The sequence below is a fragment of the Patagioenas fasciata genome, chromosome 18 (genome assembly GCF_037038585.1).
Source record: "Patagioenas fasciata isolate bPatFas1 chromosome 18, bPatFas1.hap1, whole genome shotgun sequence".
Lineage (NCBI taxonomy): Eukaryota > Metazoa > Chordata > Aves > Columbiformes > Columbidae > Patagioenas > Patagioenas fasciata.
Window position 1 is genome coordinate 7,501 of NC_092537.1, and position 1,074,613 is coordinate 1,082,113.

General features: G+C 58.9%; 67 protein-coding genes and 6 long non-coding RNA genes across 207 annotated transcripts in view; 37 read left to right on the forward strand and 36 right to left on the reverse strand.

Moving 5' to 3' along the window:
* Positions 1-15,662: 15,662 nt before the first annotated feature.
* Positions 15,663-15,995, reverse strand: LOC139829352 (uncharacterized). Its single transcript, XR_011741795.1, has 3 exons — positions 15,937-15,995; positions 15,823-15,861; positions 15,663-15,738 (listed from the first exon to the last, which is right to left on the reverse strand). It is a non-coding gene; the product is annotated as an uncharacterized lncRNA (long non-coding RNA).
* A 39,746-nt stretch (positions 15,996-55,741) lies between these two features.
* LOC139829369 (uncharacterized) lies at positions 55,742-57,182 on the reverse strand. Of its 2 annotated transcripts, XR_011741828.1 has the most exons (5): positions 56,883-57,182; positions 56,534-56,608; positions 56,395-56,452; positions 56,119-56,196; positions 55,742-56,029 (listed from the first exon to the last, which is right to left on the reverse strand). It is a non-coding gene; the product is annotated as an uncharacterized lncRNA (long non-coding RNA). The 2 variants fall into 2 exon arrangements; XR_011741827.1 differs by having other exon boundaries at positions 55,742-56,196.
* Positions 57,183-58,179: 997 nt separating this feature from the next.
* On the forward strand, positions 58,180-82,152 carry CSNK1D (casein kinase 1 delta). 5 transcript variants are annotated; one of them, XR_011741783.1, is made up of 11 exons: positions 58,180-58,515; positions 63,359-63,469; positions 65,082-65,230; positions 65,714-65,942; positions 66,376-66,546; positions 68,121-68,269; positions 68,771-68,942; positions 69,305-69,444; positions 76,318-76,672; positions 78,256-78,322; positions 80,065-82,152. XR_011741783.1 is itself a non-coding variant. In XM_065852572.2 (10 exons), exons 1-9 carry the CDS (start codon positions 58,440-58,442, stop codon positions 78,286-78,288), a joined length of 1,230 nt encoding a protein of 409 aa, XP_065708644.1. In that variant the 5' UTR covers positions 58,182-58,439; the 3' UTR covers positions 78,289-78,322; positions 80,065-82,152. The 5 variants fall into 5 exon arrangements, 3 of the variants coding, with proteins under 3 accessions (XP_071672443.1, XP_065708644.1, XP_065708643.1); XR_011741784.1 differs by lacking the exon at positions 78,256-78,322; XM_065852572.2 differs by lacking the exon at positions 76,318-76,672 and having other exon boundaries at positions 58,182-58,515.
* A 7,611-nt stretch (positions 82,153-89,763) lies between these two features.
* SLC16A3 (solute carrier family 16 member 3) lies at positions 89,764-100,077 on the reverse strand. 2 transcript variants are annotated; one of them, XM_065852137.2, is made up of 5 exons: positions 99,933-100,077; positions 94,022-94,272; positions 93,394-93,537; positions 92,253-93,020; positions 89,764-91,023 (listed from the first exon to the last, which is right to left on the reverse strand). In XM_065852137.2, the coding sequence occupies exons 2-5, from the start codon at positions 94,242-94,244 to the stop codon at positions 90,737-90,739; spliced, it is 1,422 nt and encodes a 473-aa protein (XP_065708209.1). In that variant the 5' UTR covers positions 94,245-94,272; positions 99,933-100,077; the 3' UTR covers positions 89,764-90,736. The 2 variants fall into 2 exon arrangements, with proteins under 2 accessions (XP_065708209.1, XP_071672442.1); XM_071816341.1 differs by lacking the exon at positions 99,933-100,077 and adding an exon at positions 99,260-99,597.
* CCDC57 (coiled-coil domain containing 57) lies at positions 99,079-127,920 on the forward strand. 10 transcript variants are annotated; one of them, XM_071816336.1, is made up of 12 exons: positions 103,354-103,429; positions 105,282-105,388; positions 108,468-108,668; positions 108,819-108,984; positions 109,869-110,003; positions 112,317-112,491; positions 112,924-113,015; positions 113,265-113,493; positions 114,062-114,198; positions 117,783-117,905; positions 118,271-118,493; positions 125,442-127,920. In XM_071816336.1, exons 2-12 carry the CDS (start codon positions 105,378-105,380, stop codon positions 125,663-125,665), a joined length of 1,716 nt encoding a protein of 571 aa, XP_071672437.1. In that variant the 5' UTR covers positions 103,354-103,429; positions 105,282-105,377; the 3' UTR covers positions 125,666-127,920. The 10 variants fall into 10 exon arrangements, with proteins under 10 accessions (XP_071672440.1, XP_071672441.1, XP_071672439.1 ...); XM_071816334.1 differs by lacking the exon at positions 103,354-103,429 and adding an exon at positions 103,691-103,999; XM_071816335.1 differs by lacking the exon at positions 103,354-103,429 and adding an exon at positions 104,027-104,183.
* A 1,026-nt stretch (positions 127,921-128,946) lies between these two features.
* Positions 128,947-166,672, forward strand: FASN (fatty acid synthase). Its single transcript, XM_065852750.2, has 43 exons — positions 128,947-129,478; positions 135,242-135,388; positions 136,230-136,382; positions 137,674-137,847; positions 138,687-138,887; positions 139,333-139,455; positions 140,141-140,256; positions 140,480-140,614; positions 142,165-142,624; positions 142,978-143,165; positions 143,906-144,095; positions 144,481-144,575; positions 144,988-145,122; positions 145,417-145,620; positions 146,257-146,372; positions 146,842-147,017; positions 147,406-147,597; positions 147,874-147,954; positions 148,046-148,231; positions 148,534-148,713; positions 148,961-149,164; positions 149,892-150,202; positions 150,353-150,742; positions 151,420-151,584; positions 151,785-151,903; positions 152,005-152,159; positions 152,504-152,707; positions 153,028-153,178; positions 153,686-153,864; positions 154,416-154,535; positions 154,686-154,808; positions 156,138-156,361; positions 156,648-156,846; positions 157,909-158,060; positions 158,548-158,639; positions 158,790-158,941; positions 159,211-159,453; positions 160,897-161,085; positions 161,601-161,828; positions 162,289-162,509; positions 163,088-163,186; positions 163,298-163,549; positions 164,608-166,672. The coding sequence occupies exons 2-43, from the start codon at positions 135,262-135,264 to the stop codon at positions 164,743-164,745; spliced, it is 7,542 nt and encodes a 2,513-aa protein (XP_065708822.1). The 5' UTR covers positions 128,947-129,478; positions 135,242-135,261; the 3' UTR covers positions 164,746-166,672.
* Positions 166,673-168,184: 1,512 nt separating this feature from the next.
* On the forward strand, positions 168,185-177,865 carry DUS1L (dihydrouridine synthase 1 like). Of its 4 annotated transcripts, none has more exons than XM_065852321.2 (13): positions 168,185-168,564; positions 169,559-169,667; positions 169,747-169,797; positions 171,413-171,525; positions 172,261-172,343; positions 172,515-172,618; positions 173,575-173,719; positions 174,357-174,453; positions 174,769-174,857; positions 175,633-175,799; positions 176,375-176,412; positions 176,967-177,089; positions 177,351-177,865. In XM_065852321.2, the coding sequence occupies exons 1-13, from the start codon at positions 168,328-168,330 to the stop codon at positions 177,807-177,809; spliced, it is 1,815 nt and encodes a 604-aa protein (XP_065708393.2). In that variant the 5' UTR covers positions 168,185-168,327; the 3' UTR covers positions 177,810-177,865. The 4 variants fall into 4 exon arrangements, with proteins under 4 accessions (XP_065708393.2, XP_071672430.1, XP_071672431.1 ...); XM_071816330.1 differs by having other exon boundaries at positions 168,187-168,564; positions 176,967-177,042; XM_071816331.1 differs by lacking the exon at positions 168,185-168,564 and adding an exon at positions 168,609-169,208.
* A 5,640-nt stretch (positions 177,866-183,505) lies between these two features.
* Positions 183,506-193,109, reverse strand: GPS1 (G protein pathway suppressor 1). 2 transcript variants are annotated; one of them, XM_065852088.2, is made up of 14 exons: positions 193,005-193,109; positions 191,955-192,047; positions 190,854-191,035; positions 189,725-189,889; positions 189,420-189,555; positions 189,180-189,257; positions 188,713-188,773; positions 188,252-188,337; positions 187,673-187,767; positions 186,488-186,593; positions 186,055-186,135; positions 185,805-185,942; positions 185,480-185,614; positions 183,506-184,730 (listed from the first exon to the last, which is right to left on the reverse strand). In XM_065852088.2, exons 1-14 carry the CDS (start codon positions 193,035-193,037, stop codon positions 184,656-184,658), a joined length of 1,464 nt encoding a protein of 487 aa, XP_065708160.1. In that variant the 5' UTR covers positions 193,038-193,109; the 3' UTR covers positions 183,506-184,655. The 2 variants fall into 2 exon arrangements, with proteins under 2 accessions (XP_065708160.1, XP_065708161.1); XM_065852089.2 differs by lacking the exon at positions 193,005-193,109 and adding an exon at positions 192,669-192,809.
* A 35-nt stretch (positions 193,110-193,144) lies between these two features.
* On the forward strand, positions 193,145-200,417 carry RFNG (RFNG O-fucosylpeptide 3-beta-N-acetylglucosaminyltransferase). The gene is made up of 8 exons (XM_065852090.2): positions 193,145-193,685; positions 194,524-194,572; positions 195,063-195,165; positions 195,550-195,703; positions 196,690-196,778; positions 196,869-197,034; positions 198,381-198,466; positions 198,715-200,417. Exons 1-8 carry the CDS (start codon positions 193,320-193,322, stop codon positions 198,779-198,781), a joined length of 1,080 nt encoding a protein of 359 aa, XP_065708162.1. The 5' UTR covers positions 193,145-193,319; the 3' UTR covers positions 198,782-200,417.
* A 170-nt stretch (positions 200,418-200,587) lies between these two features.
* DCXR (dicarbonyl and L-xylulose reductase) lies at positions 200,588-204,456 on the forward strand. The gene is made up of 8 exons (XM_065852070.2): positions 200,588-200,707; positions 200,771-200,868; positions 200,940-201,094; positions 202,412-202,454; positions 202,759-202,858; positions 203,018-203,082; positions 203,175-203,292; positions 203,752-204,456. Exons 1-8 carry the CDS (start codon positions 200,647-200,649, stop codon positions 203,853-203,855), a joined length of 744 nt encoding a protein of 247 aa, XP_065708142.1. The 5' UTR covers positions 200,588-200,646; the 3' UTR covers positions 203,856-204,456.
* Positions 204,025-209,116, reverse strand: RAC3 (Rac family small GTPase 3). 2 transcript variants are annotated; one of them, XM_065852071.2, is made up of 6 exons: positions 208,972-209,116; positions 206,953-207,024; positions 206,570-206,687; positions 205,881-205,943; positions 205,241-205,400; positions 204,025-205,123 (listed from the first exon to the last, which is right to left on the reverse strand). In XM_065852071.2, exons 1-6 carry the CDS (start codon positions 209,004-209,006, stop codon positions 204,993-204,995), a joined length of 579 nt encoding a protein of 192 aa, XP_065708143.1. In that variant the 5' UTR covers positions 209,007-209,116; the 3' UTR covers positions 204,025-204,992. The 2 variants fall into 2 exon arrangements, with proteins under 2 accessions (XP_065708143.1, XP_065708145.1); XM_065852073.2 differs by lacking the exon at positions 208,972-209,116 and adding an exon at positions 208,511-208,533.
* Positions 209,117-210,067: 951 nt separating this feature from the next.
* LRRC45 (leucine rich repeat containing 45) lies at positions 210,068-220,563 on the reverse strand. Of its 6 annotated transcripts, XR_010652494.2 has the most exons (18): positions 220,336-220,563; positions 219,731-219,792; positions 219,431-219,501; positions 218,939-219,117; positions 218,076-218,204; positions 217,396-217,508; positions 216,783-216,841; positions 216,563-216,673; positions 215,520-215,655; positions 215,148-215,225; positions 214,871-214,982; positions 214,650-214,720; positions 213,703-213,795; positions 213,027-213,119; positions 211,952-212,125; positions 211,710-211,857; positions 211,055-211,307; positions 210,068-210,968 (listed from the first exon to the last, which is right to left on the reverse strand). XR_010652494.2 is itself a non-coding variant. In XM_065852067.2 (17 exons), the coding sequence occupies exons 1-17, from the start codon at positions 220,547-220,549 to the stop codon at positions 211,111-211,113; spliced, it is 2,007 nt and encodes a 668-aa protein (XP_065708139.1). In that variant the 5' UTR covers positions 220,550-220,563; the 3' UTR covers positions 210,068-211,110. The 6 variants fall into 6 exon arrangements, 5 of the variants coding, with proteins under 5 accessions (XP_065708139.1, XP_065708137.1, XP_065708136.1 ...); XM_065852067.2 differs by having other exon boundaries at positions 210,068-211,307; positions 216,596-216,673; XM_065852065.2 differs by having other exon boundaries at positions 210,068-211,307; positions 211,952-212,122.
* Positions 220,560-222,144, forward strand: CENPX (centromere protein X). Of its 2 annotated transcripts, none has more exons than XM_065852075.2 (5): positions 220,560-220,663; positions 220,741-220,792; positions 220,866-220,919; positions 221,027-221,100; positions 221,452-222,144. In XM_065852075.2, the coding sequence occupies exons 1-5, from the start codon at positions 220,628-220,630 to the stop codon at positions 221,464-221,466; spliced, it is 231 nt and encodes a 76-aa protein (XP_065708147.1). In that variant the 5' UTR covers positions 220,560-220,627; the 3' UTR covers positions 221,467-222,144. The 2 variants fall into 2 exon arrangements, with proteins under 2 accessions (XP_065708147.1, XP_065708146.1); XM_065852074.2 differs by having other exon boundaries at positions 220,561-220,663; positions 221,027-221,115.
* A 2,215-nt stretch (positions 222,145-224,359) lies between these two features.
* ASPSCR1 (ASPSCR1 tether for SLC2A4, UBX domain containing) lies at positions 224,360-261,171 on the reverse strand. 8 transcript variants are annotated; one of them, XM_071816667.1, is made up of 16 exons: positions 260,633-261,137; positions 259,758-259,813; positions 258,702-258,813; positions 254,414-254,514; positions 248,863-248,920; positions 247,991-248,064; positions 246,712-247,141; positions 242,881-243,020; positions 240,397-240,478; positions 239,466-239,532; positions 238,539-238,601; positions 238,181-238,233; positions 227,670-227,721; positions 226,904-226,973; positions 226,420-226,607; positions 224,360-225,448 (listed from the first exon to the last, which is right to left on the reverse strand). In XM_071816667.1, the coding sequence occupies exons 1-16, from the start codon at positions 260,798-260,800 to the stop codon at positions 225,435-225,437; spliced, it is 1,728 nt and encodes a 575-aa protein (XP_071672768.1). In that variant the 5' UTR covers positions 260,801-261,137; the 3' UTR covers positions 224,360-225,434. The 8 variants fall into 8 exon arrangements, 7 of the variants coding, with proteins under 7 accessions (XP_071672768.1, XP_065708140.1, XP_065708141.1 ...); XM_065852068.2 differs by lacking the exon at positions 260,633-261,137 and adding an exon at positions 259,883-260,016; XM_065852069.2 differs by lacking the exon at positions 260,633-261,137 and adding an exon at positions 259,916-259,987.
* A 4,752-nt stretch (positions 261,172-265,923) lies between these two features.
* On the forward strand, positions 265,924-273,842 carry NOTUM (notum, palmitoleoyl-protein carboxylesterase). 2 transcript variants are annotated; one of them, XM_065852515.2, is made up of 12 exons: positions 265,924-266,243; positions 266,557-266,609; positions 266,769-266,864; positions 268,071-268,131; positions 268,958-269,016; positions 270,362-270,464; positions 271,149-271,340; positions 271,685-271,785; positions 271,885-272,032; positions 272,613-272,660; positions 272,760-273,058; positions 273,357-273,842. In XM_065852515.2, the coding sequence occupies exons 1-12, from the start codon at positions 265,939-265,941 to the stop codon at positions 273,380-273,382; spliced, it is 1,491 nt and encodes a 496-aa protein (XP_065708587.1). In that variant the 5' UTR covers positions 265,924-265,938; the 3' UTR covers positions 273,383-273,842. The 2 variants fall into 2 exon arrangements, with proteins under 2 accessions (XP_065708587.1, XP_065708586.2); XM_065852514.2 differs by having other exon boundaries at positions 272,760-273,842.
* Positions 273,843-274,978: 1,136 nt separating this feature from the next.
* Positions 274,979-276,137, forward strand: LOC139829300 (uncharacterized). The gene is made up of 3 exons (XR_011741750.1): positions 274,979-275,449; positions 275,558-275,638; positions 275,822-276,137. It is a non-coding gene; the product is annotated as an uncharacterized lncRNA (long non-coding RNA).
* A 521-nt stretch (positions 276,138-276,658) lies between these two features.
* MYADML2 (myeloid associated differentiation marker like 2) lies at positions 276,659-279,601 on the forward strand. The gene has a single exon (XM_065852671.2). It carries the CDS (start codon positions 277,513-277,515, stop codon positions 278,419-278,421), a length of 909 nt encoding a protein of 302 aa, XP_065708743.1. The 5' UTR covers positions 276,659-277,512; the 3' UTR covers positions 278,422-279,601.
* Positions 279,602-281,762: 2,161 nt separating this feature from the next.
* PYCR1 (pyrroline-5-carboxylate reductase 1) lies at positions 281,763-285,415 on the forward strand. Its single transcript, XM_065852626.2, has 7 exons — positions 281,763-281,988; positions 282,056-282,126; positions 282,208-282,387; positions 282,964-283,185; positions 283,752-283,844; positions 284,222-284,385; positions 284,485-285,415. The coding sequence occupies exons 1-7, from the start codon at positions 281,922-281,924 to the stop codon at positions 284,642-284,644; spliced, it is 957 nt and encodes a 318-aa protein (XP_065708698.1). The 5' UTR covers positions 281,763-281,921; the 3' UTR covers positions 284,645-285,415.
* An 821-nt stretch (positions 285,416-286,236) lies between these two features.
* On the forward strand, positions 286,237-293,672 carry MAFG (MAF bZIP transcription factor G). Of its 4 annotated transcripts, none has more exons than XM_065852052.2 (3): positions 286,237-286,344; positions 290,033-290,094; positions 290,182-293,672. In XM_065852052.2, the coding sequence occupies exons 2-3, from the start codon at positions 290,059-290,061 to the stop codon at positions 290,632-290,634; spliced, it is 489 nt and encodes a 162-aa protein (XP_065708124.1). In that variant the 5' UTR covers positions 286,237-286,344; positions 290,033-290,058; the 3' UTR covers positions 290,635-293,672. The 4 variants fall into 4 exon arrangements, with proteins under 4 accessions (XP_065708124.1, XP_071672824.1, XP_071672825.1 ...); XM_071816725.1 differs by lacking the exon at positions 286,237-286,344 and adding an exon at positions 286,897-289,909; XM_071816723.1 differs by having other exon boundaries at positions 290,033-293,672.
* Positions 293,622-297,901, forward strand: SIRT7 (sirtuin 7). Of its 2 annotated transcripts, XM_065852047.2 has the most exons (10): positions 293,766-293,913; positions 293,989-294,126; positions 294,626-294,730; positions 295,662-295,732; positions 295,826-295,898; positions 296,271-296,369; positions 296,847-297,083; positions 297,324-297,404; positions 297,473-297,579; positions 297,682-297,901. In XM_065852047.2, exons 1-10 carry the CDS (start codon positions 293,818-293,820, stop codon positions 297,878-297,880), a joined length of 1,206 nt encoding a protein of 401 aa, XP_065708119.2. In that variant the 5' UTR covers positions 293,766-293,817; the 3' UTR covers positions 297,881-297,901. The 2 variants fall into 2 exon arrangements, with proteins under 2 accessions (XP_071672823.1, XP_065708119.2); XM_071816722.1 differs by lacking the exon at positions 296,271-296,369 and having other exon boundaries at positions 293,622-293,913; positions 297,682-297,880.
* Positions 297,894-307,881, forward strand: PCYT2 (phosphate cytidylyltransferase 2, ethanolamine). Of its 3 annotated transcripts, XM_065852049.2 has the most exons (13): positions 297,894-298,046; positions 298,756-298,844; positions 299,618-299,779; positions 301,296-301,362; positions 301,786-301,870; positions 302,850-302,894; positions 303,952-304,090; positions 304,676-304,758; positions 304,917-304,994; positions 305,432-305,497; positions 305,694-305,759; positions 306,179-306,267; positions 306,863-307,881. In XM_065852049.2, the coding sequence occupies exons 1-13, from the start codon at positions 297,901-297,903 to the stop codon at positions 306,948-306,950; spliced, it is 1,203 nt and encodes a 400-aa protein (XP_065708121.1). In that variant the 5' UTR covers positions 297,894-297,900; the 3' UTR covers positions 306,951-307,881. The 3 variants fall into 3 exon arrangements, with proteins under 3 accessions (XP_065708121.1, XP_065708122.1, XP_065708123.1); XM_065852050.2 differs by lacking the exon at positions 302,850-302,894; XM_065852051.2 differs by lacking the exon at positions 297,894-298,046 and having other exon boundaries at positions 299,659-299,779.
* A 2,593-nt stretch (positions 307,882-310,474) lies between these two features.
* Positions 310,475-311,502, reverse strand: ANAPC11 (anaphase promoting complex subunit 11). The gene is made up of 2 exons (XM_065852425.1): positions 311,344-311,502; positions 310,475-310,764 (listed from the first exon to the last, which is right to left on the reverse strand). Exons 1-2 carry the CDS (start codon positions 311,450-311,452, stop codon positions 310,619-310,621), a joined length of 255 nt encoding a protein of 84 aa, XP_065708497.1. The 5' UTR covers positions 311,453-311,502; the 3' UTR covers positions 310,475-310,618.
* Positions 311,503-311,578: 76 nt separating this feature from the next.
* Positions 311,579-315,576, forward strand: ALYREF (Aly/REF export factor). 2 transcript variants are annotated; one of them, XM_065852756.2, is made up of 6 exons: positions 311,579-311,858; positions 311,945-312,076; positions 314,155-314,302; positions 314,385-314,448; positions 314,561-314,747; positions 315,316-315,576. In XM_065852756.2, the coding sequence occupies exons 1-6, from the start codon at positions 311,631-311,633 to the stop codon at positions 315,328-315,330; spliced, it is 774 nt and encodes a 257-aa protein (XP_065708828.1). In that variant the 5' UTR covers positions 311,579-311,630; the 3' UTR covers positions 315,331-315,576. The 2 variants fall into 2 exon arrangements, with proteins under 2 accessions (XP_065708828.1, XP_065708829.1); XM_065852757.2 differs by having other exon boundaries at positions 311,581-311,858; positions 314,567-314,747.
* On the forward strand, positions 311,748-321,472 carry ARHGDIA (Rho GDP dissociation inhibitor alpha). Of its 3 annotated transcripts, none has more exons than XM_071816303.1 (6): positions 311,748-311,757; positions 318,413-318,622; positions 318,978-319,061; positions 319,507-319,583; positions 319,696-319,759; positions 320,117-321,472. In XM_071816303.1, the coding sequence occupies exons 2-6, from the start codon at positions 318,433-318,435 to the stop codon at positions 320,314-320,316; spliced, it is 615 nt and encodes a 204-aa protein (XP_071672404.1). In that variant the 5' UTR covers positions 311,748-311,757; positions 318,413-318,432; the 3' UTR covers positions 320,317-321,472. The 3 variants fall into 3 exon arrangements, with proteins under 3 accessions (XP_071672404.1, XP_065708479.1, XP_065708481.1); XM_065852407.2 differs by lacking the exon at positions 311,748-311,757 and adding an exon at positions 315,789-315,918; XM_065852409.2 differs by lacking the exon at positions 311,748-311,757 and adding an exon at positions 316,815-316,939.
* Positions 321,473-323,057: 1,585 nt separating this feature from the next.
* P4HB (prolyl 4-hydroxylase subunit beta) lies at positions 323,058-331,205 on the forward strand. The gene is made up of 11 exons (XM_065852029.2): positions 323,058-323,236; positions 323,346-323,552; positions 324,132-324,265; positions 324,457-324,594; positions 326,987-327,091; positions 327,356-327,481; positions 327,815-328,015; positions 328,574-328,694; positions 329,128-329,309; positions 329,681-329,767; positions 330,287-331,205. Exons 1-11 carry the CDS (start codon positions 323,083-323,085, stop codon positions 330,374-330,376), a joined length of 1,545 nt encoding a protein of 514 aa, XP_065708101.1. The 5' UTR covers positions 323,058-323,082; the 3' UTR covers positions 330,377-331,205.
* A 2,058-nt stretch (positions 331,206-333,263) lies between these two features.
* PPP1R27 (protein phosphatase 1 regulatory subunit 27) lies at positions 333,264-335,174 on the forward strand. The gene is made up of 3 exons (XM_065852030.2): positions 333,264-333,703; positions 334,605-334,755; positions 334,933-335,174. Exons 1-3 carry the CDS (start codon positions 333,517-333,519, stop codon positions 335,054-335,056), a joined length of 462 nt encoding a protein of 153 aa, XP_065708102.1. The 5' UTR covers positions 333,264-333,516; the 3' UTR covers positions 335,057-335,174.
* Positions 335,175-335,304: 130 nt separating this feature from the next.
* MCRIP1 (MAPK regulated corepressor interacting protein 1) lies at positions 335,305-337,302 on the forward strand. Of its 2 annotated transcripts, XM_065852032.2 has the most exons (6): positions 335,305-335,410; positions 335,496-335,542; positions 335,612-335,730; positions 335,804-335,902; positions 336,018-336,083; positions 336,183-337,302. In XM_065852032.2, the coding sequence occupies exons 2-5, from the start codon at positions 335,535-335,537 to the stop codon at positions 336,080-336,082; spliced, it is 291 nt and encodes a 96-aa protein (XP_065708104.1). In that variant the 5' UTR covers positions 335,305-335,410; positions 335,496-335,534; the 3' UTR covers position 336,083; positions 336,183-337,302. The 2 variants fall into 2 exon arrangements, with proteins under 2 accessions (XP_065708104.1, XP_065708103.1); XM_065852031.2 differs by having other exon boundaries at positions 336,018-337,302.
* Positions 337,303-341,387: 4,085 nt separating this feature from the next.
* GCGR (glucagon receptor) lies at positions 341,388-350,706 on the reverse strand. The gene is made up of 14 exons (XM_065852405.2): positions 350,548-350,706; positions 344,589-344,748; positions 344,309-344,405; positions 344,086-344,193; positions 343,813-343,934; positions 343,566-343,672; positions 343,322-343,475; positions 343,057-343,216; positions 342,916-342,976; positions 342,607-342,676; positions 342,385-342,473; positions 342,176-342,314; positions 342,049-342,090; positions 341,388-341,970 (listed from the first exon to the last, which is right to left on the reverse strand). Exons 2-14 carry the CDS (start codon positions 344,637-344,639, stop codon positions 341,695-341,697), a joined length of 1,476 nt encoding a protein of 491 aa, XP_065708477.1. The 5' UTR covers positions 344,640-344,748; positions 350,548-350,706; the 3' UTR covers positions 341,388-341,694.
* A 1,856-nt stretch (positions 350,707-352,562) lies between these two features.
* Positions 352,563-359,034, reverse strand: SLC25A10 (solute carrier family 25 member 10). 2 transcript variants are annotated; one of them, XM_065852686.2, is made up of 11 exons: positions 358,897-359,034; positions 356,480-356,599; positions 356,197-356,311; positions 356,073-356,121; positions 355,580-355,621; positions 355,322-355,365; positions 354,873-354,943; positions 354,696-354,788; positions 354,439-354,516; positions 354,296-354,352; positions 352,563-353,541 (listed from the first exon to the last, which is right to left on the reverse strand). In XM_065852686.2, exons 1-11 carry the CDS (start codon positions 358,984-358,986, stop codon positions 353,440-353,442), a joined length of 861 nt encoding a protein of 286 aa, XP_065708758.1. In that variant the 5' UTR covers positions 358,987-359,034; the 3' UTR covers positions 352,563-353,439. The 2 variants fall into 2 exon arrangements, with proteins under 2 accessions (XP_065708758.1, XP_071672668.1); XM_071816567.1 differs by lacking the exon at positions 358,897-359,034 and adding an exon at positions 356,752-356,834.
* A 249-nt stretch (positions 359,035-359,283) lies between these two features.
* On the reverse strand, positions 359,284-362,220 carry MRPL12 (mitochondrial ribosomal protein L12). Its single transcript, XM_065852292.2, has 4 exons — positions 361,975-362,220; positions 361,711-361,785; positions 361,503-361,634; positions 359,284-359,641 (listed from the first exon to the last, which is right to left on the reverse strand). Exons 1-4 carry the CDS (start codon positions 362,203-362,205, stop codon positions 359,525-359,527), a joined length of 555 nt encoding a protein of 184 aa, XP_065708364.1. The 5' UTR covers positions 362,206-362,220; the 3' UTR covers positions 359,284-359,524.
* A 361-nt stretch (positions 362,221-362,581) lies between these two features.
* On the reverse strand, positions 362,582-370,899 carry HGS (hepatocyte growth factor-regulated tyrosine kinase substrate). 4 transcript variants are annotated; one of them, XM_065852281.2, is made up of 21 exons: positions 370,762-370,899; positions 370,429-370,513; positions 370,126-370,201; positions 369,613-369,705; positions 367,712-367,835; positions 367,384-367,436; positions 366,818-366,886; positions 366,520-366,644; positions 366,215-366,293; positions 366,031-366,129; positions 365,560-365,655; positions 365,180-365,218; positions 364,949-365,092; positions 364,591-364,801; positions 364,253-364,425; positions 364,003-364,143; positions 363,750-363,927; positions 363,543-363,676; positions 363,125-363,241; positions 362,882-362,974; positions 362,582-362,804 (listed from the first exon to the last, which is right to left on the reverse strand). In XM_065852281.2, the coding sequence occupies exons 1-21, from the start codon at positions 370,796-370,798 to the stop codon at positions 362,703-362,705; spliced, it is 2,268 nt and encodes a 755-aa protein (XP_065708353.1). In that variant the 5' UTR covers positions 370,799-370,899; the 3' UTR covers positions 362,582-362,702. The 4 variants fall into 4 exon arrangements, with proteins under 4 accessions (XP_065708353.1, XP_065708352.1, XP_065708351.1 ...); XM_065852280.2 differs by having other exon boundaries at positions 364,591-364,804; XM_065852279.2 differs by having other exon boundaries at positions 363,750-363,930; positions 364,591-364,804.
* Positions 370,880-372,363, forward strand: ARL16 (ARF like GTPase 16). 4 transcript variants are annotated; one of them, XM_065852285.2, is made up of 5 exons: positions 370,893-370,993; positions 371,242-371,301; positions 371,393-371,506; positions 371,728-371,843; positions 372,005-372,363. In XM_065852285.2, the coding sequence occupies exons 1-5, from the start codon at positions 370,907-370,909 to the stop codon at positions 372,213-372,215; spliced, it is 588 nt and encodes a 195-aa protein (XP_065708357.1). In that variant the 5' UTR covers positions 370,893-370,906; the 3' UTR covers positions 372,216-372,363. The 4 variants fall into 4 exon arrangements, with proteins under 4 accessions (XP_065708362.1, XP_065708357.1, XP_065708360.1 ...); XM_065852288.2 differs by having other exon boundaries at positions 372,044-372,363; XM_071816568.1 differs by having other exon boundaries at positions 372,099-372,363.
* A 772-nt stretch (positions 372,364-373,135) lies between these two features.
* Positions 373,136-380,735, reverse strand: TMC6 (transmembrane channel like 6). 2 transcript variants are annotated; one of them, XM_065852392.2, is made up of 21 exons: positions 380,245-380,321; positions 379,980-380,089; positions 379,663-379,781; positions 379,230-379,352; positions 378,964-379,122; positions 378,755-378,860; positions 378,560-378,656; positions 378,214-378,468; positions 377,377-377,567; positions 377,161-377,305; positions 376,735-376,890; positions 376,351-376,526; positions 376,136-376,217; positions 375,655-375,752; positions 375,415-375,510; positions 375,030-375,105; positions 374,688-374,821; positions 374,302-374,478; positions 374,071-374,149; positions 373,878-373,956; positions 373,136-373,488 (listed from the first exon to the last, which is right to left on the reverse strand). In XM_065852392.2, the coding sequence occupies exons 2-20, from the start codon at positions 380,033-380,035 to the stop codon at positions 373,885-373,887; spliced, it is 2,397 nt and encodes a 798-aa protein (XP_065708464.1). In that variant the 5' UTR covers positions 380,036-380,089; positions 380,245-380,321; the 3' UTR covers positions 373,136-373,488; positions 373,878-373,884. The 2 variants fall into 2 exon arrangements, with proteins under 2 accessions (XP_065708464.1, XP_071672666.1); XM_071816565.1 differs by lacking the exon at positions 379,663-379,781 and having other exon boundaries at positions 380,245-380,735.
* Positions 380,736-380,933: 198 nt separating this feature from the next.
* SYNGR2 (synaptogyrin 2) lies at positions 380,934-383,300 on the forward strand. Its single transcript, XM_065852393.2, has 4 exons — positions 380,934-381,292; positions 381,577-381,814; positions 382,079-382,218; positions 382,318-383,300. Exons 1-4 carry the CDS (start codon positions 381,167-381,169, stop codon positions 382,513-382,515), a joined length of 702 nt encoding a protein of 233 aa, XP_065708465.1. The 5' UTR covers positions 380,934-381,166; the 3' UTR covers positions 382,516-383,300.
* A 285-nt stretch (positions 383,301-383,585) lies between these two features.
* Positions 383,586-386,009, reverse strand: TK1 (thymidine kinase 1). The gene is made up of 7 exons (XM_065852388.2): positions 385,876-386,009; positions 385,672-385,703; positions 385,417-385,530; positions 385,243-385,336; positions 384,855-384,944; positions 384,658-384,777; positions 383,586-384,547 (listed from the first exon to the last, which is right to left on the reverse strand). Exons 1-7 carry the CDS (start codon positions 385,939-385,941, stop codon positions 384,389-384,391), a joined length of 675 nt encoding a protein of 224 aa, XP_065708460.1. The 5' UTR covers positions 385,942-386,009; the 3' UTR covers positions 383,586-384,388.
* A 270-nt stretch (positions 386,010-386,279) lies between these two features.
* On the forward strand, positions 386,280-389,289 carry AFMID (arylformamidase). 3 transcript variants are annotated; one of them, XM_065852485.2, is made up of 11 exons: positions 386,280-386,436; positions 386,503-386,593; positions 386,671-386,775; positions 386,844-386,892; positions 387,083-387,168; positions 387,242-387,314; positions 387,675-387,772; positions 387,943-388,021; positions 388,235-388,364; positions 388,516-388,620; positions 388,764-389,289. In XM_065852485.2, exons 1-11 carry the CDS (start codon positions 386,407-386,409, stop codon positions 388,812-388,814), a joined length of 897 nt encoding a protein of 298 aa, XP_065708557.1. In that variant the 5' UTR covers positions 386,280-386,406; the 3' UTR covers positions 388,815-389,289. The 3 variants fall into 3 exon arrangements, with proteins under 3 accessions (XP_065708557.1, XP_065708556.1, XP_065708558.1); XM_065852486.2 differs by having other exon boundaries at positions 386,299-386,436; positions 388,741-389,289; XM_065852484.2 differs by having other exon boundaries at positions 386,298-386,593; positions 388,741-389,289.
* A 408-nt stretch (positions 389,290-389,697) lies between these two features.
* Positions 389,698-392,935, reverse strand: LOC136109795 (uncharacterized). 2 transcript variants are annotated; one of them, XM_065852714.2, is made up of 7 exons: positions 392,718-392,935; positions 392,420-392,503; positions 391,831-391,919; positions 391,350-391,514; positions 391,063-391,200; positions 390,699-390,891; positions 389,698-390,289 (listed from the first exon to the last, which is right to left on the reverse strand). In XM_065852714.2, exons 1-7 carry the CDS (start codon positions 392,908-392,910, stop codon positions 389,952-389,954), a joined length of 1,200 nt encoding a protein of 399 aa, XP_065708786.1. In that variant the 5' UTR covers positions 392,911-392,935; the 3' UTR covers positions 389,698-389,951. The 2 variants fall into 2 exon arrangements, with proteins under 2 accessions (XP_065708786.1, XP_065708785.1); XM_065852713.2 differs by having other exon boundaries at positions 391,350-391,535.
* A 13,732-nt stretch (positions 392,936-406,667) lies between these two features.
* Positions 406,668-408,946, reverse strand: SOCS3 (suppressor of cytokine signaling 3). Its single transcript, XM_065852493.2, has 2 exons — positions 408,838-408,946; positions 406,668-408,470 (listed from the first exon to the last, which is right to left on the reverse strand). The coding sequence occupies exon 2, from the start codon at positions 408,401-408,403 to the stop codon at positions 407,774-407,776; it is 630 nt and encodes a 209-aa protein (XP_065708565.1). The 5' UTR covers positions 408,404-408,470; positions 408,838-408,946; the 3' UTR covers positions 406,668-407,773.
* A 1,820-nt stretch (positions 408,947-410,766) lies between these two features.
* PGS1 (phosphatidylglycerophosphate synthase 1) lies at positions 410,767-429,601 on the forward strand. 3 transcript variants are annotated; one of them, XM_065852694.2, is made up of 10 exons: positions 410,767-411,028; positions 414,920-415,109; positions 415,772-415,849; positions 416,903-417,002; positions 417,700-417,889; positions 418,234-418,412; positions 419,265-419,789; positions 423,478-423,626; positions 425,791-425,933; positions 428,264-429,601. In XM_065852694.2, exons 1-9 carry the CDS (start codon positions 410,898-410,900, stop codon positions 425,908-425,910), a joined length of 1,662 nt encoding a protein of 553 aa, XP_065708766.1. In that variant the 5' UTR covers positions 410,767-410,897; the 3' UTR covers positions 425,911-425,933; positions 428,264-429,601. The 3 variants fall into 3 exon arrangements, with proteins under 3 accessions (XP_065708766.1, XP_065708765.1, XP_065708767.1); XM_065852695.2 differs by lacking the exon at positions 410,767-411,028 and adding an exon at positions 411,074-414,237; XM_065852693.2 differs by lacking the exon at positions 410,767-411,028 and having other exon boundaries at positions 411,068-415,109.
* On the reverse strand, positions 428,089-458,878 carry DNAH17 (dynein axonemal heavy chain 17). Of its 6 annotated transcripts, XM_065852692.2 has the most exons (80): positions 458,533-458,878; positions 457,948-458,141; positions 457,622-457,814; positions 457,426-457,525; positions 457,255-457,340; positions 456,985-457,110; positions 456,568-456,723; positions 456,407-456,490; positions 455,926-456,093; positions 455,571-455,687; positions 455,158-455,417; positions 454,881-455,076; positions 454,601-454,747; positions 454,041-454,149; positions 453,792-453,895; positions 453,560-453,700; positions 453,104-453,247; positions 452,796-452,978; positions 452,463-452,711; positions 452,215-452,384; positions 451,718-451,940; positions 451,528-451,644; positions 451,320-451,406; positions 450,906-451,058; positions 450,175-450,423; positions 449,858-449,980; positions 449,376-449,723; positions 449,207-449,298; positions 448,919-449,045; positions 448,041-448,193; positions 447,566-447,691; positions 447,356-447,463; positions 447,115-447,246; positions 446,569-446,729; positions 446,328-446,484; positions 445,828-445,932; positions 445,211-445,368; positions 444,959-445,097; positions 444,160-444,387; positions 443,903-444,040; positions 443,648-443,780; positions 443,251-443,378; positions 442,990-443,138; positions 442,591-442,873; positions 442,299-442,472; positions 441,390-441,597; positions 441,144-441,309; positions 440,600-440,702; positions 440,246-440,393; positions 440,004-440,095; positions 439,663-439,824; positions 439,414-439,578; positions 439,107-439,298; positions 438,673-438,939; positions 438,391-438,552; positions 437,669-437,902; positions 437,328-437,492; positions 437,136-437,231; positions 436,842-437,059; positions 436,456-436,663; positions 436,022-436,137; positions 435,747-435,939; positions 435,412-435,647; positions 435,121-435,243; positions 434,768-434,972; positions 434,205-434,369; positions 433,963-434,103; positions 433,658-433,828; positions 433,389-433,511; positions 433,074-433,267; positions 432,843-432,991; positions 432,623-432,750; positions 432,083-432,310; positions 431,422-431,613; positions 430,944-431,123; positions 430,479-430,661; positions 429,870-430,052; positions 429,603-429,746; positions 428,942-429,167; positions 428,089-428,445 (listed from the first exon to the last, which is right to left on the reverse strand). In XM_065852692.2, exons 1-80 carry the CDS (start codon positions 458,875-458,877, stop codon positions 428,198-428,200), a joined length of 13,377 nt encoding a protein of 4,458 aa, XP_065708764.1. In that variant the 5' UTR covers position 458,878; the 3' UTR covers positions 428,089-428,197. The 6 variants fall into 6 exon arrangements, with proteins under 6 accessions (XP_065708764.1, XP_071672372.1, XP_071672370.1 ...); XM_071816271.1 differs by lacking the exon at positions 458,533-458,878 and having other exon boundaries at positions 457,948-458,068; XM_071816269.1 differs by lacking the exon at positions 458,533-458,878 and having other exon boundaries at positions 430,479-431,123; positions 436,022-436,663; positions 457,948-458,068.
* A 914-nt stretch (positions 458,879-459,792) lies between these two features.
* Positions 459,793-474,298, reverse strand: CYTH1 (cytohesin 1). Of its 4 annotated transcripts, none has more exons than XM_065852427.2 (13): positions 474,206-474,298; positions 466,953-467,035; positions 466,113-466,177; positions 465,414-465,480; positions 465,194-465,312; positions 464,783-464,863; positions 464,539-464,651; positions 464,326-464,474; positions 464,130-464,242; positions 461,733-461,811; positions 461,483-461,554; positions 461,062-461,216; positions 459,793-460,908 (listed from the first exon to the last, which is right to left on the reverse strand). In XM_065852427.2, exons 1-13 carry the CDS (start codon positions 474,228-474,230, stop codon positions 460,830-460,832), a joined length of 1,200 nt encoding a protein of 399 aa, XP_065708499.1. In that variant the 5' UTR covers positions 474,231-474,298; the 3' UTR covers positions 459,793-460,829. The 4 variants fall into 4 exon arrangements, with proteins under 4 accessions (XP_065708499.1, XP_065708498.1, XP_065708500.1 ...); XM_065852426.2 differs by lacking the exon at positions 474,206-474,298 and adding an exon at positions 470,446-470,584 and having other exon boundaries at positions 461,733-461,809; positions 464,131-464,242; XM_065852428.2 differs by lacking the exon at positions 474,206-474,298 and adding an exon at positions 469,018-470,392.
* Positions 474,299-474,417: 119 nt separating this feature from the next.
* On the reverse strand, positions 474,418-484,045 carry USP36 (ubiquitin specific peptidase 36). 3 transcript variants are annotated; one of them, XM_065852512.2, is made up of 20 exons: positions 483,761-483,844; positions 483,182-483,446; positions 482,889-483,110; positions 482,016-482,126; positions 481,628-481,730; positions 481,239-481,306; positions 480,917-480,987; positions 480,454-480,536; positions 480,009-480,120; positions 479,588-479,728; positions 479,198-479,298; positions 478,767-478,896; positions 477,866-478,534; positions 477,208-477,332; positions 476,168-476,689; positions 475,847-475,998; positions 475,330-475,476; positions 475,119-475,234; positions 474,927-475,038; positions 474,418-474,856 (listed from the first exon to the last, which is right to left on the reverse strand). In XM_065852512.2, the coding sequence occupies exons 1-19, from the start codon at positions 483,803-483,805 to the stop codon at positions 474,928-474,930; spliced, it is 3,294 nt and encodes a 1,097-aa protein (XP_065708584.1). In that variant the 5' UTR covers positions 483,806-483,844; the 3' UTR covers positions 474,418-474,856; position 474,927. The 3 variants fall into 3 exon arrangements, with proteins under 3 accessions (XP_065708584.1, XP_065708583.1, XP_065708585.1); XM_065852511.2 differs by having other exon boundaries at positions 475,330-475,479; XM_065852513.2 differs by having other exon boundaries at positions 474,419-474,856; positions 475,330-475,479; positions 483,831-484,045.
* Positions 484,046-484,512: 467 nt separating this feature from the next.
* TIMP2 (TIMP metallopeptidase inhibitor 2) lies at positions 484,513-492,789 on the reverse strand. Its single transcript, XM_065852536.2, has 5 exons — positions 492,471-492,789; positions 487,078-487,178; positions 486,887-486,995; positions 486,435-486,559; positions 484,513-486,057 (listed from the first exon to the last, which is right to left on the reverse strand). Exons 1-5 carry the CDS (start codon positions 492,595-492,597, stop codon positions 485,857-485,859), a joined length of 663 nt encoding a protein of 220 aa, XP_065708608.1. The 5' UTR covers positions 492,598-492,789; the 3' UTR covers positions 484,513-485,856.
* Positions 492,790-495,679: 2,890 nt separating this feature from the next.
* Positions 495,680-498,622, reverse strand: CANT1 (calcium activated nucleotidase 1). Its single transcript, XM_071816585.1, has 4 exons — positions 498,381-498,622; positions 497,084-497,722; positions 496,624-496,827; positions 495,680-496,171 (listed from the first exon to the last, which is right to left on the reverse strand). Exons 2-4 carry the CDS (start codon positions 497,700-497,702, stop codon positions 495,801-495,803), a joined length of 1,194 nt encoding a protein of 397 aa, XP_071672686.1. The 5' UTR covers positions 497,703-497,722; positions 498,381-498,622; the 3' UTR covers positions 495,680-495,800.
* A 1,337-nt stretch (positions 498,623-499,959) lies between these two features.
* On the forward strand, positions 499,960-504,971 carry C1QTNF1 (C1q and TNF related 1). Its single transcript, XM_065852679.2, has 4 exons — positions 499,960-500,249; positions 502,815-502,965; positions 503,084-503,226; positions 503,570-504,971. Exons 1-4 carry the CDS (start codon positions 500,006-500,008, stop codon positions 504,118-504,120), a joined length of 1,089 nt encoding a protein of 362 aa, XP_065708751.2. The 5' UTR covers positions 499,960-500,005; the 3' UTR covers positions 504,121-504,971.
* Positions 504,972-505,729: 758 nt separating this feature from the next.
* On the forward strand, positions 505,730-511,110 carry ENGASE (endo-beta-N-acetylglucosaminidase). Its single transcript, XM_065852678.2, has 14 exons — positions 505,730-505,871; positions 506,312-506,388; positions 506,516-506,717; positions 507,003-507,151; positions 507,250-507,407; positions 507,503-507,651; positions 507,828-507,993; positions 508,314-508,417; positions 508,604-508,712; positions 508,799-508,971; positions 509,199-509,353; positions 509,454-509,556; positions 509,639-509,753; positions 509,845-511,110. Exons 1-14 carry the CDS (start codon positions 505,771-505,773, stop codon positions 510,232-510,234), a joined length of 2,151 nt encoding a protein of 716 aa, XP_065708750.1. The 5' UTR covers positions 505,730-505,770; the 3' UTR covers positions 510,235-511,110.
* On the reverse strand, positions 511,052-646,088 carry RBFOX3 (RNA binding fox-1 homolog 3). Of its 22 annotated transcripts, none has more exons than XM_065852112.2 (16): positions 645,854-646,069; positions 644,625-644,819; positions 582,400-582,516; positions 540,912-540,956; positions 531,283-531,615; positions 519,215-519,460; positions 518,429-518,566; positions 517,908-517,961; positions 517,291-517,383; positions 516,268-516,328; positions 515,922-515,975; positions 515,563-515,695; positions 514,991-515,030; positions 514,352-514,413; positions 514,023-514,101; positions 511,052-512,367 (listed from the first exon to the last, which is right to left on the reverse strand). In XM_065852112.2, exons 5-16 carry the CDS (start codon positions 531,382-531,384, stop codon positions 512,365-512,367), a joined length of 1,065 nt encoding a protein of 354 aa, XP_065708184.1. In that variant the 5' UTR covers positions 531,385-531,615; positions 540,912-540,956; positions 582,400-582,516; positions 644,625-644,819; positions 645,854-646,069; the 3' UTR covers positions 511,052-512,364. The 22 variants fall into 22 exon arrangements, with proteins under 22 accessions (XP_065708184.1, XP_071672697.1, XP_071672695.1 ...); XM_065852111.2 differs by lacking the exon at positions 511,052-512,367 and adding an exon at positions 512,506-513,076 and having other exon boundaries at positions 518,429-518,563; positions 645,854-646,077; XM_071816587.1 differs by lacking the exons at positions 511,052-512,367; positions 514,991-515,030 and adding exons at positions 512,509-513,076; positions 584,655-584,747 and having other exon boundaries at positions 645,854-646,075.
* On the forward strand, positions 634,177-638,524 carry ENPP7 (ectonucleotide pyrophosphatase/phosphodiesterase 7). Its single transcript, XM_065852688.1, has 5 exons — positions 634,177-634,417; positions 635,449-635,594; positions 636,544-637,164; positions 637,756-637,969; positions 638,436-638,524. The coding sequence occupies exons 1-5, from the start codon at positions 634,177-634,179 to the stop codon at positions 638,522-638,524; spliced, it is 1,311 nt and encodes a 436-aa protein (XP_065708760.1).
* CBX2 (chromobox 2) lies at positions 645,085-653,233 on the forward strand. The gene is given in 8 exon segments (XM_065852104.2): positions 645,085-645,372; positions 645,374-645,449; positions 645,452-645,543; positions 645,545-645,760; positions 645,839-645,882; positions 646,375-646,440; positions 647,635-647,704; positions 648,074-653,233. Coding segments are annotated over 8 exon segments (2,202 nt in total). The 3' UTR covers positions 649,424-653,233.
* Positions 652,689-653,548, reverse strand: LOC139829364 (uncharacterized). Its single transcript, XR_011741820.1, has 2 exons — positions 653,455-653,548; positions 652,689-652,765 (listed from the first exon to the last, which is right to left on the reverse strand). It is a non-coding gene; the product is annotated as an uncharacterized lncRNA (long non-coding RNA).
* An 886-nt stretch (positions 653,549-654,434) lies between these two features.
* Positions 654,435-658,741, reverse strand: CBX8 (chromobox 8). 2 transcript variants are annotated; one of them, XM_065852521.2, is made up of 5 exons: positions 658,607-658,741; positions 658,125-658,168; positions 657,877-657,942; positions 657,712-657,778; positions 654,435-657,538 (listed from the first exon to the last, which is right to left on the reverse strand). In XM_065852521.2, the coding sequence occupies exons 1-5, from the start codon at positions 658,673-658,675 to the stop codon at positions 656,699-656,701; spliced, it is 1,086 nt and encodes a 361-aa protein (XP_065708593.1). In that variant the 5' UTR covers positions 658,676-658,741; the 3' UTR covers positions 654,435-656,698. The 2 variants fall into 2 exon arrangements, with proteins under 2 accessions (XP_065708593.1, XP_065708592.1); XM_065852520.2 differs by having other exon boundaries at positions 657,712-657,802.
* An 11,551-nt stretch (positions 658,742-670,292) lies between these two features.
* Positions 670,293-673,088, reverse strand: LOC139829311 (uncharacterized). Its single transcript, XR_011741782.1, has 2 exons — positions 671,734-673,088; positions 670,293-671,353 (listed from the first exon to the last, which is right to left on the reverse strand). It is a non-coding gene; the product is annotated as an uncharacterized lncRNA (long non-coding RNA).
* A 2,215-nt stretch (positions 673,089-675,303) lies between these two features.
* CBX4 (chromobox 4) lies at positions 675,304-680,900 on the reverse strand. 4 transcript variants are annotated; one of them, XM_065852519.2, is made up of 5 exons: positions 680,648-680,897; positions 680,524-680,567; positions 679,705-679,770; positions 678,996-679,062; positions 675,304-678,479 (listed from the first exon to the last, which is right to left on the reverse strand). In XM_065852519.2, the coding sequence occupies exons 1-5, from the start codon at positions 680,714-680,716 to the stop codon at positions 677,145-677,147; spliced, it is 1,581 nt and encodes a 526-aa protein (XP_065708591.1). In that variant the 5' UTR covers positions 680,717-680,897; the 3' UTR covers positions 675,304-677,144. The 4 variants fall into 4 exon arrangements, with proteins under 4 accessions (XP_065708591.1, XP_071672426.1, XP_071672424.1 ...); XM_071816325.1 differs by lacking the exon at positions 678,996-679,062 and having other exon boundaries at positions 680,648-680,899; XM_071816323.1 differs by lacking the exon at positions 680,524-680,567 and having other exon boundaries at positions 680,648-680,898.
* A 15,852-nt stretch (positions 680,901-696,752) lies between these two features.
* On the reverse strand, positions 696,753-697,953 carry LOC139829383 (uncharacterized). The gene is made up of 3 exons (XM_071816695.1): positions 697,930-697,953; positions 697,369-697,556; positions 696,753-697,221 (listed from the first exon to the last, which is right to left on the reverse strand). Exons 1-3 carry the CDS (start codon positions 697,951-697,953, stop codon positions 696,771-696,773), a joined length of 663 nt encoding a protein of 220 aa, XP_071672796.1. The 3' UTR covers positions 696,753-696,770.
* On the reverse strand, positions 696,753-725,025 carry TBC1D16 (TBC1 domain family member 16). Of its 6 annotated transcripts, none has more exons than XM_071816310.1 (12): positions 724,949-725,025; positions 718,677-718,906; positions 717,087-717,699; positions 704,941-705,138; positions 704,483-704,630; positions 703,285-703,452; positions 702,497-702,645; positions 701,517-701,651; positions 701,150-701,336; positions 699,917-700,096; positions 699,261-699,407; positions 696,753-698,856 (listed from the first exon to the last, which is right to left on the reverse strand). In XM_071816310.1, the coding sequence occupies exons 2-12, from the start codon at positions 718,846-718,848 to the stop codon at positions 698,611-698,613; spliced, it is 2,343 nt and encodes a 780-aa protein (XP_071672411.1). In that variant the 5' UTR covers positions 718,849-718,906; positions 724,949-725,025; the 3' UTR covers positions 696,753-698,610. The 6 variants fall into 6 exon arrangements, with proteins under 6 accessions (XP_071672411.1, XP_065708695.1, XP_065708692.1 ...); XM_065852623.2 differs by lacking the exon at positions 724,949-725,025 and adding an exon at positions 724,653-724,798 and having other exon boundaries at positions 703,285-703,449; XM_065852620.2 differs by lacking the exon at positions 724,949-725,025 and adding an exon at positions 724,653-724,798.
* Positions 725,026-725,048: 23 nt separating this feature from the next.
* Positions 725,049-735,845, forward strand: CCDC40 (coiled-coil domain 40 molecular ruler complex subunit). Of its 3 annotated transcripts, XM_065852751.2 has the most exons (19): positions 725,049-725,174; positions 725,343-725,468; positions 726,139-726,264; positions 726,644-726,829; positions 727,342-727,425; positions 727,506-727,725; positions 727,948-728,105; positions 728,878-729,000; positions 729,357-729,478; positions 730,195-730,438; positions 730,547-730,729; positions 731,633-731,878; positions 732,629-732,842; positions 733,345-733,514; positions 733,638-733,729; positions 733,856-733,976; positions 734,633-734,821; positions 735,039-735,197; positions 735,464-735,845. In XM_065852751.2, the coding sequence occupies exons 2-19, from the start codon at positions 725,370-725,372 to the stop codon at positions 735,707-735,709; spliced, it is 2,982 nt and encodes a 993-aa protein (XP_065708823.1). In that variant the 5' UTR covers positions 725,049-725,174; positions 725,343-725,369; the 3' UTR covers positions 735,710-735,845. The 3 variants fall into 3 exon arrangements, with proteins under 3 accessions (XP_065708823.1, XP_071672409.1, XP_065708824.1); XM_071816308.1 differs by lacking the exon at positions 726,139-726,264; XM_065852752.2 differs by lacking the exons at positions 735,039-735,197; positions 735,464-735,845 and having other exon boundaries at positions 734,704-734,818.
* A 239-nt stretch (positions 735,846-736,084) lies between these two features.
* GAA (alpha glucosidase) lies at positions 736,085-742,554 on the forward strand. 2 transcript variants are annotated; one of them, XM_065852293.2, is made up of 19 exons: positions 736,085-736,510; positions 736,584-736,729; positions 737,081-737,246; positions 737,644-737,740; positions 737,824-737,943; positions 738,105-738,223; positions 738,353-738,484; positions 738,600-738,710; positions 738,900-739,013; positions 739,130-739,214; positions 739,334-739,451; positions 739,804-739,937; positions 740,047-740,198; positions 740,400-740,548; positions 740,640-740,781; positions 741,005-741,103; positions 741,258-741,422; positions 741,875-742,027; positions 742,115-742,554. In XM_065852293.2, the coding sequence occupies exons 1-19, from the start codon at positions 736,100-736,102 to the stop codon at positions 742,172-742,174; spliced, it is 2,673 nt and encodes an 890-aa protein (XP_065708365.1). In that variant the 5' UTR covers positions 736,085-736,099; the 3' UTR covers positions 742,175-742,554. The 2 variants fall into 2 exon arrangements, with proteins under 2 accessions (XP_065708365.1, XP_071672410.1); XM_071816309.1 differs by lacking the exons at positions 741,875-742,027; positions 742,115-742,554 and having other exon boundaries at positions 740,342-740,548; positions 741,258-741,394.
* A 155-nt stretch (positions 742,555-742,709) lies between these two features.
* On the reverse strand, positions 742,710-746,550 carry SGSH (N-sulfoglucosamine sulfohydrolase). The gene is made up of 8 exons (XM_065852296.2): positions 746,327-746,550; positions 745,832-745,992; positions 745,516-745,621; positions 744,862-745,012; positions 744,403-744,559; positions 743,999-744,080; positions 743,715-743,918; positions 742,710-743,457 (listed from the first exon to the last, which is right to left on the reverse strand). Exons 1-8 carry the CDS (start codon positions 746,412-746,414, stop codon positions 742,898-742,900), a joined length of 1,509 nt encoding a protein of 502 aa, XP_065708368.1. The 5' UTR covers positions 746,415-746,550; the 3' UTR covers positions 742,710-742,897.
* A 5-nt stretch (positions 746,551-746,555) lies between these two features.
* SLC26A11 (solute carrier family 26 member 11) lies at positions 746,556-754,189 on the forward strand. Of its 3 annotated transcripts, none has more exons than XM_071816315.1 (16): positions 746,556-747,002; positions 747,313-747,505; positions 747,700-747,785; positions 748,470-748,549; positions 748,930-749,072; positions 749,352-749,527; positions 749,682-749,754; positions 750,192-750,242; positions 750,559-750,619; positions 751,209-751,264; positions 751,358-751,498; positions 751,626-751,753; positions 752,121-752,220; positions 752,550-752,686; positions 752,974-753,046; positions 753,420-754,189. In XM_071816315.1, the coding sequence occupies exons 1-16, from the start codon at positions 746,571-746,573 to the stop codon at positions 753,569-753,571; spliced, it is 2,082 nt and encodes a 693-aa protein (XP_071672416.1). In that variant the 5' UTR covers positions 746,556-746,570; the 3' UTR covers positions 753,572-754,189. The 3 variants fall into 3 exon arrangements, with proteins under 3 accessions (XP_071672416.1, XP_071672417.1, XP_065708366.1); XM_071816316.1 differs by having other exon boundaries at positions 752,553-752,686; XM_065852294.2 differs by having other exon boundaries at positions 753,273-753,550.
* A 52-nt stretch (positions 754,190-754,241) lies between these two features.
* On the forward strand, positions 754,242-801,871 carry RNF213 (ring finger protein 213). 5 transcript variants are annotated; one of them, XM_071816305.1, is made up of 67 exons: positions 754,242-754,656; positions 756,351-756,487; positions 757,051-757,346; positions 758,470-759,132; positions 759,696-759,874; positions 760,191-760,349; positions 760,599-760,792; positions 760,966-761,252; positions 762,364-762,632; positions 763,594-763,782; positions 764,341-764,539; positions 765,094-765,149; positions 765,408-765,561; positions 766,653-766,808; positions 767,391-767,489; positions 768,165-768,287; positions 768,645-768,825; positions 769,412-769,585; positions 769,858-770,016; positions 770,299-770,891; positions 771,158-771,323; positions 771,875-772,092; positions 772,628-772,768; positions 772,967-773,128; positions 773,546-774,686; positions 775,733-775,926; positions 776,299-776,451; positions 777,095-780,688; positions 781,532-781,668; positions 781,896-781,991; positions 782,136-782,254; positions 783,396-783,518; positions 783,829-783,911; positions 784,576-784,723; positions 785,089-785,224; positions 785,627-785,815; positions 786,242-786,381; positions 786,814-786,968; positions 787,303-787,515; positions 787,875-788,056; positions 788,816-788,936; positions 789,047-789,147; positions 789,410-789,589; positions 790,108-790,271; positions 790,361-790,463; positions 790,851-790,965; positions 791,398-791,608; positions 792,282-792,472; positions 792,730-792,858; positions 793,688-793,798; positions 794,030-794,272; positions 794,897-794,978; positions 795,269-795,303; positions 795,627-795,721; positions 795,821-795,980; positions 796,249-796,429; positions 797,208-797,302; positions 797,848-798,099; positions 798,373-798,505; positions 799,187-799,270; positions 799,595-799,775; positions 799,898-800,099; positions 800,196-800,273; positions 800,579-800,776; positions 801,022-801,111; positions 801,217-801,395; positions 801,690-801,871. In XM_071816305.1, exons 2-67 carry the CDS (start codon positions 756,379-756,381, stop codon positions 801,841-801,843), a joined length of 15,597 nt encoding a protein of 5,198 aa, XP_071672406.1. In that variant the 5' UTR covers positions 754,242-754,656; positions 756,351-756,378; the 3' UTR covers positions 801,844-801,871. The 5 variants fall into 5 exon arrangements, with proteins under 5 accessions (XP_071672406.1, XP_065708410.1, XP_065708411.1 ...); XM_065852338.2 differs by lacking the exon at positions 754,242-754,656 and adding an exon at positions 755,219-755,320; XM_065852339.2 differs by lacking the exon at positions 754,242-754,656 and adding an exon at positions 755,219-755,320 and having other exon boundaries at positions 766,656-766,808.
* A 538-nt stretch (positions 801,872-802,409) lies between these two features.
* ENDOV (endonuclease V) lies at positions 802,410-810,484 on the forward strand. 2 transcript variants are annotated; one of them, XM_065852437.2, is made up of 9 exons: positions 802,410-802,466; positions 802,782-802,953; positions 803,834-803,968; positions 804,355-804,394; positions 804,497-804,609; positions 804,719-804,787; positions 805,035-805,163; positions 809,495-809,571; positions 810,240-810,484. In XM_065852437.2, the coding sequence occupies exons 1-9, from the start codon at positions 802,423-802,425 to the stop codon at positions 810,268-810,270; spliced, it is 810 nt and encodes a 269-aa protein (XP_065708509.1). In that variant the 5' UTR covers positions 802,410-802,422; the 3' UTR covers positions 810,271-810,484. The 2 variants fall into 2 exon arrangements, with proteins under 2 accessions (XP_065708509.1, XP_065708510.1); XM_065852438.2 differs by having other exon boundaries at positions 810,243-810,484.
* A 10,971-nt stretch (positions 810,485-821,455) lies between these two features.
* On the reverse strand, positions 821,456-825,179 carry NPTX1 (neuronal pentraxin 1). Its single transcript, XM_065852742.2, has 5 exons — positions 824,666-825,179; positions 824,332-824,539; positions 823,689-823,933; positions 823,419-823,598; positions 821,456-823,282 (listed from the first exon to the last, which is right to left on the reverse strand). Exons 1-5 carry the CDS (start codon positions 825,113-825,115, stop codon positions 823,061-823,063), a joined length of 1,305 nt encoding a protein of 434 aa, XP_065708814.1. The 5' UTR covers positions 825,116-825,179; the 3' UTR covers positions 821,456-823,060.
* Positions 825,180-836,949: 11,770 nt separating this feature from the next.
* On the forward strand, positions 836,950-929,709 carry RPTOR (regulatory associated protein of MTOR complex 1). Of its 6 annotated transcripts, XM_065852099.2 has the most exons (36): positions 836,950-837,624; positions 844,147-844,249; positions 846,532-846,614; positions 854,129-854,287; positions 857,605-857,751; positions 858,810-858,985; positions 863,650-863,709; positions 867,073-867,173; positions 868,020-868,164; positions 874,645-874,720; positions 874,816-874,917; positions 878,499-878,582; positions 879,870-879,980; positions 883,895-883,969; positions 884,497-884,562; positions 885,133-885,324; positions 886,102-886,242; positions 888,061-888,178; positions 889,409-889,549; positions 889,981-890,139; positions 895,604-895,722; positions 896,054-896,122; positions 899,166-899,269; positions 900,233-900,416; positions 901,752-901,862; positions 908,897-909,002; positions 909,077-909,191; positions 909,658-909,782; positions 910,947-911,051; positions 914,760-914,807; positions 921,169-921,275; positions 922,614-922,741; positions 922,879-922,965; positions 925,330-925,446; positions 925,950-926,079; positions 927,389-929,709. In XM_065852099.2, exons 1-36 carry the CDS (start codon positions 837,463-837,465, stop codon positions 927,455-927,457), a joined length of 4,125 nt encoding a protein of 1,374 aa, XP_065708171.1. In that variant the 5' UTR covers positions 836,950-837,462; the 3' UTR covers positions 927,458-929,709. The 6 variants fall into 6 exon arrangements, 5 of the variants coding, with proteins under 5 accessions (XP_065708171.1, XP_065708172.1, XP_065708173.1 ...); XM_065852100.2 differs by lacking the exon at positions 914,760-914,807; XM_065852101.2 differs by lacking the exon at positions 896,054-896,122.
* A 460-nt stretch (positions 929,710-930,169) lies between these two features.
* Positions 930,170-935,243, forward strand: CHMP6 (charged multivesicular body protein 6). The gene is made up of 8 exons (XM_065852518.2): positions 930,170-930,289; positions 930,597-930,706; positions 931,208-931,295; positions 931,472-931,558; positions 931,668-931,733; positions 931,991-932,071; positions 932,730-932,784; positions 934,925-935,243. Exons 1-8 carry the CDS (start codon positions 930,227-930,229, stop codon positions 934,975-934,977), a joined length of 603 nt encoding a protein of 200 aa, XP_065708590.1. The 5' UTR covers positions 930,170-930,226; the 3' UTR covers positions 934,978-935,243.
* Positions 935,244-945,764: 10,521 nt separating this feature from the next.
* Positions 945,765-985,962, forward strand: BAIAP2 (BAR/IMD domain containing adaptor protein 2). Of its 9 annotated transcripts, XM_065852740.2 has the most exons (16): positions 945,765-945,889; positions 953,894-953,969; positions 955,885-955,971; positions 963,557-963,618; positions 963,898-963,969; positions 964,278-964,415; positions 974,643-974,795; positions 976,100-976,327; positions 977,007-977,208; positions 977,640-977,841; positions 977,918-977,986; positions 978,104-978,266; positions 978,549-978,647; positions 979,997-980,031; positions 982,366-982,463; positions 984,239-985,962. In XM_065852740.2, exons 1-16 carry the CDS (start codon positions 945,818-945,820, stop codon positions 984,262-984,264), a joined length of 1,782 nt encoding a protein of 593 aa, XP_065708812.1. In that variant the 5' UTR covers positions 945,765-945,817; the 3' UTR covers positions 984,265-985,962. The 9 variants fall into 9 exon arrangements, with proteins under 9 accessions (XP_065708812.1, XP_065708811.1, XP_071672795.1 ...); XM_065852739.2 differs by lacking the exon at positions 982,366-982,463; XM_071816694.1 differs by lacking the exon at positions 978,549-978,647.
* On the reverse strand, positions 985,840-1,007,400 carry AATK (apoptosis associated tyrosine kinase). Of its 6 annotated transcripts, XR_011741841.1 has the most exons (15): positions 998,516-998,982; positions 997,153-997,286; positions 996,046-996,187; positions 995,170-995,249; positions 994,844-994,962; positions 994,268-994,355; positions 993,972-994,105; positions 993,216-993,300; positions 992,415-992,536; positions 992,106-992,255; positions 988,862-992,003; positions 988,591-988,726; positions 988,273-988,509; positions 987,893-988,098; positions 985,840-987,079 (listed from the first exon to the last, which is right to left on the reverse strand). XR_011741841.1 is itself a non-coding variant. In XM_065852731.2 (14 exons), exons 1-14 carry the CDS (start codon positions 1,007,325-1,007,327, stop codon positions 988,070-988,072), a joined length of 4,680 nt encoding a protein of 1,559 aa, XP_065708803.1. In that variant the 5' UTR covers positions 1,007,328-1,007,400; the 3' UTR covers positions 985,840-988,069. The 6 variants fall into 6 exon arrangements, 5 of the variants coding, with proteins under 5 accessions (XP_065708803.1, XP_065708804.1, XP_071672791.1 ...); XM_065852731.2 differs by lacking the exon at positions 998,516-998,982 and adding an exon at positions 1,007,246-1,007,400 and having other exon boundaries at positions 985,840-988,098; XM_065852732.2 differs by lacking the exon at positions 998,516-998,982 and adding an exon at positions 1,006,850-1,007,064 and having other exon boundaries at positions 985,840-988,098.
* Positions 1,007,401-1,010,790: 3,390 nt separating this feature from the next.
* CEP131 (centrosomal protein 131) lies at positions 1,010,791-1,026,118 on the reverse strand. Of its 9 annotated transcripts, none has more exons than XM_065852575.2 (26): positions 1,026,095-1,026,118; positions 1,024,910-1,025,167; positions 1,024,055-1,024,140; positions 1,023,253-1,023,367; positions 1,022,989-1,023,107; positions 1,022,110-1,022,223; positions 1,021,841-1,022,002; positions 1,021,260-1,021,377; positions 1,020,470-1,020,586; positions 1,019,137-1,019,302; positions 1,018,928-1,019,028; positions 1,018,615-1,018,797; positions 1,018,068-1,018,262; positions 1,017,837-1,017,974; positions 1,016,971-1,017,312; positions 1,015,194-1,015,223; positions 1,014,092-1,014,194; positions 1,013,730-1,013,931; positions 1,013,484-1,013,591; positions 1,013,224-1,013,341; positions 1,012,963-1,013,037; positions 1,012,742-1,012,884; positions 1,012,291-1,012,468; positions 1,012,006-1,012,202; positions 1,011,121-1,011,181; positions 1,010,791-1,011,035 (listed from the first exon to the last, which is right to left on the reverse strand). In XM_065852575.2, exons 2-26 carry the CDS (start codon positions 1,025,084-1,025,086, stop codon positions 1,010,961-1,010,963), a joined length of 3,423 nt encoding a protein of 1,140 aa, XP_065708647.1. In that variant the 5' UTR covers positions 1,025,087-1,025,167; positions 1,026,095-1,026,118; the 3' UTR covers positions 1,010,791-1,010,960. The 9 variants fall into 9 exon arrangements, with proteins under 9 accessions (XP_065708647.1, XP_071672561.1, XP_071672562.1 ...); XM_071816460.1 differs by lacking the exon at positions 1,026,095-1,026,118 and adding an exon at positions 1,026,003-1,026,054; XM_071816461.1 differs by lacking the exon at positions 1,026,095-1,026,118 and adding an exon at positions 1,025,936-1,025,952.
* A 562-nt stretch (positions 1,026,119-1,026,680) lies between these two features.
* TEPSIN (TEPSIN adaptor related protein complex 4 accessory protein) lies at positions 1,026,681-1,031,387 on the reverse strand. Its single transcript, XM_065852458.2, has 13 exons — positions 1,030,827-1,031,387; positions 1,030,660-1,030,732; positions 1,030,482-1,030,573; positions 1,030,309-1,030,402; positions 1,030,093-1,030,160; positions 1,029,863-1,029,941; positions 1,029,556-1,029,627; positions 1,028,952-1,029,158; positions 1,028,679-1,028,853; positions 1,028,304-1,028,417; positions 1,028,080-1,028,158; positions 1,027,823-1,027,957; positions 1,026,681-1,027,541 (listed from the first exon to the last, which is right to left on the reverse strand). Exons 1-13 carry the CDS (start codon positions 1,031,202-1,031,204, stop codon positions 1,027,050-1,027,052), a joined length of 2,058 nt encoding a protein of 685 aa, XP_065708530.2. The 5' UTR covers positions 1,031,205-1,031,387; the 3' UTR covers positions 1,026,681-1,027,049.
* NDUFAF8 (NADH:ubiquinone oxidoreductase complex assembly factor 8) lies at positions 1,031,294-1,032,234 on the forward strand. The gene is made up of 3 exons (XM_065852616.2): positions 1,031,294-1,031,470; positions 1,031,540-1,031,650; positions 1,032,164-1,032,234. The coding sequence occupies exons 1-3, from the start codon at positions 1,031,390-1,031,392 to the stop codon at positions 1,032,182-1,032,184; spliced, it is 213 nt and encodes a 70-aa protein (XP_065708688.1). The 5' UTR covers positions 1,031,294-1,031,389; the 3' UTR covers positions 1,032,185-1,032,234.
* A 303-nt stretch (positions 1,032,235-1,032,537) lies between these two features.
* Positions 1,032,538-1,065,840, reverse strand: SLC38A10 (solute carrier family 38 member 10). 2 transcript variants are annotated; one of them, XM_065852308.2, is made up of 16 exons: positions 1,065,598-1,065,840; positions 1,064,419-1,064,536; positions 1,061,101-1,061,146; positions 1,059,355-1,059,448; positions 1,058,058-1,058,201; positions 1,056,319-1,056,443; positions 1,053,172-1,053,274; positions 1,052,249-1,052,431; positions 1,050,414-1,050,525; positions 1,050,149-1,050,255; positions 1,044,643-1,044,796; positions 1,039,100-1,039,270; positions 1,038,369-1,038,842; positions 1,037,737-1,037,832; positions 1,035,611-1,035,790; positions 1,032,538-1,035,304 (listed from the first exon to the last, which is right to left on the reverse strand). In XM_065852308.2, the coding sequence occupies exons 1-16, from the start codon at positions 1,065,700-1,065,702 to the stop codon at positions 1,034,178-1,034,180; spliced, it is 3,339 nt and encodes a 1,112-aa protein (XP_065708380.1). In that variant the 5' UTR covers positions 1,065,703-1,065,840; the 3' UTR covers positions 1,032,538-1,034,177. The 2 variants fall into 2 exon arrangements, with proteins under 2 accessions (XP_065708380.1, XP_071672741.1); XM_071816640.1 differs by lacking the exons at positions 1,064,419-1,064,536; positions 1,065,598-1,065,840 and adding an exon at positions 1,062,417-1,062,573.
* A 2,706-nt stretch (positions 1,065,841-1,068,546) lies between these two features.
* LOC139829361 (uncharacterized) lies at positions 1,068,547-1,069,445 on the reverse strand. The gene is made up of 2 exons (XR_011741815.1): positions 1,069,156-1,069,445; positions 1,068,547-1,068,682 (listed from the first exon to the last, which is right to left on the reverse strand). It is a non-coding gene; the product is annotated as an uncharacterized lncRNA (long non-coding RNA).
* A 1,730-nt stretch (positions 1,069,446-1,071,175) lies between these two features.
* LOC136109774 (uncharacterized) lies at positions 1,071,176-1,074,010 on the reverse strand. Its single transcript, XM_065852681.2, has 2 exons — positions 1,073,776-1,074,010; positions 1,071,176-1,073,167 (listed from the first exon to the last, which is right to left on the reverse strand). The coding sequence occupies exons 1-2, from the start codon at positions 1,073,993-1,073,995 to the stop codon at positions 1,072,371-1,072,373; spliced, it is 1,017 nt and encodes a 338-aa protein (XP_065708753.1). The 5' UTR covers positions 1,073,996-1,074,010; the 3' UTR covers positions 1,071,176-1,072,370.
* A 528-nt stretch (positions 1,074,011-1,074,538) lies between these two features.
* Positions 1,074,539-1,074,613, forward strand: part of BAHCC1 (BAH domain and coiled-coil containing 1) — a 24,975-nt gene continuing 24,900 nt past the window's right edge. Inside the window, exon 1 of the mRNA XM_065852168.2 lies at positions 1,074,539-1,074,613. This exon is cut by the window's right edge and continues 80 nt beyond it. The gene's annotated coding sequence lies outside the window, so the exon portion shown is untranslated.

Sequence of the window (1,074,613 nt, forward strand, 5' to 3'; positions counted from 1 at the left end):
CCTAACCCTAACCCTAACCCTAACCCTAACCCTAACCCTAACCCTAACCCTAACCCTAACCCTAACCCTAACCCTAACCCTAACCCTAACCCTAACCCTAACCCTAACCCTAACCCTAACCCTAACCCTAACCCTAACCCTAACCCTAACCCTAACCCTAACCCTAACCCTAACCCTAACCCTAACCCTAACCCTAACCCTAACCCTAACCCTAACCCTAACCCTAACCCTAACCCTAACCCTAACCCTAACCCTAACCCTAACCCTAACCCTAACCCTAACCCTAACCCTAACCCTAACCCTAACCCTAACCCTAACCCTAACCCTAACCCTAACCCTAACCCTAACCCTAACCCTAACCCTAACCCTAACCCTAACCCTAACCCTAACCCTAACCCTAACCCTAACCCTAACCCTAACCCTAACCCTAACCCTAACCCTAACCCTAACCCTAACCCTAACCCTAACCCTAACCCTAACCCTAACCCTAACCCTAACCCTAACCCTAACCCTAACCCTAACCCTAACCCTAACCCTAACCCTAACCCTAACCCTAACCCTAACCCTAACCCTAACCCTAACCCTAACCCTAACCCTAACCCTAACCCTAACCCTAACCCTAACCCTAACCCTAACCCTAACCCTAACCCTAACCCTAACCCTAACCCTAACCCTAACCCTAACCCTAACCCTAACCCTAACCCTAACCCTAACCCTAACCCTAACCCTAACCCTAACCCTAACCCTAACCCTAACCCTAACCCTAACCCTAACCCTAACCCTAACCCTAACCCTAACCCTAACCCTAACCCTAACCCTAACCCTAACCCTAACCCTAACCCTAACCCTAACCCTAACCCTAACCCTAACCCTAACCCTAACCCTAACCCTAACCCTAACCCTAACCCTAACCCTAACCCTAACCCTAACCCTAACCCTAACCCTAACCCTAACCCTAACCCTAACCCTAACCCTAACCCTAACCCTAACCCTAACCCTAACCCTAACCCTAACCCTAACCCTAACCCTAACCCTAACCCTAACCCTAACCCTAACCCTAACCCTAACCCTAACCCTAACCCTAACCCTAACCCTAACCCTAACCCTAACCCTAACCCTAACCCTAACCCTAACCCTAACCCTAACCCTAACCCTAACCCTAACCCTAACCCTAACCCTAACCCTAACCCTAACCCTAACCCTAACCCTAACCCTAACCCTAACCCTAACCCTAACCCTAACCCTAACCCTAACCCTAACCCTAACCCTAACCCTAACCCTAACCCTAACCCTAACCCTAACCCTAACCCTAACCCTAACCCTAACCCTAACCCTAACCCTAACCCTAACCCTAACCCTAACCCTAACCCTAACCCTAACCCTAACCCTAACCCTAACCCTAACCCTAACCCTAACCCTAACCCTAACCCTAACCCTAACCCTAACCCTAACCCTAACCCTAACCCTAACCCTAACCCTAACCCTAACCCTAACCCTAACCCTAACCCTAACCCTAACCCTAACCCTAACCCTAACCCTAACCCTAACCCTAACCCTAACCCTAACCCTAACCCTAACCCTAACCCTAACCCTAACCCTAACCCTAACCCTAACCCTAACCCTAACCCTAACCCTAACCCTAACCCTAACCCTAACCCTAACCCTAACCCTAACCCTAACCCTAACCCTAACCCTAACCCTAACCCTAACCCTAACCCTAACCCTAACCCTAACCCTAACCCTAACCCTAACCCTAACCCTAACCCTAACCCTAACCCTAACCCTAACCCTAACCCTAACCCTAACCCTAACCCTAACCCTAACCCTAACCCTAACCCTAACCCTAACCCTAACCCTAACCCTAACCCTAACCCTAACCCTAACCCTAACCCTAACCCTAACCCTAACCCTAACCCTAACCCTAACCCTAACCCTAACCCTAACCCTAACCCTAACCCTAACCCTAACCCTAACCCTAACCCTAACCCTAACCCTAACCCTAACCCTAACCCTAACCCTAACCCTAACCCTAACCCTAACCCTAACCCTAACCCTAACCCTAACCCTAACCCTAACCCTAACCCTAACCCTAACCCTAACCCTAACCCTAACCCTAACCCTAACCCTAACCCTAACCCTAACCCTAACCCTAACCCTAACCCTAACCCTAACCCTAACCCTAACCCTAACCCTAACCCTAACCCTAACCCTAACCCTAACCCTAACCCTAACCCTAACCCTAACCCTAACCCTAACCCTAACCCTAACCCTAACCCTAACCCTAACCCTAACCCTAACCCTAACCCTAACCCTAACCCTAACCCTAACCCTAACCCTAACCCTAACCCTAACCCTAACCCTAACCCTAACCCTAACCCTAACCCTAACCCTAACCCTAACCCTAACCCTAACCCTAACCCTAACCCTAACCCTAACCCTAACCCTAACCCTAACCCTAACCCTAACCCTAACCCTAACCCTAACCCTAACCCTAACCCTAACCCTAACCCTAACCCTAACCCTAACCCTAACCCTAACCCTAACCCTAACCCTAACCCTAACCCTAACCCTAACCCTAACCCTAACCCTAACCCTAACCCTAACCCTAACCCTAACCCTAACCCTAACCCTAACCCTAACCCTAACCCTAACCCTAACCCTAACCCTAACCCTAACCCTAACCCTAACCCTAACCCTAACCCTAACCCTAACCCTAACCCTAACCCTAACCCTAACCCTAACCCTAACCCTAACCCTAACCCTAACCCTAACCCTAACCCTAACCCTAACCCTAACCCTAACCCTAACCCTAACCCTAACCCTAACCCTAACCCTAACCCTAACCCTAACCCTAACCCTAACCCTAACCCTAACCCTAACCCTAACCCTAACCCTAACCCTAACCCTAACCCTAACCCTAACCCTAACCCTAACCCTAACCCTAACCCTAACCCTAACCCTAACCCTAACCCTAACCCTAACCCTAACCCTAACCCTAACCCTAACCCTAACCCTAACCCTAACCCTAACCCTAACCCTAACCCTAACCCTAACCCTAACCCTAACCCTAACCCTAACCCTAACCCTAACCCTAACCCTAACCCTAACCCTAACCCTAACCCTAACCCTAACCCTAACCCTAACCCTAACCCTAACCCTAACCCTAACCCTAACCCTAACCCTAACCCTAACCCTAACCCTAACCCTAACCCTAACCCTAACCCTAACCCTAACCCTAACCCTAACCCTAACCCTAACCCTAACCCTAACCCTAACCCTAACCCTAACCCTAACCCTAACCCTAACCCTAACCCTAACCCTAACCCTAACCCTAACCCTAACCCTAACCCTAACCCTAACCCTAACCCTAACCCTAACCCTAACCCTAACCCTAACCCTAACCCTAACCCTAACCCTAACCCTAACCCTAACCCTAACCCTAACCCTAACCCTAACCCTAACCCTAACCCTAACCCTAACCCTAACCCTAACCCTAACCCTAACCCTAACCCTAACCCTAACCCTAACCCTAACCCTAACCCTAACCCTAACCCTAACCGACAGGAATCACGTGGCAGGGATCACGTGGCAGGGATCACGTGGCAGGGATCACGTGGCAGGGATCACGTGGCAGGAATCACGTGGCAGGGATCACGTGGCAGGGATCACGTGGCAGGGATCACGTGGCAGGGATCACGTGGCAGGGATCACGTGGCAGGAATCACGTGGCAGGGATCACGTGGCAGGGATCACGTGGCAGGGATCACGTGGCAGGAATCACGTGGCAGGAAATATATTTTTTTTTTTTCATTTTTGTGGGACGACTTGTGAAGGCGTTGGATGAGCTGTTAAGGGGGTGTGGTAGAGGTGTGGAAGAGGTTTGAATGGGTTGTGATTGGGGTCTGTAATGGGTGTGTGGAGTTGTCTGGGGTATGGGTGTAAGTGTGTAGGGTGGTATTTATGTTTATCTGTTGTTTTGTTGTTTCATGGTTTTAGTTCAGGTGGTGGTGAAAAAAAAAATTTTTGCCTAATTTGCATAATTAATTAGGTAATTTGCATAATTAATTGATAAATGAGCCTAATTAGTGTTTGATTATTAGTGTGGTATGTTACTGATTAGGGTTGATGTCAGGTGTGGTTGGGTTTAGGTGGTTGTTGGGGTTGTGTATTGAATGTGTGTTTATTTTTGATGTTCATTTGTGTATAGAAAAAGAAGAAAAACTAAAAGTCCGGTGCAGCAGTAGGAGTTTGGGTGCTCTAGGGGAGTACTGGAATTTATTTTTAATTTTTTTTTTTTTCAAAATCCCCTAGAGCACCCAAAGCCCTACTGCTGCACCTGAAAAAAATAGAGGAAGAAGCAATCCTTAGTTTATTTCTGAATTAAGACTGCATTTTATTTTATTTTTCTTTAGTTTATTGAAAATGACAAACTCATCTGATGTGACAGCCAAAAGAAACCCTTCTGGAACTTGGCACTCGCTGCTGTTCAACCTCTCCGACCGGTCCACTCGCTCGAAGTCCGTCGAACTGACGCTCCAACACGGACAGACTCAGATGTGCGTACCAATGAAGTCCGACACCAAGGCATACAAAGTCCGGCACGGAAGGTTGACGCCGACTCCGGCGTGCCTGTAGATGGGGACCGAGTCCGACGTGCGTAGTGGCGAACTCCGATCCGACCGTGGATGCGAACAGACCGAGTCTGACCCCCGCGCCGCTCGGGACAGATCGCCGCGTCGACGCGCTCTCGAAGCCTCTCGCGCCGGTGAAATTTCTCCGACTGAAAATGATGCCGCACGACGACGAGGTACGGCTGCTTTACTGCCTGTGTGAAGGAGCTGACTCTGGTAGAGCTAGGTCCCTCAAACTCAATATTACCCAAGAAATTACAGAGAGTCGTAATAAATAGTAACATCACATACAAACAGCTTGTTATATCGTCATTCCCTTATCACTATGACCGTAACACGGAAAACTCCCCCACGTTACTGCATTTTGTCGTAACCTGTCGCGGCACCGAGGCTACGGGAAATATCGTGGCCTTCGTACAGAGCCGTCGCGAAGGTTCGTTCCCGACCGCGGCGATTTACGGACTCTTCGCGACCCCGTCCCTTTGACCGCGCCGCCGAAGGGACTCCTCCCTGCTCTGACTCTTTAACCGAGTATCCTCTGGACGGGTAACTGAAACTGCTAACACACGACTTGATAACATATTTTACCTATTTCCTTTATCACACTAAGCAGAGAAGCCGACTCCTCTATCTCACGGCATCCCTGACATGGCGTTACGGAGGACGACGCGCTCCCGTCGCGACCCTGACCGACTCGTGGGCCATTTCGTTCGACCGCTGCCGGGGCGATCGCGACCGGCTTTCCGGGACCATTCCCTAAACGAACCTCCCGGCCGCTACCGACCGAGACCGCGATCCGGAATGACCATCACCTGAAAAGCTGCTCCCGGAGCCCGGACGATCCCCCCGCCTCCGAAACCGCCGTCCCGGTCGGACCCGAAACGAAACGCTGACCGTGAACTTCGCCTGGCGGCCGGGACCTGGGAAAAAACACCCTCCTGGGAGGGCGGAGCATGGGAATCCCCTGGCAGTGGCTTCTTTTTCTATTTCAACTTTTTTCTCCTTTTCAGGTAAATTTCAAAATAAACCTGCCAAGAAAACAACTACCCCAAACCACAATCCTACCAGACGTCACAGCTAAACGGCACCGCTCACTCCGATACCGAACCCGCCGCCCTCTCGCACGGCAGCCGTTCTCCCGGCTCGAACCGTGGCCCCGTGCCCGTGTCGCCCCTCGGGAACGTCGTTCCCAAGAGCCTGGAAAATGGCCCTGCCTGCCAAAACCCCAGTCCTACGGCCAACCCTGTGCAAACCTTGGTGACGAATGTCACCTCACAGAGTGGCCGGGACCGGGGAAAAAAAAACCCAGCCGGGGGAAAAAAAAAAATCCCCCGGCTGGGGTTTTTTTATTCTATTTTAAAATTGAAATGTACCTGAAAAGGAAAAACCATTACACTGCAAGGACAAAACCCCACAACCCAGAAACACAAACACACCAAATCTCACAGCTCACCACACCGCTCATTCACCCAACAAAGCCACCTCACACATCACATCCATTGTCCCCTCTGCGCCATTGCCCCTCAGGAACGTTGTTCCCGGGAGCCTCGCATGGCCCTGCCTGCCAAAACCCCGGTCCTACGGCCTCCCGCCTCCGAACCTTGGCGACGAACGTCGCCTCGCAGAGCGGCCGGGACCGGGGAAAAAAAAACCCAGCCGGGGGAAAAAAAAAAAAATCCCCCGGCTGGGGTTTTTTTATTCTTTTTTAAAATTGAAATGTACCTGAAAAGGAAAAACCATTAAACTGCAAGGACAAAAACCCAGAACCCCAACTATACAAATGCACCACAATCACACGGCTGACCGCACCGCTCATTCACCTAGCAAACCCACCCCACCCTCACACGACACCCATCGTCCCCTCTGTGCCGTCGCTCCTCGGGAACGTCGTTCCCGAGAGCCTCGAATGGCCCTGCCTGCCAAAACCCCGGTCCTACGGCCTCCCGCCTCCGAACCTTGGCGACGAACGTCGCCTCGCGGAGCGGCCGGGACCGGGGAAAAAAAAACCCAGCCGGGGGAAAAAAAAAAAAATCCCCCGGCTGGGGTTTTTTTATTCTATTTTAAAATTGAGATGTACCTGAAAAGGAAAAACCATTACACTGCAAGGACAAAAGCCCACAACCCAGAAACACAAACACACCGAATCTCACAGCTCACCACACCGCTCATTCACCCAACAAAGCCACCTCCCGCATCACAGCCACTCTCCCCTATGCACCATTGCCCCTCGGGAACGTTGTTCCCGGGAGCCTCAAATGGCCCTGCCTGCCAAAACCCCGGTCCTACGGCCGACCCCGTGCGAACCTTGGCGACGAACGTCGCCTCACGGAGCGGCCGGGACCGGGGAAAAAAAAACCCAGCCGGGGGAAAAAAAAAAAAAATCCCCCGGCTGGGGTTTTTTTATTCTATTTTAAAATTGAAATGTACCTGAAAAGGAAAAACCATTAAACTGCAAGGACAAAAAACCCACAACCCCAACTATACAAATGCATCACAATCACACGGCTGACCGCACCGCTCATTCACCTACCAAACCCACCCCGCGCCGCACCCATCGTCGCCTCTGTGCCGTCACCCCTCGGGAACGTTGTTCCCGAGAGCCTCGAATGGCCCTGCCTGCCAAAACCCCGGTCCTACGGCCTCCCGCCTCCGAACCTTGGCGACGAACGTCGCCTCGCGGAGCGGCCGGGACCAGGGAAAAAAAAACCCAGCCGGGGGAAAAAAAAAAAATCCCCCGGCTGGGGTTTTTTTATTCTATTTTAAAATTGAAATGTACCTGAAAAGGAAAAACCATTAAACTGCAAGGACAAAAACCCACAACCCCAACTATACAAATGCATCACAATCACACGGCTGACCGCACCGCTCATTCACCTACCAAACCCACCCCACGCCGCACCCATCGTCACCTCTGTGCCGTCGCCCCTCGGGAACGTTGTTCCCGGGAGCCTCGAATGGCCCTGCCTGCCAAAACCCCGGTCCTACGGCCTCCCGCCTCCGAACCTTGGCGACGAACGTCGCCTCGCGGAGCGGCCGGGACCGGGGAAAAAAAAACCCAGCCGGGGGAAAAAAAAAAAATCCCCCGGCTGGGGTTTTTTTATTCTATTTTAAAATCTAAAAGAACCTGAAAAGGAAAAACCATTAACCTGCAAGGACAACAACCCACAACCCAGAAACACAAACGCACCAGATCACACAGCTCAGCACACCGCTCATTCACCCGACAAAGCCACCCCACGCATCACAGCCATCGTCCCCTCTACGCCGTCGCCCCTCGGGAACGTCGTTCCCGGGAGCCTCGAATGGCCCTGCCTGCCAAAACCCCGGTCCTACGGCCGTCCCCGTCCGAACGTTGGCGACGAACGTCGCCTCGCAGAGCGGCCGGGACCGGGGAAAAAAAAACCCAGCCGGGGGAAAAAAAAAAAATCCCCCGGCTGGGGTTTTTTTATTCTATTTTAAAATTGAAATGTACCTGAAAAGGAAAAAACATTAACCTGCAAGGACAAAAACCCACAACCCCAACTATACAAATGCGCCACAAACACACGGCTCACCGCACCGCTCATTCACCTACCAAACCCACCCCACCCTCACACGGCACCCGTCGTCCCCTCTGTGCCGTCGCTCCTCGGGAACGTCGTTCCCGAGAGCCTCGGATGGCCCTGCCTGCCGAAACCCCGGTCCTACGGCCTCCCGCCTCTGAACCTTGGCGACGAACGTCGCCTCGCGGAGCGGCCGGGACCGGGGAAAAAAAAACCCAGCCGGGGGAAAAAAAAAAAAATCCCCCGGCTGGGGTTTTTTTATTCTATTTTAAAATTGAAATGTACCTGAAAAGGAAAAACCGTTAACCTGCAAGGACAAAAACCCACAACCCCAAAATACAAACGCACCAGATCACACAGCTCAGCACAACTCTCATTCACCTACCAAACCCACACTCACACTGCAGCCCTTGTCCCCTCTGTGCCATCGCCTCTCGGGAACCCGTCTCCCGGGAGCCTCCGAAATGGCCCTGCCTGCCGAAACCCGGCCCGAGGGCCTCCCGCCTCCAAACCTCGGCGACGAACGTCGCCTCGCGGAGCGGCCGGGACCGGGGGAAAAACCCGGTCGGGGGGGATGGATCCCCCGGCTGGAGTTTTTTATTCTTTAACTTTGGAATTTACCTGAAAAGGAAAAAAAATTGAACCTCCAAGGACAAATAACTACAGCCCCGAGCCGCATTCGCTCGAGGTTTCGCGCTATCCGAACACTCTGCGCGTCGTCTACCCCGTCGACCGCTTGTTCCTCTCCCGAAGATTGGCTTGACACGGGGATTTCACGCTTGGCACTTATTTCCCTTTCCATCCTTCATATAGTTCTTGACCGCGGTGACCTATTCTCGCTCGGCTTCCCGATCCCGTCGATTACCGTGACCTCCTTCCTCTGAGATGCCGGGACTCAAACTCGCCCCGCGTCTCCGTCGCCGAACGCCGACGTTGCCCGCGATCCCCCCGACGTCGCTCGGTCTCGCCGGACGGCTTGGGCTGAGGCGGAATGTAATGGCGAGGGACGCTAATGCTGACTAGGAGGACAGAACATGCTAAGCGAATTCGGCTGAAACTTGATGCGGAGCGATTTCGACGTGGACGGGAGATGCCGAAGGCTACGGGGAGGCCTTTCCATCGAGGCGTGAGGTTGGGATCGGACCCCCTCGCTTTCTAAACTCCTCTGCGGACGGGAGCCCGGGTGCGGCCGGATCCGAACTCGGCCCCACGCTGGATCTACGGTCGGCCTCCCGGCCGTGCGGGGGACAGAGAAAACACCTAAGATATTATATTGACATATGGCTAAAGGACTGGATGTGCACACCTGACTCCTTATACCGCTCAGCCTGAACTTCAGAATGGCATCGCTCTACGCCTCGGCATCCATACCACCCTTCCAGAGGCACGGGGACGGTTGATCGTGGTCTAAGTCCTCGGTCTATCGGGGCGACCTCTCGGGCAAAATCCATGTAAATAACCGACCGAACGGAGCGGTACTGCGGGAAGGCTGACCGGAGCTGCCGCTTCTGCTGAGGTCCCGGCCGAGCGTGGAAATCCCTGGGTATTTATACCCTTACAAACTATTCACCCGCCCCTCTACGCTGCGATTCGGTCCGATAGCGATAGCCGACTCTCCGGTCTTCTCGCTTCTGGGCGGATCCTTTGCGCCGACCTCGCGCCGGACTCGGCTCTGCGCGGCCGTAGATTCGGTTTACGGTCCGTGGGAGCGTCCCGACGGCCTCGAACGTGGCGTTTTCGGCGACGGAAGCCTATTCCTGCGGTAACGTGTAAAGCGCGCCTTACGGGATGGGTGACGATCGGAGTCTGTAGCTGCTTTTGTTACCGTCGAGTAAAGGCTATAATTATGAGTGCTACATAGCCTAATAAAACGCCTTGTTATAAGTGAGTCGTGTTCACAATGTAGTCCCCTGCAAAAAAAAAAATACAAAAAGATTTCATTAAAACAGGCTTTGTCTATGAAATAACAGCACACCACAGAAAACACTAGTCAACAATGGTCTCTGTAACAACTGCAAAACACCACTAAAAGGACTTACCACTCCCCTGCCCCCAGCTACTGCGTCCCAGATGACTACTGGCTACACATTTTAACACGTCAACAGATTAACCGTGGACTCCTAGAGCTCACTCCACCCGCCCCTGACTTCACACCGCCGGGCAGAGCAGCTCCGAGCCGAATGCGCACGTGCGCAGACCAACGCGCCACAGAACGTTACAGACGACATCATGTCAACAACACCCAACGATGGCAACAACTCCCAAGCACAGAGGCATTGATCAAAAGAACCTGCAGGGGGGTAGTGGTGTGGCGAGGAGCCTCCACTGCAACCCCAGAAAACAAAGGAGCCGAACGTCACAGCCCCTTATGAGACGGCGGCACTGGAGCACACACACGCAGAGACGGCGGCACTGGCGCACACACACGCAGAGGATATGGCGGCACTGGCGCAGACACACGCAGAGGAGACGGCGGCGCTACTTAAAAACTTCAAGATGCTGGGAAGAAGTGCCAGTCCCTTAGACTGGAGTGGTACAGAGCAGAGCTGCTGATGCAGCCCAGAACTACACCATAAAACACAACTGAGCAGAAACATCCAAAATGCAAAAACCATTCACACTTTCAGCTACTGATACAATAAAACTGGGACCCGATTGGCGCTACGCCAATTGGCTCTGGCATTCAAAATCCCAGGATGGCGCCTGGGATCCCTGTCGGGTCCCTCAAACGCGATGAGACCCCGGGATCGTCTGACGGGCACGATGCAAGCCTCCCGACCTGCAATACAACACTGACACTGCTTAAAAACTTCAAGATGCTGGGAAGAAGTGCCAGTCCCTTAGACTGTAGGGGTACAGAGCAGAGCTGCTGATGCAGCCCAGAACTACACCATAAAACGCAACTGAGCAGAAACATCCAAAATGCAAAAACCATTCACACTTTCAGCTACTGATACAATAAAACCGGGACCCAATTGGCGCTACGCCAATTGGCTCTGGCGTTCAAAATCCCGGGATGGCGCCCGGGATCCCTGTCGGGTCCCTCAAACGCGATGAGACCCCGGGATCATCTGACAGGCACAACGCAAGCCTCCCGACCTACAACACAACACTGACACTACTTAAAAACTTCAAGATGCTGGGAAGAAGTGCCAGTCCCTTAGACTGGAGGGGTACAGAGCAGAGCTGCTGATGCAGCCCAGAACTACACCATAAAACGCAACTGAGCAGAAACATCCAAAATGCAAAAACCATTCACACTTTCAACTACTGATACAAGAAAACCGGGACCCGATTGGCACTATGCCAACTGGCACCGTTGTTCCGGATCCCGGGATGGCGCCCGGGATCCCTGTCGGGTCCATCAAGCGCAACGAGACCCCGGGACCGTCTGACGGGCACGATGCAAGCCTCCCGACCTGCAATACAACACTGACACGAGGCTGGAGCTGCCCTGCCCGGGACACGGTGGCATCACACTGTGAAGTTCCCTGGACCCTTCACCTGCCCAAAAGGGACTGTTCCTGGAGCACCCTTGCCCCAAAGAGAACTTTACCCCCCTCTCTGCAGTTCCCAACCCCTTCCCAGCCCCCCAGCCTCCACTTATCTTTCAGAGGGCCAAGAGACTGAATCCATCTTCAACAGAGGAAAACACCACATGTGCTGATGGAGATCTTCCTGCATCGCCGGGTTCCTCCTCGACATCTGCAATAACACAAGAAAACACACGCTCACTAAGCAGAGCGAGCACACAATATAAAGGCACAAGGCACATCTTCGCTCTGACACCACGCACCCACCCACCTGCTTACGGCACTCTGCTCGGCTCTTCTGTCGCTCTTTCGTGCCAGGTTGTCCCTCTGCATCTGAAATCAAGGTATTCAACAAGTCACCCAAATGCTCATCAACAGCTTGACCATTCCACAGGTCTGCTTTCTATTCAGGAATCCCACCCGACACACTAATTGAGTCCCTAAAACACTGGGGAAGGGACTGCCAGCTCCCCTGCCCACAGCTACTGCATCCCAGATGACCGCACAACCTTTGCCTACACAATTGAATCTGTCAACAGATTAACCCTGGACTCCTAGAGCTCACTCCACCCGCCCCTGACTCCACACCGCCGGGCAGAGCACCTCCGAGCCGAACGTGCACGTGCGCAGACAAACGCGCCACAGAACGCTATGGACGACACGACCGCAACGGCACCGAAAACGCTCTGCAACGACAGCGACGCCAAAACCAGAGACGGCATCGATCCAAATGCCCTGCAGGGAGGCAGTGATGAGGCAAGGAGCCTCTTCTGCAACCCCAGGAAAAAAGAGCTGAACATCACGGCCCCTTATGAGACGGCGGCTCTGGCGCGCACGCACGCACGCAGAGACGGCGGCTCTGGCGCGCACGCACGCACGCAGAGACGGCGGCTCTGGCGCGCACGCACGCACGCAGAGACGGCGGCTCTGGCGCGCACGCACGCACGCAGAGACGGCGGCTCTGGCGCGCACGCACGCACGCAGAGACGGCGGCTCTGGCGCGCACGCACGCACGCAGAGACGGCGGCTCTGGCGCGCACGCACGCACGCAGAGACGGCGGCTCTGGCGCGCACGCACGCACGCAGAGACGGCGGCTCTGGCGCGCACGCACGCACGCAGAGACGGCGGCTCTGGCGCGCACGCACGCACGCAGAGACGGCGGCTCTGGCGCGCACGCACGCACGCAGAGACGGCGGCTCTGGCGCGCACGCACGCACGCAGAGACGGCGGCTCTGGCGCGCACGCACGCACGCAGAGACGGCGGCTCTGGCGCGCACGCACGCACGCAGAGACGGCGGCTCTGGCGCGCACGCACGCACGCAGAGACGGCGGCTCTGGCGCGCACGCACGCACGCAGAGACGGCGGCTCTGGCGCGCACGCACGCACGCAGAGACGGCGGCTCTGGCGCGCACGCACGCACGCAGAGACGGCGGCTCTGGCGCGCACGCACGCACGCAGAGACGGCGGCTCTGGCGCGCACGCACGCACGCAGAGACGGCGGCTCTGGCGCGCACGCACGCACGCAGAGACGGCGGCTCTGGCGCGCACGCACGCACGCAGAGACGGCGGCTCTGGCGCGCACGCACGCACGCAGAGACGGCGGCTCTGGCGCGCACGCACGCACGCAGAGACGGCGGCTCTGGCGCGCACGCACGCACGCAGAGACGGCGGCTCTGGCGCGCACGCACGCACGCAGAGACGGCGGCGCTACTTAAAAACTTCAAGATGCTGGGAAGAAGTGCCAGTCCCTTAGACTGGAGGGGTACAGAGCAGAGCTGCCGATGCAGTCCAGAATGACACCATAAAACACAACTGAGCAGAAACATCCAAAACGCAAAAACCATCCACGCTTTCAGCTGCTGATACAAGAAAACCGGGACCCGATTGGTGCTACGCCAACTGGCACCGGCGTTCCGGATCCCGGGATGGCGCCCGGGATCCCTGTCGGGTCCCTCAAGCGCGACGAGACCCCGGGATCCTCTGACGGGCACGATGCAAGCCTCCCGACCTGCAACACAACACTGACACGAGGCTGGAGCTGCCCTGCCCGGGACACGCTGGCATCGCACTGTGAAGTTCCCTGGACCCTTCACCTGCCCAAAAGGGACTGTTCCTGGAGCACCCTTGCCCCAAAGAGAACTTTACCCCCCTCTCTGCAGTTCCCAACCCCTTCCCAGCCCCCCAGCCTCCACTTATCTTTCAGAGGGCCAAGAGACTGAATCCATCTTCAACAGAGGAAAACACCACATGTGCTGATGGAGATCTTCCTGCATCACCGGGTTCCTCCTCGACATCTGCAATAACACAAGAAAACACACGCTCACTAAGCAGAGCGAGCACACAATATAAAGGCACAAGGCACATCTTCGCTCTGACACCACGCACCCACCCACCTGCTTACGGCACTCTGCTCGGCTCTTCCGTCGCTCTTTCGTGCCAGGTTGTCCCTCTGCATCTGAAATCAAGGTATTCAACAAGTCACCCAAATGCTCATCAACAGCTTGACCATTCCACAGGTCTGCTTTCTATTCAGGAATCCCACCTGACACACTGAGTCCCTAAAACACTGGGGAAGGGACTGCCAGCTCCCCTGCCCACAGCTACTGCATCCCAGATGACCGCACAACCTTTGCCTACACAATTGAATCTGTCAACAGATTAACCCTGGACTCCTAGAGTTCTCTCCACCCGCCCCTGACTCCACACCGCCGGGCAGAGCAGCTCCGAGCCGAACGTGCGCGTGCGCAGACAAACGCGCCACAGAACGCTATGGACGACACGACCGCAACGGCACCGAAAACGCTCCGCAACAACAGCGACGCCAAAACCAGAGACGGCATCAATCAAAACGCCCTGCAGGGAGGCAGTGATGAGGCAAGGAGCCTCTTCTGCAGCCCCACGAAAAAGGAGCCCAACGTCACGGTCCCTTATGAGACGGCGGCTCTGGCGCACACACACAGAGGAGACGGCGGCACCGGCGCACACACACAGAGGAGACGGCGGCACCGGCGCACACACACAGAGGAGACGGCGGCACCGGCGCACACACACAGAGGAGACGGCGGCACCGGCGCACACACACAGAGGAGACGGCGGCACCGGCGCACACACACAGAGGAGACGGCGGCACCGGCGCACACACACAGAGGAGACGGCGGCACCGGCGCACACACACAGAGGAGACGGCGGCACCGGCGCACACACACAGAGGAGACGGCGGCACCGGCGCACACACACAGAGGAGACGGCGGCACCGGCGCACACACACAGAGGAGACGGCGGCACGACCTAAGAACTTCTTCCCAGCATCTTGAAGTGCCAGTCCCTGGGACTGGAGGGTAGAGAGCTGAGCTGCTGAAGCAGCCCAGAATGACACCATAAATCACAACTGACCAAAAACACCCCAAATGCAAGCACCGTCCACGCTGTTGGCTGATGATAAAATAATCCAGCACCCGATTGGCACTACGCCAATTAACACCAGCATTCCGGATCCCGGGATGGCACCTGAGAGGCCCGTTGGGCCGCCGGAGCGCAGCGAGACCCCGGGATCGTCTGACAGACACGAGGCGGGCTTCCCGAGCTACACGACAACGCAGACGCAGGCTGGAGCTGCCCTGCCCGGCACGTGCTGGCGTCGCGCTGTAAAGTTCCCTGGGCCCTTTACCCACCCAAAGGGGACTTTTCCTGGACAGCCCTTTCCCTTATCGGAATTTTACCCCCAGCCTGCGATTCCCGGCCCCTTCCCGGCCCCCATGCCTCCACTTATCTTTCAGAGGGCTGAGGGATCGAATCCACCTTCGACAGAGAAAACGCCACGTGTGCTAACGGAGATGTTCCTGCATTGCCGGGGTCCTCTTCAACATCTACAGTAACACAGGAAAACGCACGCTCACTAAGCCGTGCCAGCATACCGTATTGCGGGGTAAACGCCGACTCCTCCCGCGACACCCACCTCCTAAGTTCCTCGGCGTTCCGTTCGGCGCGTCGTGTCACGGGTGCGGTCACAAACCCTCATCGCTCGTAACGCCTAAGACAGCGAGAAACGAAAGAACTGTAGGGCTTGGAGCGAGTCGCCAGCCCCACGCTCCTCCTCGCCCATACCCCGGCTCACCAGAAACGTTCCTCCGAGTCCAAAGGGCCCAAAAGGAGCCTGCAAAACAAGAAGGAAACGCTGAACCGAGTCACCGGGCGACACCGGGCTCCTCGACACCCGCCGCCGCCTCACCTTCTCGGCTGCTGGCCGGCGTGCGGCCTCGCCCCTCCGAGCCGGTCCGCGGCACCTGCGAAAACAAAGGCACCCGCTCGGACGCTGCTCAAAAACAGCCCGCCCGTAGACGGGCCTGTCTCCCGCTCCTTTACCTTGGCCACTCGCCCACCTGCCTGCCCACCCTTGCTTTTGACTGCAATGCTGTTGACCACAGAGGTTCAGCTGCCGCCTGTAAAACACAACCCAATGACGCTCACACCTGCACCGGCAACACGGGACCTGAAACGAGCTGCTGCTTCGGCCCGCCGCTCATTGTTCGCCTTGCCCGAGGAGCTGCGGTGCTGATACCCAGGTTTCCTCTTCGCTTCTATGAAAGAGACAAATGACCAAACTTACATAGAGCCACACGGCACATCTTCCCGCTGGCATCGCGCACCGACCCACCTGCTTATGGCGCGCTGCTCGCCTCTTCTGTTGCTCTTTTGTACCAAGTCATCCCTCTACCTCTGAAAACAAGGTATTCAACAAGTCACCCAGACGCTCATCAACCGCTTGACCATTCCACAGGTTTGCTTTCTAATCAGGAATCCCACCCGACACTCTAATTGAGTCCCTAAAACACTGGGGAAGGGACTGCCAGCTCCCCCGCCCACAGCTACTGCATCCCAGATGACCGCACAACCTTTGCCTACACAATTGAATCTGTCAACAGATTAACCCTGGACTCCTAGAGTTCTCTCCACCCGCCCCAGACTCCACACCGCCGGACAGAGCAGCTCCGAGCCGAACGTGCACGTGCGCAGACAAACGCGCCATGGAACGCTATGGACGACACGACCGCAACGGCACCGAAAACGCTCTGCAACGACAGTGACCCGAAACCAGAGACAGCATCAATCCAAATGCCCTGCAGGGAGGCAGTGATGAGGCAAGGAGCCTCTTCTGCAGCCCCACGAAAAAGAAAAGGGAGCCGAACGTCACAGCCCCTTACGAGACGGCGGCACTGGCGCACACACACGCAGAGGAGACGGCGGCACTGGCGCACACACACACAGAGGAGACGGCGGCACTGGCGCACACACACACAGAGGAGACGGCGGCACGACCTAAGAACTTCTTCCCAGCATCTTGAAGTGCCAGTCCCTGGGACTGGAGGGGTAGAGAGCAGAGCTGCTGATGCAGCCCAGATTGACACCATAAATCACAACTGACCAGAAACGTCCAAAATGCAAGCACCGTCCACGCTTTTGGCTGATGATACAAGAATCCAGCACCCGATTGGCACTACGCCAATTAACACCGGCATTCCGGATCCCGGGATGGCACCTGAGAGGCCCGTTGGGCCCCCGGAGCGCAGCGAGACCCCGGGATCGTCTCACAGGCGCGAGGCAGGCTTCCCGAGCTACACGACAACGCAGACGCAGGCTGGAGCTGCCCTGCCCGGCACGTGCTGGCGTCGCGCTGTAAAGTTCCCTGGGCCCTTTACCCACCCAAAGGGGACTTTTCCTGGACAGCCCTTTCCCTTATCGGAACTTTACCCCCATCCCTGCGATTCCCGGCCCCTTCCCGGCCCCCGTGCCTCCACTTATCTTTCAGAGGGCCGAGGGACCGAATCCACCTTCCACAGAGGAAAACGCCACGTGCGCTAACGGAGATCTTCTCGCAGTTGTCGCTTTCTCCATCGTCGCCTACGGTAAGGAAAGCGAGGACACGCACGCTATCGAGCGGCCAAATAATATTTATCCGTAGTAGCCTACGGTTCGTTGCTCACCTTGGCTGAGTTCTGGGAGGTACATTTGAATGATCCACTGGGGCTCACCGCACGCTGCAAAGGTTCTGGAGACGAGATGCTTCTCCAGGAGAAGAGATTATATTAACAACTATTAATACAGCAATACAAACCAAAAAACAACACTCCATCTCCATTGTGGTCAGGAGTTTCGGGAAAATGCAAAGCACCTGGAAATGAATCAACAAATGAAACATAATGAGAAACAACTCTTCTACTACAGCTATTGTTAAACCTTCACTGTCCCTGAAGCTCTTACATCAAACAGGCACCTCTGCTTGTCCAAAGACATCTGCCCACTTAGATTAAACATCTCAAAAGCTGCCGGCTGCTGAAGGAGCAGCAGAAAACCACCACCGAAGAGGCTCTGGAGCAGAATGAACTCCCTGCCCGGGGACCGGGGCTCAAATACCCAGGGCTCCGCCCACCCCTTCCCACAAACCCCTGGGAAAGGGGCGGGGTCATTCACCCCAGACCCCCTCACCACCCTTACCAAATTACCTGGAATCTCCCTGAAAAATGACAGCACCTGCACTTTTTTGCTGCTATTGCAGCTACAATGAGATTGACAATGGATTTCAACTTAGTTTTTCTAGGGAGCAAATAGAAAGTGAAATACAACCACCAGCACTCCAGCATCTTCATTGTAGTCAGGAATTTCAGGAAAATGCAAAGGACCTGGAATTGAATCAACAAATGAAAAATAATGACAACCAACCTTTCTACTACAACTGCTACTGAACCTTTGCTGCTCCTGAAGCTCTTACGTCAAACAGACACCTCTGCTTGTCCAAAGACATCTGCCCATTTGGATCAAACATCTCAAAAGCTGCTGGCTGCTGAAGGAGCAGCAGAGAACCACCACCCAAGAGGCTCTGCAGCAGAATGAGCTCCCTGCCCGGGGACCGGGGCTCAAATACCCAGGGCTCCGCCCACCCCTTCCCACAAACCCCTGGGAAAGGGGCGGGGTCATTCACCCCAGACCCCCTCACCACCCTTACCAAATTACCTGGAATCTCCCTGAAAATGACAGCACCTGCACTTTATTGCTGCTATTGCAGCTACAATGAGACCGAGTATGGATCTCAACTTAGTTTTTCTAGGGAGCAAATAGAAAGTGAAATACCACCACCAGCACTCCAGCATCTTCATTGTAGTCAGGAATTTCAGGAAAATGCAAAGGACCTGGAATTGAATCAACAAATGAAAAATAATGACAACCAACCTTTCTACTACAACTGCTACTGAACCTTTGCTGCTCCTGAAGCTCTTACGTCAAACAGACACCTCCGCTTGTCCAAAGACGTCTGCCCGCTTGGATTAAACAGCTCAAAAGCTGCTGAAGGAGCAGCAGAGAACCACCACCGAAGAGGCTCTGGAGCAGAATGAGCTCCCTGCCCGGGGACCAGGGCTCAAATACCCAGGGCTCCGCCCACCCCTTCCCACAAATCCCTGGGAAAGGGGCGGGGTCATTCACCCCAGACCCCCTCACCACCCTTACCAAATTACCTGGAATCTCCCTGAAAATGACAGCACCTGCACTTTATTGCTGCTATTGCAGCTACAATGAGACCGAGTATGGATCTCAACTTAGTTTTTCTAGGGAGCAGATAGAAAGTGAAATACGACTGCCAGCACTCCAGCATCTTCATTGTAGTCAGGAATTTCGGGAAAATGCAAAGCAGCTGGAACCAAATCAATGAATGAAACATAATGACAAACAACCTTTCTACTACAGCTGCTACTGAACCTTTGCTGCTCCTGAAGCTCGTACCTCGAACAGACACCTCCGCTTCTCCAAAGACGTCTGCCCACGTAGATTAAACGGCTCAAAAGCTGCCGAGGGGAGGGGTCGATCGTCCCAGGCCCCGCCCACCACCCTTATAAAATCACCTGGACCCTAACTATAAATGACAGCACCTGTGGGAGATTTAAGGGATGTTCTTAAGGTTGTTGTGCGGATGGGTTTCTGTTAGGTTGAGATTTATTTCTGACCTAGACAAAGTGACTCCGAGGCCGGCGTGAAGGCTGAAAAACACCACCTGTTATGAGAGTGAGGTAATTCTATAATAACGAGACCCGAACGTGGACGATATCCGATCAGCCGACGCGTGTTTGGAATGTGGACGCTTATCGGGAAATAACTGCGTATATAAGGAGGCTTGTCTCTGCAATAAATGGCTTCGCTTGAATTCGTATGGAATTGCGTGGAGTCCGTGAGTTTGCGCCCTCGCGAGCGGTGACCCCGACGTGATCCCTAAGGAGAATTTACGGAAGGCGCGCGACCGCTGTGGGGAGCGAGCCCCAGCTGGAACGGCTCGGCTGGACCGGGACCGGGACGCGGGCTGCGGGCTGCGTGACTCCCGATTGATGGCTACGGAGCGACAGACGAGGGATAAAGGATCCGATATCGTCGCAACGGACGCCCAAAGAGGTGAGCGGCTGGGGGCGAGAGGAGATGGGGCAGAATATTTTTAAAGAAGAAGAAGAAGAAATACTGGGGGGGTTCTCCCGCATATTCTCTCTAAGAGAGGGGTGAAGTATGAGGAGAGTAACCTCAAAAGACTGTTAATTTGGTGCAGAGGCAGTGGGTTTCCTGCTGAACTGTTAGGAGTTTTTCAAATAGAGACCTGGGAAAAAGTGGGAACTGTGTTGTGGAAGGCGATTAGTCGCAGTGAAAAATATATTCTCGGCCTTGTAACACCTGTAAACTGGTAATTACTACGGTGAAGCAATTAAAACCTGAAAAGACTGTTATGAGCATTAGTGACTCAAAACTTTAACTTGAACTTTGGGATGATATCTAAAAACCTAACCCTAAACCCTAACCCGGTGTGAAGTGGGGGGAGGGGGTGTGAAGTGGCGGGGGAGGGGGTGTGAAGTGGCCGGGAGGGGGTGTGAAGTGGCCGGGAGGGGGTGTGAAGTGGCCGGGGAGGGGGTGTGAAGTGGCCGGGGAGGGGGTGTGAAGTGGCCGGGGAGGGGGTGTGAAGTGGCCGGGGAGGGGGTGTGAAGTGGCCGGGGCAGGGGTGTGAAGTGGCCGGGTAGGAGGTGTGAAGTGGCCGGGGAGGGGGTGTGAAGTGGCCGGGGCGGGGGTGTGAAGTGGCCGGGGAGGAGGTGTGTTTACCTCATTTGCATATTTAATTAGGTAGTTTTCATAATCGGGGTTTAATTTGCATAATCAGGGTCTCATTTGTTTCATGTGTGTTTGGCTGTTTATTGTTTGAGTATTTCCTAGGGGTACGGTAATGTCATGTAATGGATCGGAATGTATAATTTAGTTTTATCTTCTTTTTCCACACAAAATACCTACAAGTCTGGTGCAGCAGTAGGGCTGTGGATGCTCTAGGGGAGGACTGGAATTATTTATTTAATATATATTTTTTTTAATCCCCTAGAGCATCCACAGCCCTACTGCTGCACCTGAAAAAAACAAGACAGTTTAGTTTGCATTTTATTTTCAGTTTGGCAATTTAAGTAAACTGACATGCTGTCCGATAGAAACCCTGCCAGAACTGCACACGCGATCCCATTCAACCTCACCAATCGGTCCGCTCGAACTCCATCAAACGCACGCTCGGACAGAGTCCGACACTCGCAGAAAAAAAGACCGGCACGCACAGACAGACAAAGTCCGACACTCGCACGCAACAGCGATAGACACCGAGTCTAACGCGCCCACACGGATGCCGAGTCCGGCACGCGGACGGTGACGCTGAGTCCTACGCGCACGCATAGACGCAGACAAAGTCCAACGCTCGCACGGCACGGAGTCCCACACGCTCACAGACAGAGACAGAGTCCAGCACGCAGACAGAGAAAAGGACAAAGTCTAACACACGCCGCACGGTGACAAATTCCCGCACGGACACCAGCGCTCCAGCCCTCCCGCGCCCTCTGATTGGCCCGCTCCGTACCCTCGCTCGCCTTCTCGCCGGGACCCCCGCGCCCTTTGCCCGCGCGGCTTCCGGCAGCCGCGTTTGGAAGGAAACGACAAACCACGCTCCTTTGCTTTACGGGGACAAGGGGGGCGGGTGGTCACCCCCGGCAGAACAAACCCTTCTATCTTGCGTGGCCCTTCGCCATCACAATCGCACAGGAGTGAACTCGTAAGAGCAAAGCAGCCGTCTGACAGACGCGCTCAGAACCGGACGAGGCTAGGGTTACACGAACGGAGTCGCGTTGTGGTAACATCGCTTTATTTATTGCCCCCCCCCCCCCCCGTGCTTTAAGGTGGGTTGTGCGGGACTGGGCGGAGTCTTCAGAGGCACCGACGAATCAGGTGAGAGCGATGGTCACCTGCGAGAGGAGCTCGGCCAGGCGGGCGGAGCGATTGGGGGCGGCGGCCGAGGGCGTGTCGGCCGATCGGATGCGGCGCGGCTGGGGGCAGGTGGCCGATGGGGTGAGGGCGGAGGCGTCGTGAATCGCTGGGGTGAGAGTCAAAGGGAGGAACCAAGCAGAGCCTGACCCCAGCGCCCCCAGTTCACCACAGTTCACCCCAGTTCCCTTTGATCTTGTCGCACTGCTCCCCATTGACCCCCACTGACCCCTCAGTGTCTGAACTCCTGGGTTCCTCCTGAAGTCTGGATCCTTTGGGGCACTCCTAGGTCCCCCCTGAACTCCTGGGTGGGTCCCGCCCTGAACTCCTGGGTCCTTTGGGTAACTCCTGGGTCCTTTGGGCAACTCCTGGGTCCCCCCCTATACTCTTAGTTCAATCCTGAACTCCTCGGTCCCCTCCTGAACTCCTGGGTCCCTCCTGAACTCTGCATCCTTTGGGGCACTCCTAGGTCCCCCCCCTGAACTCCTGGGTGGGTCCTCTTCTGAACTCCTGGGTGGGTCCCTCCTGAACTCCTGGTCCCCCTCCTAAACTCTTTGGTTCCCCCCTGAGCTCTTGGGGGCCCCCCTGAACTCTTGGGTTCCCCCCTGAACTCCTGGGTCATTTGGGGCACTCCTGGGTCCCCTCCTGAACTCCTGGTTCCTTTGGGGAACTCCTGGTTCCTTTGGGGCACTCCTAGGTCCCTCCTGAACTCCTGGGTCCCCTCCTGAACTCTTGGGTCCCTCCTGAACTCCTGGGTCCCCCCCTGAATTCTTGGGTCCTTTGAGGAACTCCTGGCTCCCGGCCGAACTCTTGGGTCCTTTGGGGCACTCCTGGGGCCCTCCTGAACTCTTGGGTCCCCCCCTGAACTCCTGGATCCTTTGGGACACTCTTGGGTCCCTCCCGAACTCTTGGGTCCGTTGGGGCCCTCCTGGGTCCCCTCCTGAACTCCTGGGTGGGTCGCCCCCTGTACTCTTAGTTCAATCCTGAACTCCTGGGTCCCTCCTGAGCTCTGGATCCTTTGGGGCACTCCTAGGTCCCCCCCCCTGAACTCCTGGGTGGGTCCCGCCCTGAACTCCTGGGTCCCCCCCTGTACTCTTAGTTCAATCCTGAACTCCTGGGTCCCTCCTGAACTCTGCATCCTTTGGGGCACTCCTGGGTCCCCCCCCGAACGCCTGGGTGGGTCCCCCCCTGAACTCTTTGGTCCCCCCCTGAACTCTTGGGTTACCCCCTGAACTCTTGGGTCCCCTTCTGAATTCTTCGGTCCACCCCTGAACTCCTGGGTCCCCCCCTGAACTCCTGGGTGTGTCCCCTCCTGAACTCCTGGGTCCTTTGGGCAACTCCTAGGTCCCCCCCCTGAACTCCTGGGTGGGTCCTCTTCTGAACTCCTGGTCCCCCTCCTGAACTCTTTGGTCCCCCCCTGAGGTCTTGGGGGCCCCCCTGAACTCCTGGGTCATTTGGGGCACTCCTGGGTCCCCTCCTGAACTCCTGGTTCCTTTGGGGCACTCCTGGGGCCCGCCCTGAACTCTTGGGTCCCTCCTGAATTCTTGGGTCCTTTGGGGAACTCCTGGCTCCCGCCCGAACTCTTGGGTCCTTTGGGGAACTCCTGGCTCCCGCCCGAATTTTTGGGTCCTTTGGGGCACTCCTGGGTCCCTCCTGGACTCTTGGGTCCCTCCCGAACTCTTGGGTCCTTTGGGGCCCTCCTGGGTCCCCTCCTGAGGTCCTGGGTGGGTCCCTCCTGTACTCTTAGTTCAATCCTGAACTCCTGGGTCCCTCCTGAACTCTGCATCCTTTGGGGCACTCCTAGGTCCCCCCCCTGAACTCCTGGGTGGGTCCTCTTCTGAACTCCTGGGTAGGTCCCTCCTGAACTCCTGGTCCCCCTCCTGAACTCTTTGGTCCCCCCCTGAACTCCTGTGTCCCCTCTTGAACTCTTGGGTTACCCCCTGAACTTGGGTCCCCTTCTGAATTCTTCGGTCCCCTCCTGAACACCTGGGTCCCACCCTGAACTGCTGGGTGGGTCCCCTCCTGAACTCCTGGGTCCTTTGGGCAACTCCTGGGTTCCCTCCTGTACTCTTAGTTCAATCCTGAACTCCTGGGTCCCTCCTGAACTCTGGATCCTTTGGGGCACTCCTGGATCCCCCGCTGAACTCCTGGTCCCCCTCCTGAACTCTTTGGTCCCCCCCTGAGCTCTTGGGTTCTCCCCTGAACTCCTGGGTCATTTGGGGCACTCCTGGGTCCCCTCCTGAACTCCTGGTTCCTTTGGGGATCTCCTGGTTCCTTTGGGGCACTCCTGGGTCCCCTTCTAAGCCCTCGGTCCCCTCCTGAACTCTTAGGTCCCCTTCTAAGCTCTCGGGTCCCCTCCTGAAATCCTGGGTCCCCCCTGAATTCTTGGGTCCTTTGGGGAACTCCTGGCTCCCGCCCAAACTCTTGGGTCCTTTAGGGCACTCTTGGGTCCCCCCCTGAACTCCTGGATCTTTTAGGGCACTCTTGGGTCCCTCCCGAACTCTTGGGTGCCTTGGGGCCCTCCTGGGTCCCCTCCTGAGCTCCTGGGTCATTTGGGGCACTCTTAGGTCCCCCCCCTGAACTCCTGGGTAGGTCCCTTCTGAACTCCTGGGTAGGTCCCTCCTGAACTCCTGGTCCCCCTCCTGAACTCTTTGGTCCCCCCCTGAGCTCCTGTGTCCCCTCTTGAACTCTTGGGTTACCCCCTGAACTTGGGTCCCCTTCTGAATTATTCGGTCCCCTCCTGAACACCTGGGTCCTGCCATGAACTCTTGAGTGGGTCCCCTCCTGAACTCCTGGGCAGGTCCTACACTGAACTTCTGGGTCCCCCCTGAACTCCTGGTTCCTTTGGGGCACTCCTGGGTCCCCCCCTGTACTCTTAGTTCAATCCTGAACTCCTGGGTCCCTCCTGAGCTCTGGATCCTTTGGGGCACTCCTAGGTCCCCCTCCTGACCTCCTGGGTGGGTCCCCTCCTGAACTCTTAGTTCAACCCTGAACTCCTGGGTCCCTCCTGAACTCTGCATCCTTTAGGGCACTCCTGGGTCCCCCGCTGAACTCCTAGGTCCCCCCCCTGAACTCCTGGGTGGGTCCTCTTCTGAACTCCTGGGTGGGTCCCTCCTGAACTCCTGGTCCCCCTCCTGAACTCTTTGGTCCCCCCCTGAACTCCTGTGTCCCCTCTCGAACTCTTGGGTTACCCCCTGAACTTGGGTCCCCTTCTGAATTCTTCGGTCCCCTTCTGAACACCTGGGTCCCACCCTGAACTGCTGGGTGGGTCCCCTCCTGAACTCCTAGGTCCTTTGGGCAACTCCTGGGTTCCCCCCTGTACTCTTAGTTCAATCCTGAACTCCTGGGTCCCCTCCTGAACTTTTGGGTCCCCTTCTAAGCTCTTGGGTCCCCTCCTGAACTCTGTGTCCTTTGGGGCACTCCTGGTTCCCCTCCTGAACTCTTGGGTCCTTTGGGGCACTCTTGGGTCCCCTCCTGAACTCTTGGGTTCTTTGGGGTACTCCTGGGTCCCCTCAGAAGTCCTGGGTTCCCCCCTGAACTCCTGGGTCCTTTGGGGCACTCCTGGGTCCCCCCCTGAACTCTTGGGTCCTTTGGGGAACTCTTGCATCCCCCCCCGAACTCTTGGATCCCCCCGGAACTCTTGGGTGCCTCCCAAACTCTTGGGTCCTTTGGGGCACTCTTGGGTCCCTCCCGAACGCTTGGGTCCCCTCCTGAACTCTTGGGTCCCTTGGGGCACTCCTGGGTCCCCTCAGAACTCTTGGGTCCCTTGGGGCACTCCTGGGTCCCCCCCTGAACTCTTGAGTCCTTTGGGGCACTCCTGGGTCCCCTCCTGAACTCTTGGGTCCCCTTCAAAGCTATCGGGTCCTGCCCTGAACTCCCAGGTGGGTCCGCTCCTTAACTCCTGGGTCCTTTGGGGCACTCTTAGGTCCCTCCCGAACTCTTGGGTCCTTGGGGCACTCCTGGGTCCCTCCTGAACTCTGAATCCTTTGGGGCACTCCTGGGTCCCCTCCTGAACTCTTGGGTCCCTTGGGGCACTCCTGGGTCCCCTCAGAACTCTTGGGTCCCGCCCTGAACTCTTGGGTCCTTTGGGGCACTCCTGAGTCCCCTCTGAACTCCTGGGTCCCCCCCTCAACTCTTGAGTCCTTGGGGGCACTCCTGCCTCCCCTCCTGACCTCTTGGGTCCCCTTCAAAGCTCTCGGGTCCTGCCCTGAACTCCTGGGTCCTTTGGGGCACTCTTAGGTCCCTCCCAAACTCTTGGGTCCTTTGGGGCACTCCTGGGTCCCCTCAGAACTCTTGGGTCCCTTGGGGCACTCCTGGGTCCCCTCAGAACTCTTGGGTCCCCTTCAAAGCTCTCGGGTCCTGCCCTGAACTCCTGGGTGGGTCCGCTCCTGAACTCCTGGGTCCTTTGGGGCACTCTTAGGTCCCTCCCAAACTCTTGGGTCCCTTGGGGCACTCCTGGGTCCCCTCAAAACTCTTGGGTCCTTTGGGGCACTCTTGGGTCCCCCCCTCAACTCTTGAGTCTTTTGGGGCACTCCTGGCTCCCCTCCTGAACTCTTGGGTCCCCTTCAAAGCTCGCAGGTTCCCTCCTACACTCCTGGTCCCTGCAAAACCCCGGCCAGAGGGCCGCCCGCGTCCGAACCTTGGTGATGAACGTCGCCTCGCGGAGCGGCCGGGACTGGGGGAAAAAAAAACCCGGTCGGGGGTAATGGATCCCCCGGCTGGAGTTTTTTATTCTTTAACTTTGGAATTTACCTGAAAAGGAAAAAAAATTTGAACCTCCAAGGACAAATAACTACAGTTTCACGCTATCCAAACGCTCTGCACGTCGTCTACCCCGCCGACCGCTTCTTCCTCTGCTGACGATTGGCTTGAGACGGGTACTTCACGCTTTGCACTTATTTCCTTTGTCATCCTTCATACAGTTCTTGACCACGGTGACCTATTCTCGCTCGGCTTCCCGAGCGTGGCAGTTACCGCGAGCTCGTTCCTCTGAGATTCCAGAACTCAAACTCGCCCCGCGTCTCCATCGCCAAATGCCGACGACACCCGCGATCCCGCCGACGTCGCTCGGTTTCGGGTGATCGACCGGGGCGCAGCTGACCGAGAGCGGCGCTAGGTGGCTTGCGCTGCGGCGGAATGTAATGGCGAGGGACGGTATTGCTTACTAAATGGACAGAATAAGCCAAGCAAATTCAGTTGAAACTTAATTCGGAGCGATTTCTACGTGGACAGGAGACGCCAAAGGCTACAGGGAAGTCTTTCCGTCGAGTCGTGAGGTTCGGTTCAGACTGGACCCCCTCGCTTTGTAAACTCCTCTGTGGACGGGAGCCCGGGTGTGGCTGGATCCGAACTTAGCCCCGCGCTGGATCTACGGTTGGTTTCCCGGACGCACAGGGGATAGGCGAAACGCCTAAGATACAGTCCTTTGACCATATATAAATATAGTATGTGCACACCTGATTACTTATATCGCTCAGCCTGAATTTCTGAATTGCATCGCTCTATACCTCAACATCTCTACCTCCCTTCCAGAGGCATGAGGATGCTTGGGTCGTGGTCTAGGTCCTCGGTCTATTGGGGCAAACTCCCAGGCAAAATCCATGTAAATAACTAACCGAATACAGCGGTACTGCGGGAAGGCTGACCGGAGCTGCCGCTTCTGCTGAGGTCCCAGCCGAGCGTAGAAATCCCTGGGTATTTATACCCTTACAAACTATTCACCCACCCCTCTACGCTGTGATTCGGTCCGATAGCGATAGCCGAGTCTCCGGTCTTCTCGCTTCTCGGCGGATCCTTTGCGCCGACCTCGCGCCGGACTCGGCTCTGCGCGGCCGTAGATTCGGTTTACGGTCCGTGGGAGCGTCCCGACGGCCTCGAACGTGGCGTTTTCGGCGACGGAATCCTATTTCTGCGTGAACGTGTAAAGCGCGCCTTACGGGATGGGTGCGGATCGAAGTCTGTAGCTGCTTTTGTTACCGTCGAGTAAAGGCTATAATTATGAGTGCTACATAGCCTAACAGAACGTCTTTTTATAAGTGAGTCGTACTGACAATGTGGTCACCTGCAAAGAAAAAAAACAAAGATTTCATTAAAACATGCTTTGTCTATGAAATAACAGCACACCACAGAAAACACTAGTCAACAATGGTCTCTGTAGCAACTGCAAAACACCACTAAAAGGACTTGCAACTCCCCTGCCCAAGGCTACTGCATCCCAGATGACTTTTGGCTACACATTTTAACACATCAACAGATTAACCGTGGACTCCTAGAGCTCAGTCCACCCGCCCCGACTCCACACCGCCGGGCAGACCAGCTCCGAGCCGAATGTGCACCTGCGCAGACACGCGCCACAGAACGTGACAGACAACATCATGTCAACAACACCAACAACACCCAACGATGGGAACAACTCCCAATCAGAGAGGCATCTATCCAAAGAACCTGCAGGGAGGCAGTGGTGTGGCGAGGAGCCTCCACTGCAACCCCAGAAAACAAAGGACTCGAACGTCACGGCCCCTTATGAGACAGCGGCACTGGCGCGCACACACGCGCAGAGGAGACGGCGGCACTGGCGCGCGCACACGCGCAGAGGAGACGGCGGCACTGGCGCGCGCACACGCGCAGAGGAGACGGCGGCACTGGCGCGCGCACACGCGCAGAGGAGACGGCGGCACTGGCGCGCGCACACGCGCAGAGGAGACGGCGGCACTGGCGCGCGCACACGCGCAGAGGAGATGGCGGCACTGGCGCGCGCACACGCGCAGAGAAGACGGCGGCACTGGCGCGCGCACACACGCACGCAGAGACGGCGGCTCTGGCGCGCACACACGCACGCAGAGACGGCGGCTCTGGCGCGCACACACGCACGCAGAGACGGCGGCTCTGGCGCGCACACACGCATGCAGAGACGGCGGCGCTACTTAAAAACTTCAAGATGCTGGGAAGAAGTGCCAGTCCATTAGACTGGAGGCGTAGACAGCAGAGCTGCCGATGCAGCCCAGAACTACACCATAAAACACAACTGAGCAGAAACATCCAAAATGCAAAAACCATTCACACTTTCAGCTGCCGATACAATAAAACCGGGACCCGATTGGCGCTACGCCAATTGGCACCGGCGTTCCGAATCCCGGGATGGCACCTGGGATCCCTGTCGGGTCCCTCAAACGCGATGAGACCCCGGGATCGTCTGACAGGCACAACGCAAGCCTCCCGACCTACAACACAACACTGACACTGCTTAAAAACTTCAAGATGCTGGGAAGAAGTGCCAGTCCCTTAGACTGGAGGGGTACAGAGCAGAGCTGCCGATGCAGTCCAGAATGACACCATAAAACACAACTGAGCAGAAACATCCAAAACGCAAAAACCATCCACGCTTTCAGCTGCTGATACAAGAAAACCGGGACCCGATTGGCGCTACGCCAACTGGCACCGGCGTTCCGGATCCCGGGATGGCGCCCGGGATCCCTGTCGGGTCCCTCAAGCGCGACGAGACCCCGGGATCCTCTGACAGGCACAATGCAAGCCTCCCGACCTGCAATACAACACTGACACGAGGCTGGAGCTGCCCTGCCCGGGACACGCTGGCATCGCGCTGAAGCTCCCTGAACCCTTCGCCTACCCAAAAGGGACTGTTCCTGGATCACCCTTGCCCCAAAGAGAACTTTACCCCCCTCCCTGCAGTTCCCAACCCCTTCCCAGCCCCCCAGCCTCCACTTATCTTTCAGAGGGCCAAGAGACTGAATCCATCTTCAACAGAGGAAAACACCACATGTGCTGATGGAGATCTTCCTGCATCGCTGGGTTCCTCCTCGACATCTGCAATAACACAAGAAAACACGCGCTCACTAAGCAGAGCCAGCACACAATATAAAGGCACAAAGCACATCTTTGCTCTGACACCACGCACCGACCCACCTGCTTACGGGGCTCTGCTTGGCTCTTCCCTCGCTCTTTCGTGCCATGTTGTGCCTCTACATCTGAAATCAAGGTATTCAACAAGTCACCCAGACGCTCATCAACAGCTTGACCATTCCAGAGGTCTGCTTTCTATTCAGGAATCCCACCCGACACTCTAATTGAGTCCCTAAAACACTGGGGAATGGATTGCCAGCTCCCCGGCCCACAGCTACTGCATCCCAGATGACCGCGCAACCTTTGCCCTGCCCGGCACGAGCTGGCATCGCTCTGTAAAGTTCCCTGAGCCCTTTACCCACCCAAAGGGGACTTTTCCTGGACAGCCCTTTCCCCTATCAGAACTTTACCTGCCTCCCTGCGATTCCCGGCCCCTTCCCGGCCCCCGTGCCTCCACTTATCTTTCAGAGGGCCGAGGGACCGAATCCACCTTCGACAGAGAAAACGCCACGTGCGCTAACGGAGATGTTCCTGCATTGCGGGGTTCCTCTTCAACATCTACAGTAACACGAGAAAACGCACGCTCACTAAGCCGTGCCAGCACACGGTATCGCGGGGTAAACGCCGACCCCTTCCGCAACACCCACCTCCTAAGTTCCTCATCGTTCCGTTCGGCGCGTCGTGTCATGGGTGCGGTCACAAACCCTCATCGCTCGTAGCACCTAAGACAGTGGGAAGCAAAAGAACTGTAGGGCTTGGAGCGAGTCCCCAGCCCCACGCTCCTCCTCGCCCCTACCCCGGCTCACCAGAAACGCTCCTCCGAGTCCAAAGGGCCCAAAAGGAGCCTGCAAAACAAGAAGGAAACGCTGAACCGAGTCACCGGCCAACACCGGGCTCCTCGACACCCGCCGCCGCCTCACCTTCTCGGCTGTTGTCCGGCGTGCGGCTTCGCCCCTCCGAGCCGATCCGCGGTACCTGCGAAAACAAAGGCACCTGCTCAGACGCTGCCCGAAAACAGCCTGCCCGCAGACAATTCCATCTCCCGCTCCTTTACCTTGGCCGCTCGCCCACCTGGCCGCCCTTGCTTTTGACTGCAACGCTGTTGACCACAGAGGTTCAGCGACCGCCTGTAAAACACAACCAAAGGACGCTCACACCTGCACCGGCAACACGGGACCTGAAACGAGCTGCTGCTCTGGCCAAACACTCGTTCCTCACCTTGCCCGAGGAGCTGCGGTGCCGATACCCAGCTTTCCTCTTCGCTTCGCACCTGTAAAACAGACAAACAACCAAACTTAGATAGAGGCAGAGGGCATATCTTCCCTCTGACACCACGCAGCGACCCACCTGCTTACGGCGCTCTGCTCGGCTCTTCCCTCGCTCTTTCGTGCCATGTTGTCCCTCAGCATCTGAAATCAAGATATTGAACAAGTCACCCAGATGCTCATCAATAGCTTGACCATTGCACAGGTCTGCTTTCTATTCAGGAATCCCACCTGACACTCTAATTGAGTCCCTAAAACACTGGGGAACGGACTGTCAGCTCCCCCGCCCACAGCTACTGCATCCCAGACGACCGCACAACCTTTGCCTACACAATTTAACACGTCAACAGATTAACCCTGGACTCCTAGAGCTCACTCCACCCGCCCCTGACTCCACACCGCCGGGCAGAGCAGCTCCGACCCGAATGCGCACGTGCGCAGACAAACGCGCCACGGAACGCTATGGACGACACGACCGCAACGGCACCGAAAACGCTCTGCAACGACAGCGACGCCAAAACCAGAGACGGCATCAATCCAAATGCCCTGCAGGGAGGCAGTGATGAGGCAAGGAGCCTCTTCTGCAACCCCAGGAAAAAGGAGCTGAACATCACGGCCCCTTATGAGACGGCGGCTCTGGCGCGCGCGCACGCACGCACGCAGAGACGGCGGCTCTGGCGCGCGCGCACGCACGCAGAGACGGCGGCTCTGGCGCGCGCGCACGCACGCAGAGACGGCGGCTCTGGCGCGCGCGCACGCACGCAGAGACGGCGGCTCTGGCGCGCGCGCACGCACGCAGAGACGGCGGCTCTGGCGCGCGCGCACGCACGCAGAGACGGCGGCTCTGGCGCGCGCGCACGCACGCAGAGACGGCGGCTCTGGCGCGCACGCAGAGACGGCGGCTCTGGCGCGCACGCACGCACGCAGAGACGGCGGCTCTGGCGCGCACGCAGAGACGGCGGCTCTGGCGCGCACGCAGAGACGGCGGCTCTGGCGCGCACGCAGAGACGGCGGCTCTGGCGCGCACGCACGCAGAGACGGCGGCTCTGGCGCGCACGCACGCACGCAGAGACGGCGGCTCTGGCGCGCACGCACGCACGCAGAGACGGCGGCTCTGGCGCGCACGCACGCACGCAGAGACGGCGGCTCTGGCGCGCACGCACGCACGCAGAGACGGCGGCTCTGGCGCGCACGCACGCACGCAGAGACGGCGGCTCTGGCGCGCACGCACGCACGCAGAGACGGCGGCTCTGGCGCGCACGCACGCACGCAGAGACGGCGGCTCTGGCGCGCACGCACGCACGCAGAGACGGCGGCTCTGGCGCGCACGCACGCACGCAGAGACGGCGGCTCTGGCGCGCACGCACGCACGCAGAGACGGCGGCTCTGGCGCGCACGCACGCACGCAGAGACGGCGGCGCTACTTAAAAACTTCAAGATGCTGGGAAGAAGTGCCAGTCCATTAGACTGGAGGGGTAGAGAGCAGAGCTGCCGATGCAGCCCAGAACTACACCATAAAACACAACTGAGCAGAAACATCCAAAATGCAAAAACCATTCACACTTTCAGCTGCCGATACAATAAAACCGGGACCCGATTGGCGCTACGCCAATTGGCACCGGCGTTCCGAATCCCGGGATGGCACCTGGGATCCCTGTCGGGTCCCTCAAACGCGATGAGACCCCGGGATCGTCTGACAGGCACAACGCAAGCCTCCCGACCTACAACACAACACTGACACTGCTTAGAAACTTCAAGATGCTGGGAAGAAGTGCCAGTCCCTTAGACTGGAGGGGTACAGAGCAGAGCTGCCGATGCAGTCCAGAATGACACCATAAAACACAACTGAGCAGAAACATCCAAAACGCAAAAACCATCCACGCTTTCAGCTGCTGATACAAGAAAACCGGGACCCGATTGGCGCTACGCCAACTGGCACCGGCGTTCCGGATCCCGGGATGGCGCCCGGGATCCCTGTCGGGTCCCTCAAGCGCGACGAGACCCCGGGATCCTCTGACAGGCACAATGCAAGCCTCCCGACCTGCAATACAACACTGACACGAGGCTGGAGCTGCCCTGCCCGGGACACGCTGGCATCGCGCTGAAGCTCCCTGAACCCTTCGCCTACCCAAAAGGGACTGTTCCTGGATCACCCTTGCCCCAAAGAGAACTTTACCCCCCTCCCTGCAGTTCCCAACCCCTTCCCAGCCCCCCAGCCTCCACTTATCTTTCAGAGGGCCAAGAGACTGAATCCATCTTCAACAGAGGAAAACACCACATGTGCTGATGGAGATCTTCCTGCATCGCCGGGTTCCTCCTCGACATCTGCAATAACACAAGAAAACACGCGCTCACTAAGCAGAGCCAGCACACAATATAAAGGCACAAAGCACATCTTTGCTCTGACACCACGCACCGACCCACCTGCTTATAGGGCTCTGCTTGGCTCTTCCCTCGCTCTTTCGTGCCATGTTGTGCCTCTACATCTGAAATCAAGGTATTCAACAAGTCACCCAGACGCTCATCAACAGCTTGACCATTCCAGAGGTCTGCTTTCTATTCAGGAATCCCACCCGACACTCTAATTGAGTCCCTAAAACACTGGGGAATGGATTGCCAGCTCCCCGGCCCACAGCTACTGCATCCCAGATGACCGCGCAACCTTTGCCCTGCCCGGCACGAGCTGGCATCGCTCTGTAAAGTTCCCTGAGCCCTTTACCCACCCAAAGGGGACTTTTCCTGGACAGCCCTTTCCCTTATCAGAACTTTACCTGCCTCCCTGCGATTCCCGGCCCCTTCCCGGCCCCCGTGCCTCCACTTATCTTTCAGAGGGCCGAGGGACCGAATCCACCTTCGACAGAGAAAACGCCACGTGCGCTAACGGAGATGTTCCTGCATTGCGGGGTTCCTCTTCAACATCTACAGTAACACGAGAAAACGCACGCTCACTAAGCCGTGCCAGCACACGGTATCGCGGGGTAAACGCCGACCCCTTCCGCAACACCCACCTCCTAAGTTCCTCATCGTTCCGTTCGGCGCGTCGTGTCATGGGTGCGGTCACAAACCCTCATCGCTCGTGGCACCTAAGACAGTGGGAAGCAAAAGAACTGTAGGGCTTGGAGCGAGTCCCCAGCCCCACGCTCCTCCTCGCCCCTACCCCGGCTCACCAGAAACGCTCCTCCGAGTCCAAAGGGCCCAAAAGGAGCCTGCAAAACAAGAAGGAAACGCTGAACCGAGTCACCGGCCGACACCGGGCTCCTCGACACCCGCCGCCGCCTCACCTTCTCGGCTGTTGTCCGGCGTGCGGCTTCGCCCCTCCGAGCCGATCCGCGGTACCTGCGAAAACAAAGGCACCTGCTCAGACGCTGCCCGAAAACAGCCTGCCCGCAGACAATTCCATCTCCCGCTCCTTTACCTTGGCCGCTCGCCCACCTGGCCGCCCTTGCTTTTGACTGCAACGCTGTTGACCACAGAGGTTCAGCGACCGCCTGTAAAACACAACCAAAGGACGCTCACACCTGCACCGGCAACACGGGACCTGAAACGAGCTGCTGCTCTGGCCAAACACTCGTTCCTCACCTTGCCCGAGGAGCTGCGGTGCCGATACCCAGCTTTCCTCTTCGCTTCGCACCTGTAAAACAGACAAACAACCAAACTTAGATAGAGGCAGAGGGCATATCTTCCCTCTGACACCACGCAGCGACCCACCTGCTTACGGCGCTCTGCTCGGCTCTTCCCTCGCTCTTTCGTGCCATGTTGTCCCTCTGCATCTGAAATCAAGATATTGAACAAGTCACCCAGATGCTCATCAATAGCTTGACCATTGCACAGGTCTGCTTTCTATTCAGGAATCCCACCCGACACACTAATTGAGTCCCTAAAACACTGGGGAAGGGACTGCCAGCTCCCCTGCCCACAGCTACTGCATCCCAGATGACCGCACAACCTTTGCCTACACAATTGAATCTGTCAACAGATTAACCCTGGACTCCTAGAGTTCTCTCCACCCGCCCCTGACTCCACACCGCCGGGCAGAGCAGCTCCGAGCCGAACGTGCGCGTGCGCAGACAAATGGGCCACAGAACGCTATGGACGACACGACCGCAACGGCACCGAAAACGCTCCGCAACGACAGCGACGCCAAAACCAGAGACGGCATCAATCCAAATGCCCTGCAGGGAGGCAGTGATGAGGCAAGGAGCCTCTTCTGCAACCCCAGGAAAAAGGAGCCGAACATCATGGCCCCTTATGAGACGGCGGCTCTGGCGCGCACGCACGCACGCAGAGACGGCGGCTCTGGCGCGCACGCACCCACGCAGAGACGGCGGCTCTGGCGCGCACGCACCCACGCAGAGACGGCGGCTCTGGCGCGCACGCACCCACGCAGAGACGGCGGCTCTGGCGCGCACGCACCCACGCAGAGACGGCGGCTCTGGCGCGCACGCACCCACGCAGAGACGGCGGCTCTGGCGCGCACGCACCCACGCAGAGACGGCGGCTCTGGCGCGCACGCACCCACGCAGAGACGGCGGCTCTGGCGCGCACGCACCCACGCAGAGACGGCGGCTCTGGCGCGCACGCACCCACGCAGAGACGGCGGCTCTGGCGCGCACGCACCCACGCAGAGACGGCGGCTCTGGCGCGCACGCACCCACGCAGAGACGGCGGCTCTGGCGCGCACGCACGCACGCAGAGACGGCGGCTCTGGCGCGCACGCACGCAGAGACGGCGGCTCTGGCGCGCACGCACGCACGCAGAGACGGCGGCTCTGGCGCGCACGCACGCACGCAGAGACGGCGGCTCTGGCGCGCACGCACGCACGCAGAGACGGCGGCGCTACTTAAAAACTTCAAGATGCTGTGAAGAAGTGCCAGTCCATTAGACTGGAGGGGTAGAGAGCAGAGCTGCCGATGCAGCCCAGAACTACACCATAAAACACAACTGAGCAGAAACATCCAAAATGCAAAAACCATTCACACTTTCAGCTGCCGATACAATAAAACCGGGACCCGATTGGCGCTACGCCAATTGGCACCGGCGTTCCGAATCCCGGGATGGCACCTGGGATCCCTGTCGGGTCCCTCAAACGCGATGAGACCCCGGGATCGTCTGACAGGCACAACGCAAGCCTCCCGACCTACAACACAACACTGACACTGCTTAGAAACTTCAAGATGCTGGGAAGAAGTGCCAGTCCCTTAGACTGGAGGGGTACAGAGCAGAGCTGCCGATGCAGTCCAGAATGACACCATAAAACACAACTGAGCAGAAACATCCAAAACGCAAAAACCATCCACGCTTTCAGCTGCTGATACAAGAAAACCGGGACCCGATTGGCGCTACGCCAACTGGCACCGGCGTTCCGGATCCCGGGATGGCGCCCGGGATCCCTGTCGGGTCCCTCAAGCGCGACGAGACCCCGGGATCCTCTGACAGGCACGATGCGAGCCTCCCGACCTGCAATACAACACTGACACGAGGCTGGAGCTGCCCTGCCCGGGACACGCTGGCATCGCACTGTGAAGTTCCCTGGACCCTTCACCTGCCCAAAAGGGACTGTTCCTGGAGCACCCTTGCCCCAAAGAGAACTTTACCCCGCTCCCTGCAGTTCCCAACCCCTTCCCAGCCCCCCAGCCTCCACTTCTCTTTCAGAGGGCCAAGAGACTGAATCCATCTTCAACAGAGGAAAACACCACATGTGCTGATGGAGATCTTCCTGCATCGCCGGGTTCCTCCTCGACATCTGCAATAACACAAGAAAACACACACTCACTAAGCAGAGCGAGCACACAATATAAAGGCACAAGGCACATCTTCGCTCTGACACCACGCACCCACCCACCTGCTTACGGCGCTCTGCTCGGCTCTTCCGTCGCTCTTTCGTGCCAGGTTGTCCCTCTGCATCTGAAATCAAGGTATTCAACAAGTCACCCAAATGCTCATCAACAGCTTGACCATTCCACAGGTCTGCTTTCTATTCAGGAATCCCACCCGACACACTAATTGAGTCCCTAAAACACTGGGGAAGGGACTGCCAGCTCCCCTGCCCACAGCTACTGCATCCCAGGTGACCGCACAACCTTTGCCTACACAATTGAATCTGTCAACAGATTAACCCTGGACTCCTAGAGTTCTCTCCACCCGCCCCTGACTCCACACCGCCGGGCAGAGCAGCTCCGAGCCGAACGTGCACGTGCGCAGACAAACGGGCCACAGAACGCTATGGACGACACGACCGCAACGGCACCGAAAACGCTCCGCAACGACAGCGACGCCAAAACCAGAGACGGCATCAATCCAAATGCCCTGCAGGGAGGCAGTGATGAGGCAAGGAGCCTCTTCTGCAGCCCCACGAAAAAGGAGCCCAACGTCACGGTCCCTTATGAGACGGCGGCACCGGCGTACACACACACGCAGAGACGGCGGCACCGGCGTACACACACACGCAGAGACGGCGGCACCGGCGCACACACACAGAGGAGACGGCGGCACCGGCGCACACACACACAGAGGAGACGGCGGCACCGGCGCACACACACACAGAGGAGACGGCGGCACCGGCGCACACACACACAGAGGAGACGGCGGCACCGGCGCACACACACACAGAGGAGACGGCGGCACCGGCGCACACACACAGAGGAGACGGCGGCACGACCTAAGAACTTCTTCCCAGCATCTTGAAGTGCCAGTCCCTAGGACTGGAGGGTAGAGAGCAGAGCTGCTGAAGCAGCCCAGAATGACACCATAAATCACAACTGACCACAAACATCCAAAACGCAAGAACCACCCACGCTTTTGGCTGATGATACAATAATCCAGCACCCGATTGGCACTACGCCAATTAACACCGGCATTCCGGATCCCGGGATGGCACCTGAGAGGCCCGTTGGGCCCCCGGAGCGCAGCGAGACCCCGGGATCGTCTGACAGGCGCGAGGCAGGCTTCCCGAGCTACACGACAACACAGACGCAGGCTGGAGCTGCCCTGCCCGGCACGTGCTGGCGTCGCGCTGTAAAGTTCCCTGGGCCCTTTACCCACCCAAAGGGGACTTTTCCTGGACGGCCCTTTCCCTTATCGGAACTTTACCCCCAGCCCTGCGATTCCCGGCCCCTTCCCGGCCCCCGTGCCTCCACTTATCTTTCAGAGGGCTGAGGGATCGAATCCACCTTCGACAGAGCAAACGCCACGTGCACTAACGGAGATGTTCCTGCATTGCCGGGGTCCGCTTCAACATCTACAGTAACACAGGAAAACGCACGCTCACTAAGCCGTGCCAGCATACCGTATTGCGGGGTAAACGCCGACTCCTCCCGCGACACCCACCTCCTAAGTTCCTCGGCGTTCCGTTCGGCGCGTCGTGTCACGGGTGAGGTCACAAACCCTCGTCGCTCGTAACGCCTAAGACAGCGAGAAACAAAAGAACTGTAGGGCTTGGAGCGAGTCCCCAGCCCCACGCTCCTCCTCGCCCCTACCCCGGCTCACCAGAAACGCTCCTCCGAGTCCAAAGGGCCCAAAAGGAGCCTGCAAAACAAGAAGGAAACGCTGAACCGAGTCACCGGGCGACACCGGGCTCCTCGACACCCGCCGCCGCCTCACCTTCTCGGCAGCTGGCCGGCGTGCGGCTTCGCCCCTCCGAGCCGGTCCGCGGCACCTGCGAAAACAAAGGCACCTGCTCAGACACTACCTGAAAACACCCTGCCCACAGACAATTCCATCTCCCGCTCCTTTACCTTGGCCGCTCGCCCGCCTGGCTGCCCTTGCTTTTGACTGCAACGCTGTTGACCACAGAGGTTCAGCTGCCGCCTGTAAAACACAACCAAAGGACGCTCACACCTGCACTGGCAACACGGGACCTGAAACGAGCTGCTGCTCTGGCCAAACACTCGTTCCTCACCTTGCCCGAGGAGCTGCGGTGCCGATACCCAGCTTTCCTCTTCGCTTCGCACCTGTAAAACAGACAAACAACCAAACTTAGATAAAGACAGAGGGCACATCTTCCCTCTGACACCACGCACCGACCCACCTGCTTACGGCGCTCTGCTCGGCTCTTCCGTCGCTCTTTCGTGCCAGGTTGTGCCTCTGCATCTGAAATCAAGGTATTCAACAAGTCACCCAGATGCTCATCAACACCTTGACCATTGCACAGGTCTGCTTTCTATTCAGGAATCCCACCCGACACTCTAATTGAGTCCCTAAAACACTGGGGAACAGACTGCCAGCTCCCCTGCCCACAGCTACTGCATCCCAGGTGACCGCACAACCTTTGCCTACACAATTGAATCTGTCAACAGATTAACCCTGGACTCCTAGAGTTCTCTCCACCCGCCCCTGACTCCACACCGCCGGGCAGAACAGCTCCGAGCCGAACGTGCACGTGCGCAGACAAACGGGCCACAGAACGCTATGGACGACACGACCGCAACGGCACCGAAAACGCTCTGCAACGACAGTGACCCGAAACCAGAGACGGCACCAATCAAAACGCCCTGCAGGGAGGCAGTGATGAGGCAAGGAGCCTCTTCCACAGCCCCACGAACAAGGAGCCCAACGTCACGGCCCCTTACGAGACGGCGGCACTGGCGCACACACACACGCAGAGACGGCGGCACTGGCACACACACGCACGCAGAGGAGACGGCGGCACTGGCGCACACACACGCAGAGGAGACGGCGGCACGACCTAAAAACTTCTTCCCAGCATCTTGAAGTGCCAGTCCCTGGGACTGGAGGGGTAGAGAGCAGAGCTGCTGATGCAGCCCAGATTGACACCATAAATCACAACTGACCACAAACATCCAAAACGCAAGAACCACCCACGCTTTTGGCTGATGATACAATAATCCAGCACCCGATTGGCTCTACGCCAATTAACACCGGCATTCCGGATCCCGGGATGGCACCTGAGAGGCCCGTTGGGCCCCCGGAGCGCAGCGAGACCCCGGGATCATCTGACAGGCGCTAGGCAGGCTTCCCGAGCTACACGACAACGCAGACGCAGGCTGGAGCTGCCCTGCCCGGCACGTGCTGGCGTCGCGCTGTAAAGTTCCCTGGGCCCTTTACCCACCCAAAGGGGACTTTTCCTGGACGGCCCTTTCCCTCATCAGAACTTTACCCCCATCCCTGCGATTCCCGGCCCCTTCCCGGCCCCCGTGCCTCCACTTATCTTTCAGAGGGTTGTGGGACCAAATCCACCTTCGACAGAGAAAACGCCACGTGCGCTAACGGAGACGTTCCTGCATTGCCGGGGTCCTCTTCAACATCTACGGTAACACGAGAAAACACACGCTCACCAAGCCGTGCCAGCACACGGTATCGCGGGGTAAACGCCGACTCCTCCCGCAACACCCACCTCCTCCTAAGATCCTCGGCGTTCCGTTCGGCGCGTCGTGTCACGGGTGCAGTCACAAACCCTCATCGCTCGTTACGCCTAAGACAGCGAGAAACAAAAGAACTGTAGGGCTTGGAGCGAGTCCCCAGCCCCACGCTCCTCCTCGCCCATACCCCGGCTCACCAGAAACGCTCCTCCGAGTCCAAAGGGCCCAAAAGGAGCCTGCAAAACAAGAAGGAAACGCTGAACCGAGTCACCACGCGACACCGGGCTCCTCGACACCCGCCGCCGCCTCACCTTCTCGGCTGCTGACCGGCGTGCGGCTTCGCCCCTCCGAGCCGGTCCGCGGCACCTGCGAAAACAAAGGCACCCGCTCGGACGCTGCTCAAAAACAGCCCGCCCGTAGACGGGCCCGTCTCCCGCTCCTTTACCTTGGCCGCTCGCCCACCTGCCTGCCCACCCTTGCTTTTGACTGTAACGCTGTTGACCACAGAGGTTCAGCTGCCGCCTGTAAAACACAACCCAATGACGCTCACACCTGCACTGGCAACACGGGACCTGAAATGAGCTGCTGCTTCGGCCCGACGCTCATTGTTTGCCTTGCCCGAGGACCTGCGGTGCTAATACCCAGGTTTCCTCTTCGCTTCTATGAAAGAGACAAATGACCAAACTTACATAGAGCCACACGGCACATCTTCCCGCTGGCATCGCACACCGACCCACCTGCTTATGGCGCGCTGCTCGCCTCTTCTGTTGCTCTTTCGTACCAAGTCATCCCTCTACCTCTGAAAACAAGGTATTCAACAAGTCACCGGGACGCTCATCAAGCGCTTGACCATTCCACAGGTTTGCTTTCTATTCAGGAATCCCACCCGACACTCTAATTGAGTCCCTAAAACACTGGGGAACGGACTGCCAGCTCCCCTGCCCACAGCTACTGCATCCCAGATGACCGCACAACCTTTGCCTACACAATTGGATCTGTCAACAGATTAACCGTGGACTCCTAGAGTTCGCTCCACCCGCCCCTGACTCCACACCGCCGGGCAGAGCAGCTCCGAGCCGAACGTGCACGTGCGCAGACAAACGCGCCACAGAACGCTATGGACGACACGACCGCAACGGCACCGAAAACGCTCTGCAACGACAGTGACCCGAAACCAGAGACGGCATCAATCCAAATGCCCTGCAGGGAGGCAGTGATGAGGCATTGAGCCTCTTCTGCAGCCCCACGAAAAAGAAAAGGGAGCCGAACGTCACGGCCCCTTACGAGACGGCGGCGCTGGTGCACACACACGCAGAGGAGACGGCGGCGCTGGCGCACACACACGCAGAGGAGACGGCGGCGCTGGCGCACACACACGCAGAGGAGACGGCGGCGCTGGCGCACACACACGCAGAGGAGACGGCGGCGCTGGCGCACACACACGCAGAGGAGACGGCGGCGCTGGCGCACACACACGCAGAGGAGACGGCGGCGCTGGCGCACACACACGCAGAGGAGACGGCGGCGCTGGCGCACACACACGCAGAGGAGACGGCGGCACGACCTAAGAACTTCTTCCCAGCATCTTGAAGTGCCAGTCCCTGGGACTGGAGGGGTAGAGAGCAGAGCTGCTGATGCAGCCCAGATTGACACCATAAATCACAACTGACCAGAAACGTCCAAAATGCAAGCACCGTCCACGCTTTTGGCTGATGATACAAGAATCCAGCACCTGACTGGCACTACGCCAATTAACACCGGCATTCCGGATCCCGGGATGGCACCTGAGAGGCCCGTTGGGCCCCCGGAGCGCAGCGAGACCCCGGGATCGTCTGGCAGACGCAGGCTGGAGCTGCCCTGCCCGGCACGTGCTGGCGTCGCGCTGTAAAGTTCCCTGGCCCCTTTACCCACCCAAAGGGGACTTTTCCTGGACAGCCCTTTCCCTCATCAGAACTTTACCCGCCTCCCTGCGATTCCCGGCCCCCGTGCCTCCACTTATCTTTCAGACGGCCGAGGGACGGAATCCACCTTCCACAGAGGAAAACGCCACGTGCGCTAACAGGGATCTTCTCGCAGTTGTCGCTTTCTCCATCGTCGCCTACAGTAAGGAAAGCGAGGACACGCACGCTATAGAGCGCCCAAATAATATTTATCCGTAGTAGCCTACGGTTCGTTGCTCACCTTGGCTGAGTTCTGGGAGGTACATTTGAATGATACACCGGGGATCGCTGCACGCTGCAAAGGTTCTGGAGACGAGATGCTTCTCCAGGAGAAGAGATTATATTAACAACTATTAATACAGCAATACAAACCGAAAAACAACACTCCATCTCCATCGTGGTCAGGAGTTTTGGGAAAATGCAAAGCACCTGGAAATGAATCAACAAATGAAACATAATGAGAAACAACTCTTCTACTACAGCTATTGTTAAACCTTCACTGTCCCTGAAGCTCTTACGTCAAACAGGCACCTCTGCTTGTCCAAAGACATCTGCCCACTTAGATTAAACATCTCAAAAGCTGCTGGCTGCTGAAGGAGCAGCAGAGAACCACCACCGAAGAGGCTCTGGAGCAGAATGAGCTCCCTGCCCGGGGACCGGGGCTCAAATACCCAGGGCTCCGCCCACCCCTTCCCACAAACCCCTGGGAAAGGGGCGGGGTCATTCACCCCAGACCCCCTCACCACCCTTACCAAATTACCTGGAATCTCCCTGAAAATGACAGCGCCTGCACTTTATTGCTGCTATTGCAGCTACAATGAGATTGAGTATGGATTTCAACTTAGTTTTTCTAGGGAGCAAATAGAAAGTGAAATACCACCACCAGCACTCCAGCATCTTCATTGTAGTCAGGAATTTCAGGAAAATGCAAAGGACCTGGAATTGAATCAACAAATGAAAATTAATGACAAACAACCTTTCTACTACAACTGCTACTGAACCTTTGCTGCTCCTGAAGCTCTTACATCAAACAGACACCTCCGCTTGTCCAAAGACACCTACCCACTTAGATTAAACATCTCAAAAGCTGCTGAAGGAGCAGCAGAGAACCACCACTAAAGAGGCTCTGGAGCAGAATGAGCTCCCTGCCTGGGGACCGGGGCTCAAATACCCAGGGCTCCGCCCACCCCTTCCCACAAACCCCTGGGAAAGGGGTGGGGTCATTCACCCCAGACCCCCTCACCACCCTTACCAAATTACCTGGAATCTCCCTGAAAATGACAGCGCCTGCACTTTATTGCTGCTATTGCAGCTACAATGAGATTGAGTATGGATTTCAACTTAGTTTTTCTAGGGAGCAAATAGAAAGTGAAATACCACCACCAGCACTCCAGCATCTTCATTGTAGTCAGGAATTTCAGGAAAATGCAAAGGACCTGGAATTGAATCAACAAATGAAAATTAATGACAAACAACCTTTCTACTACAACTGCTACTGAACCTTTGCTGCTCCTGAAGCTCTTACATCAAACAGACACCTCCGCTTGTCCAAAGACATCTACCCACTTAGATTAAACATCTCAAAAGCTGCTGAAGGAGCAGCAGAGAACCACCACTAAAGAGGCTCTGGAGCAGAACGAGCTCCCTGCCCGGGGACCGGGGCTCAAATACCCAGGGCTCCGCCCACCCCTTCCCACAAACCCCTGGGAAAGGGGCGGGGTCATTCACCCCAGACCCCCTCACCACCCTTACCAAATTACCTGGAATCTCCCTGAAAATGACAGCACCTGCACTTTATTGCTGCTATTGCAGCTACAATGAGACCGAGTATGGATCTCAACTTAGTTTTTCTAGGGAGCAGATAGAAAGTGAAATACAACTGCCAGCACTCCATCTCCATTGTAGTCAGGAATTTTCGGAAAATGCAAAGCAGCTGGAACCGAATCAATGAATGAAACATAATGACAAACAACCTTTCTACTACAGCTGCTACTGAACCTTTGCTGCTCCTGAAGCTCGTACCTCGAACAGACACCTCCGCTTCTCCAAAGACGTCTGCCCACGTAGATTAAACGGCTCAAAAGCTGCCGAGGGGAGGGGTCGATCGTCCCAGGCCCCGCCCACCACCCTTATAAAATCACCTGGACCCTAACTAGAAATGACAGCACCTGTGGGAGATTTAAGGGATGTTCTTAAGGTTGTTGTGCGGATGGGTTTCTGTTAGGTAGAGATTTATTTCTGACCTAGACAAAGCGACTCCAAGACTGGCGCGAAGGCTGAAAAACACCACCTGTTATGAGGGTGAGGTAATTCTATAATAACAAGACCCGAACGTGGACGATATCCGATCAGCCGACGCGTGTTTGGAACGTGGACGCTTATCGGGAAATAACTGCGTGTATAAGGAGGCTTGTCTCTGCAATAAATGGCTTCGCTTGAACTCGTGTTGAGTTGCGTGGAGTCCGTGAGTTTTCGCCCTCGCGAGCGGTGACCCCGACGTGATCCCTAAGGAGAATTTACGGAAGGCGCGCGACTGCTGCGGGGAGCGAGCCCCAGCTGGAACGGCTCGGCTGGACCGGGACCGGGACGCGGGCTGCGGGCTGCGTGACTCCCGATTGACGGCTACGGAGCGACAGAGGAGGGATAAAGGATCCGATATCGTCGCAACGGACGCCCAAAGAGGTGAGCGGCTGGGGGCGAGAGGAGGTGGGGCAGAATATTTTTAAAGAAGAAGAAGAAGAAATACTGGGGGGTTCTCCCGCATATTCTCTCTAAGAGAGGGGTGAAGTATGAGGAGAGTAACCTCAAAAGACTGTTAATTTGGTGCAGAGGCAGTGGGTTTCCTGCTGAACTGTTAGGAGTTTTTCAAATAGAGACCTGGGAAAAAGTGGGAACTGTGTTGTGGAAGGCGATTAGTCGCAGTGAAAAATACATTCTCAGCCTTGTAACCACCTGTAAACTGGTAATTACTACGGTGAAGCAATTAAAACCTGAAAAGACTGTTATGAGCATTAGTGACTCAAAACTTTAACTTGAACTTTGGGATGATATCTAAAAACCTAACCCTAAACCCTAACCCGGTGTGAAGTGGGGGGAGGGGGTGTGAAGTGGCGGGGGAGGGGGTGTGAAGTGGCCGGGAGGGGGTGTGAAGTGGTGGGGAGGGGGTGTGAAGTGGTGGGGAGGGGGTGTGAAGTGGCCGGGGCAGGGGTGTGAAGTGGCCGGGTAGGAGGTGTGAAGTGGCCAGGGAGGAGGTGTGAAGTGGCGGGGCGGGGGTGTGAAGTGGCCGGGGAGGAGGTGTGTTTACCTCATTTGCATATTTAATTAGGTAGTTTTCATAATCGGGGTTTAATTTGCATAATCAGGGTCTCATTTGTTTCATGTGTGTTTGGCTGTTTATTGTTTGAGTATTTCCTAGGGGTACGGTAATGTCATGTAATGGATCGGAACGTATAATTTAGTTTTTTCTTCTTTTTCCACACAAAATACCTACAAGTCTGGTGCAGCAGTAGGGCTGTGGATGCTCTAGGGGAGGACTGGAATTATTTATTTAATATATATTTTTTTTAATCCCCTAGAGCATCCACAGCCCTACTGCTGCACCTGAAAAAAACAAGACAGTTTAGTTTGCATTTTATTTTCAGTTTGGCAATTTAGGTAAACTGACATGCTGTCCAATAGAAACCCTGCCAGAACTGCACACGCGATCCCATTCAACCTCACCAATCGGTCCGCTCAAACTCCATCAAACACACGCTCGGACAGAGTCCGACACTCACAGAAAAAAAGACCGGCACGCACAGACAGACAAAGTCCGACACTCGCACACAACAGCGATAGACACCGAGTATAACGCGCCCACACGGATGCCAAGTCCGGCACACGGACGGTGACACTGAGTCCTACGCGCACGCATAGACACAGACAAAGTCCAACACTCGCACGGCACGGAGTCCCACACGCTCACAGACAGAGACAGAGTCCAGCACGCAGACAGAGAAAAGGACAAAGTCTAACACACGCCGCACGGTGACAAATTCCCGCACGGACACCAGCGCTCCAGCCCTCCCGCGCCCTCTGATTGGCCCGCTCTGCACCCTCGCTCGCCTTCTCGCCGGGACCCCCGCGCCCTTTGCCCGCGCGGCTTCCGGCAGCCGCGTTTGGAAGGAAACAACAAACCACGCTCCTTTGCTTTACGGGGACAAGGGGGGCGGGTGGTCACCCCCGGCAGAACAAACCCTTCTATCTTGCATGGCCCTTCGCCATCACAATCGCACAGGAGTGAACTCGTAAGAGCAAAGCAGCCGTCTGACAGACGCGCTCAGAACCAGACGAGGCTGGGGTTACACAAACGGACTCGCATTGTGGTAACATCGCTTTATTTATTGCCCCCCCCCCGTGCTTTAAGGTGGGTTGTGCGGGACTGGGCGGAGTCTTCAGAGGCACCGACGAATCAGGTGAGAGCGATGGTCACCTGCGAGAGGAGCTCGGCCAGGCAGGCGGAGCGATTGGGGGCGGCGGCCGAGGGCGTGTCGGCCAATCGGATGCGGCGCGGCTGGGGGCAGGTGGCCAATGGGGTGAGGGCGGAGGCGTCGTGAATCGCTGGGGTGAGAGTCAAAGGGAGGAACCAAGCAGAGCCTGACCCCAGCGCCCCCAGTTCACCACAGTTCACCCCAGTTCCCTTTGATCTTGTCGCACTGCTCCCCATTGACCCCCACTGACCCCTCAGTGTCTCCCAGTGCCCCCTTGGTTCTCACGGTTTCCATGGAGATCCAGCTCCTCCAGGTGGGGGAGGGGTGGGAAACCCTGCAGAGTTGTGACCTCATTGAGTGACAAGTCCAGAACCTACGGAGGATGGGCAGCCGGATGCCTGGGTCCCTCCCGAACTCCTAGGTCCCCCCCCTGAACTCTTCGCTCCCCCCTGAACTCCTGGGTCCCCTCCTGAACTCTTGGGTCCTGCCATGAACTCTTGGGTGGGTCCCCTCCAGAACTCTTGGGTCCCCCCCTGAACTACTGGGTCCTTTGGGGCACTCTTGGGTCCCCCCCTGAACTACTGGGTCCTTTGGGGCACTCTTGGGTCCCCCCCTGAACTACTGGGTCCTTTGGGGCACTCTTGGGTCCCCCCCTGAACTACTGGGTCCTTTGGGGCACTCCTGGGTCCCCCCCTTAACTCCTGGGTCCCCTCCTGAACTCTTGGGTCCTTTGGGACACTCCTGGGTCCCCTCAGAACTCCTGGGTTCCCCCCTGAACTCCTGGGTCCTTTGGGGCACTCCTGGGTCCCCACCTGAACTCTTGGGTCCCTCCTGACCTCTAAATCCTTTGGGGCACTCCTGGGTCCCCTCCTGAACTCCTGGGTCCCTCCTGAACTCTGGATCCTTTGGGGCACTCCTAGGTCCCCCCCCTGAACTCCTGGGTGGGTCCCGCCCTGAACTCCTGGGTCCTTTGGGCAACTCCTGGGTCCTTTGGGCAACTCCTGGGTCCCCCCCTATACTCTTAGTTCAATCCTGAACTCCTGGGTCCCCTCCTATACTCTTAGTTCAATCCTGAACTCCTGGGTCCCCTCCTGAACTCCTGGGTCCCTCCTGAACTCTGGATCCTTTGGGGCACTCCTAGGTCCCCCCCCTGAACTCCTGGGTGGGTCCCTCCTGAACTCCTGGTCCCCCTCCTAAACTCTTTGGTCCCCCCCTGAGCTCTTGGGGGCCCCCCTGAGCTCTTGGGGGCCCCCCTGAACTCCTGGGTCATTTGGGGCACTCCTGGGTCCCCTCCTGAACTCCTGGTTCCTTTGGGGAACTCCTGGTTCCTTTGGGGCACTCCTAGGTCCCTCCTGAACTCTTGGGTCCCTCCTGAACTCCTGGGTGGGTCCCCTCCTGAGCTCCTGGGTGGGTCCCCTCCTGAGCTCCTGGGTCCTTTGGGCAACTCCTGGGTCCCCCCCTGAACTCTTGGGTCCCTCCTGAATTCTTGGGTCCTTTGAGGAACTCCTGGCTCCCGCCCGAACTCTTGGGTCCTTTGGGGCACTCCTGGGGCCCTCCTGAACTCTTGGGTCCCCCCCTGAACTCCTGGATCCTTTGGGGCACTCTTGGGTCCCTCCCGAACTCTTGGGTCCTTTGGGGCACTCCTGGGTCCCCTCCTGAACTCCTGGGTGGGTCGCCCCCTGTACTCTTAGTTCAATCCTGAACTCCTGGGTCCCTCCTGAGCTCTGGATCCTTTGGGGCACTCCTAGGTCCCCCCCCTGAACTCCTGGGTGGGTCCCGCCCTGAACTCCTGGGTCCCCCCCTGTACTCTTAGTTCAATCCTGAACTCCTGGGTCCCTCCTGAACTCTGCATCCTTTGGGGCACTCCTGGGTGGGTCCCCCCCCGAACTCCTGGGTGGGTCCCCCCCCGAACTCCTGGGTGGGTCCCCCCTGAACTCTTTGGTCCCCCCCTGAACTCTTGGGTCCCCTTCTGAATTCTTCGGTCCACCCCTGAACTCCTGGGTCCTTTGGGCAACTCCTAGGTCCCCCCCCGAACTCCTGGGTGGGTCCTCTTCTGAACTCCTGGGTGGGTCCTCTTCTGAACTCCTGATCCCCCTCCTGAACTCTTTGGTCCCCCCCTGAGGTCTTGGGGGCCCCCCTGAACTCCTGGGTCATTTGGGGCACTCTTGAGTCCCGCCCTGAACTCTTGGGTCCCTCCTGAATTCTTGGGTCCTTTGGGGAACTCCTGGCTCCCGCCCGAACTCTTGGGTCCCTCCCGAACTCTTGGGTCCTTTGGGGAACTCCTGGCTCCCGCCCGAACTCTTGGGTCCTTTGGGGCACTCCTGGGGCCCTCCTGAACTCTTGGGTCCCCCCCCTGAACTCCTGGATCCTTTGGGGCACTCTTGGGTCCCTCCTGAACTCCTGGGTGGGTCCCCTCCTGAACTCCTGGGTCCGTTGGGCAACTCCTGGGTCCCCCCCTGAACTCTTGGGTCCCTCCTGAATTCTTGGGCTCTTTGGGGAACTCCTGGCTCCTGCCCGAACTCTTGGGTCCTTTGGGGCACTCCTGGGTCCCTCCTGGACTCTTGGGTCCCTCCCGAACTCTTGGGTCCTTTGGGGCCCTCCTGGGTCACCTCCTGAGGTCCTGGGTGGGTCCCTCCTGTACTCTTAGTTCAATCCTGAACTCCTGGGTCCCTCCTGAGCTCTGGATCCTTTGGGGCACTCCTAGGTCCCCCCCCTGAACTCCTGGGTGGGTCCCACCCTGAACTCTCAGTTCAATCCTGAACTCCTGGGTCCCTCCTGAACTCTGCATCCTTTGGGGCACTCCTAGGTCCCCCCCCTGAACTCCTGGGTGGGTCCTCTTCTGAACTCCTGGGTAGGTCCCTCCTGAACTCCTGGTCCCCCTCCTGAACTCTTTGGTCCCCCCCTGAACTCCTGTGTCCCCTCTTGAACTCTTGGGTTACCCCCTGAACTTGGGTCCCCTTCTGAATTCTTCGGTCCCCTCCTGAACACCTGGGTCCCACCCTGAACTCCTGGGTCCTTTGGGCAACTCCTGGGTTCCCTCCTGTACTCTTAGTTCAATCCTGAACTCCTGGGTCCCTCCTGAACTCTGGATCCTTTGGGGCACTCCTAGGTCCCCCTCCTGAACTCCTGGTCCCCCTCCTGAACTCTTTGGTCCCCCCCTGAACTCCTGTGTCCCCTCTTGAACTCTTGGGTTACCCCCTGAACTTGGGTCCCCTTCTGAATTCTTCGGTCCCCTCCTGAACACCTGGGTCCCACCCTGAACTCCTGGGTCCTTTGGGCAACTCCTGGGTTCCCTCCTGTACTCTTAGTTCAATCCTGAACTCCTGGGTCCCTCCTGAACTCTGGATCCTTTGGGGCACTCCTAGGTCCCCCTCCTGAACTCCTGGTCCCCCTCCTGAACTCTTTGGTCCCCCCCTGAGCTCTTGGGTTCCCCCCTGAGCTCCTGGGTCATTTGGGGCACTCCTGGGTCCCCTCCTGAACTCCTGGTTCCTTTGGGGATCTCCTGGTTCCTTTGGGGCACTCCTGGGTCCCCTCCTGAACTCTTGGGTCCCCTTCTAAGCCCTCGGTCCCCTCCTGAACTCTTAGGTCCCCTTCTAAGCTCTCGGGTCCCCTCCTGAACTCTTGGGTCCCCCCCTGAACTCTTGGGTCCCTCCTGAATTCTTGGGTCCTTTGGGGAACTCCTGGCTCCCGCCCGAACTCCTGGATCCTTTAGGGCACTCTTGGGTCCCTTGGGGCCCTCCTGGGTCCCCTCCTGAGCTCCTGGGTCATTTGGGGCACTCCTAGGTCCCCCCCCTGAACTCCTGGGTAGGTCCCTCCTGAACTCCTGGTCCCCCTCCTGAACTCTTTGGTCCCCCCCTGAGCTCCTGTGTCCCCTCTTGAACTCTTGGGTTACCCCCTGAACTTGGGTCCCCTTCTGAATTCTTCGGTCTCTTCCTGAACACCTGGGTCGCGCCATGAACTCTTGGGTGGGTTCCCTCCTGAACTCCTGGGTGGGTCCCACCCTGAACTCCTGGGCAGGTCCTACACTGAACTTCTGGGTCCCCCCCTAAACTCTTGGGTCCTTTGGGGCACTCCTGGGTTCCCCCCCTGAACTCCTGGGTCATTTGGGGCACTCCTAGGTCCCCCCCTGAACTCCTGGTTCCTTTGGGGAACTCCTGGGTCCCCTCCTGAACTTTTGGGTGGGTCCCCCCCTGTACTCTTAGTTCAATCCTGAACTCCTGGGTCCCTCCTGAGCTCTGGATCCTTTGGGGCACTCCTAGGTCCCCCTCCTGACCTCCTGGGTGGGTCCCACCCTGAACTCTTAGTTCAATCCTGAACTCCTGGGTCCCTCCTGAACTCTGCATCCTTTAGGGCACTCCTGGGTCCCCCGCTGAACTCCTAGGTCCCCCCCCCTGAACTCCTGGGTGGGTCCTCTTCTGAACTCCTGGGTGGGTCCCTCCTGAACTCCTGGTCCCCCTCCTGAACTCTTTGGTCCCCCCCTGAACTCCTGTGTCCCCTCTTGAACTCTTGGGTTACCCCCTGAACTTGGGTCCCCTTCTGAATTCTTCGGTCCCCTCCTGAACTCCTGGGTATCACCCTGAACTGCTGGGTGGGTCCCCTCCTGAACTCCTAGGTCCTTTGGGCAACTCCTGGGTTCCCCCCTGTACTCTTAGTTCAATCCTGAACTCCTGGGTCCCCTCCTGAACTTTTGGGTCCGCTTCTAAGCTCTTGGGTCCCCTCCTGAACTCCTGGGTCCCTCCTGAACTCTGGGTCCTTTGGGGCACTCCTGGGTCCCCTCCTGAACTCTTGGGTCCTTTGGGGCACTCCTGGGTCCCCTCCTGAACTCTTGGGTCCTTTGGGGCACTCCGGGGTCCCCTCAGAAGTCCTGGGTTCCCCCCTGAACTCCTGGGTCCTTTGGGGCACTCCTGCGTCCCCCCCGAACTCTTGGGTCCTTTGGGGAACTCTTGCGTCCCCCCCCGAACTCTTGGATCCCCCTGGAACTCTTGGGTGCCTCCCAAACTCTTGGGTCCTTTGGGGCACTCTTGGGTCCCTCCCGAACGCTTGGGTCCCCTCCTGAACTCTTGGGTCCCTTGGGGCACTCCTGGGTCCCCTCAGAACTCTTGGGTCCCTTGGGGCACTCCTGGGTCCCCTCAGAACTCTTGGGTCCTTTGGGGCACTCCTGGGTCCCCTCCTGAACTCTTGGGTCCCCTTCAAAGCTATCGGGTCCTGCCCTGAACTCCCGGGTGGGTCCGCTCCTGAACTCCTGGGTCCTTTGGGGCACTCTTAGGTCCCTCCCAAACTCTTGGGTCCTTTGGGGCACTCCTGGGTCCCTCCTGAACTCTGAATCCTTTGGGGCACTCCTGGGTCCCCTCAGAACTCCTGGGTCCCCTCCTGAACTCTTGGGTCCCTTGGGGCACTCCTGGGTCCCCTCAGAACTCTTGGGTCCTTTGGGGCACTCCTGGCTCCCCTCCTGACCTCTTGGGTCCCCTTCAAAGCTCTCGGGTCCTGCCCTGAACTCCTGGGTCCTTTGGGGCACTCTTAGGTCCCTCCCAAACTCTTGGGTCCTTTGGGGCACTCCTGGGTCCCCCCTGAACTCTGGATCCTTTGGGGCACTCCTGGGTCCCCTCAGAACTCTTGGGTCCCTTGGGGCACTCCTGGGTCCCCTCTGAACTCTTGAGTCCTTTGGGGCACTCTTGGCTCCCCTCCTGAACTCTTGGGTCCCCTTCCAAGCTCTCGGTTCCTGCCCTGAACTCCTGGGTGGGTCCGCTCCTGAACTCCTGGGTCCTTTGGGGCACTCTTAGGTCCCTCCCAAACTCTTGGGTCATTTGGGGCACTCCTGGGTCCCTCCTGAACTCCTAGGTCCCCCCCTGAACTCCTGGTTCCTTTGGGGCACTCCTGGGTCCCCTCCTGAACTTTTGGGTCCCCTTCAAAGCTCTCGGATCCTGCCCTGAACTCCTGGGTCCTTTGGGGCACTCTTAGGTCCCTCCCAAACTCTTGGGTCCTTTGGGACACTCCTGGGTCCCTCCTGAACTCTTGGGTCCTTTGGGGCACTCCGGGGTCCCCTCAGAAGTCCTGGGTTCCCCCCTGAACTCCTGGGTCCTTTGGGGCACTCCTGCGTCCCCCCCTGAACTCTTGGGTCCTTTGGGGAACTCTTGCGTCCCCCCCCGAACTCTTGGATCCCCCTGGAACTCTTGGGTGCCTCCCAAACTCTTGGGTCCTTTGGGGCACTCTTGGGTCCCTCCCGAACGCTTGGGTCCCCTCCTGAACTCTTGGGTCCCTTGGGGCACTCCTGGGTCCCCTCAGAACTCTTGGGTCCCTTGGGGCACTCCTGGGTCCCCTCAGAACTCTTGGGTCCTTTGGGGCACTCCTGGGTCCCCTCCTGAACTCTTGGGTCCCCTTCAAAGCTATCGGGTCCTGCCCTGAACTCCCGGGTGGGTCCGCTCCTGAACTCCTGGGTCCTTTGGGGCACTCTTAGGTCCCTCCCAAACTCTTGGGTCCTTTGGGGCACTCCTGGGTCCCTCCTGAACTCTGAATCCTTTGGGGCACTCCTGGGTCCCCTCAGAACTCCTGGGTCCCCTCCTGAACTCTTGGGTCCCTTGGGGCACTCCTGGGTCCCCTCAGAACTCTTGGGTCCTTTGGGGCACTCCTGGCTCCCCTCCTGACCTCTTGGGTCCCCTTCAAAGCTCTCGGGTCCTGCCCTGAACTCCTGGGTCCTTTGGGGCACTCTTAGGTCCCTCCCAAACTCTTGGGTCCTTTGGGGCACTCCTGGGTCCCCCCTGAACTCTGGATCCTTTGGGGCACTCCTGGGTCCCCTCAGAACTCTTGGGTCCCTTGGGGCACTCCTGGGTCCCCTCTGAACTCTGGATCCTTTGGGGCACTCCTGGGTCCCCTCCTGATCTCTTGGGTCCCCTTCCAAGCTCTCGTGTCCTGCCCTGAACTCCTGGGTGGGTCCGCTCCTGAACTCCTGGGTCCTTTGGGGCACTCTTAGGTCCCTCCCAAACTCTTGGGTCATTTGGGGCCCTCCTGAGTCCCCTCCTGAACTCCTGGGTCCTTTGGGGCTCTCCTGGGTCCCCTCCTGAACTCTTGGGTGCCCTTCTAAGCTCTTGGGTCCCACCCTGAACTCCTGGGTCCTTTGGGGCACTCCTGGGTCCCCCCTGAACTCTGGATCCTTTGGGGCACTCCTGGGTCCCCTCAGAACTCTTGGGTCCCTTGGGGCACTCCTGGGTCCCCTCTGAACTCTTGAGTCCTTTGGGGCACTCTTGGCTCCCCTCCTGAACTCTTGGGTCCCCTTCCAAGCTCTCGGTTCCTGCCCTGAACTCCTGGGTGGGTCCGCTCCTGAACTCCTGGGTCCTTTGGGGCACTCTTAGGTCCCTCCCAAACTCTTGGGTCATTTGGGGCACTCCTGGGTCCCTCCTGAACTCCTAGGTCCCCCCCTGAACTCCTGGTTCCTTTGGGGCACTCCTGGGTCCCCTCCTGAACTTTTGGGTCCCCTTCAAAGCTCTCGGATCCTGCCCTGAACTCCTGGGTCCTTTGGGGCACTCTTAGGTCCCTCCCAAACTCTTGGGTCCTTTGGGACACTCCTGGGTCCCTCCTGAACTCTGGATCCTTTGGGGCACTCCTGGGTCCCCTCCTGAACTCTTGGGTCCCCTTCCAAGCTCTCGTGTCCTGCCCTGAACTCCTGGGTGGGTCCGCTCCTGAACTCCTGGGTCCTTTGGGGCACTCTTAGGTCCCTCCCAAACTCTTGGGTCATTTGGGGCCCTCCTGAGTCCCCTCCTGAACTCCTGGGTCCTTTGGGGCTCTCCTGGGTCCCCTCCTGAACTCTTGGGTGCCCTTCTAAGCTCTTGGGTCCCACCCTGAACTCCTGGGTCCTTTGGGGCACTCCTGGTCCCCCTCCTGAACTCTTCGGTCCCCCTCGAACTCCTGGGTGGGTCACCTCCTGAACTCTTGGGTCCCCTCCTGAACTCTGGATCCTTTGGGGCATTCCTGGGTCCCTCCCGGAACTCTTGGGTACCCTCCTGAACTCCTGGGTCCTTTGGGGCACTCCTGGGTCCTTTGGGGCACTCCTGGGTGGGTCCCCTCCTGAACTCCTGGGTGGGTCCCCTCCTGAACTCCTGGGTGGGTCCCCTCCTGAACTCCTGGGTGGGTCCCCTCCTGAACTCCTGGGTGGGTCCCCTCCTGAACTCTTGGGTCCTTTGGGGAACTCTTGGGTCCCCTCAGAACTCCTGGGTCCCGCCCTGAACTCTTGGGTCCTTTGGGGCACTCCTGGGTCCCGCCCTGAAGTCCTGGGTCCCGCCCTGAAGTCCTGGGTCCTTTGGGGCACTCCTGGGTTCCCCCCTGAATTCCTGTATGCCGCCCTGAACTCTTGGGTCCTTTGGGGCACTCCTGGGTTCCCCCCTGAATTCCTGTATGCCGCCCTGAACTCTTGGGTCCCCTCCTGAACTCTGGATTCTCTGGGGCACTCCGGGTCCCCTCCTGAGCTCGTGGGTCCTTAGGGGCACTCCTGGGTCCCCTCAGAACTTTTGGGTTCCCCCCGAACTCGTGGGTGGGTCCCTCGTGAACTCGTGGGTGGGTCCCTCCTGATCTCTTGGGTGCCCTCCTGAACTCTTGGGTCCTTTGGGGCACTCTTGGGTCCCCTCAGAACTCCTGGGTTCCCCACTGAACTCCTGGGTCCTTTGGGGCACTCCTGGGTGGGTCCCCCCTGAACTCCTGGGTGGGTCCCCTCCCAAACTCCTGGGTGGGTCCCTCCTGAACTCCTGGGTTCCCCCCTGAACTCCTGGGTCCTTTGGGGCACTCCTGGGTCCCCTCCCCGGGATGGCACCTGAGATGCCTGTCGTGCCCCTCGAGCGCAACGAGACCCCAGGATCGTCTGACAGGCGCAAGGCAGGCTTCCCAAGCTACACGACAACAGGCACAGGCTGGAGCTGCCCTGCCCGGCACACGCTGGCATCGCTCTGTAAAGTCCCCAGGGTCTTTTAACCGCCCAAAGGGCACTGTTCCTGGATGGCTCTTGCCCCTATGAGAACTTCCAGCCCCTCCCTGCAATTCCCGGCCCCTTCCCAGCCCTCGTGCCTCCACTTAGCTCTAAGATGGCCCAGGGACTGAATCCACCTTCAACAGAGGATAACACCACGTGCGCTAACGGGGATCTGTCTGCATCGCCGGGTTCCTCTTCAACATCTACAGTAACACGAGAAAACGCACGCTCACTAAGCCGTGCCAGCACACGGTATCACGGGGTAAACACCGACTCCTTCCGCAACATCCACCTGCCGCTAAGATCCACGGTGTTCTGCTCGGCGGGTCGTGCCATGGGCGTAGTCAGAAACCCGCATCGCTTGTGACGCCTAAGACAGCGAGAAACAGAAGAACTGCAGCGCTTGGAACGAGTCCCCAGCCCCACGCTCCTCCTCGCCCCTACCCCGGCTCACCGCAAGCGCTCCTCCAAGCCCAAAGGGCCCAAAAGGAGCCTGCAAAACAACAAGGAAACGCTGAACCGAGTCACCACGCAACACTGGGCTCCCCAGCTCCCATCGCCGCCTCACCTTCTCGGCTGCTGCTGGTTGGCGTGCGGCTTCGCCCCTCCGAGCTCATCTGTGGCACCTGCAAAAACAAAGGCACCGGCTCGGACGCTGCCTGGAAGCACAGCCCGCCCACAGACGGGCCCGCCTCCCCCTCCCTTACCTGGGCCGCTCGCCCGCCTGGCCGCCCTTGCTTTTGACTGCCACGCTGTTGACCACAAAGAGGTTCAGCTACCACCTGTAAAACACAACCTGACTAGGCTGGGGTTATACAGATGGACTTGCGCTTCTTTGAGGAAAGAAATTCATCCTCAAGCGTAGCCTCTCCTCGGGGAAAAAAAATGCCCACTCCGAGCTCCCAAATACTAGGGAGCCGCGGGGAAACCAGTGAAAGCCAAGACCGACAGCAGCAACGTCAAGTGGAATTTGGCTTAAATTCTGATCATGCACTTAAAAGCCTCCCTCAGTCCTACCAATGGCTGGTCCTTTTTTGGAAGGCCAAACTTCCTTACCTGAGCATCCTAAATTGAAGACTCCACGGAACAGAACGTGGATTGAGCCACAGGACAACGTGCCATCGATTTACACGAATGGGGGAAAAAAAACCTAGAAGTCAACCCCAAATTTAAAATTGCACGTGTCTTTTCCAAGCAGAATGAGCCTGCGATTCCACAAACAAGGAGGGCAAAGAGCAGTTCAGCTGGTCAGGGAAAGACAGGGACAGGGAGCAAGACGAGGCGACACAGAGAGAGGGAGAGAGAGGCAAAAGGGAAAGAGAGGCAGGGCTAGAGGAAGGAGAGGCCAAAATGAGCGCTCCACCGCCTCCCCTCCCTCGCCCCGACCCCCGTTTCCCCGTTAACTCCCGGTGCCCGCCCCGAGACACCACGGACGCGCTTGCCAGGGAGGCAGCTGTTCAAACGGGATTGAGTCGGCGCGCTCTGATTGGCTGCTTTCCACCCCGGCGCACCGTCCTCCTATTGGATGCTCCTTCCTGCGCTCCGCGCCCAGGTGCCCTCAGTCAGCGTCGGACCTGACTGAGGACTGCGCAATTCGGGCATGCGCCGTGCGGAGCCCTCGACGCCCGCCCCTCCGGCAACCTGATTGGCTGCCTACGCACATCAATTGCCGTTCTCTCCGTCTATCAGCCCTCCGCCCCTCCAGCCCTCTCGAGCGATCCGATTGGCCCGCTCTGCATCCTCGCTCGCCTTCTCGCCGCCCTGCCGGGACACCTCTAACCGTAACCCTGATCGTAACCTAAACCTAACCCTAACTGTAACCTAAACCTAACCCTAATACTGACCCTTACCCTAGCCCTAAGCTTAATCCTAACCCAAACCCTGACCCTAATCCTGACTCTGACCGTGACCCTACCGCTAACCTAGGCCTAGGCCTACGCCTAACCCTAACCGTAACCCTGACCGTAACCTACGCCTAACCCTGACCGTAACCTAAGCCTAACCGTAACTGTAACCTAACCCTAAGCCTAACCCTAACCTTAACCCTAACCCTAACTCTGACCTAACCCTGACTCTGATCGTGACCCTAACCCAGACTTTGTCCCTGGCGCCCCACAGTTAAAAGAGCCCTCCTCGGAGCCCAGCGCAGCCGGAGCAGCTCTGCGGGTGGAGTGACCGGGACACGCGCAGCCAGAAGGCTGCGGGCTGCAGTGCCCGCCCGGCAGACCCCTCACGGCGCGGCGCAGGTAGCTGGGACGGCCCGGGCGGGCCCGCTCTGAGGGCCCCGTGAGGCGGCGTGGTGGGAGGGGCCGCGGCCTCTGGTTCCGCCTGAACACGGCCCGGGGGGACACGCAGCGAGGCCCCGCCCCCGTTGCCAGGGAAGTGAGGTCAGGCAGCATGGCGGCTCGAGGCCGGAGCGGCTGAGGGGCCGGGCTTGCGGGGAATCCGCGTCCATCCTCCCTGGGAGCTGCGGCGGCGGCACTGCCAGTCCCACTGTTATCGAACGGCAGGGGCGAAGCCGCGATGGCATCGGGACCCGCGGGGCTGTGAGGCAGCAGAGCGCGGGGCGGGCGGAGCAACAGAACCGGGCCGCGGACGAACCGAGCTGCCGCCATGGAGCTGCGGGTTGGGAACCGGTACCGTCTGGGCCGGAAGATCGGGAGCGGCTCCTTCGGAGACATCTACCTGGGTAAGGGGGGTGACTCGCTGGGGACGCACCTAGCGGGTCTGTGGAGAACGCCGGGAGCCGGGGCCCGGGGGTCGCTGCGCGCTGCCGAGCCCGCTCCCCGCGCTGCTGGGCCGGGGCAGCCCACGGGGCCTCGCGTCACCCCGGCTGGAGCTCAGGGTGCACTGCTGCCCACGAAGTGCCCTTTGATATCGAGTACCTTGCCAGAGGCACAGCAGTAGCAATTTAATATTTAGTTGATGTCATGTCTTAATTTGGACTGTGGGGAAATCGGGAACTCTGGCTTATTGAGCTGCCTCTTGCCATTGTTGTCTTGTGACCTTGGGCGGCGTTTATCTTCTCATCTGTAAAATGGGGATAAGGGTATAAATCCCCTCGTGCATCAGGGTTAAGTATCACTGCAGTGGACTAGGAAAAACTGCTGTCAGAGGAATGTTTGTTTCTCCTGTGAGGCCTAAAAAATACTAAGCAGCTATGGATGACTAGGTTGCAGCTACAAAACCCCTCAAATCCTTCAAAAATCGTCAATAGTTTAGCTACCCTCTTGCTGGAGTGTTACCTTAGTGCCTTATTGCATGTATCTTATTCTGTTACTGTGATTTCTATGTAGCTGTAAAATTTGCAGGATTGGCATTGTCATTGCCTGTCCATTTATGTAGCTCTTTATCATTCTGCCTTGTTGCTTTTGATTAGGACAAGCAGTGGCAGTTACAAGTTTTGAAATCAAGTATTTTTGAAATAACATATTCTGCAAACTCTCAATGCATAAGAAGTGGGTTAAATCCAGATAAACATAAATTTTATATCCTGCCACATAGAATCAAGTGCTCTGCATTTGGAAATTGTGGTAACTTAGAAAAGCAGGTCAAAAAGGTGAAACTTGCCAGTGCTAAGGTACATTAACTGTGTACGTCTGGAAGGTAAAAACGGCATCACTAGCTAACGTGTGGTGTGTTTGGTAATGTATGCAGTATGAGAGGTGTTTTTTCTTCCTAGACAGCAGTGTTTCACATTGCAGTACACAGCTGGCATTCCAAAATAATGTTACCTAAAGCTACTTGTTTACAGATAATGAAATACCAGTTATCTGTAATACAGATCGTATGCCTGATGAAAAATCCATGTTTCTAGTTGAAGGCATGTGATTGTCTAGAGGCAGAGAACATGATTCTCTCTCTCTGCAATGCTTGCATAAAAGATGGAAGACTATTGTGAGAAGATTGGTGAGAATGCTTATGCAGAAATCCTCATTAGCTACCATTGGGATTCTGGGTAGAGATTAAGACAGCAGTTTAAATCTGAGAAATCTTAGATGATTTGAGAAGCTCCTAGTTTAGCATTTGACTACTGCTCGGGTAAATCAGTTTATATTATGGTATAAATTTAAAGTGCAAGTCAAATAAACTTTTTTTTATTTGCCACTTTTCTTTTGATGCATACAGCCCACAACAGTTAAGTTGCACAGGAAATAATAGTTCCCTGTATGTTAGCGCTACTGTTGTGCTGCACTTTGCACAGGAATTCCTCATCCTTAGTTTTTGACATCTTCTTTTTGTCTCGAAGTAGCCAGTGTGGATTTACTTTTAGGGCTTGCTTATTCCTAAGCCAGTAACTAGCAGAGAATTATATGCATGGAAGATCCAGCTGATGACCTAGGTTTCTTTCTCTGGAGAAAATTACAGTCTCTCAAGAGCTGAAGCCTTTGGTAGAGGCCAGTTTGGTTTGCCTACCATTATCTGATAAAACAGAGTTGTTAGAAATCTGTGCTTTTTGTGATAATGAAATTTGCGGTTTCAAAAAAAAAAAAAAGTTTCTACGTGTTTATTGAGACTGTACAGTAGGATATAGGTGCCTTAAAAGAACTTTTACAATTCTTTCAGAAGTCATGAACTTTTTTAAGTACACATGCCTTCTGAGAGCTCTTAGTGAATTTGTACATTACGTCAGCGTAGATTTCCAGCTCAGTTTTAGGCTTTGAAAAGGAAGATTTGATTATTTTTGCCTATTTCCAGTCCCCCTGTATTTTTTTATTAATTCAGCTACGAGGGTGTTGAAGACTTTCCAGAGTGGAGGGGAGAGACTTTTCTCTCTTTCTCTCGTTCTCTCTCTTTCTTTTATCGTTTCTTTGGAATATGGAGCCAACGACTCTGCTGTTATTATCAGAGTTCTTTCATAGTCTTTCCTGTTCTCCCTCATACCTCAGAATATGTCTTCTGGAATTTGCAGTGGCCCCAGCTTTGCTTACTTAGAGTGGCAAGGTCTGTGGGACAGGATTTTGAAATGTAAGGCACTATTGTAAATGAATGAGTGTGGATGACTTAAGGAAAATAAATTTTAGGAAATTAGTGTACCTACATTTTCTGAAGTTACCCTCCAGAGGAAGGTAGGCAAGAAATGGATTCACAGATATTCTGAATAGTATAAAAGATGGACAAGGGGCATGGGGAGATCAGAATAGGCATTTGTTTCATTGGACAGTCCATGAGGTCAAGTAGATACAAGTATGAAGGCATTGTAGTCACTGTGTTTTCATGATTTTTTCATTATATATATATTTTTCTTAAGAATACATTTTGGGTTGTAAACTAATTAAAATAATTTCTAAGGCTTTTCTTATGGTAGATGATTTTGCAATTCCAAGAGCAACTAGCCTACGAAATTACCTGCTAGATCAAGGCTGTGGTCTGTCAAGTTTAACACTGGTTTGGGCAGAACTCCATACCGATATTATGGTCTTACAGTTTTTGCCCTAATTAAACACAGGAGTCTGCAGCTGTGTGTAAGGAATGTGTCTTTCGGTATACTTGGACAACAATTTGTGTCGTGGGTTGGAAAAGTTTCATTTAAAAACAAAAACAAACAAGTGTCTGTTCCTGGTCACCCATCAGATAATATTGTCCACCTTTTGCCTGATCTTGTCTACTGTTGTGCTGGGGAGAAATGTAGTGAATGTAGGGATAAGCAATAAAGGTCCGGATTTCTGTGGGTCAGAATCAAGATTTTTATTTGTTTGGGGTGGGGAAGTCAGTATTAGGTTAAAAAATGAGGCTCTCCTCCGTGATCTGTCCTGTCACATTTCTGGATTGGTGTGCACCATAACTCATTTAAAGTCTACCAGAATAATACATTCATAAAATGTGAAAACCTTAGATTACAGATGGAAAAGCTTCCAGTTGCTGCTGCTGTACTGTGACCAAAGTAGCAATTGGGGATCTGGCCATCTCTTATGCCAGTTACAGAGGAGTCAGATGAGACAGGTAGACATAAAGCCAGCCTTATTTTTCTTTGTCTCTTCCAGTTGTTCGCCTTGAGTTGTGCTTATTGTACCTACAGTGAGCTTCAGATGGTTTATTTGCCTAAGGTGCATTGTAAAATCCCTAAAAAATATAGACCCTGGTGTTCACTCAGAAAAATTCGCTGTACCAGTGACACCACTGTAATACCCATGTGTGTGTGCACACAAAAAGACATTTTATTACCCTAAAAAAAAGAAAAAGGCACATTGTCTTACGTGAACTCATAAATAATTCTGTACACCATCAGAGTCGTGCCCATTTTGAGGTGTGGAGTGTTAGGCTGTCTTTGCTAGCCTGGATCAGCCTCGCTTTATAGACACAGACTATGAAAGCACTGAAGCAGCTACTTAATCTCAGGAGAAAGATTTTGCAGTTATAGTAGTTAGGTGTATATATTTGCTCAGTACTCCGTAATGGTCAAAGAAAAGTGTATGGAAAAAATAGGTTAGCAGAAAAAAGCTATAGTTGTGCGTCTCTGTCTTAATTGCTATTTGTGACTCTCAAAAAGAGCATTATGGAACTGGAAAAGGTACAAATACGTGAAATGGGGAATATTTAGGGATAGTTAAAAATTACTTGTATACAAATAATGACGAGAGTTTTTGAACTCTGAAAAGAGTTCTGAACATCTTGGAGAAAGCAAGTACAAAATTATTGTTTACTGTTTCTTTCCAAACAAAAGCCAGCGGACCTCAAGTTAAGCTTTTAAAAGTGGGGATCAGAACAAAAGCGGGTGATACACTTCACATGATCCTCAATCTGTCTCTCAAAAGAGACAAATTCTGAAAGTAGAGAGACTCAGTGATATGGCTAAAAAGTGTCACACATCTCCTTTCGCCAGTTCCTGTTTCCCTGTACTTCCAAAGCTGCTTGGCTGTGAGAGTATACATGTTATGGACTTGGTGTTTCTTTTTAAGAATGTCAGTTTTTCCCTAGGTACATTAAAACTTTGAAATTGAACAGGTAAGCCAATTTTTCAGTCACTTGATTCCTGCAACAAAAATTTAATGAGATTTTAAACATTTTTTGAGAGAGCAGATTCTTGGTTCTGAACATATACCTGGCAACCAGATAAAATCGTAAGGTGTCAGAATAAATCTAGAGTATGTTGACATTTAGAGAAGTTGTATTCTCTGTTTCCAAGGCATAAGAGGAGGTGATCTGAATTCCTGGCATTCCTTAGGTTGGCCAGGATGCGTGCCACACCTGTAAACCTGCATTTTGAGCACTTCTACCACAAACTGGAAATGGAAGGACACCCCTCAGAAGACTGACTGTATTTTATTTTTGTTTTCTTTAATGGAAGAGCAACAGTTTCAGCTTCCTGTGTTACAGTGTCTAGTAGTTGTAACTTAAAATGCTAGCCTGTTGGAGAGAGTCTTTAAGAACTCAGAACAATTTGTAGATAATCATGGCTGAAGGTACTTAATAATCTCTCAGTGTTTGTCATTGAGAAGTAATTTGTCAATATTTGCTTTGTTTCAGTCTTGACAAATGAAATACATCTTTAAAAGTATTTTGACTAATGTTTTAAATTCTTCTGGTTTTAGGAACTGATATTGCTGCCGGAGAGGAGGTTGCAATTAAGCTGGAATGTGTGAAAACCAAACATCCTCAACTTCACATAGAGAGTAAAATCTACAAAATGATGCAGGGTGGAGGCAAGCAAATTATTTTCGTTCTTCAGAGATTTAACTGGTTTTATGTCTTTGATCTGTCTGCCACCTGGAAGTATTTAATTGTTAAGGTCTCTTTTGACATATAAGGAGAAGGTGGGAAAGGTGGCAGGATAGGTGAAGAGCGATGTGGAGTGTCAGTTCCAAATCCATGGCTACCCAACCTCATGATAACCGCTAAGATGCTCCAATGTTGCCCATGGTCCCAGATTATTAAAATTTGAAAACCTCAAGAAATGTGGAACAAAGTTTGATCCCGTCTGTCAGTATACTGATTGACTTTTGTTTCTCGTGGGTCAGTGAAAGATGGTAACAATTGTTCTGGAACATTTAACCTGACTTGCTTATTATAGCAGCACAATTCTCAACTTAGTAAATTCAGGTTAGTTTTTGTTATATATGTTAGTATTCTTAAAAATATTTCCTTGCAGTGGGAATTGCAAGACAAAATGGCAGTAGTAACAGAGAACGGGAGTGAAGCAACTTAATAGCTACTGTGTGATACTCTGCTAAGATAACTCATACATACTCTTACATCTAGAAATGGATGGTAATGTGTGTTTGTATTTAGTTACTTTTTAATTCCTGCCTCATTCAGTTGCCACCTGTATGTAACCTGAATAGCCTTCACAGAGTAGAATGCTTCTTAAGGCTGTGACTGATGGTGGGTTCTTTCTGGGGATGGATGCTGTGGACGTAGGAGGCAGAAGGTTAAGTTTCTGTGCAAATAAGGGTTTCTCTATGAAGGAAATTCAGGAAAAAATCATGCATATCAAGTAAAGGTAAGAGTTAAATTGGGTGATTTATACCATTTCACTTCCAAAATGCATAAAATTAACTCAAAGGCATTTGAAGTTCTGAGTGAGGCTACCTGTATACAGGTTTAATTAAAAATATGCAAGCAATTCTATCTACCATTTGGTGTGAAACAACCTTCCTGAGTTTCTCCATAAAGCAGGGCTAATTTTAGCTCTCTCAAGCTGAGTGTATAATGGCTCTCATAAACAATGCTACTTTCTTTGAGATTCACTAACCAGCAAATACAGTGGAACTGGAGGAAATCCAAGAGCGTGAAGCAAGGGTGAAAATTAATTACAAATTGAAATGGAAGAGAGGTGTTTTACAGTGATCTTATAGGCTTTGAAACTAAGCAGCTAATTTCTAAGGCCTTCTTCAGTAATAAGATTTAGTGGTTTGTCAGTGTCTTCATTTTCAGACTTCCAATTTGCTCCTTATTGCCATCTTGGAGATTATATGAGTATTAATACCTGTAAAATGCTTGAGGTTCAAATCCAGAAAAAACACTATAAATACTTTCAAGTTATAAGCTAAGCACAAAGGCTGTGAGATTTCTGGGCAAGAGGAAAATGGCTAATTTTAGGCCTCTGTTGCTATAATTTTATATTGGTTGTGCTGTGAAATTATCAAACTTTACATTTCAGAATGCCTGAGGGTAGAATAAAATATTAAGCTTTATTGTAAATACAAATATTCACAGTAATGACCTTTAAATTCATCTTAAGAGCCTCGAAGATTTTTGTGTATTAACTGAATAAGTCAAATTGTTATACTGAATAAACTCTTTCCCTCTTTATAGTGGGTATTCCCACAATTAAGTGGTGTGGAGCTGAAGGGGACTACAATGTAATGGTGATGGAGCTGTTGGGACCGAGTCTTGAAGATCTCTTCAACTTTTGTTCACGGAAATTCAGCCTCAAGACAGTGCTGTTGCTCGCTGACCAAATGGTAGGAGCCTGCTTTGTCGATCTTGAGAGGGCGGAATGATGGGATATTAAAATGTATTGAGAGATCATAACAACTGCATTTTATTTCTGTAATATAGAGGTGAATAGGCTGTATCATTAGGTAAAAGACTCAAAATTAGTTTTCCTTCTGTAAATATAAAGTGTCCCATCAAAAGTGTTTAGAAGGTCTTACTTTGGTTTTCAAAAGCTGGACCTGCTATGTTTGCAGACCACCTGTTACACTGCTCAAAGACAAGTAAATCCTCCCAAGGAAGTTTTTGGAAACAAATTTAAAACAGGTCCAAGAAAAGAGCTGGAGAGAAGGTTTATCTGTTGTCTTTTAAATTATGTTCTCTGATGCCCTTACATTTTACAATAAAAAGCTTATTTACTTCTTTTAGCATTAAGACAGTGTTGCCAGTGTTTTGTAAGAAGGAAGGTGAATGTCCAGTTTCTCAATGATTTTTTTTTTCTTTGTATTTAGATTAGTCGTATTGAATATATTCACTCTAAAAACTTCATCCACCGAGACGTGAAGCCAGATAACTTCTTAATGGGCCTGGGCAAGAAAGGCAATCTTGTCTACATAATAGACTTTGGATTAGCAAAGAAGTATCGAGATGCTCGAACTCACCAACATATTCCATATCGTGAAAATAAAAACTTAACAGGAACTGCCCGTTATGCATCCATTAACACTCATCTTGGAATTGGTGAGCTGGGGAAAGCAATAAATAGAAACTGTAAAAGCATTGATGCACATAATTCTAATACAAGTAGATCGTAGAATCACAGAACGTCCTGAGTTTGAAGGGACCCGCGAGGAGCACATCCAACTCAGTGTTGCTTTATGGAGGCGTAGAAGACAGTCCCTATTTCTGGCACTAACAGTGCAGCATGCTTGGTCTCGGATCTCTCGGTTGGGTGGGATTTGGCCAGTTTGTAATTCTCAGGAGTTAGCACATTTTTAATAACTGCAAGGGTAATAGGTTTTTTCTCGTATTAGATGAGTTTATCGTGGGCATAGTAACTCTCAGATATCTCCTGTGTTTCTAGGGGTTTTTATGACAGTCTTGTTGCACAGTCTTTTGGTTTTTTCCAGTAGAAAATGAAACCTAATGAGTGCACTTTTTTATGCTGTTGTAGAGCAATCTCGCAGAGATGACTTGGAGTCCTTGGGCTATGTACTGATGTATTTTAACCTGGGCTCCCTCCCCTGGCAGGGACTGAAAGCAGCAACAAAGCGGCAGAAATACGAACGTATCAGTGAAAAGAAAATGTCTACACCCATTGAGGTTTTGTGTAAAGGATACCCTTGTAAGTTACTCTCTTGTGGCGCTAGGCCTACACGTTCATATTTTAGTGGTATTTCTTTTTTTCTTTACACTGAATTCTACCAGGCTTTTTTTACTGCTCTCTCTCTGTTTTCTTTCCTCCCTCCCTCCTTCCCTCCCTTGTTCCCTTCCATGATTGGGCATGTCCATGATAAAGACACTGTGCTTTCAAGAGTGGGATCTTTGTGTTCATAGACTGTTTCTAATTATCCCTTGTCTTAACTATTAGTAAACAATAATCGCAGGGCCCTTGAGTTGAAGGGTAGTTTGGTGCATCTGATTTGCGGTTTATTGTGTGTGCATGCATCTGTGCTGGATGTATAACTGAAACAGTCAGTTTTTGAGAAACTACCCATTTCTTCATATGTGTGGGTGCTGTTTCCTGGATGAATTGGACTGTATAATCAGAGGCGCCTCTTGAAGTTGTTTCAATTGAGAATCGTCATTCCGGGTCCGTCCAGTTTGGCCTGTTGATGGTCAGCATCTTTGAGAGGCATAAGAATTCCTCCTATATCCTAGCATTATACCTCAAAGCTCTTCTGTTTCTCAGTTTGGTATTTACACCACAGTAATAACTAGGCATTTTTGAGCCCTGCAAAAAGATACTTAAATCTGTTTTATAACTCATTAACATTAGCTGTTATGAGAGAACACTCTTGGTATTTCACTAAGAGTTCTGTCTTTATTCTTTCCACGTTTTTGGGTTTGGCAGCTAGGTACAATAACGAGAAGATACTTTTTGTTAGGGTCATATGTAAACTTATTGTCTTCAATGTGTTTCAAATGTCATTTCATAGATGTTCCTTTACATTCATGAACTATGTTTTTTCTCTGGCGTTAACAGGAGGGAAGACTAATCAACTTTTCTTGTGCTGTTTGTTAGAATTTCTTTTTTAATATTAATATATTATTTCAGCCAGAGGGGCCTGAACTCAAAAACTGTTATTTTGATACTACAGTTACTTCTGGCGCATTGAATTCACAACAATATCAAGTTTTTTGCTGTGTAACTAGTATTTTGCATCCCATATGAAAACAGGCGTTCAGACAATTGCAAATCTAAAATGGTAGCGTGACTTACATGGGAAATTTATATGGGTCGCCTAGCTTCTGTGTGTCTTGAGGTAGCAGGCATAAGTCTTTATGTGACTTAACAACAAAGAGATGCTATTCCATGTCCTGCAAGAAATTGCATTTAAATATATTCAAAGCAAAGAAAGGCAAAAAACCCAGTCCTTCCTTTGCTCAACTGTAGTTTGAAACCTGTCCTCCCCACCCCCAGCTGTTCATTAAAGAACTCTAATATTGGGTCCTCTCTGCTGTTGACAAATGAGATCTGTGCCCATTGCGTGATAGACAAATAATTTACTTTTCAGGGTTGACTTGATAGATGGGCTATATTGTTGCCTTCAGTATTAGGTCATTATTTTTTTCTTATGTTTAGGAGATTCCCTATTTGTTGGATTTGTGGCAGTTGTTTGGTTTTTTTTCGTGATTCAGAATTATGAAAAGCAAATGTGAAGCCGAAGGAAAAAAAAAGGCTTTCTTGTATTACAGCCGAATTTGCTACATACTTGAATTTCTGCCGTTCTCTACGTTTTGATGACAAACCGGACTATTCCTATCTAAGGCAATTGTTCAGAAACCTCTTCCACCGACAAGGGTTCTCCTATGACTATGTGTTTGACTGGAATATGCTGAAATTTGTGAGTAACTTCCTAAAACGATTTGGGTTTGGTTTTTGTTTTTTTTCTGGTGGTTGTTGTTTTGGGTTTTTTTTTTTACTATATCATCAGTTTTGAGTACCTTAACCGATACTGTAAGATGTGGTGGGGGTTGCACGACAACTTAGTTGGAGTTACAGGTTTTTAAGTGTGTGAGGCTTCTGACATCCTTCAGGGCAGTCACCGGGCTAGGCTGCAGAATTGTTGTCTCCCACCTTGTTCGTCAGCACAGGTCATTTGCAACTGGTGAGGAGGTGTCCAGCTGCCATAACAGTATGTGTGTACATTAGCATTTTGAAGACTATCCCAGCAGTTGTGTGAACAAAATTTACGGCAGTTCTCAAGAAAGTTTACCAAAATAATAAATGCCCTAGCTAATTTCATTTCGTGGGTTATCCAGTTCTTTATTTTCAGTATTTTTATTGGCATATTTAGTTGTAAACTCGATAATCCCCCAAGTTGTTCACTAGTCTTGACCTGCAGGGTGCAAGCAGAGCGGCTGAAGATGCTGAACGTGAAAGGCGAGAACGAGAGGAAAGATTGAGGCATACACGAAATCCAGCTGTGCGTGGATTACCCTCCACTGCTTCTGGTAGGCTGAGAGGAACACAAGACACAGCTCCTCCTACTCCTCTTACCCCAACTTCACATGCTGGTGAGTAAGCAAATACCTGGATAGGTGCACCTTGTAGACTACTATAATTTGCAGTTTCTTCCTGGTCGTTGGTAATTTGAAATTAGAATTAGGGTACTTGAGTGGTGTTTGTCTCTGGTCAGGGTTGGGGGTTTTTGTTTGGTTTTTATCCCCCTTGCTCCTCAGCAGATTGAAGCTAATTGCATATGCTCATTACCTGCCAATTGCTACTTAGATTTCTGTGAATGTAAAACGAAGGCCTTGATTTCTCTTGTTTGACTGTGTGGAAGTTTTATATGCAAACAACAAGAGTGTAATTTTTCCAGTGACCATGTTATAATCCCATTTCTCATTATGAGAATCTAATGTGTTTTCTCTCACAGCCAACACCTCTCCTCGGCCAGTGTCTGGTATGGAACGAGAAAGGAAAGTGAGTATGAGATTGCATCGTGGTGCCCCAGTCAATATCTCATCATCTGACTTAACAGGCCGACAAGATACCTCTCGCATGTCAACTTCGCAGGTAAAAAATATTTCTGTGTAATGGAAAAAAGAGGGTGATTTGATTAAGTCAATTTGCCAAAAGAACGTACCAGCTAATTGATGTGATTTTATACTGATTTTGCAGATGATGTTGACTCGTATGAATACTTGACGTTTTCACTGAACATTTGTGATGTGACTGTAGACTACTGTGAAGAAAAATAATATTTATTTTTTTTACCTCAGCAACAATAAGCACAGAATACACTCAAAGTAATACAGTCATTGATGTATGAGATGACGCAGAATCCTAGAGACAGAGCCTTTTTACCTGTAATTATGGTGTTGAGATCCTCTACTCGTTACATTTCTTGTATCTATTATCAATGAGGAAGCAGACTATGTTAGAAGCAGTTTTGAGTCGTGTTTCCAGATCAACAGAGCAGAGAATATTGGTGCAGAATGGACAAGAAATAGTTGGTGAAGAACAGAAAGTGCAAAAGGTGCAAAGGTGAATAAAGGTGCAAAAGTGGAGAAAAGTTGCAGTTCAGTGCTGTAATTCAGAGCAGATGAGAAGCCACATATGTGAACGGTGGTGAGGTCGCAGAAGGCTCATTTGAGGAGGGTGACAGGAGGATGAACGATAATGATTCACAGCCGTAGTTGGCACTGAAATCATCCTCATTGGTCACGGTGACTTAGCAAAGAGATTTTAGTCATGCTTCTATTTAAGACTGGCAAACAATGTTTAAATATGTTTTTAACTCTTTATGCTATAGCTGAAACATTCCTTTTTCAAGGTATTCGTAGAATTGTCATAAGTAGTGTGTGGCCTGGCTTTGTACAGCCGCTCTTCAGTCACCTGCAGAATGGGGTGTCACCTGTACTGTCGGCACGCTGCGGCGTTTCTGGGACAGCAGTCTGTCAGAGCACTGCTGCAGCCACCTGTGGGTTTTCCCATCACGCCTCAACGCTGTGCTGGACTTCTAACTGCATAATTTTTGCCGTGGACCCCTGTTATTCCCCATTGATGGAGCATGTTGACAAAAATTAGCGCAATTCCTTTTGGCTTCATCATTTAGTTGGCAGAATTAATTATTTCAGGTAGTATGTGTTCTTATGTATAAAATCTTGCAACTAGAGGGAATTCTCTTTTAGATGGAGGCCAGGTTGGTATCTCTAATGAAGACTGGGGGTGAACTGGATTGGAGAAACAATTCTACCATAACAAAAGTGAAGTAGGATTTTTTGGATTGGATTTCAGCTGAGTGAATTATTTCACTGTATAGAATCACAGAATCGACTGGGTTGGAAAAGACCTCGGAGCTCATCCAGTCCAACCCTTGGTCCAACTCCAGTCCATTACTAGATCATGGCACTAAGTGCCATGTCCAATCTCAGTGTAAAAACCTCCAGGGCCGGTGAGTCCAGCACCTCCCTGGGCAGCCATTCCAATGCCTGACCACTCTCTCTGCAAAGAATTGCTTTCTAATATCCAGCCTAAATTTCCCCTGGCAGAGTTGAAGCCCATGCTCCCTTGTCCTATTGCTGACTGCCTGGGAGAAGAGACCAATCCCCACCTGGCTGTAACTTCTCTTCAGGTCATTCTAGAGAGTGATGAGCTCACCTCTAAGCTTCCTCTTTTCCAGTCTATCCAGATCCCTCTGCAGAGCCCTCCTGCCTTTCAGCAGGTCGACACTCCTTCCCAACTTGATGTCATCAGCAAATTTGCTGATGATGGTCTCAATCCCCTCATCTAAATCATCAATCAAGATGTTAAACATGACTGGACCCAAGACTGACCCCTGGGGACACCACTGGTGACTGGCCGCCAGCTGGATGCGGCCCCATTCACCAGCACTCTCTGGGCCCGGCCCTCCTGCCAGTTCTTAACCCAGCAGAGAGTACACTTGTCCAAGCCACGGGCTACCAGCTTTTGCAGGAGTATATTATGGGAGACAGTGTCAAAGGCTTTGCTGAAGTCTAGATAGACCACATCTACAGCTTTCCCCTCATCCACCAGGTGGGTCACCTGATCATAAAAGGAGATCAGGTTGATCAGACAGGACCTGCCCCTCCTAAACCCGTGCTGGCTGGGTCTGATCCCTTGTCCATCCTGAAGGTGCTGTGTGGTTGCATTCAGGATGATCTGCTCCATAACCCTGCCAGGCACCGAGGTCAGGCTGACAGACCTGGAGTTGCCAGGGTCAGCTTTGCAGCCCTTTTTGTGGATTGGGGTAACATTTGCCAATTTCCAATCGTATGGGACCTCCTCAGTGAGCCAGGACTGTTAGAAGATGATGGGAAGCAGCTTGGCGAGCTCTTCTGCTAGCTCCCTCATCACCCTAGGATGGATCCCGTCTGGTCCCAATGACTTGCGAGGATCCAGGTTGCTCAGTAAGTCACCAGCTATTTCCTCCTGGAATACAAGGGGGCTGTTTGGCTTCCTGTCTCTGTCAACCACCTCCAGAGGCCAGCTGTGCTGAGGGCCACCTGTCTTACTGGTAAAAACTGAGGCAAAGTAGGTATTAAGTACCTCAGCTTTCTCCTCATCTTTGTTAACTGTATTTCCCTCAAAGTCCAACAGAGAATGGAGGTTTTCCTTGCCCCTCCTTTTGTTATTAACGTATTTAAAGGACTTTTTATTATCCCTAACAGAATTGGCCAAATTAACTTCAAATTGCACTTTTGTTTCCCTGATTTTTTTTCTGCATGATCTAGATGTTTTCATGAATTCTTCGTAAGTAGCCAGCCCTTTTTTCCACAGTTGATAAACGCTCTTTTTATTTCTGCTTTCCTTCAGAATCTCCCTGTTTAGCCAAGCCGGTTGGCTTCCCCGCCAGCCGGCCTTTCGACACACCGGTACAGCCTGTTCCTGTGCACTCAGACCTCCTGCTTGAAGCGTGTCCAACCCTCCTGGGCCCCCTTGTTTTTAAGCATTGTTTTCCAGGGTATGCTCTGAACTAGACTTCTGAATAGGCAAAAATCTGCCCTCCGAAAGTCCAGTGTAGAGGTTTTACTGATGGCTCTCCTTGCATCTCTGAGTATTGAAAATTGTATTATTTCATGGTCGCTATGCCCCAGGTGGCCTCCAACCACTGCATCTCCCACCAGCCCTTCTCTGTTTGTGAACAGTAGGTCTAGCGGGGCCTTACCCCTGGTAGGCTCATTTACCAGCTGATGAAGGAAATTGTCCTCTGTACACTCTAGGAAATTCCTAGGCTGCCTCTTCTGTGCGGTATTGAGCTCCCAGCAGATATCCGGCAGGTTAAAGTCACCCACAAGAACAAGGGCTGTCGATTTTGAGACATCTGCCAGCTGCTTGTAGAATAATTCATCTCCTTCATCATCCTGGTTGGGCGGTCTATAGCAGACACCCACGGGGATGTCGGCCTTGTTGGACTTCCCCGATTCTGGTCCACAGACACTCAACCTTGTCACTGCTGACCTCAAGTTTAACAGAGTCAAGGGACTCTCTAACATATAAAGCCACCCCTCCACCTCTCCTACCCTGCCTGTCTTCTGAAGAGCTTGTGGCCACACATAGCAGCCCTCCAGTCATATGAGTCATCCCACCATGTTTCTGTGATGGCAACTATATCATAATTTTCCTGCTGCATGATGGCTTCCAGCTCCTCTTGTTTGTTGCCCATACTGCGTGCATTAGTGTACATGCACTTCAAGTGGGCTGCTGATTTCACTCTTAATTCAGGCTTTCCATCCTTAGGCTGATCTTTGGAGAGCCCAGTTTCAATCCCTTCCCCCTTCAAACCTCGTTTAAAGCCCTCCTGATCAGCCCCGCCAGCTTATGGGCTATAGTCCTCTTGCTCTTCCTAGAAGGATGAAGCCCATCTGATTTGAGGAGACCGGGTACCATGGAGTTTGCCCGATGGTCAAAAAAACCAAAATTTTGATGGTGACACCAATCCTTTGGCCACCTGTTAATGAAATGGGCTTTTCTACTCCTCTCTTTGTTTAGCTCCTCATCCATCCCAGATAGCACAGGAACTGAGGCAAATATCACCTGTGCTCCTGTCCCCTGAACTGACCGACCTAGCGCTTTAAAGTCTTTTTTAATTATCTTGGCACTTCTTCTATTAATGTCCTCGCTGCCAGCTTGGACTACTGACAGGGGATAATAGTCTGAGGGCAGCTGCACAAATATATGTGCTTGCAGAGGGGATGAACAGTTCAGGAGCAGAAGTGACTGGACGAGAATAGGAGACAGGTGAGGTCTTTTGTGTTGGCTTTGTGGCAGTTTTTGACAGCTTAAATCTTTCACTGAACTACAATTTTTGCCACCAGAAATTCTCATGTTAAAATCTTGTATGGCTGCAGTTTGTTAACAGTATGAAAACAGTGAGGGTAGAACTGTGCAGAGTTATGGATCTTGTAAATATGAATAAATACCTGATAGAAGGATGTAAAGAAGGTGCAGCCAGACTCTTCTCAGTGATATCCAGTGAATAGACAACAGACAGTGGGCACAAACTGAAATGTAAGAAATTCCATTTAGACACAAGAAAAAGCTTATTTACTGTGAAGGTGGGCAAGGACTGGAATAGGTTGCACTAAGAGACTGTGGAATCTCCCTCTTCCAAGTCACTGAGAACCCAACTGGATGTTGTGCCGAGTGGCTCGCTCCAGCTGGCTGCGCTGTGCGTGGTGCTATTGGACTGGATGATCTCCAGGTGTCCCTGTGACGGTCGTGATGCCAAGTTCCCCCTAAATGTTTACTCAAATGTAAAGATGGTTTCCTGGGTTTGTCTCCGATGTTGTGAGCAAATCGCAGATGCTTTGTCTGTTACCAGCCAGAGAAATAATTAATGGGAGTAACAGAAATAAGTACAGTGATGATAGTTGATTATGTTGGGAGAGAGTATATATTTCATTTTTTTGCTGTGTTACTGATAAGTAGCTCAGTGTGCACATGGCGCTTTTCTAAACATAGTAAGGTACATGTAATCCATGTGGGTTTGCAGGTACATTTTTGTTCTGCCAAACTTGTAAAATGGGAATACTCTGAGACTGTGTAGGACTGTGGCTTTTTTGGAGTAGTCTTTGAATATCCAGATCTATAATTTGTGGTGTGGGCCAATAGTAAAGGCACATTTCCATACCTGCCTTTTTTAACACTCTGCTCTATGTATGGGATCACTCGGTTGATCTCTTCACAGTCCCAGCAGCGGCCTAGTCAGGATCTTCTCTGAGTTTGTTAGAATTAATAATTCATCGTCTGTTGTCTGTGTTTAGTTCTTCCCAAGGCAGTGAACCACTTAGTGATGACTGAATAATAGTGTGCAACTGTAGTGTAATTTAAGCAGCTTCCCGTGGACCTCTCGGATTTGAAAGGACACCTTACAACACTTCCCCTTGAGCTCATTAGAGAAAATTTCTCTTTTCATTTTCCCAGTTCTCACTCCATAGCAGGCAGTCAGGCTCAAGTTGCAAATTTTCATAGCTTGTATTCTTACTATCTTCATAACATTAAGGTAGTTCTTCCATAATAAAAATTTATCCTCAGATGTTAATCAGGTTACCAGTTAAAGCCATGGGTTTCCCATTATCTTTATACCTTGTTCTTAGTCGGGAAAACCTGAAGTATTGAACTCACATGACAGGGTCATTAAGGAGAATTTTGACTGGCTAAGTGTAAAGAATATAGAAAATCATCCATACCACTTCTTATCTGGAGAAAGTAAAGAACAGCAACTGTTTGTCCACACCCATTCCAAATGCGTTAGTTTCCTTTGTCAGTCTTAAGTAAATATACTACCACTGTTCTTTTTTTCTGGGGCTGTTTAGACTATACTCCTGGTAGAAAGCAGCTTTTAAAGTTTGCTATACAGATCTACTGATATCTTACATTAAGAACCGCATTTGTTAGAGTTATTTATAACTCAATAATTTAATTTTGTTATTTTATTTGGGTGCCTTGGTTTGGCAAGGCAATGCTGCATCTGTAATCTCCACCTCTAATCATCTAGAGGAAGGGCTACTGCTTGTTAAACTCTGGGCAATGGAAATGCACAAAGGTTACTCAAAGAAATAATGAAAGCTACTTACCTCTAAGTAGAGTTCTTAAAGGTCACTCCACATTTTATCTTTCTTTTTTCCCAAATGAGTTCTGATCAGACCAAAACCGAAAACTAAGGCTGAGAATGTAGATAATGTGAGCCAAAATTCTCTTATGGAAAATAGGTCTTCTCAGAGAAATTTAACACTTCTAGAAAAATGGTGATCGGTAAGGATTGCGAAATAGGTGTCATGTATCTTCCCTACCTCCAGGGTATTGGCCACATAGTACCTAAGTCATTCTCCTTAGGAAGACTAGCACTCTGTAACACTGAGTAAGTTGGAGTAACAACTAACATGTCTACAAAAGGATTCATGAAGCTTAGGTGTTTCTAATGAAATTAAATATTAAATAACAAATATGAGTAATTATAATTATTATTACAATAAATTCTATGGCATGCGTTATTCAGTACTTTTCTCGACTATATGGAAGTGAATGCAACCACTAAAAACCTGCAGGTTGTGAGATGTTTGACAGCGATAAACATTAGTGAGAGTTGAACAGTCAGGTAAAGCCTATTAAAATAAAATATTTTGTACTGCAGTACTCCGAAATTTGATTAGGATGAAGGAGTGGGCCCCATTGTCTTTGTCGTGGGTTAACCCTGGCTAGCAATCAAAACCACAATAGCCACTTGCCCACTCCCCACCCCCAATAGGGGAGAGAATCAAAAGGGAAGGTAGAAACTTGTGAATTGAGATAAACACAGTTTAATAAAATAACAAAATAGTACTAATATACCACTACTGCTACTAATATACATTAAATGGAAATATAATATAAAATAAAAGATACTCAATGCAATTCCTCACGAACTCCGTCCCTACCAAGCAGCCGGTCCCAGGAAGCAGCACCTGGTCCCAACAGGCGATCCCGGGGAGGAAGAGACAAAGGCAGAGAGGCCCAAAGGCCTCTGCAAAACAGCAGAATGGCAAAAGGCCGAACTAAAGGAAGTCTGAAACAGAACTCGACCGCAGCGGAGCAAAGCCCGAACAGGTCTCCCTAGCCGGAAAACCCCACTCTAGTTAAATACGAAGCACAACGCTAGTGGCGTGGAATACTCTCATTGATCAGTCTGGATGTTAGTCAAGGTCTGTCCTGTCCATGCTCCCCTTCGTAGCTCCCTCCTCACACATGCAGACCGAGAGCCCAGAAAAACCTTGACTCCCAGACAACGACTAAGATAACAGTAAGTTCTTACATTCTCTTTGTTCCAGCTGAAAACCACTAAAAAGTTAAGTGGAGAAACACGTTAATTCTCTCCTGGGATATTAATCTTCCTGTCTCAAACTAAATCCAAACAATGACCATGCTAGCTACAAAAAACCAAAAGTTTCTAGCTGCATTAAGAAAATTAACTCGCTTTCAGTCTAACCAGCACAGTCTTATCTGTGGTAAGTGATGACTGAGGAGGCTTTAGGTGTAATGTTGGAGAAGTTCGTGTGATGTCATAATGAAAGGGCGTAATTTCATCCTTTCTACAGTTATGAACAGAAATTGAGAGATTATTTCATGTCATTATTAAGGCAGATGTTCGAATATTGTGCTCAGTTCAGTTCTCAATATCTTAAATTGTTGAAAAACTGTAAGTAATGCAGAGAAGAGAGATAAAAATTAAGCTTGGGAAAACAGATTGTACAATGCAAGAGTTTCAAATCAATGTCTTTCAGTTTGTCTGAAAAGTAAGAGGTCGCCTTGGGTTAGTTGGTATAGTATTTTAGATTATAACATGAGCTGACATTTATGCAGAAAACGTGTGAAGAACCTATTTCTTAAAACTATAACCACTCACATTTAAATAAAAGCAAAACAAAGGTCTAAGTGAAGGCAGTTAGCCACTGAAACAACTTCTAAAAGAAGCAGATCATCTGTCCGCTTTACATCAAAACTGGATTCATTTCTAAGTAATGTATTCGGGTGTATGACAGATCTCTGTGCAATCAGGAGTTGTGATCTGTGCTGGACAGAAAATCATACAAGCTGTTAAAAGATCCTTCTGCTCTATGAGTGAACGGTTCACTAAGTCTCCTTTATGTGGTCAGTTTTTAAACGTTAAGAGGCATAGTGAGGGTGGTCAAGAGTATTACAGTAAACACGACTTTGAAATCAGTTCTGTTGTTCCACATTGCACAAACTGCATCCTGAAAGCAGCGACCATCTCAGGGTTTTAGTTATGGGTGAGTAGCCTTGATTTCCTCTCACAGAAGGTTTGATCTGACTGCTTGTGGTATACAGTAAGTTGTTTAATTTTTGTTCCTGAATGTAGCATGTTCAGCACCCAAAGTCAAAGCTGTGCGTAATTCCTGCCGGTTATAGAGATATTCTCTCCATAGTTGGAAGAAAAGACTAGAATGCTGCACAAATAAATATGTTATTAAGTCTCTTTGACAGGGGAAGCTTTTAGAAGACTGTAGCCAGTATTGGCATTGAACGATTTAAGTGTTGTGCCACGTCCCTGGGGAAAAAAGCAACATACTTCACATGCCTCTGCATTTTCCATCTCCTCATGAGCGAATCTTCCTCCATATATCCATCTTAATAGGCATCATACTCTACATTGTTCTTCTGACCCGATCAGCTTTCTTTCAGGAATAATGATTTGTTCCTTCTATGTATCTCTTAATATGATAGAAATGTCTTACAGAATTTGGAAATTGGAGCTCCTCAAAAGATACGTTTGCTGCTGCAAGTCTAGGTTCAATATTTGTTAGACATCTTTATATATTGGGGCAGTGGAACTGTTACAAACTGCTGTCTTTTCCCCTACCCCAGAATAGCATTCCTTTCGAACACCATGGCAAGTAGCTGCTCGTCTCCTTTCGTTGGAAGGCAGCACTGGGTGAGTGCTTCTCGTTAGACACTGAAACTTTGGATGGGGTGGGAAAAAAAATCTTTGGAAACATCCAACTTTGCTTCTTCTCCTCATGTTTATCTCATAGTGGTACCTGTGCCCTCTGCTCAGGCGCTTGATGGAGCATTGTTTTTTCTCTAACTTAAAAGTAAATGTCCTTCCAAAAGTTGAATTATTGCTGCTGTTCCACTTGAACTCTTAGGCAGAATTGACAAAAAATAGTGACTTGAAAAGTCCTTAAAATTGTTTAAGCGTCAACAATAAAATAAAATAACCAAGTCTAAATTTTAGCTGTTTAAAAATTACCTGTCTTTCCAGGGATGTTCATGCAGCAGTGTGTCACCCATTCAAAAACAGCAAAATACTTGGATGAAGACTCAATTAACTATATTACTCAAATGAGGCTGTGTCTTGTAGTGAATGGAATGTTCCACTACAGCCATATCCATTTTTCACTGGCTTATATTCTTCTCAATTCCTTACAAGCTGTCACTTCAAAAATACTCTGAACTATTCAGATCTATGTTTTTTAAATGTTCACATACTAATGAGAATAGTTTGAACATGAGCATCTTGGAGGTAGATGGACTCGGATGTGGGTGTTCAGAACTCATTTCCACTGTTCAGTGCAGTAGAAGTTTCTCCCGTTCTGTCCGCAGCTTTTGGCTTTTTAGTCTGTTCTGCTTTTGGCAATAACAGGTGTAATCAGGGAAATAACAAGTTTCAGTTGGAATCTGAACCTCGATGGATGCTTTCTTAAGTATTTCAGGAGCTTCTTTGCTTCTTATTAAAAAAAGCTGTGAGAATTTTCTGTTCCTTAATGAATTCTGTTGTATAACTCCATCTGCTGCCTCACTTTCTCTATGAAGCCTAAGCTTGCACTAATCCTGCCTCTCGTTGGTGAAGAATCCTGCTTTTCATCTTCCGTTTATCTCCTCCTGCTTGGTGTGCTTGGCTGACTGTGCACAAGCTGCTTTGGCAAACAGTTTGTAATGTTAAAAAGCTCCAACTGTAAATGGCAGCTTAACATTTTAATCAAACTGTAGTCAAAAAAAGAAACCTAAAGCTTTGCATTGGAGAGCTTGTGTGCGGGAGACGTGCATATTCGGGTCTGCTCAGGGTTGTGTCTGCACCGATTGACCTTTATTGTATGCCTTACTATTTGTAGCTGCTTACATCTGAAATTAATACTGTATTCTGATTCAGCTGCTTAGACATTTCTCGCTTCTTAAATTGCAGTGCTGTGTGGTTTTCACTTTCACAGTGAAAGTATTGAAATAACGTTACACTTACCAAAATAGGTCCATCTGTGGAAATTAGTGATGTCTCTTTTTATACAGTGTCCCATGAAAATGAAAAGCTATTGATTTCTGCCCCCCGCCCTGACCCTTGTTATGATTTTTTTTCCTCAAAAACTCACTCATTGAGTCTATTTCTACACATTACTGGTGTTTCTATCTGGTTTGTTCTGTGCATGTTTATGCTCTGTTCCCTTGTCTTCAAAACATCCCCTCTGGCTGGAAAGGTGAATTTTCCATGTTAACTACTAATAAAGGAAGAAATACAGGGAACTTCTTGTAGCTACAGGTGGGTGCAAAACTTTGTGTAGCTCATCGGATTTTAAATTCACACACTTTTGGCAACAAATTATATGCAAGTATATTGAGGGCCGCTTGTATGTTAACTGAAAGGATATGTGCTGATGTTGTCTTGTTTTTTGGCTTTGGTAGATTCCTGCTCGGGTAACTACCAGTGTTCTCCAGTCTGCTGTGCACCGATGAAAATTGTTTTGCCATGAAGGGCAGATAATGCATGGCTGATCTCCTACGTTACCAATGGCTTTACTAGCAAAAATACCCTAAACTAGAGCGGAACCATTACAAATGGAGTTCTCCATGTGACTTAAAAAGCACTTGGAGGAACATGGACAGACTCCAGCAGCTGCCATTGCAGGACGCTTTTGCAAGAAACCCAATGACCTTAAGAGAACCCTGTGGTACCAGGGCTGGAAAAGAAAGATGGTTTACAGAGCTGACCGCCTGTTATCGGATGGCCATTTCAGTTTTCCCCCATGGGCGGCCGACTGTACCCCTTTTTATTATTCTACTGTAACTATAAATCTTTTACTTGGTTTAAGAAAGTTTTTTGTATCATTTTGCTAAGATTATTGGCTTAATTCTCTGTAAAGAACTCTTGCTTTTGTCTGATTTAAAAATATAGACTATAAACAAACCTAAACTAAAGACAATTACTTGAAATTTATTGTTTAAAAAAATTGTCTGGCAGGGAACATGTAAATGAATCAAAAACATCTGACTTTATTTAAACTGTTGACTTATTTGTATAGTCCCATTCTGACTGAGACAGTTTTCTTAAAACTGTTAAAATTTTACTTCGCTGTTTGCTGTGTTCACTCACACCTAACAGTTAACTTTCTGTGTAACACAAAGGAATTTTTAATACTCGTTCTTTGTCATAAAAGAGAATAATACCCTGCAGGAGAGTGCAGGCATAGTAGAGATTGTGATAATGGATTTCAGTTTTGTTGTGAAGAATATGAAAGACGCTGGTGTTTGAGGGGTGTAGAATTTGAAAGCTTGTCCTATCTCTCTGCTTCATTTGGGTAAATGGATGGTTTCAAACATTGTTTTTATCGATAAAAATGTTGTTTCCTGCAGTTTGAGGCTGGTTAGATTGGAGGGTATTGCAGGTGGGAAATACACGCCACCGAGTCGGCAGTGAATTTGCACATTTCCTTCAGTAGCTACATATTTAAAGGAAAAAAAAAATCAGGCCTTCTGTTTCACGCCAGGTCTCAAAAATTGAATTCTTAAAAAGAAAAAAAAAAAATCTTGCTGTGAAATTTGAAAATTTTTTTTCCAATTCAGGTCATACCATATTTAATTCTTAACTGTATTCAACCTGAGTATGCCCAAGATCATTAGCTAGGAATGAACGACTCAGCATGCTTGGGTTGTCCAAGGTGCAGGTGTTGTTAGCACCTGTTGCTTACGGAATACAGAGATTCTTTGTAACGTTTGTTGCTGTGAACAGTCTCATAAAATAGATATTCTGTCTTCACAGTACTTGGAACAGTATCAGAAGTACTGCTCATACTACTATGACTAAAGTAGTGGGAAGTTTCACGTTGGAAATGAACGTATAATCAGAGATTTTGTTTGAACAGGGATTATGAGAAATTCTTCCCTGCTTGGGGAAAAAAAAAATATTAAAGGCTTATTGGTCTTCAAAGTTTTATGAAGAGTATTTTTTATTGTTTCAATGGTTACATATTCTTTTTTGCCCCTCTCAAAAGTCCACGTATTAAGTATTTCACTCTTGCTCCAGGTCTGACTGGGGAAACCTGTGTTAGCAGAGAATGTAGTGTAAAAGCCTAAGAGTTTGATCCATGGATAGGTTTGCATAAGAGAATTATTTCCTCAGTTACTATAAACTTCAGTATTTTAAGGCATGTGCACTACCATTTGAACACTTTTACACTTCACTGTGCTTTCCTTGTAAATATCTGTGGTTAATAATGTGCTGTTAGAGGGAAGTACAAAGGCAGCCTCTTTATTCTCTCTGTATCTGGAACATTAGATTGCTGTACTATACTTAAAAGTTGACTGCAGACTTCTAGAATTGTACTCACTTGTGGGCAATTTTTGTCCTTCATAATAGTTAAATTCCATCATACAGAAATAGTTAGACTGTCTATATAAACCTGTGTATTGGAAACCAGTCAGAGCACTTCATTTGTACTACCACTGTATTTGTGTACTTTAAGAATTGTGTAAATACATTCATAATAACTTCTATTCTTCTTTGGTGTAACTTACAATGAATCCTTACGTGGTGTAACTTGTTTTTTTCTTTAAGGAGTTTCTGTACCTACAAAGCATTGTCACTTGCAAACAGCTGAAGTCATTGTTGTGGTAGTAAAATTTTCACGGGAAGATTTTGGTATCGTGGTCAGAATGCAGCAGGTAGGGTATACAGGAAGAAAGAGAAGGCATTTGTTACTTTGCTCACAGAAAGCACGTCTTTCGTCTCTTTAAAGGTAAATGTTTTCATTTGGATATCGCTGGTTTTCCACAAGTCTTTTTTACACACACTTTCTCTTATTAAGTAATACATTGTGTTGATAAGAAGTATGGGAAGAGAATTGCTACCGTGATTTGGTCTGTTATGAGAACGAGGATAAAAGCAAGAAAAACACTGAGCTCTACCCACAATGCCCTGTATCATAAAAGTTCTGGCTTTTGCTATGTAATTCTCCAAAGTGTCTTCATAATCTGAGGGCAGATGCACCTGCAAGAATCCTCTGTGTTTCTGATTAGCAGGCCTTTAAAAGTTGGAAGGATATTTATCCTCACAGTTTTCATTTAGAAGTGGCTATATACTTTCATGTGGAAAATACCAGTGTGGCTGTTCTACACAATCTTGATGGTTACAGAGAGTTCTTTGTGGTACAAATACTTCAAAAACTATTGAAAATAAATCCTACACTTTATACTAAGTAAAAGCATTTAAGGAGTCCATATATTCTGTTTAAACTTCATGGAAGTACTCCAAATCTCCCTTGGAAGAAGGCACGTGGAACTCTGAGGTATCTCATCCTTCACTCTCCAGTGGAGAAATCTAGAAGCACAACTGGTTGGTGTCCTCATTTCCCCACATTCCAGAGCTCTGAGTGACAGCTCCTCCATAAAATCTGTTAAAGGCAACACTTCAGAAGTGGATTTTCTAGACAAGAACCTTTACAGTGAATATACAGATTTGTAAGTAGATCATTGGCTATAGGGTACATGTTCATTTCAAGAATGTTTATTTTCTCTTTGTAAACGAGTGAAGTTTATTTGGTCCTTCAACATTTGATTTACAAAAGCAGCAATTCATGTGTAGAAAATACTAAGTGAAAACAAAGCTGCTGTTTTTTTAATAGTGCTGAACCATCTGGTCAAAAATCTAGATTTAATCCAGTTGTGAGGAAGCGTAATCCACCATGAACTTAATCCTTCAGCAAAGTAGTTTCTAAAATGCACTGGATGAGAGAGGTTAATTCTAAAAGGGTTTTGCTGTTAAAGAATGCAGTACTTCGCTATTAAAACCAGCACACTTCACTCTGGCTCATTCAGGTGACAATTAACAGCACTGCATTTTTATGTTTAGAATCGAGTGATTGTATGAACCTGAATTGTATGGACTACTTGCATCATTCAGTAGTTTCGTACCAGGAGTGCTCAGAGGCCTCATCTTCAGCAAGGGTCTGTTTTGCAGCAAAATCCTACTAACCTGATCAGCAAATGTTTGCACAGGAATAACACTTGATGACTTTTTCTCAGACATTGGTATTTTTTCCTGCTTAATCTTAGTAAGATTAATATGCTTTGGTTCTTTTGATGAAACCGCTGCCTGCTGCTGGCAGAGGGACAGCAGAAAGATGACGTCTGTATGTACACGATCTATAGAAATATGGAGTCTCCAAAAAAATCTTTAAATTGTTGACTCAAAATGCATGGATAAGATCTGAGAAATATAAGCATAATTAACAAATAGGCATGTGGAGAAAGGGGAAATTGTGTGTCATCCTGAAGTATTAAGCCCTAGTCTACTGTGTCTTTGCTGTGACCAATCCAGGATACTTGGGGTGGGATATGGAACAAAACAGGAATTCATTTGGTATGTTATGCACTAGGAAGAAAATGTCTGGTCCTGATCTCACAGCCAGACAAACATTTAGTTTATTTGCAGTCCTCAGCTTGGTTCAGAGCTGCAAGCTTTACAGGCACAAAGGCAATGCAGAGCTTCTGGTATTTCCCATAGTCTGCAAGGAAAAGATAAACTGGTGATTCAGTGTTTTGAGGTCATATACAGATTGTTTCCTTAAAAGACCCTGAACATCAAATGTTTCTCTGTTCTTGCTGATAAGAAATTGTATTTTAGGTTTGTCTGACATTGTTAACCACTGGGTCTTACGCCACATTTTTCAGCATGACTGGAAAGAGTTTTGCTATTTAAGAATTTTAAATACTAAAATCTGGATGCACTTCTTCATTGGATTCAGAGTTTTCCAGTGAAAGGCTTTAAACCGCTGAAACAGCAGTAGCTGGAGAATCAGTGCTTATGGCTCTGAAGCATTCCTCTAGGGACAGCAAGGACAGTTGCCAGGTGAAATGTTGTGGAGATGATGAAGCAGCTACTGAGATCAGTCGAGAAGCAAACAGTGTACAACTAGAGGTAAGTAGCTTTTTACTCTGCATGCCCCTGACTTTCCCCACTTCCTTAGACAAATGCAGGACCGTTTATCTCACAGACTGTCCGTCTAGCAAGAGACTTTTAAGAGCCCCAGCTTTTGCAGTAGATCCACAGTGTTGAGAAAGCTGCTAAAATAATGTACTCAAAAGCTGCTGCTTCTCAAATGCAGGGTGTCTACTGTTGTCAGAGTTCTCCACTCTTCAGATACAGGGGGTCACCTTCCTTCGACAGGTCAAGCAGCGGGAACAGCAGCTGTGCGACTCGGGCCGTGCCCGTTCTCCTCCTCAGCGAAAGGTCTGGGAGAGTACCAGAGGCAAAGAGAAACTCAGGTTTGCTGTCACAAGGATGCCCTGACTGCACGCTAATGAATTCTGTCCTTTCAGTCCACCTGGTAACACTCATTCCTGTACCAGGGTACGGCTTGATCTGGCCAGCGGGGTAGCAGAGCATTTGATTACACATCAGGTCTTACCAATTTAACTGAACTAGCATAAAAAAGGTAATCATATGTTTATTAAAACATGGGGGTTTATGTAAACTAGACCTACTATCTTTTCAGTGTAAATATACAGAGAAACTTTTGAAGCTGAGCTTAGAGAGGTTTCTCCAAAATTTCTCAGAAGAGATACTTGGAATTAGGCACAAATAGGTATGAGCCTTCTAGATAGCAAAATGTCACGTTGTTCCATTGAAGAGACTAATTTTGATTCACTTGGGTGTAGCCTTGATATTATACCTTAAGGATCCAGTCTTAGCTGGGGTACCATAGGATTTAAAAAAAAAAAAAAAAAACCACCATAAATGCATTCTTAAACTGTTTTCTTAGGAGCTTTTAAGTTCTAAAGAGCATCACTTGACAATAAAGACAGCTTGCTGGCAGGCAGATCGGTACTCAAAATATTTAGGGCTTTTTAAGTCATAGCAGTTGATAATACTTTACTTGCAAACAAAACCTGAAGCCCTGTTCAGAGGACAAGAACAATAATTACTACTTGGAGCACCACAAAATTAATAGCTATTATTTTAAATCAGTTGATGCTTTTAAATAGTCTCCAGGATCACTTACGGCAGGAGCCCATTTCCATTTTGGATTTGGCCAAACTATGAGTCGTGGCCAAAGCTGTCCCCTTGTCCACATCAAATTCTGTCTGCCTGTCAGCTGGTGGTCACTTATTTTCTCTCCTGTAAGCATTCTGCTTCTGTATAGCTATTTCAGCACGTGCAAATGAAGCCAAATATCTAAATCTGGGTGTTGAAGTTACATTTTCTAAGCTTATTTTCTCACACCCACAGTTTTTGACAACCAAATGAAGATTTATTCACTACATTTGCAACAGTTTACTAGAGACGCATAAAAAACTCTAAATATAAATGTACATATTACATTAAAGTGCATTAACAACAAACAAAAAGTAATTTGCACAAACCTGGTGTACTCCCATAATCCTGAAGACAAGCGCGGCAGACAGACAGGCACACGTGCCCAGGCCAGCACTTACGCTGTGACAGGCGAGTCTGCGTCCTCCCAAAGCCCTGCTTACGATTGGCTGCTGATGCTTGGCTTTGGGGCAGAATGCAGGTGCATGTGAGTGTATTTTGGATTTTCAGTTTGAAGTCTGATTTCTTGGTTAGGGCAATGTTTTAATTTCTTTTTAGAGAATCATTTTACATTGTCTAACACACATTTGTTTGGTTGGGTTTTAATATCACAAGCATGAGCTCTGTCCAGTCCTTCCTATCATACCTTCATACCATCCCAACTCTCAGCTTTAGGGAGTTGCTGGTTTAGCAGCAGGCACTGCTGGAGACTTGCTGTAACATATTTAAAATCTATAGAGATTGTCATTTTCAACAGAAAGCTGCATCACTTTAAGATTTTTTTTGTTCTGCTGAGACCTTCTAGGATCCAAATAATTACAAGGTATTTTATTCAGAATTTTTTTTAAAAGCAAATTTATCTTTGTAAAGGAGGAAGAAGAAGAAAATAGTTTTAACTCTGCATTGCTCATTGTCTAGGTAACAGGCAAATTGTCTCTACTGGGTATTTTGCATGTTTGATATACAGAGACTGATACGTGCATATATATGTGCACACGCATACACATCTTTATATATTCTCTGTGTGTTACAGGCATTTATACACATACCCTCTCGTTGCATTGGGAAATTAAGGGCCTAAGATATATTACATGATCAAACATACAATATTTGAACCATAAATCCTATAGTACACAATTTATAGAATGTACAAAGATCTAAAAAGCTTTAAAAATTATGCTAGTCTGGACACTAAAAGACCATTCGTTAGTTTCAGAGAAACAATCTGCAAAAACTATCTTTCCACTGTTTTATAGTATTAGACTTGGATTTTTTGCACTTGTGTTTCTCAATTGTTTCCCTTACAGACATCTTAAATAGATTTCTGAACTATGTGGCTAAAGAAGTTACATTTGCTCCAAGAGTGTATGATGCAAAAGCAAATTATAATGTTGTCTTTGGGATACTTGCCCAATTGTTGTAGAACTACCTGCCTTCCCCTTTTCTTCCCTTTTCTTTTTTCGAAGTACGAAATTGTAACCAGGTGAAGGTTGAATGAAGGTTCATCCAGGTAGATGTTGCGTGGAACTGTTCTGCTGGTGTGTCTTTAGTGATGCTTCATGACTCTGACCATGCACATCCTCAGCGTTTATGAAAGAGCACATCTCACAAAGTGCCCATCTCAGTGGCGTTGAGAATAAAGAAATACTGTGCCAAAATACCTGGAGGGTTTTTAAAGTAATTCCTTTTAAATTTACAATAAGCAGAGTTAAATTAGTGAGAAGCCAGGCTGGTCTTGCTGAGAGAAGGAGCCTCACTACAATCCTCTGCTTCTATTTGAGAGTTACCAACCAACGTTCTGAGACAGTGCTGGGAACCCAAGGATTCACCGTGGTTTTGTTTGTACATCTTGGGATAGGAAGGAGGGTCAAGACTTTTGTGGCCATGTCCATAGGAACAGTTGGGCCCATGGCTCAGCACAGCCTGGTGTACTGGCCCGCGGTTACCCAGGCCGAGGATCAGGCATGCGCAGAGGTTTCCTTCCCATCACTATCATCAACCTCTTCCCAAGGAAGCAAAGGCAGCTGGACAGGATGAGGACCGGAGGGCTGGCACACGCCTGGATGTCACCCCTGAATGGAACAGAATGGAAGCAGGGACCTTAACTGGCTTCAGAACTCCAAGTATTCTCAGGCTTGACAGTTTTGATGTCGCTAAAAGATTTGCATTAGGAGTTTCTCATCTCTGCGTTGGTTCGTGTTGTAAATAATGAAAATGGTAGAAGATTTTATAGCCTGCGTGAATCTGCTTAGCAGAGTAAGTTCTAACTTTTCTTTCTCAGTCAGTAAGTGTCCCGTGGTTTTACCTCTCATGCAGAAAGCATCTGCTCTCATGAGTACTGCAATCCATCGGTAGGTCTGTGCTGAAAATAGCACAAGAGCACTGCCAGCCCTGCACAGAGTACTTCATCTTTGAGCTGAGGAAAAGAACCTTGTATAGGCCAATGAGGCACTCTTTTGAACACTACATTTACTTCAGAAATTAGTCATGGTGTCTTGTTGAAATGTGTTTCCCTTGCCTTAAGAACTTCCGCTTCTGCCCCAGTCACATAAAATCTGTCACACTTCATGTTTCCAGCTTAACTATGAAGGTATTATGTGTGGAAAATAAAACATAGTCTGGAAATCTGGAAAGTCGGTACAATAAGGCCAAATTGTCAAGATGTTAAGAGTCTAGACAATTCGCAGAGCGTGCAGAAACTTAAAATTCTGCCAAAACCTGAGGTCAAAGGAATAACCATTTACTTTGATAAAAGTATTGCATTGTCTGACAAAGAAATCTAGCAATCAAAACCCACAGTAAGGCAAAAATGGCTATTTGAGAATCTGAATTCTCCTCTGAGAAGGTTTCTAGTTTTTGCTTTTGAAATAGAACAGGGAACTGTAATCTGAAAGTTGTATCAGGCCTTCGTGTATCACCTGAAGCAGTCTCCAGGGATATCACAAACTGATCCGTGGATTCCAGTTCCCTCTTGCCCTTTCGTACATGGCCTTCTGGAACCAGCGGTGGTGCGTTCCAAGAACTGATTTAGTCTTTAGCAAACTGGAGCTAAGTTCAGTAACTGAAGTTCTTATAACTAGGACATGCCGGTGCAATTCCTGCGACAAAATTAATAAAAGGTTTTAAAGTAACACACTATATGCAATATAAAAATAAACAGTTTATTCAGTGCAGAATCTATTTTTTTTTAAATTACTCAAAAAAAAGTCACAATCCTAACTTTTCCAGTTTGTGCAAGGTCATCCTAACAATGCAAACCCGTTTTGAAGAAAGGACCAGAACGGAAGCTGGTATCTGAGAAACTTCCACTAGGGAACGGCTCATGGTTGTAGCACTGTGTTGGATTTACTGTATGTTAAAATGCTCGAGTATGAAACAACTCGTGATGTTATTTTTAGCAGGGATACAGGGTTTTAAGGGATTGCAGTCTTTTAGTTTTCAGTTATTAAACAGAACAATTTTGGCACCTGAAAGCCAATATTCCTTTGCTACCAACAAGAAGACTGAATCTGGTATAATTAGCCTGCTTTGAAGACTTTTACTGAAGTGACAAAACCTGGAAAGCTTTTTATATACATATCTGAAAGGTGGGTTGCAGGAACATGATTTTTTATAAAAGATTACATTTCTTGAATGTTTTTGGGTGAAAAAAAAAATATATATATATATATAATGTCTCCTTTTCTATTCAGTGTCCTCACAATGACTCTTTTTCCCTTTCTATGCTGCTTCAAATGTGCTGTCATTGCCTCACCTCATCTGCTGCATCTCACCTTCGCCCGTACCCATGTCAGAGAAGATGAAAGAGCAGCCAGAGACTCCCTGTTGTGTTTGTGCAAGGATTAGCAGAGCCGACCCCGTTCTTGATTGGTCCTCATGCATTGCTGCCAGAAACATGGCGAACAATTCCCTCATGTTTCCTCAGCAAGCAAGAATGGCACCTTGAACTTCCACGGATTAAGCAAAAGGGCAGGGAAGTGTGGAAAATGGGGAAAGAAAAGAATAAAAATAATCATGTTCAAAATAAACAAGGCATGCACACAAAAAGGAAAAAAAACCAACACACAACCAAAGATGTTAAGACCTTCCTATATTGCTAACATTGCATTTTAAAGATGGCTAGCATGTTTCAAAATAGTCCAGTCCCTTCCCTAAGTCTACACTTACGGATCCCACACTGATCCATTCTCTGGCAACTTATACTGTTTCTTTTATATACAAAATGGGTGCTCAGAAAACTCTACTAAAGCGAATATCTCTCTTCTCCATGTTACAATAGTTTTCAGTGCTGCAGGGAAATGGTGCTGAAAACCACACCTGTAAACGCAGGCTAACTTTGCTCCGTTCGTCAGGATCGATTCTGCTAGTTCTCTTTCAGTAATCCCCCAGCCCACCACGCGTGCGATGCGCTGAGGACAGCACCTGTCGTGTGCCTTTCCGCGTGCAGTATGTCCAGATGATAATTACAGAGATGACATGTTTAGACCAAACTCAGAAATACATTTACACGAATTGAAGTAACAGATATTATCGAAATTAAATTAGGGCTGAGCCAATTAATCTAAAAAAGTAAGAAATTAAAAAAACTAATGGAGACCTTGAAGTTCCTGAGATTTTTCTCCATCTCAAACTCCCTCCCTTTCACAGAGAACAGAGAAAGGGAAATTACGTTTAGCCACACGATACAGCGATTTCACTAATATTGTCTGAAAACATACACACAATTCCACTTTTCTTAAAATATACTCTTCCTAGATCTCTTCCAGGTGAGCAGTTTCTGGTGATGCACAGCAAGACTCTGGTTTGTGTTCAGAAAAGCTTTTTTGTTTACATAAAAAGTGTAACCACAATGCTCAACCTTTTACTGATAAAGCTAATTTTCCGATAAAAGGTTGTCTAGCTAATCAGCTTCCAGAGAGACCTGGTGAGCTGACTGGCCTCCGTTTAATAAAGCAGATAGCCCAGCCCTAAACTAGTTCTATTTCTAAAATAAATAGTGTTGAAAAAGCTTTCTTTTCTAAATGCTTTGTTGGTCTCCCGTCCTGCTCACACACATGTTTCTGGGTTGGTTACAACTTCGCCGTTTTTTTCAGGCTCATCTTTCAGAAACTGCTCCACTTCAATAGAGTCCACCTTAGCATCTTCAGGAGTTTTGTCTTCAGATTTGTTTAATTCCTCTCTTTCTGCTGCTGCTTCTTTAGTCTGTGGTTCGTCTGATTTTTTCTTGATGCAGAAGAAATTTCCCAAAGCCAATACAAGTGCCGAGGTGGTGACTTCAATTCCAGCAATAATAAAAACAAACATGTACCTCCCTGTTGCATCCAAGAGTTTTCCTGGAAAAGACAACATTCCAGGTAATTAACAAAAGTGATTATCTTGCAATGAATTTTTCCTGCTTTTTTTAAACGTTTAAATTACTCCTGTCTAGAAGTACCATGACTATCTCAGCAAGTTTTTTCTAATCAGCTTTTTAACAAGTTTATAAGAAAATATTTCTCAATTATTTCATTTCAGTTTCACATTCCCCGACATTACATCGCATCCTGAAACACATACTCCTGTGCACACACATTCAAGCAATTCAACTGGAAGAAAACCAGTCCAGCCTTCATATGCAAGAGGTGAGACAAATGCCAAGCACTTCGGATCAGTGTGCACCCACGGCTGGGACTGGAACCATCAGCTTCCTCTGCCTCCCAGACGCATTTCCTGTCTCATGCTTTAGTCAAGTTAACTGTCCACAGGACTTGGTGGAGGTGAAGGAACAGGAGGGAGAATGTGAAGGAAGTGGTGCAGAGCACTTTTTCCATTTTGGGTTCGGTCATAATTAGGGTACTTCATGCTTTTCAGTGTCTGGTATAAACAGTGAACACTTTAGGGCAGTTAACTGCCGGGATTTGGATGTTTCTTTGTTTTCAGTTCAGAGCCTGTAAAATTTCTATTCTTTGAGTAGTAACTTATTTGCAATTCTGAATTCAAATTAATGAATTTGAATATTTTTAATGTCCCCTTATCTCGGGGTTGTGAGATGTGCAATAGAAGCAGTCTACCCTCCTCAAAACAGTCCAGTTTTATAGTCCTCCTTCTAAGATTTGTTTTTCCCACTTCTGACGTTCCCTTTACTCCTCCAAATCTACCATGGGTATAGAGAATCTATCCTAGTATTTTCCGAAGAAAATTGACAGGTTTCATATTCTGAATCCCAACTCCAAAGAGTTCTGAACTTTATTGAAGTTATTCACTCTGTGTGTAAAACTCATCTCATACAATATCAGCCATCTACTAATAACAGGTCTGGTGTAGGTTTTCAGTGGAGAAGGAGCAGCATCTCCAGATGGCAATTCAACCAATCCTGAAATATTTCCAAGAGGGAAAAGATTCATCCCCCCCTGTCTTGGACTACTTCAGATTGTAACTGCAGAAAGTCATTGAAGCATGTGCGACACAAGCCCAATGTGCACTTCTTGAGTGTTGTCTTTTTTCTCTGATCTCTTATCATATAATTTGTGTAAATGGATGCGATGCAAATGATTCTGAATTCTGAAATGAATGGTATACTTACCTGCCGATGGTGGACCAATTAGAACAGCCATAGCTTCGGCCAGGAGCACTAAACCGATGGCACTGGAAAACTTCTGAGTACCAACAATAGCCATGAGAACTTCAAACTGAAGAGCACCTACCATTCCATAAGAAATGCCAAAGAAAATGCAAAAGACCACCAGGCCACTGTAGTCAACAGACATGGAACCCATGAGATCCGTAAAGCCATTGAAAATCATAGCAAAACTGAAGAGGTAGACACAGCGTGGTCTAACCCACTTCAGACCAGCTACCATTCCACAAACGGGCCGAGCAAAGATATCAATGAATCCCAGAATAGTCAGAAGAAAAGCTGCTTTGGTGTCTTGATACCCTAAATCCTTGGCATAACTCACAACGAAAACTGGGGGAACGAAGAGGCCAAGCACCATTATAGATGCTGCTAGTGTGTAGATTATAAAACCACCATCTTTAAACACGCTGAAATCCAGAAGTTTTTTCTTCACTTTCTTCTCAGCTGGTTCTTTTGTAACTTCTGACTTTTTGGGTGACTCCAGCGGTCTCATTAATGCTCCACACACACAGCAGTTGAGCAGCATCCCCCCTAGAATAAGGAATCCTCCTCTCCAGCCATACTCGTGCTGCAGGATCTGCCCCAGCGGCGAGAGCGCGCACAGGAACACGGGGCTGCCCGCGGCAGACAGCCCGTTGGCCAAGGGCCGGCGTTTGTCAAAGTAGCGGTTTAACATGATGAGTGAAGGCTGAAAGTTCAGTGCCAGACCCAAACCTGTAGGAGAGGGTGTGTAAAAATCAATACTGGCCTACAATATCTCTATTAAAAAAATTCTAATTGACAGTTTTTCTGATTCAAGATGGTTTTGTTTTAAATGGGCAAAAGAATTCTAAGATAACATTTCAAAAAGCAGTCCACTTCCATGATATTCTTGTACACCATGGTTACACTTCACCGATTACAGCAGTAGCTATGAAACATACCAGAAAAATTAATATTCATAAAAAATAAATGAGAGTTTAATTCCACATTTATCTGCCATTTTTATAAAAGCCCATCTGGATGATCCTGATGAATATCTGTCACTTACACAAAACGTAAAGCCAAGACTTTAGCAAGCTCATTTGCAACCATGCACGCTGCTTACCAGTGATGACACCTGCGGTGAGATAGATCTGCACGATGCTCGTGCAGAAGGAGGCAATCACCATCCCCATGGAGGCAAACAGGCCGCCCACCAGCATGACAGGGCGACAGCCAAAGCGGTTGACACACACACTACAGAGCGGACCTGCACGAGAAGAGTCAGTTACAATTGCTAAGATCAAACAATTGGCAATTTATTTTATGTCAGTTTGCATTTCTTCTTTGGCAGTGTTAGGTTTACAGTTGGAGTCAATGATCTTAAAGCTCTTTTCCAACCTAAATGATTCTATGGTTCTTTCCATACTTATTCCATACTGTCAGGCCAATCCAGAAGAATGTTCTTTCCTCTGCAGTCAAATACTTGGTCTGTTTTGTCTTCACAGTACCACACAATTTTTCTTTGTCATCATCTTCAGTAGCTACTGAGTTACAGAAATTTAATTTTGTCTGCAAGCTGGATGTGCTTAAATAACTTTTGGATTTATGTGATAAATAGTAATTCTTGTTTGGAATGCCTTACTTGCGCACAAGTAATGATATGCAATCATGATTCATGCTGTAAATGGCTGTACGATCTACAAACATCATTGTATGATGCAATGCTGTTTCAAAAACAGAGAACTACCTACCTGTTCCATAAAGCATGGCCAACAGAATGGAAGAAATCCATGCAGTGTCACTATATCCAATGCCAAATTCCCGGATAAGTTCTTTAAAGAAGACGCTAACAGCTTTCGGAAAGGCGTAGGAAAATCCCGTGATGATGAAACAGCCAAAAAGGACAGCCCAGCCCCAGCCTCCGTCAGGGGCTTTAACGCCAGATGGACCATCATCAGCTACCACAGCTCCCATGACGAAGCTCAAGCTACAAGAGTGTTCCCTAAGAAACAAAAAGCAATTACAGTGTATAGACATTGGGACAAATACCTCACCAACGTTATCTAACCAAAATAGGCAGAAATTGCACCGCAGTTAAAGTTACAAATAAGATCTGGAACTATTTTAAATACAAATCTCATGCAGTGCTATTTTAACTCTTCCTTGTTTGGGTTTTGTCCTTAAAAAACTTGCAAAACAGACATGAACATGAGATGCAGACAGTCGGTTTGAAATGAGCGTGCCCTCTCCGCTCTCCCAACATCAAAACTGGATTGCAGCCAAATCACTGTTCCATAGAAAAACTGAATCCATTGCAGCAGTTATGGGGTGTATTTGACTTTCACAAATATGTAATAACTACTGCATTAAAGTCTGCAGGATTTTTGTTACAAGACCTTGTTATACGAAGCTCCTGGATTATTCACTCAGGAGACCTGGATGCAAAATCCTGGTGCATCACAAGTATTCTGTGCAACTGTGGACAAATCACGCAGGCCTTTTGTTCCCTACGGAGGACAGCAGGTCAGCCCTGACGCCCCAATACCTTGACGAGACACACAGATCTCCCGGAGCTTCTGACGAGCTATCGGTTTTCATGCACTGAGTAAGGACCTAAGCTAAACTGCAACGGAAATGTATACGTGCAGTTATTGTGGATGATGTTAGTAACTGCAGCGACGCTCGGTGTCACTGCCTGCCTGAAGCAATACTTTCCATTGTTTTTATTACATTATCAGTAAAATTGTTAAATATTTGATAAATCATCTTTCACATCTTCCATATGCAGCCACAAGTGCCTCTGCATCTAAAAAATAAAATATTTTATTGTGAGAATGTTCTGTACTAGACAGTAATGCTGTGAAGTTTTAGAGAGATACTGGGGTAAAAAACAAAGTGTCCCTGTATGTGAAAAGTGCAGGGAAGTACTGTATGACAGCAGTGACGTTTTTGTAGGGTCACTTTGGGGCACTAAATTAGAGCCCAGAGAGGAGTGTCTGCCAACCCACCCGTCATTGGTTTCTGTCCACCCTTCAGAACTGTTTTTCCCAGTAACTTCTGTATGATAAAAGGTATAAAGCATTTTTCAAAAAAGGATTAATTTTAAAGCAATAGCCAGATAGCACAGGGTAGGTACACAAAGTGTAATCCCTCGTGATATGGGCAGCGCTGTAACATTAATGGTAACAGGGAAAATGCTGATTCAAGAATCTCAGCTCAAGTGTGTGAAGAACAGAAGATGTAGAACTGAGGGAGTCAAGGGGCAGCAGGAATTCTCACTCCCACTGCTTACAGATTGTCAGAACATTTCATTTGGAGCGAATGTTTAAAATGTTGGGGGAAAGGTTGTGTAATTTTTATTCCTTTTTATTAACCATCTCTAGTTGCAACACAAGGTGGGTAGTACTAGCTGGCACGTTTTGCTGAAAAACACCAATCGGCAGCGTATCCAGAACACTCAGCAGCGCCGGACAGGAACGCTCGGCCCTAGGAGCGATGGCTCGTGCGGCGCGCCGGCAGCGGGGACCGTCCGCTCCGAGCCCAGGGGCAAGCTCTGCAGACCGGCGGTGCCGGGCCCGGACAAGGGACCCGCACCCAGGCCATCTCCGGCGGCTCTTCTGACGAAGCGCCGTTAAAGCTCCGCGGCGGCCCGGGGTTCCTCCGGGACAGAGCCGCTCGGGCTCCGCCGGCTCCTGCAGGGGCCGGAAGCCGACTCGGCCGCCGGGCAGGCTGCGCTCGAGCCGCGCGCGGGGCCGCTCCGCCGCACGCGCCAGCACCGGAGCCGCGGGCGGCGGCCTCGCGTGACCCCGCCGCTGTGACGCGGCCGCGCCGACCAAACCAGCAGGGTGCGCGCGCCGGCGGCCGCCGCACTGAGACGTGCGGGACGTGACTGGGCGGATGGGCGGGGCGCCTCCCGTAATTGCGGCAGGGGCAGCGCACGCACTTCCCGCAAGCCGCGCGCACGCACTTCCCGCAAGCCGCGCGCCCGTCCCGCGCAGCTGCCGCATCCGCGGTGAGCGGCCAGAACACGTGGAAACGCCCTCGTCCTGGCCCGGCCGAGCACGCCAGCCTCTCGGAGATGTGCTTGGTTCCACCGGGCCTCCAAGACTCACCAGCTCTGCACACCCTGAGAGGAGCGGTCTCTGAAATGGTTTTGTGTTCTGCTGTGATGAAAGAGCTGGACTGGCGGAAGTGGGGGAATCTGGCCTTTATGTCACCTCTGTGAGCACATTTGGCTAAAAAAACACCATAAACCAACATACTAGGCCTTCAACACCATCCTTTTTAACACCAGTCTACATATGCACACATCCATATCAATCTTGTTCATCCAGTTTAATCCATCACTAGTTCACATTAACACATCAAAATTAAAAGACCATTAACCAGAACTAAATGAACCTTGTATCTGCAGAAGCTGCACCTCATTCCGGTCCCCCCGTGCCGTTGCAGCGTGCCTTACTAGGCTGGGCTGCATTCACCTCCTTAATAATCAAGAAGTAGTAAGGAGGTTCCTGTGTGGAACGTGCAAACCAGAGTTACCGTTAGGAGTGGGCTCATGGTTGATTTGCACAGGCAAAATTTTTACTTATAATTGACTTATAAATCGACTGGTATACTGCCAAAGCCTGTGAAGACGGGGCTACCGGTGCAACAGCTTGCTTTGCTTTCTGCTTTTACCAGCTCAGCCCTGTTTAGAGGCAAAAGATTACATTTAACTGGCTGCAGCTCAGTTTTGGTATCACCATAACAGACATGATAGTATTGTCACTATTTATTCCAGATTCCTCCTATGATAAATGGGTTCTTGCTTTGGCAATGTGTAAAGCAAAGGGAGCAAATGTAGTTAAATGTGTGGCGCACCATGTTTCTGAGATTATCCTCTTATTGCCATGGAAACTAATGCAGGCTCAGTTAGGAGGAATCATTAGGTGGCTGTAGGTAGCACTGTGGGTGGTGTGTTTGGTGCGATGGTGCAGTGTATATAAAAAGAGAGCATTTGTATTATAAAAAGGCGCAGCTAGAAATGGCAATAATCTAATATCAGTGTTTAGCCAGTATCCTTATAGGCCATATAGCCATACTTTATGATCAGCAGTATGGGCAGGAAGAACATTTGTGAGTTTGTAAGCTGGCCTATATAGCTTGAGAACTTCCTCTGAATTAATTTATTTTAACTATGGCAGAAACCTTGAATAAACTTCCACGCAGGGAACCCAGTTCAGACTGGAATTCAGTCCGGAAGTCTACAAGGCTAAGAACTGTACAATCACAAAATAAGGAAGATGGTCTAAGATGAGCAACGCAGAGATCACCCTTCAGTTTCTTATCTGTGGAACAAAAAGAATAATGATTCTCTCTTCATAAGGTGTTGGGAGTATGGATACACTGAAAAGCACAGACTTCTCACTACTGTGTTAATAGGAGTCATAAACCATAAGTCATATTTGCCCAAGGGTATTAAAATCTAGGCAGACTAAATAAAAGATGACTGGCAGCACTCTTTTAATGTTGAAATGCATACTTGCATAAATATTTTCTTTAATTACAGATCAACAGTAACTAACAGTTCGATCTTCTCAGGTACCACCTTTGAAACAAATGCATTAGTTCTCTCACAATAGCATTATCAGCCTCCCTAGTTATTGTCTCTACATCAAATACCCTGTTTCTGGAAAAGTGCACTTTTCTTCCTAAAGCCTATGGGGTTTTTTACACCACATCCATCAACCTAAATGCATTAACATCAGCCTCACAGTGGCACCTTGACCGGACAGCATATGCCCTTTTGTCTGCACAGGAAAAGTGACAAACATGCACTTGAATTATTTGGCTGCTTTCTGTATGTCTTCAAAAACAGAAGTTGCAGAATCTGACCTTCAGCTGAATACTTATAAATCATTCTTCATGCCTCACGAAAATTAATTTCAGCCCTGCAGCTATGGTGGCTTTGCCATGTGTCAGCGCTTAAAAAACCCACCAAATTATTGCCAACTGTTCATAGTAGTGTCCTTATTTAGTCCAGGATAAACCCAAGAGGTGGCAGAGCTAGATAAATACTAACTAAGGGTTCGGTCCCATCACCACCTGGACATTCATGCTTATTATTGCGGACCACCATGGAACTACCCTGACACACAAAGTGCTTACGTGTATGTGCACTGCAGCTCAAGCTAGTTTAGCACATGCAGCTGAATATAGTGGGAAAAGATCATCTGGCTAAGAGGTGTCATTTTACAAAATCACTGTGGACAGTGCTGCGGCATAACATGGTGTCATGCGTTGAGATATATGAAACCTCACTTCTGTCACCTTCAAAATATCACCTTAATATTTTTTATAATTTACCTTGAGTTATAATTCCACTGAAGCACAACAGGTGTACTGTACTAATAGATTGTTTTACATTTTTAAACTGCCGATTGCCACCCCTTAACAAACTACCGCTCCCTCTGAAATAAGCATTGCAAAACCACACAAGGCTTCACTGTGACATCCTAAATTAAACCGCTTTTCAACTCATTTACCCAAAAAAGCGCGCAAACCTGCTGATCAAGAGTGCCTTTCCACTAACGGCTGCTAACTATGTGCTAACGGTTTGCGCCAGTGAGGAAGTTGTACTGCCCTCACTTTTGGGCGCTCTTTCCTGCACAGAAATCAGGCAGGCGAAGGAAGAGATCTTTCCATGGGGATTACGAGCAGCAGCACAAAAGGCTCTTTCCCAACAGAGTCGGAGGGGCTGCGGGGGGAGCGGGTGGGAGAACAATGGTGGCGATCGCGGCCACGGCGCCCGCGTCGCCGCCGCAGATGCTCACGCAGCCTAAAGAGGCGATTCCGCGCCCGAGCGCCCCACGGAGCAACGGAGCCACGGAGCAACGGAGCCACGGGCGGGGCTGCGCCCATGACGGGACGGTCCCTCAGACCGCGTGTCGCTCGCTTTGGCGAATCTAAGCCGCCGCCGCTGTGACAAAGGGAACTCCGGAATTTACCTCCCGGGACTCCACTGAAATGAAAGGTGAGCAGCAGCGAAGGGATCGCGGAGGCGGGGCTGGACGCAGAGACCCTCGTCGCCCGGTACCGGTCTGAAGCCAGCGATGGCAGGCACTGTACGTGCGCTGGGGCCGGCGGCACCGCCCGCCCAGGCGTGACCCGGTCGCCAAAGGGAGAAGCCGGGGGCAGCGTTCTCTTGCAGCAGCCCAAGCGCGGCTCGGTCGCAGGAACGCTCCCCGCCTGGACTGCGCTGTCAGGCCGGCGGCGGCGGGAACGCTGGGCGACCCGCACCGCAGCGCCGGTTTCCCGAGGAAGACACGCGCCTGCCTGGCCCCACGCGCGGGAGAAACGGAACGGGCGGGGGCTGCTCCGCCGCCCCACGTGAGGTGGAGCCCGGGGGGAAGGACGGTCCGCGTCGTGCCCCCCACCCCACCAGCAGTCTCTGAGCGAGGGATGAAGCCGCGATGCCCCCGCCGCGCTCGCCCAAAGCTTCGGCCGCGCTAGAGCGCGTCCGCCGACCCGGGCAGCTCCACGCAGAGATGCGCTCTCGGACTCCCCGGCGTTCCGGGGCCGGATCACCCGGCTCCAGACCACCCCGCGCTCCCCACGGCGTTCGCCCCGTGCGCAAGGCAAGCATCCCCAGCATCACGCACGACGGCCCCGCCTCAGTACCTGAGTCACGTCCCGCGCCCCAGTGTGCGGGTGCCGGTGCTCGCGCCGGACCTGCCCGGTTCCCCGTGCGCCCGGACAGACGTGCGCCCGGACAGACCCGCCCAGCGCGCTCCGCCCCGCCCCGCCCGCTCCACAGCGGGGCGCTCGGGTTCTGTCGCTGTCACGTGACTCCTTCCCGCCGCTACAGGTCCGCCCGCGCAGGGGCGCGCCGCCGCGTGCGGTCCCGCGCGAAGCGGCGTCCGCGGGGCCACGCGCGAGGTGCCAACACGAGCTTTCCGCCCCTCGCGGACCGGACCGGACCGGACCGGACCGGACAGGACCCGACCCGACCCTGCCCTGCTCGTGGGGAATGGTGCCCGGCTGCCGAAAGTGCAGGACCCGAGCAAGAGACGGGCATGTACAAACTGGCTTCTGTAGTTGAGGTTTGTTCTGTGCTGCTGTTCCTGTTTTCCAGGGAATGATCACAGTTTCTTCATTGTCTTCTCACGTAAGAAAAGCTCTAGATTAATAGGATCGAGAAATTGTGTTCTTCTCTACCAATCTATTTGTTCCACTGCTTAGACAAATCATGGCATACATCATTAAATAACTTCTACTAAAAAAGGTAGTATTTTGATAACAGTATGAAAAAAAACGAATCATGATCTGAAAAGTGAACAGTACATCTTGCAGGCAGACAGACAAAAGCATTCAATAAAACCCGCAATTTACAGTGATAAAGCAAGAGTGAAATGTTCCAGATTTGGAGAGACCTGTCAGCAGGAGTCAGCCGGCGGGCTGTAGTGTAGCACAGAGCAGGACAGCCCTGGAGATCTGTTTGTGCAGGCTGCAGAGAAGGTGGGGAGAGAAGGAAACAGGAAATAAAATTGCTACCTTCAGCTTCCTGGACTACCACTGCTATAGCAGACCTGCAGTTCAATGTATTAAAAGCCATTTTTTTCTACTAACAACTTGAAGCAAAAACACTTCAAGAACTTGATTCTTCTTCTCATGTTGCAATTTGAAGCAACTGAAAGACAAAACAAACAAGAGACTTCTATCCCAGCAGAATCAGAAGATGACTCAAAAAGACCCCTTGCATCCTATTCAGTCTGTCCATTTGCCCTGACTTAGGGTTGTTGTACAAGGCAGCGCAGGCTCAGCTCTGCTGTGTGTGCCCACCCATAAGCTTCTCTTGCTATCGCCAGTTACCATGTTTGTGCTATAAACAGGGACTATTTAGGACCAAAAAACTCTGCGGTGTATGAAGTGACTTAAAAAAAAAAAAAAAGAAAACCTTCCCTGCCCCATCTTGCCTTTCACACAAACACATACATTTGCTTTATTTGTGTTTTTTTCAAACCTGACTATGCCTGAAATGATTTTTCAGAATACAAATCCAAAACTTTCATCCAAAGCACATCATGAAGTCCAGTTTTATGGAGTCGAGATGTAAAGAAACAGACATTCACTACATTAATCACTTACAAGTCAGTTCTGGAAGCCTAAACTTTCAAATTTCTTAAAAGAAGTCTTCCCCAAAAGGAAGTAATTTCATTCCAAATCTTTCTGAACTACCTCCTTATTTTGGAGGGAGAAAGGTGGAAAATCAGCCTGCAGAAAGTTTTGGAGCAAGGGAGAAGGAAGGGAGAAGCTCAGGAGGATGCTCCAACACGGGAGGTGGCAGGAGCCCGTGTGCATGGGCGGTCTCGCCTTCACCACCCGCATACCTGGAGGGGTTCAGGAGTGGGACGGGGCTCGGCACAACTCAGCATGGCTCAGCAAGACTCGGCTCGGGAAGGCTTGACTCTGCAGGGCTTGGCAAGACTGGGATCAGCAAGGCTTGGCACGGCTCGGCAAGGCTTGAATCAGCACGACTCACAGAGATAGGATGAGAAGAAGCCTCAAGTTGCACTACGGGAGGTTTATTTTGGATATTAGGAAAAACTTCCTGGAAAGGGCTGTGGGGCTTTGGAACAGGCTGCCCAGGGCAGTGGTGGTGTCACCATCCCTGGAGGGGTTTGGAAGATGTGGGGATGTGGTGCTAGTGGACATGGTTTAGTGGTGAACTTGGCAGTGTTGAGTTAACAGTTGGACTCGATGATCTCAAAGGTCTTTTCCAACCTAAATGGTTATATGATTCCTGCTACCTGTGTGGAGATACCCAGGGGCAGGGCTGCAACTAGAAGAGGATAGGTAGGATACAGTATTGTCTTGTGAAAGCTATGGTGTTGCACAGATTAGTAGCTTCCAATGTTTTAGAAGTTACTTGCTGAAATCAGGTAATACAGAGGGAGAATCTGAAACTCTTTTCATGCCATAAAAGTTTGTTTCCTTTCCCTGCACATTGTGCTTGCTTTGGCTTTTTAATCAGTTTTGCTGAAGTACCCATTTGTACCTGCTTAGGGATTCATTGCAGTAATGTGCAAAGATAAGCAAGGCTGGGTGATCTGTTTCAGATGCTCAGATTTCAAAAGTCATTTGAGGCCAGATTTCACTCTTATATTTTAAACCAGAGATGATTCATATAAACAAATGAACTAAATCCCTTTAGTAATTGTAGTATTCTGCAATTATATGTAGATACACTTCATGTAGCTAAATGAAACTTGATTTATTTCAGAAGTCAAGTTATTAGTTCTGATTCTAATTTTCAGTAGTAGTTACTGATGGAAATAAACCTCTCCTTTTTCTAAATGGCGTGGGGTTAGGAAATACAGGTCTCTTCTGATGACCTAAGGAATGATAAATAAAAACTGTTGATTGTATTGTCTTTAGATTAATGTACTTGAGATATAATTCATGCAATAGTCAGGTTTCTGAAAGGTCTCTCATCTGACAAAGCTGTTCCCATAATCCAGAAACAAGAAAAAAAAAGGGCATTGCAGGAAGCTTGCCTCTTGACTTCCAGGCAAGTGAATCATCTGAGTGACTAAGGGAAAATTGAGCTTTACGTCCAGTTCACGTGTTACATCATCCTCAGTCGCATGTAGACAGCTCAGTCTGGTTTAGCTGATAGATACCTTTTTTAAATAATTAAATGCCTTGGTAGGAGAACCTATGTATCTGTGCTGCGTGACTGCGTGTTTCAGTTGGCCTGCGCTTGTTCTACAAGCTTTTAAAAGTTTTCACACAATGCAGTGTGAGTTAGGAGAGAATGGGAAGTTTGTTCCATTTGCTCCCGATCCCAAGAGCTGCACTTGAAATGAGCCAAGACTCTCCGTCCTGACCTGCTCTAGGAAGAAATTGTTTTATACTAAACAATCTGATAAACAGAATGTATAGGAAGACAAGTAAACAAGAAAATGAGATTTGAGAGTATTAAACCAGTGTTAGCTGTGTTCTGGGAGCAGAGAGTGTTATTAGAAGAGGCCAGGGCTATGAAGGAGTGTGCACATGCTCGCACGACGTGGAGGAGGGGGTGCGCTGGGTCAGTACAGAGGGTGGAATGGGAAAAATACGAGAACATGACAGCCGGTGCATAGAAGTGAACGCAGCGAGGGGAATCGAGAAGCGCGGTTCGTTGAGCAAGGGAGGCGGTGATGGGAACCGGCAATCCCCGGCAGCGCTGGGGCTGCGGCCGGAGGCGGCTCGGAACCCGGAGGCGGCTCGGAACCCGGAGCCGCGGGGCCGGGGCCGGGGCCGCGGGGACTGACCGGGCGCTCGCCGCGGGGCCCGCCTGGCGCTGTGGGCGGGCCGGGCCGCGGTTGCCACGGAGACGGGGCCGCCTCGGCCCGCGGGGCGCGGCCCGGAGCGGAAGGACGCGCAGGTTGGTGCCGCGGGAGCAGGGCCGCTCCGCGGCCGCCATCGTGCCGCGGCTCGGCCTTCAGAGCTTCCGACGCGGCACCCGTGCGCCTTGTGCCCTTTCCTCTCTCTGCGGACCCGCTGTCTTTCTGCGCCCTTCTGCTCCCAAGCGCTCTGTGCGCTGCCCCCGAGACCTAAGCCTTGCTTTGTGCTACCCTTTCCTGCCTCTCTCCGAGGGACCCGAACCTCGCCGGCCTGCATGCCACCCGCTCTTCTGCCTCTGGGCCCTCCCCGGGCCTTCGCCTCCTCCTGGAACCCGCCTCTCCCTGCAGTCTGTTCCCCAGGTGCTGTTTTCTTTTGCCCCCGCTCAATTGTGTCTTTCTCTCCCTCTCCCTACTCAAAGTGTACAAACCGCTAGTTCTGTGGAGGACATGGTCCCTGGCTTGCCAGCGCCATTGCCCTCCTCCATCCATATGGCGTGTCCCTTCCTGTATTTGCTCGAGGGATGCAGTGTCAGCGCTCCTCATGGTGCGTTGCCCTGTTTACGTTCCTGGTCACGCTAGAATATGTACTCATTCCACGGTCCCTGGGGCAACTGTTTCCGCCCACCATACCTTGTCTTTGACTTATGCAGTCCCTTCTGCCTGCTGCTTGTCTGTCTGTCCTGCAGTGTGGCAGAGCCAGACATCCAGCTGCCCTGTGCCCCCAGCACAGCCCACCCTGGACGTTGGTAGAAATGTGTTCCTGTCCCTGATGTCCCAGGTTTTTCTTGTATGGTATTAGACCTTAGCCTGTTGCTCAGTTTCTGTTATATTTTATCTATTCTGAGAGGATTATATGAAATACAAGGTATATTTGCTGGTTTATGTGTCTAACCTTACTTCTAAGGTAAATAGCAAACCAGCTACTGGCAGTAAAGAAGGAGAGAGTGCGTAAGTGATGCGAACTTGTATCACCAATTGTCATAACTTTTTCTTGGAACTGTGTTGACATTATTTCATTTTTTTTTTTAAATTTTTGGTGTTTGATTGGGGTTTTTTGCAACAATGCTACAGCACAACTACTTAACAATGTAGCTGTGCCTTATGCCGATTGTTTGTCTCATCAGGACTTGCAGCATACAGTGAAACTGCTGTGCTAATACCCAGGTGGTCTCAGTTCTGCCCATTACTGCTTCATAAAGGAAAACAGTTGTGGCTAGAGATATTTAACTAATACTGGTGGTGTGGCATTTTCTTTCTCGTTCTCTTTTCTGTAGTTTAAAGGAAGAGGGGCAATCCCGGTTTATTAGCTCTGCTGGTGTGTTATGCACATCTTATTCTTGGTACAATAAGGATATGTTTTAAGGATGATAAGGAAGGGAGAAGCAAGTAGAGCTTCTTTATAATTCGAACAAATTTTTAAAGCTTTATACTTCTTTGACGAATAGGGGCTGTGTGGAAGTCTAAAGGTTCTCAAGTATTACTCTGAAACGTTCTTCGGCATCAAGTTGTTCTTATTTGGTTGAAGTGTGTAGGTTGAACCTGGCATCCAGCCTCTTGTTGAAGTAGCATTTGAATAGTAACAGTTGCAAAATCTCCATTGCATCCAATATGCCAAACACATTCAACTGTGTGTGACTTACAGCAAAGCCATCATTTTCCTTTTGCAAAGAGGTTGATATGAGTCCCATTAGGCCCGTATGTGGGGAAACAGGAGCACCGATCCGTCGCCTCTTTCTGTATGTGCCTGAGGTAAGTGGTTGGATTATAACAGGTATCTTTGCTTTTTAGGTTGTACGGGTGAGCTGTGCTTGTTGTAAGATGTCTCTTATATATATGCTGTTTCCTAAGTCACCTTTTACTGTCATCATATATAGGTTTGTTATTCTTTTGACTATAAGACATCCAGGTGGTTGGTGCAATTTATGTTTAAAATTACAGTGTTTTTTCCATCATAGTCCTTACTGAAACTCACTCGCAATTATAAATACTGCTGCTATCAAAGGCAAAGTGCTCCCTTCTCCCCTGTTAAATTGCGCTTCTAAGAAATGCAGCTCTCTGTGATGGAAAGCAATATTTTAAAATTACATAAGGGATTATTCATTCGTATTTTTATATGAAATGGATGATTCTTATGTTACGTGTAACCCAAACTCACCTCAGGATACCGCTTCCAATTTACCAGTGCCATTAATTTGAGTGAGATATACGGAGATAGGGAAGAAAGTTATTTTTCTAGGAAACTGTGAGGTGTATTTTAAGATAAATATAGAGAGAGATTGTAAAGGAAGTATCATTTTTCTTAACCACCTCTTTCCAAGAAAAATTCTGACATCAGTTTGATGGTTTCAAGGAAGTAATAGGCTTGTTTTGGATTCCTTACACAAAGATCTTGTCTAATATTGTATTGCTAATTTGAGCTAATGAGGCATACATCAAGTTTTTAAAAGACATTTACAAAAATATTATGACACCTTATTGGGCACAGACTGGGCATAGTTTCTTTCAGTGCCTTGAGTGCACAAACGTCTCATAGGCATTTTTTGTCTTGAATATATTTGTGATTGGGGTGTGGGGTAAGGAAGTCGGGTTCAGCTGATATTTGTAGCTGTGGTAGCCCTCGGATGTGTTTGGAGCAATAGGAGCTGAAGGAAAGGTGTCGAAAGAACAATCGTTCTTAGCGTTGCGTGTTCCCGGCAGGGAGCGGTGCTGTTGATGAATATCCACAACAGTGAGTTTTACCTACATTTACCTAAATTAATAAGATTCTACGTGGCGGCACGATTTGAACATTGCCAACAAGAAGTGGAATATGAAGAGGAAACATAAACTTATTTTAACTGCCTTGGGGATAAATTTGAAACTGGAATGCAAACAGCAGAATCACTGCGAACAGCAGAAATTTTTTATTTGAGACTGGAGAAAGAAAACCAGATCAATGATTTTGTTGCTGTGAAAGATGCTTGGTATTGTAAAATTCTGATTATGATTGAAATAACCTGCTTTTCACAGGCTCCGCAACTCTACAACACTTTCAACTTACTCTTCTTCACATCCTCTTATTTTAGCAGCAGCTTGGGGTGGTGTAAGTGAATGGATTGATCTGGTAATATATATTGTTACAACAGAAAGAGGTAACCCTTTGTATGAAATATTTGCTAAGTCGCATGGATTCAGGTTAATTCTGCTACATTTTTTTTTTCTGGATGTAACCTGTCTCACTTTAAAAATAAAATTTTATCTTAGAGTCTTAATGGTTCAATGGCACCGTCTGCCTTCACTGCACAAAGGGGTACCTCTTCCGAGTGGAAAATAGAACGGAAACCTTCAGTTCATCCCCCTTCTAGAGAGTGTAGCTGGTTTTGATGTCTTGTATTTCACACTCCTGGTTTGAATCCAGTAAGTCCAGTTGTGTTCGGTCACTTTACACTTTCCCAAGCAGGTACAGAGGAATTGTGACTATAGTGACAGAAAATAACTCATTTGGACCAGAGTATTATTGGGGTTTTTATCTTTCATGTTTTACTCATCTCTGGTTGAAACTTAAGACTTACTCATAGTTCAATTTCTGTTCCTTCTGTTTTGCTTTTATCTTTATATCCAAAATTTTGGATATATTTTGAAAATTTATATGCAAGTCAATTTCCGAGGCTAAAGACACTATACAACTATTACTTGCATATCTCCTTTATATTTACTGCCAGATGTAAGTTTTCTGTAGGCACTATTCAGCGGTCTTTTATTCTAACGGTTCACTTCTGTCTTATTTTAAACCTGTTTTCATTTTTGTGTGAGTGCCTGCTCAGGAAATGAATCTGTGAATGAAAACTGAATATTAAAGGCAGCATTTTCACTCCATGGATTCCTTCAGCCCCTTATCTGGGCCACCTGGCCATAGATGTCTTTCAGTTGTTCAGTTACTGAAGAATATTTGCAGTATGGCAGAGGAGTGTGTTGGGTGGAGTAGCTCACCTGTTCAAATAGTTTCTCTGAGTCATCTTTAGATAAACAAACAAACAAAACAACAACAACAACAAAACAAAAACAACAACCCACCCTATGGGAACAGCAGTTCCAGCGAAAGGGCCTTGGACAGATTATACACAAGTATGGTTTTTATGAGTATAAGAAGTGATAGCATAGGCCAGTGAGAATGAAAACTGCCCTCATATGTGTGATGTGTGAATGTCCTTGGGCCTGGTCTGTGAACGAGTGGGAACGTAACTGAAACAAAGATAACATCAGTGTGGTGTGTTTTCAATAACAATTAGTGTAAAAGCATCTTATGTAACATCTTAGTCCAGGCCTGTGTCTGTAAATCCTATAAATTGTCACTGACTATCAGAGAAGGCCTCAGCCTGGCCCAGCTCTGCGCTCCTTCCTGGACGAGATCTCCGTCTGTCTGTGCGTCTGTGCGTCGTTTCTGATCGCTGCACCAGCCCCCCAAGAAACAAAAAACCAAGAAAACACATCGCTTTAATCTGTAGGATCACCTCGATCCCATAGTTACGTGAAATACTGTTCTTTGTGGTAATCATGAACTTAAAGTTCTGTGATAAACTGAGGTGAAACTCACTGCAGTGGTATAAGGATTCTGGTCCTGAATCCAACTGTAAACAGTGGCATTCTTAGTTTGAGAAAACAACTGCAAAAAAGATCTCACTGCAACCTGTTTCACTGACAAGCAGATAATGATTTCTGTTTCCACTGATCTGACAATGATTCTTTGAATTTGCTCAAACCAAATTGATAATAAAAGTACTAAATCAAAGGTACTAAAAAATAATGTGCTTCTCTTCTTCAAAACCTCACTTTATTGCCTCTCTTCCAGGCATGAAGAACTCGCTCGTGCTGTCAAGGAAGAGGATGCAATGCCCGCTTCAGCAAAAGAAGCCCGAGTCAAACAGTTTAGAAAGTTGAAGCAGCAGATTAGAGAACTGCAGATGAGACACAGAAGTCTGGAGATTGAGCTGTACAGAAGAGAATGGAGTCACAGGGCTTGTTTAAGAGAGAAAGATGCTCTTATTAGAAAGTGAGTGGCTTGATTAACCTTGTTTTGTAAACTGTGATGAGAGAAATTTCGAACATTCAAGATGAGGACAGCAAGCAAGGCTGAGGTTAAAATAAAAAATCCTCAGTATTTATCCTGGTGAAATCAACAGCTTTGCTCTATGTATCATAGGTATAAACAACAACTGTTTCTGGCAGCTGAGCGAGAATGGATTCTGGAAGAGAGGAATAAAATGCAAGCAGAACGGGACTGGCAGCAGCTCTGTGAGAATGCTGAGAGTGATTGGTATCAGAAATCAGAGAATATGACACGAAGCCCATCTTCAGCAAGAGAGCAGGTGAGAATTTCAAATGAGCCCTGTTTAGGAACCGTCTGTTGCACAGAGAGCTATGGGGTTTTTCCATCGTTACGTTTCCCAGGGGAGGTGTGACTTCCGTCTTCTTTCGGACGTCTATAAAATGGTAATTCTGTATTGTGCACAGCAGTTCGTCAAATATACTTGATCAAAGACCGGATAAATTTTCATGGACAATCTCTAACAGTGGCCTTTTCTTCCTCGTAATGAAATCAAGTCAGCTTGAGAGATGCCACTGCTTTTTTCTTGCCGTTCAACCGAAGAAGAAAGGATCCCTCTTAGAGCAGCCCCAGGCCAAGAAGAGTTTCAGATCACAGGATTGCTTGAGTTCTACCAGGGGAACAATATTGGTTCTGGAAAACTCATAGTGTTTTTGTATGGGGGAAAAAAAAAAATCCCGTTTCTGTGAATTGTACAAGCTTCTGTTTCTGAAAAATGATTGTTTATTGTTTAGAGACTATTACACAATGGGCTAACAATACTGCTCAATGACCAGTTGTTTAGTAAGCTCGTGGGTACAGAGGAGACACTTGTTTATGAAGTTTAGGGTGCAGGCATTTACTCTGGTGTTTTATTTTACCACTGTCTTCCCAAAATGGTTCATAGGCATCAATAGGTGTAGCATAGGAACACACCTGAGAGGTGATTCGACGTTGTCCATTTCACATAGAGAAGATGAGACAATGAATCCAAATTATTTTTGTGTAAAGGCAAGGTTTGACAGAGCCAGAAGGGCTGTGCGTTCAGCCCCTGTTCTGGGATTTAAGATCTCTTTTTCTTTTATTTCCTTTTTTCTTTTTTGTAATCTCTCCACCCTTTGACCTTGAGATCCTGATGTGCTCTGCTTTCCTTCCCCTCCCTCACAGGTTGGAGCTGATCGACAGAAAACAGACCACAGGCTGCATGAAGTGAAGACTCTGCGTTCTGCTTTGCCTGTTGAGAGAGAACAGACAACCCAGGCATCGTTTAATCGCTGTATTTTACCTGAAGGGGACAAACAGGTTAGGCGGTACTTAATATCTCAACTTGGATGGATTCATTCAGAGATGACAACTTTATGGGATTTGTTTCCGCTTGACTTGTTTTAAGCGGCTCGCTTCTTTCATATGTTTATTTAATTCAATATATAAACATATTTAGCCTGGAATACACATAGATCAGGTGTCACAGGCTGCATTATGGTTTGGATCCATTACTCGCTGGCAAAAGGAGCGAGCTGGGTGCAGATGGTTGCTCCCAAACAGGACAATGTATGGTACCATCACGGCACGCCAGAATGGGAGTGAATCATTTCTGGAATGTTCCTGAGCCTCTGTGTTAGTTGCAATTCAGGATAGATTTTAAAGTTAAAATTTTAAGGCAATGCTTCAAAATACTAATTTTCCAGCTGCTTAAAATAATGTCTTTTCTTTTAGTATCGCAAACTGGTTTTTCTTTCATTGGTACTTATTAAAATACATATATTTTTTAAAAAGCCATTCAACATTTCAAACGTAATGCTGGTTCGAAGCCACGTTGAAGGATAACGCGCTATGATTAGAAAACAGCCGTTTGCACGAGAATGGAAGCACAGAGCGTGCTGCAGTGCGCCCTGCTGGGCAGCTGCGGGTGGGAAATCAGTGCTGAGCAATCCTGGTGGTTTTCTGAATGCAGAAGTTGTATTCGGAAGGATACTTCTTGAAAACAATTTTTGCAATAAATTAGATGGAAGTAGGCTGCTGACAATTTCCAATTTCGTTTCAAACTGGACTGATTTGCAGATTGGTCATTCAAATACTGAGAGCATCAGGCTTGTGGAGGGGTTCTTATACTGTTCACATGCACTGTCTTCTGCTGTAACTGAATATTACTGTTGTTGGCAAGACTTTGTTTTCACTGTCACGCTTTTATTTCTGTTGTTACTATACTCTGTCTCTGGTTTGCACTTCTGGCTTGTAGGGTAAGCAGTGCCCATCCCAGAAAACAACATTTTTGCCTCTGATTTATGTGAAGGGGCGTTGTTTAAAAACAAAGAAACAACAACAGAAAAACCGTGTTATTCAGAACTAGAACTTTTAATTTTTCTGTACACAATGAATGGTAAATGGGGAAAGTGACTGAAAATTTAAACTTGATACCATTTTTTTAAATTAGTCTTCTTAAAGCAGCAATGGTATGTTGGTTGGCCTCTGGCTCCAACGACTGGGGCAAGAAAGATCAAGGTTTAGATACACCCTGGCAGAGTATCTTCAGCACACGGGTCCTTGCTTCAGATTGCTCTGAGACCCAATGAGGATGCTAGAAATATTGCAGTAGTCATTCTTGGCTTTTAATTAAGCAGCAGAGACATGAAACACACTAGCCTGGAAAATCTTGGTTGTGACTGGTTTGGAATAAGACTCGGGTCGTGTCTGCCTAGCTGCTAATAATACGAGTGCGCAGATAGGAAGAGGTGGCTTGCAGTAATTCTGGATTATTATACGGTCTTCCGTCTTTTCCACTAGCAAAAATCTGGAACAGTTGTGCTTCTGGTTCAGACTGTGATGGTCCGTGTGTGTGTTGCAGGTTGAGATGAAGCTCTGGGCCCCAAAAGTCAGAACACACCTGGATGATGTATTGGCGCCTACTGGTGCCTTTCCCTACGTGCCTTTCCAATCTCCTTTTCCCTGTCCTCACCTTAACGTCCTTAGAGAGACTGTAAAAGCAGAATAGAGATTGTCCTCATCTTCTGCACACCCTATACTGTTAGGGAAGAAGGAGCCACGGGAGAAAGAGGCCGTAGAGCAGCTCTTGTCTTTACAACAGGTAAATGTGAATTGAAGGCCATTAGTGTTCCAGGTCACATTCACAGAACAGACTCATGACTGGGGAAACATGGGGGCTGCAGGAAGTGGGCAATGATGGAAAAGACAGAGAAGAAGTTGTGTTTGAGGCTGTGCAAGGCATAAATGTCGATACTGGAGTATTTTGCTGACACATGTCCCGTGTGCAGGGCCTCATGAATTGCCTTCTCAAGAGGCAGAACTGCTGCTTTGGAACAATTTAAGGTTAGGGTTGAATACAAAGAAACCTTTTTTCGAGCTCAGAAACAAATTAGCAGCCTTTGATACAAATATTCCAAACAGCTTAGTTGGTCATTTCCTTTTCAAAAATGTCTGGTCTGGACAGTCTGCAAATTAGGATTCATGTGGTGACTGTGAAAGTGTATATTCCACAATTGTGGGAATTTTTAATACTTGAAAGTATTAGGATCTGTGCGTGTAGTGTTGTGGAGAAGAATATGTGTTGGTCATTAATGAGGGGTTGTTGTTGTGCTGTACTTTTGTTTGTTTCAGTGCGATTATAAAAGTTTTCTGAACAAAGACATCCCTGCCTTGGAAATCAGAAAGCTGCGGGAGCAGAATGCCAACCTTCGGGCTGCTGTCGCGCAGATGAGGAAAGAGATGGAGAGTCTGGATGAGCAGACGTCCTCTGTTCCTCCGGCGGCAACCGGAGAGCGCGCAGAGCGAGGTGACGGCTCCCGGCACGCAGCGCTGCGTTCAGCCGGGGCAGCGCAGCGGTCACGGCCCTGACCCGCGAGGTCTGTCCGGCCCACGGGTGTTTAAACATCGTGACTGTGGGCTTCTCAGGATTCCACAGTACACAAACACATATAAGTCTGAGATTCTGATAATGTCTGTATTACAAATGACTTTAATTTTGCAAGGAGACTGGATCTGTGTGTTACCAGTTTGCAGAATTAGTTTTAAACTGTCAGTTTGTACAGTAGCTTGAAATCATGAGCCAAGTAAGTGTGCGGGCATTTTTAATATAAGCATATTCTAACTTTGTTAATAATGAGACATGAATAACCAATTAAAGCAAAGCCCTTGTTAACTTTAAATAAGTAAAGATAAAATAAATTAAAAATAACTGCACATTCATATTATACTCCTCTTTTAGGTTCATTGTGCACAAATGACATTTCAGCTGGAGCCAGTATCAAAGTCAGCTCAACTAACTTGGATTGTATAGTAAGTCCAGACACAGAAAAGGTAGGAAGAGGTTTAAACTACCCGAAGTGTCTGTATGCATGTGTGTAGTTAAACACATAGCATATTATTTTTTGTCTGAATAAACGTTAAAAAATGAAGCAGTATACTCCTTATGTGGGCTGTAGACTTGACTTTACACTTTTTCTTCAACTGGGTTCTAATGTGTGTTTGTGCAAATCTCTAAACCCACATAGAGTGTTTTCAAAAAACTAATTATAAGCACTATCTGTTGTTGTTGTTTTTTTTCAGGGGCCAAACCCCAAAGTTCTTGGAGAAAATGTGGCAAAGCTTAACCAACAATCACCTGATGCAGATCCTGGTGTTGGTCCTCAGTATGGTGTCAGCTGTACTCTACGAGGAATGCACAATACACTGAAGGAAGCAGCAAGAAAAATCTCAATTCTGAGCCAAGAGAAGCAGCAACTGATTGAAATGGGAAACAGACTCAGGGCAGAACTTGGAATGTTATTAAAGGAAGGTAAACTTTTTCTACAGAAGAGTGTAAGTTTACATATTCCAAATAAAATCTGGGAGAGAGACTGCAGTAGTAATTGTTGCAAGATTATCCTGTGATAGGAGGTGCTAACATAGAACAGTGAGAAACTGTAGGCAGTAGATTTTGTTGATGAATATCTTAGATGAAGGGCTCCCTGGTGCTTAGATGTCAGTGTGAGAACTGGAATTTGAACTAAGACCTCTTTTAAGTGCAGAAGAAGAGGAGGTTTGTCTCTTGGAATAAAAACTAACGATTTATGAAAGTGGAAGAGAAAGCAGAATAAGCTTACTATAGACCAAACTTGAATTGAGAGTATATATAATGTAAGAAGATTTCACTGTGGACATTTAAGTTCCATGCAACAGTTGCTCTGGCAGTGAGGCAAAGGAAAGAACACAAGGCCTGTTTCTGCATAGCATGGAATCCATCTGCAACGAGAAGGCCTGTGTTCTGTAGTCAGTTTATATCTACTATGAACACTGGCTGGAAATGTATTGATGACAAAATAACAGCAGAGAATACCTTCCTCAATATTTTCCCTCCTTTATAGGACTTTGGCATCCTGTTAGCTCTGAGCACTGTGCCATTTGTACTGCCTCTGGCAGCCTTTTTCCAAGAGAGCTTGTCAAAAGAACACAGTGTCAGCTGTCAGCTTTAAAGCATCTACAGCACAGGCTTACAACACAGGTAATATAATGATATGCTGTCTGAAATCTCGTGATAATGAGCACGTAAGCCAGTTCTAATTCCATTAATGTAACTTTCCTTAAAATTCTGCATTTAAATGTATTTTACTGATGTTAGCTCAAATCCTTCTTTGGTATCTTGGAAGATTTAACAGAAAAATGGAATATCCTGAGCTGGAAGGGACTCGTGAGGATCTTTGAGTCCTGATTCCAACTAGGGCAACCTAGAAACTAAACCGTGTATCTAAGAGCGTTGTCCAAATGCTTCTTGAACACTGACAGGCTTGAGGCCATGACCACTCCCTGGGGAGCTTATTTCAGGGCTTGACCACCATCTCAGGGGGGAACTGCTTCCCACTATCCAGTCCGAATTTCCCCTGATGCAGCTTTAAGCCATTGCCTCACATCCTGTCACTGGACACCAGAAAGAAGGGACTGGGACCTCCACCTCTGCTCCGCTCTGGAGGAAGCTGTAGGCAGCAACGAGGTCATTCCTCAGTCTCCTCTTTTCTGGGCTGAACAAGCCAAGTGTCCTCAGCTGCTCCTCGTATGTCTCGCCCTCTAGTCCTTTTGCCGTCTTCGTTGCCCTCCTTTGAATACATTCGAATATTTCTATATCCTTATATTGTGGAGCCCAAAACTGCACACGGCATTCGAGGTGGGGCCACACCAATGCTGAGTACAGTGGGACAGTCACTGCTTTTGACTGGTTAGCTGCCCTGTGCCTCATGCATGCCAGGGTATGATTGGCCCTTTTGGCAGCCAGGGCACGTTGTTGCCTCACCCTGAGCTCACTTTGAGCCAGAACCCCCGGATCCCTTTCTGCAGGGCTGCACTCCAGCCTCTGGGCCCCCAGTCTGTACGGACAACCAGGATTGCACTGTCCCAAGTGCAGAATCCAGCATCTGCTCTTGTGAAATTGCACACAGTTGGTGATTGCCAAGTGCTCCAGTCTATTGAGATCTCTCTACAAGGTCTGCCTACCCTCCAGGGAATCAGCAAGTCCTCCTAATCTGGTATCACTGGCAGACTTACTTAGTGTGCCCTCAACTCCTGTGTCCAGGTCATTGATAAAAACAGTGAAAAGAACAAACCCTAATGTTAAACCCTGGGGAGCACCACTGGTGACTGCCTGCTAGCTGGACATTACCCCGTTTACTTAAAATTTCAGATTTGGGACTTCAGAATTAACTTTTTTAGACAGGATTTTAATCCAAAAAAATTCAGAAACAATTGTGTTAGTACAGCATAGATGCAATCCTGAATTGTAAGCATGAGTTTAATCAAGCTTAGTTTTGAAAAAGATAGACCATTTGAAGGATATGCTGTGTGTTCTAAGATAAACTTGAAAATGATTAATCAGTGAGCATATTTCCAAATATCCACAGTGGTGGAATTTTAAAGCACCCTTGTCCAAATTATTGTAATAGCACGTTTTCTGTATATGAAAGCAGGATATACAATTAACCTGTCTCTTGCCTTTTGTAATTGAGACACAGCTTTTGATAGTGAAATTGCAGCTTTCACCAGAGAGACAAATGGATAAATCCTGGCTCCCCTGGTAGTCAGTGGCAGACCTCCCAGGGACTTCAGTAGTCAGGACTTCACTATGGACTTTACTTAACTGATCAGCAGATCCGTTCCTGTGAGGATTGAGTCAGAGCAGCTGATTGTCATTGTAGTTTTGAGGGCAGTGAACAATGTTCTTTCAGAAAAGGTGAGGTTGTTGCTCCGAGGTATGAAATTCCAGTAGAATTATTAACCAGTTTCGTTTGGGGAAATACTTCCTTGGAGAACCTTTCTGGGTAACTTGTTCCAGTGTTTGATCACTCTGCCAGTGAAGAAGTTTGGGGTTTGGGCTTTCTTTTCCCCCCTTATACTGAAGTGGAGTGTCCTGTACATCACTTGCTGCCCACTGCTGCTTGTTCCTCCCCGTGAGGTGGAGGCAGCCATTGAAGTCTTCGGGAGGCCTGGAAAGTGCTCTGCCAACAGGTGACTTACTGTGAATGCCTCAGTGTGTTTGTGGATATATCATCTGTTCAGGATGCTTGTGAGCATCTTATTAACTTAAAGTCACAAGCTTGGCATCCTTTGTTCACTTGAACTTCCAGTTCAATGAGCTGTTTCTTGAGCTCTTTAACACCAGGAATGATTTTTACAAAGAAGATTGGGGACCAGCAGAGCGACTGAGGAGACCTTTCATAGCCTGCTTATTTCATCTGTGCGCTGCTTGGATCAATTTCTGAGAAGGATTAGCTAAATGCTTATGCTAAATGTATGTAGAAACGATTTCCAGGTCTGGGCAAAATTGCCAGAATTCAAAAGCGCGTTTCTTACTTTTTTTTTTTCCTCCACCTCTTTACTTTTTATTTCTTTCACAACTCATCTTAGAACTGAGCTAACTCTTAAACTGAGACCGATAAATATTCATTTGCCATCCATCCCAGTCTTCCCTTGCACGATTTTTAATGAGCTAGGTACTGTGTTTTCTATTTTTCTGACAGGTTGTGTCCCCTGTGTTCTTTTTAAAATCATTAAAGATTGTTCTTGCTTTTGTAAGAATAAACAGATTTTTAAATGGCTCTTGGAGAGGTAGCGTTTGACTGTGTTTTTCCAGGTGATGTGCTGAGCTCCAGTAGTCCAGCCTCTTCAGCTCATGGTTTGCTGGGGGTCGTGGTCGAAATGGCTGTCACGGTGGGTCCTTGTGGCTCTGCGACCTTTGGGATCGTCCCCATCGCTGCTGGAGCGGGTTCACGCTGGACAGACGGGCGGCCATTCCGAGGTCCCGGCTGTTCGTTCTCGGTTGTGTCCGCCCCGGCTGCTCTTTCCCGAGAACACCCCTGCTGAGGCCGCGGCTGCAGCTCTGGAGCCGAGTGAGCGCCAGGTGGAGCTCCCGGCGCTGCTGCTCTGGCTCGGGGGCTTTTCCTCTGGGAAATCACCCTTGCCAGCCAGGCTATGTTTCCTCCTGTGTTCAAGATCATCATTCTTACCGAAAATGCAGAGAATTTATCGCTGTCATACCTACAGGAGTATCAGTGTCAGTTACTTTATATGACTGCCTCATGTTTTGTTTCTTTAGTCTTAAATATATAGCAAAATACTTCGGTGTTTATTTTCATCTCCTTTGACAAGTCTGAAGTCGTTTGCTTTTCATCAAATCTCACTTTAATTGCTGCATGTTTAAAGCTGGTGGAAGTTTGTGGGGTAATTTGGTTTTTCAAGTTGCTGACTAATTTCTTTTCCACAGCTGCTTTATTTTATTTGTTTTTTAGGACTTCTCTGGGAGTTTTTCATCTGTAATTTAATCCTGGGAAAAGACAAAAGTTAAGAATGACCCTGACAACATAAACTTGAGTAGCAAGTAGGGTGATAGTAACAGCAAGAAATGCAGATTTTGAACAGAATTCTTAAGAGGTTTGTTAGGAGGGTGCTTCGGCCCTGTTGATCTGAAGGGAACGTAATTTTGTTTAATATTATTTATAACTGATTATTTAAAATCTGGCAGTGTAACAGCAGACTGAGCTATAAATGTATTCTTTCTTAGAGGCCATTAGTTATTTGTGTTAATGTCATATTTCATATTAGGAGCTTCAGTATGCAAAGCGACTTTGTCCCTTGAGGATCCCTTCTCTGATTGCCCGTACTGGCTTAAAGGGAGAACCAGCTCCCAGCAGCCGTGGCAGAGAGGCAGCGTCACCGTCCGCTGAGGTGCAGTGCAGTTTTATCAGCCATGTGCTTTGCTTTCAGTTGGATTTGTCAATTGCAGTTGCTCAACAGTCATCTCCTGAAAAACCTAAAAAAATATGTATTTTTTAAGTTATGCATTATTCTTGTACAATATAGTATTTGTTAACACTTAATACTAGGGTTTCACGATCGCTTTAATGATGTTATAATTAAAATTCTTCTATAACCGTTCAAAATTAAAAATAATCATTTTCTTTTGTCTTGCGTCCTGCTGAAACCTTCTGGCTTTCCAAGACCAAGACGCCGCTATGGGATTTAACCCATTTTCAGTTGTCTTTTATGAGAAAAGCACATACCTATGTAAGATTGTGTTTGAATTTGAACAGGTTCAGCTAGATTTCTCTATTGAAAATCACTGGCCAGAGCAACAAAAGGCAGATACATCCTCAACGATCATTCCAAGTCAACCACTCAGGCCAAGTCCTCGTCCAGCCCAGCAGGTCCAGCTTTCTTCACCTAGAGCACATAATTTCTGCCAAGGTATTTGGCAAACTTTAGAAACGGGATCAAGCCTTCCTGCTTTCAGTCCTCAGAAGAACACTGCCCAGGGTAAGCATTCTCTGTAAAGCACTCAGGGTATTTGACTCTTCTAGAAAGACAGAAATACAGCAGTGGCTTCTGTGCCCTTCCGCTCCGCTCTTTACGACGGCGACTGTTGTTACAGTCCTGTAAGCAGAATCTGAAGGTCGAGCGAGTTCTTTGGAGGGAATTTTACTGTTGCCGAGCAGAAGTAAGAATTAAGAGAAATGCCTTTATAGCTCCCTGTTTTTAATATTGTGGTTGCAAATACTTCTCTCCTTTTATTAAATACTCCTGGAAAATGCAAATACCTTTCTGTTTTGATGTAGTCTAAATCTTATCTTGGGCAGATATTACCGTGTCTGTCTGAGCATTGCACACTCGGTGCTGCCAATTGGCTGTTAGATCAAATGGTAATTTGGCAAATCCTTGCTTAATCATTATTTTTGTGGCAGTTTAATAGCTACAATACTGTTTAGTGTGCTAAGACCTAAAGGCCAAAAGTGAGATCATGGGCATAAAGTGGTATATGCTGCGGTCACACAGTGAGCTAGGTATGGTTATTCACTATAATTTTATAGTCCAGTACAACGAGTCAGAACATAAAAAAATAGAAGCAGATACAAATTCTGCTCTGAAAGAGACAGCATCCTGACCTCACATATCAGACAGTATCAGGTTTAGGATGAAAGGACAAGATAAAACCTGGGTCATAGATTGAACATTAATCAATCTCATACTTGTACAAAAAGCACCACGTTATTGGAAACTGTAACAGGAGCGCAGTGAAGTGCCGCCTGTTCATGGGCACGTTGTAAAGGAACTTTCTGGTGGTAGCCATTATGTTGAACAGTGTATTGCAGTGTGTTATTCTGTCTCCCAAACTGCTGGCCTGTTCATGAAGTAATTCTTCTTTGTCAGAACTTTGGAAAACTGTTCTAGCACCTGCTGCAGATGGGACAAGAAGTAATGGCCTTAAATTAGAATACTGGAAAAATGTTAAGGGTGGCTAATAGTGGAGTGTATTCCCCAGAAGGATTGTAGGTTCTTCTTTATTAAAGGTCTTTATAAATAGACAGACAAACATTTCTCTGGAATGTTCCAAGTAAAGGTGATTTTTATTTTTTTAATAATAGGTGTAGCATTCAGTAAATTATTTCTTACAATGCTGTGGGGCTTGTGTAGGTTGTTTGAGTTTTTTTAGTTTTGATATTATTATTTTTATCATCATCATCATTATTCCTGGGATCTGATGTCAGCTATGGTGTAATATGGCAGCCGTTTAGCCTTTTCAAATTAACTTTATATTAATAGTGACCTGTACCAATTACATAGGTAATGTAATGTTAGCCACATACAATGCTGCAGGAGCAGGAATGCAACCAGTGGGTTAATGGAAGTTATTTGTTCCCCTCTGTTTGGTACCTGTGGGGCCACACCTGGAGCGCTGTGTCCGGTTTTGGACCCTCTGGTATGAGGGAGCGGGGAGCTGGAGAAGCCCCTGGGACGGCCAGGGTGCCGCAGCGCTGTGGTGTGAGAAGAGGTTTAGAGAGCCGGGCGGTTCAGTGTGGAACATAAAGAGTCAGTGGGTGGTTTGATCGCTGCTTTTTGACTACCCAGTGAGGAGTTTTGGAGGAGACACAGACAGACCCCTTGAGATGCACAGTGAAAAGAGGCAGCGGACACAAGGTCTCTCAAGACGCATTCTGATTCTGAGCAGGGAATGACAAGCACTGTGATATTTCACCCAGACAGCCTTTCCAACCTGCATTACATCTGTTTTTAAACCAGTGTATAGATGCAATGAACCACCAGCAGCAGCACACAGGAGAAAAAAATAGATTTAAGAGACTTTCAAAATGCAGAATGGATTGCGTGTTTGTTCCCAACAGCAGTACGCTACAGGGGCGAAGCAATGCGCGTGGACGGAGGGCTGACATTCCCGATCCATGTGCTTTTGCTGTGGGCCTGGGACTGAAATAGGAAGAGCATTTCAGGTCAGGCCTGTATTGACAGGATAAGCAAAAGGATGCATTTGAAACGTTGCTGATAGTGCCATGCGGTTTCATGCTGCTGTGTACATGATGCAACACCACTGGCAGCCTCACAAGGACAGCAGTTTCTTAATGGCTAGAAATTTCCAGCCACCGTTGCAAAACTTTCTGTATTTTTGGGGTGCATCTAGAGAATAGCGGAAGGGAACTATGATACTGCTGACATGAAACAAATGAAACATCAATACGGGGTGATATTTTCTTGAGAACAACCTTAATTTAATCTCTGCGTCCAGATTTACCCTAAGAACACTTGAGCGGAGGAACTTCTTACCCAAACACACAGGCCCTGAAGTGTTGCGATGCAAGAGCAGGGTTTTTAAACACTCTGCTGTGTTGCCTGGCTTTCTCCTCCAGGAAACCATCCAGATGGTCTCCTTAATTCTGACAGGCTGAATCCTGCGTTTCAGAAAACAGGACTCTGAAAGCAAGATGTTTCAGTTTTGGAAGAACGTCACCTCAGAGCAGAATGTACAAAATTTTCAAGGAATTCTGCTCCCGATTTTTAGCAGAGGCTTGCATTATTTTTCATGCCTGAGCTATGGAAAATTAGTTCAACCTTTCCAGTTTAAAACCACTTGCTTGAATGTAATACACTCATCAAACACATGGTTACAGGGGGTAGAATGGTCATTAAGATGGAGTGACTTGGTACTGAGCTTTCAGATACAAGTGATGTACAAATGGACTTGAAAACCCAGTAACAAAAAAGACTTGCGACAAAGCAAGCAAGTTAATTTGCTTATTCAAACATTTCTTCGAAAAGTTCGGCTCTGTATGAATCTGTCACACCAGTAGCTGTGTTTTATGGGCATTTCTGGTGAAACAGAAACAATTGCGGAGTGAGAAGGACTTTTCTGAACAACTGTTGAACAACTGCATTTTTTTTTTTCATGTACAAAATACCCTATTGGGACCTTCAATGCCTGGCATGTCAAGTAAGCCCTGCGGTTTGCTGTATTCCCAGCGTATGGCACAATTCAATGTATTTTAGTCTTTATGACTACACGTTAACACTGAATTACTGAAGTGGGCTGTTAAATACTTAATTAATTCCACAGTCGAATTCAGAACACGTGAAAGCTTCCGAGAAAATCAGAAGGCTACAAGATATTTTAATTTTCCTTCTCCTTACCCTGCCTGCTGATTTTTAGTTTGTGCTGTAGGAATGAGATGGATTTAATAATTCGTATGTTGATTTTACAGGTGAGTAGAAAGAAAGGGTTTAGAAGGAACACAGGTTCCTTGTTCAGGTGCTTTTGTTGGTCTGCATTGTTGAACAAAACAGATGTACTGCAGAGGCAAACTTGTACAAGCCACGGTGATATTAAAAGCATTGATGCTGCATACATGAACTGTTCTAGTCAGAAATACGCTTCTGTGTTTATTTTTTTATATGCCCTATCCCAGTGGCTGAGAGCAGGTGGGAGACTCTTGTTTGTGATCCGTATTAAATGCATCTTGTCTTGGAGACGCTTGCTAGTCCTTCTGGAAGGAAAGGCGAATGTCACCTGTTTGAGCGTGAGGCCGCGTTTTGCGCAAGGCCAAGGCCGCGAAGGGGCCTCTGTGCCCCCATGTGGAAGGCTCCTGGTCAGCGGTGCCTCCTCGGGCCGGCGCGGGGGGCGCGGGGGCGCCGGGCGGCCGCTGTCTGCGCGGAGCGGCCCGACCAGGGTTGTACACCTGGGAGCAGGTGAAACTTGGCATTCTCCGTGCCGGGAGGGCTCCAGCCGTGCTGGGGGGTCCCGCTGCTCTCAGAACTGTCCCCTGCGTGTAGTAATTTGAGTTTACATTGTAGCCTAAAGAAGAGTGAGATTGAGCTGCTTTGAAGCAAAGTAACTTTTCTGGTGTACTACTTGGTCTTAGGGGAGTCTCTTTTACTATGATTCTCATTGTTACTGTTACTTGCAAAGCCCTGTGGTCTGAAATTCTACACTTTATGGATCAAAAGTTACCTTAAGTGTTTCCACACTAAACAGAATTTCGATAGCGCTGACATCACTGAGGGCTCTCAGAGCAATCCGTGTGGGTGAAAAGCTGGCCGGAGGAGGAATCCGGTAGAACATTAACACACAGAGGGAGTGCTCTGGCTTCCTTCTGGCTCCAATCAGAGAAAGGCTCATGATTTCTTTTCTGTGTTACATAAAACTTCGTCTTTGAAGTGTTTCACAAATATTAACTAATCCTGTAGTTACTTTTTCTTCACTTAAATGTTCTTCTCTTGAATAAGTCCTTCGGGCTGCTGTTCCTTCAGAAACTCTGTTAGCCATAAGCAAATAACTAGTGACCAGTTCCTTAAATGAAATTTTCCATCTGAGGAAATTTCAGTTTACTGATACAACGTGTCTACTTGTGTCTCTTTAGTTCTGAAAAAACAATCTGTTAATACTGATTTCCGACTGTAGTTAACACACATCAAGTGGAAGATGTTAAGCATTTCAATACACTAAGTATTTACACCGATTTTCAGAAGCAGTTTAGGATCTTAACTGTGAACTCACTAGCTCTAATTGCCAAGGTCACTGCTGAAAGTAAGTTGCAGGCTTCTAACGTAGGTGTGCTTTTTCATTGTGAAAACCAAGCCACTGCATTTAAATTATACTGCTCGGTGCACTTTCATGCTGGTTTTCTTCAAGGTCCTTCAGACACCTTAACAGTCCCAAGCAGAACGAGTAACATATGAAGGTCCTTATTCAGCGTTCTTTTAGGATATTTCACTTTAGATAGCATTTCTAATTCTGGGCTATTGGTTCTTTGTCCTTTTCAATGTTGTAGAACTAATCTTACAGGTTTGCAGTTTCACAGTTTAAAATTTTTGTGTGAACGCAGATTTTTGACAGCCCAAAATGTACTATAGCCACATTTTATGTCGTCGTTCCAGACACCTAACTGAGACACCTTTACTGGTTAGCGTGTGTACCAATGTCAAGAGACAAGAAGTCTGCAGAGGAAGGGGTGCATGTGATGCGTTGGTGCTTGGTCCCTTTGCCTTTGGATCTGCAAGATTAGGGCCTCCGATGTCATTTCTGAAAGACATCCCCTTGGTTGAATGCAAAAGATGCTTCAAAACTGAGGGAGTGTTTAAAAAATCAGACTGTCTGTGGGCAGTGTTGACTGTGTGCTGTTTAAGGATCTGCTCATTGCTGTCATTGAGACCACAAATGAGAGGTGGTCTCATTCTGCTGCACCTCCTGTTCAGGCAAGATTATCTTTGAAGCTGTATCCAGGACCCTTCAGACACTGCTGCCTGCACTGTTCTAAACTGTTGATGTCATGAAATTCTGCTTTATTATTTGCCAGGTGTGGTCAAGGTCTAGAGTAATGCACTATAATGATTAAAGTCTTTTTCCAGGCAGGAAAATACATTCAAAGGTCTTCCACAGGCCCAAGCATCCTTTGTCCTGTCATCTGCGCTGTCGGTAACCACCAGGTGGCAAGCTGGATGCCATGCTTTTCCGTCAGTGGCACCAGTCCGCTGAGCTCGTGCCACCCGTAGTCACGAATTCCCCGAGCTGACTCAGTGCAGGCACCGTGCGCGCGAGGGAACAGCTGCTTCAAGCTAAGCCTGAGCATTAAAATTATTTGGAAAGTGTCATGTTTTGACAGCAGCCACAGTGTCATGCTTTGCATAGAGCTATAAACCCTCAATAGATTACTTAATTCCATAATTATATAGTATTTTTTATTTACTTCCATGAATTTTGTTTGGACTTTCTACCATGTTTTGCTGACTATGAAAATTCACTTTATCCTGCTAAATTATCTTTGTCAGTTTGTGCACCTCTCTTTCTGTGTGATTCAATAGTAGCTGGGGCTGAAGCCTGTCGCGCTAGAACGCTGTAGTGTGTGTTATTGCAGATGTATTAGGATGACTTCTGCTGTCTGCTTGGGATCTCCATAGAAAATCTATAGATAAAATCTCAGAGGTGCCTTGAAAAATAAGGATTAAGAGTCTGGAGCCAAGCACTTGTAAATATTACCTGTAGCTTATAATGAATACTGTGATTGACTAGTTTCACCTATCTCACCTAATTAAACCTGTGATAAGACTGAAGTTCCGTTAGATGAAGATAGTGATTTTCAGATAATTATCCAAGAGGCTACAGAATGGACTCCAATTAGTATTAAGACCAATCTCCCTACTTCCCAGCCAAAGATGTTACTTTTTGAATTAGTCCTCTCTAGTACACACAGGTATTTTAGACAACAGAAGTTAAGATTTGCATAGTAAATGCCTTCCTCTGCGAGAGAAGATTTAATAATAATAATAATAATAATAATAATGATAACGATAATGGTAGCAGTGCAGCTTTGTCAAGCACACGGACTTGTCTTTGAGCCCTTTGGATCACGCATGTCCAAACATGTTTTGCTACAGCTTTTATGGCTGCTGGTGGTTTCCTGAAACAGATCAAGCTATTGCAACCAGGTACTTATCAGTGTTTCACAATGCGGGAGCAGGTAGGTCTAACTTTGTGTCATGTTGGCCAGTGTGCTGGAATTGCCTTGGTTGACATGGATGTTCTCTCACAATGGAGAGAAGGGTAAACTAGTAAAATGTGATGTTTAAAAAAAGTTGAACAAGTAGGTAGTGCTTGACTTGGGACAGCTGCTCTGACCATCCAGCTGTCCGCCTCTCCCCTTTCTTAAGCAGTCTGATGCTAATGGAGAAGGAACAGCTACAGAAGAAGTGAGGATGGAGGAGGAGATGCCAGTGTGTTGTACTGCCAGCATAGAAAGCCTTCATGGATGGTTTCATGCCTCCTATGTGCAGCAATTGTTCTGTTGCTCAAAGTAAGACTTGGACAATGTGCCACTGTGGCAGCAATATAGAGAAAAAAAGGAAACCAGTTGTCTTCAGCTATCGAGTCTCATAATTAAATACAAACATAACAACAAAGTATTTTTCTTTCTTTCTCTTGACCAGTGGAGTGTGAAGTTCTATGTTCAACTGAGCAATCTGAAGAATCCCAGCAAAATATCAAAGCCAAGGATGAACTTGAAGTACCAGGTTCAGATTTGGCAGTCAGAGGAACCAGGCTGGAAGTTCAGCAGAAGTTAAAATCCAGGAATTCATCTTGTCCTCATCCCATAAAACCAAAAATCCCTTCTAACATCACAAAAATCCGCAACTACAATATTAAAGACTGATTTCTTTGTTGGCAGCAAGTTCCAGGTCCACACTTGCTATTAACTTTGAAATCTATAAATCAGATCTAAATATCAGCTTGATTTTTGTATGTCGAGTTGGGATGGTTGCAGCCAGAAAAGATAAAAAATACCCTGTTTCATACTGTGAACCCTAAAATAAAGGGTTAATCTATGTACATTATGAGATTACAGTCTCCACTGTTAATACTTATTTTAATTATATACGTTTCTTATTGCTTGCATTGTGGATTTAGAAATGCCCAGTCAATACGTATGTAAAGCCTCGTGCCTTTCAGGCAGCATTTGCAGGTCTTTAGCAAACATTTTGTTGAGAAACTTTAGATGTGATTTAAGCTTATAAGAGGGATGCTTCAGCCTACTTGCTTTCTTATATTTAATAATGCAACTGTTAATCCTGTGCAGTTATTTTTCTACTTGAAAGGCCTTTGGAAAGGCTACACCTGAATCTGTATTTTTTCTCATCTTCTGTAGCTCTTTCTGCTTATTTAGACAGCATGGAATAGTATATTAATATACTATATATTAATATATTAATAGTATATTAAACTTCTGTTGCCACACCAGTAATTAGATTTTTCTTTAGCAAGAGATTGCATAGAGTTCGAAGCAGTGAAAAGCACATTCATTAGCAACACTTAAAACCATACAGAAGCGTTGTAAGAAATAAGTCTTACAACAGATGAAACTAAAAGAAAACTTGAATGAATTGTGATGTAATGAGGGATATCTATATAGTTATGAACACACCAAGACATTGAAACAAGTAATCAGTGTCTTTTTGTAACATTTCCAGTAATGCTGAACTGTCTTGGGATACTAGAGTGATGAACTTTACTATAAGTAAAGGAAATGCACATAAAAAACGCAAGAAAAACCTTTTCTACTGTGGGGAGGGTCAAACGCTGGAACAGGTTGCCCAGAGAGGTTCTGGAGTCCCCATCTGTGGAAATATCAACCCCCCACTGGACATGGGGCTGGGCGCCCTGCTCCAGCTGCCCCTCCTCGAGTGGAGGGGCTGGACAAGGGAGACCTCACGAGGTCCCTTCCCACCCGAGTGGTTCTGTGAGTGGGATCACCCAAGTGACTCATATTTCTCAGTTGCTGCTAAAAACATGAAATCTAAACAGGATTAATGAGGGAAGAGAGCTACTTACCCATGAGCGCTTTTCTTTTTAGAAACGCTTTCCTGGTGCTCTTTGCAAGCAGCTGCTCTTTGGCATCTGACAACGTGCTAGTAATGATTTTGAAGATTTGAATAATTATCTTTCTACTTCCTGATGAAAATGTTTTGCTTTAATGCAAAGGTGCTATGGTGCTAAATCTGGAATAAATTTCATTGACATGTTATCAAATCAATATGAGTCCTGAGAGACCTTGTGAGCTTCTCTTTAAATCTATTAATTACTTGAAAATCCTGTCATTGGATTCAACATGTAACACTGTTCATGAGCTGAAACAACATGGTGCCTTCCCTTGAACCAGGCCCTGAATGAGCTCTTTCTGTAGCTCAAAGCATAGCGGTTTCTAACAAATACAGGAATCTTGGCCCAGATCGCGCCAGCTACAGCTCTCACTGGTTGTTTCTAGAAAACAGTGTGTAAATTCCAAAGTTATTAATAGTTGTAGATTATGGCGAAAAAATATTTTCTAAATTTGCAATTTCATGTTTAATATTGAACGTGGAGATACACAGTGTTTCAGTGCTAGGAGACTGTGCTTTTACAGGTGTTAAACAGAGCGTGCCCTTAGAAAAAGAGCAGTTTTTTTCCCACAATCTAAATAACACTACATCTGAGCCTGGAAAACATTGCTCTTCCTTCTGTATATCGTGGATATTAGCTCATGGGCTGCAGACTTCAGAAATGCCTTTGTGTAGGTTTCTTTGCAGGTTTTTTAGGCTTTTTTTGTTTGCTTGATTGAGGGGGTTTTGGGTTTTTTGTGGTTGTTTGGTTCCACCCTCACCCCCACTATGTGACCTGGCGTGCCTGGTCATGCAGACCTCTCTTCCCAGAAACGCAGTTTCCCTGAGAAACAGGTTTCCTTAAGGCAGTTGTAGGTAAGGGGCGATGACAGCTCTTGGGTGTTCAATTTGATTTAGTTGTAACAGGGAAAAAAAAAAAAAAATGTAGTTCAATCATAGTACATTTGTTTCAGTGTAATTGTAAGAAGGTAGCATAAGTATGCTGATAATTGAGGAACTATGCATAATAACATTAAAGAACATATTGCTTGGATTCTGTGTGGGTATGTTGTGCTGTGTACTAAATGCAGGGGGGAAATTCTCATGTATTTCTCTTGTGACCAAAATATTTTAAAAAGTGGGCATTGATTCTTAAAAAAGAGATGAGAAAGAGTGGTGACAAGGTAGAACTGTGGATGGTGTTGAATTGTACAAAGAAAGGGGAGACCATAAAAAAGAGAATTCCAGCCAGTCACTGAGTACTGAAAAGGTGGAACAGAGTAAGTTGCTGATTGTTGCCCTTATCAAAAGGCTAAAAAGCTACTCCAGTATTGAGGAATACGTGGATAAAGGCAGGAGTTCTACCAGAGGCAGCAGGGGAAGGCGGGGGTGGGAACGGGACCCGCAGGCGGGGACAGCTGCGGGTTCTTCACATCTTGGGCCCACGCTCTGCCGACCGACAGGCGGGATGGGTTTTTTGGTATTGAAATAGCAGTCATAGGAAACAGAGACCAAAAATCAACTCTGTTTACTGTTTGGCTTTAATTTAAGGAGTATAAGTTATCGAGAAAGTGGATAAAAAGTGTCTGCAAGCAGAGTGATCTTCCACTTTTCCGCCCTTTGGAAGGGCGGGCGTACCCGGCCGCGCCGAGGAGCGAGTCTCTGGTCCCCGCCTCCGAACCGTCTGCTGCTGCCGGTCCCGGCGGCGCGACAGGCCCGAGCACGGGGCAGCGCATCCCTGTCCGGCGTGCCCGCTGCCCTGTGGTAACCCCGGGACCGCGCTCCGCCGGGGTGAACGACCGGAGAGCGCCGGGTGCTGCTCGCTCCTCCGGCGGCCCCGCCGTCCCCTCAGCCGTCACCACATCGCCCTATCGCCTAGCAACACCCACGGAGCCCGCGATTGGCAGAGCCGCGCCCCCGCCCACACGCTCCCGCCTCCGGATTGGCTGCCGGCACGGGATTGCGCGTCCAGCCCGGCGTCCCTTTGTGCGCCGCGGGCGCGCGCGGGCGCTCCGCAACCCGCTCCCGGCTGGCCCGGCGCCCGCGCGCCCCGCTGGGCCGTGGTGCCGGCGCGGCAGCGGTTCCCCAGTGAAGCGAGCACACCCGCGGGGCGGTGGGGGGGACACGAACCGGCCCTCGCCCGCAGTGGGTCGGCGCTGCCTCACCCGCGGCCAGGCCGGCCCGAAGCCACACGCCCCCCGCAGCGCCCGGCCTGCAGTACGGGGCGGGGAGCGAGAGCTTGGCCCGGTGCCGCGGGCACGAGGGCACGCCTGGGTCCTCCCCGGCCTGGCCAAGGCCCCCTCCTCCCCTGGAGCGGCTCCGGCGGGCAGGGGTTGGCATCACCCCGGGGCCGGCTCGGGGCGGTCCTGCCCCGGCTCTCATTGGACTGCGACGAGGAGTAAACTGTCAGCCCATGTGGCGTGGCCGCCGGAGGTGGTGGCTGCTTAAATAGCGGTGGGAGCTAGAGGGAGACAGTGAGGAGAGCGCGGAGCATCGGCCGTGCGCAGCCCGGCCTCCGCAGCAGCGCCCGAGTCCATCCGCAGAGCCCACCCCGCAGCAGCCCGGTCCGGCGCTAGAGACTTCGCGGCACGAAGCCTTCCGCCCCTGTGCAGGTACCGGCACGGCAGCGGATGCGGCGCGGCGGGGGGAGCAGCAGCCTCCGCTCCCGCCTCCGTGGGCCGCTGCGCCCGGCGGGCGCGCCGAGGAGGCTCCATCTTGCCCTCTGCAGCGCACGCGTTGCGCCCGCGCCTCGCTGGGCGGGTGGCGGGGGCCCCGCGGGCTTGGCCGGGGTCCTGGGACCGGCTGGGACGCCGAGGTTCCGCGGCCCGGTGCCGCGGTCGCCGCGCCCTGTTGTCGTGGGTCGCTGTCCCGTGGCCCAGCGCGGCCGTGCCGAGGAGAACCCCCGGCAGCTCGGTGCCTGGTTACCGAGCCGCAGCCTCCCGCTCTGCCCGCCCGGCGAGGCGGCGCGGTGGGAGGCTGAGCGGCTGCATTGTGGAGCTGGCGCTCGGCCATCTTGGCAGCGGGCGGGGACCATGCCGCCGCGACCCCTCGCCGCCGGGCCGGGCGCGCCCGGGGACGCGGCCAGGGGCACCGCAGCCTCGGCGCCGGCGGCGGGAGCCCTCCTGCCGTTCGCCGGCCCCAGCAGCGGCTCCGCGGGTAGCGAGGGGCCGCGCCCGCCGCGGGGTGGGCGGCCTCGGCGGCCCCGCGCTGCCGCAGCCCGCGGTGCCGGGCGGTCCCCGGGGTTCGCAGGCTGCTCGGGGCGGGCGGCGGGGCCGGGGCAGCGTCCCGGCACTAGCGTGGCAGGCGGAGGGAGCGCGTAGGGAGGGGATTCAGCGCTGACTATTGCGAAAGGTGACTTGTCAGGTAAGAGGAAACCACCTCAAAAAAGGTGCCGCATATGCTGCAAAACATCTTTTTTTTTTTTTTTTTTTCGCTTCGGTATAAACCGACAGCCCACATGAAATAGCCCATTGATCATACACAAGTCTGGATTTGATGACGTGATTCTGTCAGGAATGTGATTATCATCTTCTCTCCTCTGCTGTTTTTTCATCTATTTGGTTTTTATTCCACATTCCTTCCCTGGCATAGGGCCTTTTGAGATAATGAATGCATATTTTCCTAGCTAAAAGCTTTATTTGAGTGCTTAAATTGAAACGGGCGGTATGAAAGCTGGGTATGTTAACTTGCATACCCCTTCAGAGGGCAGTGTTGGGGGCTTTGGAGCGCGTCTTGCATTAAAAAAAATGAAGAGGAAAGCCTGAAACCACACACAAAAAAGGGTTCGCCTTCTCCTGCAGCCTCTGTTCTTCTTGGAACAAACTGAAAATAATAATACATTATGAAAAGCTGTGTTTAGTGCATGAGTTCAGAGGATGAGGGCCACACGTGGAGGGCAGTTGTGAACAGATATTTTATAAACGTGATATAATGATACTGGGGACTTAAATACTTGTACAAATCAATTCTGACCATTTGGGAATCAACAGAGCTGTGTTAATACCATAAGCAAAATCTAACCTGCTTCCCTCAAATAACAACTCTGAACCAGATTATGTTTCCTGCTAAGTAGTGCATTTTAAATATGAAAACACGACCATTTTTCATTTGTCTTGTGGTCAATGGGACAAATCCAGCCTTGAAACAGAAACAGTTAAAGGTCTTTGTTAAATCAAAGCTATTGAACACAAATTGATGGTATCCAAATGCTTTCAAAAAACGAAAAGCAGCCTGTGTCTGTCTCTATTTCTGTAGAGGTTTCTTTGGTGGCAGACTTTATGGCTCTTTGCAAGTGAAGTTCCTACGTAATGACAGTTTTAATTACAAATTTTAGAAGTGATAATCAGAGATTAGGAAACCTGGATTACGATGTAGTCATACTGAAAAACTATAAAGCAATCCTTTTGTCACTATCTGTGCTGAAGGAAGCTATGAATTTATGGATGTTTCATTTTACAGTAATGGGAGCACCACAAAAAAAAAAATCAAGATTTGGACTGCCTGGAGACAATAGCAGAGTTGGATTTGAGCGGTCTGCCCCACCATGATGGCGGCTGTCAAAATAACAGTGAAACGAACATAAGCAATGTGCTCCTGTCTAGAGGAGAGAACTGTGCATCGGGCAAAAATGGGGTTTGAGTGTTATCTGTTGTTCTTTGCAAACAGAACAGGAAAAGTATTCTCCGCAGTTGGCAAGTCGGGTATGAGGGGGGAAAAGAAATCAAATTTTACCTTCGCTTTGTAATTTTTCTTGTCTTTGTCTTTCCCCTCTAAGAGCTTACAAGATTAATGGGCACAGAGATATTTTTGTAGGGAAGCAGTAGATAAAGTGATATTTAAAAAAAGGTTGAACAGCTGCCAAGGATGTTGGAAAATGGTGATTAATACTTTTCTTCTTGATTTGTTATTGGTGCTGTATTAGTGAGGTACTGAAAAGCAAGTGTTTTAAATGCAGTGGAGAACAGTATTTCAGCTTAAGAGTAAGTTTGATAATAGGGTTAAGCTAATGTGACACCAATAGGTATCCAATGCATAGAGAACAGGGTTAAGAAGCTGTGACACAGAGAAAGGAACTGGCATCAGTAAACAAACCAACCTTGTCAAGTGGCTCCTGTGGGAGGAAGATAAGCAGAGCATGGTATAAAGTGATGAAAGTTGTTACTAGTCAATAATAGCAGAGGGATTGTTAGTTATTACCAGTCACAGACTGAATGAGTCAGCAACATAATATCGTTGCCAAAAAATATTGTGTAAATCCAGAGAGGTGGTAGTTGATGCGGAACTGAGGTGTCTGTCAGACAGACATGTTGGGGATGGCGGTGTTCGCTGACCCCCTTTCCCCTCAGATAAAAATGCAAACTGTCTGGGAAGAATTCACCGAATTTCATTCAGGCAAAACCGCGAGGTAAACTCAGGAACCCAGATGTGAAATACCTGGTTAGATCTGTTGCTGTTTTGACCTGTTGCTTTTGTTCATCTTGCTCATCAAGTGTGGTAGGAACAATCTCTTCTGTATATTTGCTGTAGTCCGATCTCTTTTAAAACAGCTGTAGAAATAATTTGCTTTCTTGAACTGTGCTGCATCCTATAGTTCAAGAACTGACAATGTACTGTGTGTAGTCTAAGAAAGATCTACAGAAAAAAAAGTCTCTAATATAGCAAAAATATTACAGTATACCATTTGGGAGTAAAGCCAAACTCTAAAATAATCTGCTTGCTTATTATCTGTCAAGGAAGACCAAAGATGCTGGTAGCCGAAACATCTGCTTTAATCACTGCCTAATCAGGCATGGCTTAATATTGATGATTTTTTTTCTCTTCCCACTCTTGTTTTCCACAGCAAGTCATCTCCACTGCCTGCTGCTAAATCCATAATCCATATGTTAGATGTAGGTATTTGGTGCCCTTTGTGTTGAGTCTAAATATTTCCAGTTCTTAGTGTATAAAATTCCTTATGTTGTGGCTCTTGCTACCCATTCACCCAGCTAAAATTAACTTTTTGGCTCTTGTTCTTCTGCATTTTGATTACTGCAGCGTCTTTTTCTCTGCCTTTGACACAATCTTGCTCAACTACATTCACAACATGTTGGCGAAATTTGCTTTGTCAATAAATTCTGTTACTTCACTGTCTTGGAATAATGTTTTGTGAAGATTGGCCATACCTGGATGGAGTTTTTCTTGTACTCCAGGGAAAGAGAAGTGGAATGGGAAGGATCAATCCCAGAAGTGACATTTCGGCCCCCCTGAAATACAAGCTATACTTCTCTCCTTAGAGATCATCACCCAAAGAGCTGAGACATAAAACTGAATCGTAATCATATTGCCACCTTGTACATCTAATCTTATGCTTAGGTTGTGAGCTTCAGGCCTGAGATCTGTTCTTCTCTGCCCCAGAACAGAACTGCTGCAGGTACAGTGGGGTTGTGGCCCTTGGCTGCGTTTCCAGGTGCGGTACTGATGACAATAATACAGCTGACTTAGGGGACTCGTGAGTGGAAGCACGGACAGGCTTCTCTGCAGAGCAAGGTGAACGGGGCCTGTTTCTACCAACTTCAGTTTTGGGAATAGTTTCTCAGTCAGGGCCTTGCACATTTGGCCCTTAGTGTTTCCCTTTTTAAATCACCAACCAGAACTTCTGTTGTCAGGGTGTTTAGCGTAAGACTGAGAAACCTAAGGTGTCCTTTTGGGAGCACTTCTGTTTCTGCTCCCAGGAGGGATGGACTGGGGGAGGTAATGGTCGGCTCTTCTGCTTCAGTGCTGCTTGTTGCATCACTCCAGAGTTACTGCTCAGAGCTGAACCCAGGTAACCGCTGGAGGGAAGACAAAGGCTGGAGGGAAGGGGCAGCCCCTGTGGCGAGGCGTTCTGGCTGGGCGGCCTCAGCGCGCCCCCGTGCGCGCCCCGCTCTGCTCTGGCGGCAGGAGGCCGGTGCCTTCAGTGCGGTGGAGCGGGCCGGGCTCTGCTCGGGAGCATCACAAACAGAGAGGCTGTAAAACCGCAAAAACAATGACATGTCCTGTGCTGGGAAAATAGCTCTGAGGTGCTTACCTCGGAGTACCCATTAGGGGCACTGTGGAGAATAGTCTATGATGGAAATAAAATGTTAGGTCTTTCTTTGAAAGTTATTCAGGCAGACTTTTAGCTATTTGAATACCCCATTTTCTTTGTGATTTTTTTTTGTTTGTTTCTTAAAAATCTCACACATTAACGCTAAAGGATATTTTGCCTTTACCAGAAATATTAAAGATGTGCTGTGAATGCATACTACCTCTTGTTCATGCAACCACATTTTTGTTAATATATATGTATGTTAAAAATTACATGTATATATATAATATATATATATACACATATATATATATATGGTTCCCCCCCTTCCTTTGACTTGCCTACTTAGGATCTATGAATTACAATTTGAACTTAACTGAAATATCAGGTTAACTTGCCTTCTCTCTGCTTTGTTGTTAATATATTTTCAGTGTAATAGAAAATAAATGACTGTAGTCTGTGAGATATCATTTGGTGGTGTGATCTATACAGGTGGCCTGCCATGTTGTGTTATGCAGTGTGATGCTTTCTTGTGGTGTTTGAGATTGGGGCTTAGAATGCACATTCCTTGAACAGCAAAACTTTTCATCCCATTTGGAATCCAGATCTGTTCTGCCAACTCTTATTTTAAAGCACCCCTCTCTATCACATGTGCTCAGTTGCCCATTCCCGGTCCTCTAAACATGTGGCAGTGGAGGGTCCACTTGGGAAACACTTTATATGTAAAACTTGCTTCTTGGTTTGGGTATTTAAAATGATGCTAAGTTGTAGGGTAATCTTTGTGCTTTTTTGTGGGTTTTCTCCTCTGTATATGGTGGGGGTTTTTTTGTTTGGGGTTTTTTTAATCTCCAACCAACTCTCTGATTATTGATTCCTAAGTTAGCATTTAACTTTGGAATCATCGTAGAACTTGTTTTGCTACCTGTAGGTTTGCCTTGTAATTATGTATTTTACTATATGTATTTCATAATTTCTCCACCCACCTCTGCTCCAGCGTGTTAATCTTAGTTCTCTGCTCCCTTCCCAGGGGCTCTGCATTTGGTACAGCTGGACCTGTTAATTTTCTAGTTGTCATGTAGAAACTGGTGGTTCTTGGAGCCCGACACTCCTTCAGGATGAGTTTTCTCGTCTTCATTGTCCCCATGCGTCTTATGGACCATTGATTATTTGGGAGGGTTTTTTTTAAGTGGAGACTCCATGGGCTGTTCCTGCGTGGGTGTTTCTCCTGCAAATATGCTTGTTTGTCACAACCTGTCAGGAGGACAAGAGACACATAGACTCTCCTTCTGTGTGTGAAATCTTACTAGTCTTGCTCCTTTATGGGTCTCAGCAACAGGGAGAAGTTAAGAGATGGAGGACGTGGTGATTGCAGGCATAGCGGGAAAGCTGCCAGAATCAGAGAACTTGCAAGAGTTCTGGGAAAACCTGCTTAATGGAGTTGATATGGTCACAGAGGATGATCGGAGGTGGAAACCAGGTGAGTGCTTGTGGTCTTTCCTTTTGGAGCCCAAAGTTTGGAGCATTTTGGAGGGATTATCTTATGAAAGGAAAGATTTTATCCCATGCAAAACCCTATGAGAGCTTCTGAATTGTCTTCTGATATATCATCTGGAAATTCAGGAACATAACACTTCTATGAAGGTTTCATGCAATCTACTTTATAATGTCATGTCCCATGCAGTAGTAACTTATAAATAACATATAGCTTACTTCAAATAAAAGAACACACTGACAGGGCAGCTAGGCAACGTAAATGCTGTGCTTGCTGTTGATAGCTGTGGCAGTAAGACAGCTCTGTAATTTTCCTGGGTTCAGAAGTAGCACAGGGACTCCATTCTTTTGATTTATGGGTTGTGGGGTTTGTTTGTTTGTTTTTTTACGATGTCCTTTTCTGCCTGATTGTCCTTCTGAGTTGTTTGGCACATGTCTATCCAGTTCGAGCTCGTGATTTGCAGAAGTGAAAACTAGCTTTTGGTTTTTGTTAACTGGTGACTGGCTGGAACTACTGATTTGAACTCTGCTTATGTGCTTGATAAAACTTGCCAAAGCAAAAATGCTTAAACTAGGTAGATGTCTTTTGTTGCTGTATCTGGGAGAGTCTTGAAAATGACACTTGTTTTTGTTACTGCAGTATTCTCAAATAAGATTCGGAGAGATGGGTAGGTAGGTATTCATGCAGCACTCCGGGTGCTGCATCAGGGAAGTGAGGTTTCATGTGTAATCAGGAGTCAGCTGTGGTCATTCTACACTTTATCTCAGCTGGTAGCTGCTTCAAAACTGATGTATTCTGTGATTCAGTGTTGATTTTTTCTTCTCAGGAATTTATGGACTGCCCAAGAGAAATGGAAAGCTCAAGGACATAAGCAAGTTTGATGCATCCTTTTTTGGTGTTCACCCCAAACAAGCGCATACAATGGATCCTCAAATTCGCTTGCTATTGGAAGTTTCTTATGAAGCTATTTTGGACGGAGGTAAGCACCTGAATGACTGAAGAGAGAGAATTGTGCTGTACTGTCTGTGTGCAGCAGGTGCAAACATGCACCTGTGTGACGAGATATCCAAGGAGAGAAAGACTTACATTAGAGAGGAGACCAAAGAACAGGTACAGGGGTTAGAACAAAGCTGTTTTCTCTGGAACTCAGGTCAGGAAGTCTCCACTGATAGCTAGCAAATCTCTACCTGCATCCTATGGTACAACCAATACAACAGAAACTGCCAGCAGTTCTAGAGCCTGTGTGTTGTGGTCTACCCTAATATTTCATAATAGATCCCTTTGTTAAATGTGTATTCTTAGTGCAAAAGGATGCATAGGATAACTTGGCTATAGTTCTCATCCATGGTCTAAAGAATGGCAGATAGCCTGGTATTTCCCAGGTTCCTGGAATACTTGTGGTATTTGATCTGCTTCTATATAAAGTTTGCCCAGGAATTGTGCTTTCAGGAATGGGAGACTCTTTCCTCCATCGCTGCCAGTGTCTTGAGCTTTTGAGTTACTTACCCACAGAGCTAAGAAGTCTAGTCTTCATGTTATCCGGTTTCATGTCTGAACATAAGGAGCACATGGGGAAATAGTTGGAACCACCTCACTACTACTGACTTATTAAAATTAGCACGTGCTCCTCTGCTACTGAGGCTCAGCCAGGAGGCTTGAATATTCTGCTTGTCTCCTGGACTCCTGAAGCACAAAGAAGAGACAGCAGAGATTGCTACAAGTTTAACTTGCTCTGAGGTTTTTTTAGGGTAGAATTTTTTCTTGTTCTGATTGTTGACTTTTGTGCTTAAGAATTGCCCTTTCTGTCCTGTACTCCAGGTCTGGGCTTTGTGTGTGGCTAGAGACAGATGTTCACATGCGCACGTGACATTCCAAGTGCTGTGATTTTTCTCCCTTTCAGTCTGCTCCTTTTCTCTGCACCAGAAGTCAGCTGTTAGCTTATCTGATCAGAGTTTGTGTCTTTCATAGTCTGTACACTTTTCTTACACAAGACTCTAGCAATGCCTGGATAAGCTGAAGAGCAGTCTTTGGGCACAGTATGTTCTGGCCAAAAGCCACTGCCGCAGTTCTGGTGGACTCTGCAGGCAGACTTGTAAGGTCTGAAACTGAGACAGATAAAAGGTGACTATGGGTAAGGGGGCAATGCTGCAGGCCTGCCAGAAAGGGACAGTAAGTAGTAGTTCGTGAACTGCTGTTAGCATACCCAATATCTCCCCAGTTCGCCCCTCATAAGTTTGTCTGCTGTAATCTGCCTTCCAATATCCCCACAGGTATCAATCCGGCCACTCTCCGCGGCACAGACACAGGTGTGTGGGTTGGTGCCAGTGCATCAGAAGCTGGTGAAGCCCTTAGCCAAGATCCAGAAGAGCTTCTGGGATACAGTATGACTGGCTGCCAGCGTTCTATGTTTGCCAACAGGATTTCCTACTTTTATGACTTCACAGGTAAGCGTCTCCAAACTTGTTGATGCTGATCAGCAGTTGCTATTTGAGCAGAATTGTACCACAGCTTCTGTAGAGGAATGGGATGGATATGATGACGTAGACCCCTTTTTGGATGAGAAAGCAGTGTGCAACTATTGTAAGGGGGCAATATGAGAAGCAGAAAATTTAGATGTGTAATAAGACTAATTGTAAGGCTTTGTAACTCAGTTGCTGCTAATGGACATAGCTGGTATTCACCTGAAGGATTATGATGATGTCAGTTTCTTTCTGGCCTTTAGGCTGTTTGCTATCAAGCTGTGTAGAGGTCAGCTAGCTCAGAGACAAACTGACTGGAACAATTAGCTCTTTTTGAGTAAAGTGAAAGAAGTGGGAGAGCCACCAAAATGAAGTGTTTGAAGACATAGACACAACTTGAACCGAGCGTAGCATTGAAGAGGGTGGCAGGATGAGAATTGCTCTGAAGAGCAGCAGGGTACAGAGATAGTGAGTAGCACCAGGAAGGGGAAGGGATTTTTATTGATGAAAATGGGGAAACAGATGAGACCTGCCTGTAAAGCTACAGTATCTCTTTTTGATGGAGACAGAGATGGGGAAAACAAATCCAAACCCTTTGCAATTTTTTCCACCTTTTTAATCCCTTGTCACCCAGTGAGCAGGCAGAGATGGTGGTTCTGGTCTCCCATTGTATCAGGATTACTTGCTGTCTTCTGAGTCAACTCATGTTTAACTGTTTTTTCAATACCTTTCTCTTGTGATCCCATTCTGTAGTCTTTGGATAGCAACTGTAGGAAATAAACAGTAAAAACCAGCTTTTTTGTTTTCCCTTTCTGTTCCTTAAGGACCAAGCATAACTATTGATACGGCCTGCTCCTCTAGTCTTGTTGCTATGGAAAACGCTTATAAGGCAATTCGTCATGGACGGTGCAGTGCAGCCCTGGTAGGAGGGGTCAGCGTTTTGCTTAAACCAAACACTTCTGTGCAGTTCATGAAACTGGGTATGCTTAGTCCCGATGGTGCCTGCAAGGCTTTTGATGCTTCAGGTAAGGCATTTAGTACAAAAGGTCATCATGTTGTATGCAAGGAACTTACTGTGGAGTCTGTGACCGCATACTCTTCTATTACAGCAAAGAGCTCGCCTCATCGTTGTTTGTAGTTGCGCTGTTTGGGACATACCCTGGATCTAATCTGTGTTGTATGTTCCATTGAACCTGGAAAACTAAATGCAGGGAAGAAACGCTATGGTTTTTTCCTCAGACACTGAGGACAGGGAAATAGCTGTCTCTTGATGGAAGCTTTATATCGTCATTTGTGATAAGCATTGAGCCTTTCTAGGACATTTTTTCTCTTTTAAAAAATGGATGTCATACTGTAAGTGATCTATCGTGAGTGGTAGCTCAGGAGTGAGGTGGTCTTACTGCATGGTATTTTGCAACTTTTTTCAAACCAGAGCAGAATTAGTGACTCTTTCTTCTCTCTCTGTCTCAGGAAACGGATATTGTCGCTCTGAAGCTGTTGTTGTCATTCTTTTGACCAAGAGATCTATGGCTAAGCGGATCTATGCCACAATAGTCAATGCTGGAAGTAACACTGATGGCTTTAAGGAGCAAGGTAGGCCTTCAGCCTCTGAAAAGTGAGATACCTACAGAACTGTTCAGTCTGGAGTCTTTGTCATCAAAACCAGGCTGCTGGGAGATTCTTCTTTTGATGTGTGAAGGCTTTTTATTGTTGTTTTGGTTTGAATTTTTTTCTTTTTCTGTGTTGGTAATACAAAATTCAGGACCCTATCTTGTAAAGAAGTTGAAGGAGATAAGTGGTGGTTTCTACTCTCCAGATAACAGGAATAACCTGTTGCTAGTTTAGCCTTCCTCAGGACATCTCTGCAGTAACTTCTGCACTGATGGTAGAAATGTAGGTGGTGATATGACTGTAAAGCTCTTTCCCTACTGCTGTCCCATTTCTTCCACTCTGCAGTTATGGAGACACCAAGTTTCACATGTTCTGCTTGATCTAGACACCTCCTGCTATTCCGTTAAGCAGTATCTTTCCATGCTAATCTACCTCATTGGTTTATGTCCATTTCTGGTTCCTCTGCCCTTCTTCAAAAGAGCTTGAAGGGCTTGTTGTGTTTGGTGCTAAGGACACTGGTGTAAATCCTGAAAAAGTCACACTCTGGTTTTGGGGTGGGGTTTGTTTTGTTTGTTTGACCTGGTGACCCCAAGCAGTTGAAAGGGTAGTAAAGTCAGACAGGAAGCTTCTGATAAGAGAGAGGAATTGACAACAATTTTGGTCCTAGGTGTGACATTCCCATCTGGAGAGATGCAGCAGCAGTTGGTCAGCTCTTTGTACAGAGAAAGCGGTATCAATCCTGGAGAAGTAGAGTATGTTGAAGCTCATGGGACAGGCACCAAGGTCAGCATGGCCCCTTTGGGTTTGTATTTTCTTCCCTTGCATCACTTGCCAGATTTATTTTTTTTTCCCCAAATGAAATACATCTCTACCTTCTGCTGGTTATAGACCATGCACTGCTTCACCACTTTTAGATTTTCCCATACACCTTAATCTTTCAGATTTCTCTTTTGTGGTGGGTTTTGGAAATGCTAGCTAATAACCATTCTGATTCTCTTTCCACTAGGTTGGAGATCCACAGGAAGTAAATGGCATTGTAAATGTCTTCTGTCAGTGTGAGAGAGAGCCACTGTTGATTGGATCAACCAAGTCAAACATGGGACATCCAGAGCCTGCTTCTGGGCTTGCGGCGTTAGCCAAGGTAACAGATGGCTTGAGAAGGAAAACCGGGTGAGGGAGGGGAACACAACAGTGAGCGTGTGGTGCGGTGGCGTTTTGTTGTTGAGTTGCTGTTTTTTTTTTTTTTGTGTGTGTGTGTGGTTTCTGTTTTTTTTTGTTTGTTTTAATATTTGTTTGTTTTAAGGAAAATTTGCACTGATCCAGGATAAGATGTTCACTGGTAATGAGAACAACTCAGGTGATTCTCATTAATTATCCACTTCTTGCTTCACCTGCAAACACTTTTGAAAGCTCAGGCTGCTATTCTGCAAGCTGGACACAAATGCCCAGGTGGTCCTTCACTGTGTGCACACACAAGTGCATGCATGCACACACACCTTAGTTTCCCTTCCCTACTGAATTCTACAGGAGCATGACCCTGTTCAGAATAAAGGCTTTGGGATGGCTTTGTTGATTATACTTACACTGGACCTTCCAACAGAACCCTACTGTAAGTCATTTGAGTTTGAGGGGCATCCAAGTAGAGGGATTTAAATGTTTGAAATAGTTGGCAATGGCCAAAGGGAAGAGGCAGTGTGGGCTTTCAGTGCCAAAAGAGTAGCTGATCCTTCTGGCTGTTTGTCAGGGATGTATCATCTCTTGTATCATCTCTTCCTCTTTTGTGTTGGCAAGAAGCCAGGTGAGCTCTTTGGAATGAGGCTAGTGTGCAGTATTGTAGGTGTAGGACAGCGCGCATGAAAATACTTGAATCACCACAACTTTAAACATGCTGACTGGAGTTGAAACCACGCGCTTATGCTGGCGGGTTTCTCAGGTGGGCTGCCGTGTCTGACGGTCAACCTGGAAGAACAGTTGCCAAGCCAGTATCTGTTCATCTGGGGGGATGAAGGAACATACGGAGCACCGAGTGTTTGCAACTGATCTTGTAGTCTGTGGTTTGCTGGACTTGTGCCACAGAGGAGCATGGGCTCAGTGTCATGGGCTGTAGAGATGCTGCTGAGAGAAGAGAGCCCTTGTTTTTTTGGCACAGCTGTTCTAACTCTCATGCCATTTCTGTACTTCCCTTTGGCTCTGCTGGTTCTGACCAGTCTGCTCTTCCTTCTCTTTGGATCAAGAAACCAATAAATGGGTGCAAAGCAAGAAGCAGTCTCTTTTACCACTGCTTCAGTTTGGCTGAAGCATTCATTGTGATACGAAGAGCCTTGTGTTGGCTGCGTGTGACTGAGGAGAGATGAAGGGACAGGATCTGAAAGCAGGGAAAGACGCGATATTCTTAGTAGAGACGCTGGGTTTCCAGCAAGACTGTGTGGCTTTCCAGTTAGAAAGGGTCTGGAAGCTAAACTTAAAACTACCACCCTCAGCTTCACTGCTGACTTCCTGCATGGAGCTGAAATTCACTTAGGTGAAGTAGGTACTACCTCAGTAACATCAATAATGTTATTTTCCGAATTGCCCCTTTACCCAAACATAGAGAGCTGCTTTAGTGTGTGCTACGTGGTCATTTACAGTAAAACAATGACAAGAAAATAATGTTTGTTACAAGAACACTTTTTTTTTTTTCTTCTAATTCAGGTCATTCTGTCGCTGGAGCATGGGCTGTGGGCCCCAAATCTTCATTTCAATACTCCAAATCCAGATATTCCTGCCTTACAAGATGGCTCTTTGGAGGTCATTTGTAAACCAACGCCAGTGAAAGGTGGCCTTGTCAGTATCAACTCTTTTGGCTTTGGAGGTGCTAATGCTCACGTCATTCTGAGGCCAAATGGGAACAAATGCCAGCCTCTGGAGACATGCAAGATACCAAGACTGGTTCAAATTTGTGGCAGAACCCAGGAAGCTGTGGAAATACTAATTCAAGAGGGTAGAAAACATGGAGGCTGCAGTCCATTTGTAAGCCTGCTCAATGATATCTCCACAGTTCCTGTATCCTCCATGCCCTACAGGGGCTACACACTAGTTGGCACTGAGAGTGACATAAAAGAGGTTCAGCAAGTTCAAGCATCTGGTCGTCCACTCTGGTACATCTGCTCAGGTAAGTATGCAGCAGTGGGTCCAGACCTCTGCATTCCTGTATAGATCTGGGGCTTGAGCAGTTGGATTCTGTGCTCTAATATTGTTTTCCACTCTAGCATGAAGAAATATCTTGCAGCCTTGTGATATGTCTAGGAGACTTGTGTTTCCTGTGTTCTATCTAATTCTCCAACTTTGCTGTCTTCTGACGATAGCAAAGTCCAGGAAAATAGAAAGCGGTGCCTAATTTAGAGGATGTTAGAAATGCATGTTTTGCTCTTACATGAAATTCTTTCACTGCCAGAGCAAGTGTGTGACGCCTGTTCCTTCTATGGAGCGTTCCTAAAGGTCGCGTTCTCCTTGTCTGTCCTGCAGGCATGGGGACACAGTGGAAAGGTATGGGCCTGAGCCTCATGAAGTTGGATTTGTTTCGCCAGTCTATATTGCGCTCGGATGAGGCTTTGAAGACCACAGGCCTAAAGGTCTCAGATCTTCTTCTGCAAGCAGATGAGAACACTTTTGATGACACTGTCCACGCATTTGTTGGACTAGCTGCTATTCAGGTAAGACCCAAATGACCGGTGGAGGAATTTGTGGACTCAGTCCCCATAAGTGTGGTCTGCTAGTGTGTCAGGCTGGTAACACTGTATACCAATTAATGGAAGCTTGTTTTGTTTAATCAGCAAATGACAGCTGTTAGAAACATCCCTCTGATAGGACAGAGTGTGTTCTACCCTTGACAGTTTTGGGCTCTGCTGCTTGCAAGATGCTTGCACAAGTACTGATCTAAACTGATTTGCGTGTATATTTGTGTGTGTATGTGGGGCAGTTTGTCCTTTTAAGAGACTAAGGAGTATCTTAAGTTTTATGTAAACGCTTGTGCCAAGGAATAAGGTTCCAGGGAATGACATCTAAAATTTGTTCTGGAAACCAACTAAACGATGCTAAATGAAGTCTTTTTGAATTCTGAGTGTCAATGTGGGATTCCTTGTTCCTTAAACTGGAGGTGGAGCTTTTAAAGTGATCTGGAAAGCTGATCTTGCATATAACTTTGTACAGACATGCTTTTGGCAAACTCCCGTTGTCGAAAATGGCTTCTTAGTGGAACGCTACCTAGTGGTGAAGCCCAAACAATACTGGAGTCAAATAACAATTCTTGGGACTGTTTTGAAATGAGGCTGGAGCTACACTTGGGAGGCGGGAAAAGGCGTTTTTGTAAGGTGCTCGGTTACTGCTGTGTGCCTCTGGGGCCTGCCGCCTGCTTACTCTGGCATGGAATCACGGATCCTGCTTTTCCTTCCAGATTGCCCAGATTGATATGCTGAAGGCTGCAGGTCTGCAACCTGATGGGATTTTGGGCCACTCAGTGGGAGAACTAGCTTGTGGCTATGCAGATAACTCCTTAAGTCATGAAGAAGCCATTCTTGCCGCTTATTGGCGGGGACGATGCGTTAAAGAGGCCAAATTGCCCCCAGGAGGAATGGCTGCTGTTGGTAGGTATACTCTTACCAAAAGAGTGGTACAAGTACGCCTGATCTCTGCTCTGTGGCATTGTGATGAAATTGGGCTCTGAAGTGTGTTGGAGGAGACAATCATGTCTAGAATTCTGGCTACTGTTGCCTCTTCTTTTTCTTCTGACGTGGAACAGATTGTTAAATATCGAAGTTGTTATAATGACAGTAAGCCCTGAGATAAATATCCTTAGTTTTTGCAGAATCACTTCTGGGGAAAGGGAGGATGTCCATCTTTCTTTTAGGAATCCTTCCCGGTTTTGCAAAATGACGAATTAAGTGCAGCGATTGCGTAGTTAAGATTGCCTCCTCTTATGACGCTCAGTGCTAGAAGCACTTGTGTTCTCCTGAGGTCTTCCTTCTGCAGGTCTGACGTGGGAAGAGTGTAAGCAACGCTGTCCTCCAAGTGTGGTACCAGCCTGTCACAACTCTGAAGATACTGTCACTGTTTCGGGGCCTCTGGTGAGCAAGGAACTGATGTGGTGCATCCCAGTCTGGTGATTGGGACCCGTGAAGTTCTGGTTTGAAGAAAGCATGAAGCTGAGTTAAAGCTCAGCTGCTTGCAAAGGGGGAGCTGGATTCAAGTGGTGGGAGAGAACATGGTGCTTTGTATAAATGTAAATGTTCTGTGAGAGGAAGTGATATTAGTGCCTCAGTAAGCTAGTAGTAAAAGATCTCTTATGCTGAATATTCTTATAGCCGTGGGCATAATGAGTGACAAATTACAAGACTGAGAAGGGCAATAACCTCATTCCAGATATGGCTCTTCTTAAGTGGGAAGTGATGAAGAGCATGGGGGAGGTACAGTGACTCCTACAGATTGCAAATACATTGTGAGCTGTTCTTTTTAGTTCACTTATATTCTTATTCTTAGGACTCGGTGAATGAGTTTGTAGCCAAACTGAAAGAGGATGGTGTATTTGCAAAGGAGGTGCGCAGTGCTGGAGTTGCATTTCATTCCTACTACATGGCATCTATTGCACCAGCGCTGCTCAGTGCCCTGAAAAAGGTAACGTTGGCAAAGTATGACTCGCGTGGCTTGCGCTTGGACACCTGGATTTGGGTATGGGTGATGCTGAACTTAAGGGGGTTCCTTTCTTTAGGAGGAGAAGGAAGTCTCTTGAAGAGCATGTAGGCTTCTGTGAGACCTAAGTTTTGAAGTTCTGTGGTCTCAATCAGAAGGATGTTCTGAGCAACTGAGCTGAGAAAAATGGCCTGCAAAAAGGAGGCACTGTTTGCTTTTGCCTGTCTTACAGGTTATCTGTGGCATGTAACTCTTCCTTCTGTCCTTTCTTGTCTGTAGGTCATTCCACACCCTAAACCTCGTTCAGCACGATGGATCAGCACATCTATCCCTGAGTCTCAGTGGCAGAGTGATCTGGCTAGGAATTCCTCTGCAGAGTACCATGTGAACAACCTAGTGAATCCTGTGCTGTTCCACGAAGGTCTGAAGCATATTCCGGAGAATGCTGTTGTAGTAGAAATTGCTCCGCATGCTCTTTTACAGGTACTGTGTTTGATTGTGTCAGTATGGTACTATATTGATACGCTGCTGCAGGAGGGGATGGAGGGTCTGCGGACTAGGGGAGTGCTGCTTCGCCCTTCGGCTCTGAGAACCCTCCAGTGCTTTTGAGTCTCTCCCAGTCTTAACATTTTCTTGATTTTTTTTTTTTTTTTTTTTTGTGTGTGTGTGATGATTTTTCTTTTGCTTGGTTTGGACTTTTTGGGGGGCACTGTGGGCGTGTATGTTAATATATATTAAAAAAAAATCCTAACACTCTTGCACTTCCCATGCAGACATTCACATTGTTGTAGCTGGGGGAGTTGGTGTGTGTGCATGAGAGCTTGATTTTGCAGTTTTGAAGTGCAGCTTTTGATTTGACTTGACAATCTGCTTGGGAAAGGGAGATTTGTGTTTTGGCAGAATTTCATGAATATAATGTAGGTTCTCCTTTCCTGGATGTGCAACGTCTTGGGCTACTGTGGAAGGGTATTGTGCTGCTCTTCCTCTTATCTGTTAAAATGGTATACATTCTAGTACCTACCACAGAAACAGAAGTGATTGAGATCTATAGAGAAAAATTTGGAGACAAAGTAGTAAGCAGTATCTTCCACCAGTAATTTATGGACTCTACTTGACCAGGCTATCTTGAGGAGAACTTTGAAACCAACTTGCACCATTCTACCTTTGATGAAGAAAGAGCATAAAAATAATTTGGAATTCTACCTAACACAGATTGGAAAGATTCATTTAACTGGGTAAGGAAACTAAGGGAGGATGGTGAGTGGGGTATCAGTTGGGAGAGCATTAGTCTCTTCTGTAGCATGCATATCTTCACAAGCATTGAAATAGTCCTTCAACAAACCGAAAAAAAAAAAAAGATAGGAGTCACATCTGTGCTTTCTGTATTTAATCTGCTCACTTATAGCATGTTGCCGTGCGTTAGGGACTGCTTGGGCTGGGAAGGTGCCTTTTAAAGAGGAGAAGTCCCATTCTAGAGGTTTAGGAGCCTGGAACTAGCTATTGGAAATTAACTGTACATCTTGTAGAATGTTAGAATTACAAATCTGACTGCAGTAAGTGTTCATGGTACTCCTGAAGAAATATTAGATATGGAGCTCAAGACCAGTTACTGTCTGACCTCTAAGTATTATGGTAAACTTTTTCCTGTTTTTTTTCCTCCCACTTTCTCCCCATGCATTGTTTTGATTCTTTTTATCTTCCTAGGATAAACGTTCTTGCAAATAACTTGTTCCCTCTTGTGGAATACCCTGTCCCAGTGGGAACACCCCTTATTTCTCCATACATCAAATGGGACCACAGCCAGGACTGGGATGTTCCAAAAGCTGAAGACTTTCCATCAGGTTCCAAAGGCTCTGCATCTGCTTCAGTCTACAATATTGGTGTGTTTGCACATTGGAGTTTTCTGTTTGTTTGTCTCTTTCCTGCTTTGCCTCTGCATTTCTTTTGTAAAACCAGGTACAAGGATGCTCAAAGCATCATCCTTCATGTTATCTTCTGAAGCTCAGTGTTTGGTTTGGATTGGAAAAGACTGGATGAAAAATACAAACAGAGCAGGAAACTGTCCTGGTTCAGACTCATGGTAGTTTTAAGAGCTGTGTGTATGCAAGAGCAGGATAGTCAGGGAAACCATTAGAACCTCTTTCAGACATCGAGGGGAAGAGACCTCTTTACTAGGCTGCTTGTGATGTGTTTTTTTGTGCTGGTGGTTGTTTGTGTTTTATGGTTTTTTATTTTTTTTGTTTTATTCTGTTCTTTATTCTTTGACAGATGTGAGTCCTGACTCTCCTGACCACTACTTGGTTGGTCACTGCATTGATGGCAGAGTCCTGTACCCAGCAACTGGGTACCTAGTACTGGCGTGGCGAACACTGGCACGGTCTCTTGGCATGGCTATGGAGCAAATGGCTGTTATGTTTGAAGAAGTCACAATTCATCAAGCAACTATCCTTCCCAAAAAGGGTGAGTGGGGACTGCGGGTACAACTGCAAACCTGTGAAATGAAGATGAAGGGAGTGGGAGGAAAGAAATGCAAGGGGAAAGTGAGAAAGAATATAAAGAAAAGTGCAACATGACTGAACAAAGAAGTGAATTCATACAATCAAGTAGCACGTGTTATGGTCATCTTTACTCCATGTTGTGTGCAGTGAGTCTGGAGACGGTGAAAGAGAAAGATCTGCTCGAGCATGGTAGCGATGAATGACCTCACAGTCCTGTCTTCCTCAATGTTTCTTACAGGATCAGTACAGCTGGAAGTAAGACTCATGCCTGCTTCCCACTGCTTTGAGGTGTCGGGGAATGGGAATCTGGCTGTGAGTGGTAAGTGAAGGAAGTGTAAGTGTATGCACCGTCCTACTAAAATCCACTGTTTATGGACACTGATTCTTATTCTTGCTATTGTGCCCATCAGGGAAGATCTCTCTCCTAGAAAACACTGCTCTAAAGAACTTCCATAACCAGCCAGTTGACTTTCAGACTCAGATAGACATGAACTCTAAGTCCAGCCTCTTGAAAGAAGACATTTACCAAGAGCTGCATCTGCGTGGATATAATTATGGACCAACTTTCCAGGGCGTTCTAGAATGCAACAGTGAAGGTAAACTTGCTTTCTATAGAAGAATGATGAGCATGGTTATTGTAATGATGGATATTTGATCTTTTAATTCCATTTATATTGATGGTCCGTGTCGCTATGTTTTTTTGTGGTAATAAATAAATTTGTGTGATAATGGAGAACAACCAAGTGTTCTGACAGCTTTGGGAAAGCCGTTATCTCAGTGGAGATCTGACTGTTGGAGTTTACAGGGGAAGTTAGGTTCATACAGCATTTGCATTGGATAAGCAGTGACTTCTGTTATCTGCTGGATGACAAATCACAGTGGTCTTCCTCTTCTGCAGCAAGCACAGGAAAGGTCCTGTGGAATGGGAACTGGGTGACCTTCCTTGACACCCTGCTGCACGTGATAATCTTGGCAGAGACTGGGCGCAGTCTGCGCTTACCCACCAGGATTCGCTCAGTGTGTATTGACCCAGTGCTGCATAAAGAGCAGGTGTGCCAATACCAGGACAATGTAGAAGGTAATGTGTCTCATGCTTGAGCTTTTGCTAGTTGCTTTTGCTGCTCTGTGGGTGAATGTATGACTTGCTAAGAAGAAGGATGGATTTGGGGGGCCCTCTTAGCCTCCAAACTATTCTGCAGCCTTATAACAGAAGCTGCTATTCTGCAGCTTTGGTAACAGTCTGACATAGCACCATTCATATGATCACCTTGAATAAAATACTTGTAGTATTTGATGCAAGCTTACGTCACTTCCCTGTCTTTCAGCTTTTGATGTTGTTGTGGACCGCTGTCTTGATAGCCTTAGAGCAGGAGGTGTTCACATCAATGGTCTTCATGCTTCTGTGGCACCACGACGACAACAGGAACGGATCCCTCCCACCCTGGAAAGATTCTGCTTTGTGCCCTATACTGAGAGTAACTGTTTGTCTTCCAGTGCCCATCTTCATGCCTATCTGGAGCATTGCAAAGGTAGAGTGGGATTGGTTTTGTCACTCTAGGGGAATCTTCCAACCTGGCAAAAATGTCCGAGAGAAGCCATTCATACTGCTTCAGAACATCCAAGAAATAGTGTTGGTCTTTGCAGGAAGCTTCAGCTCGTTCCTTGATTTGGTGTTTGCTTTGTTTTGTTGGGGTTTTTTGTTTGGTTTTGGTTTTGTTGTTTTTGTTCTTGTTTTGGTTGGTTTGGTTTGTGTTTGGTTTTATTGTTTGTTTTTGTTGTGTTTTTTTTTTTTTTCCAGCGTGCAAACACTGTCCCCAAGGTTTTTTACGTATGCTGTAGTGGGACTTCATTTTCTTGTAATGTTGTTTCTGATCTTGGCGATGATAAGCTATTTTCCATCTGGTTATAAAGCAAAAAGTCTTTCAGTATCTGCAGAAATTTACGATTTCTCTCCACAACTCCCTAAATGACTCAGATGTTTTCTGTTAGTTGCTTCTTTCAGTCAGTCTTGCCACAGGTAATTTTGGTGGTTTAGACTGTTTTACCACAAAACCTACTTGTTTGAGGGCTGCAACTACTGCACAATGCACAGTCACGTGGGAGTACGGGAGCACACACTGTATCTGTGTGGCTGGGCTAATGGTACTGGATGCTGTAATTTGTGGTGCCCATCAGCTGGTATAGCAAATGGGGGCAAAGAAGAAAAATCTTTGGAAGAATCTAACTCTTTGTTTCATTTCCCCTTCTGTTCTGTAGGCCTGATCCAGAATTTACAGGCTAAGGTGGCAGTGCATGGGGTCAAATTAATCATCCCTGGACTAGAAACTGCAGTGGCTGCTGCAGCGTCCTCGCCCGTCCAGAAGGGCCTTCAGCATATCCTTGCTGAAATCTGCCGTCTGGAACTGAACGGAAACCTTCATTCGGAGCTGGAACAGATAGTGACTCAAGAGAAGAGGCACCTCCAGGATGACCCTCTTCTCAATGGATTACTAGATTCTTCGGAGTTGAAGACTTGCCTGGATGTGGCATTGGAGAATGTGACCAGTCACAGGATGAAGATAGTAGAGGTTAGTTGGAAGCCCAGGATGGGACCGTAGCTGGTGCTACCAGGCCTTCCAGTAACCTGATCTCATATTTCTATTGTTCCAGTTATAATTCTGGATATCATTCATGTTTCAGCCTTGTTTCCCCTTTTCCTTCCCCTTCTTTTCTCACAGGCTCTGGCAGGAAGTGGACATCTGTTCTCTCGTGTCAAAAGTATTCTGAACACTCAGCCCCTGTTGCAGGTAGACTACATTGCCACTGACCGCACCCTGGATGCTCTTTCAGCTAATGAAACAAAGCTACAAGATGCTGGAGTTGTTGCTAGCCAGTGGGACCCATCTAGCCTTCCCTCTGGAGATCTGACTAATGCTGACCTGGTGGTATACAACTGCTCAACAAGTGTTCTAGGAAACACCACTGAAATTCTCTCTAATTTGGCAGCTGCAGCAAAAGAAGGAGGCTTTGTTTTGCTACACACCCTTCTCCAAGGGGAAACTCTTGGAGAAACTGTCGGTTTCCTTACAAGTCCAGATCTACAGCAGAAGCACGGCTTCCTGAGTGAGGTAAGCCTGGAAGGACAGATACGTTCTCAGTGGATAGCCTGGAGTCTGCTGCCTGCAGATGCTCTTGTGATGAATGTTGAGTAGGCATCACTTACGTGGTTCTGAGGGCCTCTGCAGGAACATGCAATAAACACTTCCTCAGAAGAGTTGTGAATTTCCACATTTTAGGTTGGGAGAGTAAACTGCGAGTTGAGTCAGGGAAGCCTTAATGCATTGAAAATTATTTATTGTCATTTGTGTATCTATATAATCTGTATGAAAACACTGGCCAGGACAATTAGTTATTCTGGAGGTGTGCCTTACTGCTGGAATTAAGTTCCCTGTGGAATTTGAAAGCATGATCACCCCTGTGTTTTTTGCACACGTGGTAGTGTGGTAAGTCTAGTTCAGTAGTGAGGGCTTCAAGATCTCGTGCTACTGCTAAGGATGTTTTAGGGAGGGAGGAATGGTCCAGACATACATAAAAAATACTTTTATGTTAATCAAATCTGTATTAGTACTGAGACAATACAGAATAGATGCCAAGATTTCTAGCAAAAGCAGGCAAGAGGTGAACAGTGCCTGTTGTTCCTAATAAAGCTGTCTTTGAGGAGACTCACCGTGAAGTATAGATGTGATGTGTGTTTTTAATTGACTTCTGACTTTCCCATTAACTGTTGTTTTAACTGATTTGACAGGCACAGTGGGAGGGCTTATTCAGCAAAGCCTCACTGAATCTCGTTGCCATGAAGAAATCATTCTTTGGCTCTGTTATTTTCCTGTGTCGCCGGCAAGCCCCTGCCAAAACACCGGTTTTTCTGCCAATAGATGAGACCCATTTTAAGTGGGTTGAATCTTTAAAGGTGAGAATTGCCGTGTCCTAGATACCTGAATTTCCAAGTAGCTACACTTTCAAAATGAGATATTTAGCCGTGTTAAAAGCGTGTGTGTGTGTGTTCAGTTACTTTTCTTAAAATAGAAGCAATTAATCTCTGCCTTAAGGATACGAGGGCCGTTTCCTTTCTGTGGTTCCTAGTAAAACACTTTGGGGTTTGTCCTACAGGAGATCTTGGCTGACCCATCAGAGCAGCCTGTGTGGTTGACTGCTACCAGCTGCGGGAACTCGGGAATCGTGGGAATGGTGAACTGCCTCCGCCTTGAAGCAGAAGGCCACAGAATCAGGTACATAAGCATGCCCTCGAGTCACGGTGGGAGATGGTTTTGTGTTAGCTTCTTCTCAGGCTTATAGCAAAACAAACAAAATGACAACTCTTGGCTTCTAGGTGTGTGTTCATTTCCAACTTGAACCCTTCATCAGATGTCTCATCCATGAATCCTTCTTCCCTGGAAATGCAGAAGATTGTTCAGAAGGACCTGGTGATGAATGTGTATCGCGATGGAAAGTGGGGGTCCTTCAGGCATCTCCCGTTGCAGCAAGGTAACTCCTTTGAGGTCTGAGGATCACTTGCAAGGCCTCGAGTCTGAATGGACATTGCAGAGAAAATGGGGAGCTATTGTTCCTAGAATGATTTATTATTTCTGTTGTTGTTTTTAATGGATCACTTGGAATTCTTCTGCTCAGCTCAGAGTAAACAGTAGCACGCTCTGGTGCCAGGAAGGGGCATGAGCTATTTTGGGAATGGGTAGAATTGCAGAGTGAAAAAGGGCTTTCTGGAGAGCAAATAGAGGAGGAGGTAGCAATTACACAAGGAATTTACTCACTCTGGGAAGTGTGTGCCTGTGTTAGTGTGTGTGAAGTTCTTATTGTTCCTCCTTCTGCAGTACAACCCCAGGAGTTGACAGAACATGCCTATGTAAATGTGTTGACTCGTGGAGACCTCTCGTCTCTTCACTGGATTGTCTCCCCGCTTCGACACTTCCATGCAACTAATCCCAATGTTCAACTCTGCAAAGTCTATTATGCATCACTCAACTTCCGGGACATTATGCTGGCCACAGGAAAGCTTTCTCCAGATGCTATCCCTGGTGAGTTAGAATTGCAGTAGAAGAAAATGTAGTTATGTGTTACTGTTCTAGAATTTATTTGCATAATCTCTTGAATATTAGTTATGCGGTACTTAAAGTGTATATCAGTTTTTATTTAGCAAGAAAACCTACTTTTGAAAAGACTTCTTAAGAGCAAGAAATTAACTATGGTGACTTATGATCTGTGTACATAGCAGACACATGACAGCACTTTCTGTCTCTGGGATTTCAGCTTTCAGGGACTACTGCTGTAGTAAATTCTTGACCAAGGGATTTCAGAAAAGAAACTCCCTTTGTAAAAGGTGTTTGCGTTCCTCCAGGTAACTGGGCTTTGCAGCAGTGCATGCTGGGCATGGAGTTCTCGGGCCGGGACCTGGCTGGACGGAGGGTGATGGGGCTGCTGCCGGCGAAGGGGTTGGCCACCGTGGTAGACTGTGACAAGAGGTTTCTGTGGGAGGTGCCTAAAGACTGGTAGGTCAGCTTCTGTTTTCAGATTGAGTGTGGTTCTTTGCCTTCCTGCCTGCAGCTGATGACAGCCTGGTTCAGACCAGAGGACAACAGATAGATTCCCTTGTGGGAAATTATAGCAGAGCTATAGTCTCCTGAGCAGCTGTAGGGTTTGACTCAGTGCTCAGCTCCTGCACTGAATGTGGTGTTGTGTTGCGTTGTTTTTTGTTTTGGTTTGGTTGTTTTTGTACAGTGGCTTCAGAAGGTTCTTGCCTCTCTTGGCCTCTCTTGGCCCTGTGTGTCAGTATACACTGGTTATGTTACTAGTTAGTAGCTCAAATGTTTTTTCTAGAAGGATGAAATACTGGACCGTGCTTGGCAGCTGTGCTAGCCTGCTGTATGACTGAGAACCATTTATACTTTCTGGCCTATCTTGGCAGTTTAACCATTCCATTGAGGAAAAGCCGATTTCATTGGAAGAATCTAGTAATCTCTTCCAAGGCTAAGGATCTCTTTCACTTTGCTTCATAGGACTCTGGAAGAAGCAGCTTCAGTACCTGTGGTTTATGCCACTGCTTACTATGCTTTAGTGGTTCGAGGTGGTATGAAGAAGGGTGAGAGTATCCTTATTCACTCTGGCTCGGGAGGTGTGGGCCAAGCAGCCATTGCCATTGCCCTGAGCATGGGCTGCCATGTCTTTGCTACTGTAGGTGAGTACTGAGGGTCCAATGTTATATGGAGAAAAAAAGAAACATGTAAAACAAATAGAGAGGAAATTGTGTATGCATGTGTTACATATAAAAATACATATGTGTCTTCCCCCCCGATACGATCCCCTGTGACACTGATCTAGTTTCTAGACTGAGAACAGGATACATGGGAAATACAGATGCTGTATATGTGCTTGAAACTTGCACAGCACAGATGAATTTATCTACCTCTGTACGCTATATAATCAAAAATAGAGAAGATGATCAAAGCTTCTTCACTTTAAATTCAGAAATGTGATCAAAGAATATCTATCCATTGTAAGGCTTGGTCTGTTTCTGGTCCTTGGTCTGTGTCATAAATGAGCAGTAACAATTAGGCAGCCTCCTGAAGTCTGACACCTGGAGAGCCCGAGAGCTTTGAACCAAGTGCTTGATAGCTGCTCACACTTACAGTCCTTGGGAAAAGATGCGCGGATGACAACAGGCTGTTTCATTAAAAAGAAGAATTAACGTAAGATTACTGGCATCATTCAACTTGTCTTCTACTTCAGGCTCGGCTGAGAAGCGCGAGTATCTCCAAGCAAGGTTCCCGCAGCTGGATGCCAATAGCTTTGCCAGCTCTCGGAACACTACCTTTGAACAACACGTACTGCGAGTTACCGGGGGAAAAGGTAAGCTCAATGAATTTTTTTTTGTTTCTTTTTCAGCAATGCCACATGATGCAGTTGCACTTTCTAAAGGCGAAATGAGTCACTAGAAAACAGGGTTGGGATCTCAGCAGAGTTGAGTTTGTTAAACAGTTGCTTCTCCTTTCATTGCAGGTGTCAACCTTGTGTTAAATTCCTTGGCAGAAGAGAAGCTCCAAGCCAGTTTGCGTTGTCTTGCTCGACACGGGCGCTTTTTGGAAATAGGCAAATTTGATCTGTCTAACAACAGTCAGCTTGGTAAGAAGGGGCCTTGGGAAATCCATCTCATTAGATTTAAGCAAACATGATAGTACAACCTATATACTATCTTAACACGGACTTCAAATTTAGAAAAGCTCGTAGCTGGAATACTTGTTTTGCTTCTATCACTAACAATTTATATGATCTCTTCAACAAATACCTTCTTGGAGAAGCATGGCACTCAGCATTTTTCTGGAAACCTGCATAATACAGGCAAATTAATTAAAATATCTTCCTCAAAATCTTTCTTTAAAATCAGCATAGGGCCTGTTGCCCAGAAAGTGATTGGATAGGAAGGTAGTAAGAAACACCATTTATTTCACATTGCACTGTTTACCACTCTGCCTGTAGATTTAAGATCTGTTGGACTTGACTTGCAAACTTTTGAGGGTGTAACACATCCATTTGTAATAGATGAGTGCACTATGAAACTTAGCAAATGAAGTTCAAGCTGCAGTTTTGCCCTCTGTTCTGGGTAAACTTGATCATTTGTAGAGTGAAAGTGATGAGAATCTTTCAGATAACTACAGAAAATGTGATCTTGAAAGAACTTTAATTTGTTGTTTCACTAAATATCTGCACCATTTTGGATAGAATATGATAGTTCCAGTTGGCAGGGACCTGCAATGATCACCTCGTCCAACTGCCTGACCACTTCAGGGCTGACCAAAAATTAAGGCATATTATTTAAGGGCACTTTCCAAATGCCTCAGACTCTGACAGGCATTGAGCATCAACCACCTTTCCAGGAAGTCCGTTCCAGTGTTGACCACCCGTCCAATAAAGAAATGTTTCTCAATCTCTAGTCTGAACCTCCCCTGATGCAGGTTTGAGTCATTTCCACATGTCCTGTCACTGGATACGAGGGAGAAGAGCTCAGCACCTCCTTCTCCACATTCGCTCTTCACAAAACCTGCAGAGAGCATAGCATGATGGAAAACTTTGAAAGAGAATTTCCTGCGGAGATGGACAGGTTTTACCTGGGATTTTGACCTCCCTTGTGGCTCTAGCTCAGCTGTCACTAGACACAAAATGTCCTTTTTAATACGGAACTGTCCATGTTATCACTTGTCCTCTTGACACACAGTTTTTCTGAGTGGACTTTCTGTTAAATTGGTCTGCTTGTAAGAGAACAAGCTAATTAATATAGCACTTAGAGAGTATATGCAAGAATTACTTTGAAAAATGTAGAGTTCTAGCAAGTAATGACTGCTTTACTCCTCAGTCTTACACTACTGACCTACACAGAAATGTTTCTGGAGCAGATGATAGGCTCTGTTTTGAAAAATCAGCAGCATTGGGTGATAACCAAGTTCATTTTTCTAGGAATGGCTCTCTTCCTCAAGAATGTGGCATTTCATGGAATCCTACTAGATGCAATCTTTGAGGAGGGAAACCAAGAGTGGGAAGTAGTCTCAGAGCTGTTGAAGAAAGGCATAAAAGATGGTGTGGTAAAGCCTCTGAGAAGTACAGTCTTCAGCAAAGAAGAGGTAGAAGCTGCTTTCAGGTTCATGGCACAAGGAAAACATATTGGCAAAGTTATGATCAAGGTAATGAGATAACGGCTTCGATTATCTGATGCATCTGTCATCCTCTGTAGGTGACTTTATTGGATATATTAATCCAGTTCTAGTTGAAGTTTTACAACTAGGACAGTGTGGGGTTATTGTTTTTGCTGCTGACGTTGTAATGTGTGTAACTTTCAAGCTTGTAACTCTGATTCTACAAGGTTAATTCCCGTCAACTGGAGGAGCGTATCATGGAAAGATTAAAAAACGCGCTGTGTATCTGATCCTAACTGCTCTTTTTTTTTTCCTTCTTTTTTCCTGGGGAAAGGTCCAAGAAGAGGAAAAGGAATATCCCGTGGGGTCTGAGGCGGTTAAAATCTCTGCTATCTCTCGAACCTCCTGTCCACCTACCAAGTCTTACATCATCACAGGAGGCCTGGGAGGATTTGGGCTTGAGTTGGCACAGTGGCTCGTTGAGAGAGGAGCACAGAAGCTTATACTGACATCTCGTTCTGGCATACGAACGGGTAAGTAAAACCCAAAAAGGAACATGGAGTGTGGCTGCCTTTCAACATACCTCAGTTTGTAGTTTCTCTCTATTTTTAAGTGTCATATCAGCAAATAATAATGTCTTAATCTATTTTCTTCCCTCTCATGTATATATTCTCTCACTTCAAATAGCTGATGTCCCCTTTATTCTAAAGGAGGAAGTATCTTTGAACTTGACCTCTTTTCCAACTATTTCTTTCTTTATTTTTTTTTTTAATGCTTCCTGATTCTGTCACCCCGTTTTCTGCCTTACCCAGGGTTTTTTCTGCAGCCTCGCTTTTACCTTGATCCCCTCTACAAAGTCTGTGTCCAGCTGCCTCACCGACTTGTCCAGTGGCTGTAATATGGTGGCTCACATGCCACAAGGAGAGGCCTGTAAACTCCTTGCTAAAGAGACTGTTTCTGTCACTGGAGTTATGTGTGGAGCTCCTTCAGATAGCTCGTCTGTAAAGATGTACCCTACTATCTGATGATATCAGTGAGCATTTTTACTCAGTTTTAAGCCATTAGTTCAATCACAATTGTGGCATTGAGATGCGATTTCTTATCAGCGGTAGTCTTCAGTGTTTCCTCATACAAATTCAGTCATAACAAAACTACTGTCTCTACAGATTTCTTCTTTCTATTGGCAAGTTCATAATTGCACCAGTTGTGCAAACACATAGATCTAATACTTCTACTTCTCAAGTTCTGGCTGTGCTACTGTAATCTGTTGGCTTGCTCTAATTTAGTCGTTCTTTTCTGTCTCTATCCAAATTTGTCTTAATTTCCCTTCACTGTTGTACTTTTTCTTCCTTTCCTGGCCCCTTTGCATTCTCCTGGCTCTTTTCTCCTCTTTCATCTATTTTGAATATTTCTGAAACTCAGATGATTTGTATCTACTTTTCAAGTTTTGTCCGCTCCAGCTCTTTCAGCTGAATCGGGAATCGATTAGCTGTTCAGTCCCTAGCTGGTCAGAAAAGCATAAGAAGCAGGTTAACCAGAGCCTTATAGTTTGAACGCTTCATTCCAGGCACTGTTCACCTTTACTTTTTTTGTAGGCTACCAGGCTAAACGTGTTAGAGAGTGGAAGGCGCTGGGAATCCAAGTGTTGGTATCTACCAGTGATATTGGAACACTAGAAGGAACACAGCTATTGATAGAAGAAGCTTTGCAGCTGGGCCCAATTGGAGGCATCTTTAATTTGGCTGTGGTAAGTGACAAAAATGCTTAGGACTTGTAAGAGGCAGCAGCCATTCAGGTGGCTTTTTTTACAGAGGGCGATCAGGCTTCATACAGTTTTAGGTTGTCTGTGCTTCAACGGACACTTTGCTTTGGGTTTAGCTGGTGACTAAAGGCTTGTGGATCTGACTCCTTGACCTGGAAAGCGAGTTTAGTTGTGGGATAAGACAAATGTTGCCCAAGACCCCCAGAGACAAGGAAAATCCTATTCAGAACTTGCCAGTTGAAGGCTGCAGTGGCAGTACTGAAAAAAGCAGATGTACTAAAAACCGTGTTGGCCTTGTCATATTTCAGGGCATTGAGGATATGTCTGTACTGTAAAGTTAAAAAATACATTGTGTAGTAATATCCTCTCATATCTCAAACCATGTGGCAAATGTAAATGGAGAAACTGAAGATACTGAAACTGCACCTTTTTTGTTTCCTCTCCTCTCTCTCTTCTCCCGCACGCCCCAAAGGTCCTTAGAGATGGCATGATTGAAAATCAGACCCCGGAATTTTTCTGGGAGGTCAACAAGCCCAAGTATTCAGGCACCCTTCATTTGGATCGGTAAGTGTCTGCAGAAGGGGCAAATATTAACTGCTTTTATGGTCAGAGAGCTGATTAAACTTATTGTGCTAGTCTTGAACTCGCCTTCCATGGTAACACATAATTAGCAGGTTTTTCTGATGGGATTTCTCTCCCCTGCTCTGCTCCAAGGGTGACTCGTCAGAAGTGTCCAGACCTGGACTATTTTGTTGTGTTCTCCTCTGTAAGCTGTGGAAGAGGAAATGCTGGGCAAAGTAATTACGGCTTTGCCAATTCTACCATGGAGCGTATCTGTGAGCAGCGACATCACGATGGACTGCCAGGTAAGACGGCTTTACTCATTGCACAGAATAGTCTATCTCGCCAAACATCCGGAGGGGAACCAGCTCACCAGAAACTTGTGCATTTGTCTGGAACGATAATGAATGTTGAAGATTGGTTCCTCTTCTGTTACTCTGAGTCATCCATGTGTGAATGAACGCTGACCATTTAACAGTGCAAAGGAAATGCACTGTTTTTTAACTCCCTTTTGTTGCTACCGTGTGCCTTAAGTAGTTGCCTAGTGTGTTTGTTCTTCTGATCTCTCCTCCAGGGCTGGCAATCCAATGGGGAGCCATTGGTGACGTGGGTATCCTTCTGAAGACAATGGGAAACAGAGAGGTTGTGGTTGGGGGAACTGTTCCCCAGCAAATCAGCTCATGCCTGGAAGTGCTTGACATCTTCCTGAATCAACCTCATCCTGTCATGTCCAGCTTTGTCCTAGCAGAAAAGGTCTCTGTGAAAAATGAAGGAGGCAGTCAACCAGATCTTGTGGAAGCTGTTGCTCACATCCTGGGTAAGTGCTCTCAGACAAGCATTGCTGGGCAGTGTCTACCATCTCAGGGCTTTTGAAAAGCAGTGGTGCTGCTGTAGGTGCTCTCTTCAGCATCTCCTCCTGATCTCCTTTGTGGTGTGGGTGTGTTGTTGTGGGGATTGTATCTTTTTTTCCTTTACACTGTTCCTTCTCTCTAATAATTTGCTTCTTCAGTGTAGGCTTTCCTTCCTTAGTGTGTTTACATACATGCACATGCATACTTCAGTGTCTTGGGTTTTGTTTAGAGTGGACTGGTGCCTTTTCTCCAAATAGACAATCAACAGAAACAGCCTCCAAGACCAGAATTCTGGGACAGCATAAAATAGAGCAAATATGACTTTGAGTACTATTCCAGCTTCCAAATGTTCACTTCAGGATGTCCCTGTGCCACAAAGAGTAACTTTAATGTACTTAGTGACTAGCTGGTCATGTATTCTCTTACCAGCACTGTCTGTCGTGAATGTCTAGTAACTGTAGCTTAGCTGTGCATTACAAGAAGCGCCATGTCCTCCTGTCTGTTTTGAACCTGCTTCGTTTTACCATTGTGCCCCTGTTCTTGTGTTGAAAGTGAATTATCTGTGCTAACTCTATGTCCCATGTCAGCTGTCTCTCTTGCAGACAGAAGTGTGTACTGATCCTTTGTTTTCTACCAAAAGAAGTACTGATAAATTAAAGACAGTTTCCTGAGTATTACTTAAGGAGTTATGTGCAGTAACTGATAGCAAATATGACCTCCAAGAACAAACGTGGCTTTTGCTAGTCTGAGGAAGGTGTCTGGGAAATTGCACCAGCTGTAGGGTTAGGAGAGAGTGTGTGAAGACACCAAGGGAGAAGCTGGTCAGAAGCCTAATAGTGGGAAGGGGGGTAACATGGGGCAGCACAAAATGGAAGAGGGGAGGAAGAGCTGTAGATGCAAGATGAGATGTCTTTTATGGGTAAGGAAAGGGTGAGACACTTGAACAGTGTGAAAATTGAAGGGGAAGGGGGAATGAAGACAAGAAGAATCACCTCCTTCAATGTGACGGATGTCAAGTGTTGCAATCAACTGTCATTGACACTAAATCTTCCATCTCATTCTCATATTGTAGCTGAGGCTTCATGTGTTAGGTCTAGGACTGCAGTTTCAGTTAGAGCCTCAAGAATGTGAAATTCCCCTAGCTGACTGTTCAGAACGTCATCTAGAGCTGAAGTGACACTGTTCATAAAGCCATGCACGCTCAATGTCTGCTCTAAAGACTAGATCCCATGTGACCAGATGTGGCTTGTAGAGGAGGTGGCTTCTGAAAGCATTAGATGATCCTGAAAGGTGAGTCTCTAGCTGTAGTTTATTCAGGTTTTAGAAAAAAGGAAGCTGAGAAGACTGCTAGAGAGACCTAGTGCCGAAAGGAAAGTGGCCTTTATTCAGTGTGCTGGTTGTTTTCTCAGGTGTCCGCGACGTGAGTAGTCTGAATGCTGAGAGCTCCTTGGCCGACTTGGGCTTGGATTCCTTGATGGGCGTGGAGGTGCGCCAGACCCTGGAAAGAGACTATGACATCGTTATGACCATGAGAGAAATTCGCCTCCTTACAATCAACAAACTGCGTGAACTTTCTTCCACAGCCGGGACAGCAGAGGGTATAGTGTTTGGATCAGGGTTGAGTCCAAACCATTAAGCTCCCAATCTGTTGCTTTCATCTGTAGTGACATAAACCTCTTAACAAATCATGAAATAAGGTTATAGCTGAAAGGCTTTCGAATGACAGACATGCCACTGAAGTGCATGGTCCATTGGGTCAGGCCCATCAGTTCTGGGGACATGGTGTAAGGATGAGCATGAAAGCCGCTTTCTTGCCTGGCTGGTATCTGCCTGCATGAGCGCTGTTATGCAGCTGTAGGCAAGATATGATTTGAGACCTTTTACCTGTCTGAGGAATAAACAACCTAATGTCATGCTTACTGTAAACTAGCAGCATATGTGGTTGCTGCAGAGCAACTGGCAACAGGAAGATCCCTGTGTCTGTGCTGTGATGATTTAGTGAGCCAGTGGGCTAATCCAGAGCTGCCTTGAGACTGTCCCTTAGGACTATAGCCATGTGACCAGGACTGATCCTGAATTTAATTGTGTTTGTCTGGTGTGCTTCCCTTCAAAGAGCTGAAACCATCCCAACTGATGAAGACAGGCCCAGGTGAACCTCCAAAACTAGATTTGAGCAACTTGTTGGTGAACCCAGAAGGGCCAACAATCACCCGGCTCAATGATGTTAAGAGCACAGAGCGCCCTCTTTTCCTTGTTCACCCCATTGAAGGATCCATTGCGGTTTTCTACACTCTTGCCTCCAAACTGCATATGCCCTGCTATGGGCTACAGTGCACAAAAGGTATTATCTCAGTTCTTCAGCATCTTCAATTTGTAGATGTAACTTTCTGAATTTTGGTTGCCTTATAGAGAGAACTTTGTTTCTAGGCTCCTAAACTCGGAGGATCAAGCATCAGTACCTATAATCTGCATAGGGTCATGTCAAACATCCCCAGATAACAAGAGAAGTACGAGGTTAGGCTGAAGAGCTTATGTATGGGGAAATGAAACAATTGCGGGTGTTGAATTCAGTCCCTGCCAGCAAATAAGCATGCAGGAGAAAAACAAGGAATGCTGTCCTGCCTGTCTTTGGAAAGCAGGAACATTACTATTCCTTGTCCAAATTGGAAGTTGCTAACCATAATTTAGAAACTTCAGAATAACATAGATGTTTCCAACAGGGTTTCTGAGCTCCTGAAAATGTAATTGTCTGCCAGTGTGTTTTCCCCGGAGTCTGGTTCTAACTTGCTTCTGTGTTCTAGCCGCTCCCTTGGACAGCATACAGAGCCTGGCCGCCTACTACATCAACTGTATGAAGCAGATACAGCCTGAAGGACCTTACTGCATTGCTGGATATTCTTTCGGTGCCTGTGTAGCCTTTGAAATGTGCTCTCAACTGCAAGCGCAACAAAATGCTTCCCAGGCACTCAACAGTCTCTTCCTCTTTGATGGGTCTCATTCCTTTGTAGCAGCATACACTCAGGTAAGAGATACAGAGAAAATCTTCTGTCTGGGGCCCATGCTGTGTCATCAGGCTCATGTTCTTGGAGCTTGCTGTTTGAGATCTGAGCCATCTGAAAAGCTGACAGACTTTCTCTGACAGAGGAGTTGGGGGGCAGCTGTAGATAGTGGATGCTTAAGGGTGGCTGAGGGTGGAACCATAGGGGCAGTGGTCTTCATTAGCTGCTGAGACCTGGGACACAAACGTTGCACTTGCTGTGGTAAACCATAGTGTTAGTATGCCTTCTGGAAGATCCTGGAGCCTGGAAGACAAGAGCTTCATACAGGGGTGCTAGGAAACCTTGCTTAAGCTTTCCTTTCCGTTTTCATTGTACTTTCTAGAGGATACTAAGCTCTCAGCAGTTGCCATCTGTGGATTTACTTTCTCATCTGTCTTCAAGGGATCTGCCCCCCCCACCCCAAGCTTCAGTCCGTGTTTTTTCTTTCTTCCTCCCCTCTTCCTTTTTGCCAGTTCAAAGCCCTTTGTTCTGTAATTGTTTTTATCTAACATTCAAGATCAGGCAAATCCCTCTCCTGTTTGCATTTTATTCTTTTTTCCAGAGCTACAGAGCCAAGCTGGCCCAAGGAAATGAGGCTGCATTGGAGACCGAAGCATTGTGTGCCTTTGTTCAGCAATTTACAGGCATTGAATACAATAAGGTAATGTTTCTTTTATATTTTAATCTCTTTATGTTGCATGCAAGGGGTGTGGTGGTGGTTTTTTCCAACAGATATTGAGACTAATGGGGAAAACAATGTTAATATTTCCAGCTGCTGGAGGTTCTTCTGCCCCTCAAAGATCTGGAGGCTCGTGTGAATGCTGCTGCAGACCTGATAACTCAGGTTCATACAAACATCAATCGTGAAGCACTCAGCTTTGCCGCTGCTTCCTTTTACCATAAACTGAAGGCTGCTGATAAGTATATACCGGAGTCCAAGTATCATGGGAATGTGACGCTGATGCGGGCAAAGTCTCACAATGAGTATGAAGAAGGTCTGGGTGGAGACTACAGACTCTCGGAGGTCAGTCTGCGGCCCACTGGTGACTGTTGAGGTTCTCTTCATATTTGGGGAAGCAAAAGAAAAGCATAGAAAATCATCCTTACTAAGGGAGAATGGATTAAAACCAGCCTGAAAGAAATGATAATATTGTGGTCTAGCAAGATTTAAAAGTCTTCAAAAACAAATGGGTTGATGGGTTCTGGGCGTTTTCTCAGGGTAGTGAGAGCCGCAAGGTCTAGCCTCTGTGTTAGGTTCGTATAGCTAATTCTTGCAGCTCTCCAGATAGACTCTAGATAATAAAGATGCTAAAAGAGAGTAACTTGACAGAAGTAACTTTCAGTCTCCTTCTTTCACTGTGGACTCCTAAAGTTTGTCTACTGCATTAGAGCAGTCTTTTGAAGAGCAAATGTCAGCTTTCGGACAGTAAAGGTGGCTTTTTCTTAGTTATCTTTTGTGGACCACTCAGTAGTATGTAGGCCTAAAAAACTTAGGGTTTTGGCCTGTGGTCTAGATAAGGTCAGTTCTTTAGCCCTTGTTCATGTAAAAGGATTAAGTGTCTTACATTATGGTACAGATACCAGAGGAAAATAAGTGATTTTCAGAATTAGTGTCCTGCTTCTTGCATCTCCTATCCCTTCAGACTTCTAATTTACATTCATTGTCGATTCCAAGCTAACGTGTTTATTATGGAAGGAAGATTTGTGATGGTGGGAGAAATATTCGGTGGAGGGGTTTTCTTAAGGGTGTAGACGTAGCCACTTTATCTTTCATTCTTTGATGTTGTAGGTAAATTACTCTACTAGTGTGAGGTTGGTTGGCCTCCTGCCTGGCTTTTGTTAGAGTGAATCACCTGCCAGGCTGTCAGACTATCATGCTTTAAAACATTGGTTCTAAACAATGCCTTGCAGTTGAGCGATGAAAATGTGTCAGAGTAAAACTGGTGCTGTTTTCAACTGAGTTTGGTAGAGACAGTGGTATAAACTATGAGTGACTTAGAAGACTGGCAAACCCCAAACAGCTGAGTCACCAGCTGGTTGTAAACTGTGAATGTAAACGTTTTCTTTCTCGTATCTGTGCAGGTATGCGACGGGAAGGTATCTGTCCATATTATTGAAGGGGATCACCGCACCTTATTGGAGGGAGATGGCGTCGAATCAATTATCGGGATCATCCACAGCTCGCTGGCAGAGCCTCGTGTCAGTGTTAGAGAGGGTTAACTTCTGCTTGCTTACTGTGAACGGTGAAGAAAATGCCAACAACATTCCTTGTTACGGCAGACCCAAAGGAACTTTTCCTGTTGTTTGACATCTCATCTGCTCTGCTGCCGGAACTGAGAAGTCCAGCTGAACTTGATTGGTCTTTTTCTCTCTCTTTCTTGCTCATCTTTTCCTTTTCCAACTTTTATGGGTTCTCTCTCCTTCCCTTCCTGTGCTTTGTTTTCCCCTAGTATCCCTGTCCGCGTTACTCTAGTGCTGTGACTCTGTCACTGCGCGCTGCTGGGAGGGTTCCCCACTGGTGGTCGCTTCCTACACCCTTGGCAGTATGGAAAACAAAATTAGAAGTAGGTTTCTTGTGCTCTATATTATTTTGTCTTAACAGTATTCCAAAGGATATGTGATAGCACTTGTTCACCAAGCCCAGTGAGCAGGGAGGGGAGCTGCAGCTGATTTCGGAGATACCTTTTGTCTGTGAAGAATCTGTCTGTAGTTAGATCAGAAAGAGAATTCCATTGAGGCTTTTGTAACTATATTTTTTTAATTTGATATATTCTACGTATTTATTATGTCAAACCAGAGACTTCTTACTTGGTTTTAATTTATCGTGGGTTATAGGAGAAAAGAAACATTCCTTTTTTGGATGGGAAAGTTTATTCTACAAGAGGAAGTTGCCTATTTGTTAAACCAAAGTGCATCCTTGGTACAGTCTGGTTTATTTGGGGGGTTTGTTTTTTTCTTCCACTGTCCAGCACTGGTCAGAAAGGAAAGGGCAGAAGGGAGGGTTCTTGCCATCATCCGCTCTTTTGAGGAGCGATCGTGGCAGGATGGATGGTTTGGCAGCTGGCACTGTGTACTGAACAGCCTTAACTTGGGTGTGATGAAAGCAGTCAAAGGTGTCCCTGGGCAGGTACTTTGGTTACATTTGTGCAAGGTTCTGTGCTCTACTATATCAGAACCTTAGCAAAGTATTAAGGCTATTGCTTTACCTTATTCCCTCCCACCTATAGTCTCAACACCCAGCCAGACATTTGGAATTGGGGGAAACAGAATTCTTCAACAATAGCTGATCAAATCCTCTTGCCCCTGCTCTCCCATAACCAAATCTCAGGCAAACATACAAGCATCTACCCAAAGCCCTTGTATATTTTCTTCAGTGCGAGGCTTGTGTATTCATTTTCCTCTCAGTAATGAGACCGGAGATCCCACATAAGTTAGCTAAGTAATCAGTTTGATGGTATGGTTTTCAGATATAGTACCTTTTTAAAGGAAATTTGCATAAAATCCAGTTTAAACATTTCTTGCATTTGCTATGCTTGATCTGTCCTTTCTGAAATCAGTAAATCCTTGCTACACTTATGATACAGAGGAGACCGGGGTAGCAGCAAAGCACCAACTAGGAGGAGCAATCGTGCCTCTTGAACTGCTGTAAAGCCTCAGTTCTCTCCCTCCTCGTCCCCAGTGCAGGACCTGCGTGAAGCACCTGTCAGAACAGGAGTGCTCAGTGACCCGAGCGGGTGGCTCTTCAGTGTGGGTTCTGACCTAGTGTCTTTTGCTTATACCACCCTCTGTTGATAGTGGCTGGGTTAACTGGTTTTAGTTTTATAACTTATTTCTTTTGTGAAATCTGAAATAAAACCAACATAATGATATGTCATCTTAAAACATTTCCAAAATAAGTCTTGTTATTTTTCTTTTTTTTTTTTTAATACTTTTTGGTCTGAAGAGTGTCTTTCTCTTTGACTTTCCTAGTATTAAACAGAATTGATCACTGGTTGGCTTTTTGTCTTATTCTCTACCACCATTTCTTAATTCTGTGTTTCATCTGGAATATCTCATTTCTTGGTATAAAGCAAAAACTGCTGCTAGCATATCTGATTTGGAGTCTGTAGAAATAATAACAATAATAAAGAAGACTTATTATTCTGGAGCATGGCTTCTTGTTGCCATGATTTTGATACCTCGGATACAACCGAACCACACACCTATAAGATTGGAAGAGAAACTCTCAGATTCTAATTCTGGCACCATTGCTGTAGTTTTAGACGAGCCATTAATGCTACTGCCTCAGTTTCCCCAGCTATAAAATGGGACTAATAGCATCTACCTCGAGGCGGTTGGAGTGCTGGATAGGCAGTGGGTGTGCAGGCTGCTGAGCTGTTAGGTGTGATGACGGGATGTTCGTGATGTGTGAGGGTCAGGTGCCTTACAGCTGCAAAGAGTCTGAACCTGCTCTGTGGCCATGTGAACTGGGCATATGTGCGTACTACGGGGCTTCATTTATCTGCTGCATACTGTCTATGCACATCCTGGAATGAGATACTACATCAAAATGTGGACAGGTGGGTTTGTTTCTTTTGAATTTAACTACTGGCAGTTGTAGCAAGCTTGAAAAAAAGAAAAAAAAGAACTGAAAAAATCCTATGTACTTGCCTTGTTTGTATTGAAAACCTAGGAGGAAAAACAAAGTGATTTAAACTTTTAAGGAAATGGGTACAATAGTTTTGTGATAAAGTGCTTAACAAATCTGAATGTGTGAAGGGAGCAAGGACTAATGCTGTTCCAGCTGTCCAAGCAGGAGTTGGACCAGTTTGCTGTATAAAAGTGCATGGTCCCATCTAAGCAAAGCTTGAGGACACTGGTTTAGTAACAGAAGTTCCTCAAGAATTACTTATAGCCTATATGCTCTCAGTCTTCTTGTGGTTGTTATTTGAAAAGCAGAAGGTGGTTTTGTTTTTGTGGGCTTTTGGGGTTTTCCTGCCCCGTAGCCCCTTGTGCAGCTAGCTCTGAATGCAGCGTGCCAGAAATTAAACCTTACTGGTGCTGCTACGACTTATTTCGCAGCAGCCTCTCAGATGGACAGAGGTAGAATAACAGCGTCACAGTGCAAAATCAAATCCTGCAGTTCCTTGTTCTGAGAAGACAAGGACGGGGTGAAATCCTTCACCTCTACCCTCCTGAGTGAAATTAAGGCGCGGGCTCTCGTGTTAACTGATGCTCGTGTTTCATCCACCTTTTCACAACTTCCGTCCAGCTTCTCCCAGGCCTCTCTCCACCATGCTGGTGTTAATCTCGAGGCTGAAAAGCAGAGTCCTTTGTTGGCCCTATAAAGTTATTTAAGCTCACAAATTTACATTATACCTTAAATCTGCACTATAGCCTTAATAGTGAGAAGAAGAATGTATGGCACGTAGCCCATGTAGCATCAAAGCGATTATTTTCCTCTTCTGTTCTACCACCTTCCTGAGGTGCAAGAAACACGTCCCTCCTGCCACAGTCCAAAGCCGCAGGAGCGCAGGAGCGGCGCCTGCAAGGAGCGCTACCGGGCAGCGGCGCCGCCCCGCCCGGGAGGCCGCGGAGCGCGGCTGCCTGGACTCTTCCGCGCGCGGGCCCTGCTGGCGGCGCCGCGGTTTCCGGAGGGGGCGGCGCGCAGCTGCACGGCGGGGTCGGCCGGAGGGAGATGGCGGTGGCACCGTCCGGCCGCCCTGCCTCGCGATCCGCCCGCCTCCGGGCCTCAGGCGGCGGCTGCGAGCCCGGGAGCGGCGGCGCGGGGCGGCGGCTGCCGCAGCGCTGCCCGGGCGGGCGATGCCGAAGCTGCGCGGAGAGGCCTTCTGGAGGGAGACGCTGCGGAGCGCCCACTACGTGGTGGCGCCCATGGTGGACCAGAGCGAGCTGGCCTGGAGGCTGCTGAGCCGCCGCCACGGCGCCCAGCTCTGCTACACGCCCATGCTGCACGCCCAGGTCTTCCTCAGGGACGCCAACTACCGCCGCGAGAACCTGTACGGCGAGGCCTGTCCCGAGGACCGCCCGCTCATCGTGCAGGTGAGCGCCGGGAAGCGCCCCCGGCCCGGCCCGCGCTCCCGCTCCGCCCGGCGGCGGGAGGAGCGGCCCGGGTCCGCCGGGCCCGGGGCTCCCGAAGCAAGACAGCGGGGCCTGGTGCGCCCTGGTCACGCACCCTGTGTGTGCTGGCAAATCCACGTGAGCTCAAGACAGTCTCACGCGGGTTTGCTGTGGGGTGACAACAGCTCATTTTTTTCACCTGAATACCACCAGCACCACTTGGCTCACGAGGATGCGTGTCCTTTTCTGTTTGCGCCCCATCTAGCAAAGAGGACTTGGTGCCTTAGCCGTGGGGGCCTGGAGCACTGGACTTCCCCCAGGGTTTCAGCCCTCTGCACCTCACAGACGGCGGCTGCTCCCCTAGGGTTGAGGATTGTGCCAGGTCTGACACCACTCGGGGAGTGTCGTGGGTTTTTGAGTGGTTCTGTGAAACCGTGAGCTCGTGCTTAGCTATAGAGAAAGGATGCGAGGAAGACAGAACACACTTCCATATTTAAGACTGACGATTTGACCAACAGTCCGATGTGTCTCTTTCACACTGCGCCAATGTGAATTCATTTTAGAGGCAGTGGTGCTTATTGATATCTACAAAATTTGAGTTGTCTCAAGACCCAGAGGCACCACAGGTAACTTTTCTTCTGCACCATCTTTATGTATTAAAATGCTACAGCTGTTTGTTCTATGGGGGATTTTAAGACTTGTTCCCTCTTATTCTTGAGTGCTACATATAAAATATTCTACAAATATTTCATTGTCTCTTGATTGTTCATCTTTCCGGTTTTGTCGTTTGAAGGCTAGGGACCTTTAGCTGGTGTTTGTTGGGTTATTTTTGAGAAACGGTGTTTGCTGTTATTAACTGTGCATATTATGCCTGTTTTCTGTAGCAAGCAGTTGCTTCATAACTACGTCGTAACATGTTGTCAGTGCTTGAAGAGAACTATTGCCTGATTATTCCACTTTTCTTTGACTTTCTCAGTTCTGTGCCAATGACCCTGAAGTGTTTGTCCAGGCAGCGCTGTTGGCTCAGGATTATTGTGATGCCATAGACCTAAATTTGGGTTGCCCCCAGATGATTGCAAAGAGAGGTACGTGCCAGTCTGAACCCGGGATAAGCGGAGAAGTGGAATCTTACTCTTGTGTCTGTCATATAATATTTTATTATAGGTCACTATGGAGCATTTCTGCAGGAGGAGTGGGATCTTCTTCAGAGAATGAGTAAGTCTTTAGAGAGGCTTCCCTTTGAGAGGGAATGGGATGAACTCATTATTGAGCTGGGGTTTAGGGATTTTGGGGACAGAGGTGCAGCGTGTTTATTTGGAGAGGGTTGTGTTGGGGGTGTTGCTGTTGGTTTTTATTTTTACTGTATTCCAGTGGCACCCTCAGGATACTTGGTGCTGTCACACTACACACTCGTACTCGATCTGCTAAAAGACTTCAGTACCTGAAACAAATTTTAGGTGAAAGTGAATCAGTCAGGTCCCAATCTAATGATGGCTTAGTGGTTCTCCAGCTCTGGAGGGAGCAGAACTTCCAGCGCCTTAGTTTTTCACTCTGAGGTTCTCAGGTGACAGGAGTTTCTGCCTGAAGCCACAGTGGTCATGTTCTGCTCAGCTCAGCGTAGTCTTTCTGTCCACACCACAGCAGTTGGTGCCTCTTTTCTCCAAATTTGTGTAGGGTGTTTGCAGACTATCGGTAGCATTTCTGAACAGTGTCATACTTTTTTAAGAAATACCTTCTGAACTGCTGTAAAAAGCTAGATTTTGGTCATTATGTAGCACTGAGAATGTGCCCTCACCCCATTTCTACTTAAATGCCTGAACCGTGAAGTTAGAGAATGTTACTTCTGTTTGCATTCCCTGTGGTCCAGAGAGTCTTGGATGGCGCTCGGCACAAAGACGCTGCTGAGAACCTGGGAACACAGACAGTGCTTCCCTGCCCAGCGTGTAATGTGGCAGCTGGGGCACTTTTCTGGGGAATGAAAGGTGCGAATCAGAACAGCCGCCAGGTGAGAAGAGAGCCCAGGTCATCTAGTTGGACAAGAACCTGGGCTGATAAGAGAATTGTCTTATTAGGCTACTGTATGAAAGTGAGCAAAGCTTCTGTTTCCTCCTTCTCCTGCTTTTCCCAGCCTTCTTTAAAATGATTGAGTACTATTTTCTGCTTGCACCTGTATATACCTTGAGTGCTTCTGTGAAAGGATGATAGGAAGTACCTAACATTAGAGCTTCTAGGATTTGGATTAGAAGAAAAAAAGGTGACTTCCTATGTTATACATCCAAGCTCTGGAAGAGAATTTCATATGTGCCATTGCTCAGTGTTTTCCTGTTGACCGTCTCCATTAGCTCTCTTGTTAGTAGTTTTCCAATTCCATGCACTGTGTAAAGACCACGGGAGTTGAACATGGTGTTCTAGATTTCGTCCTGACTCTGTAACCTACATTTACTACTTTATTTGGTCTACAGCTCACCTCTGTTGGTAAGCCTCTGCTTATCAGAGTACAAGAGCCTGTGGTGGTAGTAAACCTGTATCGATGAGGGTGGTCCTTAAAAGTGAAGGTTTGATGCAGTGGACATGTTAGGGCTATTAAATGCTGACTATTTTATGCTGCCTTGTTAGAATGCAGATTTTGTGCTTCATGTTTTACTATTACTTGATTAGCCTGTGCAACAAGGACTGCAGAGGACATTGCTGATTGTTTAAGCTGTGAGAGCTGCATAGCGTTAACTTTTCAGGCTTTTTCCGTACCACACTCAGTATCAGATCTTGAGGGGAGTAGGCACTTTTCATAGCATTGTGCGGCCCACTTACCTGTCTTTTCAATCTTTCCCAGTTTTACTGGCTAACGAGAAGCTCTCTGTTCCCATCACATGCAAAATCCGCGTTTTCCCAGAAATTGACAGGACAGTGAAGTATGCACAGATGCTGGAGAAAGCTGGCTGCCAGGTAAGGAGGCAGCTGCTCCCTGTGCCGCTGCGCTGGACGCATGACTCTATGTAAAGCATCTGATGACCAGATTTTGGTGTACTGTGGAGATAAATAGGCTACATTGTTTTACAGACAGAGAAAACGGGATGCAGAGTGTATATATTTGCAGTCATAGGCTGCAGGTCAGTAGTATGGAAGTAGTTCTGGAAGACATCATGACTTCAGTCTCTCTTGTAATCACAGCATGGCATCCTTCACTGTGGCTGAGCGTCTCAATCCAACCATGCTGCAGGAGGCCGTGCGAACGCATGGGGTCACGGGGCTGTAGAAAAAAACGGTATCAAAGAAATAGGCAGCCTTCTAGGATTTAACCCGTTAAATTGGAAGAGACGGTCTGTAGTTACAGCCAGTACTGACAGTATCCAGACCTCCTGCTGAGGATCAAGCCACATCAGTGTATCACAAATGCCAAAGTGAATCGCAAATCGGAGCCAATGCAATAGGAAATCTCTAGGTCCTCCCAAGATACAATCTTGTCATGCTGTGGAATAGCAAACTGAAAGATGCTCAAGAACTTGCCACGGTAGGTGAGATGCTGATATCTTTCTGTGATACCCAAGTCCCTGCACTGTTGAAATAGCAGTAGGAATTCACTGGCATCTGTGAAGTTTATGAGGTGAAAGGAAATTTTTGTCAGCGGCTTTGTTCCGGTGGTTCCTATACGTGAAAGGTAAACGTAACTTTGTGTTCTAGCTGCTGACTGTGCATGGCCGCACTAAAGAACAGAAGGGGCCGCTCGCTGGCGTGGCGTCTTGGGAGCACATTCAAGCTGTCAGGTCAGTAAGCAGTACCAGGGTTAGCGGATTTCGGCTAATATGCTCTGAAGATAGATTTTAAGTGGAGTGTGCAGTGGCATTGAAGAGCAAACAAATTTGTGTGATGGGAGAAGAATTTCTGGGTTGACTCTAATTCTCAGTTTTATGCATCTATTTTATCCACTGGTGTAGAAAAGCTGTAAGCATTCCTGTATTTGCAAATGGAAACATCCAGTGTCTCAGTGATGTGGAAGAATGTATCCGTAAGACAGGAGTGCATGGTGTCATGAGCGCAGGTAAAGAAAACGAATTTTTACTCACAATAGATGAGAATACGAGCTGTTTCTTATTCTCTTAGCAGCCCCGTGTACATTTATTAAAAGCTGATGTGAGCCTGAGTTGGTGAGCAGCTTTGACTGAAAACTCAGTGGTTGTGCTTGCTCCCTTTATACTGGCCATCTCTTACGAGGAGCAGGAATCACTTACCATTTGTAAGAATTGTAGTACCATCAAGTGGTAATCAGGTGTAATTGCTTGACAAAGGCATACGGGACTCCTGTTGTCCTTGAATATTTTCGTGGCAGCCGCTCGTCAATGGAACGGTTTTTGAATGGATCTTGACGCAGCAAGTGCACCTGCTGATTAATGTTCCAGCAGGTGGCTCGTGTTGGGTTGGGACAAGAAAGAACTGGCATAACTTCCTACAGGAAGAGCAAGGATGGACATCAAAAAAGCTTCCAATCGTTCACACAGTTAAAGCAATGAAATAATACATTTTCTGAGAGGGTGTAGAATCTTGTTTTTAGAAAATACTGTTCAACAAAAGGCTTGTGAAGCCAATAGAGGAAGGTATAGTGAGAAGCAGTATCTGTGAACTTAGGCCAGACAAATGTGAACACTGACAGTGGAATACACACATTATCTAAGTGTTTAACCACTGGACAACAACAGCAGTGATTTCTCTATTTTTTACTTTTCTGTCTTTTTGTCAAGATTGGATACCTTTTGCAAGAATGTGCTTCAATTAGGTATGAGCTACTTGGCTTAATTAAGAATTGCACAGTGAAATTTAGTATCCTGAGGTCAGGGTAGAGTTTTATGGACCCCGTTATTCCTCTTCATGCGTACATGGCTGATGTGTCAGTGACTGGCGGGTAGAACCACAGCAGAGCTGATCAAACTCCAGAGCCTGGATTTTGTTTTCTGTTTCAATCCTGAAATGAAAACTTGAATATTTCTTTTAATTCCCTAGAAGGTAATCTTCATAACCCGGCTTTGTTTGAGGGCCGAAACCCATTGGTGTGGGAGATGGCTGAGGAGTATCTGGAGATAGTGCAGAAGCACCCTTGTCCCCTGTCCTATGTTAGGGCTCATCTCTTCAAGCTCTGGCATCACACGTGAGTACCTCCACAGAACTCTCAATGTTTTCAGGGCTCATCCTGCTTAGCAAGTGCCTGGCTTTTCTGAACAAGGCTTTTTTCACCAGAATTAGTCTGCTGCAAGGTTTTCTTTCCTGGACTTGGCTGTAGAGAATGTGGGCTGAGGCCTTTAGCCCTCACTGCATATCTGGGAAACAGGGCACGGGGGTGGGGGGGGGGGGGTGAAGTTGTTACAGGATAGATAGGCCAGGGCGTGAGCTCACAGCTTGTCAGCTGCCGTGTGCTAATTGCCCATATGCACACTCGCTTCATGGCAACCATGAGTTAACTAACTCCTTGTTTGTTGTGAGCCAGACTGTCTTGCATTTATTGTGGAGTAAGAGCACAGCCACAGCAGTTACTGAGGAGCAGCTGATGCCCTGTATGTTCCTGTTAGCTTATCCCGAAGAACCCTGGTTGTGTGCTAAGTATTTATTTGTAAAAGAGAAGCAGGTATGTGTGCTTTTCTCTGGATTACAAGAAAGAAGATAAGCTTCTACCAAAGCACGTGCAGCAAGAAAAATCTATAAAAACCTTTTTCTAAAGACATTTAAATTGATCTCCTCAGTCTAGCAATAATGCGTAAATGTGACTTGGTGTTTGGGATTTCCCTCAGGCTTCAAGTTTACCAGCAACTGCGTGAAGAATTAGCAAAAGTGAAGACTCTAGAGGGCATTGTAGATGTCAACAGGGAGCTGAAGCTGCGCTGCCAGGTACCCAGATGGGAACTTACCGTGTATGTCATGGAGCTGATGGCTGTTGTCACTTCACTGAACTTGGTGGCTCACCAACCTTGATATTGGTATTTTACTACAATAGCAGCCCCTTAAACCTGAACAACTATTACATGGGGTAAAGTTGATTTAGGAGTTACAAATCTGCTTCAGTTCATCTTAGTAGTTGTTCTTTGCCTATATTTAACTGTCAGTAACTATTAGTTTGAATTCCAGTTTGTGGTTTCATGGGGTTTCAAGTATTATTTATTTAATGAGATCTCCAGGAAAACTGACTGTAAGTCTGTGCTGCAGGAAGAAATAGCTAATCAGAAAGAAGGAGAAAAGCCAAAAGAAGGGTTGCCTTTTTTCCACTGGATCTGCCAGCCATACATCAGGCCAGGGTGAGTTACCCGTTCCAGCCCGGAGAGGAACCCACAGGCCTTTCCTGCCCCCGCTGTCAGTGCAGAGCCCTCCACTTCTGCTCTAGGAGCTTGCATTCATTTGAAAATATGTGAAGACTTTGGATTATTATTATTATGGTTTGTTTTTCTCCAGGTTATTGCTTTGTTCAAGGGGATGTTGCTCATTGTGTGCATCCTCTCCTTTAGATCATTCTCAGATTTCTCTCTGGGAAGTAAAAACCAAGAATTCCACTGCAGTTCAGAAAGAGAAACTTAATGTGCAGCAGATGTGCAACCTGACAGCACCTTATTATTACATGTAACAAGTGTTGCTGGTAACCGCCACAGTAGCAAAGATGGGAATTAATTGTATTCTAGAAAGGATGTTTGTGTTGTGTGGAGAAGCTTTTCAGTGCCATTCCCCTTCTGTTGTGAAAACTGGGCAGAAGAAGAGACCGAGCATGTCAGGATTAATATTTAATACTTAAATAAAACCTGAGAATAACAGATTGAGAGGTGCCTAACTCATTTAATTTGCCAACTTTCATCGACTTCCCAACCGATGTATGTGACAGTGTGTCTGTTATTAACAGCCAACGTTACAAAAAACAAAGCAGGTTTTTCTGTTCCATTTCTAAGGGCAATGAAGCTTCCTTGTAATTTAGCCATGACAGAAAGGTTTGGCGTTTACTCAGATTTCTGTGAAGCAGAACAGCGGGCAGGGACCACCTCCTTCTTCCCTTCAGCCCACTTATGGTGCTATTCACTGTTTCAGGCCGAAGGAGAGATGCAGGAAGAACGGAGCCAGTGGGACTGAGAAAGGTGTGCGAGGGAAACGCGCCCTGGAAGAGGAGGAAGATGGAAATTCTGAACTTCTGTCAAAGAATAAGCAAAAAAAGAAGTTAAGAAATCCAAATAAAAGCTTTGATCCATCTTTAAAACGTGAGTTCTATTTAGTGACATAAATGCTCAGAAAGTTGATGATAACACATTTGATCTAAATGGCGACTATTTATTTTTCTTGCTTATGTAGTTGTAGAAACCTCTTTAAAAAGAAGGGGGGGTTGTTTGGAAATTTCAGTAATAGGCAATGTGATTCAAATTATGTTCATTCGTAAACAAGGATCAAAGAAGTAGGTCACTGAGCCACTATGAGCATCTTTTTATGCTCAAAGTGCTTTACAAGCTAAATTGGAGCCATCACTAGTGTTTGAAATTAGAATTTCATGTGCATTTCAGGCAGATGGGCTCCTCTTTACACTTGAGGAACATCTTTCTGTTTGTTTGTTTGCTTGTTTTTTCCTTAGAGGCACTTAAAAAGTCAAGGTATATTGACCTTTGCACTGTTCTTTGAGGTGCTGTATTTCTCGTTCAAAAGGAGTCTCTCTCTCCCTCCCTCTCTCGGGGTGGAAAAAGCACCGAGCTTGCTCTGATCCTGGGTGTATTTTTTTTTCATTTGCTTCTTCTACATAAAAATCCCATTGCTGAAATCGAGTCTCTTCCTCCCTCTTTTCCAGCCAAATATGCAAAATGTGATCAGTGTGGAAACCCCAAGGTAAGTAAGTCAGCGCCAGTGTCCGCTGCCTGGAGATGGCGCAGGGGTGGGCAGCAGCTCCGTGTGCGGATGGGGAGCAATGACAGGGCTGTGGGACCGGGGCCAGTGCTGTTCAATATTTCCATCGATGACAGGGACTGGGCTCGAGTGCGCCCCAGGCACTGTGTTTCACGTGATGCTTTTGCAGAGAACTATAGAAAGCTCACCCGCAACACGTGTCGTAACGCTTTTTCCAAGGAGCTTATGGCGGTTGCCTGCCCGTGTTGTATAACTCGGGCTGCCCAGCAGATACGGATGGTGCAGAAATTGAATGCAGAATTATTTTGGTATTTGTTCTCTCTGTACAAACAGTTGCTTGCTGGGGCTCCACCCCTCCCACAAACATCAGCTCTGTCATCTTCATTACAACCGAGCTCTGATTGCCCAATAGAGCATGCAGGGTTTTTTTTCCAAAGGTCAGAATGTGCAGAGCTGTATTTTTGTTGCTTATTATAACAAGCAATAATCATTTTATTTTCACTGATACAAGCTTCTTTACACCCCTCCCAACCCAGGGCAATAAATGTGTGTTTAACATGTGCCGAGGATGCTGTAAGAAACGAGCGTTCAAAGAGACAGCAGACTGTCCAGGTCAGTGCTGTCCTTGCAAGTCACCGAGCAAACGTCTCATTTGCCGTGTATGTTCATAACTTTACCCTTTGCTTTATGCAGTGTGGGGGGATGTGTGTCCAAGTCTACGTACATAGCTATCTGAAGTTCTACAGTACAATTTTAAAAGCCTGCTCTACCTTCTATGTATGGTATTTCTTCCAAAGCCTTGGGATGCCTCATTTCTACGTTATGAGAACCCATTCTTTGTAAGGAAGGAGCTGTTTTGTTTATCATCTCATTGTGTGGTTTTTTTGGTTGTTCTCCCCGCCCCGTTCTTGCTTCTTCAGGTCACGGATTACTTTTTAAGACCAAATATGAAAAATCCCTTTCATGGCAAAACAGTCAAAGAACAACGGAAAGCGCAGTGCTTGGCAGGAGGGGAGAGGCCGGGGGGGCCGTGGCCGCACAGGAGCCTGCGGGTGCCGCACAGGAGCCCATGGGGGCCGCGCAGGAGCCCATGGGGGCCGCGCAGGAGCCCGCGGGTGCCACACAGGAGCGCGCTGGTGCTGCGCAGGAGCCCGCGGGTGCCACACAGGAGCCCGCGGGTGCCACACAGGAGCCCATGGGTGCCACACAGGAGGGCGCTGGTGCCGCTCAGGAGCCCACGGGTGCCGCGCTGTGACGCTGCGGGAATGAACCTCACAGAGCTCGGCCCGGCCGCCACTTCCCTGGGCCAAAGAATCAGCGTCAGCTGTGTCAACTTGTTCCACAGGTTTATTTTTTCTGAAAGAGTTTTATTTAAGTAAAAAGCTGCTTACTCAGGGAATTATCCTGCATTTGAAATAAAAAGGATGCAATTATATTTCTTGTGTTCTGTTTTAAAGACTGAAAATGCTGCAATTTTTTGTGGGAGGCAACCTGTAGAAGCTGCCATCACATTCTGCCTCTTGTGTGTTCATTAACCCATCATGTCTTGTTTTTAATATGGGGGAATAAATTTCTTGTATTAGATCAGCCTCCTGGCATGCTAAAAATAGCAATGTCAGTGACCTTCACCAATAGAAAACGTGTCACATGTGTCTGAGTTCCAGCAGCCCATGTTTTCAATGCTAAAAGGAATCTAGCACTACCTTACACACATTTAAAATAAAACAGGTCATTCAGCCTCTGTGCGGGACGCGGGAAGGACCGGAGCCAGCAGACAGACTGGTGCTGTTTCCGTGCTGCTGCATCCGGCTGACAGTCCCGTCTCTAGAGTCACAGCACCAGGGGGTCTTCCTCTGCCCGGCGGATTCCATCCGCTCCGCTCCGCTCCAATCCACTCCACTTCACTCCGGTTTTGCTGGGTCTGGATGGAAATGACCGGGAAACACAGCACCCAAAACACCAGATCTGCACAAAGCGCTGGCAAAGTGTCTTCAAATATTACTGAAGAGTAATAAACCAAAGGGCAGAAAACAAATGCAGCACCATGCACTTCAGAAAACAGGGAAGACCCTTCCCTGCCTCACCCTCAGCCAAAAGAGGGGCTCCAGACCCTTTTGTTTGTGATGACAGAGCACAGCCCTGGCAGGAGCGTGCGGCCACCGCACGGCCAATTGCTACAGAAGCCATTTTTAACTTCATTTCTTTTTTTTTATTTATTTTTTTTTTTTATTTAGTTTTTCAACAACTAAGTCCTGCTTGTGTGCGTGTTCATGCATGCATATATTTTATATATATATATAGAGAGAGATATAGATATATAGATATAGATATAGATATAGATATAGATATAGATATAGATATAGATATAGATATAGATATAGATATAGATATAGATATAGATAGATATAGATACACACATACACACACATACACATACATACATATATATATATATATATATATATATATATATATATATATATATACACACACACCCCCCCATACATACACACACATATACACCACCTCAAGCCCTGGCAAGATCAGTTTGTATTTCCTAATCTGCCTTACAACTTACGTTGTATTTTACAGTCATGAGTTCATACACGGACTGGAACACTATGCAGAAAAATACACTCAACTTCTAGTACCTGTTGGCTTAAGCCATGGAGAAACATTCTCAATCTGAGCACTTAATGAGAGCCCCCGGGCAAGGTGATCGCTCAGGAGAGCACCACACGTGAAGCACAGGCCTTGCTTGCCCTTCAGGCACCTTTGTGCTCCATTTTGTCTGTGTTCGCATTTCCCAAGCTGTTTCTTCAGGCACCTTCCCCATCACACAACCACGTGCATCTTAATCTCTCCAGCCGTTGGTCTGCATCTCGGCCACACCAAGGCCTCCGCAGGCACCACGAGAGGTAAGAACCTCCTGTCCGTTTGGCGGCTGACAGTAAACGCTGCCTGACATTTCCTTGTGGCTTTCTGCAGATGATGACAACAGATGTAGTTCAAACCCTCCTAATGAGTCTTCCCATTTCATTTACTTGTTACTTGAATAAAATATTTTCCATTGTATTCTGGGAATAGCATCTTCCCAGCTTGGCCTGTCGACCAAGACTCTCAGCAGCTTTCATAATTTCTGGCTAACTTTCTGTTCAGATCACACTGACACTAAGCTGGGCAGGTGTTATTCCAGCTTGCCTCATAAATTGGGACTAGCACAGAAACTGAGGGGGAGGGAAAGGGTGCGGCCTTTCCCGAATAGTCCAGTGATTACTGTGGGAGAACCAAAGTTAAAGCTTCTCTGCCTTCGTTAAAGACAGGAACTTGAAATTACATGTGCCACCTCCTGCGGAAATGGTCCGCGTCTTCCCTCGCTGGCACACACTTTGAAGCTGGCAAGTATTCTGAGTTCCTGGTCTGTTGGAAAAACGCCCCCCTTCTCATAAAAAGCTAAATGTTAATTATCATGGGGGGTTGTGTGAGTGACCGGGGCTGTGTGAGTGACTGGGATTGTGTGAGTGACCCGGGCTGTGTGAGTAACCGGGGCTGTGTGAGTGACCCGGGCTGTGTGAGTGACTGGGGTTGTGTGAGCGACCCGGGCTGTGTGAGTGACCGGGGCTGTGTGAGTGACTGGGGCTGTGTGAGTGACTGGGGTTGTGTGAGCGACCCGGGCTGTGTGAGTGACTGGGGTTGTGTGAGTGACCCGGGCTGTGTGAGTGAGCCGGGCTGTGTGAGTGACCGGGGCTGTGTGAGTGACTTGGGGCTGTGTGAGTGACCGGGGTTGTGTGAGTGACTGGGGTTGTGTGAGTGACTGGGGTTGTGTGAGTGACTGGGGCTGTGTGAGTGACCGGGGCTGTGTGAGTGACTGGGGCTGTGTGAGTGACCCGGGCTGAGTGACCCGGGCTGTGTGAGTGACCGGGGCTGTGTGAGTGACCGGGGTTGTGTGAGTGACCCAGGCTGTGTGAGTGACCCGGGCTGTGTGAGTGACCGGGGCTGTGTGAGTGACCGGGGCTGTGTGAGTGACTGGGGCTGTGTGAGTGACCCGGGCTGTCTGAGTGACTGGGGCTGTGTGAGTGACTGGGGTTGTGTGAGTGACCCCGGCTGAGTGACCCGGGCTGTGTGAGTGACCCGGGCTGTCTGAGTGACTGGGGCTGTGTGAGTGACCCGGGCTGTGTGAGTGACCCGGGCTGTGTGAGTGACTGGGGTTGTGTGAGTGACCCGGGCTGTGTGAGTGACCGGGGCTGTGTGAGTGACCGGGGCTGTGTGAGTGACCCGGGCTGTGTGAGTGACCCGGGCTGAGTGACCTGGGCTGTGTGAGCGACCCGGGCTGTCTGAGTGACTGGGGTTGTGTGAGTGACCCGGGCTGAGTGACCCGGGCTGTCTGAGTGACCCGGGGTTGTGTGAGTGACCCGGGCTGAGTGACCCGGGCTGTCTGAGTGACCCGGGGTTGTGTGAGTGACCCGGGCTGTGTGAGTGACTGGGGTTGTGTGAGTGACTGGGGTTGTGTGAGTGACCCCGGCTGAGTGACCCGGGCTGTCTGAGTGACCTGGGCTGTCCCCCAGCAGCGCAGCGGGGTTTTGGAACACATCTCACAGGTGCAGTCTCACCACAGAATCCCCAGGGTGAAGAAAGGATCAAGCCGGCTTTAGGGAAGGGCCTAATACCCGAAAATCCCAAATGGACGCATTTCTACACAGAACTGGGATTCAAGGCACGTTCATCCCCACGCCCAAGGCAGCTCTCAACAGGCAGTGCAGGCAGACGGACGCGTGTCCTGCTGGCTCTGTCCCAACGCGCGGCCGCAAGGCTGTTTGGTTCGGCACCTTGTGCATCTGACCACACATCACCACACTAATGGAAAAACGAAGCTGCAACCTGAACTTGGAACAGACGTTCTAGAAGATTATAACCTTGGAGTTAATAAGGTGAACATGACCTGTGTATCAACATCATCATAAGCAATGCTTGTGAATGAGGAGGCACTATTACAACATGAGTAAAGCTGAGCCATTTACCGCTCCTGCTGAGCACACCTGCACCTACACGCTAACTGGGGATTGCTTTCAGGCTAGGCAACATACTCATTATCCTTTTTATCTCTAATCAAATAATTGCAGCCTGCCAGCTCAGCAAGGTAATGTCCTGTTTTCTGTTTCACAGGCCCTCAAGATGACACACACTATTCACTTTTGATGGGAGTTGAAGGAGAAAAAGGCAGTGCCCTGCATGTAGAATGGTGATAAAAATGATCCTCAGCCTCAAGGGCTGCAGATTGGATTCTTGTACCTGAATCCATTTTCAGAGGCACACAAGAGAAAGTGGTAGCAGTTCACCTGACCAAAAGAAAGCGATCTGCCTTTATTTGGCAAACAGTTATGAGATATCAGAGAATTTAAAAGAAAAACAGGACAAAAAGTAGTACCTCAAAACAAAGATTGAAAAGCCTGGATCTCGGCATGTATTTACAGGGTACAAACTTTATGTACACATAGAATTCACAGTTACATAAGCTACAGCCACACGGATTGTAATAGTCAAAGCTATAGCTGCAGAGCATTAGAGAACTGAACAGCGATACCTGTGGGACCAAGGACAACGGGATTACCTCGCCTGATCTACCATGCAAGACAGATTTCCAGCTCTTGCCACTTGAATTCTTGTTTGAATTAGACCATCTGCAGCTACCCTTCAGTCGGTACCTTGTAGTAAGCCCATTGAAGCATAAGCTTGAATTATTTATTTGCTGTCAAGAAACTGTCTTACTTGCATTACGAATTTACCCAACTTCTAGCTACTGAATCTCACACATTTCTCTTAGAGGCTGACGTACCCTATTAACCAGTTTTCTGTTCCCTGTCTAACTAATTCAGCCTGACCAGGCTATCCTGGGAGATAACGCGAAGCTGTGTTGCCCTGTCAGACCGTATGAAACATTGAATGGAATTCACAGATCTGCAGGAACGCAGAAGGCAAAATAAAGTCAGCTGAAGTACACGGCTCATTTGCAAAGCAGAGGGTAACTGACCCTGCTCCCTGACAGCATCGGATATGCGCCAGAGTCAGCTCCCTGCCGGTCTGGTGTTTCTCAGCCTGCTGCACATTCACAGTTGATGCTCACTTGTATGAGTCACAAGGGGGTGGCCCGAGAGCGCTGTCCCGTGGAGCACGCTGCTCCTCCGCTGTCATCTGCTGCTTAGAAGAAGTAAGGACGATGACGGCGTAAGAACCTCAAACAGCCAAATTAAGCTGGCTTAGAATTTACTCTTTAAAAAAAAAGTAAATAAATAAATAGTCAGTGCTTGACCAGCACTTTCTACCTATGCATGATGGGTCTTTATCAGAAGCATGGTTGCTATTATTAACGTTTACTCATTTGTTTTTCTGAAAGTTGATATTAAAATGCACATATCAGGAATGATACATCATTCAGCGGCAGTTTTGGGGAGGACAGACCAATGCTGAAATTCCAGCTGAGTCACTTCGCACTGGCACCCTCAGGACAGAGCCCCAGAAACACGTGCAATGGGCCGGGACACGATGGGACAGGATGCGATGGGACGGGACGCGATGGGCTGGGACGCGATGGGCTGGGACGCCATCGGCCGGGACGCAGGGCGCACGAGCCGCCACTCCCATGTGCAGCAGCCCCTCAGCTGCCACCGCACCGGCCACCGCGCCAGGGGGACAGCCCTTCCTCAACCAAGTGCTGCGACACAGATCGCCACTCTAGACAAGTCAGTTACCAATCGCCCCCATCACTCCAACACAAATCTCGTAACAGGAGTTTTGACATTACCACTAAAATTAGTTGTGCTAATTAAAACTGCCTTCACCAAGAGAACCGGGCTGTTTCGCACTGCCGTTCCTTTATCCCTAGCTATACCTGCGCAAATGCAGGTCAGAAATTTTGCTGTTACGTTCCTTCAAACTGCACTTTCTTCAGAGTCCATCCAAGCTACACCTCCAACCAGATCAGAAAGCAAAATAAAACATCAAGCCTGGCAAAAAAATCAATGGCTTAATATCAAAATACCTAAAATCCAACTTTAACACAAACCACCAAATACTCAGCAACTTTTTAATCCTGCTGTTTAATGCACTAGATATAACAATTTATTTATTTAAAAAAAAGCATCAACACATTAACAGTAACATCTGTACTCAGTTGCCAGACCTGTCAGGGCTGGATCAAAATTCGTAGCTTGCCTTATGGAGCAGATGAACGCAAGGCTGCAGTGCCTCCAGAAAACTCAGTGCAGATCATCTCTGATTACCAGAGTACACGCACACACGTAGGCTGCCTCCTTTAATCCCTTTATAAAAGGAAAAGCAGAATAAATGCACCTGGAGAGTGGGCACCTAGACTGGCTGCTTTCGGCTCCTCCGCAGGACTCGGGTGGTATTTCATGGCATTTATCCACGCTACCAGAGGCAACTGTTGCGCTTGTTGGGAAACCATCACACTGGACAAGCAGCAATATTTGCATGAAATAGAGATTTACTGCTATGATAACACTGGACCCCAAAGCCAGGTCATGCACAAGTGTGAAACACATCAGGAAACAAGTCTTTGAAAACAGAGATCAGACAGAAAAAACCTGGATCCAGGCAGACATAACACCCTAAAAGAAAGGCCTGTGACTGAATGCATGGAAGTGGTGCCATGTTTTCTGGCGTAGGCGAAAAATCATTAAGAGTTTCTCGATACAAACCGCCTCTCCCATCACAACTCTAGCTCCATAACCGAGAGCAATGCACCTCTATGCTTATCTGGGAAAAAACAAAGTTCAGCATTGCTCAGAATCAAGGCAATACTTTCAGGCCAGTGAAATCCATCTTAGATCACGCCTGTCCATTCAACTTAACACTAATTTTGCGGCTTTGAAACAAGAAAACTAATAGCAGCTGGAAAACTCACAATTCAGCATCTGTATGAATAACTGGACAACTCTTTATGGAGTGGAGAAAGAAGGAGAATGGAGGAAGATGTTCTACCAAAACTGAAATGATGCCCATTGCAGGGATGCTGTTTTTAGAAAGAATTTCTTTTCAAGCAGTATTGAAGTTATTTGAATATTCATATTATCCACCATCAGCCCTGACCCTCTAAATCTGAGCAAGAAGTGAGGGAGACAGGGACAGTTCGCGGAGCTCAGCAGTTAGTGGGTGAGACACGGCACAGTCCTGGAGGGACCGTTTCTTTTGGTACTGTGTGAAGCTTTTCACATGTTGGTGCTCATCCTGGACTGGCTGTTAGCTGGAGTGAGCTCCCCTTGGCTACCTTCTCTCGGAGGAGACTGCAACGAGACCAAAACACATCCCAGTTAGTGATGTGCAAACGTTCTGCAGAGTGCCTCTTGAGAGACCGAACGAAGCACAGGCGAAGCGCAGCAGGATCGCAGCGGTGGGGAGAGCACGCCCCCAACTCATAAATAACGATGGCTTTGCAAAAGCTTTGTGTTCGCAACTTCTATCATCGCAGTTCACAAGAACTGTTCCTGAAAAAGTCAAACCAGAACTTTTAAGCCACTTTACTACGTACAAGGTACTGCTGGCCCCGGAAGTTTAATCTGGTCTGGTACGTAGTTATCACAGAGATTAGCATACTATAGAATTCAACGTGTTCCGTGGCAGATGGCCTGTCCTCCCTAAGAGCATTATTGTGTCCTGGAAGGAATACTACGAGCAATTCCTGCATTTTTTTACTTCCTCTACTAAAAAAATTACCTCAAACAATCTTTCTTCTGTGAAGATGAAAGATACGTGGATCAAGAACCAGTCAAACGACTTAGTTAGAATTAACGCAAGCATATAAACTTCAAAAGACATTCTGCATTGTACAAACAGGTCAACATATTTGCTAGAAATGCTTGTTCCTTATATATTCGGTGTTAACTATTGTAAGAATTTGTCCAACAATAAGCACAACAAATCCATTTCCCTCCAGAATTCTCAATTCACCAACTTGTATAGCTTCAGTTAAAAAAAAAACAACTAACCAATAATCTTAACACCGTATGAAAGTCCCCGGTTACCACGTCCATACCTTGACGTGTATCTGGTTGCGCAGCACTGCAGCTCGCAGGATCATAGCTTTGGCACGTCGCTGAAACTCTTTGCCCATTAGTAAAGACTTCTCAAAAGTTGTGCTGCGCTGATCTACATCTCGAGCATAAAGAATCTGTAACCAATACAGAGAACTGTACAAAGGCGCTGCGACAGGGCTCCACAGCAGAGCAAAGCTAAGGTATCATGGAGCGCTGGGTGATCAGCCCTGCTGAAAACACCAGTCAGAACAGATGAATGCAACTTCCAAGTGTCCCAGGAATGGAGAATTTCTAACCTTGCTACGGTGGCTCAGGCGCACTCACCTTACTGTGCGAATCTATTCTGGCATTGATCAGTCCCTCCAGGATCAGCTGAGTAAGCTCATCTTCCAGAGCAGCCACTGTGGTATTAAAAGCAGTAGCCATCTTGCGCATATCTGCCGATACATAGGGGCTGAAGTACTGGGAAGAATAAAATATTCAGTTGCCAAATGAAAACACGTGGGAAAAGCAATCACAAAGAGATGGCCTATCTCGCTGCTCATCCACCTCTCAGGATTACAGGAACAATTACCTGGATAAGGGCTCGATTTCGAATCTGGGTATAAAGTGTCCTGACATGAGGTGCGAGGTACATATCCAGCAGCAGGTTGTCCTGTGCGAAAAAAGCCACATCAGAAACTGAGAAGCAGCCTGGAAAAATATACTATTCCTATGTTCTGAAACGTATCTGTATATATACTTAAACTTTAAGGATATTACGCTACAGCAAGACAATACCGTAAAAAAAGAATGAATAAAAGAACTAGCAATAAATCTTAAAAAAATATCATTTCTCCTCATCCTCTACAGCTAAACTACTCCCAATTTCCATTCACATCAAGAGACAGAAACCACAGAAAAGCTGAACACTCTTAGTAGCTACTTTTAACAGTCACCACTTCTCACAAAAGGCTGGGCAAAGGGAACTTTTAAGGTCCATTCTGCACTGCTCCCCTGCAACTCACCTTCATCTCATCCAGCATTTTCAGGCATGAGGCATATTTAGATTCATAAAACTTGAAGATGATGTCACGAACCTGTGGCTCCAGCTCCAAAAACAATTTGAAGGAGCTACAGATAAAGATGGCAGTGATCAGACATTGGAACGTACCACTAAATACCCCACAACCCCATCACTCCAAGTCGCAAGGTCACAAACTGCCACTGTCATTCAAAGATTCCAAGAATTTACTCTCTAACAGACCAAAGGGCCCATTTTCAGCAGGGCTGGGAGCCTGGAACACTGCGAGATGCAGCACAGCATCAGAGCTATGGTGGAGGAAGCCAAGAGACGTCTGACAAACCAAGCAGCAGAAGTGTTTGTCCACACAAAACAAAAAAGAAGAGGGGCAATAGGTCAAAATCAGGATACACCACCAGAAAACACAGGCCGTAGTGCTGTGCTTGCCAGATGTGTGTTCCATTTCGAAGCGCAGCCTTCACCAGGCAGAGCACACCTCAGGAAAATAACCTGAGTGTGGGAGATCTTTGTGATGTGCGCTCTTTCTCAGCACTCCCCCAATTCTCCATCACAGATTTCCCAATCTTGGGATCTCACCCTATGAATGAGCCAATTAAAGTCAGAGTAACAACCCTTTTTCCACATCAGTTTAAAACTAGTGCTTCCATACACTTAGCTGACAGAAATTCACTATCATTGTAATTCAACCTATGACACACAAATATCAATTTTCTTCTAAAGACGGTAATTCACTTAACCTTGTAAATGTCATAGTTAGATCACACTGCAAGTTCCGTTAACAATTATTAAATTGTATTAATATGATTAAAATACACCAGAACAAGCAGCAAGATGAAGGCAAATTATCTCACAGCTGCCTTCTGTGGGCCTCTATCCCTCTGATTTAATGTCTGATACAGACCACTGATGGAGACAGAAAATTGGGCTAAGTAGATGTTGGATTTGACCTGGGTTGGAAACTTCCATCACACCATGAAAATTTCAGCTGTGATTAACCACTGTGTTCTAGACAGTGAAACGTCACTTAATACTAAAGCCAAACTAAGGTTCAGTGATTCCTTCTCTCCTGTAAGAGGAAGCTATTACTCCAGCCAGAATCCACTCTCAGACGAAGTCCCATGTCCCAAGAGATGTCCGGTATACAAACTGCTCTCGAGGCATCGCTTACCTGCTGGAGATAACATTTCGTTGCAGTTCTTGGCGGTCAAAGGTAGCAAGGGCACAGAGACCACCGTACACAGCCACATTGCTAGGAGATAACAGCTGGAGAGAGAGAGGGAGTTGTCACTGGCTACTGCAACGGCACAAAGGCGGAATTCAGTAATCTGCCCCAGGTCCTCACAGTGACAAGATCAGTCCTTGTCAGACGCAGCGGAACCACTGAGTGTGCTCCCAGGAATCCACCCAGAGCCTGAGGAGCCACTGCCCACTGCTAAAAGAGCAGAGACCCATTCCAACAACCAGGCTTTCGACTGAGCTACACAGATACACCAGTCTCACAGGAACTGCTGTTTGGTATAGAGTAGGTCATGTAGAGAAACCAAGAACCGAGATTTAAACCAACAAAAACAACAAACAAAAAAACCCAAACCAAATCCAAAAAAAAACCCCACCACATGGTTCACAGCACCACCAAACTACACAGGAGTGCTGTGGGAATAACTGTAATATCTGAATTTTAAAACCTAATATTTAGAAGAATTGCATCCCCTCCAAGACCTGCACACAGCTCCCTCTTGGTCCTCACCTCGGGGAAATCACAGTGATCAAATGATGCCAACAAGAAACACTTTGCTGCCTGTTTGTACTTCCGAGCAGCTAGTTCAGCCAAGCCTAGGAACCAGAAAAAGTTAGTGCTTTGTTTATGATAGCATACAAATGAGGAGAAACTGCATAACCTGAGGAGGAGGACAGGCCATCACATGGTTGCTAGTGCCCTCACTACTGAAGTGAAACAAGACTCTCAGTCTCTAGCATCCCTTGCACTACGTTGACTCACACTGGCATCCCCTCTGAAGAAATTCAGGGAGAAGAAAGAAATAGCAAAAACAAGTCAGACGTTTCATTAAAATTTGTGTTTCTGGTGAGATAATACAAAGTCTGTCAAATCTTCGAGAAAACATAAACCAGGCACACACTGTTGTCAAAAAGCCCTGCGGACAGCTAACAGACATGCAGACAATACAGGAAGCTGAAGGATTTGCTCACCTGCTGCACATTTCAGTTTGGTGAGAATTGCTTGTGTCTGGCTGTCCCTTTCTCCTCTTTGCTGAAGGACAAGAAAAAGCAGTAGTGAGCAAACACCATGAAAATAATTTTGATTACAACTGTCTTTGGCATATGTCATCCTAACAACTAACTTGCAAATCTCAATAGCAAGATAACTTCATCTTATTTGTCTTGGGAAATATGGCAAGAACTCAGAATGGGAAGTCTCTCTGTTTTTACCATGAGACAGATTTCCTACACACATATCATGGGAGAAAAGCAAAAGTGAATCTCAAAATAAAGAGTACAGCAGCCAAGGAGGCTGGATTAGAGGAAGAACAGATTGTAATATGAAGGGAGTCTTACAGGGAGCAAGTCGTAAAGGGCGAAAGGAAGGGATCACTTTACAAATTGTGGAGACAGCAAACAAAAGGAAAACTCATGCAAGTTAAAAAGCAGGACCTTACTTCTGCAATTTCTGGTGTAGACTCGGCCTTGCTTACATAGCTCAGAACATGAGACCAATTCTGGAGGTAGACACTGACCTGCGGAGAGACAGAAATGGTGTAGAACAGGTACAGGTAAATGGTGTTGCCCAGATAAGCAGTATCACTGCATACACGAGAGGTAACCAGAGTAAAGTACAGGTGGACTTCACAGTAAACATCAGAGGGACACCAGGCACCGTTTCCTACAAACCTTCCTACCTTGATGACATTGAGACACATGTTGATAACATGTTTAGCACTGGTGCAGTAATCACGGGCTCGTGAGTAACACTTGAGAGCGTTGCTGAGGTCCCCACAGTCAAGGTAATGATCACCTAAGTCATCATGGCCTCTCCTGAAGCACAGGAATTAAAACAGCAATGAACTGTGTGCTGAGAAAGGGACACAGTCAGCTTGTTCTCAACATGCTGACCTAAGGCACCGAATGCAGGTGACATCCTGTGTTAGGAGCCTGGAGGAGCAAAATGCCCTTCCCTGCTCCAGCAGAGCCTTCTGCATCTCACCTGATACTCTCCTTAATGGAGTTCCCTTTGTAATTCTTCAGATCTGTGTCGAGTTTCTCCAGTTTAAGAAGAGCTTTTTTGCGTGTAGCTTCAACCCAAGCTGTGTCAAGAGGAGGGGGCTCAATTCCACTGTCAGGGACAGCATCAGGTGTATTCTGCAGTTCTCTGAAAGAGATTGAATGGGGCTGTTATGCTGCAAACTTTTCAAAACAGAGAGGTCTGCTATGTATCTGCCACTGTCACCCTAAGGAACATTACTGCACACACAAAACAGACCGACGAGAAAATGAGGACGGAAAAGAAAAAGAGAGCTAAGATTTCCAGTGAAAACAGTAACGTAAACATCACAGATGTTTACAAATTCTTCTCAAAATTATCCCAGTGATCTTCTGCAGGTATTTTATTAACAAGCAAGACATTACTAATTTTAAAGAAACAACCTGTTCCGTAAATCAATTGAAAGCAAGTTTGTAACAGTGCTGCAATAAATTATTACATTCAATGAAGGTATTTAATGGGTTTTGGTTTTGTTTTTTTACCAATGGTCCTTTTTAAACACAAGAAAGCAATGAATACACTGTCACACATACATGGTAAAGACTCCCAGGGCAAAAGACAAGAAAGCAACAAATATGCACAGCAACAAAAATAATGCAAAGACAGGAAGTGTGGATGGATAAGAGAATTACCAAAGGCAACCCTTAACAGCAAACCTGACGTTAGGAAAACACAAACACACCAACCCCCAAATCAAGGCAAACAGATAAGCTTTTAATTTATGAACACAAGAGCATCTAGAAGAGGCTTCATCTTCACAATCTGCCTAAGAAAAGACAAGTGTGTTCACTGATATTTGAAGCAGTCACAAGGACTGAACTCTCCTCAATACCTACCTATAGCCTTTCAAAGCATTAAGACTTCAAAATGAGATAATGTCTTCTGTGTTTAATCTTGTAAAAAAGCCTGAGACCTTAGGCCTGAACATGTACTTTTCGCTGCTGTCACATTCCACAGGCAAAGACACGTTGCACAAGGAACACGCTGGTATTGCGTGCAAAGTGCCCCGCTGTGGCACATCAGTCTTAACTCGGTCAAAAAAGCTCCTTGTGCCCCCATGACCTCTCAGTACCTGGTGGCCTCAGACAACTTTCTGTGGATTTCTTCATACACGTCAACATTGAAAGTTCTCTGGACAAACGACAGTGCCATCTTGAGAGCTTCCACGCGCAGCTGTGGACAGTGATCTGCAATAAACTGCAGCCGCTCAATTCGCATCAGACCGCTGTAGCTGGATGCATACTGCTCCAAATCCTGCCAACAAAACAGAGAATTATGGTCCTTCACATCAGCTACGGTGAAAAGAAAATGAATCATTTTCGTTGAACGCTTAGATACTGTAGTAATAACAAAGACATAAAGGTCACAACATAACTGCTTCACCACTCTAGCTTTGAAACAGAATTGAAATGCAATGAAATCAAACAAGGTATCAGGTCATAAGCTGAAAACAAAACCAAAACAAAATAGATGGCTGTGCAGTAAACAGTGAATAACCATGTGACAACAGTTATAAGGCACAGGGATGAGAGAAGCAAATTAAAGTTTCAGAGGCTATGCAAGATACAAAGCTTCCTAACTGTATGATTTATTTTGCAGTATTAATGTTGCTTTAACTTTTTCCAATTAACATTTTTGTTCTCTTCTGCAACACCTATCTCTCACTGTTACAGAGCTGATATATAAAAACTGGCTAAAATCTAAAACCATTAACTAAAAATTGAAGAAACTGATATAAGCAAATAAAGCCCTTTATAACTCTGCAGCTCTGTCGTTTTAGCCAGTCTCCAGATGATCAAACAACGAAATAATTCTATCCTAATTATATACTTAAAGCACCTGAGCCTTGCTCCTCAAAGAACAAGACTCAAAATGAAAGACTGATGTCTCTGCAAGAAATCAGAGAGGTACTAATGTATTTCAGAACGGAAAAGTGTCAAGCAGGCAGTGAGTCACAAACCAGCAATTCCTCCTCCATCCCGGAAGGTGCAGCAGGTCAGCGTGTGACAAGGAGCTACACAAGAGGTCACCGCTGTTCTTACCCCACCTTGCCTTGAAGAGAATCTATTAATCTCTAAATAACAATTTGACAGGGAGTAAAATGAGGGAGTTTTCTTAAAAACCTTAAAGAGCAAGGCCACACCCAAGAAACGTCGACTCAACCAGCACATACCAGAGTGGGGTTCTCCACCACATAGTTGATATCAGGTGCATTTTGCTGATCTTCTTGTGGATCTACGTCAATCTGCATGGGCTCTACTGCACCCTAGAATAGCAAAATGAGGTCAAAAGTAACTTGTTACATTTAAGCAGGAAACAACCATGTGATTCTATCTGTTAAGAACCTGCTTAAATACATACTAAATTTTTAAAATTAAAAAACACCCCTTGGTCTTCAGACACATGTAAGATTTTTCTCTAACAACACCATTACTCAGCACGATGCTTTAGCTAAAGTGAGCGGCACTAAGGCTCAACACTTGCACAGAGTTCTTTATTTTGTTCGGTAGATTACCAAGAAAGAAAGCGAAGGGGTCAATAAATCCGATCCTCCAAAGCACCCCAGGTACGCACGCTAAATTCCAAATGACATTCCATTAATCTTCCCGGAGCGAGAGCAGGCACTTAACACTCAGCTCAAGAGGCTCCAAAAGTTAAGAAGTATCCATAAAGCTCAGCAGAACCTTTCAAGGCTGCTTTAGCGAAGGATGAGGTGCGGCGGGCGGGGGTGCGGGGCAGACCCGCCACTGCTGAGCTCCCCCCACCCCGCCCTGGCCTCCCAACCCCGCCGCGACACCGCGCTGGCTGCCGCTGGCGGGCACAGGGACCGGCCGGCGCGACCGAGGCCCAGCCCCGCGCCGCCCCCCGCGCTGCGGCCGCTCCTCACCCGTCCCCGCTGCCCGGGCCCCGACAACAGCGCGACAGCCCCGCGAGGGGCCGGGGGGCGCTGGGCTGGGCTGTGACAGCTCCCTGCGACACGGCCAGAGCCGGCGGGGGACGAGCGGGCCCGGCCCGTTCGAGAGCGGCTCCTCCTCCCGCCGGGCGGCGGCGGGCGCGCAGCCCATGGGAAGGCCACGCCGCGCCGCGCCGCCCGGCGGCCGCGGCAGGGCCGGGCCTGGCCCCGGCAGTTCCGAGCCGCGGGCCAGACACCGCGCAGGAGGCCGCCGAGCGCGGCGGGGCGGCCCCGGCAGGACGGGGCGGCGGGAGCGCAGCTGCCCCGTACCTGCAGGTTGAAGACCTGGACGGGCAGCGGCATCTTCCCCTGGCGGCGCCACTTCCGGCTGACCCCCCGCCTCTCCCTCCGGCTCGGGTGCCACTTCCGGGTCGCGCGGCGCCGCCAGACCGCATCCGACAGGTGAAGAGCTTAAAGGGGCCGCGGCCGCTCTCGCCTCTCGCGGCGGCGCCGGGCGCCCATCGCCCGCGGGTCCCGGGGCCGCTACCGCGGGGGTGCGGCCGCTGCCGGGCTCCCGGAGCCGCCGCCCGCCCGCGGGGCCATGAGGCGGCCGCGCAGCGCGGCGGGTGCCCGCGGGGCTGCAGCATGAGCGGCGCCTGCCTGGGGCTGCGCAGGGGCTGCGTCCTGCTGTCCGTCGGCGCCGCTGCGCTGCTGCTGCTGCTGCTGCCGCGGGGGCAGCCGCCCGCCGCGCCCCGCCGCCCGCCCGCCGCGCCCAGCGCCGCCCCGCCGCAGCGAGCGGGCCCCGGGACGCGGGCGGGCGGGCGCGGGGGAGCCGGGGCGGGCGGGGGCCCGGGCGGCAGCGCGCAGCCCGCGCGGAGGGGCCGGCCCGGGGCGGGCAGGGACAGCCTGGCGCTGGAGGACATCTTCATCGCCGTCAAGACCACGCGGAAGTACCACCGGAGCCGGCTGGACCTGCTGCTCCAGACCTGGATCTCCCGGGCCCGGGGGCAGGTGAGGCCGGGACGGGCGGCGGGAGCCTCGTCCCCCGTGTCGCGGGAGCGGCTGCGCCTTCTCGCCCGGTTTTTCCTTGCACGTGTTAAAAACACCTTTCCCTGTCACGCTGAGGGAGGTTGTCTCGTCTAAACAGTTTCTCTGAACCGACCTCCAAGAGTTTGTCGCTGATTAAGGTCGTTACTTGCAGTCTGGGATCAGTGGTCCAGGCACAAACGGTTCGCTGATTTTTGCCTGACCCTGGAAAATGCCACAATGGGAATGATTCCTAGTGCTGATGCGTGTAAGCCAGTATTTTGGACTAAGTAGTTCAGCAACCTAGGTTTTTCGGTAGACCAATGTAGTATTTGTTCCCTTGTTTGAGAATTTTTGTACATCTAAGCATATTAACACACTTTTGTCCAGCAGTTGGGACAAGACAGTGTTACCACCTGGCAATTTCCACCCTGACTTTCATTCTTCCCATTTAGCTTTCTTAATAGCCATGGATGACTCCTAGCCAGAGAGAGGAAGTGAACTTGCAGAGGGAGGTACTACCAAAAAAGACAGTCATTCCTATCTGGAAATTGGTTGTCTGTACCCTGAGATGAGGAGAGTAAAATCTCGGGTGCTTTACTGAAATTAGACTGTTTTGGTGTGCAATGCAAAAACTTATCAAATAGGGCAAGGGCTGAAGTTGCTGGGGTTTTCTGCACCACCACTTCCCACCCCGCTCCCAATGGCTACTGTGAAATAAACAAACCAGACAAAACTTTCGACCTTCTGACTGCACCTGAGCAAAGCTGAAATTAGTTCCTGACAGTCTCAAATGGGGACACACCGTTTTTGTCTCCCACAGACGTTTATATTCACGGACTGGGAGGATCGGGAGCTACGCCTGAAGGCAGGTAAGCTGTGCAGCGCAGGTATGCACTGTCTGTCATACCCGAGTTTTGTTTCTTGCTGTACAAGCACTTAGGAAAGTTAAGATGGAGCGAGTGGAGAAAACTACTCCTTTCACAGGAGAATAAGCTGTTCCTACTTACCACCTGGACAAGATGCCTGGAACTTCCTGAGTACTGGGTTCACCTTTGCACCCGCTTCCTTCCTGTTAGTAAACTTAAGTCTGTCTGGTCCAAAGTCACATTAGGTATTTCTTTCGTATGCAGGCGTATGGCGCTGTGTATATACTCTGCACTCACACGTTTTTATGTACTCCACAGCTCGCATGCTGTACGCATCACCCATGAGCCCTGCCTGCCCTGCAGTTTACTCTCTGTGTGTGCACCATACGCACTTCAGATGCAGAGCATTAGTGCCAAATGTGCTCTTCTTTTGTAGTCTTTTTGGACTACACATGATTCTCAAACCTGAAAGGGCTGATCTTTGTTTTTCTAGGGGATCATATGATCAACACCAACTGTTCTGCTGTCCATACCCGGCAAGCTCTCTGCTGCAAGATGTCTGTGGAATATGATAAATTCCTGGAATCTGGGCAAAAGTAGGTGAAACATGTTGTTCTGATTGACTTTGTTTCTTCAGTTCTGCATTCACAGGAAACTTGAGTAACCTCTTCTGCTCCCGTGAGGAACACAGCATTAGCTAAAACGTGGTGATGAGCACAGGGAAGGGAGCACAGCATGAAGCGGTGTTTATAAACAAGCATCCTCTGAAAGATGGGAAGGTTGATAAATCTAAAGGGGGGTTTTAATTTCAGCCTCTTTCTGGAATTAGGATCTGTGGGTGCTTTCAGCTTCCAAGTCGTGTGGTTCAGAACAATGGGAAGCGTGTTCTACTCCAAGCCTCAAAGTCTAAGACTCAGCTCTAAACCTGTAACTCACTTCTTTGTCACTGATCTGCAGTAACTTTCTTATTTTGTTTTAAGATGGTTTTGCCATGTGGACGATGACAACTATGTGAACCCCCGGACGCTCCTGCGTCTCTTGTCTGCCTTCTCACACAGCCAGGATGTCTATGTGGGGAGACCGAGTCTGGACCATCCCATTGAGGCAGCTGACCACGTCCAAAGTGATGGATCAGTAAGCAAGCTTTGCCGTTAGTCCGAGGGTCATCCTGACCTGACCTAAGCTTTTAAAACTTCCAGAGTTCATGGGGTTTCTCCGTAAAAAGAAGTGACTTAATCTGCAAGCAGTGAGCCTGGCACTGGTCATTTCCAGAGCCAGGGTGCTGGTTTAAATTAACCTTTGATCTGGCCCCATGTGCATGTGTACAGTAGAGTTTATCTCCTGGCCAGGTGTCTGTTTCTCTTCCTTTGCTCATGTATGTTGGTGATCTCCCTCACACTGAGGTCAGTATGGCCTCCCCACCTTGACTCTTCCTTTAGTGGTTTTAGGGGCAGTGTTCCGTGTTTTGGGGTTTGGTTTTGTTTGCTTTGAGAGCAGTTACCACATTGTCATCATCTTTAACCAATCTCAGATGGGTGACAAAGGCTCTGTGGGTATATAAGGCATTTTCAGTACTGAGTAGTTACTAGGAAGTGGAAGTAAACATATCTCAGTCAGAAGATACAAGTGCTAAAGGACAAGTCCTCACCAGGTCACCTATACTGACAGGCTTAGAGAGAAATCAATCCACTGGCCAGGAAGTCTGTTACAAAAAAACTTGTTAGGGAAGACTGCACAACAAAATAGTCCCCTTGGATGTGGAGCCAGGTGACTAAGGGACCACTTTGACCTCAGGAATACTGAGCTGGCTGTGGCCATCAGCTAGAATGACCAGGGGACCAATGGAACTGGGTAGGAGTGGGACTGTAGTTTCCTATTTCATGTGTGCTTGCTGCAGTTGTGCTAACTGTACTGTCAGTTCCAGGGTAAGTGCTTCCCTTGAGAGAACAGCTGGCTGTGCTTTCAGCAGCCTTAAAGAAATAGGAATTAATCTGTAGTCTTGTTCTGACTCAAGTGCACTGTGTGATATCCAAAAGAACCTCAGGTTCCCTTCCCTGCCCAGCCAAATGGCAAAAGCTGATTATCAGTAACCACTCTGTGTTTCTCTTGTTGCTTCTCAGAAGACAACCATGAAATTCTGGTTTGCCACAGGTGGAGCAGGGTTCTGTATTAGCAGAGGTCTTGCCCTGAAGATGAGTCCCTGGGCCAGGTAAACACTGCTGCTAGCTGAGCCCCATCACTCTGTGTTCAGCCAGCTTTAAAGCATGTTCCATCTTGTCTTCCACGCTTTGTCTCGCAGCCTGGGTAATTTCATCAGTACTGCAGAAAGAGTGCGTCTTCCTGACGACTGCACTATCGGCTACATCATTGAAGGGCTGCTGGAGGTGAAGCTGCTCCACAGCCCCTTATTCCATTCCCATCTGGAAAATCTGCAGAGGCTACAAGGCGAGTCTGTGCTGCAGCAGGTAGGGCTGAGCCTCATGTCCTGTGCTTGTAATTACACCTCAATAGGATCAGAAAGTCTCCGTACTCTTAGCACTCGCTCTTTGGCAAAGAAGGATGTCTGCAGGCTCGCTCAGAGCTGTGTCCTGTCCAGTTCCTTCACTTGGGTAAAAAGCATACTTTCACCTAGCCAGTGGGGTCACACAGTTGTCCCCTCCTTTGGGGACACCTTCTGCTACATTAAGCCTACCTATGGTGTTCCACTCACTCTAAACTCTGACTTTTCATGAGTCACAGAAGCAGCAAGTGTAGAAGGAGGCAGTATTTAGTTTGCTGTGTAAGAAAGTATTTCTGTCTTTGCCTAGCAAAGTCTTAAGAATTAATTCTTGCTGTTCAAAAAGACAAGTGTAGCAGCTATAGCAAGTACCTCTTCAATAAGGAAGACATAGCTAACTATTTCATCATTTTTAGGAATAACTTGTCTGAATTTCAAGAAGCTTAATGTTTCTTAGGAAAAATCTGGTATTTTTTTAATTGCTGGGATACCTTTCTACTCGTGGGCAGTAGATGGAGCTACAAGGCTTTCCAGAAGCTTTGCCTCGCTGTTGAGCACCATGAAAAAATGCAAGTGTGGTTTTGCCCCTGCAAACTACTTGGTTATATTTTCCTGGCAATTGTATTAGGCAGCAGAAATGCGCACTTGGGGCTGAATTCCAGCATGATGTAATCTCCTTCACGTTGGTGAAATTAATGGTAGGCTGAATACAGCCTTTCGTTGGGGATCGCTGTTTCCCTGAGTCAGTAACAGCTAACCCAAAATCCAGGAAATCCACAACTAGAAAGAAAATGTAAGTCTTGTACCTGGCACCTGAAAATTTCTTCATACAGTGCTTGTGTGGAATAATAGCACTGAATTTGAATTCCAGCGATAGGTTTTGTTGCCAGGTTTGTCACACGGCAGTTCTCTTCATGCCATTTAACATCCAAATGTTTCTATTTCCCTCTGTGCTAAGACACTTCAGGCAGTGTCTGGTGAGGATGAACATATTTAGTGAAGTAAGACATTAGCAGGATTAATGCCCTTGCAAAGCTCACAGTTGAAACTCATCTTGTCCTTCATGGCAATGTAGCTTTCAGCTCCTTTGCTTATGCTCCCACATTGCCTCAAGATGAGCAGCGGTTCCTTTGAGAGCTACCATTCAGTCCCAATATTGCTCATGTCAAAGCCAACCACCCTTCTTCAAATGTAATCTGCTGTTCAGACAGGATCCTTGCAGTCTTTCTTCATACCTCACTAATAATCCTGCTATCCCCACTCTGTTTTTCTGCGTTAGTGGTACAACTTCTGAATATTTATTTGCTTTTACAGGTAACCTTAAGTTATGGGGACCCTGAGAACAAACACAATGTTGTGAGTGTGGGAGGAGTGTTTGGCCTTCAGCAAGATCCAACCCGGTGAGTGTCCGCTTCCAAAACAAGATCTCCCTGCCTTGTTCATGTTTATTGACTGTAAGATGATCAAACCCACTAATGGGATTATTTTCTCATGTCTGCTCTTGTTGCTGTGCCCAAGGCAGGTAGGGTAGACCCACCCTCCCTGCTCTATTGGACTGCTGCACATTCAATGCTAGTATGTTCCTTGGATGGAAAATTCCAAGATTCCAATCTAATATTTCCTTTTTTCTTTTTTTTTTTCTCTGTAGATTTAAATCTGTCCATTGTCTGCTCTATCCTGACACTATGTGGTGCCCTGCGAAGAAGTCGTCATAATTCTTTACGAGTCACTGACACCTGTGTCCTGCCCCGTTTGTGTTAGACAGGAGTTTTGGTGAACTCTTTTTTTCTTTTTTTCTTTGTTTTGTTCTTCTGGGAGACATCCAGTGGTGTTTACAGAGGAGGTGGATAGACTCTCTTTACAGAAGCAAGAAGGTGTGGTTTGTTCTGCTGCAGCCTGGGTCATTCCAAGAAGAATCCTTGTTCTTTTGTCCAGTGGCTCTTTGTATAATGACTACAGTCATGGGTGTGAGAGTTCACTTTCCACTTTTGTCTGATGTCCTGTGAGTCCACGCTTGGACACATCCTGGGCAAACGCAGTATGGGAACAACAGCATTCTTACTGCTGTTTGGGGCTTTAGAGGCCATTGTCTTGAAGCTGGAGTGCTGTAGCAGACTGTAGTCCCCATGGTGACAAGAGAGGGGAAGTTTTCACTCGTCTTTCTTGGGAACAGGATGATTTAAGAGCTTCTGTGGCCTGCCATATTAAAACTCCACCTGTGGGCTGGAACAGGGTCTGTTCACAAATACCAGAAAGCCTGGAATCACCAGGGTAAACAAGGCTGAAAGCCTTTGTCAGGGAACCCCCCCCGTGCAAGGGGTAAGCTCCCTCAGGACGGGATCAGAGTTGCCTACAGTGCGTGTTCTCCCCTGTAGTCCGTGTGTACCTCCCATGGAGGTGATTGTCAGACTTGGCTCTCACCAGCTGAACTGCAGTGAGTTTTGGTTATGATGGTGGTCTGCTAGGTCCAAGGCTATTCCCTTGATATCTGATACTGAAGAAACACTTGCCAGACTCGGTGATCATTCCCGGCTTTGCCCAGAGCAGGCTGTGTGAGCCAGAGCATCCTTGCCGGCTGATGGAATGCCCTGTTCCTGAAGCGGTGGGTGCGGGAGGAGGAATGCCTCCTGGCGGTGATGCCCTGAGGAAGTTTTTGATGGTATCATTTGAAGACCTTTAATTACATGACTGTGGTTACTCCAGCTTCTTCAGATGATCTTTTGATTGCCTTGAGGTCTAGATCAATGTTTATTTTTACTCTGCTTCTTAATGTTTCAATAACTAGTTCATGCAGTCACTAAAAGGAGACTGCACACTTGTAGCAGTATCACCTGCTGCTGCTTTTTAAATAAAGTAAGCTTCTCCTGTAGCAGAAACTATAGCTGTGAAACTTCATGCGTTCTTGATGAGATTTTTGTCTTCAAACATGGATTCTGAAGTCTTCTGTTGAAGCTTTTCTTCCACTGGTAGTAGCCTCTTGCAAGATATCACACACAGCGTGGACTGGGTAGTGATTAAGTAGCGAACTGCAGTTGAAAAATTACAACAGTTGCTATGGATGGCAGCAGAACTGAGCAGTGTAGGTTTTGCGCTGTAGTCACTGGTCACCTGCCCTGGGTGTGCTAAGGAGGTGCTGTACTCTAAGCTGGTGGGGTGTTTATTAAACTGAAAAAGGACCACGTTCTCCTGCATGGCAGTACAGAACCTTTTAAATGCATTCAAGCTTCTTTTAAGGTTTCCTGAGTTGACAATACAGTAGGCTGTGTGGATATATCAGGATGTAGCTTTTTAAGCAAACTACTGTCTCGTACATAAAGTGATTCTACAAAATAAATATTTAAATATGTCAAAGGCTGTGTTTTGTCGTGTTGTGTGGCACGGGGCCCGCGTTCTTTACGTTAAAAATGGCCCATAAACGCTGTAATGCTGTCGGGCTGTGGTGATGCCAGAGGCCAAAAAGCAGCCGCGTGTGCTGACCCGCCCCGGCCCCTCGGGCCGCCCCCCTGCGGGCCCCGCCCGGCTCGGCCCCGGCCCCGGCCCCGGGCCGCCGCGCCCGCCCCGTCCGCAGAGCGCCCGCAGCATGGAGCCGCAGCCCAGCAGCTTCCGCGGCCGGCGGGCCCTGGTGACCGGTGCCGGCAAAGGTGGGCGGGCGGCGCGGGGGGCGGGCGGCGGGGGGAGCCGGGGCTGACGCCGTGTCCCCGCAGGGATCGGGCGCGCCGTGGCCGTGGCGCTGAGCCGGGCCGGGGCCCGCGTCACCGCGCTGAGCCGCACCGCGGAGGACCTGGAGAGCCTGGCGAGAGAGGTACCGGGATCCCCGGCCCCCCCTCCCCTCCCTCGGGCCAGCCCCCGGTAACCCCGCCGTGCCCCCCGCAGTGCCCCGGCATCGAGACCCTGTGCCTGGACCTGGCCGACTGGGAGGCCACGGAGGCGGCACTGAGCACGGTGGGGCCGTTCGAGCTGCTGGTGAACAACGCGGCCGTGGCGCTGCTGCAGCCCTTCCTGGAGGTGACACGGGCGGCCCTGCAGCGGTGAGTGCCCGCGGCGCTGAGTGCCCGGCAGCATTGGGTGCCCGGCAGCGCTGGGTGCCCGGCGGCATTGGGCGCCCGGCAGCGCTGGGTGCCCGGCGGCATTGGGCGCCCGGCAGCGCTGGGTGCCCGGCAGCAGTGAGTGCCTGGCAGCCCGGGCCCCACTCCCCGCCCGCGGGCTGAGCCTCAGAACATGAACGGCTGCAGCTGTGGCCGAGCTTTACAGACAGCGGTGTCTCTCAGGAAAAGCAGCGGCTGGTGCACAGCCCCACACAGCCGACATGCTGTTAGAAATGCCTCCATGGTTTTTTGGTTGTTACTGCTCATGTCTGCTCTCTTTTTTGCCTGCCTTTTCATACTTCAGATAATCACCTTTCACCCTGTAACCATCAAAAGGAAACCAAGTGAAACAGTGACGCTATTGCACACAGTTAATGAGTAGCCAGAACCTGCAGTTTTGTGTCTGAGATGGTGGCGTGCACACACCATCCAGCCCACGCAGCACAGAGAGCCTCTTGCTGTTAACCAAGCTCAGAGCTCCCAGCCTAGCGCCAGCTCAGGGCTCTGCTAAACTGAAAGGCAGGTGTCTAAGACAATTCAGATGATAAAACCAGGTAAGGGAGCATAAAACTGTCACACCAGAAAATTAAACTTGCTTACTGCGATAACATGACATCTTTTTCTCTCAAAAGATCTGTAGTTCCAGGTGGGCGTAAGCTTTAGGATACAGCTTATGGTGTTTCCCTCTGAGAAGATGGGTCATGCTTTGTTCCAACATTAAAAAGGGCTACTGTGAGCCTGTAATAAAGGATTAACTTGTGACTAGAATATAAAAGGTATGGAGTCTACTAAGACCATTCTGCAAAACTAGTAGGTTAAAAAAAAAAAACCTCAGCAAGGAAGGACTTTGTGGCAAATAGGGAAAAAAAAAAACCACCACAAACTTGCTTCTATCTGTTTTATAGCAGATTTGCTATTTTAAAGCCCTGTGGAGGGTTTGAGTGACCTAAGTGTTGTCACTGGCTGAGGCCCGGGGCTGTTTAACCTTTAACAGAGGAACAACGTGAGTCTGCTAAAGAACAGAGTCCTGCTGGAGCCCGGACGGTGCACGAGGCACCACCAGGCACCAGGCTGACTGCCCGACCCCCCGCCCTTCGCTGACAGCGGGATGACGCTCCCGCTGGCCCGCCTGGCCTTCCTGGGTTTAGAGGACCACCAGCACTCCTGAGATACCAGCAGCACGTCCTCTGCTGCCTCCCGAAACAAATCCTCCCTGGCCTGGGCTGCAACCACTGTAACGTAAATGTTGTTTATTTGTAGGTCTCTGGATGTGAACTTTGGGGCTGTGCTTCATGTTTCCCAGGTGAGGAAGAACTGTCACTGCAGTTGTCTCCAAGAACATTGGTGACTAAGTTGTTCTGCACAGCGGAGATAAGTGCGCCCTGTGGGGCTGAAGGGACTGAAGCCCACGTCAACCTTGCGTGTGCAGCCCCTCCACTCTTGCTTTGATTCTCTTGTAAGCGGGAGGCAGCGAGGATTTACTTCCTCTGGATGTTTTTACTCTTTTGGCCACCACAGTAGCCCAGCAAGATTCCTGCTGAATGAAACAATGATTTCTCCTGTTACAATTGTGGCATCCCTTTTTCTTTTTTCCTTCCCTCCCCCAGATTGTTGCTCGGCAGATGATTGCCCAGGGGGTGCCGGGTGCTATTGTGAATGTCTCTAGCCAGGCCTCTCAGCGTGCTGTGCGGGACCATGCTGTTTACTGTAAGTATGTCTAGCTGCAGCAGTGCCCCTCTCCTTTTGGATGAGCTGGAGACACAGCCACCAAGCTGCTGGCTGTGGGTTCTGGGCACTGAAATCCTTGCGTGTGTTCCAGATCAGTGCTAAGCACTTAAATGCCTCTGTTCTTCCCTTGTCTTGAAGGTTCCACAAAAAGTGCTTTGGATATGCTGAGCAAGGTAATGGCACTGGAACTGGGACCCCACAAGGTAGGACTCCTTTTGAGATAAAGTGTGAAAGCTGAACCTGAGCCTTTCCTCTCAGAGCAGCCTGGTTAGATCGTTTGTTGCTTTTGCCCCAGATTAGGGTGAACACTGTGAACCCCACGGTGGTTATGACTGACATGGGAAGAACTAACTGGAGTGACCCTCAGAAATCTGCTGCCATGATTAATCGGATTCCTCTGGGAAAGTTTGCAGGTCAGTGGTGTAGCTTTGTTGCCAGGCTGGGCTCTTTTGTTCCCTCTAATTAACATCACAGCGATAGGGACCTTGCTGCTTTTGTGGGCAAGGTCATAACTCTGCTGAATGGCTGTGGTTGAATTCCTGATCCTTTCATGAGGACAGGGTGAGAATCAACCTTATCTCTCCCACAGCCTTCTAAGGACAAGTGACATGCACTTGGTTTACTGTTCATAAATACGACTGGGAGGGGAGCGTAGGAGCTTGCTGTGAACTAAATATCGTTTGATCACAACAAGGACTTTTTGATGTTCAGCTCTCAGCCACACTGTCCTGTACACTGCATCAAGCACAGTCTGGGGGCAGAAGTATTTCCCTGCTCCAATGACATGTAGAGGTCAAAGACATACCTTTTGGGATGCTTGCTTTTCTAGCACAATTTGAGGGGGGCATCGGATGTTCTCTGTTTGATTCCAGAGGTGGATGATGTGGTGAACAGCATACTCTTCCTGCTGAGTGACAAGAGTGCTATGACAACGGGCAGCTCACTGATGGTTGATGGGGGATTTCTTGTCTCCTAAGATGACACCCGCATTTCACACCTGGCCTGCATTCTCATACTAGTACTGCATAGATGTAAACTGGATAGAAAACAATGACACAGACCCAGTCTTGCTGGAGAAGAGGAACCTGTATGAGAAGTGAGGCAGAAAATTACCTTTAGAAGGCTGCTATATAGTAAAGCTCACATACGCTGTCATGAAGAATGTTTATTGCACCAAATAAGGTTTTATCTTGTCACTCTACATGATGATTAGAAATCGGACCTGTCTTTCTTCCAACCCTATTCCCCCCACAACCCTTCAGAAGCTCTCCCTGTTCTGTCCGAATCCATAGAGCCCACCTGCACTTCCAATGGGAAGGGAAAGAAGTTAGCAGACTCCTCATTGCTTCCTTTGCTGTTTTTAGTAAAAAACAAAACAAAACAAAACAGGGGCAACAACCACAGTCCTGCTCTGCAGAGACTGGATTTGGGGGGGAGGCCCTGCTAAAGACTGATGGGGGGAGCAGCACCATGGTGTCCTAGGGTGTGCACACCCAGAGGCAAATACATCAACTGCACAGAGCTGTTTCGCTGAGTTTGGCTAGTATCCAATAAAGCACCTAATGATTAGTTCTTCAGCTCGTATCTCATTTACTTCGACCCCTTCCAGGCTGGTTATGATTTAACAGTCTCAGGCACGTATCTGCTAGAGCACCAGTTTGTTAACCATTAGCCGCAGCAGGCGAGGCAAGGAGACCCTACTGCTTTCCCAGCTGTTCTTGTCTTTCGGCACCGTTCCTGTCCTCCCCGCTCCCACAAGGATCTTCAGCACCTGTTTCACCTGCAAGTTGAAACCAGGTGTTTCCGGGACAGGATGGATGTCTCAGCCCTGCCATCGTGGAGTTCAGGAGAGCCAAAACAGCCTGTTGCCCCAAGGAGCTACCTTGCCTTCCCCATTGTACCTCCCCGGGGACTGTACAGCCCCCAGCTAGTCTCCTGCCCCCACTGCCCCTTCACATCAACACTGACGTTAAATCAAAGAGACATTTAAAAAACACTGACTTCGTACATGATGAAGGGCCCTACACATCCCAGCCCCCTCCAGAAACACCCAGCTAATATGCAATCTGTCAGAGGACGACAACATGCTGAGCCAGCGCCTAGGCCACAGCCCTCAAAACATGGTACACTTTTTGCCGGGCTTCTTCACGGGCGGTGGGCAGAGCACAGCCCGGATGGCTTCATCAAACACCGTCTTCAAGCCCCGCTGCGTCAGGGCAGAGCATTCGAGGTACTTTACCGACCCTAAGGGAAAGAGAGCTCCAGCTCAACCACTCCAGTCCTAGCAGGACGTACTGTCCCTCACCCACTCCAAACCAAAAAGCTCAATGCCATGGAGATCTGCCAGCACACAAGACTCACCGATCTCCCGAGCCATGGCCAGACCTTGGGGGTAGGTGATGGGGGCCAGTTTCTTATCACGTAACCTTTCAATGGTGTCCTTATCATCCCTCAAGTCCAGCTTGGTGCCCACCAGGATGATGGGTGTATTTGGGCAATGGTGTCGGACCTCAGGGTACCACTGAAAAGGAGAGGCATGATAAGAACAGTAGCTATAGCAGTAGATGCAACCGTAAGGATGCATTTACTGTTAGGAACAAGGTTTTTACTACTGTCTGATATAGTGGCAACACCTGAACAGGATACTTCTGCCTACAGTTCTGAGAATGCTCTGCAGAAAGAGATTGGTGCAGATGTAGTAACGAAGGCACTGAGACACGGAATCATGACAGACAGCGCCAGCGAACTCTGCGCACGGTACTTCCCTTAGCTGCATTTTAGCTTCTAAGACATCCTTTCTTTAAGATGCAGATTTGAAAAGGCAAAAACTTAGCCAAAGAAGTAATGAATAAAATGTAAGCCCCTCTTCATCAAATCTGCAGACTGTGACCTTCTCTTATCGAAATGTGACTGCTAGAAATGTTGGGCTTGTAGGTGTTGCTGGGCAGGGCAGGGGACTTCACTGGTTCCTCCCACTGTTTCACCCAGGAGAATACTTTACCTTAGCTCTGACATTCTCAAAGGAGGCCGGACTCACAAGGGAGAAGCAGATCAAGAAAACATCCTGTGTGGAAACAAGAGGGTCAGCTGTGTAGAAAGAAACAGGTAGAGATAATGCAGGGAGGGTGGAGAGGGAGCCTTACAGAGACCAACCTCCTCCCACAATCAAGGACTGTGTCTCTAAGAAGTCCTTCCCCACTAAGGCTGCTAAATTCGGAGAGGGAAGGAATGGACTTGATTGTATGACTTCGTCGTCTTGTGTAACACTGGGCCCTGCAAGTTAAGAGCTGTGGCCACAAATACCTTAACAGCGCTGAGCGTGTCACCCCATGTACGGGCCCCTGGGAACTGCTGCAGCCAGGGAAACGCTCCTCGTGCAGCCCGACGCTGAGCTGTGCCACCGAGAGGGAACGGCAACGGAACGTGGCTCGGCACAGCGGGCCCACGCCACCCCTTTCACCTGAGCCTCCCTGTGGCACACAGAACTGTTCAAACACCATTAAGAAGTAGCGATGACAACAGGACAATCTTTTAGGAGAAATTCAGCTGTGATACTTCTTAAACAATTAGAATTATAGTTACAGCTGCAGGAACCTAGATTTTCCTCAAAGGAAAGAAGTCTGCTGTCCTTGGGAGCCTCCCTATCCCCAAAAGGGAGCAGTTACAAGCCCCTCCAAGCTCAGCACTCACCGTCTGTGGATAGGAAAGAGGCCGCAGTCGGTCATAATCCTCCTGCCCTGCTGTGTCCCAGAGGCCTAGGTTCACTGGCTTTCCATCTACCATGACATTGGCAGAATAGTTATCAAACCTGCCAAGGAAGAGTCCCCATCAGTGACAATCTTGTTGTGACCCACACACCTCTTCACATGGAATCCAAGGCAGTGAATCAGGAGAGGACACTGCAACACGGTTCCAGAGGGGACAGTCTGCCCTCCCCACATCCCACTGGCACTGTCCTCCCAGGCGAAGTTCATAGGCTGATGTGGAACAGCCTCTCCTCACCTACAGAACCAGCTTGTACAGACATGTGCATACAGAGCAAAAAGCAACTGAAACCCAAAGCCATTACTCACACGGTGGGGATGTATTCTCCAGGAAAGGCATTCGTGGTGTAACTGATCAGCAAGCAGGTCTTCCCCACAGCTCTGCAGAGGATCAGAGAGACAAGCATAAGGAAAGGTACGGCAGAAAACATTGTAAACTCACCCTTTCCCCACCCAAAAAATAAGTTAGGTAAAAAGTTACTGCATGAAAAAACCAACCTGTAGAAGGCTGGAACGCCCTAGGTGTCAGGGACCAGGCCTGAGCTCACAAGGTGCACCCTGCCTGGGCACTCACCTGGCCCTGCTCTCTCCCACTCGTTTCCCCAGCCATTCAGCCTCAGCGAACAACCAGGTAAAAACACATTTGTTCCCGGAACCAAAAGAGAAGAAATAAGTTAGGGTTCTGTGCTAGGCTCAACACATCCATAATTATCTAGCAAAATAGGTGAACAGCGAGTGCAACAACGCAGAATTATTCAAGCTCCTGAGATACAGGAGTTCATTGTCAGTAAACTTAGGAGTCCCAGAAGCGTAAACGACCCGTGAAAGTTGTGAAGTGCAAAGAACCTTCCAGAGAAACGGACTGTGAGTGCCAGGGAAAGCTGTCTGCTAGGAGCCTGAGGGAGGCCGAACAGCCAGCAGCGATGGGAATCCTCTACCCAGCTCTGTAACTGAAGCAGCACAAGGGAAGGCTTCAGGAATAAGCAAGAGACCCCAAAGGACCCTGCGGTCCCTCATCCGGACGAGCCAAAGCACAGTGAGGACCACGGCGGTGACCCACCCAGCTCTTCCCACAGACCAGGTCCCCTCTCGGAGAACAGGGAATTGTGTAAGGAACCGAACGCTGATCAGCGCAGCCTTCCTCCCGAGCCGCGACCTCCCTACCAAACCAGGAAGTCACATAATTCACAAAAAGCACACATATCTACGATCGAAGTGTTTTGGTATCCAAGTTCACTTAGTCCCTGCACTGCCAATTTGGTCTTAAAGCACAAGACTGGCCTGAAAACCTTCAGCTGAAGTCTTTTTCCAACAGGCCAAGCTCCCTTGCTGCTCTCCCCACCATGACAAGGCTGTGCTGTATTGGGGGGAGCATCCTTCTCCTGCACCCCTCCTTAGACTCCACGGGCTACAGCCTGCAAGGGTGTGAGGGGTGGCACGCATGGGGGAGCGGACAGACCGGTCCCTGCCTAAGGCCAGTTCACATTTAGCTCTCCGTATCTCAGCTCTGTGTTTGCTGTGGTATTCAGAAAAACAAATAGGAAGTATGAGGAAAAATATGCAAGACAAGCTAGGAAAAGTTAAGCAGCACCATAAATCTACTGCATGCCTGCATCTTGCATACAGATGTGCTCTCAGAAAAAAAGACACGTAGGAAAAGCCTAAAGAGCAAGAATGATGACGAGAGGCACATGGTAAAATCAGGAACAGCAACGTGTTTCACCTTGGAACACAAACAACAAAAGGAGATATGAGAGAAACCTGCAAACCTCAAGATTTTTAGTGAGGACTTTGTGATGAATCACGCTTTTATATCAAAAACCAGCAAAATACAGGCGCCTAACACAATAACGAGGAGAAGGCTTACGGCCCCGGAAAAGCAGGTGTTTGTTTCCCGGGCAGCGCAGCCCCAGATGTGGAACTGCTGAGAGGCGCACACCCAAGTTTCCGAGCTGCGGAGGGTGCGGGAGGCGCCGGGCGGGGCCGCGGCCGCACCAGGCCCGACCTGCGCCGGCGGAGCCGCCCGGCCCGACCGAGCCGCCGCCCCCGCGGCCCCGAGCCGCCGCCTGGCGCGTCCCTCCGCGGCCGGGACACCGCGGCACGGCGGGGCGGCCTCGCCGCGCTCCCGCCCGCCCCGCCCGGGCCCCGCGGCGCTCCAGGCCGGGCCGGGCCCCAGCGCCGCGCCTCCCGCTGGCGGAGCCGGCTCCCCGGGCCGCGGGGCGGGGCCGCGCCGGGCCCTCCCTCCCGTCCCTCGGCGGCGCGGGGCCGGGCCCGCTTTGTGCGGCGCCGCGGAGGGCCGAGGCGGCCCCGCGGCCGCCGCGCACTCACCCGTCGCCCACCACCACACACTTGATCGCCTGCATCTGCCCGCGATGGCGGCGCCGCGCTCCGCCGCAGTGACAGCCCGCGCGGGCGGGGCCGAGCCGAGCCGAGCCCAGCCGAGCGCGGCCGAGCCCTGCGGCGGGGGCGGGGCCAGGCCCGCGCCGGCCCCGCCCCAGCCCCGCCCCGCGCGCCGGTAGCGCCGCGTCCCGGGGCCCGGCCGGAGCGCTCGGCGGCGGCGGCGGGAGGAGAAAGAAAGGCACGGGCGGCGGGAGGAGAAAGAAAGGCACGGGCGGCGGGAGGAGAAAGAAAGGCACGGGCGGCGGGAGGAGAAAGAAAGGCACGGGCGGCGGGAGGAGAAAGAAAGGCACGGGCGGCGGGAGGAGAAAGAAAGGCACGGGTGGCGGGAGGAGAAAGGCACGGGCGGCGGGAGGAGAAAGGCACGGGCGGCGGGAGGAGAAAGGCACGGGCGGCGGGAGGAGAAAGGCACGGGCGGCGCTCTTCTCCCGCCGCTCTTCTCCCGCCGCTCTTCTCCCGCCGCCCTTGGCTGCTGCCGGTACCGTCCGGAAGGGCAAGCGGTTTGCGCGCTGCTCAGAACCCTGCACAGGACCGCTTCCACACCGCACGGCCACCCGCTGAAGGATGAAGCTTTAAAATCTGGTTGCGCTGTAGCTGCAGATTTCACAGTCACCTGCGGAGAGCTGCTGAGGAACAAAGGTGCAGCAGCAATGCTGCACGACCACTGCCGGATCCCTCCACCTCTCCATGAGCTCTGCCAGCCCCAGAGATAAAACAGCAGGCTTCACTTTCCCCTCTCCTGCTGCTCTACAGAGTGGCCCAGCACCCACCAGCACTGGCCCTTCTCCTCTCCTTGTGCCTTTGCTTTTACTTTAGTTCAGAACCATCATCTGTAGACATACTCGGCTTACCCACCTTTAACAGCCTTTTAGCTCCAGGACAGGGTGGCAGGACCTACACAGCAGTAACGCAGCAGTGGGCCCCTCCCATCCAGCTCGGCATGGTCCAGTGTCACAGCAAAATACAAAAGCTTTTTATTAAAAAAGCAGAGCAAAACCCAATATGAAAAATCACAAACACAAACAAACCAGTCTGCACAGAAAGTTTCATTTTCCAGTTGCCTCTCAAAACATGCACCACAAGTTCATTTCTCCCAGCACAGACTCCTGGAGAAACTCAGCTCTCCCCGACTCAGACCCCCACATCCATTCCCTTTCTGCACGCCACACAGCGACGTGTGCTGCCAGGAAAAGCAAGCACCTTCTGCCCTTTGTGCTCTCTCCCCAGCAGCACCGCTGCTCTCCCGGCCACAGAAACCGGCACTGGGCTCCCGACAAACCAGCAGGACACTTGCCATTTGTCACAGCAGAATGAAACCCTGCTGCATTCTGGCCACAAGACCTCGAGCCAGGGGCCGCAGTCCACAGCGAGGAAGCACAGACGCTGATCCCCGATCGCCACCCGCTCTGCACCAGTCAGTGCTGCGGGGGCTCAAACCGCAGCCAAGGCCCAGCTGTCCAGCCAGGGCACAGCAGCCACTGCACAGCTGATTCTACAGATAACCAACGTTTATCTCCTGCCCCTCGCCACAGCCAACAGCGCGGAGGGCAGGCTGAGGAGCCCACGTGAGCCCGTCAGGCTCTGCTGCCGTCTGCGAGGACCGGCGGGTAAGATCTGGTGTTTCCAGCAGCTCTGGTTTCCCATGAGCAAAGTGAATGTCTCCCACCTACAGGGACCTGCAAACACTGCTGCCCATCGTTTATCAGGTTTCACTGTGAAGATCCAAACAAATACTGCAGAATGACCACAGTTCAGGGAACGTACAGCTCCCTGGTAACAACTGGTGCTGTACAAAAGGACACAAACACTTCACGTGCTGTAGCAGTGCAGGGCAAGGGCTCCACATCATGAACTCAGACCCACGAGCCTCTATCCCAGCCCTGGATGGTTGTTTCCTCCTCTCCATTATGTGGTCAGGAGTAAGATTTCTGAAGAGCAAGAGCAATTCTTTTTGCAAGCCTCTGTGTCACCCCACTATGACAACACTATCCCGCTCGGAAAGATGGGGCTGTACCTGAGTTGCTCACCCTCTTCCTGACAGCAGGCATCTGGGTTCTTTAAGCCAAGCTCTCATCTCCTGGAGCTGTGGGTTCCTAAGGGGGAGCCCTGCACATATGCCATGATGGCATCCTGCAAGAACCTTGCTCGCTGGGCCTCTTCTTCCCTCATCCTGGAGATGTCAGCCTCTTTCGTTCTCAGCTTCTCCAGCAGCACAGAGATTTCACCTTCCTTGTCCAGCAGTGCCTCACGGTGATTACTTGATTGGGCTGTGAAAGAGCAGCAGTAAAGAAAATTAGGGTGCCCCTAGAATAAACAGGAACATGCTATAGGCACAGCCAAAGACGACGGAAGCAGGACAGCCAACAGGCACTCATGAAAAGCTGCATGAGAAAACGTGAGAGGTTTTGCACAGACAAGATGTTCCACTTCACTGTGCAGGAAATCCCAACATTTTGCTTGCTGTGCAACTTTGAGAAGTTATCGAAGCCTTGGTTTCTACAAAACGAGGACAAGAATCCCTGCAAACGCACCGGGACGGAGGGTGCAGTTCACAGCTGCAGGCACGGGCAGGAAGCTCCGCGGTCGCTGCCTGTAAGCACAGCCCAGCTCCAGGCCCGCTGCAGGGTACCGCAGCATTGCCATCCGAGAAGCACAAAAGGATCCATCACCTTTCAGCTGTCTCTCCAGGGCTGCAATCTTCTCTCTCAGCCCCTGCTGTGCTGTGCGTTCAGCCTGCAGGTGCCCGATCTGCTCCTGTAATTCCGCTTTCACTCTGTTCACCTCTGTCACTTTCTCCTCTTCTTTACTGTTCAGGTCCTGACACACAAAGACAAATCCATGAATAACCAAACAACTTCAGCAACGTGTTCCGCCCCTGTGGTGACCACATCTCTACTCCAGTCCAAATTACCTGCTGAAGTTCCTCAAGCCGCCTTCTGAGTCCGTCAGCATGCAGGCTCAACTGACTGGCTTTGGCTTGGGCCTCAGCAACCATCTGTTTCTGCTTAAGGCAGCAGTGCTGAGCTTCATCCCGTGACTCAGTCATCAGCCGCAGCCTCTCTTCCAGGTGTTCTAGTCGTTGCTGCTGTAAGACACAAAGGAAAGTGAAAATACATCAGTCCCATTCCATTCCTGCAGAGGGATTCTCCCCTTTTTGTTCCCAACACAGTGATGAACCCTTGGTTGAGTCCACTGGCACTGAAGAACAAGCACAGGACTGAGCCGTGACAGACACATCACCTCCCCCGTGCATTCAGAAGTGAATCTGAGCTGCTTTCTGCTGCCAGGGATCACATTCTGACGGAGACACTGCAAAGCACCACTCGAGTGCTGAGGAACAGAGGCATATCGCTGGTAGAAGCACCAACGCCACCACCAGCGCTGACAACCGCTGCTGCGCTCCCTTCCCGCGCGCCCCACGGCTCCGACACCGCCGCACGCACCCACGCGACTGCCGTGTCCCACACAGACACACGCGCAGCTTTCAATGTTTGTAACTCAGCAAAGTATCTCCTTTTGTGATGTTACATATAAGTAAACATTCTAATAATTGTTCTCTTTCACAGGCTGTTGACTTCATTACCATTTTCACAAAGTTCAGTTCTAAAGTGACTTTTTTATCCAGCAGCAGTAGCCACCTGCAGAAATTCCCGAGCCCAGAGAAGCAGGAGCAGCCCATGAAAGCTCCTGTCGAACGGCAGGACTGACATCCGCTGGTAGCTTCACAAGCTGCAACTGAAACGAAATCTGCTACGACAATATCTGTATCAATTCTGTTACTGCTGGAAAGTACAGAGCAAGCGGGGATAGCCGGTCACATTTTGGAGACAATTCAAAGCAGACTTTTCAGGACTCCTTCCATAGAAATCACATTATTTGCAGGGCAGTGAAACCCCGAGCGGGGAGTTACTCATCAGTTCCCCAAGACAAAAACACAGGCCGGGCGGCCGTTCCCACTGCTTCCCACAGACAGCTCTGGTCTTTACCTCCTCCATCCGTGCCTGATTCCGGGCTTTCACCAACTCCTCCTCGGCCTGGCCGCGCTCTGTGAGCGCAGCTGCTCTGACCCGGCTCAGCTCCTGTCGCAGAAACACGAACGATCACCCCAGAGAAGCTGCACCACTGACCAGAAAACACGAGCAGCTTCCAATCGCAGGCTACGAGTGATGCAGCTGCATCCCTCGGGGGCAGGAAAACAAACCCCGACCAAGCACTGTCTCACCCTGAGACTGCCGTCTAAATTCAATGACAATGCCAGTTACATGAGTGCGAGCAAGGGGTGAAGTTTTCCAAAGACAGGGGAATAGGAGAGGGCAGCACTGGATCCAGCTGGGGGAACAGATGTGGAGAAATATGCTACACTAGTTGGGACCACATGGAAAACCGGTGAAGTCAAATACTGGTGAGAATCTAACCGTGATCAACGGCAACTTGATTTTTGTTCAAGCAGAACCCACAAGTTTTGCTGTGGAACCTTCTTCTTTCTTAGTCCAAAACAGTAAAAATGATTTCAGCTGGCAAACTGCTGTTTTCTGTTCCTCCCCACAGCACACGACAATCTTTACGCAGGTAAGCAATGAAGACTCCACAAAGCTCTCCTGGCAGCTTTCTCCTGCCACCACTACCCAAGCATCCCAACGCGAGCGGAGCGCCTGTTCTCACCTCCTCCAGAGCTATCCTGATGGCCTCCAGCCTCTGGATCCTGTCCTGCATGGCGCGCTCGCTCGTCTCCATGTGCTGCGCCGCGTGATCCACCTGCAAAGCGGCAGAAACCACTTCAGCACGTGCCAGAAAAGCGCTCGGGTCTGCGGGCACCGCGGCACGGCCACGCGGCACAGAGAGAGCGTCCTCGGCTCCACCGAAGAACAGCTCCTGCCTCCCGCAGAGCTCCACGGGGACACTGTCACGCAGAATCTGCCCTCTAGAAAGCGGGAACTTCAGACAGAGATCCCTTGCAGGCCAAGATGAGAGATACAGAGCCCCAGCTCTCATCTTCAAGTGGTACGGAACACCAGGAATTCATTTTCTAGTTGTAATGTTGCTGAAATCTTGCTGGCCTACATCTTTGCTAACCAGTTTTCAAAACCTTCAGAGAAATCTATTGGTATAGTTTTATTTTTGAGAGATTTCACACCTCAACAAACACTCCAAAGAGAGCTGGTCACAGCCTCTTGTCCTGTCCACACTCAGAAAAATTCCCCTAAAACAGAACAGAGAAGGAACTAGCAAGCTGAGCCCTGCTGAAGGACTGGTTGTATAGAGTATGTACGTCTCACTAACGCACCTTTATTTCAGCAAGCATGCCAAGACTGTGTATTCACAATGACCCCTCTGCATGGTATGGCTGGCACAGGCGCCAGACTGCGAGCCCCTTCGGCAGAACCGCACTCCGCTGCGGCCCGTGGTCCGGCAAGCTGCCAAATCCTAGCGGCAGAACGCCTGTGACCCTCCAGCTCGCAGGAACGCCCTGCTCCTCCCACAGCAAGGCCGAGTCCACTGAGGTCTAAACTCGTTTAAAGCACCTGACAGCCAACAATGGCTTCCAGTGCCGCCTGTATGTCAGGACCAAAGAGACTAACATCAGGATGCTGCAGAAACTCCCTTCTTACCTCTTTTAGCCGAAGGGACTCCATGTCTTCAAGGCTTTGTTTAAATCTTCTCCTCTCTGCTTCCAGGCGTTCTGCAGGTTAAAAGCAGGCGTATCGCAACAATGACATCCCTGCTATGTGGGCTGTATTTTATACTACATCACAAACAATTCCACCCCCCTTGTCTCCCCTGCAACACCAGCCCACGGGTGCCCCCGAGCCGCGTCTGCCCCTCCGCTCACCCTCAGCCTGCGCGGCCCGCAGCTTCAGCTCTGCTGTTGTGTTGGTCAAGTCTTGTTTTACCTGGAACAGCTGATGCTGCTGGACTTTGCACTTCTTCTCCAACTCATCTACCTACAAGGAAATTATCACAAAGGATTTTCTTTTCCTGTTAGCAGAGAAAATTTGCTGTACAGAACAATCAGCAGAAACAGGAAGATCAAAGTAGAGAACACAGATACAGATCAGACATGAACGACGTCCAGGTCCCGCTCCTCAGCCTTGGACTTGCTTTCCTACCTGGTTTCTTAGGAGCACGTTTTTCTCACTGGCAGCAGACAAGTCACGCAGAAGCTTGTTTTCCCGATCAACGCCCTCCTGCAAACGGAATCGAAATTAAGAACCTGTACTCAACTTCGTTCCCGCACTGCCAACCTACTCCAACTAACACTACACCCAGCTAAGTCCAGCCTACCCCATAAACGCCACTGCTCCTCTCCACATGTGGCACTCACCTAATTTACACAACAATTTTTGTCGTGGCAGATGTCGTTAACCCACTAGTGGTAAAAAATCACGCTTGCCTATCCCACCCAGCATCCCCCAATCTACTCAAAGCAGGTGTTGCCTGGAACCTTGCTCTCACACCTCACTGGGACTTCTCCAGCTCACCTGCTGCTGCTGCTGCAGCTCCATGACGTGGCGCTCGGCCGCGCTGCCGCGCTCCTGCTGCGCAGCACTCAGCAGCTCTCCCAGGCTGTGCACCTTCTGCTCAGACAGCGCCAGGGCAGCTTCGGTCATCTGCAGCCTGTACACAGAGATGCCCTCCAGAGGCCCTTCCAGGGGAGGTGCTCCGGGGAGCTCCGCGCACCCCGCAGTGCAGATGTCACCACTCGCGGGGCAGTGAGTGAAATCACGCTAGCGACACAAGGCATTTTTGCCCCTGGGAAAAGGAGATCCCTGTTCTCCGGCCCCCACACCGAGAGCCCTGGGACTGCTCAGCGCCGCTGCCCTGCTCCCCAGTGCGCTCTCCCTCTGCTGTCTCCCGCGAGCTGCCTTCTCTGCCCGGACCCCTCCGGGATTTGCCCGCTCTCACAGGAGAACAAAGCTGGATATTTTGTAATATACCACTGCTAGGTCGTTTAAAATTAGGTACGGAATTTTAAACGTGGGTAGCAGAAGTGATTTGCTTGCACTGTACACAGGGACACGTCCACAGTGGGGCTGGGCATAAGGAAACTGCCGTCACCTGACAGAACCGAACAGCCTAGGCTCAGCGTTCCAATTCTAACCACTGTGATGTGCGTATGGCTCTGCACAATCTGACACAGGTTTTGGGCAGCTTCACCTCACTGTTCCCAAGCACAGAATCTTGCTGGTTGGGTTCCTCCATATCTGCAACAGTTCTCAAAAGACACTTCAGCCGCAGGGGAGCAGGCACAGAGTCCTGCAGGCTGTACCTGCGCCAGGAGCATGCCCATCCCTGCCATGTCTGCTTTTTCTTTTCATCCCCTGTAATTCATTTGCTCTTACACCAATGCACTGTAATTGTACTTAAAAACAGGCTACACATCTAGCATGGCAAACCCAAAGGCCTGATCTGACCGTAACTTCTGGATATTACTGCAGAACTAAGTAAAATAGTAAGGGAGCTGCTCCACAGGATTATCCCTGTTCTTAACAGCTCTGCTCAGCACTGCCTGTACAGCATGGACCAGCGACAGGGACAGGGTTTTTCTCCACCGTACTTGGCTTTCAGTGAATTCATAATAGAGTGCTGCTCGTCCAATGCTTCTTGCAGCTGGCTGACTTGTGCTGCAGACATCCTGCATTTGGGGGAAAAAGACAAAAAAAGGGTCAGTAATTTCCACCAGGAAACGGAGAGGGCTCAGTTCTGCTATCAAAGAACAGAAAGCACTCAGAGATTCAGCTCACCTGCCACTCCTGGCTATTTCTTCTCTCTGCTTGTCTATAGTGTCCATCAAATCCAAAAACTGTGAACAAGGCAAACACCAGTGAGAAAATCAACTGCCTCAGCTCAAAGCATTTACATTTCTCATCTTTCTCTTCCTAGTGACAGCTGAACACAGGCCGAGCCGCTCTGCGGAAAGCAGCAAACAGGAGGTTCAACGGGTTCACCAGCACATCTGACCGACACCCTCAGCTACAGGGACTCTGCACCATTAGGTGTCAGACGGAAAATAAACTCTCGTTTCTTGGTTTTCACCACTTGGAAAATACCAAACCAGTTGCAAAAGAACAACCAAAAGCACAAATATGGGTGAAAAATCACTAAAACTACCCCAGAATCCCAAGCAAACACGTTCAGCAGGGCATGTGCCCATACCTGTACTGTCATGGATTTGATTCCGGGGCAACCTATCTCAGAGGAAGGACCCGGTTTACTCAGCCACGTGCCCACCCATAAAGATAGACATGCAGCTCCAGGTGCACAATAACCCTGTCACCGCGTGTTTCATGGGGACATCACGGGAACGCACAGGATTCCAGCTGACCCATTTGAACTGCCAACATGTGGATTGCTGACCTGCCTGGTCTTCTCATCCTTCAGACTCAAAACCTCCTTGCTGAGCATGTACGTTCGGTTCTGGGTCTCACTCAGGAGAGTCTGGCGTTCTTGGTTGTGATCCATGGCTTGTTCTGATGCAGAAAGAGCAGAAGAACATGGACACGTTTTGAAAGCAACAGAACAGCAGGCGCTGCTGGAAGAGGCAGCACTGGGGCGGACCCCCGGCTGTCAGAAGCACCAGGACAGGGCCCCTTCCCAGGCCAGCCCGTGCAGAGACCTCACACCTCAGACACGAGGCGGGAGGAATCGAAAAGAGCAGCGTGTGCGGGGTGGTCAGCACCCGCCACAGGAGAGCACTCAGCTCTGCTGCGCCTGGGACAAAGGACACGCCGCATCAGCCTCGTCCAAACTTGGCTGCTCAGAGGCAAACCAGAACCCCAAGCTCTCTCACACTAATGTGGCACAGTCATCTCCAACTCAATCCCAATTATTTTTCTCCTCTCACTGCTAGAAGCGATGCCTCCAATCTGATCAGCCCTCATTCAGAGACGAGAGAAGGCAACGCAGGGCACTGTGTAAATGCCGCTGAGGGGGCAGAAGGGACAGCTCTCCTCTGGAGCAGCGAGTGCCCTGCACCTTGAAGCGCTGAAACGGGGAGGGAGCTGCTAACTCTTACCCGTGCAACAAGTAATACTCACCCACTGCTTTCAGGATGTCACTAGGAACGTTGTTCCCAGCCAGCTCCAGCCTCTTCAGGGTCTTGTTGCTGTGCAGGCAGTTCAGCAAAGCTCGGCCACCCAGAAGCCCAATATTATTCCAACGCAAATCTATACAGAAAGCAAACCTTCACCCAGCAGTCACACACCTGCTGGAGAACACGGCTCAGGAGGAACTATGCTCCCTATCCACCTACAAGCACGGCTGACTAATCCTCGCTGGCCTCAGCACAAGCACAGGTGGGCACTGCCTCCCTTTTCAAGATGAATAAGAGGGAGGGAAAACAACAGACACAGCAGGAAGGACAAAGATGAATTTTAAGGGCAGTAAAGCACAGGAAGCCACTACAGTTCAAAAGGTACACAAGTCTGCCCCTCACAATTTCATCTCGTGAGCCTTCCTTCCTCAACTATGATCTGTGGACAAGAACGAACTGGCAGCAAGAGCCACATTGTCCTGAAGGAAATTCTGGCAAAACTCCCTCCTAAGGAAAAGCCAGGGTGAAGTGAGGCTCCAAGCCCGCCAAGAGCCATGCAACAGCATCCACAAAGGGGAATTAAGCCACTCCCTCCTCCACTAAGGGCTGTTCTGCTCCGAGCACAATCTTCATCTGCAGGTTTGGTTCCAGAGATTGCAGTTACAGTTCCCACTCTCCAAAGGCCACGGGACTGTCACCTCTGCTCCCTGCACAAAGCCTGCAAAGTGCTCCAGGCTGACAGGAACCGGCAATGAGCGGGACAACAGGGACCAGCTGGCAGGGATCGCGGCAGGCTGCAATGAGCCTGACGATGCACACGTGTGTGCACGCAGATGTAGAGGCGGGCAATGAACCAGTCGCTCTTACCCAGCTCCTGAAGGCTGGAGTTGTGTTTCAGTGCCATGGCCAGCTCTCCGGCCCCTTGATGGTTGATCTGGTTATTGCGCAGATCGAGCCGCTGCAGAGAGTTGTTTGCTCCCAGGCCTTGGCAGAAAAAGGAGAAGCCCTCCTCCCACACACCAAGGCTGTTCCATTCCAAGATCAGGCTGGGGAAAATCAGACAGAATTGGAGCTCATGGAGTAAACGGACAGTTGCGAGAGCTCGAATGATACCTGGACCACAGGACCCACTTGAATACCCCTGACAGAGATGCAGTTTCAGAGAGCAGGGTGCTGCAAGGGCCCTGCATCCTCCGGAGGGCACCTCTGGTCCCCACTCCTTCGCTTGCCCTGTTCCTCATAAGAAACTGCGCCACTTGACATTCCTCCTACCCCCACAGGAAACACCCTCAACCCTTTTCTAATGTTGTGCTCCATCTGGCAGGAATAGCAGAAAGAGAGACAGATGCAATTTTTTACCTCCTGATGGATTTGTTCTGCCTAAGAAGTTTTCCCAAAGCCTCAGCTCCCACGGTTCGCAAGTTATTTCCCTGAAACAGAAGTCCCAGGTGATCAGCAGGGAACAGCCCCAGTGCAGCCAGCCCACCAAACACCGCCAGCCGCACCCCAAGGGGCAGCCAAGCACTGAGAACGAGAACTCCACAGAAGCACACGTCTTGTAGAACAATCCTGCACCAGGACTGTCTGTTTCTAACTCTGATTAAGCTTGGGTTCCTATTTCCTTCCCCATCTATGTTAATTTTGTTTGAACAGACCCACCTTCAAATCCAAAGATTTGACCGTGGTGTTGGAGCAAAGACCATGCAGCAGAAGTTTTGCACCTGAGCAGACAAAACAAAGGACAGCGGTTGATGTTGCAGGTGTAACCCTGCCCGTGCATCCTTTCCAACAGCCAGCCCAGGACACAGGGCTGTGACCAAACCCACGGCTGGTAAGCAGCCGCTGCTGCTGGAAAGCAGGAGCCTGAACCTCTACAGCAGGACGCTGTTTTCTGTGTTCGCAGAGGAAGAAGCGCCTGGGCAGAGAACCACACGGACCTCCCGCTGGCAGCGGGGCCGCTCTGCGCCCTAGAGAACGCCCATCGACCGCCGGCTGGATGCGACGACCGAGCGACCGGATCCGCAGGTCACCTCTGGATCCTCTCGCACCAGCAGCCGCCAGGCTCGTCCGCTTCGGGCCAGCAGCGGCCGCCGGACGCAGAGGAGCGGGAGCTCACCCGCCCGAACCGCGAACGCAGCTTCTCCAGCCGCCAGCCGCCGGGCCCAGCCCCGCCGGGCCCAGCCCCGCCGGACACCGCCGCCGGGCCCCGCTCCGCCGGCCCAGCCCGTTCTGCCCGCCCGCAGCCGCTGCCCGGGCCGGCTCACCCTCCTCGCTCAGGCCGCAGTCGCCCAGCGCCAGCTCGGTGACGGGCGCGGCGCCGGGCAGCAGCCGGGCCAGCGCCCCGCACGTCTCCAGCGACAGGCCCTGCGCCGCCAGGTCCAGGCGGCCCCGCGCCCCGCCGAGCTCCCGCAGCCGCCGCAGCACCGGCTCCTGCGGCGCCGCGCAGAGCCGCGCGTAGCCCCGCCGGAACTCCTCCATGGCCGCCACCGGAACGGCCGGGCCGCCCCGCCCCGCCCCTGCGCGCGCTTCCGGGAGGCGGCGCCGGCCGCGCGCGCCATGGAGGAGCGGGGGCCCCGCGGCGGCTTCGGGAAGGTGCGGCGGGGCCGGGGGGGCAGCGGGGGCAAACCGGCGGGCAGACCGCCGCTCACCCGCTCTTCTTCCCCGCGCAGGACACGGTGGACCGGCTGCTCCGCCGGCACTTCCGCGACCGGAGGACGCGAGGTACCGGGGCGGCGGGCGGGCCCGGGCGGGGCGGGCCGGGCCCCCTCCCGCCCTGAGCGTTTCGCCGTTGCAGTGCACGGGGACGCGCTGCTGCTGATGGCGGAGATGCTGAAGGTCTTTGTCCGAGGTGAGCACGGAGCACCCGGGCCCCCCCCCGAGCGCCCCGCCGGGTCCCGGCCCCTCCCGCCGCAGCCGTGACCGCGCTCCCGGCCCCTCCTCACGGTTGTCCCGCAGAGGCGGCGGCGCGGGCGGCTCGGCAGGCGCAGGCGGAGGAGCTGCGGACCGTGGACATGGAGCACGTGGAGAAGGTGCTGCCGCAGCTGGTGCGTCCGGGGCCCGCGGGGCGGGTGCGGGGCTGGCGCTCCCCGAACGGGCCTGGGCACACGGGTGCGGGGCTGGCGCTCCCCGAACGGGCCTGGGCACACGGGTGCGGGGCTGGCGCTCCCCGAACGGGCCTGGGCACACGGGTGCGGGGCTGGCGCTCCCCGGGACGGGCCTGGGCACACGGGTGCGGGGCTGGCGCTCGCCGGGACGGGCCTGGGCACACGGGTGCGGGGCTGGCGCTCGCCGGGACGGGCCTGGGCACACGGGTGCGGGGCTGGCGCTCTGCGGAGCTCCCAGCACACGGGTGCTCAGGGGCTGCTGCTCTCTCCTCCCAGCTGCTGGATTTCTAGAGGGCTGATGAAGCAGAAGATCCCAGCCCGACTGTGAGCGCCTGGCTCATGCCCAGAGCCCAGCTCCAGGAAGAACAGTCTCAGCTTTCTCTTTCTCTGCCATTTTGCTCCTGTTTCCTCCCTCCTTCACCAGGACGACAAAGCCCTAGGCAACTGTGCTCTCAGATGCTATTTTTGACAAGCGGCTGGCACATGCTTTGTTTTGGTCGGCCAAGTGTGTAACTGGTTTCCATCTTGCTCTTTAATTCCTTTACCAGTAGCGCATACTTCACAGCACGGGGAGACGCTGTTGGTTCCTCAGCTAATGTGAGAAACAGGTACTGCTGCTGCTTCACAGAGGTGCATGGAAAGATTAATGGCTGGAAATGTCGTCCAAACGTCGGGCGCTCATCACCTCAGCAGGCAGCTGCAGCAGGGACTTTAGGTCCAGCTCCAAGCCTGCCTAATGAATAGGTTGTTAACAAGAGTTCAGTCACAGGCTCCTGCCAAAAGCAGGTAACTGATCTTTATTTTATAAATAAACAGCGTCTGTCCCTCACTACCTTCCAGTATTTCTCCAGGGCTGTGACATCAAAGAATGCTTGAAAGCTTTTAACCATTTGATATTCTCCTCAGAAGCTGCTTCCCCTCTGCTATAAATTTGTTCTCACAAACATCAATAAATTAAAACCGAGTCTCCCTCCCTTGTGTAGGCTCTTTGCTGCAATTAATCATCGAAAGTCAAGTTGCTTCAAAGACTTGCAACATTTCCCCCTTACCCACCCTCTTCTCTAAATCTTTGTAGGCCGAAAGGAAAAAGGACAGAATAACAAACAGCATGTGTGAGAATCCCACATCACGGGACAGCCTGGCCCCGCAGCCAGCGGGGAGGCCGGGGGGCAGCTGTGAAATCAGAAACCTTACACATGCAGGCAGGACCCACACCACTGAGCGGCTTTGTTGGGAAATCCGTGGCGCGGCACACGCAGCAGCTGGCAGCGGCGTCGGAGGAGCGCGCGCTCTGCTGCGGGCGGGCTGCGGTCTCTCTGATCAGCCGCTGCGGCTCTTCCCCCGCGCAGAGGCGAAGGCTCCGTAGGTCGCTGTGCTCCTTCAGCCCAGAGCTATCGGGGGCGTCACGTGGAAACTTCCACTAAACCCGCTATTCGATACACATCCTTCCTGATGACAGTACCAGCCTAAGGAGCGCACCGTCCCCTGCACTGCAGCCTCTGCCAAGACAGCTGTTTGTGCAGCTGTACAATGAAACCCGTCATGGAACTGACCTAGTTCAGCCTCCAGCCCCACAACCATATGGTAAAAAAGACAACAGCAAAAAAATGCAAGTAATGCTACCTTTGAATGGCCAAACCCCCAGCCAGTACCACACAAGTGATACAGAAACAAATCCCGCTCAGCAGGTATCTGCACATATTGTTCTGTGGCAGGTTAGGAATCCTTGTAGGAGCTACCTCAGTGACGAGCCTGCAGTTCTCAGTGACGGGACACCCTGCCCCTCCTACAGAATTCACTCCCTTCTTGCCTTCTCCAGGTTTCAAATCCTCATCTCCCCCCATCCCAACTCCTACTGACACATCTCTCAAAGCTGCTGCCCTAAAAAGGCTCGAGTTCCCTGACATACCGGGTCCACACACAAGCGTTCTTGACTGAGGAGGATGCTGATGTGGATGTGTCTAGTAAAGCAGTACTTTTAACAGCAACAGCAGTTCAAACTGTTCTTTGCATTGGCAAAGGAGAATAAGACCTCTGGTCTAGCTGTTGAAAGTGCCAATTTTTCATCCTGAAAGAGAAGTAGATTAAATTGGGTTTGATGTGTGGCCGAGTTACACAAGGGACAAGCACGGGCAGAACTGACAGGAACTGCACACAGCAATTTGAAGCCTCCCAGTCCTCACCCCTCCACTTAACCCGTAAAACGGCCGCAGTAATAACGATACTGCGGCTTGTGTCCCTAAACTCTTCCTTCTGTTTTCCCGGATCAGGTACTTGCAGGGGATAGTTATGGTGCCCACCAAATCAGTAACATTTGATGTTGCCTGTGCTCTTCAAAAAGTAAGACCAGTGCATCTGAAAGCAGAGCCCAGCGCCCTCCCAAGCAGACTGCTTCTGTTCACCGTAACCCTGTGAGCCAAAGCGGCAGCACCAGCACCTCACCACCCCTCACGAGCTGCGTCCGTCCTGCGTAAACTCAGCAGAGCAGCTCTGGCTACCGTCCACCTCTGACTTGTGGGGACAGAACAAGCCCGACAGCACCTGAACCAAGACAGACAGCCCTACGGAGCGCAGGCTCAGCCCACGCTCCAGCCACTAGAGTAATAAACTTTAAACATTGTCTTGGTGTTTTTTGTGTCACTGTAGTGGGTCTCTAAGCCCGGCAGTGCCAGAAGGGCTCGCTCTCCACAGCTGTTCGCAGTGCTGCTGCGTTCCCCAGTGGCCACACACATTCCCTGTTTATGTTTGGGCATTCTATAAGAAATCAATCAACATTTTTGCTAAAGCATTTTGCTCCCTCCACTTTGAGTCTCCTTTTTCCTCTTCCACCTTTCTTTCATGCCTCCCCCTCCCTCTGAGTTTCTTCAAAGCATCTGGGAGCATTTGGAAGTAATTAGACCTGAAGGGAAATGTTGGCCAGGCTGGAAGACAATGACAAGTGCCAGGAACCCCGGGTGCCCTTTCTGGCCACTTTGAAGTTCATTCAGATGGTACAAAGCTCCGTTTTGCTCTATTGAGAAAAAAAAAGAAGGGAGGAAGGGAATGAGGCGTGAGAGTGCGACGGAGTGCGACGGAGTGTGACAGTGTGACAGAGCCACTGAAAGGGAGCAGGTCCCTGCGAACGGACAGGGAAACCGGGCGCTGGGGGAAGAACCACGTTATCAAAGAGACCGACAAAAAGGCCTCCTATGGCCACTCCGCTTTATTACATCTACAAATTGAGCGGATGCACACGTAGTTCAGGGAACAATTGTCCATACAGGGAAAACGGAAACCATGTTTTTACCGTAGCGTGGAACCCCAGCTGTCCAATAGGAATCACTGACCGCGGAGAAGACTTCAGATACAATACAGTACCATGGCTACTGTGGCACTAGAGAGTTCGTCTCCAGTGTAAGTGCAATTGTCACCAACAATATTCACCCCACACATCTGCAGGAGGCCAAGACCGGGCCTGCGCTCCCTCCTGCACAGAACAGCGACTGGGCTGCAGGAGCCCCCGGACCATGGAAGTCCCTGTGAAGAAACGCGCTCACTGCATGTCTCTTCCTCACTGCAACTACTGATGTTAATTATATGTAGTGAAATTAAAACACAGAGCTTGGGGCAGAAACAAACTCCATATGCATCCATTAACAGATAACCATGTTCTTTGTTAAGAAGATTCCAGCAACTGAAAACAATACAAGTGCAGCAAACCAAAAGGTTCACAGGAAAAGCCTATTTGAACTGTTTAAGTGACCTTAGGAGTTCTTCTTCGCTTACTTTCCAGCCACCTATGCCCAGAATTACCCACAGCGCTAACCCCGTCAGCAAAAAGCAGAGAGAAGTCTTGTTCTATGCAGCACTGAACTACTGGTAAAACTGAACTGGATTGTATCTTGCTGCGAGAATTCAGGCAGCCAGACTCAAGTTATTTCTGAAGGGAAGAACTGAATTGAAAAATAGGTATAGAAACAAAAGTCCTTCACAGAAAGCACATATGAATTATTTTCCCCTTAATTCTCTATTCATTATTTCCATGCAAGAAACCCTGAATTTTACCTCTGACCTTGCTTCTGTAGTCATGAAGACCACACAGGCCTTACACTCCTCCAAAAGGTGAAACTGGCGTGTGAAATAGCAATCTTCTATTTATACCTAACGTTCCTACAGATAAGATCTCTCCAGGGCCACCAACACTTTCTTACACGTTCTGCATAAGCTCATCAGGGAAGCGGCGCAGCTGACTGCTCACTGACCCAGCGGCCCAGAACAGTTCATCTCTTCCCACCTGGAAAACAAACACAAGAGGATTAAAACACTTAACCTTCCACGTTGCAGGGCACCGTTTCTCGTCCGCAGGTCTGGCTGCAGAGGGATCTTCACGCTGCTGTGCTCAGCTGCATACGGGGGAGAGGAACGGTGAAAAGACCCCAACTTCTGGAGCGGGAACTTCATCCTACACGTTATTATAACAACGCGCACGTTAGGGCATGTTCTTAAGCCTTCATACCGGCTGTTGGTGGGTAACCTGCACGGTTAGGCAAGATATTATTTCCTACTTTATCCAGATCATCTTTACTTAGGAAGGAAAGTCCCATACTTAAGTGGAACGCTTCCAGCACACTGGAAATGAACTGCATCGGTATCCCAGGAGCAGCCCGAACCAGAGGAGAGAATGCACCGGCCGCTGCTCCCGGCCTCGCAGCCATCAGCTCCCGCCTCGCTGCGCTGGAGCCGACAGCCCACAGCATCCTCCAGAACCAAACAGTCAGATCAGCATGCGGGAAGTTAACATTTGGCATTACTAGCCTGGGAATTCCATATCATTCTTCCTGGTTTTATGGTTGTTAAGGGGGTTGATTGAACTTTTTTTCTCCCCTCCCCTCCTGTTTTCTTTGCCACTGCATCAAAAAGTGAACATTGTCAATTGTTTAATTCAAGAACCATTCTTCTAGTTACTTATTTTGTATAAATTCTCATACCAAAGTACACATGAACTATTGGTTCGGAGACTAAAAACAAGGTTGCAGTTTTCCGATCAGGATAAACCAAGAAAAAAATTAATAATGGAAACTTGGTTGCAATCTTAACCATGGAAAACCACTCCTGTTTCACAGTGAAGATTAGAAACAGAAAGACCCGCTCAAAAAAAATCAAGAGAAAGGGAAGTACTACGAGAGGCTACACCAGCAAAGGAAGAACAATGACAACGCTTAACAGACCACCGGGCACCCCCTCCTCCCTCCTCCCCCTCCTCACCCGGCAGCTTCAGCCACTTGGGCACCTTCCCCAGGACCCTTCTCGGCACCCGGGGAGCTCCGCACGCGCCTGCTGGCTCTGCCTCCCCGTCTGCCTCCCCGTCACTTCCCGGTGCTGGTCCGGACAGGGACGGAAGCGTTGATTCTGAAGACGGCGAGGCAGAAGGAACTAACGATTTGGACAAACATCTGAGGAAGAAAATAAGCAGGTAGAATTAAGTTTCACTTTTGCATAACAGCCCCTTGTACCACCACCATCTTTAAACTTTTTGAGTCAGATTGCAAAGGCTCTTCTTTTTATGATAAAAGCTCTAGGATTTATTTGATTAGTCACTACTCGCAAAGCTGCGAAGCCAAGTATGACTGTTTTGGCAGCAAATGAAGTCTAGTATCTTCACAACACATTTCTTTGTATTAAGACTGGCTCATTTCGTGCTGCCCGTCTCTGAAATACCCATTTGCAACTCTATTCAGTCCCAACATACCTGGCTGCTAATAAATCAGCCGCAGAAGGGGAAACTGCAGAGCTCAGCAGGTCCGATTTCAGGTAACAATCTGTTCAAAAACGAAAGCCAACACTGGTCTGGTAACACAGACATGGGCACCGCAGAACCGCCCGGCGCTGGGCTCGGCAAGCGCCCTCTGCGCACCGCAGGGAACCTCACCCCCCGACAACGGACACTTCAGACTCGCACTGTTTCTTTCACAACTCAAGGGGCTCTATTTCAGCATTCAGACCTCAAGATTTTGACATTATCTCTCAGTCCTCACCGCATCTCAGAAACCTTTCTGGGAAGCCAGAGCATGCTTTAATCTTTGGGAGAAAGAGAGACTCTAAGCACAAACTGGAGGTGTTGGAGAATCAAAGACTGAGATCTGTTCTCCCATCTCCAGCCAGTCCACTACAACAGGTCTGTAAAAGTGTTTCATAGCAATTTGTCCAGTTAATGTTTTGAACAATCAAGTTTACTTCTACAGAGCCATTTTTCTATCATTCTTGCCCCCACAGTACACAACAGCTACTCCAGAGCCAAAGAGGTGTGCCAAGAAAGGCGCCACCTCCACCTGTGCCCAGGCATCTGACCAAGCTGCCTCTCAAGAGCTCCGGCCACTCAGGAGGTGAACATTCACCAGCTTTCTCAAGGACGGCTTATCCTCCGTCAGAAGAACTCCGAACAAAAGGATGCAATTCTTCTGGGTCTGCTATGGGGGCTACACAGTCTGCTGAAGAAGAGAGGAAACTCCACTCACCCCTGCACTGCTCAGACCCGAAATGAACGACAGCAGTCGGAAAGAGTTCAGCCTGCGGCAAAAGGGAAAAGAAGAGATCACTGGTTGTATTATCGATGCTTTCACAGTTCACCGTGAACATTGGAGACAGGTTAGACAGCTACAGATAAACTCACGGAGTCGGAGCTGAGGTCACTGAACCGTCCGTAATTCAGAAAAGGCCCCATTTGTGCAGAGCACAGAGACACGCAGTGAAATCCTAAAATCTGTTCTGCTCCAGAGGGATGACAAGTGCTGGTAACCTGCCATTTGTGTTCCTCTGTCCCCGGAGCTCGGGCAATTCTACTTCCCTCACATTCCTGCTGAAGGAACAGTGCAAGTGCCCACATCCTGGCCAGCAGGCCTGGTTCCTAATTTAGCCTGTTAGCAGATGTATCACACTGCTTTACGCCTCGGGCTCCTGATTGTGAGCTGCGTGCCCCATCACGCAGGAGGAGCGAGGCAGCAGCCGCAGCTCTGCGGCCACCCCCGTGTGACGGACCCGAGAGCACCTGCGTTGGCACAGCTCACCCGTTCTTCAGTGCTAAACAGCAATCAATCAAAACGCTGAAGCCTCTGACAGCTTATGTCGACAACAGCCATTCTCACCATCTTCTCCTTTCACTGCTTTACACTCAGTTTCTTATGTCATGGCCAAATAGCTTTATTAATCTACCTCTGCATAAATAAATACTCAGTAAAATTCAATACTAACTATGCTCAACATACTAACACATTAAATCATGTGATACTGTTGAGAAGTAATTTGCCAGTAGCTCAAATGGTTACCTGAATGAACTGAAAACATAAAAGGAAAGAAATTATTTTCAACTAGCCCTAAGTAACACGTAGAATCAGATTCAAGCCAGTAAAAAACAGTGGTTACAATGTAAAGGAATTCAACACCGTAAGAAATGAAAACATATGAACAATTAGCACAAATGCTATATTTTAGAAAGACAGTTAACAAAATTAAGCATGCTTATTAGATACATCAAAGTCAGAGGAAATGGAAGTAATATCCTCAGCTACTGACTAAACATACTTGGAAAAAACGCATCTTAGAAATGCTGCGCAGCCCTAACCAAGAGGAGCAAGCAGGGAAGCCAGCGTCAGAGCGACCCAGCAGACGTCACCTACCCGCACCAGAAACCGGCAGAGACCCTTCAGCCCCACCTGCTCCGCCTCGGCAGGCGCGGGAGGCGCTGCCCCCTCAGCCCCCTCCGGGCCCCGCTCCGGGCACCAGCGCCGCCTCCCCGGACGGGCCGAGCGGTGCGGGCACGAGGAGCCGGCCCGGCCGCGGCGCGGCACCGACACCGCAGCCCGAGAAACGGAGCAGCACTAAAAACGGCACCGGAAACAAGCGGGAGGTTAAAGCCTCCACATCACCGTGTCCAGATGGCGCGTCCGAGTGTGCTCAAGGGACTGCAGAGGCAGAGACTGAGAACCGAGCTTTGTGCCAAGAACAGACCCCGCTGCAAGCACAGGTTTGCCTCTTTAAAAGGGTTTGAAGGTGATATGCAGAAGATTAATACAACAGGGTGTAACCAGCTGTACCAGTAAGGATGCTGAAAGAAAAATATCATACTTATTACTGGAATTAACATGCCAGTATAATACTACATAAAGAAAAACTAGCTGAAACAATCAGTTTAAGCTAAGAGACAGGTAAAGAAACCAAATCACCATAGCGTAAAAGAGGTTAAGTGCAGAAACTGTACGGAAAACGTTGATTAATGGTTCACATTTACCCTGGCAAAACAGCAGCACTAAATCCCACACCTCGACGCAGTAAACACACAGACAACAGCAGGCGCGTCTCTGCACTGCGAAGGCGCAGCACGGGCCCCCGCGGGCCGGCGCCTGCCCAGCCCTGCCCGGCTCAGCACCGCGCTCAGCACCGCGCTCAGCACCGCGGGGCCGCCGGGCGACGTCCCGGTCTGACGCAGCGCGGCAGCCACAGACCCCGCGGCAGCCCCGCACTGCACCGAGCACTCTGTGGATTGCTGCCTCATACAGAGACTGATAAAACCAAACAGCTTCACCTGTCCTTCTGACCACAGACTCCAAATTAGTATGTGGTATCACAAATTCTTTGACATTAATCCAAAGGCTGTAGGAAACCATCACGTCAGACCGAAGCGGGACACATTAATCAATGTGCTCCAAGTCTCATCTCCTGCTCAAGTGGTCCTTGAACTGACATTTTAGCAGAATTCATTATTTATTATGTCTTTTAACATTTCATTCCTCAATCAAGAGGGCCTAAGGTTGCCTGCTCCAGTCACAAAGACGGCTCTCCATAAACTTTTTCAATTAAAAAGTACCAGACACGGTTTAGAAACCCCAGAGAAAACTCTCGCAGGAGCTTTGATGTTCCCGCTGCATTCGTCTGAAGGGATTCCTCTATTTACGAAATGGGTGCCTTAAAAAGCCACCCCCCCAACACACATACACTCGAGCCCTTTTACACACAACATCCTTTTCATGCCAGCTGCAAGTTGGAAAATGAGGTTTTTGTAGTGTGTTAGTGTTGGAATTTTTTAATAACCTCCCCTCTCTTTTTTTCCTCTCCCGACCAATTATCTTGGTAAATAATTAACATTCTGCAGGAGATAAGTAAGCACAGCATCTCGAGCTCAAAGCCCTTTAGTTCAAAGCCCTGCCCTTTTCGTTTCCCTGCTGCCGCCACCAAAACTTCCTTGTCAATCAGGCTCTGGGCACACACATCAAAGCCTGGGGTGGGAATGGCCCCAAGGGGTCACAGAGAATTCATGGCAGGGCCTGGTGAGGCACAAAGGGAAAAGAGAGCGAGAGACACAGACCGAGCGCCAGACAGACACACAGACCGTCCCCAGCACGAACCTCTACCCACGGGCTCAGAGGCACACAAATAACCCCAGTTCTGAGCTTCGGGATCAGCCTCCACAACCACCTCCCACTGCTGGCAAAACATCAGTCCGAGTGTTTCAGTTCCAAATCTTTTAACTGAAAGAAACTTGCAGGAACCAGACAGCAGCTCACCGGACACAGGACGCACCCCTCCTCATGCCCCGCCGGCCCGCGGGTCAGCCAGCACAGCCCCCTCCAGCCAAAGGCACCCAGCGAGCCCTGCCTCCTCCGCCCAGACACACTGCGGGGCACCCGCGCTGCCTCTGCCCGGCCCTGGTGCGGGGCCGGGGCACCCGCTGAGCGCCGCGCGCGGGAGGCAGCGCCGCGGCCGCCGGGCTCTCCCCAGCCACTGGCAGCACGTCAGCCGTCTGAGAGTTCCTGTAACACAAAGTATTTAAATCGGCACCAATGTCACATGAAAAAAGAGCCAGCGGAATGATCCCACTGGCCAAGGAATGTCTTGGCATAAAGATGAGAAGGCTTTAATAGCTGCAGTCCAGGAAAACACACAAACCCAGAGCCGGAGCCTTTATTATTGTCTATCACTGCTAAGAATGCAAGGATCCAACACTGGGCAGACCATCACCTGAAACCCACATTCTCAAGTCAGCTGGTATTTCCTCATTTGCAGTTTTCTAATGCACGTATCGTTCTCTCTGAAAGAACAACTCTGCAGTTCTTAACCTCACGGCGTAGAATTCTTATAAGAATATCCTGTGAATTAAAACAGACTTAGAAACCTCTCAGGGTCACACTGAGCCTGTCAGATCGACCAGGAGGATCACAGGCTGTTTGAAACAAATATTCAAAAACTCCATTCAGCTTTATGCAAAGAATTACTACAACATGAATGAGTCAACAGTGAGCTGCTATACTCAAAAATCCAGCATTTATCTTCCTTGCTGCCTGGACTTCCAGCCAAAGATACAAACGCCATTCTGACTGGGAAAATAGAGGCCATTAATCTGTCAAATTACAACGTTAAAGTCACACTGTGCAAGGCATATTTACAAGACACAGTTAGATTGTGTTTATTGCAACAGCACCTAGGAATCCCACTGAAAATGCTGTTCCATTGTGCAATTTCATATATGTGTATATATATAATGAGCAGCAACATGCAATATAAACGAAAATGTAAGAAAGTTTGACACTTGGGCGGTTTTGTGTGTGGTTGGTTGGCTGTTTTTTGCACAGGTGAAACACAGAGACGTAAAGCGATTAAGTAACTTACTGCAGGTCCCAGAGGCGGCCAGCAGCAGCAGCGAGAACTGCGTACGTAAGGCTTCCCCGCGAGTCCAGCTGTGACACACGAGAGAACGTACACTTCTGCCTCGTCTTACTGCACGTTTTAGTAACGTGTTCTCTGCAGCACAGAAAATATTTCAGGCAGAACTCTCCCCAAATAACATCCCGATACTTCCTTCGTCACTGGGTATCTCCAGACATACACTTTCAAAAAATCCTAGAGCAGAGTACTGCAAAATCCATACATTACTGGCACGGCCGCTCTGCTCCCTGCCAGGGCGGCGCTTCCCGAGCAGGCAGACGCTGCCGTCTAAGGGGAACTTGCAGCTGCCAGAACCAGAAGCATTCTTTCCGTTACATGATCTGAAAAGATCAGAGTGCCACAGGTCTGCTGCTAGTTTGATGCTAAAAGACGAATAAGAAAAAAAGCACTTCAAAGGAACACGAGTGTGGAAGGAGAAACCCAAGCCACCAATATGAAATCCTGCACAGTACACACACCCCAAACATATAAACTAGCTCTTGGAAAATTCAACCGGAAAGCCACTGGATCAAAAGCTTCCCCAGCAAGGCTGCAAAGCATCGCTGAAACAGAAATAAACACTACGGTCACGGAGAAAGGGGCAAATCGACTAAGCGGCTCATGCTTATAACCTGAGAACAAAGCGGCTCAATGTGGACGGCAACCGCCCCAGCAGACGGACACCCCGCGGCCCGCAGGCCTGGTCCCGCCGGAGCATAAGGCAAAGACAAGATGTGAAAGCACCGTTCCGAGAAGGAAGCCAGGTATGAAGAGCATTCACTGAGCCCCTGGGCTGAGATCAGAAGGATCCAGCCTCTGAAGCTGACCGCAGAAGAGGGCACGTTTTCGGCAGGATTTCCCCCCAGCTCAGCCACACAGGCCGGTCCCACCGGGCCCACCTCACCCACCACGGGCACTGAGTGCGGGCACCGACCATGGGCGGCCTGTGTGGGCACCGAGCGCGGGCACCGAGTGCTGGCACCGAGCGTGGGTGGCCTGTGTGGGCACCGAGCACGGGCACCGAGCGTGGGCACCGAGCGTGGGTGGCCTGTGTGGGCACCGAGCACGGGCACCGAGCGTGGGCACCGAGCGTGGGTGGCCTGTGTGGGCACCGAGCACGGGCACCGAGCGTGGGCACCGAGCGTGGGCACCGAGCGTGGGCGGCCTGTGTGGGCACCGAGCGTGGGCGGCCTGTGTGGGCACCGAGCACGGGCACCGTCAACAAGAAACGGGAGCGAGAACGCTACCAGCTCCAGCCAGACGAGAGAATCCTGAACGGGTACGTAAAGGGCTAAGGCTTCATACAGAGCAGGGAGTGCCATCCTCTGGGCTGGACGATTTTCACTGTTAATTGCAATTTTCTTTGCTAGTGAGTGGAATAACCGCAAGGCCTGCCACTGGAAAGACCTCCGACAGACTGACTCTGATGAAGTAATTTTTTCTGAAATGGCACTAATTCTATTGCCAGAAGCAGAGAACGCTTCACGCTGCTCAATTCGTAGTCGGCCTCACTGAACAAGTGTGCCAGAGGTACGGCCCAAACCGCCAGTAACAGGCTGGACACGGAAACAGAACCAAAGGCAAAGGAGGAATAAACAGCTCCTCTGGACTCCTGCCCCACGGTTCGGGCCAGAGGAAACACGGGTGCACCCTAGGACCCGATCAGAAGATACAAATATTTATGTGGAAGCCTGCGTACCCCTTTAGCTCCTCTGCAGACAGATGAGGGCTGCCCGGACTTTTCCAGCGTCTGGAACTCCCACCTGCTGCTAACTCTTTCCTAGTTTTAACTCAGCAATCAATGATTTTTTCCACTACCACAGCCCAGATACGCACAACACCGGTGCCTGTTTCGGGAAGGAGAAATAAGCTGAGGAGCAACTTTGGCAAGCTCAGCTAGCCTGGAAAAACACGACAAGTGACCAGAGCTATAAGGGATCCAAAGCCAAGTCCTACAACAGGGAACTCTGCAGCTGATCAGCTCTGGAGAGCAGAACATTATAAAACACTTCAAGGGACACGAGGACAAGGCAGCCAGCAAAAACAGCAGTAACAAAAAAAACCAAAGCGATGCCTTGAAGTCTTTATGGGTTCCAAAAACTCCACGGTGCTGCCAGTCTGTGTGCTCACTTTACTGTAAATACACACATATTGGGGGAGAATTCACTTCAGACAGTTCTCTCAGCCCAGGTACCTTGGCAAACAAGTTGACAATGTTAGTCTTTTTTTTTCCCCCCGTTTTGCTTGCAGCATAAAGGTTCTCCCTTCATTGTGAGCCATCGGATTTAATGAACGTGGTTCCAATCTTATCAGCTTGAATGGGTGAGAGGGGGAGAAGAAGGGTCAGTAAGACCGTGCTCCGCCACCTGCAGTGACCCCTGTTCCTGGCTTCAGCGCAGATTTCAGTCGCTGATGAACATTTCTATGCTCAGATGCGCTCGTGTTACTGGCTCAGACCCCGCACTTCCCCTAGGCCGGCAGGGCCGCGGGCGGAGCGGAGCGCCCGCTGCTCGCCCCAGCGCCCCCGCGGCTCCGGGACCGCGTCTGGCCGTGGCCAGCGACCCCAGACCGCCGGCTCCCAGTTGCGCCGCAGAGGCAGCGGCTCCACCACCCACCCTCGCAGAGGGCTGTGGTGCCACGAGGAATCACGGAGCGAGTCCCGAAAGAGCCGGGCTGGCAGTGGTCAGCGTCCAGAATGCTCCGTGCTGGGGCTCTGCCTCTGGCCGTCTCAGCAGAGACCACACGTTTCCAAAAAATCCTTTTGCAGTTCATCACGAGAATGCCCATGTTCTTGGAGGATGCTGCTACAATTCCCTGTGTACCAAGGCACTTCTCAAAAGAGAAAACAGAAAGCAATTAAGTAGTCTATGACCAAACCGAAGGGAATAAATAATTGGATGCTTCTCTGCCACAGTCCTGTTTAAAAGCAGCAGCAGTCTGCTCCGTTTAGATGTGAGAGTGTCATTCACGTACCTTGAGAGGACACGAGGCACCCTAGAAAACCAAGAATGCACTGTGCAGAAGCCAACCCTCTACTCCTTTAGTCTCTGGTTTTCTTAGCTCTCATTTTCTGTTTCTCAGGAGTTTAAGCACAGCGTTTGGGGAACAAGAATCTAAGAAGTCCTTGAGAGCAAAAAGAGAACAAACTACTTTAAAAAAAATTGAAAAGCACTTACAGAACAAGGTAATTCACAAAATCTCATGTTCAAAAGGTAGAAATCTAAGACTCACAGAATTTCAATTATAGCTCACAGTTATCACTGAGATAATTCGATTTCAGTGCAATCTTCCTTGTGATTGCCTTCGCTTCCTCTGAGAGTCACTTTATTCCCGAATAATGAACGCTCCAGAGGTGTGTGGAGCACCTGCAGCTTACCTAGATTTTTTGTACGTTATCCCCTGCTCGGATGTGTATGGGAGAGCGAACAGACGGATAACGAGAAGAACCCAGCAGGGCTGACATGCTGTGGCAGCTCCTGCTCCGAGCAGCCAGAGCAGCTCCCGCACCCGGCCCTTCCAGAGAAAAACGCCCCTTCGGCCCCGCCGAGCACTCGGACCCGAGCACGGGAACGCCCGCCGAGCAGAGGATCCGACAGCACGGGAACGCCCGCAGAGCAGAGGATCCGACAGCACGGGACGCCCGCCGAGCAGAGGATCCGACAGCACGGGACGCCCGCCGAGCAGAGGATCCGACAGCACGGGAACGCCCGCCGAGCAGAGGATCCGACAGCACGGGACGCCCGCCGAGCAGAGGATCCGACAGCACGGGAACGCCCGCCGAGCAGAGGATCCGACAGCACGGGACGCCCGCCGAGCAGAGGATCCGACAGCACGGGAACGCCCGCCGAGCAGAGGATCCGACAGCACGGGACGCCCGCCGAGCAGAGGATCCGACAGCACGGGAACGCCCGCCGAGCAGAGGATCCGACAGCACGGGAACGCCCGCCGAGCAGAGGATCCGACAGCACGGGACGCCCGCCGAGCAGAGGATCCGACAGCACGGGAACGCCCGCCGAGCAGAGGATCCGACAGCACGGGACGCCCGGCTCCCGGCACAGGTGAAGGAGGAAAGGGGACTCGCCCCAGTCACGGGGAACAAAGCTTCACCCAAACCACCGCCCCGGCCAGGGATCGGCACCAGCCCAGCGAGGAAGAGCACGGGTAACCAGAACGGCACCGGGAGCTCTCAGCAGGAGTTGTTTTCTTCCTGTTTGATGCTTTATCCAAATAAAACATTTATAAACACACAGAATCATTCCTGCCATAACAGCCCATCTTAAACAGAAAATAAACAGTGCCAAAACCCGGAGCCCATGAGATTCTAGAGGAAAATGAGGCATACGGCATGGGGAAGAACATCACTTCCTACAGAGACACTGAAAAGAAAGCAGCACATTTTGTAGGGACACAAAGGCTGAGACAGGAAATCCGGGAACACATCCCAGCCAAATCTCAGAGAAAGACAGAAAACCACCCGCTTTCTGCAGATCTCTGCTGCTGAGAGCTGCAGAGACCACGCTTCGGAGCGATGAAAACAGCTTTCCAAAAAGCACGTCAGACAACGTGTGTGAAGGAGCTCCAGGTGAGCGATGTGCTCAGACCTGGTAGCTTTGCACCGAAGAACACTAAGAGACAGACAGAGGCCAAGAGGAGCACGCGTGCCACGGCAGACCAGCCCGCGCCGGTCGCAGCTCTGTGGTTGCTTCCCTCGCCTCACAAATGCTAACAAGTGCAGAACATTTTTTATTATCTGCTGTTCCTCTGAATGTTTTCCAAATACATCATTACCAACGCAACTATAGCCAGCTTCCCCTCTGCGGGATTTCTCAGAAACCTGAAGACAAGATTTGTCCTTTGCGTTTCCCACCATGATCACCACGTGTGCCTCGAGACAGTGCTTTGGGTGGCAGATGTGGGCGACATGGACAAGTCGCAGGAAGCTGGGAGAACTGCGCTCATGTCCGGATGGCAAAAGCTCCTGGCACAAAGACACAAAGCGCTTTCCGCCGGTATTTTCATTATTAATTAAAATACACAAAACGGCTCTGGGAGGAGAGGTCGCTGCTGCCCAGCTCGGGATGACGCGGTGCCTCGGCCGGGCAGAAACGGAGCACGGCAATTCCTGAACCGCAGCAAACAGGGCTGCGACCCCGAGGGCTCCAGGACTCCTGAGGAAGCGAAACCTGTCACACACACGGTGACAACACGAGGAACTCCAGCACCAACAAAACCACCCCGGAAACTTCAAATTTCAGCAAACAATTCCTAACGGGGTATCAGGGAGGGGAGAGACTTCCCACTGTGAGCACGGAGACCCACACTTTGCTTCCCTGAACAGTTTAAAAGCAGCTGCACATTATCTCTTCCACATGGTCGGGTCAGGAAGTTGTGTAATTTGGAAAGCTCCATTACAAACACCTTCAGAGAGGTGCTAATCCCCACCTAACTCACCTGAAGTTCCCTTCCTCCACCCCTCTCGCTGTCCCAGCCCTCTATTCCCCCAGGGGCAGGGAAGGAAAGCCCTCACCACGGTCTGCTCAGCCCTCCACCCCGCCAGTCACCTTGAGCGCATCGCGAGTCACCTTGAGCGCATCGCGAGTCACCTTGAGCGCATCGCTCTGCCAACGCCCGCCGGGCCCCGAGGGACCGCGCGCGCCCAACACGGCCAGCGCGGGGCAGCCTCACGGGCGAAATCGCTTGGTCCGTCTCTTAACACGCGTGCGGTTTACACAGCCAAGAGTCTCTGGCCAGAGACTTCAAGACCACTCTGACATTTGCAAAACACCTCCAGGAATCTGGATTTGAAAAACTAAATTTCAGCCTCTGAGAAAAGTTACACAGAGCCCATATTCCCCGATGTACAAGCTGGCTTAAAGTGGATTCTCACGCAGTGACTGCCAAAGAAGTCAGATCTTTGTCTCACACGGCCTCCAGCTCCTGCTGCAGAAATGGGGAACAGCTACCTGCCCGAATCCAGCGTCACACCTCCTGCTGTACTCGCCCACCACAGAGACAGCAAACTCACGCCAGCTCAGCTCTTGTAATCACGTTTTAAGGTTAAATACAGCTCAGAGTCTGTAAAGCACTGAGTGTAGGTATGAAACAACGCGAACCCCCCAGCCCTGCCACAACGTGCCAGCGCGTATTGCTGCACAAGGTGGACCTCTTCTGGTGAAGAGCTTGTGCTCCAAAGCACCTGGGTCCTTGAGTGCTGGCTAAGAGGCAGCCGACCGGGATCACAACACCATGCAGTTTATTTTAAAAGCAGCTAAAGCGTATGGCAGGTGAAGGGGCAGCGAGGCACAGAACCACAGGGTACACAAGTCCTTACCTCAAAGAGTGTCAAACTTTCGTTGTTCAGGATGACTCTGGGAGGTGCAATAACTGAAGTTAAAAAACAAGTTACAAAACAGGACCACCCAGCAACAAAAACAACAAGTACAGCAGGTATGGGAGGGATCAGCGCTCTCTGAAGAGCGAGACGCTCGCCCTGCCCACACGGGCTTCTGATGAGGCAGAAGCACAATGCGGGTAAGTGAGCAGCTTACACCCCCGTGCACTCCGGAGCCGTATTTAGGGAACGAATTCCTCCCCAGGTCATCCCTCGTGGCACCACAAGATCCCATATGCACCACAGTTGGGAACAGACTGTGTAAAATAAGGTCAAATATTACCAACAGCACACTCACACAAGTAAAACGGCAAGTCGGCGTCTGCAAGGTGGGCTCTCACAAAGTCTCTCAACATGCCAACTGTGAAAAAAGGAGAGAAAGGTTTGCTGAATTACCTTTGTTTATTCAAATGCTGGGCAAAAAAAGCTAACCTGTAATAGCAGGACTGCCCTATACAACGTCTGCAGATTGCCCTTTCCTCAAAGAACACTTCCTATCACAAATCTCCTGGAGGAAAAAAAGCCACAACCAGCAACACTCGGACATGCTGGTCCCTCAGCAAGATCTAAGGGTGCCAGTGAAGTTCTCTCTAGGAAATCCAACAGCAGCTGCAAGACTTGCAGAGAGCAGCCAGGTGAGGCTTTGGTAGCCAGTTATTAGCTCTTGCTCCATACAGAAGCACCAAAAAACAAAAGTGTGGGTAACCAGCACTGCCAGTGGAGAGTAAGAGGATCTCCATTAAGAGCCACCTGGTGCACGGTCCGACCGCCGTTTGTGAACCGACGGAGGCGGAAAGGTTCGTTCCATTGTTCTTATTATAGTAAGTAAAGCTTCTTTTTCTTCTTCCTGTGTTTCTGGCTTGTTTTGGATGCGGGCAAGTGGTGGTGGTGGTTCCTTCTGAAAACCTTCTAATCTCTAACACAGAGAAGTGTCCAAACTCCTCTCAGTAACACACCATTTGGACACTCCTGAGCAGAGTATTTTGACATCAAGTAGTGTGAGTGTCTCCACCAAGTAGTGCTGGAAATAAACTCCCCTTACCCAAGTGAATTACCCCAGACTGTTCTCATCCAGCCCAGGGGCCCTACGAGGACGGTGTAACCCGCTCCTGCTGCTTTTTCCGAGCAGCATCACTTCGCTGGACAGCAGGATGTGTCGGCACGCACCCCGCCAATGGTGAGCGGCAGCCGCAGCTGCACAGACCAACGCGGAAATCACTCTTACCAGTCTCACTAGGGCGGAAGAACCCCTGTAGAACATGACGGTCTGGAAAATGGACTCTCAACACCACCTACAGCAGAGGCAAAACACATCAGGTCAGTCGGTTTTGGCTGTTCTGTAACATCAGTCCTTGGCTTAGAATTTGTGAGCAAGTGGGTTTTTCAAATGGGAAGATCTGAGATATGCACTCTACAGGGGCAGAAGGGCACACTGGCTGACGACTCCTGGCAGCTCCTCAGAGAGCACGGGCTGCCGGGCGTCCCGAGGCTGTCGGGGCTGACCTGCAGGGCTCTGGCCCGGCAGCGCTTCCCCGGACAGCGGAAGCTCCGGGCGCCAAGTGACGCGCTAGAGACGCGAAAAGCCACGCACAGACAAGTACAGACAGGGTATGAGTATCCTGAAGTGACCACGGCAACGGGAATCCTCCTGCCACACGTCTGAACTAACTCATACCGCTCTATTGCAGCATGACTCAGAAAGCACTTCACTTGGGAACTTAATATCTTTTTTTTTCCCAATAAATCACCTAAGACAAAAACTGAATTCGGATTGTATTTACAGAGTAAGATATCTCCAATCTGTGACATCTTATCACGTAACCTGTAACGCGATACTATCAAAATGTAAGAGTCTGCAGAGGAGAGGCAGACAGGAAAGCTCAGTCATACGAACTGCTATGTGCACACCATCAGGGTTTTGAGACACCTGGGACAAAATAAAAGCAGCTGCATCGCCGGTCGCTAAGCCGCATCATCACAGGACAGCAGGTTTTACACGGCACAACCGTCACGCTATTTCCACAAGTTAACAGGGAGAAGAATTTGAAACATCTTCCTGAAAGGAGCTCGAGATCCTGTTGATCACAACTGGTTCCCAAAGCTACCCAGCCCCCGAGGCTGGACCGGAAGCGGGACCGGGAAGGAACAAGGGCTACCTTTGGGTAACGCTCCAGCTTCTCCTTCAGCTGAGCCTCCCTCCAAGACTTTGTCACCAGTGGAGCTTCTTCCAGGCGCTTCCTAGATACCCGGGAAAAAGAGAAGCTGTCACTTTGCAATTTTAAGACGTATTTTTATTTTATTTAGAAAGTGAAAGGCCCAAACAGGACTGATGAGAACTGCTCAGCTCCTCCACGTGTCCCTCACAGCATTCTCCCCACCTCCTGGGGTTCCATCCCAAAGTCTCATACATGGAGCTACTGAGCATCAGCAACAATACTGTATAAAATTACTTCTCTTGTACAAGTTTAAAACCAAGTTCACTACAGCAGATGCCAGAAAATATACGAAGAAGAGCGGGGGAATGTTCGCTTAAACTACTCAAGAAAAGATGGACTTATTAATCTGATAAAACAGGGAGTAAAGTTGGATGCAATTACTCCAGGGAGGGAGAAGAGCTACTGAAGCTGAAAAACACGGGCACAATAAATTACTGGGTATTAATTAGCAACAAGGAAGGAAAACGAAAACGAGAGGTTTCAGATCATCCAAGAGCTGGCTCTGTAGACTGGTGTTTTAGGAGGAGCAGCGGGTGCAGAAAAACCAACCTGTATTTGAGATGAAACAAACTCAAGAAAACAATTACATATTTTCCAGTAAGTAAATAAATAAGCTTAGATCCAACAGTTCAGCTTTAGCCCTTTTTCCTTGGTTGCACTTCATTCTGAATAACCCACTTACTAGGCTAGATTTGGTGAAGCCCATACAGCTCTCGGGGCGTCCTTCTAAGAACCAGCAAGGCGTCCCAGGCCAGCGGCCGGAGGAAACGAGAGCCCGCGCGCCACGTTCCGAGGCGCTCCGAGGCGCTCCGCAAGCGCCGCCTCGCAGTCTGAGGAGCAAACACCAAACCAACCCGCTCCGTTCCTCCTTTTGTACCAACGCTCAGCTCTTCACGGAGCTGGAACTGAATTCTAATTGCATTTAAAGTATCGCATTGCATGCAGCTACCTTCTGTTACGATTCACCAGCTGAGATCAGAAGCCAACTGGTACCACTTCCATGTGTAACATGCCTTTATTTTTATCCCTGGCTGTGAGGGCACAAGGGATTACAAGCATCAGCAAATTTGGATATTAGGTCTTTTTCTGAGGGGGTCGTATTCCAGTAACCCCCAACCGAATGATCCTGCATCTGTACCACTAAATACTCCAGAGCCACAAGCAGCAGAGTAATTTTCAGGCCAATCTGTACTCATGTGGATTTCAGTGGCCTGTGGGCAAAAAAAATATCAGTTCTAAGTAAAAAGTTCAGCTGAGACTTGGTTAGTGTAAAGTAGGCTGTCCCCAGTCTTGGAGAACGCTTGTAACGCTTAAAGGCATGCTGTGATCCACTTGAAACTAAATACAGTCATGGAATTATTTTATTTAAGGAACATAGAGACAGCAAAACGCTGTTGTAATAGGGGGGCTAGGAGGACAGTAAAATCATGACTATTTGACAGCAAGCTACTTGAACAGCCAGATGCACAGTTGGTCCAGTTTCCTACGCTTCTTCACACTCTCTGTGTGTTCCAAACATCATCATGTCTTGCTTTCCAGCTAAGTTCGATTTTGCTTTATTTCTCTTTCAGTAATGTCCCAGAGTTTGTCTTTTCTGATGAGGTCTAATAAGAGGTTCATTCTGTCGCTTAAAATACATGGTGTTTCTTACTGGCTGAAACCGGCACTAGCTCGCGCTGGCGGGAGCTCCCGGTGCGAGGCTGGACCATCGCGGCCGTGTGCGCCGCGTGTGCCGCGTCCTCCCGTGCCGGCGGCGCGGCCCCGGCTGCCCCGGCAGCTGCGGGGGGCCCAGGGTCGGGCTGGAAGGGCCTGGAGCGACCCGGGCTTGGGGGACCTGTCCCTGCCCACGGCAGGGGGTGAAACTACACGATCTTTAAGGTCCCTTCCAACCCAAACCACTCTATGATTCTATTCATTTGTCCATCACAAGTTTCAAACTCCATCCACTTAATTCCTAATAGCCAATGTGAAGTCAGATAGCGGGAGGGAGGAAGGGAGATGGGGTGTTAAGTGGCTTCAAATATCTCCTTGAAATGCAAATCACTGGAAGAAATCTTTCCCTGAATCCTTTCTCAGTGAGGGCCCATCCCTGATTAGCTTGCGGTTCTCAGTAAACTCAGCACCACGCAGGCACTGCAGACGCTTCATGACAAAATTTTCAACATCCACATGAAACAGTTATCCATGCACAAACGCTCAACCGGTTCACACAAAAACACAGGTTCTGTCACAGAAACAGGACATCGCCCTTGAACTCCAATGGCATAAAGGGCAGAGATTTCTAGTGGTGATCGTTAATTTATTAATTGCACACCCAGTAACTTATGCACAACCCTTCACCCAGAGATCACAGCCAGCTCTGGGTGCGCAGCCACTCTGCTCAACAAAAGAGACGCAGCAGCCTCCATCACCAGCAGAACTTGCCTCTCGCTCTGCAGCTGCGCCAAACGCTTCCGTACGTCGTCCACCGTGACTTCAAAGAACTCGTCAGGAAGCTCTTCTGGGCCAGCAGGAAGCGGCTCCAGCAGATCAGGGTGACACACCAGCGCCTCTCGTTCTACCAGCTGCAGAACAAAAAGAGCTTCCATAAGCCTTAAACGCATTGCCTTGCTACGACGCTCCTGAAAAAGTACAAGCACAGTATTTGCAAACTCATTGACTGGAGTGACTCAAGTACACAAGAGGAAGTTACACCTATTGGCTCTTGAGCAATTCAAACTTATTAAATCAGAGAAATGTTTCAATGCACAAAGCCTGAAAACAAACACAATAGTGTACTGCAGGCTACAGCCAGCCGCCAGCCCAACCGGGCTCTGTGAGCAAACCCGATGCCCACTTCTCCTCCCCTTATTCCCCCATATATTCTTCCAACCCTAATTAATGCCCCAATGTTCTCCATCCATTCTACTGCTCATCAGGCACGTGCCCCTTGGGAACAAGAGTCTCCCTCAATTGTCAACAACGACAACACAAATTACAAGGCAACGTTCACTCTGCTTGTGGGCACTAAAGGGTAATTTAAGAAATTAAAAGAGCGAGGTTGTGTGGGTGGGACCCTTGGCTACTTTTAGAAAGTTGAGCGGGGTCAGCTCTAACTAGCGGGTGAAGGAGCCTGATTGCAGCTTTCGTGGGGCTCAGAATGCCCAGTGCTGCAGGAGCCATCCCGGGAAAGGGGCCACTGCACGGCAGCCCTGACCCCCCCACTGCACGGCAGCCCTGACCCCCCCACTGCACGGCAGCCCTGACCCCCCCACTGCACGGCAGCCCTGACCCCCCCTGCACTGTGAAGGGTGCCAGGATCCGATGGAGAGAATCCCACTGTCTGCATTAGCAAACCCTACAGTCACCATTTAGCATCGGTTCTAACAGCACTTTAGCACTGGTCCCCACCCCAGCCTGAGGCAGGCAGGTGAGCTGAGGAGAACTTGTCTCATTTTAGGTGAAGCAGTGGCTGTTGTGCCTTCCACAGGAGCAAACTCTCCCTGCAGACCCAGCTCCTCCCCAGCACCTCAGGGACCCCTAATCCCCCGGGGAATCTGGTGTAACGTTACCTTCTAATAATTAATGTTCTGACATCAAAGTCAGCATGCAGCTGTCTGTAAACCATCTTTAGCCCAAGAAAGGAAGGGACGCCGGCACAGATTTTATCCAGCCTCTCTTCAGCTTCAAAAACCACACACAGGCAAAGCATTAATGGGAAGATTCTTTTACAAAAATGGACCTTTGATGTTTAAAAATAATTTGTTTTGTTTTGGGGTTTTTTTTCCTTGGTTCTGAAAAGGGACAAAAAGCAGATGCCATGTGGCTGCTCTGCTGTTGCTGCTGGGAGCTCGGAGAGCGGAGGATGGCAGGAATGGAGGAGGGAACAAAATGTAATCAATCAGCAGCAAAAGCAGCAGAGATCAAAGGGCTCGAAAGCAGCAGTCAGAATCACATGCTGTTTAACACAAGGGCAGAACCCCCCCGACAGAATCTGCAGCTGCTCCCAGAGCTGAGCGCTGGCTCCAGAAGTGCCGCCGCGCGGTTTGAGCTGGACCGCGGCTCTGAGGACAACGCAGCCACCAGTCCCTGGGCACCGCTCCCCAGCCGGTCCAGCAGCACGGCCCCAGCTGAGCCCAGCAGCACGGCCCCGGCCGAGCCCAGCAGCACGGCCCCTTGCTGAGCCCAGCAGCACGGCCCCGGCCGAGCCCAGCAGCACGGCCCCGGCCGAGCCCAGCAGCACGGCCCCTTGCTGAGCCCAGCAGCACGGCCCCAGCTGAGCCCAGCAGCACGGCCCCTTGCTGAGCCCAGCAGCACGGCCCCGGCCGAGCCCAGCAGCACGGCCCCTTGCTGAGCCCAGCAGCACGGCCCCTTGCTGAGCCCAGCAGCACGGCCCCGGCCGAGCCCAGCAGCACGGCCCCTTGCTCAGCCCAGCAGCACGGCCCCTTGCTGAGCCCAGCAGCACGGCCCCGGCCGAGCCCAGCAGCACGGCCCCTTGCTGAGCCCAGCAGCACGGCCCCAGCCGAGCTCAGCAGCACGGCCCCAGCCGAGCCCAGCAGCACGGCTCCACGCCGGGCCCCAGCCGAGCTCAGCAGCACGGCTCCACGCCGGGCCCCAGCCGAGCTCAGCAGCACGGCTCCAGCCGAGCCCAGCAGCACGGCTCCACGCCGGGCCCCGGCCGAGCTCAGCAGCACAGCTCCACGCTGAGCTGTAGCCCGTGAAGTGATAAAATGAGTTCTGTCTCCTCAGCTAGCACACAGAGAAGTGGTGAAGAAAACCACTGCAAACCTCGCGCTTCTTCGTTCCCTTTTCAGACACAACTGAAACTCCTTTCCGAATTCCTCATAGGTGAGAGCGCAATTGAAATAACACATTGGACTGCACAGATCACCTGGCCTGCTCTCCAGTTCTCCACGCGCAGGGTCTGTTCCAAAAGGTTAAATAACAATGATTAGATGGACCCAAATGTGTTTCTAATATACTAAAACATTCACCACTGGGTTGGCAAGGCCTCTTTCTGCTGCATTTGTAACTGCTCCAGAGCGCTTCCAGGTCTGGATTCTCCTCCTACACAACTCAGAAACTCATCAAGAATGAACTGCAACCACAGAGAAGTCAACCAAGGTAGAACCTCTGCATCAACGTGAGAGCATACACACAGTCCTGCTGAATTCCTTCTGGACCCAGCTCCTGCTGAACCTCTCCAGGCACCCGTCGCCACCCCGGCTCCCGCTGCTCAGGGCGCGGCTGGGGCCGCGGTCACACACGGTGCAGCCACAGGACGGCGGGGAACGACCGAGGGAGCTCCGCACGCCAACCCAGCCCGAGCGACAGCGTGAGCGCGGAAGGGCAAGGCAAGAGAGCCCCAGATGTGAAACTCCCAATGCACAATAATATGGAGTAAGTTACGAATGTAATGCCCCCGTACTTCATTTTACGCGGCTTGCCAGCCGTACAAGCCTTGCTGAAGGTGTTCGATCCGTGCAGCTACCCTACGGAACGTGCTGGCGTTCAAAGGCTGGCCTGGCACGGCACCGTGGCACTCCGGCTCTGTAAGGCACTTTTCATTTTGACCAATACAGTTTTACTTCAGAGGCACCAACAATGAAGACAGATGTGCAATTTGTCTTTCTGGGAAAAGGGTCTGAGAGACGCAGGCTTCATTTTAAAAGCAGGATATTTTAGACTAAGACAGAAACCACTTTTTTTTATGCAAGCAGAAATAAAGAAGGAAAAGGACAGGTTTCTGCTTCACCTGCAACACTACGAAGATTAAGACTCCCAGGTCCAGACCACTTTTTTTGTTGTTTTTGGTTGGTTTTTTTTCAAATATTAAACCAATCTCCACTCATCTTTAGCAAAACTACCGAGCAGACAGCAATATTTAGGAGACAGATAAGCACCCAGGGCTGAGGTGACAAAGTGGGCACTTGTTCAACACATCTGCATGGAGTTTGAGGTGCTCCTGGACTGCGGTTTTAGCGCAGCTGTGTTGCCTCCATGGGAACCCCAACAAGGACACCCCAGGCTTCAAAGCTTTGCTTGCCGCTGGACAGCAAATTCTTCACCTCCCATCCTTCATATTTCCCGCAGTAAACTGTCCAAAATGCAGTACTTCCCCACGAACTCTGGGCAGAGCTGCGGGTCACTAAGGCACCTGGCCCTACATTATGGGGGAAAAGTCTTCAACATGGAAACATCTTTTTCCTCGTAGGAACTCAGCCTCAGGCGAGGCAGGATAAAAAAAGCCCTCATTGCAAACTGAATTTCCCTTACCTGTTCTTGCTCCTTTTGCAGTTCTTGGCTGTTCTTAGACTTCTTTGGCTTAGAAGGGCCTCCAGGGCTGGAAAAAGTTGTTGGCAGCTTTGAAGATGGCGAATCTAACCCATCGGCTACAGCAGAGTTGCCCAGACGCTGCCCATCTCCAGAGAAGGGGATGAACGGGGCAGCCTCCGGCTGTGAGGAAGGCCACAGTTCCTCCAAGCTGCCATGGGATTTTTTAGCCACGTCTCGCGTGTCTGTGCGGCTGCTCAAGGACACGGCCACATCCCCACGCCCCGAGTCCTGCGGGAACGCGTTTGCTGGAGGCACAGGCACATCCGCGGCTCCTCCGGAGGGGCCCGGCCCCGCCGCCGGCTCCTCACGCTGCTCCGCGGCACCCGCGGCCTCCTCCCCGCCGGGAGAGCGGCATTTCTTCATGACGACTCTTGGTGAAGACAACAGAAGAGACAAAACCAAAATTAGTTACCCTAACAGCACCGTCCTCCCCATTTTCAACATGACCATGACACAAAGAAGACAGCGACACTCAAATATACCCCTAATTTGATTATTTGCTTCTTCCAGACACTCCAGTTGCTCTGAAGTTAAGGGTGGGGGTCGGGTGTCTGTGCAAAAACACAGAACAGGAACTACCTGCCTCCTACGAAGAAAACTGCCGTCCAGCAGGAACCAGCAGGCAGCTGCAGAGCACAGCTCCGAGTCCCCCGCGCACCCTGCGCTGAGCCAGCTGCGGTCACGGAGCCGGCCGCGGGTCACGGAGGCGGTCTCGGAGCCGGCCTGCATGGAGCTGGCCGCGGGTCACAGCGCCGGCCTGCACGGAGCCGGCCGCGGGTCACAGCGCCGGCCTGCATGGAGCTGGCCGCGGGTCACAGAGTGGGCGCCACCGTCCCCACCTCGCCCTGCGAGCAGGCAGCAGGTGTTTAATGCCCGAAATGCAAAGCAGGGAAGAACAAAGCGGGAGGTGATTGTCCAAACGGACTCTTAATTTTGAATTGTCTGCTTCACTCACGGGAGAATTAAAAAAAAAAAGAAAATAAAAAGACGCAAACAAGCCCCTTTAATCTGCACGAGTGGCCAGTGCCAGCAGCTGCAGCTGTGGGAAGCACATCTGGGCAGCAGTTTCAGATAAACAGGCAAATGCAATAATTACTGTGTGCTGCAATGTTTGCCTTTTTGAACTTTTTCGTGCCTTATTTTTTGGTATTTGAAACAAAACAAATTCACTACCGGAGTGGAAAGGAAAAACAAGAGGCCCAAGTTTGCTGCTCCCAACCTGATGATGGCACTGCCGCCGGTCAGGCCGAGCGACCTCAGCGTTGTCTTCTCCAGGGCAGCTTTTCCCGATATCTGCAACAAAAACAGAGCAAAGCAATTATGGCAACTGCCTCCTGCAGAGCATTTGAAGTGCTCTTTCTGCAAAGAAGCCTGTATCAAAACAAACACCACGCAGCACCAGACACAGCTCAAAACACAAGCTCTCTGCAGTTGGAAATGAGACCTGGACCCATCTCTATTCACCTGTACTGCTTTACAAATTAACTTATTAAATGATCTCAAGGGAGGATGACCTACAGATATTGCCCCCAGGTCGGATTTAACCTCAGCAAAGCATTATTTTTGTGTCAGAAGCGAAACCACAGGCAACACCTCGGAGCCGAAAGCCAGTCCCCCTCATTACGCACACCTCCCATCTGCTCCTAGTGACCCTGCCGAATAAAGATCGTCTGTCCACAGAGGTCAGTGGGAAAAGAAGGGACAGCCCGGGAGAGCAGATCCCATAATACGCACATACAAAATATCAAACAAAACATTAATAGCAAAAGATCAAAACACAGAGAAAAGCAAATATTTATTAAAATGAAACCACTGTTTTGACTCTGGCTTTAAAAGAAGTTGGAAAGAAAAACACAAACAGATCATTGAGCTCATTTTATGGACTTGGAGGCCTAACCGGCCCAGGGTTACGTTCCAAAAGAGCTTTTTTCCATGCGGACACGTCATGCTTTGAAAAGACCAACATTCTTCTACTTCCCCTCTCAAGAAAGTTCAAAAGTAACACTTTCCAGGTTGGAAAACAGAGCTGAGTTTTTCTTATTTTTTCGGGACAGAAGGAAAAAAGACAGTTAAGAGGACTTGCTGACTTACCTCATCTCGCATGTAAACACAGACCGGAGAGAATTCGCCGTGCTGTTCCATAAACTGCCTGCAATAAAGAGCAAAACACTGCAGCATCTGTACAACAGCCCGCCCTCCAAAACCAACGCCGAGCAACAGCAAGGAGCGCAGTTACCCCGCAGATCGCCCTGCACCTTCCTCCAGCAGCAGCCATTGCACCTACGGAATCAGCACCAGACACCAGGCACAGAACCCGCTGCAACGCGTTCACTGCTCCTTGAACACGGCCCCCAAAGTTCAAAAACAGAGGAGAATTCATTAAAGTTACTTCTGAAGTGAGTTGAGCTTACTCGATACATTTGAGTACATCACCCTCCACGTGCTCAGCACCCGACCTGGAACGTGACTTAATGATACTCGCTCCTTTCAATCCCTTATCTAAATTCAATAGTTTATTACAGTTTGGACTGTACTTCCCTTGGGGACAGGTCAGTTTCTTTCCATGTATGCATAGCAACAAACAGAATTAAATACTGCTCTAAAGCAAATAATCTGAGGACAAAGAATTCGCCTGTCTTAGTGTCAGACAAATTAAAAAAAGGAAAGGAAGAAACAGAAGAAACTTTCAGATTCTGGAGACCAGGGCCAAAACGAAGCCAAATGTAGCAGGGGAAACTCCAAAACAAAAGGTGAGAGAGTTGAACCAAGATATTCCCATGAACACAATGAAAGCTGATGGGATTCACCCTTCTCCGGAGTGCTCCGGTAGCTCTCGTTAGCACGTTCTGCCCTGAGCTTGTTGTCGCTGCACCGGGACACCCCACAGTAACAAGCTGTACGAACCATCTGCACGGCAACAGCTGTTCTGTCGCCAAAAGCAAAGCAGCTGAAGTTCTTCCCCATGGGAAACTCCCTTGGTCCGAGTGCTCTCTGCAGCCCAGGCTCGGGGAAACGGCTTCTCCCTGCCTCACCCCACCAGCAACAACCGCCCGTCACCTTGGGTGACTTGACGAGAAACCACCTCTGCAAACCAGCCCATGAACACCCCTGACAGCACCGGTGGGCGACACGTCCCGTCCCGAGGCCTCCGGCGAGGGGCCGAGGCCGGGCCCTGCAGCCACGCTGCCCTTCCCCCCCGGCACACCCGCGTTTGCCGCTGAGCTCACGGGAGCTCTGCAAACGGCTCCTGGGTCCTGCGAACGGCTCCCGGGTCCTGCGAACGCTCGTGGCCTCTGCAGTGAACCTCGCAGGATAAACAAACCTGCGGGACCCTGGCAGCCTGGAAAAAAGTCCAGTATTTTTTGCTGGAAATTAGAAGTTTCAGGAAGATATTTCTACGTCAGTCATTTCTCTGCATTGTCTGAAGTTCTGCAGTGGCAGTCACAGCCACACATTCTCCTAAATAAATTGACAAAACATTCAACTTGCTGTCCAAGTGTCACAAAACTTAAGCAGGAACTCAGAGTACAAAATGAAAGGAAATAGTCTTAAAGTTCCCGGAAAATTCATCAAGGACATGTACATTTAGGCTCAAAACTCAGCTTCGATGAAACAGCTGTAACCAGAAGTCACTCAGGATTGAGAGAGCCACCTGGAAAATCAAGATCCTCCCTCCCCGAGTCATCCTCAAGAGCGAGAGCACATCAAAGAGCTCCAGGATGTGGGGGAGCAAACCCTTCAAGCACAGACCAGAACCGAGACTGCCGAGTGGTTTAACTGTAGCAGTCTATCTCCCATCTTGATACCAAGGTTGAAACTAAAGCCTTTTTAAATAAAGCTGGCAACAGCATGGCGGTATGGGACGAGGTGAGTCACAACGGAACTGGGAAGCTCCACGGGAGTCAGCAAATCCAGAGTAGCCTGTCAAACCAGTCCTGAGGGCCAGGTCTGCTGTGGGGAAGGCAGGGGCTCAGACCCACTTCCAGACCAGCTGCACCAGCTCACCGGGGCTGGCAGTCCTGAGACGCCGCTCCTTCAGGACACTTGTGCCAGACGCTCGCTAAATCCTGTTCTGCGGAAAGCAACAGACACCCCCCGAGCATCCAAACTATTACATTCAAGTTGAGATTATAAAACAGTTAACTTCCATACTCAAGATGAACAACCAAAACAACACTAGAACAGGTCTGTCATCATTTGCAGTTCTGTAATCAGTCGTCCCCTGTCAAGCACGGAAAGTCGCACACAATGCTCTGCAGGAACAGAGAGGTAAAGTCTGTAACACAGAATGAGCATAACCTTGTGATTCCAGACCCAGGCTCCAACGTCCCTCACTCCTTTCCCAGCAATAACCCAGCTGAGTTCCTAAGGCCAACACTTGACGCTGAACGGCGGAACAAAACCTTGTCCCTTGATGGAAGCCTGGAACGAAGCAGACACTGCCAGCCCACCAGGGCAGGCTGCGTGCGCCAGGCAGCCCGGGACGGCGGGACATCCCTGCCTCGTTCACACAAAACATGAGGCACTGCTAAACACGGAGGAGACAGCACGGAATCACAGAAAAGACAGACAGAACAGCCCAGAGGAACAACAGCTTGAACCTGAAGTTGTCTGCCAGGAAAGGCGGATAATCACCACTCAGGAGAAGCCAAGGCACAACGTAACACACAGACCCACGGGAGAGGAAACCAGTCTAACCTGGTTTCATTCATCTTTACAAAACTGCTTTGTCAATTCAAGCAACTCTCCGGATTGAAGAACCTTCTAAAACGTATGGAAAATATCTGAACTTAATGAATGATGTCACAAAGGTAGTAAGGAGTCACAGTCATTGTCAAAACTGCCTTCACGTGTCCAGACTGCAACCCCTCCTGCGTAGAACGGCCCGCAGCGCGGCGGCACGGAGGAGCAGCAGCGGCCCCAGGCCTGGCGCTGGCCGTGCCTGTGCCCCGACAGCCCCGCAGAACGGGCTCCGGGCACAGATCGCCCACAGACTTATTTTTGCCTGACTCCTGAAAGCCGGCACGCTCCTCCTCCAGCTGTTAATCCATGACATGCATTCACTGCGGCAAGCACACACATCAAACACACTGTCATTTCTTTGATGTGCTGTTCCTCAGAAGGGGAACGGCAAGCAGACTAGATTCCTTCGTGTAGTGATCTGACAGGGCCTGTAAACATCTTGTGCAAGGGCTGCCGCACGCTGAGAGGAGGAGCAGCCTTACAATAGCTTCCAGACCTTCTTCAGACCCAATGAGCCAAGATGGATGCTGGAAACCCAGGGGAAATTCCAGTGGATTTAGAATACTTCCCCTCACGCACTCAGGGCAGCTGAGCATTCCAGGAAACCGTCTCCCATTGGAAAGTCAAAGGCAGGATTCAGCAACGCCAACAGCTACCTGACTAGCTGGTCAACTGAGCCAACACACGCCGAAAAGCGGCACAGCCCATGAGGTCTATATGGACGGCTATAGATCCAGCTTCTTCTGTCATGAAGTCACACACTGCGTGTTTGCTGCTTGTTGAACTCAACCAGAGATTTGCAAAAGTCTATCCAAACGTTTGAGTTCAGCTTCCAGAGGGCAGAAGAGAACAGCTGTGTCTTATGAACTGACATAATAATGCTTAGCACACTGTAGCAGTTAGGATATTAAAAAGAGCAGCATGGACACTATTAGTATTACAATAACCTGTAACAAGTAAAACCACTCCAAAGGAGCAAAATTATATAAAAAGCTAAAAATTTAAACCAAAGAAATAACTATCCAATGTGCAAGAAAGCCACATAAAGGCTATTTGTCACTGTCCATAATCACCACTCCCACCAGTCCAGCAGTTCCCAGACTGCAACGGGCGCTCTTCTCCTCCCAGAGGGACCCAGGACACAGTGAGGTACCATGTACGGCTTGATGATCCAAAACACCGAGTGGAAAAACTGACTTACACCCTTCCTACCCACCTGCTGCTTCCTCCTTTCGGATCCTTGTTTCCAGGCACACTACACTTCCGCTCATGACTGCTCGTGAAAGGCAACCCTTCACCGCATTAGGAAACTTCCCTACCTGTAAGGTATTGTTGGCAAAATAGTATTTCTAAGCTGAATCGGCTACATAAGCCAAGTCCTCACAGAGCTGCACAAGCAACATGAGGGGAGCTGGACACGAGGGCACTGACGGTCCAGTCCCTGCTGCTGCACAGAAGATGCCTCCAAGCCAGACTCCCTCCCTTGGGCCAGCACCAGTCACCGCTCTGGTTCGCCACGGGCCAGCCAGGGAGCGGAGCGGAGCTGGCAGGAAGCTAACAGCACAGCACCGGGAGGCTGGAAGAATCAGCTCCTTCACCCTGGAAACAGCTCCGGAGCAGTTCCAGACACAGCTCACCGCGCAGCCTCAACCAGGTAAGGCCAGGCCAGGACACCACTCCAGCCACGGTGGAGAACAAGCAGCTTTGAACTTCAGTTGCAGTAATTTACGCTAGCACATGTCAGTCTAGTACTAGCACTTACCTGCAACCAGCCACTACAGCTCAGCTAACAGGTGACAATCCATCATTTTGTATCCTGTGACTGTAGCCTAAAAGGCTGAGCTTACCTGATGCTACTGCAGCACCGGCCCTGCTGCTGACCACTCATTTCCAGCACCAGAGACTTGGAGACTTCACAAGCTTTGACACAGAGAGCCAATGTCCCTTTAGACCACTGCTTAACTAGTTGAGAAATTAACAAAAAGTGGTTCCAATTTGCACAATACTATAGCACAGCACCTGTACAGATGAGCAGGAGATTAAAACGCAACAGTGCAACTAGCAGAAGGTGAGTAATGTAAGAGAAAGAACAAGCTAGAAACACAGGACCTGAATAAAGGCATTTTAGCAAGAGAAAAGTAAAGCCAACTACAACAGAAAAAACAGAAACCTGAACATCCTGCTCGGAATAGAACGGCTGTCACAGCTTCACGGCTTCCAAGCCGTGGCACAAATAAAGGAACTGTCCTTGAAGAAAAGTTTATCAGCTTGACGTTTCAAAACAATATGGTATTTTTAAGTCAAAACGAAAGACAAAAGAAAGCACTGAACGTAGACCGGACTGTAATAAGATTTCTGGCCCATGCATATATTCAGTAAAGGTAAGACCATAAATTCTGACATTTAAACAGGATCTAATCGGCCTTTTAAAGATTCCACATTGACCTGCTGAGAGCTCCGGTCCTCCCTGAAGAACCTGCACACCCACAAGCCTCAAAAGCAACAGCAACTCGCTTAAGAACCCGCTCAACCACGTGGAGCCGGAGCACAGAAACACTGTGATGGAGGCAACCCGGCCGTGACCTGGCTTCAAACACGCCCGTGTAAGACAGGTGTGGGGACACATCTGTTACAGCTTCTTCCCAGCCTTAGCGGGTCGTCACCAGCTTACGCCCTGAACCAGGAGCGCTACTCCAGGACTAAAAAATAATAAGACGATTATGGAGCAGCAAATCTGAAAAAGCAAGGAAAGGCAAACGTCTGTGTTGTAAAGGAAAAACCAACATCAAATAAACGCAGATGCCACAAATCTGCAGGATCTAGCTGGATCACTGCTAACAACGAATTTCTGGCATGCAGAGATCCATCCAAACAAGCTCTTCCCCACTGCATTGCTCACCTGATCTCTGCAAAATGGCTGAGAAGTTCCCACAAAGTCTGCTGGCAGAAAAAGGTGTCGTGTAAACGGGAGCCATCGTCTAATTGCAATGCGATCCGAACCTACAGGGAAAACACAATTAATATTTTTCTTTTTTTTTTTTTTTATCTTTTTTCTCCGCAATTACTTTTTCCAATGCTTCAATGATCTCTCTACCCAAAAAAACATAACTTCCTTCTAAACACTTGCTGCAAGGGATTACATTAGCTAAAAATGCAGAGTATCCAAATTATTATTTTAGAAGTTAATATTTAGAATAGTTCTATTCTGCTATGCATACAAGTATTATATATTAAAATCTTACAAGTGACAGTGTCAAAACCCTACTGAAGTCGTGGTAGACAATGCCCACTGCTCTCCCCTCACCCACCAGGCCTGTCACTTTGTCACAGAAGCTTATCAAGCACAACAGCCCCTTGTTGAATCCATGCTGGCTACTCCTGATGCCCTTCTTGCCATTCCTGTGCCTGGAAATGGTTTCCAGGATGAGCTGCTCCATCAGCTTCCCAGGGATGAAGGCGAGACTGATCCACCTGTAGTTCCCTGCATCCTCCTGGCCCTTCCTGAAGACGGGGTGACATCTGCTTTCCTCCAGTACTCAGGTACTTCTCCCAGTCACCACGATCGATCAAAGACCATCAGAGCAGGTCTGACAGCTCCCTTGTGTCTCCCCCCAGGGCCCGGGGACTTGCAGATGCTCAGTCTTCTCAAGAGTTCCCAACCTGCTCACCTCGCACCAAGGGTACGTGGTCCTTGCTCCAGACTCTCCCGCTGCCCTCTGGGCCCTGCGATTCCCAAAGGCTGATTTTGCTACTAAAGACCAAGACCCTCCTGTCCCCGCCCACCACGCAGCCGCCCCGGCGCGCCCGCCTGGCTCCCCGTGCGCCGGAAGGGACGGCTCCCGAGCGCGGAGGAGCGATCCTCGAGCACCGACCTGCTCTCCTGGGCTCCTCTTCCCTGCCGCTTCCTGAACTGAAGCGTATTCAGATAAAGGCCCATGCAAGCATCCCAAGTAACGTGTCACCACGAGCAATTGAGATGTTCTGTCTTACACTAGCTGAAACTTTACAGCAAGGGTCTTCACAGCTATATAAAATGAATTCCAATAACCCAGACAGGATTGATGCAGCTGCATAAACTGTAACCCAGAGCTCTGTTGACTTATGTATTGATTTACGGAACAACTTCTCTCAGGCAGAACAAACAGTATGTTTGCACATCCACACCGAGAAACAACAAACACCGTGCAAACCTATCGGTGAGTTATTGAAGACCTAACCAACTACTGTCAGTCCAAAGAGATCACATGTGTGACTTGCAACTCACTAACGCTTCCTAACCACAAAACTCTGACATACAATTTCAGAGCAAATTAATCAAAAATCTCAAAAGGAATTCTGGACATTAAGTTACCAAGTTACCAAACACCTGCAGGAAAAGGCACAGGACAGCTAGCTGCCTGTTCTGGCAGACCTTTCCCAACATGGAACGTGGACTTACGTTCATCAACAGGCACTCATGCAGATCCTACATATTCTTCAGAGATTGCTACAAAAATAACAACAACAAAAAATCCAAGGCATTTCTAAAATGGACACACTGAGGACAGCCCTGGAGAACTTCAAACTCCTTATGGTTCCAAGGGAAAGATCCAGCAGCTGACCAAGAGATGAAGAACAGCAGAGCACTCCAGGTGCTATCTGCACCTTTCAGAGACTATTCACCTTGCTTTCTCAAAACGCTCTGTGAGAGTGTGTGAGAGAGAGGTGGGAAGAACCAGACACCACGACTTTGGCAATCGACCGTGATCTCCTGGGGATTATTTGTCATCCGCCTCGGCTGCCGCCAGGCCCCGCAGGGCTGCACACGCTGGTCTGCTGGAGACGGGAATTCTTCTACACAGAGGAAACAGTGGCATCGTCAAGAACCAGCCAACGGAATGGAGCCACTTCATCCCACCACGAACACAACCTCCCGGTTTCTCTGGTGCTGGAGACAAGGCTCAGACAACTCCCAGCTACAGCAGGGTGATGACAGCTGACATCACCATTCTATACGAATCCAGCTCAGAAATCCAAACTACCAGTTGCATCAGTTTTTGGGTAACAGTTCAAAGCTGAGCGTGTCACGAAAGTCCTCTTCAGTCAATTAGAAAAGCCTTTTTAAAACTCCCAGGCTCTACAAGAAATAACAGACCAGCGCCAACTGTCTTCTAAGTTTACAAACATACAAACAAAAGGCTAACAACACTGACACCAGAACTGTGCTGCTGGTACCCCTAGATCACCTGCCACCACAAGGGGAATTTGTTCCATTTTTCACTAAAGAACTGACTGACAGCAATCAATGATTCCTACATGTGAAATATTCTATTTTAAAAACATCAGACTTGCTGAACAAACTCATGACTTATCAAACCCCGCGTTCCGTTCCGCGGTAACCGCAGCACAGGAAGCACGCCTGCGCGTCACCGCGCCGACGGGACGGACAGGCCCGCAGCCCCCGCGCGCTGCTTGGCCCGCGCTGGCAGCAACGCCAGCGCCAGGGCAGCAACGCCAGCGCCAGGGCAGCAACGCCAGCGCCAGCCCGCACACGGAGTCACCCGGCTGTACCAAACTCCCGCAACACAACGCGAACTCCCTGCGGCAGGGAATTATTTTGGTCAATTGTATTTTGTACAAAGTATTTTCTTATACTGTCTGTAAAATTCTTCCAAGTGAGATCTCTGTTTCTCGTGACGGAACAGCAATTCTATTCAGACCGCACCCTTCACAAGCGTATTTGCTGCATCTTCTCAGCTCCATAAAATAGCAACAAGCAAGGGAAGGTTCACTTCTGTAGGTTCTTCTGTTGAAACACAACTGAACAGGAACAACATAAACTTCCATCAGCTCTTCTCTTTTGTGATCTAACGTAGTGATTCCACGTTACAGCCCCTCTCCGACGGTCCATCTCACCCTTTCTGATATGCTGCAAATATCTTCGTGGGGAAAAAAAAAAATACATAAAATCCCTGTTTACCTTCAGTACAATACCTCCCAAACGGGATGCAAACGTCAGATAAAGTCAGCACTTTACCGTTTTAATAGAAACATCTTCCTCCGTAAGACAAACTCCACACCATCACAACCTTTTTAACTGAAAATGTTAAGCAGATGCTACCCGTTTGCGGTATTTTTTTAACTAAACACGTCATTTCGAGCACAAACTTCTTTCTACCGCAAAGTCAGGAAGAAAACATTAGCGCCAAAACAAAGCACATGGAGGTTTTACAGAAAAAAACCATGGACACCAGTGACCCCCATAACCGGGCTGCACACCCACAGTGAGCTACAGCAGAGACCCCGAAACCTCCCCACACTACAAAGTCCACTTTTCAATGCACGTGTCAGGGTATGTTTGTGACAGCCCAGGCAACTGTCCACAACAACACACCATTAACACAACGTGGCTGCCAGAGAGCAAGAGATTAGCACTAACAGACCCAAAACTTCCACGAGAATTGAGAACGTGCATGTGGGGAAGCCAGTGAGAAGAGAGATGACTGTCACTGATATACAAATTTTCATTTCCAGGCTACCTAAATAAAATTATACGTCATTTTTGCCACATAAAATGTATATGCTCATTAACACCTATGCATTGTTTCTAAAACTATGCCTCCAGCTGTTACAACATGTATAAAAGATTTTTAAATCTCCTAAACGTGACAATAATTCCTCCGGAACAGGGCATCTGCAAGCCCGGTGCAAAGCATACTACACAGGGGTGCTCAGGAACTGCTAACGCAGCACACGTGACAAAAACTCTAAAGCTGTGTAACAAAGCGTGAACAGCAATGCTGGGAAAGAAGAGAATCCTGTAAGAACTGGAAATTATAGTCAAAATCCATAGGCAGACAACAGCAACTGAAACAGAAATCAGGAAAGGGAACCAAGTCGGTAGCTCAACTGCTGATCAAAGTCATCAGCGATGTTTACCGTCTTCCACACCCATGACTACCAGCCTTCCAGCTCCCCAGAGGCTCCGCCTGTCCCCCCGCACGCAGCTCCAACCACAGCACCACGCAACGGCAAGGACTTCAGGCTACTACACGAGCACCTTGCGCCACACCTGAGCCAGTCTGTGGGTGGTCTTCCACTCCGGCGTGGGCCATGCCTGACCCACTCCAGCTCCTGCGACCCAACCAGATCATACCCAGCAAGGCTGAGAACGGAACGAATCGGGTCACGCTGTGCAACGAACGTACCGTGCTGCCGGTGCCCGCTCTCCCGGAGACTGGCACCATCTCCAGCTTGGCATTGTTGGGCAGTCTGGCAAACCTCCACTGCAACGAGAGATCCAGCACGCTCCTCTGGAACCTGAGGAAGAACACAGCCCATGGGGACACCGGGAACCACCCCGTGCACCTGCAGATCGCCTCAGAGACCGGCAACAGCGCAAAGTCCAGGCACTGAGCAAGAGAAGGCCGACCAGAAGCCATGGAGCATGATTCAATAATGCACAACTGGTAACTCAGAAAAGAATCATTAAAAAGAAATCATTCTGCATACCAAAAAAGCTGCAGTCTGTAGAGGTCACAGAAAAAAAAATTCTCAAATATATGTTCCTTCTCAGGCTTCAAGAGATAAACAGCAGCTGAGCACATATACAGCTCTGGTGTTCACTTTTACATAAAAACGTACTTTTTCTTTCTTTCCTTTTGTTTTAATTGCCACTCTGACAAATAACCTCTTGGTTGTGTTACTGTGAAGCAGGGGAGAGCCCTGCCTGTCTGAGCTGGCGGAGGCACGCGTGGGGAGGGAAACTTCGCGGAAGTTACACAGAAACTCAGTGTGGCCCCCAAAGGCGAAGGGAACTCGGCACAGAGAAACGAGGAGATCGTGGAACAACACGACCCCCGCGGGCCCCTCTGCCCGGGGTGACCACGGGTCAGCTTCTCGTGTGCTACCAGGCGAGGCCCAGGTCGCTGTGACACGGGCTGGAGAAACGACCGACCCGGGCGGGCAGCTGCGGAGCCGGGCCCCTCCGGACACCCACCCGCCACACCCGCGCTGACCGTGCCCCGGCCCGGCCGCGCTCGCTGCCGGACGGGCCGCGGGGCCCACGGGCGGGCAGCGCCACGGCCCCCGCCGCGCCCGGGCCTCGGGGCGGCCCTGGGGCCGCGGGCACCGGCAGCGCCGGGCCCCGCCCGGCCGGGAGCAGCCGCGGGCGGGCCAGGCGGGGCCTCTCCCGGCGCCGCGGCGCGGTCTCCGGCTGGGCGCACACACGGGCCCAGGCCGGGCCGTCCGGCGGTGAGACTCACTTGAGGCCGTACTCGCCGGGGCTGCCGCCCTGCTTCCTGCAGACCTCCTCGAGGATCTGCGGAGAGAACACAGGCGTTAGGGCCGGCCCCGCCGCGCCCCCGTGCCGCCGCCGCCCCGGACCCACCTGCAGCAGCACCGTGCCGGGCCCCACCCGCACCGTGACCCGCCGCCCGCTGGGGGCCAGCACCGACACGGCGGCGCCCCCCCCACCCGCCGCCGCCATCTTCCCTCCCGCGCGGCCGGGGCGGAGCTGGGCCCGGGGCCGGCCCTGGTGCAGCCCGCGCCCCGCCCCGCCGCGCAGGGGCCCGGGGCCCAGGCCGCGCTTGCCTGGCCCGGGTGTGCGGGGCGCTCGCGGCGGCGCCGGGGCGAGGTCGGGAGCCGCGGGACGGGAGCGGCCGCGGCAGCGGGGACGCCCCGGCCCGCCCGGGGACGCGCCCGAGGCGGCTGCGGGACCGGCCCCCGTGGAACAGCCGCCGGCTCTTCCGTTGGGCTCCGTGTGTGATGCTCGGCCACCTGACTCGCGGGGAAGTACCCGGGCTGACTCGCTGTACCCGCGCGGTGGCTCCGCAGCTCCCCGCGGAGCACGGGCCCCGGCCGGGGCTGCGGCCGCGGCCAGAAATCGCCCCTCCGCTGGGAGCTTTGGCAGCGCACCGAGCCGCGACGGCAGCGGGAGCTCGGAACGCTCCCGCGGGTGCGGGACAGGGGCTCCCGGGAGGAGAGTAAAAGCGGTTGCGGCACCCGCGCTCCGGAGCGGGCAGCTCGGCGCGCCCCGCCCGGTCCAGGCCGCGCGCAACCGGGACAGCGGCGGCAATCCCGCTGCTCCGAAGGACGTTTCTTCCCGCCACAGCAGAGAAACGCGCGCTGGGCACCTCACCATGAGCGTCGCAGGCTCAGCCGGGACGAACGTTGAGCTGCGCTTCACGACAGCGTTTCTCAGGGATTTTATTTCATCTGTGAGCTTCCTCTTCGGCCCCAGCACCGCTTTTTCAGTGACAAAGGCATTCTCAGAGATTCGACTACAGTCTGTTTTGTTTGCTATCATAAGAAAACTTTTACTTTGGGTAACCACTGGAATTTATTTAGCCTAAGTTGTTACCACATGCCAAATATTTTCTCTACTTCTTCTATATTTATCATATATGTTAAGCTTAAGTCCCCACCACCACCCCCAGTGCCCACAAAAATGTCTGCTTTGCTTGGCTTACGAAGGAGAAAGATCCTTTTAAGGAAAGACACTTTGTAAAGATAACACGTGCTCGTTTTTTACCATATCAGCGTGTGCGAGAAGGGAGAAAAAGAAGAGGGTGGGAATTTTAATGATGGAGAGACATCCCCTCGCTTACGCGTGTGGATTCCTGAACCCACACAACCGCACAGCTGCTCAATAAGGTGTAGCTATACTAATAAAGGATTTCCTGGTGTATACTGCATTGTTTAAAAATAACACTTAGAATGTCTTTACGTTTGTTCGTTCAATTGGGAAGTATTGTCACATCACTCATACGGCTGCAGTGCTCAGGACACTGGCGTCCCAGTCCACGTCTGTAATTCCTAAACACATCTAAATGGTTCCAGTCGGTGGCCGTTACTTTCAGAGCTGGGACGGACAAGGGATGTGTATGTACAGCCAACTGTATGTACAACCACAGAAAGGCTGATGAGCAACTTCTGTCCGTATCAGCTGAATGACTTCCAGTCGTATGTCAATACCCTGTAAGTTGTCTGTGTGCAGTTTTTTTCTTGCTACTTTAGCTAAGCAGCTACAGAACTTTGTGAATATAATAATGAGAGCTCTGTATGGAGGTGTTATCACCTTCCTCCTTCTACTTGTCAGTTCTCGGCTTAGGTAGCAAAGAACCCTGTTCATACTCTGAAATCCAGCATCGCAGAGGAGGTCGTGGATTCCCATCCTCCCGAGGACGCTCTTTTCGAGCATCGCAACCAGAACGGCGACACCGGCTCCCGCACGGCGATCGGAACACGACCTCTGATGGCAACGGGAACAGCAGCAGAGCAGGGTGCTCTGCGATTTTACTTTCCCCAGTATCAGCTGCCAGTTTTCACCAATCTGCATCTTCTAGACTTCCTGAGTCAGAGGTTGTGTCTTCACGTCTGATCTTATCTGATGCATTTTTCTTGCATCAACTTGCCCAGCCGTGTTTTGACCCCATCTAAGCTTTTGGCATCCACGCGATCCTGGGGAAATGGATGCCGCAGTTAGGTTGTGCTGTATGACACAAGTACTTAATGTTGTTTGGTTTAGAGCTTCTTCCTTGGTGTTCCCAGGTCTTATTAAGAAACAATCATTAATCATTCTCTGTTACCATCTCTGTAACATTCACAAGTCTAGAGACATATTTCTTATAATTCCCTACCTTTCAAATTGCCTTTTGCTGTAAAACATGTCAAGAGGCATGAGGACTCAAGGGCAAGATTGTTCTGAAAGTTTTCACACTTCTGCCTACAAAGGGTGCAACAAATATCCACGGTCTGCAGGTCATTCTTGGTGTTCGAAACAGGGTAGAGATCCAAAACTCTGCGAGTATCTGACACAGAGTTAAGGTAACCTGTCCTTCCACTAATTAATACCTTCACAGAAAGCATGAAGAAACAATCAAAATGGTTATGTTAACTGCAGTGATCGTTCAGCTACTGAGGTGGAGCAGCCATTCAGTTTTAAAAGATACATGTTGGGTTCGTGGAGCCCCAAAACTGGTCTTGTTTCTGGATGGGGGTAGCTCCTGTTTGATGTCTGAAGCAAGCAGCTGTTTCCTATTTTGCATTTGAAAGTGACACATCCCGTAAAGAAATGTTGCTCCTGTTAAAAAGACACCGATGTAATTTGAGCTGAATATTTCCAAGTTGTGGGATTAGAGAGATGAATCTAGTTTTTAATGGCATGTCATAATCAGAACGTTGCATGGGGGTTAAGGGTCACATTTCATACCCAGAGCCACTTCTCATCTCAAATATTTATCTGAAATTAGAAGCATCAGGAGAGAAAGAAGGGGGAGGTTACCACAACCTGGAGTTCATTACAGTGCTACAAAGAAAGAGGAGCTCATTAGGGAACAGCTGAAAATACCTTCAACAATTGGGATTTCTGCCACTGTCAGGATCAAGAGGACGCCTGAAAACCTGCCAGGTGAGCCTCAGCACAACAACGTCCACCGTGCCGAAAGCTCCTCAGAAATTGCATTTCATTAGTGGTTACAGGGAACGAACTGCAGAACGACCCTTCTCTGAAAGCACCTTTTGGGCAGCTAGCACTTTGCACTGGGTACATATCCCTGGCGTTAGGCACTTCTGCATTCTGCCACAAGCCAGCACAGAGAATAATGCTAATTTGCCTATTGATAAAGCATGGAAACCCACCTTCCTTTTTTTTCCTTTCAAATGGATAGAAGATTAACTGTGAACACCCAAAATATGATAAAGAACCACAGTTACTTATCACAGTAACCATGATTCTGAAAAGTGGTTCCCCTGTCTGCACTGGCAGTACCTGGTACTGACCCTGGGGACGCTGGAGGGGGCGCTTCCCCCCGGCCACGAAGGTGCAGCAGGGTGAACAGGAGCCCGGGTGCCCTGCCAGCTCCTCTGACCCCACTGCTGATGCCAGGAAAGACAGCGCTGGCACCACTGTGCCCAAGCAGCGTCTGTCCCATGGCGAGGGCTCTTCTGTGGGGCAACTTACACCACAAACACACTTTGGATCGACCCAAGAAACAAGCCAGGGAAGTGCAGCGGAGCCAGGGCTGCAGAGCTGGCACTGAGGGGACCTCCCTGGGGCACCAGTGCTGGCACCGAGGGGACCCCGCCAGGGCACCAGTGCTGGCACTGAGGGGACCTCCCTGGGGCACCAGTGCTGGCACAGCGCTCCGGGGGATCCTCTCATTTCCAACAGGGTAACATCAAGGGGGCAAGTCCTGGAGCTGCCCTGGTCCTGGTGGAGCACGAGGGAAGTTCAAACTGTCTTATTTGCTATTGGATAGCACAGTCCAACATGCTTCAAGATACAGAACTGAAGTACATTGGGACATACTGGAACATATTATGCAGGATATTTCATTTTGAAAAGCATTACATGAAACCAGCATCTCCCTTAACATAATTCCTAGTCATTCAAAATTTCTCACTGGCCTCCTACGTGTCGTACTCCCAGCAATAAAAACGCCGAATCCTCAGTGCCTGGAGCAGGAGTTCGAGTCTCACAGCTTTCCCTGAGCTTCCCTGCACAGTGAGCCCAACCGCCCCAACGAGCCCAACCCCTCCAGCGAAGGGTGGCTCTTACCAAGAGATTAAAGCTTAGCGAACCTCTCGTGATGAATGACAGCATTATAAAATCATCTAAACTCTGTGTGCACTTTGATGTTCTCTGAAGTTCAATACGTCAAAGAGTTAAGCTCTACCAAATTTAGATGTCTACAAGTAAGAAAGCTTACTATTTTAAGATTATTCTATTTTCACCTTTTCTCATCCCAGATAGATTACATTTCCTGGCAAAGACAGACTGTTCCCCTGCTCCTCTGTGGAGGGCCATTGAGGGGCATGAACTTACCGTTCTGGTGTCTAAACAAAGATGACGGTATTCAAAGCATAGCATTTTCTCTGTTTTTCCTGTTTCTCTGTTTCTAATACCAAGGTCTGCAATAAGGACAGAGCTTCTGTGACATTCCTCGCTCTCACAGATGCCAAGCACTGTGGTAACATGGCTTTTTCTCCAGGATTCTTTTTGCAATCACTGGAAATGTCCAAACACCTGGGAATAACCAGGTAGAGCTCCTGGGGGGGAGGGAACCTCATGAGCTGCCAAGAGCACCAAGGCAAAGACCCCCGCGGCGCGAAGGCTGCGGCCGGCCCACCGCGCAGGGCCGTGCAGAGCCGGGCAGAGCCACGCAGAGCCGGGCAGAGCCGCGCAGAGCCGGGCAGAGCCGGGCAGAGCCGGGCAGAGCCGCGCAGGGCCGGGCAGAGCCGCGCAGGGCCGGGCAGAGCCGCGCAGGGCCGGGCAGAGCCGGGCACAGCCGCGCACAGCCGGGCACAGCCGCGCACAGCCGGGCACAGCCGCGCACAGCCGGGCACAGCCGCGCACGGGGGCTGCGGGCGGGGCGAGGGGCCGCCTTGCCCGTCTGTGACCGAGCGGGGGCGGCGCGGTCCCCCCCCGGCTTTCCCCGCTGCCGGAGGACCCCGCGCAGCGTCCCTGAGCGCAGCCGGGGCCACCGCGGCCCCTCGTTTCACAGCGCCAGCATCCCCATCCCGGGGACATCCCGCTGCTCGCCCCGGTCGCCCGCGAGCGCCTACGGGAACCGGACGCCGCTGCCTTGGGCCAAACGACCGCCTCCCGGTTTTCGGCTACCCCTTGCGGGCCGGGGCGAGGCTGGAGCCTGGCACCGCCGGGCAGCCCCCACCAGCCCCGCCGTGAAGGCTCCGCAGCCCCTCTCGGGGCGGGTCTCCGCGCCGACGGCAGCCGGGGGGCGCGGGGGCGGCGCGTCCCGCGGGGTGGGGCGGGCGGCACCGCCCACGTGGAGCTTGGAAGGAGCCGCCGTCGGGGCCGCGGGATGGGGGGGGGGGAGGGGAGGGGAGGGGAGCGGGGGGGACGCGGGCCGGGGGCGCCGCCGCGGGGGCCGCCACGTGCGGGTCCCCGCTCGGCCCGACCCCCGCAGCCGGTCCCGGCCAGAGGACGCTCCGTGCCCCCGCCGCTCCGCGGGCGGGGCTGGCGGGCGCCACGGGCCGCGGCCCCGGCGCCGGCAGGGGCGGCGATGGCGGCGCCGGCGGCGGCGAGCGCGGGGCGCGCCTCGACGGAGCGGCCCGCCGTGCCGGTGCGGCGCAGCGCGGCGCAGACCCCCCGCTCCCTCCGCCTCGCTCCGAGGGGGCGGAGGGCAGGGCAGGGCGGGGGCTGGCCGGCTGCTGCCCCACGCGGCGCCCGGGCTGGCGGCGCCCCCGGCGCGCTCCCCGCGCACTCCGTACCCCTCTGTCATGCTCGCCGCCTGGGAGCGGGCGGCGGGCTCCTGCGCCGGCAGCCGCGCCGCCGAGCCCTCGTCGTCGGCGCTGTCCTCGCCGCCCGCCGCCGACCCCCATCCCCGCGGGCGGCGCGGCGGGGCGCGGCGGAGCGCGGGCGGCGCTGCCCGCCGCCGGGGGCTGGCTGCCGCCGCGGCGAGCGGCGGGTGGCGGCGGGCGGCGATGGGCACGGCGGCCGTGCACCTCCTGCTGCTGCTGGGGCTGCTGCACGCCGGGCCCGGCGGCGAGGGCAGGAAGGGCTGGCGGCGGCGGGGCCCGGCAGCCCGCGAGCGCGGCGAGGCGGCGGCGGCCGAGAGCTTCCCGCTGGACTTCACGGCCGTGGAGGGCAACATGGACAGCTTCATGGCGCAGGTCAAGAGCCTGGCGCAGTCGCTGTACCCCTGCTCGGCCCAGGCGCTGCCGCACGACCTGCGCCTGCACCTCCTGCACAACGCCTCGGTCACCTGCAACGACGGCAGCCCGGCCGGGTGAGTCCCCGCTCCGCGCGGCCCCGGCGGCCCCGCGCCCCGCCGCGCGCGTCCCCCGCGCCCCGGCCCCGAGGGCGGTGGCGCCACCGCGCGGCGGCGCGCGGCGCGGCGGTGACAGGTGCAGCGGGCGGCTCGCGGGCGGCGACCCCGGCCCCGGTGCTGCGCCCGGCCCGGCCGGTCCCGGCCCGGCCCGCCGCCCCCGCTCCGCGCCAGCACCCGCGCGGCCCCGGCGCCGCAGCCCGGCGGGCAGCAAAGCGCTGCGCTCGGGTCCGGCTCCCGCCAACGCCGCCGCCTGCTGGTTGTTTGTCCCCAGGTACTACCTCAAGGAGTCCAAGGGCAGCCGGCGGTGGCTGCTGTTCCTGGAAGGTGAGCGCCGGCGCCTCGGTCCCCCCGCGCCGGGCCGGGCGCGGGCAGGCGGCCCGCGGCTGCTGTCGGTGCCCCGACCCCGCGGAGCGGCTGCCCCGGCCCCGGCTCCGCTCCGGGCCCCGCTGCCGGGCGGGCGGCTGAGCCTTCTCTCCCTCACAGGAGGCTGGTACTGCTTCAACAGGGAGAACTGCGACAGCCGCTACGAGACCATGCGAAGGCTCATGAGCTCCAGGGAGTGGCCTGCGACCCGCGTGGGTGAGTTGTCCCTGCGCGCTCGGTCCCGCGGCTCGGGGTCCACCGGGTGCCGTGCAGCCCGACGGGCACAGACGGGCTCTCGCTCCTGCATGAGGCACCCGGGCGAGCTGCTTCTGTCCTCTCTGAGACGGTTACAGCAGCGGGAGTGCACGCGTGTTGGGATGGGTGCTTTGCAGCGGCAGACACTGCTGGCTTCTCGACTCTGGCCAAAGTGCTGTCTTTATTTTAAATGCATGCACGTGCTCAAAAACCTGCTGGGATCTTCAGAGTTGTGGGTTTGGGTTTTGTTTTTTTAAAGAGACTTTGTGTTTCTCTTAATCATAGAATCATAAAATGGTTTACGTTGGAAAAGACCTCAAGGCTCACCTAGTCCGACCCCCTGCCGTGGCAGGGACACATCCCACTAAACCAGGTCGCTCCAAGCCCCGTCCAGCCCAGCCTTGAACAATTCCCGCGATGGGGCATCCACAGCTCCTCCGGGCAGCCTGTGCCAGGGCTCACCGCCCTCACGGGGAAGAAATCCTGTCAGAAAAACTGTTCTGGGGCCTCTTAACGTGTTTGTCAAGACAGGTGCCCTTTCTCGCGCGCTGCTCTGCGCGTGTTTGCCTGCGGCAGGGCTGGCCCTGTGTGCACGGAGAGAAATCAGCTTCGCTGTCGGGGTTTGTACCCGCAGCCACAGCCGCGTGGTTCCACCTTTTCGCCATTTGCAATTGCACAACTTCCCTTAACTGGTGGTGGTGGTGCTCGGTGTACATTTGGTGCACACCTAGAGCATATGTGGCATTTTTGGTGGAGTTAGCACCCCGGACACCCGCGCTCTGGACAGCCAGGCTCCTGGTCACCACGGGAATGCTGAGTTTCTCCCTTTCTGCTCTCTGCTTCTGCTCTGGCTTTCTGAACACCCACACCTCTGTTCTGCACAGATGCTATACTTGCATATTTTGGAACTCACCTGCCAGGATCTGGTTTCTGGGGAAGCGCTTGGTTTTAAGTATGTGTCACAGGTTCTTTTCTGTACTGCAAGAGGCTTCTAGACAGTCTGAGTCTCCAGCACAAATCCGATCCTGAAAAATGTTCCTTACCAGTATTTTCACCGTGGATGTTTGCTTTCTGCATGGTCAGGGACCCCAGCCGAGGCTTGTGCCATTTCCCCGGAGTCACAGACTGTCACCTGTGCATTTCTTGTTTCTTTGTGCCCATCTGCAGGAACTGGGATCCTGTCGTCACAACCAGAAGAAAATCCCCACTGGTGGAACGCAAACATGGTGTAAGGAGGGACGATGATGGGAAATATGTCTCTACTCGAAGAGCAACTCCTGCCTTTTAGGCTAGCAAGAATGCTACAAAACCAGATCGTAACACTTGTGAAAGGAAATGGGATGTTTCCTCATTCATTCTGTTTAATCTTTCTTAACAAGTAGTGCTGGCAAGGGCTGGGAAAACGTTAGTCCGGTCTCCTTGGAGTTGTGGGGTGGCCTAAGGAAGAGAAACTGGGGACAGCTTAGGCAGCCTCTGGGCGACTGGCGTGAGTGCTGGGCTGGTGGTGCGTTACACATTTGCCAGTTTGAGAGGGATGTGGAGCAGCTCTTCCAGTTCAAAGAAGAGAAATGAGTTTATATATGCATCTATATGTGTGGGAAAAGCAGAAGAGAAGAGAGGGATGTTAATTTTCATTCTGCAAGCTGGAGACAAAATGGGAAGAGAACTTCATTCTTGCAAAAAGCTCCAGTGGTCGCAGTCCGCGTTTCCGCTGCGTGGACGGGGGAAGAGCTGAGGCGCAGTTCACGCACCCGTGGGACAGCCGGGCGCAGACCCGGGCCCGCGGTTCTGTGCGCTGCGCCCAGCGCTTCAGCCGGGCTGACGTGAGGAGGTTACGTGTTGAGTTAAGTCAGTAACCAACTACCAGCGTTCAGGAGAAAACCGAAGACAGTTGTGACTGTGGCGTGGCGTGCAGGAGGGCGCGTTGTCTAACTGGACAAGAAACTCTTCCCTTTTCCCGTCCCCGGTGTTTATTTTCCTCCGTTCACTTGGCCGTCCCCGCACCCCTCCTGCGTGTGGAAGGGCGGCAGTGCTCACACAGCTCTCTTTTACAGATTCATCCCGTATTGCTCAAGCGATGTTTGGAGTGGTGCCTCCTCCAAGTCTGAGAAAAGTGAGTGTTGCTGATGGGCCGTTGCTGTCCCAGACATCGCACGTTAGGGAAATGGCCCGACTTCTGTGAAATTGCGTGAATGAAGAACAGGCTTTTTCTTGCTGAAGGGCAGGAAAGAATATCAAGCCACTTCCAGATAAAACATCCTGATCTCTTTAGCTGGGGCTGTTTTGACATGGTTCAGAGCCGCTGCCTGCAGTGTTACACTGATGCAGTGTGCGAGGATCAGAGGAACGAAATTCCTTTCAGATGAATCTCCAGGTTCCAGCACACAGCAGATCCAGTGGTGTAGCTGAGGAACCACGGGTTGTGTCATGCAACTTTGGCTTTGGTGGTCCGAGAGGCAAGTGCAGGGAGCTGAGTTTCAGACCTCTCAGGAGATTTGGCCTCTGAAAGGACCTGTCGTCAGCCAAAAGTGCCTTGCAGGTTTCTTTGGGAAACAAACAGTAGTTCGCCAGCTCTTGTTTTGGTGATGATGGAGCTCTTGGAGTGCCTAAAGGAGTCCTCCTCAGGTTAAGCTGCATTCCATGCAGATGAATTGTTCTGCTCAAGTACTTCTCCGGGTTTCCCAGCTTCGGTGGGATGGGTGTTTGGGAGCAGTCACATTAACAGAAGCACCGGGGCCCAGTTCTCTTGATTGTTCATAGCGAGTTTTCTTTGACTAGAGTGGAATTACCATTGATATACGCTGCTGTGAGCAAAAGAGTTGGACCTGAGGTGCCCTGTGATGCGGCACTGGACAGGCAGACGTGCAGCGCTTTTCTTTGGGTGGTTCTCCGAGCTCTGCCCTTGAGCCAGCCGTGGCATCCCCCAGCGTGGCTCTTCGCTCGCTCCTGCGCGGAGGAGCCAGCCTCTTGCGGATGAGGCAAATGCACGTTTTGCCGCAGTGAGGGAGCTTTTCACTGCACCACAACGCGTGCCGGCTCCTGCGAGGCGGTTACGCTGCAGCAGCGCGGCAGGCAGCGGTTTCTGTGGGTGTTACGTTCAGACAGCGCTGTGTGTCTGATCGGGGGACAGTGGGACGCAGTGGGCTGGCACTGGGACTCCAGGGGCGGGAAGGCGTGCGTGTTCCCGGCGCCCGCTGCCTCGTTCTCCGAGCTTCGCGGTTCTCAGCGCTGCTGTAGGACGGTGCGTGTTCTGGTCACCCCATGCGCTTGCTTTCACGGAAGGCTGTTTTGTACAGGGGGGAGTGTCCCTTGTTAGATGTGCTTGATACTGGTGGAGAAAACGGGCCTGGTTTCAGGTCCGTAATCCCTTCATAAGTTCTTAAACGTTTGTGGAAGGGAAGCAAAAGTCTTAGCCTGGGCAGGAAACAGTTTTGTTGACACTGAGCTATCTCTTCCAGACGAATACGCCTTCATGGGAGCGCTGATCATTCAGGAGGTTATAAAGGAGCTGGTGGGAAGAGGCCTGAGCACGGCGAAGGTGCTGCTGCTGGCGGGGAGCAGGTACGAGCGCAGCCCGGCCGCGGGCAGCGGCGCCAGCCTTGGCGCGGGGGCCCCGCAGTAACCCCGGCACGGCAACCCTGCACCTCTCGCGCTTTTCTCCTTGGAGCGGTACAACGGGGCATGATATAATATTATTTCCTCGGAGAAAATGAATAAAAAACCAACAAGGTGGAAAGCTTTGCCAGAGGGAGGGAATGTGCTCATCCTCCCCTGCATCGAGAAGGCTGGCTCCTGTTGGCCAACGCCAGGAGACGCACGTGTCCTGTGAATAGATTTGGGGCGCCTGAATTCAAAGGTCAGGCTTGCGTGGCGCGGGTGCTGTGTTCACGCCGTGTCGCAGGAGGCTGCGCTGCACTCAGCGCGCGTTGCACGGGGCTGTGATACAGCAGCTGTGAGGGGGGAGTTTGTCTCACTTCAGAGTCTTCCATTGTTTGAGCAGCCAAACCCCGTGCCGATGCTGGTATGCACGTGTATGTCCCCCGGAAGAGAGAACAAGAGCAGGGTTTGATTCCTGAGGTGTCAGGTTGTTACTCAGCACTGGCGTTATTTGAGCGCCTTGCCGAGTAAGGCAGTGCCTGGGTGACCCCCGCGCGGTGCTGCGGCGGGTGGGGGTGGGGCTGGCGCGGTGCGGCTGCCGGGGACGCGTCCCAGCCGCTCACCGGCCGTCCCGCCGTGCCGCCGCAGCGCCGGGGGCACTGGGGTGCTCCTGAACGTGGATCGCGTGGCCGCGCAGCTGGAGGAGATGGGCCATCACGGCATCCAGGTGCGGGGCCTGGCAGACTCCGGGTGGTTCCTGGACAACAAGCAGTACCGCAGGACCGACTGCATCGATACCATAACGTGCGCGCCAACGGAAGCCATCAGGAGAGGAATAAGGTAGACTCATGCTCTGAAGTACACTTTTGTAAGGGGTTAGAGTGTGGAGATGATGTCCGCCTTCTCTGTCTCGCTTCATTTTGATCCTTAAAGGGTATTTATCACCTACATCAGTGGGTTTTCAATTATTTTATTCGAAAAGGCAGTAATTTAAAATCTAGATGTGCAAAAGAATGCATGAAATTGTAGAAGCTGTAAAATGTGTTTATGGGACAACGTAGCCGAGGGAGAGCTCTGCTGTCGGTAAGCTCAGCTCTAACCAGAGCAGGAGCCGACCGGGGTACGGAAAGGCCGTCGTTACGATCATGCTGTGGCTTCCCTTCTGTTATTGCTTTGTCTTGCAGATACTGGAATGGTATTGTTCCTGAACGCTGTAAGCTGCAGTTTAAAGAGGGAGAGGAATGGAACTGCTTTTTTGGATACAAGATTTACCCCACGCTTCGATGTAAGTATCGGAGGAGAGAGGTCAAACGTATTCTAGGGCTTCCTCCGTATCCAGAGCTAACTCGGAGCGATTCCCTTCCCGTTTCCGTTGTGTCCCCAGGCCCGGTCTTCGTTGTGCAGTGGCTGTTTGACGAGGCCCAGCTGACGGTGGACAACGTTCACCTCACCGGGCAGCCTGTGCAGGAGGGGCAGTGGCTGTACATCCAGAACCTGGGCAGGGAGCTGAGGAACACCCTGAAGGACGTGACGTAAGCGCTTTAGTGAGGAAGATCTGGCACCCTGATTTCTAGGAGACGTCCTTAGCCAGTATCCTAGCAGCATTTCTCAGATCCCTGCAGAAATCGATGCTGTAAATTTGGTAACTGTTAGTACACGTCATTAATCTTGTCTTTTTCATGTCTGGATAAGCGGAAAGTAATTTCCAGCTTCACAGTTACCAGCTACCCGTTGTTACCGAGGGGGACACGTTTCTGCTCTCCTGCCCCCGAGGTGGTCTGGGCTCCGTGCCGCTGCGCAGCCGTCAGCCTCGCAGGGACGGGTTGGGAGGTGCTGATCATCGAACACGCAGAGCTGAGGCGGCGGAGGAGGAGCCGCTCCCGCGCCCCTCGCTCCGCGCCAGGGCAGGTGCTCGGGAGCCTGCTGCTGCGGCGGTGCGTCGTCAGGCAGGATGGAGCCCCTTTGCTTCTGGATACTGGCCAGTCCAGCCGCGTTTTATGTCATGACAGTCAGGGCAGCAAAAATTGCACCGTGTGCCTAGTGTGGCAGGTGCTATTTAGCAGCAGTTACTTTGTCCTTCCGAGACCTAATCCGTGTTTCTTTTTTCCTTAGCGCCAGCTTTGCCCCTGCCTGTTTGTCTCATGAGATCATCACACGCAAGTGAGTGTTTTTGCAAACTCTGTGAAAGGTCAGCGGGGAGGTGGTGCGGGAGGTGACGGGTCCGGCAGCCCAGCGCCATCGGTGCGTTTGTCTTTTCAGTCACTGGACGGACATCCAGGTGAAGGGGACGTCCCTGCCCCGCGCCCTGCACTGCTGGGACCGCAGCCTGCACGAGAGCAACAGGAACGGGAAGGTGGCCCTGAAGGGCTGCCCCATCCAGCTGATCGACAGCTGTCCCTGGCCGCACTGCAACCCCTCGTGCCCCACCATCCGGGACCAGTTCACGGGGCAGGAGATGAACGTGATCCAGTTCCTCATGCACATGGGCTTCGATGTGCAGAAGATGGCGCAGCAGCAGGGCCTGGAGCCCAGCAAGCTCCTGGGGATGCTCAGCAGCGGTAACTAGGATGGGGCAGAGGGTGAGATCGGGAGGAGACTCCAGGCCCTTTCTTCCCACGCTCACGCAGGCAGACGCACGCTCACGCCCGCACACTCGAGCTCACACACGCCCACGTGCTCACACACCCTTGCACACTTAGGATGTGTCAAGGAAAAAAAAGGCAGTTTCTTGCTTACACTATTTGACCGGAACGCGTTACCGCCAAACGCCATTCACGCGCTCTCCTGCGCGCCACAGGGCAACCCGGCCCGGGGAGCCGCAAAGCCATGAGCAGCAGCAGCGATAACCTTCCCCAGGTCTAGGACTTCTTCCCTTGCCGTGATTTTGCATCGTAGACCGGACACAAGCGGTGAAAAAGCAAGCACTGGATTTCCTTTGTCCGACCAGAAGTGAAGGAATGGTCTCACGGGTCGTGGCGCGCAAACGCAGGACACGTGCTAGGGATGGACGCTCTTGTACTCAATTTACTTCCGTATTATTTTATAAAATGACTTTTTTGTTACTTTTTTAAACTAAGCAAGAAATATAAATGATATTGTTTTGTAACATATTTTTTTTTAAATAACGAAGAAACTTCTTGCTACTTGGGCAATGTGGACATATTTATTTTAATATGTAAAACGCTATTTATAAGGGCTCACCAGAGAACCATACGTATGCCTTTGTAAAGCTGTATATGCTGCTCATTTGGATGGATTATCCTTATGATCACCTTGTGCCTGGGAGAGGACTGCGGGTGGTATTGACATTTTGTAATAATTAGACTTCAGTGTTCCCCTTGCTGTTCGCTTTGTCGTTGTTTCTCTGACGAAGGGGTTGTAGTGGGAGGTGTGAGCGCAGAGACTTTCGCTCGGCAGCTGGCGTTTGCACAGTTGCGCAGCATTGCCAACCCGCCGGGCGTTCAGAACGATGTGCGGCAAGAGACCCGGTTTTGCAGCAACGGCCTCTCTTTTGTAGTGAGAGAAACACTTGATCAGGCCTTAGAACGGGGAAATCTGGAACACAAAAGGCAGAGAACACAAGACAAGCGCCAACATATTTCTGTTCTTCTAGTGATTCGTGAACACCCCCACCCCAGAACACAGAGCATCCCCTTTGGTGGCGATGGGAGGAGAGCAGGGAGGGCCGGGGTGTGGCGGGGGAGCCAGCGGCCGTTCCTTCTGTTCCTTCCGTTCCTTCCGTTCGTTCCACCACTCGTTCCTTCGGGGCAGCGCAGGCAGCTGCAGGGAGGCTTCACCGGCGGCCGGTGCACACAAACCTGCACAGGGCTGGATTTACATCCATTCTGTGCGGCTGCTGCACACAAACCTGCACAGGGCTGGATTTACATCCATTCTGTGCGGCTGCTGCACACAAACCTGCACGGGGCTGGATTTACATCCATTCTGTGCGGCTGCTGCACACAAACCTGCACGGGGCTGGATTTACATCCATTCTGTGCGGCTGCTGCACACAAACCTGCACGGGGCTGGATTTACATCCATTCTGTGCGGCTGCTGCACACAAACCTGCACGGGGCTGGATTTACATCCATTCTGTGCGGCTGCTGCACACAAACCTGCACGGGGCTGGATTTACATCCATTCTGTGCGGCTGCTGCACACAAACCTGCACGGGGCTGGATTTACATCCATTCTGCGCCAGTTCTTGGTACCGACTTCACATTTGCTTGTGCTTGTGTGGTTGCACAATGCGTAGGCCACAGAAAATTAGGGCCTGATTCTAGAAAAATTCCATGCGCTTTCAAAATAGGGCAAGGCTGGAAAACACAGTTCCATGTGTTTGTACTCTCAGACCTTGCGGCTGGGGGAGACGCTTCCTCTCTGAGAGGGACACATTGTCTCCAAAAGCATCACATGATTGAACGGAATTCAAATGCAACCAAGAAGTCAAAAGCCGAGAGCAGAATGTATGGATTTGTATGCGAGCAGGTCCAGACCTGGGCACGGGGCTCGTCAGCAGCTGCAGTCGCGAGCGGGAGCGCAGAGCCGGTGCCTCCGTCCGCTGCTCCAGAAGAAACGCGACGCCTGCGATCTCAGCTGGTTTGGGTGCCACAGAGCACGGCCGAGACCGCACGGGGACAGCAGCGTCCTCAGATGGGGCGGTGGGAGCCCGGCAGCCACACTCATCCTGCTCTGCCGGCCATGCTGCGGGACTGAGCGGCACCGACCGTGCGGTGGGAGCCCGGCAGCCACACTCATCCTGCTCTGCCGGCCGTGCTGCGGGACTGAGCGGCACCGACCGTGCGGTGGGAGCCCGGCAGCCACACTCATCCCGCTCTGCCGGCCGTGCTGTGGCACCGACACCGACAGCGGCACCTGGCCGGGCAGCCTGGGGGGTTCTGCTGGAGGTGAGGGATTCACACCGAGTCAGGAAGGGCAAGACCCTGGTGAGAGCGCTTTACCTGCAGCTCCTTGGCTCTGGCTGCATTTCCTGGTTGTTGTGATGTTAATTGTTCAACTTCCACCCCAAATGAATGCATGTTTTGTTCATTCAGCACCAGAGGCCTTGTTAAGGAAAGTGTGAGGGATTCTTGAGAAAGAGACAGTGAGGTTACGAGATGGTGACAAAGCTGAAGGTAGGTGTAATTTTGCTGTAACATCCACAAAATTTGTACTGTTGTCATGTGAACAATCCCATAAAGTTATCCCTGGATTCCCAGCTGCTGACCGTGAGCTGCTGGAGTGCTGTAGCCTTTGGTTTTTCCCGTCAGCAGCCCTGCTGTAACGCGCCTGTGTCTCCGTTTGTCTCTCATCTTAAGCCACAGCTGCATCCCAAGTGACTTCCAGCAGCAGCACTGGTTTGAACGATCCCGCCCGGTCCCCCGGCCCTGCTCTGCCTGTCGGTGCCGCTGCTGTGTGGGTCACACCGGTGGTGACTCCAGGTCGGAAACAATCCCCGCCAGGTGCAAGTTTTCTGCTGTTTCTTTTAGAATCTGAGGTTAGTATCGTGATCCAGCTGGCAGAGCAGTTGTGCAGGATAAGGCACTCTTGTCAGCTCTTCCTTATAGTACCTGGTGTCTCGTGGCAATTCATTGGTGGGTGTCACATAATTACATTGATATAGGAATAAGAAATAATGATATTAAGCAATTACTGTTGTTACCAAGCATGAGGTTGATGCAGCTCCCAGTTAGGAAGTCACAGACCCTGACAGCACAGCTGATGATGATCTTGAACCATTTGAAGGGTTTTAAGGCTCTGGGCTGGCCCTGGTCAGGCTGGGTCCCTGCAGTGGTGCTGAGCTCCAGGACAGCCCCGTCTCCACACTGGGGCGGCCCCGCATCCGTGCCGGGAGCAGCGTGGGGTGCTGGCCGGTGGGTGAGGAGTCAGCAGTGCTGAGCTGAGCAAGGAACTTTTCTACTGTGTTGTGTTTTTTCTTTTTCCCATTCTGAAGCTACATCAGAATTCTTTTCAGGGGCTTTTAGAATTAGAATGAAGAGACTTTTGGGTTGAGGCCAAGTCTGGGAAATGTGTGCCAGAAATGGCTCCTGCGGCAAGCCTTGATGGGGCAGGAGGAGGGTTCAACACTGTGGAGTGAAATCTCTGTTCCGAAACAGAGCTAAGAATATCAAAGCAGGCTTTTTGTTTGGTTGTTGTTTTTTTATTTTGTTCTGTTTTTCACAATTTTATTTGGTTTCGGCACTCAGAGATACAAGAATAACTGGTTCCCGTAAAACAGAGATGGGAAGCGTTCATAGGGCAGTGAGGTCCAGTGCTCGGAGTCTCACAGCCTCGTGCTCTGGCTGATGCCCAGAGCCCACAGGTAAATGCATCACCGCTCCGGACCACGCGCAGCAGTGACTCAGCTGCTACCGCAGCCCCTGGCCCGAGTCCCCCACCGGGCTCGTGTCCCCGCACAGGGGCTGGGGCGCCGGGGCGCAGCTCCTGTCACAGCCCAGGGTCCGTGGGGCAGCGGCAGGTTTGGTGACCCGAACGCGTCGGGGGAGCGGCAGGATGATAATCGGGAGCCTCTGATGGAGCTCACGGTTTCAGTGTTAAATAACAGCAGCTCATGGCAGTTGAGGGGGGGCAGGACTCATTCCAGAACTATTAATATAGCCCCTATTTATACACCGAGGTGCCTGCAAACGGCGCAGCAGAGAGCCACAGCTGCAGAGCTAAAATGGAATAAATGTCACCCTCCGGGGAGAAAGTGATCCCGCCGGCCACCGTGGGGGAGCGGCGACGGCGCAGGGAGCAGGCGCGGGGCAGCGCTGAGCCCGCGGCAGCGGGGCCGATCGTGGCAGAGCAGCCGTCCCTCCCTGCCGCAGCCGGGGCCGCCAGGACGCGCACTCAGCGTCTTGCACAGCGGCTCCCGGCACCGGCAGAGAGCGGCGGGGACGCGGCTGCTGCTCCGCCAGGCCGGTACCGGCAGTGACTCGGACAAAGGAGCAGAACCTGAAAGGGCGTCTGGGGGGTCCTGACGGGCATTGTCTGCGGGACTGGGAGGATGATGGAGAGCACGGGAGGGCCGTATCTGAACACGGCTGCTGTGACGTCCCCTGTGGGAATTGCTCGTTTGCTGCAGATGACGTTTGGATGCACCACGTTCAGCCTGGTTGCTCACCAGGGGGGATTCAGCGCGGCGTACGGCACTTTCTGCATGTTCGTCTGGACCTTCTGCTTCGCCATCACTGTCTTCATCATCACCTGCGAATTCACGCACCTGCACAGCTGCCTGAGCATTTCCTGGGGAAACTTCACGGCCGCTTTTGCCATGCTCGCCACGCTCATGTCCGTCACGGCCGCGGTGATCTACCCGCTCTACTTCGTCCAGCTGGGCTGTTACCCCATCGGCTGCGAGGTGAGAGACTTCCGCATCGCAGCCAGCGTCTTCGCGGGGCTCCTGTTCGTCGCGTACGCCGCCGAGGTGTTCCTCACCAGGGCGAAACCGGGACAGGTCACCAGCTACATGGCCACCGTCTCCGGGCTCCTGAAAATCGTGCAGGCGTTCGTGGCCTGCATCATCTTCGGGGCGCTGGTAAACGACAGCCAGTACAGCAAGCACGTGGCGACGCAGTGGTGCGTGGCCGTCTACAGCTTCTGCTTCGTGGTGACGGTGGTGGTGGTGGCCTTCAGCGTCACAGGCAAGACGGCCTTGCCGTGGTTCCCCTTCGAGCGCTCGGTGGTGGTCTACACCCTCGGGGCCGTGCTGCTGTACGTCAGCGCCGCCGTCATCTGGCCTGTCTTCTGCTTCGACAGCAAGTACGGCTCCCCGCGGCGCCCCGGCGCCTGCGCCAAGGGCAAGTGCCCCTGGGACAGCCAGCTGGTGGTCGCCATCTTCACCTACGTCAACCTGCTGCTCTACGTGGTGGACCTGGCATACTCCCAGCGCATCCGCTTCGTCTCACACCTCTGAGACGGCTCTGCCGCCGCGGAGCCGCAGCAGCCGCGGGGACGAGGCGGGAAGGCGGCGCTGATCGGGACGAGCATGAGAAGCATCAACCAAGGCCAAGCCTGACCAGGGCAGCAGACGAAGGACCTGCAGCGGGTGGGCCGCCCCCGCCCCGCACCGGCCGCTGGGAGCCCGGGCGCGGCAGCACAGCCCGCGGGACGGCTCCTCCCCGGCGGCCGCCTCCTGCCACAGCGGCCCAGCATGAGCAGACACCGGGATCCTGGAACTGCTACCAACGCTGAACTGTAACCAAGTGACTGCCCAGGAAGTGGGAAAGTCAAATGCAGCAGGGAACAGCAGCTCTGGAGCTGGAAAACAGCCGGGGCTGGTCTGGGCCGTGTGGTCAGACACGAAATGCTTGCAAGTGCGGGAAATGCCAGCCAGGACGTTTCTGAGAACATCGTAGTTGCAATAGTATTTTGAAGATTACCAGTCCTTTTCCCTCCTCTCCTTTGCAGTTTGCCACACACAGATAACATCCTCAAGCATGCACCCTGGGGAGAAGCATGGGATATTCCGATTTATCCAACACCGAGTCACCGCAGAAATGAACATTTGCGGAATTTGGGCTGCACCGCCGTAAAACGGCGCAGAAGAGCCGACCCGCGACGGCGGAGCTTGGCGTCCGCGCACCAGCAGGACCAGAAGGGACCTTGGCAGGTGCTTTGTCTCTGTTCATAGGCCACGGTTTCTTTGTGCTGATGTCAATAACATTTTTCCGAAAGCGTAAAGATAAATCTGCAGGGTGGGAATGGAGAAAGGAAGGTGGAGTAGAATTGTTCTCACAGTGCTGGATAAAAGACCAAACTGGGGGGACGCGGATGGGATGGGACGTGACAAAACTCGTGTCCGATGGCACCAAATGGGGAGCGCAGGCTCGACCGGGCGCTGGGGCTCCCGGCTCTCAGCACCGAGCTGCACGGCCCCGGCCCAGCCCGCAAACGCCGGCTCTGAAGCCCCGCGGTGCACTGCTCAGGTTTCAGGCTGAAATGCGAACTTCTGATCCAGGGAGAAAGCAAAGCAGTGAGTACTCGTGCAGAAGGTGAGCAGACGAGATCGGTTTGATTAATATCTGAAGTAGGTGACTGTCAGAAGCAAGATTTATTTTTTAACCAAATTAAAGCTGAAAGGCAGACTCACTACATCTCCAGGTATTGGTGTTCTTTCATCTTGCTTTCCACACAGCTTTTATTTCCCCAGACACCGCCCTTCTGCTTTCTGTTGGAAAGCACAGCTCAATTTATTGTGATGTTTAGAGCCTGAGCATAGCCCCAAAAAAGCACATAGACAAGACAGCAAGACCTCAGGCTGACATTCCTTGTAGCAGAGTCACTCAGGAAAAAGGAAGGAAATCCACTTTTCATCAGTGCTTTGTACGGGGTTTGGAAAGCAAAGGAAAAGGTCGTTGGGACAGGTTGTGTTGGCTGATTCTGCTTGCAGGTAAGAAGCGGCTTTCAGCAGCTGAATGAGAGCCCAGGGAACAGGTCAAGGACGGCACGGGGTGCGCTGAGCAGCCCGCCGAGCGGTTTTCTCCCTGCGAGTCCCCGCTCGGGGCAGAAGGAGTCGGGCGCAGGGCTCGGCTCTGCCTGCTGCCGACGTAAAACGCGACGGGAGCCACCCAAACAAGTGAAGGGGTTGTACAAATGAGAAACGCTAGCGTGGGAAAAGAAATGCATTTGTGCTGGAGAGGGTGGCGCACGGAGGGCGGCTGCCACAGAGGGAGCCCGGAGCACTCCCGATTCATTCCTCTAAACGCGCCAGCCTGCTCAGACGAAGCCGTGTCACACACAGCAGGCGACCGTGACCCACCATGGCTTCTGCTGTAAAATTAAACCTGCAAACCCAGGAATGTTTCCTACCGAAAGCATCTGCGGTGGCCTGGGGAGGGCGGGGGGAACAGCAGGTGCTCGGGCAGGGGCCGCTGGTCCCCGGGGGCGGCACCGCGAGTCTCTCGGGTGCTGAGCGCGGTCGCCAAGGTCCTCAGACGGCTCACGCTTTCTTCAGCTACGCGACTTATCCAGTGCCAGCGACATGCTGAAGGGCCCAAGAGAAACAGGTAACTGGGAGACAACGGGGGTGACATTTAGTGTCTTCACAATAAGAAGGAAACAGGATTTAACACGGAAATCATCGTATCACTGACGGAGGAGTGAGAAGACAAGTCAGTGCCAAGAACAGCGTGTTCAGATTCAGCTTCCTTATCTGCCAGCCAAAGACTGAGCAAAAAATGTTAGCATGGTCAAAATGGCAAAAAAATATTGTGTGGACAACAATCCATTCTTTTAGGAGGAAAAAAACAACCCCAAACCTCATGCTTCAGTGGTTAAAACACTAACCATTGGAAACTATGAGATTACCCAATCGAGGGCAGAGAACATCCCGTATCTGCTCACTGTGAGCTTACCAGCCAGCCCCGTCATGATTCACTTAATTAAAACCTCCTCCATTTCCAGAGCTCATCTTTCCCCTTAATTAATAAATCGTGATCAAGTAACTTGCCATAAAACGGGCTTCCTGAGACCCCCACTCTTCTGGCGAACTCGCGTGGGGTCTGCGCGCTCGCTCAGCACCGCGGGCCGACCCAGCCTGAGCTGTGCCTACAGGCATCGGAACCTCCGGTGGGCTGGGGCTGGGTGGGTGCTGCAGACCGGGCTCGGTGTCCCCGCAACGTCCGCCCCGGCGCACTCCGAGGTTCCCTTGTCAATGGAACAGGGAGAAACACGGCAAAGAGGGGAAAAAGCCCCGGCCCGCGCGGCAGGTGACAGTTCTGCAGGGGCCGGGGTCCCGCCGCGACATCACCTGCCCGGCCACCGGGCCACAACACCCCGGTTCGATCGCGGGAAAATCCCTTTATGCAGCAAATCTAGCGGCAGCGCCGGGCACACGGGGCTGCGCGACCCCGGGTCCCGGCGGCACAACCCGGCCCCGCGGCGGGCGAGCCCCGGGGGGACGCCGGGCGGCGCGGACTGAGCCCCCCGGCCGGGCCGCTCGGGGCCGCTAACGGGATGAACCGGGGGCCCGGGAGGCGCCGCCCGAAGCTTCCAGAAGGGCGCGCGCTGCCACCCGTGGCTGCGGCGGGGCGCTAGCGCCGCCTGGCGGCGCGGCGTGGCACACGGCGCCCGTAGGCGATGAATGATGCAACACCCGACGCCGGTTGCGCCAATAGCTGCCGAGCGCCGCGCCGCTGGCCACGCCCCTCGGCCCTGATTGGAGAGAGACAGCCGAGGCCCCGCCCCGTCGCCCGCCGATTTGCTGCACGCCGGCGCCCCGCCCCGCTGCCACGCGGCACCGCCTCTCTGTGCGGCGCGCGGCCACGTGGAGGCGGCGGCGGGGGCGGCGGGAACGGGAACGGGAACGGGACCCGGACTGCGGGTCCTGCTGCTGCTGTTGCTGCTGCTGCTGCTGCTGCTGCTGCTGCTGCTGCTGCTGCTGCTGCTGCGCCCGCGCCTGCTGCTGCGCCCGCCATGAGCGTGGGGTTCATCGGCGCCGGGCAGCTCGCCCTCGCCCTGGCCAGGGGCTTCACGGCGGCAGGTGGGCTCGGGGACGGGCGGCGCCGAGCCGCCGAGCCGCCGGCGCTGACACGCGGTGCCGTTCGCAGGGATCCTGGCCGCGCACAAGATCACGGCGAGCTCCCCGGACACCGACCTGCCCACCGTGAGCGGGCTGCGGGTGAGTGCGGGCGGGCGGCGGCGCTCCCCCCGGCGGGCCGCCCCGGGTGACAGCGGTCCCGTTTGTCCCCAACCCATGCAGAAAATGGGCGTGAACTTCACGGTGAGCAACAAGGACACGGTGAAGAGCAGCGACGTCCTGTTCCTGGCCGTGAAGCCGCCCATCATCCCCTTCATCCTGGAGGAAGTGGGCCCCGACATCGAGCCCCGCCACATCGTGGTCTCCTGCGCGGCCGGTGTCACCATTAGCTCCATCGAGAAGGTGAGGGGTGTCGGGGCTGGGGACCGTGAGACCGGCCTGGGCCGGTCCTGCAGCTGCGGCCCCGCAGGAGCTGCTCCGGGGGACACACGTCACTTGTGCTTCCTAGGATCAAACTCGGGCTGCAGCCAGCTGGTTGCTTGGATCACCTTTGCCTGTGATCAGGGAAAGTCTTTGTGCCAGGTCTTTTGTTACATGAGGTGCTGTCAGATCTCCTTTCTCTCAGCAGAGGTGGGTCCTCTCCCAAGTTTCTGCAGACTTGGTGCTCAGTGTCTACAGGAGCTGCTTTTGGGACTTGTGAGTTGAGGTGGGAACGAGGCGTTCGGGGTGTTGTTCCCAGTAGCAGCTCTGCCCAGGTTCCTATTTGCTGGTACTGCAGAAGACTTCACGCTTGAGATTGTGCTGCTTTGGCTCAAAGCAGGGAGTTTGCAATGCAGGAGTCCCTTCCCTCAGCTTGTGTTGTCCTTGCCCCTGGGGAGTCCCTTCCTAGACAGCCTGCCTGGTACGCCAAACATGCATTAAAGCTCATTTTTCTCCTTCCTTTCTTTGTCTCTTTCTCGAATAATTTTCTGCCCTAAGAAACTCTCTGCCTTCTGCCCCACACCAAAAGTGATCAGGTGTATGACCAACACCCCTGTGATTGTCCGGGAAGGTGCTACAGTCTATTCCACTGGGACTCATGCGGATGTGGAGGACGGGAAGCTCTTGGAGCAACTGATGGCCAGTGTCGGCTTCTGCACCGAGGTGGAGGAGGACCTGATAGACGCCGTAACAGGGCTCAGTGGCAGTGGCCCAGCGTATGTATGTGCTGCTTCCTCAACTTGTGGCACTCCTGGGGAGAGCAGTAGGCTCTGCATGCGGTGAAAGCCTGTGCAACTTCAGTTTGTCATTTCCTGGTTTTCTTGTCACATTTGTGATGGGATGTGGAATACAGGTGTCCAGTTTATAACCAGCTTATAGCCAGTCTGGGTCAACAACAAAAGTGTGTTATCAATGAGATGAGTCTGGAGTCCACAGCTGGTGTGCAGTGTCCATGTGTCACAGACTCACAGCAGCACACAATGGTTGGAGTTGGAAGGGGCCTCTGGAGACCATCCGGTCCAGCCCACCCGTGTCCATGCTGCAAAGAGTGGGCCTGTAGTCAGTGTGACACAGAAGCTGAATTTCTCCCAGCCCCGCACTCCTGAGCTGGAACCAGCGGGCGGGAAGCCTGGCACGGCCCCTGTGCAGTACCGAGGCGGCTTTTGTCAAGTCTGTAAGCGACAGGAGACGTGGTGTGATCCTGGCGCTCTGGATTCTCTCCTCCCTGAGAATATCAGTCTTGGAGTAGAGACACCGAGTCACGTTTTTCCTCTGTCCGGTCTCAGGCGTTCACTGCCCTGGATGCTCTGGCGGATGGGGGAGTGAAGATGGGGCTTCCTCGCAGGCTGGCGGTGCGGCTTGGAGCACAGGCTTTGCTGGTCAGTATTTCCACCTCCAGGACACATCTGGGTCTGTGCCTGCTCTGCACGGTGTATTCTGCACAGCATGGTTCAAAATGATCTCAGTTCTCTCCCTGAATCTGCTTAACGAACCGTGTTGGGTTTGGCCGCCGGCAGTTTGGGGTGAGGGGATGCAGGAGATGTCTGCGGGTGGTGCGGCAGCTGGGCCTGGGCAGCCGTCACCCCTCTGCAGGCTTCTTCAGCTCTGGAAAGCGTTCTGGCAGCCTGCTGGTGGCTGTCGGGCAGGAGCCCAGTTTTGCACGCTGTGTTCGGTGCTGCTCTGGGTGCTGGAGAACAGGAGTATTTGACAGTCGGTTCCTCAGCCAGAGCACTGGCGGCTGTTTTCCTCGCTACAGGGTGCTGCCAAAATGCTGCTGGAATCTGAGCAGCATCCTGGTCAGCTGAAGGACAACGTCTGCTCGCCCGGGGGAGCCACCATCCATGCCCTGCACTTCCTGGAGAGCGGTGGCTTTCGCTCGCTCCTGATCAACGCTGTTGAGGCTTCGTGCATCCGGACAAGGTGGGCAGCCGGGAGGTGCTGAAGCGCCTGCAGAACCTGCCCCCACACTCCCCGTCTTCTCCTCTGGCTATGTCTTTCTCTCCTACCGCCTCATTGCAGGGAGCTGCAGCAGGTGGCAGACCAGGAGACGATCTCCCCAGCAGCCATAAAGAAGACTTTGCTGGATAAGGTGAAACTGGAATCTCCTTCGCTGTCCATGGCATCTGCCAGCAAAGTCAGCCTGTTCACCAATAAGAGCCCCGGCAGCAAGAAGAACTGACCAGGCTGCGTAGTCTGGCTGTGCTGGCCATCAGGCTCCTCCGTGCCCTTTATTTTTTGTAGAAGGAAAAGTGCTCGCTCTGAACACTCGTGTCCCCATCCCTGGCTCTGGGCTCGTGGCGGCTGTGGGGCAGCGCAACGCTGTAGGAGAGGCTCTTACCCTGTAGTGGGGCTGGTGCACACTGCCCCGGCTTTGCTGTTCCCTGTTGGGCAGGGGTGATACCAGCATCTGAGCTTCATCAGGGGCATCGTTTGTCCAGAAGCCTTTGATACTTGTAGGACAGGCAGGGTTTGTGGTGTCCCATGCAAAAATGGTTTCTAATAGGGATTTTTAAGACCTTTCAGAATGCCTCTTTGTCTCAAAAGCTTTGAACTAGGCCTGGATCGCCCTTGCCCCATGCTGTGTGTGCTGTAGGAGCTTGTGTCTTGCTTTAGCTAGGGCAGATGCTGCAGAGATGGCGCGCGCCCCGTTAGAGGCTGGGCCCTAAAGCACCTCCCAGAAGGGACCAAAGTGCCTCTGTCCCGTGCCCTGTCTGCCTTGTCTTTGGGAGGCAGACAGTGTGAATGCCTGGACCACAGTTTCACTCTTTTCTGGCCAGCCCTTCTCCCTGCTCCCTCTGGTTTGGGGAACCGTGAGCTGCTCTCCCTGTCCCTCCTTCGCTGTTCGCCAGGCTTGTCTGCTTGGGCAGGTGGAGTAGTGGGTGCTCCCCTTTCCATGTCTATAGGCACGATTCCTCTTCCTCTTTAAATAATAAACTGCTTCTCTGACAGAGACCTGCAGCTGCTCCAGCTGTTTGGAGTGGGTCTGTCTCTTGCCCCCCGCAGCAGCCGTGGGTCCATGTGCCGCCACAGCCAGCGCGCTCGGGGCGTGCAGAAAACGTGGCTCTGAGGCCGGTTTGTCTGGCGTGGGACCGGGAACCTATCAGCCTGGTTTCCTTGTCACCCGTAGTTCCCGAGCAACACCACCAAAGTTATTCTGGGGTTCTGTGCTACCAAAGCCCGAGTGTCCCCACCCTTGAAGCTTTCCAGTGTTTCTGCCACTGGCGATGAGATTAACAGCGCAGGAGCCGGGCCTGGTGCTGACGGCTTTCAGCGGGGCTCGTGTCGGCCCCGGCCCCCGCGCCCGGGAGGCCGCTCCGCAGCCCTGCTCCAAGCGGCGTTTCCGGAGGAGACCTCGGTGCCCCCCGCGCAGTTCAGCGGCTCTGAGAAACGGGCGCGGCACAGGGCTGAGGGGAGCGCGGGGCGGCCGCGCTCCAGTGACCCGGCACCGGCCGCGCTCCCCCGGCACCGGAGCGAAGACGCAGAGAGCGAACCGGGGAGAAGGCCCTGGGGAGCAGCACCCCCTGCCGCGGCCGCTCCTCGCCGTGCACCGCTGACACGCGTGGCAGCCCGAGGGAGGCGGCCACCCCCCACTGCCCCGGCGGCCGCGGGGCCGCCTGGCAGCGCACCGGGGCCGGAGGCGGCCGCGGGTGCCGGCAGAAGCCCGGAGCCCCCGCTCCAGCCCCGCCGGGCCCGCAGGCGCCGCCCCCCGCGCGTTCCCCTGCGGGCCGGGGCGGTTGCGCCGGGCGCTTCATGAATGGAGCCACGTGACCCAAACATCACGTGACGCGTCCGTGAGCGGCGGCGGCGGCGGCTCGCGGCGGCCCGGTCCCTCCCAGCGCGGCCTCCCCGCCCGGCCCGGCCCGGCGGCCCCGTGAGGAGGTGAGCGCCACCGGCCCGGGCTGCGGCGGCGGGCGCGGCCCTGGCACCGGGCGGGGCGGGGCGGCGGGCCGGTCCCCGGGGGCGGGCCGGGGCGGGGCGGGCGCGGCGGGCCCGGGATGGCGGCCGGGGCCGCCGCGGCGGGGCGGCGGGCGCCGCGCGGGGCTGCTGCCGCTGACTCACGGCGGGGATCCGGGGCCGCGGCCGCCTCGGCGCCGCCCGCCGCGCCGCCCGCCCCTGTCCCCCGCCCCGCGGCCGAGCAACAGGTGCGCGGGGCCGCCGGTCTGGGCCCTGTCCCCGCCCGCCGCCTCTCGGGGCTGCCGGCGGGCGCCCGGGCGCGTCCCGCCCCCCCACCCGCGGCTGCCCCCGGCCGCGCCGCCCCGCGGCCCCGCTGCCCCGTCCCGCGACTCCGTGCCCCGGAGCTCGGCGCGGCCGCGGCCTGGCCCGCAGCGGGTCCTGCGGGGGCGGAGGCGCTGTCACGGGCGGGTGCGAGACCCCGGGGGCTCCTCAGCGACCGGTGTCTTCCCCCGCGCCCTTCGCGCCGGGCGGTCTCCTCCCGCGGGAGCAGGCGAAGGTCCGGGCAGGGCGATGAGCCCCGGGCTGTCCGGGTTCCCCGGGCAGAGACTCGGCGCGGTGGGACAGCCCCGCATCCCCGCTGGCCTCGCCACCGTCATCCCGCCGTTCAGCGCGGCCGCTGCCAGCCGGGAACGAGCTGTCGGCCGCGGGGACCGGCTGCGCGGTTCTGGCTGCTGTGCGGAGGGGTCCGGCGGACTCTCCGCCCCGCCGAGCCCCCGGTGCCCGTGGGTGTGAGGAGCCGGTGGGGCTGCCCGGTGCTGCGGCAGCTCCGGACCTGGGGCAGCTCCCCGCGGACGGGCAGCCGGGCTCTGCGGTGGGGCTGCCAGCTGGCACGGCACCTTCCTTGAGGGAACGATCGCCGTGAAAGTGCCCTGGGCTGGGCGTGAGCTCAGCCGGCGCTCCCGAGGGGCGGGGGCACGGCAGACGCACCCTCCTGCCTCACTTGTAACCGGGGGAGTCGGCTGATTTGTTTGGGTTCCTGGGAGGGTTGTGTGAACTAATTCACAAGAAAGCAAACTGAGTACAAAACCCACACGGAGAGTGTTCTCGAGCGGCGTGCGCGATGCTGCCAGCGAACCGCGCTCCTCTGCCCGCCGGGCCCGTTGTGGAGCGCAGCCCCTTCCCCTGCCTCCCTGCCCCGCAGGACGCTGTCCCCCTGCCCCCGGTCCCTCTCTCCCCGTCTCCGGGCCAGCCTGCGCCGGAATGGGTGACGTCACTGTGTTTACACGGGGCTCGTGGCACGGTTCTACGATCAGGAATGTGGAGAATGGGGCCTGCGTTGAATCACGCGTGGTGCTGTCAGCTCCCTTGTGCTGCCTGTGAGCTGAGCGGAGAATTGGCTGTGCTTGTGCTGAGTTCAGGCCTTTTGAGCTCCGGGGAAATGTGTTGAGGCTGCATTTTCTTCATTGCAGTCATCGCGTTTGGCACTTCTCAGTGTGATCTTTCTTCAGGAAGCTATCAAAAGCTGAGCAATCAGCAGTCTGGAGAGTTAGGCCAAGTTTGGTCGCTGTCTTAGTGCCAGTTCTTTGGGTGTCCTCTCTGAGAGCTGTCTCTGATCCTTCAAATGGGACTCAAAAAGTAGTCGACGACTTGTCCCCAGGTTGTTTCTCCCGTTCTGCTGACCGACGTGTGCGTTGCTGCGTCTCACCGTGGTCCCCTTGGGAAGGCGGCAAGGAGAGGAGGGATCCCCAGGTGCTTTTGGGCACGGTCCTGCTGCAGCTCTGGCTGTTGTGGGAGGCGTCTGCCTGACGAGGTTGGGCTCCTCTGGGTAAAGGTGCCGTGACTCTGAAGAGTTCAAGCAGAGTTAAACTGGTGTTGCCAGGGGCCGGGACCAGCCCTTCTGCCTGCTGACGGCTCCTTGCCCCATGGCAGCGCTGCCCGGAGTCACAGCCGCTGCCTTGGCAGAGCCAGACCCGCCGATTCCCCGCGCTGCCCGAGGAGCTCTCTGCCCAGTACCTTGCCTGATGCAGCACGTTTGTTGCCCCTTTGGTTTGTTTCAGCTCTGATGTAATGAAGCAAGCTTGAGTGCTTGCCAGGCAGCTGGAAATTCTTTAGAGCCACAAGGCAAACACATTTCTGTGGTCCGGCTGGCCGTACCTGCCTTTGGCTCCTTAGCTCACCAGAGGACGGTGCAGAGAGGTGCTGCAAGGGAGACATTTCCGATCTCCCCCGTTATTCCTCCCTTGTCGCCTCTTCCCAGAAGCCGTGTCGTTTGCCAAGTAGGAGCAGAGGAAGAAAACACAGCAGTGTGGGAATGAGTGAAGAATTGATTTTATGAAGCAGTTGCTTGTGTGCTCTCTGTTGTGCGACAGCCTGCTTCTCTGCAGCTGCCGTCCTCGGATGGCAAAGTGACTGCACCAGCTCAGCCGGGCTGCAGCGCACATCTCACCGGAGGAGCATTGTCCTCTGGGTATAAACAGCTTCCTCCTGGCAGGCTGGAGCCTGGGAGCATCTCTGCCGGTGTCCTGGGGAGCGCCGGGCCGTCCACCTCTGGGAGGCGGCAGATGCATTGCGGGCAGCCTGCGCCACAGCCGCTCGAAGCGCGTAAATTCGTATTTGCTGACTTGTGGATCTGGTTCTTGGCTACAACTGCACATCAGTGCTGCTTACATTTAGCAAAGCACTCGGAACAAGAACCTGAGGATGGGAGGTTTGTAGGGACAGAAACAGGAGCTTGGGTGTGAGTCGCTGTGGAAACAAGCTGGGAATTGCTCTTAGCAGTTCCCAAGTCGTGTCCCCTGTGGCAGTGGAGTCTGCTCTCTGGTTCTGCCCACCCTCAGTCCTTGTTTTCTGATGAGCACACCTTGGCTCTGAAGACAGGGGGGGAGAAGGTGGTTCTGGGCCCTGGCATTGCCCGGGACCAACAGGGACCTTGTGACCTGCAGGCGGGGTCAGCTTTGCGTGGGGGGAGAGGCGAAGGCACGGGCCAGCACAGCACCAGGTTGTCCTTCCGTTCCTTGGGCTGAACGGAACTTCCACGTAGAGCTGTAGGTGCTGGCTGTGCTGGGAGCAGACAAGGTCCGCAGCGGCGCCGTTCTCCCGTCGGCGGGATGCCCAGCCAGGCGCTGCGCAGCGAAGGCTTCCCCGCGGTCCTGCCCCGCGCTTCTGCCCCGCGTTCCCAACCGTGCTGGTTGTGTCCTTGGGCCACCTTAGGGTCTGGTGGGCCTCTTCTCCTGGGTGGTTTCTGAGCTGGGCACCTGTTGGAGCGAGCGGCTGCTGTGCTGTGCTCGGAGTGACAAGGATGAGGAGCGGGAGACGCTGAGTGCCAGCGTGCTGAGTCAGCATGACTGGGCCGGAGCAGCAGTGCTCTGGACCCAGCCTGCTGTCTGCCAGGCTATTTTTAAAAGCATGGCTTCCGTGTGTTCTGACTCCTCCTAGCTTTTTAATTTCCCCCACGCCAAGCAGAAAAAGCCCCAGCATTGCCATGAAGGCTCCGTGGGAGTAGGGGTGTGGAAGGGCAGCGGTTTCTGCTCAGGGACAGGATCTGCCGCTCGTGAGTCCAGCTCGGCCGGGTGCTTGTCGAGTGTTGCCTGGGGAGGGCAGCGGGATGTGCAGCACGGCGCTGGACCCTGCCCCGGGGTCCTGGGGGGCTAACCTGACCTTCCTTCCCTTCCAGAAGCTGCGTGACAAGGCTGTCGTGTTATGACGACCCCCAACAAAGGAAACAAGGCCTTGAAGGTAAAGTGGCAGGCGAAGGGAAGGGTGGCGGGTGGCGGGTGCAGGCGCTCGCTCGATTTCACCAGCGTGTGCCGCCTTCTCTGCCAGGTGAAGCGGGAGCCAGGCGAGAATGGGACCAGCTTGACAGACGAGGAGCTGGTGACCATGTCGGTGCGGGAGCTGAACCAGCATCTGCGGGGCCTGTCGAAGGAGGAGATCATCCAGCTGAAGCAGCGCCGGCGCACGCTCAAGAACCGCGGCTACGCGGCCAGCTGCAGAGTCAAGCGCGTCACCCAGAAGGAGGAACTGGAGAAGCAGAAGGCAGAGCTGCAGCAAGAAGTGGAGAAGCTGGCCTCCGAGAACGCCAGCATGAAAATGGAACTCGATGCTCTCCGCTCCAAATACGAGGCTCTCCAGAACTTCGCCAGAACCGTGGCCCGGAGCCCTGTGACCCCTGTGCGGGGGCCTCTCTCCTCCAGCATGGGCCCCCTCGTCCCTGGCAAGGTTGCGACTACTAGTGTCATCACAATAGTGAAATCCAAAACGGACGCCCGGTCTTAGTGAAGCGAGTGTTGCCTGAGCTTGTCTGTGCAGGGCAATTAGGCACAAAACCAGCCTGGAATCCCCAAAGCACAAACCCTCCCCAGAAGGGTCCGGGTTCCTTCTCCTTGGCCCAGGACTGGCCTGCTGATCACTCCGGTTTGTTTTGTCGTGTGCAGATTGGTATGAGCAGTGGTGACGCGTCCCTCGTGCTGTGCAGAGCCTCCTGCCCGGCGCTCTGCGGCCCTCGGGACGGGCTGCCGGATCCCGCTTTTCCAGCCAGAGTCTGCGGCGGGGGCGACGGTGGCGCGGGGAAGGTCCGGAGGGCTTTCGTCCCGGGGGCCGGGACCCCTCGTGTTCGGTCATTTCCAAAGGCTTTATCTCCTGACTCTTCCAGGCGGTGCCTCTCGGTGCCCGACTGCTGCCCCTGGAGCTGCTGCTCTTGTCTCCTTCGGTGCCCGTACTTGCAGGTGGGGTGTTCTGTGTCGTGGGTTTTCGTTCCTTTCTAGGTGTGCCTGTGCCCCACAGGGGTTCCCCAGACGTGTCGCGTTAGCCGTGTAGAGTAGCCGTGCGGGAGGGGAGATGCTGTCGTGGCCCAGCGAGGGGGCCAGGAGGGAGGGAAGGAACCGTGTTGGCTGCAGGCCGGTTTTGTGCCTAATGTGTTGCACTGAACAAGACCAAAATCACTAGTTGTTCCCGTGTTTTGAGGGTATCCAGTGTCTCTAGTGTGATGGTTTACACAACCAGTTTATGTGGTTAAATAGCCCTTTATTTAAAGAGAGAAACATCATTTTAAGAGTTATTAAATTATCTAAGTTTAAAATTAAAATCGGACAGAAGAGAGAGCGTATTTATAGTCAGCTTTTTTATCTGAGAGGGCGAGAATATTTGACCATATAAATGGGGAAGTATTCTCGGAGTCTTTGGTAGTTAAAAGTTAATAAATAAATAATTTTAAAATTTCTCATGAACCTTCTGCAAACTGTTTGTGGCTCTGAGGTTAGTTTTTATAAAGAGTTATCAGACTTTATTTATAAAACTTGGAAAAAAGACAAAAAAAGAGGCAAGTCTTGTTTGATATCTTTTTGCAATTGTACCAAAAGTGACTTATTCTTGACCGTGCTGGCTTCCGTTGTGTCCCCTCGTGTTACGCTCTCCGGGCTCGCATGCGGTGCCGCTGCCAGCGGCTGCCTCTGCGCCAGCGGCTGTTTGTGCTGGCGGCACGGGCCCCGAGCTCGGCCGGGAGATTGGCTTGGAACCTCTCGGAAGTCTGCAGAAGGATTCTGGCACGCAGGCAGAGCTGCTGCTGTTCTTGAAGGCAAAACTGAGTGGCTGTTGCAGGGGAGCGGCGACGCCCGCCTGGGAGAGGCTGCTCGGGGCAGGGGCACAGGCAGCTCGTGCGGAGCGGCCGCCACCGCAAGCTGTTACCTGAGCGGGGAAACGCTGTGCTGGTGGAGCCGTGACACGAGGGAGCACTGCCCAAGGTTAGGGGAGACCGATTAACTCTGGAATTGGATCCTGCGGGCAGCACTTGTGTTGCTTTTGCGGCTCGTCTAGCGAGGGGCAGCGCGGGACCAGCGCCCGCCCTGAGCTGCGGCCCCTTGTGCCGAGTGTCCACGTGCTGCCGAAGTGACGCCGCGGCACAGCCGCTGCCGTGCCCGCTCCAGCTCTGCCTGCGGGTGCTGGGGGTGCTCAGATGTGCAACTCAGAAGCTCTTTGTGGCCAGGCTCTATTTCCACAAACACTTTGACGTCCCTCTCCCCTATCCAAAGATTAAGGCTGATTACTGAGTTGTTTTGGAGACGCAGGATATGGGAGTGAGGTCCGCATGGTTTCCTGGCTGCTGGAGGTCTGAGCAGAGGGGCCGACCAGGATGGCACAAGTGCAGCCGCAGTCTTGCGGGGAGGCGCAGTTCTCTGCGCTGGGTGGTTTTCGGTGTCGTTTCTCCGGTAGCTGAGCTGGTACCGCTGCCCTCTGTGGTGAGGGGCAGGTGACCCTGATGGACGCTGTGCTGTGGCAGGAGAGGAGCAGAGAGCTGGTGGGGATTTCCCGCTGGGGGGAGCTTGGCTTTGTGCTGGTTGATGGGGAGTTTAGGGAGGAGTTGTTTGGGATGCTTAACCCAGTGAACTTCCCAAACGGGGAGCGGGTCAGAACGTCCCCCAGGTTTCCGCGTCCCAGCCCTGGCCTTTCTCTGAGCTGGGGTGTCTGATGTGCCGCTTCCCAGCTGTTCACTGCGCGGGCCGAGCACCGGGCAGCGCTTGGCACGGAGCTCTGGCTCTAACCTGGGTCTTCCGTCTGGTGATGTGACGCCCGGAGAGGTGAGGTGTTCCAAACTGAGACCTGCAGTTGGCCTGGGGTGTCAGCCCCAGCCCTGCCCCTGCGCTGGAACCTGGCTGGGGGCGAGGCGGGGTTTGTGCGGAAGGGGCGCGGGGGCCGCCGGCTGCGCCGTGAGCGGCCCGTGCGCGGCAGGCGGTGCTCGCTGTCCTGCGGCCGCTGTCCTGCGGCCGCGGGGCCGCGCTGCCCGGGGGGACCCGGCTGGGCGCAGAGCGGGCGGCAGCGCCGGCTCCACCACGTCCGCGCTCTGGTTCCTCCCCGTGCTGTGCTCGTGGCCCGGCCGAGGCGCCGTGCGGGGCTGGAGGTGCCTGCGGGGAACCCGCTCAGCGGGGCTGGCCGGGTGTCCCAGGAGCCGTCCTGCGCTGGGGCTGGGCCTGGGCCTGGGCCTGGGCTCCGTCCCGCGGCCCCTCCTGTGTGTTCGCGGTACTCGTCCGTGCGGCCCCGTGCCGGGTGTTTGTCCCTCTCTCCTGTGCTGGTGCCGTGACCGCGGTGGGCGCCCCTCCCCGCGGTGTCCCCGCGGTGTCCCCCGCTCGGCCCTTGTGTGTCGTGTGGTGAATCGTGTGAAGTCGCGCCGCTCTCCGGGGGGGGCCAGGCCTGCCCCTGTCCCGGCGGGGCGGCCCCGCTGCCGGGCGGTGTTTATTGCTAAGTGGCGCGGGCGGTATTTATTGTGTACATAGTGTCCGCGCGCCGCGCGTGTTCGTGACAATAAAGCGCTTTCAAACAGCCGCCTGGCGCTTCCTTGGGCCGCGGGGGGGCGCTGCTGCACGCGGGGCGGTGGCGCCGGAAATGGCGCTGGGCCGCTCTCGCCGGCCGGCGGAAGCGGCGCCGCCGCGCGGCTCCCGGCAGCGGAAGCGCGGCGCTTCCGGGGCGATGGCGGCGGGCGGCAGCCTGAGCCGCTCGGAGCGGAAGGCGGCGGCGCGCGCCGAGATCCTGCAGCAGGAGGAGCAGCGGGACCGGCGGAGACAGGTACGGCCCGGCCCGCCCGGCACGGCCCGGCCCGCCCGCCGCCGCGGGCCGCCGTGACCCCCCTGTGCCGGGCAGGTGTCCCGCATCTGGAGGAAGCCGCCGGCGGAGCGGAGCCCCGAGGAGTGCCAGGTGCTGGGCGAGAGCGACGACATCGTGCGGGAGCTGGAGCGGCGCCGCCACCGGCGGGAGCGGCTGCGCCGGCGGCAGGAGGAGGTGGGCGGCGGGGCCGGGCGGGGCTGCGGGCGGAGGCGCCTCCGGGAGGAACCGGCCCGCGCTCCGGGCCGGCGGCTGCGGGGGCGAGAACCTGCGGGCCGGGAGCGGCGCAGCCCGGGGCTGGGCTCCCGCCGTCGGTCTCTGCTCCGGCGCAGCCCGTGCTGGGGATCCCGTTCGGCGGGGCCGGGATGGGCGATCTCCAGAGGCCCCGCCAGCCCGGCCACTCCGCAGTTCTGTGTTTCCCAAACGCACCCGTTGTCCTGCGGGTGTGCGGAGCAGGCACGGCTCGGGTGGGCCCGCGTGTGCTGCCCTCCCGGGGGCTTTTCCCCTGAGCTTCCAACACCCACGTTATTCTATTGAGGAACCACTCCTGATAATACTTGTGTCACTTTTTCTGTTTAGGCCCATGTTAAACCTTCCAGGGAGCTCCCTGTTCCTGCTGACTCGGTGACGTGCTGTGTGTCAGAAACACCCGAACGTGCTCCGTTGTACTTTGCAGGTGTGTGACGAGCCAGAGGAGTTACAGAGAAAGGTGTCCGAGCTGGCTGCTGCCGTGCGGAACGCCAGGCACCTCGTCATCTACACGGGCGCCGGGATCAGCACGGTAGGGCTGTCCGGGGTGGGCGGCTGTGGCCTTGGGGGCGTCCTCAGGAGCGTGCGGGGCTGTCTGGACGCGTTTTGTCGTTTCCAAACGATCGCGCGAGGTGCGTTAGGGGTCTGGGATGCTGCGCTAACGCGACTGCACTGCGCACCCCGACTGAGACGTGCTGGTTTTGTCTGGGGGTTGTTCTGGGGCTGCATCACCTCCGTGAGGGTGTGAAGAATGTGCTGTTTAAATGAGAAGATCACTGATCTTACTTCATTCAGGTCTCTTCCATTACTTTTGGTGTAAAACCTAAAAACGAGTTTGCCAGTTAATGTTGTCTGTGTTAATGGACAGGTAGAAATCGCTGGTGCTTATTAAACATATGACAGTTTAAGAAATGGATGGTTTCAGTGGTCTCTGAGAAAGTGAAAATCTAGTTCTGCTTCGAATGTGATGTTTGTCACCTTTGGCTGAACTCCGAGATGGGAACCGTGTTTATCTTTTCTGCAGTCTCCAGTGACACAGAGCGTGAGCCTGGGCAGCGCGTAGCGGTGCTAATGGCATAAGTATTTTTGCTAAAGAATGCCAAGTGCAGGGTACCAGAAATCAGAGTCTAGTGGAAGTAAGGAAACGTTAAAGAATCGAGTTTCCTGTAGGGAAATGGGAAGTACCAAGGGTCGAAAAGATTCTATAATGGTAACACTGGAGAAAATAAATAGTGGAAGTGAAAATGAGAGCTGTAAGGTGGGGCAGAGACACCAGAGAGGGAAGACATACGAAAAGGAGGTTTTCCTGTGATTAGGAACCACTATGCTAGAGAACCTGGCACGAAGGGAAAAGCGCCCATGAATGAGTGTCCGGCTGGCCCGGGTGAGAGTGGGTCAATGTGTTTGTAGACAAGAGGTACAAACCTGCCCGTCAGGCCTCGTTTTCTCTCCTGATAACACAGGCAGCTTCGATCCCAGACTACAGAGGTCCTAATGGCATCTGGACCTTGCTGCAGAAGGGCAGGAGCGTCAGGTGAGGAGCAATTCTGAGCTGCACAGCAGAAAGCTGATACCGAGAGGGACGTTAACGGCAATGCCATTTTTTCATTTTCTTGCTTCTTGTCAGGGCTACAGACCTGAGTGAGGCGGAGCCCACGCTCACCCACATGAGCATCGCCTGCCTGCACAAGCACAACCTGGTAAGGAGTTTTTCACACCTCACTTGTGCTCCTCTGTTAAGTATGGTAAATAAAACCCAGCAGAGGGTTAAATGCGGTAGCCAAACTACTGTTCACACCCATGTAGGGAACAGCTGAGCCTTCCCCAGGCAGCTCTGGCAGCTTCTCCCCGGTGCCTTTTGGTTGGTCCCTTGTACTTGCCCCGGCAGCCTGGTCTGAGCCCTGGCCACAGGGTCAGCCCGGCCCAGCTCTTAGAAACGAGGAGTTTTCATTTAGCTTTTGTAAAGGGCTGTTCTGCTCTCACGTACAGGCTGAGACATGGGGCTCACCCGCATTTTGATACTACTTGGAGTCTCCTGCATGTGTGTTAGGTCAGTGTTTATTCTCTCCAAGGTGCAGCACGTGGTGTCTCAAAACTGTGATGGGCTGCACCTGCGGAGCGGGTTACCCCGAGCAGCAATATCTGAGCTCCACGGGAACATGTACATAGAGGTGAGCGGCCAGAACAGGAGAGCGTGACTCTGCAGGGGCCTCACAAGAAGACAATGGAAACCATTTACCTCTCACTGGCTCAAGAACGCTTAGTGCCAGGGCTGGCCTCTGCTTAGCGCAGATCTTCGGGCTGTGGGGTTTGGGGTGAACTGGGTAGCAAGCACCAAACCAAAGTGTTCTGTGCAACTTTTAGCTTTTTCTCTGTACCTGCCAGAGCCTTCTGCTTCTCACAACTCTTCTCAGACCACCTCTGCAGTCATTCCTGTTGCACAGCCAACAGGCTCCCTCTAACTCCACTTGCTAGTTGAGGTTTTCCAAACTTTTCAAGTTAGCGTCTGATCCCTGGTGCTCTCTTCTACTGCTTCCAGTGTGTTGTCCCCAAAAAGTGCTTTTCTTCTGGGAGAAGTGGCTGGCTCCTGGCCATCCACGGGCGACGTGCTCGCGCTGTAACTGCTTTTTGCCTTTGCCCTGCCCCAGGTCTGCACTTCGTGTACACCCAACAGAGAGTATGTGCGAGTGTTTGACGTGACGGAGCGCACGGCCCTGCACAGGCATCACACGGGCAGGATGTGCCACAAGTGCGGGGCACAGTTGAGAGACACAATCGTCCACTTTGGGGAGAAGGGGACGTTGAGGCAGCCCCTGAACTGGGAAGCAGCAACAGAAGCTGCGAGCAAAGCAGATGTGATTCTTTGTCTGGGTTCCAGCTTAAAGGTAACTTTAGAGACTCGGTGAAGATTGTTAGCAGCGTTCCCTCTGGGTGATACACCTTGGTGCTGAGCAGTCTCCTCCCAAACAGACAACTGTAAACTCTGGTGTCGGGATTCGCCCACCATCTGTGATAGTCTCTCTTCCTCCCTCTTTCCCCTCCTGGTAATACATTCCTCTTCCTCTCGCCGATACGGTTCGCAGCGGCACGTGCCTTTGGCTGTACTGATACCCGTTTTGTGGCAGGTGCTGAAAAAGTACCCGCGTCTGTGGTGCATGAGCAAGCCGCCCCCGCGCCGGCCCAGGCTCTACATCGTGAACCTGCAGGTGAGAGCGGGGCGCGGGGCGGGGGCCGGGCTCTGGCGGGAGGTGACCCGGCTGCGCTGTCCCCGCAGTGGACGCCCAAGGACGACCTGGCCGCGCTGAAGCTGCACGGCCGCTGCGACGACGTGATGCGGCTGCTGATGGCGGAGCTGGGGCTGGAGATCCCGCGCTACGACCGGTGAGCGGCTGCCGCGGGGCCGTGCCGGTGCCCGGGGCCGTGCCGGTGCCCGGGGCCGTGCCGGTGCCCGGGGCCGCCGTCCCACGCTCCCTCTCCCCGCAGGGCGCGGGACCCCATCTTCGCGCTGGCCGAGCCGCTGCGGCCCGGGGAGGAGGACACGCACTCGCGGAAGCCGGTGGCGCCGCCGCCGGGCGCGGAGCCGCCGCGGGAGGAGCCGCCGGAGCAGCCGCCGCCCGCCCAGCCCGGCGGGTGGTTGGGCCGCGGCTGCGCCAAGGGCGCCCGGCGGCGGAAGAGCCACTGAGCGGGCGGGGCCGGCGCAAGATGGCGGCGGGGGCGGGCGGGGCGGCGGGGGCGGGCGGCGCCGCCGGTGACAGCGCGGCCATGCTGCGCAACGGGGCGGCGGGCGGCGGCCCCGCGGCGGGCGGCGCGGCGGCGCAGCGGCCCGTGCGCGTCTGGTGCGACGGATGGTGAGTGGGGCGGGCGGCGGGGCCGGGCGGGCGGGCGCGCTGTCGCGTCGCCGGAGCAATAAACCGAGTTGGCTGCGCTGGTGCCTCCGGCTCCTCTGTGACCGCGGCGCCGGGCCGGGCCGGGCCGGGCGCGTCCCCGCGGAGCTGCCGCGCAGCCCCGGTGCCTGCGGCAGCCGGACGTGACCTCGCGGGGCCGGGAGCGCCCTCGGGCCGCGCCGGTGCACGGGCCCTGGCGGAGCCGCCGGGCCGGGCCCCCGTGTCTCGGTGCCCCCGGGGCTGGGACGGCGCTGCCGCCCGTGTCTAAGTGCCCCCGGGGCTGGGACGGCGCTGCCGCCCGTGTCTCGGTGCGCCCGGGGCTGGGACGGCGCTGCCGCCCGTGTCTCGGTGCGCCCGGGGCTGGGACGGCGCTGCCGCCCGTGTCTCGGTGCGCCCGGGGCTGGGACGGCGCTGCCGCCCGTGTCTCGGTGCCCCCGGGGCTGGGACGGCGCTGCCGCCCGTGTCTCGGTGCCCCCGGGGCTGGGACGGCGCTGCCGCCCGTGTCTCGGTGGCCCCGGGGCAGGCTGACTTCGGGGGCGCGTCCCGGAGCGGCTGCGGGGCGGCTGTCCCGCACGGAGCAGCCCGTGACCCCGCAGCCCCGGGAAGGTCACCCCTGGCTCCCACAAAGTGCCGCCCGTGTCCCCAGACTGAAGCGGGGCCGTTGTCTTTCTAGCTATGACATGGTGCACTATGGCCACTCCAACCAGCTTCGCCAGGCTCGGGCCATGGGAGATTATCTAATTGTTGGAGTCCACACCGATGGTAAGAGATTTTCTCAGCTTTTCACCTCGTGCGGGCTCTAGAACTGCCCGGCAGCGTTAGCCCCGAGAGAACGGAGGTGTTTTGATACGAAGCAGGCTGCCTCCTGCATCCCAAGGAGCAACAGATTCCAAAGAAACGTATCTTCCTGGGTAAGGGAGGGGAGTTTCCCTTGGTGGAGCAGGGTTGGGCAGCTCGGAGCTCGCAGGCTTTGTTTGAGGTGTGGGCTGTACTCTGTGCTGTAGGAACAGGGGAACCCGTTGAAAGCCAGTCTGGTTTTGCTGGCGCAAACAGCAGAACTGATAGTCCAAAACAAAGTGCTGTGTGGAGAAAACTCGTTCCAAGCCTACCTGACAGTTAAGTGCTAAGAACTAGTTCTTGTGCATGAACAAGGATTTTAAATTGCTTTACGGATGCATATTTTCTAGCGTGAACCGAGCACAGCGTGAAGCTGTTCCTGAGAAGGGGGATTTCCCAGTGGGGGCTGCCGAGGCCCAGGCGGTGTCCCCACCGGGGAGCACCCGGGTGCAGAGAGGCACTGGGGCCTTTTGCCATCCCAGTGAATCCCAGGGCCCTGGTTTTGCACTTCAGAAATGCAGCTGAATTAAAACCTTCTGACCTAGCTGGGGCTTCCTTCTCTACCACAAACCCATTCCAGGCTGAGTTCAGGCCCCCGGTGAAGTTCACGTGCCCGTGGAATGAGTGTGGCTCCTGTAGCTGAGTGTCTTCGTCACCGCGTTCGTGCTTTTAACCGGGTTTTTCTGTTTCTTGCCCAGAGGAGATTGCCAAGCACAAGGGCCCCCCTGTCTTTACACAGGAGGAGAGGTACAAAATGGTGCAAGCCATCAAGTGGGTGGATGAGATTGCTCCAGGAGCTCCCTATGTCACCACACTGGAAACCCTGGACAAATATGACTGTGACTTCTGTGTGCACGGGGGTGAGTGGCGCTGGGGCGAGAGCTGCGTTGCAGGGGCTCCCTGGGGCTCGCGTGCCCTTGGCTTCCCTGCTGCAGACCGGGGCGCGCTGGGTGCCTGGTGCGCGGGCCGTGCGCCGGTGCCCACGCGGGCCGGGGCAGCTGCTGTGTGCGTGCTCAGCACCTGGGGGCGGCCACATCCCTTGGGTTTGAGCGTTTCTTCCACTTACAAAGGTGAAACGCATTATCTGTCAATGATCCTGAGGTTGCTGTAAGCACAAGCAGAAATCTGCGCACAGGAGAAAGTAATTTACAAAACTTAAACATGAAAAATGCTGTTAAAAAAGTAAGTGCGCAAAAATGCAGTCGTGTTTATGCCTACTTATCCTGGGATGAGATCAGGTCTGGCCGAGCTCCCCTCTTTATCTAGCTGATAAGCTGTTCAAGGGCTTAGCTGCCCGTGCGGTCAGAGACGCAGCTCTTGCTGTGGGCACTTTTCAGCTCACAGTCCCTGAAGAGAACCAGCGTTCTGGGGAAGCACTCCTGGTCTGTACTCTGTCCCCTGCTGGGACTGCGTGGAGTGTTTGCTCAGCCTTGGCCCCCTCCCTGCCCCTCCTAGGGCATTTTGTTCGTTTAATCAGGAGTAGTCTTTGCACCCAGTTCACGTGTCCTCCCTCACCTGATCCACCTGCTGTCGGTGAGCCCAGCGTTCCATTAAATGTAAATAAATTATTAATCCTCTATAAGATAGGAACGCCTTTCCACGTGGACAAAGTGATTATCGAATACCTCGTTAACTTAATTCCTTGCCCTGAACTTGTGTTCGGGTACGCGACCCCTTGCTCGGCTCAGTGGGGGATTATGGTGGCAGAGGAGCAGTCACGGCCTTTGCTCCGGTTTCCCCGCACCACGTTGTTCGGTGCTCCTGCGCGAACGGCGCTGCCAGCGCGCGTGCAGAGGTTTGGAGCAGCCGGGGCGGGGACGGCGCCGGGCGGCAGACCCCGTCGCGCCTCCGATCTCCCACCCAGCGTGGGCTGAGCCGTGGCGCTGAGCGCAGCGAGGTGACCGCGCTGGAGCGGCCACTTCCCCAAACGAAGGCAGCTCAGCTGTCGCGTGTGACGGTGTCGTGCTGTCACTGGCAGCCGGTCAGAGGTGTTGCTGTAGTCGGGAACCACCCAAAGGTGAACCGGGGCTAACTCGGAGAAGGGCAGCTCCGTGTCGCTGTGGAGGCGCCATCCCCGAGGGGGAGAAATGGCTGTTGGAAAGCTAATTGACTGAAAAAGCTGAAATGTGAATCAACAGCTAAAACCAGTCCTAGAGAATTTAAGCTTAAGCTGCTTTTTAATACTGAATCTGGTGGGAGCTGGTTATTGTCAATCAGACCGTAATTCAGCCGCGCCTGCCGGTGGATTCACCGCGAGTGCGCCCGGCTCGGGTCTTCTGGACGGCCCGAGGAGCCGTGGGCCAGGGGGCCGGTGGTACCGCAGCTTTTGTGCGGGAGGGCTGGGGCTGCAGCTCTGAGGCTTTTCTCTCTCTGCAGACGACATCACCTTAACGGTAGATGGTAAGGACACCTACGAAGAGGTGAAGACAGCGGGGCGATACAGGTAACCCGTTGCTGCTTACCTTCTCAGCCTGTTTTGGGCAGAGTTTCTGGGAGTTTGTGCCCAAAAGGATGAAGTCAGATGAAACAGCCGTCTTTAGGTCACACTTTAGTTTTGGTGCAGTGTCGGAGATTCAGTTGCTGCCACTGCTCTGTGTCCTGGGGAGCGTGCAGGCCGGCCCCTGGCTGGACTGGGCTGTGCTGGGAAGCCCGGGCAGGGTACGCGTGAGCGGCTGCTGTGGCCTGAAGAACCAGAGCTCAGCACACACACGCTAAACTTCACACCCAGAGCAGGCAGGAAGGCTTTCCCAGGACAGCCCCGGGTCTGGATTTGTCAGGTGTCACAGCTGTTCCCGTGGTCGTGGTGGGAAGAGAGAGGTGTGTGCTCCCGTGGCTTCTGCTTTACCCTTTGCCTGTCTCCCCGCAGGGAATGCAAACGCACCCAAGGTGTGTCCACTACTGACCTGGTTGGCCGCATGCTGCTCATGACTAAGGCTCACCACAGCAACATAGTGAGTCACAGGGCTCTGGGTGGGAGTTGGGAGTCCAGGCCCACGCCAGCTCCTGCCTTTTGCTGTGCCCCGTGGCAGTGGAGCTCCTGGTGCCTGCAGAACCGGCGAGCTGATCACGGCCAGCGCAGCAAAGCGCTCTGCTTACGTTTGCTTGAGCCGAGACCGCAGCGCGATCTCAGCCTGTGCTGCTTTGGAAAGGCCCAGGGGGATAAAAGCTTTGGTTTCTCGTGTTTGGTGTGGGCGCCAGGGACGTTATGGGACCGCAGGCTGCGGCTTCTCCGGGGGAATGCACATGGTGCAGCCGCGTTGATCCGTCAGCCCCGCGCTGCCAGGGCCGGAACGCCTCCTGCTCCCGCCGAGCCGCTCGCTTCTGCCTTCTGCTGTCTCTGGCCTTGTCAGACCTGTCCTGAGTCTCCTCAGCTCGCTGCCTGGTAGATGGCTAACCTAACCGAAGGAAAATACAGGAGGTGGTTTTACATTGGCTAACGAGTTGAATTGACTTGGTAAACAAGCAGTGCAGTGAATGGAGTCACCTGGACAACCACAGGGAGGAGACCAGGGGCACAGCAGAACTCGGGGTGGAGGGGGCTCTTTCAGTGCGCCGAAGCCGTAGCGTGCGAGTCCGCGGCAAGACGTGGCGCAGTCTGCAGACCTGAGCCCGTCTGCCACGGAGCGCCTGGGGACGGACGCTGTCCCGCGAGCGAGGACGCAGGTTGTGCCGTGCCGTCCGGTCTGCAGGTTGGGCAGGAGCCGCCGTCACTGTGGTGCCAGGCCGCGGTCGGACAGGGACACGTGTCCGGTGACTCACGCTGGGGCACGGCCCTGGCTCAGGCATTGACTGGTTTGTCAGCATGTGGTGCCAGGGATCGACGGCATGCGGCCTGCCCCACGCCTCGCAGCACTTGAGCCGCGCGAGCGTGTTCGTGCCTGGATGAGCTGTGTGAGTGCTTAAACGTTTTGACTCTTTATCTCCCTTCAGGATGAGGACCTAGACTATCGGAAGCACACTGACAACTTTGGGAAGGTAATGTGAGCTCTGGTCACGGATGTCTGGTCGTTGTCCTGTCTGAGAAGGATTCCAAACGTGCTTTCTGGCCTGTGCTGTGGGCTTGTTTTGCCCACGTGTAGCAGTAACCTCAGTCGGTGCCTGCAGCCCCGCAAAGCAGCTGCCGTGGTCAGTGGCACAGGCAGGCGTGGCCGCACAGGGCGGGCGCGCGAGCTGAGCTCCAGCGGCGCCCTGGAGCTGCTGCGCCTATGAGCCTTCGCTCTTTTTCTGGCTTGCTTCTAGATCCGTTATTGCCGCTTCCTTCGGGACCCGAGTGCCCGCAGTTCCAGCCTAGGGCCGGCGCCGGTGGGCGCCCTTTCTGGTGCTCACCCTTCTGAAGGTGTTGCGTTAGGTCTGCAAAGTGTTTCTGTGTCAGGCACGTGGCTGCGCCGCAGAACCCGCGCGCCTGGTTGTGGGCGCAGAGCAGGGCTGGGGTTCTCTGCTGCCCCCTTTGTTTTCGGGGTGTTGGGTTGTCCCCGGTTAACGGGCACCTGGACCTACAGCTTGAGCAAGTTGTCTTTTACTCACGGGGTTTGCTGGCCAGGCCGACCCGTCCTCTCTGCTCTCCGCTGCGCTGGGATCTCGGGCAGGCCCTGTGGGGCCGGTTGCTCCAGCGCGGCTGTCTCCTGGTGCTGGGTCTGTGGGGAGCACCTGGGCCCCAGGGGCCTGCGCCAGCTCGTCCTGGTTCCGCGGAGCCGCCCGGGTCGCTCGGCCGGTGTTCCCGGAGCTGCCGCGCGGCGGGGACAAAGCTCCGTGCGCGGTTGCCGGCCCTCGGGCGCCCCCTGCTGCTGGCGGCTCCATCGCTGCCCCGCGGCTGGGCAGGCGCTCCCAGGCTGGGGGTGCGGCCGCGCCTCGCCTCCTGCAAAACGAGATCGCCTCTTGCCTTCCTCCTCCCTGAGCTTTCTTCTCGGCGCCTCGGCGGCTGTGGAGGGGACGGTTTGCGTGGCCCTTGGGTGCCAGGAGCGGGGAAGGCGCAGGCGGCTGGAGGCCGTGCCGGTGCGCTGCAGGGAGGAACGGCCGGTGTGTGTTTTCCCAGGGGCCGAAGGGTCGCAGTCCCTGGACCGGTGTCTCGCAGTTCCTGCAGACATCTCAGAAGATCATCCAGTTTGCGTCGGGGAAGGAGCCGCAGCCAGGAGACACCATCATCTATGTGGCTGGAGCCTTTGACCTGTTCCGTATCCTTGACTCCGTGCCGTCAAGACAGTAGCGTTGGTCTTTCCGTTCCTGGCTCTCATGTTTTGCAGCACCGGATCAGGATATTTGCCTTTTCCCCACAGGCGCGGGGAGGGGCGGGAGCTCTCACCGGGGCGTCTCGGTCCCCGAACACGGAGAAAGGAGCTGCAGCTCCTCTCTGGAGAGACGCGCGGCTGCTGGAGGGGTCAGGAGGACGCCGGCTGCTCTCCACGCTCCGGTGGTCGCGCTCTGTCCCTCGTGAACAGCGGCTGTCACAGACTGAGTGTCTGCACAGGCCCCTGGAGCAGCCGCTCCGGCCCTGCGCCAGCCCTGGAGCCTTGTGCCACAGCACCAGGAGTTCTGGTCAGAGGCAGCGCTGATCCGCGTATGGCGGAGCTGAATGTCTGGCTCCTGCCCAGGGCCCGCGGAGCCTGAGGGTGAAGGAGGCAACTGTTCCAAGCACATGGGCAGCCAGTAATGCAGAACTAAACCCCTTGTATTCCTGTCTCCCACTGTAGTTCTTCAGTGCATCTGCCTGCCTTTCCCTGTTTTCCATGTTAGCTTAGATTCCTTAAACAGGGGAACAGATATTGGGCACGTGGATTTCCTGGAGAAGGTTCACCGGCTGGCAGAGAAGCCGTACATCATCGCCGGGCTGCACTTCGACCAGGTCCGTGTGCAGCGCTGTCCGAAGCTGGAGCAGCTCAGGGGCGCCAGCTCCTGCGGCGCACACCGGTGGTGCTGGCCGGGGCAGGGTTGGCCTGGTGGGGAAGGTGAGGGGGAGGGGGTGGTTTGTCGCTGCTAACGGTGCCTGGTGCTTCGCTTTAGGAAGTGAATCGCTACAAAGGGAAGAACTATCCCATCATGAACATCCACGAGCGGACGCTCAGTGTCCTGGCCTGCCGGGTGAGCGCTGCGGGGCCGCCGGGCTGTCAGCCGCACGAGCCCCGTGCGCGGGGACGCGGCACCGGCGCGGTGGCTTCGGCGCGGCCGCGCCAGGGGAGGGATTGCCAGGCCCTGCTGGCGACCCGGGCGCTGAACGCCTCCAGGGGTCCGTGCCGAGCGCCGCTGTGCTGACAGCTCTGTTCCTGGAGAGCGCTCCCTGCAGCTGGGGGGAACTCGGGCAAAGAGAGGCCCAGACTGTGCGCCCTCGGCAAGGAGCTCAGGATTTGCTATGTACACGCTACCAGAAAGTGTATTCTTCAGTGAAACAGACTGGGTGTGACAAGCAGTGGCCGCCAGAGCCCTTTTCCTGTTTGTCTGTGTCCTGGCTCTGTTTGGGCGGCAGGCTGACCTCCCTGTTGTTTTTCTCTCACATCTGGGCTCTACCGGTTTGTTCTCAGTACGTCTCGGAAGTGGTGATTGGAGCCCCCTACGCTGTCACCGCTGACCTGCTGGACCACTTCAGGGTGGGTGTGCGTGACGTGACGGGTGTGCTGCGCTGGGAGCGGGCACGGTGCGGGACGCGGTGCGGGAGCGAGATGGCGCCGCCCGGCGGGCGGGGGGACCCGCAGGGGCGCTGCTGGTCCCCGGGCTGTGCTGCCGCGAGGGCAGGGACAGCGAGAGTCCTTTGGATCTTGCCAGCGACCGAGCGCCCTTTTGCAGGTGACACTGGTGTGTCACGGGATGACCGAGGTGGTGCCGGACAAGGATGGCTCTGATCCGTACGAGGTGAGTTGCCGGCTGCTGCTGTCGCTGTTCGTAGATGCGCACGGCTTCATTGTGATCCTGAGCGGGGAGCTGTGCCGCAGGGGACGCTGCCCAAGCAGCTCCTTGGCAGGTGATGCTGTTCCTCATCCACCCCTGCGCCAGCAGAGCCTGCAAATCCTCCCCAACGGCTCCGTTCATGTAGTCACTGCTTTGGTTTGGCTGTTTGTGGTGCCTTCACGGCAGAATGAGGAATCCTGTCATCTCTGAGCAGCCGTGCTCAGCTCCCGCGTGTGATCATTTGTCAGCCGTTGTTTACTCTGCGCTGTGTCGTGCCTGCCGGGCGCCCGCAGGACCTGCCGCCACTTCCCGGCTTCCAGCGCCGGGCTGAAATCCCGAGGTCCCGCGTGTTTTCCACGGCTGAGTCTGCTGTGTGTCCACAGGAGCCGAAGAGACGCGGCATTTTCCAGCTGGTGGACAGCGGCAGCAATCTCACCACAGATTTAATTGTACAAAGGATCATCAAGAACAGGTTGGTTTTCTTCATCTCCCAGTTCTGTCACGTGCTGTTCCATCCAGCTTGTTTGAGGACTGACGGGACCGAACAGCAGGAGCAGGGGCTGTGTGAAGGACAGGATCAGCGAGCTGCTCGAGCTGGTCACTGAGCAGGGGGAGGAACCGCCAGGCTCCGCTGTGTCAGAATGTGCTTCTCAGCGTGTTTTGTCCTTTCCTCCTCTATTGATAACATTTCCCTGCTGAATTCTTGGGGATTTAGCGTGCTGCTTCTTGCAGATTATGCTTTTTTAGGCCTTTACCTTCAGTGACCTCGGCTCAGGCCAGTGGTGGATTTGGTTTCAGTGTTACAGCACTAGGCATGGAATGGCAGCATCTTCTGGAAGGGAGAAAGAGAGAGTGTTTGGCCTGTGTGGGGGCCTGGGGCTCGGCGGTGGCGGCGGTGGCGGCGGCGGCGGTGGCGGTGGTGGCAGTGGCGGCGGCAGCGGGCACCGGGGTTGCTGGGGACGGCCTCGGGGCTGCAGCAGCGCAGGCGGCCGCGCTCCCTGCGCCTGGCGGTCTCAGCCCGTGGGGCGCGAGCGGAGGGGAACCCGTGGCGTTCTGTGTTGCCGCAGGCTGGAGTTCGAAGCCAGGAACCAGAAGAAGGAGGCCAAGGAGCTGGCGGTGCTGGAGGCCATGCGGAGGCTGGACGAGAAGCGCTAGGCCAGGCTGCGCTGTCACGGGGCCGCGGCCTCGCCCTCCCGGGGCAGGAGGCTCTTCTGGAGGGACCCTGGACGGGGACACCGGGGCCGGCACCCCCTTCCGTCCAGCTCCTCCCGCACTAATTATGCAGAAATAACGAGTCGGGATCCTGCCGCCTAGCTGTTCCTCTGTTAATCAGCCCCCATCCCCTTTCCCAGGAGGAGACTCATCAAGAGAAGAAAACATGTTTTAATTATAACTAATGTTTTAACACGTTGATGTGCTTTTACCTCCTGCCATTTCTGGCTTTCAGCAGGAGGGAAATGGAGCGGCCACCCAGGCCCCCCTGCCCCCCGGTCCAGCTGCCCTGATCAGCGTCTGGGGCCCAGCGTCCTGCGGGTGGTGGCAGCTGGGCAGACCGACGGGAACGGCCTCCCCGGGAGGGACGCGGCCCCGCAGTGCCCCCCGCCGCCCCGCACCCGCGGTTCAGCCGCCTGCCTCCCCCTGGCTGCTGCCGCTGCGCAGACACGGGACCCAAAGCGCGCCAGGTTTAGCGGGCGAAGCCTCCGCGGCAGCCGCGGGTGGGGCCATTGGCTGCCTGGTGGTGGCAGGGGCGGGTGGCACAGGGACCCCGGGCTGCGCAGGAGCCCTGGGGGCTTTTGCCGGGCCGTTTTGCTCGAGGCAGCGGGACGCGGCGCTGGCGCAGGCCGTGCTCCGACCCCGGTGCTGCCGGCGTCCTGTGCCCGACGCTGGCTGCACTGTCCCGGCTGTTCTGGAGGGTGACGCCCAGCACCCGTGTCCTGTGGCGGAGCCTGGGGGCAGCGCTGGGCTGAGCCCCCTCTGCCCCAGCACCCCTGGGTGTCCTGGGCCACCGCGCGGGACCGTCCTTCCGCTCCCCTTGTCCTCTGTTGTGAACTTCTGCTGCTGATCATTAATAAAACGCTGAAGAATCGGTGTTGGTGTCTTTGGGGCCTGGCAGCACACGGGGCAGGGAGACTCTTCCAGGGGCTTTTCCCAGCGCTCTGGGGCTGGCAGAAGCCGCCGCGGCTGCAGAACCGTCCCGCGGCCCCGGGCAGCGCGGCCCCAGCTCCGGCCCGACGGTTTGCTCTGGCGTGGGCTGGGGTCGGTGTGCCTGGAAGCTGCTCGTGCCGTGGGAGGATGTTCTTGCTGAGTTCACTAGAAAACCGAAGTGGACCGTGTGAGGGGGGTTTTGCTGTGTTCTGGACTTTAATGCTTTTTGGACTCAGTGATTGCAGTGGAATTTGTGCTGGAAAGGTGAGTGTGTTGGGCAGGCACGTAACCGATGGGTACGGAGAGAGGAGGTGACGTGAGTTACTCTGCTGATCATTTTGTGCGTTGCGGTGCCAAAGCAGCAGCTGTGGGCGGCTGCCATCCGTCTGTCCTGCCTGGAGGGGCTGCACCGGGGACGGATCAGCAGTGGAGCTCCAAGTCTTGTGGCCGCACAGGTGCTGATGCCAGAGTCCATGTGCACGTTAGCATTTCCGTAACGAACAGGGTATTCATAGAATGTATCAGTGCCATTCGTGACAAGAGCCAAGATGCCCACCTGCGCGGGAGCGCCCCCGGCTCAGCGGGCTGGGGAACAGGGCACCGGAGCCTCCTGTCCCGTCCCCGAGCCGCGGTGACGCTGCCGGAGCAGCCGCGTCTGCAGCGCGCAGCCCCCTCCGCGGGGACCACGGGAGCGTTCGTCATTAGAAACAAACAGCTCAGCTGCGGTGACACAGTTGCCCTGGGCTGAGCGCTGCATGCGGATGAGCTGCCTCAGGAGCCCAACGGGTGCCGTTGTTATTAAAAACTGACAGAAGGGGTTTATTTTGCTCTCGCCAAGCTCGGCTGCCTGCTGCTGCTGGAACTTCAGTGCCTGGGAGCTGCTGCTCCTCGGGGCCTCCGGAGCAGCTTCCGAGCTTACTCTGAAAACTGCGTCTGACGTTCCTTTTGCAGGCGCCTCTGGACACTCTGAGCTTCTGTTTACTGGCAGCCCAAGAGTCCCGGGGGCACAAACGGGCACGGAGGTAAAACGGGGGGGGAATGTATGAATTTTAAGTTTGTGACTTTGTTTTCTGTGGGTTTTTTGTTGTCTTTTATTTTTCTCCAGTGAGTGCAGAAGATGCAGATGCTGGGTCCTGCAGCCCCCAGTTATTGCCCCCGTGATGCCAACAGCAGCGTGTCCCACGTCTCTATTAGAACTAATTCACTGGACAGCTGTAGCAGGCGCCTGAAATCCTGCCCGAGCAGCCCCAGCCCCTGCCGGACCCCGTGTGGGACGGGGCTGGTCCCCCAGCCCTGCGCAGGGGAATGGGCTGCGCAGACCCCATGCCCAGCAAGCCCCTGTTGGCCAGTGGAGCCCGGACCTGCTCCCGGCTGCTGCTCCCCTGCGGAGGGTGAGTTGGAGCAGGAGGTGGGTGCTCAGTTCACCAAGGCTCCACTGTGATGCTCAGGGGGAACGGGGGCTCGGGCTGCACCCTCCGCTCAGACCACGCTCAGCTCCAGCCCCTGCAGCCCGGCTCTCAGCACCCTCCTGTCGCCAGAGCCTCAAGCACGTTGTCCGTCCCACAACACAGCCCATCCCTGGCTCCGCTCGGCCCAGCCCGGGGCAGCCACGGGTTCAGCAGCCTCAGACTGAACTGCTCCCCAGAGCCAGGGACTCCCGTCCCCAGCACCTCCCGTCCCCAGCACCTCCCTCTCCCGCAAGGACAGACATGATCGAGCAGCCGAAGCATTTTTATTGTCACCGCGGAGCCACCAGTGCCGGCTCAGCCAGCTGCGCATTCCCCGGGGTCCAAGGACACTGTCACATCCGCCCTGCACCGGAGAGCGCCAGGGGCTCCGGGCAGCAGCCGGCAGCTCTGCAGCTCGGGGGCCACATCCGTCACACAGGACGCCTGCGGAGAGACCGTCAGTGGGGACTGGGGAGCGGGGTCTGGGGCGCTGCATGTGCCCGGCGGGCAGAGCACCCGACCCTGCTGCCCCGGTACTCACCGCGGCGGGGAGCAGCGCCCCGGGGCCGCGCTCGGCGGGTCCGTCCGTGTGGGAGCGGCGGGCGTGCGGGGCGCGGCGGAACCCGGAGAGCAGCCCCGCGGCTCTGCCCACCGAGTAGAGGCGCGGCCCGCCCGGCGGCCGGTACCAGGGCTCAGCGGGGCACAGGAGCCAGAGGCACAGCAGCCCCAGCCCCAGCACCGCCCGCATGGCGCCGGGACAGCGGGACGGGGCCGCCACCGCCACCTTTATAGCCGTGCGGGGGAGCCGCCCCGCAGCCGCCCCCGTTACCGAGCGGCCCTGCCCGCCGGGGCGGGTCCCGGCGCCGCCGCTCCCGCCCCCGAGCGCCGATCCCGGCAAGACAGCGCGCGCGGGCGGGGCGAGCGGCGGCCGCACGGTGACCGAGGGCGGAGCGGCGGCCGCACGGTGACCGAGGGCGGAGCGGCGGCCGCACGGTGACCGAGGGCGGAGCGGCGGCCGCACGGTGACCGAGGGCGGAGCGGCGGCCGCACGGTGACCGAGGGCGCAGCGGCGGCCGCACGGTGACCGAGGGCGCAGCGGCGGCCGCACGGTGACCGAGGGCGGAGCGGCGGCCGCACGGTGACCGAGGGCGCAGCGGCGGCCGCACGGTGACCGAGGGCGCAGCGGCGGCCGCACGGTGACCGAGGGCGCAGCGGCGGGGGCGGCGCCCGTCACTCCTTGAACTTCCACTCCTGGCGGCACATGGGGCAGTGCTGCTGCACCGGCTGCGAGTTGAGCCACTTGAGGATGCAGTGCATGTGGAAGCAGTGCGAGCACTGCCCCCACACCAGCGGGCAGTCGTCCCCGGGCACCTTGCCTGCGGGACGGGCCGAGCGTCAGCGCGAACGCGGGCCCGGCCCCGCGCTCACAGCCGGGGCAGCACCCGCTGAAGCCCCGCACCCCGGTGGCCCCCGGGCACTCACAGGCGGGGCAGCACCCCCGGTCACCCCCGGGGACCCACAAGCGGGGCAGCACCCGGTGAGCCCCGGTGACCCACAAGCGGGGCAGCACCCGTTGAAGCCCCGGTGATCCCCGGTCACTCAGAGTCGGGGCAGCACCCCCGGTGACCCACAGGCGGGCAAGCACCCGGTGACCCCCGGTGACCCCCGGTGACCCGGTCACTCACAGTCGGGGCAGCACCCGTTGACCCCCCGTGACCCCCGGTGACCCGGTCACTCACAGTCGGGGCAGCACCCGTTGACCCCCGGTGAGCCCCGGTGACCCGGTCACTCACAGTCGGGGCAGCACCCGTTGACCCCCGGTGAGCCCCGGTGACCCGGTCACTCACAGTCGGGGCAGCACCCGTTGACCCCCGGTGAGCCCCGGTGACCCGGTCACTCACAGTCGGGGCAGCACCCGTTGACCCCCGGTGAGCCCCGGTGACCCGGTCACTCACAGTCGGGGCAGCACCCGTTGAACGCCATCCGGCAGATCCCGCAGTTCTCGTCGTTCGCCACCCACAGCCACGCGGCCACCGCGTGCCAGCTCCGCACGCGCACCCGCATGGCCCCGCCCTGCCCGCCGCCGCCGCCGCCGCCGCCGCCCCGCCGGAAGTCCCGCCCCGCCGCCCCACAAGGCCCCGCGCGCCAGCGCGCCTTCCCCGCCTGGCCCCGCCTCTTCCGCTTCCGGCGGCGGCGGCGGCAGCGCGGCCGGAAGTGCAGGCCCCGGAGCGGAGCCGCCATCATGGCCGACAAGATGGACATGTCTCTGGACGACATCATCAAGCTCAACCGGAGCCAGCGCGGGGCCGGCCGGGGCGGCGGCCGGGGCGGCCGGGGCCGGGGCGGCGTCACCCGCGGGGGCGGGCCCGGCCGGGGCGGCGTGGGAGCCGGGCGAGCGGGCGGCGGCCCCGTGCGGAACCGGGCGGCGCTGGCCCGGGGCGGCAGGAACCGGCCCGCGCCCTACAGCCGGGTACGGGCGGGGGGGGCGGGGCGGCGCGGCCCGGGGTCGCCTGGGGTCGCCCGGCGCCGCTGAGCCGGGCGCCGCTGTCGTTGCAGCCGAAGCAGCTCCCCGAGAAGTGGCAGCACGACCTGTTCGACAGCGGCTTCGGCGCGGGCGCGGGCGTGGAGACCGGCGGGAAGCTGCTCGTGTCCAACCTGGACTTCGGCGTGTCGGACGCGGACATCCAGGTGCGGGGCGCTGGCAGCGGGGTCGGGCGGGCCCGCTCCCTCCCGCGCGTGAGCGACCGCGCGCCGCGCCGCCCTGCCCTGGGTCCCCCCCCCCCGCCGCGGGAACGGAGCGGGGGCGACCGGGGCTCTGAGCGCGGGGAGGGGCGGCTGCTCCCGGGCTGCTCCTGGGTGCTCCCGGGCTGCTCCTGGGTGCTCCCGGGCTGCTCCTGGGTGCTCCCGGGCTGCTCCTGGGTGCTCCCGGCCGGCTCCTGGGTGCTCCCGGCGGCTCCTGGGTGCTCCCGGCCGGCCCTGGGTGCTCCGGGCTGGCCCCGGCTGCTCTGGGCTGGCCCTGGGTGCTCCCGGGCTGGACCCGGCTGGTCCAGTTGCTCCCGGCCGGCCCTGGCTGCTCTGGGCTGGCCCTGGGTGCTCCTGGCTGGGCCCAGGGTGATCCCAGCTGGCCCGGCTGCTCCCGGCTGCGGCCGGAGCGTTCGTTGCGACCCCCGTCCGCTGGGCCGCGGGAGCTCCGTGGCTGCCCCGCGCGTGCGCCTGCGCCTGCGCAGCCGGTGGCTGCAGGAGCTGCCCCAGTCCGTTCTGTGAGCGCTGAGCGGCTCCCGCGAGCGTGTCCGCTGTGCGGCTGCGGGGAGGTGTTTGTGAGCGAGGACGCGCTCCCCGCCGCAGCCCCCGTGCTCCCTGCCGTCTCGCACCCTCCTGCCGAGCTCCCCGTGGGGGCCACGTCTCTTGTTCCAGCCGCACTTTGGTAAGAACCCGTGGGTCTGTCGTCCAGGCTGCGGTCGGACCGTGGCTCCCACGGGGCCGCGCACACAAGCGGGCGGTGAGTTGGTCAGAACTGAACAGGCCCAGGTACCAGGTGGGTCCCTGCCGGGGCTCTGCCGGCTCCATCGCGCCACAAATTCCCTTTCAATTGGCGTCTGGTCCTTGCCAGGAACGAGCAAACAGCTCCTTGTGCGCTGTCTTTGTTGGTGCATTCACTCCAGTCACTCTTGGCCAGTCTGGCTCTGCCAGGGAATTGGACCTGAGCGTTTTCGGCTCACGTAGTTGCACCCCAAACCACCTCTGCTTGTGGGAGCACAGGTTTGGTTTACACACGGTTCTTAGCGAAAACCTGTCTGATGGGGCTGAGCTGCGGCTGAGCTTCCAGCCGTGGGTTGGTTAGCGGCAGAGCTGACCGCGTGGCCTTGCGCCTGTTTGTCACTGCCCATCCCACAACGTAGCGCTGCCTCAGATGTGGTGATGGCGTCGCGGTTTCTGTGCTAATGGCGCTGTTAACGAGGCGCCTCCCCGGGTAGCCCTTGGAGCCGCACTCTCTGCAGCACCGAGCGCCGTCCCGGCTGCGCCCGCCCAGCGCCGTGTCAGCCCCGCGGGGAAGGGGTGCAGGGGCAGCAGCCGTAGTCCTGCCCGAGGTGCCGCTTGCGCCGGGAGCAGCAGAACGTGCGTGCAGCCCGTTAGGGCCGGGCGGCCCCTGCGGGGCAGCTGCTGGCCAGGCGCTGCGGGACGGGGCCGTCCCCTGGGGCAGACGTGGAGCTCTGGAGGCGCCGCAGGAGCGGTGAAGCTGAGGTGTCCGTGTTGGCTTCCTAAAGGTAACGCCTGTGGAACAAAAGTGGTGGTTCCTTTGCTGCCGCTTTGTTTCCGTCCTTTGTGGCGGGAGGTTACGTACTTCATCGGGGATGTTCTTGATCTCAGGTTCTGGGGTATAAACCTAATGGGCTGTCTTTGAATCGCACCTGGTCTAGGAAAGATTTAAGGAAAATAAAGAGTCCAGCACAATGGAACTGCGATCATTTCATTCATTCGTTGTTCCTCTGTGGAATGGATCAGGTCTGGGTTGTTTTAAATACTCTCCCCATGGACTCACCCTCAGCAAACACAGCAGCAGTTTCCTTGGAGCCCAGCGCGCTGGTTGTGACCGCGTGCCCTGCGAGCGGGGACGCTGAGCTCCTGCCGGTTCTGCCGCGGGCGGTGCTGCCTCCGAGTTACCAGCACGGTTTCAAAAGGCTCCGGCGGCTGCCGAGGGCGGTTGTGTCTGGGAGCTGCCGCGCGTCAGCAGCTCTGAAGGGCGCGTGTGCTCTTCTTGTTCTCAGGAGCTCTTTGCAGAGTTTGGGACCTTGAAGAAGGCGGCCGTGCACTACGACAGGTCTGGCCGCAGCCTGGGCACGGCAGACGTGCACTTCGAAAGGAAGGCGGACGCACTGAAGGCGATGAAGCAGTACAACGGGGTCCCCTTGGATGGTGAGTCTGCAGGGCAGCTCCGTCGCGTGTCCCTGGCTGGAGCAGCCCGCGTCCCCCCCGGCTGACGGGCTGCTCCCCCCAGGGCGCCCCATGAACATCCAGCTGGTCACATCACAGATCGACACACAGAGGAGACCGGCACAGAGGTGAGAGCAGCGTGGGCGCTGTCTGCATGGAGTGTGGGTCTGTCTGCTGTGGGGCGGGCTTCGCGTGCGTTGGGGTTAACCGAAATGCCCTAAAACGGTCGCTTTTTGAAAGTAACAGTGTAAACAGAGGTGGCATGACCAGAAACCGCGGTGGTTCGGGAGGATTTGGTGGTGGAGGCGGCAACAGGCGAGGGACTCGTGGCGGGACCAGGGGGAGAGGCAGAGGAGCTGGAAGGACCTCCAAACAGCAGCTCTCCGCAGAGGAACTAGACGCACAGCTGGATGCTTACAATGCCAGGGTGAGCGTGAGCGCCGGGGCGGCGTGGGCCGCAGGACGGGGAGAGCGTTTCTGGGTGATGGGGCTGAAGCCGTCGTCTCCCCGCGGAGCCGGGCGGCGCCTCGCTCCGGCAGCCGGCTCTGCCCCCAGAACTCGCTGTCAGCTGCCGTTACTGGGCCGGCGCAGGGTGGGCTCCTCACAGCCGGAGCAGCTGGGGGAAGAGCAGCTGCACAGCGAGACCCGCAGAGAGCAGGGGCTGCGGAAAAGGGACAGGAGTCAGTTCTTTGGGGGGGACAAAACGAGGTGAGGGCGTGAGGAAGCGGGATGAGCAGAATTCCAGAAAAACGTGGCCTGGGAGTGTCTGGTGGGTTAGAGCAGCTTTTCAGCGCAGGGACGTGTCCAGAGGGGTGCTCAGCACCAGGCGTGCTGGGGGCAGCGCAGCCGCATGCCCCGGGCTGGCACCCGAATGGTGGGGCTGGAGTCCCTGCGTGCCCCGGCAGCCCCGGGACTTGTGCTGGTTCACGGGGGCAGTGTGGGGGGCGGTGGCGCCGGTGCGCGCGGTGACAGCTGCTCTGTCTCCTCTCTTGCAGATGGACACCAGCTAAAGCGGCGGAGAGGGCGCAGGACGGACTCGGCTCTGCCCCCGCTCCCCGGGCCGCGCGGGCGGCTCGCGCCGACGGGATTTGTTTTATTTTTGTTCCGGGATAGGTTTTAACTCCTGTAAAGGTTTTTTTTAATTCCAAACAGACCTGTTTTGTACCGAGTTATTTTTGGGATAAATTTTACTGGTTGCCTGTTGGGCCGAGGTGGCTTTTTCACCTTCGCCGTAATAAAATAGAACCGTGTCTAGAGCTGTGCTCGCCCGCGCGCGCCTTCCCGCGCCCCGCCCCGCCCAGCGCGCGCCTTCCCGCGCCCCGCCCCGCCCCGCCCAGCGCGCGCCTTCCCGCGCCCCGCCCCGCCCGCGCGCGCCTTCCCGCGCCGCGCCCCGCCCCGCCCAGCGCGCGCGCTCTGCCCTGACGATCGGCCCTCCCGCCAGCGCGCGCGTGTCCCCGGGCCAATCAGCGTGCCGGGCCGCGCCCGGAAGTGGGGCGCGGACTCAGCCCCTACCGGGAAGTGACGGGCGTGTCCCGGAAGTGCGGGGGCGCGCGGCGGCTGGGCGGATCCCGCGTTGTCCCGGCGGAGCAGCGGGCCCGGTAGGGCGGGGCGGCCCGGGGGGCTCGGGGCGCGGGGCCGGGCCGGCCGCACCGCCCCCGCTGGCGCGGGGCCCGCTCGGGAGCGGAGCTCTCGCGGCACGAGGCCCCGGTCGGGGCGGGCGCGGCAGGTTCGGGGCGGCTCGTGTCGCCCGCGGGGTCCCGGCGCGGCGGGAGGGGCCGGGGCGCGACCGCTCCCGCTGTCGGGAACGGGGTTTTGCAGAGAACGATTTCGGTTACAGACCGAGGAGCGCGGCTCCCCGGGGCCGGTGGCTCGAGCGGCGCCGCGGGCGGGTCGGTCCCGGCTCCCCCGGCCGCCGGGGCTCAGGGCAGCGAGCCCGAACGTCGCGACTTCCTTCCCCGAGGACGGGAAGTCCCGGCCGCCCCGAGCGGCTGCTCTGCGCCCCGGGATTCCGGGTCCGGTCCCGCGCGCCCGTCGCTCGGGGTTTCCCGGTGCCCCTGTCCCGCAGCCGCTGGGCGCGGGCGCTGCCGGGTCCCGGAGCGGGGGCGGGCGGAAGGGTCACGCTCCGGGTGCGGCTGCAGCCCGTTTGCCCACGTAGCCGGTTCCCGTCCCGGGATGGACCGGGGAGCTGGATCCGCCTGCTGCTGCCCCGGGCCCCGCTCCTGACAGCGGACGCCCTGAGGTGCCCTGCGCCCGGGCCGAACCCCGGCAGTACCGTTACCCTGCGAGGGCCGGGCCCTGGGGCCAGCTGAGCCCGCCCGGAGCCCGGCACCCCTGGCTGAGAGCGGCGAGCTGACCGGGGCTCTCCGGGGTGCAGCGGCGTAACCCGGACACCCCAAGCCGTGTCCCAGGGCCGTGTCTGCGTCACCGGGTCCCTTTGCTGCCCCCGGGCACCGCCTGAGCCCACCCGGTTCCTGATCTGCCCTCCGAGCGGCCGTGGCGCGTGTGGAGCAGCTCAGCCCGAGCTGGTGTGGGTTGGTGCTCCCTGTCCCGGCGCGAGCTGCCCCGCTGCGGAGCACCGGCAGGAAGGAGCGGCGGCGGGAGGGGCTCCTGCGGAGCGGGGTGAGTTCCTGCAGAAGGAGGCCCGACGGGATGGAGCCCCACGGGCTGTACGTGGCCGCGGGGTCCTTCCCGTGCACTGGGGAGGCAGGAAGGGTGGGGACGGCTGAACTGGCGCTGCTGGTGTCCTGGCTGCGCCGCGGCCCAGCGGGCAACAGCGCTAATCAGCTCCTCCGAGGAGACTCTGACTGACTCTGCTTCACTGGCGCCCTGGGCGCTGCTGTCACCACCGTCTGCCCAAAAACAGGCGGGGAGACGTTCCCGGCCGTGTGTCCGTCTGGCGGAAGGTGGGGCTCTTGCTCTCTGTGCTGGTGGCGCCCAAGCAGCACCGAGAGGCTCCGGAGAAGGCGCTGAGCGGGGCAGCTGAGCGCAGTGCGTGGGCGGGAGGTGGCGTGGGGCTCCGTGTGTCGCGGGGCTCCGTGTGTCGCGGGGCTGCGTCTGTGTGTCGCGTCCGCGCCGGGGCGTCCGTCCCGCCTGGGAGAAAGGGCAGGACCGACCTGTCTGTGGGACGTCAGCGCCCAGGCCGGAGCGGGTGGCGGTCGCTCGTTCAGACCAACCTGGGGAGAAGCGTCGGCTGCGCACGGGTCAGAATTGAGCCGTATTTGAGTACTTTGCCTGTGTTGCTGTATTTGTAGCAAAGGTTGTAGCTCTCAATGTGTTTGGAAACCAGGCGCCAGAGCAACGATCGCGGCTCCACCTGGGCCTGCGCTCGCGCGGGAGCCGCAGATAACGGCAGAAACACCTGGATGCGGCAGCAGAGCATTTGTGAAGATTTTCCTTGTACAAAAAGTGGTTCAAAAGCTGCCACTGATGGTTTTTTGGGTCTGCGGAGGGTCCAAGTTGGTATTTGCCGTGGGGTGATCCTGGGGCACATCAGCAACGGCTGAGGATGTCGGTGGCTGTTACCGAGGTTTGAACGGGTGTTGGTGTCACCATTCACCAACCCTCGGTGTTGGAGTCTTGGGCACCGAGCCAGATCTGCACGTTTCCAGCCCGTTACGTGTGTCCCCGTCTGCGTGTGACACAGATCTTTGTGAAGGGCCGATCAGCGAGCCGGGTCCTGTTCCCGGGAGCTGGCGCGGAGCAGAGACCGACTGAGCCGATGGGGCCGCGGCTGGGAGCTCCGGCTGCCGCGGGGGCCCTGCTGCCGGGGCTGGGCTGGGTGTGCTGCGGGAGCCGAGCTGAGCGGGGCTCGCTTGGGCTCGGGTTTGTTCTGAGCGAAGGCTTCACCAGCTGGTGTGGGGAGGGGAGCGCTGGCTTCCTCTGCGCCCGGGCGCTGCCCCGCTGGGCTCCAGCAGAGCGCCCGGCCGGGACTTCCCTCCTCTTGCTGGAGACTCCATGGGCCGAACCTGGACCTGGGCTGTGGCGCTGGGGACGGCGCTGGGGACAGCCAGGCAGGGCCGGCGCTGGGGACGGCCGGGCAGGGCCCGTGCCGGCGCGAGGGTCGGTGCAGCATTGTTCTCCTCCCCGCTCCAGTGTGAGTCGTACGTGCGAGGATGGCGGAGCAGGAGCCGACGGCGGAGCAGCTGGCCCAGATCGCAGCTGAGAACGAGGAGGACGAACACTCCGTCAACTACAAGCCGCCGGCCCAGAAGAGCATCCAGGAGATCCAGGAGCTGGACAAGGACGACGAGAGCCTGCGCAAGTACAAGGAGGCGCTGCTCGGCGCCGTCACCGTGACTGCAGGTGAGCTGGGACGGCGACGCCTCCTTGAGCAGAGCTCTGGCCTCATCCCTGCTCCTGCCCGGAGCTGTTCTCCTCCTCCTCCCCCTCCTCCTCTTCCTCTTCCTCCCAGCTCTTTGCCTTGGGCAGAGTACAAAGGTGAAGGTTCGTCTCTGTCTCCCCCTGTGCCCGTCCCTGCCCAGCAGTGAGGCCCAGGGCCCAGGGCCGGCTCTTTGTGCCTTCGGGGGTGCTTTGGGGGGAGTGCAGGGGGATGTTCTCGCAGGTCTTCTTGCTCTTTCAGGAAGTGCCCTGGAAGGACAAGGAGCTGTGTTGGCTGGTGTCAGGGTGGGTGTTTAACAGCCTCTCCCTTCTCTTCTAGATCCCAACGCCCCAAATGTGGTGGTGACCAAACTGACGCTGGTCTGTGCTACGGCGCCCGGCCCGCTGGAGCTGGACCTGACAGGTGAGCACGGTGGATCCCCGTGCTTCTCCGGAGCCCCCGCTGGCAGCAGAGCCGCCGTGCCAAGTGCCGGAGCCTCCACGGGGTTCTGCACCGGAGCCCACGGCCGTGTCCCCCAGGAGCTTCCGTTCCCTCGTTCCCTGGCTGTGCAGGGGCCTGAGCTGCTGCTGGGGCAGCTGCAGCAGCGGTGGCTTCGAGATGGTGATGGCCCCAGAGCGAACGTCTGCAAAGGGCCGTTCTGGCATTAAGTGCTGCAGAATCCTTGCCCGGGGCGTCGTGTGCCCGCGTGGTGCAGCAAGGAGGGTCCTGTCACCCATGAACGGACGAGCCGTGTGCTGCCCAGGGTCAGCCCGCTGTGGCACAGACTGTCCCACCCCCTCCTGTCGCTTGAGTTCACCCCGGTGCACGACGCGAAGGGACCCTGAGCCGCCCTCTCCCTTCTGTGCAGGTGATCTGGAGAGCTACAAGAAGCAGGCGTTCGTGCTGAAGGAGGGCGTGGAATACCGGATAAAAATCTCCTTTAGGGTAAGAGTTCCAATGTGGGAGCTGAAGAGCGGGGGGAGCGCTGCAGGTGGGACGTTGCGGGTGGGTGGGCAGCGCCCCGGGATGCGTCTGCAGCCCTCGCTCGTCTCCGCAGGTCAACAGGGAGATCGTGTCGGGGCTGAAGTACATTCAGCACACGTTCCGGAAAGGCGTGAAAAGTAAGTGCTGCTCTGTGCAGGGGGGGCTGCCCGCGGTGCCCCCAGCCCGGCGCGGGAGGGATGTTCGGCTGCGCCTCCGTGCGCGTGGTGGCTGGTGGCCCTGGCTGTGCCTGCAGCTCCGGGCTCCGTGCGCGATCGCGGCCGGGGCGGCAGCGAACGTGTCACTGCAGCCGGGGGCCGGTCCCTGCGGGGGAGCCACCCTGGAGTGAACGGGGCTGTCAACCGGCGACAGTCGTGTTGTCACAGCTGCTCTGTGGGCGGCTGTAGCAGCGATGGAGCTGTCATGGGGCTTTAGCCTTGTCCCAAATGCCAGGGAGGCTCCTGAACAGCCCCGCGTGCCTCTGTTCCTGCCCCTAGTTGACAAGACCGAGTACATGGTTGGGAGCTACGGCCCCCGCGCAGAGGAATACGAGTTCCTGACCCCCATGGAAGAGGCCCCAAAGGGGATGCTGGCCCGGGGCAGCTACAACGTCAAATCCAAGTTCACAGACGACGATAAGACTGACCACCTGTCCTGGGAGTGGAACCTGACCATCAAGAAGGAGTGGAAGGACTAACCCTTCCCCGGCCAAACCGAGAGCATGAATCAGACAGTGGCTCCCGTAGAAACCCCCCATACCAAAGTGCTGACGTTGGAACCCTCTTCCCCTTCACGCCCCGATACGTTTGACCAGAGCTCGGTTTGTAACGTGCCCCCTCCCCAGAGAACCGCTGAGCGCACAGAGCAGCCCGCGCCGCCCGTGTCCGGCCCCCGCGCGTCCCGTCCCAGCGCGGGCGCCAGGTCCGCTCCCCGGCGCAGCCCCGTGTCCTGCACGGTTCCGCGCGGCTGCTGCCCGCGGGGAGCTGAGGAACTGACGCAGGCGGCTTTTGAATCCGTTTATCGGCTAAAACCATGTCCGGCCCCTCCCCGGCCTGCCCTGGGCACGCTGGCGGCTCCGTTTGTGGCTGCTCCCCGTAACCACGATGCCTTAACGTGTACACGGATCCTCTCGGGAGGGGGCCCTGCCCTTGTTAACACTTTTTGAATGCCACCCACCCGCCGTTCCCCGGCACGGATGGCGCTCACCGGTCACACCCCGCACGGGTTATGAGATTCACCATTTCCCGCTTTGCTGCTGCTCTGTCCTTCACCTGGGATGGGACATCTCCAGGGGGCGTGTGACACCAGGTGACAGGCGCCCAGAGCCGCCCGCGGGACGCCGGCCCCACCCCGGTGAGCTCCGGCGGCCTCAGCGGCACCGGGGGCAGCCAGGCCGGTGGGTGCGCGGGTCACCGGTGCCACCGCCTCCTCACGGTTCTCATTGCAGCCGTGGCCGCTGCAAAGCACTGAAATCCCAGCCGGCCCCGGCCCCCGGCTGCTGCGGCTGCTCCCGGCGCCGCGACACGGAGCTGGCGAGGGCCGGGCGGTCCCGGCGGGCGATGCCTTATTGCCTGTGCTGCCTTCACAGCCTGTGCCTGCCCGAGAGCCTGCTGCCCTCACAGCGGCCCCGTCCGATCCCACCGCGCTGAGGTTGAATTAGAACCGGGACCAAGTATCTGCGGCTTCCTCGTAGCGACGTCTTTGCCTCTAACTCGCCCTGCCCTGCCCCTAGAGAGAGTTTTGTTCATTTGATTTGGTGCATATTGTCTGTGAATCCTCGACATGGGATAACAGGTTTGGAATCATCGTCTGCTTCTCCTTTTATGACAGTTAAATAAAATCTTTGAACTGACCATCTGCTCTGCGTCCTGGGTCTGTTCTGGGACTCCTGGGTCTGTTCTGGGACTCCTGGGTCTGTTCTGGGGCTCCCGGGTCTGTTCTGGGGCTCCCGGGTCTGTTCTGGGGCTCCCGGGTCCGTGGCGGGGAGCAGAACTCGGCTCCGCAGGGTTTCTGCAGGCGGGCGGGAGCGGCCCCGTGGGCTGCGCCGGGGCGGTGGGACCGTCCCGCTGGAGCTCCCGGCCCCGGCCGCTCGTGGCTCTGCCCCGGGGCCGGGCAGGCGGCACCTCCGGGGCAGCAGGCTCGGGGTCCCGTGAGGCGCAGGGGCTGTCGGGGCCGCCTGCGTCCCGCCCGCCGCAGCCAGGAGCCAAACTCAGTGAGAGGAAGGAGAAGGGGCCGGGGCGCGCCGGTGCGCGGTCGGAGCCTGCGGGTGCCCGCGGGGCGCGTGGTGCGTTGGGCTCGGATGAGGGCGGCGTGGCCGGGAGAGCTCACGGAGCCCCCGGCACTCGAGCGGCTGCCGAGCCGCTGGGCCCAGTCCCGGCTGCGCCTCTCGTGACGGGACCCGGGCGCCGGGGACCCGTGGGGCAGCGCAGCCCCGGGGCCACCGCGCGGCCGCCCCGGGAACCACCAGCGCCGGGCAGCGGCGGGGCCGCCTGAGCCCGCGGTGCCTGCGCTGCCCCCGCGCGGGCCGGGACAGAGCGGGAGCGGCGGGGCCGCCCGGAGCCCCCGGCAGCGCGGACGTGGCGGTGCCGCGCGCTCCGCGCCGCTCGCTGCCGCTGGTGGGGGGAGGGGCGGTCTGGCGCAGCCGCGCGTGTGGCAACCCCGCCGCAGCCCGACGGCGGGTGCGCGGCCGTTGGCGCGGAGGCTGCAGCGCCGGGCCCCGTGCGCCCCGGGCACAGCGAGACCGGCCCGGGCGGGACAGCGGCCGCTGTGAGCGCGCGGGGCCGGTGCTGGGCGCACGGGGCTGGTTCTGAGCGCACGGGGCCGGTTCTGGGCGCACGGGGCCGGTTCCGAGCGCACGGGGCCGGTTCCGGGCGCACGGGGCCGGTTCCGAGCGCACGGGGCCGGTTCCGGGCACACGGGGCTGGTTCCGGGCCGCTCGCGGTGTCCGCGGGTTCCGGTACCGGGCACGCGCGGGGCCTCGCGCCACCGTGACATGTCCCCAGCGTCACGTGCCCCGAGCACGTTCCCCGCCGCCGGAAGAGCCTCTTTCCCTTCCGGCCGGGTCAAAGGGCGCCCGACGCGGCCCAGTCAGAAACCACCACGCGCGCCTGGCCGCGCGCACGCGCGGTGCCCGCGCGCCGGGGCCGCCCGAGTGCCACGTTCGAGGGCCGCGGCCGCGCGAGGAGGCGGCGCCGACCAATCGCGAGCCGCGCAGCGGGGAAAGCGCCCAATGGCGGCGCGCGGGCGGGGAGCGGCGCCGGCGGCCAATCCGCGGCGGCGGGTGGGGCCGAGCGCGGCGCGCCGGCGAATAGGAGCCGCGCGTCGGACCGGGCGGCGAGTCCAGCCAATGGCGGGCGGCGGCGGCGCAGCCAATGGGGCGCGGCGGCGGCCGGGGGAGGCGGGTTTATAAGCGGGGGCGGCGCCGCGGCCGCCCGGCCCGTCCCGAGTCGCCGCCATCAGCGCCATGGCCGGGCTGCGCGCGCTGCTGCCGCTGCTGTGCCTCGCGCTGCCCGCGCGCCCCGCCGCGCCCGAGGAGGACGGGGACGGGGTCCTGGTGCTGCGCGCCGCCTCCTTCGAGCAGGCGCTGGCGGCGCACCCGTTCCTGCTCGTCGAGTTCTGTGAGCGCCGGGGCCCGCGCGGGCAGGGGGGAGCGGGGGGGGCGCGGCCGGGGCCGGGGGCGGCGGGGGGCCCGGCGGGCTGTGCCGGCGCTGACCGCCCGTCCCGCAGACGCCCCGTGGTGCGGGCACTGCAAGGCGCTGGCGCCCGAGTACGCGAAGGCGGCGGCGAAGCTGCGCGCGGAGGGCTCGGAGATCCGGCTGGCCAAGGTGGACGCCACGGAGGAGGCGGAGCTGGCGCAGCGCTTCGGCGTGCGGGGCTACCCCACCATCAAGTTCTTCCGCAACGGCGACCAGGCGGCGCCCAAGGAGTACACGGGTGAGCGGGCGGGTCCGCGGGGCGGCGGCGCGGGGCTGCGGAACCAGCCTGCCCGGCACGGGCGGCCTCCCCGGGGCCGGCCCCGCGGAGCGGGTGGGACCGCGTTGGTGCGGGGAGCAGGGCCAGCAGGGTTCGCTCGGCGTGGCTTTGTTCGCGCACCAAGCCGAAAAACCGCTTGGGTGGTTGGGTGAAGGGCGAACGTGGGGTGGGAGACGGGGCCGCAAGTGAGGGCAAGATCGGCGGGTGCAGCCCGGCCCGCCCTGTGCCGGCGCAGAGCGCAGCGCCGCGCTCGAGAGCAGAAGGTGAGAGTTGGCATGGAAAACGTCAGCGTCTCGGAGAAGCACCGCGTTGCTGGTCAAAGTTTAGGAACGTGCTTAGGCCAGAAGTAATAGAGCCCCTTGTACCTTGACTTAACAATTAGAGATTAGCTTAATTACACCAGGAGTGAAAGGAAGAGTTGCGTAAACGATATCTCGCTTTTTCCTGACCCGGCCGCCTGCTGAACAACCTCAAAGCTTAGGGGTTTGTGTTCTTAAACATTATGGGGGGGAAAAGTGACTGAGTGTTATCTCTGTGTAGCCGGCCGGGAAGCAGACGACATCGTCAGCTGGCTGAAGAAACGCACCGGCCCGGCCGCGACCACCCTGGCAGACGCTGCTGCCGCGGAGACGCTGGTGGAGTCCGGTGACGTGGTGGTGATCGGCTTCTTCAAGGTAGGGCTCGTGCTGCCGCTTGGGAAGCTCCAGTGTGCCCAGGGCTCCCCTGCGTTCTGCCCCGTGGGGCCCTGGCAGCCAGGAAGGCTTCTTGTAGTTGTGAAACTACGTCCTGCCCTACTCGATCTGCCGGTTCTCTGGGGCGTTTGTGCTACGCTGTGTCCCAGGTGACACCTTCCCTTCTTCCCCAGGACTCCACGTCGGAGGCTGCGAAGGAGTTCCTGTCGGCAGCAGAGGCCGTGGACGACATTCCCTTTGGGATTTCCTCCAGCGCCGATGTCTTCACCAAGTACCAGCTGAGCGGGGATGGCGTAGTACTCTTCAAGAAGGTACGGGCGCTGGGTTGAGGCCTCTGCCTCTCCTTGTCTCTAGTTCGGGACAGCGCTGGATGGGGCCGGGCAGCCCCTGTGGAGCCGGGCAGCCTGGGGCCCGCTCAGCGGCAGCGGGGGCCCATGCTTGGCCGCCTCCTCTGTCCCCGCCCTGGCGCTCACTGCTGGGCGCTGGGTCCAGGCTGCTGCCTCACTCTTCTCCCTGTTCCTCGGTGCCCGGCAGCTGCGCAGTAAGGACCAGCGCACTCTGTAACGCGCTCCTGGCTGTGGCTGGTGAGGCCTCCTGTGCCTCTCCCCAAGCTCTAAAGGCCCTAAAGGGAACAGTAGCCAAGTTCCAAGGGCTTGCTGTGCTGTTCTGTGCTTGCCTGGCTCAGCAGAGCAGCTCTGAGCATCCTGACCGGCCGTGTCCGGAGCGGCTCCATCTCTTGCTGCCGTGGGTTCCGCGGCACAGAGACCCCAGGGAGGTTCCCAGGTAAACTGCGGTTCAGCTGCCGGGGCTGGGGCAGCTGGGTTACGTGCAGAGGGACACTGGCCACCTGCAGGATCAGAAATAAACTTGCTGATACCTCTCACCGTTAAAATCCCGGTCCCTGGGATGAAATTCTCAGTTTGAGAAAACGAGTTGAGTTCCTTAGACTTGGTGGTGGTGCACATGGGGCTGCTTTGGGTTCGAACTGATTAAATCTGTGCCTAATGATAGTCCTCAGTCTGACCAACTTGAGACAGGCTGAAGAGTTGAATTAATTCTCATTTCAGCCTTTGTTCAGCTAAAACAGTGTATTTCACTCTAATACCTCTGAAATTGTAATTCAGCTACTTGTGTGGCGTTAGGAGCTTGTAGGCTTGAATTCTCAGTCCGAGGCCCCTCAGGTCAGTGTGGCTGAGGGTGCCAGTAACTTATCTGGCTAATGAGCTGGAAATGCTGGGGTTTGCAACTAGAAACTTGGGATGTTCAAGGAGAGGACCGCCTGTGTCCTGCCCTTCTCACCTGCGTCGCTGTCTGTAGGTGACCTGCGTGCTCTGGTGGCGGTTAACGACGGGCTAAAATAGCTGTTTGTGGGGATTTTGTCTGCTCGTGTTTGCACACTGAAGCCCAAACAGATGCTGCTCTGGAGCCGACTGCAGCGGCGCTGCAGCTAGGGTTCTGGGGCTTTATTTAGCTGCATGTAAGTTTTCTCACGTTTAGCTCTGTAGAATGGACTCGTTGATTAGATCTGATGCCTTATCCTCTACCCCCGACATCCTCGGGGCTCTGTCACATTTTCCTCCGCTTCTGAAGCGCCGTGGCGATGGCAGGACCAGTCTTTAGCGGTAAAGCCACATAAGCAGAGTCAACTTGGGTACGTCTGGAACTAAAAGCAGTTCTGTTCCCGGAGCTGCTTTGTGGGGACAGGAGCACCGGTCTGCGCCGGGCGCTGCCGACGGGCTCCGCTCCGCGGGAAGGACGTGAGGTGGTGCCCGCTGGCCTGTGGCCGCCTCCCCCGCTCCCCTTCTGGTGTCGCGGTAGCGCCGTCAGAGCTCTCAAACACGTTCACCACAAACTGGGGGAAAATGAGCACAGCGGCAGCCAAATGCCAGGGCATGGCAAGCAGATGGTTTGTCTCACCAAAAATTGTGGGTTTGGGCTCTGGCTCTGCTGCCTGTGGTCACCTGGGTCCGAACTCAGAGGGTTTGGCTGGTCGTTCTCATTCCTTGTGTGTTGTCCAGCCTCACAGAGACCTTGAACAACCATTGTGAAGGCGCTAAGGTGATGCTCAGTGCTCTTTAAAGCATTTGCGAGGTTAATTTCCAGTGTTAGGTGCTTTGCTCAGGCTTTGTGCTGGTCCTGAGCTCTGCAGCAGCAGGTTCCCCGTCCAGCACCGGGAGCGTGCGGTGCCGAGGGGCTGCCGTCCCGCGCCCCGCGGTGCTCCAGGCCCGGCCTGGGGGCGGGCGGTGTCCCGGATAAAAAGGCTCCGGCACCTGTGGCGCAACGTGTGTGTCAGCCTCGCGCTGCTGCCGCTGACAGAGACTGAAACGGCCCCAGAGCCGGGCGAGCGGCGCTTTCCCCCAGCACACGGTGCCCTTTGCTGTTGGCAGCGCTGTGGTTACGGCGCGGCTGCTCCGGTGTTGCCAGCTCCTGCGGCATGTCCCGCTGCTCTGTCCCACGCCGGCCGCGGTCCTCGCTGACCGGCTCCGCTCATCGTTGGTGGCGGCAGAATGGTGCTGAGGGCTGAGCTGTCTGGTTGCCGCTGGGGGGGTTTGCAAACACCTCGGGCCAGGTTTGACATGAACGTGCGGTGACCTGGTTGGGAGGTGGAACTCTGCGGCAGGAACCACGGGATGTGTCTGAGCTATGGGCGGAGGGGGAAGGGGACAGGGAAGTGCTCTAATGCAATAATGCCTGGTTTTGCAGTTTGATGAAGGCCGTAACAACTTTGAAGGGGACATCACAAAAGATAATTTACTGAACTTCATCAAGTCCAATGCGTTGCCTCTGGTCATAGAGTTCACTGAACAGGTAGGTCTGGTACTTGGTACGGCTTCTTTCTGTAGCTGCTGTGAGTATAACAGAGCTGGACGGTGAGCATTGTGCTCTGGTTCTGTCTTGGAGCTGCCTCAGGTCGGGTTCTGGAGAAGTGGGGAGAATAAGGGAGGGGAGGCAGCAGCTCGCTGTTCAGAGCGGGCCTGTGGGCTCCTCCGCTCTTCAGGATAGCGGAGCCAGGCTGGCCTTGACACCGATTTATCGCTCTTCCAAAAATTAACTTTATTTGCTACTCCTCAGACTGCTCCTAAAATCTTCGGAGGAGAGATCAAGACTCACATTCTGCTGTTCCTACCGAAAAGTGTGTCTGACTATCAGGGGAAACTGGACAACTTCAAGACTGCAGCAGGGAACTTCAAAGGGAAGGTGAGATGGGTTTGTTGGGTGGTTAATGAAGTGACCCCTCCTGCAGAGACACGCAGCGCTGTCCGCGTCCCCCGGCGGTGGGGGAGGCTGTGACGCGGTGCTCTGTGTATCATGGGAGCCGGTGACCGAGCACTTCCTGGCTTGCACAACCGTGGCAGCAGCAGCAGTTAATTCCTGACGTTCCCTGTGGGTGTGAATCTGACTGGGCCGTAACCAACAGCAGCCCCGGGCGCGGGACAAGGGGCCGGTTCGGCTCCTGCCCGTGGGTGTGAAGTGTTGGCAGGCGCCAGGTGCTCGTCCTCACCACGCTGCCTTTGGCTTTTTCCTCCAAAGATCCTGTTCATCTTCATCGACAGTGACCACAGCGACAACCAGAGGATTCTGGAGTTCTTTGGCCTAAAGAAGGAAGAATGTCCAGCTGTGCGTCTGATCACGCTGGAGGAAGAAATGACCAAATACAAACCTGAGTCAGCGGAGCTCACGGCAGACAAGATCACGGAGTTCTGCAACAAGTTCCTGGAGGGCAAGATCAAGGTAAACAGTAAATGGTGTGGTGGTAAACCTGGCGAAGCGAGCAAAACAGAATGGTCCTTGTGAGGCATCTGGCGAAAATCCTTCCATTAATGCACAGAATATCTGGTGGCCTTTGTGCTGAGAAACAAAAGGCAAAGCTGCTGGGGCACGGAGGCTGCAGGCAGGTGAGCTGTGCTGGCTCCGCGCAGCCGCTCTCGGCTCCTCCTGGTAACGACTGTTGATCCGGTTTCTGTTTCTGGCAACGGTCTGTGGAAGGTGTGAGCGTGCGCGACTCAGCCCCGAGATCGTCCTGCTCTGGTCTGGAGGCAGCGGCCATTCGGCCGTGCAGCTCGGCCCCGTGGGGTGACGCGGTCACAGCGCCGCAGCTCTGCGCGGGCTCCTGCAGCTCCTGCTGGGGCGGGAAGGGCCGCTCTGCGCGGAGGAGGAAGCAGCTGACTCGTCGCAGCCCGCGCCTCGGGCACCGGGGGTCAGCCTGGCTCCTCCAGGAGGTGCGATGGCCTGGGCATTCCCAACAGCTGTGTCGCAAAACATGTTTATGAATTTCGCTTCTTATTCCAGCCCCACCTGATGAGTCAAGACCTTCCCGAAGACTGGGACAAGCTGCCTGTCAAAGTCCTGGTTGGGAAGAACTTTGAAGAAGTTGCTTTTGATGAGAACAAGAATGTCTTTGTGGAGTTCTGTAAGTGTCTTTCAAGAGCTGGTTCCCAGTAGTGGGCAGGAAATCAGTGCCAGAAGCTGCATAGCCAGGGCCGGGCAGAAAGTGCCTGGCAGGGCTGCAGCTGCACGGGGACCCTGGCTGGACAGACGTGTGACCCGCCTGGCGGGGCCGGGGGTGACGCGGGTTGTCGGTGTGAACGGGGGCTGGTGTGGGGTTGTCGGTGTGAACGGGGCTGGTGTGGGGTTGTCGGTGTGAACGGGGCTGGTGTGGGGTTGTCGGTGTGAACGGGGGCTGGTGTGGGGTTGTCGGTGTGAACGGGGGCTGGTGTGGGGTTGTCGGTGTGAACGGGGGCTGGTGTGGGGTTGTCGGTGTGAACGGGGGCTGGTGTGGGGTTGTCGGTGTGAACGGGGGCTGGTGTGGGGTTGTCGGTGCCAGCTGTGTCTGTTGTCACCAGATGCCCCCTGGTGTGGTCACTGCAAGCAGCTGGCTCCGATCTGGGACAAGCTGGGAGAGACCTACAGGGACCACGAGAACATTGTCATTGCCAAGATGGATTCGACAGCCAACGAGGTCGAGGCAGTGAAGATCCACAGCTTCCCCACGCTCAAGTTCTTCCCGGCCGGCTCTGGCAGAAATGTAAGCAGCAGATCCTGTGCCGAGGAGCTCTGGACGAGGCCTTGGGAGGGCGCTCGTTCTGTGGGGATGGAACACGTCACATCTGCAGGACACCCGAGAGCGCTGGGCTGGGCTGTAGGGAAGTCTGGGGTGGGAGAGGGATGAGGGAGCGCAGCAGAGGCCGGTGTGCTCATCCACAGGCTGTTCTTTCCTCGCAGTGATCTCTGAAGTCTAGTGGCTGAGCTGTTTTCCTTCGTCTCATATGGGTGAAGGTGAATTTTTAAATTCCCTTTTGCTTGGCATGTTAACTCTTGCTCAGAAAGAGAATTCTCCTCTCCAGGGTGGTGGTTCTGTAGGTGCCCATAACCATTATCTGTTTCTTTCCTGTGCAGGTGATTGACTACAATGGGGAGAGGACGCTGGAAGGCTTCAAAAAGTTCCTGGAGAGTGGAGGTCAGGACGGGGCGGCCGCTGATGACGTGAGTGCCATCGGAACAGCGTCTGGGCCTTGGGATGCGGGGCGTGGGTTGGGTCAGGTGCTGTGCTTGAGTCCTCATCCTAAACGAGCTCCGGGGTTATGTGGCAGGATATCGTTGCTGGACAAAGCTGCCTTTGCCATAGAACGCGAGCTTAAACACAAATGCGTGCAGACTGTTGGTGTTACAACCTCCAGATTTGCACAAGCCGTGTCTGGGGGTTGTGCAAACTGCTGGAGCGCTTGGAGGGCCGTTCTTTGTCTGGGCTTTGTTCTTCACCGAGCGCTCCCGCTCGGCACCGGGAGCTGGGCGAGCGAGGAGCGCGACGCGTGTGCGGAGCGGGGCAGCTCTTACGGTGCAGGTTCCGCTCCCGGGGGTTCCTGATCCCAGTGTCCCAAACTCGGAGCTCCTGGCAGAGTTCTGCAGGCGCTTTGTCACCTGGCAGCAGGGGCGGGTGGGAGAAGCCGCTCTGTGCTTGGGTCTGATGTGCCAGAAACCAGCAGCTGTGTCCTACCTGTGCAGGATCTGGAGGACCTGGAGACGGATGAAGAAACGGACCTTGAGGAAGGTGACGAGGAAGATGAGCAGAAAATCCAGAAGGATGAATTGTAAAATGAAGACTGATCTACATCGCCCAAAAAATCAGACACTAAATTGGTGGCTGTTTTGCAGCCCAGTGAGTCAGAAACCCATTAAGATTTAAAGCAGAAGGTGAATGACTGGAAATCCAGGGATTGGCTTTTAGAATAACACTTGCCCTCACTTGTCTGTACTCTTGGCTTCCTTTCTTCCTCCCCGCTCTCCAAGGCTCTGTCTCTGGGTGGCCAGCGCAGCCCGCTGGGCCCGTTTTATTTTGTGTTGTCCCTTTTTGTACACGGCTGTTTGTTTCCCGCTCTGGGCGGAGCGGGGTGTGGAGCGGCAGCTGAGTTCCGCACCCGGCGTTCGGAGCCTCGCCACTAACATCTTCCCGGAAAGCGGTTTTCCTTCTTCCTTTCCCAACTAAACCTGTAGTTGATTTCTGCACCCGGCGGGTCCTCAGTGCTCCCCGCTCCCTCCCTTCAATCAGCCTGCAGCGGGGGGCCTGGAGGCAGCGGGGGTGTGCGGGCGCTTCTCTGGGCGCTGGGCGGGTGGTTCCCTGCGTTAGGGCTCGGGAGGTGACGGGAGCACCGGGGGACCCTGCGTGGGCTGCGGCTGCTCCCCAGATCAGCTGAGACCCGGCTGTCACCATCCTTTCGATCAAATGCAATTGCTTTCCAAACGTCTGGCCAGGCAGGTGGGGGTGCGGGAGGGCCCGACGGAACAGATCAGCCGGGGGGCGCGGCGGCCGGGTTGTGGGGAGGACCCTGGACATGGGGGCGCCACAGGGCCTGAGCTGCGTCAGGCTGGACAATAACATTGGAATTGAATTTGTTGGCCAAATAAAGTTGAGATTTTAATACTATTATGTCTCTCTATCAGAAATAGACTTGGTATGTTTGACCCTGACAGGATCGGGGCTCTGGGGTGATTCTCAGGGGCCTCTGCCAAAACGGTGTTTGTCAGCTTCCCCAGACTCACTAAATACCACGAGAGAGAAACCTCGGTGAACGCCTCGGGGCCTGCCAGTGGCCCCTGGTACCTGGGGCTGGACAAACAGGTGTTGTGTAATTGGTAAAGGGAAAAATGCCAGCGTGCCTGTGGTGGGTCTGGATCGGATCGGCTCGCGCAGGCAGGGCCCCCCCAGCGCTCAGTGCGGCGAGGGACGGGGCTCCCGTGCAGCGGGCGGGCGGGGGCACCTCTGCACCCCAGGAATTCACCTGCAGGGAGCCCGGGGCTGCCCGGAGCTCTGCTCACGAGGTCTGAGCTGTGCTGCTATTTCCAAACCAGGCACCTACTGCTGGAAATATTTGTGTAAGGAAACATGCTGTAAATGTCACAGGGGAGGGCGCGGTGGAGCCGAGGGCAGCTCGGCCCTGGCACCGGGGCAGGACGGGGGTGTCGTGCAGCACTGGGCTGCGCTGTGAGCCATGGCGTGAGCTGCAGCGTGTGAGCCGTGTTGTGCAAGGGGCTGGGGCCGGACAGGCCATTGCTGACCGTGGGGTCAGAAAGGGCACTCGCTGCTGCCCGCTGTTTGTCACCTGCGGTTACGGGGAGATGGGTCTCTGAAGTCACCTCCCTGCAGGGCCGTGACCTGCGTGTTGGGCAGGGGCCTGTCCCGGGGCTGCTGTCCCCGTCCCCAGCAGCCGCTGTCAGGGCTGCCCTGCGTTTCGGGGTGGGCAGCAGGGGTGCTGGGGAAGGAGATCCGCGGGAAGCGGCTGGCCGGGACAGCTCGGAAAGGCCCGTTTTGCGGAGCCAGTCGCTGCGTAAACAGCTCTGCAGTGGTTCTCTCTTCGGCTCAGGCGGGCTCTGCTCGGGCGCTGCGGCTCCTCCCGGCAGAGCGGGACTCCGCCAGCTGTCCTGCGCGCACAGATCATCGCCGTTCAAGAAAGCGGCTAAAATAGCCCTGTCGGCACCGCTCGGCCTCCTGCCGCCCCGCGCCGTGTCTGACGCGACCCGAGCGGAGGGGCTCACGGAAGGATCGGTGCATTCACCAGCAGACAAACAGGCGCAGGCGGCGCTCGGTGCGCGGCTGAGCTGCCGGCCCCGCGGGCAGGGGCTCCGGACGAGGGGCTGAGGCAGCACCAAACCTCCGAGCCTCCTAGTGTGGGACGGGGACGTTTCCTGATGTGCCTGCACAGTCCCCATCAGTGTGTAACGCAGCACAGCCTGCTCGTGTGGCTGAAGGGACCAAACTTGGTCGGGAAAAGCGTGGAGGAGCAGTTGTTGCCTGAGCCTTGGGCAGATCTGAGAGGTGGTCGGTTCCGGGCCGTCGGCAGCCGCGGGTGGCGGGGCAGGAGCCGTCTGGAGGGGGCGCTGTTCCCCAGCGGCTCCGCAGGAACCGTCCCGCTCAGCAGCTGGTTGGGGGCGGCACACGAACGCCCCGCACCGGTGCTGCAGCCGCCCCGTTCTGCACCAGCAGGGGCGCGGTGGTTCTCACGGTGCTGGTGGTGCTGCCGCGCTGAGCTCCGTGCTCTGCAGCACCGCTCGCTCTGCTCCCGAGTCTGATGCAACTGCCGGCAGTGACCGAGCTCTGAACGTGTTTGGCACGGCAGCTGTGACACGTCTGCGCTGGCTGCTCCGTGCATGACCAGGTTCCCTCGCTTGGTCAGTGTCTTTGCGTCTTTTCCTGGCACACGTGGTGTGCGAGGCCTCGCTGCTCCGAGTTCTGTCCTCAGCCCCTCGGGCTCCTCCGAAGGGCTCCATGCGAAAGCAACAGTAGATGTGACCCCTGGATGGGCACATCAACAGGTGGGTGGTAAGATGAGACACCAAGTTCTGCCCGAAAGCGGGAGGCTGCGGGCCCAGGTGGCTCGATTACCAAGTGTCATGGGAAACAGCATGAGCCACATGTCCCCAAAATAGCCCATGCGAGCCTATAAAACACGACGCCCCCGGAGAACCGCCAGTCCCGGGCCGGGGCCTCGGGTGAGCTGGTGTCCCCGCGGCAGCTCCCGCGCGGCATGGGGCTGTAGGGACAGCGCGGCCGCCCCGCACGACCGGCACACGGACACCGCGGCTGCACCGCGGCTGCACCGCAGCGAGGAGGCCCCGGCGGGCAGAGGAGGGAGCAGCGCCGCGGGGCAGCGAGCGGCAGGGCCGAGCACTGAGCGGCGCCGGCGGCTCCTGCAGCGCCGTGTCCGCGCTCCTCTGCCGGAGCTGCGGGCTGCGTCAGCATGAGGGACCATTACCCGGTGTCGCGGCACCGGTGCAGCCGCTACGCGCAGAGACTGAGAGCCGCGCGCACCGTGCGCTTCCCCAACGACGTCGTCTTTCAGGACCACATCAGGCAGGGGGACCTGGAGCAGGTGGGCAGGTTCATCCGCGCCAGGAAGGTGACACTGGACACCATCTACCCCTCCGGTGAGTGTGCGGGGCGGCTGAGCCGGCTCAGCGGGGCTGCCGGGGACACCATGGCCGCCTCCGGCAGGGTGACAGCCTGGAATCCAGCGTTTTTCTCCCCGGTGGGGTGCAGGTGCCCCCAAATCACCCAGTGGGGCCCGAGAGCCCCGACACAGCGCCCCAACATCCCCGCTCATCGGCCCGGCCAGCGTGCGCTGCGGGAAAGGGGAGGCTGGTCCCTGGGTCCCTTCACGGCGCCACCACGTCCTGCAGCGCGGTGGGACCCAGACACGGGGCCGCGGGTACGGGCCGGGCTGTGGAGCCCCGAGGGTCAGCGGGCTCCTGCCTCCCACCCGCTCTCTCCCGCACGGGTGGCTCCGGGCACTTGTGGCATCCATGTTTGTGGGAGGCACTGGGTTGTGTTTGCACCCAACCTCACACCAGCTGCTTGTGGAATGCCCTGATCCTGATCCCCACTGGCTGGTGCAGAGCCCAGATTTGTCCCTTTTTGTGCTTGGCTTCAGCTTCTGCTGTCACATGGCTGCAAAGACAGCGTCTCAAATGACCCCGGGGCTCCCTCCTGCTCTCACCGCTTGTTTCATCCCTTGCTCTGTAAGGAGCTTCTGGAACTCGGACAGAGCAGGACCCTGGAGACGCTCGCGTGCCCGGCCGAGTGCTGCCGGGGCAGCCAACCCCAGCCTGGCCGAGGGGCCGTGGGTGCTGGGCTGGGGGTGTTCGTGCTGCAGGGGGGAACGGACACCCGCAGCAGCTCCTCGCGGCTCCTCAGTCTTTGTTCCCCATCATCTCCCCGATAACGAGAGTTTGCCGGCGCCCTCTTTCCCGGGCTGTGGACGACTCGCGCTTGTAGCTCAGTGTTCAGCAGCTCCTCACGCAGCCCGGGCTCACGAACCCTCCCGCCCAGGCATGGCAGCCCTGCACGAAGCTGTGCTCACTGGAAACCTGGCCTGCGTGCAGCTCCTGGTTAAATACGGCGCCGACATCCACCAGAAGGACGAGGACGGGTGGACGCCCCTGCACATGGCCTGCAGCGACGGCCACGCCGACATCGCCAGGTGAGGCTGCGCCGGGGACCCCGCGCCGCGCGGCCCCGGGAACCGGAGCCCACAGCGAGGGGCCGCTCCGGGGAGGGCGCCGGGCCCCGCGGGCTCGGGACTGCCCGGGCCCCGGCAGCGGAGCTGGGGGAGCCCCGGGGGAGCGCCGCCGGCTCAGCCCCCGCCGGTGTCCCGCAGGTACCTCATCTCCCTCGGGGCCAGCCTGGAGGCCACCACGGACGCCGGGGACAAGCCGTCGGACCTCATCGACCCCGAGTACAAGGACCTCCTGGAGCTCTTCCAGGCCGCCACCGTGGGCTGAGCGGGCCTCGTGGCCGGGGCGGCGGCGGGGCCGGGCCCGGGCTGGCCTGGGCGGGCGGCCGGGCGGGTGTCGCTCGGCACCGCGTCTCGGGAGCCACTTTGCACTTTTCCAATAAAGCGTCTCGGACACGGCGCCGCCTCCGCCGCTCCGCGCGCGCGGGGACGGGGTGGGCGGGGCCGCGGGGACGTCTGGGCGGGGCCGGCGGTGGGCGGGGCCCGCGATGGGCGGAGCCGGCGGTAGGCGGAGCCGGCTGTGGGCGGGCCCATCCGGGCTGCGCGGGGGCGGGGCCGCGCCTGCGCGCTGCGGCGCTTCCGTAGCGGCCCGAGGGCGAGCGGAGGCGGGAGCCAGGCCCAGGTGAGGGGCGCGCGTTGCCATGGCGACGGGCGGGGGGCGGCCCGCGGCCTAGCCCGGCCTGGCCGCCCTCTCCTTTCTCCCGCAGCCGCGCCGAGCCCCGCCGAGCTCCGCCGCGCCGACAGCCATGGCCAGGTGAGCCCCGCCCGGCCCCGGGCCCAGCCGCGGCCCCGGGCCCGGCTCAGCCCCGCGCTCCGCTTTCAGCTCCCCGGTGTCCCGCGTGGTGTACAACGGCAAGCGGAGCGGCGGCCCGCGCTCCCCCGGCGCCGGCAGCGAGATCTTCACGCCGGCCCACGAGGAGAACGTGCGCTTCATCTACGAGGGTGAGCGGGGCGGGGGGCGGGCGCGGCCGGGCCGCGCCGCGGTGCTGAGCGAGCGGCCGCTCCGTGTCCCCAGCCTGGCAGTGCGTGGAGCGGGACCTGCGCAGCCAGATGGGATCCGAGCGCGGCCTGGTCGAGGAGTACGTGGAGAAGATGCCGAACCCCAGCCTCAAAGGTGAGGGCGGGGGCACCTGCCGCGGCTCGGCGGGGCACGGCCGGCCCGGGAGCCGCGGGGCCGGGGCGCCGCAGCGCGGCCTCTGCTGCCACAGCCTCTCCTGCCTTCTCTGCAGCGTTCAAACCCGTGGACCTGGGTGATCTGAAGAGGAGGAACACACAGGATGCCAAGAAGTCCTAAGGCGAGTCCTCCAGTGGATCGGCTGGTCTCCTAAGGTCCTCACGCAGATTTAATTTGAGATTTTGTGTTGATTTCCTCCTCTGGTCTGTACTCCCAAAAGCCCGCAGGAGAGCCAGTCAGCTCTGGGGCTGGTTCTGAAGCTGCGCGAAAGCAGAGCTGCTCAGGGGCTCACCGAGGATGCCCAGAGCCTCTCGCAAAGGATCCCAGCCCCCCCGTCCTGGCTTTCTCTGTCCTTCCACACTTCACACTGGGCTCACAGATCTCCTGCTCGCCTTCCATCCCTGCCCCGCTGCGCTGGGCTCCCCGGGCGCTGGTGTACGCAGGGCAGAGCGCAGCATCGGTGTCGGTGGAGGCAGCTCCAGTTCTCTGCTCCCTCCTGTGCGCCGAGGAGCCGCAGCTGCTGGGGTGGGCCAGGGGAGGAGGAGGGAGAGCTGGTTCTGCCCTGGTGCCTCGGGACAGACCGGCAGCCCCAGTTCAACACCCTTCATGCTGGGCAGGTCCCACCGGCTGTGCTGGCTCCCTGGCCGGGGTGGCTGCAGGGACCTGGGGCTCGTCGGTGCTGCTGGAGCTTGCGGGTCCGTGACCGAGGCCAGGTTTCCTTGTGCTTAGGCTGGACCGGGCCCCTGCAGTGCTGGGGATGGGGCTGCTCTGCTCTCCCTGTGTAGAGGGATGGGGCATCAGCGCTGGCCCCAGCCCCATGTGCCGTGTTCAGCCCGCCCGGCCTCCGTGCTCTGGCAGCTCCGGGGCAGCTGGTGCTGACTGTGCGGAAAGCGGCTCATTGGCACCCGGACTGCACCGTGCTGTTCCGTTCTGACACCATTTTCCAGCCGCGCACCTTGGCAGAGATCTGGCCCTGCAGCTGGCAGAGCTGTCGCTGCATGGGGGCTGCTGTGGCCGCTGTGACCCACCTGGGGGCTTTTTGGGACCCCCACCCCTGGCAAGGCTCAGGGGATTTCTGCATCACCTGAGCCCGGGAGAGCGACGGTGCCGTTGTGGGCTGAGTGGAGCAGCCGTGGCCCCCCTCTGTGCCCCCAAACAGCGGCGAGGGTGGGAGCAGCCCCCTGCCCGCCATGCCCAGAGCCGGCGGGGAGGGGGCTGCGGGAGGGGCGCAGGGGCTGGGGCTGCCGTTGCCTTTCCTTTGAGTCCTTCAGCTGTACTGTTCCTTTTTTCTGTTGTCTGTTACCTGAGGAGCGTTGTAAATAAAAGCTGGTGTCCTTTTGGCTCTGTCTCTGCGTGACACTGCCCGGCCGTGCCCCGTGGTGCCGCGGAGCCGTGCTCGGTGCGCCATGCCCGCTGTGCGGTGCCGCTGGGCCATGCCCGCTGTGCCGTGCCTGCTGTGCCATGGGCGGTGCGCCATGCCCGCTGTGCGGTGCCGCTGGGCCGTGCCTGGTGCACCATGTGCGGTGTGCGGTGCCACTGGGCCATGCCTGGTGCACCGTGCCCGCTGTGCTGTGCCCGCTGTGCGATGCCGCTGGGCCCTGCCCACTGTGCTGTGCCCGGTGTGCCGTGCCCAGTGTGCTGTGCTGCTGTGCCCTGCCCGGTGTGCTGTGCCCGGTGTGCGGTGCCGCTGGGCGGTGCCCGGTGCGCTGTGCCCGGTGTGCGGTGCCGCTGGGCGGTGCCCGGTGCGGTGCCGCAGGGGCCCAGGGAGGGCTGTCTCCCCGATGTCCCGGCAGGCTGTTCCCTGCCCTATCCCCCCTCGTTCCCTTGACTGCCGGTGCCCACTGTTCTGTTGTGTTCTTCCTCTTTTCAGACTTGCAAATCATTGCAGCTTTGTGGCTGCAGCCCGTGTTCTCCACACTGCAGCGTTGGGAGCCATGGCCGGGACCCTCTGTGCCGTTCCAGTCCTGACCGAGTCCCAAGGAGCAGCAGCACAGAGCAGAAGCTGCCTCTTGTTTCTGTTTGTTCTTTTCCAAGGGATCTTGCCCGTGGTGTCTCCGCGGTGCCGCCGGTGAGCACAGTGCCCTTGGGCCTGGGGCCTCCAGCATCCCGGGAGCTGGACCGGAGATCTAAATGTTGACACTATTAATACACTCGTATCCTCTTCCCTGCCCTGGTTAGTGGCATTTGAACTATACCGAGCATTGCTAGAACGTCTCCTCAAGTGCCCCTCGTCACACTTGGCCATGACCATGTTTACCTCCCGTCACCAAAACATTCCTGGGGCAGGCGAGTGCCGGGACGTGCTGCCCAGCTCGGCACAGCCGGGCGCCGCCTCGGCCCCTCGTGGTGCCACCGCCGCTGGAGCTGCCGCGGGGCCGGTCCCTCACCGCGGCACTGCCGGGCCCCTGCCCCTCCACCGCGCGGGGAGCGGGCGGGAGGTGACGGTCACCGCTGTCACGGCCCCTGCTGCGCTTGTCCTGCGGAGCCCTGAGCAGGACTGGAGCCGTCTGTCTGTCCAGTCCCGTCTGTCTGCCTGTCCAGTCCCGTCTGTCTGTGTGTCCAGTCCCGTCTGTCCGTCTGTCCGGTCCCGTCTGTCCCGGGCCGTGTGTCCCGGGGTGCAGGAGCGGCTGCAGGGTGTCCTGAGCCCCCGGGGTGCGCAGGGTCCTGCCGCCCGACCCCAGCAGCCTCCGCCTCGTTTGTCTTTCGGTTCAGGTGCCGGGAAGCCGGAGGCGAGGCAGCCGCTCTAATGAAATGGCGAGCAAAAATCATTCTATAAACAGGCGGTTTTTAGAAAGACAAATAACAATCCCCGGGGTGAGGCGGCGCGGGAGCAGGGGGGAGGCGGGGGGGGAATGTCCCTGCGAGGAGCTGGGGCCACAGGCGAGAGAAATCGGGCTGTTTACCTATAAAAATCGAAGTCAGCAGGGGTTTATTTTCGCTGTGCCTCCAGTGTGGTGTTGATCATTAGATTAAACGGTGAGAGGACGAGAGGTGTGTGTTGGCTCATTGAATTAGGCGGTGGGAAGAGGGCCGGCAGCGGGCACAGGCTACTTAGAAGACCAATTTGTGGTGCTCCATTTCCTTGATAAAGTGGGAGTTCTGCGAGGCGCCGGGGCCAGCTGCACGGGGCGGCCAGTGGCCGCTGCGCTCCAACCTCCCTCCCTCCGGCCTCTGCCACCGGGCACCGCCGCAGGAGGAACGGCTCACGGGGAGGGCGCTGAGAGCCTGGGCAGGTACCCAGAGAGGAGGTGGATGAACCGTCCCTGAGACTCCCCAGGCCACGCTGGACGGGCTCTGAGCACCCTGAGCTGGTGGAGATGTCCCTGTCATGGCAGGGGGGACTGGGGAGCTGGGAACGTCCTGCAACCCAAACCGTCTGTGGTTCTGTGCCTGGGATGTGTGGGCTGGCAGCAGTGCCAAGGAGTGTGCGTGTGTGTGCGTGTGTGTGTGTGTGCGTGCGTGTGTGTGTCTGTGTGTCTTTGTGTCTGTGTGTGTCTGTGTGTGTCTGTGTGTCTGTGTCTGTGTGTGTGCGCGCGTGTGTGTGTGTCTGTGTGTGTGTGTGCGTGTGTGTGTCTCTGTGTGTGTCTGTGTGTCTGTGTGTGTGTGTGTGCGCGCGTGCGTGTGTGTGTGTCTGTGTGTGTGTGCGTGTGTGTGTCTCTGTGTGTGTCTGTGTGTGTGTGTGCGTGTGTGTGTCTCTGTGTGTGTCTGTGTGTGTGTGTGCGTGTGTGTGTCTCTGTGTGTGTCTGTGTGTGTGTGTCTGTGTGTGTGTGTGTGCGTGTGTGTGTCTCTGTGTGTGTCTGTGTGTGTGTGTCTGTGTGTGTGTGCGCGTGTGCATGTGAGTGTCTGTGTGTGCGTGTGCGCGCGCGCGTGTGCGTGCGTGTGTGTGTGCGCGTGTGCGTGTCTGTGTGTGTGCGTGTGTCTGTGTGTCTGTGTCTGTGTGTCTCTGTGTCTGTGAACGTGTTTGTGAGTCCGAGTGTGTGCGCAGCCAGCTCTGGGGTGTCACGGTGCCACGGGGACAGCAGTGGGGTGTTGCTGTGGCAACGCCGGAGCAACAGGCGCAGGGCTGGACCCCGCGTGATGGCCATATTTACCTTCCCAGAAACTGCTTCGTGCTCCAACAATTTGCCTCAATTAGGCTCGTTACCGCGTCAGGAGGCCACAGTGACGGCAGCGGCCATGGGGGCCAGCGGCTCCGCAGGGGCTGCGCTGGATCCGGCACCGCGGCTCTGGGCTGACCCTCGCCTGCTCAGCCCCACAGCTCTGCTGCCCCACAGGTAACGTGTCCCACGCCCCCGGGCCCCGCAGCCCCACGGCACCGCGACCAGACCCTCTGCCCCACGTCTGCCCGCACGGCTCCAGCCCCTGCACGGGTGCTGCTTGGGCCGGCAGCAAATTCTCGAGTAAACAGAGGAAAATTACTGCTGGCGCAGCACGGTGCCGGGAGCCAAGCACGGTGCAGCCAGGGCCGGCGCTGCGGACGTGGCCTCTCCGCGCCATGCACCCGCGCCCTTGTCCTGGCAGCGGTCTGGGCCGCGTGGCTCCCCCATCACCTGTGCTGGCCGCACTGGGAGGGTGGGTTTGGCGGGGGTGACCGCCTGCCCGGCGCTGCTGTGGGCTGTGTGGGGCTGCAAGTGGCTGCGGGCGGCCCAAGCGCTCGCCCCGTCATCACCCCCCTGTGCCAGGACAGCCAGGACAGCCGGGACCCGTCACCTGTGCGGGGCCAGGCAGGGTGGCGGGCAGTGCCCTGTGCCGGGGTCACGGCAGGGCTGTCTGTCTGTCCTGCCGCCAGCCGTCGCGCAGGGTGCTCCAGCGGAAAGGTGGACCCGGCTAATCCCAGCACACCAGGCGATTGTGGTGCCCAAAGCCGCGGCATCCGGGCTTAGCGCTCATGTGCGCGGCCCAAGCCTCTTACAGTGCCGGCCCCCGCGCTCCCCGCGCCGCGGCCAGCCCAGCCCAGCGTGGGGTGACCGGCCGCCCCGCGCCCCACGCTCTGCGCACCGTGTTTGGTGCTGCCGGCGGCTGCTGCCCGGCCACGGCCTGCGCCGGCTCCCGGGGGAGCGGGGGTGCCGCCGGGCAGAGCCAAATGATTTAATTAAAGGCTCCTGGCAGTGAGAGGACAGAGCCGATTAGCAGCCAGGGGAAAGCGCTGGCGGGAGCTGCAGCCCCGGCCGCGGCGCTGCTACCACGTCTGCTCACGTGTGCGGGGCCGTGGGCTGTGGGGCAGGCTGTGGGGCAGGCCGTGGGGCTGTGGGGCAGGTTGTGAGGCTGTGGGTGAGGCCGTGGGGCGGGATTCTGGTGCCGCCCGTCTGTGCTGCGTGGCCCAGCTCGCCATCCGTGGCTGCCGCCATCACCAGGGGTGCTTGGGCACGGTCTGGGCAGCCGGGTCCCAGAGCCGGACCCCGTTCAGACAGAGCACACGCGGCACTGGCCCTGCAGCCCGGCCCGGGCTCACACCTATTTACAGTTACACATAAGTTACAGCACTGCACAAAGGGTCCCGAAGGTGCACGAGGGCAGCACCACAGCACGACCCCCCCCCACCCCACACAGATCCCTCCCCACAGAGGTCCAGGTCCTGCTCGCCGTGCCCCCCGGCAGCTGGCCCAGCCGCGGCCGTGGTCCGGCACAGGGCAGCGTCCGCCAGCAGCGCCCGGAGGAGGACGGAGCTGGGGCCGGCGCGGTTTCCCTGCCGGCTCAGCCTGCGGCGGCGGGGCCGGCGCAGCCCACGTGGCTCACAAGTGGCTCTCGGCCGTGGTCTCAGGGAACTCGTAGCAGTGGTGCCGCTCGCCCAGGGCCAGGTGCTCGGCGGGGCCGCGACCGCTCCACTCGGGGTGGCGAGTGCCGCGGCCCAGCCCGTTGGTGCAGCTGCTCACCAGCTGGTGCTTCTCGCAGGTGGCAGCGGCGCCGTTGCGGGCGCTGGGCGCGTGGCTGTACGTGTGTCTGTACTCCTCCGCCAGGTCCTTCCCCAGCTTCCAGCGCTGCCAGCGCTTCAGCAGCTCCGCCTGCACCTGCGGCAGCGGCTCTCAGCGCGGAACAGCCCTGCGGCCCCGCAGCCCGGCCGCCCCCTCCCACGCCGGCCCGCTCACCTCCTTGTTGACGAAGCAGTAGAGAATGGCCACCAGCATCCCCTGCGCAGAGGGAGCAGAGGTGTGAGGGGCCCGGGCCGGAGCTCTGGGCCCCGCGGGAGGCGGCGCCGCACCAGGCTGGGCTCACCTGGAACGAGCTCAGGAAGAGGTCGAAGAAGAGCTTGACGTAGCGCAGGGTGCCCTGAGCGTGCTCGTCTGTGATGAAGGCGAAGACCACCTCGTGGATGCCCAGCAGCGGGATCAGCGTCAGCGTGGACTTGGCCAGCCTGGCGGAGAGGGGCCCGTCACGCGGGTCCTGGGCGTGGGTGCACCCCCCGCCTCCGCACCCGCACCCACCGGAACTTGTAGTCGGTGTAACGCATCTGGTGCGCACGGAGCTTGGAGACGAGGATCTGGATGATGCGGATGAAGATGAAGAAGTTGATCTACAACGGAGGAGTGAGCCCTGAGGAGCAGGGCAGGGCAGCTCTGTCCCCTGCCCAGGGCAGCCCCTTCGCCACAGTGTCAGAGGCCTCCGAGGCAGGGCTGCGCTGGGCAGATCTGCAGCCCCGGGCTCACCAGGATGGCCAGGAACACGGGGAAGCGAAGGATCCACCAGAAGCCCATGTTGTTGTTGGTGGACCAGCACCTGTGGGGCGGCAGGACAGAGACTGCTGGGCAGTCCCTCGACCGGGCGGTGCTGCAGCCAGCACGGTGCTGGCAGCCCCAGCCGGGCAAGCGCCGTGCCCTGGCACCCTGCGCCTTGCACGGGCGATGGCGTGGAGCCTCCCGGGGCCACCACACAGTGCCCCCACCCCTCAGTGTGTCCCACGTGCACCGCCCATGCCCTGGGCACCTGCAGGTGCTGCTGCAGGACCTGGTACTCACTGGATGTTTTCATAGAGGAACTTCACGACGACCCAGGGAATGAGGAACAGCATGGGCGCCCCTGCAGGGAGCGTGCAGGGACAGGTGAGGCACGGAGGGGGACAGGGGACAGGGACGGGGAGCCAGCCCCGCTGCGCTCACCCCAGCCAATGCACAGGTAGAGGGTGAAGTAGCTCCTCTCGGAGAAGACGGCCACCACCAGCAGGTTGTGCAGGTAGATCCCCTCCACCAGCAGCCAGCAGTAGTTGGCCACGATGCCGTACTGCATGAAGACTGTAGCCGCCCGGCAGCCCGCGGCCGCCTGCAGGCAGGGTCAGGGTCAGGGTCAGGGTCAGGGTCAGGGTCAGGGTCAGGGTCAGGGTCAGGGTCAGGGTCAGGGCTGCCCGTGCCCGTGCCCCGCGCTCACCTCATCGCTCAGCCAGATGTGCACGTTGTAGCCGTCGATTTTGTCACTGTAGTGAGTCTTGAGCAGAGCGTCAATGACCAGCACGGAGACGCCCTTCAGGATGAAGGAGGCGAAGAGGTTCATGTGGATGTAGTTCCTCATGCAGTGCAGCTTGCTGTGAGCAGAGCCGCGTCAGCGCCCGGCCCGGCACGGCTCCGCCGGCCCCATCTCCTGCCCCCACCGGGCGCCGTGCCCCCAGCCCCACCTGAAACCCAGCAGCAGGGCCAGGGCGAGGATCAGCGCGCACAGGGACACGGAGTAGCCCACGGTGTACATCACCTTGAAGCTGCCATAGGTCTTGGCAAATTTCTCCTGGAGAAGGGGGGAGCAAGTGAAGGCAGGGGCAGGGAGAGGAGCAGGCAGGGCAGGCAGGGCAGGCAGGGAGAGGGGCAGGCAGGGCAGGCAGGGAGAGGGGCAGGCAGCCCTGCACCAGCCGCCCCAGCTCTGCCCACCTGTGCCTCCAGATCCTCGGCGTCGAGCTTGCACTGCGTAGCGTCGCGCAGGGACTGTCCCCGGGGGCCCGTCACCCACTGCCCGTCTGGCCCGCAGGTCTTGAAGACGTGTCTGTGCTTCACTGCGAGGGGAGGGGGCGATGGGGGAGCTGGGACCTGGAGCCAGCGCAGGCACCGGCTCAGGAGTGAGTGCACAGAGCAGCACTCGCACACACGTGTGCACACACAGCACACGAATGTGCACGCGCACACGCAGCCCCCGCTGGCCGTTACCTTTCTGGTACCAGGGCAGGAACCAGGGGCAGGGGACACTGGCCGTGCTGTTGGGCGCTGTGTCGGGCCAGCACGAGAACTTGTCGAAGGTGCGGTTACAGACCAGCTCTGCAGAGGGACAGCACGTGGCAGCGCCCGCGGCCTCGCCAGTGCCGGCGGCCAGCACCAGCCCTCCACCGGCCCCTTTCCCCGCAGCCCCGTCCCGCGGGACCCCGGCGCTCACCGGTGGGCGCGGGCAGGCGGCTCATGTTGCGGTGGCACTCCTCGCTGTACGCCTTCCAGCTCTCGAAGAGGAAATCCGTGATCTGTGCGGAGGGGCCCTGGGAGAACCCGGAGTGTCACCGCGCCCTGTCCGCGGAGCTGCCATGCCAGGCAGGGCAATGGCCCTGGCTCGGGAACGGCCGTGGGCAAGCGGAGGCTGATGTGCCACGCAGTGCTGCGCCATGGCCGGGGATGGCCATGGGTGTGGGTGCGGAGCAGAGCCCCATCCTGCCCGTCCTTACCTGGCAGCAAAGCAGCAGCAGCAGGAGGCTGAGGAGGCGCGGCCGGGCCATCCCTCTGCTGTACCACGGGCCGCATGGGGAGCAGCGCGGCGTCGGGCTTCCTACTGCCCCTCGGCAGCTCCTCTGCCCTGACAGCGAAGGTCCTGGCACACAGGTGACTCTGTAGGAGGTGGCAGGTGACAGGGATGCAGGCGGTGGGACCCATCCCAGGGCAGAGCCGGGGCGGGCGGGCAGGGCAGGGATCCCCCGGTGCAGAACCAGCCGGGTCACAGTGCTGCGCTGCTGTCCCCATCCTCGCCTGCCTCCAGCATCCCCCCGGCTGCTGGTGCATCTTCCCACCAGGCTGGGTACCCGCAGTTTCCACCCCAGGACAGCACCAGAACCACAGCCACACCGCCCCTGCCCCAGAGCCAGAACCAGACCCCCCCATCCTGGCTCCCGCGGCTCCCCCAGCCCCGGTGGCTGGAGCGCAGCCGCGTGCGAGACGTTCCCCCTGCACAGTGCGGACCCTCGTGCTGCGATGCTGCCCCTGGCTCCCCCAGACCTGAGGGCAGCACCTGGGACCCCTCCCCATGCTGGAGCATCTTCCTGGCTCAGGAGCTGCCACCCGGGCTGCCTCCCCTCCCCAGCGCCCCGCTGCTCGTGGTGGAGCCGCATCCAGCAGTGGGGGAGGCCAGGCCTGGGACGGCCCTGCAGGGTGGCCTTGGGGTGCCCTGTCCCCGTTGCTGTCCCTACAGGTGTCCCCAGCCATGGCACCCACCCAGGATGGCTGCCAGCCCCAGGGTGGTTAACTATTAACCTGCAGGGATCCCCGGCTCACGGGGCTGCCATCGCCCTGGGACCGGCTCAGCCAGGCCACGCTGCCGTGGCTCCATCGTCCCAGCCCCGGGACCCACACAGCGCCGGGATCTCCCAGGCAAAGCCCAGCTCACGAGGCTCCGTAATTCCCTCCATCCCCCTAAGCCGGTTACGGAGCTCCTGAGTGGGATTTTGGCTCTGCCGACAAGGGCCCATTCGGCCGGCAGCCCCACGGCACAGCATGGCTGTGTGGGGCAAGAGCGGCCGAGCGGGGCAGGGTATGGGAACAGGACAGGCAGCAGTGGCAGTGCCACGGCAGACACTGCGGCATCGCCCCCCATGTCCCCGGGCACCGCCGGAGCGCCGCGCTCCCCACCAGCCGCGGCTCCCAGGGCTCGCCGCGCTGCCCACGCCTATTTTTATCCCTGGGAAAGTCGTGTTTCCTCCATGCAGACCCACTCGCCATGTGCAGACAGCTGCCCGAGCAGCTCATTAATCAGCGCGTGCGGCTCCAGATGCGGCTCAAGGAGCTGGATCTGCCATCATGCCTTATTTAGACCGTCCCAGGACAGAGGGAACTGTTTCCTGGGACAGACAGCGCTGGGTGGGCTCTGGGAATGGGGACCTTTGGTGGCACCCACCAGCCACCTGCCAACACCAGCATGCCTGTTCTCATCTCCCACCAGCCCCACGCCAGTGTCCCTGTCCCACCGCCAGCCCCACGTCAGTGTCCCTGTCCCGCCGCCAGCCCCACGCCAGCATCCCCATCTCACCGCCAGCCCCACGCCAGCATCCCTGTCCCACCGCCAGCCCCACGCCAGTGTCCCCAGCTGCCCCGTCCTGCTGCTGGCGCTGGCCCGGCCCCGTGGGAACCTCCTGGTGCCCGGAGCATCCCCGTCCCGGGAGGAACCGCTCCCTGAGCACCGCGAGCTGGCCGCCCGCCCCACTGTGCGGCAGGAGGCAGCTGTGGGGCAGAGGTGTCTCTATTTTTGGCTGCCTGTGATGGGATTTAGCAGCGGGGAGGCCTCTGCCCCAGACTCCCCCCGGGCTGGCAGCCGCCCCTGGCCCCAGGGCCCGGCCGTGGCCAAGCTGGGCAGACTGCACTGGGTGAGGGGTCCTGGCCGCGGGGCCGGTCACGCTCCCCGCCTCGGCACGGGGCTCCCCGCCCTGCCAGGCCCTTTGTCCCAGCTGCCCGTGGTGCCGTGTGGCTGCGGCGCTGGGCCGGCCCCGGCTCCTGCGGTACCAGAGACCCCAGGCAGCTCGGCCACCCCACCGTGCGCCCTGGAGACCCGGGCTGGTGCCAGCAGACACGGGCACACGGGAGCAGCCGCGGAGCAGCTGTCCATGGGGCGGCACAGACGGGCAGCGGCGGGGAAGGAGCAGCAGCCCCGTGTGGCCGGGACAGCGGGTCTGGGCGGCTCAGACCACCAGTGGCACTGAGCAGCTCCCCAGAGCTGGCACCACCCGGCACCGGTGCCCGCAGAGCTCGGAGGAGCGGATGCTGCTGGCTGGATGTGCCACGGCCGTGGGTGCCAGGAGCCCCTCTGCCATGATCACCACCGGGTCTACCGGGGCCGGGCTCTGCATCACCACGTCCCTTCACCCTGTCATGCCTGACTGGCTCAGGTGCCACATCCCCCTGCCCTGGGGCCAGGCTCTGGGGGACCCTCTGCTGCACCAAGCCATGGGCACCGCGTTGGGGGTGCCTGGTGTGTGAGCGGGTGCGTCTGCCGGGGCCGTGGCGTGCCGCAGTGGGCACACAGGGGACTTCTGCCCTGTGCTGGCATTGGGCAATGTGGCATGTCCCTGTGTCACGGCTCTGCGGCTCCTGACCCCTGCGGAGGCCGGGCTGCAAACACCCTCGCTGCTCTGCTGGTGGGGAACCCCCTGCTCCCGCGAGGGCACAGGAGGGAGGAGGAACCAGCCCCGGGGCCGCTGTGCCACGCGGGGATGGGTCACCGCTGGCAGCCCCGGTGCCGGAGGACGGGGATGTCAGACCCAGGTACCAACATCTGCCCTCGGGGGGGAGCGGGGCGGCACGGATGCCGTGCTGGCTGAACCAGCAGGTCAGCCCCCATGGGGGACCAGGGGGGATCTGCCCCCACCGCGGGTGTGCAGACCCTGGCCCCACAGTCGCTCAGAGCCCCTCAGTCGGCAACCGCCCGGGGCAGAGGCGCTTCCCTGGGGACCGTGCGGCCCCGCCGGCACCCGGCTCTGGCTGCCGTCACACGTGTGAGGGAACAAACTCCACATCTGGGATCGCTGGAGCCGATTGCTACATGGATCAGCAGTTCGGTGAAGCCTCCACAGGGACACTCATGGGCATCTGCAACGTGACCCAGGAGCACCCGGCACACCCACAGCCCCGAACAAGCGCCGACAGGCTGGTGCAGCCCACGGCAGCCCCGCCAGCGCAGCCCCGTGCCCAGCACAGCACCCCTTGCCCGGGAGGTGGCGATGGGGGCTGCGTCCCCTCCAGACACAGGGATTAGCCCCCCGTGCGCTAATGCGGTGCTTTCCACGGCTGGCTTGGCTTTCAGCGCTGCACTACAAGCCAGCACGGCAGGGGCTTCAGCACTTGGCAAGGGAGGGGACGGTGCAGGGCCAGAGCTGATGCAATGCCAGCGCGAGCCTGGCCCCGCGGATCCTGCTCCACTTTCCACCCAAGGACCACGGTAAGCAGGACAAGCTGGGGGGGACGGGCACGGTGGGGAGTTCTGCCCCACACCCTTCGCTGTCCCCGCCTGTGTCCCTGTCCAGAGCCTGGGGGCACCTCCGGCTCCCCATCTGTGACCCACAGCGGCTCCAGTCCTCTCCTGTGAAGCAAGTACCAGGAATCTGGGCAGCGAAGGAGCAGCCGAACTGCCTGGAGCAGCTCATTTGCACAGAGATACATGGCTGTGGAAACACTGAGCAGCGGCGCACGGAAAGAGCCAACGTCACCAGGCACCCATGGTGTCGGATTCTGTGTCACTTTGGACCAACAAAACCTAAAGCAACCCTGACAATGTTTTCGTCAACAGGAACACAGGACACAAACAAACGGCAATCGCCCCTGTGCTGCCAGGACGAACACTCCGCGTCACCCCACGGCTGCCCCGCCACCGAAGGGACCGTCAGGACCATCTCACACAGCTGCCCAGTGCCACAGAGGGACGGGGCCTCGAGCGCTGGGCAGCCAGGTGGTGCTCGAATCGCCGCGTGAGGGGATGCTGAGCCACGCAGCACCGCGGTCCTGGCCCGGGGAAACAGGTTTTCCTCGTTCATCACATTGCATGGAAACCCATAAAACAGAGGATGACACGAGAGACACAGCGGGACACGTGTGGTCAGCGTGTCACAGGGGAGGCACAGACTGGGAAAAGGTCAGTGCAGCCAGGACTGCGCTCACACCTGCACCAGGAGCTCAGCACCCGCCTGCACTGGGAGCTCAGCACCCACCTGCACTGGGAGCTCAGCACCCGCCTGCCCAGAGCAGCTCCTGTCACGAACAAACGCTGCGGCCATTGCGGCACTGGGAACACCGTCCCAGCACCTCACCAAGGAGTGAGCTCAGCCCCTGCTCTGCCGAGGGGCAGATGTGCAGGTGCCATCGCACACAGCAGCCTGTCCTGGCAGGGTCCCTCACTGTCCCAGGCACCTGCAGCCCGTGGGCACACGTCACCAGCTGCAGCAGGCAGGCGGTGCTGCGGGGCTGCACCCATGTCCAGCGGCCGCTGGCGCCCACTGCTCGCAGCCAGGTTCCCCAGAGCCCCTGGGCTGGGGCAGGCGGAGGACAGAGGCTCTGGTCATGGAGGACACTGGGCAGGGTGCAACGGAGGGGCAGAAGGGGACAGAGCAGAGCGGCCGCCCCATCTCCCCTGCATCCCGCTTGCCCAGCCCCTGCCTCTGCCCGGCGCGAGGCGGCACGGCGCAGCGCTGCGCTCAGCAGCTGGGCTCAGCCCTGCGCTGCCCATCAGGGCTTGCGGTCACATTTTTTCATTAACTATTTTTAATCCACATTTTGCCTCTTCTCCATTCAGCCTTTTCTCTGTTCCCCTCTCCAGGCAACAACAACACATAATCTGCACCGCAGCGTGCAGAAAGGCGCAGGGATTGGTGGGAAGGGCAGGAGCTGGCAGCTGGGGCAGCACTAACACGCTGAGGAGGGGTCCTGCGGGCCCCAAATTATCCTGCTGATGCACAGATAAAGCCAAGGAAATCACAGGGGCAACCACTGACTTTGGTGTGGGTCAGGACACCCACAGCACACACTGCCAAGCACTGCGTGGGGCAAGGAGGCTGCGTTTCGGGTTGCACAGTGGGGCATGGGCAGACCAATGCTCAGAAGTGCCGGGCGGGCAGCAGCAGATGCCCCCTTGTCTGCCCATCCGGCCGCCGCGGCCCGAGGGGAGCTGGACTGATTCCTCTCCCTGGTCAGCCCCACAGAGCTGCCAGGTCGGGAAGCGCAGTGCCAGGCAGAGGGGGGCTCGGCCGCTGCTTTGGAGATGCGCTTACAGCCACAAGGACGGCAAGGTCACATACCCAACATGTCCTGGTTAAACAAAGCCATTTACCAACACCGTGTTGACACAGCAGAGCTTGGGACAGAGTCACAAAGGGCACTTGCAATGGGCCCCTGCAACACCCAGGGAGCTTGGGGAGCACTGGGAAGGGTGGAAAAGCGTCCCCCTGCTTCTGCCCCTCGGCAAGAAAGCCACAGGCACCGCTGCGCCCACAGCCGGGAGACCCGGCGGGCACCACCCCGGCGAGGGCTTGGTCGGGGAGATGCTCCCAGCGCCTCAGCGCCCGGCTGGTGTTGCTCACCGGGGCTCCCGGCAGCCAGGGCAGCACCCAGAGGTGCCGAGATGCCCAAAGGGCTGAGCCCCTTCCCAGGAACGGCGGAGGCAGCGGCTCAGGCAGTGGCGGGCACAGCCCAGCTGAGCTCTCCCCAGCCCAGGACACCCCTGGCAGGGGAGATCAGCCGCGCCGGGGCCGGTGCCCAGCACCGGGACGACTCCGGGAGCTGCTGCTCCGGCCCCCGGGGCTCCAGCCGCGGCCCCGGGGATGCGCCGCCGGACCCGAGTCCCCATCCAGGCGCTGGGCGCGCGGCATCGCGCCGGGGGGAGCCCCGAGCCCGCGGGGATGGCCGCTCCGCTCCCTCCTCCCTCCCTCTCCGTACCTGTCGGCTCTGGGCTCGCGCCGGCTCCCGGGCGCATCTCGGTGTTGGCGGGACCGGCACCGGCACCGCCGCGTTCGGCCGCTCCGGCGAAAACTTTTGCCGGAGCTGCGGCGGCGGCGGCTGTGGTGGCTCGGGGGGAGGGACCGGGACAGGGGGAGGGACCGCGGGCGAGGAGCCGCATCCCGCCGCCCCGCTCCTCCCGCCGGCACGGGGGGACGCAGCCCGGTGTCCCCGCCCCGCCCCGCCGGCCCCGGGCGCTCGGCGTTGTGCGCGGCGCGGACCGAGCGGCCCCGCTTCGACCCGGGAGCTGCGGGGGCGCGGGCGCTTGTCCCCGCCGCCGGCTCCTCCGCTCCCGGCACCGGCTCGGCTCCCCGGCGGGGACGGGGCGGGCGGAGCGGCGGGGACAGCTGGACCGCACCGGCCCCGAGGCAGAGGGACCGGTACCGGCGGCTGCGGGGGGTCCCCGGGGCTGCTCGCCCGGCCCCAGCGAGGCGGCAGAATCCCGCGGGTCTCCTGCGGCCCCGGGACTTTCCCAACACTCCCGTCCCCCCGAGGCCCAGGACAAACCTTGGCCGAGCAGCTGGGAGTTGCCTCGACCCCCGCGTTCCGGCCACGGCCGGCGGCGACGGGTCCGTGTTTGCGGCGCTGCCCCGCTGCGGCACCGGGTAAACACATCCCGGCCCCGAGCCCCCGAGCCCGGAGCTGCAGCGTGGCCCGGGCAGGGCCACCGGGAGCTGCGCTGCCCCGGCCCTTGGGCTCCAACAGATTTACCTCGGGCCGACAGCCGTGGCGGCCATGGAGGCTGCGACAGCTCGGGGACACCGAGCGCCCTCCCGCCTGGCACCCGGCCAGCCCTGCCCCCGGAGCTGGCTGCAGCACGGGGCTCCGGGAGCCCCCGGCCGGGGTCCCGCTCACTCGGAGCCCCTGCGGGTGTGGAGAGAGCAGCCCAGACGCCTGGGCACACGCTGGGGCTTGCAGGTGCCTCTGAAGCATTGGGGAGGTTCAGACTCACAGCTGCACCCCCTGGACACAGCCCCTGCCCCCCCCAGTCGGGGCTGTGGAGGGGGCACCAGCAACCCCAGCCCTGCCCAGGCTGTGGGGTGACTGCTGGGGCGGCAGAGGCCTGGGCAGGGCGAGACCCACGGGGTGAGCGCATACGCGGCTGGCTGTGCGCCGCTGACAGGGCCGAGGCACCTGGGTCCGCGATGCTCAGAGATAACAGGTGCTCCCGCACCGCGGAGCCGCTGGCGCGCAGTGCTCCAGGCTGCGTCTGGCACACGCTGTCCTGCCGGGGCGGCCGCGGCACCGCTCAGCTGCCGTGAGGGGGGTGGGAAGAGGGTGTGCGAGCGGTGGGAGTGCGGGGCTGGGACAGCCAGCAGGACCATGGCTGGGCTGGAATGGCTCTGCCGCTGGCCAGGACAGGGTCCTGCGGCTCTGCACTAGCCTTTGGTGTGGGCACCGAGCAGCACCCGTCACGCTGGAAGTGGTGCTGTGGCAACCGGGGCCACAAGGCACCACAGCCCGGGCAGCCCCCAACCCCTCACGAGGAAAGAGGGCTCAGCTCGCCTCATGCTCACCTGCCCACAGCTCTCACACAGATCCAGGCACAGGAACAAAGCAGCAGTGCCAGCCAGCATCATTAGGCTTCGTTAAGGTGACGAGCTTTCACTTCTCTGCTCTTCCAGGCTGGCTCCGTTCCGCCCGCTGGAGCCCAATTAGCGTCACATCCAGCAGGCAGCTCCCGCGCCGCGGCAGAGCCAGCAGGCGCCCGGCACAGCCCGGCCCGCTCCGCTGAGCCCGGGCACAGCTCAGCGCAGGGCTGGTCCGGGGGAGACGGGCAACCCAGGCACACGCAGCCCCCGGGCCGGCTGGGGGCACCGAAAGGCGTGCAGGCCCCCTGCTTGGGGCAATGCCGAGGGGCACGAGCCTTGTTCTCCTGGGGAGCTCAGCTCCAAGCCTGAGCCCCCAGTGGGAGGGGCACAGCATCCCCCACACGAGCAGGACACCAGGCCCTGTGCTTGTTCCACTGTTTATTGTATATTAAGGTCACAGATATTCCAGTTCTTTGATCCCTCGGGGCCGCCACACGCAGGGGTGCACATGGAGAGGGGCTGGTGCCCGCAGCCCCTAGGGGCAGGGCGAGGGGGCTGGGGGGCAGATGGGGCTGGGGGGGCCCAGGGCAGTGCTGGACGGATGCTCCCCCGGGGCTGGGGAGGGCAGCGCCCTGCAGGTGAGGGAGCAGGGCTGGGGGGCTGGTGGGGGCCCTGCCTGGCTGCTGCCATCACCCCCGGGGGTCCCTGCTCTGTCATTGGTATGAGGCAGAATCCCTGAAGAGCCCAGCAGCCAGCGGGCATGGGGGAGGTTTGGCAAGTGGAAGCAGGGGGTGTCTGGGGGGCCGGGAAGCAGAGCAGGGACCCAGCGCAGGAGCGTGGGGCCAGGGGCACTAAGGGCTCCAGGGCTGAGCCGGCGTCTCCCCTGCGGCCCCGGCACAGCCCCCGGCACAGCATGGACGTCACCCCCGGTCCTGCGGGGCCAGATGGGTCCCCCTGCCCCGGGACAGGGCAGTCCTGCTCCCGGCGGCCCACACGGGGCAGGGCAGGACTTGTGGCCAGAAGGGCAGTGGAAAACAGCAGAAAAACCCCAAACGAACAGTGCAGGGGGAACAAGAGGTCCAAGAATATCCCAGACCAGAGGTCACAGAGATGCTGAGAACGGGGGTGAGAGAGGAAAGGAGAGTCTGGGACTGGTTGGTCACAGGCACTGGCAAGGCACAGGAGTGGGGACAAGGGGAATGGTGCTGGCCCCAGACAGCAGAGGGGTTCTGGGGCCTCAGCAGTGACCCGCACGCTCACCCCCCTGGGGCAAGGTGGGGTGGGGTACCGTCCCTCCTACTCAGGTGACCACTTTCATCCCAAAATGTTTGCGCAGCTGTTCCAGGAAGATAAAGGTGAGGACAGTGTGAGGAACGAGCCGGATGGCAGCAGGAACGAAGCCCTGGAAGAGGCAGCGAGAAAAGGGAGTCAGTGTGTGCCTGGTCCTGGGCTTCCCCGCCAGGGCCCAGGGTGCCGGGAGCCCAACCCCCGGGGGCTGGCAAGCGCGGGGGCTCCGGCGGGGCATGCAGCACGAGCTGCGGGAGCCGGGGCCTCGGTGCAGGCAGAGGCTGCGGAGCGGTGCAGGAGGCACCGCAGCCAGCGCAGCGCACACAGATCTCGGCATCATGCATCAACCCCTCTGCCCGCAAACACAGCAGCGCTGCCGTCACCACCACGTAGGCAGAATCTCCAGAGAAGCCCGGGTCAGATCCCGCAGCCCCTGGCTCGGAAGGGGGCTGGGCTGCCTGGAGAGGACGAGCGGACAGGCTGTAACAGGGAAAGTGCCTGACGGGCAGAATCTGGAAGAGACCTCAGGTGTGAAACCTCTTTTCCGGGCCATCCCGGGAGTGAGACTGAGCGCGGGGCGGTTGCACCAAGCCTGGGCACGTAGGGCCCCAGAGCTGACAGGTGCCTGCGCCCCAGCAGCTCCGACCGAGTGCCGGGGCCGCGCCGCCCAGGCCCGCGCCCCACGTGGGAGCCCGGCCGGCAGCACCGCGGGGACGGGCAGACCGAGGACTGGGGTGGCAGCAGCTGCACCACAGGCAGCGCAGCCCAGGGGCCTCCTGCCTGGGACCGTCCTGGACATCAACTCTGCTCCCAGCCCAGGTCCCCCCGCTTCCCCCACCAGCCCATCCCAGATGTCCCCAGCTGGGTACCTTGTAGAAGGCGAGGGGCCCGAGCTTGGCAGTCTCCATGGCACAGTGGGTGACACCCTAGAGCGACAGGGAGAGGTGAGGAGGCCCGGGAGGCAGGGGTCGATGCGCAGAGGGGCGGGAGGCGGGCAGGAGGGACCGCTCACTTGGTACTCGCCCTGGGAGTTCATGAGCCGCGTCTTGAGCACGTCCAGGGGCTGGCACAGGAATGTGGCGCATCCGCCCTGGGGAGAGGCAGCGGGGTCAGCGGCGGCGGCTGGAGGAGCCCTGGGCGCCGGGACTGCCGTGGTCGCCAGAGGGACCCAGAGCCCCGCAGCAGCCTGTGTGCCCGCCCTGCTTCATCCCAGGCCTGAGAAGCAGCTGTGGCAGCCCGGCCCTGCCTCCCGCACCCAGCCCGGCTCACAGCGATGACGCTGGCCAGGAAGTGAGTGAGGATGTTGTCTGACAGGATCCCAGTCGCCAGAACCAGCTGCTTGGTCTGGTCATAACAGGAGACCTGTGGACACACGGCATATTAGTGACACGTCCTCTCCTCGCCGGGGACTGCCCCGTCACCTGCTGCCCTGCACCATTGTCCTACCTGCCCTATGGTGACGAGGGCCCCTCGGCTGGATGCCATCGTGGCTCCTGAGAAGAGTTTCTTCAGGCCCTCTGTGGACAGACAGATTGGGACCTGCACAGTGCTGGACACCACTCACCCTCCTGTGGCCCACGAGCCTCCGCTCAGTGTCCCAGCCCCTCACACAACAGCGCTTGAGACGCAACAGCAAGCGGGCTGCGGCAAAGGGGAATCCTGGAGAACAGCACCACGTCCTCCCCGCTGCTCGTCCCTTCCCACCTGCTCCACCCTCTCGGGCAGGTCTCCCTTTCCCCGGACGCCAGGCAGGCTGCCGGCGCCGCCAGAGGGTTCAGAGGCGCCGGGCGCTGCCCGACCCGCGGCTCCGCGGCCCACGGCCGCCCGGTGTCTGCTCCCGGTGCCAGCGAGGACAGCCCAGGCGCGCTCGCCCTGCCCGGCTGGCACGGCCTCACCTTCCCGGAGGACGCGGTACATGCCGTCCAGGGCGTGGGAATAGCTGCAAGGAGCGAGAGGGGGCGGCGTCAGGGCCGGAGCTCCCCCAGCGCCCCCGCCGCCCCCCCGGGCAGCCGCAGCTCCCGGGGCCGCAGCCCCGGCCCCGGTGCTCCCGGTACGGCCCCGGTGCGGCCCCGCTGCCGGTGCAGTGCTGCCCCCCCGCGGCCACACGGACCCCGCGCGTCCCGACCCCTCCTCTCTGCCCCGCCCGCACTCACTTGCGCCGCTGGGCCGGCGGCTGCTTCACGTCGTTCTGCATCCTACAAGGCAGAGAGCGGGGTGAGCGGGGCGAGCGGGGCGAGCGGGGGAGCGGGGGGAGCGGGGGGAGCGGGGGGAGCGGGGCGAGCGGGGCGAGCGGGGCGAGGGGGCCGCTGTCCCCGGCGCCGGGGGCCCGGGCCGAGCCCGGCCCTGCTCAGGGCGGCAGGCAGGGTCCCAGCAAACGGGTCACGACGTCTGTTCGCAAAGGGACAAGAAAGCTGCCTCCAGCCACACAGCTCCTGGGGGCACGAGAGGGGATGGGGCTGCGGCTGCCACTGAGGGGCAGAACAACCCTGGTCCCTCGGGGTACAGAGCTCCGCGGACGGCGCTGCTACCCACGGGCAGCCCGGTCAGGAGCGGTCAAGACACGGGGACCATCCCACCGCCCCAGCTGCTGCCGCGTGCCAGCCACCAGCCCCCCAGCAGCAGCACCAGGACACAAGCAGGACTGACCTGACGTTCACCATGTCAGCCGGGGTCCCCACCAACCCACCGGTGAAACCTGTGGCCAAAGAAGAGCCGGGGTCAGGGACTCCTGCAGTCTGCGGGAGCCCGGGGCTGTGGGACCCTCACTCACCTCCCACTGCCCCCAGCAGCACTTTCTGGTAGAAGGGGGGAGGCCCCTTGCTGCCCTGGTCCAAGTGGTTCTTTGCGGTCTCGTAGATGCCAAAGCGAGTCAAGGAATACGTCATCTGCAGGAGAGGGACAATGAGCCGCTGCGTCCCGCTGGGTGCTGCCGCCCCGGCCCTGCGGCTCGGGCAGCTTGTCAGCTCCAGCCCAGCTGCACAACGGGGGCCCCGCTGCAGGAGCCCCGTGCTGCCCTCGGGGAGCAGGGGCCGGCAGAGCACGGCAGCACTCACCTGCCGGCACAGCGAGGCGCTGAGCCCGTTGTAGAGAGCCAGGAAGCCATCGGTGCGGATCACATGCATCGCCATCCCCATCATCCGCATCTTCGCCTCCTGCTGCGTCTGCAGGTGGACCTGGGGCAGAGTCCGGCAGCGTCAGCGCACCCGCTCAGCACCGGGCAGCAGCGGGAGAGCGCCGGGCAGCGCTGGCCGTGCCGGGTGCCTGTCGGGTGCCCAGCCAGCACTCACGCAGGAGGTTTCCTGCGATAGCTCCAGGCTCCGCTCACCTCAGCGGCACTGTGAAACCGGCCCAGCCCAGCACAGCGGAGGCTGCGGGAGCAGGATGAGTGCTGAGGCGCCTGCCCGGCCCAGGGGCCTCACAGCGCGCCCCAAGGTGAAGCGGTGGTGCTTGCCCCTCCGAGAAACACTGAGAGGATCTGGCAGCACCGGAGTGAGCGAGCACCAGTGCGGGTTTGCTCAGAGGGGCCGTGACGAGGCTGGTGAATTCGTGACCTCCCGCTGCCCGGTGCCCTTGCTGCGCGAGGCCTCCAGAGTAACTTCCCCTCCTCCCCCGCGGCAGGAACCGCAGCAGCGGGACAGCCCTGCAGCCCCGCTCACCCGCTTGGAACAGCTCCGGGCACACCGGGCGCTGCCCTCCCTGCCCAGCACCTCCCACCATCGCCGGGGGAAGCGGCCGCGGGACCGCGGGCTGGCTGGGACGGAGCAGCCGTGCCGGTCGGTGTCGGAGCGCGTTCGGGGTGCGCCCGCCCGGCCCCATTCTGTGCAAATCACGTGTCAGTCAAAGGCCCCAGCAGATCAAATTAAAGAGAGCAAAGGGCCGCTGGCGGGCGGCCAGGCCCGGCTCCCATTACAGAAGCCCCAGCGCGGCCGGAGCGTGGGACACGCTGCAGGACGCCGGGAGCAGCCTCCGTGTCCCGCACCGGGCAGCTGCAGGGAAGGGAACCTGCGTTTGACCCCGGCAGGCACATTTTGGGGAACCAGAGCTTGTGGCGTGCTGGGCAGCTGAGCAAGCGGCTGCTGGACAGCCTGGCGCAGGCAGGAACACCGGAGCCACGCCTGGCGCCTCTGCTGCCTGTCGGCCCCGCGGAAGCGCAGGCGGGAGGGCAGGGGACAGCCCGGCCAGCGCTGTGGTCACCGCCGCAGGGCAGGCAGCCCGTGGGCGGCCAGCGGCTGCACTGTGCCAGCCCAGGCGTCCCGGCCGCACTGCAAGCCACCTCTGGCCGAGTGGGGCCTCTCGCCGGGGCCAAGGTCCAGAGGTGCTGTGAGGTGCCCTTGGACCCCTGTCCTGCCAGGCCCTGACGCCCCTCGTGCTCCCCCGCACCTGGCACCAGCCCCACTGCGGTCAAAGGTAGCTCCGTGTTCAGGGGTCAAGCACGAGCCCTGGCTGTTCGCGGCTGCAGGGCACACGGGGCTGCGCATCCGTGGGTCACAGCCCAAAAGTCACACCCGCCACGCTGGCTCAGGGACAGAGACAGACCCAGAGACGTGTGCCAGACTAATTCCCCTGCTTAGCGTCTTGCCAGGGCATCCCACACGAGCTCCCACGGGCTGCCAGCCGGGCACGGCAACGGGCCGAGCACCGGGGAGCCGGCACCCCCTGCCAGGGCCAGCTTCTCCCCTGGGCCCGCGCCCGGCACATGGCCCCCTCGCTCCACGCGAGGGGGTGGGAAGGGGCTGCCTGTCCCCAGCCTTGCCCACCGGCCCAGCAGACCCCGGGCTGGCGCTCCCGCTCCCCCCGCCGCCTGCCCGCGGCTTGGCCGGCACACGGGGCTCCGGGCAGCGCTGGCACTCGCCCCGTCCGTGGGCGCTGGCAGCGCCGGGCTGCGCGCGGCGCTCTTTGTGCGGGAGCGGGGATGCCAGGCTGGCCGCGGAGCCTCGGTGACATCTTGGCCCGAGGACACGGAGCCCAGTGGGCCGCTGTCCAAGGCCGCGGCCCCGGAGCCACCGCCGGGCCGTGCACAGGCACTCGGGCAGGGCTGCCCGGGGTGTCCTCCATGACCCCCGCACCCCGCAGCTCCCGGGCCGGCACCCCGCGCTCCCCCCGCCCGTCCCCGGCTCCTCCCCGAGCCCAGGGCCGCATCCCCGCGCTCCCGGTCCTCTCAGCCGCAGCCCGGCCGCTCAGAACCGGCTCCCCGGTCCTCTCCGGCCGTTCCCCGGCACCCGCTGCCGCCTTTCGCAGCCGTTCCCCCGCCCCGCACGGCCGTTACCGGCTGCCCCAGAGCCGTTGGCCGGTCAATCAGAGCCGGCCCCGCAACCGGTCCCCGATCTCTCACGGCTGCCGCACAGGGTCTGCCGGTCCCCGTCACCCAGACCCGGTCCCACAGCCGTCCTCCCAGTCGCTTCCCGGTCCCGGCCGCCGTTCCCCCAGGCGATGCCCGCTCCCCCGCCGGTGCCCGCTCCCCCGGCCTCACCTTCAGCAGGTCCAGCGGGTGGGTGCAGCAGGCGGCGCCGCACGACGCGAGGCCGCCGAAGTACCAGCGCGACACGCGCCGCTCCGCCATGGGCGCCGCTCTGCGCCGGCCACGCCCCGGCCCGGCCACGCCCCCTGCAGGCCCCGCCCCCGCCGGTACCGCGCTGCCCGTCGCCGGCCCGGGGCCGCGGGGGCCGCTCCGCACACCGAGCGACGCGCCTCTCCCGCTAACGGCGAACCGCTAACGGCGGCCAGGCCGGCCCGTGCAGCGGCACGCACGGGCAGCGTGGGCGCTGCGTGGTGCGGCGGGTGCAGGCAGCACAGGCACTGGGGTGCACGTGTGGAGCCCACAGGACGAGCGTGGGGGCTGATTTTGAGACATTAACCATTTTGCAGTTATTTTTTGACATTTATGAAGAGTCCATTGTGATGCCAGAACTAGACAGCAGCCCTGTCAAACCGTACAGCATTCCTGCACCGCATCGCTCCCGGAGAGCATTCCCACCACAAGACGAGGGGACGTCTCGCGCTCGGACGCGTCTGGACCCGGCTCGGCAGCGGCCGGCGCCCGGGCGGGCAGCAGCGGCGACGGCTGCGTCGCGCCAGTCCCTCCCGCTGAGCCGGAGCCGCTACTCCAGAACCACAGTCCCTCCCGCCGCCTCCAGCGCCGCTTTGATCTTCTCTGCCTCCTCCTTGGAGGCGTTCGCCTTGATCTCCTGCGGAAGGGACTCCACCAGCTTCTTGGCCTGCGGGGGGGACAAATGCCAAGACTCGTGAAGCGGCTGGGGTGCCCGGGCTGGCAGATTTGGCAGAGCCTGACCTCTGCACAGCTGACCGGGGAAACTCACGGACTGGCCCAAAACCCAGGACTTTCACTTGAACAACAGCACGTGTTGCTGGAAGACACTCGAGCCTGACTGCAAGTGACGGCACATCCAGGGCAGCCCGGGGAGACCCTTTTCAGTGAGCAATTGTAAGTTCCTCCCATCACACGCTGTGCAGCCTTGGTCCAAGGCGCTGGGGACGTGCTCGGAGCCGCCTCGCGGTGACGTGCTCCGGCGCCGCTGGCCCCGCGGGGCTGACGTTCCTCAGACCGTGGCTCGCTGGCGCTGAACTCCCGCTCCAGAGCGGCCCGGTGCGCGGGAACGGCCGCCCGGCCCTCGCGGCAGGACGGGGAGCAGGGCCCGCGCGGCAGCCGTGGGGCACAGCCGCGTTTCCAGCCCTGAACACACTCCGGCGGTGACAACGGCCTCAAGCCCGGCTCGCGCTGACGCCGTGCCGGTCCCAGCAAGGCCGGACCTGTGGTGCTGTCCTGCTCCTGTCGCACCAGCGCCCAACGACCAAAGGCTTTTCTACAACTGCTTTTCCAAACAATTCACAGCCTTACAGGCCAAGAACATATTCCCTGCAAATCTTACGAAAACCCCTTAACTGGATGGCAAATTTACAATAAGAACCTATCAGCTAAACGACCTCCGGTAGAGGTTGGTTTTGTGTGAGTGTATTTTAACCAAAACGTCAGGTAAGTCACACTCGACCAAGTTTACCGGCAATAACCTGCACCCGCCAACCTGTAACCGCATTGGAACTGTGACCAGCGCGCCTGGCGGGTTCCGCGTGCTGAGCCAAACTGACTGAGCTTTACTTCTCCAGACAGATTTTAATTATTCGCTGATCAGTGCGTTATAGGCTGTGGTATTTCAATGTTTGCTTGGGACTGATAACGGACAAACTGCCAGAGTACCCAGCTCATCGTCCCAGTGGCCAAGGAGACTCACATCTCTACCACCGGAGTTCCTCTGTTATCAAACTGTTCGCTTTGCAACATTGCAATATGAATGGGTCAGAAGATTTCCTGCAAATCATCCTGATATCCCAGGCTACAAATGAGAGCAGATTCTACAATGCTTAACGTTTCTTCCTTGCAATAGGATAAATAGAAAGCGCTTCTATAATCACCAATACATGAAAGCATCATCCAGCGGAGAACTGAAGCACGTTAAATGCTTCTGTAGCAGGAGCTGTAGCGCTGTATCACCCACTCTTTGTCGTGAGCCTACAGCATTGCTCAAGGGCACGAGCTCAGACACTGCATGGGACTGTGAAAGGCCCAAAGGAAAAAGCATCACCTACAAAAAGAGGAGCTCTGGAAAGCACTGGAAGCACGGACTGAAAGACATGTAGAGAAACCTCACATAGAAACTCATCTAAGGTCCATATACCTTGAAAAAGCAAAAAAACTTTAGGGGAAGGCAAGCCAAATGCAGCTGTAACGAGGAGTCCTGGCTGCTGCCCAGTTCTCCAGGACAGCTCACAGCAGCTCTTAGACCTAGAGACAGTGAGACTGGCACAGAGGACCCTCAGGTCTTTGTTCTGAGCCTCCTCCTTCATCCCATCACCTCTGCCAGGGCTCAGGTGCTTGCCGCAGCAGAGCGGGAAGGGAACGACCCCCTCTAAAAAACACCAAATAGACACAGGCGACTCCTGCTCTGCGCCCTGGCCACGCTTTGCGCACGGCGGAGTGCTGGTCTGAGCACAGGGATCCCGGCTCCCTCTGAACCGCTGGCACCGTTCCGCAGCCCCCGCCGGGGCCGCAGCCCCGCTCACCTGCACCAGGTTCACTCCCGGTACGAAGTTCTTCACCTCCTTGATCAGCTTCACCTTGTCCGCGGGCTTCAGCTCCGTCAGCCGGACGGTGAAGTGCGTTTTCTCCTTCTTGAGCGGGAGCTCCTCCTCCTCCTGCAAGCAGCCAGAGCTCGGTGAAGCCCCCAGGGCCCCGGCCCCGCTCCCGACCCCCGCCCGCAGCTCCCGGTACCTGCGGAGCCGCCGGGGAGGGCTGCACGGAGGCGGCCGCCGGCATCACCGCCACGTCCGGGATCTTCAGCGTCTCCTGCGGGAAGAGCAGCGGCCGCGGCGGCCGGTGAGGCGGCGCACGCGGGCCGGGCCGCCCCCGGGGAGCCGGGCCGATCACGGGCAGCCGGGCCGACCCCGGGCAGCCGGGCCGCCCCCGGGGAGCCGGGCCGACCCCGGGGAGCCGGGCCGACCACGGGCAGCCGGGCCGGGCCGCCCCGCCACCCACCTTGAGCAGCGCGTTGAGGTCGGCCACCTCCAGCAGCGTCAGCCCCGCGATGTCCCGCACCAGCTGCCGCACCTTGGGCGAGTACTCCTTGGCGGCCGTGTCCAGCGGCGCCCCGGCCAGCGCCTCGGAGCGCCGCTCCCGGGCCGTGCCGAGCGGCCGGGCGGGCCCGCAGCGCCAGGCGGGCGGCGGGCGGCGGGGCAGGCGCGGCAGCGCGCGGGCGGCGGGCAGCATGGCGGCCGCAGAGGACACGGCGGCGCTCTGCCCCGCGCTCGATGGTTCCGGCGTCCCCCGCGCCGCGCCGGCCGCTCTAGGCCCGGCGCCTCGCCTCGATGGTGGGGCGGGGAGGAGGTGGCGCTCTAGCCGCTGGGTCTGCCGGGACTCGCTGGCCCCGGTACACGGCGCGCCCCGAGCGCTCCCGTTCCGCACAGCGGCCACGGCCCGCTCGCTGCTCACACACCGGCTGCTCGTTCAGAACATTTTATTGTCACCGATCGCACTCGGTGTCCCCCGCAGGGGGCGGGCAGGGAGCGGCGGGGCCGGGGCGAGGAGCAGCTGGGACCGGGGCGGGACGGGGCGAACCGGGCGGGTCCTGCCCGGGCCGGGGGGCCTGGGGAAGCGGCCCGGGGTGCAGGGCCGCCCCCCGGCCGGACGCTTGGTCCCACGCCCCCGGGCAGGGACGGGGGCGGCGGGGCGGGGCGGTGCAGTTGGTGCTAACGGGACCCGGGCGGTCAGTCGAAGGAGATGAGCTGCGCCTCCCCGCTGCCCTGCGGGGGCTGCGCGGGCGCCGGCTGCGGTTGCGGCTGCGGGGGGGCCCCTCCCGCGGGGGCCACCTGCAAGGGAGGAGGCGGGTCCGTCAGCGAGCGCACCCCAGGGCCCCGATCCCGGGACCCCGGCCCCCAGCACTCACCTGCTGGTAGAGCGGCTGCTGCCCGGGCAGGTAGGGCTGCGCGGGGAGGCTGCTCAGCGCCGCGTCCTGCCCCGGCAGCGCGGACAGGAGGCCCTGCGGAGGGGCGGGTCAGGCGCTGGGGGCGGCAGCGCCCAGGGCAGGGGAACCCACAGCCTCCCCCGCCTCTCCCTTCCCACCACCGGCACCGCAGGCCCGAGGGGCTCCACGGGCACATGTCCTGCAGCTTGTCCCCGGTGCCCTCACCTGCATGCCGTAGGGCTGATAGCCCATGGAGACTGACTGGCTGCCCATGTAGCCCATGGTGCCCGCCTGGGGGGCCTGCGAGATGGCCGGGATGCTCTGCGACTGTGAGGCCGCGCTCTGCAGAGGAGAGGCTGGTGAGACGGCAAGGGCAGCGCCCCAGGACCACCACTGCCCTCCCTACTTCCCTGGAACCAGGAGTCCTCCCTCCGCACCCCTGGGAAGCCCAAACCCGGCTCTGGCCCCAGCGCGCTCCCAGCGACAGCAGCGGCAGACCCAGAGATCTGGGGCCAACCAGCCCTCGCTCCCACCCAGGGGTCCCATCCCTGAGCCAAGGCAAGTTGCACCAGCCCCACAGAACGTCCTGGCCCTGCAGAATGCCACGAGCCACTGTGACAGTGTGGCAGGCCACCGCACTTGCCTGGTAGCCCTGCGTTGCCGTGGGCTGGTAGGAGGAGTAGGCGGGGGTGGTGGTGGGCACCGCCGCCCCCTGCGGAGCCGCCTGCCCGCTGCCCGTGCCCGGCTGGTACATGTAGGCGTTCACCATGCTGGGATCTGGGGGAGGCAGAGATTGAAGCACCTGCCGTACGCTCAGCCCCCACCACACAGGACCAGCTGCCCGCCACACCTGTCCCTGCAACGGGCATCGCGCTGTACGGCCCCGAGCCCCCCTGCGCCGCCTGGTTCATGTACACGCCGTGCATGGGAGAGCCCTCGACTGAGCCGGCCGGGCTGAAGGTGCTGGGGAAGCTGGTGGGCCCAGAGGGCTGGTAGATCACCCCGCTGGTTGCGGGCATGGCCTGGAGCTGCTGGGGAACGAAGCGAAGCTTTAGGCCACATCCCCTGGGCCGGGCCCGAGGGGCTCTGGCCAACAGCCGTACCTGCGCATAGGGCAGGGAGAAGGCCGGCATCTGGGCTCTCATCTGGATGGTTTGCTTCTGCTGCTCCAGGCGCAGCTGCCGCTCCTTCTCCTGCTCCTGCAGCCGCTGGATGGCCAACTGCCGCTGCATCTCCAGATACTCCTGCGGGAACACGGCCGTGACGGGCAGAGCCAGGGCCCCGCAGCGTCCCCTCCCGCCGTGGGCTGGCTGACGCAGCCCTGGGGACCCTCGCAGTGCTTCCCTGCCTCACCTGCTTCTTCTGCCTCATGATCTCCAGCTTCTGGGCCAGCTGGATCTGGCGCTGGCGCTCTGCCTCCTCTGCCGCGCGGCGCAGCTTCTCCCGGTGCTCCTCCCGCAGCGCATTCAGAGCCCCACGCGCATCCCGGATCTGGGCCAGTTTGTCCTGCAGACCCTCGTAGTACACTGGGGAGGGGAGAGACGGCGTCAGGGACCCCTCAGGGCAGAGCCCTCGGACCAGCCCTGAGCACCGCCCGCCCCTTCATGCCGCGTTGGCTGTGCCAGGGAATGCCAAACCCCAGGACTTGGGGCAGCCCCCGGGACACAGCCCCGCCAGGCAGCTCCACGTACGCCTGCGCTCATCCAGCTGGTTGAGCAGCTCCAGCAGCTGCGGGTGCATGTTGTTGATGGACTGGAAGAGGGACAACACGGCCGAGTCGTTGGTGATGCTGCGGCCCCGCATGTGGTTGCTCTTCATGCGGTTGACGAAGGTGGTGACCGCGTTCTGCAGCGCCTTCAGGAACTGCTCATGGTTCTCCTCGGACTCGCCGTTCTGGTACTGCTGCTGAGGGACGGGCAGCCGCTCAGCCCCAGCCCTCCCTGCCGAGCCAGCAGCAAACCCACGGTGCTGCGCGGTGGGCTGAGGGAAGCAGTCGGGTGCTCCTCACCCCCCAGAAGCTGCCAGAGATGGGTCCAGGCCCCCCCTTACCTCAACAACCCCCAGTGGGGGGTGGTGGGCTTCCCCCGGCTGCGCAGCGGGCTCGGTGAGGGACAGGGGTGCTGACGGCGTGGGGCTCTTGCGAACCTCCTCTTGTTTCTTCTCCCAGTAGTTGCGGTTCAGGTACCGAGCCAGCTGCAAGAGAAGGCAGATGAGCACCACAGCCCCGCTGGAGTGAGCCTGCGCCTGGGACTAGCAAGGTCTGGATCCCTGAGTCCTCACCTCCGGGTCAATGTCCTCAGCCAAGGGAGCAGAGGAGTTCTGGAACAAGACAGAGAGAGAGATCCAGTTCAGAGAAACCAGAGACCCGCAGCTCCCACACCCGTGTCCTGCTCAGCTGTGGCCACGCGCAACCCCCAGTGCTGCACACCAGGAGACCGACCGGTGACAGCCGGTGCGTTCGGCAGAGCCGTGGCAGCTGCCGCGAGCAGCAGAGGCACCTGACTGCCGGCTGCAAACACAGCGGTGCTGTGGGAGAGCAAGGGCCTGAACGGGGCAAATCTCTTCTCTCAGAACACGGATTCGATCCCACTCGGCCCAGGAAGGCTGCACAGGGCAGCCCGAGCCCCTCACTCCACCATCAGGGGCCCCCAGGGACCTACCACGGGCGGGGAGTAGAGCGTGCTGACCGGGGGTGCTGACGAGGTGACGGGTGTGGGCTCGGCCTTCGGGTACATGGAGTAGGTGGTTTTCTGCCTCTGCGAATGAGAAAAACCAGTCAACTCAGGGACAGTTCTAGACGGCTCAGGTCACCCAGTCAGCACCAGACAGGGCACACTGAGTGGGCGAGTTCCTGGTGACAGCAGGCACAGTTGGCAGAGCCGGCCCACACCTGGTACCGCTGCTGCAGGCCGGCGTGCCCAGGGCTGCCCATGCGGGCACAGCCTGTGGCCGTGACCCGGCGCTGCAGCACAGCTCCTGCCTGGCTCCACGTCCACCCCCTCATCCTGCGGGCCCCCAACTCGCTCACACCAGGACACGCCTGGGGATCTGTCACCACGCAGCCAGGAGGGGCCCAGCACATCTGGGCTGTATGGCAACAACCGCTCCCCGACGCCAAGCAGGGCACGAACCATTCTCTCCTTCTCCTCAGCCTCGGACTGAGACAAGGCGATCGCCAGCTGCAGCTCCTCCTCCTCCTGCAGAGCCGTCTCGTCACGCTTGGGGGGCAGCTGCAAGCAGCGGGTGAGAGAAGCTCAGTGAAGGGACCGAGGTGCAGGGCAGGGTCACTCGCTGAGCAACGGGGCCGGCGCTCACCTGGGACTGCTGCGAGAGGGGGCTGGTCAGGTACTCGGGGGGCAGCTCGGAGGCGGCGGCAGATTTACCCTCAGCTTTCCTGCAGTCAGAAAGAGGCAACAGAGCAGAGTTAACGTTCCTTCCTCTGCGCTGGGGCCCCAGCTCTGCACAACACTACAGCCATAACTGCTCTCAGGAGAGGAGCCCAGCCCGGCCCACGCAGCTGGGGAACCCTGGCTCTGCCCTGCAGGAAGGTGGCTCCACACCAAGTGTCCCCTCTCTGTTCTAGCTGTCACAAGCAAAGAAACACCACAAAGGGCACTGACTTGTTGAGATGTTCGTAACAGGGCTCGCAGACTCGCACTTCCTTCTCAATCCCGAACTTGGGGATGGTGGAATACTTGGAGGAGCATTTGCCACAGAAGATCTGCCCGCAGGCCCTGCAGTGATGCTGCAAAGGATGGAGACATCAGCACATCAGATGCTGCTTCACCACTGGAAACATCACTCAGACGCTCCTGGCCTGCGGCCCAGCCCTGACACGCTCGCACGTGGGGGCAGGGAACCCCACGAGCCCTGGGGCTGCGCGGGACGGGGAACTCGAGGGGCAGGAGCAGCACCCACCTTCCGCGTCACGACACCAAACTGCACCCGGCACCTGTGACACTCCTCAGCGTCCACCCAGTCGGGAGCCTGTTGGGATAAGGAAAGTTGTGTGAGGAGGGGAAGGCGGCCCCGGGGAGGACAACTCAGGGAGCCTTCCGGAGCTGCCGGGCTGACCAACGCGCGCTTCTGAGTGGGGGGACTGAAGTGTTTGCAGCTCAACAGGAAATATCAACCCCTGCACACGACCTCCTCTCATGTCACCAGAGACTGACGCTTTCCCAGTCAGCAAGAGGTGTTCTAGGAACATGTGTGCACAGCAATGGCTTCAGCAGTGCCCTGTGGCCCTGTGCAGACTGCCGTGCGGCTGGAAGGCCACCCAGTCGGGGACAAGACTAACTCCCTGTCCTGGTCACATCTCCCCTCCCTCTGGCAGTTTTGGGGTGAACGGCTGTACACGACCCCAGCAACTGCCCGTGTGACAGCTGGAGCATCACGCACCCAGCGAGGCCTCTGATCTGCACGGAGTGGAGGATGTTAGCAGGGACGGGACAGGAGAGTGAGGTGGGTCCCGCAGCAGAGCTCACCCTTTCTGCAGCGAACATGGCATCGCTCTCCTTGAACTCCGGGAACACGTGCCCTGCGGGAGAAGCGAGAGTCCCGTGGGAAGGGGCTCCTGTGTGCGGGGAGGCCATGGTGCCAACACCCTTGTGCCGTGGGTCCCGGCCACGCGACAGGCCCAGCTCAGCTCGGCCCTGCCCGTGATGTGTCACAACTAACGCCAAGGAAAAGCTCAGTATTGCATGTTTAGATTTGGCTAACACCAGGCAGGACCTGACAGCCGCTCCTCCTCCTGTGCGGCTCCTCCAGAGCTGCTTGGCCACTTGTCCGCCCCCCTCTGCCCACGGTCCTCACCTTCGACCTTCATTATCTGGTAGGTGTCCTGCACCACCTTGTACTTGGGCTCGTTGCGGAAGGCGTGAGCCCAGGCCTGGATGAGGTACAGGATCTTGCTGCGCACACTCGTCTCCACTTGCCGCTGCGCAGAAAAGGAGGAGAAAAAAAATCTGAAAAAAAGACCCTGGAGCCCAAAGGCTGGTGTGGATCCCCCAGGAGACAGCCGGAAACACCGTCCACAGAAAGAGACTTCAGAGCAGTTGCACGAGGTAAGAGCTGCAACAGGGTAGTTCAGAGCAAGGACCACGTGCTCCTTCGGCCTCCCCGCTCCACCCACAGCACGAGCAAGGAAACGTCCTCCAGAGAGCGGGGATTGACCTGGGAACGCTGCGGTTACGCTGCTTTGGGAAACTTCCCACAGAGCCTGGCGCAGGCACGAGCACGGGCTGCTCGACACCTCACACGAGCACCCCGTCCTGCACCTGGAAAACTGCAGGACCCACGGTGACGCAGCCCCGTCCGCCTCGCCCGGGTGACAGGCAGCGCAGCTCGCGGCAGAGGGCCTGGTGGGGCTGGTGCCGGCTGTCAGCACCCCCAGCCCCAGACTCCTGCCCAGGAGCAGCCAAAGCCACCGCAGGATGCGGCACGGTGAGGACAGCGGGGCTGGCTGCCCTCTGGAGGCCGGGATGCCCGTACCACAGGTTGAGGAGCTGGAGGGAACCTGGCCAGGCTGCTCCTGTCCCAGGCAGCCCCCGAGCGGCTCTGTCACCAGCTCACCGCGCACTCACATGACCGGCTGCTGCAGAAATTGCCCAGACGCGCAGCAGCGTCACCAAGCTCCTGTTTCAGAGAGCTCAGCCCACAGCGTGACTCCCTGACAATTCCTGCAGCTCCAAACTTCTACAAGACTTGGCAAAATCCTGTATTCCACAAATGTCACAGCCCGGAGCCTCCTCAGAACTACGGCCCTTTCACCAGCCCTGGGCACTCACAAGCAGCAAAGTTTCAAGCGTAGGACAGCGGGTCTGCAGCAGTTGTGGAACTGGACTGGACAGAACCACAAAATGTCCTGATCTGTTCTCATCTGATCTCCTCAGTGCTGGAGGGACCGGGCTGTGACGCCCGCTCACCCGCGGCCGTGTGTCAGCAGATCCCACACGGAGGCTGAGTCAGCCCTGGCAGGAGGTGACAGCAGAGCCGCCCTGCAATGGTGCGCGGGGCCACGGGACTCGTACAGCTCAGTCACCAAATATCTGGGTCATCTGGGCACCTGCTGCCTGGGCGTTGCCGTTCTGGGGCCGAGAGCTGGAGAGACGAGTTCTCATTTTCACTTCACTTGTGGAAGTCTCCAGCCGGAGAACACACGGAGCTCACGAGACAACACGTTATATCAAACTGGCAAGTGACAGAGCTTGTGACAATGGCCTGGCACTGAACATGGCCAGGTCCAGGTCCTGCAAAGCTCCTCAAACAGTTCCACAGGCCAGTGAAATGGCCAAAATAAAGAGGAAGCTTCTGCTCGTTTTGGCCTCCCCGTGTGCCTCACGCGGTACCACAGGCAGGACTCACCTCACCGCTGCCCAGCGCTGGACCGTCACCTGTTCTCCTTTGCCGGCTCCAGCCAAGCAAAGCGTTGCACACAGGAAACCGTCTGGGCCTTTGCAGCGTGCCCCTCCCCAGTTCAGAGCACGGGCAAACGTCACCTCGCTGTCACAACACTCCTCCCCCCAGCGGGCACTCCCGAGTTCCCTGCGCTCACCCTCACACCACACAACACAATTTGTTCTTTTCTGAAACACATTTCCTGTATCCCTTCTGCTCCGTATACAAATGGAATGAAAGAGAGAACATGCACGTTTGCTGCTGCGGCTTCTGCTATGCGCCCAGTCAAAAACAACAATAAAATCAGAGATATTTACCTTGAGTATTTCCTTCAGTTCCTCCATAGTCTGTTTATTGGCCACCTCGTCATGGACTGTTTGGCCACAGTTTTTAACCACTGACTCCATAACCTGCAAGGGCAAAGGACAATATCAGCCCATGGCTTTTGTCCTCTGTGGCTCACGACGGGTCCCAGCACACGTCACAGGTCCCTGCGGCAGCACAGCGAGATGGGGACACCAACCACGAGTCCTGCTAGGGCAGCGCCAGTGAAGCCTGAGAAGTGGACACTGCCAGGCTAAGGGCAAGTGACACAGCGATGGCTTGGTGGCCTTTGTACCTCCGCTGTGCAGGGACAGTGTGTTCCAGCTGTGTCTGTTCCTAACGCTGAGGTGGAATTCAAGAACAAAAACTGCGGCCTGTGGACTGGTCACAAAACTCCCAGCCCATCGGGCAAACCCTCGGCGCGGCACAGCTGGCACAGCTGGGAAAGGACCGGCAGTTCCCGGCCTGGGACCCAGCCCGGCAGCGCTCGCGGTTTGGGCCGTTACCTCCAGTGCGTAGAGAGCCACGTGGGGATTCTTGTCGTTGACTTTCTTCTTGATAGCATTGACAGCGTATTTTGCTCTGGGTGAGGAAGGAGAGTAAGCTGAGGTAACCAAGGATGCAAGGGGAGGTTCCACCCGCTGCTGGGACCCTGCTCGCCCCCACCCTGACAGCGGGGCGCAGCTTGCCCGCGGTCCCCATCGCTCCCCGGAGGCACAAACACCCCGCAGCTCGCGCATCGCCGGGGATGTCGTGCCAGCCGTGCCCCAGCAGCCCGGGCCGCCCCGCGCGTCCCGCCCGGCGCTCACTGCGTGTCTCCCTGGCGGATCATGTCGCAGATCTGCAGGATGGACTCCCAGTCGGTCTCCAGCAGCAGCTGGCTCGTGGCTTTGTCTGCAAGGAACGGACCGTGAGGCCGCTGGACGCGGTCCTGCCCGTCCCGCCGCTGCGTTCGCTCTTCCCCGCCAGCCGCCCCGGGCCGCTCGGTACCCCCGGACCCGCTGCACCGGCTCCCGCGGGCCCGGGCCCGGCACCACCCGCCCAGGCGGCCCCGAGACCCGGCCGCGCTGCGCCCGGCAGCCGCCCGGCCCCGCCCCGCCCGCCGCGCCGAGGGGAGGGGAGGAGGAGGCCGCGGCCGGTACCGAGGAGCCGCTCGAAGGTGCCGCCGCCGCGCCCCATGGCTGCCCCGCGGACCGGCTGCCCCACCGACCCTCCGCGGCCGCTTCCGCTTCCGGCAGGGGTGTGCCTCCTTCCGGCAGGGGCGTGGCCGCTTCCGGCAGGGGCGGGATGGCGGCGGCGCGGCGGCCGGTGCCCACGTGCCTGCTGCTGGGGGCGGCGGGCGGCGGGAAGAGCCTCGTGGCGCGGCGGCTGCGTCATATCCGCGGGACGGGACGGGACGGGACGGGACCGGGGGAGGGGGCGGGGCGGGACGGGACGGGACCGGGACCGGGACCGGGGGAGGGGGCGGGGCGGGGCGGGGCGGGACGGGACGGGACGGGACGGGACCGGGACCGGGGGAGGGGGCGGGGCGGGACCGGGCGGGCGGGCAAGCAAGCAAGCAAGCAAGGAGGGGCGTGTCCCAGTCCCCTTCCCAGGCGCCGTCGTGTCCTTAACCCGCTGCACAGCTGAGCACCGAGGACGGGAACACGGAGCTGGGCGCGCCCCCGGCCACGCTGCCCACGGTAGGCAGGGCCGGGCGGGGCCGTGAGCCGCCCGGCAGCTCCGGTGCGGCCGGGGCCCCGTGCGCAGCCGCCGAGCCGCCTGTCCCGGCAGGTGGGCACCAACCTGAGCGACCTGCGGCTGCCGCGGCGGGCGAGGCTGCGGGAGCTGGGCGGCTGCATGGGCCCCATCTGGCCCAGCTACTACGGCGAGTGCAGCGCTGTCCTGGTGAGCGGCGGCACCGGGACCCGTCACCAACGGACCCGGCCCCAGGGATGGACCCGGCCCCAGGGACGGACCCGGCCCGGGGGAGGCGGGGGGACGCCCATGGCCGGGGGTCGGCCCCCGCTCCTGCTCTACTGCGGGGAGTCGGCTCCCGGTTTCAGCCCCGGTTGCCTGATTGCCCTCCCCGGGCTCTCCCACCGCCGCTCTCCCCTCTGTCCCCACAGTTTGTGGTCGACGCTGCCAACCCCACGCAGGTGTCCTCGTCCTGCGTGCAGCTGCTGTCCGTGCTCTCTGCAGCGCCGCTGGCCGCCGTGCCCGTCCTCGTCCTCTTCAACAAGATGTGAGGAGGGGGCTCGCCGCGGGTGGGGTGTGTGGGGACAGCCCCAGGGTTTGCGCTAGTCCCCTCCATCAGTGACACCGAGGAAGCCCAATGTGTCCCGGGGCAGCAGCTGCGCTTTGCCACACTAACCGGGCCCACACGGACCAGGGCTGTGCCGGCAGGAGCTGCCCTGGCGGGCTAACACAGACCCCCCGCTGCAGTGACCTGCCCTGCTACATGTCGCTGGCGGAGATGAAGTCGCTGTTTCGCATGCAGGACATCGTCTCCTGCGCCACGCAGTCCATCACGATGCTGGAGACCAGCGCCCGTGACGGCACCGGCCTGGCCGATGTCCTGCAGTGGCTCCGGGCCACGCTCGGGGACGCCCGCTGACCCCAGCCCTGTGGCGGCGCCGGCGGCTCCTGGCACCCAAGGTGGCTGTTGAGCAGCTGCTGTGCGCGGGGCTGGGAATGGGACAGGGTCGCAGGCTGGCGCTGGCCCTGACCCCACGGGACTTCACAGTAAAACATCCACCACGCTCCAGGCTGGCGTCTCCCCTGTGCTCGGGTGGAAACGCTGGTGTTCTGGGGGAGGGATGAGCCCGAGCCCCAGAGGCCAGAACAGGCTGGTGCGGGGCCGTGCTGGTGACTTGGGCAGGAGCGGGGGTTGCAGGCAGCAGCATGGGGGCAGGGGCTGGGAACGGCTTCAGGGTGGAGGCCAAGTGTGCAGGGGCTCCTACCTGTGGCTTTGGCCCTGCAGGGCTCATGCAGCCACAGCACGGGTGACCAGGGACATGAGTGGGTGGCAGGGGCCAGCGCAGGCTGAGCCACAGGGCTGCCCCGCTCGGGGGGTCTCACGAGCTGCAGCATCGGCCCACGGCTGCTCCCCAGCACTCGCCTGGGCTCAGGGAACAGCTGGGTCTGCGCAGGGAACCCGGCCCACGGCTGCACCGATAAACTGTGTCTGTGTCCGCACCGATAACCGGCCCTGCTGGCCTCACCCCGCGGTGCAAGAGCCAAGTCACGCGGTATTGTGGCTGCCCGGGCCCGGCGCGCACCGCGGCACAACCTCCCTGGGTGCCAGGGCCGTGCTGCGGGCACAACCAGCGTCCCCGGGGCAGGGGCTGCTGCGGCGGGATGGGGGAAGCGGCTCTGGGGCTGGGGCTGCGCTCTCTTGCCGGGGCAGCCAGCGGGTGGGCGGTGGTGCTGAGCACACGCGGCCCCGGCCGCCGTCCCCTCCCCTAACGAATGCTGGTGCTACCGCACCAAACCCGCTCACCCGCTTCCAGCGCAACAGGTCAGACACAGGCTGGGTGCTCCCGCAGCTGAGCTTTAATGATCCGGGTCAGCCTGCGGCTGGGGATCCAGCACCCTCGGGTTGCTCTGCCCGGCGCCTGGCACCACCGTGGCTCTGCGGAGCCCATCCTGCTGCGGGGCTGTGCCCTGGGCTGTCCTGGTCCTGCTGCGCCTGCTGTGTCCCCAGCAGCTCTTGGCAGTGGGAGCATCCCTGTCCCTGTGCTGCAACGTCCCCGTGGAGCTGCTGCTGCCATGTCCTAATATGTCCCTGGCTGCAGCAGAGGATCTCCCCAGCACCCCACGGTCCCGCTGCTCCCCACGCTGCGATGGGTGCGATGGGTCGGGCCCCTTCCTGCCCGAGGCGTGTGACACTGAGGGGACAGCAGAGATCAGCATCTCTAAATGTCCCCATCCTCCTGCTCCCTGTCCCAGGTCTGTCCCCATCCCCATCCCCTGTGCTGGCTCTGCCGGCAGCTGGTGCCATCCCCGGCAGCACAAGGGACCCAGTGCCCCCAGCACCGGGGCAGCCCCAACCTGCACCCCCAGCTGCCAGCAGAGCGAGGGGTGACAGCTCTGGCTGCCCTGTCACCTCCTGCACCTTCCCGCTCCCGGCACGCAGCGCTTGGCCACGGCCAGGCTGGCCCTGGCAGTGCCGTGTCACCATGGACCACACCGGCACGGGGCAGGGATGCATCCCCGACCCTGCGCCCACCCGAGCTCCCGGCACCCAGCGGCCCCTCTCCCTTGGCGCCAGCCTCACCTGGGACTCAGGCGCATCTCTCTCTCCGCTCGTAAACCGAGTGAAGCTTCTGAATGAGAAATATTTTATCTTCCCCCTCCTGCAACAGCACAGAGCGCGGTGAGCACCGGCAGAGGCGGCGGCGCAGCCAGGACCAGAGCCCGAGGCCGGCAGCGCCGGGCCAGGGCCGGACCGGGGCGCGGGGCTCACGCACGTTGGCGATCTGCTCCTCCAGCAGGCGGATGATCCGGCGCTGGCCTCTCACCACCTGGACGTTGAAGTAGATCACGGCTCTGCAACGACACGCAGGACGGGGTGGAAGCCGGGGATGTGGCGCTCCGGGCACAGGGCTCTGGAGCGACACCCCGGCTCCCAGCCCCCGCTCCGGGCTGTGCCCGGGATCCCCAAAGCACGGCCCGGGGTTCCGGCTCAGGGCTGGACTCACAGCAGGACCCCGGACATGAAGAACAGGAGGAAGCTGTTCTCCACCAGGTGCTGCTGGACCCAGGTGAGCCAGGTGATGTTGGGGTTGGACTTCTCCAGCACTTGCACCCAGGTCTGCCCTGACTTGTAGATGGTTTCCAGCCCCCGGAAGGGACCACAGGTTTCAGACGGCTGCACCCTGGGCAGACAGAGCGAGGCGTGGGTCAGAGCGACGGGCAGCCCGGCCATCCCCAGGGCTGGACAAGGGGCCCTCCCCCTGCGTCAGGAACATCTGGCAACAGCTGCTGTTGCACAGCCCTGCGCTGGAAACAATGGCTCCATGTGCCATCAGTGTGGGAGGCACCGACCCCCAGCCCCTGCCCCGCGCCCGGGCCGGCGGGTACTCACGCCCAGATGGTGTAGGAGAGGAACACGGCTGCGCCCAGGAAGGACGGGAAGCACAGCAGGGTGATGAAGATGGTGCTCATGCGAGACGCCTGCCAGGGCGTGCTGGGCGCCCGGCAGTTCCGCATCAGGCTGCTCTGTGGGCAGGAGCCGTGTCCCCGTGCTGCGCCCCGGGCCCCGGCCCGACCTCCCGCCCAGCGGAGCCCAGGGACACCCGGTCCCCCACGCCCCCTCCCTCCCGCAAGGCCGCTTGTCGTGCCGCACCGGGCGGCCCCTCTGCCGCAGCAGGACGCGAGGTGCCCATTGCGGGGATGCACGGGGGGCGCAGGGGGGAGCAGCTCACACCTTTTTGATATAGAACAGCAGCAGCAGCTTCAGCGTCTGCACGGCCGGCAGGAGCGGGGCGAAGAGAGCACCCAGCCTGGGGGGGTGGGCAAGAGGAGCTGAGCTCTGGAGCGGCCAGCGGGGGATGCTGGGCCGGCACTGGGACTCTGCTGCCGGTGCCCCGTGGTTCTCAGCCCCCACCACGCAGGGAGCGCGGGGGCTGCAGCTGCATGGTGCTGGCACCAGGATGCCTGTTTCCCCCGTGTGGGGCTGTGGGGTCTCCCTGACCCAGCTCAGTGGAACGTGCAGCTCCCCGTGCCTGGTCCCTGCCCACCACGGGGCTCCCAGGGACCACGAGGCATTTGGCAGCAGAGGAAGAAGCCGCGCCAGGCGGGAGCCGTCTCACCAGGTCAGGGTCTGCCCGTAGATCAGCTCCAGCACGTTTTGAGCAATGTCAAACTCGGGCTTCTGCTTCCTCTTCAGCCTCTTCTCCAGGATCAGCCTGGGAAGGAGCAGAGCTGGACTCCCACGCCGCTGCTGGGAGGGTGCTCGGTGCTCCCTCCTCCCCTGACCGCGGCAGAGCCGGGTGCGCCGGGGCCGTGCCGGGGGTGCCGCGCTGCGGGGGGACCCTCCCGGGGCACATTACCTCCAGAGCAGCTCCCTGAAGAGCGTGTCCAGCAGCGTGAACGTGAAGTCCATCACCATGAAGCGATACAGGTCCTGCCCCACACACGTCTCCCAGCACTGGGGGGAAGCAAAGGTGGCACTGAGTGTGGAGCGAGGCCTCTCCTGCCCCTTGACTCTCTCGTGGCCCCCACGGGGTGTGAGGGGCCGTGGCGGTTTTCCCTCCCCACGCCCTTTCCCAGCCCCCCAGCCCGAGTGGCCGTGTCTGGCTGTTGCGCTCCCTCCCCAGCACAGGAGCGGACGGTGCCTGCGGCGCTGCCCGGCAGATCCCCGGCTGCCAGACCCTGCCCGTGCTGCTGCCGGGGCCAGGATGGCAGCCTCGGCGCCGCTCCGCGCTCCCGGGCAAAGGGCGGTCTGGACGGCGTGTCCCAGACAGCTCGCACGGGCACCGTCTGCCCCTGGCGCCGACCCGGCGGAGCCCGGCCCCGCGCGGCAGTGCTGACCTCCTCCGTGGAGCAGACGACCCTCCGGCTGAGCCACTGGTAGCACAGCAGGCCAAGGACCACCATCTTCAGAATGAGGTTCCTGGGAGCAGGAGCAGGGCAGAACCCCTGAGTGCTGGGGATGGAGGGGCCGAGCCCCACCTGTGGGGTGCCCGGCCCCAAAGCCTCCCCCGGGACCACGGGGCTGCAGGATGCTCCCTCCCCGGGCAGCCCACCTGCAGATCGCCACGTAGACCCGCGCGGCGGGGGAGTCCTGGCGCTCCCACCGCGCCAGCAGCGTGTACAGGTGCGGCAGCAGCGTGTTGAGCAGGGACACGGCGAGGGGCAGGACCAGCAGGACGGCTTCCCGCGGCTGCCGGCCGCTGTCCCGCGCACGGAGCTCCTGCTGCACCTGGGCAGCGGGTACCGGGCTGAGCGCGTGGCTGCCGGCAGCCCGGCGCCCGCGGGAGGGCAGCAAACGCCGGCACCGGGAGGGGGCTGCGGCCGGGGGTACAGGGGCTGCCCCCGCTTCCCGGGGCTGCCCTAGCCACCCTCCCCAGCGCCCTGCCCCGGACCCCCAACAGCGGGGCAGGAGCCCCCTGGCGCACGGCAGCACTCACCGTGTGCATGTGCTGCGAGACGCGGTGCACGGCCAGCACGCCGCCCAGCACCGTGCCCAGCGAGAGGGCCCAGGCCAGCAGCAGCACGGCGCAGTGCCCCAGGCGCTGGCAGAGGCTGCGGGTGCGTGAGCGGGAGCGCTGCTCCGCCAGCAGCTCCTGCAAGAGAGCGGTGCCCGCGCTGCCCAACGTGCTCCAGGTCCGGACCTGGGGCCAGGGTTTGTCCTGCAGCACCCAGCAGGACCCAGGCGGCCAAAGGGCAAAGTGCTGGTGCGGGGTTGGAGTCGGGGGCATTTGCAGCTGCAGAGCCCCCTGTGCAGGGGAACAGGGGTGCTGAGCCCTGGGGTCTGGGCTGGCTCTTGCAAACGCCTTCACGCGCCCGCTGCAGGGCTCAGGGCGTGCGCAGGCAGCTCCAGCCCAGCTGCTCACCTTCAGCTGGGTGCAGATGTTCTCGCACTGCAGCTTCACCGAGCGCCTCTGGATCACCTTGAAGTCCCAGGCACAGAAGACTTTGATCGCCAGGTCCCCCGCGGAGCTGCCCACGCGATAGCTCTCCCCAAAGGAGCGGGACATGCTGCAGCGAGGGGGGGGCATCAGGGCATCGGGCAGGGGAGGCTGGCAGTGCCGGAGGCGATGCCCACCCACCTGTACACCAGCAGGACGCAGGTGACGAGGAAGGAGCCCCCGACGCTGAAGACGTAGGCCAGCGGCATGTTGTATGGCAGCGGGGGGGCTGCAAGGGGACACGTGCTGCTGTTGGGGCCGGAGGCACAGGGGTCGTTGAGGGTGGTGTTGCTGTAGTAGCCGTAGTACAGCAGCGAGTGAGTGAAGGAGCCCTGTGGGGAAGCGCACGAGGATCATGGTGATGGCAGCGGTGCCTGCGGCTCCCTGCCCAGCTCGGCACAGCCCATGGGGACACAGCCCTGGGCTGGACCGGCACCAAGCGCCCACTTCTGCATTCACAGCACTGCGGATCCAGGGCCCCAGCTATGTGAGGGCAAGGATGGGGACATCACCGTGGCAGGGATGCAGGGCAGGGATGGGGACATCACCGCAGCAGGGATGCAGGGCAGGGATGGGGACATCACCGCGGCAGGGATGCAGGGCAGGGATGGGGACATCACCACAGCAGGGATGTAGGGCAGGGATGGGGACATCACCGCAGCAGGGATGCAGGGCAAGGATGGGGACATCACTGCGGCAGGGATGCAGGGCAGGGATGGGGACATCACCGTGGCAGGGATGTAGGGCAGGGATGGGGACATCACCGCGGTGGGGATGGGGACATCACCGCGGCAGGGATGCAGGGCAGGGATGGGGACATCACCGCGGTGGGGATGGGGACATCACCGTGGCAGGGATGTAGGGCAGGGATGGGGACATCACCGCGGTGGGGATGGGGACATCACCGCGGCAGGGATGCAGGGCAGGGATGCAGGGACGGAGCAGCCCCCGGCCTGGGGGTGCGCTGGCGGTGCTCACCACTCCCGTGAGGAGCTCGAGGCCAGTGAAGGGTGGGGGGCTGGGTGAGGCAGGGGGATACGCAGCCTGCAGGGCCACCACGAAGACCAGGAGGATGAGGAATGAGATGATGTTGAACATAAGGAGTGTCTTGAGGAAGAGGAAGTAGGAGAGGACACTGGAGCCGAAGCGGCCCCCGATCTGCTTCAGGGAGTAGTGCCAGAGCTCCGCGGCGGGGAGCAGGGAGAGGAGCCTGTACCAGAGGCCCCGGCAGCCCTGGGGAGAGGGAGCACAGGGGGAGCACCGGGGCCGCAGCCTGTGCCGGAGCCCCCAACAGCTGCTGCGCAGCCCTGTATCCCAGCCTTACGAGGATGACGCAGCCCCTGGACCATCCACAGGGAGAGGAGGGGGCCCGGTGCTGCGTGTGCTGCCTCGGGGGGCTCGTCTGCCCGCTCAGCTCCCGCCTGCCCAGCAGAGAGGGGGGTCAGGGGGTGACAAGGGCCCTGGGATGGCCCTGGCCCTGGAAGCCCTGCCTGGCCAGGGCTGGCAGGACAAGACCTACCGGAGGGTGCGTTTCTCCGCCAGGCTGAGGGGCACGGTGAGCAGCATGTGGCTGCGCTGGCTGGGCGAGAGGCTCAGCAGCTCCTTCACCAGCAGGTTCCGCTTCTCTGGGGGCGCAAGGGGCTCAGGACATGGACATGGCATGCCCATCCTGAACCCGGAGCGAGGACAGCGCCAGCACCGCCTGCCCCACTCCCGACGGAGCCTCACCTTCCAGCGTGGCTCTGGCGGGGTCGGTCTCCAGGTCGTACTGCCGCAAACTGGGCCGTGCGGCGCGGCAGAGCTGCTGCAGGGGTGGGCGGCTGCTCTGGCGCCGCAGCCGGGCGGTGCGGTTGTAGTACTGGGAGATGATCGCCCCACGGCTGCGCCCTGCAGGCGGGAGCAGGGCAGGAGGGTGGGCGCCACGGCAGAGCAAGGCAGACGGGAGAGCTCTGCCGGGGGGCTCCTGGGCCTGGGGAAGTATGGGTGGTACCCACCGATGGTGCGGCTGGGCATGCTGGCGAGGATCCGCAGGGTGGTGGAGTAGCCAGGGTGCTGTTCGCCCTGCCCAGGCTCCTGCCAGGCTGCGGCACCTGGGGGGGCCAGGTGTGCTGGGTGCTCTGGGAGAGCAAGCACAGGGTGCAGTGTGGTGAGAGCCAGAGCACCCACAGCTCGTGTCCTCACAGCCCCGCTGCCCTGGTGTGTGCTCTCCCAGGGGCATCCCCCTCTCCAGGAACACCCTCTGCGTCCCCAGGGGCAGGTCTGCCCTGCTGCCTGCACTGGCAAAGGTGTCAGCAGCTCCTACAAGAGCTTTGGCTGCAGCCTTGGCACGGGCGCTGCTGGCCCAGGCAGGGTCTGGGACAGTGGATGGTTCGGGCCACACACACTGTCCCCATCCCACCGCCCTGGCAGCGGCCACAGCACTTTTACCTCTGCCCCTCGCCTGCATCTCCAGCTCCACACCCGCCTCTACCAAGCTGCTCTGCTCCTGGATGAGCTGGTGGAAGGAGGTGTGCAGGGCTCCTTCGTTATCCGGGCTTGGCTCCTGGCTGCAGGGACACAGACCCGCTCACCGGGGCTGGGCTGGGCCCCGGGGCAGGGGATGGAGCCCTGGAAAAGCCCGAGCGCCAGCCCCGAGCCCGCCGTGCTGCCCGGTGCCCGCTGCAGGCGCTGCCGTGTCCCGCAGGATCCCGTGGCCGAACGTGCGGGGCCCGGGCTGGGGAAGGCGCGGGCAGGGCCACACTCACCCATCGCCATCGGTGTCCGCCGGGACGCGCAGGGTGAAGGAGGGCGGCCGGGACATCCCGCTGCGGCCGAGCCGGTCCCGGCGGCGCCGCGCTCCCTCCGACGCGCCGTCCTGAGCGGCGAGCGACGGGCGTCAGCAGCTCCGCGCCCCGGCACCCGAACCCGCTCCTGGGACGGGGACAGAACCGGGGCCGCTGCGTGCGGGACCCTGGGGAGCGGGTCTGGCGTGATCGCGGGGCTAAACCCGGGTCTAATCCCAGGACTAACCCCGGGGCAAACCCGGCTCGGCGGCGGAGCAGGAAGGAAGGGGCGGGCGAGCGGATGGGGGAGGCGGCACAGCCACTCCTGCCCGCGCCGGGGGTTCGCACCGCCCCCGGCCCGGGGCTGCGCCGGAGGAGCCCGCCCGCCCTTCCGGGGCCGGGCCGGAGCCAGCGCGCACCGCGGGAGGGCCCGAGCGGCCCCCGCGCTCCGCTCGGGAAGGGCATGGCGGGACCCGCAGCCCCGGGGCGGCGAAGGCGCCCCTTCCCCTCCCCCGCGGCAGCCCCGACCCCCGGGGCTCAAACCACACCCGGGGAGTGACACTGGGGCAGAGACCTCTGTGTCCCCGCCAGCGCCGCCCCGCGGCGAGACCGCTGTCCCGGTACCAGCACCGGACGCAGGCGCGCCCCAGGGCTCATCGACTCCGCCCGCACCGGGCAGACGCCGCGGCTCTGTGTTGGGTGCGAAGCCGGTACCGTCCACCGGCGGGGAGGGCGAGGGAGCGCGGAGCCCCAACACAGCCCAGCGCGCCCTCCTGCCACCGCCGGGTACCCCCGCGGAGCCCCCCGTTCAGCTCCGGCCGGGGCTCCGCCGTCCACGGCGCCGCCCGTGGTCGCGGTTGCTGCACTGGGGCCACGCGACCGCGGCACCGGGAGGGCGGGAGGCATCGGGAGCAGCGCCGGGCGGGCGCGGTACGGTCCGCAGGGGCGGCGGCTGCCGGTCTCCCCGCTCTGCGGGGCCGGGCGGCTGCGGGGCGCGGGGGCACCGGCGGGAAGCTGACGTTGCGCTCGGCGGCCGGGCGGGGGAGAGCCGGTCCCGCCGGCCCGAGCACAGCCCGCTCCGCCCCGGCCCGCCCCGCTCCGCTCCGGCCCGGCCCTCCCCGGGGCGGTGCCGCGCAGGAGCGGCGGGGAGCAGCGGCGGCTCCGGCGCGATGGAGGGTGGTGGTGGTGGTGGTGGCGGCGGCGGCGGCGCGTACGGGGCGGCCAAGGCCGGCGGCGCCTTCGACCTGCGCCGCTTCGTGCAACAGCCGCAGGTCCTGGCGCGCATCGCCAGTGCTGTGAGTCGGGGCGGGACGGGACGGGACGGGACGGGAGAGCCTTGCACGGCCTGGCCTTCCCCTTCCTCCTCCTCCTCTCCGCCCCTGGCCCCGGACCTCGCGGCCCGGTCCCGTTCTTCCGCCGCTCCGGGAGCCGCACTGCCCGGCCCGGCCTCCTCTCCCGGCCCCCCCGTCCTGCTCCGCCGGAGCCCTGCCCAGGCCGGTGCCCCCAGCCCTGCCGGGCACGGGCAGCCCTGGACGCGGCTCCGGTGCCGCCCACCGGACACTTGCTCCCGCCTCTGCAGGTCTTTGCCCTGATCGTCTTCTCCTGCCTGGTCGGGGAGGGCTACACCAACTTGCCCAGCTCCTCCGAGCTCTTCTGTGTCTTCAACCACAACGAAGATGCCTGCCGCTACGGCATCGGTATTGGTGTCCTCGCCTTCCTCGCATGCATCTTCTTCTTCATGGTGGACATCTACTTCCCCCAGATCAGCAACACCACCGACCGCAAGTACCTGGTCCTGGCAGACCTCTGCTTCTCAGGTACCGGCAGCCCCGGGCAGGGCTGCGCCTTCTGCGGCTGCTACAATGGCCGCCCTTGTCCCGTGACGTGGCTGCCGGTGCCTGGCGAAGGGAGTCGCTCCCGCCTGGCGCGCTGCCCACGGGCCACGCGCTGCCTGCTGAGAGCCCCGAGGAGCCGCGGGCAGCAGCACGGGATGGCTGCGCCGCCGGGCTCCCGCACCGGCCACTGCAGGGACCGCCCTGGGGACCCGCCCGGGAGCCCCTCACGCCACCTTCCTCCCATAGGTCTCTGGACGTTCCTGTGGTTCGTTGGCTTTTGTTTCTTGACCAACCAGTGGTCCTGGACGCAGGCCAGGGACGTGCAGATCGGGGCTGACTCGGCCCGTGCCGCCATCACCTTCAGCTTCTTTTCCATCTTCTCCTGGGTGAGTGAGGCCGTGGTGGAGCCCGGTCCTGCTCCGCTGGGGAGGGAGCGCTGGGGGTCCCGGGGCAGCCCTGACGCCACCGGCCCCTCCTCTCCCCAGGGCCTCCTGATCGCCTTCGCTTACAAGAGGTACAAGATGGGCGTGGAGGACTTCGCTCGCAGCTACATCGACCCCAGCGCGGAGGTTCCGACTCCGTACTCCAGCTACCCCAACATCAGCCATGACAGCTACCAGCAGCCGCCCTTCACCCACACGGCAGAAACCCCGGAGGGTTACCAGCCCCCTCCGGTGTACTGAGCCCCTGCCCGCGGCCCGGCAGGGACAGCTGTTCCAGTGCAATTCTCTGCGGGTGGGGTGGGAGGGACTTGAGACTTGACGGGGAAAGGTGTGCAGGGTGGCGGCTGCTGCGTGTGAAAGCCGCCAGGCTTTGGTGTTGGGGCACAGGGTGGGCCTGGTCCTGCCGCTGGATCCGCAGCCGGGTGCGTGGTGGGTGACGTGACTGCTGAGCGCGGCTCCGGGGAGGGTGGGAGATGGGGCTGGGCTCCTGCCCCTGGGGAAGCAGCGCGGTGGGTGTTTGCACCCTTGGCTCTGGCCTGGCTGTGGCCGCTGCCCTGGCCGTTCCTGGTGCCGGTGCCTTTCCAGCCCAGCTGAACCTCCCAAGCACCAGGCGGTCCCGCTCCTGCCTGTGCTGCTTCCTGTGCCTTCCCCGGCTGCTGCCGTGTGAGCTTGATGCCAAAGCCCTGTCCTGACCGTGACCTCCGTGCTGTGCCTTCCCGCAGCCTGCGCTAGAGCTGCTGGTGCTCGGATGAGGGTTGGGGTCTGCGGGAGCAGCGAGCGCTGGGGTCTCAGCATGGCTGGGGCTGCTCCTGGGGTCCCTGCACCCCGCGCTGTCCCCGCGGAAGCGTCGCCACTGTCCTGTGTCCCGCGGGGGCTGTGCCGCTGGCTCAGGGGGTGTTTGCTGCTGCTGCACCTGCTGTGAAGCCGCTCCCAGCAGCAGCATGCGGTGTGTGAGCTCTCGCTGCTGGGGCTGCCCTCGAGGTGTTTGTCACTGTAGAGATGGAATAAAGTTTTTCACCTGGCCAGCACCTGCCTCTTCTCCCGGGAAGCCAACGGGGCTGCTCCTCTCCCCGAGGGCCGGGGGGCCCAGGGGGGAAGCAGCAGGGCCGCCCCAGCCCTCTGCTGTGCTGCAAACAGCACACTCATGCTCCGTCTATTTTTAGCGAGTCCTCCTGCTCCTCGCAGTTGGGTTTGAGCAGAGCTCCAAGCCCAGCCCAGACTGCTGTTTGTGATCAGCCTGTGCCGTTTGCACACGCTTAACTGCAGGGAAGCCTCTTCAGAGCAGTCTGGTATAAACCACACACAGGCAATTTCATTAAGTTATTTATTAACCTAAACCAGCGACAGTGCTGCCTTCCCTGTCCCTAAGGGAGGGCCCAGGCCTGGCACTGAAGTGCTGTGAGCACCACAACTGTCATCACTTCAAGGACACAGCGGGAGCAGGGGGCTCAGGCAGCCGTCATCCCCCAGGTGCTGCCTCCTCCCAGCTGGGGTGCAGGCAGAACTGCAAGTTCCAGCAAGCGTAACAGCACCGGACAGGCTGTGCGCAGGCGTCCTGAAGGGCGGCTGAGGGCCCGGCTGCTGCTACGCGTGTCAGTTGAGAAGTTGTGCCACAGCTCTATGACAAGGATCAGGTTATCTCCCCAGACTGCGTTGAAAAAGGAAGTGGCTTTAAAATACTAAGTTACTGTACATTGTCTTGAGAAATCTGGAATTTAGCAACAGTGCACAAGAGATAAAGGAACAGTTGCGTTCATGGGCAAGTGAACCAGCCACCAGAGCCAGGCTGGACACGGCAGGCGAGCAGCCAGGTGGGCGATGGAAGCCTTGCAACCTGGCTCGCTCTCACAGTTTTCCGGGATGTGTCAGTGTGGCAGCTTCTCCGTGTCCCGTGCAAAAACTGACTTTTTGTCAGGCTCCCGCTACCCCTGGCAGCGGGTCCAGTTGGTCCCAGTCTATTCCAGCACTCAGTGCAGAGGGACAGCTTGGGCTGGCAGGCAGAGCTCAGACAGTTAACAGTTTTGCTAAAAGCAGGGGAAGCCACATCTGGTGCCAGGGAGCTGCAGCATTCAGCTTCCTTGCTCTTGCTTCTCCCCGTGCGGGAGCCCAGCAGTCAAGAAGCAAAGACCTTCCGGGAGGCAGCCACATCCACCTGCTTCACCCCCACGGGCACGTTCTCCTTGTTTTCCGACCCTGGCTGCTGAGGCCGCTTGCGGAAGTAGCAGGCTCGGCACACAGAGTGGTACTTGTCCGCTCCTCCAATCACTTCAACCTGGCAAGAAAACCAGGAGTGACTGCAGAGCCCAGGCCCCTCGTGGATCTGGACCGGCAGGACTGGCGAGATGAAGCGGCTGAAGCGCTTTGTGTTCCAAGGGAACTCACCTCCCTCTCTGCTCCAAGCCGCTTGGTGTAGGAGGCTTCTCGGTAGCACTCCATGCAGACGGCGTTCAGCTTCACCACGCTCTCTGCCAGCGGCACCAGGTTCAGGATGCTCCCAAAAGCCTGTGCCAGGACAGCAGGGGATGCTCTAGGTTCCCTGAGTGTCCCAAAGTAGCTACTGTATTGAAAAAGTGTTTTACCTTTCTCTGGAAAGTCCCATCAAGAGCAGCAACAATGACGGTTTTCCCAGCGTTGGCCATCGTCTCACAGAACTCCACGATGTCTGGGAACTACAGGGGGCCCAGAAACAGCGTCAGGGGGAGGAAGGGGCAGCATTTCACTCGGGACCCAGCAGCACAGGGCACTGGGTAAGTCAGATCTCCCGTGAAAGACTCCAGTCCCACGATCCCCAGCCTGCGGGGACCAGGGGAAGGGCTTGACTACACTGGCATGATCCAGCAGCAAACTGCCCCAGGGTATTTCTTCCCACCCCCGCCCGCAGAGAACTCAGCCCTCCTCCTCACAGGGTGCTCCAGAGGGGCTGTGCCCCGCAGAGCTCCCCAGGGTCTGCCCTGGCCGCGCACTTACGAACTGTCCCTCGTCAATGCCGATGACCGCGGAGCCCAGTGCCTGCTGGTACACGTCCCTGAGGAGACAGGCTGGCAGGGCCTCCATGGTGCTCCTGCAGAAGGGCGAGACGGTGAGACCTGCGAGCCAGGCAGCATGGCTGGGCCGCAGGGAGGGTCCTGCCCGGGGACTCACTTGTCGTGCGTGGAGACGCCGGCGGAGCCGTAGCGCGTGTCCTTGGCATACTTCACCAGCAGGCACCGGTACTGGGCGAGCTGGAACCGCCGCACCCGCCGCATCAGCTCCGTGCTGCAACAGACGGGTGTGAGCGGCCCCGGGTGCGGCCCAACCCCCGGCCCGGTCCGGCCCGGCCTGCCCCGGCCCGGCCCGCGCTCCGTCCCCACTCCGTCCCCGGCCCGGCCCGCGCTCCGTCCCCCGGCCCGGGCCTACCTCTTCCCAGAGAACATGGGCCCGAAGATCACCTGGGGATAGAACCACGGGGGTCAGCGGGCTAGAGCGCGGCTGGGCGGGAGCACCACGCGGGCAGCCGGCAGCCCCCGGTCCCCGTCCCGCGCAGCCCGGACACCCCCGGTATCGGCCCCGGCGCGGCCCCAGGGGCTCTGAGCGCCGCCCACCGCCGGAGCCGGCCCGTACCTGGATCTGGCCGCGCGGGCGGCTGGGCGAGCCGGGGTGCACGCCGGGCACCGTCAGGCAGTTCATGGCTGCACCGGCGGACTGGCTGCCCGCGCGCGCGCGCCTCTGCACCTCGGCGCCGCGCCAGCCAATCCGCAGAGGCCTCACGCCCACGCGCCGCCGTGCCAGCCAATCGGAGGAGGGTTCGAGCCATCTCGCCGCCAATGGGCACACAGGCGCTAAAATTCTTATTTCTTTTGGCGCGCGTGCGCCCCGGCCCGCGCCGCCTTCCCGGCGTGCACCGCGCTCCCGCCCGGCGTTGCCAACCTGGCCCCGCCCCCCCGGGGCGGCCAAGGGGAGCGGGGCGGCCCCGCCCAGTGCCCCACCCCCATCCCGTGACCAGGCCCCACCCTCTGGGTGGCCAATGGGAGCGGGCGGGCCCCGCCCCCGGGCGGGCAGAGGGCGCGGGACAGGGATCGGGATCGGGATCGGGATCGGGATCGGGATCGGGACCGGCACCGGCACCGGCACCGGCACCGGCCCGACCGCAGCATGGGCGGCTGGCGGGACATGCCCGCGGAGGTAGGGCCCGGGGCGGGCGGGTGCGCTTCTCCCGCCGCCGCCCGCCGCAGCCGCTGCCGCCCGCAGGCGCTGGAGGAGCAGTACTCGCCCAGCCGCTGGTCCCCCCGCCTGGGCAGCGACGCCGTCATCCAGGCGCACATGGCGGCCACGGCGGCAGGTGAGCGGGCGGGGCCGGGGCCGCTCGGTGTCCCTGTCCCAGCCCCGGCCCCGCGGGACGCGTCCCTCCCGCCGCAGGAACCCGGCGCGCCCGGGCCGGCACCCAGACCGCGCTGCACGTCCCCTACGGCGACGGGGCCGGGGAGAAGCTGGACATGTACCTGCCGCCGGACCCCGCGGGCGGTAGGTGCTGGGCGGGCGGGGGGCGGGCAGGGCCGTGTTCCCCCGCTCACCCCGGGCTGTGGTCGCAGCCTTCCCGGTCCTGCTCTACATCCACGGCGGATACTGGCAGTGCCTGAGGTGAGCGGCGCTGCCGGTGCGGGGATCCCTGGGGAAGGGACCCCCCGGCCCGCTCTTCCCACGCCCCTTCTCACGACCCCCGGCCCTGCTTGGGGTGCTCGGGCTGCTCCCGGGCTGTGCCGGCAGAGCCCAGCCCGCAGAGCCCAGCCCGCAGAGCCCAGCCCGCAGCCCGCCCGCTTCTGTCTCACAGCAAAGAGGAGTCGGGATTCGCAGCCCCCCCGCTGGTGTCGCGGGGCGTGGCGCTGGTGGCCGTGGGGTACGACACGGCCCCCCGAGGTAGGTGCTGCCCAGCGGGGGCTGCGGCCACCCGCGCTGGCCCGGTGCCCGCCCGACTCTGCCCTCTGCGCAGGCCACATGGACGCCATGGTGCTGCAGGTGCGGCGCAGCGTCGTCTTCCTGGTGAAGCGCTTCCCCGCGACCAGGTGGGCACCACACAGCTCCCGGGGTCCCCTCTGCCCCCGCGACAGCCGCTCTGAGGCCTCCAGGGCAAACTGTGCCCGTGTGGTTCCCGGGTGGTTTGGTGCACGGAGGTGGCTGCGGCAGCAACAGGAGGGGGCAAGCGAGCCCTGTGCTGTGACACTGTGACACAGGCTTGGTGTCCTCGGTCCGTTTGGCCTTGGCCGCGTTGCCTTGTCACTGCACCACGTGTCAGTCAGGCAGGCTGGGAAACGTTTGAGCTGCTGCACGTGGGCTGCGGCGCTTACGGCTGCACGCAGAGCGGGGTGTCCCGAGGCAGCAGCCACCGCCACTGCCCGCACTGGCTCACGGCTCCTTCTCTCCAGAGGCATTTACCTGTGTGGACACTCGGCAGGGGCCCACCTGGCAGCCATGGTGTTGTCCACAGACTGGACGGGATACGGAGTGGTGCCGGATATCAAAGGTAGCGCCGCCGTGTCCGGGCGCGGGAGCTGAAGGGGAGCTGGCGATGAGTCTCTGCTACTGTGGGGCTGTGCGGCTCAGAGCCGAGGGGCAGGCACAGGAGCTCCTGGGTGCAGCGCTGCACAGGGGGGGAGCCGCAGGGCCCCTCAGCGCCGGCACTTGTGCCCCCAGGAGCTGTGCTGGTGAGCGGCGTGTACGACTTGGAGCCCATCCTGCACACCTACGTGAACGACGCGCTGAACATGAGCCAGTGAGCGTCACCCTGTGGGGACAGCAGCTGCAGAGGGACAGCCAGGCTGCGGGCAGCACCAGCGCCTCTGCCCCTGCCTGCATCCCCTGCCTGCACCCCTGCCCGTGCTGCTGGCACCACCTGCCCCAACCCGGAGCACGGCCGAGGACACGGGTGCTCGACAGGCAAAGCCGTAACAAGGGTCCGAGTCAGCTGCCACCGTGATGTCCCCAGGGAGGTCGCCCGCAGGAACAGCCCCCTGCTCTGCGTGCCCCCGGCAGCGCCCGCAGCCTGTGAGGTGCTGGTGGCCGTGGCCCAGCACGACTCCCCGGAGTTCCGCCGGCAGTCGCAGGAGTACGGGCAGGTGAGGCCCCGGCACCGCTCCGGCCTGCTGAGCTGGGATGGGGAGCTCGTGTGCTGTACCTACCATTCCACGGTCAGAGCAGCGTTGCTGCTGCTGTGGGGACAGCACATGGGGGTCGGGGTCCCTCCCGCCAGCGCCGCTCTCCCCACAGGCCCTGCGCGCAGCCGGCTGGTCCGTCTCCATGCTGGACCTCGCCGGCGTGGATCACTTCGACATCGTTGAGAAGCTGTCGGAGGACAGCTATGTCCTCACGCAGGTAGGGGAGCAGCTCCCGTCCTCGCTTTGCTCTGAGCGCAGCCCGGACCAGCGCAGGACGCTGTGCCGAGGCGGCTGCGGGGCTGGCGGGCGCCTCACAGGGCTCAGTTCCTCATCCCAGGTGATTCTGAACTTGATTTCAAGAGCTTGATGGCATGTTGGGAGCAAACCAAGCTGGGAAACAGGCCGGCATGACAACGGCCGGCAGCCTGCCTGCGCCCTGCCTGCGCCCTGCCTGCGCCCTGCCTGTGCCCTCCCTGTGCCCTGCCTGCGCCCTGCCTGCGCCCTCCCTGCGCCCTGCTGGCACCCTGCCTGCATCCTGCCCGCACCCTGCTGGCACCCTGCCTGTGCCCTGCTGGCGCCCTGCCTGCACCCTGCCTGTGCCCTGCTGGCACCCTGCCTGCACCCTGCCCGTGCTGCTGCTCTCGCTCCAGCGGCTGTTGCCTCCAGACACCCCGTGCCCTTGTGCCCCATCCTGCCTGCAGGCAGGTGGGGGCAGCACCCGTTGTCACCGGTTCTGGTGGGGCTGTTGTTCCTCTGCCGGGTGTTCCTGCCTGTCTGGAGCGCGGGGCTGCCGGGTCTGTGGGGCTCTGGACACCCAGGCAATGACGTTTGTTCCCTTGGTTTCCTTTACACCGGTTATTGCCAATACAGAATCAAACAGGAACAACGGCTGCTGGTGTAACTGCGCACCAGGCGTGGCCGCTGCAGGTTGTCCTTCCCCGCGCGGAGCTCCCACCCGAGCCCGGCGCAGCTCTTCCCACGGCACAGCTGGGGCCCTGCCAGTGCAGAACGTGGCGGGCTGGGCAGAGAGGAGGCCCAGAGCCTGCGGCTGCGGGGAGGCTGTGGGACGGGGTACACAGCCCGCTGCGGGTGGCGCAGGAGCACCCCGGGGCGCTGCTGGGGCCAGGCTGGGCTTCTGCCCTTGGGCCAGTCCTGGCCAGATCCAAACTTCGGCCCTGGTCCTGTGGCTGAAGACGCTTCACGTCCTCAGAACTTGTCCCTCAGAGGGGACCTGGGGATGACGTCCCTGCTGCAGTCAGGAGGGCGCTTGGAGAAAACGCCCTGCACGGGCACAGCACTGCCAGCACACCTTTATTCAGTGCCCTGACCAGCTCTTGGGATCTGTGTCCCCAGCAGCACCGCTGCACACGAAGCTCCTGCACAGGACTAGAGGGTGCTCGGCGGTTTGCCGGGTGACGCTGCCACCGAGGGCCTGGGCGGCGGTGTGAGACGTGGGGTCCCCTGTCCCTGCCGGGAAGTGTGGGGCTGTCGCTGGGGGCTGGGCTGGGACACCCCCGGGCTCCCAGCGGTTGCCTGGGCTGGGGGGGCTCAGGCTCCCCCTGCGCCTGGAGGAGTCGGGCGCAGTCCCAGGTCCAGCTTCTCCTGCCACTTCCTGACCACAAACTCCAGCTTGTTCTTCGCGAGCTCGGTGTCACGGGCCGAGATGTCGCGGTGCCACGTGGCACGCACGGTGTGCGCGGACCAGGGGAACACGAGCACACTGACAGCCCAGCCGGTCTCAGCCACCTCCTCCTCGCTCACGGCCCGCAGGTGCTCGCAGAGCTCGGGGGGCGACAGCCAGCCCCCCCCGACGTTCATCATCACGATGTTGGTCTCCACCGCCGCAAGGCTGATGGAGCAGAGGGGCGAGTTCAGCTCCTGGATGCCTGGGGGGGGCAGGGGCGATCGGCCGCCAGCACCGAGGAGGCTGCGGCGCTGCCCAAACCCTGCCCCGTGTCCTGGCTGGGGGGAGCCCTTTGCCCTCCGCCCATGCAGCAGCAGGGGCACCGCAGGGACAGGCGCGGCCCCCCCACGGCACTGCACTCAAACAGAGCCCAGCGGCAGCCTGGCCGGCTGGAGATCACGGCTGCCGGGGAAGGTGCCTGCGCTGCTGTTCCCAGCAGGGCCGGCTGGTGCGGGCTGTGGGGGGATAAGGCCAGGCCCACCCCGAGCTGCGGCGCAGGATGGGACCCAGCCGTGCAGTAGCCTGTGGAAGCTGCACAGGCGGGCAGACGGCATCAGGCTGCGGGTGCCTGTACCTCGCGTACCCCCCAGCGTGCCAAGGGCCCCAGGTACCTTCAGCGAAGCGCCGGGCGTTGTCGTGGTCTCTGCGCAGCGTCTCCTCCGCCTGCTCCAGCCCGACGCGGGCAGCGGCCGCCAGCACGCCCGCCTGCCGCAGCCCCCCGCCCAGCAGCTTCCGCACGCGCCAGGCCTCGGCGACAAACCTGCGGCGCCCAGCCAGCACCGCACCCGCCGGGGCGCCCAGGCCCTGCGCAGCCCCCGGAGCAGTGACCCCAGCTGCCCCCGCCCCCCCGGGGACGTGCCCAGGGATGGCCCAGCCCGCAACGTGGGCGCTTGGTGCGATGCCCCTGAGCAAGGGCAAGGCCCCAGCTTGTCCGGTCCCACCTGACCCTGGGGACCCCTCCCCATATGAGCACACCTTGGAGAAGCACAGGGATACGGAGTCACAGAACTGGGTGATCTGAGCCGGCTTCACACCCTGGGCCACCGCCGCGTTCATCAGCCGTGCCCCGTCCATGTGCACCCGCAGCCCGTAGCGGTCAGCGAGCCCGCGGACCTGGGGGAGGCAGAGGGGCAGCTGGGCTGGGAGGGACCCCCGGCGCGGCTGGTGCCAACGTGGGCTCCACTCCGAGCAAAAAGAGCCTCCTCCATCCCCAGGCCTGGGGGTCCCTGCAGGTCCTGCCAGCTGCTGGCTGCAGGTCCCACCTGCTGCAGGTAGGGTAGAGGCAGCACCCGGCCCCCCGCCGTGCTGTGCGTGTTCTCCAGGCAGATGAGCTCGGGGCGCGGGTGGTACCGGCTGCTGTGCGCCTCGCGGACGAGCAGCTCCAGCTGCTCCAGGTCGAAGGTGCCATCCGGCAGGTCCGGCAGCACCTGGGAGTGGACACCAGCGACCTGTGCGCAGGGCAGAGAGCAGGGCTGACGGGCACAGCGTGCGGGGGCCCCGGCGCTCTGCCCCTCCACCCGCTCCGGTGCGCTGGGCCCCGCTCTGCCCCGCGGCCGGGCCGATGCGCGGATGCAGCTGCAGCCCGGCCGGCGGCCACCGGGGGGCAGCACCGAGCCGCCGGGGGGCAGCACCGAGCCGCCGGGGGGCAGCACCGAGCAGCCGCCGGGGGGCAGCACCGAGCAGCCGGGGGGCAGCACCGAGCAGCCGGGGGGCAGCACCCAGCCGCCGGGGGGCAGCACCCACCTGCGCGGCCCCGCCGTGCTCGTAGACGTGCAGGTGCGCGGCCCGGCCCAGGAACAGCTGCCCCCCCCTGCGCCGGCAGTGGCACATCACTGCGAGGAGAGGGGCTGTGAGGGGGGCACGGGCAGCGGGTGCTCTGCGGGGCTCCGGGGGTGCTGGGGCTGTGGGACGGGGGCCGCCTGCAGCGGCTGGAGGTGGGGGAGCGGCTGGGGGGCGCGGCCTCCCCTCCCTGGTGCACACGCCCGGCTGGGCTGGAGCGCGTCCCCGCTTGTGCGAGGGCAGGAATGTGAACTGGGTAAAGGTTAACGGAGCAGAGCGGGGGGCGAGGGAGGCTGGGTCAGCTCCAGGGGCTGAGGGGCGTCGTGCTGCTCCAGATTTGAGGTGGAGGGGGCCAAGGAGATGCACCAGTGTCAGACGGGACCTGCTGCCAGCAGCTCTCCCCTGCGGCTGCCCGGGCAGCCCCCTGAGCGCAAGTGGGTTTCTCCTCGGGACAGTGGGGGGCAGCGGGGCTGGCCTCGCCCTCTGCACCCTCCGTGGGATGGGGACAGAAAGCTGTCCCTCGGTTTGTGACCTGCCCCCCTGGGGCACTCACCGGCGATGAGGTTCGCCATCGTGGCCGTGGGCACAAAAAGAGCCTCCTCCATCCCCAGGATCCCTGCGGCCAGGCGCTGCAGCTCTGCAGGGAAAAGAAGGGGGGTTAGGGGAGCGTCTGTGGGTCCTGGGTGAGTGTGGGGGACATGCAGGAGCCCCCCGGGTCCGGGCTGCCACCCCCAGGCCCTCCCAGCCCCCTAAGCCTCGCTCTGGGCTGGGGGGCTGCAGGCAGGGACCCCACCGGGGGGCGTCGGTCCCTCATCCCTGCCGGGTCCGGGGGGCCCGTCCCCGCCGCGCACCATTGACCGTTGGGTCCTCCCCGTAGTCGTCGTCGCCCACGGCGGCGCGGGCCATGGCGCGGCGCATCCCCGCGCAGGGCCGGGTCACCGTGTCGCTCCGCAGGTCCACGGTGCGCGGGGCACCCCGCGGCCGCACCGGCCCGGCCCCCGCGGGCAGGCGACCCCGCCGCACCGCGCCCCGCGCCGCCAGCATGGCCGCGACCGCCCCGCCGCAAGGGCTCCCGGGCGGGGGCGGGATCGCCGCGGCGGGCGGGGCTGGGACCGGGACCCGCGGCCGTGGGCTGCGCGGCCGGGGGAGCAGCGGGACACGGGGCATCGGCTCCTGCGTGGGCACAGAGGGCGCCCCGGGCTGCCCCGCAGCGCGGCCCCCGCAGACCCTCCCCACCCTCCGTCCGTCACCGCTGCCCGGCCCTGCGCCCGCTCAGCCCCCGAGCCACGGTGCACGGACACGTGGAGGAGCCAGGGGACACGAGTGGGTGCAGCCGCAGCCCCCCCCGGCTCTCCCACAGCCCCTCGCTTTGCCGGGAGCGCCGGTCCCTGCCGTCCTGCTGGCGATCGCCATTCAGCACGAGGCCGCCCGCGCCCCTCAGCCGTGGCGCCATGAGGATCCACGAGTCTTTCCACGGGCCCGTGGTGTCCTGTGCTGAGTGGCGATTGCTCCCGCTGCTGCTCCGGCTGCTGCTGTGGATGGCGCAGGGTGACCTTGCTGCTGGGAACTGACTCCGGCTCCTGGCTGCGCCTGCCCTGGAAACAGCTGACGCGCCGCGGCGCAGGCATGTCCTGCGGCAGGGCCGGCGCTGGCCGCGGCTTTCTGCGCGCTCCTCACCAGGGAGGGGGCTCGGTGGCGTCTGGCTCCAGGCAGAAACCCCCAGGGCCGCAGAGCAGGGGCTGTGCCCAGCAGAGCAGCGAGACCCCCGCCTTCCCCCATCGGGCTGGTCCAGCCAGAGGCTGGAGATGCGCTGCGGGGCAGGTCTGGCCCGTGGCCACAGAGCTCTGCGGGGAGAGTCTGGGCTGTGCCCCGCACTGCTGAAGGTGGGGAGGGGGGCACAGCTCTGCAGCACTCAGCACCTCTCCTGGCACTCGCAGGGGGAGCAGCAGGACAGGTGCCCCCTTCCCTTCTTAGGCCACGTGCTGCCTGGCCCCTGCTCACCTGTCAGCGTGCCACATCGCAGCCTCCTCGTGCACGCAGCCTCCTCGTGCACGCAGCCTCCTCGTGCACGCTGCCTCCTCGTGCACGCAGCCTCCTCGTGCACGCTGCCTCCTCGTGCACGCAGCCTCCTCGTGCACGCTGCCTCCTCGTGCACGCAGCCTCCTCGTGCACGCTGCCTCCTCGTGCACGCAGCCTCCTCGTGCACGCTGCCTCCTCGTGCACGCAGCCTCCTCGTGCACGCAGCCTCCTCGTGCACGCTGCCTCCTCGTGCACGCTGCCTCCTCGTGCACGCAGCCTCCTCGTGCACGCTGCCTCCTCGTGCACGCAGCCTCCTCGTGCACGCAGCCTCCTCGTGCACGCTGCCTCCTCGTGCACGCAGCCTCCTCGTGCACGCTGCCTCCTCGTGCACGCAGCCTCCTCGTGCACGCAGCCTCCTCGTGCACGCAGCCTCCTCGTGCACGCAGCCTCCTCGACAGCCCCTGCCCAGCCACCTCCACCACAGCTCCCGCTACACTGCTGCCTTCCTCCCGCCACCACGCGCCACCGCGCACCCCCAGCCCCCCAGCCCCCCAGCCACCCGCGAGCCCCCGCGCCCGCCCCGCCTGGCTGCCCGCGCGCCCGCCGTGCTGCCTGCAGCCCTGCATGGGGTCCCAGCGCCACCGCCCACCGCAGCCGCGCCGTCAGCCCCGCAGATGAGGGAGCCATAAACAGTTCTTCATGGAGACGTTTTTCACACGCAGGGCCACATGTTAACAGTTTTTCTTTATTTACTGCCTCCATTTCCTCTTTGTTCCAGGAACTTGTCCTCCAACTTCAAGCTGCTCATGATTAGGCAAAAAGGCCTCTAATCTCCCCGATCTGATTTACCGTCACTGAGAGCAGACGCTTCCCGTTACTGGCCCTGGACCTGGGAGCATGGACAGCCGAGCCGTGCGAGCCTCTCCTCCCCAAAGCTGCCCCGCTGCACGCGCTGCCTTCCCAGCAGCTTCCTCTTCCAGTAAGCGCTGGGCAGCGCGGCCACGCCGCAGGTGGAGGGCTGGGGGACGTGCGGCTGCAGGGCCCTCGCCCAGGGACCCCACCGTGCCGGGGCAGCTGCCCGGGATAGGGCAGGGTCTGGAGCCACTTCCTCCGCTCCCTCAGGGAGGGCCAGTTGGCTGGAGCACCCTCAGCCACAGCCTCGGCAGTCGCCCCCCATGCAGTCCCGCTGCTCCTGGCTGCAGAGCTGTGCCCGCTGTGGGGAAGGCACCCGGCCCAGCCGTGCCCCTCATTTCAGCCCCTGCCAGCACTGGTCTCAGAGACCTGAGCGGTGGCTGGGGGCGCGGTGCTGCGCAGCCCCCCTGCAGCTGGGGCAGCGCAGGGGCTGTGGCTGTGCAGGGTGCTCCTTTGCTGGGAGGCGGCCGCATGCTCCGCAGGACCTCGCAGCGCGGCAGAGCCTCCTCCACGGAGCCCCACGTCCTGCAGCCCTGGCACCTGCCCCAGGGGTCCCCCCAGCCGCTCACACCCAGCGAGCCCCCAGCTGCACGGGGCCCCCGAGGGCTGTGGTGGGGGCTCGGGGGCCAGCACTGGGGCCCATGGCAGGAGGCCACGTGCGGGGCTGGCCGAGCTGAGGCAGCAGGCGTGTGGGCAGCGGGCGGGCAGTGCTGGTGCCCGGCCAGCGGCTCGGCGGTGGGCTCAGCCAGCGGCTAGGGGGGCTCACCTGGGGGCTGCGTCACGGATCCTTCAGCTGCCACCGGCCAGCGCTGGCCAGCAGCTCCCGGCCCCACCGAACGTGCAGCTGTGGTGAGCTGAGCTCATGCTCCAGCAGTGCCTCCCCAGGGCTAAAATTAGCAGCCTGGCCGGGGATCGGAGCCCAGGTCCTGCCGCGGAAGATCGGGTTTCCCCCCACCCTGCCTGCCACAGGCCTGGCAGCTGCCGGGGCGATTCCCGGAGCCGGCCGGGCTCCCCCTGCCCTGGCCCCACAGGCAGCCCCACGAGCGGCCGCTGCCAGGCCCTGCCCGCTCGCCTGGCTGCACATCCTGCCCCCGGCCCTGGGGCTGAGCCCCGACACACGTCCCCTCTGCAGGTGCCTGCGGAGGGGCTGTGGGAGGCACGGTGACCCGTGCCTGTGTGGCTGCGCCTCCTCGGTCATCGCCAGGCAGAAGCCAACCCATCGCCCCTGGCACTCACGGCTGCCATGGGGACAGCGGTGTGGGCTGCAGGCTGCAGGCGCAGGAGCGCTGGTGCAGGAGGTGCTCTGAGTGTCTTGTGCTGGGTGCCTGGGGCTGGCAGCCGCCCCCAGTGCTCGCTATGAGCTCGGGGGTGTTTTCCTCCTGGGCTGCCTTGGCCCTGCAGCTGCTCTGCGCGTGCTGCCCGTGCTGCGACCACCACAGCTCGTCCTTGTGGGCCGGGGCTGGCGGAACTGGAGGGCCCCGCTTCCACCCGGGCAGGGGGGAGCCACCATCAATTACCCCTGGAGGGACAGGAGCCGCAGAGCCAAGTGATTTCCTACTGTCGGGAACCATGGAGCAATGCCTGGAAGTGCTGGGACGTGCTGGGCTCCTGGCTCAGCCTGCCAGGGCACAGCCAGACCTCCAGTGTGCTGTGCCGTGCTGTGCCGCGCTGTGCCATGCCATGCCGTGCTGTGCCGCGCTGTGCCACGCTGTGCCATGCCGTGCTGTGCCATGGCCAGTGCCAGGCCGTGCTGAGGGTGCAGGCAGCACCACGGGACGGGTGCTGCCCTCTCTGCCAGCCCCAGCCCATCGCCACCCGGTGTAACGGCAGCGCTGACGCTGGGCCTGGGCTCCTTGGTGCATGCTCACACACGTGGTTCCTAACCGAGCCCGAGCCCAGAGCAAGGCGCCGATGGCCCCGTTGTGGAGCAGCCGCGGGCAGCTGCCCCGAGCCAGTGCGGGGGCTCTGCCTGGACGGGGCCGGCGGCGCGGCCAGCGCGGAGCGAGGCTCAGCCGTGACCGTGGCTGCGCAGCGGGGCTGCCGCTCCCGCGGGACACCCGCACGGGACGCGCTGGCTGAGCCCCTCGGCAGGCGGCAGCTGCCGCCCCGGTCCCCCGGGTGCCCGCGCCCAGGTGGCGGGAGCCGGGGCTGCTCCGGGGTGCTGGGGCCGCCTCCGGCCGCCGTGCGCAGCGTCCCGGCCGTGCCGGCAGCCGAGCCGGAGCCGGAGCCGGAGCCGGAGCCGGCCCGGGAGCCCGGTGCTGCTGCTGCTCCCGGGCTGCGGCCCGCGGGAGCGCGGCGCAGCTGCTGCGGGGCGGCCGGTCCCCCCCAGTCCCCAACCTGCCGGGGCTGCTCGGGTGACCCCTCCCTCCGCCGGCAACAACTTTTCCAGTAAAACCACCGCAGAAATCCCGGCTTCCCGACAGGCCCGCCCCTCGGCCGCCGGGGGGGCGCGGGCCGCCCTTAACCCTTCCCGGCCCGGCCCCGCGGTCGCCCGGGCACCCAGCGCTGCCCGGCCCGGCGGCTCCGGGCCCGGCGCCCCGCGGAGCTGCGCAGGGGCTCTGCCCGCCCGCCCCGGGCCGCCCCGCTCCCCGCGGGTGCGGGATGGAGCAGCCTGACCTGCCGGGCGTGGGCACGCGTGGGAGAGAGCGACACAGACCCCGGGCCGGTGGCCTTTGCACCCGTGTCCTGCCCAGCGGGGTGGACCCCAAGCTCTCGGTGCCCGCAGCGCTGTGGGAAGGGACCCTGAGCTCTCGGTGCCAGCGGGTACCACGGGTTTCCCTTCGCAAGGTGCAGCTGACACGGGGGGAGCAGGGACTGAACACCATGGGGCAGGAGGAGCATCCCAAGGGTCACAGAGCTGGAGAATCATCTGGGAAAAAAGCCCCTCTCAAGGGGACCCCCAGCACAGCCTGGGCTCTGGGGCCGCGGGGCAGAGGGGCAGCCGGGGGTTGGGTTGGGTCCCCAGGCTGGTCCTGGTGGGTGGGCAGAGCTGTGCCCGCTGTCCCGCCGTGCCTGCCTGTCGCCAGCCCTGGGCTGCGCTGGCTGCTGCCCTGGCCGAGCCAGGGCTGAGGTAAGTGCTGTAATTGTTTTCTCTGTGGCCCGAGATGAATAATTGAGAGGTCTTTGAGGAGAATTAATTAGCCCGTTTATTGGCAGTAAATGCTTTTCTCCAGATGATGAAATAGATCCCGAGCCACACATGGGATGCAGGTTGCTGAGGCTGCCCCAGAGCTCAGTGGTGCCAGGTCCGCAGGCCACCCGTGCCGATGCCCCGTGCCCGCCGCGGGCAGCGTGCCGGCGCTGGCTGCGCGGCCTCCCCTTGGCTGCCCGTGCCTGGAGCTCCCTGCACCCGCGGCCAGAGCTCTGTGCGGGGAACCTGGCGTGCGTGGGAGCAGGGACACCGCGGGTGGTCGGGATCCTGCCCCAGCCCCACGCAGCAGCTCCTTCCAGGCTGTTCTGCACAGGGTGGGCTGGTGAATCCCGCTGGGCCAGCCCCAGCCAGCGCTGGCAGAGCTCTGCCCCACGGTGGGTCATGGCACAGCACAGGGGGGCGCTCGGTGGCCCCAGGCAGAGCCTGGCGCTGTCAGCTGGGCCGCGCTGCCTCCTGAGCCAGCCCTTGGTCACTCATGGCTGGCACGCCGGTGTCCCCGTGTTCCCGTCAATACTGCTGCCGCTGCGGTGGTGCAAGGAGGGCAGAGCTGGTGCTGCGGCATGGGACCCCTCTGTTCCCCACCGTGTCCCTGTGGGTTCCCGCTCCCTCCCGGCTCACAGCCCATCCTTGGGGTCCCTCCTTGTCCCCTGTGTCCCCTTGTGTCTCCTAGGCTGCCAATGTGGTGCCAGCTTGGGGCTTGTGGCCGGCTCCACCTCCTCCTCCTTCACCTCCTCCTCCTCCTCCTTCTCCCCCGGGTGTGAGGGGAAGGGCCCTGTATGGCCAGAAACGCTTAAACAAGGATTTCCTTGTTGCTGCGTGAGCTGAGCTGTTTGCCTTGCTCCCAGGCCAGCCATTAATGATGTTTGGCGGGAGGCACCAGCAGCCCCAGCCATTGGATTTCTATAAATCAACCTGGTGCTAATGCGTGGAGCTCGGGATGGAGCTGCTCAGCCTCCACGCGTGGGCCCGCCGCCCCCGGGCTCGCCAGGGGCAACTGCAGCCACCCCCGGGCTCGCCAGCGCTGTGCACAGGGGCAACTGCAGCCGCCCCCGGGCTCGCCAGCGCTGTGCACAGGGGCAACTGCAGCCGCCCCCGGGCTCGCCAGCGCTGTGCACAGGGGCAACTGCAGCCGCCCCCGGGCTCGCCAGCGCTGTGCACAGGGGCAACTGCAGCCGCCCCCGGGCTCACCAGCGCCATGCACAGGGGCAATTGCAGCCACCCCTGGGCTTGCCAGCGCACTGTGTTGAGGCAACTGCAGCCACCCCGCCGGTGGGGCCGGGGCTGCTCCGTGACCCTGCGGCATGAGCGTCTCTCCTGGTTTCGGGGCGGTCGGATGAGCCGCTCCTGGGTTCAGGGCCAGGCAACTGTGGGGCCGTGGGGCCCCGTGGGCGAGGAGCGACCCGCAGGGCGGGGGGGGAGCTGCTTCCCAGCAGGCAGGTCCGAGCGGCCCCTCCAGCTGTTTGTTTCCAGGAATGGCAGAAAGAGTAAAGCAAAATAAAGCAACTTCCCACAGCCAAGGTCCTGCCGTGTCCTGCTCAGGCTCCATGCCCCCAGACCCGGAGAGGCCACTGGGTGCTCAGTGTGCTGAGGCAGGGGCAGCTTTGCCCCCTGCCTGCCCTGCGCTGGGGTGGGCCCCCAGCTGTGCCCCCCGCAGCAGGCTCGCTGTGCACCCTGCATGCACTGCCCTGGGGTGCCTCCGGCATGCAAAGCACAACAGGCAAATCACCCTGTGCTCCGGGAAGCATCGCTGCAGCTGTGGCTGGTGGCTACTGCAGGGTGGCTGGTGGCTACCAGAGGGCGGCTGGTGGCTACCACAGGGCGGCTGGCCCCTGCTGGGAAGCAGTGCCGTGGCGGGGCCTGCACGTGGACCCAGCGCACCGGCGCTGCCTGCAGCAGATCTGCGTGGCTGCCACTGGCACGGGGCTGCCCGCTGGGCTTGTTTGAGCTCACTCATCTCTCCTGCACACCGGCCACCAAGTGCCCCCGCCCTGGTCCCCAGGGCCAGCCCCGGCGTGCTGGCAGGGCTGAGGCAGAGCCCCCAGGGAAGTGGGGCGGGTGGGCAGCAGCAGATTTGAGCAGAGGAGGGGGCTGCGGGGCTGGGCTCAGCCTCGGCTGTGGGGGTCAGTGGGGCTGAGGCTCTGGGGACGTTGTCGTGGGCGGACACAGGGTAAGCCCGTGAGGGTGGGGGACACAGCACGTGTGGCAGAGCCGGTACCGGGTCCTGGGGGGAGGGCTGGGTGTGTCGGGGGGGCAGCCCCTGCTCCGGCAGCCCCTTTGCTGTCACACACCCCTGTCCATGGTCACACACCCCTGTGCATGGTCACACACCCCTGTCCGTGGTCACACACCCCTGTGCGTGGTCACACACCCCTGTCCGTGGTCACACACCTCTGTGCATGGTCACACACCCCTGTCCGTGGTCACACACCCCTGTCCGTGGTCACACACCCCTGTGCGTGGTCACACACCCCTGTCCGTGGTCACACACCCCTGTGCGTGGTCACACACCTCTGTGCATGGTCACACACCCCTGTCCGTGGTCACACACCCCTGTCCGTGGTCACACACCCCTGTCCGTGGTCACACACCCACTGCCGGGCGGGATGTGCCCGGTCGGGCAGAGGGAAGGTGCTGCTGCTGTGACCGCACCGCTGCGGCCGGGACCCACCACATCCCTCTGCCAGCACCTGCCTGTGGGTGTGAGCGCAGCTGGGGCTCCAGACCGCAGCGACCGCCGTGCTGACAGCCTCCGGCTGCCACGGTGCTGAGCACGGAGCGCAGGCGGCCCCGGCGAGTCCACGGCCTCACGGGGACCTGCCCATGGCTGGGGCAGCTGTGCGGGGCACCGGGGTGCGCAGGTCTGCGGGTGGGGGCACCCTGGGAACGCGGGTTCACGCGGCCCCCGGCTGGCTGTGTGGCTCCTCGCTCCCCACCGCGGGCAGGGACCCTGCTGCCCCGTGTCTGCCCGCACCCCGGCAGCCGCTGTGCTGGGGCGAACGGGCACCCCGGTGGGAGTTGTGCAAGGAGGGACCCACACGGCCAGGAGGGCACGGGGCCTCTGCTGTCGAAATCCCATGTTCCTACAGAAAAGCCCCCGGGCAGAATTCCTGACAGGGGTGATTCATCCCCGCTGGAAGCGATGACTTTACTCCTCCAGTAAACCCTCTTGAGCCCGGCAAGTGCCACTGCGCCCTCAGCACCAGCACCGGCTCCAGGCAGCGCCCCGGGGGTGCCGGGCGAGCCGAGGGGGCTGGGGTCGGCGGGGGCTGGGAGCTGCTGGGCAGCGGAGCCGCAGGGGCCGGGCACAGAACTGACGCCCTGGGGCCTCCCCGGCCCGGCTGCCGCCCCATCCCGGCATGGGCCAGCACCTGGTCCAGGTGCTTTGGGGGACTGTCCCCCCAGGCGGGGGCACGCAGGGCAGTCCTTTCCAGGAAGCGTGTGCAGGGCAGCCAGGCTGCGGTGTTCCCGACAGCAGCTTTGGTTTTAATAGCAGCAAATCAACGGATGCCCGATTCCGGCCAGAGCAAACTCCTGCGCTTCCTTCCCCGGCCATGGCTGCCCCGCCGGGCACAAGCGACCAGGATGGGAGCCCTGGCGCTGGAGACTGCACGCGTGCCCTGCCTGCTGCACCCCGCGCCGGCACTGCCAGCACCCGGCCGGCCTGGCTCGGCTGCACCGTGCGGGGAGAGGATGGGGGAGCGTGGCGGTCCCCACGGCCCCTGCCCAGCCCCGGCCGTGCCACCCGTCCCACAGCCGGCGCAGGTGCTGCCGGCGGGGCTGCCCTGGCCAGGCATTCCCAGCTGCTCCCGGCTGCGCCTCCCCGGCCCCGCGCTGTGATTCAGCCCCCCTTCCCCGCGGGGTTTGCACAAACCTCCCTGCTCTCTTTGTGCTTGTTTTGAGAACAGATTAGTCATGGGTCTTTGCTGGCTTCCAGCAAACTGCACAACAGCACCATGGAAAAACGAGAACAGCGAAGTGATGACTCAGCAGGGCTCACGCTCCCATCCCTGGGGTGCCAACTGTCCCCTGCTCCAGCACGGCCCGGGCTCCGGCAGGGACCACCCGGCGCACGTGCAGCGCCTGGGCGGTGCGGGGACGGGGAGCGAGGGGCAGCGCCTGCGGGAGGCAGCGAGGGGTGAGCGGGGGCTGAGGGGCTGCCAGGCGGGACAGCAGGTCCCCGGGGTGCTGGGGGCCGACGGGCCCTTCAGTGCACCCCTGTCCCCCAGCCCCTCCTGTGCCCGAGGGGGGGCATCCCCTGCCCTGCAGCACCTCGCTGCTCGAGCCCTCCCCGCCACTTGCTGGCTGCAGCATCCTGGTGCCAGCAGTGCCAACTCAGCGCCCGGCGCTGCTGCGTGGCTGCAGGGGCTGCCACGGCGCAGAGAGGCTGCCAGGCCCCGCTGGAGCTGCAGGACCGGGGTCCCCAGTCCCACCAGGCTTGTCCCACTCTCCTGGGCACCAGGACCCTCCTGGCTGGCACCTGTGCACTGGGGCTGTGCCGGTGCCAGGAACTCCTGGGCGGGCCCTTACCGTAGGTCACACCTCGCTCTGCAGCCCTTTATTGCCCTGCCCTGGCTGGCTGCCCAGCGGCACGGCACGCTGCCAAGCCTCCGTGCCAGGTGGCTTATCATGATCCCATGGCGCTGGACACCAACTGATGCTGGCTGCCAAGGATGAACAATGTAATTGCTGGAATTACAGTAAAGTGCTCCCATTCCCACTCGTTTAATGCTGAGACGGGGCCCTTGGGTCCTTCTAGGGAACATCTGCTCCAGCTGTGCCCTCTGCCAGCTGCACGTCCCGTCCTCACCCAGAGCGTTGCCGCCTCCACACATCGCCCCCCGCCCGGCTCTGCCGACAGACCTGGGGAGCTGCGGGACAGGCACAGCCCCCCGGGCCCGGGGGGACGTTTGAGCCCCCAGCATTGTGTCCTGGAGGGGAGGGGGCAGGTGGGAGCAGCAGCGTTGGCCCCACGGATGCAGGTCCCGTGTCCAGGAGCTCCGTCCCCAGCCGCGTGTGTGGTGTTGCCGCTGCCTACTCCTGCGCCGGGGCCGCGGCCAGGGCTGATGCGAGGCCAAGGGATGCTCCAGGGCTGGGGTTTGGCACCTGCCCACGCTGCTCTGCCAGGTCATGCGAGGACTCTGCACTGTGCTGGGCAAACACACCCAAGGCAGCTGGCAGCCTGCTGCCCGAGCGCCCACGGGGAGCTCCCGTGCCGTGCCATCGACGTGCCCAGCGGAGCCCGCAGGAGCGGCAGGCGCCTCGCTGCTCCCGCGCGTGCAGGTGCAAGAGCAGCGTGGGCCTGGGCTGCGGCCGCTGGAGGGGAGCAGGAGAGGGCTGAGCACGGGGAGGGCGCCAAACGGGGTCTGTCCTTGTGCTGGCACCCACTGCTCGCCCTGGGGACGGCGCAGACGGTGCTTGGCAGTGGGATCCGCTGGTCCCAGCGCGGGGCAAGGTGGGGGCTGCAGGACATGGCCCCCGGCACCGCCAGCACTGGGCTGCTGCTCCCCCCGCTTGGCTGTGTCCCCAGCCAAGGGATGGGTGCGGGGGCCTGCGGCTGCCATTGCCACAGCAACGCGGCTTTGTTTGAAACCTTCCTCTCAAATGTCAGGAGTTGCTTCGGGGTCCATCTGCTGCTGCCGGGATGAAAACTTCCTCCCGGGCTGTGGAAACGCAGCGGGGCAGTTTCCACTCCGAACGTCCCCCGCGTGTGGGCAGCGAGAGCTCAGCCCCGCGCCGCGGCTGCCGCTCGTGCGTGCAGGACCGAGCCCCGTCAGGCGCTGGAGTGGGCGGGGGGGCAGGCAGGGGGACACGCAGGGGCTGCAGGGGCTGCAGGGGCCCCAGGACCCCCAGCCTGGCCAGCAGGAGAGGGGGACAGCGAGCTGGTGGATGTGGCTCCGGGGTGGGGGGGCCAGGGCAGCCCCGCGGAGCTGCTGATGGAAGGAGTGAGGAATCTGCAGCTGCTGGCGCCCTCCGCGCTGACTCCCGGCTCTGGCTGCAGGAGCAACAACAGAGAGGGGTTTCCATGGGGACGTACACAGGCCTCTGGGCTCCTCTGCAGCCCGAAATACCCTCTGGCCTGGGCATGGCGGTCCTGCTGCTGCCCTGCACTGCCCGTCTGCTCGCAGCCCTGCTCAGGCTGGGGACAGCCAGGGACCACACCAGGGACATGGTGAAGGGGCTCATTCAGTCCCTGCAGCATCCCTGGCCACCGAGACTCTGCCTCCTCTGTGCCAGCAATGGGATTTGTCACCGTTACCGCCGGCCGAGCCCCTGCCGGGGCCAGGGATCTCATGCAGCACCACAGCGCCGAGCCACACGCGCTTGCTTGGGGCAGACAGCCGAGTTGTGGGGATGCCACAGGACCAGGGGACTCCTGTGTGCCCCGGGGACGTGGAGCTGCAGCCCCACTGCTCCTCCAGCGCAGGGACCCCCCGCCCATCCTGCGCCGGCGCCAGCCCCGGGGCTGTGCCGCAGAGCCCGAGCTCGTGGTTCCCGGCAGCACGCTGGGGAGCAGGTGTCGCGGTCCCTGCTCTCAGCGGCCCCACGGCCCTGGCCCGCAGAGCAATCGCTGCGTGAGGAGCAGGTGGTGCCATTTACAGTAGGCCCCCGGCTGCTGCTCGGCCCCTTCCTGCATCCGACTGGGAAGCGCGGCGGCGATGTGGGAATGTCCTGGCGCTGGGAGCCGGGGCAGGAGGAAGTGCGCGAAGGGTGTGCCGCGAGGTCGGGGTGTTCGGGGCGAGCTCCGTGCCTGGCTCTGCCGCCCCGGCGACTGCTGGTGCTGCCGCTCACCGCTGCCTTCCTTGGGTGATGGCCGGGTCCCGGCTCAAGGACGGGAGAGGCCAGAGGGTGACCAGCCCACCCATGGGGACACCTCCCTCCCACCTGGGCTGTGGCCACATGATGTTTGGGTCATTCGGGCTCAGAGCAGAACCGCGGAGCTGCTGGTGCCGGCTCAGCCCCAGAACAAGGCAAAGCCCACGGGCAGCTCCGGCCTCTGGAGGGAGCGCAGCGTGGGGAGGACAGAGCCGGGGCCGCGGCGGGGCAGGGTGCGGTGCCTGTCCCGGTGCCTGCTCCGTCTCAGGGCTGGTGCAGCGTGAGGAGCCTGGGCACCCTGCTCGGCTGCCAGGGCTGGGCTCCCCGTGGCCAACTCTGTGCGGCGCTGGTCGGTCCCTGCTGCCCTGAGCCCCCTCCGGGAACGCTGGCTGTGCCCGCCCGGTGCCGGCCCTGGGAACACGGGATCCGGGAGCTGCAGGACCACGGTGTCCCAGCCACGTTCCCAGCCCCCCGTGCTCGTGCCCCGTTTCCCGTCTGGCTCCACGGCGCAGTGACATGGTCTGATCACCATGAGAACACCGTCCCCATCCAGGAAGCCGCTGCGGGGGCGAGCTCAGCCGGCCCAGCCCCGGCCATGGGCTGAGGAGAACGGGCTGCCTGTGACACACTCCACCAGCCGCTTACGAAACACGGGGCCAAGTCCGCCTGGCTTTTCTGGAGAAGGCAGGAGGTTTGTGAAACCTCCAGCAGGGATTTGCCCGCCAGCCGCTGCGTCACCGCTGCCGTGAGGTTGGGTTGATTCCAAGAAACCCGCGGGGCTGGCGGAGCTTCCCGGACTCCGGGCTCACTGCGGCCAGCACCGCCACGGCCTGCGCGGGGGAAGAGCCCCCTGGGCAGCGGCGCGGGCGCCCGGGGGCCTCCGGGCAGCGGTGAGGGAGCAGGGCGGCTGCAGGCAGCCCCATGGCGGCGCGCAGGGAACCCTGCGCTCTGCGGGGGCTGGGGGCGCTCAGCCCATGGAACCCGGATTCCCCAGCCACGCTGCGCCCTGTCCTGCCCGAGGGCTGCGGTGCTGCGGGTCCCTCCGCAGGCACCGTCACAGGGGTGATGCTCACCCCTGGGGGCTGCTCTGCCCTTGGCGCCGCTCCCACCCTGTTCCCTGGCGCCGGGCCGGTAGTCACCGCTGCTGCCGGCAGCCCCGGCTGTGGGGATGTGCCTCGGCAGGGCCTGGCGGGCGGCCACCCGTGCGCGTGGACATTCCTCGCATAGCTCTGGTGGGTGCCCGCGGAGGCCGCGCCACGCTTCCTGGCAGCCCTGAGCGCGTCCCGGAGAGCAGCACCAAAATAGTCACAGGGACCGCGCTGCGCCCGCGGCCCGAGCCGGGCGCACCCGCCACCCCTCTGTGCTGGCGTGGCTCCCAAGGGAAGCCGGTTCCCGGCGCTGGGCTTCCCCAGGCCCGGCACACAGCGCCAGGCACGATGCCCGCAGGGCTGGGGGCGCCGCGGGGGCCCGGGGCCACTGGAGGGCTGTGAGGCACAGGGGCCGCGGGGGTGTCCCCCAGACACAGCTCTGCAGCTCAGCATCGCCCTCCCCTCTGCCCAGCCGGAGCTTCCCGGTTATTCCCACGCCTGGGGCCTCCGGGGTCCAGGGACAGCCTGCGGCTGCACCGCGTACCTGGAGCCGGCACCGTCCCCACGCGGCTCGACCGGCAGAGCGACTTGGCGGGGCTCAGACATACCTGAGCGCCGGGGCAGCGCTTACGCACGCCAGGCTCTGAGTCACCCGGCCGGATCACCCGGCACCCAGAGCGGCTCCAGGAAGCCGGCGCTCACACGGTGTAAACACCGTCCCGGCGGCGCGGCCAGCGCAGCGGCCGGGGGCCGTGCGTCGTGTCGGGGTCCTGAGCGGACCTGACGGTGCAGGGGAGGAAACAAAACAGGTCTCAGGGTTTTCATTAAAAAATAGTGCTCTTTATTATAAATTACGGAAACATTTCCTTTCTGAATATAAATATAAATATGTGCAAAGTTTCATCTGAGTTTTGTTTTGGTTGAAGTTTCAAGCATGGTTTTGCTCAGCCCTCGAGGCTGGAGGTGACGATGGAATCTTTATAAAAGACAGTGATTCACGTTGGCCTGTAAACATCTCTTTGGTTAAAAAAGAAAATAGAATTTAAAAAAGCCAGGAAAGCCCAAGCGCTTCTCCAGGCGGACGCAGAAGTCACTCGTGAGATGACGCGCCCCAGGGGCCCTCCTGCCCGCGGAGCCGCGCGCCGGGGCCCGCGGGAGCAGCCGGGCAGGTCCAGCGGCAGCACCGGGGCCCCGGGGCGCTCCTTGCAGACGTGGTCACTCGGGACTCTCAGCAGCATCAGGACGCGCTGTTCCCCCTCCGGCTTTGCAGCACCAGGACCGTTATCGTGCAGTGTCACCAAATGATGTACAGTAACCCAGACCACGGGGCAGGGAGAGTATTAAGGCTTAGTCCCCCGGAAAATGGCAACGAGGGGAAAAAGGCAGTGACCTCCAAGTCTGAGGCCAGGTGTGAAAGGAGCTTCCACCCACAAGGAGGCAGCAAGAGGTAAAGTACAGTATGGGCAAAAAAACACCTTCCCCTTAAAACGGAGGAAAAGCGATCAGGCGTGACTGGACTCCAGTGCTTTCTTTCCATTCTCTGGTGGCAGAGGGGCTGTCGCCAGGACACCCCAGGCGTGGTCCCACGGTGGGGACATGGCTGACGGGGCACGTGTCCTCCCGTGCTGCGGGTGCCGTCCTGGCTGCCCAAGCCTGCGGGGCCTTTGCCCACGGGCTCTCCCCGGCTGTGACGGGGAGGCCTCCACACTGTAACATCCATGGTCCGACCGGAGCAGTCTCCTTCCCTGTGGAGAGGGGGTGCCGCACCTCCTCGGGGGTCCCCCAGCACCAAGGCTTGCCCCAGTCCCCCCCTCCTTCCCAGAGGGAGAGGCTCGGTGCGCCCTGTGAGTCCCCGTGCTGGCGGGAGGTTGTGCCTGTCCCCTGCTCTTGTGCTTGTAGCATGTAACCTCGCTCCACCAGCCCCTTAGAGGGGGGCATCGTACTGGTCCAGGAACTCCTTGATGGGAGCTGGCAGCTGAGTCATCTTCTCGTAGGAGTCCAGGTGCCCGTTGACGGTCTTGCGGCAGAGGTGCTGCAGGGTGGAGACGCTGGAGGACAGCGGGCGGCTCAGCACCAGGGGGATCTTCTCACCTCCCGAGTAGATGTAGTAGGTGCGTTTGGGGTGCAGGTCGCCCCCCGGCTGCTCCGGGACAGCACACGGCGCAGGCGGCATGTAGTGATGCACCAGCTTGAGCACGCAGTCGAAGCGGGGCATGGGCTGGCTGCTGCGAGGGTCGCTCTGCAGGGAGAAGCTGCCGCCCTCGCACTGGATGCGCAGGTTCTTGGTGCCCGACTCTGTCTTGACGCTGAGGGTGAAGAAGTGGCGCTGGTCCGAGCTGTCCCTGATGAGGAAGGTGCCGGCCGGCTCTGTGCTCAGCAGCAGGTTGGCCTCGCCGCCCGTCACCGTGCTCCAGTAGAAGCCGCTCTCCTGCAGCTTGCGCACCGTGTTCACCACCAGCTGGTACTCGCTCTTGGAGCTGAACGTCTTGAGGCGCAGGCTGGTGTCGAGGGGGTGGCTCATCCCGGTGGCGGGGAACTTGCTGTGGGTGACCATGGCGCAGGGAGCCAGCTTTGCGCGCTCGGGGTGCTGCTGCCGGGAGCAGCGGCTGCTACACCATCACCTGCGGCAGAGACGGCAGTGAGCACCGGCACCCCCGGCCCCGGGCTCTCCCCTCGCGGGAGCACCGGCGCCCCCGATCCTCGGCTATTGCCGTCCTGGGGGCTCCCACGCTATCAGCCCCCGGCCCCGGCTGTGCCCTTGCCAGGGGGCACCGGCTCCACCGGTCCTGGCGATCTCACTTCCCGGGCGGCACCGGCATTCCTGGCCCGCGGCTATCGCCCTCCCGAGGCACCGGCATCCCGGCCATCGCCGGCCCGGGGGGGCACCGGCATCCCCGGTACCCGGCTGTTCCTCCCCGCGGGACGCACCGCTCCCCGGCTCTCCCCTCCCCGGGGCCCCGTCCCGTCCCGCCGCGGGCAGCTCCGTACCTGGGGCGCGGGTGCCGGTCTCGGCGGCGGGGCCGGTGTGCGGCGGCGGTCGGCGGCGGAGCTGCCGGGGCCGCCCGGGGAGGCCTCTTATAGCGGGCGCAGAGCCCGCCCTCGGTTTCCTGGAACTGCGCGGCTTCTTGTAACGCTCCCGGCGCCCTCCCGCCGCCCCGCCCGGCCCGGCCCGCCTCGGCGCGCCGCCAGCCACCGCCGGCCCATTCCGGGCAGTGCGGCCGCCCCCTCCCGCTCCCCTGCGCGCTCTTTCCTTCTAAGAAGAGGAGAGGCTCGGCCGCCCCCCGCGCTCCCCTCCCCGCCGGGCAAGCCGGGTCCGGCCGGGCCGGGCTGCCCCGACCCGGGGCGTGGGGGCGAGGGCACCCCCGGCTCTGCCGGGAACCCCCCGGGCCGCCCTCTCCGGGGTGGGAGTCCTGCCCGAGGGTGGCCCGCAGGGGGTGGCCGCTGGGGGCCGGGGATACCGGTGGCCCAGGAGCGCACTGCGGCCCCCCCTCTGCTGCGGGGTGCGGCGCAGGCGCGGGGTCCCCCTGCCCAGGCGGCTCGGGCCCGGCTGCCCTGAGTGGGGCGGCGGGTCCAGCATCCCCGCCTCGCGGGGCCTTGGTGTCCAGCACAAGGTGCCAGGCTGCCGCCGGCCCGGCCGCTGCTCCCGGCACACCCGCGGGTACAAAAGCCCCTCGATCTACACATCTGGGGACAATAGGGGGCAAATTCCCCCCCGGCTGTGCCCGGGGGCTCCCAGGGGCTGGACAGGCCCCAGCGGCACCGCCGCCCCGCTCCCCGCTGACCCCGTGCCGGGGCGGCCGGTGCCGGCCGTGGCTCCCACGGTGCCTGCGGGCGGCGGCTGCGGCCGGCGCTGGCTCCGGGAGCCCCGGGGCGCTCCGTGGCGTTGGCACCCGCTGTGGCAGGGGGCAGGGGCCGGGCCGCCATTGCGGGCCGTGGGAGCCACCGGGACCCTCCTCGCCTGGCCGGGCGCCCCGCGCCGCACGGGCCCGGGCCCGGCGGGGATTCCTCATCGCTCCGCCCTGGCTCGGGGCCGGTGGGCACGGGCCGGCAGAGCAGGCAGCGGGCGGAGCCGAGCGGGGACCGCGACCCCCTACCCCACCTGGTTTCTCTGCGTTTCGTTTGGCAATTGTCAGTTTCGGCCTCGAAAACAAACCAGACTTTGTCAGTGGATTTTATTTTAAATAGTTTAATTTGCCCTGGAGGAGCCGCCGCTGCCAGTCAGGAATAAACAGTGCAGTTCTGGGAAGTGAGGCTGCGGTGAACCAGCTGCTCTGAAATGCAAACGAGCTCTGGAGCTCTGCCTGGGGCGGGAGCGGCGAAACGGGGGCAGGGGCGGGCCGGGCAGCGCCGCGGGCTCCGGCCGGGGGCCGGGGCCGGGCGGCGCCTCCGCTTCCTCCCGGAGCCCGCGGGCTTCCCGGGGCTGGGCGGCGAGATCCGCGGCCCCCGGGGCTCCGCGTGGCCGTGCGCGATGCGGGGAGCCCCGGGAACACGGCGGGGACGCTACGGCGGGGACGCTGCGGCGGGGGACGGGCGCTCCCCGCCGGGGCTGCAGCCCGAGCCCGTCCCGTTCCCGGAGCTCCTGCGCGGGGGGCGGCGAGCGCCGGTTCCGCCGCGGAAGGAGCCGGGGCCTTCCCGGAGGAGCCGCTCGCCCGGGGCCGGGCTCGCCAAGAGGGAGGGGGGAGGCGAAGGGATCCGGGGCGCTGGAGCTGCCGGGACGGCGATGAAGCTCCCGGGGCTCGGGCTGCGGCCCCCGGCCCGGCGCCGCCGGCAGCGGGTCCTGCCCGAGCCCCTTCCGAGCCCACCCCGCCGGCAGCGGCGCCGGCGCTCGGAGCGGCCTCTCCACGGGGCCTGGCGGGCCGAGCCGGGCCGGGCTGCGGGAAGCGCCGCGGACACCGAACCGGGCCGGGCTGCGGGAAGCGCCGCGGGCACCGCCGGTTCGGGGGCACCGAGCCAGGGAACGACGCGCTCGGCCCGGGCCGGCCCGGAACCGGAAGCGCGGCGCGGGCGCGTCGCCATGGCAGCGGGCGGAAGCGGAAGGCGCGGCGCTGATGGCGGCGGGGGGCGCGGCGCTGTGGCGGCGGCTGTCGGCCTGGCTGCCGCGGGGCCGCCTGGGCCTGGCCGCGCTGCTCGGCCGCCTCTCCGACCGCCTGGCCCGCGGCCGCGACCGCCGCGCCCGCAGGTAAGGAGCCGCGCCGAGCCCAGCCGGGCCCTCCCGGCGCCGCGGGCTCTGGTCCCGCTCCGGTTGCCGGTGTCGGGCCGCCTGCGGTGTCGGTCTCGCGTTATCCGGGAGGGCCGGGACAGCCGCGGCAGCTGCCCAGCTCGGCTCTCGCCAGCGCTGCTCGGCCTTCGGAGCGGCCCTGGCCGGACTTTGGGTGTTCGGCACAGCCCGCCGGGCTGCGGTGTCCGTGGCAGCTGAGACCCCCGGCCCCCCTCAGAAAAGGGGCGACAACCGTGTCGGTGCTGCCCGTGCCGGGGGAGGCGGGGAGCGCGGCTGCTGCCCCGGCCTGGGCTCTGAGGCGCTGCTCCGTTTGTGGGGCTGTGCGGCCAGCAGTGCAATTCCTGCCGATCCCAAACCGCTAATAACCAGAGCTGATTCTCTTTCTCTGGAACCAGCTCCTGTTCAGAAGTGATCAAACTAAATGATTGAAGGAGTTTTTAAGAAAAGGTCTGTAGGCATCGCTTTGCACTGTGCTGGGTCAGGGGGCGCTGAACGATCGTGTGTTTACTCATTTGGACGGTGCCCGACACCATCTTCTGTGTGGGCTCAGCTGGTGTTGGCAGGGCGGCACCTCGAGTCGCTGGAGCGTCCCCCTCCTCGTCCCGGACGGCGAAGCTGCTGCTGCCGGCCCAGCCTGCGCGAGCCCTGCTCTGCTGCGTCCACCTGCTTACGCCAGGGAAGTGATCTTCAAACTTGTTTGGTTTCATCAGTGTTTTCAGTGTAGAGAAATCACTAGACTGAGCCCTGGAAAGAGAGAGCTGGATTCAAAGCCGAGGAGCGTGGAGATCCCCGTGTGGTGACGTTTGCGTGGGTGAAAGGACGGCACTGACTGCTGCAGTTTCACTTCACCTCTGCTTCTGCGGATGAGGTTTTGCAGTGAATAGGAGTGTTTCAGCTCCATCATGAGTTAGTGTACCAAGACCACAATTTTTAAAAATAGATCACACACAAAAAATCCCTTGTTTCTATTTAGGGGCAACTTTTTATGCCGAAAAGACTTGAGGTGGTTCCGTTGAGTTCTGTTTTCTCTTTCCGGTGAACTGGGTGATGTGCAGTACATGGGAAGGGCTCCCCCGCCCCATTGTCTGTTTCTCTGAAAGCTGCTTTGTCGAAGTGTGGAATTTTGATGATTTCTTCATAACGTTACATGGTTTCTGAGTGTCGTGTGCGGGCAGTTGAAAGGATCGCCTTGTACTGGGGTGGTTGCTTGAACTATTTTCAGTCACGGGTGGGTAGAAGCTGCCGCTTCAGCAGGCGATGCTGTGCCATTGTTACTGTTGGCTGGGGCGAAATACTGATTTATTGGATAATTATAAAAGCCTGAGGCTCTCAGCACTATATACGTTCTAAAATGTCAGTATTGGATTAAACAGTCAACCAGTGCAGGTGGACTCTAAGTCGCATAGGCAGTAAAAAATCCGGAGTATAGAACCAGCGGATATCGATACAAGCACAGGATTGATCTGCAGGCTCCGACCAAACGGCGCTGGTGCTGCAGATGGATCCCCTGCAGTGGCCGTGCCGGGAACGGTGGCCTGGAGCCCCCGCACCCCGCCCGGGAGCCCCCACACCCTGCCTGGGAGCCCCCGCACCCCGCCTGGGAACCCCCACACCCCGCGTGGCTTTCGTGCCCTGTGCTAGAAAACGGCGTCTTGGCATCGCATGTCTGGAAGGCGGCTTCCTGGCCGCTGTTCTGGCTTCTGGCAGGGTGGGTGGCCAGGGCTGACCAGTGGAATGATACGGAAAATCTTTCTCTCCCCTTGCTGATTAATTGCTCTCCTAAAACTGCTACCTCAGTGGGAGTGATTCCAGAGGATGTAATTGCGATCTATGGGGCCAGGCTGTAGCTTCTGCCAGCACCCGCTCTGTTTGCTTTAAAAGCTGAGTATTTCTGGGAGCTCCTCTGAACTCTCGCGGCTCGGTGTCCTCGCTCTTGGGCCGCGCTCCCCGCTGTCACCCTGTACTGTGGGACCCCAGTCCAGCAAAGGTCCTGCTCAGCCTGGTCAGGATTGACCAGAGTGTGCTCAAAACCCATAGTTCTTCTGTTTCTTTTTTGCTTTGATTTTCTTTTTTTTTTTTGTTTTTTTTTTCCTCGTTTAACATCTATGGACTGTTTCTGTGGTTTTTAACTGCGCTGGTGATCTGTCCAAGTTCTGGGTGTCGAGCCTGAGCCTGGTCCCCAGGATCTGTTGAAAACCACCATGCAGGGATTCCTGCGCAGATTGACTCACTCTCTGCTGCGATGAGCAGGCAGTGACAAACTGGTGGATTTTCCAGGAAGCGCAACTGCAAACTGGCTTCTGCGTGAGGGCGCTCGGAAACCTCGCGGAGATCCAGCGTTTTAGCGTGAAGCAAATGAGTGAAATCATCTTCCTGGAATCTCTGGTCATTTGGGCTTTGGATTGTGGTAAAACCTAAAAGTTGCTCGTAATGAATTCTGGTAAAGTGCACGGTGGTATTTGTCCTCGGCCTGTGGTGGGGCAGAGCCGCTCAGGACCAGTCCGGGCAGTGGCCGAGGGACCCGCGTTCCTGCGGGACCGGCTGAGGGACCCATGTTCCTGCGGGACCGGTGTTCCTGCGGGACCGGCTGAGGGACCCATGTTCCTGCGGGACCGGTGTTCCTGCGGGACCGGTGTTCCTGCAGCACCGGTGTTCCTGCGGGACCAGCCAAGGGACCCGCGTTCCTGCGGGACCGATGCTCCTGCGGGACCGGCGCTCCTGCGGTTTGGGCCGCGCTGCCTCAGCGCTGTCCTGACCGCCGGCCCCGCTGTGCCGGTGGGGTCTGCAGAGCAGGGTGTTTCCAGGCGGGTTTGGGGATCAGTTCAGGCTCTTGCTCATCGATTCCTGGATCTCATGGGAGTTGCTGCTGCTGATTGTGCTGAAATGTGGTTTTGTCATGTGGACAAAGTCCTGCCGGGGTTCTGTGTGAGCCGATGGCTCCACACGCAGGAAGCCCCCGGAGCAGACAAGATGCCGTTTGTTTCTTGTCGCTCCCCAAGCGCGACCGTTAGCAATAAGCTGGTTTCTTCCCGAAGTGACTTCAAAGGAATTAAATTTGTTCTGAAATTTCTTTTTAAAGAATGAGCTTCCTGCCGTTTCTCTACAGCTCCTGTGGAGTTTGCAAGAGAAGTCTCGACCCTCTGGTGGTGCTTGTGCAGAACACACATGCGGTGGGTGACCAGGGCTCCCTCCTTTCCCAGCCGCGGTTCTCGGCTCGTGCCGTTGCGACGCGCTCGCTGGGTGGCTCTGGCGATGTGCCTTCATTGCTCTGGTAGCACTTGCACTTTGCATCTTGGTCTCTTTTCTTTTTTACAAGTTTGAGTGGTTGAAGCATTTTTCTGCTAAGGAACTTTTTAGAATGTCTTTATCTGAAATGGAAACAATGACTCTTCAGCCCAGCAGAGAGCTAAGGTGGCAGTGAAGGAGACTGCTGGCCACGGGCACACTGATGCGAGTGAAAAAACGATGCAGAAGTGAGCGGGGACAGGGCGGCTGGTACCGCGGTGGCACCGCCAGACGTCTGATCTGGGGTGTTCAGTCCTCAGGTTCTTCAGCTTTCAGCCCGATTCCCGCGCTCCTGCTCTGACAGCAGAGCCGTTTCCCCCAGCTCCCCTGCCAGCTGGGGAAGGAACTGATGATGTCAAGAGCTGTTCTCCCACCTTCTTCTTGTTCTATTTCTAGATTTGGTTTTGGTGATTCAGCCGGGATTGTAGAAAGAAAAAAGCATTCTTGCTGTTGTGAATCCTTACGATGTGTTGGCCCTGGTTGGAGCTCTTTCCTCCCATGCCTGGAGGTTGGTTGTGGGCAGCAAAGGCTCCATCAGACAGAATTTCTCCATCTTTCTTTTCACAGATCATCATGGCTCCTTCTGGCGCCACTGCTGGCCCCTCCTGTCCCGGTGGTCACAGCCCCGCCCTGCTCCCTTTGTCCCAGAGGGGCACACAGGTTCCAGTGGATCAGGAACCTGGTTCCAGAGTTTGGGATCTCCAGCTCCCACGTCAAGGTGCTTTCATCCCCGGCTGAATTCTACGAACTCTTGAAGGTGAGCTGTGGGTTCCACGTTGTGGGAATGGTTTTGGGGGCTGGGAGCTGCAGTGGTTTGGAAAATCCCAGACAAGGCGTTAGGAAGGAGCACCTGCAGGTCGCTAGGCCAGGCCTCTGCTTGAGACAGGGTTTTGTCAGTGCTGGATCAGGTCAGACTGGCTTTGTGCAGCTGAGTCTAGAAGAGAGCTGAGGAGGCAGGTTCTGCCTGTGGGGGAGCAGCTGCAACCCCAGCCATGTGAAGAGGTCACAGTTTTGTGTCTGGCCGTTCGCAGGATGGGACACGGAGGATTAAAGCGGTTGTGGAGTGAAAGCTGGGCTTGCCGGCACCGTGCAGTCCCAGTGCGGGCACAGTCCAGTGCTGCAGCCGCCGCCTGGTGACTGCCCTCGCGTGTAATCGTTCAGCTGCAGGGAACGTGTTCCTTGGTTTTCCAGAAAACGTTGATTTCTTCCTCGAGGTTTGGGCCAGTGGTGCTGCCTGTGTGTTTTCCATCTTCCCTGTCAGTGTGTTGTCCTCCTGCCTTTTCTTTACGCGGCAAGGGACACAATGCTGTGGTGTGGCTGCAGTGATTCTCCTTGGGAACCGCAGCTCTTCTGCGATCTGGATCACTGGGTATCACGGAGACCAAGGATGACACTGAATTTGTGTTCTGCTGCTCCCAGGTGCAGATAAAATCAGCCAAGCAGCGCGTGGTGATGGCCTCACTGTACCTGGGGACGGGGCTCCTGGAGCAGGAGCTGGTGAGTGTGGGGAGGGGCTGGGAGATGGGATGTGGGGAGGAAATGTCTGACTTTGCAAAAAGTGTCCTGTTGCTGCAGGTACCGGAGGTGCGCGTGAGCTTGTCACGTCCTTAAAACCTTCATTTGGGGATCTGCTTTGCGTACCTTTTCTCCTCTCCTGGAGAGTTTTGTCAGGGTTCCTGGCTGCATTTGGGTACTTGTATGTGGGGCAAGGGGGGCGCACGGGGTTTCTGTTTTAAGCACAGTACAGAGCCACAGAACCACTGACCGTTTTCATGGGATGATGAACCTGGATCCTTCAGCTGTTAGAGCTTCCCGGCACAGTGTTCTAAGGGCTTTTGCAGGACTGCAATCATGGGTAATGGTTTTGTCTGGCTCTTTTTTTGAACATGATTGAAGCTGTGTGTATAGTGCTGTGTTCTGTCCTCCAAGCACACTACTCAGATGCAGCGCGAGCTCTCTGCATTTGAGACAGAGGTCAGATTGGCTTCATGTTGTTTATCTCTTCTGTTTCCTGTTCTTGCCCCTAGAAACAAAAACATTACCTAAAACCTTTGGGGAGAAGCCTGACCTTGGCCAGTTCCTCACGTTAGAGTGCGGATTCCAGAGCGGGGTAAAGGTGGACGGTGCTTTGTGCCCGGCTTGGTCTGGGCTCGAACACAAGATGGGAATTTGCGTGTGACAAACAGCCTTGTAGTGAGGAGCAAAACTGTCTGTGCATCAGTTGTGAACTTGCTGGGGTTTCTCTGGGGTGACGCAAATCTGTGGCTTGGGAATGATGTCGGGACTTTTTCTGCTAAAATTAATTGCGGTTCAGAGGAGTGAAGAGTGTGCGTGTGTAAAACTGACGCCCTTTCCTGTGTTGCTGTAGGCTGATAGAGTCGGGTGCCAGTCCGACTGATGCCAAGTCTGACCCAGCTGGGTTTTGCATGAGCAGGAAAGGCTCGCACAAGGGTGTGGGAACTTCCATGGCCCCCGGCCTGCTGGCTGCTGAACACTCTCCTTATAGAGCTTTACTTGCTCTCTGTAACGAGCAGGGAAATCTCTCTGCAGGTGGATTGCTTAGAGGAAACACTGGAGAAATCCCTGCAAGCAGAAGGACCATCCGGCCTCAGAGTTTCCATTCTTCTTGACTACACCAGGGGATCTCGGGGTAGGTGTTGTAGGCTTCGCTTTCTTCAAAGGCTTATTGTACAATTGGGCTGGGTAGACTCTTATTTTGGAAAGGCTGGCGTGGCCAGTTGGACCTACGTTCTAGAATCGTGTACTTGTCAAAACTGGCCTTTTGTATACCAGCAACTGCTTATTCCCAGAAAATCTTCAAGCTGAGCAGCGTTTCTTCCCAAAATAGGTGGTAGGAGCAGGAAGGACCGAACTGTGGTCTGTGCAACTGGTGCTTTCTTGCTTAGTGTACTTGTCAGTGCATTTGCCGTTGTCCATTGTCCTCTTACATTTTAACTTTTAAAGGAGAGTGGGAATTGTTGGCAATAGTAGTGAACACTTAACCAGAAAACATGGTGGTGATTCTCAGTAGCACCTCTTGCTAGTGCTGGGTGTGGCTTGGTTGAGCGTGAACAGTGTCAGACCTGCTCAGTGACCGCTCCTGAGCCTCGTTCATCAAAGAACTTGCAGTTCTGGCTGTTCCTTTCGATATTGACACAGTGCAAATGAAAGTGATTTACAAAAAAAGAAAAAGGAAGAGACACTGAGTGCCAGCTGGTGAGACAGGTGTTTGTTCTGCAGCCGGCTCCCGGGCGAGGAGCTGCGGTGCCGCGATGCGTGCCCTGATCTGTGCCACGGCCGGCGGCCGGCTGGCGTGATCTGTGTGTGACACTGCCCTTGTCTCCAAGGCAGGAAGAATTCTCGAACCATGCTGATTCCACTGCTGCAGCGGTTCCCCGAGCAGGTCCGTGTGTCCCTCTTCCACACCCCAAACCTGCGTGGGCTCCTCAGGCTCCTGATTCCAGAGCGCTTTAATGAGACCATTGGACTGCAGCACATCAAGGTCTATCTGTTTGATGATAACGTGATCCTGAGCGGGTGAGTCCTGGCTCTTGGGGTTCATTTAGCTGAGCTGTTGCAAGGTGTCCGTGCTACCAGTGCTGTCTGAACTCCGCTGTTTCCAGCTGGCCTTTCCGTAGTGATCGTATCGGTGCTCTTCTGAGGTGGAGGAGCAACTGGAGCTCTTCCACTTGAGAGTCTCCTACGAAAGAGAAAGTCCTTCTCAAAAGGAAAAAAGAAAGATTGCTCATGATTCGAAAGGAAGTGGCCAGTTTGTACGTTGGTCCAGTTCTGTGCAGAGCAAGATCGGTAACCCAGGCTGGGGGTCAGGATCGCGTGCCTGTGCTCTGTTCTGGAGCTCAGCTCTTGTTTTTCTCTCCTAGCGCAAACCTGAGCGACCTGTACTTCACCAACCGCCAGGACCGCTACGTTCTGCTGCAGGACTCCCCTGAGGTTGCGGACTTCTTCACAGAGCTGGTGGATGCGATTGGGGACGTGTCCCTGCAGTTGCAGCGGGATGATACGGTGCAGATGATGGAGGGGATGGTGCACCCCTACCAAGGTAGGAGGGGTTGTCTGACTCGAACCCCGCCCATGGGGAATTGCTGCGTGTCTGGCATTGCAGACTGTGGGCTGTCCCATTTCTGTGCCATCTGTTACTAAAGTCAAGATGGCTGGAGTTTTGAGGCCGGATCTGTCGGTGTTCCCAGCACTGTGACTGTCACCAGCTGATCTGGCAGGGAGCGCAAGGGCTGAAAGTTCCTCTGTAACTCTCTCAGCGCTGCTTCATAATTCTGCTGCTAATGACATTAAACAACTTAAATACCTAGATAGGTTCTTTCTATTTTTGATACTAATGTCTATAATTCTAGATGTTGTGTGTGTGGATATTCTGCAAGTTTCATGAACGTAGTGCTCTTTTTGGTAATTAATATTTTGTAGTTGAGTATATTCTGGGAATCAAATGAATATTGAACTAGGAGGACCAAGAAGAAGTGTTGAAGTGGGCAGAGGAGCTGTCGGGCTGGCTGCATCCTGACGTTTAGTCCTGGCCTTGCGCTGCCGTGTCACGTGCGCTCAGACCGGGGGCAGCGGTTTATTCTGCACGTTCCGGGTTGTTCTTAGTGACCATTTTAGCTTTGCCCTGGTCTTTTAATTTCTTGGCGGACTTTTCAAGCTGCTGCTAGTCAAGCTTCTTACAGCTCTTAGAGCTGAATATTTTTCTTCTGTGATGTAGCTTTGCTAAAAATACCTGGTTTTGAGACTTAGGGAAGGAAGTCAAGTGGTCTTTGTGTTAGCTCCTTTTTGTCCTGATCTCGGTGTCCTGTCAGTAGTTTTTCTGGCTACAGAACAGGTTATGTTTAGCTCTGGTACCTCTGGGTCTCAAAGGTGATCTCTCGTGGTTTCCCTGCAGGAGACAAGGTGGCTTACTGTGAGATAGCAAATCGCAGGGTCATGGAGGTGATCAACTCGGCCAGGACGCGCCAGGAGCTCCTTCACGCACAGACTTTCCACAGCAGCCAGCAGGGCCGCTCCTCGCTATCCCAGCAGAGCTCTGGGGACCTGAAACCAGAACCCGACACCTGGATCTACCCCTTAATCCAGATGAAACCTTTTGGGATTCAAATAGACGAGATGGTCACGGAGACGCTGCTGACGGAGGCTGAGCGGGATGCCAGGATATACCTCACCACGGGCTACTTCAACCTGACGCAAGCTTACATGGACCTGATCCTGGGCACTAGGGCCGAGTACCGCATTCTGCTGGCCTCGCCGGAGGTGAACGGCTTCTTCGGGGCCAAAGGGGTGGCAGGGGCCATCCCTGCTGCCTACGTTTACATTGAACACCAGTTTTACAGCGAGGTGTGCGGCCTCCAGCAGGAGGAGAGGGTCCTGCTGCAGGAGTACTGCAGGGCCGGCTGGACGTTCCACGCCAAAGGTGAGGCGCCCGCTTCCCAGGAGGGCTTTGCGGAGCTTTGGGGCTTGCGCGGCTGGCGAGGGGAGGGCTCCAGACAGCCTCCGCAGTTCTCAGCCAAGGTTCAGGTGTCTTGCTTGCGTAAACCTGGAAGGTTTGCATCAAGCGGGACAACCATGCAAAGTCATGTCTGATCACGTAGGGTCCCAGAGATGATATGAGAGTCCCTGGGTGGTGGTAAGGCGCTGTCTTGATGTGAGACTCGGTGTGAGAGAAGAGGAAGCATCTGGATGTATTTATGGCCGCGGTGACGGTTGATCGAGGTTCTCTGGTCCCTCTGGCGGGTTTCAGCAGCAAGGAGCGAGGGCTGTGAGGAGCCCAGCGCGGAGCCGCAGCGGGGGCAGCTCCCGGTGGCTGTCGGGGCTCCTGGGCACCGTGTTCTCTTGGCAGCAGCTCTTTGTGTGGTGAGGAGTTCGTCCCGGCTGCTGCTCGCGGGATACGGGAAAGTGCGCAGTGATTGACGGCCCCGTGCGCCTTCTGGGAGCCGCAGGCAGCTGGAGGGGAAGTTGCTGAGAAATGAATATTGCTTAACAAATGTAGTTAATAAACAAAAATAATTAAGCTGCCACTGTGGTATTCTGTAGAAGACCCCAGATTCTTGCGTGCTTGATAGATTGTGTACAACTTTCACAATGCCAGTGCCACCTTGACCAAAGCACTAATATTTTCCCTGGCTGGTTGTTGCTGGTTGTGTCTCCAAGTTTTCCTTCCAGAAGGTGCAGTCCTTGACTCTTCTGTTCTCCTGCTTTGTACACAGTAGTATATTTGATTGCTCAGTAGTGGATTTTACTAATGCAAATAGCTTAGGAAGTTACTTAATTGAGGGGTTTTTCTGAGAAGTCTGATGCATGTGACACACTGTAAATATCCAGATTCCGACAGTCTTCCCACACAGAGGTTTGCCAGTGGAACACCTCACAGGATGACTTGGTGTCATGGTCAGGCATGGCCTCGGCCGAGCTGAGCCATCTTTGCCATGTTCCACAGCAGCTCCTGTGAGCTGTGCCCGTGTCACCGTGTCCCTTGGCGCGGTGGCTCCCTGCTCCCGGCACAGCTGTGCTCTGGAGCTGCCCCAGCGGGCACCAGCTCTGCTGGCGCTGAGGGCCATTCCCAGGCTCTGCAGCCCGCGTCTGGCTGAGTGCGGGACGGCTGCAGCCCTGGCTCCGGCCCGTTCCCACCGTTGGTTTGGTGCTGTGTGAATGGCTCCGCATGGCCGGCGTCCCGCAGGACCGTGCCGGACCAGCGGAGCTGTGGGCAGAGCAGGCGGGGAGGCCTCTCTTGGCTGGAGAAGGTACGCAAGCATCACTGGGCTGCCTCCGTGCCGAAACTGCAAACCTTTTGAAGGAAGCTGCCGGGAGATCGGCAGCTGTGGTGCGGTAAACCCGTGTGCCAGAGCGGGCAGCCCGAGGGAGGCGCCTGCCGGGGGCCGCGGTGCCGCGGGTGCCGGGAAGCTGGTGCTCAAGCCGTCTGTGGGTCGCAGGTTCCTCCTCTTGCTGGGCACTGCTGACTCCGAGGGGGATTTTGTGGCTTGGCAAGGGCTGGGAGGGCACGGGCTGCTTTTCCAAACTGCCGGGGCGCACGTGGCAGTCGGTCCCTCTCTGGGGCCGTGCCTTCTCGCGGACGTGTTTGGGCTCTGTCTGCTGTATGGTGTTGGCTTTGAGAGGGGGATGCGGGGCCGGCGTTCAGCAGCTCCGGTGCTGGCAGGAGGGCAGCTGGAGGTGTTCGCTGTTTCCGTTTCCTCCATGGAGCGCTGGAAGATCAGCTCACAGCTCCCTTCTCCGGCGCGCTCTGCCCTTTGGCACTCGTTTGGTGCGCCCGGTTTCCTTCTGCAGGAGCCATGTGAGAGAGGACAGGGCAGGAGGGAGAAAAGGAGGAAGCCCTGGGACAGCTGCCGGGCAGATGCACACAGAGTCTGGCTCCTGGAGGAGGATGTGAGGTCCCCAGCAGCAAATAGTGCCCGTTAGTGCTTCCTTTTTGGGCCAAGGCGAAGGACACGCTTTGGTCTCCTGTGGGATCTAGCTCATTTCCACCAAACACTCTGGCTGCTGTTTTGTGAACCCTCCCAGCTCCCATTAAAAGGTGTTGTATCCCCGAGCACAGCTTCCCGCAGTGTGTATCCCGCGGGCCGTGCCTGCCCGGGCCAGCGCGGCTGCAGCAGAGCGCGGCACAGCCCGCGCACCGCAGCGGGACCTGCGACCTCTGCGGGGACAGCGGCTTTCCTGGGTGGGACAGGGCACACAGCCCCGTCCGCTGCGCCTCTGGTGTGGGTGACACAGGTACAGCCGGTGTCAGCCGCACAGCACTGGGGTCCCTCCCATGCAAGGGTTGGGTGCCGGTGCCAGGCAGGTGGCTCTTTGCCCCGAGATAAACCTGCGTTACTGCTATTGAATGGTGCCGGGAAACTGCGCTTCCCCTTGCTGGAAAGGTGAGTCACTGTGAGCAGTTCCTGCCAGGTGGCCCCAAAACCACAGACACGGTCCCGGCTCTGGGGCTGCGGGGCTGCTCGTGTTCCTCGCGGCCTGGCAGGATCCGGCCGCTCATGGCAGCCTGTGCCGGGCACCAGGCAGCCCAGCAGCCGCAGGCTTTGGTGGCACAAGCTGCTGAATCTGCACCACTTGGATGCTTTTCCGCGGCTCCCCGATCCCCTGTGCCGGCACCGCGGCCCGCGCTGGGCGAGCCTGCGGAGGAGCCGGTGCTACCCCCGGCCCGGAGCTGTTCCCGGGAGCTGTCACCCTGCTGTGGGGGCGGGGGGAGGTTACAGGAACCAGCGGTGAATCGGCAGCTTCTTGCTCAAGGCGTTCTTGGAACTGCTCTGGGGCTGAGTTAGGAAACCTGCTTCTATTTTAAGGACGAGGTGATTTTTCTGCTACAGTTTCTTTGTTGTAGTCTTTGTGTGACTCGCAGTAGGGATCAGCCCAGGGCTGTTCTCAGCGCTTGTGCCTCGCGGAGTGCGGAGCAGGCACGCTCAGGGTGGCTGTATGGCCTCTCCTTGGCCGCAGTCCCGCTCCGCGCTGGCGTCCCGCGCTGTTCTCCCCGTGCTGTGTGTGGGACAGCGTGGGGTTCCGTCCCGGCCGGGTCACACTCGCCCTGTTGCTGCCGCGGGGAGCAGGGCTGGGGTTCGATTGCTGCTTGGGGAGCGAGTGGGTGCAGTGATCCGCGCTTCTCTTACAAGTCTGGTTTCACGTGAACGTGCTGTCGGAGCAGGGGGCGCGTCTGGTGTCGCTGGAGCGGGGCTGGTCACGCGCAGCTGGGGCCCGCTGGTCCTGGCCTGCCTGCCGGGTGCTCTCCTGCTCCGGGCAGGTCTTCCTTGACTGAAAAGCTGCTCATCTTTCAGTGTTCCTGAGATAAGCTGGTGTGCAAAACCACCTCTGACTCAATGGTAGTGGCTGGTTCTGGATTGCTTTGGGGCCTCCGTGCAGCGTATTTACGTTGTTCAAACCCATCCCTAGGGGGGCACCGCAGCCCCCTGCTAAGGGCACACAGCGTGGGACACGCAGGCTGTGCAAGGGTGCCCGGATTTCCAGGCCGTGGTGGACTGTGCTTTGCGTCCTGGCACTGCGGGCACTGTAATCTAACGTGTTGGAGAGAAGCAGCTGTTTGAGGCTCCCCTGCCCGTTTCCTTTGTGTGCCATGCTTCCTTCTTTTCCTGCAGGGCTCTGGCTGTACCTGGCAGGGAGCGACCTTCCCTGCCTCACGCTCATTGGCTCTCCTAATTTTGGATATCGATCCGTTCATCGTGACTTGGAAGCTCAGGTTGCGATAGTGACAGAAAATAAAGCTTTGCAGCAGCAGCTGCATCAGGTAAGTGGCTGATTACGGGGGATAATGTGGGTGTTGTGCTTCTGGGTCACACGGGGAATGCTGATGACGCAGGTGCAATAAAAACCTACAGCTACAATAATTCAAAACCTTTGTGAGCGTAGGAAGCCTCACGGAGCTGTCAGTTGAGTGACTATTGATGAGATGCCTGCTGCGAGTGCCTGTTTCTGGGAAGCAGAGGCCGTGACGGGAAGGAGCGTGTGTCCCCGGTGAAATCGAGATCGGGAGCGCTGGGCTGAGCCGCGGGGGATCTGCCCCCCTCCTCCTGCTCCGTTCTGGGGCCTCGCCGCCGCTGTCCGGGCATTGCCCAGGGCGCTGTGCCCCGGAGCGCAGCTCGGGCGCTGGGAACCGCCCGGCCCGGACCTCGGGGGCCTGGGGAATCCTCTGTGGGAGCAGAGTGTGCCCGGCAGCTTTGGCTCACGGAGGTGAACAAAGGCAGGGGAGCTTGGCGTAATTCCTGCAGTAAGAGGATTTCTGGGCTGCTTGGGTTGCCAGTGAAGTTATATCACATAATATAATCATGAATAATAATAGGACATTGTATAATCTTGACACAAACATTTTTCAGTGGTTTAATGTTCAGTGTCCCAGGTTGTTTGGTTTTTGGTTTTTGGGTTTGTTTGTGGTTTTTTGTATCATTTTTGTTGTGCTATGGTGCTTTTCCTCTCTGCTCGGGTGCTCAGCGCGTTTGCTGTTCTCTGGGCCCCGTCTCTTCCCCAGCTGCCTGGACTCGAATCCTCTGCCGGAACTGACGTTGTCCCAAGTCATTTCTCATGTTTTCTCTGATGCAAAGCGGATTTTTTGGTGCCTCCGTGTGGGACTTGGGGATCTCGGAGCGTGTTCCATTAGGGCCAGTCCTGGCACGGGAGGCAGCTCGTCTCGAGATCAATGGGAATTGCCCTGTTGCATCAGGGCTGTTCCACAGGATGAGTCACAGTGTATCTAATCAGAACCAATTCTATTACTGGAAGAGTCGCTTGAATATTTCAATTTATATCTTGCCTCGACTTGTTTCTGATGGACGGGGTGAATCAATGAGGACATGACAAAGGCGTTTTCTCGGGCAGCGATGTAGAGCGCTGGGAACCAGCCCCGTTTCTGGGAGCTGGTTTTGAGCCGGGCCGTTTGTCCGCTGTTCCGCGGTGTGTTGGGAAGGCCTGGGCCGGCACGGGCGCTGCCGTGGGGTCGCCGAGCCCGTGCAGCCTTCGGTTCCGCTTTAGAATGTGCGGTGGGGCCTGGGGAGGAGCTGGAGCCGCGTGCCTGTGACCCCAGCCGGCTCGGCCCCGCTCCGCGCTGGCCACGGCCCTGGGGGCGTTGGGGTGCCTGGAATTAGACTGATGGGGCGCACAAACGTGTTCCTTCTGTTGTTGATTCATCTTTCTGGTGTTACGTTGGTTCCTGCTTCCCTGTCCCACCCTGCGTTGGAGCAGCGCAGAGTGTTTGCTGTTGTTTGCAGCGGCTTAGCTCACGCAAACCACGTTAGGAGCAGACTTGCAGTAGATGGGCTGCTCCTTGTTTGCCTGCATGTGTGGGAAGCCGAGTGGCGTTGATGAGAACTGCGCTCAGCTCTGGTGGAACAGCTGCTCTCACGTGCGGGGCGTGTGTCACCAGGGTGACCGTTCATTTCCTCCGGGGCAGCGCGGTACGCGCTGGGGGAGCCCGAGTGTTTCTGGTAATTTACTTGAAATCATGACTGCACATTCATTTGGAAACACGGCGCCCGGGCCCTGTCTAGAAAGAGCTGCGTAAGCCGCTCTCTTGAGACTGTGGTCAGGTTTCCTTTGCTGGCAATGACAGCGAGGGATTCAGGATTTTCCTGAAACAGGCTCAGCTCCCGCAGCTGCGGGCGCAGGACGAGACCTCCCTGCTCCTTGTGGAGCTGAAATTGCTGGTTGTCGGGTTGGTCCCTCGGCACCGACGGTCACCGCGGTGCCGTGGCGGGGGTGCGGGACAGACCCCGCTCGCTCTGCGATGCAATGAGACTTGTGCTCAGGCTTCTGGGGGAGCGGTGCGTCCCCCGGCAGGGCCACGGCCGCGCTCATGTGAGAGTTCTCTTTTCTAAAGTGACTCTCTCTATATGTCATATAATTCTAAATATAATGTGACACTTGGGGTTTGCTGACATGGTGTTTCCTCCCCTGTGCAGGAGCAGGAGCAGCTTTACCTCTGCTCAGGCGTGGTCTCGTCAGCAACATTTGAGCAGCCAAATCGGTACGTGAAGCTGTGGGTGAAGCTGGTAACGCCTCTCATCAAGAATTTCTTTTGAAAGAAGAAAACTTGCTGCTTTGGGTGAGTTTTCTGCCATTCTTAGGGGGCATTTATGTGGCACTGACTATTGAATAGGTGCAGTGCTCTTTATGGTATGGAAGAGCTAGCCGGTGGAAACGCGGATGACGTGGTTATAAACAGGCTCTTTCCTCCGGGGGCTCTTGCCGCTGACTGGAATGGTTGCTCAAGGTCTGTATTGCGTTTCAGCTGCTGGAGTTTCTGGAAGGGCCGAGGAAGGAGAACCCATACAAGGGTATTTCCCATGCGCAGACACAAACCTTCCGTTTCTAGAATGTCCCTTTGAGGGTGTTGTGAAGAGGGACTGTGTTCATCTTCACCAGCTGATAGACAACCTTGGAACATTTAAAATGTTTGGTCTTGTTTGTTTAACCTTGCGGCTGTTGGCGAACAGGGGCAGCTGTTTTGCTGTGTGGCTCCCTGGGCCCCGCGGAGCCGCGGGAGCTGCTCCCGCGTTCTGCGCTCGCACGGTCCCTGCAGTCTCCCCCCGTCCTGGGGGTGTCTCTGGTTACGAGTGTCTCTCCTGCGCTGTGCAGAGGGCACGAGCGCACATCTGGTGCTGGTGTGGCGGGGGCTGGCGTTGCTCGGCGGGCAGCGCGAGCTGCAACGCGCCCTGCAAAGCGCCAGGCTCGGGCGGTTGGAGCCGGGCTGCGCTGCCGCTGCTGCCGCGTGCGCTCGGTTCTGCTGCCGCAGACGGGAGTGCTGGCCCCGACAGGGCGAGTGTGAAGCTTAATGGTAATTGATCCTAAATGCTAATTTATTCTAGATCCTACTTTAGAAAGAAACCAGCAGCTCTACTTGCCTGCCCTCGTGGCTTTTCTTACCAGGGCTGGGAGGGCAGTGTTGTGCAGCTGTATTTTGGAACTGGGTGTTCAGAGAGTTCATGGGCTGGGATTTTAGCAAATTATTTGATGCTAAAGGAACAAGCATTGGCTTTCATCTGGTGGCCAGAGCAGATCTAATCATGCTAATAGGTGTTACAGCTGATACCAATTATTTGTTGTGAAAGAAACGGTATGTGGATTCTGTAACCTGGAAACAGAACCATACGTGAGTGCTGTGTTTGCAGCTGGACAACATGGGGCAGAGCGGGGCCGGTGTGCATGACAGCCCCGCGTCCCCGTGACAGCCCCGCGTCCCCGTGACAGCCCCGCGTCCCCCTGACAGCCCCGTGTCCGTGTGACAGCCCCCTGTCCCTCTGACAGCCCCCTGTCCCCCTGACAGCCCCGCGTCCCCGTGACAGCCCCCTGTCCCCGTGACAGCCCCCTGTCCCCCTGACAGCCCCCTGTCCCTCTGACAGCCCCCTGTCCCCCTGACAGCCCCCTGTCCCCATGACAGCCCCGCGTCCCCCTGACAGCCCCGCGTCCCCGTGACAGCCCCCTGTCCCCGTGACAGCCCCCTGTCCCCCTGACAGCCCCCTGTCCCCGTGACAGCCCCCTGTCCCCCTGACAGCCCCGTGTCCCCCTGACAGCCCCGCGTCCCCGTGACAGCCCCCTGTCCCTCTGACAGCCCCGCGTCCCCGTGACAGCCCCGCGTCCCCGTGACAGCCCCCTGTCCCCCTGACAGCCCCGCGTCCCCGTGACAGCCCCCTGTCCCCGTGACAGCCCCGCGTCCCCGTGACAGCCCCCTGTCCCCCTGACAGCCCCGCGTCCCCGTGACAGCCCCCTGTCCCTCTGACAGCCCCGCGTCCCCGTGACAGCCCCGTGTCCCCCTGACAGCCCCGCGTCCCCGTGACAGCCCCCTGTCCCCCTGACAGCCCCGTGTCCCCCTGACAGCCCCGCGTCCCCGTGACAGCCCCGCGTCCCCGTGACAGCCCCGCGTCCCCGTGACAGCCCCCTGTCCCCCTGACAGCCCCGCGTCCCCGTGACAGCCCCGCGTCCCCGTGACAGCCCCCTGTCCCCGTGACAGCCCCGCGTCCCCGTGACAGCCCCCTGTCCCCCTGACAGCCCCGCGTCCCCGTGACAGCCCCGTGTCCGTGTCCACTCAGGAACAGGGCGGCACAGGCCCTGAGCAGCCCAGCACGCAGGGGAGCAAGGCCGGTGTGTAACTGCTCCTTTGGCTTCCTTCGCTGGTCTGGCTCGCAACCAGTGCCTTGTCAGAAACCAGCGCTTGAAAACCAGTATCTGGCACGAGAAACTCACGGACTCTGACAGTTACCTCCACGTGACAGCAGTTGCAGAAATGCTTTTATTGATACTTTGCTAAAATCGTACTGGTACAATCAAACTTGGTCTGAACCTGCACAGCCTTGTTTCCGTAGCCCAGGTTCAGCTCTGCAGGAGCAGAGCCACCCCGGCCAGGATCCACTTAGCAGCTTTCTCTTTTGTCTTCAGGTTGAAGGTCCAGACGTAGGTGGGACCTCGCATCCGCGTCTTGTAGACGGGACACTCGTAGGTGTTCTTGGTGTCCAGGCGGTCCACGGGGATGGCTCTGATGAGGATGACGGGCACCACGGGCGTCAGCTCCTTCAGCCGCGCGTCTGCGATGGCACCGGAGGGGACATCCCAGCGAGCGCCTGCAACGTCACCAAACCGCGGGGCTGGGGCTGCGGAGCCCTTAGGGTAACACGTTCTATCATCTCACTGTGACTCATGGGTGTGTTTTGCCTTACCGTGTGTGGGATGTCTCAGTCACTCCTGTCCCGCTCGTCCCCGCGTTGCGTTGCGGTCCCTGCCCACGCTCCCCTCGGGCTCTGCCCCCCACAGCTTTTACCATCGGTAGTTTAGGTTCTGAGTTTCCTGACTTGTCTACTCACACATCAAATAGGAGGTAATGTATTCGTTCACTGGAACTGCGCCGTTCTGGTTTGCGAGGCGGGCGGTGCTGCCCTCAGCCGGCGTGCCCTGGCAGTACCAGTGAATTCCGCCCTAACTGCGGCCCCGCTGCCCGGAGCTTTCCCAGCTGTACAAGTTCAGCTCAGCCTGCGAGTGCCAACGCCTGCTCTGCCTGCAAGAATTCCCAAGGCTGGGCTTTCTCCCTCTGAAACGTCTCATAAAAGCTGCAGTTTTTACCTTCCATGAACAATCCGTGCACAAAGGAGCCTTCTCGGGGGGGAGCTGTTATCTCCTCGCGGTATTTCTTGGTCACGTCCACGGTCAGGCACATCTTGTCCAGCGGCCACTCGTTCTTGCGGGCCATGGACTGCATGATGGCGGTGAGGAAGGACTGCGGGTTGAAGAACCCCGCCAGCCACACCGTCGCCGGCAGCACAAAGTCCGTCGTCCAGACGTCCAGTTCCTGGAAGGTAAAAGCAGCGCAGCCGCTCAGGTGCCTGGGCTCACACACGGGGCGACAGAGCCGACGTGTCCCTGTCCCAGCGCGAGCGCCGGGCGGCCTTCCAGCCGGAGACGGGATGGAGGTGGTTTGTGGCGGTTAAATGCAAGAGTCCACTGCAGCAATGGAACTTCAGCTGGTAATTGGGATTGCAGTAAATGCTGCTGTTATTTTTTCAGCAAAGCTGCACTTCATATAGATGGGTTTGTTAACTTTTGTTTTCTTGAGACATAAAGCTATGGTGGGGTTAGCTCGTGTTCTTCTGCAACAGTGATATCCTCTGGTGGTGAACCCTGTCCAAACCTCTGCTCTTGTTCTTGGGGTAACGGGCCCTTTCAGGTACTTCCAACTGTTTAAATGACTATTGAGAAATAAAGCAGTTACCCAGTGTTAACTCACCCGCACGCGCAGCAGCAGGTCCGCGTACCAGGCGCCCAGGCTCAGCAGCGAGGGGTACGCGTAGCGCGTCCAGGACTCGGGGATGCTGTCGTAGAACAGCGCGGTCGCCAGCTCCTCCATGTCCGCCGTGATCGTCAGCTCGCCCTGGCAGAGAGGGCTGGTGGGGGTTCGGTCCGGTGTTGGGGGTAGGAGGGGGGTGAGGGACCCGGTGACAGCCCCACGGGGTGCAGAGATAGTTCGGGAGGGAGACGCTGCCCCCGCGCGCACCTTCAGCCCCAGGTCCAGCTCCTTCAGCGAGCGCCGCATCTCCTGGGTCAGGATGTTCATCCGCTCGCATTCCTGGAAGGCGACGACAACAAACGGGGTCTTCTCCTCCGCTTTTGCCATGATCTCCACCATATTGAACGGCTCCGGCAGCTTCTCAAGGATCTCCTCCAGGACCGACTGCACCTGCGATCAACACGGCACCGCACCGCTCCTACCTGAACAGAGCTGCTGCGGGTAGCCCTTCGTTAGCGCCCTAAGATTTCTCTTCTTCTGCCTTCACATTTTCCTGCCCTCCCTTCGCTGTTGCTGATACTCTGTTCTTTACTAACTGCTCTTGGATCTTAAAAAGCTGCAGCTCTTTTCCAGTAGCCAAGGAGGTAAGAGCTGGAGTCACAGAGGCTGTGAAATCCAAGTGTAAGTCCAGGGAGTCAGATGAATGGCGATGCCTGAGCAGGTTCCAGCGGCTGAGCCCGCGGACAGCTCGCAGCAGCAGGTGCGGGGCCAGGGTCGCGTCTCCGCTGCCTTGCACTCATCAGAACCAGTTATTATGGGTCCTCCCCCGGCCCTCCCGGCCTCTAAATTGTCACCGTGCTGTGACCCCTCACTCGCCTTTTCCTCGCGGGAGACGCCCGAGCCGCCCGCAGCGTCCGACTCCTTGGGCTGCATCTCCAGCACGGTGCGGAAGAGCTGCTCCGAGGTGAGGGTCAGGAAGCCGATCTCGGCGTTGGGGTGCAGCCCGTACAGGTAGGGGCTCTCGGGGGGCAGGTTCTCGTCCACGTACTGGTGGTAGCCCTGTGGTACGCGCACAAGCACACGTGAACGCCGGCGCTCGCGGTGGTGCCGCCTCACCGCCCGCTGCCCTCGCGCATCCAGCACGGTTTTGCTCACATCTTGCCCAAGTTTCTCCCTTACCGCTCCAGCCACAGGAATTATTTTTGCAGCGGTTCTGTGCGTTTGCATGAGATTGAAACTGCTTTCCCTGCATCCCCCCTCGGTTAGCGAGGGAACTCTGACCAGTGCGCGTGCACCCAGAGCAGTGGTTTCCCACACCAAATTGCAGTTCATCTTCCTTACCTTGTAGTCCAGGCTGGGAGGGATCAGGAACCCCGGAGCCAAGTGAACCTCCCCGTCCAGCATCTCCGGCTGCACGTACTCGCTCAGGTACGTCCGGCACAGCCGCCGGTCCCAGTCGTCGGTGATGTGTCCCCCGTACATGATCTCCCCAAAGAGGTACCGGAGATCGTCCCACGGCACCTGCAAGGGGAGCTCACGTGGGGCGGCTGTGGGGCCGGGGCGATGGCACCGGGGTGGCCCATCCAGCGTCCAGGGAGGTGCCAGACCCTGGAGCCGCAGGGGCTCCGTGACAGTGAGAGGAGCAAGATGGGGACCCTGGGCCTGCCATCCCATCTTTATTCAGATCAGCGCTGCGGCCCTGGCCCCGGCCCCGCTCGCTGCACCTTCCTTCTCAGGACAGGCTCTGCCTTTTAGGTGGAAAGTAATTGAAAGAAGGTTGATTGTCATAGAGTACGCTGGGCCGAGGTGCGGTCCTTACCGTGGGGTTGGCCTCCAGGTAGTTGTAGAGGACGTTGATGGAAATGGTCAGGTCGCCGTTGTTGAAGGGGTAGGGTCTGTTCCAGCCCTGAGCGCCGAACTTGCGCCGCTCGGCCACCACCGCGTGGAAGTAACAGAGCGCAAAGAGGATGCATTTGAACTCCATTTCCTTGGTGCTCATCTCCAGCGTGTCCTGCAGCGGGGAAAACGCAGGTGAAGGAGTGAAGGAGTGAATGTTGCGCTCAGCCGTCCCTCCGGTGGAGGAAACGGACGGGTGGCGGCAAAGGAGACCTGAGAGGGTTATTAAAGAAAAAAAACAACATGAACTTTTTTTTAAGATTTGCTGGCTGGTTGGTTTTACGCTCATTTGTTTGTAAAATACGTAGGAATCTCACACACCCCCTGCTGCCAGCGCAGGGAAAGGTGCTGGTGACGCAGCTCCCCGGGTCGGGGGCCCTGGGGCAGCTCCCATCACCCGTAAACTGCATCATGACAAACGGCGGCAGGACGGGCCGGGCGCCGGGGCGCTCCTGGCACAGCGTCCGTCTGCAGTGACGCCCCAGACACGCGCAGCCCGTGCACGCGGAGCCGCGGGGATCGGGCAGCTGGGCACACGGCGCCCCGGCAGCCGGCACGCGGTGACCGCGGCGGGGAGCGCGCACCTGGGTGAAGAGGTCGAGGGCTTTGTGCAGGTTGGCGAACATGCCCGTGGGCGGCTCGTTGGTGATTTTGATGGCGTCCTCCAGCAGCCCCTGCGGGATGATGTGCGCCTCGGGCGTGGGGGCCGGCTCGGCGCTCATGAACACGCGGTAATCCGCATGGCTGCCCTCGCTGTGCTGCTCCACCAGCTTCTCCAGCCTCCCCAGCCACCGCGCCACCAGGTGGATGTTCTGCAAGAGGAGCCCTCCTGTCCTCCTGTCCCGCGGGCCTGGAGCACAGCCTGGGGATCCCTCCGCCCCCACCTTGCCCTGGGGCTCCACGGGGCCGGTGCAGCCCCGCAGGGCTGGGGGCGCCCGTGTGGCGGATGGGGAGCGGAGCCACCGACAGCGCTCCCCCAGCGTCACCTCCCCGAGGGCACCTTTGTGTGACGGGGACACGGGCTGGGGGGCCTGGAGACACCCTGAGCCGAGCGGGCGGCTGGAAGGGCCGTGTCCCAGTGTGTCCCGCGTGCCCTGCAGGGCTGTCCCCCCGTCCCCACCCACCTGCAGGATGACCCAGTGCCCCTGTAGTGCCGCCGTCTCCAGGGCTCGTTCTGCCACGACTTCCTGGCCCTGCCCCAGTGACACGTTGTGGATCTTCCCGTTTTCAATGGTGAAGTTCAGCTTTTTGCCTGGGGAGAGGAGGAAAGCGCATGAGACGCGTTTCTGGGTGCTGTGAGCAGGAACGCGCGGCAGCACCGCGGGGCAGCGGGGAGCGGCTCACCCAGCACCTCCAGGTCTTTCAGAGGGTCAACCCCCGGGGAGAGGATGAAGAACAGGGGCGTGGAGGGGCTGCTCTCCTCGTACGCCTTGAAGAGCTCAACGCTCCTTCCTTCCACGTACTTGCTGCCCATCTTCTCTTCCACAAAGTCCCTATGGAAAAATGAAAGCGCAATGGCGTTAGGAGCACGCGGGGACGTGCAGGGTCCGTCAGAGGGCCCCGCGCCGCCAGCACCTGATGGCGTAGGTCATCCTGTCGGGCCGCATGCAGCGCAGCATGCACAGCTTCTGCAGGGCTGTCTTGCTCTTCCACTCCTTGGGGAACACCTCCTTCTCCGGCACCTCGGACTCCACAAACTTCTTCCACCGCTTTGCTGAGCCCTCAATGTCGTTGTCCAAGTTCTTGAACTCTTCCATTTCCGAGAGCACCTTCAGGTCCCACAGAAAGGGGTGAATCACCCCTGGAGAGGCTCACGGGCTGGGGGTCCCCGTGCACACCGGGGGCCGCGCTGGCCTCGCCCCGGCGCCGTGGGCGACCACAAGGACCAACCTTGATGCCGCCCCAGCCCTGGTGCTGCAGGAAATCCACGGGGGACGTGACGCCAGCCTTGCAAGGGAAGCGCAGGAGGAAGTCCAGCTCCACTGGGTTCACCTCTTTCTTGAGCGTCAGGACCTGGCGAGGCGAGCGCAGCGTCACGGCTGCCCCGGCACACGCGGCGCAAGGGGCTACCGAGCACCAGCAGCAGCACAGGAGTGAGAGAACAACCTAAACCAGCATAAACTCACACTCAGTATTGAGCAAACATGGGCAGCTATTACCTGGAAGGCGACCTGGGCCAGGAAGATGAGTTTGTCTGCCTCGAAGAGCCCCCGTGCCGTGTACGTGTAGACCGAGTAGGTGATCTCGTCTGTCAGGTTCATCACCCTCTGCTGGATGTCGTCGCTGGGGGCCGAGTGCTGAATGGCTTTCTCGAACACCACGCTGAACGCCTGCGGGGAGACGGGGGAAGCTCAGCACCCGCTGCTGGGGGCTCTGCCAGCAGCATTGGTGCTCAGCAGCAAAGCCCTGCGCTCCCCAGACCCGTCCTGCCCACCCAAACCAGCTCCCTCCTCGCTCCCGTTACCTTGAGCGAGAACTGGTAGATGGGGTTGATCTTGCTGAGGTCGCTCAGGATGAAGTAGAGCAGGGACGCTCGCTCTGCCGCTGGCCTGTAGTTTTCTCTAGCGACGTTGATTTGCGCTTCGGTGACTTTGGCTTCCTTCACCTTTGGGCACACGTGAGGGTGGGTGTTCTCCAGCCTCCTCCCACGCGCCCAAGCTCCCGGGCTCCCGCTGCCTGGCGGTGCACAGCACCCGGCCCGCTCACCTTTTCCTCGATTTCTATGGCCGTGCGCTTCGTTGTTTCCAGGTTCTCCACCAGCGCCGTGTCCTCCAGGAACTCGCCGCCGGCAGCGGACAGCCGGGCCAGCAGGGAGTCCTCCAGCTCCTTCAGCTTGATCTTGAACTCGTTCTGGCTCTTGGTGAGGTTTGCCTACACCACCAGGGCCCCAGAGACGCGTGTCGCTCACGGGACCGCGGTGACGCTGGCAGCAGCCGCCATGCCCTGACGAGCACCGCGCACCAGCCCGCAGCGCCAGCCGCACTGCTGGCTCTATCTTCTCCTGGTCAAACGCGGTCCCCTTACGTGCAGCCCCAGACAACGCACCGAGGCGCCTGTGAGCTGAGCTCCGCGCCTCGGAGAACCAGCCGAGGTTCTCGTGCTGTGACCAGAGCACCGATGCCAGAGGAGGGGACACGGCTCGGGCTGTCACCCGCGGGGCAAAGCACGAGCCCGAGTCCCCGCAGCCGGCGCGGAGACCTGGGCTGCGGCTGAGCGGCAGCGGGCGCAGGGCGGGGGTCGTTCTGCGCTGCCCCCAGCCGCGCTCCTACCTTCAGGGTCTCCAGGTCCGGCCGCTCTTTGGCCACCACGGCCGCCAGGAGCTGGTCCTCCAGTCCCTCCCGCGTCACCAAGAAGTTGATCAGGGTGCACTGAGCCTGCACCTCTGGCTTGTAGTGAGGGTTGAAGTACTTGGTGTGCAGAATCAGGCGGAAGCGTGGGTGATACTCCACTTCTTTATCTCCTATCTTAATGTATCTGTTCAGTTCATTAAACAAATTGATTTCTGTACACTTGGCAGTGACTCATCACAGATGCAAAGGGACATAAACAGACATTTTAGGGGGCGGCAGTGGCTGCTCAGAGCAGGTGAAGCTCCTCAGCACCAGAGAACGGGGGTGCTGACCTGCCCTTCTTGATGGTGTTCCTGCCCAGCAGGTGGTCCAGCACCGGCTCCATCGACTCGCCCACGTCCTCGATCAGCAGCGTCTGTCCCTCGGCAACCGCCCGCTCAATGGTGTCCAGGTAGCTGCGGCACAGGGGGAGATGTGGCGCTGGGCGAGCGTGTGCCCGGCCACTGCGCGCGTGGGACCCCCTGGAGCCCCCGCCGGGGCGTCCCCGCAGCGCGGCTGCCCCGTCCTGCAGAGCCCGCCGGCCCCGCACCAGCCCGAGCCCGCGGCCCCGCGCGCCGCCCCACCTGCGCTGGCCCAGGCGGATGGCCCGCAGGTCCTCCCCGTATTTGTTCTTGATCCACTTGATGCCCTGGAGCTGGGCGTCCACGACCAGGGGCCACCGCTCGGTGTTGCAGAGGATGGTGGCGTTCTCGATGGATGTGCGGTCGCTGGGCAGCCCCTGGTTGCTCCAGGTGGCCACGTCAGCGGCGTCGGTGAGGAGGGTGAGGGGGTCCAGCTCCGGCGTGGTGGGGATGGGCACCTGGGGGTGTTGGGTGCCTGGCCGTGAGCAGCGGGAGCCCCTCAAAGCCGCTCGGTGCTGCGGCCGAAGGGAAGGAGCCGGGCAACCCCGGCCACTCACCGCCAGCTCCCCGAGGAAGGGGACCCAGTCCTTCTCCAGCAGCTCCGTCCGGTACTTCTTGGTGAAGTAGCCGACGTAGGACACGAAGGCGGAGACCAGCAGCACGTCCCCACACACCGTGTTCTCCTGCTGCCTGAGCATCTCCACCGACTCGGCCCAGCGGACGTTTTCGGATGCCAGGCCCCCAATGAGCCTGGGGGTCAGAGATGGCGGCTGTTGCGGTGCCACCGGTGCCCGTGCGGTGCCGCTGGGATTCGCGCCGCTCCGCGCGGTACCTGTTTGCCAGCGTGATGACTCTGTTGGTGGCATCAGCCTCCTGCTGACATTTGAGTTTTTCAGCCGTAGCTTTCTGAAAATCCGCCGTGAGCGCCGCCAGGTTGGCATTCAGGCCCTTCAAAAGAACACGTGCACGGTTTCCTGCCGCGCCGGCGCCGCCGCGCTGAGCCGCCGGGCCCGGAGGGAGCTCTGCAGCAGCTCCCGCACCTGGGCACCAGCCTACATGAGTTATAGGAACTTTCTCGCTCATTTTTGGCCATGACCCACAGCTGAATCGCTGGCGGCTGATGGAGGTCGCGGCGGGCGCCAGCCAAGGCGAGCAGCGGCTGGTTGTGCCAGCCAAGGCGAGCAGTGTCTGGTTGTGCCAGCCAAGGCGAGCAGCGTCTGGCCGCGGCAGCCTCCCTGGCCAGGGCTGCGGGGAACACGCACTTACCGCGATTTTGTTTTTAATGCGAGCGAGCTTCTCCTGTGCCTCGGCCAGCTCGGCGTTGGCCTCGGCCAGCGCCAGGCGCTTGGGCTCCACCTCGCAGTACACCTCGTAGAACCGGACGATGTTCAGGCACCAGGAGCACAGACCCGCGGCGGCCGTCGACTTGGACATGATGAACTCCGGATCGAAACTGGGGTCGGCCTGGTAGGGCCTGGGGCGGGAGGCGCCGCGCTGTGGCACCGCGCCATGGCCGCCCGTGGCCCCGTCCCGCTCCCCGCGGGCTCGGGCTGCCAGCGCTGACCCCACGGCTGCCCTAGAGCCCCCGGGCCGGGCCGGGTCTCTCCCAGCCTCCAGCATGGGGCAGCCCCATGGGGCCACCATGGACTCACTGAAACGCCTTCAGACAGGGCTCGGGGATGTGCTCCTTGTCAAACTTCTTTAAGGCATCAAGGAAAGCGTCTACTTTTCCCATCATAACTTTTGCTGCCTTCCAGCTCTTGTCCTTCGGTATTTTGCCGTTGGGAGCCGTCAGCACCATCACAGCCGCCGTCACGTTCACCACGGCTTGGGGCGGGGACCCGAAGGACTTCAGCTCCGTCAGGTTGTTCTAGGGAGGGACCGTGGGGACGCTGAGTGTCGCCAGCACCAGCCAGGGACCCGCCTCCCGCCCAGGGGTCGCCCACCTTGTTGAGGGTGTCGAGGGCCTCCTGGGCAGCCACCAGCGCCGGCTCCGCCTTGGCCAGGTCGGTCTCGCACGCTCGCTGCTTCTCGGTCACCACCTGGGGGGACGCGGGGATGGGACGGGGTGAGCGGCCGGAGCTGACGGAGCTCGTGCTGCCCCGTCCCGCGCTGGGCTCCGACTCAGCATCACACACCGTGTTGATGGCCTGGACCTTCAGCTCCTCCTCGTCCGCAATGGCTTTCTCCTTGCTGACCTTCTGCGTCTCGACGCCCACCACATGGATCAGTTTGTCTGCGTCCTCGTTCTTCTGCTTCAGCTCTATCTCCTGGGCCGCCAGCTTGGCCTTCAGGTCATCCACCTCGACAGGGGCGAAACGGAGCAGGTGAGAGGGCTGATCCTAACGAGCCCGGCGGGCCTCGCAGCGGTGGCTCGGGGACATCCCAGCCACCACGACTGTCCTCGGGGACGCGCCTCCCGTCGGCCCCCCGGCACCCGCTGCTGCCGCGGTGCACGAGCGACACTGTGGGCAGGTACCTGCGACGTCGTGCTCTGCAGCTTCCTCAGCCCCTTCTCCAGCCTCTCGATCTTGGCAGTGAGCTCGCTCCGTTTTTTTGACAGCAGGTTTTGGTAGAGCTTTATCTGCTCCAGGAAGGTCTTCGGTGTGGTGTAGTTGTAGCGTCTCTCCGTGGACAGGTACCTCTTCGACATCTCCTTCACGCTGGTGTGGACGTGGGCCATGAACCGGCTGATGGAGACCTTGACCTCGGGCTGCGCCAGGAACAGACCGTGAGCCGCGGTGCCGGTGCAGAACCAAACCCGTCACAGCGCTGGTTCCGCATCTGCCCACAGGGCCGGGGGGCAAACGCCGCTTTTCATTGAACGGCACAGGGTGCGCTGGAGAACGTGGCTGACCATGGTACCAGAGGTGCCGGCTCTTAAGCCCAGCTCTGGTTCTCCTGGTCCTAATCCCTCAGGTTAACCTGGGCTGCACTGCGGCAAAGCTGATGCTTCCAGGTCATTATTTGTGGCGGTGTCTTAAGGACAAAGGGGCGATGAGGACAGGTTTGTCCCCAGCGCGGGGCTGCGGGCTGTGACACCGGAGCTGCCCCCGGCCCGTCCCCGCTCGCCGCCCCCGACCCCGGCGCGTGACCCCGGGGAGCAGCAGAGCTGCAGGTTGACCCAGAGCAGGCGGTGCCCCCAGCTCCCCGGACGGGGCTGGGCACGGGGAGTCCGTCAGCACCCTGGGTCCCACTCACCTCGATGTCCGCCGTTTCCTCCAGGAAGCGGCTGCTGACGGACACCAGCGCGTCCTCCGGCCACTCGTGGAACCAGTCGATGGCCGTGCAGTTGACCACGGCCGGGAACCTCCGCGCCCGCACCCGCAGCGTGGAGCCCACGGGGGAGAAGCAGAGGATGACCTGGGCCAGAGCGCCACACGTCACCGCGCAGGGGACCACGCTGTGTGTCCTGTCTGCTGACAGGCTTTGGAGGGGAGAAGCCGGGAGCGCTGACAAAACCCCTCCTGGGTGAGCACCCACCTTTAACTGACGCCTGACTTTGTCTATAAACAGTTTCCAGCAATTTTCCCTTGTATCTGGCAATCCAAGTAACTTCACTGCGGTCCTCATGGCACTGATAATTTCTTCCACCTCATCATCCTGAAAGAGCCCTGGCACCTCCCCGGACGCCAGGAAATCATTGATGAGGACCAGGAACGACTCTTCAGCAACCTGGGAGTCCGTCATCAGGAACACAGTGGGGAGGTTCTTCACGGCCGCCTTGATGAACTGGGCGGCGAGGTCCAGCTGGATGGGACAGAGGAGCCGTCACCCCGGGCTGGTCCCGACGTGCCGGGTTCGGCTCCGCGTGGGCTCAGGAAACACGTCTGAGCGCCTCGCACGGGGCGCAGATGCAGCGCGCGGAGCGGAGCCCGCGCTCCGTGCCACCAGGGCCGCGGCGAGGCCGCGCTCACCTTCAGGTCTGGGATGCCGTAGCCTTTCCTCAGCGTGATCTGGAACACGTTCAGGTTGCTGATGAACGCTGCCAGCCGCGCCAGGCTCTGCTTCCCGCTGCCGCCCACCCCCACCAGCAGCGCGTTGCCCTGGGGGGACTCTAAGATCCGGCTAATTCTGCAGATATGAGACACTGCGTCCTCAAAGAGCACCTGGAGAGAACAGGAGGGGGAGGTTTGACCACCTGAATCGCGGCAGGAGAAGCAGCAAATGCCCCGAGGCACAAACCCAAGGAACCGGTGTTGCGGCGGCTGCCGCGGCGCTCACCAGGCTCATGGCCGCGTTCACCTCGTTGTAGCCGTCCAGGGCCTCCCCGAGCAGCTTGTTCAGCGCCGGCCAGCTCGGCACCGGCAGGTACTTGGGATCGCCCAGGCCCTGGGCGAAGTGGAAGTAGATGTTGGGCTTGGCGAACAGCAGCTCCTCACCGAGTTCCTGGGAGAGGCAGAGCCAGATGTGGGGCTCAGTTGGGGGGCACCACCGCCGTGGGGCGCTCCCTCATTTTCCAGCACAACTTACACCAAAGAACTTCTGGCAGGTGTCCACCAGTGTCCTCCCAAAGGTTGTTTGATCCTTTTCATCAACGAGCTTGTCTCCATACACCCTCTCGGCTTCGTGGAGCCAGAGGCGCACCAGGTCTACGGGAGCTTTCAGGCACTCGGGGGTGGAGAACAGCAGGCCCTGCCAAACACCAAACCCCTCAGCACTGGGAGCCGAGTTTACTGCTGCTCAAAGCTGGGCTTAAAGGTTGGCTTTGGGGAGAGGCCGTGCTAACAGGCAGGGACACGGTGCACTGCAGGATGAGTGACGGAGGAGAGAAAGGGATGAGGATGTTTTAGAGGAACCAGCCCTCCCGCTACCTGGAAGATGTTGGAGAGGTCGCGGAGGTTGAAGATGTAGTGGAACTTGATGGCTGTTGGCAAGAAGATGGACGCGACCTTCTGGTGCAGAGCTGCGGGCAGGGAGCGCGGTGAGCGCGCGGGCAGGTCCCCCGAGACCACGGCAGCCCCGGCGGGGTCCCCGAGTCTGGCGTGGCCTCCCGGTCACCGCGGGCAGGCGGGACAAGCCCCGGGTTTTAGCTGGGCCATTTCCAGGGACTCACCCAGCGCTGCTGCGACCAGCTGCGGCTGCAGCTTCTGCACAGCGGGCGGCATCTTCTGCAGCTGCAGGTGCTGGGCCAGGATGGTGCTGAACACCGTCAGCAGAGCCTCCTGCCCGGGGAAGCTCACGGCGAAGACGCAGAAATGGCGCTGCAGAGAGGAGCAAAAGTTCAGGGGGGAGCTTTGCCCCAAGGGGTGATGCAGGCAGCCAGCACTGCGAGGTGCCCCACCCCATCACACCCCATCCCATCCCACCACATCCCACCCCATCCTGTTCTGTCCCACCCCATCCCAGCCCCTCCGGGCTCTGGTCCCAGGAGAAGGGACGTGCTGGACACAGCCCCGGCCCCGCGTACCTGTAGCCTGGGGTCGATGGTGAAGGAGCCCGCGGTTGGGTTCATGCAGGCCACGTACTGGCAGTTGTGAATGTCCTTCAGGGTCAGCTTGGTCCGGTCGTACCTGTGCAGGGACCGGCACCGTGACGCTTTCCTGGGGCCGGGGTCCTCCCGTCCGGCTGTGCCCCCCTGGCCCCGCCGAGCTCCGTCCGCTCCGGTGACGCTGCGTGGGGCCCTTCCCGCGCCCCACGGCCAGAGCTGCCCCACACCCCCCGGCACTCCCTTGTCACCTCCCTCCCTTCCCAAACCAGCCCCCCCTGCCTGCCCTGCTGGGAATGGGGACCCCGTGGCGCTGGGGCTGTTTGCCGTGGCGGGTTTGGAGCCACCGGGAGAGAGTTTTCCTGTTCCCTGCCAAAGTCTGCCCGCGGCTCTGGGATGCGCAGGCGGGGGAACCGCCAGCTCAGCCGCACCGACAGCGCGGCCAGGACGGCACAGGCGCCAGCGCGGCTCTGCTGGGCAGGGGTCACCGCGCCCCCGCACCGGGGGCCACCGGGCGCGCACCTACCAGTGCCCGTGGTCCATGTGCTGCCGGATGAGCGTGTGCGGTGCCACGGTGCCGTACTTGTCCACCTCCGGCATGTTCATGTCGTCGACAAAGTAGATGAGCCTCCTGGCCCCGGGCGGGCCGTAGTTCCGCCCCGATTTCTTCTCCAGGGGCTTCTCCAGGACGGCTGCGGCGAGAGGGCCGGGTGGGCAGGGTTGGGGGGGGGTTGCCGCGCCGGGGCCGGGGGCACAGCCGGGCCGGCCTTACCCTGCAGCATGGCCGAGGTGGTGTAGAAGTTAAAGGGCACGAACTGCACGAAGTACTCGTCTGTGCTGAGCGCTGCCAGCTTGTCCCGCATCATGACCGACTTCCCCGTCCCTGCGTTCCCCACCAGCATCACCGGCCGCCGCTGCTCCATCAGCAGGTCCATGAAGTAGCGCACGCGGGTGGTCTCTGCCGTGTGCACCATGGAGGCCTGGGGAGACCATGCGTTGGTGCCGGGGCTCGGCGGCCGCTGCCGGAGCCCACGCGCGGGGCAGAGCCAGGATCTGCCGGCACAGCCGGGGCAGCGCGCCGAGCCCCTGCCCCCTGTTCCCGGCACTGCCGGCTGCTCTAACGGGAGATGCTCTCTCTCCAGCCAAACCTGGGCCCTCTCTAAAGAAAAAGAGTCTCAAGTGCTCGGTTACTCTAAAGACTTTCTGACCAAAAATAGGAGCTGTCAGAAAAATGAGTTATTAAAACACAACAACACGGCACAGCCGCGGGAACTGTCCCCGGTGCTTTGTTCAGCCAGCACACGGGCCGGATTCAGCCGCGGCAGCTCTCCCTGTCCCTGGCGCCTCTGACACGACCCCCCCACTCAGGACAGCATTTCAAAAGACGCGCAAATGAAGCTCGAAAGGACGTTTCTGCATTCAGGCAATAGTCAGCTCTTGCATGAGGATCTACAAAGCCGCAGGCTAATCTGAAACTAAAAGGGAAGAGCTGCACCCCGCAGCTCTCGCTGGGGTTTCCGCGGGGGGCAGCGGAAGCACCGCAGCCGCATCCCCGCGCCGCAGCCGCATCCCCGCGCTGCAGCCGCATCCCCGCGCCGCAGCCGCATCCCCGCGCCGCGGTCCCGCCCGGCCTGGGGCGCCCGGTGACAGCCACAGCACACACAGAGCTCGCGGGAAATACCTGTAAAGGGGCTTCAGGATCGAGTTCGAATTTTGGCACTTTCTCAGTCCAGGGCATGAATTTCCTTGTTTTCGGGTCAATGTAGTAGTCAAAGATCGTCCCCTGGGCAGGATACTTGACGGTTTTAAACTCGCTCACCCACCACTTGCTGAACTCCAGGCGGTAATCCGTGAGCTGCGGGGACCAAACACAAAACCTCAGAAACTGCCCAGCGCGGTTGCTTTCGCGTTTTCCCCAGGATGCGGCCCTGGGACGGAGCCGGGCAGGAGGCGCCGGGGCGCGGGCAGCGCACCTGGTCCTGGAACATGGCCCCGCCGAAGGCCCAGGTGCAGGCGAACACAAAATAGAGCTCGTAGAGGTCCCGGGGCGAGTCCGGCGGGACGGTCTGGGGCGTCAGGAGACACTCCAGCAGGTGCAGCAGCGTGTGGATCACCGTCACCTCGGGGACCGGCGTGATCGTCTTAAATCCCTTCTTGACCTTCTCCAGGCACACCGGCAGGTACTTGTCAAACAGGAGCGTCAGACTGGCCCTCTCGGACTGCGCCGGCCTCGTGTCCACCCAGCTGGTGACGATGCTGCGGGAGGGACGGGCAGGGCTGCAGGGGAGCGCATGGGGAAGAGCCCCCTGGTCCCCCAGCCCCCCTGGCCCCCAGCCCCCCCTGCCCCCCCGCCCGCCCCTCCCCGTGCTCACGGGTTCCAGCCCAGGTCGGCGGGGTTGATGTAGAGGATCCCCGCGCGGGACACGGTGGCCGGCGTGGCGGTCCGCAGGTGGCTGATCTCAAACAGGAGCCGCATGCTGGGGTTGAGGGGAATGCGCTCGTTGCTGGCCAAGGTGAGGATCTGGGGAAGCAGCTCGTCACGGGGTCTGCCTGACTCTTGCCCAGGTGAGAGCGCAGGCTGATCGCCCTGAGTTAACGAGCGAGCAAAGCTCCTGGGGGGCAACAGCACCGACCTTGTTGTCATCCATGACCGTGTTCAGGGACTCGATCCACATGGGGTCAATGTCTCCATCGAGGATGATCCACTTGGGCCCCTTATGTGTGATGTTGGCCAGGTCACGCATGGCTGTAGAAAACAGACCTGCCCCATAGAGGGACAGGGGTTTGTCCTTGGCAGCTCTTGCCGCTCACGGCAGGTTTGCTGAGGGACGCGCAGGACTGGCGCTTTCCCAAAACGTGTTCCTCACCCCTCACAGTCCGGTAAAGAGCCCCAGGGAAAGATCCTCCCACTCCACCACCACATCACAAAGCGTTTATAGATTCAGATTTGATGAAGGTATTTGCCCGCGCAGCAGCTGCTGCTGGGGACGGTTTGCTCCAGGTCCCACCCGCACGCGTGTCGCGTCTCACCGTCCTTCCACTCCCGCGTGGCCGGATGAATAACCCCGAACAGCTCATCGCAGGTCACGGCCTTTGGGTCGAGGTCCACAGTGACCGGCCTCCGCTTCATGATCTGGTACGTCCTGTTGAGCGACCTCAGCACCTGTGGGGACGGGACCGGTGCAGCCCTGCCCGCAGCGCGGACGCGGAGCCGCTCGGGGGCTCCGGGTGTTCTGGGCTGGGGAGGAGGGGGCCCCGTGTCCTCGGGGACAGTTTGGCCACTACCTGGGACTTGCCACAGCCGGTGTTGCCGATGACGAAGACGGAGTGTCTGACTTGCAGCAGCTCCTCCAGCTGCACCACCTTCAGCACAAAGCTCTCCTCCGCCTGCAGCTTCAGCTCCACGACGGCCTGCTTGATGATCTGCAGGGACAGCGGTGCTGAGCGCCGGCAGCGAGCTGAGCCGGCCGCCTCCAGCCGTGCCGCGTGGAGCTGCCGGCGCGGCGATGCTGCTGGCGCGGGGGCCGTGCTTGGGCTCGCACCTTCTCGAAGCTGAGATCCCTCTTCCTGGGGACGTCCAGGGCTGGGAACAGGTCTCCGATCAGCCCCATGAAGACGGGCAAGTCGTCTGTTACAATCTTGGGGATGTTGAAGTCTCGTAAAGCTCTCATCAGGACTTGATCCTCAGCACGGCCAGGGTCCCCCCTCTTCAAGGAGCCGGCTACCACCAGCACGGACTTGATAGCCCGCAGACCCCAGTCGTAGTGGTCCTGCCAACAGGGAGCAAAGCGTCATAACTCCACCTTGGTGAGGGAGAACAGCTTTAGACAATGATGGAGAGGAACACCCTGTCCTCTGCCCCACACCGGGTCATCCAGGCGGCCCCTAGGCTTGGCTTAAGTGAGCTCACGCCCAGGACAAGCCCCAGCCCGGGGGTGTGGGGCAGCCAGGCCTGCTGCCTGGGACCGTGGTTTTACTGCCAGTCACTTCTGCTGAGATCAATAACAGCTGGATGCTCTCATCTTAACTGGCTTATCCCATCCCACCCCATCCCACCCCATCCCACCCCATCCCACCCCATCCCACCCCACCCTATCCCACCCCATCCCACCCCATCCCATCCAATCCCATCCCATCCCATCCCATCTTTGGACTCATTTCTTCTGGAGGACAGAAACGTGCCACCCGCTGCACCAGCGTGGAGGCAGGATTTGTCCCGCCCTAGACCGGAGCGGTGCAGACCGCCAGCCCGCACGCTGCCTCCAGCAATGCTGCTACAGTCCCTCGGGTCTGAAATTCAACTGAACTCTTTGAAAGAACCTTGCAACGTTGCTAAATTACCTGTTTGGATAGCAGCTCTTTACAGAGTGTATACAGAGTAATGAACTTTCTTGCTAGAAGTTTAGCATCCATAAATCCCTCCGCGACAAGCATGATTTCACAGATCAGCTCAAAGTCGGGCACGACCATGGCGCAGGGTCTGGAGCGGAGCAGCGGGGCCGGGGTTCACACCCGTGCACCCTCACGGGGGTTACACGGGGGTAACCACCTCATCCACCGCCGGTCACACACCAACCCGGCTGCCCGCGGTACCTGAACAGCGCTTTTAAATTCTCGGGCAGCTCCGTCCGTCCAGCGTAGCCGGGGTTCATGGTGATGAACAGCCCGACCGACGGGACCAGGGTGATCTTCTCTCCCAGGAAATCAAAGGTTTTCTTCTTGGCGCGAATTGCATCCTGTATGCACTTCACCTGGCGGGGTGGGATCAGTGCCGGCAGCCCCGCGGGGCCCTGCCTGCGCCCCGGCGCACCTGCACCCCCCGCGGACACCCAGCCCAGAGGGTGTCCTGCCCTTGGTGGCGCTGGAAATACCACCGAGAGCTGCCCAAAGCCACGGCAGCGTGGCAACCCCAGGTCAGGAGAGTTGGCATTAAATTGGCTTCTGCCCCGGCACCGCGACGCCCTGGCCCTGGCAACGGCAGAGCCAGCGGGGCGCCGGGTCACCGGGGTGGGACAGGGCTGGGCTGTGAGGTCTTGGGCGTGCCCGAAGGCCCCGCACGGCTGCGCTTCCATCTGCCTCCCAGCACGACTCGGTGGAAATGAGAGCGGTAAACTGTCCCTTGGAGAGGTCGGGACGCACACTGCGAACACCGAGCGCTCGGCCCCAAACGCACCCCAGGCTGCAGCTGGTTCCCCACGGAGAGCACGCACCTGCACGGCGATCACGGACAGAACCTCCACCGCGATGCGGTTGAACTCATCGAAGCAGCCCCAGGCGCCGGTCTGAGCCAGCCCCTTGTAGATGTTGCCACAGGACTGGGGACAAAGCACCGCAACGGCATCAGCTGCCGCGCCGCGGCACGGGGCTGCACCCGGGGCTGGCGGGGAGCCCGGGCACAGGGGGCTGCTCGCTTCCATGAGCTGTTCCCTGGGAAATGCTCAGCGGTGTTAAAGCCCCCGGGCTCCCCGGCCCAGGGCATGGGGGGGTGAGCGGGACAGGCTGGCACCGGGGCTGGACCCGCAGTTTTCTCTCCAGCTGCCGAGCAGGGAGGGGAGTGCGGCTCCAGGGCATCGGCTCCAGAGCATTGGCTACAGGGCATCAGCGCTGGGCGCTGCCGCCGAGCATGGGGGTGCATGCTTAGCCCTGCCTCCCGAAAGGGGGTCCCCCCAACTTGGCCACCACCCCTTGGTGCCCCCGTCCCACTCCCCACCTTGTAGTCCATCTGCTCGGAGCAGTTGAAGACGTAGACCATGGTCCCTATGGCGCGGCCCAGGTCCTTGGTGGTCTCCGTTTTCCCGGTGCCCGCAGGGCCGGCGGGGGCCCCTCCCATGTAGAGGTGCAGGGACTGCGTCAGGGTGATGTAGCACCTGCCGCCGGAGGACGCGGGGCTGAGCGGTGCCGGCGCGGCACGGCCCGGTGTGCGCAGCGGGCTGTGGGAGCCGAGCGCCTACCGATCGGTCAGCGGGGTGATGACCAGCCGCGGCGTGTTCCCCAGGTACTCGTACGAGTACTGCAGCTGTGCGTCGCAGATGTTGGCGTAGCAGTGCTTCCTGCCCTCGTCCCAGCGGTGCCGCAGCTGGGACTGCCAGGTGAAGGCCTGGGCGCTCTCCACCTGCGGAGCAGCGGCTGCAGCGGGCAGGCTGGCACCGGCACCGCCCGCCCCGGCCCGCGGGACAGCCGCCTCCCGCACCGGCACTGGGACCCTCGGTCGCCTCCGGACACGAGGACAGCGTGCAAACAGGTCCCAGTGCAATGCTGGGGTGGGCAGGGACCATCCCCCTCGTGCCCAGCAGCCGCGGTGCACAGCCATGCGCCGCACATCGTGGCAGCCCCAGCCCCGGGCTGCCTGACCCCCACACACACCCAACACCCCATGTGTGGCTTCCTCACGCAATCATGATACTTTGGAAATATTGGAAAGTAATAAAATAACAGGAAATCTGTGCTCAGAGGTATCGAGAAACAAAGCAGTAACGATCTTGTCCTGTAATGAATACCTTCGCAAGGATCATTTTGGCCACAACGTCCCTGGCGTGGACGTCGATGGTGCAGATCGTCATGATCTTCATCCTGTCTCCAGCACTCAGGTTGCCAATGAGCAGTGAAATCAGCGTGTTTAGCTGCGTGATCTGAGGAGCAAAACAAACAAAGAGAAGAATGGCTTCATCCTTCGCCATCTCTGCTGAGCCCCAGCCTGGACCGCACCGCGTCGGGGCAGCGGGATCGAGGGACACCGACCTGCTTTTTGTTGTAGTCCTTTATGGCGTTCTCGTAGCCTTCCTCCAGCTTTGAGAAGGCCATGCCGACCTCGGTGGTCCACCAGATCTGGGTGCACGTCAGGGCAACCTGCAGCAAACCACAGGGACAAAACGTGGCCACAAAGGGAAATGCAGCGTCCCCGAGGGCTCCGCGAGGCGCCGGCGTCCCCGCCCGTGCCGCGGCTCCCACCTGTGCCGGGTAGTCAAACACCCACTGCTCCCGCGCCTTCTCCTCGTAGGTGGCCAGGGCCTCGGGGATGAGGCTGCGCAGCGTGGCGCGCATGCTGCCCAGGACGCGGTTCAGCCAGACCTCCACCTGCGGGCGCGCGGCAGCGCGGCTGAGCCGCCAGCTCCGCCCGGACGGACCCGCCGCGCACAGACCCGGCCCTCGGCCCCCCGGGGACCCCGCGGGTGCAGAGCCCGGGCTGAGGGTGACAGAGCCCAGGGTCTGCGCAGCTGGAGGGGTTTGTGGCCCTGGCACTGCACCAGTGCTGTTGTACGCCTGTGAGGCAGAGGCTGTTTCTACAGCGTGTGGGTTTGGTTTGAGTTGTTTGGATTTGGCTGCAAGCCTTCCCGATCGCATTTTAAACCCGCCAGGCTGTTAGTGCGCAACAAGCACGAGGGTCCTCCCCACCCCGACCCTGCCCCTGTGCGGCCCGGCTGACCTGGCCAGACAGGTCACAGTCTGCGTCGAAGGGCACGTACTCCTCGTCACCGCTGAACATCCCCAGGGCCACCTTCAGCGGCCTTTTGTCCGCACCCGTCTTGAACTTCAGTTTAGCCAGGCTGTCGAACAGCTTCGACAGATGCCGGGACACCTGGGGACAGTGGTGGCGGTCAGGGACAGTGGTGGTGGTCAGGGACAGTGGTGGTGGTCAGGGACCGTGGTGGTCAGGGACAGTGGCGGCGGTCAGGGACCGTGGCGGCGGTCAGGGACAGTGGTGGTGGTCAGGGACCGTGTCGGTGGTCAGGGACAGTGGTGGCGGTCAGGGACCGTGGTGGTGGTCAGGGACCGTGTCGGTGGTCAGGGACCGTGGTGGCGGTCAGGGACCGTGGTGGTGGTCAGGGACCGTGTCGGTGGTCAGGGACCGTGGTGGTGGTCAGGGACCGTGGTGGTGGTCAGGGACCGTGTCGGTGGTCAGGGACCGTGTCGGTGGTCAGGGACAGTGGTGGCCAGGGACAGTGGTGGCCAGGGACAGTGGTGGCAGTCAGGGACCGTGTCGGTGGTCAGGGACCGTGTCGGTGGTCAGGGACAGTGGTGGTGGTCAGGGACCGTGGCGGCGGTCAGGGACAGTGGCGGCGGTCAGGGACAGTGGCGGTGGTCAGGGACAGTGGTGGCAGTCAGGGACAGTGGCGGTGGTCAGGGACCGTGTCGGTGGTCAGGGACCGTGTCCGCGCAGGGGCGGGTGTGTGGACCCCGCACGGCTCTCCGGGCGGTACCAGGGACGCTGTTCTGCCCCACAGGATGAGAAACATTTTAAAACTGCTCGAACAAGCGTGCAAGAGCCGCAGGACTCGGCTCCGTGCTCTACACAGCTCATACCTCCAGTGGCTCATTCCCGTTAGACAAAATGTCAAGCAGGTCTGCAGAGGAAACGAAGTAGAACCTCGGGAAAGCCAGCCTCTTGGTCTCCAGGTATTCAGCCAGCGCCTTCTCACAGACCGCCAGCCTGACAGCACCCAGAGAACGCCTCGGTTACCGCCCGCGTTAGCTTTTACTCTTTGCCATGTCCTTGTCACGTTGAGATCAACGTAACTTCGGAGAAATCAAACTCTCCTCTTGGCCCCGGAGCAGCCAGTGGCGGCGTCACCAGGACGACTCAAACCTCACCTTTTCTGCAGCTCCTCCAGCTTGTCGTAGAGACCGGGCTTGTTTGTGGCTTCGATCACTTTGGGAGTTTTTACCGCATCGGCCACTATTACCTGCGAGAGGAAAAACGCTTCGGCTCTACCTGAACCGGCCGCGAGCTCCCCGGGGTGCGGGGGTGACGGCTTCGCACTTTGAATTCCTCGTCAATGGTATCAAAAAGCTCCGACTCCTTGGGCAGCTGGCTGCGGATGTCCTCAGAGCCAATGAAGATGCTTTCCAGGTGACTCCATGTCCTCTGCAGCTCAAACCAGATGTTGATAACAGAGTCGGTGGTCGACAGCTTCTGCTGCCAGCTCGACACCTCCTGAAGGAAGAAGGCCAGGTACTTGGAGGTCATCATGTTCTGCAGCTGCGTCTGGTGGTCCTCCAGCGTCTCGATCATCTCCTCGTTCGACTTGAGCAGCAGGATGCCGGTCCTGGCGTGGGTCTCGTGCTCGAACTCCATCGCTGACCACGTGGTGTCCAGGCTGCTGAGCACCTGCAGATGGGTGTGAGGAATGAGCTGGTGCCCAGTCCCAGCTCCCGAGAAAGGCGGGAGGGCCGAGCAGCGGCCGCAGAGCCGCGGCGGAGCGGGGCTCTCAGCACAGCAGGGTAGGAACCGATCCCGTTTACCTTCTCCATCCCCGACTCTTTTATGGCTTTGTCCACGATGCCAGAAACCTCATCCTCGAACTTGTGCAGGTTCAGCTGCAGCAGTTCCGCGAGGGTTGTGTCCTCGGACATGGTGAAGTTCACCTGCAGCAGAACCGGCACCGTCAGGGCAGGGACTCCCCTCGGCTGAGCCAAATGAGTCATTAACACCCACGTTTAAGGACCCCACACAGGTATTTGCATGGCCAGCTTTTACAGCGCACCGCGTGCTTCCCCCGCTGCGTGCAAATCTGGGAGCCTCTCGGCTCAGGGGTGGGAGCCAGGGAGGGCGGGAGCACCTTGGTTGCCTTCATGAGCTCCTGCCAGTGCCGGTCCCTGATGGCCGGGTTCTGCAGCTCATTCACGGCACGCAGGGACGTTATCATGTTCTTCACGCTGTTGTCCAGCCCTGTGTACGCGTCCCAGCTCCTCATCTCCTTATCCAGGCTCCGAATGTCTTTAGCAAATTTCTTACAGTCGATATCCATCTGCTCGACATTGATCTCCTTCCACCTGGTGGTCTTCCAGTCATCGATACTGGTGTTAACCTGGGGCCAGGAATACGCTTTCACGGAACACGTACCGAGCAGAGGCGTTCCTGCGCAGGGTGGCGAGCAGGGTGCCCATCGCCCGCACACCCCGTGTCCCCGCGCTGGCCGAGCAGCCCCCGCGCCAGCGCTGCCGAACGGCCCCGCGCCTTGGGGGTGTGAGCGCGGGGCTCCCGGAGGAGCTGCGACCGCTCTGCACCTTCGGCAAAGCCACGCGGCCCAGCCCGGCACAGCGCGGCGCCCTGTCCCCCACCACCCGGCACAGCGCGGCGCCCTGTCCCCCACCGCCCGGCACAGCGCGGCGCCCTGTCCCCCACCGCCCGGCACAGCGCGGCGCCCTGTCCCCCACCGCCCGGCACAGCGCGGCGCCCTGTCCCCCACCGCCCGGCACAGCGCGGCGCCCTGTCCCCCACCGCCCGGCACAGCGCGGCGCCCTGTCCCCCACCGGCCGGCCCCGCGCTGCCCCACGCTGCTGCACGTACCAGGACAATCATGTCCCAGAGCTGCTTCAGCAGGCACAGCTCCCTGCGGCACACTTTGAGCTGCTTGTATTTTGGGACCAACACTTCGAAGAGCTTGGCTGACTGGCACAGCGCTGCCAGGTCGCTCTCCATGGCGGCGACGTTCTTCTGTTGCTGGTTGGGGACAAAGGAAAGGTCTCAGCCTGGGACTGAGTGCCAGGGACGTGTCTCCCACCCCAGCGATGGCTCCGTCCCGCTGCAGCGCGGCGGGGGTGGCAGAGTCGCTGCTGCAGGGCCGGACCCTTCATGTTGGGTTGGGAACCAGGGCTGGCCCAGCTGCCCCCCAACCACCCTGTGCCCCCCGGTGCACAGGGCTGGGGCAGCCGGGCAGTGCTGGTGGGGACAGTGGGGACCGGGCGTCCTCCCCGTCCTTACCCTTTTCAAGGACCTGTAGGGCTCTGGCGCAGCGTACAGAAACGGGGCGTTTTCCCGGAACACCTCCCGGAAGGCGAGCTGCCGGACCTGCGCGGGGACACGGGTCAGGGGCAGCGGGGACACGGGTCAGGGGCAGCGGGGACACGGGTCAGGGGCAGCGGGGACACGGGCTCTGCCCAGAGCTCGTCCCCACGCGCAGGGCGGGCACCTCGAACTGGTGGCACTTCTTGTGGATGGCGTTGACCTCGTTGGCTTGCAGGGGAGCCGTGTTCTGCTTGGCGCGCAGGGCGAGCTTCTTGGTGCCGTCCCAGCGCTCGGGCAGCTCCTGCAGCGAGCACCGCGCAGCATGGGCGGCCTGGCCCAGGACTCCCCGGGCCCCCTGGCCCCACGCAGCTCACCTGGAGCTGCAGGTGGATCTCCTCCGGCATCTCATCTCCGTAAGTGCTGAGCAGGGCAATCGTTTCCTTCAGGGGTCCAAACATGTTGTCGGTCACCGCCTGCCTGTCCTTCACCCTCATCAGGTGTCCCATCACCTCCACCAGCCCGTCGTAGTCTCCCTCCTGCAGAGGTTTACTCAAACCGACGTTTGTCTCTCGGATGAAATCCTCCAGCTCTTGGAGACTGCAGGGGAGGTGGCAGCGTCACCGGGCGGCCCCAAGGGTGCTCACGGCCGCCCCCCCGCTCGCTGGGGTCACTCTGCGGAGCACAGCACAGGGACTCGCCCCACAGGGGTGCCCGGCAGCTCTGTCCGTGCCCCCACGCTGCACGTCTGCGCCCCAAGGGACAGCTCGGTGCCTCAGCCCTGCCCGGCACACAGCGCTGCCATCGGCACAGCTCAGCCAGGCTCCGGCCACCGGCTGCCCCCCGGCCTCGCGCCAGGGTCAGTGGCCCCTACCTGGTGGTGACGTGGTTGGAGAGGTGCTGCCGGAGCACCTGGCTCCGGCGCCGGATGGCGGCCAGCAGCGCCTGCTTGAACGCGCGGCAGTTGCACTGCAGCCACCCCCTGAACAGCTCGGTGTTTGCGAACTCCGACACCTCCTGGCACAGCTCCTCGTACGCATCGATCTGGGGATGAGAACCGGTCACAGCCCGCGGTCGGCACCTCCGCGGGCACCCAGCGCATCCCGGGCACCCACCACACACCTCCTGCTGAAACATCTGGAGGGTGGGGGTCCCGCCGGCCGGGGGCTCCTCCGGCTGCGCCTCCTCGGGGCCGGGGCCGCTGCCCAGGGCGAGGAAGCGCTGCAGGAACTCGGCGGGGTCCTCCCGCCACAGGTAGTTCTGCTCCTCGAAGCTGGCGCTGTACTCGATGCCTTCCCTCATGGCGCTGACCGCCAGCGACAGCACCTCCTCCCGCATCTGGCTGAGCTCCGCGTGCTCCTCCAGCATGGTCTGAGGGGACGGCAGAGCTGGGGGGACCGGGCGTCCTCACCGCCCCCCAGCTGAGCCCGGAGCTGCCACCCACCCTGGACTGACCTCGTAGCTCAGCTGCCCCTCCAGCAGCCGGGGCACGCGCGCCGCGGAGCCGTAGGTGTCCCGGAGGAGGCTCTCCATCAGCTTCAAGAAGCTGTCGTCGTCTGCGGTGTCCAGCGAGGGCCGGTACTGCACGGTGTTGTCGCTCAGCTCCAAGTGCACCTCGAACAACGGGGCCACCTCCTCCTGAAACGGGTCAACGTCCGGCGTGGTGCTTCCCATCCTGTGGCTCCCCAGGTCCCCAGCCCCGACACCGGCACCTCCGGCACATCCCAAGCATGCACAGCACCGCAGAGCAAACCTGGACCTACATCTGGGACCATGTTGGTGAGCAGGAACTGCAGAGTCTTGTGGACAAGTCTGAAGAATCCATCCAGCACCATTCCATCCAAGTACTCCACGTAGTCCAGCCAGATCTGCGATGACCTGTCAGCCTTAAACAGCTCTGCGTTCTCCTGCAAGCAGAAAAAACCCAGCTAATACTTGTCAATACCCAGGAAATGCAGCAGCTCCTGACACTGCGGCTGAGTCCCCTCTCCTGTCCCCATGGGCTCGTCCTGCCAGGTGGTGGCACCGATCCCGTGTTGCTCCCTCCTCCCGGCTCCGACACCGCGAGCTGCAGCCTGGGCAGTGGTTTCCACGGCCTGTGAGGCTCAACAGGCCAGGGGATCGCACCTGGGTTTGAGTCCGGTGCTCAGTGACAAAGGGGGACACCGCTGGCTTGGAGCAGCGCAGCCCTGGCTGCAGCGTCCTGGGCCGGGTCTCACCTGCACCATCCCCCGGATCTTTACGCCCGCGTCGGTAATGGCAGCGTAGCGCTTGGCTAAGGCGTTTGCTTTCCCATCCAGGTCCAAGAACGCGGTGTCCTTTTTGTCCTTCCTTTCGAACAGGGGGTCGCCGGAGCATTCCTGCGGGGAGGGGACGGCAGGGCTGCCCGCTGTGCCGGGGAAGGCAAACCCCTGCCCGCCCCGGCGCTCAGGCAGCACCGGCAAAAGCCACCTCCATCAGCTGGGTGATGCGTTCCACGTTTAGCTTGGCTTTCTGGACCCTGGTCTGCAGGTCGTCCAGGACCCCCCTGGTCTCCTGGATGTACTCCATGACGCCTGCGAGGACACGCACAGCCATCTGAGGGCTGAGCCAGCGGCTCCGCGCAGCGAGCGGCACAGGGCGCTCCGGGACTGCTCCCCACGCGGGTGACGCCGCAGGACCCCCCAAAATGCCCTTGGGCGACCAAGGGCGAGTTTGTACCTTCGTGGTGCCAGAACAGGGTTTGCTCGGCGCTGGCCAGCCGGTCGTCCACCGCCGCCAGCTCTTCCTCCAGCAGCGGCAACTCCACCGGCAGCAGCCGCTGCTTCACCTGGGGACAACGCGTCCCTGAGCGCTGCGGGCGGGCAGGGAGCCGCTCCGGCTGCGGCACACTCGCCAGCTCACGGGTTTTACAGAGGAAAGGAAAGGGAAAGGCCAAGGCCAAGGCCAAGGCCAAGGCAAAGGCCAAGGCCAAGGCCAAGGCAAAGGCCAAGGCAAAGGCCAAGGCAAAGGCAAAGGGGGCCCCACTGGCACAGAGTTCGGGGGAAAGGAGGCCAGCACAGTGGTGGCAGCTCAGCTCAGCCGGGGACAGCGGGGTGCTGGGACAGCGGGGTGCCGGGGACAGCGGGGTGCTGGGACAGCGGGGTGCCGGGGACAGCGGGGTGCCGGGGACAGCGGGGTGCCGGGGTGCTGCACCCCAGTCAGGCTTCCAGGAGCTGCTTCCCAGGGCACCCAGCCAGGGCACGGAAAAGCCTCCGGGTTGTCTCCCCTTTGCAACCTACCTCGTTGTACCAGCCAACGATAAGATCCAGGTTGTCCACAAACTTCTGGAAAGTGTCACGTTGAGCAAAGAGGCTCTCAGCGCTGTCCGGGATGCCCTGCTGCTGCTGGAAGTTCAGGTACTTCACCTCCCGCAGAACAGCGGCGAGCTGCGAGACACGGCGGCCGGAGACGAGGCTTGTGGTAAAACCCCAAAGGTCTCACCGCAGCCTGGACGGAGCAGGATCCGGAGCAGGATCCGGAGCAGGTGGGTCCGCGCCGGGCCGGCCCCCCAGCACCCACCTCTTTGCTGAAGTTGACGCTGAGCAGGGAGGAGTCGGGGTCCCTGCAGATCAGGGGCTGCTCCAGGGTGAAGCGGCAGTCCCGGCCGGCGCCGCTCGCCCACTCCTCGTACGCCTTCTCGCGGTAACCCTGCAGCAGCCCCATCATCTCCTCGTACTTCCTGGACACCAGCTGAGCTTCAGTACTGGTCATCACGCTGTTGAGGGCAAGAGGAAGAGCAGCTGCAGCCGCAGGGCACGGCAGGATGCTGCCCCTTCCCCGGGCAACCCGCACGTACGGGTGGTCGATGGCGAACAAGTCCCTGTGCGTCTGCTCCAGCCGCTGCTGCAGCTCCGTCGCCCACTTCAGGCGCCCGGCCACTGGCGGCATGTTTCTGTGGAGGGCCGGGCCCGCGCCGGGGGACGCGGCCTGGGTGTCGAACAGAACCTTCACGTCCTCCAGCTCGGCTTTGAACGTCCCCAGCAGCACCGAGTAGTACGGGGAAACCTCAGCCTTGATCAGGGGCCGCTCCAGGAGGAAGGCGAACATGTGCACCAGCTGCCGGGGAGAGAGGCGCTGGCTCCCGTGCCCCCGAGTGTCACCGGGGCGGCGCGGTGACGCCCCCACGGTCGCCCCCGAGCGCGGTGCAGCGTGCTGGGCTGCCGGCTCCGTGCCCGGGGACAGGACCGGTGCGCTGGGACACACACGCACCTTTATGGCAGATGCCAGGGAGTTGCAGTCATCAAAGCCTTGGCAGAGGAGGGCGGCCAGGCGCCTGTCCACGTCCTCTATCTTCTTCTGGAACTCGGCAAAGTCTGCATTCAGTTGCTGCCAGCAAGAACAAAACGATTCAAGCTGGCACAGCCTCCGTGCTTCCTCCCCAAAGGAAGGCGGGGGCCCCGCAGCCTGCCCAGCGCCAGCACTCGCGCTGCGCGGCTCGGCTCCACGCGCCGCTCGGCTCCACGCGCCGCTCGGCTCCACGCGCCGCTCTCCCACAGACTTCCAGCAAGTGATTTTTTGTTTTCATGTATCAAATGCTTACACTTCCACGCCAGCATTCGCTCACCTCTTCTGCAGGGTCTAGGGGATCGTAGCTGCATTCAGAAAACGTCTTGATGAGCTCAGAGACCTCCTCGTAGATCTGGAACACCTGGCTCCCGAGGATGTTTCCTCGCACTCCCCCCATCTCCGTCTTCTCCAGCTTCAGGAACTCGATGGCCGTTTCGTAGAGCTCCTGGTGAGCACAAACCGTCGTCCCACCCGGATGCCCTCACTGGCAAGGCCGGTTGGCCGGCGCCGCGGGTGCAGGGGCAGCACTGGTTGTGTCCTGCGAGGTCACCGCTCCCGAGGAGCGCCCCGGGGTGCCCGCCTGGCCGCGGGGTGCGGGGCCACGGGTGCTGTGCTGGGGACAGTGCCAGGCTCCCACCTCCCTTGTCTCCTCGTCTGCACCCACAGCGCCAGCACCCTGGGGCCCCTGTGCTGCTCTAGGGACCCCCGACACCCCCGGGCCGGGCAGGGGAGCCCGCACTGACACGCCGTGCTGTCACCTCAATGGTCCTGAGCCTGTCCAGGAAGGCTTTGATCCTCCTGAAGATGAGGGACGGGGGGAAGTCCCAGAGCTGCGGCTCCTCCTGGAAGCCAGAGGGGCCGTCAGGGAGCGGAGCTGGTGCGGCCGTGCCGGGCGGCCCCGCACCGGCCCCGCACCCACCGGGCACAGGGTGGGCGCCAGGTCGCAGCAGTAGGTGCGGTAGGACTGGAAGAGCTGCTCGATGGTGGCGATGCTCAGCCGGATTCCCCCCAAGACCTCGTCCATCTCTCCTTGCAGCCCCTTCAGCACGTCCTCGGGTGTCAGGACGTTGCGGGTCTGGGACAGGCGGGTGCAGGCAGGTTTGGCAGGGGGAGCACGGGGGGTCCTGTCCCCGCCACCTCCGGCCCCACGGGCTCGTTGGTGTTTCCCACAGCCCACGCCTGGCCCAGACCCCCCAGCCCCACGCGGGGGCTTCGCTGGGCCCTTGGTTGGGCGTCTCTCTGTCACCCCCGCTGGGCCCCCACACCCGTCCCTGCCACCCTCCCGCTGACAGGCCCCCGGTGGCGGCTCCGTGCTGCCCTGCCCGCTGGGCTCTACCATCTCGATGAGGAGGTTGCAGATCTCCTGCAGGATGACGACGAGGCGGGCGGGCGCTCTGTAGTGCTGGCAGTGGGCGCTGACCAGGCAGAGGGTGCACAGCACCCGGTCCAGGTAGGGCTGCAGCTGCGGGAGCAGCGGCCGTCACCGCGGGGCCGCCGCTGCGCAACCAGGGGCGGGCAGAGCTGGGGCAGCCTCGGGGTCGGTGCTGCCGCCTCTGCCCGGACGAGGAAGCCAGGGGGCCTGCTTATTTTGCCACATATAACTTACCTCAGAGTAATCTGCTTGCTCCATCTCTTCCAGCAGGATCCGAAGCGGCTGCAGGTAGAGGTCGATGTCCTTGGCTTCCTCCAGGCCTGGGCCAGGGAAGAAACGGTGTCAGGGCGGGGGAAGCCTCGCCAAGGGGGCGCCGCAGCCGCCGCGGTGCCGCCGTGCGCTCACCGGCGCGGACGTCCCTGAACACGCCCTGCAGCACCCGCCAGTAGCAGCTGTCGGCCTTCTCCAGGATCTCGGCCAGCGCTGTCACCCGCGGCGAGAGCAGCTGCGAGGGAGAGGCGGCAGGGTCAGCTCCGGGGCTCCGCTCGGGGACTCAGCACCAGGGCTCAGCACCGGGGCTGCGCGGCCGGCAGGGCGGTACCTGGTCGTTGATGCACTGCAGGTGGACTGTCCTGGTGCTCCAGAACTCGAACTCGGCCCTGGGCAGGGGGTGCAGCCCCTCCAGCAGCGGCTGCGCCGAGCTCTTGCTCAGGAGGTCTCTGATCTGGTGGGACCACTCAATGACGGTGGTCTCGATGGCGTGGAGCACCGAAACGTCCACGGGCCCCGCCAGGCTGGAAGGCAGCCCGGTTACAGCCCAGCACCACCCCAGAGGCGCCTGTGCACCCGCCCGCAGCCGCCTCCCCAGCCCAGCACGAGCAGCCCCTGCCCGGCTCCGCTGGCACTGCCGGTGCCGCCAGCACCCACCTGTCCAGGATGGCGCTGGAGTCGTCCGGGCCATCCAGGTTCTCTGGCAGCGGGAGCAGCGGCTTCCCCTGGATCTTCCCGGCCATGGCGAGCAGCTCGCGGCGCAGGCGGTGGGCCTGGCGCGTCACCTCCTCGGCCACCACGCGGGGCCAGCCGGCCAGGCTGCGCTCGCTCAGGAGCAGGGGGTACACGACCTGTGGGGGGGCCGTGGGCGGCGCTGGGCCGGGGGGGCCGCGCTGCTTTGCACCCCCCAGCCCGGGCTCAGCCCGGCACACGGGCACCAGCCCTGCGTTGAGAAGGAGGAATGGCGGGGGCTCCTGGGGCCCGGCTCGGCTCCCGGGCGCTCGGGGCTGGGGGTGGTCCGAGCAGAGTGTTTGTGGGAGGTTTAGGAGAAAACCCCTCAGACGTTTCCCAGCTGTGGGGAACTGGGAAGGGGGAATTACGCGGAGTTTTTAAAACACCGGGGGGAAGCGATGCAGCTGGGCCCCCGAGGAGCCCGCACTTGCGCCCTTCACCCGGCTCCGTGTCCCACCTCACGCTCTGGCTGCAGCAGCGGGTGCCAGGTTGGCGCCTGTGCCGACCCACCTCGTCCATCACGGTGATGAGCTGCTCCACCGGCGAGGGGCCCACGTCCCCCACCAGCAGCGCGCTGCGGCAGTTCTCCCGGGTGATGCTCTCCTCCTTCTTCTTCACGAAGTAGATGCCCTTGCCCTTGATGGCGGGCGGGAAGGCGGCCGTGGCCTGGAGGTGCCCGGCGGGGTTCAGCCCCAGCACCAGCTCCCGCACGTCCTGCTGCTTGAAGAACTCGTCCAGCTCGGCCGCGGCCTCGCTGCTGTCCATGAACTTGTTCCACTTGTCGGGCCGGAGCCGCAGCACCAGCGTGGCGAAGCTCTCCAGGAGGCCGTGCCGCTCGTCCGGTGCCACCGCCATGGTGCTCGGCTGCTGGGGGGCAGGCGAAGCCCCGCTCAGCCGGGGGCTGGGCAGACCCTGCACCCCGGCCCCTTCACGCTCCCCTCGCCAGCCCCCCGCCCTCAGCCTCCACACGCTGCAGCCTCAGTTTGCTGCTGGCCCCGTCCCCACCTGCCACAGCGCCACCACCTCCATGGGCCCCCAGCCTGCCCCATCGCCCCCCAGCCTGCCCCATCGCCCCCCAGCCCACCCCATTCTTGGCCCCATCGCCCCCCAGCCGACCCCGTTCCTGCCTGGTCCTACTGCTCCCCTGCGCTGCCTCACCCCTCAGCCACCAGCTGCCACCCAACCGGCACCGGCACCAGCCCCAACTGACACGAGAGCTGCAGCCCCAACCGGCCCTGGCACGAGCCCCAACCGACACCAGCACCAGCTCAACTGACACCAACCCCAACCGACACCAGCACCAGCCCAACTGACACCAACCCCAACCGACACCAGCACCAGCCCAACTGACACCAACCCCAACCGACCTGAGCACCAGCCCAACCGACACCAGCACCAGCCCAACTGCCACGGAACCGCAGGGCTGCCCCCCCACCCTTGTGTCCCTCAGCTGGGGCCATTTGTCCCACGCACCCACCATCCCGGGCAGCCCCAGGACACAGTGCCAAGGGCAGCCCCAGGACACAGTGCCAAGGGCCGCCCTGAACCAGGCGAGCCCGGTGCCAGCCCCACTGCGCATCCAGGGATGCGGGACCACGAGCCGCCCCACTCGGCACGGCCACCCCACGCCCTGTGGGGAGGTCCCCGAGGCAGCTTCCTGGCGGCCGGGGGATGCTGAGGGAGCCGGTGGGGGCACAAGGCACACAAAGACCCCGGGGCTGGCGGGGGCCGCTGCCCGTCCCGAGCGCACACAGAGCACAGGAGGCCGCGCGCGGTTCGCTGTTTATTTGCTGCAGATCCTCAGCACAAGTTTACAAGGCTGTGGCAAAAAAACCCAAAAAACAAAACCGGTTAGAATAAAAAATCCTGCCACCCCCGCCCTCCAGAGAGGCCTCTGCGCGAACGACCCGACGTACAAAATAACCTAAAGGAGAAAACTATACAGGAGTATTTACACCTCTGATAAATAGCCTAACACTGATCCGGGTGCCTCTCTCCAGGCCCTGCGCGGTGGCTGGGGGGACAGGACAAGACACGGGTGTTTGCAAGGCAGAGCTGGGGGGGCTGCAGGACCCCCCGCAGCAGCCGTCCCTGCACCGGCTCCAGGCACGTCCCACCGGCACAGGCGGCCAGAGGCAACGCCACCCAGCGGCACCGGACCAGGGCCTGCGTCTGAGCTCCAGCACCCACAGCTTGGCGAGCGCCTGTCAGTGCCCCACGTGGCACCACTGCACACCGTGACAGTGACGACTCCATGTCCCTCAGCCCTCCCTGCACCTGCAGGCACCATCCCTGGTGCAGGGGACAGCTGGGAGGGTCTGGGGGGCAGCGTGGGGACGCCCAGGACAGGCCCAGACCCGCTACAACGCAGGCCAGCAGCCGCACCCCATGGGGCTCCCCCAGCCGCCCCCGGGCTGCTGCTCATCACCCGGCACCAGCAGCGCCCCAAAACACTTCTAACAGGACACCCCGAGTGCTCCAGGACATGGGTGCTGGGGGGACTGGGAGCCCGGAGGGTGCCCGAGTGGCCGAGGCGGGGGGACGGTTCACGCTCGCGGCACTCCCCATCCTGCAGCCCGGCCGGGGCAGGACCAGGCTCCTGCGCACAGGGGTGTCCGCGTCCCAGCTCCCGCCCATGAAGACGCTGTCCTGGAGGTGAGGCCGTGCGGGCGCAGAGCCACCCAGACGCCCGTGCCCCCTCCTTCCCCGCACGGTAAAGAAACTGCGAAGCTAAAGCTGAGTCCTGGGCCCGAGGGCCCCGCAGCCTCTGGGACGGGAGCCGCTGGGGCTGCCGGGGCACGAGGCCGCTAGTGTCTCTTGGTGGAGGACACCTTCTTCTTCCTGGCTGCCAGCATCTCGTAGAAAGGGTCCCGGCTGATGGCTGCCCTGGCACGGAAGGAGGGCCGGGTTAGCTGTACAGCCGGGCAGGAGCTGCCACAGGGCCGTGGGCAGGTCCCGTTGTGCCCCTGGGGGAGCCCATTCCCCCCAATCCTTGCGGGGTGCCCGGCAAGGGCAGCAGCCGCTGACCCCAGCACTCACTTGATGCACTTGATCCACTCCTCCTTCTCCTCGGCCGTGGGGGCAGAGATGCGGTACACCGTGTGGTTCCCCTCCACCACGCGCCCGTCCGCCTCCGTCTTGCAGGCCTTGATCACCTGGTCCTTGTTGTCGGGGATGTAGAGCTCAAAGCAGTTCTGGGAGGGGGGAGCCTGTTCAGGGCTGGGCGGAGGAGGCAGCAGCGGGGCTGCAGGCACAGCCACCCCAGTGCAGCAGAGAGGGACGGACACGCTGTGACCGTCACCCCACTGCGCCCAGACACGTCCTGCCGCCAGCCCTGGCCACCGCGGTGACCAGGCAGGGTCTGCACCCCTGCCTCTCCCGGGGACGCTCCTCGGGGGCTGCGGCACCTCCCGCCCTTCCCTGCCCAGTCAATGCACCAGGGACCCGCGCCAGCACTCACCGGCTTCTTGGAGTCCTCCACCTCACGGATGCTCAGGTTCTCCAGGGGGATGATGCCGCGGGGCTCTTTGTCCTGGTGGGGACAAGCAGAGGCTTTAGCTCTCTAGCTCCCCAGCACCCTCCGCACAGGCACCCAGTGCTGCCCACCCCAGGGCCGTGTCCTGCACCCCCACAGCCACCGGCCCCCGTTCTGTGCCGGACCCAGCGCCCTCCCCTGCTCCAGCTCTGCGCCCCAAGCAGCAGCCACTGACCGTCGTGTACTCGAAGTAGTACAGGCAGTTGTCGGTCAGGATGAACCAGCGGCGCTTCCACGTCTTCACCCGGCCTCCTGGAGCAGAGAGGAGCTGGTTAGGCACAGCCTGGCGCAGCGCGGCCGTGGCACACGGAGGCTGCGGCAGAGCCAGAGCCCAGCGGACACACACAGACAAGCACCGGTGCCGGGGCACAAGCAGAGCCAGGCAGGCACCGGGCACAGCAGCAGCAGCAGACACCGGGCAGCACGAGCAGGAGCGGAAAGCAGAGGATGAGGATGGAGGCAGAGGGTGGCGGGGCCGGGTCGGCAGCGCTGCGCCCGCTCCCACCCGAAACAACAAGCCGGCATGGCCAGAGGACGCCGTGACCCAGCAGCACGCGGGGGACACGGGCGCTTATGTCTGCACGGCGCAGCCCTGCTGCATCCCGCCAGCACGGCCCAGGGCCGCCGGGCACAGAACCGTGGTCAGCGGGAGTTTCACAGCCGCTGCTCCCCGCGCGCAGGCACTGCTCACTGCTCACCCTTGGCTGGCACGCTGTGGCCACGGCAGCGCTGCCGGCCGTGCTGCCAGCACAGGACGGGCACCCGCTGTGCTGCGAGATGTGTGTGTGGGGACACACTTGGCTCCCCCCGCCGGGAAGGCCCCGCAGCCCCGGCTCCCCCCGCCAGGCCGGGACCAGCAGTTCTGAGCACAAAAAGCCCCTCTGGGTCCCTCAGCCCGGCCCAAACCCCGGCCTGACCCTCCGTCCCCGTCCCCTGGGGCCACCTCCTCTCTGGGGCTGTGGGGGGAAGAGGCCACGTGCCCGGGCAGGGTCCTGCGGCACGGGGTGCGCACGGGCCTGGGGTTCACGGCGGGGAGCCCCGACATTCCTCAGCACCCGGGCTGCAAGCAGTGGAGCCGGGGCAGCACCGGTGCCCGCACAGGGGCCGCTGCCAGCCTGCGGCACAGTGCAGCGCGCAGACGGCTCCCGCCCGCTCCGGGCACTCAGCGCTCCCCGAGCCCCCTGTGCAGGCTGGGGCCCTTCCCGAGTGCACCCCAAACCTGTCCTCGCTGCGGCAGCGGGGCTGAGCTGCCTGCGGACACGATGAAGCATGGACGGACGGACGGACACGCAGCCCCTGCAGCGCCTGGGCACGGAGCAGCTGTGGCCCCGTCCGTCCCCAGCCATGGCGTGTGCCGTGTGCCGTGTGCCGGGGCACGGGTCGCGGGCCCGGGGAGCAGGGGTGACCCCGGCAGGCGAGGCCCGGCCGCGCGGGTGGTTAGGAGCAGCAGCAGCGGCAGCGGCAGCGGCAAGGAGACTCATCACCAGCAATTAAAAACAAAACGGAAATGAAGCCCCAGCGGTGGCGTGAGCAGAGCGGGGAGAGGGGTACGTACCTCCTGGAGTTGGGGGCAAGGAAAGGAAGAGCCAAAATCATGGAAACATACAAATGAGGGAGAAAAGAAAATTAAAAAAAAAAAAAGGAAAAACAACTGAAAAGAGGAACCCGAAGCCCGCCCTCGCCGAGGGGCAGCGGGCAGCCAGGAGCCGCGGGGCCGGCGGTGCCGCCGCGGGGCTGACAGCCCTGGCTCGCTGTGGCTCTGCGGGGCGGCGGGGGGCACGGAGCCCCCCAGAGCCAGGGACAGGTGGCTCTGGCTCGGCCCCAGGGCTGCTCACAGGGTGGGGACAAGGCCCCTCTGCCACCCCGAGTGGGTGGCAACAGGGCAGAAACCCCCAGTGAGAGGACAGAGCCCTGACCCCACGAGAGCCCAGGGACAGGCCCCGCCAGCCCCCCCTCCTGCCAGCACCCGTCGTCCCCTCACTTAACCCAGGCAGAGGGTCCCCCAAGGTGCCCAGAGGAGAAGCCACAGGAGCCAGGGCGCGGGGCAGTGCCGCGGGGATGCCATGCACGCTGCCTGCGTGGAGCCGGGATGCGGAGGTGACAATGCCGTGGGAGGTGAGGCAGGGGCCGGCCGGTGGCATGGAGGGGACACACGCAGCCTGGGGCAGCTCGCCGCTCGCTCCCAGGGCCCGCTCCGGCAGACCCTGCGGCGACCGGGGGACCGGAACGGCCTCGCGGTCTCTGAGCTCCGACACCAGACCCTGGTACCAACTCTGCACACCAGGGGCTCGTGCAACCTCGAGGCAGAATCCCCCGGGACGCCCACCCAGCCGCACGGCAGGACCGTGCCTGCGGTGAGCCCCCTCGGGCCCAGCCCAGAGCAGACAGAGGGCTGCTGGACGTACAGACACCTTCCCCATGGGGGCTGTGCCCCCCTGCAGCCTCGCGTCCCTCCGCAGGGCCCCGCTCCGGGAGCCAGGCCAGCAGGCGCGGTGCCCGCAGCCCAGCGCAGCACACCCAGCAGCTCGGCCCTGGGGACAGCCCGCGTCCCCGCCACGCCTGCCCGCGCTCACCTAGCTTCAGCAGCCAGCCCTCGCGGTCGGGGTTGAAGAAGGTGTGGGTGAGGTCGTTGCCATCATCCTCAGGGATTTTGAAGGGCTCGTTCTTGATGCTCTCGTAGAGATTCTGGTACAACGATACGCGGGTCAGCTCCGCTCCCCTGGGAGCTCTGCAGCCCGGCCCCGGCCCCTCCCAGTCCCATCCCTCACCTGCAACAGCTCCTCAGGCAGGTCCCCCCCGTCGTTGATGCCACGGTTCATGGCAATGAAGCGCTCGGCCGTGGGTTTGTCCTTGACGTTGGGGTTGTGCAGGCTGGTGTTCAGCATGATGATAGCGAAGGAGAGCACGTAGCAGGTATCTGCAGGGATGGAAAGTCAGCCAGGAGGCAGGCGGGCGGGGAGCGGGGCCGGGCAGTAGCTCACCCGTGGACTGGAACACGCCAGGGTTGCACTGGCAGTACCGCTGGGCAAACGCCTCCATCATCCGGTCGATCTTCTGTGCCTCCCCGGGCAGGCGGAAGCTCCACAGGAACTGCCTGTGGGGAGCAAGTGTTGTGCTGCTCTGGGGGCTCCACGCACCCCCGGCTGGGCTGGCAGTGCTGCAGCCCCCACAGCCCCTGCCCGTCCTGCTGATGGGACACGGCTCAGCCCCCAGACCCTCGCTCACCGCAAGGCCTGCACGAGGTTGAGGTCGGTGAACTCGTGCAGCTCCACGAAGGCGTGCAGGACCTGGATGTTGAACTCATCCCTGCGGGAACAAAGCCAGAGCATGAGGGATGCGTGACCAGCGAGTCCTGTGACTGCCCAGTGGCCCCACAGCTCCCTGCCCTGTTCCAGGCTCGGCTCATGTGTGGGGGGAACCTGCAGCTCACCCCGCCGAGCCCTGGGCTGGCCTGCACAAGCCAGCCGCTGGCAAATGCCAGCCATGGACCGAACAGCCCCCAGAGCCCAGGGTGCCCACCCGCACTGTGCCCCCGCTCGGCTGCCCTGGAAGCTCAAAGAGCCACCATGTCCCATCCCCAAGGTGGTGGGAGCCTGGGGCACCCTCGGGAGCCCCCGGCGCCGCAGGCCAGCGCACCTCTCGCCCAGGTAGTCACCGATGGCCGTCTTGTTGAGGCCCTCTCCCTTGTACAGGAACTGGGCGATGTCCTCACACGTGTTCTTCAGCAGGTCGTTCTCAATCAGGAACTGGATGCCCTGCAGTGGAGCGAGCGGAGCTGCTGCTGACACGCCGGCCCTGCCCCAGCCCACGGCCAGGAGCCCCCGGCCCTGCTCCCCACCAGCACCACCCACGGTACCTTCTTAGGGTCCATGTTGAACTTCTTCCTGCCCATCGCCACCTGCTTGCTCCTCTGCATGTTCTTCCTGCAAGGCGTAAAGCAGGTCTGAGCAGCGAGGAGGGACCTGGCTTCCTCTGCCCACCCGCTCGGGCAGAGCCCTGCAGGGCTCAGCCTGGACCAAACGGGAGCTGATCAACCTGGGCCAGGTCCCCTGTGTTGAACCTGCACAGGGTGACACCAGCGCATGGCCCCGTCCGCCCCGTTCCACGGCAGAGCAGCACGGGGCTGCCCTGAGCACCGAGGAGCCGCCGTGTCCCGTCCCCGTGTCACCTCTGCACAGGGTCTGGGGCGAGCTGGGGGTTGTGGGGACAGCAGCCTTCAGGCCCCAGCAGTGACTGGAAACGACTGCGAGTCAGCTCCCGGCAGCTGGGACCCCCTAATCCCGGGCTGGCACCATCTCCGCCAGCTCACAATAACAAAGTCTGACAGTTGCTACAGCCAGACAGAGGGGCTGAGGCTTGGAAAAACAGAGCTGTGGAGCAGCGGTTCAGAGCGGGATCCTGCTGCTGCTCCAGGGGATTCAGGGTGCCTGGGAAAGCCCCTGCGCCGGCACCCGCGGGACACAGGACGGGGCTGCGCCGCCTGACGAGCCAGTGAACGGGACGGGCTGGGCTCAGGCCTGGGGTTGCGCCGGGACGCTGTGACCGCAGGACTCACCTCTCCTCCGTGGAGCCCAGGTTCTCGATCTCATTCGTCACTTCTGCTATCTCATCTTTCAGCCGCTGAGGGGACAGAGGGCACTGAGACAGGGGTACCGGCCCCCCCTTCCCAAAGCCCCCAGCCCAGCCCTGGCGGCAGCTGCGGCCCAGGGCTGCCCTGCTCTCCCGCCGCCAGGAGCAGGCAGGGCACCCAGCGGCCAGGGCGCGGGAGGCAGGAGCCAGCAGCCCCCTCCCTTCCCTCCTTCCCACCCCCGGGGCCGAACCAGCGCGGGGGCACCCGCAGAGGGGCTGGCGGCACCCGCTGCCAAGGCCCAGCAGCATCACCACGCGCTGAGCTGCAGGAAGGAAGAGATTCAGGGTTAACAAAATTACCCCCTAATCCCTTTAGATCATGCCCAGCATATGGCAGTAATTAGCCTCTGCTGCCTTAATCAGGGACGTGACTGATGAGCATCCCAGCTGAGCGCTGACCTCGCAGGCACTCCCCAGGGCAGTGGCCTGGCCCAGCAACACGGTCCCTGCCCGCACCGGGGGGGCTGGCACGGGGACACGGCTGCCCCGGGCTGCAGAGAGCGGCACGAGCGCAAAGCCCGGAGCTCCGCAGGGGACAGGGAAAGCTGCGGCTGTCTCAGCCTGGCAGGTCTGCTGGGACCCCCTCCCCAGCCCTGCTGGGACCCCCTCCCCAGCCCTGCTGGGACCCCCTCCCCAGCCGCGGGGCCCCTCAGAGGCAGCGCTATGGGGCAGTGGGGCAGCAGCAGCCTCACAGACCACGAGGAGCCAGGGGCTGGTAAGAAGAGGGGATGGGAGCAGAAACCCGGCAGCGGCCCCGGCCCCACACCTGTATGTCGGCCAGCAGCTCCTGCTTGCGGCGGCGGATGTTCTCCAGCTCCTGGCACTCCTCCGGGGTCAGGTCACTGGGCACTGGGCAGAGACAGGCTCAGGTCAGCGCGCGTGGCCGTGGGGGTTGTCCCCGCCAGGCTCCAGGCGCAGTCGCTGCTCCCGGGACCGGCAGGAGCTGGACACGGAGCTGCCAGGGCCCGGAGAGCTGGGCCAGCGAGCAGCGGCCAAGCACCACCGATGGCACGTGAGGAATGTGAAGGCCAGGGCATCGCCCCGCTGGGCAGCCCGGCAGCGGGGGAGCCGGGCACGGCCGGTTCCTGCTGATTCAGCCCGTGGTGCCCGGGCAGCGGGGACCAGCACGGCCCCTGGACCAGCTCCAGCGCTCCTCCTCCTGGCGCTGCCAAGGCCAGTTTAACTCCGCTCTACCCTAGATGGGCTGGTGTCGGTGCCCGTCCCGGTCCCTGCCGTGGCCCTGCTGTGCCCCGTGGCACCGGGCTCCGCCCTCTGGGACACCATCCGTGAGCCCAGGGCAGCCAGGTTCCCCTCCTCGCTGCAGCGCCCAGGACATTCCTGGTGCTCTCCGGCGCGTGACCTGCTCTGCAGTGACACGGCATCCTGCTCCTGTTCCCTCCTCTCCCCAAGGTCACCCGCTCCTCCCGCAGCCGCGTGCAGCCCCCACCTCTGCCAGCGGGTTCCTTGCACCCCGCGCCAAGAGAACACCAAAGCGCCGGCCCCGAGGGAGGCAGCGGCACCCACCGGCTCGGCCCTCGCGCCGCCTCCAGCCCGGGGTGCTGGGGACGGGCACGTGGCAGCGCCGCCAGCGCCCTCTCCTTCCCCAAACACCACCGCTCCGTTCTCTGCCGCCCCGCGTGCCACCGCAGCCACCACGGCTGCCAGCCTGACTCACCCAGCACGGCCACCTGCCCCGTCCCAGGGACACCTCGTGCCTCGGGACCGTCACTGCCCTCAACTACGCATCGTTCCTCCCCAAGCCACCGTCGCCTCCTCCGTGGGAGCCACAATCGCGACTGCACAAACCAAATCTGTGAGCTCAGCACTTCCCTGGCTCCACTCGGGCCTTCTGACAAGCTTCCTCCTTCGCAAAAATCCCCCACTGCCGAGGTCGGCAGCACCGCAGCTTGCGACACCGTCCCTCGACACCACGGCAACACTTCCCAATATTTTCAGTCTCTGACGCCATGAAGCACAAACCAGCCAAGCCAGCCCAGGGCACCAGGTTAAAAGTTACTTAAAGCATAGAGGTCTTGCCTTATCCATAGATCCAAACAGCCTTCACACACCCCAGTGCCATTTCGGACGGCGCTCAGCCCTCCTGCCCGGCGCCCAGGGCACTCGGCAAGCCTGGGCTTGCTGCGGGAGGGCCGAGCGGCACCGTCTGCTCGCTGCCAGACACAAAATCTCCCAACCCCTGGGCCGTGGCTGCTGCCGCAGGACCCTCCCGCCCGGCACCGCCGCAGGGGGTGAGACTTGGTGCCAGGGCTGGACCTGCCCCGAGGAGCCGGCCGAGGGCAGGAGGCTGCGGCCAGCAAAGCGAGTCCCTGGGGGGCAGCTCTGCTCAGGGCCGGGCAGGGCTCTCGGCAGCCCCGGCACGGGCAGGGGTCTCGGCAGCCCCGGCACGGGCAGGGGTCTCGGCAGCCCTGGCGTGGGCACAGCACAGGATGAGATGTGCCGGGCACAGGGCCCAGCGGGTCCACAGCAGACCCAGAAGGTCCCTCCCCGCCGCGCTGCTGCGGCGCAGGGCGAGCACTCGTGACAGCAGCCCGGCCGTGTCAGCAGCGGCCAGAGGAACAGAAACCCCAGACGCAAGAGCTTTTCTGGGGAAGGAAGAGGGCGTCAGCCCTTCCCCGGCCCTCTGCATGGCCCCAGCACCGAGCAGGGCCCAATGGCTCCCAAGAGGCCACTGAAGCCACGGGCTGCAGGGAAGGGGAGGCCGGAGCCGCACTCGCTGCCTGGCTCCAGCCTGGCCCAGCAGTCGGGGCGCAGACCCGCGGGATCCCGGTGCTTGTCCGCCCCCCTCGTCCCAGCCCCCGGGCCGGGCTCACCGCTGCCCGCCACGCTCAGCACCATCCTGGCAGAGCCGCCTCCCCGGGCTGTGCCTGTGCTGCCCACGGCTCCGCGGAGGTGCTGCTGTTTGGGGCGCACACCCTGCCCGCCCCGGTGCTTTCCACACTGAGTCAGGGCCACACGGGGCCAATGAGCTCCAGGGCCGTGCAGGCGTCACCATCACTGGGGCCTCACCAGGAGCCGGCACCAGCAACACCCTGTTCCTGCCGCAGCGAGCCTGGGGCCACCAGCACCTTAACTCCTCTGCTCCCGGCAGGGACGGGGCAGTCAGGGCCCCACTCCCCATCCTTGGCCCTGGGGGTCAGGACGTGACGTGCCAGGGTCCAGCCAGACAGGTACTGGGGCTGGCCAGCCCTGCCTTCTTTGGGGGCTGCTCGAGACACCCGACCCGGCACTTCTGAACTCACTGTGGCAATGCCGGGGTCCCCAGCCCAACAGACCCTGGCCCGGCCCCCATCTCCCCTCTGCTGGTCCCTGGGAGGTCACTCCCCACAGTCTTGTCCCCTCGCTCTGGGGTGCCTGTTTGGACCCCGTGGCTGCCGACGGGACCAGTGTCGGGCACAGCCCAGGGCCTGGGGGCCGTGCCTGCAGCAGGAGCTCCCAGCACATCCCCGTCCCCTGTCAGCTGCTCCTGTCAACAGACGGAGAAGCAGCGCCCAGCACGGCGCTGCGGAGCAGGGGCAGGAAGGGCCCCGCGGGGCCCCAGCCCTGCGGCCGTCACAGCGCACCACATCCTGCTTGCACCGCACCGCGTGCGCATCCCGGGTTGCGTCAGCCCCGTCCTTCCTCCCGACAGCTGAGGGGCATCAGGAGAAGGGTTTGGGCACAGGCGGCTCCAGAAAAGACTCTCCCAGGTGGCCAGACCTGGCCAGGGCCCTCGTCCCGGTTCTGTGCAGCCATGCCCGGCTCCTCGTGCCTGGCGGGCATCCCACGGCCATTGCCGCTGCCTGGGTCCCACACTCCCCACGCGTAGACCCCCAGCCCATGGTGCAGCCCCGCAGGCACCGGTTTGGCCGCATCCACACGCACTGAGTGCTGTGAGGGTGCCAGCAGCACAGCCAGGCAGGCACCTCGCCGGCTCTCTGCACCGCTCCCCGCGTCAGCCCGCAGGAGGAGCGGAGCCCGCTGCCCCTTGGCCTCAGCTGCCCGCGGGGCGTCTGGAGCAGGTCCCAGCACAGCCCTGTGTCCCCACGCACAGCCACCCCCGGCCCCACGCTTGGGCAGGACCCACAGACAGCGGCGGCTCACACAGATGGCTGGGGAGGCCGGCGGTGCCGGGGAAGGACGCAGCGAGATGGTGAGGACTCAGTGCTGCTGCGGGCAGGAGCCAGAGCTGCAGGCACCATCACAGCTGCTGGGGGACAGGGACCCTGTGGCAAGCAGAACAGAGGGCATGAAGCACCTACCTGCCTTGGTGGCCACCGAGGGGCAGAGGAAGGCCTGGAAGCTGGAGGCACAGAGCTCGCTGACCGTCCCCATGGTGTTGGGGGTCCCTCACGGGACGTGGCAGGCAGGAGCAGGCAGCGGCAGGCAGGAGCAGGCAGGAGCAGGCAGGGCTCAGTGGCAGGCTCCCCGCAGGCAGGGCAGCCGGAGGACTCCGGCTCTGGAGGCAGCCGGGAAGGCGGCTCTGGCCGGGCAGCTCCAGCTGCGGAGCCCACGCGCCAGCCCGGCGTGTCCCCGCCTGCACGGCAGCCGCTCCGCTCCCGATGCTCCGCCGGTGGCTCAGAGCCACTGGAGAGGACGAGCAGTTTGGGAACACCCCAGGAGCCCCCCCATGCCACGCTGCCTGCCCCCAGCAGCCCCGCTGCCCCACAGGGGGCCGGCTGTGGGGTATTTTTAGAGCGGTTTTATCCCTCCGTATTAGAGCGCTAAGCATCGGGAGCCGGCGGTCGCGTAGCAACCAGAGCTGCATAAAGGAAGGTGCACCAAGACACAAGGCGGCTCCGGCAAGGCGTGGGGAGCAAGGGGTGCCACCACGGCCCCTGCTTGTGGGGCGCAGGGCCCGGGCACCGATCCCAGCACAGCCCCACGCACGGGCAGCCCCGCTGCACCTCCGCCAGCCCTGGCCACGCCGGTCAGACGCCGGGCTCTGGGTTTGCCTCCTGCTCCACCGCCAGCCCAGTGCTGGGGGGTCCTGCAGCCAGAACAGGGGGGCCCTGCCGCGGGATCCTGGCCTGGGGGCCAGCAGTGGGGCTGGGGGAAGGCGCTGCCCTCCTGTCCCCCAGCACTCGCATCCCTCCAGCCCCACGGGCGTCGAGCGAACCAAACCGGACTGACAGCTCTTTCCCTCAAAGCAGGAGCGATGCCGAGCGCAAGGCACAGCCCTGAGGAACAAACCCCAGAGCCTGTCGGGGCAGGAGGCAGCGTCCTGCGGCCAGCGCGGCTGCCAGCATCCAGCAAGCCCTGCCCGCCCGCGCCAGCAGCACCGGGACGTGCTGAGCCAGGAGAAACCCGAGCGGGGCCGGCAGCGGGAAGGGCACCCGGAGCTGCCCTTGCGGGCAGGGGTCGCGGGGCAGGAGGGGATGCGGCTCCCGGGAGCAGCGCTGTTGCGAAGGGCAGGAAAGGTGGAGGAGACGGGCAGGTCCCGGGGCTGTGAGGGCAGCCAGGTGCTGCCACTGATGGGACCGACACTCTGGTTTCGGCACCACTTTCCCCTTCCCAGAGCCAAAGAGGTGGTTGCTGCGCTGCCAGGAGGCAAAAGGGCAGGCAAGAGGAGCTGCAAACGGCGGGCTGAGCCGGGCATGTGATTTGGCAAACGCCTGCCCAGGGCCTGGACCGGCATCTACAGGAACCCCCATGCAGCAAGGGCGCCCAGGGGTGCTCTGGTGCGTGTGAAACGCCTCCCACGCTGAGCGACCCGGATGCGCGGCTCAACCCTCGCACCCTGCCCGGGTGAGGTGGGTGTTCGCCAACACCCAGGGCTGCGTTAACCACAGCTCTGGGCGCTGATCCGGGCCTGGAGAGCAGACCCCTGCCAGCCTCGCCCTCCCTCGGGCCCAGAGCAGAAACATCCAACCGGATGTGAGAGCACAGAGCAGCTGAGGCAGCTGCTCAGGTCCCCCGGGCCGCGTTGCATCCCTGACGTGTAATTGCTGAGCATCAGCAAGGCGCCTCATCGCTCTCCGCTCCCCAGCTCTCAGGGGAGGAACCGGCTCATTGTCCCTGCCCAACACCGCGCTGGCCCAGCCCCTGGCGCCAGCTCTGCTCCGAGCCCAGTGCCATCCCCACACGGCTCCCGTGTCCTCAGCCCAGGAGCCCCAGAGACCTGTGGAAGAGGGGGATGCCAGGGAAAGGGCTGGTGTGAGAGGACAGGGACCTCCCAGCCTGAGGGGGCCTGGCACCCCCGCTTTGGGGTCTCCCACACCTCACACAGCCCAGTCCGCCTCCTGGCACCGGCCCTCCCACTCCGGACAGCGAGGCCCCTCCACGCACAAGCTGCTTTGCGGGAGGCTGCATCAGCCCCGCTTAGAGAAATCCCTTAATCCCTGGGCCAGAGCGCACGGTAATCCCCAGGGGGCAGCAGGATTACCGGCTCCCCCTTGGGCCTGCGCCGAGACGGGGCCCAGCTCAGGTCACGGTGCCGTGACAGGACCGTACTCCTCACGGCTGCTCACCGGTGCTGCGGCTCGGCAGGGCAAGAGCCACCGGGCCAGCTCCTCACCACGACCCCGGCCCCCAGCGCAGCCCCTCGCTCGGGCAGCTCCGTGCTGGGGCCAGGCCGGGCTCACCGCCACCCGCAGGAGGTGTGGAGGGGAGTGGGAGCGGGGGGAGCCCACATCTGTGCTGCCAGCTGCTCACCCTGGGATTTGCTCTCCGGCAGACGGCCGGAGGGGCCGTGTGTGGTGGGGCAGACGCTGGCGTCAGCACAATCCCACCAGCCAGAGCCTTCCTGTCGGCTCCTGCTTCACCAAGGCCCCAGCGGCTTGGCCTCTGCAAAACCAACAGAGCTCGAGGGCTTGGGGAGAGCTGCAGACCGCGATGCCGTCGAACAGGGGCAGCGATGGGGACGTGGCGGTGGCCCCGCGGCACGGCAAGCGGGCAGTTCTGATGCTGACAGACGACCCAGGACGTCTTCCAGGCAATTCTGGGAAGCTGCTCACGGAATCGCTCCCCGCAGCGCGCTCCAGTTAACGGGCTGCGTCTGACAGCGCCCGTGCCAGGCCGCGCACCAGCGGGGCTGTGCACTCATGCCTTATCTCACACAGCAAACTCCCCACCGTGAAGCGCAGACACTTGTGGGGTGGAACAGCCTCCTAATCGGCTGCGCTGCACAAGCGCGGCAGCAGGAAGCCGGCCCGGGAGCCAGCACGGCCCGCAGCGGCGGCACCGGGCGACCTTGGCTCCCGGGAGGCACAGTCACCGACCCAGCTCACAGCATCGGGGCCTGGGGGCCGCATCTCACCCAAACAGACCCCGGCCTCCCCTCGCCAAGTCCTTGCTCAAGGAAACCCCCCTGCCGCCCCGCAGGAACCCGCCTCATCGGCACCAGGAGGGAACGCTCCGCAGACACAGGGGATGGAGAAAAGGAAGCAACTTGCACACACACGAGAGGGACCCGCAGCCCCGGAGCTGCCTCAGCCGCCCTGGGCACACACCGGGCGCTGCTGAGCCACAGCGGTTCCGCAGACGTGCGATGGACAGCACGGGCACAAACCCGCCCTGCCGGCGGAGCCTGAGCTCGGAGCTGAACACAGCGTGCGAGCGGCGGAGGGACGGCGAGCGGCAGCGGGGCCCCGACCGGCGGCACCGACACCGCGGGCAGCGCAGGAGCGGCGACACGGGAGCGCCCGAGCGGAGCAGGGGGAGCGCCCGAGCGGAGCAGGGGGAGCGCCCGAGCGGAGCACGGTCCCGGCCCGGCAGCTCGCCCCGCTCCCCGCGCTGACGGAGGGCACCGGGTGCGGTTTCACCACAGCGCTTCCGCCGCCCCGGCCCTGCCCGGCCGGTGTCGCGGAGGCCACTCTGTCACCTGCGGGTCCCGCCGCCCCCGCTGCTGCGCCTGGGAGCGGCCTGGCCCAAACCCGCCCCGCCCGCCCCGGAGAGCCGCCCCGCCGCCCCGGGAGCCCCCGCGGCCCGCCCCGGCCCCTCGCCCCGGCCCCCCGGCCATGTGCCCGAGGCCGTCCGCCCCGCGGGTGTCTCGGAAGCCCCCGCGCCCCGTCCCGCACTGACCGGAGCCGCCCTCCTCCTCCTCCATCCCGCCGCTCCGGCCCCGCCCGCCGAGGTCGCCGAGGCCGCCACGGGCGGCGGCACGTGACGCAGCGCGGGCGGTGCCGCGCAGGCCCCGCCCCCTCCCGCCGCCCCGCCCCTTCCGGCGCCGCGCGCAGCAGAGCAGGGAGCGCAGCACGGGGTTCGTTTATTCCCGGGGTCCCGGCCCCGCGGGCCCCGCCGCACGCGCCGGCGCGGGGACAGCGGCTCCGCTGCGGCCCGGCCGGGACGAGGAGCGGCCCCGGTGCTCCCAGCGCGGGCACAGCAGCCGGCAGCAGCAGGGCCGATCCGCAGGCACTTTCCGGGAGCCCCCCGAGCCTTGAGCTCCAGGCTGGGGGGTGAGGGGCTGCTCAGCCCCAGGCACAGAGGAGCTGGCGAGGAGCCCGGACGGGCAGGGCAGAGGCGGCCCCTCCGCCCACAGCAGGTTCCTCTGCAGCTGGAGGGGCCCAGGGCCGGCGGGGACAGTAGTTCTCGGGGTGGGGGGGCAGGGGACACCGAGCACAGACGCGCGGGATCAGTGTCCCCTCCCTCCGCAGGAGGACCCGCCAGCGGCTCCTGGACAGCGTTCCCCTCCAGTCTGTTCTCCAGGCGCTGGCTGGGGACGCGGGGCTGCAGCTGGGGGGAGAGGGGGTGTCAGCACCCCACGGGCAGCCGCCCCCCAGCCCTGCCCCGGCGGCTCGCTCACCTCAGAGCCGGTGGCTCAGGCTGGCCGACCAGAGGTTGCGTTGGTTCTGCAGCTGCTGGAAGGGGTTGAAGTGTCTGCCCCGCTCCCGCTTCCTTTTTCTGATCTTCTTTACCTGTGAGAGGCAGGAAGGCTCCTGGGGTCAGAGCAGAGAGTGCTGTGTCCCCCCCAGCCCAGGCCGTGGCCAGCGCCCACCTTCCCTCTGTCAAACTCCTGGTCCCACTCGTCGAGGACGGTCTCGCTGCGGGCCCACGCTGCGTCCCGCACGGCGTCCTGGCTGACGGCCGAGCTCTCCCCGCCCCAGGTCAGCACTGCGGAGCAGCAGGGTCAGCAGGAGCCCGGCGCGGTGCTGCCCCGGCGGCGCACAGGACATAGGGCTGCCCCCTCCCAGGCGAGCGGGGGTTACCTTGTTTGCCGTAAGCCTTGTCCAGGGAGTTCCGGAGCAGCTCCTCCACCACGCTGGGCTCCCCTTGGTTCCCAGGAGCTGTGCTGGCCCCGCGGCCGGGCTCAGGGCTCGGGGCAGCTGGACGGTGCTCAAACCCCGCTCCAGCTGCTGCTGTGGGAACAGGAGGGGTGAGGGCAGGGTGGAGGGAGCACAGGGAGCTCCCACGTTGCTCCATGTCCGAGGCAGATCTCACCCCACAAGACACTGTCAGGAATAACAACATCCTGATGGCACAGGGTGTTTGGGCACCATGGGGCCTGTCCTGGCCAGGAGGAACGCAGGGGAAATCCCCACCCCCGGAGGGGCCCATCCCCACAAGCATGGAGATGAGCACACCCTCCCGGTACCACCGGGTAGGTCACCCGAGGACAGGGGCACCAGCAGGCAGCTGTGGGGATGGGCCACCAGTGCTCCGAGGGGCTCGTGGGCAGGGGAGCAGGCAGCTGTCCCCAGGCAGGGCACTGGCACACGGTCGTACCTGGGGCACCAATGTGTGTGTTGGTAGCCGGCTGCTTCGAGGCCGGGCTGCCAAGGCTCTCCCGGCGCTTGCGCTTGCGGTGGTGCCGCTCTCCAGCCCCAGCCTCCACGCTCCACCGTTCCTCTGGGCTCCCGGGCTCCGGCTCAGCCCTCCTGGAGCCGGGGAAGGCAGCAGCGCTCAGCCCGCTCTGCCCCGGCCAGAGCAGGAAGAGCCCAAGCTGCCCAGGCAAGGCTCATCCCACCCGCAGAAAGCCCAGAGGAACCCACTGCCGTGCAGGGCGGAGCGGAAAACGGGGCTCGTGTGCGTCCCCAGGCCCCTCACCTGCCCGAGGACAGCGTTCCAGAGCAGCGCTCTTCCACTGCCTTCATCCTCCTCCTCCTCTTCTTCTTTTTCTTATGGTGGGAGATGGGCCCCACATCCAGGCAAACACCGGCGTCTGACCCCTGCGGCCTGGGCCTGCTCTCCGTGTCCCCACAGCCCGGTGCCTCCCGCTCACCGCTGGGACCCTCGTCTGCCACCGCCTTCCCCCCAGGGGACACCGAGCCCCCCTGAGCCAAGTGTTTCTTCTTCCTGGGGGGGCTGGAGGCTCCGTCCTTGCCCTTCCCAGCCGGAACACGAGGGCTGCTCTCCGCCCCACGCCGCTGTTTTTGACGCTGCTTTTTGCGGGAGCCAGGGCTGACCTGCCCGGGCCCCTTCTCCCCGCTGCTGGGAGGAAGATGGTGCGAAGGGGGGGCAGGGGAACCGTTGGTGGGGGGGCAGGCTGGGAGCTGAGGGGCTGAGTCGAGCACGAAGCTGAAGGCTGGCTCCTCAGGCTTGGGCAGATGGAGAGCAGATGAGGACAACCTGGACAGGGAAAGAGGCTGACATGAACTGAAGGCCAGGTCGGGAGTGGGAGCCCCTCTTCCTCCGCACCCCGAGGGGCACAAGCACAGCGCCCAACTGCGACCGTCTCAGCCGCAAAACCAAAACCAGACCCTGCTCGGAGCAGCAGCTGCGAGCGCCGACAGCGACCCCGCAGCCGCCCAGCGCCAGCCACGTCCCGGGGATTAGCAACAGGCGAGCGGCGCTGCGGCACGCGCCGGTGCTGGAGGTTAGAAGGGACACCCAGAGCAAGATCCAGACCAGGCTGGTGCCTCCTGGGCCCACGGGACACTAGATCTTGGTCAGAGCCTGCAGAGCTCCCCCCGCCCTGTGCCAACAGGCAGAGGAACCAGCCCAAATCCAGGATCCAGAGCAAGGCCTCCCAGCCCAGAACGAGAGATCCGTCAGCTAAAACCAGCCCCGAGCAGCTGCCACGTCAGAGAGGTCCCCAGGGCTGCCGCTGCCCTTGCTGCCGCGCAGCAGCCACCGGCACCGCGTACCTCGACTGGCCGAAACGCGCCGGAGCGGAGCTGGGGCGGGTGGTGGTCGCGGGGCAGGACTGGCCAGCAAGCTCTGGGTGAGGCTGTGCACGGTGGTCACTTCTCTCCTTCCCTGGGGCGCTGCCCTGCAGTTATGGACATAAATTAGAACTTGGTGGTCTAAATAAGAGAAGTTTCTGTGAGCCAAGAGAAGAAAACAAGAAGGGGAGCCCAGAGAAAGGGGAGGGAAAAGACACAGAGGGAGGGAAGTGAGGTGGCAGAAGAACAATCAGAAGCGTTTTCCATTAGAAGCAGAAAGGAAAAAGAAAGGAAAGAAACATAAAGAACAGAACCCCCAGCGCTGCCTGGGGAGGCGTCACCAGCTCCCGTCGCCCTCGGGGACGCGCTGCCCCGAGAAGGCTGGGGCGGCCACCCCGCTCCAGGGACTGGCACGGCCACCCCGTCCTGAGCGAGAAGGCAGCAGCCACTTCTCCAGCCTCTCCCAGGGATGGGAACAACAGCAGGGGCCTGGCCCCGCACCCCGACCCAGAGGGGACTGTCCCCACCCGCCTCTGGCTTAGCGAGGCACCAGCACCAGCCCCACGCTCCCCCAGCACCAGCCCTGGCTCCGGAGGCACGAGGCACCCACTGAAGTCTCTGGGCAGAAGCTCAGACTCACCTTTTTGTGGGACAGCGCCAGCTTCTTGGTCGGTGGTGGTGACGCGGTGCTGCTGGGCTGCGGTGCAGCCCACGGGAAGGATTTCAGCTTTGCCAGCTTTACGCCTTCAGGGGCAGCCGGCTCGGTGCCGGAGCCAGCACGGTCTGTGTCCTCAGAGGCAGAGGCGCTGCTGGTTCCACCCTTGCTTTTCCGAGACACTTTGGGCAGCTTCCCCGCTGTGCCGAGCACCGCGCTGGCAGCTGCGCTGCCGCCAGGGTCCCTTCCCGGTGTCCCGGTGTTCTCCCCGCTGCCCCACGGCTCCTGGCCAGGGATGGGCTCCGGCAGCCTGGGAGAGGCGAGCAGGGGCCTGGGCTCCCAGCAGCGTTTCTGGGGAACCTGCGCTTTGGCCCCACTGGTGTTACTGGGGCTGCAAAATCCCGGAACCGCTCTGGGCGCGGGTGACGGCTGCGAGGAGAGCGGCTTCTTGGGGCTCTGGGCTGCGTCGCCGGGAAACGCTGCAGCTGCGTGGGTGGCATTCGGGGCCAGCTGGGGTGACGGTGACCCAGAGGGCAGCTTGGGCAGAGCAGTTCCATTCGGCAGCTTCGGCCCTGTCCCAAACGTGCTGCGGGCCACAGGGACTCCAATCACTTCTGGCCCTGGCGGCTTCTTCCTTGGTAGTGTGTCTGGTGTCTGGACAGAGAGACGAGCTCAGCAAGGAGAGAACCCCAGGAGCCGAGCGCACAGAGCGGCACTGCCCTCCCGGCCCTGCCAGGCCCACGCAGGAGCCCCTGGCTCAGCAGGACCCTTGGGTACGTCATCCTCCCTCGCAGCCGCCCCTGGGAGCAGCGCACCCGACTCCCCGCGCCCTGCAGAGCGGCAGCAGCTCCCAGGGCCCTGGCCCAGAGCCGCCGTCAGGACTCACCTGGCCCGTCACCGGTGAAGCCAGGGGCCTGTTGGTGACAGTATTCTTGACATGGCCAGGGATGCTGCTGGTGCAGCCAGAGTCAGCTCTGGCAACGGGCCCCTCCGAGCTCTTCCGGGGGCTGGGGATCCTGGGGGAGGCAGAGAAGCACACACGTTAACTGCGGCGTCAGAGACTGGAACGCTCTCAGAGACGCCCACAAGAAGCAGGAGGCAGCAGCTCTGAGGGGGTGAGGAGCTCTTCATCTGCAGCAAAACCACAACAAGGGGCTGGAGCTCTCCCTGCCGCCCTCCCCGAGCCAGCACGTGGGCACTGGGGCTACCTGGGCCGAGCTCCTCCGCACACGCGGGCACGTGCCCCCAGCCCTGTCCCCAGCCCTGTCCCACATGCTGAGCAGGGGCAGAGGGGCCGGGGACACGGGGCACGCTCACCTGACGTAGAACAGCACATAGGCCTGCTGGTTAAGGACCACCTTGACGTTACTGGGGCGGACGACATTGTCGTTCATTTGGTACCACTGCCCGTTGCTGGCCTGTGGAAGGAGAGAGAACGGGGTCGGGCTGTGTCCAGGGACCCTCCCGCCCTGAGGAGCAGCGCCCGTCAGCAAAGCCCCGCTCCCCAGAACCCCCTGGCAGCCCCGGGCAGGCGAGGAGACTCTGCGAGAGCAGAACTCCACGCTTCCTGCGGCGGAGCACAGCCCGTACCCCCAGTGCTCCGCACCACCGCGTCTGCTGAGCACCCTCCTGTCTGCGCATCACACGGACCCTCGAGCACCCGCCAGCCCCCAGCACGGAGAGGCGCCGAGAGCGCCCTGCGCTCACCTTCACGTAGCAGTAGTAGTGTCCGGCGTGGCTGCTGAACCCCGAGTGCACCAGCACCGCGTAGAGCCCGTACATGACCGGGTCCCCGCTGGTCTGGGACATGTACGGGCGGATGTTCAGGAGCTCAGGGTAGCCCACGTCCTGCAGAGAGATGGTGTCTCAGGAGCCTGCGCAGCAGATGGCAAGAGCAGCTCAGCTGTCCTACGAGTCCCGTCCTGCGAGGGAGGGGGAACCCGCTCTCCCCAGGCAGAGCTCAGGGTGAGGAAGACGCCGGGAGGAGCCAAAGTCCCACCGCACAGCTGGGGAAGGGCTGCAGGACTGCGGGAGAGCTCGCACCGCACACAGAACCACCTGCCACGCTGCTCGGGGCAGCAGGGCCTCGGGACAGGACACGGCCCCGCTCTGGGCTGCGAGCACTCACCTTTGTGATCTTGCCTCCTGTGAAGCCGGCAAAACGCTTCAGAGCGAGCGTGAGAACGTTGGGCGCTCGGTGGATAGTGAAGCGTTTGGTTGCCGACACTTTCTTCTTGCATCTGCACAGGAAGAGCTCAAGCTTTTCCAGCTGTTCCACCACCCAGGTGATTGCCAGCCCTGGCCAAGCAGCAAACCCCACGGAAATGGCCCTGCCGAGAGCGAGCACCGCTCCAGGGCCCCTGCTCAGCGCCGGCTCTGCTGGCGCAGGTCCCCGTCACAAGAGCAGGGAGATGAGCAGCTGAGGAGTCGCAGGCTTCACTGCAGGCTCCACAGCCATGTACCTCATGGTTTAGTGGTAGAGCAGGTAGAGAAGCCCTCCCGTACTGCGGTGCTTTCCTATGCTCCCCAGCAGCACCCCCGCGGCCCCATCCTGCCCAGCCCCGCACGCTCACCTGGCACACATGTAGGCGTTCGCTCCACCCAGCAGGTCTGGCCGCACAAACAGCTCCAGCGCCCGCACTATGTTTGCAGCTTGCTGCGAGGACAGAGGAGACGTCAGGGCACGAGCGGCCTGTGCACGCAGCAGCCCAGCACCCTGCCACGGCGCTGGCCCCCGGAGACTACACAGAGCATGGGCACAGGGCACCGACTGCACTGACCACCTGAGCCCCGTGAGCCAGCGCTGGCCAGCACGCCGCGAGGGACAACTGCACCATCCCCAGCACCACGGAGCACCAACGGAGGAGCTGTGGCTCACGTTCAGGCAACGGGCTCTGCTCTGCCAGACAGGGGCAGCGCAACAACAGAAGCTGCTCCCTCTTGGCTGCACCCTGCCCGACACCGGCAGTTCCGCACCCCCAGGAGCAGGAACACCCCTGCAGAGCAGGGCTCCCCCACCCAACCCTGCCCCAGTACCGTGATCTCCAGAGCCACGTCCAGACAGGGGTCAAAGGTGTCCGAGACGCCCTTGCACACCGAGCACTTCACTGCAAGAGAGAGCAGTGAGCACACCCGGCACAACACGGCACCCACCGCCCCCAGCACCGCGCAGGCAGCTGCCGTGTTCCCCCTCTCCGGGTTTGGGCTCTGGGATGGCAGCACCAGGGTTCACAGCCTGGCAATTCCACTGTGTGCTGGGACAGCAAGCGTTGCTGGGCAGCTGGCAAGTTACTGCAGGGCCCCCAGGGAAACCGCAGCCCTGAGAGGCACCGGCCCAGCCCCGGGAGCCGGCACTCACCGCGGGACTGCAGGTAACCGCCGAAGATCTGGTGGATCAGGGTAGTGGCTTGGGTCTGGCGATCCGACCTAGAGACAGCAGCACCGGCTCACACACCGCCCGCCCCAACAGCCACCCCGCGGGCCAGCGCTGTGTCCTCGGGATCCGAACCCACCCCAGTCACAGGAGCTGGGGACAGAAGCGCAGCTGCGCTGGGGTGGAGGCGTCAGAAGGCAGAGAGCAGCCCAGGGCTGTGTCACGGGCAGAGAGCTGGGGCATCCGCCCCAGACCCTGGAGTCGGCACCTCCCTCCATGAGCCCGGCCTGGGGACACATTCACCCCATGGTCCCCTCCCACAGCACAGGGGACCAGCAGAAAGAGCAGTGATGGCCACGAGAGGCCACACGTACTTGGTATGGTCGCGCAGGCAGGCCTTCTGCATGGCATCGATGGTGAAACGGAGGAACTCGTGCGCGTCCTCCTGCCTGCCGAAGCAGATGCGCGGGGCGATCCCTGCAGGAGAGGGACGGATCAGCCGCAGCACCGCTGCAACACACGCAGGTCCTCCCGCCCTCCCTGGGGGCAGGGACTGCGGGGTTTGATCTCCCTCAGCCCAAACCAGACGTCAGACTCATGTCGGCCATGGGGGAAGCCCCACACGGCCCATGGAGGCCCTGGCACACTCAGTGAGTCATCTCAGCAGAGCCTCTGCCAAGACCTGCCATGTCTCAGAGGTTCTGCTCCTGCAATAGTCTCCGGCACAGCTGCAGGAGGGGACGCGAGAGCAGCCATCCTTACTCTTGAGGTTTCGGATGAAGGACACGGGCTTTATCGCATTGCCGCTGTTCGCGAACGCCTGCGTGACGTGGTTCTGCATGACGCACATCATGCAGAAGCCGCTTTGGTGACCTGGAGTGGGAGAGAAGACAGGATGTTGGGGACACACCCAGGAGGGACGGAGGCAGTACGGGGGCAGGGAATCCTTGGTCCAACACAGCTCAGCCACGCTCGGTTTTCCTACGAGCTCTGTGCTGCAGCAGAGCTCTGGGCATCCCGGGGTCACAGGGACCAGCACATCCCACCCCGGCTGGCGCGGCCCCAGTCACAGCACCAGTCACTGCAACCCCCCAGGTGACACAGCAGCTGTGTGGATGGAAAACTGGGCACAGGGACCTGCTGAGGAGCCCACAAGTCAGCCCTGAGGGGCAGATCCCACCGGAGCCCTACGGACAGGGCTGTGAGCTCCACGTGCTCCCCTTGGTCACAGCTCGGAGCAGAGCCCACCAGATTCCCCTTCAAAGTCACCCGTGAACAGCACCTGCTGCCCGTACGCAGCCTTGTGCCCTGCGCCCACGCGGTCCCCACGGGCAGGGGCTGTTTGGGACCCCCCCTCAGCCCCAGGAGCCAGCAGATCCCAGCAGACACAGGTTAGTCCTGGCTGTGCCCAGTACGACCAAAGCCTCCCAGGCGCAGGATGCAGAGCTTGGGAACACTGCTACGGCCACGAAAAGTGAACGCAGGAACGTCCTCTTGACAGAGGAGTGGGCAGGAGGGAGCAGAGAAGGCAGATCCCGGCCGCCGCACATCCCGGCCGCCGCACAGCCCCGGCAGAGCTGCGCGCAGGGTCTGAGCGCAGCCCCGGGACAGGCGGGCGCTCCCCTCCCCACTCACAGGTGCGGCTGTGCTCCTTGGACAGCAGGTAGTTGGCGAGCGGCGGTGTGTATGTGAGGCACTGCAGGGTGGCGTTGAGGAAACAGGTGTTTCCCAGGTTGAGCAGCCCGGCACCGACCCGGTAGATGCGCTGCCACTTCATGGCGAGGCGCTCTGCAGGGAACAGCACCTTCTGGGGCACATGGACGCCGTCCCCGTGGCGCCCCGGGGTCCGGTCGCTGCCTGCGGGGAGAGAGGCGGGTGAGCCGCGGGGCGGGCAGCGCAGGGAGAGCCCCCCGGCCCCCGGCACCCACCCTGCTTGGCCGGCTGTCCCTCCTCAGCGCCGCGGGGATGCTCGGCAGGCTCGGGGCGGGCGCTGAGCAGCAGGTACTTGCCCCGCAGCAGCTCCAGCTGCCCGGAGAAGCCGTGGCTGGCGGGCTCGAACTCGATCTTCTGCAGCAGCACCTTCTTGGCCGAGGCGGTCAGCAGCCGGCCCAGCTCCCCGGCCTCGTCCCGCCGCACATGCAGCAGATCCTTCAGCTTCGCTGTGACCGCCATGGCGGGGCCCGGCGGCCCCGGCTGCGGGCAGGAGGCGGCCGGTTGAGCGGGGAGGCCGGACCGCCCCGCTCCGCTCCCGGTGTGGGGCTGCGCGTTGCCGTGGCAACGGGCCACAGACTGGGCCCGCCACGGGCCCGGCCCCGCCGCCGCGCACCCCGGAGACCCCGGCGGGTCCCGCCCGCCGCCGCTACGGGCGCCGCACCCGCCCGCCGCCCGCGACCTCGAGCGCCGCCGCGCTGCCCCGGTCCGCCACGTGCGGCCCACCCGGGACCGGCGCCCCGGCGCGCCCGCCCCACGGCCGGACCCGCGGACACGGCAGGGAGGGCAGCGCGGACCTGAGCGCAGGTCCCGGTCCGTCCCGCTCCCCGCTCCCGGTACATCCCGGTACATCCCGGCAGCGCTCACCATCCGGGCCTCCGCCAGCCTGCGCACGTGTCACCGCCTTAAGGCCGCGCCGGCCCCTCACCCTCCAGCACCGCCGATTCCTCCCGCGCCTCCTCCTTAAGTCCCGCCCCTCGCTGCGCCCGCTCGCTGGCTCCTCCCCTCGCCGGGGCGGGGCTTTCCCTGACGTCATCCCGCGCACTAGCGCGGCCCCGCGCAGCCTTCGGCGCAGCCCCGCCCCGGTCCCGCGGCCGCTCGGCCCGGGCAGCTCCGCCCCCGCTCTGCCCCGTTCCTCCCGCTCGGCCCGGGCAGCTCCGCCCCCGCTCTGCCCCGTTCCTCCCGCTCGGCCCGGGCAGCTCCGCCCCCGCTCTGCCCCGTTCCTCCCGCTCGGCCCGGGCAGCTCCGCCCCCGCTCTGCCCCGTTCCTCCCGCTCGGCCCGGGCAGCTGCGCCCCCGCTCTGCCCCGTTCCTCCCGCTCGGCCCGGGCAGCTGCGCCCCCGCTCTGCCCCGTTCCTCCCGCTCGGCCCGGGCAGCTGCGCCCCCGCTCTGCCCCGTTCCTCCCGCTCGGCCCGGGCAGCTCCGCCCCGTTCCTCCCGCTCGGCCCGGGCAGCTCCGCCCCCGCGCTGCCCCGTTCCTCCCGCACGGCCCCGGGGCGGCTCCAGCGCCTGACGAGCAGACAGAACACAGCACAGGGACCACACAGCCGGTGGCAAACAAGTGGAGATATTAAACTCGATAGACTACCAGCAGAGACAGGAGTAAATGGCACATATGATACAACCGTACAGAAAGCGAACGGGACTCGTACATGGGACTGAGTAGAGGTTGGGGCTTTTTTTTTCCTTTTCTTTCTTTTTAATTTTCCTCTTTAATATGTTGAAACTGCCCAGACTGGTCCAGCACGACATCTCAAACCACAGGGACGCACAGCATGAAAACACCCCCGGAGCTGCGGGAGGTTCGCCGCACGCTCCCCGCGCCGCGGCGGGTGCCGGTGTCACGGGCGGGCGGGCGTCCCGCGGCACCGCTGCGGCGGGGAATGGCTCAGAGACAGCGGGGCCGGGAGCGCTCGCCGCGGCGGCCGGGGCTCCCGCGGCTGCCGCCTGTGCCGGGCTCCGTCCCGCCGCGCAGGGAGCGCCACCGCGGGCCAGCCCCGAGCGGCACGGCCGACGATGAACCCCGCACCTGTGCTGCCGCCTGCCCGCGCAGGCCGAGCCCCGGCAGCGGCTGCGGAAGGGTCGGGCTGCAGCGCCCCCAGGCAGGAGGTGGCGCTGGGAATGGACCCCGGGGGTGCTGGGGATGGCGCTGAGCCCCATGTCACCTCTGCAGCCCCCCCACGCAGGAGGTGGTGCTGGGAATGGGCCCCGGGGGTGCTGGGTAAGGCGCTGAGCCCCATGTCACCTCTGCGGCCCCATGGGGCAGGGAGCATGCGGAGAGCGGGGCAGCAGTGCCGGGCACTCGCGGGGGCATCGCCCCAGCCCGACTCACGGGCCTCTTCAGCTCTTTGGGACCAGGTGCCCGCGCAGGAGCCGTCCAGCCCCACGAAGGCCCGAAGCCCCCGGCACAGAGGCGGGAGCCGTGCCCCATAGTAAAGCCACTGGGGCCCCTGCTGGGGGGGCTGTACCTGCCTGCATGGGACGGGCGGTGGGTGAGGAGGGGGACAGCGGGGCCTCCGGTGCTGGACGGAACCGGGGACACTGCAGGGGAGCTGTCTGGTGAGAGCTGCCGGGGCGGCTCCCCCGCGCCGGGGGCACTGGTGGACCTGGTAGACCTGCTACGCAGACAGGGCAGCTCCCACCCCTCACGAGGGTTCGATTCCTTCACAGCGTGGCCAGGCAGGGACGCGGCCCCGGCAGGGGGTCCCCCAGCCCCCCGCTCAGCCCTGTGACACAGCGGGACCCCGGCCTGCCCGCGCGTGCCGGGTGCCGCAGTCGGGGACCCCTGCGGCCGAGCAGATTTTCATGCTGTCTCCAGGAATTGATATCAGCGTGGACCAGTCTAACATCTCGCAGGTTTTTTTTCTACTGGCTACTGGAATGCGCTCGTTTGGCTTAGGGGTCCTCGATGTCGAGAAACTCTTGCTTGGGGGGGGCCATGCCGCGGTACCAGGCGCACGAGCCGTCGCTCCTCTTGATGCAGGCGTAGTGCTTTGCCTGCCGCCCATCCACGTTGTTCTTCTCCATCGCCCAGTCTGTCCAGAGACACTCGTCCGAGGAGGAGACGAAGCAGGGGATGGAGAGGCAGCGCGAGATCTGCGCACAACAGAGACCGTCACCCGCCACCCCGAGGGGACGCCGCGGCAGGAGGGGGCAGCACAGGGCGGCGGGGGCTGGTGGTCCAGCCTTGGAGCAGGGATGCCAGGCTGTCCCGTCCCCGTGGGGCACAGCGGGGACGTGACCCCAATGCTGGGGGAACCCCGGTGTGCAGGTCCCAGGGCTGGCCTTGCTTCCCAGCTGCAGAGAGCTGGAGGCTCGGCCGCCCGCCTGCTCCGTGTCCCTGGCCACGTGCTGTGCCCCTGCACAGCGTCATCCTTGAAGGACAGGGAAGAGCCTCTCCCCACAGAGCCCACGCCTGCCTCGGGGCGCAGCCCCCCGGCCTGCGGGGAGCAGGGGACAGCCCAGCTGCTCACCTTGCACTCGCAGCCCATCTGGTACCGCTGGTTTAGGCTCTTCTTCTGGGTTGGGCTCAGTGAGTCCCAGGTGGAGACCAAGTCGCAGAGTGTGATGTGCATCTTGCCGTTGCCCTCGGACTTGCCTGGGGAGAGGTCACACAGACCGCTCAGAGGGTCCCCACGACCCGACGGTGACTTGGGGTGCCTGGGGCTCAGCCTGGCGTGTGGGGCCGCTGCAGTCCGTCCCCTCCCGCCGTGCGCTGTCCCCAGGGATCCCCAGGGAGCAGAGGCCCCTGCCCCAGCTGCCACAGCCCAGGGCTGCCAACCACGGCCAGGACACAGCCGGGGGGGCCACTGAGGGCTGGGGATGGGGGTGCCCTGTGCCCGAGGAGCACACACACGTCACAGGCACTTCGAGGAGTGCGAGGCTGCAGGGCCAGCCCGGCCAGCGCCGTCCCCACGGCACCCACCTGCGATGAGATACTCCTTCTTCCCGCCGGTGTCCAGCAGCCGGCCGCACACGGCGGTGGACGGCGCCGTGTAGATGAACTCGATGTCCTGGTCAGGGCCCTTAAACATCTGGGGAGAAGGAGCGGGAGTGAGCAGCCGCTGCAGAGGCTGCCCCGTCCCCCCCAGCGTCCTGCCCCTTGTGTCCCGTTACCTTGATCTGCTTGATTTCATACTGGATTCGTTTGATCGGGTTCCCATATATATCGTTCCCCGAATCCACCTCTTTCGCAGAGACGGCCTTTGCTCGGATCACTGCAACGCAGAGGATGGAGCTCAGCGGGGCGGCCGGGGTCGGGAGGAGCCGCCAGCACCCGCAGCCCTGCCCCGCGGGACGGTCCCGCCCGGCGCAGCCCTGGGCGCAGGCTGGCGCTGCCCGGCCCGTGCCCGTCACCCGCGTGGCAGCGGGACAGCTGACGCCCGCCAGCAGCGTCCTGGGAGCAGCGCGGTGTTTGTTGCACTGTCATTAATTAAACTGATCTCTGACGACGGACCCAGCCCGATCCCCGCAGGCGCAAAGGGCAGAGGGAGCTGTTTGGAGGGTCACCTTTGGGTGCAGAGGGAGATGGAGCCACGTCCCCGTCCCAGCCCCTTGCCACAGCCAACACAGGCAGCTCCCGCCGTGGCTCCCAGCACCACCCAGACCCTGCCAGCCCCGCTGCACCCACACCGGGGAGCGGGGTCCCGGGACCAGGCTGCCTTTGTGCTCCTCAGGTGGACATGGGGTCCCCATCCCACCACAGAGGGGTCTCTGATTGCCACGCGGAGCCTCGGCCGCACAGGCGCAGAAACCGTGTCCTCCAGGGGCTGCGGGTGCCGCTTCCTGCCCTCGCTGCTGCGGAAATAACCCGGGGATGCAGAGACCTGGGGCAGGGGAAACGGCCCCGCCGGGGCAGGGGAAACGGCCCCGAGCAGCCCAGCCAAAGGCAACAGCCCCCGGAGCTCCGCATGGCCCCAGGCAAGGTCGAGCGTCCCAGGGCTGGCAAGGCCGTGTCACCCTGGAGCCCCAGGACAGTGACACAGCGACAGCTCTGCTGTGCTCAGGCTCCTGAGGTCGTGCTGCCAGCACAGCCCAGGGACACACGAACCGGCACGTGAGCGCTCGGCACGTGGCAGTGACCCGCAGGGCAGGCTCGCCCTGGCTCGCCAGCTGGGGACACGGCGGCGGGTTCGGTGCCACGCTGGGCAGGTCGCAGCCGCTCGGGCGTGCAGGGTCCCCGTGCCAAGACCTGCAGCTGCCCGTCCTGCCCGGCTCCCTGCGCCGCCGACAGCAGCTCCCAGCCGGCCGCAGGCAGCGTTGGGGACACCGGGGACACCGAAGGCACGGCGGCAGCCCCAAAGCTGCAGGTCCTGCTCAGCTCCACGGCAGTGGGGCTGAGCTGGGAGGGGCCCGGCTGCGGGGCAGGGGTTCACGGGGTTCCCCAGCCCTCGGGGCACCCACTGCCCCACCAGCCCCGCTCCACGCGCCGCAGGGAACGGTGAGTCGGGCTTGGTCCAGAACAGCAGGAGGGCAAAGGCCTGAGAGGCTGGGGACACAGCTCGTGCGCCCCCAGAAAGGTGCTGGGTGGGAACAGCCGGGGCCCCCGGCCAGGCTGGCACAGGCACGCTCGCCTTCCTTCACCTGGCACGGCAAGTAGAGGGAATCTGACCGCGCTATAAATACCACAGGGCACCAGGGCACTTGGATCGGCTATTTCAGCTGAAGGTCGGGGGACACGGCCCCACGTGGGCACCGGTACGGCCAGCTGGGTGCACTCGGGAAAGGGAAGCGCAGCCACCAGCACGAGCAAGGGCAGAGCCTCCCAAAACAGCCGGTCCCGCTGAGGGGGGCACTCACTGGGCGCGGGGCAGACGCGTCTGCCCGTACCACGGCTGCCCCGCTTTCCCATCGGTCCCGGGGCTGCACTGGGGGTTTCCCAGCCGTGCTCCCTCCCCCGGGGCAGTGCCGGGCACGCTGGCAGCACCGCGGCCAAGCCCGCGGCCCTGGCCCCCTCGCCTGCAGCAGGACAAGCCCCTCGGCACGGCCCCCAGCCCGGTCCTGCCCCGGAGCTCTGCCTGGCGAGCGCCGGCTCGGTCCCTGCCCGCGGCCAGCAGCGCGCCCAGGTCAGCACAGGCACAGGGCCACCCTCCCGACCCGGCGGCCGCCGCGGTCTCCCGGTGCCAGGCCCTTCATGGCTCCACACGCATCCGCGGCGGAACTTGGGCGCAGCCGCGCTGGAGAGCCGCGCACCCACCGCGGCCCCGTGGCTCCAGGCGCGGGGAACGGTTACTGGTTCAGTGGGCTCCAGCCTTTTCCATTCACGTGCTGATGAATCACTTGACAAAAATGCAGCCCAATTCTAGGCGGATTTGTTCTGAACAGTGCGGCTTTGTGGAGGGGACGGCCGCGCTGCGCTTTCCCCGCCAAGACCCCAGCAGCGCAGCCAAGCTGCTCCGCGCCAGCCAGGACCCGGCGAGCCCGGAGGACGGCACGGCCGAGATCCCCGGGACCGGGAGGCAGAGGGACGGAGGAAACCCCGGGTGCTCAGAGACCAGCACTCGGACCTCCCCAAACGCCAACGCCCCCGTGGCTGCACCACCCGGCCCTCCTGCCGCTGGCCTGGCCGTGCACCAGCCTCGGGAGCCCAGACCGCGCGGGAAGCCGAGCCAAGGAAGGCTCTCCCGGCTCCCTGCGAGCCCGGCACAGCGCCGCCAGCACGGGGCGACCACGTCTGACCAAGGCAATGCTGGAAATGCTCCTTCCCCGGGCAAGACAAACCACGGCAGGAAGATGCACTGTGGGGCCACCCGAACCTGGCAGGGTGGGAGCCCCAGCGGTGACAACCCCTGTGCTGGTCCCAGGGCTGCCAGCCGTGGCCACCACGCAGCCCTCGGGGACAGACCCTGCCTGGGAAGCGCCGGCGCCCACAGAACACGGAACCTCTGCCGGGCTGGATGTCCAGGGAACAAAGGTCCCTTCTCCGGGGCGCTGGCAGCCGGCTGGGCGCGGGGCCGCTTGCCAGTGCCAGCGCTGCCTGGCCCTGCACGGGGACAGCGCCGGGGTCACTCCAGCTCCGGCTGAGCCCAGCGGAGATGGAGACCTGGCAAACCACCCCGGGGAGCTCAGTCCCAGTGCTGCCCGGCACACGGGCCGCAACCAGCCCCCTGCGGCCTGCCCGCAGCCGGGGCACCCCCTCGCCGGAACTGCAGCAGGGTGGTTTCGGGGACACGGAGGCTGGAGGGATGCAGAGCTGAGCATGGCAGCCCCAGGGGAAGTCGCAGGGGCCCTGGGGGCTGCCCCGGTGCAGGGCAGCGCCACGGGGAGGCGGGAGGCACCAGGCCCCGCTCGCCCGCCGGCCTGCGCGGGAGCCGCGGCTGGGGCTGCCATGGCCGCCTGCGTCATCCCGGCCGCTGACGGGAACGGGACGGGGCCCAATCAGCGGCAGCGCGGCCGTCAGCCCACGGGAAGGGTTCCGGCCGCCGCGGCTCGGCGGGGCGACAGCGGGGACCGGCGGCTCCCCCTCCTCGCGCAGGGCCGCGCTCCCCCAGCCGCCTCTGCGGGGACTGTGCCCACCTCCTCCCCAAACCTTCTCCTCCGCTGGCCCTGGCTGGCACCCCCCGTCACCCACCCCCGCGCGCCCTGCGCCCCATTCCCAGGAACCAAGCACTGGGACAACTGAGATCAGTGCGACGCTGCCAGGGGACACAGCCAATCTCGCCCCTGTCCCGGGCGGCACACCGAGCCCCGTTCTCCGCCGCCCCATTGACCCCTCTGGGAGCCTGCACTGCCGTGCGAGGCTACGGGCCATGCCCAGACGGGCCGAGCATCACCTCCCTCAGCCCTCGCCCCCGACCACGCAGAGCCTGGGGCTCCTGCAGCCACGGGCTGCTCTGCCCACAGCACCCGGTGAACACGCCGGCAGCACCCGGTGAACACCCCGGCAGCACCCGGTGCCATGGACTCTCCCTGGCTCCGTGCGCCAGCAGGGAGGGAGCTGGACGAGGAGCCTCCCAGCTCCAGGGAGCATCCAGGGGGAAGAGAAGCATCAAGCAGGGCAGGGATCACAGGCTGTAGGAGCAGACCTGTGTTGTGTGGGAAGATGAGGCTGGGGATGAACCCTGCTCCCCCAAGCCAGCATCGTCCCCGATGGGGTCACGCAAGGCAAGGCCGATCCAGATGAGCCACACAGGGGACGTGGGCTGGGAGCCGGGAGGTGCCAGGAGGTGCCAGGGCTGTGGCGGCACGGCCTGGAGGAGGCTGCGCGGCCGGACGGGCTGCGGGCGCCCGCGGGACAGACACCTGCGAGGGCAGCGGGGCAGCCTGAGCCACGGGGAGCGCTGCCTGGCCACGCCGTGCCCGCCCGGGGACAGCTGACACAGCCGACAGACGGTGACTCAGCAGCTGAGTCACGGCTGAGCCAGCACCCCGCGACGGCCGTGAGTCACGAGTGCCCCGGAAAGCTGAGCCCGACCGGAGCGTGACGGGAAGCTGCAGCCCCGCTCCCGGAGCAGGCGCCTGGGATCCCACAGCCCAGAGCACCGGCTCAAGGAGCAGCTCCAAAAATTCAGTGCTCCATTTTGTCTAGAAACCTCCTGGTCTCCAACGCGCTTCGTGGCACAACATGCCGGGCGGCAAGGCCAGGCAGAGCCAGGGCACCGGGGCAGCAGCCAGATGCTGCGGGTGCTGCCCCGACGGAGGAGAAATGCCACAAGTGGAGTCTGGAGAGGGCGAGGGAGCCTGGGAACCCATCAGGAGCATTCTGGCTCCGGAGCAGGGAATGGGGCAGGGCCATCCAGAGGCTGGAGCTTCCTCAGTATTTGGGAATGTTACCTCTCCAGCTGAGCCTGGGAACGGCCCTGCGAAGGAGAGCGTCAGGAACGGGGGTTGGTCTGTTTGTCTAATATGCTAAAATTTAATAAGGGCATTATTCATAGAAAGAGGAATCCAGATCCCGGCGCTGCCAAGCCCTCCCTTTCAGCAGCATCCAAGCCGAACAAAGTGGGATGGGGGAGAGGAAATGCCTGGCAATAAGGAGCAGACGGGAGGTGACCCAGCCGGGCCGGGGCTGGCTCCGCTCCGCCGCTGCCGAGCGAGGGGCGGCCGCGCTCCGAGGGCCCCGGCGGCTGCCACGTACCCCGCGACTCCCCGTGTCACCGGGGCTGCGCCGAGGAGCCCGGCCCGGCCCGGCCCGGCGGCTCCGCACACCGCCCGGGGGAGCGATGCCGAGCACGGCCGCGAGGGTCCCCCCCGAGACGGTGAGACACGCGGGGAGGGACGGGCACACCCCGGCCGGCCGGACAGACCGCGCCCGGCCGCGCATCTGCTCCCGCCGACACACCCCCGGGCCGGCCGGGGCGCGGGGCCCGCACCCGCTGGGGCTGCGGGCAGGTGCTGGGGACCGGGGCGGCTCTGCCTGCTCCCTGCCCGCCCCCTGCCCGGCGCGGCCGCTCCGCGCCAACTTTCCGCCCCTTCCCCCGCCGGGAAGTTGGCGCGGGCCGGGCCGGGGCTCCGCGGCTGCTGTCGGGGCCCCGCGGGGACAAAGCGCGGGGGCGGCGGGCGGCGCTCACCTACGTCCGCGTTGCAGAAGGCCTGTTGCGGGTGGATGGGCGAGCAGCTGCAGGCGTCGGCCGGGCGGGCCCTGCCGAGCAGCAGCACCGCCAGCCAGGCCAGCAGGCTGGGCAGCGCGGCGGGCATCTTGCGGCGGGGCTGCCGGCTCAGCGACCCGGCCCACGAAGCCGCAGCCACCGCCGGGCCCGGCCGAGCCGCCGCCGGAAAGTTTGGCTCCGGCAGCCGCGGCCCCTGCGCGGCGTTGCGGGCGCTGCTGCGGCCGCCGCTCCGCTGCCTTCTATGGAGCTGTTTTCCTCCTTCCCCGCTGCCGCTCGGCCTCGCTTTTTAACGTGCTCCGGGGATTTGCGGCTCCTCCTCCGCGTGGCGCGGGGCCAGCCCGGCTGCGCCCGCCCCTCCGCAGGATGCGGCTCCGCGCTCCCCCCCGGCCCGGCCCCCGCCCGCGGCCCCGGGACCCGCCGCCCGTTCGACCGCCGGGGCCGGGCAGCGGGAGCGGAGGCGGCGGGGGCGGAGGCGGCCCCGGCTCGCAGCGCTGGCGCCCGGCCTGCGCCCAGCGGAGCCGCGGACTGCAGGGCGGGCTGCGGCGGGGTCTGTACCCGGGCGCCTCCTCCCCACCGGCTCCTCCAGCTCCGCTCAGCTCGTCCCCTGTGCCCCGCGGCTGCTCCCCGCGCCGTGCCCGTGGCACAACCCGCCGATGGCCGCACTCGCCCGCTGCCCCTGCGCCCACAGACCCCGTCCTTCTGCCGCTGGGCTGCAGCCAGTGGCCCTGGAGCACCTCTGCAGGTCCCACCTTGTGCCTGTCCTGGCTGCATCACTGCAGAGGGTGGCAGGACATGGCCCGTCTCACCGTACCCGCACTCCCGTGCCCAGCCAGATGCACGAACAAGCTCCAAGTCTCCAGCGGTGCTGTCATCCCTGCAAAACGGGCAGCGAGCCCGGCTCTGCCGCTGGGCAGGGACACGGCTTCTGAGCACAGCTGAGCTGGGCGCCACAGGCACACATTGGCGGGATAGCCCGCATCATGGCCACACAACCTGCTCCAGAGCCAGCTCCTGCCACAGAGCATCCCTGTCACGTTGAGGGAGGTGTCCGAGCTGCCTGCCCTTTAGGATGAGAGGAACAGCGGAAGTGTGGGCAGGTGAACCTGGTCCAAGCCCTGCGTGAGCCTGCAGGGAACCTGTGGGAGGCGATCGCCTTCATGCTGTGGGATGTTGGCTGAAACCCGGAGATGGTTCTCCAGGTCCCCAACTCCACTGCGGGGCACACGGTTTGCAGATGCTTTGGCAGCGACCATCGGTCCTGCCGGCCCGGCTGCCTCCAGCGCCAGCTGCTGCCGCACAGCTCGTGCTGCTCCGCGGGCGGCGCAGGGTGGGGGGCTGGCGGCCCAGGGACACAGCACCAGTCCCGTTGGTGGCAGGGCAGGGGCTGAGAGCCCTGCGACCGCCCAGGCCCTGCCGTCCCGCCTGCATGAGGGGCACAGGCAGAGCAGCTGGTGGGGTGGTCTTGGGGTTCAGGGGGACACAGTATGGGGAGACCCCACTTCCAGTGGGGTGCAGAGCTCCCCACCTGGCTGAGCCCTGGGGACAAGGAAGAGCCACACAGCAGGGACAGCGACAGGGACAGCCCTGGGGCCAAGACAGGTGCTGCAGAGCTGCTGGCCCCAGGCCAGGAGGGCAAGCGAGGCCAGGAAAGGCTGTGCCAAGCGAAGCACAGGCAAAGGCCGGGTGGCTGACATGGCCCATGGCCAGCTGGCACCCGGCCTGAGTTGGGGACGTGCCCCGGTTGCCCCAGAGGCCACGTGCACGGGCCAGGGCCGGCTGTGCCAGCGGCATCGGGGACACAGCTGTGTCTGGGGCAGAGCTGAGTGCATCTGCTTGCAGCCCAGCGCCGGCCTGAGTCACTGTCTGGGCTAAACGAAAACACGTGTCCGCCTCGCACACGCTCCCCGCTTGGCCCACGGAGGTGCCGGACAGTGTAAACAGGGGCGGGGGACGCGGCCAGCCCGGCAGGTCTCTCGGGAGGGTCCCATCCCCACCAGCTCTTCCCACTCTGAGTTCTCCCACCCAACCACAGCCTGGCCACCACAGGAGCCGGCCCACAGCGGGGCAGCACTGGGGGAGGCCCAGGGAGTCCAGGGCCAAAGGACACCCCTGAACTCCATGGGCAGATGCCCGTGTTTTGCACTTTTGGCTCCCGAGAGCGGTGCAGGTTCCTCCCAGGGGCGTGCAGGCTGCCGCGATTTCACAACACCGCTGGCAAGCTCGGGGAGCGCTCCCCGGCCAGCAAAGCCCGGGGCTGCTGCGAATGCTTCCCAGCTGCTGCCGGCCCCGGGAAGCCAAGCTGGTGCTTCTGGCGCTCCCTCCCACGCCAAGCACAGCAGCACTTGGAGCAGGACCGGCCGTGCCGCCCGCCAGCTCCCGGCAGCCGCAGCCCAGCGCCCGGCTCTTCCCGGAGCTGACAGCTCCGCGTCTGGATGCGCCTCCGGCGCTGGAGCCATGCACAGCCAGGGCTTGGAGAAGACGCAGCCAGCAAACCACAGACCTCCTCGGGGCGCGGGCTGGGAAGAGCGCAGGGCCGGGCACAGGGATGCGACCACGTTACACCCAGCCACGGCTGTCGGCCCCATCAGTCGCCGCCCGCAGCCCCAGGGCAGAGCCACTGCGCCACTACAGCAGCACCAGGAGCGGCCCTGGCTGCCAGCACCTGAGGCTGCTAAAGCCTCATCCCCGGTGCTACCTGTGGTGTGGGAACTGCCGTTTCCCCCTCGGAGGCAGGGGCAGAGGGACACTGCCACAGCCCCTCCCACGTGAGACTTTCCCCAAAAAGCAGCACCCGGTGCCCCACATCAGCTCCAGCATCACCTCACCCAGTTTACAGAAAAGGGAAGGAAAAGCAGCTTCTGGGGAAAGAGCCTGATGAAATCCCCCACGGCTCTGCCACAGCTGACCCCCACCTGCCCTGGCTGTGACAGCCTGCAGTGGCCCTCCCCGCCTGCAAACCCGGGGCCTGGATGTCACCAGAGCCACCCACTCACCACAGACGGTTTATGTCGCAATTAGGGGCTGGGTGCTAACGCTGCTAATGGGGCCCGGCCGGGGAACGGTCGCACAGGAACTTGGCTGTCTGTCCCCGGGGAACCAGCACGCAGCACCCTGTGGTGACGGTCCCCTGCCACCAGGTGCCACTGCCGAAGCACTCGCACCACACCTGCTGCAGCAGAGCCAACGCTTTACCTGCGGCGCCAAGTACAGAGCGGGAGCGCTGCCTGGCGTCCCCGGCCTGGCCCAGCGCCCTTGGCCTCCCTCACCCTCCTAGTCCAGTGCCAAAGTCGGTCAAATAAACTCAATGCCCTCGTATTTCACACTCCCGATCCTGGTCTCGGGCAGGAGGAAGCGCCCATCCAGCGTGAAGGCCATGATGTAGCTGGCAATCTTGCCGTTGTCCTCTTCTGATTTCAGCGCCACGATGATCTGGTCGTCTGTGTCTGGGATGAACTTGAAGGAGGAGAAGCCGTGGGTGGGGACCACTTCGCCCACGCGTCCCACCGTCACGGCCCCAAAGTCCTGGGTGGAGCTGAGCAGCAGGTTGGTCCCTCGCCGCTCGTCCGCCTGCTCGCTGTAGCGCTCGTGGCTGGCGCGGCGCGGCAGGAAGAACCAGCGCTGCAGGGTGTCGCTCCAGGCGGCCGACTCGTGGATGAGGTAACCTGCGGTACAGAGCGGCGGCTGATGGCACGGGACAAACGGGCACCCACCAGGCTGCGGGGACCCTTCCCCGCTCCAAAAGACACCGCAGCCCTGCGTGGGCAACCACTGTGAACGTTTCTGCCTCCTCCCACCCCGCTGCCTGTGCCTCAGCCCCCACAATCCCTCCAGGAGCCGGGCAGGGGCTCCCAGCATGGCCCCCGCTGCCAAGGCCTGGCTGCCAGGCACAGCGCCGCCTGAGCCGCCCCCAGCTGCTCGTGGCACAGACTGGGGTCTGGCCAAGGTGGGATGTGGCCTCTCCACCAGTACAAGGGGAGCTCTCTGGGGAGGTCCCTGGCCTCCAGCATCCTTTAAATCTCACGGCAGCTCCCACATCTATGGGGAGGGAGCCCTTGGCTCTGGAGCTGCAGAGGGTGTGGGACATGGGGGGGCAAGAGGGAGCCTGGCTCAGTACCTGGGGGTCGGATCCCCGCCGCAGCCCGCAGTGCGTTGTAGTTCGCCACCCAGTTCTCGTGGCCCACGTCACCCTTGTAGCCAATGACCTTCACCCACTCGGGGTTCTCGTTCACCACCTCCCCCGTGGTCGTGGTCCACTCCTTGCCCAGTCCCCCCACGTAGAGGTGCTCGTCCTTCACCGCCAGCCACTCCGCCTTGAAGCCTGCAGCAGAGAGACGGCACGAGCCGCGGCTCGGCCAGCACACCGACATCGGACCAGCACCCTCCTCCGAACACCACACCAGCCGGCCCAGCGCTGGCACAGCCCTCCCCAGGCAGGCAGCTGGTCCCCAGCAGGACCTGTCCCCGTCCCGGCCAGGCTTATGGGGTCACCGAAAAGATGCACCCCACCCCGGAGAGCCACGAAGAGCCAAAGGCTGCACTGCTCTGCGTCTGTAGGGCAGGACGGGGGAGCTCACCTTTCCCCACTGTGCCGTCCCCGTCCGGCAGGATCACCCAGGGCACCACCTTGTTTTCCTCAATCTGGTAGACCACCCCTGTCCGGTCATCCACAGTGTACAGCTTCCCGTTGAAGACGACCAGGTCAGAGAGCTCCATGCCCCTGCCCTTCTCAGCCAGGTGGGACTGCAGCACGCTCTCGTCTTTGTCCCACTCCACCGTCACGCTGTCCCCACTGTCCGACAGCACCAGGTAGCCCTTCTTCAGGTAACTGAACCAGGTGTGCTCCTCAGTGCCCCGGGACTGCGTGTCCAGGTCCGCAATGACCCCGATGCGGTAGCGTACCCCCTTGGGGTTCCTCTGGGGTGGGGACAGCGGGTAGGTGTCATTGTAGCGGACCCCTGCCTGCAGGCCGAGCTGCCAGTGCCGAGGATAGGGCGGGCTGTGCCGTGGCGGGGAGGAGCGGTGCAGGCAGAAGAGCAGCAGCACGAACCCCATGCAGGCTGATGACAGCACGATGGCCTTCCAGCGCAGTCGGAAGCGGGGGTCAGCACCCTTGGTCATGGACGCGAGGACAGGCAGACCACCCACGCTGATCCGGAGAGGGCTCATAGACTCATGGCAGGGCGGGACAGGCATCAGACCGGGGCGAGGAGAACCTGGAGGGAAGGGGGAGGAAGCAGGTCTGAGATCTGGAGCCTGGCACTGCGCTGAGCTCGGGGACAGGCGCAGGGCAGAGCTGAGGGGCCCCATCCCCTGTCCTGCAGCAGGAGAAGGTGCTGCCGCCTCGCGCAGTAAGAGCCAGCACAGCACGGGGGCTGCTTTGCTGCTGGAGCCATTTGCAGCCCCTTCTCACCCCCACTCTGCACTCCCACCCAGAGCAAGCCCTCGCACGCTGGCTGCACGCGCGACCTGCTCAGCACCTCTGCCTGCCCCAGGCTTCGCAGCAGCCCAGCCCCGGGCAAGCCCCCAGACCTGTGTTGGGGTGTCCTGCTGGGCCGCATCCCCACACAGCCCCAGGAGGAAGGGGGTTCCCCTCCCACATCGAGAACGACCCTTGCTGCCTCTGAGCAGCGGGTTGGTCTGGCCCAGCTCCTGTGGCCCCAGGAACTGGCTGCTGAGCCATGAGTGTGTCCCCACGGGGACACCGGGAGACACGTGGCAGCTCCACCCAAGCAGGATGCCAACACCTGAGCAGGAAGCACAGGCACCCAGGTCCAAGGGACAAAACCCCCACCTGCCCAGCCCTAAAGTCGCAGCAGCCCCCACCCCGCCAGGCCTGCCTGCGTCCCAGCACCTGCCCCGGGCAGAACTCACCCGTGGGGACCTCCAGCCGCCCCCAGGCTGTGCCCACCCACGGGGACAAGGTGGCCGCAGAGCCTCTCCTGCCACCTCCCGCTGGGCAGCACAAGGGACGCGGTAGCTCCCCAGGCTCCTGCAGACGGGCGCTCCCGGCTGTGCGGGGAGCGAGCAGCACCTGGGACTGGGAGCTGCCCCGGTGTCACCGGCCCTCAGTCCGTGGTGCAGCCCGGGCAGGGCTGGGGGTCCCCAGCTGCCACCCAGGGCTGTCCCCGGCGGGCCCGTCAGCGGCCGCGGTGGGCCCGGGGCTGGCGCTGGGCACGGGCCGCGCTCCCCGCCGCCCTCAATGCGCCTTTCAGCTGCCCGAGCGGGGAACAGAGGCGGCATTGAGCGTGGGGGGCCGAGCCCCGGGCGGGCGGCGGGGACAGCCCGGGGGGGCGGCTGCTCGTCCCGGGGCCCCGCTGCAGCGGGGAGGGACGGACGGACGGACGGAGGGAGGGAGGGAGGGAGCTCCCCGCCGTCCTGCCGGCCCCAGAGCATCGCCCTCGGCACGGCCCCGGGGACCCGCTCGGTTCAACGGCCCCGCCGCGGGGACACCGCACCTGCCCCGAGCGCGGCCCCGAGACACTCGACCCTGGGAACGGCCACCGGGACCCCCGGGCGTGAACCCGGGGACCCCCAAGCTCAGCCGGCCGCGTTCTTGGGGACGCCCGAGCCCCTTCCCCGAGCGAACTGCCGAGAAGGCGGAGCACGGCCCCGAGGGACCGAGAGCCCCGCGCCCCCGCCGGCTGCTCGGGGCCCGCAGGGCTCCCGCGCCAGCCCGTCAGGGACACCCGGCTCGCCGGCCCAGGGCGCCCCCCGCCCCGTGTCCCCGACCCCCGCTCACCGCGGCGCCGGCCGAGCGACGCCCGCCTCCCGCGCAGCCGCAGCCGCGGCCGCCGCCTACAGCTCCCAGCAGCCCCCGCGCGCCGCCACGGCGGCTGGCAGCGGCCAAACCACCGCGGCCCGGCGGGAACTACAGCTCCCAGCAGCCCCCGCGCGCCCCGGCCCTGCCGCCCCGCCCGCCGCGCCGCGGGGGCCGCTGGGGGCCGCAGTGCGACCCGGGCCCGCTCCGCGCCCCAACCGGGCCGGGGCCCCGGGAACCGCCCGGCCGGAGCTGACCCCGCCGCGCACGGGCGGTTGGAGCCCAGGACGGCGGGCCGCGGTGCGGGACCGAGCCGGCCCTGCGGGGTCGTGTCTTCTGCGGCCCTGCCCGCGGTGGGCCCAGCCCGCCTGCCCGGCGGTGCCCGGCGGGCACAGCCCCGGTACAGCCCCCTGTACGGGCGGGCTCCCGCCCGCGGTTCCGCCAGTCACGCCGGCGCCGGCCCGGACGCGCCCCGTGGAGCCTCCACCCCGTGGGTGCGGGGACAGATCCCGCTCCGCGCCGCGGGCCGTGTGTCCGTGTCCGGCTGCAAACGGCCCGTGCCCCCGGGGCTGGGCTGGCTCCGGTGCCCCCGGGGCTGGGGAGCGGCCGGCGGCGCTCCCGGCGCGGGGCACGGTCCTGGCCCGCAGCGCAGCTGCAGCCGCCGGGGTCCCGGCGCCCCACGCCCAGCCCAGGTCACACTGTCCCGGTCCGCTGCCCGCGGCCAGCGCCGGGAGCACACATGGTTAACGGCGGCCGCCCGCGCCGCTGGGCTCACATCTGGCAGGGGGAGGGCTGCGCCTCGTCCCGCTCCTCCGCTGCCTCCTTCGCTTTCCAAAAAGTGCATTTCCGCCCGGGCCGAGGCGGCGAAGGGGCTGCGGAGCGGGACGCAGCGGATCGGCCGCGGCCCGGGGCTGGCGGGCGGCACCGGGGGGATGCGCTAGAGCAGGACAGGCTGCGCCGGCGGGAGCCGTCCTGCCCCAGAGGTAGGTGGGGGGCAGGTTCGGGGGCCCCTGCGGGCCTGGGGACCAGCGTCTCAGAGCTGCGCCTTGTCACGTTCCCATCTGCGGGTGCCATTGGCGGTGGGCACTGTGCCATCAGTGTGTCCCCACGGCCCTCTGAGGGCACAGCCCGACCCGCAGCGGCCCTGGGAAGACAGAGGCTGGGAGAGGATTGGTGCTGGAGCCTGCACAGCTCCACCACAGCTCCCCCAGCGCCCTGTGCCCAAAAAGCCAGTCCCTGTGCCAGCCCCAGGGCTAGGCCACCCCCAGGCATGTCTGCAGGGGACGTGGTGGCCGCAGGGGTCCCCAGCGCAACTCGCTGGTGCTGCTGGGTGCTGCAGGAGCCGGAGGGCAGGGACCTCCCTGCTGGTCCCTGACCGCAGCTGCAGGTCCCACCCTGCTGTCCTGGGTCTGCACAGCCCTGGGGTGCAGATAGCGACCGCCCCAGCTGCTGCAGCACACGGTGGGGCAGCGGTTCCACCCGCACACCCCCGGGCACCAGAGGCATCCCGGCTCCAGCTGCTGCGGCTCAGGGACGGCTGTGTCCACCACCCTGAGCAGGGAGCGTGAGGGGGCGTGCAGGTCCCGCTGCCTCCACAACAACCCGCTGCTCCGAGCCTCCCGTGCCTCCCCCGGGGTTTGCTCTTGTTCCATCCTGCTCTTTATCACTGCCTGGAATGTAGTTCAGGATGTTTTGACTTGCAGCCTCAAAGCTTTTTCAGCCACTGAATTTAACTCTCCAGACTGCTCCTGGAGAGCATCCAGCCCTGACAGGAAGAGCAGCGTCCCTCAGCAGGGCCGTGTGTGCCCGTGCGCACACAGGCACCTCCCGCCCCGCGCGCCCGCGGGGAGACGCGCTCGCCTCCGTTTCCAGCACCCGCCACCCTGGCAGCGCGCTGCCCTTCTCGCGGGGAATTTCCTGGTGAAGGATTTCTCCCCCCTGCAGAGCAGTTCCCTGCAAAGCTGCGTTTTCCCCAGGGCTGAGCCTGCTGCAGGTCCCAGGGGAACATCTGCTTTGACAGTCCCGGAGCTGAGGGAAAGCCACGGGCTTCCCAAACCCCAGGTGGGCTGCGTGGCACGGGCAGTGCCGTGTGGCTGGCACAGCTGGAGGCCAAGCAGGGTGAAGAGCCAGGGCCGAGGCTCCCCTGGATGGTACCTGCTCACACAGGGGGGCCACGGGCACCCGGGAACCAGGTGAGGGCACAGGGCCTGTGCAGAGGGTGCGAGCAGCACAGAGCCCTTTGGAGCCTTTCCCCATCCCTCCGCTCCTTGCCGCCCCGTGAATGTGACTCACAGCCAGACATCCCTCCCGGCCTCAGCACCCCGCACCGCTGCGGAGCACAACCCCCCACCCGCCGGCTCCGGCACCCCGCCAGCCCCTGTGCTCGGGACAACGGGGACAGCTGCCCAGAGCCACTGCTCAGAGAGCAGGTGTTCACCAAAACAGCAGGATTCCACCCCAAACTCCTTCATTCTGTCCCTGCTGGGGCCCTGACTGGTGGCCCATCCCAGGGCAAAGGGCTGCGCGGGGCCCTGTGTCCTTTGGGGCATGGCTGGGCAGCGTGGGGAGGGCAAAGGCTGTGCCCGTCTGTGCTGACCAGCAAGGGATCCCGGGCAGCAGCCTCCCCGAACCAGCACTGCGGGGAGCGGGACCCTGTGCCCATCCGCTCGTGCTCCAGCGCCGCCGTGGGCCCTGCTGCCGCGGGATGCCGAGCGCCGGACAGTGCCACATGTGCCTGGCCATGGCTGTCCTGGCGCCATGTCCTGACCTTCGGGGCCATGCCCTGACACCTTTGGGGCTGCAGGGCGAGGTGCTGTGTCCGGCCCCACGCCCTGAGCAGATAGAGCTGTGATAAGGCAGGGAAGGGCAGCAGAGCTGCCTGCGGCTGGGCCGTGGGGCCACCAGCTACTGCAAATATTAGCTCTGGCCCCACACAGGATGTTTCTCCCAGGAAGGTTCCACCCTATGGCTCCCAGCTGGGGCGGCCAGCCTGCATTCCCGTCCCCCACAGCACGCAGGGCTGCACCCTGACATTCACCTCACGCTTCTGGAGCTGCCTGTAATTTTCCTGGGTGCCGACACCCCGAGCTGCGGCTCTTGGGCTGAGCAGCAGCATCGGCCCAGGGCTCGGCCAGCGCTGCTCCTCTGCAGCCTCGGCTCCCGGGCACTCCCCTCTCCCCCTCGTGCCAGCGCTCCGGGGGCTGCACGGTCCCAGTTCCCCCTTGTGGTGAGCCCACAGCTCCAGGGCTGCCCCAGACGTGGGTCTCCCTGTGTCGCCAAGGCACACGGCCCAGCTAGAGACAGCTGTTTAGGTGCAGATGGTGCGTGCAGCTGGAACAGACGCGTGTGCCCGTGCTGTGGGCTGTGCTGGGGCAGGGCTGTTGCAAGGGCAGCCTTTGGGGCTGGAAGCGCAGCTGTGCCCTGCCCGGGGCTCTGCGGTGCACCAGGTCCTGTCCAGGGACAGCCAGGCTGCCGTGGCAGGGTGTCCCAGCAGCTCCTGGCACTGCCAGGTCTTGTCACCCCCCTCAGCTGTCCCTGGCATCTCACAGGGCACCGCTGCAGCATGGAGGGGCTCTGGGCACCCGGTGTCCTGCTGCTGTCCTGCCTGCTGCTGCCCTCCCCGGCGGGGACCCAGCCCAGCCCTGACCCACGTTTGCAGACGGACCCCAGGGAGGCACCGTCCGTGCACCACGATGCCAGGTGAGGGGGCCCTGGGACTGGGGCAAGTCACAGCAGGGGACAGGGCAGCCCTGGCACTGCCAAGGGCCCCGGCCCCCGCCCGTAGCTCCCTGTTGCTCTTTGCTCTCTGCCCTCCCAGGGCCCCGCGGGAGCAGACGGCCGGCGGTGCCCAGGAGGGGCTGCCCCCGCAGCCGCGCTGTGTCCGCTGCTGCGAGCCGCCCGACCAGCGCTTCTACCCCCCGTACCAGCCCCTGCCGCAGATCAACATGACCATCCTGAAAGGTGAGGACAGCAGGACCCCGCGCCGCGCCACTGCCCGGTCTGCCAGCGCCCGTGCAAACCGGGCTTCCAGGGCCGGCGCTCTGGGGCACCGCTCCGGCACACGCTGGGAGCCAGAAGCTGGGGCCTGTGGTGCGGTGCCATGCATGGGCGGGAGCTGCTCCTGCTCTGGTGGCCTCTGGGCAGCAGCTCTGGGGGCAGCGGCAGAGCCCAAGGAGGAGCAGAACAGGGCTGGGGGGTCCCTGTTGTGTCCGTCCCCTTCTGTCAGGTAAAGGGCTGCCAGGGCGCTGCGTTTAGAGATGGCACCCGCCTCTGACAGCACAACTGTCCCTCCTGCTTCGTCCAGGTGAGAAGGGGGACCGTGGTGAGCGAGGCATGCAGGGCAAATTCGGCAAGACGGGGGTGGCCGGCAGCAGGGGACACGCGGGGCCCAAGGGACAGAAGGGCAGCGTGGGTGCCCCGGGGGAGAGCTGCAAGAGCCACTACGCCGCCTTCTCGGTGGGCCGCAAGAAACCCCTGCACAGCAACGACTACTACCAGACCCTCATCTTCGACACGGAGTTTGTCAACCTCTATGACCACTTCAACATGTTCACGGGCAAGTTTTACTGCTACGTCCCCGGGATCTACTACTTCAGCCTCAACGTGCACACCTGGAACCAGAAGGAGACGTACCTGCACATCATGCGCAACGGCTCGGAGGTGGTGATCCTCTACGCCCAGGTGAGCGACCGCAGCATCATGCAGAGCCAGAGCATCATGCTGGAGCTGCGGGAGCGGGACGAGGTCTGGGTGCGGCTCTACAAGGGCGAGCGCGAGAACGCCGTCTTCAGCGACGAGTACGACACTTACATCACCTTCAGCGGCCACCTCATCAAGTACAGCGGGGACCCCTGAGCGCCTGCTCCCCCTCCCTGGGACGGGGGTCCTGGAGCCCCTGCCACCCTCTCGCCCTGGTCACGCCACCCACCATTATGCTGTTAGCCCTTCTATGTGCCACCCCCAGCACCCGCACACGTGTGTGAACAGACCATCCCCAGCTCCGTGAGGCGGACCAGATGCACCCGGAGCAGTCGGAGCCATTTCCAGCCTCGGCTGCATTTGTGACCTGGGGGGCAGCCGCTCGTCTGGGGCGGGCAGGGAGCTCATCCCCCCGCGCCGGCTCCAGAGCTGGGTTTGCTGGGGCTCAGGCACTGGTGGCACTGGATGCGCGCTGGCACCAGCTGAACGGGTTTGGCCACCAGTGCCCCGATGCGAGGCAGCACAGACACGTGCACCGCTTCCTCCCTTGCGCCGCTCGCACTGTGCTGTGCTCTGCCAGCTCCTCTCCTGGAAAAGGGCAAAGGGCACTCAGCACACAGCAGGAAAGGCGGTGAAACCCCCAAGGGCCTCTCCTCCCTCCTGCAGAGCTGGCTCCCAACAGCACAGCTTTGCAGCGCGGTGTGGGTGCCCCCGGGTGACACCCCCAGCCGCTTCCACGGGGGAGCAGGTTGCATCAGTTCCCTACTGCACGTCCCCAACCCCGTACCACACGCCGCAGCTTGGTGCCGGCGCTGCCGGGGGGGCTGGCTCCCCACCGCAGCCTTGTGTGCGGGGCCTCAGCTGCTTCCTCTTCAGTTATATCTGCTGGCCAGGCTTTGTGTTTCTGTAGATGCGATAGCAGAGGGCGCGGGGCAGTGTGCTGTCCCCTGCTCTCTCTGTGCAGCTTGTGACCGCATTAAACACCCCACAGTTTTTTCCTGCTCACATTTTCAGTGCGTCCCTCGCCTTGCGTGTGCGGAGGCTCCAGGCAGCTTGGGGCAGGTTCCTGCTCCCAGGGTCCAGGGGCTCCCTGAGAGCCAGGAGCTGGCACAGCGCTGCCGAGCTGCTGGTGGGAAGGGAAGGACAGACCATCCTCAGAGACACCTGAGCCAGGCTCCGCAAGGCCCAGCTGCTCCCCAAGGGCCAGGGAGCTGGAAGCTGAGCACGGTACCAGACTCATCAGCCCGCGGGCAGGGCAGGCTGGGATGGTGGCCGGGTTTACCAAGAGTCCGGATCATCTGGCAGGTCCACGGTGATGAAGCAGGTCTGAGGCTGAGCTGGGAAGCCGGTGGGTCAGGATGGGTGGGTCCAGGGCAGAGCTGCAGCTGGAGAGCAGCATCAGCACAGCAGGGAACGGAGGCAGAGCTCAGGGCTGAGCTTAAGTAGAGCCCGACAGGTGGGTGGGGGTCCGAGTGGGATTGATCAGGCTGTCTAGGGCTGCTAGCACCTCCAGAGCACCGGCACTGCTGTCCCCATGGGGCTGGCCCCACGGACACCGCAGCATCGGTGGGGGAGCTGCCCTGCACAGCGGGGCCTGTTCCGGGACACAGAGCGCACCCCCGCACACGTCCCAGCCCCGCACACGCGGGGCATCCCGGGACACGGCCCGCGGCGGACACGGGCGGGCCGGGCGCTGGGGGCGGGGCGGAGCGGGGCCGGGCGGGCGGAGCCCCGCGGGCCGCGCCCCCGGGAGAGCGGGGCCGGGCAGGGGCCGGCGCAGCCGTCAGTGCGGGCAGCGGCAGCGCCATGGCGGAGGCGCAGGACGGGCCCGGGCGGCGCGGGAAGAGGGACGAGGCCGGGGCGGAGGATCCGGCGGAGGCGGAGCGGGCCGGGCGGCGGCGGCGGAGGTGGGCGGCGGGGCCGGGCCGGGATCGGCATCGGGATCCGGACCGGGATCGGCATCGGGATCCGGACCGGGATGGGATTAGGATCGCGATCGGGGTCGGAGCCGGGATCGGGAACGGAATGGGATCGGGGTCGGAGCCGGGATCGGCATCGGGATCCGGACCGGGATGGGATTAGGATCGGGGTCGGAGCCGGGATCGGGAACGGAATGGGATCGGGGTCGGAGCCGGGATCGGGATCAGGATCGGGAACGGGATGGGATCGGGGTCAGAGCGGGGATCGGGGTCAGGATGGGTTCTGGATCGGAGCCGGGATCGGGGCCGGGATCGCGCTGGGTGGGATCGGGGTGAGGCTCGGGCGCTGGCCGCGGTGCTGGCCCGGCCCGGCGGCGGCTGCCGCGGTGGCTCCGGGCTGCCCGGCCCTCACCGCGATCCCCGGGCAGCTTCCAGCCGGCGACGGAGCCCCGGGGAACCACCGTCCTGCACGACACCATCAGCACCCGCCCGCAGCCCCTGCCAGGTGAGGCACCGCGGGGAGGGCGCTCGCTGCGCCCCGGGTCCCCCCCGGGCCGGTGTCGGTGCTGGTGCTGAGCCGCACGGGCAGCGCTCCCCGGTGACCCCGTCCCACATCTCCACACCTGTCCCAGCGAGGTACTTCGACACCAAGACGACAGAGCCCATCAGCTTCTTCTTGTCCAGCCTGGAGGAGCTGCTGTCCTGGCAGCCCGATGACAATGACGAATTCAACGTCTCCGCTGTGCCGCTGGCAAAGCGCCAGCCCCCGCTCCACAGCAAGAGGCCCCGGACGCTGGTGTGCCATGACATGCGCGGCGGGTACCTGGAGGACAGGTGCGTGCTGGGTGAAGTGACAGCAGAGCTCGACACCTCAAACCCCAGACCGCTGCTTCCGCTTGGTTGGATTCCTGCCGGTTTGCCCACGGGCGGGCAGGGCGGGAGGGGTTCGGCTCTCGGGTCAGAACGGTGACCTGGCTCAGGCCAGCCCTCGCTGGGGTCCGCAGGGGCGGCTCAGCGCCACAGCTCTGCCAGCTCCCAGGGCGTGAGTCAGGCTCCTGCCCAGCCCGTCCGCGGGCGTCCTTCCCGCATTGCCCAACACTCCTCCCTCTGCCGCTGCAGGTTCATCCAGGGCTCAGCCACACGCAACCCCTACGTCTTCTACCACTGGCGGTACATCGACGTCTTTGTCTACTTCAGTCACCACACCGTCACCATCCCGCCCGTGTGCTGGACCAACGCGGCACACAGGAACGGCGTTCCCGTGCTGGGTGAGGGCGGGGCAGGGCAGCGCTGGGCCTGGGGAGCCGCAGGCACGTGGTGGGTTTGCTGGGGCGCGTTGCTGACTCTGCCCTCGCCACGTCCCCAGGCACGTTCATCACGGAGTGGACGGACGGGGAGCGGCTGTGCGAGGCGTTCCTGGCGGGCGGGCAGGAGGCGTTCCGCGCCGTGGGCGAGCAGCTGGCCCGCATCGCGCAGCACTACGGCTTCGACGGCTGGCTGGTCAACCTGGAGAACACACTGAGCGTGAGCTGCTGCGGTGCCCTGCCCTGCTCACCTCCCTGCCCTCGCACTGCTCCCTGCCCACCCTGTGCCCACCTGTCCCCACTGTCCCCTGCCAGGCGGCGGCGGTGGGGAACCTGCCCCCGTTCCTGCGGCACCTGACAGCGCAGGTGCGCGGTGCTGTGCCCGGCGGGCTGGTGATCTGGTATGACAGCATCCTGCAGAGCGGCACGCTGAAATGGCAGAACGAGCTGAACGAGGAGAACAGGTGGGCTGGACCCCGCCACCTCACCCAGGCAAAACCGGCCCCAGGTGCCCAGGTGGGGGCTGTGAGCCCACCCCAAACCCAGCACTGGGGGTGGTCAGGGCCTGCACAGCCCTCGGTGGGCTGGTCTGCGGGGACAGCCGCAGCGTCCACCCTGCCACCCTGACCCTCGTCCCCAGGGTGTTTTTTGATGCCTGCGATGGGCTGTTCACCAACTACAACTGGAAGGAGGAACACCTGGAGCGCACACGTGCGCTGGCCGGGCCACGCAACACTGATGTCTACGTTGGCGTGGATGTCTTTGCCCGTGGGGATGTGATCGGTGGTGGCTTTGACACTGACAAGGTGGGTGAGCTGGGGCCAAGCCAGGACGCTGGGCCTCCCGCATTGCTCTGAGCTCCCACCGACGGCTGCGCCGGGCTGGGCTGCAACCCGGGGTGCAGTGCCGAGCAGGGGGGAACCCAGAGCCACTGGGTGCCAGCCATGCATGGAGAGAGAGCTGGGTGACCCTGGTGCTGCAGTCCCTGGAGAGGGAGGTGGAGCAGCACATCTGCAGTGTTGTCCCACCCCACGACAGGGCCAGTGGGACCTGGGGAGGGGGGAGAGGGGGAGTGACAAGGTGACCACCTGGCCTGGCCCATGCTGCTCACTGCTTGTCTGTGCAGTCCCTGCGCCTGATCCGCCAGCACGGCCTCTCTGCAGCCATCTTCGCTCCCGGCTGGGTCTACGAGCACCTGGGGGAGGAAAACTTCCTGCACAACGAGAACAAGTGAGCGCGGCAGGGCAGGGGCCATGGCGGGGGCCGGGCCTGGGAGCACAGCGGGTGGGGTGGCTGCCGGGCGTGGGACGGCACTGCCAGGAGACCACGGCTGCCCGCCGGGACCAGGCTGGCCCCAGTGCCAGGGCAGCGGCTGCGCAGGGGTCTCTGCTTGGACATGCACACCTTTTCCTCCAGGTTCTGGGCCTCGCTGGCTGAGTACCTGCCCACGCACAGCATCTGTACGCTGCCGCTCGCCACCTCCTTCAGCCTGGGCATGGGCACCAGCAGGTTCCTGGCTGGGAAGGTGAGCATGGGGAGACGGCTTGACCCTGGGTGGGCTGGGCAGGGGGTCCCTGCTCCCCACCCGGCCCAGCTCACCCCATCCTACAGGAGGAAGAGGCCGGTCCCTGGTATGACCTGAGTGCGCAGGAGATCCAGCCCCTCTACCCGGAGCGTGAGGGCAAGCTGAGCACCAGTTGCTGCCTGCAGGATGCCTGGAGCGGGGGCAGCTCCCTGCGGGTGCAGGGGACCATCCCCGCCGGCGAGGAGCGCGTGGCCGTCCGGTGAGTCGGAGGGGGAAGCCCTCTCGCCACCTCCTCAGTGCTGGGCTGGCACCGTGCCGGCACGGCATGGCCCACATGGCCTGGGCAGAGCTGTGTGACCCCGGGGCCCTGCGGTGCGTGTGCCGCAGGGCTCTGCCTGCACTGTCCAGCAGACCTAACCCAATGCATTTTCTCTTTCTCTCCTCTCTCTCTCTCTGTCTCTCTCTGGGTGGATTTGGGGTCATCAGCCTTTTCTCTTTGCAGATGCCGGCACCCCCCAAGGTCTTCTTGACCCTGCTCTACAAGTTGGAGGGGTCACACCCTGATGGGTTCGCAGTTTCGCTGGAGCTCACCACCTCAGACTCGAGTACCTGCCACGAGGGCAATGTCACCTCCCTGCCTGGTGAGGACTCTGTCCCCTCCTTGGTCTCTGCAGTGAGCATCCACTGTGGGGGTGTGACCAGCTCAGCCCCTTGTCCCCCTCACACTGCTCCCTCTGGCAGAGCCCAACGGCCGGCACCACCCCCGGTTCCTCCCAGCACCACCACCCAGCCTCGCCAAGCTGCTCGCTGCCTGTGACCGCGGTTCCCACGGCTGGACCAGCCGGTGAGTGCCCTGCCGGCGCCCTGCGAGCGTGGGCAGCGTGGGCACTCGGGGCCCCCTGCCCACTCTGCCCCTTCGCTCTCAGGTGCTACGAGCTGGAGCTGCAGGACTGCAGCCTGCGAGACCTGTCCCTGCTCGTGTCCCGCCAGCAGCCCGGCCCGCGGGAGCTGCCCTTCACCTGCCTCCTCGGGGAGGTCCGGGTGAGTGCCCAGCGCTGCCGGCCGCACCGGCCGGGCGGGGGTTTGCCCGCTGCCCCCGGCCCCGCTCCGACCGTCCCGCGCTTCCCCGCAGGTGCTGGACGCGGCCAGCGCGGTGACCGCCCCGCCGCAGGTGCAGAGCCTGGCGGCCTCGCAGCTCTGGTGGCAGGAGGGCCCCGGGCCCGAGCAGCTCTCGCTCAGCCTCACGCTGCGCTGGACCTTCCCGCCCGGCCGCGCCGGCGGCTTCCGCGTGTTCAGCCTGGGCGGCCGCTGCCCCCGCGGCCAGAGCGCCCCGCGGCCGCTGGGGCTGGCGCACGGGTGCCGGTTCCGCGCCGTGGGGCTGCCGGTGCCGCGCCCGCCGCCCGGCCAGTCCTGCCGGCTGGAGCTGCTGGTGGAGCCGCTGCTGCGCGACGAGCTGCCCGCGGCCCCGGAGCGCTGGGGGCGGCTGGTGCTGGTGTACTCCGCCCCGGGCGGCCCCAGCTGAGCCGCATTAAAGCGATCGCGCTGCAGCCCCGCGTCCATGTCTGCTCCGCGCCGGCGGGCGGGGCTGGAGTTCGCGCTCCGGGTTCGGCGGGTCCCTCCTCCCCAGCCCCGGCGCTGGGCTCAGCGCTCGCCGGGGGCCGCTGGGTGCCGGCCGGGACCGTGCGGGGGGCCGCTCAGGGACCCCAGTCCCGCTGCTGCACCCCGCACCGACTGCACCCGCTGCCTGCAGCCCCCGCCTGCCCTGAGCCCCCCAGCCCCGTGCGGCCCCCGCTGTGGGGCTCAGCCCCAGGCGCAGCCCGGCCGCCGTGGAGCGCCCCCCGGCACTGCCCTCCCTAGGGCTGCGGCTGCACCGCCGGCCTCCCCGGGACACCTTACACGGAGAAGGACAGAAAATTTATAGCAGCAATTATTTTCTCACAGTCTGGTGAGCAAGCAATTAGCGGGCGGGGAGGCAGGCGAGCGCTCCGCGCAGCAGGGTCGCCCAGCCCCGGCTCCCCCCGAGCGCCAGCCCCGGGCCCACAAACAATGCTGGCTCCCGGTCAGGAAAATTAACATGTCAGCAGTTAAGCTCCTGCTCTTCTGGTGGGGAACTCGCTCTGAAATGAATTATCTGACGGTTTGAAAAATGGAGGGCCCCGTACAGCCAGGGGAGGGCTCGCCATGCCGGCACCCCGCTGCCTTCCGTGGCACGGCCAGAGCCCCGCTGGGCTCCCCCCGCAGCCCGCAGCCCCCTGCCAACGCTGTGCCAGGACAGCCAGAGTTGCTGTGCCAGCCGCGGCCCCGTGCCCCCGCGCCAGTCAAAACCTGAGTCGCCCTGGTTGAAGAAAGAAGTCTTTATTAATAATTTCAATAATAATAATAATAATAATCCTTGTAATAATAATAATAATAATACTGTTTATTAGAATGGTCACACCTTTGAAGCATACAGGATGGGCCAGCACCAGCCTGCGCGCCGGCAGCCGGCACGGGGGTTTGCTGTAAGGAAGAAGCCAGTACAGCGATGGAAGGAGCTCTGTACAGGGGGGCGCAGGGCTGGGGTGGCCAGGGCTATGTACACCGGGAATAGAAAAGGGGGAGCTCATTGCTGGAGCATCGGGGGCGTCTGCAGACTATAAAGTGAGGTTCAAGGAGTGGCAGAGCCACGCAGGGTGGGGCGCTGAGGGCAGGGCCACCCTGCGGGACGGGGCTGCGCCCTGGGGGGGCTTCGCAGCGCTCTGTGCCAATGGGCACCGGACCCGGCGCACCGGCTGCTGCAGACCGACCCCGGGGCTTGGGCTGGGCCCTGCAGGCGGCGCCAGCCCCCAGTCCTGGGCGATGCCACGGCCGAGACCCCAGGCTGCGCGCTGGCGGGTCCCGCTGTCTCGGGCAGGGACGGGTGGCCATCAGCGCGCCCTGCGTCGGGGAGCGGGGGAGCGGGCCAGGCCCCGGCCCGGCCCGGCGCAGGGGCCGCAAGCAGTGTCAGGGCTGCTCCCTGCGGGGTGGGAGCCCTGGATGCGTCAGGGGATGGAGGGGAGGGAGGGGAAAGGGATCGCAAGCGTCTTGCAAGCTCCTCTTAACAAAAATTCCCTTTAAAAGGCAGAGGCTCGTCCCCTGCAACACCCAGCGCCTCAGCAAAGCAGCTGCGCCGCCACCTCCGCTCCGCGCGGGAGCCGAGGCCTCGCACACTCGACACACTGATGACCGGCAAACGCTGGAGCTCGGGGAACACGAGGCCGGGTTCCCGCCCTGGCGCCCAGTCCCCAGCGCCGGGGAAGGGGCGGCGCGCCGCTCCGCTCCGCCGGCACCCCCAGGGCGCCGCGCTGGGGCGGAAAGGAAGACGTGGTGCCCAGGCCCGGCCCCTGGGCGGGCGGAGGCCCCTCCGTACCCCCCGCCCTCGGCTCTGCCTCCGCTCTCCCTCCCTGCGCGGGGCCGGGGATGGAGGGGCCAGTCCGGCCGGTCCGTGCTGGCCGCGGGGCTCCTCCGGGACTCGCTCGGTGCGTGTGGACAGAGTGGGGCTTTCACTTGCCTGTTGCCGCTTTGCTTTTTTTTTTTTTCTTTTGTTGCTTTGCTTTAGATTTTTTTATGTTTTACTTTTTTGTGTGTGTGGATTTTTTGCCCTTCCTGGTCCCAGAAGGAAACGGTCGCGGTTTCACTACAACAGAAACAGAGAGGCGGGTGTTTCGCTGGAGCAGCGGAGGGGCAGCCTGGCCGAGCTGCTGGCTGGGAGGGACGCGGGCACCAGCCCTGCCCCCTGAGCCCCGCACCGTGCCCCCGCCGCCAGACCCCGCCCCAGAGCTTCCGGCCCGAGGAGCACGCAGCAGCCCCCGCCAGCTCCTGTCTCTGCTACGGGGGCAGAGGGGCTGCTCTGGGGGTGCCGCGCCCCCCGCGCCCGCGGGCAGAGCAGCCCCTCCTGCCTCGCGGGGGACGAGCCCTCTGACCCCAGCCAGGGCAGCGCCCGCCGGGGCTCGGGCCGGGGGACGCTGCCTGGGGACCCCGGCTCTGGGAGCGGGCGCTGCTGGGGCCGAGGGTCAGCCCCGCTCCCCGGGCCCCACGGCTCTCGGCAGCACCGAGGCGCAGGGACGTGCGGGGCAGGCGGACGGCGCGGGAGACGTGGGCGGCGGGACGGAGCGGCTCGAGGAAACCCTACGGGCGGGGGCTGTGGGGCTGTGTGGAGCCCAGCCCAGCCGGGCCCAGCTCAGCCCAGCCCGGGCAGCGCCCGCGGTTCCTGCAGAGCTCGGCCTCGGCTCTGGCTGCCTGGCTGGGTTTGGTGCTACTGGGCAGCCAGTGTTAGTGGAGGGGGGGCTGGGTCTGTCTTGCTAGTAGGGAGTGAAGCGGCTGTACCCTCCTCGGTATAGACTAGCCTGCAACATCAAAGATGAAAAAAAGCCAATCAGTATTCGAGAGACAGGCAAAGCCCAGTTCTTCCCTTTTTTTTTTTTTACTTTTTTTTTTGTTTCTTTAAAACGACACCAAATCACTTCTGTCCTCGGGCTGCGATGGGCGGGCAGGGCTGCAGGTGCCCAGGGCTCTGGGTGCTGCCCTGGGGCCCACAATGGGCTGGGGGCCGTGGGGTGCCCTGAGCCCCGGTGCCCTTGGCACAGCGCTGGCTGCCCCAGGACCGTGTCCAGACCTTGTCCCGCCGCGGTGGCCACAGAAGAGCCCGTCCCCGTCCCCACTGCAGCGCTGGGCTGGGACCTGCCCTGCCCATCCCCATGGGACAGAGGCCGCCTGGGACCGCGGGTGCCAAGGGGCTCTTGGCAGCCCAGCCCCAGCCAGGGGTGTCAAAAAAAGGAAGAAAAAAACCAATTTGGCTTTGGGATCCTGCCCAAGAGTGGGATTTTTCATCTTTGATGCTGGTAGTGGAGCTAGCTGAGAGCGGCGGAGCGGGGGCTGCACACGCGTGCTCCTGCGCGTGGCCGCGGGTGGGCTGGGGACACGGCCCCGCGCCGGGGAGGGGACAGGGGGTCCCGGTCCCCGGGCAGGGCCCTGCGGTGCTGCCCAGGCGGGCGGCGCGGGGGCGGCTGCACCCCCAGCAGTGGCCGGTGCAGGGAGGGCTGGCCGGGTGTGACGGGTGTTGGGGTGGGAACGCGGGGGGCTCCTCTCTCGCCTGCCCGCGCACAGAGCCAGGCAGGGGCGGCACTGCTACTGCCCCCGCTGCCCTCCCACAGCCCCCGCGCGTGGGGCTGCCCTGCGCCCCTCGCCGCCCTGGCACCCCGCGGGCTCCTGGTGCTGCTGTGCCGGGCCCCCTCCCCGGGCTGGCTGCAGCTGGCACCAGGACGCAAAGATCGGCCGCGGGGCTGCTCTTACCATGGTGCCGATGCTGTACGTGGCGGCGGGGCCGATAGTGTGGTGGTACGGGTCTGCCGCTGCATACACTCTGCCGTAACTAGGAGTAAACAAATGACGGGCGTTAGCAACGGGGGTCGGGGTCCTGTCTCCCCTCAGCAGCCCCCCCACCTGCTGCACCCTGCACGAGCCCCAGGGCAGCGCTGGGACCCCGGTTTGCAGGACGCCCTGGTTGTGCTGGCTCTGTCCTCGTCCCGCAGGGCACAAAGGCTGCGACGTGTGGGACTGGGGGCTGTGGGGGCGACATGGGTTGTACCCCCCGAGCGATGCCGGTGGCACAGGGTGCTTACCTGTCGCTGTACGCTGCCGCTGCTGCCGCCGGCTGCGCGTATCTGTAGGCAGCATAGCCCCCCTGCAGCAGAGGGAGAGGTGGTGTCAGGGTGGGGGACAGCACCCATTGCGGGAGGCTGGGGGACAGCACCCATTGCGGGAGGCTGAGGGGCTGGGGCGGCCGGGCACCCCCCAGGCACTGCCATGGAGCAGCGGTGAGACCCTGCGGGGGGCCGGTGCCCACCAGGCACACACCAGCCTCATTACCATTCCCCAGGGGCTTTCACAAACATTAACCTTAAAAAATTAAATTTCCAGAGGAGAGAATGTCACCTCCCTGATCGCTTTAATGAGGTGTCACGTTAGATAAATCCTTCAGCCGCCCGCCTGAAATATCGCCACTGGCTTCTTAAATATGGAGGTGAAATGCTGGTGTAAGACAGTGCACCGGCACTCGGGGCTGGAAACCCCACCCGGCGCTGGCCCCACGACGGGGGGTCCGGGGGCGCCGGACCCGCACGGTGTCACCCGCTCGCTCCGCTGGGGCTCCCGCTGCCCCGGGCAGGGGCTGCTGGGGCAGAGCCACTTGCCCACTGCCACTCGCCCCCTGGCCCAGCACAGGGTCCCCGCTGTGGCCCCGACCCAGGCACGGCACTTACGTAGATCTCGGCCCCGTAGAACCCGTCCTGGTACACGACCCTGCAAACGAGGCGGAGGCGTCAGCGCCTGCCCGCGCCACGGGCCGAGAGGGGTCGGGGTGAAGCCGGCAAGCTGGGGGAGCAGCCGAAGGGCGTGGGGCGGCCGCCCAGGCAGCCGAGGGCAGGGCCGGGGCTGGGACTCCTGGCAGGGAGGGCAGGGCTGTGGGGACGGGCAGGGGGTGCCACGGGGCTGGAGGATGCCGGGGCGCGATTGCTGCTGGGAGTCACAGATCGCCAGGGCCGTGCCTGACGGCAGCGCTGCCGGCGTGATGGGAGAGAGCGTTTCCGTGCAGCCAGCTGACACGGCTGGAGTGACCGTCCCTGCCTCGGGGCACAGGAGGCTGTGGGCAGGTGGGTCTCCCCGGGGTCAGCACCGGAGGGGTTCACAGCCCCCAAGGCCAGCCAGGGGAGCTGCAGCTCCTTCCCGCAGCACGAGAGCCTGGCAAGGCTGAGGCTGATGGCAGCAAAATGGGAGCCACGTGGCAGCAAGCGAACCCCCCGCGGCAGGCGGTGCCCCCACGCCCGGTACTCACGCGCCGTAGGTGGGGATGGGCGGCGGCGGCGGCGCGGCCCGGAAGGTGTTGTAGACAGCACGTCCTCGTCCCCGTAAGTGCGCCCCTCGGTAGGCCACGGCTGTCCCCGTGGCGGGGTACGGGAACCCTGTTACTGCAGGAGGGAGGGGACAAACATGGGCAGCAGCTCCCCACAGCGCACGGCTGGGACCCCGCAGCCCAGACCCGCCTTGTGTGCCCCGGCCTGCAGGGACACCGGGGCCAGGGGGCTGCACACACGGGGGGGCGGGAGAGGGGCCAGGGGCTGCTCGCAGTTGGACACGGCACGGAGCGGACAGCTGGGGGACCCGCGGCAGGGCCAGCGCCAACTCGGACGTTACCTGCGTAGAACTCGGGGCCGTAGACTGCTCCCACCACCGGGTTCAGCTTCCAGCCTGCGGGCAGGGAGAGCCGGTCAGGCGGGGGCCTCTCGGTGCAGCGCTGCCCCCCGAGGAGCCACAGCTCCCTCCCCGGCGGCTGCAGGGCTGGGGTGGCCGTGGGACTGCACCCCGGCGCTGGGGGGGGCGCGGCCGCGCTCACGTCTGCCCAAGGCGTTTGCGGCAGCTCAGGGCAGCGAGGAGCGTGGTGCCCGGGGATCGCACAACCACAGACTGGTTCGCTTGGAAGGGCCTTTAAACGTCACTTAGTACAACCCCCCGGCCGTGAGCGCCTGCCCACCGCCCTCACCGTTGGTGTAGGGGTTGGCAGCCTTCTTGTTCGTCATGACGCGGGCCGTGGCGTTGTTCACCTGCGGAGAGAGAGGACGGGCTCAGTGCCTGCGGGCGCCGGGGCTGCGAGGGCCGCGCTCCAGGGCCCGCTCGGCCGCGCTCGGTGCGTCGCTGCTGCTTCGGGTGCTGGAGCGAAGGACAGCGGCGTGCGGGGACACGGGAAGAGTCTCTGCCTGCAGACCCCGCGGGACCAGCCCTGCCCGCACCCCAGCCAGCCCAGGCCCCCAGCTCCCGCCCAGCTCCAGCAACCAGCGCTGGCCAGGCTGGCGGCCGATGTCGTGACCACCATGGTGCCGCGCTCCGGCTGAGCCCCCACATGCTGCCACAGGCCTGGCTGCCCCGTCCCCCTCCTGACCCTGCCCGCAGGGAGAACGCGCTCGAGCCAGGAGCCCAGGTCAGTCCCGCACCACCCGTGAGCTCCTGCCCGCGGTGCTGGGCCAGCGTTCTCCAACAGGCAGGGCCTGTCCGCAGGGCATCGCGGGGCTGCCGTCCCCGCGCTCAGCGCTGCCGGGAGAGCTGCACGCTGCCCTGCTCCCCGCCGCCAGCACGGTGCAGGGCCGGCCCTCTGCCCGGCTGGGGAACAAAGCCTGGGGCTGGGCAGCACAGCGGGTGCAGAGCCCTGGGGCACGGCCCGCGGAGCAGAGAGCAGAGCCCCTCTCCTCCCTGTGGAGGGCAGGGGGCTGCGGGCAGCGGGGTCCGCCAGACCCCTCTGGAACCGGCCAAACGCAGCCAGAGCCCAGGCCGGCGCCCCAGCCCTGCCCGCACATGGCAGGTTCGTTGGAGCTGGACGCTCCCTGTGCCCGGTGACGGCCTCCCCGTGCACACATGCTCCCGTGCGCGTTCACGGACACATGCACGCGCTGGGCACGGCTCCCCGGGGCACGTGGGACTGCTGCAGCGTCCCCGGCCCCGGCTCTGCCGCAGCCCCGGGCAGGGCGGGCGCACGCACGCAGCCATGGCACTAGCACACTTATCTGAGCACCTCAATCTTCCGGCCCTCTACGATGGTGCCATTCAGCTTCTCCCGTGCCCGGTCGGCATCTGTGCTAGTTTCAAAAGTTACAAACCCAAAACCCTGTGAGCAGAGGAGAAAAGGAGAAAGAAAGAGACAGAGAGAGACAGAGAGAGGGTGCGGGGACAGAGAGAGAGAGGGGGTGAATCAGGAGAGCTGGCGCAGGAGATGAGGCTGCCGCAGTGCAGAGACGGAGAGCCCAGGCTGGGGCCCCCGCTGGCTCCGGGGGTCCCGGCTGAGGCCCCAGCATCGCCCGTGAGCTGGGAGAAGAGTCTGGGAGAGGGGCACAGAAAGCAGGGAAGATACAACAGAGACAAGGACACACAGCGGACACGAGCTGCCTGGGCAGGCACGGCAGAGCGAGCCCTCCCCTCCCTCCGGTGCTTGGGGCACAGGGACCCTCAAGCCCCCCCGGCCAGCACAGGGCAGCGGCACGGAGATGCCCCGACGTGGGTCTGCCCTGTGCCCGGCTCCTGCGGGGCAAGAGAGGAGGGGAGCGTGGGCAGAGGAGCCCCCAGGCGTCCCGGCTCCCCCCGGCCCCCTCCCCGGCGCTCGCGGTAACGGTGCCGGCCACGGGCAGCACCCACCTTGGAGCCCCGCTCATTGAAAATGATCTCCACGTCCAGGATCTTCCCGAATTGCTGCAAGCAGAGAGAGCAGCAGGGTGAGCACCCACAGAGCCCCCATCCCACGCCCAGGGCTGCCCTGGGGACCAGCGTGGGGCCCCTCAGTGCCCGGCAGGGGAGAGCCCCATCCCGCCCATGGCTCCTGCTCCTCCAGCACCTGAGGAGCATCAACCCAAAATCTCACCAGCCTGCACCACTCTGAATCCTAATGAGGGCAGGGAAGGGGACAGGGGGGGACACAAGGGCTCTGTGTCACTTCCCCCTCCATGCATGGGCCTTAGTCCAACAGCCCAGCTGCTAATGAGGGTTCAGATCCTGCAAACCCTGGCTCCCAGCCCGCCATGGCGCAGAGGTGCCCGGGCACCCCAGGGCTGGGCAGGACAGGCCCTGGGGACGGGACGGTGCCGGGGTCCCCGCGGTGTCACAGGGCAGCGCTGAGCTGAGAGCAGGGAACGTGGGTGGGGGGGCAGCGCCGGACTCACCCCGAACATTTGCCGCAGGTCGGGGTCCCGGAATCGGAAGGGGATGTTGGAGACGTGTAACCTCTTGGGCTGCTGCTTGTCTGTGGTGTCTGAGGAGTGTAGCTGCTGGCTCTCTGTCTGTGCCGCCTCGTCTGTCTGCTGCAGGAAGCACCGCCGGCCATCAGCCCCCACCGCGCCAGCCCCGCGTCCCCGCGGAAGGGGGACTGTCCCCCTCCGCACTCTCGGGAGGGGCACGGGGGGTCCCAGCGCTCCCCGCACCACCCCGCACAGACTGGTGAGCTGGGGGATGCGGGAGGGGATCTCTGCCCACGGGGAGGTGGGGAACCCCCAGCCTGAGGAACCCGCCCAAGGGGTTGGGGCATCACCCACCCCAGAGCAGTGCTGGGAACTGGGGGGCTGAGCGTGGGGGGCACAGAGCACACCCCAGGGGCAGGGCCGGGGGTGACCCACTGCAGAGAGCCAGCCAGCACCGGGTGGCCTTGCGTTGGCCTCTGTGACCCTGCTCAGCACGGTGACATGGTGCCCGGAGACGGTGACAGCGGCACTCAGGGTGCCAGAGCCCACGCACGGGGCTGCTGCGGCTGCGCTGAGCTCAGCACGTTTCCCGGCGCTGTGTTATAACCAGTAATGGAGCGATGGGGTGGGCCGGCAGCCAAGCAGGTAGGTGACAAGGGATTAGAAACGGTGGGGGGGTTGGGAGGGGAGAGCCAGCGGCCGCAGCCCCCAGCCCGGCACCCCGGCCAAACGGCACTGCTGCCCGTCCCCGGTGCTGCCGTCTTACGGTACCGTCTGCGTCCCTGCGATGGACTGTGTGCTGGCGTCGGTGCCCGGCTGCTCGGCGTGGCTCTGTGCTGGTGTGTAGAGGCTCATGGCGTGTTCCGCCACTGTGCTTTGCCCCGAGTAGTCCTGCGTGGGGTGGGGGTGCGGCGGCGCGAACTCTGCGGGGATCCCGTTCTGGGGGGGCGGGGGGTACTGGGCCGGGGGGTAGGGCTGAGCCATCGCGTCCGGCGGAGCCGTGGCGTCCTGGTTACCCTGCCGAGACAGCGGCACCAGCCCCTCACCCACCGACACCCCTGGGTGAGACCTGCCCCGAGGGGGGGTCCTGGTCCCCACAACCAGCCCCAGGGCCCCCAGCACCGGCACCCCCCAGCTTTTGGTGTCCCCCCGCCAAACCCTGGGCTGCCTCTGTGCCACGGCAGCTCCCGGCTCACACCGCCTGCAGCCGAGCCCCATCCCCTCCTGATGGAGCCCCCCGCACGGCTTAACTTGGGGAGCCAGCACATCACCCCCTCCTCGGGGAGGGAAACCGGGGCAGCATCGCTCTGGGGAGCTGCACGGCACCGCGGGGGCAGCGAGGCTGGGGAGGCAGCTGGGAGAGAAGGGATGGTGATGGCTCCTTGGCAAACACCAGACAGGGATCAATTAACTGCTAAATATTTGATAAGGCCCTTTGCTCTAACGCAGCTGGCCCGGCCGCCCTGGTCAAACGAGGTGAGCTGCACCTGCACCTGCGCTGGGGCTGAGGGCTGCCTGCTGCTGGGGGGCACAGGGTGTCCGTCTGTCCTGCACACCCACCCACCAGCCATCCGCACAGCCCTCTGCACCCACAGACTCTGCCCCCTCGCACACGCGTGTGCCGCAGACATCCACCCACCGCACAGACACCCACGCGGCACAGACAGACACCCACCCGGCGCACAGACAGACACCCACCCGGCGCACAGACACCCACCCAGCGCGGTGCCCGGCAGCAGCCCCCGCCGGCAGCACCGCAGCCCCTCGGATGCTTTACAACCCGCCGCGGCAGCCTCTCGCCCATGAAATACATCTGTGGCTCAGCCCGTGGAGAGAAGCTCCTTAATTGTGTGTGCGGTCGATTTATGGTGCGGGGGCTGGCAGGGGGGAGCTGGGGGGCCGCGCTGCCAGCCAACGTCCCCAGCCGGCAAGGCCGTCACACCTGCGAGGGAGGCAGCAGAGCCTGCACCGGTGGCACAGCAGGGACCACATGCGAACCCAGCGTGAATAATCCCACTCCAGATCTGCAAGTCACGGGCGGCCTCGCCAGCGCCTGCCCGTGCTGACTCAGCTGGCCGGGGACGCGCCAGCCGGTGCACCTGCCAGCGCGGCTGCCGGTGCGGCAGGACGGCGGCTCCCCCGGCACTGCCCTGCGCCGGGCACACGGGCAGCGCTCCCGCACCTGTGGGTGCAAGCACCCCTGGTCAGCTGGAGGGTCCCACCCTGCGCTCAGCCTGGCTCCGCTGCCTGTGCCGGGAGCAGGCAGACACCAAACATCACAGCGTCACCCTCCCGGTGCCCGACGCTCCCTCCCGCGTGCCCAGAGCTGGCAGCAGGAGCAGCCGGCAGCGCTCTGCACTGGGCACTCGTCCTTGCTGTCACCCCAGCAGGATCAGCCACCGTCACTGCGGGGACCGGCACTGGTGCCCAGGCAGGAAGAGCCAGCGGGCAGGGGGACGCAGATGGGTGCCAGGGCAGGGACCATCCCCACCTGCCCAGGTCTTGGGCCCCCTGGCTCCTCCCCAGCCCGTCCCGACAGCCGTGTTCATATCTGTTATTAATTAGGGCTGTCGCAGTGCTTGTCAGCCCGAGTATTATTTCATTCAGGGACCATTAGGTTCCCCTGTTTCGCTGTCGCTGGTGCTGCAGAGGCGCAGATCTACAGCTGCCAGCGCTGCCCGGCCGTCCCCACGCGGGGACCAGGGCCCGCGGGAGGGGGACAGCGACAGCTTTGGCTGCGCAAGTTCCCATGGGGTCCTGGGGACCCACCTCTGCACCCCAGGAGAGGCAGCCAGACAGCACCGGGCTGCACCCGGTGCTCCCAGCCTGGGGCGCCCCATGTTCGGGGTGCGCGGCCATGCGGGGAGCCCGTGGCGCAGTGAGCCCGCAGTGCCGTCCCACGGGTGCCGCGGACAGGGCTGTGACAGGTATGTGACAGGCTCACACACCACGTGTCCCTCCCTGGGACGCAGGGGATGCTTCTGCACGGTGCTTTGTGGGGCAGCTTCCTGCACTTGCATTAAAAGAAATCCTGATTACTAATGGCCCATGGCCCTCATTTAGTAAATGAGACAGAAGATCAGCGTGGTGCCCAAGACCGAGCACGGAGCAAAGCTGGCAGCACCGAACACGGCACAAGGGGTGCGAGTGGCACCCTGTCACCCGTGCTGCCCGGTGGACACCAGCAGGGCTGCGGCACAGCCCTGTGCCGAAACACCACGGCCCCAGGGGCGGCGCAGAGGCTGGGACAGGGAGCCAAGGCGTTTGCTGCCAAGGGGAGAAGCTGCTCCGGGCGGCACGGCACAGGCTGCCGCGTCCCACAGGCTGGCGGGGGTCCCGCTGCCTCCCGGCTCCTTGGCGCAGCACCGCACCGAGGGGCCCGCGGTGCCGGAGCCCCCGGGAGCGGCTCCGCTCAGCTGGGCGCTGGGCGCAGGACGGCGCTCCCGGAGCTGTGGGACCCGCGGGTCCCCCGTGCAGCGTCCCCTGCCCAGCGCACGGCTCAGCCCGCACCGCCAGCCCCGCGCAGCGGCTGCCGCAGCAGGCAGGGGGTGGAGATCATCTTTAGCTGATTAAATGTCCCTCATTAACGAGTTTCTTTAATTAATGAAGTTTTTTTGTTTGCTCCACTTGCTTTCTCCCCACCGCACTCTGCCTCCTCAGCACAATCCAGGCCATTTCCTTTCAAGTCATTTAGCGCGTGGGGCCGGTTCCTGCCGACGCCGCACTTCGGTGATTGTGCCTGTCAGCTCAGGGCTGACGACGCCATTTTTAACATTTGCTCCTTTTTAAGAAAATACCACACCAGGAGCCCCCGAATGCAGAGGACGTGTCTGAGCAATCAGCCGAGCGCAGAGCACCTGCACTAACGAGCAGGCGCCGCGATGTGCCGCCACACCCTGCCCACGGTGGGCGTCCTGCCGGCACGGTGCGGAGGCGCCACGTGCCAGCTCCGAGGTACCGACCGCTCACGAGCCACTGTCACCCGCTGCCACCCACCTCCAGCCACAGACGGGCAGCTCGGTGGCCCCACGGTGGCCCCCTGGGGCTGGCAGCCGCGCCCCGCTCAGCCGCACCACGGTCGCGATCCACACCCAGGCGGCAGCCGGGCCTGGGGCTGCTCCCCCCCGGCAACCCCGCGGCCGCCACAAACATGCCCAGAGTTTCCTCCAGAAGCCTCACGGCCATCGTGCCACCTCAGCCCACCCCGCTCTGCCTCGGCCCAGGGCAGCCCCAGCACAGCACCCGAGGAAGCCGCTCAGCTGCTCCCCCGAGCTGCAGAGCCTCCGCAGGCAGCACACCCCGCGGGAGCGCGGGCAGCCGGGGCGGCTCCTGCGCCCGGCCCGGCTCCCGCCTGCGTCCCCTCGCCGCACCGACAGCGCAGATCAGAGCCCAGCTCGTGGACGGGTGCTGAGCAACTCCCCGAGGGCTCCCGGCCACCGCTGCGCCCGCGCCGGGGCGGCCGCTCACCGCTCACCGCTCACCGCTGCGGCAGCTCTGCAGGCGCTGCCATGGCGGGACCCGCCTGCGCGGGCACGGACCGGGGGGCGGGCAGGGACCGGAGCGGCGCAGCCACGCTGTTCTGCGCCGGGTGGCAGAGATGGGCCCGGCAAATGCCTTGGGGGCAGCACGAGGGCCCCCGCGCGGCCCCAGTGCCCGGCGGCTGTGCCGTCACCGTGGGCTGCCACAAGGCCGTGCCCCGCACGGCTCATCTGCGTGACAGCCACGGCGTCCTCCCTTCGATCCGACCGCTCGCTCATGCTAATGACTGTCAACATGAAACAGAGGCCGTGAAGGGGAAGAAAATTACTCCCTGAAAAGGAATTGACTGATCCCCGTCATTTCTCACAGAATCACTGACCTGTGAATATTTCATTACCCAAAAAGCTGCGCCATCCATACCAAGCAGCACCGTCCCCGAGCAGGCTCCAGCCAGAGCCCCGGGCTGCGGCGGGGCGGGGGTCGGGGTGCTCGCTGCAGGGACGTCCCCAGCCCCAGGAGGGACCAGCCCTGCTCGCCCCGGGGCCCGGCGGGAGCTGGCAGCAGCTCGCTCTTCCTCCCCAGGATGGGGCCATCACGGTCCCACAGCGAGCTGGGGGGACACGGGGGGCGGTCCCTGGGCAGAGCGGTGGAAGGTGAGGAGCCCCGGGCGCCGGAGGCAGCAGCTGCCACGTTTAACGTCCTCATTCCCGGGGAGGTGGGGGGGCCAGAGCATCTGCCCAGGATCCCAAGCGGGAGCTCCACGGGGCACGGGCAGGACCCCACGGGCACGAGTGACAGCGCGAGGAGGAGGAGGAGGGGGGAGGCAGGGCAGGCTGCTGGCGCTGTCCCGGCACCTTCTGCCCCCAAGCCCTGCGAGAGGGCAGCGGCCGGGCAGCGGGGCTGGCTCCTGCCCTCGGCCTGGGGTCCCAGCACCGCCCGGCCGCCCGCGGTGCCAGGGAGGGAGGACACAGCAGCAGCCCCGCGATACCCAGCAGGAGCGGGAGCGAGGCGCCAGCCTGGGCGCTGGGCACGGACCTGCCTGCGTGTCCCTGTCACCGCCTGCCCGGGGCAGGGGGCAGCACGGCCCGGCCCCGGCTCCCGGCTCTGCCAGCCGGAAACTTTGGAGCTGAGACTGCATGAAATATTCATGAAGTAAATGGTGCAATTTCATCTGCATTCAGCCAACTTCATGTATATTTTAGAGTATTATGAAATGATAACGTTGTGTAACCGAGGCGAGACAGGGGTGCTTGGGGGGGCTCCTGGCTGCCCCCCGCGTGCGCACAGCCGACACCTCCCGAGCTCGCCTGGACCTGCGCCGCTGTGCCGGGCAGGGACCGGGCAGCACCACCGCCAGGATCAGGCCCGCAGCGAGGCGGGCACCGCGGCTCTGGGACACGCAGCGCTCTCCTTCCCGAGCAGGGCCTGGCAATGCCAGCGGTGTCAGGCTCACCCGAAGCAGCTTGGTCCCCAGGCAGCCGCTGCTGAAGGCGGCAGGCAGGCCGGCGCCCCCGGCACGGCTCTTCCAGGCACGCCAGAAAAACCAGCCCCGGCGGATGCAGCGTTGGCCGCGATTCTCAGCAACGCTTGGACCCAACAGCCACCAAAGGGTCTGGGACAGGAGGGCACATGAGGCACAAGCTCGGCTGCAGGCACAGGGATGGGCTGGAGAGGACCTGAGTCCCCTGCAGCGCCCACCTGAGCCACCCGCTCCTCCTGAGCCCCGCAGACCACGCAGCGCTCGGCACGGGGACTCATGCGCCCCACGCTGTGCGCACCGGGAGAGCCATCGCGCTGGACGCCGGCGCATGGCTGCGCCAGCAGCCCCGGGGCAGCCACCGTCTCCCCACCACTGGCAGCAGCAGCTGGGTACGGGTTGAGCTCTGGAGAGCGGCAGCTGCTTGGGGAGAGGCCGAGGGCGCCTTGTCCCTGGTGCAACCAGAGCGAGGGGTGCAGGGGTGCCCTGGAGGGGACAGGGTGTCCCAGCCCGCAGGTCCCAACTGCAGCACACCGGTGGCCATCACAGCCCAGAGCACCCGAGACGCGGCGAGCAACAGGACGAACAGCCAGGTCTGCCGGCCTCACCATCCCTGCGAGCACTGCGCCTGCTCCAGCGCCACCCCACACCTGCCCCATGGCCGCAGGTCCCCGAGGAGCCCGGTGAGCGCTGCCCGGGCCCTGGCCCACTCCTGCAAAGCCTCCCAGGAGCTCCCCCACAGCCCCGTCACCGTCCCCGTCACCTCACCACGCACACGCTCGCCCCGGCCACCGCGGGTGCTGGGGAACCACGGACCCACCTGCGCGCCCGGACGAGCCCTCTCACGCAGCCCTCTCTAATAGGCAGTGAGGAGCATAATTTTTCCTCTAATTACATATTCAGCACTTCTGAGAAAATGAGATTTTGGTAATTCAATTGGACTGAGAAGCAGGGCTATAATAAAATGAAATTTGTAACAATCGCGCAGTTAAATTAGTTAAATGGAGAGGAAGGAGCTGTGGAAAATTGACCCCTCGATCTCCTAAAGACTGATCAGACATTTGAACCGGGCTGTGCTAACAGAGCCCCTGGGGTGTTGCGGCAGCAGAGCGAGGGGGAAACTGGAGATGCCGCAAGGGAAGAGCTGGAAAGCAGCCGGGACCGCGCGGTGCCGCGGAGGGACCCCCCTGCTCCAGGCCCGGGACAGGACGGCTGGGTGGGGAGGGTACCGGGATGGGACGTGGCACTGGCCACCACGGCCACCACGGCCACCACGGCCACCACGGCCGCTGCCCCCGCCGCTCCTGGCCATGGGTCCCATCCTTGCCAGGCACCGGGGCACGAGGGTGCACAGGGGATGGCGAGTGGTCCGTTCTCCAGCGGCGGGGGCCGTGGGCAGCCGTGCCCTGCAGCGGGACCTGTCCTGAGCGGGGACGGCCACCGCGAGGGCGGCAGGACGGGGAGCACGCCAGGCAGGCTGCTGGGGACAGGGCACCCTGCGAGCTGGAGGGGCTCTGCAGCAGGTACAAACTAATTAGCCTCAATATTTGTCTTGTTGTTCATCTCTTTTATTTTTTCACGGGAAAGAAAGGGAGAAAGAGATGAGTTTCTCATTTGCAAGTTAATTAGTCTAATTAGCTCTAATTAAGAGCTCCCCACACAATGCAGATCACAACTAAGCTGCCACTGTCGCCTGCTTGCACTCTTCTCTCCCCATTTTTGATTTTTCCAAGAGCTGTTTGAAGGCTGCGGCCAGAGCCGGGGGGACACGCTGAGTGCAGCCAGGAGGGGACGCGGGACCCTCCAGAATGGGGCTGACCCCGGGGTCCCTGTCCCAGAGCACGGCCCCGACCTCCCGGCTTGAGCTCCAGCCCCACCAGCACAACATGTCCCAACCGCACTCCCGGCCAGGATGGGTGGCAGGATGGGGACAGGAATCTACCAGAAAACAGCAGCCTCAGCCAGACCCGAAAGCCACGGAAGGGGTGTCCCCGGCTGAGGCAGCCCCGCGGGACACCGGGGAGCAGCGCAGTCCCCAGCACAACGCCCAGCGTGGAGCGGGGGAGCGAGCGGCCGAGGCAGGACGGGGCGCTCGGGGAGCCGAGCCCAGTGCTCTGCCACGGGGCTTCTCTGCTGCGTCACCTCGTCACCACCAGTCCCCTCCTCTGGGCTCTGCCGTGCTCGGCTGGAGGGGCAAGCGATCGTGGGGGGCACAGGGTGAGGAGCCGGTGTGTGTGCCCCCCGCGCTGCCGGGGACGAGCTGCCGCGGGCGCCGGGAGCCGCAGCAATCATGTCAGCTTATGTGCAATTTTCTCCTCGGGTAACACGGGCGGTGAGGGATTGCTGCTCGAGACGGGGAAAATCATGACAAAGTGCCACGAGCTCAGCACTCGGGTAAGGGGAGCAGGAGCAGCCAGACCGGCCCCCACCCCGGGGCCAGCACCCCACACCGAGCCCATCGCCAGCCCGGCCCTGCCGCCATGCACCGGCCACGGGACCCGGGGGGCACACGGCCACCCTGGCGCTGCCGACACGCTCCAGCCCAGAACCCATGGCGAGGCGGCGGGAGCGCTCCTGGGACCGCGGCACAGCAGCCCCGGCGCTCTGACCGAGGGAACGGCTGACACACCCCGGGAGCGGGAGCGGGACCCGGCTCTGCAGGCGCTGACCCCGACAGCTCCCCAAGGCGCTGCCTTCCCGGCCGCACCAGCGCTGCTCCCGGCGCCGTCTCCGCAGCCTGCCTCCCGCGACCGGCTCCCCTCCCGGCGCTCGCCTCGCTCGGTGTAACGGGCGACGGCTGCCGGGGAGCTCATCCCAGCAGGGCTGCTCACACGGGCCGCAGCCGGTCCTGCCCATGCTCTGCAAAGCCCGCTCGCAAGGTCCGTGCCGTGCAGCCGGGATGCGAAGGCTGCTGGGGTGGGGGACACCGGAGCTGGTCACCGCCAGAGCCACCGGACACTCACGAAGGTGCCAGGGGGACAAACCCGGAGCCGTTCTGGGGCAGCGCAGGAAAATCTGGTTTCAAATGCGCTCTCCTATGTGGACGCTGGGCCCGGAGCGAGGGCGGCTGCGGCTCGGGGAGCCGGCGCGGGCAGCACCTGCTCTGCTCAGCAGCCCCTCTTCTTTGCCAAACTGGGCCCCCCCACCGCCCGCCCGCGATGCCTCCAAGAATGATAGATACTAAATCTAATTCAATCCACTCACTCACCCATCACTACGGTACTAAAATAGGAATATACCTATAAAAAGAGCATCGCCAGGCAGTGTAGGCCTGAATTACAGCTAGAGCGGGAAAACCAGCTTTGCAAAGCTAAAATTAATGTCAGTGTTTCCAAGATATTAAAAAAAGGCAAACACGTTTTCTGCGGCTCTCAGGCCTGTCCTCCGCCACGCGGGCACGGTGGCCGCGGCAGCGCCGGTGCTCGGCCGGGCGGGAGCCGCCACGCCGGGCCCACAGCTCCGCGACGCCGAGCAGGGGAGAAACCAGCTCCGAAACGAACTCACTGGTGCAACACGCTACAATATTGCTCGGAATAGACTTGCTCCCTAAAAATATAATATGCTAAACCTGGCAGCAGCCCTTTTGGAAAGGAATTTTCCGAGCAGCCCACTGCAGAGGCTGCTTCCCCTCGGCTGCGCGGTGCAGCCGCAGGCACCGGGACGCCCCCGGGCCAGAGTGCGGGGGCCTCTTGGCGCAGGTTCCAGCCCCCCGCACATCAACTCGCACCCCCGTCCAGCCCCACACACATCCCGGGCTGCGCCGCGCTCCAGCGCCGACGCCAAGCACCAGGGCGCGGGTCTGTTCCAGGTCAGCACCGCGCCTTGTCCTGGAGCAATTAGCTGCTTGCTTATAATTACAGCAGTAGCACTTTTAAGCAGCAGCTGATTCCTCTGTCAATGAAATGCAGGCACCAAAGTCTCCCTCTGCACCCAGTCCTTGCTGAGCAAGAGCTACACATCACCCTGAGGCCCACGGCTTGTGCCGCTGGAGTGGGGTGGCTGGACCCCACGGAGCACAGGGACCCACGGCTCCTGCGGCGGGAGCGGGTGCTGCACCCCATGGAGCACAGGGACCCACGGCTCCTGCGGCGGGAGCGGGTGCTGCACCCCATGGAGCGCGGGAGCGGGTGCTGCACCCCATGGAGCGTGGGGACCCACGGCTCCTGCGGCGGGAGCGGGTGCTGCACCCCACGGAGCGCGGGGACCCACGGCTCCTGCGGCGGGAGCGGGTGCTGCACCCCATGGAGCGCAGGAGCGGGTGCTGCACCCCATGGAGCGCGGGGACCCACGGCTCCTGCGGCGGGAGCGGGTGCTGCACAGCTGCACGTGAGCCGAGCTGAGGGGGCTGATGGCCGCGGGGCAGCCGGGGTGAGCCCTTTGCGCTGCCGGAGCCCGGCAGCCGCTGGACCTTCCCTGTGCTGGGCTGGCTGAAGTTCTGCAGACAACTTCATTTCTCGGTCATTCCCTCAGATGCTGGCACTGTCAAAAGTGCCGGGCTGGGGAGCTGCAGCTTCCCAGAACAAACACAGCAAGCGCCAGCAGGCTCCCCGTGGGACAGTGCGAGCCCGAAGGGGATAAGGCCACTTATTGTGCGCAGACCCCACAGCCCCCAGCTCTTGGCACGGCCGGACGCGTGTCCCGGCGCGGGAGGAGCCGGTGGCAGCACAGGCCCTGCGGTCGCGGGGCTCGGGCACCAACTGCCTGTACCTGCCCATCCCGGGTCTGACACACGGACATCCGCCCCCCCACACATACTCCAGCCATGGAACCGTAACCAGGGCTCTAAAGCGCGGGGCGAAGTGCTGCAGAGCCGATCCCACGCGCCAGGCAGGCCTGTGGCTCAGCCGGGCAGGACGAGCGGCCGGGCGGCAGCGCCGTGGGCCATGTCCCACGTGACAGCCACCGGTGACGTCCCTCTGCCCGACACCTCCTCGCAACGTGCACCAGGAACACCCCGTCCCGAGCACTGGGTGCAGAACCTCAGCAAAGGGACAAGCCCTGGGAAGAGCACAGAGACTTTGGCCACCATCGCACTCACTGGCTGGGTGAAAATCCAACTGCAAACCTCCTAATAAACCCCTTGGTTCTGGCTCACGGGTCCAGCGCCGCTGCCAAGGAGCGGGAGGCTCTGGGAGAGCAGGGAGGCAGAGACACTGAACACGAGGGTCAAATTAAACCGAACAGGGCGATGAGGGAACCAGGAGCTGCTGGCGCAGAGCTGCGCATCGGGGCGAAGCTGCTCCTTCCCCGGGACCACAAACTGCACTGGTGCCCGGCTCGGCCGCCCCGCCGCCCGCCGCGCTGCCGTCCCCGCTGCTCCAGCCGCACCCCGGTGCCGGCAGCGGCACGGCCGCTCTGCGCTGGGTGTTCTGCGGGGAGCGCGGCACCGCTGAGCCCTCGCCGGCGGACGGGGCTGAAGGGATCCCGGGGGACAAGGGGATCCAGGGGACAAAGGGATCCTGGCTGAAGAAGGCATCTCCCATGGCGCCGCCTGCTCCAAAGGAGGCTCCGGGCCCCGCGCCAGCTGCCGGTTCACAGCATCCATGTGCTCTCTTCAGAGGGACAGAAAACGTCCCTGGGGACGGGCAGGGGCTCAGGGCCGGTTCCTGGTCAGTGCCAGACACGCCTGGGCAGCCGAGCAGCGGCCGTGGGGAAGCCGAGACCGAAATCCAGCCCAGTCCCAGCTCTCCCCAGCCTGTGCCTGCAGGAGGGCGCAATAAATCACGCACCCGGCTGGGCCGGCCTCTGCAGCAGCCCCTGCGCGAGCCCCAGCCCCACGCACACGCCGCAGCCGCTACACTTGTATAACCAGCGGCAGCACCGGCTTCGCCAGCCCCATCTCCAGCGCGGCAGATGGAGCGACCCCGGGCCTCGCTGTCCCCACCACCACAGCCACGCTCCGGCCACAAACCCGCTGGGACGCGGGCTACGGGCACCCCGCGGGACCGGAACGCTGCCCAGCCCTGCCCCGCCGGGCAGGAGGGTTCGCACCCGCGCCGCCGGCCCTCGGCTGCCGGGTGAGCCGCGCAGGCCACGCCGAGCGCGCCGAGGATGCTATGAATTTTTAAACTCCTGAAAGCACAAATGGAGCGGTTCGCCTGCCTGGGAGCCGGGATTTCCGACGCAGCAAAGAGGCTTTTGAAGAAATCGCCGTCTCTCCTGAGCAGCGCTTCCCCCGGGACGAGCCTGGGCGCCCGGCGCTGGGCGCAGCGCGGGACCCGCGGCAGCCCCGCGGGGCAGCGCGCCCTGGCCAGAACTCAAGGACCAAACCAGTGGCCTGGGGACCCTGTGGCCGGGCTGCCCGGTGTTGGGGCTCACCCAGACCCACCACCCCCCAGGTCTCTCTGCAGCACCTTCCTATCGACCCCGAGACAAACCCACCCGCGCTCAACCCTGTGGCCCGGCTGCAGACACGCACGACGCGATGGCACACGCACACACATACGTGCACACGCGTGTGCGTGCACAAGCTCATCACCTTCCCTTCTCCCCAGGGGCTGCTCAGGCCACACAGGAGCCTCGCTCCTTCACCCGAGCATCCATCACCGCCCCTCGCCTCTGCCGGGCAGCAGCGCCGAGGCGGGGAACGTGCTGGCCCCGCGCCGGCAGCTCTGCTGCCGCACTGCCCGCGTCCCAGCCCGCGCCCCGGCCCCGGCCACGCTCCCAGCGCCTCGGCAGAGAGACCGGAGAAACCCCAAAGGAACCGCAGCTGAGGACCGCGAGCCGCCGCCGCGGCAGAACCTGCTGGTGCTGCGGGGCCGGTGCCGGAGAGGCCCCGCGGCCGGGCTGGAAGTGGTTAAGCTCTGACCCTCCGACCAGAGGAAACCGGCCAAAAACACGTGTGAACCGGAAAGCAAAAAAACCCCCGGAGAGGGTGACTTACCTGTTGGAGGTAGAGGAAGGCTGGAGGGCAGGGGAGAGAGTGAGGAAGCATGCCTGAGTTGGAGACAAGGAGGCAGCCCGAGTTAGCCATGGAGCACAGCATGTGTCGACAGGTAGCCGTGAAGCTGCTTGCGGGTCCGTCCTCTTCCGCACAGCGCTATCCTCCTCTTCCCGGCTGGCCCCTCGGGCTCTCCCCTCCTCGGCCGGCCCTCCCGACCCCTCGGCGCGACTTAGGGGGGGTTCATCTGCGGCAGGCCGGCCGCGCCGCGCGCCCCGGGAGCAGCGCTCGCCTGTTCACTTCGGTGCCATTAGACACTGGCACTGAGCGCACGGTCTGCAAAGGGTGTGTGTGAGCCAGAGCGGGAGAGAAAGGAAGGGGAGGAGGAAGGGAGAGAGGGCGAGGGAGCGAAATAAAAGGGGTGGGAGTTGGAGGAGGAGGGGGAGTCCCCTGTGCATTCAGACATCAAACAGAGCTCTGTATAAAATGAAGAGAATCCGTAATGACATGAGAACAGCTGATCCCGCACTTAACCCCTTCGCCGCCGCCGCTCGCAGATGGCTCCCCCGCCGCCCGGGCAGCCCCGCCGCAGCCCCGGCCACGCGCGGCCGTGCCGGGAAGCAGCCAGGCAGGATGGGGCCCGGCAGGCGGGACCGGCTCCCTTCCCCGCGCCAGCTCCCCGGGGAAGGAAGGTCTTACCGGGAGCTGCGGTGATGCAAGGCGGGCGCCCCGGGAAGCCGTGCCGAGCGGCGGCACTTGCAGGCGCGCAGCCCCGCGATGGCAGCGGCGCGGCGGGCGGCGGGGGCTCCCGCACACACAGCCGCACACGTGCACACGCAGCACGCCGAGCGCGGGGCGCGCGGGCAGGGAGCCATGCAGCAGCCCAGCCCCGCCTCCCGCGCGGCGCACACCTGCCCGGCCGCAGCCCCGCACACGCGCCCCGCACACACGCACCGCACACACGCACCGCACACACGCCCCGCGGCGCGGGGCCGCCCCTCGCCGGCCTTCCCGACAGGAACCGTGGCCCCGGCGCTGCCCGCGCACCCCGGGCACCGGCAGCTCAGCCCCGCCAAGAGCAAAGCCCTGCGAGCCCCAGTGCCAGCCCCACCTGCCAGCCCCCCCGGCGAGGGGGCTGCGGAGAGCCCAGCACCCTGGGGTGACACGGAGCGCCCTGCCCCACAACGGGGACCCCCCGTCCCGAGCCAGCGGTGGGCAGCGGCCAGGCCTCCGCGGAGCTCAAGAGGCATTTTGCCTTTGGGACTGGCCTGCCCGTGCCACCAGCAGCCCTGAGGCACCAGCACCGCGCACACCTGCCACAGCTGCCCTGGCCATAGCCCGCATGCCGGTGCCCGCGGGGGACGGCCAGTGAGGGCACACACGCGTGCTCGTTCGGGTCCCCGGTCCCACCTCGCATTTCTTTCCATCGCGGCCCCACGGCAGCCCCAGCACCCTTGGGTGCCACAGAGCTGGTTTTGGCACAGGGGGTCCCTGCCCAGCACCCTGCACCGCTGGTGCTGCATCGCACCCAACTCCAGAGCCACGGCCAGCACCAAGGCAGCCGGGGCAGCGTTGTGCTTGGGTATGTGGGAAACAAAACCTGGGCTCAGTTCAGTTTCCATCTTGGCCAAATGTGATGCACAAAGGCAGCTCTGTGCCAGCAGCTGCTGATGCTCCGTCTCTGCCGGAGCCTCCAGCACACGACCAGCCCTGTTTGGAGCTGGGATTTTCCACACTATCCCCAGACAGAGCGACATGCTGCAGTGTCCTGGTACACTCGCGGCAGTTCCCGTTTCTGCTGCAGACGCTCAACAGCAGCAGCGTGTGGCACAGCGGGCCCGGAGCACCCGCAGACCCGGCGGGAACAAACGGCTCTGGGAACAGCCACCCTGGAGAAGCGGCAGCGGCGGGAAGGGGCGGCAGCCCCCCCGGGTCCTGCTGCCGGGGTGACCGCGCTCCAAAGGGACCGCGAGGTGCCAAACCGGGGAGTGGATGCCGGGTGGGGGGAGGGTTTCTCCCCACCATCGCCCCACGATACCGAGAGTCCAAAGGAGCCTGGCAGTGACGCTGGCTACCAACAGCATCCTCCGGCCACCGCGCCCTGCGAGGAGCTGCAGTGAGCCCCTGTCCCACCAGCACCGCTCGCCCTCCAGCTCCCAAGGGACCCCCACATACCCTGGCGCTGCGGCCCATCCTGTACATCTCAGTGCTCAGACCCCGTGCCCCCCGCTCATCTCTAGCTCCCGTTCCCCAGGGACCCCCACGGCCCCGGTGCCATGCTCTCCCCTGGGCTCCGTGGGCTCCATGTTGTCCCATCAACTCTCAGGCAGCTGTGGGGAGAGGGGCCCCACAGGCACCCCCGTGCACCCAAGCACCGCACAGCACCCGGCACAGGACGCGGGGCATTCCCAGGAGCCCTGCGCCGGCCTGGCCCCACCACAGCTCCTGCACTGCTCCTGGGTAGAGGTGAAAAGGGAAGGGCACGGCCCGACGCTCAGGCTTGCGGTGCCCAAGCCAACCACGTGAGCCAGGAGCCAGCTCCAGGATGAGGTAATCTGCCCGTCCTCCCCCACGCCGGAGCCTGGCTCCAGGCAGGGTGACTCAAAGGTGCTCCTGGCTGGTGACAGTGCCACGAGCCCTGGCACAGCCAGCGCCAGCAGCCCGCGGCGCAGGGAGGTCCGGGCTGGCAGCCACGGGCTGGGCAGCCACCGCGCCCCGCCGGTGCAGCCGCTCTGCACCGCTGCCGGCAGCCGGAACAGCCCCGCTTCCCCAGGACACACAGCACAGGGCGGGCGATCCAGCCGCAGCTCTGGGAGCTGAGGAGCTGGAGTCTCCTCTCTCTCCCTCCAGCCATCACCAACATCTGCTGGTCACAGAGACGTCCCCACGGCAGCTCCCGCGGGACACCGGCGTGGCTGGGATGTGCCAACCCGTCAGGTGGCTCCGCGGCAGGGGACACATCCCTGGTCACCACCGGCTGCTCTCCCTTGCCCTGCTGCTCCCGGCTGTGCCGGCAGTGACGCTGCGCCGCAGCCCCGGCCGATGGCAGCGGCGGTGGCACCAGGGCTGTGCCGGAGCAGCTCCACGGTGCCCAGCCCCGCCGAGCCGCAGCCCCGGAGGAGCCCCTCCAAAATTGAAATCTCCTGGAATGAAAGTTTATTTATCTGTTTAATTAAGATGTGTTCGCCAGGCGCACAGACCCCGTTCCATCTGTCTCACTTACAACCGCGTCCCAGTAAAATTAAACCTAATAAATATCAGACGAAGGAAAGCAAAGGGCACATGTAAGATATATGATCAAAGGCAGAAGTTGCACAGGGCTGCAGTTCTAAGCACATCTTTCTCTCTGCCCTTCGGGGCTGGGCTGGCGCTGCGCTCCCATGCGCAGGACGGGGCTGGCTTTCCTTCAAATCAGCACTATTCTCACTTTTTATTTGTTTTAAATGAACCCTTGAGGGCTCCTTGGTTTTGTTTTCTGGAAGCAGGAGAACAACACGGCACCAGGACCGGAGCGGCCTCGGCCGAACGCCACGTCCAGCCCCCAGCCCAGCCTTGCATGGGCGCAGCGGGAAATCCCGGAGCGCAGCGCTCGGCCCCACCGGGACACCACGGTGCCCACGGACCTGCCGGGGACGCACCACGGGCACGCGCTGCGCAGCTGGGGGGCTGCAGACGGCCGGTGTGCGACGGGGCCCCTGTGGTGCCGCGGGCACAGCCGCGGTGCGAGCTGGGAGAGCCGCCACGCGGGCTGCGGGTTGGCCACGGCGCAGCCGCCACCGCCAGGACCGGGGTCAGCCTGCGGTGCAGAACCGGTGGCCCCGCAGCAGCCAGGGAGCGGGGCACCCGTCTAGTCCTCTCCTCCCACCCGCTCCAGAATGCCCCTAAGCCACGGCACTCATTAATTAAAAGCTCATTAGTAGTTAGTCATAGACATAAAGTGATTAGATGAAGGCGCTGATGGATTCGAGCTGCCGTGAAACGAGGGGAAGGTGCCATGTGCCCCGCTGGCATAGACCAGGACAGCGAGAAGGGACCAGAGGTGACAGGCGAGAGCGCCAGGAGGGACTGGGCTGGGGACGCCTCCCCAGAGCGCGCCGGGCACCAGCGAGCAGGAGGAGCTGGTGGCTCCCGGGCAGGGTCCCCAGCCCCAGGACCTGCCAGCACAGAGCACCCCGCACCAGCACAAACCACAGCGCTTCCTCCTGCCACCGGCATCGCCAGCCCCGCCGCACCACAGCAACCAGCCCGGCCAGCCCGGCTCGCGCCGTCCCAGCGCCACGGCCGCCCTGAATGCCCCCGGCTGCCCTGAATCCTCAAATGCCCACAGCCGCCCTGAGTGCCCACAGCTGCCCTGAGTGCCCACGGCCGCCCATCTCCGGAGGCGGTCGAGCAGGCTCTGACAGCTCCCCGCTTTCCCGCCTCACCTCTCGGACAGCCGTGTTTAACCGCAGGCACGGGGGCCATTGCGGGGCAGCCCTGCCAGGGCACAGGGGTGCCCGGGAGCATGGGGGTGTTGGGGAGGACACCCCAGCTCCCCAGGGACACCCGGTTAAACTCCCTCCCCCTCATCCCCGGCTCCTTCCTCCTCTTCTGGTGGCTCCTGGGGGATCACTGGACTCCCCTGACTCTGAACTTCCAAAGAAGCTGGAGATTGTACCGAAAACCTCCGCTCTGCGCCTTCCCAGCGCCCGCGCTGCCGCGGCCCCGGGGCTGCCACAGCGGCCGGGAGGTCACAGACCCCAGGCAGGGGCAGCGATGCCACCAGCCCCTGGGTTTGACCTCACCAGGTGAGGAGACCCGACTGACACAGGGCGAGTATCTGGGGCAGCGGCTGTGGCAGCCAGGAGGGGAGCGGGAATGCAGAGAAAGCGCATGAAAGTTTAATGGGATCGAAGCAAAAACACCATCTCGCTGAAACTTTCCTCGCCGCCGCGGGGGGATGGGGCGGGGACGAGGAGACGCTCCAACGCCCGCGCGGAGCCGCCAGCGCTGCGGGAGCGGCCGGGCCAGCCCGCGGTGCGCCCCACAAACGGAGCCCGTGCCGCGGCCGCCCCGCGGGATGCGCGAGCAGGGGAGCCGGTGTCCCCATCACCCGGCACGAGCAAACGCGGCACCGGCCTTGCAGGAGCCCTGCGCTCGCTGCGGGACGCGGCAGCCCCCGCGGTCCCAGGGTTCACACCTGTGTCGGGCAGGACAAGCAGGACCTTGGCACCGCAGCGGCGAGAGCGCGTGGCTGCTTCCCCCCCAGCCAGCGCGGCCCCGCATGGAAACCCTTCACTTCACAAAATGTTTACGTGAAATGGCAATTAGGCTCCCTAGACTGAACGAGAATGATCGTGCAAGGCAGCAGAACCGTGGCAAAACTGATGCTGCCAAGCACCTCAAGCTCACGAGCCGAGGGGCAGCGCCGGCAGGGGAAATGGCTGCACCGCGCTCGGCAGCACGCTGGCACCGGTGCTGCCAGGGCCAGGGCTGCCGCAGGGCCGGCGTGGGATGGAGGGCGATGCGGGAATGATGGAGGGTGACAGGAGACACGAGCAACTGCAAACCCGGGGACCTGAAACGCCGCATTCCCAGAGCCGCCCTGCCCCGAGCGCAGACCTGCTGCCCAACAGGGGGCTCCCAAGGAACCCCCCAGCCCGGCGCAGCGGGGTCTTCGGCAGCAGCCCCTGGGCGCCGGTGAGAGCAGGGGCGTGCGCGGCGCTGCCGGTGCCGGACGCGGGGACGTGGCCGAGGGGGAGCGCTTGGAAGCAGACACTCAATCCTCATTATAAGGCTTTTTAAATGCACAGACAGGATATTAGCGTTTAAACAGGCTCTAGGACTCCAGGGCAAACTTTAAAAATCATAATATTTATAGAACCCTCCTTCCACTCGCCCTACGTGCTCTTTATTTCGCCTGCAATTACTGCTAATTTGAAGACATTCGGCTTTGGCATCCCAGCCTGTTGCAGTGCCGGTTACCGAGCCACCCGCTGCCGCCGCAGGGCTCCCCGCAGCGGCCACGCTCCGGCCACACAGGGAACCGAGCCCGGCGCGACACACGGACACCCGCAGTGCCAGAAACGCTGCTCGGCCGCGCTGCTGGAGCGAAGCCCTCGCCTGGCCCCGCTCCGGCAGCACCGGGGACGTTGCTGTGCCCCGCACGATGCCGAAACGTGGCCACCCTGGGTTTGCTGGCTCCGTGTGCTGCCCGGGCTGGGGACGGGACACCCTGCCCGCTGCCCCCGGCTGCAAACGTGCGGCGGGGAGCTGCGCTCGGAGCTCCCACGGGGACAGGCACCTGGCACCGCTGCCCTGCGAGCCCACCCGGTGCCTACGGAGCCGCAGGCAGAAGCTCCGGAGCAGTTGCTTTCACAGCCACGGCAGCTCGATCCGTCCCTGGGCAGAATTCACGCCTGGCAGCAGAAGGCTCTGTGAGCCCCGACGGGCTCCTGACCGGCGGCTGCACCGAGATCTCATGACAAAGCACCTCACGCCTGAAAGCCGCTTCCCCGAGAAACAATGAATTAGCGTTATCCTCTGCCCTGTGAGCTCCCTTCCCCACAGCCCCCTTCACACAGCTCTGTCTGCTCTGCTCCCTGGGGCACGGAGCCCCCGTAACCGCGCGGCACCGCACGCTCCAAACCGCCTGGGCAGGGACCGCAGTGCCACAGCGGGGCCGCGGCGTCCCCACGGGGACCTCGGTGGCCTTGGCCACCGACTTCAAGCTTGAGATACAAGTCTGGAGCCCTCCCCGCGAGCAGCCTCCAGATGCTGGGTGGGCACCTGTGGAGGACAAACCCCTGGCGAGAGAGGCTGCAGCGCCCAGCAGCCCCATCACCTCAGCACCCCGCGGGCAGCACAGCCCCGGGACCGGCTCTGGAGCCACCGCTCCCCGGCAGCAGAGACGCGCCCGACCCCACGCAGCCGAGAGGGGACCGGGGCAGGGGCTGTTTGTGGGTAGGTGAGGGGGCTGCTGCCTGCGGCCAGCACCGAGGGGCTCGGGGGCGGACGGGAGGCAGCACGGGGGGCTGGGGCTGCCCGCAGGGACGAGGCCGCGGTGCCCAGGCAGAGCCTTGCCCGCCCTGCCCGGCCCCGCTCCTCCCCGATGCCCGGCCTGGCCTCCAGCAGCGCAGCCCGGCCCCTGCCCGCACACCGCGGGGCAGGCAGCACCGCGTCCACGGAGGAAAGTTCTCCCTGCCCGGCGGCTCAGCTGGGAAGTAACCACGGCAAAAACCGCCCCCGAACCTGAGCAGAACCTCGGCAGAGAGGGAGGGGAAACGCCCACTCTTGGTGGCGGTACCTACCCAAAAATACATCATCATCTCGGCAGCTGGGTGCTGCGGGGATCGGCGGGGTGCTCCCCGACGCCGGCTGCGCTGGGCGCCGCTCCTCCTCGGCGGGGCCGCTCCCCCGGCGCTCGCTGTCCGGCTCCAGCGCCCGGGGCCGGCACGCTGGGTGCCCTGCGCTCACCTCCCTCCCGGCACGGCGCGGCCACTCGCCGCAGGCCGCCGCGCTTCAGAGCCGGCTGCCGGTGTCTGACATGCTGCCGCTGGGCTGGCTGCAGAGCAGCGCTGGGATGGACGGGGCGGCCCCGGGCGCACAGCCGGGCAGGGGCTCATTCACCCCAGCGAAAGAAACGAGAGAGGGAGGGATAAAGCTGAAATCCTGTCTGGCGTCTTTAAGAGCAAAGGGAAGGGCGAGTGTGCAGGGGGAGCCGACCTGCTCCCGAGCTGGAGCACCCGGGGGTCCGGGGCCAGGCTGGGCCTGGGGGATCAGCGGCAGCGCTCCCGGCAGCGTGGGCTCCGCAGCGTGGGCTCCGCGCTGACACTTGGAGTAGATGATGTCCTGCCTCAGCATTTTTCAAGCTACCCTGTCAATAAGGGAACCGGCCGCTCTCGTGGTTAACCTGCGAGGTGCCAGCGGCTCCTGGCCCCCACGGCAGGCGGTGGTTCGCACAGCCGCCCGCTGCCCAGCCCTGCTCCAGGGGGCAGGGGTGCCCAGCGGGGCCCGGCAGGGGTGTCCAGCGGGGCCCAGCAGGGGTGCCCAGCGGGGCCCAGCAGGGGTGTCCAGCCGGGGTCCGGCAGGCCGTGCTGGGACAGGCTGCTGTGGGTTCCAGCATCGCCCCTTTGCAGGATGCGGCCAAGCTGTGGCCCGTGGGGGTCTGAGCCAGCAGCCCCCAGTGCCCACGTGTGGGAGCACTGAGGACAGTCCCTGCACAAGCCACCCGCCCTGCGCCACAGGATGTGGCTGCCACGGGATGTGGCTGCCACGGTCTGCACAAGAAGGGCACCCAGAAGTCCCCACCAACACGGAGGCAGCGGCCGTATCCTGAGCCCCCAGCACACTCCGGCAGACCCCGGCACAGACACCCCATCCCGCACGGGAGAGCCACGGGACTGGCCAAGGTCCCACACGGGAGGCGAGGGGACAGGCGGGGGGTCCGTGGGGACCAGCCCTGCGTGGGCTCTGCCTCTGCTCGTGGGACCGGGGGGCGAGATGGATCCCCGGGGGAAAGAGCCCCCGGCAGAGCCGCTGGTCAGGCAGTAAATCTCCCGTCCTCCCAGGGCACCGCTCGGCACAGGAGCGCGAGGGGACCGCGTGCGCTGAACCAGGCGCAGGAGCAAGGGAATAAATAAGAATAAGGGAAGGCAGAGGAGCGAGAGGGGTGGCAGATCAGTCTCTGGGGCCCAGCTGGCTCTGACATCTCCAGCCCCGTAATCATATTCAAAGCAGAGCTGGGCTGAGGCATTTCTCCTCCAGCACAGCAATAAAAGAAAGCAACACTCTCAATAATTCAGCACCAGGAGAGGGTGATAAAGCAGAGGAGCCACCATTGCAGGTACCCAAGGCGGGGGGGCTTCCCACTCCCTCTTATATCTTGGTGATCAAAACCCTCTCCTCTTTGTGCCCTGCAAACAGCCCCGGCCGTGGCCCCAGGCCCCGCAGCCCACAGGACCCGCTCGCTGCTGCGCTGGTGAGCACCGGGCACAGAGACCCAGGCAGAGGAGCCCGCTGCAGCAGAACAAACCCTCCATTGCCACACAGCCCAAAACCTGGGGTGTCACCGGGCCGGGGGACAGCGCCGTCCCGGAGCCGGAGCCGGGGCAGGGCGGGCAGGGAGCAGCTCCCCAGCCCAGCTCTCCTCCCAGCGCTGTTCCACCTCCTCCTGCTCCAGCATCCCCAGCCCCGCAGCCACACGCCCCGAGGTGCAAACAGTGCCCGGCCACCCCGCAGCCACGTCCCGACCCCCCCATCCCAACCAGGCGCCGGGGCCGCTCAGCTGCGGGACACCAACCCCACAGCTCCCAGGAGCCGCACAGCCAGCCAGGCAGCAACGTCAGCACACACAGAAGCTCACGGGCACCGCAGCCCCCAGCCCTCCTCACCCGCGACTCCCGCCCTCCTGCGACGCGTGCGCGGGGCTCGGTGCCCGGTGGGTGCGGGTGGCGGGGAGCGGGCAGCCTTCCCATGGCACCCGGCCCGCGGGAACAGAGGTGCCGCCCCGTCCCCCCCGGCCCGCGCAGCTCGGCGGCAGCGCCCACGCCTGCCCCACACATGCAGGGGTCAGCATGCAGCTTTTAGCGGGGACCCCACAGGGACCCTGGCCCCAGCCCCAGCACAGCCCTCGCCAGCGAACGCCTCCATACCTTTTACTCAGCCCAGCTCCTCCCGCGATGCTCGCGATGGGCTCTCTAAGAAAAGACAAGAAAGAGGAGGAAGAATTAAAATCAATGATCATCATTGCTAACCTGCTTACAGTCAATGCTATTTGCTCATTGACTGGCAAAACGTTGGAATACGAGTATGAAATACGAGCATGAACGTGAGCGTTACCTCCCGGGCGTGCTGGGAAACCTGCCCTGGGTGAGAGCCGCAGCAGCACCTGCGCTTTGGGAGCAGGACCCTGCCCAGCACCCCTCAACCCGGCCCGGCTCCCGCGGACCACGGGCCCCTTCCCCGGCTTCCCCGGGGCTCTGCAGGCCAGCCTGGCCCCCCACGCAGCCCAAGGCTTGGCCAGGGCTCTGCGGGCCGGGACAGGACACGGCCGCCGCTGACACGCCAGACACTCGGCTGGTTCGGGTGCCCCAAGCCCTGCGCCCACCCCAGCTCCCCGCAGGCACCGCGGGTGCTCCTGTGCCTGCCCCGGCAGTGCCGGCCCTGCCCCTCGGCCCCGGCACGGCGCCACGCTCCCCCGGGGAGCGAGCCCTGCGGCACCCGGCTCCGCCGCCACCGTCCCGGCTCTGGGCACTTCTTGGAGAACACCACCGAATTTCAAAGAAAACTTCCTGAAAGCTGCACTTCAACTAATTGGCTTTTGCAACACTGCCAACCCAAATGTTCATAAATCATGTCAGACCCTCAGAAATAATGAGAACAGCTTACAGATCACTAGAGTTTTTTACGAAGAGTAAGCGAGGGCTGTTTCTGCTTGTTAACTGCTTCTCTGGGGACCCGGGGGCCGCGTCCCGCAGCCTCTCCCGCAGCCTCTCCCGCTGCAGCGGCAGCTCCGCCTGCGCGGGCTGGAGCTGAGGGTCCCCTGGAGCCAGCACCCCAGACCAGGCACCCCGGGTGCCCCAGTGCGGGTGCAGGGACCCCGCGCCATGGCCGATCCCGGCGGGAGCGCGGACGGTCCGGAGCCGCACGCGGTGGCTCGGGAAGAGCAGAGCCGGTTCCCGGGCACTTCTGTCAGCAAACACCGCTCTTAGCCGCACAGCAGGATAATCAATTATGGTAATTCCTGCCTCAATGAATCAGATTCATGGAGGAGCACAGCTCATTAGGCTGGTGCTGACTTCCATTAGTGCTCTTATGATAAAAACCCTCCAGAAAGCGCTCACCCAGCCAAACGTGTTTTCCAGGCTCGGGGGTCCCCCTCCCCGGCCCCAGCACAGGGCAGACTCGGCTGTGGGACGTGGGTTGGAAACTCCCCGGTCCGCAGCAGCGCGGGGACGTCCCCGCACGGCCCTCCCGCCACTCCCAAGATCTTGCTGGGCTTTGCCAAGAACACGCTCCCCAGGATCCCTGCAGGAGGCGGCAGAGCGGGAGCCGAGAGCTCCCGCGGGTGCTGCGCGAGGTTTGGGTGTGCGGGGAACCCAGACAGCCTGTTGGCCATGAATAATTGAAGGATGCTCGCTCTCCGCGGGGAGGTACAGCCCTGGGTAAAATCTCATTTCCCAAACACATCTCCCAAGGAAGGCGCCTCCCGAGAAACTCCCGCAGCTGCCTGGAGCCCGGCAGCCGGGACGCGCCGCGCTCGCCCGCGCAGCCACGGAGCTCGCCGAGCCCGGCACCAGCCCGCCGAAAATCCCGGCAGTCTCGGGCACCACGGGGACTGGGATGCTCAGCCCACCCCTGCCTGTCCTGCCACACGCGCCAAAGCAGGAGAGGAAAAGCCCAGCAGAGCGTTGATGGAGGTGGCCCAGGAGCAGCCCAGTGCTCCGGGCCATCGGGGTCAGCGTCACTGGGGATCTCACCCCTGGCCCCACTGTTCTCGCAAAGCTCCGGCTGATGGGCTCGGGCTGGAGCCCCCGGCCGCCGCACAGAGACCCACGCCCAGCCCAGCAGCCAAACCCGGCGGAGCCCCGGAGCCGGAGCCCCGGAGCCGCAGCACCGCACCTGCACCCTGCGCCCCCGGCGCCGCGCTGCCCGCCCCCTCCGCTGCGCTGGGAAACTTCTCTGTAGTTTTGCAAAGAACGCTTTAACTCCCCTTCCCTCCAACAAAAAACCTAAATTAATTTTGCTTTTAATTAAATTCATTAGCAAAGATTATCTGGCTGAGGAAAAATAATATCCTGCCCCTCCCCCAGCAGCCCTCTCTATTTATATCCCCTATATACATAAGCAGCAGCGAATATTTCTTTATGGGCCATTAAAGGTTTAATGTTTAATTTATAGCGGCGTTCTCTGGCGGGGGTTGGCCAGGCACAATGTCAACACTTTTAATTAAACGAGAAGCGTTTTTCTAAACTCAGATGAAACGCCCCGTTCCCAGCAGCTCCGGAGGTGCGCGGTGGGGCTGCCGGGGCGCGGGGCGGAGGAGCCGCCGTCGCCAGGACGGCTTCAGGGCTCAGTGACCGCGCAGGAGAGTCCCTGAGCCGGTGGCTCCAGCCCAGAAAGTGCAGCCACTTCCTGGGGACAGTGACAACAGACGGTGCTCGTCCCTCCTCCGTAACCCCTTCCCAGTACTGAACTGGCGGCTCCCGCCTGCCCGGGGACCCGCGCTGTCCCAAGACAAGAGCTGAGTGACCCTGAGTGAGAGCCAGCTCCGGAACCCAGGGAGAACCACCTTCCTTGGCAAGGGACAACCGGAGCCCTTCAGCCCGCAGGGAGGGGACGGCGTGACCCGTGGAGCGTGCCTGCTCAGCACGGCCCTGCCAGCATCACCGGTCCCGACTGCCGGTACCAAAACACCGGCCTGAGCCATGGCTGTGAACCTGCCAACCAGAATTCCTGCGGCAACTTCGGCTCGCCCCCCCGCGCCTCCTCCTGGCGGTGACCACGGCTCCCGCAGCACCACCAGCGCCTCCCTCCCAGCGCGCTCCCGACGAGGACCCAGTGCTTCTGACACACGTGTCACCCACGAAACCCAGCGGCAGAGCCGCATGGCGCCCACTCGCGCGGCCAGCGCCACCGGAGGAGCCCGGCGTTCCCAGCTCATCCCACCGGCACCCCTCCCACCGGCCCTCATCCCCCGTATCAGACACGGGCACGGCAGCACGGGGGGAGCGTGTCCGGCTGTGCTGCTGCCATCTCCCAGGGCCGCCCTCGGCGCACCCCCAGCAGCAGCCTCAGCTCTTGGCCACGGAGAGCACGGCCCTTCCTGCCTGGAACCTGGAGAAGGTGGCTCTGAGTAGGCAGGTTCCCATTAATGGAGTATTTTATCTTACGGGAGAGATTAAATCTCTGTACAGAGAAGCGCAAAAGAGCTGAGTCAGCAGCTGGCAGGGGGGCGGCAGGTTCAGCCATCAGCGTTTGGCTCCAGCACAGCACGTCAGCGCTTCACCCTCCTGCAGCCACGCGCCGCCGGGCAGCGGCCAGACCCGCTGCACCCCGCACACCCCGCACCCCCCACCCCGTGCACCGCTCACCCCGTGCACCCCTCACCCCCGCACCCCTCACCCTGCCCTGCCTGGAGCTGCGCTGGCCAGAGGAGCCGCAGGCAGCACGGGCGGTGGGAGGCACCAGCACCAGCCCCCTCGCGGCCCTGGCAGCCCCACACCGGAGCTCGGCTGGCACCGAGCGAGCCGAGCGCCCTGTGCCACCGGTGGGGCTGCCTCCGCCCTCCTGCCTCGGCGTCCCTGGCACCGCAAGGACGGGCTGCCAGGTGTCCCGGCACGGCCACCGTGCCCACAGGAGCCGTGTCTGTGCTCCCACAGACACGACTCGCGGCCAGCGTGGGTCTGCATTGGCTACAAAGCCAGCAAGAGGCAGAGAGGCCACTGGCCGCTTGCATACCCACGATGGCACACGTGTGCGCGGACCGGCCACCACCGCGGTGAGCCAGGGAACAGAGTGGTGATGGCACTGTGCCGCTCACTAAAAGCATGAGTGTCACTAAATCAATAATTCATTTACTTTAATGAGATAAGTACTTTGAAAACTAATTGCAAACCTGCTCCATTTACTCCAGCCCGTTACAGCCTTTAATGTAAATGGCAGAAACGCTGCTGGAGGAAGGGGAAGGGCTTTGGGTGGGAGACACTGTCTCATCCTTCCCCTTCTTCTAGGAAAGAGGAATACCAGCCACGAACAGGGGCTCTGGCAACGGCACTGACCAGCCAAACCACCGCGCGGAGACGCTGACGGAGCGAGGACTGAGCCCAGCCTGCCCGCCCAGGGCCACCGCCGCCCCTCTGCACACGCTGCCACCGCGGAGGGGTCCGCCAAGACGCCACCGCGGAGGAGTCGCCACGGCCGCACCGACTGCAGGTGGTCGCTGTAACGATCCACGGCTCGTTATGAAACCCACGGCCGCATCGCTGGCACAGCATCCCCCGCGCAACCGGCAGCTGCTGCTCCTCCCGCCACCGCGCCGGCACCGCCGGGCAGCGCAGGGGGAGCCCGGGGGAGCGGGGCTGTCAGGGGCTCCTGCCGGGCCCCGGCACCGTTCCTGAAAAGGGGCGAGCGGCTCCCGGCAGCGGTGCCGCCGTGTTCCTGAATGGCAGCGGGAGCTGGACGCCAAGGGCTCTCTGCTCGCTTGCTGGAGCAAATGGCAGGTCAGAAACAGGAACCGTGACAGAAGAGAAAATGTTCCAGAGTCCACAAGGACCAGTCCAGGGTAAATCCATCTGCTCAGCAATTTAGCTAGAAAATCCTTTCCAATCATCCGTGCTGCGGGTCCCTCACCCGGCGCGCAGCCCTGGGCAGAGCATTTCCCACCTGGCAGCTGCCGGCAGCTCACACGGGGACCCCGGCGCTTGGGGACCTCGGCGCTTGGGGACCCCTCACCAGCCCGGGGGGCCACGCCGCCCCTCGCAGCACAGCAAGGCCATGCTCCAGGGACCCCCTTGCTGGCACTGCTGCAAGGGGACCCCATGAAGCCCAAAACCCCCGGCACAGGGCCCGGGTGGCTCCGCCTGCCGCTGCCGCCGCGCTGCCCAAGCCCCCGGCACCTCCCAGCCAACGTCCTGCGAATCCCAGCCCGGCTGCTCCCGACTCAGGCAAAATCAATGGCAACCATCTCAATTAATCACACCGGGGGCAAATTGATTAGGAGCCTAAATAAGGTCAACATGGTTGTCTGCTTATAGGGTAGGACCCCTTAATCATCATTTTATCTGCAATAGGCTGCGGAACCTGCAATCGCACCGCCTTTGGGAGCGTGGAGGGATTTCTCACTCACCTCCCACAATTGCTGGGGCCAGCAGAACAGGAGCCCCGGCTCTGCCGAACGGAGCGGAGCCCGAGGGCAGCAACCGCGAGACCCCGCGTCCCGCAGCCTGCTCCGGCTCCAGGGACACAAAAGCAATTCGGCTCCTCCTGACCCCAAACCCAACCTGGAGATTTGATCAGCCCTGTCATTATCCTGCATTGCACACCTGAAAATACCATTAGTGGCCACAACGGCGCTGAACCCTCGCAGGAACTCAGCCACAGGTCTCCCGGTTGCTCTGGGCAGCTGGAGGCCCCCGGGGCTGCTCCTCCGGGTCTGGTCTCTGCCAAACCTGCCGCTCCGTCCCCGTGGGGCCTGAACTGCAAGTGAAGTCAGTTCAGCGGGTGCCTGGTCCCACGGGGACTCAGCGCCAGCAGCCGCCTCCCCTGCCCCTCTCGGGCAGCTGCAAAGCAGCTCCAGGGCACCCCCGGGCAGGGCGACCAGGACCGGTACAGCCCCCGGCCCACGCCATGGCCCCGGTAACACGCCGCTCCCTCTTGTTGTAAATACTGTTATAAATATTATAATTTGGTTTAATATTTAATATAGTCAGGTTAAATAAGCATTCCCAGCCCCATAAATAATCATTAACGGAGGGTTCTAATTGTGCTGTTGGGATCCCGCTTCATGACTTATTTAAGGGCAGCCACTATTCCCATCCTCGGCTCCCCCGTGCGCACACCATAAATGAACCTGCGGCTCAGCCCCTTTAGTGAGAACCTGATGGGACGTGACAAGAGGTGACAGCTCCGCTCCAGGGGCGACCACCACCGAGACCGCTTGCTGTGCAGCGAGGGAGGGACACGGCGGCCAGCGGGACGAGCCGGGGACAGGGTGACCGGAGCCCACGGGAACACGGAGCAGCCTGCAGCGACCTGTGAGCAGGTGGGACCGTGGGAGAGGGGCCACGCGTGCCGGGCGCCCTCGGCTGCGCGCACCGGGGCGCAGGCACAGGTGGGTGAGCCGGGGCGGCCGCCCAGCGCGGGGTCCCCGCTCGGCCCCGCGGAGCCGCAAGGGCACAAACCACGGCAGGGCGAGCGGAGAGGCTTTCATCCTAAATACAGACCTACTGTAAAATGGACGGGAAACAATAGTAACAACGAAAAAAGATAAAAAAACCAAACCACAAAAACCCAGAGCGCAAGGGGAACTGCCCAGGGGCGAGGGTCTTGAAAGCGCAGCAGCACCGAGACACGGAGGACAAGTAAAGTGCAGGAAATCCTCCCTGGAAGAGCTTTTTCCCCTTGAGGGATGCGCCGATGCATTGCTTTAGAAAAAGGGTTGCTTTTTGCTCTCTATAGCTTAATTTCATCTTGAAATGAAAAACTACAAAAGTAAATGGCAAGAGGCGTCTCTGGGTCGCCACGGCGGGCTGAGCTCACGGGCAGCGGGGGCGCTGCCGGGGAGGGGTCTGCACGCCCAGCTCCACAGGGACACGGCACCGCAGTCCGGGAGCCGCGGGGACCCCGGCCCGAGGGACACGCGGACCCTGTCCCGCTCCCGCTCGCCTGCCCAGGGCTCCCGCTGCCGGGACGGCCACCGCCAGGGCTCTGTCCCCACAGGGCAGCCCCTGCCCTCCGGCCACGGGGTGGGGGCCCGGGGGGACGCCGTTGGCTGTCCCTCCATGGGACCGGTGCAGCAGCGATGTGACAGCCCTTCCGGAGCTGTCCTTGGCACGCTTGCTCCAGTGCTGCTCAGCCCAGCACAGCCAGGGACCCTGCCCAGCGCCAGCCCCGACCCCGGGCTGCAGCGCTACGGAAAACCGTGTATTTTGTCTTTATGTGTCAGGATTTATATAAAAAGGGGATAGTTCAGCTCTAAACGTAATGAGTTGGAAGAACAGCCCTCCAGTGGCTTCCTCCAGCTAGCACGGCATCAATAACATCGATTGCTAAAAATAACTAATAACCCGGCCCGGCGTGGCGGGGAGAACTCCCGGTGCAGTCCCGAGCCCCGCACAGCGAGCCCGGTGCAGCCCGGGACCACCCCGCACAGCGAGCCCGGTGCAGCCCGGGACCACCCCGCACAGCGAGCCCGGTGCAGCCCGGGACCACCCCGCACAGCGAGCCCGGTGCAGCCCGGGACCACCCCGCACAGCGAGCCCGGTGCAGCCCGGGACCACCCCGCACAGCAAGCCCGGTGCAGCCCGGGACCACCCCGCACAGCGAGCCCGGTGCAGCCCGGGACCCGCAGGGCGAGGGTGAGGATGGACACAGCGTCCCGGCACAGGAAGGCGAGGGGTCCCAGCTGGAGGGACAGGACGGGCAGGGGGACGGGGACAAGCCCTGGGCCGAGGGCAGCGCCACGCGAGGAGCCGGAGGAGCTGGCGCTGGGAGAAGCCCAAGGCGGCGCATGGGGAGGGAGGCAGAACCTGCCCTGCGATTCACACAGCCCCTCCTGCTCTTCCTCCCTCGCTGAGCTGCCCAGAAAGGCAACAAGAACTAAAGAGGGGAGGAAACACTAAAACTCCAGGCCACAGTTAGGGAGAGTTATTTAGTCTGTTGGAAATGAGTCTAACTTAATAGAAAAGAAATAAAGTGTTTTAAAATTAACGACATAAATGTCAGCCCTGATCGCGGGGATATTAAACTACACGGTTGCTTGACTGACTTCTGCAAAGGTGCCTCTGGCACGCGTCTGGAGCCGGAGCGAGCAGGAACCCCCGTGTGCCACCAGAACTGAGAACACGAGCATCCTCGTGCGCCTGGGCGGGCGCGGGCACAGCCACGGGTCCCGGGACCCCAGGCGTGAGTCCCCTCGGCCGGGCGAGTGCGGCACAGCCTGGCTGGTTCTGGTGCCCGAGCAGCAGCGCCCAGCCCCTCCACGCTGAAAAACCCTTTATAAACCCCCCCAGCAGCGGAGAAACACACCCTGCTCCTCTAAAGGTCATTTTAAACCCCCAAAGCCCCCTGTCCTGACGTTGGCGGGACTGTGCCAGAAACTGCCATTGAAAACACATCAGTCCACAGAGCACAGTACTCTGCCACGGAGGTCACCGCGGCGAGCACCACGGCGAGCACCACGGCGAGCAGCACGGCGAGCACCACGGCGAGCACCACGGCGAGCACCCGCTCGCTCCCAGGGTCCTGCACCCCCTGCTGCGGCAGAACCACCCCCGACGCCGCGGGAGCTGCGGGAGATGTGGGAACCACGGGAGATGCAGGAACCACGGGAGATGCCGGAGATGCGGGAGATGCTGCGGGAGCTGCAGCGACGCGCGGGGCCCGGGGCCAACGCGGAGCGTGCGCGTGTGACGGGGACACGCGTTGTCAGGGCAGCACGTGCAGCACTGCGAGACCACAGTTATTCGTAAATAATCCTTAATTAACGAGATTCTCAGTAATAGGTGGGTCAGCGTTATTCCGGGCAGTGACGATGGCAATCGCCATTCTTCCGCTTTCCAATTACGGCTTCAGGGAGGGAAGCAGAAACCGGCCAGGGTGAATTAGAGAGACTTTTGTCGCGTTTAATATCAATTCATTTTGCAGACTGCTGACGCAGCGGGATTTCACAGCTCGGAATTTATGGTTCTTTTGAGAGACATGCGCAAAAAAGGGGGAAAAAAGCACCCTGCCATCAGCACAAACGCAGCTGTGCCGGGGAGGAGCGGGGGTCTCGGGGACCCCCGGGCGCAGAGCTCGGCACGGCCGGGTCACAGCGCCCGGTGGCTCCCGGGAGCAGCGCGGGCCCTCGGCCGGGCGTCCGTGTCCCTGCCGCCAGCTGCGGGTCCTGCCGCACCGCCGGCTCCGGGCCCCGGTGCTGGCAGGAACAGAGCCGTTATTACACAGTGTTATTCGGCCCCAAGGGGATTTTATGCAAAATGACACACAATATAAATGACTGTTGTAAACAGAGAGTTTAATAAAGGGCTGTGTGCGAATTTACAGCCTCCCCAAGGATAATTAAAATTATTTATCTACTTACCTAGCTAGCCGCCGGAGCAGTCTATTAATTATTATCTATTATATACGGCCTGCTTTGCATGCTGCCAGTGCACCGCCTGGCACCGCCGCGCAGCGCGGGCGCACTGCAGCAGGGGCAGCGCGGGGGCGCCCCCGGCCCCTCCGAGCCCCCAGCAGCTCCGCGCCTTCCTGCCTTGGCATCGGGTGTATCTGCACCCGCCCGGTTTTACAAAGCCAGGGCCCGGCGCTGCCGCGCAGCCCAGCCCCGGCGCGGTGGCAGGCGATGCCTCCCAAGCCCGGCTCCGGCGCTGTGCAGCCACAGGGGAACGGGTGGCAGGAGATGCCACCAGTCTCCCTAGAGCCACACAGCCCTGCCTGGAGCGCAGAGGGGACACAGTGGCAGCGGGGGCTTCACAAGGTGCCCAAGCACCAGTGCAGCGGCAACCGGGACAGGCAAAGGCACGTCTGGCGCTCCTGTGGCCTGGCGCGGCGCTACCCGCTCCGCTGGTCAGCAGCACAACAGAGCAATCGCCGGCGCGGAGGCACCGGGATCCCCCAGCTCCTCTGCACATAACGAGACCTCAGGGGGCTCCAGCGTGCGGATACTTAACATTGTTTTATTAGCTTAATAAACCAGCCGATGCTGCCAGAGCCTCCAAACTGGCCGCGAGCCCTCCTCACCACGAATGCGGGCAGGAGCAAGGAGAACCGCAGCAGGGGCTGCCGGCTCGGCTGCCGTAGCCTGGCTGCACCGAGATCCCGTGCGGGATTGCCCTCGGCGGGGCACGGCCCCGACGGCCCCAACCAGCTCGTCAGCAGCGCAGGATCCAGCGGCTCATGGGCACCGCGGGCACCGCGAGCTGCCGGCTCCCACCGGCGCACCATCCATCACCGCCGCGATTGCTCTCCCTGCCCGTCCTGCTCCCAGCGCTGCCCAGACAGATGCGGGGCTGCAGCGGCACCTGGTGCTGCTCCCAGCAGCGGTGCTGTGCCGGGGTCCCCTGCAGTCCCCGCAGCCCCAGGGGACACGCTGGGACCCTTCCCCTTGGTTGATGGAGCCCTGGTGGGTCTGACCCCAGCACAGAGGCACGCGGGTGGCACGGGGCAGGACGGCTGCGGGTGCTGGTGGCAGCTCGGCGGAGGAGCCGGGGGCCGCGCCGCCACCGGAGCGGCTCTGCCATCAGGAGCTGGAAGGCGTGCGCAGGTGCTGGGCCGTGTCGGCCCGGCGGGGCAGCCGGGGCTGTGCTCCCTCAGCACCACGGTTCCCAGCTCACCGCGGCGCCTGCTCTGCTTTGGTCCCACGGAGTTACACTTCCAGTCTCGCAATCTAATAAAAGCCGCCTGATCAGATTCCAGGTCATTACACAGGGAAAGAGACCCCTCCACAGCCGGCAGCAGGAGCTCGAAACCAATTAAAGCGAGCCCAGCGCCGCCGCCTGCCACGCGCGGTCCCGGCGGGGCCGGGCTCACAATAACCAAGATGCAAAAATGTTAATGGAAGCGCTTAAAGGCCATGCCAGGGGGATTCTTGTAAATAAGGGCACTCCGCAAGGTGGGGGCAGCTTCCTGGGCTCAGCCGCAAGGCAGCACCAAGAAAGGCAGCTCTGAGCTCTGAATCAGCCCAGAACAGGCTTCTGGGAGAGAAGCTCGAGCGTTTCCTCCTAAACCCGTGTTGAGCACAGCGCCCGCGCCGGCCACCAAGAGAACAGGGGAGCAGGGCCGGGCTGCTGGGTCCTCGGCCCCGGTTCTGCCCCCCTGCCCCTCCCAGGACCGGCGGCGGGGACAAATCTCCCCATGGAGAGGGCTCGGGACTGCGACCACACACGGGCAAGGTCCTCGGCACCAGCACAGGGAACCCCAGCCCGGCTCCAAGCGAGCACACCGCGGTCCCTGGGCCACCCGCAGGCACAGACGCACACGCTTCAGGTGTTAAATACCAAATAAAATCACTGTAACCAAGCTGGAATCGACTCTGCTGGGAGGGTCGATACAGACATTTAGCACCATGGCTCAGTATCACCGGCTCCCTGCACCGCAGCCGCCAGTGCTGGCACGGGTCTCCCGCGGGGAGGGGACAGAGCCCGGACGGTGTGACGGGGACAGGACAACATCGACAGGCAGGGGATGGAGCCAGCAAGGAGGCACTGGGATCTGGGCACAGAGGGCTCGGGGCAGCCCCCGCTCACGGGCAGCAACGGGAGCTCCTGCAGCCCTGCTCCATGTGGGCAGCGCGGGCAGGTCCCCAACCGCAGCGGGCACCGGCAGAGGCTGCCGGAGTGACAAACCCCGCGGGATCCGCCGGGCGGCGCCGCTGCCGGACAGCCCTGCCCCGGTGCAGAGCGAACGGCGGCAGCGCCGGCAGCGGCAGCCGCGGGTCTGGGCCAAGTCTCAGGCACAACAGCACCAGATGGAGCTTTGCGAGCGCAGGCTGGCAGGGACCCCCTCACCGGGGTCACACCACGCTCGCCAGGGCGCGCACACCCCGGCTCTGCCGCCTCCCTCCAGCACCTGCTCGCAGCCCCAGCCGCCGCAATATTTATTGTTCATCCCCCCCTAAATCACGGCTGACGGCGGGGCTGCTCGCACTCCATTACGAGAGAGCTCACACCACGGTTCCGTTTAGCTTGCAGAAAAAGCGGCCTCAGAGGAGAAAACCACCCCGGCACTGCCCGGCGCTCGGCTCGGGATGATGGACGATTATGGACCATCTGCACTTTCAGGAGAGGATAGATTTATGAGCGGCACAGACAGCGAGAAGAGTGTCCATTACTATAACTCACTGCCCTCTTCAGAGATATTGTAATCAGGCCTGTGCCGCCGCAGCGGGAAAGTCCAGGTTAAGCGCTGGCAGGAAGGAAAATCAATTATGTTTTTTTAATACAGTGTTGGCGGAGGGGGGGGCAGCGCGGGGACCCCGCCTGGGGGGGCTGTGCCGCAGAGCAGGGCAGAGCTCGGCACCAGGCACCGGGGTCAGGCCGCCCCGGCCCCGCTAACACCGGCTCAAGTGGCCGTGGGCAAACACCGGTGTGTCCCGAGGGGCCTCGGCTGTGACGCACAGAGCCTGGGGCCACCTGCCCCCCGCAGCATCGTTCATGTCACCTTCTGCTTCAAGCAGGGACACCACAAGGAAGGGGGCTGGGGAACCAGAGGCCCAGAGGAAAACAAGCCCATGATCTCGGCTGACCGCTGCCACGCAATCCACCGCGACCTCGCAGCTCGCTGGCCCGGGGCTGCTCCCCCGACCATGGGTCTGCTGGGGGGCTCCTGCTACAGCCACATCCCCTGGCAGCCGGGAGCTCCCCGGTCCACGCGTCCCGCCTCGCCAGCCAACACTGCCGCTTCCACACACCTGACGCGGACAGAAAGGCAAATCGTCACTTAGGAGATGGTGCGGAAGAACTGCCCAGAGCAGCTGCCCAGCCCGGCTCCCCAGGCGCCCGTGCTGGCCGGAGCAGCTGGGATGGCCGCATGTTCCCGGTGACGGTGAGGACCGGAGCACGCGGTCAGGTCCCGCACCCCGGGGAGGCTCCAGCGCCAGCAAGGCGGTGCAGCCGGGATGCGCGAGCACAGCAGCGCCCGCCGCCTCCGCAGCCCAGCGCCCAGAGCTGAGGAAAAAAGCTTTGCGAAACCTGTATCCAACATGAAAGGCAATTGCCCAAACTGCTTCGTACATCTGCAGAGCCGCTCTCCGCGGGAGCCGTGGGCAGCGGGGCTGGCTCACCACCACCGGGGCTGCTTTCAGCTCCTCTTCCAACACACAGCGAGAAACGCCAAACCTCTCATTCCGGAGGAGCTGGTGAGCACCGAGCCAGCCCGGCCCCGGGACACGGGGAGAGCCGCCCACAGCCCCCACGGCGGAAAACCGGGACCTGAGAGCACCTGCCCTGCGGCCCATGGCGAGTAGGGGGTGCCCACGCATGGGGAGGCTGGGGCTGCTCCTGTGGGCAGGACACCCACTCGTGTGGGCAGGACACCACTCGTGTGGGCAGGACACCCACTCGTGAGCGCATCCCCCCCAGGACAGGACGGGTCCAGCTCAGGGGGCCCCACTGGCCACCTCCCACAGGGGTCCCTGCACTGGTTGCGCTGCCGTGAGCACCACGGCTCCCAGACCCCGGCGCGGCTCACGCCGAAGCCCCGGCCCCGTCCCTGCGCCCAGGGCCACGCCAGCAGCAGCGGACGGCACCGCAGCCCCCGCCGCCCGGCCAGGGCTGCACCGGCAGATGGGATCTCGGAGCGGTGGAGGACGAGAGAGACGCGGTGAATAACAATGGTGAATTCCCCCGAGCTTTGGTGTTTTTAATGGTGGATCAGACTGTCAGGCAGCAATTAAATGGTGTAATAAAAAGCTAAGTGCTCGTATTTCAAGGTTCCTGCCTCGGTGCAGGCAGGGGCTGCTCCCGCTCCCCGCGGGCTCCAGCCTGAGCTTCCCCAGGAAGAGCAGGGGAACTTTTCAAAGGAGGTTTGCACACAGCTCACACAGAATCTGCCAAACGCGGGATTAGGGCACACAAATCTGTGCAAACTCCCCTCTGCCGCCCGTGAACGTGTGGCTTTGAAGGGAACTCCTCGCGCTGTCCGTGGCTGCCGTTCAGAGACGCGGAGGGACCCCCGCGCCGCCGCAGCCCCGCGACTGCTTCCCGAGGAGCCCGGCTTTCGGTTTCTTAACTGAGCGGAAAGAAGGAAAAGCCAACGTTCCTGAAAGTTGGAGATGGAGCCGGGGGGAGCCAGCGCGGCACGGAGAGCTCTGCCTGCACCCAGCAGCGCCGCACACCAGCGGCAAAGCGCCCGGGGCGCAGCCACCACCCCCAGCCCGGGCGCAGCCACCGCTTCGAGGACCAGACACCATTTCCTTCCTCATCACCCTGACGTGACCCCGTGGGAACCGCAAAAACCAGGGCTCTTGGGGCCACAGAGACGCCAGGAAACCCCGCAGGGGAGAACCTGAAGAACCACGGACATTTCCCAGCCAGGAAACGCCCCGACACAGACCTGGAGCCGCGGTGCCGCGTCCACGGCGTCCCCAGCGCGGCCGGAGCGGCTCCGCACCCCGACCCTCCCCTCCACAGCGACGCTGCGGCCCCGTCCCACCTCCCCGCTCCCCCAACGCGTCACGCAGGATCAGATGTAATGAAAACCATGTGCTTTTCTAACCTCGTTGTGCAGCTCGTGTTTAGGGCCCTTGCTTTATCAGTTTTCAGCCCGTGTAATATTCATCACACTGGTTTATTTATGGGCCCCCTCTTCGGGAAGGTATTTTTCAGGCCTGGTGAATAAAACATAAGCCTTTGCCGCTTGTCAGAGCGAATGCGGCTCCTCTGATGTCAGCCTGACTAACGGCCTTTAGTTTTCTCCAACGGCTGCACTTTGAGAGAAATTTATTTGTATTTGGGTTGGTGTTGGTCGGGGAGATGTGAAAGTTTTCCCTTCTGAATGAATGAAGCTTGAGCTCCACAGCAAGGGACGGGAGCAGAACCGGCAGCCGGGACCGCGGCCCCGGGGGACAGCGCGGGAGGGGAACCCAGCGCCCGCAGCACCGCCCCGGGGCTCCTGGACTGGCAGCACCGGGACACCGGTGGCACCCGGGCAGGAGCTGCTGGTGGCACCGGGTCCTGCCCTGGCCACGCTCTCGGGAACACGTGTTGGGCACCACAAAAGCTGAACCCATGGGCTGCAGCTGCCTTCCCTGCAGGCAGGACACAGGCGGGACACAGGCAGGACACAGGCAGGACACAGGCAGGACACAGGCAGGACACAGGCGGGGACGCAGGCGGGGACGCAGGCGGGGCAGTTAAACCCAACCAAGCTGCTGCGATGTCCCCACGCTCGGGCAACACCTCAAGTTCCCAGCTGGCTCAATCGCCGCGGGGAGGCAGGAGGGCTGGGTCCTGCCCCTGTCACGCGCCGGGGACAGCAGGTGCCACCACAGCCCTGGGTGCCAGCAGCGTTTGCTGCCCGTCCTGCTGACGACGAGAGCAATCGCGCCCCAGCAGGCGCCAGCGCCCCCCGGCCGCACGAGCTGCGCTGGGTGGTTCTGCACAGCAGCGAGGGAGGCGGAACCCCCTCTGCAGAGACCGCACACAAACCCAGCAACAGGCGACGGAGCAGCGATCGGCGACGCACCCCCAAAGCCCAGGGGCTTCACACCCACCACGTCCCCAAACCCCCGTCCCCTCGCCGGGACGCACGGCGGGCGAACCCTTCCCTGTGCCGGGTCAGCAGTTCCTGGCTGTAACCCAAAACCCCTATTAACAAATCAAACCATAAAAACCAACAGAAGCAGCCAGGCGATTTCCCTCCATCATCTGCTAATTTATGGGGTTACTGGTGTCAGCAGTTTAAAAGAAGCAAAATTCTGTCAAAGAGCCACAAAAACCCGGCGCTGCGCACTTTGAAACAATCACCAATGTTCATCTGAAAAGACTACTTGGGATATAATTCCTTGCTGTTTAATTATTAATATTCCAGGCAAACTAGTTAAATTCTGCTGAAGAGAAGGAGAAGCAATCAGAGTTAAAAATCAGCTGAAGGAACGTCATGAATCATTCTGGGGAATATTTCGCACAAGTCCCACTGGAGCCGCTGGTGCCGCGCTCCGGGACACTCGGGAGGGAGGAGAGGGAGCCGGCGGCACACGGCGCACGAGACACCGAACGGCTGCAGAGCACCTTCCAAAGCCACCTGGGTCCCTGTTCCCAGACAGACGGACACGGAGCAGACGCAGCAGCTCCAGCTGTCACCGGGGGTGGTTGTGGCCCTGACCCTGGTGTCCCCACAGCATCCCCGACCCCGGCGCCCCCACAGCGGCTCTGACCCTGGCATCCCCAACCCTGGTGTCCCCACAGCGTCCCCGACCCCGGTGTCCTCACAGCATCCCAGACCCCGGCATTCCTGACCCTGGTGTCCCCACAGTGTCCCTGACCATGGTGTCCCCACAGCAGCTCTGACCCCAGCGTCCCCGACCCCGGTGTCCCCGACCCTTCTGTCCCCACAGCAGCTCTGACCCCGGTGTCCCTGCAGCAGCTCTGACTCTGCAGCAGCTCTGACCCCGGTGTCCCCGCAGTGGCTCTGACCCCGGTGGCCCCGCAGCGGCCGCCCCGCACCACGTGCTCCACAGCGCGCACTGCGGCCGCGCTCAGCCCGCACCCCGACTCGTGGGTCAGCGCGTGTCTCCGACCCCGATGATGCGCCCCATCGCCCCCGGTCCCGGGCGAGCTCACACGAACCGCACCCCGGGGCCTCCTGGGTCCCAGGTCCCGCACTGCAGCTCCCTTCTCCCTTCTCCCTTCTCCCTTCTCCCTTCTCCCTTCTCCCTTCTCCCCTCCTCTCCCTGCCTTGCAGTTTTGTTTTACTTATCTAGCAGAAAATAAGAGAAGCCAAGGCTTCTTGCCGCTTCATCTCGATGCAGTCAGTTTTATATCCCACAAACGCACATGCAGATTTCTCTGCTGCTTTATTTGTTCATTAAGACTTCAATAAAAATGTTATAAAAATGCCCCTTTTTTGTTGTTAATTGCAATTTCTGGTTTAATATGCAAGTTGTGCCAGCCCTCCTCAGAGGCTCCCCGCGCCTCTCTGTAAATAACCCAGCGCCGCAGCCCGACACGGCGCCTGCTGCCAGCCCAGCGGGGCCCCGGCTCCGCCAGACCCGCTGCTGCCCCCATGGGGACCCCGGCCAGGACGGGCAGCTCAGGGACCCCCCAGGCCCACAGCATCCTGGTGCGGACCCTGAGACCCCGGCAGCGCAGCCTCGGCCGGGGCAGCAGGGGCAGCGCCGCCGGAAGGTGCCGCGGGCACTGATGGGGTTGGGACGCGGCTGTGCCCGGGCTGCGGATGCTGCGCCTGGGCTGCGGATGCTGCGCCTGAGCTGCGGATGCTGCGCCCGGGCTGCGGATGCTGCGCCACAGCGGGGTCACCGGGTGGGGGGCAGGGAGGATCCCCAGCCTGCGATGGCACCGGGGAGGTCGGTGCCCTGTGTCCAAGGGCCAAACCCGCCCCGGGCGCTGCTGGAGCCCGGGGACACGCCGGGACGTGGGCAGGCGCTCGTCCCCAGGGTTATTGTGGTGCCACCGCCCAGCGATTCCCCAACACTGTAAAAGGCCCCGCTACCGCCTGCCTGTGTCTCTGTGCAACGCAAGGCATCGCGCTCTGCCGTTCCCCATCCTGAGCATCTGCCTCAGGCAGAGATTTTGAGGCGAGTTTTAGCGAGAACCGTTAAATATTTCCGAGAACAAGGCTGTGGAAAAATGCTGGTTTGACACATTACCAAACAAAAAAGCGTTCTACAACCCTGACGGTCAGAACCCCCTGTCCCGCGGCCCCGCGGGAGCCCAGGGCAGCGGGCCGGCTCCCGGGAGCTCCGGTGCAACACGCAGTGGCCCCCGCCTCTCCCGCGCCCCCCAGAGCCAGCCAAAGAACCCAGCAAGCGCCAGAGCAGGTTCCTCCGCGGCCCGGCCAGCCCTGGGGAGCACGGAGCAGCGCCCCCCCGCCTGTCACTTAGAGCCCAACCGCACGGGGCTGGAACGCAGCGCGGTGCCCGAGGAACACGGGTGCCCCTTCACGGGAGCCAACGGGAATCACATCAAGTGAGAAGGGGCATGGCCATCAAACACAGGAAAATGAAGCTCTTAAGAGACTCAAGCTCATTAAATGGCTGTGATAACACTTCATTTTAATGGTACATTTAATTCATACTTAATTCCAGAGAAGCTCTGGCTGAAGCCCCCATGGCATCCACATGAAGCGGGTTGTACGTAGCGCTGAGACAACGAGCACCCAACCGACAGCTCCAGCACGGCCACGCACGAGAAACGCGTCACACAAAATACATCCCGTGACGCGCATCACCGGCCTGCTGGAGAACGCGTCCTCAAGAAACAGCTCCAAAGGGACCAGCGGGCACACGCCAGCTCTACACCTGCAATCCCTACCGGCTCCCAGGAGAGCGGGGACACGAAGGGACCGTGGGCTGGACCCGCGGCCACACGGCAGTGGAGCGGGCGCGAGAGAAGAATTCGGCAACTGGCAGCCAGAAACCCCAACTTCTGGAGGGGAAACACCCCCTGGCAGCGCTGCCGCAGCAGCAAGAGGCAGCAAAAGGGACCCCAGGAATTAGCCTGGCGTAACCACCTCTAACAGCCGACCAGTCAGCAGGAAAATCAGCTTTCTGGTTGCTAATTCTGGATGATTGAGCTGTGCAAAGCTTAAGATTCCTTTATGCCATCATTTTTCACTCTAAAAAAATGCAAGGAAACACTGGGCTCCCGTGGCAAATGCCTGTTTTGGAAGCAAGCTGCTCTCGTGTATCATATTGTTCTGGTACCGCATCACAATCTATCAAAGTCAGAGTCCCCAGAGCAAGAGAAATCAAAACATCATGAATAAAGTGCAACTTTAAAACTCCAGTAGTCTGACAGTGTTAGACTAAAGCCTCCTAACATGCACCGTTGTATTGATGCTTTCCCCTAACAAAGTCGATGCTGGCCCAGCCTCGCTGCCTACAGCGCATTTGCTCAATTAGAGGAGAACAAATAAGGCAGCAAGCCAAGGTGGAAGCGGTGACGGCTGCGCCGAGCTCGCAGGGGCCGCTGCACCCAGAGCCGCTCGGGACGAGGGACGTCCCGCCTGTCCCCTCGGCCCTCCTGCCCCGATGTCACCGGCTCTGTGAGGCCAAGGACCCACTCGAGTGGGCGCAGCGGGACCGCGCGGCTCGGGGTGCAGGCGATGCCGTGGGACGTTACCCTGCCATGGCATCGGCTCCACAGCCGCTTCAGGAGCTGCTCCGTCCCCGCATCAGAACCACTGCTCGTCAGGACGGGGTGTGAACCCGCAAACACAGCACAGGTTCCCAGCGCCGCCCCCCGCCGCGCAGGGACCCCCGCGCCGCCTTCCTGCGCACGGTGCCCGGCTCCCTGTGCCACAAGCGCCGCGGCCCCGCCAGCAGCGCCAGCACGGACCTCCCGCCGCTGCTCTAAAGCCCTTTCCCGTGGCGAGGGCCCCTCTCCGCTCCTGCCCAAGGAAGCACCCGGGCATTTTTCTGCCCGTTTTAAAGCTCTGTCACATCCCACTGAGCTCCTTCTCTCACCAGCAGCTCTACATCCACAACCGCGACTGCGGGATTTCCACCCGGCCGCCGCCCCCGCCAGCGCCGTGGGGATGGATTACGGCACCTCGGCAGCAGCAATAATCCTCTGCCTTATCAGCGCGGGGAGCAGCCAGCGAGAAGCGCAGATGGAGCTGGCGGGGACCCTGTGCCGGTGCCGCCCACCCTGGCTCCGGCAGCGGGAGGGAGCTCCTGCCTGGCCGGAGGTGCCGATCCTGCGGCAAAGCTGCTCCGGCCACTGCACCGAACCCAGCGGCCGGCAAAGACTCTTTGCAAACAACGGCAGCCCCGTAGGTTGGGGTTTTACCCTCTGGAGATTCAGGCTGGGGGGTGAGGAGGCAGCCCCGGGTGAGGGGACGGAGCGGGTGCGGAGCTGCCTCCTGCATTGCTGCAATAGGTGAACAGTTAAGCCACAACTCGGAGTCAGGGCTACATGAGCGATGTTTGCACGGCAGACGCCCCTGGGCTCCGCACCCCGGCACAGCCGCCGGGCACCCAGGCCCCTCCAGGTTCACCTCCGTGCGGCCCTGCAGAGCCCCCGCCCAGCCTGCCCCGGCGCTGGGAACGTGCAGGGCGCCACCGCAGCAGAAGGATTTAATTGCATGTCAAAATTAAATCTCTTTTGATGAAGAACAATTCAACTACAGCTCTGCCTAATCAAATCAACAAAGTCTTTTTTTGATTTTCAATTATCTTCTTCGCTGGAACACTTTACCCGGTGCTCCTGTGATCCAGCTGACGAGCCTCCACTGACAATTGAGGTGTTTTGCTGCACCCCAGCGGGGCCGGGCGAGCATGGGAGCCCTCGTGAGGTTGATCCCCCTCACCCTGCCAGGGAACGACCGGAGCGAACGCACCAGCACCCGGGGCCCCTCCGGCGGCACCCGGAGCCGCAGCCCCCGTGTGCAGCGCCAGCGCCGGAGCGCAGCGGGACAGACCAATTATCACCCGCATCACACTTAAAGGTCACCTGAGGAACAGAACTGACTTGTGTGAAGGTGTTAACAGGGAGGCTGGTGCACCCGCGCCAGGGTGCAGAGCGCCTGCCTGAGCCCGGCTGGTGCCGGCTCACCCAGCACCACACACAGGCGCTGGAGCAGCCCTGAGCTCCCTGCAGCTGGAGAGAGTCATTACACTGTGATGGTAGGACTAAATGTATTAGAAGATGCTAATTTAATTAAAAGAACACTACAGCGGCTCAATTAGCAAGCGGAGGAGAACACCTCTCTGCACCAAGGGCACAGATACAAGAGCTGAGGGAGGCACAGGGGCCTGTGGCAGGGGCGCAGGCTGAGTCCCCCCTGCACGCCCACGCGGTTCCAAGGACCATCTCCCCTCCCATCCCGCTGCAGATGCTCAGTGCACGCGGTCAAGCGCTCAAGACTCCTTCCCCAGATTATCCTCCAACTTGCAGCCTCCTCCTGCTGCCACAGGCACGCCGGGCAGCGCCTGCACTGCCTCCTCCTCCTCCTCCTCCTCCTCCTCCTCCTCCTCCTCCTCCTCCTCCTCCCGCGCACGGTTCCTGCTCCCAAACACAGGCGGCAGCCTCTGATCCTCCTGCAAGGTCCCTGGGGCAGGGAACAGGGTTTTCTCGGTACCTTCCACGGCACTTAAACAGCAGCCGAGCAGAGCTCTGCTGCGTCCCCGCAACGTCGGGGGACAGGGGAGCCCCTTCTGCAGCTGCCCGAGCGAGCTCCAGCCCGCGGCACCCGCAGAGCTCCGAGCGCGGCTTTGTCACCTTTTCCGCTTTATTAAGCTGTTTTCAAGGGAAAGCCACCTCAACCCACAGCGATCTGGGGCTGAGCGGTGCCCCCCGCCGCGGGCTGGCGGCTCCACGGGGCGGGCCCGGGAGGGGCAAAGACCGGGCGGGCAGGGCCGGGTCCCGGCGGGGCAGGGCGGGCAGGGCCGGGGTCCCGGACGGGCAGGGTCCCGGGCGCTCCCCGCAGCCCCCGCCGCCCGGTCCCGCCCGCCGCGAGCAGCCGCTGCCCCCTGCCGGCCGCCGCCGCTCCCGCCCGCCGCTCCGGTCCCCGCCCGGCTGGAGCAGCAGGAGCCTCCGCGAACACCGCCCCGGGGGACACCGCCCGTCCCGTCCCGTCCCGTCCCGTCCCGTCCCACAAACAAGCGCCCCTGTTCCCGCTCCCAGCACCGAACAGCTCGTTCCCCCCGGGGGCCCCGTCATCCCGCGGGTGCAGCACCTGGCGGTGGGACACCCCAACGCACACACAGCTTCCCGTGTGCTGTGCCCGTCCCAACGGGAACACGACGCAGAGGGACACACAAACGGCTGCGTGTCCGATAACCGCACGTGTGCCGGACGCCTCCTGCCCCACGGACCGGAGCGAGAGCACCAGGGGCTGGCAGATCTTGGACTGGTTCAGTGCAAACACCTGCAGGATCCCAAGCCCAGCGCCAGCCGCCCTCCCCAGCTCTCCCAGCACCAGGGAGCTGCTCCCACTGCCCGGCAGAGCCGGAACGGGCCGAGCAGCGCGGACGGGCACCCAGGGAGCCCACCCAGCTCCGCAGCACAGGGCACAGCGCAGCCTCAGACAGGACAGCACACACCAGTCGCAGGGCTCTGCTCAGCCTGGCGGGACCTGGACTGGTGGGCACGAGAGCAGCTCCATCCCTGTGCCCACCACCCCGGGACAGCAGCGAGCGCGCAGAGGGGCCGGGGGCACACGGACACGGCTCCTCCAGAACAGCAGCTGCTTCCAAAGGGAACACCGATTCACTCTTCACGGATCAACCACGGGCTCCCATTCCCAGGTCTCTCCACTTCCAGTCCCTTTTGTGCATTTTCCAAAGAGGGGTTGATCACATCCTGGCAGATGCTGGGAGCAGACGCCTAATGGAGGCCATCTGCCACATTTCACAGGGAAAATTATTCAAACTCACTAGGACTTTAATTTAATCAGCTGGCACTGAAGTGGGCACTGGGCTTTCATGTGAGCAGGTGTGAGCACAAACCAGCAAAGGCAAGCGCTTAATCTCCCCTCACCGAGCCCACGGAACAGGAGCTAACGGTGCCGCGCGGCCAGCACGCCCACCGGCATAAAGACACAACCCGCTCCACGTCTCAGCCCTCGCCAACCGAGGAGCATTTCCATTAGGAAAGCTCCTCGAGCCGCCCCAGCACCCAGAACAGCGCTGCGCAGGGGGATTCGGCGCAGATGTGAGAGCACACGGGGCACCCGCCGCGAGAGGCAGGAGGCTGCTGGCCGCGCTCATCCCCCCGTGTCCCTGCACACCCGCGAACCCAAACCCGAGCTGTGCAGAGGGAAGGAGCGGGACTGGGAGGTCCCTTTGGGACACACGGCCCGGGGCAGCGGGACAGAGCAAACCCACCCGGAACCTTCCCCTTCGGACCCTGCCAAAAGGCCACGGTCCAGCTTAGCTGGAAAATCCACGGAGCTTCAACCAACCGGGGCAAAGAGGGAACAGGGATAACTTGGCAGCTGCTCACATTTAGTTTGCACCTTCTTTGCCAGTGTGGAAGGAAACAAACAACCTGTGAAGGGAACGGAGCGCAGTGATTCATTACCCCTGATGTGTGATGATGGCTTAATTATTTTTCTAACTGGGGAGAGACGCTTTCTGACAGCAGGTGCAAATTAATTCTCCACTGTTTTAAGGAGTGATTGGCCCAGGACAAGCAGAAAACTGGAAAACCTAATTAAATCGGGAGCTGGGTGGAATAAATGGAGCAGGGAGTTTGTTTGCACGGTACTGATGGGTATTAACGATTGCTGGTGAAGGCACCGGGGCTCCCAGCAGGAACGAGGAGCTGTCTCAGTGCTCCTCGCGCCCAGCCGGGCACTGACAGCTTTGGGCAGGAGATGTCACGGCGGTCACCGCCGTGCTGCCGGTACAACCGAACACCGGGGCCTCCCCGGGGACAGGCACCGCCACCCCGCACGTGCCGCATGGCGAGCCGGCTGCAGCCAGGCGTGCAGCACCGGGGACCCCCAGCCCCTCCGGGGCAACAGGGCCCAGCCGCCGGTGCTGAGCCGCCAGCACCCCCGGGCAGGGTAAACGTGTTTGGAGGAGCCAGAACCCGCAACCCTCCAGCCGGGGTTTGCAGAAGCGAGAGGCGCCAACGCAGCTCTCCCCCGGCTCCACCTGCACACAGGGCCCACACCGAGCGCGAAACATCACCAACACCTCAAGGGTTTTGCCACGGGGGGGAGCAGCCCAGGCCTGATCCCAACACCGTCTGCGGAATCAGGGAGGGAAGAGTTTCTGTTGAGCGGTTGCCATGGAAACAGCATTTCTACTTTCCTGCAGCTCCAGATCGCCTCCTCCCATCCCCGCTGCCCCGGGGTCCCGCCAGGCCCCCCAGCGCAGGGCTGCTCCCCAGCCCGTCCCAGAGCATCTCCCACTCCTTTTCTGGGAAGCGTCGGCTGGAGCCGGCCCTGCCCCACGCACACCCGCAGCCCACAGCCGCCCCAGGGCCGCCCGGCACCCCCGAGCAGCCGGAGAGGGCCGGGCCGGCACGGAGCAGAGGTGGCGGCTCCCCAGCCCCGGCTTGGACGGTGCAAAACCGCACCCGGGAAGGAGAGCGGGAGGTGACGCGGTGCCCGCTCACCCTCCCGCCGGGGACGGCGCTGCCAGAGGGGCCTGCGCCCGCCGCAGCTCCCACCCCGCTCAGCCCACCCCAGCGCGGGTCCCCCCGCCGGCTCCCCCGGCCGCCCCCGCGCCAACGCACCCGCAATGCTGGGAAAAAGAGCCCTAATTGCTTTTTGTTTTTCTGTTTCTCCCATCATTAAATCCCTTCTTCATCCCTAATAGTTTGGGATTATATGAAGGTTAATATGTTTCAGTTTCCACACAAGTACAGCTAATTAACAAACAGTCCCCTCAATTCCCTTTAATGCCTACACATGTAATGCGATCGCTGCAATTACCTGCTTCCCAAAGCCATTACAAACCACAGAAAATTAGCTGGAACAGGTGATAAACCCCTCCTCTGGCTGGTGCACAACGGAGCTGATCTCCAGGCAGCAGCGCCCACCGCCCAGCCGAGGGGCCACAGGCCCCCCCGCTCCCAAAGAGCCCCCAGGCCCGCATGGCAGCCCCGGCCTCACCGTCCCTCGGCGGCTCAGCCCAGACAGCGCGGCCCTGAGTTCCGCCAGAGAAAACGCGGCTGCAATCAAATCACCCCCCAGCTGCTGGGGTGGCCAGGCCGGGGAGCAGCTCTGCTCCCCAGGGACGCCCTCATGGGCACACAGCGTGAGAGCGGAGCTGGAGCCGGGGCTGGCTCGTTTGTCACTGCCCTGAATGACAGCGGAGCCACCATCCCGAGGGACACGGGGACCAGGGACAAGAGCTGTTCACCATCCACATGGAAAAGGGGAGGGAACCTAAAAACGCAGGGGAGCCCCTCTCCAGCTCCCCCTCCTCCTGCACAGACCCGAGGAGCGACCGCGATCAACCTCCCGCGGAGCCCCAGGCGCTGCACCAGCCCCCACAGCCCAGCCGCTCGCTTAAACCGCTTCACATCGGCCTTCGGGAGCCACAGAGGGAGAAACCCAGCGCCAAGGAACCCACTGAGCTCCCAGCAAACTGCGCCATTGCTCTATCAGCCCTCGTTAGAAACCTGGACGGATCAGGCGAGTTTCAATTTCCAGCCACTGGATCTTGTTGTGCCGGCGCCTGCCGGATGACAGAGCTCTCCAGCAGCCGCGTCTCCTCCACTCCGGCATTTACACCACGGCAGTGACACACGAGCCCTAACAGAGCCTGCAGCCCCAAGGAAGCACCACCCGCAGACCCCGGGCACGGGGCGGCTCCATCGCCGGCGCACCCATGGGCAGGTGACGGCGGCACCGTCCTCTCCCCACACCGCACCGATGGGACACAGGGGCAGGGTCCCCGCGCCAGCTGCCAGAGTCGCCGTTCAGCTCCTGGAGGCAGCTGCAAACCCCAGAGCCTCAGGCTGGTCTTTAGCAGGCGTTTGTGCCACGCAGCGCCAGAGCCACGCGCAGCGGGGGTGCCACAGCTCGGGGTGACGTGCCCGGCTCTCGGGGTCCTGCTCACGTCACCCTGCCCCACAGCACTGACCGGCCTGTCTGCAGCCGCATCTCATCTCAGCATCCTCCGAGCGCCCCGAGCACCCTGCAGCGAGGGACCTCCTGTGCAGGAGCTGCTGCTGAATGTAAATCGGGAACAGCCTCGCAGCACAGGAGGAAAAGCACTGTAAACAAAATCTCCATCGCTGTGGAAACCATTAAAAATAGATTCCCCACGCTCCCCCTTTTGTGCTGGGTATTATACAGCTGGTTTCCTTCGTTCCACATTATTATTACTTTTTAATTATGAATAATTTCCTCCCTTCTATAGGAAAACAGAGTAAAAAACAGAACTTTCCAAACGAGGGGCCTTCAGGATATGTTTCGATACGCAAATGAAGCAAACACGCATTCTGTAGTGTTTACGCCACAGGGTACAAATCTTCCTGCATTAACCCTTCCCGCGCCACGCTCCCCATTCTCTCGGGATGCCCTCGGTCCCGCGGACGCTCGGCTCCGTGATGGGGGCAAAGGCAGCGGCGCAGACACGGGGAAACGCGTCACCGCGGTGAGGGCTGCGGCCAGCGGCACGGGGTCCCCGCCACCCCGCACGGCGGCCGCTGCCACCCGGGGCACCGCGCGGCAGCCGCTCTGGTGGCAGGAGCAGCTCTGCCCGCACAGCGCGGCCACCACGCTCAGGAACGTTCACACCAGCACAGCTTCTGCCTCCCCTGGCGCGGAGCAACCGGCCAGCGCGCGGTGGGGTCCAACGAGTCCCCACCTCACCGGGCAGTGCCAGAGACCCCCCTGAACACCACTGTCCTGTGGCACCCCCTCCGACACAGGATTCGGTCTCTGAGCAAAGACCTAAAATTGTTTTGAAAAATACAGTACCTGGAAAGGTGGTCCCACGCCAGAACTGACTGGGTCGCTATTCGCGGCGCTGGCCGGCGGGAGAGGACGCTCCTCACCAGGACGTGGTCGCCCCCAGCACCACGCTGGGTGCCGGCTGAGGCCGGGGCAGCTCCGGTGCCGGCGAGCGGACGCCCCCACACCGAGGTTCCCGAGCAGGCCGGCCCGGCGGGTCGCTGGCTCCGCGCACATCGCCCGCTGCCGCAGAGGAGCAGATGGACGGCCCTGGGAACCCTCCAGCGCACGCTGAGCCAACGTCCTGCCACTCTGCGTGCTGCCGGCTCCGCGCCCGCGGCACAGCCCGGCCCCCACGCCCGCCCCAGGACAGACATCTGTCCCTTCGTCCAGGGAGACCCGGCTCAGGGTAGGGAGCTGCAGGAGCAGGAGCCGACGATGATGTGCCAAGGACACCCCCGCCCAGCGTCATTCCCCCAAAGGTGAGCGGGTCTCTCGCTACAGAGGGAACACGACTGACTCCAGCAAAGTTTCTGATCCGCCCTTACGCGCTCGTGAATAAAGCAGAGCAGCACGGTCTGCCCAGAAGCATCGCAGCACGGGCACGAGAACCGGGCTGGGAAAGCACAAGCAGCCCTGTCTCCGGGTGATTTTCATAATAAGCACAGAAAGTTTCTTCTGTTTCCTGCAGATCCCAAACCAGGCCAGGGCTGGAGGGAGAGGGCAAGAACTGCAACCGGCACGAGCCGGGGAGGGGGCGCCGGGTAAGGGGGCCTTTCTGGGGGAGGAGGAGGATTCATCGTGGATCCCAAGGCACAGCGAGCAAGCCCTCATACACAACATAAAGGCCAACGACAGGCACAGAGCGCGCACCCGCCGCGAGACACGCAGAGCGACTCTGCCCACGGCCGCCGGCGGCTCCGCGTCCCCGCGCAGCACCCACCCACGGCCACGCAGCACCCCGAGGCCCCAGGGGTGACAGGGACCGGCCAGGAGGGGCCCGTCCCCACCGCCCCGGGGTGCTCACCGGCTCGGCCGGGGGCCCAGCCTGGGGAAGCAGCGGCCCCGGGTGCCCTCGCGCAGCCCACGGCACCGCTGCCCTTCTGCGCGCCCTGCCTGGCAGCGCTTTCAGCACAATGCCGCCTCCTCCTAGAGAGCCCCAGAGAAAACAAGATTCCTTCTCTACAGCGACGAGCTCTCCCGAGTCCCGTTTTCAAGTGCTATAGTGCTCCATCTCCCCTGCCGTAACCCGAATTTTAACCTGCCCTCAAGTATCAACACTAAACGTTATTTCGTATTAGAGCTTCGGGCTAGAAGGGCCATCAGACCCAGCGAGCGCCCGAGAGCAGGGCTGACGACGGCCGCGCTCCGACGCCGCGTTCGTTCGAGCCAGCGCATCCCTGCCAGACACCGGGTTTGATCCAGAGATGTCAAGTGATGGAGAATCCCCCACAGGCTTAAGCTGTTCCAGTGGTTAATTACCTTCCCTGATAAAAATATGCACTTCGTTTCTAGTCAAACTTTGTCTAGCTGGAGCCTTCAGCGCCAGGATCTCGTTACGTCCTTTCGCTGATAAATTAGAGCACTCTGTACCTGCAGAAATCTCTTGATCACAGCCAAAAACGACCGACGTTGCAAAGCCACCTCTTAAACTTCTCTTGGATGAAAAGTTCAACCTACTTAGGCTGCGTCTCCCCCAGCAGAGCAGGTTGCCCAGACCGGGAACCATTTCTGTGGCTCTTTTCTGCACGTTTCCCATGTCACCGGCGTTTTTCCAGCACAGACATCAAGAGCGGCCCCAGCACCGCGGTGACGCTGCCGGCGCTCCCGGCACACACGGGCTCACCGCGCGGCTACGGGAAGCGTTTCAATCAGGCCATTAGCAGATTGCAACCACAATCAGGCTGATGGGGAGGAGGGAGGTTCAGCATCCTGCCCCGGTGCTGGGGGTGAAGAGCCACGAAGAGCAGCCGCCCCCGCTCCTGCCAGCTCGGCTGTGTGCAGGACAGCGCCCAAGGCCCCGCGCCCAGGGGACAGACGGAGCCACGGCCGCTCCAGCGCCGCCTCCTGCGCACTCCGCTGGTCCCGGCCACAGGTTTGTCACCGCTGCTCCGGGCGGGGGAAACGGCCCCTGGGGAGCCTCAAATGCTTTAAAAACCCCATGGAGTGGCTCAGCCACCAGAAGGGAGGAAACCCAGGCAGGGCCCCTGTACGGCACCCAGGGCCCGCAGGACACCTGGCTCTCAGCAGCCCTCCTGCTGCCACCGAGCAGCGTCCAGCCCTGGCACGCGTCCCGCGCCACGACGGTGCCGGGGTGGGAGGGCAGGGGCGGGAGCGATGCCGGGTTACCCAGGCAAAGCCTTCAGCCCCTGAGCCGCGCCTGAGGAACGGCTCCGCACACCAGCTGCACAGGGGGGTGCAGGAAGGGCTCCCGCAAACGCACCCGTCGAGTGAAATAAAGAACCGGCTCCTGCAAACGCACTCATCAAGTGAAATAAACCCAGGGCAGCCCCCGGCACCAAAGCCGAGAGAGGAGAGAAACCAGCAGACCCTGGGGAACACTCACAGGCTGCCTGGCTCCCCTAGCACATCCACTCCGGTCAGACCGGCCACGCGACAGGGAGGGACGGCGGTGCTGGGGACACGGCCACGCACAGAAAGCCCAAGTCCCAGCTCTGTGCCAGCAGCAGCCCCGTCCCGGTCCCCGCGGAGCGGCTCGGGGAGACGCGACTTTCCGCGCTCTCCGTCAGGCGGGGTCCTGCTCCAGCCACAACTGCATCCTTATTTAATTCACAGCAATTATACTCACATTCTGCTAGACAAATAGATTTTACAAGCCCTCAGTTAAATGTGGATAATTACGGCAGCCTGCACCAGGGGACAGCCCTGCCCGGGCTCAGGAGGAAGAATCACAGCCCGATTCCGCTAATGCTGTAAATTAGCAGGGAGCATCCCAATGGCAGCAGAGTAATTACCAGCGATCGCACCCCCTTCCTGCGGGCTGCGCCCCCCCGCGCCGGCCTCCCGCGCAGCGCCTGTGTTTGCAGGCATATGCTGCTGTTAATGGGGCTGCTGTCACTTCAGCTGCTGGCAGAGATTATTCTATCTCGGGAACCCTCTCCAGTGCCAGAGCACAGGCTCTGGGCTCTAAATCATCCACGGGGGAACAAAAGATGAAAGCACCAACTTTTTGGCCGCGCTGGCTGTGCCGGGCAGCGCCTGCCGCAAAGGCCCTGACGGTGACGGCGGGCTGACCCGGCAGGACAAACCCGGCACAGCCCCGTGCCGGGACCCAGCAGCGCCGCTGCTCCCGCGCCCAGCGCACACCGGGGAGCAGGAACCGGAGAGGGCACCGCCAGCCAGGGACGCCTGCTCCCCATTAGCGGGGGGGCTGATGCAGAGGGAGCCAGGGAGGAGGGGCAGGACAGGCTCCTGCGCCGCTGCAACACCCGGCAGCAAACACCACGCACAGCACATCAGCAGGACACTAAATCTGACCTCAGCTTAACAGGCAGGTAAAGCGCAGGGCAGGTAAAGCGCGGGGCACATAAACCAGGAGGCAGGTGAAGTGCAGCACGAGGCAGGAACAGAGACATTTAAAAAGTCACTGAGAGACCAACACAAGCGCGACATTCCCGCCACGACCCCACCAACCTTCTCCAGCTCCTCTCCAGCCACGGCACCCCCAGGGCAGGGAGGGGTCTCCAGAGCAGTCCCCTGCAGGCATCGCCCCCAGAGCAGGGAGGGGTCTCCAGAGCAGCCCCCTGCAGGCATCGCCCCCAGGGCAGGGAGGGGTCTCCAGAGCAGCCCCCTGCAGGCATCGCCCCCAGCACTCCCCACATCTCTGCAGGGCAGCTCCACCGGGCCCTCATTGCTCCAAACACCCACAGATGTGCCTGACGAGGGCCAAACCACCTGCAGCAAACAAGGGACGCCCCGTTTCAGGCACCTGCGGGCACTGCCAGGGAGCTCCCAAACCAGGGCTCAGAGTCTTCCCAGATTGCCAGACCTCCTCAGAACTTGGGCACTTGCTAAAACACCCCAGAGCCTGTGTGTGAGCAGGGCTGGGGGCGCCTGGGGGCAGGCAGTGCACTTCATCCAAACAATTGGTTTAACACGGTCAGGAAGAGGAGAGCGGAGAGGCGAGGGCAGGCGATGCTCCCTGCGTTCGGTGCTGGCTGCCAGCGCCCCGCGTGGGACACCGGACCTGACGGCACCGCGATGGACCGGTGTGCAAGCGCGGGTTTCCGCAGCAGGGACAGGACGCGTCCTCAGCTCGTGTCACGCTCCCCTCGCTGTTCTCGCCCCGAGCGGCAGGGCCGCGGCTCCAGGCCGGCTCGGCGGCGTGCGGGGCTCCGCGAGCTCCCCAGGGACGCTCGAGCTCCTCCCCGCCGCTGAGGAGCTTCTGCTTCCTGAAATATCATCTTCCCCTGGGCAACTCCACACACAAGTCTCGGGACTCGCCGGAGCATTAAGCCGACATCTGGGTCAGGGGAAGGAATAGCTCAGCGCCTCCAGGAAAAAGGGTTTTCCTTTCGCATCCCAGTGCCTGCTCCGCCAGCTCCGTGCCCAGACCAGGAGCCAGCACGGGTGACCGCTCCCAGCTGAGCGTGGGGCAGGCTATGGGGTGAAAAAGGGATTAAAAACAGTTCTGAGACCTGGGCTACGGAAAAGCTGCCGTTTCTGGAGCCCTCTTTACAGTCCAGGAGCAGCATCTCCGCAGCAATAGGCGCTTGCAGAACGTGGCTGCTGAGACCCGAGACCCCAGCACCCACGGGCGGCAGCCGCCGGTCACTGCCCCCGTCCCGTGGCGAGGGAAGGGCCGGGCCAGCACGGGTGGGGAGCCCCTGCCCCCGCGTTTAACACCGCCACGCACGCTGTGTGCAGAAGGACCGCGGCCGGCGGGGCGTCCAGCGCTGCACAGCACAGCGGGACACGACAGCCCACGGGAATAAGGCCAGAAGGGCGGGATGAGCAGAGCCCAGCTGTAGTTGTGGGTGCGCGGGGTGGAGGGGAGCGGGCTGGCGGGGAGAACAGCAGCCGGGAGCAGCTCCTGCGTCCTGGCTGATCAGAGGCCTCGCTGTCAGGGAGACAAAGCGAAACCGCTCAAGCACATCATTGATTTTTAATAAAAGCAGGTAACGCTCTGGAAATCCAGCACTCGGCCCCGTTTCCCCTCCGCTGCTCACCCCAGCTCCCCCACCCCCGGTCGCTGTGCCCAACGGTGCTGCCCCGGGGCTGCGATTCGGCACAGACCGGCTCCCCGGTGCGGGGCTGCCTGCCCGGTCTCCTCTGCCAACCCCTCTGAGATGGTTCAGCGACCCACATCAACCCTGTGGGAGCCGGAGCAGGCGCTGCCCGCAGCCGTGACAGCCGCCGGGCACCGTCTCCATGCTGCCACCCTGCCAGACGCGGTGTCCTGCTCTGCCGCGGCGCCTGAGCCCCACAGCTGCACCCAGGAGGAGGAACGGGAGATGGGGGCGCCTGGGCCGGGGCCGGGCAGAGGGGCGGTCGGGGTGCGCACCCCGGGGCGGCAGGGCTGGACCCCGTTCCCGTGGGACAGCTTGGCGACAGCAGCGCCCGCGCCTCTCCCGGCGTCACCGTGACGGAGCACAGCACGCAGGCAGCGCAATGGTTTCATCAGCTTAGCTGCTACTTATGAGAAATCTGTTCTAACACTTCCCCTTTCCCCAGCTGCTGTCACCTCCGCAGATGTCAGAGCAGAAAGCAGAATAATCCTGGCAGGAAACTCTGACCCAGAGCGAGCGGCTTCCAGGAAGGGGCAGGAGGTGGGAGAGAACTCCTTTGGGCTGGCACTGCCTGGGGATCCATGGCTGGCGGCTCGTCCCGCCCGGGGAGCACAGCTCACCCCCAGCCCTGGCGCTGCGAGGGCCGGGGATGGTGCCGGCACGGGCACGGGCAGCGGCAGCCGCGGGGCAGCACGGTCACCTCCTGCCACTCCCGGCCAGGGACACCCCAACCGCGCCGGGGGATCCGGTCCCTGTCCTGAGCCCCTGGGCACCAGTGACAGCCAAGGAACCGGGGCAGGAGAGGAACCGGGGCAGGACAGGAACCGGGGCAGGACAGGAACCGGGGCAGGACAGGAACCGGCGCAGGCTCCCCCAGGCGCGGCAAAGCCGCGGGAGCGGATCCGGGGATTCCCGAGGCTGCGAGTGCCAGCCCTGCCCTCGTGCCTTCCCCGCGAGGAGCTGCTGCTTCCAGATGAGTCATCGCTGGAAGACGGATTCTATTTAAAGGACGCTATTCGCAGAAAATCGAGTTTTAATAACAGGGCATCAAACGAGGAGAAAATGCCAAACTTCTAAGCAGAGCTATGTTTCTGTATGTTCATTTACACAGCACACTCACTGCTCGAGGGAATAAAACCGCGCAGAGAGCTCCCCTCTCTGATGGAGCGGCGAAGGGAGCCCCGTCCTGCTCCTGCTCCAGCGCCCAGTGCCGAGAGGAGCCGCGGCCGGCTGGCCGTGCCACTGCCAGCCCGGAGCCGTGGCACTGCCAGCCCGGAGCCACGGCACTGCCAGCCCGGAGCCACGGCACTGCCAGCCCGGAGCCACGGCACTGCCAGCCCGGAGCCACGGCCTCAGGCACCGAGCCACCCGCAGAGCCGCGGGCTGGCGGGAGGAGACAGCGCTGAGCTCGCTTTAAAAATAGATCAAACCCTCCGCTGCGGAGCCATTTTATTAGAGCAGCACAAGCTGCGGGCTGTGACACCTCCGAGAGCGCCCGGGAAGTTCTCCCAGATGAATCTGAACAGTGAGCGAGGGGAAGAGCAACAGAGGCAGCAAAGCAGGCTTGTTTTCCAACAGAAAAAAGCGGGGCAGAAGCCTGGCCACGCTCGCAGCCCCCGCCCCGGCCCCATCTCCCATGCAGCCCCGGCTGCTCTGGGCCCAGCGCTGCAGGGACGCTGCACCCGCCTGCTCTGGGGTGAGGCTCCGGGGTGAGGCTCCGGGGTGAGGCTCCGGGATGAGGCTCCAGCTCGTCCCAGAAGTGCCGCTGCCCAACAGCTCCTCAGGAGCAGCTCAGTGCCCCAGCCAGGGCTGCTCTCCCGCAGGCTCTGCCACTCGCAGCACCCAGCCCCGGCTCCCGCGCTCCCCTCTGCGCACACTACAATCGACTCATGTTTTTAAAAGGAAAACTGGGAGGGGGAGAGGGAAATCAAAAATACAGAAAAGCCTCAGAATCAAACCTCAGAGAAAGCAGAGAGCTCTCCAGAGAGCAGGAAAGCACTTTTCATATAATTCACCTTTTGTCACTTAATCACCACCCCCCTCGGCGCCGGCAGCCGCGCGGTGCAGCCGGTAACGGGAGCGGCTGCTCCGGGGTCCGAGCCGTGCCGGAGGAGCGGTTCCTCTGCTCCGCAGCTCGCAGCGCAGCCGGCACAACACCAGCGTCTTCCTAGAGAAATGCTGATGGTGCCCAGGGAAGAGCCCATCGTGTGTCATGGAAACAACTTCGTGCCAGTCACAGTGCAATGTGGCCCCAGCCCGTGTGGGGTGGCCGGGGAACACGGTGGCCGGGGCTGGGGCAGGACCGCGCTCCTCGCCGTGGTGGCACCGCGGGGTCACCATGGGTCAGCCACTGGTGTCTGGCGATGGCCCCGGGCACAGCGTTGGCACCTGCAGCTCCCAGGGAATGCTCCTGGTGACACTGTCAGATGCGTCCTGGCTCCGCCAGACCAAGGTGAGAGCGTCATCAGCCACCGGCGGGACCAGCGAGCACGGGGCTGGAGTCAGGGACACAACCGGCGCTCCCGAGAGCCTCCCAGCTCCCCACAGCCAGGGCAGCGGCCGCCTCCCGAAACCCAAAGGAGCGGTTGGGGAGCCACACGTGTTGGTGATGAGGGAAGGGGCAAGAGCTGGGGCAGCCGTGCCCTGCCCCCCGCGAGCAGCAGCTCTGCCGGCCCCGCACCCCGCGCCGTCCCGGCGCCCCAGAGCCACCAACTCCGGCCCGGCAGCCTCAGCTGCCCCTGCGGCTCCTCCTCCTCCTCCCGAGAGGAATCGGCAAGGACCCCGTAACGCTTCGCAAACCGCACCCCTGAGGTTTTCTGCATTTTGCATCCATTTGGCTTTCAGCTTCTCCCGACAGGTTCACGATTTCCAGGAGGAATCTTTTTGTGCCTTTACTGCAGCTTACGACAAAGAGCATCGCCCTGGCTGGTCCCTCCAGGCACAGCGTGGGGTCCCACGGACCCTCCAGGCACAGCGTGGGGTCCCAGGGACCCTCCTGCCACGCGAGGGGCTGCACGGACACAGAAGCACAGGAAACAACATCGGGTCAGACGGCCACGTGTTGAGTGAGTCCAAAGAACACAACAGCAGGCACAAACACATCCGTATGTCAGGGCCAGCTCTGAGTAAAGACAAGAGGACCTAAGAGGCCACAGCCTTCAGCTGTAAGGCCAGCGCAGTTTTATTTAATGCAGGAGGAGCAAATAAAGTCCTCAGCAAGAGGAAGAAAGCTCCAGAGAACAGGCGCGGAGCCGATAGATAACCCGGCCTGCAAGGATCGGGGCGGGCGGCGCTGAGACCTCGTGTGCCGGCAGCACCTGGAGCACCGGGGAGGCTGAGCAAGGTGCTGTGGCAGAACGGTAACGGGGTCACCAGTTGTGTAAATAAAAAGAGAATACAGAACAACAGTGAGGCTGCTGCACAGCATGGATGAGCGGAGATAGAGCTAACCAGGTGTTGCCTGAGAACTCATTGAGCAATCAGCTCCGGCTTTCGGGAGGGACGGCGGTGAAGGCGCTGGCGCCCGCAGGCTGCTGAGCGGAACCGAGGGACGTGGAGCTGCGTGTCCACAGCACAACTCAAAACACCCCATGAGTTCAAACAGAGCAAAGGGGAAACCTCCAGCCCAGAAACCCACGACTGGCCCAGCTCACAGCCCAACCTCAGCTCCCACCAGATGTGTGGAGCTGCAAGGGGCCGGTCGCTGGAAAAGAGCAGCACGGCCAAGAGAGGAGCCGGGGCGGGAGAGACCCCCCGGCCCCCAGGCCCCAAAGGAACAGAGGCTCAATGAAAATCGAGCTGGCAACAAGTGACAAACAGCCAAATGGAACGTTCCCTTACCACAGGCAGCCCCTGCCAGAGCGAGCTGGTCTTTTCCTTCAGAGACGGCAGCACCGGGCGGCATTCGCCATGCGGGGGAGACTGGCAGAGCTGGAGACCAGAGCGACCGAGCGGCACAAAGTTCACGGTGCCGAACATAAGGACTACACGAGAACGCCCGCTCTAACCTGGAAAAACAGCCAGCGAAACACCGAGGTGCATTACTCAGCTCCGGGCTGACTGTGAGTCACCGGCACCCGCCGCCGCCAGGAACGCCGGGCGGTGCCGGCTGCCGGCACCGAGAGCGCCAGGAGAGCGGCAGCTGCCGCCGCACGATGCTCGGCCGGATCGGGACCCGGATCCGCACCGCTGGCTGCAGGAAGGGCTGCCCGGGGACCGAGAGCCGCGCCGGGAGCGGACACGGGGACAGACGGACGAGGAGCTCGACTCGCACAGCCCAGCCTCGGCTCTTCTCTAGAACCGGCGCTGGGGACAGGAGCTGTTCATGCTCAAGGACAACGCTGGCACGAGTGTAAACGGGTGTAAGAGGCTGCAAAGAAATGGAAGCAGGAAGGAAATGGGGATGTTTCTGTGCAGGGGGAAGGACAGGAACGTCCCGGTGGGATACGGGTCAGTCCTCAGCAACCAACGGGGCGAGGAAAGAGGCTGGGACCGCCTGGACAGCGGGGCTGGGGCTCTGGGCTCTGCGTAAACCGTGCCTTTAAACTCCCTTTAAACTGTACCCGGATGTTTCACCGTTCCCGTCACCGGCGCTGCCAAGCGACGGCCCCGGCTGAGCAGCCCCTTCTACAGAGCAGCGAGCGGTGGGAACGGCGGGGTCACCCACGGACCCAACCGCCCCGGAGCCCCTTCCACCGCAGCCCCGCGGGCTCCACGTGCTGTCCAGATCGCTTCCCAGCGCCACGCTGAAACCCAGGCTGCCGATCAGATGGAAAGTCTCCATCCCATAATAAACAGAATGTACTATTTATAAACCTGAAAACGTCTTTATTATTGTCATTATTTTCCCCCAGAAAAAAACCCCAAATCCCTCGCACAATAGCGCTGCGCACACCCCACCACGGCCCGCGGGCTGCGGCGCTGGGGCCGCTTCCCCAGGCAGTGCCCAGCGGAACAGATGGCAGCGTGGGCGTTAGGTACCAGCCTCCTGGCAATCTGAACATCTGTTACCGTTAGAAAATGCTAATTGCCATCAATCAGGACAGCACCTACCCACATTTACATGCAAGCACAAAAAAATTACGTCTAAATTTCTGCGAGTACAACACTTGCTGCATGTTAAGTAACCGGAGCTGCTCAGATGCTGCGAGGCAGCCGGGCACCGGCGCCGCGGCCGACGCACCGGGCACCCCAGCACCCGCAGCGCGGGGACGGGGATCCCGGCCCCCTCAGCCCTCCTGGGGACGGCCCGGCCCCCTCCCCTCCCCACAGCCTTCCCGGGGGCGGCAGCGCCGGGGCCCCCACGCCTGGCCCGACTGTGGCACCGCGTCCCGGCTCTTGGAGGAGCCTCCGGTTCCTCCCAAAGAAGGGCAAGAGGAGCAAGAAGGAGCAATCCCGCTGCCGAGACGGGGACATGGATGGAAGAGCTGCCGGGGAGGGCCAGCGGAGCCTCCCCAGACACGCCGGGCTCTCCCCACGGCCGAGGGGAAACGGGGATCGTGGTGCGGGTTTGATTGCCTTGCAGCCATTACGTCACGGCTGCCGGGCTCTGGGTCTGTCCCCCGGGTCCCCCCACGCCCCTCCCAGCCCTGGCTCCCCGACAAACCCCGCCAGCACGAGCAGGTTGCGGCACCGCTGCTCCCTCCCCGGCTCCCACCGTTGCTCAGCAGCCAAGGGAACCGCGCAGAGCTCCAAGGTCACTCAAAAACACCATCTGTCCAAGCACCGCTCCTCGCCCTGGGGGAGCAGGAGAAACTACTCCAACCTGCCAAAGGCCACCGTCCTCCCCCACGAACCCCTGGCTGCACAACCGCTATCTCCGATCACACCGGCGTCTTCTGGCGCTCGCTTGGCCTCGGCTGCAGCATCCGCAGCGGGGGACACCAGTGAGCTGAGGTCACTTGCACTCGGGCTCTGAAGTCACATTCATCTCTGTGCTACTTCTCCTGCGCTTCCAAGTGTCACAACTTGGAAGCCTGGTCCCCGGTCCTGCAGTGGCCCCAGCACCCGCAGGCTGGTCCCTGGTCCTGCAGTGGCCCCAGCACCCCCAGGATGGTCCCCGGTCCTGCAGTGCCCCCAGCACCCCCAGGCTGGTCCCCGCTCCTGCAGTGGCCCCAGCACCCCCAGGCTGGTCCCTGGTCCTGCAGTGGCCCCAGCACCCCCAGGCTGGTCCCTGGTCCTGCAGTGGCCCCAGCACCCGCAGGCTGGTCCCTGGTCCTGCAGTGCCCCCAGCACCCCCAGGCTGGTCCCCGCTCCTGCAGTGGCCCCAGCACCCCCAGGATGGTCCCCAGTCCTGCAGTGCCCCCAGCACCCCCAGGCTGGTCCCCGCTCCTGCAGTGGCCCCAGCACCCGCAGGCTGGTCCCTGGTCCTGCAGTGCCCCCAGCACCCCCAGGATGGTCCCCGGTCCTGCAGTGGCCCCAGCACCCGCAGGCTGGTCCCTGGTCCTGCAGTGGCCCCAGCACCCCCAGGCTGGTCCCCGCTCCTGCAGTGGCCCCAGCACCCGCAGGCTGGTCCCTGGTCCGGCCGCGAGCCCTGCGGTGCACGAGCTCCGTTCCATACGGGAGCAGCCAGCAGAGCTGCCAGCTCCCAGCTCCAGCACTTGCTGCTACATCTGGAAACTCTTCTCACCCTTAATTGTTCTTAATGCTTTAACACGCGGAGTGACTAATAAGACACTAATTGGGCGGCGTTAGCAGCAAGTGCCGGAGCGGGGAGCGCAGCTGGCAGTGCCCTCTGTGCCGAGCCGGCGCTCTCCCGGCCGCGGAGCTGCCGACGTGCCGCGAGTATCATAAATCACCGCAAAGCCCAGCGCTTTCCCTTCTCAGCCTTCCCCAGTGTGGCGGGAAAAGCCGCCTCCAGCAGCGGGGACAGCAAAGAGCTGCAGGTTTCAGCTCTGCCTCACGGCGACCTGCACCCCAGCAGCAAGGGAGGAGGGGACACAAGGTCCCCAGGAGGGACGCCCCGCACACCTTCCCCCCACCAGCAGAAAGGCACCCGGTGGCTCCTTGACCCCTCAGCGCTGCCCTCCGGCACTGAGCCCACGGCTGCGGGTCCTCACGCCACCGCTGCCACCGGCACCGCCTGCTGCCTGTGGTTCGTGTGCCGGCACCGCCGGGACGGGCTCCCGCTCGGCATCGCGCACGCCGAGCACGTGCGGGAAGACAAGTGACAAACGGCCACGGGGAACGCAGCCGGGCCTGGGGACCCGCGCCAGGGGGTGTCTGCGTTTGGGGTCCTCCTGCGCCCCGGAGAGCCGCGGGGTGACGGTCACACACCACCGGGACTGCCGCGTCCTGGGGCCAACCCACGCGGGAGGCTCCCGCAGGGCTGCCAGCCCTGCCCGCACCTCTGCCCACATCTGTCTGCCCTGCCCGCCCCTCTGCCCACATCTGTCTGCCCTGCCCGCACCTCTGCCCACATCTGCCAGCCCTGCCCGCCCCTCTGCCCGCGGCACCGCGCACACTGGAGCTGCTCACAGCAGGAAATCGGCACAAATCTCGTTACACACCGGCTGAGCCTCCCCGGGCGTGTTTTCTATAAATCTCCCGGAATTTCTGATATGATAACTAGCCTGGAAAAGCCAAATTAAATCCACAGCCAAGAAACTGACTTTCAAGTGTGACCTAATTTACTGGCTGGGAGGGGAGGGGGGAGCGCGATCCCGGTGCCGGGCGCTCCCGGGGTGACCCCCCCGTGCAGCCGCACCCCCCCGTCCTCCTCCTCCTCCTCCTCACCGCGGCTTTGGGGACGGAGCTGCGCAGCCTTTCATGTCTGAGCGGATCTCGCACTCCCCCTCGCTGGAACACAAGTGCCTGGAGGGCTCCCCTGTCAGCTGGTTCTCACTGCTCAGCTCCACGCCGCTGCGGCAGGTTTGGGGTGACGGGGCCGTCACTGAGGGGCTCCGCACCGCGGCGCTCCCCTGAGCAAGCCTCGCGCCGGCCCCGCGCCCTCCTCTGAGGTTCAACCACAACCCAAAGGCTCCACACAGGCACCGGCAAGGGTTGGCTCTCGGGGATGAGGTTTACGGGCAGGGGAGGGAGCAGCAGGGGAAAAGCTGGCTCTGGAAAATCGGAGCATGGCCGAGCCCACCCCGTGCACCCGCTGGGCTCACAGCTCCATGCAGGCGCAGGCTGCATGCAGCAGGAGTGTGGTGTGGGCAGCGCGGGTGATGGGGGTAGCATGGGTGATGCAGGCAGCATGGGTGATGCGGGTGATGCGGGCAGCGCGGGTGATGCGGGCAGCGTGGGCAGCGCGGGTGATGCAGGTGATGCGGGTGATGCGGGCAGCGGGGGTGATGCAGGTGATGCGGGTGATGCAGGTGATGCGGGTGATGCGGGCAGCGGGGGTGATGCAGGTGATGCAGGTGATGCAGGTGATGCGGGCAGCGCGGGTGATGCAGGTGATGCAGGTGATGCGGGCAGCGGGGGTGATGCAGGTGATGCAGGTGATGCGGGTGATGCGGGCAGTGCGGGTGATGCAGGTGATGCGGGTGATGCGGGCAGCGCGGGCCGCGGTGCTCCGGCAGCCCCGGGGGTGGGCGCGGGGCTGAGGCACGGGCTGTTGTTCTGGAACAGTGTGCACCAGCAGAGCGGCATGTGGGAAGCTTGCATAACAGTGCCAGCCCACACGACGCCTGCTCCTTCCCAGCATGATCAGCCCCTCGCGTTCATGAGCAATAACATCCACCCAAAGTTTTCTAAAAGACAAGAAAAAAAGCTTCAAGGTGATACCAGAGCTCAGCTGCCTTCGCTGCCTTCAAACTGATTAATGCAGCTGGGGAAATCCATCTGCACAGCCTCTTCGCAGAGGCGAGGCTCCTCTAATCCCCGCTCGGGACGACCTCTGCCCCCGCCGAGGGACGGGGATTCTCAAAATCCCGCTCCCTGTTTGATGATTTCTGAGCACACTCTGGGGACTGGGGCTTCGCCGGCTCCCCCGCCGGGCGCTCCCGCTGCAGCCAGGGGCCGGTCCTGGCTGGGGGGTTCGGGAGCAGCAGCCGGGGCCGGTCCTGGCTCGGGGGTTCGGGAGCAGCAGCCGGGGTCAGGAGGTGTGCGCAGCGGCAGCCTCTGCCGTGTGGCCTGTCCCCAAGCCTGTCCCCAAGCCGCTCCCATCCGCAGCTGTCACGTTGGAGGTGCAGCTGTGACAGCGCTGCTGCAGCCCCCCCAAGAGCCGCCCACACCCCCGGGTACCTGCAGCACTGGGGTAAACAGGGACGGCGGCTCGTCTGGAGGAGAAAGTCACGCTGCCTTGGCGAGGTTTATATTCCAACTATGCACGAGGCTGGTGCAAGCTCCTGGTGCAGGCTGGTGCCAGTGTGAGACTTTTAGTCCATGTAACGTGAACTGATGGGGACAGGTTCAATTCCGACCAAACGGAAACCACACGAGCAGGCACAGTGGGGTTTGTGGCACAGTCTGTGCCAAGAGCAGGGTCTTGCTGGGTCCAGGTGGGCTGTGAGGTGCAGGACTGTGTGTGCGCAGCGCTGTGTGTGCAGGGCTGCGTGTGCACCTCTGTGTGTGTGTGTGCACCGCTGTGTGTGTGCGCACAGGGCTGCGTGTGCACCGCTGTGTGTGTGTGTGCAGGGCTGTGTGTGCGCACAGGGCTGCGTGTGCACCGCTGTGTGTGTGCAGGGCTGTGTGTGTGCGCACAGGGCTGTGTGTGCACCGCTGTGTGTGTGCACCGCTGTGTGTGTGCGCACAGGGCTGTGTGTGCACCGCTGTGTGTGTGCACCGCACTCCCCTGGCCACGCCTGGGGACACCGAGGTCCCGTGCACCCCAGGACCCTTTGCCGCTGCTGCGAGCAGGAGGGCGATGGCCGGGACAGTCCCCCGGAGCAGTGGGACCCACCCGCGGGGCAGGACCAGCTCCCCCCAGCCCCATCCCATGAGGACCAGAGGAGCTGTGGCTTCTCCTTGTGACACTTCCCTTCGCCAGGTCAGCTCAGAGCCGGGGCCTCGGGCACCTGTGCCAGCGCGGGTGGGCTCGGGCTCTGCTCCCCGTGCCGTTGCGCAGCCCACGCGGGGTGAACCACAGGCTCCTGCCTCTGGTGCGGCCCAGGGGCAGCAGCACCTTCACCCCCCACCAAAAACCATCTCCACTCCCCCACACCGGGGCTGCGCGGTGGCAGCAACGTACCTGGAGGCCACAAGCTGGTACTTGGTGCTGCGGACGCAGGTGGGAGCTCACGCTCGTGTTCGCCCCTTGGAGCCGTCGGGAAGAGCTGTCGGGGTCTCACAGCAGCAGCTGCTCAGCCTGGAAGAGAGAGGCAGAGGCTCCGGTTCCTGTGTAGGCATCGCTGCTAACGGAGGAGGATGCGGCAGAGCTTGGCACCTCTGAAGCGCGAGCCCTGGGCTCAGCGGGGCGCAGGGGATGGAGGCAGAGGAAGGCTAAGGCTTCTTCTAAAGGGAAAAAATACCCCAACCCACCCCTTCTCCCCAAAGGCTCCTCAGAGGCAGCCCGCCGTCCCACATCACCGGCAGCAGCTCTGGTTTGGTTTTCCCCAGCCCAGGTCGAACGGGAGATGATTTAACAGCTTGTCCCCGCTGTAACGGGAGGTTCTTCCCTGCTTCCCCGGGCAGCTCATCCATCACGGCAACGTCCACCCCGCGACCCCCGCCCGCCGTGAGTTACGGCGCCTGCACCGCGCGGCGGGACGGGCTCCGCGCCGGGAGCCGAGATTTATCCCCTCGGCGGAATAGGGGGCAGAGGCCGGAGATAAGTCAGAGCAAAGCTGCAGGAGCGCCTCTCAAGGTCCCCCAAGGTCGGCTCGTTAAAGAGCAACGAGAAGAGGAAATAAAAACAAGAAAATGCCCTTAGCGGTCTGGATTACGATTCGCCCTCCCGCCCTCAAACCAGCCACAGCCACCAGGGAAGAAGTGAAGGAGCCGGGAGCCCCCGGGCAGCGATCCCCGGGGAGGCCCTGGGCCCCGGCGGCGCGGAGCCACCAGCATCCCCAGCAGCGCCCTGGCAAACGCCGCGGTGAGTGCTGGATGGGGACAGCCCAGCCCAGCAGCGCAGGAGCTGTGGGGAAGAGGTGAGAGCGCCGACAGGAGCCGACAGCTCCGCGGTGCAGCCGTCGGGCTCTGAGACACCGCGGCACGCCGAGCACGCTGCCGGGACCGGCACCATCCCCGCGACGGCAGCAACCACCGCTTGTGGGGACAGACTGCGGAAAACCCCCAGAGAACCTGCAAACAGCGCGGGAACTCCCCAGACTTGCTGGAATTCCCCCTCCACCTCATTAGTCCTGCTCATTAGGCTCCTGCTCCTGATTAGCACATGCAGCTGAGTTCCTGCAGCTCACAAGGCACAGAACTTCACCCAGAAACCCCCGAAACGGCAGCTCCTGCCCGAGCCCAGCGCGGGGCAGCCCGGGGGCTCCTCCCGGACGCCCTATTTCCAACAGAAACTCACTGAGCTACAGCTTCCACACAAGACCAACAAAACACAACCAACCGTGCATATGCAGCAAGCACAGGACGCAATAAACGCGGGGAAAACCCAACAGCCTCCCTAAAACAAGATGCACACAGTAATATTTTTTCAGCACCTTCTATTTTGAAAAGCAAACCCACGTGCGTTTGGGGGGATGCGGCTGGCACGTTCCCCATGGTGGCGTGGGGCCAGTGGGGGTCTGGCAGCCCCCCCTGCAGCCCCCCCTGCAGCACCCCCTGCAGCCCCCCCTGCAGCCCCCCCGGAGCAGCCTCCCCGGGAGAGCCGGCAGCCCCAGCAGGGGTGTGCGAGCGGATTGCCGAACCCCGCAGGGCATCTCCCCCAGGAACCAGCAGGCTTTTACTGCACAGTAAAACACCGCGATTAGATCTGCGAGCCGAGCCCGGGAAGGCTGAGAGGCTCTATCAAAGGCAGCTGCGCCCCAGGGAGCAGAGGAAGGATTCGGCAGCTGCCCGCAGCCCCCGCAGTCCCCAGGCCAGCCCAGCGGCTGCTGCTGCAGGGGGCAGGACCGGGGCTGCGCCCCTTCATTTTGGGGAACTGAGCCCCCGCCGCTGCCCCCGCGCCAGGGACGCTCCCAGGAGGACACTCGGCCCCAGCTCGGGGCGGTCTGTGGGATGTCACCCTGGCAGTGGGGTGACAGAGAACCCCCGAGCCGGGCAGCGCTGGAGGGGGCGGCGGGGGCTGTGGGAGCAAACACTCGCACTGGTTTTCCCGTGGGTGCAGAGAAGAGGATGGGTGGAAATTCCTTTCGGCAGCAAACACGCTGGAGCAGCACGGCGAGCCTGTGCAGCCCCAGATACAGCTCCTGCTCCAGCCCCGATCACGAGCTATTGCCCACTTATCTGCGCCGAGCCCGGTATCTGTGCGGCAGAACACGGCACTCGGTAATAGGATTTTTGTGCTGAACAGAAGATGTTTTTTCCCCGAGTCTCACTTACGTCAGACCTGGAGGTATCCATGGCCATAGAGGTGACACAGAGGAAGGCTAAAGAGCTTCAACTCTTGCGCTGAGGGAACAGCTTCTCCTTCAGCTGCAAAACAGCAGAATTAAAGCGATCCAATACCAGCTGCTGCTCCGTGCCCCCCTCCAGCACAGCCCTGGGAGAGGAGGGAGCAGCGCACGGCCCTGCTGCGCATCCCTGGCCAGCACCGGCCCACGGAGCAGGGGGAGCCGCCCGGCCCGGGGGCGCCACCCGCTGCCAGGGCCCCCCAGCTCCGCTGTGAGCTGCACCCCGCACCGCGGGGACCACCCACGCGCAGCAGCAGCGCCAACCCCGCTCGGGCGGCAGAGCTGCGCTCACAGCTGCCTCGGGGAAAGGGGAGGAAGGCTTGTCACCTCCCGTCACCCTCCTCCTCGTCTGAGCGAGAGGAAGGTCCCACGCAAACCCGCTGCCGGAGCTGGGAAAGTCTCTGCCTGCCACAGACGACACCAAAGGGACGGGAACCACCCCCGCCAGGCGCGGGTGACATCTCACCCGCGGGGAACGCTGCCGGCGCCGCGGCGGGGCTGTCACCGCCTCCCACGGTGCAAACCGGGCGGACGAAGGGCGCTTGCAGAAAAGCACCGGGCCGGCAGCGCCGAGCACCCGCACGCGGCGGCGAGGGAAGTCCAGGCAAGGTCCGGCCGGCAGCGCATCGCGGCCCGGCCCCGGCAGGCTCCAGCGGCCGGGCTGGGACACGCGCTAAAGGGTGCTCGTGGGGTGCACGGCACCGCCACGGGGAGCACGCTGAGGCCACGGGGAGCATGTCGAGGCCATGGGACAAAAGCACGGCTCAGCCGAGGCGGCGCAGACCCCGTCCCGCGCAGGCAGCACTGCCCAGGAGCCGGGCGGCAGCACCCGCTGGGGCACGGGGGTGCCAGCCCGCCAGTGCAGCCTGTTTTTCTGCACAAGTGCATTAAGTATTCCGCACAGCACTTTTGCTGTAAATCACTTCCTATTCAGGCTCACTGCTGAGGGTCTCTGAAGGTCGATTTTCCATGGTTATGACAACAAAAACTAAAATTGGGTCAAACCTGAAAGGTATTATCTTCCTCCAAGCTGCTAAATGCACAATAGTAATGAGGTTGGTTAAGCAATTCACCCACAGACTGCATTATTTGCTCTGAAGATGTATTAACCAGTTAAATGAGCGTGATAAGGCAGCTCTGCTTATTTCTCCCACCAGCCGCACAGAAGATCTGAGGTTCTGGGTCTCCATATCCCGGCTAATAACCGTGACCGCAGACACGCCGACAAAGGCGGCCGGCGCCGCAGCGCTCCGGGCCGGGCTCTGCCCAGCCTGACCCGCGGGAACACAAAGGGAACTCTAAAGGCATCCAGCAGCTCAGAGCCATTTGAAAAAGTAATTATACTGCCTCCCGCCCCTTTCTCTTTCTTCTTCTTCTTAAACACTCTCACCCATGCAACCTCCTGATGGAAGAGAACGAAACCCGCTGGCCCTGGCACAGGCAGGTTTTGGCAGCAGCCCCGCTCCGAGATGGGGCGTTTATCTCCGGCAAACACGCGTGGTGAACCCAGCCGCTCAGTGACCGCTCCTGCCGCTGCCACGGCACGGGACCGGGGGGACAAAACCCACCCACCCATCTAAGGGTGCTGCTCCTTGCACAGTGGAGGCCACCTGGCAGTGGTACCCACGGGATGCTGGCAGTGGTACCCAAGGGAGGCCGGCAGCGGTACCCACGGGAGGCCAGCAGCGGTACCCAAGGGAGGCCGGCAGCGGTACCCACGGGAGGCCAGCAGCGGTACCCACGGGATGCTGGCAGTGGTACCCAAGGGAGGCCGGCAGCGGTACCAATGGGAGGCCGGCAGCGGTACCAATGGGAGGCCGGCAGCGGTACCCACGGGAGGCCGGCAGCGGTACCCAAGGGAGGCCGGCAGCGGTACCCACGGGAGGCCGGCAGCGGTACCCACGGGAGGCCGGCAGCGGTACCCACGGGATGCCGGCAGCGGTACCCACGGGATGCCGGCAGCGGTACCCACGGGAGGCCGGCAGCGGTACCCACGGGAGGCCGGCAGCGGTACCCAAGGGAGGCCGGCAGCGGTACCCACGGGAGGCCAGCAGCGGTACCCAAGGGATGCCAGCAGCGGTACCCACGGGATGCCGGCAGCGGTACCCACGGGATGCCGGCAGTGGTACCCATGGGATGCCGGCAGCGGTACCCAAGGGATGCCGGCAGCGGTACCCATGGGATGCCGGCAGCGGTACCCAAGGGATGCCGGCAGCGGTACCCAAGGGAGGCCGGCAGCGGTACCCACGGGAGGCCGGCAGCGGTACCCAAGGGATGCCGGCAGTGGTACCCTAGGGATGCCGGCAGCGGTACCCAAGGAATGCTGGCAGCGGTACCCAAGGGATGTCGGCAGTGGTACCCTAGGGATGCCGGCAGTGGTACCCTAGGGATGTCGGCAGCGGTACCCAAGGGATGCCGGCAGCGGTACCCACGGGATGCCGGCAGCGGTACCCAAGGGATGCCGGCAGTGGTACCCTAGGGATGCCGGCAGCGGTACCCAAGGAATGCTGGCAGCGGTACCCTAGGGATGCCGGCAGTGGTACCCTAGGGATGTCGGCAGCGGTACCCAAGGGATGCCGGCAGCGGTACCCACGGGAGGCCGGCAGCGGTACCCAAGGGATGCCGGCAGTGGTACCCTAGGGATGCCGGCAGCGGTACCCAAGGAATGCTGGCAGCGGTACCCAAGGGATGTCGGCAGTGGTACCCTAGGGATGCCGGCAGTGGTACCCTAGGGATGCCGGCAGCGGTACCCAAGGGATGCTGGCAGCGGTACCCTAGGGATGCCGGCAGTGGTACCCTAGGGATGCCGGCAGCGGTACCCACGGGATGCCGGCAGCGGTACCCAAGGGATGCCGGCAGCGGTACCCACGGGAGGCCGGCAGCGGTACCCACGGGAGGCCAGCAGCAACACCCACCCCAGGTCTGCACCCCCACTATGGTGGGCGAGAGGCAGCTGGGCAGGGGGTGTCCAGGGCACCCCCAGGAGCCTCCGCCCCCACAGGGCAGGGGTGGCAGCTGTGGGACACAACCAACACTTTTCTGTTGTTTTCCCTAAAACAAACACCCATTAATGTCAATAGAACTGATGTAAACAAGCACAACCCTAAAAGCCACGTGCAGCTGTCTACAATGGGGGAAGGATGGAGGAGAAACACTTCAATTAATCCCTAAAATGAATGAGGTGGAGAAACTCGAACTGCACAGAAAGCAGCTGCAGAAAGGGCCTGCCCAGGGCGCCGGGCCACGCTCTGCCACACAACTCCACCAGTGCCACCGGGTCCTGCACCGGCCACCCCACGGCACCGGCGCACGGGCGGGAGCGCCGTGACGGTCGTGTCCTCAGGAGCCGCCCGCGGGGCCCTGGAGCACAGGAGGCTCAGGGAGGTGGCAGGAGGCGTCCCCCACCCACATGGGGACGTGGTCACCAGCCAGGGGCACACGGAGGGAGCACAGAAAACCGCGGCGTGTCCCTCCTGGTGATCCCGCGGGTGCTTTGCCAGGAGGAAGGAGCCGCATGGAGCAACGCCAGCACTTGCTAGGACAGAGGGATGAGGGCGTCCTGAAGTGGGATCCGTGTTGACAGAAGCTCTGGGAACAGCACTATGACCTCCACAAGCCACCTCCTGCGTGACCAAAACATGGTTGAGAAACGGTACCTGAGGAACAAGGGGGAGAGAGAGCACAGAGCAGACCCGAGGGAGGAGAGGGGCTGTTTGGTAGGCTGGTGAACAGGGAGGCACCAGCAGGTCCGCCACGGCCCGCAGCGGCGCGCACCATGAGCCCCGCCAGGCGCGTCCAGGCCTCCAGCACGAGCTGCTGGTGCTCCAGGCAGCTCACCAGGAGCAGCTATTTGAGACCAAACACAAAGAAAGTCGGGTAAGCTGGAAACGCAACATTGGTGCTCCTGCCTTTTTAAGGTTTGCAACTCCAGATCACACAGAGCAGAGCGATGGAGCCCAGCCTGGAGCAGCACCTCCAGAGCTCAGAGCTGGGGCTGTCCTGAGCAACGAGAACCTGAGCCACCCCCCGATAAAACGTCTCCAGAGCCCCAGTTGCCCCATGGGACGCAGGGCGCCCAGCCCCGCTCCGGCTCCCACCACGCTCGTGCTCCGTCCCGTGCCTGCGGCAGCCCGGGACAGGACTGCAGACCAGCCGCTCGGGGCCAGCAAGGTCCTGAGGCATCACCCGCGATCCCAAACCTGCAGAGCAAATACCAGACACAGCTCCTCTGGGAGCAACGTCAACCGCGGTGCCGCCCCCAACGGACACAGCCGCTTCTGAGGGTCACCAGCAGCCGCACCGCAGCGCGACTCGGCTGCAGCGGCAACACGCGGGTGCATCGCCCGCTCCAGCGCCCGCCTGTGCCGCGGGTGGGAGGTCGCCCTGGCCGGCACAGCGCCTGCCCGGTTCCCTCACCTCTGGGCGGTGCTCATGCTGCCGAGGCTCCTCGGTGGCGAAGGCTCCGGGACGGACAGGCGGGATGACGGAACCCCCAGGAGCCACCCAAGAGCCAGTGCCGGCACCGCGCGGAGCTCCGCACCTCGCCAGCCCTCCCAGCGCTGCCTCGGAGCGGCTGCCGCAGCGCACGCGTCCTCCCCCCTGCCCTTTCCAACGCCGCCGGTGATGGGAGGGAGTTAGAAATGCCAGGAGAAGCATTCCTCATGTCGAGAAGCCGGACCATCTGAAGACTGGCCACGGCCCAGCGCCGGGCGAGACCAGCCCCAGATTTACGACCCGTGGAGACAAGGAGACAGAAAAGCTTTAGTGAACCTGGCTAAAACCCCATGGGAAAGCGACAGCGCGAGATCCGAGTGACCCGGCAACTCCACCTCCCCACGGGAAAACAAAAGCGACACAAAAAGGAGCTCAAGAGCCCCAGGGACGAGGGGAGGGGGCTGCCCAGGGACAGGGCACCCGAGGCCAAGAGGACACACGACGGGACAGCTGGGACACCCGCACCCCGCTCGGGAGGGGAGCAGGCAGGCGCTGGGACAGCAACGCATCGCTGCCGGAGCGCCCCGCGCTGCCTGCGGCACGGATCCAGCCTCCTCCTCCCCCAGGGCTCCTTCCTCCCCTTCCCCTCTTTGTCATTCCTCTCAGCTCACGCCTCTGCTCTGCTCTCCTTCGGCTGCTGGCAGCAATAATCCGGGGCACTGCCGCCCCAGCAGATTGCTCAGCGCCGCTCCCGGCTGCTGCTGACCGGGCTCTCGATGACTCCCCGGCCGCGGCGGGGCCGGTCCCACCTCCGCGGCTGCCGGCGAGGGTGCCCGTGCCCCCGCTCCCTCCTCCACCAAACCCTCACACCTCGCCGGGCCTGGGCAGGGATGAGCGAGGAGCACCCCGGGGGCTCAGCCGGATCTGCTCCGGCCTCGTGCCCGAGCTCTCAGCCACCTGGGACTCCTGCAACCCCCTCCAAAGCCCCAGCACCGCGGGGCTCCCCGGGACAGGCAAGTGCAGCCAAGGGCAGGGATGCAGCAGAGTTGGAGGCGACAGAGGCTGACAGCACGTCACACAGTCCTCAGGGACAGGGAAGGGACAACTGCAGCTCGGTGTCGGTCAGATGCTTCTCAAAGCATCATGGCGCAGGGCTCTGCAGAGGCAGCGAGCAGGCAGGGGACCGGCTCTGCCTGCCCCGAGAGCAGGCAGCACCCCGGGCTGCAGCGCCCACACGCCGGCACCGCCAGCTCCCGGCGCAGCCACGCGCCCGCCAAGGGCTCCAGCGCGGGACGGAGAGCCAGGTCTCCCCCCAGCAACCAGGCTGCGCATTGTGGGGCACGGAGCTGCCGCTCAGGGGGACTTCACGAGGTCCAGGAAGGACAACGCTGAGCCCTGAACCCAGAGCAGAGCTGCCCACAGCCGGCCAGGCGCTGCCGGGGCACAGGGAGGAGCACTGCGCTCGCTGCCAGGCTGCGGGTCCCTGCGCCCTGTCCTTTAATTAACATTCCACATGTAAAGTTGGGATTGTAATTACTGCAACTGATTAACAGGCCGAAGGTAGCCCGTCTCCGAGGGAGCAGATTAGCAGAGGCGCTCTCAGCTCCTGCTCTCACCTCGGCACGGTCAGTGCATTTTAAGCAGGGGCTCGATGCCCCCGCAGCCGGTGATTAATGGGCAAGGAGGATGCGCGGGGGCTCCGTCCCCGCTGCTCTTCCCATGCTCCCGCCAGGGCAGGACCAGGACGGGCCCCGGGGCCATGGGCGGGGAGGACGCTGGGCAGCCATTCCCGGAGCATCCTCTGCAGCTGCCGCCGTGGCCCCTGCCCAGGAGCTGGGACACGACTCCTGGGGAGCCGAGGAGCCTGTGCATGGAGAGGAGGGCACCAGCGCAGACCCGCCAAGCAGAGACACCCAGAGCAGCTCCTGGTGCAAGAGGCAGCGGCACGCGGGCAGGCGCTGCACCGCCAGGTCCCTCCAGCGCTGGCCACCGGGCCGTTCCCCGCTCTGGCTCTCAGCGGCCGGAGCAGGATGCCAGAGGCTCAGCGCTGGGGCTGTGCCCCTTCCCCCGCGGGGCCGAGCTCCGCCTGAGCCGCGGTCCCGCTGCTGCTCAGCTGTGTCCCCCGAGCCAAGCGGCTCCTCAGCCAGGGCCCCCACACCTTTTGGACGAGCAAACGCATGAGAACATCCCACGCCCCCACCTCAGCCGCAGCTTCGGACCCGCGCGGCTCCTCCGTGATGGACCCGGGGCGCGCAAAGGGAGCGCACCCAACACGGCTCCGGTAATTACAAGCAGATAAGGCTATCAGCAGTAATTAACCACCATCCACTGGCAGACTGCTCGGCTGCAGGGACTTTCTTCCCTTCTTTTCCCCAAGACCGCAAAATAAATTATCCTGCAAAGTTCGCAGAGGCTGAGCTATGGAAACAATTAAACAAGAATTAAATCTAATTCATTTATACTCTGAGCACAAAGTGGATAATGTGGGGGTTTTCTTCTCTCTCCTCTCTTTGCCTTGGTGTTACAGAGGACTATTATGGGAAATTAATCACGGGGAAAAGCAATGAACGTGATCTATCGCTCTTTAAAAGTGCACTGTAGTGATTATATAAAAATCTATTAGGCCAGGAAATAGAAGAGTGACACCATTTAAAAGGAAAAAGGAGACAGGGCTGGTGGCAAAGGGATCGATTTCTGAACAGAGGGATCCGTGACGGAGGGAGCGGGAGGTCAGGCCGGCAGTGCCGACTGCGCCGGGACGGCTTCGGGGGACGCGGCTGCACGTCCCCGAACGGCGCCGGACCCAGCACGCCCCCGGGCAGCTGGGGGACCCGGCACCACCCCCAGCCCAGGGGTGCCCAGGGCAGCGACCCCCATCACCAACGATGATTGCGAGAGGAGGCCCCGGCGCACCGGCAGTAAACGCGGCCGGGCCCCGCGCAGCCGCCCCGGCGTGCGCTCGGCTGTTTAACGGCTGCCATAAAACCTTCACCCAGGCAGATTCCACCGTAAATCCAGGCCCGCAGCGGGGCCGGCCCCGGCCAGCCTGACACGTTAACGACACCATCAATCCCCGGGGAGCCCGAGGCGGAGCGGGGGACGTGTGGGCTCCAGCCCCGCACCGGGCACCACCGCAAGGGGCCCCGGCACGGTGCCGGCAGGTGCTGCACCGCGGGGCTGAGGCGGCGATTGGAGACTTATCTCTGAGTGCAGGATGGGCTCACCCACACCGACGGGCAGCCCCCCATCAGCGGGGTCACCCACACCGACGGGCAGCCCCACATCAGCGGGGTCACCCACACCGACGGGCAGCCCCCCATCAGTGGGGTCACCCACACCGACGGGCAGCCCCCCATCGGCGGGGTCACCCACACCGACGGGCAGCCCCCCATCGGCGGGGTCACCCACACCGACGGGCAGCCCCCCATCGGCGGGGTCATCCAAAGCCGCCGTGGCCTCCCAGGTCTATCACCCCCAAACCAACACTTACAATCTCTCCACTTCTACATTAATGCAAGCAAATGCCTTTACGTGGATCTAATGGAAGCTTCTCCTACCCAGCAGGCAAATGGAAGCCAAGCACATCGCTCTCCCTCCAACGCATCTTTTCAATGATTTGGGGAAAAAAAGAGTGGAAAGAAAAAAAGCCGCTTTGATCTCAGCAGCCCATTTGTTTAGCCCATGCCGGGATTTAATTGAGAAGGGATGTCCTTGAATAAATGCGGAGATGTCCTCGCTCCCCGGGAAGTCTGCTGCGAGTTGTGCAACCCATTGTATGAGGTTTGCTGCTCACCCAGGGATATTCTGGGACAACACCGCCCCGGGGCCGCTGCCGCGCGTCACCTGTCCAGCCCCTGCCCCGCTCAGCAGCGGCGAGCAGGCCCTGAGCTGGAGGCAACGAGCCCGAGGGCCGGGGGACACCGCTCTGTCCCCAAACCCAGCACGGAAATGTGGGGTCAGCTGCCCGCGGCCACCAGCGTGGAGGCCGGAGCAGCCAGGTGCCCGCGCCGCGCTGGCACAGGGGCTGCAGGGACACACCGCCCCGGAGAAGCCGGGTTGCAACACAACAGAAGGCAAGGGGCAGCCCGCCCCTGAGAGCTGGCACTGGCACCCAGGGTGCCGGCACCGTCCCCTGGCAAACGCCTTCCATGCTGCCGGGCTTGGCAGGAGCGGAGGAGCCGCGGCGGAGCGCCCGCCAGCGCCGGCGGGGAAGGCGGCAGCGCTGCCACAGCAGGCAGCTTCCTGCTCATTTCCTGCAGCCTGCCCGTGTGCCAGCGCCGGCACCCGGCCCCTGCTGCCAACCCCCTTCTGCCCAGCCCGGCTTCCACGGCCACGGAGCCTCGAGCAGAGGATGGGAACCGGCCCTGGGGACCCCCTGCGCCTGCTCCACCAAGAGAAGCGCAAAGGGGCAGGGGTCCCTCAGTGGCAGCGCTGTGCCCCTTCTCCTGGGTCTGGCTGCACGGGAAGGAGGAGCAGGACGGGGGTCCTTGGTCCCACCAGACAGATGTTCTGACCATGGAAGGGAATTGATGGGGATAAGGTGGGTCCAGGGAGATACAAGAGAGGCCACAGGGAATTCCCATCTCATCAGAGCACTGTCAGCTTTCAGCCCATACAACAGCAGCTCCTTTGCTCCTCATCTCTTTAAGTCCTTGTCCTCCCCCTCCCCAGGAGACCCGCGCTCAGCTCTGCAGCCATCCCATCACCATCCATCGCCATCCAGCCAGAGAATCCTTTAGGCTGGGAAAGACCTTCAAGATCATTGGGTCCAACTGTCAGCCCAACACTGCCAAATCCTCTGCTCAACCACGGGCCCAAGCACCACAAGTACACATCTTTCAAACACCTCCGGGGACAGTGACCCATCCCAGCGCCATGCCCCAGCCTGTCACCCCATGGCCAGCCACACCGCCACATGTGCCGGCGGTGCCGCAGGTCCCGGCGGTGCCGGGGTGCAGCTGCGGAGCGCGGGGGCTGCAGCGGAAGGGGAGCAGGAGAGCTCTCAGCCCCTGGACCCGCTCACGGAGCTGTGGCTAAAGGCGAGCTGATTAAAGCAATTAGGATTTTAAATAGTAACATCAGAGTGGCTCATCAGCACTGAAGAGGCAGTCAAGTGACGAGTCTGAGGATCCTATTTAGGGATCGCAGTTGGCTGAGGATCCTAAGCGAGGCCCCAAGGCTCCCTTGAACGAGAGAGGGCCGGGGGGGGCTGCTCAGCACAAGGGGGTCCCAGGGGACCCCGCAGCCTCCCCACACCAACCTGGGCACACAGAGCGGCCTGGCAGGGTCACTGATGGGGACAGCGCCGACGGGGACAGCGCCGACGGGGACAGCACCGACGGGGACAGCCAGCTCCGTTCCCTGCCCTGCGGCCACAGCAGCGAGGGGGCTGTGTGGGGGGACACCCCGCGGCACCCGCGCCCGGCACCCAGCGCTGACCGCTTCCCTTCCTCCCTCTGCTCAGCCCTCTTGTTTTTTCTCTCTAACAAAGCTCCGGGAAGGGAACGTGGAAGGAATTCGGCAGCACCTCTCAGGAGGCAGCTCTGCACACCAGCAACCAAAAAAGCACCTTTTGCAACAGATAAAACACAACACGCACATCTTGTCTGCTTGGACCCAAAGCCTGATATGTCAGAGATTTAAGGCAGTCTGGTGGGAAATCCGTCTATTTTAGTGCATACGAATCTCAAGTCGCAAAGGAATCTGGACACAAATACAGATGCAGGAACAGCACAACCAGCCACGAAACGCTCCGTGTCCTCTCTCCCATTTCCTACACCCGCGTTCACTCCTGGCGGTTGCTGGGCGACTCCCGGGTGCAGATGGGTGCAGCGCCCAGCCCCAGCACCAGCTGGGCCCAGCGCCTGGGGACAACGGGAGCAGCGGGGACACCTGAAACAACAGCTCACCTGCAAGCTGAGCACACGGCCCTGGCCTTGCGGGGGAGCACACAGGGGGCTGGACCTGGGGGAGAAAGGGGGGAAAAATGAGGGGCCCGAGCAGGGAGAGAGGGCAGGAGCTGCAGCCTGAGCACAAGCCACTCGTCGATGTTCCTGCAAGCTCCAAGATGCCGTAGGAGGGTACTGGCACTGGCATATTACATTTATTTATAGGCATTTCTGTGGCACTCAGTTAAACGCTGTGGTGGAGATATTGCAGCGTGAAGAGTATTCAGAGCCATTTAACACCTCTTAGTCTGCAAAAGCCCATCTGATTCCTGCAGCGCGTTGGGAAAGCGCACATAGCAAGGGCAAGAGCGAGACTGCCCTTCCCCAGCCCCATCCCCGCCCGCCAAGAGAGGCGCGAGCACCACGCGTGGGGCAGCGCGGCCACGAGCCTGCGGCCACGCTCCGCTGCACCGGGCAGCAGGCGAGGGACCCGCGTCCCGCAGCGGGACACGCACAGGGGCACGCACAGGGACCCCCGTCCACACCCTGCCCGGCTCTGCAGGCGGGTGCTGCAGGTGCTGCGGTCCCCAGGGCGGCACGGCCGCCCCCAGCCCTGCCCGTGGGGCCGGACGGCAGGACCTGCCCGCAAGAGACACGGGAACTCCTGATGCTCAGAGCGGCTCTAGCACAGCCTGCCCTGGGTTTCTATTAACCGCTCTGCAAACCCTCACCGCAACTTATCAGGATGGTGAAGGGCTGAGCGATAAATCTCTAGATCTCAGGGAAGCCGTTGGGGAGGGAGTTCAAAGGAAAGGCTGACAAGCGCATGCCGAGGTCAGCTCTAATTGCACCGCTGCAAATTCACCCGTGGCACTCTCGCCCTCTGATCCGTTCGCTCCGCGGTCCCACGCTGCCTGCGGCGCTGGCCCTGCCTGGCCCGGCCACGCGGCTCCCGAGCGCGGGGGAGGGACACGGGCGCCGCGGCCCCACCAGCAGCCAGCTCGGGTCACACGGTGGCAGCGACCGCGGCTGAAACAGCCGTGGGGAGAACACCCAGTGCTGGGCAATGCCGGTGAAGCATCGCCAGCCCCCAGAGCTCATCATCATCATTCCCCAGCACCAGGAACCCCAAACTCCCCGGCACCCCAAACTCCACAGCCCCCTGGCAGCAGTGCCTTCGCTCCAGCTGCCTGCACGCAGGAGCCACCACGGCTGCCACCAGAGCCTGCACAGGAGATGCTGATTCCTCCTGCCCGGTAACAAACCCGCAGAGCCACGGGCGCGAGCACCAGCCCAGGCGGGGGCAGGACGGGGAGACGGGGGCAGGATGGGGTGAGCGGGGGGCAGGACGGGGTGAGCCGGGGGGGCAGGACGGGGTGAGCCGGGGGGCAGGACGGGGTGAGCGGGGGGCAGGACGGGGTGAGCGGGGGGCAGGATGGGGTGAGCGGGGGGGGGGCAGGACGGGGTGAGCCGGGGGGCAGGACGGGGTGAGCGGGGGGCAGGATGGGGTGAGCGGGGGGCAGGACGGGGTGAGCGGGGGGGGGGCAGGACGGGGTGAGCCGGGGGGCAGGACGGGGTGAGCCGGGGGGCAGGACGGGGTGAGCGGGGGGGGGGCAGGACGGGGTGAGCCGGGGGGCAGGACGGGGTGAGCGGGGGGCAGGATGGGGTGAGCGGGGGGCAGGACGGGGTGAGCGGGGGGGGGGCAGGACGGGGTGAGCCGGGGGGCAGGACGGGGTGAGCCGGGGGGCAGGACGGGGTGAGCGGGGGGGGGGCAGGACGGGGTGAGCCGGGGGGCAGGACGGGGTGAGCGGGGGGCAGGATGGGGTGAGCCGGGGGGCAGGACGGGGTGAGCGGGGGGCAGGACGGGGTGAGCGGGGGGGGGCAGGACGGGGTGAGCGGGGGGGGGCAGGACGGGGTGAGCGGGGGGGGGCAGGACGGGGTGAGCGGGGTGAGCGGGGGGGGGCAGGACGGGGTGAGCGGGGGGGGGCAGGACGGGGTGAGCGGGGGGCAGGACGGGGTGCGGGGCCGGGGTCGCCCCATCGGCTGCTCCCCTGCACCCCGGCTCCTGTCGCTGCAAATGGATGCAATTAAGCGATACTGCAGCAGGCCTGTAATTGCTGTTTCCTTAGCTTGGCGACAAGACCCCGGAAACCCCCATTGTACTAATCACTGTCAAACGAACACAATCGCAGAACACATAAAAACCCGGTGTACTTCACGGTGAAATACAACACCGCAGAAGGCTGAACCGTGCCGTAAATCTGCTCAGCACTTAACGCTGCCTGCTAAATGGCCCCGCTTAATTATAGCTCCATAAACGTGACTTTACAGCAATATCAATAGAGTAAAAAACTCCATCCCGCTGACGGACAAACGGACGGACGCACGTCCCGCCGACCCCCGGCGCTGGATGGGACGCGCGAGGCCCGCGCCGCTCCGGGCGGCTCCTGCGCGCTGCTCGTGCCGGCCCGGCCGCGGCTCCCAACCCGTTCACCGGAGCCGGAGCGGCAGACAAGACATTAGCATTACAACCCACACCGATCTTTGTCAATTATGCTACAGTATTTGAGCTCTAACCAGGTTTAAATTGAATCAGGACAAAATCATCAGTATAAAAAGAGCCCGCACCAGCCTTTCAATTCCAGCACTGGGGAAAAAAAAACTTCTACATCTCATAATGGCCTTCTACCCCATAATGAACAGGAAAAATAAATTAGATTCCCAGCTAAGGGTATATTTATACAATTTCATTATGTGCCCATGAGCAAGTCTGGTTTTCACCAAGATAAAAATGAGCTCTCAGCAATGCTCGTACTAAATAAATGGAGTGATTTAACAGCTTAACAAGGAGCGCGATAGAGGGGCTGGGGAGCAACGTCAAAAATGGAAAATAAAATAAAAATAATTAAATGTTTGCATTTGTTGCACCACACGAGTGCTGTCGGATGGGCTGCACCGCTGCCCCTGCCCAGTGGCTCCGGCGGCTCCGGCACCGCAGGCGGGCACAAGGCGACGCTCCCTCGTCCTGCTCCACGCACACGTGAGCCTCGGGGGTCACGGGATGAATCGTGTCCCCCCAGGAGCGCCCCTCACGCAGCCAAGAGGGACCCGGCCGAGCCCCCGCGCACCGACACGAGCTTGGAGGAGGCTCCTGCCCTTGGCCAGGTGATCAGCGCCGGGAGGGCTCCCCCGCCCCACCTTCTGCCGCTACCGAGGGGAGCGTGAGAGCCCCGGGCGCAGCGCTGGCCGCACATCCATCTGGGCTCAGCGCCGCGCGTCTGCTCCAGCACAGCCAGGCCGATCCTAAACCCATAACCCACACTTGAACAGCTCATCCATTTAGCGGCAGAGCGCTGCCAGCAGGCAAATCTGTCCTCTCAGCAGCAGCAAAACCACAGCTAAGCAGTTGCCTTTTTTTTTTTCCCCTTTCTAAATCAATTGTGAGGCCACATGGTCCACGGCAGTGATCTGGAGACCAGAAGCCGTCTCCAGGACGGAGCTGGCTGGTGGCCGCTGTCACCGCTCTCCTGCCACAAGGTGACATTTCCCTCCATCCTCCCTACCCCAGGGAGCCGCGAGGATTAATAGTTCAGCGGGGCTTTGGAAAGATGTGTGCTGAGAGTTACGAGCCTGATTCATAACAGGAGCTCCCTCCCCTGCTGCAGAGATTAATCGCCGGTGCAAACGCAAACACCATTTGGGCTCAACCATCCCAAAACACCGCGCAGCTGGAGAGGAGCGACCCGAGGGGCCTCACCACGCGTGAGCTCGTCGGAGCCTTTGCCTGCACCTTCACCTCGAGTATCACGGAAAAATACATTTGTCATGGAAAGCATCAGCTCTGAGCTACCGAGTACCGGGGCGAGCACAGCAGAGCCCGGAGCCGGCCCCGCGCAACTCCGGGCAGCTCCGGCTGCTCCTCCGCACCCGGAAAGCCAGGACACGGCTGGGTGACGGCCGACGTCTCCCCAGGCACCTTAGGCAGCGCGGTGAGAGCCCAAAATCGCCTCCTCCCACCCCTCGGCTGTGGGACCAGGGCAGGACCAGCCCCACATCGCACCCTCTGGGCTGCTCCGCAATTACTGCCTTGTGTCCTTCGAGCAGAAATGATCGCCTGATAATTTTTAACAGGCTGTTCTAAGCGGCCCCAACCGGAGCAGTCTCCCCGGTTGCTGGAATCCTTCAGAACTCCCCGAAGGATCAGGAAATTCTCTTTCACTCTTCCCTTTCGATTCAGAGAAGGAGAGGGATCTCGGCTCAGCAGTCGTTCCAGCAAACTGCAGCTTCCAAGCAGCCAAAGCTCGCGGTACCACCAAGACACAGGAACGATCAAATCAGGCACCGGGTCAGACACCCAACAAAATAACCCCCTCGGGAGACGCTAACACCTCCGTGTGCCCCAGCTGGGCTGCGCACCACGGGGAGATGTGGGGACGGCCGTGATCGGGATGACCCAGCAGCGCAGGGACCGGCATGGGGAACGGACACGGGCATGAACCTGCCCTCATCTCCCATGGCGCTCGGCCTTCCTCCCGGGGAGGAGGAGGAGGAGGAGGAGGAGGAGGAGAGCGCTGCACCCCCGCCAGCGCCGGCCAAGCAAAGGGTCCCAGCACAGCGCTGGCACCAGCAGCAAAGCAAACCTGCTTCCCCAGCCCCCCCGCTGCCCCCTGCCCCCTGCCCCGGCACGGGGAGGATGCAGGTTCAGTGGGGCTGGATGCTGGAGATGAGATTGCATCTGTCTGGGTATAAATAATTTACTGCTTGATGGTCAGAGTGAATTTAATTAGTTCTTGTTCTCCTGATAGAATTAGCCCACCGCTGCTAAAGCATTTCACTCCGAATTAGCCTGAAAAGGACTAACAAGGCAGTGCTAATTTTACACACACAACATCCCCCACAGTCTCTGAAAATACAGCTCCCGGAGCAGCGCGCGCTGCGTCCCCGAGGCGCTGGGACGGGGACGGCAGCGGGAGCAAAGCGGGCAAAGCCTGGGGAAGGAGCCACCGGGTGGGCAGAGATGGGAACCGGCTCCCAGCCCCCCGGCCCTTCCCCCAGACGGGTCCCCCCGCCCGGCCCACGGGCCGGGGTGCAGCCCAAGGGGCAGAAAGCAGCAGAACCATCCCCGCAACACCGGCTGCGACCGCTGCAGACCCCGAGAACACAGGGCTCAGGATGCACACAGACACACCGAAGAGCGGCCCTGGCCCCCAGATGCGCTGTGTGGGGGACAAAGCTGGCAGCGAGGGACGCGGAGGCAGCAGCCGATGTGGCAGGCGAGGACCGGAGCCCACAGCACCGGCTGCACGGGGGCAGGGATGCTCTGGCAGCGCTCCCGCGGTCGCCCACCCCCGTAAAGCACCGCTGCCTGTTTTCCCTTCCCTCTGTAATTACAGCCCAGCTCCTCCTCAAAGGACAGAGCCTCATTGCCCGCGATGCTTTGCTGGTCCTGCCTCCCTCTGACCGACCCTGTCTCCAGCAGGATTTATGCTCCACATTAGCCGTCTGCCAGAGCCGCGTCCCGCGCCGGTGGCACCGCAGCCGCTGAGCTGCGCCGAGCCCATGGTGACCCCGAACCTCACCGAACAGCGCGGGGTGACACCTGCCCCCTGCCCGAAGCCCCTGGCAGACACAAACCTGGGACATTTCAGCCCAAAAGGGAGATTTGGGGGACACGAGGCTGGCAGAGAAAGGCTGAGCGGGGATGCTCCGGGGAACCGGCCTGGGGGAGCGCAGGGGCTGGGTGCTGCTGCCGATTCCTGATGGGAGCAGAGGGGCCCCCACCGGGAAACCACCCCAGCAGCCAGAGCGCTGCCACCCCCGCCGGGACGGCCGCGCTCCTGCACGCGCTCGGTTCCTCCACCGCTCCTGATCCCAGGGCTCTGGCTCAAGCCCCCGATCCAACGTGCAGCACCTGCCTCAATAATTGCCCTGCGAAGGTGAAGCAGCCAGCGGCTGCGGCAGAACACGGCTGCGGTAGAACACGGCTGGGGCAGAACGCACCTGCGGGAGCCCACGGCCTCTCCCTCTGCCCCGACAAATGGTGCTGGGCCAGCAGCGCCGCGGATGGGGCCGGTGCACATCCTTCCCTCCTGCAGCCCAGCCCAGCCCAGCCCAGGGCCCGCGCAGCCCCGGGGTCACTGTCCCCTTGCCAGCAGCGTCCCCAACCATCCTGCCCCCGCTCCTGTTTACATGTAAGCTGTGCTGACAACTCCTCTTCATCACGGTGCCAGAGTCTTCCTCGGAGGCCATGCATCTCAAGCAGGACAGCACCATAAATATTGCATAGGAGGTGTTTCTAATCTAGTTATGGGTTCAGCCTCTCACGCTCTTCCATCAGGGAGCCTGGGATTGAAATTGAAGTGTATTAGTATAATTTTATCAGGTTTTATTAAGCCTAGGGTCTCACGGTTTTGATATATAGTTTTAATTAAGTTTTAAGTCAAAGAATGCAGTCGCTCATATTTTATCTTGCCGTGTCACATCAGAGGGAGGCAGTTAATCAGCACATACAAAAACTTCCCATCGCTGGTGATGAACGTCCATGAACTTTGCCTCCGTCACCCACGGCCCCACCGGCCCCGGTGCAAACACGGGCGCTCGCCCCGCACCGCCAGCCAGGTGCGCTCCTCTCCCCCAACAAGAGCAGTCTGGGGACGCGAGGCCCGTGCCGATCTGGCAGCGAGGGCAGCAGATGGCACCGCAGCTTGCGCCGCCGCTGCCCGCGCCCCCCCGGCTCCGCAGCAGCTGTGGCGATGCAGCCCCGGGCGCCCACCATGCCAGCCCCGCACACCTTCCCAGGGCGGGAGCCACGCAAACCCTCCCTGGACCCGCGCCTGGCCGAGCCTGGGTCTCCAGAGACCCGGCCCAGAGCACCCCCGCGTCCCTCGGCACCAGCAGCCCGGGCAGCGGAGCCGGGCGCTCTGGGGACGCGCCCCCCCACGCACGCGCCAGGCTGCCCCTGCGCTGGGGACAGAGGTCTCGGAGGATTCCCGAGGACACACCAGAAACATTTCAGGTCCTGGCGCTTCTCTCACGCGAGAAGCAGGAAAGCCGAGGGCAGACCTGCCTCTCCAAGCTGAGGCGCTTAAAAATTTATCATAGAACTTGCTGAAACGAACTCAATTAAAAACCACTTTAATGATATTGCATTAAAAAAATAACTCTCACATTTCCCCCATCAAGGTTCCTGCCTGTAAGAGCAGCAGAAACCTCCAAGAGTAGCATTACAAACGATGGGGCACTCACTCTGCCGGTAAAAGCCGGAGCCGCCGGCCAGCACGCGCCCTGCCATGGAGCCACAGCCACGGAGCGCGGCCCACGGACCCCGAGTTCCGCTCTGGAACCACGAGAACCCCGGCTGCTGCCACCACTCGCCACGATTTCAGCCACTGCTCCCCCAGCTACGCAGCCCCGTCTCCCGGTGCCCGGAGCTCCGGTTACCGCTGTGCCCTTCCTGACCCACAGCCACAGGGCCAGCACCGGCCACCAGCACCGGCCACCAGCACCGGCCACCAGCCCCCGCGGCACGGCCAGCTGCAGGAGGAACGGGGTGGCCCCGGGGAAGGGGCCGCAGGAGTTTTCAGCTCTCCAGCAGGGCCCCCTCCCCTGCGATCAGCTCCAGCTCCCGGGGCCTCCCCGGTCACCGCATCTCACCCGGGGCACAGCCGAGCGGCGCTCACGGCCACGGCTCCGACACCATCAGCTACGGCAGCAACCGCGCTCCAGAGAGGAGAGAGGGAACCCCAGGACGGGCAGCACTGGTTCTGCTCATCAGCTGCAAGACACAGAGTCAGGGGGACGTGGGGTGGATTTCGCATTTCCTTCCTTCTCCCTTGCAAAGAAACAGAGATTTGGGGTTGGATTTGAATTCCACCCAGAAGAAAAGAATCTCCTTTGAAAAAGGCAAACTCAGGTGCTTTACAGGGATGGAGGAGCCCTTTCTGCTCCAGCACGTTAGTGCTGTTTTCCTTCTCGATGGTGGCCCGGCCCCCTCACCACAGGAACCTCAGCCCCTTGCCTGACAGGCAGGAGCATCCTGCCTGCATCACAGTGCCTGCATCCCGCTGCCCGCATCCTGCTGCCCGCATCCCAGTGCCCGCATCCCGCATCCCAGTGCCAAGGCCACTTCAGCCAGCGCTCAGCTCCCAGGCACCGCACCAGCAGCGGCGCTGCCGGGGGCTCCTGCCCCCCACCCACGCCCGGGTTGCTGCCGCAGCACCAGGCGAGCCCTGCACCCACTGCCGCAGCGCGGTGCAGCCCAGCAGCCGCCCCCCGGCACCCCCACCCCGGCCAGCGCCGGGTGCAGCCGGGAGGGCTGCGGGCGCCTGTGCCGAGGCTGCAGATGAATTTTAACTGGGCAGCAAGAGAGCAGGGGAGAGCGAGCGGCAGAGCGAGCGGCAGAGCGAGCGCGCTGCGTGTCATTTCAATGCGTGTATTTATATCCTTCACCGACGCAGCATCCCTTTGTAAAGCCACGGAGCGTGTATAGTCAGGGCTGTCAGTTCGGCGGCATGTTACAAGTGTTTGATATGGAGATTTTGGCAGTGGGAATGGATGTACCTCGCTGAGAGGTTTATGTAAAATGACAGCTTCTGGAAAATGAAGCACTCAGATATCTAAAAAAAAAAAGTGCAAACAAAAGGGAAGGGAGGCCTTCCACTCGGCGGGTCCAGAACGCTTTCTCCTCCCCGTGGGCCCGCGAGCATCTCCCCGGCGCGGCCGCGGCGGCTGCACCAGCCCCACCAGCCCCACCAGCCCAGCTCGGCTGGTTGGGGCTTGGCAGCCGCACCCCGCCCCAGCCCGCTGCCCCACTCGCATTCCGCCAGCCCTGCTCCCCCCCTCACAGGGCTGAGCCTTCCACCGCTGCTGCACGCGGGGAGAGGAGGAGGAGGAGGAGGAGGAGGAGGAGGAGGAGGAGGAGCAGGGTGCCTGTGGAGGAGACGGGAGATGCTCCGCACCTCCCGCCGGCGCGAGGCTGGGAAGGGGAGGACGCTGTGCGAACAGCGAGGCGGCGGCGGGGCCCCTCCCGCGGCGGGCAGGGACGCGCGGCCGGGCTGGAAGCGATTCCTGCAACAGCAATCATGGTCCATAAAGAAGCTGACTTGTTTCTTACCTCTCCGAAATGAAGGACGGTGATTATCCCACATCCCAGTTCACAAAGCTTAATCCAAGCTGATGGCCTCCCAGAGATTGCTTCTCTTGCCGATCACCCAATCTAACAGCCGACTCTCCCCTGCCCACGTCTACTCAGTAGCAAAACATCAGAGGAACGCACACAGGCTTGGGACGAAAAGGCCATTAATCCCGAAGGGAAAGGCTCCTAGACGAGGCATTAAATCAAGGGCAGGTTATGGAGAGGTGGCAGTGCCAGCCCTGCATCCCATGGGCCCGGGCAGGGGCTGCTCGGACCCCGTGGGGAAGAAACCCCCTGCGGCCCCCGGCTGCTTCTCAGGGTCTGTGCAGCAGGTCCAGAGGACGGGAGGGGACCAGGATGCTCCCAAAGCCCGTGTGCCCAAACCCCACCGTACAGCCCACAACCTAAGCCATGCCTCAGGATAAATGCAAGTCCAGACACACACAAGACCACCATCACTTTGCACAAGCACCAGTACGACCCAGCACCGCTGCCGACCTGGCCAAGAGCGCCCCCGGCGCGGAGCCACCCCCGAGTGGGAGCCCAGTGCACCCCGCTGGCCGCAGGGGGGGCGCGGAGGCACCGGGGCGCAGAGGAGCGGCGCTGGAGGCAGGCGCTGGGCACGGCTCTCGTCAGCTATAAATACCCAGGAGCAGAAGTGACAACAAAGGCTACAGCTGAGCTGTGCACCGTCCACCACGGGAACAGCACAGCGCCGAACCCAACCGGCCCGGGCTCCCCCCGGCTCCAGTGAGGCCTGCACAAAGCGCTCCCCCACGTCCCGTCGCTGGCACAGACCCATTGTCCCTTCGGCACAGCCGCTCCTCGGCTATGGCAGCAGCGGGGCCGCGGAGAGCCGGCCGGGGGGGCGGGGGAGCCTCAGCACCGCGACACAAACCCACGGGAGCTGGCACCGTCTTATGGCAGCACCAGGCTCAGGCCATCAGGCCCCCCCGGCTCAAAGCATCCTCATCACCGAGAGCCCCCCTGACCTCGGGCATCGCGGAGCAGGCGCCGGGCTGTGCCCGCTGCCGGCAGCACCGATGGACACGCACGCCAGCTCTCCCCTGTGCCCTTTTGCTCGCCCCAGATCTGCTCATTTCTGCTGCACCGCGGGTGTGCGCGGCACTCAGAGCCAGGGAAGCAGCCGGGTTCCCCGCCAGGAGAGCTGACTTTCTAACGAGACAGATAACAGCAAATCACGACCACAGACCACGGCGGGGAACGGCAGGGGCTGCTGCTCCGCGCCCAGCGGGCAGCCCGGGCCTTTCCCGCGGCTCCGCCGCTCGCTCCCCGAGAAACCCCGAGCAGAAGGCAGAGGGGGCTGCTGGGGCAGCGGCTCAGCCCGACCCCCCACCGAGGGGACGGTGTCCCCCGAGAACAAACCCGAAGCCAAGGGACACTGGCGGAGCCGGCGCCGCCACCAACGCGCCCGCCCAACAGCGGGATCCGGGCAAACCCGAGGGGACCCAGCACCGCTCTGCTCCTTCATCCGCCCCCAAACTCCCCTCCAAACCCAGCTTTGGTGCGTGCACGCGCATGTGTTTTCATCCCAGCCTTTAAATGAGGTCTTCGCTGAGAATTTACAATTCCCCCATGGCCTCAATCTTGCAAAGATTGCTTTTTTAACACTGTTGGGCTTTAATTCTAATAAGCCTCCTCTTTATTACGGAACCAGGTCACATTGCCTTGACACTGCAAGAAAATCTTTCATCAGGAGGGAAAACGGAGAAGGGAAGAGGGAAACAAGGAAAGAGAGGAAGGAGGAAGAAAGGGGAGACAAACAAATAAAAGCTGCTCACTTCATCCGGGGGCCGTTTGGGAGCCGGGAAGCAGCCGCGGGCCGGCAGCGGGAGAGGTGCCTTCCCGCAGCACCGCTCGCGCCCCAGCGCGCCGGATTATTTCTGGTGCGGCTTCACCTCCCACGCACCCTCCCACCCTCCGCCGCTGACAAACGCCGAGAGGAGCAGGAGGGGAAGCTTGACAAAACTTTGACAGACAGAATGAGGACAGAGTTCAGCCCGGCCCTGGACAGATGGCCGCGAGCGCCAGCCCGGCACCGGGCTCCTCTGCACCTGCCCGGCGCCACGGGGACGGGAAGCGGCGCAGCAGATCGGGGCGGCAGCGCCAAGCACCGGCGAGACCCCAGTGCCCCTGCCAGCACAAATCAAAGCCCTTCGCTGGCGGGAGGAGGCGGCTTCTCCTTCCCACCCAACGCAACTGGCCAAATGCTGCCTTTCCCTTCTGCAGGCTGCCCGCCCTCCAGCATCCCCCCCGTGCCCGCTCCCCCAGCTGCCTGGGGTGGTGTTGCCTCCTCAGCTCCCCAACTTCTTGGGTTTGGCTGGCTCAAGAGGCGCTACCACAAAACACCTCCCGCCGCCGTCTTACGGCATGGCCATCGCCATGGAAACGGGCTGATCTCATACCCCACCTCGGCTCCCTGCACCTGCCTCCACAGCCTCCCGCTGCGGGACCAGGAGACGGCTCGTTGGGGCTCATTGAGCCTCCTGCCTCCATCCGCTGCCGGACACCGCGGCCCTATGATCCAAAACGCGGAGCAAGCCGGGTCTCTGGGGTGCCGGCCCCGCTTCCAGTGCCTCCCACCCCGCCGGGGACCGGGCAGGCAGCCCCGTGCCGGAGTGGGAACATCCCAGGTTGTGCGAATGCTGCAGTGCTGCCCGCAGCACGGCACGGGGATCGCTGCTGGGGATCACCCACGGCACAGGGATCGCTGCCGGGGATCACCCACGGCACAGGGATCGCCGCCGGGGATCACCCACGGCACAGGGATCGCCGCCGGGGATCACCCACGGCACAGGGATCGCCGCCGGGGATCACGCTGCCCACACCAGGCTCCCTCTTCCCCCAGTGGCACCAGAGCAAAACCCTCCCGCAGGGATCCGGATGGGGCCACGACACCACTTAGCACGCAGGGGGCAAGAGCTGACAGCACCAGCCGGGCGAGGCGCATCGCTGGTGCCTGCAGGGGCAGCTCAGCTCGGGAAGCACCAGCATCTCCTTCCCACACTGATGGGGACCCAAATCCACCCTCCCAACGTTTCCCGCTGGGTTGGTTGTTTAGCAGGGAAAGCCAGAGCTGCACTAAGCCAAGCAGCTCAAGCACAGGAGCCGAAAATGCCTTTTCCAGGGTCGGCAAAGGACAAGGTTCCCGAACCGCAGCTCTCCCTGCAAGAGCACGGCCAGGATTACGGGGGAGCAGGGCTGCTCCAAATGTAGATGTTTTAATTCTCAATGCTAGCAGCTGCACTTAAGGCAAGAGAGGCAGGGAAGCCATGCACAGGAGTAACCATGGCAACTTCACGGAAGTTAAATAAAAACTTCTTTAAAAAAAGATAACGAGGTCCCTGAATCATGCTTTATCAGCTCTGTTGCTATAAAGATCGAGATGCAGCCAGCTCAGGATTCCTAATTACCGCTGCAATATACTGTAGATAGCTTTATTTAAAAAAATCTGGCTGTGCGTGTAACGATTCGGGTCCCTCTCGCACCAGGACCTGCAGAGCCCAGGGAGCGCCTGCTCCGGCAGACCCGCCTGCAGAGCCCCCGCGCAACCTGCCCGCGGCTCGGGGCTCCCGCCGGTGCCACCACACCGTGCCAGGACCACGCCACCGCGCCAGGACCCCAGCACCGCGCCGGAGCCGGCGGAGCGCAGGGGAGCGTCCCAAGCCCCGGCCCGGCTGGCCGGTGGCTCCGGGCGGGCGCAGCGGCGATGCACCCAGTGCAGGTACCGGGCTGCCCGCAGAGCGCCCGGCACAGGGGGACGATCTCCAGCAGCACCACCATGTACTTGCAGCACAGAGCCCTGCGTGGCAGCGCCGCAGCCACCGCCCACACCCGCCAGAGAGCAGCTCGAACTGTGGCGCCCCAACCGGGGTCACCAGCCGAGAGCAGCGACCGCCCCCGGCGCCACCAGCAGCTCCATATCTGGCAGAAATTCCCTCACTGCCCGGAGACCAAAGCACACGTTGTGGGAGATCTCTAGTCCCCCCTCCTACAAAACGGGCCCTCGGACGAGCTCGGGCAGCCCCTGCGCCCGGTCCCTGCGCAGAAAGGGGTGCGGGCGGGATGGGGAGCAGTGCTGGAAGCAGAGCGCTCAGCCTGCTCCGCTGCTCAGTGCTTCTTCCAGGGCTTGCTTAAAAACTGCTTATGGAGAACTCGCTTAGCATAAGTAACTACGCTTGCTCAGCCCGTAAGCGGTGAACTTGGGAACTTTCTGCCCAGTTACGCAAAGAAGGGCCCAGAGTTGCTCAAGCCAGAAGGGAGCTTTTGATACCAGCAGGAGCTGCATCCCTGGAGATAAGTACAGGAACAGAACAGCTAAAGACGAGACAGAGCAGAATGTGTGAACCTGGAATGTTGTGGCTGTTGCCAAGGACTCATTTTCCTTCCCGGCTGCAGGTGCAAACCAGCAGCTAATGGCCAGCACCCGATCGATGCGGGCAGAGGTGAGGAACGGCACGCCTGGCGAAGCGAAGGGACCCAACCAAGAACGGGGAGAGCCCAGGCCCTGATTTTACCAGAATTCCATTAAAATGTGGGGAAAAGTCAGCATTTTTTAAGTAAAGCTATATTAAACACATTGGGAGCATACCTACCCAGGAACAAGTCCTATACTCAAAAGTGGATTTATCCAGCAGAGGAAGCAGCACCTGCAGCCCAGAAACTGAGGAACCGGTTACCGAGTCCGGATTTTACCGGCAGGTCCCAGGTTCTCACGTCTGCGTTTCACCAGAGCTCCACGGAACGCTGAGAAATCTGGAAAACTCCCCGTTCTCCTCTGGCTCCCTGCTCCACCATTGATTGTTCATCGATCCCACAGGAGAACGTTCCCTCCCAGCTGCGCGGGAGGTGAGCCCCTTGTCAACGTTTGTTTTATCACTCCCATAAATTCCAGTTGCAATGACTTCCCCGGGTTCAATAGCCCCAGTTTCTCGAAGCACCGGCCGTGCGTGTTCCCTGAGATGATTTTAGCAGGTTACGGAGCTCGCACCATCGCCTGGATCCCCAGTTTCAAGCGATCCCAAATCCATCCGGCTGCCCAAGGGGAACGCTGGCCGGTCCTACCCAAACCCAGCGGGTCCAACTCCTATCTTTAAAGCCCATTTCCAGGCACCTCGTGGCAGAGCCGTGGGGCCGGGAGGGCGCACGGGCACCCGCAGGTCCCGCTGTGTCACCGAGGGGACCAGGACACCCTGGCGAGGGAACGGGATCCGCGCTGCCGGGAGAACCCGCAGCAGGAGGGAGGACACGGCCACACGGGACAACCAACACGAAAAGGGACCCCGCACCTGCGTGCTGATTTCTGCCCATTAGAAATTCAATCTTGTCTGGTCTGGAAGGCACAACGATGCCCGGAGCACCCGAGCGCGAGCCGAGCCAAGCGCGCTAGCGTTGGATTGGTTTATTAAAAATAAAGTTTAAAAAAAAAGAATTAATCTCAATAACTAATGAAATAACAGAGAAGAAAACCGTGCTTCCTTGTCTGGTATCTCAGCCCGTCAGTTCATTTGCAAGAACGCGCATATCCCAAAATACCTCAAACGGCTTCAGCAGAAAGCCCTGGAACAGCACAGCAGCCCCTGCCCGCCAGGGAAAGCTCAGAGAGGAAGAACCCGCTGCGGGCAGGCAGAGCATCCCGGCCCGGCCCGCGGGGGCGCCCCGCCGGACACGGCACCGGGGCTCCCGAGGCCCCGCGGCAGCGACCCCCGGGGTGGCCGGAGCCGATCGCCACAGCCGCCGGGCAGGACGGGGCTGCGCGGGCACCGGGGCCCCGAGCAGAGCCGTGGGAGGCCTGTCAGCTCACACGCTTCAAAAATCTGTCTCCTTTCCACTTCATTGTATTCATCACCGACAAGCAAAAGGCGTTCAGACTCATTTGAAAGCAAACTGCTCGGCAGGTCACCTTTCACACCCCGCTGAGACACTGACTCACTCCACAGCCTCGCAGAAGGCACCTCGGTCTCCTGCATTTTCTTACTCCAGATGTGCAAAAAGCAGAGATGTTGCCAGGCAGCCCTGCCAGCTGCTGCGGGCGATGCCTGAGGAGCTCCGGCTCCAGCACCGCGTCCCGGCTCCAGCACCTTCGCCGAGCTGCAGCTCAAACCCCCCACCAGCCCCCTTCCTTCCACGGTTGTTTGAAAAGAGCAAATCATTCATAAGAACTAATTATTCAGCGTACTCTCACCCCATAAGGCCGTAAATTATAACAGAACTCAAATAAATTAAGGAACTTCCCTCATGCCTTTTATTATCTCAATAACCTTCATTTATCTACTGTCACCTGATCCATTTGAAAAATTGTGACAACAAACTAATTTAATAAATGCACACACTTAAAAACCTTTATTTTTACACCCAATGGGCAAATATGGCCCGTGCTGGACAAGCTGCTTGAGACACCAGTCTGACGGGGACACCTGTGTGCCCCCCGAGCGCTCCCGTCCTGCTCCTGACCCCCCCACGGCTGGGGAGACCCGGGGGCCCTCTCAGGCATCGCGGCAAATGAGCCAAACGGCCCCATCGGGGAGGGAAAGGAGAAACGTGCTGTGCAGCATTGGGGGACAAACAGCAGCACGGACAGACAGACGGCTCCATCCCTGCCCCGCCACCCCACCGCCCGGGACACCAACACGGCAATCGAGGACAACGAGCTGCAGCGATGGGAGATGGAGCAATGAGTACAACTGGGAGAGAGGCCCTTTGTTTTGAAAAGGCAGGAGAACGCCAGCCCGTGCCGCAGGGAGGCCGTGCGAGCGGGGAACACGCGGGGTTCGCTAAAACGCACCCCGAGAGCCCCCAGCCTTCCCGGGAGCAGCGGGAAGGGACGGGGTACCCAGGAGACACCGGCGTCCTGCTCCGCCAGGGCGGCCATGCCGAGCGGCTCTGCAGACACATCTGGCGGTGACGGCTCCTTCGGCACCGCCAGCTCTGCAACGCCTGTCCCCGTCTCCCAGCCCCGCTCTGCCCCTTCGGGCACCGGCGCTGGGCTCACGGCCGCAGCAGCTCCCCAGCCAGCTGGCCCAAAGGCTCCGGACCACCCATCTCCCGTGCTCCAAAACCAGCCCCTTAGCTCCCTATGCAGAATTGATGCCCCTGTGAGAGGATCCCACAGCCATGCCCCAAAAGCCACTGCCTGAAGCCTGGCAAAGGTTCACCTAATGCTGCAGCAGTGCCTGCGTGCTCTTGTGCCAAAGCTTTCTGTGGTGCTGAACAAGCCCATAGATCACTTCAAAGGCACGAGGGTAGAAGCCAAGCTCCTGTGTTTTCTGTGACACACCGCGCAGAGCCTCGCCGCGGCTGCCCCGAGCCAGGAACACGGGACCACGGACCAGCCAGACCCAGGCAACCCTGCCAGCCCCAAACGCTGCAACCATCCCTCCACGAAAATCATCAACTCCAGGCTCCTTCTTCATCTATTATCCAGAAAAATAGCCTTAATTTCTTGCTTTGTGAGGCTTTATCACGCCTGAACCATTTCAGACTGAAACCAGGAAGCTCTTTGGGGAACACAACGCACAGCGAGGCCTCCAGCCGGGCTGCAGCCTTTGGTACCGCTGGAGTGCGAATAACACCAGGGCAGGGGAACCCAGCCGGGAGGCGCTGCCAGGCGAACTCGAGCCCTGGACATCCAGGACAGCGCCCGGCAGCAGCACCAGGGAAAAAGAGCAAGGTGTTCCCCGACCTCGCAGCCTCCGCCGCACATCGCGACCTGCGGCCCCCCGGCTGCGCCCCCGGGACAGGAACCCGGGCGGCAGGAGCCGCCCTGCCAGGGCCAGGCTGCCGCGGAGGCAGCGAGCGAGTTCCGAACCCGCACAAAAGGCAACCGAAAATAGTCAGTGTCGTTCATGTCACGCTCACTGGAGTGCGAAGCCGAGAAATCCCTGCTTCCCCGCTCCCCCCGCCCCGCCTGCGCACACACAAGCGCTACAGTAACCGGCCCCAGGGCTCCCCGGCTGCTCCAGCCACAGGGACAGGTCCGTGTCCCCGGCTCCTGCCAGCCCGCTGCCCCACACCCATCCCAGCGCCCGGGCTGCACAGCCCCCCGGAGCCCCACACCCATCCCAGCGCCCATCCCAGCACCCGGGCTGCACAGCCCCCGCAGCCCCGCACCACGTTTGTTTACTTCAGCCCGCTCCTGTAAGCCTTTGGAGGCGACGCTGGGCGCGGTGCAGCCTCCAGGCACACACACCAACAACATACATATACATATATTAATACACGGGAGATAGATTGGAGAGCAGCGCTGTGCATTTCTACCCACAACGCAAATCAACCAGGCGGCTCCGAAAGGCCTTTTCCCTCCCTCCCTCCCCCCGCGTAACGCACCGGCACAGCGAGCTCCTCTTGCGATGGAATTCCTGGAGGCAGGAGAGGAAAAACCCAGCGAGAGCTGCGCCAGGTCCAGCGGCTCCCCCCGCTCTGCCCAGCCCGCAGCTTCCCCGCTCCCCGAGGCGGCCGGCGGGAGCATCTCCCCCCGCACCCGTTAACCCAGACTCCACCTCACCAACTTCTTCTTACAATTTACTTTCACCTGGAGGGTGTGATTCTAATTAGCGTCGTGTTCCTGTTAACAACAGCACCTAATTAAGACATCTGCTAAGAACCTCTAATGCGAACTTAATGACAAGTTGGGCCAGAATCCTTGCGAAAGCAAATCAAACGCTGCCGCCTCCAGCTTGAAGAGACGTTGTTACCGGGCAGGTTCGGTTACCGGACCCAAGCTCAGGCTCCGAAGCCGGCACCGCCCGCCGCGGCCAAACTTCGGTCCGAGCGGCTGCTCGGCGCTGGGGAGAGCGAGGCCCCCCGCCCCGACACACAGCCTCCCCCGGGATGCGCTCCGGCCGCGCCGCCCCGGGGCTCCCGGTAAACCCCCCGGGGCCGCCCCGGCGGAACTCCGCCGCTCCCCGCGCCGAGATCCCGGGAACGACCAGGGCGAGCCGCCCCCGCCCCGCTCCCCGGTGCCGCCGCTCACTCACGCGCTCAGAGGTCCCCGCCGCGGTGCAGGCGCAGGGCGGCCGCGGGTCCCCGCCCGCCGAGCGGCATCTCCCGAGCAGCGGCGACCGAGGCGGCCCGGCGGCAGCGGGCCGGGCTCAGCGGGCCGGGCTCACCGCGCCGGGCTCACCGGGCTGCGCGCGCCTGGCCACGCAGCCTCGCACGCGGCTGCGCCGCCGCCCCCGGTGCCGCCGAGCGCCGCGGGGGGGGCACGTGCGGCCGCCCCGGCCCCGCCCCGCGGCTGCCGCCCCCTCCCGGGATCCCGCCCCCTCCGCCGTGGGGCCCGGAGGGGACACCCGAGCGTGCGGGGGAGGGGGGCGGGGGGCGCCCCCGGCCGGGTCCCACTTCCCACCTCCCGCCCCGGACCCGCTTCCCCCGCAGCGCGGGGCTCGGGGCGCCGGCGGGGCGGCCCCTGCCCGCAGTGCGCTCGGCGGGCTCGGCACACGCTCCCGCCTCAGATCGGGAAAAGAGCCAGGTTTTTCCTCTCTCTGTCTCCCCCAGAAATAAACTCATCAGAGCCACGAGGAACGAGGAGGTGAGACCCCCAGCGAGGGGGCAGGAGCTGCCCCACGGGGCTGCTGCCAGACACCAGCACAGCCTGCACTTGCACCAGCACTGCATGGCTGAGGGCTGGCTGCGATGGCCAGGGACCAGCTGCGATGGCCAGGGACCAGCTGCGATGGCCAAGGGTGGGCTACGATGGCCAGGGACCAGCTGCGATGGCCAGGGACCGGCTGCGATGGCCAGGGGCTGGCTGCGGTGGCCAGGGACCGGCTGCGATGGCCAGGGACCAGCTGCGATGGCCAGGGACCAGCTGCGATGGCCAGGGACCGGCTGCGATGGCCAGGGGCTGGCTGCGGTGGCCAGGGACCGGCTGCGGTGCCCAGGGACCGGCTGCGATGCCTGGGCTGGCTGTGGTGCCCAGGGACCGGCTGCGATGCCTGGGCTGGCTGCGGTGCCCAGGGACCGGCTGCGATGCCTGGGCTGGCTGCGGTGGCCAGGGACCGGCTGCGATGGCCAGGGGCTGGCTGCGGTGGCCAGGGACCGGCTGCGATGGCCAGGGGCTGGCTGCGGTGGCCAGGGACCGGCTGCGATGGCCAGGGGCTGGCTGCGGTGGCCAGGGACCGGCTGCGATGGCCAGGGGCTGGCTGTGGTGCCCAGGGACCGGCTGCGATGCCTGGGCTGGCTGCAGCCACCTGGCAGGCCGGCAGCAAGGAAGGAGGTTCCGTTCCTCATTGCAAACACTGGGAAAATGGAGGCAGCGCAGGAAACCTTCGGGATGGAGGTTTGCAGCGTACCCTGGGTTCACTAAAGCTCTGTGCGTGTCTCAGTGCCTTACCCTTCCTTCTCTTGGTAAGGAATCTAATGTAAGGAGCTCTGGGCAGCCACCCCGAGACTCCTGGCTGGAAGCAATAGCCCTTCCTTGAGTGCTGTGCAGACGCAGAGCTGTGGTGTTCCCGGCTCTCCCTCACCCTCTGCTGTTCACCTCCCGGGGAAGGGAGGCTGCTGACCGCGGCGCAGACCCGCATGGCCGTATTTTGCAAACCCCCGGCTGTCGGAGGTCCCGTTGTTCCGCCCGTCACCCCCGCTCGCTGGCAGGAGGTGCCACCCCGGCAACAGCCACCAGCAGCAGCTGCCCCGGCTCCGCGGGCCCCTCGTACCAGCCCCCCAAGCCCGGGGTAACACGGCCCAGCGGCAGCAAACTGCTCCTTGCAGGGTTTGTGGATGGGGCTGAGCAGCTTCTCCTGGCTTGAATGATCTATTTTTGGTTGCCAACAGTTAAGACTGTAGTGAACCCCCCGAAGTTATATTTTCTGAGAAATATCTGGAACACCTGCAGTCTGCTCAAGCCATCATTTACTGCCTATGAATGCAGCACAGGGTCCATCTACGAGACATTATCAGTATCCTGCAGCTTCCATGCACGGCCCCCTGAAAACAGGCACCACCACCCCCCTTCCTCTCCTAACGCAGCTTTACTTTCCTCCCAAGGGCTTTGAGGAACACTCAAGAGAAAATCATCAGGGTTATAGAAAGCCACGACGTGAATGAGGACAATAAAATGCACCAAATGCACCTCATCCATCTCCACATCCATTTTGTATGATAACCGGGTGTATTTTTAGCCCTCGGGACGCAGCGAGCGCCCGGCTGCCCTGTCAGCGCGGCCCTTGTTCTCGCGACCTGCCAGACAAAGGCAGCGCGCAGCCAGGAGGGCTCCTCGCCGTGCCCGCCGTGCTGTTTTCGCACGGTTCATTGAGGCTGAAGGAGCTTTAGGCAGCAGATTTGGAGAGCGGGGAACCGGGAACACGGGAGAGCGCAGCTCTGCAGAATTTCTCTCTGCATTTCAAGCCTCCGAGCCGGGTCCCTGTTGACGTCTGTTCCTAGAAATGCAAACGGGTCCCCGCTCCGGAGGTGCGGCCGTGCAAACGGGGAGGCGCGCGTGGCGAGCGGCGCGGGATGGATTGCTAAGCAACCCCGCGCCGCCCAGCGGGACACGGCCCGGCCGGGGCCGCCGTCCGTCCGCACCGGGGCTGCCGGCGGGGAAATGCCGGCACCGGAGGGGAACCGGCCGGGGAAACCAAACCGGCCGTGGTCCATGGGAGTGCGAGCGGCTGAACCGGCGGTGGGAGAGGAGGAGGAGCAGGCGGGGGTGACGGCACAGAACAGCGAGGGTGGGGGAGAGCAGCAGTTAGGAAACCACAGGTCAGCAAAGCCCTGCCTTTTGGCAAGGCTGTTAGGTGAACCAGAAGGAACAAGTATTAATCTGGAAAAAAATATTAGATTTTCTTTTTTTTCTTTGCTTATTTCACAGTCTATTTGCCATTTAGGGCCTTTGTTTGGAGACAGAGTTGTTAAATTACTGCTGTTTTGTTCCTATCCTTAATGACGATGAGATTTTCCTTCTCCCAGCCGTGGCTGGAGTGAAGGGACGAGCAGACCTGTTGCAGGTCTTGGGTCTCTCCTGAACACCACGCAGCAAAACCCCACACCAGGGGATCCCCTCCGGCCCCAGGGCTGACATTCTCCTCCTCGCTGCTCTCTCTGCAGAGCCCCAGCGCGGACGGTGCCGCGTCCCGGACCGGCAGCAATCGCCCGAGAGGAACAGGCGCCACTCGGTGTCAGAAGAGCCAAGACAAGGCGGCGGCTGCTCCTCCACAGCCGCACCAGCTCGCGGGGACCCTCGAGGGGCCCAGACGGGGTCCAGCCCCTCCTGGGGACTCTGCCCACGTGTCCGGCCCCAGGCTGGCCCTGCCGGGGCTCAGCCCCAGCGCCGCTGCCCGTCCCCGCGCCGGTGCCGCAGCAGCGCGGAGCCCCTGTGCACCGGGACACGGGGCCGGCGGGAGCGCTCCCCGAGAGCCGCCGGAACAGCGGGTACCGGCCCCGGCTGCGATGGAGACAGCGGGATGATACGGCAGGACCCAGATTTTTTCTTTTTGGCAGGTGTCAGATGCCCTGACCCAAAAAAGCTGAAGCGGAACGTGCAGCACCCGAGGAGGAGCTGCCTGCTCAGGAACGCGCTCAGCCTGCAAAGCGCTCCGCAGCGCCGGGGACGGAGGAGAGAGCACCGTGCTAATGCGCTCTGAAACCACGCTTTTTAAAATATGATTTATGATAGATTTCATAGCTAAATTATGCAACATAATGAGCAAATCTAAAATGTAATTGTCACTGCACATTAACAGCAAAATCCAGAACCTCTATTATACTAACAAACTTATTAAATCAGTGAACATTGCATTGCATCAGTCAATTACTAAAACAATGCCAAGATCAGGAACAATCTGATACCCATTACGGGGGGAGCGAGGGCGCGCAAGCAGGGCTGCCCCAGCACGGCCTGGTTCAAACATCCCATGTACTGACATCCTGGATGTGATGGGGGCGTCACAGCCGCTTCCCGTTCCAGAAGAGCAAAGAGCCTGGAGCCACCTCAGCGCTGGGAGCATCCCGGCCCCGCCGCGGGGATCCCCCGGTGCCATCAGCGGTGCCTGGCATCAGGAAACACCGTGCAAAGAGCGAGGGACACGGGGCCACGGGCGCTGCCGGGTGCCCGATCCTGGGCACCGCGACCTCACGAGACTTGTTAAACACGGCATAGGGTGAGCGGGAGGAACCCTGCACAGTCACCCGTGCAAACATCTACAGCGAGTGTGCCTCGCACCTCGGGGAAGTGACCTGGCACCGCACTAACTATGCAAATTAATCCTGGCTAAATCAGGTACCTGTTGGTTTGTTTATTTGGCACTGCAGCCGGGCAGGAGGAGCTGGGACAGGAGAGCGGCTCCGGTTCGGCTCTGATGAAACGTTTGCCAACGCGTTGCACGACCCGACCTCCCCACGTTCTTTTTGAGATTAAATTCTGGATTGATTTGCCGGTATCGCACCGCTCGTAGCTCTCGGTTTGTCATGGCAGGTAATGGACCATGCCGGGGACACATCCATAACCCGCCAGCAGCCCCTTCTAGCAGGAAGGGATTTGTTCTTTCTCCCATCTTCCCTATGAGATTATGAAAGTTAAAAAAACAAACCAAACACACACACAAAAAAAATCAGCAGCAAATATTTCTACTGAAACTCAAAGTGCTTGTGTGGTTTCCATCCCTCTGCCCCCGCAATGTGGGTCTCAAGTGGCCACAGAAAAGGCCCTGGACAAACCACCATGACCCCTCTGATTGCAGGAGCCGCAAACAGGAGCCACCGGCCCCTTCGCGCCCAGCGCGGCACGTGGAGATGGCAGAGACAGCTCTATCGGGGAACACGAGCTAATTAAATTTACTGGGATCACTGAAGAGGAAAGTATTTAATATTCTGCATGGAATTTAATATCTGAAAGCATGAACGGCCTTGTTTCATCAGAGATCGGTTCTTCCCAGCAGCTGACGTGTCACCGGGGCCTCTCCTGGGCGCAAAGCCCCGCTGGTCCCAGCCGCCCCGGGTGTCCCCAGCAGCTCCGCTGGCTGCAGCGGGAACGGCGCCGGCAGAGCCGCGGCCCCACAGCCCCCAGCCCCCTGCAGGCACCACGGGTCTCCTGGCTCCCTGGCTCCCCAGCTCCTTCTCTTCCTGCCCTGACAACATCTCTTCCTCTCTCACACACACAGAAGTGATTATAAGCAGCAATAATTTTGCTTCTGTATTTATGTCACCGACACCTTCAGCTAATTCCTGTAACTGCCAGCATGGAAGCACTAATACCTCTGCAAAAGACAAAGCAATTATTTCTAAACATAGCTCGCTTTCCTTGCATTGTCACCAGCCAGATCACCAAAACCCTGCTCCGCTGTCAGCGTCCTCCTCATCCTTCTCTGACTAGCAGGGGGTGGGAAGGAAAAAACCACATGCAGTGGCATCGAGCAGGGAAACAAAGAGCACGTGTACCCCCACCCGCCCCTGCCTGCAGCACCCCGGCCCGAAACGGGGCAAAGTCAGCGTGGGGAGCGACACAGTCCTGCCCGCAGCTGGGGGCACAGCCCAGGGACATCGCCCTGACAGCTGAGATGCTCCGGTGCCTCATTTGGGTGAGTTGCCCTTGGCCTCGCAGCACCCACCTCTGCAGCAAACACCGTCCAGGTGACGGGGACCCAGCTGGGGACGGCGGCCCCCTGGGGACGTGCCCGTTTTCAGAGGCGGGAGGAGGGAAAGGCTGAGTGTGGAAGACGGGAGCTGCTGCTCCTGCCGGCCCCAGCGCATCAGCTCCCGTTCAGCCGCCCAGACCCCCTGCTCCTGCCCGGGCGACGGGAACGTGTCACCGCACCCAGACACGGGCACGCTGGCGGAGCTCCCTGCGCCGGGCTGGATGGAGACGCCCTGTCTGCCGCAGGACCCTCCGCACACCAGCCCCATCATCCTATGGGTCTGCTGCAAGAAATCAAAATGAGCCATAAAATGACAAGTGAAACAAGGAATGTAAAGAGTGGAGAGAATGTAAATCGTGTCATTAGCGCACGGACAGCACTTGCAAAGTGCCTGTTCCCCAAGGAGGGGGAGCTCCTGGGCTGGCTCTTCAGCATGGGGGTCCCGGGGGTCCCCAGCCTGGGTGCCCAACCTATTGAGCAAGCCCTGGTACCCACAGCCCTGCACATCCCTCCAGGTTTGCAGGAAGCCCCCAGACACAGGGGCCAACCCTGCCCCACCAGCCCCCCCTCCAGACCGACACCGGGCAGGAGCAGCGGCCGCAGCATTGACGAGCAGCCACGGCATTAATGAGCAGCCGCAGCATTAACGAGCAGCCGCAGGCTCCCCACCAAGGGCTGGAGGGAGCCGGTACCTGGAGGCAGCGGCACACCTGGGTGACCTACATATTGAGCACCGATGGAATATTTAACAGGCTCTCCAGCGGATTGTGCACGAAAAACTTCTGGGCTCTTGCAGGCAGTGGAAGGTGCGTAACGAAGCCTCCGTCCCTAGACAGGTCCTGCTGCCCAGCCCGGCGTTTTGGAGAGGCTGAAGGGAACAGGCAGAGGCTGAGCAGGGAGACACCGGAGCAGTGGCTGCACCCTGCACTTGGCTGGATGCTCATCAGCATCCACATCATAGTCACAGATGGTTTGTGGTGAAGGACCTTCCCAGCTCCCCCAGTGTCCCCCTGCCACAAGCAGGGACATCTTCACCAGCTCAGGGTGCTCAGAGCCCCGTCCAGCCCGGCCTGAGGTGTCTCGGGGTGGTTCAGCCACCACCTCTCTGGGTACCGGGGCCAGTGTAAAAAATGTGTTCCCCAATGGCTCCACGGGAAAGCATTGGGGATGCTCCTGAGCACCGCAGCCGGGTCCCGGGCGATGAAGCTGACGGCCAAGAGCTGCAGCGGGTGCTGAGGGTCCCACGGTGCCGTACAGACCTCCCAGCCCGTCCCCGCCGCCCGGCTCGGGGAGGGGACCCCACCAAGGGACACACGGGGACAAGGGGGAGAGGCCGGCTTCTCAGCAACTGCCCTTAAAATACTGTCATGACATTTCATAGCCAACCTACAGTAGCACCGCCAGTAATTAACAGCTAAGTTTTAATTAAACATTGATTAGCAACTAATTAGTCTAATGATTAGTCACCTGAAGGAGACAAAGCAAAATACTGGAGCTGCCAAGATAGGAGCAGGAGAAGGCAAATGATGAAAGACGAGAGGCAGCTTGAATTCCCCTCCGCTTCCCTCTGGGCCAAACGTTTTCCCTTGTTTTGGTCCTTTACAAATGAGGCCTGCGATGTGGATTTTCCTAATTGCGGCAAGTCAAATAGAGTCTCAAGTGAGTGATGTGGAGGAGACTGATTTTTGTCACATCTCCCATTAGATCCAGCCCACGAATGCAGCTGAAGAGCCTTTCCCCACTGGAGGAGTCTCAGGCTCTGCCACCGTAACAAAGAGGGGGGGTCTTTGGCACCTCTGCTCCCACAGCACCCCAATGAGAAAACACCCCTTCTGGCGATGAGAGCACTTCCAGCCCACGGCGCGCGCGGCTGCCCCGGCGCAATGAAACCCCAGAGGCTGGGGCGGCGCTTGGGGGGACAGGCAGGGAGCGCCCCGGGATGTGCGTGATTCAGGAGCCACCCGCCTGTCCCCGGCACCAACTGACCTGAGGGACCCGAGCAGGAACCCCCGGGGCATCTAGGACCCGCAGCGGGGGACAGAAGGGTTAAACACCATCCCCTGCCTCCCTGCAGCCACTCGCTGCAGCTGTATCGATCGCTTCACATCTCATCAGACTCGGATCGGTACTGATCAATGGGTGAGGTCAGGGAGAGGCGGCTGAGTGGATACCGATACCATCCCCCCTCCCGCCGGGAATGGCGTCCACTGGGAACCCCCCCAGCACCCAACCCTGAGCCTCCTGAGACCCTTTGCAAAGGGGCTTCTCCATCCCCCTGCAGAGCAGAGCGGAGCGGAGCGGAGCAGAGCAGAGGCAGCGGCCAGCAGGGCCTGGCAGCCGCCTGCTCCTGCGGGACGGGGCTGGGCTGCTGGCACCGGCCCCCTGCGGACCGGGACAGCTGGGAACCCGGGCACGGCCGGGAAAGGAGCGGCCGTGCGGGAAGAGCCCGGGCACCCGCGCACCCCTGGCCTCCCCGTGCTGCCCACGCTCGCCCAGAACGTCCCAGATCACACGTGAGCTCCATCCAGCTAAAGGCAGGAGAGCTGTTCCCAGCGGGGAGACAGCAGCCCCGGCTGCAGCTGTTTCATGCTTCTCTCCAAAGCAATCTGCTACTTAGGCTCCTCTGTTCTTCCCTCTTATGCAACTGCAGAAAATGTAGAGGGGAAAAAACATCCCCTAGATGCTAATTTATCTGAGGAGCTTGAGCAGGTTTGCACAAAGCAGCAGCTCCAGCAAGGGAAATAAAAGGGAACAGCCGCGTCTCAAATGCTGCTGCAGAAACCTGCCCTCCCCTGCCCCCCCACTCCGCACTCTCCGTGCTCTGCTCGCCCACCGGGAGAGGCAAACCGGGGCTGGTGGGTGCAGTGGGTCACACATCGCACCTGCCCCATGGCTTTAGGCGCTCCCACGGTGACAATGCCCGGGGAAGCGCAGGGGGCACCCCAGCAGCCGCCCTGACCTGGGCACCTTGGCACTCGGGAGCTCGCCCACGGGTGATCTCGGGCTCCACTGCCCCGGGCACACGGCAGACGCCAGGGAGCTGGGGGCAGCTGCTCCATCCTCCCCACACCTCCCTTCCCGGTCCTGGGCACCTTTGGCAGTTGTAGGTTCAGTGATGCAAAACGTAGTTTAACAGCAGCCCAGGCTGGTGGGATTGATTTCTTGTTTTGTTTTAAGTGCAGCTAATCTAATAGTTAATTTATTTAAATTGATAGGGCAGAGAGAAATTACATTTCTATCTTCTCCAAATAGATTGTACTGTCTGCTGACCCCGGCGAGCCGACGAGCCGGGCTAAGGGCCCAACGTGCCTTCCAACAGCTGCCTTCATCAGCCTCGAATATTTTTCAATTCATTACGGCCATTTTAGCAAACACATAGTATAGATTTTTTGTTACAACAGTTCTTAACCAGTTAGTTGTGGGTACGCTGGTACCTGCCTTAACTGCTTGCATTAAATTTTTCCCTCCAGAAAACCGACCCACGGAAACCAACTGCCTCGCACGTCCCTGCTCTCCCTGCCCAGTAACTCCAGCAATGAGTAGATCGCTCTTATTCTCCGCTCAGCTCTTCTGATCCATCCTGATGAGGACCTTCCCCTCACCTCCAAGTTACCAGACAGAGCCCAAGGGGAAGGGGCCAAGTTTGGGGGGTTGTGGGGGGAACCACCCCCCAGGTCCCCCAGGAAGCCCTGTAAATTGTGTTTGTGACCCCAGTAGGAGGTAATCAAGAGGGGGGCCGGTGGCAGATGCAAGAGACAGCAGCGAGGCTGGGGCGGGTGATGAAGCCCTTGGCAGAGGCTCCTCTGCTTGGTGGGAAGAGCTGATGCACGCCCAGCACCCCTCAGAGACCCCCATACCCCTCAGAGACCCCCATACCCCTCAGAGACCCCCCATACCCCTCAGAGACCCCCCATACCCCTCAGAGACCCCCGGCCTCGCTCAGCTGTCGCCCTCCTGTCCAGCCCCGTGCCGGATCCCCCGCGTTCCGTGCCTGCGCCGGCCATGCCCCCGCTGCCACCGCGGCTGCACACACAGCACTTTGCAGATTTGATGACGCAATAAGGGGCATCAGAAATGCAACTTGTTGCCTATTTCCCAGGGTAATTAATTTCATCTGTATTGAACAAATTACATAATTTGAGGATTTCTGGGTTATGGATTAAGTAAAGACCAGATGAGAGCATCCTCATTGGCTCAGAGATTAATTAACAGCACGAGGTGAAGCGAGCTCTCTGCTCTGCAGGATTCTGCGCTGGTGCGCTGTTAATCCACCTGCCCGGCCCTGGCAGAGCTCGGCCTACGGGGCACGGGAACCCCGGCCAGGGCTCGTTCCCACAGCAGGACATTGGGGGTGCCAGGGAATTAAGCCGAGCTTTAAGGCTTCCTAGAGGCCTCCCTGCCCGGTCTGATCACCTGTTCTGGCCCAGTGGCGGGCAGGACAGAGCCCCTGCTGCCAGGCAAAGCACAGAGCACAGGTTCAGGGGCGCTCGGGGCACCTGGTGCACCCCCAGCCCAGGACCCCTTCATCTGGGGCACCCCCAGCCAACACCCGCCTGGCGTGGCTGGATCCTCAGTCCTCGCCTCTCGCAAATTGCGTTATTCAGAAAACACAAACCCCAGGTGAATCTCAAGCTCACTTGCAAACACTGAGGGACGGGTTGCAGCTGCGCACAGAGCAGAGACCGAAGCGTGAGGGATGGGGAGGAGGACGGGGGTCGCTGTCGGGACCCTGACGCGGGGCAGCGTCCCCAGGTGCCACAGGCACGGTCCTCGCCTCAGCACCTCTCCCAGCGGGGCAGCGCCGAGCCCCTGGATGTGCTGGGACAGCAGGGACCGCAGCAGAGCTCCAGGGGGACGGGGTGCTCCTTCATCCTGCCTCGATCCCAGCACCCTGCCAGGGCACTGCAGCCACATTGCGCTTTTGTAACCACGCCAGCGGTGTTCACTGCAACCTACTGCTCCCGGCCCAGGGAGATGTCCTGCCCGGCCCCATCGCCTCCGCCCGGCCCTGGTCCCGGGCTCGTGCTCAGTCCAGGGATCTCCCCACGCACACCTCAGACTCACTGAAAATTTTCTCAGTGGGTCCAGAAAACAGAGCTCAGCGCGGCGTTTGTTCACCAGCCAGGCCTTTCATTTAACGCGCCTTGCGATGCAGGATCAAAGATCCAGAGCAGCACCTAATTAATTGTTTTTCTCTTCTTCTGTACCATCCCCTAGTTGAGCGCCGAGTCCCAGAATGTAAAAGCCTCCCTCTCAATGACTCTGCATAATGAGATGGATTTGTACTCCAGCAAATTTGTTCAGTTTTATGGAGTATTATATGAAAATGCTGTGAAATTAAGTTCTGTCTTTGCTATCACGCCACGGCCATCAGAGCGCTTTTATGTATGGCACTGAGACTAAAAGATGGGAAAGTGAGTCCTTGCCGCAGTAATGTGGCAAACGGGGAGAGGGAGGAGCCGTGCAATGAGGATGACATGGTGGAGGGCTAGACTGGGGAGATAACGAAGGAAACAAGAAAGCGATGCAGATGAAGAGTCGCCAGCCAAGAGCCTGGAACCGGAGCGGCAGCAGCCACGAGGCGCTGGCAACGGGAGAACCGGGGAGGGATGGGGAGGGCTCCCTCCTCACAATTTCCCCCCGCAAAGTGCTCCCCTTCCACCCCCGCACGGGCACCCGCACGCTCGGCGCTGTCCGGACACGGCTGGGAACGCCCCGGTACCAGAACCGCGGTGTTCAAGGCCAGAGAGAGCGGGGGCGGAGGGGCTGCCCCAGCCCCGGGTGCTCCCGGCACAGCCCCTGCCCTTGGGACGGCGGCACCGCGGGTGCCAGGGAAGGTGCCCAGCACAGACAGGGCCATTCCAGGTTGGAGGTGGGAAGAGTCCCCCCCGCCCCCAGAGCCAGGTCCCTTCCCTGCCCGCAGATCCCGTCCTCTTCTGTCCCTGCTCCCCCATCTCTCCCATCCCCAGCCCTGCTCCCCCTCCTCTTCACACCAGCCCTGCTCCCCTGCATTTACCCCACAGTGATCTATTTTTTCCCTTGGCAACTTTATAGCCCGTTTCCCTGCCTGACAGCAATTAAGTAGATGCTTCACTTCCAATCCCATGGCCCATAAACATTGGAAAAAGAAAATGTTATAAAGAAGAAAACAATCAAATCTGCACGCAGATGCCTGCATTCGCATACTGACATGGAGGGAGGTCTGCGGAGGACAGGGGGCGAAGCTGGGAGGTCGTCACTTGCGCAGGGGCTGGAGACCCCCCCCCACACACACCCGCAGCCTCCCCCTCCGAACGTGCACGGGGGCCAGGTTTCCATGGTGCAAGAGGCGCGTTGTGCCCGTCAGCGGCTGCAGCTCATCAGCCCCAAGCCCCCATGGCCAGGGTCAGCTCCCACTGCCCCTCTCCTGCCCTGGCACACACAGAAAGGTACAACGGCCAAAAACAACACAAAAGAGGTGGCGGCAGCAGCACCCCCTGTGATGTGTGGGATTTTTTTGGTGCCTGCCAGGCCCCAGGCCTCTGGGGACCAGCACTGATGAACGGCACCGCTCAGTTCCCCGTGAACACCTTCCCTCTGCCGGGCTGGCCGGCGGCCGATGCGGCAAATCACGGCACCATCCGCCACAGAGCCCCGGCCACCCCGAGAGCTGCTCCCCACGGCGAGAGGGGAGACCCCGGGAACACGGACCCTGCGCCGGGAACCACTCACAGACACTTCTGATTGCCATGACAACCGTAACGGGGTGTCTGCTGGTTTGGGAGCGCCGGGGGGTGCAGGAACGTGATTGTTGGGCACAGAGCAAGATCGGCCACTGCTGCAGTGCCCTGAGCACAGGTCTGCTGGTCCTTGCACCCCGAGCCAGGGGGTGGGAGCCCTGCCTGCACCGCCCCTGCCTGCACCGCCGCCCTAGGACACAGGCTGCGGAACAGCGGCAAACGCAGCCTGGCTGAAGTGAGCTCCTTCCCCATCCCCAGCCGAGCTTAAGCAAAAACTAAGAAGAAACCAGCAACCAGTTAGCCAGAGAGCACACAATCCAGGAGATTACTGAAAAGCCTGGACACGGCTGAGTCCCACAGCTGTCAACAATATCTCCAAGCTATTAAGAGAAAAATCAAGATGTGGACTGAATTAGATTGGCCATAGGTGAAAAATGGCTCAATTATTTCTGGTGCCAGAACCACAGAAGGACATTTCCCTCTGTTCCTGATCCACAACCTCCCACTAATTAGCAGACCTAGCAGAGAGAAAAATGCTTCAAGCTCCAGAAAGAGTAACAGCAAGAGACCCAGCACAGGCGCAAGCATTTGTATGCGCGGCACAGAGGAGCCCGGGCGGGATCACACGGGTCTGACGGGGGAGAGGTTCAAGCCGGTTTTTGCTGCTGGGAGGGCGGCTGCCCGCGCCGGCTCCTCGGGACGCCGGGGTTTGGAAGGGATGTCCCGCTCCCGCACCCCCGCCGGCTCCGCAGCCCGTGTGCCGTGCCGGGGCAATGGCCTGCGGGGAGAGGCGCTGGAGAGAAGGAGGGATGTGGCACGTCAGGGTCAAGCGTCCTGAGCCTGCGGAGCCAGAGCCGGGCTGAGCTGTGAGCGGGGCTCAGGCCTGGACAAAGCTCAGAGCAGAACCCAGCCCAGCGCTCCGCAGGGGCAGGCTGGGGGGCAGAGATAACTACAGGCACCACCTCCCCAGCCTCTCCTCTCTCCTTTCATGCAGGGATCTTCTAAAACAACCGATGCATACAACCAAAAAAAAAGTTACCCGGAGCCGAGCCCTGCCCCCTCCCTGACCGACTCGGGAACACGCTGTCACCAAGAAAAACGATGCTGGCGAGGGAGAAATCCGCTGGGGTTGCTGGCGATTTCCCAGGCTCCAGCCCCAATGAGTGTTTATCAATAGTTTCAGGATCTGCCCGTCACAGGCGCTGCCCAGGAGCGGGGGTGCCAGCCCAGGTTGGGGGGGGGGGGGGGGGTCAGCCCAGGCCACTGGGGAGGAGGAGGGGGCTGTGCCAGCCCCGCCACGGCAGCGCAGGGACAGTGAGAAGGGAAATCAGTTAACAGCTCCTCAGGAACAGGGATTCGCCAGCATTACAGGGAAAGGTCTGCTCGCTTGGCTCTAGCAGGGCCACACTTAAATGGCGCTCGGTGACACAAGGGCACATCCCAGGCCGGACACCACGGCCAGCGGGGGACAGCTCTGCAGGAGCAGCAGTGGCTGTGCGCGCTGAGCTGCCCAATTGTTTCGCTTGATGCCACCTATTTATGAGAAACAGTGAAGACCCATTTCCTTTATACCTTTGTAACACTCCTGAATTTATAGAACAATCCTATACCACCTCTACTGTCTCTAACCAAGAGAGTCCTAATTTATTGGTTTCTTCTCACACATAACACGTTCTTTGCCTTTGATCAGCCTTGTCATCCTTTTCTTTACCTTTTCTAGTTCAACTACCTCCTTTTCGTGATTGGGCAACCCAAACGGCACACAGCGTCGGCACCGTGACGCGGGGTGTTACACCTTGGCAGAACGCTGCTGCCTGGTTTGTTCTCAGCCTGGTTCCCAATAACTACGAACAAGCGATTTGCCTTATTTGACTGACACTGGGCACCGAGATGGCATTTTCACACAAGTACCCTCAGCGACTGCAAGGTGCCTTTTCCGAGTAGGAAATGTTAAATTAAAGGCCAGCTTTGTGTTTTTCTAGTTAAGAACGTGTTCTCATCTGCAGTACTCAGACCTGGCAACACTCACCCGCCATTCTGCCACCCAGCCGCTCACCCTGCGGGATCCTCCCACACCCCTGCCCCATCAGCTTCAGATTAAAACCACCCCAGCTATTCCTGAGAACGGCCAGCAGATGAGAACGGTGCAGGCCAAAGGGATATTCAGTTCACAACTCCCTCACCAGCTCTCCTGGGTGGGGAACACAAACCAGGTACACCCACAGGTCCTCCCTGCAACGCATTTATTTGACTATTTCTTCACAGGTGGTGAGATCCCAGAGACTCAGCTTGCATGAGGACAATGACAACACACACATAAGAGAACAGCATCCTTTTGCACCCCCACCCCCTCCCTGCAGCCGTATTTTCTGTGTGGATTTTTCCTGCCATTTACTGTTTTCCTCTCTCTGAGAGGACTTTACACCTCGCCAGAGAGAAAACACCACCCAGGGATCCCCGGAGCACTTGGCCAGAGCCGCGGAGATCAGCCGGGCCCCCAGCAGGGACGGCTCCTCCTGCCCCGCCACCCGCGCTCCCTCGGGCCCACGGGATAGAACCGGGGATGGATGGGGAGCCGGGGCTGCAGCGCACGGGGCGCGGGCCCCGCCGTCAGCACCGCGGACAGCGCCGGGCGGCCGCTGCGGCCCCAGCCCCGGGCACCCCAGCCCCGGGCACCCCAGCCCCGGGCACCCCAGCCCCGGGCACCCCAGCCCCGGGCACCCCAGCCCCGGGCACCCCAGCCCCGGGCACCCCAGCCCCGGGCACCCCAGCCCCGGGCACCCCAGCCCCGGGCACCCCAGCCCCGGGCACCCCAGCCCCGGGCACCGCCACCATTGCCCAAGCATCAGCCCACGGCAGGGAAAGTGGAGATGTGCAGCCTGATGCACAAATACATGGGGTGAACACGTTCACCGTCCAACACACACACCACTACTTCTGGGAAAAAATCCACCCTTTCTTGTCTCCTCAGACTCCTAAAGACTTTATCCTGCTCGCTAAGGGCTTTGGAGGACCACCCATTCTGCCACCCACCACAAGGTGCCCTCGGCATCCCCACACCCCTGGCCGCCCTCCCAGGACCTGCCACAGGGGTGTTGTTCTGAGCAGTCAGCCCAGCATCCCAAGGCGGAACCAAACTGGGAGTGCTCAGTTTTGCACTCCCTCTGCTAAGAGTCAGCTGTCCCTTCTGAAAGGAACATTTCTTAATTAATATTAATACTCTGCATCATGTCAGATCTTCTCATGTATTTACACTCCCCCTCTAAGCTCCTTCGCTGCCCATCCCTCCGCCAGCAGCAGCGCAGTGACACAGGCTGGGCCTGCGCTCCCGAGTGTTCCTGAGCCCCGGTCCTGGTGTAGCTGTAATGGATCAGTGACACCATTATATTTATAGCTATTGCAAGAGAAAGAAAAAGGCTACTGGGTGTTCATATGTTCTTGTTGTATTATTTAAGAGAAGCCATTTGAGAGCACAGGAGAAGCAGTGTCTGCTCCCAAAAGGAGGAAAAATAATGGAGGGGAATATTTGCAAAAAGCTCAGTTAAGTAAATATTTTATGCCAAATAATGTTATGGCTTTTGAATGATGCATGCAAGATAGTTGAAAGGAGGTGAGGCACAGAGTGAGGCAACACACAGTGCGTGCTGAGTGTGAAGGTGTTCATGGGGGGGAAGCAGAGGAAAACACCACGCCCGGCTGTGCCTCTCACCCTCGGGGGGGGACACTGGCAGAGGCAGCACCGCAGGGCAGGGCTGCCCCAGCTGCTGGACTGACAACCCCCTTTGCTGCAGAGAAGCTGGAGCGAACCTTACAGGGAGGCAGTTCTGCCCCAAGCGGGTGACACCAGCTGACGTGCCGACCCATCTCCTCCCCATCTGGTACCAGCTCCGGGCAGTAACAGTGAGACAAATCTGCACTCCCAGCCCAGCCTGCAGGAGCCCTCCTGGCTCTCTGGGAGGCAAGGGTGGTGACAGAGCAGAGCAGAATGGGGCCAGCACTGGGGAGGACACTGGTCTGACCAGAGGAATTCTCCCCCAGCAGACACATGCACAGGGTGAGCATCTGGCACAAGGTAAGCACAGAAAGGAGTAAAATACCATTAAGCATAATAAGAAATGTACTTAATCAATGAGCTCTGCAGCTGAGGATCAATGGGAAGCAGACACAGCCATTAGCTAAGAAAGCTGAGAAAGAGCCCCAGGCTCTGATGGAGCGGTCGATACTGGGTTTAACTGAGCAGCAGAGGAAGGGTCCCAGCTGGAGAGCAGAGCCAGCGCTCGCCCTGCTCCACTCCTCGGGGCTCAGCTCAGCAGGGAGCAGAACAAGGAGCCCAGGGCTTGGCCTGCTGAAAAGCCTGGTGCTGAGCCCCACAAAGCAGCACAGACTCCGAACCAGACCTGGGTACCCAGCAAGAGTGACAAGGGTGTGAGATGGAATGGGACCACTGCTGGCAGGGAAGAGAAGGGACTAATGCACCTCACCATCACCCAGGGCCATCACTCGGCTGTGGAGAGCAACAGCCAGGGCTTTAGCCATGGGCCTTTCTTCTGCAGACCAAAGGCTGCAGGGAACTTCAGGTGCTGGTCCTGCCCAGGAGGTGCAGGGGGCTATGGGCATCCTGAGCAGCTCACCTAGAGCAGAAGAGACAGGCAAAGCCTCACTCACTGCTCAGGGAAGGCCAGGCTGCTGAGCCATTTCCTCGCTGCTCTTGTCCCGTTGTCCCTCGAGCACGGTGCTGCATTGCTCCCCAACAGCTGTCCCATGGGAGAGGCGCAAACTGGATGGCAAAGAGGTCACCCTCCTAAGGAGGTGCTGCACCAGCCCTGGTAAACAGAGCTGCTGCTGAGTCAGGGTTTGCCCAGGCCCCAACCTTGAGATCCCCCAGTGCCCCCTCGACCCAGCACACTTGGAGCCCGTCCGGGTGGTGCCGGCTGAGTCACCACACACAGGGCTTCCTCAGGAGAGAGTCTTGATTTTCAATCCATGAGCAAATTTAGCGCTCGGGAAGGCAGACAGCCCCAGGCAGCGAGCGGGCACGACGGCCGGGTCCGGCTGACAGTGCTGCCGCTGACTCAGCCCTGGCACCCAGACCCCGCCGTGCTCCTGCCCTGGGCTCCAAACACCTCGCCCAACCCCAGCACTGAGCTCCAGCTCCCTGCTCGTTTCCCCGAGGCTGTCACCCCGCCCTGTCCCCCGCCTGCGCTTGCTGAGACCTGGCAGCCAGAGCCTGACCTGAGCCCCCAGGGAGCAGCACAGGGACTCCTGTGCAGGGGGGCTGCAGGGACCACACACCATTGGCAACGTCTCAAGAGCATTAGAGCCTGCGGTTGTGCTTCAGGCAGAGTTCACGCATGTGCCCGTGCAGGGGAGAAAAGCAGCTGTCCCCGAGGTCCGTCCCAGGGGCGTCCCTTCTCCTGCTGGGAGGGACATCCCAGGGGGCGGCTCCTGGAGCACAGAGCACACACAGCGCTGGATCCCGTCCCCGTGGGCTGGGCAGGACGCGCTCCGGTCCGCGCTCCGGTCCCCGTCCCGGCCCCGGCCCCCGCGGGACGGGCTGGGCAGCGCCGCCTGGCGGCCGGGCCCGGCGCGGGGGGGCGGTGCCAAGGTCCCCCCGGGTCCCGGGAGCGCCCCCTCCGTGCCCGGCCGGGACAACGCCGGGCACCCCGAGCCCGGCCCCGCTCACCGCCCGGGCTCCGGGACAGGCGCCATTTGAGACCCCAGGGGCCTGCCCGCAGCCGCCACCGTGTTCCTCTGCCCGCTGGCACACGGGTCCGCAGCCACACCTGCGGTGACGCCCCAGCACCAGCTTCCCGCAGCCTGGGATTCGGGAGCACCGAGGGAGCAGGTTCACGGGGTGAGACCCAGACTCCTACCTCCCAGCACAGACATCCAGTTCTCACCTGAGGAGCTCCCTGCAGCAACCAAAGCCTCTTATCCAAGCTCCGTGCTGCTTCTCCAGCCTCCCCGAGCTGCTTGGCTGGAGCACCTTCCTCACACCATCTGCCCTGGGGCCCAGGCCAGGCTGCTCCCAGCTCTTGATTTCACCCAGCACACTGTCCCTGCTGCTCTGCTCCCGAATTGGAGACCATTGCCAGCACTTCCTTCCCCTGCACCCAGGTTCCCTGGCCATGCCTGGGATAAAGCAGCTTCCACACCTCCACTGTCCCTAGATGGCAGTGGGAGCGAGCGAAAGCAGGGGCCTGCCCTGAGAGCTGCAGCTGACTCCAGTCAGCTCCACCCAGCCCTCCCAGGTGCATCCAGTCCCCAGCGGCTTCCACAGCCCCCACATCTCCATCCACCCCTCAGTAGCTCCAGGTGCCTCCCCTCCCAGTCACTCAGACCCACGCAGCCACATGGATCCTCCTGGTTTTGCTCACCCAGGCAGCATTACAAGTGTAACCACGAGGTCCTGGCACTCGGTGCTCAGTGACACCAGGGAGCTGCTCAGCCCCTGCTCCCCAGGCGCTGACACTGGGAGCCAAGAGCAGCTCTGCACACATTCACACTGCGGCTGCATGGACGAAGGACGCAGGGTTCGCATAAAGAGCAAACCAGGGCACGTCCAGCTGCTTTTTCAATTCTCTCCTCACCCTCTTGGCCACTTTCTCTCTCTCCTTTTCCCTTCCCTCACCCATTTCCAACAGGGCACATACACAACACCTTAACCACCGGGCCAGCGCAGCTGCTGCACAGAGCAGAGCTGCCCCAGGCAGCACAGCCAGGCCAGCGAAAGAAAATCACCCACTTGCTTTCCCCCAACTCACCATCCATGCTCTGCCCAAGCACACAGCTTCCAGCAATCCCACCCCCCGCAAGGCCCAGGAGGGGCCTCTCCCCACCGCACAGCCTTCCCAGAGACCCCACGCACACCCTACCTCTGCACAGAGGCGCCAGCCAGGTCTCCACCATCCCTGCACATCCCAGCACATCCTCCAGCCATGCTCAAGCAGGGCAGCACCAAGGAGCCCTGGGGGCATGAAGGGCTTTTATAAAGGGTCTCCCAGCCCCTCCCTCAGCCGAGCAGCCTCACCTGTGGAGCCCGGCTCAGCAATCTCATTGCTGGGAGCAGCCCCAGCTGTGCTGGTCGGTAACCGAGCCACAGACACGTGCCCTGCAGGGCCAAGCGGACCTTCATGTGGGACACAGTGTGACATTCCTCACTGAAATTCAAGTGGCACCCCTGAGAAATTTGTGATTTGATTTTCCTTTTAAAAACAAAAAGAGGGAAAAGCACCCGGCCCTGCCTGTCTGACCAAACTGCTCCCCAGCATAGATCCCTGGGGCTGCCCACGCGCATCCACCCCCGTGGGGAGCTGCGGGTCCACCCAAGGGGTGCTCAGCACCTCGATTTTTGCAAAGGCTGGAAACGGGCTTTGCCCCCGCGTGCCGTGTTTCAGACAAACAGGGCTGTTCCATGGCGGGGGACTTCTCTGTGCTCATGATTTCTGTTTTCCAGCCCCTTCATCTGTCATCTCTGAGTTAACTGTGGTGGAAGGGCAGTCTCAGCCCAGCACACCTTTGCAGGGACCCTCTTCCCCAAGCAGGCGCTGGGACTGACGACTCGTGCCATCAGAGTCAGCTCGTTGCACCTTCTCACGGTGCTTCCGAGGATGCAGGACCAGCACGGCCAGTAAGGGGCCTGCGACCGGAGGGTGCTGAGCAGGGACACAGTAGCCCCGGAGCAGCCATGGACGCCTGGTCACACCTGCTCATCGGAGAAGTGCTCGGGATGCCGTGGGTGCAAAATCAACCACATCAGCCTTTTCAGCTGGAGATGGACAGTGTCCCCAGGCAGGGTGGCCAAAGGTGACGTTCTTTATCTGTACCTCGTGCTCCTCGGATACGGGATATCAAAATGTGCCTTGAGACACTCCTGTTATTAAGTGATCCTCTGAGATTAGAGCAGTGTTTCCACCTCCCCAGCATCTTTTCTCTCAGTGGAACCGACAAACGCGATAACTTATCGGGACCTTCCCCTGTGCTGTTAGCAATGGCACAAGGACTTATTGACCCACCTCAGAACAACATCCTGAATATTTAGGACTTTCCTGAGCTTGGTAAGTGATAACATCTTTATTATATGAGCCCTTTAAACCCTCGGTGCCTGGCAGGCCCCTCTGCCCTTGCAGGAAGGACAATATCAGACCCAGGGCAGCAAACACCGATAACGAAACGGTTCCCGGAGCGAACCGCAGTGCCGGGGCTGCCCGGCCGGCAGCTCCTGTGCCACCACTCTGGGGTCACACGGCACTCCTGGCGGGGACGGACGGGACCTGGAGGAGCGGCCCCCGGTGGCGGGGGCAGGTGGGGGGCAGGTGGGGCTCAGAGCGGGTTCCCGCGCAGCCTGGGCTCCTTTCCAGCCTGCAAACCAAGCGCCCGAGCCCCTGCTCCCGGGTTTCACACGGGCTCCTGCCACACGAGCAATTCTTCCCATCCGTGAGGACCGAGATAGCACCCAGCGCCCCTGATGGAGGAGGCAGATCTGGTGTTTGACCCAGAAAGACATCTAAGCTAATCTATCTCAGACAGACAAAAACCAGAGGGGCTCATTCTGATATGAAGTGCTGGCTGAAGCCACAGGCCTGATCAGCAACTTCGAGATTAGATAAGAGCCGAACTTAGTCCCATCCCGCATGTATTAACGTGAGCTCTCTGGATGCCAGGGCTATTCCAGTTCAAGGGCACAAAGATGTTCACTTCACTCGGGCTCCTGTTTGCTGCCCTCTCCTTAGCAAGAGGAGTCCCCGTGCAGCAGCGATCCAGCCGCAGCAAAGTCCTCCTGGTGTCCTTCGATGGCTTTCGGTGGGACTACGACCAGGACGTGGACACCCCGCACCTGGACGCCATGGCCGCGGAGGGGGTGAAGGCGCGGTACATGACTCCTGCCTTCATCACCATCACCAGCCCCTGCCACTTCACGCTGCTGACCGGTGAGTCCGCGGCCGCGAGTCCGGCTGCAGCCCGGGGATGGCAAACGGGAGCCTTGGCCATCGGTGACGACACCAAGCGAGGCGGGCGCCAGCCTCGGTGCACACGAAGCTCTAGCGCAGAAACGAGGCGACAGCTGCAGAAAGTGATAGAACTGAACTTGTATTTATCAACGGTAAATAGCACCAGACCAACCCGGTAGCCTCCTTCGATAAATGATTTTCTAGACAAGGGAGATGCACTAAATTTGATCTTTCTGGGCTTCAGTAGTGTACTTGATACAGCACCACACGGGAAATCGTTAGTTAAGATGGAGAAGATGAAGATGAGTACAAAATCTCTAAGGTGGGAAGTAACGGGCTGCGGGGAAGAGCAGAGCGGGCGGCGCTGAGAGCAGACGTCAGGCTGAGGGAGCGCAACAGGGGAATTCCCGAGGAATCGATGCTGGGGCCAATCTTACTTAAGATTTTCAATAACCTTGGCATAAAAAAGCAGAACATGCTAATGAAATGTGCTGATGGGAAGAGGCAGGGAGGTGGTGTCGATACAGGAGGGGACAGGGATATCGTGCAGAAGTAACTGTGTGCTCTTCAGGACCAGAATAATAAAGATGGCATGAAATGTAACAGCACAAAGTGCAAGCTTTTAGTTTCTAATGGGAATTTCTGCTGCACGTTGACCTCACCAGTTGTGAACAACAGAGAAAGCGAAACAGAGAAGCGATGAGTTGCATGCGGGATAACGGCGAACCTGCCTGCGCCGGGGAGGCGGGAGCGCTTGCAGGCGGCACCGGCACATCCAGGGCAAGGGTGTCCCGCACCATGGGAGGAGCAGACATCCCCCCAGCACCCCATTCCCTGCCCTGGGAACCCCCCTTGTAGCAGGCAGGGGGAGGAAGGCGGCAAACAGAGGCAAAGGGAGAGCTGGGGTGGGGTGCGAGGGGCACGAGCTCCCACTCGTCCAGAGCATCGCCCAGCGCAGGGCGAGAGCCCCCAGCCACAGCCTGGCTCACCCCCCGCCCCTCTCCGGACAGGGAGATACCTGGAGAACCACGGGGTGATCCACAACATGTGGTTCAACACCAGCACGGGGGTGAAGCTGCCCTACCACACCACGCAGGGCATCGACAGCTGGTGGGACAACGGCAGCCTGCCCATCTGGATCACCGCGCAGAGACAGGCGAGTGCGGCCCCGCTGCCCCACGGCCCCACTGCCCCATGGCCCCGCTGCCCCACGGCCCCACTGCCCCACGGCCCCACTGCCCCACGGCCCCACTGCCCCATGGCCCCACTGCCCCACGGCCCTGCACCCCCACAGCCCCACTGCCCCACACACGCGGCTCCTGCTGCTGCCGTGGTGGAAAAGCCACAAGCAAGCCACGATCTCTAGTGGCCATGAGCTAACACCCTCACCGCAAACGCAACCTAATTAGACCAGCAAAAAAATTAAATCCCCAGACAGCGGCAGGAATAATTACGATAATTCTATTAAAAATAGCAAAAAATAATAGATGCATTTCAGCTTTATTAAGACATTAATATAATTGGTTATCCTTTTCCTGTTTAAAGAAGCCTCAGCCGGTTCCTTAGGGAGCACCACGAGCCCAGGGGTTCCACGCGCTCCAGGGCACGAACCCCATCTCCGCAGCCTCAGCCGCCCCCCCCGGGCGGTGTGGCCGGGGCTGCTCCCCGCTCCGCTCGCACAGCAGCAAGGCTTCCCCAGGAGGCTCTGAGACAGGACCTGAGACCTGGCCCAAGACACGGACCTTTGCCTGTATTTACCTGCCAAATTGGTCCCATTGACTTCAGGGTGAGAACTTGAAGTAAAACACACCCTAATGTCTCGATGGCCAAGAGCCAGCGGGTCCATGCAGACTACAAACGGGTCACAGTTTCCAAAGTTACAGCTAGTGTTACTAACACAGTGAGAAAACCAAAGTGCAGGAGTTCTGGGAAGGGCAGTGCTTTCAATTAATCACTTTTAATTGGCAACAAGCAAGAAAAACCTCATTAGAGGTAGACATTAGGGGGTTGAATGAACTAACCGCGTTAGGATGTGGTTGCACTGACAGATGGAGAGAGGCTGCAGAGCAAGTGCAGGTGAGTTTACGCAATGTCTTCGCTGACAGGGTTTAAAGACAGGCTCGATCTATTTCCCTGGAGGAAAAGCAAAATATCAAGGGGAAGAGGTGAATATGAAGTTGGTGGAGCCGCCCTTGTTCAACTACAGCAATGAAACCAACTGGAGAGAGAACATTGACACCACCATGGAATGGTTCACGGTGAACAACCTCGACTTCATCACGCTCTACTTCGGTGAGCCGGACTCGGCGGGACACAAGTACGGCCCTGAGTCCACGCAGAGAAGAGCCATGGTCGAGCAGGTGGACAGAACCATCGGTTACCTGAGGCAGCGGATCCGGGAGAGCGGCCTGGAGTCAAACCTCAACCTCATCATCACGTCCGACCACGGCATGGACACGGTCATAAAGACCAACGAGATTCACATCCAAACAGTAGAGAACTTCACCTTCCAAGACATCGAGTTCGAACTCTTAGATTATGGACCAAACGGACTGCTGTTGCCAAAAGAAGGAAAACTAGAGCATGTGTATTCAGTCCTGAAAGACGCCCACCCAAACTTACACGTGTACAAGAAAGAAGACTTTCCGAGGAGATTTCACTACGCCAACCATTCCCGGATCACCCCGCTCGTGTTGTACAGCGATCCAGGATATGTGATCCATGGGGTAAGATGTACGCACAGACATACTGCACTGACTTTTGGGGATCTGCCTCTCTCCTCCTGCCCTGCTCATGGCACCCCAGTACCTGCCTGGCTTCACGCCTTGGTCTCCCAACAAATGAATGGAAATTCCAGCTCTTTGTCTAAAGACTTTGTCTGCAGTTCAGACAAACAAGGGTCCAGAAGTCTTGGAACAAGACTTGAACAACACAGAACCCCAGTTGCAGGATCCTCTCCTGGCCTGGCATTCAGGGAAAGCTCAAAGCCAGGGCCCGCAGGCAGCTTCCCCAGCGAAGCTCCTCAGTACAGCAAACTCTGGATGTGCTGACATTTAAGGGGGGAGCTTGCAAGGTGTAATTGCTTGAAAGCTGTGTCTGGGCAGCACCCTCCAGCTTCTACAAAGTTTAACGTTGTTAGAGCAACTTCAAAAACTCGAAGAAACCAAACAGACCATTAAACCCCGTGGCTGCAGAACGCGGCACACGAAAAGCACGCACGGGAGGGGGGGATGAGGCCCATAGAGCTGCTGCTCTGGAGCCCGGGCCATGGGGGGGGCTGGGGGGCTCGGGCACTCACCCCTCTCTCTCCCTTGCAGCGGTACAAGGTGCAGTTCAACAAGGGGGAACACGGCTTTGACAACGAGGCCATGAACATGAAAACCATCTTCCGCGCCGTGGGACCCGCCTTCGCGCGGGGGCTGCTGGTGGAGCCCTTCGACAGCGTCCACGTCTACGCGCTGCTGTGCCGGCTGCTGGACATCGCCCCCGAGCCGCACGACGGCTCCCTGCTCGCAGTGACACCCATGCTGCGTCCGTGCGGGGCACCGGGAGCGGGAGCGGGTGGGAGCGGGAGCGGGACCGCCCCGCCGGGATTCCCGCGGGAACAGCGACACCTGGCGGCCGCCGCCCGCCACGACTCCCGCCACTGAGCGGCGGCTCCGTGTCCCCGGCCCTGTCCGTGTCCCCGGCCCCTCCGGCCCCATCGCCGTCCGCTGCAGCGTGCAGCTCCCCGGGCTCGGCCCCGGCCGCGGCAACCGGGCCGGTGCCACCTTAGAGGTGTCTAAATGTCCCCGACATCACAGCAAAGCCACCCGCAGCCCTGTCGCGCGGCAGCAGGGGACGCACAAGGTGCTGAGGCCAGTGAAGCGCCGTACCGGGGGAGCAGAGTGGGCGCCAAATCCTCCGCACAAGCTCCCCCGCGTCGCGGCGAGCGGGGACGGGGCTGCTGCTCACCTGGGCACCACGCCAGGCTGAACTCCTCCTCTCGGCTTCGCAGGTTCAAGCGCTCCTCTCTCTCCCACCAAGAAGCTGCCGGTGATGCTGGGAATTGCTCTTGCTCTGGGATGCTGGGGAGGACTACACTAACCCCCGCACAGGTAACCGGCCCTAAGGACACCCGGAAAAGCGCCTGCAAGTGCCCTTGCCCAGGCAGGCACACGCCTGGACATGTTTGTTCTTGGCCCCTCCAGGTGCTGCCCACGCACAGCAGACCCTTTGCACCTCCAGCACAGGGACTGTGGATTTTTACTGCTGGGGTCAGCACTGACAATACCCAGAGTTTGTGGGGCTGGAAGGAAGGGCTGGGCCTCCCCCCAGCCCCCTGCCTGCCGCTGCCTGACCCCTCTGCTCCCAGCCCGTGTGGCCGGGGCTGCGCTGGAGAGCAGACGTGTGAGCATCACGGGGGGGAAGCCTCATCCCTCGCAGCTCTGTGTGTACCTGTGTGTGGCTGCAAGAGAAATAGGATGTAAGTTTGCTGTTTGCCTTCACTGCGCGTATTTGCCTGGAGACCCATCAAGACAAGCAGTTCCCAATCAGATTTCCTGGCCCTTGCAGTACTGCACGCCCCCAGCCGATACCCACAGGCTGCACATACGTGAAATGAGTAACAGCAGCGCTGTGCTTTCCTGTCTCGGCAGCCTCCGAGTTCCAGGCAGCTCTACCAGAAGTGTGCAGAGATGAGGAAGGACGTGTCTCATGATGACAACAAGCCCTGGTCTCAGAGAACTGTACAGAGTTCCCAAAATCTCCCCAAATTGCTGATCCAAGTTCCTCCAGAATGACTGAGTCCCAGAAGGAGATGCCTCTCCCCAGTCTTGGGGTGCACACTGGCATGCACCACTGGGGGAGCTGGCACCCACGTACAGCCTGACAAGGGTACCCCAACTGCCCCGTCTGCTCCAGACAGAACAACATCAACTCGGTTTGGACCAGGGGCAGTTAATACCCAATGAGCACCTAAAGCAATTAAAAGCAATCAAAGTTCTGAGTGTGCCAGGAGGCTCCTGTAAGAAAAAAAGAGCACCCAGGATGTCTCAGTGAGGCTGGAGCTTGGGGAGGGAGCAGGACAGCCCGTCCCACAGCCCCGGTCCCTGTCCCTCCAGTGGGACGTCAGCGCGGCAGCTGCCCGGACCCCATCCCAGATGCTGAAGTGCCTCTCCCCAACCCTGTGCCTCAACTCAGGGGCTCGATAAACATCTGTTGCCATAGAGACTTGCTCACGCTGCCTTCCCGGCATCACCCGACCAGATGAAACAAGAGACGCACGCTCCGCTTGGAAAAACAGGAAGAAAATGTTTGGCTTGAAACAGTGCTGGGGGTGGGGGTCAGGCTGGCAGCACACGGCACAAACAGCCCGGCAGCAAACAACGGGGGGGCTCCAAAAGGGGAGCGCATGGACCAGCACTGCAAATGTTATTTAAAATAATATTAATAATAACAGTGCATAGCAACTTTCCCAACGATCTTGTTGGCGACCTTGGGACTTTCGGCACAGATCAGCACAACCGTGCCCATTTTACAGACAGCATCGCCAGCTCGGTGGTGAGGCTGGTGCCCAGGGATGCCGGCAGGGCTCAGAGCCCGGCGCTGCCGGAGCCGGCGTGCCCCGCGCCGGGCCCTCGGGGTGCCGGCCGTCGGCCGCGGCAGGTACAGAGCAGGGCGCTCGCAGGGCCAGGCCCAGCCTGGTTCCCAGATCTATGCAGACAACATAGAGTTCATAGCGATCAACCTTCTGACATGAACCTTTTCCCACTAGCTGATTTTTGCCTCAGCCATGAACAGGAATTGAGCTCCTGATTCCACACGCAGTGTTCAGTGAGACGCGGCTGCCAGAAAAGTCTCCCGTGAGGCAGATACCGTCCTGGCTGAACACGGAACCCGACCATACCCTGCCAGAAGATTTCCACTGCCCCTGAAATCGCCCAGTTTGCCGTTAGACGTATCCTGGAGCAGCTGCTTGCACTCGGACTTGGAGGAAAGAAAAGAAGAAAGCCTTGAACACAGCACTTCTTTAGTCCAACTGCGATGACAGCCCAGCACATCCTCCAAACTCGTTCCTTTGCTTCTGCTCCAGCCCTGGCGGCTGTCCCCGCTCCGCCGCCGTGCCCGGTGTCCCGCTGCGGTACCGGCAGTGCCGGCTCCGCTCCGCCGCCGTGCCCGGTGTCCCGCTGCGGTACCGGCAGTGCCGGCTCCGCTCCGCCGCCGTGCCCGGTGTCCCGCTGCGGTACCGGCAGTGCCGGCTCCGCTCCGCCGCCGTGCCCGGTGTCCCGCTGCAGTACCGGTAGCCGGCGGGCGGGGGCTCCCGAGCCGCGCTCACCGCCCCGGGAGCGCCGGGGGCGGCTCCTGGGAAAACCCTGTCCCGAGCACCTCAGGGCCGTTAAGCCCGCGGTGCCCGGAGTTACCGGCCACTGGCCCAGCTCCGGCAGCTGCCCCGCGGCAATGAACTGCTGCCAGTCTCGCCGTGACAGCCCGCGGTGGCTCCCACGGGCAGGAATGACCTCAGCGCTCCTCGGTAATAATTACACAAAGCTGGAGCTCCCAGCGGCACAAGGCAGGGCTGGCGCAGCCATCTCTGGCACCGCTGATCCCAGGGTGCCCAGCATGCAGCACCAGGACACGCAGGGCTGCTCTGAGTGATGACCTGGAGACACATGTCACACAATTCAATCTTCCAGCCCTTTCCTCCCCTCTGACAACACAGCCCTGGAATGACAAGCGCTCCAAAGTCCCAGGCCGATCCTGTCCCCCGTGGGGTGCAGGGGTTTCGCCTCCCAGACACGCAGAGCTGTGACAGCCCCCCCGGCCACCGAGCCCCCGCTGCCCAGCCCAGGAGCAGTCTCAGGCAGCCGCTCCCTGGGCAAACCCTGCAATCCAGAAAACGCTCAAATCTTGCACGTTCCAGCCCCTCCCTTTGCATCTCACACCTCGTACACTTTGACCACACCACATTTCCACCAAACATTGACCCAACAGACAAAGCCCTGCCTGGCGCTGCCGGCAAACCGGGCACTGGTTTGTGCTGGTGGACACAGGTGCTGCCTGGTGCGCAACCGAGACCCCTGCTCCTCCAAGTGCCGCATCTTCCCATGCCCAAGTAATTCATTCTCCACTGCCCCCCTCCCCGGGGCTGGGGGTCACACAGCAGGGAGAGCCCTGCTGTGCATTGCATCCCAATTTGCTATGCATTTCCACCCCATTTGCTTCCCTTTCTTTTTCCTGCACTAGAAAGATGCTTGCTACCCAGGGGTCCCCGCTGCTCCAAGATGGTAACGTAACAACAAACACACACACGTATTTATTTATGGCATACACACAGTTTGCAGGAAAACCGCTGCCTCTTGAAACGCCTGGTCCAGGGGTGGCATGAACCCCGACAATTCCCGCACACAGCCACGGAGCCCGGACACGACGCGCTCGCCGCTCATCCCGCCCTGCAGGCTGCACAGCTCCATACCCGGCTGCACCCGCCTGCGTGCCCAAATGATACGCAGATCTCTGTGCTTCAACTGGCTGATGCCTCGGGAAAACAACCACGGTTTGCCCACAACAAACATGGCCACCATGGCCCAGGCGCTCACCAGGCTGGCCCCAGTTTCCTCTCTGAAGTCAGGAATATTAGGTGCACTTGGCACCCCCTCAGAAAACCCGGTCGCTATTAACCCCGACCCAGGAAAGTCCCAAGCCCGCAGCACCGGAGGGAAGCACAGGGCACCCCTGCCAACGCTCCTTCTTCCAGACGGGTCCAGGCACAAGGTGCAAGGTCAAGTGTTCCATGGAAGCAGCTACAGCCCTGACTCCCACCCTGCGCCTCCCCAGCCAGGGCTCTTTGCTCTGCGAGCCCCTGGGGAGCGGACGGGTCCCTCACAGCGAGAACAAAGCCTGACCAGACAGGCTCTGGCTGATGCCTGGTCCTGCCAAGCTCGCCCTGCAGCCCTGCCCGTGTGCCGCTCCATCCCCAACCCGCCAGCAGCACTGTGGATTGCAGTAGGAAGGTCCGGTCTCACCCTCCTCCCACAGCAAACCTCCACCCCAGCATGACAACCCCCCCTCTACCGACATAACGCAGGATACACGGCATTCCTGGGATGTCTGGCTTACTTGGGAAGAGCTACAAAATTACATGGCAGCAGATTAGTTCAAGAGCGTCAGTCTCATTTTTAAGATGCCAAAGGTTTTCTCAGCAACTGCTGAATTTATTTGCTGTGCTATCACTTAGCTCGGCGGAAGCTGGGGAACGTGGTGGCCAAGCTATTTACTGCGTGTGCCCAAATTTCTCTGGGAAGACAAAGTCTCTGTCAGGGATGGAGAGCCCTGAATTCAGCCCAAGGGCACTCGCGGGTGGAGCTGCAGCTTTGGCGGCAGCAGACGGGCACCTCCTGCACCTCCCCGGCAGCCGTGCCCAGCCACAGCCTGGGTGCCCTCCGCGGCAGCTCGGGCCAGCGATGCCCAGTGAAACACCACCACGGGGACCGTCCCCTCCGCCAGCTCGGCAGAAAGGGACATCCCGCTGTGCCAGGACCCGTCACTCCCCTGCTCCCCCAGCGGAGCTGCAGGCACACAGGCAGGGGCGAAAGGCACTCGCAGACAATTGTTTTTCAACACTAAAACATCCCAAAACGCCAAAGAGAAAGACGGGCAGTGCTGTGGCACTCCTGGCGCTGGGAAGGGGCAGACAGCTATGATCCCAGCAAGCTATTGCTGGGCCCCAGAGCAAAAGATCTCAATCGCAACATAAAAACAAGATTTTAACATCTAAACAAAAGTAGGATTTTTTTATTCACTTCCTGTTTTTGTAAATCTTCAAAGCCACCGGTTCAGGCTTTTTTAATGCTTTGAGTGATTTGTTCTCTCCCTTCTTCTTTACTGAGAAAAAGCGAGATTTTTTCATTTAACCACAGGCTTCCATTAAAGATCTCAAATAACGGGAAACCTGCAACCAACCTGAGAAAGCTGCCGGCCCAGAATGGACGACAGCCAGGGCTCCATGGGCTTTGCGCTGCGAGGAAACACCCGCTCTGCCCCGGCCATCACACGCGGCTTTTGAAGCGTGCAAGATAACCTGCACCTGCAAAGTGGGAGAACTGGAAGAAAGCACAGAGCCCAGTGCGGCCTGGGCACTGCCTGGCTCCCAGTAAACCCAGTAAACCCCCGGGGAATTGAAGATTTCCAGTCCACAAAGTAGCGCAGCCTTTTTCCTCCTGAGAGGCGAAGGGGACTCAGCTCCCCAGCGAGGGGGAGGCGAGAGCGGCGCTGAGGCCGCACAGCACTAACGAAACGTGGGTTATTGCTGGAACCGAACGGCCTGGGGCTGCGTAAGGACGGAGCCACCGCGCAGCACCACGCCAGGCACCAGCCTCCCAAATGCTGCACACATTCAATCCCCCAAAGAGACCTGAATGCTGAGGACTGCTCCCGCTTCCTATCCCCGGCCTCTCGCAGGCGCAGCGAGCAGAGCACCTCTGCTCACACCAGCCTTTTCTTCTTCGCTCCGGGAAGGGAGAGAACAGCTATTCTATTGCTGCATCACCGCAGGGGGCTCAGGAAGCACCGGGGGTCGGCGGGGAGAGGAGCCCACCCGGCATCACCCAAACCAGGGCTCATTTCCCGGCAGTGTTCGTCCCTCAGCCCCAGTGATCCCGATGCCGAGAGCTGGGCGAGCCCCACGTGCTGTGCCCTGCTCGGCACAGCCGGTCGCTTGAGCCGCACACCCGGCGCCGTGAACGCCGTATTGTGCACGCACACGGCTCAGGCGTGCGGGGACGGGAAGTCACACAGGGGTTTTTTACTGAAATGTAAGACGTGCTGCACACAAAGAGCAGAGCTGGCGAAAGGTAAATTAACTCCAGACAGAAGAAGTGCAGTGCTGGGTTGCATTTCTGTGTCACCTTTGGTTAAAAAAACGCTTCTAACAGTTCTCCCGGCCAGCAAACCACCACAGCAATCGGAAAATGAAAACAATAAAATGTGACAGCGCCCGACCTAAGACAATTACCCAGTATTGACCCAGCACCCCAGGCACATCCACTGTCCTACAGTCCCCAGCTCGGCCCCGCTCGGTTAACGAAGCAGCTATTTTCCCGGTCCATCATGCAGGGGGTCCCCAGCAGCGATGCTCCCACCCGCAGCAGGGACAGCCCGACACGAACCCTGGAGCTCAAAACGCTTTTCTAAATCCAGCATCGCTTACCAGAGACAGCACTGCCGGGGGTTTGCGTGGGGCCCCGCGCAGGACACCCCATCACCGCTCCAGGTCCCGTCCCCGCGGGCTCCCCGGCACCGGGGCTACGGAAATTCAGTTCCCTCTGGCTCCCGCACGGTTAATCGCAGGCTCCGGGCCCGCGGCTGCGAACTCCCTGAGGTGCTGACTCATCTTCTTCCATCCCTGTAAAGCACCATATTTCACTGCTCCACGCCCACCGCGCACAACCGCGCTGGAGTAGCTCCTCACGCCGCCTTCACGCCCCGTTGGCGTGCGGTGCTGCAGCGCGGCCGGTACCGGGGCTGGGCCGGTACCGGGGCTGGGCCGGTACCGGGGCTGGGCCGGCACCGGGGCTGGGCCGGCACCGGGGCTGGGCCGGCACCGGGGCTCGGCGGCGGGGCACGCATCGCGGGCCGGGCTGTACCTGGCTCCGAGCCGCCACCTCGAGATGGTTATTAACGCAACCACCACCCTCCGAGAAAATACGCTTTATTCCATTTTAATCAACTATTTCAGGACCAAACCCGGCCCGCTCCCGCCTGCTCCGGCCCAGCAGGGACCGGCGCGGGCTGCGCCCCCGGCCCCAGGCTGCGCCCCCGCCGCTGCTCTGTCCCTCGGGAGGGACCTCGGGTGTCCGAGCAGGGCACAGCGAACCCCGTGTCTGTGCAGGCAGCGAGTCCCCCGCGCTGCCCGGGCCGCCCCGCGCCCAGGGGAACAAAGCGCCGGGCCGGGCCGTCCCCATTGTCCCCGCTCCGGCCGGGCAGCGGCCGCCCCCCGCGCGGGCAGGAAGGGGAGGGGTCGCGCACAGACAATGCCTCCCCCACCCCCCCGCCGGCACGGCCCGCCCTCCGCTCCCCATTGGCCAGCGGGGAATTTGGGGAGCCCCCCTCCTCCTCCCGCCAGCTCCCCCCCCCCCCGCCGCCCGCCGGGGGCGCGCACGCCGCATTGTGCCGGGGGGCGCGCAGGGATGGGGGGGCGGGGGCGCGCGCGGCCGGCGGCGGGGGCGCGCCCGGGGGCTCCCCTTGTGTGTGCGTGTGCGCGGGGCCGGGGCCATGGAGGAGCTGAGCAGCGTGGGAGAGCAGGTCTTCGCCGCCGAGTGCATCCTCAGCAAGCGGCTCCGCAAGGTGGGACCCGCCGCCCCCCGCCGCGCCCCCCCCGCCGCGCCCCGCCGCTAACGCGCCTCTCCCCGTCTCTCTCCGCAGGGCAAGCTGGAGTACCTGGTCAAGTGGCGAGGCTGGTCCTCCAAGTGAGCGGGGCTGCGCGGTGCGGAGCGGTGCGCGGAGCGGTGCGGAGCGCGGGGATATCGCCCGCCCGGCCGCTTTTGTTCGGGTCGCGCCGCTCCTTTTGTTTACAAATAAGCGCGGCCGCGGCCCGGCCCTCCCCGCCGCCGCGTGGGGCTCCGCTCCAGCCCCACCGGCCGGGCCGGCCCCCCGGAGCTCCCCGCGGTGAGGAGGCGCCGGCCCCGCGCCCCCCGCTGGAACGGGAGCTCCCCCGGATGTGCGGGGCTCCCCTCGCCCCGCGCGGCGTGGCCGCCCCCCCGCGATCTGCATTCCCGGCCCCTTCTCCCCTGCTCGCCCCCGGTGAGCGCGCGTCCTGGTCCCCGCGGCACCGGCTGCTCGGGCCGGGGGACACGAAGGTCCCGTTTGTCCTCGGATGAACTCCCCGGTGCCGGGCCGGTAACGGGGCGGCGGGAGCGCCAGCCCCCCTGCTCTTGCCCAGTCCGTGTCTTCTGTTGCAGGCATAACAGCTGGGAGCCCGAGGAGAACATCCTTGATCCAAGACTCCTCCTCGCTTTCCAAAAGAAGTGAGCAAACTATAAACATTTCTAAGCAAACGATAAAGTCAATTCAGTTCTAATTGGCTGCGCGTGTGGTGGAAGTTGTGGAAACAACAGGCTGAAGCTCACCGTGCCTTTTGTGGCCCAGCCCTTTTGTTCATCTCCTGACATTACAGCTCATGTCCACCTAGGACGGCTCTCCCTGGGCTGGGTAAACACGAAGAATCTGTGCCCCCGGTGCACAATCTGGTTTTGCGCTGGCTGTGCAATGGGAACACGGCAGCGCCCGGCACAAACCTTTGGCTCTTGCTCCCCATTAAGCCGCCGGGGCCTGAGCTGCGCTTGGGGGTGACTGCACGCCCAGGTGGGGAGACAGCGGGAACGGTGGGCCGGGAAGGCATCGAACTGTACTTCTGGAGGGCACAGCCCTGAGAACGTGAGGAGGGAATGGGTGGGAGAAGATGGTGTCCTGTGTCAGGGCCGGGTCTGCTGCCCGGAGCTGAGCTGAGAACAGCAATTGTTCTGCAGCTATTATACACCAGGGATCACGCATGGAGGTAAAAAAGTAGCCAGCTGGCTAGGGTAAGCACAGCACTGCCAAATATTTTGGCTCCATATTAATGAAAATAATTGAAGTTTATGGTAGGATTTAATTGTAACTCATTTCTGGATCTGTTTTTTCAAGAATGGAATCTGGTGGTTAGTGCAGACAGCACGGTGTTTAATTAGCCAGATGTATTACAGCTTAACACCGTCCTTTTTAAACGGAGAATTACCAAGCTAGTATAGTGACCTGAAAGCATTCCCTGTACAGTCGTCTCGGGCTTTGCGTGGCTGTCGGTCTGGGCCACCACGTTTGGGCCAGGAGATGCGGGACAGAAATGACCCCGCGAAGGAGAGAACTCGCAGGGTTTCCAGGAGCGCGTTTGCTGCTCCTCCGCCCGGAGGCTGCGGCGCTGCCCTGTGAGCGCGGGAAGCTCCGCGCCGCCAGCGCCTGAGGAAGGCGAGGCTTGGCAGAGACGGGCACATCTGTCTGCCTGATCCTGCTGTACTAGAGGAACTGCAAATCTCACCAGGAACTGGAAGAGCCACTGACTTGGGATGAGTAACGCTCTGCGGTCCATTGCTGACCGCTGGGAGCTTCTTGCTGTGGGGATGTTAGCGTAGCAAGCAGGGATGCTCTCCTGTCACCGCCCGTGACTTAATCGTTGTTTTTCTCAGGGAACACGAAAAAGAAGCACAGAATCGGAAGAGGGGGAAGCGACCCAGGGGCAGGCCCAGGAAACACGTGGTGAGTCCCGGTGGAGGTGGAAATCCACGGCCACGACGGAGCTGAGGGGGCTCGGGCTTTGGAAGGCACCAGTGCAGGGTGCGGCGGATGCTCGGGCTCTGGCGGGTGCTGAGGACACGGCGATGCCCGCAGACCCCGCGCCAGGGGCTCCGAAGGCTGCAGTGGTGGGTGGGTGGATGAGGAGGACGTCTCTTCATCACTGTGGTGTGGAAGGGACTGAAGTTTCCCGGCACGTGGGTCCTGCCTGATATTTAAGCCTGGTCAGTTTGTGCTGTACACTGCCTCACTCATTTTCTGGCGGATCCGCACACGCGGGAGAGAGCCTGTGTGTGCTGTGTTAACTCTTTTCCTGTCTCTATTGCTTTGCAGGAACCAGAGATGCCCGCAAAAACTAAGTCAAGTAGCTCCTCTTCCTCCACATCCTCCTCTTCCTCCTCCTCTGATGAAGAGGATGAGAGTGACCTGGACGCTAAGAGAGGTCCCCGCGGCAGAGAGACTCACCCGGTACCGCAGAAGAAAGCTCAGATCCTGGTGGCAAAGCCCGAAATGAAAGACACCTCCAGGAAGAAGCGTGGGCGGAAACCTCTTCCCCCGGAGCAGAAAGCGGCTCGAAGGACCGTGAACCTGACAAAGGTGCTGAAAACGTCTCGGAAGGAGGCGGGCGGCAGCACCAAGCTGCTGGGGAAGCTGCAGCCCCAGCACAGCACCCAGGGCTCGGGCATGGCCGTGCTGAAGGACCCGCCAGGGGCCTTGGCCGGGCTCAGCTCGGGGGGCTCGTCTGCAGAAAACCTGCCCAGCATGATGAAGAGCGGCTCCGCGAGCCCGACCCGCGCCATCAGCTGGCAGAGCTCCATCGTGCACTACATGAACAGGATGTCCCAAAGCCAGAACTCGGCAGAGACCTCCCCCCTGGGCAGGCTGGCACTGAAGTCCCAGGCAGCCAGTAAGAGCGGCTTAGGGCTGGACTTAAAAATGAGGAACCAGAAAGGATCTGGGGAGTTTGGGCCGAGCGTGCAGGGCCCCAAAACTGCCAAGGCTCCCGGCAGCAGCGCTGGAGGGGACCAGAAATCGGGGTTTGCTGCAGGAGGCCAAACGCTGCACAACGGCAGCAAGATGCCGGCGAGCTCGTCCGGGGCCGGCAGCCAGGCAGCCTCCAGCCAGGAGCTGAACCTCCAAGCTCTAAACCTGCAGAGCGTCAAAAACGGGCTGAGCGCGGCTGGCGGGAGCAGCCTCCCTCGTCACCTTTGCAGCGCCCTGTCCAAAGGCTCCGGCAGCGGCGCAGCAGCAAGCGCGAGCGCTGCCGGCACAAAGGGTGGCGCGGCGGGTGCCGGGCTGAATGCTGCCAGCGCCGGCGTGGTGCTGGGGGGGGACGGCGGCAAGAGCGAGAAGCAGGCGCACCGGGCAGGCGACAGGGACTTGGCCAAGAGCGGCCCGGCCGGCACGCAGGAGGGGCACGCGGCTGCGGAGAACCGCAAGCCCGCCGCGCTTTCTGAAGTGAGCACGGGCGAAGAGAGCAGCTCGGATTCGGACCAGGATTCCGCATCCTTCCCTGGCGTGGGACAGAACATGTCTGTCTCTATCCAGACCAGCCAGGACTGGAAACCCACCCGCAGCCTGATCGAGCACGTCTTTGTCACCGACGTCACCGCTAACCTGATCACCGTGACGGTCAAGGAGTCCCCCACCAGCGTCGGGTTTTTCAACCTACGGCAATACTGAGCCCAGAAGAACAAGAGGAGGGACAGGGCCCTTCAGCCTCTCCCTCAGCTTTGCCCAGCTCTTCCATCAGGTTTTTCTTTCTAAAAGTGAACACATGAGACCTGCTGGGACTTGTGTCCAGAGAGGCTCGAGAAAGACGTGGTGAAACCTGCTCTGAACTGCCAGCGGGTCGATGGATCCGTCCCAGCTCCTCTCCATCCTCCCCCGAGCAGCGCCCCGAGCAGAGGCGGCTGCTGCCGTTCTCGGGGAGCGGGGGCATCGGTGCTGCTGGGGCTGCCGGGCTGGCAGGTTTGGAGCCAGGCTTCACTCTACGCGGATTTCTTTGCTTTACAGCTTGAAATGGCAGATCACAAAGTCTGTGGCTCTCCGGCAGCAGGGAGAGGGTGCAGAGCTGCCATGAGCCAGGCTGATACCTGGGAGAGGAGGAGGAGATCCTCTTCTTCCCTCTGGGCCCCCTGTGATTCTGTCTGAGCCACCGATTCGCCGTAGGGAATTGCAGATCAATCCAAATGAGGCAGCTGCTGCTCCCAGCCCATGGGGGCTGCTGGGGGGCAACTGTAACAGGGTTTTTTCAGGGTACATTCCGCCCAGCCACCCCCCTGGGCGAGGTCACTTCCAATGATGGTGAAGTCCACGACGTTTCTGTTGTGGTTTCCAGCTGATAGGGAAATATTGTTTACATTTTTTATCAAGGAAAATATCCTTTCTTTTGAGGAGGGTAATAAAAGCAGTTTAGGGCAGACTGACTCCTGGGTGCCACCGATGAGACGGGCATCAAAGGCGTCTCTTTCAAAGCAAAAGGCGGCTGGCCGTGGGCATCGCCGTGCTGCCCGGGCTGGGTCCCGCCGGGCCCCGGTGCCTCACGCCGCCGTTCCCGCGGCAGCCGCTCACCTTCATCCTGCCGCCCTGTGCAGCAGCCGGTGGGTTCCTTTTGGCTTGTGATTGTAACCAATAATGGCTCTTTGACGGACGTCTTCTTCCCTGCTAGGGGTTACTCTTACAAGCCAAAGCGACGGCAGCAGTTCAGGCAGAGTTCAGTAGTATTCGAGGTCCCGGTGGTTCTGTGAATGCTGAACTCGGTTCCTGGAGGGGGTGGGAAGCTGCACCCCGCAAGGCCTCGGTGCACGGTCAGGAGGTGCCCGAGGGCTCTCCCGCCAGCGGCTCCGCGGTGGCCGCTGGCTCTGTGCGTGGACGGCGCTGTGTCACGGTCACCCTCCCCAGGTGACTGACCTGGCACCGGGATGGGAATCTCACTTTGCCACAGGCGAGGGCACTCGCAGCGTCATCACACAAAGGAATGTGGAGATAAATGGACCAAACTGGGGGTACAGGTACTCCTGACCCCCCGATGCGTCAGCCCACTGCATTGCATTTGCTGCCGTGGGCTGGCGGCCGTGCGGTTCTCAGGGGAAACAAGAAGCCAGCGCTGGCTGCACGTGCTGCCCTGCTCTTCGAGGGATGGGTGATGGTTCCACGAGCGGCGGCTGCAGGCTCTGCCGGGGCAGGCTCCTGTGCTCCCTTAGCTTTTGTGTTTAATCCCCAGCCGTCCCGTTGGTCGTGGCTTTGCGTTTGCTGTGTTACGGAGCTGAGCACGGCGTCGTGCACAGGCCGACACCGTGCGGGTGAGCAGGCGGAGGTGTCACCGCAGGAGCTGTGCCCCAGGGCAGCCTTGAATGTCGCTGTGTCACAGCATTGGCAGCCTGGGCATCGCACTGGCCAGCGCTGGGCATCGCTCTGCCTGAGGAGCGGAGCGAGCCCTGGCCAGGGAGGAGGTTCCCAAGGACAGAGATTCCATTGAGCTCCAAGATGCCAAAATGTCACCGTCTGTGTTGTTTGCCTTCTAGTTTTAGCTTTGCCAAATGAGCCACTGTTGCTTCGAGCAGTCCAAGGAAACGTTATCCTGTGTCAGCAGAATGGTCTCTTCTGGGTGCACTTGTGCTGGCGACACGAACGTTTCGGGAGAAGAACTGAGGGATCTGGGAGCACAGGGGTGATGCTCTCCCCCACACACCAAAAGTTTGCTGCTTGGCCTTCACAAATCCAAACTGAACGACAATGTGCCTTTCGGACCGTCCCCAGCTCAGCCTCGTCTGCGACTCCGGTCCCACAACAGGTTTGTGCCTATGCAAAGTGGGTTGGTCACAGGGTCCTGGGGACAGCTGTGACACCAGTGGGGAGAGGTGCCCTGGTCCCCAGCAGGACGCCCAGCTGCCAGACGGAGCCCAGCCGCAGCGCCGAGGCCAGCGGAGGGATGCCCAGCGAGAGGCAGCAGCCCGGCAGGGATGCTCTTGCTCAGAGTGGCAGGATGTGGATGTTGGTGTCCCTGGGGGGGTACAAAGCACCTGAGGATGCTCTGAGGAGGGGCTGGACATTAAGCATCCACAGAGGGTGCAGGAGACGAGCTGCAGCAGCGGGGGCTGCGTTCCACCACGGCGGGGGCTGTGCTTGCTGCATGCTGGCTCTGAGATGGCTGCTCCCTCCAGAGCCCCCGTCAGAGCTCAGATGCATTTCTCCATGCGGAGACTTGCTCCTGCATCCCGGCTGGGTGAGCAATCACTGGGCCCGGGCTTGTACCTGGGGGAACACGGATCCCGACAGCAAGAGCCTCCCCTCCATCACCCGCCTTGCCAGGCGCGTCCCCTCCGCCAGCAGCAGGACTCTGCGGTCACCATTGCTATTGTGCCTTTTGCTCACCAGCTGGTTCAATCCCAAAGGTCTAAGGATGATGAAGACGATAATCCAGGAGTTTTTCCGACGTTTCTCTCCTGCGCTCCTTCCCAATCTCTTCCCGACGTCACGTTTCAGGATCTCGGCTCTCCCGGCAGCGCTGGGGTGTCTGAGCGCAGGGTTCCTGTTGGAGTTTGCCTCTCAAAGGCACATAATGTGAGCGATTTACTGTAATCTTTAGTGAGCAGGGGCTGAAAGCCGCTGCAGACCCTGTTTACCAGTCAGTACCATTAGCATTCAAGGTCTACCTTTTTCCTTTTTTTTAAGTTTGCTGCTATGGGTCGCGGTGTTCAGCATGTGTCAAACAGCCAATTAAAGGTTTGTCACTTGTCGTTTTCTAAGGGGTTTCCGATGTGGAAAGTCCTGCAGTATTTGTATATTGAATGGATATTTTCTCTAGGCATAATCTGGTTAAGCATACTTGTTGTTTTCCATTGGACTGGAAGAGGTGGCCGATTCAGCCATCTTCCCTAGAAACTTAGTCTATTTTTATATCTATATTTTGTACCAAAAAACTGGAGTTCGTGGAGGGATGGGGATGGCTCAGGGGGTTCAGATCGTTTCGAGTTTCTCATCTGGGTGTGAAGGGCTCCAGAGCCAGAAAGGAGCTTTTCACTGAAAGAAATTGAGGGATGGGTGAAAACAAACAATTGTTCTTGTAACTTGTGCCAGTCACTGGTCTGATTTGTATGTTTTAATTAAAGAGAGAGCCAAATCGTTCATGTACTACACTTATAATTGCTTTAAGCTACAGCTGTTTGTTTGCTTTTATTTCCAGAGAACAAAAGTTGGAGATGTTATTACCCTGGGAAAGGGTAAGGGCTTTGTTGAGCAGGACAGGCGCCCAGCCCACCAGGGCCGCGGGGCCACCGCTCCCCTGGGCCTCCGTCACCCCCCAGCACCTCGCTGTGTGTTCCCTAGTGCTTCTGGACACTAACACTAGCGTAGACCCACCGCCCCTAGGTTGCTGTTATTTATTTGCAGGAAAACACTAGGAGATGGTTACATCGACGGGGCTTTTTCTATAACTTTTCCCCACTGCTCTTTTTTAGCATATCAATAAATATTTTTTTAAACTTTTCAGCCTGCTGTGGTCACTGCTCTGGGAGCGCCCCCCCCGCCACGGGCGCTGCCTGGGCCTGTACTCCCCGGGTGCTGCCGCTGCCTTGCGAAACCGCTGCCCCCGCAGCAGGGCCCCCCGACGGGGCTGGGGAGCTTGCGGGGAACCGGAGCCGAGCAACCGCCTCCCCCCGAGGGCCCGGGCACGGCGCAGCCCCCTCCCAGCCCCAGCCCGCGGCTCCTACCGGGCGCGGTCTGGCGGCCTCCGCTGCGACGGGAGCTGCGCCTGCTCGGGGGGGCCCAGGTGTCTCCGCTCAGCCCCGCCCCAGCCCGGGGACCCGCCCGGCCGCCCCCACCTGCGGGACCGGGACCCGCCCGGGGGCCGCGCTCGGGCCGGACCGGCCGGGAGCGGGCGCTGTGCGGCCAGCGGCGGGGCCGAGGCCAAGCGGCCGTCGGGGCTGCCCTCGGGAGGGGGCCGAGCCCCGGGGGCGCGGAGCCGCCCGGGCACAGGGCGCTCGGCTCCTGCGGGCCGCGTCCAGGGGCTCCGCCAGCCGGTTCCCCCCCGTCCCGCCGTCCCCAGGCCCTCCCTCCGCGCCCGCCCCGCCGGGGGCCCCGCCGCGACCCGTGTGAAAGGGCCCCCCCGCAGGGCCGGGGGAGAAAGGCGCCATTGTGCGGCCCTTTCTCCCGCTCCTCCTTGACACTCATTTTCCGCGCCCAGCCGCTGACAGCTCCCATAATGCGGGGGTCCGCGCCTTTCACCCGGCGGAGCCGAGAAATGAGGTTAATGAGGACACAGCTTAGAGAAAAAAGCACCCAAACCAACACCCCCCGGCCCCGCCGCTCCCCTCCTCCTGCGCGGCCGGGCCAGATTTGAATACAAAAGCCGGACTCGCCGGGCAGGGGCGGCCGCTGCCCCCCAGACCCCGGCCCGTATCCCCGCCGCGCTGCCCGCCCCGTCGGAAGGGCGGAGCGGCGGCTCCGGGGCTGTTCCTCGGAGCGGAGCCGCACGCCGTGCCCGCTGTCACCCTGTTGGGGCAGCGCGGGACACCCGGGGTACGGCCCGGACCCCCCCCGCCCCGTCGGGTGCCGGCTCCAGCCCGCCTGCCCGCGTTGGGAAGAGCCCACCCGCCCCGTCGGGATCCCGCCTCCCACAGCGTGGTGCTCCCGGGGACCCCCTGGCCTCACGCCCCCCTCATCCCAGGGCCACAAGGGAAGACAGACACGATTCTATTTACAAAGTATATATTTAAACTCACATAAAAAGCAGGTCTCATATGGACATTCACGGCTGGCAGAAGACACGTAGTTAAGCTTCACTTCTGAGACTGAGATTTAGCCAAATCGTTTTTGTACAAGTCTTAGATTTAAATAATTCACGCACACAGACCCACACACACACACTCAGTATATACGTCGCTATGTACATACACACATATAAACCCACATGTATGTTTTGCTCCATATACACGCGTGTCGGGACGCACACGTACACATAGGGCTGGAGTGGAGCACACGCGATCCCGGCCGCGTCCGGCAGGACAGAGCGCGGCTCCGAGCTGTCCACAGCGGGGCATCTTCCAGCCTTGGCACAGCGGGACGGGCCCTCTGACAGCACACGGCCCACGGCAGCTGTCCCTGGGCACCAGCACCAACACCAGCACATTGGAACTTCATACAAACCAAGTTAAAAAACCTCAGTTTTACAAAATATGCTGGAAAAAAAAAAAAAAAGGCAAAACCAAATAAACACCAAAAAAAAAAAACCAAAACAAACAAAAATCCAGAACTCACAGCCATGACTCCCTTTGTACGGCCCCCAGAGCATCCTCCTGCTGGGCCGGCTGACAAAGGTCCCAAGAGAAGGATGGAGAAGGGACCGAGCAAGGGCCCCGTGTGCTTTCACCCCCAGGAGCTCGGCCGGGGAGGAGGGATGAGGGGGACCAGGCCCAGCCCTGGGACACTGCTGGACAGATTTGTGCTTTCCAACCCTCAGTGGTGCTCAGAGCAACGTGTCAGGACCAGGACACCTGCTCCAGCCCAACCGAAACCGGCCCCTGGGGAAGGGTCCCGCTGCACACCCGGGCCAGGCGTGACCAAGCAGGGTGGGGGGTCTGCAGCCCCCAGGCGGCTGCTTGACCCACCCAGGGAACCGCTGCACGTTGTTCAGAGCCACGGAGCCCATGGCCATACCCAGCGAGGGGAGCAGCAGCAGGGTCCTCCACCCCAGGAGAAACAACACAGGCAAATAACCCACAAAACGCCACCCGAGTCGGCGGGGCTGCTCACACAGGGGACTCCTTCGCCTTTTGGCAATTGCTTAACTAGCACAAGAAAACGGAAATATTTATTGTCTCTGAATGCATAAAGGTGGCTCTGGGATTTGTCAGAGATGTGGATACGACAAAGTACTTCATCTGGAGTCTTCCAGCAGTCTGAAGGGAACCGTGTTTGGGGAACAAAAATATGACTAATTCACTTTCTGTAGCGCTATAAAGCACCCGAAGGCGGGCAGCGCCACGCTGCCCTCCGACCCGCCGGCACTGCGGGGATGTAAACGGGGGGTAGGACTTCTCTGTTTTAAGTGGGTGGGGGAACAGAATCAAGCGACCAGACAAAAGGAAAACGGATTCTCAGCTCAGTCCCATCTCCCACAACGGCTACGACAACTCTATTAAAGTGCATTTCAGTATCACCCCTCTCGGAATCTTACACACACAAACCTCCTCTTCCTTCACAAGAAAAGGTAATTCAAGTTAATACTCCACTAGAACAGTTTTAGCCTTTTTATGGGTTTCTGCTTTTCCCCACTCCGACTCTGTAACAACATCATATCTTTTCGTTAGACTGGAAACACCCCATCCCCAACAATACTGTAAATTCAAGTGCTCACTTTAACTGTCAAGGGCAACAGTTCTGGATACAGCACACTTGATTGTACAAGCAACACCTTATATCACAATCAAGAAACCAGGGCACACTGCCCTCCGAGGGAGCAGCACGTCCCCCTCCAGCATCCATAGCATCATTGGAAAAATAACAGCTTAAAAAACCCAGACCATAATGAGCTGTGAACATCGCTCGCTATGTACACCGGCTCCTGCAACAGATGCGTGAACTCTGTTAGTTCTCAGTTTTATTGTCCTTTCCAAGAGCAACTGAGCAGTCACTGTTGTCTCCATTTAAATAAAACAACTCAGAGTTGAAATATATATAGATATATATATAAGCATTTTTTCTTAAATAACATATTTACATCTAATAGAAAATATAACTCTAGAGATAATCTTTCCAACGAAATGTAAGACATGGAAAACGAAAAAAACCAAAACAAAACAAAAAAAGAATGAGTTAATGGATTTGTGACAGTTTCTAAATCCTTTCCAGGAAAAAAAAAAATTAAAAAAAGAAAAAAAAAAGCAAAGCAGGGGCCCCCGAGCTCTACCCAAGCTGCTGTCTGGAGAAGAAAATCCAGCACCACCTCGGCCAAACTCATCGCTTCTCTTTAAAGAATCCTTGGTCCGTGCTGCTCTCCTTGATGGTGACGGTCAAAAAGTTAGAGGTCACATCAGTTACCACCACCTTCTCCAGGTTGTTGAGGGAGGGGCTCCAGGACTCCTCCTCGGGGTCCCCCAGGATCCTGGACACGGGGATCCTGGCGATGAGGGACGGCCGCCCCGCCTGGCCCCCCACGCCGTCGCGGTACAGGCCGCCCACGGCGCCCGGGCTCACCGCGCCGTGCAGGAGCTTGGGCCCGCCGGGGTCCAGCCCCCCCTGGCCCTTGGGGTCCAGAAAGTCCGCGCGGTGCTTGGCCAGCCGGGGGGGGTACGTCTCGGCGGCTCCCAGCTTGGCACCCACCTCGGCCCGGTTGGGGCCGGGCAGCGCGCTGGGGAGGTCGGGGTCCTGCCGCCTGGCCAGCTGGATGACGCTGTGTCCCGAGCCAAACTTGGCCGCCCCCGCTGCCGCCTCCTCCATCTTCCTGGCCTTCAGGTAGTCCCCCACCTTGTCCCCCGGGTCCCCCAGTTTCCTCTTGGAGGCGTCCAGAGTCTCCGCCAGGTCCTTGTAAAGCTCCTTCCTGGGCTTCGGGCCTCTCTTTTTGGGGGTCTCGCCGGGTTTCTCCTCCACACGGATCACCCGGTCGCGGATGCTGTCTGCCTTGGGGGTGCTGGTGCTCGAGCTGCTCTGGGGAGCCAGGGCTATGTTTCTCAGTCCTTCCCTAGCCCGGGACGTGGAGCCCAGCTCCTGGGGGGACCTGCCGGGATACGGCACCCGGATCCCCCTGGAAGAGTCACTGCGGAATTCATAGGTTTTGGCTTTTGCTTTTGCCTGGGCCTGCAAAGAAGATAAATCAACCGGTGACTTTATTATCCTGCCATCCAGCTGCATAATTGCAACTTACAGGACAAGAGGCCGCCTTGGCCAGGAGCATCCTCCACGGGCACAGAGAGGGACCCGCTCCCCCGCGGCTCGCAGCCCTGGCCGGCACAGGGCATCAGGCTCCTTACCTTCAGCAGGAAGGTTTTGGGCTTGGGGCCTCGCTTTTTGGGCCCGTAAAGCTCCATTTCTCGCTCCCTAGAGGTGTTAAAAAAACCAAAGCTTCAATTCAGCATAGCTACAAGACAGCAACATATTTACAAGCACAACAGCTACTGCTAGCAAAGGCCTTGTACCTTTCCTCAAAGGCTGCGAGCAGCCGGGCATCCAGGATGTTTTCCTCGGGTTCCCAAGTGCTGTACCTGGGGGGCACAGAGAGAGGGAACGGCATGAGGACCCAGAAACACAAAAAATAAATTAAGAATACGGGGCATAAAGGAAAGGACTCAAGTTTCCTTTGCACTACAATGGAGCGCTGGGCTGCAGCGAGCCACCTCCTCCCAGCTCCCGGCTGCAGAACCCTACGGACAAACGGCCGACTTACTTCTGAGACCAGCCCTTCCATTTTACGAGATATTCCATGCGCCCCTGCAGATGCAAAGAGAAAAATAAATATGCATGGAGGGAAGCCGCGATAAGCGCCCGCAACAAAGATACGCCGGCAATTCCACGCGTGCAACAAACACGCGCCCGCGGCGTGTATCAAAACCACGCAAAACACGCAGGGGAGGGGGAAAGGGAGCGCGGGAGGGGGCGGGGGGAAGCAACAAAAAAAAATCATAATGATTTTTTAGCAAACCGCAGGGGGTGCGCAGCCCGGCGGGCGGGCAGGCAGAGCGCAGACACCCGCCCCGCCGGCGGGGAGCGCCCGGGCATGCGGCGGGGAGAAAGAGCCGCCCCCAGCGGGCGCCCAGCCGCAACCGGGCCGGGGCCGGCGGGGCCGCCGCAGCGGCGGCGGGGCCGGGAAGCGGGGGGAGGGCGCGGGGCCGGGGAGGGGGTGCGGGGCCGGCCGGGGGGGACACCTACTTTGCGGATGCGGCGCTTGAGCAGGGCCTCGGCCGCGAAGACGCGCTCCCCGACGGCCGAGAGCTCCATGTTTACGGGGCCGCTCGCAGCACACAGGCAGCCGCCAGCGCAGCCCAGACCATAATACTCCGCCCGCTGACGTCAGCGCCGCGGCCCCCCCCCCCCGCCGCCCCCCCGCACTTGTTGCTGGCGGAGCGGGTGGAATATTCCGCCCGCGCCGCATTGGCTCGCGCCGCCGCCCCGCCCCGCGACGTGCGCAGCGTCCCGATGAGAGGGGGCGGGGCCACTCGGGGGGGCGGAGGGGGCGGGATGCCACGCCCAGCCACGCCCTCCAGGCCACGCCCCGCTCCGGCGGTGGGGGGGGTGGCCCCGGCGAAGTGGGGGGGGCGGCGGAGGCTGCAGGGGGGACCGGAGCACAAAGGCGCCCCGGGAGCGCGGGGAGGCGCTGCCACCGCCGCCAGCTCCCGCGGCCCCGGGGACGGGGCGGGCCGGGTCCCCGCCAGCACCTGGTGGCCCGGCCCGGTTGCGGGTGCTCGGACAAAGGGACCGCTGTCAGAGGCGGGAGCGCTCACGCACAAATCGGCCCGACCACCGTGGGTCACCGCCGCCCGGCTGTGACGACCGTAACGGAGGGACGCGGTCCCGCGAGCCGCTCGGCGCCGCTGCTCCTGCGGGACTGCGAATCCTTCCCGGCGGCGCGGACAGTACCGCACACCGGAGCTCAGCGCCTCCGGTTTCATCGCGCCGGCAGCCTCCGGCTCTGCTCGCCGGGGGGCGGAGGGATGGCCCCACGCGGGATGTGTTCTCTCCTCGTGTTACATGTCAGCAAAGCGGCGGGGGTGCGCGGGTGGCACTGAGGGGCTGCCAGCCGGTACCGGGACCCCCTGCCTGCTTCTGCCGCTCGCCCCGTCCCACGGCGTCTCGCCCGGGAGCCGTCACCTTCTCCTGCAGCGACTCCTTCCCCAAGGCGGCCACAGGAGACCGAGACACGCGCGTCGGGGCGACAGGTCCAGCCCCGGGGGCGTAGAGTTCCCAAGTGACGGGTCCCCCGCCCTCAGCCGAACGAGGTCCCAAACCGCCCACCCCGCCCGTCGTGGGAGGCTCCGAAGGGGCCCAGAAGCACTTCAGCCCGTCCCGCGGACTGAGGACGTTCCCGAGCCCGGGGGCAGCAGAACCGTCCGGGGCTGCCCCGCGAGTGGGACCCGCAACACCACAGCCCGGTGCTGAGTGGGCGTCCGAGGCCTCGTCCACGCGGGACGAGGCCAGGCGAGGCATCTCGTGGAGCTTCCCCCACCCCACCGCGCCTCCCACTTCCGTCTGCTAAGGAGTTCGAAGCCGAGGGGGAGCTGTCCTCGGCGGCCTCCGCACTCAGGCGTGAGATACCCCAGGGACGACTCACGGGGTGCGTGGGTCTGGTCCTCGCCGGCAGAGCCCTCCGTCCCTCCCTCGGCCGCTGGCCGAGGTGAAACCGCGCTCACGGGAGGAGGCGGAAGATTTCCACCCCGCGCCTTCCGTGGGCTCCTTGCCCCACACCTCCAGCCTCGCGGGTTTTGCTCGGCGTGGAGAGCGGCGCGGGTGCGGAGGGGCCGGATGCGGGGAGCGCACCCCCCACGCTCTCTGGGTCTCCGGAGAGCGGCGTCCCAGGGAGTTTTTCGTTAATGTCGAATTAATCGTTGTTAATTAAGGCAGGTCGCGGGGCGGCTGCTGAATTGGCGTGAACGTGGTCGCCCGGATCCCGCTCCACCAAAGGTGTCGCGCAGAAAAGAGACCCGAGCGGATGGGGCACAACGCCCGGCCGGGGAGGCGAGAGACGGGGGGGTGGCGGATCGTCCTCCCGGCCCCGGCGATGCCGCCGCCCCCGCCTCGCTCTGCTGCTCGGGATTCCCGGGGTAGCGTCCGCAGAGGCTCAGCGGGGCCGAGCGGGACCCATCCCCGTGGCCACGGGGGTGCTACAGTCCGGGGAACGGGGTGTTTGCCCCGCACCTTCGCTGCCGGTGTCGCCGGTGCAGGTGGAAAGCATGGGCTCGCGGCCGAACCCCCCCGCACCGATGCTGCACGAAAGCCCTGAAGGGCTGTGGAGCTCCCGGCTGAGCAGCCGCTTCTGCCCCGTCGCCTGCGCGGAGCTACACGTCTCCGCGGAGCCCCATGGCCACGCGTGGGGGCGGAGAGGGGAGAGGCGGCAGCTGTAGCTGCCTTCCGAGCGGCCGTCAGAGCAGGAAATCGGTCCATCCTCCGACGTGATCCACGAGAGACCCGCGTGGGGCTTGGTTCCCCGTTGCAGTGCGGGGGGGCAGGGAGAAGGAGAGACACAAACGAGAACGGCGCGGGGAAAGCAGCGGAGAGTAACCACCGCTGCGTGGGGGTCCAGTTGGAGCCCCCGGGCCGTGGGCGAGCCAGGGCCGGGACTGTGGCGGGTCGTGGGGGTCTTGGCCCGGAAGGAGAAGCGGGACGGAACCGCCCCGGCGCCGCGGAACGAGACAGCGGCGGGCGGGTCCGTTCCCGACTCTCCTGTGCAATTCTTCCCGCTGCTGAAGGGGGCCCGAGACCCCCTCGCCCGGGGCCGGCGGCGCTGCGGGAGCCCCTCCCGCCCGGCCGAGCCATCGGCAACAGAAGCGGAGCCCGAACACGGGCCACCCCCTGCGCTCCCCAGGTCAACGGCAGAAGCTGCCTGGCCGCCCCATGGGCTCTCGGCCGGAGGGAGCCGCTCGCCCCTGTGTACCCTCCGCCCCCACCGGCCCCGTATGGCCCCGGCTCTGCCCCGGGGTCCCGGAGCTCAACGCTGACTCGGGGACGGTCCGGCCCGGCGCAGGCGTGTGCCGCCGCTGCAAACACCGTTTCCGCCCATTTGACCCCAAATCCGTCCCTCGGTCGCGGGATGTGCGTTCCCCCAGCTCGGACTCGTGCGATGAGCTCCTCCGGGCTCAGCCGGCCGCCGCGGAGCAGGGTGCCCGGCTCCCCCCTCGTTTCTCGCTGTGCGGGGGCTTCCAAGGCTGTGAGCTTTGCAACGAAACCGGGGAGCTACTGCCCTTCCCGGGGCCGCGCGTGGGAGCGGCGGGGCGAGCGCGCGTATCCGAGCGCGGCTGAGCCGGGGGCGGCAGCGGGGCGGTGGGCAGCTGGCTCCAACCCAGCGGCCGGTACGGCGGGTCTCCGCGCCGCAGCCGGGCTCTTCCCCGCGGCTTCCCGTGCGCTCCGGTGACGGTTCTGCTCCACCCCACGGATACACGCGCCCGGGACGGCTAGAATCCAGCTCAGCTCCCGGTCCTGCTCGTTTTCCCGAGCGGCCGAAGATGCCGGTGCCGATCGGAGACAAGTCTACGCCATGGTCGCTTTCCTCCATGTCCCCTTCTCCTGGGCGACCTGAGCACGGCCCCAACGCTGCGACCGTGGAGGGACAACGGGGACAGACGAAGCCGACCCCTCGGCAGAGTCCAAGCGTTTGTGAATCCCCGAGCAGACTCTGCGGCCGGGACGGAATTTGTGTCCCGGGAGCGCTGTCCTGCAGCCCGGCCGGGCTGTGGGTATCGGCGGGCACGGCAGAGCGCGCCCCGGAGCTCCCTTCCACGCGAGCTCCCTCACGTGCATGTACACCCCGCACCCCCCAGGTGACCAGTCCGGGGTTCCCGCCCTCGCCGCCCGGTTCTGCTTCGGTCTCCTCCCGGCTCGGTCCCGTTCCCGAGCCGGGCGGGAAAACAATTCCCTCTACCGGCAGCTGAACGCAGCCGGGATGAGCCTCGGGATAAATTCACGCCCCCCGGTCCGGCGCCGGGCTGTCCCAGCGGGACGGGCGCGGATCCGGGGACCCCACAGCACTGACGGCCCCCGCCAGCCCCCGGTTCTGCCCCGGGCTGGGGGCAGCGCGGCCGCCGGCACGCTGCCTTTTCGTTTCCGAGCAGCTCGGGGCGAAGCCGGGAGCCAACGACTGGCCCCGAACTGCGGCACCTGCACCCCACTCGGAAATGGGCAGCCCAGACAGGACCGCCCCACCCGGGACCGGGGGCGTGTCCAGAGACGAGGCCATAAATGGAGTTGCGGTCACACGTGGGCTCGCTGCACGCGGGACCGCCTGGTCCGCGTTTCCCACCGCTTTCTCTCGGGACACGGCGCTGCCGTGCGCCCTGACCCTCTGCATCCCCCGGTGCCGCCGAGGCTGCTGCCCGGAGCGTGGGGATGCCCGATCCAGAAGGGAGATCTCAAGCGGTGCCCGGACTGCGGTGCTCCCCCGGGGCTGCTCCTTCTCACTCCCACCAGCCCAAGAATTCTCGTGCGATAAAGTTTTATGTCGACGTGTTTGACATCGAAGCCTTCCTCCCCGTCTTCCTCGAGCTCCGACCAAAGCCCTCCCCGTCCAGATGCCCGGTGCTGCTGTCCCTCTCCCGGGGCTCGGGATGGAGCAGCCGTGACAGCGCTCGATCCCCTGCGGGACACGCTCCACGGAGCCTCCGTGTCTGGGGATTCCCCCTGGGCTGCGCTGGCCAGACCACACCGAAAACCCTGGCTCGGGCCGGGGCATTGGGGTCCTGGGCAGGGCTGCTTCCCCCTGCCCCGATGGTCGTTATCTCCCTGTTGCCAGGTCATGGGCAGCCGGCGAGGGCACCGTTCTGGGGGGGGTGCAGCCACCACCGCGGCCGGTCCGGGGCCGGACCCACCATCGTCGCAGGATCGAGCTGAGCATCCTCCTCGGTGCAGCCGGGCCCGGGCCGGCGGTACTGAAGGACAGGGGACTGAACCCCGTCTGCCACCCTCCGGCCCGGCTACCGGGGGTGAGTGCGGGGAACGGCGGGCGCGGCCCAGGCTCGTCCCCGGGGTGCCGTACGGCAACGCGACGCTTCCCGGCGCGGCCCCGCCGGCCCGATTAATTCCAGGTGCTTTCCATAGGTGGCACCGTCCTACTGGAAATGGGAGCTGCGGCCGCCGCGCAGCCTGCGGTGCTCCCGCCGCCCCCGTGGGACACTGCCGCCCCCTCCGCCCCGGGAAGCCTCCCCGCACCGCGGGCTTCAGGAGGGCGAAGCGCCCGCAGGAGGTCCCGGGGCGGTGCGGGGGATATCCACTCCACGGTCCCCTCGAAGGCGAAGAGACGCCGTCCTGCCCCGGACCACACGCCCGCGAACTGTCTGAGAGTCTTCAGCATCGACACTACCAGTGGGAGCCGCCCCACGCGTATCCCCACAGCCTCTGTTACAGCCTCTCCAGCAGCGCACGGGGCGGAGGGCGAGCTCCGAGCACACACCTTGCTCCGGCAAGGTTGAGCGGCAGAGTTCTCACCCGCGGCCCCCTGCCGAGAGCGCCCACGGGGAGCCCTGAGCTCCCACGGCAAAGCTCCCACTCCCCGTTTTCCAGGCGTGCCGACACTCAGCGAGAGTCGCTCGTCTCCTTCGGCCCCGGGGCCGCCCGTCCCAGCTCCGCGGGTTGCACCGAAATCCCCGCGCGAGGAAAGGGCTGCTCCCGGGGACGAGGCGGGGGGGTCGCCGCTTTATCGCCCCGCTCCAGGCTGCGAGCACTCTGCACAAAAGACCTTTTGTTTCCGGGGTTCCCGAATTTGCTGATTATCTGTAGGAACATAAACACGAGATGTTTGCAGAGCGGGGAGAAGGAGGAACCGACCCGAGAGCTGCGTCGGGCGCGTAAACCTGAATGTTTTTGGAAGAATCCCCCTGTCTAACCAACGCGGGTCCGTCCCGGCCACTCTGCTGCCCACGTCGGTGTCGCGCTGGTTGGCCGGCAAGAACGGCAGGAGAATGAACCTGCTCTCTCGCGGCGCCGGCTACAGAGGCCACGGAAGCGCCACGAGTGGGCAGGGACCACCCGACGGCCACACCGGGCCAGGACGGACCGCGCTGCCGGGCCCGGGGGCGGCGGTCCGCACCGGGGAAGATCTCACCGGGGATGTTATGTGGCAAATGACATGACAAGGGGTGCGATGGGAACGGCCTGGCCCGGCCATTGCTCCGTCCTCGCCCCTGCCCTGTTGCTGGTCCTGCTCGGCCCCGACCGCGCGGCCCCGGCACTCCGCTTTTAACAAAAGCAATTAGAGGTGAAACGCGGTACATTTGCATTCCACCTAATGACCGGCGGCGGCTTTCCCCGGGCGGGGGCGGCATCTGCGGCGGGCCCGGCCCGGTCCCCCTCCCCTCCGCGCCCCGCCCCGCCCCTCCCGCAGCCCTGGCCCCGCCCACTCCGCACAAGGTAGATGCTCTATTTAGGTTCATGCCCTTATATGGCGATGAGCGCGGCGCCCCGCGGACGGCGCGCACCATATAAGGAAGCGGTACCAGAGCCCGGGGTGAGCTGGTGAGCGCTCATTGGCCCGGTGGTATCGCAGCAACCGGCTCTCGCGAGTGGAACGGTCCCGCGCCCCCCGGGGACGGAGCTGACACCTCCGCTCCCACGGGTGACCCCACGGGACCGCCCTCCGTGTGCCCTCCTGCCGACACCCCTCCGCCCCCCTCGAGCCCCACCGTCACCTCGCTGTCTGTTCCCGCCCGGGGGTCCCGGCCGGGGCGCCCCGCCGCACGCTGCGGGATGAGGGGGCGCAGAGCCGTCTTCCGTGGGTACCGACGGCACGCAGAAACTCAGGGCGCTCCCGAAATGCGTCGGGACCACCGGTCCCTGCCCTGTCTCGGTGGCTGCAACGAGGGTCAGGCAGGAGATCTGGTCTGTTCCACCCGCGGCGGAGCGCCCGGCGTGGCAAAACGCTTTCCCATGTCTATCCGCCACGGTGCGGACCGGCAGCGACAGCCCGTCCCAACCCCCGTGCCGCTCTCCCGTGAGAGAAGGATCACCCCAGCCCCGCTCTCGCACTCGCGTTTTTGGGACGCCCTCTCAACCGCGAAAACCACCAGCGGGGAGCGAACCGCTGGGTACGCGAGAGAGAGGCATCGCAGCCGCCAGCCGCGCACCCACGCGCGCCCGCTCCAGCCCCACGGACAGGCGCCGGGGGGCAGCCGCCGTAGCGAGCCGGGGGCTGCGACACGGCGCAGGGCAGAGGAGTCGAGTTTTCGTTGCGGCTTCGCAGCGGAGCCGCTGCTGTGCCCGAGCCGCGTCCCCCCGCCCACGGTCCCGCCTCGGTCTTATTCTATTTATTTACGTTTTATTTTACACCGACCGCAAAACCGGGCATTGCGGGAACGGCTGCGCGGAGCGGGGCACCTCCGGCGAGGCGGGTGCCGGGAGGGACGGGGCCAGCCCCTCCGCCGCGCTGTTCCCGGGCTCGGAGCCGCTCTGCCCTCTGCCTCGGCGGGCACCGGGCGGGGGCTGCCGGCACGTGCTGTCCCGGCGCCGGGGCGGGCCGGGCGCCATCGGGCGGGCTGACCCGCGCCCCCCGCCGCGCCGCAGGTGAGGCCCCGCCGGGGAGGCTCCGCGCCTGTCACCGGGCCCCGCCGCGGGCTTCTCTCCGGCCGCCCCCCGCACCTCTTGCCCGGGGCTCCCCGGGGGAAGTGCGGCCGGCGGGGAGGGCTGCGACGCTTCCTTGCCGTGTCTCCCTCCCACCATGGCAGGATTCAGCGGGCTCCGCCGAGCAGCCATTTTCTGCAGCTGCTTCTCCACCGGAGCTCTGCCGGGCGGTGGGGCCAGGCGGCGGCACAGCCCAGGGGGGGCCCCCGCCCCGCTGTCTGCCGCCGGCACGGACGTCCCGAGCCCGGCCCGGCGGTGCCGGGGGCCGGCGGGGCTGCGCTGCAGGGCTCGCCGTGACAATCCCACCGTTTCCCCGCCATTTTGTTACCGTGCTGGCGTTTTCCCAAAGCAGAGACAGAGCGGGAGCCTTGGGAACGGGCCCCCGTTGTGCCGGAGCGGGTGGCCCCTCCGGCCCGGGACTCCGGTCCCCTCCGCCCGCGCGGCGCCGCACCTGGCAGCGGGGCAGGTCCCGGGACGCTCGGCCGCCGGCGGCTCCTTTGCACCGGGATCGCCCCGCTCCCCTTTGCAACCCGCGAGTCGTGGCTGTCTGGGTCCACGCAGGACCCGGTCACGCGGGGCTAGCACATGTCTCTGGGTCGCTGTCCCCAGGCGAGGGAGTCCGTAGTGCGATCACCAGCCTCCCTCCCTGATGGGCCGGGGTCCCGGGGCTGGTCGCCTCCCTCCGCCCTCCCCACGGGCAGCGCAAGTGCCTCGACGACCGTGGGGACCGTACTGTCGGGGAGGCTCCCTCCCGGGGCCGGACCGTCCGGTGCAGCTCCTTTCAGCCCTGCCCGGTCCAGGTGGCGGCATCGATTCCCCGCAGGACCAACCCAAACGTCCTCGCGGGAAGCCCGTGGGGACGGCTCCGGTTAGCGTGTGGTCCACGCGAGCCTGGACCGCCCAGCGGGGCGGACAGCATGGCCAGCCCGGCGGGGAGGGCGGTGCGGGGGAGAGAGGCAGCCGGGACGCACCGCGGGGCCGCACCGGGGGTGCGAGTCCGGCCGGACAGGCCGCCCCGACGGAGTCTGCCGGTCCCTCCATCCGCGTGGGGGTTGATGAACGTCGACGACAGACCCCGACTAGGGGACGCAGTGTGGTGGGTGCGTGTCCCCCGCCTCACGGCTGCATTCCGGGGCCGGGCGGGGTAGACTGTGGCACGACGTGGGAGACCCGAGAGCGGCGGCGGCGGAAGATGCCCCGTGCAAGCGGCAGTGGAGCACGATGGTGTCGGTCCCTGCCCCGTGCTGGGCCTCTGGAGCCGAGCGGCGGCGGAGGGAGGAGAAGGGAGCGGGGAAGGAGCGGGCTCCTGCAGTGCTGCAATGCAGCGCCGCGCCGAGAGTCGAGCCCGCCGGCCCGGCAGCGCTCGCCGCCCCGCCACTGCTGCAATGCGGGCGTGGGCACCGGGCAGCGCGGGCCGGGTCGAACCGGACCGGGCCGGGCCTGGCATCCCGTTCCCCGCCGGGCCGCCCCCCGTCCCAATTGCCCCGGGTTTTGGCTCTCCCCCGCTTTCTCGCCCCCGTTTCGTTTTCCTCCCGCTCCTGCCGGCACCGCAGGACGTTTCCTCCCGCGGCTGCACGCAGCCTCGGGTCCTCCCGTTCGCCCTGTGTTTGCCGAAGCGGGGGGGCTCATCCTGTCCCCGGCGCTGGACGCCCGCGGGCCACCCCAGCAGGTCACCCGATCCCTCCCAACTCCTCGGCTTCCCGCTGCCGCTCCCCCGCGACGCCGGGATCGCTGCGGAGCGCTGATCCGCTCCAGATCCTCCTGGGGGAAATTCCCCCCTCCCTACGTTACCTCCACGCCGTCTCCGGGGACCCCCACCCTCGCCATCGTATGAATCGGTTCTTCGCCCCTTCCCGCTCCCCCCTCCCGCCGTCCCGCTGCAAACAGGGTTGCAAGTCCCACGCGGGACACGGGGCGAGGGAGTCCCACCTTTGCTCCGCTTCCCCGCAGGTGGTATCTGGCCCTGGGACACGCAGCGCCGGGAAGGGGGAGCCCGAGGGGTCGGTGCGCGGTTTGTGGGGGCACGATTGCCAGTGAGACACTTGAGTGACCTCCAGAGAAGGAATTAATCTCATAAAAATCACAGATGATAAAGATACAGACCAGATAGGGCAAGACGGATCTCAGGGGTGCATAAAATATCGGGGTGCAGGACGGGTATGTTTTGATACCGGGGGTCCATTATAATCACCCACTGCCTCTGTCCCACAGGCTGTGGATTATATGCCTTGCATTTCTGAATCCTGCTGTAGCAGCCTGAGGCTGAATGGCAGCGAATCTCTCAGAGCGATGCCAAGCAGCCTCGATTTTTGCCCTCCCACCTGGATTTTTTTCAGACGCGGTGAAAATGGCACCGCATTCCAGCTCCAGCTACTGCTGGTGCGGACTTCAGCCGCTGGATCCTAGTGTGTCTTCATTTACTAGATGAAAGCTGAGCTGAGTTCCAGAATTTCTTCCCTGCGTAGAGGTTTACGAGCTGATCAAAATGTCCTTAACCTTCCCTCGGAGACGCCAAGCCGCCCCACTGCCTCCGGCTCCGCGGGCTCTCCACGCCCTCACGCCATCCCTCTGCCTCTTTCTCAACTCCTCTCCGATATTTCAATATCTCTTTTGAGCTACCGGAGACTGTGCTACACGCGAGAGCGGGCTCACCAGTGCCACACACCGAGGCAGTACCGCCAGCCTGCTCTGCCTTCCATTTCCCCTGCAAACACGAAGAATCCTCCCCGTTGGCGGTGCTGTCCGTGTCCCCTGCCCTGCCCCCGGCCCCGTGTGACAGCGCTCCGCGGAGGGCACGGCTGGACCCGGTGCCCGGCGGGGCCGAGAGAGCGGCGGGAGGCGATGGCCCTTGCCCCGGAGGTCTGTGTTCCAGCTCCTCCGGGCAGGCTGCTCCCCGAAGAGGGGCAGGGGAGGGGACAGAGCCATCCCTGACCGCAAACCCCGCACCGGGGGAGCGGCTCCCGGTCGGAACCCCGCTCCTCCGAGCAGGTTCAGCCCTCGGCTCCTCCTGCCCGTGCTCCCTCTCCAGGAGAAGAACGGGGGTAAACACTTGCCAGCCCACTTCTCACCGTGGGGGACGTCCCGTGGCCCCCGAGGGATGGTTCAGCCCTACAACCCCGCACCAAACGGCACCACGATGCGGCTGCCCCTCCGGTTACCGCATCATTTTGTGATGCAGCATCTCCCAGGGCACAGTCCCAGACCCTCCCGTGCCGATTCCCCGTGCCTTGGAAAAGCAGCTCGCCCTGAGCCGTGCTCAGCAGCCCGCCTGCCCACTCTCCCCAGCCCACGCCCTCGAGGGTGCGGGTATTTACGGCCTCTCTGTGCCACCTCCCTTCTCGGCGATTTGCTCCCCGAGCACACGGGATGTTGCACCATGCGGCAAATTCTCAGTTACGGGGAACAAGGGTGCGCAAGACAAAGGTAAAATTGCTTTTCCAGGGAAACAAAAAAAGAGTTAAGCCTGTTAGTCCGACACCAGAAAAGACAATGCCACGTCCAGGACTTATCTGTCACACACTCAGGCGGGAGATGGAAGGAATTCCTGTGATAATGCTCGTCTCTGCTCAGCCGTTGCTGCTGAACCACAAATTGCTGCTTGCAGCACAAACTATGGAAATGTGATACATTAGATTAGATGTCTTCTTGCTGGGTCTCTGCACTGCGTTTGCTAGGAGTTATTTCTGAGTCCTGAGAGTTAAAGCATCTTCAAGAAGCAGAGCATCAAACGCTGGAAAAGTGGGTCTGCTTCAGGTTGCAGAAGGAGAAAAATGAAAAACATCAGGAAAGCAGATACCGTGGAGTGAGCGAAGAATTTTTCAAAGCAGAGAGGGACACCCAGGGAGGGCTCTTCCCACCTCGGGTTAAAAATGGCTCAGGGTCAGGTTGAGCCCTTAAACTCCAGATAAGACACCATCCCGCCAGCCAGCCGGGGGGTCACGGCACCTCGGGTGTCTGAGCACCACACCGCCTGCTCTGCACAGCCCACCCTGGCTCTCCCTGTTTCATCTGTTGCTGGCGCCTTCATGTGCCAGAGGACACAGGCGGAGGAAGGAGAGTGTCACGGGTGGACCCCACGCACGCGGAGGGCAGTGGCTGTAAAATACATTCCTGATGATAAAATGACGGTCTGGCTCGCACCGCACTGCAAATGGACGGGGACATGGAGGGACAACGTTTTTCAAGCCATGTGCAATTACTATCATATGCGAAAATTAACGTTTACTAGCATATGTGAAAATTACCATTTATTTTGTGCTTTGAGATGCTTCAGTGGCTCCCTGATACTGCACAAACCTTCTCTGTTCAAAGCTTATATTTGATATTTAAAAGAACCTGAACCTCCATTTTTTTAAAACCAAAATCTGCATGATTTCTTAAGTCTCTGGGATGTGAGCTCCGAAAAGCCCCACGAACGGTGACCCGGGGAGCGCGTTCCCCTCGGTGGCACCCGCGGCAGGGTCGGGCGTCCTCCCCTCGGGAAGCAGGAGATGGAGAAATACCGGTGCAGAGACCCAGAAATTCAGTGCCAAGAGGAGGGGAACCCCTCCCCGCCAAGCTCCATTTTCCGAACTGCCGGTGCCCAGGCTCACACAAAGGGCATTTTGCAGCTTCGCTGGCTGCCGGGGAGCGCTGCCCGCCGCTGCCCGCCCCCCGCACACGCTCCCGGTGCCGATCGCCTCCCCCTTTCCCAGCATGCCGTTTGGGGGGGTTAACCCTTGCCGCATGGCACAGCCCACGCCTGCAGCCGAGCGTGGCCATTTTAGCCCACCGCTCGCCGCCCCCCCGCGCCGCTCCCCCCGGCCCCGGGTCGGGCTCTCTAAAGGGGCCGGGGACAGATCCCGCCCCGCGGCTGGCGCGGCGGTGCCCACGCCGTGTGACACGGACCGCGGAGCATCAGCCCGGCCGGGGCTGGACCTTCCCGGCCCCCCGCCCATCCCCGGCACCGGGCAGGAGGGAAAGGTCGAGTCCCAGTTCCATCCGCAGCCTCTGCTGCTCACAGCGCTCAGAGCAGCTCGGGGTCTGCAATTTTCCATCTTTAGCTACAGCCGAGAGGGAACTCTTGAAGTTTAGGTCATCCTGATTTTCCCATTCTTGTGCTTCATAAGCGAAAGAAACCCATTCCCTGTGCTGGGCATCCCCGGGAGGGGAGAGGGGAGTGCAACAAACCCGAGTGGCCCAGGGCCCTGCTCCGGGCAAACCCCTGGCCGGGGCGGCTGCTCGCTCTGGAGATCCCGGCTGTAGCTCTTTTCGCGCTGTTACCAACCACCGCCGCTCCTCATGTCGCACATCCCAGGCTCGCCCCGCTGCAGACGAAGATGGAGCTTCCAGTGGCTTCCCACAAGACCAGATGTTGCTCTACATTGGCACAACGAGAATTTATTCTCAGTGCAGTCTTTACATCCAACATGAAACACATGTTTGTTAAAACTTCATCAGCTCAGACCCCCCATTCAGACTACTGGTAATGCATTCTATAATAATAGCGAAGTCTTTTACATTTATTTTCTGTACCTGCAGGACTTTTCTGCCCTGGCTGCTACAGCACAATGGCAATACCTCCTGAAGGTTTAGGCTATTCCCTTCCTTACCTTGACCTAAGCACTTCTAACTAAAAAATGCTTACACCACAAAACCTGTGTCCACACTTGCACCATGGAAAATCCCTTCCTTGTACCTGAAACCCCCTTTCCCAGAACCTCCCAGGGACAGAGAGCCAGTAACCCCAGCAACTTTACCTCAGCGACTTGGCTGGGTCAGGATCTGTCGTCCCAACAGGTGCCAGCGCCGTCCCTTGCAAAAGGGTCCTGGTGGTTGATGGACGTCCTGAGAGTTTGGCAGTTGGTGATTAAGTTTCCGTCTCTCCCCACCCTTAAACCCCGCGGACCTGCTATCAGCAGGGTCGGCCAGGGACGGCAGGCAGCCCGGCGTGCCAAAGCCACAACTCCTGGGGCTCGGGTACTTCTCAGCAGGCTGCGCCGCATTGCACAGCGTGTTTTATATGCCTGCTCGTTCGATAAAAATAAATCTTCACGTTTGCAGTTTGCTTTAAACTACATCAAGGTGTCAGCTGAACTGACGGCTCCCTCTGAGAAATGACTGCAGTAGGTGCCGGCAAATGGCTCCCGGGTGAGCCTGGGATCTTGCCCTGCGATGGGAGATGCCGGCAGGGCCCAGCCCGAGGCGGGGACCCCGGCCACCCTCAGCCCCACCAATGCCTGCCCTGAGCTTCCATCATTGCAGAGACCCTCATTTCGCTCCCATTTGCACCCAAAGGTCCGTCACGCAGTACCAGCCCTTCAGTGTCCATAGCACTCCAAGCGCTGGCACAGACCCAGGGATGGTTCCTACCGGCAGCTCCACAACCAGGACCCTTGTTCCCTTCCAGCTGGTGGCACAGTGCCTGTTGCAGCCACTACAGTCCCTCTCCCACGTCACCCAACCCTGTCCCCCTCCTCTGACACTCCCCACGGCAACCAGGGGGTCCCAGAAGCTGAGCCCTCATCTCCTCCATCCAACATCTTGCTCACACGACCATTCTTTCCCACCACACTGACGCTGCCCATGGCAGCTCCTGCAGAGCTGCATTTGGGTCAGACATCGCTGGTGGCAGCCGCCTTGTCACCACCTGACTTGCTTCGTTTTGTCTTTAACGGGACAGTCCCCAGCTCAGGGGGCAGGCAGGAGCTTTCCCGCACCCAGGGGACTCTCGGGAGCTGCTCACTGAGGCTCTGGGTGCACCTGGAGGTGCTCTGGGCTGTGCCCAGTTCTGCGGAGCCTTTTTCCTCTTCTGGCGAAAGCGTAAACAGAGCAGTGTCCTTGCAGCCATCTCCTCCCAACACAGATCTCGCATGAATCTGGGCTGAATCCAAATGATGTTATCTGTGGAGGAGACCGAGGATTTCCTACCGCCAGCCATTTGTGACTGGAAAAGCGGAGGCAGCCCAGCGGAACAGGAGAGGCGAGAGGGCTGGGGCTGAATGGGGAGGCCCCTCACATCTCACTCACCCACCAGCCCCAGGTCTCACCCAGACGCACGGACACCAGCCCCACCGAAAATCCAGCAAAAGCCCTGGGTGGCAGATCTCTGCAATGACGGCCTGGAGCAGCCGCCCCCACCCCGCACCAGCAAGAGCACAGCGCGCCCCGACTGCCCGGGAAATCCTCCGCTTCCCCCCGCGGACGGCCCTGCCCGCCGGGGCAGAGCTCCTCTCGCATCCCCACTCTGCATCTGAGAGGCCTCCGGTCCCCACGAGCCTCTTCCTCATCACCATTAACAGACATCAGCTCCATGTCGTCTGCTCATTTAACATCCTTCTCCTTAACAGCATCCTCGCCCCGGAGATGTGACCCCTTCCCCAGGGCCCTCCCTGCCGGCTGCCCCGTGGCTGTCACCTGGGGACGGGGTTTCCGTCCCCTCCCGGCGCCCAGCGCGGATCCCAGCCCAGCACTGGTGCATCACTGGTACCACCACGCTGGGGAGGAGAACCTGACAGCAGCTTTACAGCACAAATCTACAGTTCCATGTATAGGTGGATGCATCAGAACCTTCAGAAGAGCTAAACTACAAATACACATTCTCCTTTTAAATCAACAAATGTTTGTCTGGAATAAATTCAAACCAAGCATAGGTTAACGCATTCCTGGGAAATACATTAAATGTAGCACACACCGGTTTTCCTAATGGAGCGCGGTGATGCTCCATCTCATCCCGGATCTCTCTGATAACCATTGGAAGTCATAGTGGACTTCAGAGTAATTTACTCAGTAACAGGCATTTAGCTTTGATGCACTTAATATGGAAAGAGAGCGGTATGAATAAGTAATTCATACCCGAAACACTTAATCTTTCCCAGCCAATTGGCGCAGAGCAAGGGGAGGGTGTATCTTTTAAACCAGTAACTACTTATCACACCTTTCACTGCACAGGAAGCTGCTGGAGTTGTGATAAACACGATCAAACTATTAAACTAACAAATATCTGGCTGTGTGGTTTCCGGGAAATGGCGCCTCAAGCCAACCACAGCTGCTGCCGGCAGAGCCGACACTGTAGGTGCTGCCGCGGCCCACGGAGCGGCGGTGGGTGCAGGGGGGAAAGCGCAAAAAGCACGCGCAGAGGAACACGGTTTCCTTAAAAATGGGCAACACAATACAATCCACTTTCTAAAACGCTAATGAGCTAAACTGTAAACCTGCAAACAGTTATTAATTACCAGGAGTCTCCCACACCTACAGACCGGCGAAGGAGGCTGCTGACCCACTCGTGGCAGCGGCAGCGATGCTCAGGCTCTGGCCAGGAGCCTGCAAGCCCGCGGTCAAAAGGCAAATCCCACCATTTGTGAGAAACCCCGCGGGTTCCACCTGCCCTGGTGGGCACAGCCCCGTTCTCCTCCTGCAGACGCCGGCCCGGCCCCGCTCCCGCACTGGCTCCCGCCGCTGTCTGTCGAGCCACACTTCCCCTTTCATAAATCACATTTTGCATTCTGAGCATGCGTCTCCTCTTCCATGCCATTTTTGTTTTCAGATAACCATTAGCTTAATTAATCAAGGGAAATGCATCATTTCTGATTGTCTGCTCTGCCAGTTAAGGCTGGGACAGCCCCAAACGCTTCCCGAAACGCAACCCATCCCAGGGCATCCCCTGCACAGAGTGGGGTTCACCTGCCGCAGCACCTCAGCTGCCACTCACACAGCCCCGCTGATGTGCAGAGCTGATTAGAACCCTCTTTAGATTCAGCACAGCTAACAGGCAAAATGTTGATTTTAATCACAGTTCACATATTTCCCCTTACTCTCTGTGCACACACCATCAGGTTTTTGGGGTCCCCATGCAGGCAGCACTAAACATATTGCACAAGTTTCCATTGACTTTGGAGCATCAACTGAAACCAGAGGTGAACCGAGCTGACAGACTAACCTTGTCCACACCGAGTTTAACCAAATAGCTGGGATGGAGCCAGCTTCCTGGTGCAAGCTCCCAGAAGCTGTTCCAGCATCGCACGCGGAGTAGCAGACCTGAGCTACACCGGACCAAAGCCAACACCTGTGACAAGTGTCCGCGGTCAAGGCTGTTCCACTGGGGTACAAGCCCCTAGGTGAGCAAACGGCGTCCACACACAGCGGCTGCTTTCACCCCAGCTGCCTCAGAAAAGCGCTCTGGCTGTGGCACACGAACATCTGTAGACAAGGCTCGGGCTGCCACAGCTCACGCAGCGGCTCCTGCTGCGAACAAGCCCTGGCAGATGACACCTGGCTGGGTGCTGCCCCACCCCTCTGCCACATAATCCCCAGGATTTACGAAGGAACAGTTGCCAAGATGATTTTTGTATTTATTTAAATAAAATGAAGCCTTAGAAGACTGGATTGCCCAAAAGTGGGCAGCATGAGGTGGGGGGGGTTGTTTTGCCTTTGGGAGCAGCACTGCCTGGACAGACACCTGTCACACCGCAGCAGGACCCGGAGCCCGGGCACCTCACCCACGGCTTCGGGTGGCTCTAGTGGCACAACTGCAGGGTCCACCTTACCCAAACCTATTCATTCTGCTTCTCACAAGCTTGAGGCTCTTGTCCATACACTTAACGTGCCATCAGCGACAGTATTTCAACTAACAGCTCTGAAAGAGAAATCAACTTCAAGCAAAAGCCCAGGATGAGAAAGGCCAGCAACCAAGGCCGTTTGGCAAGCCCAGGGTCCAGGGGACAGTTACTGTCCAAGAACTCGGCTCTGCTGGGGAACACCACGGGGAATGCTGGGGCCCGAGCGCTGCAGCTGAGCCAGGCACGGCCGGCTCCGGCGCACACTGCCGGGCTGCCACCTTCACCTGAGCCGTCTGTAAAGAATGAGCCCCGTGCTGCACTTTCAAAGGCCTCCAGCAAGTATTAATCTAGTTCAGGGATGTCCGCAGGCTCACGTCTGCCTCGCTCCAGCAGCACCCGGCTCCGCGCAGCCCGTTTGCTTTGGAGAATCCCAGCCCTGCCCGGCACTGCAGGGAAACATCGAACCGCCAGCTCCTATGGCCTCGCTGCCCACCTGGGCGGCAGCAGAAGACAGGGTGCCCTTGGCACCGCGGGCACCCCCCATCTGGGGAAAATTCAGAAGCACATTCCATCCACCGCATCCCAGAGCCCATTTTAACCTGCAGGTACCTGCTCCGGGGCAGCCCAGCCGCAGCCTGCCCGCACAGGGACGCCTTCCGCCCGTCCGCATGCGGTAACAAACGCACTCCAAATCCCGGTAGGTTTTGTAGAGGTTTATAGTCCTTCGCAACGATTGCATGATACATTTCTTCCCCGTGCCACAGCCCTCGGACCAGGAAGCTCCTCTGGCAGCTCGCGCTCCACCTCCCAGCAGCTGGGCTTTGCAATTCGATCTACACTAGCTGCAGAACATCAAATGCACTTTCAACATCTCCATTTAATATTTACATTCAAGCAATTAATAATTGGAAGCTTATAGTTTAGACATTTCTAATAGCAGCAATTTCTATAATAGCTTGTTTAGCTTTAGATAACGATTTTTTTTTTTGCACATAGAAACACCACATGTGTACAGTATCAAAAAATATATACCGGGGATGGTCCTGCGGGTTGTAAAGAGGGCGAGGGGACAAGACTAACAAATGCTGAATGGTTAAAAAGGAGAACAGAAAATATTCATTTGATATAGTTTATAAGGTGATCTAGGGACTCCATAAATCTAGGCTTTATATTTCATTATATAAATACCTACAAATAAATATATTAGCGTGGTCAGAGAGCGACCAGCTTTCAGCTCAAACAATACATTTCAATAACACCACGTACAAACGGGAGCAAGAATCACTCGACAAGTTAGCACTGTTAAAATATAATACTATAACTCTGAGTAACTGGCGGGACCCATCCCCACCTGTCCCGGTGCCCGCGGTCCCGGGGAGCCCCCGACCGCGGGGCGGGAGCAGCGGCGAGGACACCCCCCACGGCAGGGACGGCCGCCGTGCCCGGTCCTGTCCCGGCGTCCCCTCGGTGGGGACGGCAGGCTCGGCCGCCGCGGCGCGGGCAGGGGCACGCGGGCTCTGGGGAACGGGCACCAGTACCTTAGCGGGAGGCTGTGGGGCCGCGGGCCCCGGGGTGGGCAGGCAGCTCCCACGGGGAGCAGCCGCCGTCCCACCTCACACCGTCACATACTCCTTGAAGGTCACGGTCAGGCAGTTTGCGGTCACGTCTGTGATAATTATATTCCCAAAGAAGGGCTTGAATTCCTGCAGGGACTCACCCTCCTCCTCCTCCTCCTCTGCAGCCTCCTGGGGCTGCGGAGGCTCCATGGCCGGTTTCTCGGCCGGTGCTGGCGACACCTCCGGCTTCACCTGCGCCAGAGCCAGCTCGCCCTCCGCCCGTGGTTTCACGCACCGCAAGTCTATGGGCTCGTCCAGGTCTGAATCCAGCAGGATGACCTCTGGCTGGGCGGGCGTGGGCGGCTCCGGCCGCTCCGGGGCCGGGGGGCTGAGGCAGGTGGGGGCGCTGACGCTGCGGGAGGTCAGGCGCTTCTTGCCCGGCTCCCGCTCCATGTGTGGCTCCGACAGGCAGCGCTTCCGCGAGCCGGCGCTGGAGAGGTTCAGTCCCATGGAGGAAGGGTTGTGCTCACAGACGGGACCCAGGGACCAGGGCACAAGGTCCGGCTTGGTGGTGAGCTGCAGAGGCTGCTCCGACGGAGGAAGGGGCAGCTCCTTGGGCAGGGGAGGCTTCGGGGGGCTTTCCTCGAGCTCTGCGGGGGGCTGCCGGCCCTCGCCCTCTGCTTTGCTCAGGGCGTTGCTGCCCACCACTCTCTCCTCCCCTGGTTTCCTCCAAGCCTCCAGCTTCTCCTCCCCACCCTTCTTAGGAGTCCTCTCCTCCGCAGGCCGCTTTCGGGGCGGCTCCCCAGACTTGATCTTCACCGCCTGCATCCCGTTCTCCATGTACTTGCTCATGACAATCACAATACGCCCGTTCTTGTTTTTGTTCTTGACGATCTTCATCTTGCCGCCAAGGCCATTGCTGGTCACCCTGTCCCTCGGGGGAGGCCCGCTACCACTAGACAGGTTCTTCTCAGCCCCATTCTTGCCCTCTGCAGTGAGGTTCTTGACTGGGCCCAGCAGGTTTTTGGTTGGGCCATGAGTCCACTTGTCCGGGTGGGTGACCAGGGGGCTCTTGTTGCTGTCCAAGCAGGTCTGGCTCTGCAGCTCCTTGCTGCTGTGCTGGTAATGGGGCTCATACATCTTGGGGTCCGGCTGGTAGTGGTGGTGCTTCTTGCTGTTCAGCTGGTAGTAATACTTCCCTTTGCTGTGGGACTGGTGCTTCATGCCACTCTCTTTGCCATTGGGCTGGTACTGGTGGTGCTTCTTGCTGTTGAGTTCATACTGGTGCTGCTGGCTCTTGCCAGAGGAGCCGAGATCCAGCTTTGGCCTGGTGTCCACAGCAGGGTCCTGCAGCCCCGTGAGGATGTTCGAGCGGCGGGCGAAGGAGGGAAGCTGCAACACAAAGCCAGGGGCTGCAGTCAGGTAGAGCTGGAGAGGGAGGTGCCGGTGCTCCGGCAGGTGCCGAAGGCTCCGGCGAAACGCCCGCCCCTCCCGCAGCTCTCCTCACTGGACGCTGTGTCCTCAAGCAGGCAGCCCCAACCCACTCCAACTTACAGGCTGTGCATTGCTCCAGATTAATGAAGCAATGAAAAGAAGAAAAGCACCCTTCAATCAGCCGTTTGGGAACAGGGGCCAAGCAGGACCGTTGCTGCCGAGCTTGCGAGCAGCCTGCTAATGCCGCCCGGCCGCGGGCGCAGTGGCTCTGCTCTGCGGCCCCGAGGGGAAGGGGGCTGGGATGGCGCAATGAGCTCAGCCCTGGGGCCTGGGGGTCCCCGGGGCATTGCGAGGTGCCCGGGCTGCGCGCGCGGCTCCTCAGCATGATGAAACCCGCTGAAAGCGGCTCCCTGGGGACCAGGCCACGCTGCAAACAGGCAGCCCAGGAGTAGCTGGGCTCTACAGCGCATTTACCTGCACGACCAGCGGCTTTGGCTTGGGCCCCCGCTTGCGGTATCCCATCAGCTGCTCCTGCCGCTCCCTGCGGGAACACAGAGTCACGGCGAGGCCCGAGTAGCGGCACGCAGACCCCCGGGGTGCACCCTTCCCTGCACCCCACTCATGGCAGCTCCCATGGTGCCAGTGACCCTACCCGGGTGCAGCAAACTGGTGGGGGGTGGCAGGAGGGGAGTCGGGCCCCGCAGGTGCGGAGCTGCAGGCCAGGGGTCCTGCAGGAGGCGGTGGGACGGGGACATGGCAGATTCGCAGAGGCAGGAGCCGCCTGGCAAGGCAACTTCCCTGCTCCACCTCCCCCTGCTGCAGCGAGGGGCTGAAGTTTACAGTTTGCGCCAAAATACTACAGGAAATAAATGCACGGAAAAAAAAAAAAGAGCAGAAAAAAAAAAAAAAAAGCAGAAGCCCGTCCAAGCGCAGCAGCAGCGGCGGCGCCGCCTCCCCACTCCAGGCATCGAATCCCCGGGCAGGCAGGAGCGCAAGGCGCGGCGTGGGGGGAGCGCGGCGCGGGGGACCTTGAACCGGAGGCGTCGCCCGGCGGCCCCGCGCCCCCGAGCCCGAGCCCGGCCCCGTCCCGCGCCCGCCCCCGGCTCCGTGACGCAGCTGCAATTGCCGGAGCGGGCGCGGGTGCCCGCCGCCCCTCCCGCCCCCCCCCCCGCCCGTCGCTCACCTGTTCTGGAAGGCGATGAGCAGCCGGGGGTCCAGGATGTTCTCCTCCGGCTCCCACGTGTTGTATCTTGCGAGAGGGGAGGAAAGCGGCCGTCAGCCGCAGGGCCCGGCCGGAGGGGCCGGGGTCCCGGGCAGGGCCGCCCCGCTGCTGGCCCGGAGCACTGGGCCCGCCCGGGAGAGGGTGTCCGGGGCTCGGGTCCCCGGGGGGGGATGGGCGGGAAAGCGGGGGGGCACGGGGACGAAACTGTTTATTTAGCGCAGTTATTATTCCGGAGGAATTCTAGGCATGTCATGATGAAATTTTCCAAATCCCTTTTCCCGGACCCAGGAAAGCAGCCGCGGCGCGGAGGAGGGACCCGGCCGCCGAGTCCGGAACAGCAGCGCGGACCCCCTCCCCCGCGCCCCCCCGCCGGCACTGTCATGCAAGCCCCAAATACTCCGCAACCCGCAGCGGCCGCCCTGGCTCCGCGGCCGGTGCCTCCGCCTCCGCGGGCGGCTTTCGGGGGCCGCCCGCCCGCCGCGGGCTGCGGGGCGGCGCGGGTTATTTTTGCGGTTATTCCCCCCCACCCCCCGGTTCTGCAATATGGAGCCCAGCTCCCGAGAAGGGAAAGGGGGAAGGAGCCATTTTCTGGTGCACATCAGCCGCCGCCTGCCCGCCTCGCTCGGCTACCGCCGCCGCCGCCGGGCCCCGAGGCCGCTTCTCGCCGCCCGCCCGCCCGCCGCCCCGGCCGGGGCCCTTCCCGGGGCGCCGAGAGCAGCAGAGCCCCCGCTGCCGGGCCGGGCCGCCCCAACCCCGTTGCCATCCCCGCTCGGTACTCACTTGGGCGACCATCCCCTCCATTTCACCAGGTACTCGACTCTGCCCTGCGGAGCGCGGGAGGCAAAGACACGGCGTCAGCTGGACCCGCCGGCCGGCCGCCCCCCGCCGCCGCCGCCCTCCTCACCTTTCGGATCCGCTTCTTTTCGATGCTCTCCACCGCGAAGACATGCTCCCCTACCGCCGGCAGCTCCATGCTGCAGCCAGGAGGGGCCGGGCCGGGCGTCCGCGGCCGCCGCTGCAGCCGAGATGAGCTCTAGCGCCAGCAGCTCCCGCCACCGACCCGACAGACACTAAGCCCCGGCCGCCGCGGCACCGCAACCCGTGCAAATCCCGGAGCGAGACGTCAGGGAGGCGGCGCCTCCCGGGCCCGGCTGCCCGTCAACGGCGGGGCCGGGGGATTGGCGCAGACCTGCCGGGGAGCGAGGCGGGGAGGGGGCGGGCGGGGGCCGGGCAGGAGCAGCGCGGAGGGGGGGAGGTGCGGGCAGCCCGGCCCCCGCCCCACGCGTGACTCAGCACGGCCCCCACGGGCCCCGCGGCCGGCGGCAGAGCCCGCGGGGCAGGTGCGCGACCCGCGCCGCCAGGGGGGGCGCCAGGCGGAGGGGCCGCCAGGAGGATGCACGGGGGCGTCCGCACGGTGCTGGCGGGGTCCCGGAGCAGGGGACGAGCCCCCGTGACGGCTCCACGCCGCGGGCTGCTCTGGGCCCACGCCCCCCGCACGGCCCGGGCCCGCCACCTTCTCCCGTGGGGCCGGGCCCGCAGCGGGAGGCGGGTGCGAGGGAGCGGCCCCGCGCACGGCCCGGCAGAGCCCTCGCCCCGCTGCCGGGCGCTGCGCTGCTCGGCGGGCCCAGAGGCCGCGGGGAGCCCGGGCCGGGGGTACCCAGCGGCGAGCACCCCCCGTTGCAAGATGGCCGGAGGGCCCGGGGGAGCGTGCCCGGGGCCTGGTGCAGGTGGCGGCAGCGGCGAGTTTCCCTCGCCCGGTGCCGGAAGCCGCAAGCAGCGGCGGCGTGCGGGGACCACGGGGACGCCGCGGAGAGCCCAGGATGAGCGGCTTCTCGTCTGAGCGGATTAAGGGGAGCATACTGAGGCCCACGCATGTCCGTGCCGCGGGTTGCCAGCGGGGGACCCTCGGCGCTGCTCCGGGAAATGTGGCGTTGCCGGAACGAAAAGCGACGTTCCCCCGGGCAGGTGGAGCGCGGCCGGCCGTGTCCGCGGCCGCTCCGAGCCACGCCCCGGCCACAGGACGATGCGGGGCGCGGACACGCGTGGGGCTGTTCTCGACAGGAGGTGATGCCGCGTGGAACCGCCAGACTCTCCCGGGGGTCTCGGCGCCCGGCGCTGAGCTCGGTCCCCGCAGGTGCCGGGCTGCGCCTCCGAGCCTCTGCCGGGGAAGGGGGACGCTCGGGGCGCCGTGGAGGGGATCCCCGGCCAGGGCGAGACTGAAGCCACCGCACCCGGTGCGCAGCCCCCGCCCGGGCTCTGCCGGCCCTCGGACGGGGCGGCCGGTCCCCGTGGAGCAGGGACTCCCGTGCCAGCGCTGCCCGCGGGGCTCCCGGTAACTCCTGCGGGGTGCGGGAGCGGCGGGGCTGAGCCCGAGCGGCACCGGAGCGGCTCCTCTGCCGGCTGTCGGGAACCAGCTCCCGGTCCCCCCGGGGCCGGTCGCTCCCCAGCCCGCCGCATCCCCGCGGCTCCGCCCGGTAGCCGTGTCCCCGGGCGGGACGGGACGGCCGCGGCCGGCAGCCGCCTGCGCTTTCGGGGGCCCTTCCCGGGCCCGGAGGTGCGGGGGCACCAGGGAGGCACCGCTGAATGTCACCGCGCCGGAGACCATAACAAAGACGCAGCCGCCGCGATCGTAGAGCCGAGCCAATAAAAAGCAAACTGATATTACAATTTTGATTTCCCTGGAGGGCTGAAGGGGCTTAATGTAAGAATTATTATCCATTGTGAACAGCAGCCGAAAGAAAGCCCAGGCAGGAAGATTTAAATTTTTTTTAACTTAGCGGTTTTCCTAAGAAACATACATTCATTGAAATTTATGCCAGCGGAGTTTGTTAACCCTCCCCTTTGACATTTCAAGCTTCTCCTGTTGCCAGAGGAGACAAGCCGAGCACAAACCACTAATGCTTGCAATAAAACTAAATGCCCAGGGACAAGCGCGATTTGGTGCAGTTCCCCTCCGATCTGGGGAAGCTGCGGAGGCTCCAACCCGCGGGGCTGCGCGCTCAGCCCGGCAGGAGCGGCCGATGGGAGCTCGGGGGCTGGCCGAATAGGTACCAAATAGATATATTTTAAACATGTGATCCGGCATCCCTGGGATCTCCGTGGAATCCGCCTCGGGAGCAGTACGAGAGGCCTCTGATGAAATAGAATATTAAAAAAAAAAGTGAAAGTGACACTGAAAACCAATATTAAAAGCATTTTAATCGTTGCCTGGCTGGTGGCTCCCATAGCTCAGCACCAGCTCCTGTCCTGTAGGTTTCTGCAGGATGTTCATCTGCTTTCTGTTACCGGGCTGATTGCACATGATTTGCAGTAATGATCGTAATGGTGGTGATTTTCTATCTCCCACCTTGCTCAAATAGCAGCAGTTCGTGAACTGATACATCTTTCCCTTTGTCAATTTGAAAGAGGACACCTTATTTGAACCACATAAAATAGCCTAACTAAGGAAAGCAGGAAATGTTTCTAACTGCTGCCTCTTCTTGGCTGCTTGGGGCATATCACAGGGATGAGAAAAGAAAAAGGGTTTCCAACCAAAAGAAACAAGAGGCAACCACTGCCTTTTAAAGCCAAGATAGCAGTTCTTTAATACCATGTACTTTGTTTGTGATGTACCCGTTTATAAGGCAGGTACGAGGTGCAGATCCACATTCTGTGGATCTTCCTCCCCTCTGCCACACACCTGTGCAGAAATTTGGGGTCCTCTTCGTGTGCAGAGCACAGTGGACGGGAGCAGAGCTCCTTGGGCAGGAGGAGCAGGCAGACGGGCAGAGCGGGCGTGGGGGCTCCGACCACCTGGGCCTGATCCTGAGCGAGGGCTGCCAGGGTTCTGCTGTAGCACAAAACCTCTAACAGCCAGAGACAGATGGGCTTCCTGCAGGTGCTCAGAAGAACACCAAGGCAATTTCCCCTCAGATACTGGCTGGCCCTGTTCCCTCCTACTACCCAGAGCTGATGTCTGCCTAGGTTTATCCTTTTCATCATTATTTATAAAGTTCTTACCCCAGAGACAGAGCCAGCTCTCTGGGTTGGGTTCTGCCTCTCCAAAACACAAGAGGCTCTGCTTCCCCTCATCTCGTGCACCAGGAGCTCCTGCAGACCTGCTGCACGTTTGCTATCAAGCAGCGCTGATTACACATGCCATCATTTCTGATGTTGCTCATTAGTCTGTATCATTATTAGCAATTCAAACCAGTAATTCTTTTTCAGCTGTGATCCTCCAATTCCACCCCAAAGGCTCCAAGGCTGCAGTTTGGGTGCTCAGCTTTTCCTCCCATCCAGCTCAGCAGGGCCAATGGTTCCTCCTGGAGCCCCAGCAGGGCAGGAGCACACCGGGCTGAGCCCCAAGTAATAACAGAAACTTAATTCATGAATAGTCACAGCATTTCCTTCAAGGCCGCTCCCGCGGGCGGCCGAGCACGGATCGTGCGCCGCTCCCGCACGCCGCTGGCCTTGGAGCGGGGGAGGGCACGGCCCCATTCATCCCCACCTGCCCGCAGCCTTGGCCCGCCGGCCTCCTGGATTCACCCTCTGCTTTTGTCAGCCCTGCCTTGCATTTGAAGTCGTGGCCGGTCTGAAAACTGGATTATAACACAGCCCTTGCTGAGGTCAGCGCTGTGCTGGAGAACAACAAAACAGAGGGTGAGTAGGTAGGCTCGGGAAAACAAACCAACCAACCCACCCCACAACAACCCACAAAAAATCAAACCCACCCACCCAATCGATAGGATGCCACGAGGTAAGACGCACACAATGAAACCCCGTTCCAGGTTGCCAAGGCAAATCTGTCAATAGAGTATTGAACAAGCAAATCTGACTCGCAATTATTGTCTCCTTCTAAATATGAGCTGCCCCTTTGCCTCGCAGTTCAAACCCAGCGCTGGTGCTGAGCAGCTCAGCGATTGCTGGCCGTGGCTGTTTCAAAATGGTGAGGGAAGAGCCATCTCTGCTGGAAGCTGGGCTGGAATTCACTCCAGTGTGCTCTGAAAGCCCCTGGAGCGTCCCCACCACCTTCGCTCCTGCAGCTGAAGTGACACGTGCCCTGCCCCCCGTGTCACCGGCTTCCTAAAGCGGCAAAACCCCTTGGCAAACTGTTTCGGTAAAACATAGAGGACAGTGGAGCACAAGAATATTTTCAGACACTGCTGCAGAAAGAAAACCAGGGCACAGAGCACTCGGCGTTTTGTGACACTCGGGAAAGCACCGTAAAGAATCTGAGCACTCAGAGCTGGGACTGTCGGTGTGGACCAAGCACCGTGGCCTTAAAACCAAATACCGCAGCAGGAGCTGCCAGCAGGAGCTGCCGTCACCGGTCAGAGGCAGCAGTGGGAAAATCCAGAGGCAAAACCATCCTGAACTGGGTCATCACGTGGAAATTTAAATGGCTTCACAAGTACATGGCTGCAGTTGCTGCAGGGCCACATTAGGTGAATTCTCTCTGCTGGCACTGCTTCCAGCACAAACCAGGAGAGGCTGCATGCGAAATCCCCAAGAAGGGGACACTTGTCAGGAGCACACACGGCGGTTTAACAAAGCACCGTGGAGCCTGCTTCTGCGTGGCCGATGCAGGGGCCGAGATGCCGGGTGCACGTGGCACCGTTACCCAGAGCGGCTGTTCTGGGCAGGCTGGTGTCCCATCTCCCACCTCCCGTCTGCCCCACCGAGGTGACAGCCCCGCTCCGCAGAGCTGCAGCCAGCACGGACAGCGCTGCACCCAACACGGACAGCGCTGCACCCAACACGGACAGCGCTGCACCCAACACGGACAGCGCTGCACCCAACAGCAGCTTCTCCAGAGACTCCAGCCCCTGGGGACCAGGTGGGAATAACCCCCCTCCCCAGGGCCCTTTTCTGCTGTGCCTTCACCCCAGCCTCAGGCATGGGTGTTGGTGAGAGGGCCTTGGAGACCATCTGTCTTTAATCTTCTTAGAGTCAGGAGAAATTCAGGGTACAGAGGCACTGAAGTCCCTCTGTACCTGGCCGTGACTCTCCTTCCATGGCACAGGGCTCAGCACCCACCTGGTGGGAGCAGGTCCTGCCACCCTGGAGCAACAGCCTGCCCGGGACACCAGGAGCATTCCCACCTGCGATGCTTTTCCACCCGCGACGCTTTCCCACCCAGCAGGACGTGCCCTTGCCCGGTGGGAGCGGAGCTCTGTGGGTCTGGGGCAGAGGGACATGGAGATCCCTGGTGCACAACATCTGCCCCATCCTGGCCTGCACCTCCTGCCAGCCCTTCAGCTCCTCCAGCAGCCTGGGGAGGGCTGGACACAGAGCTCTCTTCCTCCTCTTATCACTTAAGCCGATGCTGTTCCTTAGCAGCTGACTGTAATGATGAGATTTTCTCCATCAGCAATGGGTCTGTGCGTGTGCTCCAAGCAGGGCCACGATCGGCTGGTGGCAGCGGCAAAGAGCCCTTCGGCTGCCCGGCGAGTTGAGGGAGGATTGAGATGTTTTGTGCAAGCTTTTCCAATCTTCTCCATCCCCTGGAATCACAAAAACTTCCATCAAAAAATAAACAGTGCCAACGCGCTGCAAGCCCCAGACGGCTCAACTTTCCAGCCGCTCCACAAAAATCAAACAAGAAGCTGCTGGAGTCAGATTTAATTTTTGACAGAAAACCCCAAGTAAACCATATCGAACAAAGATTCCTCTGCAACAAGAGCCACACAGGGAATGCCGGGCGGTCAGGGTGGCAGTTTGGAAACGCCATCAACAGGGGTACTGGGAAGTTCTCCCCTGTGGCTTCCCAGGGCTTTTCCTCCCTGTGACTTTTCAACATGCTCCACAGAAGAGCAAGAAACCCCCTTTGTCTTGGGAGACAGGCTGAGATCTGCAGCTCATTTCACAGCAGTGGGGCAAGGACAGAAGCCTCCAGGCAGGTGCTGCCACCATGGTGTCAAACATGAGCCCAGCCTGCAATCACGCTCTTTAATGAACAGAACCACCAAACTAGTCCTGATAAAGTGAGTCAAAGCACATACCCCCAGGGTCCTTATCTCCTTCTAAGGCGACAATCTACAATTCTTATCTAGTACAAAGTCTTGACCATGCAAAGGAGTCATCGGGCACAGGGTTTGCACCCCAGGCAGGGTACGGGTGGAGGATGCAGCCAGACGGTGAACTGAGCTGCCAGGGAAGCGGCTCAGGTCACTCCGGCTCTGCCTCTGCTTCTCCCTCTGGGGCAGGACATGGGCTCAGCCCTGCGAGAAAGGGATCAGCGGGGTTTCTGGGGCTCAGCCCTGCGAGAAAGAGCTCAGCGGGTTTTCTGGGGCTCAACCCTGCGAGAAAGAGCTCAGCGGGGTTTCTGGGGCTCAGCCCAGCCACCTCACCTGTGCATACACTCACCTGGCTGGGCTACACCAGCCTATCTCCCCAAGACCTTCCCTGCCTGCAGAAGCAGGTGAATGGCCCATGCCAAGCTATTTAACCGCAGGGATTGATTGATTGATTGATTGACTGATTGATTGACTCTCTAAGACCACAGCTGAGGACAGTGTGCCTGCACCCAGGTGCTGCCATGAGCTGCCAGGGAAGGGCAGGGTGACCGTCCCGTGGAGAGCTGCCCCCGGCACGTGGATGTGGGGGCGAGGGAGGGAAAGGGGAGCGGGGAAGCTGCAGCCCTCCTGTGCACGGGGTAGCGTTTGTGCAGCAGCCAGCGCCGCTGAGCTGCAGCTCCGCTCCCACCCGCTGCCGGGACCAAGCTCCAGACACCGTGTGGTGCTGGGCTGAACTGATGCCCTGGCCACCCCCTCCCCGGGCAGCACAGGGATGAGATCGGTAATTGCCCACAGACAGAAGTGAAAATTACTGGTTTGGGCTGGGACAGCCTGGGAAGCTACAGGAAGAGGAGCAGGCGCAGGCCTTGTCAGCACATGTCCTGCCTGGGGTCTGGGGATGGCACACGGAGGATCCTGGCACACGCGTGAAGTGCCGGTGGTCGCGGTAACTTGCCCGTCCCTTCCCGAGCGCGGCAGAGCCGAGCCCTGGGCTGAGCTGGGCGAGGGCTGCGGAGGGGGCGGCTGCCACCGCACAGCCGGTCATGGGGACCTTGGGACTCTGCCACTCTGGGGACTGTGAAACACTTGGGGACCCTTCGTTGTCCCCAGGGCTGCAGGGTCCTGGCCGGTGGCACCGCGAGCTGCCGGCACGTGGTGGGTGGGTTTGCGGCTGTGCTCCTGGGTCTGTCCTTACACAACTCAACCACGTATTGCTGTGTAGGAGCGAGGGGCCTGTGCTCCTCCTCTTTGGCAGATCCATTGCTGCCATCCGACAGCCACAAAATGCAGCGTTTGGCAGAGGCACCTTGGTTTCGAAGGGCGCTGCTGGCTCCCCGGGGTCTGTGCCGGGTGCAGCGCAGGGAGGAAGCGAGCGCGGCTCTGCGGTCGGGCGGCTTCCACCCTCCCTGCACCTGAGCGCGGCAGCGGCGCGGCTCCCCGAGCCCTTCCCTCCGCCTTCCTTCCTTCCGCCCTGCGAGCATCGCCCGGCAGCTCCAGCCAGAGACCACGGCTCATTGCAAGGCCATTTCGCCAACCCAGCGGCTGCCCTGGCACTTTATCCCTCTCAGCAGATTGCACCAAGTGTTTATGTTTCCAAAGGTTTTGGGAAGATTTACTGGTGGTGCTGCCCGCCCTCCGTGTGTTACGCTGTCACCAGAGAGCTCTCTGCCGTAAAGCTGCTTAGCCCAGCCCAAGTCAAACTGCATTAAGCCATTAAGTGTGCACATCTGCCAGGGAGGGGGAGCGAGCCCATCGCGTGTGCGTTGAGCGGGCGGAGCGGCGCTGGGCTCCCGGCACCGGCTCGCACCAGGGTCAGGGACTGGAAACGGCCCCGGGGCCGCCAGCGTGCCCAGCATGTGCTGGGGACGCATCACACATGTCCCAACCTGTGCTGACCCGCAGTGGAGCCCGGGCTCTGCTTGAGCGTGGCTGCGTCAGAAACGGAGGTGGCTCCATCCCCTGGGCTGATGGGCAGCAAGGCAGCAGGCAGGAGCCCGCTCTGCTGTGGGGGTGACACTGCGGGGACAGTTGAGTCATTTGGTGTGTGACACACCCCGTGTCGCTCGGTGGGACGCACCCTTTCCTGCACTGGGGAGCCCAGCTTGCCCGGCTGCAGGGTCCCCGCAGCCCTGCCCGGGTGCTGGGCGGGAGGAGGGTTCCCAGGGCTGCTGGCGCTGAGTGTCCCCTCATCTCTGGATGTCCCCGTGTCTCTGGTCTCTTGTCTCTGCCCACGGGCAGCTCATTTCTCTGCAGTGCAGTGAGCAAAACCAGGGCTGTGTCTCTGCCCCAGCGTGGCATGAGCCACATTGTGCTGATCCGCAGGGACCATGTGGCTGGGGGGGCCCAGGGAGGTGTGAAGTGACACTGTGCACACTGGCAGGCTGGCACGGGGCGAGCAGGAGGCAGGGATGCAGGGCTGTCCAAGGCAGGGATGCGGCTGTGTGGGGCAGGGACGGCGCTGCAGGGCGCTCAGGGAGCCCCCAGGTGCACGGGGTGCTGCTGCCATGGGGCGCTTTGTCGCTCGCCCCAGGCTGGGGGGCTGCCCGGGCGGCCCCAGCGCTGCGCTCGCTCCAGGGACGCCGGGAGCTCCCAGCTCCGCCGCTCCCACAGCCCATGTTTGGGCCGCGGCTGCAGCAGGGCCATAAAAGGCAGCGTGGGGAGGGCGCTGGCACCGCGCTCGCTGCGTCGGGGCCACCGCGCCGGGGGCGTCCCGAGGAGCTGCCACCGGGACTGGGGCTGGGGGCCAGCGGCTGAGACAGAGGGAAGGAGCAGTGAGCTCCAGAGCTCCTCGTGCACCAGGGTGGCAGACAGAGCGCTGGCAAACTCCGTGCGAGTGTTTTGGCTGGTGCAGGACCTTCTGTAAGACAAGCTGAGGACCAGAGCAGGGAGGTGTTCACTGAGCTGAGGTCCAGCAGATGTGCAGTAAATGCAGTCAAACCAGCCAGCTCCAGAGGTCAATAATGGGGAAAAAAAGTGGAGGCAATGAGATTTTGGGGTAATGCAGGAGGACTCGTTCCCTCCAGGGACTTTCTCCAGCTGTCCTAGGTACATCCTTACTGGCAGGGATCAAAACACTGACCAGAACCCATGGAGAACAGCAGAGATGGGCAGATGACAGCCCCGTCGCCGAACAGTGACTAACTGATGAGGAAAGCGGTGCTGCTGGCCGGGTGCGGTGTGAGCCAGCCCGGAGGAATGCGAGGCGGACAAACAGCGAGAGGGAAGGGCCGTTCCCAGGTATGGGGTGGGCACCGCCAGCACCCAGCAAAGTGCTTCCAGCTGGAAAGCCAGGGCCACGCACCAGGATGTGCTTCCAGCTGGCGAGGGGGACGTGCTGGAGGACTCTTCCCAAATGACATTTATGGGGGTCTTTCAAGCGGGGTTGAGCAAAGGCTGGGAGGGGAGCTGGCACAGGAACGCTGCTGGTGCCCCAGGCAGTGACCGAGATGGGCTGTGGTGGCAGCCTCGTCCCCCCTGAACTGTGTCCCTCCCCAGCCGTGTCCCCCCCAAGCCGTGTCCCTCCCCAGCCGTGTCCCCCCCAAGCTGTGTCTCCAGCGCTCAGCTCAGACCCCGTCCCAGCACACCCAGCAGCTTCCTCACTCCCACTTCAGCTTCGAGGGGGTTTTGGCAATGCAGGTGTGTAACACGAAGCCCAGCTGCAGCCATGCTAGACCTGGCATTAGACAAAGCACAGCAAATCCCCATTAACGGCACCTCCTGCACCTCACACGCGGTTGCTGGGGGTTCTGGGGGCTGCAGCCCCGGGACAGGCAGATGCAGGTGAGAGCGGCTGCCTGTGCCCCCCGGCCCCCCAGCACAGCCCTGATTCGTCTCCTGCCTTGGCTTCTGCTTGCGTGGGCTCACAACGCTCGTTCCCCGCCTGAACGGCTGAATAAAGCCCAGCAACAATGGGCCATCGATTATCCCATTATATTTCCATCGGGCTTGACTTCCCAGCCGACTCCCAGAGGGGCAGGGGCTCGGTGGGGCTGGGTGCATCAGCCCCTCGCTCGGTTCTGCTCTCCAGAGCCATGAGCCCCCCGTGCCAGACACTCCAGTGCCAGACACCCCAGTGCCAGACACCCTGGTAACGCCATCTCCGCATCAGATGCTGCCCCTTCCCCAGCAGAGCCCGTGAACTGGAGTGATGCACCTGGAAGGGCAATGGTCCCTGCTTCAGGGACCCCCCCTAATCCCCAGAGGGCTCTCAGGGCCCATCCCACCTCTGGCAAGCTTGAGGCTGGCGCCAGCCCTTCCCATGAGCCTGGGGGCTGCCTTGTCTCTGCTCCCCACATTTTGCAGGGCTGTATCCCTCCCCAGGTCCCTCTCCTCGCCCCTGGCCAGCCACGGCAGAAGCACCGCCAGCCTCTTCCCTCACGTGTGCTGCCCGTGGAGCCCAGGAGAAACCAAGCGCCAGGGGCCCGTGGGCGCCCCTTCCCCTCCCATCCTGTCCTGTCCCATGCAGGGGAACAGCCCCAAGAGCACCAGCTCTCTGGTGGCTGCTTCTTCCTGTGTCACCAACACCAGCCCTGCTTGTTCTGAGTATTTTTATTACCCAAGCTGCTGATGAGTGATTTTTCAAGGACAGAAAGGTCAGCACATGCAGACCCTCCCCAGTGCCCCGCGGTGCCCGCGCTCCCGGTGGGGCTCGGCTCGGTGCTGCCCCACACCCGTGTGACACCGTGAGCACCCAGTGCCACGGCTCAGCCTTGCAGCGGCAGCTGTGGGGAAGGGCTGGCTCAGCCCGTGCTCGTGGGCTGGTGCTGGGTGACCCGGGCAGCGCCGCGTGGGGTGGCAGCCCAGGAGGGCCCCCGGTCTGCTCCACGTGTGGAGCCCAGCCGGTCGCCCGCTCCCTGTGTGCTGCTCCTGCTCGCAGCGGGAGCTCCAAGGTGGCGCAGGGGAGCGGTGACGGTGACGCTGCTGTGTCTGCTCAGGGATGCTTCGCCTGCAAATCTCCTACCTGCGTCAGCAGCTGAATTCCCTGGTCTCACTCCCCGCTCTGGCAGCTCCTTTAACCCTTTCCTCCCGGCAGCTGCGCTGTGCGAGGCACCGCCGAGCACACAGGCGTCACCGAGGGGCACGCTGCCGGTGGCTGGTGTCACGGTGGCTGTGCTGTGGCCCTCTGGCTGTGTGCTGGCTATGGTGGTCAGACCTGACCCTGTGCCCATGTGTCTGCAGGAGGGGACGCAGCATTTTCCAGCTTGGTGAAGCTGTTCTGCACCCTCCTTGGTGTCCCCAGCTCTCCTGCAACCTGTGGCTGGTGTCCCTTCCCAGCCCCGGCCGCACCGCGTCCCCGTGCACCCCTCGGCAAGCAGAGCCAGGCCTGGGCGCTGCCGTGGTGGGGGCTGCTCTGGGGGCCGGGGCTGCTGTGGGGCAGGGACACACTCGCCCCGCTGGCCCCGATCCCCGGGGAGAGCCGGCAGCACGTCCCAGCGCCCGCGGCTGCGGTGTCGGCGTGGGGCAGATTTCTCACCTTGGCAGAGGGCCTGCAGGCCAGCTGGTGTTTGAGCTGTTTCTAGGGTTTCCAGTCACTGCTGGAAGTTCCTCAGTGCTCACCCTCCCATGCAATGTGTGGGAATTTGGTTCCCGAAGCCCGGACCTGTCTGCCGGAGCCGATCTGTGCCGGGCAGCCCCTGGGGCGGGTCCCCTCGCTCCCGGCACAGCGGTACCAAAGTGCTCCCCGCCTCCGTCTGCAGCACGGGCTGCTGGTGCCGAGGGCTCGTGGCCACGCAGCGGGCTGGGATCGCTCTGCCCGGGTGTTTGACGAGTCCCCACAGCTCTGGCAGGGACCCCCACACGTCCCCTCAGCCCAGGGTGCAGCGAGCCGGAGGGGAAGGGCGGCTGGTGCTCCCGCAGGCTGCTGGGCTTGGGGCACAGAGGCCACCTCCCCGCCGCCCATGCCACCGCCAGGGTTAGTCAAGCACCAGACGCCGACAGAAGCAGCTGAACTTGTTTGTGGTTCGTGAAAGACAAACCCACGCCAAACAAAATGAAAAATGGCAGGAAGAATCTTTACGCTGCTGCTCCTCCGGTCCCCGCAGCCCCGCCGCACGCAGCAGGAGCTTCGGCACAGGCCCGACCTGCAGCCGCCTGGATTTGGAAGGACCTGGAGTACCCGGGCACGGTGGAGGGTTGGGGGTGGCTGCAGAACCTCTTCCAGTCAGCAAAAAGCACCACTAGAAGTGCCGGCTGACTGCAGGGCGCTTCTGCTGGGTTCCCTGGGCCGTCACTGTGCTCGCTGCGGTGTTTTCGGAGTACGCCTGCCCGCCGGGTGTCACCGACCACAGGACACACGGACGCTCCACATGTCCAGCCAGGGTGGATGGCCCCAGGGACTTTAACAAGTGGCTGCATTTTGATTGTGGTTTGTTTTTCTGCTTTTTGTAGCACCGCATCACGCAGTGGCTCTGTTTGCTGAGCAGGAGAGAGCGAGCCTGCAGGGGGAACGAGAGGAAAAACCCGACCCCTTTGCCAGGCCGTTCCCGTGAGACCAGCTGTGTTTCACAGGTGAGCTGCAGAACAGCAGTTTAGTCACAGCAGCTTGGAGACAGCGATGGGTTTGGAGAAAACCACCGAAGCCACGAGGGTGGGCAGGGATCTGCGCATCAGCTGCATTTCCTTCCTCAGTTTCAAGCACAACGTTTGTTTTAACCACCCCAGGGCTGAAGCGCAAGGGTGGCGTTTGTCCCGGGACCGGTGAGCGATGTCACCGCTGGTCCCGGCCGCTGTCCCCGCTCTGCCGCGGGCAGCTCTGCACGTCGCCTTCAGCAGGGGACCCAGCCGAGAGCTCGCTGCAGTTGAGCATCTCGCCCCAGAACCAAACCAGCCTGTTGGGTTCATTACCGAGACTCGCTTCATGACACCATCACCCAAGTATTTCTTACCAAACCTCGCAGCGCCCAACGCGCAGCACTCAGCGCCCGGCCGGTGATCGAGCTCTGACACAACCGGGCTGGAGACGCCTCTCCAGAGCACGGGACATGCAGGTGGGTCTTCCAACGGCAAACGGTGCCCAGCTCACTGGCAGGTGGTGCAGGCATCACGTCACCACCGACCACTGCACTGTCCAGATTACTGCATCGAGATTGCCTAGAAATTGCTTTTTGAAGGCAGAAACCCTATGAAAAGTGAGGAAGAGCCCCATTCCCTGGCTCAACCGCTCAGAGGATCATCCTTGCACCTTGCTCAGCTTCCTCCTGCCCCGGCAAGGACTGGTAGTGCAGCGGCCAGGAGCGGTGGTGATGGCACCAGGAGCGGCGGTGATGGCACCAGGAGCGGCGGCGATGGCACCAGGAGCGGCGGCGATGGCACCAGGAGCGGTGGTGATGGCACCAGGAGCGGCAGCGATGGCACCAGGAGCAGTGGTGATGGCACCAGGAGCGGCAGCGATGGCACCAGGAGTGGCGGTGATGGCGGCGATGGCACCGGCTGTGGCGCGGGCAGAACACAAGCTTGGAAAAGATCCTGTTTTTTTCACAAAACTACAGTCTGGGGAGGGGGGAAGCGAACCAGGAGCTGATGCAGCCGCCGTGGTGGCTGCAGGACACGGCACAAAGCCCAGCTCAGCAGCAGGCCTGGCCCAAAGGGAGGCCAGAGCTCAGCTCTGTGACCTGGAGTGGTTTTGAAGCGAAGGAGCCCAAACCTTCACAGCAGAACTATTCTTCAAAGCCCTTTCTAAGCTTGAACTAAGAGAGAGTTGCCTTTCATAACTAGAAGAAGAAATGAACTCCATTCAAAGAGCAGCAATTTTTGGGTACTTGGATGATGTTGAAGCACTTGGCTGAAGCACAGATTGCAATAAAATCAGCCACAAAAATATTTAAGGAGCTTCCTCTGAGTTTGCAGCCCCACAGTTGGAGCAATCTGGTTCTGGAGCAGCCTCTGGAGAGGGGAACGGGGAGACCCAGCAGCTTTGGGGTGTGATGGGTCTGGGAAGGGCTGAGCTCACCACGGAGCTCCCCAGCCTCGGCTCCTCTTCCCAGGTGGAGCGAACCCTCATCGTGCCTTTTGTTCCTGTTTAAATGAGGGATAAAGGGCGTGCGGAGCCCTCCCCAAAGCGCTGAGCACAGGCCGGGCAGGGCTGGGATGTGACCATGAACTACAGCCGGCCAGACTGGTCTGGTTTTATGACCCAAGCGGAGACCTGGGGATCAACCAGCCAGCCCACGGGGACAGGCCAAGCTGGGCTTTGAATTCTTTGGTGCCTGTAATAACTCAGGTGAGTCTCTTTGTTCTCGTGAACGGCAACGCTCCCTGCGGCAGACAGCGTCCCTCGACCACAACAGCCCGCCAGCCCTGTCCTAACACAGCCCGGCCGCGCTGGCCCAGCTGCCGCTGCCCCAGGTCACAAACGCCACTGTCCCTGGCACACGGGACTCGGCAGCAGCACTCAAATCCAGGGACAAACGAAGCTGCTTCATGGACGATGTGGGACAGAGCTCCTTGCTGCCCTGGGGACATGGAGGGGACACGGAGGGGACACGGAGGGGACACGGGAGGTGCCGGGCTGCATGGGGCACTCCGGGCTCCTTGGCTCCCAGATGCTGCCGATCGGGTTCCGCGCTGGGATTATGAAGCAGGGAGGACTCAGTTTTCTTTTTTCCCTGCTCCCCTTCCCCCCGGCACCAGGAGGCAAAAGGATGTGTCAGCTCAAGGCTGAGTCTAAAGAGGCTTATGCTGACTATTTACCTTTGCAAGGGGCTATTTTTGGCTGCTCAGCTGCAGCTAATTCAATGAACAGGGCAGCGATTCAGCAGAGAAGCCACATGAGGGTCATTGTTCCTAGGATGCACTTTTCTGCCCTGCAGGGACCACGAGCCCTGATTCTTTCTTGTTCCTCCCTTTTATTTTCAGATGGCAAAGAGTGTCACAAAGGAAAAGGGGATCCTGGGGACAGGTCAGAAGGACTTGGGCAACCTGGTGCCCTGTCCGGCACTTGCCTTGTTGCCTTTCACTACAGAGGGATCCCGAGGCTGCTCCTGACCCGGCTGCAGCCGCTGCCGAGGGCTCCAGGGCGGCTCCGCGCACCCTCCTGTCCCGCACCTTCCACCCAAAACGAGCTTGGAAGCTTGGGGATATCCAGTGTGATTCAACAGTGGCTGCAACTGGGAGCAAGTGACCGGGACGTGACTGCTGCTGGCTCCCGGGGGGCAGGGGGGTGATCGGCTCTACCTCCCCAACCATTGCGAAGTGGGTTCAGCGGGTGATGGGCTCAGGGAGCTCCCGGTGCCGAGCACAGGGCCGCTGCTGTAGGGAGACACCTGACCCGTCCCGCTGGCCACAGGACCCGCTGGCCACGGGACCCGCAGGCCGATGCGCTGAGCACCACTTCAAACACGAGAAACGGCTTTCCCGCGTGCTGGAGAACTGCAGAGTCCTTAACTGAACAGATCCTGAGCGATTTCCACATTGCTGAGTGACATTTTAATAGTGGAAAAATAATGCTAAAAATTATCTACTTCATCTCTTCCCATTGTCTTCTCCTGGCTGGGAACGGCTGCTGCAGCAAAACCGGCTCCGAGCCGCTGGTCACTGTGTGCGGTGCCCCAGCCTGGGGCTGCCCGGCCCCTGCACGGGTGCCGGAGCTGTGCTGGCGCCGGAGCTGCGTGGGTGCCGGAGCTGCGCGGCAGGGAGACTGTGGCCTTGCAGCAATGCCCGGCTGGCACCGGGCAGGTGGCAGCGCTGGCTCCTGCTGTCCCATGGGGAGCTGGCGCCCGCCTGCTGCCACCGAGCTGCTTGGTGTGAAGATGCTTCTGGCATTTTCCGACGTGTGTTTTTTCTGACCCCCGCTCAGCCACCATCGCTTAGAGCTTGCATTGGGATGAACGCATCGAGAGCTGCTGCGTGTCCCCAGGCTGAAGTCAGTGGAACCCGGGGACAGAAGCGCAGACCCAGCACCCAACACACCTTGTGTGGCTGCAAAGAGCGGCTCAACCTGCAGGGACGGCGTCCGGCCAAGTGCTGTCCCCCGACCATACGGTACAGCACCCGGCCTGCACAGCAACGCACCACGCAAACGCCTCACACAGACTTTTATTGTTCACTGAAACACCGCAAACCCCTCTGCACCGCAGAGCCGGCAGCTGCCCTCGCGCCGGGGGTCACCTCCCAACCGCCGCACACACCGGCAGCCCCGGGGCCGCGGAGCCGGGCTGGTCCGGAGCCGCGCGGTGCGGCAGGAGGATTCCCCACTGCTCTCGCCCAAGGGAAGGTTTTCATCTGCTGAATTAAAGGCACACAGATCAGGAGCCAAACCGTCCTTGTGCCGCGCAGCCAGCGCAGGGTTTTTGCCCCCATCCGGGGCAGCGTCCGGCCTGTGCTGGTCCCGCACGGCGCATCCCGGGGCAGCCTCACCCCGCAGGCGCTGGGCACGGGCTCATCTGGGGCCGCGGGAAAGGCCTCACAGAAAGATTTCCAGACAAACCTGCGGATCCGGTGGCGGTACGGCCGCAGCACGGGGACAGAGGGGCTGCCACGTGAGCTGCTAAAAGGACAAAGAACCCTGCGAAGGGAGCGTGGGCTCCCCCCGTCCAGGGGCGGGATGGGGCCGGGCAGGAGCGGTGGCACGGCTGGACTGGGGGAGCAGGACGCCGTGCATGGGGACACAGCAGAGCCGGCACAGCCCGCTCACCTGTCTCCTTCTCCGTTCCTACAAGGAAACCATTCCCTGGCTCTGTTTGGCACAAACGCTGGCTCAGGACGCACCTTCGGATGCCACTGGATTTGGTAAGGGCACTCGGCAACACCGCCGTGCTCGAGGCCCCAGCTCCACTGCCAGGTGGCGAAGTTTGTAGAAGACAAGAGGAGAAACAAGCTGTCCTTTCAAAAATACCTCAAGGGAAACCTGCCTTGGAGTCAGAGCTCAGCAAAAGCGCCTGCGACAAACCCCGCTTCATTTTCACCTTGGGACGGGGAAGGGTGCGCTACTGACCCCACCTGAAGAGCGCGAAGCCCACGTGTGCCGCAGCCCACGGCAACGGCCGGCCAGGACCGCCAGTGTTCCGTAGCCGAGAGGAGCCGGAGGAAACACACCGGGAACAACAGATTTCCATGAACAAATGTCTAAAGTCTATGGTTGTCAGCATAAAGAAAACAGCTTTGCTGTAATGTCATGAAGAAGTAAACTTGGAAAGGTGTCCGAGAAACCCCCTGGCTGCAGGAAAGCAGCGCGTAAAGAGCCGGGGCTGTGCACTTCGTACGCATGCAAAAGGATCATGGCAGCCAGCGCACCACGTAGAAAACGAAAAGGCGAGAGACACGACCTTTAGGCGACCAGCTCCTCCTCGCCAACCAAGGAGACACCTCCCTGCAATGCCAATAGTCTGCAGTGCTATTTCTGGCAGATTATAATTAAAACGGTTGTTATGGCTTTAGAGAGAAGCCTCTGAGCTGCAGGTTTTGGCTGAAGCAGGAGGTGCACGTGGCGTGCACTGCGGGGGGGACGTCGCACGGAGCTTTGGCCACAGCGCTGCCCGCCCGCCCAGCTCCAGCGCTGCTGGGTGTCCTTGGCTCCCCACCCTGTCCCCCCTCCCCACCAGCCACTAACAAAGTTCTGCTTGCTAACCAGTCCAGTCCCAGAGGCAGAATAAAAAGTCCTTGTTGAGACCTAGAAAAGCTTCGTATTTCTAACAAAATCAAATCCAAATGCATGCAAACGCTGCTCCTGGTTCGATGCATTTCGTTCTGGTTCCACCACCAGTGCACCAGAATTTGCTTTCCCTGCAGAGGAATTTCATTCCTCGTCCATTCTGCACCGTTCAGTCTTCTCAGAAGTCTAGACAAGCTATCCCTCCATTTTTGTCTTGAGCATTTTTTCCTATGCACATCCTTCCTGCCCTTCCCTCTTCCGCCGTCGCACCCTGTTCCTCCACAGCTATTTTCGGAAGGCAAAGACGTCCCGTGTTTTCAAGCCTCTCTTGCCTTCGCTTCCTGGTTGAGGAGCGGCCGGTTCCGCCAGCCCCCCGTACGGGCAGCTCTCGGACTCGGGGTGGTGGCCGGAGCACTCCACGGCGGGGATGAAGCCGCTGTCCCACATGCCCGTCCCACACAGCTTGCACAGGTCGTGCAGGCTGCAGGGGATGCGGGGCAGGAGGTGGAACTGGTACAGCAGACTCCGCGCCTGGAGGGGAGACGGAGACAGAGACAGAGACAGAGACAGAGACAGAGACAGCGTCAGCAGCTCCTCCGGAGAGCAGGGGATGGACACAGAGCAGGGGACGGACATGGAGAGCAGGGGATGGACACGGAGAGCAGGGGATGGGGCAGGAGGACCAACAGCTGTGTCTGCATTCCCCTGAGCGTGCAGCGCGATCCCACCCACACCGCTGCCTCCCGAGCTCTACAGCCACCTCTTGTTTCTGCAAAACTCGCTTCCAGGCCAACAGCAGCATCCCGCCCCCCAGGCTCCGGATACGCAGGGATACAGGAGGTGCGGAAGATGGAGCACCGGTCCCTGATTTTCTCAGCGCTCTGAGCCGTGTCTCGGACCTGGGGCTCAGCCCACATCAGCACACGAGTATCTACCTTCCTGAGTACCAGCTCTCCGTTCATGTGCATGGCCAGGTTGCCGAAATGCAGCAGCATCTGGTCCGTGGCCAGCTGCTGTTCAATGACGTCGTCCCCATAGATCACCACGATGGCCACGCAGATGAAGAGGTGGAAATAATCAGTCTGCAAGGAGAACGCAGGGGCTGGCGCACAGCGGGGGGGCGCAGGTCTGGCTCAACCTCCCGCCCTCCACGAGCGTGTCCTCAGGGACATCTTTTGCTCCTTCCAGATTTGCCTGGTGGTCACGGAGCATGAGCTGTTGGTGGATTGTGAACCACAGCTGAGTCCACGTCTCCTCCCTTTACAGCGCGGCAGCAAGGTCTGCACCACAGCCTGCAAACAGACTAGTGAGCTTTGGGAGGGCATTTTCCAGCTGTGTAAGAGAAATCGGAACTTCAGAATGGACTGTTCAGCACTTTCTGAAAAAACCTCCTTTTGAAGCCCAGACATCCTCAAGAAGGAGAGGCAGGCCTCCATCCTCCTGCTGCACAGATAAACCTCTTTGATAATTACAGATTATCACTTATTTTGGACACTTTGCTCCTGAGAGCCCTTATGGAAATTCTGCAGCACTCGCTGGGACGGGGAGGGTTGGGAGAGGCTGCGCCGCTGCCCGTCGCCCGCTCTCCCACCTGGTAGTGAGCCCAGCACGCTTCCCACATGCGCAGCGCCTCGGCCTCTGGAAATTCGCGTTTGAAGCAGAGGAGGATCCAGCGGTGACAGAAAAGCATCTGCAGGCCGTCCTCTCCCAAGCAGGAAAGGTGCTGGTAGAAGCGCGGGTGCATGAGCCGCAGCAGCTCTCGCAGGTACATCTGGAAAAGACGCGCTGGGCTGAGCCGCCCGGGCACAAGGGACGTGTCCCCCGCCCCGGGACCCCCGGCTCCGCAGAGCTGCCCACAGCTCTCTCCTCTCGCTATGAGCTCTGGCTTTGCGGTGTTTGCTCCAGCACGGCCAGCGTGCCCGGACCCAGCATCACCGCCAGAGCTCACAGACCTCGGCTGCTATGTCACGAGGCAGGGCTGGGGGTGAAAGGAAAAATCCCATGGCAGCTACATGGTGAAAAGAAAGAAAGGGAGAGATTCAGGCTGAGGAAAGCGGCTGGAACCTTAAAAACCAGAGAAAAGGAAGGACACAGCTATTTCTGGCCATGTTTCATTTCGGCAGAGGCTGAGCGATGCGGAGGTGATTTTGGAAGGCCCGACACAGGCGCTGTGCAGGGCACGAGTCTGCACCTCAGCTCCCGGCACCTCGCCAGCCTCCCGTGGGGTCTCACCAGGGCGTCACCGCTCTCCATTGGTGCCACTGTGACCCAGGCAGGACGGTTCAGGTTTAGAATGCGTTTTTCAGGATCTTATCCAGAAAACAACCGACATCCATGTTAAAACCTAAAAACTGCCCATTTTTAAACAAGCTCACCTCATTTTAAGAAACTCTCTGAGATCTGTAAGGCTTTTCATTTGGAGATAATTTAAAAAATCTATTAAAAATATTAAGATCTTAAAAACAAACCACAAAGAAGGGGGCTGCAGCTCAATCAGCTCCTCTGCCTCGTTCACACCAAATGCCCCAGAATGAGGACAAAAACGAACCAGCGAGTCTTCACTGCCAGAGAGAAGAGCAAAGACAAAGCAAGCCCTGAACCGGCACCCTTTGTCACAGCCAAGGTGACTTTACTCTGACAATGTATTGGCTGTAATGCCTCTGGAGGACCCAAATCACCCAGGATCAATTTGATCCCCCAGGTATTTGGTGACCTTGGAGCGTGCTTCGTGCTGGAACCCCAGGTCGCGCTCTGTGGCGCTCCCTGCTCTGATGGCAGGGGAGCAGCTCCCGCCAGCGCTGCGGGGCTCAGCATCCAGCCTCACCAGCTGCTTCTCCATGTCCTCGTCCCGGGGCGAGCTGAAGAAGATCGTGTTCTGCATCAGTCCTACGAAGCACCAGAAAGTATCCGACTCGTCCAGGATCTCTGCCAGGAGCGGGGCGACCAGGTCGGACATGCCCTGGGAGTATCCGATCGCCGGGTTAAACACTGCATAGTTCAGCAGGATCCTCCTGGGGAAGAGAAGCCAGTGGGAGGTGAGACCCGGAGGGGCACATCCAGCCCAGTGCAGCCCCGGCCCTGCTGCCCCGTCTCCCACCGCACACCCTGAGCCCGGCCGGGTGTTTCTGCATCGCCCAGCACCGGTCACCGCACGCACGGAGCCGAGGTGGAGACAGAAGCAGACCCTTCACCTCATAGTCTCCACGTTCGGGTTGTCCTCCCCTCGAAAGAACTGGTTGCTGCGGTCAGTCCTCACCACGTCCTTATCTACTGTGAACTGCACGTTACGCCAGAACTCCTTCTGTTCATCTGGAGTCATCGAGAGCCTGGAAATCGAGCAGCAACAGGAGCACATTGCCAAGAGAGGACTATGATTGCCACAGGAACAAAAAGCCTTATTTCAGCCTGAGTTTGCAGAGAAAAGCTATTCCTGTACAGAATTTTCTCATCCCCTGAAAAACAGACCAGCAGGTCTGTCCGGAACAGCAGTTTTTCTGTCCAAGTGGATCACAAGGCGCCTCCTGGGCTGATGTGTTTTCTGTGATACACTGCCCTTCGGAAGCAGTTGGACTCCGCTCTCCATCGCCCCTTGAGGGTGCCACGCCAGGACCCTCCACGCTGATTCGTCTCCTAACTAATAATACTGCTGTCCCCTCCAGCGTGAATGGACCCACAACCAGCACACAACACACAGCTCTTGCAGTAGTAACTGCCTTGAATGAGAAATCCCATCTTCACCCCTATTTTTATATGCATATATATTTATAAAGCTATAAGATCCCATTTCCACCTTCAGTGTTCTAAGCCAAGCACGCTAAGCTGTAGCCTTGCGTATGAAATAAGCTTCCCCAAGAGGCACGGACAAACCTGTTTCAAGACGCCAAGTAAGACAGTATTTGAGCTCTATGGTACGAGCTGTGCCTCTTCCACCCCTTCAGCATCCCCCTCACCTCCCTGCTCCAACCAGCCCTCCGGGAAGGAGGCGCAGACCCGGCCATCGCCAGCGGGATCGCTGCCACGCCAGGCCTAGGGAGAGCTATGTCAGGCCTAAGGAGAGCTATGTCAGGCCTAAGGAGAGCTATGTCAGGCCTAAGGAGAGCTATGTCAGGCCTAAGGAGAGCTGGGCAGGCCTAAGGAGAGCTGGGCAGGGAGGACGAGGTCGCTCCGTTACCTTTTCTCCTGGATCTCAAAGTATTCTCTCCTCTTCCGCAGCCGCAGGGCCTCCCGCTCTTCCGAGGTGGACTCGTAGCTGTAGTAGCGCAGCAGAAAGGGCCACACCTCCCCGCGGATGGAAATATCAATCCCACCAAAGAAAATGGCCTGGAAGAAGGAGCAAAAGTTATGACTGGTGCAGTTTTAACATTCCCAAAACAGCAACAAGAAGCTGCCCGCTACTATGCTTTGGTGGCTTTGCAGTTCTCTCCTGACAAGTGACGCCTTGATTCAAGCTCCTGCAATTTGCACATGTTTAGAGGGAAAGTGCTGGCCTTCTATTCCCAGACCAGACACAAATCGGGCTCATTTCAATGTCAATAACCCCCCCTGGAGAGGCTCTATGATTAACGTGTCGTTCTCATGTCACGGCTTAATCCCCAATCTTGGCGACACCGCATTTCACTGCAAACTTCTCTCCCAGGACCTGCACCCAGTGCTCCCCCGCAAGCCCCGCATTATTTCATACCGCACTCGCCGTTTCTCTTTCTTTGATTTGCTCACACTGCATTTTGCAGACACATCTAGCACTGGGGTTTACTAATTGCAGCGGGCAGCAGAAGCCGGACGGCTCGTCCTCCTCGGGCAGGGAGATGCTCAAGCGTGGCAGCCCCCCCAGCCGAGCGCTCTACGCCCGTCCGTACCCTCCCAAAGGCCCGGTTGTTGCCCCCAGGATGAAAGCGAACTCCCGCAGCCCGCTGGGCTCAGAGGGCAGGAGCGCCGGCCATGGGCAGGTGGTGCTCTCACCTTCTGCAGCTTGTACTCCTCCTCCACCTGGCCGCTGTGGTTCAGGTGCCGCAGCCAGCCCGCCACGTCCAGCCGCTTGTGCGCGTTCTCCTCCGGGTGGGTTTCCGAGGACGGCAGCTTGGGGCGGCGGATGGAGAACTGCATACACGTTTTCTCATCGGCGAGCTGCTGAACAGGGGAGAACACACCAAACGCTGGAGGCAGCGGCTGGAGACGGCAGCAGAGTGTGAAACGCAGCAATCTGCAGAGCACGGAAACCGTTCTGCGTGCTTCGCGTGGGATTAAGCACCGAGGTGCTGCACTTGGGGAGGGGATTTTCTAATTCCGACCATTACAATAGCAAGAGTGATTAGAATAATTAAAAATCTGAGTACCACAAAACAGCTTCATCTTAAAAAAAAAAGGTTTCGATTCCTCCCCCAGTCTTATCCCTGACCTGAAACTGAATTAATGCTGCTTACAGCAAAACTTCACCCTGCCAGGAATGCCTGCAATAAATTACATATGATTGGCCGTATACAAAGGGATTGCTGTTAGGCGAGCAGGGAACCGCGCTGCCAGGCTCTCTAAGGGCACTCATGATCCCAGTGCAAGACTGCAGCTGACATTTAATTTAAAAATCAAAGGTTGTTCAATGCAAAAAGTGAGCCCATGCGACCATAATAAGAAAAGCAGCAGGGGGCTCTGTGGGAAGGATGGAAATTTAAAAATCACTGTTTCTAATAAGCACATACAGTATCTTAAACAGATAATTAAAGAGCTCTTATCACATTTGTATGTAGATTGAACAAAATATGGCAAGATGCCTTGTCAAAACATTTTCCGGTTCAGCGTGTTACGCTTCACAAAATGGACGAAAGGCTCTGACAGGGTTTCAGACCCACGGCCGCGGATCTCCCAGCCTGGAGCACACGCTGACCCGGCCGGGGAGCGGAGCCACCCCCCGGCCAGGCTTCCGGGCCATCCTCCCGCGCACCGCACGGCAGACCGGGAACGGACCAGCAGAACAAAGCACCAGAGACCTCGTGTCCGACTCGCGGTTGTGTCCCACGCGACACCAACGCAGCGCAGCCTTCTGCCTGACGTGGAGACACGAACTCCCCGCTCCACTTCCCCAACACGCTTCCCTGGCTGAAAACATTCGGTGCGTGAAACGTCGCTGGAAAACCCCTTTGCCGCGCGGAGCGTGCGCGGGTACCTGGTCCTTGAGGTGCGTCTCCGTGCAGTACTTCCACTGCTGGAACACCTCGGACAGTTTGTCCAGGCCGCCGTGGTGAAAATGGAAGATCTTGTACTGGCTCTCCCGGCTCGCGATGACCAGCTGGCCGCAGGTGCACGCCTCGTCGCTGCGGACAAACCAGCGGGACAGCCTGCTGTCACTGCCAGGACAGCGAGGGCCGGCGGGGGGCACTGATGCGGGAGAGGGGAGAGGCCAATTGCAAAGACGTGCAGCACCAAGCTACCCCCTAGAACAGGGCACAGCAGTCATTTTACAGTTCTGGGACTTATGGGTACCTTCCAGCTTGAGATATTCTATGAGTCTATGCCATGGCCACACTTTCCCCAAGCTCCACAGCCTGCAGAAACCACCTGCCCCAGAGCCCCGCACACGCTGGCCCAGGGCACACACAGGTGTCACACACCACAATACGTCACCTAAAGAAGAGGCGAAGGGATCTCATTTGTCCCAGGTCCACTCTGAAGACACCACAGACCTGCTCGAGGGCGAAGACCCTCTGCTGCTCGTCCCACCTGGTGCCGTGCGTGGGCGCGCGGTTCTCCGGGAGCGCGGCGCCGGTGTCCAGGCTGGAGGCGGAGCTGGTGGAGCAGGTCAGGCCATTGTCACACGAGTCCCTGCAGACGAGAGCGTGGAGAAAGCAGGGCCGCACGTCAGCCGGAGAACGCCGCAGCGACCGCAACAACCGCGTTCAAAACCCTTTGTCAGAGCTCCGAAACTGGAATTCAGCGCAGGCCTAAGGAGTCAACTGACAGCCCAGATGAGAGACTAAATTGTTTTATTGAAATGAATTCCCTACTGTCCCAACGAATTATCCTGATTTTTGGTCTGTTGCTAAATCACACACAGAACCGGGGAGAGCAAAAACCATTGCTCAAAATGCTGACTTTTGTGAAGGCCAAATGAAGCAGCGCAACGTGGGAAGAGCGCGGGCGGCCCCGAGGAGCGGCTGGTTCGGGCCCCTGGCGCGGGACCCTGCAAACCGTGATGCGTCCGGGACCGGCGACCCCTTGGGATGGAAACGGACGGGCCATTGAAGAGCATGGCTGCAGGAGCACTGGGGCCAGACAGGCAGCTCCAGCAGCTGGGATAGAAATGGACGGGCCATTGAAGAGCACGGCTGCAGGAACACTGGGGCCACGCACGGCTGCAGGAGCACCGGGGCCAGACAGGCAGCTCCAGCAGCTCCAGCACTTCCAAAGGAACAGACTTCTCGTCCCGCAGCTCCAGCAGCCTCCTCAGCTGCTCCGCGCCGGCCGGGACAGCGAGCGCGTTCACAGAGCTGCACGGGCTGCGGACTCACCTGCCAAATTCCCTTGGGACCAGCAAGATCCAAAGATATTTCCCCTGAACCCGAGTTTCCCATTATGCAAGTGGACCTGACCAGGACTCACGTGTATGAACTTCAGACAAATGGTTTCCGCTTGCAAACTCAAAACTTCGGAGAGGTGAGGAGTGGGAATTACACGAGCTCTTTAACCCACTGCAAAGTGGAGAAGGTGAACCCCAGCGTTTTCCAGCACGCTCGGAGCTCAGCGCACCCCAGATAGTGATCTTTAAGAGTAAACTGAGTTTAGACTAAAACCCACATGCCTGCCACCAGCCCTGATCCCAAAAGAAAAATATCACTGCTTCAAGAATTAAGTGAATCTGAAACTGTGACCCCTTGATTCTTAAAAAGGCCAATACATGCGAACAATCTCAGCGCAAGCTCTGAATGGGTTCCGCTGTGAAATCAGCGTTTGCAAAACAAGGCAAGTAGCAGGTATAAAGACAGCCCCCTGCAATGCCACTTTATGCAATGTTTTCTAATCCGCTTATCTAACAATGTAGGCACTGAACGCTGAAAATCACACACTCAGCATGCATCTGCAGCACAGCACATCAGTATGCTCCCCGAGCCCCCCGCGCAGGGACCAGCCTTACTTGCAGCATCTCCCCGCGGCGCAGGTCACTGCATTCCAATGGACAGGTCTCCGGGCATCCCAGTTAGTTGTGGGTTAAACTTTTAACCGAGCCTCTGTGAGCCGCCCAGTTCAACTGTAGGACTCAAAACCCTGGTGCCCACACACATGGGAAATAGATCCCCAGGCCCCCTCCTCCAGTTCTGCAGTGTTGTGTAAACGAGACCAGGCTGGTTTACTTTCAGCTAGAAGTGTGGCTTCACCACTCTGCTCATGAAGTTCTGCTGCTCCAGTTTTTGGAAAGGCAGTATTAAAGCCAAGCTCACATTCAAGCCATCTGGCGAGGTCTCCAGCGGTGCCGTGGCGATGTCGGTGCGTGAGTGGGAATCGCACAGCACACCGGACCCACAGCGCAACCACAGCAGCGCTGCTGGGGAAGGCACCGGGACACCGCAGTCCCAAGAGCAGCTACACAGCGTCACCTGCATCTCGTGAGGCTCTCCATTAAAATCGTACTGGCCTTTGTGAAAGATCAAGCGTCACTTTCTAATGAAGATACAGAATATAACAGTTTCTAAAACATTCAGTATCTCATGTTAATGCAGAAGTAAGAGGAGTCCCAGCACAAGACACTTGCGCTGGACTGCTTGCCATAGGTGGCCGGTATTTATGGAGCAACACTTCACAACAGCCACGGCTGGTTACACAGGACTTTCCTGGAAGAGATGACTCAGACCAGCTCAGAGACCGAGCGGAGGCAACCGCTTCTCTCAGACTCGTGTAGGGATGGACTGGTCGGTGCAAGGATGGACTGGTCGGTGTGACGGGCTGGCTGTGGGGCCGCTGTCCCGCGGCTCCGTGGCACAGAGCCCAACGCACTCGCTCCTCGGGAGCACCATCCCAACGGCCCGAGAACCATCCCAAGTGCCCAAGCACCATCCCAAGTGCCCAAGCACCATCCCAAGGGCCCGAGCACCATCCCAAGTGCCCAAGCACCATCCCAAGGGCCCGAGCACCATCCCAAGGGCCCGAGCACGGCCCAAAGGTGCTGCCAGCACTCTGTTTTCTGGAGATGCTTCTCCAAGACCAATGTTTGCCGTTCACATCTAGGCAGTGAGGAAAAGCTTGCGCACGCAGGCAGCCTGCGCGGAGCGAGCCGAAGCAAAGCGTGTAAGCGGATTTACCCGCTCTGGACAGCGAAAAGCAGCGAGGGCCAGCACGGTGCCTGCGAGCGAGCAGCCCCGGGAAGTTCCAGTGCTTCCATTGGGGTAGAAGATGGAATCTGAAAGAGACAAGGCATTTCCACACACCTACGGCACAAAGAGAGCCAAACCCAGGTATTGTTTCTGCTTGAGAGCCAGGGCAGAGACCTGCACCAATTACACGGGAAGATTATTTCAGCAACCAAAACCCAATAAATCATTTTACGACATGACGTGACAAATGTGACTGTAAGAGGGAAAGGGCAGTGGCAGGAACCCGAGCAGCCAGTGGTGCCCAGAGCGCCCCGGCCGACCCCGGCCCCACGCGCCAGAGACTCCCCCGCTCCCAGCAGCTGCTCCTGCGCGCGCCTCGCGGAGCATCATTTACGGACAATAAGTATCATCATAATGTATGAGCATCCATGTAATGGGAATTACATGCCCCTTTTCCTCCCCAGGGGCTGGCGTTCCTCTGCTCCACGGCTGTTCCCCACGGGCACTGACCTTCTGGGTCCCGCGTCTTTCCAGCAAGGGGAAACAGCTCATGGCGGCATCAGCTGCCTAACGTCTGACAGACAGCTTCAAATAAATAACCCACCAGTACGAGTTCAAAGCTACCCCGAAATGCCTAAAAATGTAGGGTAGTGACTGTACAAAGTGAGGCGACATCGGGCGGCCCCAACGCAAATCTATTGTTGTGACAAAAAAGTGTCCTTGACAACATCCATACAGACATCACGAATGGTGGAACACGCTGACTTCAGTAACGTATAAAAGATGCGCAGAAGAAAACAGATTGGTAATTTGGGATTTTAAAAAGCGCTGAAATATTTCTGGTTGTTCCGAGCGGCGCTGCAGGGAACAGAGGGACAGAGGGACAGAGGGACAGAAGGACAGAGGGACAGAGGGACAGAGGGACAGAGGGACAGAAGGACAGAGGGACAGAGGGACAGAGGGACAGAGGGACAGAAGGACAGAAGGACAGAGGGACAGAGGGACAGAGGGACAGAAGGACAGAGGGACAGAGGGACAGAGGGACAGAGGGACAGAAGGACAGAGGGACAGAGGGACAGAGGGACAGAGGGACACTCGCGGGCCGGCACCGGCTTCCCGGGTGACAGGAAGCGCTGCGGTCGCACCAGCTCCTCCCGTCTGACCAGCACAGACCAGTCACCGCGGGGAGAATCACCTTAAATTCACCCTTCGGCTGAAAATATTTGGAACTTGAAGTTCCTTTGCTGCAGAGAACCCCAAAAGAAGCACCTTACACCGACCTTGGTGAACAGGGACGAAGGGGTTGGGTGGTCTGGATGAAAGCCGAACCAGAATCTGTGACATGAAATGCGAAACATCCTCGTGTGGAAGCGAATCCACGCGTCTGCAAACACGCTTGGAAACCAATCCAACAATCCTTGCCATTCGTAAGGAAAGCCTGTGAAAAACTGCCCAGGACGTCACAGTGCAAAGTACACGGATGTCAGCGTGGACTTTCCAAAAGCTCGTTCCACAGGCTTTCCATTGATCTGTTTGCTTTCGAAACATAAATTTCCCCACGTTGAACTGCACTAAATGCTGTTTAGCGGCTAATTAACTTTCTGTGCTGAAAACCTCCTGTAATTGCACTTGTTTCACCTTTTCGAGCCCGTGTCCTCCGGGGAGCCGGAGCTGTCCTGCGGCATTTGTTCTGCTCATTTCTGCCTCGCGGGCACCGTCCGTCCTGACACCAGGCTGCCAGTCACGGCTCCGGGGTCACTGGAGACCAAATTAGGAGCACTCTGCCTCTGACAAACTTGCTTTGCTTAGCTCGCCGTAAAGGGAAAATAAATGCTTATGAGAAATAATTGTACCCTTTCATGCTCGGCGCCAGGAAGCAGATCCAACAGTGTATTATTGTTAGTCACCCTTCTTATTGTTAATGTTATTAACGATATGCAAAGAACGAGCTGTTTACACCTCCGGAGTGCTGGGATCCCTCCCTGCACAGGACAGGAGCAGCAGGGCTGTGGTTACCGGCAGCGCTCCTGTGTCCGCCCTCCGACCTTGGGCTGCACCAGCAAGTTCACGGTCAGGGACGGGGCCCTGAACCCTCGGCGGCTCCGCGAACACAAGCCTGGCAAATAAAACAGTCGAACACAACGGAACGAGGGACTCCAGGAAACCCGATTATGCAGCTTTGCATTCTGATAGGCATAATTGGTTTGTCCTTGAGAAATAAAGATCAAAACGATTTGCTGCGCTTTAGAGGCTCCGGCGATCCGCAGCACCCTGCCCGCCCTGCCGAGCTCAGGCAGCACCGGGCTCCAGCGTCCCGGATCCCGCAGGAAAAGTTCATTCCTCCGGGTCCTTGTGGCCCAAGAGATCTGAGCCAGCAAGAGGGGGCGTTAGGAAAACAGCCCCGCTCACCTTCAAAGGGTCCCCCAACTGCTGTGAACTAAACCAAAGGAAAGCAAAATAAACCGAGAATACTTGAGGCAATTATTTTGAATGTAAATGGGAAGGGGAAAAAAATCAGAAGTTTGCAGTGAATTAATGCGCGTGTTGATCTGTTTTACCCAGCCCAAGCCTGGATGGGACACCCCCAGTTAAGGCCCAGCGACGTGTTTTTCGGGGATGGAGCTGCAGGCAGGTGGGGGCTGTGTGGGTCAGACCCCAGCCAGGCTTTTGCTGGCACTTCGTGTCGCGGGGGGCAGCGGGGGCAGAATGAGCTGTTCGATGTTATGAATCAAACACACTGAGCTCCCGAGAAGCCAAACACAACAAATCGTTTAGAGCGCAGTGCACGCTGCTCAATGATGCAAACGTTACCTTCGTTTTAAGGAAGGAAAATATTCCAAAAGCTGAATGGCAGATTTTTGCAGGCCATACAGAGAAGGGGCACTTCATGCCCAGGCTTCAGCTCATTAATAAATCAATCGAAATGCAACACTTAGAGAAAAAAATTCCTTAGATGGAAAAAGTGATTTCTCAGCAAAGCTTGGAAAAGAATGTTTGCTTTTCAGCCGATTCCAGGCTGGAAAAGGGGACCTTTCTTACCACTGTTTATTTTATATTTCAAATCAACGGATTATTTTGCCTTTTTCTTTCAGTGCTATCCATGCAAAAATAAAATTCTAGACTAATTATGCTAATTACAATCAAGCCTTCAAAACCCCGGTCGCTTGAAACCCCTGAAGATTACCTTTGTTCTTATATTCTTGGCTCTCAGCAATGAATTGGGAATTTCAGGGGGACTTTTTACTGACAGCCCAAGCGAACCGAGCCCCGGGCCGGCGCTGCCGCTGCCCCAGCGCCGGCAGAGCCACCGCGGCCCCCGGGAATGTCGCTGTGCCACAAGACAATGCGCGGCTCCCGGGGGAGCGCTCGCTCCCAGTGGCGGAGGAGAGGGAGAGCAGAGCTGCCTCAGAGTGGGTTTCAGAGTTATTGTAAATGCTTAATGCTGTTAGAATTGCAAGCACCGAGCCAAAACGACAGGGACTATGCAGATTTATTTGTATATACTGTAGCACTTCGAGAGGGGACTTGCTCTTTATTTTGATCCGGTTAATGCAATTCTTCCCTCACAAAGCTGTGGATACCTGCCAGCCACCATTTATCTCCACTCTTCATTAGGATTTCTGGGCGTTACAACCGTATAAATAAGTAACAGAAGAAAGGCAAGAATATCCTGGGGAAAAGCGCTTTATTGCGCGGGCTCCCAGGGAACGCGGGCACGGGCGGGTCGGACCCGCTCCCGCCACCGGACCCCGCACCTCCGGCAGTTAAGCCGGGCTCTAACACCAGCGTCTGACCCGCGCCCAGCGGAGCCCCGCGCTCCCCCAGAAATTCTGTCTTTCTCTAGGACGAGCCCAGGCTGTAATTCTCTGTAAGTAATTCAGTTTCGTGGCAATGACACCAGCGGAGGGCACCGGGACAGAGCCCCCCCGCCCGGCCGCACTGCGGCACTGCCCCGGGGCAACGCGCTCCGCGGGGCGGCTCTGCCGGGGGGCGGCGGGCCGGGGGCGGCTCTGCCGGGGGCGGCGGGCCGGGGGCGGCTCTGCCGGGGGGCGGCGGGCCGGGGGCGGGCAGGTCCAGCTCTGCCCGCTGCCCGAACGGGAGGGCGGGCGGGGGGACCCGGGGCGGCCCCGGGAGCGCGCGGCCCCGCCGCTGGGCACAGCCCGCCCCCTGGCGGCCGCGCCGCGCCTCCGCCCGCTCCCGCTCCGTCCCGGTTCCGCGGGAGTTCAGCGCTTCCCGCAGAGCCGGGGTTCCCCCCGCAGAGCCGGGGTTCCCCCCGCAGAGCCGGGGCTCCCCCCGCAGAGCCGGGGCTCCCCCGCCGCCATCCCCTCCTCGGGCATCACCCGCGCCCGGCCGCGCTGCTCCCCCGGGCTCCCGGCGCGGCGGCTCCGCCAGCTCCCCCGAGCTGTCACCGCGCTGCTCCTCAGAAACCTGGCAGCGAACCAGCGGAGGGAAAAAACAAACCTGCTGTAATTAACGTTCTTGCTGCTCAAATATTTATATAAAGCAAGATAGAGCCGTATGCCTCCGCAATCTCTTGGATCTGTCCAATCTTCTTGGCTTTGCAGCCGGTAACAACGTGAAGGGATGACACGGCAGCGCCGGCGGCAAACGCCCCGCGCCAGCTCCCTGGCACACCACGCCAAAGCGCTTCCTTGGATGGAGGTTACACTGACCCCACCGCTCCAAGAGAAGGGGGTAAATACTCTCCTTCTGCTGGAAGATGGTTTGGGGAGATGTTTTTTCCCGGGCACGGGTTTGGGGCCAATTGGAATCAGGTGCTTCCATGTCTTATATCATAAGTCATACTAGTTCAGGCAAGGCCCCGCAGAACTGGAGCCTGAACCACGGCGGGGCCCCCCATGCGCTCATCCCCAAGGCTGAAATCAGGCAAAGGAAGACAGCATGACACAAGATGCTGCAAGAAGTTACAGGAGATCTCAAAGTCTGTGACCAATTCCCCTGGTTCTAGGAATATAATCACTCCTGTTCCAACAGCAATGAATTCCCAGCCTCTTGATGATTCCAGAGCTCGTGCCAGATCACACTAATTTCAGCTCATTTCCCCCGTAATTTTGCCTCCTGTTTATCCTGCAGAGTTCTGAACGGCGCTGAGCCTTTCAGGTGAGCTGCCAAAACAACGTGATGCAACACGGGCCGCGCTGTCACAGCCGCTGCCGTCCCGCTGCGCCCCCGCTCCCGCCGGAGACGCTAATGGACTGATCAGCTCAACAACAGCATGTGCAACACACCTCTAAAAATTGCATCAGCCGCGACCCCAGCGGAGTTTTCCCTTGCGCTGTGTGCTTTGCCGGGACTGCAATAGTTCTGTTATGTGACCTCACGTCTGCTGGAGAACATGAGAACTGCACCATCCTTTAGCTCCATTATGAAATGTTTCATTATTTTTATTACTGGCTGCTAACATGATCACCTTCTTATTAAAGATGTTACCTGCTTATTAAAGATGTTTCCTTCTTGCACCGATCCCCGGGACCACCCTGGTCGCGTTGCTCCTGCCTGTCCCTTAAAGCAAGCGCGTCTGTTCCGTCCCCTGCGGGATCGTTCACGGCTCCAACCTCTGGCCAGATGTTGCCTCAAGCTCCACTCATATGATTCCACCACCGAGGCTTCTGGGTCCAAATTCTGACTGTACGGACCAACGTCCCAGGCTGAAGTTAGCGAAGGAACCAATGTCAGCTTCTATTTGTCCTCTTTGGCATTTTTGTATGGCGCTCGTCAGGTAACAGCGCTGCAGTTAATTATCGAAGTGAAAAGCCTTTAGCAGCCCCCCCAGCCACTGCCAGGGAAAGCTCCTGTTAACCTGGCACAGAATAAAACACCCCCAAACAAACCCCGCTTACAGAGCACTAAGTGCTTCCACAGCTGATGGGTATAGATCTGATGTCACGGTCAGTTAAAATAACTTCAGAAGCATCAGCTGAAAGACATTATATAGGTGTCAGATGCTATTTGGTTGCCAGCGGGTAACAAAAGGCTTTTAGTTTCACTTTACTGATGGGGAAAATGGAAGCGGAGTAATTTAGCAGGGCGGCAGCGAGCCAAAGCTGGGCTTAGAGTACAGTTGTCCTGAATTAGTGCCCTTCAGACCACAGGGCAAATGTCTCCTGACAGACAGCAAACAACAGTGACGGGCACAGAAAGAACAGAATGCGACAATTTCATTTCCAGTGTCCCTCCCTTCCTACAGAAACGCAGTCAGTGACAAAGCCACTATCGCCACAGATGCTCCCCACGTGGTTCCTCCCCGCAGGAACCAGCACTGTGAGCAGCAAGAGGTCCCTGAAGTTGACAAGGACACCAAACCCAGGAGAGCAAAGCCACCTTTCCATGAGAGACGAGCCGCGATGCAGAAGTGCCGGGCTGGTCTGAAAAGAGAAGCGAGAATGCGTGCGCTGGTGCGGGGCCACTCCCAGCGCTGAGCCATTGTGTGAACGGGCAAGCACGGATCGCCGCGTGGGATCTCCGGCAGCCTCGCAAAGGGGAACACCATAAAACAATGGATACATTTTTATTTCCTTATGTTCTACAAGATGAGCTGTTGACTTCAAATCACTGACTGGTTGTGCAACTCAGACGCTTCCAAGCCCGCCTGCCCCTCCTGCCCCCGGCCCGGCCACCTCCCGGGGATGCGCCACGAGGGGACGGCACCCGCGGCTCCCGGCCATAGGGGTGTTTTGGCAAGCAGCTTGCCGAGCCCCTGATCTCATTGATCTGAGTCTACACGTACATCCCCGTTCTTCCACATCGCCACTGTTTCCCGTTTCTGACCGTATTGAACCGCAAGGGCCGCACGCTGGCCGGGCCGGGACCCCCGCGACGCGCTGCTGCGGCTCCTGCGACAGCCGCGGGGAAGGCAGAGCCGGCTTCACAACGGCTCCCAGCGCAGAGGGAAATAACCAGAACCATTCGCTCCTCTCTGCAGGGAGCAGGCGCTGACCGGAGGGCAGGGAGGGAACAGAGCCCGAACAATCCGCCAGCAGCACAGACTTTGTTCACACTCCAGTTCTGGCTCAGATGGGAGCCAGCCAGCCCAAAAAAACCCCAAATGTTAAGAAATGAGGAAGCTGTTCTCATGCTTGTAGCGACTTCTGAAACAGCACCTCCCACCCCCAAATGCTGGGATGAACGCGGGAAATAAGAGAATGCTTTTGGACAAGACTTTTGCAAAGTATTCTATGCAAAACCTCTGACACACACAGTTTGTAAGATCCTGCAGATATCACGCGAGGAGGCTCGATGGGGAAGAACAAGTCGGCATAAGAAAATGGACGCAGTGGACAAAAGCCCTTCAAGGCTGAAGTCCCCAACAATGAAAGGTCTGTTTTATTAATCTGCTGCAAATTAGGAGCGCTGCACACTGTACGAGGCTCCTAGACTGGTGCCAGAGGAGTTAAAGAACAGCCTGCCAGGCCCAGGAGCTGCGCTCACAAAGCCAGGCCCAGGAGCAGTGCTCGCAAAGCCAGGCCCAGGAGCTGCGCTCACAAAGCCAGGCCCAGGAGCTGCGCTCACAAAGCCAGGCCCAGGAGCAGTGCTCGCAAAGCCAGGCCCAGGAGCAGTGCTCGCAAAGCCAGGCCCAGGAGCTGCGCTCACAAAGCCAGGCCCAGGAGCAGTGCTCGCAAAGCCAGGCCCAGCACAGCCAGGCCCAGGAGCAGTGCTCGCAAAGCCAGGCCCAGGAGCTGCGCTCGCAAAGCCAGGCCCAGCGCTGCTGGAGCTGCCGGGACCCCGAGCAAAGCCGGCAGAGGGCTCGCCTGAGTTGGGTTGCAGAACAGCAGGGAGACGCCGCAGGGATTCAGAAACAAGGTAGTGAAGATGCAACAAACGGCATTTCCTTCCTCCCCGACACCGTCAGCAGCTCAGAGCTAAGTGTTGTAAAACAGTTAAACCACAAAGCTGCTTGCCCACTTGCAGAGCCCCAAACACACTCGTTAGGAATGATGTTTCTATAATGAAAAGGCCTCTCTCAAGCGTTTTCAAGGTACGTTTCATTATATTTCTGTAGTTTCCAAAGCTGTCTACATTCCTATTAAAAGTTCTCAAAAAAGACTGTCAGACATCATATTTAGAGAGGTAAAAGGGACACAGTCAAACTGATGTTGAACGCAATCTGGAAACCAAAGGCCCATCCTGGGCACCCCACGGCAGCTGCGCAGTGTCCTTGTGCAACCAGAGCAGCAATGCAGCGGGACGGGACGGGACGGGACGGGATGGGACGGGACGGGACAGGATGGGACGGGACGGGACAGGATGGGACGGGACGGGACAGGATGGTCTCAGGCTCCCCCAGGCTGAACAAACCAAGGTACCTTAGCCACTCATACGGCTTCCTCTCCAAAGCCTTCACCGGCTCCGTAGCCCTCTTCTGGACACTGCTGCTCACAGTGCCACGGGGGGAACGTCTGTGGTGACAGTGGCTTTGCCGCGGGATGGGACGGGATGGAACAGCCACGCTGGCCTGGGCACGGGGCTGCCCAAAGCTCTGCCCATGCGGCCGCTGCAGAGCCTCTCCCGCCCCATCTCGGCTGAGCCCACCGCACTGAAATGTTTTAAAATATCCAGAGAGAGCTGAATCAATTCGAACACTTCTTTCATAAACCTTGCTCTTACTGGGATTCTCTGGGCTTGAGATGAGTCCATAAAAGAAGAAGTCAAATCACCTGAACTACCAAGCCCTACTGCAGTCTGTACATTGCTGACACGCACAAAGCACAACCAGTTTTTCCTAATGTCAGGCATAGTTTCAAAGCTGAGCCATATCCTTAAAACCAGCGCCATGGTGCTTGATGAACACAGCACACCCGTCCTGCCCCCTGGGAGCGAGGGACCCAGTGCATGGAGCAGAAAGCCAGGAACACCGCGAATCCACGGGGGAGCGACGCAGGTGCCTGGTCACCATCGCTCCGCCAAGGTGCCCTCCTTCCCCAGGCACTGCCATTGACATTGGTACACCGGCGCTGACTAAATCTCCAGGTTGGACACGCAACCATTAATATTTCTGTGTTTTAAGTGGGACCCCGCTCTGAGCGCCAGCAAAACGAGCTGATCCAAGCAGACTTCACATCACCAGGTGGCTGGCAGAGGGGCACCCGCGGCTCGGGGAAGCCAGACACGCTTTGATGTGGCTCTCCACAAGAAGTAACTCGCACAGCTCCTCAACGGAGCCGATGAAACCAACCAGGGACCTTTTCAGTTTAGTCATGCTGCTTCCAGGGCTCACAACAGCTCACCTGGAAGACTAAATGCAACAGGTCTGGGGCCAGGGTTCACTGAGCAGAAGCAGGACTGGCCAGCAGACAATTTCCTGTAAGTTACACAGGTGTCTGAAGCAAGACAGGATTTTCAGCTCAATGCCACTGTGATGCTTCCCAATTTCCTTGAGCATCTCCAAGTTCAGCAACCAGCAGCCCCAGTTATTCACCCAGTGACTAGAGCAGAGGCTGCACTCACCTGCCTTCGTTATCCAGAAACACGGAGCTGCTGCTCTTCCCGAGGGCTTCGCTAATGGGGGAGAGGCAGAAGGGGGAAGAGAAGGCATCGGAATCGGAGTCCAGGGTGCTGTCCCTGCTCACGTCGTCGGCAGACAGCTCCAGGGAGCCCTCGTCCTCCCCCGGCGCCGGCCTGCAGTCCAGACCGTCCTGCGGCCCCTCCGCCGACAGCTCCGACCTGATCTGCTCCTCCTGAGAGCTGATTGTCGAGAGGATCCCTGAGTCGCTGCGGGCGGGCTGGGGGGAGCGCCGGGGGCCGTCTGCCGCAGGGCAGCCCTGGGACAGCTTCTCCCCTTCCCAAGAGGGCAAGCTAACGTCGGCCGCATCCTTCACGGGCTGCGACGCGGCCAGGATGTCCCGTCCCTTCTGCTCGGGGGGGGAGGGCTGGCGGCCGACGCCGAAGCCCTGAGCGTGGCGGCCGCGTTTGCGGGGAGCTTTGCGCACCGGGGAGCTCTCGGGGGTGACGTAGCGCAGCGCCTCTTCATCCTGGCGCTGAATGCGGGAGTTCGGCACCCAGGCCAGGATGAGCGTGGTTCCGAGCAGCTCGTCCTTCTCCATGTACAAGCACAAGTAGCCTTCGGGAGAGCAAAGGAGCAAGCGGTTACGACACATTGATTCTTAGGAGGCTGCATGAGCCTGAAACTTGCCCTTCCCCGTCTCGCTCCGCTTCGCCACCACTGCACATGGGCAAAACAAACACTCTCATTTACCAGGAGAGGATTCTGCAAAATGAATTGTGGAGTGCTCAGCATCATTCAGTATTTATCAACAATTTCAAGCCTGCAGATGGCTTTTGAATAGCGTAAAACTGCCTCTGGCCTAAGCGGACACAGAAAGGACATGCAAATACTTCAGCTTCCTCAATGGATTACTAACCAGGAGTAAATTCTGAAATATGCTGCCACATGAAAAACTCGTATTGCTTGTTAGTTAAACAATTTCAAGTGCCAGCTAAACATTTCTTTCTCAAGAATATTCACCTTAGTGCAGCTAAAGGGCTGCAATTCTCCTACAAAGGCAAGAGAAAAGAAAGTGGTGCACACACACGGAGGGAAGCGTGGGTCAGCGTCCACAGAACAGAGTTTTGTGAAGCCGCGGCAGTGGCCACAGCTCTTTGATGAAAACATGAAAGAGCGCAGTAACGGACGAGAATAAAGGGACAGGGCAGTATTTATCTTCATTTACTCCAGCGCACGCAACCATAATCAGGTTTTCTCTCTTTTCCCTTTACCAACAGTGGTTGAGGCCACTCTAGCAATGGCAGTTACACGATGACACTTGGCTCTCCTGAACAATACACATATTGGAAAGAGCAACGGAAGTTCATGTTCTCAAACAACAAACGTCCATCTCCTGGCAATACAAAGGGACTTAGCTACACCAGAAGAGAAATATCATCCATTTTCCCACTAAAAGCAGAGCTGATGGATCAGTTTGGGCAGTTTTCCTTAGTCCCGCCCTCCACCGGCACCTCTTCCTTCTTTAGAGCCCAAGTGTAGAACCTGATCCAAACGCACAGCCCAGCAGGGAGACAAGGAGCGAGCGGGGTCACCTGGATGGTGCTCGCCGGCGGCCGGCGGCAGCGCGGGGGGGTGGACGCACACATTGTTCTTGGAGTAGAGGATCTCCCCGCCCAGCGCGGGGGGCGAGCTGCCGCCGGGGGCCAAGGTCAGCAGGTCGGAAGCTTTGGAAGAGGCGCGTCGGAGGAGTCGCCCCAGAGACATCGCCGAGGAAGCGTGTCCATTATCCGCCAGCTTTCATCAGGAGCCACGGCCAGGAGAGCTGCCAAGCAGGAGGAAAGGGCAGTGTTAGAAGAGCACTAGGGCACCGCACGGGCCCTCCCCAGCTGGGGAGGAAGAGCTCTCCCAGCAGCTGCCGCATGCACCCTGCGGCTCCAGCGAGAGCCTCCACACGCTCCGGATCCGTAACGGCACCTCTACCTTTTAGAGACGCTGAAGTACAGGATCCCAGGACATTTTTCTCTGCAATAAGGAAATACAAAGGCAGCAAAACCCCCGCATTTTAATAGTAGCTGTGGGGAGGAAACAGAAAAGTAATGCTTGTCACTGAAATTGCCCATTAAGGGAATAGCTCAGCGATGCCGAGCTGCCTGATGTATCGCTGTCCTGGGATGTCAAAGAGCCAGAGCGGAGCCGGGAGGATTCCTTCGGCACAGAAAACTGCTGAGACCGCGACATTAAACAAGGGGCTGCTGCTTCATCCACAGTAACCGCTGATCTTCAAAAAAAACCCATGGATAAAACCAAGTTTGTCTCGTGCTTACCAATTTTGCTGTGCATTGGAGGCTTTGGGGTTACGGTTATGTTTTGTTTTCAAGCACTGATGGTTAAATAGAGCTTTTCAAAGGTAAGCGGCAAGCACGCCCCGTTCAGCAGAGCGGGCAGACTGCAACAGCAGCGGATCGCACGCCGGCTCCAGCAAACCCTTCACCTCCCGACAGGCGACCGCGGGGTCCGGCCCCCCACTGCACAGCGGGTAAGCCGAGTCCCCAGGCGCGCTCCGCAGCGGGGCTGTCGGGAGGAGCGGGTCCGGGGGGTCACCCGAGCTACGAACGGCTGAGCAGGCAGCGCAGGGAGAGGCGTTGATGTGCTGGAGCCGCCGGTGGGTCTGGCACAAAGCGATCCCAGCGAGAGCCCAGCGCACCCCAGGCGCTACCCGCGCTGCCCCGCCGGGCAGCGGACCAAGCACGGCAGCTCCTGTTCTGCCAAAAGCACACGAGGGCAGGACACATCTCCTTTTGTTCCTCCGTATTTACGCGCCCTCGCTTGCCGTGAGCAGGCCGGCCTGACCTGGCACGCACCACGCGCCACCGCCGTGCGGGGTCGGGGACAGCACGGAGGGACCAGCACAGCGTGCTGCTCGTGCCCATCCGCGCACGGCGGGGCAGGAGCCGAGCGGCACGCAGACGGGCCCTGACTCGTCCTGCAGGGGCACCGCGCGCAGGAAACACCGAGAGGCCTAAGCCAGCATCGATAAACGGCGGAGAGCTCCCATTTCTTCAAACAGTTTAGCGGTATCTCCAGGCAGAGGGCAGACGGAAAGCAGCGCCTCCCAAGAGCGGAGTGAATCCTGCTGTCCTGCTTCTGACAGATTCGTACATACCCAGGACTGCAAACGAGACTGCCAAGGAGCTGACAGAGCCTTCATTAAAGGACAAGCTATTGGTTTAACTGGCAATCGCTAGATTTGCCAGCTTGAATCACAGCACAAGCAGTTTCTGTGTTTCAGTCTGTGCTGGAGCTCCATGGAGAGGCCTCGGCGCTGCTATGGGCTGTGCCCAACAAGGCTTTAGGGTAAGGGAATTCCTCTGCAAGCCCTTCGCGCCCAGGTCTCCTTCCAGCACCAAACACAACACCCATCTTCACATCTCAGCCCCCAAAAACAAACACCAAGGGAGCCATAAGCTCATTCCTGTCTGGATCATCAAAAGCCCGGTACCGTTTCAGGCTCTGGGTGACATCTTGGAGAAAACCAGATTTAAAGAGCAAGTCACCTTTCCTCTCATTGCACCCCGCAAGAACACAGCGAACTCCGCTGCGATTCCTCCTCCCCGTCACCAAGTTCCAGCGCCGCGTTTCACCGCGGCGCTGAGGGAGCGCGAAGCGGTGACGTGGAGCCACCTCTACGGCAGCAGAGCCCCTGGGCCCCGGCACACAGAGGGACCCCAGCATGCACAGGCTGCTCAGCCGTGCCCGGGGCTGCCGCGACCAACACCAGGTGGGGATGGCCGGGCTGCGGCAGCTTTTCCTCAGAGCTCTAAAACCCTGAACCTGCACATGCAAAGGGGGACGGTGGCACCGAGTGGCTGGGATTGCTTCCTCAGCCAACACCAGCGAGCTTTCCCTGCCGAGGACAGCGGACGGGACGCGCGTATTGAACAGGACCCGGCGTGCCGTCCCACCGCAGCTCCGCGGGCTCTCGGGAGCGCGGGCGAGGTGCGGGACTTCTCTGCCAACAGAGGCAGCGTTTAATTAGCTTTTACCTAGCACAGAAAGAACAAAGCAACAGGTCACACATCAAAAGCTGCTCCCTGGAAAGCAGGAGGAATTTAAAGGGAAGTGTCACTTTGATGGTGCAGAACAGCGGCTGCCCCCGTGCCGCGCAGGCGGACGGCGCTGCAGGGACGCACGCGTGGAACAGCCAGGAGAGGAGGTGAAGAACGCCACGTCCTGCCAGCACAGAAACGCGGGCTGTTGCATTTGTCTTGCGGAAGAGCTACGCGTCAGAAATCAGGGTTCGCTACAACGCAGCAAACAGCCAAATATACTGCAATATATAAAAGCCATCGGCAAGCCTCAAATGGATTTCACTGCTACCACGGGCTGGGGAATTCTGTGTAGCTTTGCCTGCAGCATTGAAGAACAGATGCAAGTCACTGGACAGTTTCAGGGAGAGGACAAGAGCGACCTGGGGAAAGGAAAGAGATCGCCGAGACAAAGTCTTCACACGTGTGAATCGCCACTGGCAAGGGAAGGAAGAGCTCCTGCGCGGGACCGGAGCAGCAGCAGCGCCATGGGCCGAGGGAGGACCAGCCGGGTCAGTCCTTCAGCAGCAGGTACCGGAACAGGCTCCGGAGGGGCCGTTGGCATCGCCGGCGGTTCAGCGGCTGCAGAAACAGGCAGCCAGGCCCAGCTGGGAGCAGACGACGGACTGGAGCTCTGAGGGTCATCCAGCCTGCTCATACCAGCCAAACCCCCGAAATGCAGCTTGTGAGTGTGCCACTCCTTCCCAGAGAGAGGAGTCCGTGCAACGCAAACCAGTGAATAACAGAAGGAGCAGGTCTGCAGGGTTTGCTCTGTTCCCAGCCCTTTTCTGAGCAGTCCTGGTTGCCAGGACATGGAGGCATCGCTGCTGCCCCCTGCGTGGGCTCCGGAGGGCAGGCAGAACCATCCCACAACCAAGGCAGGGTTAAATCAGCACCATTCAAAAACCCCTGTGTTTTTCATATTAATTTTCTATTTATCCCCTGATCTGAAGGGCTTCTTTTCAACGCAGCAGAGACAACCCAGCTCTCCAGAAGCTGAAGCACTGAATTAGCTGATAAGCTCTCAGTGAGTGCCAGTATTTATTAAGCACACATACATTTTCTTCTCTCACACATCAACTGTCGCCACTGAAAGTCTCTGCCACAGCTACCGGGTGTGTTCGTGCAGCCCTGGCTGCTCTCCAGTCGATGCCAGCGCTTCTCAGCTACACGAGGCTCAGGACCGCGCTGGGAGCCAACTCCTGCGCTCACCCCGGAGCCTCCTCGCGGAACCCGGCCAGTTCCAGCCAGCGGCATCTCAAACAACCCCGGCTGCTCGCTTCCCTTCCAAACGCCCGTCCCCTTCTCACCAACCCGTAAACAACTGAATCCTGTTTGGCTTGGCAGATCGCGCCCTCACCTTGGCAGGCGCTGCTGGACCAAATGGCGCTGCCTCCGGTGGCACAGATCCCCGTGTTCTGCGGGAGGGAGCCCAGGCCCGGGCACACACAGGCACCGGGGCGGGCTGTGAACACACAGGGCAACGAGGCATCTCTCAGAGCAGCTGAGCCCACAGAGGCGTCCGACAGCTTTGGGGAGGGCTGCAGGGGACAAGTGACACCACAGAGCACAGTGCCCGGCAGTGTGGCTTGGGGCTCCAGGGGAAAGTTTGCTGTGCAAGAGTTTAACCGCTTTACAAAGAAAATAAGCAAAGCTACAGGGCTCTTGGTGCGAAACATGAGACCTATGGCACGTCTAGGCACAGAGGAGAAACAAGAGCTGTCAAACATCGGCACCAAATTTAAGCATGAAACGCCTTAAGTATGAAAAAAGCAACAGACTTTTTTTCTATTTTGCTGTTAATGACTCAAATCTGATTTTACATATTCCCAGAGTCACAGCACTGGGGAGGTCTGGACACTGCAGGAGCCCCCGTGTCCTCCTTCCCTTGGGAAGAGCAAATGCCGGGTTTGCGGCGCTGGGAGCTCCAGCACGGGGACGCAGAGCGATGGGGACAGAGAACAGGAGCCGGGGACATGGGACACGCAGCTCTTCCAGTCCTCTGGTGGGATCTGCTGTGCCCCCCCAGCTGGTCACTCACTCGACCTACACTCCTCTGGGTACACGTGAGAAACCTGGTGACAGCCTTTCGTGTCACAGCACCTCTGCGTTAGGGGGAAAATAAAAAGCGCTTTCAAAACTACCAACTATTAGCTGGAGGTGTCGAGGATGAAGTAGCCAAACCAAGGAAGAGAGAGTTTACCGTGGGGAGCCATTCTCAAGTCCTCCGATTTCATGGGGAGAATTCTGTAGGTCACCAAAAGCCTTTCATCGCTGACCCACCCGCGTGGCAGCGGCACAGGAACCAGGAGCCACCGCGATGCTGAAACCCCAGCACCCGCACAGCTCCAGCTCCAGCTGGGGAACACACTTCACCCAGACGCATCTCAGCTGAGAAGGTAAAAAAGGGACAGCAGACTAAATACTGCAGGTTTGTGCCTCGGAGATAAAAAGGGCAGTGAAATGCTGCTCCCGGCCACACCTGCTTAGGCAGGAAAAGCAAACAAAACGCTTCCCACCCCTCAGCACTAAAAGTCACATCGCAGCACACGCTTTAGTGCCGAGAATTTGTCTGTGCCATATGTCGCTCCATCCCAAGATTACACATCATTTCACGTTACCGAACCGCAGTGCTCGTGCGGTAGGCAACGCTTTCACGGCTTCACTTCCAGCGTGCGGTAGCTGTGGCCTGATAACGCTCACGGTACCAGATCCCCAAATAGCAGCAGTTAAAAAATCCCAGGAGCCTGGTTTCACAGCTGAACTGATGAACTAACAGCAAAGCCTTTTCCGAACACAACAGATATCACATTACTTCCTATTTAGAGTAGCGACCAAGAACATAATACCTTTGCAAAACAAGCTACCAGTCCAAGAGCAGAAAGCACGGGTGGCCCTCGGAGGGGAAGACACGGAGTTATTTTACAGTGTCAGCAACACAGCGAGCAATACATCAACGCAGAGCCCTGCCCGGAGCGCCCCAAGGCCATACATCAAATAATCGCCAAGGATCCCCACCATCCATCTTCACGTCTCCGCTCACAACACAACTCGGCAAACTCCGAGGTAGATATTGGGGTAATTTGAGAAACCACCTTCCCCAAAGTGAGGAAAATCCTGAAATACCCCACGCGGTACCCAGAGCAGCAGAGCACGGAGTTTCAGAATTACTCCTCCGAGCCGGTCCCGCACCGACCGCCCGGGGCTCCGAGGGCACCGGCAGCGCCGCGCCCGCCCCCGGCCCCTCCGGGCAACGCGGGCGGGAGGGAAGACAAAGAGCGGGATACAAACATGGACGCGGCACCGGGGACCTCGGCCCCGAACCCGTGTGACAGTCACGCGGGTGACGGGCAACCGGCCCGTGGATCCGGGTGGGCTGGGGGAGCCGCTGCCGCCCACCGCAGCCCCGAGCACGGCCCCGGCCCGGCCGCACGGAGCCGGCGGTACCGCTCAACGCGCCCCACGCGGCCCCGCCGCTTTTACCGGCAACGACGAGCCCGGGGAAACTTCTGGCGGCTCCCGCGGCTGGACGGCCCGGCCCAGCCCCGGGCGGGACACGAACCGGTGACCTCCGCACCCCCACCGGGCCCTGCGCGGGACCGCCGCTCCGCTCCGCCCCGCCCCGCCTAGGGGCGTGTCCGTCCGGAGGACCCGCCCACCCCGCCCGCGTGACCCGGGGGAGCCCGGCAACCTCCTCAGGCGGGGCTGCCTCCGCGAAGGACGGGCAAAGAGGGGTTCCCCCAACACACCGTGCCCCGCCCGGCTCCCGCCGCCGGTACCTGCTGCCCAGCACCGGGGCCATGGCGGCCGGGACGCCGCGAGCCTCGCGGCGGGCTGAGGTAGAGTGGCCCGAGGTAGCGCGGCCCGAGCCGGCCCCCCCTCACGGGTTGAGGTGGTGCGGCCCGAGTACCCCCTCGCGGGCTGAGGTGGTGCGGCCCGCAGCGCTCACGTGACCTGGTGTTGACGCGTCGCCTGGCAACGGGAAGATGGTGCGGCCGGCAGCGGGTGAGTGCGGGGCTGGGCCGCGGCCTGGAACCGCCCGGGATCGGCTCCCGGTGCCGCCCCCGGTGCCGCCCGGCCTCCCCGGGCGGGGCGCGGGGCCCGGGACCGGGCGCGGGGCCGCTCGACCACTCACTCGCTCTCTCTCTCTCCCGCGGGCCGCTCCGGTTGCAGGCAGAGTCCAACCGCAGCCCCAGCACCATGGAGGAGGCCCCCGGTGCCGCAGCAGAGGGATCTGGAGTGGAATTCGGCTCCGCTGAGCAGAATATAGTCCGAGTTCCGTCACATCTTGCTATGGAGGTGATTTATTTGGAATGCTCACGGGGCAGCATGTTCCCATCTGTTCCTTACACAGTGGCGTCTTTGTGGCTACAGTTTCAATAGCCAGAAGTAAAACAAGCGAGCAATTATTGCAGAAAGTAAATTTAGTTGCAGTCCTGTGTATCAGCAACGATTTGGTGTTTCTCACCCAGCTCTTAGCGCATTTCTGCTGTAGACGCATCAAAAAGGACGTTGTCCCCATTTCACTCATGCACATATTCAGGCTCTTTTTTTGAGGTTTGCTGGTGATAAGTTTTCTTCTAATGTTGGTACTGCATGATATTTGAATTTGGCAAATGGTGATATGACATAACCCAGTGTCTCTCTAAAAAGAAAGAAAGAATAATTTGGCTACTTGTAGTGCAAGCTGGAAGACTTTCTTTAATAAATCCCCAAAGGCCTTTTTTAAACAGACGTGAGCTAGAAACACATGTGAAATTTAAAGTGGTATGTAGAATTTCCGTCAGGATCTTTACTACCTTAATGCTGCCTGGGTGACTGTTTTTGTGAATGAGACTGAACTCCTAAATGAAACCTTCTGTGCCCTGTGGCAAAAAGCCGTTGTTGCAATACCGCAGCATTAACGTGGAACAAAGTACCCAGCCCGCTGTGATGCTGCTGTTCTGCTTTTCCCTGGGTTGTGTGCCAGGCAGCAGAGATGGAGAGCGGGGGTGGCAGTGAAGAGTCCGTTCCTGCGGAGGCCCAGGGAGAGACGCTTCCCCCAGCAGAAGCAGGACCCGCTGGAGCCGTGGAGCAGTTTGTTAGTTCTGCACAAGTGAGACCCTATGATGATATATATGATCTTATTCACAGAATGCATGACCCAGAGTTGTAACTTCAAATTCTCCTGGTGCAGTTTTATTGCTGCAAACACAAACCAGTCAGAATTGGAACATAAAGAATTGGGCAAGCACAAACTATGCAAAACCTCTGACAGAACTGGAGAGGTTCCTGCGTTGAGCTGTGCATGTGTAAAGTTTATTTTATTGGGAGTGACACAGCTTTGCCAGTTGATCTGTCTGCTGGTTTTAGAACAAGGCCCTCTTGTTGATTCTTGGTCTGCATTGTTCATGTCTCACAGTGACAAAAATAAGCAGATTTTTAGGGCAAATAGAATTGAAAAGCTGCTTCAGGTCATGGATTTTATGTTTCAGGAAAAATCTCCTGAGACTTTCTCGGACAAAGTGGGATTAGACAGTTGTCCTCCTGAGCTGGGTGCCATGGAGCAGGCAGCAGCAGACAGAGGAGGTGCCTCCCGTGCGGCTGAGGAACATGAAACAAGCGGAAGAAGTGAAGAAACTGTAGAAGAAACAGAACTGGTTGTCTTGGATCCAGAACATGTGAGAAGTCCTCAAATCTTGTCATTCTCCTTTGCAGACTTGCTGTTTTTCTTTGTATAAAACGTGTGAGGTAAATTGTAAGCAGTGGCTTAGCTGTATGCTAAAACTACATGTTTAGAAGTGGCTTTTGCAAAAAAATAGTAACTCTGGAATGTGTCTACTCCCTCAATATTACCTCAGCGTTCCAGAGTGAGTGGTGTAGTGGGCAAGTCTGATACTCTTCAGTACTCCTGAAGGAGAATTACATGCAGCAAGAGCCAGCGGATGGGTCCTCAGATCCTCTTCCAATATGTTTCTGACTTGCAAATATTGTCCACAGTCAGTTTCTGATATCAAGAAACACCTACTGTATAACTCTTCTCACTTGTTGCAGTGAGCGTAGCTAAAAGAATGCAAGTGCCTATGGCTGAAAACATTGATGTTTTATTGAATAGTGGGAGGAGCAGTAAGGTTTCTTCATGATTTATTTATACAAATGCGTTAAAGTTTATCAACGTCATACTTCTTTACAGCCTCTGATGAGAAGATTCCAGGCTGCCCTGAAGGATTACCTGACTAAGCAGATGGAAAAAGTGAACCTGGATCTCCGTGAGCTGGTATGCGGCATTCTTTCCTTGCCTCCCGCAGCAGCCCGTCCCTGTCCAGGCTGTCCGCTGACTTCCTGCTGTGTTTGCAGAGGACGGCCACGAAGCGGGGCAGCGCGCAGAGGGAAGAGCTGGGGGTGGTTCTGTACGGCGCGCAGCAGCAGCTGGCGCAGCTGCAGACGGACCTGCACCAGGGCCACGAGCGCTGCTCCCGGGCGGCCGCGGCGCGGCGGCGGCTGGAGGAGGAGCTGGAGGGCGTCAGGCTCGCCTACAAGAAAACGTGGCAGGACACAGATGATGAACGCAAGAAAGGTGACTGAGGCAGCCCTTGCAGTGTTTCCCAATTCTAGTACTACGTGACGAAGTGAATTTGAATAGGAGTCAAGCATTGAATTGAAAATACATTAAAATTAATCAGGAATAATGCACTCATTAAAAAGCTGGACAGATATTCCTGGTTGACATAATTTCACTGTTTGAAGTGCATCTTACAAACATACCTCTCTGTAAATATTTTTCCTCCCGCCTCCCCAGTTTCTGCAATGCAGACCCAGGTTGAAAAGCTGGCCTTGCATCTCTTCTACGCGCAGAATATGGACGAGGAGATGCGCCACAATATCTTACTGATGAAACTGTCGGCGAGGAAGGCCGAGGCGGAGAAGGCCCAGGCTGAGGTGGAAAAGAAGAAACAGGTATCCAGTACAACCGTTGTCTTTAAAGTAAATAAACAAATACAGATGAGAGTTGGTGGTGAGTCCTGGAGGATGTGGAAGTTGTGTGGGGATGTCTTTTCCCAACAACTGAAAAATACCCACATGCTTTTCTGAAATTGCAAAGCATCCGCACCTCCAGGTTGGTGGCACGTGTTGCCCAAAGGGTTTTGTAACAGAGATCACTCTTCACTCGAGCGAAGGGGGTGTGGGGACAGAAAGTTATGTAGTGAAGAAGGATCATATGTTCGAGTCTCGGGTTTTAGTCTGAGTCAGAACGAGTTTCACAATGAAAAGCGAACTTTGGAAATGGAGCCGCCTTTGTGCTGGAGCTCCCTCTGCTGCCCTCTGCCCGCAGCAGGACGCAGCCTGTGAACCAGAACTGCAGCCAGGGGCAATCTACTGCGTTTAGGTAATTTTTAACAAAGGATTTGAAAACACGAAGTATTAAGATTGCCAGCTGCTGGAGGGGTGGCACAGATAATCCATGCTGACGGGGACAAATGCTGCTTCCGATCTGACGTATTTACTACTGCAAATGGAATAATAAAAAATCAGCAAAGAAGCTCTCATTCTCTTGAATGTCGTCATGTTCAGAAGTCACTTGTGTATGGATGGCAAGGTTTCAATAGGAATCAAATCTAATCCAGTTTCTAATTTAATCCTTTTCCTAGCCTATGTTGTTCTTGTAGAGTATAGTTGATTAAGACTGAGATTGTATTGCTCACCCTGGTCTTTGGTGCTGACTCTTCAGGATCTCCTAGTAGACCTCTTAACAAGAAGAGCCTACGAGCTACAAGAGCAGATTGCCCTGGTTGAAGCTCAGTGTGTGGCCCAGGCAGAGGACACTAAAGTAACTCGGCAAGCAGTCAATGAGGTAGGAGGCTGCTTGTTTTGCTTCTGGTTACCATTTCCCTCTGGAAGGACCGGCCGCTTTGGCTCGTGCTCCCTGGTCGGTGCAGTCTAGGCCAGAGTTGTGCAGTTTGTTCCTGTTTGCAGGAATTAAGACTTTATTTTTCTTTAAGAATTGCCTGTAAATAATTTCATCCCCCACCTTCTCAGCATTTTTTTTTAGACTTATGCTCTGTGGTCTGGTGTGACAATAAACATATCAATTGAAGCTGTTCCTGCCCAGCATATTATGAACAGAAGACAGACTATTGCATTGTAACATCAGTTTGGTTTTACAGCCTGGTGTGGATTCATCCTGGCTCCCAATTCTCTCTTCCTCAGGCTTGTATGGAGATGCAGGCTATTAACGTGGAGAAAAAGCGGCTGATGAACAACTGGAGTAGCAGCTTGGTTGGAATGAAGCAAAGAGACGAGGCCTATATTGCCACCCAGGAGCTGCTGAGGTAGGAGATGTGAAAGCAGCCCTGGGAGAGAGCTCGGATGGTTTGCACAGGAGGCTTCCAGCGGGGCAGTGTCCTTTTGGCACGGTTGTTACTCTGTGTGCAGGATATGTCAGGCAGAACAAGTTTGCTGCTCTAAAGCACATAATAAGGTTAAAGGATAAGAAGCACCGTTCTTTGTTTCTATTTTCTTTATCCAAACCGCACCTCTCCCCTGAAATGTGTGGGGCTTTAAAAGCTGTTTAGAGTTATTCTATTTGTATTTTATTCCTTTAAAAGAGTTCCTTCACCTTTGCAACATCTCCCACCCCGAAGACCTAGACAGCAAGAAGGATTTCTCTGTTGCTTTCGGTCAGGATTTTGTGATGCCTTTAGAAATCGTCAGGAAAACCTTCCTATTGTTGCCAAAGGAAGTTTTTGTTTGGTGCGCAGTCTTGAAGCTTGACCGACTCCCCCAGAACACACAATGTGCTTTTGTACGGTGGCACCCTGGGAAGAATGGGGGGCGGGGACAGGACTGAAAGAAGGAATTAATTTCCCTACATACTTTTCCTTTTAAATCTTAATGTCTCCATCCATCTTGTGATGACTCTGCACTGTCACAGCAGACTGGCCTTTATAAAGATCTTCCTTCACATTTGAAAAGAGGGATTTGTAGATGACCGTTAAGCACGTGAATCAATCCCTGTGATGATTTTCCATCCTATTTGCCTCTCCAGCAAGTACAGGGATGAGCTGAAGACCCTGGAAATGGACATCAATGGCTGTAGAAAGTCAATCAGGAAGGAGGAGGAGAGGAACGAGCTGCTCGTCACCATGCTGAGCCGTTCACAGAACAATGCCAAGACGACCAAGAAGCTGATTGCCCGGTGCCTTTCAAGGCAGGAGGCTCTGAAGGTTGAATTGAGCACCTACGCTCGTGTTCTCCATGAGACAGAGCAGGCTCTCAGCAGGACCAAGATGGTGAGAAGAGTCACGTGGAAGAAGAATCCTTTGGAACTGCACACAGGTGTTTACTGCCCTTTCCCAAACAGCTGTAGTGATCCTGTCTCTGTCTTCCCTACCGCTTAGGATCAAGCTACTCGTCTGCGTGAGTTGCTGTTCGTCCGCAAGGATATAGAGAGAGCAACGGATGCCAAAGAGCTGCTGGAGAATGAAATCACAGAGAAGGTTCAGGAGCAGATGATGTCCAGCAAAGCCACAAATCACTTCTCGCAGCTGGCTGCAAAACTTGGCAGGAGAAGAGCGGATCTGGTACGGTGTGCGTTCCGCCGGGGGCAGGGGAGGAGCCAGGCCGCGCTCGCAGCCGGGAGCAGCGTTCCCAAGTGTGTTTGTCAGCGCCTTCACTCTGGTTTGTCCGTCTGCAATTGAGGGTCTGCTGAGTTTGCAACTCCAATTCAGTTCTTCAGTGATCTTATTGCAGGCGTCTGGTTTATATGAGGGAGTTGGGGCCAAAAAGGCCTGACACATAACATACTATTCTTTCCTTAAAAAAACGTGGCAAAATGATGAATTCTGGGATTATTTACTGCAAAGTATTAACAGTTCTGATGTTCTGGAGGAAGACAGTGGCTATGTGGTAGTTCTGTACGCCACGTTAGACTAACGTATCTCAGTACTACACCACGGAAGGTGGTACGGCCATGCTCTGCTCTCAGTTTCCAAGTATGGAACAGTCAGACCAGCCCCCAGGTTCTTCATGGCATGACAAGTTCTCCTCTTCGGGAGCATATAACTGGTGCAGATAGAAAAACGAGGAGATTCAGCCTGGTATCGGCGTCGTTGTTAGGTGAGGGATGCGGCTGTCAGGCTCGTGGAGAAGGTGCAATATCATAGTGTCCTGCTGTTAGCGAGGTGACTGGAGCACCCGGGCAGGGCCGGTAATCACAGCAGTGATGAGTGTGGTCTGGTGGAGGCTTCTGGGCTGTTCCGGCTCCTTAGTGCTTTTCAGAGCCTTATGGCAGAGGTAAATCCTCTGTCTGCTGTCACCAGAGGGAGAAGCAAAGGTCCAGAGAGGGTAAGTAGCTTGTTTATGGCTTGTGGGGCAGACCTGGGGGTAGAATCAAAAGCCCCTGATTCCTGTGCTTTGATAAGTGGGTATTACAAATCATTGAGTTGCTGCTGGTGTCACTGATCTGCTCTCCGTTTATTTCCAAGGAGCTGGATTTTTGCAAGGTTGAGAATGATATCGCCCAGGTCGTTCTGAATGCAACTCATACCAGCGGCAGGCTGACAATTCTGCAGAAAACGCTTGGGGAGCTGGACAAGGAACTAAAAACCGTCCACGATCTGATCAGCCGCAGCGAGAGCGAGATCGCCAAGTGCCGTCTCCTGAGCGAGAACAAGCAGGCGGTTGTGATCCAGTGCAACAAGAGGCTGGAGATGCTTCTTTCCCAGCTGGGGGTATGTACCTTTACAGTTCAATCCCAAACTTGATTTAATTCTTCGTGGTGACTGCAGATGCTCGTGATAAACGTAACTGCACAAGTGCTGGAGAGTTAAAACTTTCAGCCATCGGTATTGCAATTTAAAAGCTGCATTAGTTACTGTAGGTGTTTCTGTTTTCAAACAGTTGTTAGTGCATGCGAAGAGGAGCTGGCAGTGGGGAATTGTGAAACGAGGGTGTGCCTGGCACAGATTCTGCAGGGAGTTGTCTCCCCCTGATGAAATGTTCAATGACCTCAATACTCTGGGAGTAAATAGGGTCTCATTATAAAATATACGGAGACTGACCTGGGCAGAATGGAACGGGCAGAGCGACTTACGGCACCTGGTGGTTGGTGCCATCGGATGGTTCCCAGATCGGTCCCTAACGCTGTGGGCTGTAAGGCCTTTGTGGATACCCACGTGGAACGAGGACTGTGGCACCCACTGCACAGACTCCGGAGTGCCCAGATGTACCTGTTGTGAGACTTTAGGAGACCCTTTTGCCACAGAGCCTGAGAAATTTTGGGGCTTCTGTTGCATTTGTTCCCAGAAGGTCAGGAATTACTAGTCTCATTCAGCCCATGGGAAATAGAGGCAGAAGGCAACTAACTGACAAAATAACAGTGTTGTTGAAGTGTTCAGCAGGTGTCTCCTTCTGCCATGACGCTTGAAAAACGTGCTCCAGCAGCTTCCGCCTGCCTCATCCCAAACCTTGTCCGCATGCAGGGGAAAGAACTGGGACCCCTGGAGATTGAGATCAACAAGCTGACCAAGGAGATAGAAGAATGCAATTCTGAGCTGCTGATGCTGCAGAAGTACTGGCTCAATCTGCAGAAAGAGCTGGTGAAGTTAACGCAGGAACGGGAAGAGCAATTAGCCTCTTTGGACTTGTTGAAGAAGCGGCTCACAATAATGCAGCAGAAGAAAGTCCGCACTGAAAGTAAGTAATTCCCTAATTCTTACTTAAAATGTTCGTCCGTGAATGGACAAAAAAAGGAGCAAAGGCTTACAGACAGGTGGTGCCTGCCCTTGGCCGGAGAACGCCCTCGGTGCTGTGTGAGCAATAACACAAGTGAGCCCAGTGCTGCTCTCGGGGCTGCGAGCCAGGCACCTCCTGCTGGTCTGCATTTGTTGTTTCCCATAACGATCGACTCTGCAGTCTTAACTGACACAGTCGAACCCTCAGTGATCATGTCATGTGCTGCACGTCATAATTAAAGTTTGCAAGTAGTTGGTAGGTAAATGATAGTTCTTTCCTTGGCCAAAACCACCTCCTTTCCACAATAGCCTCCTTTAAAGCCTTATTTGATTTTTGGCCTTGTGGAAGGATGGCTGGGCACGTGGGACACGGTGGCTCCCACGCGGTGCCCGCCGTTTGCCACACCTTGCCTGAGCTCAGCCCAGCTCCTGGGAACTTGAGACTTTCTTCTGTTCACCTGCAGATGAAATTCAGCAGGAAACAAAGGAACAGAAGGACCTGGAACGTCACATGAGGCACATGTCAAATGACTTGATAAAGCTGAATGTGCTGATCCACAAGAACAACAACAGCTTTGAGGAGCTGCAAAGCGGCAACATCATCACAGAGAACGAGTTCATGCGCTCTCTCAAGGTACAGAGGCTGGACATCTCATTTCCAGGTCTCAGCCTCCCGTGCGGATCGGAGGCAAATAGTGATCCTGTAAATCTTCCTCAGTCTGACGACGTTGTATTGATTCACGCTTCTCAAATCTAGGCAGCAGAAAAAGAATCCCTTGAGCTGCAGGAGAAGCACAGTCAGCTGGCTGAGGACAAGGAAAGGCTCCTCAACAGCCTGGTGGAAGCAGAGTAGGTACCAGATCGATTCTCGTTTTGTGCCACAGCCTTCGGACTTGAATATGTGCCCATGTCACCTTTCTGCTCCAGTCATCAAACTCGCTGTTGCTCTCAGTCTTCCCCTTTCTGTCGTTGAAGGCACCAAATCATGCTGTGGGAGAAAAAGATCCAGCTGACAAAAGAGATGCATGCGGCCATGGATTCTGAGACGGGAGAGGGCGAAATCCAGGCCATGAGAAGAGAGATTCACAGGATGCAAGTAAGTCACTGGAAAGAAGACTGAGGAGGGGAAGCTGCACACAACGTATTGGGCTTTGGAGTTGCTGAAACATAAGGCGGGAGAAGAGAAATGGGCTGCAGAAGTGGTGCATTCGAGGCCGTGGCAGTGCTGGACATCTGAGCACTCTGCAGGTTGAGTTAGATACACCCAGCGCACACGCACGGTGCGTTCCTCGTGCCTGCTGTGGAACTGGCTGCAGCAGAATCCAGAGCTACCCAAGAAATCTACTTAAAATGTAGTATGTCCGCCACCTTATTTTGTGATCCAAATGTATAAGCAAAGAAATGCTGATCGCTAAATATTGTGCCATCTTAATTATGGGTTAGGGAAATCTTCTGTCTTCTGGCAAAGCAACTTGTCCCTTCGTTCTCGGGTTACTTCTGCTCTCCTGCTTTTGCTGTTGCCAGTGAGTTCCAGTGCAGCATTTGGAAGATGACTTTGGACAAGTTGCTAGGCCAGCCCTCTGCTTTCCACGTCCACACAGGGCACCTGGGTTTGGGTTTGGAGCAAACCCGGCCAGGGCTCACGTGTGTGTGGTTCCTGTTGATGGGGAGTGTCACACAGAATACTTTGATTAGATGCCATTCGTAACCGTTCATTATTTCCAGCCTGTTTTGTATGTTGGCGAACGGCAGGTGCGCTATGGCCAGCTGATGAAGCAGCAGGAGAAGATGATTCGTGATATGGAGGCATCTGTTTCTCGTAGAGAGACCATAGCGATTCGTGGAGAGGCTCAGACCAAAATGGACAAGAAACGTATCTCCAAGAGTGACTTCCAGCACAAGAAACAGGAGCTGAGAAAGAAGATCAGCGAAACCCAGCAGGTGAGGAAGTGCAGCAGGGCTGCGAGCGTTCGCGTAGCCTGTGTCTGCCGCAGCATCACTCGTGCCAGGACACAGGCCCTGCGCCTGCACAGGTGCAGCACTGCACAGGGGACACGCTTTGGAAAAATAGTAGTTAAACAAACAAGTTCTGGGAAGCTGGGAATGCAGTTGAACTAAAGAACCGGAATCTGCCATTTCCTTCTCTTCCATTTGCTAGAACACTGAGGACTGCAACAGAGCCATCCTGGAGCTGGAGAGCACCCACGCGGCCCTCAGTGCCTCCCTGTTGGCCAAGCAGCAAGAGCTGTGCCGACTGCAGGCGGAGTCCGACGGGCTGGACTGGGACACAGAATGTCTTCGGAACACGAAGCGATGGGTGAGCGCGTCTGCCTCCTGCAGCAGGCGAGCGGTGGAGCCTGTCCTGGCCAGGGCTGCCTTGTGCACGTGGGCATTGCCCTGATCTGTGGAACGGTGTGACATGGGGGTGCTGTTTTGCTGTTAGAATGGGGGCTTCAGAGCAGCATCCTTCGTAAGGAGCCCTTCCGTCTCACACTGCAACGGTTATAGTCCCTGTGACACGAATCCTGTTTTTTTCTGTGCTCAGTCTGCTGTTGCAGCAATTTCCGTTGTTCCTTTTCTCAGAACCTTTTGGAGATTGTGGCCTACCAGTCCCGCCAGAAGCATCTGCAGGCGCTGAAGGAGGGGAAGTACAGCCCCCTGTGCCGCACGGAACAGGCCTGGAGCGGCGAGCAGCAGAAACTGCAGGACCGGCTCCGCACCATTGACACCATTGTCCACCGGGTCCAGCAGGAGCACCCTCAGCACCACAGGGCTCTGCAGTGGCTCCGGCAGTGCCTGGGGTCCAGGCTCAGCTCGCAGGAAGCCTGACAGAGGCACAGGCAAAATACATATACAAAATACATATATATATATATTTTTGTTCTTCTGGAGACTGCAGGCCTTGTCCATGAATAAATATTTAAAAATAAGCGGTGTCATATTTAATAAACATTTAGCATTGTAACTTTTTTGTGTTTGCTTTTGCTGGTGTTTACAGCCCCGTTTCCGTGCTGCGCCGGCCGCGGGCGTTCGGGGGCTGGCGCAGCCTTGACCTTCAGGCCGGCGCGGCTTGTGCGCGATCTCCGGCCGCAGCAACGCTGCGCGGGGCGGCTCCGCGCCGGGGGAGGCGCCGCTCGGAGCCGCGGCCGAGTCCCGCCCCGCGGGCGGGGTGACGTGACCGGCCCGCCGCGCCTGCTGGGAGCCCGGGCCGGGGGGGCCATGCCGGGGCCGGGGTCAGGGTCAGGGCCGGGGCGGGGAGCGGGGCTGGGGGTCGCTGCGGCCGCCGCGCTGCTGGCGCTGCTGGCGCTGCTGGTCCCCGCCGCGGCGCGCAGCCCCGGGCCCGCCGGCTGTGACCTGCCCCCGGGCGGCCGCTTCGACTGCGGCCCCGAGCGGCTGCTGTCGCGGGCGGGCTGCGAGGCGCGGGGCTGCTGCTACGCGCCCGCCGGCCCCGGCCCGCCCTGGTGCTTCTTCCCGCGCGGGTACCGCAGCTACCGGGCGGAGAACCTGACGGCCACCGCCACCGGCTTCACCGCCCGGCTCCGCCGCGTCGCCCCCAGCTTCCTGCCGGGGGACGTGAGCATCCTCCGGCTGGACGTGGCGCTGGAGACCCCCACCCGCCTGCGCTTCTCGGTGCGGCCCGGCCCCCGCCCCGGCCCCGGCGCCCCGGGGCAGCCCCGCCGACCGGGCCTCTCTGCCCCCGCAGCTGCGGGACCCGGCCCGGCAGCGCTACGAGGTGCCCCTGGCCACGCCGCGGGTGAGCGGCCGAGCCGCCGCCACGCTCTACGGGCTGCGGATCAACCCGGACCCCTTCGGAATCGTTGTTTACCGGCAGCGCGGCGGCCGCATCCTGTAAGTGCCCGGAGAAGGGACCCGGTCTGAGGGACCTGGCACCGGCCCCGGTGCCGTGCGGGCGGGGAGCCGGGGGCAGCAGGGGCACGGGTGACGGCGGCAGGGGACGTGGGTGACGGCAGCAGGGTGGCAGGCAGCGCCTGCGGGGGCTTTGCTTTGGCTCCTCTGCAGTTCGGTGGCTGAGAAGGGGAATTGAATCCCGGAGCTTGTCCGAAACCTGGTTTTGTTTCACACGGGGACAAGTATCTGTGTGTCCCCGCAGGACTGGTGGCCCTGCTCCTGGTGCCTTGTCGTCCCCGCTGCTGGGCACTGTCGGGGCTGTTTGCTGGAGTCTCCCTTTCTGTCTGGCAGGCTGAACACCACCGTCGCGCCCCTGTTCTTCGCAGACCAGTTCCTGCAGATCTCCACCTCCTTGCCCTCCTGTTTCATTTCTGGGCTGGGGGAACACCTGACACCTCTGGTCCTCAACATGACGTGGACCAGGATCACCCTCTGGAATCGGGACGTGGCGCCCGTGGTACGGAGTGGGGCTGAGGGAAAGGGAGATGCTCGTCTGCACTGCAAAGACCGCCCCACTGCCTCTGATGTCTTGTTTGGGGCTGGGGAAAGTCCTTTGTGCCGGCTGAGCTCTGAGACCTGGCTTCAGCCCCAGGCAGGCCCATGGGACTGTTGTCCCCAGGTCGGGCTCTGTGTCCCCCGGGGCTCTGCTCAGTGCTGCTCAGGAGCTGTTTTCCACCCGGCGATCCAGGCTCTTTCTCAGGACAGAGCTCTGCTGTCCGGCGCGGTGTCTGGGGCCGCAAGCCCAGGGTTTGCACCGCGAGCCGTGGTGGTGCTTTGGGCCGGTGCTGAGGGGTGGGTGCTGTGTCAGGGTCTCCGGCAGAGCCTCCCCAGCACTGCACTGTGCTCTGCTTCAGCCCCACGTCAACCTCTACGGCTCCCACCCTTTCTACCTGGGGATGGAGGACGGCGGTTTGGCCCACGGTGTCTTTCTGCTGAACAGCAACGCGATGGGTGAGTCCTGCGAAGGTGCCAGGCGGGGGCTTGGCCCCCGTCCCCATCCTCAGCTTGTTCTGCCGGCGCTTGTGCTTCCCCAGACGTGCTCCTGCAGCCCAGCCCGGCCCTGACCTGGCGCACGACGGGCGGGATCCTGGACTTCTACGTGTTCCTGGGCCCCGACCCCAAGAGCGTGGTGCGGCAGTACCTGGACGTCGTCGGTAGGGCGGATGGCGGGCGGGGGCGGGCGCTGGCGGGGTGGCTTTGCCGGGATGCCACCAGTGGCGCGGTGCGGCCGGCACGGCGGAGCAGGGCTGCGGGGGAGCGCAGTGCCGGACTGTCCCTGCACCCGCCTGGCCACCGCCCGCCCTCCCGCTTCCAGGGTTCCCCTTCATGCCCCCGTACTGGGGCCTGGGCTTCCACCTCTGCCGCTGGGGCTACTCCTCCACCGACATCACGCGGCAGGTCGTGGCCAACATGACGGCAGCCCGCTTCCCGCTGGTGGGTCTCGGCTGCTCCCCGGAGCCTCTGCCTGGAAACGGGCTGCTGGGGCCCCCAATGGCTCGGGGGTCCGGCAGGGGCGAGCGGAGGTCCCTGCTGCTCCCGGAGCACCGGTGCTGCTGTCCGCAGGACGTGCAGTGGAACGACCTGGATTACATGGATGCCAAGAGAGATTTCACCTTCAGCAAGACAAGCTTTAAGGACTACCCAGAAATGGTGCGGGACTTCCACCAGCGCGGCCTGAGGTACATCATGATCGTGGTGAGTGACCCCGGCTGCGCCGGCGTGCCTGGCTGCCCCAAGGATGGGGATGGAGGGGTGGGGTTCCCTGCCCTGGCTGGTGACCCCCCCCCCGCCCTGGCTCTGTGCCCCACAGGATCCTGGGATCAGCAGTTCGGGGCCTCCCGGCACCTACAAGCCATACGACGAGGGACTGGAGCGAGGGGTGTTCATCCGAAATGCCACGGGGCAGCCCCTGATCGGGAAGGTGCGTGTGGGGAGCAGCCCCGGTCCCCGTGCGAGGGAGCTCGGGTGGGGCCGCGCGAGCTGGCGGGCAGCGCCTGGGAATGGGCATGGTGGCAAATGGGGTGGCGCGGGCGGCTCTGGGTGCAGCGGGGCTGGGGACAGCGGGGCTGGGGACAGTGGCACTTTGCCCGTTGCTGCCACCCTCCTGCAGGTCTGGCCGGGCCCAACGGCCTTCCCGGACTTCACCAACCCGGAGACTCACGAGTGGTGGCACGACATGGTGAAGGACTTCCATGACCAAGTGCCCTTCGATGGCATGTGGATTGTGAGTGGCTCGGCAGAGCCGCCAGCTGCAGCTCCCCAGCTCCTGCCCTGGTTCTCTGCTGGTTCCTGGCACAGCAGTGAGAGCAGCTCGTCCTTTCCGCCCGCTTCCCTCCGCAGGACATGAACGAGCCATCGAACTTTGTGGAGGGCTCCCAGGACGGCTGCCCCAACAGCAGCCTGGAGCAGCCCCCCTATGTGCCAGGTATGGGGAGTGGGTGCCAGGCTGTGGCCGGGCTGGGGGGAGCCCCGAAGGAGCCAGGGGATGCTCCGGACCCGGCCAGGCGGGCTCTGACGTTGCCCTTGTCACCACCTCCCGTGCAGGTGTGTTCGGGGGCCGGCTCCGGGCCGGGACCATCTGTGCCTCCAGCCAGCAGTACCTGTCCTCCCACTACAACCTGCACAGCCTGTACGGGCTGACCGAGGCCATCGCCTCTCACGAGTAAGCCCAGAGCCCCTGCTGCAGCCGCTGCTGTCCCGGAGGGTGCACATCCCATGGGATGCCAGAGCCGGGAGAGAGACCCCTCCCCGTGCTGTGCCGTGGGCGTCATTTGGTGGGTGGGTGAGGGTTTGGTTTGTATGGCAGCGCGCTGGTGCTGCTGCTGCCTGCTGGAGGGGGCTGGAGCTGGTGCAGGGCGGCTGTGCCGGCTCCTGGGCTGGGAGATTGTGTCCCAAGCACTGTCCTGTGTCACCTGCCCTATGGGCAAGATGGCCCTGGGTGTCTGTCCGGGGGTGCCAGCCTGTGCCGCTGCCGGAGCTGCTGGCGCGGTCTGAGCTGCCCGTGCTGCCCGCAGCGCGCTGCTGAGGGTCCGGGGCACGCGGCCCTTTGTCATCTCGCGCTCCACGTTCGCTGGGCACGGGCGCTACGCGGGGCACTGGACAGGGGACGTCAGCAGCAACTGGGAGCAGCTCTATTACTCCATTCCAGGTAGGCTGCAGGGTGCTGGAGCCACATCTGCACCCGCTTCCCCCCTGCACTGTGGGCTCTGTGCCCCCGGCGCCATGGAGCCCTGCTGCCCTCTGCACCCCCTCCGCAGAGATCCTGCTCTTCAACCTCTTCGGGGTGCCACTGGTGGGTGCCGACATCTGCGGCTTCGTGGGTGACACGTCCGAGGAGCTGTGTGTGCGCTGGACCCAGCTGGGCGCCTTCTACCCCTTCATGAGGAACCACAACGCCCACGGCGCCCGGGTGAGCGCCGGGAGCTGCCGGGGTGCGGGCGGGCAGGGGTGGGTGCTCCGGGCGGTGCCGTGGCTGCGGGGAAAGTGGCTGTGGGGCCATGACCGTCAGTGCTGGGCTTATGCTGGAAGGGCTCCATCCTGCATTGCCAAAAGGCGCCCACCGTTCCCCCCGGCACGATCCGAGCATCCCCCTCCGTCCTCTCCGCTGCAGCCGCAGGAGCCGTACGTCTTCAGCCCGGCCGCCCAGGCCGCCATGCGCAACGCCCTGCGCCTCCGCTACTCCCTCCTGCCCTTCCTCTACACCCTGTTCCACCGCGCTCACGCTGCGGGGGACACGGTGGCGCGGCCCCTCTTCCTCGAGTGAGTGCCCCTGGGAGCGGGACCCGCCGGGCGCGGTGGGACGTGGGCGCGGGGTCTCCTGGTGCCGCACTGTCCCTGCCGTCCTCTCCAGGTTCCCCGAGGACCCCAACACCTGGGCCGTGGACCGGCAGCTGCTGTGGGGCGGGGGGCTGCTCGTCACTCCGGTGCTGGAGCCCGGACAGACCAAAGTCAGCGGCTACTTCCCGGCGGGGACGTGGTACAGCCTCGCGGGGGTGGGTGTCCCTGCCGCGGGGCTCTGGGGTTGCTGCACGGGGGCTTTGCTGTGGGACCCCACGTGTGTTCCTGCCCCCCACGGCTGGTGCAGCCCCCCAGGGCAGCGTTCAGGACTTGTGCCTTGCCCACCTCTGTTCGCGGCCGTTCGAGGGCCGCGGCGCTGGGCTGGGACCCTCTTGGGCATGCAGTGCCCTGCACCTGCTCCTTTCTCTGGTTGTTTAGGACTCCACCATCCACAGCAAAGGGCAGTGGATCCTCTTGCCAGCTCCCCTGGACACCATTAACGTCCATGTCCGTGCAGGGCACATCCTGCCCCTGCAGGTGAGGCCCCCGTGCCGCGGTGACACCACGGTGATGCGGCAGTGACCTGCCTGGCCAGCCCTGCCGGCGCGTGGCAGGACGGGGGCTGCAGTGCGGTCACTGGAACACTGGATGCTCGAGCAGCACCTGGAGCTGTGCCTGACCTCCCCGCCAGGAACCCGCGTTCAGCACCGCCGAGTCCCGCGGGAAGGGGATGGCCTTGGTGGTGGCGCTGACACCGGACGGCTTCGCCAGGGGAGACCTGTTCTGGGATGACGGGGAGAGCTGGCAGAGCTTTGAGAAGGGAGACTACACCGAGATCCTCTTCCTGGCCACGCACGTGAGCAGGGGTGCTGGTGGGGGCATTGGGACACGGGTGTTGGCTGCTATGGGCATGTCCTGGTGGCCCCGGGCAGCCGTGGTCACGGGCAGCCCCGTGCCCTGGTGCAGCCAGGTGTGTTGTGCCAAATCTGCCAGGTTGAGCCGCAGCCCTGCAGCAGCTGCTCCAAGCCTTGGTGACAGCTCTGTGAGGTGGGGGGTCCCATGGGGGCTGCACCCCCACAAGAGCCCCTTCAGACAGGGAGAGGCTGCACCAGGGAGCTGGGTGCTGCCCCTGCCCCGCTGCCAGTGCTCTGCAGCCCGGTCCCTCTGATAAACGGCTTTGTCACTCTGGTGCCAGCAGAGCTCCCGTCCCGGGGGCTCGGTGCCCCACACATTGGGCAGGGCACAGCCGGAAGCCCTGGGTGTGTGGGGTGGCCGGGACCCGGGGTGACGTCCCCCCTGTCCCTGCAGGGCGCCGTGCTGAGCCAGCTCCTGCGGGCGGGCGCCCACCTCGACGGGGTCCTGCTGGAGGCCGTGACCGTGCTGGGTGTCACCAGCCCTCCCCGGCAGGTCCTGGCCAACGGTGGCCTCGTGAGTGACTTCTCCTACCGCAGTGACACCCAGGCGAGTGCTTTGCAAGCACCCTGTGGGGCAGGACCCCCCACTCTGTCCTGGTTGGTTCTCATGTGCTGACCCTTCCTTTCCCCTCAGGTGCTGAGAGTCCCCGTGTCGCTGCCCATGTGGGAGCAGTTTGTGATCGCGTGGTCGTGACCGACGCCGACGCGCTGTGCTGGGCAGGGAGGCCCAATCTGTCCTGTAAGATCAGAGCCCACATGGCTCTTCCCACCCACTGTGGCTCCTGGGCTGTGGTTTCTCTGCATGCTGACAGGAGTGAACTGGAGATGTGTGCACTGGGCTTGCATCGAGGGGGCTTGAACAGCCCCTGGGACAGGGAAACCCTCATCTCCTTCAAAATGAGGAAGGAAAGACCCAAGTGCCTTGTGAGACAGCAAACCCGTTAACGTGAGGAACTGGTAACCTGGCGAGGGGTGCGGGGAGTCTGCTGGCTGTGATTTTGGGGAGGGTGGATCTGCACAGGGGGCGAGGGAGCAGAGCTATGAATAAAGTCGCTGTGTGCTGGGAGCACCTCAGGGACTCTGGGCACTTTGTACGTCTGGTAAATCACACGGTGCCCCTGCTCGCTGGTACCGCTGGCCCGTTCTCCCCGGGGTGGGCAGCCCCCCGAGCGGGCAGGGCTGCGCGGGGCTCGCGGTGCCAGGGGCTGGCGGGGACGTGCTGAGCTCCGTGTGAAAACGGAGACCTCTCCTCCAGAGGCTTTATTGAGGAGCAGCGTGGCCCTGCGGCTCCGCTGGCCGAGGACCAAGGCATGAGGATCCTGAATGCGCCAGGGCCAGGCGGTGTGGGCGATGGGGTCACCCAGGGAGAGCGACTGGCAGCGTGTGGCTGTCCCACGGCGGGCAGAGGTGACGATGCTCACAGCTCGTTGTGCAGCGGCCGGCACTGGGGGCTGAGTTTGTCCTCCAGGACAGCGTCGGGGGCACACACCCAGGGGTCCCCCGTGTCCCACTGCCACTTCAAGAGCTGCGCGCGGAGCAGCTGGAAGATGGAGCCATAGCGGGGGTCGGCAGCCAGGTTCTGGCTCTCGGTGGGGTCGCGGCTGCAGTCGAAGAGCTCCCAGCGGTCCCTGTAGTAGTACTGGTGCAGGCTCTTGTTCCAGTGGGTTGGCTGCCCGGCCCTGGTGCGGTTGAGCAGGTCTTGGAAAGTGGGCGAGACGTAGAAGTCCTGGTCGATGGGAAAGGGCATCTTGTAGTTGAGGTTGTGAATGAGGCGGAACTGCTGGTGCTGGACGGCTCGCATGGGGTAGTACATGGTCACCTCGTGGTGGCTCTGGCTGCTGAAGGCGGTGGCCCAGGGCTGCTCCGACTCCAGCGCTGGCAGGAGGGACTTGCCAGTGAGCTGCACCGGCTTCGTGCCAAAGATGCTGTAAGATGGGTAGGGGATGGAGAACCAGTCCAAAATGGTCGGCGTCAGATCTGGAAGGGAAAAGAAGGGTGAGAGGAGGGGCTGGTGCCTGTGGGAGGAAATTCGACCTCTGAGAGGGGCAGAAACATCCCCCGGGTCTGCAAGGGCTGCGGGTGCTCCTGGGATGAGCTGCGGAGCTGAGCCCTGGGGTGACATCTCTGGGGACTCTGCTGCTCCATCCTCCCTCCTCTCTGTTCCCAGGGCTGGCTGTGCCAACACCAAGGGCTGCAGCTGTCCCCCCCTGCTCCCTGGGGGGACGGGCTCTCACCCAGGAGGCTGGCGAAGGCCTGGCTGACCTGTCCCCAGCGCCCCGTGTGCTCGGGGGACGAGACCAGCAGGGGCTCGGCAGTGCCCGACCGGTAGAGGTTGGTCCTGCCGCTGGGGAAGGGGATGCCGTTGTCGGAGGTGTAGATGACCAGCGTGCTGTTGTGGAAGCCGGCGTGCCGCAGCTCCTCCAGGACCAGCCCGATCCCTGCGGACAGACAGGCAGAGCTGGGGGGCACGAGGGGCCACAGCGCTTGCGGGCGCCGGCCTGGCCCCTGCGCCTCCTACCTTGGTCCATGCGCCCGATGGTTGTGTACTGGGCGGCCAGGTCTGCCCGGGCGGCCGGCGTGTCTGGAACGAAGTGGGGGACCTGAGTGGGGAAAGGGAGAAGGGCACGTGGCAGCCATGGGAAGGAGGTGGCAGGTACAGCACGGTGGCCTTCGCCAGCTCTCACCCATAACGCCAATGGCAGTGACGGAGGCGGGGAGCAGCCTGGAGCCACCCGCGTTCCGGCAGAGGCTGCTGACACCTGCAGCCCCCATACGGCCCTGCACAGCCCCATACGGCCCCGCACAGCGCCATATAGCCCCGCACTGCCCCATATAGCCCCACACTGCCCCATATAGCCCCACACTGCCCCATATAGCCCCACACTGCCCCATATAGCCCCACACTGCCCCACAGGCTCCCACCTGCACTTGCTCTGGGCGGTAGAGCTGTGGCTTCCAGTCGGGGATCCAGCCCATGCCACTCTCTCCATTGCCGAATTTCTCACAAAAGGCCCCGTATTGGGGCTGGGAGTGCCCGCAGCGGTGGGGGTCGTGGAAGGCGACATAGAGGAAGAAAGGCCTGGAGATGGGAAGGGGGGAGGTGGAGATGGTGCAGCCCAGGGCTGCTCACACCCCCGAGACCTTCCCTGGGTGTGCAGGGCTGAGCTGGGCTCAGTGGGGGGACCCCCACCTCATCTGGGCTTTTGGGTGCGGGGTAACCCAGAGACAAGGTGTCCCCTCCTACTTGTGACTGACCGAGACATGGAGACACGTCTTCAGGGAAGGCGGTTTCCCCACCGCAGAGCTCAGGCTCCCTGGCCAGACCCCCTGTCCACCCCCAGGCCCCTCGCAGCCTCCCCAGGGCCGCAGGGTCCGTCTCACCTCTCGTCCTGGCTCTGCAGGAACCGCCGGACGAGCGCTCTGATTCGAGTGATGTTTCTCCCAACCTGCAAGACCGAACTGTTCTCCTCTGTGTAGGCGAAGTCGAAGGGGTAGACAGCCTCGGGCCCAACGTGCTTCTTCCCAATGATCCCTGTGGGAACCCAGACGGGTGTGCCAGGAGCGGGCAAGCGGGGGACGCTGGCAGCTGCTGTCTCCTCCCAGGGGGTGATGCAGTTTGTCTGCTCCAGCACGGGCTGTGCTCAGCAAACACTGCTGAGAATGGAAGATGCTGCCACTTCCACTTCTGCTCAGAAAATGGGCCCCACCGGGGACTGCACTGCCCCAGCTCACGGGCGTGGGGAAGCACTAGAGCAGCTGGGAGGTCTGAGTGGAAGTTTGGGTCAAGCGTGAGCTTTGTGTGAGCCTGGGCACCAGGAAAGAGTGGGATGAGGAACAGGAGTGAAAGTGAGGTGTAAGGAGGATGGTGGGGAGCAGTGGTGGGAGAAAGCAAAGTGAAATCTGGTGTCAGCACAGAGCATGGGCACGGGTCCGGTCGGCACTGTCCAGCTGGCAGGCAGGTTACCCGTCAGGCTCTCTCACCCCGGGGGGTTTGGTGCACAGAGCGGGGTGTTTTCCCTGCTCTGGGCTCCCTACCTGTCCGGACGTGTGCCTGGCTGAGCAGCCGGGGCAGGCTCCGCACGCTGTCGAAGGAGTTGAAGTGGTGCACGTCCTGGTGCAGCCCGTACATCCCATTCTGGTGCTGCAGGCAGGGACACACAGCGTGGTGGGGCGATGCCTGCCCGCCGGGCCCCAAAGCAAGCCCAGCTGTGCAGGAGCGTGTGCACGGGCAGCAGGTCCCAGGGAGGGGGCAGAGAGTGGGCATGGGGGGCTTGCCAGGTCCTGTGATGATGCTGCCGGTGTGGCCATCACAAACCAGCAGCCCCCAGCCGGTGTGTGCGGGTGCCCCTACCTGCGGTAAGCCGGTCAGGATGCTGGCGCGGCTGGGGGAGCAGCTGCTGACGGAGGTGAAGGCATTTTGGAAGATCACGCTGCGCCGGGCCAGCGCGTCCAGGTTGGGTGTCCGGATGGCTGAGTTGTTGTAGGCGCCACTCTCAAAGCCGCCATCGTCTGCTGCAGTGGGAGGGGTGCGGGGTGAGCCCTGCAGCACCGGGCCCGACCCCCGGCATGGCCCAAACCGTGCGGGGGGGCAAAGCGCAGGGGACAGTAGTGACGCCGGGAGCATCCCTGGGCTGAGGATGCTCCGGGCTGGGGCCGGCGCTGCGGTGACCGCCCCAGCAGAGGGGATGCGGCGGGACCCCCGGGGCCGTCCCCCCCGCCCGCGGGACGCCCCGAGCGCCGAGCCCGGGACAGAGGTATCCGCCGCGGGCCCGTCCCGGGGCTGGGGGCGGCGGGCGCGGACCCGTGACCGGTCCCGGGTCACCTCCGGGCCGGCGGCCGCACTCACCCAGGAGGAGCAGCACGTTGCGGGCCGGAGCCGCGGCTCCGATGGTCCGGAGTGTGCCCAGCAGCAGCGCCAGCGCCCAGGGCCGCATGGCACCGGCAGCGGCACCGGCGATGGCAGCGGCACCGGCGATGGCAGCGGCACCGGCGATGGCACCGGCAATGGCAATGGCACCGGCAATGGCACCGGCACCGGCGGTGCTCGGCAGCTCCTCCGGCCGCCCCGGCTCCTCCTCTGTCCCGGTCACATGAGGCAGCCCCGGCTGCTCAGATCCGGCCCGGGTGGAGCCACCGGATGCGCCGGGAGCCGCCGGCCCCGGGCAGGGAACGGGGTCGCCCCGGGGACTCCCGCGCAGCCCCGGCGGAGCCGCCTCGGGGGTGCCCGGCCCGCCTGGCCCCGGGCCGCTCTGCCCGCGGCCCCTCTTGTCCCCCGGCGAGCGGGGAGCTCGGGAGAGCGGCGGGAGGCACCGGGCTGGGGCGGCTGCCCGGCCATGGCGGCGCCGGGGCCCCGGCGGGGCTGCCCGTGCCCGGCGGCGCGGCCGGCGCTGCCCGTCCTGCGCTGGCTGCCGCGCTACTCGCTGGCCTGGCTGCAGCTGGACCTGATGGCCGGGCTGAGCGTGGGACTCACCGTGGTGCCGCAGGCGCTGGCGTACGCCGAGCTGGCCGGGCTGCCCCTGCAGGTGGGTGGCACTGCCCCGCGCCGCGGGGGACGGGGACTCCCGCTCCCCGGCCGGTGCGGTGGGCAGGGCAGGCAGGGCTGGGTGGCTGGCGGCCGAGGGCTGATCCTGCGCGCTCACCCATTTTCCGTGTCACCCATTTCCCGGATCGCCCATTTTGCGGGGCAGGGAGCTGCAGACGCTGTGTGTTTGCTAAGGGCTGGCTGCGGGCTCTGGAGGGACCCGAGGGCAGCCCAGCCCTCCTCATCCTGGGGCTGTTCCAGCCTTTCCCAGCTCCCAGCGTTGTGCCACTGCTCCTTATGTTCCCGTGCAGTATGGCCTGTATTCTTCCTTCATGGGCTGCTTTGTTTACTGCATCCTGGGCACCGCCAAGGACGTGACACTGGGTCCCACAGCCATCATGTCCCTGCTTGTCTCCTCTTACGCGTTCCACGAGCCTGTCTATGCCATCCTGCTCGCCTTCCTCTCCGGCTGCATCCAGCTGGCCATGGGGCTTCTGCACCTCGGTGAGATGCTCTTGCCATGCATGGGTTGCATTTTTAGGATCTCGTTGTACATACTGTACTTGTTGCCCCCTTCCTTTGTGCTCTTTGGGACACTGGAGTTGTCCTGCTAACACCTGTGACAGCTCTGTGCATGCAAACAGGCTGTGATCCCCATGGGGGCCAGCAACGTGCTTACTGCCACCTGTCCCACGCAGGTTTCCTTCTGGACTTCATTTCCTGCCCAGTCATTAAAGGGTTTACGTCAGCTGCTTCCATCACCATTAGCTTCAACCAGGTCAAGGTAGGGTCGGCTGGTTTGCCCTGGACGCCTCGCCTGCTCTGTCCTGCAGCCGCTGTGCTGTGGACCTGCGATATTTAGCACTGGGCTGGGCAATGTGCCCAGAGCCAGCGGAAGGAGCCGCAGAGGGGGCACAGGTCCTGCCAGTGATTCTGGTGGGTCCCTGAGTGCTCTGCCCTGAGCAGACCGAGCTGAACGCACCCTCTAGCTGTGACCAGCTGGTGGCGTTTGGGACACCAGTAACATCAGGACATTTGATTTGGTGACTTGTGGTTGACTCTTGAACACGGTGGGTTTGCAGCTCCACTGCTCCCGGGCTGGTCTCTCAGGAGCCTGAGGTTCTCTGACTCTTCTGGGGCTGCAACACTTCCTTTGTGGTTAACCAAAATCGGAGACTCGGGGAGATGCTGTCAGGCTGCACGAGGAGCCAGCGGGCCGGTGTTGGCTAATGGCTGTGGTCAGGGCGGGCGCTGCCGCGAAGGCGCGGGGCCGTGCTGCTGCTCCCGGCGTGGTGCAGGGGTGACAGGGCTGCACAGGCCGGGCTGGGGCCCCAAACCGACCTCCTCCCGGGAGCCACGCAGCCGCGTGTGCGGGACTCGGGTGGGAGCTCTCCCAGCAGCAGCGCCGACGCCGACCCGGCAGCTTGGGCTGTGCTGGGCTTTCACCGGGCTTTGTGTTCCCGCACAGAACATCCTGGGGCTGCAGGGGATCCCTCGGCAGTTTTTCCTGCAGGTGTACGAGACACTGCGGAGGATCGGGGAGACCAGGTCAGCACCGTCCCTGTGCCTGCCCTGCTTCAGCCTCCTGCCACTGCAGGGGATCAGGCTCTGCTCCTTTGTTCCCCATGTCTTTGGTCACAGCTTGGACCAATTTCTTGGTCCCTGCCCAGTGCTGTAAAGCAAGTGCTTGGTATGAGCTGTTTGCATTTGAGCTGGAAATGTGAAGGTGAGGGATCAAGTGGTGCTGCCCCTGGGGAGGTGATGTGTTTTGTGGTGGTGCGGAGGCGCAGGCAGCGTCCCTGCCAGCGATGCATCTCCCTGCAGAGCCGCGGCACGTGCCCGGGCACACGCTCCTCCTCCTGTGGGCTTTGCGGTAGCTCTCCCTGTGCCCCGCCGCGTGTTTGGGCTGGCACTGATGTGTGTTGCAGGGCTGGGGACGCCGTCCTGGGGCTGGCCTGCCTGGCTGCGCTGGCAGGGCTCCGGGCGATGAAGAGCCGCCTGCCCCGCGCTGCCCCTGCGGAGCCACTGGCTGCCAGGGTCAGCTACCTGATCGTCTGGACCTGCACCACGGGTGCGTTGGACACCCCCTGCCCTCTCCCGCAGCCGTCCCTCCTGGGGACCTATCTCTTCTGGGCAAGGGAGAGACAGCTCAAAATGGGTAAAGCCCAGGCTGGCAGGAGCCGAGACCTGGAGGCGGGTCGGGAAGGACCAGGTCCCAAGGATTTCTTGCTACTGGGCATGTCCCTTCCTAAGGCCTGGAAGACCTCAGCAGCCCGGGTACCCACCTCCTGCCGTCCTCCCGCCGCCCTGGGCTCCAGGCAGGTTTTCACGGTGGTTGTCTCCACTGCAGCACGCAACGCGCTCGTGGTCCTGTTTGCTGGCCTGGTGGCTTACTCCTTCCAGGTGATGGGCTCCCAGCCATTCACGCTCACCGGCAGCATCCCCCGGGGCCTCCCCGCCTTCCGGCTGCCGTGCTTCTCCATGGCTGTGCCCAACGGCACCGTCCCCTTCGGGAGCATGGTGGAGGTGGGTGCCAGGCTGCCTGGCGGTGCTGGGCTCCCCATGGGCTGCTGGCTCCTTACTCCTGTGTTCACTGGCTCCCGGCACAGCGGGGTGAGGCTCTGCCATGGGGCCACCTTTGTCCCTTGGTGACACCGCTCACCGTGTCCTTCCCTCTCAGGACATGGGGGCCGGGCTGGCCGTGGTCCCACTCATGGGCCTGCTGGAGACCGTCGCGATTGCCAAAGCTTTTGGTACGGCTGTGCTGGGATCCTGCACCTGCGTGCTCAGAGGGGTCCCTGTGGGGGTTCTGGGTGCTGGGGACGTTGCTGTTCCCTCGGGGACAGTGGGAGGGACTGGGCTGCCCGTGCTGAGCCTGGTTCATGGTGTGGGCTGGCAGGAGGGGTCCCAGGGGGCTGCCGACCCCTCCCCTGGCCAGGCAGCTGCCCCCCCGACGGGATCCTGCATTGTGCATGGCTGGAGTTCACACAGGGGCTGAGCGTTGTCTGGGGCTGCTCGGGGGGTGCAGGGATAGGAGTGCTGGGATGGGGGGTGCTGGGTTGGAGGGTGCTGGGATAGGAGGTGCTGGGTGGGGTCCCCCGGCTGTCCCAGGCACTGCTGGCCCTGCTCTGTGCACATGGCAGGCTGTGCCCGCGGGACGCTCTGCGTGATGCCGCTCGTCTCCTTTCAGCCTCGCAGAACGATTACAAGATTGACCCCAGCCAGGAGCTGCTGGCGCTGGGTAAGAGGCCGCTTGGAGCAGGGTGAGGGGGTCCGGCCTGAGCCCCTAGGCTACCAGAGATGCCCGTCCCAGCACTACTGCGTCTTCCTGAAGTTTCACCTTTCTCCTCTTGTATGCTGCTCCCCAGCCTTTCTCACGGTTTGGCCATTTCCCGAGCAGCCTGAGCCCAGCACACGTGGCTGGACGGGCTCTGATCCAGCCCCAGGTGCCAGCCTGGGGACGGAGGAGGTGACGACAGGGCACAGACCGATCTCACAGCCCCGTCAGTGCCTCCCATAGCTGCTGCATCCCCAGCCCCTCTCCTTCCCCACTGCAGGCTTCGCCAACATCCTGGGCTCCTTCGTCTCATCGTATCCCATCACGGGCAGCTTCGGCCGGTGGGTAGTGGGGAGAGCAAAGCCTCGGTGTTGTGGTTTAACCCCAGCTGGCAACTAAGCCCTACAAAGCCACCAGCTCCCTGCCGGTGGGATGGGAGAGAATCAGTAGAGTGAAAGTGAGAAAACTTGTGGGTTGAGATAAAGACAGTTTAATAGGTGAAGGAAAAGCTGCACATGCAAGCAAAGCAAAACAAGGGATTCATTCACTGCTTCCCAAGGGCAGGGAGGTGTTCAGCCACCCCCGGGAAGGATGGGCTCTGTCCTGTTTAGCAGTTATTTGGGGAGACAAAGGCTCTCGCTCCAAACATCCCCTCCGTCCTTCTTTTTCCCCCAAAATATATACTGAGCGTGACGCCATCTGATATGGAATATCCCCTTGGCCAGCTGGGTCAGCTGTCCTGGCCGTGCCCCCTCGCAGCTGCTTGGGCAGTGCCAGCCTTCTGAAAAGTCCTTGACTTGGTATAAACATTGGCCACAACCCAAACACCCCCGCGTTATCAGCATTCTTCTCCTAGTTAATCAAACACACAGCACTAGACCTGCTACTAGAAGAAAATGAGCTATCCCAGCCCAAACCATTGCATTTCAGGACAGCGGTGAATGCGCAATCAGGCGTCTGCACCCCCGCGGGAGGGCTCGTCACAGGTAGAGCCCCCACCCCGCTCTGCGGGCTCCAGCACCCGCTCCCTGGGCTCCCCGGGCGCGGGGGCCGTGGCTCAGGCACCCCCGTCCCCGCAGGCGCCCTGGTGCTGCTCTCGCTGGCGTACCTCACCGCGCTCTTCTACTACATCCCCAAAGCGGCGCTGGCCGCCGTCATCATCTCAGCCGTGGTGCCCATGTTTGACGCTGGGATCTTCAGGACGCTCTGGAGGGTTAAGAGTGAGGGCACGAGCTGGGGGCGGCTGATCCCCCGATGCAGCGCAGCTCTGCCCGCAGAGCACATTGTCCTTGGGGCCCTGTGGGACGAGGACAAGGTGCAGCCGAGCCTGAATCGTCTCTCTTGCAGGGCTGGACCTCGTGCCCCTCTGTGTGACGTTCCTGCTCTGCTTCTGGGAGGTCCAGTACGGCATCATGGCCGGGGTGCTGGTCTCGGGGATTCTCCTGCTCTACTCCATGGCCAGGCCCCCAGTACAGGTGGGCTTAACACCTCATCTGCGATGCAGGAGACAGCTGGGGTCCCCAGGGAGCTGGGAGAGGCTCCCGAGGGCCGCGGGGCGTTTGGGTACACGATGCTTCTGAGCTGCTCGCACCCTACCCCATGTCCCCAGCCTGCCAGCCGCGCAGAGGGTATCCCAGGAGCTGAGAGCATCGCTGCCCCTGCCCCGGCTGACAGGCGCGGTGTGTGCAGGACGGGACCCTCCCGGAGGGATGGGCGCTCCCACGTGGCCCCCACCAGCAGGACAGTGCTTTGCTTTGTCCCGCGGGCAGTTGTCCCCAGCTGGGCCAGGTTACAGCCCCGAGCTCCCCGTGACTCCTTCTCCTCCTCTGGGGTCTTGCGCAGGTGCTGGAGGGGGACGTGCTCCTGGTGCAGCCAGGGAGCAGCCTGCACTTCCCAGCCATCGAGCACCTCCGGGACATCATCTGCAGCCGTGCCCTGGCAGGTACTGTTACAGAAATGTTCTTGAGCCTCGGTTTCCTGTAGCATGGGCTCAGATGTCTGTGGTGACCCAGCTGTACCCCGGTGCCCACCTGGATCCCTGCTGGAGGTGGCAAGTGCTGGCCAGGCCTGGCAGCTGTGGGTGCAAGCGGGGCCAGCACAGCTGCTGCAGTGGGGCCAGCACAGCTGCTGCAGCGGGGCCAGCCCTGGCCGCTGCTGCTCTCCCGGCGCTGCCTCACCCCTTCCAGCCACGGCCCTGGCCCCAAGGGCTGTGTCCCCTGCGCTGGTCATTTCTGGGCTAGTCAGGGATGTGACCATGTGCTCTTCTTCCAGCAGCATCTCCACCACACTCCATCATCCTGGACTGTTGCCACATCAGCAGCATCGATTACACGGTGGTGGTGGGGCTGGCAGAGCTGCTGCAGGAGCTGCGCAAGCACGGGCTCTCGCTGGCCTTCTGCAGCCTGCAGGTTCGTGGGACACGGCCTCGGCGGCACCGCGCGGGTCCTGCCCTGGGGGAGGCTGAGCCCTGCTGCCTGCCCTGTGCTGGTGCCTGTTGTAAGGACGCTGCTGCTTCTGCTCCGGTGGCACCTTCGTCTCCGAGAGGTGGAGGCTGCAGCGTCTGAGTCCAGCTGCGGGACACAGGGCAGCGGGAAAGGGCTGCACCCCTGCCCTCGCTGGCTGGGGGGTCACAGCCCTGAATGGAGGGGAAGGGGCCAGCAGCAGGATCCCCCAGACCTGGTTTCTCTGCCCTCAGGAGCCTGTTCTCCAAGTCCTGCTGTCCGCAGACCTAGAAGGGTTCCAGCACTTCCCCAGCCGGGAGGAGGCAGGTGAGGCGCTGGGCCACCCCAGGCTGCTCTGGGCGATGAGCTGGGTGTCTGAGCTTTGGCAGCCCCCAAGTGCAGGGTGGGAGCTGCAGGGTCCTGGCTCCTGGTAAGCGAGCAGGAGCCCCTCCGGAGAGCAGGAGCCCCTCTGGAGAGCAGGGCTCCCCCCAGCCTCGAGGATTTGTAGTGAGCTTTGGTTTAACCCTCATGCTTCTTCCCTCCCCTGGCTCAGAGCGGTGTGGGGCAGCGGAGCTGGGGTTCAGTGGGGCAGCCCCCTTCACCAGCACTGATGAGAGCTCGCTGCTGCCCGCGAGGCTCATCCAGTGAGAGCCACCTGGGATCTCCTCGGGGACCATCACCTCGCCAGCTTCTCCTCCAGTTGTGCTGGGGCTGTACAGCGGCTGTGACACCCCGGTGACACCGACCAACACCCTGCACTGGAGCCACCTGCCCCTGTCCTGCCTCCTGGGCGGCTGCTGGGCTGCCCATCGGGGCTGGAATGTCCCCATGTCCCAGAGGAGGGCAGAGTAGCGCCAGCCCAACCTCAACCAGGGGTCCCCTGGGCCCACCGCAGCTCCCCAGCCCCACCGGAGCTCTGGCACCTCATCGCCGCTGCGGCCAGCGACAGGCGGGCTGTGGAAGGGCTTGGTGGGGCAAAACTGTTCCCTATCACGGTCGTCAGGAAAAAGCCATCTCTCCTCCAGGCCATCCCCAGCCTCGAAGGTGCTGTCTTTTTAAAATCAGATATTTTAATTCTGGAGACTTTTCCTATTGTGGGACACACAGAGCACACTCCCGTCACAGCGAGTTTCCAGCGTTCCCCTCCCAGCCCAAGGGCAACCTGCAGCTCCCAGCCTTGGGCTCCTGGGAGATGAACAACACCAGCCATTTCACTCCTTACCAATCCCTCCTGATTTGTGGGGTTTTCTGCCAAATGCTGTTCCCCCGTGGGCGCAGCCCCTTGCCTGACTCCGGCCAGGCCCCCGAGGGGACGGTCAGCCCGACACCAGCCTGTGCCTCGCTGTGAAATGGGTGCAAAAGCAATAGAGCTGTCGGGGGGGGGCAGGGTTCAGGAGAAAGCAGTTTTCCTGAACTGCCCTTGGCTGCCAGCCCGGTCAGGAGGGTTAATAAAGCAGCGATTGCAAACGAGTCAGTGTGACTGCGGCCTTCCTTCAGGGAAAGCTTTTTCATTTTGCGTGGGTGGACAAAATTCACCTCCAATTTCTGGGCGCTGGTGAGCAAACCAAGGAAAAGAAAGTGAAACCAGGCTCAGCCCAAGGGCGGCTCCAGCACAGCTCCTCCTCCCGCGGGCTCTGGGAGGGCAGCAGAGGTGCGCGGGAGCCACAGACCCGCCAAGGCCGCCAGGTCCTGCTGCTGGAGGAGCGTTTGTTTCTGCAGAGGGGCAGCGCAGGGCAGCGAGTTCCTTGCCGCCCCAGCAGCAGAGGAGCACTTGTAGAACTGCAAGGTACTTGTACCCTCTCTGCCTGGACAAGGAGCGAGCAGCGCAGAGGATTCACCCCGTTTCCCCTCCCGTCGTGCGGCAGCCCCGCGCTGCTGAGGTTGTGCTGGGAGAGCAGCTCCGTGCGCCCGGAGAGGAGCTCCGCGGGCAGGCCCAGGTATCCCCCGGCCCGGGGCGCTGGGAGCAGCAGGAGTGGGAAAAGAGTGGGGTACGGGGTGAAATGGGCCGGTCGTGTGTAAACAGCGTGTGTGCTCCGACCCGTGTGTGCGGCTAGTGAGGATGGGGTCTGCTGGGAGCCCTTCTCCAGCCCAGTCCCAGCTGGATCTGGGGACAGAGTGACACCTGTGTCCCCGACTTTAGGCTGTTGGATTCAGCCCGATATATTTTCCTCCAACACACTTACCCTCCCACCGGTGCCCGGGGACGCGCCCATGGGACAGAGGGTGAGGCCCCGAGCCCCCGCAGCGCCCTGAGCAGCCCGTTCACCGCCACTTGCTGCCGGTGCTGTCGCAGCAGCTCAGACACCAGAGGGGACCACGATGCGATCGGTTGCGGCCCGAGGGACATTTCCCACAGCCGGGGGGGTTGATACGTCTCCACCCATCCCCCGCCAGGAACATCGAACGAAGGGTTTTGCTGGAGCTCCGGGTTCGGGGCGGAGCGAAGGGGCTGGGGGCAGCGGGATTGGCCGGGGGGCGGAGGCAGTGGCATCGCAGAAACGAAACTTGGCGGCTCGGCGGAAAAGCGAAACTTCCCCGGGCGGGCGGCTGCGGCGGCCCGGGCTGCAGGTGCCGGTCCCCGGCGCGCTCCCCGGCCCGTCGGTGAGTCCCGATGCGGGGGCCGGTGGGTGGTGGGACGGGGCAGCGGCACCAGGCCTGGGCTTGCGGGCGACTCCGGTGCGGGCGGCGCGGGGGTGCTCAGCCTGCCGGGCCCGGGCGGGGTGGCGCGCTGCGGGCTCCGCTGCAGCTCCCGGTGCGCCCGGACCCTCCCGGTGAGCCCCGGACCCTCGGTGCGCCCCGGACCCTCGGTGCGCCCGGCCAACCCCGGGCACTCCCTTCCTCTCTCCTGCCGGTGCACCCGGGACACCCCTACCCCTTGTTCATCCCGGTCCTCCTCCCCGGCCATATCGGGTCCCCCCAGTCCTCCGGTGCCCCCCGTGCCCCGGCCCCCCCGCGCAGACTGGGAGCCGCCAACAGCCCGCCCCCTGCCATCGGCCCTCAGCTGACGGGCATCATTTGCATTTCTCCGCCCCCTCGCCACGGTATTGGCCCATCCAGCCGGCCTATTTGCATATTTACCGGAAGAGGGGGAAGTTGCCGCCAATCAGCAGGCAGTGAGAGGGCTAATTTGCATATAGACCCCGTCCAGGGCGGGGCAGGTGAGGGCTGGGGTTGCGGGTCTGCCCGGCCGTGCCGCGGGGAGCGGGGCTGCTGAGCCGGCCGGGCGGCGGGAGCAGCGCCCTGCGGAGCCCGGGCAGCCGGGGGCGGGGAGCGGGACCTGGCCGAGCCCGCCGTGCGGCGGGGTCATGGCTTGGCTCGGGCCCGCTGGACCGCGCTCCGCCGGGTCCGGTGCGTTCCCAAATGTGTTTAATTTTAAACGGTCTCTGTGCAGAGTGAAGTAGCCGGGTTTATTTGTTTATCGTTTTGAAGCGGTTGTGGTTTCCCTCCAGGCTGTGGCTATTGGCTCCGGCTGGTGCAGCCCCGGGGCCGAGGACCTGGAGCATCACGTTGTGTGCTGGAAATAAAAGCGGAGCCGGGGGGAGGTTTTGTGACACAGGTTCACGGCTTCGCATTCACGTTTGTGTTTCTCTTTCTGCCCCGCCCTTTTCTCTCCCTCCGTGGTCCCGAAAAGCTGACCGCGGGCTCTGTGGCTGGGAAGCATGGAGCGCCACGTGTGTCACTGTGCTGCTAGGGACGAGTCTCCTGCTTCGTGCAGCAAGCGCGGCGCCCAGCTGGGCCCTGCCGCCGGCCCCGGGGACGAGCAGGCAGGTAGGAGACTGGGGACACCGTGCGGGGCTGGTTCTGGTGTTGGCCCCGGTGCGTGTGTGCTCAGGGCTGCTCTGCTCCGGCAGCTCCCTCTGTGCTGCTCTCATCTCAAACTCGCTGTGCCTTGTGGAGTTTTCTCCCTTTGCAGTGACCGATGGGGGGTGGAGGGAGAAGCGAGCCCGCTGCTGGCACCTCCCGCGCACATTCTCCACGCTCAGATCTCCCGTGTTGAGCTGGTTTCTGTTTTGCCATTGAACTGGGGCCATTTTTATGGAATGCTGTATTGCAAAGACCCACTAAGTCTCTCTTGAACCACAATTTCCTTTCTTCAACTTATTGTTAGGTTTAGAATTCACTCTCTGAGTTTGTTTGACACTGATTCTGCCTCTGTGGACAGTAACGGAATCAAGTACACAATTAATGCTGTTACATGGGGGAAGAATTCCTAATCCTGTGTGTCTAATTGATGCTTTTGGTCAGCAGCAGCCCCTGCTCGCTCACCACCAGCTGAGACCCGTTTGCTGTCCTGCTCTGTAGTTTAACAGGGAACCTTTCCTCCCCTGCAGGAAGAGAGGTGGAGCCCACCCCAGAGCCTGGAGGAGACGTGGGGGGAGAAGGTGCTGCTGGGCCTCCTTCCCGCCCCGAAACAGAGGAGGAGGGATGGTCGCTGATGGAGGAAGCAAATGCTCTGCTCAGTGCCTCTGAGGTCCCACCTGGACGCGCTGCAGGTGAACCCGCTTCTGCCGAAACGCAGGAGCATGAGGGAGGATCGCTGGTGGAGGGGGAGGCAGCTCCCAGCGGTGCCTCAGGGGCCGCAGCCCAGCCGGCGCCCGGCGATTCTGCAGAGAAGGCGCAGAAGAAGGTAAGGCTCTTTGGTGCTGAGGGGCAGGAGTAGCTTCAAACTCATTGCTCTCTCGTTTGTAAAGCAACGAGGCTGGGGCTGCATCACCACGAATCCTGTTGGCTGGCATGTGATGCTGCTGTGTGTGTTCTAGGCAAACTGGAGCTATTTGTGTGCAGGTTTGGCTGGGACAGTTATTTTTCGCCGTTGTTTTGGATGTGTGGATGTGGTGTTGGTAGTGCAGGGTTGGTTTTGTTACTGCTGAGCAGCTCACACAGACTCAAGGCCTTTTCTGCTCCTCGCCCCCCTGCCAGCGAGTGGGGGTGCAGGAGCAGCTGGGAGGGGGCACAGCAGGGACAGCTGTGACCAAAGGGCACCCAGACCATGTGCTGTCATGCCCAGCAATTAAACTGGGGGTGCTCAGCTGGGGGGGCACCGCTCAGGGACCAGCTGCGCTTCAGCTGGGGGGGCACTGCTCAGGGACCAGCTGCGCTTCAGCTGGCTGGTGGTGAGCAATTGTTCTCATTTACATCACTTATCTTTTTGTCTCTGTTATTTACCTTCTCATTACATTATTACATGTTGTTATATTTTCATTACATTGTTATTTTTATTATTATTTTCAATTCTTACTCTGTTCTTATTTTAACCCATTGGTTTTCTCGCTCTTACCCTTCCCATTCTCGTCCCCCGTCCTGCTGCGGGGGAGTGAACGAGCGGCTGTGTGATGCTCGGTTGCTGGCTGGGGTTAAACCACAACCGCTTCCTTACGTTCCGTGTTGCACGTGTGGATTGCTGATGTGCCAGCGGCCCAGCTCCCCTAGCGCTGCCCGCGTGGTGAGGGAAGCAACAGAGTTCAGCTGAGTAACGTGTCCGCTGCTGTCAGCGAGCACCGTGCCCGGCGCCGCTCTGGGCTCCTGCGGGAAAGCCTTGACTACTCAAAATACAGAGTTCTCCAGAGGAACTTGCATTTCCCCTGCTATAGAAGGTGGCCGCTGGTCTTGTCCCTTCTCTTCCTGGTCGTTCTCCAGTAACCCAGTGTAGGAGGAGGATGTTGGTAGCAGCTGCAATGGATGAGGTGACAAAAAATTTATCTTCAACAGTTAATAAACAGATGTTGTGTTGTCCCTTTTTTTTTTAATAGAAAAGGAAGAGGAATAAAGCGAAGAAAGGTCCTTCCAGCTCCCAGGAGCAGGACTCTCTGCCTCCTCTAGGCGCAGTGCCAGCTCAAACTGCGGAATTACCTGATACGTGTGTTACTCCACAAGAAATCCAAAGGCCGGGCAGCGAAGCAGCCGAAGCGGGTGCTGCTGTGCTCGCCGGTGGCAGTGGAGGGGACGGGCCGTTGGGTCCCTTGGCAGAGGAAGCTGGCAGCGCAGAAGCGGCTGCAGAGGGCACTCACAGCAGCACGGATGTGACCCCCACAAAGAGCAGCGCGGCTGACCCCACTGTCCCGTCTCCAGAGTCCGCGGCTGCGAAGGAGAAGGTGGGGGGTGGCAGTGCCCCGGAGCACGGAGAAAGGGCCAGCAGGGCCGGGGGAGGACACGGCGGTGGCCCTGGCGCTGCCCCCATTCCAGACACTGTGCTGGGCTCCCAGGCCTCGGGCAGCAGCAAGAAACTGGCCTCAGCGGAACAGGGAGAGGAGGCTGCTCCTGCGCCGTGCCCTGGAGCACCTCAGAGGGAACCCAGAGCCGCCTCTGCTCAGCACCCACGTCCAGACGCCGAGGGGCCACCTGCGGTCAAAAACTCGCAGGCTGGGAAGGGTAAAGACAATGCCACCCCGAAAGTGACGTCTGCCCCTTCCAAGGTGAGTGTGTGAGTGAGCGCTGAGGATGTGGTTGAGCTGGGCGAAGTTTCCCTTTGTAACTGGGATTCTTTTGTGCTGCCAGTAAAGCTGGAGCCCAGGGGGCTGGGGATGTGAGGGGAAAGCAGGAACACCGAAGTTTTGGTCTCCCGTGGGTCGGTTCCAGCGCAGCTCCCTGGGCGCTCGGGTGCCCCAGGAGCTGTGTGTGGGTCTCTTCTCCAACCAGCTGTTCCAGCTGTGCTCTCTGAGCTCTGGTGCTCCACTCGTGGACAGGCCTTGTTAAGCTGTAAACCGCTGTAGATTCTTTCATTTTCTTGATGCTGCGTCCTCTGGGGACCTGTGGCTTACTGACCTGACCTCTCGCCGATGTGTGTGGGCTGGATCCCCCCCGCAATCCATCCGCTGGTTTCCTCAACCAGTAGCTTCCCTCAGGAGGGATTAGGATTTCCGGAAGCGTGAAGCTGTCTGGGCGTCCACCCTCATCTGAGCAGATGTTGGGTATTTCTGTGGATGTTGTACTTCAGGGTCTCCCGTTTAACTGAACATCGTTTGTCATCCTATCGCAGAATGACACAAAGGAGAAAGAGAAGGCCCAAGGTGAGAAAGTGCACACAGCAACCGAGAAGGGAAGTCAGAGCAAGGGGCCCGAGGCTGCTGGGAAGAGCGGCGCTTCAGCCGTAACGGACAGCGGCAAGAACAAAAAGCAACAGAAGAACCAGAAAGCGGGGGATAAGGCTAAAGAAAGGTGAGAACAGCCCAGCACTCCAGGATTTGGTGTCAGGAGGGCCGGAGGATTCCAGCCCAGGCAGGGGATGGACCGCTGACCAACTGCACGTGGCCAGGGTGCTTTGTGCTGCCCTCAGGAGCCCCGTTTTCCGTTTAGCACCGAGCTCTGCGCTGGGCCCACGGTGCAGCATCGGTGCGAGGAACTGCGGACAGAGCTCGTGGGCTTGGTGTCCAGCAAACAAGCGGCTCAAATCTTATTGGTTGTTTTTAATGATGAAAAAAAAGAAGGTAAAAATTAGGATTATTTTCATTTTCCTTCTAATTGTTTCTCGTAGTCCTGCGAACCGAAGTGACGATGTTACTGTGTATTTCCATGCAATATTGTCCAAAGATTTCAAGCTAAACCCCAAGACCCACAAAGTGTTCATCAAAGCCGGAGGCATTTCTCGCTACGCAGACTGGAAGGACAACGTTTGCGAGCTGAGCTGCACCAAGTACGTACCCGAGTCACACGGAGCCCTGGGGAACGGGGTGCGCTGCGGGGCTTCGCTTGCTACCTGAGGCTGTAGCTCTATGTCCATAGCTGGGGGTTGCTACAAAGGGTTTTCCTAGTGGAGGTAACGATTCTAAAGTTTCCATTGCGAAAGAGTAGTCACCATGCCTATGAAAAATGGAGTGAAGTGTGGGTATGTAAGCATATAGATCTGCTGACGTGTCCTTTTGCTGTGTTATGTGTTCCTTAGGCATCTAGGAGAACATGGATATCTCATTGAAGGAACTGCAACTCTTGCAAAAGAAAACATCAATAAAGTCATTCCTTACAAATATTGGGTTTCCTGTGGTCAAGAGAATTATGAATTTATTTACAAGGATCCAGTATCAAGTAAATTTGTGAATCGCTGCTTGTACATAAGAGGCGACTTGCTCAACAGCAGAGGTGAGTGTTCCTGCCCGGGTCGGTGGGTTTTGGGGGGGCTCTGGCGCCGTTACTGGCAGCCCTGTGGTGGGAGGCGCGCTGGGGTGTTCCTGTGCACGGCTGCTCGGGGGTGTGCACGTGCGGCTGTTTCTCAAATGGTTGTTTTCCTGTGTTCTCATCTGTGTGTTTTCTAGAATGGCATCAGTATGATGATATTGTGTGTGCAAAGCCTTCTACGTTTGAAAGCTTCAGAAACCTTTGGGGCGTGTTTTCTCAGCAAACCAAAAACATCGTGAAAGGGAAGATAATAGCTGCAAATATTATGTTAGAAAATATATTCAGCATTCTTGGGACCTGGAGCCCCAACAACCTGAGAAACTTCCTGTTCCAGCTGAGACAGTTTTACGTGGTTACGGCTGAGCCCGTGGTGCATGACGGCTGCAGGAGGCTGTGGGGAGAGCTCGACTTCGGTGTGCAGGAGGTAATTGTGTGCTCCTTACAGGACGAGGGGAGAGACGTTCAGTTACTAAACACAGGCTTCCTTTTGCCGGTGACCTTGTGGGGTAATCTTACTTCTCCAGTGCAGAAGTGTGGGTGTGGCAGGGCCAGCGGGGGTGGTTTTGGGGTGACCGGCGCCGCCTGCCTTGGGGAGCTCGGTGGCACCTTTGCGGTGACGTGCGGTTCTGAGCACCCCGTGCTGGGCAGCAGCAGAACGCTGATGTGGAGACTTCTTACCCACAATCAGAGGGTTGTTTTGGTTGGAAAAGACCTTTAAGATACTTTATTTGGATATTAATTTCCTAATCCCAGCCCTTTAGTTTTGCTGCCGGTCACCATGTCACCAACTTCTCTGCACTCATCTTGGACTCAAACCCGAGCTCCTCCTGGCCCAGTGCTAAGCAGCGGTGCGGATGGGGCTTCTGGAGTCCTGAATTTCTCACCTGCCATCGTTGTGAGATACGGCAGAGATGTCACGTTGTCTTTTTTGGGGCTTCAGCCTGGTGTCGGGGCTGCTGGTTTCTAACTCCGCAGCTCCCTGCTCCAGGTGGGAGAGGCCACAAGATGGCAGAGCCGCCCAGCTCGGCAGAGCCCGCCGGGTTCCGTGTCACGCTGGTTTTCCAAAGGGTGATTTTGGTATCACCGAGCACCACAGTCCTGGCGGCCCCCTGGTTGGGGTTCAGAGTAGCTTTGGGGGCTGTGGGTAAGGACGGAAATCTCTCTCCCTTCACCGAGCCCCTGGGAAGGCGGGGGCTGTTCGTGGGCCGCGGCTGTGGCGCGCGATGGTGACCTCGGGCAGCGCTGGCTGAGCGCCTGCTCCGCTCGCCGGTCCCCTCTGAGATCCGCCCCGGTCCCTTGATGCTCCCCAGCTCCGCGGTGGGGTCTGGTGACACGGAGAGGGGCCCCAAGCAGCCACGGGGACCGGGACACCATGGCTGATGTGCTGCTGGTGGGCAGTGCCGCGTGTGTTTGGATCCCGGTGGTGCCGTGGGGTGTTTGGGGCTGCCGGGTGTCCTTGCTGCAGCTGGCAGAGGAAAAAGACTTAGTGGGCACTAATGCTGTGGTTGGTTTGTGTCGCCCCTTTGTTATCCCAGGTGAATGATTTGCTGCTAAACTACATGAGGAAAATAGCGACCCCTTTCCTTGCACCAGAAGGTCCAAAAGCATCGCAGGAGAACACAATAATGAGAAGTAAACTAGCCCTGGGACTCACCATTCTCACAGTATTTTGTGACCTCGATCTGCCACCACATAAAAATGATCTGGCTGGCCTGTGTGGCCTCTTGTGCTTGGATAAGGTGTCACAACAAACCATATGGGATGAAATTCGTCGTATCGAAGAGGATTTTGCAGCATTGGTTTGGTACGTGTGGTACTGAGCGCTTACGAGGCGGCCGACCGGGCCGGTTTTGCTGCAGGCGCAGCAGCCTGCGGTCCGGCATGGGGCATTCAGCGCGCTGGGCGCGGAATCGGGCAGAGGGCCGATTGGAAGGGATCTTTGGGGGTGTCTGTTCCAGCCTCCTGCTCGAAGCAGAGCTGACCGGGAAAGGCTGCTCGCGGTCCTGATGAACTCGGGGATGAAGGTTGCGCGGCCTCGCCGGGGCCGCTGGCAGTCGCGTACCGCTCTGCGTGTGAACAGCGCTTTACTTTGGTCCGAACAGGACTTTCCTTAGGGTGACCTGTCGCTGTTGCCAGAGCAGCAGATTGAGTTAAAACTATTGTTTTTTCTTTATACGTAAAAATCTTATTTGTTATCCTTTCCCGTCAAGCAGTTTCTGGCTTACCCGTTTGCCGCTCGCACTTACCAACCCCAGTGATTGGGATCATCACCTGTTCACTCCTTTAAATTAAAAGGATTCCTTTTGTCTACTCTGATGTGCATCGTTACACTTATTTTTTCCCCCAGAGTGCTGTGTATTAGACTGTTATCGGTCTGCTTATCGGGCACTTTGTCCAGTTTTCCACACAGCTGCAGCTATTGCATTGCCCTTTGGAGACCTTGCGGCGCTCCAGGCCAAGCCGGGAGGCCGGGAGCTGTGCCCGGCCCAGTGCGCTGGCACCCAGCCCCGGCCGAGCTCCAGGGCTCACCTGGAAGCTGTTGATAAAGCGCTGACCCTTCGTAGTGCTGTGTTAGTAGGGTTTGGGCAGAGATTCAGGGCAGGTTACAGCTTTGAGTCTTACTCTTTTACCATGTTATATCCTTCAACGAAGACAAGATTGAGCTGAAATAATCACCAGAAGTTGTTTGAAGGTGCGTAGCGAGGTGGAGGTGTAGGCTCTGAAAAGCGATGCTTTTACTGTGTGGGTTCGGGTCTGTCTTCCAGCCTGAAGGTTCAGCTGGTGATGCTGTGCCAGAAGTGCATCGAGGAGCAGGTGGAGCGCTGGCTCTGGGTCATTCCTCTCCTGCACGGCCTGGCTGCTCCCGCGCAGCACCACCGCTTCCCTCTGGAAGAAGACGCCTGGGCCGGGCTGGAGGGGCTTCCGTTCGCTGAAACAAGGAAGAGCCACGATCCGTGAGTTTTCCAGGGTTACCGCTTATAGCGAGTGCCTTGACGTTGTAGTTGGTGGTGGTCGCGTTTATCTTTCTTCTTTTATTTCATCCCCCTAATTCTCTTTTTAAAAATAAGAAACACAGCGTGTTGGTGGTGGATGTTTGGGGTATATGAACACAGACCATGCTGGCTGCTCGGAGACCACGGTGCAGAGCAAAGCTGTGCAGGATGTTACCTTTCAGACACAAACAGTCCTTAACTGCGCAAGCCGTGGAGCAGCTTGCGTGGGTGGTCGTGCCTGGTGTGGGTTCAGGGAGCTCATGACCTGCGCTGTGCAGAATCTGAGCTGGACCTGGAGTTGATTTTTCCTTGGGTGTAAAGGGAGTGAACTCTACCTCTGGCCAGAAATGCAGTAGTTTGGCTCTGCTGCTGTGATCGCTGGCTCTTGGGCCTTCTACTGATCTGCAGCTGTAAACGGAAGAAGCACAGGAGTGAGAATGAGGGTCCTCGGTGGGCTGAACAAGCTCCAGACCTTTTGTGCCTTGGAAACTTGAAGACTTTGTGTTGTCTTCCCTGCAGGGGGACCCTCCTGCAGCTCATGAAGGAAAAGAAATACTTGATGGAATTCGATAGGACTCTGGTCAAGTCCTGGTTCTGCGTGCTGCCCCTGAAGAGCCTGCCCGAATTCATCAGAGAGTTCTCCTGTGACTTCTTCGTTACTCTCCAGGGTGTTTTTTACAGATTAGAGCGCGCCGGCCTCTCGCAGGACGATGCCAAGGTTCGTGTTCTGGCGCTTTCCCGGCCGGTGGCCGGAGCTGGGCCGTGGGGTGGCTGGTGGCAGGTCAGGGCACAAAGAGCTGAACACTGCGCTCCAAGGAAAGAGTTGCTCTCGAGTAGGAGACTCCTCAGAGGAGACGAGAGGGGAAACTGTAGTGAAAACACTGGCGTTGATGATAGAAGGGTCTGCTTGTCTGGGTTTGCTCTTAGTCATTGATGGCAAAGATTTGAACCCCGAGATGCTCAGAAGGCTGCCCGGGGTTATGTTTTGCGCAGCTCTTGGGGGTTTGGGCGAGGGGCTGCTGGTTTGGGACGTGTTTGTGTCAGCACAGCAGCAGCCAGACATTGCAACTGGTGATAACAAACTTTAAATCCCTAGGCGGGGAGAATGCAGGTTTTGTCTGTACAAATGAGAGCCACCCTGTATCCAGTAAATAACTCTTGCAATTTGATGATTATTTATAAAAGCACTGGAGTAGGCATGGAAGAACAGTGAATTTTGTCTTTCACAGCATCTTCCCTTCCAGTGTAACATTGCTGGTTTTTCATTCTTAGGTAGTGGAGGATCTTCTGAAGACTCTGCTGTGCGCCTTGGATGAGAACCAGGCCAGGTAACTGCAGTGCCCTTGTGTGCTGTGCGCGCATCGTCCTTCCAGGGGCACCCTGCCCGCGCTGGGGTTACGCTGCAGCTCGACCCCGTGCATGGAAACCCCTGCGAATAAAAGAATCCTGAGTTTCCATCCCTCTCTCAGGCAGCCACACTTCTCTGAAGCCATCTGAGGGAGGGCTGCTTGGTCGCGGCACGGTATTGAGTTTGTGGGGATTTTTCTTTTGGGGAATCCATTCGTGCTCTGTGTCCCTGTGCTCAGGGATGTGGCCGCTCGCTCCTGGCCGTCCTGCCTGACCTGCTGCCGGCTGCTGCACCGGAGGGCCTGCGGCGCCGTGGGGAGCGTGAGGGCGTTCGCCGTTCCTGCCGCCTCCGCCGCGCTGATTGCCAAGGTTGCTGGGCTGCAGCCCGCGGCTGTGAGTACCGGGGAGCAACGCATCGCGTGTTACGAAAACGGTGCAACAGGCTGGTTTGAGATCTGTCGAGGGTTAGGATTGCGGGGTGACAATCAAACCCTGGCAGATGTGTTGTCAACCTCCTCTCCCCACCACTTCCCCCTTCTGCCCCTCCCTCTCCCCCTTCCCACTCAGCACAGGCGATCGGGAGGGGAAGAAGCACAGAGGGGAGAGAGTTGGAAAAGTTCAAGATGTTTTACTGATGCTACTGATAAGAACAGAGAAAATAATACAAAATATACAAAACCAATCTTGTAAGTCTCAGCAACTGCAGAGCCAGCACCCAAAGTCCTGGATCAGACTCTGCAGCCAACCGGAGCTGGATTCAGTCTCTCACTGGCCTCCGTTCACAGGGACGACCAGCAAGGTCCTCTCCTGATGTCGGCCATGAGGAAAAGAGGGAAAAGGGAAAAAAGGGCCGAGATCCTCGTGATCTCCCACTTTTCTATGAAGTATTCACGTGAACGGAATGTTATTCACTGTTGGTCAGTCTCTCGGTCATCAGTTTCTCGTTGCCCCTCTCGCGAGATGTCCATCCGTGCTTATCAATAAGTTTGCATTCCCTTGGTGGGTTTAACCAAAACATGTGTTGGGTTCTCCAGGAAAATGCAGCTGACATGAAGGCTTTGGCTGACAAGCAAATTCACTAAAAGAGAAACTTGTTTTTAACAACACCAGGACAAGATCATATCTCAATTTGGAAAACTTAGCGCTCTAAGTTGAGATTGTAGTGCTTTCCAAAAGTATGGAATCATGGAATGGTTTTGATTTTCTTACTGAAAATGAAAGGTCGGGTTCCTACAGTGGCCGTCGCGGGTTCTGACTTGCTGGAGTAAGCGTTCTTAGCACAAGCTGTTTGTAAGCATTGGTTTTCCCAGCCGCCCTCTGGCCTTTATTCAAGTGGCGCTGGGTCTCTGCTGGGCGTGCTCGTGCTTTGCGTGCAGTTAGGCCTTCTCTTTCAGAAATATTGGTTTAAATCAGCCGTGTGTCGCTCTCCTGCCTGAGCTCCGGTGTGTGGTTTTGTGTGTGTTTTTTCCCCTCTGTGTGTGCAGCAGGTTCCAAGTGATGCTGTGCAAGAAGTTCCAGTGGCAGAAGTATTTGCTGAGGCTCTGAGAGACGTTCGAACCTGGTTCAGAAATGCTTTAAACCAGAAATTAGTGAAAGATCATGTGGAGCACGTGGCATTCTCTATTTTTTCTGAACCTCAGGTTTGTCACCTTCTGATAATATGAGTAAAAAGTGTTTTACCATGTCTTAACTGTATAGTCTAGCGGCTCTGTGCTGGAAGCTGGGGCTGCTGGGACCGGGGTGGGACAGGCGGTCCAAGCTCAGAAGCTGCTTTGTCATGAACACTGTTGGGCTGAAAAGCGAAGGGCTTGCTTTGGGCTTGCTTTACTTCTCTTTCTCGGCTGTTCCACGAGGCGTTGCTGGGATGAGGAGCTGCCCCTGATAGTGTTCAGCTGGAGCTGTGTGTCCTGCTGGCCGTCTGTCCCTCCGGCCGTCCTCACAGCCCGACTGCTCCCAGCGCTCCTGGGACAGGCTCCAGCATCAAGGGGGAGGTGGTTCACCCACAGCTCTCCTTTAGCAACGGGGACATTCTGATACCGTTTGGGTTTAGGAGCTGCCTTGTGCAGCTCTGGGACTGCTCTTCCTTCTGGATGGACACAGCTGGGAGGCGTGCAGGACTGTCCGAGTGCGGGGGTCTCTTGTCCACATAGCTCTTTTAATTTGCGTATTCAGCTGTTAAATGTCAGCACTTGCAGTGGTTTGGTTTGGTTGCTCCCCTGCAGGCCTGGGATGAGCTCATGAAGATCAGCTTTCCGGACGAGCAGTTCACGGAGAGGTGGAAGGCGACTCTGCTGGCCGACCTGGCCAGGAGAATTCAGGAGGTGGGGGCACCACGGGCCGGGTTCAGAGCGGACGCGCTTTGCTGTGCTTGGGGAAGAGTTCTAGAGCCTGAATGGGCACGAGGAAACGCTGGCTCCGGTCATGAAAATTGCCGTTGCTGTGATAAGCCATGTTGCGGACGCTCCAAACCGGACACGTCACTGCACGGTGCCGTGTTCCTGGGGCGCTGCTCCGCACTGACCGCGGTCCCGGTGCTTTAAAGGAAACTGCGCGTTTTGAGCCGTGACCACCCTGTCGTTGTTACGAGCGCTGGGTGGAGGAGCTGGCGCAGTCTGTCTTGGTTCATCGTGCAAACGTTGTGCTGTCCAGGCTCCCAACGCACACGCCGTGGAGGTCCCTTCTAAACTGAACTTGTGTGTCTCTTCATCTCCTTTCCACATCAGTTGCAAAATTCTTGAAGCCATTGATTTTTCATGGTGTAAATGGGAAACAAGTATTTCCTGGTGGAAGTAATCACACATTTCAGATGGAGAGGTTCTCCAAGCGTTTGTGTTTAATCTCTTTTCCAGGATGATAGATGGGCTGACGCTTGGCCCCCCTGGGGAGCTTACACTTTTCATCTTAGGTCCTTTTGTTGTCTTACCAGCAGCACTTCATGCTTTCAGAACAAGGACTTTGGCCACTTTAAGATAAGGAATCTCCCTTTTGCCCCGTAGGAGACTCCAGTTAACCAGATCTTGGTGTACTGCTGTCAGCACTACCGCCTAACACAACTTGACCCTTCCACCGAGGAGTGTTTCCGGAGCTGTGCCATCGAGGCTGTGACCGCGGCTTGCCAGGTACTGCATTTTCCCTCGGGGCAGAAGTCAGATTTCCTGTTGCGTGGTACAGGGCTGTGCGCTGTGGTGCAGGGAGAGCGGCACCTTCAGTCCCTTATTGCTCGAGTGGCCGTGGGCTGTTTGAGTTTGTTAAACCGACCAGAAAAAATACTGACAAGAAGTCAGGAAATGAGAATCCAGTTATAAAAGGGTCCATGAAAAGCACTTGTAATGCTTTTGCCATCGTGGCTGTGGGTGTCGGCCGTGGCGCGTGGCTTTTTTGGGATGCGCCTGAGCGCTGGGATGAGCGCCCTTGGCACCGGCGCCCGATCCCAAGCGCTGATGTGTTCCTCCCCCCGTCCTGTGTGCCTTGTGCAGACCCAGAGCAACCTCCTGGAGAAGGTATCTGCCTACAACGTGGCCCAGTTCAGCCAGCTCGTGTCGGCCATCATTGTCAAGTCCTGGCCGATGGAGAACGGGCAGTTGAAAGATGATTTTGATGAGATTTTGCACCACGTGCTTACGTGGCCGGACATCAAACATATCTTCAGCTTTAACGGTAGGATGTTCAGTTACATTTATAAGAGTCAATGAAAAGCTGTTCTCTGCCTTTTCACTCCCGCTTTGCAGAGCAGGAAACAAATAGATATAAACTGTCCTGCTCTTGTTTTATTCTGTCTCAAAGCTCAAGGTGTTCGGGCTGGTTTTGGAGAGGAAATGCTAAGGAGGGAGCTGACATTCCGCTCCTGCTAACCCACTGCAGCCAGTTCAGGATTTGCTCTGGGCTGCTGAACCTGCAGATGGAGTGGATTTATAGAACATAACTTATCTCTCTGAGAAGTTCTAATATGCTGTTGCTACGCAAAAATGCAAAAGTGTTTGTTGTGTGAAGGGATGCAAATGGCTTGCGTTTGTTCCAGAGGTGTTGGATGTGGGCTTTCCATGGGAAGGTTCCAGAACCACTTTCCTGAGATCCTGGCCACTTATGTTCAGAGAAACACGAGGGGCGGAGGGTGCTGGGATGAGCCCACGCGCGTTGGGGCAGGGATTCCAGTGGGAAATGGAAGGACTCTGTGCCATAACGCAGAGCAGTTCCTGGTTCTGCCCGGGTTTTGTGAAGTGGGGCTGCTTTGTTTCTGGAACAGGAACAAACACCAAGCTCCTGCAAGCACTTACGGAGGAGGCGAGGAGCGTCATGGCCACGGCAGACTCCGTGTTCCTGAGCGTCACCAATGACATCCAGAGAGGGCGGATCCGTGTGAAACATCTGGAGGAGGTTTTCCAGCACGAGAAGCAGTTCCTCTGCATCTGGGAGATAAGTAAGAGCCATTCAGAGGTGGCGTTGTTGGTTTATGGCATCACTGTAGTGATGGATGGCTTGCTTTGTTAGCCTCCTTCAGTGATCAGTAATGCTAATTAGGTGCTCAGCAATTAGCTGTGCTGCCCTTGTCTCTGTCCCGTCCACGGGCAGTTTGTGCTGGCTGTTTCACCGAGGGGTCTGGCTGCACATCCAAACCCAGCGGGGCGCGGGAAGCGGGGGACGGGGCGTGGGGGGCGGTTTCGCTGTGACCACAGATGGGTTTTCTTTCAGAGCACCAGCAGCTGGTACCTGCGGAGAGAGAGCTGCTCCTGGGACAGCTGCGGGAGCTGCTGCGGAGGAGGCGAGAGGAAGTAACGCTGCTCAGGAGAGAGCAAAAAGCAATAGGAACCTTCCTGAGCATGTGTAGGAAGGTGCAGGCGTCTGTGCAAGGTGGGGTTCTGGGGCAGCAATGTGAACCTGGCGACTGCAGAAAGCATCGCTTTCTTCGAAAATGACTGGGATTTGTAAACGGGTTTTATTCTAAACCACAGCAAGGATGAGGAGGGGTGGGGGGAGTAAACCTGGAGCGTTTAAAGGATCAAATGAGTGCTTATGCACCATAGATACTTGTAGGGTTCCTCGTGCCAGCAGCATTCCGCAGCTTGGTGGCTTAGATGAAGCGGACAAGGCGAGACACCTGACCCATCTCTGACCCATCTCTCTGTTTTAAAGTGGATGTAGGTGAAGTGGAATCTCAACACTCACAAGATCTTAGTTCAAAAAGACTAAATACGGTTGTGGATGTGGAGAAGAGACCCCCACGTACCTACTACAGCTTGAGCCCCCCGCTGAAGGAGTGTGCCCAGAAAATGCACGGGTTGAAGGACAGCCTGATCTTCCTGCGCTGCTGGGAGGAAGCAGCGCAGAGGGCAGGAGAGGAGTGCGGGGGCTCGGAGGAGGAGTCGGAGGATGATGATGTTTCCGTATTGGACCTCAATAACGTTTTCAGCCGTTTAATCTCCCCTTGTTTTGTGAGCTATGAAATGCTGTATGACGAGCTCAGATCTGGAAGCCTCACACTGTCTGCAGTTGATCGAATTTTTCAGGAATTCACAAATCATCCTGAAGATATCAAAACTGAGCTAAACATCATATGTAAGCTTAGGCCTGAAGAAGACAGAGACTGGGTTGATCAGCGTTTTCAGCAGATCCAGCAATACCATGAAATGCATTTAACGTTCGATGCTGCGAAGATCATTGCCAGCGTCAAAGAGAGCTTAAACCTCTCTGGTGACTTCAGCGTCCTGGAACACTTGTTGGACATAGTGAGTATCCACTTGGGCTCTGTGCTGGCGGGGCGCTGGCTGGAAAGCGTGGGTAAATGTGAACATTCACACATCTATCCCAGTCTGTCGAGAGCCGTGCCCTGTCCTAAAATGCCTATTTGGGATAAAAACTAAGTGTTCAAAGGGCTTTTGTGTAATCTTAAAAGAGAGAGGTGGCATCTTCTGCTTGGGCTGTGGCTTTGCAGAGGACTTTCCTTATTTCCCATTTCCAGACGGAATGTTTGTTTGCACCTCTTGCTTTGTAGACGGAAAAGCTTGAATCGTACAAGATGCAGAAGCTGGACTCCATCAGCCCCGAGCTGGTGCGCGCCAAGAGGCTGCTGGAGGGGATCACGGTGCCGCGCCGGGGCTGCCTCCGGGAGCTGGCGCAGCAGAGGGACTTTGTCAGCTGGGTCAGGGAAGCGCTGCAAGGTGCGTGCTGCTCTGCGCCCCGCTCCGTGCGCGGGCAGCCGGGACGGTTGTGAACGGTGTCCCGGCCGGCAGAAGGGATGCCGTGTGCCTGCCCCGCCTGCTCTCCGCTTTATGCATTCACAGCTCCTGTTGTTGGTAGTTACGAGCACCTTGTAAGTGGAACATGCTATGAAATAGCCCCTTTGAACTAGACTGGTTTGGGTGGAAGGGACCTTCAAAGCTCATCTCGTCCAGCCCGGTTATGTCAGAGAACAGAGGCCACCCGGTCAGTGGTGGGATTAGCTGTGTGTCTGCCAGCTCCGTCATCTCACACGCAGACAGGCGCACCCTTTGTACAGCTTCTGTCCTGGCAGTGCGGAGAAAAGCCACGGCCAAGGGCGTCACCAGCGCGGATGAATCGCCCGGTGAAGCTGCGGGCGGGATGGGTGGAGGGATGTTGCACAGGTGCTGTTCAAAGGCATTCTTTCCGCGTTTGCTGTGGAAGGTGGTGATGTGGAATCGCATTAAAGCCGCCTCACGTGTTGTTCATTCGCATGTTTATCTCATTTAAGATATGAATGAGCTGAAGGTATTTGTGGACTTGGCGTCCATCTCTGCGGGGGAGAACGACATGGACGTGGACCGTGTGGCCTGTTTCCATGACACTGTGCACGGCTACTCGTCCCTGCTCTACGAGCTCAGGCAGGAGTCAGGGTTCGAGGACTTCATGCACTGCCTGAAGAAGCTGTGGCGAGCCCTGGACAGTGACGAGAATCTGCCCAAGAAACTGGTGAGTTCTGCAGGAGCGCATCCTCTGCCTCCTCTTGTGCTGCTGCTCTCCAGGAGTGGCTGGAAGATTGAGTGCAAGGGGCAGATTGCACTTGTGTGGGGACATCACCGCAGCTCTTATGTTTCTGTGGCACAAAAGCTCACTGCAGCAGCTGTGGCTGGTACAGCACAGGTTCCTCCAGGGTACTGCTGGTGCTTGCGGGTGTGATGCGGTGTAGCTTTGCTCTTGCAAGAGTTTGGAGGATGATGCATGAGAGGGAAGGCAGGTGGCTGGGAACTCCATTTTACTCTTTGCAGCAGGGCATGTTTCTGTAGCGAGAGGCACTGAAGCACGGTGGGCTCTGCTCAGCATCCCGTGGTGTTGATAAAGACCAGCTGTGCAGAAGGATCAGGCTGCGGCCAGCACTTGTTCCTTTCTTCCTTCCCCATCTGAAACTCGTGCCAGCCCAAGCTGTGTGTCCCGAGCACAGGTGTAATCCTGGAAAGAAGTGCCGGGTCAGAGTGACGAGGGCAGCGCCGTGTCTTCTCTTCCACAGCGCGCGTCGGCTCAGCAGCTGGAGTGGCTGCGGACGGTGAAGGAGAGCCACGGCTCGGTGGAGCTGTCCTCGCTCTCGCTGGCGGCTGCCATCAACAGCAGAGGAATCTACGTTCTCAGAGCACCAGCCGATGGCGGGAAGGTGAGGCTTCCCCCCGCAGACAGCACTGCTGGCGTGTCGGTGCCTGTCAGGAACGCGCTGGAGCTGTTCTCCCGCTCTGCGCAGTTCCTTTCTGGGGGATGCTGCCCCCTAAGTGCTCCCCTTCCCTTCCCGGGCACAGCGCCGCCCGAGGAGCTGGAACCCAGTGCACATCAGCGATAACGACTTGTTTTCTGGCAGGTTTCGCTGGACACTGTCCTGCGCTTCACCCTCCCGGGGAGCTCCGGGGATAAGGAGGCGTCATGGAAATACTCGCTCGCAGAGCTCCGTGAGCTGCAGAACAAACTGATGCTCATGTCAGCAAAGGGAGAGCAAGGCTTGGAGGTGGAGAAGTTCTCCGAGGTCAGATTTCAAACCCAGCAGGTTACTGATGTTGAGGCTGGGGTTGGATTTTGCCTTGAATATCAGCTTTTGTGTGGTTTACAGCTGAGTTGCTGGGGTGGGCGGTAGTGGGTCGGCAGATGTTCCCAGCTCTGTGGTTCCCTGCCGAGGTGGAACTGAGCTGACACTGGGCGGTGGGCTGGGACCCTCATCCTCTGGGAGAGCTGCTGTGCGTTTGTAGGGAGTGGGGATTCCTCACCGCCTTCCTGGGGATGCTGCTGTTAAAAAGCCACCGTCTTGCTGCAGCACAAGGCCTGACACACCTGGCTGGGGACCAAAGCCTTTGTTTTGATTGGAAGTCCTTCCCGTGGTTTCATGACTGGGACTTGCCTTGGTAGATCAGCTTAGGTATTTTATCTCTCCTCTATCCTCACACAGATATTTTCCAATGTCCAAAGACTTGCACAAGCCTTTATAGACCTTTATTCAGCTGGGAACATGCTCTTCCGCTCCTGGCTCGCTCATGTGTACTGTTCGCCCGAACGACAGTCCTGTGTTCTCATAGACTTCTCTTTGGGACCGATCCCAGTGCTGGAAGGGCAGGGAGATCCGGCAGCTGTGCTCCCGGGCCTCTGCAAGACGATGGAGAGTTTCCTGGAGAGCTGGAAAAGCTTCATGTATGAAAAACGATTCCAGCATTTCTACCTGAACTACTACACGGCCGAGCAGCTGGTGTATCTGTGCACAGAGCTGGGGCAGGGGACACCCAGCCAGGACGCCCTGGTGATGCTTTCGTTCCTAAAACACAACTGCACTGAGCAGGATGTCCTCAGAGCCGCCGGGACCGCGGCGCCTCCCGGCTCGAGGAAGGCTGTTCCTGACTTTGAAGTGATGCTGGAGGGCGAGAAGGACCTGAGCGCGTGGCTGCGGTGCATCTGGGAGTGCTACATGAGCAACATGGGCTCCTTCCTTCCCGGCTGCCTGGACGTGGACACGCTGGGCGGGTGGCTGGAGAGCCTGGCCAGCGCGGACAGCGAGCGCGTCGCACGGGACTTTCCCCGGGACCTCCTGTACGTGGGGCAGCCCAACCTCATCACGTGCCCTCGCTCTGAGGTGCTCACGGCGGCTCTGGCGATTTACATGAACAGCCCCCACCAGCCCCTGCCCACCTTCGATGAAGTTCTGCTGTGCACCCCGCAGACCAGTGCTGAGCAAGTGGGGCTCTTCCTCAGGAGGTGCCTCATTCCCTGCGGGGGAGGAGGGAAGATCTACAGCATGCTGTACGCAGACGAGCTGAGTTACGACGTCAGCTGCCGGGCGGAGGAGCTGTTCCAGCACCTGCAGCGCTACAACGGCACCTATCGCCTCGTCATTGTGTGTAACTGCGAGAGGGAGCACAGCTACATCCCCTCCGTCTTCAGCCAGTACAAAGTGCACATGATCCCCCAGAGGCCGCTGGCCGAAATCCAGCGGTACCTGCAGCACCACTACAGAGTCGCTCAGCCTTCGAGTTCCGCTGCCTCTGTGTTCAAGGACAACATGAGCGTTGGGATCGTGTCCTCCAAAAGAGCCGGCGTGGGTAAGATGTCACACGCGACGCGGCGTCTGCTGAGTGTTACAAACCAGAGCGGGGTTCACCTTGCCGGGTTTTCTGCCCGAGTCATAAGCATCTGGGCAAAAAGCGTGATCTGGGTGATAGACCTGGGGTGATGCGAAAGCTGGAGGGACACCTTGTCCTGAGAGAGGCGTCTCTAGAGATGGTTCGTCTGGTTAAGCTGACACTCGTCTGCTTCTACTGACTTACAGAATTAACGCAAACCAGACAGCTAATGCTGGATAAGATGAATCTGACCTGAGGGTAAAATACGCCCGCAGGAAAATACGTGTGAGGTGGGCCAAGGGTTGTGAGGTCTGCCTGCTCTTCTTGCATAGGAAATGGTTGTTGGCCGTCTCTTAGTGCAAGAAACTGGAGGGTATTAAGTAAAACTACTTGGCAGGCTGAAAAGCAAACAGAAGAAGGTGGTTATTCAAACAGTGCTTCGTTAAATTGTGGAACCCAGAGCTTTACACAGGCTTAAAAAGCAATTAGATACAGTCGTGAGAGAAACGTCCATCAGGGCTATAAAGCGTGAGGGTGTTACCTCTGGCGTTGGGGCTCCTGAGCTGCGAATCACTGGAAAACTCCTGGGGAAGGGCTGCTGTGTGTCAGCTGTGTCCTCCGGCCGCCCCGAGCTGCCGTCCCGGCACAGGCTGGGGGCCCGGTCGCCTCCTGTGTGAACTTCGACTCTGGCAAAATTGATTGCTGCAGGAGAAGCTGAGAAACCTGAGGGTGCTTTTGTCTTTGACAACAGCTGGGTTTTTGCCCTCCATGTTCTGGCTTTAGAGACAACCACATAATCAAATAGATCCAAGTCCTAATGGAGTGAAGGCTTTGGGCGGCCGCCTGAGCAGCCAGCGCGGCCGCGGCTCCGGTTCCAGGGCCCCCGTTCTGCTGGGTGTCCCTTAGGACGTTCGGAGATCTTGGAGGAGTAGGGTGCTTAGCACTTGATTTTCTTCATTCAATTATGACCTCAGTATGATGTATTTTATATTGATGGCTTTAATTCTCTGTTTTTCTGATACCAGGGAAATCTCTGTATGTGAAGAGGCTGCATGAAAGACTGCGAGCAGAGCAGCCTGGCTGTACGGAACTTCTGAAAACCATCAGACTCATTGAACCAGAAATAGATGAAGATAAAGTGCTAAAATCTCTTCTGCCTTTTCTGAAGAGAAAGCACCAGACAAAGCCCATGATATTCCATTTTGATATCACCTCTTCAGTAAGTACATCCTCCAATGGGTGCTTCATCCTAAAGTTCTGTGTGGATCCTTGCACAAATTATTTCTTCAAAGCTTTTTTTCTTAGCAAGCCATTTCCCTGGGGCATGTTTTCTAGTTACTGTGGAAGTAACATAAAGAACCCTTTACCGTCAAGGCACTTGAGCTCTGGAACAGGTTGCCCAGCGAAGCTGGAGTCTCCAGCCTTGCAGCCGTGACAAACCTGCCTGGCCGTGGGCAGCCTGGTCTAGCTGAGCTGAGCCTGCCTTGAGCGGGGCTTGGCGAGGTCTCCGGAGATCCCGGCCGCCCTCAGCTCTTCCACCGCTCTGGGGAGCCGTGATGAGTAAATGCATTTGTGTCTTCTCTTGTGGCAGGTGCAAAGCGGAATTCCAGAGTTTCTGTTCAAGCTGTTGGTTTTGCGGTATCTGACAGATAACAACGGAAATATGTGGCTGCGACAGCAGTGCCATTTGTATATCATTGAAATCCTTGAGGTATCGCCGGTGCCAAAGAAAACCGCGAGACACGTACGTACACAACAGTTCTTTGCACGCGTGTTTGTGTGTAGCTGCAGATGGGTCTCGAGGCTGTAACTGGACACAGGGCAGGGGTTCCTGCCCATCTCTGTGTGCTGGGCATCCCTTGCAAAGCCAAGTCCCTGGTGTCGGACCAAGTGACATGAGAACCCGGCAGCGATACCTGGTGTGGTTTCTTGTGTTGGTGGTTTCTGAAGGCCTGTTAGTCCAAACCTCGCTGGCCCCGCTGTAACATTTGTAGGAAACAACAATGCAAATCTAATTTTCCTGGTGTTGCTTTGCATGTTTGAAAGTACTAGAATATTTCTATACAGCTGTAAGAACGGAGTGTAGAAGTGACAGGGACAGATGGCAGTTTCTTGGGCTCAGTTTTCTTTGAGGTAGCACTGAGAAGAGGCTGGGGTGACAACAGACAGGACGGAGACTCCAGTGGGAGATGGGATTAGTTGTTTTGATCCACTTCAAGTGGAAGAAGTGATGCAGGGGGGAAGAAGTGTCACGGTTGTATAGGATATCCGCTGTTATTTAGTTGGATCTGTGATTTTAGGCAAGAATACTGTTAAGAACAGATGAAATAAACTGAAGGTTAGGGCTACACCTTTGTGATGACAAACGCTCTTTTCATCTATTCCAGATGTCAGCGAGCCAGAAGTTTAATTTCTTTGATGTGTTCCCTAAAGTAACGTGCAAGTCTCCCAAGGAAGTGCTAGAAATGGAGACGCTTGGGAGCCGGGCTGGGGAGGGTTCGGACCCGGGGATGGACGGGGAGGAGTTCTGCAGCGAGGCGTTCCAGAGGCCGTTCCAGTACCTGAGGAGGTTCGATCAGGGCTGTGACCTGGACGGGTTCTGTTACGAGGAGCACGCGGTGGAAGGGAGCCCGGCCCAGTGTCTGCAGCAGCTCCTGCTGCACTGCGGGATCGCCGACCCCTCCTGGGCAGAGCTCCGGAACTTCGCCTGGTTTCTCAATGTCCAGCTGAGAGACTGTGAGGCTTCGGTCTTCTGCAACCCCGACTTCGTCCAGGACACTTTGAAAGGTTTCAAAAACTTTGTTGTCACCTTCATGATTTTAATGGCGCGGGATTTTGCAACACCTTCCCTCAACATTTCCGATCAAAGTTTGGGAAGGCAGTCGTCCAACCTGGAAGACGTTGCAGAAGAAGATCTCCTTCCTTTCCGCGTTCGGAAAAAGTGGGAGTCTGAGCCTCATCCGTATTTGTTTTTCAACGAAGATCGCGTGTCCATGACGTTCATCGGTTTCCACCTTCAGCCCAATGGCAGCGATGGTGTCGATGCTGTTCATCCTTTGAACCGCAACATTATCAAGAGAAATGTCATGACGTTACGGCTGTACCAAGGCTTGTTACTCCAGAGAGTTCCCTTCAATGTTCAGTTTGATGAGCTGCCTCGTCACGAGAAGCTGGAAAAGCTTTGCATGGTTTTGGGAATCCCTTGGGTCATAGACCCCGACGAGACGTACGAGCTCACAACAGACAACGTGCTCAAGATCTTGGCTATTGAGATGCGGTTCAGGTGCAACATCCCGGTTGTCATCATGGGAGAAACAGGCTGTGGGAAAACCAGACTGATAAAGTTCCTGTGCAAGTTACGCAGCAGCTGCGCGGAGGTGGAGAACATGAAGCTTGTGAAAGTCCATGGGGGTACGACCGCAGAGATGATCTACGCCAGGATCAAAGAAGCAGAAGCCCTTGCCAAAGCCAATAAGGAGCAGCACGGGTTGGACACCGTCCTCTTTTTCGATGAAGCCAACACGACGGAGGCTGTGAGCAGCATCAAGGAGGTTCTGTGTGACCACACGGCCCAGGGGCAGCCGTTGGCCTCTGGCTCTGGCCTGCAGATCATAGCAGCCTGCAACCCGTATCGGAAGCACACGCCGAAGATGATCCAGCGCTTGGAGGCAGCTGGGTTGGGCTACCGCGTCAAAGCCGACGAGACCAAGGATAAGCTTGGCTCTATTCCACTGAGACAGCTCGTGTACCGGGTCCACGCGCTCCCACCCAGCATGATCCCGTTAGTGTGGGATTTTGGGCAGCTGAACAACTTAACCGAAAAAATGTACATCCAGCAGATAGTGCAGAGGGTGACGGTGCACGTCCCGATGCAGCGGGCCGAGGCCGAGGTGGTGACAGAGGTGCTGTTTGCTTCCCAGCAGTACATGCGGCAGCGGGACGACGAGTGCAGCTTCGTGAGCCTGCGGGACGTGGAGCGCTGCGTGGAGGTGCTCAAGTGGTTCCACGAGCACAGCGAACTGCTGCTGGGGGAGCTGGAGAAGTTCCTGGCCGAGAAGAGGGCTCCGAAGAGCCCTGCTGAGAGAAACACCGTGTTCTGGGCCTTGGTGCTGGCCGTGGGGGTCTGCTACCACGCGTCCTTGGAGAAGAAGGAGGCGTATCGGAGCGCGATCAGCCGGGTCCTCCCAAAGCCTTATGATACCCAGAAAAAGATTTTGGAGGAAATCTCCCTGATGCAGGACTTGTTCCTGAGTGGTGTGCACCTCCGAGACACCATAGCGAGAAACCTGGCCCTGAAGGAAAATGTCTTCATGATGGTCATCTGCATTGAGTTGAAAATCCCTCTTTTTCTTGTTGGGAAGCCTGGGAGCTCCAAATCCCTTGCGAAAACCATCGTGGCTGACGCTATGCAGGGCCAGGCTGCTCCGTCGGACCTGTTCAAGGACCTGAAGCAGATCCACCTCGTGTCCTTCCAGTGCAGCCCTCTCTCCACGCCGGAGGGGATCATCGGCACCTTCAAGCACTGCGCTCGCTTCCAGGAGGGGAAGAACTTAGACGAGTATGTCTCGGTGGTGGTTCTGGATGAGATTGGGCTGGCAGAAGACTCTCCCAAAATGCCCTTGAAGACGTTGCACCCGCTGTTGGAAGATGGCTGCATAGATGACGTCCCCGTTCCTCACAAGAAGGTTGGCTTCATTGGCATTTCCAACTGGGCTTTGGACCCCGCTAAAATGAATCGCGGCATCTTTGTCTCGCGCGGTGACCCCAGCAGAGAAGAGCTCATTAAAAGCGCAGAGGGGATCTGCTGCTCAGCACGAGGGGCTTTGCAGAAGGTCGAACAGTATTTTTGTCACTTTGCAGATGCATATGAAAACATTTGCAAAGCCCAGGGCAGGGAGTTCTTTGGTCTGCGGGACTACTACAGCCTCATAAAGATGTTTTTTGCCTCAGCTAAGAGTTCCAAAAGTGATCCGACGCCTCAAGAAATAGCTGAAGTTGTTCTTCGTAACTTTGGCGGCAAAGATGATGTCAATGCCTTGGAAATATTCACCTCCCAGTTACCAGAAAAAGGAGCAATACGTGCTTGTGACATCAGCAGAATTGAGCTGATACGCCAGAACATTCACAGCGATGGTCAGGACGGCGATTGCAGGTACCTGCTTGTTTTGACCGAGAACTACGCCGCGCTGCAGATCCTCCAGCAGGCGTTCTTCACCGCCCGGCAACAGCCGGAAATCATCTTTGGCTCCAGTTTCCCTAAGGACCAAGAGTATACCCAGATATGCAGGAACATCAACCGAGTGAAGGTCTGCATGGAAACCGGCCAAATGGTTGTGCTCCTCAACTTGCAGAACCTTTACGAAAGCCTCTATGATGCCCTCAATCAATACTACGTGTACCTTGCTGGCCAGAAGTACGTGGATTTGGGGCTGGGCACCCACCGGGTGAAGTGCCGCGTGCACCCAAAGTTCCGTTTGATAGTCATCGAGGAGAAAGACGTGGTCTATAAGCACTTTCCCATCCCGCTGATCAACAGGCTGGAAAAGCACTACCTGGATATCAGCACCGTGCTGGACAGGAGCCAAAGAGAAACCGTCAAGGAGCTGAAGAAGTGGGTGCAGGAGTTCACTGCAGCCAATACAGAGGAGCACTTCATCAGCCAGCAGAAGTACAGCCCTTCGGACGTCTTCGTGGGCTACCACCCCAACACCTGCGCCTCGGTGGTCCTGCAGACCACGGAGAGGCTGAAAGCCGCGTGTCCTGCGGCGGAGCTCGCGTCCCGCGTGAGGAGCGGCGCGCGGCTGGCCCTGCTGAACTGCGCCACCCCCGACGCCGTCGTCCGCCACTGCCACTCGGTGGGCTCCTTCATGGCCGACTCTCTGGCCAACGTTTACTTCAAGCAGCAGCAGCACACGTCGTTCGCTGACTTCCTCCGGGCTCACGTCCACGCTGCCTCTGGGAACCAGACGGTCTTTACAGAGGTGAGTATCCTGCGGTGTCCTCTCCAGCCCTCCCAGCCCACACCGAGGTTTTTGGTTTCTGCTGCTGGGGCTGTGTTATCGCTGCACCCGGAGAACCTGGCGGCCACCTTCTGCTTGCCCGATGTGCAGAGACGGGTGTTTCAGCAGCGGTGCTGTTGCGTCATGGACAATCTAATACCTCCACTACACGTGAAGCAGCATTTGATGCTTCGTGGCAATGGGTTTTCAGTGAGTTTGGGGAGCTGGTGCATCTCTTGAACAGTAGTTCTGTCTCCATGGGCACAGCCCGCAAAACAGGCTCCTGGCTGCAGAAAACATTGTCAGGAGCCTTGGAACCCTCATTTCTTTGTGTCTGCCTCTGGTCTTAAAGATACCAAAGATTTTAACCCAGCTAAGCCACAGACAACCAGAGATCTCGTGGGCCTTTAATGCAATAGCTCTGTTTTACTTCTGCCCGCTGCCAAAACTGAGGAACTTCAGCTGAGATGGGCTGGAGATTTCCTCCTCTCCTGCCTCGCATGGGATCAATGTGCTTCCTCCTGGGGTGTGGGGAGGTTCACAAGACCCGGGGGCTCACCGGGTGCAGGGGGGTTCAGGAGACGTTTCTCAGCGCTTTGGCTGCCCCGTCTGTGGCAGCACCGAGAGCTGTTGTGTCCAGCTACCCAGCAGTGGCCCTGGGCTGCTCTAACAGCCCATGTTGAACCTTTTCCTACTAGTAGGGAAAAAAACTGTGGATTTTTTGGGGTGCTCTGCAGCAAGTTGGCGGTAACTGGGAGGGCAGGTCAGTCTCTGCCTTTGTGCTGCATTCCCGGGCACAGCCCAATCTCCATCCCGCGCTGCCAGGTCACCACCTTCTCGCGGCTCCTCACCAGCGCGGACGCCGCTTGCCTGGAGAGGGAAGTGCAGGGCAGAGCGCAGAGGCCGCAGATCCTGTTCCTGCAGCGCTTCGACACCGAGTTCTCGTTCCTGAAGCACGTCCGGTGAGTCTGGGGGTGCGCTGGCCCGCTCCCCCGCGGGCTGTTGGCCGCGGGTCCCCGCGGGCAGGACAGCATGAGGAACATGATACGTGTATTTTTCTGTACCCCAGCTGCAAGTCACGCGAGTGTTTCCCACCTTCTTCACCAATCTTCCTTTATCTTCCCACAACAGTCTCTAATGTCTTGGTTTTTATGTAGTGACTTCTTTGAAATGTCCTTTCCCTCTTTAGAGATTTCCTTGGTGCCACCTCAGGAAATAAAGTCCTTATAATCCAGACAGACTTTGAAGACGGCTCCCAAAACGCGCAGCTCGTGGCCTCAGCCAGGTGAGTGGAGCGTGGGGTGGCCCCAGCTGGGTGTTCTGCTCGGCTGCTCTGTCTGTGCATGGGGAGAAACCGCTCACCGGGGAAGGACTTGTGGCCTCCGCTTCTGTCTCTGCTTGATCTGTCAACGGCATTTCCTCTTTGTAGGTACACGGTGGTTAATGAGCTCAACAAGGTGGACCTGGGAGATGTCTCTGTCTTTGTTTACTTCATTATGAAGCTTTCCCGGGTGGAAGGAGGAACGTCCTACGTGGGATTCCATGGAGGTGGGTCTGGCCTCCTCGCTCCCTAACTGGCTTCAGGCAAACAGAGCAACGTTTTTCTTGTTCACCTTCCTTTTTAATAATTAAAACCTGGAGTCGGTGTGTCCTGTGGGTTGTCAGAGCAGCCTCCCCGCACCATGGGCATTGCCCTGGGGGTCAGGACCTCCGAGTCGCGGTCTCCTCTGTGAGAGCCTATGACACATGAGTGTTCTGCTCAGCCCGTGAGCAGCAGACAGACCCGGTGCCGTGCACCGGCGCGTTGGCCTCCAGCAGACAGACCCGGTGGCGTGCACCGGCGCGTTGGCCTCCAGCAGACAGACCCGGTGGCGTGCACCGGCGCGTTGGCCTCCAGCAGAGACCCGGTGGCGTGCACCGGCGCGTTGGCCTCCAGCAGACAGACCCGGTGCCGTGCACCGGCGCGTTGGCCTCCAGCAGAGACCTGGTGCCGTGCACCGGCGCGTTGGCCTCCAGCAGACAGGCCCGGTGCCGTGCACCGGCGCGTTGGCCTCCAGCAGACAGGCCCGGTGCCGTGCACCGGCGCGTTGGCCTCCAGCAGACAGACCCGGTGCCGTGCACCGGCGCATTGGCCTCCAGCAGAGACCCGGTGCCGTGCACCGGCGCGTTGGCCTCCAGCAGAGACCCGGTGCCGTGCACCGGCGCGTTGGCCTCCAGCAGACAGACCCGGTGCCGTGCACCGGCGCGTTGGCCTCCAGCAGACAGACCCGGTGCCGTGCACCGGCGCGTTGGCCTCCAGCAGACAGACCCGGTGCCGTGCACCGGCGCGTTGGCCTCCAGCAGACAGACCCGGTGCCGTGCACCGGCGCGTTGGCCTCCAGCAGAGACCCGGTGCCGTGCACCGGCGCGTTGGCCTCCAGCAGAGACCCGGTGCCGTGCACCGGCGCGTTGGCCTCCAGCAGACGCCCGGTGCGTGTCCCGCTGTGTGCGGTGGGCTCTGGGCCCCACGCCCGTTGGTCGGGGCAGCGTGTGTTGGCGTGTTCATCAGGAGCTGCTGCTTTCCCTTTCCACATCAAGACTGACAGAATGTGAACCGCTACCCCGGAGCTGCTGGGGGAGAACTCTCGGGAAGCTGTTCCAGAAGAGCGTGCTGCAGGCACGGCAGGAAGTTCTGTTCCTCTGCCTTTAGGCCTGTGGCAGTCCGTGCATATAGACGATCTCCGCAGATCCAAAGACATGGTATCGGACATGACCGCCCTGCAGAACCTCACCATCAGCCAGATGTTCTGTGAGCGCTCAGCTAAGACCAAAGGTGAGCTGCGTGCTGGTGTGGGGACGGGAAGAGCGGGATGCACCCCCAGACCTGGTGCTGGTGGAGCTTTTGCCTGGTACAACGTATCTATTGACTTCCATTGCTCAGCATGTTTTTTGTAGGGGGGTCACGACATGACTACCCTGGCAGCTGCAGCTGCGTTCAGAGAGCTGCCTCGCAGCTTCTCATGCAGGTGATAATGGGTCTCTGACAGGTGTTCTGCTGCTCTGGGATGCTGTCGCTAAATAAACCCTTATCTGAGTGATGCAGAAGGGTATTGCTTCTTTCTGTCAACAATCCTACGCTTCAGTTGCAGCTCTGCCTGTGAGTGGCGAAGAACGGGAGGAAAACAAGGAGGTTCAAACACGGGAGCCCCAGGCAGAGCGCTGTGAGGTCAGTTCAGAACACGTCTGTCGGCTTCTCAGCTGTCGGTACAGCTCTGCTCTTTGTCACCCATCCGTGCCCTTTGCATCCTCAGTCACTTGAAATCCCTCAGGAACCTTAATGACCCGGCACAAATTTCTCCCCCTGCTGCCCAGTCAAAATCAGCAGCACTGAAGAAGCAAACCGTTCTAAGGACCCTCCGATTCCCTGGTCACTTCATACTCCTAATTTGTAAAGATGGGTTTTAAAAGCTCTGTTGTCTTTCTGTACCCTGAGGCTGAGGTGTCTGTGCTGCGCTCCAGCTGTGAGCGCCTGGTGCACTGGAGCCGTGCTGAGCAGCTCCCTTGCCCTGCATGGCTCAGGGTGACCGCCTGTGGCTTCTGCCCCCTCGCCTCAGCATCTCCAGGGAGGGGGCGTAGTGTTCCCCCACAGGAACCCTGGTACAAACGCTGTGTTATGTGCTGATTTGAAAGGGTCACAGCAGCTGCATCATGTGCTTGAGAGCAAAAGAACAACTTGGATTTTCAGCCTGAGATGAGGAAAACTGGGAGCTGGGGTGGAAGGGGCACAGGCCCTTTCTAGAGAGCACTATAATCGTTTTGAGAGGGATGTGTTGGGGGAAAAGGGTAAAACTGAAGAGGAATGAACTGGTTTTCCTGCTGTTCCTGGGAAGGGTGAAATCCTGGACACCACTGTTCTCCTGAGGACCTGTGTACAAAGCGCTGTGGGGATGCTGCGGGACCAAAATGAAGATCTTAGTCGAAGCACAAGGCGAATTAAGATTCTCCTTGGCCTCCTGTCCAACGAGAATGACCTGAAAGGTATGTGCTCCAGGGCACCAGAAGAACACGGACCTTCACTCAGCGGTGCCCCAGAGCTCAGAGGTCCTTGCTGTGGTGTTCACAAGGGGGATCCCCCCGGCGGTTTCCCCAGAGCGTGTGGCTGTGCCCTGGGCTGAGCTCCTTTGGCTGCAGGGCTTGTCCTGGGGTTCAGGCTGTGCCTTTGCTCTGGCTGCTCCAGCTCTGGTGGCCGTGGTGGTGGTTTTGGGGTTGGTTGGTTTGGTTGGTTTTTTTCCCCCAGTTGGCTGATTATTGAAACAATTGTAAAATGTTGTTATTGGTGTGATACTTGGGTTTGGATCCAATGCCAGCAGGAGAGAAAAAGCAAGTTCCCTGTTGTTTTCTAGCCGCTTTCCTGAAGATAACAAAGGCTCGTCTCTCCAACCTTTTGAAGAAGCAAGAAGAAAATTCCCTTTACCCGAAAAACTGGGTGCTCCGGGAGGCTTCCAACCTCAGCGCTCTCCAGGAGGCCGGTACCTTCAGGTGAGCACAGCAGCCACATCGTGTCACCCGCAGGCTTCCCAGCGCACGTGGCAACTGTGCAGAGACAGCGGTTCTGCACAACCTGGGTCTGCGGTGTCAGTCTCTGGGCTGGGGTCCCTCCGGAGGCACTTCTGTCTGTCCTGGCTCCTGGGGTGGGTGACCTAGAGCTGGGTGGGCTGTGCAGGGCAGGAACGCACAAGTGCTCTGGGTGGAAGAGCGGGATTACAGGCGAGCCACCACTCACAGCTGTAGGGGTTTCTATTGTAGTGTTTATCCCATTAAAGGCAGGACAGGGGCTTTCTCACATGTAAATGTCAGCAGTTTTTCAGGGCCACCACCTCCTGGTTTGCTGATATTGTTGCTCACTGTCCCTCTGGGTTTCTCGGTCCCTCTCTGCCCAAGGCACACCCTGTGGAAGCGAGTCCAGAACGTGATCACTCCATTCCTGGCTCTCCTGGTTGCTGTCATAGACAGAAACGGCAACCTGGAGCTGCTGGCCAGGCCGCCGGCCGAGTGGGTGACGGACCTGTGGATGTTCATCTTCAGGGACACGAAGCTCCTGCCCGTCCCTTCCGCTGCGGGAGCGAGCAGGTGAGCCCCGCAGAGCGCGGCGCTGGGGCCAGGCCAGCGCTGCTCGTACATCCACATGGGAGGCGAACGCTGCTGGTCGCTCCCCCGCGCTGCGCCCGAGGCCGTGGGGCTCTTGGTGTCTGCACGAGTCTGTCCTTCCTGCCCCGTCCCCGGCGCTCCCAGGCTTTGCTCTTTGCTCTCTGCCTCTCGAGCTCACGCTGCCTCCCCAGCCTCAGTGTCCTGCACTGCAGCCCTTGGGCCAGGGAGCACTTACTGAGGCCTGATGCTCCACAGCTGGCAGGCTGAGCTGTATTAATGAGCCCTTCAGTTCTTTTCCCCTCCCTCCCTCTCTAGGTCTAATTTCTTGCTTTCTACAGCTTCCTGCCTCTGTCTGACTGTGTTTTCCAGGCAAAAGCCCGGTGCATTAACGACCTTTTGATTTCCTAGCTCTCAGCCAGAGATCATTCTGGTGCAGAACAACATGACGGTGTCTGCTGATGCTGGGAATGAGATGCCCTTCAGCTGGAGGATAAAGGAGTACTTGGATGAGCTGTGGCTGGAAGCTCAATACATCCAGAACACGGAAGGTGAGAGCGTGGCCTGGGCTGGTGACAGCATCTCCATCCATCTGCCCTGTGAACTCTGCTCTGCCGCTACCAAACCTCCACCTTTCTGCAACCCCGGAGTCACCGCGATCCCCTCTGTGCTCACGTGAGCCAGCAGAGCTTTGTGCCGCTGGCTTTTCTTTGTGCTTCTCGCTATTTGTCTTTCACGTATTCTGCACCCTTGTATTCAAAATGCTGTGGAAATCCCAAGAGTTAAGGACAAAGTGAGTTTCTGTAAATACAACTCTGGGGCTTGGGCTGAGAAGACCTGGCCTCAAATCCCTTGTTAATGCTTTGCATGAGGGGAGTGTTGCACGCATCAGTGGTTAATGAGGTGTCGGTCTCTTTGGGACAGAAGCTGTGTCGAACCCGGCCTCCCCGATGTTCAGCTTTCTCTGCATTCTCATTTTGCAGACCAAGCGGAGAAGTTTGTGGATATCTTCCAGAAAACCGCACTGGGGAAATTTATCTCTGCTCTGACTGAGGAAGACAAGGAGATGCTCTTCCAGCGCTATATCACAGACTTCATTGTCCTGAGCATCGGGGTGCGCTCGGTGGAGGAGCTGCAGGTCAGTGAGCTGGGAGCCCCCTGGGTGCCGCGGAGAGCCCGGCGGCCGGGACCGTGCCCTGCGTCAGCCCGGCCGTTTCAGCCCGGCTCCTGCTCCGACACAGACGAGCAGCGAGGCCGCTACAGAGCAGATGCGTTTGACAATGGCTGCTGAAATTGCTGAGACCTTACCCAGAAAAGACCTTTCACAGGAGCTCCTGTGAAAACTGACACATCATTTAAGGCTGTCTTGTAAAGTACCAGTTCTCTCCTTACAGAGAATTTTACCAGGATTTCCAGTTCAAGATTAATTCCAAAAGCTCTTTTTTAACTTTAGCTTTTTTCTGAACTTGCAGTGTCTGCAGCTTGCATTCTTATCCTGCATCGAGGAATGGAAGGCAACGTCTCCCAGAAGAGAGGAGACGGTCCCGTCCTTGCCGTGGGTCCACCTGGGATACAATCAGTTCAAGAGCCGCCTGCAGAACTTCTCCAGGATCATGGCTGTGCACCCGGGGGTGGTCGCGTACCTCCTGAAGCAGCAGCCCTGCGGGATGCGGCCGTCAGAGATGGTAGAGTGGCCCCCGGGCGCTGGGCGACCCTCAGCGCTGAGTTACCCGCAGCTCAGTCACCTGGTGATGCAGCCACAGTGAAGCGGGAGGCAGGAGCTCTGTCAGGATGCTCGCTGTTAGGAGCAGTCTGCTGTGTCATCACTGTTGCTAGCAGGATTTAAAATAGTTTGCCCTGCTTTTGTATCAGTTAATAGGATATGCTAATGATCTGAGCCATGAGCATGAGAATTCCAGAACTTAAGATGCTCAAGTTGTTCAGTTGAATGCGTTAAAGCAAACCAGATCGAGAGGCCAGGCTGCACAGGTAATTCTGAGATGCCACGGTTGTGTTTAAACTCCCACCCTGTGTGTGTATCCAGGTTCTAGACGTGTTTGCTGCGACGGCGTGTGCTGAGGAGCTGCAGGATCAGGTGCAGACGGCGCACCCAGAGCTCTGGCTGCGGAAAGTGAAGAATCTTCGTATGCCCATTGAATTCCTTTGTAAAGAGAAGGACGTACAGAGAAGCGGGAGTCAGTGCCACCAGGCGCTAAAGCAGCTCGAGTACGTAGCACAGATGTCTCTGTGGTCCTGGTCTTTGCCTCGCTGTTGGTAAGAACATCAGTGCACACTGGAAACTGCTCTGGTGCTGCTTTATTCAGACGAAGGCTTTGCGAACCTTTCCAGGTTCCTGCTGGGCTCCGTCACACACCAAGCACCAAGAACCAGACGTGTTTTCTCATCTCATATAGATTGTCCCTCCAAACTTGGCAGTATCATCCAGCGCATTCCAGCTGGGTTCAGGGGCTGCTTAAACCTCTCCTGAAGTTCCTGTTAACCAGCAATGTCTCCCCACTTCACCCCATATAAGACCAGGAGAGATGGGGAGCTTCTCTGCATCTCAGATGGAGTCTTGTGTCTTGGAAGACGAGCCCAGAGAGCTGTCCCAGTTTCTCAGAGACCTTGTTTAACTGAAAAGAAGAAAGTGTGGTTAACTGTGGTTATTATATTTTTAAATCACTTCATTGCTGTAGGAGTTGGGGTGCGCGAAGGCCTGCGCAGGGCTCTCGGTTCCGCTGCAGCGCTGTCTGCAGGACCAGCGCCCCTGCCGGAAACGCCCTGTGCTGCTTTGTGTCTTGTCCTTGGCAAGAAGCCAGGGCTGAAAAGCAGAGGGCAAAGGAAGGAGGTGCGCGAGAGGGGCGCAAGTGCTGTAGTGGTGAACATGAAAAGCAGCGAGACCGTTGGACTGACCCGCTCCTGCGTTTCTGTTCGTGCTCTCAGCTCCTAGCTGTAGTGTTTGAAATGGCGCTTTCCCTCCCACAGAGCCTGCTGGAACCGGGTTTTCGCCATGTCTCTCTTTGTAGAACACGTGTTATTAGGCATCGACACTCTGATACCAGAACTTGAGAATTTAGTGAAAAAATACACTTTACTTCTTGCCGAGGTAAGCAAAGGTGGGATTTCACCTCTTCCCTGCTTGCTCCTGCTGATCGTGTGAATTTTAGTCTCGGGTATTGGAGCCGAGTCAGGCAGCCTTGTCCCTTTCCTCTGCAGTGTTTTCAGCACGATTCGGACATGAAGACCCATCCGACTTTTGTTGCAGTGATCAAAGTGCTGTGCCGGTGCAAGGATGAAGTCAGCAGCCGGCTCTACAGGTACTGACGCCGAGACGAGCCCCAGGGGCCGGCTGGATGCTGCCCGTGTGGCCAGCGTATCTCTGGGCATAAGGGTCCTGTGCACAGTGTAATGAAAACCAGACAAAGAGCAGTACCTTCCATTTTGTTTCCATACGACAAGCAGTTAGCCAGCAGGTCTTATGCTATCTCCTCTTGGTCTAGTTGCAGAGAAACATCTCAGTAAAGGCTTTTGGTGAGACAATGTGGAGCCGTTGTGTTCAGTGCTGTTTCTGCATCACAGGTACGGCCTGCAGCCGTGTCCGATCTGCCTGGGGGAGCCGAGGGATCCCGTCTGCCTGCCCTGCTGCCACGCGTTCTGTCACAAGTGCATCAGGATGTGGCTGGTGCCCGCGCAGATGCACTGTCCGTACTGCAGGGTGGCCATGGAGGACGCTCCTCTGGAGGTCTCCGTGGAGCTCAGGTATCCCACCCTGACCAAGGGGACGCGTCGCAGTGGGGCTGGATGTATGAGGAGGTTCTTATCTGCGACTCTGTTGTCGACACGAGCAGAATGGGTGGAGGGAACTCTGCTCTGTGCTTTCTGGACCTGGAACAGGTCCTGTCCGTTTTTGCTTTGCTTCAAAAGAAGGGAAGACGTTGCCTTGGCCCCATGTAGCTGTGGTTACAAAACCCTGTGAAGCTAAAGCACTGTCAGGGCTGAGGGGGACAAGAGACCTCCTGGTCCATTGGGTTATTTTCTGAAAGCTTAGCGAAAATCTCACTAAAAGTGACTGGCACCATATTGCCATTTGTGATCTCGGTTGTTAATGTGATACAGCCTGTGCAGACACCACCGCTGAAGTGTGGCACAAATGCCTTTTGGAAAGCTGGAAAAGTCTCTCACCTTGGTGACTTTTGCCTGTGCTTGCTTTGCTTCATCCATTATTTAAGTGCTTCTGTGTTCGAACATTGTCTTAATGCTTTTTACCCTTCCCCTAGAGATGCCTTAGCAAGAAACGCCCTGTTCCGGCAGAGGTGCAATAAGTTCTTCATAGATGTGGTCACTACCATGTGCTTCAAGGACAACGAACCCCCCGAGGCAGAGGTGACCCAGGAGCTCCTGAACCTGCTGTTTGTTCACAGGAACCTCCTGAAGGGTTCGGGTGAGCTCCCTCGCCCCGATGCTCAGGTCACGGAGCTGACTCTCTTGCTTTCTCTCACTGCCAAACCTGTCTGTTTCTCATCTCCACAGATCACCCTGCTATCTACACTAAGTTTCTGTCCCCATTTAACGATGAAGTGGATGAAACTCCCGTCATCCGCTCAGTGATGCTGAAGCTCCTCTTGAAGTACAGGTGAGCACAGATGGATGTTACGCTGGGGGCCGCTCAGCTTTGGTTTTCACGACATTATCAAACCAACCTGATTGTTCTTGCTTCTGTGCCACTCAATGTATTTGAATTAGTACGGGTGAAATTCATCCCGTTCCTTTGCATTAGTTGTGCAGCTTGGCTGGCTTGCACGTGGCTTGTGCTGCAGGACGTGCCCAGGCCGTGCCCAGGTTTACCTGGCTGTTATTGACCTAGAGCTGTGCTGAACGTGGTTGTTTTCCCATCTTCCAAATGGACCCAGTGTGACCCCCACCCGTCCCAGGGACATAACCAGCAGTTTGATCATGGTTTAGAACATAAGTAGCCGTCAGTATTGCAGCTGTGGTAAGGGGGTGTTTCTGTCTCCTGTAGCTTCAACGAAGTGAAAAATGATGTGCAACGCTACCTGTCCCGGGTGGAGCACAACGAGATTCTAGAGCAAAATGACAAAAAAGAGCTCTACTTGCTTTTCGTCAACTGCTTGGAGGTAAGATCTGGGCAATGAAACTGTTGCGGGAATCAAAAGTCAAGAATAGGAATTCTTCAGCAATTTTAGGCAAGTTTCATGTGCACATAGCTCGCTGCCCAAAAGGAAGCTTAGATCAGATCCCCCCCAGGGCCGCCAGCCCTGCTCGTGTGTCTGCAGCGCGGGCAGGGGGGCGCCGTGGGCAGGTGTCTCGGTGTTCGGTGTGCGCTGGTTTTCATTAAAATGGTGACTTTGTAGATAAGATCAAAATTTGTGTTCTTTTAAGGGGAAGGACAGGTAGAGCTTGGCCTCTTGGGGCACACAAGCCAGCGTTCCCATCGCTCTCTTGCTCAGCCGTATGCTTGGGAACCATGGCGGGGAGCTGGGGTGCTTGGACACGTCAAGTACCAGGGCACAGGACATGGGATTTAAGTGGCTCTGCCCCTTCTTTAGGACTCCATCTGTGAAAAGTCTGAGGGCAGCCTTGGCTCTGAGCATTTGAACCGTGAGCCCAGGGACAGGGGCTTTCCAGAGAACTATCTCCCCAAGAACACCCGAGAGACTCCTCGGGAGTCATCCGTTGAGTATCTGCAGGCGGTGGCCAGGGTTCGCCTGTACCTCAGTAAGGCTGCGGAGCTGCTCTTTGACTTGCACGAGGGCACAGGTGAGTCTCAGTGTTCTGCTGTCGAGTGGAAATTCTGTGCACAGGGCAAAGTCGCCGTGGGAGGTGGCTGGGCGGCCAGTGCTGCTCTGCTGTGCTGGAGGTTGTTCTGATGTGTGGCCAAGAGCAAGTGCGTTGGCTTTTCCTCTTCTCTTTCATCAGAAGTGTCAGCCGTCACTCGTCCTCTCGCCCGCGTATTAAAGTGCTCTGTAACTACAGCAGTGAGCCCTGGGGGCAGTGACATCGCAGTTGTGCCTTTGGGAGGAGATTTACTTTGTCCTCCAGATAACAACAGGGAAATTATATTTAGAACCAACTAAACTGAACGTGAATGAATAAATGAATAAAGCGTAAATGATGCTTCAGATACATGACTGCTGTAAGACTTAGTGTTTTATACCAATGTGAGCTCTGCACAGCTAGAAGGGGTGGAGAAATACTTCAAAAAAAAAGTAAGAAGTTTTGAGCTGATTTGCTCACCCGATAAAGAGGAACAGTGTGTGGAGAGTCTCAAGTACTTACGCAGTCCATGCAGCATCGAAGTGCAGTAGCATAACTGATTCCAAGGGACTTGAGTGCCCAGCCCTCGCACTGAGGCTGTTGCGCTGGTGAGATGCACCCAGAGATGCCTGAAACCTGGCTGGGGCAACAATACATGAGCGTTTGTCCCCTCCAGAGCAAGACCAGGTGGAGGAGAAGCAGCGTTACCTGGCGAACGTGAGAGCGTTCTGCAGCCTCTCCAGGAACGACTGGCATCGAGTTTACCTGGTCCGGAGGATCGCCAGTCAGCATGGGATGGAATTTGCTCAGAAACTCGTCACCAACACCCAATTCAACTGGGTGTTCCCAGCAGAAATTCTGCAGCAGGTAAAGGAGAGCGGTCCCCTCGGAGGTGGCTCTGCTCCCCTCTTCACCCTGTGCTGCTTTGGGGGTTTGTCCTGTTGTGTGGCTCTGGGGGGCTCACTGCGCTGGGGCTGAGGGTGGCGGAGGAGCCGCCCGGCCGGGCCTGCCCGCTGCCTCGTCACAAAGGCTGAAATGCCGCGGTTCTCGGGGGCAGAGGAGGTTCTGCCCTGTCCGAAGGCTGCTGGGTGTGCGGTGCTCACCGTGGGCTTTTCCCTTTGCAGGTACAGAGCAGCCAGTCTAATCACATCGATCGTTACCTGGCGTGCGGCGACAATTACCGAGCGCTGCGTGACGCTGTGGGCCAAGCCATGATCGAGTGCGAGACTGAGGCCCTCCTCGAGGCAGAGAAGGTAGGGCCCGTTCTCCTCGCCGTAGCCCCGTTGTGGGTTCTGGACGGTCAGCGTTCAAGCTTGGTGTTCCTGTTGACAGTGTCTGTTCTGGGGGAGCCGCCTGGGCTGCCTTGGCGTGGAAGTTGCTGTGGCTCATCCCAGCACACACACCTGTGCTTTGCTTTCTCAGCTGTGTTCTAGCATGTGTAACTCTGAGGTTATCTCTGGTTGCCTCATCTTGCTGCTCTCCCCTTGTGCTACATCGCAGCGGTTTGTCTTACACGGAGCAGTGCAGGCACCTTGCAGCCATCTGGCTGGAGAGCAGCCCGGTGCTCCAAGGGGCTTTACAGCCCTCCCTGCCTGCCCAAATCTGCCTGGCCTTGTCTTGCCACACAAAAATCAAACGGGTGCTTTCTGCGTAACTTCAATCTTCTTCCAATTTGTATTTTGTGTATGAAAATCTTCAGGAAGAAGTCTGCAAACAACGCACCTTCAAATGTCTCAGTGCTATCTGTTATGCTTTGGTTGGGATTGTTTTTCCCACTTGGCTGTTGCTTTGATTGGAAGGAAGGCATATGTGGGTTGCTGCCTAGTGACAGCGCAGTTCTGACTGGGTGTTAGAAGAACAAAACACTTGAGAGGTTCCTGGTGTAAACCCCTCAATCAGTGTGAGTGCTCTCAGTTACTCATTTATGGCTCAACCAGCCATTTCTGTGCTATCCCCTGTCATTTGTGGGGAGAGCTTTACCACAGACCTGCTAAAGCCTGCATATCCAGCAGGAGCTGGAGCCTTGTCACAGCCCAGCTGTGACAGCGGCAGCCTCTCGTGCTCAGGGCGGTTGTGTTGCAGGCGCCCGGCAGCTCCCCGGCCGCGCGGTCTGTCCATCTGCTCCTGGCTGTTTTCAGAGAGGTCACCGCCCTCTACGGAGCTCCTGACTCAAACCTTCGTCCCAAACAGCAGGTAAGAGGCTTCGCTTTGGAAGCTTGTGGCAAACACGCTTCATTGATAAGGATGAATGACATTTAAATCATGGGTGGAAGAGCCTTTTGTTCTTTAGCCCCAAATACAGTTATGTACTGATCAAAGCAGATTCAAAGCGGGGCAACGCAGCATGGGAAGCGGCTGATAGTCCCCTTCAGCTTGGTGGGCAATATCACGCTGGGTTCATTTCTTTTATACGTGTGCTTTCAGCAAACAGAAGCTATGATGAAGTTCATCCAGAACTCTGAAGTCCTGAATTCTCCAGACCTGCAGACCTTTGCAGCCTCCCTTGTGCTGAACGCGCTGCCGCGTCTGACGGTGGCTCCCGGCAGCTGCGGCCGGGACGCGGCGCTGGTGGAAATGGCCGTTCACACCGCGGCCGTCCTGCTGTGCGGGCACAGCCCCGTCCTGCGGCCCCTGAGGAACCTGGCGTTCCAGCCGCGCTCCATGCAGGTGACGGGTCCCTCGCCTGGCAGTCCCGCGTGTTGCCGGCTCTCTCATCTCTCTGCTGGATCCTCTGTACTCTAACCTGTCTCAATATCAAACGCACCAGCTTATTGTTGTAGCTGTGAATTGCTGATGCGTGGTTATTTCAGTGTTGTTGGGATTAATTAGCACAATGACAAGCTCTGGGCTGGTGCCTTTTCAAGGTACCTCTGCATCCCGAGCAGTATCGGGCAAACATGTTTGTGGGTGTTTGAGTGAGCCCGGGAGCAGCTGGCCGGTCCTGGCTGGGGACCCGTGCGCTCGGGGACAGCGGCTCCTGGGGCCGGGCTGGGGCAGGGGGACCCGCTGCTCTGCTCCCGCTGTCCATGGCGCGGGGACACAACAGGGGACGTCAGGCCACCCAGAGCAGTCCCGTTCACCCTGTCGAGGGAGTGCACGCGCAAGGCTTAACAATATTAACTGTTAAGGGTAGATTTTCAAAGGCAGAACTTGAAAACGTGCATGTCTGTCATCTGCATGACTTCTGCTGTCAAATGTCTCTTGTTCTCCATCATGAATAAGGAAACAGTGAGCAACTGCTACAGGAAATAACTGATTTATATACTCTTTTTCACCTTTTTGTCTCCTTAGCACTCTTTTCTGCCTACGATGCCAGAAGATATAACGGCTCAGGCGAGGGCCTGGCAAGGACTGGCCGCCCTGCGCTGGTACGGTGAGCGCTCCTGACCGGCTGCGAGAGGAACGGGAGGACACCCTTGGGTTTTGAATGAAACGGTTCCTTTGGGTTTCTATTCCTTGTTCCTCAAGGGGAGAAGATGAACAATTCCATGTCTTCCTCTGTGGGTCCGTGGTTCCTTTGGGCTTTGGGACTGTCAGTGCGTTGGATTAGATCTTGAAGCGTATTTCCTGCTCTAAGATGATGGTCCCTGTGAAAGCAAATAACGGGGGCTTTATAAATGCCTGTCTTGTAATTCTGTCCGGTTTGTTTCTCTTTCTTTGTAGTATGTCCGAATGGGCACCCCTGCACCGTGGGAGAGGTAAGAGTTTCAGATTAGTGGGTTTGTAAGCAGGTGATGTTTTCAACAATAAAACATTTCGGTTTATTTACTGATATTCATGTTCTGTTGCACAGCAGTTCATTTTCTAAATTCTCTATATTACTAATCATTTTACCACTGTAGTGTAAAATTCAGAACAGCTCTACCACAGTGTATACTGTAAACCTAGGAAACAAGAGGCAGAGGTGGTTCTCCCAGTATACAGCAGTTTCCGAATTAACCATTACAGTTTGAGTTGTTGTTCCCTTCTCTTTCTCTGCTGGAGCGGCTCTCACCCTGGTGTCCCCCTTTGCATTTGCCAGTGTGGCCGTCCCGTGGAGACGAGCCGCTGCCTGGACTGCGGCGCCGATGTCGGGGGGATGCACCACAGAGCGCTGCCCGGCTTTCGGGAGTTCTGGTATGCTTTGATTCATTAACCTTTTCAGCGCGAAACAATCTAGTACTTCCCTGTCAAGCTTTCAGGGCAAATAAATACTATATATATGCTTTCCAACAGCAATAATGTAGACAGGACCCAAACTGGCCACATACTTGGAGATGTGCGACAGAGAAGAGCAATGGGAGTGTCTGACCGGGCCATGTCCCCAGTTGTCTTCATGCTGATACGCTGGCTCACACATCTGGCAATGCTGCTGGGAGCCACAAAACACCCTCAGGTATCTTCCAGTAATGGTTCAGGTGGCCACAAGGAGCGTAGTGAGAGCTTTGTGGGGTGCTGCTCCTCTTCATCGCGCTGCCAGGTAACCAGGGCAGCCTCTCGAGAGGCGAGACCCAAACGTGAGTGGTTCTGGTTCCCGGATGCGCCTGCATGTCCACACGTACCTGCGTTTAGTTGTTCACGTGGTCAAATTCCATAGGCTCTGCCTTTGTTGGATGGGGCGTTACTGGCTCTGCTCTGCTCATTCTTCTATTTTGCTTCTCTAGTCATTGCAAAATATCATCAAGCCAGCGGTGAGCGACGCGGTGAGTTTCCTGCAGCAGCATATTCAGGAGGACTTGGCACAGCTGACTAAGATTTTGGGGAAGAGCGTGGATGAGGCCATCAACATCCTTCACCTTGTCCTCGGCAGCCTCCTCAGGGACCCCCAGCAGCACCCGGGCCAGTGTAAGGAAGCCACCCGCCGTCCCATCTGCATTTGGGGCAGCAGCTCTTCAGCGGCTTTGCTAATAGACGTCTCCAACGGGCGGTGGATGTGCTGATGGGATCCACAAGTTTGAGGCTTGTTTCTTGCTGTAGGGAGTGAAGAAGTTTTGGCTGTTTACTTCTCTTTTGGTCAAGTATGTGGGGTTTGCAAGGTTTGGTGCATAATTCTGAGAAGGAATCATTGAATAAATAACGTCAGGACGCATTGGCAGAGCTTTCAGCTCACAAGCAGGGTAGTGCAGCTGCTCCTGCTGTCTGTCACCTACATGCTGCCCTCTAAATGAAACCATTTGGTACAAGAGGGATGGCCAAGTGTGGTTCATGGTAGAATCTGGAGTTCGAGTTGACGTGAGTCACTGTGTCACGGCGGGTTTGTGTGTAATAGCCATGTTTTAGCACAAATCGGTATTCCAGCTCTGCTCTTTGGTCTGTCGTTGGTTGTGGTCTGACCTTGGAGAGCTTGTGTGACCGTTCTGGGGTTCTGGATGCCTTGTGCGAACGCGCACGTCATTCGAGTGAATGACTGCACTGAAGCTTCTGAAAACCCGCGATCGCCATGTGCTGATTTGGATGGGATTCCACAGTAAGATCCTCATTTAGATTCTAGGACCTCTGTAATTACTCTCGGCTCATCATGCTGACTCGCGGGGATGCCCCATCTGGAGGCTTAGAGAATCTGTCCTTTCATTTAACTGAAATATTGCAGGTGTAAGAGACTAAATAAATATTCCTGTTGCAGGGCCAGTTGGGTTTGACGAAGTGCTCTCCACCAAGGAGATGAGGAACAAATGGGAAGAAATTGTTGCAAACACGATTATTGTTCCTGAATTGGAGGTGAGCAGTTTGCTGCATAAAACTTCAGTAGTCGGGCAGTTGAAGGTTCGTGTATTTGGAAACCTGGCCGGCTGTAGTGTCCGTGCTGCACGTCACCCAGCTGTTCCAAAGCCACGTCACGTTCATTTGTACGGGTCAGAGAACTTGGTTCTACCGGTGCAAATGAGAATCTGAGAGCAGAGCGGTGCTGTGGCGGTTCGTACAGCCGGACAAGCAGGAATGTCTCAGCCCGGTTGGCAGTACTTGTCCAAGCGAGCACCGCTTGCCCCACATGAATCCTGTCTGCCTTTTCCACCCACGTGCATCGAGAATGGAAGACCTGCAAGCTGGATGGGCTGGAGAACGAAGAACAACTTGATGGTGTAAACAGCTGTCTTGCTGTGGCTGTTTAACAGCTCTTTCCTAGGAGTTCCTTTTCTGCTTTGACATATTTCTGTGGCAATTGGTCATCGAGCTGTCAGGGAAACGCACTTTAGTGGAGGTTCAACAGGGCAAGACACCACCAATTCTGAGATATGTATATATGTATATTTTTTTTAATGCAGGGTTTGGATAAAAAACTTCTGAAGTTAAATAGACAAATACAAGAGGATGAGAGGATTTCCTCCAATCCAGTAGTGAAGATAGTGTATGGTGACCCCGTGACGTTCCTGTCCCAGCTGCCCAGGGACAGTCACGTACATCATTCCAAGATGTGGAGCTGCCGAAAGAGGATTTCGGTGGAGAACCTGGCCCACGTGGTCCAGCAGAAGAACGCCAGGGACGCCGTCCCGCTGCTTTGGAGGTTTCTGCAGAAGGTGGGTGAGGGGCTGCGGTGTCCGGGTCAGCTCAGGAATCTGCCCAGAGGGGCCTCTGCAGTGGGGGCTCCAAGCCCTGCTCGCCGGGGTCACCAGGGACCAATCCGCTCTGCAGTTACACAGCGTCTTTATTCTCATAACCTTCTATAACCTTGAGAACTGCATGTGTAAAATATGTTTTGCTTTTAAACATTTCAAAAGCAGCTCCATAAAAGCATTCGAAGCTGGTTTGTCCGAGGATGCCGTCCCTCACGGGCGCCCTTTCCCCCTCAGGAAACGGAGCTGAGGCTGGTGAAGTTCCTACCGGAGATTCTGGCTCTGCAGAGGGACTTGGTGAGGCGGTTCCAGAACACCACTGATGTCAAGCCCTGCTCCATCAGAGCCTTCCTCAGCGAGCCCCTCTCGGGTGAGAAGGCTGTGCCCAAAGCGTAACTGGTGAAACAAAAAGTGCCGCATAGTCCGGTTGAAAATGAAAGCGACAACTTCTCTAGAGCTCGCAGTCTTAAACCCGCGCTTTCCTATTAGCTCCCATCCAAATGAACTGGAGACCTTAACTCTAAAACCATCTGATGACTTTTCCAAAGAGAATTAAACATGGGAAGGTTGTTCACAAGGGGTGGGGGCTGTTCAGGGACAGGCGGGAGGTCCCTGAACGCAGCACTGGCTGTGCTGAATTTAAGCTCTGCCCTGGAGCCGGGGCTGCCTGGAAGGTGAAAGGGCTGTCCTTCCACTCACGGGCAGCACACAGGCCTTTCGTGGCAGCTCCTCCTGTTGTACTTAAGCACAGTTACATAGGTTTTTAAGTAGTTACAAAAAATACTTAAAGGTTGTGCAGAATCAGACCAAGGATCCATCCAGCCTTGTAGCCTGGGCCTATAGCAGACAATAATGGAAGAATTCAAACAAACAGAGCAAATGACTCAATTTGATAACATCAGAAAATGGTTTAATGTCTATTTAGTGTCTCTTGATCTGCTTGAGCAGTTGCCCAGAGTTCAGTGGTGTGCCTCGGAAATCCTTATATTACAGAGATTCATGGTGTTGCCATGAGAGGTGTTTCAATACTCATCTTTCTGTTATTTGTCAGATGTGATGAGGGACCTGCTCCAGAGGAGGGTGAGTGTGTTCCTGTCCGTGTGGAACAAGCTGAGGAGCTCGCTGGACACCCACGGTGAGCGTCCGTGCCGGCCCCGCTCCGAGCGCGGGCGCGAGGCCCTGCCAGCTTGGGCAGCCGCGCTGCTGTGCCGCTGCTGCAGCTCCCGCCTGCGCTGCTCAGGCGTGTCCTCAAAACCGACCTTGGCCATTAAAGATTTAAGATGATCTAGGTGCAAATGGAAGAGTTCTTGTTCCCCTCTTGCAGCGTTCTCACCTGAACAGAAAGCGCTGCTTTCTTTGGGTTACGTACTTTCTCCTGACCTGGGGCAGCTCAGGAGACTTTGCTCCTTGCGGCTGCCCCTCGGCCACCTCAAGCAGTCTTCTCTGCCTTCTGTTCCAGGGGAAATCAAGCTTCCTAAAGGCTACTGTGATGCCGACCTGACCCTGGACAGCCAGCTCGAGGTCCTGCTGCCACGGCGCCGCGGGCTGGGTCTCTGCTCCACAGCCCTGGCCAGTTACCTCATCAGTCTGCACAACGACTTCATCCACTCGGTGAACAAACACAGCAAGGAAGATGACCAGTACGGTGCTATTCTGGATAGGCATTTTTGGGGGAGCTCTGTATCACCTGCTACCACACGATCAGCTTTCCCTGCTTCACAAGGGCTGCTCGCTCCAGCTGGAGACTCTTTTCCTTCTGCAGGTACTTGATCAGTCCGTCAGAAGTGGCCGACCTGCACTTGATCAGCTATGAGCCTGAGAGAGACCTGGTCCCTCTGATCCTGTCCAACTGCCAGTACAGCATGGAGAAGGGAGGGGAGACGCTGCAGGACTTTGATCTGGAGAAGATCCAGCAGCAAATTGTCAGCAAGTTCCTGCAGGGGAAACCGCTCATCACGCTGACGGTAGGACGGGGCAGCTGCTGGGCTGTGCCGGCGTCGCGCATCGCGGGGCACGCGGTGTTACCAGAGCCTTACAGCCGGGGGCTTCTCTCCCGACAGGGCATACCCACCCTCGTGTACAGGCATGATCGGAATTATGAGCAGCTGTTTAACGACGTCAGGAACAAGATGGATCAGGTGGGTTTCTGCACTGGAGGAAACGGGGCAAGCGTGTGACCCCTGCCATGCCAAGAGGTGTGAGGTTGGTCCTCTGTCGCTTGCCTCGTACGTCTGCAGGCTGGTCCGCTCATCTCTGGGCATGCCCTGAGCCTGGGCGGGCTGGCCTTGTCGGTCAGCATTCACGAAGGCGAGGAATTCGGCCAAGCTTTTTCCGTTTCCTAAATCTGGGCCTCTGCTATCTCCCATGGCTTCAGCAGCTGCAGCAGCAGTAAGGAATGGCGCTCAACTAATATTAGGAATTGCTTGGACTTCCTGGTTTTCAGAGTGCTCTCCCCACTTCCGTGATGAACATGATCAGTGGGGAACTGCAGTCCTACAGCGACGTGTGCGACGCTCTGTCCGTCACCGAGATCACCCTGGGATTCCTGGCCATGGCTGGCGAGAATGCCGAAATGCTTCTCACAGACTACATTGAAAACGTTCTGCAGATGGGCGATCAGACAAACCCTCACGTGCTGCGGGTGAGTGCTGAGAGCACAGCTCTTATTCTGCAGGATAAAACCTGCGCTGGTTTGTACTAAATCCGGCCAGTCTGGTGTCCTCCTTGTGAACCAAAGAAATGGATTATTGAAGGGAAAATGGGGAGGACGGGGAGAGGCCTTGGGCTTCTACACCGGCGTTGAAAGGGCTCAATGACCTCCCCGCGGAACTCTGTGTGGACAGGTTCCTAAATACATCCCTCGCTCCCTATGTGTGTTTCCTCCAGGCCCTCAGACGGTGCCACCTGAAGCACAACATCGCCCTCTGGCAACTTCTGTCCACCCGCAAATCTGAGCAGCTTCTGTGCCTCAGGAGGGTAAGGAACCGAGAACTCATTGCCTGCTCGGCTGTTCCCTCTTCTCGAAATGAAGTTGCTCAAATGCGTGTGCTCGGTTGTTTTCCCCCCTCGCTGCATTTTCAGGATCCTTTTGCAGACGTCAGTGCCGACTACAAAGCTGAGCTCAGTCCAGAGATCGCCAGGCTCCTCGACACCTTCCTCGTGCACTCAAGGCTGGAGCCCTTCCTGCAGGAGCTCCATGAGATGATCGTCCTGAAGCTGCGGCGTGTCCGAGCTGTGGAGGAGTTCAAACCCACGTGGAGGTAACAGTTCCGCACCCAAACCACCCCCAGCTGTTGTGAACTCGAGCTTCCCCCCCTCCTGAAAATCCACGAGCACTAAACATGAGCACACTCAGCTTTCCACGTGTGCAGCAGCCTCCTGGCTCTGGGTTCCTCACCCTCTCTGTAAATCTGGCTCTTCCATCCTCCTCCTCACCAAATACACATATTGAAGCTGGAGCTAATGGTGCACTGCACACCACACACAGTACCAGGTGCCGTTTGTAGTTTGCTGCACACCACCTATTGATCCCACCCTTGCTCTTTGTTTTGCAGCCTGAAGGAAACGCTCATTCCCGCCCTGGATGCGAAAGACTCTGACTTAGCGCCGGAGCTGCAGGAGCTGTTCCCGGAGGAGATTCGTCTCTCCCACGCCGCTGCCACCTGGAAAGCGGCCGCTCTCTTCAAACGGGAGCGCAGGGAGACGTAGGCCTGCTCTAGTGCCAGTGTCCCTCCTCTTCCTCTTCCTTCTGCCAGTGACGTCTTGAAAGCTCAGGGTTTATTTTTGAGTGTGGTGGTGGCGGTTTGGGTGGTTTTTTTGTTTTTTTACTACATTTATAAGTTATGATGCAAACACGAGGTGCTCTCATGTATCACAAAGATGGTGGAGAAACAGGGGCAGCTGTAAGGTGGCTGCTGAAGGCATCATAGAAACAAAAAACCACGGAACCTCCCCCTGCCAGCCCCTGAAAATGAAGGATTTTTATAAAAAAGCATCATTCCTGGGGGCAGGGAAGGGTCGGGTCGTGGGTTTTTCCCAGCCCCCTTTCTCTTGACAGTCACTGTCCCTTGATGCTCCGGTACCGCTGCAGAACCGGGACCAAGCCGGATCAACCTCCCACCCCCTTCAACCCGCTCCCCGGGCCGGCCCCGTTCCGCAATAAAGCTCGTTCTGCCGCCCGTTCCGCCGCTCCCGCCCGTTCCGCCGCTCCCGCCCCGCGCCGGAACGGCCGCGTCGCCGCGCGCTCCCGGGGGGGCCCCGCGCCCGCACGCGCTTCCGCCGCGCGCCATGGCGGAAGCGCCGCCGGACGCCACGCGCCGCCGCTGGGCACGGTAACGGGCGGGTGCGCGTGCGCGGGGCCGTGGCCATGGCAACCGCGCGCGAAACGGGGGGGGGTGGGCGCCATGGCAACCGCGCGCGGCGGCGGGGCCGGGCCCGGCGGGGCTCCCCCCGCGCTCTCCCGGTACCGGGCCGGCCGGGCCCGGGGCCCCGCCACCCCCGGCCCTCGGGAGGTCGAGCACGGCGGGAGGGGAGTCGCGTCCCCTGGGCGGGGGTTCCCGTTCCCCGGGCGGGGGGTCCCGGGGCACGGCCCGGCCCGGCGGCGGTTGGGTCGGTGCCGGGGCGCCGCTGAGCCCGCGCTGCCGCAGGGAGCAGGCCCGGCTGCGGGCCGCCGTGCTGGCCCGGGACACCGAGCCGTGGCAGGAGGAGCCGAGCCTGGCGGGGCTGCGGAGAGTGGGAGGCGTGGACTTGTCCTACCCCAAGGGAGACGAGACCCGCGCCTGCGCCTCCCTGGTCGTGCTCAGCTTCCCGGAGCTGCAGGTACGGGCGGGGACGGGAGCGGGGGCGGGAGCGGGGGCGGGGGGCGCGGAGGAGGCGGTCGCCTTGCCGATAGAACAGGCCCGGGCAGGACCTCTCAGCAAAACGCTCGGCAAAATTCTGTTAACAGTTTTGCAAGACCGGGTGTTGTGCCTAAGGGTCGGCACGCGGAGTAGGGCAAAAAGCCCCCGCTTATATCCCCCCGGATCCCGGCCGCAAATTCCCTCCCTGTCCCCAGTGGCCGGTACTGCGGGGTTTACAGACCACCCGACCCTGCCTCAGTTTACCCGTCTCGTTCATCTAATTCTAGCGTCCCCTTCCCCTTATCGCCTTGTTCAAAATGTGCATTCCTGGCTCTGTGGTTGCCCTTCCCCCTGCCTTCACTTTTTAAACTTTTAAACACAGTAATCAGTACACATTCCAGGATTAGTTTGAAGAGCTTTTGTTTCACATTAAGGAGAAACTAAGTTTGATACTGGCTGTTGGGATTTTTGTGAACTGGGTTTCCAGTGGTGCCCTGGTTCCTGACTCACCCTGCGCTGATGGTTCTTGTCTTGTTCTTTCGGGCTGTACCCGCAGACAGAGCCCCTTTGGTAACGCCTGAGCGGGGGAACTCTGCAGCCCCCGCTGTGCGTTTGGACGGCCGCCCTCGCTCAGGGACTTCGCTCTGCGGGGAATGGCAGGCGGTGTCCAGCCTCCCGTTATCCGCCCCTGCTCTCAGTGACACGACGACGCAGCCCAACGGCCTTGGCTCTGTGGAAGAGATCCAGAAGCAGAGTGTTTTATAAAAGATGAGACGAGGGGACATAAACCAGAGGAGATGCCTCTGAAACATGAACCGAGCAGCTGAATCTGGAGGTCGCTGTGTGTCCCGCTCTGGCAGGTGCTGTACGAGGATTGCCGGATGGTGGCCGTGAGCACCCCGTACGTGGCTGGATTCTTGGCGTTCCGAGAGGTGCCTGTGCTGGTGGAAGCCGTCCGGCGGCTGCAGCAGGAGGAGCCCGCGCTGCAGCCCCAGGTGGGCTGCCTGTGTGTCCCAGTTGGGATGCGCTGCTGAAGGGCGTTCCGGGCTGGCTCCCCCGGGGGTGGAAGGGGCAGCGCCAGGGTTGCGCTGGAGCATCGTTGCCCTTCCCCGGGGACTGGGGTGCTGAGGCAGGACGGCCAGGCCGGCCCTGGCAGCGGGAGCCCCGTTGTGCAGTGTGGGTCAGAGCGCCGCCAGCCGAGCTCCTGCTGCGGGACACTGCTCTTTAGAGCTGTGCGTACACAGCGCTGCAGGAAGACGCCTGTAGACAGAAGGAAAAGGGCTGAGACAGACTTCTCCCCCACTTCACAGGGCCAGTGTCGTTATTTCCTTATTGGAGTGGCTTTCAGTGCACAGAAAATAACATTTCTTGTCTTTTTCAGGTGCTTCTTGTAGATGGGAATGGCCTGCTCCATCCCAGAGGTAGGACGTCACTGGAGCACCCTGCTCTCCAGGGTCCCCCCGCTGCCACGTGAAATTCCCGTTCTCCGGTGTCCCGCAGTGACAGTGACTTGTTGTTGGCAGGATTTGGTGTGGCCTGTCACCTCGGAGTCCTGACGGGTCTGCCGTGCATCGGCGTGGCCAAGAACCTGCTGCAGGTGGATGGCTTGGTCAAGGATGAGCTGCACAGAGAGCAGGTGAGGCCAGCCTGTGAATTTATTCCTGTCCTTTAATATCCCAAGAGAAATGAGGCAGCAGTACACAAGTACTTTGTAACTAACTGCCCTTGTGTGTGTTCATCCCTAGATTCGTTCCCTGCGGAGGGAGGGAGACACGTTCCCGCTGACAGGCTCGTCGGGGAGGGTCCTGGGCATGGTAAGTTTGGGAGTTTTCGGTTCTCTTGGCCATCAAGCCTTCCAGCTTTGTGTAGTGGGATGCGGGAGGATGTTGGCTCTGCAGTGGGACTGGCTCAGTGATGCTGGTTCAGGAAGACAGGAAGGCTGAGAGTTACCCAATACAGAGCCACTGTCCCAGCTTCTGAAGGCAACCGGCTAGCTTATAATTCACCTAGCTTATAATACACCTCTTAAGTATTTAATCTTTCTTGTTTCTGAATGCCCAGGTCCTGCGCAGCTCCAAGAACAGCTCTAGGCCGCTTTATATCTCCGTGGGTCACAAGGTGTGCCTGGAGACAGCCGTGCGCGTGGTCAGGTCCTGCTGCCGGTACCGCATCCCGGAGCCCATCCGGCAGGTACGACAGCAGAGGAGCCGGGGGAGGCCGGCGGGGCAGGCTGCGGGTGCCAAACCTAGGGCGATGTTTCACATGTGGTTTGTGGCTCATCTGCACCTGGCAGTTGTGCAGCCGACACCCTTCCTGCCGCCTGTTCTTGTCAGCCTGTTGCGGTGTGTTTACACGGTAGTTACCTGGTTCTGCCTTCTTCTGTGCTTGTTCTTGTGCCGCAGTGCCAGGGAGCACACACAGCCCGTACTGCAGACCCGGCCTGGCCGATTCCCCGGCTCCTCCCCGCAGTCAGCGCCTGTGATGCCGATGTTGCCCCACAGGAGCTGGCAGCGCAGTTTTGCTGGGCGCTGGGGGCCTGGCCCCCGCTGCGGTGCTGCTCCCCTGGGCTCTCTGCACTCCGCAAGGCGCTGCGGGCTCGGCGCCGCAGCCAGTAGGTGACAGCACCGGATCACCCTCAGTGAGCACCAGCTGCCACCAAAGGCTCAGCTTTAGCCTGATTAAATCACAGCAGGGCTTGAGGAAGGGATCTGGAGGGGGGTAAGGCATAAAGCCTCTGGGACTCGTAGCGTGGCAAGTGGGTGACCCTGCTGCTGGTGGCTCAGGTGGGGCGGTTGGCCCTCTCGGATGTCCCTCTTTGTGCCGCTGCCCTGGAACACGCCGTTCGCGGTGCTGCATCGCCGTCCCTGGGGGTGTCTGGCCACCTTTGCTCCGCAGCTCCTCGGAGCAGCCGGAGGTGCTGCTGCTGGGGCTGCTCCACAGTCTCTGCGCACAGGAGCAGCTCCTCGGTGCTGCAGCGTTTGCTGAAAACAGAGTCTTGAGTCTGTGGTTGTAAACCAGACAAAAATCTAACACCTTAGAGCAAAACAAACCTTGAAGCGTCCAGAGCAGAGCTGGCGTTTCTGATCTCAAAGCACTACCTGCCAGACGGGAGTAGGCTGATAGATATTCTTAGGTAATCTCTTCAGCCAGGGACGGATGCCTCCGCAGAGCTCTGAGCTCTGCAGCTTGGCGCGTTCAGGGGAAAGCAGGAAAGCAATCCCTCTGGAAACAAAAAGGTGTCTTGGAGCTTTTCATCACCCTCATTTCATTTCCAACTATCTCCAGTATTTTTCTGTGTTCTGAGACTCTGCCAGTTCTCTATCTACCACCTTTATTTAAAGCTACAGAGTGAATTGTTGTCACTTTTCTTACAGAGATGTAAAATCCAAAGGGGAGGGTGTTTACTGTAGGGGTGGAGGGCTGGCAGGAGATAAGGACGCTTCAGCCTTTCCTTGGGACTCCTCCCTGCCACAGTCCCTCTGCGTGGTGACTGTCACAGGTCTGGAAGCCTCAGCTCTTGAGCACCTAAAGCTGGAGTTAGGAAGTAGGAGGCCGTGGAGAACCCTGCCACGAGTAACTGACTTGGCCTTTTTCTGTGGGGTGCGAGCAGAACAAGCTTGCAGACCCGACAGGCGATGTGCTTGTGGCTTTCCCCGTGTGGGAAGGACCGCTGGGTCGATGGCTGTGGGTTGGAGCTCGGGCAGCCTGGGAGCAGGACCCTGGGAGCAGCTGCTGTCCCTGCTCCGGGCTGTTGGTGGCTGGCGGAAGGCAGCGCTGTGCGCTGCAGCGCCTCGTCCTGTCCCAGCGGCACGGCTGGCCGGGCTCCACGGGGCATGTGGTGCTGGGCACGCAGCAGTGCCCGGGCAGCACTCAGCAACGCCGTGGTTTGTGTGACCACGCTGCTGAAGGAACTGTGGCTGTGACACAGGCGAGAGAAATGATCTTTTGGGGAAAGCAGGAGGAGTTCTTTACTGCCTACAATCAGTGTTTACATCTCACTCAGTCCTTATTCCACGTGTAAATGCAAGGTCGATCTGGGAGAATTTTGCTTGTGCCCAGCCAGTTAGTGAGACGTTGAGGTTCTTTGCAGAGAGGTGGCCATTTGGAGGTAGGCAGGAGCTGTCAGCCCAGAACGATAAGCGAAGCGTTGCAGGTGAGTGGCGCTGGAGCGGCCCCAGGCCCTCCCGAGAGCAGCTGCCCTTGCCCACCTCTGGCACAGCTCAGAACCGCTCTGCTCAGAGCCAGGATCCCCATCCACAGCAGCCTTTCACACGCTCTGGCCGACAAGGACCGTGCTGGAGTGGGTTCCTCTGCTCCGGCGCCGTGGTTCCCGCTGGCTGCACGGCAGCTCCAGCAGCACCGTGCGCCGCTGTCCCTGCTGCCTCGGGACAGCCTGCTGCTGCTCCAGCCCGGCGGGAGGACGAATAGGCCTGTGCAGGGCTGTGAATTTCTGCAGGTGAAATATTAAACGCTTGCTCTTAGAACAGAGCTGAGCCACCGTCCCTCTCCTCCGCGGGAGCGGCTCCCGCTGCTCCTGAAGCTGCAACTCCCTCCAGGTGAACATCCCTGTGTGCACAGGGCTCGCCACCGCCCCTCGGAAAACAGGCAAAGCAACAATTCCAGACCCTAATGCCAGCACTAGTCCCCTCTGAAAATAGAAACAATCTGTGCGGATTATTACAGGACAGTTATCCATCTTATTGATTAGCCTCTCGGTTAATACGCAGGGTTAAGCTGTATCTCAGCACTGTGTTAGGAGTGAGGACCGGCCAGTAACTTGCCACCTAATCAAACGTTAGCTTGTGTTAGCAGCAGAACCTGGTTAGGGTTTTTCTTCCCTAGAAAAATAGTTTGTAGATGTAACTCTTGCTACCTTGGTCTCCCAGTAGGGACTCTATTGAACAACCTCCTTCCCTTGTTATAAAATACATCACGTAATCTCTTATCCTGAAGAGTGATCAAAGTTATTTGTCAGTTCAGTTATGAAACTGTCCAATTATAGAGAGAAGGGAAAAAAATCTCCCAAACAAACCACCCTTATGTAACTATTTTTCATTGTGGAGCTTGCAGAATTACTCAGCGGCTGTGGAGCCGCGGTTGCAGCGGCAGAGCCTCCAGCGCGGGGTCTGGGTGGTGGGAGCGTCTGGAGGGGCGGGAGAGACTGCAGAAGTAGAGCAGCGCTGAGCAGCAAACGCCTCAAGGACAGTCACCGGGGATGCGTTAACCCACTTTATCAGCACCAGCATCATACGCGGGGAGGTTTTCCAGCTGAGAAGGTCACATACTGCTTTGTGAGTGGAGAGAGACGCTGCCTTTGAGGTGGGGCACAGCAGCTGTTCTAAATGTCACGGCATAGCAGTGTTGTTGAGAAGGGAAGCTTCTAAAAGGGAAAAAAACTTGGAGAAAATGTAAAGATCAAGTGCCAGATCTCAAAGTTGTCCAAGAGCCCAGGACCTGCTTGCTTGTGATAGCATCTGAGAGTCTTCTGCCCTGGAAAGCTGAACCATAACACTTCTGGGGTTCAAGAACATCCAGTAAGGGTCCAGCAACACTTCGGTAGCTCTCGGGGTGTCCGTCGGTGTTGTCCCTGCCCCTGTCCTGCGTTGCTGATAAGAGGCAGTGATCTGGTTTTGCTGGTGAGCTCTGGACGGCTCATGTCACCGAGCGAGGGTCAGCGGGGAAAGGACGGGACGCTCACACGAGGATGGGTTTGATGAGCTGTGTGATGGCTCCAAGCCTGGGAGAGGAGATGCAGCAGATGCGCGATGCTCCTCCATCTGTGCTGCATCACAGCTGCTGGAGCAGCGGAAGGAAGGCGATGGGTACAGGATGGGCAGTGCCAGCTCCTCTTCTCATCCCACGTCCTCCTGGGAGCTCGGCTGCTGGATCCCCACGTTCCCCGCTCTTCACAGCTCTCTCCGCAGCCTTGTCCCCCTCAGTTTACGGTTCCCCGTGGAGGGCAGAGCCCCATTTCTCAGCTGATTAGTGACCAGAAAAGTGAATCCTTTGGGAACATCACAGCTGTAAAGACCAGGGTGATCCTGTGGGCTGCAGTGCCCGTGGGACTCCCTGTGCGCGTGGGCCCGGGACGCGCTGCGGTCACCCGGCGCACACTGGAGGTTGTTGCCGTGCAGTCCGGGGGTCAACGAAGCGCTCCAGTAGTTCCCACCTTCCGAGGGATGTGTGAGCCGCTGCGTGATGCTGAATTGCCTCGCAGTGCTGCAGAGATCTGCCTTCACATCCGTGTGGTTATGGAGCTCCAATGATGTTCTGGGGGGGCAGGGGACATAGTGCTTTGTGCACCAGTGCAGGCTGAGGATTCTGACAGCTCTGAGCAAAAGGGATGACGAAAATGCCAAGAAAAGGAAGAGTGGGAAAGTCCTGGGCTGAAGGACGCTCATTAATTTGGGGCATGTTAAGCTGTGAGTGTTCTGCTGAAGCACAGGAGCTCCTCAGCACAAAGGGCAGGCGCCAACTAGGCTGATCAATCCATTTTCACTCCTTTTCCTCTGTAATTCCAGGCTGATATTAGATCGAGGGAGTATATTCGGAAGCAGCTGTGCTCACCGCTGGAGGCCGCGTCTTCTGGGCCACAGAGGTAGGTGTGTGGGCAGCCCCAGCAGCTCCTCTCCAGAGGGGATCTGCTCATGTAATGATCTTCAGTAATGGCATTAAGGGGACAGGCGGGGTAACAAGGTGAGCTCAAGTGACACCAGGACATATGCTGCCTCCAGAAAGGGTGATTTCTGGTGGTTGTAGCCACGCTCCCTCACACGTTTCCCCCGCGGAGCGCTGTCCTGGGCTGGGGAAGGTCGCTGGGGATTTGGTCCGTTTCCGGCACCTGCGCTAAGCAGAGCACCAACGCCCACAGGTGTGACACGGGGCCACCAGAAGTACCCGCAGGGAGCCGGTGGCTGCTCCGGAGCGCACGGGGAGGGCCAGGCTCCTGCTCTTACATAACGGCCAGCGAGCTGCCCCGTGCTTCGAGCAGGGAAGGGGCTGTGTGCGCCCGGGCCAGCCTGGTGTCCCCTCTTTGTGCTGCGTGCCCGTCTCTGGCAGCTCTGACACCTCCTGCCGAGGCGGGTGCTGGAGCTCACACAAACCGCCTGGTTTGGGGGGCTGTGCAACGGAAAAACCGCACTCATTCCGGTCACAGCGTGGATCTCAAAGTGCACGCCTGTGCCCCTTGTTCACCAAACAACAGTTATATTGGCTTCTTGCTTTCTACTTTTCACATCCGTGACCCTCCGTGGTTTTTGTTCCCAGCAGCGCCAGGGAGGCGGAACCGGGTGATTAGCGCGACCAGGAGCAGCTGCGGGTTCCCCTTGGGCGGTGCCGGGAGCCGTGCCCAGGACAGCGCCGGGGGCTGCGGGGCAGGCGGAGCAGCTGCTCCTCCGGGATAACGTTCCGTGTACCGTTGCTCAGGGTTGATTTTTAAGCCTTGTAAAAATATTTGTAAAAATATTTTTTGTTGTAAAAATATTACAAGTAAACTTGTAATTTTGTAAGAACTTCCTTGAGTAATCAATCAGTTGCGGGACGTGATTTACAAAGAGCTGCCGAGGCGCTTGCCGTAGCTCTAGAGAGTCCGGAGCTGGGCTGTGGCTCCCAGCACACCTCTGGGGCACAGACCTCCCTTCTCCTCGGGGTGGGCAGAGCTTCCACCCGGCGCTCACAGCCGCTTCTCTCACACGCGCTCTGCAGTCCCCGGGGAACAGAAACGCACCCGGCTGGTCCTGCCAGACGGGCCGGGGACGCCGCGTTTCGGGTGGGCGTCTGACTCACGAGGGAGAGGACGGAGCCAGCAGTCTGCTGGGGATTTGGGAAGAGCCTGGGAGGTCCGAGCTCCCGTACCTGAGCGGCTCCGTGTCTGCCTGGCGCCGGTGGCTGTGTGTGGGTCACGGTCTGCGCTGGGCTCGGGGGGAACGTGCACGATGCTCGGTGTTCTGTCCCCTCTGCGGTGGCTGTGGCCGGGGCTCGGGGTGCACAGCAGCTCTCCTGATGTAAGATCATCCATCTCAGGGGAAAGAACTTCCCGTCATGGAGAACAGGGAGGGAAGCCCTTCCTAACACATGAATCAATCAGGGTGGCCAGGTCCCAGGCTTGAGTTTTACCATCGGAGTGCGCGGGGAGCGCTCGTGTCGGGTCGGGGGAAGCTCTGTGCCACACGCCTGGAGCAAGAGCCGTCAGTGAAGCTTTGCTGGAAGAGCAGAGCACAGAACAGTTTCTGTCCCCGAATCAATACAGTGGGTCTCATCTGATTTACAGGGCTCAGGCTTTTCCTCCAAAGGTGGGGGTTCCTAGCGGCATTCAGCAGGTTGTTCCTGACCGTTCCCAGAGAACAGGAGCGGATTCCACAGCCAGACTCTCACATGTTAATTTCAGTAGACACAGCTGTGTAAGATTCCAGCCTGAAGAGGAAAAAGGATGTTTTCCTGGGGTTGGAGAGAGGTGCTCCGGGCCAGGACTCCTGTGGTGTGTTTAAAATGCTGCCAAGAGAAAGCCATCGATTTTTGCTGATTGCCTTGGCCTGGGCTTTGCTGGCCTGGGAGCAGCTGCCAGTGCTGGGGCACAGGACCAGCCCCGGCCCATCGCAATCGCCCATCACACCCTCCCGCTCTGAGTTACCCACGGGTGCTGCAGCAGCTCGTTTGCTCAGCTGGGGAGAGGAGGGTCTGAGGGTCTGCGGGGAGCAGGGCGGCTCCTGCCCTGCCCTGCCTGCTGGAGAAGGGGCTTCCTCAGCAAATGGGACTGCGGCTCCTGACCCGGCTGCGCAGGTGAGCGTCTGCGGTTTAAGCTCTGCCGTGTCGGTGATGTTGTGCCCCGGTTGGCGTTTGTCTGGGAGGGCAGTGGAGGTTCTGCAGCGGGCGGTGAGCTGGGTGACACTGAGCCCTGTTTACCCTGGGGCTCTTCCCGCTGGGCTCTGGTGTGTGGGGCCTGTGGGTGCCCTGTGAGAGCTGTGGCTGGGATGAGCTTGGCTCAGTCACCTTTGCGGGTCGGGGGACCCGCAGCCCCGGCGGAGCGGGGGGCTCCGTGCTGGTGGGGTTTGGTGGTTACCTGTGCCGCGCGTGGCCGAGACCTGGGGGTGGTTAAACAAACGGACTAATCGCTGTGTTTGGCGTCTACTTGTGGCTCTCTGAACACAATAAGGGATTAACTCGGTCTTTATCTAATTGGCTTATAAACTAGGGAAGGGAAAATCGCTTTGTAATGCATGAAACCTCCTCTTAATAGAAACTCGGAGAGGAGCCTGAGTGTCCTTCCTGAGTAAACTCATAACACCTTTTCCTTTTTAACTCTCTGTTTGCTGCAAATTAGCTTTTCCAGATGTTAAGTATTTGTGCTCCTGTTCCCAACAATTTATTGCTGACTTATTAGACAGCCTTGCTGTTTGTTATCACCAAGGATACCTTTCTCTTCAATGTTTCCACCTGTGGCTGTTCAGGAGTCTCTGAGTGGGTCTCACTGCTCCGTGATCCCTCAGCGCTGAGAAACTGAAAGGGAGGAGGCTGGAGAGATGGAGGAAGGAGATTGAGTCGCCTCTCGTGGCTGCTGCGAGGGCTCTGTGAGCTGGGGGTGTTGGGGCAGCTCTTCCCCTCTCTGCAGAGGGACGGTGCCGTGCTGTGTGCGTTAGGGGTGACTGTCTTGGTCACACTGACCCGCCGGCTCTGCTGCTGCGTCGCCCAGCGGTGCCGGGGCTGCGCTGGGCTGGGCTGCGGCACCAGCGTCCTCCAGCTCCGCTCCGGGCTGGGGGATTTGCCACCTGGCTTTGGGCTCCCTGGCTTGGCTGGGCAAAGGGGTTCCTGCCGGAGCCGTGTTGGGGTGCAGATGGTGCCCGGCCCCTCCTGCGTGAGCGGCTGTGGGAAGGGGGAGCGTTAACGAGTTGCCTGTTCCAGGAACGCTTGGCTCTGCCTGGCCCGAGCGCAGCATCCGTGCGAGGGGTGCGTGGCCGGGCGGTTTGTGACCCTTGCTGGTGAGGAGGGGGCGCGTGTCCCTCCCCTGGGACACTGTCATTAAAGCAGGGCCCGTTCCTTGGCTCTGCGGGTGGGGAGGCTGGAGGAATGGCCCCCGCAGCGTGCTGCAGAGCCCTGCTGGCTGCCGTGCCCCGGGCTCCTCAACAGACACAGCCTGTGCCGGCTTCATTAAACCAGGGCTGCCTCACGCGGAGCCTCCTCAGCGCAGGCTTGGCTTCTGCAGGCCGGGCTCAGCCCGGCGCCCTTACAGGCAGATCACGGGCTGCTGAAGAGCTGCTCCCTGCAAACCTGAGCTGGTGTTAGGGAACAAACCCGCTCCCCTTCCGAGCCCGTATTGGTGCTGCCCTCCCGGACCGGAGCTGCTCTGCTGCCTCCCGAGAGCTCTTGTGGCCGCTCGTTTTGCAGCTTTATTTGCCTTCTGAGAATGCGAGGGGAGATGGATGATTGGTGCCAGTCAAATGATGAATAATTTGCTCTGCTATGGATTCTCCTGATCTGCTTTCTCTGCCGTTTCTTGTGGACACCCAGAGGTCAGGAAGGAAGATCTCAGAACGTGCCCTGCTTATCTGGGTGCCTTGATAAGGGGGAGCAGATGCTTTGGGATGTGTCCGTGTTTCTTGGTTGTGGAGGGAGCTGAGATGAGTAACTCAGTCCCGGTGGCCCAGGCTGGGTGAGATGAATCTCCACCCCGTGTCTGCAGCTCGGGGCGGGCTGGACGCTGCCTGCGCCGTTTGTGTTCGAGGGCTGAGCTCTGGTGACCCACTTGGGGACACTCGTGCTGAGGACAGGGCAAGGGGGTGTGCTGGGATGTCCCCCCGCTCTGCTCCTCTTCCCTTCTGACCTGCACTGGTCAGGCGGGTTCAGGAGGGACAATCTCCCCCTTGCTTCCCCAAAACCAGCTCCATCTGTAGACTGGGAGCGCCAAACCACCCCAGGGCACTGGGGAGGCTGGGAACCATCGCGGCTCCCTTGCAGTTTTCTTCTTGTGTCCCATCAGTGGTTCTTCCTTCTGTTCTCGGCCGACCCTCTCTAACACTGCTGCTGGTACCTCTTGCCAGAGCCCTGCCAGCCCCCTATTTTAAGGCCATATGAATCAAAAGCAAATGAGTGGACTTCCTCTTGACACCCAAACGAATGGCAAATGAAATAAAGATGAGCTGTGTCAGCGGGGTGGCGGAGCAGCTCGCGCCGGGCTCAGCCCCGAAGCGCAGGCGCAGGCTCTGGTTTTGGGAGGTGGGGGCCGTGGCTGGGGGTGCGGGGACAGGGGGTCCCCACGCATCACCGTGGGTGGGTGAGAGTGGAGACCCGGTTTTCCCAGCCCGGTGCAGCCGCGGCCCGCGCGGTGCTGGCGTTTCCCACGGCCGGCTGCCTCGGCCAGGACGCGCGCTGCTTGCGTCCTGGCGGCCCGAGCAGCTTCAAAATTCAAAATGAAGGCCATTAAATCAGCCTGTAATTAATTCTTGGTTTCGTTCCCAACTCAAGGGCTTGATGTAAAAATGTTTCCTTAGGAACGTGCTTTTTCTTGCTGTTCCTGGACTGGCTGCTTGGCTTGTTGTCCCTCTGCCTGCAGCCCCCAGCTGTTCACACCCCACTGCTGCCGCTTAGGAGGTAGCGCATTGATTCTTTTTTAGTGTTATATTAATTGCACGCTCCTGAGAACCTTGTGCACAGGCCCCTGGTGACCGGGGGCTCTGCCGCGGGCGGCTCCGCGAGGCACCAGCGTCTCCCGGCTCGTGTTTTGACTGGAGCCGTTTCTCTGGAGTGGAAGCGGCTCCGGTTCCGCGTAGGGAGGAGGGGGTGAGCGGGTCCGAGGCCGCGCTGCAGCCACCATGGAGGTGGGAGCGAGGAGAGGTGGAGCCGCCAGCCAGAACCGCTCCGTGCCAGCGCTTGGAAGGGAAATGTCCGTCGTCTCCAGGAACAGTGTCGGTGCCTGCTGATAAAATATCAAACACATTCTTAAGAGAGCGTTTGGGATCCGAAAGGCTGTGATAAATCCAGTAGCTTTGTAACTTGCTCAAAATTAAGGCAGGTAGCAATGGGATTAAAGCTCTGATTAACACACAAACCTTGTTTGTAATAAGGACTGGGAGGGTTTGGGAAGCCCAGCTGACATATAACAAGGTTTCTCCAACAAATTCCTTAGCTATCAATTAATTTGCTGGGTAAATGTCACCGGTTTCTCTTTGTTTGCAGTAACTGGTATCCAATTAATTTGCCGTGGTTGTTGCTGCTGACTGACACCCCCGTGGCCACAGCAGCAGGACCAGGGACATCCCAGTCCCCCCAGGACAACATCCCGGTTGCTCCCGGTGCTCCCTGTGAGCAGGGTCCCCCTGCAGCCCCAGGGTGAGCACGGGGCCAGGCTGGGCCAGGGACCCTCTCTGCGTCCTCGCTCCTTCCCACCGAAGGTGGATGCATTTAATTTGCTGAAAATAACTCCCCCCCGCCACGCTGTTCGTTGTTCTCCTGCCCCCATCCCCGGGATCCGCTGCACTGTGCTGGACCCAGCGGCTGCAGCGCCGGGAGCGGGGGGGCTGGAGCTGGGGGCTCCTCTGCAGCCTGGGAGCCTCCACAGGGCTCGTCAATGTTGATTGCACCAACATTTGAGTGATGTGGGGAGGGAGAGGGAAGGAGCAGAAAGCGTCGCCAATAGTGGAGCACAACCCAGCCCAAATCTAACATCAAACAACCGGGTCTCTGTGCGTAGGATGGTGGGGGGGCTGGAGAGAAAACGCTGCTGTGAGCTGGGGGTGGGCGGTCGCTCTGGGCTGGGATGGACCGTCGGGGTCCTGCTCCGCTCTTGGGAGGGAGGAGATCAGCAGAGCTGGGACCCCCCGGGGGTTCCCCTGTGTCGGGGTACGGGGATGAGGGGCTGGGCAGGCGGGTGCGTGGGTGTCTGGGGGGGGGGGGCTGCCGGTCCCCGGCTTCCACAGGCACTGAGTCACCGGCGTGACGGATCCCCCACCCCTGCCGCATCCCTCCCCGGCAGGGGGACCCTGGCGTGATCCAGACCTTGGCGCCCTCCTTTGCCCTCCGGCAGCCGGGCCGGGGGCGGCGCTGGGGCGGGGCTGCCCTGTGGCACCTCCGACTTGCATAAGAGCCTTGCCGGGATGAAAAATGTTCAGATCTGCTGCAGGCGATCGCTGACCTAATTTCCAGCAGCGCTGTGGATCTTGTCATCTGTTGCTGGCAGCCTGGGTGCAGATGGGTTTGAGAGGGAGCTAAATGGGGGGCACGGGGTCCCCCACCCTGCGCTGCCCCGGCACCCCAGCGGCACAGGGGACCCACAGCGCCCAGGGCTGGGGGCGCTGGGGCGGCACAGGGTGGGCTGTGACCCCACTGCATCCCCCACGGGAGGAGCCTCCTGTGCTCGAGCTGGGGCAAACAGGATATTGGGGTCCAGGTCAGCTTCGTTCCCTGCAGATTTCTGCTAAGCAGAAAACAAATGCTAATTACACAGCATAATTAGCAAGATGCTGCATCTATTTTTAATCAGCTTGGGAAGACACATTCTTCCTTCCTCTCCATGCTCGCTGGCAGCCTCTCCCGTGACAGAACGGTGCTTGGTCAGGGACCCTCTGGTGGGAATTGGTTGCTCTTCCCCTCCTCACCCCTGCGATGGGGCTGGGGTCCCTCCCTGAGTAACATCCCCAGAAACTCCTCGGTGGAGTCTGAGCTCCCAGCTGAGCTCCCAGCCCCTCTGTAACCATCGGGGAGGGATGGAGGGACAGGGTGGAGGAAATGGGCTCAGCTCTGTCCAGGTGGTGTTTGGCAGCAGCTGGGAAAATGGCAGGAGGAGGAGCCCGGGAGAAGGTTGCACAAATAGTCTGAGAAGGCGAGTGGGGTCAGCTCTGCTCTCCCCGCAGCTCCCTGTCCCTGCTGGGGCTGGGGTCGCCGCTGGGGGACACCCGGTGCCAGCCCTGCTCGGGGACGCGTGGCTTCAGAGGGAGCTGCGGGCTGCGGAGAGCAGACTTTGCTCTGGAACGTTCCACAGAGAGATGCAAAGTGCCGTTGAAAGCGGGTACGTGCATCCCCTGCGGCTGTGCGGTGTCCCAACCCTGCGGGCTGTGCCACTGCTGGGCTGGGACACGTGTGGCTAAACGTCCTGTGTGACGGGGACCTTTGTGGGACCCCCTGCAGAGCAGAGCTGTCCAGAGGCAGCAGCTCAAAAGATCCCGGATGATCCGGGTGGATGTCGCCCCGGGGTGCTGGTGTGAGATCCCGTGGGGGTTGTGCCACCCGTGGCAGCGCAGGGACCAGCAGGGCCCGGGTGTTTGGAGACCTCGGGGAGGCTCTGCAGCCCGGCTGAGCGCTGAGCTGCTGCGGCTGCGCCGGGAGCCGCAGCTCAGGGATCTCAGAGCTGCTGTCTTAGGGGAGATTTTTCATGTTACGGATTCATTACTGCTGCTGTAGGAACAGTCTCCGCAAGGTCCTGGAAAAAGCTGCTGTCTGGCCAGAGGCTTGTCTGGCTGTGCTAACCAGATCTCACGGGCTGGGGCTGTGCTCTGTGCCTGCCCACGGGCATCTCGGCCCCGCTTCGCTGGGGCCATGGCCGGCTCTGGCTGGGGTTCCTGGTTCTGGCTGGGGTTCCTGGCTCTGGCTGGGGTTCCTGGCTCTGGCTGGGGTTCCCGGCTCTGGCTGGGGTTCCCAGGGGGACAGCTGCAGGAAGCCCCTTCCTCGCTGCCCGGGCAGAGCTGGTGCGGAGCTGTGGGGGGGGATGCTCTGCCAGGGAAGGCTCCGGAGCGGAGTTGGAGGGACACTCAGTCACAGCCGTGACTCACGCCTGTGACCGGAATGCTCTGTTGGCCTTGTCGTCGTGCCCGGGGTCGTGTCCAGCTGCCCGCGGCGGCCCAGCTGGTCCCGGCGCTCCCGCAGCAGCTCGGCCTTGGCACCCGCAGCCCCGGGTGCCCTGCGGCTCCGTCCCTGCTCCTCCTGCCCCGTTGCTGCGGAGGGGATTGATGCTTCCCCTCCCCAAGTCGAGAAACCCTCCCAGCCCTCCTGCTGCCCTGAAACACAGTGTTTTCTGCCCTGGAGCGCAGGATTTGCCACCTGCGCCCCTGTGCTGTCCCTCCTCCTGTGCCTCGCTGTGCAGCCTGCGAGCCTCTCGCTCGAACCGTGTCCCTGGGGGAGCCCGGGCAGCGCTCAGCACCCCCGGCGCAGCAGGGAGCTCCTAGAGCAGCCGCAGCCGCGCTCAGCACCAACTGAGCTCCCAGCTCTCTGCTCGGGCTGTTTACACGCGGGTTGGAGCTGCGGAGCGGCTGCCTGAGCCCCCAGCACCACGAGGCTCCTGGCATGGGGAGGGATGATGCCGCGCTCCAAAGCCCATCCAGGAGCCGTGCTGGGGGAGGATGATGCTCCAGCCTGTGCGCCTCCCTTCCTCCCCCGCCCATCACCCCCAAGTTCTGTGAAATGAAGACAAAGAGCGTTTCTGTGGGCATGTGCTAACAGTTCTGTTGTTGCCCTGGCAGCCGAGCCCCGGCTGGCGGCCGAGCCCCCCTCGCTGCTCCCGGGGGCTCTGCTCACCGGCCCCCCGCTCCATGGCTCATGCATTTTTAATCCAGGTCCCAGGGAGCCATGTGCTCCTGGCGCAGGCCGGGCATACGGCATGACACACTCGCTGCTAATTAATCTAACTGCATGTTATTAAGTGCCTAGCACGCCTTGGGCGCTGCATAATAATGATGCTCCGGGATGTTTCTGGACCCAGTGCTTCCTGTGTGTGCCTCCGGGTCCCCCGCGCAGGGCAGGGATGCAGGAGAGGCCGTTTCGAACACGCTGTTACTCCAGTTTTCATGGGTATTTTGCTATCAAATGCAGACGATTCAGTTTTTCCTCTGGCCCATCGCCTCCTCTCAGCTCCCAAAAGCCCTTGGTGGGGCTGAGCTGTGCGCGGGGAGCCACGGGTGGGCAGCGGGCGCAAAGTGCCCGCGTGTGAGAGTGGTTTCTCTGCCCTGTGAGTCGCCAGCGAGGAGTCGGATCAGAGCTGTAAATCCCAGCTGCATCCTGGCCTTAAGAACTCTCCCTCGCCCCCGTCAGTATTTCTGAGCCATCTCCCAAGTCGCGGGGCCTGTCCTCACGCAGCCCAAGATCTCCATCTGCTCCGCTGCTCTAAAAGCCTCCTGGATTTAGTGCACTCAGCGCCGGTGCGGTAACGCTCTCCCTTATCCCTGCGCTGGCAGGGGACGCCGGGCGAGCTGTCACCAGTGTCACCAGCGCAGAGCTGGTGCCACTGACCAGCGCTCAGCCCGCGGCAGCGGATTCCGACTGCGGGGTGAGGTGTCAGGATTGGTGCGTGCGATTGACGGGTCTGCGCCGCTCAGCTGCTCTTGCAGGATCCTCGTCCCTCCCTCTGTCTGTCGCTGCATCCCTGGCGTCGCTGCAGTGGCAGCAGTGCTGGGACGTGCAGGTCGCACGCCTGGAGCTGCTGCTGTGTGCTGGGCTGGGACAGGCAGGGACAGGCAGGGGTGGCCCCGGGGCCACTCTGCCCTTTACTCACTGCCTGGCACAGCTGTAGGCACAAGGGCAGGTGTGTCCCAATGTCCGTGTGGGGCTGAGAGACAGCCCGAGGGTTCCCCCGCCGCGCTGGGGGTGCTGGGAGTGAGGAGCCGTGAGGTCTGTTGCCCCTCTCCGGATACACAAATCTCAGTTCTTCCAGCTCCAGCCCCCTCGACCATCACCCACGTCCCACCCTCTCTGCCACCGCCCCGCTGTCACCCCCGTGGCAGCCCCGCTATCACCCCCGTGGCAGCCCCGCTGTCACCCCCGTGGCAGCCCCGCTTTAATCACAGCGATGTTTTCCAGCTACCAGCAGAAAAAAGAAAAATAGTCTGTTAGTGTAATTTTCCCCCGCAGTTTGAATGGTGGGACGGCACACGGCTCCGGCTGAGGGCAGCGCTTCCCTTTCCTGCGGCAGCGCGGGGGCTCTGGAGCGATATCTGGGTGCCTGGGATGGAGCTGAGAACCCGTGTCCCTGTCCCTGTCCCCGTGGGCAGAGCCCTGCTTGGAGCTGGGGGGGCTGGTGGAGGCTGAGAACAATACAGGAGCTGCCACCCGTTCCCTGGGTATAAATAGCATCCCCTCCCGAGCTGCGGGCTGCTCCCGGTGGCACGAACCAGGGAGCCCGTCCTGGGAGCAGCTGCTTTTCGGGGTGGGGGGAAGGGACGGTGTCTGCGTGGCCAGGGCTGAGCTCTGGGGGAACAGCCTGGGGGGTTCTGCTGGAGTTCTGCAATGTTGCTGCTTTTCAAGGCTGTTGAGAGATGATCTAAATGCCTTCTACACCTGGGGGGACCCGGGGAATTGGGGATGGCGAAAGTCTTTGCACCGTTCATTTCACTCCCCTCCGTGTCCCCCGGCCTCACGTCCCCGCGTTGGCTCCTGTGCCCACGGTGCTCCCGTCCTGCCACCCACGAGGCTCCCACGGCCGCCTGGCTGTGCCTTCCCTCTTGTCACCTGCAAGAGCGACCGATGGGTGACATGTGACGCTGTCTGTCCCTTTGGGGCTCAGTAAATTGCCTTAAAACGGTTCTGAGGTATCACTTGACCTCTTGCCCCGGGGGGATCCCCAGTGCTGACCATCCCCTGTGCTGGTTCCCTGGCAGATGGTGACACTGGAGGTGGCAGGTGACCGGCCAGGGACGCTGTTGGCAGCGCCTGTAGATGTTGCTTGGGAAGACTCAGGCCAGGCGGCTGCGGGCCCCTCGCCGTGGCCCTGGGCAGCGAGGGCTCTGCTGAGCTCACCAGCTCTGTCCCTCCAGGCTGTGTCACCGTGTCCCCGAGGGCTGCGGGGCCCCCAGGGCAGCAGTGCTGAACTGGACCCATACAGCTCCTGTTCCCAGCTGCGGTGGGATGGGATGGGATGGGATGGGATGGGATGGGAGAGTTACAGGTGGGGGCAGCAGGATTGGTTCTGGCTGGTTATAAGTAGTAAATAATGGTTTTCCCGCTTGTATCTTTGATGCTAAAAGCAATTTATCTGGCAAGTTTGCTCTGTGGCAGCTGTGTAACGAGTGGGAGTTCGCACCGCGGCAGGAGCAGCGTAGCCCTGTGCACAGTCCCGGTGCCTGGGGCGGCTCTGGCCAAGTGCCCTGGTGTCACCCCTGCGCTCGGATGTGCCCTCTGGAGCGATGGCTTCCAGGAGTTGCGCTTGGAGCCCAGCCCGGCTCCTCGAGGGACGAGCAGAACAGCCCACGAGCAGCTCCTGCCCGCACTGGGGACGCTCGCGGCAGAGCTACGGGCACTGGGGTGTCACTGTCCCCAGCAGCGCCAGCCTGGCGGAGGCAGCCGCAGGGAGCTGGGCCGCCAGCCTGCATCTGAGGGAAAAACAACCGAAAAATCAATGTATATGATGGTGTTGCATAAGTCAGGAAAAGATGCGGTGTAATGTCAGAGGAGGAGAGAGCCCGGCGGGAACGGCCATGGTGCGGGGAACGGGGCAGAGATTCCTGCTCTGCAGGGACAGATCGGCCCCCAGCGCCGCTGCTCGGGGAACACGCAGTGAGAGCACCCGCTGTCTTTCTTCACTCTTTATTGTGTAAAAATAAAGTCAACAATTCATGTAATCTCAGCAATAAAATGGAAAAAGCATGAGTATCAGTAGAAACAGTGCATTTTCAGAACTGCCGATGCGGACGGGATGCGTAGTACATTGTAACCCATTCAAAACCCGGAGGAGACAGAGAGCAAGTAATAGGAAAAATGTACAGCTTTGGTTAGCAAAATAATGACAAACTGAGATACATTTATTCTCTCCCTACTATACACTATATACATTGTGTTGACATCACTTTTTTTTCTTTTTGGCAAATCTGACGCACCTGGGACCGCAGGTGAAACCTTTCCAGTGGTTTTGTTCTTCTCAGCAGGTTGTGCTTGTCACTTTGCTGATGTGAACAGCTTCTTCGGAGGAACCCAAATTAACCCACCACGTTTTGTTTTGTTTAAAAAGAGCACAGTTTAAAATACGCTGCCCTGAGCCACAGTTTGCGGGAAGGTGTCTCGCCCAGGGCTGCGTGTCCCGGGCCGGTGGCCGGGCCGGCTCTGTGCTCCTGCCCGGGGCCCCGCCGGCCCCTCCGCTCTGCGTCTCCGCCGCATCTCTGGAGTTGGTCGGGAGGCTCCGGAGCCCTGTGCGAATCTCTGCCTGTCCCCCTGGCACCCAGGGCAGCCCCGGGGGACAGGGGGGTCTGGCAGGTGGTTTCTGCGATCTGTAGTACAAACCAGGAGTTTAGAAAAGGAACCCATACAAAATGCATCTATTATTTCAAAATACGCTGCTTTATCTTTTTTTTTTCCTGCAGAATCACAAAGTGCTTTTTTTTTTTTTTTCCTCAGGGAGCACAGCTTAATTCTATTTTTTTAATCTTCATAAAAATACCTTTTTTTTTTTAGTGGTAATAAACTTCCCTTTACAGTAAGAGAAACAACGTAGTGTATTATCAAAAGCAGAAAGGCTTCAGACTCTTCAGTGGTAGCTAAACTTCCAGGGGATGGAAAAGGCTCTTGTTTTTCACCAGCTACGGCGCGTAGGAGGCCTCGGGGGCTGCGGCGGCGGGGCTGGGGGGACGTACCTGAGTGCGGCAGGTCGGGGGTCCCGCCCGGCGCCCGCCGCAGCCCGGGCTATGGCTGTGGTGCCGGGAATGGGCAGCGGGGTCCCCTGCCCCGGGGAGGGGAGTGGGGGGGTCACCCCTCCCCAGAGCCCCAGGTGCTGCTGCACCCCCGGCTCCCGGGAGGGGGACACTGCAACCCGGCTCTGGGGACACCACCCTCCTGGGGGGTTCAGGCTGCAGGGAGGGGAGCCCCAGGGAGGCTCTGGTCCGGGTCCCGCAGCCTTTGCGGGTGCCGGTGCCCGGGGACAGCGGAGGTGGCGAAGCAGGGGGGCAGGATGGGGCGCAGCCGCGCCAGGCCAAGGCACGCAGGCGTTGAAGGACGTTGGCAAGACAGAAACCGGAGGGTCGCGGGGCTGCGGAGACGGGTGGTCCCATTGCTGGGGTATCCCCGCTCCTCGAGACGAGGCGGGTGGCTTCGTTCACCGTTAGTTTTGCGCAAAAAAAGGAGAAGGGGGGAAAAAAAAGAGGAAAAAAACCCAATGAGGAGGTTTCTCTGGCTTGTCCGTGGCTCTAGTTGAGCTGGCGACAGGCCTCAAAAGTCCATTTGGTGGCCCCGCCGTAGATGTCGATGTTGGCCTCTGCCCAGGCGATGACGTTTCCCGAGAGCGCCTTGGCGCTGCAGGTGGCCAGGCCGTACACCTCCCCGGGGCTCAGCTTCCTGTCCCACACGTTGAAGTGCGCCAGCTCCCCCATGAAGGCCTGCGTGGCGTCGAACCCGCCGCCCAGCGTGTCCTGCGGAGGAGCCGCTTAGAATGGCGGATGTCACAGGGGACGTGCAGCTGGGCTGCTCCATCCCCCCCCCGGAGCACCCGGCCCCATCCATCCCGCAGGTGCACCCAGCGGAGCAGGGACACCCCCCAGCCCTTACCTGCTCCTGGCCCAGGACCAGGACGCCCTGGGGCTTGATGGGGTGGTAGGGCGCCAGGTTCTCGCCGTTGCCGGTCTGCGTGCCGTCCTGGTAGGCTTCCCACACGCCATCCCGCGTGGTCCAGGTGACACAGATGTGGTGCCACTTGCCGTCATTGATGACAAAGGGCAGTTTGGCCACCTGCAGGTGGTGGGGTCAGGGTGGCGGGCACGGGGGTCCCCCCCAGTCGGTCCCCCCACCCAGCACCCTCCCTGCTCCCCAGGGCTGTACCTTGTCGTTGATGAGGATCTCCATGGGGTTGTTGCCCCACTCAATGAGCACCAGCTCGTTAGCCTGCCCAGGCACGGCATAGGAAAAGGGGGTGCCCATGCCGGGGGAGGCGTTGGACTTGATCCACATGCAGATGCTGAAGGCGTACATCTCGGGCAGGCTCTTCTTCACCTTGGCGTACATGTAGTTGGTGCGCAGCGGGAAGGCGAGCTGGAACCTGTCCGGGGGCCGGTTGTCCTTCTGGCCTGCGGGACAGAGGTGCAGTGGGGTCCAGCTGGACCCCCTCTCTGCCGCTTTGGGGGTTCTCCGTCTCCCCACCTCCCCCGTTATATAACGGGCCTTGAGACAGCAGCGAGGAGCAAATCCCTCCGGCACCGCGCGGCTCCCTAATCCCCGGCGCACAACAGTGCCCGGAGCATCCCCGGCTCCTACCGCGGGCACCGGCTGCTAAAGCCAGGAGACTGGGACCGCTCCAGGGCTGGGAAATGGGACGGGCTCGGCAGAGCCGCCCGCGGCCACCGGGACGGATCGGCTCAGCGTCCCCCCGGCGGCGCTCGGTCCCCGGCGAGCGAGCACAGGCGGCGGGGGAGGACCGGGACCGCGGCTGCCCGGGTGTCCCGCGGGGCTGGGGAGCGGCCGGTACCTTTCTCCAGGTCGCTGATGCGCTGGTGCAGCGATGTGAGGGTGCTCTCGATCTTGCCGCGCTCCTCGGACTCGTTCTTGGGGTTGAACTTTCCCTCCTCCAGGCTGTTCACCCGGGACAGCACCTGCTTCTCCAGGTCGTCGATTTTGTTCTGCAGGATGTCCTTCAGGTTGTTGGTCTGGCTGGAGGAGTTCATCCTGCTGAACTGCTGCAAGGGGCGAGCACAGGAGCGGGCTGTTACCAGCGCGCCCCGCTCCGCTCCGGGCAGCGGCTCCCGGCGCGGCTCCCGGGGCGGCGGGAGCGCCCTGCCCCGCGGGGGGGACGCAGCGCGTACCTCCAGGTTCTCCAGCCTGGTCTTCAGGGACTGCAGCGTCTGTCCGAGCTGGCTGAGGGTCTCGGCCGCGGGTGTCCGCGACAGGTCCCCCATGGTGTTCTTGGAGAACCCGCCCTTCCTGCCGGCCCCGCCGCCCTTGGGCTCGCCGGGCAGCCCCTCCAGCACGCTCTGGCTCTCGCACCGGCCCAGCTTGGCCGTCAGCTCCCGGATGGTCTCCTTCTGGTTCATGATGGTTTCCTTTTGCTGCAGCACCGTTTCCCGCAGCTGCAGCACCGTGCTCTTCAGCTCCTCGGCGGAGCCCGTCCCCGGCGCGGTGGCAGCGCACATGTCCCCGTCCAGCGGCACCGAGGTGCAGATGAAGCGCGTCTGCCCGAAGCCCTGCCCGCGGCCGCGCAGGCAGAGCAGCGGCAGGAGGCTGAGGAGGAGGAGGGTGCCGGGGGGCCCGGCCATGGCTGCTGTGCCGGGCTGGGGCCGCTCCGCTCCGCCGGGCCCACTGCGGCACGCGGCCCCTCTTATAGCGCCCGGGCGGGGCCGCGCGCCCTGACGTCACGGCGCGTGGAATCCCGGCCGCGAGACGGGGGGAGCGCTCCCGCGAGGGGCGGGGGGGAGCGTGAGTGTGTGTGTGAGAGTGAATGTGCGTGAGTGGGTGGGAATGTGTGTGTGAGTGCGTGTGAGCGGGTGTAAACGTGGGTGTACCGGCGTGAATGCGTGTGAGTGGGTGGGAATGTGTGTGAGTGGGTGTGAACGCGTGTGAGCGGGTGTGAATCTGTGCGTGCGTGTGCCCGGGTGTGTGCGGGGGGGCGTGGGAGTGCGCGGCCGCGGTGCGTGTGTGTGCAGAAGCGACCGTGCAGCGGGGAAGGGTGTGCGGAGGGAGCTACAGCCGGGGGCGCAGGTGCAGGGGCTGCGTGCGGTGTGTGCGGGGGTCCCGGTGTGTGCGTGTGCGCGCAGCGCCGTGCATGGAAGGACGCCTCCCCACTCTCCCCGCGCTCTCCGTGGGTCCGTGGGGACCCGTGCGCCGTTCGGGGCCGCCCCGCAGCGGCGGGGGCTGCCGGTAGCAGCCGGAGGGGCCCCCGGGCTGGCCGTGCCCCGGCGGGGGGGCGGGCTCGCTGCCGTTTGCTCGCACCGCCCAGGGCTGTTCCCGGCAGAGCGGCTCCTGCTCCCTCCCGGGCATCCCCGGGCCGGCACCCGCGCTCCGGGCCGCTCCGTGGGGAGGGCGGGCGGCCGTGGGGCAGCGCGATGCTCTCAGCCCCAGCAGGTCGCCGGCAGTCGGTGCGGGGCTGCCGGCCCGGGGGGGGCCCGGAGCACGGGGGGGCCCAGCGAGCCCTGCGTGTCCTCGGGAATAACGCGCAGCAAGCGATGGTGGTGCACAGCTCTGCTGCGGGCACAGGAGAGCGACTGCTGCTTTTCTTCTTCCTTTTTAATCAAGAAAAAAAAATCCCCAGGTAATATTTGGATCTGTCCTAGGTGGAAATAATTCACGGCCATCAGAACTGCGGCTTCTCTCATCTTCAGCACTTCAGCCGCGGCTGATTCCTCTTCAGTCCCGGGGAGGCGAGTGTGGCTTCTCCCTGCACTCGTTCCTCGGAGCCTTCCCGCGCATTATCCCCCGCGCCCAGCAGGACCGTCCAGCGCTGCAGCCCCGGCTCCCCGCGGCTCCCCCACCTCACGGTTTCGTCCTCGCCCTCTCTCTGTGCAGTTGTGTGTTAGGGAAGAGCTGAGCTGCTGAGAGGTTTAGCTTGTGGACTGCTCGGGTAAATGTGCTTCTGACAGTACCACAGGTGAATTTGCTCCGTCTGCTCCATCCAAGCTGCACTGCAGCAGCCCATATGGCTGGAGTATTTACATAATGCCAAGTTATCCTGTGCAATATGAAGCAATTAATTTTGATTAGTGAAGTGGGTCAGTAAAATACAAAAGCTTTCAGGCCCTGGGTCTGCAAAAGATGAAGTGCTGCGACCCCACGGTCCCTCCCCTCCGGTGTCCCTGTGCCGCAGGGCTGACGAGCTCTCTGCGGGAGCTGGAGCACACCGAGCTGCTCCCAGCAAGACCTGTGGCTGTGTGACTCAGTCTGATGCCTTTGCTCTTGCAGGTGTTCAGCCCCAAGAGCTATGACACACGACCTTGGCATAGAGTGTTTCCCTCTCAAAGGCATCTCAGCCCCTTTCCTCACCCAGCAGTGCGGTGACGGGTAAAACAGCATTTCACGGCCAAGCCCGGGGGCCTGGGCTTGTCACTGTGCACGGCAGAAAAAGGCTGGCGAGGCTGGCAGCCCCCGGCTCCCTGCTGTGCTGGGTCTGGCCTTTGCTGCCCAGCTCAGGGGAGCCGGGGCAGTGCTGGGATGAGCACGGCCAGAAGCATGGAGCTGTGCCAGTGCTTCTGTAGCGCCTTCCCTGGGACCCTGCAGTGCTTCTGTTGCTGTTTTCCATCACACCTGTCCCGGTGCTCGTGGGGACTGCACAGACTCGTTGTTTTGCTGTCCCTGCACAGCAGCTCGGAAGCCCCGGGCCCGTGAGGAGCTCGGCTCTGCCATCGGGTGCTCTGCTGCAGGAGACTCTGGGGAAAGATCGGCATTTCCACAAGGTTCTTCACCTCTGGCTTTATCACCCTTGCTGCTTCTCTTCCTGTTTGTTCCCCGTGCTGTGCAGCATTTCAGTGCAGCAGGAACGGAGCAGAGAGGAGTTGAAGAGCGGGCAGGCTGGATGTGTTCCACTGGGCAGACCCGGCTCCCTGCTGCGCTCGTTTGCTTTTGGTGTTGGTTTTGTTTGGGTTTGTATCTTTTGAGAAAAAGGATTGCTATGGGAAAGGCTGAAAAGACTGCAGGTCTGATTCCTCTGCCACGGGCAGGGACGCAAACCAAAAATAATGTTACTGCAGGCAAGACAATTACACCAGAGTGAAACTGGTCTGAGAGGCAGCTGGATCAGTCCCCACTTCTGTTAACATCTGCATGGTGTTGACAAAGCTGTTCATGTCACTGAACCAATTTAACCAGGAATCTTTTGTCACCCACAGAACATTATGTTGAGATGAGACCAAAGTGACAGGTTCAATAAAATAAACACTCCGATACTATGGTGATGGAGACCGTATAAATACCTAGATGGGAAAAAACAACAAAGCTGCACTACAACAGATAAGCACAATAACCCCCGTGTCTCCTAATGCAAAGAAAGAACTGGAAAATGTGATCAAGATTTCATCTTTCCCAGAATCACCGAATCATGCAGTAGGATCCGTTATTGCTCTTGCAGATTTAGGAGCTGTTTGGGTATAATGGAATAATGGAGTCCCGATTATTTTTAACTCTTCTCTTGCCTCTTCCAAAGCGCCCTCTGTAAATCAGAGAGCTGGCGGTGATTTATGGCTCTGTAGTTGAAAAGAGCTGAGCACAGCTATCAAGGACCCTTGGAGATGATTTAGGAGCCAGCAGGCACATTTGTGTCGGTGATGGACGAGCCGCATTCGGACAGTCCCGGTGCTCCCCGGAGCCAGCAGCCCGGCTCCCGGGGTCCCGGCCAGAGCGGTGTGGAAATGTCCCGTCTGTGCAAAGCCGACCTCAGTGCGAGAACAGCAGAGTTGCAAACACATAAAGGACATTTTTTAAAGTGGACAAATCTCTTTAATCCCAGGAGCTGGAGCCCTGGGGAGCAGGGAGTGGAAGCTTTCTCTCCCGTTTGTGCAGCCTGCTGTACATAAAACATCTCCTGTGGGGTAATGCTGATTCCGCAGTTAAGTCTCCTCTGCGGAATGGGAACAATATGATCCATTATGGGATGGAGACAGCTTTGCAATGGGAAATAGTGATGGGTAGACTTCAGCGAGCAAGAAACCCAGCTCCTTTTGTTTGTGCGTCTATGTGGCGTGCGGCTGAGCTGGTGGCTGTGCCCGCAGCGCCTCGCAGGGCTCGGCCGCTCCAGCCCCTGCCTGCACGGCCCCTTCCCCAGCGTGCTCAGAGCCGCACGTGGCGGTGCAATGAGGCTCTTTTCATGGTTTATTCTATTTTATTTTTAATATGAGGGCTTGTTCTCGGGGGACCAGAGCAGGGACGGGTCCCTGGTCCCACGGGGCAGCGCTGCCTGTGCAGAGCCCATGTCCAGAGCCCGTGTCCAGAGCAGGACCCTCTGCAAACCCTTTGCCTTGTGCAGCCAGACAAGACGTACGAACCCAGCAGCCCCTCTGAGCTGCTCCGTGGTTGGGTTTGCAGAACAGTGCATATGCTAAATCTTGTATTTTTTTTACACCTTTTAAAACCTACAGCTGTCATTAGAACAGCTTGAGCATGGTGGTAGCTGGTACGAACAGTGTGTAAGGTGGAGCATTCCCTTCTGTAACAGACAAACACTCTGGACCGGAGTTCAGACATTTGCTGCATTTTGCTGCAGTCTTCCTTTGCAGATCTCTCCCTCTCTTCCTCTCCCTCTCTCTCTCATACACATTCAGTGTCTCCCTTCTTTCCTTCCCTTTCTTTCATTGTTCCCATCTCAAAAGTCGCTTTCCTTCTAAATTGCCTGACATTCACCTCCAGTGAGAACGAGGAGTGTGTTCTTTGTACTAGTAGGTCTGTGATGCTATAGGGACACACATCCTTTCATTACAAATAATTAATTTAGCTATATATTGCATAACATCCTAAAAAGCTTTCTAGGGCAATCTCATGCTAGCTGAATGCACAGTTCCTATCAATATTACATTACATTTGGGTACAACAGTTATGAAGTTTCATTAAAAATTCAATTTGTGGTGTAAAACTGCAGCATCCCCTTCAAAGTGTAGCAGAGAAAGCGTTTTGGCTGCTTGAGGACCGATGTTGCATTACCCGAAATGGCAGGAGCGCTGCGGGAGGGCTCGGTGGTGGTGCCCCCCCGCCAGAGGGGACAGGGGCTCGGGCCGGATCTGGCTCCAGGGCGTCCCGCGGGGCCCCTGCCAGCTGCGAGGTGCCGTTCCTTGGGTGCAGAACCGAGCGTTGAGCTGTGTCTGGTGAGCCGCCGCACGCCAGCGCGGTGGAGGCCGGACCCCGCTCTCCGTGCGCCCCGCTCCAGCCGCGGCACCGATCCGGTTTCCGCAGGAAGGAGGGAACTTCTGCACCTCGAAAACGTGAGATTCGAGACAGGACCGGATCCGCTCTGCACCGTGTGCGGGCGCCTGGGGAGGCAGCGCGTCCCTGGGGAGAGGATGCTCACGCTTCTGCAGAGCTCTCAGACATCCTTCAGCAGTGTCTGGTGCTGGTGCAATTAAAAACCTCCTTCCCGGCAGAGAAGTTGTCCTGGGAAACGCGAGGGGGAATAGGGCCCGGTATCATGTTTTGTTAATGAAGTCCTGTTGTGACGCTTCAGCAGCAGAACTGAATGGAGGCAGGTCGAAAACATCCCACATCCGCCTCTCAGTTTCCGAATTGATTTGTACAGTGATTTCCACCCCTTTCTGTGCACACGCACATCAGAACCAACAGCTTTTCCTTCCAGACCATCCCTCAAGTCACTTTGCAGCTTCCTGGGGCTGCACCTGCTCCGGGAGCCGCGGGAGCGCAGCGCTGCCCTCCTGAGCACCGCAGCCGGCAAACGGGACGCTCGCTCTTATAAACCCCACACTTGTGTTTTCTTGCCCCCTCCAACAAAGGAAGGGAAACGTGCAGCCCGCAGCGGGGGTTTCAGCAGTCAGCGCCGTGCTGGTGTTTGCTGCAGCTCTTTGCAAAAGATTGCTTCCCCTCCCCCCGGAGAGGATAATAATGGGGAGTGGGTTCCTAAATCCCTTAAGCTGCTTTGATAGCTTCAATATTTATCTGTAATCCTGCTGGCGCTTCTGACTAGAGACAGCCCTGTGTCCCTGCTGCTCTGGGGCTTCTTCCCACCTTGCAGCGCTCCCTTTCCATGCGGGAAAAGGCAGGGCAGGAGGAGAGGGAAACATCAAAACCAGCGGCACTGCTGGCGCCCTAGTTTCTGCCATGATTATTTATTATTTTGCACAGTCTCTTGCTCCCTCTCTCCCACGCTCTGTGCTCTGTGATGTTGATGTCTGGGAGGCTGGGGATGCCTCTGTGCACCTCGGGGATGGAGCTGAAGGGGGATGGAGGGATGGATGGATGGATGGATGGATGGATGGATGGATGGACAGCAGGACAGGTGTGCAGGGGGATGGATGGACAGCAGGATGGGTGTGCAGGGGGATAGATGGACGGCAGGACAGGTGTGCAGGGGGATGGATGGACAGCAGGACAGGTGTGCAGGGGGATGGATGGATGGACAGCAGGATGGGTGTGAAGGGGGATGGATGGACGGCAGGACAATGTAGTTTTCCTTAGGGAAAAGGGGCTCTTATGGCACTGGAGATCCTTTGCTGGCAAGGGTGCTGTTAGGGCTGGGCACGTTATTGATTCCATTGCTAGATTTGAGACTTAAGAAGCTGCAGACAGTAAATGTAGCTGGAATGCCGGAGAAGCTGCTTCCAGGCAGTAGGTGCAGCTGGAGCCTCTTGGCTGGAGCTGCAGACGTGAGGGGCAGCAGGGCCCCCGCGGCTCCCGGACCCTTCTGCCCAGCACGGGGCGCAGGGGAGCCCTAAAACGCCGTCTCTCTGCGAGGTGAGACCCGGACCTGCAAACCTCTGCGTTCCCCAGCAGCGGAGCGGTGCACATCTGTTCTTTGTTACAGCACCTTGCACTGCTAGGGCTGCAATGCCATCCGCACTGGAGAGCAGCAGCGCTGCCCCGCTTTGCTGGTGCATAATAACCGTGTTGTCAGCATGTGGTCCGTGGGGCTCATTGCCTTATGCTGGTGCTTCTTCGGGCTTTTTCTGCATGGCAAATGCAAAATAAATGAAGCTGTGCATCAGAAAATGCTGCAGCGCTGCCAAGGACAGAGCTCTTGGCATGGCTCTGGGAGTGCAGCAAGCTGCCCAGCCTTGCCACATCCCCACTGTTCCATCAGCACTTTAATGGGCAGTCATTAGTGTGCTATAAATTCACACTTTATATTTATGTAGTGCTTATTTGACCATGTAGAAAAGGCTTTACGTTCCAGCTGTATGGATGCTCCCCAGTGCAAGTGACAGAAAGAGAAGTTTGTGTGCGTGTTCATCTCGCTTCCATTCATTAGAATCAGACTGGTTGCACAATTCTCAGAAACCTGCGAGAATTTCGGCAGCTTTTTATCAGCCATGAATCCCACCAAGACCTGGAAAACAGATCTTGACCACTGTGTCACTTTCTATTGGGAATTTGAGTTTGAGACATCCCAGGCATGGGGCAAAGATTTCGGCTGACGTGTTTCATGGGAACCGTCAGCGCACAACCAGAGGAGCGCTGGTTCCGCAGGTGATTGCGTTTCCTAGGTTAGGAAGAGACTTTTTGTACTCTTCCATTTAGGATCTTTACTTTGGCTGGATCCAGGTCTCTGATTGTTGCATTTTATCGCCCATCACAACACCGAACCGTAGCGGTTCTGGTTGGGCAGCAACCTCTGCATCGCCGCGCCAGCATTGCCAAAGGCAGCTCCGTGAAATAGCTTTCACATTCCCAAGCCCCAAAAGAAGGCAGTATGAGACGTTCCAGTCAAATGCTGGATTTCTTCTCCTTAGCCAGTGCAGCTGTGGTTAAAGGGGACGCCGAGTCCTGCCTGCCCTCCGGGGGAAGGTGACTTGGCAAGGCAATTGCCAAAAGATGCGCCAGAAAACCGGACGTTTCGTCTGAATGGTTCTGACAGGCTCGGAAGGAGCCAGCGGAGTTCACTGGCTTCTATTTCCAGTGTATCGCGGTGGTTTTGCCGCTGAGTCAGAGCTGATACTGGTCCGTAACAGCTACAGAGCGTTTCAGGAAACATTTCTGCTCTTCAGAATGAGGAAAGCAGTGAATATCTGCTGAGGCGACATCTATCGTGTTTTTAAACACACGTAGCCTGATAACCTAGCAAATTATCCTGATTGCGAAGAGACAAAGGGAGATAACGATAACAAATGAGCTTACATTTATGTAACGCCCTTCACTGAGATGGATAGCGCAGTGCTTTGAGAACTCTATTAACGGGTTCTACAAACTATCTAATCTGTCGTATCCCCAAACGCACTGAGTGCAGCTTCGCTCGGGCTTTGTGAGAAAAACATTTCCATTAAGCAACCAATTTTCGTCAGGCTTCAGCGTGGTCATTTAATTCTCCCCGGTGCAAGTAGGAGCACAGAAATCTTTACATTTGTCAGTGAACTAAGGCCACCTTTGGGGTGAAATGCAGCTGTTGCTTCACAGTCTAAATTACTTCTAACTTCTTTACTGCCTTGTATCCAAGAATGTCTAATACACCCATTAACTAAGCTCTACAGCTACTGATTTGTCAAGAAACGCTTTTATAGCTCAGCGGTAGCAAAGAGAAAAGACAGAACTCCCACATTTTCTGGTCCAAACGGCTGCATCACCTCTTCTTTCTCTCTCGTTTTCATTGCTCACAAAAAATTCCTCTGGTGGCAAAGCATTTCTGCTACTAAAAGGGCAAGGAGAGATTTTTGACCTAGTATTTGGTCTGGCCTTTTCAACACGAGAAGAGCAGAACAATCCCTGTCATATTCCTAGCGCAGCACTCCTGACTCAGCCCGTGTTGGGCAGGGATGTGGGGCTGCATCCCTACGGATGTGGGGCTGCATCCCTACGGATGTGGGGCTGCATCCCTGTGGATGTGCGTTCCCCTCCCTGGAAGCAAAATGAGTTGGAGTAAGCCTCAGCAGCCCTGTGGTTCTTTCCTCTGCTTCAGGTTTGATCCATGTTCTCTCAGTCTTCTCAAGCTCGTTCTGGTGCGGGCCGGGGAAAGCCTCAGCTCTTCTGTCCCTCCTGGCTGCTGCCTCAGCCCCTGTGCTGTGTGTAAACTGCTGGGAAAGCAGGAGCAGCAGCAGCAGCTCCTCACGAGGTTGTATTCTGTACTCGAGCCCCTTTGACGCCCTGTTAGACCCAATCTGGCAGGCTCGGCGCTCCAGCCGCAGCTCCTCGGTGCTTCCGAGGTGGGGACCTGTGTGTGTCTGAAGGCAGCGCGTTCGGCGGAGTGTGGCAGCGCTGGGAACAGACCCAGCCTTCCCTTGCTCACAGAGGGAGGTCACTGAGATTATCTTACAAGATGGAGAGTCAGTTTTGTGAACCATTTTTTGATGTATATGGGATTTGGCACATAACACCCAGCACCCCCTTCTCACCTGCCTCCCGGTGCCTTCCCAAACTCCAGTTACCGTTTCCAGCCTCAAGTCTTCAATTCACATTTATTGTAGGACGCAAGCGCGAAAGCCTATGTGCTGCACATGCATAAATAATAGAACTGAAATCATACTTAGTTAAAAATAGATATTCTTCCTAATAAATATTTTACCTACTGTCTTTAGGAGATAAAGCTCCTGTGAGTGAAGTGTTAAAACAAACCTTGTTGTTTGCCCCTAAATGCTTAAGAATCTGGCCATGGCCGGACAATAGCGCTCGGCAGAGAGGCTGCGCACGGGGAGGTCCGTGTTCCACGTGTGAGCGCAGAGACAGGCGCCTGCTCAGAGCCTGGGAAGGGCACCGACCTCGGCATCCGACCGCGACCCGCTTGGTGACCTGCGAATTTCACCAATGAAAATTAAAGATAAAATCTCTCTTGATATTTATGAATAACGTACCTCTTCCCTACCTTCCTTTCTTCCTGCCCAAGAGTGGAATTAGAATTAGCTGGCTGAATAAGGCAAAACAAAGGGCGCTGAGAGAGAATGAGATAGGAGAATTTTTCATTAAACAGAGTGACAGGTGGAAAAATGTGTCCAAGTGTGTTTCTGGAAGATAATCCTCTGTATTGGAGGATTTACCTTTGCAGGGAGGTGCCAGAGCCTGGCCCAGGCTGCCCAGAGCGCCTGTGGAGTCTCCTCTGAGACATTCAAACCCCCTGGACCGAGCTGTGTGATCTGCTCCGTGACCCGGCGTGAGCAGGTGGGGCTGGGGATCTACAGGGGTCCCTAAACCCCAACCAGCCTGGGATGCTGTGATTTGGGTTTTCAGGACATCATTTAATGTGCCTTACGTGACCTGGTGTATCCACTGCCCGGAGTCCCTAGGAACAAGGGGTTTCCAATGCCGCTTTAATCAAGAATACGCTTGACAAACTGGGCTCAACTTACGTAGTCTCCATCACTGGAGGTCTCAAAAGCCTGCAGAAATACGAACTAAACATAATAAATCAATCAATGAGAACAATATGAAAGCCCCCACAAGCCCGGCAGGAGCAGCACATGCGCAGCCCACGTTCTGTGCTCCAGCGGCGTTGGCTCGTCCTGGCCTAGGGACATGGAGAGACACACGGAGTAAAAGCCGCAGGATATTTCCTCTGCCATGAGAGACACCAGGACCTGACACAGGACTATGGAGAGAAATGAAAGAGGTTCAGGTAATGGCATCGCTTCTATCAACTCATTTTTATGGAGATAGAAATGGAACATTATTTATGTTTCCTTTGGTTCTTGCCCTATGGAGACGGAAATAAGGCGAGTTGTTGTGGTTAAACCATACAGCTGCAGATGATCAGAGAGCCCATGGCCACCAGCCTGAAGGTGTCCGTTGTCAGACAGCAGATGCCATCAGGGCCAAGTGCTTGGCAATGCTATTTTTGAACAAATCAATTCATTTTGCTTTCCATCAAAACCTGCAATGTTAGGAATTCAAACGGAGACTGATCCCTGCTGACCTGCAGCGCGTGTCCTTTAGAAAAGGCTGTTTGCGAGCCTTATTCACAGACCTGATATAATGCAGATAATTTTTTTTTCATTTGGTATTTACTGGCTCTGCTCAGTTCACAAACTCCCAGTCACGGATCTGCTAAAACTAAATGCTACGCCCTTTTCACCAAGCATTAAAATATAACATGTATTTAGCAGATAGAGCTGAGCGGCCGTGCCCTCCGCCAGCTGTGTCCTTCAGAGGTATTTTCGCAGCACGTTCTGGCGGGGCGGACGCCGGTGCCGGCACACGCGCCCTAAAGCCGTGGGGAGCCGGGATTAGCGCCCAGCGCTGCCCAGAGCCGGGCCCATCTGTGCGGCCGCCGCGCTGGAGCAGCCGCCCCAGGTGCTCCCGTGTGATTCCTCCAGGTGCGTCGGGATCGCTGCTCCCGTTTTGCGGAGCTGCCGTTGGCGCGGGGAATTCATTAAAGGTTAGCAGAAACGCAGCCGTAAGTGCTCTCCGTGCCGCGGCAATTCATTTCAATAACAATCATGTAGTTATGATCAGCCATCAGCATAAAGCACCCGGAAAGCAATGGATCAGCGCAGCCAGTAAATCAAAGCAGCAAAAGCAAACGTTGGCCACCCCAGAGCCTCCAAGAAACATTATTTTCCAATTTATTGTAGAGAAAGGTCTTTGCATTTAAAATATTCCACAAATGCAAACACACTGAAGATATTAATGAAAATGAATATGGTTCTATAAAGCAAATTATACTTGTATTCTTTGATTTCTGCTCTGAAATACAAACACGAATGCGGTTGGACTTCATTACTGCTAAGAGCAAACACTCTGAGGAACTTCATTAGGAGCAATATTTGGTATTAATTAACCTTCAGTTTATTTCATAGCAAAGAAGATATATTCTTGAAATACTACATCTGCACTTCCTTATACACGGAGTGAACGTGAATCAGACGTAATTTTGCTGGTGTCTGTTGTCCGGTTTCACCCCTTCCCTGCGCTTTCCCCCCGGTACAAATGGTCACACCGCTGAGGGGGGTGGCGGGGCTGGCGTGGTGGCTCTGTCCCCGTGTCCGTGCCGTGGCCGGGGAGCCAGGACGCGCCAGCGCGGCGCTCGGAGCGGCAGCCGGACACAGCGGGTCTGTGTTTGTGTGTCCGATGGAGAGCACCAGAGCTGACTGTAGGGCTGGAAGGCGCGGGATGTGCTGCCAGCCTTGTGCTGCTCTGTGTGATGGAAACCAAAGTCACGGTGATTTTGTTTGGGTATTCATTTTTCCACACCCTGAAGATGATCAATGAACTCCTCCCTTCACCGCTGCAGGAGGGAAAATTCCTGGAGGAAACGAGGCCCCGGTGGAGCAGCCCATGGGGGACACGCTGGCCGGGCTGCCACTGCCGACATCTTGGGCTGCACATGGTAGGGGAAGGGCCAGGCTAGCGGGGAACCTTCGCCCCGGTGCTGCCCGCGTTTTAAACCCGCGGCTCCCGGGGCGCTCCGGGGAGGCTCCCGGGGTCCAGGCCCGGCACAGGCCGCGCGGTAACCATGGCAACCGCGGCTGGCCCGCGCGGCCCGGCTTGTCCCACGCTGCGGCCCGTAGCGCGGTGCATTGTGGGCCGGGGAAGATGGCCGCCTCCGTGCTGTGGCGGTGAGGGGACTCGGGCTCTCCGGCGCTGCGGGACGAGTCTCCCGTTCTCCTCCCGCCTGCCGCCCGCTCCGCAGCTCGCCGAGCCGCTCTCGGCCCGCCCGTGTGCGAGGGAGCTGGGAGCCGCCATGGGCCGGGCGCGGCGCCCGCCGCAGCGAGCGCAGGGCCCGCGGGGCTGAGGCGCGAGTGAGGCCCGGGGCCCGGGCCCGGCGGCAGCTCGGCCAGCGGCGGGGCCGGGAGGCGCCGCCTTCCTCGCAGCCCGGCCGGGGCTGCTGCCTGCGGGCGGCGGCGGAGGAGGAGAGGCGCCAGCTGGAAGGGGCTGCTCGCCCCGGGCTCGTCTTGACCCGCGCCCCTGGGAGCGGAGCCGCCGCTGCCCTTGCCCCGTCCTCCCCCAGCCCGCGGCCGCCGCCCGGAGGGACCCTCGGCCCCCGCTGCCTGCGGGGCTGGAGATCACTGCTCACTTGTTGCCTCGCACTGCCTCTCCGATGGAGTCTGAGATGCTGCAGTCGCCTCTTCTGGGGCTTGGGGAGGAGGATGAGTCTGACCTGACGGACTGGAATCTGCCTCTGGCCTTCATGAAGAAGAGGCACTGCGAGAAGATCGAGGGCTCCAAGTCTTTGGCTCAGAGCTGGAGGATGAAGGACCGGGTAAGCAGGATGGGCTTTGGAGGAGTGGGGGCACAGGTGGTGAACAGGCAGAAGTGCCCGGGGGCTGCTGCACTTCAGGCAGGCGCAGATGAAGCGCTGGGTATTTGATCCGATGGTCTAACTTGCCTTTAGTTTCTCTGTCTTATGGTACTAGGGGAAGAAAACATGCAAATGGGTCAAAAGTACTAATTCCAAACTCATGAGTAACTCCCTAATTTGGGACCTTTAAGTGAAATTTGAGTGCTTGGTGCCTTTCAGGAAAGACAGTACGAATAATGAAGTGTTCAAGAGCTCTCTGGATCACAGGTTAGTGATGCAAGCACAAAGGACAGTGCCTGTAGTCATTACAGTTATCTGGTGGCGGAGCGGCACGGAAGCTTTGTGGTTTTGAAGCTTGCCACCAGCCTGTTATGTGGTGTATAAAATTAAGGCTTTCTTTGAGTGTGGGAAAACTGAGATTATGTGATTTTTTTGGAGGCAGAAAATAGTAGATAAAGTACTTATTGTATTAAAGCAAGGCACTTCTCTTGTGTTTGAATATATGTTGTGTGTTAAACAAAGCCAATGTGTCAAAGGAAGATCTCTGCTAGAGGATCCTGAATCCTGTGTTGTGTCTATGTCCCAACTTAAATATTTATAAGCACACAAACAAATCACCTAAGAAGTGCCACGGATCGCCTGCTCCGCTTGTTCTGTTCATGATGTCTGCTTCGGGTTCCAGGGAGTCCTTACGTCTCCAAGTTGTTTTGCCTGTAGCTTTGTGTTTATGAATATGTCTGAGGGTGATTTTGGGACCAAATTTCTGTTACATTTACGGTCCCTCTTGCAATGCTATAGAATAAGCTGGGAACTGTTGCTGAAGCTCCATCGTGTAATTTCTTTCCAGAGGCGTTATGAGCAGGCAGGAGGATGCTGTACCTGTGGCTGAATGTTCCGAGGGGGTGTGCACCTAAGTGATTCTGGTTCTCAGAAGTTCTGGGGAAGGCTGCAATCACAGAGTGTTAGGCAATGGAAGGGACCTCAAAAAATCATCTAGTCCAGTCCCCCAATCACGTGACTGAGGAGAATCATGTACTGAGAATTAGCCTCAGCAGATCGTTAATGGATTGAATTGAGCTTTTTTGACGTAATTTATATGAGCCCCAGAACACAAAGTTTTGTGGTGTGTCACGTCGTCTTTAAAGGGTTTTGGCAAAGAACAGTTGTTTCTCTGGTAGACTGTGGAGGTGTGATGAGCTTGCTTGTCTATTTTAGTGATCCCGCTGCCTTCCTGTTCCCTTAGTTCCTGATCTGCAAAGTTGGCTTTTTCTAAATTGGGTATGACATTGAGTTGATCAAGATAATCAATAGGTTGTGCAGCATAAGCACGAGTGAAGTGGCAGTGAGCGCTGTCGTTGTATTTGGTGTGAAATGTTTCACACATGTGTTACAGCCAAAGAGCGTGATTTTGGTGAAGAAGAGAGCAGTGGTGATGGGGTCCTGACCAACCTCACCCCTGTGGAGCTGCAGTTCCTGCTCCTCAGCGTCCCCTGTGCTGCGGGGGAACAGGGTGGGACGGGTGCATGAGCTCAGCGAAACCGGGCCCTGAACCCTTCTCCAGCGTAGCGAGTCTTGTTTTTGTACACAGAGAAAATAAGAGCAAATCTCACATTTTCTGTTTGCTCCTGTGACACTTTTCCCCCGTGAATCATGAAAAGGCAAAGGCAGTGGCAGATTTTGCCATTGTTCATCATCTTGAGCAGTCCCAGGGAGTGATCCGAGCTTTACTGTGGCTGTGGGAAATGATTCACTAAGGCTTGGGAATGGACTGACTCCTTTTTCCATCTTGTTTCCTTGCTTTAAAAAGCCCAGAGTTTATATGAACTTGAAGGTTCTTTAGAAGGCAGAACTCTAATAAAAGGGAAGAATCAAATAAGAAAAGTAATGAGTGGTAAATCTAGAGAAAATAACTGAGCGTTCCCTTGCCCCCGCCCCCCTTTCATCCAGAAGGGCTGCTCTGAAAACATTTAATCCACCTTCTCCCGCTGCTGTGGACTGCAGATGCCATCAAAGTGACACTGCTTTGATCTATTATTTATTTAAAGAATATTTTTAACACAGGAGGGCTGGAATTATGCTTTTTGTATTGAATTAAATCTCACAGCCTTAGTAGCAATCAAATCATGAAACTTGATTTAAATAAAATGATTTCAAATACACCAGGTTTTACTGACAAGTTGCTACTAAATTCAGAATATTTAAATTAAGATGTACTGTACTTATATTGATTTCTAAAATAAGCAGAGAGCAACAAAGCTGGTTGTAATGGCTTAGCATTTTTTACTGCTGCCTCCTAACTTGCTGAGTGAGAATTAAATCCTGTTTTTATGAGACGAGGAATACACGATTAGGTTTCTATGGAAATGCAGATTAAAGCAGGGCCGCACGCAGATGCGCGTCGTTCAGGCGGAGTTTGGTGTGGCACAGCGCCGAGCGCGGGGCAGCGGTGCCCGTGCGTGCGCATCGTGCCCTTGGCACTGGCTGTGTCAGCACAAGGAGGGTTTCTGCTCCATCTTAAATGGTTGGTGTCTGTTTGATCCTGGACTGTCAGCTCTGCTTGTCTTGGGACCCTCACAAACCAGCGAGCAGTCTGGGCTCTCAGCTGGTTTGTGTTCTTCCCCTGCTGTGGGGATGCACTTGTGGGAAGAGCAGCTCTTTGCTGTGATGCTGTGCCCCGAGAACTGGTAGTGATGTCAATGTCTCCCTGAAATCCAGGTGAGCTCCAGGGTGGCTGAAATGGCGGTGCCTGCCCAGGCAGGTCTGCCATGGGCTGCCTGCTGCTTCACGAGCACCAGAACAAACCCAGACCCAGCTTCTCCCGCCCCGAACCCTGCTGGGAGTGATGAGCACTCTCATCCATGGCAGAGATCTGGATCTGCTCGTACCCAGAACAAAGGTCCCTTTGGATACGGTGTTTGTGTGTTGACTGTGTAGAGTTGGGAACTTGTGCTGTATCCACCGCTGTTGACACAGGTTGTGGGTCTAAGCAGAGGAGACTCCGACAGCTCCGAACAGTACAGCTGGTCACGGATTTTCAAAGAAAACGTAAGGAGTAAATGCACAACTGTATGTTTGTGGATTTGTGAATTTCTACTTCTGCCAGTTAGGTGGGAAAGCAAATTGGTTTTGTAAATCTAAAATTTTAATAGCTTAATATCGAGAAATGTCCGGGAGTCTAATTCCTTTAAATAACTTCCTGAGAGTGCTTCATTGTAATTACATTTGCAATATGAGTGATAAGAAATGCAGTGTAATGTGTGGGAAAGGAGCTGACAACTTTATCACGTGCAAAGATAATTTTAGAATGGGGAGAGACTTCACCATTAGCAGTTGGAATGACAGAAGAGACTTCTCCATTCAGAAAAATGCAATGAGAGAATATTGTTTATATGTAACATGCTTCAGTTTTGTGTCTTGGAGGCTGGTGTTGCTGCACTACCCAGCGTATGAATTTGGAGAGGAGTCAGGCAACTGTTGCTACTTAAAATCAACATATATGTTGTGGTAGCTAATTACCCGCCTGCCCGCCCAGCGGTGACTGTTCTCGATCCACCCGGCCGTGTCCAGCGGAGCAGGAGCCTTACTTCTGTGTTTCTATTGATTTGTTTTCTTGCTGTGTTGTGACGGGGTGATGTGCGCAGGGGACGGTGTTCTGTACCTTACAGCTCTCAAACACAGCCAAACATCTTCATCTTTGAGTTCCTGGTACTTCAGCTGAGATTGTAGACTGGATCTTGTCCTTATCGTTACCTCCTACTTGTTCCTGTAAGCTCAGGAAACTTCCTATTTTAAGAAGTTATTTTAATTTACTGCAGTTGGCTGTGGCTCAGGGATTCCACTTAAATGGGACAGTGTGATTCCTGATCAAATATACGTCGTGTAGCGTATATCATTGACTCGTTAAAGATCTAAAAGTGTCGTCTAGGAGTGATTTGAAATAATAGTTTGTGAGGGAGATCTGAAGATGCAGTAAGTCAGTGCGTGCGAAGATGAGCACCTTGTTAAAGACGGCGCCAGACAGGAGCGGAACGTGCTGGAGCGAGGGAGGGGAGCCTGCACGGAATGCGAAGCAGCTGCAGAGCCGTGCGGAGGGGAGGAAAGCGGCCGTGGCGGAGCAGGCGAGGAGTGACAGCTACAAAATGTCTCGTTGATTCCTTTTGCCTGTTGTATAAAGCAAGCAAAGACCATACAAGTAAAATATTTGCTTTCTATTGTTTTTCATTATTTTTAGGAAATGATTGGCAGGGACAAGAAAAGACCATTTTGGTTGTATGCATCGAAGCGCTGGTTTAAAAGCAAGGTTTTGATGCTTTGCTGTGATAGTGAATCGGCCTCCTGGGCTGAGTGGTTTGTGTCTGAGGGTCTCTGAGCACTCCCGGTGGTTCCCGTCAGTCCTGGTGTCGCTCAGCCCGAGGACACGTGCACAGAAACGTGTCTGTGTATGTTGGATACCGAGTGACAGCAGCGATGGCTCCATGAGCACAAGCAGGGCTGAGACAGGGCATTCTGGAGCCGACAGGTAAAGCCTGTGCTACAGGAGCTGTGCTCGTGTTACTGGCTGCTCTTGGGCTTTGTGTAGGACCTGCATTTGCCATCTAAACGAACGTGTTGGACATCAGAAACCTCTGAAGAAAATCCATAGTATTAGTGGGGAATACACGGGTTAGAAAAAGCAAACAGGCACTGAGGAGGAGGGGATGAGGAGGGGAGTGTGTGCTGTCACAGCGTGTGTGCTGTCACAGCGTGTGTGCTGTCACAGCGTGTGTGCTGTCACAGCGGCCCAGCAGCACCCGACCTGTGGGGCTACAGATGGCTCAAGCTGCCTGCAGAGACCTTGAATTATTCATGGGAACTTGAAGCATTTCTTTGCATTCTACTATTTTTATCGCTGTGGAGAAGCACGCTGAGATTATTCTTTTCATAACAATTTATTTGTCTTAAACTTCCCATAAAAAAGCTTCCTTGGAACTGAAAGCTCTTCGTTTTGAGATGTTTTAGCTTGCAGATGTTCCTGGAGAGGACTGGCACATCGCTCTTCTTCAGCTATTTGACCCACTAAAGTAAAGATAGATAGGTTAAAAAGCAGAGCAGCACTTGATTCTCATCCATCCCACTCAGTGTGGTGCAGGGTGAGTGCAGAACGGTACCAAACTCGAGCTTGGTGGTGGAAGTGATGGCTCAAAGGGCAGCACATCAGACCCCACGTGTGCAGCAGGGCCTGCGTTCCTGGTCGCTGGTACAGACGAGTCGTGTACGTGTGTGATGTGTCCTGAGGCGCTCCCTGCAGAAACCTCTCCTGGTTTGTGTGCAGCTGTGCGATGCAGTGGATCAGGAAGGTCGGGGTTTGTCTGCCTGTTCGATGTTTTCGGCAGCGGATTTGCAAACTGGCGTTCTCAGCATGCGCGTTGTGGGAACGACACCCGTGCTGCTGGAGCTCCCGGCCGCATCGCCGCTTGTCACCTCTCGGCTGGGAGCCTGAGATGGGAGGTCCCGGGGAGCTGGGGTTTATTCCCACCTCCTCCCGTCAGCCCAGGGCTGCCTTGCTGGGAGGTGCCCGTGTGAGGGGCTGGGGTGATGTGTGAACCTCCCACGAGGCTTGGGGAAGAGAAAACCTGGTTTTCTGGGTGTTGCAGAATGATCTGCAACTGAAACTCCAAAGGGGAACGATGTTTCCTGGTGCTGAATGCTGCTGTTACTGCTCGGGGTTTGGGGAACTGTGCGATGTGTTCAGTGGAATGGCTCCAAACCCTGGCCGGGTTGGAGGTGTCTGTGGGACTCCAGGCTGGTAGGGCCTTTGGCTGAGAGGCTTGTACTAAATCTCTGTACGTGTCTATGGAGAAAAATGTCCAAAAAAAGGTCTTAGGAAGGGAAGGCATTTACTGAACAAGCGGGCAGAACTGAACTTGCTGGCCAATGAAGAATCCCAGGAGAGACGGGTACGAGAATTTCTCAGTCTGGAAATCTGGCCTAGTGTTTGTCCTGAATAAGAACGGCCAAGATAACTGACATGCAAAGGGAACAAATGGACTCAACATTTTGTTGTGCTTGGGTTGGTCACTTGGGTATTTCTTCCTTGCAATGCTTTTAGTTTCAATATTAGAGAGGACAGACTATATTCTAATATTGATCAGGGACCCTGAATAGCATATTCTTGTGTTTTAATAATGTATTTCAGTTTGACAGTGACCGATTTGAGTAGCAGAAGCCCAGTGATATCCATTTTCATGCCCTAGGAAAGAAGAATGGGCTCTGGAAATAATAATAAAAATAGTACCGTAAAGTCTGAGGACTGTTCTATTTAAAATAAAAGAAGAGACAAAAATGTCATCAGTCATGCCCTGCTGAAAATAGTCCCTGTTAAAGAGCAGGTAGCAAAGCTGCTTTGAAATGCTTCAAAAGTTATAGTAGTGCTAAAATTCCAGCACGAGCGAGAATTGCTGTTGTTTCCGCACTAAGTCGGCATCTTCTTGTCCCTCTTTGCAGATGAAGACTGTGAGCGTCGCCTTAGTTTTGTGCCTCAATGTCGGTGTGGACCCTCCTGATGTGGTGAAGACAACTCCCTGTGCCCGGCTGGAGTGCTGGATCGGTGAGTGCTGACCTGCCTGGGCTGGCGCTCAGCCGCTCTGTTGTTGAGTCGGCTCCAGGCTGCGTGTTCCTGGGTTGAAGCAGGCGAGCCAGAGGAGGTGGGTGTCGATCTCCCTGGCGTGTGAGCTCCCGCAGCGTCCCGCAGTGACTGCTGCCGCAGCTCGGGCCCTGCTTTCTTCTGAAATGAGGTGACATGCAGAAAAACAAGCCGTTAATCAGCTCTGGAGCTTGCTTTTAATTGCTGTAGGTTTATAAATATCTAAGGAAATCTCCGAGGAGTAACGTCGTTAGCGTGCTGTGATCTGCAGAGGTTTAACGTGCCGTGGAGAAGGACGTCTGGAAAGTGCATGGACTTCACAGCTCTGGGGCTGTTCTGGTTGGGATCACCAGTTCAGAAGAGCTGGAGTTGTGCCCAAGGAAGTCATGGAAATAATTCCAGCACGTGAACTCGCTGCTTCGATGCAGGGTTGGCCTGAACGCCTAGTTTTTTGTTAAGGAATTAGAAGTTCCCTTGGTTTTGGAGATCAAGTCTGATTATCAAGATGAGACAAATCTGAAGAAATGTTAGAAGGCAATTCCTTGTGTAAGAAGGTTTTCTAAGAGAGATTTGGGTTTTATCTAGAAATTGAAAATGTTCAGTGTTCAGCAGGTGCCGTGCAGAGCACCGTGATCCTACAGCGGGGCTGCAGAGGCAGGTGAATCATCGCACACTGGGTTTATCTGAAAACCTTCAGAATGGCTCATTTCTATCCTTACCTCACCTGCTTTGTGAATCATAGCATCGCATTTTTTAATGTAAAAGTGCTGATGACTTTAAAGCAGTTAAAAAGCCATGAGCAAGCGCTAACGAATCCATGTGTTCAGTGGAGAGAACAGCTCTCATTTCTCATGGCTACACGAGTGGAGAGCAAAGAGAATGAGGAGCACTGCAGAGTCATTAAAATAAAGTTATTAGTGATTATCATCAACAAAGAGAATTCCGAATGCAGTTTTTTAATTAAATTTTTAGTGCGTATATACACACAAGTACTCGTTTCCCTTTCTAGCCAATGTGGAATTTCTGTAAAAGGTAATTGCAAAAGTACCCCCTGTTTCCAGTTCTTCCCCCCAGCAGTCTCAGGAGCAGGTCGGGGGGGTCCTGCGGCAAAGTGCACGGGAAGTGTTTTTAATTCCTCTCTCTGAAGTTCAGTTTGGTCCTTTTGAAGGACTCAAAACCAACATCTGGTGTGTTTATGCTATTTTTTTGTGTCCACGTTTTAATTTGAGCAGTAGCAATGGCGTATTGAGCAGCAGAAGGTGTTGGGAGGCAGTGTGTATTGGTTTGTATGGATGGTGGTAATTATCTGGTGATAAAATTAACTTCTTAACAATTACAAATGGTGCATGGGCTCTGCAGCAGTAAGCGTTGGAAGCAAATGAAGCAGGATTTTGAATTCATAAAGGAAAATGTTTATCATCAAATATTTAACTCATTTAAATTTGCATTATTTACTATAGAAACCTTTTTTCAATATTAAAAGAAACAAATGTTATGCCTCTCCTGTCTTTAAAAACAAAATCTTATTTATTACCCTAGTGAGATGAATCTTCCCAATTTGACAGTCTTTATGGTATTTTAATTTCTACCTGAAGGAAGAATTTGGGTGTAATTTGGGGCTATTGCAGCCAAGGAAGTTCCGTGAAGAATGTGATGTTTGTGAATTTGAAATGGAATGCGTGGAAGGAACCCGCACTAAACCCCCAGTAAAGGATCTCTGGTGCCAGCAGGCTCTGCAGAGGCACATCTGGGGCCTTTGGGTGCTTTCCCCGGCAGAGCTGTGGGTCCTGCCGTGGGGCACAGCTGTGGGTCCTGCTGTGGGTCCTGCCGTGGGGCAGAGCTGTGGGTCCTGCTGTGGGTCCTGCCATGGGGCAGAGCCGTGGGACAGAGCTGTGGATCCTGCTGTGGGTTGTGCCATGGGGCAGAGCTGTGAGTCCTGCCATGGGGCAGAGCTGTGGGACAGAGCTGTGGGTCCTGCCATGGGGCAGAGCTGTGGGAGAGAGCTGTGGGTCCTGCCATAGGGCAGAGCTGTGGGTCCTGCCATGGGGCAGAGCTGTGGGACAGAGGTGTGGGTGCTGCTGTGGGGCAGAGCTGTGGGACGGAGCTGTGGTCCTGCCATGGGGCAGAGCTGGGTCTCTCAGCTTGTTCGTCTGGATTTCACAGGTACGGGACGTGGGGGAGCTCGAGGCTGAAATGCACATTGTTCTGTTGTGGTCCAGACTCTTCATCTGTGTTGTGTTTCCTAGATCCGCTGTCCATGGGCCCTCAGAAAGCTCTGGAGACCATCGGTGCCAACCTGCAGAAGCAGTACGAGAACTGGCAGCCGCGGGTAGGTGTTGCGTCCCCCGTGGCCGCTCCAGCCCCTGCACGTGCTGTGACCCCTGCACGTGCTGTGACCCCTGCACGTGCTGTGACCCCTGCACGTGCTGTGGCTGCGGCCGTGCTCGCTCCCTCCCTGCACCAGCGCATCCAGCCCCTGCACTGGTCAGACTGGGCGGTGTCCCAGCCGGTGTCCCCTTGGGCAGCGTGCGCTGTGGGCTCGGCCGGTTGCTTCAAGGCATAAGTCCTACTGGGATTCTTTACTTTTTAATTTACATTCCTCTGACATTACTGTATTTTTGAGATGTTCTGAAGCTCTTCACGCTGAGTTTATGGTTTCTTCTGTTGTACCAATGTGGTTGGGCTGAGCTGGTTCCAGCCGCGTGTTCCGGCGCTCACCAGTGCTGGTTTATCCTTTGGAACAAAGGTGTGTTGTACGGTTAGTAGCTGAGGAAGGCTTTTGGTTTTGTTGTAAAACATCATTTCAGAGCTTTGGTAGCTGCCATTCTGGCTGAAGTGTAGTGTGTGTATGTGTTTTGAAATGACATGTTTTGGGCAGTGGTGACAAAGCCCAAGATAAACAAACACCCAAGTTACCATGTGTTTCCTGGTTTGTATCATCTCATTCACACTGGAAGTGTTTTGCGAATTTCAATGTCCATAGTTCCGTGTGTCTCAGGAAAGAAACTACAGAAAGACCTAAGCAGTGGAGTTTGGAGTCTGCGGTGTTTTCAGACCGATGCAGAGACCGGACTGTAGAACCCGCTCCGCTGGAGATGTTCCCAGTGCGTCCGTGTCCTTATCTGTGTGCTCGAGCAGCTTGGGTCAAAACGCTCCTCTTCAAAGCACCGGGACTATTGACTGCTAAATCATAAATTTATCATTATAGGCATGTAGTGTGTAACCCAGACAGAAATGGTAACTTCCCTCAATGAATCTACCCAGAGATTTGCTTTATATTCTTTTCTTTTTGATGTGGTGTGCGTACTAACCTGTCTTCATTTTTTTAAGGAGATGCTGTCTCTTCCTTTTAGATTGTCTTCAGTAATAATAATACCGATGTGCATTTTTGTCAGCACCAGGGCTATATGTCCTATTTCTGACATTGCTCTCTATCTTATTTAAAGTCTAAACTTACCAGGTGTCTCTGTGATGTCTGTTGCTATATAGCTTGAGAGTATGGTCTATAATGGGAAGTTACGGGTGTTTTCCTGTCCTCTGCATAGGGTGACAGGTTGAGAAGGTTTTTGTGTTAGCAGCGCCCTTAGGCATTTTTAACCAGTCCTATTTAAGCTGCGGTGGGTTACATTAGTTTCCTTGTTTCTTTATTGGTTATAAACCAATAAAGGTAGATTGCCGCTGCTGATGGTTTGTTGGGGTCTCTGGGTGTCCTGGGAGCCAGGGTTCTGTCCTCCGCTCCGTGTCCTCCCGCAGCTCCGCTCCCTCGTGCACGGGACCGCGGGCTGGGCGGTGATCTCTGCAGTGGGAAATCCGGAGTTTAATTTTGCCGACACTGCTGAGAGTGTTGTTCCCCAGAAGGGCTGGTGGGGGGGGGGGTTGAAGGCTGGTGAAGGGGTTTGTGTGTGCTCAGTCCCTCCTCTGTCTGACTCAGGCTGGGTGGAAATAACTTCATCTCCAGAGGAATCTGAATGTAAATCCAGCTTGTGCTTTACCTCTTGCCTTTGCTTGGTGCTTCCCTGCCCCTTTATTCAGGGTTGACTGACTAGAATTCAGGTTATTGTTCAGTAAAAGCTGAATGTGTTACCTGAAGGAAACTTCCTGGATTTAGTGGTGAGAAGTTTACAGTAGTAAATCTGTGGGTATGCTTTTTTCTGAAGTGTTTTGTAAGTATATTTATATAGGAAGGACTTCTCTTGAAATGTATATATAGTATACATTGAAGATAAGAGAATTTACTTTTGCATTTTTCTTCTTGGTACGTTGGCAGTTTTTTTAATCTCTCTCTAGCAGCCCAGGAATTTGGCAGAAGATTCAAATAGTGTCTGAAATCAAACAGGAGAATAGAAGCTCGCGGTGCAGGGGTGGAAAGGACCCTTTAGCCCGTCTCTAGCAGCAGGTGTGTGTAAGCACGGGGCGCGGGCCGCAGGGAGCAGCGGTCGCGGCCGTTACCGCTCGGCTGTTTGCTGCGAGGTGCCGCGTTCCTCCCGGCAAATCCCGGCCCTTGGAAACATTGCGAAGCTGAGCACGTCCTGTTTTATTGCACTCCACAGGGCTCTTGAGTTTTCTGCAGTAATAAAGAGAAGTTGATGTGCCATCTGCAATAAAACAATAGGAACATTATTGAATTTCCCAGCCCTTTCATATAAATACTAATACATCGAGTTTTGTCTGTTTCTCAGCGTTTTGGAATAGTTGAAGAATTGATGGGGGACGGTTTGGCAAAAACGAGGCAGTTTGAAAAAGAGACCAAATCATTAGAATGTCCTGAAACAGCCGATATTGGGGCCGTAGGGCCGCGGCGTGCTGAGGATGCACCGGCGGTGCTGGGGGCTCGGAGCTGGATCCCGGCAGTGGGAGCCGCTGGGAAAAGCCCCGTGACGCCGGCTCCAGTGCGGTCCTCGGCTGCTGGGACCTGCAGGACCTCAGTCCAACACCTGCCCGTTCAGGTGCAAAAGCCTTGAAAGCGGGAAGCATAGGAATTCTCTGTTTTGGCAGCTCCCGGGCTGCACAGCTGATGCATATTTCCTTCCAGCTCTTATTGAGCCCCTTTCTAAATAATTTATCAGCTTGCCATTGCTCGGAGTATTTGTTCAGATTAAATTTAAGACTTTGCTTTATTGTTGTGTAGCTACATAAATTTGTGTGCTGCGGGAGTAACAACCACCTCAGCCGCTCTTTCATCTGCACGATACTGCAGTTAAACAATATCCAGTCATTTCATTGCAATTCTCAAATGAAAATTGTACTGGGGAGAGGGCAGGGATGACAAAGCTGTAGGCTCTGTCTGTCTTTGGAAGGAGCTTTCTGAACAAGTAAGAGTTCCTGCAGTTCGGGGCACAGATGATGTAGGTGCAGGTGAAAAGGTGAAAGAAAAAAGCAGACAGCTCTTCTCCGAGGTTACCGAGGACCGTGGGCATGGCCCTTCAGTGGGCATGCAAGGGGTTAAAGCTGAGGGTAATCTGGAAAGCAGGCTCAGTGACAGGGATAAAAGGGGCTGGTTAAGCAGCTGAGAATGAAAGGAGGGAAAGGTAGTGAGAGTTCCAGCACAGGACCTGTAAAGCCTGGCCTATGTGTGGGGGAAAAGCCAAAGCCTGACCTATGTGGGGGGGAAGAGCCCCACAGGGCTCTGGTGGCAGCACACGCTGCCCCGCTGCTGGGTGCAGTGCTGGCAGTGGCACACGCTGCCCCGCTGCTGGGTGCAGTGCTGGCAGTGGCACACGCTGCCCCGCTGCTGGGTGCAGTGCTGGCAGTGGCACACGCTGCCCCGCTGCTGGGTGCAGTGCTGGCAGTGGCACACGCTGCCCCGCTGCTGGGTGCAGTGCTGGCAGTGGCACACACTGCCCCGCTGCTGGGTGCAGTGCTGGCAGTGGCACACGCTGCCCCGCTGCTGGGTGCAGTGCTGGCAGTGGCACACGCTGCCCCGCTGCTGGGTGCAGTGCTGGCAGTGGCACACGCTGCCCCGCTGCTGGGTGCAGTGCTGAAAAGCCACAGCTACCCCGTGTGGCACGGTCCCAGTGCAGTACAGAGCGCGAGGAGCTGAGGAGCTGGAGCTGAGCTGCGCTGGGGTTGCTGGTGTCGTTCCTGGAAGGTCCCAGGCGTTTTCTTCCTCCCCTCTCCCCTGCCCGGAATGGACCTTGCCTTTGCCTTTGCCCTCCCCAGACGGTATCCGTTCCATTCCTCATACGTGCCTTTGAGAACCGGGCTGTGTAGCCCAAGGCAGAACTGTAGGTTGAGTGATGTACAGTTTACATAATTCAGGATCCGGTATGAAATACACTTATTAAATTTGCATGAAATGATAGATTTTTTTTTTTTTTTTGTTACTTGTGGCTGTTGTCCAGTTTCTTGCTTTAACTCTAACCTGGGTGAAGGAGAGCTATGGAGGGGCATGGAAATCCCAGCCAGGGCAAGGGCTGGGGGAATCTGTAACATGAGGTTATACAAACTCTTCAAAAGCCTTTGGGAAGGGTGGCTTGAAAGCCAATTTTGGCCTTTGAGAAAGTCTGGACGTGCAGCAGCCCCGGTCACAAGGACACTGCGGTGACATGGACACTTGTCACACAGCAGCTTTCCTGCTGTTCCGCACAGTTCTCTTTTGGATGCTTCCTTACCTGCGTTAGTGTCACCTAACAAGAGACAGGCCGTCGCGAATCTGAACACATTAGGCTGGCGCATCTCGGCACGTTTTCGGGCTTTCCAGCCCGTTTAAGGTCCATGGTTGTAGCCATTTTCCCTGGTTCAGAGGGTGGCGGTGTTGGAGGAGCGGCCGCAGCGATGTTTGACGGCAGCGGCTTGGGGACCCGGTACCAGCCCCATAGCTGCGCCCACTCCTTGGCATGTGCTGCCCATCAGTGGTCACTAGATGAGCTGTCTCTATATATTTATTACCTTTTTGCCAAGCTGTTGGTGCCAGATGGAGATTCCCGCAGTGTGTATGCCCCGTTGTGCCTAACCATGCAGGTTCTCCAGTGAAGGAGTTTCCTTTGTTCTCTAATCCAGCCTCGCACGCTGCGTCTCGCAGCTCACGTCACCGAGTCGCGGGCTCCGAGGAGCCGTCTCCTCCGGCACAGGCAGGTGGGCGGTTTTTGGCAGGGCTTCAAGGCAGCAGCGCTGCATTTCCACCCAGCACCGCTGCTGCCTCCCCCCGCTCCGCTTCCCAGCACTTCTCTTAATTTCAAAGGGAGTGCAGCCGAGATGCTTGAAACAGATAATTTAAACCTCTGCCTTTTAGTGCATGTTTTCTGTTGTTGATGCTGTTGTTTCCCTCATTAGCGATCTCTGGGCTCTGAGGTTTCATTCCTTGCATTGCTTCCTCCTGCCTAATTAATTGGTAAGTTGCCTGCCGCACATCAAAGGTTGAGCGTTTCCTAAAGAGTAACTAGTTAAGCATGAAAGCTAATTGAACACATGGCCTAATTATTGCTCTCTCTGTGAGTCATACTTTTCCTTTATTTCTATAGGGTTTTTCTTTTAAAACAACAGCAAATACTAATTGATCCTGCAAAAGAAACACTGTAGAATTCCAAAGGGGAAAAAGCAAAATGGGAAAACTTGTATTGGTCTCCCTGCTCTGCAGATGTAGGAGCATGGAACAAAAAGCAACAACAGCAACAAACATCGTGACAGCTGAGACGCCGTTTGAAGGGGATCGTTCAGTGGCCGTGCCTTCTCTCGCTTTGCTTTCCGTCATCTCCTGACAATCAGCCCCATTCACACGGTGAACTGCTCTGCTTTGGTTGGTGTTCTGTCCTCGCGGTGAGGACAGACAGCCGACAGCGCGCTCTGCGTGCTCCAGCGTGTGTTCACCTGCCCGCTGTGCTCCTCGCGTCGCTTTGCCGCGGATGTGAAGACAGACCTGATGTTAGACAGGCGTCTTGAACGAGATAAGCAGCTCTGCTGCTCAGATCTGATTAACGTTTTTCTGTATGACCTGTTTAAAAAGGCCTTGTCTTTGTGTTGGTGAGCGGTGAGTCCCTGGCGATCAGAGGGCAGCTCCATGGCGTCCAGGCAGTGCTGGCCAGGGACCCGCAGCAGACCCGGCTGTGCGGACGGGCTGGTGTGGAACAGCCGGGGCTTCCTTCTGGACAAGCATCAGAGTGTGGTGCAACCAAATACCCACAGAGGACTGGCCCAAGACTTGCGAGTGTCTTCCTTGTGGCTTAGTTTAGCATTTAAACTTCAATATCCATCCTCACTGTAATTAATACTTTCAAGTTAGCAAACCAGATAGAGCCAGAGTGTTGCTCTTGTCTGGAGTAAGGAAATGATACAGTTCTGATAGATCACATCTTCAGAGAATCCCCGTGAATGCCCAGAGCAGAACCATCCAGCTAATGCCCTTGGTAATTAGCCCAGACTGTTTTATTTTCCTGTTCTGGGTGTTGAAGGTGCCTTTTAGGGGAAAAAGCAAGGCCACCGCCTGGTGTGGTTTGTTCCGCGGGTACCTGTTTGGTGTCGCCCGCGTGTGAATGATGTGCAGTGAACACGTGTGCAGGTCCTGGGCTGGCAGGGGGACTCCAGCTGTGCTCATTTACAGCTCCCTCTGCTTTCCATTCTTCTCAGCCTTGTGTTTCTCAACGCGCAAATAAGAAGCTTGCAGTTTGGATCTTTAGATCTACAGGCTCTGGTTTTAGCGTATGAATCCACCTCCATTAATTGTGAGCTGTATTTAATATTTATGCTGCAGGGACGTGGGGAGCGTTCCAATGAGCGTGCTCTCCTTTGAAAGTAAAGCAGCCGAGAAGCCACCAGCCGCTCTGGTTGTGTGTGCGCAAAGGTGCCAGCAGGCAGAGTGGTTTAAGGAGCACGTTTGTGCAGATCAGCACCTCGATCACAACCCGAAGGGAGCGGGAGGGCCGGGACCCGCGCTGCACGGCGCCTCCGCTCTTGGCTCCAACACGAGGAGTCTGTCACGGCACCGGTTCTTGCTTAATGGCTTTTCCTCCTTCCGCTTGCTTTGCTCTGTGGTCGTGATCGTGTAAACGATGCTGTTCATGGTACCCCTCTTGCCTTGGGATGCTGAATGTTAATCGAGCAGCATGGTGTCTCTTTTTCAAGCTTCACAGATAAGCAAAGCATTTTTATATTAAATAAAGTGCTTCATCCTCTTTTGCTGTAGTATATTAAGACTTTCTTATGTTTGGCTGTCATGGAGGAAAAGCTAGAAAGCCCAAACTTCTGAGACTTTTATTGAGTTTATAAACAGGCTCTCAGTTCAGGTTTTTGCAGAGAGATGTGTACAATTGTCCTGCTCTTAAACTGGGCTCTTTGGTTCAATACACGGGCTCTAATTTTTTAAGCCATGGTGATTCTGGATTCCCGGTCTCTCTGCAGTTCTGGAGAGGAATAAACAGGCTTTTATCGTTCAAAGGGCAGTCGAAAGGCGTTTTGTTGTTACTTGGCCTTGCTTTAAAAAAAGGCACTTCAGTGCATTTCAGTCTGAGATTTGAGGTTCACGGAGTATCTGATTTTACAGCGCTCTGTCTTTACGAGGGAATTCTGTCAGCTGGAGATGTACAGAGCAGGAATTGGAGGATTAGAGAATTACGCAGCGTTATTTTTGGGACTGGTTAACGTTGAAAATGTGTTTGACCTTCCTAGGGCACTTGGAGTGCTGGTGATCCGGGGCGGGCCGGGTCCAGCCAGCCTGGCGTTGGTGCTGCGTGTGAGCCCACACACCACAGCTGACATATTTTGTTTATTCAGCTCGGCAGGAAGTGTTTCATGTTTTCTTTCTCCACCATAAGCAGTTTATATACGTGCTTCTGTCTGAAGCAGCTGCCTGCATCTTGAACAGGTTTGTTTTTACACTTGAGATGAACATCTTACGTTTCGTGTTACTAGGCCAGGTACAAGCAGAGCCTCGACCCTACGGTGGACGAGGTCAAGAAGCTGTGCACGTCCCTGCGCCGCAACGCCAAGGAAGAGCGGGTCCTGTTCCACTACAACGGGCACGGCGTCCCCAGACCCACGGTGAACGGCGAGATCTGGGTCTTCAACAAGGTGGGTCTGCGCAGCGGGCCGAGCGGCTCCTCTCCGCTGCCGTGTGTACGCTGAAATGTTTGCCAGAGAACGGCTGAATTTTCAGGCTGAAAATGCATTTGGTGTAAAATTGGTTTGGTTCCCTGCTTGGCCATAGCGCTCAGCCACACTTCGTACAGCTGTGTCGACCACATGCAGCAACCTTCCAGTGATTCCTAGTGTAGCCTTCCAGTGATTCCCAGTGCAGCTTTCCAGTGATTCCGTGTGACCCACGTGTACTTTGCTTTCCCTGTAGTTCAGCTGTTTAATCTCCTTTAAAGGTAACTGAGTTAAAATGGAGTCTTAGGAAACTGGGACATTGTGCTTGTAGCTGAAAGTACATTCATCTGACATAGGACTTGCATTCATTATCATAGATATGCTCCTATTTTATTTTGGGAGCTTATTGAGCTTCTTTTCTCACACTTCACATGTATTATTTCTATAATTGAACAAGCATTCAGTGGTAATTTGAAAGGGCAGGATAGAAGGTGGGGGAGAAGGTGCAAGAGGGCATCACTTTATTCTGGTGCATCTGTATTGTCCTGCGCTCCCGTGGGGCCGGGCTCAGCATCCTCCCCGTGTCCCGCGGGACCCCTGGGGCTATGGGGCAGGTTTGGCAGGAGCTGCGGGGCTGCTGTGGCTCAGGAACGGTGAATGCCCAGGGTCTGCCCAGGCGTCTCCCTGTGCCGTTGTTCCTGGGCTGGAGATGCTCATTTTTCCTTTCCCGTTAATTTTTCCTCCCATAGACCCGGTGTGCAGCGGTCACAGGGCTGATGTGGGCGACGGCAGAGGGGACGTCATTTGTTAATAAACCTTCCACCACGTGGCAGGCGGTCAGAGACAGCCCGGAGATGCAGTGCTGTGGGAGCACACTGTAATTATGCTGGAGAAAGTTCACATAGTATCAGACCATTAATATCTTCCCCTTAACTTCTCAAGGGTTGGTATTTTAAATTTAATTTAGCCCTTGCACAGTTGGTGCTCTGTCTGAAGTGATGTTTAAAATGGAGATAGAAGGAGAATGCTTCCTGCTACATTTTATTATCTGCTCTCTGAGAACTGATGGAGCTGATGGAGTCAGTTGCCAAGCGGCAGGGCATGGTCTGATGTGTTCCTGCCATGTCCTGCCTGGGCTTCCATGCGGCTCAGTGATCCCCGGACAGCAGCTGCACACAGCAACCTGCTGAGGAGGCTTTGCAGAGACATCTCTGTGGAGCACGCCCATGGGCATTGCTTCGCTTTGGTAGGAGATGGAGAGAGAAAATACACCGTGCTTTGGGAGGAGCAGTTATGTTGAAAACACCCTTTTCCTGGGTCTGTTCTGTCTCGCTGTTGTACAGAAAGCCATGAAGTGTGTGCGTTGTCAGGAGCAAATTCTGCTGCTAACAGGAGAACGTGAAACACAAGATGTGCATCATCATCGTGTTCCTGTTAAGTCCTTTGGAAGCAATTCACGTCTCACTCAGCCTGAGCTGGGCTCTGCTGGGCCAGCCTGTGGGAGCCCAGGGGGCAGAGCTGCCCTGTGTGGGGATGGCCATGGAGGTGGCCATGGAGGTGGCCATGGAGGTGGCCATGGGGATGGCCATGGAGGTGGCCATGGGGATGGCCATGGAGGTGGCCATGGAGGTGGCCATGGAGGTGGCCATGGAGGTGGCCATGGGGATGGCCATGGGGGTGGCCATGGAGGTGGCCGTGGGGGTGGCCACGGAGGTGGCCGTGGGAGTGGCCGTGGGAGTGGCCGTGGAGGTGGCTGTGGGGTGGCCGTGGGGGTGGCCGTGGAGGTGGCCATGGGGGTGGCCGTGGGGGGGGCCATGGAGGTGGCTGTGGCGTGACCATGGGGGTGGCCGTGGAGGTGGCCGTGGAGGTGGCCGTGGAGGTGGCTGTGGAGGTGGCCGTGGAGGTGGCTGTGGAAGTGGCCATGAAGGTGACTGTGGGGTGGCCATTCTGCCAGAAGTTGAAGGTGCAGTAACGTGCTTTTTGTGTATTTATTGTGCGTGCTGCTGTATTAATAAATAAGGAGCAATGTTCTTTTTCTAGTTTCGCTTGCTACCAAAATCCCAGCGTGGTTTCAGAAAGGTAAAAATCAAAAACCCCTGACTGCAGAGATGTTTTATTCTGACATTTCGGGCAACTGCTCTGCAAAATCTGAATAAGGCTTTTTGTTGTGGTTTTTGATGATTTTTGAGTGGATGAAGCCCGTGGCTGTGCAGTCGGCTCTGGTCCCTCTCTGGTGTCGGAGCAGCCCCGGCACGGCTGCACGGGCAGCTCCAAACCTCGCCCTGAGCAAGCAGGCTAGGAAACCATCATGTAACACTCCTTTGCTCTTCAGACTATCTCATTTACATATCATTAGCAAACTTTGTAAGTTATATGTCACCCCACAGTAAAGTCGGAACATTAAATTCTTCGGGTTTGAAATACCACAGTATTAATCAGAGCAATAATCCAATCTTCACTGTAGCAGCGTGCATGATGAAGTTAAAACAACGCGTGCCCGTGAGGTGCCGTTGGTTACGTGTGTCCCTCGGCGGTGCCGGAGCTCGGCCCCTGGTGTTTGCTGGGGTCTCTGTGGGTGCCCAGGGCAGAAATCGGCTTTAGTTCACATGTTCCGCTCTGCCCGAGTTCGCGGTGTTGCCCTTCACGGCTCATTTTAAACGTCTCAGGTTTGATCCTCCTTGTGTTTTAGGAATCTCTTGCCTCCGATTATTTAGTGGGGTTAAGGTGGAAGACAGGGAACAAAATACTCCATATGTACAGAAACCGAGCTGTTGGTTCTTTACTTTGGCTTGGTTAGGTTTGGTTTTTATTGGGTAATTCTGGAAGTTGCACAGAAGTTAAAGACTCTAATAAAATTATGAAGCATCTCATTAAAGTAAGATGAGGCAGCTGCTGATGGGCTACACAGTCTTAATTATCAGTCTTGATTTATGGATGGAGTTTTCAGTTTAAGGTGTTTGATGTTAAATTAAAGACAGCTGGTTTACATCCTTCAGCGGCGCTGCAGGAATTTGAGATCAAATTGGGCCGTTAAGTGCTGGTCGGGGTTGTCAGGACGTACCAGAGTTTAGAATTTCAAAGAGTGCCTGATAGAATCTACTATGTTGGAATCGGGTTCGTAGTCCTCGTTGTTAGTAAATGTTGATATTTGGCTGGATTAATATGCCCAGTGTTCAATCGAGGCTTTATTTAGTGATTTCAGAATGGGGGTTTTGTCCTGTCTATTTCGCTATCTCACCAATCAAAGTTCTGCTGCTTCTCTGCCTCTTTGTAACCCGAGTGCTTCTGTTTCCTTCTAGAACTACACTCAGTATATTCCCCTGTCCATCTACGACCTGCAGACGTGGATGGGCAGCCCGTCCATCTTCGTGTACGACTGCTCCAACGCCGGCCTGATCGTCAAGTCCTTCAAGCAGTTTGCGCTGCAGCGGGAGCAGGAGCTGGAGGTGGGCGCGGGGTGCGCGGGGCTCGCCGAGAGCGCGCCTGGAGCGCTGCGGGAGGGCAAATCGATCTGCAGATGATTCTGCCACCCCAATCTTTCTGGTTCAGTTTGCTATCCTATTAAACTCGGAATAATTTTTAATAGAAGAGCTAATTAAATGGTAAAGTTAATAGAATCAATTTGGGCCCTAATGGTATTTTCTGCTGAGGTGAACTAGACATATTTATTTTAGATGCAAAAGTCTAGTATCTGGTTATGTATGAAACAATAGCAACAACGGTCCCCCCCTCCCAGAGCCCAGACAAACCAACAGCTTCAAGGAAGGAATATGAATTCATCAGGCAGCGGACTGTCACAAATAGAACCTCCAAGCAGATATTAACAGCATCCCTGGCTCCAGTGCCTTTCATCCTAAATTCCGTTTTTGGAGATGCTTTTGCAGTGACTCTTTTGGCAGGTGCACGTTCCATTCTCCTGAAATAACCCAGTCTGGTAGCTTGGGCTATGGAGATGATTCCCTGATTCCTCTCCTAAGCAGTGGTAGTGCCACACCTGGCCGAGATGAGACATTCCCAAAGTCTGTGGCTTGGGAAGAACATGAAACTGCAAACCCAGGTTACTAGGACTGGTAACAGCAGCCCAGCGTCTGCACTCCCATGTCTCTCAGTTCTGAGGGTTTTAGAGAGGTGATAATACCCAATTAAGCATAAACTGATTGAGTCTTGGCAAATGGTGTCTTGTTAGAACAGCTCTAGATCTTGTGCTGCAAAGACCTCACTTTAGAGCTGGTTCTCAGTGGGACACTCGCTGTTTAGAGCAGAAATTGCCTTGTTTTCTCCATCCAGAGGAATATGTGTAGGGACCTCAAACCCTTTTACTAAAGCATTGATTAAAACTGGAATGCTGTTAGTTATACATGAGGTAAAGCTCTGGCTGGTGCTACCAGTTTGCCATTTCTGCAAGTTCTGTTGAACTTTGAAGCTCTCCGTTGTTTGTTGTCGAAGTGACGCAGAGGTGACCGTGCCCGAGCCCCCGGGGGAGTAACCGCGCTGCTCTCTGCAGGTGGCCGCCATCAACCCCAACCACCCGCTGGCGCAGATGCCGCTGCCGCCCTCCATGAAGAACTGCATCCAGCTGGCGGCCTGCGAGGCCAGCGAGCTGCTGCCCATGATCCCCGACCTGCCCGCCGACCTCTTCACCTCCTGCCTCACCACGCCCATCAAGATCGCGCTGCGCTGGTGAGTGTGCGCCCGGTGGTGCTGAGCCCCTCTGCTGAGCCCCTCTGGTGCGATAGACCCGCTCGTCCACGTGCTTCATCTGTCCTAACATCTTTCCGTGCTATTGAATTACAGGGTTTGAACTGTGCATTTGGGATGGCGTTTTATTAATCAGAGCTAGAAAGGTGAAAATATTGTTATCTTCTACTTATTACGTTTTAGATTCCAGCTCGATATCTGGGTTTGCTCAGATTAAGGGATTTACTGTTCTGGGAATTGAATATCTGCTTCTTCAGAGAGCAGAAACAGTGCGTAGTGCAATATAACTTTTGGTAAATTGTCCTTTGTACAAATCATATTCCAAATATTGCGGTTGCTGTAAATAATGCAGCAGCGTTAAGTAATGCCGTAGTGAAAGAAACTGAGCGATGGACCAAAGGAAGCTGGTGTGGACTGACGTGCCGAGTTAATCGGGCAGGCGGCTCCAAGGGCTGTGCAGCCAGCGGGAGCGTTCAGGAACAGGACTGGGACCGCGGCAGGGAGGGCCGGGCAGACGGGATCTGCCGGCACGGGGCTGGGCTGCGCTGTGTGGTGGGTGTGTGTGGGTCTGTGGCAAGCTGAGCCGCATCGGTGCTGTGCAGTTCTCAGGACCGCGCCGCTCCGCGTGTGCCGCACCAGCCCTGGCAGCACCCTGAGCGGGGCCGCTGTGCTTTGGGAGTCCCCTCCAAACGTATAAACTGCTTACACAACAGCGTTAAATGCACGTTTTCTATGTACTGAGAAAGGGGCTTTTTTGATGTCCTGATCTGTTGAGGAATTTCCTGTCGCTCCATCTCCGTGAGGCACGGGGGGTGATCGGGCAGGTGATCGGGCAGGTGCTGGTGCGGGGGGTGATCGAGCAGGTGCTGGTGCAGGGGGTGATCGAGCAGGTGCTGGCGCGGCCCCACCCGCTATAGCACCAGGTATTCTCAGACTTGCCTCGTTCGTGTTTGACAGCAGACGCATTGGGAAAAATGCAGCTCAGGGAGGATGTGAAGCTGAACCTCGGCTGCTCTTGGGGTCGGTGCTGCAGGCGCCACGCAAACCCCTGGACAGTAAAGCCTTTCCTACTGTGTCTAGTCCAATGGTGATGTGTGTTGCTTACTGCACACAAAATATTTCTCCTCTATTGTTTGATGCAGATTATGCTCCTTTTATATTCTCTATTGATTGCCATTATTGCGGTTGTATTTTTATGCGTGCAAGTCCTGTAGGCAAGAAGCGCTCGTTTGCAGAGCGTTATTCGCTGCTGTTCCAGCCCGGCCGCCCGGGCACACCGTGTCCCGCTGTCCCGGAGCAGCCCGTGCACCAGAGATCAATACATCAACCCTGGTCTTTAAAACTTCTCTTTTACTTCAGCATAGCCCTTTTACCAAAGCTGATCCAGAGCCTTGCAGGATTGGTTTTGAAATATAACAGTTTTGCAATTCTGGACTGACTGGTTAATGAGGTTTCATATACGGAATTTATGGGCACATAAAAGTTTGATGAATACATTTCTATACATCCCATTTTGCGCTCTGTATTTTAAGTAAACAACTGATGGACGAAATCAGTTATCAAATGGAACTGCAGCTGCATCCACTTCAGCGTCGGTCCAGGGCAGAGCGATGGCTGCTGGGCTGAGCCGCGGGTGCGGAGCCGCCGGTGCCCCAGCCCCGAGGCCTTGGTGGACCTGCCTGGCTCCGGACCGGTCATCGTCCTGTGCAGTGCCCGCTCCTGATGTGCGTGACTATATATAGCTGTGTATGAGACAGCTTAGAGATAAGCCGTAGTGACGGTTAATCTTGACTGACGGGCGCTGATCGGAAGGCGGCTGCAGCTCTTGCAGAAACAGGCAGGAACGAGTGCGCGTTTGGTGCGGTTTTACCCAGATGTGTGGCTCTCGTGCTGTCTAAAGCAAAACGCAGCTACTGGAAGGTGTGATCAGCAGCGCATCGCGTGCTCGTGTGTTCGTCAGTCCCTAACCACAGAGTCACAGAATGTCAGGGATTGGAAGGGACCTCAAAAGATCATCCAGTCCAACCCCCCAGGCTGCGGTTACGTTTGCAGTCTCACCCAGCAGGACACTGGCCCTGTCCACGTTGTCGTGAAAACCCTTTGGGTTGAACCCTGCGGTCCCACTCAGAAGAGTCACAGAGCTCCCGAGAAGTGCTGGAAAACCCCCAACCAAAAGGAGACAAGAAGCCTGGGAGCTCCTCAGAGCTGGGAGTGTCGGAGATGCCGGTGGTGCATCAGAACCCAAACACAGCAAACTTGAAAGTGCAGGGGGAAGAGAGTTTGATCTGTGACAGCTGTAGGCCAATGAAAGCAAACATTTCAAGTATAGGTGCTTTTTTCTAATGTGTTTTATTTTGCATTTCTGCTCGAGGTTTTGGGGGGTTAACGGAGCCGATCTTCTGTCCCAGATTTATTTAGAGAAACTAAATGGAGTTTCCACACATTCCTGCGGTATCTGAGCAGACCCCAGCTGAGCATTATGTGTATGTCTGGTTTCTTTTGTTACTGCTGGCATTGATTGGTGTGTTTACACGCAGCTCTAACGCGTTTCTCCTGATATTTGTGGTGATGACACCAAGCATCTCTGGAGACGTCGTGTTTGGAGCGATGAAGGGGGCTGCAGACACAGGATGAGGAACATTTTGTTTACGGGTACATTTTCTTGGCAGCCAGTGATTGCTCAAGAGGAAATGCAGATGGTCTGCTAGTGGGTAATTGGGTTTTAATGAACTAACCTCTTCCGAAGCGCTCAGGGCAGCGGTGGGTGCTTTGAAAGCAGTACTGCAACAGGCCCGTGTGCACAGGAGCCGTAAGCGCTGCCGCTTGGCCCCGGCCTGGTGAACATCCCACGGGTCCATGCTCAGGACACAACGTGCTTTCACTGCTCGGTCTGCTTCCTTTGTCCTCTTTGAGGAGCCATGAGCTCACACGAAATAGCTGATGTCGGAGGTTATTTGTGTGTTGCTCAGGTGCAGCTCCCTAAGAAGCGCTGCATGGTGGCCGCAGGACGCATTTCCACGGGAAGCAGCTGTTTGTAGTCAGCCCAGCGGTGCCGCGGTGGGACACGCCGGCGTTCTGTCGTGTGTCCCAACGTCCAATCCAGCGAGCTGCCCGCAAAGGCTTTGTGCTCAGGAGAGGTCCCTGCAAAAGGGGGCCGGGGTCTGTTTGCCCCGTGGCAAGCGGCCTCTGCTGCCAGGCAGAGCCTGCGCGTCCGTTCTCGGCCTCTTTCCAGGGTTAAGATGCTCGCCCTTATTTTACATGGTGTCTTGCAACAGCGTGGAGCACCATCCTGTTAATCCATGAGCCTGTGAAGTGTTGCTGAGTGAGTGAGGTTAAATCACGGCTGGGATGAGAGGCTTCTGAAATAAATCCAGAGTACTGCATGACGTGGTGGTCCGCGGGACTCTGGTTTTATTTGCAGTAAGCAAACGTGTGACAGCACAAGGTTGCGCTGGCTCTGCTGTGGTCCTCCGGGATCTGTCGTAGTGTGGAGGCGGTGAGAGAGGAGTTACCGAGTCTTTGGCATCCCCGGTCCGTCGGAGGCGGCAGCCTGGTTGCAGTGACCCGGTTCTGCGGGGCCGGGTCCCACCCGTGGCTCTGGGGTGAGGGTGTTTCCCTGTCTGGTTCTGGAAAGCACTGCCCTAAGGCTTTTATATTGTAGCAGTTGTCTGGGGCTCCCTCTGCAGTGTTTGTAGATGGCTCTGTGAGGTTTTGTTTATGGCGGATGGTGCACGCATCAGAAAAGCAGCCTGGAGACCACTTGGCTTTCCTGAACCCATCGCTGTAAGGTGGGGGGTGTCACAAGAGAACCGCAGGGTCCTCGGCATTTCAGATGTGGGCTCTGCATGGCTTGTTCAACTGCTCTGTCCTGTAAAGGTGGCTCTGGTGGCAGGATGGGCTCCGGGTGCCACTGGATGCAGGAGGCGGGTGTCTTGGGCAGCTGAGCCCCGGTACCGCTGACCTGCTGGTGCCACCGACCCCCCGGTAACACTGACCCCCTGGTACCACCTTCCCTGCTCTGGCACAAAACAACAACTTGTGTAACACTGGTGGGTAAATTCTTCATTAAACGGTAGAGAGCAGGTTCCTGAGCTCTGTCAGCTCTGGTGTTTCCAAGGTGCAACGAGTGGTGCTGCCAAGAGGACTCCGCGCTGTCCAGGGCCGGTTCCCCGAGTGCTGGTGTTTGTAATGCTGGGGAAATGGAGTCAGCACATTTTTAATGAAGTGACTGAGGCGTTTGAACTCGACGCATCCTCCGGTTCCCCCGCTCCCCCTCGTGCCGGCGGTGCCGAGCTCCGGGGCGCACTGCTCATCGCTATTCCAGCAGCACAGCCCCCGCGCTCCCCCGGGGCCGCGCTGCTGCCCGCGAGCCCTTTTCTCCGCTCCGCGCGGGGAAACTCGTCATTCTGACAGCTGCAATACCCCAGTTTTGACACCTGACGATGGAAATCGCCGCATAATCATGAGCGTGACGAATATTGAGGGCCTCGTTTCATTCTTATTATGCTGTGGCAAAGTTTTATACCCAAACACCATTTTAAAAGCAGACACACTGTAATAAAGAAACCTCCTTCCATATTCTTTCCACAGAACCTTGTCATTAAATATTCAATTAGTATGTTTTATTTTTATTCTCTTCTCTGCAGGTTCTGTATGCAGAAGAGTGTCAGACTGGTGCCAGGAGTCACGCTGGATTTGATAGAGAAGTAAGCCAAATTTTATGATTTCTTTTTCCTGTTGGTCTTGATTTCCTCATTATTTCTGGCATTTCTCATGTTTGTCTGCGAGGAGGTTTCTTTGGAAAGCTGTTTGGCATTGCTGGATGCACGGTGTGTTTGGGAAATGAAGTGTGGGGTTGCTGGACTGGTGCCGTGGGGGTCCCGGCTGCCCCGTGGGGGTCCCGGCTGCCCCGTGGGGGTCCCGGCTGCCCCATCGGGGTCCTGGCTGCGCGGGGCTCTGCCCCATCGGGGTCCCAGCTGCCCCATCGTGGTCCTGGCTGCGCGGGGCTCTGCCCCATCGGGGTCCCAGCTGCCCCATTGTGGTCCCGGCTGCGCGGGGCTCTGCCCCATTGTGGTCCCAGCTGCGTGGGGCTCTGCTGCTTGGGGTCCCAGCTGCATGGGGCTCTGCGGCTCGGGGGTTCGGAGCCCCAGGGCTCCCACTGCTCCGGCTGCCATCCCAGCCCAGCCCGGCCCGGGGAGCGGTCTCAGAGACACAGGTCGTGTTCCTGCGGTCCAGCCCCGGAGCTGTGCAGTCGCTGTTTCCGCGTGGGCTTTGGCCACGGGAGCGTTGGCGGAGGAGACGCGCTCGTCACCATGTCACCAGAGCCAACCAATGAACAGAACAACACTGAATCAGAAACACTTTGTCACTTCATGGCTGTGCTGTCCTGCTGTCTTTGTCTGATAGTGTTGTTGTGTTTCAGCCTGAACACCCTTGAAACGTGTTATGATGCTTTATCCAAGCAATGTTGGAGCGTAATTACTGGTTCTCAGGCAGCTGAGGCAAACTGCTGAACCAAGGCAACTGCGCTTCAGTTGTACCTCAGTTACTACAACAAGGTAGACTTGGAAATAGTGACAACTGTCCGGTGTAGTCTCTGCTGGGTTTGGGGATTTGTTGTTGCTGCTGTAAAAAGGCAGCACGTCCTCAGACGGGGCAGTGGGTGCTTGGGATGCAGTTCTGTGCTCCCTGCGGATGGCTTTCAATGCCTTATTCTTGGAACACACACACAAACTGGCTGTGAGCACTTAATTAAACACCATTCATTCAATTTCTGACAAACGTTGACTCTAGAAATACTGCTGAGATTGCTCAGAACTCTTCTGACACAGTCCAGGGTCCAGTTGTCATCTTTTGTCCCAGATGGAAACTGTGGAGTCGAAGAGCATCTTGAAGGGCGTTAGGAGAACGGGAGCCCAGATATTAAATGTGAATTCTTAATATAAATGTATTATCATACTTGCCTGGCGTTTAGTAAGCTCCTGCGTGGCGTAGCGAAGAGCAGCAATCGCTCACTGCTGGTGCTGCCCAGCGGTCCGTTCGGCAGGCGCAGAGGTTGCATCAGCTGCAATTTCTTGTTCGGTTTTTGCTGTAGTAAATCACTCGTGTCAAGTGGCACGTTTTGCATTCCGATGAGGCTGGGGATGGCCCTCGGTGCCCCCGCCGTGCCGTGGGCTGGGCGGGAGCGTCGCAGGTCGGTGTTCCGCACCGGAGCTGCCTGGGCCACGTGTGCCGCTGCTTGGAGCTGTGGGACAGCAAAGGGAGCAGAAATTCCTCCCGAACCCGTGGGCTCGTGGTCAGTGTGGTATCACCAGATAAATGTGTTCTGGAGCAATGACTGCATTGTGTTAATTGCAATTAACATATTGCTACGAGAGTGTATCTGACCAAAGAACATATGGTGAGGGTCAGGGAAGGGCTGAGCCAGGTGGCTCAAGAATCGGCTTCGCTGAACACTCGGGTGGCACCGCGGGAGCACAGCCCAGCGCCCGCTGCGGCTCGGCGGCCAAACCGTTCCTCTAGAGCACCAGAAATAACGAATTGGAGACTAAAATTAATTTTGTTTCCACTTTAAGTATTGTCGAGCGTCACAGATTGGACATGATTCATGTTTTGATGTCTATTGATTATTGATGAGTAATGGCTCAGAGGGAGCCAGTTTAAAGCAGGAAAAATGAAATCCCCAGATATCACACAGCAAAAGGGATGTACCTGGAGAAAACACTGAAATTATCGGGTAATATAACAAATACCTTTGGTGCATGCCCTCAGAACTTGGCTAATGAGCTGCTCTAGGATGGTAAATGGGGGCGCAGCGGGTTGGTACTGGCACGTTCTTGTTTCCCGGTTGGAGCCAGCGCCAGGATCCGTCACACTGGTGCCAGCAGGTGAAGGTCGCTGTGCCGGGGACAGGGAGGCTCGGGCTGGCTGGCAAAAGCATGTGTATTGAGATGGAGTATTCGAGCTACCGCGCTGGTACAGGATATCGGGCTCTGGCGTGGGCAAAGCCCGTTGTCAACACGAGTGCAGATCGTGCTCAAGAGGACGGTTTTCATGGCAACGCTTCTTTTGCATCTTTACACAGAGACACGACAGGGTGGAACGCGAGCGTACGAAGCTTTGCAGCTCTCTCCAACAAATCATTTAAGAAACTCCAAAGTTTTGTCATTCTCGAGCAGTTTTCCAAGGTTCCCGGAGCGCAGTCACGACACGGCTGGGTCGCTGCTGTGGAGTGGGGCTGGGGACATGATGTCTCTATCACATCGGCAGTGCTGGCCTTGCTGAGCAGCTCTGCCCGGGGCAGATTTCCAGAGCCATCTCCCCACATCCTGTGCTGCACTCGCTCCCTTTCTTCCCCTGAAAGGCTGAAGAGTCAAGTACACTGGTTTTATTTCCCCATACCAAGGTTATTGCAGATGTTTGCAGGTAAACACCAGTGCCAAAGCATCTTCTGGAGTCTCAGTATGATATTGTGTACCCCAGTGTTATATATATATTGTATTCTGAAAGCAGGGGTGGTGCCAGAGCCCATCTGAAGGGAAAACCTGGCATCCTCTGAAGTAAGGATATCAGAAGGATAAATTGCTACAGAGCATCGTGTCCTTTGTCTTTTACCATTTGGCCACTCGTTGTACAGGACGTGCCCCACGTGACTTTCTCATGGTAAAGATCCATGTGATAAAAACAAATCGTGTTTATTCTTAAATATTTCAGCAGGAAGCGAACAGGGGATGAAGTGAAGCAGGGTGGCGCTTTTGAAGGAAAAGACATTTCCGTTGCACGTCAGAGACCACCAGCATCTCTGGCGCCTTCCCAGATGTTTTCATGTAGCTCGGTTACCCGTGAACAATTCCTTGTTTATTGTCCTTTATCTGACAATTCATCTCATGAGCAAATTTGAGCATAATGGATCTTGCATAAGGAAAGTGTGTCTAGCAACATTAATTCTCGCTTAACAAATAAGGTTCTGGAAATCTGGTCTTTGTGAGCCTGGACTGAGCCATGGGGGGGTCTGTTTCAAAAGATACGGTTTTAAGAGGAATGTACTTGTTTCTTTTCGCCACCTGTAGGATTCCCGGGCGCCTGAATGACCGGAGGACTCCCCTGGGCGAGCTGAACTGGATCTTCACGGCCATCACGGACACCATCGCCTGGAACGTGCTGCCCAGAGGTGGGAGCCGGCGGGGACGGGGGTTCCACACAGCGCGCACGGCTTGTTCAGGAGGGGGTGAGGAGGAGTGAGACCCTGAAATGAGGAGGAAATTAAAGCCTGATCCTGGCAGAACAGACCAGGCTGGGTCTTAAGATTAGTGAAATTTTTGAAATTTGCTCTTTTTACCAGAAGCATTTCAAGAACCTGAACATTAGAAACCTGAAAGGGTTTTTTTCTGGTGCTTTAGCTTGAATAATTTCATTTCTTACTGTGTTTATGAAGAGCAACCTTGCTGGTAGGACAGTGTTTCCCACAGCTCCATCCCAGCTCTGAGTTGGCTCTGGACCTGGCTGCCCAGAGCCGGCAGCAGTTCCCGGCTGTGCCCTGTGATGCTCAGCACAACACAAACTCCTCCCTGCCTCTCTAGACGACAGCGCATTCGCTGCCTTTTAGGGTTCGCTTTGGCTTCTCACAAGCACATCAAACTGCCAGCTCCCAGGTGTGTGGCTCTCGATTGAACAGTACACACAGGTCCTTTTCACCTCAGTAATTTCCAAAAGCTTAGGGAGGCTGAGTTTAATTGAAACCCCAACAAGAGCATTTTATCCAGAAAAGGCAAAAACCAACCAGAGGTAGAAAGTGCAGAGGTATTTAGTGCTGCTAATGGAGAGTAAATGTGATGTTTTAAGGGAACTCGAGGGCAGATATCCATTTAATAGTTGTCACGTCACTGCAAAACTGTTGTAGATTCCTTGTTACCGAAATAAAATATGAACGTATTTTAGCGTTTTAAATGGTTTTGCCCGTCACCTGAAGTGCTCGAGCGCCACGCTGCGCCTCCGGTAACCCCTGCGTCTCTTGCAGACCTGTTCCAGAAGCTGTTCAGGCAGGACCTGCTGGTTGCCAGTTTGTTCCGCAACTTCCTCCTGGCCGAGAGGATCATGAGGTCGTACAACTGCACCCCGGTCAGCAGCCCCCGCCTGCCGCCCACCTACATGCACGCCATGTGGTGAGTCCTGCAGCCCGGGCGCCAGAACCAGAGCGGCTCCGGCGCCTGTCCTCCCTGTGCATGCGGAATTGTAGCGTAAATCTGAAACACAGAGGCCTCGGTTCAGCCGTGACATCTTTCACTCCAAATAGAAAAGAAGTTGGGCATCTGCTGCCTTCGTTGTGACCAAGTAAAGGCCGTGTCCTGTGGCTGGGGGGTGGGAGAGCCGAGGGCTGGGGGAGAATCCTCAGCTTGCGTTGTTGAAGTAGAAGAAATGTTTTGCTGCAGAGTTCATCTGCTTTTACTGTTGCTTTTAAGGTGATTAATGGAAATGGAGGTGGCTCAGTTATCGGAAAGCTCTTAGGCATGGTTTTAGACTATCAAACCAATGTCCCGTGGATAATAATAATAAAAATAATCATAAAAGTAATAACAAAAATACTTGCTTTCGGTTTTTTCATGCAGTGTGATTAAGAATAGATCAGTACAAACTTTGGCAAAGTACGAACTGGTACAGTCAGGCTAATGTAGATCCTGGAGGAGGAAACGAGAGCTGAAAGGGCCATAAACCGGCAGCCGCGCGGGCTTGGTTTGCGTTTGCCAGATGCCTTCGGTGAGCGGAGTTTGGGCGATGGGCGGCCCCGCTGAGCGCGCCGCATGTGGGACGCGGCACAGCGCGCTCTCAGCAGCTTCTGACGAGAGCGGTTGGGTCGTTCGCTGAGTTGTTTTGCCGTTGTGGCACAGGAGGGGCAGGGTTGAAAGGCCCCCGCGCTGCCGAGGTGCCTGTCGGCTGCCGTTGCGGCAAGAGGCGGCAGAGCCTGGGCCGTGGGACCGCGGGTTTGCGGCTGCGGTGGAGCGTGATTTTAGGGAAATTTTGAAATTAAACCAGTAAATTTCTCAAGTTATTTATAGCTTGCTTATTGCCAGCAAGTTAAAAATCTCTGTTTCGGATTCCCCGTGGGGTGGTAATCCATTCTCGTCGCCGGTGCGTTACTAGCCTGTGTTTCTGGTTTCCCCTGGGACTGTGGCTGGGAGCTGCCGTTGCCCTCCCCGTGCTGAACCACGGAACCCGAGCGGGGAGCCCTGGGGCCCGTTCTGCGTCTCACACTCCTGCTGGGCAGCACGGTGGGTTCTGGAAACGCCTGCTCTTCTTTGCTTGTGTCGTAGTTCTGGTGCAGAGTGGTGCTGGAAATACTTTGCAACGCCCCCAGACAGGACAGGACAGGACAGTGGCCCCGTTGCTGCTCTTTAGGCTTTCCTGGGTGAAGTTCCTTCAGGAAGGTCCCACACAGAGCTTTTCTCCGTGTGAATCCCAAACACTGGCACAGTAGACGGCGAGCGAGCGCAGAACCCCTTGACACGCTTAGTTCAGTGTCCTCCAAAAAATGTGCAGTTTGAAGCAAACCTGGCAAAGGGGAAAATTCCACTTTCGTCAGAGGTGGCTCAATTCATTATTCTGAACTTTTAGTGAGGACAGATTTAGAAACTAATTTAGGCCTCGCTTAAATATTTTTCTAAAAATAATCACCTGCGTTTACCCGTCACCTTCCATTCAGGAATTTTCTCTTGCATCGCTGGTCTGAAACCTCCAAACCCGTTTGCTGTGCAGCCACAGCGGGCGATGTGGCTGCAGGCAGGAGTTGCCAGAGGAGCGCGGGGAGGAACGGGAGCTTCCAGCGGTGCGGTGCGACGGTCACGCTGAACCTCCGGCTGCGTCGAGGCGCGGTGGGATACAGCGGGGTTCTGCTGGTGGCTGTTTCGGTGGCACTTTGCGCAGATGTTCACACCCAGCATGTCTGACGGTGTTGGATTCCGTTCTGGCAGTTCGTGTGGGACCCACCGCTGCCCGTCCTGTTGACTCTTCCTTTGAACAGCTGAGGAAAAGGGAAAACTTATTTTTAGAGGGCAGATTTGCCCCTCAATCTGTCGATGTTTTGATTTCCGCGGATTTCCCGTCCTTAGGAACCGGGCGCTGGTCCTGGTCCTGCCCTGGGTGCAGGCTCTGATGTGTCGCTTCCTTCCTTCCTTCCTTCCTTCGTGTCTTTCTTACTGTTATTGGCTTTTCCCGCATTACCTGCTCAGGTGTGGCGCTGCCAGGCCCGGGCTGGTTGTGCGGTGCCTCCACCCCAGGCCCTGGGCTGCTGCGGGCACAACTGTGGTACAGGTGTTAGTATTGGTGTGCTGGTGGTACAGGCGTTAGTATCGGTGTGCTGGTGGTACAGGCGTTAGTATCGGTGTGCTGGTGGTACAGGTGTTTGTTAGTATCGGTGTGCTGGTGGTATGGGTGTTAGTATCGGAGTGCTGGTGGTACAGGTGTTAGTATCAGAGTGCTGGTGGTACGGGTGTTTGTTAGTGTCGGTGTGCTGGTGGTACGGGTGTTTGTTAGTGTCGGTGTGCTGGTGATACGGGTGTTTGTTAGTGTCGGTGTGCTGGTGGTACGGGTGTTTGTTAGTGTCGGTGTGCTGGTGGTACGGGTGTTTGTTAGTGTCGGTGTGCTGGTGGTACGGGTGTTAGTGTCGGTGTGCTGGTGGTACGGGTGTTTGTTAGTGTCGGTGTGCTGGTGGTACGGGTGTTTGTTAGTGTCGGTGTGCTGGTGATACGGGTGTTTGTTAGTGTCGGTGTGCTGGTGGTACGGGTGTTAGTGTCGGTGTGCTGGTGGTACGGGTGTTTGTTAGTGTCGGTGTGCTGGTGGTACGGGTGTTTGTTAGTGTCGGTGTGCTGGTGGTACGGGTGTTTGTTAGTGTCGGAGTGCTGGTGGTACGGGTGTTAGCGTCGGTGTGCTGGTGGTACGGGTGTTAGCGTCGGTGTGCTGGTGGTACGGGTGTTAGCGTTGGTGTGCTGGTGGTACGGGTATTAGTGTCGGAGTGCTGGTGGTACGGGTGTTAGCGTCGGAGTGCTGGTGGTACGGGTGTTAGTGTCGGAGTGCTGGTGGTACGGGTGTTAGTGTCGGAGTGCTGGTGGTACGGGTGTTAGCGTTGGTGTGCTGGTGGTACGGGTATTAGTGTCGGTGTGCTGGTGGTACGGGTGTTAGCGTTGGTGTGCTGGTGGTACGGGTATTAGTGTCGGAGTGCTGGTGGTACGGGTGTTAGTGTCGGTGTGCTGGTGGTACGGGTGTTAGGGTCGGAGTGCTGGTGGTACGGGTGTTAGTGTCGGAGTGCTGGTGGTACGGGTGTTAGCGTCGGAGTGCTGGTGGTACAGGTGTTAGTGTCGGAGTGCTGGTGGTGCGGGTGTTTGTTAGTGTCGGAGTGCTGGTGGTGCGGGTGTTTGTTAGTGTCGGAGTGCTGGTGGTGCGGGTGTTTGTTAGTGTCGGAGTGCTGGTGGTGCGGGTGTTTGTTAGCGTCGGAGTGCTGGTGGTACGGGTGTTAGTGTCGGAGTGCTGTGGACTGGCTGTGCGCTCGGCCCGCAGAGCCGTGTGTGTGCTGTGCGGGAGCCGTGATGTCCCGTCAGCACCCTGAGCTCTGCCCGGGTGGATTAGGGATTTTATATTGCTGCTCTCAGTAACAGCTTCTGTTCACGGCCTTGGAAAAGACCTAAGAATGTGTTTGGAAATATTTCCTAACACAGGTCATATATTAAAAATGAACTACCTTAATTATGCTTTGGAAGAGCTATGATTTGTCCATAATAGAAATACTGCAATAGTGTATACACCGACCATGAAATTCTGCTTGAAAGAAAGTCATAACATACTGCAAATAAACAAGCTGGAAATTCCAGCTGAAAAGAAACCCGTAATATAGCAACGCAATTACAGTCTGGAGGGCATGGGGATAGGGACTTGCCCACCTTTCTAGTTCCCGTTGGCATATTAAACCGCTCAATCACCGCTCCTCCCCACCACCAGCCGCTCTTTTCCCCACGACCGTAACGAGTATTTTCCCCTCCTGCTTCCATCGCACGCTCCGCGGTGCTGGTCCTTCACCATTCCTCTGTGGCTTCTTTTCGATCTTTTAATTACTGTAATGCCCGTTTAACGCCGTCATCTATCGCCAGCACGGCGAGGCGGGTGTGTGGCAGCTCAGGAAGGAGTCTCCTAGGTGTGTGGTTGGGAAGGAGGAGGTTTGGGGAGGTGTGGGGAGGTTTGGGGAGGTTTGATGAGGTGTGGGGAGGTTTGGTGAGGTGTGGGGAGGTTTGGTGAGGTGTGGGGAGGTTTGGTGAGGTGTGGGGAGGTTTGGTGAGGTTTGATGAGGTGTGGGGAGGTTTGGTGAGGTTTGATGAGGTGTGGGGAGGTGTGGTGAGGTGTGGGGAGGTGTGGCGAGGTTTGGTGAGGTGTGGGGAGATTTGGTGAGGTTTGATGAGGTGTGGGGAGGTTTGGTGAGGTTTGATGAGGTGTGGGGAGGTTTGATGAGGTGTGGGGAGGTTTGGTGAGGTTTGATGAGGTGTGGGGAGGTGTGGGGAGGTTTGGTGAGGTGTGGGGAGGTTTGGTGAGGTGTGGGGAGGTGTGGCGAGGTTTGGTGAGGTGTGGGGAGGTTTGGCGAGGTGTGGGGAGGTTTGGCGAGGTGTGGGGAGGTTTGGCGAGGTGTGGCGAGGTTTGGCGAGGTTTGGTGAGGTGTAGGGAGGTTTGGCGAGGTTTGGGGAGGTGTGGTGAGGTGTGGTGGGGTTTGCCTTGGGGCAGCCGCGTTGTGGCTGCTGGGCAGGTTGGTGTGAACCGATCCATCTCGCACGCAGCCGATGGGAACCGGCCCCTCTCTGGATTGTGAGGAGAAGCAGCGTTGGGATTTTATGGCAGTGGTTTCTCTTTTAAGAGATTGAGGGACATTGGCTGTTGATATTTAATGGCTTTGGGCGTTTCTATCGAGTATTTGTGGTTGTCAGCTGAAGTGCCCTTGGGGAGCTCAGCGGCTCCGTGTCCCGGCAGGGAGCTGTGCGGGGCCCGACCGCGGGCAGCCCAGGCTCCCATCTCCGATCTCTGAACGTTCTTCTCATGTAGTAAAACTCATCTCAAAGGCACTAACAGCCACGTTTTCCAATGTCTGAGAGAAATTCTGTAGGTGGTATTGCCCATCCCTGCAAGAAACCCGAAAGTCAGAAATACTCCTTCTTTGCTCGAAGTAAAATTATCTTTATATCTGTACTAATTGACTTTGCCTCAACCAAGAATGGATCTCTCATCAGCTCTGTGTAAACATTTTGTCTCCAACACGGGTCTTTATTGGGCACATGGGAAGCATTTGTTGCCTGTGCTTCGATTATCTCTTGATTACCTCTTAATTCTCTTGGCAGCGCGTCGTCCAGGGCAGGCGGAGGCTGGGGACAGCGGGGCAGGGTGCGGGGCAGCTCAGCCAGGCTGCATCGCCTGGGTCACAGAGCAGTGCAGGAGCCCTGGCGTTGATTTGCCCGTCTAATTGGAGACGCTGGTTTTGGTTGGGAACAGCTGCCGGTTGTGCTGATGGGATGGATTGTGCTCAGCAGTTGTTCTAACGGAAGGTTTGTTTGACTCAAAACAAGGTGATTTAAGAACTTGTTAGAGCAGGTAACTAAAATACGCTGTATTGATTATCACCTATGGCCTTACGTCTGCCAGTGTTCCTGGGAGAAGAAACACTGCTTAACATATCGACGTGAACACGTGGTGGCCACAAGGCATGGAAGAGCAGCTGTGTCTGGAGAGTCAATTAGTGTCTGCTGTGAGGAGTGCAGAAATTCGTCTGCTGAAATGGGATGGCCATGGATAGACAGGGATAATGATTCCTGGGGTCAAAAGTACCTACTGCACTCTTTTATGGGTGTTTTAGGAACTTCAGAGACCAAATGCCCGCATTTCAGTTGGATCCTTGTTTAATTTGTGAGCGGTTCGGAGCAACTGTCAGCGTCTGAATCAGCCACAACAGGTTCCTTGGCCGCTGCCTGTAGTTCATGTGCCGTTATGTCTGTAACACTGAAATATTGTAGGTAGCAGTACTTTAGCCATCAAATAGTACAGTAGGTAAGTGTAACAGTGGGAAAGTTTAAGCATTTTCTCCTGGTTTAGATGCATCCTGCATCCTCAGGGTGAGTCGGGAGGAGCCGGTCTGTGTGAGCAAAGCCCAGCTCGGGGCTGGATTAGTGGAACCGGGTTCCTTTTCTGGGCGATGTGAGCGGTGACAGTACGTGCGTGGATGGGCAGCAGGGCTGGGCGCACAGGGCTGCGCCTTGGGGCTGATCCAGGACTCTCTCATTTTTCTGGTTTAAAAGCAACGTCACGCGTGTTGCAGGAGGACTGGTGTCTATGGTAAGAGGACTTGGGTTCACTGCGCCGCTGCGCGTTGCGGGCGGAGCGGGTGCTGCGAGCCCTGCGGGGCTGCTTTGACCTCGCTGGCGTGCGCTGGGCAGCCCGACACGACACCGCTTTTCTGAGGATTTGCGTACCTTATACTTGCCTTTTAAAACAGGGAGTATTAAGCATTTCTGAGCTAGTCAGACAACGCTGCTTTGTCCGGTTATTTGTGTGATCAGATTTTAAATTTACCTTGATGTGACTTACGGGTAACTTGTCATGACTTCTTTCCCCTTTTTCCGTAGGCAAGCATGGGACCTGGCAGTGGATATTTGCCTTTCCCAGTTACCTACAATTATCGAGGAAGGAACTGCCTTTAGGGTAAGTTGGATAGAAACCGCAAGTCTGGAGGTGCCCAACTAGTTAGTCTCTTTGTTGTGTCGTTGACCGCGCCATGTTGTGCGTTGCTCCCCCAGCACAGCCCGTTCTTCGCGGAGCAGCTGACGGCGTTCCAGGTCTGGCTGACCATGGGCGTGGAGAACCGCAACCCCCCGGAGCAGCTGCCCATCGTCCTGCAGGTGAGAGCCCGCGCCGTGCCCCCCGCGCCGTGCCCCCCGCGCCGTGCCCCCCGCGCCGTGCCCCCCGCGCTGCCGCCCGCCAGCTGGCCCGGGACGCCGGTCACCCTGGGGGTTCGATACAGCTCGTCCTGTGTTTCCCAGACCTGTGCAGACAAAGAGCTTCTCTTCCCCCGTGGCTTCTCTGCCCTCTGAGCACAGCTTCCCGCTCTCGTCCTTTTGCAGCTTCACCAGGATCAGGCTCTGCTGCCTCCCCTTTTGCTCTGGAGTAGCAGCGTTTTCACAGAGTAGCAGATCTTTGGTGTTTTCTCCTTTAGCGTCTTCTCTCATCTGCCAGCTCTGTCAGGCAGACACTTGATCTTCTCTCTGCTTTCAGAAACTGGGCATTACTGCAGTGGAAGTAGTTTGGAAATGGCTTCTTTTTCTGTCTGGTACAGCCTGGGAAGTGTTCCCTTAAATGCGATGCTGAAATTCTGCTGCAAGAACATAGAAACAGGTCTCTGAAGACCATGCCTGGAAGCAATGTAGAGTTCCAGCAGACATCTGCTTAGGCTGGGCAAAGTTCGTATGTTTAAAGGAGAAGTAAATCCAGGAGAAACATAACACTTCGTTTCAAGTTCTGGTTTGTGGCACGGTGCGTATTTCAGTTGCCATCTGCTCTTACCCTCTCCTCCCCAGGAGTTTGCATTCACAGAATCAGGAACCCTCGTCGAGGTAGCCGTGGTCTCCTCCAGGCAGCAGAATTTAGTCTTTCTGTTTAAAGGAATGTGGTTGCGGTCACTTATACAAGGACATGCGGTTTCTTTCACTGAATGTGAGCAGACTCACCTTCCCTGTTAGCCACCCGCCTGGTTTGGGACTGACAGCACCATCAATCTTCGTAAGACCAAACCTTAATTTCCCTGACCCCCCAGGCCTTGAGAGATGAGTTGATGAGCAGATGCAGGTTTGTCTCTGTCAGGCTCCGCTCCAGCACCACGGCGCCGCTTCCCGCTGGATCCCTTGGCAGCAGAACTCTCTGCAGCAGCGTCACCTTGCAGTGGAATGGAGAGGTCACCTGGCAGAGGAACCTGCTTTCCCTCCTGGAGCAAAAATGAGCTAGGACGATGTAATTATTCTTATACCTGAAGCATATTAGTTGTATAGTGGAATAAGATTGCTTGTGAACAGGTTTGAGGTATTCGGAATCAGAGGCCAGCTGGTTAAGGGAGGGAAGGCAGCGCATTTCAGGTGCCTTTGAGTGTCTTTTTGCTGTGACTCCTTGGGAGCTTGGGTGAGGCTGCTGTGCCTGCAAAGGTTGGTTCTGTTTCCCCGTTTGGGACGTGTCCCTGGTGAAAGGAGGTGTTTGAGCGGCAGGGCCACGACGCCAGCTGTGCAGAGCGTGGCTTGGTCAAGGCCAGAGCGATGGGCTGTTGTAAATGGCCTTTGATTGATGCTGAGAAGTCACTTCCATGTGGAACTGTCACTGTGCGCGGGGTGGGTCAGGCAGAGGTGGCTCCCGGTGCCCGGAGCAGTTCCACACCAGCCCGGAGCAGCCACAGCAACCGCTCGGTCCTGGTGCCCAGAGCAGTTCCACACCAGCCCGGAGCAGCCACAGCAACCGCTCGGTCCTGGTGCCCGGAGCAGTTCCACACCAGCCCGGAGCAGCCGCAGCAGCTGCTCAGTCCTGGTGCCCGGAGCAGTTCCACACCAGCCGGGAGCAACCCCAACAGGTGCCTCCTGCCCTGGGCCACCCAGCCCATGGCCACGAGCCGCACGTCCTGCTGCCGTCCCCTGGCTCCCGTTCTCAGGTGTTTCCTGCTGAGACGTGGGCTGCTACTCCTCCATTCTCCTCGTGTGTCCCGGCTCATCTCTAGCGTGCCTGTGTGGCAGTGGTGTCTCCCCTGGCTGCCGGCTGGGAGCCCGCCGGGCAGGCGCGGTGCCGTGTGTGCCCCGCACAGGGCTGCACTGCCAGCCGTTCACTCCAAACTCCTAAATTGTGCGGAGTTCCCCCCCACCCTCATGCAAGTCTCTGGAGTTCGTGTCAGTTTTGGGTTCAGGTTATTGTGCAAAGCGGTTTGGAAGTGGGAATAGAAAAACTGAGGGAGACTCGATGGCTTTTTTTTGGTTTTGAAAGCAGCGAAACAGAGCTATTAAAATAAGATACAATTTGGTTAAAGGTCCTTGTGGGATGCTAGCCGTGTTGAGATGTGGATTTCAATCTTTACCTGGAAATCCTTTCCATTACATGCTTTTCTCCCAGCTCCGACGGGCCACGTGGCTGTAGCCGTGTTCCTCTGCGGTCGGGAGTACCAGCGCTGTCCCCCCCCGCGCGCTGTGTCCCCCCCCGCGCGCTGTGTCCCCCCCCGCGCGCTGTGTCCCCCCCCGCGCGCTGTGTCCCCCCCCGCGCGCTGTGTCCCCCCCCGCGCGCTGTGTCCCCCCCCGCGCGCTGTGTCCCCCCCGCGCGCTGTGTCCCCCCCCTGCTTTCTCCTTCTGCCCTAATCCCCAGCAGCTGCCCCTGGTGTTCCCGCGCTGGGCGTCTCTGAAGCGCGTTGCTAATCGTGCCAGGTTCTGGAGCCGGTTTCTGGAACACGCCGGTGCCAACTGGGGCAGGGTGACCAAAATCCTTTCTCTTGTGACGTCTCCTGAGCGCTGAGCTCTGGTGTTCGGGGGTGAAGCGATTAGAGGAGTTCACACGTGCTCCTGTCTTTGTCTGCTGGACTTTCTCTGCACAGCGTTAGTGTCGAGGATCCGTTGTCCATCGTATGAGACACGAGCCAAGTAACTTAGTTATTCTTCAATATTAAACATGAAAAATAATTTAATTTGAATATGCAGTGTAGAAGAACACTGAGAAGGGGATGGAATTGCAGAACTAAATCAACGAGTCTCCTTCCCGCAGACCCATGCTGAGGGATGTTACTCAATTTAAAGTGAGGATTAAACGTCGCATTCCAATATCTTACATCTGTTAAGGAGATTAAGAACTGAAAGTCTGTCTGTTAATATTTCACACCAGGGTAGGTATAAGCCAGTAAACTACCACCTCATTATCATTGTCAGACTCTGTTTTAATGAGATTTTTATTAACGACTAATGTGACCTTTTGCTTCCCTCTTAAGTCTCTTACATCGATTTGCCAAGGAAAGCAAAGCCTCTTTTTGTGCTTCTGAGCTGTTTTGAGGAACGGGAGGCTGGGCCGTTTCCTCCCCCTGAGTCCCTCCTGCCGCCCCCATCGCGTTCCGGCTGCACTGGGAGGGCGGCCGGTGCCGCGGGGATCCCTGCGATGGATCCGCGGGGATCTCTGCAGTGGATCCGTGGGGCAGAGCTGTGCCGCACAGGAGCGGCAGCACGCACAGGGGCAGCGATGCCGGGCCGGGGATGACCGTGTTCCGAGGGGAACGCGTGCGCTCCGGGAGGGCAGAGCCCCCGGGACACTGTTCATGGGCTGAAGGTTTTCAGCAGCCAGGGTTTGTTTTCCTGTTTTATCGCTCGGCCCGTCGCTTTGCCCGAAGTCCCGGAACAGCGCCGAGCGCTCTCGCGTTTGCTCTGCGGCTGCGGGGATTTGGTTTGTTCAGGACTGACCGCTGCTCTCTCCTCCGCAGGTGCTGCTGAGCCAGGTCCATCGGCTGCGAGCTCTGGATCTGCTGGGGAGGTTTCTGGACCTGGGGCCCTGGGCGGTGAGCTTGGTGCGTGGATGCTGCTTATGGTCTTGGAAAAGTGCCATTGCTCTCACTATGGGCCATAAATACAAATGGTGATTTATGGCAGGACGATGTTCCACAGATTTGACAAACGACCGGCGTTTTGTGTGTTCATGTGTGTGAAATGGAGCGAGCATCCCTAAAAGAAAAGTTGTTTGTATTAATCAAAAAGGCCGAATAGCTGTTTGTTTGCATTACAGCAAAGAGGAGTTCCTTGAGAACGGTGTAAGATACAGTGAGGGACAAAACGGGAGGAAATATCTGGGACAGATACCAAGGTTTGTCGTGTCAGATGAATAACAGAAAAATAGCACACGTATTTGTCTCTGCTCTCTCAGATTACTGGCTGCACCATCTTCTCTTCATCTATTTGCTCTCTAGATTTTATAAGCTCTTCTGAGAAGGCAGCAGCTGCCTTCTGCATTTCAGACAGCGCTAGCACAGCGGGGATGGTAAATACCAATTAAACAGAGGAGTGGGTTAAACCGCTCTCGTACATGGAGCTGTTTGGTGATAAAGGCGGTGAAGATGAACCCCCAGCTGGTTGTGGAGTAGCTCTGTGATGGGACTCCTTAGTGGTTTTCGTTACGTTCCTTCTCCATCCCAGCCGGGTCTCTCCCGCACACCACCAGGGCCGCACACCCCGCTGGGAGGAGCAGCGTGTGTGTTACAGGGGATTCGGGCCCCTTCTGTGGGCTCAGTGCCGTGGAAACCCCTTGGCCGTGTCACGGGGACTCTGGGCTGCTGCCAGGTCCTGGGGCAGTGACACCTGTGCGTCCCCTGGTCCGTGTCCTTTCCGCTGTGCTTTGGGAAGGGGCCTCTCCAAGGTTCCCATGTCCCCTGCCCTGCTGCGGGCGCAGTGGGACCCCACGGAAAGCCTTGGGGAAAAGCCGCTCAGGTGAGAGGCCCGTTTAATTTGCAGGGGGAAGGCTGTAATTATGGAGCTTTTGCAATATGTTTACCTGTGAGAGCAAATGGCCCCGTCTGAGGAGAGTGCAGCGGATCATGAAGCGTAAAATAGCACAGGCTGTGACGAGCGGCAGCTTCTGCCAGATTAACTCTGAGTCTCCGTGGACCAAATGAGTCTGAAAATATCTGGTGACATCCAAGATTAAAATGAGCAATAGACAAATGCACGGAGATCCCCTGTTCACCAGAAATGTATGGAGCTGTTTCCTGCCCGGTTTGTCGTGCGTGGGTGACAGGTGCCCGGGGCAGAGCGCGGGTCCTGCCCGCGGTGCCCAGCTCAGCGCGCTGCTCTTCCCTCCCCAGGCGCTCTCCGTCGGCATCTTCCCCTACGTGCTGAAGCTGCTCCAGAGTTCAGCTCGCGAGCTGAGGCCGCTCCTTGTCTTCATCTGGGCCAAAATTCTGGCGGTGGACAGCGTGAGTACTCAGCGTGCCTGTTTCTTTGGGTTTTCAACAAGGTGCCTGTTTTTTCCCCACCCATTTGCTTTATCCAGTTGCTTTAGAACTGAGACTTTCTCCTGAGGTACTTCAGAAGGTGCTGTATTGTCTGCTCAGGACCAGCGCTGTCAGTTCTCAGAACGGGCTCTAGGGACTCTCCAGGTGTGGAATTTGCCTAGAAATCGAGCAAAAGTCATTTTTGGTGACTTGAACTCACGGGTGCTGCTCCAGGTGGAACGCACGTGCTCGTGCGTTGGTTGTTGCCATGGGAGTGTTGCCCCCCCAGAAGAGAAGTTGCTCCCCTTGTGGGTCCATGATTCTGGTCTTGTCTACGATATTTGGGCACCTTTTGGGATAAGTTTTAAAAACTAAGGCCTGATTTTTAAAGATGGCCTCAACCAGAGCTCTAGTTTGTAGGTTTTTCAATAAATAATTAAGCTAATAAGTAGTTGTAGATAAATGTGTATATCATATATGTGACTCAGTGTTTTGTGGGTGCAATTAGTTGAGAAACGTAAAATTATTAGGAGTAGTGCACACAGTTAATTGCAGACATGATTATGAGCTGATACAAAATGGTCTGAGCTGCTTGTAGAAGTTGGTTCTTGCCGATTTGAGGGTTCATTTTTGTTATATCTCTTCCATTTCCGTATGAAAAATAATATTGGATTTGTTGGAATTTTTCTTCACTGTTGATCTAGCATTGTCAGGTTTAGTTTTATAAATATATTTTCATTAATATCCTAAGAGGATTTTGGAAAGCAAAGAAAATGAAAACCGTTCATCTTCGGGCGACTGTCGCAGAGGTTGTTTGGGTGCGTTCCTGGCTGGCGCCTCAGCCCCGGGCGCGCTGGGGCGGCCGATGGGTCCTCCCGGGGCCGCCGTGCCCGCTGCCTCCTGCTCCGCGGGTTTTGTCAGAACAGCTATGGGTTGTGTCAACAGCGCTGTGGAAACATCGCACTCAGGCAGCAGTGTGTCCGTGTCCTTAACCAGCGCTGGCATGTTTAGATTCATCTGCTCTCGCTCCATGTCTGACCAGGTGGGGTTTTGTAGGATATTCACTGAGGACTTGGGGCAGCTCTGCCTGGAGCCCGCTGGAGTATTTCTGGCCAGGGCTGGCTCAGTTGCCCACTGTAGGTGTCCAGCAGGTATAGGATGTGTAGGAGCAGCCTGTGTTCTGTGCTGCTGCGCAGACGTGGCTGCGTAACCTGCAACACAGCCGAGGTCGAGAATGCTCCACATGCTACATTTAGGATGTTTGGTAAACAGCACCTTCTAAATCTTACATACTTGGATTTGAATTCCTGTAATCGGGAATGTAAGCAGGGCCAAAACTCCTGCACATTGAACAGTGCATTGAACAGTGCATTGAACAGTGCATTGAACAGTACATTGAACAGTACTGCGCGTGTGAATGCTACAGCGGAAAAGAGATGATAGAAACCAAACACTTCTGTTCCTTTGGAGTGCCATCAGCAGTATTCCTGCTTTCCAGATGAGTCCTTTGTTAGGGTTGTGAGCGCCGTTTCTCCTGCTCTGATCAATGCAGATGTTGGGTGCTCCTGAGGATGATGGTGAAGGGGGCATGGGCTGGCGGAGCAACGTGGGGACCCCGACCCACGGCAGAGCTGTGGGGACCGGGAACCGGGGCGGGTTTAGGGACCGTCACCCAGCATGGAGGTTGTGTTGAGAGAGGGGGTCTGTGCTCTGGCCCCCCCCCCAGCATTGGGAACTTGGTGTTTTGTGTAAGTTCTGAGCTGCCACACCAGCCTGCAGCTCCTTTGGTCCTGCTGTGTTATGCACCAGTGTGGCCGTGTGCTCCCGGAGGCGGTGCTGGTGCTGGTGCTGGTGCCACACGGGCTGTTTCCCTCCCTGCAGGGTGCTTGGGCAGCAGCGGCAGCGCGGTGCGCGCAGCGTGGCCCCGGCAGCCGCCCCGTGCCGTGTGCGTTACGGCGAGCAGAGCGGGATCGGGGGGAGCAGAGCGGGATCGGGGGGAGCAGGGCGGGATCGAGGGGAGCAGAGCGGGATCGGGGGGAGCAGAGCGGGATCGGGGGGAGCAGAGCGGGATCGGGGGGAGCAGGGCGGGATCGAGGGGAGCAGAGCGGGATCGGGGGGAGCAGAGCGGGATCGGAGGGAGCAGAGCGGGATCGGGGGGAGCAGAGCGGGATCGGGGGGAGCAGGGCGGGATCGGGGGGAGCAGAGCGGGATCGGAGGGAGCAGAGCGGGATCGGGGGGAGCAGAGCGGGATCGGGGGGAGCAGGGCGGGATCGGAGGGAGCAGAGCGGGATCGGGGGGAGCAGGGCGGGATCGAGGGGAGCAGAGCGGGATCGGGGGGAGCAGAGCGGGATCGGGGGGAGCAGAGCGGGATCGAGGGGAGCAGAGCGGGATCGGGGGGAGCAGAGCGGGATCGGGGGGAGCAGAGCAGGATCGAGGGGAGCAGAGCGGGATCGGGGGGAGCAGGGCGGGATCGAGGGGAGCAGAGCGGGATCGGAGGGAGCAGGGCGGGATCGGGGGGAGCAGAGCGGGATCGGGGGGAGCAGGGCGGGATCGGGGGGAGCAGAGCGGGATCGGGGGGAGCAGAGCGGGATCGGGGGGAGCAGGGCGGGATCGAGGGGAGCAGAGCGGGATCGAGGGGAGCAGAGCGGGATCGGGGGGAGCAGGGCGGGATCGGGGGGAGCAGAGCGGGATCGGGGGGAGCAGGGCGGGATCGAGGGGAGCAGGGCGGGATCGAGGGGAGCAGGGCGGGATCGGGGGGAGCAGAGCGGGATCGGGGGGAGCAGAGCGGGATCGAGGGGAGCAGAGCGGGATCGGAGGGAGCAGAGCGGGATCGGGGGGAGCAGAGCGGGATCGGAGGGAGCAGGACGGATCCGCGCTGCGGCTGAGGGGGAAGCCCGGCTTGGTGCGGTTGCACGCAGGTCGGGAAAGCCTCTCGTAGCTGCAGCCTGGCACCCATCCAGCCCTTCCCTCCGCTCCTGGGGCTGCCAAACCCAGCATCTCGACTCCCTTCAGCAATGAAATATTCTCTTGCATCTCTGTCTTGCCATCCCCTCTCAACAATTAGTTCCCTCCTTCACCTTCTATGCCTGATTAAAAATACATGATCCTGTCTCTGGCGTGAAGCGTGAAATAGAACCACAGGCACAGGGAAACAGATTGCCAAGGCGCTGTTTCCTCCCTCAGATTTTCACTTTTGTAGTAGGTATTCTTTTGGTTTGACCCTAATGTGTCAACTGGAGCTGGTGTGGTAGTGAGAATGTGCTGTGTGCCATGTGCTCGCTGCTGATCCTGCCCTAGGAACACCTGGGTAATTCTCCTTACAGGCTTTTAAAGCCGGAGGAGCTGCCTGTGCAGCAGGAGATGATGTTACTGCTGTAGAGGCCTAACGCACATTAGCACCTGACCCAACAATACAGCAATTAGTCTTGTTTACGTAGATGGCTTGAAATCTTCTTGTCGAAATCTAGTCCTAGGCAGGGGTTGGACAAAATGTGAAGAATGAATGTAAGAAGAGTGAATAACTCCTCCTTGCAGGTTCCTGGTGGTGGCGCGGGTCCCTGGTTTTGCCTTCGGTGGCTTTTAAGTGGCAGTGGAGGTTTAATGTGAGACAGAGAGGTCCGGTTTAACTCTTCTCCTGAGCAGGGGGTCCCATTTTGGGTCCCTGTCTTTGGTGGGTGGTGGGGGCTCCTTGGTCCCATTTTGGGTCCCTGGCTCTGTGCTGGGGCTCCTGCTGGCAGGTCCCTGGGGGAGCCTCGCGCTTTGTTTTGCTTCTCAAATGAAAGCAGGATTTGAGAAAAATTATGAAGACATGAAATATTAATGCATGATGAGAGGAAAAGATGTTTTTGTGTTACTGTACTCAGTGTGTTTTAATTTGTCTCTGTCTCGTTTTCCAGTCATGCCAGGCTGATCTGGTGAAGGACAACGGTCACAAGTATTTCCTCTCCGTTTTGGCAGATCCCTATATGCCGGTAAGGACAAGTCGTCTTTGTTCAGACTCTTGTAGTGTTTGCTCAGCGTGTCTTGGCTGACCCGGGCTGTTGAGATGCAGTTGGTGCTAACGGGACCGTCCCAGGTCCACGTGTCACCCCAGCGGTCCCCGGTGCGAGCTGGGGGTCACAGAGGCGGCCAAACCGCACACGGTTTGTAGACTTGTTTAGAGCCAGGGAAGCACAGGTTGCTGGGTGGGGGCGACGGGAGCGGGGCCGGGGTGGCCTCCCTGCGCTGTGCCACCCCAGTCCCCTCTGCAGAGCAGGGGCTTGTGTCCCTCCCCCAGAGCAGCACCGCAGCTGGGCTGCGGGGTCGTCACAGCCTGTGACGTGTCGGGTGAACCCGCGACAGGGCTGGATGACGGGAAAATTCTGCCCTCTTTTCCCTCTCTTGTTCATGTAATGTGATACAAACTGCACTTCGAATAATCTCACATTTCAGAAAGCATGAGATAAAGCTGTTCTCTGACCTGTTTTCTAGATAACAATTAGTTGTGTCTTGTTTTAAGGCTGAACACAGGACAATGACGGCTTTCATCCTGGCTGTAATTGTTAACAACTACAACACTGGGCAGGTGAGTCCCAGCACCTTTTCTCTCTCCTGCCTCCTCTGCGGTCGCTGTGCCGGGAGCGCCCTGGCTCGTCTTACAGCACAGCCCCGGACTGGGAAGCTGAAGCGGAGGGTTGCTGTGCGTTATTTTGGTGTGGATTATAGCAGAATGGAGCTGGCGGTGTGACAGACGCTGTGCAGCCGCCCTGGGGCAGCGCGGGTGGCCGGGAGGAATCGCTGCCCAGGGCCGTCCTGGAAACTCGACGGCTGCGATCGGGTTCTTGGGAAGGGTTTATGGAACGAGCCGTGGACCTTGGGGCTCTGACAGGAGCAGCGTGTATTGCCAGTGAACAAAACCAGGCTTTATACCTCACAGGAACCATTTCCAGTGCTCAGCTATTTAACTAGCTGTGGCAGCGTGTAGTTGGCCTTCCCTTCATGCTGCTTCCAAATGGTAATTTGTACCAAAGTCAGTATAGAACCACTGAATAATTATTTTCTCTTGATTTCCTGTCTATTTCAGAAATAATCTTCTCTTTCGATGATGAGCTGGGAAGCTGTCATCCAAATTACATGGCATTGATTTGTTTTTTAGGAAGCCTGCCTTCAAGGAAACCTGATTGCCATTTGCCTGGAGCAGCTGAATGATCCGCATCCTCTCCTGCGTCAGTGGGTGGCCATTTGCTTGGGGCGGATTTGGCAGAACTTTGACTCCGCCAGGTGGTGCGGGGTGAGGGACAGCGCTCACGAGAAGCTCTACAGCCTCCTCTCGGATCCCATCCCAGAGGTAACGCCCGGCGTTTGAAGGAGGCGCCAGTTGAATTGTCAGGTTTCTGGCAGAGGGCTGCAGGAACACTCACACAGCCAGGGCCTTCGAGAGCTCCACAACTGTGTCTGGTTCAAAGACAGGCTGAGTTGGGACAGCCTGGAATTGTGGCGCTGGAATTAGGAAACGCTGTGGGTTTTGCTTGCTGACGTGGCAGAAACTTGTTAAAAACGTGGCCCCAAAACTCACTGCGTGTTGCAAAAAACCTTTAGTCTTTTTGTCCAAAGATGAAAACTCTTCCCCTCCTGGTCCTGGTGTCAGATCACTGGGGCAGATCCCTCTGTTCTGCTTGGGATCTGCAGAGCTCACCCCGGTTGGAGCTGCTGTCTCTCCTCGTCTCGCCTCCGCCGTCCCCCCGTCTGTGAGCGCGTAGCCGAGGACAGCGGTGCAGGGCTCGGATTGCAGAGGTTCACAGCCCAGCAGGAGCTCCCTGCCTGCCTTATTCCTGTTCATTAACATTCTGGGCAACATCAACTGGAGAAATCACCCGTGGGAAGGTCACCAAGTATTCTGGGAAATTAAATATACTCCTGTCTATGTGCATACTTAGAAGTCAGGGCTTTGCTGAATCTCTTTTGGTTTTTACTCTCCGTGGGCTTTCACTTAGCCCTCGCTATTTACCTCGCACACCAGTCCAGGCTTCCAAATGTGCCATTTGTGGGCAATAAAACAATCCCACTGGCAAACTTCGGGCTGGAAACGAGAGGAAAAACACTAAAGGATGTTTGTGTCTCGCAGGTTCGCTGTGCTGCGGTCTTTGCTCTGGGGACGTTTGTGGGCAACTCAGCTGAGCGGACCGACCACTCCACCACCATCGACCACAACGTGGCCATGATGCTGGCGCAGCTCATCAACGATGGGAGCCCCATGGTCCGGAAGGTACGGCCGGGGACCGTGCAGGCGAGCTCTGCTCTCACAGACCTTGTGGAGAACTCCACTCATCCCCAAGCAGCTGCTCCACGGTGGGGTCTTGCAGCCTCAGGTCCTGCTGGGGGCACCGTGCGCGTGTGAGGACAGCGGCACAAACGGCACCGGCCGGGGCTGGGCTCGGGATGCTGCTTTAGCCACTTGTGCTGTTTCAATACACGTGTTACAACATTTCAGTTACTCTGCAATACAAGGAGCCTGTTGACAGGAATAACACGGTGTAGCGTGTCATCGTGTCCAGGTGTTGGCAAGATCGTTGTTCAGATCCAAATGTTTCAGCTGTTGAACACTGGACCTCTGATTTAGCTTGTGTATTCCACCAAGTAAATGTCTGAAATAGGAGTAACAACCTCAGGATTTTGTGGGAGTTTTTATATCCTGGGGTGGGTTTTTGTTGTTGGTTTGTTGGTTGTTTTTTAATTTAAAGAGAGTGTGAATGCTGGGATAAGGAAGGGCAGCAGTTACACTGGAGTCCTCTTCAGGTGCACAGACCACCGAGGGTTCTTGCTGGGCTGCTCTGCCACTGATGTTGTTTCCTGTTTTGCCTGCAGAATTGGACGTTACAGGATCTCAGTTTTAAATGCGGTAGCAACGCGCTCCAGAAGTGCGGAGTGTGCGGCAGTCCTGGGGGAGCAGGAGCAGGAGAGGGAGCGAGTGCTGCGCAGGGAACACCAGAGCTCTGCTGCTTTTAGAAACCACAGGGATGGATGACAGGCAAAGTAATTCTTCAGGTTTTGGAGAATTACAGTTCCTGGTGTGCCATTGTACATCAGTGGTACATTGAATAGTTTTTGACATTCTGGATTGTTCTTGGTGGGTGGACTTAGGTGTCCTAATGCTTGTGTTTACTCAGCTGGAACATCAGTACCCTGGCAGTTGTCACCAGCATTGTGAGGATTAATTTGTGTTGTCTCGCTCCAGCATTTCATCAGTTTAATTCAGGAGAGAAAGGCATGTCATGCTGTATGCTCTTTGAGATTCCTAAATGTCTCTTTTGGAGATCAGCCCCCTGAACAGCGAGCAGCAGCCGGAGCCAGCACTCCTCCTCTCCCGTTTGCCGGTTCCAAGAGCTCCAGCAAGCGGGACTGAACGGAGGGGCCGAGTTCCCCTCCCCACCCCACCCCACTGATTCAGCTTCACCTTCCCCGCGCTCCCCAGCCCTCCCCGGTGAGCGGGGCTCCCAGTGGCAGCTGTGAGGACGGACGGAGCGATGGTCCCTGGCGGGTGGGCGGCTCCGTTCTCAGGACCAGACTGCGCGGTTCAGCGCGGGATCCAGGCAGCAGGGACATCCGTGGCAGAGCGGAGCTGTGTCCCCAGGGGCCCCTTGTGGGGTTCCATCCCTGTCAGCTCGGAGCAGCTGCAGGACAAGAGCTTTGGCCGCATGCATCCGTGAGCAGCGCAGAGCGGGGCTGTGCTGGGGCGAGGACACCGGCGCTGGGCACAGCTGGTGGCCGCGGGGATGCGTGTCCCACAGGCCGGGCTGCGCGCGGAGCCGAGGGAGCCAGGGCTGCTCACGGGTTCGGTACCGTCTGCCGCACTGCGCCGCTTTGGCAATGCTGGGCAGAGCAGTGGCGGATGGAGACTTGTGAAGAGTGAGATTTGAAGCAGACTGCTCAGCCTTCCCGCACTTCACCCCGGAGAAGTGAAGGAAAAATTATTGGTCTGGGCGGCCACCCAATCTTATCAACAATAATGACCCTGTTGTTCCGTGTTTCCCTTTGATCTCTTGCTTCTGACCATGAAATGCTGTTTCTCATGCTGTTTCCGCAGGAGCTGGTGGTGGCTCTGAGTCACCTGGTGGTTCAGTACGAGAGCAATTTCTGCACCGTCGCCTTGCAGTTCATGGAAGAAGAGAAGAATTACCCACTCCCTTCCCCGGCTGCCACAGGTGGGTGATCGTGTCTGCGTGGGCAGGAGATGTATGGCCTGAGAGCGCTTGGAGCTTGTGTTTGAGGGGTTGGCCCAACACAATGAAATTCTTACCGGTGGTGATTTATCAAACAGCACCGTGGCTACAAGGCCGGGTGACGTGTGGAGCTCTAATGCCTGTTCAGCACTATAATATATTGCACTGGAGAAACACGTCCTGCCGAGCCCCTGCCTGGAACAGCCGTAACTCCCCGGCACGCTGTAGAGACTGGTGGCCCTGCCAAATCCAAGGGATTCCCATAGGACCCGCACTGGAGTGCGTCCATCGAGGCCGTACACAGGCTTACCAGCCTTTGCTTTTCCCCTGAAATGATGCCTGAAGCTCCAGTGCTGCGTTCCCTGCTGCGGGGCCTCAGTGTGCAGCGGGGAACCAGCCCCGCTCTGCTGCCCAGAAGCACCGGACAGGCAGCAGTGGAGAACTCGGTGCTCCGTGGAGTGGTCCCATCCCTTTTGTTGTATCTGCTGCTCTATGTGAGGAATGAAAAGTACTGGAGAAATTGTTGCTAACCTCATGTTTTCTTTAGATGTTAAGTACATTGGAAACCTTGAAGGATAATGGGACTGTTGCAATGGAAACGTGGAGACAAGAGCGTGTGCTGTCTCTGCAATGAGTGGTTTCATCCCTCTATTGTCTGAATAACTAAATTGCATTGGAAAATAAGTTTCTCTACATTTGTCCTTTGTGCTGCAGGAAATAAATATTACCTGCAGTTTATATAGCGCTTTATCCAAAGGAGTCCTGAAGTATTTAGAAGTAGGATGCACTGGATGCATTGGCCTCACCACCATAGCGCAGCCGCCTCTGCGGTGAAGTGAAGCAGCTGCTCTGAAGCCACGGGCCTGTGTGTATTCAGGAGTGAAAATGAGAAGGTTTGGGGAGTTACAGGTATCTAGGTCATGAGTGAAATGTGCATTGAAACAAGGCCTGAAATTTGGTGAGGAAACTCGAATTTACGTAACTCCTTATAACGAGCCTGCAAATGGTGCTGCTAAGCGGCGTGTGCTGCCGCAGCAGGTCCTGGCACAGCGCAGGGGATCTTTTGTCAGACCTCATTCTGCTTTAGCCTAAGGGGCAATGACTGAATTGTGGTCATGTTGGCAGTACTTTAGTTAGAGATTTGCTGGGAAATAACCAGAAGGCCATGATGGCTTTGGTTACATCTCTGATTGCTGAACTGTGCATCCACAGAGGGTGGGAGTTTGACGCCGGTGCGAGATGGTCCGTGCACACCGCGGCTGCGCTCCGTCAGCTCCTACGGGAACATCCGCGCCGTCACCACAGCCAGGAACCTCAACAAGTCCCTGCAGAACCTCAGCCTGAACGAGGAATGTAAGAGCGACTGCACAATTCTTTGATTTCTCTTTGCCCGCCTCCTGCAGGCTGGGAAATGCTACGTGCTGGACACCGGGAGCTGGCACCACCGCTGCAGCCCTGCTTGTCCGGCTGCCAGCTCCCAGTGCTTACATGAGAAGCCCCTCATGATTAGTTTCCATTTTCTGGCCATTACTATTGATTTTTCTGAGTGTTTGGGGACCAAAAAGGTGCCTTCCAACTTCCTGACATACACGGATTTTTAACTGGATCATTTCTGACCCTTTGATGCTTACTCTGTATTTAAACATTCAGTGTTTAAAAGGGGACGTTGCGGGATTGCCTGCACCTTCACTGATTGCAGGGTTCAGGAAAGGGCTGCTGTGCCTGGGTGGAAATTGTTCTCTCACCAGCTGCTGTTTGAGCGCCTGCCCCTTTTCCTTTGGCAGCTGGCAGCTCCGTGGCGTTTTCTCCGGGGAATCTCAGCACGAGCAGCAGCGCCAGCAGCACCCTGGGCAGCCCCGAGAACGAGGAGTACATCCTGTCCTTCGAGACCATCGACAAGATGAGGCGAGTCAGCTCGTACTCTTCTCTGAACTCACTGATAGGTGAGCAAAGACTCTCTTACCGTGCCCCCGGTGTCCCCTTTCTCACACGCGTGCACCAGCTCTTGTGGGAAGTCTGGACCTTAGCTCCTGCCAGATCTTACTGCAGCCAAACTGCCCATCCCGCTGGAAATGCTGCTCGTGGCTTGGTTGGGCTCCGTGCGGAGCACAGGCCCTGCTGCTCTGATGGGGACTGGAGAGCGGACGCTTCACTACGAGGGGCAGCAGTCCGGTAGGAATGTGAGCACAAAAACGTAGCGTAGGCAGGAGTTTCACATCCATGGCAGTTCCGTTGGCTGGAGATGGCAGCGAGGACTCACCCGCACCAGCGCCTTCCCCTGCTTGTTTCTCATGTGCTCGTGTTTCTGTACAGCACAACCGCTTCATAGCGTTACTCAGCCAAGCAAGCTTTCCCTAGCTCATTTCTTACACAGGTTTATATGTACAGTGTTAAAATAGGACATAAAAAGAAGAAATCCCAGGCTGTGTCTTAAAAGCAAAAAGGCCGAGTATTTCCCAGAACTGTGCTCCTGTGCGAGGAGCTCCAGGGCTGATCCCGCCGCCTCCAGCCCCCGCTCCGGCGTCTCCCGAAGCAGCAGGAGCGGCGCGGACTCTGACGCCTCCCACACCCCCGTTCTCTGACTCTCTGGGTGATGCCCAGAACTCTGCAGAGCCGAGTGCTGGAGCCCAGGAGGAGAGGCAGCTTAACGTGTATTTATGCAGCACATGGCTCATTTGTGTGTAATGGATTATTTGCATTTCTTTTATAGAGCGGAGCTGGAATGTTTATACTGAGCTGGTTCAACTCAGTTGTTTCTCAAGTAGTTTTCTCAGTCACGTCCAATTGCTGCGATAGCATTGCTTTGAATTAGCGGCAGTTTTTCAAACCGTCCGGGCCATTTGGGGCGGTGGCACAGACGACAGGCAGAGGGACACGGCTCCTTGCAGGGGAGGCAGCGCAGGGCATGGAGATGCTGCGGGAAGGCTCCGGATTGTCTTTGTGGTCATTAGATGTGCCTGCATGTTTCTGGCCTTCAAAAATCAGTGCAAAAAGAGCGGTGTGGCTGTCCCCGGGGCAGCAGGCCTGGCCTGGCTGAGGGGGCGTTGTGCTCTGCTCTGCGTTCGGTGGAAGAGGTGATGGTGACGGGGCTTTCCTGGGCTGCAACGTTCTGGGGTGGTAATTCCCGAGCCCCTGTGGCAGTTTAAAACCACGCGTTCACATTAGAAGCTTTAGCAGTTCATTTGCGTTGGATTGCAGGTAATGAAATTGGCTCTTCTAAAGCATGCCAGGAGTGTTAGGAAGTTTCTCTCCATTTTGAGGTAGAACTCGGGTTCTCCTGGTTTCCCTGGTGTGTGTGTGTGTGTCTCACCAGAGCTTCACCGCACAGGTGAACAACCTGCAGATGAGCGGGGAGACCTGCAGAACAAACCGAGCAGTTCTCCCGAGCCGCCCTCATTCCTATTCATTCGGAAGAGCTCACATCCAGCTGGAAACGGCAGAGCTTATAGAAGTGTTTAAAATTCATAACTCACACAGAATCCCATTACCTCCAGCGTTTGCCTGCTCAAAGCAGGCTTTTCTCATTCCTGCTGAAGGATTGCATCCTGCAGCCTGCTCGCTGCGGCTCCCCAAGGAAGGAGTTTTCAATGTGCCGTCAGCTCCCGGCCCAGCGCCGCGCGGCCGCTCTCGTTAACCCCTTTGCTTCAGGTCCTGCTGTGCGCCCACATCCGGCTGTAAACGGGCGAGGGGAAGCACCCGGGAGTCCACCCGGGTCGCAGCCGTGTCTTCATGAAGCGTTTTGCTCTGCTCTCTCTTCTGGAAGAATTAACGGTGATTTGGCTCTGCAGGAACAACGCTGCCAAGTATTTGAGACAGGCAGCGCAGTAAAAAAGCTGCTTTGGGCACATGGGTGGGCTCTAACCCAAGCAGAAATCTGGTCTGTAATAACAAGAGTAGAAATTGGCAAGCGCAGTTTAATTCCGTGTTCTGTACTCTGCGCTCCCCGGGTTGATTCGCTGGTGTTCAGGGCTTTCTTCCTCTCTTGCAACTTCAGGAACATGGTGCTAGAGGGATTATTCTGGATCAGTCCATCCACTTCACTGACATTCAGCATCCTACAACGTGTTTCTCCCCACAAAGTGGAGGAAACCTCTCCAGTCCTTGTGCCGTTTTGCAGACAGCTCCTCAGCCAACTCCAGTGCCCCCACGCAGTGCCCTCCCCAAATGCTTATTCCACACAACTCAGCATTCATCTTGGTGACCTGGAAATGTTTGGTTTAGTTTGGTTTTAAGGTAGGAAAAGGGAAAGAATTCAGATGGGGGTTTGCATACCTTGAGGTTGATTATTCATATCCAAACAGCATGATTAAAGTTTTTGTCCTACAGAGAGCATCCCTGGCAAGATTATGCTAAGGAATGATTAAAGAAGGGTGAAAAATCTTGGAGTGCTGAAATGGTGGGAACAGTTCTGCAGCAGGAGGGGCCGGGGCAGGAAGCTGTTTGCCATGTCAGAGGATCCGTCCCAAAGAGCTGCCTGGAGTGACCCGGCAGGGGCTGCTGCAGCGAGGAGAGCAGGAGGTGGACAGGGAACCGCAGCGAGGGAGAGCGAGGGTTGGGACACCAAGCAGTGTATTTAAATGCGCAGACATAATGAGGAGTAAGGAATCAACCAGCAGCATTTATAAATAGTAGCTTGCACATTAGCAAAATACGGGGATGCGAGTGGTTTTTGGGAACGGCAGCTCGGCGCAGGGGCTGCCCCGGGCCGGGGCACCTGCTCTCAGGGTCAAACTCTCCCAATGAGCTGCTTCTGGTTTCTGTTGGAACACAAAGAAGCTCCAGCTTTGCCGCGTGAATCGGCACCAGGGCTCGGAGCGTGCGGGAGCCCTTTGCACGGCCCGTGGGGCTGGGCGAGAAGCACCCGCTGGCTGATCGGGGGCGAACGGGCTGCCGTCTGCCTTTGTCATGTGGAGTTCAGAGAGCACTCAGGGTTTCAGGCGTTCCTGCGCCCCAGTGGCTCTGCCAGGACCTTCTGTGTCACTCACGGGAAGAGGAGGCGCTTGCGGGACACGGTGACAAAGCAGGTGGGAGCAGCGCTGATGGCAGCGGGTGTCCGCGTCCCGGGCGCCGCTGTGCCTGCTCCAGCGTGGTGCTCACCCTGCGCCTCTCCCCGCGGGCGGGAGCGGGGCAGCGCCGGCTCGTGTTCCGCTGCTCCGCTGGGTGAGAGCGGCCGGAACCTTCTTCTGGAGCCCCAGGCTGGACATCCCTGCAGGGGCTGTTCCAGCGGTAGAGGGAACCCCGTCAGAGCCTGCCAAAGCAAAGGGAATCAGTGAAAACATCAGCATTCATTTTGCAGCCGCTGCGGTTCCACCGCTGCTCTGGTCGGTGAGCTGGGCGCATGGCCCTTCCCGCGGGTCCCGGCGGCTCCGTTGAGCTGGGACTTGCCCGCATGCAAAGAAAATCAAAGCCGTCAGGAGAGGCAGGCAATTTGTTTTTGACATCCTTAGCGGAGAGGAGTCATTTTGTAAACGTAAATCTATACTGCAAGGTCCATTTAACTGGCTTTGAATCAGTCTGACTAATTACAGAGCTGTCTGCTTAGATTAACACCCCGTCCACCTTGCTCGGCTCTTTGTTTGTGTCTCGTGGATAGCTTTTGCATTTTATTCCATGGCATGAAATGGAGCCGCGGCTCCTCCTGCCGCGTGTGCTGCCTCCGTTGTCCCGGTGCTCGGGCTCTGGTGCCCCCGGGAGCGCGCGGATGTGCCCGCCAGGAGCCGGTGCCGCGGGGAGCACGGCGCTGGGGGATGCAGAAGGAAGGACCCGCTCTGAGCCCGAGATGCCTGTGTAGAGATTCCCGGTGTTCTTTCCAAAGGCTGCGTGAGGAATTGCACTGGAGCGCTTCTGGTTTAAATTTGGGTTGGTTTTTTTCATGAAGCTCAGGTGTATAAAAAGTGGTGTTGGTTCTTCTTCGTGGCTGTGTTGGGAGCGAGGTGGGTATCAGGGACACTGGGAAAACTGCTGGGTGGCCTCTCGCTCTGCCCTTCCCTTTCGTTTTACTGTCTTGCGAGGGCTTCAAAGGCAGTGGAGCGGTTCCGATTCCGCGTGGGTCCTGTGTGAGCTCTGCTCAGGAGCGGGGTTGGACGGAGCTCAGCCCGCGGCCCCGCCTGCTCCAGCCCTGCGCCTTCGCTTCCTCTCGCAGCTCGCAGCACTTTGTCTCTCCCTCTCTTGCTCTTTCTCTTTCCTCCTCTCCTTTCTCTTTCCCTGGGAGTAAAAGCTCCCAGCATAACGTGGCGATTGCAGAAACAAAGCCTGGAGAAGTCAGACAGCATCGTGTGCCGGCCCGGGCGGCGGGGGGCAGAGGCTGACTCTTGTGTGTGGACGTTCTTTATCTAAACATGGATGTGAGAACTCCTGCAGGGGACAGTGCTGGGAGCACAGGCAAACCCTGGGCTGGGATCTGCAGCACCGGGCTCGGTTCTCTCCCCGATCCCCGTGTCCCGCGCTCGGGACCCCGAGTGCTGAGTGTTTGTGTCGCGTTTGGTGACCAGGGAGCCCTTTCCTCCTAACGCAGCCCTTCAGATTCAGGGGCCTCCAGAAGCACAACAGGAAATGAGGGAACAGCTTGATCTGTCGTTTGCCACTGATTGTGACTCATCCAAAATCCCCATTTTAGTTTCTTTTTTTGTTAGTGCAACCACTTGATCTTGTCCAGGCGGCTCAGCTCCCAGGTGAGGCGTTAGGAGCGTCAGACGCGGGGAGCGCTGGGACAACAAATGACAAAGATTGGCCTAAAAGCAGCACAATCAACTGTTCGCAGGATTGTGTCGGTTGTTGCAAACGCTCGTTCATTTGATTTGCGCGGTGGATCTGTCCGTCCCTTCTGCTGAAACGCCAAACGGAAGGCGTTAAATAACAGACTGGCAATTGAGAAATTGATACCAATGTCAATAGGAAGTGCTGAGTTAGACTTAGTGCTTCTCAAAGGTGCCGGTCCTAAAGCTTCAGTTCTAATATTACACATGTTTGGTAAAACTGCAGGATATATAAAGTGCTGGACATTCAAGCTAAGTATTAATGCTTAAAACAGCAATAAAAATAACCATAAAAATATAAGCTAGTAACTGGTTTTATAGTGTTGTAGCGCAGGAACTGCACAGACGCTGCTGTCTGCCCTTCCAGATGTGCTTCGGGAGCCCAGAAAACCAGCACTTGACTGGACTTATTTAGACAGCTTTAATTTCTTTCTCGTTGTCCCACTTTTGTTTTACAAGCACATGCAGGGTTCACAAAGACAAAACGGAGACACAGTGCCCACGCAGGGTGTTCCTGAGCTCTTCTCTTGATGTTCCCTTCCATGTCATTGTGATGTCTGGAGTTCTGATGAGTGTTCTCCCATGAGATCGCAGCGTCTGGTGGATCGCCGTGTGCTGCGGGCTGGCTTTTGTTCTGTTTTTCTTATTTTAGGTGTGAGTTTCAACAGTGTTTATACCCAAATTTGGAGGGTGCTCCTACACCTCGCTGCCGACCCCTACCCGGATGTCTCGGACCTGGCTATGAAAGTTCTCAACAGTATCGCCTACAAGGTACGTCCGTCTGGGGCCACCTGTGTCCCCGAGGCTTTGCTGTGTTGATTTCCTCGTGCTTGGGCAGAGCATGGGTAGACTGAGCTGGATAGATCCATTGCCGGGCTCTGGTAAGTGGTCCAAATTCAAACTGGATCTATTGCAGGAGGAGCTTTTAACGTTTCAAAATGATAAACACTCATGGGAACTCAAATAAAGAAATGGGGGAGGGCCTGGGGTTGTTGTAGGATATGAATTAGGCACAGACCTTGGACAGTAGGTCTTATTTAGAGGTCCCTGGGAGAAACCTTAAAGATACTTCATTAAATTATCCGTTTGCAAACCGATTTAGATAATGCAAGTGGGACTGGCCTGCAGACTGAAGCCACAACGGCTCTCCAACCCAGGTGAACTAGTACATGTGAGTCAGCATGCAGCCCCGGCACCCAGGCCCGCAGCACCATCTCATCCCATCGCATCCCGGCGCCGCGGCTGCGTCACCGCTGGGGCCGCAGCGCCCGGCAGCCGGAGCACCCTCACCTGCCCCCAGCACCAGGACCCCAGGCACCCCGTCCCGGCCGGGGAGCGCGGGGCACCGTCCTCCCCCGCTTCTGGTTGCTCAGCATCAAGCCCATGAGCCATCGCAATGCCAGGCGGCCTCTCTTACTGGTGATTGCCAGGGAGGAATCCTGAATCTTCACACTCAGGCTTCTCAGCGCAGGTTGCAGTAAGAGATGCCAGCATTGTGCACCACCATCTTAATGCCTTAGAGATCTCTTGCTTTTCAGTCCGATTTTCGGTTGAGAAAACGGTTACCTATTTGAACTCTTCTGTCTGTGTTGAGTGTCCGTGTCAGCGAGTGGCAAACTGAGGGCTGGGACAGAGGATCCTTGTGACAGTGGGAGCAATGGGGTCAGCGCTTCCCAGTGATTAAGCTGTACAACAAACGGCTGTCAGGCTGGAGACGCCAAACTGAGGCGAAAAGAAAAGGTGGAAGCTTTCCCTCTGTGCTCTCGTGCACAAAGCTATTTCAGTTTTCGTTTTGGAGGGCTCCTTGCAAAACGGAACGATCCTCCCACCGTGAGATGAAAAGGGACGCAATTGTGATTGTCGTGTTGTGACATCTGTAGTGAACGTTGTGACTCGTGTGGTGTGAGTTCTGTGTTGATTCTGAGTTTGGACCCAGATGTCGTGGTGCTGAGCGGGGTCCAAAAGCGGAGGGGCTGGGTGTCCCCGGCCTTGCTGAGGCAATGGCTCTGCAGACGGGCTTGCAAAAGCAGAAGAAACCTTCCCATTTAGAAAGATTTGTATCTGGGGATGCTTCAGTGAACAAAGCTTATTTGTTCTTCTTTGCCTTAAGCACAGGATCCATAAGGAAAGTATGTAAAAGTGCAGTTTGTCCGGTAGCTTGGGCAGCTGCACATAGAGCGGGTTCGCTGCCTGCCCGCTGCGGTCCTGTGGCCTTCGCTTTTGCCAGTGCCACCTGGCTTAGGTGGCTTCCAGACGGGCTCTTTGCATTAAACAACCCCCCTGCTGTGAACAGCCCACAAAATGGGATGAAGGCTTCACATCCTGGGCTCCGATCTGGCCTTTGTTCGTTTCGTTACGGACAGAGCCCCCGCCGTGGGCGGCGCTGCCGGGATTTACAGCCTGGGCTGGTGTCTCCGCGCCGGGGCCTCGGGCGGGTTATAGCGCTTGTCTGACGAGCGATGCAAATCGGTAACGATTACGTTTCTCCTAACGGTGTCTGAGGTTTTCCCTGGTGCTGATGAAGCTTTGCTGGGTGTAACGGAGCAGCCCGGGTGCTGCCCAGGGGTCCTGCCAAGTACCCACAAACAGCGCATCTTCCATTTCGTTATTTGAATTTTACCATTGAAGAAAAATGAAAGTTCATTTTCTTGCTTAAACAAAAATACAGCTTCAGGAGAAGTAAAGCACTTCGATATTCTGGAGTTTGATCCTTTTGTTCTAATTAATACAAAATTCAGGGAACATGAGGCCACATTTTGGAACTTGGACGTCTGAGGGTTTCTTGTATCGACACAAGTGAACAAACTGGTACGACGGTGCCTGTTCCTGTTGGGCTCCTGGACAGATGAACCATGGGATCGTCGTGAGGATGGTGGCGGTCACCGGACCTTCGGGAGCTCAGCATTCCGTGCCCTCGGGCCGTATGCTCCTGCCCATGTTTGTAGCAGAGGGGTCAGTTGTGTGGCTCGGGTACTGGGGGCTCAGAGCCGGCGCTGGGGCGGCGCATTCGGAGCTGTGTGTTTGAACCGCTGCGGTCAGACCTGGGCCAGGCCTGGGCTTCTGTGGCGGTGCGAAAGTTCTGTTTACGAGTCTGCATTTGGGAAATAGTTATTTGCGAGGCACTGCGTGCATTCAAATGAGACCAGGCCTATTCAGGCTTCTTAATGGAGCCATGAATATAGATCTGGTCTGTAAATAGGGTGATGTCTTTGCGAGCAGCCGGTGAGTGGGTTGCGCAGACGTGCAGGCTTCCTGCATGGGAAATACGCCGGTTTGTTTGATTTCGTGGGCTGATGAGCCATTGCTGGTCTGGCGCAGATTGCGGCTGTGTTGTGATTTGTGTTTATGGTGCAGGTCGGAACGGTGCAGCTCTCGTTCCCAGCCTCATCTCTTTAAAAGTCCAAACTATGCTTTTTGCCTGTCCCAAAACGAAGGACCCAATAAGCAATGTTGGCTTTTTAAGGCTTTTTGAAAGCACTATTCATTAAGGAAGGTTTGCTTCCTGCCAGGTTGCTTCCTCCAGCTGTTTTTAATGGCAGGTTGAGACCGGGTTACCCCAGGAGTTGTTCCCCACATCGCTCCTCGGTTCAGGCTTTTCCGTGCACGAGCAAGTAATTCCGACACCGTGCTCTTGGTGTTTTTAACCTGGAGTCAGTTTGCAAAATTATGAGTTACCGACTCCCCTCCCGAAAAGAGGCGACTTGAGAGGCAGAGCAGCAAAGCCCGGGCAGCGGGGCCCCCAGCAGAACCCTGCCCCACGGTGCCCCAGCAGAGCGCTGCCCCACGGTGCCCCAGCAGAACCCTGCCCCACGGTGCCCCAGCAGAACCCTGCCCCACGGTGCCCCAGCAGAACCCTGCCCCACGGTGCCCCAGCAGAGCGCTGCCCCACGGTGCCCCAGCAGAACCCTGCCCCACGGCACCGTGCTCGCTGCGCTCAGAACACGCGGGGCGAAGGCTCCGGGCAGCCAGGGCCTCTGAGTACCTGAAGGGCACTTTCTGGTGAGTGTTTGCTGACTGAAAAAGTAGCAAAATCATCTTTTGTGTTGGGAACTACACAGGGGCTTTTTTCATGTACATTTTTAAACACCCACGCACACTAACAGAGCGCGTAAGCTCGTTTAACCCCAGGTGCGGGTCTGTATTAGATGATAACCAGCGGCGGCTGGCGCGTTGCGCTCTTCGCTGTTCAGGACTCCGCTGTGCTTTCTCTGCAGGCCACGGTGAACGCTCGTCCCCAGCGCATCCTCGACACGTCCTCGCTGACCCAGTCGGCCCCCGCCAGCCCCACCAACAAGGGCATGCACATCCACCAAGTCGGGTGAGCTCCGGCCGCTGCCGGCTCCTCCGCCCGGGGCTGGGGGCTCCCGCTCCCCCGGCGCCTGCACCGGTGGCTGAACGCGCCACGGTCTCGGTAGCTCTGCGGTGCAGCTCTGGTAGGGCGTTCAGAAGCAGAAGCTCTGGGGAAAGGTCTGGAGTTTCTTCCTGTGATTCTTCTTAGGACAAAGAGTAACAAGCCACACCAATTATCTAAAGAGGAGTTGAAAGGCAGAGCTCCGTGTTGCTGCTGTACTCATGCTCTGTGTGCTATCCAGGTTGCCCGGTCAAGTCTGATCTGCGTCTTCTGCGCTTTCAGCTGCTGGAAGCCAGGGTTACCTGGTGATCAGTGAGCGATGCCTGAACTGCAGGGAAGTTGAGATAATGGTGTGGGCAAAGCTAGGATTTGAAAATCGGACTATTTCCCAAAACCTGCTCTCCAAGAGCGAACACCACACTTTGGATGCAGCGGTCCCATTGTCAGTGTGCACCAGTAAAGGTTCAGAGCTGGAGCAGAGGACCCAGAACTGCACAGTGATGCTTTTTTAATGTTTTCTGATAGTATAATGTAACTGTGCAATAAGATAAACCTCAGTATACATGTAAATTCGGATGCTTTTGTGTGGGCTGGCGGGACTCGCAGTCCCCGTTGGAACGCCGTGGCTGGTCGGCGTGCCGCAGGTCGGACACCGTGACCTGTGGCCGTGCTCTCTTGGACATGCAGGTTCCCACAATGTGAGTTTTCTTCTCCTCAGGCTGGAGTTGGCGCAGTCAGGGGTCACTCTCTTTTGGGGCTCTGTACATCTTTTGGAGGGACGGGCGATTGTGTTCTTGTGTTTCAGTAGAGGAAGCGCAGCAGTGAAGTGTAAATGTTATAAGAAAGGAACAAAGTAAAAGCAGCATAATTCACATGTGAGATCCTTATCTCCAGCGATACCTAAATCCTTCCCTCTTTCCCAATCTCCAGAGGGTCCCCTCCAACCACCAGTACGAGCAGCTCCAGCCTGACCAACGACGTGAGCAAGCAGCCGGTCAGCCGGGACATGGGGTCGGGGCGGCCGGCCAACGCGGGCGGCGTGGGCGTCCAGTACACCCCCCACTCCCACCAGTTCCCCAGGACCAGGAAGATGTTTGACAAAGGGCCGGAACAGGTAACGAGACTTTCCTTTCAGACCTGACTGGGTTTTGTTACACATTCTGTTCTCTGTGGTTTATTTCTGCGTTATCTCTGGTTTGCTTCTGGCTGCTGTTAACTCCAGATTGGCTTCCTCTGGCTGGTAAAATTAAAAATTGATTAATTTTTTTCTCCAGGATAAATTTTGTTTTATAGCTTTGGATGGGGCATTTTTCACTTCTACTACTAAGAAGTGTTTAATCAGAGTTGATTGTTCATCCTTTCATAAACATTTGTCTGCCTGAGTGATAACACGGAGTCAGATCCATGACCCTCGGGTGCTTTTTCTCCAACCTCAGCAGAGCAGGGACCGAGGGGGAAAAGGGGCAGATTCCTCTTCCTTTAACCTACAAACCGGCATTTTGCTCAAGAGACTGGTAGGTGCCTCTGCGCCAGAATATTCACCCTTCCAGCAGCCGTACCCGCTCCCACTGCCCCCTCTGCACTGGGGGACACGAGCCCAGGCTGTTCCTGGGGAGACCAGAGCTCGTTATGGGTCTCCCTGCTGGAACACGTTCATCAGTTAAGAGCTGGCGACCCCTGGGAGGAGCAGCAGTGACTCCTCTTTTCAGCATGAAGCCAACAAGAGGTTTACATATGTTTTAGCATTCTGAAACCAGTCGTCGGACACTGGGCTTTTTCCATGTGCAGAAGCGTGAGGGGCCAGTGTGGGGCAGGGCTGACACGCACGGGGGGTCCTGGATGTCACTGCAGACGAATCACAGCAGATTACAAAGAAAGTAACCAAACCATGACAACCAAAGCGTTGAAGCCTTAGCAGGAACACCCGCACTTCTCGTGGGGATGGCAGCACCGGCCTGGGTCATGTTTCTGAAAAAACGGAGCAAACCTGGTTGAATGGAGTGTGAAATGTGAAACTGTGTGAAAATGCCCATTTTCTTTCTGGACGGCCTGAGCCTCGTCACAGACACCCGTCCACGCGTGGCCCTGGCGCGGAGCTGTGTCCGGCTGCGCCTTGTCCTGAGTCATCTTCGCTGCTCCGCTCTTTCTCCTGCCAGGTGCCCAGGAGACCATGGGGAGACTCATCCTGGGCCTGATGCTTCAGCCCTGACTCACGCACAGCGCGGTGATGCCTGTGCTGTGCACATAGGGGAATCTGCGCATTTCACATGAGTCGATGCAAGGACAGTGATCTTAAAGCTGGATGTAAAGGTTTCACATCCCTGGCACTGTGATTGAGCTTTTCTGTGCCCGCGGATGTGCTGGAGGCAATCTGGTACTTCTGTGTTTGCATCTTGTCCGTGTGAACGGGAGGGGACGTGAGTTAACATGCTCTTCTCTTTCTGGACAGACCGCGGACGACGCCGATGACGCCGTTGGACACAAGAGTTTCATTTCGGCCACAGTGCAGACGGGGTTCTGTGAATGGAGTGCCAAGTATTTTGCTCAGCCGGTCATGAAGGTAACGCGTGGTTGTCTCTGCGTGCTCTCGAGTCGGGTGCTGCAGCTCCTGACATGCGCCGGTGCCCCGCGCACAGCCCAGCGCCTTTCCCTGCTCTTTTTCCTTCTTTTTCTTTCAGTCTGGGAAGGGAAACGAATGGAGTTGTTTCCATCAGCTCTGGGGAGCTGCACGACCACTGTGCTTGTGGAGTCAGAGGGAAGAAAGTCAGGGGGAGCAGGGGAGTTGGTGACAGTGCAGTGTCACTGGGGAAAGAGCCCAGAGCAACAGCCCTGCGGCCCATGGGGCGTGATCGAGACGCTGTGTGAAAATGAGGAGAGGTCTGCAGTTGGTCTGCACCCAGCCGTTTTGCACATTTGCAGGTTGCATTGCAGGGTTGTTTCGTTGTAGATGTTGTGCTTGTCTGTAAGCGGAGCCAGGCTGGGAGTGACGATGGAGTCCGCTTGGCTCTGTCCTCTAGCGTGGGCCGCGCTGCGTGTTCGGGCGCCCCATATGGGCACCTTTAGCTGGAACGGGAACAAGTGGCAGTGACTGGACATCCACATGGGCGCCTGGGGGAACCTTTGGAAGCATTGTCGTTGTTTTTTAAAGTTTGGGAAGCAGAAGTTCTGTTATGGCGAAGGAGGAGGGTGGTGACGGTGGATCTGCACCGGGGCGGCTTTGCGAGTGAGCGTGTTCTGGTAACTCCGTTGGCTTTATGTGAAGCGAGAGCCAGACGGAAGCCTTGTTCTAGGAAAACCCACAGCAGAGCTCTCGGGAGATGGGCAGAGATTGGCAGTGGCTGGAAGCACAAACTCTTCAATTCCCAGAATCTTTTAGCCAGAGATCAGGTTTCACTTTTAAGTATGAAATAAAACCAAGCAGTAAATCTCACCTTATTATAAGCAAACATGAAAAGGCACCTTGGGAGTCAGGCAGCCAAACTGTAACGGAACTTTCAGCTTAATTTCTTGGCAGCGTTGCGATTTCTGTGAATAATAACACAGTCTGTATTAATGCCATTGCCTGACAATGCAATGGATGTTTAGATCCAGCCGCTGCTATTTAAATGTTAATGACGAAGAAACTGGACGTTTTATCTGCTGTCTCATCCAAAAGCTGCGTGAGCCATCCGTCACGGCTGCTCCGGTCCTTAGGCCCGTGGAGCTCTTGGGTGGTGAGGTAGCTTCCCCTGCGTTTAAGGACATCACGGAACCCGTTCCATGGCAGCCAGTTCCGTGTGGCTTTGGTTCCCACACAGAATCCAGCAGGAAGGGCTGGAGCTGGAGCCATTGCTGACACCTCCTCAGCTGCGCTGACATTCACTTTCCCCCGTATCATTAGCAGAATAACTCATTAGGATGAGCGTCAGGCCTGTGGGGCTTGGTTGCTTGGTCAAGCTTTAAACCAGGCTTTTCTCTCATCAAGATGAGTTTTGGTGCCTTGGTTCCAGTGTGGAAGCGAGTACCACAGGAGGAGCAGGGTGCTGTTCCCTCCCGTAGTTCTTATTAAAAACATTTGTCTGCTTTCTAAGGAAAGCTTCTCCGGGGAAGGGGGCTGTCTTTATTAATGAAATAAATCACAGTAGACAGCCGGGCGAAGGCAGCTCCGGGGGTGGATGGGGAGTTCTGGGGGGTGTTCGGGACTTCGTGTGCATAAACCAGGGAACATTACTTAAGGGGAGGAAAGAAAAAATGTGGAGCATTCCTGTACTAATCCATAGGGACCGGGGAGGGGGAGTCACGGAAACTGGGGCTCCCCTGCACCACGAGCACCAGGGTGGGGGCGTCTCATGGTGAGGATGGAGCTGCTGCAGCCCCACAGACACCGCGTGTGCAGGAACCATCTGCAGCCCCACAGACACCACATGTGCAGGAACCATCTGCAGCCCCACAGACACCGCGTGTGCAGGACCCGTGTGCAGCCCCACAGACACCGCGTGTGCAGGAACCATCTGCAGCCCCACAGACACCGCGTGTGCAGGACCCGTGTGCAGCCCCACAGACACCGCGTGTGCAGGAACCATCTGCAGCCCCACAGACACCGCGTGTGCAGGACTTGTTTGCAACCCCCCCAGACACAGCTGCTGGCAGCGTGTGACCGCCTGTGACACCCGTGGTGCTTTTCGTAGTGCCCTGAGTGTTGTTGTTTGGAAATACTCACCAGCTGGGCTCAAGTCTCCTGAGCACAAACTGTCCTCAACAGCAACGTTTTAGGTAGAAATTGAGCAAAGCAAAACTGTGTTTTGTACTAAAACGAGGAAGAGAATTGATTTCCCCATTATGTCGGTACAGCAGCTTTGAAAGGCCACGTAGAGGGTTTCTGCAGGAAATGTGCGTGCTGTGCTGCGCCGGCAGGAATTCTGTGTGTGGGTGGTGAGGGTGGAGGTGTGTGTGCCGGGATGGGCTCTGGTGCAGGTGCGTGTGCCGGGATGGGCTCTGGTGCAGGTGCGTGTGCCGGGATGGGCTCTGGTGCAGGTGCGTGTGCCGGGATGGGCTCTGGTGCAGGTGCGTGTGCCGGGATGGGCTCTGGTGCAGGTGCGTGTGCCGGGATGGGCTCTGGCGGAGGTGCGTGTGCCGGGATGGGCTCTGGTGCAGGTGCGTGTGCCAGGATGGGCTCTGGTGCAGGTGCGTGTGCCAGGATGGGCTCTGGTGCAGGTGCGTGTGCTGGGATGGGCTCTGGCGGAGGTGCGTGTGCCGGGATGGGCTCTGGTGCAGGTGCGTGTGCCAGGATGGGCTCTGGTGCAGGTGCGTGTGCCGGGATGGGCTCTGGTGGAGGTGTGTGTGCCGGGATGGGCTCTGGTGCAGGTGCGTGTGCCGGGATGGGCTCTGGCGGAGATGCGTGTGCCGGGATGGGCTCTGGTGCAGGTGCGTGTGCCGGGACGGGCTCTGGCAGAGGTGCGTGTGCCAGGATGGGCTCTGGCAGAGGTGCGTGTGCCGGGATGGGCTCTGGCAGAGGTGCATGTGCCGGGATGGGCTCTGGTGCAGGTGCGTGTGCCGGGATGGGCTCTGGCAGAGGTGCATGTGCCAGGACGGGCTCTGGCAGAGGTGCGTGTGCCAGGATGGGCTCTGGCAGAGGTGCGTGTGCCAGGATGGGCTCTGGCAGAGGTTTGTGTGCCGGGATGGGCTCTGGCAGAGGTGCATGTGCCAGGATGGGCTCTGGCAGAGGTTTGTGTGCCAGGACGGGCTCTGGCAGAGGTGCGTGTGCCAGGATGGGCTCTGGCAGAGGTTTGTGTGCCGGGATGGGCTCTGGCAGAGGTGCGTGTGCCAGGATGGGCTCTGGCAGAGGTGCGTGTGCCGGGATGGGCTCTGGCAGAGGTGCGTGTGCCGGGATGGGCTCTGGCAGAGGTGCGTGTGCCGGGATGGGCTCTGGCAGAGGTGCGTGTGCCGGGATGGGCTCTGGCGGAGGTGTGTGTGCCGGGACGGGCTCTGGCGTTGCTCGGTCGCTGTTGTGTAACCGGGCAGGACCGGCTGTCCAGGACCCACGTGCTGGCTGAGCTGCTGCAGGATCCGTTCCTGGAATCGCTGTTCTGCAGCAGCACGGAGCAGACAGCCCTGCCTGCTCCCTACTGGAAACTGCAGCCTCGCGGAGCAGGCAGAGTGAAGTCTGCTGAGAACGGGTGGAAAAAGATGACACTGATGTTTAATTCCAATACTTCATTTGGAGATGCTGCCCACCATCATGAACAGGGAAAGACAAGACAACTGTTCCTGTAATGAATAAACATAAAGTGACTGTGAGTGCATCTTAGTCATATTTAATTTATGAATTTAGTTTTGCTTCACAGACCATGCTCTGAGAATGCTTTCACTGGGAAGATTGAGGGATTAATTTCCAGCGTAAATCACTGACTCAGTTTCAAGCCATCATACCACATTTGATTTATTGATTATCTAATCAAATGAACGGAGGAAAAAACCACCGCATTGTGAATTCTCACTCTGCCAGGAAGAACAGATACCTGCCCCAGCTCAGCTCTCAGACGTCCCTTCCTCTTCCTACGAGCTCTGGTGGCAAACGGCTGCTGCGGGAGCTGCGCTGGGTGCTGGAGCCCGTCCCCACTGCCAGGGAGCAGCGTGGGCTCTGCCAGGGCTGGCGGGGCACGCGGGGGCTGCCGAGCATCTGGACGGTGAGAGTTCCAGCAGCAAACCCTTCCCGGTGAACCCCTGCCTTCCGTTCAGCGCCGCTCGGCGCAGCCGGCGGTCCTGGTGGGGCCGCGAGCGCTCCGCGATGGCTGCGCTGGCCGTGACCGGGGCACATCGGGATCTGCGACTGGAGCGTTCCACTTTCTCATCAAAACCCGGCCTGTTTAGCCTGTGTCATACTTAACTGAACTAGTATAGAGCATCTCTGCTAGGTTACGGTTATTTGCAACACTTTTTAAGGGTAAGTTGAGCTCAACAGAGTTTATTTCATTAAGGGAATTGATGTTTACTCTCTGATAACACTTTGGAAGGACCCACAGGGGTTGTTCTGCGTTATTCTTGCCGTTTTTCTTCTCTCAAAGCTCCGTGACCCTCCCACAGTATTGCAGAATCGTGCAGGTTTCTTTCTCTACAGGCTCAGGCCCCGTTACTTTCTCTTTTTAACTTCCCTGTTCACCAAATCCCAACCAGCTTCAATCAGCTCAGTGATAACGCGGGGAGTGGTGAGCCCAGCGCCTGGATCCGCAGTGGAGCCCCTCAGAAAGTACCTGGTGCTCAGCGAGGATATTTTGGGCGTTTTCAGCTGTGATCCCAGCTGGCCCCGGGAGGCGATCGGACGCACGCAGATCCTGGCGGAAGCAGCTTCGCAGGAACTTCCCTCCTGGGTTCCAAGGCGATGCCATCCCCGTCTGCAGAGCCCTTGGCACCGGGAGCGCGGTTGGTTGAGTCAACTGTACCAGAGCCAAGACTTCAACATATGCCCTTAGTGTTCTGCTGCAAGGAGCTGGATTTGCATCGGGAAGCGGTACACGGATGTAACCTTCAGCACGGCCGTCCCCCGGCCAGCATCCGGGCCTCCCTTTTGTTCACATCTCCAGAGGGCAAGGAGGAGGATGAAGGTGATGAACGCGTGACTGTGAAAGCAGAGACCGCCCCAGAGCACACGGGAAGCTGGAGCTGGTGCTGCCCATAGTTGTCTTGGTTTCTGGAGCCAGCATTACCCATCCCTCGCTCTTGGTTTCTGGAGCCAGCACTGCCCATCCCTCACTCTCGGTTTCTGGAGCCAGCACTGCCCATCTCCCACTCTTGGTTTCTGGAGCTGGCGCTGCCCATCCCTCACTCTTGGTTTCTGGAGCTGGCACTGCCCATCCCTCACTCTTGGTTGCTGGAGCCAGCACTGCCCATCTCCCACTCTTGGTTTCTGGAGCCAGCACTGCCCATCTCCCACTCTTGGTTTCTGGAGCTGGCGCTGCCCATCTCTCGCTCTTGGTTTCTGGAGCTGGCGCTGCCCATCTCCCACTCTTGGTTTCTGGAGCCAGCACTGCCCATCTCCCACTCTTGGTTTCTGGAGCCAGCACTGCCCATCTCTCGCTCTTGGTTTCTGGAGCCAGCCCCTGGTCTCCCTCTGCTCAGAGCATTCCGTGCTGCAGCCCCTCGCACCGGGTGCCCGTCCAGTCCCTGCTCTTCCCCTGGCCTTTTAGGTCTGTAATTTATTCCCAGAGAAGCTGGGTTTTCCTTAAGGTGTAGGTGTCATCTCTCCGCTCTCAAATCTCCTTTGATATATTTTATCTTAGGTTTGTTTATTGCTTTACGTTACTGGTCATTTGTCATTGCCTTTCTAATAGATGTTGTGTTCTTGAGAAATTGAAATAGTAGTGCTGCTTTTTTTTGCCCGGAGGAAAGGTGGAGGCTTGGCTTTCTTATTTTTATTTATTTGAAAGCAACAGAAATTCAGCTCAGTAATCGTTGTCTTCCCAGGTACGGTGCATTTTGGAGACAGTATGTGAATTAAGTCCTTTCTTCCCCAGGGAAAAAGTGTTTGTGGGGAATGGGGAGGGAGCGAAAGGACTTTGTCTCTTATCTTTCATTTTGGAACAGCCATGGTTTCCTCACCGGAGCAACCAGATGAGTGTCCTGGAGCGCAGCCCCCCCATTGATCCCAGGGGCGTTTCTAGAGCAGCGTTACGAGTCTCGGGTAATTCAAGTGTTAAATAAAAGTCACAGCACGTGTGGCTCCTGGAGTGGTCTGGGGTGAGAGCTGTGAGTTCGTTCCTCTGCCCCTGCACGCTGGCGACTCCGGTCGGGCAGGAGCTGAGCGACCCCGACCCCCCGGGTTTCCAGCCGGGGTCCGATGCGGAACCTGTGCCTGTGGGCTGGGAATAACTATAATAAACCAGACTGGAGCGGCTGTGTCTGCTCCAGGGCCTCCCTCCGGTTTCGGGTGAGGTTGGTAACCAAACCACGGTGCCACGGGAGCATCGTTTTCTGGCAGCCAGTTCTGGGACAGGAAACTGGAACGGCTGCAGTTACTGGGAAATGCGGTGTTGGTAACTCGAGCATCTCAGGGACCTGAAAATAAAGTAATGCCTTTTTTGGCCTGCAGTCATCTATTAGCAACAAAAGAAAGGTTTTAATGTGTTCTGAGCTTTGTGTCTGTACCAAAGCTGCGTTCTCTCTTTAATCTTGGGATTACTACGTGAAGCTTTTCAGCTGAAAAGTGTTAAGCAGAGTAATCTGTATCGCACAGGAGTCGGACTCGTGTCGCTGGGGGCCAGGAGGTGCGGTGAGGGGAGCAGGAGGGGGTTCCTCACCCAACCCAGCCCGTGAGGAACAGCGCGGGGAGCAGAACGTGCACAGCTCTTCAGAAACCCCGTGTCCATCACTTCAGAGAAACGCCTGTGACTTAAAATATAGGACAGCAAAAGGAAAGAGGCAGAGATTACAGACGATGGGGAAGATTTAGGTCAGAAAGATGCTCAAGTATTTCATAACATAAGGTCCCATGAGCTCCTCCATTTACTAAAGAATTTATGGCTCGGCCTGATGTGTGTGTGTGAGTGTGTGTGTCGCGAGGGTAGTTCTGGACTGATGGTTACTGTTGTTTCGTGTTGTGCATCTGTTGCTACCCGACAGATCCCAGAAGAGCACGACCTGGAGAGCCAGATCCGCAAGGAGAGGGAGTGGCGGTTCCTGCGCAACGCCCGCGTCAGGAAGCAGGCGCAGAAGATCATCCAGAAGGGTGAGCGGCCCTCGTGCCCCGGCCGCTCCCCGGCCCGCGCTCGGGCTGGACGCTCACCTGTCCACCACCCGCAGGTATTTCCCGGCTGGATGATCAGATCTTCCTCAACAGGAACCCGGGCGTCCCCTCCGTGGTGAAGTTCCACCCGTTCACGCCCTGCATCGCCGTGGCCGACAAAGACAGCATCTGGTGAGGGTCTGCGCGGGTCCCCAGCGCGCAGCGTGCGGGGAGGTTCAGAGTGACCCCGCGGAGCACAAGCACCATCGCGGAGCAGCGTTGCCATGCGTTGCTCCTTTCCCCGCTCCCTCCACCGCCCTCTGTCCTGCCCTGTGTCAGGGGTCGGGGCAGAGCCCCTGAGCCCAGGGCCGCAGCTCTGAGCACTGCACCGAGGCCTTTCCTGCGGGAGGTGCTGGATCCAAGGGCGGCAAGCGCATCCTCACATTTCTAACCGCGACTTACGATTGGGCTTTTATCCTATTTCTTCTGCAGAAGGTTGACGTACATGATTAATAAAATGGTGCTGAGTACCAAAGGAGAGAAACAAATTGAATTGGTATCCGGTGTACATAGTTTTTCCTTTCACCGTGATGTGTAGGTCTCTCTCACAGCTTGCGCAGAGAACCAAGAACTGACGCGGTATTTTTTCCTCCCGCAGTTTTTGGGACTGGGAGAAAGGGGAAAAGCTGGACTATTTCCACAACGGGAACCCTCGGTACACCAGGATCACGGCGATGGAGTACCTGAACGGGCAGGACTGCTCCCTGCTGCTCACCGCCACAGGTACGGAGCGGACGTTCCCCAGCGAGGGCTCTGACGGGATCGCAGCCCGTGCAGCGGTGCTGGGCTCCGGCGCCGCCCGCGCTCTCCCTCCCCTGCGCCCAGCCCGGGGACATCGCCACATCAAAGCTGAGACTTGTTTCTGGCAGTACCGAAATACCTTAACTGCTTAAGTGGGTGCTGCAGAGGTTTTCAAATGACTGACAAATCAAACACTCATAAAACTATTTCCAATCACAGCTCTGTTACATCGTTCTGAATTTTTATCTGTCGTTGCAAGTTCATGGTAACCTCCTCCTGTACAATGCCTGTCCAGAGCTGAAAAGGCAATTGTGCTGCAGACAAAGGAGAAGAGAGCAGACCCTGTTACTTCTCCTGGCAGCCTGGGGCAGGCAGGGCTCACCTGAGCCCCGAACTCCTCGCAGCTGTGAGTTTCTCTCCAGCCCGCGTCTCGCCCCGGGCAGCCGTTCTCTAGAATGCCCTGTTGCATCATGTAGCATGAAGAGCCCTTTCCCATTCATCGGTTTGTAAAGCTGTGAGCAAGATCTGCTTCTCTCCCAAGGAACCATTCTAAACCTGTCAGTCTAAGTGTTTTCAACAGCTTTTCAAACTTGGTGCTGAAATGTACAGGTTGGGTATAATTAAGAGAGGTGGGAGAGGAGCTGAGAGGGCCTTCAGGACATTTTCCTTTCAGTGTATTGATTCTTAGCACAAAAGTTCCACAGATGGGGAACAAATTGAAAAAATACAGGATGTTCTTGAAAGACTTGCTGCTGATAGGCTGGGCTTTGATTCAGCTGCTTCTGCGGGGTTGTGTTTTGTATTTAGTAGGGTACTTTTGTGGCTCTTGGCACCAACAGCAAGGAGGACAGAGACGAATCCCAGGGAAAATGAATGGGTAGAAGAAATGGAGCGACGTCTAATGTCAGGTGTTATTCAAGGGAAGGAGAAAAGCTCTCCCAAACAGTTCCCAGTAGAACAATGCTTTAGTTTTTATGGATGTGAGATTAGAGAGGAAAAACAGCTCTAATAAAAAGGCTTAAGTTCAGGTGACACACTCAGTTTTGGAGTTTGTACGAGTACAGTCCTGCTTCTCTTCTCCTGGGTTGTGCACGAGTCCAGCAGCAGTGACGTTGCCTTGTGTTCTCTCTTTCTGTGCTCCCCAAGACGACGGTGCCATCAGAGTGTGGAAGAACTTTGCCGACCTGGAGAAGAACCCGGAGATGGTGACGGCCTGGCAGGGGCTGTCGGACATGCTGCCGACTACGCGAGGTGGGTCCCTGCGCGCTGCGCTGCGGGGGTGGGCGCGGGTGGAAACAGCTCCTGATGGTGGAGTCTTTTCTAGAGATGGGGAGACTAAAATGGGTTTCTCAACCTCGGCCATCAGTAAAACCCTTGTTCCACAGTCTCTGCCTTCTGGAGTGGCCTTGGTGAGGAATTCCTTTTCCAGTTCTCACCAAACAAACCAGCAAAAGCCCAAGAGCAGCCTCACACACTGCAGAGCACCCAGAGCCGGCTCTGGCTGGGGATGGAGGGCATGGAGTCCTTGTCATTGCGGGCTCCCCAGCCCAACGCTCCTCTTGCCCTTGTTCCGGGAGAGAGCTGCAGAACACAGGTGGCACCGGGCGCTGCCCGGCCCCACTGACCCCTTCTTCCCTTTGCCGGATAGGGCTCCGCGTCGCCTCTTTCCTTCGGAGGGGCTGCTCGGGCTCTGCACAGCTTTGCATGGTGCTCCTGGGGCCTCCTGTGGACTCAGCTTGAATTTGGGCAGCTATTCTTCGCTCTTTATTGTGGGTCAGGAGGCAGCAAGAGAATATGCGATCTAAATCTGACACATGCAGAAGGAGAGCACAGTTAGAGACGGACCTGCCTGGGATATTGGAAACGCTGGATAGAGCGAGCTGTGAGAAGGAGCGCTGGCATCCAGCCACACAGCGCGGAACCGGAGAGCGGTCCGAGTGACCCTGGAGCCTGCTTAAGGACATTAGAGGAGGTGAACATTGCATCCTTCCAAGGCCCGCTAATGTCCTTGTGGTGTAATGGAGGTTCTCTGTCACTTGAGTATTTTTAATCAAGGCTGCAGGATGTTGTGCGGTGCGGCGGTTCAATCAGCACTGGTGGCGTTGCTGCGGGAGTTGCTGGGCGAGGCTCCCGGCGCTTGCAGCGCGGGTCAGACGAGACCACCGTCATCATTCACCGTGACCTTAAGATCTGACAGTTCTCATTTTGGAGCCGGGCGGTTCATCACAGGAGCCTGACACAGCTCTTTTAGCTATTCATTGGATTTCACCAGTGCTGCCTTGTTGAGCTCACATCTGTTATGTTTCCCTCAACGCCTCCTGGTTCATCTCTGGTGTTTTAGGAAAAGGACCCGTGTTTGAGGTGACTTCAGGCTCGGTGCCTCGCTGCGGCATGAGCACAAAGCTGATGAGAAGCTGCTGGAAGTTTGCAGCGTACTGTGAAAATCGCCGTGGTCAGGACCAGCCCTTTGCAGAGATGTCAGCAAAAGCAGGAGGAGAACAGCGGGAACACGGCTGGGGCTCCTGAGGAGGAAGGTGCCCAATCATCATCTCAAGGTGCCCTTCACAGCGTCATTCGGTTGGTCTGCATTTCTTCCTCGCCAACACCAGCTTTCCTGGAGGGTGCTGGTTGATGTTCACCGTCCCCAGATTCGGGATCTGGCTTCCCTGGTGCTGGTGAGGGACAGTGGCCACCAGCTCTGGCTGCATCGCCAGCATGGCTGGGGAGGACGCTGACAGCGCCCGGGCTCCTTCCGTCGTCCTGCGGCACGTTCCACGGGCACCCTCCCCAGGCACCGCGTCTGCTGGTGGTACCGGACTCTGTGCAGGCCCTGAATGCAGAGGAGATCGCTGGCGTCAGAGTTTGGCATTGCGGAACAGGTGGAGAGCTGAGGCAGGAGCTGAAACAGCTGAATGGTTACACTTGCCAGAACACTGTGCTGAAACTTTTCAGTCTGTTCTCTTTGATACTATGGGTTTTTGCACTTTCCCTTATGCCCTTAGGAAATCTGAGTCCTGTTTTCTTTGCCTTCCACCTTTGGAGCAATAGAATTAGCTTCAGAAAAAGAGAAGGACAGATTCCTTTGTGGAGAGAGAAACAAATGTAGTCACTTCAAAAGAGCTATGTGGATCAGGTCCCCCTGGAGATGAGGCGCTCGTGGACGGTTCTGTCTTGCTGCCAGGACTGGGGCTGTGGTCCAGCACTGGCTCATTAAGCTGAAGATGCATCGTGAAGCTGCAGAGCTCAGGAGTTTTGCTGCAGTTTGTTGGATCCTGCTGTTGATTTCCTCCTCTCCTCTCCCACCCGTTTCCCCCATGTCACACTAAACTCTGAATTTAGTAGTCTTCTGGACCAGAATACTGACTTTTCAGACAGTTTTCCTGCTTAGCAAAGGAGAGAGGAATATGCAGTACCTGACTACGTCCTGTGGAAGCTTGAAGAGCGTCCCCGGGCTGTCGGAGGAACAGGAGGGCAACAGGAAGCCGCTCGGGGGCTGCCTGGGAGGGAGCAGAGCAGAGCGAGGACAGAGCTCCACTCACGCTCCAGGACGGACTCGCGTGTGTTGTGCAGCCCAAGGGGAGAAACGAGCTGCCAGAGCCGGGTGAGTGAACACCCGTGCGGGGATGCGCCCGTGCAGGAGCAGCTTTGACCCGTTCATCGTGCTGACTTGAGGCTCAGGGTAACTGAGTCTTAATTCAAACACTGGCAGAATACCAGGTGGGCCCCCTCTTTTTTCCAGTGTAAGATCTGTTGATTTGGATCTTGTTTAGCTCTGCACTCATGATGTGTCTTTCAGTCGAAGTCGGAGTGTTTAAAGAACCATCGGTTCCAGGGGCTGTAGTGTAAGGCAGGAACTGGGAGTCCCCAGCATGAGAGATGGAGCGGGATGGGAAAAGGCAAAACACCAGCGGTTAATAGCCCGGGGGCTGTGGGGCGTGCGGTGTGAGCTGGCAGGGTCTACAGGGACCATCGCCCGTGTCCGCACCGCAGCCGGGTTGGAGCGCTGGGTTTGTGTGACCGGGCCACGCGGATCTCTGGGTGACTCTGGTACCCAGTGGCCACGCTCGTGCTTCTGAACGGATCTGCCACGTTTTGTGTTGTTTCTTTGTGCCAAACAAGCCGCAACCCCTGGTCAGAGTGGCTCTGCCCTGGGAAGCAGCACAGCTCTGGAACTGGGGAAGATGCAGAAGCGTAAGCAGCTGGTTCACGGTCCCTGAGCGCCGCCTGCTCAGCCCGGGGTGCTCCCCCAGGGTCTGCGCTGCTCCCCCTCTCCCATCCAGGAGAACCAGCGCATCGCTCCCAAAGGACCGCAAGGCTCAGCCAGCGCTCTCCTGAACACCTGCAGCTCCTTGGACAGGATTTTCCAGGGTCGCCCAAGGAGCCTCTCGCTACCCCGTGTGCTGCTGCCCTCTCTTTCTGCCCAGGGGTTCGCAGCAGCTGGAAACGAGTCTGTTGGAGGCTGATTTCCCATGTTCAAACAAGCACCCCTGGACAGTTTGCGCTATGGGTGCTGTCGGTGTGGGGCAGAGGAGCCCCCGGACCACGGCACTCGCTGCGCGGAGCCCAGCCCTGCCGGGCAGAGGCCTCGCGGTGTGCGCTTGGCTGGGTTTGTACAGCTGCCATCCGTCATTTGGATTCCTGTCTGTCACTTCAGAACGGGGAGCAGATCATGCAGAGGATGGTCTCCTTGTTCGAGAAGAAATGTCAAATCTGTGCTGCTGTCAGCCAGAACAGTCCTGCCACACGTGACAAGTGCCACCGCCGATGGCTTCCCGGGAACGCCGCAGTTGAACCTGCGCTCTGGATGGAGCCGTGTGCTGCTCCTGGGGCTCCTGCTTCTCTTTTGTGTTCTTGCCTTTAATCTGAGTTGCTTTTTCTAATCGTTTTTTAAGGTTTATTTTTGCTCTGCCTGCCCAACTTACGCTTAGCTTCAAGCCCTTAATCCCTGTCTTCTCACAGGTCTGGCCCGAAGGGTTTCAATCTATCTTGACAGAAGTAAGCAGGGAGGTGAGTGCTCTCTTTCCTCTTACCTACGATCAGCCGGGTGGGAAGGAGCTCCGCGTCGGCCTCCGGGTTGGTCGGCCAGTTGGTTTTTGGCATTGTTTGAATGACTGCTGGGTCCTCGTGGTTCCTGGAAGCTTTGCTGCTTCTCCCTGCCCCGCTCCTCGCCCCGTGTGTCAGTGCTCACTGGGCCAGCAGAGCCAGCGCTGGGGAAAGGGCGACTGCGTGTTGAGCCCGGAGGCTCCGCAGGGAGAGCAGCTCCGGGGCGCACCAGTCTCTCCTTTCCAGGGAAGTTCCAAAGCATCCCTAGAAAAAAGGGTTTGACTGGCAGGTTCGGAACGTGAACCGCCGCTGGGCTAATGTGGGTTTGACTGGGTTTATTTGTAATACGCTTTTGCTGTAAACAGCATGCGGAAAGGAGAAGGTGACGAATCTTTCCCGGGAGGCCTAGAATCCTGGATTTTTGGCAAGGCTGTGCCTGATGAATGTCACAAGTTTTGTTCTTTCACGTGGCAGGAAGGTAGCTGAGCTCCCCAGCTTCCATGCGGGGAGCAGGTGGCTGCTGTGCCGGGGCACGGCCGCTGTGTGCACGGCCAGGGGCGCTGCCGCTGCCGCTCTCATCCGGGGCCGCTCATCAATTGTGAATATTTACTGACTGATAAGAGCTGAGTGTGTCTGTAGTGATTAAGAAGCTGGTGATTGCAGTGGTGTGTGATTCAGAGCTCTTTAGCTTGAGGTCTTTGTGAACCTCTCATTAGCGTTCAGAGGCAGAGCACTGGGACAGGAACGAGCGAAGCTGATGAGCTGCTGCCTGGCTCCGCGTTTCACTCCGAAATCCACTGGCAAATGGGAAGGCTAAAATGAGCAAGACTTGGCTGGGGGGAATTCCCTGCTCAGAAAAGGGACAGCTCAAGGGAACCCCAACCGCTGGATCAATAATCAATAATCAGTACTGCTGGTGCCGAGCAATCGCACGCTGTCCCAAGCGCACGAGTAACTGGGAATCAATGAAGAGCCCTCGCCAGCGTTTTCTGGCAAAAATCACAGCAAAAGGATTCCTTCTCTCCCACTGTGAAAAGCTTTAAAAATGTGTGAGATTGGCTGTTTGCTTGACAGAAAAATACATCAGCGATATTCAGATAAAATGTGCTCGTTTTGTCACTAAACCGCAGAAGATCTGTTCTCAGTGCCTCGGCCTCCGGGAGGAGCTTTTCCCAGGAGCAAGGGCGGGCCCGTCTGTGCACTCGGGTGTGTGGGTGCTGGTTGTGGGCAGGATGGCGGCTCAGTGGGAGATGGGAGAAGCGCTAACGGCTCAGTGCTCTGGGTCAGATCAGGGAATCCCCAGATTGGGGTGAGCAGAACCCGTGGGGGGTGGAGGCGGCAGGATGGCGGGACCTGCCCGCCTGGGTCACCTCCCGGCCCCGCAGCTCCCCGGGTGTCCCGGCGCCTCGCTGTCCTTTGTCCCCACAGCATCACTGAGCGTGTTCACGAGAGGGCGCGCGTCTGAGCTGTGCCCCGTCGCGGGGGCTGCCGCTGCTGCTGTGTGAACAGCCGTCGCCCATCGCACCGCCAGAAAACTGGTGCTGGTGCCAAGCAAGGAAAAGTAAGCACATACTCGCCAGTTCCCGGCTTCCTTCCTGCTCTCCTGGGGCTTCCAAAACAGGGTGGAAGACGTCGAACTCCTGCCCTGCAGGAAAGGAGGACCTGGCGCCGGGAGGCCCTGTGCTGCTGGGAGCAGGGCCCGCTCCTCACCGGCAGCCGCTGGGGAGACCATGGGGAGACAGCTCAGAACCACCCTGGGAATAAAAGCAGCTTCCAGAAGGGCCGTTCCATGGGAGCTGCAGAGCCCTGAGCCGCGAGGAGCCTGGGCAGGGAGGCTCCGACCTGCAGACGGAGCCCGGGAGCCCAGCAAACCCCAAATGGAGCCCAGGAGCCCAGCAAACCCCAGATGGAGCCCAGGAACCCAGCAAACCTCAAACAGAGCCCGAGAACCCAGCAAAACCCAAATGGAGCCCATCAACCCAGCAACCCCCAAATGGAGCCCAGGAACCCCCAAACGGAGCCCAGGAACCCAGCAAAACCCAGATGGAGCCCATCAACCCAACAACCCCCAAACGGAGCCCAGGAACCCAGCAACCCCCAAATGGAACCCAGAAACCCAACAAACCCCAAACAGAGCCCAGGAACCCAGCAACCCCCAACAGCCTGTGCTGGAGAACACGTGGGAGAGGAGAGCGGAGCAGCTCTCCCCGCATCTCCCCGGGACTGGTGTTTTGTCCCTTGGGAATAAGAAGTTTGGGAGAAGCACCTTATTTCTGGTCAGATTTTTTTACGGCAATGCAACCATTGAAGAAGCTGCAGCTCCAGGGGTTTGTGTTCTGTTAATCGCGTTCCCAGCGCCACGTCCACCTTGCGCCGTGCTGTGCACAGTCCCTGGCATGAGAGCGGCGCTTTCGGAAAGAACGCTGTGGAAATGAGTGATGAGGGAGGTTACACAACCCTCCCTCTGCTTCCTGGAAATGAAAGCAGGGATGTGCTTCATCGCGCAGCCAGGGGAGCCCGCGATTAAAAAATCATCAGTCGGAATCCAAGATGCTTTTATATTGTGTTCTTTGTAGGTATTCCTGACTTCATTGAAATGCCGAGTGCAGGCTGGCCCTGTTCCAGTCACGATAAAAATAAGTGCAGACACTCCGAATGCAGCTGCTTTCAGCACTGGGTTATTTATTGGGATTTACACAAGGAACTATCCCATCAAGGCAAATATCTGTTGCTCAGGGAGAATCCGGAGGGAACAAGCCATCCAAAGTTACAGCTTCAAGAGCGGCTGTTGGTGCGTGTTCCCTCACGTGGATCTCACCTCGCACGGGACCACAAGTGCTTGTGTTAACAGACCCAGAACCGCACCGGACAAAACGCTGAACACAAACCTGGAGAAGTTTATTCTTCTGAGCGATGGAAGATTTGTTGTTCATCCATAGAATCCTTTATGGGAAAACTGCAATCTTAACTAATGATGCGTTAAAGGCGCGTGTTGCTGGGTGTCACTGCTGGCCGGCACCAGCCGGTGTGCTGGTGTCATCGTGTCCCCTGTTCAGGTGTCTGTGAGATGGGGCTGGGGCTGGAGATGGGGATGGGACTGGGGATGGAGATGGGGCTGGGGCTGGAGATGGGGATGGGACTGGGGATGGAGATGGGGATGGGAATGGAGATGGGGATGGGGCTGGAGATGGGGCTGGAGATGGGGATGGGGATGGGGCTGGAGATGGGGCTGGAGATGGGGATGGGGATGGGGCTGGAGATGGGGATGGAGATGGAGATGGGGCTGGGAATGGAGATGGGGATGAGGATGGAGATGGAGATGGGCCAGTGGCACAGCCCGGGCTGTGGCCGCGGTGCCTTCCTGGCAGAATGAGCCCGAGCAGCGTGGCGTTGCCAACCCCACGAGCCAGAGCCCCGCAGGTGAGCTGCAGTCTCAGTTGGAACATCCTGCAGAAGGGCCTCTGTTAATTAAAAAGGAAATGGTAGCTAGGATCAGCTCCCGTGCTTGCTTCTCATCCCAAAGCACTAGGAATTCGACAGGAACATGAGCCAATGCTGTATCGTTTCCACCATGAAAACATTTGCTCACATGTAGAAATAGTTCAGCTATTTCTGTCTGATCTCGTACTGCGAGCGTCCTCTGAGCGCACATCTCTCCGGCAGGGGAGCCGGCCCTGTTGCACGCTCGGAAACAACTCAAATTGATGTGCAAAGGCTTTTCTCCTTTCAGACACTTTGGAATTGTGGTTTAGCGTTTCCAGGCCACCCTGGGGTCCCCTGTTCCTTCACCCCCCTTTGCCGGGGTGCCTGTGGGACCCGTCTCCAGCGCGAGGTGCCAGGAGTTCACCCCGGCTGTGGCGTTTCCGTCACCGTTCTGCTCCGGCCGTCGCGTGGCCGCCCGGTCCGTTCCCAGCGCTGCGGTCGGGAGCAGCAGAAGTGGTATCGCGTGTTTTGTTGGGAGAGCAGGAAGCCTGGCGAAAGAAAAGGAAGATCCCGTGTTAGGAGATGATCAAAATGCTGCTCTTGCCTCTTCCAGAGAGCAGAGGTCATCGCTTACATGGGCTCTTTAAGCTGTATAGGAAATGCAGGAGCTGCAGTGGCTGTTTGGAGCCCCGAGCACCATCACCTCCCTCCAGCCCTGGCTCTGGCTCCGGCTCCTGCTGTGACCGAACCTCGTCCCCTCTCCTGGGAGATCTCTGCACCATTTCTCACCAAGTGAGACCCCTCGGGAGCCTCTGCCCGCAGTAGAACTTGCCCTGGCCCTTGAGGTGACATCGCTGGGTATCCTCAGGGCTTGAATTCCCGATGGATACACCGAGACAACCCAAACCCTGCAGTCACTGCGCTCAGCTCTGCCCCTCCGCAGAAAACCACCTGGGAGCGCAGCCGCCTGGGGACTCGCGCTGCCTTCAGAATGAGGAAAAACAATTGTCTGAAACCAGGGGGTGTCACTGCAAAATTGGGAGCTTTAGAACTGCCCGAGAGCACCTTGCCGGCTTAGCTCCTTCATTGACGGTAACGGCGACGTCCGTCTCAGCCTGCCGGCTTCGTCTTGTCCCACGGGCCGTAAGCAAGGTGACAAATGGAAACACTTGGGCGATGTTCATCATCCAGATCGCTGCCTGCGCCTTCGCCCTCGCAGCGCTCCGAGCTGCCGGGCGCTTGGGAAGAACAATCAGTTTGACTCGCAAGATGAAGATACGAGCTCTCCGCTTAGCCGAGAGGCTGAATTTCCTGCGGTGAGATGATGGACTGTCAGTGAACGTCGGTAATCTCCTCAGTGGTATGCGGCAGGATCAGGAAACGGCCTGGATGAGGCGCTTAGGAAGAGATGAGCAAAAAATTGTGCCTGGATCTGTGCAAAACAAGATCAATTCATCATCTTTGAAGAGAAGTGGGTGTTTATAGGATGCCGGTGTTGTTTCCTCTGTGCCCTGTAAAGGTGTCTGGTCTGGTAAAAGGTACTTATGGCCCTTTGGTGACAAAGCGCATGTCAGGATAGGTTTAAATTTCCTGCTGGGACTAATTCCCTGCAGTAAATTGAGACAAAAGCACTTCTGTACCTTCTGGAAGAGCAAGTTGTGGAGCAGAAATGCCGGAGCGTGGCTGGGAGCAGAGCCCACAGCCCTGGGCACTGCAGACCCGTCCTGGACCGCACTGGGCAGGACGATGGAGCTGCCCACGGCACAGCCCGGCCCGGACAGGGGAACGGGCACGAGCAGCGCGGCTGCGTCCCTGGGGTAGCGCTTGCTTGTGTTTTGATGTGCGAATAATGGTCTCCCTGGAAAAGCCATGGATTTGGGCTTGGTCAGCCTTTGCAGCACAAAAGGCACAAGAGGATTTGCACGGAGCTCTCTGCTCTGAGCACGGCGCTGCAGCGCTGCGGGCGGCACACAGGTACGGAGGAGTCCCTGCTGATTAAATGTGCAAGAATTGTTCCTCGCAGCTTTCCCTGCTGAATCAGGGGTTTCACCGCCAGCGGTTTCCCGAGTCCCAGTGGCTGGTTTGTGCTGGCGCCGGTGTACTCAGGACCTTCAGCTTGGTGCCATCCTGACACTTGCTCTTCTCTGCAAGTCGCTGTGCGGCACCGTTGAGGAGTTCAGGCCATTGCCAGCGTGTCTGTAAGCAGGTGCTCGTGTCGAGTGTTTTGGGGATAGAGCATCCCTTCTAATTCTCTTCCAGCACGGATGGGATGTTTTTCTAAGCTTCACCTCGCAGTGTCTGTGCCCTCGAAGGTGCGGAGCAAAAGCTCTCCTAAATGTCCTTTAGCCAGTTCACTGCAGAACGTTCCTCTCCTTGTCCGTGCTCCTGCCAGGCTGTTGAATTCAGTGCCTTGCAGCGCTGACTTTGCTCGTCCGTGCTTAGAAACCTCTCCTTTAGCCACACGTTGCTGTTAGGATGAGGAGCCGCGGTAACCCAGAGGGTCTTGCTGTGTGAGTTGTCCCAGTGTCATCTACGTCAATCATCATTCAACCCGGTGTTCTCATAAAGGGGTGGATAACTCATTAAGCCTCCCCGGCAGCCCCTGGTAGCTCAGCAGAGTCCCTAGGGCTGCGGTCCCATCTGGAGCAGCGTCCGACCCCGGCTTTGCTGAGCACGTAACCCAGCCCACGGCTCAAAGACAGAGTTTGGACTCTAATCCAGGACCAGCTGATTTGATCCCATTTGGAGGACGTATGAACGTGTGTGTGTGTCATTTTAAATTTCCTCTAGTGACGATAATTTCTGTAGCACGGGGTCATGAAAGCCGCTGTTCTAATTAGTGCAGCTCTGCCTGTGCCGACGCGGAGATTGATTCACACGTCCTGCCTGTGTTTTATCTCAGGAGCAGGAATGGTGGTTGACTGGGAACAAGAAACCGGGCTCCTGATGACATCGGGAGACGTGAGGATAATCCGCATCTGGGACACGGATCGGGAAATGAAAGTGCAGGTAACGTCTGCGTGTTTGTCCCACTCGCCGCCTCCTCCTGGACCGTGTCCCGTGTTCCAGCGCCCAGCTCAGCCTCCCTGGCACAACCTGGGGCCGTTCCCTCTCGTCCTGTTGCCTGTTCCTTTCGGGAAGAGACCAGCCCCTCCGTGCTGCAGGTCTCCATGTCAGTTGTAATCAAATAAATGCTTCTCAGGATTACGAGGAGGAGCAGCTGGTCCGTGAGAGCGGAGTCACCGTGCTGGAGAAAGAGCAAGACTGGTTTTCGAAGCTTCTAGAAATTAATTACCCCTGAATGAACATTAATTGTGACACTTTGACCCTGCAATGCAGGATAATTAAGCCTATCTTAATCTTAATTACTTTCGCATATGATTTTTTCTATGTAAATCAGGGAACAGCAAAATCGAGGAGGTGAAAATCTTTTAAATGGTGATGATTAATGATTGCGCTGAAAGAATCTAAAAGCGTGTTGTTTATTCCTTAATTGCAAAGGTCGGTTGTGTTGAATTCAAGTGACGGGAGCTTCCCGACTCGGCGGCTCGGGAGCAGCGGGGTGCAGCTCAAACGCGGCTCCTCGTTGCTCCCCGACTCTTTCAGTGCTGCTTACTTTTTACCCGTTTTAATTGGAAATGTTTTTCTTCATAACGGGCATAGACATTTTCCAAGCAATTCTTTTCCTTATAGCAAGTGAAAAGGGGGAAAGTAGCGTTAGTGCCCATTTGCTTTTGTGTGTGGTTCTGTGTATGTCAGTGTGAGTTTCTACTTTCTGCGGGTTTATTTGTCTTGGATGACTGGTCTCCAAATGCAAACTGTCCCTCCTGCCACCCCAATGGCATTTACGACTTCTACACAGCGAAGGTGGTTTATGGAGGAGTAACTCCCTGGCCTTTTCTTTTAACTAATCAGATGTTCTTAGCAGAGAACAGTTTTAACTCCTCCTTCCCAAAGCAGACTTTGCCTCTGGTTGGGTCTGTAAAGCTGAATGGTCTGCAAAAGCTGGTTTTGCTGGAACTGCTCCTCCGGGCCGGGCTCTTTGGGTTGAACTGTGGGACTGGTGGCTCACACACGGTGACCACCCCAGGTTCCCACCCCGCGTTTCTGGTCACGTCCAGAGAGCCTGAAGCAAAACCTCCCCCCACTGCTGTGTCCATGAGCGGCAGAAACCTTGGGTGGGTTTGGAGTGGTTTACAGGTGGGGAGAGGAAGAACAGGAGGACACGGGGTCCGTCCGGTTTCGGACCGTGGCTGCGGTGACCTGGAGACACGTGCTGGTCCCAGCTGGGTTGCTGTGTGCTTTGTCCCCTGGTCCCAGCTGGGTTGCTGTGTGCTTTGTCCCCAGGACATCCCCACCGGCGCCGACAGCTGCGTCACCAGCCTGTCCTGCGACTCCCACCGCTCGTTGATCGTGGCGGGGCTGGGCGACGGCTCCATCCGCGTGTTCGACCGGAGGATGGCTCTGAGCGAATGGTAACTCCCCAGCCTGCTGCCACCTCCCCTTGCCACCACCTCCCCTTGCCACCACCTCCCCTTGCCACCACCTCCCCTTGCCACCACCTCCCCTTGCCACCTCCTGCCCTTCCAACCCTTCCTCTGTTGTTCCTCAGCCGGGTGATGACGTACCGGGAGCACACGGCCTGGGTGGTGAAAGCCTACCTGCAGAAACACCCCGAGGGCAACATCATGAGCGTCAGGTAACACACATTTTCCCCTTTGAGCTGGTGCCTCTTAAGCAGTCTGCTTTTCTGCCTAAATTCTGCCTCTGGTGCTCCAAACGCTAAGAGAGTGAAGCTCTTTAGCTTGCTGGTTGTTCAGTAATGAACCACCACACCAAGCTTGGTGGAGAGGAGCAGAACGAGCAGTGAAGCTTTGCTGGGAAGCCTGTTAGTGAGGCCTGAGAGTCGCAGGGAGGCGGATTTGCTGAAATCACCATCACGAGGCGTGCGAGGGAGGAATCGAGTGAAGCAGAAACCCGAGCTGGGGACAGTAAATCTCGTGGTTGTTCTTCATTGCCGGCGTCAACGCGGGGTCATTGCAGAGGGAGCGCGAGAGGGAAGGTTGGGGTTGCATCTGTTGGGCATATTGCTGTGCAGGATTGCTGTGCTGTCTGGCAATTTTCTGCACATAAATCCATTTCTGCTGCCTGGTAAATACGGTGGAGAGAGAGCAGCATATACTTATTTGGCCATTAAAGAACAGCAGAATATAATTTGTTGTCACAAAGCCGCTGTTTGCACACAAAGAGGCTCTTTTTCTTGATTACAAAATGAAAACAAAGCATCATTTTCTGAGATTCAGAACATTCCAGAGGCGGGGGTCGGCCAGCAAAAATGTATGAAGATTTTCAGAAAGGGGATTATGCGAGGCAGCTGCCAGGTTTGCCGAGCTCGCATATTAGAGTTTTTAATCTTCCCTTCGGTAATCTCGGTCGGCACCGGTCAGGCCTGGCGCTGGGTTCCCCTCTGCTCCGCTCCTGGGGCTTTCTCTGGGTCTGAAGAGCTGTCAGAAAGTGCTGAACTTGAAAGGACAGGTCTGGTCTCATCCCACAGGGCCTCGGTTTGTTGGGACAAGCTGCCTTGCTCCGTTTCTCCCAGTTCGCTCTCTCCTTCAGCTGACAGCGAGATCCAGGAGCAACAGACGCCAGGGCGTAGCGAGGCCTCGGTGTAACTGTGGCTTGAGAAGCCCCAGGCTTGTGCTGCTGTGCCCTCTGAAGCTCTGCAGGACTTGTCTCTGGACCAGGGCTGGTGATGCTGAGCCGGGCCCAGGGCTCCCTGCACCTTCTGAATGTCTGGTTTGGCAGCTTCGCTGCCGCTGGCTTGGTGTTGCCAGTTGTTGTTCACCTGGGATGTGTTTCCCATGTGGTCGCTCATCACAGAACGTCACTTCTATTTTAAGGCTCTTGCCTCATCTTCCAGTACGTTCAGAAGCAATTTTCAGTCTTATTAAGGTTCAAAGCTTTAAATGAATTTAGTGTATATTTGATCTCCCTCAAACAGTGTTTCCGTCTAGTTTTTAGGATCTAAATCAACATCAAATGTAATTTCTCTTGAATTTAATTATGTGACAGCTGGAGTTGCAACTTCTTATAATGATATAGTGATCCCGTATAGCAGCATTTTGATCACTATTAGGAATTCCAGAGGTAAAGAAAGCGAAGGCAACGTGCTGCTTAATGCTGTCGTTGTTCTTCGCTCTGTAGGCAGCTCACAGTTGTACGGCCATCAGTGACTGGGGAACAAACACCACTTCAGAGGCTGTGGTACCAAAGCCTTGCTTCTGCCACCAGTGGAGTAAGATCAGATTAGTTGCTGTTGGATTTACTTTCCATAGGAGACTTTTCTGTGTGTCTTTCTGTGCACCAGTCGCCCAGTCCCTTCCCAGGGGTTCGGAAGAGCAGATGCAGTGCAGCAGAACCCAGGGCCATGGGCAGCGCTGCCCCCTCCCCACATTCTGAGGGGCAGGATGCTGCTGCAGAGTCACTGGTGTTGGGAAGGGGCTCCACATCAATCGCAGCATCTCGCCACTGCCACTGTTGCTCCCCCCTCTCTTTGCCAATCAGTCGCTAACGGAGCTGACGGTGCCCTGCGCCTTAGCGGGCTCGTTACACCTGCTCCAGCGAGCGCTTTGTGCAGTGAGGGCTTGTGCATCCGTGTCCAGACGCTGGGCAGAATGGATGGGATCAGCAGACCCCATCTGGTTTGAGTTTTCTAATACAATTTCCTCCTGTGAAAAGGAGAAGGAATTTGGGTGTGACATGCAGCTGGGTGTATTGGGGATGACACGACAGCGAGGGCACTTAGCGATGAGCTGTGAGCGATACAGCAATAACGGCTCGGTCCTGAGGCGGTGCAGAGCGGTGTGCGCAGCAGGTGACGTTGTGTGGCTGCACCAGGTACAAGGGACATTGGTGGGGACCCGGCCGCGCTGGCAGAGGCGGCCAGGGCGCGTCTCCTGTCCCCACTGTCCAAAGCGCTCAGCTCACAGGCGCACGGCCCCGTTCCGCGGGCTGCGGGCTCTGCTCTGGTGCCGCTGACGCTCTGGAACTCGTGTGTTGGCAGTGTCAACGGAGACGTGCGGTTCTTCGACCCCCGGATGCCCGAGTCCATGAAGGTCCTGCAGATCGTCAAAGGGCTGACGGCCCTTGACATTCACCCGCAAGCCAACCTCTTTGCTTGGTGAGTTCTGGTTCCACCTCCCGCGTCCCTGAGCGGACAGAGCGGACAGTTTGTCTGTGCAGACACCGTTCCTGGGGTTTTGCTGGTTTTGTTTAAACCTCACCACACACAGTGCAGCTTCTCTCCTACATTTGCAGCTCAGGTGTTTTCTCCCTTGCACGCATTAGTGCAACACCAGTGACCGGGAGTGGTGCTGTACGGTCGTACACTCCTGCCTCACATCCCTGTTCCAAGTTAACACGTATTTGGGGCTCTGAGCCCCGTATCCCGGGGGTTACAGGGATCTGCTCTCGGTGCGTGTGCCCCGGCTGGTGGTTCCTGTCTCACCCTGCAGGGTGACGGGGAGGGTGGTCCCAGCCCTGCTGGTCTGCGCCCAGGGCATCGGTCATTCCTGTGCTCTGATGGGCAGCTCCATCGCCACGGTTCAACGGAGGGCTGCAGGCAGCGATACTGTTGTCACCACGGCATTCCAGTGACACCGTGTTCTCTTGATTCCCCTCCAGTGGCTCGATGAATCAGTTCACTGCCATCTACAATGGGAACGGGGAGCTGATCAACAATATCAAATACTACGATGGTTTCATGGGACAGAGAGTTGGAGCCATCAGCTGCCTGGCTTTCCATCCTCACTGGGTCTGTATTCTCTCTTTTGGGATTTTGCGGTTTGTGTTTCTTAGTCAACGTTGTGTTGGAAGCGGGAAAGGTGCAGAGGGAGGTGCGGCCCCAGTCCCGGCTCCTGAGGATGCTCGAGGTGCCTCTTCCTCGCGGCTGCCACCAGAGCCACTGGGTGGCAACGTGCAGGTGGCCAGCGGCCCAGCCCTTTGTGCTGCCGGATCAGGCTGAAACCCCCTTCCCGTGTATGCCCAGCGCTCCGAGCGCAGCTCCGCGGCTCTGGGGCGAATTCAGCTGGAGCTGGAGTCTCTCACCTCCTGCACGCCACACTGTGTGCTTGTTTATCCCGTCCTCTCCTTTGGGTGTCAGGCTCACCTCCTGGCTCCGGGGCGGCTTTTTCACCGCCTTATGTAAGACCTAACGCGGCAGAGAAACTGCACGTCAGAAGAATGAGAGAACTGCCAAAGTTAGAGGCATAAGCTGATAAAGCCCAGGGTGAATCAGAGTGAAAAGGAAATTTCAGAGTATGTCACAGCTGAGGTGACTCTGCAGTGGTCGTTAGAGAGAGAATCTGGTTGCTACTTAATTAGGACATAAGTCCATAATGCAGATGGGCACCTGTGCTCACCCAGAGATGAGAATAAATGAAGGAGATTGAAAGCCCAAGAACACAACGTGAATGGAGAGGAAAACCGGGAGGAGGTTGAAGAAGGCGTTAGACAGCGAGTTATTTTAGAAGCCTGCAGATCAGAACACATTTGATATGTGATGGGCAGGGCCGGGCGGCCGGAGGAGCCACGCTGGGTGCAGCGGGAGGGGGCCGCGTGTCCCCGGGGGCACCGGGGCGCTCAGCACCCCCGCGGCCTCCAGACGCCGCTGTGCAAACACCCGATTGGGCTGCCCTGCAGTTCGGGGTGCAGGACGAAGCGGCTGATCTGTGGGAAGGTTTTGCTCTTTAAACAAGCGAACCAGCCCTGGCCAGTGCGGGTCTCTGTGCAGGGATCGCTCCTGGGCCTCTCAGCAGAGGAAACGCTCCTTTTCAGCCCAGGCAACTGCTCCCAGCTACCAGATTTGCAGCCATTTAGAAAAATTATGTTAGTGGTTGGCAAGTAACAGTCATCATAATTTTTCCCTGTGGCTGGAATGGGCACATAACTCGCTGGGCTGGCAGAGCTGTCGTCAGAGCCGCGCTGGCAGAGGCACTTAAGAGCTCTGAAGCATCTGGGCGTTCTGCTGGGGACGGGGACGGGGACGGGGACGGTTCCCGTTCCCCGCCGCCCGCGCTCGCCCGCCTGACGTGTGCGGTTGTCCCCGTGTGCTCTTTCCGCAGCCTCACCTGGCCGTGGGCAGCAACGACTACTACATCTCGGTGTACTCGGTGGAGAAACGGGTCAGATAGCGGCCGGAGCGGCGCCGGAGCGAGCCCAGCGGCAGGGCCGTGTCTCACCCACGTGTACATAGTGAAATTATCGACTTGAATGTTTAGCGTTGGCTGCTGCTGCAAACCATAACTTGAACGTTTTTTTCTGACTCAGCTACTGATGATGTTGACGAGGGGAAGAGAGACAATCTCCTTTTTTCTTTTTTTTCTTTTTTTTTTAAATTCCAGCTGTATCCTCTGAAAGCTACAGAAAAGGAACGTTTTATTTTTGTTTCCAATGGTTGGCTTCTCTGTTAGAAACACGGCTCCTGAGCCTGGAAGGACTGGATGAGGCGATCCCCTTGAGAAGGGTGTTCTGGTTTAGTCTTGGTTCCCTTGTTTTGCCGGAGCGGAGGTGGCTGTGGGACTGGAGTCAGGACTCACCTGCAGCTCCGAGCGCTCGGCCGGACGCAGGACCCTCCCGCTGCTGCCGCCCTGTGCCCGCGGCGATGCCCGCGAGCTGTCCCGCCGCACAGCCGCCCTGCTCCTGGCAGGAAGCGTCTCCTCCGCCTGAGCCTGGTCCCCCCGCAGTGTCCTCTCCAGCGGAACCGCGGCAGGAGGCGGCGCGGTGGCGAGGGAGCAGGAATCCCGAGGAAGGGCCTTGAGGAGGCGATGGGAGCAGGGCCGGATGCCACCCGACCGCAAGGCTGCACGTGGAGGAAGAGGAGGGAGGAGAACGGACAGCTCTGACGTCCCAGCGCCTGGAGCAAGTCACCCGCGTAACCACTGTCCCCCCAAGCGCACGTGCGGTGAGGACGTCGGGGGTGTCTCAGTCACTGTTGCTGCTGTGGTCACCGTCCCTCTGCCCCTGGGGAGCTCACAGACACGCGGGCAGCGCTGAGCTCGGGGTCGGCACGGGCCGTCGCGCTGTGTGGGCTGACGCTCAGCACGGGCTGTGGCGCTGTGTGGGCTGACGCTCAGCAGGGTGACGGTCGGCAGGATTTGCACACTCGCTGCGCTGTGCGTGCAGCTGCACACGGTGTGGCCGTGGCCCTGGCTCGTCTGTCTGTCCCTGCACAACTGGGCATGGAACCACATGTGGTCTGAGCACAAGAGAATCACTGAACAGGGGAAGGTGGCAGGTCCTCCTGCCTGGAGCAGAGCAGCTCTGTCCCAGCTCCCGGGGGAAGCCTGCTCCACCTTCCACCCTGAATGATTAATGTTTCTGTCCCTGGAAATCCGTGATGGCTCTGGAGAGGTGTGGGGACGGGGCTGGCGAAGCCACAGGACACGTTCCCTTCAAGCGGTGGCCGCGGTTTAACTAAGAACAGAACTTGCACTCTGCAAAAATCACTGTGGCGACGAAGCCTGAGCTGCTGAGTCCGGGAGTCGCCGGTTTTCCTCCCAGCCGGTGTCGGGGGTCTGCAGGCGCCCAGCAAACCCTGCGGAGCGCGGCCGGCCCGGCACCGCGCCTTGGACACCGCATTGTCCTGTTTCCTGATGTGTTGAGGCGGCTGGGCCACGCCGGGGGTGCGGGGGTGGCCTGGTGGCCGTCCCAGGCTGCAGGGACACCCAATGCCGTGTGCCCCCGCCCGTCCGCACAGCAGTGCCGGTGAGGGACCTGGCACCGCGGCCATGGAGCAGCTGCCAGCGCCGGGCGCCGTGTCCTCACCCTGAGCACCGTCACCATCCCCCGCCGCCGGGAGGCCGAGGGCCACTAAACTGGACGATGAATCAAAGGCTTTAAACTTAAGAAAAACTACCTACAAATCCACTTTGGAGCTGCCAAAAGTTGAATGATGGTGTAACAGAGCTGTGCCTCTTCCCACCGCTCCCGGGCCGCGCGGGTGCCGGTGCCAGCGGTTCGTGTCCACTCCGCCCGGCGGCGCGGAGCCGAGGTTGGGATCTGTATGTAACCGATTAACATACACAGCTTAAAAAACCACAACACAGACAATAGATTTTTAACTTCTATCAGTGTATTGATGTAAAGAACAGGGAGTGCCTGGCGCGGGGGCAGCTGCTGCCAGGAGGGGGTTTTTAACTAACTCGACCTGTTGAGCTTTCCTGTGAGCGTGTGCGGGCCGGGTTTCCACAGGTCTGGGGCAGAGATTCAATCATGGAGTTTAACCGAGGATCTGGAGAGCGTCCTACCTAAAAGTTCACTTATCTCTATTTATTTTACAAAAATAAAATTTAAAAAAATATATTAAAAAATCCACAGGATTGTAATGTGAGAGTAAAACAATTACAAACAAATAAATGGTTAATAAAAAATAAATGCAGAAACACTTCCCGCTGCGAGGTTCGTTTGCTGGGGCGGACGTGGGGAGGGGGCACCAGGGCACATCTCAGGGGAACGAGCCCTGTGATTTGGGGCATTTCCCCACGGACCAGCAGCTGGTGTCACCGGGACCCCTGGGCAGGGGACGCTGGCACAGGCTGCGGTCACTGGGGCTGAGCAGAGACCTGGGGGACATGGGGCCGGGTCCCTGCAGGGGCTGGGAGTCTCTGTTCTTCACCACCCGCAACCGTAGAGCACCCCAGCCCCTACAGCGCCCCATCCTCACCCCTATGGTCCCCATCCCCTATATCCCCCCATCCCTATGGTCCCCATCCTCTAGATCACCCGTTCTCCGCCTGGTCCCACAGCGCCCCCCAGTGGTTCCCGCTCGCCGCTGCGACGCGCTCGCCTTCGCGTTCTGCGGGGCCGGGCCCTGCGCGGCTGCCGTCGCGGGGGGCGTGGCCGGGGCGCGGCCGGGGCGTGGCGGCCGCGCCGCCCGGGGCAGGAGCGGCGGCGGCGGGGCCATGGGGAACCTGTTCGGGCGGAAGCGGCGGAGCCGCGTCACGGAGCAGGACAAGGCGGTGCTGGTGAGCGCGGCGGGGGAGCCCCGGGACGGGGCCGCGGGGGAGGCCGGGCCCAGCTCGGTCAGCGCCGGCGCGTTTCCCCGGGGCCGCTGTCCCCGCCCGCCCCGGCTCCGGGGAGAGGCCGAGGCGATCGTGCGTCTGTAGCGGCGGCTGCGGCCCCGGTGTTGGTGCCGCCGGTGACACGGGGGGGAGCGCGGGGCTGGGAACGGGAACGGGCCGGCGCTGCCCGGGCCGGCTGGTGACAGCTGTCCGTCCGTCTGTCCGTCGGTCTGTCTCTGTCCGTCCGTCCGTCCGTCCGTCTCTCCACCAGCAACTGAAGCAGCAGCGGGACAAGCTCCGGCAGTACCAGAAGCGGATCAGCCTGAACCTGGAGCGGGAGCGAGCGCTGGCCCGGGAGCTGCTGCGGGACGGGAAGAGAGAGTGAGCGGGGGCGAGGTCCGGGTCCCGGGCAGGGGCGGTGCGGGCTGGGGGGGTGGCTGGGAGATGGCCCCGGGTTCTCGTGTCAAGTTTGATACCTGAAGCCCAGAGAGCCGTTCAAGGCCGGTGTTAAATCAGAGCCTTGAAAAGCGGTCTTTTCTGCCCCACGTTTGTTGGTGGCACCTGTGGGTGCCAGGGCCTCGTTTTGTGTGGGTATCATCAGCCTTTCGTGGGTGGGCTTTGTTTGGCACCTCCACAGCACAACCGGCCCAGCAGACTCCTAACCCGCACAGATAAGCTGCGTTTTCAGGTACGAGATGGCAGACGTGTGACTCATTTGTTCATCCTTATTCTCCACAGCAGCAGATCAGAGATGTCACTTAGTTCGCACGTGGGTTTTTTATCTTTTCGAAAAAGCACCAAACAAATGTGGCTTTGATGTGATTTTTTTAGGCTTTTTTTGCTTCTCCCTGTGCTGAGTTTCGCTCCTCCTGTTTCCCCCAGGAAAGCCATGCTCCTGCTGAAGAAGAAGCGTTACCAAGAGCAACTTCTGGATAAAACGGAAAACCAAATCAGCAACTTGGAGCGGATGGTGAGTGAGAAGCGGCTGCGGTGCGCTCAGGGCAAGTTGGGTCCAGGGCTTCCCGCTGGTGACCGGAACCTCCCGATGTCCCCGTGCAGTTTCTCTGGGGTTCTGCACAGTCCGTATCCAGCACACAATGGGAATATTGCACCCCGTGATGTTTCCCGTTTTCCTTTCTGTTTCAGGTTCAGGACATTGAGTTCACCCAGATTGAGATGAAAGTCATCGAGGGGCTGAAAATAGGCAACGAATGTCTGAACAAAATGCACCAGGTGCGTGTGGCCGGGGCAGCTGAGCCCGGGCCAGCGCGGAGCCCTGGCTGTTGGCAGCAGCCTCCCCACAGGCCTCGCTCATGGGTGGATTTTTGGCTCTTTTCTTCAGGTTATGTCAATAGAAGAAGTAGAAAGAATAATAGGTGAGACCCAGGATGCCGTGGAGTACCAGAGGGTACGTATGTGTGCGCGAGCGGCTGTGAGACACAGCCCGTCGTACGCGCTGGCGTGTGCGCTGTTCCCAGACTCAGCTCAGAGGCAGACTGGGAGTTAAACCCCAGTTTCCCACAGCCAGGTTGGCTTTGCTGCTGTTCCGAGTCCCCTTCAGCCCGGCTCTGCGGAGCTGCCCCTTGCGCGTGTGCCGCGTACGAGTCACGGAGCTGCTCCTGCCGCACTGTTGTTGACTGCAGAATGTCTTTCCTCTCTTTCCAGCAAATAGATGAGTTACTGGCCGGCAGCCTGACTGAGGAAGATGAAGATGCCATTCTAGAAGAATTAAACACTATTACTCAGGTAGGACTAGCGTGATTTTCTTGTGATTACTTTTTATCCACAGTTGGAGAAAGCCGTTTGTAATAGGGGAGAAAGAACCTTTTCCTTCCCTCTCAAGAGCTTCTCGTATTCTGCCAGAGAGCTCAGTTACACCTATTGGTGCCTAATTATTGTGTCACCAAAGATGAAGCTAATTGCTCCGCACCAGGGTCATTTGGAATGGGATGCTGCTAGGGGTTGTACTTTGTTTGCTGTCTGCTGCACTCAGCTGCTCTCTGTCCTTACTGGGTGTCTGTTCCACGTCACTGATGAAGATCCGGAAGGTCCTGGGCCATGCTCAGGTGTCACAAGTCGTTGTCTGTCACTGTCCCCCCATCTCCGTGGTCCCTGTGCTGTTCTGAGCCCTGGGTGGGCTCTGCTGTGGCAAATGAGCAGCCAGAGCGGACTGAGGTGGAGGATCTGATGCGAGGAGACTCATAGCTAATGCAGGGTCCTGTGCGTCTCACCGAGTCCTCTCACAAGCCCGTGCTCCCTTGCTGGGCAGTTCTGAAGCCCATAACCCTCGTGAATTGCTTCTCTGTTCCCAGACAGTCTGTGCACAAAACCGTGGCGCAGGGCTCTGTGACCCCCGCCTGGTGCGTGGGGTGTGTGTCACGTGTTGTCCTCAATGTTCTTGCAGGAACAGATGGAGCTTCCAGAAGTTCCTTCAGAGCCTCTCCCGGAGAAGACCCCAGGTACGTTTGCTCTGTGCACTCTCATGCCTCTCAGTTCCACAGCACCCTGTTGTGCCATCCCAGCAAATGTGAAGGACCAGAAACGTTCTGGTTTACAGCCCCGCTGATCTGGGCTGTGGGACCCTTCCCCGCATGGCTCTGGCAAACCTGACCCTTCACCGCACCGTGAGCCGCGGCTCCGGCCTCTGCTCAGAGCATCTGGTGGTTGCTGGTGAGGAGTCCCCTTGTGTCACATCTGCTGTTCATGTCACACTCTGCATGCACTGGGAGACCCCAGCTACCTTGAGACCCCCGTGCAGGGCCCGCGGTGAAGCTCCACGAGGAGCTCGGTCCTTGGCTCTGCACTTCACCCAGACGGGACTTGCTGCTGGCACTTGAGCAGTCCCTCCGTGCCATCCCAACCTGCCGTTGTGACCACGGATATCGGTGCTCGTGCTGCACAAAACCGGGTTTAGCTGCGGTTTGTGACAACTTGTAGCTCTTGTGACCTCGCGTCAGGTAACAACAGCAACTCTGAACCAGCTGGAGGAGGATCGCTGGGTTCCACGTCCCAGGGCTGTCAGAGTGGGAGCTGCGCACAACCGGTGCCACGCGTGGGTTTGCTCCTGGGCGACCCACAGCCTGAGCTGCGGGTTTGTGCAGCTGGGCATGGACTGGGGAGCAGTGACCCGACATCTGTGCTGAAGAGCTGCAGGTGGAACCTGCGCTCGGAGACAGAGCGCGAGGTGGAGCTGGACCCAGGCGGGTGCCAGAGCACACACTGGGCAGGGTCTGTCTGCTGGGGAGCGGGACGCTGAGGCTGGACCGTGCTGCTTGTGCAAAGCAGGAGCTGTAAGAGCAGCTCCCTCTGTGCGGAATCTGCCCAGCAGAAATCTGGGCTGTGGGGGCCAGGTTTCAGTTTAGCACTTGTTTACTTGTAAGCTGGGATCGAATGTCAGCCCTGTGCCTGGGCAGCAGGATGGCCGGAGGAGCTGAGGAGCTGCCCCAGTGCGGCGGAGCCAGGATGGCCGGAGGAGCTGAGGAGCTGCCCCGCTGCAGTAGAGCCAGGATGGCCGGAGGAGCTGAGGAGCTGCCCCAGTGCGGCAGAGCCAGGATGGCCGGAGGAGCTGAGGAGCTGCCCCAGTGCGGCAGAGCCAGGATGGCCGGAGGAGCTGAGGAGCTGCCCCAGTGCGGCAGAGCCAGGATGGCCTGAGGAGCTGAGGAGCTACCCCAGTGCGGCAGAGCCAGGATGGCCTGAGGAGCTGCCCCAGTGCGGCGGAGCCAGGATGGCCTGAGGAGCTGAGGAGCTGCCCCGCTGCAGTAGAGCCAGGATGGCCGGAGGAGCTGAGGAGCTGCCCCAGTGCGGCAGAGCCAGGATGGCCTGAGGAGCTGAGGAGCTGCCCCAGTGCGGCAGAGCCAGGATGGCCAGAGGAGCTGAGGAGCTGCCCCAGTGCGGCAGAGCCAGGATGGCCAGAGGAGCTGCCCCAGTGCGGCAGAGCCAGGATGGCCTGAGGAGCTGAGGAGCTGCCCCAGTGCGGCAGAGCCAGGATGGCCGGAGGAGCTGAGGAGCTGCCCCAGTGCGGCAGAGCCAGGATGGCCGGAGGAGCTGAGGAGCTGCCCCAGTGCGGCAGAGCCAGGATGGCCAGAGGAGCTGAGGAGCTGCCCCAGTGCAGCAGAGCCAGGATGGCCGGAGGAGCTGCCCCGAGGTGGCAGAGCCAGGATGGCCTGAGGAGCTGCCCCAGTGCGGCAGAGCCAGGATGGCCAGAGGAGCTGCCCCAGTGTGGCAGAGCCAGGATGGCCAGAGGAGCTGAGGAGCTGCCCCAGTGCGGCAGAGCCTCGTCTGGACCCGTGTCTGGGGGTGAAGGGCTGAGGGAGAAGCTGCTCTGCCCAGGCCGCTGTCCCTGGGCGGGCAGCAGCTAAAGCTGTGTCGGGTGCGTTCTGAAACTGGGGTAATTCTTCAAGTGCTGTGAAAAAGAGGGACACGCTGCGTATGTGGAATTATTTATAATGAACTTTCATTGGTTCAGTAACTTTCCAGGTGTGGTGGAAGCATTTGTTCCTCTGCACAGAAGTGGATTATGAGTCCCAGTTCTTCCACAGGAGATGACTGGGGATGATCTGTGTTCTCTGTTTCTGTAACACGTTTCTTTTCCTTCCACAGAAGCGTCGCCCGTCAAGAACAGGCCAAAGCCAGAACTGGTGGCAGCGTCTTAACTCCCGCTGCTGGGGACTCCCCCGCGCTCTCACCAGGACCGTTTGCCGCCCCGGCGTGTGCCGGGAGCAGGCGACGCCTCGGCAGCGCCCCAGCTGTGCTGGGCGGATCGGAGCCGGTTCCCTGCGCGGCGCGGGGAGCCTCAGCTGATTATTGCTCTTGTATCAAGATTATTTTCTAGTGCTTTCTTTTTTGTAACTTAAATTCTGAACTCACTCAGCAGCGCTGTCTCGGGGTTAAACAACAGCTCTCAGACTTCCAAAACAAATGCTTTCTTTAGGTTTCATTTTGGTGGTGAATCTGCCTTTGCTCTGGCTGAATCCCCAGGTGTCTTGTCCTCAGAACCGTTGCACGGGTGAAATGACCATCCCAGGCTTTGGGCTGGGTGAAAATGTGCTGCTGGCCCCAGGAGCCCTGCAGATCACCCCGGAGCCTGTGCTCAGTCCCTTTGCTTGTCCTCTGCTTGTTGTGGTAGTGGAAGCGCAGCCGGTGTCTCTCGTCCCTGTGTCGGTGGGACGGGCCGTGTCCGAGGCCGCGAAGGGCGGAGTGCGGGCGGCCCAGCTGCCGCGGGATGGAAACGGTTCCGTCAGCGCCTGCAGACCCAGCTCACGCTGTTTGTTGTGTTTGAGCGGGGCTCCGGGCGACGCTGGGCTCTGCGTCTGCAGACCAGGAGAAGCCCGACCCCTGTGCGCGGTGCAGAGCGGGACTCGCCGGGCGTGAGTTGGGGCGATCGGGGCGATTCCCATTCAGATCCTGCTCTGCCCGCTCGCCCCTGGTAACGCTGAGGGAGACCTGGGGCACCAGGGATCGGATGAGCCTCTGGAATTACAGCGGGGAGTCTCCACGTGCGTTCTGAGCCACCCCGTGCCGGCTCCGCACCGTCCCCAGCGCTCGGATGGGCTGAGGTGGGTTCTGCTCCCCACTGCCGCCCTGCCGGGCGTCTCCTCGAGGGCTGCGGACAGGGAAGGTTGGGCTGGGCTGAACGTGAGCCTGGTTCTGTACCAGAGGAGAGGCGTGAAGCCTCTCACAGCCACACTCACAAGCCCCTGCTCAGCCCCTGGGGGGCGGTGAGGCCGGTTCCTGTGCTGCGCTGCGGAGCATGGGTGCTGAGCTCTTTGGAAAGCTGCCTGACCGGCCAGGTGGTGGGCAGATTTCGCTGTTCTTGGAAGCAAGCTCGCTTGCCAGCTTGCAGATGCTCTTCAGGACACTGCAGATCTTTATTTATTACGTTCTTGAAGCTGCAACCCTTGAGCCCTGTTTCTGCAACAGCAGAAGGACCCAGAGGGACCTTGGAGATCTCTGGTGGCTTTAGGCCTGTGGGGTTGTGTGATCTGGTGCTGGACAGTACCAGTAACCCCAGAGCCTCAGCTGCTGTCCGGTGAAGGGTCAGCAGCAGCTCCGAGTTTAAGTCAGGCTTTCCGTGCCATGTCCCTTTGTGATGCTCCAAAACCTGCCTGGGTGTCCTGGTCCTCCCGCAGGGGCTGGGGCTGAGCCCTGCGCTGCTCTGCGGCTGCGCTGCTTCCACTGCGCTCTCCCTTTGTTAATGTTAAGCCGGGTCCCACAGGAGTTGGACCCGTGTTTACTAACCAGTGCAACTTTAGCAGACAAGTAACTTTCTCTGGAGGGGGTGGCGTGGGTTTAAGGTGCCCCTTGTGCCGATGCTGAATGCACTGGTGACTTTGGCAGCGTTCGGAGCAGCCGAACCCTCACCCGGCGTTCCCAGCCCCAGGCCCTGGCTGACCCCGTTCCCCAGCCCGGGACGCAGGTTCTGCAGACGAGGTTCTGCTCCACGGGGTTCCCGTCCCGCTGTCCTGCAACGCGCCCGCGTTCCACCAGAGAGAGCCTTGGCCGCTCCGCTGCGCGCCGTGCGGCGCTGCTCCCCGCGGGCTCCGAGCCCGCTGCCTCCCTCTCGTGTTCTCGTACGTGGGACTCGCGGGAGCGAGCGCTGGGCTCTCCCGGGGAGGCCTCGCCGGGACCTTTCCTGGGAGCACTTTGTGCAAAAACCCCGATCGAGGGGCGAGGAGGCAGCGCCCGGTGCCTGCGCTCCGGGTTCCCTTCTTGTGAACGGACAGCGGGAGGGACCCGAGCGAACCCCCGGGCCGGCGGGGGCCCCAGCGCCCCGGTTCTCGGTGCTTCTCGGGGGGGGTTGGTGCCGCAGGGGTTAACGCGGCTCCCTGCGTTTGTTCACGCAGCAAAGAGGCCGTTTACTGAACCAACAGGAAAGTTTGGAGCAGATTGCCAGCAGCTTCCTCTCCTGCACCAAACAGATTGTGCTGCGTCTCCTGGAGAGGAAGAGCCCGGCGCGGTGTGTGACCTCGCTGTGTGCTGGAACAATGAGCCACTTCCAAGGGTTCCACCAATTCCCCTTCCAGCCCCGTGTTTTCACAGTAGGTGTTTCGGATGGATGAACAGGAGCTGCTTTCCTCCTCCCTCCCCTTCTCACCCCCCGCTCCTGGGAGACCTGTGGGCAGGAAACTTCAGAGCAGGCTCTGTGTGCAGTAAAACCCAATCCTGTTTGCCTGGGCAGCCTGGGAAGGTTTGTCTGGAACCCCCAAAGCGGAGCCTGGCGCAGCGCGGTGGCCCGTGAGGGGGGCTGGGGGGTAGTTAAGAGATTTTTCTACTCCCATCGTGCTGGGGGTGTCCAAGCAGCCGATGGAGCCCCCCATGTGTGAGCATCGCCCGTCTCAGCCGGGTCTTGGTGCAGGACAAAGCAGGGGTGGCTGAGCCATCCCCGTTACTTTGGCTTTGGGTCTGCTGTGCCATGGAGCAGGGGATGCCCGCGGGTCTCTCAGCCGCCCCGTCCCGGGGTTCCCGTGTCCCCGGGACAGCAGCTGCGCCGTGTTCAGCCGTGTTTAATTACCGCTCCCTCGTAGCCGCCCAGCGGGTGGGAGCTGGCACCCCGCAGTGTGGCAGAGCAGAGCGCTTCCAGCTGTGTTTTACTTGGCCAGATGTTCAGTTAAATAGAGGAGTGTCCTCCCTTGAAGAAAGTCGTTGAGGCAACATTTCTTGTTGCTAATTAAACCCTGGAGAATATGAGCAACCTCATGCTGTTGCTCAGCCACCCCCACGCAGTGCTGGAGCCTCTGGTGCCCCCAGCCCTGGCACCGGAGGGGCTCCGGCCACCGGACAGACACCGCGGCAAAGCCCCTGTCACAGACACGTGTGGCGGCGACAGCGAATCTCAGTCCCTTCACGTTCGCAGGAGCAGGTGATTTGTCGCTCCTCCCGCTGGTATTTTCGCAGCCGGCTCCAGCCGCCGTGGCGTTTGACGTGACCGGTGTGGCGATGCCGGATCGCTGCCCGCGGGGGACGGAGCAGCTCTGCAGGGACACGGCGCCGCCCGCCCCCGCCGAGACCGTCCCTGTCCCCTCACGGACCCTCCTCCTGCCAGCAGCCCCGGGACCAGCACCGCGGAGCGGGAATTGCTGCTGCGTTACGCAAGCGGCGTCTCCTTTAAATAGACTCTTATTCAATGTTGTCCGGGAGGCAGCGGAGCAGCCGAGCATCAGCGCCCTTCGCTCGCTGGGGCTTTGTTTCTCCTTCGCCCACCCCCACAATGCGCTGCGAGTTGCTGGAAGTTGGTCTGGGGCAAAGGCCCCGAATCCTGGGAGCTTCTCCCCCCTCCTTGTTAACCGGCAGCAGCCCTTTCGCTCGGGTTTAATCGAATTGTGTAACGCAGCGACCGTGGCAGAGCCGCGGCAGTTTCTATGCCAACACAGCTGGATGGCAGCGCTGCCTGGGGAGGCAGGGGGGCTGCCCGCGGGGGACACGGCTGCACCCCGACATGGCTGTGCCCCCAATGTGGCTGCACCCCCGATGAGGCTGCACCCCCCGCTGCCTCAAATGTTTCCCAAAACGCCCATGGAAAAGAAACAAAAAGCCCGGAGGCAGCTGACCTGCTGGCCTTCTGTAGGATGGTGGGATTGTTGAGGTTGGAAAAGACCTTTAAGATCGAGTCCAACCGTAAGCCCAACACCACCAACTCCACCAAACTGGTGTGTTTGGTGCTGGTCCCACTGTGGCTCAAACGAGCTGGGGCCAGTTGCTCTTTGGCACTGGCAAGCTCAGCCATGGCTGGGGCATCACGCGGGGGACACAGGGACATGGGGTCTGCAGCCCTGGGGCAGAGCTGTCCCTGCAGCCCCGCTCTGTGCCCCGGCAGCACCTCGTGGTGGGAACACCCTGGCGCATCCTCTGTCCCCCACCCTCCTCGGCAAACGCCACCCAGGGCCAGGTGCTGCTCCGGAGAGGATTGCGGGGGTCCCACCATTCTCCCTCTCCTCCTCCTCTTCGTCACTCTCCCCCCAGCTCGCCCTGCGTGGCACCCCGAGGGGCAGGGGCTGCCCATGCCCGGGGGGCACCGGGACTGGTTTGTTTTGCACTCAAAGCCTTGCAACAGCAACCCCCCAACTGCACCCCCAGCACCACCGAGAGCAGCACTGGCTCCTTCCTGTTCCCTGCGCGCGTTCCGAGTGTCCCGGTGTCACGCTGAGTCACCAGCAGAGAGATGGACGAGGCTTTGGCAGAGAACAAGCCCGAGTTTTGATAGGTTGACTGTGGGGCGAAAAAAATCAGCACGATTTCCTAATTAGAGCAGTGGTGGGAACAAAGCCGATTTGTTAGAGAGCTGCGCGGCCAGGCCGGGGAATGTGACCTTTGGTGGCTCTGGGTGCCCGACGGGAGCTGGCGGTGGACGGCGGTGCTTGGCGGTGGCTGCAATGCTTCAGCAGTGACTGCTCTGCCGCCGGAATGTCACCTTGTGCCAGGGGAGCTGGGTGGCCTCGGGACTGGGGGAAGTGGGGGGAAATTGGAATTCAGCGTCATGGGCTTCAACCCCCAGAACCAGCGTTTCTGCTGCAGCCCAGGGGTGGTTGGAACGGTGACAGCACAACCGCTGGAACAGGTAAACGTGCCCGAGGGGGCTGTGGGGCTGGGGGTGGCTGGGGCTGCGGGTGCGGAGGCAGCACCCAAAGGTCTCTGCAGCACCCGGTGCCCCCTGCACGGCATCGGCTGACGGTGCTGCCCTGTTCGCTTCCCTGAGTTCAGCAACGTGATGCAAAAATCCCATCATGCCAATTATGCAAATCACATAAACTATTCCTGTTATTCAGCAATATCCCCAGAGACCTCGGGGCGAGCAGGAGCTCAGTGTTACTCACTCGTGAAAGCAGGAGCTGGGGCCAATGGGGGTGAGGGGCACCCGCTGCCTCCCCCATCCCTCTCCATCCTCCAGGCCCCATCGCTGCTCCGCATCCCCGGCACTTTGCTCTCCCACCCACTCCTGGTTCCTCCGTCATCCCGGCTCCCCCTGCACCCGCCCGGCAGAGCCAGAGCTCTGTGGTGCTGGGTCCCTGCAGCCACCAGAGCGGGGAAGGCACAGGGTTTGCAGGGGCCACGCCAGCAGGTCCCTGTCCCCCAGCCACGAGACACTGGGGCTGTGCTCTGGGCACGCCACCGCTTTGCCAGGTTTACTTTAGCCACCCAGCAAGGCTCCGGCTTTGACCCGGGCAGAGGAGCAGCCCAGACACCAACCAACAGAGCAAAACCATTCCCGGTGTACAAACACCCGGAAACAGCAACTTTCTTGTTCAGCTGCTGATTCCACCAGGACTACAGACAAACACTTGGGATAACAGGGGCCACTTCCTCCTCTCCACTGTGCCTCAGTTTCCCCCATCGTGAAATAATCCTGACCCGCTTTGTGAACCACAGCCAGTCCCGCCTGGCAAAGCTGGAAACCGTGGTCACCGCCGTGCACACGCTGCACTGGGTTTCAGGGCTCCAGCTCCTGCCCAGTGAAATAAGAACCTGAATTGTTCATCCTTTGCTAATCCACAATAAATGGCTTTACTTGATTTGCTGTTTGCGCTCAAGGGGATTTAACTGCCTGAGAGCTGCTGGTGCAGGCAGGGGATCCCCAGTTTTGTGACAAGTTTTAAGTCCTGACCCTATGAAACAGAAGGTGTCACCCCCCGCGTGCCTCGAGGTGGCACAGGGAGCAACGCGCTGTGAGTGGCACGTTTGAGGCTGCGCGCTCGACGCTGCGCACTCGACGCTGCACACTCGATGCTGCACACTCGATGCTGCACACTCGACGCTGCACACTCGATGCTGCACACTCGACGCTGCACACTCGACACTGCACACTCGACGCTGCACACGTGACGCTGCACACTCAATGATGAGCACTCGATGCTGCACATTCGACGCTGCACACTCAAAGTTGCACACTCGATGCTGCACACTCGATGTTGCACACTCGACGCTGCACACGTGGCGCTGCACACTCGACGATGAGCATTCGACGCTGCACATTTGACGCTGCACACGATGTTGCACACTTGATGCTGCACACTCAATGCTGCACACTCGAGGGCCGTGGAGCCCCTGGCAGTACAGGGACCAGTGCTCACCAGTATGAAGGACCACAGGTACTTGCGAGGCACCGCGGCCGCTCTTGCCGGCATCCCGGTGAGCAACGGCCGCGCTGCAGAGGGAAAGTGGAGCCGTGTTTGGGCGGGTGGCTCCGGGACACGGCTATGGGTGTCAGGTTTGCTGTCCCGGCTCCTGCAGAGGCTGATGAGGTGCTCAAAATGAAGTGGGGGACAGTCTGGCATTGAGGGGCCCCCACCCGCTCGGCAGCGAGCTGGGGAGGCAGGAGTCCGAGCTGAGCCAGGTGGACGTGGGAAAGCTCAATCCTGCGCTTGTGGCCGGGTTGGTTTTGCTCAAACCCATTGGGCTGGTTCCGCAGTGACCACCCAGATGTCTGAAAAAAACACATCTAAATTGTTTTAGAAATTAATACCTCCTGGGGCAGCACGGAGAGGGCTCACAGCCGGCTGCACCGCGGCGCGGTACGGCTCTGATGGGGAAGCCATCTGCCCGAGACCAGAATGACGGAAATTTCCTGGTAAGGTCATTAACAAGTTGTCACTTGCAGGCCCGTGCCTGCCCGAGCTGGGCTGCTCGCAGGGTCACCGAAGGGCGGTTGGCTCGGTCCTCTCGGTGCGTATTGAAGAGGAGGAAAAGGCAGCGCAGAGCGCTGGTGCCGCCAGCCCGAGCTGCGGCCGTGCGGGAAGGGGCAGCCCTGTCCCTGTCCCTGTCCCTGTCCCTGTCCCTGTCCCTGTCCCTGTCCCTGTCCCTGTCCCCAGTCCTGCCAGGGACCGCACTGGACAAGCAGGTGAGCTGCAGATGGGGGCAGCTGCTTTGTCCGGGTCTGGCTGCCCACAAAGCCACCCTGCTCCTCCCTGTGCCCAGACACCACCCACCTTCTTGCCAGGTGCCGAGGATCAAGCAGTGGCCACCCAGCCCCATTCCCGGTGGCTGCTCAGCCGCCTGTGGCCAAAGTGCTGGGGGTGGTGGGAGCAGGGCCGCTGCACCTGTTTCCTCTTCTCTGTGTTGGCCGGTGACACGTCACCTTCAAAGGCACGAGGGATGGTGTCCCACCTTTATTTATGATCTCTCTCCTGTGTCACAGGAGGCTTTCCCGACGCGCTGTGATGCAGCAGCTCCCGTCGATGCGGCGCAGCATCGTGTGCCCCTCCCCGGGCAGCAATGCTGCCCTGCAGCCACCTCCCTGCCTCCCTGCCCGGGAACGCTGGGGGTGTGCCAGTGTGTTCCCACCGTGTTGGAAACCCGGAACAGCTGCCCCACGTCACCGCTGCCCCGTGTCACCGCTGCCCCGTGTCACCACTGCCCTCGGCCATCACTGCCCCATGTCACCGCTGCCCCGTGTCACCACTGCCCTCAGCCATCACTGCCCCGCATGGCACTCAGTCCCTGCGCTGTGGCGCATGACCCGGGCAGGAGAGCTGGCGTGACGCCACGCTGGTAATTAAGAAGGAACCTAATGAAACTTCGAAAATAGCACAATTTCCTCCCCACACCTGCAGCCGAGCGGGGTGGATTACATAAATCGATGTTGCCACAGCAACTTCGCTCCACCCGGGGCTGGAGGTGGCCGGTGCCATGTGTGCCGATGCGCTGTCACCCCGGGGAGAGACCCTGATTTTGCAAAGAGGGGGGGTTGCTCTGGAAACGGGGATGGGTGACAGCTCCAGGGCTGGCAAGGCCACCGCTGGGCCAGTGCCGCGCTGTTGCGTGTTGGTTCCGCTGGTGTTAGGGGTCTGGCATGGCGGGTTTCCCATGTTGCACCCACTGGCCGTCTGATAGAAGGTCCCACCTGCTGAAAGAGCGGGTGAGAGGCACCAGGAGGTGCCACGGGATGCAGGTAACTGGCGAGGGACTCTGCCACCATGGTTACCCTGGGCACGCTCCAGCTGCCACTGGCCCCGGGGAGTGAATAAATCCTGACAAAAAGACAGCTAGCAACAACAACAAGAAACCAAAACGCAATCAGAGCAAACGTTATGGCATGAGGCAAAGGCAGGTTTTTCCTGCCATGAAGTCCCAGGGTGTTTTGGGCGGCTGCTGGGCTGCAGCACTGCCGTGGGCTCCGGCACAGCCCTGTGGGCACGGGCAGCATGGGCAGCACAGGCAGCATGGGCAGCACAGGCAGGACGGGCAACATGGGCAGGATGGGCAGCATGGGCAGCGCGGGCAGCACAGGCACCATGGGCAGGATGGGCAGCATGGGAAGGACGGACCAGCCCTGGGCAGCCATTGCTGATCAAGAGTTCATGACATGGGAAAAGCCAGCAGCAATGATCATTTGATGAAGCTGCCTCTTAATGTGATGATCAGAAATTATCGGCTGCTTCCAGCTGAAGACTCACTTTTGGAGCGGGGGATACGAGGGAGAAAGGTTTCCAGTACTCAGATTTCCTGGGGATAGGGAGAAGTAGAGGCTGGGAAGAAAGTGGAGCGGCTAGATACAAGAGATTCTCGGAGGGCTGTCCCAAAAGGCCTCTTTTATTATAAGAAATTACAAATCCTTTTATCTTCTTCACCAGAGGAACAGCTTGTTTGAATTGCTGGGCTGTCACACTGGAATTAAATGCAAGAACCCCCCACATCCATGACGTAGCGAAGAACTTACATAACGTAACTAAAAATAAGGTGATGGGGATGCAGATAGAGGCACTCTGGCACTCTTTTCCTGGGTGCTTGAGCTGAAATTCTTCACCGACACTGGGAAGCCAGTGAGGTGCTGGGTCCAGCCAAGGGAGCAGCTCCGCACCAGAGCCGCCCAGTCCGGCCGCCCAGGATGGAGCGGGGAAGGGGCACGGGGAGGTCCTGCATGGATGCGGGCAGCCGAGCATCCCTCCTGGGAACGGCTGCCGTGGGAGCCTGTGCCCCGGGCCCCCAGGGGTTCTGTCCCACTGCTGCTTCTTCCTCAGCCCCAGTGGGAAAGGGTCAACCATCCGCTCCACCAAAATGAGAAAAAGCCCTTCTCAGGGGGTCATAAGTTCTTTCCTGTCTTTTGGAGTGTGAAACCTCTGAGGGGGTAGAAGCCAAAGTGGGACCCAAACGTGGCCGGAGTGAGCGGTCGCCTTCGGTGCTGCTGCTGTTCCTGTCTGGGGCTGGGATGGAGAGTGAGAGGCTGCCCAGGGAACAGAAACAGGAGGTTTGAGGCCGAGATATCGACCTCGGCTGCTTGGGCTCCTTGTTCTCAGAACTGACGGAGGAGATGAGGGAGAAAAACACACACTCGGCTGCTTAACTGTTTCACCACTTCTTGCGGCAGAGAAGAGGGAGAGGGAGGCTTGGCCAGCGGGCTGGGACAAGGAGGCCGGTGGAAGTTTGCGCCTGGAGGGGCGGGAAGGACGAGGGACCCACAGCTTCGCTGTCTCACAGGGACTGGCAGCTGGGAAGGGGCTCCCGGGGGAACTGTGGGGTGACAGGCTATGAATGCGGCTCTCCGGGCTGGCCAGGCAGTGGGACAGCGTGGGACAGCGTGGGACAGCATGGGATCGGGCAGGGTCTGCCTGTCCTCCTGCCCGGGCTGGACCCCCCAGCCGAGCACGGCTCCAGGCTGAGGTTTCCTCGCACCACGGGCTGTGCCGCATCTGCCCCACTGTATGCAGTGGTGACCGCTCATCCCACCCTGCTCCCCTGGCCTGCCTGGGTGACGTTCACCGTCTTTCCCCATATAAAACCAACACCTTGCAAACCACTGGCTGCTCTTCTTCCTGCTCCTCCTCACCCATCCACCTCACACTGCGCACCTGGGGAGCGGGGCACAGCGCTGGGCTGGGACGGGGTGTGGTGTACAGCAGGGCTGCGGTGGGACACGTCACCGGGATGTGGGGTACAGGTGGAGCTATAGGATGGAGTACAGCAGGGGTATGGTATGGAGTAGGATGAGTTTATAGGGCATAGCGGGGGTACAGGATGGGGAATGGGGTACAGAGGGGGTATGCGATAGTGCATAGCAGGATATGGGGAGTAGGTTATAGGAGGGGGCACCGCACGGCGCAATTTTTTAGGAAAAAATTCTTAGTGGAGGGGGTTGTGAAGCAGCGGAACAGGCTGCCCAGGGAAGTGCCGGAGTCACCGTCCCTGGAGGTGTTTCAAAGGCGTACAGACCAGGTTCTTACGGACATGGTTTAGTGCCAAAGTTGGGTTACGGCTGCACTCGATCTTCAGGGTGTCTTCCACCCGGAACGACTCTGTGATTCCACGATCCCCCGCCGTGCTCCCCGGGCCCGCTCCGGGGCTCCCCCAGCGCCGCCGCCCCAGCCGAGGCGCGGAGCGCAGCGCATCCCGCCCGCACAGCCGGGCCGGGCGGCTCCTCCCCGCGGGGCGGAACGGGACGGAACGGGGCGGGGGCGGCCGCGGGAGCTGATAAAAGGCGGCGCGGCCGCCGCTCCGCGCTGTTCTCCGCGCCCGCCGCCCGGCTCCGCGCCCCCGCACGGCTCCGCGCAGCCCCGCCGCCCGCCCATGGTGCTGCCCGGCCCGCCCAGCATGTCCCGCTCCGAGGAGGTGCATCGCCTCACCGAGAATGTCTACAAGGTGAGCCCGGCAACAGGTGCCCGCCCGCCCCGGGCTCTGCTGCGCTTTGGTGGGGCTTTTGCCCTTAAATTTCCCTCCCCCTCGCACCGTTCCCATCCTCCGCCGGGCGCGGGGGCAGCGCGGGCGGGAGGAGGCGCCGCCGGGGGCCGGGGCCGCCCCCGCTCCCTCCCGGGATGCGCTCGGGCTGCCGGTGCGGGGCGGCAGCGGGATCAGCCCCGAGCCCTCCCGTCCTCCCCGGCTCCCCCCAGCCCCCACCGCACCGTGGGGGAGCCCGCGGGGCCGGGAACCTGCGTGGGAATTTGGCTTCTCCCGCGGGCGGGCAGCGCTGTCCCCAGATCACCTCGGTCCTGGGCAGGTTTGCGGCGGTTTCTCGCTTTCCTGCAGCAATTAAAAAGCGATCGGCGCCTTTCCTGAGTCTCGATTATAGCCCGAGTTTGTGACTCTGTTTTTTTATTTCTTTCTACTTTGCTCCTGGTATCATGAGAAAGATAAAATAATTTATGTGCTTTAATTTTCCTGGTGAGGGAAGTGGTTTCTGCTCTGCTGGGTTCTGTGAGCAAGTCTAATAAAACCTTTCTAGCCTAACGTGTAATGCAGGATGTCATTTGTTAAACTGGAAAGCTTGCATGATTTCCTGCATTTTAAGGGGTTAGACTGAATTACCTGGGAGCATTAAGCAGAAATAAAAATTCTGATTGAAAAGCTAAATACAAAGTACACTAAGGTAGTGGAGTCTTGGAGTCTTGCATTTGGGGATGCTGGGGAATGGACAGCTGTTCACATGGAGCTAATGGGATCGGAAATCTTGGCTCCTTGGAATGTAGAGCGGGCCTGTGAATGGAGCCTTCTGGCTTTGGTGTTTGACTGGGACTGGTGTTTGCGTGTCTGGGACTCCCACCCTCTGGGTGGCCGAGGCCCCAGCTCGCTGCCGGGGTTGCCCTTGGACGTGGGCAGGGCCCAGCACCCCGGGGTGTTGCCGCGGTCGCGTCCCCGTGCAGGCGGGAGCCCAGTGTTTGCATATCGGCTGCCTGGGCAAACAGGGCGAGAGCGGCCGAGCTGGTCACCCGGGCTGAGTGATATTGTGGTTGTGCTGGGGACAGCTGCTGGGAACAGTTTCAGCTGGTGACTCAGTTGTTGTTTGAGGTGTGTTGTCCTCGAAGAAACGTGCTAAGAGCAGGTTTGTGGAGCAGGTCACGATTTCCCTGGGCGCCCGTGTGCGGCATCGTACGGAGTGTGCAGGGCGGCTCGTGGGCCATTGCAACAAATGGGCTTAAATGATGTTTGTTCCCCCAAGAAACACAGGGTGAATGCAGGCTGGGCAGCTCCCCTGCCCTCAGCTTCATCCCTCCTGCCCGAGCCCTTGGGCCTCCATTTGTGTTTCCTGCACTGAATGAGGAGTTTTTTCTCCTCTGCAGACAACGATGCTTTTCTTGGCCTCTGGAGATGTGCGGCATGGGGTGTGTGCAGGAACATGGTGTTTGCCTGGTTCTTTGAGGTCTTCTGCAACCTCTGGAGCCCAGTGTGAAGGCTGGAGGCTCAGGGGCGGTGTGGACGCTCTGGAGCTCTGTGAACTTTGGAATCCCCAAGTGCTTCACGTCCCCGTTGCCCAAGTATTACTATGTTTTCCGGCCCGGAGCAGGAGCGGCAGCCCTGCAGCTGCTCCCCGCGCCCGGCACCCTCTCCCACCCAGGCTTTCCCAAGGCGTTCTGCTCGGGAAGCCCATTGTCATCGTTTTCCAGACCCAGTGCTCCCCCTCGGAGTGACTGTGCTAATGAGACGGTGGAGGAGCTGCCAGCCGCCCCCTTGCCGATGCTGCCACTACAGGCAGCTGCCTACACACGTGGAGTAATTACAGAGGGAGACGGAGGCTGCTGGCACCTTCCGCCAACGTAATCCCACCTTCCCTGGCGCTGATTCACCCCCGTGGACCCCGCTGCAGCTGCTGGGCTCTGCAGCGAGCCTGGGGGTGACACTGTGGGGACAGCCCTGGGACGGGGACAGCCGGGCGATGGGGCAGCCGCTCCCAAGCGCCGCTCAGCCCTTGCACAGGATTGTCTACTTGCGGAAAGAGGGGACTGGGAACCCTTCCTGCCCCTGAAGACAAAGCTGTCTCATTTATGACAGATTAGTTTATTGCAGTTTACAGGCTAGCCTCCATTTCATTTTGAAGCTATTTCTTCATGTGGAAGATCGTTTTGCAATGGTGTATGTGTAGCTCTGTGTTTGAAGAGGTGTTTTGCTTAAAAACACCCCAAACTAGAAGCCTAATGGTCTTGCACAAATACAGGGATAATTCCTGATAGTCATTTGCTACACATCAGCTGTAATCAATGTTATTGCTGGTATAACAGCCTCTTGGCTCGTTATCTCCACGTCCAGAGGGAAGGGGAGCGATCCTCGCTGAGTGGATCAGAAGGAGATGGTGGGTGGCAGAGGGGGACAATGCGGTGTGGTGGGATGGAGCTGGGCCCTGGCCCCAGCCTGGGCCACCCCCAGTCCCATGCACTGTGCTCTGGGTGTCTCTGCTCCCACCTCGGGGTGTCCCGCACCCCAGACTCCAGATGGGAGAGCGGTTCCTGGCCGCTGCTGAGATGGTTCAAACTGGGACACCTGCAGGTGATGAAGTGGGGAGCTCCTGCTTGCCGAGGGTGCCCCAGATCCCGCGGCTCCCGCTGGCCGGAGATGCTGCTCCCTGGGGGGGGCAGCCGCTGGCGTTGCCGCCGGTGCCGTGTTGCGCTGACTCTGTTCTAGGGTTTCACCACGGTGCTGCTCGTGTTGCAGGGCAGGGTACGGCACAGGGCACACCAGAGCCATCCTGCGTCGAGCGTGTGCAGCCGGAGCCTCTGGCCAAGCCCTTGGTGCCAGGTGTGCGGGGAAGGGGCTGGGGGACCATCCTGGACCCTGCTTACAAAGACACCTGGAGCTCTGGCCCTGACACTTGGGTTCCGTCATCCTCTGACGTGACAGCTGGTAGAAATTACATTACTTTAGATGCGGACCCTATTTTACTTCTCAGATTCCCTTGCTCCTGAGCTCTTTCTGCAGTAAAGATGCAGCTGAGCCCTCTGGCTCTGGGTCAGGACGTGGGGCAGCCCCAGGGGCAGGATGAGGGCTTGGAGCAGCTCTGGGAGCACAGGGTGCACTGGGGGGTGGGATGGGGAGGGCTGGATGCGGCCATCAGCTGCTGGCGTTGTGAGACGCTGCTGCCTCGTTGTGTGCTCTGGTTCACCGAGGTGCCGCGGCCCGTGGCTGGGGGTGTTCCTGGGGGTGTTGAGAGCAATTGAAATCGGCCCCGCTAACGAGCCCAGCGAGGCTCCCCTCCCCGCAGAAACCCGGCTCGGAAAGCCATGGGATTGTCTTGTGATGGCGCAGGGCGGGATGTGCGGAGATGGAGCAGCACTGGGGTTTGTTTGGGCATTAAATATTTAATACAGAAATAAAGAAAAGCACTCCCGGAGCAGGGCTGACCCATTTAGAAACAAACTTCCTTATAGCTGAGCTGCTTTTGCAGCGTGACTGTGGCAGAATGGGGAGTCTCCTGGTGCTCGTCATGGTCACATAACGTCCTGCTGTCACCCGTGCGTCACTCAGGAAAGCTGTGGGTGCCAGGCTGAGCGCGGGCCACCCGTGTCACCGTGCAGCATCAGCCTTCAAGGAGCCATCAGCCTCACTGCTGCGGATGGGCAGCGAAGAGTGGCACGAGGAAAACACCGGGGCTGGTTCTCAGCTCAGAGTCCATCGCCGTGTTCGCAGGGGTGTCTGGGACGGCTCCAGCGAGCGTGTCCCGGGCTGTCCCTGCGGGGCGGCTGCGGGAGGAGCCCGGGGTGCAGCACACGCTGTGGCGTTGGGGCCGATGCTCGTCCCGCGGTCACCTCCCGCAGCCTCCTCCGCTTCATGACCAGCTCTCCAGCCCTTTGCCATGTTGCTGTGTGCGGGAGAGACTGGACGTGACGTCTGGCTCTAATGACAGCACCGTGGTGAGGGCAGCAGGTCCGTAGCCGGTGGCCTGTCCCAGCCGCGGTGCTGTGGTGCAGCCGGTGCCGCTGCGGCCAATGCTGGTGGTGCAGAGCCAGGTACCCAAGCGACCGCAGCCATCGACCAGCACCTGCTTTCTATCGTGCTCTGGATCCAGCTTTAGGAGCTGCCTGGGAGGCCGCAGGTGGGGAGAACCGTGCAGCCTGGCTTTAATGCTGTTTCACAAGCCCTTAAGGAGGTCGTGCAGGTCTTTCCTATGCAGGAGAAACCTGATACAACCTGAACCAGCTCCATTTCCAGCTTCTTCCTGGGCAGGGATTAAACTTTGCTTCTGGGCTGAGTATTGCAGCACTGGTAGATCCTTGCTGGAGCGTGGAGAGCGGGGACCTGGTTTTCTGTTGCCTCTTCTCCCCCCGTTCAGCAGGACTATGCCCTGGAGACCTCGTGCTTTGCATTAGTTTCATTTTTGGCAGCGGAATAAAGCCGTGCCAATCCCAGAGAGCTGAGTGGTATTACCCAGGGAATTTAGTGCAGTGGAACAAAGCAAAGCCCTTTCAACCTTCAGCTGCCAAGTTTTTTGTCTGTGTTTTTCTAAACTCTGCCCAGGCGGCGTGTGGAAGGCAAACAACTTGTGGGTGGTGCTGATGGAGCAATATTTGAGGGAGAGCAAGATTTGCTTTCGTTACCAGAATTTTGCTGCATATCGGCTTTGCCGTAGTGTCCTGCAAACCGGGCGTCACCTCTCGGGCAAGGAGAGTCCTGCTTGGGGACGGGGGCGGCCGGGGCACCCACCGGTGACACAACCCGCAGCGTCACGGGCGCCGTCGCAGCATCGTGCCGGTGATGGGGTGCGAGCCGATGGCTTGTGGAGCGTGTTCCGTGCCAGGAATAGGTTCAGTGTTTCTCCTTAGCAGCTGGTGGCTTTTCAGCTTCTCACTCGGAGGGCGATGCGAAGGTGTCGTGGTGCCGGAGTCACCTTCCCTTCCCGCCCTGGCAGTGCGAAGGCAGCTTGAAAAACCTCTATTTTTATCTCTGTAGTGAAGGGCCCTTTTCAACGCCCTCATCCTGCCCGCTGCTTTTGTTGGAGTCTCCAGACTTAAAACACTCGCTTTCAGCAAACTTCCTCCTAAGGTTTAGTAATTTCATTTGGCCAGCAGAAGGTCACTTCCCCCCTCTTGACCTGATCAGTGGGACCCTTTCCGGGGGTTTCCCCCGTTATTTATTGCTGTTAAATGGCTGTTGTTGGTCTGTGATCCTGCCCGGGGCGGTGCCGGCAGCCGCTGGGCTGAGTCGTGCTGGGGGTCCCTGCAGTTTGGGGAAGATGCGCTGGATTTGGAAGGGGGTTTCTGTGAACCTGGGCCAGCACATCCAGCCCCACGAGACCCGCGGGTGGAGAGAGCAGCTCAGTGGCCTTAGCCCCTCGGGCACGGTGCTGTGCCCATCGCTGCCATCGGCGCCGTGCCGTGCTGTGCCGTGGTGTGCCACGCCGTGCCGTGGGGACAGCCACAGTCACCTGCAGATGATGCTCTGTCTGTGGATCCTATTCCGGCGTTTATCCACTGAGCTCCGTGCTTCAGGGAGCTGTGTTTACATAGGCACTGCTGCAGAAATCGCTTTATTTATCTAGCCATACATATACATAAACACTACTGCGCTTAACCCAGCAAAACGTTTAAAAATCCCTTACCCACAGAAATTCTGCCAATGTTTCTTCTGTATGAACGTTATTCAGGCTCAGACTGCCCAGGCTGAGCTTGAGCGTGGTGGAGGCTGCGGCCACAGCTCTGCTGGCAGTGGGAACGTGTCCCCGTCCCCGTGTCCCCGCCATGGACGGCAGGGACGTGTCCCCGTCCCCGTGTCCCCGCCATGGACGGCAGGGACGTGTCCCTGTGCCCCCGTCCCCACCATGGACGGCAGGGATGTCCCCGTGTCCCTGTCCCCGTGTCCCTGTCCCCGTGTCCCTGTCCCCGTGTCCCTGTCCCCGTGTCCCTGTCCCCGCCATGGACGGCAGGGACGCGTCCCTGTCCCCGCGTCCCTGTCCCCGCGTCCCTGTCCCCGCGTCCCTGTCCCCGCGTCCCTGTCCCCGCGTCCCTGTCCCCGCGTCCCTGTCCCCGCGTCTCTGTCCCCGCCATGGACACCCATCCCACCCCTCCAGCCACTCTGTGGGATAAGGCAGGTGGATTTTTTCTGACCGAAGCCAAGTGTGACGTGGGAAGGAGGGAGCAATCCTTGTCAGTGTTAATTAACTCCTGTGCAATTGTCTCCTACAATTAGGGAAAACAAGTTGCTATGCGGACTGTTGCTACAGGTTAATTTTCTCCTTTCAAGCTGAGCGTGTTCACTAAACTGCTTCCATGCGCCCTGTGCTGCCGCGTCGCTTGACCTGCAGCCTTAATTAGCAGTGAATTTTCTCGTTAGCCTCCTGCTTGCCTGTCACATCTCCGGGAACCATCTTCTGCCCTTCGCAGGGTCGTGTGTGGTGCTGTGGGATGGAGCCGCGGCACCGAGAGCCACGGGGCAGTGGGACGGTGGCTCTGGGCCATCGCACCCGCCAACAAACACCGGCACCGAGGCGATGTCCCCTCAACGGTGGCCTCCGAGCTGGTGTCCTGTGCAGGTCCCTGCTCACCGAGATCAGAAAATGGCTGGTTGGAGGAGGGGGGAGGTTCTGGCTGAGCCTGGCACACGTGCACCCGCCGAAGAAAATTAAACTGTCACACTCTCCAAAGACCAGGCAGCAGGAACTCGGGATAAGAGTGCCTCGGGCAGAAAATGAGCTTTATAGTGTTTGGCCAGCTTCGGGTGAGGTGACAGATGCTTAATCAGCTTATTTGCCATAAGTGTCTGTGTGTCGTCTTCCCCTCCCGGGATGGGCGCCGCCAGCAGCGCGGCCGGGGGCGCGGAGCCCTCGCTTCCCGGGGAGCGCCCGCGTGTCCGTGCGCGGGGGCTTCAGGGGTTGAGCTGGATTTGGTGGTGGTGCCACTGCGGGGGCTGCCCCGGGTGGGGGGGCTGCCCGGCCATGACTGCGCTCGGTGCTGAGGTCACATTCGCAGGGGAGAATGGAGATTTTGTCATCCCCTGGGCTCGGCTGAGAATCGGTATCTGGTTTTGGAGATGCTATCGGTGCCGGGGATTGAATGGCGCTGGCAGGGGAGGGGCAGGAGCTGCCGTGACAAACATACAAAGAGCCCTTCTTCTTCGTGAGCCGATTATTCTTTCCCCCCCTGTTTAAATAAGGACCTTAAAGTGAGGGAGGCAAAGCTGTCAGACAGCGCTTCTGTTCCCTGACACCCTCCTTTATGCATTTACAGGCAGGTGGAAAGTGACACCCAGTGCTCTGAGACCGAGGTGTCGTTCCTCGCACACGGCTCTGGCCGCAGCTGGCACCAGCGCGGTGGGGACACTGGTGCCTTTGTTCTGTCCCCAGCTCCTCGGTGGCTGTTTCAGGTGCCACAGGACTGCTCTGCAGGCCTTTCCGCTTGTCCGTGATGGACCGGGGTGATGCTGCTCCCCGAGGCCGCCCCAGCAGTGGGACATCGCAGCCATGGTCTCCTGGAACTCAAGTCACCGTGGTGCTTGGTCTGATGGCTGTAGCCCACTGTCCCAAACAGCCACTTGTGGTTATTATTATGGTTATGTTTGCCGTATCTGATAATCCTCTGGTTTGGGCTGTTCGCTGCTCTCCTAGGGTGAAGCACCTGCACAAGCATCTCTCACCGGGGCTCCTTGTTATTGCCCCTCTGCCCCGTGGGGCCCAAACCGCAGCTGGGTCTCACTCCTTGAGCTGCGGGGTGAGGCCACTGCTTTGTGTGTTATTTGCAATACCTGGGTGTGCTCAAGGTTCTCGGTGTACACCCAGCATCCTCTTGCTGTCATCGGGGAGCTTGAGTTGCTGTGGGGAGTGTGGGAGGACTTTTTGCTCCGTTTTTGCCTTTATGAGCATCGAGTTCAACTCCTGGGGAGCACAGAGCTGCGCTGCCCGCTCCCCATCACCTCTGCTAATTCCCAATTATGTTCTTTTTCCTTTAGACGATCATGGAGCAGTTCAACCCCAGCCTCAGGAATTTCATCTCTATGGGGAAGACGTATGAAAAAGCCTTAGCGAGTAAGTGAAGCCGCGTTGTGTTGGTTGCTGTGCTGGGGGCTGGGTGGGTCGGTGGGACTGGCTGGACGCGCGGCCTCGGCGGAGGGGAAAGCTGGAAAACCAGCCTGGGGTGCTCGTTTTCCCCAGGAGAGTGAAGGGAGGAAACCGGGAAATGTTTTTTGGACCTCGACGCAAAGCTGACACCGTTAGGACGTGCAGGTGTGTGCCTGGCGCAGCCTCGTGGATGTGGAGAGGCTTCAGGGGATAAAATGTTGGGTGGCAGCTGCATAACAAATACACCTCCGACCAGCTGGTCTTTAAATGTTACTTCAAAATGCTTAGAATTAAGATTTTAAGTTCTCTTTGAAGGTGTGTTATCGAAATGTTCAGGTTTCCCAGAAGAATGCGCTGGAAGAGGAGGGAGAAAACTGAAAGTATTGGTGGCGGTTCTTGATTGGGAAGACAAGGTCCTCCTGGGAGCCGTTGGGGAGGTGGAGATTTAAATGATCAGAAGTTAAATATATGTTGATGAAAACCAAATATGGACTGTTCTGGTTTAAAAAGACTCTGCGTACTCCGTGGCTTTCAGGAGGCTGAGGGCTCCGCGCACCCCGAGGCAGCTGCTTTCTGCTGGGGAGCGCGCTGCTCGCTCCGGAGCACCGCACGTGTCCCTTGGATGTTGTTTGTGTAATTGGCTCAGTGGAAATGCTGTGAGGGAAGAGACCGTCATCACCTTAAAACACAATAAATGTTGGTGCCATGTTCTTGAACGGTGGTGTTTGAAACCCAACCTTTGGGAAGGATCCGCACTGCCTCCCTTTGCCTGCAGCAAGTTTTATTTCCCACAAGTCAAATGGGGTTCCTGGCTGTTTCGGCGAAGGGTGTTTCAGGACGTGGCCCTGCTGCTGTTCTCGGGCGCGGGCGCTGCCCTGCGCGCTGCTCTCCTGCCAGTTCTCAGCCTTGTTTGTAAGCAGGTTTTAATGGATCAGCTGCCCGCAGCGTGGGAAGGGCCCATCCATCCGCTCCGCTGCCCGGGGCTGTGGACTCTGATCTCCGGGCACGGCCGCTCCGTGCAGCTGGAGCAGGATTCGGCTGTTCTAACGATGCTAACGAAGCAGGGCTGGGGTCGGCTCTCCAGCAGGGCAGGGGGACAGGCAGGGTCTGATGGCTCAGAGAAGAGGTGGCGCTTAGAGCCATGGGTTATTTATTTATTTATTCTTCTATAATATTATACTGATAATGCATCTTTTAATCACCCGGGTGGCGGGGTCTGTTTGTTACATGCTGCTTCATCGGGGCACGCTGTCGCTGCGGCGTTTTGTGGATAACCAGGAGGATCACTTGCTTTCTGTTTCTCTCACATCCCTGCTGTGAATACGCTTTGGAGCCCAAGATCTTCCTGTAATTTCAAACCTTGTCTCGGGTCATCCCTTCCTTTGGATCTCTGAGCTCGTGGAGCATCTGAAGGAAGCGTCTTAATCAGTGAATCGTGCTGGAAGAGGCTTCGGCTCATAATTTGTCAGTGTTGAGCTAGAGCCGTACAACATGTTCTTGTGATTAGAGGAAACCCCCTGCTTATCTGATTAAAGTGGAGAGTGTAGCTGCAATGTCAACAAACAAGACTGAACTGTAATGAAAGTCTGTGATATTCAGTTATTCCACAGTCATTTCTTTCTCTGAGCAGCGTTAGCAGGCCAGTGCTATATAGGAATGAAAACCACCGAGGTCCTGCACCTACCTTTTATTCTTTTCCTCCTAAATAGCCCTGTAATCTGGTGCTTGAGCTTTCTACACTCATTTTTGTTTGTGTAGTCCCTCCCCTGGGAGGTCAAGCCCTTTGAAGTAATATCAGTTTTAGTGTTTAGCATCTATTCAGTGCCATAGAGGTTGTAATAGCCGTTAATGAGAATTTAACTGCATTTTTTGCTGCTTTTAGGTATGACGTATGCAGCAAAAGGATACTTCGATGCTCTGGTTAAGATGGGAGAATTGGCCAGTGAAAGCCAAGGATCTAAGGAATTGGGTAAGTCACTGATTGACTCTTAAGTGGAGTCGCGGTCTGGAGCAGGCTCCGAGCACGGGGACGGAACCTGATTTTGGCAGTTGCTGGGGGTAACAAGCTCAATGTGGAACTGATCCTGCCTTATGTGAATGGTGGAAGTGTCTCTGTATTTACTGTTAATTTAGCTTAAAAAAAAAAGGCTGTTATTTTTAGCATCTGGATTTTGGGCACTGTCGTCTTGTGGTGTTTGCGAAGAGGAAGCGTTTGCAGAGAGCGGTTTTGCTGCCGTTTCCCCCCTGCTTTGCAAAGGAGAGAGGAGCAGCAGCCTGGTCTGGAGCTGGGACGGGGAGCGGGTGCGAGCGGGCAGGGCGGCTGGTTGAGTGCCGCGGGGTCTGCCGCGGGGTCTGCCGCGGGGTCTGCTGTGGGATCCACCGCCTGCAGCATCGCAGCGCAATGCGGCTGCTGACTTGTCTGCTCAGTCCGCTGGGGTCACAACATGTCAGGAGCTGTGATGCTCCGTGCCTCCTTTCCCTTTCTTACGCTTATTCCTGCGGTGAGTCCTCCAGGAGTGGCTTTTCCAGTCTCCCCGTCACTGGAACATGGCTCCTGTGTTCTGCCTCCTTGCTGCTGTTCTGCTGCTCAGACATGGATCGAGGCGGCTCTTCTCCCAGCTCCCCGGGGATGCTGCAGCCTCTCGATAAGGTTCCCATGGGGCTGGGGTGGATTTAGGTCTCATTGCCTTTGCAGTCCCAGGTGGACTCTTCCTCCTCCTCCTCCTGGTCCCTCCTGCAGCTCTGGCTCCCCAGGCTGCTGTGCTAGGCGATGGCAAACTGAGCTCATTAACACCATCTCTCTGAGGCAGCTAATTAGTGGAGAAGAGGTTGGGCTGTGATGACTCCAAGGGCTGGATGGGTGAACCGGCCTCGGTTTTGCTGCGTTGTGCTCCATGTCCCCGGCCATGAGCTGCTCCAGCGCCGGCTGCTGCAGAATTGTCATGGGGAAGCAGCAAGTGTCTATGGAAACCGATTCTATCACTTGGATTCAAGCTGCCTGTAGCAATCTGTTTCTGCTTAATAAAAAAAGGAAACAAGAAGCACAAGAGAACCTTGTGTGCGATGCAGGCGGAGGTTGTCAGGGCGGTGCAGACCTGGCCGGGCACAGTGGGGCTTTGGGAGCCTGATCGGAGGTGGCTCAGTGGGGCGAGGGCAGGAGCTGGGGGACCACAAACCCACCCTCAGAGCAGCTCCAGGCTCTGCTCACACTTAAAACCCGACTTTGGTGTGAACCGGTGGTCCTGCTCCCTCGCCCATGGACGGCGTTTGGCAGCAGGCGTCCGAGCGCCCTCCCCGTGTGCGTTCACTGGGTGGTCTCAGGATTTTGGGGTTGGTTTAAAATGTTTCCGGGTTCCTGCACCTTCCCCTCGGAGTGAGCCCACCCGAGGGAGAATGCAACAGCTCCTGCTCGGCTGCGCTGAGCGGCTGCTCCTCCGACCTCTTGGCTTTGTTGATCTTGCTGATATTTATTGTGGCAGCTGCTCAGTGCAGAAGAAAGTTCAGATAAAATTCCTGGCTGCAGTTCAGTGGTGCTGATAGCAGCTGGGACACAGCCCCCTCCCAGCGGGCTGCGAAAACGGGTTGGAAAATGTTTTGGAAGGGGGCTGTGCTCACCAAAGGTGCAGCTTTTCCCAGAACACCTTGACCTTATCGGTCCTGGTGCCGTGCTGCTGATAGCGCCGGAAAGGAGCACTGGGGTCTGGGATGTTTCATTCCTTACTCGAGGCAGCAGCAGATGCGGATGCTCATAAATGCCGCTTGCGTTGATGCTGTGTCCCCATCAGTCCCTCTGTGTGTGGAGGGTTCCTCCGTGAGCTGCTCCGGGTGCCGGGAGGACTCAAGGATGCTCTGGGACAGCAGCTCATGTCTGTTCCCAGCCTCTGCCAAAAAGAATCTGAGGGGTTTGTTTCCCTCCTTAGCTCTTTCTTTTCTGAATGTGGATGCTTTTCTGATGTAACTTCTGGGACAGGTGGTGTCAAAAGAACAGAAAAATACTGCAGATCCCTTGTCTAAAAGGTGCTGGTCTGTCCCCAGCTCTGGTGCAGCGGCGCTGCTGCCGATGCCAGGAGAGCTGCTGTGGCCCTTTGAGTGCTCCGAACCGGCCGTGTGTTCCTGTTGGCGTCCCTCCAGCAGCTCTTGTGACCCTAAGGAGCTGCTCTTTGCGCTGGGTGCTGGGGAGGTGCCCATTGCTGTGTGCAGCCGTGCGGGTGCTGCGGATGGGTGGTCAGTTCTGCTCGGTCCTGGCTTCTTCAAAGACGAGTTCCTGTGGTGGCAGCGATTCTGCACATCGGTCTTGCTGAGCACGTTTACCCTCCCCGAGCGCTGCCCCCGAGCTGAGTCTGTGCTCACCAGCTGCTTAGCACTTCACATTTCTTGTAAATTCTCCATCAGATTTTAGCAACTGTGTGGAGACGGGATAATCCTGTGTGGTAATGGAAAACCTAGCGATAATGAAGTACTTGAGCTGTAATCAGCTCTGTGGCTTGCGTTTTTGGGTGCGAGCCCCTGGTGGGGCTGTGACTCCCTCATGAGCCCCTGGTGGGGCTGTGGCTCCCTCCTGAGCCCCACTGCCCACCTTTGGGATGCTCGAAGTCTGTTGTCTTGGGTTCTTCCCCAGGCGATGCCCTGGCCAGGAGGGGGGCATAGCGGTCGGTTTGCTCTGAGACCATCTGCTCCATGCAGTTCCTGGCTGGTTATGCTTTTCCACCTGTGGCCTAATTTGCCAGAGAAATTGTTCCAGAAATTCGGGACTCAGCCTCCAAGCTGTGTAGTTCACTTAGGGGAGGAACCTGCAGGAGTAAGCTTGCTGAGGGTGCAGAAATGCAAGAAAGACCTCTTAAAACTGCTGCTTGCCCCAGAAAGGGACTTTTTTGCTGTCTGCGTTGCCTTTTCACTGCCTTCAGACCTTGTGAGGAAGAGCGGAAAGCCATAGCAGTCGGCTTGTTCTCACCAACCTGTGTTCGGGTAGGGGTGGAGCGCTGTTAAATGAGCATCTGTGTGGCGCATGTTGCCTGGCTGGGGTTTCAGCCGCGTAGCAGCTGTGTGTGACATTTGGGTACCACCTTCGGCGGTGACATCTCCCTGGGATGCCAACCTGCCGTGTGCCCGGGACCGGCTGCGGTGGGGATGCTGCAGCCCTCGGGAGGGACAGCGGGGCCGCCCGTGTGTCCCCGCGCTGGTTCCTGGTGTCCATCGGCAATGCTGTGAGTTCAGTGGGTTTTAGGAAGGGGCACGACTTGTTGTGTGGCCAGTCCCGGTCCTGGAGGCGTTCATGTCCCCTCCTGGGACCACTGGCGTGCAGGACGCGTCGGTTCTGTGGGTGTGAGCTGGTGCAGTGAGGTCTGTGCAGGCGTGTTCTCCTGGGCTAATTAATCCTGTGCCACCAATGTGGCTGCTGCCAGAGCCGTTGGGCACTGGGGACTCGCTCGTCTGTACATCAGGAGGCACCACGGTACAGAAACGTGATCTGTGTGTGTTTGTGGCGGTGGGAAGCGGGCAGCGCAGGTCACCCTGGGCTGTCCCTGCTCAAAGTGTCAATGGGAGCTGCTCAGCCTGGGGGAGCCGATTACTGAAGCGTTGTTGAACTTGGCAGACTCGGGATGCCTTGGGAAGCTGTTGCTTTTTCCTTTACATTGTCTCTCAATAAATAAATAAACGTCATAAGCTTTGCCAAGCAGGATTGAAGCAGAGGCTGCAAACGGAGCTGATCATTGTAATGCTGATGAGCCCTAATACATCAACACATCGGTACCATCCTTTGGGGCTGTGATAAGTGAAACCTTTTGAAGAGGAAATAGATGAATCAGCGCGGAGAAGCTGATTGTTTCCCCACACTCGTCTCCTTCCCCTGCACACGCTGCTGTTGCAGGGCAGGCTGAGCACAAGCATCAACATGATCTGGCTTGAAGCTCCTTCACTGATGTGTTGGTTTTGCTATTCTTATTAAAAATGGCTCATATCCAGCTCAAGGTGGGGGGGAAGGGGATGGGATGGGGTGGAGTGGAGTGGGGGAAACACTATGCTCTGAAAACTCAAAACCAAAGTGTCGTGAGGTACCCAAATGCTCTCAGTCCCTATGGCTCCTGCGCGGGGCCGCTGGTGCGACTGAGGGATGTGGAACAACCTGTTTGCCTGTTCCTGCCGGGTGTGGTAGGGAAGGGCCCACAATAGCCCCTGTAGTTCTCCCAGAACGATACTGTGAGTCAGACAGACGTAAATAGCAGCTCCTCCTGTTTGTGCCCTGCAGCCTGCAGAGAGATGTGAGCCTGGCACGGGCAAGCAGAACCCCTGCTCTGCAGTCCTACCCTTCCTCGCCTTGGTTTTTGCCTCTGGGTTTGGCTGAGACGCTTAACTGCGTGTTTCTTGACCTATAGGATGTGCATTTTGGCAGCAAGCCTGGTCCGGTGCTCGCACCCTGTACGATTTACACTGTGACCGGAGCTCTTGCCCTGCTCCCTGCCCTGCTGCGCAGCCCTGGTTACCGTGTTTGACTTAAAAACACCAGGGGCAGGTGATGCAAAGCGCCCGTGGCGAGGGCGGCCGCGGTGCGGCCGGGGCCGGGGCGTGTGCGCGCTCCCCGCTCTGCTCACACCGTGCGGTATCTGCCATCCGCACAACGCTGCGGATCCGCTCCCGAGCCAGGGTTTGAAATACTCAGGCTTTCTGACTACCGTGGTGTCTCTTGGTCACGGTTTAGCCTCTCCCCTGCTGCCACGCTGCGTTAGTCTGAGCGGTTTCAGGGCACAGCGTCTGTTAAAGTCTAACGAGGTCTGCAGCTCCTTGGCGGCCGCTCGTGGTGTGGCGGTGCCGGGGTGCGATGTGTGAACTCGCACGGCGCTGGAGCTGCTGTTTGGGGATTTAGTTCAAATCCTGCTGCCCTGCGTGAGCTCCCGGGACTGTGGAGGCCACGGGATGCCGGGAGCTGTTTCCTTGGGAGCTGGTGGGGCTGTAGGAGCGCGGGGAAGCTCCAGAGGCAGCTCTAGTGCTGCCGTGGAGTGCAGACAGCGCTGGCACCGTGGAGCAGCTGTGGGGGGCTGGCGGTGTCCCCTCCCCGGAATGGCGGTGTCCCCTCCCCGGAATGGCGGTGTCCCCTCCCCAGAATGGCAGTGTCTCTTCGAGGGGCTGGCGGTGTCCCCCGGCGGGGCGGCACACGGAGCAGCCCATGGCAGGGCCGCCGTGCGGTGGGTTCGGCTCCGCGCCGCTGCCCGCTTTGATGTGGGGCAGCAACGCCCCACGCTCCCGCTGCGATAAGAGCCGGGGAGTGGCGGCGGAGGAGAAAGTCTGAACAAAAAGATGCGTATCTGGCGGGAGGGGCACAGGAGCCCCTCCTGGGAGCGGGGCCGTGCCCGGGTGAGGAACGCGGTGCAGCAGAGCCGGGTTGTCCCGATGCCAGGGGCTGGGTGTACCCAGTGCTGGATTTGGGGTTATGTGCATTATTTCTGAGCTCCCCAGCCGCTGCTCTGGGGTGCATTGGGAGCTCAGCAGCACTGGGCCAGCCCTGCACCAGCTTTCTGAGCCGGGATTTCCACTCGGACCAAAGGGAAGTGAAAAGGAGAGGGGGTGGTGTGAGCTTTGGGCATACTAAGCGGGCCATGCTTGCACTGATATACTCTTGAAAAAGCAATCTGGGCTGAGCGCCGGCATTGCGTCATTGCCTCCTTGCAGTGGGAATTCGTGCACTTCCCATGATTGAACCGTCGCAGCCCAACCGGAGAGCAATTTCCTGGCGGTCTCGTGGTGGTGACCCCGTGCCCGGACCTCGCTGCTCATGCATGAAGCTCTTCACCGCAGACCTGTGGGATTACTGCTGGGGGCTGCTCCGCTTTGCCCGGCCCCTGGCAGGGCGGCTGGCAAAGTCACAACCGGCTCGGTGGCTGCGGAAATCTTGGCACGTGGTTTCCTCCCAGCGAAGGAGCAGAGCGCAGCCGCGCCGCCCCGCCACCTCCTCCGTTTGGGGGATACTTTGCACATCGCTGCTCTCTCCATGAGCCAGCTTGGGGATATGGGGGGACAGTGGCCCTGGTGCCATTCAGTGCTGGCCAAGCGGTGCTGCAACCGGTTCTGTTCCTGCATTGACCCCTGGTGCTTGCCAAGGACAAAAAGGGATCAGATATTAATGTTTGCAGGAGGTTTTGAGACACCGTGTACCGTGCAAAGTATGAATTGCTTCAGCCACAGGAGCAAAGCACCATTGGGCCGGGTCGTTCCCGGTCGGCTGGCGGTGTTGACACTTGCTGGCTATGGCGCCCGAGCACGTGGTGAACCGGGGACAGGCTGAGCTGGAGCAGGACAGGAGTGAGCAGCCCTGCATGGAGACAAACCTGGGCTCTGTGTGTCCCAGGGAAGGGGGACCCACCGTGGGGTGGATTAGGGCTCTGGCTGCTCATCCCCATGTCGCCAGGGGGCTCATCCCTGCCCGGAGCTGCCACCTGCACCTTCAACAGCCCCAGGAGTATTGCGCCATCTCCCGCACGTTGTCCTGGGGGCCCAGGCCTGGTGTCCCCTTCCCATTGCATTTCCCATCCCTGAGCTTGCTGTCCTCTCCTTTGAAACTCCAGATGTGTTTTTATGGGCTGCACGTTTGGGGCTTTGAGTTATGCCAGGTGCTGTGCAGCTTGTTCTGGGATGGCATGTGGGATGCTGCTTCCCTTTGGGTGCTGAGGTCTCCCAGCCTCCGCCGGCTGAGGCCAGGGCAGCTGAGGGACATGGCTCGTGGCTTTCGGTTTACAAATAGCTCCTGCAGCCCAGAAGCCTCCTGGGAAGCTGCGACTCACCACGCTGGAAGTAAAATATTCCTAACTCAGCCCTTACAAACAGCTGATGGAGCTCAGCTCTTCCTGAGATGGTGCTTTTGGTCCAGCAACAGCACCGACGCCTCTCCTGAAGGATGCTCCCGTGTGCGTCTGGCTCCGGCGCTGGGGGTTTGCTGAGGCAGGACACGGCCCTTCCTCCCGGGAAACACGCAGTGGGTGTGGGACGTGGTTGAACTCTGCGTTTGAAAGGAAGAATTAAAGGAAGAGGCAAAGAGGAGCTGCGATGCCTCGGCCTTGGCTGCGGGCAGCGGTTTGTTGGTGGGGCTGACCCGCGGTGTTTGCAGCAGCCCTGAGCGCAGCTCTGCCCTTGCTGCCCGTGCGTGGCTCGGCTGCCCAGGCTGAACAGGTCTGGTGGTTTTGAGGCGAATCTCAGCCTAGGGCTTAAACCTGTTTGCAGCTCCGTGACCTGGACTGAGTCCCAGCGCTGTCTTTCGCTGTCCCGCTGCTGGGGACAGGGGCACAGGTGCTGTATTGGGCTTTGGGTTGTGCTCACAGCTGGGAGAGCATTGGCCGAAGCTCCTGGCCATAATGGAGCTGTTTAAATACCCATCTCAGTTATTAGTGCAGCATCTCTCATCTTCACCTGCTCCTTCAGTATCTGGACTGTGAATCGGGTACCCCAGGAGCACCCATGCATCCAGCTGCAGACCCTCCATGTGAGCAGGGTGCTGCCTGCCCCGCCCCCGGGGTGTCACCCCAGGACTGATGCCTCAGGCCCCTCACCCTGTCCTGTCTTTGCAGGCGACGTGCTCTTCCAGATGGCAGAAGTCCACCGGCAGATCCAGAACCAGCTGGAGGAGATGGTGAGTCCAGCCCAGCCGTGGCGCAGGCGCTGCCGGGCTCCCAGCCGGACACAGCGGTTTCCCACTTCTTGTCCAGGCAGCACCAACCCCTCTGAAGTGGATTTGCTGAGCTGGGAAGGGTCTGGTCTGCTTGGGCGACTGCTTCTGCATTGCTGGGTCCCTCTCTGCGCGTCCGTCTGTCCCTCTCTGCCATCAGCTCTGTCCGTGCAGCCCCTCTCCCCGCCTGCCCCACACAGGCTTTGCCAGCCCTCACCAAGAAACTGTTTTCTCTTTCTGCAGCTCAAGTCCTTCCACAACGAGCTCCTGACGCAGCTGGAGCAGAAGGTGGAGCTGGACTCCCGGTACCTGAGTGTGAGTTATGGACTTGTCCGCAGTACAAGCATTGGCTCCGATGTCCCTGTGGTTCGTGTTCCTGCTGCTCCCCCCTCGCCCATCTCCCTGCTTGGGGACGCTTGTGCCCCTGGTTACAGATGGGTCCCCGGCCGTCACACACGTCACCGCACACAGAACAGCATTTCCCCAGTGTCAGACTGTTCCCATCCCTGCTTGCTCTCTGGGCCATGGGGATCCTGCATCTCCCAACAGCCGACCCCCGCAGCGGGTGCTGAGACCAAGGCAAGGGTCTGACTGTGCTCAGCGCTTTCTCCTGTCGCATCCAGGCTGCGCTGAAAAAATACCAGACGGAGCAAAGGAGCAAGGGGGACTCGCTCGACAAGTGCCAGGCAGAGCTGAAGAAACTTCGGAAGAAGAGCCAAGGCAGCAAAAACCCCCAGAAGTACTCGGACAAGGAGCTGCAGGTAGGAGCTGGGGGCGGTGACCGTCCCGTGGCCGTGCCGGGCGACGGGTGCTTGGTACCGCGTGCTGGACACAGCCCGGCTCTCAGGAGCGTTTCCATCGGGGTTTGCTGTTCGCTTAGCGGCATCAGGGCGGTGTGGGGCAATGGGAGGCGTGGATGGGGAGGGGGTGACAGCCTGTGATGGGCGCGGGGTCTGTGATGGGCGCGGGGTCTGTGATGGGCACGGGGTCTGTGATGGGCGCGGGGTCTCATGGCCGCCCTGGGGAGCTGAGGCAGGTGTTGTGCGGGGTGGTGCGGTGGTGACCAACCCTGCGCTGTCCCCTGTTCCCAGTCCTTTGGGGATTTTTTGGCTTGATGAATGAACCCCAAAAGACCACTAATTTCTGTTGTGCCAGATCAGTCTTCTTCTGGATGGTGTATTGCTTAAATATTTGCTGTGCCTGCTGCCGGGACGCCCCTTCCCCCCGCCTGCGGGGGCGGCACGGGCCGGGGGCGGCCGTGGTGAATCACTGCGGTGTGATCATGGGGGGGTTGCTCACCGACCATGTGCCAGTTGCTAATTGGGTCCCGGCTGTGCAGGGCTGGGGTCCCCTATGGCACCCCGGGGCGGTTTGTGCTTGGGGTGGGCACGTGTGAGAGGTTGGGGTGTTGGGTTCCCCGAGGGGGCAGCTGGGGGCTGCGGCACCGGGGTTACTGAGGCGTTTGCAGCAGGAGTTCGTGTCTGCTAGAGTTTGTGACCTTTGGTTCGAGCTTTGCCTGGGGTGCAGCTGAACGCGGCAAATTTTAATGAGAGACTGATGCACCAACCTGCAATCCTGCTCTGGCTGAGGGTGCTCCTGCTGCCACTCGCATTGCAGCACAAGTAGTACCTTGAAAAGGGGCTGATGAACCCAGAAGCCAGAAATTACCTGCTATTGTCTCTGGGGCATGAGAGGTTGTGTCGTGTTGGGACCAGGCTCTGTCACTTTGGAAGCCACAGGCCGGCGATGTGTCCGAATGACCCCGCTCTGCTGGAAGGGAACCTCTGTCGATGGCGCTTCCCCCGCCGGGGCTGCACACAGGCGGCGTTTACAGCGATCGGCAGAGGTGCTGTGGGGCTTGTGCTGGGGAAATGACATTCTTAATTGCACTAAGAATGGGTAAATCAGTCATTTCTCGGTGGTGTGAATCAGAGTAAGCACTGAAGGAGAAAAACCCGCCTGCAGTCACCCAGCGTGCCCTGGTGCGCAGGTCCGGTGCTGAGCTCGGGCTGAGTGGCGGCACATGGGTGTCCTGCTGGCGCCTCCGCGGAGCCGAGCAGCCTCAACCGCTTCTGCCAGCAGCCCTTGCTCCGAGATTCCTGCTGAGCCGGAGCAGACCTGTTAGGTAACGAGAGAAACCCGGATCAAACCTGCTTTGATATTCCCCCACCTGCAAAATCTGCTGATAGGGACAACAGAGCAAAGTTGCTGCCGGAGCCCCCTCTCCTGCCTCTCCCCCGCCCCGGGCTGCTGCGCCGGGATCCCCGTCCACCCCCGCGGGCGGAGGAGAAAACCCATCCCAGCCATGGTTTGGTGCTGCTGCTGTGATGTGGCGGGGATGGGATAGTCCTGTTAGCACGGGCAGGGAAACGGGATCAGCCTTTGATGCTCTTAATCTTCCAGCAGTAAGCAGTTAGGAAGCGCTTATCTCTGAAAAAGCCTTATGATGGCTTTTGAGCTTAAAGAGCTGTGAGACTCCTCGCTGCTCTTTTCCCACCAGATCAAAATGCAAAGTTAAATTGCTGAATTCAGCCAAGAGGGCGCTTTTCCCTCTGCTCTCTGCTGGCTGCAGTGCTGGCATTTCCTTTCTACACAAGAAGAGGGTATTTGGGGCCACTCTTGATCCTGTTCTTACCTTTGCCTGGGCAGTGGAGAGGGGCATTGCTGTAAGGGTGGGCCCAGCCTGGAGCTGCCTGGCTGTTGGGACTGGCTTAGTGAAACTGGGCTTAGTGAACCAGGGGCATCTGCAGAGCTCCTGGTGTTGTGCCGTGGGGCTTTGCTCGACGATAATCTTTCTCAACTGCCTTAAAAGAGAGAACCACCAGATCACCCTGGGGAGCTGCTGCATATGGTTCGGTTTGTTCAGCTGGCCCAAAGCCACCTCTGCGGTGGCTTGTAAAACGCCGGTGGCCTCCATGGAGGCTGCTGGAGGCACCTTGTGATGCTTGTGGGGAGCTGAAGCCTTCATCAGGCTGGTGCCTGGGGACCACAGACCGATCAGACCGCGGCGGGATGAGCTCTTCTGACGGGCTGCTCAGGTTGCTGTCTCCTCGTGGGAGAAGGTGCTGCTGTTAGAGATGTCCTGGTAGCTCCATCAGTCGTCTCCTTCAATAAAGCAATAACATCTGACTCTTCTTTTGAAGACTCATCCACTTAAGCTACCGTAGCAGTCAGCAGACAGGAGTCTGGTGCTCTGTCATCATCTCTCTTTGTATTTAATGCTGTGGGAAGCAGAATTGGTCCTTTCTGCCTTTTCACCACTTGTTGAGTGACCACATCTTGTCATCGCCTACCGGTGAGGTGGGTGGCGAGCGAGCGCGGGGGCTCCTCCTGGAGCATCGTCTTGTTCTGCTGAGCCGAGAGGAGATTTGGGGCTGTTCAGGCTCTGGTTTGCCAGGAGGCACAGGGACCCCCTCACCTGGGCCAGGGACCAGCAGGGCTTGGGCCCCACAGTTTGCTAGACTGATCAGGAAGCCCAGTAAATCAGCCCAAACATCTCACCCATGACTCTTCAAATTCAGATTCTTCCCCTTGATAAAGCAGAAATAAATGCTGATATTCAACAGGCACTGCACATGACTAATTATCTTGTGGCTGGTGAGCAGCAGCTTCAGGAGCCTGGGGGCTGAGGAGCTGTGCTGGGGTGCTCAGGGATGCTGTGCTGGGGACCAGGCAGCGCTGGGGTGCTCAGGGATGCTGTGCTGGGGATCAGGCAGCGCTGGGGTGCTCAGGGATGCTGTGCTGGGGATCAGGCAGCGCTGGGGTGCTCAGGGATGCTGTGCTGGGGACCAGGCAGCGCTGGGGTGCTCAGGGATGCTGTGCTGGGGATCAGGCAGCGCTGGGGTGCTCAGGGATGCTGTGCTGGGGATCAGGCAGCGCTGGGGTGCTCAGGGATGCTGTGCTGGGGATCAGGCAGCGCTGGGGTGCTCAGGGATGCTATGCTGGGGATCAGGCAGCGCTGGGGTGCTCAGGGATGCTGTGCTGGGGACCAGGCAGCGCTGGGGTGCTCAGGGATGCTGTGCTGGGGACCAGGGAGCGCTGGGGTGCTCAGGGATGCTATGCTGGGGATCAGGCAGCGCTGGGGTGCTCAGGGATGCTCAGGCTGCTCCGGAGCCGCATTGGCCGTGTGTCACGTAGAGGGAGCTGATCCAGGGCTGTCTGCAAGCCCCACGTCACCTGACCACTGTCTCTGGTGCTTGTTTTGTGGAGTTTAAGAGGTGAGGATGGGCATCGCAGGATTAAAATGGTTGAGGATTTAAAACACCTTGTGGTTTGCAATAAAGACAACTCAACGTAACTTAAAAGCGGCTCAAGGTGCAATTAGGCTGCAGGAGTGATTTTTCCATCTCCAGAGCTTTCTCTGTCATGGTCAAGAGAGATGCTGAATGTCACAATAAAACCAGGCTTTTATTCCTTGTGAATCAGCCCAGAGCGTTTGTTGTACGTGAGGAGTGAAGCTGAGCCAGCAGCTGCCTGGGTGTCTCATCTTGGCCATGTAGCTGCTGAGACTTCTTTTGACCTGTGGTGAAAACCGGGAGAATAAACCAATTCCATTCACTTCATGTCTCTTATGAAGAAGAATGAGAACAATATTAAGATTAAACAATAACCAAGGAAGCTAAACTGCTTTAATTTCGTTAAACACTGGTTATGATCAAGCCATGAAATCAAGGTCACGATGGGTTTAGGACCTTGATTGAATCAGCAGCTCCACAATGAAGTTATGTTGGTTCAAACTGTTTATCAAATCATATTAGTGCTACAGGCAATTGGATTTCTCCTTTGGGTTGGGACGAAACCCACTGTAATTCACCCTAAACAGCGAAGCGGCCGTGACTCCGGGGGGCAGGGGGCTCCCTGCTCCCCCAGCCCCTCCAAACCAGGCTTTGCTGAGCCGAGGTGATGGGCTGCGGAGGCTGAGCTCAGGTCCTGCCCAGAGGTGGCTCCTGCTTGTCCACACCTACACCTATGGGTATATTTTAAGTATTAAATACCTCTGTGCCAAATAACTGGGAGGGGGTTTATAAACTTTTGTAATTGAAACCTCATTTTGATATTCCCATCAGGAGAAATAATTTTAGGTATAGGTCAAGAAGCTCTAACTGGTAAGGAGTTTGCACAAACCAGGCTACAAGGGCTTATGTGAAAGTCAAATAGGGAAGAATTATGTAAAGGCTCCATGGCTGCAGGTGACTCTCCAGGTTTTATCGTGCTTGAAGCTGGGAGTCCAAACCACCAAATCCCGTGCAGGGAGGGGAAGTGCCTGTGAAACACTTGGTGGGAGACGCAGCGGGTTGGGGCTGAGCTGCTCCGGCCGTGGGCAGCGTCCGAGGGTCCTGCGTGACGTGGGCAGGTGGGGACTGAACGGATCCCGGCTCGGGAAGTGCCATCCCGGGCGTCCACGTAGCTCCGTGGTGCTACCTGCTCGTGTCTGGGACCCTCCTGAGGGGCTCATCCCCACGGGATCTTTTGCCTCTGTTACGATCAGCTGTGACCTCAGGGGCTGGTGGTGTTGGTCCCTCTCACCGTGGGGCTGCAGCGCTGAGCGTCCGGGGAGGCTTTGGGTGCTCGTGGGGCTCCAGCGCTGGCCCTGCTCTCCAGACACGGGGCTGCAAGAGCCACGCGCTGAAGCGGCTTTTTCAGACTTTGTGGGCTACGGGTACTTGTGAAAGAGTCAGCGCAGAGAGGAGGGGGCTCCGTGTCCCCATGAGCGGCTGTGGCCAGGGAGGGGGGTTTGCCACGGCCGGCAGCGTTCCTGCCATCTCGGGTGGGCTGCAGGCTCCGGCGCACAGTGTGGCTCCCTGGAACCGGCTCTAGCAATCTATAAGCAGCTGCTGCGAATATGCAAAATGAAATTGTGAACTTCTTTTTCTCTGGGCTGAGATGCCTCAAACGACTCCTGCAGAGCTGGGCTGTGGGCGCCCGTGCCTGCGGGTCAGGGCCGCGTCTGGCGAGTGTTTGGTACCAAACCTTGTGCACTGAGCTGTGGATCTGAGGTGTCTCCGTGTTGAGGGAACGTTTTTAAGCGGCTGATTGTGAAACCCCCGCACAGCGGCTGGAGAAGGCGCTTGCCTGCTGGTTTGCTCTCTGTGAATTTTATGTAATGTCACATGTGTGCGTGGATGGTGCCGCACGGGAGCGGTGGAAGGATGAGGCTGATGCTCCGACGAACAGATGTGTGATACAGGGAATGTAATGAGGGTAGACAGCCCTTCTTGGGGGCCAGGGCAGCTGTCAGGGTTGTGCTCCCAGGGATCTGCTATGCACATTATTTCACCTTTGGCAACCATCAGCGCAGCGGTGTCTGTGGTGCTGCAGAGGAGGTTTGGTCGCGGGTGATGGAGCTGGTGGGCGGCGCAGCGGGGGCCGCCGTGAAAACCCCTTTCTGGGCTGGAGCTGCTGTGCAGGGCAGGGGCCGCTTGTCATCTCCTGGGAAGGTGCTGGGCTCCGTGTGCCCGTGCACCAGATGCACAGAACCACCCGACAACGGGTGCTGCAGGGACGTCTGTGGCTCTGCGGGTGCTCTGTCCTTGCGGTGAAACGTCTCGGCTCCCGTGGTGACACTCCATGGGTGTTCTCCACCACGGGAGCGGGTTCGGTTTGTTGCTTTATTTGCCGTACTGCGAGAGGTTGAGCCACCTCGGGGCCGCGGCTGAGCCGTGCTCTGCTGGGAGCTGCTGCCGACGGCTCCGCGTGGCACCGCTGCGTGTGCCCCAAGAAACCCTGCACCCGCAGGGAGCTGCGAGGGACGGCGTCTCCCAGGCCCCACCAGCTCTGGGGAAGCAGCGAGCTCTGGGAGCGAGGAAGAGCTGTCCCCTCGCCCGGGATCGGAGGGGTGAGCATCCCCAAGCTGCTGTTTGCCTCAGCTGGGCTGTCTGAGCCCTGGCGGAGTCTGAGCTGGTTTTCCTTCAGACTGTGCCACAGCTTAGATGCTCTTTCTCTGTTAATCAGCCTAACTCTTTCTTATTTTATCCCATTACTTTCTAATTATTCCCCCTTCGGCTCCCTAAATAAATCCTCCCTCTCCTGCTCAGTCCTTCCAGGTATCTCAGCCGGCCCACCGGCCGGCGCAGCTCAGGTCCCTGCCCTCCCTGTCCTCTGTCCCCCGTCCCCGCTGCTCTGTGCTCCCGACGCTTGCAGCCCTGTAATGCTGATTTCTGCAGTTGTACTGGGTGCATGAGCATTGGCGCTGCCCTTGGCTCACATTCCTCGCTGTTTTGCACGTTCTTGGCTTGGATAGAACGATTCGAACTCATTTTTTTCCGGTAAGGACGGGGAATTATCAAAGGCTTGGCTGCAGTTCAGTGACGACGTTGCTGTTTCACCTGCACTAGCGATGCTGATGGCAGCGTGTGCTTGAAAAGAGCTCCAGTCTCGATGTTTCTCGGGTGCTTTTGATCTCGGCACTCGGCTGCTGCCAGCTCCGGCGGGCGCTGGGGGGCCAGCGTGGGCGGCGGGACCCGCGTGTGCCCTGGCTTTTCTGGGCCGGGGATGGCAGCGGCTGCTTCACTGGGGACTTTGCAGCATCTTGTTTCTTCTTTCATGTTTTCTTGTTCCTAATTTGCCTGTTGGAGTGGCTCGGGCGCCTTCTGACCGGAGCCCTGCTGGGCCAGCGTGGCCAGGCTTTGCTCCCCTGGCATTTGCCAAATTGGAGGTCCCTGGCTGGGCCACCCCTGGGGGTCTCCCCGGGCTCCCCCGGGATGCTGCTCCACCCCGAGCCGTGGCAGCATCTTAAACCAAACCTTCCCCTGCCGCCGCGTGCCGACATCGCTAATTAGGTCAGTGGCTCCCGATGACTTGGCAGTGGATGCACTTGGGAGGTGGGGGGGGCACGGGGGAGTTATTTGAGGTCTCTCCAACCTAGAAACCCAGAAAAGGTTTCTGGAGCTGTGGGGTGGCTCCGGCACAAGCTCCGCCTTTGGCAGGGCCACAACCACCTCGATCACCACTCTGGCTGGACCCTGCCCCCTCGGGCGCTCTGGTCACAAATGGGGGCCTTTTCCTTCCTTTAAGCCAGGATTTTTATTTAGATGATGCTTAAAATATGGATGTGAAGCTACAGCCTGAATCAGGCTCTGAACTGAAAATGCATCGCTTGGGCGGTCTGTGCATGTTGGGAGCTCTGGAGATGGTGCTCCCGAGCCTGAGCATGGCGGGGCCAGCGGGGGCCCCTTCCCTGGCCCTTCTGCCGCTGTCAGGTCGCAGCAAGCTGAGAAGTGCGTTTGGCTGGGGTTCCAGATGCAGGAGAGCTGCAGGACCCCCCTCCATCCCCAGGGAGAGGAGACTGAGCGGCAGCCCTGAGCCCGCTGCTCTGGGCTCCACTCGCTGCTCAAGGATGCTGCTCCTTGACCTAAAGCAGCCAGATCCGCCATCCTGGTCTGTGCGTTGCTTTTGTTCCTGTGCGTCCAGCACGGTTAGCAAGGTTTTTATTTCAGTTGTCTTTCCGTGTGTTATTTGAATGTACGTAGTTTTCGGTTTGGATTTGCTCAAAATGACAATCTAGTGAACAAGAAGCGTTGCTCGCCATTTTGTAATGTAACAGCGTGTAAAAATCAAGGCTCTGAATAAATCAATGGCACATCAGGCATATTTACATAAAGTACATAAAGTGCTGAGAACACTAAATTTAGAGCATGGCTCCCTGCTTGCAAATCGACATGTTCTAACTGGCTGCAGCCATTAAGGCAAGCCTTTCTTTAGTGAGATAATTAAAAGTGTACTTGCAAAACAAGATGGAAACCGGGGATATAAATAAAGCTTTAACTTGGGTATTTAAATCAGGAATAAAACTGAAAACGTAACATTGCTCAGATAAGGAGGAATTGTCCCCCTGTTGCAGCGGAGTCGCCCACCCGCCGTCCCTGGGCCGTGGCAGCGTCGTACGGGGAGCCCTGGGCTGTGTTGGGATGGTCCTTGTGCTGCTGAGCCACAGCAGCAGGGATGGGCTCATTGCACTCCTCATTGCTCCTTCTCGATGGCCCAGTGTGGAACTTCGGCAGGATGAGTTTCAGGTGTTGGGGTCTGCGCTTGCTCCTGCTGCTCCGGGTGCTGGCGTGGTTGTGGTTCCTTCCAGAACCGCGGCTCCGCAGGCGCGGGAGCATCGTCCCAATGCTTCACTCGGGAGAGGAGGGAAGGGAACTTATTTGGGAGCTGCCTGTGGTGCAGGCGCGTGGGGCCAGCAGGGCTCGGTGACCCCGGGTGTCACAGGGCTGCGATGGAGGGGCCAGGGTGCCGGAGCATCCTTCCCTCCCAGCGCCCCGTCCTCGCTGCCAGGCTGGTGCCTCTGGGCTCCGTCCTGGTGCTGTTCCCAGGGCTAAGAATACCCAGGAGGAGGTGGCACCATCGGCAGCGCCCCCGTCCGAGCCCGCTCCAGAGGGTGCTTCGCTATGCGTTCCACGCCGAGCGTGTCCTCCCACGCCGCCCGCTCCTGCGCGCTGTCCCGGCGTGTGCCCGGGGCTGCCGCCTCCTCCTGGCACCGCGCTGGCCCTGGCACCTCCATGCGGCTGCTGGCACAGCCCGGCTGCTGCCGGCATCCTGCGGCCAGCTCCGGTCCAGCTCTGCTCTCCCCACAGCTTCACTTGGGGTCCATGGAAATGCCCCCGTTATTTCTGCTTCTACACCCAGCGGTGTCAGCTCGGTTACCTTCCTTTATTTCCGTTCCCAAACACAGGCGTCTGCGCTGGTTTCCTCATCTGGGGGAAAAGCAATTCTCCTTGGAAACTGGGTTTTTACCAATTTCTCACCCCTTTTCCCCACCTGTTGGTGCCTGTGGGGAGACTCAGAACCCGCTGGGTCGTGCCCAGCTCTGCAGGGTTTGCTCTCAGGGAGGATGCTCTGGGCAGGCTGGGAGCAGTGGGAGCTCCAGCTCTGATATAAGTCCCCTTTGAAGTCGGGGATGTCACTTAATCTCACTGCTTTGTGGTTTGCTCCATTTTATGTGTCTGCTAATAAATATTGTAGCATGCTAAAAATAACTGTTAAACATGAAGAAAGAAGTAAAGCTACTTTGGGCCCTGAATTTCCAGTTTAATGCGCTTCTCAGGCTTTCTCAAACAGGTTTAGCAGTGCCGGGGCTGCGCGGTCAGTTGTGGCTTTTCGGGGTGGTGCTGCCATCCCAGGGCAGAGCTGGTGGCAGGAGGTGTCACAGGGCAGGACAGTGATGGGCAGGAGAGCTGCTGCTCTCAAGTGCCACATCAAGGGTGGAAGCTCCTTGCAGAGGATGAGAGAGGAGAAAGCCCCTGGTTTGGGGAGCTGGGGACATCTCTCACCCTCTGTGCTCGGGGATGCTGCTGGATGTGGCCAAGCATCAGCCCTGCAGCCCCAGGTGTTGCTCTGAATCCTCCCACCTGCCACGCTTGCGTTGCACAGGTCAGCCTGTGCCGCTTCCATGCCCATTCGGCGCTGGCAAAGCCCCGAGTGGTGCAGCTGAGCTGGCAGAGGTTCCGTTGGCAGAGCTGGAGCTGCTGCCAGATCAGGAGCTCTCACTGCTGCATCTGCAGCTCCTCGGGATGCACCGGCCGCCCCCCGTCCCCTCGCTGCTTGTGGCCGGCACCAGGGTGCTCCACGGGCTGGGTTCCTGGCGGGTTGTGCACCGCGGTGGCTGGGGGGGGAAGGGATGAGTGGGGGGCTGTGGGGGCCATTTGCAGCCCTGGGTGATGGGGAGGCCGCCGGTGCCGCGGCGCGGGCGCCCGTTTGGTGAGCGGGCGGCTGCTCACGGTGCAGCTCGTCCTGCCACCCGTGCGCGGCTGCCCACGCGCTGACTCAGCGCCTCTGCGTGGGGGCTCCGATGAGTAAGGGCGGGTTGGAGGGGCCGCGCAGGCACGTGTGGGCGTGTCCTGTGCTGGGGGGCCTCTGCAGGCACGGCCGCCCCGCCAGCCCCACGGCCGTGGTGCTGCCCCCTCTCCAGAGGATGCTGCAGCATCCCCTGCCCCGTGCACGGAGGCGCAGAGCAGCGATGGCAGCTGCCTCTCTGCTTCTTTCCCCTCCAGTACATTGAAGCCATCAGCAACAAGCAAGGCGAGCTGGAGAACTACGTCTCTGACGGCTACAAGACGGCTCTCACGGAAGAGCGGAGACGGTTCTGCTTCCTGGTAGAGAAACAGTGTGCGGTAGCCAAGAGCGCCATCACCTACCACGCCAAGGTGAGCTGGAGCCGCCGGGCTGCACCGGCACCAGGCGGATGCTCCTGTCCTGACCTGCTGCTGACAGATCAGGCTGAGATTCCAAAAGCTGCACCTGGCTCCCCCTGACCCCCACCTTAGCCCTGGCTTTAGCAAAGGCAAGGATTAAACCAGAGATTAAACTGCTGCTGCAAACCCCTCTTGCCTGCTCCCAGCAGCCTGTGGGGCTGGCGCTGCTGCCTTGCCAGCCGGGGAGCGCGGATCCCAGCGCTGGGCCCAAGCAGAATCATCTAGACAGGGGCTGGGAACGCCGGTGCTGCCCCCACAGCCTCGTGCTCCCGCTCTGGTTGTTCCCCGCCACCACCCCCCATCGCTCGCAGCACCCATCTGTCACCGCCACACTTGGCACTGGCAAGAAGGAGTTTGGATTAGTCAGCACTGTCCTCGCACTGCAGGATGGATCCACGTTTCGCATCTGTGAACCCCTCCTGTAGTGCGGAATGGGGAAAAAATCCACCCCCAGGAAGGGGGGTGAGCGGGCACAGGGTGCAGGCACCTGCTGTGGAACGGCAAAGCCAAAGACTTCTTGCAGCAGCACGTGGAGGGGGGTTTTACAGAAGGGATTTGCAGGTGGTTCGTCCAGAGCGGGGTGGGCGTACGTGCGATGTGGGCGCCCGGCCCGCACCAGCCCGGCAGCCGGCGTGGGCTGTGCCGGCTGAAAACGCCGTCCCGCTGCTGCCTGCGGCTCCGTGGGGGCTGCGAGCCGGTGGCCCATTGCAGGGAAACGCTCTGGGACTTGGAAATTGGCTTTAAGAGAGGCTGAGGAGTGAGCTCAGGGTAGTTTGGAACATTCCCTCCCTCGGCTGGTTGTGTGGTGGGATGCTCACTCACACAGTGTGGCTGTGTCACCTGAATAAGGGCACGCTGAGCCCACCTTCTCCCCCACCATGGCAGCCGGTGCTGCAGGTCCTGCCCGCGGGCAGGGAGCAGCAGGTTTAGCCCCAGGGCAGTGGGGCCGGAGGGAGATGAATTACCTTTTCCTTCCCTCCTTTCCATTTTTCATGGCACCTTCCTGGCTCAGCTGCTGTCAGAACCTGCAAGCAGCGAGTCCCTGTGTTTGATCAATCCCTGTGTTTGATCGGTCCCTGTGTTTGATCCGGTCCCTGTGTTTGATCCTCTCCCTGCCATGCACAGAAGAGCCTGTCAGTCCCGTGCCCAGGGTCAGCCCAGCTCCGGAGCCGCGCGGTGCTGCCTGGGGAGGGGTGCAGAGCTGGGGGGCTTTCCCGCAGCCCCGTGTCCTCATGCCTCGTTTCTCTGTGTTGCAGGGGAAGGAGATGCTGACGCAGAAGCTGCCGCTGTGGCAGCAATCCTGCTCGGATCCCAACAAGATCCCGGAGCGCGCCATCCAGCTGATGCAGCAGATGGCTGCCAGCAGCAACGGCACCATCATGCCGAGCCCTCTGTCTACATCCAAATCCAACCTCATCATCTCTGACCCCATCCCTGGTGCCAAACCTCTCCCTGTCCCCCCGGAGCTGGCACCTTTTGTAGGAGTAAGTATCCCCATGGTAGACATTGTGCTGCCCTTCTGAACAAAGCTGGAGGGACGAGCCCAAGCCGGTGTCACCGCCGTCTTCATCAAGTTGCCTTTTGATGGATGTCACTGCACAGGGGTGGGCAGCTCTGGGCACTTGCTGCCCTGGGATGCAGGAAGGAGCCTGGGTGGGATGGGCAGCCTGTCCCGTCCCATTCCATCCCGCCAGGGTTGCTGAGCTCTGGAGGGGCAGGGGCTGCAGCGGGTCCCAGGGGGGTTTGGGGAACCCGTGAGCTGGGCTCACCTGACCAGGCTGGTCCCAGTCAGGCTGGTCCCGGAGCTGTGAGGCTGAACTGAGCTACCCCAGCAACTGCAGGAGAAGGTGCTTGGAGTGACCCCTGGGATGAAAGACCTTTCAGAAAAGGAGTCCCCCTGATGTGGGGGCACGAGCTGCTCAGCAGAGCTCAGGGGGGATTTACCAGGTGCAAGGCAGCTTGGAGCAGTAAAATACCATTGAGAGGACCCCACTGCTCCCCCCAGAGCAGTTTGTCTCAGATGGGGAACTAAACCCAAGAGGCTGAAGCTCTGATCTGCTGTGAAGCACCTTCCCCGGGGCTGTGTCCTGCTGCGGGAGCTGTGCTGGGATGCCCTAATGAAGATGTTCCCCATCTGTCCCCCCTCCTCTCCTCTCTCCGTAGCGCATGTCGGCGCAGGAGGCCATGCCGGTGATGAACGGAGCCTCAGGCCCAGACAGCGATGGGTACAACCACTGGTCTGAGATGAAGTCAGCACAGCCCAAATCTTTATCTCCTCCCCAGCCTCAGAAGCAGCTGAGTGACTCTTACTCCAATACACTCCCAGTTCGCAAAAACGTGCCACCGAAAAACAGCTACGCGTCAGGTGAGGTTCTGTCCTGCCCGTCCAGCTGCCGGGGTGCTGGCTGTGCCAGTCGCTGGGTCCGGTGGTGGCTGCAGTGAGCACAGTGAGTGAGGATGCTGGTGGTGCTGGGACAGGGACCGGCCACATGGCCCTGGGGTCAGGGAATGAGCAGAGCCAGGGTCTGCTATGGGGTTTTGGGTGGATTTCAGCCAACAGACAGCACCTCCAGGAGGGAATTCTTGAGGGGTCTTGCGCAGGGAGGCTGCTCCCTTGGCTGTGGGTGATGCCAGGAGCAGTGGGCAGATCCTGCTCGTTAAGCTGCGAGTAGGATACTGAAGGTTTTATTGGCACCTGGGGAAGATAAGCAAGGTTAGGGACCTCTCCCTGCTTGTGCTGGGGTTTGGCCATGGGGTAAGGACTTGGGGCACTCATTGGTCTCTGTCTTCCACCAGCCGAAAACAAGACGCTGCCACGCTCCAGCTCCATGGCCGCAGGGCTTGAGAGGAACGGCAGGACGAGGGTGCAGGCCATTTTCTCGCACGCTGCCGGAGATAACAGCACCCTCCTGAGCTTCAAGGAGGGTGACCTGATCACGCTGCTGGTGCCGGAGGCCAGGGATGGCTGGCACTACGGAGAGAGCGAGAAAACAAAAATGTGAGTGCTGCGGCCGCTCCTGGATCCTCCCCAGACAGGTGTGGGTTTGGCTTCATTCCCTGCCTTTGCCTTCCAGGAGGGGCTGGTTTCCTTTCTCCTACACGCGGGTCCTCGACAGCGATGGCAGCGAGCGGGTCCACACAAGGTAGGAGCGTCACCCAGCCCCGCACCGGGGGGTCCCCTCCGAGGGTGCCGGGGCAGCTCGGGCGTCCCAGCGCAGGGTGGCTGGTGCTGACACCTCTGGTCTGCGTGTCCCCCCCAGCCTGCAGCAGGGGAAGAGCAGCAGCACGGGCAATCTGCTGGACAAGGACGACATCGCCCTCCCGCCGCCCGACTACGGCATGGGCTCCCAGGCCTTCCCGGCACAGGGCGGCAACACCTTCAAGCAGCGGCCGTACAGCGTGGCCGTGCCCGCCTTCTCCCAGGTGAGCCCGCGCCAGCGGGGGCTTCTCCCATGCCGGGGGGTTATTTTATAAATGGGAGGCGCTTGAGTAGAGCCCCGGGCAACGGTCACTGCTGGAGCCTGGCGCGTGGTGACCCAGCTGGCTGTGGCTCCCCCATCCTGCCCGTGGTTTTAAGTCAAGAGGATGAAATGCGGTTATAAATCAGAAGGATAAAACGTGTTAAAGCCCATCCTGAGTCCCGGCATGGCGTGGGCAGCGTGTGGGTGAGGAGGGCTGCTCTCCAACCTGTGTTCGTTGTTTTAGGACTACCTAATGCCCTATGGGTGTGCAATTAAAGACTATTCCAGTGGCCTCTGCCAACCGCCCTCCGCTCACTACAAGCCTTACACTAGGTCGACAGCTGTAAGTCCGAACGCACGCAATGTTTCCCTTGGGATTTACAGGCATTTGGCCGTTTTTGCCTGGTGACCCATGTGCCTTGCCCGGGTCCCCGTCTCCTGCCCAGCATCTCTCGTGGGGAGCAGGGCCGGGGATGGGGGAGACAGGAGAGCCGTGGGTGGGGAGGACCAGCTGGTTTGGCTCACCTGGGCAGAGCGGGCAAGGCACAGGGAGCGAATGGCACAAAACGGCACCGTAAACGCCCAAAGGACAACACTTGCTGACTCCGTGGGAGCCTCCCACCAGAAACGAGCTGTTCACAGGCAGCTGGAAGCGTTTTCTCTGGCACGTGCCAATTCAAGCCGGTGACGGTCTCTTGGGAACATGCAGGGCTGGGGCAGACCCGGCCAGGGCTGCCCCCTCCGGCAGTTTCCGAAACGAGCTCAGGGCCTCTCGGATAAGGAGTTGGGGAGGACGTGTGTGTGTAGGACATCAGCTTCACCCAGGATCTGCTGGCGCAATGGGGCTTTTCCGCCAGAAAGAGCCTGGTGGGCTGAGCCACGGTGGCTTCTGCGGAGCACTCGGATGTGCTGGCAGATGGGGAGAGGATGAGGAGGGGGAGAGAGTGATGTGGGAGAGAGGCAGCAGCTTCAGTCGGGGTCTGGTCCTCTCTGCGGCCCCACTTCTCACTGTTTGCCGGGTTTTCTCAGCAGGGTTTGTTGCTGGATTTGGGGTTTGGGGACAGTTCCTGGGACAGTGGGGACATGGGTCTCTGACCCCTGGTTGTGTGACCGTCTGGGGCCAGCATCTCCCATTCCTTCCTGGAGCGATCCCATGTACGTCACGGAGAGCAGAGCTGCTCTGTGGCCACGTCCCAGGACAGGTCCTTGCCCAGGGAGCGATGTCCTCAAGGGACGTCCTCTGAGCCCGTTCCCTTCCCCGCTGCAAAGGCCGTTCGGTACTGGCTGAAAGGAGAAAATAGTCCAAAACCCTGTGGGTTTCTGGTGGGAGTTAATACAGAGAAACACCTCTTTCCACTGAACATTTCACTGATGTCTCAGACTTGTTCGATCCCTTCCAAGCGCGTTGTATCTCGGCGGCAGCTGGAGCTCCGCGCCACGCGGGGCTGGCGGAGCAGAGCGGGGCTGTCCCGCTGCCGTCGGGCTCCGAAGAGAGCGGTGCCACTGTGCTCTCTGCTGTCTACATCCTGTTCAAATCATCTCCATACCTCCCTTTCCAAATGCATCGGCTCTTGACCCTGGAATCCCCAGGTCCTGATGCACTTTGGTCTGTTCGTGTGACCCTCCAGTGGCACCTGAACGGGCGCAGCCCCTGTCCCCCCCTTACCGTGCTTCCTCCCCTCCTCTCCGCAGGGTCTCGATGACTACGGGACGAGGTCCGTCAGCAGGTAAGACTGAACCTTCCTGTTGCGTTACCTGACAGTGAACTCTTGGTGTTAGCTCTGGGTGAAGCCCTGGGGCCGGGTCCCCAGGGGGGTCCCTGCGCGGCTCCCCGGGGGACAGGTGGTCGCTGGGATGGGGACAGGCGGTGGAGAACACGTTGCAGGTCTGGTCTGTGAGCACAAAGGGACCCAGCGTCTCCCGGGGACAGCCCCAGTGTTCGTGACTTGTACCCCACAGGGGATCGTGCTCCTCTGGACAGTGAAATGTCCCCAGGCTCCTCTCTAGGGACAGCGGGGCTGTGGAGAGTACGCGGGATCCTTCCCTGGCACCTTCTCCCACCCCGCGGCTCCTCCATCCCCATTCCCTGTGCCTTGAGGCCGCCCTGTCTCGCTCTCGGGGACAAACCCCAGGGCAGGGGTTGAGCTGGCGGCTCGGCGGGTGCTGGTGTCCCCGGGGTGCCATGCCGGGAGCCGTGCTCCTGGGCACGGTGCCGCTCGCGGCGCTGCAGCGTCCCGGCCCCCCCGGCAGTGTCCTGTGCTTTGTTCCGCAGCGGCAGCAGCAGTTTGGTATCCACGGTGTGAGGACACCTTGGCTCGTGGCGGCCCCTTGCTGCTTGGAAGAGCTTTCTGCTTCTTTTCCTCCCCTTTTATTTCTTTCCCCTTCGTTTCTCTTTCTCCACTCCTTTTGGATTTTAAACTCTTGTGATCTTCAAGGAAACCATGGTGCTTCTCCACCCCTCCCTGGTGTTCACAGTGCCCTTGTTTCTGAAGCCTTTTCAGAGCAGAACCTGCCGCTCGGTCTGTGCTCGCTCCCCAGCAGCCTGGATGCAGTTGACACTGTAGTGGGACCCGGTTTTTGTTCTCCCGTGTGAATGTTAGCGATGCACTGTCCCCCGGGCTGCACGCCGGCCACCTCGCGCCAGCCGGGACCAAACCTCCCCGACCGGCACAAATATGCATGGCCTCTGGTGTCCGTACTGTTACCCAGCATCCGGGCTGCCCGCGATGCCGCTCCCGCGGGGAAAGGGCTGCAGCCCCCGCGCCCCCGGCCCATCCGCTTCCACCCCCGCCCCGCGCGGGGCTCTGGGCGAAGCGGATGGCGCGGAGCTCCGCGGGGAAAGGGCTGGGGTCCCGCCGGCCGTGGGGCAGCCGGCAGCCCCCCGAGAAGGGTTACTCCTGCTTGTTTTATAAATATATATATATATATTTTTTTGTAGCAAGGTATTGTTACCTCACGTCAGCACTGGGGGCTGGTGCGGAGCTGTCTGAGGATGCGCTCGCATCCCTAAACCCGGCTTAAGCGAGGCAGTCCCGGCTCTGTGCCGGGGTCCAGCGCTCGGGGTCCCGCTCCCGCCGCCGAGCCCGCGGTGCCCGTGGCCGTCTCCACCGCAAAGCTGTCCACGCTTCCTTTTTCTGGTGTGATTTTTAAGACCTCTGACATTGCCTGTTTACCAGGACACTGCTGGCAATACAGACACACACACACGGACGAGATTTTTTGTTTTCTATACTCGCCCATGGGCATATTGTGACACGACCCTCCTGCACCGATGTCCGAATTTTGCTAAGGATTTTTAACCCAGGATATTTCATGCCGAAAGACTGAATGTAGAGGGGGGAAGAAATCCCCAGTCTAGCCAAGCCTGTATGGAGATTGTAAAGTGCTGAAAACCCTTTTTTAAAAGCCAGAGAGAAATGTGCCCTGTACTGAGTCATTGTTTGAATAAAAGTTTTATTTATTGCATTGAGCTGGGCCTCGGTGTCTTTTTCGGCTGCCATGCCTGTGTGCCGCCCATCCCGCCTGCATCGCCCACCGCACATTGCCATGCCAGCGGTTTTTTTGCCCCTTCTCCATCCCCTCGGCATTGGGCAGCCGGGGGAGCCCCTGCGTGCCTGCGCTTGGCCCCCCCAGGCTTTAAACAGCTTTGCTGAGCGGGAGCAGCTAAAACTGTTTAAAAGGGCCATGTGCATCCCCGGGATGCCGCTGCTTGCTGCATGCGGAGCCCACGGCCGCGCGTGGGGCTGGGAGCGCGGGCCGGCCGGCGGGGGGAAGGAAGCCGCCCCCTCCCTTCCGCAGCCCCCCCGTGCCCGCTCCGCTCCCCCCAGGTGGGAGCAGCCCCCGGCCGTGCCCTTCCTTCCCCTCCTCGCCGGGAGCGGCGGGCAGCACCAGCGACTCCATAAACATGACTTTTCCTCCTTTTTCTTCTCTTCTCCTGCTGCTTCCTGTGCGCGGAGGCGCTGCGGGCCGTGCAGCCGGCGGGCTCGGTGAGCTCTTGCGCCGGGGCGGCCGCCGGCCCTCGGCCCGGTTCCTCTCCTTAACCAAAACCTTCTTCCCGTCAGGGGCTCGCTGTGTCCCGGTGTCTCCAACCTGCCTTCTCTTTCCCTTGCAGCCCCGATGTTGAAGTGGCCAGGTTTTGAGGTGCCCCTGCCCGTAGTTAGTAAGTTGACGGTCTCGGGGGTCCGAGCCCTGGGTGTGCTGGCGCTGGGGCCGCGTGGGGACGGTGCCACCGCTCTGCTTCCCCCCTGCACCCGGCTGAGCGCGTCCCCTCCCTGGGTCACCGCTTGTCCCCACTCGGTGGCGGGAGGTCCCGGTCTCACCGCGCTGCACCCGCACGGCTCCTCGCTCCGGGGCCGCTGAGCTGCTGCTCCTGCTCTGCCGCGTCCCCGCTCCCCATAGCCATAACCCCATAACCAGTTCCCTTGTAGGTCTCCGGTGTCCACTGTCCCTCCAGCACCCAGTCGCCGCATCGCTGTCCCCAGTGCTGTCCCATGGGAGCAGAGCAGATCCACACTAACATCACATTTTTGAGCAGTTTCTTTTGCTTGTAGATGGCCCTGGGGATGCGTCTTGCCAACCTCCGTCCCGACCCCAGCTGTGCCCCCAGGGCAGACATGGAGGAGTCTCCCCAGGAGCCGAGAGCCCCTCGCTGCACGGCAGAGCCCGGGAGCCCCTGCCCGGTTTCTCTTTGATGTGTGAGCTGGTTTTCCCACGGCTGCCGGAGCTGCGGGTTCCCAGCGCAGCGGCTCTTCCCTGCCACAACAAAAACAGTTAAACAATAACCCCCGGTGACTCATCAAAGCAACCTGGCCTCTCCCTCCAGTCCTGCGAATCTATTTTGGCATCCTGGGAGGGGGTGGGGGAAGTGATCTAAGAATCTGCATTAATTAGGTGGGAAATTAATTAACCTATTTTTAAGCAAAAGCCAGTTGTCTTTTGAGGAAGGCAAAGCTGCACTTAGAGAGGTGAGAGACAGTGGGGAGTGGGGCCAGGGGAGGCAGCGAGGACCCTTCCCAGGGGGACTGAGCCCCTTCCCCTGCCCCACGGGAGGTGACCAGGGGTGTCCCAGAGCTGCTGGGGTCCAGGCAGAGGCAGCCGGTAACCACGGCTGCTCCTACCAGGGCTGAATGCCACCGTCACCTTTGTCTTGCCATTGCCTGGCTGCAGAGGAGAGGGTTTGAGCAGCCCTGGGGGGCGCAGGGGCTGCAGGGCTGTGCTGCGGGCCCCTTGGCCCCCGTGCCGGTGCAGGTTTGTCCCCGTGGCTGCTGGCACCCTCCTGCCCATAGCCGGCAAAGCATGGGGGCAGCGGGACGGTGCGGGGGACACCCCAGGTAGGTACCACCCGACCTGCACAGCTCCGGCTGTGGGATGTGGCAGCTCCTCGGGGAGCCGAGCTGTGCTCAGCCTCGTGTCCCGGCTGAGCTCCTGCTCAGCTGCTTGGCCAGGTGCTCTTCTCCCCGTCCTCTGCCTCGCCAACATTTGGCTTCTCCAAAGGTTTCCCAGCGGCACGGCACGGCACAGAGCTGCCAGCTCTGCTCCCGGCGGGGTGTCCCCACACAGCCCTGGGCAGCTGGGAGCCCCAACCCACTGCTCCCCCAGAGCAGCCTGGTGCAGAACGGGGGGTCTCAGGTGCTCCCATGTGGGGACGGGCACCTCTGACATCCAGCACTGCTCTAACTGGGAGAGAGCAGAGGAGCAAGGGGCAGCTCCAGCTCAGCCACTTCCCAAACACTGCTGGGCTGGGGCAGGGGACGGGGATGGGCTGGTGGCTCCGGGCTTGGGCTGGCGGGGCGTCCAGCGCAGCCCCTGTGCCCGGCACAGCCACTGCGACTGCAGCAACGGCTTTTTGGGGTCTCGCTGTGCCGGTGCCTCGTCCTCACAGGCCCTGCTGCCACCATCCCTCCTGCTAAACTCTGCCTTCCTCTGTCTCCGCAGAAACCCCTTTGCCAACGTCCAGCTGAAGCCAACGGTGACCAACGACCGCTCGGCCCCGCTCATCAGCTGATCCGGCAGCGCCGGTGCCCGCCGTGCCGCGCGGCACTTGCCGCCTCCTCCTCGCTGCTGCATGTCCAGCTTTCCAGGACTTCATTTTTAGGCAGAATTTATTTAATCCTGCTGCTTTCAAAGCCAAAGGCTAAAGCTAGTGCCCTAGTTCTCTCTCCTCTAGACCCAGCTCATTCCTCTCGGTGGCGGAGGGTTGAGCCGCTGCTGTGCAGCCCGTCCTTTGCCTGCGTGGAGCCACGCACTGGGACCCAGAGCCGGGTTTGCTTCTGGGCTCAGCAGCCGCTCGCCGTGGTGGGGAGCACGGGCTGCGCTGGCAAACGGCTCCCAGAGCTGAGCTGAGCTGCGCGTCGGGCTCACGTGGGGCAGTGACGATGGTACAGGGGAGATGATGCTCCCCCTGCTCCCCCGCCCGGCCAGGAGGGGCCCTGTGTGAGCCGAGGGGGTGGTGGGAGCCGTAGGCAGCTCCCAGGCTCCTGCGAGACCCCGGCTGCCCACCCGGGCTCTGCTCTCCCGGCCCAGACTGGGAGGCAATGGGTGGCAGCACTGTGGCCCCCGCTGAGACAGGGACGGGGCCGGCTCCGCTCCCAGAGCTCCTGCAGCTCCAGGTCTCTGTATATATATATAAGTAAGTAAGGTATTATGGTACTGCTGTAAAATATAAGCTAGGAGAAAAAAAACCAAAAAAACAAAAAAAGCCACTTTTGGAGGCGAGGGCTGTGTTTAAGCGCGTGCCTTGGGGTGCCCAGCGGCAGAAGGGGCGCTCCCCTCAAACAGGCTCTCCCATCCAGACCTCTTGCTTGGCTGCTTGCTCTTCCTCTATTAGTAGGGCTGTACGAGAGAGAGAGAGACATAGATATAGATAAATATATATATGAATATATATATACACACACTTGCTAAGCTTATTGCTGGGCTGTGCACCCATGGGCAAACTGGTGCCCGGGCTGTTCCTGCGGCTCCCGGCTGCCCCGAGCCAGCGCAGGGGCACATCCCTGGCACCAAGCAGGGAAAAGGGCTTTTCCAGGCAGGAGCCGCAGCTCTCGTGGGGGCAGCACCTGCAGAGATTTTTGCCTTTTCTGTTGTATTTGTCCTTTTTGCACTTTTTAACCCCCGAAGCACGCAGAGCCGCGGGCGCGTGGTTTCCGTGCAGCTGGGCGCTGTCCCCGTCAGGCTGTGGCTTCTTCGCCGCCGCGTCCCCGCCGATGGCTTTTGCAGCTCTGTCACAAGGAAGTGGCTTCTCCTGCGCCCACCCGGGCTCTGGCCCCATACTGGGGGGGGTCTGGCCCCATGCTGGGGGCTGCTGCCCACTGGGCCCCCCCAGGGAGTCCCCCCGTCCTCCAGCCAGCCCTGGGCCTTTGCTGCACCTCCTGCTTTGGTGGCACCTGCAAGGTGCAACCTGAAATAATTTTTTATGAGATTAAAAACCCAGTCATTTATGAGCAATAAAATCTCGCTCCACACCCCCACCCGCGGGGGTTTCCTCGAGGGGGGGCAGCTGCCCGTGCTGGGCAATGATCTGGGCAGGAAACGGCTTAAGATATTTTAAAAACTTTATTATTGGCCCGATGATATTTGACACACATGCTGGGAGCTGTATGGACATCAGCACTGATAAAAAATACAGCAATTATGACCCGTATTGATAAAATAGACAATGTAATAATAGCCTTTCTATTAAAAAAACTATTCAAGACACAGTTCTGTCCTCATGCTGCCCTCCAGAGGCAGGGACCTGCGGCACCATAGACCAAACCCGGGCTGCGGGGAGCGGGGCGAAACAAGGGGGGGCAGGACCAGCATCCAACTGCCCTGGGTGCAAGGGGGGAGTGCAAGGGGGAGAGCGGGGAAGGGGGTCAAGCAAAACCCCACACACAATGCGGAGCAAACCCCCGCAATGCCAGCGGGGCGGCGGAGGGTGGGGGCTCAGCAGGGTGGGTGCTGTGGGATGGGCACCCCAGGCACCCCCCGGGTGCATCCTGCACCCCACGGCCGGGTGCTGCGCCCGTGTCACCCACCAGCACAGGGTGATGGCACCCCCCCCCCCCCCTTCCCCCAACACGTTTGGCAAAGAACTTGCAAAAGCAGCACCGGGGGGACAGGGGGTATGGGAGGTGTTACAGGCCAGGCTGGAGCTTAAATAAAACACGTCTATAAAGCAATAATCGCTGTCAGTGACTGGCTGCAGCAGGAGGAGCAACCGCGTGGGGGGCAATAACGGGGCAGGCACAGCCGCCCAGGATTTGGGGGTGAAGCTGGGGTGCCCCAGCACCAGGCTGACCCCTGGGTGGGGGGCACAGCCCCCGCACCCCTCCCAGCAGCCTCCTGAGCGCTGGGACACGGAGCCCCTGGCACCAGTCCTGACCGTGTGGGTGCGTCTGCGCACGCGTGTGTGTCCGGGCACGAACACGCGTGTCCCCCGGGCACGAACACATGTGTGTCCCGTGCATGAACACGCGTGTCCCCTGTGCACGAACACGCGTATGTCCTGTGCACGAACATGCGTGTGTCCCGTGCATGAACACACGTGTCCCCTGTGCACGAACACGCGTGTGTCCTGTGCACGAACACGTGTGTGTCCCGTGCATGAACACACGTGTCCCCTGTGCACGAACACGCGTGTCCCCTGTGCACGGGGCAGCTGAGGACATGGGGCGGGGGGAGCCAGGGTGGGGGGCATTTCTCACCTCAGGGTTTGGTCTATAGACCCGAAAGGAGCCAGCCCTGATTTCAAGGTTTCGCTCTGCTCTGCTTACTTCCATTTCCCTCTGGAAGCTGGAATTGCACAATTATCCTAAGCCTCAAATGAACTTAAAAAAATATCAAACAAACAAACAAAAATGAACAGAACAAAGAACCATGAGTGCCCCCCCGCCCCCCCCCAGCTCGTTACGTCTCTTTGGCAGCAACAACTTAAAATCACATCAATGTGGGTTCAGTCAACATTAAGTTTTGTTTTTGTTTTTTTTTTTTAGGATGGGTTTGGTTTTTGTTGTTGGTTTTTGTTCTTTTTTTAAGTCCTTTTCTTTAAATACAAAAATAGCTGGGTTGGGGGGGGGCGCCACCCCGTGGGGGGCAGCCAGGACCACCCATGCCCGCCCTCCCCGTGCTGCTCCCCAGCCCTTGGGGGCCCTCACCGGGCCAGGTCTGCTCCCCAAAAAGCAAGGGGGTGGGAGCACCCCGTCCCTGAGCCCCCCCCGAATCGTGCTGCCCCCCCCAGGAGCACGAGAACAGGGGACACACAGGGTGACATCAAGCAGCGGCAGCAGCTGGGGGTCACTGTGGGGCAGCCGTGGGGCGGCCGAGCCGCCGCGTTGGGCTACGGCAGCGAGGGGCAAGGCCAAGTGCAGGGGGCAGAGGGTGGCACGGGGGTGTGGGGACAAACGCTGCCTTGGGGAGCACGCGTGGGCAAGACGCCAAGGGGGGGACTTCACTGCGGGGGGCACTCCGCGAATGTTAGCGAGGTCAGGGCACTACCCTTTAAATGCTATAATTTATATATATATATGTCTATATATATATATGTGTGTCTATTTTTACACGCGCACACGCAGCCACCCGCACACGCACACGCACGCCGTCACCCACCGCCTGGCCCCGGCGGCTCCACTCCCACTCGCAGCAGCAAACCAGCAACTTCTGATAAAATCTGCCTAAAAAAACCAGCGTGCGGTCGGGAGCCCCCGGCCGGACCCCTCTCCAGCCCCGCCGTCCTCCGCCGCCTGCGCCGGTGCCGGTGCCGGAGTGATGCCCGGCGCCGCTGCCTCACTCCCGCTCGCCGTCTTCGCTGCTGCCTGCAACGAGCGGGGAGGCGGCGTGAGCGCATCCCACGGGACACGTGGCCCTGCAGAGGGGACAGTCCCCGCCGGGCACAAGGGCAGGGTGTCCTGCGCACCCGCGGCTCCCACCGCCAGGCACCGCGGGACAGCGGCTCTACAGCCCCGCAGAGCAGCGCGCAGGGGACTCACCTCCTATGGAGTCCATGTCCGAGTCGGAGACGTGGGTGATGGAGAACCGGGACACCGGGGCGGGCGAGACCGTGAACCGGGAGAACTGGATGGGCAGCACCTGCTTCTGTGCCGGCACCACGGCCGACAGCGCAGGCACGGCCGGGTCGGGCTCCGCCGCAGTCCCCGTCAGCGAGGACATCAGGGACGGCTTCACCGGCATGAGCGGAAAATCGTTGTCCCACTCGAAGCCACCACCTGTGCCAGGGAGCAAGGGGCTGAGCCCACCGCGGGGTGACCCCGCCTGTCCCGTGTCCCCCACGACCCCCAGCTCCTTACTCTCTTCCGAGGCGTTGCCATCTGAGTCGTCCGAGGCTCCTGGCCTGCCTGCCAGGCTGGGGGGGCTGCTGCCAGTGGGGGGCTGCCCCGAAGGCTGGGGGGGCTCCGGGAAGCTCAGCTCCCGCGTGGGGCTTTCCTGCACAAGGGGAGACAGGAGGGAAGGGACGTCGCTAGGGACACATCTGAGGATGGCTCTTGTCACCAGTCCCCAGCACCCAAACCTCCCCGTGGTCATGCCCAGCGCCCAGCTCTGCCCCCCGCGGCCACCCACCTGGTCAAAGAGGTAGATGGTAACGTCGTCGTAGAAGGAGACGGCCTTCTTCTTGCGCTCCAGGTCCTCGCAGAAGGCCTCGGAGAGCAGGCTGGGCATCTTGAGGAGGCTGCGCAGGTTCCTGCTGCTCTGGCTCTCGGCCACCACGATGGGGACGGCCGCCGGCTCCTCCTCGCTCTCCTCGCTCTGCTCCTGGATGTTGTAGCAGCGCAGCTCCTCGTCCGACTCGTCGCTGTCCTCCGTGTCCTCCTCCTCCTCCTCCGGCTCCTCGTGGCGCTCGGGGGCGGCCGGCCGCGGCTCCCGGGGGGACGGGAGCGGGGAGAGGCCAGGGGGCGACTCACCCCTTGGTAGCAGCGTGCTGGGACCCCCTGGTGCATCGCCCACCCCAGTTCCCTCCGGGGGCAGCCCCAGTTCCCCAAGCCGCGGTGCAGGGGACACAGTCTGTTCAGTCCCGGCTGCAGCTCCCCCAAGTCCAGGGACACCCTCAGGCACGTGGGTCCCTCCAGTGGACACCGGCTCCCCGGGGCTCACTGGCACCGGGGTCAAGAGGAAAGTCTTGGGCGGGGGACGGGTGTCTCCATCGGGGTGCGGGGAGCTGCCCGGTGCCAGCCCCGTGCCAGCGGGTTGCTGCTCAGTGCCAGGCGCTTGTCCCATGGGGCTGGCCGGGGTGCTCCCAGTCTCTGCCCCCCGCCAGTCCCCCACCAAAACCCCCGCCAAAGGCGCATCCACTGCCAGCACCATGCTGAGCGCGGCCGGGGGGCTGCCGGGCGCCCCCGGGGGGTGCAGCGGGTCTTCTCCCAACATGGGGGTTCGTCCCAGGTCCTGCATGGGGGACTGGGGACCTTCCTCTGCCTCAGGGGTCCGGGACCCATCGCTGTCCTCCTCGTCCTTGGGGCCACGCTCGGCCTCGGTGTCGTAGTCGGAGAAGTAGGCAGAGTCCCGGTAGGGGTTCTTCTCGGAGAGGCTGTGCAGCTCGGCCCCGAGGGCGGTGGAGAGCTGCGTTTCGGGGGCCGGACCCTCACCCTCGCCCCCTGGCAGCCCCGGGGGTGGCTTCCCCAGCTGGCTGAAGGTCTCTGGCTCTCGAGGTTCGTGGGGCTCTTTGAGGACGAACTCAGGGGACTCATTGTTCTCGGTGTCGTAGCCGCTGTCGAGGGCCCTGGGCTGGCCGGGTGCGCAGGCGGTGGGGCTGCAGACCTCGCAGGAGCTGCCTGTGGAGGGGATGTCCAGCGACTCCAGGGAGTCCGGCGTCCCCACCTGCTTCTGCAGGGACTTGAAGGCTGGTGCCGTCTCCACCCGCTCCGTGTAGTCCCCAGAGAAGTCAGTGAAGACGCCAGAGGTCAGCTCCGCCGTGTCCTCGTCACTCCCCTCATCCGTGCTGGGGAAGCTGGTGCTGGAGAAGGTCTTGTCCGGTGTCCGGTCTGTGTCACCAGCAGCACACGTGCTGCTCTCGGCAGCCGCCTCCCCCGGCACTGGTGCAGGCACCTCTGGCGCAGGCTGGGCACCGTCTACGCTGGGCTCGGTGGGGGGACTGGGGTTCGGGGTGGCAGTGCCAGCCATGGGGGTGGCCTCCCCCGGCCCCGGCGCAGCTGTGGCACGGGGCAGTGGGCTACGGGCAGGGCTGCTCCCCTCCGTGCTCTCATCCGGGTGGGCATCGTGCTGGGCCCCCACTGCGGCTGGCGGGGCCGTGCCGGGGCCCCACGGTGTGCCGGGGCTGCCAGCCAGCGCTGCTGCCTGCGAGCGGCCGCAGGTTGATGAGTCACGGCTGTGCCAGGCCTGACGCCGCGGGGAGGGCGAGCGGTGCGGGGAGGAGGAGCCGCCGGCCGTGCCAAGGGGCTGATCCTGCCAGGGGCGGTGGAAGTCGCGGCCCAGCGGGGACCCCTCGAGCTGGGGTTGGCTGCACAGCACGGTGCCCAGAGGCTTGGCCATCAGCCCACGGAAGGTGATCATGCGGCGGTAGCACCAGCTGTCCCCGGCCGGGGGCTCGCGGGATGCGGGGCTCCCACTGCCGATGTTGTTGTTGGAGGAGCTGTTGGAGGCCCAGGGCTGCCGCTGAGCCGGGGGGCTGGAGCCCTGCGGGTGGGGGGCTCCGGGGGGAGAGTCCTCGCTCAGCTCCAGGGTCACGCAGTCTGGCTGAGCCCCGCTCTGTGCCGGTGGCCACGCACCTGGCGGGGCTGCCCGCGGCTCCCCGTACGCCCGCGGGCTGTACGCACAGTTCACCGACGGAGAGACGCCCAGCGGGTCGGTGAAGATGCTGGGCTGGAAGCCGGGGATGGGCCAGTCCTGGCGGCCTGGCTTGGGGGGCTCGTCCTCCAGCAGGTAGCCCTCTGCCCCACGGCTGGGGGGCGGCTCGTAGCCCCCCGGCTCCTGTCCCGGGCAGGGGTAGGGATAGTACTCAGCACACTCCCAGGAGCCCTCGCTGGCCGGCGCGTGGCCCAGTAGCGGTTCCATGCTGAGGGACACGGTGGGGCTGCTGTCTGAGTCGTAGGCGCCGCTGCCGGGGGCACCCTGGGCTCTCCAGCAGGACGGGGGGCGCGGGGAACCCCGCTCGCCCGCGGGGCTGTAGGTGCACATGGCGTAGTCCAGCTCGGCACTGCCCTCGCCGGGCCCCTCGATGCGGATGTAGTACTCGCTGCCCAGCGAGGGGCTGTGGGCGCCCAGGATGGGCACCACGCCGGGGGCCGGCAGCGCAGGGCAGCCCGGCCCCTGGCACTCGTAGCAGGAGGGAGAGACCCCCAGGTTGAGGTGCCCCGCAGTCGTGGCCGGGTAGTAGAGGTCGTGGTAGCGGGCGGCACTGCTGGGGCTCAGGGAGCCCAGCGGCGCCTGGAAGTGCTCGGTCTTGGTGTGCTCCCACTTGTACTCGAAATTGAGGCCGTGGCTGGTCTCCATGACGGTGAGGATGTCGTCCCCATCCGAGGGGAAGCCGTCAGCCGAGAACTGCTCCAGGAGCGGGAAGGAGGAGAGCTCAGCACCATGGTGGCTGGCGCTGGCATTGCCGTTGGGCTTCATGGAATTCCAGCGCTTTTCAAACTCCTCCTCCGCCTCCGTCGTCCCTTTGGCGCAGAGGTAGGAGAGCAGGAGATGAACCTCCTCGGCCGTCGGGCGCTGCTCGGGCTGCAGCCAGCAGAACTGCATCACCTCGTACCTGTCACAGTCAGGGGCGAGGGGCCATGGTCAGCCCCGGCTCCCAGCCCGGGGTCAGGGACGGGGGGATCAGGGTGCGGCCACAGCCTGGCCGGGTTCTCACCAGCGCTCCGACAGCGAGAGCTTCAGCTGCGGCTTGGGCAGCTTGAGCTGCTGCTCCTTGATGGCGTAGGCCAGCACTTGCCGATCGGAGTAGTGGTCGTACGGCTGGCTGCCCAGCTCAAACAGCTCCCAGATGGTGACGCCCAGCGACCTGTGGGCAGAGCGGGATGCTGGGACCACGGGGAGACCCCGCACGCCCAAAAATCACCCACCCCAACACATCCCGCTGATGCTGCCCTGTGCCAGCCACCTCCCTCCGTGCCCGCCGTGCCCAGCAGCAGCCGCCCCGCGCCCCCCAGGCCCTGCTCACCAGACGTTGCTGGCCTTGGTCTGGTCCACGATGAGCAGGTTGCCGTGCACCTCGTCGATGAGCTCGGGCGCGATCCAGCGCAGCGGCACCCACAGCTGGTCGGCTGTCACAAAGTAGTCGTCCTGCCAAGTATGCAGGGTCAGTACGAGAAGAGAACGTCAAACCTACGCGTAAGGGACCGGCCACACCGCGGCAAGAGCTGTCCCCAACCCCACCACCCCCACAGCCACCCCCCGCTGCCACCCATGTCCCCGAATGCCCCCAGCACGTTGTGCTCCCTCTGTCTGAGCCCCCAGCCCCCTCTGCCTGCTCCCCTGTCTCCCCATCCTGAGACCCCTCCCGCCAAGCCCCCGCACTCACTGGCTGTGATCTCAGCCCTGCAGGAGCCACAGGCAGGACAGACAGACAGACAGCCTGCCCCCAGGCTGACATGCTGGCAGCTGCCTGGCAGGGGGGCACATCCAGGCAACAGCAGAGAGCCCTCCTGGCTGCATTGCACTCTGCTGAGCAGGAGGCCAGGGCGCTTGAGGGGAACAAAACCCCCCTCTTTGTGCTCGGGGTGGGGCTACTGACCCAGGGAGACCAGCCTGGGGGGGCTGCCTGGTCCTGGGGTGCAAAGAGCCCCTTGCACGGTGGTCTGTGGGACTGCACCCCCCTGCTGCCCCAGCAAAGCCCAGGGGGTGCCCTTGCACCACTGGGGAGGGAGATGTGTGTCGGGGGTACAGGGCTCAGGGTGTGTGTGCCCACAGCTCTGCCATGGGGTCCCTGCACGCAGCCCCCAGCCCCCCAAACCAGCCTTACTTTGTACTTGCAGTGCGAGAGCCCATAGTCCCCGATCTTGACGGTCAGGTCTGCGGTGAGCAGGCAGTTCCGCAGGGCCAGGTCGCTGCCAAGCAAACCCCGGCGCTGTCACCGCTGCCCTGGGGGGGCAGGGGAGCACCCACCGCCCGGGGGCCGAGGGTCGGTGCTCGGGACCCCCCCGGCAGCGCCGTGGCTGGCGGTGAGAGCGGGCGGCTGTGCGGTGGCGCGGCCGGCGGTCTGACTGCCGAACACCGGGCGTGCCGATAACCAGCCACCGAATGCACAGCAGGAATGCCTGCGCGGCTCCAGCTGCGCCTCGTCCGTCCATCCGTCATGCGCTGAGCCCAGCAGAACGCGGGTGTCCCCGGGCAGCGAGAGCCCTGACACGGGGCTGGGCTCCCCGCGGCTGCTTCAGCCCCGAGGGTCACACAGAAGGGGCACACACAAGACCCCCGCTGTAGCAGGGCCCACCCAGGATCCCCACAGCAAAGTCCCCCCATGTCCCCCCACCCGCAGCACTGGGTACCCTCATAGGGACCCACCCATGGAGCGTGGGGAGGGTCCAGTGGCCCCCGATGGCAGCGCACCCCCTCCTCAACAAAATCACTGATGCTGGAGTCTCTGTCTGCAACTCACTCAGCACCAGGATATTGTTGGGCAGGAGGAGCAGCGGTGGGGTGGAAACGCTGGCGTCCTGGGGGCTCCCTCTGGACGGACCCCCTGAGCCCCGAGCCCCCGTGCCCCAGGCCAGCCTACCTGTGGATGTAGTTGTTCCTGTGCAGGTGCAGGACACCGCAGGCCACCTCGCACGCCATCCTCTGCAGCGTCAGCGGGTCCGGGGTCATGGCCTCGGCCCCCCGGCAGCTCCGCAGGTACCCCTTCAGGTCACCCTGCAGGGCAGTGTCACTGTCACCAGCCACGGCAAGCCCACGGGCTCAGCATGCCCAGCTGAGCGCTGCCATGTGCCATGCCCTGCCCTGCCATCCATCCGCGGTACCTGCGGCAGCACCTTGGCGAGCAGGACGGGGCACGGGGGGACGCGGGGGACTTACCAGCGGGCAGAACTCCATCACCAGCAGGTACGGGGTGACCTCGGCACACTGGGCCAGGCACTGCAGCAGGTTGGTGTGCTGGAGGGCCCTGTGTGGGACAGAGAGACGGGGGCACATCAGCACTGCGCCGGCTGGGGCGGGGGGACGGCAGCAGCCCCTGGGGAACCATCTCCCTGCCCTCCTGCTGCTGCGCTGGGGGCCAGCGCTGGGAGCGCTGGGAGCGGGTACCAGCGCGTCCCAGCACCCCGGGACACGCCACAAAGGGACACTTGTTCAGCTCTGCTGGGGCAGGGAGCAGCTCCACACCCCCAGCCCCGCTCTGCCCATGACCTCAGCGCAGCCGCTGCCCCCGCGCTGCCGGCAGCTCCCGGCACAGCCCTTGTCCTGCCACAACAAGCGCCCGGCAGACGGACAGAGCCGTCCTGCCTGGAGAGCTCAGCTGGGCGCCTCCCAGGGCAGCCACAGCTCTGCTCGCAGCCGAACATGGCACGGGGGTACCAGGCACCATCCCACAACATCCCCACTCACCGGTGTGCCCAGTGCAGCAGCGGCACCGCGGAGCAACCCCGGACATACCTGTAGGGCTGTGCTTCCTCCAGGAACTGCATCTGGTCCTGCACGCTGGCGCTCGCCTTCAGCTCCTTCACCACCACCTGGGTGCTGCTGATGCCTGAGTTCACCTCCCCCAGGAACACCTGCGGGAAGGGACAGGCTCATCCTCACCGTGCGCCCCCACCTCACCCCAAACCCCACCTCACAGAGCCCCCTCCCTGCAGCCAGCATCCTGTGGGGTATCCCGCAGCCAGCATCCCGTGGGGTGTCCCACAGCCAGCGTCCCGTGGGGTGTCCCACAGCCAGCGTCCCGTGGGGTGTCCCCAGGGGAACCTGTCCCAGCCGCTCACCTTGCCGAACCAGCCGTGCCCGATCTCCTTCAGGTAGAGCAGGCTCTGCCGCCCCAGGTCCGCGGACTTGAGGAGCTGCACTGTAACAGAGCACATCCAGCTGCCCGCGCGCCCTCCTGCTGCCCCTGCCCGCCCAGCCTGCCCGCGTTACCCTCTGGGCCCGCTCCGGCCCCCGTGTCCCCTCTGTGCCACCCAGCGCCAGCCTCTGCACCGTCCCGGGGGGCTCCGGAGCAGCCGTCCCCAGGCACCCTGCAGCCAGGGCATCCTCCCACCCAGGCATCCTCCCGCAGGGGATGTGGGGTCCCAGTGTCCCCAGAACGGGTGGCAGCCACAAGCTGGCTCCCTGCCCCTTCTCCCCAGGGAGAGCGGAGCCGAGCGGCGGGAGCTCTGGCATCCAGCCCCTCCTGGCCCCCCGGCACAGGTCCTGCCCCTCTGGCACCCGTGCCAGGGGCGGGTAGCAATGGGGCCATTGTTGGGCTGCGCCGCCCCTCGCCGGCCCCCCCACACCATTGCCGTTCAGCAGGCCGGGAGGGGGCCCACATTCCTCTCCCACTCACAGGCTTGTTTACGCGGGGCTGGGGATCACAGGTGCCATATTTTGGGGTTCCTGTGTCCCACACCAACCAGCGGGGTGCAGGCTGCTCCCCAGGGATGGTGCCAGGTGCACGGCTGCGGACAGGTCACCAGGACCCTTGCACACTGGGACAGTGGCAGCGCTCGCCACTGTCTGTCCCCTGTCCAGAGCTCTGCTGGGGCCACCCCTCCTTAGCAGGGGGGATCCCCCATCCCCACCCCATCACACCAGTGGTGCAGGACCCCCAACCATGGAACACAGAGGTCCCGCAAGGACCATCACCCGTCCCCGTCGCAGCTTACCTGAGCGCCCTGGCTGCTTGGCCATGGGCAGGGAGACCTTGGTGAGGGGCAGCACATAGACCTCGGGGCCATGCTGGGGGGCAGGCGAGCCCTGGGCTGACAGCTCCGTCACGTAGTCGTCCCCCTCGGCGTTCTCGAACTCCTGGGCCGGGGAGTGCGCGGGGGGGCACACACCGAGCAGAGACAACTGACCCCGTGGGTTCCCCACCGCCCCGTGCACCCCTCTGCCCGCTGCCCCGACGGGCTCGCCCCACAACAGACCCCCGGGCGTGGAGACCCTCCCAGCGCACGGCCCCGCTACACCCTGCCGGCACCCCCCCACGGGACAGGCACCCCCTCCCCACCGCCCTGGCACCGGTACCTGGCTGCGCCGCCCGGCCAGCGCCCGGAAAGCCGCCTGGGCGAGCAGGTAGGCGATGGTGAGCATCTCGCCCCGCGCACGCCCAGCCCGGCCTCATGGTGCTGCCATGCACGCCATGCACCACGGCCCGCTGGACACGGGCAGCGCCCGGCCGCGGCCCTGCACCCCTATATAGCCACCGCGGGGGCACGAGGGGGCTCATTGTTCCTCTCCGGTGCTCCGGCCGGTGTGGGACGGTTACACAACAGCCCAGCGTGTCCCCCCCAGCCTGACCCCCTCCCGCCGCGGGCGCCACGAGCCTCCACAAAAATCTCAGCAATTAGGGAAAAACCATTTCTCGGCACATTCTGTGCCTGTGAGGTCAGAGTGCCTCCCGCCCCCGGGGCGTGCGGGTGGGACCGCAGCCCTTAACCATGGCAGACACGGCCCCTGTAGAGCTGGGAGCGCGGATGGGTCAGGATGGGGCCCGCAGTGATGCTGAGCCCGCAGACCCAGGTTCTGTGCAGACTGGGGATCCTGACTGGGTCAGGATGTGACCCACGGTGATGCTGAGCCCTGCCAGTGAGGGGCTGAGCTCCCCCAAGCAACGCTGTCCTGTGCCGGGCCATATCCTGCACTGGTGCTGGCAGCAGCGGGGGATCCTGCACCGGGATCCCCATCCCTTGCTGGGCCCCTGGGGAAAAGCTCCCCCAGTCCCCCTGGCCCGAGCAGACCCCTGCCCCCGCGTCCCCGCGTCCCCAGCTCACCTTGAAGCCGATGTCCCCCTTCTTGCAGCACAGGCAGGCCAACATGAGGAAGATGAAGGTGAAGAGCCCCGAGAAGGAAACGGCCACGACAGCCAGCGAGGAGGACCAGGAGAGCTCGCTAAGGGGGGTGCCGTCTGCGGGGACAGGAGGGGCGTGGGCTCAGGGTGGGGGGACAAGGGGGACATGCGGCTGTGCCCAGGGGTGCTGCTCGGGGTGGGTCATGGGATGCAGGGACACATCAGGGGCTTGGGCAGGGAGCAGCCGGGGCGGGGGGTCACAGCACTGTTGTGCCCCCTTTGCTGGCCCAGCTGCTGGCCAGGATGGGTGGGGAGCCCAGGAGGGACCCCAGACCCAAGGCAGGACCCCGCCAGCAGCTGGCACGGACGGGGACGGGCACAGCCGCCGTGGTGATGCAGGGTGGCAATGACACCTGGGGAGCAGGGCTGTGCTGGCCCAGGGGTCACCAGTTCCTGCCCCATCCCATCCACGGAGCTCAGAGACGAGATCTCCAGGGAAGGGTCTGCTGGAGACCCACCAGCTCGGCTGGGAGCCCCTCCAGGCACCAGCACGTCCCAAAACCCAGCACCCGCCGCCCCCTCAAGCCCGTTCTGCGTCCCCTCGGGGCGGCAGGGAGCACGGTGGCAGCAGTGGCGCCCAGCGCCCAGCCACCCGGCCCCACCAGGCCCCTGCCATCAGCTGCAGCTGCCACATTACTATTCTGCCTGGCGCCTGCCCGAACAACCAGCGCGATTGTGGCAGGAGGAAGCCGGAAGGTGACGGCGCTGCCAGCAGAGCCGGCCTCGCCGGGGACCCGCACGCAGCCCCGCGGTGCCCAGCACGGTGCCCTCCCCGTGGGACACCGGGCTGGGACGGTGCCCTGCCCGACCCCACAGCTCCGCTCAGCCACCTGAGTCCCCATCCCGCACCGCGGTGCCAGCACTCGGGGATGCTCATGGCACACGCGGCTCCTGCACGCGGACCACAGGGCATCGCTCCATCGTCAGCCCTGTGCCCCGACCGCCCGACCCTCTGCTGCCGCCCGTGCCAGGCTCAACGCTGTGCATCTGGCTCCTGGGACACATCCCTGCTCGCAGCACAGAGCACCCGGCTCCCGGCACAGCCGCGAGCGAACGCACCAGCCCCGTGTGCTCTGGTACAGCCCAGGCCATGGCGAACTCTGCCAGCGCTTGCCAAGGAGCTCAAGAGCCATCTTCTACGGCTGGAGGATGCACAGCTGAACCTGGGAGGAGCGGGGGGTGGCGTTCCCCCTCCTTTCAGCTGGTTTCCATGGTGAACACACTTTGTACCGTGAATGTCACCATTTTCCCTGGATAGTGGGACAGCAAGAGAGAAAATGACTCACTGAAAAAGAGCCTTTTGAACGCTGACGGGGAGCAGAGCGCGGTGACAGGAGCCCTTCCATGGGGACCGTCAGCTGAGCCGCCCCTCGGCTGCAGCTCGGGAACCGGCGTTGTGCAAACAACCACCCTCCGAACCAGCGGGCCTGGGAGCTCCAGCTGGTCCTGCCTCAGTTTCTCCACCTGCACAACCAGCGACCTGGGAGCCATGACCAGCGCAGCCTGGGCAGGTTCTGTGCTGTGGCGGGGCCACCACCACCACCGTGACCTGCCACCGTGACCCGCCACCCTGACCCGCCACCACCGTGACCCACTGCGACCCACCGCCACCATCCCGCTGCCGGGGCTGCCAGCGCTACCCTTCCCCATCACCACAGCACAGGTGTTTGGTACAGCGATGGGAATGTGGCAGCATTTCAGCAGCCAAATACTTCCAAAACCAATTCAAACGCACCTGCAGCAGCAGCTGCCAGAGCACTGGGGTGCAGGGCCACCAAGAGCACCAGGACACAGGGACACCAAGAGCACCGGGACACAGGGCCACCAAGAGCACTAGGACACAGGGACACCAAGAGCACCGGGACACAGGGACACCAAGAGCACCGGGACACAGGCTGCGTGCGGTGTGAAGGACTGCAGGGCTCTCAAGAGAAGCCGGGGGTCCCACTGCATCCTGCACCCCATCCTGAGGCTCTGCCCCGCTCCCAGGAGCAGGGTCCGTGGCAGCCTGCTCGCACGTCTGCCACTGCGATGGCCTCTGTGCCAAGGCCACGGTGCTTGGAGCCAGGGCCAGCCCTGCATGGTGGGCACAGGCGGGGGTTTGGTGGCAGCAGTGGGGTCACAGCTCCAGGTCCAGCCCCAGCAAACAGGAGCAGAACGGCAATGGAGAGAGACTGCGGATGCCGGTGCAGCGGGGTGCAGCAGGGTGCAGTGGGGTGCAGGGGGGCACACATTGCCCTCCCACCCCCTGGTGCTGCCGCCGCACACCCCGCAGCAGGCAGAGCCCTGCGCAGCGCTGCCCGCACCCCCCAGCCCGTTGCATTGCCCACCCAGCCCAGGTCGCAGTCCCAAACCCCGGTTCCTAACGGGGACACAAAAAGGCCAGCAGGACCCGGGGTGCCAGCCCTGCAGCGTGATGCTGCTGCCCGTGACACCGGCCACCGTGCACAGCCCTTCCCTTTGCTGACTCACGTTTGCCGGGTGCCTGCGGCCGCCTGGCCGGCCATAGCCGCTGCCGTGGCAGCCGCTGCCGTGGCTGCCGCTGCGCGCTGGGCGATGCTGCGGCCGCCGCTCGTCAGTCCCCGGAGCCGCGCGGAGCCCGGCGCGGTGAGCGGTGGCTGACGTGTGCGGAAGGGACGAGCCGGGGCTCCCGCAGAGCCCAGCGGCAGCTCCCAGCCCGGGGTGATGCTGCGTGCGGGGCCACGGGCAGGCGGCACCCGGCTCCTGCCCACCCAGCCGCTGCAGGCAGGGCTGCCCAGCACCCCGCGCCAGGCACAGCACCGGCAGCAGCCACAGGGCACAGCACCCACAGCCCCTGCGCCCACCTGGCCTCTCGCTGCAGGACCTGGTGCAAGCCACAGTCCCCTGCCTCAGTTTCCCCATCTGTAGTTCACAGAGGGTGGCGGCCCCCAGGACCATGGAGGGGCTGCAAGGAGGGATGAGGGCTCGCAGGCCAGACCCCGCACCGCAGGGCGCAGCCCCCTGCAGCAGGTGCCCGGCTGGGAGAGGCAGGATTGGGGCAGGGAGCAGGGCAGGATTCAGGCAGGGAATGGGCAGGATTCGGGCAAGGAGCGGGGCAGGATTGGGGAAGGATTTGAGCAGGGCAGGATTGGGCAGGGAGCAGGGCAGGATTGGGGCAGGGAGCAGGGCATGATCCGAACACACAGGACCCATCGGCACTCCCAGCCGCGGGCCCCGCGCTGCCCTGGTAACGTGAGTCCCCAGGTCCGTGGGCAGCTTCCAGGAAAGCGATTTTACACCCCACCGGCCGAGCGCTCTGCTCACCCACACGCATCCAGGCGGCACCAAACCATCCGCTGCCATTTAGCCTGCAAACGCGCGGCTGCTCCTCGCGACTGGCTGCCGCTCCAGAGGGAAACTGAGGCAGCCGGGCCGTGGGGAAGAAGCGGGACGGCTCCGGGTCTGCTCCCCTGAGCCCAGAGCGGGGCTGGCACCACCTCTGCTGCCACCCAGCAGCCCGGCACGGTGCCGGTACCCACGGCACCCCCCAAGTCTCCGCCGGAACCCCACGGCGGGCGGTCAAACCCGGGGCGCGAGGAAGCAGCACCCTGCACCCCCCAGCCCTGGACCGCCCTCCCACCAGAAACAGCCAGAGCCACCCGGGCACCCCCTCCAGTGATGAACAGATCCACTAATTTGAAATGCAAGGCACGCCTTGTTAATCTGGTCTCCTTTATGCATCTTCTAATGTGGGCTTATTTAACCAATGCAGAAGTATTTTTGAAAGGACTGATTCTTGCCTCTTAATTCTGGTTTTATCATCTTGGGATGAATTTGCAGTAAAAAAATAATTAGATGGAAAAGAAAATATCATCCATCATTTTCTAATGTGACGAAATAAAAATTAGGGTTGTAATAAGTGCAGGCCACGCCGCATCATTGTTGTGCACGCACCAAGCGCCTCAGCCTGATTGGAAACAAAAAGCCAAGTTCCCCCATGAAAGCCGTCGCGGCTGCAGAGCCGGCTCCAGCCACACCGCCCGACCGGAGAAAATAACAACAGATAACAAAGCATGCAGAGCAACATTCGATTGATTATTTAAACAAATTCTCCTGCTCAGCGTTTCAAATCAGATCTAAGTGGGCGCTGCAAAGCCTCCCACGCTGGCAGGGATGCTCCAGCTGCAGCGCGGCAAACCCGGCGTCCCGAGGGGCAGGACCCACCTCGGCCCTCGGTGCCCGGGGGGACGCGTCACCCCGGCGCTGCCCCCGCCAGCCCGTGCCGGGACCGGCGCCAGCACCGGGGCTGCCCCTGAGCGCGGCACCGCGGTCCTGCCAGCGTGCGGCACCGGCCGAGACGAGGCTCCGGCCAGAGCCGCGTTTACGTAACAGCGGGAGAGGCAGCGCGGAGCGGAGCAGCCTATTTTTATCAGAAACGCTCGGAGGCGTTATGAAACCAGGAGCTTTGGCTCTGGAGCGGAGCGGCGGAGCAGGGCCCAGCGCGGCAGGGGATGCGTCACGGAAACCTGGGCAGGGGTCTGGCAGCTGCGGCAGCCCCGGGGGGCTCTGACCCGCTGCAGGGGACCCCTCACTGCCATCGAGCCCGGAGCCGCTCCAGCGGTGCAGCCGGGCACTCCCTGGGGCTCCTCCTGCCCGCCGCACACCCCAGAGCCATGCGGTGCTGTCACCACGAGGATCACCGGGCAGCAGCCACAGGCACGTCACAGCCCCGCGCACCCAAGTGCCACCCAAATGCGGAGGGGCCCAGGGACCACCGGCAATGGGCTCTGCCACAGCTGCCACAGCCACAGTGCTGGCAGCACAGGAGGCGAACGGAGCCACCCTGAGCCGCAATGGCCAATGCCAGCCCTGAGCAGCAACGTGTGCCGAGGGCCTCTTGTGGCATCGGCACAGGGGTCACCCTGCGCTGCTGAGGCCACCGGCAGGACGTCCCCACCGCAGCCCCGCTGCTCCAAGCCGCAGGGAGCGGCGCAGCAGCAAGGTGCTCGTGGCACTGATCGGGGGTGCTCAGTGCCAGCCAGCCCAGCACCCCCTCCACCACGCCTGCTCCCGGCCAGCCCCGCGGCGCCTGAATCACCCACCAGCCATGTGCACGGAACACATGGACCAGAGAGCCCACAAAACTCCCTGAGTGCTGTGCGATGGCGGCGGGACGGCTCGCGGCTGGAGCGGGTCTCAGCCCTGCTCCAAACACCAGCCTGGGGCGCAGCCAGCGCGGCAGGCGAGCCCGGGAGGAGCACACGGCCTCACCGGCACTTCAGAACGGTGACGGGGCAGCCCGGCAGCGGGGCAGCCCAGCACGGCCAGGACAGGAGCCTGGCAGCACTCCTGCCCATGGCAGAGCCGGTCTGTGCCCAGCCAGGCGGGCAGCGCTGCTCCATTTACTGCGTTTGCCTACGCTGGAATTTTCCTTCACTCCAGTAATTAAAACGAACCGCTTAACACGGCTGCTGGCACCAGGCTGCGCAGGAGGACGCTGCCCGCGGCTGGCACAGGGGAAGGGATGGGAACCAGGACCCCCCCGATGCTCACTGCGTTCATCCTGGGCTGGGTGACAGTGGCTCTCCAGGAGACCCTGGACCTGCTCCCCCTTCCTCCGGTGCCAAACCCTGCCATGCTCACCAGACCCGCGTCCCCTCCATCCTCCAGCCAGCCCCGAGCTGTGCACCAGCTCCTGTACAGCCCCGGCGCTCCCGTCCCCCGTGCACCCAGCCAGGCTGGAGCGGCTCTGAGCTCAGCCGACGGCAGACGATCTCACGGCAGTGGTTGCCCTGAGCCGGCCGCACAGCACACTCGGACGATGCTTCCCGGGCTGTCGGGGGGATTAATGCCCAGAGGAGATTTATTTTCCTGCCACTGGGCACGCTGAGTCAGCACAGCTCGGCTCCTCTCCGTGCCAGCACCGTCACCCTCCGGCCCTCCCACGGCTGCCCCAGCCTGGCACCCGGCACCGCATCCTTGCAGGGTCCCTCCAGCTCAGCCCACCCCAACAGGTAAAGCCCCGTGCCGGGCCGTGCGCCGGGGCAGGCGCAGCTGGGGATGAGCAGCGGCTGCGGGACACGGCTGGGACATCCCCCCTGCACCCCAGAGAGCCAAGTCAGAGCGGCACTGGGTACAAATGGGCTCCGCAGAGGGACCAGAGTGGCCCAACAGCCACTGCAACCTGAGCGCAGGAGCTGCCCGACCTGTTGGGGATTTTCCAGCCCAGGGCGTCAGCGGGAGGGAGAGGCAGCGGAACACAAAGTAGGGAAAACTGGGAAGCACGAGTTGCCCACCCTGCCTGCCGGGGACCAGCACCAGGCAGGCTCCGGCTAAATACAGGCCCATCCAGCAGGAAGGATGCGACCATGGATGCGGCCATGGATGCAACCACGGATGCGAGCATGCATGCAGGTGCACCGCGAGCCCCCGCCACAGCCCCAAGCCGCACAGCGCGTTGGCAGTGCCGGCACTGCCCTGTGTCCCCAGGCCGAGGCAGCTGTGGCACGATGAGACGGCAGCGGAGCCCCGCTCAGCCGGGGGCACACGGTGCGGGGCGGGCAGAGCCCCAGGGGGTGCTCCGGCACGCAGTGTCCCATGAAGGCCTGGAGCGCCAGGCAGGGAGCCCGTGAGTCACAGCCCACTCCCGCCCTGGCAGCACGGAGCCCTTTCAACCCCAGCATATTAATTTCTCCTAATTGGCCTTGACAGGGATCCGTATCGCCATCCAGAACGCAACCGCCCGTGTGCGTGGGGAGGGAGCGGCACACGGAGCGGGGAAGGGGGAGCAAGCAGCACCCCCGGGGAGCAGCGCTGCCGGATCTGTCCCCCCGCAGCGCGGGGTCCCGCTGCCCTGCAGCGCCAGCGCCGCCCCCGCGGCAGCCCGGCTGTGCCGGGGCAGGGGCTCCCACACGCTGCCCACCACTGCCCACCCTGGCACCCCTGCGGGCACTGGGGGGCACGGACTCAACCCCCTGCGGTGTGCCCGGCCCTGAGCCCGTCAGCCCGACAGACGGACGGGTCCCACGCCGCTGGCACCTCCCACACACCTCATGGGAAACGTACGGCGAGGAGGATGGCAGCCGCGGTGCTGCCGCAGCCATGCTGGGGGTTTTGCTTCCCCCATTGCTGCCACCCCCAGCTCTCCCTGCCCTGAATCTCCCCTTTGCATCCAGCCCCAGCTGCACCTTCCCCCTGTCCCCCCCGGCGTCGTCAGTGACGCAGTTGGCACCGGGGTGGGAGCACGGAGAGTGCCTGGCCCTGGGTTTTGGCTGCTGGGGTCCTTCTGGGTGCTATGGCCTTTTGCCACCACCGTCCCCCAAATCCCTTCCCATCCCCGTGCCAGGAGCAGATGGTGACAGCAGACACGGAACGCCAGCACTCGCCAAGCTGTTGCCACTGCGTGGCGGGACTGAAAACATGGAGCTGGGGGACCCCCCCCATCACCTGGAGTCCCCGGCGTGGGTACAGAGGCCAGAGCCGGGTCACACAGCCGGAGCGGGGAGCGGCGGTGTCACAGCCACCGGCAGACAGTGACACCTCATAGCCCCCGTGGGACGGGGAGGAAGGCCAGGGCGAGTGGGGGGAGGAGAAAACAGGGAAGAAGAAATAGGTGGGGGAGAAAGGATGTTTCTCACAATTTCAAAATGCGCTCCTGGGTCTGAGACAGGGAAGTGCGGGCTGGGAGTGGGCAGGGCGGGCAGGGCGGGCAGGGGGCGAGGGAGGGAGCAGCCCCTTCCCCCCACAGAGACACCCTCACGTCCCACAGCAGCTTCACTGCCAGGGAACCGGGAGCTGCTGACCCCAGCGCAAAGCGCTGCCCACCCAGGTGGCACGGGGACGCGGCACCTCCGCCCGCTGCCTCCAAGCAGCGCCTGCTCGGCCGGGCTGCGCAGGTCACGGCGCCTCCAGGGCAGGGAGCCGGCACCCAGTTCCCCGGGAAGCCCAGGGATGGGGCTCTGGGCTCAGCATGGCCGGCGTGGCAGCGTCCCTCACCAGTGGGGCAGTCAGTGCTCTGCCAGTGGCTCCGGCGCTCCATGCACCATGCGGGAGCATCTCTGGGTCTGGCCTGTGGATGGGCAAAGGGAGATGGGAACCCGGAGACCGCGGGGCTGGGACCCTTCCCCGGAGCCCCCGGCACCGGGAGGCAGTGCATTCCCCTGCGCGGTGCGCACCGGCCCGGGCAGCCAGCACAGCCTGGCATGGGCACGTGTGATGGGTGAGCTGAGCAGCCTCACCAAAAACATGAGCTGAGGCCAGAGCACGGGCTGCTGCAGTTGGCACATCCCTTCGGCACCCCCAGGTGACACCGCTGCCACCGCTCCCCACTGCTGGCTCAGCCCACCGCCCGGCCCCAGCAGCTGTGGCTTCTCCCTGTCCCTCCCCAGGGGACACAGGGACATGACACCAGGAGCTGGAGCCCCCAGGTCTGTCCTGTCCCCTGTCCCCAGCCACGGTGCCACCACGTCCCACAAAGCGCTTCCTCCTCCTCCTCCAGACCGGCACAGGCAAACCCCAGGGAAACCGGGCTGGTGCAGGCAGGAGGTGCTGCCAACGGACAAAACCAACAAAGCCGTGAAATAGAGAACAGGGTTTGCTCCCCACTTGGTTCCTCTCCCTGCCGGTTCCCGTGGGTGGCAGCCATACGGCGGCAGCCGAGCCCTGGGCCTGGGTGCGCGGCAGCACGGCCATCGGCAGCGATGGAAACCTTGCAGAAGGATTTTTAAATCAAACGTGCCCTGTAAATCCTCAGGTTGACAGGATTAGCACAGCAAATGGGGCACCTCACAAAAAACCAGAGAAATACCACGCTGGAGGCTGAGGACAGCAACCACGGCTCCATTCCCAGAGCCGCTACATTTTACATGCAAATAAAGAGGTTTCCTCCTGAGCAGAAATCGATGCCGAGCAGGCTGGGAACAAAGTCTCTGGCAACGGAGACACGGTTTGGTGAGTCCCAGCGTGGTTCATTTTTAAATCCCCCCATGGATTCAGACCATCCGCAGCCACCAGACCCAGGGCCAGGGGAGCAGAGCGCTGCAAACGGAGGGGGGACCGGGACCCTGGCAGGGAGGGACGCAGGAGCTCAGCACCGCCAGCCAGAGCCTCCGCCACCACCGCGTCCAGCACCGGCAACGCTCTGCCTCCTTCGCGGTGATGGAGGAGGCGAGGGGAGAGGCGCAGGACCCGCGTTTTCCCCGGTTTGGTAAACAAAGGGCCGGTGCCGAGGCCACCGCCAGCCTCACCGGATGTCCCCACACCTCGCCGGGGTCCCCACGCTCCGCGGGCAGCGGGTCCTGCACGCGAGGGGTCCCCGACACCCTGCGTGGGGGAGCCCCCCGCAGCGGCAGGGACGCGGTGCCAAAGGCAGCTGCCGGCGTTTGGCAGCCGAGGAACGAAAGGCAGCGGCGAGGGGGAGGCTGCGGCTGCGGCGGCCCCAAAACGCGCACACACAAAAGCCAGCCCCTGCTCTGCTCCCGCGCCTGCAGCATCTTCCTGCAGCTGCGGCGAGGCCGTAACACGGCGCTTTACATAACAGCCTGCGCCCCAAAACACCCGCTGCCCGTCCCCCGGCTCCCCACCGAGCACACCGGCCCTGCCAGCCCGGGGGGCACCGCCAGCCCCCCAACCCCGCGCCGCGTCCTCCCTCGCACCATCACCATTATCGCTGCCGCTATTATCCCATCGCCAGCCCGGCGATGCCTTCAGAGGCAGCGCAGCCCCCGGGATTCCTCCGCACGCTCCAACCCCGGGGAACAAAAAATCCGTCCGGCTGCGGCAACGGTCCCGCCACCGCGCCCGGACGGCTCCGGGAGCCCGGACGGTGACACTTCCCGGCAGCGAGGGCGGGGGATGCTCCGTGCCCGGTGCGGTGTCGGTACCGGCACGGCAGCGCGGGCAGCCGGCGCGGGGCTGAGCCGGAGCCAAGCGGGGAGCGCGGCGGCGGAGCGCGGGGGTTGCACGGGACAGACCCCCGGGGGTGGCGGGGAGGGCTCGGGGAGCGGGGGCACGGCGGGGGAGCGGGTGCCCGGCGGCCCCGGGGCGGCGGCACTCACCGGGGTCGAAGTGGGAGCTGAAGGCGAGGCTGGGGCTGAGGAACGCGGCCGACATGGCAGCGGCGGCGGCGAGGCGGCCCATGGCGCGGCGGGAGCCTCCCGGCCGCCGGCTGCCGCTGGCCCCGCGCTGGGCACGGCGGCGGCGGCGGCGGCGGCGGCTCCTCCTCCATGGCGGCCGCCGCGGCCCCGCGCCCCGTGCCCCGGGGAGGGGCCGCGCCGCCGCCGCCGAGGAGCGGGATCCGGCGGGGGGGGGGCGGCAGGTGGCGGAGCCGCAGCCCCGGGCCCGCAGCGGGACCCGCCGCTCCCCCGGGACGCGCCGCCGCCGCCCCCGCGCGGCCCGGCCGGGGCGGACGGGACCTGCCGGGACCCGCCCGGGACCTTCCAGGGGCGAAGCCGGGACCCCCCCACAGAGACAGCCCCTCCGGAGCTATTCCGGTGCTGAGCCACCCCGGGCATCGCCGGCTTCCCGGGACCGGGGATGGGGATCAGAGACGGGACAGGCGGCTGTGCCCCAACACCGCTCCCTCGCCCCCAGCACCCACTTCAACCTTGAACCCTGTCTGAACACCCCCACACCCCACACCTCTGCACCTGCAGCCCTGCAGCCCCCAGACCCAGCCCGGGACGGGGGTCACAGCCCCTCCCCAGCACCCCCAGAGCCAGCCAGGCCAGCCCTGTGGCCGGGGGTCCCGTCGGGCTGGGGGGCTGCCCCGCTGCGGGGCCACACACCTCGGCCTCGTGTGCTCGACGCTGCAGCCCCGGCACATGGAGCTGCGCCCTCCAAACATGGGATGTTCAAAATCTGAACGGTGCTGACCCACCAGCGGGGAGCAGCTCTGAGCAGCTCCCGACCAGTCACAGACCCCCACGCTCCAGGGACCAGGGCTGGGCTTTCCTTTGGGGCCATGGTGGGACCATCCCATCCTGTCCCAAAGAGCCGCCACTACAGGACACCATCTTACCCCCCTCAGAGCTCAGCTCTTAGAGCGGGGCTCACACTTCCCCCCAGTCGGTTTTAATATTTAAAGCCAAATTTTGCGTACACGATTAATTTTTCACAAGACTTCAAGCTTGCAAAGAACACCACGCTGCACATGTCATGTCGCCACAAATAGACCCAGGGCTGGAAGAATTACAGGCTGCTGGGAGAACAAACACGCTCCCGGCAGCCAGAGCCAGCTCGTTTCTTCGAGCCTCCGCGTTTTGCTGTTCTGGAGCAGCTGAGAGCCGCACAGCCCTGGGGTCCTTCTGCGAGGCGATGTGGGGTCCGCTGACCCCCATCACTCATTCTGCTGTTGGTGCAGCCTGGCTGGGGCACAGCCCATGGGCATCCCACCACCAGTCCCCCCGCATCCCCGGTCCCTCCTGGCTGAGCAAAGGGCCACATCCCCATGTGTGCTGGAGTGTGGGAGCCCCTCAGCTCCCCAAACACCTTCCTGGGCTTCAGAGCAGCTGAGCAGACCCCACGCTGCCCCTGCACAGTGCCCAGCGCATTGGGCGATTTGGGCTCTCCAAGCTGCGGTGACATGCACACCCGCGGTGCCGCAGGGAGCAGGCGGCCACGCGGCCAGGGCAGTTTGCACGGGCAGCCAGCGGCTGAGCTGGTGCCGGCTGAGTCACCCTGAGCTGGGGTGCAGGCGGGGGTGGGCGGCTGCACAGAGCCCTCCCCAGCACCCACCCACCCCTGCTGCCCTCGGTGCATCCAGAACAGGCAGCTGGTCCACACGATGAGGCAGGAGACAGACGGGCTCGAGGCAGGAGAGGGATGGGCTCGAGGCAGGAGAGGGATGGGCTCGAGGCCATCCTGCTGCTGGGTGGGGGCCACAGGTGGCTTTGGCAGGTGGCTTTGGTGGGACCCCTTGCACGGCAGCCCCAACCCACGTCCCCTCCTCGGCCGGGCACTGCTGCTGCATCTCAGGCGGGCGAACAGCACGCTCGCCCCTATTAGCAGGGGAGATTACCCCGCACGGATCCTGCCAACTCACTGATTTGTCTGGGGCCACAGCTAATCCCCTCCCGGGCAGACACCAGATTGAGCCGCGATCTCCGCGCGGCGGCTGCCAAAAGCTCCCTGCGCTCCTGACCTCCTTCCCGGCCCCGCGGCCGCGCTCGCCGGCAGCTAACGGGCTCCGCTCATCCCGCCTAATCCTGGGTGGGCGCAGAGGGGCTGCTTAATTGGGGATCTTTGGCAGAGCCTGCGACAGCCGCACCACCACGGCCAGCCTCGCTGACCACCCGCCGTGCCGCTGGCCGGCAGGGACAGGGCTTGTCGGTCCCAGGGCACACACGGGGTGTGGGGAGGTGGGTGCCCAGCGCTGGCGCAGCAGCAGGGCACAGGCAGCCATTCGGCAAAAATCTGCATCCCTGGTTATGCAACGTTGCTGATTTATTCATGCCTGAACCAGGCGCTGGCCTAGAAATTAGCCCGGGAGATGCCGGGGAGGGGCAGCGCTGGGCAGGAGCCCCAGGGGAGGGCTGAGCCTGACGGTGTTGAGCCCCAGGGGAGCTGTGGGAGTTGGGCTGGCACCCAGGACACCCAGGGGACCCTGCACAGGTGCTCACCCCACAGCCGGTGACACCGGATGGGGCACAGGGCGCTGCCGTCCTACACACAATCAACTGTGCTGCAAAGCACCCCCGGAAAGGTGGCAAGGGGGCTGAGCCCCTCTTCTCTGCCCACACCAGATTTCTCGTGATTCAAATCGATTTAACCACAACGGTGCGCAGTATCCAGCCGGGGCCGTGCTGGGACGGAGCAGGAGCTGCTGGCAAACGGCTCTGAGTGCCCGAGCGGAGGCTGCGAAGGGCTGGAAGACGGAAGCGACGCTCAGGAAATGGTCGTTAGAAAAACAACAGTGAAAACAAGCCCCGTGCCCAACCTTTCCCAGGAAAGCGGGGCTGTGCGCTGCTCCCCGGCCTGGCTGCGTGTTTGGGCGGGCGAGAGGGGCAGCTCAGCGAGGGGGGAGCCGGGACCAGCACAGCGGCTGCTCAGCCAGGCCAGCCCGGGGGAACAGAGCCGAGCAGGAGCAGGGGCTGGGGGAGCCGCTCGCACCCCGCGACACCCACACCAAGCACCAAAGGGGCAGCCGTGGGGTGCCAGCACCCCTGGGTGCCCTGGGACCACGTGTCCCTGGGAAGCCCCACACCAGGACAAACACCAGTGCTGGGACACAGCTGAGCTCCTCTGCAGCTTCCCAGGGCAACAAAGGGCCCCTCTGTGCCCCCTGCGCCATGGCAGGGTGGCCCTGACGGATCGGGAACCTGACAGTGCCCACCTGAGGGATGGGAAACACCGAGGGGCTGTGGTGGGCAAACATGTGCCAACCCAGCTGAGCCCCCGCTGCTCGGAGGGAAGAGGCCGCGGCTGCACGGTCCCGCCGAGAGGAAACAGACACTCCGGCCCGGCCCAGGCGTTTCCTGGCGCTGTCAGGGGGCGCTGAGAGATTTGCAGGTACCAGGGGCTGCGGGACAAATGCACCGGCGAAAAAGGGAGGGATGCCGGTGGTGCTCCCCCCTCACCCAGGGGAGACAGACGGAGCAGGAGCGGCGGTAGAAACCAGCACAGATTTATTGTTAAGACAACCACTGAACTCCTGAGGCCACGGCCGCGGCACCAGGCTGGGAAACCCACGGGTGGAGGGGAGGGAGGGGGCCCAGCCCCAGCCCCACGCGCACGCCGGTGTCCGCTCCCCGCTGTGGTGCGGGGTCCGGGGGCTCATTTGGTGGCCAGGAGCTGCTGCCGCTGCTGCTCCAGGAGGCTCTCCAGGCGGTCGGCTCTCTGCACAGCCGCCTGCAACAGAGCACGGGGAGGGGAGCCGGCTGTGCCACGACGCCCCGGGGCCGGGCAGGGCCAGGCCGGCCGCCCCCTCACTCACTTGGTACTGCTTCCGCAGGCTGCTCACGCTCTCCTCCTTCCGCACCACGGCCGTTTTCACCCTGAGCAGACGGACACAGAGGGGCTGAGGACACCAGAACATGGGGCTGGACCCCCCACCCCGTGGCGCTCTCAGCCCCACACTTTGTGTTTCAACCATGGCCTGGGCACACATAAGGGACCGAAGGAAACAGGGGATTGAGGTGCCACTCTGGCTCTCAGAGTAGGAATCAGGACCTGGGAAAGCCACCGAGACCCGTGAGCTCCTACAACAGCCTCTCATTAGGGCGGCAGTGAGCAGCTCCGTGCAAACACGGACAGGAGGGAAAGCTCTGCCCCAGCAGAAAACAACGCTGCCCGTTCACCTTCCGCTTGCAAAATCCCACCCCGCAGGCAGACCCGAGGGAAGGGGAGGATGCACATCCCTGCCTGACGCTGCTCCCAGCACCGTCTTCCCACCGAGCGCAGGACGGAGCCAAGACCAGAGCACGGCCCAGCAGTGCCAGAGCGCCGCAGTGCCACAGCCCCACGCGTGAACCAGGTCTCGGGGTGCTGTGCAGCCGACAGCCGGGGTCCCCAGAGCATTCTGAGGGTCTCAACTGCCCTCAGTCTCCAGGGTTGAGCATCAGTCGGCCAAGCCCTGACCCAGCAGCTCCCGCAGGAGCCCTCACATCGCTCCACTGCCACTCGTGTCCTCCAGACACGCACGGGAGCAGCCCTGGGGACAGGGGGACACAGAGCAGGCCAGACACAAGGGACAGAGGATTCAGAGCGGCTGAGCCAGCAGCCAGCACAGGTGAGACTCTGCTGCCCGTTCTGCCAACAGGACTGGAAGCCACCGCTGAGGACACAGCACCACGAACACGCTCCTGCGCCACAGCCTCACCTTCTGTGCACCTCCTCCAGCTCCCTGTCCTTCTCCCGCGCCACCCTGTCCAGCTCCAGGCGCTGCCGGGCTCTCATCTCCACCATCTCCTCCTTCAGCCGCTTGTTCTCGTCCTCCGTTCCCAGCAGCCTGTCCGCGAACTCCTGCCGGATCGCTTCTGCCAGGCCGCTCCGCTCCTGCACCAGCTGGTCCCTCACCTGGCGGGGCAGAGGTGGCATCAAGGCGCTGACAGGCACAGGGGACGGGCAGGGAGAGGAGCCAGAGCGGGCGCTGCTGCCCACCCACCTTCTGGATCTCCTCCACCTCCTGCTCCTTGTGCTTCAGCAGCCCCTGCAGACGAACGCTCTCCCCTTCCAGCTCCGCCAGCCGCCCCTTCAGCTCGTTGCAGCGTTCCTGCAGCTTCCGCTCCGACCGCTCCAGCTCCTGCAGCTCCACCTCGTACTTGTCTCGGATCCTCTTGATCCTGCTGGGAGGACGGGACGGGCAGCCCAGCTCAGCCCGGCGCTGCATGGGACCCGCCACGCAGCAGCAAGAGGGGATCTGCCCCACAGGAGATCCAGGGCTGTTCCCTCGGTGAGAGGTTAAACTTCTCCCCCACCAGCCGCTCCATCCTGCACTAAGTGCCGCTCACACCCGCCAGGTGCAGCATCCAGAACTCGCTGGGGAGACCTGCAGGGTTCAGGGACCAGCCCGGAGGAGTTGGGGCTCGCAGGCTGCCCCATCCCGCTCCCCGTACCTGTTCTCCGCCGCCCTCTCGCACTCCTCCTTGGCCGAGGACATGTCGGCCTCCAGGCGCTGGATCACCAACTCGATCTCTTTGTCCCTCTCCTTCCTCAGCTCCTCCCGCAGCTCCCGCTCCCGGGAGAGCAGCCAGGCTTCCTGGGGACAGAGATGGCAAACGGTGCCTCGGTCCCTCTTGGATCTCCTCTTTTGGAGATGGGCAGCCCTTGCCATTACCTCCTTTTTCACGTAGTTCGCCTCCCAGGCCTGCTTCTCCATCTCCAGCTGCTCCTTCAGCACCTTCACTTCTGCCTGTGGAGGGACAAGACAAGCACTCAGCTCCGGCAGTCACAGCATCCCGCACCCTGGAGCGGCCCCCAGCACCGTCCCAGTGGGGACATTGGGCTCAGCCGTGCCAGCACATGTCACCACAGCCACGCGCTGGGAACCGGACCAAGAACAGCGATTCGGGGCCCAGAGGCAAGGGGAAAACCAGACCTGATGCCGCCTCTCCTGCTCCTCCTTCTCCTTTGCGTACTCCTCCTTCAGCGCCCGGGTGAGGGCCGAGCTGCTCGCCTCCAGCTGCTGCCGCAGCTCCTCCACCTCCGCTCGCTGCCTGCCCGCACAAACCACAGCTCCCAGCGCCCGCACCGGCCCCACCGTGCTGCCCTCGTCCCCCAACGCCAGCCCTTGCCCCCCAGCACCAGCCCTCTTCCCACCGCCGCCTCGCCGGGGGAGCCCAGCCCTGGCACGCTCACCTGGCCGCTTGCTGGCTGAGCCGCTCCTTCTCCTCGGCCACCTCGGCGTAAAGCCGGCGCCGCTGCTGCTGCAGTGCTTGCTCCTCCTGCTCCAGCTGCTGCTCACACCTGCAGGCAGAGCGGCCTCAGGGACGTGCCCAGCTCTGGGCGTCCATCTGTCCACCCACCTCCCCCTGCCCCAAGTGGAATGCAGCAGCACGTGCCGTGAGCCCCAAACCCCGCTGCGCCCCCGCCGCACGGCCGCACCGCTGCCGGGCCCGCTCCCGCTCCCGCTGGCTCTGCTCCTCCTTCTCCCGCTCCAGCAGGTCCCGCAGCTCCTCCGCCTGCCGGCCATAGCGCTGGGCAGCCCGTTCATCCGACTGCAGCAGCTCGGCCTCGTGCAGCATCTTCAGCTTCTTGATGTCCTGCTTGTGCTTGGCGATCAGCTTCTGGATCTCCGGCTCCAGCCCTGGCGCGGCGGGAAGGACGGTTACGGCTCGGCCGCCCGGCTGCCCGGACACCAGCACCGGTGCCAGCAGCTTCTGCCGCACAGCTGCTCTCTGGACCGGCACAGACACAACCCCTGTGCCCACCCAGCTGCAGCCGCCACCGAGGGAACCTGCCCGCACCTTTCACCGTGATTTCTTTGATCTTTTTGGTTTTCTCATCGATCCACTTCTCCCGCCTGATTTTCTCGGTCGCGCTCATCAGCTCCTTTAGTTTCTTAATCTCCTGTTTAGAAGCAAATGGGGAAATGTCAGAGACAAGGTAGGGGAGAAAAGCCCATCAGCCTGGGAGCGGCTGCAGAGGGAGCTGCAGACGTCCTGAACCGCACAGACCTGCACAGCCCCGGCCGGTGCGCTCCCCAGCCTGGAGCCGCAGCCATGTGCCCTCCCTTTGCCCCCTCCTCTCCTGGGGTGGAGCTGCACTGCCCCGCAGACCCTGAGCACAGCCCAAAAGAACAAAATCCTCGGGAAAGCGCCCGCTGGCTGCGACGCAAGAGCTCCGGCAGAGGGGAGAGGAGCAGGGCTGCTGCACCCACCCCGCAGGGCAGCCCGGCCGGCAGCAGCTTTGCCTGGGGGTGAAGATGATTCCTTCCCTCTCCCCCGGCAGGACAGAGGGACAGACGGACCTCCCAGCACCACGGTACCATCGCAGCCCAACTCCTGCAGCAGCCCAAAGCCCTTCACAGCCTCAGCGGCCGCACAGCCCAGGCACAGCGTTTGCTGTCGTCTCCTCTTGTGCTGGCGGTTCCCTCCTCGGCAAAACAGCCGGAGAACCCGCAGGGCTCTGCCCCCGCAGGAGCCGATCACAGCACTTGGCTACACACGTCTGTGCTGGGGTTTCTGGAGATGAAGGTGCAAAGCCCAGCCTGGCCAGAAACGGCTCCATTTCAGCACAGGCAGGTGATGTCCATGCACAGGACGTGGGACGTGTCACAGCTCCAGAGGACGAGCGTGTGGCAGGACACGCCAGGGTCACCGCACAGAGAGGAGCAGGGAACGGCTGCGGCCACCCGCACAGCCCAGGACTCGCTTTTAGGGGGAAAAAAGGCAGGAAAATCAGCACAGGGAGACGGGAGAGTCTGAAGGCAGCGGCTGAGTATGGGGCCAGGTGACGGGGTGGCAGGATGACACGGCTCCGCCCCAGGGCTCTGAGCAGGGAGCTGGAGCAGGTCAGGGCGTGAGAGCAGAAGGGCAAGGCAAAAAAAAGAGCAAAGACCACATTTACCTCGCAAAAGGGGCCCAAAGTGCGCCAGACCTGGGGAGAAAGAGAGGGGGGATGGAGAGAGAAGGGGAATTGCGGAGCCACAGGGGAGATGGGATGGAGAGAAGCAAAACCGAGCAGCCATGAGTACGCGAGAGCAGCAGGCAGGGCAGGCAGGGGTCCCACGGGAATGAGGGGGGCACAACCAAACACACTGAGGGCCCGGCAGCACGGCTGGGACGGGGGCAGAGCCAGCCCAGGCATGCACACGGCAGCTGGACTCAAAACCCAGGCTGGAGCAGCGCGGCACGGTGAGTCACGCCAGTCTGCGCCCTGCTCGCGCAAGGGCGACTGTCTGAACGGGCTCAGAGTGGTGCGAACGCCTGCCCGCGGCACAGCCCCACAGCAGCACCGAGGGCGAGCCGAGCCGTGCGCCCCCAGGCTGCCCCTGCCCCGGGCGAGCCGAGCCGTGCGCCCCCAGGCTGCCCCTGCCCCGGGCGAGCCGAGCCGTGCGCCCCCAGGCTGCCCCTGCCCCGGGCGAGCCGAGCCGTGCGCCCCCAGGCTGCCCCTGCCCCGGGCGAGCCGAGCCGTGCGCCCCCAGGCTGCCCCTGCCCCGGGCGAGCCGAGCCGTGCGCCCCCAGGCTGCCCCTGCCCCGGGTGAGCCGAGCCGTGCGCCCCCAGGCTGCCCCTGCCCCGGGCGAGCCGAGCCGTGCGCCCCCAGGCTGCCCCTGCCCCGGGCGAGCTGAGCCGTGCGCCCCCAGGCTGCCCCTGCCACGGGCGAGCCGAGCCGTGCGCCCCCAGGCTGCCCCTGCCCTGGGCGAGCTGAGCCGTGCGCCCCCAGGCTGCCCCTGCCCCGGGCGAGCCGAGCCGTGCGCCCCCAGGCTGCCCCTGCCCTGGGCGAGCTGAGCCGTGCGCCCCCAGGCTGCCCCTGCCCCGGGCGAGCTGAGCCGTGCGCCCCCAGGCTGCCCCTGCCCCGGGCGAGCCAAGCCGTGCGCCCCCAGGCTGCCCCTGCCCTGGGCGAGCTGAGCCGTGCGCCCCCAGGCTGCCCCTGCCCCGGGCGAGCTGAGCCGTGCGCCCCCAGGCTGCCCCTGCCCCGGGCGAGCTGAGCCGTGCGCCCCCAGGCTGCCCCTGCCCTGGACGAGCTGAGCCGTGCGCCCCCAGGCTGCCCCTGCCCCGGGTGAGCCGAGCTGTCCCCGTGGGGACTCCCTGCAGGTCCCCGAGCGCGCAGCATGTCCCCGAGGCACAGATCCACTGCGCAGGCTCACGGGAAAACACCCCATGTTTGGGTGCTGGTCAGGCTGACAGAGCAGTGAAACCCACAGGGTGATACTGCTGCTACACCCCGTGTTCCTTTGTAACCTCATCCCCATTTAGCTCTGAGAGCATCCCACTCCTCGAAGGGACTCAAGTTGCCCAGCTCAAGAGGATCTGGTCACAGGGACAAAGTCTCCCAGTTTGTGCCAGCATTTGCTGTCAGCTCTGCCCAAGTGAGACCCCCCCGGCCACAGCCCCGTCCCAGTGGGACATGTGGGTCTGTCCCAGCAGAGCCCCCGGAGCGGGGACTGTCCCACGCTCCTGGTTCTGGGCAGCGGGGGACAGGAGCCTCCTGGGGAGCCAGGGCAAAGCTCTGCGGGTGACACGGACTTTCTGGGCACAGGAAAAGGCTCCCCAGAATGACTGAGCCCCACCGAGGCAGGAGAGACCGCACTGCTCCGGGCAGACACCACACTCGAGCAAAACCAGCCAACGCCGGCCATGGCACGTCTCCTCTCCCCGTCCCCCACTGTTCCTGTTCCCTCACCAGCTCGTGCTGCTCCTGCATCTGCGTGAGCTTCTTGCCGTACTTCTGGTCCACCTGTTTCAGCTCAGCCACCACGGCCTCGCACTTCTCACTCAGCACCTTCTTGTCATCGATGAGCTGGGCAGGGCGAAGAAAAGGCATCGGGCAGCCGGGCTGGGCGCAGCCGCCTCCTCCTCCAGCTTCAGAGGCACCAGAGCTGGGGTGGGACATGACTACCTGGTCGATGAAGGCCAGGTGCCGCTGGATGGCTGCCTCGTACTGCTCCCTCTGAAGCTTCAGCTGGTGGCCAAGCTCCTTCTCAGTCTGTTTGACGTGTCGGACAGTCAGTTCCCTCTGCTGAGCCTGTTGGATGCAGGAACAGCCACAAGGCATTAGGGGGAGAAGTTACACCAGACCCAGCACGTGTACAGGAGATAATACGGACCCTGGAAGGCACTGCAGGCCAGAGCGAGGAGGAACGGAGCTAAATCCGAGTCCCTGGTACTCACAGGGACCTGGCTCCTGCCCCGCTGTCAGTGAGAACACCTGCACCTCCGTGGGACCCAGGAAAAGGGCCCAGCCAGGTCCTGACCGAGGGTGGGCGTTGAGGGAGGTTTTCAACCCGGGGGGCAGCAAGGAGAAACCAGAGCGAAGCCCCCATGAGATGGGGAAGAGCCCTTGCAGATCGTTCTCCCGCTAACAGGGACTGGGACTGTGGCTGCCCAGGAGCCTCCAGCCCAGCGGCGCCTCACACCGCCCAGGAACCCCGCGGTGCTTCGGGGACACAGAGCCCTGATCTCACACTTTGAAGCTACCGCCCCAAGAAACATCTGCCCAGGGCTCTTGGCCTTGGTTTCCCTGCAAGCAGGCGCATGTGGCTGACGCACCAGGGCTGTCTGCAGCAGGCTGACGGCTCGCTTCTTCTCCTCCACTTCCAGCTTCAGCCTCATGATGGAGCTTGTGACTTCTGTGGCAACAGCTGACGCCTGCTCCAAGTGAGCCAGCTCCTCTTCCAGGAGGAGACCCTGTCACAGCAGAAAAGATGATTAAAAGGTGGTGGGGAGCAGCTGGAAGCAAACAAGGAGACGGGAGACCCTCCCCAGCACAGACGGACTCACCTCCCGCTGCGTGGCCGAGGCAGCCGAGCAGGGCCGCTCCTGCTCCGACTTCTCCATTTCATCCAGGAAGCTGATGATGCTCTGCAGTTTGGCCTCGGAGAGCAGGGCCCCCTCCTCAGGGACCCCCGGCGAGTGGTTCAGCTTCCCAAACTTCTCCAGGTTGTCAGCAGTCAGGGAATTGGAGCTGGGCTCCTGCTGGGCAGGCAGCACTCGAATGAGCACTGGGGAGACGAGCTGCCGGCTCTTCTGGAACCCAGTCCTCCCACTGCACCCCAGTAACCAGCTTCATCCCCAGTGCTGACCCTGCTCTCGCCACAGCCCTCGCGTGGTTTTACTCCTCTTTTCAAAGCCCAAGCCCCAGCTGCACTAAACTCCTCCACTGCATTCAGACTCCTCCACCGCCTTCAGACTCCTCCACTGCCTTCTCCAGCAGTGAACCAGCTGCGTTTCTTGTCCTCCCAGTAAGCACTGGGAGAACAGCCATAGGGGAACCCGCTCAGTGTCCGTCACTGGCCGGTGACGATGAGCCCAGCGCAGCCCTGCTCACCCCGTCCATCCAGGCGTATCTGTCCTTCTTGAGGAGCTTCGGCGGGGGCAGCAGCTCCGGCTCTTCCTCCAGCAGCCTGAGCGTGTCCAGCAGCTCGTTGAGCGTGACCTTGGACTGCGCCCTGCTGACAGCCGTCACCACCATCTCCAGCTCCTCACCACCCATCTCCCTGGAGCTCACATCCTGGGGGACGAGACAAGACACCTTGTGGTAAAAGAGTTTGCTGGATCTCCCCAGAAGCCGACAGAGGCTCCAAAGCCACCTCAGCAGAGCCGCCGGCACCAGGAGCCCCAGGAGGCAGCACCAGACCCACCTGCAGCTTGTCCTCTGCCCCGAGGTCCCGCGAGGGCACGGAGCTCAGCTCTGTGAAGCCGCTTTCCTCTGGCTCTGCAGCCACCGAGTGGAAATTGGCCTCTGCAGGAACCAGGCTCTCCTCAGGTCCTTGTCACAACCAGCCCCCCAGAGAACCGCCCGTCCATCCTCCTCACGTCTCACGCTGCTCCAAAAGCACCGGGGACTCACCAGCATTGTTGGCTTTGGTGGTGCTGCCGGCAGGGCTGACGTTCCTCGCCAAAGTGGGTTTGGCAGGCTTCTTCTTTGCTACCCTTCTGCTCTCCTTCACCAGCACGAGCTCTTCTGCCAAGTGCTTTGAGTCCAAAGCCTTCTGGGCCCTTTTCTGGTGCAGTTCCTGCAGGGACAGATGAACCCTCAGCCTCCTGCCCAGCACAGGAGGTTCCAAACCCTCCCTGCATCGCTTCACATGGCACCATGGGCCTGGGAGACAGCACCAGCCCAGAGCTCGTTGCGGAGGGGGGACAAGGACAATGCTGGGGAAACGGAGAGCAGAGGGACAGCAGCTGCCAGCAGAGGGGAGGTGGCAGCCGGGGCCTCGTTGGCTCCACACATGAACAAGGGATGGCCACAGGACCCTGCGCTGTGTCCCTGGCTGCTCCGTAAAGGGCCTCAAGTTGTGCCAGGGGAGGCTGAGGGTGGATTTAGGAACAATTTCTTCCCCAAAGGGCTGTGGGGCATTGGAACAGGCTGCCCAGGGCAGTGCTGGAGTCACCATCCCTGGAGGGTTGGACAGACGGACATGAGGTTCTCAGGGCCATGGGGTAGGGCCAGGGGTGGGGGTTGGAGTGGATGGTTTGAGGGTCCCTTCAACCAAAATGATTCTGTGACCCCGAGGGCCAAGCACGGCTCCGTGCAGCAACGCCGCAGCACCGGGGCTGCCTCAGCCCCGCTCTGGGAAGTCACTTAAGGCACAAACATGTGTTTGCGAGGCTGTTGCAGCATTCACTGTTCTCTGCTGTGTCTCCCTCGACACCCCCCGATGAAACACGATTCCATTTAGGGCAAAGAGAAACTGGCGTTTTTAAAAAGAAATCTTCAGCTACGCTGCCAGCCAACACGCAGCTCCCTGTGGTCTGTGCCATCGCCGCCTGCCCCAGGAGCTCCATCCCCGCCCTGCTGCACGGACATGGTGACGGGCGAGGGGCTCCCTGCACACTGCGGGGACCCGGCACCCCAGGAGGGTCCCTTTCCAGGGCACCCAGGCGCTGCAGTTACACTCGCCCTGTCCCAACGCGGTTTCACCCTTTTCCCAAAAGCTAGATGGCAACCAGCGCTGTCTTCGCAAGCTCCGAACGAGCTGCCAAGGCTTGGCAGGACCACAACGGGAAAGGGCTCCGTGGCAGCTCAGTCTCCACGGGGAACACTCCATCATGCACAGGGCTGGCTCCGGTCCCACTCCGTGTGGAGCCCCGGGGACGCGGGGCAGAGCCGCTCGCTGCCGCGCACCAGACGCCGACAAGCTGGTCTGACATGGGCCACAGCGGCCTCGTCTCGTCCCTACCTGGATGGCCGCGCGCCGCGCCAGCCGCGCCTTCTCCTCGCGGATCTTCCGGCGATCCTCGTCCTTCCTCTCCTGCAAATCCAGGATATTCCCCTCCTCCATCTGCTGCTGCCTTTCCTACCAGAGAGGAGGCTCAGAAGTGTTACCGAGAGCTCCCAGCACCCACCTCCCACAGCAGAGGATGGGGAAAGGGCACCCGCACCCCGGTCACCCCATCCCCAGGGTCTCCATCCCCCCAGCCCTCCCTCTGTGCAGGTGAAGACCCCTCAGAAAAGCTCCACTTCAGAGCAGCTTATTTTCTTCAGGTACCAAATGCAATTATTAGTCATCTGGGTCTGAAACCACCGAGGAGACAAGGCTTAAAAATAGACTCTCACATGCAAGAGCTACAGTGCTTTTTGTTATGGGGATAAATAATTAAACACAAAGAAACACAAATAGCTGCAGATGACTCGTCACTCTCTAATGAGCCACTCGTTACCGATTCGCTATAATGAGACACGGCATCCCTCCCCTGGCCACCAGCCTGTCCAAGACAATAAGAACTCAGCAGGGTTTGTGCTGCTGCAGTCAAACAAGCTGCAGGACGGAGCCTGCGGCGCTGACCTCCCCGGAGCCAACCCCAGGCTGTCCCCTGCGCAGCCAGTGTGTCCCTGGGGGATGGGGCCCTCCCGGCTCTCCGCACGCGAGGGGCTGGTTGGACGTCAAGGCAAAAGCCCCCCTGCCTCCGACAGACTCAGCGTCCCCGGGGGGACATGGGTGTCACCAGGGTCCGTGTCACAGGACTCACCTCCCGTTTGGAAGCCAACAGGCGCCCCAGAGCCGCTGCTGCCGCCCTGCGCTGCTGCACGTGGCGTCGGTACCAGCGCTGGATGGTGACGGCGGCCGAGTTCACCTCCTGGATGAACCTGTGGGGAGGGGACAACATGGGCCAGGGTCTCACCACCCTCCGTGTAAAAAATGTCTTACTCATACCCAGCCTGAATCTCCCTCCTTTAGTTTAAAACTGTCACCCCTTGTTCTGTCACAACTGGCCCTGCTAAAAAGTCTGTCCCCATCTTTCTTTTAAGTCCAGAAAGGCCACATTAAGGTCTCCCCGGAGCTTCTCTTCTCCAGCTGAACGCCCCGAGTCCCTGAGCCTGTCCTCCCAGCAGAGCTGTTCCAGCCTGGGATCATTGCTGTGCAAACGCATGAGAAGCGGAGTCAAGTCATGGGGAGGGTCAATCAGCCCCCGTGGGTGCTCTGAGAGGGACCCTTCCCCAGCCTGGAGCCCCCCACGACAGGGACGAGCCAGGACCGGCTCCCTGGCGCTTCCCCTCAGCCTGGCACCGGTCTGCGGCCTCTCCTCACAGCCACGGCGCTCGGCCTCACCTCTCTGCCTCCTCCTCCGTCACCTCCCTGCGCCGGGGCTGGCTGCCGCTGCTGCCGCCGCTGTTGTTGTTGTGGGTCATGATGTTGTTGCTGGAGAAATTCTTCTGAGACTTCACCAAGCTGCTTTCGCCGTCCTCGTTTGAGGTCGCTTTGACGACATTGCTAAGGCAGAAGGCGAAGCCGCTGGGCACCGTCCTGCCCCGTCCCGCGTCACGTCAGCGCGCGAACGCGGGGCCAGCGCGGCCCCGGGGCGCGAGGGCAGCACTCACTTGAGGGAGCTGGGGGCTTGGTTGGAGCTCTTGGGCGCGGGGCCCTTCTCGGCGGTGGAGTAGTTGTTGTGCACCATGGTGGTGACGCAGTTGCCCATCGCGGCCTTGTTGCTCCTTTAGTGGAGAGAAGACGTGGTGTTCAGGCTCTGGAGGGGACAGCACACACCATGGCCGCTCCCCACGTCACGTCCCTCGACCCAACCGTGACATCAGGAGCATCCCCAGCCCTCCAGAGTCGCTCCTGGGGAGCTGTCACCTGCCACAGACAGACAGACAGACACGGCCGAGCAGACCCAACAGCTGCTCTTCAGACCACTCTACACACAGACCTGGCTTAAGTGTCTCCCAGCCCTGAAGGGTTTGAGTTTTACTCCTTCCCCTTCCTGGAGCAAGAGCAGCCTCTTCCACGCATCAGTCGTAGAATCACAGAACCATTTCACTTGGAAAAGCCCTTCAAGACCATCCAGTCCAACCGTAACCCAGCCCTGGTACTGCCCCACGTCCTGAGAACCTCATCTCTGTCCAACCCTCCAGGGATGGTGACTCCAGCACTGCCCTGGGCAGCCTGTTCCAATGCCCCACAGCTCTTTGGGGAAGAAATTGTTCCCCACATCCAACCTCAACCTCCCCTGGGGCAACTTGAGGCCGTTTCCTCTCATCCCGTCACTTGCTCCCTGGGAGAAGTCTCCTGCACAGCATCAAGCTCCTGCGTGGCTTCCAAAGGCGCCCTGGCCAGCCCCACCTGTCACTGTCACCGCTCTGCCCACGCTGGTCCCTGTGCCCCGCAGAGGCCGAGCTCCCGCGCCCCCGTGCCCGGTGTGTTCTCGGTGTCGTTCCTCCCCCACCAGCCCAGCTCAGGCTCAGCGCGGCCGCTCCCACCTGTTGTTGGCGGTGAAGTTGGCTGCCAGCAGCACGGCGGCTTCTTTCCTCCTCATGCCTGGGGGTGGCTCGAGGCCGCGGGGGCCGGTGCTGCCCGGGAACGCCCGGGGCTGGTCGTCCTGCCACGGGACAGTGGGACTCAGCGCCAAACCCGCGGCCTCGGCCACCACCCGTGTCCTTCACGGGCCAGTTTATCCCCCACGCCAGAAACCTCCGCACCACGCTCAAGGCTTTGCCTGCGCCCCACGGTGTCCCCATCCTCACCAGGATGTTCCACGTGGTTTTCTTTTCCAAGGAGGTTTTGCTCAGACCCGCTGGTTTCTTTCTTCCCCCAGACGCGCTCTCCAAGAAGCTCAGGAAATCTCCCGTCTGCTCTGAGCTTCAGCACCAACCCGGGACGGCAGAGAGGAGAAGAGAACACGTGCTGGAGTTAATATTGCAGACAGACAGACGGCAACACAACAGCAGGGTTCTCATCCCACACAGGCGCGCTGAGTGAGGGGCCAAGGCACAGGGACCGCCTGCCAGCACCGCACAGGGCGGGAAAGGGACAGAGAATCATCACACGGTCACTAAATCTATGAAGGATTTGTTCTTATCCAGAGCTGCAGGTTTCAGCTCCACGTGTGGAGGGAGGGGACGTCACAGGGCAACAAGAGAACTGAGAACCAGATCCAGACGCAGCCCCAGAGCTCACTGGGGACAAAAGAGCTTTTTGCCTCCTAACACAGCCCAGCTACAGCCCGGGGGGTCCGCGAGGGGCTGCTGTCAGCGAACCATCCTATCTCTGGGAATTAAATTGAACGGGTTTTGTGACAGAGGCTTCCCAGCCACAGAAACACACTCTATTCCCCCAAATTCTCATCAAGTGAGCTCCCCTCCAAAAAAACCAAACAAAAACACAGGCCTTGGCTTTCCAAGGCTGGGCTGTAACACATGATGTGTATGACAGGGCTTAATGTTGGGTTTTGACAGGCTCTGGCTCCCTCGAAGGACAAGAGGAGTCAGACAGCGGGGTGGGGACGTGCACGGGACAGACGGACACGGCCGGTGGCTGGAGCGGTACCTGTGCACGCTGTTCACCCGCTGGTTCACCTGCGTGGTGCTGCTGGACCTGCGGAGGTTGTTCATCGCCCGCGACCCCGCGTCTTCCTGCGGAGCACAGCGCCCGGCTCAGCCGCAATGCCGGGAGAGGCGCGGGCAGGTGGGGATGCACCCAAAACGGGCCCTGCTGGGGGTGCCAGCCCCCACGTGACATTCCCGACGTCCCCACAGCTGCCAACCCTCCTGGAGACGCAGTGAAACGAGACCTCGCTCGATCACAGGCTCCCGCGCTGCTGCTGAGCCGGGAATGCATCCGTTTGTGTGGGTCTATTAACGGAGCCCAGGGAGTACCTGGTGCTCAATTCTGCTGTAAAAACGCTCACAGAAACCCCCACTCAGCGAGGAGTCGCCTGCTCAGCTGAGCCTGGCGGGAACAGAGGGGACTGCGCCTGAAAGCGCCACAGCATCCAGCAAAAGATACCAGGAAAAGAGGAGTTTCCAGGAGGAAATTGGCACAGGAGACAAAGGGCGAGGAAGGAAAAGCGGAGAAGCCCAACACTTCCCTGTGTGCTCGTGTTAAAGAGTTGAGAAGAGCCCTAACGAGCAGGCGGTCATCGAGGACGATCAAATTTGGAGTGAGGACAGGGAACCACAGCAGAGCTGCAATGGGCACCTGGTACACCCCAGTTCTCCTCCCCGCAACCCACAGCCTCGCTGCGCACTCCCAGGGGACCCAGGGCCTCCAGTGCCACCTCCTGCCCCAGGCGGCTCCTCAAAGCTCAGCCCAGCATTGGGCAGCCAGGAGAGCGGTGAGACACCCCCGCACCCCCCTGCGCGGGCAGCGGGGCCACAGCGGGATCCTCCCGCCCGCACTCACCAGCGCGTTCCTCTGCGGTTTGCCGTCGGCGGTGACCGAGACGGAGCGCGCCATGGGCTTGGCGGGACAGGCGCTGCTGGGCCGGCGCGACACGGGCGCAGGGAGGCCCGTCAGGGTCAGGTCCGCGGCGGCAGAACCGGCGCCGGGGCAGGAGGAGCCGCTGCGGGTGCTCTTCATGGTGGAGCGGAGGGGCCTGGAAGGGCGGGGGGTGATGGGGAGCGCACCCAGCAAACCACACACGCTACTTCTGGCTTTCTCCTGCAAACGCCAGCACAGAGACACAACCGTTTTAAAATGGGGCAGAACACCTTTCTCCACGTTCCCACGAGCCCTGGAGCGGCTCCAGGTGAGCTCCTCGCAGCGCCTGACACCGGCAGCATCTCCTCGCTGCTCTGGCCTCACACCCCAGGTCCTGCTGTCGTCTGTGGGCCAGGATCATCTCCTCGAGCCCAGCAGGTGGTGAACGCAGAGGAGAAAGCCTCGCTCCCCACACCGGGCTCCTTCACCCCATACGGCTGCAGCCGAGCAGCTCCTGGGACCCAGAACAGCCCGTCCTGCCGAGGGCCGAGGTTCAGCTCCCCCAGGGCCGCCTCGGGCAGCTCCCGGGGATCCGTCCCTCTGCGAGAAGCCGTTCAGCAGCGGCCGTGTCCCCTCCACGGACACGGGGAGCCCAGCACCCTCCCCAGTCCCCGCCTCAGCGCTCCGCAGCCCCTCCCGGCACAGCCCCCGGGCAGGAGCCGCCCCCGCGCCCTGACCGGCAGGAACACCCGCAGAGCTGGGCCGGGTTCACCGCCCTCGGGCTGCACCGGACACCTCGGCGATGCCGCGGGCGCCACAACCCGCGTCAACAAAAGGCTCTCGATGGAAACCGCCGGGCTGGCACCGCGAAAAGAGCTCAGGCCAGAGCCCAGGTGCGACCCCCGGGCCCAGGACCTCACAGGCCCCAAGGCTCGGGCCTAAAGGGGCAACCCCGAGGGCAAGGTCGGGGCTTCAGCCCCAGCCCCAGCCCCCGGCCCCCGGCCTCACGCCAGGCCCCGGCTCCCTCCTTGCCCAGCTCCATTCCCCCGCAAGGATCCCCAGGGGCTCCCCGTACACCCGCCCCGGTCCTGCTCCCGGTCCCGGTTGCGGCCCCGGTTCCGGTTCCCCCCGCCCGGGCCTCCCCGCGCCCGCTCGCGCGCAGCCTACCGCCGCCGCACGGGCCGCCCCACAGCGGGGCGGAGCGAGGGAAAGGTGGCTGCCAATCGGAACCAAGGGGCGGGGCGACGAGAGGAGCTGGGATTGGAGGAGGTGCAGAAAGAGGTGTGGCCTGAGGAGGAGGGCGGGGCGAAGGGAGGTGCCTAGATCGGAGGGCGTGGCGATAGGCGTGGCCTGCATGAAATACGGCGGGGACTTGCGAACTAGGGCGGGGCAGGGGCCACCGAAGCGGGGGTTGGAAAGGGTTAGAAAGGGTTATAAGGAGCAGTGAGGGGGGGCGGCGCCCCGCGGAAAGGGGGCGGCGCCCCGCGGAAAGGGGGCGGCGCCCCGCGGAAAGGGGGCGGCGCCCCGCGGAAAGGGGGCGGCGCCCCGCGGAAAGGGGGCGGCGCCCCGCGGAAAGGGGGCGGCGCCCCGCGGAAAGGGGGCGGCGCCCCGCGGAAAGGGGGCGGCGCCCCGCGGAAAGGGGGCGGCGCCCCGCGGAAAGGGGGCGGCGCCCCGCGGAAAGGGGGCGGCGCCCGGCAATCTCCAGCCACAGCGCAGGAAAAAGCCACAGGTTCCCAGACACGAGCAGGGGTTTATTGGTGGGTCCCAGCCCCACGGCGACCACGTCTGCTCCCCCCAGCCCCACAGCCACCACCACAGGGCACCCCAGGGCCCCCCTGGCTGTGCCAGGGTCCCCAAACCGCCCTCCACTCAGCCCCGTGGGTGCTGCCCGATCCCAGGGGATGCCACAAGCTGGGCCCTTCCACCGGCGCCAAGACACCAGGGGCTTCTGGTGAAACAACAGCCACAGGGACACCTCAACTTCACCAGAGCCCTGGCCCCTGCAGCCCCTCTGCCCTCAGCCCCACGAGAAGGGGCATATGGGGCTGCTCCTTCACTTTTCCCTGAGGGGCCATAGCACAAGAGGCCCCGTGGGGAGGGAGGGCAGAGCCCCCAGCAGCAGCTACACATTGAGGAAGGCGAAGGCCGACGGTTCCTGGCTGCCTTCTGTGTCTGTCCATCTGTCCTGGGGCTGGGACAGTGTCCGTGGCTCTGCTGGCGGAGAGTCTGGGCAGAGCACCGCGCCGGGCCGAGCCACCAGCTCCATGCCAGCAAACAGGGACAGGCTGCGGGAGGGTCCAGTGGCACCTGCCACGTCCCCTGCCAGCCGGCCGGCCACCTCCTGCTCTTGGGGCCAGGCTGGCACTGCAGCACTGGGCGACCCGGGGGGCTCCACTTCCACCCCCTGCTCCTGGCCAGGGGCCACTGCGGGCACAGGGAGCCGGGCTGCGCTCAGGGCGGGGAGGAGGCTCTCGCCTGCTGGGGGTGACACGTCCGTCAGCAGGTCCCTGGTGCACGGGGCAGCGCCCACGGTGAGGATGGAGGGGTCCGACTGCGGGCGTGTGGCCTTCGGGGAGGTCTGGTCCCTGCAGAGCGCCTCGAACTGCCGCAGGAGCTGGAAGAAGAGCGGGAAGGGTGGAGTGAGAGCAGCATCGGGACGGGGGCTCAGCCTCAGCACCTTCTCCCAGGCAGAGAAACTGTCCTGGGGACCAGTCCCGGTGTCCCCATCTAGGAACCAGCCTCGTCTCCTGGGGAGGGAGCATCCCACCCACCCCCGGGCTCCCTGCTCCACAGTTCCCACCCCTCCAGGACACACACGGAACCTTCCCCAGCGCGGGGTGTCCCTGAGGCTGGGCAGGCCCCAGGGAGAGGACACAGGGACACCTCAGGCCTCACCTTCGTTGCTCGGTTGGCAACAGGTCCAGGGCTGCCTTGGCTGAGCTGCTGCAGGCGCTGCCGGGTTGCGGCAAAGATCTGGTCGAGGGTGAGGAGGTCGGAGCACACGAGGGAGGAGATGGCACACATAGAGCGCTGCGGGAGGAGAGAGCGGCTCAGCGCGGTGCCGCAACCAGCGCCAAAACACCCCGGCAAGGCCATACCTCCTCCCCCTCTCCCTCCCTGCTATGCTGACACTGTGGCCACCCTGTGCTCACCATGCGGACGCTGTCACTGGGGTCCTCCAGCGCCCGGCTGAGCAGCTCCAGCACCACCTCGCAATTGAGCAGAGCGCACCTGGCCAGGGGAAGGGGTGAGGGGGGCGCAGGCAGCTCCCGAGCGGGCAGCTGGGGGTAGGAAGGGCTCCCGTTGCCCCCAAAGCCCCAACAGCACACCCCACCCAGCCCCACACTCCCGGGGAGGGTTGGCCATGGGTACTTACTCCTTGACGAAGTGCTGTGCTTCCTCCCGCGCGAGGAAGACCCGGGCACCGCGGGTCAGCGCCGACACCAACCCCACCTCCCGCAGGCAGTCGCCCAGCCCGTCAGCGTCCACCCTGCTCCAGGAAATGCTCTGGTGGGGACAGGGACCAGCCCTGTCCTCCTGGGCACCTCAGCACCCTCCTGCGGGCAGGGACCCCCCCGAAACCAGCTCCCCCTGCCTGGGCTGTGAGGCCAGGCGTGCCAGGAAGAATCCAGCCCAGCAGCATCGGGCGACTCAAATTAACCGCGTAGAAACCGCGGGCGCAGCTCCCAGTGCTGAGGGAAGCACCTCGGGAGGCGCCGGAGAAGCGGAGCCCCCATGGCCCAGCTCTCACCTCTCGGCTGCGGGGGGCAGCTCCCGGCTGGCCCCAGAGTGGCTGTCGCTGCCTGATTTGCTGCAGGAGTCCGAGGTGCGGCTCAGGTCGCTGTTCCCCCGCGAGGAGTCCTGGGAGCTGTGCCCGCTGTCCGCCTCCTCCCAGCCGCCCCCCGCCAGCCCGGGCTGGTGTCTCACTGTGGGGACAGCCACGGTGATGTGCCGACCCCCAGACCAGCCCCAGGACCGCTGCGGATCCCCGTGAGCCCCCAGCCCGGCACCATAGGGGACCTACCTCTGGTGCTGTGTGCTGCGGTGGCTGTTGGTGGCTTCACCGCCCCGGCCGGGCTGCAGGAGGGCAAGGGGGCTGTCACAGGCTGGTAGGCGTCCTCGGGGAGCTCCCTGTGGCACAGCCGGGGCCGCTCCGGGGACGGGAGCACAGCCTGGGCCACCGCTTCAGCAGCTCGCTGGATGGTGCTGAGCAGGGCTTCTCCTGGCGACACTGCGGGAAGGCCACGGTGTCAGGCACTCCACGGGGAGCCCAGCCCAGTCCCGGGCACTCACCGCCGCGCCGGGTGGTACAAGGGGACGGCGGGGACCCAACCACACAGAGGAGCAGCCCCAGCAGCCAGGCTGGGAGGAATTCTGGCTGGACAAGGGGAAGGAACACAGGGGAACTACTGGGACAAACCACGGGCCACAAGCCAACCTCCCACATCCCTGTCACATCTCCCAGCAGGGGAGGACCTGGCAGAGCCCCCACTCTTAGCCCCAGCACTTGTCAGACAGCCTAGGAAAGGGGAGAGCTGCACAAAGCCAAGGGTGCAGCAAGCTCTGCTCTGAGCCTCCCAGAAACATCTGAGAGAGAAACACCCGCTGAGGAAACCACCAGGACTCACCGGAGCTGCTTTTCTCACCGCTGAAACCGAACCCTTGCAGGGAGCCGCAGGGGCTGGGGCTGGAGCCCATGCCTGGGGGAGGCACAGGGCACGTTCAGAGGGAGCACAGGCGTTCGGGTTCACCCCCCACCGCTGTTCCTCCCCACGCGCGTACAGCAGAGCCCTGGGGAGCCAGGGCCACGGCGGCGTCCCCAGGCACCCGGCAGCAGGGACGGCAGCGCCTGCCCTCACCCCAACAGCCCCCGGCCCGCGGACCCTCCGCACACCCACAGCTGCAGCCGAAGGGCCCGTCCTGTCCCACACGTACCCGCGGGAGGCGGGGGCCGGGCAGGCAGCGCGGCCGGCGGGGGGAGCGGCGCATCCGAGAACAGAACGGTGGCCAAGTCCTGTGGGAGAGCCGGGGCTGGGCAGAGCCGGGGGGAAAGGGGCAGAGCCGGGGGGAAAGGGGCAGAGCCGGGGGGAAAGGGGCAGAGCCGGGCCCGGGGGGGTGGGCAGCAGAGCCGCCCCGGGCTCAGCGGGATCAGGGGCAGCACCCACCTGCGCGGCCGCCCGCACCTTCTGGTTCAAGCTGTTTCCGTGGAGCGGGTCTGGGGGCCCGGAGAACGCTGCAGGGACGAGGGGGGGAGGGCTGGGGAACGCCCGGCCCCGGCAGGAGGGGCAGGACCCGGCCCTGGCGGCGCTCGGGCCCCGGAGCAGCCCCGGCGGGCAGGACCCGCGGGTTCCCCCGCACCACCCCGGGGCTCCCCCCGTTACCTGCGGCCTCCCGGACAAAGCAAACGTTCCTCCTGAGCTGCAGCGCGAACTGCGGGGAGCCCTGCGCGCAGGTGTGCAGCAGGATCTTCAGCACCTGCGGCGGGAGCTCCGGTGACGAGGCCGCGCCGCCCCCGTCCCGCCGGCCCCCGCCCCCGGCGCTGCCCCGGACCCACCTTGATCTTGACGCGGCAGGAGCCGCCCTGCAGCCGGGGCAGCAGGAACTCCAGCAGGCAGCGGCTGCTGCCGGGAGACTCCCGGGAGATCTCTGGGGGGGTTACGGATCCTGCTCTGCCCGGACCGGCCCCCCCGCCCGCTCCCCCCGCCCGCGCCCCCCGGCCCCCGCAAGGATACGGGCGATCTCCTCCAGCAGGTACCCGGGGCAGGGCCCGTCGTCGTCCGCCGTGGCCCTGAGCAGCAGCGGCAGCTGCGGAGGAGGCGGCGTGAGCGGGGCCGGGCCCAGCGCCGGTGACGCCACGCCCCGGGCAGCCCGCACCCGCCGCTCCCCTCCCGGCCCGTACCCGGCTCAGAAAACTCAACCGGTCCCTCAGCGGCGCCGCCATGACAATCGCGGTGCTGGCCCTGCCCGGCTCGGAAAGAGCTTCAGGGCTCCGCCCACCGGAAGGCACTGCGCACCAATGAGAGTACCAAACGCTGCCGCTCGACCAGTCATCAGCGAGGAAGGGCGGAGCTTCAGGCGGAAGTGCCTCACAAGACTGAGGCCGGCAGCAAAAGGGCGGGAGACAGGAAGTAAAAAACGGGCACCTCCGCCAATTAGAGCTGCCCGCGACGGGCGACCAATCAGTAGGGGCTCGAGAGGTGGGTGCCGCCTGCGACCAATCCACTTTTCCAGCAGGCGAAACCAGCCAACCCGAGAAGGCTGAGAGGAGACCTTCCATCAGCACCCAATCAGAGAGCAAACGCGGTTTGATAGGCACGCCGCTTCACCTATCGACGAGTGGAAGAGGCGGGCATCCACCGGTGTCCAATACGAGGGCGCGTCTCTTTGACGAGCGGCGCGGCTGCCCAATCGCGGCCGCCCCCGCCATGGCGGCGTCCGGGCCGTGAGGCGGCGGTGGCGGCCATGTCGGGCCGGGGCGTGTGGCAGCGGGCGCGGGCGCGGCTGCGGCGCTTCCCGGAGCTGCTGGCGGGGTGCGGGGAGCAGGTGCGGCCGGGGCGGGCGGGGGGCGGCCCGGGGTGGGTCCCGGTGCTCCGGTTGTGTCGTTCTCCGCAGGCAGCTGCCTACGGGCGGTGCGTGGCGGCGGCGGCGGCCGGGCCGGCGGAGCTGCGGCGGGACCAGTGTCTGCGGGAGTTCCGGGCGCTGCGGGACTGCCTGGCCCGGGCGGTACGTGCGCGGCCCCGGGCGGTGAGCGGGCTGTGCTGGGGCCGAACCCCGAACCCCGCGGGCGGCTCCGGGCCCTTGAGGTGCTGAGCGAGTTGGGAGGAGGGAGCGGAGCTGGTGAGGGGCTGGAGCTCAATGTGATGGGAGCGGCTGGGGGACCTGGGGGTTCAGCTGGAGAACAGGGGCTGAGGGGAGACCTTCTGATCTCTGAACTGCCTGAAAGGAGCTTGGAGCCAGGGGGGTCGGGCTCTGCTCCCCAGGAACAAGCGCCAGGAGCAGAGGAAACGGCCTCAAGTTGCCCAGGGGAGGTTGAGGGTGGATTTAGGAACAATTTCTCCCCCAAAGCGCTGTGGGGCATTGGAACAGGCTGCCCAGGGCAGTGCTGGAGTCACCATCCCTGGGGGGTTGAAATGCACACACGAGGCTCTTGGGACAGGGGCAGTGCCGGGGGGTCACGGTTGGACTGGATGGTCTTGAGGGGCTTTTCCAATACAACGGATCTGTGCTTGTTCGCAGGCGAAGGCGACGCCGCAGTGACCACGGGGCCGGGCTGGGGACGCTGCAGTGAAATAAAAACTGGAACCCAACCCGGCTTGTCCTTCAATTACAGAATAGAGCTGGGGGAGGGCGGCCGGAGAGCCCCAGAGCCGCCTGTCCCGCGCCCCTGAACGGCAATGAGTGTTCAGCAGGGGCGGCGGGAGGGTCACAGCCTCCCCCCCTTCCCTGCAGCAGCGAGGGGCAAACCTCAGATGAAACACACGACCCCTCTCCCTTCGGGAACAGAACTCGTGCACGGAGCAGACAGCGCTGCCCGCCGGGGAAGCACAGCCCCAGGGCTGAGGAGGCCTTTCGCTGATCTCTTGTAGTTTTTTAAAAAGAATTCAGCTCAAAATGCTTCAGGTTGTTTTATTGACCAGCTTGGCCTCCCCTCTGGTCTCTCCCGCCGGTCCCCAGCCGGTGCTGAGGAGCGTCAGGAGCGTCTTTGGTCCTTTGTGTTCACACAGACAGCTCAAAATCGCCGAAGGGGCGCAGGGCAGCCCTGGGCAGGCGGCAGCGAGGGGGCAGACCCAGCCCCGGCTCCCACTCCCTCACGCTTTACAAAGGCTGCAGGCGGCTCTGGGGCTGTGGCTGTGTCACTTGTGCTTCAGACAGCGCAGGAGAAGCTCCCGCCCGGGGGGCGCGGGGGTGTCCCCCGATGCGGAATGGGCACCCGGGTCACGGCTCTTGTCCTGGGGCTCCATGTCCTTTTAAAGAGGAATTAAGACAACGTCCTTGGAGCAGCAGGCAGCGGAGCCCGGAGCGGGGTGACCGTCCCTGTGGTCCCATCCAACACAAACTCCGCGAGGCTCGTTTACCAAAGACACTTGGAGATGCGGGTAGAAAACCAGCACAGTGATGAGGTCTGTAGGCTCCGGGCTGGGAAATCGCAGCCGTTCTAGCGAGAGCTTTGGGATTTGATTTCTTACATTCGTGAGTCAGGATGTAAAAACAAACACAAAACAAAGCAACAAGCAGAGGGATGAATCATGGTCTGGGAGCCTGGGGGGAACTCGCGCTCTCAGAGCCGCTCTTCCCCTCCTCGCTCAGAAAACACGTTTCCAGGGCAGGGACTGACAGCGACGGGTGTGGAACACGGAGAACAAACGCTGCACCGCGGTGCAGAGCAGAGGTAGGTTCGCCTGAGCCCCCGGTCCCCACTTCAACCGCTTCTTCTGTTCCCAAATCAGTTGCCTCTTGCAAAAAACTCCGGCTGGTTTGGGGGGGCAGCCCCCGGCTGAGCTTCGTAAAGCACTTTGGAGGAGTCGCTGAGCCGAGCGCCAGGAGGGCGGGACAGCAAAGCTCCGGCTTATTGCTCATTGCTCGTGTGTGGCCAACAAACAGAATCCCTGGGAGTCGAGGCAGCACAACGGCGGCCGTTGTGCCCGTTTAAGGCAGCGTTTCTACTAAACTAGGTTCCTAAACCACAGCTATCTCCTAAACACGCGAGACTAACAGCTCCCACTCCAAGAGAAACACCAAAGCAAACGGCTGAGCCGGTTCTCAACGCCTCATTTGATGCTTCTCCAGAACAAAGCCTTTCCTGGGGAGGGATCCCGGGTCCCTCCTCAGGGAAGCTGCTCTGGGGAGCCTGGGGACAATCACCCTGGGGACAATCACCTTGGTGCGGAGCACAGAGCCAAGAGCTGGATGGAAAAGGCAATTCGATATGAACGGGATGTTGAACAAGGTGTCTGAGAGCCGGGCTGGCAGGGAGCCGGCGCAGGTGGCAGCCAGGGGAAGGCAGGGGACAGCGGGAGCTTTGTCCCCACAGCTGCCATCTCCTGCGACACGCAGGGAGGTGCCACCATCCCCTGGATGGAGCTCACGGGTCCCAGAGCTCCTGGGGGGTCCCAGCGTTGCATCCAGCCAAGCGCTGCAGCTCCGACCAACCTCCTCCTGAGCCGCGGCGGCCAAAAAGCCAGCTGGTGAACTCGAACCTTCCCCACGGAGCTTCCAAGAGCCGCAGCCACCCACGGCGCGACCCCCCCGCTCACACGCTGCCGCCCGCCCGCGGCAGCTGCTCCATGTGCCGGCTGCGGCCCAGCTGCTGCGCGCCCTCCGCAACCTGCTGCAGCCGCGTCTCCAGCGCGCTCCGCAGGTCGTTCACCTTCACATCTGGGAGGGGGTTCAGGCCAATGAAGACCCCCGCCCCCTGCGCAGCCTCCTCCTCCTCCTCGCGAGGCAGCAGCTCCCGTCTCCTCCGGCGCAGGTCCAGGTCCGCCTGCAGTTTCAGGTCCCGGTTGGGTTTGACGTCGTGGTCCAGCTGCGGGTCCCCCTGGGCAGCCGCTCCTCTCTCGGGTTTTCGGTCGTTCTCAGGGCCCGGTTTCTTCTCAGCAGTGTTGGCGAGGGCCCCGTCACCGTGTCCCTGCTGGCTCCGCAGCCCTCCCGGCGGCTCCTGCGCCCCCTTCTCCCGAGGAGCCTCTTCCCCGCGCTCCGCTTGGCCGGGCAGGTCCCGCTGTGGGTCGAGCTGCCGCCCGCCAGCGCCCGCCGCCCCCTGTGCCGCAGCCCCCGGCCCGGCCCGCAGGTGCCGCTCGCTCTCTGCCGCGTCCCGCTGGTCCTGCGCCGCTGCCAGGGCTCCGGGCTCCACCTGGCTCAGGGCTTTGGCTTTCAGGTCTGTTCCCGCATCTCTTTCCAGGCTCTTTTCTGCCAGTCCCTGAACTTTGGCAGCCCCCGGCTGTTCTCTTTGGACGGGAGCTGTAGCCGCTTCCACGGCTTTCAGGGAATTCTTCTTCTCGTGGATGTCTCTTCCAGCTTTGGAGTCCTGACCTCCTCCTAAATCCTCCGCCAAGGGCTTCTTTTCTAGGTGGTTTCTGGCCGCTGGAACGCGTTGGGCATCCCCGTGAACGGGATCCCGGTTCTCCGCTGTATTTTTAATGGCTCTGTCGTTCTGCGGCAGCACCTTCCGCTCCCTGGGAGGAACGCCGGGAATCTCGCGCCTCTCGGGCTGCCCCCGCGTCCCCGCAGCCCCGCGGCGCTGCCCCCCGGGCTCGGCAGCCTGTCCCGGCGGCTCCCGCTGCTCTCTGCCGAGCGGCTGAGCCGCAGCCTCTTGCTTGGCGCCCGGACCCTCGTCCTCCCTGCTCCCGGGGAGGGGCGCGGGGGGGTCCTGCTGCGCTTCCGCTGCGGAACAAAAACATAACACGTCAAGGCTTTTTCTCACGACGAGTGGGACATTTCCTTCTCCTCTCGCCACGTTCTGCACCACGGGGGACAGGGGAAGCGATCCCACCATCGTGGAACATGAGGGGAGCCGTGGGGGGAGCGTCACCCTGCGCTGGGGGATCCAGGGCCAGGCACACGAACTCTGCAGAGCGGCCTCTGCCCCGTGCCAAGGGACTCGGGTCTGTCCTGGCCGATTTTACAGCTGCTGAGCGCGCTGATCGGCCTGTGGAGGGGTCACGCTCTTGGGATGGGTGGTGTCCTTACCTTGCTTCAGCTTCTCCTCTCCTCCCTCCTCCTGCCTCTGCTGGTGGATCTCCTTGTGCTGCTCTTCGATCACCGCCAGCAGCTTCGCCTGCTGGTCAAGCAGCTGCTTGTGCTGTACCTGCTGCTCTTTGATCACCTGCAGCAGCACGGCGTGGTCCAGCAGCTTCGCCTGCCCCACTTCTAGAAACGACAAAACACCAAAAGAAATAAAACCCAAGCTCCGTGACTCAAACCTCTCATTAGAAACGACCCGCACGGTGGGATAAACCAACACAGAAACATCGACCCCACACACCAGGTACCGACGCTGAGCCGGGTCTTTCCAGGGGACAAGTCCTGGGTGACAACCAGAGTGACCAGAGGCTTCTATGGCCTGTTCTCCTGGCTTAGCCAAGGGATGGGCTGGCAGGAAAACACCCGCCGAACAATCCTGCCCACGGCCCCGCAGGACGGGGACATCGCTGCCCACGGCCCCGCAGAACAGGGACATCCCTGCCCACGGCCCCGCAGGTCACGGACATCCCTGCCCACGGCCCCGTAGGACGGGGACATCCCTGCCCACGGCCCCGCAGGACGGGGACATCCCTGCCCACGGCCCCGCAGGACGGGGACATCCCTGCCCACGGCCCTGCAGGACGGGGACATCCCTGCCCACGGCCCTGCAGAACGGGGACATCCCTGCCCACGGCCCCGCAGAACGGGGACATCCCTGCCCACGGCCCCGCAGGACAGGGACATCCCTGCCCACAGCCCCGCAGAACAGGGACATCCCTGCCCACAGCCCCGCAGGACGGGGACATCCCAGCCCACGGCCCCACGCGGCACCACACAGCGCACACGGTGGACGTGACTCGCGGTGATTCACCAGCCGTGAGCGCCACGTCACACACAGACCAGCAGCCCCAGGTCTGCAGGGACACGCCGCTGCCTTTGGACAGAGCCCCAGATGTGCCGAATCGCATCTGAGAGGGGGAACCGCGTGGCACCCACCTCCCACCCCAACCAGCTGCATTCCCCCCAAACTCACCCTGTTCCCAGATGCCCCGAAGGAAATAATGTCAAAATTATAGCCTGTAAAATGCCGTTTGAATTACAAAGGGATGCTGTCCAGGTTAGGCTCCTCTGGCACACGCTGCCTCCCTGTGCCGCTAATCACCCACAAGGTGATTAACGACAAATATCGCCAGTTCCCATGATGGCACCACGAGCCGAGGGCCCCTGGATTCCCGCCCGGGCCGACGGGGGAACTCGGTCCTTTCCAGAGAGCAATTGACTTTGCGAGATCTGTTTATTCTTCGCACGTTGCTCAGAATAAACACTGAAAACAGCAGTCACTTGTGGTCCTGGCTCCCCGAGCGGCCGGGTCCCCGCGGGCTGCGCGCGCGGCGGGAAGGTCTCACGCCAAATCAAAGCGCTTCTCCCCCCAGCTCCGCACACGTAGCTCCCGTGTCTGTGCGGCTCATCTCGCCCACACCGACCAACGGACACGGGGCTCCCGGCTGCCCCTTGGACCATGGGGAAAGCTGGCACCGCCGGAGCTTCGGCTGCATTTTAACAGGCGATCTCCACAAGAAACATCTTAAACAGCTATCGAATGAGAGCACTCGAGTTCCCGCGGCCTGGGGCAGCTATGGCCGGAGCACCCAACAGCTCTTTGCAGAGAGCACCCCGGGCTCCACGTCCTCCCCCTCGCTCCTGTGACGTCTTTTCCCTGCTCCCACCCCGCGCAGCTCAGGACGAAGCTCCGCTCAGGGTAGAGGCGCAGAGCGAGCCCAGCGCGGTTTGGGTGCCGCCCTCATGGAGCAATGGGGCAGCACCCCGGCACGTCCCACACAGACTGCGCAGGAAAACCCCTCAGAAACTCAGGTGCTTTCACCCTCCTTGAAACCTGAAGAGTCGCCACAGTCCTGACCCACCGCTGGCTTTTACACCCAGTGTTTGAAGCCCCGTTGCAGCACAGAACGAGAAGGCAATAATTAGCAATCCAAGCGGTGCCACCAAGCCAAGAGGAGGGCGACGCGCTCCCCGGGAGCAGAGCCCGCCCGCTGCCACCACACAGACGAGCGCAGAGCCCCAGGGTGGCACGAAGCAAAGGGCAGAGAGGAGCCCCCGGGACACACGCTCACCCTCCAGCTTGCTCTCCCCGTCCTGCTGCTGCTCCTGGGGATTCCGCGGCTCCAGCTGCTCCGCTCGCTCCGGGACGGGCAGCTCCGGCTTCTCACCTGCGGACAGACAGAGCTCTGTGGTCAGCGAGGACGCTCCGCGGCAGATGTTCCCCGAAACGACTCCGCGCCGCGCTGTCCCCCCCGCCTAAGCCGGCACAGTTTACATTCAACCCAACGACTGCAAGGGAAGTAATAAAAGAAAAAAATATTTAACAATCGTATCGACTCGTGGCAGCGAGCCAGCGCTAACTACCTCCGCCAATTAAAATGCAAGAACAGTTCTAACGAGCTTTTAGACGGGCACTTAGCAATGTGTTACCTGTCAAGATCTGCCGGCTCCGCGTCCCCAGTGAGCTCAGGGACGCACGGGAACAGCATGGCACCTGACATTTAGCAGGCTAGCAAACAACTGTTTGACAGATATTACAGGAGCTGTCAAAGCCACCAGATTCCTCCTTTTCCGCGGCAGCTGCTGACAGGGCTGCGCGCTCACGGGCTCAGCTCCCGCATTCACAGGAAACGCTGCGATGGAGGCAGGAACTGCCCGCTCTCCGGGATTCCAGGCCAAAAGGAGTTTGTTCAGACAAGCTTACCAGGGTCTCCTTCCTTCTCCGCCGACTTTGCAGCCTCCTCTGCTTTCCTGGGGAGCTGGAGCTTCGATTTCTCACCATCACCTGCAGCCTCAGCTTTCATCTCACCGTCGGGCACGGCAGCTCGCGCCTTGGCTTCCAGCGCTGGTTTGTCTGGCTCCAGCTCTTTGTAGGGCAGCCTGCCCTGCCGCGCCATCACCTCCAGCGCGTTCTTCGCATTCTTCCCGGGCTCGGCGGTCCCTCCCCGCGGCTGCTTCTCAGCAATCGCTTCCTTCCCTTGGTTTGGGCCAAGCGCCTCTTTCTGAGGATCCAGCGCCGGCTCCTCCAGCGCCGGTTTGAGCAGACGGTCATTGGCAGCTCCGGGCACAGCCTTGTTCTCGTGGGACTCCTCGCGCTCCCGCCCCATGTCCACCACCACCTCGTCGTGCGGGACGGGCGGCTCATGCCGATGAGCCTCCCCCACGGGCAGGGCGATCCCTGCGGGACGACAGGCAGGGTGAGCGGCTGGAAAAGGAGCGGGCAGCGGGTTCACCGCACACCCGGCTGCCCTTCTCAACCCAGCCCTCCCTTCCTCACCAGAGGCTGCGTTCCCAACGAGCCTCGAGAGCATCAAATACTAAATCACCTTCAGTGCACGAGGTAATGATCACAGACCAGGATCTTTATCAGAAATACTCCTGCAGCGTGCACCTCGAGCTCTGACGCTGGCACCTCTTCTCCAGAGCCCCCCTTACCCTGATCGGGACGGTCGAGCTGCACTTTCTCCTCCGGCTTCCCTCTGTCCTCCTCTCTCTCGGGAACCTCCATGGGCACCTTAATCTGCGGCTGCTCCATCTCCTCCTTGTCCCCCAGCAGTTTGGGCTTAGCGCGGTCGTCCTCCACCTCCTCCGCCGCCGGGTTCTGCTCTGCAAAGGCAAGACGGGAGCTGCAGGAGGACGCTGGGCCGGGTCAGCAGCTCGGTGCTGCACCCGCACCCGCCGGGCAGCGACTTTCCCTCCAGCATCGCGCGGAGGGGTTCGGGCTTTTGTTCTGGGGCCGCCTGGTTTTCCCTGCGCGGTGCCTTTGCCGGGAAGGCCAGGCCAGGCCGGGCCGCCTGCCGCTGCGAGCCGGTGCCGCCAGATGGTAGCAAACCCCCGGCTCCCGGCCGGACCCCGCGCCGCGAGAAACCGGGGGGTCCGGCTGCACCCCCCGCCCCTGCACCAGCTGCACAGCTGCTCAAAGCCTCTTTTATCGTGACTTTTTTCTCCTTTTGGTGCACATCCCCAGCCCCTCGCACGTTTGAGTGTGACACGGGGAAACTCCCGAGGGGGACAGGGACTCCCCCACCTCTCCAAAGACACATCCCAGTCAAACCAGTGACGGGGTTCAGCGCTGGAGCAGCCCCCGCGGGACGGGAACGGGAACGGTCCCCCCGACCCACGCAGCGCGAGCAGGGAGCGAGCTCTTCCTCAGCAGAGCAGTGGAGGAGGAAATCCAATTGTTTCCCAGCACTGCAGTTGTTCTGCACATTTTTTTTCCATCTAACGAACTCTTCTGTAACAAAAAAACATTCTGCACTCTTCCCCCGTTTGCCCTCCCCCGAGCGATTTCCTTCGGGGAATTAATTCTATAAACATCTTCTCATCTCCCCCTCCCCCTCCGCAGGGCTGGTGCGATTTATTACAAGATGAACTCATGGGAAAGAAGAGATTGCCACAACTTCAGCTGCGTGGGCCTTACCCGAATTAGGGGGGAAAAAGCCCAACAGAATGAGTACAAAATCCTGGCCCAGAGGGATCCGCGCCAGAAGGACCCCACGCCGGTCCAGAAACCTGGACGCTCTGGCAGCCGGTCCAGGGACGTGCGCGAGGCCGCCCGCGGTTCTCCGGTCGGGAACGATGGTGGGAGGGAAAAACAACTCGGATTTCATGAGAAACTTGAGGCTGGTGCGCAAGGGTCGCGCTGCCCATGGGGGGAGCGCCGGGCTGGGCCGGCCGGGCAGGACCCACCTCCCTCGGGCAGAGCGGGGTGCAGGAGCCGGTGCCCGGCCTGGCCGCGGGCCCTGGGCAGCGGGAGGGGAGCGCCGGGCTCGGCCGCGGGTGTTCCCGGTGAAGCCCTGGCCTGGCAGCAACACGCAACAAATCAGTTACTCCGTCGGAGGAAAGTTTTTCTGTTAATTGGTTCATGAAGCCGGGAGGGGAACGCGTTCCGAGGAGAGCGCGGAGGAGCCGGGAACCACAACCGCATTCCCACGGCAGACGGGAACCGCCAGCCCGGCAGCAAGAGGAGGGGAAACCGGAGCAGGGAGCGGGGCGGCCGACCCTGCGAGCACCAACGGAGCCTTAGACCAGAACTGCCCCGCTGGGGGAGCGCAGCAGGTGAACCCCCCCCTTTAAACCAGAACTGCCCCGCTGGGGGAGCGCAGCAGGTGAACCCCCTCCCCAACTTTAAACCAGAACTGGCTGGGGAAACCCATGGCGCAAAAAGCATCAATCGTCAATCAAGAGGCAGCCGCGTGGTCCCTGTTCTGCAAACAATGCGAGAAAAGAGCAAAACACAAACAAAACACAAACAACAAATAAAAGTCTCCACACCATAATAAGACAAAGTTGCCTCCAAGCCATCATTTGCTCAGCAGGAAACAAAATTAAGTTCATCATCAGGGTGTGAATTAACGACCTCTCACGCTGCATGGAAATCTATAAGGGACTATATGTGGTTTGCAGAGAACAATTTTGCTCGGGATGTGTAATAATCGCCGTGTCTCGCCGCCCTGCGGGTCCCTCTGGAGCGCGGAGCAGCAACGCTGCGCCTCTCCGTGCTTTACGAGCGGCCTCGGCCTCCCAGCGCGGGCCGAGGGCTGGCAGGGCTGTTTGGTTTGCAGCGGGGCCGCGGGCGCCGGGGGCTTCGCTTCGCCTCGGCACAGCCCCGGCTCCGCCGCTCCGAGGGAGCAGGGCTCTCCGCCACCGCCGCCGTGTGCTGTGGTTTGCAAACAGCCTCTCCAGGCTGCAATAAAACTGCACGATTAGCGAGCTAAAAGCCTCCCTTCCCCCCCGCCCCGGTTCGGGGAGCAGCAGCGGTCCCAGAAAGGCATTAAATCCTCCTCACACGTTTTCCCATCGCTCTCGGCCACCGCAGCGACAACTGCAGCCAAAAGCTGCGTCCGCACACGCCGCTGCGGGCAGGGGTGGCCGGAGGGGCCCCCGAGTGTCCCCGAGCCGAGGGGGAACCGGAGAAGGGACCGGGGGACACCGCCCCCCCGAGCACCGCCCGAGGTTCAGGATCGGCTCGTGCCGGTCCAGCTCCAGCCGCGCTTCAATCGCTTCAGCACCGGGAGACGGAGCAAAATCCACCAGCTCGTGTTAATGAAAATGAAGAGTAAGTGGGGCAGAGGGACGGGGGCAAACCGCTGTCCCCAAACGTGCCGAGCAGCCCCACGCAGGGCAGGGACGACCCCCTCCGGGAGCCCAGCGCAGCCCCCTCCCCCTGAAACGGGTACAGATTCCACAAGGTTATGGAATGGCATCACCAAAATTAGTTCACAGTTGTCTCCCGACGCACCAGCAGTAAAAACGAACCCAAATTACAGGAGGCTGATGGTTCCTTTTCTGTGTCACAGGCGCTATTAAAAGCTCGGGTGCACAAAGCACCAGGGAGAGCCGCGGCGGATCAAGCTGTTCGGCAGTTATTAGCAGCTCCGCATAATCCACGGTTCACACGCGCCGGGGGCTGCTCGGGCTCCGGACGCCGTGGGGACGCAGCCGGGCAGGGCTCGGTTTTGGGGACAAACACCCAGATACAGCACATGAGACAAACGCAGCCCCGAGTTTCGCCCGAGTCCCATGTAACACAAACCAGGAGGACACAAGGGATGGATGGAGAAGGGTCCCCAGCGCCGGGAAAGGGTGTTCTTGCACAAGGAGCGTCAGTCGGGCCTTTGTTACCCGACGTTGCACAACGAGAAAGAAAACGAAGCAGTGATGATCAAGTAAGAAGCTGAAAAATATTACAAAATCTTAATCCACCCCATGAGACCCTCTGGGGTGCTTTCAAATACAGAGAGAAATTGCCTAATTAGCTTTTTTTTTTTTTTTTAATGGATAATTGCCTTCATGAGCTTTCACAGGCAGCTTAGCAACCTTTTAACACAGGCGCACACGCTGCACGGCGCGGCAGAACATCTCTGAAAGGGGTTTTATACCTTTCCCGAAGAGCTGCTGACAGTAAACCTCCAGCAATCCAGGCAGGGGCTGTAATGGGCACTTGGGTGTCGTTAGTAAAAACACGGTTCAGACTCCGCTGGTCAATACATGTTCACATAAAAGGGCAATGTTCTAATATTCATAATCCCAGGGCCCACAGGGCAGGGTTTTAATGAAAGTCTGTACAGATCTGGTCTCCGCAACATCAAAGAGGCCAATAAAACTCCTCTCACATGCTGACAGGCAAAAGTCAGATGCTGAAGGCAGAGCTGGGAAAAAGCCGCGGCGCAGCCCCCGGGTTCGGCTCGGCTCGGCGGCCGGGGGCGCGGGAAGGGGCCGGGGCTCCCGTGTTGCTGCTGAGCGCAGAGCCCGATGCAGCAGGGACGGGGGCAGCGGTGCCGGGGGACGGGACGCGGCTGCCGTGGCTTCACAGGCTCCTGTGCCCGCAAAACACGGCGGGTGAGGCCAAGGAGCCACAGAGGAAGAAGGGCACCGTTTCCCACCTCTCACTGCTAGTCAAGCCCACAGCCCGCACAGGCACAGGGCGGCATGGGTCCAAGCGTGGGGCAGCTCACAGCAGCAGCTCCCATGTCCCCAGCGCCGGCTGCTGTGCAGGGACCTTGTCCCCTCACTCTGCGGGGCTCCATCCCCTTCGCACCGTCCTGGGGCACAGCAGGGCCAGCAGCCCCGTTGCCAACGGGCCCGCGCTGTGCCGGGGCAGCCGAGCCGCACGGCTCCTCCTGTGAAACGTGGGAACCGCAGCGCCGAAGCCGCCGTCCCGCCGGGGGAATTGCTCCATCCAGCGCAACGGGGAGCTCAGGGCCGGGCACTGGGCTCAGCAGGATGGCCGCTGTGCCGCGCCGGATGAGACACCAGCGTCCCGCTCCGCCGCCCCGCTTCACGGGGAGAAGAGATTTACCAAACCCCGGCGGACACCATCTTTATGGGACTTCTTTTCTATTTTCCCAGTCACAAGAACACGTGTCATTAGCGACGACTGCTGAAACGAGCAGCTGTTCTTTGGCCATTACTGCTCCCAAATTAACCAAGACGTAAGAATTCAATCGCATCCCTCCTCCCGGCCCTGCTGAGTGCGCTCCATTAAGGGATCAGGAGCATCTTGTGCTCAGGGTTGCCGGGTGTCCCCGGGAAGGACGCGCGCTGTGGGTGAACCACGAGCACATGAAACCCGGCGCTGCCGGGGCCGAGCGGCCCGCGGTGAACGTTATCGGCGCAGCACCAGCGTCTCGGAGACACTCAAAGCTGCTCGGCGGGAACGCAGCCAACAAGCGGGAGGGAGGATAATCTCCAGAAGAGACAAGCCCCTTTCTCGCTTCCGTTCTCAATCTCTGGGAGGATATTTCAAGGCCTCCAAAGAACAAAAAAAAGAGAGGAAAAGGGAAAAAAAAAAAAGCAGGAGCAGAAGCAAGCAAAACTAAAATAAAGGCACAGGCCATGGGCGCAGATGAGGGGCAGCGCGGGGTCAGGAGACACCTGCTCGCCGTGGCCTTGCAGGGCCAGCCTGCAGCTGGGGCCGGGCCGGACCCGCCGTAATTCCATCAACGGCCACGGCAAACAAACAATAAATAACCTGAGCCGGTAAACAAAGCTGAGGCATAATCACAGGCTTTGTCAGAGCTCAAGCCCAATTCAAATTTATACCCTCACAACCAAAAAAAAAATAGTCAGTGCCCATAAATTTACATACCTTGGAGTGCAATGAACGGCTGCTCTTGGAACGGTGGACAAGGCGCTGGCAGGAGCGGTGGGAGCAGCCCCGTTTGGGGACCCGCACCCCGTGGACAGGTGGCATTTACCACCCCAACCAGGAGACCGCACTCTGTCCCTCCAGGGACCCCGGTCCCACAGTGGCTCCCTTCCCCAATGAACCTTCCACACGGCACCTGGAGCTCACACCGGGCTTTTCCAGGGGGTAAAACTGTGGCTTTTCTCAGGAAAAGTCCCCGGGATGCTGGGGAGATGCACGGAGCCGCCCGGAAGAGACCCCGCTTCCACCACGCTTCTTTAGAACACGTTTTCCTAAAGAGCTGGAGCTGGGAGCAGGGCTGGGCAGCGCAGCTCGAGCACACGCATACCTGGGATTTTGAGCGAGTCCTGGTCAATTCCGTGCTCCTCTCCATCCAGGTGCTCCAAGCCCACGGCTTCGGTCTTCACCGGGGCGTCCTCCGTGGCAGACAGGGTGGTGTACGTGCTGATAACCAGGATTCCCAGGCCAATCCACAGGATGATCTGCACAAAGCGCCAGAGCTTCGGTTAGCGCAGCAAACACGCAAACAGCGTCTCCAAACAGTTCAAAGCTCAGCGCAATCACACGAGTCAAACAAGGAGGAGAGAAATTCAAGAAGTGAAAAAGAAAAACCAGTAGCTTTTGGCTGAGGTTTGTGTCTGGGTGTACAGACACTGCAAGGAGCTTCAGACGCTGTCGAAAGCTCCTGCACCCGAGGGCTCCACAGCAAAGGGACAGCATGGAAGGACAGAGAAACGGACGCGGCAGACAGGGGTCCGGCCGCAGAGACGCATTCCCTGGGATTTCCAGCAGCTACATCGGAACACCAGGAAATTGGTGAGAACAGAGGTGCCCGACCTGTGTGCAGCCTGGAAAGGTTTCCAGGGAGCTGTTTAAAAGTTGTTTTTGAGAGCAAGAATAAGACGCCCACACACGAGTCCTGGTGGCCAGGGCTCGAGAACCTGATGAGAATCCTCAGTGATTTCCAGAAACCTGGGACCAGACAGAATAAAAACACAAAGACCTGGATCCTGTGGAGGGAAGGGCTCAGTGAATTTCTTTAACTCAAAAGGAAGAAAGTGACCATCACAAAAGAGGAACATTCCTACAGCTTGTTATCTAATGATAAATTGATCTAAAAGAATCTAATTACACGAGCTGTAAGAAAAAGCCCAACTATCTGCCTTTGACTGTAGCAAAACACCCTCTCTGGGAGCGGTGGCAACGCATGGGGCGACTGGAGAAGGATGAGCGAGATGAGGCGCAGCAGCCGAACGCCCGCGCGTCCCGACCAGCGCAGACGGACTGCGGGACAACGCCAACCAGGGAGATCCAATTAAACAATCATGTATTATTTGTACCTCGTTAATCATTGCAGTTCTGACAGTGAGGGCTTCCCACAGACCCTGGTTTGCTGTGAACGCGTCAACAGCGCTGAACGGCCGGTGGGACAACGGCTGCAAGAGTTTGTGCTGACGGCAAAGCGGGGGCACCAACAGCCTCCCACAAGCTCCTCAGCACCACGGGCCACGGGAGCAGCAGGAGCCACCGCGTGCAGAACGGAAAACACCCCTGCAATGCTGAGAAGCTGAAAGTTTGCAGCAAATTGGTATTTATGACGCAGCAATTCCCTCCCTGAAATTTCTGCAGCTCTGCATATGGCAGCAAAGGAGCCAAGACGATTCTCCAAACTGCATCTTCTCCCTGCACCTCTCAGCCCTGCGAATGCCCGGCGCTCGCCGGCGGCGCTCGCGGCTGCTCCTCGGCCTCTGCCCGTTCCCGTGCTGGGGACACCGCTTCTGCCACCGCATGTCGAACAAGAACAACTCGCCGGGTGTGCTTCACCAGGCAGCTCTAGAAAAGTCTCAACCAGCAAAGGAAAGATGCTGCTCCGGTGTGCGATCTTGGTGCTGTGCGGTGGGAACCACGCGAGCTGCGCGGGCCCTTAGCAGAGCGGTGCCACCCCCGGTACTGGGGATTCTGGTTCAGGCTGTGACACCGGCTCACAACGGGACCCCGTCCTGTGGGACTCCTCCTCCTCCTCCCCCCAGATCCTCACCCTGTAGCGTTTACACCCCGGTTCACAAAAAGCAAAACAAGAGGATGCTACCGAGTGTGAGAAACACAGGCCAGGGCGGTCAGAGGCTGGGCCCAGGAGAGCCCGTTCTCAGCACAGCCCCGCAGACAGACAGACGCCTTCGGAAGGAAAAGGCTGGTGGGACATGAAGCAGCGCAGGACAAGGGACAAGCAGCGTGGCTAGGGAGCAGGGGCCAGACCTTAGAGACGCTGCAAAGGAAACAGAAGTAAAATCTGCAGCTGGCCTCGCCGTGCGGGTGCACAAAGAGCAGACATCCTGCCATCCCGCTCGGCCGGGAGGAGCCGGCAGGTCCCGCGCTGCCCTCGCCGCAGCTCGGCCGCTTCCTCCCGCAGACAATCGGGCAGCCCCGGCAGAACCGCGCTCTGCGACCCGACAGCTGCTCCGGCCTCTTCCAGGAACAGCAGCGCAGAGGAAGAGCGTTTCCACACAGAGGATCTATTCTGGTGCCACAGGAACCAGGAGCAACGTGGGAGAGAAGGGAACTGTAGGAAACAGCTGAAAACATTAAATGTTTTAAAAGGATTTTTGTTGTTTCTTATCTTAGTGGGGAACCAAGGGCTTGAATGCCTCGGGTTCAAACGCCTTTGATTGTTTAACATTTGGAGTTCATCTGTGAGTTTCCCAGAGCGGCGGGTACGGGCACACGTGGCCGCACAGGAGCAGCCCAGTGTCCCTCACCTTCGCCCCAGCAACACGTCTCCTCCTCACCCACCGCGGCAACTGACGGCCAGCAGCGGTCCAAATTTGGCTGAATTCTGTGGAGATGCTTCTGTCACACAGAACCAGGCAGTTTGTGCTCAAGGGACCACCGAGGCCAGCCTGGCAACTGAAGGAAGGGGAACATGGGGTACAAGGATCCAGCGGCTCGAGGAACCAAACAGGGGCAGAGGAGCCACCAACCCCACAGCATCCGGCTGAACCGCCGAGAGGCTGGAGCAAGGAGAGGGACGGCACTGCAGGGCCAGATCTGCTACTGCTCTGAAACACAAACCCCGAGAGCAGGGGCCCTTCTCCAGAAACCCCTCTCAGTGTGGACACGGCACGGATGGGCAAACCCGCAGCAATGGGCAGGTCAGCCAGGCGAGGTCAGCAGCGCTCGGGGCACGGACGGGAAGTTTCTGCGGCTGTTTCCCCGGCTGCTGGCTCTCCCTTGGCCGTCCTTCCTCCCAGCAGACAACTCGAACTTTGTACAGAAGCGTCATTAGCTCAGCGCATCTCTAACCACGCCCGAGCCGCCAGCGGGGAGCAAAAATAACAGCATTAGTGCGGAGTGACGACATCCTCCAAACTGCGCTGGTTTGGAGGGACAGAGTCACAGCGAAGGAATGCAGGGCCGCGGTCACCGCCGCCCCAGCGCCGCTGCACCGGCAGGAAGGTTGGGCTGGGCGCAGGGAATCTCCTCCATCCGCACAGCGGCGAGACCCACGGTCACGTCCCGACCCCCCCGGGACACCCGCAGCCCCGGCCTCCCCGGGAAGGGCCTCTCGGGCCAGCTTGTGTCAACACCGGGAAGTCAACACGTTCCTGTGAGAAGTCAAACACAGTGTTTGCAGACCTCAGCGTGACCTTCGGCGGGGCCGCGCCAAACCTGGGCTGCCCCCCGGCCCAGGGCGGCAGGACGCGACCCACACCTCGACAGGAACACGCCTGACGCCCAACCGCAAGGAAGGGAACGCTCTCCCCAGTTCATTCACAGCTCTGCACGCCTGACTTCAAGCTTTTTAACTGCTCTGTTACCTGCTCGTCTTTCCACCACAGCAAACCCTTCAACCAAGCTGCCGCCCCAGCCCCGGCCACAATAATTAACGACACACTGGCAGCGGCTTTTTGCTGGTCAAGCATCTGGCGCTGCCCATATTCCTCCCTCCACAACCCTCCTCACTGCCTTTAGCGCAACTTCCCTCTTTTGTAGATTCAGTTTGCACTTCCCAGCTCAGTAAATCAGAACTTCCCGTCTCTCCAGCCCCGTAAGGTGCCCGACACGGGGCTCTGGTGGCCCAATAAAAGCAGCCAGTTCCCAGCAGCAGCACTGCAAGAGTCGGGATAATTTAGACCAGGGTAAGAGATGGTGTTGAGTTCTGCTGCTGTGGAAGAAAGCTAAAGATAATGGGTAAGGGAGAATATCCACGTACGTGTTTCAGACAGGGAGAGCTGGGGAGGGACGGCAATGCCCAGGGCGGCTCCTTCCCCCCGACTGCCACTTTCCACAGGAGCACATTTTGATGGAGTGGAGCGCCTGATCAAAGAAAAGCCGGAATGCAGGAGGAGACCAAAGACGGAGCTCCAGGGAAAGAATAAATGAGTCTTTGCAGAAGGCCCGGAGGGAGGAGGAGAGGGCGGGGAGGCGGGAGGTGCCGTGCAGCCCGGCCTGCGGGCAGGTGAGTCCTCACCGCGGCGCTCAGCGCAGGTATGCAGAGCTGACAGGCCATGGATCACTCCAGAGGGGGCTGGACAGCTCGCTACCATCCCCTGAAATGCTGCGGAACCTGGGGGCTGATGCTTTAGATAAGCCCTTATTCCTTTGTGGGGATTTCTGCAGGACAAACATCTTGTGAGCAGAATTTCGGGTCAAGAGCCGCCAGGGCCCCAGCGCCGCGCTGACAGTCGCCTCTGGGCAGCCGCTCAGAGCTCGGCACATCCCAAGCGCAGTTTCGAGGCGCTGCAGAGAAATGTTCTGGCCCGGCCAGAATAGAAAGCGATTCTTGAAAGTGCTCTTTGTTCCCCTGAAAAATCCAGGCTGGCATTCAGGCTCCTGCTTGGGGTTTCAGTCAAAGACGTTAGAACCAAAGTGTCAGAACTGAGAGCGAAAGCTGGAAAGTTGGACTATTTCTTTGTGTCGGAGACAGCGCAGGGAACGAAGAAAAAAATACGCCCTGCTTAAAAACTTCATGTACGTTTGCAAACCCACAAGTCATTAAACACAGAAAAAGCCATTAGTTGTGTAGGACCCACAAAAATGTCGTGCCCTCCCCCTGCTGACTCCGCAGTTTGCCGAAAACCTTGTTCCCAGCCCAGCGCTGCCGGGACTGGCAACGCCGGGGCACCGGCTGCTAAAAGGGACTGCATTTCGTTATTGTCAGGAAAAACAAAACCTGTTGGTTTCAGCCCCACAACAGCCCAGTATTTGCAGAACCAGAGAGATCAAGCCCAGCAAAGAGCCACTTTGTTTCAGTCCCCGAGGAGGCCAATTCAAACCCCAGCAAAAGGGAAAAGTTAAACTTCTAACAGCCTCTGAGCGACCCCAATTTTTTAAAAATCAATCCCTGAAGCAACACCTCTATGTGTGTGTTCCCTTTTTATTATTACTTGGGTCGAAAGCAGAAAATTGAGGGTCAGCAGCAAGAACCGCATCGCTGAGAAACCGTGTTGACTTTACCCAGCCCGGCAGGTTGGGATGGAAGGGCCGTTAAGGTTTTATGGGCTGCCTGGATTTCCCGTTCTGCAGATACGGAACCTGACGCCCACCAGAAGGCAGACTGGAAGCAGCGTTTTATGCACCATATAAATGCTTCACTGGCTGCTGGAGGACAAAAAGAGCTGGTGTTCCAGCACAGGGCTGGCCACGCACTGGGCTGTCTGCAAGCCCTAAGTGATGCTGCTGGGAGCAGCCGACCAGAACAGCTCCCACCTGTACTGGGCAGACTGGAGGGGGAGGCGGGAGGAGGTGCTGAGCGGTTTCTCTGCTGCAGCCACATTAACTACATTCCCAGGCCCTGCAGAGGGCTTGGGGGGATGTCAAGCAGCATCAGCACTGACCTGTGAACAAAGTGCATTCTTGTGGATCTTCTTGTAAATAAGAGCTGGGCAGATAAAACAAATGAGGCTTCCCATGGTAGCACCCGTCAGGCCCAGGACTGTTTCCACTGGCAAAGAAGAGGAGGAGAAATCAGAGTTCCCTCAGCGCTGCCCGAGCCCTGCGCAGGCTGGGGCGCCAGCCCGGCCACCCCACCCAGAAGAGCAAATTAAAGAGAGCAGAGAAAACAGCCGAGCACCCAGGCCTTGTCCCCAGCTCCCCACTCACCATTCGGGATCATGATGCCTCCCACCATGGTTCCAAACACAACCGCCAGCGTCAGGGCTTTGAAGCGCAGCGGGGGCATGTAACCCCCAGCAGCGAAGGTGCCATCTTTTTGCTGCAAGAGAAAGGGCGGGAGGGGGAGAATGAGTTGAGCTCCTGCACCACGACCCCGCAGCTCCCCAGCATTGCCCCGCAGCTCCCCAGCATTGCCCCGCAGCTCCCCAGCACTGCCCCGCAGCTCCCCAGCACTGCCCCGCAGCTCCCTCGCCTCTGAGCTGGGGTCTCCCCAGAGGTGGATACAGGGGGGCAGTTGGACGTTGTGGAGCAGTTTTAATAGGCAACTGCATTTGAATCTTCAAAAGCAGAGCGGGGGGACACGGAGCCGAAGCTGCCGTTCCCATTGTGCCCCAGATGTGAGCCGCACAGCTGTATCCCGTCCCCGTGCCAGCGCTGTGCTGTCCGGCCTCGGTGAGCGGCCCCAAGGCCAAGGCCATGAGAACCAGGCGCAGCCGAGGAGGGGGAGCGGTCACCGGGAAGAGCTCCAGTTTGGCTGTGGCAGTGTCCCCTGGGGGCTCCCCAGCAGCGCTGCTCCCAGTGGGTCACGACACGCGCACCAGCTCCTCCGCCTTGAGGGGAGACACCCTCCGAGCAGCACCCAGCGAACCCACGCACCCTGCAGAACCAGCAGGTCCCCACTCTCCCGGCTGTGCAGATGGGAGACAGAGCAAAGGGACGGGCTCAGAGCCTAAAGAGCAACGGGCAGAGCCCCGGCTCCCCAAGAGGTTCCAGCACTCGCTCCTCCGCACCCGCTGCCTTTCACCGATCGTCTTCCCCCAGCATCGGGCCCTCCTGACGTGAGAAAAGAGCCGGGGGCTTCTCACAGGCAGAAGTGGCAGGATTCAGAGCTATAAATTGCTCAAGTTTTATTTCCTGCCCTAAGAGGTTTCTATTTATGCAGATACACAAAGGCCTCAGAACATTCCCACAATCTCTTACTGTTATTTACTGAATACCATCGGCATGCTCAGTGCCGTACAATACACAGAGGAGAACATGCTACCGCCACAAGGGACTTACAGTCTAAATCAGACAGACCAGCTATAGTCACAAAGGCCGTCTGAAGATGTGACCCTGGGAAAGGTGAACGTGTGGGAGGGGACGTGTCCCACCGCGCCAGCCCACCGGAGCGGCTCTGAACAGCCGGGGAGGCACTGGGGAAGGGGACAGGGCTGCCCGGGGGTCTACTGTCAGGGTGTGAGGATGAGAGCAACAACACCAGAGCAGAAATGAGCAAGCGCAGACAGAAGTAGGAAGAAACGAGGCTGGGCTGAGCTCTGAGGCCAGGAACAGAAGCTTGAGCTAAATGCAAAGCAAGATCGAGCTGGCCGGCAAAAGGATGCCAGCTGGAGCAGCAGGAAATAAGGAGGCTCCTCTGTTTCCAAAAGCACATTTCTCCCTCTTCCTGAGGGGGAGAACCACGTCAGCTCTGAACTGTGTAACACTTCTGCGTGAGAGCCGGAATCCCCAGCGGGGCAGGGACGGAGCAACGCGAGACCGGGGGCGCCGCAGAGCGAGAGCCGTGCCAGGCTCTGCCCCAGCGCCCGGCTCTGCCCCAGCGCCGCTACCTCATACCCACGATTTCACTGTCAGTTGAGGGTTCATCCCTCTGGGCAGCGAGTACCTACCCGGGTCAGAAACGTGCAGCTGTCAGCGGGTCTCTCAGAGCCCAGCACGTCTGTAGCCTGGTGGGCGGCCAACAGCAGCCAAAGAGTCTCAGGCGCCCTTCCAAGGTTCCAGTGAGGCAGCCCGCTGCCCCTGGTCACACAGGAGGGTCTTACCTGCTGCTCAAAGAGAAGGGTGTTCAGCGCCTGTCTGCATGGGAGAATCATCATGGGGAACCCCACGGCCACCGACATCATGAATCCCACTCGAATCATCTCCGTCACCAGGTTGGAAGGGAAGTTCATGAGCACGTTGCCAGCAATGGCCTCGGTGTAACTCACGTAGCCGAAGAAGCCCACCTGTGTGGCAGGAGAGGTTGAGCGGTGGGTTGACCCCAAAGCACATCCACATCTACTCTTTGCAAACGGGTGGGGGTCAGTGACCTCCCGTGGGTTGGGGACAGTCAGCCAAGGAGCATGGAGCCACCTCCACGGGCAGCCTGCCCCAGCACCCCTGCAGCATCCCAAAAAGCTGGGACAGGTGGTGGACAAACAGTGGGACCGCCCTACAAGCAGAGGCAAGTTTCTCTGGCATACATGGGGGTTCCAGGGAGGACATGGCAGCGAGGGAGCGCTGCCGGTGACACCAAGCGGTGACACTCTGCTCACTGCCAGGCCCACGGACCGGCCCCTCTGACGAAGGAGAGGCCATAGCAATCCCCCGCAGGAGCCCCGTTCACAGGGCAAGGCCTCCTTGGGAATTATTAACTCAGTTGTATTAACTGGGGCTTTATGAGGCAGAACTGCCTTCAGGTCTTTCCAACAGCTACAGGCGGTGCCCGGGCAGCACCTCCAGCTCCAGGCAGGCGAGGGGCTGGGGCTCCACTCTGCTCCTGCCCAGGGAAATGGGGACGCTCCAAACACCTCCTGCACTGCTCAGTTCATCACCGTCCATCCAATTTGGCTTTCAGCAAAATGACTTATCTTTCAGAATAAATACAGATAAGTAGAAACCAGCCCCAGCTGAAGATAAATCACCATCCCCGTTGCCCCTCCGGAGCGTGATGTCTGGCAAGGAAAGAGAAGGGGAAGGCTCTTACCGTGATGTAAAAGGTGGTGACCACGTTCAGGGAAGAAGCAAATATGGAGCTCATGATTTTAACAGACGGCTCGTCCAAGCTATCGTAGGTAGGCAAGACCTGACTGTAGAAAAGGGTGAATTACTTAAGGAAAAAGCCAACTGGAGCATGTTCCCTGTCCCAGCCCAGCAGCAAAGGATCCCTGACACCTTCCCCCGGCGGAGCATAAACACTCGCCGCTATTCCACAATTTATATTGCTAATGCCAAGAGATTTCAGAACACTCATAACTTTTAAGTGTTGCAAAAATACTCCTGCTCTCCCCACCCCACCACGTGGAGCTCAACGTGTGATGTAAACATTTCGGTTGAGAAGTGTTGCAAAATGAATGACCGTTTGTTCCAGTGGAACACCAGTGGCACCGCGCCAGGCAGCGCACGCACATTATTGTTCTTGGAGCTCTCCGCGCTGATAATTAAAGCAACGCCGTGTTTACAGAGGAGAAGCAGGAAGAAGGTTAGAGCATCACGCTGTCTAAAAGAAAAGTTAAACAAACAGAACTCAATGCAGCGCCTGTCATATTTCAGCGCTGCTGCCCCAGCTCACTTCATAGAAAGCTGGGAGCACCAATTACACGGGATTTGGGGTATTAACAGACTTGGAAAGCACGTGGAATGAACTTTTTGACATCAGGTGCATATTTTAGCAACTCGTTAACCTCTTATTACTTGAATTAAAGTGGCTACATCCTGGCTTCATGTTCCTGAAGGAACTCTCAGGAGCAGTGGGGGCACCCCATGCCATGGGAAGGAGTCCCCAGCTCCAGCGGGCACAAAGCCATTAACAGAGCGTGTGTCGAGCTGAGGCCGAGCAGAAAAACCCTTAACCCTTAATCCCTGCACGTCAAACAGCTCTGCACAAAGGAAGCTGAGCATGTCGGCTCGCAGGAACCCACAAGACACGCACAGGGTAGCGCCGCGATGGGCGCTGACCGCAGCTTCGGATCCCTTGGCGCAGCGACCTCCCCGAGATCAACCGGCCACGTCCTGGGCTCCAGCGCGGTGTCCGGGCGCAGGAGGGGGAGCAGCAAGGCTCTGCAGTGCGTGGGGGCACAGCCAGAACGGGCTCGTGTTCGCGCAGGAGCAACCAGTGACACGGGGAAAAGCACCACACAGAGTGCAGCCACCTCCTGCATCACCCAACTGCAGCCATTTGGCCAACACAGGTTTAGGGGAGCAGCACGGCACCCTCCAGCCCCCCGACACGCTGCCGGGCCCTCCTGAGCACCAGCACGCCCGAGGCACAGCAAGGGGATGGGTGGCGTGTCCTGACACGCTCAGGGTTTAGTTTTAAGCAAAATGACTGCACTGAAGGGCAGTGAAGGGTCAGGGATCCTCCCCCGTGTTATCGGTCCCACTGCACCTCAGAGGGCACAGACAGACGGACCCAGGAGCAGGCGAAGCAGCACAGGCCCCGCGAGCAGCCGTGGGGGGCGGCCGGAGCGACCGCCGAGTCTGCTCCTCACCTGCACCCCAGCACAGCACCAGCCCGGTCCAGGGGCAGCAAACACCCCGACCTCCATCACCCCTGGGAATTCAGCATTTTTGCACATGTCTGCAACAGAGCAGCCACCTCCGGAAAGGAGGAGCTTTCTCCTGGAAAGCTGTACCGACCCCTCTGCAGTTCGAGGGTTTGGTGACTCGAGCAGGTGGCGCCAGGGGCTGCGAGGGAACGCTGAGCCCTCCTCGCCCAGCCCGCAGCTCCACGCACTTTCCCTCACCGCACAACCGCCGCGGAGTGACCTACTTCACAGCTTCAGCAGCAACGGGAGAGCTTTCAGAGAGCAAAGACCATTGCACTCCCAAGTAAAGCAGGGTCAAGTTTTTCAAGCTAGAATAACAGTGCATTTATTTGTCCTTACTGTAAGCTGTATTTCCATGCTGAAGGGAAAGGATTTCTGCTTTATGTTACAATTATTTCTTTTTTTAAAAAAAGGATTCAGAGGTTAGCAAAATTAAACCTACCAAGTTAAGAATAACAGGCTTAGGCTGGGGACAGCGTATTGCCCTGATGCTTGGAGAAGAAATTGCATATGTTTAGGTTCAGCTTGCCACGTAAGTGCTGTGATGGAGCCTATATTTAGGTACGTGCACAGTGGTCCAGACCAAACCATCTCCCTGCATTTCCAACTCCCAGTAAAATTGTGCTGGGTACCGTGTGGCTACCACAAGAAAGAAAATGGAATTTAAAACCTCTAACATGTTAACAAGGTAAAGCTGTAAAAGAGCACAATTCCCTTCGCCAGTTGTGATGGAGACATTAAACAGCAAGACTGGAGCGTGCTCGGGTAGGGACCAAGCTGCCAAGAGAGCCAATAAGTGGAAAATGATGATTTGGATCTTGCATGTGGGTGTAAACACAGCAGTCTGAACAAATTTTATCTGTCACATTCATTTAGCGTTGGCACGTTACCCGTTTGCTAGAACTACAGGGGGGAAAGCCCAACGCTGCCAGCCTTCCAACCGGGGACGGTCTTTTCCGTGTCCACATTTGGATTTGTGCTTCTATTTCAAGGCCGTTACTATTCTGGCCAGGCATGTGCCGCTCACTTGCCATTTTGGTGCAGAGGTAACACTGCTAGAAACGTGCAAAGAGCCTGGTCTGCTGTCACGTCCTTCCACGTGCCCACGGGAACCCTCATTAGACGCAGGTAATTGTGTGAACAACTCTGCAAAGCCAACGCCTGTGCAATCTTCTGAGCATTCTCAAAGAAACCGAGGGAAGCAGAGAGCAGGGGCCATGGGGCGACACCACCCGGCTGCCTTTCCTGGAACTAAATCACCTCCCTCAAGAAACGGGGGAAATTCCTCTCTTCTGCAGCTGTACCAGAAGCAACGTGCATCACGCTGCAGATCTGCTTGGCCCAAATCATCTTGTGTTGCTCAAGTACAGTAACTCCCAAGTGAAATATAACTCCCTCGCACATCTAGGTAACAAAAGGGTCACAACTGAATGAGACGCTGTACTTCAGTGGGCTGTAAAGTATTTTGATTAAAATAGAATAGGAAAACAGCTGGTATCTATCCCGTGCAGATCCTCGTGACCCTCTGCCCGCAGAAAACTCATTGCACGCTGCAGCCGCCAGCAGCGGGAGGCGCAGGTACTTACGACTGGCAGGCAAACGACATGCCGAAGATGGGGATGCAGCGGAAAATGCCCTCCCAGCGCGTGTAACTCACTCGCTGCAGCCACTGCCCGCTGAAGAGGCCGTGCTTGAAGGACGACAGCACAATCTGCAGCCAAGAAAAAGAAGGGTTAAGATCCAACCCAACCCAGCCTCACGGCAGCAGTAACACCAGTACTGGGATAAAAGGCAGCGCGTGGCAGCTCTGCGAGCAACAGCTTGTGCTGCCGCCCCAGCGCGACCCGCAGCCAAACTCCCCAGCTCCACACCCACCCACGCGCTCCGCTGAAGCTCCCAGCACCTCCCAGGGCCCCTCGCCACTGAGGATCTCGGGGCGCGTTTTAAAAGATCTACGACATTCCCCCCTTGCTTTGTGCCATCAGACATCATAGCACACACCACGCTGGAACAATTTCCACCGACACGGTGAACTGTGTGAATTATTGCTCCCAGCAATTGCTCTTGCACTCTTTTAAACACGTTTTTAAATCCAGACGGGAAGCGACATTTGCCTTGGAGAATCCTGTTCAAGGTTCCTAACCCGGGATCCCAGCTGCACGCTGCTCCAGAGCCGCTGAACAGCTCCGGTTCACCAGAGACAAACTGCAGGGACGTGGGGAGCGAGGCCGCCAGGCGAGGCCAGGAGCTCCTTGCCGGGGACAGGGAACCTGGCGGCACTGGCTTGCACAGGAAACAGAAGGTAAATTTGCCTGAATGCCTGTTTAGAATATCCCCAGAATAGGGGTTTTCTAATCCCCAGAGATGATGTTTTAGCGCAGCCAACACTCATGAAATGCTGTGGTTTCCTCAAAGGCACAGCTCCGGGAACTCGGCAGCCCTGGAAACACTCGTTCACAGCTCCGGCTCGGAGGTGTGACCCAGCACAACCGACCAAAAACAAAACGTGGAAACAATTTCCACACCTCCTTTTCTTCCTTTTGTTGCAGCTCTTCCAGTCCTGGAGTTTGGGAGAGACAGGGCTGGGGCTCCAGGAGCAAACCACACGAGCACCTGTGATGTGAAACTTGCCGTGGTTCCAGAGCCAGTGCAAGTCAGCACGTGGTGCTGCACACGGGGCAGCTCCGGGAAGCTCTCAGCTTTACCTGCTTCATCTAAACGGTCAAGAATCCATTCACCTCCGGGCAAAAAAGCTTTTCTAGAAATATCTAAGAACAAGTACATGCCATGTACCAGACTCGGGACTTTACGAAGCTTTCAGTGCTCAAAACCAGAAGTGCTGGTGCCCAGCAAACAGAACTCTGTGCAGCCTGAAACACATTAACCACCAGCTGCAGAAAAGCATGCGAAGTGCAGGCGTGCGCTCTTCGTGAGAAGCAGCATTGAGGCTTCCAAGGTAAAACGCTAACGCACGAGAAACGTCCTTCTGCTTCCAGGCGCTCTCCCCCACATCTTCCACCCTTCCATTTAAAGTTCAGAGCCCTGAATTATAAGACACCAACAAGGAGAATAAACCACAACTGGATTTGTGGTTTATTACTATTTGTGCCACCACAGTCTCCAGCATTTGGAACCATTTACAGACCCACTGGCCAGTTTCAGCCTGCACCTCCCCACCTCCTCCAGCTCCATCATTCATTATGCCCAGCACTAATTATGGAGAAGGACATCTGAAACTTGAGCCCCACATCTGCAGCCTGGAAGCGGGAGCATCTGTGTTATAATAAAGCAACAGGAAAAGAGCTTTCCCAGCATGGACACTGACCACGAACATGAAGACGGTGTAGAAGATGAGCGCCATGGCGCTGAAGGACTGGATGGACGCCATCATGTTCCTCTGCAGGCTCAGCGGCAGAACGATGCACAGCGAGACGGCGAAGAGCAGAACGATCCGGAAACTGCCCGACACCTGCAAAAGGGACCTGTGTGAGGAACCAGAGCACGGAGGGCGCTTGGAGCATCCCACCAAACCAGCAAACACCCATGGGGTGCATTTTTCTTGAGTGAGGAACAACGCAAAGCCAGGATCAATTTCAAATGTGAAATTCTGCTTCGGTGCTATCGGTGGATTTGATGCTGAGCACCTGCCGCTTCTCTGGGCAACTCTGTGATGAGCTTGCACCGGCACTGGGTGCCACTGTTGCTCTACGCAGTGCGTGACGGGTCCATCCTGAAGTGGAAGTATTAGCAGGGGGTGTTTATATGCTAATCCAGTACAAGCTATTTAAGTATTTTCATGCAGTTAAATAAAAACCCAGCTTACTTGGGAAACAGGAGATTGAAGTCTTGAAAATTCTGATCCAGAAAATTAATCAAAACCTCAAATTAGTATTTATTATAGCAGAACACTCTGAAACGCTTGGAAATATTTAATACCTAATTTGGCTGCAGCCACAACGCATCTTTTTAACTTCACAGGCCCTTAATCGGAGCTTAGCGGCACCAGGCGGAGCAGATAACAGCGCCGCCAAAAATCCTTCCGCACGTCCCTCTGCTTCCCTGCACAGCGCTGGTACCGGCACCCAGCCTGCCAGGACCAGCACCCCGGGCACTGCGGCTCCAGCCAACACCGGCCTCAGCACACACCTCATTTCATCCGAAAGGGAGCCAGGCGCATGGTAAATCTGGCCATCAGAGCAGCAAAGGACAGGACAAATCCCTCTTGAACCAGGGGGCTGCAAGGGGGTGAGAGCTCGGCCAGAAGAACCGTCTGTCACCCCCCATTCGGGGCAGGAATTTGGGCAGGAAGCATCACCTCCTCCAGGAATCTGCTCCAGAATTAGCAGCGACCAAGTTAAAAGGAATTCTTTTGTTGGAAGTGCCTTATTGGAGGTTTTACACGTCTGATTGTTCGCCATATGTCTGGAATCCCAGGACTTCACGGAGCTGAACGCTCTGCGCACAAGGCGCTGTGAGAGCTCAGCACCAAGCAGCCCCAGTGCCCGGGGCCGCATGCCCAGGCGGGCCGCGCCGCGCCACCCGAGGCACACGCGGTGCGGGAACTGGGACCACTGTCCGCATTGTAGATGTGGGGATTTAACCCACGGTGAGCGTTTATTTACCTGAAATCCAAGCAGCCGGGCAAAGAAGTTGGATCCCAGGTCACCAATGACAACATAGAAAGCGATGCAAGTTCCCAGCATCAGCCCAATCATGCTGCAAAAACAACCAGATACAGGCAGGTTAGCAAAACCAATTAAATGCAGGCAGGTTAGGGGCTGGAGCAGGAATCCCAAAACACAGCTCCTGCCCCTGGCCAGGTGTCAGCAGCCACGTCCCCAGTGGATTCGGCCCCCGCGCAGCCCTCGCCAGGGAAGGAGCCCAGGCTGGTGCTCAGGGCTGGGTTGGAGACGCTGCCGTAACCCAGCCTGGGGTGACAGGACCCCCAGCCACGACACGTGAGCAGGAGAACGTGGCTCCGGTCCACACGCTGGGAGCGAGGGACGTCCTACACTCAGCGCAGTGCTGGGGAAGGATCAGACCAAGGTTGAGCACCACCAGGGCTACACCCTGCGCACAACCACAGCAGCTGTGGGTTGCTGAGGACCCTACTGCACCCGCTGTTCACCGAGGAACATCCAGACGAGCTGAATAGAAACAGCTACGTGGGAACATTCAAAATGACTTAAAATCCTGCGCAGTCCCTCGCCTGTGCTGGGAGGCAGAGCAGCCTCAGCCGCGCTCCAGCGCACACCCGCCCTCTGACACAGCCTTCTGGCAAGTCATGGTGGAGACGAGACCCGAATTCTGCTGAACCCACACTGAAAACACATTTGGCAGCCAGCGGGAAAGCGGCTTTTCTGCCTGCGGGGGCTGCTCGAGGGGACGACCACGCTGGGGTCCTCGGGCTCACCGAGGGCAGGGCACCAGCTCCGCATTCAGCCCCAGCCAAATAAAGACCAAAAACCCCCATCCACACCAACGGCTTGGCGAGAGACGCAGCTCTGCTGACACGCGCGAGGGCTTAACTGCTCTTGGGAGCCACAGCAGAATTTAAACAAAGACCACGGAGATGGCAAGAACTGCACTATTTCTCAGAAAAAACATTTAAAGGAATCAGTAAGAGGTTCTCGCAGCCCCACACCCTGCAGCACGGACCCACCATCAAAGTCTCGACAACACATCAGCTCAAACTTCTTTCCACAAACAGGACCACACCTTAATGGAGGGACTGTCCTACCAACGGCCTCTCCTCCCACTCCCGACTGCCTGCACCGCTCTCCAGTCCCAACTATACAGCATCCCTGTGGCCATTACAGCAATTGTTTGCACGGTCGAGTAACATCCAATAAATATTCCGTATATTCTTAAGTGTTCTGCAGCATTTTGCAGGTGGGGAGAGAGCTGGAGCCAGCACCACGGCCTGGCCTGGGCTCAGACGCCTCCACCAAAGCCCCTCTGCTGTGACCACATCCCAGCATGGCTGCTTGAGACCCCAGGGGGACCTTCTGTGTGTGGGGTCACACGAGGAACCGGAGCCTGTGCCGCCATGGAGACGGGATTTCCCCGTCACACACCCATCACCCGGCACCCCGCGCAGGAGCGGCCGCGACCGACAGCCCAAGGGTGGGTCCGAGGGGGCCAGCGCTGCTCCCTCCCTCCCGCTAACCCTGGCAGGGACCTCGGCCCTGGCAAACGGCCACCAGCGACGTGCCTGTGGTTCAGAGTCCGGGTGGTGGGGGATTTCAGGGCCAGGGAAGGCAGGAGGGCAAGAAACGAGAGCACAGCAAGGGCATGAGAGGCTACAGAGCAGTGTTGTTCATTAAAGAAAACCAAACTATGCATACTCTAAATTAGGAGCGGATTACCTTGTTTCCACCAACATTTTTCCTGCTTTTCCATAGGCGTGAAATGCTGGCAGAAGAGAACAAAAAAATGTTGTAGTTAGTCAAAGAAAGGTCCAGAACGTGGCACACGCGCAAGTTCGACATTAACGACAGCAGCGGCAAAGCGCAGCTGGAACCTGCCGGGTAGTGTTTTGGGGCCGTTTCCCTTGCTCACCCTCCCACTTTCTTTTTCAGACATGCCCTCTGCAAACTGAAAACCGCATCAGACAGGAACAAAGACGAGGAAACAAGAGAAAGCAGGTTCTCCTTTTTTTCTATCAAAAAAACCAAAAGAAGTGGTGTGAAGTAGCAGTCGCACATGGCAACCATTAAAGCAAAGTCAGCGCGGAAGAGAAAATACGCACGTATAAGATGCTGTGTGGCGAAAAGTTACTGCAGTGCAAAACTTCAATCAAACTCGCCTTTTTATTTTTATCTTCCCACTCCCTGACGTTGCTGGATGGAGAGGGAGATGGTGCCCAGAACACTCAATCCGTACCAGAATACCAGTGCTCCCAGCCCACACCAAAGGGCTGCTGCCAAGACACTTCTTTCTCTTTCCCCTCCCACCCTTGGGTTGGAGCTTATAGCAGAAAATGATCAGTAGTCTTTAAATCATTGTGTTTTTTCTCAAAAAGAAGATGCCAAGAAAACTCCGCTGGTATTTTTAGATCTCGCTGGGCAGAATGGGAATTGAGACCTCCCGTTCCAAGCACAGACCACACTGCCCGCTGCTTCACTGCGGAGGCCCCACATGAAAAGCACCACCCTGGGCTCCCCGGCCCCTCTCAAGGTGCCGCACACGTCCCCGGCGGCCGCCCGAGAACAAACTTCAGCCGCTTCTGGAAGCATCCTCTGCTATTTTAAACATTAATGTACAAACTCTGATTTCCTTGGACTCTGCTTGGGCTAAAAATTAAGGAAACAAGATGTTCCCCCACAGAATGAGACAAAAAAGGATGGCAGGAGACCCACAGCAGCAAATAAAGTGGAGCTGCTGCGTGGGGTAGCACTGCAAACGGGCGGGGGCTCGGTGACACCCGGGTGCCAGGAGCAGCCGCACCGCGCGGCCTCCAGCACACACCTCGCGTGGGACCCGGGAGACGAGAGGAACCCAACAGCCCTGGGGTCGGTCCCATGGCCAGGGAGGGAGAGGGGAACCGGTGAGAGGAGAACATCCCTCCCACGGGCTGGGCCAGACCAGCCCGGCAGGACCCGCAAGCCCCTTCGCATCACACCCAGCCCCGTCCTCCCGACAACAGCTGCAGCTCGGGCCGGAGACACTGAGAAACACCCACCGGCCTCCCCGGCTGTTCTGAAGTGACGTTCTGATGGGAACACGCCAGATGTCCCCATCTGGGGACAACGGAAAAAATTGGATCCTTTATCTTCAAGGAGGAAGGAGACGACAACTGTAAAATAAATGGTACAGTCGAGCATCTTCGGAATGGGATCTGGAGATGCCTGAGCAGCTGGGCAGAGCTGAGTCCGCGCAGCAATTAGAGCAGCTCTTTCAAACCACGTGTGGTTACCAGAACGGGCAACCTGCGTTTCGGGACTCTGCTCCGCGGGGGCCGAGCTGCCTCCCTGCGCTCTGCCAGCGCCTGCACGGGGGAATTAACTCATCTCCTGCTTAAAGTCTGTCTGGGAAGGCGGCATGATTCTGTGTGTCCACACATCTGTCCATGGCCCTTCCCTTCCAGGCAGCGCAGAACGGTGGCGAACAACAACAACATATTTTTAATACCCGAGCCCTTAGGCCCAGAGTGCTGCGGAGCGAGGGCGTCTGGGCCAGAGATCAGCCCCACACAGCCCTGGCTCCTCTGGAGCTGGAACGGTCGCTCCCCGTGTTCCTCCGGAAGGGACTGCCTGACAGAAGTTAATTTGCAAAACTTTCTTACATCTTTCGGCACTGCCAAAGCCTCCCACAGCACCAGCCGCGGGGCTGCCAGGATCCCTCGCAGATGTCCCCGGGCGCGAAACCCCGGTGACAAAGACTGTCTGTGTGGAGCTGCTCGACCTCGCTGCATTAGGATGCGTCTGCAGGAGCGCCGCTTTTCCTCTGGGGCCGTCCCTCCCGGTGGCACCTCTCCCAGGGCAGAGACGTTTCATTCAGCGCCAGCGTTCGCGTGCCAGGAGGTGCCAGGAAGTTTAGCAGCGTTACTGGCCCCCTGTGTGTTCCAGCTCCTTGGCTTCCGAAGGCACGGAGGATCCCTGCTCCCCGGGAGCCGCTCCAAGGCCGCGGGGACGCTCTGTACCCGGGGAAGTGGCTCACAAAGGCGCGTTGTGAGGGGACAGGGAGCCGGGCAGCTGGGCTGGGGGCAGCGGGGACAAGTCAGGCACTCCCTGGGGGCTCCCCCTTCGCTCCAGCGTTGCAGGAACAACCTCCAAGACCACAGAACTTCTCCTTCTTTTCTGTTTTGAGCAGATATCACTTGGCAGACGCCAAGACGTGCAGCGCGGGAGCAACACCTGATGGTGGAGGAAACCTGTCTGCCAACAACAGGGTCCGCGAGCGAGCCGTGCGTTGCTTCAGCTCTTTTACCTCGGGCAGTGCCAGCCAGCTCCCTCCTCCTCCAGAGAAATAAGGGAAAACAAGGCAAAGACTACTTTTCCTGCCGTTTCACGCGCCAACAGAGCAGACTGGAACCCAATCGCCCCTCCTGCCCCCCAAGTGGGTCAGAATCAGCAGAGGTCACGAGCAGGAGCCAACCCTGGCACCAGTGCAGAGGCGACGAGCTCTGCAGACGGGGCTGCCGGGCTCTGCCAAAGCCCCACACGAGTCTCGCAGATGGTTTTATTTTCTTGGCCGCTTGGAACCCCGCGCGTTGTTTCCTCCCTGCTCGGCCACAACCGCGCCGGCAGCTCGGGTCCCGGCAGCCCCAGCGCCGTGCCAGGCTCTCCGCTGGCAGAACCCGATGTCCCCGCCGCTCGCTGGGTGGGGAAGCTCGCGGCTTTCGTGCCGAGACCGATAATTTACACCAGATGCCCGCTACGCCAGCTCCCGAAAACTTAGGCTTTGATCAGTCAGCGCTGCATCTCCTCCCCTGCCCTGCAGAGTCAAAACAATCCCGCGCCTCTCGACTGCGCTGTCGAGAGCAGAATTAAACCCTGCGCTCCCCCGGGGACATGGGGTGGGGAGGGAGCCCGGCAGAGGAAAACAAGGCAAATTGAAAACTACATCAAGAAACCATGTGCTATTCAACAAAATCAGTATGAAAGCTGTAAATTAAGAGGTCAGAGTAAAACCACAGTTTAAGAAACAAAAACAAAACAAGGCCTGGAGCTAAGAATCCTCACCGAGGCCGGGGTAGGTCCTGCGCTTGCTGAGGTTGGCGGATTTCACCAGGAACATGCAGGATTGATGAGTCATCCAGGAACAGAACACCAGCAGCAGAGCTCCCAGGACGATGCCACACTGCAAGGGGAGCGGGGAGAGACGGGCGCAGGTGAACCGGCGGCTCCGCACCGGCGGCTCCGCACGCCCGCTGCCCCCAGGCTCCCGCCCTTTCCGCCACCTTTTGCCTCTTCGGGGATTCCCTTGACCTCAGAGCAGCCCCGAAAAACACCGCGTACCAGCTCATTTTTACCGTCCCCGCGGCCCAGGGATGACGTGGAGCAGCCACCTGTTTCCCACAGCTCCCAGCTGCACCAGTTTAAGCACCAAAGAGCGAACTGGGAGCAGTTTGTGCAGCAGAATTTCCACAGCCCCCTCGCTCACCCCCAGCGCTCTCTGGAGCTCACAGCAGGTTCACATCGAGCAGAGAGATTGCTCCTGGTGCTGAGGCACAAACTGTTGTAACCTTATTAAACAAGAACTATTTGAGAGTGTAAACTAACATCCGAGTTCACTGCCAGCGCTGGCTCACACGTTTGCAGCGGGGGATGTTAAACGCAGGACACTTGTTCAGCAGGTGCCTTTAAACGGGCAGCAGCGATGCCAGCTCTGGGTCCCTTTTTCCTGCCCGGTTTCCAGCTCCGGGAGGGGAGCGGGGGCTCAACGCCGGGAGTGCAGACGCCCCCGAGCTGACCCGCAGTTATCACAGGGAGAAATTAATCCACTTTTTTCCCCTTCTCCTCCCAAGCAAAGCAGAAATTATTAATTGGAGGCCTCATGAAAAGGAAAAACCGCGTTGTTTGGTACAAGGGACGACCCGTCCGGCTTCAGCGCCTCCTTCGCTGCCCGTCCCCTGCCAGCCCCCCGAGTTCAGACCGCGGGGAACGTGCAGACGGGATCTCCGGGTGCTCCCCGGCCCGGGCGGCCGGTTCCTGCGGCAGAGACGGCGCCGAGGGGGCCGCGGGGCGGGACGCGGACCGGGGACCGACCGACCCCCACACCCCGCTCGGGGGTCCCTGCGAGGGGATCCCGCCCTGCCGCCCCCCGGCCCTCCCGGTGCCTCCACCGGCCCCAGCGCGACGGGGACACCGGCGGGACCGCCCGCCCGGGCCGGAGCCAGCGGCGGGTCCGGCCGAGCTCACCTCTCGGAAGCAGAAGGGCACGGTGAGCACGCTCACCCCCACGATGCTGTTCACCACGTTCATGATCAGGCCCCAGTTGGAACCGGCCGCTGCCGCCGCCGCCATGGCCCGCGGCGGGGGCGGCCCCGCGGTGCGGTGCGGTGCGGTGCGGGGCCCGGCTCGCAGCCCCCGGTGTCTCCTCAGCCGCCCGCGGCCGCCATGGCGGGACCGGCCCGGCACCGGCCACAGCGGCACTTCCGGGGTCCGCTGCTCTGCTGGCGCTTCCGGGAAGTCATGGGGATGGGCAGCGAGACGCGCGGGGCAGAGCGGCGCCGAGCGGGCCGCTCCTGCCGCCTTGGAGGACCGTGCCCGCTTCTCCTGGGAGAGCTGGAGTGCGAGCGGAGCCGGGGTGTCCCCCGGGCTGGGGGCTCCCCCGAGAGCCGGGCACACACAGGGCACGCAGGCATGCTCACACGTGCACACAGGAACGCACAGATGCAGATACATGCGCAGGCATTCACGTGCAGGCATGCACCAGCATGCACACACACACACCTACACATGTAGATACATGCACATGCATTTATGCAAATGCATGCACACGTGTGCACACATGCATATACCTGCAGATGCATGCGCATACATCCATGAAAATGCATGCACATGCACGTACACATGTGCACACACATAAACACTCGTGCACATGCATGCACACATGCAGATACGTGTAGGTGCATGTGCATGCATGTAAGGGTATTCACATGCATGCACACACGTGCACATGTGCACACAAATACACAAATGCATGCTCGCACCCACACGTGCACACATGCACACACCTGCAGGCACACGCATGCAAGTGAACACACGTGCACATGCGTGGCAGCAGCGTGTTGCACAAAGCCTCGCACCCCCGCTCCCAGGCCCTGCAGAGGCCCCTTGCCCACCCCACGCTCTGCACCCGTGTTTGCTTCGCTGAGCCCCCAACAGCACCCACCAAACCCCACCCATGAGCCACGCTGCAAACAAACGGCCCCCGCGGGCCCCATCGCCCGGGTGCACGAGCTGGTCTCTGACTCCAGCACGGCCGTGGGTCTGTCCATCCACAGCATGTGTCCGCTGGAACAAAACACATGCCGCTTGTATAATTTGCAGCAATTTCAACGGGTAACCACAGGAATTCACTCTACAAAAGGTTTGCAGGGAGGTGAACGCGTTCGCTTAATTCCCTCCAGGTGCTGCGCGAGCTCAGGGGCCAGCGGCAGCACCGGCTCCGTTTCCCTGCGCTGGGGATGTGCTGGTGTCCCCGAGTGTCCCCCAGTGGGATGGGGAGTCCCCTCGGGGTGTTGGTGCACAGGTCCCATATGGGACGTGGTTCCCAGGCACAGGATGGGGGCGAGGAGGGGAGAGACCCCGCTGTGTGGAGGGGTCCCTGGGACAGGCTGGGGACAGCTCGGGCGCTGCCGCGGTGCTCCCTGCACAATGTGTTTCCAATCGCCGTGTCCCCAGCGCCGCCACAATCCAAACCACCTGCAGCCGCTCGCCTGCAACCCATCAGCTCCTGCTACCGAATATACGGGTTGCACGAGGCCCCACGCCGTGGCACAACCACCGTGTACCGCGGGCCGGCACCGGCAGCTGCCCCTTCCCGGGGCAAACCTGGGGCTGGCACTGCCGGCCCCCTGCCCACGCCGGGTGGTCTCCATCCTGTCTCTGGGAACGCCGCTGGCATGTGCACCCTCTCCAAAACCAGCCCGCCCATGCCAGCCTGTGGCTCAGTGCCAGCTGTCAGTGTCCCCTTGCAGGGACAGCCGCACTCTCCCATTCGGCACCGTCACCCAAGACAAGTCCCCATCGCTCCCCGTCACCAGCGTCACTGTGCACCTTGTTGTGGGTACAAGAGCCCCCACCCCAACCAACCCACCCCTGTCCCCCCAGATCAACAGGGGCTCAACGCTCCACTGCTCAGCGAAGGGGATGGGCTGTGAAAGGGATGAAGTAGCCAAAAAATGACTAAAATGCAGGAAAACAGAACCGGCTGTAGCAGGGGGGGCACCCGGCAGCCATTGGCAAGAGCACTGCGAAGGGTAATTACCACCAGCCCAAAGGGCTCCCTGCGAGCCAGCAGATCTATTTATTGCTTGCAATAACTGCCCGATATTGCAGCCGTCACCGCCTGCTTGCTGCTGCCTCCTCGGGTTGTTTTATTTATGCCCCAGGAGCAGCAGCTCCCACCAGCATCGTCCCCTTGTCCTTCCCGCTGCTCCGGGGCTTGTCCGTGTCGGTCCCAAGGGAACAAGTTCTCTCCAGCTCCTCAACTGCCTTTGCTGCTCAGCTGTTACCAACAGCCAAATCCTGCCCGCACCATGTGCTGGGGTCTCTGTCCCCCCATCCATCGGGGTGCCAGCCACAGCCAGACCCCCCCCAGCAGCACTGGGGCCGTTTTCCCCCCGCAAACCTGCCAAGAGCAAGCGCTGAATTCCCTGGAAAGCGCACAGGTGTGCTGGAGCGGTGCACCGTGCCGAGCACAGGCGGGATTGCAGCTCCCACAGGTGGTGCTGGCCCAGGGAAAGCCCAGTCTGTCTCTGCCTGGTGGGATGCGGGTGCAGGAGCTCCCGCGCTGCCCCTTCCCTGCTCACCGCTGGGGTTTGTCTGCACCAGAGCTCGTCTCCGTGGGGTGGCAGCTCCAGGTCAGGGGAACCCTGTGCCGCAGCATCCATGGGGTTCGCATGACCCCCCCAGGGACACCCCTGCCCTCCCTTCCCTGTGCAAGGGGGGCACAGCGAAGGGCACAGCAGGGTGGGAGCAGAGCACCCAGTGACCCCCTCCCTGGGGGCAGCACCCACCGCCCCACAGCCCAGGGCTGCTCCCCCCGCTGGCCCCAAAGACAAATGCCTGGCAGAGCCCAGGAACAACCCAGCAAGTATTTAAAAACATAAATTAAAATAAATTGCATTTTTATATTGCAAATAAGGGCAGTTTTATCGCTTTTATTGCATAACAACCATTAATGAAGTGCAGTTTCAGACACCTTAATTGCTTGGAGACTAAAGTTCAATCCATATCTGCGGCGCGGGCTGGAAGCCGCCATGTGTCATGCGCATACCTGGCAGATTGGAAATGCAAATAAATTTATGGTCACTATTAGGAAAAAGGGGGAGAGGAACCCGATTTACCCGTGTGATTTATCCGGGAGGGAAGTGACGTGGGTTAAACCACCCAGACTGTCCATGGGGGAGGCAAGAGGCTGTGGCGGCCCCCCAGTGTCACCCCAGTGTCCTGACCCACGACACGTGTGGCCCCACAGCGGGTGTGTGCCGCGGGGTGGGTGTCCCCAGGCCGTGGGGAAGAGGGTGCTGCCCGGGGCTGGGTGGTGTGGGGCCCCGGCCGGGGGTGCACAGTCCGAACCCCCCCGGGAAGATCCCCCAACCCCAGCACAACACGAACGTGGGGCCGCGCGGACGCAGGCGGCTCCGCAGCCCCGGGGACACCCCCGCGGGGGCTGCACGGGGACCCACGCGAGCCCGGGCACCGTCACAGCGGCGCGCGCGCACACGCTCCCCACCCGCACGTACTCACGCGTGTACCGGACGCACCGAGCCGCACCGACCGGTCCTCCCGCACCTACCCGCTGCGGGCCCGATCCGTTCACCCAGAGCGCGCGCGGCGAGTGTGGGCGGGGCCACACGGTCGCCCCGCCCCTCCTCTGCGCGATGAATGGGAGCGCCCCGCCCCGCTCCTTATTAGGGCATCAGGCGGCTCGGAGGGCGCGGCCTGTCCGGATTAGTCCCTCCCCTTCGTCCCGCCCCCTGGCCGTCGCTCTGCCAATCAGAGCGGCGCGCTGGGCCCCCGTCGGTCACCGGCCTTTGTTTGTGGAGGGCGCCGGGGCCAATGGGCGCGCGGGATGGGGAAGGGTGGACCAATGGGCGCGCGCGGGGGAGGGGAGGGGCGGGTGCGTGTGTCCCGGCCCGGCCACGTGCGCGCGGAGCCGCCACCGCCGGGCCCGGGGACACGGAGCAGCCCCGGGGACACGGAGCAGCCCCGGGGACACGGAGCCGCCCCGGGACGGGCCCGGCCACGCCGCTCCCGGCACGACCCGCTCTCCTGGGAAGACCGAGGCACCGCTCACCGGGAGCCTCTCCCCGCGGGTGGTTCTGTGGCCGCCGTGCTGCCCCCCCGGCACCCGCAGGCCCTGCACCCGGGCTGGGCTGCTCCACCTGCCGGGTGGGGACTCCAGGGCATGGTGCTCCGGGCGCCTCCAGCACCCAGCTGTGTCCCAAGGACTGGTTGTGTCCCCAGGACAGCAGCCATGTCCCCCATGGGCTGCCGTGTCCCCAGGACAGTGTTGGTGTCCCCAGCAGCCCTGAGGAGCCGTGTCCAGCCGTGCCCTGTTCATGCCGGGCCACCTGCCCTGTGTGCTGCGGCTGCCCGGGCTGCTGGCACCAGCCACCAGCTCAGCACCGGAGCTGCACCGCACAGGGACCCCGGACGAGGACACACCACCGTGTGCCAGTCTGTGTGCTGGGACCCGGCTGCGCCGAGTACCCACCATGCAGAGGGGACCGGGAGCTGCCATGGCGGCTGCACCGGGCAGGACCCACACACGAGGTGTGGAAAGGGCCACATGGAAACCCCAGCGCGTGGGTCACATCCGGGAAGCGCCAGCCCCTCCTTGGCCCGTGAGAAATTTCCTGCTTCCCAAGCGGCCCCAGCACCAGACCGGCCACACGCCGGGGCCGCAGGGCCGCCCGCAGCCTGGCCGCGCTCACAGCAAAGCCGCCGCGTTCAGTTGCTCTCAGCTGGCGGCAGCGAGCACCGCTGCTTGAGACCAGCCCTTTGCCGGAAAGGTGAAGGTCATGGTTGTTTCCACCATCACAGGCAGCTCCTGGCTCCTGTATTTGGTGGTTCCAGCCCCCTCCTGTGCTCCAGGACACTGTTTGTCATGGTGGGGACTGTTCCCATCGGGGAGCCATGGCGGGGGCTGGTGATGGCTGGAGCGAGGGCTGCTGCCCTCACCACCACATTTGCTGTGGGGCCAGGCTCAGGCTGCACCTCTGGCATGGCCCAAGGACACGGTGTCCGTCCCTCCAGGCCTACGATGCTGCCCAAAGCGCCAGCAGCAGCACCACATCAGCCAGGCAGGGGGGCAGCCCTGGTGTCCCCGGGGCAGGCAGGGATGCCGCTGATCACTGGGCCGGCACTGCTGCGCTCTCCAGCAGGCAGAGAAGCGCCGGTGCATCTCCCCTGGCTCGGGGAGAGAACAAAGGAGGGCATCTGCGGCAGAGGGAGTGCCGCTGCCGGCTGCGCTGCGGCGCGGTTAATCCGCCCCGTGCCTCCCGGGGCCCCGGCACAGCCAATACTGCCGTGCCCTCAGCACGGCACAGCGGCCGGGCCCTGCACCGGCAGCACCGGGGGAAGGGGCTGCCTGAGACACGAGGGTCCGTGTGGAGCGGGGAGGGGGCCCGGCCCCCCCACAGCACCGCGGCCCCTGCTGCCGCCCTGGCGTGTGCACCCCCGATCCCGCCACACGCACCGGTGTCGCGGGGGTGTTCACCCCGGCTGATGCCACACCATAAAGGAAAAGTCTTACATTAATGACTTTTGTCACTGAAGTCATTAACATAATAGGACTTCCACATCAAAATTGAATATTAATGCTACACCCGGCTGCGGAGTGAGGCGGATAATTGCTCTAATACATTTTCCAGCAGGATTTTCACATCGCAGCAGCAATTGCATTAGCAAACCCGATTATTACCACGGCCGATACAATGGGACAGTTAATGGGAGTTAAGTTCCTTCCTTTTTCCTTTGGACCCCAGAGCAGCTCCCTGCACCCCCACAGGAACCTCCCCGGAGCACAGTGCAGGGGACGGTGTCCCCAGGCTGGGAGCGGAGGTGACAGCAGTGCCGAGCTGCCTCTCCCCACTGTGCTGCAAACACGACCCTTGTTCGCAGCAGCCTGGTGCCGCGCAGGCAACACCGCCGCCGGCTGGAAACCCGGCTGGAAACCCGGGTGGAAACCCGGCTGGAAACCCGCCTGCCCTGCACGCCGGGAGGCTGAGCCGCCTGCGTTGCGCCACGCCGTGCCATGGTGGGCCATGCAATGCCGTGCTGTGCCACGACGCAGAGCCACAGGACGAGCCGCCCTGGAGCAGCCACCCCAGGACACCCCCTCCCCACGCCTGGCCCCGGGGCCTCAGCACAGGTTGTCACCCCTCCTTGGTCTGGCCGGACAATGGGCAGCAGGAGGGACACGATCCCCAATCCCCATCCCTGGACTCGGTCCCTGTCCCCGGGCTCGGTGGCCCCAGCCCCTCCCGCCGCCCTTTGTCTCGGATCCCGATGGGGCCGCCCCGGGCTCGGACAAAGGCGGCTGTGGGATTGGCGGGGTGGGTGTCATTAAACTGGTTTTAATCGCACCCAGCCAGGGTCTCTTCACTGACAACCCGCGGGGGGTTGTTCCCACGGGGCTGTGCTCCCAGGGGTGCAGGATCGGGGCTCCCATATCTCGCGGCTCCACCAGCCCGACTTGGGCCCAGCACCAGGGGGTTTTCCACCTTCCCGCTCACCCCGGCACTCGCGGGGGAAGGACGAGCTGCACGGCCACTGGGGTTTTGTTAAACATATTTTGCGGTCGAGAAACTGTTCCCGAACTCTCCCCGACCGCCGGCGGCAGAACAATGTGCCGGCCCAGCCCACCGCGCTGCTCCCAGCCAGCAGTCACCCCAGCGCCGCGATCTGCCTTGTGCTCCCGCTCAGCAACGTTCCCTGCGCTGGGTTAATCCGTAAGGTTATTTATCGGGGCCAGAGCCCTTTCCCAGAGGGGGAAGGATCCAACAGGGCTGTTTCACTGCGTTTCCCCGGTGTGGGCTGCGGCTCGGTGCTGCCGTACACAGGCCCGGGAGATGCTCCCCGGGCGGTCGGGATCTGCCACCCCGCTCCCCGTGGTAGATTTCCCTGGGGGGTGCCCGGGTCCGGCCGCACAGCTCAGCCCGTGCTCCGGCAGCCGCTTTGAAACACCACGGGGAAAATAACCACGGGATGAAAAGAGCTTGTTGGGGGCAGGATGCAGGGAGGGGGTGCATCAAGGGGACAGGACAGCCAGGCTCCGTCCCCAGAGGGTCCCAGCGCGTCCGCGCTCCTGCTGCCCGGCCCCTGCCCCGCTCCTCACCCGGCTGGAGGAGAAATCCCGGTTGTGCCGACGAGCCCACGGTGCTCACCCCGGCTGCGCTGCCGGCACCGCGGCTGTGGAAGCGGCAGAGCGCATGTGTGATCCTGCGTCCCTCTGTCCGTGTGTCCGTGTGTCCCCGTGCATCGGCACCTGCCTGTCCCCGTGCAGCGCTGCCTGTGCCAGGGCCGAGCCCCGCGGCGCGGCCGTCTGTCCCCGGCCGTCTGTCCCTGCAGCCCGTTCCTCGTGCCCTGTCCCCGGGGGCGCGTGAGCGCGCTGTGTCCGTGTGTCCCGGTGTGCGCAGGTCTGTCCGTGCGGTGCCGCAGGGTCCCCAGGGGCTGCGCTGTGTCCCCCAGCCGCTCTCCCTCCTAACTCGATTGTCGTCCCAGCGTAATGAATAGTTCCGTCGTAATCTAATATCTTTTACAAGTTATTTGGATTTATTTGAGCATTTTCAATCAATTACGTTCTTTCATTTAAAAAAAAAGAGTGCCCCGACGAGGAGCTGGAGCGGCAGGTGCTGCCGGCCCTGCGGCCCCGGCCCCGCCGCCCTCCCCGCCGCACGGCCCCCCCGCCCCGCAGGCCCCTCCAGATCGCACCGCTTCCCCCCCTGCACCGCCAGGACCCACCCCACTGCACTGCACCCCCCCTCACATTGCACAGCCCCCCAACATCGCACTGCGTGATCCCCCAGCACTGCACCCCCCTCGCCTTGCACTGCCCGACACCCCAGCACCGCACACCCCCCCACTGCACGGGCCCCCAACACTGCACCGCATGGGACCCCAGCGCTGCACCCCCCAACGCTACACGGCCCCCAGCACTGCAGACCCCCGCTTTGCACAGCTCCCCAGCACTGCACACACACTCCGGCACTGCACACGCAGACCCCAGCACTGCAGCCCCCCCGCTTTGCACAGCTCCCCAGCACTGCACACACACTCCAGCACTGCACACGCAGCCCCCCCGCTCTGCACAGCCCCCCAGCACTGCACAGCGACCCGTTCCGGGCAGCCCCCCCCGCAGACCTGCCGGCAGCGCGGCGGAGCCGCTGGGTGATTCCGGTGGGTGACTCCGTCCCGTTCCCCTCCCCTCTCGCCGCCGCCTTTGATCTCCCCCGCGCAGCTCCCGGGCCTCGGGGTCCACCCGGGGCGGGGGGGGCGACGGGGGGAGCCTGGAAACAGCCCCCCGGTTCTCCCCCTCCTTCGGCCCCGGGGCCGCCTTGAAACCGCTCGCCGGGCCCGTCATCGCTTTTCGCAGGGGCCGGCCAATCAGCGCCTTGTTTACACTGCGTGATTGACAGCGAGCTGGCGGGCGGCCAACCAATGGGCAGCCGGGGGCGGGGCCTGAGCTGCAGCGGGGGTTGCATGGCTCTTTGGGTACAATGCAACTCCCGCTGCAACGCCAGCCCCCCCCCCGCCTCGCCGCGCTGCTCGGCGCATGCGCGCTCCTCCCTCCCCTCCCATTCATCCGCCGGGCTTGAATTAGGCGCCGCCGCTCAGCGTCGCAACCCCCGCCGCGCTCTGATTGGCAGGCGGCTGGCGGAGCGCCAGCCTATTGGGAGAGCCCCCCTTGACGCGGGGGCGGGGCGAGGGAGAGGGGCGGAAAAAAAAAATAGGGGAGGGGATTAGCCGGCGGGGCGCGAGCGCCGCGCGGCGGCCAATCAGGGGGCGCGCGCGCGGGGCACGCGCTTATTAGCATGCGGGGCGCGTCGCCCCGGCGGAGTGTGCGGCGTGAGCGGGAGGCGCGGCGGGGTCCCCCCCCTTTTACACCCCCCCCTTTCCACCCCCCTTCCCCCCCCCCCCCCCCCCTCCGGTTCCCTTTGCTGCAGGAGCAGCCGGTGCATGGGCAGTGCACGGGCACCGG

Excerpts from the sequence above, each read along its gene's own strand:
- ENDOV (XM_065852437.2), top strand. The coding sequence starts at position 802,423 with ATGGCGGAAGCGCCGCCGGACGCCACGCGCCGCCGCTGGGCACG. Across the intron at positions 802,467-802,781 it reads ACGCGCCGCCGCTGGGCACG|GGAGCAGGCCCGGCTGCGGG; the intron begins GTAACGGGCGGG and ends GCGCTGCCGCAG. Across the intron at positions 805,164-809,494 it reads TCCCGGAGCCCATCCGGCAG|GCTGATATTAGATCGAGGGA; the intron begins GTACGACAGCAG and ends CTGTAATTCCAG.
- CBX8 (XM_065852520.2), bottom strand. The coding sequence starts at position 658,675 with ATGGAGCTCTCGGCCGTCGGGGAGCGCGTCTTCGCGGCCGAGGCCCTG. Across the intron at positions 657,943-658,124 it reads TGGAAGGGCTGGTCTCAGAA|GTACAGCACTTGGGAACCCG; the intron begins GTAAGTCGGCCG and ends TGTGCCCCCCAG. Across the intron at positions 657,803-657,876 it reads CTCGCAGCCTTTGAGGAAAG|CTTTGGTTTTTTTAACACCT; the intron begins GTACAAGGCCTT and ends GCTGAATTGAAG.
- MCRIP1 (XM_065852031.2), top strand. Across the intron at positions 335,731-335,803 it reads CGTGCGCTTCATCTACGAGG|CCTGGCAGTGCGTGGAGCGG; the intron begins GTGAGCGGGGCG and ends CCGTGTCCCCAG. Across the intron at positions 335,903-336,017 it reads GCCGAACCCCAGCCTCAAAG|CGTTCAAACCCGTGGACCTG; the intron begins GTGAGGGCGGGG and ends CCTTCTCTGCAG.
- ENGASE (XM_065852678.2), top strand. The coding sequence starts at position 505,771 with ATGGCGGAGGCGCAGGACGGGCCCGGGCGGCGCGGGAAGAGGGACGAG. Across the intron at positions 507,994-508,313 it reads GTGGCTTTGACACTGACAAG|TCCCTGCGCCTGATCCGCCA; the intron begins GTGGGTGAGCTG and ends TTGTCTGTGCAG. Across the intron at positions 508,713-508,798 it reads GCAGGTTCCTGGCTGGGAAG|GAGGAAGAGGCCGGTCCCTG; the intron begins GTGAGCATGGGG and ends CCCATCCTACAG.
- ALYREF (XM_065852756.2), top strand. The coding sequence starts at position 311,631 with ATGGCCGACAAGATGGACATGTCTCTGGACGACATCATCAAGCTCAAC. Across the intron at positions 314,303-314,384 it reads CAACGGGGTCCCCTTGGATG|GGCGCCCCATGAACATCCAG; the intron begins GTGAGTCTGCAG and ends TGCTCCCCCCAG. Across the intron at positions 314,449-314,560 it reads CAGAGGAGACCGGCACAGAG|TAACAGTGTAAACAGAGGTG; the intron begins GTGAGAGCAGCG and ends GCTTTTTGAAAG.
- SYNGR2 (XM_065852393.2), top strand. The coding sequence starts at position 381,167 with ATGGAGGGTGGTGGTGGTGGTGGTGGCGGCGGCGGCGGCGCGTACGGG. Across the intron at positions 381,293-381,576 it reads TGGCGCGCATCGCCAGTGCT|GTCTTTGCCCTGATCGTCTT; the intron begins GTGAGTCGGGGC and ends CCGCCTCTGCAG. Across the intron at positions 381,815-382,078 it reads GGCAGACCTCTGCTTCTCAG|GTCTCTGGACGTTCCTGTGG; the intron begins GTACCGGCAGCC and ends TTCCTCCCATAG.
- SGSH (XM_065852296.2), bottom strand. The coding sequence starts at position 746,414 with ATGCGGCCCTGGGCGCTGGCGCTGCTGCTGGGCACACTCCGGACCATC. Across the intron at positions 745,993-746,326 it reads CAACGTGCTGCTCCTCCTGG|CAGACGATGGCGGCTTTGAG; the intron begins GTGAGTGCGGCC and ends CTCCCACTGCAG. Across the intron at positions 743,919-743,998 it reads CATCGGGCGCATGGACCAAG|GGATCGGGCTGGTCCTGGAG; the intron begins GTAGGAGGCGCA and ends GTCTGTCCGCAG.
- P4HB (XM_065852029.2), top strand. The coding sequence starts at position 323,083 with ATGGCCGGGCTGCGCGCGCTGCTGCCGCTGCTGTGCCTCGCGCTGCCC. Across the intron at positions 323,237-323,345 it reads GTTCCTGCTCGTCGAGTTCT|ACGCCCCGTGGTGCGGGCAC; the intron begins GTGAGCGCCGGG and ends CCCGTCCCGCAG. Across the intron at positions 329,768-330,286 it reads ACGGGGCGGCCGCTGATGAC|GATCTGGAGGACCTGGAGAC; the intron begins GTGAGTGCCATC and ends CTACCTGTGCAG.
- SLC38A10 (XM_065852308.2), bottom strand. The coding sequence starts at position 1,065,702 with ATGGCGGCGGCGGCAGCGGCCGGTTCCAACTGGGGCCTGATCATGAAC. Across the intron at positions 1,058,202-1,059,354 it reads CCCGGCTGCTTGGATTTCAG|GTGTCGGGCAGTTTCCGGAT; the intron begins GTAAATAAACGC and ends TCCCTTTTGCAG. Across the intron at positions 1,038,843-1,039,099 it reads GCTCGACCGTCCCGATCAGG|GGATCGCCCTGCCCGTGGGG; the intron begins GTAAGGGGGGCT and ends GTCGTCCCGCAG.
- NOTUM (XM_065852515.2), top strand. The coding sequence starts at position 265,939 with ATGGGCACGGCGGCCGTGCACCTCCTGCTGCTGCTGGGGCTGCTGCAC. Across the intron at positions 266,865-268,070 it reads GTGGCCTGCGACCCGCGTGG|GAACTGGGATCCTGTCGTCA; the intron begins GTGAGTTGTCCC and ends GCCCATCTGCAG. Across the intron at positions 269,017-270,361 it reads CTCCTCCAAGTCTGAGAAAA|ACGAATACGCCTTCATGGGA; the intron begins GTGAGTGTTGCT and ends TATCTCTTCCAG.
- TIMP2 (XM_065852536.2), bottom strand. The coding sequence starts at position 492,597 with ATGCCCGCCGCGCTGCCCAGCCTGCTGGCCTGGCTGGCGGTGCTGCTG. Across the intron at positions 487,179-492,470 it reads CTTCTGCAACGCGGACGTAG|TGATCCGAGCAAAGGCCGTC; the intron begins GTGAGCGCCGCC and ends TCTGCGTTGCAG. Across the intron at positions 486,560-486,886 it reads GAAGGAGTATCTCATCGCAG|GCAAGTCCGAGGGCAACGGC; the intron begins GTGGGTGCCGTG and ends ACCTCTCCCCAG.
- RNF213 (XM_071816305.1), top strand. The coding sequence starts at position 756,379 with ATGGAGCGCCACGTGTGTCACTGTGCTGCTAGGGACGAGTCTCCTGCT. Across the intron at positions 760,350-760,598 it reads TGCGAGCTGAGCTGCACCAA|GCATCTAGGAGAACATGGAT; the intron begins GTACGTACCCGA and ends TGTGTTCCTTAG. Across the intron at positions 781,669-781,895 it reads TCGTTCCTGAAGCACGTCCG|AGATTTCCTTGGTGCCACCT; the intron begins GTGAGTCTGGGG and ends TTCCCTCTTTAG.
- C1QTNF1 (XM_065852679.2), top strand. The coding sequence starts at position 500,006 with ATGGTTAACGGCGGCCGCCCGCGCCGCTGGGCTCACATCTGGCAGGGG. Across the intron at positions 500,250-502,814 it reads GGAGCCGTCCTGCCCCAGAG|GGCACCGCTGCAGCATGGAG; the intron begins GTAGGTGGGGGG and ends GGCATCTCACAG. Across the intron at positions 503,227-503,569 it reads CAACATGACCATCCTGAAAG|GTGAGAAGGGGGACCGTGGT; the intron begins GTGAGGACAGCA and ends TGCTTCGTCCAG.
- PPP1R27 (XM_065852030.2), top strand. The coding sequence starts at position 333,517 with ATGAGGGACCATTACCCGGTGTCGCGGCACCGGTGCAGCCGCTACGCG. Across the intron at positions 333,704-334,604 it reads GGACACCATCTACCCCTCCG|GCATGGCAGCCCTGCACGAA; the intron begins GTGAGTGTGCGG and ends CCTCCCGCCCAG. Across the intron at positions 334,756-334,932 it reads GGCCACGCCGACATCGCCAG|GTACCTCATCTCCCTCGGGG; the intron begins GTGAGGCTGCGC and ends GGTGTCCCGCAG.
- USP36 (XM_065852511.2), bottom strand. The coding sequence starts at position 483,805 with ATGTACCGGGAGCGGGGAGCGGGACGGACCGGGACCTGCGCTCAG. Across the intron at positions 480,988-481,238 it reads CGGTTACCTGCAGTCCCGCG|TGAAGTGCTCGGTGTGCAAG; the intron begins GTGAGTGCCGGC and ends TCTCTCTTGCAG. Across the intron at positions 475,480-475,846 it reads CACACACATTGGTGCCCCAG|CAGCAGCTGGAGCGGGGTTT; the intron begins GTACGACCGTGT and ends CTGTTCCCACAG.
- AFMID (XM_065852484.2), top strand. The coding sequence starts at position 386,407 with ATGGGCGGCTGGCGGGACATGCCCGCGGAGGTAGGGCCCGGGGCGGGC. Across the intron at positions 386,893-387,082 it reads GGATACTGGCAGTGCCTGAG|CAAAGAGGAGTCGGGATTCG; the intron begins GTGAGCGGCGCT and ends TCTGTCTCACAG. Across the intron at positions 387,315-387,674 it reads AAGCGCTTCCCCGCGACCAG|AGGCATTTACCTGTGTGGAC; the intron begins GTGGGCACCACA and ends CCTTCTCTCCAG.
- LRRC45 (XM_065852064.2), bottom strand. The coding sequence starts at position 220,549 with ATGGAGGAGTTCCGGCGGGGCTACGCGCGGCTCTGCGCGGCGCCGCAG. Across the intron at positions 219,502-219,730 it reads TCAAATCTTTGGATTTGAAG|GGAAATAACTTGCGAACCGT; the intron begins GTGGGTCTGTTC and ends CTTCTGTTTCAG. Across the intron at positions 211,308-211,709 it reads CCTGGAGAGACAGCTGAAAG|CCCAATCAAGTAATCACCGT; the intron begins GTGATGGATCCT and ends GCTCTTTCACAG.
- LOC136109795 (XM_065852713.2), bottom strand. The coding sequence starts at position 392,910 with ATGCTGGCGGCGCGGGGCGCGGTGCGGCGGGGTCGCCTGCCCGCGGGG. Across the intron at positions 392,504-392,717 it reads GGAGGACCCAACGGTCAATG|AGCTGCAGCGCCTGGCCGCA; the intron begins GTGCGCGGCGGG and ends TTTTCCCTGCAG. Across the intron at positions 391,536-391,830 it reads AGCACGGCGGGGCCGCGCAG|GTCGCTGGTGTCCACTCCCA; the intron begins GTGGGTGCTGCC and ends CCCTGCGCACAG.
- CCDC40 (XM_065852751.2), top strand. The coding sequence starts at position 725,370 with ATGGAGGAGGCCCCCGGTGCCGCAGCAGAGGGATCTGGAGTGGAATTC. Across the intron at positions 728,106-728,877 it reads AGGTGGAAAAGAAGAAACAG|GATCTCCTAGTAGACCTCTT; the intron begins GTATCCAGTACA and ends CTGACTCTTCAG. Across the intron at positions 733,730-733,855 it reads AACAGCCTGGTGGAAGCAGA|GCACCAAATCATGCTGTGGG; the intron begins GTAGGTACCAGA and ends CTGTCGTTGAAG.
- SLC26A11 (XM_071816315.1), top strand. The coding sequence starts at position 746,571 with ATGAGGCAGCCCCGGCTGCTCAGATCCGGCCCGGGTGGAGCCACCGGA. Across the intron at positions 749,755-750,191 it reads CGCGATTGCCAAAGCTTTTG|CCTCGCAGAACGATTACAAG; the intron begins GTACGGCTGTGC and ends GTCTCCTTTCAG. Across the intron at positions 752,687-752,973 it reads TGGCCTTCTGCAGCCTGCAG|GAGCCTGTTCTCCAAGTCCT; the intron begins GTTCGTGGGACA and ends CTCTGCCCTCAG.
- DUS1L (XM_065852321.2), top strand. The coding sequence starts at position 168,328 with ATGCCGAAGCTGCGCGGAGAGGCCTTCTGGAGGGAGACGCTGCGGAGC. Across the intron at positions 169,798-171,412 it reads GGATCTTCTTCAGAGAATGA|TTTTACTGGCTAACGAGAAG; the intron begins GTAAGTCTTTAG and ends AATCTTTCCCAG. Across the intron at positions 172,344-172,514 it reads GAGCACATTCAAGCTGTCAG|AAAAGCTGTAAGCATTCCTG; the intron begins GTCAGTAAGCAG and ends CCACTGGTGTAG.
- LOC136109774 (XM_065852681.2), bottom strand. The coding sequence starts at position 1,073,995 with ATGACGGGCCCGGCGAGCGGTTTCAAGGCGGCCCCGGGGCCGAAGGAG. Across the intron at positions 1,073,168-1,073,775 it reads CTCCGCCGCGCTGCCGGCAG|ATATTAGATTACGACGGAAC; the intron begins GTCTGCGGGGGG and ends AACTTGTAAAAG.
- RAC3 (XM_065852071.2), bottom strand. The coding sequence starts at position 209,006 with ATGCAGGCGATCAAGTGTGTGGTGGTGGGCGACGG. Across the intron at positions 207,025-208,971 it reads TGTGTGGTGGTGGGCGACGG|AGCTGTGGGGAAGACCTGCT; the intron begins GTGAGTGCGCGG and ends GATCCTCTGCAG. Across the intron at positions 206,688-206,952 it reads GGAGAATACATCCCCACCGT|GTTTGATAACTATTCTGCCA; the intron begins GTGAGTAATGGC and ends CTTCCTTGGCAG.
- RFNG (XM_065852090.2), top strand. The coding sequence starts at position 193,320 with ATGAGCGGCGCCTGCCTGGGGCTGCGCAGGGGCTGCGTCCTGCTGTCC. Across the intron at positions 194,573-195,062 it reads GGAGCTACGCCTGAAGGCAG|GGGATCATATGATCAACACC; the intron begins GTAAGCTGTGCA and ends TTGTTTTTCTAG. Across the intron at positions 196,779-196,868 it reads AAGATGAGTCCCTGGGCCAG|CCTGGGTAATTTCATCAGTA; the intron begins GTAAACACTGCT and ends TTTGTCTCGCAG.
- ENPP7 (XM_065852688.1), top strand. The coding sequence starts at position 634,177 with ATGTTCACTTCACTCGGGCTCCTGTTTGCTGCCCTCTCCTTAGCAAGA. Across the intron at positions 634,418-635,448 it reads CCACTTCACGCTGCTGACCG|GGAGATACCTGGAGAACCAC; the intron begins GTGAGTCCGCGG and ends CTCTCCGGACAG. Across the intron at positions 637,165-637,755 it reads CAGGATATGTGATCCATGGG|CGGTACAAGGTGCAGTTCAA; the intron begins GTAAGATGTACG and ends TCTCCCTTGCAG.
- CANT1 (XM_071816585.1), bottom strand. The coding sequence starts at position 497,702 with ATGCCTGTCCCGCCCTGCCATGAGTCTATGAGCCCTCTCCGGATCAGC. Across the intron at positions 496,828-497,083 it reads GGACGGCACAGTGGGGAAAG|GCTTCAAGGCGGAGTGGCTG; the intron begins GTGAGCTCCCCC and ends TCTCTGCTGCAG. Across the intron at positions 496,172-496,623 it reads GGCGGGGATCCGACCCCCAG|GTTACCTCATCCACGAGTCG; the intron begins GTACTGAGCCAG and ends TCTGTACCGCAG.
- LOC139829383 (XM_071816695.1), bottom strand. The coding sequence starts at position 697,953 with ATGATCCTTTTGCATGCGTACGAA. Across the intron at positions 697,557-697,929 it reads TCCTTTTGCATGCGTACGAA|GACAGCTTGTTTCTCCTCTT; the intron begins GTGCACAGCCCC and ends TATTTTTGAAAG. Across the intron at positions 697,222-697,368 it reads AGGAACGGAGAAGGAGACAG|CAGCTCACGTGGCAGCCCCT; the intron begins GTGAGCGGGCTG and ends TTGTCCTTTTAG.
- TBC1D16 (XM_071816310.1), bottom strand. The coding sequence starts at position 718,848 with ATGTCTCTGGGGCGACTCCTCCGACGCGCCTCTTCCAAAGCTTCCGAC. Across the intron at positions 704,631-704,940 it reads TCCCTTCGCCTCTTCTTTAG|CGACGAGGCGTGCACCTGCG; the intron begins GTGACGTATTGT and ends GTTTGTCCGCAG. Across the intron at positions 701,652-702,496 it reads TTTGAGATCCAGGAGAAAAG|GCTCTCGATGACTCCAGATG; the intron begins GTAACGGAGCGA and ends CTCGATTTCCAG.
- PCYT2 (XM_065852049.2), top strand. The coding sequence starts at position 297,901 with ATGGCGGCGGGGGCGGGCGGGGCGGCGGGGGCGGGCGGCGCCGCCGGT. Across the intron at positions 298,845-299,617 it reads TGTTGGAGTCCACACCGATG|AGGAGATTGCCAAGCACAAG; the intron begins GTAAGAGATTTT and ends TTTCTTGCCCAG. Across the intron at positions 304,091-304,675 it reads TGGAGCCTTTGACCTGTTCC|ATATTGGGCACGTGGATTTC; the intron begins GTATCCTTGACT and ends ACAGGGGAACAG.
- MYADML2 (XM_065852671.2), top strand. The coding sequence starts at position 277,513 with ATGATGGAGAGCACGGGAGGGCCGTATCTGAACACGGCTGCTGTGACG.
- CEP131 (XM_065852575.2), bottom strand. The coding sequence starts at position 1,025,086 with ATGAAGAGCACCCGCAGCGGCTCCTCCTGCCCCGGCGCCGGTTCTGCC. Across the intron at positions 1,024,141-1,024,909 it reads AACCGCAGAGGAACGCGCTG|GAAGACGCGGGGTCGCGGGC; the intron begins GTGAGTGCGGGC and ends TGTGCTCCGCAG. Across the intron at positions 1,020,587-1,021,259 it reads TGTTGGCTTCCAAACGGGAG|GAAAGGCAGCAGCAGATGGA; the intron begins GTGAGTCCTGTG and ends CCTCTCTGGTAG.
- PGS1 (XM_065852693.2), top strand. The coding sequence starts at position 414,702 with ATGATGTCAAGAGCTGTTCTCCCACCTTCTTCTTGTTCTATTTCTAGA. Across the intron at positions 415,110-415,771 it reads AATTCTACGAACTCTTGAAG|GTGCAGATAAAATCAGCCAA; the intron begins GTGAGCTGTGGG and ends TGCTGCTCCCAG. Across the intron at positions 415,850-416,902 it reads GGCTCCTGGAGCAGGAGCTG|GTGGATTGCTTAGAGGAAAC; the intron begins GTGAGTGTGGGG and ends ATCTCTCTGCAG.
- ASPSCR1 (XM_071816667.1), bottom strand. The coding sequence starts at position 260,800 with ATGATAGCAAACAAAACAGACTGTAGTCGAATCTCTGAGAATGCCTTT. Across the intron at positions 243,021-246,711 it reads TGCAAAAGGAGCAAGAACAG|CTGGTAGAACGAGAGGCGCT; the intron begins GTAAGGGAAATT and ends TTTGTTCTGCAG. Across the intron at positions 238,602-239,465 it reads CTTCCGCCCTAGTGAGACTG|TTGGCATGTTGAGAGACTTT; the intron begins GTAAGAGTGATT and ends CTTTTTTCACAG.
- DNAH17 (XM_071816266.1), bottom strand. The coding sequence starts at position 458,033 with ATGGCCGGGAAGATCCAGGGGAAGCCGCTGCTCCCGCTGCCAGAGAAC. Across the intron at positions 443,139-443,250 it reads CGGTCATGGATGACAACAAG|ATCCTCACCTTGGCCAGCAA; the intron begins GTCGGTGCTGTT and ends CTGCTTCCCCAG. Across the intron at positions 434,973-435,120 it reads AACACCATCAAGAAGGGCAG|ATACATTAAGATAGGAGATA; the intron begins GTCAGCACCCCC and ends TGAACTGAACAG.
- PYCR1 (XM_065852626.2), top strand. The coding sequence starts at position 281,922 with ATGAGCGTGGGGTTCATCGGCGCCGGGCAGCTCGCCCTCGCCCTGGCC. Across the intron at positions 281,989-282,055 it reads CAGGGGCTTCACGGCGGCAG|GGATCCTGGCCGCGCACAAG; the intron begins GTGGGCTCGGGG and ends TGCCGTTCGCAG. Across the intron at positions 283,186-283,751 it reads GTGGCAGTGGCCCAGCGTAT|GCGTTCACTGCCCTGGATGC; the intron begins GTATGTGCTGCT and ends GTCCGGTCTCAG.
- BAIAP2 (XM_071816692.1), top strand. The coding sequence starts at position 945,818 with ATGGTGCTGCCCGGCCCGCCCAGCATGTCCCGCTCCGAGGAGGTGCAT. Across the intron at positions 945,890-953,893 it reads TCACCGAGAATGTCTACAAG|ACGATCATGGAGCAGTTCAA; the intron begins GTGAGCCCGGCA and ends TTTTTCCTTTAG. Across the intron at positions 963,970-964,277 it reads TGGACTCCCGGTACCTGAGT|GCTGCGCTGAAAAAATACCA; the intron begins GTGAGTTATGGA and ends TGTCGCATCCAG.
- SIRT7 (XM_065852047.2), top strand. The coding sequence starts at position 293,818 with ATGGCGGCGGGCGGCAGCCTGAGCCGCTCGGAGCGGAAGGCGGCGGCG. Across the intron at positions 294,127-294,625 it reads TGCGCCGGCGGCAGGAGGAG|GTGTGTGACGAGCCAGAGGA; the intron begins GTGGGCGGCGGG and ends TGTACTTTGCAG. Across the intron at positions 295,733-295,825 it reads CAGAAGGGCAGGAGCGTCAG|GGCTACAGACCTGAGTGAGG; the intron begins GTGAGGAGCAAT and ends GCTTCTTGTCAG.
- ARL16 (XM_065852285.2), top strand. The coding sequence starts at position 370,907 with ATGGCGGCGGCGCGGCGGCCGGTGCCCACGTGCCTGCTGCTGGGGGCG. Across the intron at positions 370,994-371,241 it reads TCGTGGCGCGGCGGCTGCGT|CAGCTGAGCACCGAGGACGG; the intron begins CATATCCGCGGG and ends TAACCCGCTGCA. Across the intron at positions 371,507-371,727 it reads GCGAGTGCAGCGCTGTCCTG|TTTGTGGTCGACGCTGCCAA; the intron begins GTGAGCGGCGGC and ends CTGTCCCCACAG.
- CBX4 (XM_065852519.2), bottom strand. The coding sequence starts at position 680,716 with ATGGAGCTGCCGGCGGTAGGGGAGCATGTCTTCGCGGTGGAGAGCATC. Across the intron at positions 679,063-679,704 it reads CTCATCGCCTTCCAGAACAG|GGAGCGGCAGGAGCAGCTGA; the intron begins GTGAGCGACGGG and ends GTGTTCCCGCAG. Across the intron at positions 678,480-678,995 it reads CAAAGCCGCTGGTCGTGCAG|CTTCCCTCCTTCGCCCGCCG; the intron begins GTAAATGCGCTG and ends TTTGTGTTGCAG.
- FASN (XM_065852750.2), top strand. The coding sequence starts at position 135,262 with ATGGAGGACGTGGTGATTGCAGGCATAGCGGGAAAGCTGCCAGAATCA. Across the intron at positions 144,576-144,987 it reads TCACTGTTTCGGGGCCTCTG|GACTCGGTGAATGAGTTTGT; the intron begins GTGAGCAAGGAA and ends TCTTATTCTTAG. Across the intron at positions 148,232-148,533 it reads TCTAGAATGCAACAGTGAAG|CAAGCACAGGAAAGGTCCTG; the intron begins GTAAACTTGCTT and ends CCTCTTCTGCAG.
- TK1 (XM_065852388.2), bottom strand. The coding sequence starts at position 385,941 with ATGAACTGCCTGACGGTGCCCGGCGTGCACCCCGGCTCGCCCAGCCGC. Across the intron at positions 384,945-385,242 it reads GCATTGACGAGGGACAGTTC|TTCCCAGACATCGTGGAGTT; the intron begins GTAAGTGCGCGG and ends GGCCCCCTGTAG. Across the intron at positions 384,548-384,657 it reads GGCTTGGAGCAGAGAGGGAG|GTTGAAGTGATTGGAGGAGC; the intron begins GTGAGTTCCCTT and ends TTTTCTTGCCAG.
- ARHGDIA (XM_071816303.1), top strand. The coding sequence starts at position 318,433 with ATGGCGGAGCAGGAGCCGACGGCGGAGCAGCTGGCCCAGATCGCAGCT. Across the intron at positions 318,623-318,977 it reads CGCCGTCACCGTGACTGCAG|ATCCCAACGCCCCAAATGTG; the intron begins GTGAGCTGGGAC and ends CTTCTCTTCTAG. Across the intron at positions 319,062-319,506 it reads GCTGGAGCTGGACCTGACAG|GTGATCTGGAGAGCTACAAG; the intron begins GTGAGCACGGTG and ends CCTTCTGTGCAG.
- GCGR (XM_065852405.2), bottom strand. The coding sequence starts at position 344,639 with ATGGCCCGGCCGCGCCTCCTCAGCCTCCTGCTGCTGCTGCTTTGCTGC. Across the intron at positions 342,677-342,915 it reads TTCCTCTATGAAAACATCCA|GTGCTGGTCCACCAACAACA; the intron begins GTGAGTACCAGG and ends GCCGCCCCACAG. Across the intron at positions 342,474-342,606 it reads CCGTGTTCCTGGCCATCCTG|ATCAACTTCTTCATCTTCAT; the intron begins GTGAGCCCGGGG and ends CCTCCGTTGTAG.
- NDUFAF8 (XM_065852616.2), top strand. The coding sequence starts at position 1,031,390 with ATGTCGGGCCGGGGCGTGTGGCAGCGGGCGCGGGCGCGGCTGCGGCGC. Across the intron at positions 1,031,471-1,031,539 it reads TGGCGGGGTGCGGGGAGCAG|GCAGCTGCCTACGGGCGGTG; the intron begins GTGCGGCCGGGG and ends CGTTCTCCGCAG. Across the intron at positions 1,031,651-1,032,163 it reads GGGACTGCCTGGCCCGGGCG|GCGAAGGCGACGCCGCAGTG; the intron begins GTACGTGCGCGG and ends GCTTGTTCGCAG.
- GAA (XM_065852293.2), top strand. The coding sequence starts at position 736,100 with ATGCCGGGGCCGGGGTCAGGGTCAGGGCCGGGGCGGGGAGCGGGGCTG. Across the intron at positions 738,711-738,899 it reads GGCAGCCCCTGATCGGGAAG|GTCTGGCCGGGCCCAACGGC; the intron begins GTGCGTGTGGGG and ends ACCCTCCTGCAG. Across the intron at positions 739,014-739,129 it reads CCTTCGATGGCATGTGGATT|GACATGAACGAGCCATCGAA; the intron begins GTGAGTGGCTCG and ends TTCCCTCCGCAG.
- CSNK1D (XM_071816342.1), top strand. The coding sequence starts at position 58,440 with ATGGAGCTGCGGGTTGGGAACCGGTACCGTCTGGGCCGGAAGATCGGG. Across the intron at positions 58,516-63,358 it reads CTTCGGAGACATCTACCTGG|GAACTGATATTGCTGCCGGA; the intron begins GTAAGGGGGGTG and ends TTCTGGTTTTAG. Across the intron at positions 65,943-66,375 it reads TAACACTCATCTTGGAATTG|AGCAATCTCGCAGAGATGAC; the intron begins GTGAGCTGGGGA and ends ATGCTGTTGTAG.
- CCDC57 (XM_065852136.2), top strand. The coding sequence starts at position 103,454 with ATGGGAACCGGCAATCCCCGGCAGCGCTGGGGCTGCGGCCGGAGGCGG. Across the intron at positions 108,985-109,868 it reads CATCTTCAGCAAGAGAGCAG|GTTGGAGCTGATCGACAGAA; the intron begins GTGAGAATTTCA and ends CCTCCCTCACAG. Across the intron at positions 112,492-112,923 it reads CGGAGAGCGCGCAGAGCGAG|GTTCATTGTGCACAAATGAC; the intron begins GTGACGGCTCCC and ends CTCCTCTTTTAG.
- SLC16A3 (XM_065852137.2), bottom strand. The coding sequence starts at position 94,244 with ATGGGAGCTGTGGTAGCTGATGATGGTCCATCTGGCGTTAAAGCCCCT. Across the intron at positions 93,538-94,021 it reads GGCCATGCTTTATGGAACAG|GTCCGCTCTGTAGTGTGTGT; the intron begins GTAGGTAGTTCT and ends CTTCTCGTGCAG. Across the intron at positions 91,024-92,252 it reads AATTGGTCCACCATCGGCAG|GAAAACTCTTGGATGCAACA; the intron begins GTAAGTATACCA and ends TGTCTTTTCCAG.
- ANAPC11 (XM_065852425.1), bottom strand. The coding sequence starts at position 311,452 with ATGCGGGTGCGCGTGCGGAGCTGGCACGCGGTGGCCGCGTGGCTGTGG. Across the intron at positions 310,765-311,343 it reads CAACGGGTGCTGCCCCGACT|GCAAGGTGCCCGGGGACGAC; the intron begins GTGAGTGACCGG and ends CCCGTCCCGCAG.
- SOCS3 (XM_065852493.2), bottom strand. The coding sequence starts at position 408,403 with ATGGTCACCCACAGCAAGTTCCCCGCCACCGGGATGAGCCACCCCCTC.
- CYTH1 (XM_065852426.2), bottom strand. The coding sequence starts at position 470,518 with ATGGGGACGGTCAGCGAGCTCTGTGCCTCCAGCTTCCAGGCCTTCCTC. Across the intron at positions 466,178-466,952 it reads AGCTGCTGGCCGACATACAG|CGGCTGAAAGATGAGATAGC; the intron begins GTGTGGGGCCGG and ends CTGTCCCCTCAG. Across the intron at positions 461,217-461,482 it reads TGGAGGACTCCAAGAAGCCG|AACTGCTTTGAGCTCTACAT; the intron begins GTGAGTGCTGGC and ends CCCCCCTCCCAG.
- RBFOX3 (XM_071816588.1), bottom strand. The coding sequence starts at position 531,384 with ATGCTGTGCTCCATGGCTAACTCGGGCTGCCTCCTTGTCTCCAACTCA. Across the intron at positions 515,976-516,267 it reads TGCCAACCCCTACACCAACG|GCTGGAAGCTGAACCCGGTG; the intron begins GTGAGGGCGGTG and ends CCCTGCCCGCAG. Across the intron at positions 514,414-515,562 it reads CCCATCCCCACCTACGGCGC|GGGGGCTATGCTGCCTACAG; the intron begins GTGAGTACCGGG and ends CCTCTGCTGCAG.
- MRPL12 (XM_065852292.2), bottom strand. The coding sequence starts at position 362,205 with ATGCTGCCCGCCGCCCGCGCGCTGCCGCGCCTGCCCCGCCGCCCGCCG. Across the intron at positions 361,786-361,974 it reads ACCTCAACGCGCTGCTCAAG|GAGACGCTGAAGATCCCGGA; the intron begins GTGGGTGGCGGG and ends CTCTTCCCGCAG. Across the intron at positions 359,642-361,502 it reads CGGGAGTGAACCTGGTGCAG|GCCAAGAAGCTGGTGGAGTC; the intron begins GTGAGCGGGGCT and ends TCCCCCCCGCAG.
- TMC6 (XM_071816565.1), bottom strand. The coding sequence starts at position 380,462 with ATGCCCTTCCCGAGCGGAGCGCGGGGGCCGCTCGGGCCCTCCCGCGGT. Across the intron at positions 376,891-377,160 it reads ACATCTGCACCCAGCTGAAG|GAGCTGCTGGCGGAGCAGCG; the intron begins GTGAGCAGCTGG and ends GCTCTCTTGCAG. Across the intron at positions 375,511-375,654 it reads TTCAGGGAGCTGCTCTGGAG|GCTGATCCTGGAGAAGAGGC; the intron begins GTAATGTGCCCC and ends GCTCCTTCCCAG.
- GPS1 (XM_065852088.2), bottom strand. The coding sequence starts at position 193,037 with ATGCCGCTGCCCGTCCAGGTCTTCAACCTGCAG. Across the intron at positions 189,890-190,853 it reads AAGTTGTCTGAGGCCACCAG|AGAACTGCAGAATACACCTG; the intron begins GTACTGAGAGGT and ends AATCTCTTTCAG. Across the intron at positions 189,258-189,419 it reads TGTGTCTCAATGTCATCAAG|GTCAGTGTCTACCTCCAGAA; the intron begins GTAGGAAGGTTT and ends GTCTCTCCGCAG.
- CENPX (XM_065852074.2), top strand. The coding sequence starts at position 220,628 with ATGGAGGAGCGGGGGCCCCGCGGCGGCTTCGGGAAG. Across the intron at positions 220,664-220,740 it reads CCCGCGGCGGCTTCGGGAAG|GACACGGTGGACCGGCTGCT; the intron begins GTGCGGCGGGGC and ends TTCCCCGCGCAG. Across the intron at positions 220,920-221,026 it reads GCTGAAGGTCTTTGTCCGAG|AGGCGGCGGCGCGGGCGGCT; the intron begins GTGAGCACGGAG and ends GTTGTCCCGCAG.
- MAFG (XM_071816723.1), top strand. The coding sequence starts at position 290,059 with ATGACGACCCCCAACAAAGGAAACAAGGCCTTGAAGGTAAAGTGGCAG.
- HGS (XM_065852279.2), bottom strand. The coding sequence starts at position 370,798 with ATGGGGCGCGGCGGCGGCACCTTCGAGCGGCTCCTCG. Across the intron at positions 366,645-366,817 it reads TTGGTGTCGTGACGCGGAAG|CATCACTGCAGGGCCTGCGG; the intron begins GTGGGTGCTGCT and ends CATCCTTTGCAG. Across the intron at positions 365,093-365,179 it reads CTGAGGACATTGACCCGGAG|CTGGCTCGGTACCTGAACCG; the intron begins GTGAGGACTCAG and ends CTTCTCTTGCAG.
- NPTX1 (XM_065852742.2), bottom strand. The coding sequence starts at position 825,115 with ATGGCCGGGCCCCCCGGCACCCTCCTCCTCCTCAGCCTCCTGCCGCTG. Across the intron at positions 823,934-824,331 it reads CATCAGCGACCTGGAGAAAG|GCCAGAAGGACAACCGGCCC; the intron begins GTACCGGCCGCT and ends TCTGTCCCGCAG. Across the intron at positions 823,283-823,418 it reads TGGTCCTGGGCCAGGAGCAG|GACACGCTGGGCGGCGGGTT; the intron begins GTAAGGGCTGGG and ends GCTCCTCCGCAG.
- DCXR (XM_065852070.2), top strand. The coding sequence starts at position 200,647 with ATGGAGCCGCAGCCCAGCAGCTTCCGCGGCCGGCGGGCCCTGGTGACC. Across the intron at positions 202,859-203,017 it reads GCGGGACCATGCTGTTTACT|GTTCCACAAAAAGTGCTTTG; the intron begins GTAAGTATGTCT and ends CTTGTCTTGAAG. Across the intron at positions 203,293-203,751 it reads TCCTCTGGGAAAGTTTGCAG|AGGTGGATGATGTGGTGAAC; the intron begins GTCAGTGGTGTA and ends GTTTGATTCCAG.
- CHMP6 (XM_065852518.2), top strand. The coding sequence starts at position 930,227 with ATGGGGAACCTGTTCGGGCGGAAGCGGCGGAGCCGCGTCACGGAGCAG. Across the intron at positions 931,296-931,471 it reads TCAGCAACTTGGAGCGGATG|GTTCAGGACATTGAGTTCAC; the intron begins GTGAGTGAGAAG and ends TTTCTGTTTCAG. Across the intron at positions 931,559-931,667 it reads GTCTGAACAAAATGCACCAG|GTTATGTCAATAGAAGAAGT; the intron begins GTGCGTGTGGCC and ends TCTTTTCTTCAG.
- RPTOR (XM_065852099.2), top strand. The coding sequence starts at position 837,463 with ATGGAGTCTGAGATGCTGCAGTCGCCTCTTCTGGGGCTTGGGGAGGAG. Across the intron at positions 885,325-886,101 it reads TCTCGGATCCCATCCCAGAG|GTTCGCTGTGCTGCGGTCTT; the intron begins GTAACGCCCGGC and ends TGTGTCTCGCAG. Across the intron at positions 909,003-909,076 it reads GCAGAAGATCATCCAGAAGG|GTATTTCCCGGCTGGATGAT; the intron begins GTGAGCGGCCCT and ends CACCACCCGCAG.
- AATK (XM_065852730.2), bottom strand. The coding sequence starts at position 998,879 with ATGGGGAAGGGTAGCGCTGGCAGCCCCGGCAGCGGGATGGTGGCGGTG. Across the intron at positions 993,301-993,971 it reads AGGAACAACTACATCCACAG|CGACCTGGCCCTGCGGAACT; the intron begins GTAGGCTGGCCT and ends TTTGCTTGGCAG. Across the intron at positions 992,537-993,215 it reads TCTCGCACTGCAAGTACAAA|GACGACTACTTTGTGACAGC; the intron begins GTAAGGCTGGTT and ends CATACTTGGCAG.
- TEPSIN (XM_065852458.2), bottom strand. The coding sequence starts at position 1,031,204 with ATGGAAGGTCTCCTCTCAGCCTTCTCGGGTTGGCTGGTTTCGCCTGCT. Across the intron at positions 1,030,161-1,030,308 it reads CTTTGTCCGGGAGGCCGCAG|CGTTCTCCGGGCCCCCAGAC; the intron begins GTAACGGGGGGA and ends TCGTCCCTGCAG. Across the intron at positions 1,028,418-1,028,678 it reads CTGCCCCCCGCAGCCGAGAG|GGTGGACGCTGACGGGCTGG; the intron begins GTGAGAGCTGGG and ends TTCCTGGAGCAG.
- SLC25A10 (XM_065852686.2), bottom strand. The coding sequence starts at position 358,986 with ATGGCGGAGCGGCGCGTGTCGCGCTGGTACTTCGGCGGCCTCGCGTCG. Across the intron at positions 356,600-358,896 it reads ACCCGCTGGACCTGCTGAAG|GTCCACCTGCAGACGCAGCA; the intron begins GTGAGGCCGGGG and ends ACTCTGCCCCAG. Across the intron at positions 354,353-354,438 it reads ACTCCCAGGGCGAGTACCAA|GGTGTCACCCACTGTGCCAT; the intron begins GTGAGCGGTCCC and ends CTGTCGCTCTAG.